This window comes from Stegodyphus dumicola, chromosome 2, assembly GCF_044657685.1.
Source record: "Stegodyphus dumicola isolate Sdum_Otavi_A_Nest chromosome 2, ASM4465768v1".
In the NCBI taxonomy this organism is placed as follows: Eukaryota; Metazoa; Arthropoda; class Arachnida; order Araneae; family Eresidae; genus Stegodyphus; species Stegodyphus dumicola.
Window position 1 is genome coordinate 64,177,906 of NC_140769.1, and position 1,153,433 is coordinate 65,331,338.

Here is a 1,153,433-nt window from a genome sequence, read left to right on the forward strand (position 1 = left end):
CTCCAGATGTTTCATTATGCATGGAGCGGACAGTCAAATGCGCATGCGTTAAGCCTACGAGAAAAACACTGTTGGTGGTTTTCAAGTCCAGATTTTCGATCATTCCGGATAATGGACGTCTGGATTTCAGACTTTGTACTGTACATGAATTTGCATTAATACAGTAAACCATCACTAAGATGGCCAGTCACAAATTCAAATCATTTTTATTATGTGAATGTGCTAATATTGGAGAGATGATATTGAAAATTTTTAATTTAAATTCTCAAAAATACTGGTCATTTTCGGAAATGTTTATCTGTGGGGGAAACTTCGTTCATAGATAGCACTGCAATTAATTATGAAATTTTGCATGCCTTCCACCATTTCAATATATATATCTAAAAAATTTAATGAGAGTGGTATTGGGGATAATATTACTACACAATAGATGGTGTAGGTTTTAAAATATTAAAATTTGTAACAGATGGCGTGAGACATTCTTTAAACAGAACACCTGCTCTCCATCAAGTAATGTGTTATTCACCCAAACATAAACATTCATTTCCTTTTCACAGGTCCATGTGAGTATATATATATATATAAAACCTCTTTTGTTAGGACTTGAATTCTTCATGCTAGTAATGTAAATTAAAATATCTCTCATTTTTATTCTTGTTTGAGTGTTACTTCATGAATAAATTCATATTTCATTGTCTTAATTATTATCTCCAAGATGTTTTTAATTATACTGAGGAAATATGTTATAAACCTTTATTTCATTTTATATGGATATCAATACAAATATATGACTCTTAAGGCTCAGGTTTAATCTTTTAATTACAAATATTTAAAGGATGCACAACAAACAAGTTGCAGCATATTTTAGAAAGAATCTACTATTTGGTACTCTTGGCATAACATATTTGTTGCTATATTGAACTTTTTTTTTATTATTATTATTTACTTTTTTATTCTGTTAACTTTTCTAATACCTTATTAGAACAATTATTTTGGCCTTCTTAAACATGGTGTATTGCTAATAATTATAAATTTTATTCTGTCATAATTATTTATATTCCTTAAATGCATATGCACAAAAATTAAGGAAAAAAAAAAAAAAAAAAAAAAAACACCCCACTGTCCAAAATGTATAAGTTTATTTACAGGCTATGCATGAAATACAAATGTCAACTTTCCGATTCTTTATTTTCTCCACATTTTGCACACACTTTTAGTTTTTCACTGCATTCTGTACAAATAGTGTGATAAGCAAATTTCACAGATTTTCCTCCACATTTAGTGCTAAAATGATAAAATGTATGGAAATTTTAACAACTGAATTAGTAATAGCTTAAAAACAAAAAGGAACTTAAACATAAAAACATTATCAGAACACAATGAAACTGCTCTTAAAACAACATCTGAATAAATTCTAAATGTAAGGAACAATACATTTCTCAGAAATAATTAAAGATTGTCATTTTCAGTAAAATTATAATTTTGAGAAGAAAGAAATATAATAAATGCTTTTATTAAATATAATGAGGAGTTATTATCTTCTTTCCAGTACAAGTAAAACACATAAAGCTTTATACTTCTCTTGATACTCTTTCTAGAACAATATTATCCCTCATCAAGTCTAAAATAAAAGTCACTTATGTAGAAAATGCATAACTATATTGTTAGGGTTTTTGTATTGATTTAGCTATTTTTAAATAAAATTACTTAAAATTGTTTTATATTACTGTACAGTGCAGCATGAGACTTATTTGAAGAAAAAGCTACGCCAGAAAAATTAAAAATACAGGAGCGCGCGCATTCAATAAACATATATCTTGTAATTGTACGCTTTTGCTTTTTGGGAAAAATCGAGAAAATACCAGAATATTCTCGTGCTGATTAAAAAGCTTATAAAAAGAGGGAGGAAAACATCTCAGTTCAGTTGTTTATTTATTTATTTATTTATTTTTTGCTGTTAATGAGTGTAGCGAATTTGCAGTGAAATCGGATTAGCTTTCTCTGTTTTGAATTGAGTTCTGTTGAACGTTCTAGTAGTTACTACTGCTAGTATAACTACTGGAGATATTGCACTATTGTATGCATATCTGTAGGAATTTAAGCATTTTGTTTTATTTGTTGTGATAAAAATAAATTTTATTCACTTTTCATCAGACTTGTGCATTCAATTTATTACGAACCCATACGCACACAACACTTTTTGGTGTCAGGATTGGGGTATTGAATGTCAATCACAAAAGCGATGGAAGAACAGTTGACGCAATTCATGGCAGCCTTTACTGCATTTAAAAAGAGATGAACGATTCTGTTAAAAAGGAGATGAAAGCTAGCCAAGAATCCATTAAAGAAAAGATTGAACCTGATTCAGTAAAAGAGAGAGATGAAAGCTATTGAAGTAGAATTGAAGGCTGTTCAGGAAAAGATTGAAGCAGGTCAAGAAGAAATGAAAAGAGAAATTACCTGCACAATAGAAAACACATTTGGGGCTATGGAAGGCAGAATTGACACTGTTGAAAATAAAACTGGACACACAGAAGAAATTCTTTCTTCTAACAAATAGAAGCGAGAGTTTCTGTCGTGGAACAACAGATTGATGACAGGGTTACTGGGGTCACCAAAGAAGTTGACGCCTTGAAGAAATTCTCAGTGACTGCAGTGAGCAATCGTGATGGTTTTAAATTTTTATCTATGCTTGCTCGTCTTTCTCTGAAGTTATCCACGTATGACGGAAAGAAATCCTGGAAGGTGTACAAGACCCAATTTTGAATAGTGATGGAAGCGAATGGATGGGATTCCCAGGCTAATGCCTGTCATCTCGCCGCTTCTCTGAGAACAGACGCAGCGGATATCATTCAAACTTTCTTAGAAAACCAAAGGCTAGATTTTTGAAGCTCTATCCGGCGGATTGGAGCTGTGCTTTGGCGAGAAATGTTTAAGACTAGAGCAGACTTCAATTAAAATCATGTCAACAGCAGCCAACAGAAACACTCCAGAAGCTTGCCACAGATGTTGAAAGGCTGTCCCAGCTCGGCATTTTGGAGTGTCTGACAGAAAGAAGGGAAATCCTGTCGCTGCAATATTTCATTGACGGCATCAGGGATCCTGAAATACAGAAAGCACTGAGAATGACGGATCTGAAGGACTTAAAAAGTGCTCTGGTGTACACTATGAAATTTGAGGCAGCCCAGCAAGCAACTCGTAGACACTGACACACAATCAGAGCTGCACAGGTTTAAGAGCCAGTGGATCAAATGGCTTTTGGCCTAGACGATTTAATGAGACAAGTCAATGCCTTGAGACAGAATAAGAGTAAGAAGAAACCAACCCTAAAGTGCTGGAACTGCAGTGCTGAAGGGCACATACGAAGAAACTGCAGAACACCCCCCCCAGGCCACGGATGTTAAAACCACTCCTAGCAAGCAGTAGGGAAACTAATTAGGGACCATCTCGCGGGGTGGATGTTGCCAAAGAATGAAAAGCCCGAGTTTAAAGTGCTTCAGATTTCTGCAGTGACAGCCGGCAGTAATGTATTTTTCATAATAGGACATATTAATGGAGTTCCCTTCAATACGATGATAGATACGGGAGCCAACGTTACCATCATCCGAAAAGATTTGGTTCAACAACTGGGAAGGAAATTTATCTCGAGGCCGCCCTGCTTTACCCTAAAGACTGCGTCCAGTGAGAAGATCAACACTGACGAAAAAGTAAATGTTAACATCACATTTGGAATTGCCGCGTACCATTACACAGCATATGTAGCAGATATTACAGATCCTTGTATACTTGGATTGGACTTTCTAAGGAAATACAATTTTTCCTTGGACTTTAACGAATTGCATTCTGACTCTGAGTACATAACGTTATTTCGAATTAATGATGAAGGAATTAAATCTGTCAACAAAATCACAGCACAAGACAATCCCACAATACCGGCAAGAACAAAATTTTTATTTCCTCGATCCATAGCAGATAACACAAATTTCCGCTATGGCATCATAGAATATCCCAAGAACTGTAACAGCCCAAAAGGAGTACTTGTAGCCTCAGCCTATCGTGAACCGTTATCCTGGTGAGAGTTGCCAACGTAACTGAAAAGGAGAGAGTTATTAAAAAAGGTGAAGTGGTTGCAGCATGTACCCTAGTAAACCAGCGTTAAACGAAACATTAACACTCCAGAATCCATGTCTTCAAAGAGCATTACATCAGAGTTATTGCAGAATGCACAATTAAACAATGAGAGAAATGCTGCTGAGCGTGTCATTAAAGATCTTCAAGATGTGTTCTCCCACTCGTCTTCTGACGTGGGTCGAACCAGTTTGATGCAACATAGAATCAATAATGGTGATCAAGCAACATCCAAGGCGTCTGCCGATTGCTAAACAGGAAGAGGTAGCAACACTTTTAAAAGACATGTAAGAAAGCGATGTTATTGAGCCTTCAGCAAGTCGATAGGTATCTCCCATCGCCCTGGTCAGAAAGAAAGACGGTTCAACTAGATTTGCGTTAACTATCGGCGGTTGAATGAAGTTACGAAGAAAGACAGCTACCCTCTTCCAAGAATTGATGATATTCTGGACACTCTTTCTGGAAACAAGTGGTTTTCAATGCTTGATGTAAAGAGTGGATAGTGGCAGGTGGAGATACATCCTGATGACCGTGAAAAGATGGCATTTACTACTGGACAAGGACTTTGGCAATTCAAGGTGATGCCATTTGGACTATGTAATGTGCCGGCAACATTTGAACGTCTCATTAAAACTGTTTTGAAAGGTCTTTCCTACGAAGCCTCCTGTCTGATATACCTGGATGACATCATTGTCGGGAAGAGTTTTAAAGAACATCTAGAAAAGTACTTCAGAAACTAAAAGAAGCCAATCTAAAGTCGAGTCCTGCTAAATGCAAATTATTCAGACAGGAAATGACTTATCTCAGACAGCTCATCTCTGCTGAAGGTGTGTGCACAGATCCTGAAAAGGTGTCAGCCGTTAAAGCCTGTAAACGTCCAGAAAATGTTCATCAGCTGAAAAGCTTCCTAAGCCTTTGCATCTACTATAGGAGATTCGTGAAACACTTTTCTTCCACGGCAAGATCGCTTCACAAGCTCACAGAGAGCAAGCAAATGTTCTTGTGGATAACAGAATGCGAGGATGCATTTAACAACTTAAAGGAAGCTTTAACATCTGTTTCAATCCTGACATATCTCAGCTCGACAGACCATTTATTCTTGACACGGACGCCATCAATGAAAGTGACGGTGCTGTTTTGTCCCAAGAAACAGACTGCAAAGAACATATAGTGGCGTACTGGAGCAAGTGCCAGTCTAAACCGGAGATGAATTACTGTGTCACCAGGAAGTAGTTGCTTGCCATAGTGAAAGCCGTAGAACATTTCCATCATTATCTATACGGCAGAAAATTCATGCTCCGCACAGATCACGCATCATTGGCCTGGTTTTTAAATTTCAAGAATCCTGAACGTCAAATAGCCAGGTGGATACAGAGCCTCCAGGAATATGACATCACTATCCATCATCGGATGGGATAATCCTATGGAAACGCCGACACCCTGCCTAGAAAACCTTGCCCTGAAAGGTGCCAATAATGTTCCAGGGTTGAAGCGAAATATGAGCTGCTGAGTCTGGTCGCAAAACAAATTACATCAACATCGGCTGATCGAGATCTGTAGAGTGATGATGAAGTCAAGACAGACCAGCTGGAAAACCGTGACATTAAACCCATTATTGATTTAATGGAGTCATCAAACAGAAAACATACCTGGCAGGACATTTCTATCTATAAACCTACAACAAAACAATATTGGGCACTCTGGCATTCACTCCATATTTAAAATGGCGTCTTGTACTGCGAATTCGAATCGGATGATGGAAAACTATTCTGATGGCAACTGATACTTCCAAGGTTCCTGATGTCTTTAAAGAATTACATAGCAAACCTGCAGGTGGCCACTTTGAAATAATGAAGACCTTGCAGAGAGTCCAAGAGCGTTTTTACTGGAGTAATGCAGAGTGGTACAAAAGTGGTGCCGATCTTGTGATGCCTGTGCAGGTCAGAAGGGACCGAAGAAACTTAGCCGAGGTAAGCTGCAATGTTACAATCTTTTGAACGTATCGCCTTTGACACTTGAGGCCTCTGCCATGAACTGTTGATGGCAACAAATATAACCTCATTGTCGTTGATTACTTCACCAAGTGGCATGAAGCATATCCTATTTCAGGAGGCTTATTCTACGATGATAGGAAACATCTACAACTTGAGCGAACAATAATGACTTTAAAAAACCGGTATGGACAGCCACCACAACTTATCGGAGACAGCCATTCTCTGGTTCTCAGTTGGAGGGCGGGTGGGTCCATTTGACGTTATTGAAAGGGGACAAGGCTTCAAGGAGCTTTAGACCAATTGCAGTACAGACAAGTGATGAAATTTATAGCATGTGCTGGCTCAAGTTCTAGGAATATTCTCTCATTATTTCACTAACTCATACGCTGTATTTGTAGCTAAAAAAAAAAAAAAAATGGCACAAAAAAGTATTATGACTAACACGCAGCAGAATATGCTGCTGTGTGATGTGAAGGAAAATCCCATTTTTTAAGGGGGATGTGGGATACCATGAAAGCAACGGTAAATAGATAGGAGTAAATGAGTTAAGCTTACTTTAAATCTTTTTAGAAATTAACAATTTTAATCATTTAAATTTATAATCTGATTAATTTGCATTACAATCTAATAGCAAACTAAGTTTTTTTATTTGTTTTTTCATGCTTACATTAAAACAATGTTTTTACGCAATTTATTTTACAGTTAAAATTAGAAAAATATTTCTTTAAGTAAGAAATTAGAAAGAAAATATTTCTTTCTTAATGTTTCTTCCTTTTTTTTATTTTCTGTATCTATGAAAATTATTTCTTTCGGGAAAAGAAATAAAATTAATTCGTTATTACAGTATGGCCGATTGCTGCTATATTCAGCTATCACACATGCATCAAAATGTTTTATTTTAAATAATTTATTCTATAATTAACATGAAAGAAAATAATTTTTCAATATAAAATATATAACCAAAATTATACTAATCTATTCTTTATGTGTGATTAATTCGTATTGCAATTTTTGTCACAGATATATTAGTAATATATATTTTTTTAATATTACGTTGCTCTTATTTTAATTTCTCATACATATAAGAACCGCTTATTTTAGATATTGTTTCTTCTCAAAACATTTTATTCTGTGAAAATAATTAAACTATAGTAATATTATTTTCACAATGGATGTACTAAAGTAAAAATAATCAATGTAGTGCAGTTGAAGAAGTCCTTGTCAAACCAGCATTTTGACACATTAAATAGAAAATTAATAATAATCAATATCTCTTTTACAATATAAAAATGAGAACTCTGCTATGAACAGTTATTATTTTTTTTTAACTTTGCAAAGAAGCAATGATTTTTTAATACTAATAGATTACAAAAGTACTATTTCATAAACAAACCCTCAGTCTTATAGCATTGTTACTTTATAGTATAATACAATAATAATGCACTTAAAATTCTGCTAATATGCCCACCAGCGGCCGAGTGGTAGAGTTGCTGAAAAGGTAGTTCGGTCCGAGGTTCGAATCCCGCTGAACGGGCTGGCCGCATTGGCAGTGGCTTTTCCCATGTGTAAAGTGTATACGAGCCAGTTTCCCTCAGAACGTCCTCCCTTAAAAACCGCTTACAAAACAGTTTTAAATAGTAATAAAATTACACACACACACACAGAGGAAAAAATTTGAAAGCCTTCAGATTTTATATTACGCCCAAAGGGCAGTTTTTTTAACGTTTTGCGTGTTACCTTTATTTATCAAATATCATGTTCTTCACACTTAAACCATAAAATTCAATTCAACAGCAATATCACATAATTTAAAAAGAGCATATCTTAAGAATTCCCGATACATAGTCTCGCGCGCTAGATATGAAAATGTTTTTTTCAACTTTTTTTTTCTTTTTTCCGTACAATGCTACCATTGCTCTTTTTGAAGTCATTGAGTTTCTTAATCAAACACTCATAAATACTTTACAAAATATGAAATAGATAATAAAAAAAATTCCCAGTTCCAAATTTGGGCCTCCAGATGCCTATATTAGAGTGGAAGATCACATTATTAAAAATTCGATGGTTCTAGTTATTGTTGTTTCATCACAAGAAAGTGCAAGAAACTTTAATACATTTATGCAGATACTTCATTATTTAATTTCTTTAAATATAATACAGTGCGATAATATTTGGTGCTAACAATTTGAAAAGTGAAATGCCATTTATTGTGAAACACCGCAAAATGGCAAAATGAAATTAATAGCCCTTCTGAGCTAAACCTTTGGGCTAAAAATGGTTTTTAAAAGTATCATACTAGTAATAGTACTACTTCTGAATTATTTTTTCATTTTTATTTTAGAGCAGTGTGAATTTTTGCGTAATAATAAACGACATTCCTTATTGTGTTCACAGTATTGTTCGTATGGTAGTCCACTGTTATATTTTAAAATAAACTTAAACCTTGCTGTACATAGAGTAACTGCTTCTTGGATAGCTATATTTTTATTAACTGAAGAAGGATTAAGAGCTATATACATACTTATTATCTTCTACATTTTTAAACTATATAATTATAATATATATCTACAATTTCAGGAAAAATATAAATAACCTTCTTTTCAGTAGAAATTGCATTCTTGTTTTCTGAATGTGGCTCCAAATACTCTATCAGTTCATTGCAAATTAAAATAACCATAAATATTGGCAATCTGAAATATGCAATGAAAACATCTTCTGGCAAAGCAAAAGCATCAACATATTTTCTATAAATTCGCTGCTGGTTCAGAGATCTACAACCGTATTCTTCGTTTAAATAGGAAAAACTTAGGGGCAAAAACACAGATAAAGCCGTTGTCTGCTTAGGATGTCAACTGGAAATGCTTGATTGATGGCAGGGCAACACTTTCCTCCGCGCTTCTGATGAGTTCCGTATTCAGAGAATATGGGATGTCAAGCAGACTTGATTTTCACAAGCAGCGACACCTGGCGGCCCACAAGCTGGTGTTGACTCTCAGAGCGTAGAAAAGGCATCCTGATCAAAATGCTGTCACAGTGGTAGAGGTGACGATACAGCATTGGATTTCCAGGTTCCAACACTGGATTTCCAGGAGTGCCTCTCCAGTTACATTCCAATCTAGGAAGGAATTTTACCTTGGCTGTAATGAAAGAACTCTGCAAGCTGCTCGCCACTGACAAAACCCAAATGACACCCTTACATCTTCAGTCGGATGGCATGGTAGAGAGGTTTAATTGAACCATCCTTAACCCATTCACGACCGGCACCTCTGTTACCGAAACGTTCTCTTGGGACGGTGAGTTAACCCGATACGTCGTCTTGTGGGGACGGGCAATTCGCGCTGCTAAGCTAACTTTGGAAAAAAAATTCATATAAATTAAATTTGTCATCTAATTGTTCCAATTTTTGGTACATTATGAGAAGAACATTCAGGTAGTTGTCAGAATTAATTAAAAACCTTTATTGTTATATTTTCCTTAAAATTTTTATAAAATACTCATTCTAGAACAATATATTTTTTCCTTTATCTCACAATTAAATACAGTCAAAAGTCGTTAATTCGGACACCCATAATCCGGACCTTAAAACTAAAAACTTTCTGCGCATGCGTCGTGTTCACGCATGCGCACAGGCATTTACGAGTGCGCGTAAGACCTTTACAGCTGCGAATATTCGTTTGCGCATTTGCGTTTAATGTGTAACGGACGGTATAAGCTAAGCTAAAATTATCTAATTCAGTTAAAGTTGCAGATTGCATTGTTCCTTAATCTTCGAATTGGATCCGGCTTATTATTTTTTGCAGACTGTTAGAGCAATTTTATAAAAGTAAGCTTGAACTTTCGATTATGTCAAATAGAATTTCCGATATATATTTACTAATATGTAAAGGATCAACAAAACGAAAGTATGGTTCGAAATCCGAAATCTGTTAATATCAATTTCACGCCGCGGCGCACAATCAATTGGAAGTTGATCTGTAAGCACTATCCTTATCATCAGGGCAGATGTTTTTATTTTATTTGGCTTATAATTCCTTACCAAATGTAGTATTTCATCTCGATGTACTCCGTCATTGATATGATTTAAATAAAGTTCCTCGTCATTATAATTCGCTTTCAATAGTGAAGAAAGTGACCCAGAGGTTATTGAAAACGAAAAAATTTCGATTGACAAATTAGTCGGTATTCTCAACACAGCAATTATAGGACTTGAACAGGGGAACTTTGTAACTGAACAAGAAATTATGTCTGTTTAATAGAATTAAAGAGAAAGTATTATCACACGAAACGAAGCAACTTAAACAACTTACATTGAAAGAAGTGTTTAATAAAGTAAACAAATAAAAATTAAGCTTTTTCTTTTTGTAAATTTTGATACCCTTTATATCATAATTCTTCTTTATTTCATAAATTACGGTTTCATATTTTTAATTTTGTAATTTCTGCATGCCATCTTACCAGATTTAAACTGATGATCTATAATCCGGAATCGCCGAAGTCCCGACGAGTCCGGATTAATGACTTTTGACTGTATATATGGAAAAATATCCAAACAATCGAGATCTTATTGAACACAACACATTATTAAAATGAAAAAATATTAAAACTGTCTTTCATAAAATTTCAATGTGAAAACAACGAAAAGGAAGCAATATTTCAAAAAAAGAGACATTGTATGATAATCTTTGAAACATGGATGCAAAGTCAACGTTGCATATGTCACAGGAATAGAATATCAGCAAATTTTACTCATTTAACATTTGTGCATCTTCTATGGTCAGATAGCGCTTTCATTTTGCCATTAAAAAAATAGAACACCAGCAATAGAACATTAAAAAAAAAAAAAACTTTTACTAAGCCATACAAAATATTCGTCTCAATGCCGGAAAAATCTAACAGTAATAAAAAAGTCTCTGATAGAACATCTACGCCACTCAGTAAGAGTCATCATGTTATTCAACACATACGAATTAGCATTTGTGTATATTCTTCTACGTTCAGATACTTATATCGCAAAAATAAAAATAAAAAGTACCTTAAGCATGGAGAACATGTCCATTTGTTTATATCAAATGACACAGTTAGTTAAAGAGACATTACATTGCTCAACACCCACCCACGAATCTCCCTCTCATCCCCCCCCCCAAAATACCAAAAATAAAAGACATTGCATAGGAATGAAGGTACACATACTTAACTTTCGATATATTTCCCCATAACAGACATACAGCTACATCTAGTGGCAACAAAAAATTCTAATTAAACGTTCTATCTAAAAAGTCATATGAGGTACGCCCGACCATACAGTGAATTAAATGGTGATTCAAATATGACACACCCGGCCGTGAGGTAATGTTCGCTGCTGATGCATATATGACACGCCCGTACCGAACGAGTTAATAACCTCTCACTGGTGGTTTCCATAAACCAACAGGACTGGAACAACATGTTACCACTCTTTTTACTGACTTATCGCAGTGACTACCTGAGACTACCTGCTATTCCCCCAACTCAGATGATCTTCGGTCGTGACCTACGTCTGCCTTGTGACCTCTTGTTTGGTTGCCCTCTGGATACGCCTTCATCACCCGAGGAATACATCGAAGATCTCCAGGCCCGGTTTGAAGCGATGCACGATTTTGTACAAGAGCGTGTCAACTTGGCGACGGAGAAGATGAAGACCCGATACGACACAAGAGCTACTGGACACCAATTCCACGAAGGAAACAAGGTGTGGTTGTGGAATCCGACTCAATGGAAAGGACTGTCCGAAATTAGAGTCACCTTCAGATGGTCTGTACACAGTCCTAAACAGGCTGAATGACATTGTGGTTCGGATCCGTAAGTGATCGAACTCTAAACCTAAAGTCGTTCATTATGACAGGTTAGCTCATTACTATGGCTATAGTACATAGTGTAAATAATTATAAGTAGTGTAAGACCATGGTCCTTTTTGTTTCAAAATGTGTATTTTATTTGTAATTAGTGTTTATGTTGTTTTTTACTGTAATGTAATGCTTATTGCATTGATGTCTTAGTTGTAAGTTTGGCTTCCTGTCCAGGGATTGTACTGCCCGGGACATGCAATCCTTGGGAAGGGGGCATATGGTTTTGTATTTATTTAGCTATTTTTAAATAGAATTAATTAAAATTGTTTTATATTAACGTGCAATGCAACACGAGACTTATTTGAAGAGAAAGCTAAGCTGGAAAAATTAAAAATACAGGAGCATGCACAATTAATAAATAGATACAGTACAAAGTCCGTAATCCGGACTCGTCGGGACTTCGGCGATTCCAGATTATAGATCATCAATTTAAATCTGGTAAGATGACATGCAGAAATTATACAATTAAAAATATGAAACTGTAATTTATGAAATAAAGAGCAATTATAATCTAAAGGGTATCAAAATTTACAAAAAAAAAAAAAAAAAAAAAAAAGCTTAAAATTTATTTGTTTACTTTAGTAAACATTTCTTTCAATGTAAGTTGTTTAAGTTGCTTCGTTTTTTGTGCTAAAAGCGCATGCATAAACATTAAACGTGCACGCGTAACATTAAACGCGCATGCGTAAAGCATACAAAAAAAGTTTTTGGCTTTGAGGTCCAGATTATAGATCATTCCGGATAATGGACGTCCGGATTACAGACTTTGTACTGTATCTCATAATTGTACGCTTTTGCTTTTCGGGAAAAATCAAGAAAATACCAGAATATTCTCATAATAGTTAAAAAGCTTATAAAAAGCGGGAGGAAAGCATCTCAGTTCAGTTGTTTATTTTTCTGCTGTTAATGAAATGTAATGCTGTTATGTTAGCGAATTCACGGTGAAATTGGATTAGTTTTCTCTCTTTTGAATGAAGTTCTGTTGAACAATTTAGAAGTTAAAAATATAACTACTGTGAGATATTGCAATATTGTATGCATATCTGTGGAAATTAAAGCATTTTGTTTTATTTGTTGTGACAGTAATAAATTTTATTCACTTTTCATTGGACTTGCACATTCAGTTTATTACGAAATTATATGCACACAACAATATATAGTCATAATGTGAAAGAGGAAAATTCAGTAATAAATGAAAAAATTCATAAAAGCAACTTATTTGAAGAGTAATTTGTATAATTACGGAAATCATACATTTAATATGCACTGCTCATCAACAACCGAGTCTTAGAAAACATGAGTAGTTCGCAGTTTTTAGTCCATGTTGGTTTAAATTAAGACAACAGATACTTTTGTGTTACCTCCAATCCCATTTTTCTTCGATGACTTTTATGCAATGAAAGACAACTTCATCTACATCTGTTTTCTGTGACTTTACTTGTCTCGTTCAACACATTTTTCACAGTACTTTTTCGTCAGCTTCTTAGTTTTAAAAATTTAATAATAAGAATCAGAAGTAAGTATAATTTGAAGAACTAGTCACACAGATCCAAATGTTATAACTTTTTTTGGACATTATGAACTTCAGATTAGCTAAGGAAAGAACATGGTAGTTCAAAATATATGGCTGCCAACAGAAACTGTTTTTAAAATAAGAATTGATTTGAGGAGACGAAAATATACTTGACATGATTCATTTACAGCTGGTGTTTTGAAATGACATCTACCAGATACTGTGAAAGACAATACAGTACGTTTCTAGAAATGACAGCTGATTGGGATAATTATCTATGTGAAATTGTCTGTGTGAAATTTACTTTAGTAAACATTTCTTTCAATGTAAGTTGTTTAAGTTGCTTCGTTTTTTGTGCTAAAAGCGCATGCATAAACATTAAACGTGCACGCGTAACATTAAACGCGCATGCGTAAAGCATACAAAAAAAGTTTTTGGCTTTGAGGTCCAGATTATAGATCATTCCGGATAATGGACGTCCGGATTACAGACTTTGTACTGTATCTCATAATTGTACGCTTTTGCTTTTCGGGAAAAATCAAGAAAATACCAGAATATTCTCATAATAGTTAAAAAGCTTATAAAAAGCGGGAGGAAAGCATCTCAGTTCAGTTGTTTATTTTTCTGCTGTTAATGAAATGTAATGCTGTTATGTTAGCGAATTCACGGTGAAATTGGATTAGTTTTCTCTCTTTTGAATGAAGTTCTGTTGAACAATTTAGAAGTTAAAAATATAACTACTGTGAGATATTGCAATATTGTATGCATATCTGTGGAAATTAAAGCATTTTGTTTTATTTGTTGTGACAGTAATAAATTTTATTCACTTTTCATTGGACTTGCACATTCAGTTTATTACGAAATTATATGCACACAACAATATATAGTCATAATGTGAAAGAGGAAAATTCAGTAATAAATGAAAAAATTCATAAAAGCAACTTATTTGAAGAGTAATTTGTATAATTACGGAAATCATACATTTAATATGCACTGCTCATCAACAACCGAGTCTTAGAAAACATGAGTAGTTCGCAGTTTTTAGTCCATGTTGGTTTAAATTAAGACAACAGATACTTTTGTGTTACCTCCAATCCCATTTTTCTTCGATGACTTTTATGCAATGAAAGACAACTTCATCTACATCTGTTTTCTGTGACTTTACTTGTCTCGTTCAACACATTTTTCACAGTACTTTTTCGTCAGCTTCTTAGTTTTAAAAATTTAATAATAAGAATCAGAAGTAAGTATAATTTGAAGAACTAGTCACACAGATCCAAATGTTATAACTTTTTTTGGACATTATGAACTTCAGATTAGCTAAGGAAAGAACATGGTAGTTCAAAATATATGGCTGCCAACAGAAACTGTTTTTAAAATAAGAATTGATTTGAGGAGACGAAAATATACTTGACATGATTCATTTACAGCTGGTGTTTTGAAATGACATCTACCAGATACTGTGAAAGACAATACAGTACGTTTCTAGAAATGACAGCTGATTGGGATAATTATCTATGTGAAATTGTCTGCATTCCACTGGATAAAAGAGGAAAATTGCACAAAAGGAAAAAAAATAAAACTGTAGAATTTCATAAACACTTTATAAATGAAAACTTAAACTATACTGAAAAACGTTATCAGAAAAAATTACTATTAATAGTTATCACAGCACAAACAAGTGCTCTAACTTTATAAAAATATTTTAAGAAAATACAAGAGTGATAATACTAAACAAGAGGAGTATTTCAAATGCCCATTGAGACAAAAATGACTTTTTTATTGCAAAGAACTTCTGATCGTAGACAACGGAAAGAGTAGCACATAATAAATTACAAAACTAAGTTTCAAATTTTTACATTTACAGTCTTTGCATTTCAGGCATGCTTATTTGAAACCTTATTGTTTACAGTTTAATACCATTTAAATCCCTAAAATGGCATTTTCATTTTACATAAGGAAAAGCATTAAATTAATTGAAAAAATTTCCTTAACTACTACACACTCCTTCATTTGATATTTACTGGGAAGAATTAAATATACTGATCATTTCACTACCTCAACATCAAAAGTGGTGATAATATAATTAAAGTCATTATTAGGCATGTATAGATAGGACATCTCTCTCAGATCTATTTCATTGCTAACTATCGTGACATCTATAAGCTCTTTCAAATCAGTCACTAAACATGCATAAATTCACTAAACTTAAAACTTCCCTAGGGGAAAAACAGGAGAAAATATAGGAAATGGGAAGAACAACGTCTCATGAAAGAAATAACATCTGAAATTACCGAAAAAACAGCATACCCACACAGGGTTAATTAGATAGTGAAAAGGATAAAAATTCAAAAGTACGGTAAAAAAATAACAAATCTTTAGTGCAGTAAGTCAAATCTTGAACAAAATATGGTACACAAAAAGGGGGGCAGTTCTGTATCTCTTGTTCTACAGCGCCGATTGACGAAATTCAACTTGCATTTCATGTCTCGAAAGCGCAACTTAGGACATATATTAGATTTATATATAGCGTTGTTCTAATATAGGTATTTTGACACAAAATTGAACTTTTTTTGAAATGACATGCCAATTTTTTTCAATGGAATTATTTAGTGTTTGACAATCTTTAATGATATGCTATGTCAAATGACACTCCTTCGGCAGTACTACTGGGTGAGTTTGGTTATAGCTTAAGCCAGCATTCTGAAGCCTTCTATCATTTCTGAGTATTCCATTTGAGTTGACAAATGGGTTTTATACAGATATTTTCGAACTGCCTATGCTTTTCTTCAACTTAATTATTTTCCTTCTAAATTCTTCTTTCTGGGCCAAAAATTCTCCACTTCAGCTATTACCCACATAGCACAAAAACATCCTTGGGATATCCCAAGGATGTTGCTCGCGGGATATGCGCGCATCCTCAGGACATCCCGCGAACCTCCTAAACACCTCCTCGCGAGTGCTTAATGTCACATCCCGGGATATCCTCAGGACATCCTAACCAAGTCCCATCGACAGCGTGCGGGATGTTATTAGGATATGAACTCCTACTTACTACATCCTCAGGACATCCCACAAACCTCCTAAGCACATCCCATTATATCCTAAAAACATCCTATTATGTCCCATCGACAGCATATGGGATGTTATTAGGATTTAAAGTTCTACTTACTACATCCTCAGGACATCCCGTAATATCCCAATTTCCTCCTAAACTCATCCTCCTGAGCGCTTAATGTCACATCCCAGTATATCCTTAGGACATCCTATCTACGTCCCACCGACAGTGTATGGGATGTTATCAGGATTTGAAACACTAGTTACAATATCCCTTTAACCTCTTAAATACATACTCTCAACTGCTTAGTGTCGCATCCCAGTATATATACAGAGGAAAATTCCAGTGAAAGTATGTGAAGGTGTGATGATCTAAAACCTACTTTTTTTTTACACAGATAGTCTCAAATCGTTCTCCTATGGTTACTATGGAAAAATCAGAAATGTTGAAAATATTTATACAACTTATTTTGTTTTTAAATCTGAATTTGTGAATATATTAAAACTGAGCAAGGAAATTAAAATGAATTATTAATACAAAATATTAAAACTGAAAATTTTGCTTTTATTTTTAAGATATTAAAAATCTTTTGATCATTTCTAAACATCCAATAGCCCCCAAATTGAATTATTCATAATTAAATTATTTTACAAAATCAGTTTCTAATTTCAGTTAATTTGTATTAAAAATTGAAAAATAAAATTACCCATTTAATAATCTTTACATAAATGAATCATCTTTCTTTAAAACATGTAAGGAATTTATAGTGTTTTGATGACACTGTTGGGAAATTGTTAAAAGGAATAAATTGTATTTTTAAAACTAAATCAATTCCTAGCCTCAGAATAAATAAATATGTTTTCGTAACATGAGAATGCTGCAGGCTTTTTTATATATTTAATATTTAGTTGTAAAAATTTGACATTATGTTAACAATTCTTTATATCATTCAAAAGGTAACTCAAGAAGCTGTTCTAAAATTCTATCTTTCTGCTCACACAATTAAAAAAAAAATCTGAAAGGCCTCAGATTTTAGCAGTCACTCAGGCTAAAAGTTTATGAATGCATAGATTATCAATACAGATGGGGCAGTGAAAATAGCAAAACATTTTATAAGATACTGACACCAGAAAGTTATATATCTTCTATATATTTGAAAAATGAAGAAATATATCATGTAATTATGTAGAAATATTAAAATGTTTTCAATTAGATATATCATGAATTAAATGCATTTTAAATCAATCAGATTAAAAATTAAAAAAAAGCATTGTTAAGAACTGTGTGTAATGCTTTTAAATAGCTTGGCTTGTTAGTAAATAATATATTAGATTTTAAAGGTAAATATGTTAAATTTTGCCAAATGGCAAGACTTGAATGAAAAGCGAAACAAGTTTACGACTGACGATATGAAGTCATATTTCAAAACTAATAGCCCTTTTAGATTAAAAAAAAATTTTGAAAATAATTTGCAATGGTTCATTGGTATTATCTTATGCAAAATTCAGTAAAATGAAATTTACCAGTTGAAATCAGCACCAAATTAAACTTTGTAAATTCTAGCGCATGTTAAAAGTTGTCTCATCCAGAATTTTATTACTAACCTTTCATTTCAGAGCAAAATAAAACAGTAATTGCCATTTATATGACAATCAATATCAAAAATTTAAATCTGCATTTTACGCAACATAGAAAAACTTCAAAAGATCTACTGTTTACCATGCAATTAAGGCATTTTAATCTGCTATCAACTCTACCAATTATTAATTCCATTAAGTATATTGAGTTTACTCTTTCTGCTCAATATATGCAATGTAAAATTTTCCATAAATTTATTAATTCATTTTATTTTGAGGTGAGCTTTTATTCAACTCTCAATGTCAACGAGAATGTTTAGTTCATTTTTTATTCGGTCTCAAAAGAGAAATCAAAATACGTGGATTTATGAATCAAAATACATGAGAAATCACAGTGAGAAAAGCACTGCTACCTTAAACTGTGATTATATATAACAAATGCAGTGAATTATAGTTAAAAAATAGTGAAAATATTTATATTTCTGAACTATTTCATATATAACATTTTCAGTTTCGCATATGTGGCAATTTAAGAACTTTTTTGCGTATACCAATTTTTTGAAATATCTGCAAATTTTTGTATCTTCAAGGAAAGCTTATTCTTTCACCTTTAGTATATAAGTAATGGTAATTTACCAGATAAAATTACTTAATGGGGAATACTGAAAAATATCTAACCACTTACCTTTGTGACTTCATCTGCAAAGACACTAAAAAAGTAGTTCAGCTAAATCTGCTATAATAAATATTTATAATAATGCTAAATTATGCAATATCTATTAATATGACAAATTTTTGTAAAGCTATTTATTTGGATGAAAAATAAACACATTCAGAAATTTATAGCACTATATTATGATTAACAAAGGAAAAACACTTTTCAAAATTCAAAATAGTTTTTATTAATCCAATTTATCACATTTTATTTGAATTCATGAAAAACAATCTTATATCCATGTATTCTTATGTATATAAGAACTCTCGATAAATTGGATCTCTGTCATTGCCTTTCACAGCACCTAAAATTAAATATGTGAATATAATTCATAATTAAATTTAAACAAATGACTATTAGAATGCAAATTAAAGGAAGCATTTAAAATATTTTAACATTTAGTACCTATAAACAGAGTAGCAATTATTTGATTTTTCGATTATAGTAAAATAAACATGGGGGATGCCTTTTAAAATTTTTTATGTCAGAAAATAAACTCAAACCACCAGCTGAACATATGAGCAGTTTTATCAATCAGCCACTGGTAGGTAACCTGGATACTGAATCAACATATAAAGTTGCCAAGATAAAGAGAGAAACAAAATTATGATAATTACATCTTACCTATTCATAAAACTATTTTAAATTTAATGTGTAGGCAAGTCCAAAAAGAGTGAGAATAAATTTATTTTGCAACACAAAGTAAAGTCTTGCAGGAGCAAATAAAACTTGTCTCATGAGATTGGCAAGTAAAAAATAATTAACTGCATCTGGTAACATTTATCTGACAACACATAAGTAATTGTTAGCTACGTGCAGAAAATAAAATCTGATCATGATAAGCAATATGCAATTTTAAACTTTTGAATTTAACTGCAGAAATCTACCAAAGAAGTATATTTTATGAAAATATCTCAGTTGTCCCTGAGTGCTGAAAACCCTAGCTATGACTCTGAATCTGATCAGGTTAATGCAATTTTAAACTTTTGAATTTAACCGCAGAAATTTACCAAAGAAGTACTTGTAACAGTAGTAAATGAAGATGTGGCTAATCTTCACTGTATGGTACACCTTGGTTTCTGTCTGAAAAAAAATCGCAAAGTGATATTGGTTGTTTGTGAAATGTGGAAGCCCATTGCGTCAAATAAGTTTTTCGGTAACCCTAATGTTGATAATGTTGGCGAAAGTAGCCTTTGGGAAAAAAAAAAACTTTTTTTTTTGTCAATAAAAAGGAGTTATTTCTGCAAATATTGCCAATGTGCTGTGATAAATTTAGCTACTTTTTTTAATAGTAAACCTTTTGTACGGTCCCAGGTTTTTGGTTCTTACCATTCTTTTCAATTGCTGTGTTTGGTTGCACAGAAGTGGTATGGTCTTGTATTTTGAACATGCATTTATTATTTTGGTGTGGGTACCATTGTTTGAGTATGTCTGAGGTGACTAAGAGACGAAAAATTTAATTGAATTGCTTACCTGGGGGATGGTGGTGGGAAGCCTAAACATATGCATGTGAATAAAAAGGTATGTTAAAAAAATGACATTTCATTTATTTTTTTGTCTCTGTGTGTTAATTTTTGTTAGAAGATTTGTTGTTTAATGTTTTTATGTTAGGAAATATGTATTTTTGGTAACTTATTCCTCTCTGTGTATTTTTGGTTGTCTGTGTGTTAAGACAGTGGCGAATTTTTTCTGGTAACTATGATATTTTTAACTTTTTGATTTTCTTAAAGTGAAAATAGATCAATGTGTACATGGACAAAGTTAAGGCAGTGCACAATGCCCAGTTTGTGCAGTTCTCTGTTTTAATAGGTCGATGTGTACATGGACACAGAGTTTGTGTATGTCTTTGACTTCTTATTTTGGTTTTGTGTAGCGGCCACCTTGAAATTGGTGTCGATCCTCTCAGGTGACGATCTTGATATAAAAAAAAAAAGAAACGATTTGCCAAGGGTTACAGTAGAGTAAATTTTTACCAAAGATGTTCTACCATAATCACCATTTCAGTGGTTTAAACACAAGTGGAGCACTATGCAGACATGAAGATTTGAGTTTTGTTTACACAGCATGATGTTTTAGGCACTCCAGCTATTACAGTGAACAAAATTATAATAAACATAGCCACAATAATTGTCTATAAATATTGATGTATAACACTGCATTAACTAATATATTTCTTATGCTAGTATATACAGAATCCTTAATCGAAGGGAAAATCAGAAGACTGTGCATGCATTTTCCTTTAACTGAAACATGGATTTGACCATACAAATCTCAGTCTTACGAGACATGCCACACTATGCAGATAGACAGTAAAAAGTGCTTGTGTTGTTTTTATTTGTTAGAGGTATGAAATAAATATACTTCTAGATTTTAATTTTTTCTTTTCTTGTTTTACATTTGGATTACCTATCAAAAAGTAAGGAATTTTGATATTATTACAATATCGGAGTTAAAATAACAATTATTGGACATGTTAAAGTAATGAAAATTTTAAATTAGGTTAAAAAGTAACCCTTAATGTGGCATATTTTTGAATTAAACTCTATCGACATTAAAAACAACAAAACGTCCCTCTTTATTAAGGACTTTAATTAACTAATTTTAAATACGGAGCTATGAATGAATTTTTTCCCTTGCATGTTATAATAACTGAAATAAAATTACTCTGATACAGTCAAAATTCCTAAATGCAAGTACATAAAATTTACTTTAGCAATTTAAAGAGATGAGACACACTGAACACATGAATAAATTTCTATCAAAGAATAATTTATTAAATTTGGCCCGTTCCATAGTAAACTTTAACTATTAGATTACATTAATACACCATGTTATCAGTTTGAAAAGCAAGTCATATGCCAGATCTTGGATGTAAAAGAAATGCACAAAATAATATACAGATTATTGAAAAATGATGTATACCAATGTTTAAAGATATGATTAAATGTAACAGAAAATTTACTGTCACAACCACATTTTTAAGTGAAATGTATTATTTTAACATTTTACAATATTTAAGGTATGGTATTAAATGCAACATTATGTGCCTGGATATAAGTTAGTAAATTTAAAAAAAAAAAAAAAAAAAAAAAAAAAAAAAAAAAATAATAATAATAATAATAATAATAATAATAATCAAAGAATGAATGTCATGAAAAATTTCAAAAACAAGCAGAATTTAATTTAGAAGACCTTTAGACACTTATGATAAATAAATTTGAGAATTCTTCACCCAAAATTAAATTATAATTAACTAAAACCAGTTTGACTGACCTTCTACAAAATCCTTCAGCTGCAATTTTTTCTAGCTTGAAAACCAAATTCTTCTCCACATGGTAATAACATCTTAACCAGTTGAAATTCCTGCAGAAAGTTTGATAACACAGTAATAGAATTAATAGAATAGAAAAATTAACACAAAAGTATAGAACATCACTTAAACTTAACATTATTACAAATTTTGGTGCTTTCTAACTATCTGCAAAGCTGTGAAAATTGGCAAAATGGTTTATGGTTCATATCTACTGCTCTGTTCACAAGTAGTAATTCAAATAAGCACTTTATAAGAAACAGGAAATTTTAGGATGCACACACACAAAAATATATACTTTGGGTCAATATTCACATATTTTTCATTCAATGGAATACTATTCAGAAATAAAGATTAAATATAAAGCATGTAAATACATGTGTGTGGTATGCATATTCATAGTTTGCTATTATAGTGTGCATACTCTTGCTGTTTTAGCATAAGTTGAAGCTGTGAGGGCAGATGATAAGAAAGTATCAGAATTTTTCATGTATAAGAAAAGATTGCCCTGACAATAGTATCTCAATTGTTTAGCACTGACATTTACATAGCGCATTAGAAATATATAGTAATATATGTATAATAAAAGATAATTGCATATTATTAATTCATTTTTTAAATGCCAAACTTTAACAATTCTTTCACATATAATTAAACAGAATTCTTTCACATGAACATCTAAAATCCATTCTTAACTAAAGAATAAATAATAAAACCATGTAAATTTCTTATCCCATCATTTCCGAAATGTCTACTTCTGAAAGTTCCCAGCATTTCTCAATATATTATTAAATTACTAAACTAAGCATCAATGATCGTCATGTTCGCTAATGTGGCAATATCTTTCACACTTCTTTGTTACCACAAATAACAAGTAGGCTTCAATAAATCTTTAACTGTTACATGCTACTTTTGTCTAAAATTTGTACAAATACTAAAATTAAATGAGCTCTTTATAATATGCTCAAAGAAATAATTTTGTATGAAAATTTGTATGTTATATATTGGCCTGATTAATGATTCAGGAAATAATTTGGTTTTTCAAAGTGCTTCCAATAATTCAAATTTCAGCTTGTGTCAAAATAAAATCTATAACACAAAGATAAGCAAATTTCCTTATGAACAATGCATTTTAACATTATTCAATCACTGGCAATCACACAGTACTGATTGCTTCAATAAACATTACTGTAATTGTGTTATTTAAAAGACTGTAATGTTTTAATTATTTCTTTAATTAAAACATTACCGTCTTTTCCTCCTTCTAACACCAAAAGAAAACCCAGATAAGAAATATAAAAATATCAGTAAAAATAAATTATATTATTGAATAACACTTTACATTAATTACACTTATGCATATATTATTTTATTATAAATTATTTCAAAATCAAAGAAGAGAAGGGGAAGAAACTTTAATATTGACATTTCTAAAATGATATAATAAACATTAATCATTTAGTACAGTTTGTTATTTCAGGCAAAAAGAATTCATTTTTCTGGATAGCATTTATATTTCCATCTCACTTTCAATGAAACATTAAGAGAAATGCATATAATTTAAACACCAGTTTATTTTATTTATCAGACAGATTATGTCAACTCGAAAAAACCTATCATTAAAATTCGGTAGTAATAATTCTGAATGTTAGGCAACTTGCAAGATTCAACAAAATTATCAATACTTTTATTATAATGACAATACTACAGTAACATGAACATAAAATTAAACTGCATATAACTATAAAATAAGCCAGCATATAATAATGGTGCATTGGTTTCTAAAACAATGGGCTCGATGAAAAAATACATGTATTATGGTAGCTATTCATATTCTTCAGCTTTCCTAATATTCTCATGTTCACTTTACATAACTAAAGTATCTAAAATACAATAAAAATGCAAACAATATTTATGAGAAAATGTTAAAAGCAATCATAAGCATTTGATTGAATGACCATATTTTGTCTTCCTGCAAGTCGAATCTTAAAATGATATGCAGTTTGAAAAATGCTTAATCCTTTTATAAAATATTCAAAAAAGATTAAAAAAAGGTACTGTTCTGTTATCAGGACCGGGTTCAGAATTGTATTTATGTATGCTTGTATATTTGTATGTTTGTGTGTCTACATATACACATCTATGCACATACTTACGAACACAGGTTCATACATTTCCGATTCTGGTCCCAATAACAGAACAGTACCCCCAAAAAAACTTGAATTACAAACTAGATTAAGATAATGTTTCAACCATACATATTTTGGACAAAACAATGCAAACTCTTATTTTTATACAATTGTTCAAACTATTTAACATAAATTTATTGCTGCAATAAAATAATAAGCAATCTGATCACACATATTATTTTGAAACTGAATGCATAAACTAGACTAAACAAAATTCAGTCATAAACATTTGGATAGCAGGGCAAATTAGATATTTGAAAAGACAGCCAGCCACTGAGATACACGTAATTCACGACAGAATGGTAACAATTCATAAAACTGTGAAACATTTAACTGTCAAAATGACATAAATAACATAAATTCGAAAAGCAAAAAAAGTAAACATACAAGTATTACAACTGAACTTACCTTTCATGCAACAGAAAATATCCATACAAGTTAACTTCATGGCGCAGCCATTTCGGATTTCGTTTCAAATCAGACAGATGTTTACGGATTTGCGGAAGAATACGAAGAACTATTAGTTTGCCGGATACACTGTGCAATGACGCGAAAGAATATAGTTCTGTAGAACATCCTACATTATTCCGTAATAAACAGTACTATTTCCTAATTTTTTCTTTATCTAATTAATTAATTAATAGGGAAATAGTTAAATAATGCCGAATTCATTTTTAATGAAATGTAAAATTTTGCATGTATGGGAAGACCACCTTCCGTCCAATATTTCTGAGAATATAAACAAATTTTGGAATCTGAGAGTATCAGTAAATAAATATATAGAATATCGCCTCTCAAACGACCACTTCTGAAAGTGACCAATAGTTCTGAGATTATAAATAAATATTGATATTAAGCATTATTTCTATAAGACGACCATCTCTATATAAGACCAACGTTTCTAGAATCTTGGATAGTCATCAGAGATGTATCTTTACTGCGAAATTATCGCACGACTGTAATTCAATATCAATAACAGATCGCGCGATTGAAAAATATTTTTTGTCCTGTAATTAGGGAAAAAAAATTTTTCTTATGAGGTATTTCTCCCGCTTTCCTAGCGTGCCTTCGTGGTGTAATAGTACTGCACGCTGGGCCGGTATTTCAGAGGTCCGTGGTTCGATTCACGGCGAAGGCGGTTGCTAATTTTTCATCTCTACGGCTTCCCCAAAAAGTCCTAATGTCTCTACAGTGGCGCCCGAACTAAAAAGGTGTTGGATGAGGTATATCCACACCCAGGATTTAGTGATTGGATCCCCTTAAAAAAAAAGTCTGCCTTTAAAAAGAGAAGTAATATAAGGTATTTCTCCCGCTTTCCTAGCGTGTCTTCGGCCCATCAGCGGCCGAGCGGTAAAGTCGCTGAACCCTGGTAGTGCGATCCGAGGTTCGAATCCCGCGAACGGGCTGGCTGCATGGGTGTTTTCTTGGTTTTCCCCACGTGTAACGTGTATACGAGCCAGTTTCCCTTAGAAAGTCTCCACGATGACATCCCTCCCCTTAGGCAGATAGCCCTAGTGTGCTTTGCCATAATTAAATACACCACCACCACACCTAGCGTGTCTTCGTGGTGTAGTGATTCTGCACACTGGGCCAGTATTCCAGAGGTCCGTCCTTCGATTCCCGGCGAAGGCAGTTGCTAATTTTTCATGTTTCCTGCTTCCAAAAAAATACCTAATGTCTACATACCCAAATTTAAAAAAAAAAAAAAAAAAAATTCGTTTCCGTAATAAAATATATCTATATCTAATTGTACTTATATTTGTAGTAGGGTTTGTAATCTGTAAGTAATTATACATGTAATTTATACATTTTTTATAAAAAAATATATGTTATTTAGAATTTTGCAAATATTCTAGAAAATGCTAATCCATTGAAAAAAATCTTTTCCATGACTAAATAAATTTTTAAAAACGTCAGAAAAAATAGCAGTTAAAATTAGTAACAAAATAACAAGAATAAATCATCAATCATATCAATATTTTTAATGTACAGCATTTAGAAACAACTTAGTAAAATACATATGAAAAATAAAATAATGTGCAAGTTTCAGATGTGCAATGTCAAAAAATTAAAACTGGTAAATTTGAGAACAAATATCCTCAAAATGTTTGACAACGAAAGTCCTCCGGACAATGCAGAATGAATGTCCTCAGGATGTGAAATTGGTGAACTCCTCAGGACATCTGAGAATCAACATCTTCAGGACATCCTGTCATATCCCGGGACATAGCGACTTAAATAAGACATCCTCAGGATGTTAAATTACGATCTCCTCAGGACATCTGAGAATCAACATCCTTAGGACATCCTAAGTATGTCCCGGGATATTACGACTTAAATAGGACATCCTGAGGATGTTTTGTGCTATGGGGGTACAGATCCAGTTCTTTTTAGTTTGGGTTTTTTTTCTATTATTGATAAATCTGAAAACATAAGACATTATTCTATATACTTTCTTTTTCTCACTGAAGTTCTTGATAAGACACTCTTCTCAACAATAGCCAAGTCTTCTACTAACATTTCGTGTTTCTTTTTTTCCTTACTCAGAATTTGTTATTTTATCATCTTCATTAAGAATAATTGGAGATCTGGGTCAAAAGATGCAATCTTTAACAAACGAAGGTGAGCCATACAACCAGTTTGTTTTTCGAGAGTGCTTCTACTTTTCATCTTCTCAATAAATCCAAAGGATTCTCACAGCTCGTAAAATAATTTCACAAATCAGTTTTCTCTTGGATTTCTAGACATTTATTTTGTACAAATTGTTTCCATTTCATTGGATCACTCTTGACCCAATGTAGTACAGTCAAAAGTCGTTAATTCGTACTCGTTGGGACTTCGGCGATTCCGGATTATCGATTTTTCCGGATTATAGATCATCAGTTTAAATCTGATAAGATGGCATGCAGAAATTATAAAATTAAAAATATGAAACCGTAATTTATGAAATAAAGAAGAATTATGATCTAAAGGGTATCAAAATTTACAAAAGAAAAAAAAAAAAAAAAAGCTTAATATTTATCTGTTTACTTTATTAAACATTTCTTTCAATGTAAGTTGTTTAAGTTGCTTCGTTTTTTATGTGATAATACATTCTCTTTAATTCTATAAACAGACATAATTTCTTGTTCAGTTACAAATTCTGCTGTGCAAGTCCTATAATTGCTGTGTCGAGAATACCGACTAATTTGTCAATCGAAATTTTTTCGTGTTCAATAACCTCTGTCACTTTCTTCGCTATCGGAAGCGAATTATAATGACGAGGAATTTGATTTAATTCATATAAAAGATGGAGTAAATCGAGATGAAATACTACATTTAGTAAGGAATTATAAGCCAAATAAAATAAAAACATCTGCCCTGAAGATAAGGATAGTGCTGACAGATCAACTTCCAATTAATTGCGCGCCACGGCGTTAAAGATAAACAAATGTTAAAGTCACTTTTTGTTTAATGGACTTCGAAACATACTTTCGCTTTGTAGATGCGACTCATACTTCATATGAGTGACTGCTGAGGGCGGCATCCATGTTCTTCAATGAAGGCGGCAATTAAAACACGTGAGCGGCGATTCCTCGTGCAAACGGAGTTAGGCCGATTTTAAGTGCTTTCAAGAACTTGATTTAAATTTCAGGTGTTTTCTCAACCATTGATCATGGACGTTTTGAATGTGTAGCCAACTTCATTTTTAGGCCGCATAATTAATGTTTAGGATATTTTTGTTTGTATTGAATGCCAGTGTTTTGGAGACCAGGTAAAAATATTATTTGATGAATGATGGTTATATTATATTTTTCCTAAGACTCTGATATTGTTGAAATTTATTTTCTGTGTTTTTATTCTTTATTATATTGTTAATAAATTGGTTAAGTTCAAAATCTTTTATTGTCTTCAATGTCTGCACAACATGATATCTCAGGGAGCTTTTATTGCTACTACTGCTAAATGTTTAATTTCTTTAAACTTTAAACTTTGCTTTAGCATCATTACGCACGCGCAGAAAGTTTGTAGCTTTGAGGTCCGGATTATGGGTGTCCGAATTAACGACTTTTGACTGTACTATCTCTGAGTCTGTCTGCAGATATATCTTCATTTCTAAGCTCTCCAACAAATAAATGTGATGAGCCGAGCTCCTATGAATGCTCCCAAAAGCTCCAATCAAGTGATCGAGGTAACACAATTGCAAAATGAGGTAAGGTTTTTTATTGGAGGAGGGGGGGGGGCTACTGTTGGTTTGGATACGACAAATGATATTTTTAGTAGCTCATTTTCATTGCATCTTAAATAGTCAACTGTGCCACATCTCCTTTGTCACTATCTATATATCTATAAAACACTGCAATTCAATATTCGACAGAATTTTTTTTGATAGATTGTTAATATAATGTCTTGGAATTTCAACATTTTTTAAGTTGGCAATCTCATTTTACCAGACTTTAAATTGTTTTTGCAGTTCTTGGTCAGGTGGTGCCCCCCATGGGTATCCGCTTTGCCAACATTCTTGTATCACTGTTCTTGCTACAACAAAGGGATATATAAAAACAGCAGAATCATATACTTTGCCAGCAACTTCAAGAATTTTCCACTTTGTTACTTTCTCAGTCAGATCTTTGTTCAATTCATCTTGGCTTCAAAATTTCAGTCTATCTGCTTCATAATTCCAGATATATCCTAATACAGTACTATTCATTCCATCTTCATTAAGCTTTATATTTTCAGTTGCATTCCAAATTGTGAGCAATCAGGATTTAATGCTTTTCTACTTTGTCATATTGAAACTAGCGAGCATCAATCTTTTTCACATCTTTCTCAATTTCTGCAGCTTCTTTATCATCTGCACCATGAATCAATACATCTACATAAATTCTTTCTTCAAGAAGCTGACAGATCTTCTGAACTAGACAACCAAAAGAGACTTAACTGGCCGATAGGCAAAGTCACAAAATTGTTTCCAAGTAGAGATGGTTGCACACGTGTGGCAGAGGTAAAAACCTCTTCAGGAACTTTTGTACGACGGATTCGTAAACTTTGCCATTTGGAGATATCTAAGAACGATGAACCAGTAATCCAGCTGATGAACTGTATGAACACTTTTCACAACATGATATCTCAGGGACAACTCAATTTTAGAACTTTTTTTTTTGGCTTGAAATTTTCATTAGTTTTATTTCATTCTATTATTTTTGAGTAATGATGTAAATTTAATTTTAATGTTTAATTTCTAGCTCAAGTATTGTCATTTCAATTTTCTTGTGTGGTGCTTTATGGTTGCTGCTAGCAAACAGGGATTGCAGGTTGCTCTGAATATTACACGTGCTATTCTTAAAATCATTGGCTGTTCCTATCCCTTTGCAACCCAAAGAAATCACAATGTTTTTCTGTCCTCAGGCTTCAACAGAATTTGTAAAAAAAGAAGCTTAGATATCTGCACCAAATCCTATTCTGTGTTGATGAAAATTAATTAGTAAATCTAATAATTCAGGATTTAAATTTCATTCTGAATGTAAGCAATCATTTAACACGTTCACTGCTCATCACGAGATAACTCGTATTACCACTCTTCTTCAAGACGCCCAATACAAGTTATCTCGTAGTTTCTTGACTTGCCCCTTTTGTGCCGCTACGAGTTACTTACTCGCTTAGCGCTTGTTTTAGCTGCACCGAGGTGACAAGTCGAAGCATGTCTGTATGAATCAACTCGTAGTGGGCTTCTGCGAAGAGCTTTGTCCAACAAAAGCCTACTACAATATAATTCGGAGGACCCTTTTTATCTTAAAAAAAAAAAAAAAAAAAAAAAAAACTTTAAACTTTCCTATGATTGTTGCAAATCATAATTAGTATTTTTAATAATAAAATATGATTAAATCGATTTGGCTTCTCGGACCGGAATCCGAAAAATGCTGTGGCAATCAACGTCTTAAAGATAGACCATCTTGAGTAGGTGAAAAGGTATCGAATACAACCCTAAATTCCGTTAAATCATGATTTTCTCTGATTACATAAATGCTGTAGAAAAGACTGATATTTCATATAGAATTCTTCCAAGGCTTCAGAAAATCTTTAATTGCCTTTGAATACCTGTCATAAGTTTCGAATGTTTCTTAAATCTGTTCAGTCTGTTTAAGGCAACTCATTTTAATGACATTATCCTTCCAAGGGAATGAAACTTCACAGTGATTGTTCTTATATTCAGTCATTTCTTCAAATCTCTGGATAACTTCACTGATATTTTCATTTATGGCAGAGTCAACTATTCCAAGTGAATGAATTTCCATAACCTTTTTAAGAGCAGCACTAGTTTCAAAATCCTGTTCAGTCTGTTTAAGATGATGTTATAATTACAGTACAAAGTCCGTAATCCGGACTCGTTGGGACTTCGGCAATTCCAGATTATAGATCATCAATTTAAATCTGGGAAGATGGCATGCAGAAATTATACAATTAAAAACATGAAACCATAATTTATGAAATAAAGAGCAATTATGATCTAATGGGTATTAAAATTTACAAAACAAACAAACAAACAAAAAAAAAAAAAAAAAAAAAAAAAAAAGAGCTTAATATTTATTTGTTTACTTTATTAAACATTTCTTTCAATGTAAGTTGCTTCATTTTTTGTGCTAATACTTTCTCTTTAATTCTATAAACAGACATAATTTCTTGTTCAGTTACAAAGTTCTACTGTTCAAGTCCTGTTGCTGTGTCAAGAATACCGACTAACTTGTCCATAGAAATTTTTTCGTTTTCAATAACCTCTCTGTCACTTTCTTCACTATCGGAAGCGTGCATGCGTAAACGTATTATGCGCATGCGTAAAGCATACAAAAAAAGAGTTTATGGCTTTGAGGTCCGGATAATGGCCATTTGGATTACAGACTTTGTACTGTACTACTCATTTTGATGATGATATCCTTCCAACACTTCAAAATGATTGTTTTCATATTCAATCATTTCTTCGAATCCGTGCATGACTTCACTATCATTTCCATTTACTGCAGAGTTAACTATTCCAATTGAATTTAAATCCCATAACCTTTTTAAGAGCTGTGCTAGTTTCAAAACCCTGTGCATGTAAAATATTTTCAACTACATTCATTACCATAACATTAAAGAAATCCCGATTCTAAACTAACGTAAGAGTTATTTAATGCTTTAATATCATGCATTTGTTTTAATGGCTTTAAATTCAGTAGACAATTCATATGTGTGTTTATTAAAATTTCGGGTGAAGTGCAGAATCGCCCGCTTATTTGTCGCTTTTTACAAGAGTAAGAAGAATTGAATTTTTGCCAATTTCCTTTGACATTTTAAGTGAAAACAGATCGATATGTACACGGGCACAGTCAAGGACATGCACAATGCTAAGTTTGTGCAATTCTCTGATGTTTTTTTCAAGTGAAAATAGGTCGATGTGTACATGGATACCGAGTTGTGCAATTCATAAAAATGCACCGAGCAGTGGGTGATTCTGCACCTTCAAATAGTTAACTAAACACAGGTGAAACTCTATGACAAAACCAGAAACTTTATATATGCCACTAATATATTGATTGGGCATCAAACATTTCCAGAAAAGCAATTAGTAACACAGTCATTAGTCAAATACATAGAATCAAAAATATTTGTCACGGTATACTAAATATTCAAAAGTGAGATATTAATATTATTCAAGTTCTTAAAAATAATATCATACCAGATAAATTTATCAATTACTGTCTTAAAAAAGCAGGCATTAAATACTCAATTTGAATTTAACTAATAGTGTTATGATAATTTATTCCTAAATCTTCAAAAGGCAGAATAAGTTGGATGTCTGTTAGTTAAAGATTTGTAAATTGTGTAATTAATTTTTGTATATAATGTAAATTACAACTTTTGGGGGGGGCATTCCATTCTGTTACTAATTAATGGGCCTCTTTAAATTTTCTCGGTCTGATAAACAGTCCTTTACTAGTAAAGATACCTCCTTCTTCTTTGTGCTTGTTAGACCATTAACCAGAAATACATTAATTTATTTTTTCTGTTTCATTAAAAAACTTTTTTACTAAGAATATAGTCATTGATGACAATTTTAATTAACAGTATCACCAATAGCTACTTTTCTCACACTTAATAAGACAACCCTATTACATTCCATTACTGAGTACATTTACAGTTCAGCCATTTCGTTTTAAATTTTGTAAGTTTATTTTAATTTCCTTTCTGGCATCGTACCTTAATTTATATTGAGTCCCTACTTTTAATTTAAAAGAATACATTATTTTTTTATTTCCCTTTTAATTTAGTGTTTGAATCTAACATAATGTATAAAGTTGTACATATTTCTATTAATATCTTCCCATATATATTAATTTGTATGGATTTCAATGTTCGGTAAAAGTATAGTTTAGGGTACCCCTTGGCGGTAACATGGATACCGATTTTGTGCAATTCTTTGACTCGTTATTTTGGCTTGCGAAGCGGCGATTTTTCAGCCAAATATTGCCGCTACACAAAGCTAAAATAACAAGACAAACAAATTGCACAAACTCGGTACCCATGTACACATCGACTTATTTTCACTTAAAAAAAAAAATCCCCGAATTGCACAAAAGTGGCATTGCGCACTCCTTTGACTTTATCCATGTACATGTCGACCTAGTTTCACTTAAAAAAAAAAATCCCCGAATTGCACAAAAACGGCACTGCGCCCTCTTTTAACTTTATACGTGTACACATCGACCTATTTTCACTTAATTGCGCACTCCCTTTACTTTGCCTATGTACACATCGATATATTTTCACTTAAAAAGTGAAAGGTGCACCAAATTCTAAAATATAGGCAAACACAAAATACATAATCTCAATAAAATAAATTTTAAACCAAACAATAAAATAACATAAAAAAGGAAAAACATGTTATACATTTAAGCACTACCAAAAGCAAATATTCATTTACTATGATTTTCGAGTTTGCTTCATACACCCAGAGCCACGTAAAAATCAAAATATCAATCATACTCAAATGACGTTTTTTCAAACCAGGTACTTTTTCTGATCGAACGCTTCACATAGTGACCATCTAAACCTTTCTTCCTACAAACCCATTCAAATCCATCTAAACGGTTTTTACGTTTGACTAAACGCATATCCTTCCTACCTACAGGACACTTATAACGGCTGCTAAGTAAACCTTCATTTACACACCAGTCAATTAATGCTCTTTTCCCCTTTCGCTCCAAATCGTACAGAAATTTCAAATTAATCTTACTATATTCGGCCATTCTACAGTCTAAAGAATCAAACCAACACACACCACAAAAACGCTTACAAAACATCCCATGATTCAAAATTTCCCAGAATCATGCACCCGATTACGTCACAATAGGGTTTCCATAACATTCAGCTACTCAGGCTACCATAAATGAAACGACAACTTGGCGATAGATCAAAGAACAATTCTGCCATAATACAAGGGGTACCTGAAAGTCTACTCTACTGTTCTTTTATTGTTTTTAATTATGAGAATATAGCGGAATGTTTTTTCTAAAGTGAGGATGTCATTTAAACGAGTACCTTAAATTAAGAATATGTTTCTCATTTTTATTTTAGATTTTGTTTATGAAAAATGTTATGGCTTAAGTAGACTAATTTCTTTCTAATAATAGAGTTTTTTTCATAACTTATAGTACTAACTCTCGCAAAGTAATTAATTTCATCCTTACTTGGAAAAAAGATGAAACACTCATTCAATTTGGTTATTGTTATTTGATGGTGGATTGGTTTGTTCCCCTTGACAAGTCAATCAATCTACCATCAATGTCTATAGCGACTTTTTCTTTAGCGATGTCTATAGCGACTTTGAAAGTTTACTTTTTATATTTACTATTAAAATTTTTATGGTTCAAAATAGTATTTCTATATAGCTTTTTTTACTGCAATAGAAATCTAAATCACTTTTAATACTGATTTAAAATACTGCTTAAATTACTGACTAAAATTTATTCTAATAAATTCTCTCTTTAAAATAGTGACTAAAATTTAATCTGATAATTCATCGTTTAATTAAATTTCTGTGCCTTGCAGATGATATACGAAAAACATTTTCTAATAATTAATATATACATATGTACATTTATTATAATATACACCGAGTTTAGCGATATCTGTTTTCAGTCTTAGAAATATGTATTTGCACTACTTTCAAATAATCCCACTGTCGCACTGAAATTCCTGCAAAAATCAAAAGCAAAACATCTACATGCACGTATAATAAATTAATTTACATTCAAAATCACTGTAAACTCCTTTCGATAGTCATAATAAACTGTAGCTCTGCAAATGTACTGCTTGACTGGATTCACAAGGGTTAACTTTTCACTTAACACAATCACTTATTTCTCTCGTTCGTAAACTAATTACAGTTTTATGAACACATTGCTTACATTAAAATTTCAGAACTAATAATGATTTGCGATTTTCAAACTTTATTTTCTCTTACCGTAATGTTCGAAAAGTAAACAGAAAACTTCCCTTTTCCACCTTCAGGAAAATTCCCTGGGTGGGTTGCAACAATTATCAGAGTTGCCATATTCTGGCGCAAGTCTCTTCCGATGTAAACAAATCCGAAATTTCGCCAAGTGCCGGTTACGGAAACATCCCCACTTTTCATTCACACAATCGTTTAGGGTTTTCATTCGCAGAGAACCCGTTGGCGCCGTTGCAGTTTTTACTCGCCATGGGATGAGCCGAGCCGTAAACATGATTTTTAGTGCATGTAAATTCAAATTAACAGACAAAACAAAATATTAAGCATATGGTAGCACAATCGTTTAGGGTTTTCATTCGCAGAGAACCCGTTGGCGCCGTTGCAGTTTTTACTCGCCAAGGGATGAGCCGAGCCGTAAACATGATTTTTAGTGCATGTAAATTCAAATTAACAGACAAAACAAAATATTAAGCATATGGTAGCAAAAATTCACAGATAATAAGCATGTAGATGTAAAACTAACCGGTTAAACGTGATATACGAAAATAAAGCTGTATTTTTCATAATATATTTCACAATACAAATAACCTTCAACAGTAATCAAATTTTCTTCAGTAGCATTGTTAACAAAACTAGAACTTTATACATTTTATTATTTTTCAAGACTAATTTGAACTGTATTCCTTACACCAGCAGTGGTTTGCTAAGTTTGATGACCATGGGGATACATCAAACTACTCTGTCATCTTAGATAATCAATAATATTTTTTATTTCAATTTAATCAGCTATTTATGTCATACCTGCCATCCTCGGAAAGGTTATTGTTAGAAAAACATTAGGCTCATCTTTAGAATATGGTAACTGGTAGTTTGGCGACATTTTGGAGATGATAAAGGTTACTACCTGGGACTTTGGTAATAATGTGAGCAGTACTCAGTTCCGATTACATATTATTTTGTGTGAGGGAAATGAGAGATCATGGGATATGTCATGTGATATTAATGGACGAATTACAGTTCTTTAATCGGAAAAGGGGGGAAATCGGGAAAAAATCTGGAAATTTTGTATTTAGCTTTATTCTGTGTTGTGTGAAACAGTGTTCGTTAATTTTTGGATCCCATGGCCCTAACTAACGTGAATTCGAAATGGGTATTTAGTGGGATTGAAAGGGGTAGTAATAAGTGTTTCTTTCATGTTGTGCGAGATAGAAGTAAAGATGTTTTATTAAGTTATTTATTTTACCTGGTACCTTGCTGTGAACTATAAGTATGATTTTAAAGATCCTGAAACAGGCGCACATACGCTTGCTTTTTATTTAGCAGAGGAAATAAGAAAAGTTTATCGGACACGTAATCAAGATTCTGAAGATTAGGTAAGTTAGTATTTTTAATTATTTCAGGATATTATTTTTGTGCATTGTTCTAAATGTAAGGAGTAAATAAAATAATATGGTATTATTGGAAAATTGTTATTAGCAATGATTTTTATATTTTAAGTAGTGTTTTTGAATTTAATTATATTTTAATTAAATGATAGTTATTTTGTGAATTATATGTTTGTAGGAATTTGGTATACGTTAGAGTGGAAGTAAACGTGCATGGAAATAATTTAAATATTTGACACTAAGTATTTGTAACCATTTGTAATGTTTGCGGTATGAATTAGTTGGTGACGTTTGTAATATAATAGATAATGTAGAGGTAAAAGTTTTTGGATATTTTATTTATTTTATACGGGGAAATGTTCATATTTGGAAAGGGTATATACTTTTTCGCGATCAGGTAATTTCATAGATGTTCTTTTTACCGAGGTTAAAGATTTAGAAAATTGTCATGCATTTTCGTGAAATTTTTCTAATTTATGAGAAAAAAAGCAGTGTACATGGATATAGTGAGGAGTGTGCGCAATGCCATTTTTGTGCAATTCTGGGATGTTTTTTTAAGTAAAAATAAGTCGATGTGTACATGGTTTAGTGATATTTTAATTAAATGATAGTAATTTTGTGAATTTTATGTTTGTAGGAATTTGGTATACGTTTTAGTTGAAGTAAACGTGCATGGAAATAATTTAAATATTTGACACTAAGTATTTGTAATGTTTGCGGTATGAATTCGTTGGTGACGTTTATAATATAATAGGTAATTTAGAGGTAAAAGTTTTTGGATATTTTATTTATTTTATACGTAGAAATGTTCATATTCGAATAGGGTATATACTTTTTCGCGATAAGGTAATTTCATATACCGTATTTACGCGAATCTAATGCGCATCGTTTTTGGCCAAATGTAGTACTAAAAAATTGGGGTGCGCATTAGATTCGAGTGCAAAGTTCGCCGTTGATGTCAGCAGTTCACCGATGACGTCAACCAAATTTAAATCGTAACAATGGATTACTGTATTTCTCAACTACATTTACCGTTACATTATCATTGACACATTATTGCACAGAGGATACAAACTGCAGAGTACGTAGTCACGAAATGGAGGGCAAGCAGAGAAGAATGTCATATGACGCTACTTTCAAACGTAAAGTAATTCTTTATCCTGAAAGAAATGGCAATAGTAAGGCTGGGAGAGGGTTAAATGTAGCTGAGAGCAATGTTCGCTTGTGGTGGCAACAGAAATTGGCACTGTTTGCAACTAAAATTAGTAGAAAGAAATTCACTGGCCCTCACAAAGGAAGACACCTTAAAATTGAAGAAAAAGTTTTGGAATCTGTACGTGAAAGGACAACCTGTGACTAGTGACACTATAAGAAATAAAGCAAAAGAGGAGGCTGAAGTTCTTGGAATACCAAAACCAGAGTTTAAAGCTAGCCGTGGATGGGTGGATTGGTTTATGAAGCAGATGGGCTTATCTCTAAGACACTGTACAACAATATGCCAAAAGCTTCCTGCAGATTTTGAGGGAAAACTACTAACATTTTAGCGGTATGTCACCACACTTCGGAAGGAAAAGAATTTTTCAATGGGGCAAATTGGCAACGCTGACGAGACGCCAATTTGGTTTGATATGCCTCGTAACTACACCATTACAGAGAAGGGGACTAAGGAAGTTATCATCAAAATAGTGAATAAAGACTTTTACTATTAATCACAGATTGTAGAAACTGTTAGCTAGATAGAAATGTTACGATTTATTTCATGTTCATACTTTACGATATGTATCGTATATACGGTAGTGGTAATTAACAATGATTGTTTCACATAACAATAGCCCACTAATAGGTTAATTCTATGTTCTGCTACTTTATGTATAAATCCATTGTTGTATAAAATATGGTATCTAAATTTTAATAAAATTAACATACCATTGACTGATAGTTTATATACAAATCCATTGTTGTATAAAATAAGATTCAATAAATTCCTCATACCATTGATGTGCATTACATTTGCTGACAAACAATTTTTTTTATTATTTAAAGTTTTAAAATGGGGATGCGCATTAGATTTGCATAAATACGGTATGTTCTTTTTACCAGGTTTAAAGATTCGAAAAATTGTCATGTATTTTCGTGAAATTTTTCTAATTTATGAGAAAAAAGCAGTGTACATGGATATAGTGAAGAGTGTGCGCAATGCCATTTTTGTGCAATTCTGGGATGTTTTTTTAAGTAAAAATAAGTCGACATGTACATGGTTTACCTGTATGTGTTATTTTGAAAAATGCGCAAGGAGTTTGCTATTGTGCACTTTTTCCCAATTTTGCAGTGAATATTTGTCATGATTAAGCAGTTTTGTTAGATAAAATTTCTAGCATAAGTGTAATTCGGCTAGTAGATTGTTGGAAGAAGTGTACAGTAGATAAAAAGAAAAGAAACATGTCTTTACTTCGTGAAGACAAAATGGCGGCGGGGAAAAAAAAAAAATAGAGGGTTGCTGTAGGAGAGTTGGTCGCCAAATTTTCGCCAAGTTACCATAATCTAAAGATCAACCAAACATTAACAATATAGTATCTTGTTAAAATTTTACGCCATAAAAATTGGAGCCGTGAACCGGCATCTATGGATGAAACTTCTTTAATTATAAAGAAAATATTTCTATCCATTCGTTGTTAAAAAATTCAGAAAAATAAGGTGGAAAATCAGAAAAAATAATAATAAATAAGTATATAAATCTCAAAATGCGAACAACAACAGTGATAATTCAACAAAATGAACGCAAGAGGAATGGTTGCAACCTTCAAACAAGCGAATACGATAGGTTACCAGGTTTGAACTATTATCGCCAAAGTTGGCGATATTTACATTTACCAGGTTCTCTGCGGAAGTGCTTCCATCGTTTATTTTTCTCATCGCACATTCCAGATAAGCAAAGACGTTTAAAGAATATGTTTCGATTTAATCCTAGTATCCGGTGCACACGAGATTTGGCTAATTTTGGCGACTTTATGATGAGCAGTAAAAACGGGACATGTACGATGAGTAGTAAACAGGTCATTCAAATATATATAGTTATATATAGTTTATATTATGTATGTACACACATAGTATATAGTATATAGACGTTCTTTGGATCATTTTTTTGTGTTGGCGATAATTTTCAAAATCGCGACGTTCTTTGGATCATTTTTGGTGTTGGCGATCATTTTCAAAATCACGCCAAGGCTGCACCGTATACTAGGATTTTACCTGTGTTTCTTAATACGCAATCAAATTACAATGCTTAATTATGCGAAAACAAATACTTTTTTTAAAGAGTTAAGTTTAATAACTTAAAGTGCACAGCAGAAAAGTACAGTTTTAAGGGATATATAATTGAGTTATCTCACCACTTTGAAGGAACTGTTAACGATTTATACTTTTTGTATCGTATTTTCCAAACAATTATGGATTCACACCTTGGACACAGAGAAGTTATTTCCATGCTGTTCAAGAACTGGGTTTTTTTGCTAGAATCATACTTATCATTTTTAAATTTAGTTTCATTTTTATATTTTTGAGGTCGAGAACGCTGCGCATTTCCTTTCTGACAACTCATTATATAATATTTACTTAATGTGATGTTAAAAAATGTCCCATAATAACATATTACCAAATCTTCGAAAAACATGAAAATTACTGAATTTAGTCTTTTTGCCTGTTGAATAAACTGTAAGAAAGCGCATGGTTACGTTTCTTCAAGTTTCTCTTTCTTATCCAGATTAATATTAAGGCTCAATTGCCTGAGCCTTATTTTTCTCTTTTTGTAACCAAAAGAAAAAAAATAAGTAGGTAACATCCATATATTTTTTTTGCAACCAACCAAATTTTTTATCCTTTTTTAAAAAATTCGAGTCAAATGCTACTAAAATGTTTTCTTTTAAATAAAAATTACCCTTTTTCAATGTGTCTTTTTTTTTTGCATGTAAGCTGATTTTTCGGCCTACGGGCGAAAAGACTTAGGGGCTGCAAGACAAGACGTCTGTCTTCATTGTCTGTCTGTCTCTTGTTTTAGGATAATTAGAAAGTTTCTAAATTAACAGACTTCAAATTTTTAATGTGTTAGCTGATTACAGAATTGCTTGTTCGGTGTTGCTTGAAACTGCTGTTATGAGAGAAATTATATGTATCATAATTCTGTACCTTATTTACCTGTGTTAAAATTTTAAATGTGCTGCACTATCTCAAGTCTCACCGGATGAAATGTGAATTCTTTATCACTTAATTTTGTTTCATTTGAAAATTTTTATCCATTTCAAAGCAAAATTAAAATGAATTTTGAAATATAGTTAGATATTGCTTATGGAAAATTATGCTTTCTTCAGAGAAAGCTGTATATGTTAAGTAAAGTTGTAAGAACAAACGAAAAAAGACCAATTTTGGTCAAAATTTTGTGCATTGTGCTGCAAAATTAAGGAAATTAGAAGATCAATTTTAGTACGTACGCCAAAAAGTTACAAAAAACTGGGGCTCCGTGAAAACTCCAACATAAGCATATTTAGTTGCTATGAAATGTGTGAAAGAGGAGAAAAATATTTGAATATTTACAAGTTAAATTAATAAAAAAGCTATATGCTAAACAAATTAGGGAATTTTTAACACAGTAAAAAAAAAAAATCAATTGAACGAGGTAAAATAAAGATAATAGCCTATATGCTATGTTTTATGCATCATTTCGTTAGGTTTTTTGAATGTAACATGAAAAGTTCTAAGGCATTATTTAAATGTATATTGCCTGTAAAGTCTGAAAGTTTTTATATTGATGTAAATAGTTTATCAGTTTCAAAGTTTTTCATTTTAATGCAATTACAGTTTGATAGCTGTGAGCATTTATATTACTCATGGGATTTTTTTTTTTTTTTTTTTTTTTTTTCTGTTTTTATTGTTGCTAGAGGTCTTACATTATTTGCTTTTACTATTTTGAGTTGTAAAAAAATGTATAAAAGAGGCTGTATGTTCTGAAAGGAAGTGTATGAAAACATTCGATTTTTGCCTTTATATTAATAACTTTACCAAAAACTAGATTTTATATACAATTTTTTTTTTTTTTTTTTTACATACATTTTATTTAAATGTGTACAGTTTGATAATCGCAACATTTCTGTACAATTTGTTTACATGTACGAATTAATAAGCTGTTACTGTGCATGCATAAATTTCTTAGGCACATACAAAAATAAATTTTGATGCAGAACAGATATTTGTAGATTTTATTTATGAATGTATGTTATTGCCTTTTTTTTTTGTATTATATGAAGCATGATGACATAACACTGCAGAATTTTGAATCTGAGATCCAGATGTCTTTTATGTAGAAAAAGTAGCAGATGTATTTATAAAACAAATTTAGTAAATGCCATATATGTGACCAACTATATATCATGTAATTTGTTTTTAGTGAAATCTGAATATTGTATTTGTATCCCCATCAATTTTGTGCATCAGTGAAATCCTGGCTATTTTTATTCAAAAGTAATAAAATTTTTATATAAGACAGATTTTATGAGAAAAAACAAAAGTGTATGTATGACAGACAATATTTACATGTTTACAGCTGGTGAATGCTATTTAGTGAAATGATTGTTAAATGCTAACACATAATTCTAAGTATACTCAAACATGTGTATGATATTTATTGGGTAATGTTTTGTTTATGTTCAAAAGTATGCCAAAGAAAAGATAATTGCAGTACTCCTGGAGTGCTGATACCTGAGTGTGGATAATTAGCAGGTACCAAAATTTGTGATAGTTCTTCAAAACACACTTTGATGATACTTTCATTTGCATTATTATGTAACATTAATCAATGAATTAAAGCTAGTAAAAATTAAAATTTACCTTTTATCATTCACAGTTTTAGGAATTCCTACCAACTTAGTTATAAGGTAATAAAGTTGCATAATTATACCATGGAATTAATCCTTTTTTCCTTTAAAGGAGTCTGCTTAAAAATTAGAATATCGATCAGTTGTGCATATTGAAGTGATTAGATTTTTGGTAAAAAAAGTGCCAGAAACTAGCCATCTTTGTAAAATGGAACAGTTTTAATTTAATAATGAAAATAGAAAAGAGTAAATTATTTGAAATATTTAAAAAAAAATTAATTGCATGTTTTTGCCTTTAAATATAATTTAGCAGTGATAAAATTAGTTTGCTTGAACTTTAAAATTTGAATTTTATTTTAAACTCGATTAAGCAACTCATTAATGAAAAAATATGTTTTTGAATTATTTTGTCCTTGTGTGTATCCCATATATACTGGTATATGTATTTTCTTCATTTACTAACTTACCACTTAGAAATCCATGAAGAGGGGATTGTACTGGGTGATCCAAAAATTGCACTTATCAAACTTTCAAAAATTATAGAAATTCCAAATGGGTTATTGATGGTAAATTGTTTTCCACTTTGTTATTAGTTTTAGAAACCATTTGTTTAATGCAAAGTGGAGATGAATTTTTTCCAAGCAAGATAAATTTGAATGATCAAGCATTACATGGAAGTCTATTAATTTCATTTTAATACCATCTTTATCGCACTCTTTGTTTTTCCTGATTTGATCCATTTTGTCCAAACTTGCAAGAGAGGGATGACCACTTCATTTAATTTCGCTTTCTTGAAATCAGCTTGTGAATACTGTCTATCAAGCAGAAAATCATTGTCTTGTTAGGTTCATGAACATTTGGGAAAATGTTGTCAACTTTTCCTTAAGATTGCATTTTGAAGAAGTAATGCTCATCATAAAATTTCATTCTGCTTGGAGAAAACTAATCACCATCTTGCACCAAACAAACAATTTTTGAAGTCAACAGCATAAACTTCAACTGATATTTCAAGTGAGGGTAAAAGTATATTTTAGAATAGGCGAAACTTATTGATTTTTGGTGGCACATGGATACCGAGTTTGTTCAATTCTTTTACTTATTATTTTGGCTTTCATAATGCCGATTTTTGCCCCAAAAATTGCCGCTACGCAAAGCCAAAGTAACAAGACAAAGAATTGCATAAACTCGGTATCCATGTACACATCGACCTATTTTCACTTTTAAAAAAAAATCCCCGAATTGCACAAAAATGGCATTGCACACTCCATTGACTTTATCCATGTACACGTCGACCTATTTTCACTTTAAAAAATCCAAGAATTGCACAAACTTGCATTGCACACTCCCTTCACTTTGTCCATGTACACATCGATATATTTTCATTTATAAAATCAAAAGAGCACCCGATTCTACAATACAGGCAAAGAAAAAGTGCATAATCTCAATAAACTACATTTTAAACAATAAAATAATATAAAAAGGAAAAACATGTTATACATTTAAGCACTGCAAAAAGCAAATATTCGCTTACCCTATTTAGAAATTCCTTCATCTTTAGTCTGTGGCACACAAAATTCCGTAACAGCATCCAAAAACTTCTGTATATCGGCGTCACCACATCTGAACCTTTCTTCCTACAAATCCATCTAAATGGTTTTTATGTTCGACTAGACACATATCCTTCCTACATACAGGGCACTTATAATGGCTATTAAGTAAACCTTCATTTACACACCAGTCAATTAACGCTCTTTTCCCCTTTCATTCCAAATCATATAGAAACTTCAAATTAATCTTACTACATTCAAATATTCTACCCTCTAAACAATAAAACCAACACATAACACAAAACCGCTTACAAAACATCCCATGATTCAAAATTTCCCAGCGTCATGCACCCAATTATGTCACAGTAGGGTTTCCATAACATTCAATTACTCAGGCTACCATAAATGAAACAGCAACTTGGTGATAAATGAAACAAGAGCTTCGCCATAATACAAGGGGTACCTTAACACATTGACTGCCAATAACATGCCAGTGCATGACATTTTGTTATCAGCAAGGAGCCAATCAAGCGCCAGCGCGTGATGTGGGGTGATGTCTCAACAGCCAGTCACATGCTGGCACGGGAAAATCCTATACTTGTTATTCATTCTCCAGTTCATTTGGCATTGCATACAGGGCATTTCTTCTGGTATTGGCTTGGAGTGAAAATTAGAAACTACGTATAAATAATCGCGGTTTCGAAATTGTTTTATTTTTTATTGAAAAAATAATCTTTTAGTATGTGTTATAGAGATGATAGTGCAGGGCCTTCACGCCCAAAAAAAAGAAAAGTTCAATATAAAAAGGCTTTTACGGTTGATGAAATAGCAAATTTGTTGGCTGAGCTATCGGATGAGTACCCGAGTGATTTTAGTTATGACAGTGATGAAGAATTCGTTCCTCCGACTGGTTCCCATGATATTTCGGATTCTGATGATGATGAAGGACGAATCGTGCAAGAGGCTGCATGTCAGCAGGATGATTCAACTATGGCGGAAAACGTTGTTTAGGAAAACGATTCAACATCAGTGAAAAAATTTCCTTTCATAAAATCCGAGTGTTTGCTCCAACCTGTTTCAGGTAACAGTCCTATAGATTTTTTTCGTCATTTTTTCACTGATGGTATCTTGGAAGAAATACTTGCTGAAACTAATGATTATGCTCATAAAGTACTTTTTTGCAAGGATAAAAAGAAACATTCTCGCATCAATGCTTGGAAGAGCACTACAAAAGAGGAACTCTTGGTATTTGTGGGATTGATCATATATATGGGAACTGTACGAATTAACCATATACAAAATTACTGGAGAACAGTTTCACTGTTTGGTTTGTGTGTATTTTCAGAAAATATGAGCAGGAATCTGTTTTTATTGTTACTGAGGGCATTGCACTTCGCAAAAATCCCAGATCAGAATACAGAGCTTCCAGAGGATCGACTGTATAAAGTAAGAGATATGGTGAATTTGTTCAACGCGTGAGTATCTGAAATATATTACCCAGGGCGTGAGATTAGTTTAGATGAATCGATGTTATTGGGGTGTGAATGGCTTATATTCAGACAGTATATACCAAATAAACGTCACAAATATTATATCAAATTGTAAATTATCACAACCCCTGATGGTATGGTTCTGAAATTTATGATATATACATGTATGTTGCATGATTCTGGCAGAAAAGAACATGCAAAAAAAGTTATTAATTTACTCGAGGGAATGCTGGATGTAGGCCATAGCATATTTATGGACAATTATTATAACAGCTGTGAACTGTCAAAATGTCTTGCTGATAGGAAAACTCATTGCACTGAGATAATCCGAAAGAGAAAAACTGAAAAAAGGGCAAAGTATGCTAATGGTGTGATGATTGCAAAGTGAGGATAAGAGGATAAGAGAGACGTCACTTACATTTCCAATGAATATAAAAATGATATGGCGGAAATAACAAACAAAAGAGATGAAATTAATTCGAAACCTCTACCTGTAATTCAATATAATAAATTTATGGGCGGTATTGATAAGCAAGATCAGATACTTGCTTATTATCCTTGTGAAAGAAAAACAATTAGGTGGCCCACGAAAATATTTGTTCATATTTTGCAAATAATGATGAACAATTCCCACTTTATCTATAATAAAAATTCCAATGAAAATACATCACTGTATGACTACCGTTTATCCGTGATACGAAGTTTACTGAAACAGTCATCTGTTCTTTGTGCTCCTGTGTGTGATCAGTCTGAATTTGAACATGTGCTGAGTACACGGAAAGAAAAAAGAGAAGGAAAAATTCTAAGAAACCAATGCAAAAGTTGCTATTCTCAAGGAAAACATAAAGATACAATATATGTTTGCAAATTTTGTGAAGGATCTCCCAGGTACTGTTTAGATTGTTCAAAGATTATACACAAATAACATTCTAGATGTATCTGTATAATGTCTTTGTAATTTTCTTGTTATAAATGCCTTTGTAATATGTATAATTGTCTGTAATACATATTGATATAAAAATAAAGCGTATTGTCACTTATTTTTCTTATTTAAATTAATTTTTTTACATTCCACGCGCCAGCGCGCAATGTGGCATTTGGGGAAAATTTTGACATGTAGTGTCAATCGCACACTAGCGCGTAATTAAAAAATTCTTTAATAAAAGACTTAAATAATACTTAGGTATCACATAATTATCTTTTATTAATATTTTTAAATCATATTTCTTATAATAAGTATGTTGGCATCTGGATACAATTTACTTCCATGTGGGTGGCAATAACTATCAATCTAACTGTAGTGACTGGCAGTCAATGTGTTAAGGTCTACTCTAACCCAAGTGAGTTATTACTTGTAACAATATATGGATGTTACCTAGTGAAACAATTTATTATTAATATCTATTTTGGAACTTCCTTTATTTTTGAAAATTTGACGTGAGTAACATTGGAATTATCCTTTATAATTTGTGTATAGGCCAGTATTGTATTATGCATTAAAAAAATCTGTTATTGTCTTCATTGTTTTTCATTCAGCTCCCACACTGTAAGTTAACCATGAAAATACAAGGCACTGAATTAATGTTTGTTTCTTGGAATGAAATTTAAACACTGTGCCTTCAATATCAGTAGCAGTGTAATACTCGTTTTGTAAAGCACAGTTTATCATATTATTCTGATTCATTATGACTAATAAAAAATGGTGGTTGATACCCTTATAAAAAATAACCTTGTTATATAAAGATGCAATGATTTTATTTCATCACCTGCATTATAAATTAATCAGAAAAGTAAAAACATTCTAAATATAAAAATTATGTAATTAAGATTGTTCAATATGTTCATTTGCAAGTTCTGTGTATAATGCACTATACTTTCATCTATCATATCCTTTTATTAAGGAGTTAGTATTTTTTATTCAAAGACATCAATAATTAAAGTATTTCCATAAATGAACCCTGAATAATTTTCATTAAGATGCTGACATCTGTGTCAGGCTACATATAAAGACAGCCCATTTAAAGTGTTTCTAGATTTCAGGAAGTTAATTATTTAAAAAATCAAGTATTTCGCATACAATTAAGAAAATGATCGACAAGTAATTATAATTGCAAGGTTAAAAATATTAAGTATTTATTTACAAGTGATGATAATAATCAAATATCTAAAAATGAAATAAGTTAATTTTGCAATTGACATGAGGATTTTATTATGTTTATTTATAGTGACTTAAAATGTCATTTAATATCATATGGCTTACTTATAACAAAATTATGCATAAATATATGAGCTTTTAGAATGCTTTTTTAATACATTGTTTAACAATGTATTAAATTAAATTTATAACTTATGGTGATTAATTAAAAATGCAATTTTAATATATCTTGCATTGAATTTTTGTAATTACTATATTTTTGCTAAAAATATATTTTATTTGTGTGCAGTGACAACTTGGCGGAGCTCAAATCTCTCATCGGATGATTCATTGTATAGTATATCAAGTTATGCACGCTGTCTGCCTTCTGGTGAAAAAGTCCATCAGTGTTGTCTTTGTTCTTATACTACAAAATACAGAGCTAATATGCAAACACATTTAAATGCACATGTTGGTAAAAAGCCTTTCAAATGTTCTAAATGTGGCAAAGGTTTTTCTCATCAAAGTAACATGAAACGTCATTCTATCATGTGTGGAATATCTTGGGAGAGAAGTACAAATTAAAAATACACATGTCGTCTAATTTTCTCTAGTTATGTTGCATTGTATTTTTATTTAACCTTTGTTATTAATTTAGACAATCATTTTATATTTTGTCATTATAGCATTGGAATTATGCGATAAATGCTACCAAATATTGGATTCTGTTGGGTTGTTCAAAAGTAATTTTTTTTTTCATAGAAAAAAAGAAAAACTTTCCTTAAATAAATATTTCACTGAATTATATATTGACCATTTTGGCTGAACATCTTTCTGAGAGAAACATGATTCCATGCTTATAAAAGTTCTGATTTTTGCTCACAAAAAGCTGATCCAAGTGTTTTTTAACATCCCAATTTGAAGTAAATATTTTGCTATTTAAATTACTTTGTAAAAATTGGAACAAGTAATAATTTAAAGGTGCCATGACTAGTGTGGCAGCATATCCCATTCAATCCGTTACAGCTTCTGACAAATTGCCAAACTTGCATGAGATCTGCCATTATTATAATAAAACACTAAACCTTTTTTATTGGTCAGTTCCGGTTTTTTCTCCTTGGCGGTATCACTCAATTTGTCTAGTTGATGGCAGTACACTTTTGAGTCAGTTATGGAATTTTCTGATAGAAGCTCTAAAAAATTCTACCAAACAAAGAGCATAACTTTTTTTATGAATATCAACTCTCAGAGTGCTTTGAGTTAGCTCATATGTTTTGTTCCATGTTTGCATGTATCTGACATTATTGTAAACAATCCATTTGTCATCAGCAGGTATGACTTCCAAAACCAAGGGCAACTTATACTCAAGGCCTGCCAGACTGAATGAAATTCCGGTTTTCAGTGGCTTTCGCGAAATTCATCACTAGGTGGCGCTCGCATTCTCTTACACTTTTGTTATACGTTTTCTATTTGTAATGTGGCTCGTTAAAAAATGTATTTTATTAAAATGTGCCCTTGTAAGTAATAGTAACATAGGATGATATATTGTTGCGTGCTATACTGCAAAGTTTTCTTCCTTTAAAAACATTTTTACGATTGTATTTAAATTATTATTCGCAACAGATAACTGTTGGAAACAAAAGCCATCGTCACGTAAAATTTTAAAGCTTTAATATTCTTTTGATATGTTTCTTTCCCTCAGCTTATGTATATAAACAAGCTTCTTAATATGTGTGTTCAGCTTCATGTCACTTTTTCGTTTCCCTGATATAAAAATATCAATTTTTTTATCATACTGGAGATAATCTGTTTTTCTGCATAAATCGTATTTTAACCTTTCATATATATATATGAATTTAATGCAATTAAACTTAAAGAATGCATCCACGTATATATTTTATAAGAAATGCTAATTGCGGTAACTTTTTTACGAAATTTATTACTTTTTAGGTCTTGTATTTGTTATCTTTGATCCAGAAACATTTGAATGTTGTGTGTACTAGCTTCAAAATTTTAAAGCGCATATCTCATTTTGTTTAGTGTGATGTATCAATATGCTGTGCATGAATTTATGTCTACCTGGTTGAGTGTTTTGTGGTTGTACTTGAAGTAATAGAGATTCATGTTGAATCCATATCTATATATATATATATATATTTTCAAATCATTAACTACAAAAAAATTTTACTTTTTGACAAAACAAGAAACTTCAATTTCAATACTAACAAATTAATAAATTGGAACTCCAACATATCTAAAAAAGTAATTAACAATACTATAATTAATCAAATACAACGAATTAAAACTATATGCACAGATACAATAGATTTACAACGCGAAATTTTGATCCTTATCAAAATTCTCAAAAATAATCTAATTCCCTTTAAATTTATCAACCATTGCCTTAAAAGAGCAGGCGTTAAATACTCACTCTAAATCATTTAACTGATAGGGATATGATAATTTATTCCTAAACCTGAGAAGGCGGTATAAGTTGGATGACTGTCAGTTGAAAGATTTGTATATAGTGTAATTACTCAATTGTATATATTGTAAAAAGCTAATTGTCTTCAGACATATACTGTTACTAAAAAAATGGGCCTATTTCCTGCCTTTAGACTGTCTACTAGCTCTTGGACAGTGAAAATGCCTTTTTCCTTTCTTAAATTCTTAATCATTGCGACACGACAATTAGCCAGAAATTAATTAATTTCCATTCACTAGTATTTTCAAAAAAATCTTAACAGACGGTCTCTCTCAGATAAGAACTCCACAAAATACATCCCTCAAGAATTCCAAGTCCCACCCACTACCATAAATTACTTCACCCAAGTCTTACCGACTGATATTATTCAAAGCCCCTACTGCAGCTAAGAATTTTCGGACACCCTACACTTCTGAGTCAGACACGAAGAGAACACTTTGCCAACTCCCCCACTAGAAAGAATGTAAGTTACTTAATACCTTTCTGGCCTTTATATCTTCATGTACATTCACTGATCTTATTTATATTATTTTCTATATTATTTTTATATTATTTTTATGTTATCTTTGTTTTGTTTTTACAAAGTTTGCATTATTTATCTTTTTTATAATCTTCTATGTTTATTTCAACTTTACTTTGAATTCGATTTCAAAATGACAATTTCCAATGTTTAATTTCTACAAATAATATAGTACTCAAATACATAAAGATGATAGTGTTGGGGACGGTTACTCGAGTTTTACAGGATTTCTCTACAGTAATTGATTTTTACTCCAAATTGAATTGACTAAAATGCTTCATGAGAATAAGTTCTTTGAGTAGCAACTATTCGCGGAAATATTTGGCCTGACTAGAATTGCCGGTTTGGCTTTAACTTATAACTCGAGTAAAGACGAAACACTTTCATATTTACGTATTTTTATCAATTATTGTTCATTGAACGGGATTTGGTTTGTTCCCCTTGAAAAGTCAACTAATTTCCGATCAATGACAATAATTACATGTTTTAATTTTTCCTTTTACAATTGAAATATTATTCTTCGTGATGATTTAACTCCAGTCCCCGTTAAAACATTATTAACATTTTGCTTTCAAATTACTTCAAAACATCTTTCAAAATATAACTTACCAGTATGGATGCACACTTTTAAAATATTCTACTTTAATTAAACTTAGGAGATAATATAATCAATTAATGAATACTGTTTAGGAAATAAATTATTATATATATATATATATATGTATGTAATTAATAGAAATAATACTTTTTGTTTTAGGGAATATGCATTTTTTAAAATATGCTATCAATGATATTGAAATACTTGGTATTCAACAGTAACAGTCTCAAAATTTTATATTCCTTTCGTCTCAAACTAGTTGCTACAGTTAGGTTGAAAGTTTTGTCCCAAATTCGGTGCTACATTTCAAGTAGGTAGAGTCATAAGTAACTTTCAATGCATTTTAGTAGATGGATATCAGTAAAATTATAAGGTGTACTAAAAGAAATGTAACATGGCATACTAGGTTTTCATTCTCAGTTTTTACTTTTCACAAATGTAGCACTTATTTTGGTACAATTTTATCGACGCAAATTTAGAGGGTTCGCACGCTCTTAAGCCACACCCCATTTTGTAAGGACTATATTTCAAAAAGATTGTGTTTATGTGATTAAGGCAAAGCCTCGAGCGCTGTCCACCTAAGGTGAGGGATGCCTTCATGGAAGAATTTCTAAGGCAAACCGACTTGTATAGACAAGACAGACAACTGAATTTACATTTAATTAATCTGAAGGTTTTAAGCGACTACTGATGGAAGTGTTCTTACAAAATGGGGCGTGGCTTAAGGGTTTTTGAAACTAATTTGGTACTGATTTAAGGAGGGAATGCTTAGTAAGTACAGTTATTGTTGACTGATAACGTAGCACCCTAAAATTTATGGAAAATGTTCAAACAAAATCATAAAATCTTCAGTACCAATAATAAGTATTCTAATGTAGCAACTAATTTGGGACAGAGGGAGTATATGATGTGATTAATGTCGTACATGTTATTATATGCTGTATGTCTTATTGAAATACTTGGTGATATTGAAATATCTGCATTATTTAAAATTTTATTTCTTAATATTTCCTAAAAAAGTATTTAAATTTAATTAATATAAAATGCGTTTTTTAATTAAAAAGAGAAAAAAATCTTCAGTACCTAAACCAAATCTTTCTTAGAAGTACTTTTACTCTTATGTATTAACAAATTTAATAGTGTCTTTAAATTATTTTGTTGCACAGGACAACTGATATTAATACGATGAAAATTTTGCACTGAAATAGTGTATGTTCTGAAGCTACCTGCTAACTTCGCTCTGTATAAATAATTTAAAAGTAAAACGTGCTCTAAATTATCCTTAAATTAGAATAGGTAACCATAATAAGTACAATTAAAAATAACATATATCTAGATGTAAGCAGGAATTAAAATCAGAATCAAGTAGCTGGCGGTTATATATGAAAAAAGAAAAATGGGATAACCTAAAATTTCATGCTTTTTTTTCTGAATAAAAATATTTTTATTAAAAAGAAATGTATAATTTCTGACTATTACAGATTAATCGTTTTTAAATTTGCATGTGACAAGACAATTATTTGTCTCGGGTACCATTCTGCTCATTGTTAACGTCGCTAACCGTAGCAGAATAGTAGTGCCATCTTGGGGTCAGTAGAATATTCACAGAGGCCACCGAAAACACAAAAGAATATTTTCACACTGGCAGGCCTTGAGTATAAGTTGGCCTTGTCCAAAACAGAGCATTTTCTTGACATTTGACAAACCAAACGAAGATGGCAATATGATGGAGTAAATCACATTCTTTAAGTAAAAAAAAAAGTGGGAATGGGCTATAAAGTTATAAAACAGAAAGAAGAATAATTCTGCAATCTATGATTCTAGATGCCAGATACTTCTTAACGCTTTCATTGTCCTCTCCTGTCCGCAAAAATGTCTCCCCAGCGGCCCTTTGTTTGTCGCAGCGTGTAATGTTGTTTTCTCTGTACATGTATAACTTTCCGTACATAACTTTCGTAGTAGATGAATGTAAATGAATATTGAGTACAATTATAAGGAAATAAAGCATAATGGAAAAGTAATAATATATCTGCTTATATCTAACAGCAGGATTAATTTGATAACATCTGATCCAGGTGGTCCACTTCTTCCATTTTGTTGTTGTAGTCTTTTACAATTATTGTTTTCTTTACAGTTCTTTTCCGTGTTTCAACATCAATCATAGAGTTATTATGGACTGTACTAATCAAACGTATATCCATCTTATCTTTCCAATTCACAACCTCATTTTTTCTCTTTTTCTGCTGAGTAGATGTTGAAGATCTTTCACTGTATTATATTTTATGCAAAATGGCATGACTATTCAGAAAGCCCGGGGGGGGGGAAGGATTCAATTAGAAATAGAATGCCTGATTAGTACTGCCCTCTAGGAGGTATTAGAAAAAACAAAAATAAAAACACAAACAAGTAAACATTTAGAAAGCGTTTTAGACGTTTAAAAGTTTTAAAATGTAGAAGAATGCTTGAAGTGTGTTACGGCTGCCCTGCAGAAGTTTCACTTGAATGTGCTAAACGTCTTACAGACGATGAAGAGGTTAAATTCTGTTGATGGACTAGAAGTAAGTAACATGTAGAACACTTATATAAAGCTTTGGAATGAAAGTGAGTTATTTTGTATGATCATAAATGGTTGAATTTGACAAATGTAACCTCATAGTGATTTCTTGCACTGTTATACAACTGTTTGTTTTAATCAATTACTTTACTTTGTCTTCATTAACTTCAGCTGGCCTTCTAGAATATGGTGCATTTTCAATATCAGAACTGCCAGAACAAAATTTTGCAAACCACTTTTGTCACAGATATATTATCAACCCATTTTGTCCATACATGGCATAATTTTTATTCTTGCTGAAACACCATCCTTACATTTTTGGTAATAGAAAGGGAAAATATTCCAAAAATGCTACTTTTATTTTTCCAAATTTGATGGGGGTATCCCCTTTCCCCCCCCAAAAAAAAACAGTTGCTCAGGATCAAGGGAAAAAAATTGTAAATAAGCTTTACAATGCCGTCTGCCAAAAAATGCAATAAAATCAAAAAATTAAAGTGCAGTTTGAAATGAAGTTGCCTGATTAAAGATATGGTAATGTCTGTGATGGTAAGAAAACAAAATTACTTTTCAAACAACCCAATATTTATGATATATTTTATTTTGATTTGGTTTGTGAAATTTGTTTTTATGATTTGTTATATACATATTTGAATAATTTATTTTCAAAAGCTACAATTTTAATCCTAGTTTTACTTCATTTATTATTATTTTATAAAAATTTTTATTTGGATTTTCCACAAACATGTTGCTATTTTTTGTCCAATAGAAGCGTTAATGTCTTGTTGTAAAAACGAAACTTTACTGCTATAATTTACAATTTTGCAAAAAAAAAAAAAAAAAAAAAAAAAAGTGTGTTTTTTAATAAAATTTAATAATATTGTCTGAAGTTAATTTAGGATTAAAACTATGTCAAACTTTAAACAATAAGTTTTTTGTCCAAATTTTTAAATGTATTTCAGTAATTTGGTTAATTCAGTAATTTCAGTAATTGATGTAAAACATATTACATAATTGTTGTGTACTCAGCATTAAGAAAATGCTATTGATATCTTTCTCTTGAAAAAGGTTTTCTTTGCTATTATTATTATTACTCATGTGGATTTAATGAAAATATTGCAAAATGTGCCAAAACAAGTGTTCATTATCATTTAACACTGTTGTAAGCATGTGTGAAAAATTTCAATTAACTCAGATTTTTCTTGGTTGAATTCATAAAATTTTGTGATTTTTATTGCTTTCATTTTTTTAATTGTACATTTTCAATCATTGAGCTATGTTTTTCAACTGTTAATTTATTGTCTAGAAGCAAGTAAAAACCATTCCCATAATAATGAAGTTGTAATGTTATTCTATATACTAAAGAACATTCTTTTTGAAGTGATTTCAACTTGTAATGAATTAAAAATTAAACCTGACAGAAAAAAAGGGCTATTTTAAAGCTTTACAGCTCATGTACTAATTTTTTCCACCCTTATTTTCGTAGGAGTTTAATGATATATGTTTATTTAAATGGCGACAGAACAATTTGCCAGATATTGTAGTCAACAGTTCTTAGAAAAAATAAAAGTTAGAAAACTTATATCCCATTCAGGTTAAATCTCACAAACAGAAATAAATTCTGCAAGATTTTACTGATGTATAAACTAAATCAGAAGTAAAAAATATAGCGCTCATCCTCGAAAAAAGGAAATTCATTAAAAAAAGAAAGGAACAGCTAAAATAAGTTATAAAGTAGAAAAATAATAACTCTTCAGCAAATGATTTTAGATGCCAGGCAGTTCCTAAATTTACTGATAAAACCACTAAATTTTAAGTAAAAAAGATATTGAGGAAAATGAGCTTATCAGACTGAAATAAATGAATGCTAATTTCTAAATATCAGCTAGAAAAAGAAGGAACATACATGTATAACAATAAAAATTAAAGGTTGTAAAGAACAGCATCCATATAAAATGACATGTGAAAGGCTGGTCTAATTTCTTTGCAAATAATTTTTTATTGCCAGAAAAAAATATGAGTAATAAAGGGGAATAACTACTAAATGAAGGTGTGCTGAAGAAGGGAAATATTTCTGTGTATAATAAACACCACATACTTTCTTGTATACCTTGCAAACACACACACACACACACACACACACACACAAAAAAAAAAAAAAAAAAAAAAAAAACTGTCCTACTGGGCTGCTTAATGAAATTTAACTTGCATTTTTCATGTCTCGAAAGTGTGACTTAGGATATATATTAATTAGATTTATATACAGCATTTTTCTAACTTGCTGGAAGGCATTTTGACTTAACCTTCCAGCACGCGCACTTGGCAATTTTATGTGAGCACGCACGCGTCGTATTTTTTATGACATCCGTTATTTTACCATTTTTTTGGCACGAAAAATGACAGAAATGAGTGAATATTGATAATAAATTTGTTAAGAAATAAAATATTAATCTTATTATTGCAAAATACAAATGATATCACATTCAAATATAAGTAAATTATTTTTAAGTTCTTATATGAGTGAGATGGGAATGCAATGATGCATTTCATTATAGAAAATTTTTAATTTATTCTTTAATAATTATATTTTAAAATCGAAGCTAATTTTAATATTCATCAAAGGCAAGTATAGACAAATAAAAAAAAAAAAAAAAAAAAGCACACTCACCTTGGTAGAAAAAAAAGTAAGTTTAGCATAACTTATTTTTGCAAGAAAATTTACTTCTTACTGGTTACAAAAATGTACTTTAAACTAACTTTAATATTTTTATTTATTTCTAAAAAATAGAAATAAAAGAAAATAAGAAATGGAAATTGCTATTGTTCTCCAAAGGTTTCCTTGTCTTCATCAGATAATTCGTGAACGATGCGAGCAAAATCAACTAGTTTTGCCATGAAAACCGATATAAAATTTACAGAGCCAAATGTATACAAATTAAAATAATACACAGCAATTAATAACACAAAATTACAAAATGTTTTCCGAATTTTCACCCACGACCATGCTCATATCGTAACTTTTACGAAAAAGCTGCCACGTAGCACAAAAGCCCAGTTAAAAAAAAGTCAAATGACTTCCTGTTGGCACATTCCATGATGTGGGAAAGGGTAGAAAGGAGGAATAGAAATGACCTTCAGATGTCTCAGCTTCGATATGCAAAAAATGTGCATTAAAAACAGAATTTGTCATAAATTTTGAGCAAATGCGCGTGCTGGAAGGTTAAAATCAGACTTTCTGCAATAACACACATATTTTTTTCCATATTTCGAATTTGCCACTCAAATGGCAAAGTGCCAAGTTATGTAAAAACCACAAGGTTTATAAAAAATCAGCTCTTAAAATTTTAGTTCTTCAATGTTAATAGAACATGGCATATATTTATTAATCTCTCTCTTTTTTTTTATTTAACTTGCTGGATTCCTTGTTTCATTATTCGAAATTTAGGATCAGTCAAAATAAAATTTGCAGGTATTTCCTGATTTGTTTTTAAAATTTGTGTTTTTTAGGATTTTTATTTGTAAATTTTTCAAAAACCATTTTGTATTATAAGCTGTAAAATTTTTGCATCGTCTTAAAGTAGATATATTTCTAGACATACCTGTAAAAAATTAGAATTTTTTATGTAAAATTTCTGAAGATATATGAGAATTTATGTCGCGTTTTGAAATTTGGCATATTTATTATAAGCAATAATAACGCCAAATATGGTTTATTAGCACTTTATGTTAAAATTATCTGAATGAATAGTGCACCTTTTATTCCACTCATGCACAACGAAAGGCACAGCACCACTCATGCATTACCATAAATTAAGAATTTCACCAAGTGAATTATTCTTGGTGCAAACTGAAAATGTGCTCCAAAACAAATTTTAAAATTTCTCATAAAGTTTTTATCAAATTTTAGTAAACTTAATATTCAGGCTTAATTTGAGACTTGGAATCAAAATACGGAAAAATTATATAATATATATTGGAATAATTATATAATTTAAGATTTTTTTTTTTTTTTTGCCAAATATCTATGTTAGAACAACACTATATATAAATCTAATATATATCTGAAGTCACACTTTCAAGACATGAAAATGCAAAATAAATTTTGTAGTATCTGCCCAGTAGAGTGGGAGATATAGAATTGTATTCTTTTTTGGGTGTGTGTGTGCAAATTGTACTTATCATCATTACATGATATCTCTTGGAATCATTGTTTTCAAATGGAAGTCATAAGACTTCTAATTGAGATCGAATGCATATTTGAAAATATAGAAAATGGCTTAATTAATATTTTATTGTTCTTGTTTAAAAGAGAACATAAAATTTATTTTATAATTTGTGGAAATTTAAAAATTGTACTACAGATATATTTTTGGATGTTGGAATTGTAAAGTAGCAAAATATGGTAATTTTAAAAAATGTCACTAAAATTGATAAATTGTGTTAATTATATCATAGGTTCATAATAAACTTTGTTTAAAAGATTTTTTGCAGCTCTATTCAATAATGCTGCAAACAATGGAATTTTGGGACTATTAGTTTATCAAATAAAGACATATGTAGAGATGGCACAAAAAAAGTAATTTCAATATTACATGATAAAGTGAATCAAATTTTGGAAAAATCACTTGAAGGGCATTCAGGCTCCATGCAGACAACTGCTGTGCCAAATTTTGTAGCTTATATATGTCAGTGCTTTGTGATACACACAACTCTGCATTTTATTGTTATTAATGAAAGGTTAAATAGTAATTTTTGATTTAGTAGTATTGTATAAGAATTTAGTAATTCGTTATGATATGAAAGTTGAACATTACTTGAAAGTGTTGATTGTTTATCTTATTTATAATGTTTATCTTATATTAGTAAAGGTTAATGGCTAAAAAAATTGGAATATTCAATTATGGAAGTAGTACAAAAACTCATATTAATATTGAACATGAATATGTTCAAAAAATCCAAAAAATTATTAATTTTTACTAATTTTTTTTAAGTTACTAATTTTTAAAAAACTAAAATGTTTCAAGATGATTACTTTTACAATTTTTATTAATTGTTATGTTTTCTTCATTTTAAAAAAAGTTATCTTTCCTTGTGTGGCTTGCATAATGTTTGAAAGCTTCTTTAATGTATATTTATTTTATATCAATAAAATATGTTTTCTTCATATATGAGTATTGTATGTCTGTTTATATATAGAGAGAGAGAAAAAGAAAGAGAGAGAGGCATTCTTAATTTTATTGTTCGTAACTTTTCATTTTGATGTTTATTTAGATTATTCATTACTATTTTATTTACTTGAATATTAGCTGCTATCAGGAATTTTGATTGACACCAAGGTACAATAATAATTGATCAATAAATGGATGCATCCTTATTACTGTGTCCTTATCCTTCACAATGATTTTGAACCATATGTGCAATCTTGTTCTGTTAACTGTTACTGTATATGTTCTAATTTGTTATTTTCTGAATGGATCTCAGGAATTTACAAAATATTCAGATGGAAGCTTTCAGTTTTTTTTCAATATGACACAATATTGCTGAATGTTAATTTTCATGTCATGGTATTATAATGTCACTAAAGAAAGCATGTAATAGGAGTGCAATAGACAAAAATGTAGACAGATGATAAAGAAAATAGCAAACTCTCATGAGGGAATCTGAATTACATTAGCAGTAATTGATTGGATTATGGCAAATCACCCAAAAGCTATTTGCTTAAAGGGGAGGTGCTGTAGCGGGGAACATTTTGAGGAAAACTGGCTGATATTCACATTACACAAGGGGAAAGCTATTAAAATCCCCTGCAATTAGTTTGATTGTATTGCTAACTGATGTGCATTGTTGTTCAGATCATTGTCTTGCTATCAGCTGAAGTTCCTGGCAGTGGTTAATATGCAAGCAACTTTTGTTTTATTAACACTTATGCAATTCAAATCACGTATATAGTGTTCTGATGTCATGCATTAATATTGTAATTGATGTATATATTATAGTATTTTATGTATGAGAATTTTATGCAAAGTCTTGTTTTTAATATTTCTAATTATATTTTCTTTTTATTAGTCTCCAGAAATGAAAATGTGTCAAGGTACAGCTTTTATACCTTATCAAGAAAGAAAAGTTTCCAAATAAATGCATCAAAAAGGCACAGATGTATATCATGTTCATATTCAACAAATAACAGTGCACATTTGCATTCACATTTCTTAACTCATACTGGTGTTCGACCTTTTGTGTGTAGTAAATGTGGAAAAGGATTTACTCAAAAAGGCAACTTGCATCGTCATATTATTTGTCACCTTAGAGAGTAAATACTACTTATTCATTCGTACATTACATTACTATTTCAGCATGTTTAATTAGCATGCTGTATGCAATGCAAAAATAAGATACTTTTCATCGCAATGCTGTTTTTCATAAAATTATTTCTCCACCATAATGTGACAACTGACTTGACCACCATCTGTTGAGTTCTGCAGTTTCATTTTTAATTTTTATTTAAAAAAAAAGATTTTTTTAATATAAATTAACAAAATTGGTTTGTACAACTTCAGTTAAATGTATTCATTTAATCAAATCATTAGATATGGTATTGTAAAAGTTTGAAGATTTTAATATTTATTGGTAAGCTCTCCACTTATCAAATAAAAAGGGTAGTAAAAGTTTGAAATAGGCATTAAATATTTAAAATGTAGGATCTTGCTAACTGCTAATGTGTCAGTCTTTGTGTTGGTCAGTATTTGTAGCATATGTTTATCTTATTTTTAGTTCATTAAAATGAATAATCTTGTTTTCAAAAAGGATAAAAGAGCTTTTAAAAAAGTGAGTAAAGAAAAGAATAGTTTTTATTAAACTAAATAAATATGGTATTTTGTTGAGTAATATAAAAGATGTAACCATCAGAATTTGTAAGCAGTATATTTGAAATTGTTGTATTTTTCATTATTTTATACATGATCTACTGTTAGTTTCTAACCAGGAGCATAAGAATTTTTAAGTAAATACAGTTTTATTAAATCAATAAATTTCTTTAAGCATTGATGAGTAACAATCTTATTTCATTAAATAATGTTGGTGAAATTGTTTTATGAAAATAATTGATTATAGTCACTAGGATTGAAAGTTAAATACTGACATATTTTGGCTAACATTTAAATTTTAAATATTTTATTAAATGCTTTGAATGTTAATCACCTGACTTTATTTTTTGCTGCAGTGCATAAACACATATTAGATTAAGCATTACATTCAATGCAAGTTAGGCATTGAACTTAATGCTTAATTTTTCCTTATGTATTTATGCATTAGGGAAATTTAAAATGTTCTAAAATAATGCTGAAGATATTAAGTTTATGTTTAATAAGAAGAGATGTGTATAAATTGTTTGTTCATTGTTTAAAAAAGATTTGAGTTAACAAATACAACAATGCAGCTATTATTTGATTATTTTTGATAACATCATGTTTAAATTGCAAATTTTGAAAATCAAATGTGTACATGCTCATCTTTTAGTTAGTACGTCTTAGCACACAATTTATATATGCTATTTATGACCTGTTTTGGTGGTTTAAAGGAATAGAATGTTTTTAGTTATTTAAGTTTCATTAATGAAGTGCATAATATTTTGTTTCCTTGCCTTTTTAATAAGTTCTGAAAGGACTGAACTCTTATTTAAGCATAGTATTCACGAGATATTCACTGTCATGCAGGTATTATACATATATAAATAATATATTTTAAAAATAACACACATAGCAATGAAACAGTAAACATAACATGACCTGATGACTTTCTTTAAGAGTACATACATTCTGTTAAAAATCATCCAGCATCTGCATCAAATGTTTATTTTGCTGACAGGTTTAAAATCAAATAGCCAAATTTTCATAATTTTTTTATCAAAATATAAAACATATTTACCGTATTTGACGGCATATAAGACGCACCCTTATTTAGACGGCCACAAACAAGGAAAAAAAGTTAAATAGTGTGGTTTCTTTTAGTTCTCACATTTCGTAAAAGCCAAATAAACAATTATTGAATGCAATTACCTTCGCGTATAAGATTGTGTCCTTCACGTATAAGACGCAGGTAACTTTTTTGAGACCAAATTTAGGAAAAAAAGTGCGTCTTGTATGCCCTCAAATACAGTACATACATTATGTACATATTAAGTGTGTGTTAAAATGGGTATAATGTAATTTTGATTTATATGGTGTTTATAGGTATAGGTTTTGATTTATAGGTTTTATATATACATACATTATTTATAGCATATGTACTTATTTTTTATGTTTTTTGTTTGCTTTCTACAAATGTAATTACTTTGAAATTCATTAAAATGTTTTTGAAGTTTATTACTTATATATATTCATTTAAAATATAAAAAATACGATGGCTTTACGTGAACAGGCAACCTCTAATTAACTTTCCGCAGTTCAGGATCTTCCCCTTAGATCAGTATACTTTCGAGAACATTCTGGCATGTTATGTAACCGCTACTATAAATGAAGAGTTTGTGCCATTTTTCATCAGATTGCTTTTCTCCTCCTGCTTAAGACCTTTGCTGCCACGCTGTCCCTTCTTCTTCCTTTTGTTAGAATAGTTATGAAAACTTAACTTTAACCTTATTTTAATTTAAATCATTATTGGATATGTAATTTTGGAGAATCTGAAAGAATAATGATTTGCCATTTGAATTGAATAAAGATATGGAATCAAAACAGCTAACCTCTTCTGTGTCATCATTTCATGCCAAGCTTTATGTGTGTGTCTGACTGCCAAAATATGACATACATATGTGATAATTTGATGCTTAGGAGGAATCTGATACTTTCAACAACTTTCAATATCTGTCATGGCTGAGAAGACAGTAGTGGCTGAAGATAAAAGCTGTGATGACGCAGATAACACAATGGAACATGAAGTATTACAATCTTTATTTTCATGCATATAAAACCATCTTAGAAGACATTTATCCAAGCATAATGAAATATGATAATTTTTATATACACTGGTTTTAAAATCAAGACGTAAGCATTTAAGCAGAGCAGAAGTTAGGGAAGGGAATAACGAAGTAGTTATTGTGCTAAGAGTATTTATACTAAGTCTGATGCATAAGTACAGCTAATCTGTGATTTGTTAATTTTAGGTTGTTATGTAACATGGAAGGATCTCTAATTTGGGGGGAGACACCAAATCTAGAATAGTTAATTTTGAGGTCACCAGTTATTCTTACAGCAGCCATTGTATTTTGTTATATCTTGCATATATTTTCTTATTTTATCTAAATACATAATTTTTTTTTTATTTGTAAACTTGCTACTTTTCAGTATAATACTACAGATTTTATTCTAATCCCACGTCTTATATTATAATAAGGGAGCACTGTAAGTTCATAAAGCCTGCAAACTGATCTTATGAGAATAAACTGTATATATGCACAATGTATGAATGGTATAAGTTTTCATTTGCAGAAGCAGTTTGATAATTATCCTTGAAACTAGTATAGAGTGACTTTTTGTCCTAGTCAGAGAATGAAAATATTTTAAAACTAGTGGACAAGCCCGCCAGGTAAGTGGGCTTCAGCAAAAGCAAAGTTTGGAAGTTCTGTGCACACCTGAAAAGTAAATGTATGAAAACATGAAAGAAATTTGTTCATTTTTTCCAAGCAACAACCAATTCATAAGAAATTTTTTTTTTTTTATTGCCAAACCAAGAAACAAAAACTTTTGACACTTCAGGTTAATACGTATGACATCATGATTTAAACTGAATGTAATATAAGAACATTTTCTCAGTATTATGCAATCGTGTGCTTCTTCAATGTCAGAATATGACCTTATATAATATGTTTGTTTGGCAGTGCTATTTATATTTCATATTTGATAAAACTTACAAATTTTTGATTAACAAATCATATGATTTGAAAGCGAGCAGTAGCAACACTTTTCAAAATAAAGCATTTTTATTCGTATGAAGATGAGAATGGTAAGAATGGTCGAAATGGCTTCCCACGAATTTTTGGAATCTGGTGGTATCTCTCTCGAAATTCAACTCTCCGTCATTCCAGAGGAGGCAATGCCACAAACAAACAGATGTGCATAGATTTTAATAGTATAGATTCCACTCAGATCTTGTCCTGTAATTTTCCTTTTTTAAGGATTAAACAACTTTAAGCATATTTATTCTTTTAAGATTAAATTAAAATAATTATTATTTGCAAATTCCATTTTCACCTCAAATAAAAATCATTGAAATATATTAAGAGTTTTATTTTATATATTTACTGCATGCTATTATTTCTTCTTTTCATATTTGATCTGGTTATAACTAATGCTTCATTCAACCATTATTACTTTTTACAATATGATTAGATCTTCATTTTAGATTTTATTTTGTATTATTTGATAATCTCATTAGGATGCTCCATTTTACTACTAGCATTTAGTTAGCTATATTACAACTTTTATTGCACTCATATGTATGTCCACTTGAGGTTTATTTGCAGGTTGTACATAGTTCATTTCCAACCACACTTTTATTATTTTTGCATTGACAAAATTAATTCATTTCTGCAACTGTTTTATCATTTATTGTGTGCCGTTTTGTGATCTATTAAGGATCAGTATAGATCATATGATTGCATTTAACTACTTTTTATTTTTAAACCAAGATCCTAAATTGTACAGGTCACGATAGATTTTCAGTGGGAATCAAACTGTGAATTTTAATAAAACTGAGGATCTGATTTAAGCTTCTGTGGTATATAAATACATTTATACTATTATTTATCAACAAAAATATTGTGACCACTATTGCATTTTAGAAATGAACTTGCTGGAGTGACATAGATGGCAACAGCTGCCAGGGATATTGAAGCATCATTTTGTTTACTGTCTGTAAGTGTAATGGAGAAGTATTTAATTGACTCTGATAAAAGCCAAATTATAGTGGTCAAGAATGAGTATTTTCAAAACAGCATTGCTCATCAGGTGTTCACAAGTTGCAATTGTTAGTATCCATGTTAAGTGGAAGAAGGAAAATGAAACCAATAGTAGGTACCTAGACATTGGATATCCACGCCTGATCAATAAATGCAAATATCAGACACTGCTCCACTTGCTGAAGGCAAAAATGAAATATATTTCATTTTAATATACAAAATCACTAATTTATGGCATTATATGTATCTGTGGAATGAACTTCAATTTTAGTAGCCACTATATTTAACACTTTTCCTGTAAGCTTGCGGCTTCTTAGTTTTACTTTCAGTAACAAATAAGCTTGTAGTTTTATATATGCTATGTTCAGCTGTCAATTTTAAAAGTAGTCTTCCATTTGTAGTTTTTAAAATATCTGCGGTATATAAAGCAACAAATTTTGGTAATATTCTTGGGACCGTATACAGAAATGTATGTATGGATGGATGTGTTCATGTATACATGTGTATAAACACACATATATGTACATACATACATTTCTGAATCCAGTCCGAATAATAGAAGAGTACCCAAATTTTTATGTATATTTAAACAAATTTGTTATTGACAGCTGAACTTTGTTTGATGTTTGTTAACAACTTAACTTTCAGCAACTTTGTTATTTATTCATTTGGAATTTTTTTCTGTTGATTGATTAACACAGTGTAAATGTTAGCCTGCATTCACCAGTAAACTGCCAACAATCTGGTACATTTTAGCAGTTTCGTCAGACTTTTATTCTGTGCGACTTATCTTTGCCTCCATAATAACTTTGCTAAATAAGAAGGCAAGTGACTTCTCTTGAACGAGTTCCCCTTTCCTATTGTGACACTTGTTTTGAATTTTCATCATACATCTTCTGTCATGTGCAGTTTTACTGCATGAACACTGCTTATGGTCTTTTTCTTTCTTTCTTTTTTTTTGGGGGGGGGAGGGCAAAGTACCATTTGCTTGGGAAAAAAATGGATTGTGTCTTGGGAAAAAAATGGAAGTAATTATGCATTTACTTGATTTATTTATCAACAAATCAAGTAAATGCATAATTCAGATTTAATAGGAATTAACATGAGATGAACAAATATTGTCCTGAGAAGTTTTCTTTGGAAAAGAAAGAAATAAAGCAATGCAAACATGTGCTTGCTGGAATAAAATGCTTGTTGACAATGGAATAAAATGAGAAGCGAAAAAAGGACAGAAGATATAAAAAAAAAATGGCATTTTTTAGAAATACCCAGAACAGCTTTTAGGATAGCCGCAATGCTGATAGGAAAGCAAAAATCTTTGAATTGTAATGTTGATATTGTATCACTGCCTGATACGCTAGTATAATTCTGCATAAGCAGTTTACCAGATAATAGTATTTGACTTATTGCAAAAAAACAGCTATTTGCCATTTTTGTGATTACTTGCTGAAGCTTAAAATTCTTCATTTTAATGTAGTTCTTCAAAAAAATTATAAATGTTTTGAAAAATCACTTAGTATTAAAAAGTAAGCTGTACAGTTACTTTACTTTGTACACCTTTGCATATATTGTAGTATATTTTACAGTACATATCAGTTAATACTGTCATGCATCTTAAAATTCATTTAATTTTTGTAAAGAAGAATAAATTTAATTACTATTTCTGTCATATTTTGAAAAATAAATGATTGAGATCTGCCTTCTGTAGAAGAGTATGCAGTGGAGTATTTTAAAAATTATGCTGTTCCTGTACTAAAAAAAAAAAGTGTGCTGTAATGGACATAATGTTGGACTTTATTTGAAAAAGGATAAAATGGTGATTCAGCATGAAAAATTGTGACAAGCAAATATCATTTGAAAAATGCTCTAAACATGAATTAAAGGTCCTCTGAATATTTGTACATTATGTAAGTTTTTCATATGCTATTTCTGTTGATTTCTAACTAAATAAAGTGTCATCAACTCCTTCGAAATTTTTCTGAAATTATTTCCTCCAAATTCTATTATTGACAGAAAAGTATGTAAATACTATACTTGGAATTGCAATGGAATTAATACTCATTTTTCAGCAAGTGAGCAGTGAATACTTCCCCCCTCCATTAACTGGCTAATAGTGATATTATTTAACTAGTGAATAAAAATTAGTTACTTGGTTGCACATTTTGTGCATTTGAAAAATAGAATACCTTTGTAAAACAATCCCATAATGATTTAGAAATCTTAATTAAATGGTCAAAATTTTCATCGCCATCATTATTATTATTTTGAATTTTGTTAATGATACTCTTTCATTTTTTTTTAAAAACCATGTCATTGTAATCTTGATTCTTATTTAAAAAGGAATTTTCAAATATTGGATTCAAACTGCAGTGCTAAGTAATTTTAATCTTCTTGATCATCTTAGAAAGGTGATGTTCAACATCTGCTTATTTATATTATCAGAAATACTCATAACTTTTGAAGGTAAGTGGGCACCATGAAAGGGTTCACTGTAGTTGCTAGTGTTGTGTTCAGTCAATACAGTTATTAAGAAATGCATTGTTCAACATATTGATGATTTAATGCTAATATTACTAGAATGACTTCTAAAATTGATTTTGATGATCTGGTTTCCCTAGTGATTTCTAAAGTCCAAATTAATGTAAAAAATTTTTCAGCTAGTAATCACCGATATTGTAAAAAGCTGAGAACTTCATTACATTTAGTAGCATATGAAAACATAAATGCATATCATTTTTGAGAATTTAAATGCTATTTGAAGCAATTTTATAGCATTAAAATATAAGCATTTAAAATAAAAAAAAGCATCTAAACTCGCTTATTATATTATTCTGTAAAAATCCAGAAGTTTCCAGTAAGTTCTGCTGGGTTCAGGTTTGTTATATGATTAAAATTAATGATGTTTTTCACAACAAACTGATATATAGAAAATTAGTTGTGTACAATAAAATTTTACTTTCTTTTCTAAAATATTTTACATTTTTCATTTATTTCTATTATTATTTACACATATTCATTGACTTTCCAGTAGATTATAACATTATTGTACACAGAATTTGATAAAAAATAATTTTCTCATTTTGGTAACTGAATAACTGAATGTGGCTGATATGACATCCATGGCATCCCAAATTTTACATTTATTTTCTGTAATGATGCTCGACTTTCAGTATTTAAAAATGCTCCAGGGGGGATATTCATTATTATTTATCCTGCAGTTATGTTTTTGTGTCACATCTCAAAGAATACCTGGGTATTCATATAGTACAGGCGTTCATGTGTGATAAAATCATTTAAAAATGGTTGAAACTTAAAAAGACCAACTGACATCTTTTGATTAGAGAATAGATTAAAAACTTCAATAAAATATGTAATCAAGTAAGTTTAATTCAGTCATTTGCTTTTAAAATTTTAACATTTACATTAAAAATCATAAAACTGTATCAAAAGTGACATAATTTTTTATAAAAATAAAATCTACAGCATATTTTGAGAGTTGCAGAATCTCTATCAGTAGAAAATGATAATTAGATGATATAAAGACAGTAATGCTGAATTCTGTTAAGGGTTGAGGAGAAAATTTATAGGCAGGTAATCAAGTAAATAAGAACATGCATCTTTTCTTTTTACTGGTTATTAAATTATTTTTCCTGCTAAAAAATTCCTTAATCTACACTTTATGAATGAAATTTTTCTTCACTCGTCTGTTGTATATTGCTTAATGGAAATATTTGTTTCATATTATTACAAAACTGATTATTTGTTATACATTTATATGTAGAATAATACATTTTTTGTGCAAAAAGTTTTATATTTATAATCATTCATAATGTCTTAGGAGCCCTTATTAGAATATGCGATTTTAAAACTTTGTGCCATTTACAGAGAAACTGCTAATTTGATAACAAAGTTTCTCTAATCTTTTATGTGGGAATCTGTACGAAAATAGGAATAAAGATATATTTCTAAATACAAAAAGATTTCCTTTTTGTCAAACTATACAAATAAAACTACTACTGTAGTTAATATTTTTGAGTTTTACTTTCATTGAAAGGCGTGTATGCCTTTATTATATGATTTTTGTTGCTATTTTTTGTCAGTGAACATTAAATTTTCAGAATATATTTTCAAGTTCTTCTGATTGCCTTAAATGCCTGAGTTATTTTCCTTTTGCTAGAATTTTTATTATTTTTGGGTAAATTTTGGAATTGATATTGGATTTTTCTCTTGTTTTATGGGGAGAGTTTTTTTTTTAAGTTATCTGTTATAGTTTACAAGTTTTTTTTGGGGGGGTAGAGGGCATTGATTTGCTTATTCAAATCATGTGAGATGCAATAACTGATGTCAGGAAGGAGTTTCCCATGAATGCCAGTAGTCAGAAACGTAGAATTGATTAGGAGCATGATTGATGCTAATCTAGAGAAGTTGGCTGTAAATGCTACTGATATGAAAATAACTAGTGACAAGTTTATTGGGTCATCCCATAAATAATGCAACTGCCCCAATTTTACTAAAAGTTGGAGAGAGACTGTAAACTAAAAGTTGGAATAAAATGTTTGTATTAACTTGCTATGCCTTGCTCATATTCCTAATGTAAGTTTTGAAAAGTGCAGTTCGATTTTAAGTTATTTTTTAAAGCTAAATGGGAACCATATTCGTCATACTTTGCTTTATTGGTTTAATTAAATAATTATTAAGAGAAATATTAATTTAGTATTTAGGGATTGAATAATAAGCTGAGCCAATATCAACAGTGGTTCCAGAAATTCCAAGTGGGAAACTACAGCCCAGAAGACGAGCCTCTTCTTGGAAAATGTGCAGAATTCAACTGGGATATCTTGCAAATCCTGGTGGAGTAAAATCATTCTTATTGTTAAAAAACTAGCAGAGAAAGGAAACAATATTTTAGATTTAAAAAAATGAACTTTATCTTAATTTTGAAAAACAGAAGTATAAAAAAAGTGTTATTTATGGAATGGCTCGGTATTTTTTATAAAGGTGAAAGAATCAACAGAGAATAAAAATCTGACTTAATTATTAATCTTTCACCTCTGTAGCTATAGATTTATAGCTATTTAAACTTTTCAAACTTTAACGAGAGATATTTAGCCTTTTTTTGCTTTCAATTCCTTGAAATATATTATTTATCAATTTTAATGTTTTAAAACATATTCTGTAGGTACTTTCATTATTTCAATCTTATTTCTGATTTTCTTCAACTTTTCTATAATGAATTATGACTTTAAGATATATAGTTTATCCTAATGTGCTTGTAATCATAATTTTTTTTTGTGTCAAAATTTAAAACAGAAATCAACATTTTATATCCTTGCAAAATTGTGTAAAAATGTATGGTACGTATAAATATATTGTTTTGGTTTAGAGAATCATTTTGAAGGAGAAAACATTTCAGACAGTAAAAGTGAATCGTACATTTTAATGAAAACTGGCTTATATTTTAATTCAGAATTTGCAGTATTTCAACTTGTAAAAATGTTTGTGTATGTATGCCATTTAAAAAAATGTTTATTCAAATGTGCATATTTATTTGCAGTTTTAATTTATATATTTTTAGTAATAACTTAAGTATTTATTGTAGTAATATGAATTAGTTGTATTCAGTTATTTAAGAATTTTATTTTATTATAGGCTAGAGAAATATTACATTTTAGTTTTATATCAATTTATAATTTTTTATGTGTAGCGAATTGCCATATATGCTCTTTTTAATGAAATCTGATATATTATTTTAGACATTTCATTACTTTTGATGTCTCTATTATATTAAAAAATATCAACATATTTTATATATTTATACAATAGAGATTCATTTCTTATTTTCATAGTTCTAATAGGTGGAGTACAGTTGTACCAGTATCAAAATCTCTTCTCATCATTTGATTTAAAGTCAAGGAATAGGAATAATATTCTGCGCTGGAGAAGTGGTCCAGTGAAACGACATCGTTGTAGTCTTTGCCCTTATTCAACAAATAATTCAAGCCATTTGCAAATTCATCTGGTGACACATACAGGAGAAAGACCCCATAAATGCACAAAATGTGGTAAAACGTTTTCTCAGCGTAGTAGCTTGAGACGACATATCATGTGCCATATTGATCTTTCAATTGCACTCTAAATGGAACAAATATCTATGCAAAAGATCACATTCCTATATGTATCACATTATGAATTTTCTAGAGAGACATCTAATGTCGACTTATGTGTATGTATGTTGTTAGTAGATTTTAATGTGATGTAAGTTATTCTCTGCTTAAAGCAGCTTTTCTCCAATTTTTATACTGTTTAAAATATATTTAATTCTTTGCTAAAAGCAATTTTCTGTTCTTGTTGCTTTACAAGAATTTTAATCTGGCACTGTAAAAATTAGCTATCATTTTGATATCAGGGTTCTTGTAATAGGGTAAAAGTAGACTGTGATTATTGTTGATAGATTTAGAATAGCATTTATGTAAATTATGCATCCATTTTTAAAGTTTGGTGATGTATTTGCAGTAAAATCAGGACAAATCATATTGTATTTTCCCCCAGCTGAAATAAATACCTGTTCATTTCATGGGGTTAACATGAAATGCAGATTATCTAGGTTTTTAAAAATTAGTATACTAAGTTAAATAATGGCCTTTAAACATGAAAATAAATAATGATTTATATTTTAAATTGTGAATAATTTTTGAATGACAACTCTTAAAATGACGGTGTATTTGAATATTTTTTAATTCCTAAGATAAAAACTAAAACTGAATAAAATAAGAAAAATTAATTTTTATTTGACTTGAACTATAAAAAAGATACAGCACATAAAAATCAAAAATTATAAATATAATTTAATACAAAGTCAGATGTCTATGGACATGTCCCTAAATTATAACTTCATCATACTGAAACAACAGTTTAGAAATAGATCATAAATAGTAAACAATATTTTACAAAAGCTTGATTAAACAATTTGCTAGATTAAAGTAATTATATAAATTTAAATGATTTCCCATGTTTAAGGACAACTTTGTTTTTCCTTAATTTGTTTGTAGCAAAGTGCTCTAATGTAGAAAATGAGCATTGCATTATTAATTAAAAAAAAAAAAAAAAAAAAAAGAATGATAGGATAACTACCTAGCTTGATCTTTGCAGTGAAACGGAATCAAACATGAATTCAGTAATTTAATCTTGAATACATTTAACTATGCAATCTCAGTGTAGAAATTCCAAGATGTTTATTGTTTTGTATGAAAAATTTTTAAACACTTTTGTGATGTCAGATTTAATCATGAGGATGATATGAACTGTGTTAAAAAGGAAAAAGAAATCTAAAAACTGTTTTCAACTCAGTACTTACAGAAAGCAAAGCATATTAAATCAAACGTTTAGAGTGTGCATTGGCATTTTATGAATGATGGTTGTAATGATTAAAGTGATAATGCATCCAAACTTATTTGAAATTTAATTCATTTTTAAACATTATCTCTGGAACGTGCAATACTTCTGTGTGAGACTATGCTACCTGATGTTAGCGCTTTTTTTAGTGATAATTTTACATTTTTATTGAATTTTTATTATACAAAGAGAAACATTAAGTCACCATAAAATGTTTTCTCCATCATAAATTTATTATCACAAATATTTTGTATTACTGTGGCCTATGGCAATATGCTTAACTAGTTTAGTCTTATAATACCAGATTTTTCAATGATCTCTCATATTTTCAAATGCCAATTTTATGAAAATTTTGATCTATGTAACTTTTATGATACATATGAAAAATACCTTTGTAATAATAGTACATTTAATGTGAATAAAAAATTGAAAATAGATTATTTGTTTTATATATTTACATCAGAATGCAATGCATTTGTAATTAGGCACCTTGTACAGTTTCTTCTTAAAAGACAGCAAGGCTTTTCGTTACCCTGCTTTAAATAAAATACTTATATGTCACCACCATTTCTCATATCTAATGAATTCTTTCCTAATTCCCAATTTTTCAAGCCAGTTAGCCACATCATCTGTCATGGTAGAGGGGCCACAAACATAGCATAATGTTTTCCCAGTTTCAAGTTTTCGCACAGATTCTATGACATCAGATTCTTCTATTCGAGAATCTGAAACATGTCATTACAGTTAGTTCATTACTCTTCAATATGACTATCTAATATATATTAAAGAAAAATACAGCAGTAATAACTCACATTTTATACCTGGTTTTGGATGCTTTTCCACTTCCCTTGTAACAAAATACTCGCATGTCAAAGTTGGATGCTCAATTTCCATAACTGTAAATGTATCCTAAAAAATTGGAATAAATAATTTAAATAAAATATGTGATGATTATATATAGAAAATACTAACAATTCTGAAGAGTTATATGCATTATAAATACACTGCAGAGTAGAGCTATGCCAAGAGTGTAAGGAATGAGCCACTTGCTTCAAGTTAAAAAGTGAGTGTAAACTGCAATAAATAGTACATTAAAATGTAATAATTATTAGCATAAAAATCTTATAAAAGTAGTTAGAAGGCAATATTTTGAGATTTACCCAGATGTTAAGCTCTATCAACATGGCTTTATCTAAATCCTTTTACAAGAAAAAACCTTTACTTTGTGAGCCTAAGGATTCAACAGGGAAACCTTTTTTTTAACATTCTGCAAGATGAAATCAACAAAAATAAATTTACTAGAAAAGTCGCTTTAAATGAAACTAGACTAAACTGTAGAGAAAAAGAAAAAGGAGAAAAATCAATCAATGAAGAAAATTTAATAAATACAACAATTAAGGTATCAGGAGTATTTTATTCACTTATGTTTTTAAAAGAAAGCATGTGGCATCAGCAAATGCAGGGAAGGTGAAAAATAATAAGATTATTTTTTTTATTACTGTGATTACATTACTATTCATTTACTTATATTACTTAAACATACAAGTTTAGCTATTGCAGTTTTAAAATAGGACATTTTTTCTTAAGTTATTTTTAATATGGAGTCCTAGAACCCAAGATATGTTTGTTTATGAGAAACGTTACTGAAATATTTTAACTCAACATGAATTTAGTAAAATAGTTTGATTAAAGACAACTGCTTCAAATTAGTTAATTGCATGGTTAGGGCTTCAAAATTTAAATATTTTTTTAATGGCATTGTAATTATCAAAGATTTCAGTAATCCTTTTTTTTTTTTTTTTTAATGTATAAAGTACAACAAACTTGATCTTTTGGAAATATAAAGCTTATTTTTAATGAATAACAAGAAACCTATGATATACATTTCTTGCAAGGTACAGTTTTATCAGATACTGAGGAGCAAACCAAAGGCAGGTTAAGCGGCTGGCAAATCTGGCCACCGCCAGGGGCCCCGTGAGCACACGGTCATCTGGAAATACAAGCTTTTTCTATTTAAAAAAATATCAATTAAAATTGCTTATTACAATTAGCTCATAAAATAGTGTATTCATTAGTCCATTTTAATAATTACCATAAAAGTAACAAATCATAAGAGATGTGACACTTTAAATTTTGTCACATTCTACCGTATTTTTTCCTGTTCTTAGAAATTATGTATTGAAACATCCCGAAAACAACTACACCTTTAGTGTCAAGGTATTTTGTGCTCCAATAGGAGGACCACCTTACAGAAAATAATTACCAGTGATGTGCTTATTTGTTTATTTTTCAAGAAGTGCTGGTTAGTTTCAGATACTTTCCGGAAGTGGAGGCTGTGAAAAGATTCTTTCGTTTGAATAAAGATCTTTTACTGACAACTGTGGATGAGCCGTTCAGTTTCAAACACCTTTCTCATTTTCTAGGTAAATTTGTCGGCACTATACACAGAAGTTGTCAATGACTGTTATAAATCAAACCTCTGCCATACAGCTCTAATATTTTAAACAATGCTTGCTCTTTCAGTATTCAGATTCACTTCTTCAGTGTAGCTTCAGTTTACTTTGTAAATGTTTATATGGGAGAAAATTATTCCCATGCCTCATTTGTTAAAAAAAAAAAAAAAAAAATTGGTATTCCTATGCCCTCATTTGTAAATTTGGTAAGTATAATTTTTAATAAAAATTTGAATAATATAATGTTATTTATAATGTCATTTATGTTATTTTATAATAATGTTTGCAATTAAATGGCATTTAAGTTTGATAATAATTTTAAAAATTACCATATTATGAAGATTAATTAGAATTTTAAAATTACAATATTTTGAATGAAAATAAATGTTCTCAAACATTCTTTAATTTAGCTTCATTTAATAATAGTAGAAAATTCTTTCTGGTACTTATATTTTAATTTTGCATAAAATGCAATTTGGAATAAAACAGTAAAACTTTCAGGGAAAAAAGTACCTGTAGTGGAGGCCACATCTTTGTTTTAAAAAAATGTGCAGATAGGAAACGATACTCATGATAATAATTTGGAACACCATTTTACAGAGAGTCAATGCCACCAGCAAATCACTACAATCAACTCAATGCAACCTATTTAAAGGAGCTGATTTGTTAAAATCTTTGGAAAATTTTATTGCAGGTTTCTGTCATGAAATTTTTAACATATAAAAAGAAGCAACATCTTTGGCATTTGAAGAATGGAATCGCAGGCCACAAAAAAGGAAACATTTTTTGATGAGAGTATTGAATCTAAATCACTCTCATAGAGCAAAGATTTTACTTTTAATTCTTTTTAACATTATTTTAGACAACAGAACTTGCTCATAGAAATAAAGTATTAAAAAATAATATAGAAAATTTTAAATTTGTCGAATTTAGAACAAAAAGTTTGTATAGAAAAATTAAGAGATTTATAAGATGATATAAGTGTTACAGAATTTGATGATGAGGTATGGCAGTTTTTATTATTTTTAAAAGAAGATGACTAATCTGCCACATAAGTATATCATGCTGCCCACGAAATGTCATCAACTTTTTCTAAGGTAGAAATTATTTTGAAATTTTTTTTTACCATTCCAGTTCCCATTGCATCAGGAGAAAGATCTTTTTCTATTTAAAATGTACAATGTCAGAAGAAAGATTAAGCAGTACGTCTACGTTATATATGGAATGAGAAGTGTTAAATAATATCGATACCTCGAAAATAACTGATGAATTTGCTAGAACAAAATCAAGAAAAATTTTACTAAACTTTCTGCTTAATAGCTATTTAATTTAATAATAAATTATCTTAATTTTAAAATATTTCAACCGATCATGCTATATGCAGTGCCGACCTGGGCAATCGCCAATAAAACTAAGTGCAAAAACCTGGATATATTTCAAAATAAAATTCTATGAAGCATTGTGAATGCACCTTGGTATGTGAGAAACTCTATAATTCATAACGACCTGGATATTCCATCTCTGCATAACTTTATACTCATGGCAACTCACAATTTCTTCGAGAAGATGAAGCATAGTCAGTATAATGCAATTAAACAAATGTTGGATTATGATCCAACCATGGTATACACTGTCAAACGCCCAAAGACAATTCATCATAATTCGTCACGGTGGTAACTTGTACATTTTAATTTTAAAATTTACTTGAACTCTGAATGTTTTTCGCACTGACCACAGGTCATGAACTTTGCTTAATTTTCTCTGATAGAGAAATTGGATTCTATCCCATTATTTGTGTTGCATTTTATGCTTATGTTAATCAAAAACCTTTTTTTTTCCAAGATTTTTATGCTACTATTTCATTTAAAAATGATTTTGTATGAATTTTTACTTTATCATATGATTCTATGAACTTTTGAACTTTTTACGACCTATCTAGCTACTGCATACTTCTGAAGGATTTTGAACTCTTTTGTCATTCACAGCTTTGAACTGTCTTCATGCCATTTTCATGATGTCTCACTACTGCTTATCCTGCACTCTTACTAGCTATATTGCACTCACCATCTACATTTGCCATATAACTCACTGCACCTGCCTGCATGCTTCAATTTAATGCCATTGCCCCTTGTAAATACTTTTCAAGGGGCTCCAACAATTTTACTGCCAGGTGCTCTGAACTGGTTTAACCTGCCCCTGAGCAGATACAAATCTGGAAAAATTTATACAATTTTACAAAATGAATAAATTGGTGAAAAAATTCTACTTTCAACTAAAAGGCTACGTCAACAATGGATAACACTATGAAATCTTATTGTGATGACATGCATTCATTCTGTGTATTGCCATTGAACAGAAACAAAGCATTACCATAATTTTGAAATTTATAGAGAGTTTTTTTTTTAAATTAATTTTACTCTACAAGACAACATACACGAGAAGGAAATTTAATTAAAAATATAACAAAATAATCCTGTGATATTTCTTAATAAAGAAAGATACCTTAATTTATAAGAAATGAGACAAAATTGTGCAAAAATTCTACCAGATTTGCATGAGGACAGATACGGTATTTTATATGATGTGGGAAGAAAGGGGGAGGGAACCTCTTCAACACAGCAAAGCCAAAGACAATTAACTTAAAACAAAATTTGGTATTGAAATAATTAAAAAATACAATTTAAATTTAATTAAAAATCATCCATAGACTTTGTAACATAAGATTAGATCTTAATTCATAGGATTAAGATTACATCACACAGGAATGCCCTGTACTCAGTTAATTAACTAAAATAAGAAATTATTCATGCAATGAAAGATATAAATTCTGATACAGTAAAAACTGAAATCATTGCTGCTAGAACCTGAATCACAATAACTGCTGAAAGTAAACACTTTCAAAACCTTGAAATTAAATACACTAAAATTCGTTTTAAATTGTTAAAATTGATTTAATTTAATTACTTCTTGTGTCTTTTAAATTGCACTTCTATTTTTATCATGCTATTTAAGTCAATCTGCAGTGTAAGAGAAATAGTACAATATCAATTTATAACTTAATAAATATACATGAATATATATATATATATATATGAAATATTTACAAAACAGTAATACGATTTTGCTACCAACTGCAGCCAAAATAGTTCTGCTACATATTTAAAAAATATAAATGCATAAGAATTAGGATGTGGCAATGGAATAATGTTTTTTCTAACTGCTACATACCATACAGAACACAGTCTCTCATTATCAGAGGTTTGACCATGCTATATTTACACTGTTGTGTAATAAGGATTTGTAATCGATTAAATGAACACAAAGCCACACAAAGCTTGATAAAATTTATTTACCTAAAAGAAACACTTTACAATTCTGGAACTTTTCACAAAAGTAGTCATACAGCTGTTCTCAGTAAAACAAAGCATAATCAGCAATTACCAATTCAAATCACTAAGAACATTAAGCACGATGCAATGCAAAGTACATCTAAAGAGCGAAGCTCACATGAAGATCTCTCAATACTCTGAAGTCAACTCTGAACTAAAAATTGATGCTGTCTCCAATCATAAGTAGTTTTCCCTCGGCTGACAAAAAATTTCAGTACCTACATTTCTTTAAATTACTGGAACATATATACGATTAAAGTTACATATTGGGATCAATTACAGTACCAGTTGCAGTTATACAGAGACCAGATGAAAATGTCGCCAAATGGCCACCAAGTTTGGCGACTGACAATTTTTGCCTCCAACACTATCACCAATTTGGCATTATTTCACCAATTTAGTGAGGTAGCTATTTACCTCAGTGTTAAATGGACTTGCCCCCTGTAACCTTATTTTCCGGCACACAGTTTTTTAATTATGTTTTCTTTTCTCTTTTTTGAGGCATTTCGTGTTATATTACACGAAAGGTACAACAATTTTATTAAAATTATTTAAATATATACAACATTTGTAACAATATTATGAAGAAGCATGAAGTGGTAAAGTTGCTATATTATTTTTGTATTTTCCATTTTGGTAGTGAAAAATATATTTTGAAGAAATGTGTTTTCAATGACACCGATTTTAATGTTAGAAATTTTGGTGCCCTACATCTGGCTTTTCAGAAATGTAGTTGGCCCACAGTTCATTTTTCTGGATGACAATGCTCTTCATAAAGACCTGATCTGATGGAGGATTTTGTAAAAAATGAAGAAATCAACCTCATGGAACATATCTATGATGCTCCTGGGAGGGCAACTTGGTCTTCACTTCCAGGCCCTGAAAACGATGCTGCTGCAGAAGCAAGATTAACTGCTACAGGGACAGGAGCAGTTAAACCAGTAGGAGACCACTGGTGGTAAAATTTTGGGGCTCCCTGAAAAGTATTTATTTATTTGTACGTTTAAAATATCGGTCTGAAATTAGTGCTGAAGTATAATAAATAATTAAATACATCTTATTACTTCATATTATTCATATCTTAATAAAATTATGAATAATATTTTAATCCTAAATATTAGTATATTTATTCAAGACTAAGATACTACATATCAAGACTAAAATATGAGGGCTATTTTTTTTTCAAGGTCCGACTTGTCGCTAAAGGAAAACTTCGGGAAAAATCCACTAGGTCTGTGCGGAGACGTTTTGCACAGTGTCTCTAGTTGGCCCAGGGAATGTGCCAATTCGCAATTGTCATTTCTGAGTATGTAGGGAGCACATAAACATGCTTCGAAAAATAGTCTCCCACCAAATGTGAATTGCGCTCAGTCATTTGATTTCTGCATGCTGAAGGAAGCAATGTAGCTGAAATTCATAGATGAATGAGTAAAATGTATGAAGAAAAGTTCATGAGTGACAGCAAAGTGCAGAAATGGTTCAGGATGAAGCTGGAAGCACAGATGCTCATGATGCAAGCGGCCAGGGAAGGAAATCGTTGGTTCACAATTTCTGGGTTTAATGATTTGTTTCCTGAAATTTCACAGTCAGCTCTCTATAGCATTATGAGTGAAAGACTCGAGTACCGCAAACTCTGCACGAGATGGGCTCGCAAGATGCTGTCTGACCATCACAAAACTCAGCGAATGGGTGCTGCATATCCCTTTCTCCAGCGTTACCATCAGGACGGAGATGAGTTTTTGGACAAAACAGTCACAGGAGACGAGACATGGGTGCATTATGCAACTGAAGAAAAAAAAAGAGCGATTGAAACAGTGGATGCATTCACACTCCCCAAGTCGTAAGCCAGTAAAGTTCAAGCGCATGTTCTCCACCAGAAAGCATATGGCTACATTGTTTTAAACTGAAAAGAAGTTCACTTGGTGAAATTTATGCCCCGTGGCACAACCATCACTGCAGCTTTGTACTACATGACTCTTGAACATCTTCAAAGGGCAGTTCAGAACAAGAGAAGAGGAACGTTGTTGTCAGGTATTGTCTTGATATGCTACAAGTGAACAAGGATCCTCCTCCAGCATTTTGGATGGAAAATTTTTGATCACCCACCTTACAGTCCTGACTTGGCTCTCTCAGATTTTTATCTCTTTGCCCACATGAAATGCTGGCTAGGAGGAAAGCATTTTGCCACAGACAACAAGCTGCAGACCGTGTACAGAGTTAGCTGATAATACAGGCAGCTGCTTTCTATGATGAAAGTATTGGAAAATTGGTATCACGCTATGACAAATGTATGAATCGGAACAGCGATTACGTTGAAAAGTAGCTTAATGTTGTATAACATTGTTTCATATAAAATTTTCTTGATTTTCACTGTGATTTTCATTTAGCAAACAATCGGAATAAAAAATAAAAAAAAAAAAAAAAAACACCTAAAAATAACCATAAAAATTTAAATTATATCAAAAATTAAATTTTCATCCATGGGAAAGAAAAGTAAAACATGAAACAGGTACTAAATTTTACTGAAATATTTTAAAATTAAAATAACTGATTATTTAATTAAACACTTATTAAGCAGAAAGTTTAGTAAATTTTTTCCTTGATTTCGTTCCATTATTTTCAAGGTACCAATATTATTTAACACTTTTCATTCCATATATAATATAGCTGTACTGTTTAATCTTTCTTCTGACATTGCACTTCTTATATAATTTATTACTCTTTTTTAAAACAGAAAAAAATTTTTCTTCTGATGCAATGGGAACTGGAATGGTCAAAAAGAATTTTCAAAATAATTTCTACTTTAGGAAAAGTTGATGACATTTCTCGGGCAGCATGATATAATTCTGTGGCAGAACTAAATTTGTCTTCATATTCTTTTAAAAATAATAAAAACCATCATACCTCTCATCATCAAATTCTATAACACTTATATCATCTTTATAAATCTCTTTTAATCTCAATGAGCATTGTGCATGATCATGCATGTGTACCATGACTGTTGTATGTATTTTTTAATTACATTAATTACACCAACCTACAGAGGTTGGACAAAAATATGGAAACATCTTTAAAAAAACATGTTTCTTTGCTTAGTATGGTGTAGGAAACCCGTTGGCATCCAAAACAGCTTGCAGTCTTCTCGAAATGGATAAATACAGTTCCTGTATGTTTGCCAAGGGAATATTATACCATTCTTCCTGCAAAACGGTGGCAAGTTCAGATAACGATGTTGGCGGTGGATAACGAGAACGCACTTTCTGTTCCAATGTAGACCACAAAGGTTTGATAATATTCAGGTCTGGTGACTGTGGTGGCCAGGGGAGATGGGACAACTCATCCTCGTGCTCAGAAAACCAGTCCTGGACAATGTGAGCTGTGTGAACAGGGGCTTTGTCGTCTTGGAAGACCCCATCACCATCGGGGAACAAAGTTTGTACCATGGGATGAACTTGATCGGCTAAAATGTTCACATAAGTCTTGGCAGTCATGTGCCCTGACACAGTTATCATGGGGCTAGCAGAGAACCACGATATGGATGCCCAAACCATAACAGAACCCCCGCCATGTTTCACTCTTGGCAACAAGCAGTCTGTATTATAGGCTTGAAATGGCGTTCTCCAGACGTAAACTCGGCCAGAAGTGGGAAACAATGTGAAAAAAGACTCGTCAGACCATATTACTCGCTTCCACTGCTCTATAGTCCAGGCTTTATGACTTAAACACCACCTTTTCCTGTTACAGGCATTAGCATCACTGATGAGTGGCTTCTCAATTGCAGCACGGCCAGCAATTCCCTGTTTATGAAGCTCCCTTCTAATTGTTTTGGTACTCACAGGGTTCGGTAACACAACATTCATTTCAGCAGTAACTTTTGCAGCTGTGGTCTTCTTATTTTTCGTCACAATTGCCCTTAATGATTGCCTGTCATGATCACTCAGGACACACTTCCGTCCGCACTGTGGTTTAGCAGATGATGTTTTTCCGCTTTTCAAATATGCGGAATAAATCTTCGATACAGTACCTCTTGAAACACTAAACACCTCGGCTACCTTGCTTACGGAAGCACCTACCATACGTGCTCCAACAATTTGCCCACGTTCGAAGTCTGTTAACTCTGACATAATGCAATGACAACCTCACATAACAGTACTCCGACAACAACTGAACTGTTTAGCACATTTACGAAGTTGTATAGGTGGCGTCAGTAGTCAAAAACGCCAGCGCCACCTACATATTTCATTAAAATCAATCTTTCTTTTCAAACATGCACTTCACAAGGTGTTTCCATATTTTTGTCCATCCACTGTATGTTCATACAAAATTTCATTAAAAATCTCTCTGTCAGTTTTGAAGATAATCGATCAAATGTAGATTCTTTTAATTTTGAATACCAGTGAGTTTATGAAAATTTTCAAAGCTTACCAAAATATTATTATGATCTAAATTTGATTTTATAAGAGTATAATAATTATAGTTACATGTTGGATATATTCTTTTTTTATTATAATGTATGGTTATATATGTGTGTGTAAGATTAAAAAAATATGTAAATCAAAATCCTAACTGTAATTTGCAGTTATTCCTTAACACTCCATTTTAATTTGACTATTTACTTATTTACACTAAAAGTATTAACTACTTATAATAAATCTATTTAAAGTATGTAATTTCCAAATTAATCCATGTCATATGATCTTGTATAATGTTGATAATGCAGGTATGCTTTGGTCAATCATGATGATCTGATATAGAAACTAACACTGCAAATCATAACCTTCAAACTATCTCCCAGGTTTTCTTCCTTAATGTGTTACACACTTTTCCTTCTTTATTTGCTTCGAGCTAAGAAGTCATGACTTTCCTCTATTTCATCCATTGCATTTGTCTTAAGATGTAAAAATGATACAAAATTGTGATGAATGTGTACAGACTGTGCTGAGCCAGTCAGAGTATGTGTCTCAAGAAATAAATTGTATAGAATCTATGTCTATGTTTGACTGGAAATTTTAGTTATATTACTACACATCTATGATTCCATGATCATCTACTACCATTGGCCATAACTGAAATATATGGGTCCTTTCTCGTTTCCTAAATTATGTATATATACAACATAATATGAATGATTTGGAACTTGGTAGTGGCTTAATAGATGCTTGGCATCTTTATTTTTAGGCACATCAAAATCATTTCTTTATAGTCAATATACTTTTAATCATGAGCAATTACAATATTTTTTTTATAAAGCATAGCACCGCACAGATGTTTGCAGGAATGTCTTGCCAGGATAAAAGCATAAGCAAAAAGTAATGCATCAATTCAGAGGAAGAAGGGAAGGAGTCAAAAGTTTCAGTTCGAGTTTAAAAAGTTTTGGTTTATAGTTTGGTGATTAGTCAAGAGGTATTTGCATTAAGTGTTACGTAGAATCGCATGATTAATTTGAATGACGCAGTTTAGAGTTAAACACTATTTTTAGGATAGAGAGATGAAATCCCCAAATTAAATAAAAAATAAAAGAGGTTATAGCGAATTAAAATTAGAAGCTTGCTTTCATATTTTTTTAACTTATACATATATATAATTTCTCAACTATTATATGTTGGATGTTAATTTTTTATTATGTTAGTGGATCAATCATACAATAATTTCTTTAACTAATTTTTACTTCATGTGCAATTATTACTTCTGGGTAAGGTATAATTTAGAGACTAAATGCTTACGCTACCTCCTTAGCATCGCATTATAAAAAGATTTGTAGCAGATTAATATACTTTTGCCTAAAAGCTGCATTAATATTACAGTTGATATATTAAATACCAAATTATATTAATATTAGTTTTGAGTATATATTCGCACCACATACGACAGATTACAAAATACCTGCATAACAAGATTTATGCAACTCTCCCCTAAAATAAATTAAACATTTAAATATAAATTAATATTTCATTTCTGTTACCTTAAAGACAAGTTCTTCTTCTGTCCTTGCACTGTACATTAAGTGAACTCTCCCTGGCTTAACTGAATATTCATTTTGAAATTTGGTAGCACAAAGTAAGTCTCTGTATTCACATAATATTGATACTAAGGGGTTTATACCAACACCTCCTCCAACTAATAAGAGATCAGCTTCTGCTTCTTCTCTATTAGATAATGGATCATAAAAGAAATCACCACCAACTCTGATGTGAACTTCTTTCCCAGGACAGCACTAAAAATTATGTGAAACATTACTTTCATATCAGCAAAAAGCAGGAAGAAAATATCTTAGAAGTAATCAAACAAACAAATATAAAACATTAAAATACCAATAATAAAACACATTAAAGGAAAAAAAGAGTACAATGAACGTAAAATTTTACCCTCTTGCCCCCTCCAATAAATAAATAATAATAATTTACAAATTTTAGGAACACTTCAAAGAATTTACTCAACACATTTAAAAAATATTTTATAATAATAAAAATTTAAAATACTGCCACCATGAAAATGAAATTTCTGACTTCACTGACCACAGTCTAAGAATTAAAATCAATCAGAAAAATTCTAAAAAGTTAATTAGCTTTTTCAAAACTGCCGAAATTATTTCTTAGATTTTCCAATATAAATTTTGTCCGGCCTGCTTTTTAAAAATATATTGATTTTGCTTTATCATGAATAATGTGCATATAAATATCATCATATGCAATGAATTTTTATTGAACTATATATGATAAAATCTGAATTTAATTAATTAAAATATTTTCCTCTCATTAACTGAATTTGCTTTTTATTTTCAGCTAATCTGCTATCCCTTTGCTCAATTTACACACAATACAGTTACCTTCATGCTTCCACTGCTTTTGTTATGATCGTAATGAATTTTTTTTAAAAAAGGTTGATCCAGATAATAACGGTAATTATAGTTAACAATAAACTTGTTTAAATGACATATATCTTATTGCTATCGAGATTCAGTATATTTATGTATAGCTTGTGTTATAGACTAGAGGTGTCCAAACATCATCAAAATAGAGTACATGTTAAGATTCAGCAACCTTTTTCCCCCCCCTCCCCAAGAGCTACAACTAGATTTTTTCCTAAGAACTGCAATTGCATATTTACATCATTATTAAAATAATGGATAGATTTTTCATTAAAGGGAATGTTTGATGTAAATTCCAATGAATTTCAAAATTTTCATGTTGTTAATGCAGTTATATGTAAACAAACAAAAATTCTTATTCCTCCTGCTCAGTATTCATAAATGTTTATTCCTATGATTGTAGGGTGCAACTAAGAACTCATTCTCCAAACTTCAACGATCTTTTAATACTTTTATAATCTTAAAAATTATGACTAGTTTAAATTTCAAACAGAACTTGTCATTAATTTGTAGCAATCTGCCATGTTCATTTCAGATATGGAATTATTAATATATTTTGTTAAACAAGTTATAATTTTCAAAAGCAGATGGTAATTCTTGTGGTTTATTTTGATTTAAAACAAAAAATATAACAAGAAACATTATCTTTAAAACATCTCTACAAAACATTTGAGTGTCTGAATGATTATGCAAGTTACTGATTAACAATTTTCGAATATATTATTTTATCGCAAAGAATATTTTGATAATTATTTTTTAATAAGAATCTCTTAAAATGGAGAAAAAATAATATGGTAGGAAAAAATTTGGAGTCTATGTTTCTATATTTATTACAAAATCTATGCAAATAAATTTCAAAAATATCCAAAAAGATATGTGAGTCATTGCATTTCCTAAGGCTGGGGTCATCTGAATCTTCACATCCTGAGAATCTTCGAATCCTAATTTAAGAAATCACCGAATGTTTTAAATCAAAACTTTGGAAAGATTAGTTTTATTGATGCTGAACAGAAGTGTTCATCTCTATTATTAAATAATGAAGGATCTCTATGTATGTATGCTTTTTGCACTGTGGAAAAACAACTGAACCCAGAACCACCAAATTTTGAACACAAGTAGCTCTCCACTTAAACATGTACACCTCTTGAAGCCCAAGTTTTGAATTGCAAGCCTGAATTTTGAATTTTTTTATTTATTTACATTTTGTATGAATTTAATGAATTTTTTATTAACAAACTTAGTGATTTAAGAGGGAGCAGTGACATCACTATTTGAAATAATGCATTTTTATTTCCAGTGTGCCAAACTATAGCTATTCAACAAAATGTAAGATATTTATCCTTCAATTTTAATCCACAAAAGCTATTGAAAAGCAATGTATTGTCATTGTCTGAAATAAAATAGTTTTTTCTTCCAGGCATCAGCATGCTATCATTCAATATAACATAAGATATTTAATAATCAATGCTATTGAATAACAAATTAGGTGATTTAAAAGCAATGAATGGGGTTTTTAAGAATATTTTTTCCCTTTTTTAATCTGACTGATTTAAATAAAAATACATTTGAATCATGAGATATTTGATTGGAAACACTAAATAGTTTTATGAATTTACACTTGCTGGACTTACTAAAATACAGTCAAAAGTCTTTAATCCGACGTCCATAATCCAGAATGATCTATAATCTGGACCTCAAAGCTACAAACTTTCTGCGCATGCGAAAATGCATAATGCATCTACGCATGCGCGTAATACCTTTATGCTTGCGCATAATACGTTTACACATTCGCGTTCAATGTATAACGGAGGGTATAAGCTAAGCTAAAATTATCTAATTATCTATTTCAGTTAATGTTGCAGATTGCGTTGTTCCTTAATCTTCTAATTGGATCCGGCTTATTATTTTTTGCAGACCGTTAGAGCAATTTTATAAAAATTACGCTTGAACTTTCGATTATTTCAAAAAGTATTTCTAATTCTGGAGCTGCCAAAGGATCTACAAAGCGAAAGCATGTTTTGATGTCCCTCAAACAAAAAGTGGAATTGCTGCAAAAAATGGATAAAGGTACCTCCTTTGTTTCTCTAACCATTCCGAAATCTGTTTATCAATTTCACGTTGCTGTGCGGGGGGGGGGGGGGGTGTCGCAGCGCGCAATGAACTGGAAGTTGATCTGTCAGCATTATCCTTATCTTCAGGGCAGATGTTTTTATTTTATTCGGCTTATAATTCCTTACTAAATGTAGTATTTTATCTTGATGTACTTCGTCTTTGATATGATTTAAATCAAATTCCTCGTCATTATAAATATCACGAATACACATTAAATAGTTTTCTGGTTGCAATTTTCTAATTTCTACTATGCGTAATGTATGCTTTATGCATGGGCGCGTTGAAAGAAATGTTTATTAAAGTAAACAAATAAATATTAAGCTTTTTTTTTTTTTTGTAAATTTTGATACCTTTTAGATCATAATTGCTCTTTTTTTCATAAATTACGGTTTCATATTTTTAATTTTATAATTTCTGCATGCCATCTTGCCAGATTTAAATTGATGATCTATAATCCGGAAAAACTGATAATCTGGAAATGCCGAAGTCTCGATGAGGCTGGATTAACTCTTTCGCATCGAAGTCGCCCAAAGCGCCCTAGCATTCAGACATCGACTCGACGCCTGAATAATTTCCTACCCAGTGCTTTCCCCCATCACGTTACTGCATTACTCATTGCTTTCAGGTGTTGTTAAATCACACGTCAATCATTCTTTGTTGTCAATTTCCTTGTTTCCTTTGTTCCTTCCTTTCCTTTGCTTACTGTCAGTGTTTAGCTTTTGATGCCCGAAGTTGCAATCCCAGTGTCAAAGCGTCGAAGAAAGAAGTTCTCGCTTTACTTAAGTAAGGCTATTGTTAGCGTTGTAGTATTCAACTTGTCATGGGGGAAGGAAAAGCATTCCAGGAGAAATTCTTAGATACGGGCGTTTTCGATGTTTGGGAAATTGAGATTTTGTCCTCTCTCGATGCGAAAGAGTTAAAGACTTTTGACTGTATAGTTTTTCTTTTCCGTAGTAACTATTCTAGCCGACTAGCCACGCAAGCTATTAGTTAAAAAAATCTAGTGTTCCAGTATCAGTGATATCAAAATCTCTAAGATCACCTCGTGATGAACCAGAGTCCCATTATTGTTTTAATGTGGCATCCAATAAAATCTCCCACAATTTTTGAGTAAATTGTGTGCTGCGCTTTCTAAAAAATTCTTGAATCATTTCGATAATTCTGGACATTAATAAGCCTACTACAAATAAATCTAAGCCGGTTTTAACAAGTCAATGTATGTGCATAAACACTGTGACCTAAAAGTTATGTACCATCTTCAGGCATGGCTGTTGAATTTTGAACTTATAATTGAACTCCGAGTTGCTATTCAAATTGTGTGCTCAAATGTATTTGTAGTGTGCTGTGAACTGTGTTGAGAAAATAAACCTTAAAATGAAAGAATTTCATTAGATGCTTTATTTACTAAATTTCATTTGCCGCATTTTAATAAATATAGGTGAATTAAAGAAAATGTATTTTAAAATTAAGCCCCCACTCTACCTTCACATTTTTTCATTAGCATTTTAAGGATTTGAGAATTCTGATATTTGAAAAATTAACAATTTTCCCAAGATTTTGTTACATCTAAACTCTGGAATCTCATTGCCATCTAGCAAACTTTAGAATAATCTTGAGAAAAAGGTAAATATAACTCTAATTAAATGAGAATCAGAATAGCTGTTTGAAGGAGAACGCATAATGTCAATGCAATGGAACATACCGTATTTGACGGCATATAAGACACACTTTTTTTCCTTAATTTGGTCTCAAAAAAGTTACCTGCGTCTCATACGTGAAGAACACAGGTTAACTTTCAATACTGAATGCTATTTTTAGCACGGATAAAGGTTTAGACACATATAACTTTTTCTACAACTGCCATAATTATTTTGCGCATGCGTGAAATATCTGTCGCCAAAAAGCACCAAAGCTTGAAGCTGATGTCGAAGTTCGAACAGGTTCGAACGTCTATGGAGCCTTTCCTTCTTTATATAGACTTTCTTTGACTCAGCCGACACTCGTGTTGGTATTGGAGCTACTCTATATAAATGTGTCGGTATCGGTGCTTAAAACTATTTGTTTTAAAAAGATACCCTGGAAAATATGACTACAGGAAACAAGAAATTAAGGTATACAATTCAGTATAAACTAGGTGTGTTAAACTATGCCAAAGTGCATGGAAACAGAGCAGCAGCAAAGCATTTCGGTCCACCACCTACCGAAAAAATATGATACATACTTGGCGACTGCAGGAAGATCAACTGAAGACTGCTAAAACACAAAAGCATAACCTTCAATGCCCAGCTCCATCTTGGCTTGAACTTGAAAATGCCGTAAAAACGTGGGTGATAGATAAGAGAAAATCTGGGATAAGTGTTTCAACCAAAATGATAATCAATGCGGCCAAAGGATTTGCAGAAAAACATGGGAATCAGAACTTTTCAAGGTCTGAGGGCTGGTGCTACAGGTTCATGAAAAGGCATGGCTTATCAAACAAAAACAACTATTACACAGAAAATGCCAGCAGATTATGAAGAAAAAATACTAGCATTTCATAGGGAACACTTCTTTTGAGCTTGGTCAAATAGGAAATATGGATAAAATTCCACTCACATTTGATGTACCATCCGACAAGACTGTGAGTATAAAGGGTCTAAATCAATAACCATAAAACCACAGGCCATGAAAAAACCCGATATACGGTAGTTCTAACATGTTGTGCTGATGGCACAAAACTACCGCCGTTTTTCATATTCAAAAGAAAAATTCATCTGAAAGAAAAACTTCCAACGGGTGTAATTGTTCATGTTTCATCCAAAAGGCTGGATGGACGAAGCTGGAATGAAACTGTGGTTACAGAACGTATGGGCGAGGCAACCTGGTGGACTCTAAAGAAAACCCTCTCTTTTGGTTTTGGATCAGTTTAGCACCCATAGAACTGAAACCATAAAGAATAAAGCGAGAGAATAAAAAATCCAGATAGCTGTCATTCCTGGCAGACTGGCTAGTCAATAGCAGCCTTTACATGTATTGGTGAATAAACCATTTAAGGAAAAAGTGCGAGAACGATGGAACAAGCGGATAGGAGAGCCACATCATGCCCTCACACCCTCAGGAAGAATGAAGCGGCCCTCTAAACATAATAACTAACATAAGCCTAACATAAACCACTTGCACACATAAAGTGTGTGAGTGGGTAAAAAGATCTTGGGAGGACATAAAGGCTAAAGTAATTGTTAAGTCCTTTAAGAAGTGCGGAATCAGTAATGCTCTTGACGGAACAGAAGATGACGCATTATTCGAAGAAGGTGATACTAGCGATGACGGAAACAGTATTGATGACGATATTCTCATTTTCGATGCTGATAATAGTAAAAAGGATTTTTATGGTTTTGAAAGTGATTAGTCTAATTACATTATAGGCAACGTTTTCCTTGAATTTGTATTTTTTGTTGTTTCTGCTTTATTTTGTATTATGTTTGATTGCTTGCCGTTGATTCATTTATTCATTATTGAAATTTAGATATCATGTTCAAAATAGCTTGCCTTTTGTTAATTTTTCTTAATAAAAATATGTTTGGTAATTGCATTCAATGATTGTTTATTTGGCTTTTACAAAACGTGAGAACTAAAAGAAACCACATTTTAAGTTATTGTGGTACCGCGCTTTCGCACAGACTATTGGAACTTTTTTTCCTTGTGTGTGGCCTTCTAAATAAGGGTGCATCTTATATGCCGTCAAATACGGTAATTGCGTACATAGCTGTATAATATAATGTGTTTCATAATGAACAGAAGCCTCAGTGTGAGTTCTTTGCGGAGTGTTTGAATTTAGATATTATACAGAACAGAAAGAAACTCGAACCCAAAGAAAGAAAAGGTAATAGATATTTTCTTCTTTCCTTTATAATCAAGAACTTCTGTGGTGAGAGACTTTATATACTGTTTGGCATCCCTGCCGGGACGGCCGAGTTAAGAATAAAGATTCAGAATAGACAATTATTGATTACGTATAGATTTTGAATTTTTGAACTGTTGAGAACATGTCTGAAGAGAATTTAAATAAGTTAAAAAAGAAGCGCGTAGCTCTTTGAATGTCAGTAACGAAATTGCTTAAAGATTTGAAAGCGTAGCTTTTCTAAATTGATCCGAAAGTTAATCATTTGGAAGAAAATTTAGAAATATTAAAGAATAATTTAGAATTGCTTAAAATTGTTGATACAGAATTAGAACCTCTTCTTAAAATCGAAGAATTTGATGCTAATTTCCAAAAATAAGAAGAATATTGTCAAAAGGTCGTTAAATGCAATTTCCGTACCTCTAAAAGAATCTATGAATTAAAACATAAATCTACTGAAACTGTAGGAAATAACCAGTTCAGTACTGACAATCAGAATGAAATAAAATGTAATAAGTCTGTTCGAATTAAATTATCTAAATTAACTTTAACGAAATTCTATGGGGATATAAATAACTGGCTAACCTTTTGGAACAGTTTCAAGCCTGCCATAAAAAAAAAAAAAAAAAAAAAAAAAAAAAAAATCTTTAGATAAAGTAAAATTTAACTATTTAAAAGCTCATTTAGGCAGTTCTGCTTTAAATAGAGTTGAAGGATTATCGATTGCTGCTGCCAATTAAGATTCCACAATTGATCTTTTAAAAGAAAGATTTGCAAAAACATGTATTCATTTACACTCATATAAATAACATTTTGAACTCTAAACATCTGAAAGACTCGAATGATGTTTATGCCTTTAGAAAATTTTATGATAATATTTCTATTAAATTAAGATGTTTAGAATATTTGGGTCAGTCTCTCGAAAATTTATCAAATGCCAATCATTCTGAGATCACTTCCCCTAGATATTTTGCTTGAAATTAACAGAATAAGTAATGGAAGCATGTATTGCAATTTCAAAAGACTGTGCTTGATTATAGCTCAGAGTGATTCTTCTACAGCTTTGGGGTGGATAAGAAGAGATCAAGCAGTGGCTTTACATACCAGAAGATGAGTGGCCTCATGTAGGAAAAAGGCCTGATGAAGAACTTATGAACAAATTAAAAAGGAAAACAATTTTGACTTTTCTAGACCATGAAGATGATTTGAACTGGTACTACAAATACTTCGGTTCTTCATATAGAAGAACCATGAGAATGATCGCTTGGATTTTCAGATTTTATCATAATTTAAAGAATGAAGAGAAAAGCCTAACCCCTGATATATCAGTTAATGAACACTTTGTATATTGATACCGAAAGAATTATTTACAGGCATAAAGGACCCCACTATCCATGCATCGAGACCAATTATAGACCGAAATAGAATTTTCAGAGCCAAAACAAACGTCTTACAGCGTCAAACTGAAGAAAATTTCCAATATTCTTATAACACCTCCTTTTCCAAAAAATAATTTACGAGAAACATCTAGAAGTCCAGCATGCTGGTGTCAATATTTTAATGACAAATCTTAGAGAAAAATTTTGGATATTAAAATCCAGGAAAAGTATTCAAAATAGTATCAGGAAATGTGTCAGAAGTAAAAGATTTGTTACACAAAGAGCAGAAGTAGAGCAAGGATTTCTACCCAAAGACCGAATTGTCCCAGACATTGTTCCAAAGAAACTCACTAGCAATTAAATAAGTAATTTTTCATGGACCTACTTATTAAATTAGTAACAGAAATCCTTCCAATTAGCATTTGTTTAATTTACCCCTTTTAATTACAGTAATATTCAGGATAGTATAAATTGTACATACCTTTTTATTCTGAACGATACCTAACTTATTTTTTTCACAGAAAGTTAACTTTCAGTAACACGATTTTGCCGTACGTGCAATGTGTTAATGACGTAACCCCCAGTGTTTGGCAAAGTTTACTGTATTCTAGAAGATTTAATGTAAAATATTGTACATATCCATATTGTAGGTTGAAAGCCGATGTTATTAATATTATTCTGGAATCCACTCCGCTTTGAAACGTATGAAGAAACTATCAATTAATGATTTTAAGAAATTTTAAATATAGACTAAGTAAGAAGGATGTGTAGTATAATTAAGTAGCATGAATGTTATATATTAGTTGAAGAATGAAGGATTCTATTGCTTGCACAAAATGTATCAGCTTTTAACAAAAGTTTCCCGCCACTGTGAATATCTTCTGCGCAAACATTTCATGTTGGCATGTTTAATCATATTTAGTCAAACGAATTTTGGTATTTGAAAGAAAGAGATTTGCTTTAGAACACTGTGTTGTGAAATTTATAAAAAAATATTATTATCATTAAGTATGAAAGGTGCCTGAAATGGAACTATCACACTACCAGATTAAAACCATTATTTACTTCCATTTCTGTTGTAAAAAGTCAGCTATAGAGTGCCACCAAATCATTAATATTATTCATAGTATTCATCATGTATACAGTTTTAAGTACTAATGCTGTATGATATGACACTGTGATGGTTTGGTACTGAAAATTCAAAAAAAAGTATTATGGCATTTAAGAAAAAAGTAGAGTGCTCTGGCTGGCTTATTGATGTTGATGAGGCCTGCCTGCAAGAACTTGTTGAAGAAGATCAGTGTGCAACCATTTGAGAGCTAGCTAAGGAGTACACGTCAGTGTCATGTCCAATAATCATGCTATGCCTTGCATAATCTTAACAAGTACAAGTTCAATTGTTGGGTACCGCATGAGCTGACTCAAACAGATTGGTCTGCACTCAGTGAGCTTGTTGGCAGCGTTGCAAAGCTCAATTTGACTAACAAAAAAGATCATGCTTTGTATCTGGTGGGATTGCCATGGTATTATTATTCACAAAGAGTATCTTGAAAAAGGTAAAACCCTCAACAGTAACATGCACAGCGAGATGCTATTTCGTGTTGATGATGCTATGAAGGAAAAATTGAACTGAGTTTCAGTGCAAAAATGTAATGTTCTATCCAGATAATGCAAGATGACATGTGTCTTCCTTCACTGGCTGGACTCTGTATGGACTCAAATAGGATCTTCTGCCATACCCACCATGTAGTCCGTAACATAGCTCCTTTGGACTTCTACTTGTTTTCACATCTGCAGCTACATCTTGCTGGTGCTATCTCCCATTCTGCAAAGGACATTCGAAATGAGGTTGATCTGTTTTTGGACTCGCGTCCACCAAGTTTCTGGGTTAAAGGCTTTGGCAGAAAATCATAGATTTGGGTGATGATTATTACCCCCACTAAAGGTACTGCTTTCATGTTTTTTTTTTTTTTTTTTTTTCTAACTTTATTAAGAAAGTTTTTTGGCAGAAAACTTTTGTTACAACCAGTTAATGCCTTATATTTCCATTCTTTTTAAGGTAATTTTCATAAGTTAATCAAATCTTTCAGTGAAGTCTATTTGATTTTGGACTAGCAAGCTAGCTTCTAGATTTGCAGGCACTGCTACAAATCTTCCAACCATTTTTTTTATAAATGTACATTGCATACCCACCAAGAAGTGTAAATTTAAGCACAAAAGCAAGACGTCTAAAATACAATATTTTGAAGTGATGACTGCTTTAAGTAGAATCTGCAGGTTCTGAGATATTTTGACTGTATAAAATTAAAGATCATATATATATTTTTTTTTTATTTAAAGGAAAAGAAATCCTCATGCACCACAAAGTATCACACAAGACTTACAAATCGTAAGTGAAAAAGGCAGAACAGTAAGTAATATCATCAGTTTTCAACAATACAATGAAATTATAACAAGGAAAAAAAAAAAAAAAAAAAAAAAAAAAACACGAGTAAATACAAAAGTATAAAAATGTATAAAGAAATCATTAACAGTGTTTAAAATAAAAGTCAACAAAATCATTGAAAGCTCGGTAGGCTGAAATCGAGGATACAAAATCATAACATTTCGGCGGCCAATGAATTCCAATGAATTTCAATCTACATTTCAAAAGATTTCTTGCTTTATCAAGCAGTGGGCAATCAAAAAGCAGGTGGAAAACACTTTGCTGAACGCTAAGACTGCAATTACACAAATTGGAAGATGTCAGCTTAAATCGTTCAAGATAAACATTAAACTTACCATGTCCAGACAATTGCGTAACTTTAAAATTGAGCAACAAGTCCTTACTTTTCAGTCTTTCAAAAATAGTTGGGAAGAATGCTTTTGTAACAGATCCCTTATCAGAAGAGATATAATCACAGTTCCACCGCTCAATCATTTTAGCTTTGAATGTTTTTTTTAAATAAGATTTTGGAATATTTACATCAACGTTAATATCATTTTTAGTTGCATTCTAAGCAAGCCAATCAGCTCTCTCGTTTCCATAATTACCCGAATGACCACGGACAAATGTAAAAAACACTGAAATACCCCTCTTCTCCAGATCTCCGAGAGACTGCTGTATATTGACAATAATATCATTACATAAAGAGGTATTTTTAAGAGATTCCAGGGAAGAGAGTGAATCCGTACAGATTAAGTAGCTGGAACCACTTCCATTCTGGCTAATTATCCACTTGATTGCAAAATTAATACACAGAAGCTCAGAAATATATACAGTACATTCATTTCTAATGCGAAATTGGTGACACTCAATTTCAATATCATCTTCAAAAATAACATAAGCAAAACCAACTTTCTCATCAATCCTACTACCATCCGTATACAGCACAAATGAGAATGAATTAACATCAGTGTCCGTACTATCCAGAATCTGTACTGGTTGTCTTACAGAAGGATGTGGTAGAACAGACAAGGGCAATAAACGATCAAAGTGAGAATTGGAGTAATTTGCAAGACTATTCTTGTAATCTATAAAGGTCAGAATAAACAAATCCAGTGGTGGAAATCCGGCAAGAGAGAAAACAGCATTGTAACTAATAGTTCGGTAACCGCTTATAACTCGCAGCAAAATTCGTCTTTGAACTTGAAGCAAGCGTTTAGAGTTAATTTTCTTTTTTAGAGACAATCCCCAAGCTCTACATCCATATGAAATAAGGGGTACAATGCCTTGTTTATAAATAATTGCGCTAACATTCGATTTAACACCAAAACTATTACAAGCAATTCGATTCAGCCCACGCTGAAGTCTCTCACATTTATTAGAAATGTAGGAAATATGCTTTTTCCAGTTAAATTTGCTGTCCAACAACACCTAGATATTTAATTTCATTCACCCTCTCAAGGGGATTGTCATTTAAAAGCAATTGATATCCTTCATAAGTAGTATTTTTTCTATCAATAAACATGGTCTTGGATTTTGCATGGTTAAACTTTAACTTAAAATCTATTGACCAATGATAAATGAAATCTATAACATCTTGGGCGAGATGAAAAGCTTTTTGCATTTCTTTTCCTTGAATACAAATCAACAAATCATCTGCAAAGGCAATGACTTCACAACTGAAGAGATCAGAAAGTTTCTGTAAGAGATCATTCATAATAATAATCCAAAGCTTGGGACCGGAAACAGAACCTTATGGACAACCTCTTTGAGGTCGACGAACACTTGAGGTGCCACCCAAAGAAAGCTCGACCGTCCTGTCTTTCAGCAAATCAGAAACAACATTAAACACATTTTGAGGTATCTTCATTTCCTTTAGTAAATTAAGAATAGCAGGCCACCATGCATTATCAAAAGCTCCTTCAATATCAAGAAAAATTAAAATAGTGTACAAACCTCTCATCTTACCCCTCTGTACAATGTTGCTAAGATGCAGAAGTGCATCCTCAGCACATTTTTGAGCAATGAAACCATATTGGTCAGCACTAAGAATATTTTCTTTATGTAGATGCCAAGTAATTCTGTTAGTAATTAGTTTTTCAAAACATTTACCTAAAGAAGAAAGAAGACAGATACACCTAAGATTATTCACATGTGGAACAGTAAAATTTTGTTTCTTGGGTATCACATTAACAAGGACGTTCTTCCAAGTTCGTGGAAAAGCACCAAGATTCAAACATATATTAAATAATCTATGAAAAACTACAGGAAAAAGCCGATGGAAGTATCTTATGGTTTCATTGGGAATAGAGTCCGGGCCAGGAGACATGCCAAGCCCTAAATTACGAATTACATCATCAACCTCGGCCTGCGAAAAAGGAGGATCAATCTGAGACGCATAACTACTGCGAGCAGATGAGCGCCACTGAGTATGAAAGTCATTATCAAGTCTCACACAATCAGGAGGAAAAGCTTTATCAAGAATAGCATCGATAGTTTCCTTCAAGGAAGACGTAAAGGTACTGCTTGAAAGCCGAAGGCCCGAGATCTCAATCTTCTTCATAAAATTTTCTTTAATACCATAAGTGTAAATTTTTTTTCCACACATTCTCATTATTGATATCGGAACGAAACTTCCTCTAAGACTATGTTCTAGAATAAACATACTCATGAAACACAAACACCAAGATTTAATGGACTGTAGCTTTATTTCTTTTAACTTCTGTTTGGATGGACACTCTTGCCATCACGTAGGTGCACCTCCCAGCACACAATCAAGCACACATAATAATGGCCGCTAGCTAACCACGTTGTCGTTTTCTCCCATCGTGGTTGCTAGATCACTTCTGCCTTAACATACCGCCCGGGTTGGGCATTTGTTACATAGTTAACAATGACCAAAATTAAACAGTTTTAAATCACCATATAGTCCAAATCATATATCAGAAAATTTAAATTGATACACATGAACAAAAGCAATAAACATAATTAACCACAGAACATGAAATGCACAACATCTAAATTAAAATACAATGCATATTTATTCGATCAAATAGGGATTTGTGATTTTATTTATTTGTGAACCATAGTATGAATTTTCTGGAGTGTGTATGGCTGTCATGTAAATACGATAGTGATTACGTGGCGGCACGTTAAAGGCAGCATGAAATTGGTATTTCTGCTGCTCGAAAAAGCATTAATTCATGGTAAGTGCATTTTATTTTGTTCTTGTTCTTATTTTGTTGAATGTTATGTTTATTGGTTATTTAGTATGAATTTCTGTCGTCGTCGTTGTTTTTGAAACAGAACGCCGTGTACATGGTATTAGTTGAAATTTATTGTTATTATGTTATTTTATTAAAGCGAGGTGTGCGTAGATCGTAGATTCGTTCCTTGCCTAAATTGTGCAATTCGTAGATGTTTTTTTAAAATTTAAACAGGATGCTGTGTACATGGTATTCTTTGAAATTTATTGTTGTTATGTTAATTTATTAAAGCGAGGTGTGCGTAGTTCGTAGATTCGTTCGTTGCCTACATTGTGCCATTCGTAGATTTTTTTTTAAGTTAAAACATGTCGCTGTGTACATGGATTCTTGTCAAATATTTTTGGTTAGAAACTTTACGTTTTTGCTATCTAAATTTTTTGTTTTTGTTTCGGATTTTTAGCTTAAATCGTGTGTTCAAACCGTAGTTTTTGCATGTGCCAAAACCACGTTTTTAGAGACATTTTAGGCTTAAAGTTCGAAATATAGACAAAAAATTTAGATAGTAATATGGAAACGTAAAGTTTAAATTTGACTGTAGCATATTATCATGAATGATTGTGAAAATTGCACAAAAAATTACACAATAACCATCTAAATAGGTTAATGTGTGTACATATGAACATTCTAAACACTGATGCAGACTCATAAATGGAAAGCTGTTAACAGATCTGGTGAACAAGTACCAATGAGAAGTTTTACCTTCAAATTATCCACTACAAAGTCCACTAGACTTGAAATACTTCCCTAATTTGGAATAGCCTCATCAAGGACCGCATTTTTCTCCCCAAAAGAGATTTCTTCAGCAAGTATCCAAGTAATTTGAAGACTGATAAAAGGAAACACCCTCGAAGGAATAGCAAATCTTCCAAGATAGGTGGTGTGGTGTATTTAATTATGGCAAAGCACACGAGGGCTATCTGCCTAAGGGGAGGGATGCCTTTCGTGGAGGACTTTGTAAGGGAAACTGGCTCGTATGCACGTTACACATGGGGAAAACCACGAAAACACCCATGCAGCCAGCCTGTTCGCGGGATTCGAACCTTGGACCGAACTACCAGTGTTCAGCGACTTTACCGCTCGGCCGCTGGTGGGCCCTTCCAAGATAGGAAATACATAGAAGTTTGCATTAGAGTGTAAGGAGAAACTGCATGAAATAAAATAAAACCTGACTGGGGAAAAATAGATAGAATTATTTATTAAATGATCTCTGCTTTTGTCTTTTGCGCTGTCCAATGGCCAATATAGTAATTCAGGGAAATGGAATTGTTTGAAATTCTATTTTTAGTCTGACCCATGATGGACAATTAAAAATTCATTTAATTATTACATACATACTGTAACTTAAGAAATTAAATTACTAATTGATAAAGTGTATAATTACACAATTTGAATTTCAAAAGTAAAAGTATTGTTTATCACAGGTAAATCATACTTAAGAGACTTGGCATACATGCCTCAGTTTGGTCTAGTCTAATATAGACTAAGCAGCATATATATTATTGTAAATTTATTAAAATATATGCTTTTAATTTAATTAAGTTTCGCTTTTTCCAAATTTTTAAACTGTTATTATTGATTCCATTTATTTATTTGCTTATTAGGCCCATTTTATGCAATAAGTTTACTACGTATCTGTGTTAATAAAATTGTGGTCAGTTAAAAAATATTTCTGTCGCAATGAAGTAACTTAAATTACTTATAGATATGTACTTATAATCAAAATTGCAATAACAACCTTGTATTTAGCATACATATATTAAAACAATCAATTTCGAGGGCAGCTTAAGGTCCCTCCTCATAAGGAGAACGAAATTACTAGAAAGGGGGAAAAAAGAAGAAAAAGCACCGGCAAAGGAGTCTCAGAAACACATGGTCGTTTTCAGCACTGCACGTGGTCATAACCCAGATTTTGAATCAGAGTTATACTGGCCGCCTACTTTTACTGAGCCAGGCTATCTGATCAAACATATAACACATAGATTAAAATGCAAAGAAAATCAGCGAAGTCAAAAAATATGGAGCGAGGGGCAACTGCACCTTCACACACCAAGACTGAACCTCGAATGTTTCTTTTTTCTCCTTTCTAGTAATTTCGTTCTCCTGATGAGGAGAGAGCTTAGCTTTAGCTGCCCTCGAAATCAATTGAGTGTTTTAATATATGTACGCTAAATACTACAAGGTTGTTATTGCGACTTTGATTGTCACATTGGCGGGTTTCTCTTCTATTTTTTATGTATTTATAGTTTAAAAATCACATTAAAGCAATAACTCGTCAAACTTAATTTGCAGGTGCCATTATTTTATTTAATTTTTTCATTGTAGGCAAATCTACAGCAATAATTTTATGATAATTACATATGCGTGCGTAGATATACATTATGCGTAGTTATTTTCTATAGTAATAGTCACGTGACTCAAATGACAGAATGACCCCATTTTCGATCCAACTACAGAAACTCATTTCAAAGCAGGAAATCTATCAACAGCTGCACAAAGAATTTAAGAGTTTTCTGCAAAGGTAAAATCTTGTTTAACGTGAAGAACAAAGTTGAACATGCTTATTGTAGCATCTTATTTTGAGAGTATCAGTACTCTTATACCCAAGAACCTCTGTGAACAAGAGTAAAGTAGAATGTAATGTAACTGCTTAAACAGAGCATCACAGCTGTCTTACGAGTTAGTTAAAAATAAATGTTTGTGCCGTGAACTAGTCTGTTTTGGTTGCGTCATGCGCTTCACTGAACCCACACCTCTAGACATAACAGTTGGCGACGAGGCTGTGTGAGAAGAAAATCGTTCCCGACTCGGCGCACTGGGTTACATGCGAAAAGTAGTGGCAAAACCAAAACTTGGATTTAGGGGATTCCCCGAAAACTGCAAAAGGTAGGAAAGCTATTTGATTTTTATTTTGAAAGGATGGAGTAGTTAATTGAAGAATTAATAAAGCAGAATGAAGCTTTAATGGTCGCATTGCAAGATAAATCGGAACGTAAACAAGACAAAATTTCTGTTTCTTTTGATAAGTTCGATGAAACGGTAGAAAATTTTGTTTCATTCATAGAACGATTTGAGGCTTTTTTGGACATTCAAAATGTTTCAGAGGTAAAACGTGGGAAAGTTCTGATTCCAAGCTTGAAAGCGAAATTGTATAATTTGTTGAAAAATTTACTCTCTCTGGATAATCCTTCAGATAAAAATTTTACCGAACTAAAAAAGGTTCTTAAGGACCATTTAAATCTTAAAGCTTTAATAATACCTAGTCGGCACATGTTTATTAATCGAAAACAGCATGAGGGGGAATCAATTAGTAGTTATGTCACTGAATTATGCTTGTTAGCGATTCCTTGTGAATATAAAAAGGATATGCTAAATACCATGTTAAGGGATGTTTTCGTTAGCGGTCTACGAGATCGTAATATCTTAGATCGATCATTTCAGGAAGATGATATTGATTTAGAGAAAACATTAAAGATAGCCTTGGCGATGGAAAAGGCAGTTAAGGGTGCAAATGAGATTATAGGAAATTCCATAGAACTGAAGGTACTTAAAACCAAGAAAAATGAGTCCAAACCGCGGAAACAAAACTTTGTTGATAAGAATAATAAAGGTAAAAATGAAACTTGCTCGCATTGCTTAGAAGCAAATTGCAATAAAAACAACTGTAGATTTGCAACAAGTGAATGCCGCTTTTGTAAAAAAATTGGACATATCGAAAAGGTGTGTTATTTGTCTAGGAAAAACCGACAGGTTAAACAAAAGAAAGTTGAGGCAAATAATGCTTATGATTTGAAAAATGAAGTCCTCATCTATGGATTTAACTCCAGAACGCACATGTTCAGAGAGGAAGAGCCGAAAAGACTGCCAATAATGGTTCAAGTTAAAATATAAAACAAACCAGTTAGCATGGAACTTGATACTGGGGGAACAATTTCGGTAATGTCTATAAATAAATTTAGAAAAATTTCCAATAAAAAGATTCAGCCTACAAATTTAGTTTTTAAAACTTACAGGGGTGATAAGGTGGTACCTTTAGGATATGTTCCTGTTAAAATTGAATACCAAGGTCAAAAATTAGTTTCAAATCTATACATTGTGAAGGAAAATTTGGACACCATCTTCGGCCGAGAATGGCTGTATAAAATCAATCTCGATTGGAATGCCATCAAAACAGTGAAAACTTCTAGTGAATTGAATTTAAAAAAATTGCTTGAGGAGTTTAAGGAAATATTTGATGGTAAATTAGGTGAAATTAACAATCATGAAGCAAAACTAAATTTGAAACCTAATACTCAACCAATATTTTGTAGGCCACGACCAGTACCTTTAGCATTAAAAAATAGAGTTGAATCAGAAATTGATCGGCTTGAGAAAGAAGGTAACATTGAGAGGGTTGAGACTTCAGAATGGGCAACACCAGTTGTGCCAATTGTTTAATCTGATGGTTCCATTAGGCTTTGTGTTGACTATTCTGTGACTCTGAATCCTAATTTGGAAGTGCCACAGTATCCATTACCAAAACTCGAAGAAATATTTGCATTCCTTAATGGAGGTATAAATTTCTCGAAACTTGATTTCAGTCATGCTTATCTACAAGGTGCATCCGGAGAGCCAAAGATTTTCAACAATAAACATGCATAAGGGCTTGTATATTTGTAAACGCTTAATATATGGATTAAATGCTGCCCCAGCTATTTGGCAGCGCTATGTTAAGGGATTATTTCAGGGGATCGAAGTAATTAAAATTTTTATGGATGATGCTCGAGTGACAGGACCGGATGATCAGTCTCATTTAAAAGCATTGGAAAGATTTTTCAAAAAATGCAAGGAGCACGCCCTAAAATTAAATTTAATAAAAGTAATTTTTTTCAAAATGAGATTAAATTTTTAGGGCATAAAATTGATGCCGATGGATTGCATTAAACGGATGAAAAGATTTCGGCAATTGCTAATGCCCCTACACCGAAAGGCATCCAAGACATCAAAAGCTTTTTGGGATGAGTGAATTTTTATGCCAAATTTTGCCCTAATCTGGCAACTTTGGCAAATCCATTAAATAATTTAACAAAAAAAGATGTTAAATGGAGTTGGTCAAAAAACTGCCAAATCGCTTTTGAAAAAATAAAAAAGGAAATTTGTTCAGACAGAGTTTTAATGCATTACGATCCGACATTACCGTTAATGCTGGCTACTGATGCATCTCGGGTAGGTCTTGAGGCAGTGCTCTCGCATGTTTTGTCTGATAGAACAGAAAGGCCTATAGCATTTACATCGAGGACACTGACTAACACAGAGCAGAAATACGCCCAAAGTGAAAAAAAAAGCACTGTCAATTGTTTGGGCTGTCAAAAAGTTTTATCTATATCTAAAGGGGAGACGCTTTTCTCTGGTGACAGATCATAAACCTTTAGTGGCTATTTTCAAATCGAAAAGAGGACTTCCTATCCTCACAGCCACCCGACTCTTACATTATGCACTGATATTGCAAGCATATCAGTTTGATCTTGTGTATCGAAATATCAAGGAACACGGTAATGCTGACTGCCTGTCGCGCCTACCTCTTAAGTCCGAAGATTTAAGCATTAAGGATAATGTTGAAATATTCCAACTATCCCAAATTGAAACTCTTCCGGTAAGTGCTAGGGAGATAGCTCGGGAAACGCGAGCTGATGAAGAATTAAATAGTCTTTATATGAAATTAAAATCTGGAGAAAGTTTGGAAGGTAGGGAAGCAGAGTACACCTTACAAGATGACTGTATAATGAGTAGTCAGAGGGTATTTGTTCCGAAAAAACTCCGAGTTAAAATTCTCGAAGAGTTACACCAAGGATATTTAGGAATCGTTAAAATGAAGGTAATTGCCAGATCCTACGTCTTTTGGAAGGGAATTGATCATGATATTGAAGAAGTTTTTAGGAACTGTGTCGATTGTATTAAATTCAAATCAGATCCAGTAAGGGCAAGGGTCCCTCACTGGGAATATCCAAGTGCACCTTGGGAACGCATTCACGTAGATTTCGCAGGTCCTATTTTTGAACGAATGTTCTTGATTATCATTGATGCACATTCTATATGGCTAGAAGTGTATACCTTAAAGTCAGCAAATTCCTTTCAGGCAATTGAATGTTTGAGAGACTGTATGCAAGATACGGACTTCCTTTAGTAGTAGTATGTGACAATGGTCCTCAGTTCACATCGGGGGAATTTGAAACTTTTATAAGGAATAATGGAATTAAACACAAAACATATGCTCCATTTAAACTGGCAAGTAACGGGCAAGCAGAGCGGTACGTTTACACTGTTAAACAAGCATTACGTGCAATGCAAGGTTATCCAGGAAATATTAAGCAAAAACTTGCCATATTCCTCATGAATTATAGAAAGGCACCGAACATGACAACCTTGTTAAGTCCAGCAATGTTATTCTTAAAAAGAGAAATTAGAACTCGAATTGATTTAGTTGTTCTAAATCTTAAACGAAGAGTGGAAGAATGCATCCGAAGGAATACTTATGATTTCAAAGACAGAAATTTTGAGATTGGAGAAAAGGTTGCCTTTCGAGATTATACATCGGCAAATTCCCGATTGAAAATTGGCAGAGTGAGAAACAAGGATGGAGCGCTGCATTATACCATTGACGTTCAAGGAACTTTACTGCGCCGGAACTCGATCAGATCAGATCGGTAGGGAGCGAGGTTCCGTCTGCACCGGTAATCTATGAACCTCGTATGGCTGCTACTTCAGATGGCAACGAGAAGTCAAAGGCTCCAAACAAGGACATCGAACAAAGAAGTGAAGTTGTGCAAACTTCAGCCAGACTTGAAACATCGTCAGTTCCAAGGAAAACTGATCCAGTCCTTCCAGTGGATCCTGATAAAGAGTTGCAGCAACCTCAGCCAGGACTTAGACAATCTCCACACATCTGCAAAGCTCCTCAGAGATCAAATCTCTAAATAAGTGGAGAGGGATGTAGCATCTGATTTCGAGAGTATCAGTACTCTTATACCCAAGAACCTCTGTGAACAAGAGCAGAGTAGAATGTAATGTAACTGTGTAAATAGCGCATCGCTGCTGTCTTATGAGTTAGTTAGAAATAAATGTTTGTGCCGTGAACTAGTCTGTTTTGGTTGCGTCATGCGCTTCACTGAACCCACACCTCTAGACATAACAAGAATTTAAGAGTTTTCTGCAAAGGTAAAATCTTGTTTAACGTGAAGAACAAAGTGGAACATGTGTATGATGCTTTCAACAAAGTCCGAAAAAATCATGAATAAGAGTGAATTTTGGACTTCATATTCCATAGCTTAGATAATTTTATGAAAAGTGATTAGAATTTATCTCATATACATTACAACTGTTGCAGGAGTTAAATAAGTTTCACCACACACATGCCAAAAAAAGGGGAGGGGCTTTCTCCAATGTAAATATAGTCATTCTGTTAACTGAATGCTGTAATATACAGCGATACCTATACAACACTTCATATAATGTTTGGAAAAAACTTTTTGTCTGCATATGAAGCTTTTATAAATATCTCTTATCATACTTTCTTTATGAATACTGAACATATGAATACATACGTTCCATGACAACTGAGTACACTGCATATTTTTTTATGGCTGTAGGTACCGTTGTTTTATCACAATGCGAAAAACATACATACATTTATGCAGATTCTTCATTATTTAATTTCTTTAAATATAATACAGAGCTCTAACATTTGGTGGCAACAATTTGAAAAGTGAACCGACATTTATGGTAAATCAACGCAAAATGCCAAAACGAACTGGGCAATATTGTCTCTTTGGACTAATAATAATAATAACTAGAGAATCCCTGTATACATTAAAAATAAATAAATATAATTCCAAATTTGAATGAAAATATATACATTTGTATGGACCCAATGCGTTGGAGGAAACTTCCCATATTTAATAGCTAATTCTAAAATTCCTCTCTCTTTGGCATCATTTGGTGCAGAGGTCATACTGTAACCTGTAACTTCTGGAATACCAGGAACATAAAAATCTACCCTGTAAAGAAACAAATTAAGTAAAAATGATAAATATGGAATTTACTCTGCCGTTTTTACATATGAAAATTTAAAAAAAGTGTATGTTTAAACAAATAATTGCATCTTTTATGAGATGAGAATTTTTTTTAATTGCTAAAAATAGTATGAACATTTAAGTAAGGCAAGTAAAGTAATTAAGTAAGTAAATCCTGTAATACGTTTCAATAACAGTTGTTTATTTAAACTTATTAGAAGTGCAATAATTTTCTTACCACTGTCCAGCTTTAAAAGAAAACCCTTGTTCTTTAATGTGCAGACGTAAGATCTTTATTGTTGATGATGCATCAAATATATCCTGAACTATAGCACTATAAATCGTCTAAAATTAAAAAAAAAAAAAAAAAAAAAAAAAAAAAAAAAAAAAAAAAACCTATTTCAAAGAATTAAACTTAACACATAATGAAACAAAGTATACTTGATAAAATAAATGTAAAAATATATAAACCTTTGCTGAAAAGAAGAGTCTGAATGATTTGAAAAGGCACAAAAGATAAAAAGACTGGTTTTTCACATAGCAATAAAAAACTAAAAAGACTGACTGGTTTTTAATAGATTGAGTCTAAATTGACAAACTTACAAACCGCGCCAACCTGGTTGCGATAATATGTAAGTACCATAAAATTATGCAGAATTTTACAACTAATCAACATTTTCAACAAATAAGCTTCTTTCTTCTTCTACACTTACCTATATAAAAACATTCTACATTTAAATGCACTTAATATACTTCTACAATATATATATATATATATATATATATATAATAATTTATTATGTATTATTATGTATATAGGTACTATTCGGTTTTGAGGGCTGTAAAAAATCCCCACACTATTGTTGATGCCAGTGCTGCCAAAAATAACTGCAGCAACCCTAACACAAGAAAGGAAGTATAATAGTAAATAACTATCTAAAGATTGATGTTTTAATTTAGATGAAAGGTTAATTTCATATAATACTTTTTTATTATTATAATTTATATAAAAAAGGCTAAACATGACTGAATGGAAGCATAAGAGTAAATAACTATTTCAGATCATTATTATAATTTATATAAAAATTGCTAAACATAACTGAATGGATGCCTGCATCGTTGTTTGGCTACCGAGTTATTGCTAAAGCATAATTTCATGTCGTTGGTTGTTCAAACATAATTTTTTATAATGAATGATGCCTTTTCTTTGAAAAAATTCTCGGTAAAGTGCAGAATCACCCATGTATTTGTTTCCGATTTTTACAAGGGTAAAAACAATTGGATTTTTGTCAATTTTCTTTTACTTTTTAAGTGAAAATAGGTGGATCTGTACTTAGTCAAGGGCATGCACAGTGCCATTTTTGTGCAATTCTGGGCTTTTTTTTCAAAGTGAAAATAGGTCGATGTGTAAATGGATACCGAGTATGCGCAATTCTTAAAAATGCATCAAGCAGTGGGGGATTCTGCACTTTACCCAAAATTCTATTGCAGACTTTTCGTCATGGGCAATTCCCAAACTGTTAAATTCATACAATATCAAAAAAGGATTTAAAAATTAAACTAGTATTTCAATGGCATTGTAAGAAATATAGAATTATATAAACTTATGCAATCTGAAATAGCGCGTACGCTAGATTTGGCAAGCTGTTAAATGGACGTGCTTGCTAGATTTGGCGCTTTTGTGTATACATTTTCGCTGCAGTTTTTTTACGGTCCTCAAAATGGAATAGTACCTATATATATAATAAAGCAAACTTAGCAATATTGATAGTGTAGAATGTTGCTAAATACTGAAAAGCAAACTTGGCAGATTAAATATTCATCTTTATTTCAATTAATATTTGTAACCACAATTTACTTAGCACTCTAATCATGCCTATTCAAGAACAATTACATTTTAGATACTGTTGCAATAGGGAGAGAGCAGTGAGGCAGTCTTTTAGTGAGAATAGAGGTAGTAGCAAAAGTGCACAATTATCCAATATGGGAGTTATGTCCAATATGGCAAAAGGAGAGTTTCAGTGTTCCCAATAAGTTATGTCATCAGCCTTATGTGGGTCATATGATACGGAATGAACTAGAAATGACACAGTCAAGAGAAAGGTTTCTGTTCTTGAAATTTTTAGTTGCAATTCTAAATTAGCTATGTCATCAATATTATGAAAGTCATAACTATCTAGAAATGATGCAGTCCAGAAATAGTTATACTACTATTTTTAGAAATAGTTATTACTATTTTTAGAACACAGAAGGGGGCTATTGCTAATTATAATTTTGATTTGCATATTTTTTATCTTATACACAAACATATATATATGTATATGTATAATGACTACAGTCTAGTTTTTTTTCCAAAAAATTATTTAACAATACTCTCAAAAGAGTTAAGTGACTTAAAAAACTGGTCCTACGACATTAAGACAGAAAAATTACTATTTGTAAAGATTAAGGATGGAACTGCCTTTCAACATGTAATGTCATGCAGCACTGCTTCAGATTGGTAAAGAAGACGGCATAATATCAACAAGATGTAAGATCAAGATTGAAAAGGATGATTCAAATGATTAAAAAACTTCTCCATCAAGTTTTGAGCTGATGAGCATTTTATGTGATTGCAAAGCTGTAGTGAATTCTAAACAATTCACCTATATCTCCGGTAATTCAAAAGAGATTATCCCATTGACCCCAGCACTGTTTCTGGGAGAAACAGAGGCTGGAGTACGTGACTTAAATCATAGTGATAAAATTAACCTTAACTAAAAGTTTAGGCATTAGAAAGATTTTAAGGATATTTTAAGAAAGTAATTTAGCAGCGAGCATCTTGGCCAACTGATTTAATGTCTGCAAAAGCCTGATTGTTTCAATGCAAAAGTTGGAGACTTCGGCCTGATTGAAACTGAAGGAAAACAGAGGACATTTTGGCCAATGGCTAAGGTGATTGATGTATATCCAGGTAAATGATGGAAACAAGAGAGTAGTTCCAGTTAAAACAGCTTATGGAAAGATGGTATGACCTTTCAGAAAATTAGTTACTAATCAAAATGTGGGAGGATTGTTATGCAATTACTTCACTTTTAGGTAGCCATAAAGCAAATTTGGCATTAAGTGTAACAAAATAATTTTCTTGATGCATCATCACTGTTTATGTTTAAAATTAATTTTGGTTTAAAAGGATAAGTTTGTAATAAAATTTTAAGAAGAAAGTAGACTACAGTCAAAAGTCGTTAATTCGGACACCCGTAATCCGGAATGATCTATAATCCGGACCTCAAAGCTAAAATCTTTCTGCGCATGCGCCGCATAGACGCATGCGCATAGGCGTTTTACTCATGCGCGCAAGACATTTACGACTGCGCATATGCATCTGTGCAAGTGCAGAATACGTTTTCGCGTGCGCGTTTAATGTATAACGGACGGTATAAGCTAAAATTATCTAATTATCTATTTCAGTTAATGTTGATAATTGCGTTGTTCCTTAATCTTCAAACTGGATCCGGCTTACTATTTTTTGCAGACTGTAAGAGCAATTTTCTAAAAGTAAGCTTGAACTTTCGATTATGTCAAATAGAATTTCCGATGCTGGAGCTCCCAAAGGATCTAGAAAACGAAAGTATGTTTCGATGTCTATCAAACAAAAAACGAATTGCTACAAAAAATGGATAAAAGCATATCCTTTGTTTATCTAACCGTTCCGAAATCTGTTTATCAATTTCACGCTGCTCTGCGCGGGGGGGGGGGGGGGCAACGTCGCGGCGCGCAATGAACTGGAAGTTGATCTGTCAACACTATCGTTATCTTCAGGGCAGATGTTTTTATTTTAGTCGGCTTATAATTCCTTACTAAATGTAGTATTTAATTTCGATGTACTCCGTCTTTGATATGATTTAAATCAAATTCCTCATCATTATAAATATCATGAATACAAATCACATAGTTTTCTGGTTGCAATTTTCTAATTTCGGCTATTCGTAAGGTATGCTTTACGCATCCGCGCGTTAAAAGAAATGTTTAATAAAGTAAACAAATAAATATTAGGCTTCTTTTTTGGTAAATTTGGATACCCTTTAGATCATAATTGCTCATTATTTTATAAATTACGGTTTCATATTTTTAATTTTATAATTTCTGCATGCCATCTTACCAGATTTAAACTGATGATCTATAATCCGGAAAAATCGATAATCCGGAATCGCCGAAGTCCTGACGAGTCCGGATTAAAGACTTTTGACTGTATTAATCTATCCATTCTCAACACTGTGGTAATGTACAGATGTGATGCTAACCCGTTGACGCTGGCCTGACCCACCGGTGGGTCATGCTTGATTGTTCTGAAGGGGGGGTTACACTTGTATATAAAAAATACGCAGTACAAAATTTTATTTTATTTCAATTATTCAACAGTATACATTAACATTTCAACATTATAATCAAACACTCAGTACAAAACAAATAACTTAAAATGTCACTTATAAATTAAATAAAATTATTAATTTTTTCTATGCAATTTTTTAAAGTGGGCTAAACAAAGTGCCGGCTTGCCCTTACAATTGATGCAATATATTGTTACTTTCTTTGCTCTATTTGTGCCATACCGAGTACCTTTTAGGCTTTTTACGCGTTTAGAGCATTCTTTGCATTGCTTTCTCATCTTCCTCACGGACCCTTCATATGAATTTAAAAAATGTTTTTTTCTTTTTTGTTATTACTACTTCACTAGGGGGATTCACAACATCCATCAACAGATAATCAATAATGTTTTCTGTAAATTTTAAAATTTTGATACACTTAGTTCCCAATGTTTTATAAACGTACCACACATTCACTAGAGAAGTTCCGCATATCAGCTTTATAACAATTTTCCTGTACCACTTCACTGTTCTCCGTAAACAATTATAATATGAAGTTAATTGGTCAGATAGTGACTCCCTTTTCAGCATCATTGTATGAAAAATGTCTGGTCTGGCATCAATTTATCATTTTTGTCACGAATAATAACACACTCGTGATTTGATGAAGTGGCCAGCATGCACACTGACCTTTTATCGGTCCACTTTACAAATTTTATCCCGCTCTGATTTCCAAACGACATAATGTCGCCAGGTTTTTGTTCTTACTCTGCCTGTGATGGTAGAACTTTTTTATTCATTTTTACAGTACCACAAATGTATGCATTTCTCCTCAGAAGTTCCTCGGACAAGGACACACTCGTATAAAAACTATCAGTAAACAATATCCGGCCTTCGAACAAGAAATTCGATATTAATTTCATAACTACATCTTCGAATGTGCTTTTAAAATTCTTGCTTCATCCTTTCTGGAATAGATATGCATACTGTACGTATAACCTTCCGCAAGGCACAGTTTGTATAGTTTTATCCCATACTTGTGTCGCTTGCCTGGTTTATATCGATGAAAACTGAGGTGTCCTCTCCATGAAACCATCCTTTCATCGATTACTATTTTTGAAATTGCGAACAATTTTATCAGCAATGTTTCAAAGTTTATACAACCAATCCTCGGTTCTAGCAGTAGTGTTATCAGTAAAATGCAAATATTTCAATATTGATATAAACTGATCGTGTTTCATTGCTTTTTTATGTGTGCATTCGCATACATCTCCTTCTTTGACCAGTAAAATCTAATTTCGGGTAACCCCACCACACCTATAATTAGTAAAATACCAATAAAAGTATTCATTTCACCTTTCGTACCAGTTTCCAGGCTTCTTGATGCCACAATGGATATGCACTGTATTGCATATCTATTTGTCTCTTCAACAACCATCTCCAGTATCTCATCGGTGAAGAATAGTTTGTATAATGCAACGGGTCTGTTGTACTGTTTTCTCTTATTTTTTGTCATTAAGCATCATGATATTGTTCCTCTACCTCAGACCCCAAATCTTCTTCCTGCGAAGTATTTCCATGGCTTGCTATGCCTGATGATGTTGAGAGTATTCTTACTCTTCGTCTGTTCCTTCTGATTACAGATGTGGATTCATCAGACAAATCACTGATTTCTATATCCATTGTATCTAATATTTAAATGGGCACAAAAATTTAAAAAAAAAAAAAAAAAAAAAAATTGCTAAATGCCTTTCTAGAAGGAAAGAAAATTTATAATACTGTTACACTTACCAGAAGAAATGTATGCTCAGGGAATTCGTTATATAAGAATTCTACTGACCTCGCACCTTGCAGGTACTTCACACAACACCCAGAATACTTATAATGCACACTAACTGCACTCTTTCTCTATTGCCATCAACTCTAAACTCTCAGTAAATCTCACGTCATCATCTAAACGCTCAATAATGGTCCCTAATTACTAGGTCACACACTATATATTCAAAAAGTGTCAGCTGGGGTGTATTCTTACACCAAAAGTCACAGATCTGCTTCACTATGTGTAGGTGACTCTAAACTTCTAATTGGGCTGCCGCAGATCCAGAGGCAGGTCAAACTTTGCATAACTAAACTCCACCCAGAGGAGCGCAATTTTCCAAGGGAAAAAAAATTATTTCCGGAAAACCACGTGACGATCCTCAGCCACTTATCTTTTCTCAGTGGCCCAGGAAACCAAATACTAGTGCGGGCCACCACCACCTTGCACTTTGGAGGCCTTTTCCCTTTTCACATTATTTGGGCTGCCTGGAAATCATTAGTCGTAGATTCAATGAAATCGCCGATCTCGCTCAACATAATTTTAAAAAATGCTTAGACTACGTCCTAACACTATTTTCACCATGCATATTTCTTATGTGCACTGTCGTTCTCCGACGAACACAAATGACTGTTTCTTTCTCTTGTACTAAATTGAAAATGTTTTTGCTCCGCACTATGACTGTCTCTTTTAGAAGGATGTTTACAAAATTGCATGTGATAGTCAGAATACCTGTCAGACCTCTACTTTTGGAGAAAAAATTGAAAAGAGCAGATTCGATTTAGGGCCAAAACTGGCAATATCAGCTTTACTTAACATTTATATGTATACGAAAACTGATACAGTCAAAAGTCTTTAATCCGGACTCGTCGGGACTTCGGCGATTCCGGATAATCGATTTTTCCGGATTATAGATCATCAGTTTAAATCTGGTAAGATGGCATGAAGAAATTATAAAATTAAAAATATGAAACCGTAATTTATGAAATAAAGAACAATTATCATCTAAAGGGTATCAAAATTTACAAAAAAAGAAAGCTTAATATTTATTTGTTTACTTTATTAAACATTTCTTTCAATGTAAGTTGTTTAAGTTGCTTCGTTTATGTGATAATACTTTCTCTTTAATTCTATAAACAGACATAATTTCTTGTTCAGTTACAAAGTTCCGCTGTTCAAGTCCCATAATTGCTGTGTCGAGAATACCGACTAATTTGTCAATCGAAATTTTTTCGTTTTCTATAACCTCTGTGTCACTTTCTTCACTATCGTATGCGAATTATAATGACGAGGAATTTGATTTAAATCATATCAAAGACGGAGTACATCGAGATGAAATACTACATTTAGTAATACATTTAGTCAAATAAAATAAAAACATCTGCCCTGAAGATAAGGATAGTGTTGACAGATCAACTTCCAATTAATTGCACACTGCGATGTCCCCCCCCCGCCCTGCAGAGCAGCATGAAATTGATAAACAGATTTCAGAATAGTTAGAGAAACAAAGGATATGCCTTTATCCATTTTTTGCAGCAATTCCACTTTTGTTTGATGGACATCGAAACATCCTTTCGCTTTGTAGATCCTTCGGCAGCTCCAGCATCGGAAATTCTATTTGACATAATCAAAAGTTCAAGCTTACTTTTGTAAAATTGCTCTATAAGTCTGCAAAAAACAATAAGCCGGATCCAATTCGAAGATTAAAGAACACCGCAATCTGCAACATTAACTGAAATAGATAATTTTAGCTTAGCTTATACCGTCCGTTATACATTAAAAGTGCATGCGCAGAAAGTTTGTAGCTTTGAGGTCCGGATTATAGATCATTCCGGATTAACGACTTTTGACTGTACTGCCAAAGTTGAAAAATTGTGATTTTCTTAAAAATCGACTTTCCCCAAAACTGAGGATGATGAACTAAAACCAATTGTAGATTGGTTTCTAGATCACTGTGATCTATCTGAATCAGCTAGTGGGTATTACCGCGCAAGAATCAGACAGTATAATTTGGCGCTGCGCCTCTCCACAAAATGAATCACTAATTCAAGCACCACCGCACGAAAAGAACAATGAACATCCACGCCGCCGTCAATGTGTAAAAAGATAAACGTCAGTGAATTAGTTAATATTGACTTCATTGATTTAAGATTTTATTAATATAAAAAAAATTATTAAAAGAAGAATGTTACAGCTATGCTCACAAAATATAACATTCATTAATAGAGTCTTTAAATGAAACAGATTTAAAACCAGAGGAAATTGAAATTTTCTTTTTTAGATCAAACTGCCACAGATTTGGCTGAATTGGATAATAAATTTGTTGCTTTAATAGACAGCAAATCTGAAGATTTTGATGCTGAATATGAGAAAATTTAAGAGTATCGAGAAAAATTAGATGTAGCATGTATTCGTACTAAAGCAGGTCTTGATAAACTTTAAAAGTTTTGTAAACTGTTGGTGAGAAATACATGAAAAAAAAAAAAAAAAAAAAAAAAAAAAGAATTAAAGCTCCCAAAAATAGAATTGGTTTAATTTAGTGGGGAAGTGAAAGACTGGCTTACATTTTGGAGTTAGTCCAATAGAATTCAGAATGATGAGTAAATTCAATATGTTATGAAGATAAAGTTTTAAAACCTCATTTAATGCCTGACAGTTGGCAGAAGGGCCTGAGAAATATAGTTATGCGCCAACTGCTGATAACTATGCAAAAATCATTGATAGGTAAAAAACAAGGTTTGGCTGTGAAGAGGTATTTGTTTGAGTATTATGTCTGTAAACATCATTGGTTGTAAAAGATGCTATGATGTGAAAACAAAAATGAACATCATGCAGCTGTATGATAGACTGGAGTCACATTTGAGGTCTTTACAGTTGATTGGCGTAACTACTGAAAAGCATGGTGCCATATTATTCCCACTAGTGGAATCATGCATTAGAAGAAAAATACTCTTATGGCAATAAATTATCCCGGTTATTGTTGTTTCTTTGCATGGAAATTCAAGATGAAGAATGAATTTCTTTATGCAAAGCTGATTTTAAATGATCAAATGAAATTTTAAATCAAAAATACACAAAAGGCGAAATTGCTGCCCTGATGTCTAATGATCTAGTTTTGGGTACAAAAGCTATAAAACTTGCTGGTGTATTTTGTGGCAAAACACATTATTCTCAAGATTGTTTTAAAGGGCTAAAAGTGTTTTTTGAGGAAAAAAAAAAAAGGATATTTTAAAGAAAAATAAAGCTTGATTTGCATATTTTAGAATCTGGCATAGCTCAAAAAATTACAAGGCTAATGTCCAATGCACAATTTGTGCAAGGAAACATTGGGCTATAGTATGTCCTGAATTGTCTAATGTTGATAAGAAAATTAATTCAGAGACTTTTCAAGTAACATTGTCTAATCAAAGCCAAACAGAAATTTGTCTACAAACACAGCTTGTGTCCATTGAAGCAAATGGGAAGAGATGAACTGTAAGAACTTTATTTGACATAGGATCACATAAGTCGTATATTCTTAAATCTATCATGAACCAAATGGAGGCAACTACTCAACAAACTGAAAATTTAACACGTGTTGTGCTTGGAGGTATTAGCTTTAGAAAGCAACATAAATGCTACAATGTATCGGTGGGTGAGTAATTTAAAGAAGAATTACTCTTGTGAAATCAAAGTTCTGAACCACAAGTTATTTGCGGGTACATTCCTAGTGTTTAAGAAGGGCCCTGGACGGTTAAATTATGGGATAAAGGCTAATGTAGGAAGAGACTTACTACCTATAGAACTTTTAGTTGGAACTGATTGTGCTGGAACGTTTTGCACTTATCAACTAGTCTTGTTGCAATACAGACACTACTCGGCTAAATTGTTATGGGCAAGATAAACAACTGCATTTCATCTCAAAGTACTTCATCTTTGCTAACTAATATGCTAATCCACAGCAATAATTTAGAGAATTTATAGAAATTAGATGCTTTAGGAATAACTGATCCCAATGAAAGTAAGTTTGGTGTAGAATTAGTAATGGCTGTAATGATCACTTTCATAGGATGCTGAGAAAAAATGATGATGGTAGATATGAAGTCAGTTTTCTAAGGGTCAACGATTGGGATAATTTACCAGTTATAGAGACACTGCTAAAAAGAGATTGTCCCTAATCACTCACACTTCGTGCTCACAAAGAAACTTAAATTAGAAGAAAATTTTGAAGACTATAATGTGGTAATCCAAGACTGATTACAATCAGAAGTGGTCAAAGAAGTGCCAAATAATGAAGCAGAGGAAAAAATACACTAGCTAGCTACCAGTTTTCAAAGAAAATTCCCAACACTGATTAGACCAGCATCTGATCATTTTGTAAAAAGAAAATATTTTCCTAAGTAACTGCCTAGCAAAAGGGCCAGATCTTCTAGAGTTGCTTCCAGCAATACTGCTTAAATTTAGAGAGAAAAAGTTAGGTATTATTTCAGATACAAAAAAAGCACTTTTACAAATTTCATTGGATCAAGATGACAGAAATTTTCTAATGTTTCTCTGGTGGAAAGATGCTGAAAAGTCAGAGATAAAATAATTTCGCCACTGCCGTGTGATATTCAGGCTAAACTGCAGTCCTTTTCTTTTGGGGGCTGTGAATGACTTACATCTGAAACAGTATCAACCATCTCTCAAAAGTATCACTGAGAAGCTTAGAGCTTCCTTTTATGTTTTTATGTGTGACTTCAATAGATTCTGAAATGGTAGATTCTTCTTTTCATTCAGCAGGATGGAGATCTTTGCAAATGCACATTCTGTTTTAAGAGGATGGCAGAAAACAGAAACAAAAGGGATTTATAATGAATCTGATTCTTTAAAAGTAATATGACTATTGTGAGATACACAGCAAGATCTATGCTGTGATGTTCAAAGTATAGGATTAGAAGAACTCTCAGTGACCAGATCGAATTTGCTATCTGTTAAACATAAGGCGTTTAATCCAATAGAAGTCAACTGCCCTTTCACTCTTCTTCCAAAATTATACTTACAAAAGATCTGGGGGAAAAAATGAGTTCGGATGCTGAACTCCGATATTAAAGAGAAAGTTTTAAGTGGGTGAATAACATACCTTTATTGTCCTTGGTGAAGATTCCTAGACAGGTAACATTAGATGTGCTCTGTTGTCGAACATACACACTTTCACTGATGGCTCGAAAAATTCATATGCAGCCACAGTGTATTTAAAAAGCAAAAATAAGGAGAAAGTAAAAGTGCAGCTTATTCAAGCCAAATCCAAAGTAGCTCCACTGAAGAAATGCACAATCTCCAGATTTGAGTTACTATCCTGTTTCATTGAGGCTAGATTAGCTTTATTTGTGGGGGGGGGGGCTCCCTTTGGATTGGGATTTTGAAAGACTACTATTTGACTGATTCAACATCAGTCCTCTATTGGATTAAAAATAATGAGACTTGGGGAACATTCGTGAAAAACAGGGTTAAAGAAATATGAAAACTGACAAAAACTGAAGCCTGGCACTATGGCTCCCAGGAGCCTTAAATCCAGCAGCCCTCTAGAGGATGTTTTGCCAAGGAATTAACAGAATCCAAATGAGTGGCAGGGACCACATCAGTTGGCAATGGCTGAAGATAAGTGGCCTTGCTCAAATCCAGTTGAAAATGAAAAGGAAATAACAGCTGAAAAAAAAATATGGGTGATGCTGAGACTTAGTATTGTTGAAAATCAAGGATAACAAAAAGCTTTTCCTAAATATTAAAAAAAAATTGTTTCCTTACCTTTTATAATAATTCAGTTACAAGTTTAAAATAATATTAACAAACTCCCCTTTTTATCCCTTTCAGAAAGTATTTGGAAATCAGAAATTAGCAGCAATATTTAATGTATTTCTCTATTAAAAGAAAAAAAGCTCTAATCTGAAACGACCAAACAGAGCATAGACTATGATTTTTGATTTGAAATATGCCTCGGAATCTGAAAATCTTCTCGTATATGAGAAAATTATTTTAGAAAGACTGTAAATAAAAAATAAATAATGTATAATTTTAAAATTAATAATACAATAAAATAAATTTTGATTTTAGTTCTCATAACTGTTAACTGAATTGAAAATTGAAGCATCTTAAAATTTCTTTCTAATGTAATTAGCGAAAACTTCTATGCCATCTGCAAAACTTGTATGCCACATATATGCCTACATTTCATTCAAATTAAAACTGTTTGGGAAAAAGTATAGCATTTGATTCTTAGAATAAAATGTTGTTTAAAAATGTATTCTTTCACATATTTAAGACTCTGAAGTATTGTGAAAAAAGAAAATACACACAATTCTACTTGTGTAATTGCATTGTGTAATTTATAATGTAAGTGCAAAACGTTTATTTTCGATCACGTCAAAAACCTATTAATTTTAATGGCAAGTCACTGAATGTTTTGGTCAACAACAGGAGTTTGTTACTGCTCCAAGGATGTATATGGGAACAACCAGATCAGGCCTCTCCTCCATGACACACCAGAAATGTTTTTAAAATAATTTATGCAATTCTAAATATAACTCCTCAGCTAGCACACATATGCCTTTATCAATTACAAAATAATAGAATTAAATTTAGAATTACTGCAATCAATTATTCTCACAGAAGAATTTTACCTTTTGACGGAACACATTAGGTGCCATTCGGAAATCAGCTCTGGTAGGTTTTTGTTTTACATTCTTACTGAACTGCCTACACCTAAAAGATATGAAAGCACACATACACATGTGTACTCATATACATACATACACGCAGATATATACATACATATAAAGCAGTTTCAATAAGAAAATTATTTAATAGATACCCCAAAAAAGGCTACTTTTCCGTTTTGACGGCGCAAATCTCGCCAAGCAAACTTTGTTGGAGACAACATACAATATGCACATAAAAAATTTTAACAAATGTTAGTTCTAAGAATTTTTTATTTTGAAGGCATAAACATTTTAATATGGTTTATAATTTTGTAAAAAGCCAATAAATTTGTAAAAGACATTAATTTAAGAATTTAGTATGCGATCATGGTTCAACATCCTGATTCGTCGGTTCATATCACGTGATCCCAAGTAATCTCATCTCACGTAAACTACACTACAAAAATAAAATTATCTCAGTAATTATCTACATTAATTTGAAGTTAAATCTTAATTTTGAACACAAGTTTGAAGGCAAGAATTATTGGTACTTTTCCGTTTTGCCGGCGCAAGCGATAAAGTTGCCAATAATGGTACAACCGATGCCAAACGGAATGTTCTCACTGGTAACCTTTTACGCCTCATTTTCAAAACAAGTCGCAGCTTTTTCTTATCAGATTGATTGTTTCTTTCAATACTGGCATATCATTACATAGAATTTTTATCAGATAGTTCAGTTTTATGTCTAAGGCAATTTTCGGCAATTAAGTCAATTAGGATGCAATCACAGCGTTTACCCGAAGCCGAAAATATAGAAAAGGTAATGTCAAGGGTTAAATTCATCAATTCTAATGAGAATGCATTAGCGAAGTAAAGCACTGCAGTTTTACATAATTTGAGTAAGTTATTCATACGAAATTGAAATATTTCTTGCATTTAGACTTGTGTTCCAAATTAAGATTTAACATGAAATTAATGTAGATAATTACCGAGAGCATTAGATTTTCGTAGAGCAGTTTACGTGACATGAGATCGCTTGGGGTCACGTGATATGAACCGGCGAATCAGGATGTTGAACCATGAAAGCATAGTAAATTCTTAAATTAATGTCTTTTTACAAATTTGTTGTCTTTATTTATTGGCTTTCTATAAAATTTTAAGCGATATTAAAATGTTTATGCCTTCTTTTTTAAAAAGAATTCTTAGAACTAACATATTTTTAAAGATGTTTTATGTGTATACTGTATGTTGTCGCCAATAGTGTCTGCTTGGCGAGATTTGCGTCGGCGAAACGGAAAAGTACCGAATTATTTCAATTTGTACGAATAGCTTACTGAGAAATTATGTAAAACCATAGTGCTTTACTTCGCTAGTGCATTCCCATTAGAATTGATGAATTTAATTTTTTTTATTTTTGCCTTTTCTATATTTTCGTCTGTGGATGAGCGGTGTGATTGCATCCTAATTAACCGCAAATGGTCTTAAGGCATAAAATTTAATTATCTTTGTAAATATTCTATGTAATTGTATGAAAGTATTGAAAAAACAATCAATCTGGTAAGAAATGGCTGCCACTTGTTTTGACAATGAGGTGTAAAAGGTTACCAGTGAAGATATTCCATTTGGCATCAGTTGTACCCATTAATGGTGACTTTATCATTTGCGCCGGCAAAACAGAAAAGTACCAAAAAAGTTCTCGGCTCATAACATAACAGATGTGATTAAAAAAAATACCCTGAACTTTGATTGCATGTTCTACTGGAAAGTGAATATTCAGTGCGAATAGTATCAATCTTAAATCAAAATCTATTATCAATCTTAGTAACACAAAGCATAAATCTTAGCAGTCTCAGATCTAGCGGGGGGCAAGTTGGGATTCCTACCTGGGTGGCTACTCTTGTGGGCGGCAAATTCAAATACAGTCAAAAGTCGTTAATCCGGACTCGTCGGGACTTCGGCGATTCCGGATAATCGATTTTTCCGGATTATAGACCATCAGTTTAAATCTCGTAAGATGGCATGCAGAAATTCTAAAATTAAAAATATGAAACCGTAATTTATGAAATAAAGAACAATTATGATCTAAAGAGTATCAAAATTTACAAAAAAAAAAAAAAAAAGCTTAATATTTATTTGTTTACTCTATTAAATATTTCTTTCAATGTAAGTTGTTTAAGTTGCTTCGTTTTATGTGATAATACTTTCTCTTTAATTCTATAAACAGACATAATTTCTTGTTCAGTCACAAAGTTCCGCTGTTCAAGTCCCGTAATTACTGTGCCGAGAATACCGACTAACTTGTCAATCGAAATTTTTTCGTTTTCACTAACCTCTCTGTCACCTTCTTCATGTCTTTATCCATTTTGTGCAGCAATTCCACTTTTTGTTTGACGGACATCGAAACATACTTTCCTTTTGTAGATTCTTTAGGAGCTCCAGCATCGGAAATTCTATTTGACATAATCGAAAGTTCAAGTTTACTTTTATAAAATTGTTCTTACAGTCTGCAAAAAATAATAAGCGCATCCAATTCGAAGATTAAGGAACAACGTAATCATCAACATTAACTGAAATAGATAATTAGATAATTTTAGCTTATACTGTCCGTTATACATTAAACGCGCACGCGAAAACGTATTCTGCGCTTGTGCACACGCATATGCGCAGTCGTAAAAGTCTTACGAGCACGCGTAAATGCCTTGTGTCAACGGGGCGCATGCGCAGAAAGTTTTTAGCTTTGAGGTCCGGATTATAGATCATTCTGGATTATGGGTGTCCGAATTAACGACTTTTGACTGTATAAAGTTGGATCGTATTTGGTATGTTGTTTGCTAAAACAACTCTCTAATTTTAGTACAATGTTGATAGCTTTAAGGCCAAGTTTAAAAACCTCTTTTAAGAAGATTTATAATTAAATACTAGGAACCCTTTTAAAGGAACATGAATTAAAACAAAGTACAGCCGATTGCAACTATAAATATAAGATCAGAAGGAGGCCAATAGAAGGACTCCAGGCGTCATGTTAGAATCAGACTGACCCTATCAGTAACGTCTTAAGTCCCTCTATTGTTTCCTGCCCGGGCGGGGTGTTTTCAAATGAGAAATAAAACGATAGCTTGTTGAAGAAATCGCCTGGCTTCCATAGCAATGTTTGCTGGGAAATGGAGAAGCATTATAACTATTTTCTAAAAGATAACCTCAGAAAATTAACCTTGGGCATTCCTGGACAAATGAAATAATTCAAATTAATATTCATCGGGTATATACAAGACACTGCCATTATGTCTTCAAGATGAAGCAAGGCATTTAGATTGTTTTGCAGCCAGTCGGCAACTTAGGCTCGTTTTTGATTTGTTTCAGAACAGTGGATCGTAGATTTTAAAGCTAGATTTATTTTTTTTTATGGTTTCATTTTAGTTTTCAGGTCTCTTCTGTACTCTTTTTTCCTTTTTTTTAGATATGCTTGCTTTTAATAGCCCACACTATATTTAGCGAGACACGACCATTTATTTAGGACTGTTTAGTGTAATTACGTCAATTCTTAGTTATTCTTATTAAGGCAATTCCTAGTGAATTTCATTTAGATTAAAAGAAAACATCTGCGGTGCCGAGGGGGAAAAAGCAGAATATAGAAAACGAGCCAAAGATAAGGACAAACAGAGAAAACAAATTTCAGCTAAGATGAAGAAATAACTCCACGGAAGAAGTAAACTGTAAGACCCTGCCGCAATTCCGGTTATGCTGAGATTCTAGAGAGTATTAATATTTCTTGCAATTTGCATGATCAAACATGACTCCATATATCATCCCCAAACAATCTACAAGTCAGCATTTGAAAGAACAACCTTCTTCATCGACATCAAACGAATAGCTGGAGGACATGAAACCATGATATAAAGATCTCCTCATTTAGATGGGGGTGGGCAGCAGAAAGACGAAAAACTAAAAATTTTTGATTTCTTGGGCCCATGCAGTTGGCTGGTCATAGAAAAAAATGTACGATCACCAACAATCTTTCTGAAGCAGTCAATCAGTATTATTAGCCAGTAAACATCCAGAAAACGTAAACCGCAGTCCCATTGAAAGTGATGGCAGATATTTGACATGTGATACAGAACATTAGTAAATAATGAAAAGCTTAGAAGATCTTGGTTTACATATTCTAAAGACAAGAATGTAATTTTTTGTACACCTTGCAAGATTTATCAGAAACATGGTGCTGCCGCTTCACCATATTAAAGGAGTCATTAATTGGAAAAAAGTTTTAGCAAGATTAACTGAGCATGAAGCATTTGGAATCCACAAAGGTGCATGATTAAGTGAAGAATTCCAGTACAACAAATGAAATCATGCCAAGGCATCGATCATGACACTGAGCAACTCATTCATACAGAGAAAGAAAAATGGAGAGAAATTCTATATAGTCATGGATGCAGGACTGTATCTTTCAACAAACTGTCATTCTTTTCTTGGCTCTCATGAAATCCCAAGTAGCCTGCTCACAAAGTGTCCTCGACCTAGCCAAGGAACTTTTCTGAATTTAATCTCTCCACTTGCCAAACATAATTCAACTCTTAGGTACCAGTCAAAGCACCTAACAAAGGAAAAGGAATCATAGTTATCAAAGATAATTCAAATAAGTTATTAACTTAAAGGCAAAACAGTCTGAAGTAGCATTTTAAACGATATTAAAGAAGCCAAATACTACACAATAATGCTCGACTGCACTCCATATGTGTCTCGTACAGAAAAAAAAAAAAAAAAAAAAAAAAAAAAAAAGAACCAGGTGATTCAATACGTAAAAACACATGCTGTGTGACATAAAGGAAAATTTAATTGATTTCATAGAAGTTGGTGGAAAGACAGGAGAATATATTTCTGAACGCATTGTAGAAAATTAGTGTCTTAATTGACACTTGATAGTTTAGATATTGGACAATGTCGATGTCAGTTTTACGACAATGGGCCTAATAAGGATGGCATTTCTAAATCAGCACAAGCTAGGATTACAGAAATGAATAAGCTGGAGGAATTTGTGCCATGTTTGGCTTGCTCCTCGTATCTTGTCAGTGTGCATTTTGCTTCTTCGTGCACGGAAGCAGTTAATCTGTTTGGAATTACTCAGAAAATACTTCGCCTTTTTTTGTCAGATGAACTACTCGATGGTGTATTATGAAACAATGTACAAAATACAATTTTAAAGAAGCAGCTAGACGAAATGGTCGGAAAAATATGTGGCTGTGAAAGTCCTTCTAATAAATTTACTGGAAATATAAAAGATTTAAAAGAAATTAAAGCTATTTCTCTCAATGCGAAATCAAAGCACAAGGTAGGATATCTCGTACATGCTGTGAGAATTTTTGAATTTACTATCTACCTGGAAATTTGAGCTAATATTTTTCCAGAATTCAATCGAGTAAATATAGATATTCAAAAGGAATTCCTCTTCCGCATTCTGTATAGTTAATGAAAGAACTGACCAAAACTGAGGATTTATAAAAAATGAGAGAAAAACCCTGTGGAATATTTTATACAAGTGTCTAAAACAGTAGCCAAAAAACTTGCAGTTGAGTCTATTCAGACAAAGAAAAAATCTTTTGCAAAAGCTAAAACTGTCGCCCTAACCCATCATCCTTTAAGTTTCTCTAACAGATGTTAATTTGTTTAATAAATACAAAAATAGATAGGGTTTGAGGTAAAAAACCTAAGCTCCATTTTATACTAAATTCTTTGCATGCCTTTTTTTTTTTTTTTTTGGTTATAAAGGAAAAATACGTACCAAAGTTACATAATTACGTAACTAGAAGAATCGCCTTTCAGTTAAGCTTACTTTCAGATTCAATCCTAATCTCATTCTGAGTACTTCTAACCCTCCAGTCCTCGCCACCATTCGTTCTTCCGCTCTAGGGGAAACAAGCATCTCCTAAGTTTCTCACTACTCTATGTTATTGCATACTGATTAAATTAGGTTAGGTTTATAACAAAGACAGGAAAGCTATCTGCTTTCCTGTCCTTTAAAGGAAACTGGCTCATATTCACGTTACACATGAGGAAATCCACGAAAACAAACCATGCAGTTAGCCCGGTCTCCTGGATTTGAACCCAGGCAAGGTCGAACTACCAGTATTCATCGGTCTTAATCACTCGGCCACTGCTGAGAACATTTGTTTGATTATTTACTAGGTGTTTCGCCATTAGGCATTGCATGGAAAAGGGGGAATGCCCCATGGAAACATTGTTTAAGGGAAACTGGTTCGTATCTGCAAGAGGAAGGTGCTTTCGTAGAGGAACTTTTTAAAGGAAACTGTCTCGTATTCATGATTCACATGAGGAAATCCACGAAAACAAAGCATGAAGCCAGTCCGTTCGCCTGGGTTTGAACCCAAGAAAGGTCGAACTACCAGTATTCAGCGCTCTTAATCACTCGGCCACTGCTGAGGACATTTGTCTTATTATTTACTATGTATTTCGCCATTAGGCACTGCATGAGAAAGGAGGAATGCCCAGTGGAAAAAATTTGAAAGAGAAACTAGCTCGTATCTATGTTACACACGGGGAAAATCACGGAAATGCTAATACAAACAGCACATTCACATATACTTGACCCTAGTACCGAGCTACTAGTGCTCAGTAGCTTTTATTGCTCAGCCACTAATGGGAAAATTGCCAAGAAATGCCTGTTGCCGAAAGGAAATATTCGAAAAAGATTATACAGAATATGGGTTATTACTGAGAGCATTCGTGCCTCCTGTCTTGTTTTCATACTTCCTATTTCATAAGTAATTTTGATTCTTACCTGCCTTAATGCTATTAAAATATCACAGAATTAGTAACGAAAATTAAAATTTTACTTTGTAAGCCTTTTTTTCTGCAAATAAGTACATTGAATCGTCATAATTTGATCTGCGGTTTGATTTTTCGGTTGCCAGAATCGCGAGACTTGATAAATCCTTCTGTCTCACCGATGATCGTAGATATTTTTAAATATATTTTAATTTGCTGAAACTTCGATCTGAACAGCTTGACATGTTCGTTGCTCTCAAACAGTTCATCAGATTGCTTTGTGCTTTTATGTAACTAATTATGTAACTTTGGTACGTATTTTTCCTTAATAACAAAAACAAAAACAAAAACAAAAAAACAAAAAAAAAAAAAAAAAAAAGGCACGTAAAGAATTTAGTATAAAATGGAGCTTAGGTTTTTACCTCAAACCATATCTATTTTTGTATTTATTAAACAAATTAAAATCTGTTAGAGAAACTTAAGGATGATGGGTTAGGGCAGCAGTTTTAGCTTTTGCCCCACATCAGAAAAATCAAAGATCCGGCGCTGAATCTTAGTAACACATTATGTGATAAATATCAGTTTATTCAATGCAATTAGTTATTAGTTTATTCAACACAACTAGTTAATTGGTAAGTTAAAAATCAAAGAATAAATATTTTAAAGTGTGCCATAAATCATGGATTGCTGGCAATGTATTAATATGGGGGGAAAAAAAAAACTCAAATTCACACACTTTTCATGAGGGGAAAAATATGACAATTAAGATCCGATATAAAAAAGTGTCTATATTATGTTTTTTAATCTTGCGAGAATTATAAAAGCTTAGTTTATACCCAGGAACATTGCACTGAACTCTAAATATGGGCTTATAACAGCATTTCTGAAACAATGCACATAGACAATGACCTGAGAAATAGGCAAATGGTTTCATCTTACATTATGACAATGCAATGTATCATGATCACTTCTTAAGTGGCACAGCTCAGAAGGAGCAAACGAAAATATCTGTCCCTCCCTGAAGCATTAAGAGGATGCTAAATTGAGGCCATGAAATTTTAGAATTAAATGTTTTCCATTGTTGGCACACAGGAGATGGTAAAAACACCTTCATTTGTCCCCAGGCACTTAAAAACCCAGCTATAGCTCTCACGTCCAGTATGGAAATTTCTATCAAATACATAAGAATATCCTTTTATTTACTTTTATTCAGTGAATCTAGCATTCCATGACATCTAGTTTCCTTCAAGCTAAATGATCATGAAAGATAAATGTTTTGCATTAAATGAAGGGGGTTGAGGATGCTGCAACTAAAGACACTTGGGTAAAAGTACATTTACGAGTACCCCTTGGAAAAAATTGGCAATTTTTGGCAGTACATGGATAATGAGTTAGTGCAATTCTCTGACTTGTTATTTTGGCTTTGTGTAAAGGCGATTTTAGCGCCAAAATCGCCCCTACACAAAGAAAAATAACAAGTCAAAGAATTACACAAACTTGATATCCATGTACACATTGATCTATTTTCACTTAAAAAAAGGTCACAGAATTGCACAAACTAGACATTGGCGCCCTCCCTTGACTTTATCCATTTACACGTCAAATTATTTTGACTTAAAAAAAATTAGAGAATTGCAGAAACTTAGTACAGTCAAAAGTCGTTAATCCGGACTCGTCGGGACTTCGGCGATTCCGGATAATCGATTTTTCCGGATTATAGACCATCAGTTTAAATCTCGTAAGATGGCATGCAGAAATTCTAAAATTAAAAATATGAAACCGTAATTTATGAAATAAAGAACAATTATCATCTAAAGGGTACCAAAATTTAGAAAAAAAAAAAAAAAAAAAAAGCTTAGTATTTATTTGTTTACTTTATTAAACATTTCTTTCAATGTAAGTTGTTTTAAGTTTCTTCGTTTTATGCAATAATACTTTCTCTTTAATTCTATAAACAGACATAATTTCTTGTTCAGTTACAAAGTTCCGCTGTTCAAGTCCCGTAATTGCTGTGCCGAGAATACCGACTAATTTGTCAATTGAAATTTTTTCGTTTTCACTAACATCTCTGTCCCCTTCTTCATGTCTTTATCCATTTTTTGCAGCAATTCCACTTTTTGTTTGATGGACATCGAAACATACTTTCATTTTGTAGATCCTTTGGGAGATCCAGCATCGGAAATTCTATTTGACATAATCGAAAGTTCAAGTTTACTTTTATAAAATTGCTCTTACAGTCTGCAAAAAATAATAAGCCTGATCCAATTCGAAGATTAAGGAACAACGCAATCATCAACATTAACTGAAATAGATAATTTTAGCTTATACCGTCCGTTATACATTAAACGCGCAGGCGAAAACGTATTCTGCGCTTGTTCACACGCATATGAGCAGTCGTAAAGGTCTTATGCGCACGCGTAAAATGCCTGTGTGCATGTGTCAATGCGGCACATGCACAGAAAGTTTTTAGCTTTGAGGTCCGGATTATAGATGTCCGAATTAACGACTTTTGACTGTATTGCGCACTCCCTTTGTCCATGTACAACTCGATATATGTTCACTTAAAAAAGTCAAAGAAGCAACTAACTCTACAGTAAAGGCAAGCAAAAAATACATTATCTCAATAAACTATATTTTGAACTAAACAATAAAATAACATAAAAAAGGAAAAACCTCTTATGCATCTAAGGACTACACAAAGCAAATATACAATTACCTTATTTCGAAATTTCTTCGTTTTCAGTCTGTGGCACACAAAATTCCTTAACAGCATCCGAAAAATTCCTAAAATTATCTGAACTCGAATCTGTATATCGGCATCACCACATAAATTTACAAAAATTAGAGTCAAAACTATTATTCGCAATTTTGGACTGTCCAGAAAATGGCTTCTAAGTAAACCTTCACTTACACAACAGTCAATTAATGCTCTTTTTCCCTTTCATTCCAAATCGTACAGAAACTTCAAATTAATCTTACTACATTCAGCCATTCTACTGTCTAAAAAACAAAACAAGCAATGTACTTCCTACCCAACCCTCACCACAAAGCCCTTACAAAACATCCTATAATTAAAAATTTACTGCAATCATGCAACCGATTATGTCATAATAGGGTTTCCATAACATTCAACTACTCAGGTTACCATAAATGAAACAACAACTTCGCGAGAATACAAGGAGTACCCTTTAGTCTTCTCTAATTGACACTCGTGAAAGAAGTATATTTCAGGAAGGATCAGTGATGTCTTTCCCCTCCCCAATAACATGTCTTTTCTTTTTTTCTAATTTAGATATTTACCATATTTTTATTACATTTTATAATGGTTGCAACATAAAAACATTTATTAATTACCTTTACACACTCAAGAGGTTTCTTTTGTGTGGCAGAAATTAATACTAGAACAGTTTTAAACAAGGTCATAAGTTGTATATCACACAAAACAGACACATTCCTCTTTCTGTTATTGATAAGTTTTAAAAAGTTGTTCTTCTTAAACTTTCTTCCATTAAAAATGATCATGATAATTTAATAATTATACTCTCCTTTTATCAATTAAAACATTGTGTGAATGCCCCATGACTTCAACCTAGAAGTTATTTCCCTTCTTATTAATAAAATTACCTCTTCAGTTTCTGAAGATCTTACTTCAGATTGCAATACTTAAGATATTATTTTTTGTCACTGTGATTTAATATTACATTAATCGAATGTTAAAAGAGTGCAAGAACATAAGTCTTATGTCAGAAAGAGGAATAAATTTCCTATAAATAATCACTGTAGGTTCCTTGACCATTCTTTCAGTTTTAGTATTATGAAACTTATCTCTAAGATTTATTGAAAGATGAATTCAACTTTACTGTAGACTTCCACATTCCACCAAACTTGTCAATTTTAGCTGATAATTTTAATTCCAATCCTGTTTTTGTTAAGAGAAGATTTTAAAAGTCATGTCTTGTAATTTTTGTTCCCTTTGAATCCTATTTAACTTAAGATTATATCATTATTGCTTCCTTTTTTCTTATTTATTTTATTTCCATAAGTTTTATGATTATTTCTAATCAGAATATTTTTACTCCATGACAAAATAATCTCGTGCCAGCCTTCCTCAAAATGCATGATGTTTTTTCCCAGTATCCAAAGATGAATTTTGTCTCGTTTTTAGTATGTCGGTTAACATACTGAAAACTAGGCAATTGTTTCTCTGAATATCATACTAAATCATTAGTTATTGGTACATAATAATCACTTCAGTAAATTTTATACAACTTAAATCCCAGATGCAACATGATTATACATAAAATACCCCATCCATAATTCATTATGTGCACCTTTGCATCATAAGTGCACCTTTGCATCTTAACTTTAATTACAATTAAGCTCTGAAAAGAGAATAACATACACTAAATCAAAGACATCTATATGATGATCAAAGCCAGTGCCGGGCAGCAAAACTTAGGAGCAGCAGAGATTGCTCAAACAGCAAGCAGTCTAGTGTTAGTTCTGAAGACTGAAAGTAATGCTGTAAAAGTGAGTGCCTTGGTACCTATTCTGCTTTTCTAAGGCACAACTTTTAACCCTTTCTTTCTTCACTAGATGGTGCCACAAGTCAACCATTCATAAACACAATATTATACACTATATTTTTAATAAAATTTAATAGATAGAAAATGTTCATTACGTTCTTCCTGCTGTTTATTAATACTGTTCAGTATTCTACTATTTTTGCAATGTTGGGATGTATACATCTAACCAAACACCTTTCACTAAACAATAATGTTGCTTAGCTGTATCTTAACATGGAAAGATCTCACTGAATGAAGAGGTGATTTACATATCCTTCTACATTCCGATAATAAAATGCATTTTATGATAAAAGTATTAGGATGAATGGCTACAGTTCCTTTATTTAACATTTTTCTACTGACAAAGCATTATGGAAAGGGCTCCATAATTTTCATTAGATGAATAAACTCGGCCCAAAATGAAACTGCTTAAAAATACTGATCTAATTGCGCAGCAATCAGGACAATAGATTTAATATTACTCAAAAATGCCTTTGTGTAATAAACACGCGCACTAAATAAATAAAAAGACTTCATATTAAAATTTACATTAATTTTACTAAATCTGTATAATAAAATAAATAACGCAGTCCTTTCTGCATAATAAAATAGTTAACGCATCTGCTCTATACGTAAACCTCTAACCTAATAAAATAGATATTGCTTTTCAAGACAGAGCACAGCAAATGCTAAATCAAGAAAACAATATATTTAACAGCGATAGTATTTTTTGGGATTAATTTTTTTAAGATTATATATAAATATAAGAATTTTATGAGCAGGAATAAATCAAATGCATTCCTACCTGAAAAATGGGAAATTCAAAGAAAATTTATTTAAATGAAAATAGGAAGCTAATTTTAGTTCGATAACTTTTTTAGTTATCATCATATCTACAGCAGTTTATTTTATCAATCAGTGTTATTTATCACAGAACGTCTCCACTGAACTCAGATAGAACTTGAGCTAATTTTTTATCACAGTATTTGAACACAAGTTCTTCAGCTTATGCATTTTAATTCAGCAGAAATCGCCATGTTTATTGATACCGACACTAAACGATGGTTACAGTTTAGTCGGTGTTATTGGGACATCGCTGGAAAAAGCGCGTTTGCGCAACTTATATTAGTATATAAGTTAAACAAACATAACAATATTATTTGCTATATGGGAAATGCAAAATCAAGCTGAAACAGCATAAACATAGATGAAGTAGATTATATATCAAAAGACTGCATTCTTGCGATGAGGATTTGAAAATTATTTGCAAAGTATATAAATGCGCTAACAATAGAATAATAAAATGCGTTGAGAGTAACAATATGGGTTGAAGTAAGGTACAACAAAGTTCTATTCCCGCTTAGTCGGGAGCAAAGTCTATTTCTTTCAAGTTATATGAAAGATGAATACATAATAAATGAAAATGCAAAATTATGTATAAAATTCAAAACAAAGTCCTAATGCCTTGCCAGTTGAATCACAGACTTTAGTCTAATATATCTTGCTTTGAGGAGATTTATTAACTATGAGCAGGGAGAAAAACGAGGATACTGCACTTTTGGCCTGCATTGGCGTGCAAGCATTGTGAAAAGTGCTATCATTATAAACAATCCGATAGTTCTAACAATAAAATATGTAAATTATTTTAGATATTGTGTAGCATCTGATTTCGAGACTATCAGTACTCTTATACCCGAGAACCTCTGTGAGTGAGAGTAGAGTAGAATGTAATGTAACTGCGTAACCAGAGCATCGCTGCTGTCTTATGAGTTAGTTAGAAATAAATGTTTGTGCCTTGAACTAGTCTGTTTTGGTTGCGTCATTCACTTCACTGAACCCACACCGCTAGACACAACAAGTTGACGACTAAACTGTGGTCGCCGCTTTTTCGGATGGCCAAGAGTCTCCTTTTCCCCATCGATGACGACTAGCTGATAGCTTTGCACTTTGTAATCCATTACGAAGTCTCGATACTTTGTTTACGTTTTAGGGGGAATTGTGGAAAATTTTGCGGAACGGAAAAGGGCCTTCACCTTCATATTTTATTTCATTTATTTATTTTTTTGCGGTATACGAGACTGGGCGCAATGCGAATAAATCTGTATGATACACAGAAACTTGCTCATATTGCTGATACAATGATCAAGAGTATTGATATGTTTAGTTCATTTCTGTTGTTAAAATAAAAAACCGCAATTGTGCATGTAATGAGTGTAAACAATAATGAAAATTTAGATATGTCTGTATTGTTGACTAAGTAGTAATAATGCCTGATTGTAAAATATATATTAGACTACTGATTGTATATGTACGATTTAAAGTAATAATTACGTAGGGTAGAACACAGCAAAAGAATCACTGAATTTTTATTTATTTGAATGACCCATAATTTTTGTTTTGTTCATAGGGATATATCTTTTTTAGGTGATATATCTATTTTAATATATTGTGTACTTAATTGTGTGTGCATATATATACGAATAAACGGGCCTTAAAACTTGGGTTGATTTAGTAAAAAAATTGTGTGTTATTATAAACATTATAATACTATACCACACAAGCACTTTCTTATATATGTAATGTAATCTTAGAGAAATACCAACTGAATACTTCTTTGAATATCTATAATATTCTCTGACTGTGTTATTTCATATACAATGATCAAGCAAAGACAGCGTTAAAATTTTGCTCCGAACAGCTGAGATGCTTAAATTTTGTACTAAACAGCACAAACTTATGTCTGGAGGAAAGAAATTTATAAATTTTGTTTTGTCTACGATTTTCGTTTCTCTACATCGAAAAATTATACTGGGGTGGGGGCACCACTTCACTTAACATTTGATTTCAAGTGGCATCTGATGTTTTATGTCAATAAAAATATGACAGTTCATCCTAATTTTAATCTCTTCTTTATTGTTAGCTTTTAAGAAATTTGCTTCTTATTTGCATTTTGTTCTCTTTCTGTCAGTAGATGATATTAAGGATTTGGTTTTTATTATTTAACCATACTCTCCAATTTCTTTCTGTTGCTTCTCATGTAGGCACATGTTTCTTTTTCATTCTTGCAGCAGATATTAAGATGTGTAGTGCTTCAAGTGAACTAATATTTTGTGGATTTTTGTTTGCTATTGATTTCTTTTTAAATTATAATCCTGCTTAGTGTTAAGATTTATGCGCTGTTTATGTCTGGTAATTAATAATAAAAAAAACTATGTATTTTCATCATTTTGTGTACATTTTAACCATACAATTATTTTTGTATGCGAATAAATTTGTATTTATTGACTTTTCTTTACACCCAATTATCCCTAAAGTATATATGCTATGCTGAATGCATTATTTCAGATTCAAAATGTATACACAGAGAGATGCATATCACACTATGATGATAACAAAAGTGGTAATTTAATAACATTGACATCAAATATCACCTAAGACAACCACTTCCATAGAAAATTTTTTGTAGCAGCTGTGTCTGACTGTCTTACAGAAGTGTTTTGTGATTTAGAATTAACTCGCTGTAATACTGATGCAATTTAAGGTTACTAATATGTGCATTCAGCTGTTTTTCTTTATTAGTTCAAACAACCCATGTTATTGATCAAAAAGCAATACCTTATCGTTAGTCATATTATAAAAATTAAAAAATGGCTTTTGGAAATTTTCCTCCTTATGCAATGATTTCCAGTTTGGTAAAAAAGCTTTCATAAGTTGATCTTACTATGGGCACGTATTGAATTTTATTTAGTGTTAAAAATCATTTCTATGGTATATGTACATATTTTTACAGTTTTTAAAATACTTCAGAAATTCATTATCTCATGCCACAAGGCATGCATAAAATAAGCTTATTTCCTTGTACTATTATTAAGCTGTCCAGAAGAAACCTTTTTTTGACAATGGATCACTGAAAGTTATGCTGTATCTTTCTGTTAATTAGAAAATAATTTTGGATAATAAAATAAATGTATTAGAAAAATATTATATTGAAATGATATTTTTAAAACACATAATTAAATTAATGTATTAGAAATCTGTAATTTAAAGCAAACCTTCGTTCTTCAACTACATATTCATTTCCAATACCCAAAGGCTAATTCCATCATAATAACTTGTATTTTAACTCGTCATTATTCAGCAAAACTTTTTGATTAAAAAATTCTGTATTCGTTCTTTGTGATAAAAGCCCAAGATACGAACCTCCACCATCTGCAAAATGCATGGCTCTCTTTGTACAGGAACTCTGTGGCTGTTACTGGAAGCCTAGAGTATGTTCAAGCAGTAGTAAATAGGCTTCCTTATTCTCTGTTTATTTAGTGTGTGATATATTTGTTTGTGTGTGTTTATTTGATAGTGTGTCTGTATAAATACTTTTGTCTGCCATTGGAAATAAAAATATATGCATTACAAATCCGAGTTATTAAGTATATTAAGGCTGTTTACATTTTTCATTCCAAAACATATATTCAATTAAAATACATTATGCAATTTGTGTTCATCTACATTTGTTAATGTTTAATTAATGCCAACAGAAACATGTTCGCATAAATTCCTCTAAGTAATTTAAACATGAGGTTGTTTAAGAAGGCCATTTTTTATCCATTCATTTATTGAAATATTTGCATTACTTCTTATATATTAAAATTTACATATATTATGTACTTTTTTCAGTAGACAATCCAAGAATATTCTATATGTTAAAATGTATGGTATATGCAATAATCCCCCCCCCCAAAAAAAAAAAAAAAAAAAAAAAAACTTATCCTCTATTTGTGATCTTATTATCTGATTGTGTCTTCTTCAAAATACACAAATAATCTGATGGAATGAAAATATTTTGGTCATTAAAACTTTTTAATCACTGCTCTTTACATCTACATTTCTTTTTTCACATAATCTGAAGTTTTCGAGTAGTCTGAAGGTTTTCAAACTGTGTTTCACAGAAATTTTAGATACCATGCAACTCCTCTAGGGCATCTGTAAGTCAAAATTTAAAACAATTTTTAATATCACTGGACATCAAAATGAAGTACTTGAAATAATCTTTGAAATTCTCTTATTATTGTTAAAAAATATTAAGCAGATTTTTGTTTATGATTAAATTTATAATGAAATAATGAATTTCTTTTTACTTTCTGCATAAAATGCACAAATTTTATATTTCAATTCTTTAACATTTATTTTTCTGAGGATAGAAATTCTTCTATAGAAAAAATTACGATTTTAGAAGTTTTTCTGAATTTAAAGATTTGAAGACAACCCTGTTATAAGGGTTTACGATTATAATGTGAATGACCCAAATAATTGTAAATGGCCTATGGCCATACTTAATACACATATTATTTAAATTGACATGCTTTACCTGTAATGTACATTTGTGACTTATGTTATAATTTAAGTGCACCAGTTTACTCACACTTATCTGTATTGTATGTATGTATTATATGCATCTCTAAACTCAGGTTAAAGCTAGCTCGTTTCCCCTTTCTCAGCTTTCCCAGATGACATTTTTGGGTCTTTACTGGAACTCGACGCACACTTTATTTCGGCTAGAATAACCACTTATCTCACTCTTCTTTTATTCAAAAATTATAACATACTAATTTGGGGAAAAAATTATATTTTATGTTAGTTACTCATGACAACATTCGAAACAACCTACATGTTCGACAAGGGGTAGGGGTCTAAGAAAGCCACAACTTTTTCAATGAACTGGATGAATAAATGCAGCCCTGCCTTTTGTTGTATTTTATGCATTTATAAATTTCTACCTGACTGTTTATTCTTTAATTCTATATAACACAATTAATCGATGCTTGTTTCTTGTATGGAATTTTAACATTAATTCTACATAATAACATGAGTAATCTTTTTTTTTTTAATTGTATTTTAGCATTATTAAAAAACACTTTGGCACTATGAACTGAGAATATCTGTCAATCTGTCTTCTACGTTAATTTACAATAATATAAATGTGAATATCTGAATGGAGTTATATTGAAAGATCTACTAGATGCTATGATTCCATGATGGTCAATCCACCACATTGGAAATATTAAATCAAACAATAAGTACAGGAAAAGATTCAGCAAGACAATATATCCTCTTTTGAATGAATACATTTAACTGTAGTTATTCCATATGATGTATTATACAACACCCCAAAATCATGGAAAAAAACTTTCTAAACCGAGTTTACGGTGTAAAAAAAGTAGTGGAAAAATGTTGTAGTCATGTAACTGGGCTATCTAACATAAAAATTACAGCATATTACACCAGTGTTCTTACCTTTACTGCATATTACAACCAAATAACTACAATTAGATATGAGAAAGAACAGGCAGTGTCAGTACAACCAAGAGTAAAACTTTTACAGAGTTGCTAATTTGAAAACAAGTGAACCTGTAAAACTAACCCTGCATACTGGTTTGCTTTAGATGCATTTGGTAACCAATATGCCGTAAGTCTTTACCAGATTCAGTTTTGAGTGCATTAAATACTATATTGCTCATATGTCTTGATCGTGACAATCAATGCAGCTGCAGCATTATTGAATAGAAATAAGTTATATGACTCTCAAATAAGTGTTTGTAAAGTTGTTCAGGAAATAAATATTACTAAATAATAACATGTATTATGTTTATTGAATTGTACAAAACTTACATGTTATACTTTGAATTATCGTCAATTTTAATTGTCTGAAATCTGGTATTTGATAGTATATAGTTGTAGCAGTTTTTTCACTATAAATTCTGAAGAATCTGAAAATAAATGCACATACTAAAGTATTTCAAGTATGATAATATTCAGTATTTAAGATTATCCTAAATGTATGAAATTTATTATTTTATTTGAAAATAAGTATTAGTGTATCCATGGCATGCAGGTCCCCGAGATTACTCTATTATCCACTCATAGGTGGGGGTGTCACCTTTGCCAAAGGCTCTTTGTAGCCTGCTTTAGGTTTTATACTAATTTTAATTACTGGCCATCTACTGAAATGGTTTCTTTATGTATATCCACCTTTATTCCAACTCTGGTATTTCTACGGCGATGGAGGTTTAGTTGACCATACTTCTTGACAATTCTTTTATTTTTTTTTTTCAATTTGAAGCGGTAGACCAGTATTTTCATTTAGCATAACTGTTTTTGAAGCAGACTCGAAAATCTCCTTCAAAGAGTTGGCTGCATTGTGTAAATTTTCGCTATCTAAATTCCAAAGGAGTGACCGAATTGATCTGTAATTTGCATCGCACTCATTGATCAAATTTCTTTTTTTACTCAACGTTGCTTCTTCAGATATGGTGGGTAAATTATCTGATGTTCCACCTGAAGGAGTTTCAGTTGATGAATATTTTCGTTTTCTGGTGCCTGAAATACTTCTTGAGACTAAATCTTCATCAACTTTGAAAATAGCCATTCTGCAGTACATTCCAAACTCCAGGCTGGAAACTTCATGCCAGCAAACACAATATGCTTGCACAGCAGTCGGTTTCTTCTGAAATCTAAGCATGTGCATTGACACAGTTGTTTCTGTTCATCAAACGTGACAGAATAAACTGCATCATGCTTAGTTTCAGAAGAAACTTTAAAGAAGCCATGTGAAATTTTTTTTATACTACCCACATAAACTTCAGCAGCTCTTAATTTTGTTTTTATGTGATCAATTAACCATTTTGGCTTATTGATTAAATAATTTGGTACATGTTCATTGTATAATCTGGCCTGCGAAAGCATACTCAGATTTTTTCTGACGTAAATTCTATATCTTTCTGGCAGAAATTTCTCAACCAAGATCTTAATTATTTCAGACAGCATACAGTTTTTATATCCCTGAAGATATCTATATTTTAGTTCCTCATTTAAGTGTTCAACACCATTGTTCGAGTTTATGAATAAGTCATTTGGTTTGTAAGCCAAAGCCCATCTCTCAATTTCCTTGAACCATGTTAATTCAAAATAATCTTTCACAGCTTCATATTGGTTCCATGATTTTAATACCTCTATTGCTGCAACCATTTCATCTTGAGTTGGAGCATTTGCTATGGCACGTAATTTACACAAAAGCTCTTCTTTGGGAACCACTGCATTCTTTTTCTTAGAAGCCCATCTTGACCATGCCTGCTCTCGATGGAAACTACATATAAAAACCTTAATTCCTCTAAAGACATTTTCCAAACTTGTAATTTCTTCCATTGCAAAATCAACCATCCCATATTTTGGTCTAACGAGAGGCGACCAATTTTTAATAATTATAAGAGCTTCTTCTAATGCTTTGGCTGTTTCATTTTGTGTAATTATTATGCTCACTATTTGATAGTTCACATTTGTTTTGACAACTAAAAAATAAAGTGGGAGAGCATACTTACAGGTTCGATAGGTCGCGTCGAGAAGAACAAGATTAGAACCATATAAGACATATAAATTTTTCATTTCTTCACTTTGATATACAAATAGCAGATTTAGTTTTGAATCTGTAAAGTCATTTGGCTCAGTACCATCATATGTATTTTCAGTACATGGTCTAAAAAAAACAGAACACTTGGAAGTATCCCAGCTATTTATTAACATTTCTGTATTTTCCTGGTCAATTTTACTAGTTCTAATATCGGATTTTGCTTGGCTTATTATTTTCCTTATTGCCTCCATTTCTGGATAAAATCGTCTGCGCGTTTTATCAGTTTCTCCCAATTCAGTTGAAACGTATACTTCTAATAGCTCTGCAATTACAGTGGCATTGCATTTTCCATTCTTAACTTTAGAAGCTATGAAATGCCGTACTCTAGCATCTATAAGTTCTATTACTGCAGCCATGTTACCCATTAGATGATTTTGATGATCTTGGCTATTAGGTAAATTAAACATGAAAACTTCTTCACCAGCAATACTATCTTTATTGGCTAGTTCTCCCTTAATTTTCCGAGATATCATAATCTTTCTTTTTCGGGTTGGCACTACCTGTAACATATTTATCACAGTAAAATTTAGAAATTCCAGCACAGTCATCTAAAACTAATTATTGATAAAGGTTCAATTTTAAAAACTTTCTGTTCATAGCAAATTATTCAAAAAAAAAAAAAAAAAAAACAGAGGAGTCATTTCTTTCCTTTAAAAAAAGCTGTAAAAAGGATCTTCCATTTTTATAACAATAGATCAAATTACTTCTTCAAAGAAACATAACCAATAAAACTTCACTTTGAACAACTTATTTCTATTTGTAGCAAATTGGTTAGAATATAATTAGCATTTCTGGCCTGAAAACATCATTTTATTTGCATGTCAATTACTGAATTATTTATTTAGGAAAATATTACTGTTAAAAACCCTCTTTAGGCAAAAAAAAAAAAAAAAAAAAAAAAAAAAAAAACTATTTAGAAAAATATGTTGAATAAAGAGACACAAAAAATCATTTCTCTTTTTTACATTGTGACTCTAAAAATACCTTTTGTTTTTATGTCAAAAAGTATGTATACTTTATCATAGAATACCTTCAATACATCTTGCTCATACGTGACAGAATTATATTTTTTCCTTAAAAAAAAATTCTCTAAAATTACTAAGACCATCTTAGAACAAAAAGTTAAATAAACTTCTACCTTGAACTGAGGCATCCTGTACATTCGGGTAACATTAATTACAGCTGGACAATTAACTTTTTTAGTTGTCTGGTTCTTGGAATATGCTTTACCAAAAGCATGATCAGTTTGACACTAAAAGGAAAAAAAAAAAAAAAAACACACACACACATATATACAGTCAAAAGTCGTTAATCCGGACTCGTCGGGACTTCGGCGATTCCGGATTATCGATTTTTCCGGATTATAGATCATTAGTTTAAATCTCGTAAGATGGCATGCAGAAATTCTAAAATTAAAAATATGAAACCGTAATTTATGAAATAAAGAACAATTATGATCTAAAGGGTATCAAAATTTGCAAAAAGAAAAAGCTTAATATTTATTTGTTTACTTTATTAAACATTTCTTTCAATGTAAGTTGTTTAAGTTTTGCTTCGTTTCATGTGATAATACTTTCTCTTTAATTCTATTAAACAGACATAATTTCTTGTTCAGTTACAAAGTTCCGCCGTTCAAGTCCTATAATTGCTGTGTCAAGAACACCGACTAATTTGTCAATCGAAATTTTTTTGTTTTCAATAACCTCTGTCACTTTTCTTCGCTATAAACGAGGAACTTGTTTTAAATCATATCAAAGACGGAGCATATCGAGATGAAATACTACATTTGGTAAGGAATTATAAGCCAAATAAAATAAAAACATCTGCGCTGAAGATAAGGATAGTGCTGACAAATCAACTTCCAATTCATTACACGCCCGCCGCCGAGCAGCGTGAAATTGATAAACAGATTTCGGATTTCAAAACATACTTTCGCTTTAGATCCTTTACATATTAACAAATATATATCGGAAATTCTTTTTGATATAATCAAAAGTTTAAGCTTACTTTTATAAAATTGCTCTTACAGTCTGCAAAAAATAATAAGCCGGATGCAATTCGAAAATTAAGGAACAACGCAATCATCAACATTAACTGAAATAGATAATTAGATAATTTTAGCTTATACGTCCATTATACATAAAATACGCACGCGAAAACGTATTCTGCACTTGCGCACACTCATATGCGCAGTCGTAAAAGGTCTTACGCGCACGCGTGAACGCCTCTGCGCATGTGTCAACGTGACGCATGCGCAGAAAGTTTTTAGTTTTGATGTCCGGATTATAGATCATTCCGAATTATGGGTGTCCGAATTAACGACTTTTGACTGTATATATAATCCAAGAGGTGATATTTTTGTATAAATTTTTAAATATAACAATGTTATTTTACCTTTTCATTTTTTTTCTTTAGCATAATTTTCCTTTTGACGTTTATTCAGATCTTTTCCTTGATGGCAAACATAGGTTTTTCGCCCAAAGTGGAAATAGGGAATATCATCTAACCAGTTTAATCGTAAATTTGGAGTTAGTTCAACTGGAAAGAAAATTTTGATTTAGATCACAATCTGATAAGCTTTGATTTTTAAAAGAAAGAAATTACAGATCTCTATAAACATATTATACATTTAACTGTCTCTATATATACTACATACTGTAGACACTGCTTAATGTATTGCAGCTGATGTCGTGTATATTGCTATTGAATTTCTAAGTTCTGCTCTTTCATATATGGAAACATAAAAAATGCATCATTTGCTGTAATTTTATTTGCTCAATTTGGTTAATATAATCAAAATATTATACAATAAATTTCTTAAACTGAAGAACGAAAATGATTTTAATCAAGCATTTAGAAAAAAGTGCAAAACAATAAAATAAAAAAAAAACTTAATTTCATACGAATTTTCAATAGCTATTGATTTGGAAGGGCTTCAGCACAGTTCCCTCTTCTTCAAAAGGGAGGTAAAAATTCCTGAAAACATCTTTGCCAAAATACACTTGCGTTTTTGCCCAATTTCAGATTTTACATTTGCAAAATCTCTTTAAACAAGGATGCCCTCCAAGTATTAAGATTATAGGTATAGAATTGGTCCAATAAATTTCAGAAACATTATGGACTACTCAAATGAACTTTTGCAATGAAGACTGTAAACAATTGATAAACAAACTTTTATTTTTCCTAATTAAAATGTTAAGAAAGTGGCTAGTTATATTTATAGTTAATTCAATTCCTATTTTAAAAGATACTTTTCTCATCATCTTATATTATCAAAAATGGGCAAATGTAATCACATTAAGCAGCACCTACTGCAAACATAGAGAGATATTAAAAGCATTAAACTATTATGTAAAAATATTATGTCATTTTGTCTCATATTAAAATTATATATGCTAGGTAAAGTATAGAATGAGCTAGCTGCCTTACGCAAAAGGGATGCCTTTGAGAAGGTCTAATGGGAAACTGTCTTGTATTCACTTATATATAAGGAGAACAGGAAAATTCCCATGCAGCTAATCCATTCAACAGTATTTGTACCTTGATCAAACATCCAGTATTCAGCTATCTTATCTGCTAGTCCATTGGTGCTAAGAGTCAAAATAGACAGTAATGTGATTTGACACACAAGATAAGTAGCATTCATTGACTAAAGAAATATATATATCACATCACTAAAGAAATATATATACATTTCAGAAAACTTTCCTGTTTTCTAAAATTTAATATCTTTATTATTATAACTTCCTGATATTTCAATGCATTATAATTTTATGGTGAACTATTACCTGAAAATAAAACAGAATATTTTTTGAATTGGTAGTTTTTATTATAAGGTTATTTTGAAACATGTTGTTAATGATAAAACTAAAGAATGGATTTTCTTTATAGACTATTAAATGATTATATTTCAAATCAACAGACTGCATTCATACACTAAAATAGGATGAAAAATATAGTAGTCATCGAGACAATTGTCGAGTTTCTCAAGAAACAACAATAAAAATTTTCAAATCTAACACGGTATATCTTGTTTAATGTTTAATATAGTACGGAATGTTTCGTGAAGCATCAGCTATTTAGAAAAAAAAAAAAAAAAAACATGCAATACCTGACAATGAAACCAAATAAAAATCAAACATAACGCTACTACACGTTATGCAACAAAATTAATGAATATGAACGTCTATAAACCCTTTTTTCAACTTGGACCGAATCTCGCAACATCAACTAGATCTTACGCAATAAAATTAATACAAATTAGTGCTGATAAGTTCTTTGGAACAAAATGGCCAAATATCAACTAAACAACCAAAGAAAGCATTTACATTCTAGAGGATTTTTATTTACTCATTACATCTTCAAAAATTACTTACTCTCTTTATCGAATGACTTTCCATAGTAGTAAACATATTTTGTTACAGTTTCTACTTCGTGTCTGCGAAGTATTTCTTTAAATTCGCTCCAAGATTTCGCAAAATTCATTTTGCCTCTAAACACAAAGGTTCATACACGAGACGGACTTTGAAACTCGTAATCGATAAACCGGCCATTCCCCTATCGTTGACACAAGTCTTTCTATCGATGGGAAAAGGAGACTCTAGGCCATCCGAAAAAGCGGCGACCCTAAACTGTGTGAGAAGAAAATCGTTCCCGACTCGGCGCACTCGGTTACATGCGTAAGTAGCAGCAAAACCAAAACTTGGATTAGAGGATGCCCCCAAAAACTGAGAAAGGTAGGAAAGTTATTTGATTTTTATTTTGAAAGGATGGAGAAGTTAACTGAAGAATTGCTAAAACAGAATGAAGCTTTAATGGTCGCATTGCAAGAGAAATCGGAACGTAAACAAGACAAAATTTCTGTTTCTTTTGATAAGTTCGATGAAACGATAGAAAATTTTGATTCGTTCATAGAACGATTTGAGGCTTTTTTGGACATTCAAAATGTTCCAGAGGCAAAATGTGGGAAAGTTCTGATCTCAAGATTGAATACGAAATTGTATAATTTGTTGAAAAATTTACTCTCTCCGGATAACCCTTCAGATAAAAATTTTACCGAACTAAAAAAGGTTCTTAAGGGTCATTTAAATCCTAAAGCTTTAATAATACCTAGTCGGCAAATGTTTATTAATAGAAAACAGCATGAGGGGGGAATCAATTAGTAGTTATGTCACTGAATTACGCTCGTTAGCGATTCCTTGTGAATATAAAGAGGATATGCTAAATACCATGTTAAGGGATGTTTTCGTTAGCGGTCTACGAGATCGTAATATCTGAGATCGATTATTTCAGGAAGATGATATCGATTTTGTAACTTCTTGTGTAGTTTGTTGAATTTAATTACTTCTGTACTTTAAAAGAAGACTCAACTAATGAGTATATCTCAAGAATTCAAAACTTTTTATTATTACAATTTTAAACAGTTCACATGACATTCAGCTAGCACAGTAACACGTGCATCACAACAACGGAATCGCATAGCATGAGCGCCATTAAAGTTACAGTTATTTCAAATATACACCACAGATTTAGAGAAAACATTAAAGATAGCCTTGGCGATGGAAAAGGCGGTTAAGCGTGCAAATGAAATTATAGGAAATTCCGTAGAACTGAAGATACTTAAAACGAAGAAAAATGAGTCCAAACCGCGGAAACAAAACTTTGTTGCTAAGATTAATAAAGGTAAAAATGAAACTTGTTCTCGTTGCTTAGGAGCAAATCACAATAAAAACAACTGTAGATTTGCAACAAGCGAATGCCGCTTTTGTAAAAAATTTGGACATATCGAAAAGGTGTGTTATTTGTCTAGGAAAAACCGACAGGTTAAACAAAAGAAAGTTGAGGCAAATAATGATTCTGATTCGAAAAATGAGGTCCCCATCTATGGATTTAACTCCAGAACGCACATGTTAAGAGAGGAAGAGCCGAAAAAACCGCCAATAATGGTTCAAGTTGCAATATAAAACAAACCAGTTAGCATGGAACTTGATACTGGGGGAACAATTGTAACTTCTTGTGTAGTTTGTTGAATTTAATTACTTCTGTACTTTAAAAGAAGACTCAACTAATGAGTATATCTCAAGAATTTAAAACTTTTATTACTACAATTTTTAAACAGTTCACATGACATTCAGTTTGAACAGTAACACGTGCATCACAACAACGGAATCGCATAGCATGAGCGCCATTAAAGTTAAAGTTATTTTAAATATACATCACATCCCTTCCTCCAGTTTATAAGCAATAATAAAAATACCAAATAATATCAATACAAGTATATTTACAATATGACATACAATAACAAAAATGTTACATAAAAATGATATATGCAATACGTTACATTATTTTATTCCATGACAAAGTCTCTATATCTTGAAGGTTGTCTAATCAACCGTCCACTTCTTGTTATTGTACTATTGGATAGATTATTCTGTTGATTTCCTATATTAACAGGCACAGAAACATTTTCAGGGCTTCCATTTAAATTTTCCTCTTTATCTAATACTATATCATCATAATCATAATTAACTTTGTAAGGTGATTTTGAAAATTTTATATGGCGTCTGTTTCTTCGCAATATTTCCCCATTTGAATTTCTTACAATATATGATCTAGGAGCTTTATGTTTTGAAATTATTTCACATTTATCCCATTGCCCAGTTCTAAAGTTGAACAAGGTTATACTATTTCCAGGTTTTAACTCAGGCAGTTTCTGTGCGGTTCTATCATAATAATATTTTTGCCTAGCTTGAAGTGCACGAAATTTAGAATAAGGTTTGTTTATCTTAGTATTTAACAATTTATTACTGATAGGTAATTTTGTCCTTAATCTTCTATTAAGTAACAGTTGTGCAGGAGACAAATTTATTCCACTAATTGGGGTACTTCGATATTCCATTAAGCCTACACTTATATCTTGCACTTTTCTCATTAAATTTTTCACTATTCCTACAGCTTTTTCAGCCAACCCATTACTTTGTGGATATCTGGGGCTACTAAATTTAAGTTCGAAATCCCAATCTTCAGCAAATTTCTTAAATAAGTAGCTATTACAGGGATTATTGTCGCAAACGACTTCATTTGCAATATCATACCTGGCAAAGATGTATTTTAACTTTATCATAATTTCATTTGCTGTCTTATCTTTTATGCTAGAAACCTCAATCCATTTAGAGTAATAATCGATAACTACTAAGTAATTTTGATTACCAAATTGCAAGATATCAAGGGCAATTTTTTCGAATGGTTTAGTTGGAATTTCATGTTGCATTAGTGGTTCTTTTTGATTTCTATTTCTGAATTTTTCACATATTTCACATTTGGAAACAAGCTGCTCAATGTCATTTGTCATACCTGGCCAGTAAAAAATTTCACGGGCTCTACTTTTACATTTCTCAATTCCAAAGTGCGCTTCAGGAATTAATTGCAACATATCTTTTCTCAAGCCATAAGGTACAACTAATTTTTCATTAATAAATAACAAGTCGTCATTAATATAAAGATCATTTCTAACTTTAAAGTATGTTTTTACACTACTATCTACTTTTTTGTTACATTTAGGCCAACCCTCTTTAATATATTTCATAACTATTTGCAAATCTGGATCTGATTCAGTTTCTTTCCTAAATTGCACCACTCTTCTTTCACTCATAGGCAAATATTTTGAAATAATGTGAACAACATTTAGCATTTCAGGATCATCACTAATAGTTTCATTCACAGGATATGCACGTGACAAAGTGTCAGCGAAAAGCATTTGATTACCTGGAACATAATTTATCTCAAAATCATACTTTAGTAATTTTAAGATCATCCTTTGCATTCTAGACGAAATTTTATGCAATGGTTTCTTAACAATTGCCATTAACGGTTTATGATCACTTTGTACTGTGACTTTCCGTCCATAAACAAAATTGTGGTACTTTTCAAAAGAAAATACTATGGCCAATAGCTCTTTTTCGATCTGTGCATGGTTTTTTTCACTGTTAGTCAGGCTGCGAGACACAAATGATACAGGCTTACCCTTTTGAATTAGACACGATCCTAGGCCATCCTTCGAACTATCACACTGTATAATTATATCTACATTACCACTGAAAACTTTTAAAATTGGAGCTTTGGTTAGCAGCTGTTTGATGTTGTTAAATGACTCTTCCTGAGTTTCTCCCCAATTAAATTCTACCTTTTCTTGAATGATTTCTCTTAAAGGAGCAGTAACTTTAGATACATTAGGTATAAATTTTGACAGAAAATTTAACATTCCTAACAACCTCCTTACTTCAGTTTTTGATTTTGGTATTGGCATATCAATAATTGCTTTAATATGACTAGGATCGGCTTTTACACCTGACTCAGAAATAATTTGGCCTACATATTTGACTTCCGGTACCCTATATTGTAATTTATCAGGATTAAATTTTATATTTAGAGACCTAGCTCTTTCAAGAACCTTAGAGATAGTTATATCATGAGTAACCTCATCAGATCCTGTAATTATGATATCATCAAAATAAACTTCCACACCCTCAATATCACCGAATAGTTTTTGGTTTCTTTTCTGAAATATTTCTGGGGCGGAGGATATTCCAAATGGCATTTTATTAAATTTATATCTTCCATAAGGAGTATTAAATGTACATAGTTCAGAACTAGCTTCATCTAGTGGTACATGCCAAAATCCATCTTTTAAATCTACAACTGAAAATACTTTTTTACCTTCTAACCTACTAATTATGTTATCTAGAGAAGGAATTTGATAGTGTTCCCTTTTAATTACTTTATTTAGATCTGTAGGATCCAAACATAATCTCAGACTCCCATTAGGTTTTTCAACTATAACCAAACTTTGAACCCAATCAGTTGGTTTATTAACTTTCGATACTATCCCTTCTCTTTCAAGTTTATCTAAAGTATCTTTTAATTTAGGCTGTAAAGCCTGAGGAACACGTCTTGGGGGTGTATTACTGGTATTGCATCATCTTTAAGGGATATATGATATGGTTCGTCAGGAAATTGCCCTGTGCCTGTAAATACATCTTTATACTGAGTAATTAAATCATTTTTATTAATGATATTGTACTTTAAAGAATCAACCCTTTCAATTAGCTTTAATGCAGAACAAGCTGTTAACCCTAATATAGGCTTAGATCTTACATCAAGAACATAAAACTGTAAAGGTACATTCTTAAGCCTTTCAGTTGAACAATTAATTATATGAGTACCTTCTGGTTTTAACTTAAAATTACCATATGCAGTTAAGAACAAATCAGTTTCATTAAGTTTAGGCTTAAGTTTAACATTATTTAAAACATACAAAGGCAAAATATTTACTTCTGCACCAGTATCTAACTTAAAATCAACCTTGAAATACTTATTATTTACATACATTGTAATACTTTTTCACCCATGTTTCACTTACCTTATGAATATCCTTATTTACTTCATCAATAGAATTTGTTAGATCTTTGATTTTGCACTTATTTTAAATTCACTATGCCCGTTTACTGGTGGATTCATCATTACAGAGTCAACAAATACACTATGCTCATTATATATACTAAGTTCATTATTTGGTATTCCAACTTCATAAATGTTCTTGGGACACCTTGCGGCAAAATGGTTCTTTACTTTGCATTTCGCACACGTCTTTCCGAAAGCTGGACAGTCGCGATATTTGTGCCTTCTTCCGCACTTCTTGCAGTCATATTCTAGTGCTGATTGCTTCTGCTGCGACGATAATTTCGGTGACACTGACTGTTTTGAGTGATGGTGCTATTTTCTATATTTCTTCACGCTGTTCACAGTCGCTGGATCATCTTTCATGTTCCGGAGTTGCTCTTTGCTTGTTTCAGCGGCACGGACTATTTCTATAACTTTTTCTAATCCTAGGTTAGATTCTCGAAGCAAACGTTCGGTCAGACTCCTAACCCGAATGCCTAATACAATACGGTCGCGAATCAATCCATTTTCTTGTTCAGCAAACTCACAAGTTGATGCTAAAGTCTTTAACTGAGTGACATAACATTCAATTGTTTGTCCTTCTTGCTGGCTACACGAAAAGAATTTGTAACGTTCATATACGACATTCTGCCGTGGTGAACAATAATCTTCAAAAGACTTCAAGACCTCTTCGTATTTCTCTTTATTCTCAGGTGGCTTAAATCGAAACGTGTTAAAAAATTTCGAGTCCTTCACTACCGAGTAAATTCAAAAGGATTGCAAGTTTAGTCTTATCTGGCTTGGCATCTTTTTCCGTTGCAAGTAAATAGTTTTCTAACCTTTGCTTCCATTTTTTCCATTTTTCTTTAACATTTCCGACGGAGAACGTTAGCGGAGCAGGTGGTCTGAAATCCATTTTTCTTCTGACACCATGTAACTTCTTGTGTAGTTTGTTGAATTTAATTACTTCTGTACTTTAAAAGAAGACTCAACTAATGAGTATATCTCAAGAATTCAAAACTTTTATTATTACAATTTTTAAACAGTTCACATGACATTCAGTTAGCACAGTAACACGTGCATCACAACAACGGAATCGCATAGCATGAGCGCCATTAAAGTTATTTTAAATATACATCACAACAATTTCGGTAATGTCTATAAATAAATTTAGAAAAATTTCCAATAAAAAGATTCAGCCTACAAATTTAGTTTTTAAAACTTACAGGGGTGATAAGTAGCACCTTTAGGATATGTTCCTGTTAAAATTAAATACCAAGGTCAAAAATGAGTTTTAAATCTATACATTGTGAAGGAAAATTTGGACACCATCTTCGGCCGAGAATGGCTGTATAAAATCAATCTCGATTGGAATGCCATCAAAACATTGAAAACTTCTAGTGAATTGAATTTAAAAAAATTGCTTGAGGAATATACGGAAATTTTTGATGGTAAATTAGGTGAAATTAACAATCACGAAGTAAAACTAAATTTGAAAACTAATACTCAACCAATATTTTATAGTCCACGACCGGTACCTTTCGCATTAAAAAATAGAGTTGAATCAGAAATGGATCGGCTTGAGAAAGAATGTAACATTGAGAGGGTTGAGACTTCAGAACGGGCAACACCAGTTGTGCCAATTGTTAAATCTGATAGTTCCATTAGGCTTTGTGCTGATTAATCTGTGACTCTGAATCCTAATTTGGAAGTGCCACAGCATCTATTACCAAAACTCGAAGAAATATTTGCATTCCTTAATGGAGGTATAAATTTCTCGAAACTTGATTTCAGTCATGCTTATCTACAACGTGCATCCGGAGAGTCAAAGATTTTCAACAATAAACACGCATAAGGGCTTGTATATTTGTAAACGCTTAATGTATGGATTAAATGCTGCCCCAGCTATTTGGCAGCGCTATGTTAAGGGATTATTTCAGGGGATCGAAGTAATTAAAATTTTTATGGATGATGCTCGAGTGACAGGACCGGATGATCAGTCTCATTTAAAAGCATTGGAAAGATTTTTCAAAAAATGCAAGGAGCACGCCCTAAAATTAAAACTTAACTAAAAGTAATTTTTTTCAAAATGAGATTAAATTTTAAGGGCATAAAATTGATGCCGATGGATTGCATTAAACGGATGAAAAGATTTCGGGGATTGCTAATGCCCCTACGCCGAAAGGCGTCCAAGACATCAAAAGCTTTTTCGGATTAGTGAATTTTTATGCCAAATTTTGCCATAATCTGGCAACTTTGGCATATCCCTTAAATAATTTTTTAAAAAAAGATGTTAAATGGTGTTGGTCAACAAACTGCCAAATCGCTTTTGAAAAAATAAAAAAGGAAATTTGTTCAGACAGAGTTTTAATGCATTACGATCCGACATTACCGTTAATGCTGGCTACTGATGCATCTCCGGTAGGTCTTGGTGCAGTGCTCTCGCATGTTTTGTCTTATGGAACAGAAAGGCCTATAGCATTCGCATCGAGGACACTGACTAACACAGAGCAGAAATACGCCCAAAGCGATAAAGAAGCACTGTCAATTGTTTGGGCTGTCAAAAAGTTTTATCTATATCTAAAGGGGAGACGCTTTTCTCTGGTGACATATCATAAACCTTTAGTGGCTATTTTCAAATCGAAAAGATTACTTCCTCTCCTCACAGACACCCGACTCTTACATTATGCACTGATATTGCAAGCATATCAATTTGATATTGTGTATCGAAATACCAAGGAACACGGTAATGCTGACAGCCTGTCGCGCCTACCTCTTAAGTCCGAAGATTTAAGCATTAAAGATGATGTTGAAATATTCCAACTATCCCAAATTGAAACTCTTCCGGTAACTGCTAGGGAGATAGCTCGGGAAACGCAAGCTGATGAAGAATTAAATAGTCTTTATATGAAATTAAAATCTGGAGAAAGTTTGGAAGGTAGGGAAGCAGAGTACACCTTACAAGATGACTGTATAATGAGTGGTCAGAGGGTAGTTGTTCCGAAAAACTCCGAGTTAAAATCCTCGAAGAGTTACACCAAGGACATTTAGGAATCGTTTAAATGAAGGCAATCGCCAGATCCTACGTCTTTTGGAAGGGAATTGATCATGATATTGAAGAAGTTTCTAGGAACTGTGTCGATTGTATTAAGTTCAAATCAGATCCAGTATAGGCAAGTATCCATCACTGAGAATATCCAAGTGCGTCTTGGGAACGCATTCACGTAGATTTTGCAGGCCCTATTTTTGAACGAATGTTCTTGATCATTATTGACGCACATTCTAAATGGCTAGAAGTGTATACCTTAAAGTCAGCAAATTCCTTTCAGACAGTTGAATGTTTGTGAGACTTTTTTGAAAGATACGGACTGCCTTTAGTAGTAGTATGTGACAATGGTCCTCAGTTAACACCGGGGGAATTAGAAACTTTTACAAGGAATAATGGAATTAAACACAAAACGTGTGCTCCATTTAAACCGGCAAGTAGCGGGTAAGCAGAGCGGTACGTTTACACCGTTAAACAAGCATTACGTGCAATGCAAGGTTATCCAGGAATTATTAAGAAGATTAATTATTAAGAGAGAAATTACTTAATTAATTTCCATTCACTAGTATTTTCAAAAAACCTTAACAGACGGTCTCTCTCAGATAAGAACTCCACAAAATACATCCCTCAAGAATTCCAAGTCCCACCCACTACCATAAATTACTTCACCCAAGTCTTACCGACTGATATTATTCAAAGCCCCTACTGCCGCTAAGAATTTTCGGACACCCTACACTTCTGAGTCAGACACGAAGAGAACACTTTGCCAACTCCCCCACTAGAAAGAATGTAAGTTACTTAATACCTTTCTGGCCTTTATATCTTCATGTACATTCACTGATCTTATTTATATTACTATTATTTTTATATTATTTTTATATTTTCTTTGATTTGTTTTTACAAAGTTTGCATTATTTATCTTTTTTATAATCTTCTATGTTTATTTCAACTTTACTTTGAATTCGATTTCATAATGACAATTTCCAATGTTTAATTTCTACAAATAATATAGTACTCAAATGCGTAACGATGAAAGTGTCGGGGACGGTTACTCGAGTTTTACAGGATTTCTCTGCAGTAATTGATTTTTACTCCAAATTGAATTGACTAAAATGCTTCATGAGAATAAGTTCTTTGAGTATCAGCATTAGTTCATAATTCCTACTATTCGCGGAAATATTTGGCCTGACTAGAATTGCCAGTTTGGCTCTAACTTATAACTCGAGTAAAGACGAAACACTTTCGTATTTACGTATTTTTATCAATTATTGTTCATTGAACGGGAGTTGGTTTGTTCCCCTTGAAAAGTCAACTAATTTCCGATCAATGACAATGATTACATGTTTTAATTTTTCCTTTTACAATTGAAATATTATTCTTCGTGATGATTTAACTCCAGTCCCCGTTAAAACATTATTAACATTATGCTTTCAAATTACTTCAAAACATCTTTCAAAATATAACTTACCAGTATGGATGCACACTTTTAAAATAATTCTACTTTAATTAAACTTAGGAGATAATATAATCAATTAATCAATACTGTTTAGGAAATAAATTATTATTAACTAACTTTGCAGCAATTGCGCAAGTAATAATAACTAGTATTCGCACTAAATGGATTTAAGATCATACAACATTTAATATATTTATATATATATATCCACTCTATTACCCGGCTCAGTGATTTCAGTTTCTTTACTCTTATATGTTTGTAGATTGTACATTTTTTGCTTTAAAAATGATTGTATTATGTTGTTTTTATCTTCCGGTTAAGGTTTTTATGCCTTTAGTAAATCTGTATGCAATATTTTTAGAATTATCAACAATTTTAAAGTTGTTTAAGTGCCGCTAAGCCTTTTTTTCATGGCGGCCATTGATTGTTTACATTTGAAACAGCAAACTAGTGGATTTGTTGCCAATCTAGAGAAACTTAGCTTCGCAACAACAAAGATAACGCCATCATTTATTATTGCCAATTAAATCATGCTTAATCCTTTCTGGAATTTTTTGAGGAAATAAGTGTTTAATATTTACTTCGTAATTTTTAATATAGATATTTTGAGTTTTTATGTATTTTTGCCTTCTCGCAAAGTGAGAACTGAATTAATTGAATGAGAAATACTCAATCGTCTGTGAAAAACTGTTTCTTTTTTGTTTTGTTTGCTTAATTTCTTTTATACATCATTCTAGCTTTATTATGCCTTTAGCTTTATTCTAACTTTATTATTATAGCTTTATTATAGTATTTGAATAGAACATGTGGCAACGATTAGATAATTCTATTCTTTAAATGATATAAATTTTGTGCATTTTGAGTTATAATATGAACGAAATATAATACTGTTAAGTGAATCTAGCGCCAGAGTGTCGCTATGGTAAACAAATACTAGAGTGAATTTTAAAGAATGCATTTATTCTTGGGTTTATGCGCTGTCGGCGAAGTAGATTTAATTCAATCCAATAAGTTTAAATGAAATGCAAGAAAATGCGTATAATTTATTATTCCGTACAAGGTAGGCATGTGGTATACACATCAATTTTTTGTTAATATTAACACGAGTATATAGTTTATGAAATCTATTTTAGAGTATGTCTTAGAAAATAAAATATTATTATGAAATTAAAGAGATACTAACAAGATTTATGATGTTCTGTTTCTAAATATTGAAATCAATGTGATCTTATGTTATGGGACCTCTATTGTCATTAAGTAAATGTCTGTATCCTGAAATTCTACTGTTCTTATATCTTCTGATCTAACATCACAGAGAGTCTAAAGTTTATGAAAAGAGTTTGTAAACTTTAACATCTGGAGTCCGCGACGGGATTCGGTTGCATTTTAGCTGAACGGCCTTTGTTTATGTTCCCATTTTGATTGAATATGAAGTTAAAGTTTTAATAAAAGACAGATACAGCATAAAAGCCTGTTTGCGTTAAGTTGTAATGAATTTGAGCGGGAAGAGAGAGTAGCGTAAATAGGGGTGCGCAAGGTATGTAGCAGCATAAAAGCCTGAAGCTTTTTAGGGACTCTTAGGTGTCCTATTATGTTGAACAGCATTTATATGTTACCACTTTAAACAAAAAATGTCTTTCTATAGAATTTTAACATAATACGGTAAAGAACTTTTGGAAACACAGGGAGCAAACTGTACAATTGTGTTACGTATAATCGAATATTCAGCTGAAAGCAAATTTGAATAGAAAATGAAATAAACTGCTCATATTTGTTTTAAATCCCTGGTACGAACGCTTTCAAATCAATAATGCTGAGGACCATTAGTTGTAACTGGTGACAAACTGATGCTCAGGATTATTCTGAGAAAAGTTTTAAATTTCTGGTGGCGAGCTTGGGACACAGGTGGGGAAAATGAAATTACGGATCATATGCTCACTTCTGTATTTATAAAAGTCATAATTATTTTTACAAGTTTCATTCTTTTTCCTTGCTTTCTATTTTTAAAAAGTTCATTTCCCGTTTTTATTTTATTTGTTTTACAAAAGTAATATTTCTTTTCATGAGTTTAAATTTTTTTCTATTTCACTTTTTAGTTTACATAAAAGCAAATTTATTTTTTCTTCGAAAATAGATTTTAATTTGCTTTATTTACCTTTGTTTAAATTATTTTACAAATGCAATTTTTTTATTCTTTTAAAGGTTATTTCTCCTTTTTTTTTTTCAGTTAACACATTTCCCTTACTAGTATTGCCAGATTTGGCGACAAAATTGGAGCTATGCCATAAACTGAGCGAGATTATTTTAGAATGCATTCTTAGCGGTTTTCCCGAGAGTATTCTCGAAGGTAGGTTAAAGTTATATATACCCTGCCTGTCCGCGGAGGATTAGTATCTTGAATTCATTAGAATGTGTAGTAATAACTTGAGGTCAGGGATTAGCTTGAGAGCTACTGACCGAGTCTGGAGCTATAATTATAATGTATTTCATATGAACATTTTTACTTCTTTGTACGAAGTAAAGGAAGTATTGTAATCTCAAAATATTCAGGGTACTATATTTCAAAGAAAATATCCGTTTTGACCACTATCGAATGCAATTTAACGATGTTTTTGCGTGACATCTGTACCTAAGGACAGAATAAAGGACTCTTTTTCCCAAACGAATTTTAAAACTGATTTAAAATGGATTCAGGAGAGAATTTTTCGTGGCGTCTGTACGTAAGTACGTACGCCTTTGAAGAAAAATGACAAACAAGGTGTAAAATTTCATACTAATATTCTTGACAAATCAAGACTGAATTTCACTCTTAAGAGAATTAAATTTGAATCTTTGAAAAGGAATTGCTGTTTCTATGTTCTTGAACTACAGCATTTTTAAACATTCTAACTTATCTACTAACTTCTTTATCCTTAACTTATTTATTATGTTAAGATGTTGCATTTTGGTATCATAATTCATTTTAGACCTTTCAAAGCAAAATGTGCTGTTGGTCACACAAATAATTTACATATAGTTTGTTATATTCAATTAAGAAAATTCTGTAATATCTCTTAAATTTAAGCATGCCATATAGTTCGATAAAATTTTAAAACACTGTATTTATATTTGAAAGGTATTCTAGTTTTTATTCTAATTCATTAGGGGCCAATTTTAAAAATGCTGTTGTTTTGAATTTTTGGAGGTAGTTGACAATGATACACAGTGGTTATAAAACGGGGTTACTCTGCCAAAAGAGTGCTGTGCTGCAAGTTGAAAACATATGATTTAATAGGTTCTTTTCTTGAGTTTAAAAAATAGACAATATATCATGCCAAACTACGACACGTTAGTAAAACCATATGATGAAATAACAGATGAATGTACTTGACTAGTACAACATGAGTCTAATTCAGAAGTCAAACAACAAAAATCAGCGTTAATTTACAAAACTTTGTAAATTAACGCTGATTTTTGTTGTTTGACTTCTGAATTAGTATTTATTCGGCGTGTTATTGTGTCTTAACATGAGTCTACTTGAAGGTTCATTTAGTCAGGCAGGTACTTTGGCATAATAAATTATCCGGGATACTGCGCTAGATTCCTGTTGCAATCTAGTCTCCCACAGCTATATTCCACAGCAGGTTTCCATGCCTTGAAATTGCCACACCACTCTGGAATGATTCATGGTTGATGACTACGTCGATAAAGCACATCGGAAGACACACAATCTTCACCACACATCCGAAGGCGTGAGATTATACTTTACATTCCTCTGCTCAGCTGAGCCGCAAGGGAGAAAAAGTAAATTTCTAACAATTGCAAAATATTTTCTGAAATTCTTTGCTTGCCTATCAACTAAGTTGAACAGCAAACATTTTCTCACATGTTTCTGTTTTACAAATTAAACTTTAGTCATAAATCTTTTTTCATTATTAAGTAATCCTTTGTAATGAAAATATTACAGATTAAGTGAAAATTCAGTAAAAAAATATAATCTCAGAAATTATCATAAATATTTAGATTTTAATAACTCGTTTGTCAGGGAGTTTAGAATAGAAAATCGTGTCATTTCAATAGCGGTTACTATTCTTGGAGAAATGTCTTCATAATGATGTCTGTACGTTTATTTGAGTCAACCAATATTTCATAAGTACTAATATGAAAAATTTTCATAGTAATACTTTCGTATAAAGGTCTTCATTGTGCAAATCAATTTCTAAAATGAAAAAAAAAAAAAAAAAAAAAAAGAGAAAAAAGCTACCTTGCTTGTGAAGGCCCCTTTATGTCAGATGCTGTTAAATTTTTCATTGTTTTGTTAATCAGAATAGCAAATCAAATTAATTAAAAAACTTATTACCTAGGTAGCAGATTTATGAAGCACAGTTATGAAGGTTGCTTTTTACAAGTTATAAACTGATCTTCATGGGGGTGGGTAAACTTTTGTAAGGGCACTTGTATGAAGATTTTTGAAATAATGGTCAACTTGCATAAAGTTGTTGGCACCATTATGAAGCCGTATCTTCTCAGGTATTGAGGAGGCTGTCTATCTTAATATTTAATAATCTTTAGATAAAGATCTAAAATATGCTCAGAATACATGAATAAATGAATTCATGTTAAAATAAGGATTGCATGGAAAATATTTTAGGGCATATTATTAATTATTTTCATCCATAATATAATTCATAACATGAAATAAAGATGAAGTTTTCTAAAATGAAATGAGGGGGCGTATTTCGTCTCAGTCCACGATCTGGCAGTGCGAAAGGAAAGTTCTGTTGTTAAATAATTGTTTACATTGTTATGAAAGGGAACAAATTATAATAGATTATTATTATATTCACTTAGTACATTATTTACTGCTTCAATAGAACTTTATTATACCATTTTGCTTTTAGCATTTGAATTGAATCTTAAATCAAAATCTGGTATTATTAAAATTTAAAGAAAAATTATAGCAATTTATAAATCATTAATTTTTAGATAGTGTATTGTTGTTACCAATCTCATTTATCTGACAGTGGTCAGCACAAGCCACCGACATTCATCCTGTCAGGGAGCCCAATGCGCCTGTCGTTGGCAAGAGCCTTGAGCACTCTATAGGTGACAGCCCGGCTTTAGCTCAGTTCCGCCCATAATTTTGACAAAGAGCACACCCCAGGGTACGGGTCCCAGGATCTCTTACCTCTATTCCTCTACCACCAACCTGTCGAGAAGACTTTTGACTCGCTGCATATTTAGACTTCCTCCATGCCGCGCAGACACTATACATTTAGAAACCTCCATGCCTTCTCCGGGATTCAAGCCCGGGTTATAAATTACAAGTGCGGTATAGCAATCAGAATTATTAACCCCTATTCCGATTGGGCGGCATTTTAGCACTATTCATTTTACTAAGTGTTAGCTTCATTTTTCGTTTTAGTAATTGCAATCTTCATTTTTTTCTTATGCTGAATTTAGAAAAATGAATAAAATTTTCATTTTTCTATTGCTTATATAGTATATTTTGGAAGACTAAATATTTTAGCTTCACAGAGACGCAGGTGTACGCTTATGTATTCGACTCTGAATACTTGCATAATTTTTTGGCGGTATAATTAGTACCTTTGGTTGAATATATTTTGTAAAAATTGACATAATTTTCAATTACCTTAATTTTGCACATGGGTATATATCAATCAGTATAAATTATTTTTCCAATGGTTAAAATATTTATAGCATTAAATCATTAGCTCAACAAATGTGCTTTTAAAATGACTGGGAAAAATAATTTTTAAAAAAATATATTTCTGGTTAGTTTCATTATATCTGAAAAACATCATGAAACATTAAATTAAGCAAAAAAAGCTTACAGAAATAAAATGCCGATTAATAAAGAGGAATTTTCATGGAGATTATCGAAGTATCTAGGAAGAAAACTACAGCTATATCTTTAAGACGTGCATTAAATAGAAGTTTTTCTACTTCTTCTTTTTTAGACAAAAGGGGCTTTGTCCCTGAAAGACTATTCTTTTCATTTTTCGATTTTGCGTTGAATCACTATAAACGGCGAATCACGTTTCAAACTGTTGCCACCAAATGTTAAAGAAATATTGAAGCAACCAAATGCATTATATATTTTAAGAAATTAAATAATGAAAAATCTGCATAAATGTATGTACATTTCTATGTGATAAAACAACAGTACATACAGCCATCGAATTTTGAATGACATAATCCTCTTACGAATATGGGCATGGGGAATACCAAATATGAAACTTGGAATTTGTTTTATTACCGATTTTATATTTTGTAAAACTTTAACGAATTTTTGAGTAACAAACTCAACTATTTAAAAGCGAGCAGCGGCAACACTCTATGGGGGGGGCGACCTTTTTATCTCCAGCGCGCGGAACTGTGTATCGGAAATTCTAAAGATAGGCTCATTCTAAAATTATTTTGCGACATTGCTATTGAACTGAATTTTGTGGTTTAAGTGTAAACAAAATATATGTAAGTCTCTAATAAATCAGACTGGATCAAATGTAAAGTTATAAACAGAGGAGCGTTATTCCACACAACGTTTATTGACGAACACCAAAAACGAACTGATCCATATACATAATTATGACATCACAGTTTCTTTTTACAAACAAACACTACCGCCATCCATCTATTGGCAATCTAAGGATACATAAGCGTAAACTTAAAAAAGTGCAAAGAACATGATATTTAATAAATAAAGGTAACATGCAAAACGTTAAAAAAACGCCCCTTTGGACGTAATTTAAAATCTGAAACCTTTCAGATTTAAAAAAAAAAAAAATTAGTTATTAGTGGCCTGGCCCTTTATTTAATATCCTTTATCCTTGCGCCAATATAAGGGCCATATTACGGAAGCCACTAACAGGTGGCCACCGTTGCCTCCTATGAAGGGATTTCTACTTTTAATTACAGTAATTGCTTTACTATAAATTTCTATAATACTAAATTCATACATTTTCAGGAAACTAATGTAATTAATGAACAGCTTTTTGGTTTATTATTTTAGCTCATGACATTTCATAAACTGTGGAAAATTTCAATACATGCTGGGTAAAAAACATGTGTATGGTATTTTTTAAATACTGTAAATCATACCTGGGATATATACATTTTATTTTCCTGCTATGTGCCTAAAAGAACCGATACATTGTAGCGTTGCGCGCCTCCAACTTGCACGCAACCAAGAGGTGACTGTTGAAACTGGATAAATGACAGAGTCTTGTTAAGGGTTTAAGTCCCTTTTTATTCAACGTAATAAATTACAAGTGCGTGCTCTTGACGCTCACAAACTACGCCAACTCGGCGGTAAAATAAAAATAATAACCTGAAAAGAAACTAAAGACAAGACTCTAACTACGAGGCTCTCTAAAAGTAACTAACCTCACCGCGTTTTACAATACCGCTGCTAATTCAGCAAACTTGAAGATCACTTGAACGATTAACAATTCTTCCAGGCAAGCACACCGGCCGAAACGCGGGGTTCTTCAATTTCTGGTTAACTACCTCCGCGCTCGTGAAGTAAGAACGCGCACACCTCGAACTCGTTTCCTTTCTATTTAACTCAGAATACTTCCGCTGATAATTTGAATCCTTGCGCGTTCTACTAAAATTTACATACTCTGGCATTGGCAATTCCAGGGGAAAGTAAGGCTTGACAGGAAAGATAGTTTAAACTTAAAATAAATGTTAGTTAAAATAAATATAAACCCTACATTTGCCGCTGCCAGAATTTGGAAAACTTGGAAGCAGGTCCTACAAACGACCTGTTGTAAGTTTCTATAATTCTGAACTAACTCTCGAGAACCTCGTTTACACAAAAAAAATCTTATTTAACAAATTGTATACTAAATTTCTGTGGATACTTATAACTCTCTCTTCTTACAGCAACTTTTCCTGGACTTCATTAATCAATCTTGTGCTTTTCGTTCCAGCATCTGGAAGGAATAAGTATCAGTATCTTTCTAAATACATTTTAATTTACACTTTCTTGACACAATAAATTTTTGTTTTTAAACGATTCGTTTTCCTTAGTTATTGCTTAATTCACATTCATTCAATTTTTCAAGCATTAATTTAACTTTACCCTGGCTCTCCACCATGTGTGGTGTCAACATGTCGGGAATATTCGTGTTTTAGTCTTACAACACTTCCCCTAACCACCATGATTTGTTAGAATTCAACGACCAAATACACACACCTTACTCGACATTCTACAACTCGATGAGCTACTTTAACATTCTTAAAAATTCAAGTGTAGGTGGAGAACCCTACAAAACACATTCATTCTAACTTCCCCCTCATTCATCTTTAAACATGCAGGCTTTCGCTCTAAAGCATGACTTTATCTACAGTTTAATACTTAAATTTTAAATTCATTGCTTTTGAGCATTTTACTTTTAGCATCTAAAATTTTATGCTTCTAGACTAAATTCTACTTTTACATAACATTCAAGTATTTACGTACATTTACAAAATTTTAATACATATAATTTTTACAATTTACCATAAAATGAATAAGAGAAAATAAATTTTTACTTTACTCATTCTTCGCCAAGCTGGCGGCACTGAAACTAAAATTCTTATTAATACAAGAATACGAAGTTATTTTTATCTTCGGCCAAATTTTGGCTTTAACATAACAGAATTAGTCTTTCGACCAACAGAAAAATGCTTGTTTTTAGCTTTTATACTTAAAGAAAATAATACTTGTGCCTTAGCTAAATAAGTAAAACAAAACTAAGTCTCAACCGAGACATATTGACTTTCGTCAAAACATAGAACTTATGCATAACATTTCGGAACAAAAGAGAAAAAAAAAAAAAAAAAAATATATATATATATATATATATATATATATATATATATATATATAGAAGATTTTAACTTATCTTTGAGTTTTCGATGATTGAAACTCCGTCATTCTTTTCTGGCAATATTGTTCCCAAGTTATAGGTTTCATGGACGTCAATCTTTTCCTTACTGACCTCCGAGTGTCGTCCACATTAGTTTTTCTTTTGCGTCCTCTGCATGCTGGCCTCTTGGCGGAGTAATCGTAGGGTTGTTGTCGTTTCCGTTTTTCCATGGGACGGCTGGTCTTGACGTCCTCCGGTCTGGAGTCCTTCTTGAATTTCTTCTGTTGTTCCTGGTATTTTTGTTCCTCCTGCTGCCGTTTCAGTTTCTGGAACGGCGGCCTTGCTGGCACCTGACTCTCTGGCCCTGGGAGCGTTCTCCTTGATGTATAATTTCTCCCGCGATACGTTGTATGTGGTGTTTTGCTCTTTACCACGGTTTCTTTACGCGGTGCATCTGCCTTCTTGTTTTTCTTAAATGCTGGAGTTTGAAAGTTTTTATTTTTTCTTTTTGGTACCGTCGTCCGGGTTGTAGAAGGGCTAGGTCTCTCTTCAGTTCTCTGCTTCTTGGGTGGTGGAACAGTTGTTGTTATTTCTGGACCTTCTACTTCGTTTAGACTTGAGTCCTGCAAGAAACTTTTAAGGATTTCAAAATCATTTGGATTATAGTATTTTTTCACCTGGTCGGGACTTGCTTTACAGATTTCCCCTCTCTCGTTTTTAAGGTACAATACGACTCCTTTGATTTCCTGAATTACATAGGGGCTTTCAAATTTTGGAGCTAGTTTTGCCGTAAAATTGTCTGGGGCACGTGATAAAGAAAATTTCCGCTTCAATACTTTATCCCCAACTTTAAAATCTGCTTCACGGCGTTTTCTTTCATAATATGCTTTTTGCTTATTTCTTGCCGTATCCGAGCTTTTAAGCGCCTGATCAATAAGTTTTTGCACATCTTTCTGTTTAAACTCTTGCTCTCTTTGTTGCACAAAGAATAATTTATCTAAAGGCGTAATTAACTTTCTGCCTAAAAATAATTCTGCTGGGGTTTTTCCCGTAGTATCGTGATTTGCCGTTCTTAAAGCATAAGCTAATTCATTTATGTAGCCATCCCAGCGCTTGTGATGTGTGCTCACGCAACTGCGAATTATTTTTACTATGTTTTTATTCACTCTTTCTGCTATGTTTGCCTGTGGTCTATACGGAACCATTTTGATATGGCGTATGCCAAGTCCATTGCATATGTTTTCAAACACTTGACTAGTGAATTGTTTTCTGTTATCGCTAATGACTTTTATCGGTGCACCGTATTTTAAAATGTATGTGTGTAAGAGTGCATCTGCGACTGTTTTGGCTGACGCGCGTTTAAGTGGAATAATTTCTGTCCATTTTGAAAAATGATCTACTATTACTAAAAGAAAACGATTTTTATTTAACTCGCTCTGGGGGAAGGGACCAAGAAGATCTATGCCTAAAATTTCATTCGGAAATGTAGCGCGAATGCTATTTAAGTACCCGGCCGGGCTGTAATTAATATCATTTATTAACTGACATTGATTGCAGGACCTGACATACGCCGTTACTATTTTGTATAATTGCGGGAAATATACCGCCTCGCGTACCCTTTTTAAAGTCTTTCTGACCCCGAGGTGGCCCGCTGTTTTTTTTTCGTGCAACTCCTTCAAAATGCTTAATCGAAGCGAGGCTGGGATGACTGGATTATACTCAAGATTTTCGTTTGTTGTTTTCGTATAGAATAATAAATTATCTATTATTTCATAGTTTTTGCTCTATTTCTTATCGCATCGATATCTGTATGCTCAAAGCTTTCGGGGTCTTTCAAATAAGCATAGATATTTCCAAATTCAGGATCAGCTTTCAGGTCAGTAATAACCGTATCTCTAGAATCTAAAATTTTTGAAGTCAACACAGCGCATTTAAGTTCATTACCTTCCTCGTCCAGTTTTATACGAGAAAGTGCGTCAGCTACATTGTTTTCCTTACCCGGTTTATATTTTATTGTGATATTATATTCTTGGAGTTTTAAAGCCCATCTTATTAACCTGGGCGTTAGGGTTTTTCCCGAGTAAAGTCTACCAACAGCCGCATGATCCGAAAAGACTGTTACTGGCGATTTGCCGAAATAAACTCGAAATTTGTGTACAGCCATTAATACGGCTAATGTTTCTCTTTCTGTAGCTGTATAATTCCTTTGTGTTTGATTCAATGTTTTACTAAAAAATGCCAGCGGATGGTTATTTTGCATAAGAACCGCACCCACCGCATAGTCTGATGCATCTGCCGCAATTTCCAGGTTTTCGTCCCCCTCAGGGAATTTTAAAACAGGGGCATTGATGAGCGCTTCTTTTAATCTTTCAAATGCTGTATTTGCTTCCGCTGTCCACGTAAATTTACCTCTCTTTCTTTTGATTACTAAGAGTGGTTCAACAATATTAGCGAAATCTTTTATGAAAGACCGATAGTAAGAACATAACCCAAGGAAAGAAGAAAGTTTCTTGGCGGTGTTGGGCGGTGGGAAATTCTTGATGGCTTTTATTTTTGAATCTTGCGTTTCTGTACCCTTTTGCGAAATTTTATAACCGAGATATTCAAGTTCTTTAGTTGCGAACTTGCATTTTGAGGCGTTAATTGTAAGACCGGCCTCTTTTAATAATTTAAAAACTTGTTCTAGATCCTTAATGTATTCTTCCAACGTACTACTCGTTATAATTATATCATCTAGATAAATTAAAGTTGATTTTCCTAGGACAGGCTTTAGAACAATGTCCATAGCTCTCTGGAATGTTGATGGGGCCCCACACAACCCAAAGGGCATGCGTAAAAATGCATAAGTGCCCGATTTTGTTATAAACGCGGTTTTATGTATGTCTTCGGGTCTCATAGCTATTTGATAGTAGCCAGACGTTAAGTTCAAAGTAGACATGTATCTTGTCGATTTGATCTGTCTAATAATTTCCTCTATAACCGGCAAAGGGTAAACTGGGAATTTAGTAATACTATTTAGTTTTCTGTAATCAATAGCAAACCTCCAAGCCCTTTTATCCGAAGGAGGAAACTCGTTCTTTTTCCTACATAGTACGACTGGACTCGCGTACTCACTATTTATGGGCGTTATTATTTTATTCTTTAACATCTCCTGAATATGTTCTTCGATGATTAAGTCTTTTTGTTTGTCATAACGGTAATATAAGAGCGATTTCCATTTCTGGTTTCCTCCTTTGAAGATTTCCTTCGGGTACTTTGAGAATATGTTTCCCCTCTCGCCTTTTCCGCTATTCTGCGATTTTGAAACTTCACCGCCAATTCGAAAAGTTCCTGCAATGTGCTTGGGTTTCTAATTTCGAAGTAGTCTTGAAGAGCGGGTAAGAATCTTGGTAAGATTATTTCAATAATCTCCGCATCGGGTTTCTTCCCATACAGCATATCCGTCAGCTTAATTTTTCGTAGAATAAAGTCCGTCAATTCTTCTATATCCCGTTGATGGAAACTATATAGTTCGGCTTCCAGCCTTGCTCGATCTTTCACTATGGGGAAGGCCTTTACTAACGATTTTTTGAAATTTTCAAATGTATATGTCTGGCTTCCAAATTCCCCTAATAAAAATTTGCCTATATTTTCCGCCATAGCGCGGCCTGTCCTCTTAGTGCGGATGTGGCGATGGCAACTTTTTGTCTTTCAGGCACAGGGTAGAGCTGAAAGTGATTTTCTAGGCCTTCTAGAAATATCGCCACCGAATTTTTTCCGTCAAAATTGACGTTTGGCTTGATTGACGCTCTCAAAGTCTGGACCAGGTATCCAAATCCTTCCAATTGGCTTGTCATTTCTTGGTGTTGTGCAGAGGCTTCCATCCGATTTTCGGCCATTTCAGTTCGATAAGTGCTTGGGCGCCAATGTAGCGTTGCGCGCCTCCAACTTGCACGCAACCTAGAGGTGACTGTTGAAACTGGATAAATGACAGAGTCTTGTTAAGGGTTTAAGTCCCTTTTTATTCAACGTAATAAATTACAAGTGCGTGCTCTTGACGCTCACAAACTACGCCAACTCGGCGGTAAAATAAAAATAATAACCTGAAAAGAAACTAAAGACAAGACTCTAACTACGAGGCTCTCTAAAAGTAACTAACCTCACCGCGTTTTACAATACCGCTGCTAATTCAGCAAACTTGAAGATCACTTGAACGATTAACAATTCTTCCAGGCAAGCACACCGGCCGAAACGCGGGGTTCTTCAATTTCTGGTTAACTACCTCCGCGCTCGTGAAGTAAGAACGCGCACACCTCGAACTCGTTTCCTTTCTATTTAACTCAGAATACTTCCGCTGATAATTTGAATCCTTGCGCGTTCTACTAAAATTTACATACTCTGGCATTGGCAATTCCAGGGGAAAGTAAGGCTTGACAGGAAAGATAGTTTAAACTTAAAATAAATGTTAATTAAAATAAATATAAACCCTACAACATAAAAATCGTCCTCTTAAAATGACGTTTTTACATTCGTAATGTGCGTATATTTTATCTGCATATAATTATAGAAATATGGTACTAAATAAATGTATGCATACATGTGAAAATATACGTATATTTCACAGAAAGTGCGTATATAAACGCAGTAATAGATTTAGTAAGAAAGTAGTTGATTATGTATTTTTTTTCTAAAACTGCAGGTTAATATAGAGTACACTCATGTCCATAAATTAAGGATAATGCAAAATCAGGCAAAGGAAGAGTTAGAAGCAAAACAAATTTGACTTATTTGTAAAGCTTATTTATTAAACAAAAGGTAAAGAGCAAAAAAAGATGCTATATGTTTGATATTATTAAAAAAAATAGCGATTTTTTCTCCCTGGAGCAAATTACAAAAAAACCCTATTTACAAAAAACCAATATTACATGGTTGGTATGATTGTTAACACATTGTATGTCTCCCAGACGATGCAATACAGTCCGTACAACGCCTAGGCATGCTGAGTATCAAATTATCGATCTGATCTTGGAGGATATTACACCACTCAAAAAGCAATGCTCTCCGAAGTTCCGGTATACATGTAGGAGGAGGTTGACGGGCTGCAACTCGCGGCCAAGCATATCCCACACGTGCTCTACTGGATTCAAGTCCGGTGAGAATGCTGGCCAGTCCATACGGGTGATATCCTCCGATTGAAGGCATTCGCTCACGATGTTTGCACGGTGAGGACGGGCGCTGTCATCCATAAACACAAATTGTGCGCCCATGGCGCCCCGAAACAAACGTACATGTTGTTCCAGAATGACGTCCCGATAGATTTGGCTTGTCATGGTTCCAATTTGAACATGCAGGTCAGTTCTGGAACCTAGAATAATTCCACCCCAAACGAGCATTCCTGAACCACCGTAACGGTGTCGTTCAATGATGTTTTCTTGGTGGTAACGGGTACCTGAAGCTCTCCATATGAAAGTCCGGTGAGAATCAGATTGCAAGTTAAACCTGGACTCGTCGGAAAACATCACACATGCCCACTGTTGCGGTGTCCACAATGCATGCTCTCTACTCCAGGCTAACCGCAGGCGACAGTGAGTTGCAGTAAGTGGAACGCATCTGACAGGTCTACGAGCATATAGGCCAATCTGCCCTAAGCGTCTGTACACGGTCTGCCTTGAAATTGTCGTACCAGTGGCTGAAGAGAGCTGACGAGATCGGTCTGAGGCTGTGCTCCGCCTGTTTTTTTTGGCAGTAACTGCCAAATACCGGTCCTCATTCGGCGTTGTAACTCTGGGGCGACCTGTGCTGTAACGTCTACTCACATTACCATCATCTTGGAATCGTTGCCAAAGCCTGGAGATGACACTTTGGGCAATTCCAAGTTCGTCTGATAATTCCAATTGGGTACGCCTTCATTCCAGACGGCCGATAATTCTACCACGTAAAAAATCATCCAAATGCGTTCTATGTGTCATAACTATTCGGTTATTGCACTGAAATGCTTATAAAGCGCCTGCGAACAATTTTACTTCTTTGCCTGTATTCATTATATATCACTTTCTTACACTCTCGTCATTGTGACGTACCATCGGTGTCATCTGGTTACTTCCTGAAATTTGCATATGATTCTTGAAGATGTGTGTAGTGATTTTACAGGTGATATATTTATTTTAGAGTTCAATTTTCGCGTAACTCCGAATTATACTTAATTTATTGGACATGAGTGTAAAAGGTGTAGGAGATTTATTTGAGTTTTTACCAGAATTAGACCTGTATGCGAAGTAAAAAAATAATAGAAAAAATTAATGTAAATTTCTACCAAAAATACACGTTTATACTCATTAAACAAATTGGAAAGATTTACATATATGCAATAAATATACATAAATTTTCACCGAAAATGTACGTAAGTACATGAAATTTACGTAAGTTATACGTAAAAGATAAGAATAAAGTGCGATCATTCGCATGAATGTGCCAAAGTTTTACGTATAACTTACTTAAATTGCATCGTGAAAATATACATTAATATCCACTATTTGTTTTCTAGACACATTACATCATATTTTCACTTTAAAGTTTTACTTTTTTTTTTTTTTTTTTTTTTTTTAACGAAGGGCCATTTGAAAATTGCTTGCATTTTTCGCGTGCATTTTGGGAATACATGCTGCCTGGGAGGGTACCTCAGCTAAGATGGCGTATTATAATGTAACGTGGTAGATACAATGTGTCATGCATCACCGGTATAGGGTTTGGTAGTGATGGTATTGTGAGAGGAAGGAGATGACGATGGGGGCACGCTTGAGGAAAAGCCAATAAATGATCGCCAAGGTGATGATGTGATGGAGCAATTGGAAACGCCAATATACCCTGTCACAGTGTTTAACTTATACCTTTTGCGCTGAGTGAGTGATAACTTTGAGTATTTAACAAAAGTCCTCGCCATCCGGGCGTACAACGTGTACTTAAGTCGGTAATGTTATAGCGAAGTATTTCTAAAAATTTTTAAATCTCGTGATCCAAAAGCGTATTTATGATCCATGGCGACTTACTTGCATATACAGTAGCAGCGATTTATCGTGGTGCACATACATAAATAAAAAGAGAAATAGAAGGAATAAAAAGAGATTCCTATAAGAAAATGACTTATGTAATAATAAATAAACGTATATAATTATTAACAACTAAATGATATTTATAAATAAATTCATAATTACAGGTTAATATGCATAAATATATATAATAAATATACTTCAAACCTTCCGCGACTCAACTTGTCTTCTGTTTCACACTTTGGAAACCACTATTATTGTATATCTGTGTTTATTTACTATTTTAATACATCGATATATGTTGGGAATTTTTGTGCGAAAATTTTTATACCTGATGACAAGTCATTGCTTCTCTGTTTTGAGAGTAAAGCGGATTTTCTTTTGCTTAACAAAATACTATTTTGTTTTTATAATTGCTTATTTGTAATAGAATTTCCCTTCAGTTAATGAACAAAGAATAAATAACACAAGGGTAGAAATTCCTCTTTAATATTTGTATTCATAACTTACGGAGATAAAGTAAAATTTCTATTTTTGGGCTTCATATCAGAGTTTTGAGGACATTCCTGAAGGTCACATAAAATGTCACTCACGCATCCCAGGTTAAGTACCCCCACCCGACTTAGAGATATCTGGAAGATATTAAAGTCAGGTCACGCAGTTTCCGGCACTCTATCACGTGATATAACATGTGATACTCGCTTATGCAAGCGACAATCATAGTTTTCCTATGAACTGCGTATGTTTGAAAAGTAAATCCACTATTTTTGTGTAAACATATTTGTAAAGAGTCATTGTTTTCATAATTCATATGTCCATTGTTACAACGAAAAGATAAATGAAAATGAGCTACCCAACTCCTTGGTTATAACGCCGAGCATTTCGGATATTTTGCTTTTGGGCTTAAACCTACATATATATAACGTTATCCTAAAATTGCAAGCTTAACAACAGTTTATCGTCAGAGAAGTTTTGCAGAATTTACGAACTCGACAAATGAGACAGGACTTTTAATAACACTGAGAACCAGGATGCAGAAGAGTGAAATGACATAAAAAGGGAAAAAAATTAAAATAACTTATTATCTGGAAATCTCACATTATAATTTAACATCTCCATGAAGAGCTTATCATTAAAAATTTCAGAAAACGAAAAAATTGTAGAAGATCATGCTAATATTTCACTTTTCTTCTTAAATAAAATTAATATCTATTAACTTATAAAACAAAATCTTCACTATCAAAATATAATAAAATTCAATTAAAAAGAATTTAAATTTTAATAATTCTGACTTTTATTTTTGCATTTATTTCTTGAACATACAATGATAAAAACAGGTAAATATAAAACTTAAAGCATTTTACCGCTTAATTAAGATAAAAAAATATAAATCGATTTTAATCTGCATTTTAGTATCAAACTGCCTAAGGTTTGTTTTGGATACATAACATAGCTTGCACAAGAAGTAAAGTGTTACAGTAACCCTATTAAATATAATTTCAAAATCCTGCTATATTTTTGACATTCATGATATAAAATACAGTTGCTATAAAATACTTTCAAGGCTGGACTACAAAATTCTCGAATTTTTAAAACTCTATGCGAGGAAATGGGAAATCAATATATATAGCTTTTACTTAAGCATTTGGAAAGCTTGCACTCGAATTTTATATGTTAATTTTACCTGATGCGGAAACGTTGTAAGGATCCTAAGTTTTACTAACGTTTATTTTATTTTAAATCCTTACTATCACTTCTTATTTTTCACTTCCGGCCAGAATTAAAAGCTTTAACTTATTTAGGCAAATTTGTCTTGCTAACGCCAAGTACTTGAGTTGTGGCTTTTTGCCAAGCAAGAGAAAGGAAGGAGTTATTAGAAGCAGGCCGCTTGCCATAGTACTTTTACTCGGTTGATGGTTGCCTTCAAGGCCAGAGGTTTAGTCCTCTTGATAATTTCAAACGTATCGTAGTTTTAGCAGCTCTTTGTACTACATACGGATTTTGTTAAATAACGGCCAATCTTAAAGTTAGGCACTTGTATATTAATCCAAAGTTAGTTTTAGTTAGAGTTTTAGTTAGTAGTTTTACATTCTTACGTTCAGACCACAAGTGGTTGGTCTCTGTATTCCGAAGTTCCGGAAATCTCTGTAAAGATAGAAAAATAAAGGGTTTCGTATACCCTTCCTGTGTGTATTGTCTACTTCACAATTTATTGAACATAGCTTGAGTAAGCTCCCTGTTCCGAGTCAGGACAGTTCATGTTTCCAAGGCAAGCAAAGAGGAACACAAGTCCTGATAGTGGCGCCCGACGAAGAAGAATAACCATGGCCGAGTTTCAAGAAGAACCTGTGGTGCCTGCAGAAGGGGCTCAGAATCCAGAAATGCCAGCTGCCGCCCTGGAAGGATTTGGGTACATCGTCCAGACCATGCGCGCATCGATGAAACCAGAAGCAACCTTCAATGAAAACTCACCGGTAACCAGATTTTTGGAAAAATTGGATGACCACTTCATGCTGTATCCAGTCCATAAATTCCAGAAAGTCATCTTAGCTACCAGCGCTTTGAGGGGCCAAGCGCTTAATTGGTTCAAATGTATAAGCAGAAACCTATTGGGTCAAGCGGGAAGCCCCACCTATACTTACGAAAATTTCAAGACTGCCTTAGTAAAAGCCTTCCCTGTCGTAGGAAATCGTTCAAAATTAGAAGCGGAACTCTTCAGCATATACCAGCAACGAATTGAAAATCTCTCCAGCTTTATTTTAAGAAAAATTCACGTCTTTAAACTCTTGTATGGAAGCCGTCCGGATCCTGAGATAATCCAAGTGATTTTGCCGAGGTTACTACCCCAAGTACAAGACTTTATTGAATTAAGGAATCCGACTACACTGGAAAAGTTATTTGAGCTAGCAATCCAGTTTGAAAGTAGAAGAACGGCGGACATTGAAAGAAGACGCCAGTATGAGCAACGAAGCCAATTTGGTGCGCCAAGACCACAGCAAAGGCAAGAACACGGCTACGGAAGCAAATTGAATCAGTGGGCAAGGAAACCTGAGTATCCAAAAACAACCGGCGAACGTCGACAGTTCAATAGTAAGCCAGAAAAAAGTCTGAAGGCCAGCGGAAAAAGAAGGAAGGCATGGAAAGGAAGAAAGAAAATTTAAACTAAAACGGATTTCTGCTGACGGAAGGGTGCGGAAATCCGAAGGCCAAGAAAACACCTCTTCCTTCAATTTAAATACAATTATGGTGAAAAATTTGACTCTTCCAAAGATTGAAGTTTTGGTAAATAACATCCCAGCCACCGCACTCCTGGATACAGGCGCGCAGTGTTCCTGTGTGGCAGAAGATTTTTTTAGGAAGTACTTCCGTAGATACCGAATGTATAATTCGCATAATACGACAGTGTTAGCTGCGCAGGGAGAAAGATGCAAATGCATAGGTAAAATACCATTATATATTCGCATTAAGGACGAGCAAGTAAAGATCATGTTTTTTTATCGTAAAACAATTTACAAGCACATGCCATTTTAGGGATATATTTTCTTTCAGAGGCAGAAGCAACGCTGGATTTCAACCAAGCGTCCCTTAAGCTGACCATGCAACCAATTCTGGAAGGAAAAAGAGAACCACCCACATTAAACCTCAACCACCTGCCTAAGGGAGAGCAACAAAAAATTCGACAAGTGGTAAGTGAATTTGCTTCGTTATTTAGTGATATTCCCGGATTTACTCAAGTTACTAACCATAGTATCGACACAGGAGATTCACTGCCAGTTCGCCACAAACCGTATCGGTACGATAAGAATAAAGAAAAAATTATAGAGTGGCACATTCGAGCTATGTTACGTAAAAAGATCATAACGCCCATCTCAAGTAGTTATGCTAGCCCGGTTGTGTTATGTAAGAAATATAATGACTATCCAGTAACACATCCGAAAAGGTGGCGTTTTGCAATTTACTATCGTAAATTAAACTCCATGACTAAATATCTGGTATATCCGTTACCTATTATTGAAGAAATTTTAAGGAACATAACTTCTACGAAATATATGACTACGTTAGACTTAACGACTGGTTATTTTCAAATAGTGTTAAACCAGAAGATGTGCCTAAGACTGCTTTTATAACCAAGTCTGGCACTTATGCATTCTTGCGTATGCCGTTTGGCCTTTCAGGGCACCGGCAACATTTCAGCGATGTATGGACATTGTGCTAAGGCCTGTTCTAGGAAAGACCATATTTATCTATTTAGACGATATCATTATTACTAGTGATAATCTGGACCAACATGTACAGGATTTAAGACAGGTGTTTTCATTATTAAATGAGGCCGGTCTGAAAGTTAATGTCGAAAAGTGCAAATTTGTAGCCCCTGAACTAAAATACTTAGGTTACAAAATTTCTCAGAAAGGAATCGAGACGGACGAATCAAAAATAATCGCTGTGCAAAAGTATCCGCCGCCAAATACGGTGAAGAAGCTCTCTTCTTTTCTAGGACTTTGTTCATATTATAGGTCCTTTAAAATATTTTGCAGCTATTGCTGAACCATTGTTAAAATTAAAAAGGAAAAAGGCAAGATTCACGTGGAAGGCTGAAGCCAATAGTGCTTTCGAAAAATTAAAGCAAGCATTAACGCAAGCCCCTGTTTTGAAATTTCCTGAAAACGATGAGAATTTAGAAATTTCAGCGGATGCTTCGGATTATGCGGTAGGAGCTGTACTTTCGCAAAATCAGCAGCCCGTGGCATTTTATAGTAGAACTTTAAATCAAACACAAAGAAATTATTCCGTGACTGAGAGAGAGGCACTTGCAGTTCTGTTAGCAGTGCAAAAGTTCCGAGTCTATTTTGGGAGGGCGCCAATAACAGCGTATTCTGATCATGCGGCGGTAACTAGATTGTACTCAGGGAAAAACGTATCCCCAAGGTTAATAAGATGGGCACTCAAGTTACAAGAATATAATCTGGTAATCAAGCACCCCCCGGAAAGGAAAATATCGTAGCAGATGCCCTATCCAGAATAAAAATAGATGAAGAAGGTAATACTGTAAAGGTGGCAATACTCACAGCATGTACGATACATTCCCGAGAAACTGTAATAACCGAATTGGGTAAAGATCCTGAATTTAAAAACATTTATGAGTATTTAAAGGATCCTGAAAATTTTAGCCACCAAGATATTGTGGCGATAAGAAATAGGGCGGCCCATTACGAACTAATAGATGGTCTATTATTTTATACAAAAACTACGAATTCTAAGAGCGAATTTCGACCTGTTATCCCAGCTAGTCTTAGATTAAATATACTGCAGGAGTTACACGACTCCCCTTTAGCTTTTCATGCTGGTATTCGAAAAACCATCCAACGCGTACGCGAAGCAGTTTATTTTCCTGAGCTGCAAAAGTTAATAAGGGCGTATGTCCAGTCCTGCCCAACATGTCAAGCAGTTAATTATATTAATTTACGCCCGGCCGGGTTTCTAAATAGCATTAAATCGAATTTACAAATGAAATAATTGGCATCGATTTATTGGGCCCTTTCCCAAAAAGTCAGTTAAATAAAAGTCGGTTTCTCCTTGTCTACGCAGCAAATGTCGACGAATTGATGAAGGAAGACCAGCTGCAGATGCAAAGAAGCAAGAAAAATTTGAACAGCCAGCAACGAGATCCAGGCAAGAACGAGAGAGAGTTGTCCCGGTTCCGCCAAGACCAGCTGCCATCAAACGGCCGAGACCACAAGCAGATGCTAAAAAGAAGGTCTTCAAGGGTGACTGAAGTGGAAGAAAAAGAAAACTCATGGAGGAAGGAACCGAAGGGCGAACCCGCACAAGAAGGAAGATAAACCAGACGGTAGTCTTCGCTACTTTCCAGGACCGGGCAGAAAAAAGGATGTCTGAATATCACATAGATAAGTAAAACTTTATGTTACTTTGAAACCTTAAGTTAATTTTTCATTCTTACTGCAAGTGGCAGAATTCAAGAAGTTTTACCTCATGTGAGGCCTACTTTTATCGCCAAAAAGGCGAGAAATGAGTTGTTACCTATTTTGGTATTGTTTTTCAATTACTCGCGAGTAAAACTAAAATTAATGTATAATAGGAATGTGTAAATACTTGAATATTGTAAAAGCATTGATAATCTTTGAGAAAGGTACCTTAAGAAAATTGTAAAAATTATTGTATAAAATTTTATTTAACCCTTTAACTGTCAAGTTATTTTGATGATTTGGGTACACAAATTGTCAAATTTTTTTATTCCAAAAACCAAATGTTTAGTACAAAATAAAATATACTTAAGTAGTTAAAAATTGATATTTTGACGTACATGGGTAAAATTTTTAAAGTTTTGTAGCCACTGCATATTTTCTTTGAGGCGGCTGCCACTCAACATGGCAGTTGCAAAGTTCGCTTCTAGTGGAGCATTATTTTCTAAAAATGAAAAAAATTAATTATTTTCTTTTCTAAAACATAAATAAATATAAGTGAATACCTATTAGTAGTTCAGTAATTCAGTCTTGTGTGGTACAACTGGAAACACTTTTCCAAGCACAAACCAACTCCACAATCACTACACCAGAATCGTGATTTCTTCCTTATCTTTTCCCCATTTTTATCCTTTTTCGAACAACACACTTTGCACTGTCTTGTAGGCTCACGTTTCGCAGGAATAGGAGGGAAATGGGATATAAAATGTCGTTCAGTAAGACGAGCAGGGTTATCTATTGTAGGTGGTCTGCCAACATTCTTTTGTCCAGAAGCTGCATCATCATATTTATCTAAAAGCTCTTCTACAACTTGGATTCGAAATTCTAAAAATGTAATACGTTCCCCAACTACATTTTTATAGAGCAAATATGAGTTCCAGAGTACCTTGTCTAGTAAATGTAAAAATATCTTTTTATAATATGTTTTCTGACGTTTTCGGATTGTTGGATGAAAGGATATTTCCTGATCACAGCGATCTACACCACCCATAGTCAGATCGTAATTAAAAACAATCTTCGGCTTGAGTATATCTCCATTTTTTATTTTTGAGGCTGACCATGGAAGTATCATGAATACTGCTCATCAAAAACACATCCTTCATCTTCGGTTGAAGAATCTAAATCATCTATATAACGTTTCAAAGAACTGGATGCTATTTTACAACAAAAAGATCCCATGAACCTTGAACCAAATAACCTCTAACCTTCGAAATCTTCAGTAAAGTGCTGTCATCTATTGAACTGAGCGCACATTAACTTTTCCCGAGATACAGTCGGGTTTGACAAAGAGATGAAGCCGAAATAAACGTCTCCCGATATATATTCGGGTATAACAATACGATGCACTCAAAAAAAATTACCCCGAATAATACTCGGGCGTGACATTTTCGAACACCAGTGCTGTGCCCGAGATTATCTCGGGAATGACAGTTAAAAGGTTAAAAGATTCTGGCAAGAAAGAAGTTTTAGTCTGAAAGACTTTTGAAATGTAGTATTTCAATGTAGAAGAATTGGCACTTGCTTGGAAAGGAATAGAAGTTAACAATGTACTACTAATGTATGTTTTAAAATGCGTAAAATTAACGGCATGTTAATATGTCCTTATATACAATGTGAACTGTTATCTTAAAAGTTAAGAAATACTGTGATATGTTAAAAGTAAAAATATTAGAGTAATGCCCAAAATTTTAACTTATTGGTGTGACTGTAAAAACAGCAAATTATTGTGAATATATGTTAAAGGTTGAATGAATGTAGTTAGGCTCTCTGACGCTACACTTCAGAGTTAGCCACTTTTCAGAATAGTACCTCAGGGTTTAGAGATGAATATAAGGTGTGTTCTGAGGTCTTGTTATGTTGAATTTTAACACGTTAGTGTTTTGATTGCAGGCAGTAGTGTTGAACACTTGTACATAGACACGCTCGTGTTTGGTGTTTTTCTTTACAACACATGTCAGACAGCACGGGGAGAAAATTAAATAATGTCATGAATGAAAAAAGAATTTTAAAAGAGAAATATAAATATTCATGTTACTTGCCATTTGATGGTGTAACATTTCATTAAACTAGTTTTCCTTCCAGATCTCTGGAAGGAACCAGATTTCAACTAAGAAACTCCTGTTTATAGATGCAGTACAGATGAAAATTACTTTTCCATGGAGTTGATAATGGAAAAACGACTTTTTAATTTCTAGTTTCTAGTGAGAAATGTTTGTAAAAGATTGGCCTCGCGTTAGATTCTAGAGCTAAAAGTTTTCAACAAGGTCGTTTTAGACCTCAGTTTCAAACTAATTAACTCTGGCGGGAAGTATGTAAGGATCCTAAGTTTTACTAACGTTTATTTTGCTTTAAATCTTTACTATCACTTCTTATTTTCTACTTCCGGCCAGAATTAAAAGCTTTAACTTATTTATGCAAATTTGTCTTGCTAACGCCAAGTACTTAAGTTGTGGCTTTTTGCCAAGCAAGAGAGAGGAAGGAGTTATTAGAAGCAGACCGCTGGCAATAGTAGTTTTACTCGGTTGCCTTCAAGGCCAGAGGTTTAGCCCTCTTGATAATTTCAAACGTATCGTAGTTTTAGCAGCTCTCTGTACTACATACGGATTTTGTTAAATAACGGCCAATCTTAAAGTTAGGCACTTGTATATTAATCCAAAGTTAGTTTTAGTTAGAGATTTAGTTAGTAGTTTTACATTCTTACGTTCAGACCACAAGTGGTTGGTCTCTGTATTCCGAAGTTCCGGAAATCTCTGTAAAGATAGAAAAATAAAGGGTTTCGTATACCCTTCCTGTGTGTATTGTCTACTTCACAATTTATTGAACGTCCTGATAACGTGAAATTCGGATTTACTTAACTTTTAAACATTTACAATTCTTTGCATTACAAATATTATATCTAATAATAATAATGTTCATGTTAAGTGTATTAATAGCGGTTATATGCTCACATTTTCTAAACTAATGTTTTTAATCAAGTTTCTATCACTTCAGTTTTTAATTTTGCATAAATAATTAAGGTATTATTTTTTATGTTATTTTTACTCCTTTGCGAATGACGATTGTACAAAGAAAACAATTTTTTTTAAAAATATTACTCTTTCGTTTTCCTGCAGCAATTAAAAATAATTACTTGAAAAACTAAAATTTTGCTTTAAATAGTTTGAACCATTGATTTTATAAAAAGCTCAGTTACTTTTTAGTCTTAACAATCGGGTTTTAGATTTTAAGGGTGTCATCTTTCTTTATGACTCTACATCAAAAATGCGCTAAAATTGCCAAATATGTAAGCCGTAATTAGTTACCATGGATACGTAGCCAGGAATAAGTTATCTCTCACCGTATTTTAAGAAGAGAATCGTCTTAAATCATGTGATTCAACAGCCTTCCTCTCGCCAGTGGACGATAAGGTTCGTTTCGTGGAATATCATAATGAGAGCTTCTTTGTCTTTTGAAAGGGAGAAGAGGAGCTAAGTCAGGATCAGTTTCTCAGCAGTGCTGGTTCATTTGGAAAGAGCTCTCCAAAACTTTTCGGGCCGGAATTTGTTGACTAAATAAATCATTATTTGCAGTCCAGAAAGGAATTCTGTAATTTGAAGTTGCCCAAAATAAAAGCTTCTGAACTCTACAAGACGGTTTCTGAGTTTAGAGAAAATGTGTTTTTGGCAGGTGGAATTGTTTTATTTTGTAAACTAGATGAAACAATAGATTTTTTGCCCTTTCCGCCAATGGTAGACTCTAGCCATTTATAGCCGTTGGCGACCGACCCGTTAGTCAGAGTCATTAACCACTTTCCCGTCTGGGCGGCTGTGATGCAAAAATTGCTGTAGGAAAAACGCCTTTACCATTATGTAAATGTAGGACGAGATAAGCATAAATAAAGAGCTAAACAAGCAAAGAAAAAGAGCTAAGCTTCTGAAGTTTTGCTTGTGCAAAGTTCTTTAGAAGCATCATGAAAGAACCCATTTAAGGAATTGTGGGTCCTTGAACAGAATGTTCAGTACAATGGGCACCTGGACTGAAGTGTCCTGTCTCCATCGATGACTAAGTCTCTTTTCGAATGTTGACACGAAGATAAAAATTTAGGCATAACACGTTGTTTAGCATAATAATAAATAATAGAAATTGTAGCAAAAAAAAAAAAAAAAAAAAAAAAAAAAAGGAATCAGTTGAAGCTGAGGATGGATAAGATGACATCGAAAATAGAGCGGCGAAAAGGTCCGAGGTATTGGGAGCACTTTAGAGCTCGTTCGGAGCTCTGAGAGTAGCGTCCTAGTAGATGGCTGTCCGAGCTTGAATCGGGTTGTTAGAGGGCTGAACTGCAGGTCTTCGAAGTGCATCACGTGACACGGGTGTGTCCTCTGGTTGGTTGAGTTGGTTGCTTGAATCTGGATGCATGAGGGGGCTCACGTGCAAGCCGTGATTTTGTAAAAAGTGTAAAATGTAATATTAAGAAATGAATTAAGTTTTAAGCGTGAGATAAGTTAATTACAAGAGATAATTAAAGTCTGGAGTCGACTTACGGCACATTCCTGAGAATGGCTTTAGGTCTTTTTTTGTTAAAGATATCATTAATGTCCTAGTTTAGATTTTGGATGATTAGGTTGTTGGTCTTATATAAGTTCTTATAAAACTTTTCAGCTAGATTTTCCATAATTTCAGTAATACATTCAATTTTCAGTTCACTTTTGATAGCAGAGTTTCTGATGAACCAACTGGCGATGAACCAACTAGCATTGGCAATTTGTTTTAAGGTAGTGTTCTCAACGTTTTCAATTTTTTGCGATTAGTGTGACATAGGTATTCCCAGACAAGGCATGCGTAAGTAAGAATGGGACGCAATACGGCCGCATAAATGAGTAGTTTCTGATCTATAGCTAAAACGCTGTTTCGAGCAATTAATGGGAGAGTGTATGTTTATTAACTCGAAACTTGGAAATTACGTGGTTTATGTGGGGGAGAAATGCGAGTCGCCTATCTAAAATAGCTCCTAGGTAGTTGGTATGCTTGACCCAGGGGATAGATTCGTTGAACAATAGTCAGACGTCCATTGATGTTGATTTTTCTGGAGAATTGTACTGCTTCCGACTTGCTTACGTTGAATTTGGATCTTCCAGGCATTAAGCTAGGACTCTAGTGCCTCTATGTAGTTCTGTAGTTGTTGTAGAGCTGAACTGAAAGAAGCACTTTGAGTAAAAATCGCTGTATCGTCTGCGTACATGGCAAGAGCAGTGTCATATGCGTGTGGGATGCCGTTCGCATAAATATTAAATAATGTGGGAGAGAGAAGACACCCTTGAAGTATGCCTGCTTCAATATTTCTAGTTGTAGAATATTTTTGGTTGATGTGAACGACGAAATTTCTATCAGAGAGATATGAATAAATGATGGAAATGATGTGTTCTGGAAAATCCAGAGTAAGCAGTTTGTAAAGTAATCCTTCTAGCTATACAGGATCGAATCCATGTTGCGCTGGGATGATTGTAATTTTTTTCTTGGAGAACTTTGTTGATATTTTGAAGGATAACGTTTTCAGTAATTTTGCTTATGATAGGAAGTAAGCTGATTGGTCTGTAGGACGTTACGTGATCGGCTGGCTAATTGTTTTCTGTAGTGGCGTAATGACTGCTATTTTTCAAGACTTAAAAAAATATCGAAGTTTCAGGATGAATTCGATGATCTTAATGAGTCTGCAGAACATCATAAGTCCCATATTCTTGATCATATTAACATTGAGGTTGTCAATTCCAGGGCTCTTTTTCCCTTTCATTTTTTCGATATAGCCGAATACATTCGAAGGGTTGGGTAGAATTGTGTTGTTTGCGTGCGTATTTGAAAAGTATTGTGTAAGAGTTTGTGAGACTGTGAGTTCTATTTGAGGGTGAGATATGTTGTTAGTGGTAAATTGAGATGCATAGCAATCTGCTAGAGACTCAGCTTTCTCAATTTCAGTGTATGGGATTCCCGTTTGGCCTGTTAAGGGCGGAATAATTTTGTGGCTTCTTCGATAGCTAAAGATCACTTTCCAGAGCGAGTTATCGTCAGGAGAAAGTGATTCTAGTGAGTTATCCCAGCAGTGTCGTGCTTGTTTTTTTGATAGAGTTCTGACTTGTTGATGTAGTTTATTTAAATTCTTTTTGTCATCTGGGTGCCGGGTTCTCTGCCATAATTTCCTTGCTTGATTTCTTTTCTTGAAGAGGTTTCTCAACTGAGTGTTTAGAGATTTTTTCCTTAATATGTTTCCTGTTGGAATACAGTGCTGTTTTGAGGTTGGTAGTAAAATATCGGATTAACGTGTCTAACTCATCCCTTGAGTGTATTGATGTGGGGGTGTACTGGGTGTTGTTGAGAGCTTTGGTGTAATTACACCAATTAGTTATAAAGGCTCGAGGTTGTGGTGTACTACAGTAACTGCTATCAAGTTACATGATTACAGGATTGTGATCAGATGAAAGATCATCCATAGATTCGACTTTATAAGGGTAATTAATACTTCTAAGTAAGAAGAGATCTATGATAGTAGCAGTTTTGTGACTGTAGCGTATTGGGTGCGTACAGCTGCAAGTTTGAGATTAGCTTTATTAGCAATTTGATATAAATTGTTTCCTCTACCATTATTCATATTGCAGTTCTAGAACTGATGTTTTGCATTAAAGACTCCATCTAGAATAATTTTACTATTGAGTTTGATTATTGCATCTAAATCAGATGAAAAATCATTAGCATTCGTTTTGGGTGGGACATAGATTGAGACAAAAGCAATTTTGTATGTGTGGGTGTGACTGTGATAGCTATAGCCTGTATGGATGAGAGCTGTGGAATTGTTATATTATAATGAGGGATGGAGCGTTTTACCAAAATAATTACTCCGCCTGTTTTTCTTAAGTGACAAAACCATCTGTTCTGTAATATTGTTCTGTTTATTGCAGGTGGGATTTGTGCTTGAATTTGATTTGAAGTAAAATTGGGTCTTGAGATATTATTTTTTGGCTTGTTTTTAGGAAACTTCCCACAACCACGGTAGGATGATGGATGAGATTTGGAACAGTTGGCACAAACTCGGTTTTCTAGAAATCCAGGTGTGGGGCAATGATCGGTTTTGTGATTTTGTGCACATTTAACACGACGTGGAATAAAGAAACAGTTATCTGAAGAGTGATGTAATCGTTGACAATTATAATATTATAGTACCAAGTTTTTGTTTATGTACTTTTCAACGCGAGTTTCGTTATAGATGTTTTCTATGTTGCTGAAATGGTTTAATTGAACCTGAAATAGTGGCATAATTTGTTTGGTTCTAAATCTGGTGAGTTGTGCAACTTTATAGACTTAAGTTAGTCAGTTCATGTATGATCTCCTTCTTATGTGTCGTGATAGGCAATCCTCTTATAACGACTTTGACTGGCCGTTGGTGAGTTCGAATAATAACAAAGTGTTCTATTTTACGGTCTAACAAGTCCTGTGGGAGCTGCCTATGTTCGTCCGCTGTTGTTGGCAGTAATTTTAAGTATTCTCCATTCATTTTACCGAAGAAGGTAGCTTTGGATATTTTTGAGATGTGTTTTAAGTATTCGTTGAATGTGGTTCCATCTGGTGGCTTGACCATAGCTGGTGTGGGATTTTGCTGGTGCTGAGGTGTAACTGTGTTTGGTTGTGGGTGAGTATTTGCATTTGCTCCTGCCTGGGGTTGAGTGGGCTGAACATTTAAAGCACTGAAACAATTTTTGGTGAATATTATGTTTACTGTTATCAAAGTAAAATTTTGGTTTTTTTCAGTTTTAGTAGGTTTTCTGAATTCATCTGTATCTTGACCATCTGTGGAGGTTTGCTGTGTGCGATTGCGTTTAGTGTGTGTTTGAGGGATTGAGTGGCTTGCATGTGATAAATAAAAATCATATTTACCCCTCATCTCGGTGAGCTGCTTCCGTTGGTCATCTATCCTTTTCTTTAGTAGATTAGAGTGGTAGTCCGCGTCCGTAACTGGTCTGTTGCTATTGAGATATGGATTATAACATGCGTCTACACGTCTCGGTCAGTTCCATATTCCATAAACTGGATTTCCTTTTCCATTGTAAGAAAATATACAAGCCAGAAAATATATACAAGCCAAACGATACTTAACGAGTCTACGTTGTGAAAAAATTACGTAGACAATTATTTATCGGAAACGATGGAGAAGTATGGACAACTTGTGAAAGGGAAGAAAATATTTGTTTCAAATGCTGAAATGAATGATGCTGAAGGTCGTCATATGTGCAGTGGGATAATAAGTACTATGGGTCTAGATTTAGCTGGCAATATACTTTTATTTAATCTCCACCAACTCGAAAAAGTGAACCACGCTGCGTTTTGCCAGTTGTTTGAAAAGTCGCTAAGGACAAATGGCATAAAAAGATTAGTTCTAATGGCATGTTGCTGTTTATAAGCGATACTGCAACATGCATGGTTAAGCCAAGAAAATCAATAAGGGATTGTATCCCGAACTAGTGCATGTGACTTGTCTTGCTCACGCACTGCATCATCTCGCTGAATAAATCCTTGCAAATTACAAAGATACTGACGAACTTGTACCTAGCGTAAAGAAAATGTACTTAAAAGCACCATATCGTATACAGAGTTTTAATCATGGAAGGTACGAAAGGAAGGAGGGGCTAGGCCGACACTATGAGTGAAGCACTGCTCCAAAGCTTCGGTCTCCAGAGGGTGTTTTTTTTTTTTTTTTTTTTGGTTTACATTCAGAAGTGTGCAGACAAGCCTCCACATTATCCATTTAATTTAACAAGAAGCTCATTTGACAGTACTTCGATAGTATTTCGACACACGACAGCTCCATATAAATCGAAAAACGGGACATTTCCGCATAAAAGAAACATTCATTGGGTGATGGATAATAGCAATTTTTATAGTTAAGGGATATTTACGCAAAAATCCTATCTTGGTTATTTTTTGATAACTAACAACAGCGATTTTGATTATGATTTTTGTAAAATTCTAAGCTGTTGACTACAAAAATATAGATTTTAGCAAAAACGTTATGCTTAAAGAATGAAAAATATTTTACGGTATCCTTAAAATTGTATACGTCTTTCGATACCCTTGATAGAGTATTCGATACTTTTATTTTATTTTCCAGACGCCAAAATGTTTTAAATAAAATATTTTTTTTTGTAATCCACATATTATTGCAACATGCACTGTTTAAAAATTTTTATAAGAGAGGTTCTATACTTGCTCATTTTAAACTCGTCATTTTATTTTTATATAACTGAAAAATAATCACTTTGGGTTTATACCTTTTACTTATTTGGGTTCATTAAAATATAAAATTACCCCCAAATGCTGCAATCCTCATCAAAATTAAAAAATATACACACAGATATGCAAACAAGTTAACTTTTCTTTGATTTGTAAAATTATGTACAGTTTTACATAAATGTGTGGAACAGAAGACGGATACATTTGCGAATTCGGAGGAAGTACCATGTGCGGTCAAGATGATATGACCATGTGAACGTGCCACATTATTAAGACAGCTTATTAGGAATTTGAAAATAGGGTAATTAACGGTGGTGAAAACATTTGTGTATCCTGCCAAAGGAGTTCCGATCATGAATGATCCTCTTATTGATTCCAGATTGTTAAATGGTATAAGGTATTTCTTCCGCCTTCTTAGCGTGTCTTCGTGGTGTAGTGGTTCTGCACGCTGGGCCGGTATTCCAGAGGTCCGTGGTTCGATTCCCGGCGAAAGCGTTGTTAATTTTTCATCTTGCCTGCTTCCAAAAAAATCCTAATGTCTCTACAATTTTTCCCACGCAAGTCTTTTTTTTCTCGGAAATTCGAGGTTTATGCTCGCTTCTTAACGTATGCAGGTCTCATTCATAAACAAAGAATGGCTAACTGGAACATATTACAATATTTTGTCTCAGTATCCTAATTAAAAAGTGGTGAAATTATCGATTCTCAAATTAACTCTTTCCTGGATTAAAGATATCTCTGAGAAATTGAGAGCCAGTAACAGCAAAATAATTGAATACTGATACTGTGTATTGTAGAGTATTCAGCATAAGAAGCTTGCTGTGCTTAATGACAATGCGGTTAATGCTTAAATGTGAATTGGATAGTTATTATTTATTACATTATCAGAGAATTATTAAACTGGGTAAAATTGCTAAAATAGATTTTGAGTGCTCTGCCAAAATATATTTGCTAGAAGGTACTTGTAGGACACCCAATTCCAAAGTTTTGAATTTAAAAAGGCCTAAGTCATATCTAAAAAATCTGATGTGTACACCACATGACTTCCTTGTACGGAATATTAAATTATACGCATTTTTTCTTGCATTTCATTTAAACTTATTACATTGAATTAAACCTACTTCGCCGACAGCGCATAAACCACAATAGAATAAATGCATTCTTTAAAATTCACTTTGTTTACCATAGCGACACTCTGGCGCTAGGTTTACTTAACAGTATTATATTTCATTCATATTATAACTCAGAATGCACAAAATGTATATCATTTAAAGAATTATCTAATCGTTGCCACATATTATATTCAAATACTATAATAAAGCTAGAACTATGTATAAAAGAAATTAAACAAACAAAACAAGAAAGAAACAATTTTTCACAGACGATTGAGTATTTCTCATTGAATTAATTCAGTTCTCACTTCGCGAGAAGGCAAAAATACATAAAAATTCAAAATATCTATATTAAAAATTACGAAGTAAATCTCAAACGCTTATTTCCTCGAAAAAATTCCAGAAAGAATTAAGCATGATTTAATTGGCAATAATAAATGAATGCGTTATCTTTGTTGTTGCAAAGCTAAAAGCTAAGTTTCTCTAGATTGGCAACAAATCCACTAGTCTCCTGTTTCAAATGTAAACATCAATGGCCGCCATTAAAAACAGGCTTAGCGGCAATTAAACAACTTTAAAATTGCTGACAATTCTAAAAATATTGCACACAGATTTACAAAAGGCATAAAATCCTTAACCGGAAGAAGCAAAAATTGTACAATTTACAAACATATAAGAGTAAAGAAACTGAGATCACTGAGCCGGGTAATAGAGTGGATATATATATATAAATATATTTATATACGTTTGGTGCGGCCGATAGCAACCAAAATACGAGATGCACATCTACATGTTATAGCAGTCCTATATATAAAATTTCAACGTTCTGAGGCTACTCGTTTTTGAGTTATGCGAGATACGCACGTACGTACATACATTCGTACGCACGTACGTACGTACGCACGTAGGTACATACGTTCGTACATACGTTCAGAATTAATTTTAAAGTAGTTTTATAAATTTTTGAAGGAAAAGAGTATTTTATTCTGCCCTTACGTACAGATATCACGCAAAAACCTCGTTAAATTGCATTCGATAGGGGTCAAAATGGATATTTTCGTTGAAATATGCTGCTTGAAACTTTTCGCGATTACAATACTTCCTTTTTACTTCGTACAACGAAGTAAAAAGAGTGTTAGAATATGTATTGTTGAAATTAAGGGTAAAACAACCTGATAAGTATAATTAAAAGTATTATTCCCCTTCATTTTATAATAACTCAGTTACAAGTTTTAAATAATATTAAAAAAAATCTCCTTATTTTATTCCCTTTCAGAAATATTCAGAGAAAGTTATGTACTTTTTACCGCATTTCATTATTAAAATTAAAGATGCTGTAATTTAAAATGGACCGAATAGAGCATTAATTATATACTGACTTAAATTTTTCAATTTAAAAGGTACCTCAGAAGCTAAAAAATCATGTCATATTTGAGAAAGTATTTTAGGAAGAAGCTCTGTAAATAGAAAAGAATATTGCATAATTTTAATATTATTAGTACAATAAATTTTGATCCTAATTTTTGTAATCCTAAACTGAATAAAATCGAATTACCTTAAAATTTTTTCTAATGTAATTAACGAAAACTTGTGAAAATATTTCATTCAAATTAAACAGTTCTGAACAAACTTGTTCGGTGAAAAGTATAGCATTTTATTCCGTTCAGAATGAAATACTGTTTAAAAATGTACTTTTTTCATATACTTAGGACTCTGAAATATTGTAGGAAAGGAAAATATATACATTTATGCTTATATTTACGACGTAATTGCAAAATAATTACATCGTATCAATTGGACTTAATGGTAAAACGCATTGAACTTATTGGTAAATTACCCAATGTTCTGGTCAAAACGAAGGGATCGCCAGTGCTTCAAAACAGTGTATGGGGGTAACCGGTTTGGGTCTCTCCTTCTTACTTCCTACCTCCATGGTTTTAAATCCCTAACTCCTAATCTAGCTTTGCCCCCGAAGCCCGTTGAGGAGCATGTCTGAATGCATGCCTCTACAGTTGCTGAGAGTTTAAAACTATGAAGCCATTTGTGAGTAGCTAAGATGCGGAAGTGTTGCTTCGATTCAAATTTCACAAAATGCGATCTCCACAGACAAAATTGAACGAAATCTTGCATACATCAGATTCAGTTTTAGGATCGTAATTTCAACTATTAAATATTTTTCACTAAAAACTATAGGTTCCAAACTATGCGGGAAGTATCCAATTATCCGCTATCTTGACAAGAAAAGATTAGTTTGAAATTGAAGAAGAGTTAGCAATAAATGATGCTTTTTTTTTTTTTTTTTAATTATGCTTCCAACTTCAGCAATAGATATGGAGCGAAGTTTCTCTCTGTATGAAACCCTATATAATGACAACAGAAAATCTCTCAGTTTCGAAACGTCAAGAAGCACTTCTGTGCAACTGTAGCAGATTTGTATATGGTTGAAAATTTAGTAGAAAAAATATAGTTCAGATTGAGAAAACTGTTTGGGTTTTATCCATTTGTCAGTGTTGGTGTGTCATCTTTTATATTATTATTTTTTATTCTGTTTTTTTAAAATTATTTTTAAGGGTATTATAAGCAAAATTTTATTTGGTACCTTCTGTTCGTTAATACTAGAGGAATTCACGATCATATTTTCTGACTATGAAATAGTAGACCAGCCTTGGAATAATAAAAAGGGCATTTTCTTATGATCGATATAAAGTTCACGCAGATCGTATCATATAAAAAATATTATTAAACGTTTCTTTCATAGTAAACGATGAAAATCACGTTTCCCACCGTAGATTTATAACGCTTGAAAGTAAGTATTATTATGCTCATGTGGGCTTGCCGATTAAATAAATTACATTGAACTATTTACTTTTATGTAATGGTTAATGTTTGAGTGTAAAAGTTCGAGTAGTATAATATATACACATGCGGTACTGGAAAAAAAGTGAATTACTTGATTGGCAAAAAAAAAAAAAAAAAAAGAATTAATAACATCTGGTAGAGTGAAAGTGTACATAATATGAATTCTGAAACATTTTCACTCCTTCAAACCAGGTATTTCAATCAACAAACATATATCTCTATTAGCATAAATATCTGAAATGTTCTTGAATGAAGAGAAAGCAAATAAACACATCACAGCAAAATGTTTTTTTTATTGTTTCATTACTAGTCTACAATTATTTGGAGATAAAGTATTACACATGCTGGCGAAATATGAAATTTTGAGAGGTGTATTTGGAATGCGTTGCTATGGTATTAAAGCCAAGTCTTCGGTAAAGTCGTTTCCCATTGTGCTGCTAATTTGGAGTATCATTTTATGGAGTTTTAACCTAGAAATAAAATAAAATTACGAATTGAATTATTAATTTATGTAAGAGATACACAAGACATGATACATCTCACGGACTGATTACAAATAAGCTTTTATGACTTAAATTAGCATTATTACTTTCATAGATTTGTCGTTGATTGCTTTTTGTGATGATAAAATTCACTACTTTCATTTATTTGAAATTACATTAAGCTAATGTTTGATAAATGGGTTTTATTAATTAATTTCTCATTTTTAACTCTAAGGTATATATTACAAATGATGCTTGATATAAAAGTTTGATATTCATAGCTGAGTACCCAGCGCTTATTGAAATCACTTCCGTTCGAAAACCATTGAGCCTATTAAGTGGCTGAATTTAATAGACAGTAATTTTTTATTGAAAATTGTGATAACATTTTTTAACGTATCTAGTAAGATAAAAAATAACTAAACTATTTAAGGAATTTTGAAATTTGTTAATTAACTTTGTTACAGTGTAGAGTTTATATTTATTTTAACTAACATTTATTTTAAGTTTAAACTATCTTTCCTGTCAAGCCTTACTTTCCCCTGGAACTGCCAATGCCAGAATATGTAAATTTGAGTAGAACGCGCAAGGATTCAAATTATCAGCGGAAGTAGTATGATTTAAATAGAAGGAAACGAGTTCGGTGAGAGAGTTATTCTTACTTAGCGAGCGCGGAGGTAGAAATCGAGAATTGAAGAACCCCGCGTTGCGGCCTATGTGCTTGGCGGGAAGTAATTGCAATTGTTCCAGTGAGCTTCAAGTCTGCTGAATTAGCTGCGGCATTTGTAAAACGCGGTGAGTTAGTTATTTTAGAGAGCCTCATAGTTAGAATATTGTCTTTACTTTCTTTTCAGGTTCTTATTTTTTATTTGACTGCCTAGTGGGCACAGTCTGTAAGCGTCAAGAGGACGCCATTGTAATTTATTACGTTGAATAAAAAGGGACTTAAACCCTTTATAAGACTCTGTGGTTTATACAAGCTTTCACAGTCACCTCTTGGTTGCGTGCTAGTTAGAGGCGCGCAACGTTATATTGGCGCCCGAACACTTATCGAACTGAAATGGCCGAAAACTGGATGGAAGCCGCTGGACAACACCAAGAAATGACAACGCAGTTAGAAGGATTTGGATACCTGGTCCAGACTTTGAGAGCATCAATCAAGCCAAACGTCTATTTCGACGGAAAAAATTCGGTGTCCGTATTTTTAGAAGGTATAGAAAACCACTTTCAGCTCTATCCTGTGCCTGAAAGACAAAAAGTTGCTATTGCCACATCAGCACTAAGAGGACAGGCCGCGCTATGGTGGAAAAATATAGGCAAATTTCTTCTAGGTGAATTTGGAAGCCCGACGTATACATTTGAAAATTTCAAAAAATCGTTAGTAAAGGCCTTCCCCATAGTGAAAGATCGCGCACGGCTGGAAGCCGAGCTATATAGTTTCTATCAACGGGATACAGCACAATTGACGGACTTTATTTTAGGAAAAATCAAGCTAACGGATATGCTGTACGGGAAAAAACTCGATGCGGAGATAATTGAAATAATATTACCAAGATTGTTACCCGCTGTCCAAGACTACTTTGAAATTAGAAACCCAACCACATTGCAGGAACTTTTCGAATTGGCGGTGAAATTTCAAAATCGAAGAATAGCGGAAAGAGCGAGAGGGGAAACATATTCTCAAAGTACCAGAAGGAAGGAGGAAACCAGAAATGGAAATCGCTCATATGGGGGAAAGAACTATCAAGCTAACGCATCGAAACTTGAAGGTCAAGGCCCAAAAAGAAAATTTGAAAATAAGCATCCGCGTACCCAGAAGACACAGATTGAAAGGAAAGCTTTAAACGACTAGAGGGGCCTGTGAAAGGGAGGGTCCAGACCCCGGAAGTTTTAGAAAAACCCTCAAATAGACATCTAAATACAGTCATCGTAAAAAGCTCACAGCTACCAATTATACAAGTCCTGGTTGGCGATGTACCAGTAGAAGCCCTCATCGATACAGGGGCAGAAGGAAATTTCATGAGTGAAAAGTTCTTCAAAAAGAATTTTTATAGGATACGACTTTTTAAAACCAGAAATACGGAAATTATAGCGGCGCAAGGAAAAACATGTCACTGCATCGGGAAAGTATCATTAAACTTACAGATAAAAGAGGAAAATCTCAAAGTATTAATTTTTGTGGTGAAAGACCTCCAACACTCTCTTTTTTTAGGTATGGACTTTTTAAGGGCCGCGAGGGCCAAATTAAATTTTCAAGATAGTTCCGTGGTGCTGGAGATGGACCAGAGGGTGGTGGAACCGGTGGAGACACCTGAATTGGACCTTAGCCATTTGAATGACCAGGAAAGTAAAGCAATACAGCAAGTGGTGAGTAATTTTTCTCATTTGTTTTCAGAAAAACCGGGAAACTGTCAGATCGTGACTCACAAGATTCAATTAAATGCCGATAAACCTTGTAGGACTAAACCGTATCGCTATGATAAACAAAAAGATTTAATTATCGAAGAACATATTCAGGAGATGTTAAAGAATAAAATAATAACGCCCATAAATAGTGAGTACGCGAGTCCAGTCGTACTATGTAGGAAAAAGAACGAGTTTCCTCCTTCGGATAAAAGGGCTTGGAGGTTTGCTATCGATTATAGGAAACTAAATAGCATAACTAAATTTCCAGTTTACCCTTTGCCGGTTATAGACGAGATCATTAGACAGATCAAATCGACGAGATATATGTCTACTTTGGACTTAACGTCTGGCTACTATCAAATAGCTATGAGACCCGAAGATATACATAAAACCGCGTTTATAACAAAATCGGGCACTTATGCATTTTTACGCATGCCTTTTGGGTTGTGTGGGGCCCCATCAACATTCCAGAGAGCTATGGACATTGTTCTAAAGCCTGTCCTAGGAAAATCAACTTTAATTTATCTAGATGATATAATTATAACGAGTAGTACGTTGGAACAACACATTAATGACCTCGAACAAGTTTTTAAATTATTAAAAGAGGCCGGTCTTACAATTAACGCCTCAAAATGCAAGTTCGCAACTAAAGAACTTGAATATCTCGGTTATAAAATTTCGCAAAAGGGTATAGAAACGCAAGATTCAAAAATAAAAGCTATTAAGAATTTCCCACCGCCCAACACCGCCAAGAAACTTTCGTCTTTCCTTGGACTATGTTCTTACTATCGATCTTTCATAAAAGATTTCGCTAATATTGTTGAACCACTCTTAGTAATCAAAAGAAAAAAGAGTAAATTTACGTGGACAGCTGAAGCTAACACAGCTTTTGAAAGATTAAAAGAAGCGCTTATTAATGCTCCTGTTTTAAAATTCCCTGAGGGGGACGAAAACCTGGAAATTGCGGCAGATGCGTCAGACTATGCGGTGGGTGCGGTTCTTATGCAAAATAACCATCCGCTGGCATTTTTTAGTAAAACATTGAATCAAACACAAAGGAATTATACAGCTACAGAAAGAGAAACATTAGCCGTATTAATGGCTGTACACAAATTTCGAGTTTATTTCGGCAAATCGCCAGTAACAGTCTTTTCGGATCATGCGGCTGTTGGTAGACTTTACTCGGGAAAAACCCTAACGCCCAGGTTAATAAGATGGGCTTTAAAACTCCAAGAATATAATATCACAATAAAATATAAACCGGGTAAGGAAAACAATGTAGCTGACGCACTTTCTCGTATAAAACTGGACGAGGAAGGTAATGAACTTAAATGCGCTGTGTTGACTTCAAAAATTTTAGATTCTAGAGATACGGTTATTACTGAACTGAAAGCTGATCCTGAATTTGGAAATATCTATGCTTATTTGAAAGACCCCGAAAGCTTTGAGCATACAGATATCGATGCGATAAGAAATAGAGCAAAAACTATGAAATAATAGATAATTTATTATTCTATACGAAAACAACAAACGAAAATCTTGAGTATAAGCCAGTCATCCCAGCCTCGCTTCGATTAAGCATTTTGAAGGAGTTGCACGAAAAAAAAACAGCGGGCCACCTCGGGGTCAGAAAGACTTTAAAAAGGGTACGCGAGGCGGTATATTTCCCGCAATTATACAAAATAGTAACGGCGTATGTCAGGTCCTGCAATCAATGTCAGTTAATAAATGATATTAATTACAGCCCGGCCGGGTACTTAAATAGCATTCGCGCTACATTTCCGAATGAAATTTTAGGCATAGATCTCCTTGGTCCCTTCCCCCAGAGCGAGTTAAATAAAAATCGTTTTCTTTTAGTAATAGTAGATCATTTTTCAAAATAGATAGAAATTGTTCCTTTTAAACGCGCGTCAGCCAAAACAGTCGCAGATGCATTCTTACACAGATACATTTTAAAATACGGTGCACCGATAAAAGTCATTAGCGATAACGGAAAACAATTCATTAGTCAAATATTTGAAAACATATGCAATGGACTTGATATACGCCATATCAAAATGGTTCCGTATAGACCACAGGCTAACATAGCAGAAAGAGTTAATAAAAACATAGTAAAAATAATTCGCAGTTACGTTAGCATACATCACAAGCGCTGGGATGGCTACATAAATGAATTAGCTTATGCTTTAAGAACGGCACATCATGATACTACGGGAAAAACTCCAGCAGAATTATTTTTAGGCAGAAAGTTAATTACGCCTTTAGATAAATTATTCTTTGTGCAACAAAGAGAGCAGGAATTTAGACAAAAAGACGTGCAAAAGCTAATTGATCAGGCGCTTAAAACCTCGGATACGGCAAGAAATAGGCAGAAACTTTATTATGATAGAAAACGCCGTGAAGCAGATTTTAAAGTTGGGGATAAAGTATTGAAACGGAAATTTTCTTTATCAAGTGCCCCAGACAATTTTATGGCAAAGCTAGCTCCAAAGTTTGAAGGCCCCTATGTAATTCAGGAAATCAAAGGAGTAGTCTTATATCTTAAAAACGAGAGAGGGGAAATCTGTAAAGCAAGTCCCGACCAGGTGAAAAAATACTATAATCCAAATGATTTTGAAATCCTTAAAAGTTTCTTGCAGGACTCAAGTCTAAACGAAATAGAAGGGCCAGAGACTGCAACAACTATTCCACCACCCAAGAAACGGAGAACTGAAGAGAGACCTAGCACTTCTACAACCCGGACGTCGGTATCAAAAAGAAAAAAGGATTTTCAAACTCCGGCGTTTAAGAAAAACAAAAATACAGATGAACCGAGTAAAGAAACCGTGGTAAAGACGAAAACACCACCTACAAAAGATGGCAGGAGAAATTACATATCAAGGAGAACGCGCACACGGCCACAGAGTCAGGTGCCAGCAAGGCCGCCGTTCCGGAAACTGAAACGCCAACAGGAGGCACAAAAATACGACGAACAGAAGAAATTCAAGAAGGACTCCAGACCGGAGGACGTCAAGACCAGCCGTCCCAGGCAGAAACGCAAAGGCCAACAACCAGACGATTACTCCGTCAAGAGGCCAGCATGTAGAGGACGCAAAAGAAAGAGCAACGGGGACGACACTCGGAGATCAATAAGGAGAAGATTGACATCCATGACACCTCTAACTTGGGATCAATTTTGCCAAAAACGGATGACGGAATTTCAAGCATCGAAAACTCAAAGGTAAGTTAAAACCTTCTATAAATTTTTTTTCTCTTTTGTTCCGAAATGTTATGCATAAGTACGAAGTTCTATGTTTTGACGAAAGTCAATATGTCTCGTTTGAGACTTAGTTTTGTTTTACTTTATTTAGCTAAGGCAAAAGTATTATTTTCTTTAAGTGTAAAAGCTAAAAACAAGCATTTTCTGTTGGTCGAAAGACTAATTCTGTATAATATAAAAAGCATATATATATATATATATATATATATATATATATTTTTTTTTTCTCTTTTGTTCCGAAATGTTATGCATAAGTTCTATGTTTTGACGAAAGTCAATATGTCTCGGTTGAGACTTAGTTTTGTTTTACTTATTTAGCTAAGGCACAAGTATTATTTTCTTTAAGTATAAAAGCTAAAAACAAGCATTTTTCTGTTGGTCGAAAGACTAATTCTGTTATGTTAAAGCCAAAATTTGGCCGAAGATAAAAATAACTTCGTATTCTTGTATTAATAAGAATTTTAGTTTCAGTGCCGCCAGCTTGGCGAAGAATGAGTAAAGTAAAAATTTATTTTCTCTTATTCATTTTATGGTAAATTGTAAAAATTATATGTATTAAAATTTTGTAAATGTACGTAAATACTTGAATGTTATGTAAAAGTAGAATTTAGTCTAGAAGCATAAAATTTTAGATGCTAAAAGTAAAATGCTCAAAAGCAATGAATTTAAAATTTAAGTATTAAACTGTAGATAAAGTCATGCTTTAGAGCGAAAGCCTGCATGTTTAAAGATGAATGAGGGGGAAGTTAGAATGAATGTGTTTTGTAGGGTTCTCCACCTACACTTGAATTTTTAAGAATGTTAAAGTAGCTCATCGAGTTGTAGAATGTCGAGTAAGGTGTGTCTATTTGGTTGTTGAATTCTAACAAATCATGGTGGTTAGGGGAAGTGTTGTAAGACTAAGACACGAATATTCCCGTTTGACACCACACATGGTGGAGAGCCAGGGTAAAGTTAAATTAATGCTTGAAAAATTGAATGAATGTGAAGTAAGCAATAACTAAGAAAAACGAAACGTTAAAAACAAAAATTTATTGTGTCAAGAAAGTGTAAATTATAATGTATGTAGAAAGATACTGATACTTATTCCTTCCAGATGCTGGAAGGAAAGACCAAGATTGATTGATGAAGTCCAGGAAAAGTTGCTGTAAGAAGAAAGCTTTGTAACGACTAACAGAATTTTAATATATAATTGTTACATAAGATTTTTTTTGTGTAAACGAGGCTTTCGCCAGTTAGTTCAGAATTAGATAAACTTACAACAGGTCGTTTGTAGGACCTGCTTCCAAGTTTTCCAAATTCTGGCAGCGGCAAATGTAGGGTTTATATTTATTTTAAGTTTAAACTATCTTTCCTGTCAAGCCTTACTTTCCCCTGGAACTGCCAATGCCAGAATATGTAAATTTGAGTAGAACGCGCAAGGATTCAAATTATCAGCGGAAGTAGTATGATTTAAATAGAAGGAAACGAGTTCGGTGAGAGAGTTATTCTTACTTAGCGAGCGCGGAGGTAGAAATCGAGAATTGAAGAACCCCGCGTTGCGGCCTATGTGCTTGGCGGGAAGTAATTGCAATTGTTCCAGTGAGCTTCAAGTCTGCTGAATTAGCTGCGGCATTTGTAAAACGCGGTGAGTTAGTTATTTTAGAGAGCCTCATAGTTAGAATATTGTCTTTACTTTCTTTTCAGGTTCTTATTTTTTATTTGACTGCCTAGTGGGCACAGTCTGTAAGCGTCAAGAGGACGCCATTGTAATTTATTACGTTGAATAAAAAGGGACTTAAACCCTTTATAAGACTCTGTGGTTTATACAAGCTTTCACAGTCACCTCTTGGTTGCGTGCTAGTTAGAGGCGCGCAACGTTATAACAGTAATACTTATAATTACGTACCTGATGAAATTTTAAATTTTTATATGGAAGTAATGTATCCGTGTTTGTATTTCATTATCAACAGTTTTTCAATTGCATTCCGAAGTTCGTAAAAGTGGTAACTTTTCTATTCATCACCTTAAATTCAAGAGCTCTTCTTAGGATTTGCAATGTTGTTTTAGAATTCAATAGGTGATATAACGTCGTCAGTTTCATTCGTATCACTTTCATTGCCCATTTTCAGTTTCTGTAGCTATTTTAACGCTTTCTATTTCTATTCTGTATCTACTTTCGGCTTTCTGTTTCTTTGACTTTGCTAAAGACCATGCATCTTATAATCCATCCCAGATTGAGTATCTGTAACATGCCCCGCCTTTAGCAAAGTCATCGGCTTAGTTACCTACTGTGTGTTTTTCACAGGACTATCATTTTCTGAACATCATCTTTTCGTTATCGATTCTTAAAAGCTTTTAAAATAGCTTGGTTTAAAGGCTGGATGATAGAAGTTGTGTTTGCAGGAAGATATAATACTTTAGTGCTTTTCAGAACGAAGTGTGCAGCATAGTTATCTAACAGCACAGCTTATTTTTTTCATTTTTTAGTTCGCTGTACCACTTCAAATGAAAACCAGTAAAAATTCACATTTAAGTTCATGACTGCTTTCAAATATCCATGTTTTCTGTTTTTGACAGTAATGACTATCTTCTTAATTATTGCCTTCATATTGCACGTTAATAAAACAGTAACTCTCTCTTTCAGTTAAGAAAACCTAGCCGCTATTTCATCTTTAAACATTATGTGATTTGGTTTTGATCTCTAAAACAGTCCAATGTGGCCTCATTAATAAATTACACATGGCATGCATTCCTTTAGCCACTATCAGGTAAAATGTTTTTTATCCAGTTATTACTCGCATGATGATATAATTCTCGCTTCTCACCAAGCAGTTTCTGATGAACGATGTCATTTCTCTCCTTCCATTTTGCTAACCATCCATCAGTTGATATAAATATCTGTCTCGGTTATCTATTTTAGCGATTTCGACATGTTTTTCTTATTGATTCCTTGCTTGATTGCTGCAAAACTGTTACCGATTTCAAGAACCACTTCTGGTTGTCTATTTTCCCCGAAATCGAATCACCTTCTTAGAGGATTGCAGAAAGCTTAATTACAAAAAAAGAAGTTTTTGAAGTTTGATTTAAAAGTTATCGTAAAGAAAAACACACTCATACAAAAACATAAACGAACAGACGTAAAACGTACTGTGGGAACCTTAGTGTATAACGTGCAGCCACTTTCTCCTAGAAAGTCCTCCACGAAGGCATCCCTTCTCTTAAGCGGATAACCCTCGAGTGCTTTGTCATGATGAACATAAACCAAAATAAAAATCATTGAAAACTGACTATCGAACTTCTGGACCAAAACCATTAACTTTCTTACCTAGGTGTAAATTTGACGGAAAGTAATAAAAGATGGAAGCAAGAATGTATTTTATGAAAATGAACGAACAGCATGTTTTTTTCTGCTGAATATATATCCAACAGATGAAATAGCCCTGAATGGCAGTAGGTGAGTTGGTCTTGAATTATAATTATGATGCATTATAAATTACCTATTTCTTGAAATACTGGTGTATAATTTAAATACATTTTTTAAAATAATATTTATAAATTCGTCCCTTAGTAGATCTAAAACCCGATTTTCTATTCATTCGAAATTATTTTGCAGGTTATACAGCAAACTAGTAAATAAAATAATGTTTACTGAGATGAAAATACGGGTTCATGAGTTTAATATTAATTTATTATAAACATGTAAAAAATTCAAAATAATGATGAAAAAAATCCAAACAATGATGGGAAAATTTCATACGTACGTTACCTGACATTTAGGGAATAATAGTGTTCTGCCCTTAATAGATTAGTAGATAGATGGAGCTATCATAGCGGCAAAAAATTTCAGTTAACTCATATAAGTCATCATGTTCAGACGCGTATCTTGAAGCATCAAATGGATAAAATCCTATAGCCTTACTCTTAAGTGTGCATCATATATATTCATATAATATTGTATCGTGTTCTTCGTCGTAATAAATGTTGTATTTGGAATCTGACAGTCCTTGGAATAACTTACCGATCAAACTGAAACTGCATCTCTGCATACTTGGAGCTGATTCACGAACGCTCAAATACACTGACTACCAATAAGTATTTGGACACCTGTGATAGAAAAGAAAAACTAACTTTATTCAAAATCAATAGTTGGTAGAGCCTCCACGAGAAGTAATTATAGGGTGGACCCTCCGGGGCATACTTTCCACAAGTCTTTGTATGACAGCTAGTGGTATTTTCTTCCACTCGGCTTGGAGAAGACATAGAAGTTCCTTCACCGATTTTGCACGGGTAGTGCACCCCTGAATTCGGCGATGCAACTCGTCCCACAGGTTCTCGATAGGGTTCAGTTCTGGACTCTGGGCAGGCCAGTCCATTCGATGAACTCCATTGGCACCATACCAAGCCTTGGTTAACGTCGAAACATGACAACTGGCATTGTCGTCCTGAAAGTAACAGGGATCCAACCCGTAAAACTGCCACAACGTAGGAAGCACATTGTCATCCAAAATAGTGCAGTAGGCATCGGAGTTGAGCTTATCATGAATGGGGACCAAGGGTCCCTGCCCATACCAGGAGAAACACCCCCAGACCATATTTGCACCTCCGAACCTGACTGTTGGCAGAATGCATTTTGGCAGGAGACGTTCTCCAGGTAGACGCCAGACCCAGACCCTGCCATCCGAACGGTAAAGTGTGAACTTTGATTCGTCACTCCAAAGAACCCGTTTCCACTGATCTACGGTCCAATTTCAATATGCTTTGCACCACATTAACCGAGCAGCGCGGTTGGACTTTGTGATCAAAGGCTTATGGGCAGCAGCACGACCATGAAAACCAAGCAGATGTGCTTACTTAAGGATGGTATTCATTGAAACAATACTCCCGGATGCCTGTTGAAACTCCTCGCGGATGAGGGCCATCGGTTGGGTGTGGTTCTTCTGAATTTCTCTGGACAGCACTCGTCGGACTCTATCTCCTAGTTTCGTTGGTCTGCCGACTCGGGGCACATTCCGACAATCACCGCTCATCTTCCACTTCTTAATCACATAGACCACTGTCGATTTTGGGTGCTTCAGACCGCTAGATATGTCCCTTAAGGATCGGCCACATTTGTGATACCCGATAATTATACCTTTCTCGAAATCAGAGAGCTCCGAACTGCGAGGCATCTTGCATGCGACTAAAGCCGATGCTGTTTCCTACACGATATATACCGGCGGAGTCCGTGACGTACCTTAGGACCGCAGATATCGTCATTCGCATAGGTGTCCAAATACTTATTGGTAGTCAGTGTAGGAGCAGCTAAAAAGAAAAAATAATTTCATTAGTTCGCTAGAATTAATTTCTTTAGTTCATTAATGTACAGAACATATCAAGGAGTTGAAATTAACACAATAATTAATAAATGCAAAGGATGATAACTAAATTAGGCATTTTTATTTGCTTTCATTTGAAAATATAGAATAAGTAACTTAAAATTATTTCCGCTTTAATAAACTGACTTGCAGAGGCGTAGGTCGAGCTTGCCGTTTGAGGAGGCACCTAAATTTACCGCCTTATGCGGTCTGAGAATTTGCAATTTAGCCTCCTATGAAGTGACAGGCCTACGCCTCCTATGAAGTGACAGGCAATTTACTTCCTTGCCTTGCCGAACCAAAGTGCCACTTTCAAGCCTGGCAGCTGTTGCTAATATATAATTAGTATATATAATTAGTATAGAAATATTTTTGTTAATGCAAAATAAATATTTGTATTTCCTAAGTACTTCTTAAATTTTTTTAGTTGGAAAATTTTTAATACAACTAAGCAAAACGTATTGCAATCGTGAGAAATGTTCCTATCAGTATTACAATATTCAGAACATTGTTCTTCAGGCTGTATTTTAGAACAAAATACAAAAATTCAAAAGTACCGCTTTTCCATATTCGTGCTTCGTTTTCTCTCGGAAATAAATCTCTGAAAAGCTTCTACTTTAATGAGGAATCCTTTGCTTGTCTACTTTAATGAGGAATATCATAATTTAATTGACATTGATAATTTTCATTCAAAAGTTTCGACGGAATAAAAAACAGCTACGTAGCTATGGAAATCTTGGGGTGATTTCTTTGAATACTTTATCTTGAGTAAAAACTATTTTTCTTCCCAACTCACTAAATTCTCAATTCCCAATTCACTTCTGAATACTATTTTTCTTTCCGTAATTCAGTATGGGAATTCAGAATCTCATTCAGGAGAGAATTAGGAGCAGAAATTTAACAAAATTACAGAACGATTTCTAAATGAAATAATAACATTTCTAAATTATTTACTGTGCTTCAAAAAATGTAATAAATTATTCTATAAACGTTATCATAACAGTATTTATAACGGAAATATTAGTTTCATCAGAAATTCAAAAAAATTCTATGAAGAGAGTTTAAGCTGCACAATCTATTACTCCCCCTGCATTTAAATACTTACCTCAAAATACCTAAGCCATATTATAAAAATTTGATACAAATTATGAAATATATTATTCAAAAAATTCAAAATCGGCTTATGTATCAATGAGCAGAATTTTTAAAACTATGTCCTAAAATTTTAAGGGAAATATTAATCGTTATGGAGGTCATATAATGCAAATAACTTCTTTCGATATCTTCTTTGTGATATACATAAAAAGTATACAATAATTACGTATTAAACGTATACAGTAATAATTGCATTTATAAATTTTATTGCTATTACTAGTACTTACAATACGTATATACAGTACTCTTAAAACGAAGCTAACTGAAATCTTTTCAAATTCAGTTTGCTTAAAAATGAATTAAACAAACCAAATTAATTGATTAAATAAGATAATAATTAAAAAAATAAAAATTTGGTTAAAAATATTTAAAATTTTAACAAAATCAAAACATTCCTATGATAGCACAAGAATATTTCTATTATTAACATTCTTTCAGTATCATCAAAAACATGATTATACTTGACTAAAAACCATGAAAATTATTCTCCTTTAAGCAGAAATAATTTACTAATATATATATAATTAGAAAACATTTCATATACCATCTCTTCAATAAATATAGTAGATATATTAGGAAGGATGTAACTTTTCTGACAGGTCTTTACACCAATATTATACTTTAATCATTATATAATAGTTACTTATTGCTTATTGATTAAGTTTAAAGTTTACAAGGTATATTTCAGTAGGATCTTGATCTAGAATATTGCAGGATAAAGAATTAAAGATATTTCTTCCGAAAAAGTGTTTTAATACGGCTAAAGATAAGGTGCTTACTATTAAAGTGGGTAGCAATTTCTGGATCTCTAAAGCTGTTGCGCTTTCGAATAGCCTTATCCTTTCCTTTGAATATATGAAATATCAATCAGTACGAAGACTGTCTCCATAATTCTTTTGCAAAATTAGTGAATAAAGGTTGATATCTCCGTTAGTCCAAAATACTAAAAGCATGATTATTATTGAAACGAATTTCAGCCTCACATTTGGGGTACGATACCCAATCTATATATTTTATATCTATGGATTTTGATTCCAGGTCGAACCACCACTACAGAAGGTCGTTCGCGCTGAAATTTTTTATTTAACTTTTCGCATGTCCCTTTTAAGATAAAGATACATTTTAAGTATAATCCTCTGCTGAAGTTCTTTTTTTCGGGATGAGGAATGCAATGCAGAATAAGAGATTTATTTTGGAAATGACTTCTTAAATGGATAGATGGCTCGAAAGTCAGGTAAATGTACTTTCCGAGGAAAAATACATGTATGAGCAATTTGGGAAGGCGTCAAAAATTATAGGCTATTGCATTTCAAACAAAGGTATTTTTAATAAACAGTTTGAAAGGGAAAACGTCTAGCTCAAAATCAAAAGGAAAATAAAATAGCTACAAAACTGCATTCTATGACTGTTCGAACGCGGAATCAGTTAGTCTTTTATCCTGAAAGAAATCCCTGGACTCCAAACATCCATTACATTGAAACTGGGAATGCATTCTGGCACTCTAATTAAAATCATTCTTAAAAATTTCAAGTTAAAATGGATGTTTAAAATTTAATTTAATCTGTTTTTGCCAAACCATATTGTTCATACCAAACAAAGTGTTGAAAGTTATATGAAGAGCATTATAACTGCCGATAAATTGAAATTTGTAGTAACACTCGATGAGGCGTGGGTATATATTTAAGCGACTGCAATAAAAACATTTTAATTTTTTATTGCTCAGTTGACGAAAATAATTGTAAGAAATAGCTTCGTCAATGTACAGACCAATTCCCTACGGGACGTATGATAACTTCCCGATTTTGTTTGAGCGGTAAATTAAAACTGAAAAAGTCTCAAGTAATGTTAAAATTAGTTTCCTGTACTATGAGCAAAATATTTTAGATCCAGTTTTCGCAGAAGAAATTGCAGCCTTATACGGAAAGGATATGACTAAAGTTGAGTTTCTAGTCACACGCCAAAGTCTACTGCCAAATCAAAGACAGATCCAAAATCTACTGCCAAATCAATTTACCAAAGAAAGAATCAGAAAGAGGAATAAAGTGCATCCCATTTAATGAAATACCTTTAAAATCACCTGACTCTTCTACTACGGATTTTTTTTGCTTTCGGCTTGTTAAAACTATCTATAATGTTAAGAAAATGGCAACCAAGAACGCTAGATTTCTGGAAATTGACTCAAAAAGAGTCATATAAAATCGAAATGACCGTCCTAAAGAAAAGTTTAGTTACATGAAATATTCGAGCTCTAATCGGGAATCAAGGCTATCAAATCGAAGCAAATCGCCGTAAGAAATACATGTTTTATGTATAAAATTTAATTATCAAAATCGTTTCCATAAAATGAGAACAAACGTTTGTATTCTGTCATCTGAGGGGATACTCAGACACTTCTGAGATGAAAAAAATCCAGAGAGTCTGAATTGTCATTTGAAATTGAACTGAGAAAAAGTAGTTTCTGTACTGGACACAATATTCAGAGAAATGACAAGAAGATTTTAACAGCTTCATTTCCTTGCTATGTTTTTACTATATTGAAACATTTGAATGAAAAATACGAAAGGCAATTAAATTATAATTAACGATAACATAAATAAGGAAGAATTCGTCAGTGTCATAAAAAAGAAAGAATTCCTCAGTGAAATAAATAAGGAAGAATTCGTCAGTGTCATAAAAAAGAAAGAATTCCTCAGTGACATAAATAAGGAAGAATTCCTCAATGACAGAGAATTACTTCAGAACTTTGCTCCCTTTTACTTCCTACAACGACAAAACAGACGGGTGCAAGGACGATCGCTTCGAATTTTTTATTTTGAAATTCGCTCTCCAGAGCCCAGTTTCTAATATTGTAGTATTACTGCGAATTTTCTTCAGAGTTGCTGTAAAGGGTAGTTGCTATAACAGAATTTTTTTTTTAATACAAATCTATTAAGATGCATTTAGGATCTAAAAATAAGGGAGACAGCTTGGGGAAATTTGTTAACGTTTTTGGAAAAATATTTATAACAATATTTAGAAAATATTTGGTGATTATTATTACTTGGCTTATTAACGCTGAGTAATATCAAGTAGTTTATAGTAAAATAAAGGGAAAATTATTTAATTAAGTCAACATAAAAGTCACTGTTCATCAGAACTTCAGTTAAAACAAACAAACAAAAAATTATAGATTGTTTCCTCTCATACATTGAACATGTGCTCCCATTTTGATAACTAAACAAGCATTGCCTCATTCGTTTTCATCAGAGTTCACCGTAAGCATCTCCGCTAGTTCAGGAAAGCCCCTCTTATGTTACGAATCTGTATTTTAGTTTAAAATCATTTTCTTCACTCATTTTTTATCTTTTCGTTTTGGATATTTTCTTTAACCTTTATCTTCATCTTATTGTTTTCATTCCTTATTAATCATCTCTCCTATTTTTTTAAAGCGCTTCATCTCGGCTCAGTTAAAAAGGCAGATATTCTTTTGGATCGTCTTCTGTTAGTACTTTTGAAAATCAGACCTAAGTGAAATCTTAGGTCTGATTTTGAAGGTAAAAAATCGAGTTTTCTGTTTCTGGAAAGAAACCATGTAGGATAAGGGAATTTGAATGTTAACATTTAAAGCAGGAAGTCTAGCTATATTAATCAAAATTTGAATGTTCCGAAACCATACGATGGGGCAAAAGTCAACATATTACGACTTGCTATATAGATTCGGACATTTTTGTTAATTTATTAAAAAAAAAAAAAAAAAAAAAAAAAAAAAAAAAACTTCTAATTCAGAAGTCAAACAACAAAAATCAGCGTTAATTTGCAAAACCGCAAAGTGTTTTCCTAACTTCTGTTAGGAAAACATTAAAGAAGCATTTTAAAACTTAATATATAGTTAAAATAAATGCCTAAAGCCATTTTTTAAGAAGATCAAATAACTTAAATCACAGTTTATGAAATACTGTTTTCTCGTTAACTGGCTAAAATGGAGCATCTGCACACGATCTCTCAAAACCCGTTTTGACGGAGCAATGATTGTGCTTACGTAATAGATTCATAAGAATAATTTTTAGTGAAAATTCTGATAAAAAATTTTAAAAAATCGTTAAATAACATGTGTGTTACTACCCACCCGTTTATAATTAGGCCCTAGCTCCCCTACCTTTTGTTTCAGAAATTTCACTGTACTATTTACAGAAGGGTAACTGGAGAAATTAAACAAACTTCTAGAACGTAATTGCCAATTTGGCTAACAGAAAAACAGGTAAAAAGTAGCACATTTTAGATTGTCGGAACCAAAGTTTCATTTGAAAAATAAACTCAACTTTTACTTGTTTCTGTATACGTTGTTCTGAAATACGAGTATTATAAACATTTTTATGTGCGTTGTATGATACCGAGAACTTTGTCCAGGCAATAAAAACACGAAAGGCCCGGCTGTGAACACGAAATACGTTATATATGGGAAATACAGCTTTATAGCGTTAAGGTAGTCTAAGTAAAATGTCTATTAAGTAAAAGGTTCACACATTTGGAATTGCATACTGAAATCTACGAAAATAAATTTCTGTGATTTACCTTTAGCAGCTGCTGCATAGGTCACATATGCAGCAAGCATGACTGCGGATACAATGTAATTGGAGATCATCCTGAAAATAAAGTTTTACCACCTTTTCTTTCGAAGCAGATTTGCACTTGACTCAAAGGAAGCCAAACAATTATCGCTCTTTTACTGTTACCCTTTATATACCAATCACCAAGGACTAAAATGCGTTCCTAAAGCTGTTCCATTTCAGTTTTTCCTAAAGCAAAAACTGAAATGTAATTACAAAAAGCAACATTGATGTTTCATATAGAATTTGTGTCGCTCTGAACACTCCATCAGCTTTTTCCTATTAAACAGCGTTTTCGTAAACCACAAATCAGTTACGAAGAACATTTTTGTGGTCTTAAGTACATTTGTTCAAACATCACAATATAAGAAATTTTTCCGAAGAATTGCTTATTTTCTGTCTGAGATATTTTTATTTTTATATTCTTAACTAAATATAACTTTTGTTCTAAATACACAATTTAATGGAATGTATATTTGTTGAAGGCAATACAAAAATTAGTAGTGATCAACAGGAGAGTAAGTTTTCATTTACAACATGCTTTTAGTTCAACAATTCCTAAATCACTGTTATTGGTTTGCTTCAGTCAGAAATAATTTACAAGTAGAATACATGGCCTAATAGAGTCAACAAATTATCTAGTAAGTAAACGGCATTGGCACTTAAAGTGAAATCAAATTACAGAAATGTGTAACGGTGATTCGGGAATTAATCATGTCAAGTGGGCAGGCTAATTTTGAAGTCCATTTATTGAAGTTTAAATCCAAGTTAAAAAAAAAAAAAGAGAGAGGTGTATTAAGTGATATGCAAGGAAAAATAAGTTAAAGGGCCAAGAAGAGCTATTAATTTTTCTTTTCCAGAAGAGCTATTAATTTCGTTTTGGTATTTTGCGTTGGTTCACTATAAATGGAGTTTCACTTTTCGAATTGCTGCCACGAAATATTAGAGCCTGTTTGATATTTAAAGAAATTAACTAATGAAGAATACGCCTGAATGTATGTATTTTTCTCGCAGTGTGAAAAAACAGTGGTACCTAGAGACATCCAATTTTGAATAACGTAGTCCTCCATTCGAATATGGGCATCTGAAAGCCCAAATTTGGAATTTGTTTTATTATCTATTCCATATTTTGTAAAACCTTAGAGAAATTTTGATTAACAAACTCAACGATTTGAAAGCGAGCAATGGCAACACTGTACGGAAAAAAGAAAACATTTTTATCTCCAGCAGGCGAGACAATGTACCGGAAATTCTAAAGATATGCTCTTTTTAAATTGTTTTGTGATATTGCTGTTGAGTTGAATTTTATGATTTAAGTGCGAAGAACATGATAAATAAAGGTAACACTCAAAACGTTAAAAAAAAGGCTCCTTTGGGTGTAATATAAAATCTGAAAGCTTTCAGTTTCTTTTTATATAATAAAGTTTATCTTATAATATTCTTAACATCTAAGGAAATACGTTTTAAAACACAAAGGAAATATTAATATATATTTTATCGTTAAAGTGGGAAATCGTAGTTAGAGTACCAAGCCATTTCGTGAAATAATTGATAATCGCCTGGAAACAAACGCAGGTAGGAACTACTAGTGTCCAGCAATTTTACCGCTCAGTCGCTGGTGGGCCTCAAAAAGTATGATTCAGCCCGCTTGTTAGTAAGAGTTACTATGTTGCAGATGATTACAGTTAACGTTTCGAATTCAGACATTTACGAGCAATATTTTTGTAGCAGAAACTACTCGAAGATCGATTATAAAGAAATCATTCCGGTCATTTGCTACAGATTAAAGTTTAAACAGCGTCAGTGTGTCAATAAAAATATTTGTTTGGTAAAAAGGTGTATTATCAAGTTATTTGCAATTCCAAAGGCCATTTTAATAATCCCTGTTGTAACAAGATTTTACCTGATTTTGCATGGTGTATATTTAGTTAAATTTTTCATTTAAAATTTTAACTGTCTAGTATCTGATAATTAATAAAATAACTAATCGAGGAGCGAATATTATACACTTTTATACATTGACTTGATGAGTTATTTCACAAAATAACTAGCTATTCTTTGAAATAACGGAATTGTGCTATTTATCGGTATCACTTACATACCGGGTGATCAAAAAGTCAGTATAAATTTGAAAACTTAATAAATCACGGAATAATGTAGATAGAGAGGTAAAAATTGACACACATACTTAGAATGACATGGGGTTTTATTAAAACAAAAAAACAAACAAACAAAAAAAAAAAATACTGTTATCGGGCCTTTTTTCTTCGAGGAAATGCGTGATTCCGGTTTTGTAACTGCTACCGTGACGGGTGAGAGGTACGCCGATATGTTACAAAATCGCATCGTCCCCAGCCTGGCTGATAAACACCTGCTGGAACGTACGATTTTTATGTAGGATGGCGCTCCACCCCATATTGCTAGACGCGTGAAAGATCTCTTGCGCGCGTCGCTTGGTGATGATAGTGTGCTCAGCAGCCACTTTCGTCATGCTTGGCCTCCTAGGTCCCCAGACCTCAGTCCGTGCGATTATTGGCTTTGGGGTTACCTGAAGTCGCAAGTGTATCGTGATCGACCGACATCTCTAGGGATGCTGAAAGACAACATCCGACGCCAATGCCTCACCATAACTCCGGACATGCTTTACAGTGCTGTTCACAACATTATTTCTCGACTACAGCTATTGTTGAGGAATGATGGTGAACATATTGAGCATTTCCTGTAAAGAACATCATCTTTGCTTTATCTTAATTTGTTATGCTAATTATTGCTTTTCTGATCAGATTATTGCTTTTCTAATTATTGATTTTCTAATAAAACCCCATGTCATTCTAAGTATGTGTGTCAATTTTTACCTCTCTATCTACATTATTCCGTGATTTATTAAGTTTTCAAATTTATACTGACTTTTTGATCACCCTGTATATTTATCCCAGGGGGTGGGGGCTATTTCTGCTGAGCTACTCAGTATTATTTACGTGCGGCAAAGCGTATTAGTGAAGAAATCTGTGTTTTTAAGGACATGCATTCTATTTCTCGTTATTTATCGTAAATGCACTTCTGATAGTAAATTAATCTGTCTATCATGTAAATTAATCATGTTAGCGTTCGTTTGCAGTCGTTTGACATCTTTTTACCGGCAGGCCTTGCGAGAAAAGTTTATGTAAACATTTAGAATACTGAATGTAACGTACTATATATTTTTTGCTTACTAGGTTTAGTTTATTCTTTTTCTAGGATTACCTGACTAATTATACTTTGTTTATAATTCAGTCTAATATGCTTATGTACGAGATGTGTTATGAATTAAAATTAGAAAAACTTGAACAACACGGTCTTGCGAGAATCTCGTTTATTCTTTAGTGTAATAATATTATTTTTTCAGTGGTATTATCCTTCTATTATTAGATGTAAAGTGAATGAAATTATGCCAGTAAAATGTTTTAAAATCAAAAACAAATTTCGGCGGAAAATTAAAGTTATAAATTCTAAATGCAAACAAAGGAGTGAATTTTAAAGTTATCAGATAATTTTTGCAGTTTTGCAGAAGAATTTTTATGTTTTGCAGAATAGAAAATGATGTTTAGTTTTGTTAGTATTAATTGTTATAACTGAAATACTGCAACTTAAACAGATAATTTAGACTTAATTTTCTAATTTATTTTGATCATGTATATTTCATGTGTCATAAGTCTTTAAAAATGAACTTAATTCTCATCCTATTTATTAACACTTTTTTTAAAGGAAAAAAAGTCGCATTTGTTTTGCTTAGTTGTTGCACACGAAGATACATGCCTGTATATAGAGACAGAAAGAGTAGTTATCATGTTTACTTGCAGACTTTTTCCTCCTTTTTACTAATATTATAGTATGAAATTCGAGGGGAAAATTAAACAATCAATTTAATTTTGAAGGATGTGATTACAACACTAACAGTAATTGATTAGTACAGATCGTAACTAATCAAAAGTATTCATGAATGAACTACTGGTAACTATAATATTATTATTTAAAAGAAACCTACATTTCAATAAGAATGCTTAGTAGTATTAACATTTCAGTATCTGATAATAATAATTTTCCTTCCTACTTCCCTGTACCACGAATTTCACTCTTATTATTGTCCACTGTTACTCCCTAGACCTCAAAGCGTTTAATGCATCTGGAACTGCAGTTTGCGTCATATTCTACAGCAGGGATGTCAAACTCATAGGTACACTTGGGCCAAACAAACAAGGTTTATCTTTAGGCGGGCCGCAAGAAATACTAGAACTTTAGGCGGCCGCAAAAAATACATTTTTTCGTTTAATTTTAATACCACTTGGTTTTGATATAGACATACTGAATACAAAGGGCTGGAATAAACACGGTTAACGTTAAAAAGTTAACAAAAATTTATTCTTTCCACAAGAGATAAATCAAAATACTGAAATATTTCTTCAAAAATATTCTAACAATATCACAAAATGTCAAACGTTTATCAAAAATCAATTCAAAACAGAGAAACTAATTCTATCTAACAGCGAAATCGCTACAAATCAATCACAGCATTAAGTAAACAAACAGTTCGCTAGAACTACAGCTACTACTGAGATGAGTTGTTTGTTCTCGGCTTTTATAAGCTTTATAATTAATTTCTCGAATATGCTGGAAACATCTATAAATATCTGGATTTTTGTGGATGGCAACAGCAATTACGAGATATTTATTTATTAGGTATTAAATGCACGCGCTGTTCTATTTTTAACCTTCCAACGCAGCTGTCTTTTCAAAAATCGTCTGCGTTGCTAAGGCAACATGAAGCAAATCTAATTACAATTCTAAATAAAAAAAACTAACTAAATAAATAACTATGAAATCCGTAACAATATGAATTAAGTAATAATTAATAATAAAGCAAAGTGCATGCACCAATATATCGTACAAAACTATGATTGGAAAACTGAGACCATGAGTTGGGCCACATTCGGCTATCGGGGAATGCGTACAAGTTCTGAGTGCACGTGTCCCCCAATAGCCGAAGGTAGCTGAACGCAAGCTACTCACACGCATTTGTAATTTAAGTAGTGTGTGTGTCAGCTCGCTGTGAGTAATCTAACAACACTGAATAAATTATCGTTAATTACTTAGCAGTAAACATTTCATTTTTTTCTTCGTCGATATGTTATTTTATTATTATTTGCCGATATATTGGCCGGGCCGCAAAAATATTTGTTGTGGGCCGCATGCGTCCCGCGGGCCGCGAGTTTGACATCCTTGTTCTACAGCATGCAAGTTAACACCGTTCAGTTTGTCCTACCACGGGCAATAATCTTCAGAATTACCATATTGCCTTGCATATTGCTAAAAAAAAAAAAAAAAAAAAAAAAAGAAAGCTGGGGGGGGGGAAGGTTGTCTGAGTCCCGGTGATTCATTTGAACCAATATGTAATATTGTTTTAGAAATTTAAGGTAATAAATATAATATTTTTCCAATGCTAGAACAGTTTGAGAAATTTATTGACGTTATAAATTCTGAATATAAGTATAGTGTATATTGTATTTAATATCTAGGATGGCTTCATTTATGAAAAGATTTGCATACTTGTTGTTTTCGTACAATGAACCTTCTCTAAGCTAGCTACGTGTGATTCCTGAAGATTTTGATCTTTAATGAAAGTGGGCATCCTAGAGAAGTTATGCTTACTAATTAGTTATTTTATGAGGAATACTGGTTAAATTTAAAAAGTGAATTATAAGAAAAATATGATTAAAAGTGTTATGTAGCATATGTTTAAAATATCTTTTAAAATAATTTTTATAAGCATTTTAAGAGTATGATTTTAAAATAAATGTTGTTTTTTCTTTATTTAGAGGATATGGTTTACATGTGCAAAGAGCGAAAAACCATTCATTCATTTTTTCCAAGCAGTCGAAACGAATTTGTATGGAAATGTTATATTGTGTTATTCTTTAATATATTCTTTTTTCAGGTTTTATGTAAAGTTTATGAATTGAATAATAAATTATTTTTACTTCTGTATTTTAATTAGCATGTTATTTTCTTCATTGTTTTTACATAAATGCAACAGTAAAGTACTTTCACAATAAAATTATAATTTCAATAAACTTTATTAATTAACATACTGTAATATAGATACATAAGGCATAAAGTTTGTTTTCTGTTGTCGCATGTACATTTCACAATTTTGTATGCAATCTCGAAATTTATAATTACTAGGAATACTTTTTAATATCACTTTCTAAACGGTATTGTTTTTGAATTAAAATGAATCTTTTAAGAATTTTTTTTGGGTGGTGGTGCATAAAAAAGGCAAGTTACATTTATGTTTTTCATTGAACCTTATTTGTAATTATGCTAAGATTTTATAGTAATATCAAGAAAACAAATTTTAAATATTAGAAAGTAGTACTAAATTAAATTAAGAAATAAATTTATTTGTATTTATAAAAGATCAGTAGCAGATGACAAACAAAGTCGAAAGGCGAAGTTTCTAACACTTTCTGAAAATATCTAATATTTTTTATGCAGTATGTATTGAAAATTTACACCTGTCACTTCGAAATTTGTAGGCAACGTTGTGATGCCTACATTGGTTAATATGCAATTTACATTTAGTTACATTTGGTTAATATGCAATTTTGCTATGTGAGAAATAGTATTTTAAATTTTGAAAGATGATAGTGTCATTTTCAGCATAGAAAGAAAACAAGGCAACTTTTGGAGGAATATAATTATTAAAAAAATGAATTTTTTTTGTGTGTGTGCGCGTGTCATGAAATACAAAAATAGTAAATATGTACAAGGCAATTGATTAACCTCTGTACCTGCTTTTAAATTACTATCTTTTATTTCTATTCATTGTTGATTAGTTTAATGTACCTTTATTTTTTAGCTTAAAATATTAATTTAATAGGAAAAATATAATCCAAATAACCAGGACAGTTTTCGAAAACACTTTAAAAAATATAGACTGTATTGTCGTCCAAGGCGAGCAGTGCATATGCATAGGCAAGTTAGCAATGCATGTACAAGTTAAAAATTAGCAACAGAAAGTAGTTTCTTGCAGTGAAAAATCTTCAAGCTGCCGCAATTTTAGGCTTAGACATTTTGATGTCTGCATGAGATAAAATTAAATACTGAAACTCTGTTTTACAGAAAATTTAACTGTTATCGGAAGCTTATCAGTAGAACTACGTATCTTGTCCATTCCCTGGCCATAAATGAACAGATTATTTGGATAATTAAACCAGCACGATTTATTACGATGTTGGATCTGAAGTTTCAAACTCTGAAGTTAGTTGTGAATAGCTTTGATGCGGATGCTGATACTTCGATTCAAATTAAACATAATGTTTTCCCCACAGACAAAATTGAAGGAAATCTTGCGTATATAAGATCTAATTTCAGGTTTCTAATTTCAGCTTGTAGAGTTCTTCACTTTGTAAATGCTAAGTTATTGTTGAACGTGAAGAATCTTAAGAACTGTTAAGCGAATAATCGCTTGAGTTCGTGTGACAAGAAACAACAAGATGAAAAGGTAAATAACCCTTTATTATTCAACTAAGATTTAACAGTACTCCGTCTTGGAGTGTACAATAAAAGCCGACACTTGTACTTGAACTTAAGAGGCTAAGAATTAAACTAAAACTAATCTAAACTAAAGAGATATAGCCGAAGCTATCAAGATTCTAACCGAGTTGGCGTTAACGCTAACTGACTGCGAAGCTATCAAGGGCCTGAGTACGGCCGAGCGTAATAACAGCTTTGAGAGAGAATAGCCCAAAAGGCTTAAGTTGAAGTTAAGAATTTGACAGGAAAGGAACTTTAACTTAAAATTTAACTGTTAATAAAATTAACATAATTCTTACAAGCTGTTGAATCCTTACAAGAGCAAACTTAAACTGTGAAGTCAGTGTGAAAGTGAATAGTGATGATTTCTTGATGCGAATGCTACTTTTCCGATCCAAAATTCAGAGAATATGACCCACAGATAAAACTTAAGGAAATCTTGCTTGTATCAGATTTAATTTTAGGCCTGTAGTTTCAACTATTAAATCTTTACAAGAGCCAAATTATGTAACTTTTGATGCAATAAATTACGGTGATAAATTGGGTGTCTTTAAAAAAAAACAACATTAAAGTTTCAAATATTGTATTTACTAAATTCAGCACTATTTTGACTAAAAACTGTAGCTTCCAAACTATGCAGAAAATATTCCTCATCTATGACAGGACGAGAAGAGTATTTTGAAAGTGAAAAAGCGTTAACGAAAAGGGATGCAATTTTTTTTTATAAATGATATTCCAAAGTCTGCAAGAGATGATGAGAATCTTCTCACGATATAAAATCTTATAACCTAACAACGGAAAATCTTTCTCTTCCGACGCATTAAGGAACACATAAGCGTAATTGTAATATATTTGTATAAGATTGAAATTTCAGAAGAAAAAATAATATTCAGACGGAGGGTATGTGTAACTGTTTGTATTTTAATTTATTTGTCAATATTTGTGTGTCTTTTTTCATATTGGTTCTTATTCATTGGTTTTAAGGGTATTTTTCGACCATTTTAAGAGCATTTTCAGTAGGTTTTTAGATCATCAAAATCCAGACCCTGCGGATGACTATTTGGTCCAGTTGATATAACGAGTTTGACATTCCTACATTGCTTCATTTGTTTCTTCGACCTGCTGTCCAGAAACCCTGTTTTGAAGAAATAAATTGCATATATTGAAACTTGTGTATCTACATTATATGCAAAATAATTTTATTTCTTACATTCTGCCCGTTAATAACAGAGGAATTTAAGATCAGATTTCCTGAATATGAGATATTGGAGTAACCTAGGGATAAGGAGAGAAGCGTTTTACTAGGATCGATATGAAATTCACGCATGTCGTATAATACAAGAAAAATACTGAACGTTTCGTTTCTTATAAATGATCAAAATTCCGTTTCAAACCTATTTAGTTTTATTCTTAGTGAATTTAAATTATGGTACTTTCCTGAAATCTCTTATTTCCCTTCCCATTTCCTCGCAAGATGCAAATTAAGTAGGTGAATGGGAGTATTTAAACAGCTGGAACGAAAAAGCTAGAAAGAGCATGATTTCGCCAATGAACGCCCATGTTTGCTAGTTTTTTCTGCAGCTATAAAACTTAATAGCGGCTACGCTTTCTTGCAATCGAGTTAGTATCCTAGCAGTGAAGGTTTCTGAGTCAGAATGTTAGATTTAACTGAATTGTGTACTCTAGCAATAAATCTTTACATTTTAAATTTATTTGTAAATTAACTTTTAAAGTTCTCACCGCAAGTAATCGGTGCTGTTTTTGTACGCAGTAAGTCCAAGCCTTCTAGTAAACAGCTTGTGATAAACAAAAGGGGTGTGAAAAGGGTGTAAATTGTAAATTTACACCCCTTTCCTGGTTTTGTTCATCTTCACGCTTGTGCAAGAATTCGCAAGGTTTAACACCTAAACAGATATAGTTACCACTTAATGATAGCGAAACGTAAGACATCTCACAACCGTAGATGAATTCTCTTGAAAATTCGTAAAATACATCCTTCGATAATTAAGATACAATAACACGAAAAACAAATATTAATTTAGGAGTCTAAAAGCAAAAATCAGTGATACTTTAAACTTCCCGGTATGGCTCCGCTACGTAGACGATACATTTACCCTGTTTGAAGGTAATAAAGATGATTTAAATAAATTTCTTTCAACAATGAATTCCATTGATCCTGCTCTTCAGTTCACTTTTGAACTTGAGACTTGCAATTCTCTCCCGTTACTCGAAATTCTGGTGGTCACAGGTAACACATCCAACTTCAGTACTACGGTTTACCGCAAATCTTCTTTGGTTTGCCTTCCTCCACACTTCAAATCCTGTCTTCTGACTAAACAAAAGTTAGCTTTATTTTATTCTTATGTTTTCCGTGCTCTTCAAATTTGCTCCTCCAAACTATCCCTTGATGAAGAACTAAATTATTTAAAAGCAATAGCTATTGACGGGGGCTTTTCACCCAACATTATTTATCAAGCAGTTAAAAAATTCTCATCTTAACATCCCAAAAGACACACTCTTGTCTTAGGAGATTATACAAATTCTATTGTCATTCCCTTCTTTACATCAATTAGCTATAAAGTTGCACGTATTTTGCAGAAATTTAACTTTCGGGTCGTTTATTCTCCCATCAATAATATTCCGAGTTCCATACTCAAGGACCCCATTCCGGATAGGAATTCCTTTGGTACTTACAGGATTCCTTGCCAGTGTGGCTTAATTTACATTGGCCAAACTAAGAGAGCCTTAAAATTTCGAGTTAAGGAACATGATGCTTATGTTAGATAGTCCGAAAATCACACTTTCAATTTTTCTGCTACCAAAATTATTCAAAAAACATCTTCCATGGGTGAACTGGATTTTCTAGAGGCATTTCACATTCAAAAAAATCTTTCTGTTCTAGTTAATGACCCTAATTCCAATCCACTTTTGTCTTCAGCCTTTAAAGAAATTATGTTTTAGTTCTGGTTTCATCAACAGATGGCGCCAGTGGCTTATCTTATGTAAAAGTTATCTTATGTAAAGTTATCTTATGTATGGCTTATCTTAAGCGCCAGGCTTTCTTATCTTATGTAATCATTATACCTTATCTGATTCATTTGCAGCTGAGGATGATGATTCGGTAAAACCATCGAAATTAGTCCTGTGAAAATTTGAAAATATAACGCTGATTTTTGCTGTTTGACTTCTAAATTAATACATCCTTCGATTTGCGTAAAATTATTTACTTTTACTTAATGGATAAAGTTTTAAAGCAAGGGTTCCCAATCGTATGTCCGCGGGCACCATGGCGCCTGCCTATCGTTTAACATGTGCCCGTTGCTGTGTGATCACAATAGAAATGTTTTAGTTTTCAACAAAATTCTATGTGAACGTTTTTCATCTTTAATGAAGTAGAAATTACGTCCAACACAGAGAAAAGCACAAAAGTAAATCAAAAGTAAATGCTACCGATCTCTTTTTTTTTATGTGCATGCAACTCTGTCCAACTATAAATTCACCTTGGAAAAGTAAATGGTGCTCGACGTCCAACAGATATTCTAAAATGTACTCTTAAGGACAAAAAGATCGTGGACCCCTGTTTTACTACATGTAGAAGGTTGTCGGTGATTGTCGCGAGAAAAAGTATTTTATCATCTCTATGAACTTAGCGATAAAATACGACTATTTTTTTAATGAAGTCACAATTTCAGCTGAAACACCTTTTTTTTACGATTTTTCATGGTCATTTCAGACAGCTTACTTGACTGATAATTTTACCAGTTTAAATGAACTGAGTTGAAGCCTACAAAGGTGTAGCTGTAAATAGATTCAAGGCTGAGGATAAAATAAAAGTTATTATAAAAGAATTTGTTTTGTGGTCAAAACCAGTTATCAACTGCATATATGAGTCATTTCCAACATTTAACGGTTTTACAGAAACATCCAATTAAAATCTTTAAGATGAAGAAGGGCAGATTTTAGTTGAAAATTTAAAACTCTATAAATGAGCTTTAGGAAATATTTCTGCTGTCCTGATTTTGAAAACAACTAGATTAAAGATCCGTTCAATATAGAAGAAAGTGATACAAAATATTTATCTGCATCTCAAGAAGATAGTCTCGTTGAGTTATCGTGCGATACCTCTTTAAAACGCCAATTTAAAAATATGGAATTCACAAATTTTTGGTTGAGTCTTATCGGATTATTCTACACTCGTGAAAAAAGCCTCGAAGAAGTTAATACCGGTGGGCACATAATTTACTTACGTGAATAGATTTTTTCTGTATTTCTTTATGTAAAATCAAAGTTCAGAAATAAACTTTAACATTCCAGCATCGAACCAAACCAGTTCTTGAAGTAGCATTATTTTCCACATACTAAAAATAGAACTTAAAATTTTAGGAAATTTAATAAAAACTCTCAATAATAATCTAGCTTAATTTAATCTAGCTTAATTTTTGTAAGATTTTAGTTCTTTGTTACATTTGCCTAGCCATTGGAAATTTAAAAAAAAAAAAAAAAAAATCTAAATTTTAATTATTAACCTCTTAATTTTCATTAATGTTTTAATTAATTGAAATCAGTATTTTGTAAGTTTAGTTCAAGAAACGTTACCAACCTGCTGTGTGAATTTATTACAATAAAATACCTGTTAAGACAACAAATCATAAAACAATACCTCTGATTATATACTTCGTTCTAATGAAATTTGCAATGCGTTGTGCGTTAATTCAAGTTTTCCTTTCTTTATGAACGTACAACATTATATATATATATAGATATATACTAAACTGCGGAAGGACTAAGTGATTAGTATCAAGCAACCGTATTTTACAATTGAAATATTTCTGTAGAGATCGGTAAGAAATAATTTCTCAAAAGGGTATCTCAAGTGCAAGAACCGCAGCTGTAAGCAAAAACGTGGCGCCATCTCTCGAAATTTATGTCAACAATTTTCTTACCCGATGTTTCCTATATTTAAATAATTTCACGGGTTAACGAAAGCCTTAGCAAAAAATAAATGATATTGCTTTCTCATGAATGTATTCATGAATGCTGACTTCTGATATGTACTTAGATTTTGTCACTTCAGACACTTTATGAGTGATGTCACTCGTTAACATGAAGGCAGATCTGGATTAACCATTAAGCAAAATAAGCAGGATACATAAAGGCATCAAGAAAAAGGAGCACCAAAGAAAGGGGTTCTTAGGAGCTGAAGAAAGGAAGCAGAACTCAAATTTTCCATTTCCGGTTTTATCATGGAATATATGATTCAGGTAAATCAAGACAGAGAGGGAAGGAACTAGAAAAAGCAGGTATAAATTAATGTGGGAGCTGCAAAATCACCAAAGTGTTTAGTGCCTCAAAAAGTTTTAATCCGGCTCTACATGTAGGTGTAAATTAGAGCACAGATGAAAAGAATACAAAGATGTTTTTCTTATACTTGTACTTTACTTATACTTTTAAAGATTTCATCGCAAAATGCCAACACGAAAACAATAATCCCTCAGGGACAAATCTCCTTTGAACTAATAAAAATAGCATTGCCAAACATAAAATACATTATTTCCGATCCCAACAATTCGTGGAAAGCCACTGTTCGACTGTTCTCATCTTCGTACGGTTTAATCAGCCGAAATACTAACTAAAAACTCTGAAGCGCTAATTTTCGTAATCATTTTACCGAGTGGCAACAGTCTCACGCGCTGTAGATAAAAATGCTTTATTTCGAAAAGTGTTGCTACTGCTCGCTTTCAAATCGTAGAGTTTATTAATCAAAATATTATAAGTTTTACATAATCTATAAGAATGTCTATGTGTGTGTTCGTTTGTTGGCGTTATTGATTTCTGATCAATTATCATAAATTTTTTGCCACATTTAATCGGCTAAAGTTGAGTATAGGTGAAATAGCGGATGGAACTTGAGAGCATTTACGACCATATGATTAGAAAGACGAAAAATCATTCAAAATGCGTGCCATTGTTGCTGATATATAATGAGAGAGAATTAGCTTAGTTTTGTATCGAAATTTTTTATGTGGGTTACATATCGCATCAGACTGAAAAATGTATGACTATGAATCCTACTTTTTTGCATCGCTATTAGAGAAGGATTACAGCGGTATTGTTTTCTCTGTTGTTAGATGCATTACTCTCAATCTAACTTAACTGGCATCGGGTACTTCCGCTAGTACTGATGTATTATTTATCATCATCCTAATAATAATTATTACAAAAATAATAATGCTTATACATAAATAATCCAAATAATAATCCTTATTATGTATAATAATCACAAAATGACTGTTATTATTACCTTTATAAACATTATCATGAATTATGATAAAACAATGGATGTCCATTTCAAGTCAGAAGCAATGAGAAACAGCTTATCTCCAAAACAGCCTTCATGGGATGATTAGGACTTTCTCATGTTAAACATGACAGAAGTATTGGGAAACATTATGAAAAACACGGAAGTTCCAGTATGCTTGCTGATTTGTGCTGGATTAATAATACAGATGTTCTACTGGTTAAATGCAGCAGAAATTAGTCCTTTTAGACTGTTTCTTTCCTCTATGAGTATATAAATTTTAACAAGACCTCATACAAATTTTGAGTATGGTATCAAAATATTCTTTGCCTGATAGCAAGGTTCCGATTATACTTTAGAATTTGACAACAGAAACACTATCACATCTATCAGTGTTTCATGACAGACAGATGATGCTTGTGAGAACGAAAAATTAAAAAAAAAATATTACTCGGTTTATTCGAGATTAAAAAATAAAACCGAAATTAACGGCATAATATAAAAAAAGAACTCAAATCAAATACGTTAACAGTAAATTTACAGTGACCTTTTCATCGTTGGTGTAGCACTTTTATAGCACCATAAGTTTGGGATGCTCGATTTACGAAAAATCCAAACCTCAAAAATGCTTTACATTTTATGTAGACACGTAATAATTTTGTAGATGATTCGAACATTAGCAGATAGCATACATACAAAAGATGACATAATGACGGAGAAAAAGAAATTTGAAGAACGTTGACATAGATAGCAAGACACAGTTTTATTTCTTGAAGACTAATTTTGAGGACACATATTATTTTTTATGCATCACTATGGGTGCATTAAGGCTCCCCACTGTTTTTCGTTGCATGTACCACTTTCTCAGACAATGGACGATATAAAGAGTAATTTAGTGTGATGAGATATTGGTATTAAATTTTATGCAGTCTTTTTTCTATATAGGTACTACATTATTACATTATTAATTTTCTTAAACTTAGGATCACAAATATCATCCAAATTTTGATGACCTTTAATTTTTTTAAATAATAATAAATTAGTTTGTGCACACAAGTGTTGAAGAATACGAATCTTAGATGACGTATTATCTTCAACATTAATAGAACTTTTCATATATTTTATGTCAAAAGGATAAATAGATTATTTTAAAGACTACTTGTAGGATATTTTATATTCTTAAACTAAATTAAAGCAGCATGACCAGTTTTTGTTTTTATTGTTTTCGTGTCTATGATAAAATCTATTTAAATAATGCCATGGACGAAGATGACAGTCCTGGCAATCTGCAAAAGGTTATCTTCATAGAGGTTCGGTCTGTTAAACAAGATACAGAAACAATTTTTAACAGTTCAGCTAGGATGATCAGCTAGTAAAAAGTGTGCGCAGTTGACAGTTCTGTGTCGGAACAGTTATCACATTTTCTGTAGGTTTTTCTATCTCTTTGACAATTTTCAATCTAGTGATGGCCAGTTCTACGTCTGACTATGGTTTTAGTTAGAAGTCGATCTACGCTGATGTTACGGAGCTGATGCCTTATTGACATTTGATGATCAGTATGTAAAGTAAAATGATTTCCATGCAAACAGGAATAAAATTTATCTATAGCATGTGCAATGTCTAAATGTTCAGTAACTGCATAATTTTTCTTATAATATCTTAATTTTCGAGAATGGAAATCTGTATAATAATATAGCTCTGAAAAATAGCTGGTGAATGTTTCCAATTAAAAGCTAATCTATTGAATTCATAAAGATCAAAACTGGTTGCAACTACTAATTTTTCAGAACCTTTTTCATTTAATTTTATATGCCAATAACCAGACGCTATATCTAATGTGGAAAAGTTTTTGCATTCCTTAACTGGTCTAATATTACCCATATTCTAGGTTTTAAATCTATTTTAGTAATTTGGTTAAATTTTTCTTTAATCAATGCATAGTCTAGTTTTTGTATTTCATCTTTCGTGTAGGCTAAGTGTAAATTACCGTCTGGACGTTCTTGTTTTAAAACTGCACCAGCAGCTTCTTTAGATGCGTCTACAAATACAATACACGGATATTTTGTATACTGGTGAAATAAATTAAGAGAATTTTCATATTTGATATACGATCTCCAGAACTACTGGACAGATTTTAATAAAATTTGGTGTGAACATAGGTTGATATAATACAAACAAAATAAACATTCAACAGTTATAATAGACACACGTGTTCGTGTGTAACACTCATGGGAGTCTTGCAGAAGACACAAAAGAAATGGGTTAATAGGGGTATGGGCCCCTCTTACAGACATACAGGCCTCGCAGCGTGATGTCATGCTGGAAATAAGGCAGTTTATCAGTGCCTGTGGCAATTGGTCCCACTCATTCAGCAACACTGTTTTCAGTTCCTAGATGACTTTCGTAGGGGGGCTGCGAGTTGCAGTTGCCCTCCCCAGAGCGTCCGAAACACGCTCTACAGGATTGAGGTCTGGAGACCTGGCTGCCCAATCCATTCGGCGAATATCCTCACTCTTGAGAAATTCGTCGACCAGAAGAGCTCTATGTGGCATCGCGTTATCGTCCTGTAAGATGAACTCGGAGCCCACTGCACCCCGGAAAAGGCGAACATAGTACTTCAAGACCTCATTCCTATACCTCACACCAGTCACAAAGCCTCTGTCAAAGAGCTGGAGAGGTGTGCGCCCATCCAACATGATGCCTGCTCAAACTATTACACCGCCACCGCCATAATTGTTGATTTCGCAGACATTGGACGGTAGGTAGCGGGTTCCTGGCTCTCTCCATATGAAAGTACGGCGAGAATCGGTGTTTAGGCTAAAACGAGACTCGTTGGTGAGCAGAACGGTTACCAATTTCTCAGTACTCCAATCACTATGCTGCCTGCACCATGCTAATCGGACTCTTCTGTGCGTATGCGTGAGCGGGACGCAAACAGCCGGTCTTCTGGCAAACAACCCTCTCTCATTCAGTCTTTTGGAAACAGTCACCCTTGTTACACGGGTTCCTGTGGCTGCATACAGGTCCCGAGAGAGCTGAGAAGCTGTACCCACTCTGTTACGCCTCGCTAAAATGGATAAATAGCGATCTTCTCTGGCCGTCATGTCTCTTGGACGTCCTTGCCCAGACTTTCTCTTGATGGATCCTGTATCCTGGAACTGTTCCCATAGGTTACACACGACGCTGAGCGTTAAATTTAACTCTCTGCATATCTGGACTTGCGATTGGTCTGCCTCTAGCCTCCCCACAATGCGCCACCTCATTCCATCGTCTAAACATTGGTGGTTGCTCATTTTTACTGTTCGGATGTGAATTTAACCGATTGCTGAAAGATAACACCAAGAAATTCGCTGAGGTGTCCTAGCGAACGCAATTCGTCTTACCTTCCACGCGCTTATAAAGCCTGTTTTTCTGCTGGCTCTGCCTACAAACATGTGTACGCTTACGTATTGGCCGTACAAAATTTGCATTTTTATCTGGAAACAGTGGTTTTTCCTTCAGTTCAGTTCTTTTCATGCAATTCGATAAAATATGCAAATTCTCATAATTTATTTAACCAGTGTATTAAATAGTGTTAAATGTGCCTGGAAGTTAAAGCATCTTTTAAATTTTGAAAAGCTATCTGACATTCAGTTGTCCTTTTATGCACAGTACATTTTTAAAGTAAATTTCTCGGAAGGACTCTAACTTTTGCATAATTTGCAATAAATTTACAATACAATTAATGCTTCCGCGAAATCTTTGCACTAATTCTTTAAGATTTTTAAGGAGTTCTAATTTTTATTTTTTTTAATATTCGCATTATTGGGTTGATGTTTTCTTACTTGACTGCGTACTCTAGAACTGCATACTCTTGAAAATTAATTTTTTTCTTTACCATAGTGGCACTTTAAATGTTTTAAATTTATGTTCTTTACCTATGTGAAATATTATTTTAAGATGCTCTAAATTTTCTTAAAAATTTTGGGAAAATATTATAATGTCATCAAAATAATTTAGAGCAAACTGAATTTGATATTTATTTAGAATTTATCTAAGAGCTCTCTGAAAAATAGCTTGTGAATTTTTTCAAATAAAAGCTAAGTTATTGAATTTATAAAGATCAAAACTAGTTGCACTTACTAATTTTTCAGCATCTTTTTCATTTAATTTTATATGCCAATAACCAGATGCTATATCTAATGTATAGCAGGTTTTGCATTCCTTAATTGGTTTAATGCTACATATATTCTAGGTATGGATTTTAAACCTATTTTAGTAATTTGGTTAAGTTTCCTTGCATTTCATCTTTCGTGTAAGTCAAAGTTACAGGGGCAGCACAGGGGTAGGATGATGGCTTTATGATATTTACATGCAAATATCAACAAATTCTTATATTTGTTTTTTAACTTCATGATTATCTTTAGGGAATGCCCTATATGGTCTATTAGTTACAGAAAATCCTGAAGTCAACATTATTCTTGGAGGTTCAATTTAATACAACCTACATCATATTTCCTTGTTTGCAAATATATGACTATCATTACTTAATAATTCTTTCAGGTTGTCATTTACACAATTTGCACACTTATTATTTTCAACATTATTAAAAAAGGATTATTTTGCTGTACATCTTTGCTTATATTTCTCTTAAATTGATACACCTCATAACCAGTGAAATTCAGACGCAATTTCAAAAAGAAAACACAAAATGACCGCCACAATAAATGATACAAATGATAATTAAATGTCACATAATTACTTAATCTTCCACTTTTGCTTGACATCAAAAAGTTAAACTAATTTAGTGACAAGAGACCGTCAGATAAGGAAAATAGTTTTATTGTAGTTTCTTTTTGGAGCTTTTCAAAATTATCAACACAACTTGAAGTATTTTCAGACACCTAACTACCTGTAGCTATAATAGCAAAAAAGTTATTATTCGCTACCCTAATATTTAACTTAAAATATTGTCATTTTTTAGGTATAGTTTTGATAAGATGGGGAAGAATTATAGTTAAGCTGAATATTGTAAATTTAGATATATCAGTGGTAGTAGTTGAACATATCTCCAAAGGTAAATAAGATCTAAGGTAGAATGGTCTTGAAGTATTATGTCTTGGATAATTGAAATATGGACGAAGGTTCTATTTAGCAACATTAAATCGGGGCACATTACTAGTGCTTCCTGTTCCTTGAGGTGAATCTGAAGTTAGAAATAACTTTCTTGCTAGGGAAATCGAATTTAAAAGCGAGCTTTTATTTTAGACAGAGAGCAATTTACGATATTCTTATGGCAAACCTTGTGTTTTAACCCGATGTTTGCCAGAGCAATAACAATAAGAAGAGTAATAATAAGAATAAGAAAAATAATTTTATTATTTAAATTTAATGCAAAAACTAATTTTAATTTTTGACGGAAAAAATATCAATATCTTTAAATTTATTGCCCGTAACAGAAACAAAATAATCAAATATAATTTAAAAAAAAACTGGTAATAAAGTTAATGCTTCTTTGTCAGAAGTACGTTTTGAACTTCATCATTTTCCAAAATGTGTAAAATATTTATTAACAGGAAGGGATCAAATACTGGGCAGGCAAATTTACTCTTGCCAAGAGACTCCGCCCTCCCGGGGGTCGATTAGTTGTCTAGCTAAGATATGTACTTAGGCAGCCCCGACAACGGGGATATAAAATTACGAACCCAATTTCTGGTGCCGGAAGGAGCAGTCTGTATTGCCCTCGAAGGGAAGTGGCTTCGGCCTTGCGAGTAGGGATGTGACGGCCGGTTTTTCTTCCACTCTTCGCACCACGGCCTGCGTGGTGCTTTGAGTCTTGCGAGCCCCCAACCCTGCAATGATTTTTCATGTGACTTTTTTAACGTTTGCGACCTTGTCTGCATTTACAATTTTGTCAAAAATAAATACATTTTTAATTTAAGCATATGCAAACAACATTAAAATTATTATAAATAGATCATGAAACAGCATAAAAATTTCTCACTTATAAATTGAAAATTATATAAAGGAAGAAAGATTTATTACACTTTCACTTCTTTAAAAGCATTAATTTTGAAGGCCAAATGTTATAAGTTCACATGGTTTTCAAGGACGTACAACTTTCATAGTTTGAATACATGGTTGTGGGTTACGGAGAAACTGGCGTGCTACCATTTGCAAACCACTGCGATTTATGAACTCGGAGCAGAGTTGAAGCTATATGTATGGCAGCTTGCGTCATTAGCTATCATACCGATCAGGGTGGCGTTTGGATCAACGAAAGTTTCATGAAAGGAGCAGGATGTTGCTATAAATATTAAAGAGCTTTATTTAAGGCTTCGGTGCGTATAATGGAGAATTCCCTGCATAGATTTGCCAGGCACAAATGACATAAGCCGGACTTCGGCGCTAAGCTACCGATCTTGCAGCGTTTTGGAAACTGGTACATGGATTTTGTCTAACTGTTGAACTTTAGGATAATCTGGTATGAAAACAAACAAATGACAACGAAGAAAAGATGAACTAACATTCGGTCGACGATTTCTATTAACTGCACATTCATGCATGCGTAACTCTGATTCGCTATGACTCAGATCCTTTTCCGCACGTGTGAACAAAGTTAATGATTTTTATGTTTTAGGACTATGACAATAAAGACGACTGGACCATCGTGTGAACACTCTCTTAGTGACCGAGTGGTAAAACCTCTGAGTACTTGTAGTTCGACATGGATCCACATCCCGGTTAACCGGCTGGTTCCATTGAAGCTTTCATGGTTTTTCCCATGCGTCGTATATAAACGCAATTTCTATTAAAAAGGTCTTCCATGAAGGCATCTTTCTTAAAAGTGCAGAACCTTCATGTGCTTTGCTACATTCAAAGTAAACCAAAACCGGGCGTCGGAGTGACTGATTATCATTTATCGTATCTTCAACGTCACTGGAATTTTCATTATTCTCCAGATCTATGCCGCGAATGATTTCTTCTTAGTAGAAAAATCGAATATATGGTTTTCCTTCTGAAACATCATCCATTTATCCTTTGAAATATGTCTACGAATTGATTGTTAGCGTGACTTATTTTTAATACACGTGAATAAAAGTTTTCTTTCCGCTATAGTGCAAAATAGAAAGGTCAAAAGATCAAACACTAATAAAAGTTCTAGAGCTGCTTTTCGCTATAACAAGTTCTAGAGCTGCTTTTCGCTATAACTTTTATAATGTCACTACATTTCCTCAATTATTTCTTTAATTTGGTAAGCGGTTCACAAAGGTCCGGTTAATAGCAATGCGTTAACTACAGTTTTAAAGATTTTTTTGAATTTGTATCTTTACAAGATTTAAACGAACGGAAGAGAAATTATACTTCAGATAGTATTTTCACGTATTTTTTGAATTGCAAATAATACTATTCAGATAGCATCAGAACTTGGTCAAAATGTGTCAGACTTATGTCCTACAAACGCTTCCTTTTCTTCTTTCATTTAATTGTGCTTCAAAAAATGAAAGGAATAGGCAGAAAGTTTTCTTGAACTCATTGTATATTTCTGCTCAGCGGGTTTTATCGCTTGCGCTTTATAATTGCTTTGGATATTTTACAAGATAGGATGCTTTAAAATCAATCAGGCCAAGATTAGATACGTCCTCTGATACAAAGAATTTGTCCTCATTGTAAAAATGATTTATAAAGCTTTCGTTGGATATAACTGTTCTACTATTTCGTTAACTCCTTGATCTATATATTTTATGGAAAACGAGAAGTCTTCTCAGATAGCTGCCTTCTTCTCCTTGACATACAGGCTAGATCACCCACAAATCACACCAGAGAGTGGGTTCTGAGTTCTGTTTGTTGATTGGATGCCGAGATCTTACTCTTGGCTCAAATCATTACTCTCTTATCTTTGCCCCACCCTTCTGGAATATTTGGGGCAAATATTACCCACTTCATAATCCTCTAGAAAAAGAACTTCTGTAATGCTGAAACATAGTATCTTTGAGAGAAACGAATGGGTGAGGCAATAAAGTGAAATTTTCGGTATAATCCAATTTACATGCATAATGCATAGTTGTTTGTATTGCATGATGCAAGTCATTTGCGCATGCGTAAACGAGCGTTAATAAGTAAGAGGAATGTAATACGCTCACGCAACGGGAAATAATGAGGTCATGATTAAAAGGATTTTAAGTGGTGTGACACAACAGTCGAAAAAAATTTAAACGTATTAAATATATGTCATTTAAATCAATCAAGAAAGTTCAAGTTCTCTACATAAATGAAATAATAAACAAATGAAGAAAAATATACGAAACCTAAGCGAAGAATTGGGTTACAATACCTAAAGCAGCACGTATTATAAGAGTATCCTAGATTTCGAATTTTTAGAGACTCCACATTTCATCATTAGGAATTGCATTTCTAACATCATGTTACATTTCGCTGGTGTTTCCCAACTGATGTGCCGCAATGTGCCGGTGCTTCCCAAAGCTTCTACGAGTGCAAAAAAAATTCCAAATTTAAATATATAATTATTCCCGTTTGCAGTCTGTTAGCTTCATTATTTTGTACAATGAAAAATGTTGTCTCTCTGGAAGGTACAATTGTTAGCGGAGGCAGACTTCTAGTCCTAATTCCAGGGATTCGGCTTCCTTATGAGGTTTGACTGAAGGGCGCATTATCGGTCTTTTCCATATGGTGCACCCTGGGCAGTCGGTGATGAGACGGCTAGACGATTGATGAGCTTGGACATTCCCGACGAATGTTTTCAAGCAAGTGTCAGACCATTAATGAGGAAATAAAAGGAATTGGCGGAATTTAATGAAACAACAATAAAAAAAAAGGATATTTGGTATTTAAGATAATATACTTCTTGCCTGTCAAAAAAATTAACATGTAGAGACATTAGGATTTTTTGGAAGCCAGAGAGATGAAAAATTAGCAACTGCCTTTGCCGGGAATCGAACACGGACCTCTGAAATACCGGCTCAGTGTGCTGACCACTACACCAAAGGCACGCTAGGAAGGCGGGAGAAATACCTTATAATCAAAATAAGTTTAAGCTGAAAACTTCTAGGAAAACTTGTAGGAAAAATGTCAAGCACAGATTTGAATTTGAAAGACAAGTTTTACTACATTGTTCAAAGCTTTCACAATATTTTCATTAAACTTCTTAAGTTTCCAGTTCTGTGAGCTGCTGTCATTTCTTTCCTCGCAAGATCTTTTATATTATAACATGATTAATGTTACATTATAACAAACCTAATGAAATATGTCGAATAGTATATGATGTTACGGACACATGATTTCATGGGGAATTTCAAAAATCCTCTTTATTCACTTCAATCAGTTATGTAAATCTAAAACAATAAATAAATTAGAAATAACAAAATACAAGAAAAATACAAAATGAAACCTTTTACATTTATATGGATACATATAATCAAAACTACATTCAACTCCTACATGCGTTTATTTATTTGATATATATGTGACATACGTAAGCATGCTTTATAAATTCACTCTTTTCTAAACATTCATCATGTGTTAAATTGTGATTTGACACAGAAATTATTTATTATTTTTTTTTATTTTATGAAATGTTAAACCTTCGATCGAAATAATTTTGAAATTCCCGTAAAAAACTTTGAACTTTCTTTCTTTTCTTGTTGTTGTTTTAATTGTAAATTTTTCTTTTCTTTTTTTTTTTTAATGTTACGTATTTGAATGTAGGCAGATGTATTATTTAAACATCATATTCTTTACAAAGGAAATTCTGGCTTTCAAAGACTGTTTTATTTTGTGTTGTAAGTGTTTTTTCCAGAAGCATGTACATGTGGTATGTGGTATGCACATGTGGTTTTATAAATACTCGCGTAATATAAGAAACTTTGGTATACAGAATAGAGTTGTAACAAAGTAGTATTAGTACTACTAACTACGGTACAATGACGGGAACGTTTAATTCCTAATATACGTCGGTAAGATACTAATTTTGGATTTATCCATAATTTTTTTTATAATTAGTAACAAATTTATTATATTTCCATACTTAGTTTTCTTCCAGATGTGAATTTTTATATTAAAAAAATTTCGACCAATTCTTTAATTTTGTATTATCAAACGCAGCACACACTGAATCAAAAACGGGAAAAAAAAAAAAAAAAAAAAAAAAAAAACAGAAAGCGCAGTGTCTATGAAGTTAAGTTAATGGTTTTAGTTTTAATTTCGTTCTTCACAAAGTATGCTAAAAATACCTTTATAACTTCAATTTTTATCACTGTATTCTTTTCTATTCAATAAATGACGCTCTAAACCTTTTCGCCTTTGTTATTAGAAATTTAATTTTATTTCTAATGTTTAAGGAGAGAGACAACGGAGTATTTAATAAAATTCTATAATGATCAATAAATTTTGGGTAATTTGATCCATTATAATGAATCATTATAATTCATATAAGGTAATTTTTAAATTTTATGATTTAATAAAGATTACTTACCTGTTTATTATAAAGATTTTGTTTCCTTTCAAAGGAATATTAATTAAAACGTAGTTATAGGTACATACTTCTCCAAAAGTTTTAAAGATGACAGAAAAATAAAAAAGACGCTTGTTAATCAAAGCACTACATGAGCACTGAAACATATATCTAGACGGCGCGTAACTGCTTTTGTTCACGGAGTTGTGACTCTTATGAGAATATATTATTATATGTGTTTGGACTGATCTATTCTTCCCCACTGCTGACCGTTTTCGCTTAAACAGTAATTTTATGGTATGGAATTTTCGTTTATTTATTTTTTTTAAAATGCATTATTATTCAGTAAACAAGGCTTCACTGAAATTGCAGATAGTGAATCTGCAGACATTAGATAAAGAAAGATGTTGAGCATCATGAAGCACTTCTCAGATACACTGTTAAAAAGGGTAAATGCAGGTAATGATGAAGGTCACAAATGAAATGAGGTAATGAAAGAAGAGTTAAGAGGTATCCTTTGATGAATAATGAAGGAGGATGGAAGCTCATCGTCCAATTACTTATACATTTATAAGGTATTTCTTCCGCCTTCTTAGCATGCTTTCGGAGTGTAGTGGTCAGCATACTCGACACACATTCCGTGTTTCGAGTTCCAGCGAGAGCATTGCTCATTTTTCATCTCTCCTCTTTCGAAAAAATACCTAATGACTCTGCATATTTATTTAAAATGGCCAAATTTGATTTCGATAAGTCGATACAAATTTTATTTTTTAATTTATTAATTTCCACGCCGCGCCAGTTATTACGGATAAATAGCAGTCGGTGCATGTTTTGGATCTAATCTTTCTGTTAGTGTTTTCTGAATAACATTGTAGAAAGGAAGATTTATTGCCTGTTTATTACTGCATTAGATTTTAAAGCTACTTACAAGGTGTTTCATTACTCTCATTCACTTCAATTCGTATCCTTATTAAATAGAATTGAATTCAAATTATCTAGACGATATTGTTAGTAGAGAAGACAGCCTAGTCGAATAATCAGAACATCATCTATCTGGACATACCTTTCTATCTGGTATCTGGATTACCTTTTGTTTGGACAGTCACAATACGAGCTTTTTAATACAATTAATTTTTAATACAATTTTTTTCGTTTATTTCATTTTGTTTTAACAAATGCCATACAATTAAAAATAATATTTCTGGTCACAAAGCGTATTTTTGTTTCAGAGCTCACTTATTTTGAAAACACTGAGCAATGGAATTTCTTGTCATTTGCGAAAAGCATATCTTATCACAAAATCAACTGAAACAAAACAATACTTTGTTATGGTAAAATATACAAGGACTATCATCTAACGAGGAGATGTTATCATGGGAGTTAGAATTAATACTATAGGGAAGGTATGTGAAAAGTCATGAATAGGAAAAACCATGCAAACCTTCATGATGTTATGTCTTTTACTAAGATTCAGGAGGGGGATCAAACTACCCGTGCTCAATCGTCTTTTTTTCTTGGACCTTGGTGGCCTAAAAAAAAAGACGAAATTAATGTTCATTTTATAGGCCGTGAAACAAAACACATATTTTGCTTGTATTTTTATTTTGTTAAATATGACCCAAAATTAATTTTTATTTACCTAAAACAAATCATTTAATACATCTGTACCTAATTACATGCATGGGTTACTTAGACATGACAAAATACACGAGGGCTATCTGCGGACGGGGAGGAATGCCTTCGTATAGGACTAAGGAAACTCTTTCGTATTCACATTACACATCGGGAAAGCCACGAAAAATAACCATACAGCAAGCCCTTTCTCCAGAGATTAAACCCGGGACGAACTCCCAGAATTCAGCGGTCTTAGTTATTCGGCCATTAGTGGGGCAACTTAAACCAAGTAGATGTCGGCCACTGTTGGTTAAACTGTTTTTTAAAAATGAAGAATTTGCTATAACTACTCAATGACTTGTGGTGTCGAAAAAGAGAAATATACTGATATATATGTATTTACTATTTTTACTTCCTTGTACGAAGTATAAAGGAAGTATTGGTAATCACGAAAAGTTTCAGGCATCATATTTCAGGGCAAATATCGATTTTCACCGCTATCGAATGCCGTTTAACGATTGTTTTGTATGACATCTGGGCGTAAGGACAGAATAAAGACTCTTTTGCCCCCAAAAAATATTAAAACTAATTTAAAATGAATCCTAAAGAGAACTTTTCGTGGCGTCTGTGCGTATGTATCTCGCATAACTCAAAAAAGAGTAGCCTCAGAACGTTGAAAATTTGTATATAGGACTGCTATAACATGTAGATGTGCACCTCGTATTTTGGTTGCAATCAGCCGCACCAAAAGTATATAACTATATGTATATATATCCACTTTGTTACTCAGCTCAGTGATTTCAGTTTCTTTACTCTTATATGTTGGTAATTTTATATGTTGTGCATTTGTTTGCTTTAAAAATGATAGAATTATGTTGTTCTTATCTTCCGGTTAAAGTTTTTGTGCCTTTAGTAAATCTGAAAGCAATATTTATACAATTATCAACAATTTAAAAGTTGTTTAAGTGCCGCTGAGCCTAATAATTTTTGCCATGGCCGCCATTGTTTGTTCACATTTGAAACAGCATCATAGTAGATTTGTTGCCAATCTAGAAAAGTAAGCTTCGCAATAACTAAAATAACGCCTTCTTTTATTATTGCGAATTAAATTATGCTTAATCCATTCTGGAATTTATTCGAGGAAATAAGTGTTTAAGATTTACTTCATAATTTTCAATACAGACATTTTGAGTTTTTATGCATTTTTGCCTTGTCGCGAGTTAATTGAATGAGAGAACTGAATTAACTGAATGAGAAATACTGTTTCTTTCTTTTTTTGTTGTTGTTCTTTGCTTAATTTCTTTTATACATCGTTTTAGATTTATTATAGTATTTGAATAAAACATGTGAAAACGATTAGATAATTCTTAAGATGATATAAATTTTGTGCATTTTGAGTTAAGAAGTGAATGAAATGTAACCCTGCTAAGTGAACCTAGGGCCAGAGTGTCGCTATGGTAAACAAATATAGTGAGTGCATTTATTCTATTGTGGTTTAAGCGCTATCGTCGAAGTAGATTTAATTCAATCCAATAAGTTTAAATGAAATGCAAGAAAAAATGCGTATAATTTAATATTCTGTACAAGGAAGTCATGTGTGAACACATCATATTTTTTGTTTTTGCTTTTAAGCTACGCGTTTTCCAAATGATATATGACAATATCTGATGGGATTAAATGTGACGAATATGTATCACGCAATTTTTTTCTGCTTATATATATATATATATATATATATAATATTATATATATATATATATAATATATTGCTAAACTACTAAACATTCTTTACACAATAAATTAAACTAATTCAATAGCTTCTTCAAACATCCGTGCTATAATGCTTTGCCTTTTTGTGTTAAGTAAGTTAACAAAAAGAAATTAAAATTTGTAATTAATAAGCGTCAAATTTATATCCCCTCCCCTCAAAAAAGGAACAAAAGCTGGAGCTTTCGAATTATGCCTTCCTTTTTTCAAATCAGGAAAATTCACCTCAGCCTTCTTCTTCGTAGAATTAAAATCACGGGAAGAGACCATCCGCCTTATTGAAACTCTAACTAAAAAAGGGCCTATTTCGAGGTAAAGGAAGCTTAATTTTTTCATAGCATTACTTACACATAATTTTAGGCTTAAATTAAGTAGTATGGAAAACCGCGGTATATTAAATAGCATTTTAACTGAGGTATGTGTTATGAAATGCAAGTAGTTTGAATAAATATGGACGAGTTTCATTCATTATCCAAGGCCAGTGTCGTCAGACAAGTGATAGGCACTCTTTAAAGTAGAATAGTTAATATAATTTATAACCATTTTTTTTCTACGCAAATTTCCGAGTCTATAACTCAAGAGTAGCCGTGACATACATTTGTTAAAACATGCTCTTCTTTTCGAACAAACTATATCTTACTCATTTCTTTTAAAATATAGTTCTTGCGATTTATTTAAAGCTGGTATTCAACAAGACGTGCAGTTGATGAAAAATGAATATAAAATCGTTTATCTATGTACTCTTACTGCAGTATAGTACACAAGTTTTAACGTATTCTTGCTTCTTTCTTTTCTTTGCAAATGAAATCTGTAACACTGTTGTTTGAGAGCCGTCTGGGGTTGAATGAATTTATTTTCTATCGTCTTTCTCCAATAAAAGTATCTAAGAACCCAAGAAAAGAAGTCTACGTAGCTCTGAGAAAGAAGGCTCATTACTCTGGAATTTTCAATATTTCTCAAAGAAATATAGATAATTACATTCATCTAAACATAAAAAAACTGCACAGTTAAAATATGCAGATAAAAAAAAATCTTGCTTCTGAACAAAAGGAATCTATGTCTGATCAACATCGAATTAAGAGAGCTTTATTCAAAATCTGCGCCATATATGGATTCTTTTCTTTTCTTTCTTTCTTTTTTTTTTTTTTTTTTTTTTTTTTTTGTTTTTGTTTTTTGTTGGGGAGACAGTTTTAAATTTTACTTTGGCATAGCAAGGCGTTGCTTACTTGTGTGACAAACTTAAAGGTTTAAAGGCAGTGGCCTATGTTTAGGCGAGCCGCCTGTGATCACTCAGATTCGAATTCAGACCAATGGGCCAGGTGCATGGATGTTTTCGAGTTTTCCCTGTGTGTAACGTAAATATGGGCCAAGCATCCCTAAAAGATTCTCCATGAAGGCACATCTTCTTTGCAGAAGATAGCCATTGTGAGCTTTACATTAAATAATTAAACAGTTAAAGACTGTGAATCTATATAACTTATATAATTTTTTATTACATCAAATTATTACAATATATTACTTGTTAAGCTAAGAAATGAACTTCGTAAACGCAATATTTATAGTAGAATTTATATTGGTATCACCTTTAAAGAATTTACAATTATTAATAATAATTTGTTTCCGTGAACAATATTTATTAATAGTTTTTAAAAAACTTATTTTGTTACACTGTTAAACAATGCACTGCTATAATTTGAATAAATGCACTGCTGTAATTAAAGCTACTACGTTCAGGGCATGGCAGAAAATCTCAGAAATGGTAGTTTAGAAAGTAATATGAATGACACGTGCTGTGATAACATAACGGAACATAAGATGAGGAATAAATCTGAAAGAGTATAGATGTTCCAAATATCAAAATAATAATGATAATAGCTGCACAATAGTTTCTTGAAATGTTTTGAATTAGATGCATAAGCAATGAAATATGAACACCGAGTACATCAGTTTTTTTTCCATGATTTTCTCTGAATGGAAATCTACATATCCTTGAATAGCTGACACTTGCGTGCTATTAATTAATCATCGAATTTATTCCGAAGTTCGTGTCGACCTCCAACTAACGCACTTGTTTAATAACGGCACGAACTGTCTATAATATGAAACAGAATATCCAGGCCAATTTTATTAGTTTGCTTTCCTTTCTTTTCTTCTGTACACTGTTATTATCCTTTAATTAAGGATTTTTCCGTTACGAAATGTTTGACTAGAATAAAATTAATGAAAGACTGTTATTTATAGCTCAAGACACATGAACTCTTAGATAATACTACACTATAAACAAAATATGCTAATCATACGGCATCATATCATAAGATAGAAATTTAATTACACTTAAATTTTTTACATGTATAAATATGCCATTAATTGCATGGTCTAATTTACTACCTTCTATTAAGAAACATTCTTTTCTGTATTCTTTTATCTCTGGTTTTCTTGCAAACAAAGAGAAAATATAATTTGTTTATTTCGAGGATTATTTAATAATAAAAGCAATAAAAACTCTCAGCTTACTCTTGTAGTTGCACTGATATGCATAAAATGTTTTTGAAAGCAATGTTTACTTTGTAAAGCCTTTTTTTTACTATATGAGTGCTGCCAAAGAAATTTTGATCTGGTTTAGAAAATATTCATTCACATAAGTATAAATATTAATAATTTTAAAGGTTTGATAAAAGTCACAAATAAAAATTAATATTTAGTTTATATGAAATAAACGGTATTGATTAACACGATGCAGTTAATTTTGAAATACCTAATTTTCAGTGTGTGGACTTCATATCTTGGGAAAATACAATGGAAGCTCGAATCACGAAAGCCTCTCTTCATGAACAATTCTGTTCATAAATTAATTATTTGAATAAGAAATGGCTCGAGTGATAATTGGTATTTCGAATTACCTACAATCAAGTTGGCAATGAGTGATTTTCAAATGTTTTTGAGGTAACATGTGACACAGAATTTACATTCAGGGACATTTTTCATTGCTTAATTCTCATTAACGAAACTCAATAACAGACAACTTACAGTGCCATGAGTTCGGTCTGGAGAAAATCAATACGAAGATTATTTGCAAACAGAGTCTTTAAGGGTTGCCTCTTAGAATTTTTTTAATCTATGATATTGTGTCTCGGCGAGATGATTCTTTCACCCGCAAAATTTATCCAAAATGGGGTAAGGTGTAGTTTTAACATCACGATATCACCCTGATAAAGAAGCAAAATCTACAGCGTAAACATTTTCAATAAGAATACTATGTTTTATATAGTCATTAAGTTATTTTGAAGCAGAAGATGTGAAAAATGTGAAATGCCCTTGCCAGGACTAAAACCTGGAACTCTTGAATACGCGCCGAGTGTGCTACGTCACACGACGGAGGCATGCTAGAAGGAAGGAGAAAATACTTTTATGTGCGACTGGGGACCCAACTGCCAAATCCTAGTGGTGACGAATTACTGTCCACCACCTTTTAGTTCGGGCACCACCACTGTAGAGTTGGTGGTGTTTTTTTTTTTTTTTAAATGCAGAGATATGAAAAATGAACAGTGTCTTCGCCGAGACTCGAACCTGAACCTCTCGAATACGCACCGCTGTGTGCATCACAGAGGCATGCTGGAAGGAGGGAGAAAATAATTATAATCTCACTTTAAGAACATTTTAATACGTACATAGCAAAAAAAAAAAAAAAAAAAAAAACCACATTAGACAAATTCTGAGTAGCTTAGTGGAGAAATGAAGCCCCAGTGGGTCTCAAAAAGAACCGAATGTCGGTAAAAGACAAAGAAAACATAAAATAAGATACCTCAGAAAGGTAATACCTGATAAACGGAACTCATTATCAAAACAGTAAAATCTTTTCCGTTGCTCTTCCTCATTACGTTCAACTCACGCTGCCCGTTTCTTTCGTAAATACGTAATAAAATTAAAGTAAACATTCTTTTGTTTCACCTGTTAAATACTGCATTTATCTATTTTGTATTAGATTAAATGTTTGGTTTTGTTCTATGAACTTGTGCACGTTTTGTGATAGAAGTTATATAAGCAATCATTTGCGGTTCGCAAAGGAATTCGAATGGGGAAATGGCTTAAAATTATTTCGGGTGATGTACAGCTTTCAAGAATGAATTGCATTCGTGAACCGAGGTTTTCATTTCTACTTAAAAGGAAGTTTTGTTGCAAGTGATTCAATAAAATGAATGTACAGTTGAGCTTTGGATACTTAAATTCTTTATAAATAAATGCATAGATTTGCATGTGGAATGAATTTACGACGGTATAGTAACACAGTAAGGTTTTATTTTCTTACCATTTAGGATTGCTGTTTATAGTTTTTTTTTAATATCAGATTATATGTTCTATGTTTTGAATTCTATGTTTTGAATTTGATTAAGATTTTATGTTCTATGTTTTGAATTCTGAAAAGATTAAGTCTTCAACAAATAGGCTAGTTCGCAAGTGCTTGGCTTAAAATTACCTTCAGGCGTTCGCTCGAAATCAGCTTCCTAAGATTAGACAGATCAAATGAAACAGATATTAGACACGAAAAAACGACGATAAGGATGAATACATCCCCAAGCGATTGAGTTCAAAAAAATTCACTGCATTACTCGCGAGGTGCACTAAGTATTTCTTACTTTTAAGTCTAAAAATTAGTACTTTTACTTTACAACAGAAATAAAATTCCTTTAATAAGTTCAAAATACAAGTTAGAATAAATAATTTAGAGCTATATGAACGTAGAAGTTTATGTAAAACAGCTTCATATGGCAATGAGTTTACTCTTTAAAAATTAAATTGGAGATTGCCAATCTTCTGATCCATTGATTATTTCTTTCCGTGTTTTCATTTTTCGTGTAAAGAAAGTTTTGATTGAACAACGTTCGGTTAAACGAAGTTCTGTTTTGTTGTAACTTAAGTAGTATAAAAGTATGTTTGAATTTTGCGTCGACCATGGATATCGTGCTTTAAATGAGCCTCAACAATAGTATTTCCAGGCTTTTAATTCTGAGAAATCAGGTTCGGAATATCACCAGTTTGCAGAGCAGTTAAAAATGAATATTAAATCTCTTAAGGAATAATTTTTTCTACCTCAAATGTCCGAACACTTGCTTCCCTAACATTAGTCAAGAATGGCCGAGCCCATGTGTTATTTAGCCGTATAATTGTCGATAACGACGCCCATGGATTATACCGATTTTTACACTTGATTAAAGAATTATGGAACATGAAAAAAAAAAAAAAAAAAAAAAAAAAAAAAAAAAAAAAGATTGGTGAAGGCACTGGCATCTACAGCATTAATGTTTACACGGGAAGAAAAGTTTTTTTTTTTTTTTTCCGGGTGTAGAAATTTATATAAGCATGTTCGTTCCATTGCTTTTGACAAATGCAACTAAGGAATGTTCATTTTCAGAGCTAAAATTTATAAAGAGGAAACTGAGAAATATTATGATGCAACTGTATTAAAATGACCTCATTGTAATGAACGGCTAATTTAATTGTTTCTTTAGATATTGATTTATGAGATTAATCCATTTTTAGATCATCCTATTGTTGAAGGAAAGTTTCGGTCATTTCCTTCTGTACAATCTAATGAGACAAATCATACGAGAGTTACTTGCATAAACTTATGACAATTATTTTAAGTTTCGCTAACAGTTTAGTTCAGTTACACACCGTCCTATTATCTCTCTGATTTCCACCACATACGACTCCTCAGAAGTTTTGTACAAACTAAAGCATATGAAAAAGAGTTTAAACGTTAGAGAAGATTACGTGCAATTCATTCCCTGTTCAACGACAAACGATCTTGCTGCCTCAAGTCCAAGCGTCGATTTATTTGGAAGAATTTATCCGAGCCCACCTCGATTTTCGCTGTTGTTTAAGACTTAAGTTGTTAACTGCAAGTGTCCTCTATATAGAATTACTTGAGAATAATTGGTTTTGATATTTGTCCATTTCGGAATAGGTAATTTAATGCGTAACCACTTACTGCTCATAAGAAACTGATTTTTGTTAGGTTGTAAATTCTCAATTTATTTGTCTACCAGACATGGACAAATAAAGTTTATTTTGAATATTCAATATGCATTGGTTGAATTGATTGTACTCAGAGCGAAAGCATGCCGATATTTAAGAAGTAATTCTAGTCAAGTTTAGTTAGGTAAACATACTTTTAAGCAGAGTTTAATAGAGTTACAAAGTAGTAGATTTACAATAGCAGGGGAGGGCATCGAGAAAAAATATAATTAGTTGTTTATAATTAAGCAGTCAGAACAGCAGGATTTTTATACAATGAAAACTACGATGCCATGCCCAGTGCAATTCATGTGAAGTAGGGTTTTTCATAAAGCTTTTACTGAATATCTTTTTCGCGATTTCTTCATTTCTTGCTCTCATGAATGTTTATGTAAGTAAAAGCTTCAGAAGTATTTTAATAAATAATCAAAGAACTTTAACCTTAAATTAGTGCATTATAGTTCTAAAATACTGAAGCATCACGTTTTATCTAATGAACTGTTTTACTGACATGCGGAAAAATCATGTCTGTCTCTAGCTTCATTATATTAATCAAATTTTATAATAATCAAAGAAATTTAACTTTTAACTTTGTGTTTTGTGTTTAACTATAACGTTTGTGTGTGTTAACTATAACGTTTTGTGTGTTATTAAATATCACGATTCCGTACTTACTCCACATGAAATCCAATTCAGCAGCAAAATCACAAAATATTTAAAAACAGCATATCTTTAGAATTTGAGAAAGACAGTCTCGTGCGCTCGAGATAAGAATGTTTTACACCGTACAGTATTGCCACTGCTTGCTTTCAAAGCGTTGAATTTGTTAATCAAAAATTCATTTAAGTTTTATAAAATGTGAAATAAATATGAAAACTAATTCGAAATTCAAAATTCAGGTATCCAGGTGCACATGTTTGGGTGGAGAATTGCTTTATTCAAAATTTTGATGGTTCTAGGTACCATCGGTTTTTCACAGTGTGAGAAACATTGAATGCATTCATGCAGATTCTGCCTTATTTAATTTCTTTAAAAGTAATACAGAGCGATAATATTTGGTAGCGATAATTTGAAAAGTGATACAGCCTTTTATAGAGATTCCGCGAAGTCCCGTTTCGATATTATTAACCCATTCGGGATTACGCCCCTTTAGGGCTGAAAAATTGACAATATGTTAAACTAATACAAATATTAATGTAATAATACTGATATTTAATTTAAAACAAAAGCTTAAGCACTTTAAGGTAACAAAATTTTGTGAAAACTAACAATCGTACATTTTTGCACCGATAGATGGCGCTTCCGTATATGCACATAGGAATTTAGTTAATGCGTATGCAATATTTTAAAATCTTTCGCCGAAGAATGAAACCTAAACTTTATGACCCAATTTACTAACAAGAAATATGTGATTATCAAAACCTATTTTCTTTAACACAATTACGTTGATACTTGACATGACGTTAATGAAAAATGCAGTTCGCAGTGTCTGGTTTTAGCAACACACAAAAATGACATGCGGAATGTACATCCATTTATTACATACTTACTATTGCGATATTTTAAGCTGTCAGAAACTCGAGAAGGTTGACAGTTGTCCCTCAGCAGAAAGAAGATAAAAGAGAAAGGATTAAAAGAGTTGACAGAGTGTTTTTTTTTTTATCGATTCTTTATCTATTGCACTTGTGGTGGTCACGCTATATCTAACACAAAATAAATAAAATCGGTCACGTAATTGCAATAACAAGATGGTCTTAAAAGAAGGCACATTTTACAATTCTTCTAAGAAGTGCGTATTTCTTTTCTCTTGTTATACAATTGGCGGAAAATTGCTATTTATAAAAAAGGTATATGATGGCGAATTATATCCAATTAGGTTGGGAGGGGAGGTTAGAAATACAACCAATTCTACATTTGATTCTGTTCATACACGGATCCTTTTTACACGATTTGAATTTAACATGGTTTCCATGAGTGAGGGATATCTAATATTTTTCTTTATATGATTTAGCAAGTGTAGTATGATTTAACGAGTCGATAGGCTAGATTTAGAATTTTCACGTCACGTCACGTTACGTTACCGAATCGCATTTTACTTATTTCTCAGCCTTGTGGTTAAAACAGCGAGTTCTGCAAGCTGTTGAGGTTATTAAAAATTAATCAGAATAAAAGCATATTTTGTTATTATTCCTTCATAAAAAGTTTTTAGACTTTTTAATGAATTTTGAAGAAAACAGTGAATGAACATTTGTTACAATGGCATTCTTTCGTAAGAAAGACTGTTCCTATATGAAGTAAGTTTTCAGGAGTAGTTTGTTCTTGGTTCTAAACACTTCCCTGAATGCTTTCGCATAAATGCTTTTGGTATTTTCCCTACGTGCATTACGAATATGAGCTAAGTAGCCTTCGATATTATACACGAAAGCATCTTTCTTCTTTAGGTAGATAATTGTCGTGCCGTGCTCAAATAATCTAATCTAGTTTCAAGCTGCTCTTACCATCTTGCCTTGGGAAAAAATCCATGAATTTTACCCATGGCTTGCAATGTTTCGTTATTGATCGGAATATCATCTAAATTGTCTTCTTCAGCTAGTAGGTTTTCGCATCAAGGAGTTAAAATTTCTTCTACGCTTAATAACCCCACAGTTGCAAAACCATCATAAATTATAACATGTATTACATGTATTCTTACTATCCATTTTGTAAATTAATATTAGCCACGTTCAATTCTTGGAAAACCTTAGGTAAAAGAAATCTTATAGAAAGAAAAACAAAAATTCTTGATTTCAGCGCACATTCGTTTTTAAGAGAGATTATTTCTGAGAGATTTCTTTCTGTATTACAGAATATGAAATCAAACTAAGTTTTACGAGAAGTGAAACTGGTTACTCTCTAGAACAGCGATTCTCAACAGGAGGTACGCGAACCACTGGGGGGACGGAAGAGAAAAATAGATGATATGCAAAGAAATAAAATATTTTTTACCTTTAAATTCAAAAATTAAATACCCCAACATCCTGTTTATGTTTTTTCTCCAACATTCGTAAATTTATGCTATCTGAGCTCTGTTCAAGGTCTATAGCCGTTCATAGACTTTAGCAAAATAATCCGTTTTTATATTCACAAATATTCTTTTAGCCAAAGACAAAACAAAATTTTTCATAAACGATGTTTTTAAAATCAGTAATAGAAACGGATATATTTAATAGGAAATCAAAATAGTTCCTATAAAAAGATAATAGTATCTCATTAATTCTTTCAGAGTTGATCGATTTATTGGCATGTCTAAACTTTGTTCGCCACGATTTCCGGGCTCTTATTGCTGCTCTGTTTTCAATTAGAATAATTTTTTACGTCGATTTGCTGCTCTAACAGCAGGTATTTTGTCTTCTTGCTGCTTTGCATTCCTTACTTTTCTACGCGATTTGCGAATATCGTCGTTTATTTTTGAAAAACTCGTAATACATCGTGCATTTAAATATTTCTTGAAGAATAATAAAACAAACCTAGATTTCTAAAATAAAAAAATAGCTATGATTGACTAAGCAGAAAAGTGAGGATTCACAGGTAATGGATCCAGGACAATGAAATGAAAAGAAAAATGTTTTATAGAAAATATGATGCAAGTTATTTATCATTTGTGTTTGCTTAGAATGGAGATAAAATGGACCCTCAACATCTAATGTGTTGTTTGCTGTGAACTATTATCCAATCAAAGTATGAAACCACTGTTTCTGAAAAGACATTTTGAATCTAAGCATGCCAATTTAAAGGATAAAGCTGAAGAATATTTTAAGAGGAAATTCTCAGAGACCAAAAATAGTAAATAAGTAATGAAAGGCTTTGGTACTTCAAGTGAAAAATCTTTGGAAGCTAGTTACCTAGTAAGTCTAAAAATTGACAAGGCTGGGCAGGCTGACACTATTGGAGAAAACCTTATATTACCAGCAGCTAAAGATATCATTTCAACAATATTCAACGGAAACGCAGCTAATGAGCTCAATAATAATTCGTTATCAAATGATACAGTAAGTAGGCAAATTCGATTAAAAACTTATTAAAAAATAAAGCACAGTGAGTATTTCACATTGTAATTAATTAAAAGTACTGATATAACTAACTTTGTTCAATTATTAGTTTATGTACGTTTCGAAGAAGATAAACGTTTTGCCGAAGAGCACTTATTTTGTGAATCTCTTCATGATAAAGCAACTACAAATGAAATTTTCAAAGTAATTGACAATCTTATGTCTAAAAATGATATTCCTTGGAATAAGTACGATGCGGTATGCAATGACGGAGCTCGGGGTTTAACAAGAAAACATTCCTGTGTTATTTCTCAAATAAAGAAAGTCGCATCTGAAACTAAATGTACTCACTGCTCTATTCATTGTGAAGCTTTAATAGCCCACCCCCCCCCAAAAAATACCCAAAACCTGAAAATCGTTGTAAATCAAGCTATGAAAATTGCTAATTTTTATTAAAGGCCGAGCTTTAAATTCAAGAATATTTACGATTTTATGCCAAGGGATGGGCAGTGAACATAAAACACTTTTGTTACATTCCGAAGTAAGGTTGTTATCCAGAGGCACAGTTTTAAATCCTCTTTTCGAACTTCGATCAGAAATTCAAATTTTCCTCTGTGATTTAAAATTTGAATTGAAAAATTTTTTACTTAGTGAATTATGGTTGGTGTGGTTAGCATATTTATCTGATATTTTTTGAAAGTTAAATGAATTAAATTTAGGATGACAAGGACAAAGTGTTAATTTGTTTACCGTTAGAGATAAAATAAACGCAATGATAAAAAAACTTGAGCTAATAATCAAAGAATTGGATAATAATATTTTAAGCGTTTTACCACTTTTATAAAGTTTTCTAACCGAAAATAATTTGAAAACAAAAGAAGAATTAGCATTCGATATTAAAAATCATTGTTTTTCATTGATAAATAATTTTAACATGTATTTTCCCGAGGATTATGTAAAAGAAAATTGCATCAGAAATCCATTTTGTTCAAATGTACCTGAAACTGAATCTCATGAGGAAAAGTTAAAACTAGTAGAAATTTTCTGTGATCGAACTCTAACTGCTGATTTCAAAAATAACATACTTGTTAAGTTTTGGCTGACCTAAACAACAGTATTTCAAAAAAAGTTTTCAAATTTTTATTGCCGTTTGCACAACCTATTTGTGTGAACAAGAATTTGTTTCCAATGCAATTAAATGATGAAGAAATAAATAATTGAAAACATTCTAATTCGGCTAATTCGATTCAGGGATGGGCAAAACATGCCCGCCCTTCTGAGCTTGAGCATGAAATTTCGCCTGTTTCCTCTTACTGTACACTGAATGAAGTATTTATTAACATTATATCCCAGCGGTCGGGGAACCGGGGTAAATTACCCCAAATGGGGTAAAAATGAAATTTTTCGGGGTAAAAATGAAACTTTTGTGAGTAAAAAGTATATTAGCTTTGAAGTAGCCTGGTTGATTGCTCGAAATAAGAAACTATACACTATTGGTGAAGATTTGGTTAAACCAGCTGCTGTAAAAATGGTAGAGATTATGTGTGGTCAAAAAAAGTACAGCTCCTGGAATCTCAGTTTTGCACTAACAACATTCAAGACCCCCAAACAGATATACTTGTCAACTACTTTCACTCTATGCTCCCAACAAATCCATACGCTAACAACATCCCTCCTGTCATGCCTTTGGAGGTGACTAGCTATGTCAATAAAATCAAGAAGAAGAAAAGTCCTGGCCTAGATGGAATCACGAATGAAATGATTAAGAAACTACATACCAAGATCATCTTTCTCCTCTGCAAAATCTTCAATAAAATGCTTCTGTTACAACACTACCCTGCCTTCTGGAAAACTGCCAAGATAATTCCCATACTAAAACCTGGTAAACCTTCATCCAGTCCTGAATCCTATAGACCCATTAGTCTACTCTCTTCGCTAAGCAAGGTCTTTGAAGCTGTACTCCTCGATAGAATTAACAACTATCTGGAAAGCAACAACATCATCATTCCCTACCAGTTTGGATTCCGAAAAGACCTTGGCACCACCAACCAGCTATACAGAGTCGTGGAACTCATCTCAGAGGGATTTCAGAACCGAAGAGTCACTGGAGGAGTCTTTATTGACATAGCAAAAGCCTTCGACAGAGTTTGGCTTGAGGCACTCACCTACAAATTACACAGCCTGGGTTTCCCTGGCTACATCATAAACATCACTAAGTCCTACCTAGCAGGTAGAAACTTTGTCGTTCACGTATCTGGTACAAACTCTACACCTCACCCCATCAGGGCTGGGGTCCCACAAGGGTCCCTTTTAGGACCCACATACTTCAATATCTACGTGAACGACATCCCAACATCACACGACATAACATTAGCCATGTATGCTGACGATACTGCTATCCTATCACAAGGTGCATTTGCTGGTTCAGTTATACAACGATTACAAAAATACATACATTCACTAGAGGCTTGGCTGATCAAATGGAAAATTCAAATCAATATCAACAAAACTCAAGCAATAATGTTCACCAGAAAGCAAAAATTCAAGTCTAACCTGAAATTCTATGGAAACTCCATCCCCTGGGCCAAGCAGGTCCCTTATCTAGGGGTGATCCTCAGTAAGACACTCTCATGGAACCCACACATTACAGCTAGTATACAAAAGTTTCGAGCTCGTAAAGCTAGACTCTACCCCTTAATTGCTCGAAACAGTGTTTTATCTGTCGATAACAAACTGCTCATTTATAAAACCATTATGCGTCCATTACTCTGTTATGCTTGCCCTGTCTGGGCTTATGCTTGCAATCGATATCGTGGAAAACTACAAATTGCTCAAAATATCATGCTTCGGCAGATTGTTAATGCTCCCTGGTACATCAGGAACAACCGTATTCATGAGGAACTTGGTGTATGTATGCTAAGGTCCTTTTATTATAAAATAACAAAAAAATTCCACATGAAACAAAGTACCCTAACCAACCCTGCCATTAAGATTGCAACATATGATTTTAATGATCTGAATAACAAAGACAGGCCGCTGGCCTTACTAAATATTTGGATTATGTAACTGTGTACTAGTTTATATCTCTCTTATTTATATTATACTGTTTTCTTTATATGGTGTACAGTAGCTTCAATGTTATCTTACTGCTTATCTATTCTTCGGCACCAAAATCTTCACACTTCTCTGTCCATGTATTAACACATTCCTTTCCAGGACAATTCACCAGCTCGACTGCTTTCTGGCCTTGTTTATTCTAAAAGAAAAAATGAGTTCAGGCTCAATTTAAAAAAGGAAAAAAAAATTAAAAATGAATTAAAAAAAATATTATATAAAAAAATAAAATAAAAAAATAAAACAAAATTTAAAAATAAAAAATTACAAAAGTAATATAAAAAAGAAAAAAAAAACTGTTCGATATTCTTTATTTTGGCTAACTGTATTGTGAATCGAAACGTCTAATATGATCTACAAGGGTAGTGCCTCTGGCACAGGCACCCTGGTGTCTCAAACACCGCTCCACTGGGAAGGCTTGTGGTCAAAAAGAAGCGAAGAAACTGAATTCAGTGCCCTTGTCTGCGAGAATTGTGAAAGAACGAATTTCTATATTAGCAGAAAATGTGAAGAAACAGGTTATTTTCGCATTAAAACAGGCTAAATATTTTGCTATTCAGCTTGATGAGACAACTGATTTTAGTAGCAATTCACAGCTAATGGTATATGTTCGCTACAAAGGTGCAGATAATTTTAAAGAGGAATTGCTATTTTGTTCTCCTCTCGAGTTGAATTGATGTCTACAATAAAGTAAATGAATACTTCAATGCGCAAAGTTTAAAATGGGAAAACTGTATTGCTGTATCTTTGGATGGAGCTCCAGCTATGCTGGGTCATATTAATGGTTTTTCGGCTTTCGTAAAAAAAATAACCCAAATATTGGAGTTACTCACTGTATGATCCATCGCCAGGCCCTTATGGTCAAATATTTAGAACCTACACTGGAAGCTGTCATGCATGATGTCATCAAGATTGTAAATTTTATCAAGGGACATGCACTAAACACGCGGCTATTTCGTAAATTCTGTCAGGACGGTGAAGCTGAATATACGGACCTACTTTATTATACAGAAGTAAGGTGGCTGTCTCGCGGAAATGTACTAAATCGAGTATGGACTCTCAAAACTGAAGTCGAAATTTTTATGGTTGATCAAAAAAATATTCTCGCAGATAAGTTTAAAAACTCTTCCTGGGTTGCATATCTCGCATATTTAGCGGACATTTTTGAGAATATAAATATATTAAACAAAGAATTGCAAGGAAAGAATATTAATATCATTTCAGCGAGAGAAATAGTGTCAGCGTTTGGATTAAAGCTGCAATATTGGAGACAGAAAGTAGATCAGAACAAGATAGCTTCTTTTTCAAGGTTAGCTTTGTTTTTGGAAGATTGCGAAAATATTACTTTTGCTGACATCAAGGATACAATTGTAAGACATCTTACCAAACTCAGAAAGCGGTTTTCAGATTACTTTCCAGATTTTGATATACGTACTGTCAGTTGGATTGTAGATCCTTTTAAATGTGAAATTGCTATGATACCAGAAGAACCTTCAGGTTTGGCAGAAGCAATTCTTGAACTTCGATCTAATACTGAAGTACGTATTCAATTTGAGAGTAACCCAAATCTGTCGTCTTTTTGGATGTCAAAAGCTGCAAAGGCTTTCAAAATTGCACATGAAGAGGCGGTTAAAAAATTGCTGCCATTTGGAACAACATATTTGTACGAACAAGGCTTTTCCACTCTAACGAACATAAAAACGAAGAACAGAAAGCGATTAAACGCCGAAGACTGTATTCAAATCGCTCTTACATCAAAAAGTCCCAATTTTGAAGCAATTGTATCGAACATGAAACAACATCATTTCTCCAAAACGTGAAGGAAGAATGTTTTCAATTATTCTTTTTTTTTCTAATTTTTTCAATTCTAATTTTTGTTTGTACCACCATTATTATTATTATTATTATAATTTGTTACGGTACCCCAAATTGTCAACCCTCAATTGTATCCCAATGGGTTTCAGTTTGTTATATATATTACTTATATTACTATTATTACCGTTATGTATTACTAGGTATTACATTTATAAATTGAATAAATGATGTTTAAATTAAATTTTTAGTTATTGTTTTCTTTTCAAAATTATCATGGGGGGGCTATAATATGAAAGATGCTAAAAAGAGGCGATTTCTTTCTTTCTTTCTTTCTTTCTTTTTTTTTTTTTTTTTGCTCTTCGCCATGGGGTAATATCAACTTACACAAAAATCTTTTGGGGTAATGATTAAAAAAGTTCCCCGACCGCTGTTATATCCGTAACACAAAGCACTTTCTATTCATCCTCATCTCATTGTCAAAGTCTTTATTACCATTCTCTTAGAAACTGGTAGAAACAACCACACCGCTCCTGATCAGGCCACGAAAGGTCAAAAGATTAACGGAGGATCTAATTAAACTAATGACAACGTGCAGAATAAAAACATGGCCTCTTGCAAATAGAAATTCAGTCTTAAGTCACAGGAATCGTGCAACTTCAGGGCGTGAGGTTGGTAAGACGTGGCGGTAAGGCACACGCGAGAAACGCTGTCGATTGATGGTACTGACTTACCATTTGTTTCATCAAACTCTTTCCTGTCCCTTTTCGTTACGAATGGGAAAGATTACAATAATTAGAGAAAGGCAGAACGCCTCTCGCGTTTGGAGCTATTTAAATCGTGGTTCGTGACAAGCCATTGTTTGGCAGTTACTGGAAGTGAGCATTTTGTGTTGTTCTTTCGACGCTAGACCTATGAATTAACTTAAGATATAATAACGTTCTTAGTTCTAAGCTTTCATATTATGTACACAGAAAGTTTTTTTAAAATTCAATTGACGGATTGAAAAGCAGTTCTTTGTTTGCGTCTTGACGGTTTGAAATGTTAGTATTTTTCTGACTAATAACTTTAAACTCTAGATAAAAATTATTTAAGATAATTACCATCCAGATACAAACTGCTTTTGAATTTCATGTAGTCGGAAAGAAAGTGAACTAAGTCCAAAATTCTAATATTTCAAATAAGGCAAAAAGTTTTAAAAGTAATATTTACTCTAATTAAAGAGAAATTTATTTTTAGATATTAAGTATTTTATCCCGGCAATGAATTATATATTTTTGGATAAACTTTATCGGAGAAAAATTATTTGTTACAAATCCTCATAATTATTGATTTTCAAATAATATATAGAAATTTCAGAACAAGCACTTTTCACATTTTATTTAGATAAAGGAGAAAAAATTAAGTGAAATCTTAAATATTTTAACTAAGAACTATATACTACAAAAGAGGGTTTTTTTTTCATCCAGACCTGAAGAATGAGACACATTGGAAAGGAAGACGTTTAAGTACAGGAACAATAATTGGGAAACAAAGAAGTGCTAGAAAGACAAGACTTTTGGTACATGCATTTGTGTGCATGCCTGCTATCCAACGACCGGGCACTTGGGGTCGGTACTTGTTCTCTGGAATTTATCTCAGAGCCTTTTATCTTTTAGCCGTATCATCACAGATAATTTTATCTAGAATAGATGTAGACAATAACTGAGAGAACCAAGAATAAAATTGAAAACTACGAGAGGAGTCATAGAAGATTTCGAAGAATATCATTCACACTATCATTTCTTAGGCCTTTCCCGGAAACCTCGGGCACATCTATAGAAAAAATTTTTAAAAAGCTTGATTTTTGGATAGCTAGGTATTTTAAGGCAATAATATATGTAATGTGTATTTTTTAAATGGTAGAGATATTACTGGATATAAAAATTTGGAAAAGGCATATTTCGGGCTTTTTTTATCACTAAACTTAATGTAAAGCGATAATATTCATATCATGTCGTAAATGACGGCTATATGGGTTTGATAATGTCTGTAAAAGTCTTTTTCCCCCATTTTTTTAAAATTTATTCCCCATGCTTCTTCACGTACTAGGGAAACTAATTCAGCGCCCGCAGTTGGTCCATAACCGCCGTGTAAATCGCCTTTTTTAGCCGACCCTTCACCTAAATTGAAATATTTGCTTGACACGAGAGCAGATATTTCCATCCTTCAGATTAGTCACACTAAAAGCAGTTGTGAATGAGGGATTTGTTCTTTATGCGGCCAAATGAACCAAAAATACCAACCTTTGGTAAATGATGTCGGATTCTTGACTAAATGTACAGCAAAATTTCACTTTGTTTTTCGTAATAGCCAGAGTTAGTCAATCTATCACAGGCACTGATTTTCGAAAGCAGTTTAAATTATTTACTGACGCTAAAAATAACAGTGTAACTGATGTTGAGACTATGCAGTCTTCAAAGGGAAAGGCTGATCTTATTCTGCCTGGTTAGCAGTACCTTAAGCGTTCTTCTATGTCCTTCCAAGTTTGATAAAATTTTCACAGAATATTCAAAACTTACTAATCCTTCATATATACCAAAAGAGCGACTGAATCACACTGTCTTTCACCACACTGAGATAAAGGACCTTCGGTATTTTCTATACCGCGTCGGCTATCGCCTGCCAAGAATATGAGTTTCTCTTGGCACTAGATATCGTGCATCCGTCAAAAATTGCTTCGGCAAGCCTCCTTCATATGGTTAAAAAATGGCGCATGCCATCCCTGGGCGATTATTGTCGCTTGAACACCATCACTGTTTTGGACGGTTCTTCCTATACAATATTCCAAGTTATTCCAAGTTGTACCTAGGTATTTTACTGAAAACGAGTACTTAAACATTATATTTAGCTTGCGCGTATCATCAGTTCCCTTTTAATCCAACCAATACTGAAAAAACTGTTATAACAGCCCCATTAGGTTTATGTGATTTTCTGTTTACGCCATTTGGCCTTCGTAACGTAGGACAGATATGTCAGAGATACATACATCAAGCATTAGGTGAACTAGATTTTTGTATACTTTATTTGGATAATACTCTAATAGCGTCATCAAATAAAGAAGCGCGCGAGAGCCATCTTAGGCAAGTTTTATATTGCCTCAGATAGCACGGATTGAAACTGAACCCAGTTAAATGTGTTGTGGGAAAATCTATGCCTTTTTTGGGATGCTTTATAACCCATTTTGCAGTAACATCACTCCCCGGAGAAACTCAAGCAATAGCCGAATGTCCAAAATCTTAAACTATTAAAGAGCTACGACATTTTTTGGCTATGCTGAATTTCTACCGTCGTTTCATCGCAAACGCTGACAAAACACAAGCTGAGTTGATTGAACTGCTAAATGGCTACAGAAAAAACGACAAACGGCCAGTTCCTTTGGACGACATCTTTCAATATACATGAACCATAAACACCTGACCTTCGTTGTTCAACGAGGTTCTTCTCGGTAGCTCATATTATAATTCAATGTGTAGCATGTATACGAGCCAGTTTCCCTTAGAAAGTCCTCTACGAAGGCATCCCTCCCCTTAGGCAGATAGCCCTAGTGTGCTTTGGCATAATTAAATACACACCATATTATAATTCAGAACGGATATCAGACATGTTACTGAATCCAATAATACACTAATGTTTGTGAAAAATGCAGCGCCATGCAGAAGATGCCAGTAATAAATGTGTGTATGTGATTATGGCAAAGCCTCGAGGGCTATCTGCCTAAAGGGAGGGATGCCTTCGTGAAGGACTTTCTAAGGAAAACTGGCTCGCATACACGTTACACACGGGGAAAACCACGAAAACGCCCATGCAGCCAGCCCGCTCGGGGGATTCGAACCTCGAACCGAACTACCAGTGTTCAGCGACTTTACCGCTCGGCCGCTGGTTGGCCCCCAGATATGAATGAAATTTATTCCTACTGATAATAACTGAAGACAAAAAGCGGTCAGCATTTTCATGGAAAATAATAATTCCACCAGTGATGGAATTGTTAAGACGATTGAATAATGGGTTCGAGTTGACCACTGATCTGGATTTGAGTTCCGGCGAAGAGGCTGGTTGCACGAGGCATATGTAGTTTGCCCATGTGCAACGCTAATTCAAGTTAATTTCCCTTAGAAAGTCTTCCACGAAGACATACCTTCTTTTAAGCAGACAGCCCTCATCTCTTTTAACTATATCCAAATAACCTAACCCAACCATGAAAAATCGTAAAGGTGCTAGTATACGCAAGGTATCTCCCAGGTGAATAAAAAATTTTGGAAGGCAAGATATGACGCTCGTGTTCTTGGCATTCGTCAGTAAAGTTCTACTAGATGAAGGCTAAAAAGAGTTTGATAAAAATTTATCATTATCATTGAAATGAGAATGATATGCTGGGATTTATTTATTAAACATTTTTAAAAATACATATGCGAATATAATCAGAGGACGCAACCAAAGACGCAGAAAAATAAACTGAAATGAACATTTAATTATGGGTTTAAAGGGATTTTAACCACTACAGTGATTCGCTTTACAAAGTAAATCAAGAAAGATAACATAAAATACATTTTGTGCAACATAACTGTGACTTTTTAATGGTAAATACGATACTGAACCAAATAAAATAAAGGAAAGGGGGGGGGTCTGTATAATTACTACAGTTCATATAACGAAATAGCAGATTGGTTCGGACTGAAAACTCAATAAAAATAACGCCCTGCTTTCGAAGCATATTACATCAGTACCATTACTGTTTAGTCTATTTGTGAATGCTTCCTTTTTGTATTCATTACAATATATATACATATATTTACATATCTGACGTTGATTATCCTTCATAAGGAAATTAATATGGCATTAATTCAAAAATATAAAAGTTACGCAAACGAATGTGACATACTTGTATGTTTATTAATCAGATTTATTCATAGCCACTTAATGATTATTTTTCCGACACATCTTTTTTTTTTAGTCCAAAGGGATTTCAGTCCCGAAGGACTATTGCTTTCGTTTTGGCATTTTGCGTCGGACTCATAAACGTCGGTTCACTTTTCAAACTGTTGCCACAAAATGTTAGAGTCCTGCATTATATTTGAAGAAATTAAATAATGAAAAATCTGCATAAATGATTGTCTATTTGTCGCATTGTGATAAAACAATGGTACATAGAGCCATCGAATTTTGAATGACGAAATCCTACTGCGAATATGGGCATCTGAAATCCCAATTTTGGAATTTGTTTTATTATAGATTTTATATTTTGTAAAACTTTAACGAATTTTTGATTTACAAACTCAATGCTTTAAAAGCGAGAAATGGCAACGTTATATAGAAAAAAAATACTTTTATCTCCAGCTCGCGAGACTGTGTATATCGGAAATTCTAAAGATATGCTTAATTTAACATTATTTTGCGATATTGCTCTTGAATTGAATTTTATGGTTTAAGTGCAAAGAACATGATATTTAATAAATAAAGGTAACACTCAAAACGTTAAAAAAACGCCCCTTTGGACGTAATTTAAAATCTGAAAAAATTCAGATTTTTATTATTATTATTATTATTTTTTTTTCCCTACAGATTGTGCATAAATATTTCGGGTCTTACCAAGCCATTTTCACTACTTTTCCAAATTATTATCAGGTCCTATGTATTTATTTATTTATTAGGCAACAAAGCAAAATAAGGTTTTGTAACACAAATAATGTTTTTGTTTCTGTTGATTTTGTGAAATAAAATAATGAAAACGCATGCAATTACATTAGCATACACTTGTGCAAAAATTATCAAACCACTTCATAAAATTTAACTATAAATGACTTAATGTTTGAATATAATTTCTTAAGCAAGAATAATTTTTTAAATGTGAATTCATATAGAGACATTTACACTTTACCTGACGATTTTCGGCCCACCAGTGACTGAGCGGTAAAGTCGCTGAACACTGGTAGTTCAGTTCGAGGTTCGAATCCCGCGAACGGGCTGGCTGCATGGGTGTTTTCGTGGTTTTCCCTATGTGTAACGTGTATACGAACCAGTTTTCCCTAGAAAGTCCTCCACGAAGGCATCTCTTCCCTTAGGCAGATAGGTCTAGTGTGCTTTGCCATAATTAAATACACCACCACACCACACCACCTGACGATTTACCTTAAAGTGATTCACTTACGATTTACTGTCATCTACAACGAGACAGTTTTAGAGGGAAAAGACGGCAAGAGAATGCGTAAATGTCATGATATTTATTTTACAAGTTAGAAGAAATTTACCTTATTTATGCGAATCTAATGCGCATCCTCATTTTAAAACTTTAAATAATAAAAAAATTGTTTGTCGGCGAATTTAATGCGCATCAATGGTATGAGGAATTTATTGAATCTTATTTTATACAACAATAGATTTGTATATAAACTATCAATCAATGGTATGATAATTTTATTTAAATTTAGATACCATATTTTATACAACAATAGATTTATACATAAAGTAGCAGAACATAGAATTAACCTATTAGTGGGCTATTGTTATGTGAAACGATCATTGTTAATTACCACTACCGTATATGGTACATATCGTAAAGTATGAACATGAAATAAATCGGAACATTTCTATCTAGCTAACACTTTCTACAATCAGTGATTAATAGTAAACGTCTTTATTCACTATTTTGATGATAACATTTTTAGTCCCCTTCTCCGTAATGGTGTAGTTACGAGGCATATCAAACCAAATTGGCGTCTCGTCAGCGATGTCAATTTGCCCCATTGAAAAATTCTTTTCCTTCCGAAGTGTGATGACATACCGCTAAAATGTTAGTAGTTTTCCCTCAAAATCTGCAGGAAGCTTTTGGCATATTGTTGTACGGCGTCTTAGAGATAAGCCCATCCGCTTCATAAACCGATCCACCCATCCACGGCTAGCTTTAAACTCTGGTTTCGGTATTCCAAGAACTTCAGCCTCCTCTTTTGCTTTATTTCTTATAGTGTCGCTAGTCACAAGTTGTCCATTCTTCCTCCTTTCATGTACAAATTCCAAAACCTTTTCTTCAATTTTAGGGTGTCTTCCTTTGCGAGGACCAGTGAATTTCTTTCTACTAGTTTTAGTTGCAAACAGTGCCAATTTCTGTTGCCGCCACAAGCGAACATTGCTCTCAGCTACGTTTAACTCTCTCCCAGCCTTTCTATTGCCATTTCTTTCAGGATAAAGAATTAATTTATGTTTGAAAGTAGCGTCATATGACATTCTTCTCTGCTTGCTCTCCATTCGTGACTACGTACTCTGCAGTTTGTATCCTCTGTGCAATAATGTGTCAACCATAAATGTAACGGTAAATGTAGTCGAGAAATACAGTAATCCATTGTTACGATTTAAATTCGGTTGACGTCATCGGCGAACTTTGCACTCGAATCTAATGCGCCATCGAATCTAATGCGCACCCCAATTTTGAGTACTACATTTGGCCAAAAACGATGCGCATTAAATTCGCATAAATACGGTATATGATATTTAAACATTTAAATGTGTAGCTTATCAAAAGTAGAATTTGACTCAGAAATTGCATATTTGGGGATTTCTGTTTAAGAGGATAAAGAGAAACGCTGTTAATATGTTAAGCGCAAAGATAATTTTTTCTAATCTCTGTTAATTTGAATTCTGTAAACAATAAAGCAGTCCGAATAGAACCATAACTGGATGTACGTGCAAAACGTTTCCCGCAAAAATTATACATTAATTTAAATTTCATTTGAAAAAAGATATCATGAATTTATAATCAGAAAAATTTCAGATTACTCTTTATTTTCAGTTCTTGAATTTGAAATTATTTGTGATTTCTATACATCTTTGAACTTTATGCAGATGAAAAAAAGAAGTAAAAGGTAAATATTTAACAGCTATCATGATTCAGGTAATCTCACGAATGACTCATCTGTTTTAAGCACTTCATTTAGCGCACTGGAATTCTATACTATTCAGGTTCGAAAACAGGTGATTTTATATAATTAGAAGCCTTGAATTCATCTTCAGGATGGCCCAAACTGCGAATTAAGAAAACCTTGAAGTTTGGCCACTCACGAATATTCGGATCATTCTCCTTGACTGATTAAAATATTATCAAAATGTCAGATTTCAAAAGATTTTTCGAAAATAATGAATGAGATTGGCCCACTGCGTGTTCTACATAATGAAAATTAACCTTTCACCCCTCTAATCGCTCCAGGATTCAAAGAAGGAGAGCATACATAATGCATTAGACCTCTTGCAGAATGTTGTTTGCTTTTTAAGGCTGTAGGGCAAGGTAGCGAGGGTGGCTCGCTTTCATAATTTTCCTACTTTTAATCCAAGACATCACCTCTCTGCTGTTCGTAAAGTAATTTGCGAAATTTATAATGTATACCTGAAAAATTATTTAAGAAAAAAAGCATTTGTAGAACAAGAATTTATAAGCCTGTCTGTGCTATATACTAAAGCCGCATTTACACGTCCGTCTTTATTATGTACTGAAATGAATCCCTCATAAAGATGACTATTTACAAAGTGCAAAAATTTATGTAAAAAAGTATTCAAAATCTTTTAGTCATTGAATAATTTTTGTTAAACTCCGAATTCCCAAATCTGTTTTCAAAATCAATTCGCACGCAAATAAAACTTTAAATGTGTTAATAGTATCTTTTTATACTTTGGGTCTTTTGTAAAAATGAGCATTTAAGAAAACAAGCAGATTTTTGCGTAGTATTTTTATAGCTTAAGAAGGATGCATTCACTTTCTGACACTAACCTGCAAGCGAGTACCTACTTTTGAAACTTGGATACCAATACCTTTTGATAGGAAAGTATAATAATTGCAGTGTACTGATAGAATCTTTCCAGCTAGAAAAGCCAGAGTAACGATTACCAAGAAACAGTGGAAAATATAGTCGATATGTTAACTTATATCTCGGATTTTTCGAGCCGCTGCATTAAGCCGCTGCAGCAGGTCATACCACATTGGCGGCAAAATTTAGGGGCTGAAAAATTTTTAGGTTATAGGAAGGAACCGGACGACAGAATCTCTGAGTTGCAAAATTTGTTCCGGGCATTAAAAAGGCCTAGCGCCGTTCCTGCCTGTCAGTAGTTACATCAATCTTATATGACTGAACTGTTTTCGATCAGACAAGTCCAAAGAGTTAGTAATGATCTTAACCATTTTTAATCATTTTCTTTAAGAGTTTATAAACAATAAAAAGAACAGAGAATATACAATACAACATAAAATAAAGGCTTACGGCCATATGCATGTATGTGAAATTAGATAAAACCCAAATTATAGACAGTTCATATTCATATTTATGCATTCAGTATGCGTGTGAAGCATGCACAAGTATTTGACAATTTTTTCAAGCTTTTTAACTGAAAATTTCAGTTGTAATTTATCTCTTAAAAATTTTATACAAAATTAAACTTTTCGTGACGGATAGCTTTGAAAATTGTAATCGATATTCATATTTGAACTTTCGAATTATGTGTAGTTAAATGCATTATTTCGGATTCTCTTTTTTTGAAGAATCAGTAATATGTTAGATTTCATCAGAGGCCCAATGGTTAAGACAGTTGAATAACGACAATTTGATCCTGGAAATCTACCCTAGGTGAATGGGCTAGCTGAATTTTTTTTTCGCGGTTTTTGCCATAGGTAACGTGAATAAACAATTTCTCTTGGAAGATCTTCCACGTATTCGTTTTTGGCAGATAACACTCGTGCGCTGTACCATATTCAAACAAACAAATAACCAACCATCAGTCTCTGAGTGAATAAAACATTCGAAAACTGTGAGATCCCTCAAAAGAAAAAGTAAATCATAACAATTTTACACATAGGCTCAGGGAAGGTTTTCGTTTTGAATAAACAAATAAAGAAAGCAAAGGTACTGAACTTTGAAAGAAATTATTAAAAATAATAATACAAATAATACCGCAGATCTTAAATCATAGTCTAAGTATTTATAAGTTCTATTATAAGCGGCGAGTTTATAATTTACGTGCAAACTTGTAAAAAAAAAAAAAAAAACTTTCTTGGCCAACTGTGATTCAAAGGAAAATTTAATTTCTTTTTTTCTCTGCGCTAATTTGCTTCAAATAGAAAACTAACTTACAACCGAAGTTCATTCATGTCATACATAATATATACCCCTTCTCCCCAGTATTGAATGTTCACGTAGTTAATGAGCGTTTCGACGATGGTATGGAAACTTCTACCGAAGTCTTAAAAAGAAAAAATAACAAAGCCCTCTCTTACTGTTATGGGAAAGTAATTATCTGTGAAAAGAAGAGGAATTCTAATATTACGGATTAGCGAGCATTTATGCAAGATTTATTTCGCTGGAATCATTAACTTCATTAAAAAAAATCAAAATTCGATATAAATACAGAAGCATTAGATTCCTTTCTAAAAGTCAGTAATTATGTAAGCATTTACCAAGTATTATTATTATAAATCCTTAAAATGAAGTGCTCTTTTTATACTTTTTGTGCCATTATACAGGGATTAGTCAAGATCTTCGTTATAATCAAGAGATTGGATGAGAATTAAACTCACATTATAGTATCACTGGATTTATAAGGCAAATTAATCGACAGTGAAAAAGGGGAAGTGCGATCGATTCAAGGTATGATAAAGCTGAAGAGGAATCAATATTGCTTTTAATTCTCTTTCTTTTATATTTCGTATAACCAAAATTGACTTTAAATATGTGGAACTTCGGAAATATTTTTATGGGTATATTGTAGTAAACTTCCTTTATAAACATATTTGATGAACTTTATTTTCATTAATATAGCTTTATATTTTGCTGGTGATTGCCTACGCATATAAAAATTTATCATGAAATTTATGTTTCGAAGAAAGAAATGAAAGGTAAGCAAATAGCTGCCTATAAAAGAAAGCTAATGAAATATAGTGAAGCCTTTCTAAAACAACTAACCAATGGTTCTGGACAATTTGTGTAGATGGCTGTCTTACAGAGTTTCAGTATCGACGTTTATGCTCTCAGATATACTGCTAATTTGCTCAGATGATCATCTTAAGGGGACAGAATAAAGGCGGTCTCAGAAATATGCGGATATTTTACATAAGAAAGTCCGAACTGAGAAGATCTGAACATAATACGTATGTCCGAAATTGCTGTAAATTAATTTCGGTAATCTTACTTTCAGTTAGCTTTTCCTCATTATTGAGTAGTCAAAGATAATGCTGAATTAGAGAATTTCATTTGGAATGGATGAGAGAAAGTTCTTCTCTTCTGAACTCTTGTGTATAGGAGAAAAGTCAGTTCATTGACTCCCAAACCAAACTTGATTGGCAGAATATGCCCAAACCAAACTTATTGTCATATTTTCCCCTTATATTTCTTGCTGTTTGGTACTGTGCTTCCGTTTTCATTCCTCCATGCGACTTATTCCGAATTGAATATGTAACGAATTTAAGCTTTTTTTTTTAATTTTGCATTTTTCATTTTGGTTTTGCAGTTTTTGCAGTTTGCCCCCTTTTTTTCCAGTTTGCCAGTGCGCACAAACCACATGCAAACACACATCCCTTAAAAAAATCTCCAAAAGATAAAATGTCCTCTCTTACTGTTATGGGGAAATAATTGTCGGTGAAAAGAAAAGGAATTCTGATATTGCGGATTAGAGAGCATTTACGCAAGATTTATTTCTCTGGAATTAACGAAAATTAAAATTACATATTGATTTCACAAAAGTAGAAAATAAGTACACCGTGAGTGAAGTTATTGGAACTTTCAAAAAGCTAATAAGTGGTCATCAAATTATAAAAATGCGATATCTGTTATTCATTAGTTATTTATAAGGTATTTCTACCGCCTTCTTAGCATGCCTTCGTGGTGTACTGGTCAGCACGTTCGAACCGTATTCGAGAACTCCGTGGTTCGACTCCCGGCGAGGGCACTGCTCATTTTTAATCTGTTCTACTTCGAAATAATTTAATGTCTCTACATATTTAGATAAGACAAACGATGATGTGGATAAAAATTCTTGCAACATCATTCGGCTAAGCAAGTGACTTATCATGACATTGATTTAATCTTGTCTGCTCCTAAGTCTTATTGGAAGCATGTGGCTTAGGAGAAAACTGTGATTGACTAGAATGCTGAATGTTTTGCTTCTTTGAAGACCCAGTGTATAAAGAGATTTTCCCCAACTGCTTGGTTTGGTTTGGTTTATTTAATTATGACAAAGCACACTAGGGCTATCTGCCTAGGGGGAGGGATGCCTTCGTGGTGTGTGTGTGTGTGTGTGTATTTAATTATGGCAAAGCACACTAGGCTATCTGCCAAAGGGAGGGATGCCTTCGTGGAGGACTTTCTAAGGGAAACTGGCTCGTATACATGTTACACATGGGGAAAACCACGGATGCTTTCGTGGAGGACCTTCTAAGAGAAACTGGCTCGTATACATGTTACACCTGGGGAAAATCACGAAAACGCCCATGCAGCCAGCTCGTTCGCGGGATTCGAACCTCGGACCGAACTACCAACGTTCAGCGACTTTACCGCTCAGCTGATGGAGGGCTCTTCCCAACTGTTTTTTAACCACTTAAGTGTAGGCGTTTTCAACCGGATCATAAACTTACTTAGATTTTGACCGGTCATGGGAATTTTGGAATTTACTTATTTCGTTTCAACATTGTTACTACTGGACTATAGCGATACCGTGGAATATGCGGAACACATTTTATTACATTGTAGGTTGCATTGCGAGTGCCATAAGTCATTTAAAGTGAGTTTAGGGCAGATCTCTATTTTGTGGATTCCTGTTTTCTTTGTTAGGAGCTGTGAAGCCTTTCGAGTCTTGCGCGACTTTATTTGTTGTTTGAACTTTTAGTGTTATTATTAATATGATTGGATTTAAATTTTTATGTGTCATTGTAGTATTTTGCGCATTGTATATGTATGATTACATTATGTATTGATGTATTGTATTGTTGATATATAATTTTTCCTTTGTATCAGTATTATTTTTAAGTATTATTTCATTTTCATTATTATTGTATTAAGTCGTTTTGTTTTCTTTTGTAGCAGTATTAACATAGTTTAATTAAGACACAAAAATTTAATTATTCATCTTATACCTTCGCATTTTTATAATAATAATATTTGTATTTTATATTTTTTCTTTGTTTTCTCCAGACCTAGATATTATATTTTTATTACTTAATTGTATCTATCTTCTTGTATTATGAGTTATTTATTTACGTCTGTAAGCCTCGTGGAATACTCTGTGTAACACGAAGAGTTTCGTATTTTTTTCCTTAATTAAAAAAAAATATTTTCATAAACATACATATTAAGCAATTATGCATATGCTTAATATGTATGTTTATGATAATAATGCATATGAAAACATTCATTTGCAAATAGTTTCATAAATTCGTAAAATATATATCAGAAAAATCCATTAACAATTTCATTATTGAGAAAACATCTGGTAAATTGTCTTTCACTGTTAGCAAAATCTGCAACAGTTAAAATTAATTCTTTGATAAACGAATAAGTTTGAACAGAAGCACTATATTTCGATCTCTTTCTGCTTATTTATACTTTAATCATGCTCTTCAAATGTATGCTTTAGCAATTTCCGCATTAATTTATTAGCCATTATAATTTTTTGCGCGTTGAAATGATTTTACCGGAATGTTTTACTTATTATCTTTCAATTGTGCAATAAATGTTTTGAGATACAATTATAAAAAGACATCAAAAATTGTTTTAACGATACTGAACAAATCCGCAATTTCGATTAATTGATACATAATTTTCATAGATTTGAACCAAATAAACTGCAATACCATTATGAAGTTTTGATTCACTACTAAAATAATTTACGGCTTTCTTTCAAAGTATTTCCAGGAGTAAAATCCACTGAGGCATTCAGTTAACAACTTCTCATTAGCGGTTCATTCCTGAGAGATAAATGGGTCAAAAAATTAATTTTCATGCAATGGTAAATTAAACAGGACACTTCCGCATCTTTAACAGTTCTAATTAATTGCTGCATTGCGACTGAACTTGGTTTTAATTTATATGCTGAAACTTAAAAGTTAAAATAAGTTAAAAATCTCGACTAACCGAATTTCGTTCAGTTGAGTAATATAATACTGTTGTCCATTTAATCGATTACGGTAATGCAATCGAGAGCCATCTGCCTAAAGAGACGAAGCTTTATTGGAGGACTTTCAGAGATAAAAAGCTCATGCTCGCATGACACACGCGAACTTGTTTGCTTGGTTTCAAATTGACGTCGATCTTTCATTGTTTGACGATTTTATCCCCCGGCAAAGCAAAAATATATAAAAACTCAAAACATCATTAAAAATTGTAAAACACAGAAAAATCTAAAATACAAAATACACTTAAAATTTTTTTTAAAAATTTGCAACTAAAATTAGAGTTTGTACGTAAAAACGCGTAATTCGGCCAACGGACAGGAAGGCAAAATCTTGGTGCACAAAATTGAAAGTTTATTTTTGGCCCCCACTGTGCAAATGTGCAAAAATATCATTGAAATTACTGCACCAGCTGATTTAATTCACTATTCTATTAAGAATTTTAAATTTAAATAAATAACAACTTCGTTAGGCCTAGCGCCACATAAAGCAAAAAATGCAAATTTACCAACATATAAGAATAAAAGAATTCAGTTCACCGAGCCGAGTAAGAGAGCGAGTATAAATATATTTGAGGTATACGAGATACACACATACGTAAAAACATCACAATAAAATCCCTTCTGAATCCATTTTAAACCCATTTTACAATCGTTGAGAAAAAATGAGTCCTTATTCTGTCTGAACGCACAGATGCCAACGAAGAACATTGTTCAAATGCATTCGAGAGTAGTTCAAAATGGATATTTTCGTTGAAATATGATACTCGAAATTTTCCACGATTGTAATATTTCCTTTACTTCGTAAAAGTAAATAAAAAGAAGTGGATAAATTACTGCAGAATATGTTAAAAAATAAATACATTATTTTTTAACAAAGGATCATAAAACCAAAAAGATTTTTGTGTTTCTCGCAACATCTTCATCAGGGGAGTTGGTGCTAGAGAAATGTAAAACTCATAGTCATTTTTAATAAATCAAAGGCCAAAATGGTGCATAAACTTGTAAAATACGTGTAAATATTCAAGATCGAGTTTACTTACCTGGTTAATTTTCGAGTACTTATTGCGAATAGTATTGTCCTAACAAGCAAGGTCTTCCAACCTTGAACTCCAAGTTTTTCTGAAAAAATACGTATGAATATACTCATCTAGAAGTAATTAATAATCGAAAAATCCGCTTCTTATTATTTTACAGACAGGCAGTTAAAAATTGTAAAACATACTAAGATTTGGGTTATAAAACTATTTGGCGACTCTCAAAATGCAGTTTTAAAAATTTGACAATTCGAATAACTGATCGATTCATGCAATGAAAACATAAAATAATGAATGAAAAGATAAAAAGCAAAAGATGTACATTTTGGCTGTCAATATAGACTAACGGTAAATGAAACTTAAATAGAAGTGATGGATATTTTATCTTTGAAAATTAGGTCGGAAAAAAGAAATATTGGAAATAATTTTAAGTTGAAAATGTATCTCCTACTGCAGTCATTTTAGCGCGATACAAACCGTACACTTTGCCTGTTAATAAATACGTTGATTATGGGATACATGAGATGCAGTAAAAACTATTAAAGCTACTCTTTTACCCTAGCTAGAATTAGGAAATCTGATCCAGTAGTTACAAGCTTCAGAAATGTAAGGCCAATGATGATCAGTTGGTGAAACTATGAAGTCAAGATGCTTCGTACACCATATCCGAAATCGGAAAAGACTCAATTTTCACAGCACAACCGTTTTCTTTTATCGGCTCTGTTTTACTCCCTTAATACAATGGCATGCTATGGGAATTGATTATATTCTCGACAATATGGTCCATCTTTTTTATTATTTATTTAAAACGACGTAATGATTTGTTGTTTTGCTATTGGAAATTAAAAAAACATTGATGAGTTAAAAAGCAAAAATTTAAACTTCCACAGATACATCGTTTTTATACATAAAGTAACTTATATTTTCATTTCCTTTCGATGTGTTTATTGTACGTTGGAGATACGATAATGCTGGAAATAACGAATTTGACGTTATTAGTTTTGAGTTAAATGAAATAAAATTAAAATCTTTGTAAGCAATTAAAATCAAATAATGTTTACGTTATATGTTAATTACTAGTAGATTATCAAAAAATATTATTGAAACCTGTTACAGGCTCAAATATTAAGTTACTAAATAGTAATTTGTTTAATTTTTATCTTATTTGATTTACTAATTTAGTTTAATTAAATTATTTTTAATCAAATTGAATTTGGAAAGATCCCAGTTAACATTGTCTTAAGAATAATGTGCATAAATATTGCAAGTAATATGAATAAAATCTATATAATACTATAATTAATTTTTAAAATTTTTAGTTTCGTTACATTTCCTCAGAATGTACTAGTATATCAAAAAGAAGATAACAAAGGAAGTTATTGGCAGTATACTCGTATGACCTCCATAGTAGTCTATCTTTCCTTTAAAATTTTAGGATGTAACTTAAAAAAAATTCTTCTTCTTGACATAAAAATCTATTTTGTATTTTTTATTTAATGTATTTCATTATTCTCATTACGTTTTTGGCAATATGCATGAGGTATTACAAGGCAAGTATTTAAATACAGGGAAATAAAATTCTTTCAAGTGTAAATCTGCAGCGTTTGTATCAGGTACAGGTGGATTAATATGAATTAGCTTTGGACAAGAAAGATTTTGTAAAATATAGAAAGTGCTACTATTTGTACACAATATTCAACATTTTAACTCAGGTAATTCAATACTCAGTAATATATATATAGGTTTTAATTATTAGTATATAATAACGTGACACACATTTTAGTGTAATTATATGGTCAACATTACCATCAGTACATTATAGATTAGTCTCTACAGTTCACTATGGGTTGGTTTTTATTAGAATTTTTGAATAATATTTTGCACTTTTATTATTTATATCTTTATTTATTATTATTATTATTGATTTTAAAGTTTTATTCAAAAAGAATTATGTACTTCTTATGTTTATAATAGTTTTGATTCATTGTAGAAGTATTAAATAAAGGAACAACAGCACATGATTTTTTAGCGTTTTTTTTCTCTTTCACTAGTTAGTAAGTTAGTAATAGTTCCCTGCGTACTGCTACGATAGGTTATAATTAGCTTTATTTTGTATTTACTTGTCCCCTACATTTCTCTTCTGCATATATTTTGCACTCTATAGAAGGTGGTTCAAAACAATATGTCAAAAATGAAAAGGCCCGACTAAGCAGATTTCGTATAGAAATGTGTGTGCGGTAATGCCTCGTTGAGCCGGTAGAAAGCACTGATGAGTGCGGCGTATAAAAGCTGGATTCATAATTTCCCGCATAGATCTTGAGCAGCATGCATCGTTTAACCAACACGGAGCTTGACGATATACATTTCATGTATGAGGCTGCACAAGGAAATAGATTAGATTCTCAAAAGATGTACAAGGAGAATCAGCTGGATCTCAAATTCTTATTCATTCCCGAATAAGAATCAGCTGGATCGTAGAACATTCGAGCGTCTTCAGAGTTACGCACGAGTGGATTGTTTTATGCGTCCAGGAATGATACTGGCATTGGAAGATATCGCAGAATTCCTGCAGTGGAAGAAAGAATACTAAACACAGTAGAGGATAATCCTTAGTCAAGCTCGAGAGCCGCAGGATGTGAGTTGGGTGTGAGCCATGCAACTGTTTTGAAGGACTTAAACATGAAGATGGCATGTATCCGTATCATTTACAGACAATGTAAGCAATGACCCCTGACGACTATCTTCCACATCTTATTTTGCGCGTTGATACTTATAGCAGACTGCAGGCAATCAAACTTTCCCTGCAGATGTTTTATTCACTGATGAGGCTACTTTTACGCGACCGGTTATGTTTAACATCCATAATTCTCCCCTGCGAACTCATGATAACTCACATGGCACAATAATACACGACTACCAAGAAAGGTTTTCGATTAATGTTTGGGCCGTCTATAGGTATTTCTCCCCCCTTCTTAGCATGCCTTCGTAGTGTAGTGGTCTGCACGCTGGGAGCGTATTCCAGAGGTCCGTGATTCGATTCCTGGCGAGGGCTTTGCTCATTTTTCATCTCTCCTTGCTTTCAAAAAATAGCTGTTGTCTCTACAAGGCATTGTTCACAATAACTTAGTAGGGCCATATATTCTACATAGTCGTTTAACTGGCCACACGTACAGCATCTTCATACAGGAAGTCTTACCTGAACTTTTGGTTTATATTCCTCCAGCTACTTGCAGACGAATGTGGTTTCAGCACGATGGAGCCCCAGCTCACTTCAGCCGGAAGGTCAGGAATCATCTGGCCACTGTTTACAGCCAGCAGCATTGGATAGGACGGGGCAGACCAGTTCCCTGGCCACTGCATTCTCCTGATTTAATCTGCTTAGATTTCTTCTTTTCGGGTCATATTAAAAGCCTCGTGTACGAGAGCCCTGTTATATCTGCAGAAGATCTTGTTGCCCGCTTGCTGTTGGGCATATGCTCGGCATGCCTGACATCTTTCCTAATGTACGCCGATCCATGCGCCCACGCTATGAATTTTGAATCTCGAAAGAGCGGCCATTTTGGCGGCAGCTCTTTTGAACACCTATTGTAAACTGTTAATAATTTTTTTCTTTTGTCTTTACTTGTCTTTTAAGTTTCCTATGATTCATACTGCTTTAGCGCTTTAATGCGGCATTACCGCAAACACATTCCCATACGAAATCTGCTTATTATGGTCCTCTCTACATTTTTGACATATATAGTTTTGAACTACCCTGTATATTGACTTCACAGACATATAACTGAATTGGACTCACATGCTTATATACTTTACTATAGCTTTTAATGTAGTGGTTTCATATGAATATTACTGAAATATTTTCTATACATTTATTATTATATGACATATACAATTTTTTTCCCCTCATTGCGATTTAGAATTTTATCATGTCTTAGATTATCCGTAAATATTAGTAAAATTCACCTGTAGTGTTTACTTTTCATTCTTTACTAGTAAGTAAAGTAGAATTACTCCCTGGATCTTTTGTAAAAGTTAGTATTTATTTAGTAATAATTAGTTTCTTTCTGTACAAGAGAATATTGCGTTAGAACAGTAATCAACATAGTCTATAGCAGATAATATATGAAAGCCTTTTCTTAAGTATTATTTATTAACAAATTGGTTTCAGCTGTATAGCACAGTAATATTTCGCATTGATCTATTTATATGTTATGTTGAATTCGCACTTTCATATGTACCATACTGTATTATTTTGTATCATATTGATCATAGAGTATCATATTGATTTAGCAAGTTAGCTGTTTTTACTTGTATTTTGTAATGGAGTTTGTTGAATCACTATCATGGATGACTATTGGTAATACACATCCACACACATTTTATCTTACAACGTAATTTTTTACTATAGAATTTGCACACAGTAATTATGCTGCTCAAAGTTTTGGAATCATTTGTATATCACTAGATTATTATTATCACTATTTTGTCTACATTTCGATAGATAATAGATTTCCCCTCTGGGATGGTTTATAATTCCGTTTGGTTCACCTCCGTGGTCGAAAGCTATCTCAGCGCCACACTCTATGAAGAAACATACTATGAATAAATTTTATTTTTACTGAAAAGGCCTTCCAGCGGCTGAACGGTAACGTCTCTGACCACTAGTAATTCGGTTCGAGGTTCGAATACCGCGAACGGGTTGGCTGCAGGGGAGTTTTCGTGGTTTTCCCCATGTGTATACCAGCCAGTTTGCCTTAGAAAGTCCTCCACGAAGGCATTCCTTCCCTTAGGCAGATAGCCCTCGAGGCTTTGCCATAATCACACACACTATTTTTATGAATTGTACCACTCATCAAGCTGAAAGTTTTCTGATGAATTTTTATACCCGATTCTGCAAAAGCTCTGTAATTGGAAGCGTATACCTCGAATCGATATTTAAGGAAATGGAACCTACAGCGACTTTTTTCAAATATTTCGTGCACTCATCATGTAATAATAAAGCATATTTGATTTTTCGTATCATTTACTGACATCTACGATATCACGTCTATTTATTTTCTGACTTTCATGCTCTAATTTTTAAATTATTATCTCTTCTCTCTTAAACTTTTTCACTTGACCTTTCGGCTATTAGACAACTAAAAAAATCACCTGTAGTCTATACTTATGTAATCGACCTCCCACGTTTATTTAGCCTATGGGCACAAACCCATCACAAAATCCGGAAATAATAAATAAAACCTGCGTAAGGAACTAGACGTGATTGAAAGACATCTTCTTGCTTGGAATGGATTTCTGGTTGTGCCGAATAATCACAGTCTTCAGCTATCCCCTCCTTCTCGAGCATACGACCCTTCGATCGATTCCCTACAAATAAAGTTAAGCGTTTTCTTTTAAATGTTATTATATTTCAGTATTTCTGAACGGTCAATTGTTTGACTTTGACGCTGTCTGACTGAAATGGAGTTCTCGAGAGTATAATTGCCACAGCAGATCGATGAACGGGGAAAATAAAATTTCAATTGTTTGGAGAAAGTTACAGTTAAAAGGAAATTGCCTTAGAAGTTATATTGTTTTCTGTATGGCAACGTTATAATAGTTTCGTAGCATACACTTCTAGGTATTGCAAAAGGTGAAAGTGGAAGTTTTTACGTTTCAAGATTACTGAATATGAAATTCTCAAAGTGTGGGCGGATGCAAGAATTGTTAGAAGGCTACGAACAAAAACGCATTTAAATTTTATATGTTTTCTCGGTACGGGAAAAACGTCTAATTTCACAATTTTTCGCAATGTTTTAAGTTACGTTATTATGCCGTAGTATGAACTAATCACGAGTCCTCGTCACTTTGTGGCATTCAGAACTGCTGTCATTCCGTCATTTCCTGGTTATAAGCTCTTTAATTTTTGTTTCAGTTTACTGCCTTGCAATTTTAAGTATCCAGCTTTATGACTTCTAACTTACTTTTTTCTGTTTTATAAATTACAGCAGTTCACTGTTCAATGTGAAAAAAAAATCTGAAAGCTTTCAGATTTTACATTATGTCCAAAGGGGCGGTATTTTTTTATTTTTTATTATAGATTATAGATTATCGATTACCATTAGAAGTGATATCAATGGCATGATCAATGGTTTCTTTACTACCGCCTTTTAAGTTTTATTGATGACTGTTCTGTTCTTCAGTATAACGGAAAATGGTATCTATAAATACTCAAGTACACATCCTTTCTCGTACTTTGATTAAAAAATATTCCATCGATCGTCGTATATCCTTTGGTACTAAAGTGTTCAGGATTCGTTCGCAACTCGAGATTCATGCATTGAAGATATTTGCAAATTGCCTTCCTTCCAAACAATCCAAATGGATATTGAAATCTCCGGCCAAGACGGTCTTACATTCTTCGTCGTATTCTAGAGTCCAAAAATTGGCATCGAGTATATGATCGGTACTAAAGTTTGGTTTTGAGCACAGAGACAGCGAATCTATTTTTATCTTGCACGTAGACCACGGCCATTTGTACATCGCTATAATTAGTTTTGAATTATTTCACATTTTTATCAATCAGATTGTCGCCCCATCAAAAACAGCGTATCTTTAGAATTTCCAATAGACAGTCTCGCGCGCTGGAGAGAAAAATGTTTTTCTTTTGTATAGTGTTGCCATTGCTCGTTTTGAAATTGTTGATTTTGTTAATCAAAAATTCTTAAAATTTTACAAAGTATGAAATAGATAATAAACAGAATTCAAAATTCGGACTTCTAAGTGCCCATATTCGGGTGGAGGATTACGTTGTTCAAAATTTTGTCTCTAGATGCCATCGTTTTTTCACATTGCGAGAAACATACAGGCATTTATGCAAATTCTTCCTTAATTTCTTTAAGTATAATACTGGGCAATATTATTTGGTGGCAACAATTTAGAAAGGGATTCGCCGTTTATAGTGAAACGGCACAAAATGCCGTTTCGAGACTAATAGCCCTTCTGAGGTACCGCCCCTTTGGGCTAAAAAAAAAAGACGAGAGAGAGAGAGAAAGCTATTACAATTAATAATGATACTTAACATGGCTTCGTAGTGTAGTGGTCCTCACGCTTTGCGTGTATTCGAGAGGTCCGAGGTTCGAGTCCCGGCGAGAGCATTGCTCCTTTTTCATGTCTCCGGTTCCTACAGTGGCGCTACTAATGTCTCTACAGTGGCGCCCGAACTAAAAAAGGTGATGTTTAACATTAGTTTTTTTTATGTTAGAGCTTTTCTTCGAGGTGATAGATTGTATTTAAAGTCTGGAAATTAAAATTTTTTATTTTAAAAACATTCAATAACCATGTTTTATGGTCGACTGATAAGATTAAGAATTATTTTGAGAGACCATCCAAAGTTATATTTCGGAACTTAGTTCAAGAAAAATTGCTAATCTGGGTGGGAACTCTGATTTTGTTGCGTGATATCAACAGATTATTTTTATTTGGCAACACAGAAATGTGAATATCAAATAAATTCACAAATTTGAGAATACTGCTGAGAATTTAATTTCATCCTTATATTTCATTATTTGAAATCAAGTTTTGGAAATAGCAAATAGTCTTCTATATTTACAGAGTAACCAACAAAACTGATCATACATGTTCAGTTCATGTATTAAGGCGTACATATAAAATTCATCGGAATAGGGCCAGTGATCGTTTTGACGTTTAGAAAACGTTTCCAGAACTTATAAAAGTCATTTAGCGAAACCCGGGGTTAAATTCTACTAGAAATAGTAATTCATTACAATTTCCGTTCCTACTAATCGAAATGACTACTAAATGAGGTTTTAGCAATTATCCTAAAAAGAGAATACAGGTCAGGATTCTTTGGAAAGTCTTCCACGATGTCTCCTTTGCCTTAGAGACATAGGTGCAATACATAGGTGGTTGTCGATATACAATCTGGTCCCATTCTGATAAGTTTACTTTAAGCTAAAAATATCGAATTTTGAAAAACAATGTGTACCGTATAACTACGAACGAGGATCCTGGATTAGGGACGTGATCTAATGGCCACCAATTATGGAAAGACTTCGTTAAAGATTTTTCTGATGTCAATGGATTATATTAAATTCCTTCATTAACAAGAAAATTCAGAAAATGCTGCGGATGTGAGACAGATTATTTATCATAATAGGAAAAAGAAATATTTCTGAATCAATGTGCCATGATACACTGCTGTGTCACGAAAGTCTATGTGGTGAAATTTTGGTTAGGGTATTTAAACATTAGAAAGTACACGAAGGCTATCTTAAGATAGCCCTCGTGAAAAGCTTTCTAAGGGAAACTGGCTCGTATTTACGATACACATGGTGAAATTTTCTATTTCAGAAGTAAGATAACCTAGGAAATTCAGTTCTAGGAAGACTATCTAAACTTAGGAATTACTGCGTCTGAGTTATAAAAACTGGAAACAATTCTGGTTTAAGAAACCTGAAAATAAACCTGAAAACAATCCTGAAAAAAAAAATGCTGAATGTAAATTAATTGTTAGATGATGGATGCTGTAGTACACAAATAAATCAATTTATCTTACTTCTGACGAAAAGTTATATGTACATCGAAAAGTTATATGTACATCGTTTTCAGTTTCGGCTGATGTGAAGCAAAAATTTCAAAAGTTTATTTGACTTGTTCATTGAGTTCCCTAATTAAACGAAATATTCAAAGAAATAGGAAAAATGTTTGAAAAATTGTGAAAATGCCAGTTTGGAGAAAATTGGTGTTTCAATGACAGATAAAGAATAAGAAATTTTCCCATAATTTCTTTCATATTTTTTTGCAAACTTCCTAAAAAGAAAGTTAAAAAAAAGAAAAAAAATTGGGGAATTCTCAAAACATAATACATTGTTACTTTACATGTCTACGAGTTCCACTTTCTGGCAGCTATTTCTTCATTGCTGTTATTATAACTCTAGACCACCTGGTGGTTTGACGAGAGAATTGCGGTGTTCATTGTAATATAATGATAGAGTGAAAAAGAGCTGCAGTAGAGACTAGAGAATATATAATAGATGCTTCAAGAAGATTTTATTTTATAAAGAAAACTTCATTTTAATCCTTAGTTAAGTATATATACTTGAAATATTTCATAACAGCCGCTCCTTGACTTACGAAAAAATTGCAACTTGATAAATAAATCATAAGTGGAATATTATCGTACATCGCAAATGCATCTTAGACTCTTAACTTATGAAACCTGTGTAACCTAGACTATTGTAAGTGTGTTCAGAAGGCTTCTGTTGTAGCATGTAAAGAAAAATTGTTCATCAGTAATCCTGTTTTGTAGTAAAGACTTCAACTGAATACTGGACTTAAAGTCTGGATGCGATTTAGCCATTTCGAGGTTCTACGTATAAACTACTTATTTTCAGAGACAACCAACAAGTTGTTTTATGAGGTTTTTGTTTGTTTATATGTTAGGTTATATTATTTGAATATGAAAAAGGCCATGATGGTTATTTGCTTAAGAGGAGATATGTTTTCTCGGAGGACCTTTCTGAAGGAAACAGGCTCATATTCAAGTGACACATAGCAAAATCACAAAAGCAACCATGCAGCCAACCCGATCGAACTACCAGTATTCAGCCGGCCTTTTAACCACCCAGCTACTAATGGATCCACTTATGTTTATGAAAGTAAAACGAAAATAAATTATAAAGATTAACGAGATTTTTCTAAGGCCTCTAAAATTTGGGAACCTAAGTGGTAACCAAGGCCTTGTTGAAAATACAGAACAAAACCACTGTACGTCTAGTTACCCTGAACGAGGTGAGCTGAAAATACTCTGCGCCTATAGGAATCTTTCGTGTTCAGTATAAATTAATGTTGGGATTGTTGCTAGAACAAGACCATCAGTTAGGCTCTCGTCTAGTAAAGCTCGAGATTAGTTTGATTTAGATTGTCAATCATAATGTTTTTAAGAAAGATATCAAAACTAAACAGTTTATGATCAAAACCATCCCGTGCCTTACTGTCAACCTGTTTGATCACATACTTTACAAGTGCTAACAGAGAATAGATCCAACCTCAAAATGCGAAATGCAGATTGTACTGAATATCTGAGGCATTTGCAACATCCTAAACTCATAAGATCGAAAATGGAATCAGAACAAATCGCAATGTAAATCTTTATGTAAAATTTAGAAAAATTACATTTTGATGTGGATTACTCTAGTCGTTTCTTGAAAAGGGATAAATATGTTTTGGGAAGGAAGTTTAAGTTGGTGTGAAGTTTATAATTAATAATTACTTTCTTGAGATTATTATTAAGAGAAAAGCAAAAATTATGATTCATTTCAGTTTAAGAATAACTGAAAAAAAAAAGGAATTTATAGCTAATAATTTCCTAGGCTCAGCACTTTCAATAGTTAAAATCCCGGGCCGTGGTACATACAACAGCTTTGCGGCTCTCATTGATTGAACAGTGTGGCGCATACAATTTTGGACGTTTTGTCAATGTGTAACATTAAATAATAAATTTCTCTTAAAAATCAAAGGTATTTTTCTCCTAGACATGTAGCTTGAGTGCTGTGCCATAATGAGTTAACTAATTAAATATCATTGGGATGAAATCCGGTATTTCGGTAAGCATGTAACAACGAAGTTCACCGAATTGGCGTTTTCGCTTTTTAAGTTCACACTTATATCAGATAAATAAATAATTCAAGTGTATAGTAACATGATCTTTAAACCAAGCTTTCAATAGATGCTCTGGTAGTAATTAAGTTCTTAGCTAAAGTGCTTAACATACTGTAGACATCTTTTTCGAATCGCTAATAAAATTAACATAGATGTACTATAAAGAAGTTATAAATTAATACCCTATCGTTTGGATACTGGCTTGTAAGAAAGAAAGAAACACCGCCTGTAAATGTTTATCTGAACTGCTTTACATCAGATTGTGTGCTGCTTGAAATATCTGTCTCGCTGTAGCAACCTTGAAGTTACTGCATGGAAAATTTCAGAGACATTATACTAATCTTACGTGGCAATAATGAATTCTAAACATTATTCGAAATGTTAAAATTCTGTTATTAAACTTTCATATTTAAATAGTATTAGGCTAGTTTTCTGGTCTCAAGCTATAGCAAACAATTTCAGATATTTCCTTAAGTCCAACAAACTGGAGAAGTACAGTTGTGAACAATTGCTGCAGGGTTCTGTTGCAAACATTTCCGTGTTTTTCTAATGAAAGATCATTTGGTTTATTCTATGTCAGAAGCATGAATACCGAAAAGTCATTTCAATCGAACAAAGAACAGAAATTGCTGTTTTCTACTGTATTGTCCTTTTTCACGGCTTTCAGATTTTAAAAGTCGATTTTGAAAACTGACTTGTTAGTAGAAAAGTATCAAAATGTAATTGTACTATTTAAAATTATGTTCTATGATCATATTTTACTTTAATTTCTGATTTTAGAAAAATCATGTTTTCGTATATGACATTCCCATTTTTTCCTGGATGGGGGGACTCTAATTAAATATTATTTACCTTCTATTAGCAACTTATCATTTACACTCAGAGCTACATATTGTTTTAACATTGATAAAAGATGTATTTGACATCTGGCAGAAAATAGGCTGAAGAATATGTCTGATATTATCAATTGATCTATCTGCTGTAACTTAGTATACAACCAGTCATAATTAGGCATGGTTCCTCATTAAATTTATCTCAATGATATTCTGTTAATAAGTATTTTTTAAATTTTCTTAATTTAGTTTAAGTAAATTTTCTACATTAAGTGAAACGTGAAATTCGATCCGCAAATATGAATTAATATGCCGAAATTATGACACGAACAAAGTATCTATGATGGGATAATTAGATTTCATATCTTATATCAAATTTATATTTTCCTTCTTGGGAATTTAACTTCATCCATATCAGATATACAAGTTGACACTAGAAAACACAGAAAATAATTTACTTGTCGCTCCAGGAGGAAAACTTGAACAACCGTGTGACGGTAAGAAATCGAACTTTCTTTCAAATATCTTCCTACACTGTAATTTATCAAACTATACTAATTTTTTCTTACAATTATCTGCAGAAGAGCCCCTGTTTTTTTACCGGTCATCAATGAAACGGTCGTCATTAAACTTCAGTAACGTAAAGTTTCATTGCTGTAACACATAGGCACGTCCATCAGACGTTTCTGATACAGAAAAAAAAATAGTTATTGTTATGAAGAAATGATAATAAAGAAGAAAAAGTAATTTATAAAGGAACATCAGACGAATAATTAAATACATCTAATGAAATTCTCCAATGATGGTGTCTGACGTTAAAAATGCTTTTATCAATCATATTAATGTTATAAAACTTTATAATGTCATTAAGGACAACATATGTTATTCTAAAGTCGCTCAATTTACCAATAATCTACAGAAGATCTTTAGATATCGGGAAACACTTTGAACATATTCAATCTAGAAGTTTGTCAATATCAATAATAACACATATCGTTTCTGAATCGCTCAATTTGTCAGTATTCTGCATAAGAATTCCAGATATCTGGAAATAACTTTAAACATATTCCGTCCAGAAGATTGATAATATTATTAAGAACACATAATTGCTTTTAAGTCGATCATTTTGCTATTGTTCTACAGGAGAACTCTAGATTTCCAGGATAATTTATAATCCAGACGATATTCTGTCAGGCTTTGGAAAAATTTAAATAACTGTGTTTTTGCGCTAGGTTAAATATGCAGGTAATATATCTATAGATCTTTTGACATCAAATATAATTCTGAGATATTTGAATAGTTTTTATTAAAAATCATTGGCATTGTTTCAATTTATTATATTTTATGCACTAGTTTTGGAACAAAACTTGCTTTCATTAGAAAGTGTTTATTCGCTCTTTATTAGACTGCAAAGCCGCGAAAAATAATGTAGATTATAAATAAGAACCAGATAATAAAGAGCAATTATCAACACAGGAGCAATGAACTCTCTTGGGAAAGTTTATTTCCTTCACGGCAACTACGATTTGCCTCATTAAAAACCAGACAAAATTCACCAAGCATGACCTCATTAAATGTTAAATTATAATACACAAAATGTAGCTAAAATAATTAAATAAATGATAAATAATAAAATAATAGGTAAAACTAAAAAAATGTAATTTATATTTTTATAAAATATTTCAGTTTGTAGTTGAAACAACACAAGACAAATTTTAAGATTTGACCAAGCAGAATTTTTTAATTACTTGAAAATATCGATAATAATTTTTTCAGTTAAAATATTTTTAACTGTACTTTATTTCCTATCTTGCTGTTACCTCCATTGTTCTTCCCTGTATTTTTTAATGCTGCCAAACTTTTAATAATTAAAAGTTAAAAGCAATTCCTAATTTGTATTTTTATAAAGCATTAGAGTTCGCTGTTGAACGGCGTGTGACAAATTTAGAACTTTATCGTGCAGATCGTTTTAGCTGCATGAAAATATAAGTAGAAACATATTTTTGTTCAATATAAATTTTAACGGTTTTTCATTCGCCCGCCATGTTATTAATTTTCTCATTACACCTTTTTTAATGTTCTTAATACACAAATTATTTTTCCTAACAAAAACAGATTATCGCAATTTTTAAGTCTTCATATTTTCCTTTTACATGATATTTTAATATATACGAACAGTGAACACAAGTACTTAAGATGAAATCTAATATAAAAGCTTCATTTAACTTATAAATCCTGTATTTTTAAACTCGACGATCACCAAAACAAATTGTAATGGTTTTAAATCGAAATGCCAATTTGTTTTCATTTCCTTAAGTATATATACATATTTTTAATACAATCTTTTTATAAGTAGTTTCTTTTTTATTAAATAAAAAATATGTAATTGATATATTTGGAATATAGCCAGCTGCCGTTGAAAATCTCGTGACCCGGACATGATATACGGAGTACTATTAATCTCAATTATTCGTTAAATTTAATACTGATTTCAAATAAGAAATATGAAGAGATGGCACGCTATATTGTTATGTCGGAAGCAGTTTGGAAAATACAGAAGAAAGAGCGTCAATAGGTATAATTATAGGTATATCAATAGATATAATTGCTGAATTAAGCGTCGTTGATAATAATATGAAGTATGTTGAAGTTAGTATAAAAAGAGGAGGCATGTGACATTACATTTCACCAGCTGTCAAGCTTGGGGAGTTTCTTGAAAAATCTGTACGAAAGCTCCAGAAAGAAGTTGATAGATTGGAAGATGAGATGCCTTACAGCCTTGTAGATGCTGCAGCAGGAAGTCGAGAGTACACTGAAGGATAACCAATCTACTTGAGATCCATTTTGCCTGGCCGATGTTATTGCTTTTATTCAAAATTCCTGTTCCTTTCTATTAAAATAAAAAAAAAATCATGCTTACTTTTGTGATATTTTTCTGCATGTTTTTTTAACCATCAACACTTTAAGCGCTAGTAGAAATTTTAATATTTACAAGATTTGACATTGTTTCACTATTGCCTGTTTCTTAAGATTTTTTAAAAGAGAGTGGCTAGAGAAATTACTACCGTTTAAACTTATACCACGAGGTCTGATCTTAATGTAATAAATGTTGGTGGTGGAGCACTCTCTCTATTAATTGTACTGTTTAGGCTTGCAGGAAATAAGTCACATGAGAAGAAGAAAAAAAAATCATGAAGAGCTGTCAGCATTGTGCACATTATTAAGGTTTGAACTTTTGACCTTACCCTAAAAGAATTTGTATCTACATTTTGATGGCACAGGTCTAAGCTATAAATAAAATAAATGTAGATATTATAATTAAAAAAACTGTCGTACTCTTTATCAGTGGTATTCAGTCTATGAGTCACGGCCTCAAATGGGGCGCAAAACAGGTGAAAATATTTTAGTAAATTTAACTAAATAAGAAATACAGCATAGATAAAAATTAAAAAAATTGGTTTTTAAAATATTAAGTTCTATAGAGATTATTTCAGATAGCAAGGACTTCAAAGAGATAGACTCTGTCTCTTTGATATATCGTTGTTTAAAATCCAGTTTATTCCGAATATATCTTGGACGACTTCATGTACTGTATTTTTATTATTTTTATTACAAGATTAGATTTCGACAAATAATATTCAACTGTCTGTTATCACAGAAAATAGCTCTAACCCATTTATCGTAGGGGTGTTTTTAAGGTTTGCTTTTAAGTTTGCCACCATCTTAATGGCGAATTTATTTTTTCTAAACTTTCTCTTTCTCGCGGCTAAAATTCGCCAAACAAACTAACAATAAAACATTCACTTGGCTCACCTGTACTTAAAATATACGAGTACTTGTCCTGTTTCTATAGCGACCACCACGACCAATTAGTACTAGACATAATGGCGATGCCATTTTTTCTGGTAGACAGACAGTAACATCGAATTCGTTTCCAGAGGACGTGCGCATAAACGGGGGACGACAGCGAAGGTTCTACTTACTGTCAACATGGCACATTTCTAAGTTTAAATATTATTTTGTTGTATTCTGGTAGACATAATAATTTTAAAATACAGAATACGTAAACAAAGATATGGGCCACTAAAGTTTTAGTATTAGGCAAAATCGAGTTTTGATTAAATTTATAACATAGCTAAATGAGACTTGCTGAAGCAATAAAACTCATCATCGAGTGATTGGACTAGGTCCACAGAGTTTTCGTGATTTTCTTTATATGTTTTCCACAAAAGCATCCTTCGCCTTCGGCAGACAACCCTATCGTACGCTGTCACGAATCTAATTCATAGTCCAATTTTTCATTTTTTAGCACTCAAAGCTTCTTGCACTTTATGACAATCTATTGGTCTTGTTGATTTGGTGTTCTTCAAGCGAAGGCTATTAGCATCTGCGCTTTAAATTTTACCTGTATTCTGCTGATTGCATGTGCATCATTTTCTTTACTTGTATTTTTTGTATCTGATAAAATTTTTCATTCATTAATAAATCAAGCGATCTTTTTAAAAAGTGTTCTATGTCTTTTGCTTTGTAAACAATGATAAAATTAAGGCATATTATTTAAAACGCGTTCGAAAATTTACCAAAATTTAATTAACTGATCAAGGGAAAACGCACGTGTGCTGTTCGCCAAAGAGAAAAGATCATTTCCTGAAAATCTGTTCATATATTTTAATATGGCAAAACATGTGGGAGCTATTTGACAAGCGGTTACTTTCGTGAAGGACTTTCAAAGTAAAACTGGCTCGTATTTGTATGAGATATAAGGAAAACCAGATTTTATATGTAAAATTATTCGTACAGAAAATACTGAAAATTAAAGCAGCTTTCCCCTTTGCCTGGTTTGTATATGGACTCAATAACCAGTATGCAGCGGATTATCCATCTGAACTCTAGTGGGCTGAACATAAATTCAAATAAATAAAATGAAATTCGATGCAGATTTTCGAGTTCTCGAACATATCTTGTCATCTACTGATTGAAATAAAAAATACCAGAGAAAACTTTGAGACAGCGTCCTCTCTCCCCAAAAATGTTCTGTCCTTCAAAGGGCTAGCTGAAACTTGTCCCTAGGATGTCTAAGATTCGATTAAAGATAACTAGATATATCAATAGACAGATGGAGAATCTGATTTATAACACTGAAGACCAAGGACGAAACATGTTATGGAGGATTCTTCTCTAGTTCTTTAAAGTATTATATGCTACTGGTGTAAATTATATTACGTGTAAAGTACATTTCATATGAAAGATTCCGTGAAATAATCTTATATTTAACATTTTTCATTTATAGCTATTTAAAATTTAAATGAAAAATGTTACCCAAGAGATGATGCACTGATACATCAAAACAAAAAATACACTTTACTACAGAGTACTTTAACATAAAGTACACTTTAACATTTAAAATGTTTTTAAATGGTAACGGTTTTAATGTAGTATGTGTTGCACGAAATGCTAATTTACACATAATAGAGCAGAATCTTGTCCACCTAAAAGAAACAGAAAACAGAAGAATCCTTATTGATTTTGCTACAAACCTGATTATGATTACACTACAAAATAAATGCAATTAAATTATTCCTTATTTCAATAATTAAGTACAGAAATCAAACAGAGAATTTAAAAATTCAGTTTTTTTAGAAGTGAAAGATGTTAAAGAACTAAGATACGAAGTTTACCATTTTATTGCTGCTTTAAATTTTATATTTTCTAAGCCAGAAATAAATAAAACACATAACATTTCACAAATTTAAATACTATAAGGGGATCTGGATTCCCCGTTTGCCTCTGAGGAAATTCGGGCTTTGGAGAGATGTATGAGTGCCGATAAATTCTTCCTATCAACCTCCTTCCCCAATTTCGTTATTTTCGCTGAAACCCAAGGCAGTCAGAAATCCCGCCGCGAAATCGCCGTGACGTCACGCTAATGATGTCACGAGGCGAAACAAACTTTTTTGAGTCAGAAAAGTTTCACTTGAGGTCGCCGCTAGGTTCCGAGCTCCTTCTTTCTTACCTGTGCCACGACTATTCCGGCTTCCATTCGACACTTACACCTCGGGCCTCTTAAAAAAAAAAATTTTTTTTTTTGTTTTTAGTAAAAAAAAACCCGTTCTTTTTAAAACGTCTCTAACTCGCGATGATACAACAGAACTGCCGCCGATGAGCGACATTTTTTACAATAACAAGAACGTACCGTTTAGACCACCAAGTGTTCAGGAATCAAATAATAACAGAAGAGTTTTGTGGTGTGTCAACTCGGTGAGAGTACGGGACAAATTTTTTTTTTTTTTTTGTCCGGAGTGTTCTTGTAAGGCATGAAGTTAGTGACTACTAGTTGGTCGTGGGCTTGTATAAGATCACTGGCCTTAGTGATTTATCTCTTGACCTTGGTAACATCACAGAAGGTAAAAGGTAAGTACTTTGTTTTTGTTAAGTTTTTGTTTCTTGAAATGGGAGACATATAAAATTTTCTGCACACATGTGCGTGAAGAATTTAAATTGCTTCTGAAAAAGGAAAATTGGGATTTATGTTGTTTATTTTTTGTATCGAAATTTAGTAAAAAAAATTAACCATTTATGTCTTGCATAAAGTTTGGCGTATCTAATATGTTTCAAAGATAAATGACACAGGTAGCATTTTAATTTAAAATTTAAACATTTTATTAAATAATATACAAGTTAGATTACGGTTTTTATTGATTTAGATACTATCGTAAATCTAGATACCATGCTAAAATAAAAAATCTTGTTATTTTCGCTTATCTAAATTTTCTAAATTGTTTTTCGGTATTTTACACTAAAACGCAGAAATGCATTTGCTCTGAAATACATATAAAATTATTACGTAGTGATCATGACTCTGTTTTCTTTTCGAATGTGTGTGACGCACATTTGGTTTTGAAACGTCCCACCTTCCACAAAATAATGATTTTACAGATTCTTAGTTTTTAGTATGATACCCAAATATCAGATAAGTACAAATATAATTTTGAGCAAAATACACGCTTGCAAGAAAAAACAGAACAATTAAGTATTTAATCAAAAGTTAAATTAGAAATAGGTAGTAAAAAACGTTTGAGTATTTCTAATGCTTTTTTTAAATGTCGGCAATTATTGAACTGCGAATCCTTTTAAAACTTCAGCTGATTTGGTATCCATCTTAAGTATGTTAACATCCTGTTTTATTTAATGGTTTTTGTTTTATTAAGAATATATATTTCAGTTTGTTATCTTCAATTTGATTGACCGGATTTTATCTTTAAAGAAAGTTAAACATTTTGTAGGTTAGCAGACAAAATACTTTATTTATCAACTTTGTTTTATTTGTAAATTCATTAGGCCCGGCTCTGCAAATTACGACCATCTCATCAATTAAAGTTTAAAATTGTAGTTTACATTATATATTTATTCGCCACGTGATAGTAAAATGTTAATACTAATATCTTACACAAGCATTAAGTCCAGGGAATTTAGTTTGCAAACGGGAAATTATGTAAGAATTGTAATTTAAAATTATTTTTTTTATGAACTGATGTTGGACACAAATACAGATATATTAAGAGAATTGGATATTTTGAAGCAAAAGAATACAAACAAATGCTGAATCAGAAATTAAAGTTAGAATTTTCAGTACCGTGTTTAAATTCTTATTACATGAACTGTAGATAAAAGTACAATTTTGTGATAATGGCAGTTTTTTTTAGTTGAATGTAATATTTCAAAACAATAGACGAATAACAGTATAACATAGTTGGCATTACCTCTTACTGCAACATATACACATTTTTTAAAAATTATTATTAGAACGCTTTCTTAAAATGCATACCTGAAATTGCTCCAAAAATTCATGTGAAATTTCGAAATTACTAGATTCAAGGTACTAAAATTTTTTACAATATTTGTGAATCATAAGTTATAAGAGGAAGTACAATAAATTTATAATATCTCGATATGTTTAAGATTACGTCATAGTACATTCAAATGGAAATTCTCTTACAAACATAGATAAAAAAAGGTTAAGAAATTAAAACGGTTAAGAAATTAGCAATTTGTAATCATTTTAGCATTTCTTACAGACTGCCAAATATGTGTGTAATGACACAATTTCAGATTTTACGAGTTTATACAGGGAATAAAGTCGGGAAGAGCGCATTCATAAGCGAGATACGTACATCGGAATGTCATCTGTCACATTTAATTCCTTTTCACGTAAATTTAATATTCTCCTTTGCCAAAATTATTTTCATAATTATTTTCGTTTTCAATTATAAAATTATTTTAAGTAACGTAAGTTGAAATATTTTTTAAAGTATTCTGCATTGCAAAGAAAGTAACTCGCGTATTGTTTAAAATATAGATAGATAGTAATCCAGATGCTTAATTAAACGAACGTGTATTTCAATTAAAAATGCCTGAAACAAAAAGTGCGTTCTCAAATTTAAAGCATTTAACGGAAACTGTTTATATTTGTAGTTAATTATCTATTCTGAATTTAAGTTACTTTATCATATGCTTAATCTTCATCAACCGGAATTTAAGTTTAATTACTTTAAAATACACCTTTTAGAAATATATTTGCCAAAATTGTTTATTTCCGAGATTATAATTTAAACAAACATCTCACAGATTTACAGTTAAATTTATCTCATGGCGGAGAATATAGGAGAAAGGCGGAGAATATAATCTTCATAAAAAATTTGTCCTCTATCATTTTGCTTTTCATCAAAAAAATTCCCAAGAAATAATTATTTTGACGTAAATTAGCATACTAATTTTTTTTTATTCTGGCGCATAGAGCAAGTAACAAAATTTAAAATTAGGAATTACGAGACGACGAGACGAGCTCTCAAAGAGAGGAATAACGTAAGATTGCCCTTGAAAGTTTTATTCAAATTCTACGCCAAACTAAGATCACATTTTTCTTTTTTCTTTGGGGGGGGGGGGAGCATAATTTCAAATTTCGCATTGGCATACGAGTATTTCCCTTCTTTTTGAATTACAAAATTCTGTGAAATCGCATATTATTTTGTAAAACCTTATTTGGTTTCATGTATCTTCTTTTAATGACTTTTGTTTTATGAAATTTCGCATAAAATTTTATTATTTTAATGAAAAACAGGTAGCATAGTTTATTAAATTAATTTTTTTCTTATCATAACATCGGCATTTAAAATTAATTGAAGTTGATATCTTGTTCAATTACTTTCGATTAATAATATTCTATAATTATTGTTACTATTACCTGCTAATTTACAAATAGTCTGATATAGTAGATGCCTGCATTTTGGTACAAATTTTTACCATCTAAAGCTTTGTACTTTTCTACGAAGCAAAATGCTAATCTCATTACCACAATTATTTTTAATGCAGATATGGAACGTGTTTTACCCTAACTAAAAATAATTTCTAGACATAACTGATTACACACCTGAAAACGGTTCTGACAAAATAAATTTATTAATGGGCTGAACCAAACCTTACTGATTAGCGCTGAAATTGTTTTGCATTAAAAATTGAAATTATCGACAATACTTCACTGTTAACTGATCTTCCAGGAGGAATTTTTGACGTTAATAATGAAGATGCAAAATTTAGTGTTAACCTTAAGTGGCATGATTTTGCCGATTGTCGCAGTTTTCTTCTAATAAAAAAATTGGGATTAATTGTATTCTAATTACTTGATATATTTTGAATTGATGGTATAAAACTTATGATTTATCTAGTGGTTATATAATCTTTAGATACGCTGTTTCTCAGTTAATGATAATTGTATTAAACTTATATAGTTATAAAATAATTCGCATTATAGCATACTGAAACTATAATAACAAAGCAGAAATATTTCTGAATTAAATTCCGTTATATTCTAAAAAATCTCATTTACTATGCTCAATGACTTCTTAGAATCGGGAAGTACTTCTTTCTTACCATATGTGCAGAAGCCCGAGCGAGAACACGTATTTTAGTTGGGCAGTTCCTGCGTTTATTACTCGTGGTTATTGGGATCATTGATCGCACATTTTTTTGCTGCTTGTGAGTGAAACTATTGTTTTTTTCTTAAATAATAAAAGTTATGAAAACAAAATTCGAAAGCTTTCAGATTTTATATTACGTCGAAAGGGAGTTTGTTTAGCGTTTTGTATGTTACCTTTATTTTTTTTTTAGTACCATGTTCTTTGCAATTAAATCACACAAAATTCGATTCAACAGCAATATAATAAAATATTAAAAAACAGCATATCTTTAGAATTTCCGATAGACAGTTTCGCGCGCTGGAGATAAAAATAATGTTATCCGTACAATGTTGCCATTGCTCGCTTTGAAATTGTTGAGTTTGTTAAAAAAATTAGTTAGTGTTTTACAAAATATTAAATAGATAATAAAACAAATTCGAAATTCAAAATTCGGGCTGCCAAGTAGCAGTGTTTGGGTGAAGGGTTACACTATTCAGAATTTGATGGATCTAGGTACCGTCGTTTTTTCCTAGTGAGAGAAACATAACATATATTCATGCAGATTCTTCATTATTTAATTTCTTTAAATATAATGCGATAATATTTGATGGCAAAAATTTTAAAGTGATTCGCCGTTTATAGTGAAAAGTCACAGAATGTTGTTTTGAGACTAATAACCCTTATTGCTTACCGTCCCTTTGGCTAAAAAGTTGATAATTATTCGGTCTTCGCGCTGGCGATAATTTTCGTTGATACTCTTTGACTAAGACCAAAGAACCGTCAAGGTTTCATTGTTTTAATTTACTCCTGTTGTTTATTTTTATTTATGCTTTATTCGGCCTAGAAATTTCGAAGATTTATATTTTATTACATTCACATTAGTTTCACAGTATCTTAAGCGATATATAATGGTTTTCAATTAACTATTTTGGAAATATTAATTTCTCTCTCTTCATATATATATATATATATATATGAAAAGAGAGAAATTAATATTTCCAAAATAATAAATAATAATCGAAAATAATAAATCGATATTTCCAAAATAATAGGTAATAAACCGAAATTATAAAAATATATTTATCCAATGATTACAAAATTTAATCATTTTTCACAGGAGCTCTAAATGACGGAAATACTTTTTATTTAACATTATCCTTTTCTTCTTTCTCAGCAAGGTTTTAATTATGTATGTTTCTGTATTTCTGCGATTCTCAGGATATTATAGATAATTGTTGTATCATACCCGTATAAATTTGATTTTCATTTGCGACTGTAAGAAACAAATAGTAAAATGTTTGGAAGAAATAATACAGCTACTCCTAAAATTAGTTTGGCAACAAGAGACATGACAAAACACATGTATTTGACAGTTTCCCTGATTAGTGTTCTGATTATTATATTTACTTTTCTAAGTGTTTATTGTATTAGTTTGAAACAAAATAGAATTATTTGGATTGTTCAAAATTTGAACTTTGCGATTATATATTGTAATTAATTTAACATGGTATTTGAATATTTTTGAAACAGTTTATTCAAAGTCAACGGGTACCTCGAAAGATATTGAAAAATATCGTAGGAAACCTGTTCTGTAAGTTTTAGGTCCTAGCTTTAATCAGGCCCGCCAGTGGCGAATCAGGCCTACCAGTAGCTACCATTCTGGCTTGCATCAAAAAATTCCTAAGATATAACTGTTTTGACGTAAATTAACTTACTAATTTTTTATTTTGGCGCATAAAGCAAGTAACAAAATTTAAAGTTAGGAGCAAGAAACCTTTTGCTTTCGTAGAAGAGCTCTCAAAGAGAGAAATAATGGCCGATTGCCCTTGAAAGATATAGTTTTATTCAAATTCTACTTCAACCTAACATCATATTTTAACAGTCGCTGAATACTAGTAATTCTGACCTGGGTTCTTTTCCAGGCGAAAGGGTTTGCTGCATGGGTGTTTTCGTGGTTTTTCCCACATGTAACGTGTTCTTTTCCATGTATAACGTGTATACGAGCAAGTTTCCTTCAGAAAGTCGTCCACAAAGGCATCCCTCCCCTTAGGCAGGTAGCTCTCGTGCGATTTGCCATAATTAAATAAACCGAAATCGAAAACATAGCTTTTATCATAGTATTTAAGTTGAATACCTGGGGTCATAACCAATACACAGTGCTGGACTGTAACCGCTGGAGATGTAATCCTTAGGTACTTTTGCATAATCAAGCAAACAGTTACAATCGGTTATTACTAACTAGTATTACGCAAAAGACTGCTATAAAAATTTGGCTACTCAGCGAATTCAAAGCACACTGGGTATAACATAAAAGGAAATGTGCTTAATATGAAGCTTCGGACATAACAAAGTCGGACGTATAGCGGGCATGGCATAAAACATATATGCACGTCACGTGTAAAAGAAGAAAAAGCTACGTTACATGTGGTAAAAACATGAGTATTATAAGATCATTGAAAATAATTTTGATTAAGAAAATTATTAAGTTTTGAAGAAAATGTCATAAAAGGGCCTGAAAAGAAAAGTACTGGCCGTTATACGTACTTTGTAGAATATATATGAGGCATAAAATTCTGAATGCAGACCCCAATCGGTACAATTTCTTACAAATCATCGTGATGTGTAAAGTAGAAAACAGAGATTACTGGTGATTGCAGCAACTTCAATTGAAAATTATTGTAAATAATCGCCAATAATATAGTTTATCAGGGACAAAATGAATTTAATAGTAGAGAAATTATTTGACGAAGAGAGATTAATTTGGCAATATTTTCACAAAACATTATACATAATATGCAAAAGAGGGTACAAATAGTTTTTTTAACTAGTAGGAAATGTTTAACCTAATTCTTAAATACAGTTTGTTTTAGATTTACAAAATAAACCAAAACTAGTAACAAACGACGCTAGTTCGGTCCAAGATTCAAATCCTGCGAACGGGTTGGCTGCATGGGCGTTTTCGTGGGCTTCCCCATGTGTAACGGTATACTAGCCAGTTTTCTGTTGAAAGTCTTTCAAGAAGGCATCTCTCCCTTTAGGCAGACAACCCTACACACTTTGCCATAATCAAATAAAGCAAACCAAACAAACATTTCTTGAAGGTATTCGTAATGTGTTGCTGAAAATCAATAAAAATTTTTATTTTAAGATCTGTTTTATCTAACAGATTTTAGGCTACGATAGAAAGAGATATGATTGACCTAAAAATGCGGTGAATATTTTTTGTCTCAAAATCATATTTTAGTATTTCTTAGTACTGTTAATAGTACTATAACTTAAAAATTATATATATGATATAGATGTAAATGCTTTGGCTAATTTTAAATTAGTTTCTTGAAATTTGATAACCTATTTATAAGCCATTTAGTTCAATGATAAATACTGTATATTAACAATAAATTTATTTTGCATCTTAATTTGTACAATAGAACTCCATTAATTGGACTTCAGTAACTCCGAATTCCATACTTTTGGGTTTGTTATTCTTCTTTCAAAGCTGTATTTTTTATGATTATTTATTAATTTAATTAAATGCAGTGGAAGACACAGATATCTACCTAACGAAAAAGAGAGGGAAGTCTTAGTAGAGGATTTTATAAAGGAAACTACCTCCTACTCACAATAAAGGAAATTAGCTCCTACATGTGCTTTATATCACTTATAAAAAACTATGGAAACACTCATCCAGCCAACCTGTTTGCCATTGTTTTATTGGAATTCAGTTGAAACTACCCAGTGTACAATGGTCTTATTCACTACTAGGCCTATACTTCTGAGACAAGTATTGCTTCTCGTAAGTACAAAACATGCTATTTTTATTAAGCTAATATGTCACTAAAAAGAAAGATCAACGGTATGCGTACGAAGGGTTCAATTAGCATCATTTAATATACGAGATAAAGTGAAACCGGAATTAAACTTATAAATATGTAGGAAGTTTAGTCAGCAGTGATTTCAGATATAAAGATGAATAAACATTGTGAGCCTGTTTTTAAAAGTCTCTTTCATTATTATTTTTTTGATTAGGTAACATTTAAGTAAAACAAGGTCGACGAAAAAATGGTACTTTTCTGTTAATGTGGCGCCGCTTAACGCTAGACATTAACATTGGTTCAAAATCTGCCTAGATGGCAGAAATTCTGACGATACGTAAAGCTTCATGGAAAAAATGAACTTTTAACAGCAGTAATGTATCATGTAATATAATATTTAATGTGCGCAATGCCGAGTTTGTGCAATTCTCAGATATTTTAGGCGACAATAGAATTGGGAGGTCCCAAAACATTTGCAGAACAACAGTTCTTCCCATGTGCACAGTGATTTTACAGCTTTGGCATTGCACGGCTATTTATGGCGCCATCTAAATAGGCTACCTTATTTGGCGCTTTAGCTCGCATTTGCCGACTCCGAAGAAATTAATCTCTCTCGTAATACAGTAAATACAATCAAATCCCGATTAATCGCGATAACACTCAGGACGACTTTCTGTCCTGGCGACTCTGGCTGCCATACCGATGAGCCCGAGTTCGAATCTTGGTGTTGGTGTATTTAATTATGGCAAAGCACACTAGGGCTACCTGCCTAAGGGGAGGGATGCCTTTCGTGGAGGACTTTCTAAGGGAAACTGGCTCGTATATACGTTACACATGGGGGAAAACCACGAAAACCCCCATGCAGCCAGCCCGTTCGCGGGATTTGAACCTCCCGAATCTTGGAAAAGGCATATATTTGTAAGCGTATAGTGTCTGTGTGCCCGAGGAAAATTGTGGCAGAACTGCACAATGCACAATAAGGAGGAGTAAACCCTATAATTATACGAAAAGCATTGTTACTCATTTACGCGTACTTTCAAGCAATTTAATCCGAAAAGCGTTTTTCATTTGGCTATATAAATTAAATCAGTATTAAAAAAAAAACAGAACGCTTTATAATATCGGAAAAATAAACCTCATTAGAAATGACAAACTAAGTTACATATAGCGTTAAAGAATATTCACAGAACAATTTGAAAAATTATTTTCAAATTCGTGCAAAATAGTCGGTTAGAATGTTTCTGTTTTCGTAGTACAGTATCTATGTAATTAGGATTATGTACGATTAAATCACATATTGTTACCTCTCTCATATTTTATGACATCATCTTCTATCACCACAGTTATCCACAGATTTTTGTTTCTTTTTTGTATATCCCGTAGACAGTTTTGTTTGAAGCTTATGGTTTATGATAGTATTTTTTTCTATAGTTCTGAAATACTTTTTTTTTTTAAAGTAATGTTCCTTATTTCGCTCCCGGATAAGTAGGAATTAGTTCTACGCATTTGATTTTCAGAAAATAACTCCACTATCCGAAAGAGATGGAATGCACATAACTGGAGTTTTACTGTGCATTAAAACTGTAATACGCTATTTAATTCAAGTTTTTAGTAAGTACTGTTTTAACTGGGAAAAAAATCACTTAGTATTTTTTAAAAACCATGCATTTAAAGGTTTAAATTCTTTGTACCTTCTATTTCATAAAGCATTAACCAATTTTCTTTATGTCCTAAGACTGTGAGGGAATCACCCAGAAAAGCGAGTCTTTCAAGGTATCAACGAACTTCAGTAGCTTTGCGGAAACGGTGAGACGAGACGTCGCAAGAAACCTGCCTTTTGATAATTGAAGTTATTCCTCCTAATTGATTACAAACCGGCCGAACAATTGTTACGCGGTGTCAAAACAATGTTTCCTTTAAAAAAAAAAAAGAATCCAGTAACAGCAAAGTCATTCAGTGCCAATCATAAAACAAACGAACCATAAAACGCAGTAGTGCATAGACGATGCCCAACTTAACGCCTCGAAGAATGTACCCTGAACGCTATGACAAAAACCTGTCCATTAAAGTGTCTGGTTATATGTAAGATGGAAAGAGAAAATAAATGAAACCTAAACTTGTAAATATAAATTTTTGTTATAGCTGAACATAGCTCAAAATGTTTTGAAGAGTTTTCGTGTGTATTGCTTTTTAGAAATCGGGAATTAATTTTGTAAGGTTTCTATTTACGGTGGTTGAGCGGACTGTGTTCATCGTATGTAACATCAAGACGGGCTAATTTCACTTAGGAAATTCTCCACGAACGCTCCCCTTCCCTTAGATATCTCTAGTATGCATAGACAAATAATCTAGTTTATTCCGAGTGATTGTCTAAAGTTTGCTAGATGACCATATGATGCTTACTTGGTATCCTACATCTTGCAACCTGCCGTCTTGTCATTTTTCTTAAAATGATTCACCAAAGGGGGGCTAAAAGTCGCTGAACACTGGTAGTTCGATCCGAGGTTCGAATCCTGCGAACGGGCTAGCTGCAGGGGTGTCTTGGTGGTTTTGCTTTGCGTAACGTGTATAGAGCCAGTTTCCCTTAGTTAGTTAAACCAAAATAACCTTAAAATGATTCTTGAAGGTTATTGCGTAAAAACATCTTTACCACTTCGAAAATTTTTGCAACGAGATTTACAGACTGTTATTTAACTATTGCACAAGTATTTATTAAAGTTAAATAACAAGACTGTTATTTAACTATTGCAACCGTGCGGCACATAATTGATTATCTTTTAATCTATTTTGAGTGAGAAGGGTAAACATGTTAAATATTTGACGTAGAAAATTTTCTTCCTTATTCTATTGCTGAATGCTGGATTTTGATTTGGGTTCAATTGCAGGAGGATGGGCTGGCTGCAGTGTTGGTTTTTGTGGTTTTTTCCATATGTAACGCGAATACGAACCAGTTTCCATCAGAAAGTCTTCCGCAGAGACGTCTTTCTTCTTAGACAGATAGCCTTCGAGTGCTACCATAATCTGAATAATCCAAACTAAACTCGGCCAACTGTGACTTGCGTTGTCAGTGTTGATTAAGTATTGATATTATTAATGCAGAACTCTCCCAAATCTTGTTTATACAAGATTCTTTGCAGTAAATTAGCCACAAAATTTTTATCAGTAACTGCCCAATGGTTATCATTCTTACTATCATTAACAATTTCTGAATATATATTATATCAATAATAATTTCTGTTTAAGTCGATTTCACCATCATTTGAGTATCCAATCCTTAACGCCTTACGGTGTCAAATTTTGTTTCTTTTATTTAAAAAATATGATTTATATAAGTGACTTAATATCTGCTGTTAACAAAAATTCAATGCTTTGAAAAATACTTTTCCACTGCGGAATTAATCGGAAAACTTCCATCCCACTAATAGCTGAACGATAAACTGGTTAATACTAAATAGTTTGGCCCTTGATGCTCATAAACAGGCCGCTTGCTTGGAAAGTTTCGTGGTTTTCCCCATGTCTAATGTGAATACATTTAATTTTGGTTTGTTAAGTTATGACAAAGCACTCAAGGGCTATCTGCATAAGGGAAGGGATGCCTTCATTGGAGGTCTTTCTAAGAGAAACGCTGTCGTATACACATTACACTTGGGAAAAACCACGAAACCACATGCAGCCAGCCCGTTCGCCTGGGTTCGAACTTCGAACCGAACTACCAGTATTCAACGACTTTAAGTGCTTGGCTACTGGTGGACGTAATGCGAATAAAAGTCATTTTCTTTTAAAAAGTTCACCACAAAGACCTCCTTTCACTTGTGAAAATAGCTTCTGTTTGATTTTTCATAATCTAAAGTAATCAAATAATTGATTATTCTTTTTTACATTACATTTACACAAATAGACTCTATTCTCTAAATTCAGTTTTCCATTTTTTTTTTCTCATCTCGGGGTAATGGGTTCAGTCATATACTTTTAGCAATTTTTCAAGGCTAATATTTTATATTACGGTTTCCCCCCTCATAAAATTTGTAATGAAAAGCAACTTACTAATTGGAACTTTCCTTACAGATGACAGCGCAAAAGTTTAAATATCATAAATCTTTACCGATAGAGCCAAGTTAAGAAAATTATCTGCACACAGAAAATCATACTTTACCTGTTTAATTTAATATCAAGTCGCGGACCTACATTCAATTGCTCAGATATCTAACTTGCAATTATTTTGAAACACAATTGTATAAGATATGAATTATAGCCTTCAAATTAATATTCCATGTATCGATGAAACTCCTGTTTCCTTTTAACCGCTCATATCGTAAACAAATAAATAAAATAAAAGATAAAGAAACAATTTTTTCTATTACTTAGAAGTAATTTATTAATGAAAACGGATTAGGAAAATCTTTATCATACTCGACTTTCAACAATGAATACTGTAACCCATTCGTTGTAGATTTTTTTTTTTTTTTTTTTTGCCGAAGAAGAAAAAACAGTAAATGAAAACTATTTTCATTTTATTTCTTTAAAATTAAATTATTTTCAAAGTTATAGGATTCGTGAGGTTTAACTACGGCCCAAGAGAATAAATAGGCAAAGAGAAGAAATAGACTATTGTAAAATCAATTTTCAAATCAATCAAAATTGTTCGTGACGGCCTTTATTCAGTCCCAGCTAATGTAGTGCTCAAGGAAAGCGAAAGAATGAAAATGAGTTGATTTATTTCTGCTAACTTCATTTAATGATATATTGCATTCGTGTTTAGAAAAGGTCTTCTGCAGGAAATGTACTTTAACGGCATATTTTTTTTTTTTTTTCACAATGATAGTCCTTTAGGAGGTTATAAAATTTGACCGGAAGTAAAACATAATTAAATGATTTTTGCAATGCCCTGCGTACGATTTATTCATATTAGAATTTACAGAATAATTTTATAGCTAAATAAAAGCTAGTGGGCTAAAAATGAGCAATAATTCTAACTGAGTTGCGTCCCCGTCGGTCGAACATGCTAACTGCATGGGAGTTTTGTGGTTTTCTCCTGGTATATTATACCAAACAGCGACTGAAAGGGTAAAACAGCTAAACGCTAATAGTTCGACCCGTTTCAAATAGCTGCAAGCGGGCTAGCTGCGTAGAAGTTTTCAGGAGTGTTCTCCCATGTGTGATATGAATATAAGCTAGTTTTCGTAAGAAAGTCCTCCACGAAAGATTTTTTTTTTTTAAATGGATAGCCCTTTTATGCTTTCCCATAAGTTAATAAATACACTCCTTGTATAAATATCAATGCGAAGTAATTTCTTTTAGCTGTAAAAACTACATCCAGGCTTATAGAACTCGCACGTATTTTCACAAGATTAATTAATTCATTGCCAGACAGGATGAGTGTATAAAATAAAAACAGTCTGAACATTTCAAACTACAGTCTACTACAATCCTTAAAAATCTGAAATAAAAATATGAAAATTATTAAAATATTTCTCTTCTATTCTTAAATAAAAATAAAACGTACTTTTGACAGTTTAAAAATTTAGATCTCTGCTTTTGAATTCTATTAAAATTCGACTTTAAAAGAACTTCAACTTTCAAAGCTCCGGCACTTCTTTCTTCATTTGGTTTTTAAACGTAAAAGGATATAAAAATCAAAGTATGAGTAATATATAATTATCGTTATTTTATAGTGTATTAGAAACCTATTTTATTTATGACCCTAATGCTATAAAATAACATAATGTGGCAAAATTTTGCTTTAAGAACTACAGATTGTTTTTTTTTAATAATTTATTTTTGCAGCATTTCACGCGTGCAACTTATTTTTTCAACGTTTTTACTGTAGTTTGAAGATCTCATTTTATCGTCTATTGGCAACATTACTAGCAGTTATTTTATCAAGAGTATAAAAATAATTCAAAGTATGGCTTTTTTTTTTTTTTTTTTTTTTTTTTTTTTTGTTTGTTTGTTTGTTAAATCAAGGTGTTAAAAATGAGAACAGCTGTAGAATATACCACCGATTAGGGATGAAAAATGAATTTTGTTTCCTTAATGGCGGGCTCTAGCCCTTTATATGCATTGGCCCCTACTAAGGCCAGAAGCGGTGGCCTCTTTATTATGGAGGCACCTGTATAAAACTTGTTACGTTATGAAACTTGTTACGTTATGATGTTCTATTTTATTCACGAGTTGGGAGAGCATAAATTTAATCAAGAATATACTAGTATAATCAAGATTCAATATGCCATTGTCACGTAAAGACTCAACTTGAAAATAAGAACTTCCAGTTGAAACACAGAAATATTTAATGAATCGCCTATGTACATTATTTACATTATTCAAAGCACAAAATTTACATATAATATTAATTTTCCCCATCATAGGGCCAAGATTAGTTTTATCAAGAACATTTATTATAATTGTTGATTACCGCTATGCGGCCAAGAACAGATCGTTTCAAGCATCAAACTCAAACTAAACTAAAAGAGTTATTACATTCTTTTTCTGCCGCCAGTCTCGTGACCTAGTCGGCGACAGACGATAAATAATAAAAGAAAATTTGGCTCCATTGGAGGGAAAAAGAAATAATTTCAACAGCATCTAATACGGAGGCCACCGTTTTACTATGAAGGGACGGACAAATTACATCCATGCCTTCTCCGAGATTCAAACCCAGGCCCTTGAGCCACTAATCAGTTTCCTGTCTGGGCGGCCAAAATGAGAATTTGGAAGAAGGTTTGGCCTAGCCATTCAGAAGGATTTGATACGATATCATGCAAACGGTGAATTGGCAGCTGGTTTTGACAAAGCATCGAAAGCTATCTCCTCCGCTGAAAAAACTGCCTTTATTAGTGGAAAGTGGTCTCTGTTATAGAAAAGTGGCTTTTATTTGTTTACATATGGAAAAGACATAATACCACTTAAACCAAATTTTCTAGATGAAAAATGATCCCTGAACAAAATTACCAATATTCTGTATTTTTGTCCGCAGTTACTGATTGTTTTTATTTAGACGGCAGAAGTTACATAAAATGAATGGATTCAATATAGCTCTCAATTATTCGAAATTATGTAGACCAATACTTCTTCAAATAACTAAAAATGAGGATAAAATTGGTGTGGTCACCATTACCTTGGATGGAAACTTCTGCAAAATTTTCCAACTCGTATGATACATTTACCACTTTTAATTTTCCCTCCTAGTTTTCAAAACTTATTATTGTATGAAAATAAAGAAAATTATATGGTCTTATAGTATGTTATTTGTGTAGCATCGGTGGTTCAGTATGTTGTTTGTTATACAGTAAATATGTATGTACAATGTAGTACAGTAAAATCCCCATCCTTGTAGTTACATTTCAGTATGAATAATTTGGTTCATTTTTCAAAAAAAAAAAAAAAAAAAAAAAAAAAAGTCGAAAATGTAATCTCAGAAAAGCTTTTTATAAATTATAAGTAAATCCTCTAAAACGTGTTTTCTTCGATAGTGGATTCTTTGGCTTGTTCTAATCGGTATTTTTACTAAATAATGAGTCAATGTTTGAATTTCAGCGATGATTTTGATTAGATAATACTTTTGCTGATTTCATTGCTGACTAATTTTTATTGATCATTATAATTCAGTAAATGGAGGTGATTAAGATATTAAGAAGGTTTGGCCTAGCCATTCAGAAGGATTTGATACGATATCATACAAACGGTGAATTGGTTTTGACAGATAAAGTTTTCAGTCATTTTCTGCATTTATTTCAGAACATTGACTAGCCCATATTATCATATCAAGATTCAGGTGCTTTCTTTGTTTCTTGGCGTTATTTTAAACAACGCGTGAGCTCAGTAACACTGAAACTGAAGTCTGGAATAGTGGTTCAGTCAAAAACAACATATGGGCAATCTTCGACTTTTTTTCAAAATCACAAAAGATGTTTGTTCGGTTTCAAAAAAAGATTTTAGAATTTCCAGTCTTTCCAAGAAGATTTCGCAGCGAAAAAAAGACTATATATCTGAGAAAAGTATATTTTTGGAACCCACCAGCAGACGAATATCTAAAAGCCGCAGAATGCTGCCCGTCTGCGTCGAGTTGCGTTCCCGGTGAATGAATAGCCTGACTACGAGATTTTCGCATTTTTTGCTGCATTTATAATGCATTAATGCTTATGCTTGGTCACTGAATTTTCAATTTTTTTACTTACACATATAATGGAAATATATACAAATTTCTGCTACACTAAGCAGACGTCTCGGATGATATGGTAGTTAGCTGAGGCGGATTGCACTGACTTTTAGATCTGGTTTTAAATCTTGCATGCGATACTTATGCATTCGAGTGTCTTGAAATCTCGGAACAACCGATTTCTAATTTTTTTTTCTTTTGAGATCTTATAATATATAGCTAATATTTTGCCAAAAAAGATTTTGGAACAGAAGAACTCACTTGAATGCTCAATGTTTACAAAAATGTCTGCACATTGCAAGATTTATATTTGATTAAAAACTAATAATGTTAAGAAGTCTAAAAATTAAAATTTTTGTTATTATTAATTTGGAAAAGTTTGGGTTATCACTGTCATTGGGGGAGGGGGGAGAAACCAAACTCTGGTTAGGTTATTTGATTATAGGAAAACACGCGTGAGCTATCCGTCTAAGGGGATAGGAAACTAGGTCGTATTCATGTTAGACATGGAGAAAACCAGCCATGTAGCCTGGATTGGAACCCGGAAAGAACTACATTCATTCAGCGGTCTTGACCGTTCGGTTACAGGTAAAGCGAAACGAAATCTAATTGATTTTGACAGATAAAGTTTTCAGTCATTTTCTGCATTTATTTCAGAACATTGACTAGCCCATATTATCATATCAAGATTCAGGTGCTTTCTTTGTTTCTTGGCGTTATTTTAAATGATGATACAAGACGCAAAATAAGTACAATATTAGTAAAAGAGGAAAAATATACGTTTCGTTGTCTAATTGTATTACGAATAATATACATATAGCTGTTATGAATTTCTGAATTCTGTATTTATATCCCTTTACTTCTGATTCATCGAACAGATAACATTCTTAGTTTGATTAGGGTTTATATGCGAGCGAATAGACCGATTACACGGATTTTCGCTCTTTCGTATCTGAAACGTAAATGCGAGTCTATTTTGTTTACAAAATGTGCCATGGATGGAACCTTGGGCAACTTTTTCTTTCTCGCATTTAACAAAATACTAGGTAATTACTTATCGTTACAAAGACACTCATTTTTGGCAATTCAGAATTAAAGCTGTAAGTATGTAATTTTGAAGTTAAAAATCTTTCACACGTACAACAAGCATGCAGAAACAATAGATAAATTTGAAAGTACGAAATACTTTCAAATGTAAATGTTGTTGATCAAGACCATTACTTTGAGGGAAGATAAATAAAAAATTGCAAGTGTTCAAGTAAATAATTTGAGTATGTAAAAACGTCAAGGGAAAAATTTAATTCCCTGACGCCTACAAACCGAAAAAAAAAAAAAAAAGTTCCATGAAATTTGGCTTAAAAATAAACAATTTGAGAATTTTTTAACTGGGAAACACTTAACGCTTTTTATCGATTTAACTCAATATCTTATATTATTCTGCTCTGATTTCAGGTCTTGGTCTTTTCACTGTTTCTTCCGAAGAAGCGAATGTTATTCTGTGAATTTCATGATAAAAAAATGTATTTAATGCAAATTTAAATGTTCCTTTATTGTGTAAATAATAGAAACAAATTATAAGAAATTGGTTGCTCAACAGCTACTAATAAGTCTTTAAAAACAGGAACAGTGCAATGAAATTTAACAATAGTTATTTTATTTCAATTTAAAATTGCAAAAATGGTGTTTTACGAGCACAAAGTGATCGATTTATGAAACAAAATTATGAAAAAATAAATATCTAAATAAAAGTCAAGAAGCTAAATATTCTTACTTTCAATGCTTACTAATTAATATGTAATTTGGAAGAAGTTTTAGTTTTTTAATTTTTGTCTCTATTTATTTATTTAAAGTGATCAAAGTACAGGAACTTCTGAGAATCACAAAATGTATGCCTCACATTGCAGGTATATTCACGGAATGCAAATAGGCATTTCATGCGACGAACAAGACGTATATTATGGGTAGAATGCAATAGCACAGAAATCACGGGATAGTAATAAGAATAATTAACATTCATAAGGTGTATTTGTTGAAATGAATCAATGTTTGGCAATTATAAAAAACTGCACCTTATGAGCAAATGATAAATTCAACTTTTACAATGGTTTGGCTCATTCAATATGATAAAATACTCCAATGCTACCTACTTGCGTGAAACGATGTCTTCGTAGAGGACTTTCTATGGAAAATCGGCTTTTGTTTATGTTTCAAGAAATTACAAAAAGCTCATGCAGCCACCCAGCCACTGATATCCAAATACTGCATTCACTGCCAAATCTTATTAGAAAACGTTTCTTGGTGATCGAAACTTTATATATGTTAATTTTTTGATATTTTTACATATGTTAATTTTGACTTAACATATGTAAAGTATGTTAAGTCAAAATTAACATAACATATGTAAAGTATGTTAAGTCAAAATTAACATAACATATGTAACATATGTTTCTTTCTAAATATTTTTAGTCGGCCTTATCGTTTTCAAGTCAATTGAACATTCTGTTTTGAAATATACTCCTTACGAGGTAAGAAATGAAACAAAAGGGTTGAAATATTTACGATTTGCATACCGCTTGACGTCTATGCAATTTGCATACATACTACTCCCAGAAAATAACTAATGCAAAGAGTTTGCTTTACAGTAATTGTATGCAGCTGTTATCCAATACGCTAATGAGGCATTGCAATGTTAAGAAATAACTCTAACGTGCTAACATGGTATCTATCAAAGAAGAAACAGTGCGAAAAAGGTAGCGAGTCGATAGAACCACTTCCTTTGCTCCGGTGGAGCGTGACTGGGCTTTCTTTGAACTCCACCCCCCTCTCGAAAAAAAAGTTCCAGGTTCAAGGTTGGGTCTTTTAGTACTCTGGAGCAGTTGACCCACCTTGCATACCTTCTGCCCACATGCAGTGCATGTCTTCAGAATAAGTATTTTCTAAAGGAAAATTTTATTAACACTCCGTGAAAAGGTGGAAATTTACATAATGATTTTTGCTGTTTCGCCACACAGAGAAATTGTTCGGGAAAGAATTAACCTTTGGTAGTGTGGTTTATCTAAATGGATTTATTTTTTAACTTTCTGCGCCAAGAATGGATTCAAAATTTAATTGCAATTATTGATATGGATATAAAGAAAAAATAATGCTTCTTTTTATGTTAATTGCTTAAGAAATGTGCTTAATTAGTAGGGAAAGGACAAGGAAGCTTAGATGTTCTTATATTCAAGGAAAACTGTCTATACAGAATTACTTAGGTGTATGAGTAGTTTCTCAGGCATACTTAGATGATGGCTTAGAAAGTCCTCCACGAAGGCATCCCTCCCTTTAGACAGATAACTCTCGAGCGCTTTGCCATAATTAAATAAACCAAACCACACTAATACGACCGAAAACTGTTGAGCATATTAAAGTATCAAAAAACTGGTTACTGAGAGTACTGTCATAGTCAAGAACTGTTCTGGAATGTACTTAATAAACTGCATTCAAGAGCATATATTCATGTGTAAGAAACTATAATCGAAAAATCTTCTCAAAGGTGTTAATATAACATTCGTACTTTGATGTACTCCAGATAATCTGATTATTCAATATGATATGATAATTCAGAGTTTTGAGTTAATTTACGTATTTCAGCAAACCCTTTTTTGTATACTAAAGAGTTTCTTCGAATACTAACATTGCTAAAAGAAGTAAGGTTTTTTAGAAAAACAACTTTGATATCACGTGTTAAAGCCAAAGCATCAAAGGAAATGCCTTGTAAGATTTGCGAATAACATGTTTGTTAAATAAAATGATAAGGATTAGTGGACTAAAAATCTATCAAAAATTCCTGAAAAAATTCATAAATGCTTTATAAATTTTATCAAGCATGCAAGTAAATCATTAACTGAAAACATAGCTATGTATTTTTGTTATAGTCCATGTTTATTTAGTAAATCTAAGTCACATATGTTTGTATAAAAGTTTTAGAATCCATGAGGTGCGAAATGATAAATTTATATTAATTGTTTTGCGTGATGAAGAAAAAATAAAAACATTAATTGCTCTAAGAAAACAATTCCTAAAGAAATTCGGGGCCTCGCCAGCTGCAGAGTGCTTATTAGACCTCCAAATACTGGGCGTTCTACCTGGGCTTGACTCAGTCAACGGATTGGCTATATAGTAGTTAGTTTTCTCCATGTGTGAGGTGAATTTCTGTTAGAAAATCATTCACGAAGGCATCTTTTCCCTTAGGCAGATTGGCCTCGTGTGCTTTGCCATTTTCTTCAAATAACCTAATCTAAATAAATACCACATTAGTCCACTATAGGCTGTTAGTGTATTGTCAGAGATTTTCTTTTATTAGGGGAAATTTTTTTCAATTAATCAGAATTTTCTTGTACCTTTCAGTTAATTACAAATCGATTATTAAATTCTGTGGGATGTCTTTCTATGGGGATTGCCATTTAACCCTTTCAGTAAAAGCAACCTGGCTTTCTAAGTTACTCATTGTAATTCTTCCAGTGAAGATGAAATCGTGTAATGCATCTTTAATACAATAATCTAACATATTTTACCGAGAATAAACGCACATAATCTCCACTAAGCAAAAATAAGAAAATGAAGTGGGCATTTGTTCAATTAATTTTTTTTCCAGTCAGGAAGGTCCTTTTTAATTATCCCTCAAAATCTTTACTCAGAAAGTTTTCTATGAGAATGTAGAATTCAAATTTATTTTTATTTGCATATGAAAAGAAAGTCTCATGAATCATTGACAAACTGCTAAGACTATTTGACTAGTACTTCGACCTGATTCGAATTCTGGCGAATAGGTTGACTGCGTAGGTATTTTAGTAGTTTTCTCCATATATAATGTAGATTTTTCTTAAAAGGTCGTCTACCCTAACATTTATTTTCTTAGGCAGATAGCCCTCATGAGTTTTGCTTTTTCAGAATGCAAACTATAAATATAAATACATTTAAATCAGATTTTTGCAAGAAACTTCGCCTGTCTGGTATAATTATATTTAAGGAAGAATTCAGAAAATTATTAAATTGTAATTTGAAATTTTATAATATATAACTGATATTTAATCGACTAATTACTAAAGTTTCTTTTTGAAGCTTTAATTTCCACTGGTCAAGTAGTAAACTGTTTGACTAACCTCCATTATTCAGATTTTCAAATGCATACTCACAGACATTTTAGATTTATTTACGTAGCTTTTATTGGATTTGCAGAAAATTTTATTTCTGAATTTGATAGAAATACCGCCATTTAACTTTGGTCATTTGCATAAACGGAAGTTCTTTTCAGTAATTGGCATTGACTTAATGTATTTCTTTCTGATGAGGAAATATTCTGCAATTCCTATTTTGTAGTAGTCTTCAACTACCAGTTGTATCCTGACTCCCTGGGTTATTCAAAAATCTTAAATGTTGAGAACTTTGGTACTGATTCTGTTACCAGGATCTGATTTTCAGAAATATAATGTATGCAAGTATGTGTTCCTGTATGCATGTATATATGTAAGTACGAATGTATGAGCGTGTATAAATATACGTATAAACATACACATGTTCATACGTTCATACATTTCTGAGTCCGATGCCGATTACAGTACCAGAACTTTAGTATAAAATTGTTTTTATACTTTGGGCCCAGCAGCAGCCGAACGGTAAAGTCGCTGAACACTGGTAGTTCGGTCCGAGGTTCGAATCCGGCGAACGGGCTGGCTGCATGGGCGTTTTCGTGGTTTTTCCCATGTGTAACGTGTATACGAGCCAGTTTCCCTTAGAAAGTCCTCAATGAAGGCATCCCTCCCTTTAGGTAGATAGCCCTCGAGGCTTTGCCATTATCACATACACCCATTAGTTTTTATACTTAGCATATGAACTTTATCTCTTATTCTGTACTCTAGTAATTTCTAAATTGCTATATTTACAGACAATTTGCTAAAAAGTATATTCGAAGTAACAATATTTGTAGTACAATACTTCTATGTATTTTATGTGAAAACAATATAATAGTAAACTTTTTAATGTCCTTCACTCTTAACCTATTTCTATTATTCTGTGCACTTTTAAGAGTTTCTAGATTACTGTTATACACTAGAAACTGATTTTTTTATATAGTGCTACAGTAACATTTAAAAACACTGCAGTATGTAAGCATGCTCTAATCTACTTAAACAGGGCACACTGTTTAGATTTTTTATGCATGCCAAACTTGAAATCTTCCTAATCTTTTGTATATTTTAAATAACGCCTAGCCTAAACTACTATTCCAACTTAGCATATAATGCAAAGTAAAACTCAAAAACCGCAACAAGAATTATGATTTATTACATAGAAACTGATTAAAAAACTGATAAAAATTACATTAACATGCACACGTTAATGACAAAAACTGTTACTTTAAATATAAAGCATATTGCGATACTTACTGAACATCAACAATTTTACCTTTAGCCATTACCAAATCATTTAGTGCCAACATTAACAACATGGTTTCCAGAAATGTAAAATACCCTTCCTCCCCCCAAAAAACACATATAATTCCTAATGATAGTGTTTTCCTGTAATACGAGACAAATCTTTTATTCATTTCAGACTCAACGCGTAAATATTACATTTCGTTCGATTAAATTAGCGGTCTTTAATGTCTGTCATGCGACTGCAGAAAAAATTTACGCGAGCAGCGAATATATTTCAGATGTGTATTTGTTGCTAATATGCTGTTGCAAATATTTCAAGATTTTAGTTACTTGAAGCCCGAGTTTACATTATTTTCATTAACATAAAGATGAAAAAGAATAACACATCAGAAAATATAAGTTGAGCTAATTAATGTGCAGCGTGATATGAGTCTTATTTTAAAGTATGAAGATATAGGTTTGATTAATTTTCATTCGTATTTCTGTCAGAAATTAAATACGCTCAGTTATGAACTTTTTTTACTAAAAATAATCGCTTTGTTTAAGAATACATTTATATGTAAACAGTTTTTCTTTTCAGCTGAAAATTAATAAGAAAAGAACCCTATTGACCGAAGAACATTTACAATCCGCGATGAAGATAATTTTTGGCAGTTTCTCGCAAAGATTACAAACGTTATGAGAATCGCAACATCATCAAAGGTTGGACTGTAGGAAGAAACAAAGAAGTTTACAGTTATTTATATACAAACAATATGTATTTTAATTATGTGTTGAAGAAAAAGTTTGATAAATAAGAGTAAGAGACTAAGTTGCTGTTATTCATTCTTTTAGTTCCACTTGGAAAATTTTCAACGAAAACTTCGGAAGTTTTGAGAATTAGTTTATTTTTGGTTTAAATTAAAAAAGTTACTTAATGATTAATTTAACACGTTAGAATTGAGAGTTATTTAATGATTAATTGAACACTCAATCCAAAAAAATTAGTATTTAGCCATCAACATATTTAAATAACAAAATTGTAACCAATAAAAATGCCTTACCAGAGGAAAAATAAACATAAATTTGAATTTTTTCATTGCGATGTTATTAATATGGTTTATATGCATTTTATAAATATTAATTAAGCTAAATTTAGAATTTATAATACTTTTTTATTTTAATAATAAAAAAATTTCATTTTGTTTGAAAAATGTTTTAAAAATCTGTCTCATTAGCTCTTTTCAAATAGTGTATTCAGTCCGTATGAATTCGAGTTTGAGACCACTGGATTAAAAGAATTGCAAAATATAAATAAATAAAATTTTTTATATGCGATAAAGTATGTTATCACGACTGTCATTAAAAATGCCGCTCAGTTTTCAATTAATCCATCGTTGCAGACTATAACAATGCCGACTATAGTTGGTATTTAAATTTATGGATCTTCGCATGGGTACCAGTTATAGTCAGCAGCCGTTATTAGTACGCTCAAGATTTTGCATGAATGCGAATTTGGACAATGTTATAAATGAAAGATTTAAAAATATTATTTCAAAAGTATACATATAAAATAAGAATGCAGCCGTACGGATTGTTAACCCTTTTTATAGCAAAATTATTCTTGGATGTAAAAACGTTACGCATTTAGGTAAATCGTATTTATTTATGAATATAAATGCTTACATAACTTTTATTCTTCAGCGCAAACGTCAGATAAAAGGTTATATAAATGATTCATGGGGTTTTATGGGGTCTTAAATTTCTAACTAATGGGTCTTATCTTTGATATTCATGTAATGAAAGAAAATATCTTACATTTCTGAATTCGCTTGCAAATGTTCTTGCGGTACATAATGCACTTCCATTTTCAAAATAACGAGTTTGCAGCAGAAAATATGGAAATAATTATCTAATTTTGTAGCGCATGTATGCCTGTTCCTTATGCCTTTTCATCTGTCCGAAACACCGGTGCATATCCTGTACTATAACAATATGAAGCGATACGAATTTTGTAGTCGTATGCAAGAAACCCTGCAATATGACGTTTTTGCCGCTCGTTTAATATTGAAGGACAAAACATTTTGTTTGTGCGAAACGGTAATCTTCACATTGTTCATATATACGCCATTATATATGAATATATATTCACATTGTTCATATATACGCCATTATATATGAATATATATTCACATTGTTCATATATACGCCATTATATATGAATATATATTCACATTGTTCATATATACGCCATTATATATGAATATATATTCACATTGTTCATATATACGCCATTATATATGAATATATATTCACATTGTTCATATATACGCCATTATATACGAATGTATATTCACATTATTCATTATACACTGAAAATTATCATGCTTTCGTAGAAAAAAATAAGGGTTCACGAAAGTAAACATCTCTTATTCACAAACAAAGTACATGGGTCCTATTTTACTTCGAGAACATGGTGAAGATATGTTATTTTGATACGTTGCAATTATGGTTGTTTCTTCAAATGAATGACGATAATTCAGAAAATTCCATAAGTTGAGGCTTTGTCTCAGGGAGATTTCATTATCTCTGGGTTGTTAGATATGGAGAAGATAATGACTTAGTTCTGTTCAGAAAGACAGCGATCTTTCAACTTACTGCACATTATTCAGGCTTCCAACGATACTGAAGGAGCTCCCGGACGCTTTACAGCGGTTTTTGTGACCATTAGCACAAAAATGAATATGGGTAGTATTGGAGTACCGTTTAAGCGTTTCTGTGTAAGAAGAGGAATATACATGGAATATTTATAGGAAATTATTGAAATTTATGGGATTTTTGCTTCAGTTTTTGTAATGCTTATTTTATAATTTACAGCACTTTACGAAATGCGACATTTATAATCATGACAAATCGTTGTAATAACTTTTGAATTCATAAGTCTGTAAATATTTTCATTAAGGGACAAAAGCGTGTGGAAATAATAAAAAGTGTGTTGAAATTGTTGCATAAACAGCCTTAGATTACTACAATTTGCGTATCCTTGGTTGACAACCTCCCGACCCGATAGGATGGGCGTGAAAAGTCAAAATAATTTGCCGACACCACGAGAGATTGCGTGCAGCGGCATTCTAAAAAATCCTTTTCGAGTGCGGAGTGCCTCACGGTATGCAATGCATGTGGGTCAGGTTTATAATTTGCTTTTCGGACTCTCGCGGAGTAGGTTAGGACATTTTCTCGAGTCGGTAGCCAATAGGATAGGTGCTCTTCTGACCTCAATATTGAGCGGTTTTATGGTATTTTTTTACACTTTTCACGTGCGCAGCCAAAGCCTGCGTGGCCGGGGAGGTGCTTTTGATGACTCCTTTCTTGCCGGAAGTTTGCTTCTGGCTGCGGTAGAAGTTTCTTTGCCTTCAGACATTAAAATAAAAACGGAACTTGACGCCGTGAATTTTTCTTTGTTTCACATCTGTTCTTTAAAATATGCAAGCAAATTTCGGTAAGTCTAAACTGAAAGGAGCGGAGTAAAGTTTTAATAATTGAAAATTTAAGAGCGATACTGGGTGCTGAGGTTATAGCTGACGCTTGTAATAACTATATCAAGTTTCATTACAAGCACAGTTACTTTACAAGGACAGGTGCAAAATGTCCCAAACTGGTGAGAATGGATTTGAAAATTTATTCGTTTTTTCTTTAGAACGCGAGGGGTTGTTTATCAGGTGTCAACTGGATAGTTTTTTCCCCCTCCCGAACGGTGGGCACTTTTTGACTTTTTTCTACATCGGCCACTCCTAAGGCCGAAAGTGATGGCCATTTTATTGTGGAGGCACTTTATAGGCGACCACCGTTACTTCCTATGAAGGGACAAACAATTACAACCGTGTCTTCTGGGTAATTCGAGCCCAAGCTCTTCAGTATCGCTCTCCTACCCTCTATACCATATGGACGGCATCAACTGTATAGCAAAAAGCATTAAATACAATGATATTGGCTGTGCTGTTACATAGAAAGTAAAAATGATGATAGTAGTTGCGGAGTAAATGATAAAAGCATGCTGTTTTGTCGGTGAACTGGATGGTGTCCTTCCGCGTGGAACTGATCGTGAATATTAAGATACTTTTTTTTTATATTAACTAGCGTTTCTTTTCAACTTCAGAAATATGCGGGAACAATAACGTAAGTAGTGAAACAGCAAGCAATGTTTTGAAGACGTTATCTTATGTCTTTTGGAATAAATATATTAACTGCTTCAAAATACTGAGCGCACAAAAATGTAACGTATCAAATGAACCAGTTTCAAAATGCACATCTATTCTTTAAAATATAAGTCTTGTAAAGCCTTGTAAAAGAGACCGATTGCATTGTGGTTAAAAAAATAACAGCAAAGGTTTAAAATTATGTTAGGATTAAAATCTGATTTTAGTTATCGAGAAAGAAAAGCAAATAAAACCGTTTAAGCTTCATTCCAACGAGTTTTTTAAGGAATTTTCGCCTTCCTTACTACGTACTTTCGTGGCGCAATTGAGAGGACGTCTGGCTGGTAATTGGGAGGTCCGTGGCTAGAATTCTGACAAAGAATGCTTGATTTTTCATTACATTGTTCACTGATTACTGTTCATGCTTTAAAGTAAACCTAATGATTCTACAATTTTGTCCTACAAATTTTCGTGTTAAAGAAATATGACTGAATGCATACTATCATGGAAGACATTAAGGTCGACATAATGAAAATTTCGAACATTAGAATCTTCACTGTACACCAATGGATCTCACAAACTTGGTTTTATAATCTTGTAATATTTCAGGCGTTTTCTATTGGAATATTAATTTAAATTGCGAAGAAGCAGACTTTGTTTTTTCGCTCAGACTAAATTCTGCGAAAATTCAGAAAAAGCACCTCTTATTTAAGGAGAAAACGTGCTCTGGACATGCGCTAGTTAGCAGAAGTTGGCTGTTAGCCTAAACCCAAGGATGTGAATTGGATTTCTGAATAAAGCTTGGCTGTATCTGTGTTATCTTTCCTCCCTTCTTGCAGATGCAAGATCTGACGCCCATAAAGGGCGATGTCCGCCAATAACATTGCGGATAAAACACGCAAGAATACAGCATAGTCGTACAAAATCATCGTCACAGAAAATCAAGAGGTTACAAAATTTCGAAACTCTAAAACATTGTCGTGCAAAATATCGTAACAAAAAATAAGGCAACCTCAAATCATCGCATAATGATAACATCATAGACATGGGTTTTCAGACTTAAAAAATTTCAAATACCTGCCCGCATTACTGTTTTATTTTATAAAAGAGTTTAATTAAAATAATATCTTTAGTTAACTACATAATTTCAAATTCCGTTAATTACAATGCAAATATGCTATACGTAGCATTAATTTCCAATCCATATTCAATTTTCGAATGCTCAAGTTCCTTATTCAGTAAAAATTTAAGTTAATTTAAAAACTTGAAATATACAGGCAAAAATGTTCCTCATTCCTTCTTGCACTCACAAAACATGATGCAAACATACATTTAAAACTTTTTAAATCTGCAAACATAAGTCGGAGATGTTATCGTCATGCAATGATTTGTAGTTGCTTTATTGTTTACCACAATATTCTTCTATAACGATGCTTTACAACATATAATTTTTAACCGCTTTAATTTTAATGACGATGCTTTAGGACTGCGATATTTTTCATCCCGAAGTTTTCATCAGTTTTGTTTTTGCCTGTAACATTTTGGGCAACGTCCTCGGTGACCAGACAGCTGAATGACCGATGTATTCGATCGTAGTTCCCGTGCATCGCCATTACTGTATGAACAGTTATTTCTAATATTTTGCAAATCCAAGTGTTGAACAATAATGGTTATACAATTGACGTGTTATATCATAACTGTTATTGCCCATCAGCGGCCGAGCGGTAAAGTCGATGAACACTGGTAGTTCGGTCCGAGGTTCGAATCTCTCGAACGTGCTGGCTGCATGGGTGTTTTCGTGGTTTTCCCCATGTGTAACGTGTATACGACCCAGTTTCCCTTAGAAAGTCCTCCACGAAGGCATCCCTCCCTTTAGGCAGACAGCCCTCGAGGCTTTGCCACAATCTCACACACACACACACACACATAACTGTTATTTAAAACATTTATATTAAAACAGTTTGGAGAGACCGGACATTTTTTTCATTAAGAAAGTGCAGGCGTCAGTGATGAAAAGCCATTCGAGATGCGTAAAAATTGCAAATACGTAAACAAATAAAACCTAATGATCGAATCCTTCAAGAATTTTCTGTTGTTATTCTTGACCGTATTAGTAACGGTGATAAATTTCTTCAGGAAATCGTGTTCTATGATGAAGCAACATTTCATGTTTGAGAAGAGATAATCGACATAACTGAGGAATTTGGGAATCAGAAAAGCATTATTTTGTAAAGGATTGAGCGAGATAACCCTTAAGTTAACGTTTGATGCGCTTTAACTCATAACAAAATGATTACTCCTTTCTTTTTCTCGAAGTTATCAGTTAATTCGCATGATTACTTTGATGTGCCGAGATTGTTCGCTGTACCGCAATTAAAAGAAATGCAGCCAATTTTTTTTCCAACAGTATGAGACCCCTGTCATTGAGAGAATTTTCTGGGGGTACCTGAGAAACCGAATTTATGCTGCAGAGATTCCCAGCATCGAGAAACTGAAAAATCGAAAACCGCAGAAATAGCTACTGTGACTCCACAAATGCTTAATAACCACTGGAGACAAATCTAGAACAGGTTCTATATTCTCCGAGCAGCTAATGATGCTCATGTTTAAGTGAAAGTTTTTGAAATTCTTTAAAGTACTAAATAAAATTCAATAAATCTTTTATATCATATTCTGCATTATTTAAAATATACCGGTATAATCCGATGAATAAATTATGGATACCCTATATTATATGCATAAAAAAATAAAGAGATCAAAGTATCACATGCCATTTGTTCATAAAAATACGCTATAAAGTGAACTTAGCTAAGTGAAGCAATTTTTGAGGAAAGAATTCTTAAAACTCAACTTATGCCTAAAATTCGAATTCAGTAGTATTCAGTTTGGTTTATTTGATTAATGGCAAAGCACTCGATGACTTCGTGGAGGACTTTCTAAGGGAACTGGCTCGTATACACGTTACCCATTGGGAAAACTACGAAAACGCCCATGCAGTCAGCCCCTTTGCAGGACTCGAACCTCGAACAGAACTACCAGTGTTCAGCGACGTTCGGCCGTTCAGACGAATATTTGCATTTTGAACTCAAAATAGGCAATTCATGGGATATATAACTATTTCATTAAAAAAAAAAAGAATCAGATCTACTACTTTAATTCGTTTGCGTATTAATATGCTTCAAATAATGCTTTTGCAACACAGCAGTTTACTGGCAACAAGCATTCAATGGCAATTTGATCTCATTTGATGCTATATTGTACTAGTAGTATGTAGGGCATCTGTTCAAGCAGATTGAAAAGAAGTCTTTAGATGTTCACGTATTTTATTGCAATATTTAGTTTTTATAAAGGTAGAAAAGCTGAGTTACTTGTCGATGAGAACGGTGCCATATTTTGATATTTCGCTTGATGGCGTGGAAAACTGCGTTCTTTGCTCACACGGTGAGTTTTTATCTGTAAAATACTTGATGGTGAAAACGATTTCAAACCCCATAGGGCAATATTTTCTCGAAGCACATTGTTCTCAATAGCACATTGGGATAAATGGGTTTTTATTTTTCCTGTATACGGAAATACGTATTTTTTGTGTTGAACTTGTTGTATACTGTACATTTCTCTTTTGTCTAGTTACGATATCAAAAAAAAAAAAAAAAAAAAAAAAAAAAAACTGTGCCCTTTTTCAGTTTTTTTTTTTTTTTTTTTTTTTTTTTTTTTTTTTTTTTTTACGTAAAGTGTCCAGTGGGTCTGAGTGTCCTGGTAAGAATCTTCAGAGATGTGTGTACAGTTGGTTGTGAATCATTAATATAGAACCTACCTACCATTCTTATAGCCATATTAAAATACCCACCTAATCATTCTAGCAAATTATTTGATTATTTGGTACATTGTATTATCAGCGCTATTTTTCTGGGGGAGTAAAAGATTTATAATCCTTGATTTGTTATTAAATGATGAGTCATACATGCATTTTCTACAAAAAATTACTTCATGTTTCTGATAAGATGTCTAAAAATGGCCACAATTTAAACACAGTGCTAATTTGTCGCATTTTAGTGCAAAATTCGGACAGTAATATGATAGGATCACTTCGATCTGTGAAGCCATTTACATTATTTTATTCAACAAAGAATAGCGGTTTCAGCTTTGAGGCTTACTAGACAAATATGAGAGATTACCTGAGATAAATTGCGTATTTGAGCCCCGCAGTCAATTTATGCTATGAGAGTTCAATGTTTCAATCGAGTGTTTAAATGGCTGCGTGTCGAAAATTTTATATGAAGTGAGTTGCAATTGAAATAACAATTCTGCTGGGAAAAAAAAACTTCATTGTAAGTGTGTCTACTGTTTCAGCTGAAATAATTATTGTATGAGGAATTTAAACCTCAGGGCTCAAAACTAAGAATAAAAGACTGCAGCAAGCCAATTATTGACTTCTACCAACTGTATGATGCTATACAGTCTAGTATTTGGTTCTAGGATAGTTCATTTTAGTTTTAATTGGCTTAAGAAGGAGATATCAATCATCCGAGATTTCATGCTTTTTTTTAGATGTCATTTAAAGGGAAATTCAATTCGCAATGTTCACAAATAAGACAGCATTCGACTGAACATTTCTACAAACAGACGTAGGGTATTCGGCATTAACAGTATCTCTTCACATATAAAAGGTTTCTTCAAATTAAAATGGCTAACATTCGTTAGTTTCTGTGTAAAGATAAATTACAAACTTAAGAATGTTATTTGATTTCTAAAAGGTAAATAAATTTTATCCAAGTTATCATAATCATTACAGGCATTAATTAGGTGCGCTTTAAAAGCTGCTTTAAAAGGAATTATCACATTTCTTCATTCATTATTCTCCCAGTGTAAGTGCACTTTCAGTTAGTACTGGAATATCCTTTTCTTGAATCCTGGTGAGGGAATAACTGCCTTCTCATTTTTTCACTCGGTCCATTAGCACCGAACAGGAAAACCGTTGAACATTGGTAGTTCGACCCAGGTTAAATCTCAGAAAACGCGCTGCTGCAAAATATTTTCATGTTTTCCCTATATGTAGAGTGACCACAAGCCAGTTTCTCTTAAAAAGATTTCTAAGAAGATATCCGTTAGGTAGTGTGTGTGTGTGTTTGTGAGTATGGCAAAGCCTCGAGGGCTAGCTGCCTAAGAGGAGGGATGCCTTCGTGGAGGACTTTCTAAGGGAAACTGGCTCGTATACACGTTACACATGGGGAAAACCACGAAAACGCCCATGCAGCCAGCCCGTTCGCGGGATTCGAACCTCGAACGGGCTGGCTGCATGGGCGTTTTCGTGGTTTTCCCCATGTGTAACGTGTATACGAGCCAGTTTCCCTTAGAAAGTCCTCCACGAAGGCATCCCTCCTCTTAGGCAGATAGCCCTCGAGGCTTTGCCATACTCACAAACACACACACACACTACCTAACGGATATCTTCTTAGAAATCTTTTTAAGAGAAACTGGCTTGTGGTCACTCTACATATAGGGAAAACATGAAAATATTTTGCAGCAGCGCGTTTTTATCCGTTAGGTAGATAACCTTTGAGGTGCTTTGCCGTAATGTAAGTAATCCAATCGCTTAAGAATTTCCTAGTATCTCTACAAATTAAGCGTTTCTAAAATAAGAACATTTAACTGTATTATAAAAGCCGTATATTCTTCGAAATTGTTTTTAATTGAATGGTTTTATTTTACAGATAATTTTCGATAAGTGGTCCGACTTACTATTTTATGACTCTATCATAGTAACAGAAAGCACACCTTTAGTCGAATCCTGAATAGGAACTTTGAATCTTGATATTTCTTGCACTAATAATGGAAGCTTAAACCTAACCACAGACAAGCAAATGTTTTTCCAAAATGTGCGAATTTTAAGTATCCTGTCATGTACATATTTAATTATTATAGTGTAGTTTTAAAACTATATTATATAAGGGAACCTAGGGCATATAAAAATAGGAATCATTGTAGTTTAACATAAGATAGTTTTATCTTTAAAAGTTGAGAGAAATAAAAAGATGATTTTTATATTCCTGAAGTAGAAAGACTAAGCACCTCAGATTCCTTACATTTACAATAAGCAGTTTGTACCGGAGACGATAGTTAATGTCTGATCCACAAAGTGAAAATTTCCATGGACAGTAGCATATTAAAACAACTTAGTCTCACTATATTTCTCTTAAGCATTAGTGGCTTAAAGTTACTAGGAGAAAAGTCTGTTAACTTTGGGAAGAGAGAAAACTGTCATCACCTTGAGATGTAAATTAGAAGTTATGCCTCATAATTTACCGAAGCGCAAAGCAGAAGAAACCTCCATCCATTTCAAGAAGATATTTTTAATGTTGGGATTTTTGACACGTCTGAAACTTAAGTAGAAACAACAATACTGAATATTTAACAGCTCTCTCGTCATATGAAAAAATTGCTGCTTTACCCGCAGAAATTCGTACTCACGTTTCTGGTAGTCAGGGTATTAACTATTTGATTTTTTATATCTTATTGATTAGAATGTGACGCAAGTGATAATTTACTAGAAACTTATCTTTGATCAGATCTGAAGTGTAAGGGGTGATGTGACCTACCATTTAAGCATTTGCCCAATCGCTATATATATATGTCAAAAACCCACAAGGAGTTGCCCAACGAATCGGGTGGTGTAGTTCGCCATCGCCCACTGGCCAACGGGCAAATTACATAGGGTGTGACATTTTTTAATCTCCGTGTATGCTTTTCCTGTGGAAGATTGATCGGTTCTGTAATGCATATCTAGTCCTTCAGCTTGCTTTCAATTACAGGAAATTAAAATCCTTGCTTCAGAAGAAGCTGTTAAGAGCTGGTAAATGTGTTATCTTCTTAGCAGCACTGAAATAGTGAAATTAGAGAATCAGCTATGTTCTAGAGTAAATCTCATGTGAGTTTCTACATTTCTCTTCTGTTACATGTCATTAAATTTATGATTAATAACACCTGATGAAATGAGTATTTTATCAGAGAATACGAGTATACTGAGCGCTGACAGCTAAATTGCAATTTGCGAGTTAGCTATGTTGGTTTCTCTCGAATTTTTGGTCGCCTTTTCAGAGCATTTTTAGCACTAATTACCATACCTTAATAAAAGGATTCTCAAAGGCAGATCTAAAATGACATCCAAAATTTAAGTTTGGAAATTAAATGCGCCGGTAAATTTTGTGGTACAAATGTCAAATTTCTAACATTTTTACTTTTTCATAAAGAGTATAAAACCTTCCCAAATATAGGTACAGGATCCAGGAGACTGCATTAAACGTTATTTCGTTATTTGCCCCAAATGAATTTTGTTTTAAATTTGGCATAGCCAAAACATGAATATTTTCGTCAGTTAAAGCAATTGCTTTTTTTTTTTTTTTTTTTTTTGAATGCATTATATTTGAACTTGTTTCTTGGAATTATTCTAACTTAATTAATCAATCTTCAAGGCAAGTTAAAAACATCAAAAATTGAAAATTTTAATATTAAATATTCCGGTTAATTTCGTGATTTAAAACACTTCTGTAATTGCAACGACTGCGAAATTAAAGGCCGGGTAAGGGGGCATATATATATATATATATATATATATATACATTTCGTACAAGGAAGTAAAAATTAAATAAAGGATCTGATGGTGGTTAATACTCTTATCTATAGTTGAACCATAAAAACGCCATTAATCCTTTGGTTGAAGTTCATTCTAAAGCAAAACGTTCGTTTTCTGTCATACAAATATGCGCATGAAACTTGAGGCGTTTCATTACACTTACTGTCGCATGTGAAATACACAGGTCTTTGACGCATGCAGAGTGCTTATTTATAAATGAACTTTAATGGCAAGAGAAATCGGAACTATTGAGGAATTGCAAATAAATGATCTGAGCTGATGTTTGGGGATAAAAGGATAAAAGAATCTTAGGATAAAAGGATCTTTTGGTGATAAAAGGATGTTTGGTGATAAAAGGATCTGAGCTGATGTTTGGTAATAATACCTTCAGAGAGGATATTTTAACAGAAACTAATTCTTATTCACGTTACACTTGGGAAAAACACAAAACCCAAACATACAGCCATCCCGTTCGCCTGGTTTCGAGTCTGGCTAGAACTACTGGTCTTAAACAATCTTTAACCACTCGGGTGGGCCACTTTATGGACCAGCTACCTTCGTGAGGGACTTCATAAAGGAAGACTGATCCATATTTTATGATTTACCCGGGAAAAACCGTGAAAACACTCATCTAAACAGCCCATTCGATAGAATTGCAGCCCGGATCGAACTAGTAGCGTTCGACTGTCTTACCCACTCTGCCACAGGTGGGCCAATCTGGAGTGCTTTATATAAGCCAGTCGCTCGCATTTTATGTAAAATGTTTTTGTACTACTGAATATTTGTCTTAAAATGCATGTAATATCATTTCATTTCCTTCCCGTAATACTATTTTTTAATCATTGTGTCGCAAGGAAAGCTCTTTAAATTTTATGTAATTGGAATCATGACCAATGTTAAGCTATACTTCTAGAAATCTAAATGAATAATTTTTCGAAGATTTAAATAACGAATAATATTTCAGATGAAAATTCTAGATAAATTTTTCAGAACCGTAGTTCAACTTTATAAGATTAAGAAAAGCAAATTTTTTGCTTACTTCTAGCAATAAAACTTTAAAAACATAGTACACAGAAATTACACTTCTGGCAACTGTGGGTTTCTGGTTCCAGTAAGGGCCCACCAGCGACCGAACGGTAAAATCTCTCAACACTGGTAATTCCGACCTGCATTCGATTCCAGGTGAACGAACTTGTTAAATATGCGTTTTCTACATGTGTAACTTGAATACGAGTGAATTTCCCACAGAAATTCTTCCACAAAGGCCCCCCCTCTTCTCAGGGGTGGCGCCCTCTCTTTAAGATATCCTTCATGATTATAGTCATAGTATGCTTTGCCATAATCAACCAAACTGGAACTGAATCGATTAGAGTAAATGATACTGAAATGAATATCGCAATAAAATGAGTCACGTGATTCATTTGATTTCTCTCTGTATATAAATTTGTACTAATGTACTGTAATTTTCAGACAATGAGACTTTTCCCTTTGTATCATTTGTGTGTTGGGGCCCACCAGCGGCCGAGCGGTAAAGTCGCTGAACACTGGTAGTTCGGTCCGAGGTTCGAATCCCGCGAACGGGCTGGCTGCATGGGCGTTTTCGTGGTTTTCCCCATGTGTAACGTGTATACGAGCCAGTTTCCCTTAGAAAGTCCTCCACGAAGGCATCCCTCCCTTTAGGCAGATAGCCCTCGTGTGCTTTGCCATAATTAAATACACCACCACCACACAACACCATTTGTGTGTTGGTTGAGCTATCAATTTTCTTCAAGAGTTTTATCTTTGCCTTTAGAGATTAGTTAACTATTTGACGCTAAATGTATCGGTTTTGGCGCATATCGACATTGGAAATGTCTTACCTTCTACGGATAATCTGTTTTAGTCTTTCATTTAAAATGAGAGACATGTGAATTGTTCCGTTCACATTTAAAAGCAATTCAAATCGTTCTCTGAAATTCTAATATGAAGGTCCCAGACTTGATGCCTCTATTTTTAAATACTATATTTACTTCAGCTATTTATGTATATTAATTCTATTCTATTCTCTTGTACTAGAGGTATTTCAGCAGATATAATTCAGATATTATTTAAAAAAGCAGTATATAATGATGATTAGAATAAAACTTTTCATATTTAGTGTAAATCGAAATATTTATATCACTTTTATTCAGTAGAAACCCATTCTATTTTGAATTCGGAGCATTTATAGAATCAAAAATATTCAGCGATAAGAATTTTTTTTTTAAACGTGATGGCCGATATTTTGTTGTGCTGGGACTGAACAGCGAGGCTGCTTCCTCGGAAGCTCATTTCTATTGGAAAATAAAAAGTACTTGGGTGCTTGTATCTGTTTCTAAGGTGGGAAAAGACATGAAAAACTTAGCTTCCATTGACGGAATCGTGAACAAAATGAAATGCTTGGATGCATTAAGGAATAATATAAAAGTCCTTAAAAGCTGGTCAGATTTCATACTTCAACAGGACAACAATCTGATGCATACCATTCAACTAATAATATTGCATTTTTTATACAATTACAAACAACAAATGAATATACTTCTTTCGGATCCCACCTTCTTTCAGAATCTTTCGAATATTTACCGGATTTGGATTCAGCGTGATGGAAAATTTGTGGTCTCGCTTGAAAACAGCGTTTTCAAAAGCACAATATTAGAAGCAAGAGCAGTTAGAAACAACTCAGCATGAAAAATGAACCAAAATAAGGAAACTGCACAAAACTTTTCTACTGAATCCTCCGTCTTTTGGAATCATAAGCAAAAAATGAATTCATGTAGTTTAACAAATTATATACTTCAGCGATTTAAAATAATACTTTTAGAGCTTTGAGGAAGAGAATGAATCGTACACAGGGAACCAGTGGCTTAGCTGGCACCACGCGACCCATCATCTGGTAAAACGGAAAGATTATCACCAGTCTTGGGTTGAAAAAAAAAAACGCAATATCCGCGAAACGCAATAAAATTAAATGTAACTATTATTTTTGTATATTTATGTATACCCACACACGTAACACACGTACGACAAAAAGATTTGTATAAATCCTTGTAATCTGGAGATTATCTCCACCAGTGATTTCATACTTATGTCATTTTAAAATTTATATTAGAGCTATTACTCTTACATGGCATATTATATCTAATTATTTATATTTATTCAGCGAAACCAATTACGAAGTTTCGCTTAATCCTTTCCTCAAATATTTTCTTTCCTTCCTCGCGTGATGTAGGAAGTTGGCAATCATTGGGACTGCAGGCCGCGTATAATTAGGTGGCGACAGCCACCTGACTGGTTTTTCACACCATATATTGTTGTACGAGTAACAAATTGAGCTTTGTATTATACTTCATTGATCAGATTTATCTTGGCTTGATTCGATGAATTAGATCTTAGGCATTTCTATATTTTAAAGAAAATAATTTTGAATGCACATATGTTTTATTTAACGTTTTCACAGAAATATAGCTAAAATGTCTAGTTTAGAATTTCTACTGATGCGTTTTGGATTGGATTGCTTCATTACTGCAAAGCGAGTTTGTGCATTCTGCCTAACGTGAGGGATGCTTTCGTGGAAGACTATGCTGGTATTCTCATCATAAGAAGTTGTGTATGAGGAAATTTGGCTCGTATTCACTTTGCGTATTTTAATTTAAGGGAATATATAATTTTCAGTGTGATTTTTTTAAAAAATACTCATAGGTAGCTCGTTGTCCAAATCAACACATACTTGAGAAGATGTCAGAAGCGAGAAGAATTTGTTTCCTTTTCCTTAAAATACATTTTAGTTAAAAAAATCTGAAAGCTTTCAGTTTTATTATTACGCCCAAAGGAGCGTTTTTTTCATTTACAAACACGTACGCGTTTCGAGAGGTTAGTTAGGTTATTTAATTACAGCAAAGCCTCGAGAGGGCTATTTGCCTAAGGAAAGGGATGCCTTCGTGGAAGGCTTTTCTAAGGAAAACTGGCTCGTATACACGTTACACATGGGGAAAACCACGAAAACACCCATGTAGCCAACTCCACGTTTTAAGAGGATTTGGGCTAACGCCTCTTTGGACTAAAAATATTTAAAAACAGCATAGCTTTAGAATTGCTAATAGACAGGTCTAGCGCGTTGGAGATAAAAATATTTTATTCCGTGCAGTGTTGCCACTGCTCGCTTTAAAATCGTTTTTTAATCAAAAATTCGTTAAAGTTTGACAAAATACGAAATGGATAAAAAAAGGTACCCATGTTTGGGTGGAGGACTATGTTATTCAAAATTTGATGACTCTAGGTGACTTTTCTTCACAATTCGAGAAACATACATTTATGCGGATGCTTCATTGTCTAATTTCTTTAAATGTAATTTAGGGGATAATATTTAGTAGCAACAATTTGAAAAGTGATTCAACTCTTTTAATGAAATGCAGTTTCGAAAGTTAGCTCTTCTGGGCTTAGGGAAAAAAAGAAACAAACTGATTTACTTTGAAAGCATTTCAAAAGTTGACGTTTTTCGTTGGCTGCATAACAACATGGCACAGAACAGAGGAATCGCAAAAGTATTCTAAACGATATGCTAAAGAAAACGCAAAACGTTAAAATGTGCTAAAATGCATTTTGCAAGCTTTTATTATTTTATTTGCAATTCCGAGGAAAGCCTATTATTCATATCCAGGTGTACCTACAATATATAACATTTAGTTACTAAATTTGCGAATTAGCTGTATAATAAAATTATATACAAAAATAAACATTAATGTCTATTTTTCTTTCTTATATAACTTCAAATTCCCTTAGGCATATAGCATTTGAAGAGTGATATATAGTACTAAATAAATTTTTATAAATGTTTCGTATCAGTTGTTATTTTTGCGCAACAGCAGCCGGCTGTATCTATATTTTCAGTTACTGGAACTGACATCAGTCCATTCTGTTTCAGATAATCGTGATTCCGATGCATTTTTCACTCTGTGTGCTGAAAAGCACACAGAGTGAAACTTTTCCTTCTGACTCTTTTAACTACAATGAGAGTTCTAAAATGAAATTTCAAAATGCAGTGTAACCTTTATTGCCCTAATCATATGTTATTCGAAAAATGCAATAGTCTTTATTATCCAAATTATTAATTATTTCAAATTGTTGAATATGATTGCAAAGTTTGTTTTCTAGTTATTCATTGAAAATCTTCCATTAACTCTTTCTGTGATAATTCAAGTCTAGAATACTTTTAGATTTCTTATAGTTACTCTATCCGTATTCATTTATCTTATTTTGCCTCCTTCTGCTTTACACTGAATAGTTTTTATATTTTTGCGGTCTTTATTAGTAAGCAATCTGTTATTTTAAACGCGACCAAGAAAAACTCCCAACGCTTTTCACAAACAGTCGTCTTAAACCAGCATTCTTAAACAATGTCACTTATAATCGCTTGTCACGAGAAGAGCTCTTAATAATGTCATGCATTGTTGTATTTTTCGTCTTTTTACTGAAAATATTTTGCCTCACCAGCGGGGAATGGTAAAAATACCGACGAATATTAGTAGTTCGACGTACTTTGTGTTTGAACCCAGGCTAGGCAAACGGGCTGGCTGCATGCTTGGTTTCGTGTTTTCTCCATGTGGAATGTGAATACGAGCCAGTTTCCCTCAGAATATCCTCCACAAAAGCACACTTCTCTCAAGGGAGATAATCCTCTTAACTTTGCCACATTCAAATATCTTAATCGAAAAATATTTTACCAATTTTGGAATTACCATTGAGAAGAAGGTGATGAGGACTGTCGACTGTTTGATAATGGTTACCGACATACATTGGCGATTTAACGATAATCTTGGGACAATTTAAATAACAAGGGCCAATACAGTAAAGAAATACATTTCTGTTATTGAATTTGTTTCAATCGTCGGACCTCAATAAAGGGAATTATAATGTAGGAAAAACCAAGTGAGTACTATGAATATTGTATTTATTTTGCGGTTTGACTTTGCTGAAAAATATTGATTAATTTCTAAATAAAATAGTTAACGTTTTCTATTATGCTCACATGTCTAATGCAGTATTAATGTATACATAGCAAACAGTGTAATATTCGAAAAAATGCTGCTTATTTGAAACACACACAATCAAAAAATGCGAAAATGGTATTAATGGTTATCTGAATACTTTGTGGTCTCTCTTAATTTCAATAATGTAAGATATCCGAATTGAGAAAGACATTTGGGTAATGTAACACATCTGAAATGAGGTAGACACAAGAAATTATATGTACTTCAGAGTTGTACATACGTAAATATTGCAATAGAAATGGAGTAAAGTGCATATTCTTGATAATGCCTATAATGTAGCTAGTTACATGTTCAAACTTAGATCTTATGTAAAACTCTTAATCATAATTTTAAGAAAACGAATTCTCGTATTAAAAATCACTTTTTTTTTTTAAATACAAAGATGCTAAACCTGTCCCATTAATAAAATCAATACGATTTTTTTGTGACCACCCAACTGTTTACCCTACACGGAGAGGATTATAAGCACCAATTTTGATGCTTATGTGGTACAAAAATAATAGTCATAAGTTAACCTCTAAAGCGCTCCAAATGAATACCCAGAAATCTCTCTTTTTTACTCAAAGTTGTTTTAGACTCCAATTATAATGAACATCTAGGAAAATCTATTATGATTTATAATAGCTTATAAGAGTATAATGATATTTATTGCTGACTTACATGACGATAGGCGTTTAATTATAAAGCGGAATTTCTTTTGGAATTCCATACAGAGCGGCGTCGATGTCATTGCTCATATTTCTTAAAATAAATGATGAACATAGAGTTAATTAGTCAAAATGTCGAAGAGGTACTTTAATGAACAAAAATATGACTCTGAGGTAAGTTCGTTAAAGATAATCCGCGACGCTGCCAGTGTCACTCCCAGAGAAATTTCATGTCTTCTCTGATAATGAGCAATTTAAAACGTAACTTTCGTATCGTGATAGTGATTAATAGTGATCTTCATTGTTTTTGAATATTGAAAAGTCCGGTTAAAACAATCGGATAAGAGGGTTTCTTAAATGGCCCCATTAAGTTATCTGCGTACAAGACTCTTTTCAGATGCATATCCAACTAGCTGACGGTTGTTGAGTTTTGGGGGCCTCTGCGTAGGCTGAAATGACATGTTTCTCCCTCGAATTAAGATACGGCTGCCGTCGGTCATTAGAAAGCTCAGCTCTGCAATTTAAATCTCTGCTGCCCTTTAATGATAAAAATGAGGAATTCGTTTTGTGCGTGCCTTAAGACCCCTCCCCAGATTAAATTGAGTCCTTGTAATTGATGGGGAAAACTTGGCATTTTGACACTACAGAATCTGTCAAATGTAAAAGCAAACAGCCATTAGAGGAGCCTCCTACTTTTCATAGACAAATTTTTCTAACGACGAGAGTTGCTTTAATAAATGGCAGAATGTATGCTATGTTGGATCGTGATGAATGTGTCTAATGGTGGGATCTATAAACGTGACCCCATATGTATCATAATAAACTCTTCTATTTGTAGACTCCAAAAAGGAAAACCGAGTGTTAAGAGTTAACGATTGTGCTGATGTAGGTGGTTAAATTGTCGATGCAGGCTTTCTTTTTGGTCGGGGGGGGCTTCTTTTTTATTGCACTTCATAGATGCTGGCTTTTCATGAATTTAAAGTTCGTAAGAAGCCTCCATTCAGTTGAGCAATCCATGCCATTTTACCAAGTGCATTTGCTCTGCGCGTTTTGTGTTTTTGTATAATATTCTTATCATTCTCATATGGTTTCAAACCATGTATTATTATAGGGAAATAAGACCCAAAATCTCATCATGTATGGCTTCTAGGAATGCTTCAGGCTTTATGTTATGCTATTAGACTTCGAAACGTTGTTGATTTAATTGTATTAATTATTGTTAAAATGACCAAATGTTTTTTTAAATATTAGGTGTTATTACAATATTTCATACATTTGCTAGATACGTTGTAGATTACACACTTGAATTTTTCCTAATATTATATTGAAATTAGTATTATTAATAATTTATATTTGATTCCAAATAATTAATTTCAAGGTAAAGTCTCAAATCTCCTATTTTAAATTAAGCTGAAAAATGACTAATGCTGAACATGGAGAAAGGTTAAGATATAGGAATTGTTATTTAAGTAATTATGCAAATTCTTGGAGGAAATTATAAATATTATTATTATAAATAAGCGTAAGAAAATTATTAGCATTATTTCTTTATAGGTTATAGTATATAGACTGTAAAACGACTTTTACCTGAAGTAGGGAACTAAAACACTTGTTACTGTTCGTATGGTTTAATTTACAGCTTCATAAAGGTCATCAAATGTTCAGAATTATCATGTTGAAGTAGAAGAAATAAGTCATTAAGATTTGGAACACACAGTTTAAATAGATTAACTGAAGCTCAGCTGTTAATTTTATAACCTTTCTTTTTTTGACTTTTCTGTTATCTTCAGCTCAATTTTGTATTAATTTGAGTATCATTCTTAGTTATTGACAGATAAAAGATGCCTGGATAGTGTAAGTCAATGTATACGGAACTTTTCTTCATGAATGAATTGACTGTCGAGTATATAAGCAAACTCACTGATGGTGAGGAGTTACCGATGATAAATAACATTGGCTAAATCACAACGGATAAAGTAAAGCTAGAGGAAAACTTGATCTTACAGAAACATTATAGTACGCAAAGAAAACAATCCTCAGTTCTAAAATAAAAAAATAAATAATAAATTCTATAAGTTTTAAAATATCGCTGCATAAAACATTGTAGTGAAAACTAAGATGCCTACAACATGTCAAAATATGGCATGAAGATAATATCGTAGACAATGCGCCTTCTTTAAAACGCATTTTTTTTTATAAAAGTAGTTTATTACATTTGAAAAAACGTTTTTTAATGATAAGTTAAACAATAATAAAACTTTTCTAAAATCCTAAACTGCTATATAAGGCTACAAGTTCTATTAATTTTCAAAGTCTGAAAGGCTAAGTGTTCTTTTTGAGTTCATGATTAAAAATTAACACAAGAAACTTAAAATAATATAATAGGTTAAAATGATCCTATGAAGTATGATCTTATAATATGTTAAAAGATTACTCCTTTTCTTTCGTGCTCATTGCATATTGCAGCAGTGAGTGTACATTTGAAACTTTTAAAAAGTCTCAAAATGATTGCTTGCGATGTTTTGTAATGTGATTTATCTCTTTCCACGATGTTTAAATTGGAAAGTTTTTGTTGAGTTTAGTTTTACCACGAAGATTCATGCCGAAATATTTTAAAACTGCAATGTTTTCTGCCATCATGTATGTTAACGACTTTGATTTCCCCTTTTGTTGTTTCCTCCGCGACATTTTCCTTTTGAAACATGCTTTGTAGACACCAGAATGGTCACCAGCGGCCAAGCAATAATGTTCCTGAACACTGGTACTTCGGTCTGAGGTTCGAGTCCAGTGAACGGGCTGTCCGCATGGGCGTTTTCGTGTTTTCCCCGTGTGCAACGTGTTAATAGAAGTCGATTTCCCTTAGAAAGTCCTCCACGAAGAGATCCCTCCCTTCTGTATAGTGTGTTAGGGCGGAACACGGAAATAATAACAGACACCAGGAGGCACAGTTTGAAATTTAAACCCTTTGACTGCTAACTGCTCTAAGTTGAAGTGCTTAGCGCGAGCGACATGCGGCCGCAGAATGACTGACCAATGTGTGTGTGTGTGATTATGGCAAAGCCTCGGGGGCTATCTGCCTAAGAGGAGGGATGCCTTCGTGGAGGACTTTCTAAGGGAAACTGGCTCGTATACACGTTACACATGGGGAAAACCACGAAAACGCCCATGCAGCCAGCCCGTTCGCGGGATTCGAACCTCGGACCGAACTACCAGTGTTCAGCGACTTTACCGCTCGGCCGCTGGTGGGCCGAATGACTGACCAAATAAACGAGATTTCATAAGATATCTTTATTTCTACTTCTTTGTATCGTAGATCGTGCCTGCTGTTATTGTTGTCCTCTACTACTTCCTCTTCTTAAAAAAGAATAAAGATGCAGAAAATCCGCGCTCCTTCAGGCCAATATGCCTTCTATCCTCCCTAGGGAAGATATATGAGAAGTTAATAGTCAATAGACTCAGATTTCACCTTCATCGCAGCCGCTATCTCAGTAATAGACAATTCGGCTTTAGAGTTGGACAATCCACCACTCATGCTCTGCACGCTATCTTGGAGGAAATACAAAGGAATAGATCAGGCAACCTGCACACCGCCTTCATCTCGCTGGACCTCCAGAGTGCCTTTGATACACTCTGGTGGCCAGCAATCAAGCAGGCACTCAGGAAAGCGCAATGCCCCATCAATCTCTACAGCGTCCTCTGCCACTACCTGCAGGACAGAAGTCTACTAATAACTCATAACAACGGAGTTACTACTAAACACCAAGAAAGGGGCTGTCCGCAAGGCTCGTGTGCGGGACCGATTCTTTGGACGATTACTTTCAACGCCATCCTGGAGGCCACATGGCCAAGACATACGTCCATCGTCGCCTACGCTGACGATGCCGCACTGTTAGTACAAGGAAGAACCCGCGACGAGCTTGAGAAGAATGGCACCGAGTCTTGTGCACTCTTTGCAGAACTCTGCGGCAAACTTAAACTTCAACTATCTGCTGAAAAGTCCTGTGCCCTGATCATACCGAAGCAAAGAGCCAACCTGAGACGCAAACCATGCATCAAATTAATGCAGAGGAACATTAAAATCAATAACACCTTAAAGTACCTTGGCCTTCTGTGGGACAACAAATTAACATGGATTCCCCACCTCCAAAGTATTAAACAGCGAACTTCCGAAATAGCAAGAAAAGCCCGCCTATTTCAGGGGCGAAACTGGGGTCAAAATCCCCACATACAGAAAATTCTTTATCTCACAGTCTCAGAGAAAATAGCCCTTTACGCTTCAGCAATATGGGCCAGTCCGATGAGTGGTAGAAAAGTCAAACAGCTGGGAATTATACAACGACCTTACGCCTTACTCTTGTGTAAGGCCTACAGAACAACGGCCACTAGTGCAGCAGTGGTATTATCTGGTCTAATGCCACTGCACATACGCGCAGAAACTGAAGCTGCTTACGCTACTGTTATCCATTTAAAGAAGGAAGCTATCTTCTGCGGAAACACTTATAGTCCAGTTCAGTATGAGCATCCAAAGAATACCCTGGAGACGCACCCTGCGCACAAGGGAAGAAATATAAGGATTCACGTCAGCAGAAGTGGCGAGCAAATTACAATACAGGATCCACGGTACCCAATGCAGTACTATACAGATGGATCCAAGCTCGACGAGGGTACAGGTAGTGCCTTCGTCCTGTACCACGGAGGATGCAAGGAAATCGAGTGGAAGGGGCATCTTCAACCAATAAACAGTACATTCCAGGCTGAAGTCATAGCCATTACCACTGCGATTCAGCATGCAATTGACAGCGGGATCACCGATGCAATGCTGTTTACAGATAGCATGTCAACGCTATTCGCCCTAGTCAACCATAACCACACCTCCCCATTGGTAGCGGACCTCCAGAATATTCTACAATCACATCCTCAACTAACTGTAAATTTAATATGGACTAAGGCACACGTTAACAACGAGGGTAATGAGACAGCTGACCAACTGGCAAAGGAGGCAGCACGCAACATAGCTGCACAGATGGTAACTATTCCAGCGCCACCCTCGTATCTCAAGAGAACTCTTAAGGAAAAAGGTCTGCAGAAGTGGCAAGCTGAATGGGAGACCTGTGATACGGGTCGCAGAACCAATTTATTTCTGCCTAGAGTGAAAACGGAGCGCCAATACTCCATACCTCCCATCACTAATTACATCTCGGGGCACGGGCCTTTTCCCACCTATTTTGAGCGATTTGGTATCTCTCATACAGGCTTGTGCGTCTGTGGGTCGCTCGGAACTCCAGACTATTACATCTTTGAATGCCCGCTCACGGAGGATAATCACCTCCACTTGCCAACAGACAACCAAATAGCCTTCAAACGATTCATCGTTAATAACAAAGGCACAGTGAATACCATCTGCAGAATAATCAGCCAGATAACCGCCCTGGGGCAAGACCTATGCCAACCCCACTAATTCAGGGTCTTAAGTGAATGTAAGTACTCCTCTGCATCTAAGGAAATACAGTATCTTCCTTCTGCTAAGCGCATGTACTTTCTTTATTAATAGTATTTATGTGTCATGTCATGTATGTGTTATGTTAATATTTTTTTTTCTTTTTCTTTCTTTCTTTTTTTTTTTTCTTAAATGTGTAACCAGTATGTTATGTAACGTATACCTTGCAAACCTAAATCTGTAATACAATATAAATAACCAATGTATCTCTCATCTGCCCCTGTATGGCAATGTAATAAATCTTTTAAGATCTCAATAAACCTCCGGTAGATAGGGGAGGGCGCGGGACATATGCCTGTTTACCTCTGTTAAACACCAGGCGTCCCCGTCCTCCGTCACCTGTCACCTGTCCTCTACTACTTTCTAGGCCGCGAATAATTTAATTCTGCTAGAATTGCTGTATGTACCTACAAGTCGTCATTATCATCACCGTTGTCATAATCTTCGTCACAGTTCAGTCTGTCTTGCTATAATCAAGGATCATCAGAGCCATCAAAAGTATTAGATATCTCCACTTTTCACTATTCCATTTCCTGAATTCTATTCTCTTGAAGCTCTTTACTATTATTGCTTCATCAACTAGAGCCCATGCGCCCAAAAATCCAAGGAAAAATCAATTATAAGATGAAAATAATCAATACAAGGACAATTCATTTTAAAAACTTAGACTTTTCAGTGGGCCTTGAAAAATTGAGAATTACGTGAATACATAACATTTCAGAACCTTGTTCCAAAATACTAACGGTACAATTACGCAAGGGGGGCATACAAGGGTAAATATGGTACTTATTTATGTTTAAAAATTAATTTTTGAACTGCATGTTAACCAATTTAATGCTTTGAGTATGCTGCTCTCCATTGTTTTTATTTTTCTCATCTTCATCTCCCTTTTTCACGGTAACTCTAGTTGAGTTTCATGTAGCTAACAGGAAAGCGTCCAGTATACGTTGAGTCGGAGCAGTAATTTCTCTCTTATGCATTCGAGTAAAATGATTTCTTCTTTCTTTCGGATTCACCGACGTTTCGATTGACGCACATTTGTGTAATATTTAATGCTCCGGTTTGTAACTTAAATATAAACAGATTTCTCTAACCAAGCTCTCGAGAAAAGTCTTCCTTTTCATAGCCTTCATTCTATTATGTGAATTATCCTATAATAGACTTCATAATTAAGTAATGCCGTAACGAAGCGATAATATTTTGTAAAAATCTGTAATTATAATGACGCGCTATTAATTTTGCAACTGGTATTTTCCTCGTATATTTGAAATATTCGGTTGCATATTACAATTTTCGATTTTATTTATTTTCAAATCAAAAGTAAATTTATTACAAAAATAAAAAATATGATACGATCGGAACAAAATGCGTAACAGAACTGAACTGAAAAAAAATATCGCAGCACAGTGAGGTAGAGAACTTGTTTAACTGTAAAAGAATTTGTAACTTAATTATATGACATCGAAGGCAAATGAAAGATTTTATTCACTGTCGAATGGCGTCAAGGGATTTTTAAAAATTAAGAAGTTTCAAAACTATCAAAAATTCTAAGCGTATCTAGATTAGGCTAGTAAACGGTAAAGAGCAAAATTCAAATAAATAGGTAGTTAAATGTATCTTATGCAGCGGGTAATCGAAATTCAAAACAGCAATGATAAAAGTAACCGTAGAATGCGTATCGTGTTTTACTCCTCCCCAAAGTCCACTGAAAAATTTTATTGCTCTGTAATTGAGAGAGATTCGGCACCCTCAATTGCAACATCCCTTTTCTTAACCGTACCCTGCTATCTCATTAGGAATTCCACCTTCCCATACACGAGAGCAGTTAATAAAAAAATAACAGGTTCCTTCAAAAGCATGATGTATAAATCACATTATCATAGAAAATACACCTGAAATCCATTAAACAACGTTCTAGCCACAGTAACATCATAGCATTGTGACTATTAAGATGTCAAGGATTGGCCAGAAATATTGCTCTCGAAATTGATGGAGTGGTAAAGTTTTAACCATGACCCCTTTTTCCACCGCACAGCGCTGGCCATTTGCGATTCTTTTCTGGGTCCTCAAAGCGACCTAGTCGTAACCTCAGGCTCAAAAAACTTTCTCCTATTTCTTCATGCGAACGCTTAGAACGAGCAAATATGCAGAGGGGGATGTTTCCGTCATCGAATTATTTCCCCGACACTTAAGAACATGAAGAAATCCCCTGAGGTTATATTTGCCACGCAGGTTTTTACATTTGCGGTTGGCGCACATTTAATTGTGTAGCTGTTGCAACAGGTCTACCCGTCTTGATGTAATCGCTCTATAAACTTTAAAAAGAATGGCTTCTGGATGAATTATGCCACTCGCATAAATAGAGAAATGGATCATTAATCGTGAATAAGACACTTTGCTTTTTTAATAGGACAATGATGTCATAAGTGAAATGTGCTCTTCATTAATATATTTCGCAATTCTCTTTAACGATTTCAACAAATTACACCCGTTAGAGTTCAGGTGATTCTCACCTTTAATCAGCAGTAGAATTTTGGTTACCAACATGATTGGAAAACACCATTTTACCCATCTAAATTTTATGAAATGCAAGTGAATAATGTCATTACTTTTTCTCGCAGTAATAAAACCCTTTTTTAATGTGTAAAGTTTGTACAACGTAAAACCTTGATTAGTTTTGTTAATCGGTGCTGATATCATCTACTGCTTATGTGGTATTAATACTTAAAACGCATTCCGTAAATTTAAAAAACAGAAATATAGATTTATACCGTTGTTCTAATTTGATTTGTGAGTAGAATTTAGAACTTGAAAAGTTTCCTTAATATAATGATTAACTGAATCTAGAACGCCAGGAGTTCAATCTGAGTGTAAATCTTGGCAAATAGTTTGGCTTAATAAGCGTTTTTGTAGTCTTTACACGCGTAAATTGAATACGACTCAGTTTCCCTTAGAAAACCCCCACGAAGGTATCGCTCCACTTGGGCAAATAGCTTTCATGCTATTTGCGTAATTTGGAAATAAATTGGAATCCAATCCAGCCCGAAACTGGGATTGAATTTGTTTTAATATAGTCCTAAATGAATAACACTTGTTTAGAACTTCTGACTTATTTATCGAATTCATTTCATTCCAATAAATCAAATAATGCAATCTAATCCAACCCGAAACTGGAATTAAATTTGTTCTTGACAGTTGTTAAGATATTCAAATAACTATATACTTTTATCAGCAAACTCAGTTTGATCCTTTCCTTATTTTAAATAAAGTGACATAGATGACTTTCTAATATATATCTAGTGATTCACATAAAACTGAATAGCGAATCCGCTTGTAATATAGACATAAATGAGTAAGAATTGTTAGAACTTCTAACATCGCGCAATGCGGAAAAACGAATCTCCAAAATTTTGCTCCAAGAAAATTTTATTTAAAGCTTTGATATATGTTTGAGTTTTTAATATATCTCTAGTGATTCACGTAAAACTGAATAGCGAATCGAGTTTTAATATAAACTTGAATGGGCAAAGATTGTCTAGAATTTTTGCCCAATCAATGTATTGATTTTGCCATGCGGAAAAAAACGAATCTGCAAAATTTTATTCTAAGAAAGATTGATTTAAAGTTTTGATATATGCTTAGATTTAAGGAAAAATCCCTGATTCTTTATTTCACAATTCTTTCCCATAAAAATATAGTTCTGCTTATTTTAGTATAGTGTAAAATAAAGCAAAGTGTTGCAGCTTTACGATTTTAGCATAGTGATGATGATAGTAACTCAAAGCGACCTTAATTCTCCGTTAGTCAAATATTGGCAAAAGCACTGCATATTTTTGTGATCTTGGGTAGTATCGCAATATAAAAGTGTCTGATCGCAGCAGAAATATTCCTCAAGTCATTGAATCCAGGCTTCCGGGCGCAACTTTTTCCATATTTCACCAATAAGAAGACGTCATGATTGACCAAAAATCGACCATGATATCTGCAGATTCTTAAGAATTATATAACGGTTATATTCCTCTACGTTTGACATCGACGCTCAAGATGTACGGCATGTCATTTAGTCTTCTATTAGTATCTTTAGAGAGAAGTCAGTGTGAATACAAGCCAAGTTACCTTGGAAATCCTGCACGAAGGCATCCGTTCTCTCAGGCAAATAGCTCCTATAAGTTTCGCCCTGATGTTCCAGAAACAAATTTACAGTTTAACAAAGAATTTACTTGTTTTAGTGTAGTGCTGATGATAGTAATTTAAAGCGACTTTAATTCTCCGCTAGGCCAATCGCCTGGATCGCCATGATATTTCAGAAGTAAATTTACGGTTTAACAAAGAATTTACTTGTTTTCTTTGGGTTTATTACATATAATAAACAATAAGTAAACAAAACAGTATTAGAAATCCACCAGTTTGAGAATTATATTACGCAGTGTTAAAAATAAACTTCCAAAGCAATAAAACATGATGACTATTGCATATTTATAATAAATAAAGAACCAGGTATACAGAAACAGAAAAACCTCTGCTCCGGGTAGATAAAGCGTTGGAACGCAGATGGATCCATCCTAAGTTTGATTACAGGGAAAACTTACGTAACCAGCCGATCCTGGGAATCGAATTTAAGATACAACATTGTTTAGTCATCTTATCCATTCGATTGATGGTGGTTTCTTGTATATTTCCTGTATATTCGAAAAAATGCGCGAGTAAAATAAATTCAGAGTGTTTCCTGTTATACTTCTGCCCTTGCCGTAACTTTAAAATCTATTGAATTGATGATATTTTTTTTTCTATCTGAAAATAGAAAATGAACTACTACTGGGGATTTTGCTAATTTTTGTGAGTGATTATCTTTGTTCCTCAATTTAGTATGAATAACCTTAGTGTACAGTACTTATTGGACTCCTAGATTATTTCGTTAATAAGATATAGAGACTATCCCGCTTCTATTGTTTTTGACAGCCTTCTTTCCTATAATCGTATTTATTTATAATATTTTCAACTTCTTTTTCATTTTTCTTTTCCCTTTTCTTTTCCAAAAAATTATCCTGAACACATTAAAAGCCTAAAAAGTCCTGTAAAATGTTTTGCATTCTTGGAGGAGGGAAATTCTTTCAAAGTAAGAAGAGATAACACAAATGTCCTTGCCTTATTCAGGATTCGAATCTGGGCACTTTTATTTGAGAGCGGCCTTTCAGTGAGTATCATGCTAAATGAACTATTTTAGCCATGTTTTATGTATTTAATGACAATTTTCTCCTACTGTGTATGATATTTCGTATACGCGCAGGGTTAATCTACGGAATTATTGACAACTTAGCGGTTGCAAATGGATTTGAATAAAACATAATCTCTGGAACAAGACAGAGTAAACAGAAGCTTTTAAATGTAAAAGACTATATTCTGCATACAGTGTACCGTGCAATGGATATTAAGATGGTCAGAATATGAGTTGACCCTGACGTTCTGTTATTTTATGAAGTAATTTCAACCTTTGTTGTTATGTGTACTTGTTATTCTTGCGTGTGATGAGGTGCCAAAAACACATTTTCTGCAAGTCGACTCTCTCGTTCAGATGAATCCATCACGCTGTAGATACATGAATGCTGATAATAGTTTCTAATAAAATATTTTTTGTCCTCTTAACGACTTATTTTCTTAAGAACTTTATCTAACCTTTATAGATGAACGAAACATCTTTTCTCCTGTCAGCATTTTTCAAATTTAAAAAAAAAATTGACATAAACTTGACATCACTTCATATTAACGTTTATAGGCGTCAATGAAAAGAAAAATAAGCAAATATTTCAACAGTACTTGTTAAAATGGCAAACGAAATAATAAAAAAAAATATTCTTGTAGTCTACTTCAGGTTTCAGTTTAACACCTGCGGGGTGTCATAAACTTGAATCTTTGAAGCGAAAAACGTGTATGCCTGTCAATAAAGTAAAAATTTTATATACGAATGAATAACTCATGCACATTTATGATGGGAAAACTAAACACGATTTTTAAAGATTTTTTACATCTAGCAATCAAATTTTGCTGAAATATAAATGCTCAAGAAATATCACAGGTGTTCCATCGAAGCTTCAGGACAGGTTAAAAGTCATAATGTCAAAAATTAGTGTAAAATTTAATGAGTATCAAAAATTAGTTTCAAAATTTTCACTTTAGAATTTTTACGATAATTATTAGTTAAAGACATGCTTGCTATCGATTTTTTTTCTTTTTTATTGGGCATCATTTTGGCTTCCATTGTCTGCATGAAGAATCATCAGCGGCATACCGACACACGGCAAACATCCTCTATAAAAGTCAAATATGTCTACTACTAATTACGGATCTTTTCGTTTACATAAAAAACATCACGAAAGTGTCCGTCTCTTATTCAAGAAATTTTGTATGTATTAATTTTCGAAATGAAATATAGTATATAATGTATAGAAATATATACAGACTAGTGCTGATACTAAATTTTCCTGCCAAGATTTAAATGTAACAAGAATGTGTTTTTAGCTACATTATTAAAGTTGAAATTTACATTTAATAAATTTACATTACTAATATGCCATTGCTGCCATTTGACCATACTGTGATATTCAGATATTGGAAGTTCTGCATAAGTACTTGGTAATGATAGTTTCTTTGGTTCGCACTGTTTTATAGCTAAACAGTGTTACAGGAATGTTATGTTGTATGAGAATTTTTACTGATATCTGAAATCGTATTTGAGAGAAACTGTGTTGTAAAGTGCTATGTTATCGTGGTTGCCTGTTTTAATTTACACTCAGAAATCATTTACTAAAAAGCCCAGTTACTGAGTATTATAATGTTGAATCTTTCTTAATTTTATTGAATATTGAATTGAAAGTGCAACTTTAAAGTGCTTGACTAAAAACACTTCGGTCTGAAAAGTTTCTTATGCCTTGATTTTAGCTGAGTGACCGCAGTTAGGGAATTAGTTTGCCCTCTTCTGATGATTACGATGATATCTCACGGGAAAAAAGGCAAAATTCGCAGGGTAATTTATAAAAATCAAAACTTTCGCTGCCTACGATTTACAAATAAGTTTCTCTAAAATTTATATTTAGGGGGACAGAATATATACCAGAAACGATGAGCTAATACAAATAACAGGTGTGTAACTACAAATAAAAATCATTCATTTTAAAATTCAGATTTGCATTTATGAACTACCAAAACTCAGAAAGTGGACTGAAAACTTTTATTTATATCAGAATTAACTGAACAATAAATTTTACATTACAGTGAACATACAGATATTTTCTTCATTAAGTAAAATCATCAATTAAAAACTAATTTAGCATGGAAACTGTTGGCACTGACAGACGACGGAGACCGAATCTGTGGATCTTCGGTAAATGGCGTTTTCGAATATCCCCAAAATTCAGTAAAAACCTAGGCTAATTCAAAATTTAATCTTGTAATTTGGATTGCTCTATGGTGTGTTTCCACCGAAATTTTAAAGCAAAGTAGCATAAAATTATTTAAGAATACTCTAATAGTATAATAGGAATTGCAAAATAATAGAGAAAAATCCAAAACTCGTGATTTATTCAACATTTGCTGAAAAATACGATTCTCTGTTGTTGTCGTCTTGTCTATGGATTTCATGGAAGAATAGTTACCAGAGCCTCAAAGAGGATCTATTTCTCTAATATGAGATTTTTCCTCGAAATATGAGAAAAAAATCCTTGAACATTTTAGAAAATAATCACCAGAATTCACACTTAAGTCCTGCTGATAACAAAAGTGGAAGAAAGGAGAGGGCATTAGAATGAACGATTTTAAGTGTTTAGCAGGATAATATTTTTGAGAAAATTATAGAGGTTTGGTTCTATTTTTCGTTTTTAAGTTTATTATATATTTTCTATAACATGCAAGACTTTCTATATCAGATTACCAGTACTCTTGCTTGTATGCGTTACGCTTATCATACGTACCAATGAAACGCATTTTGGGAAAAGATCAAAATCCAATTACCTTCTCACTGTCGAAAAATCATCAAGTGAATCATCATAAAATGGGAACAAACTGCTTTTTAAAAGGATGTAATTATATACGAATATTGTAATTTATCCCTAATCATCTAGTTTTGGGTTCCATCTGATTTGCAAATGAAGAAATCCAGTTGTTATGGCAAATGCAAATAAAATGACTAATTATCGAAGTCTTCACAAACGATACATCCAAAAACGAAGTTAGTAAAAGTATCTTACGCATCCGAAAACGAAAGGAAATAAATCTGATTCGAACGAAGGAATAAATCAAAAATAGAAAAACCTGTTCTACGGGACCACTGAGAATTCTTTCCTGCATAGATTCCTTTAAAAAATCGGGAAGCGAGGATAACACTGTCTGACATTCTCCAGAGTTCGCCTTCCGCTAAATGTTTGCTTGCGTTGGTCGAAACGTGTCCCGAAATTATTCTTGAAGAGAAACAGTTTTGTTTCTTTCTTAAAGCTCTATCTCTCTGTCATCATCCAACTCATTCACAGATGTAATTAGAAGGGTGGTAAGACAGGGTGCCAGGACAGCGGCCGAAGGTAGCACCTGTCACGTTGCGATTTAGCATGGCGTGACGGGGTGTCATTACCGGTTTTGTCTGAACGTCACGCCAGTGTCGTGAGGTGCGACATTATCTAAGGCGGTATCCGTCTTTCCTAGATCATGAACCTCGAGCTAAGGATTACGAGCTCTGCATAATTTTTGCGTAAATTGTCATATCGCCGTATGGCAACGGATGTTAATTGTGTATAAGCGCTTCTGATTTCTCGATCTGTATCAGTAGAAAGTGCAATAATCATTTAACCAAGACGCAATAAATTTGGTTTTACCTTACTATCAAACTTGTCAACTAGCCCATCCCAACGATTAAGTCTGCAACTACGTAAGGTTTGGCAGTCCGTATCTGAATGTCAAGACATATTTTAAATAAATAATTCAATAGCAGATTAGAAGCAAATTGTTAAAGTAAACGTTTGGTCACAATTTTACAGAACTATCTAAATATTCATTATATTACTTTAGGGATCTAATTTATGATATAATTTTACAGAAATGTAAGATGTGTATCATTCTACATACTTCATTTTTCTGCATATCTCTAGTATGTTAGGTAGAAGGTGCATTACTACTGCAGGCTCTGTTCAATGAGTGCCAGAAGCATCCTTAGTTCATAGCGGACTACAGTACGCAGTTTCTTACTACGGTCATTCCTGACTTCAGCATTGGCGGTGCCTTAAGTTATCAGTGCGGTTGTTGCCCCATATAAATAAAACATATTTATAAACTGAAAACGAAATATACTTTTATTGAGTTATCATTTGTGATAAAAATTTAGATTGCGTCATAATTGGGTGTCAAGTTGTACTTATGTTTACAGGCGGCGGTGGTAAAAGGTTATCGCAGTTATGGAAATCCGCGGAACTACTGAGTCTTAGACGTCAAAAGTGCAGTATGCTTAAGAATAATTTTTAAAATGCTTGAAATGAGAGACAAAGAGTGCTGATTTTCACATTTTTTATTCCATCTTTTGTGTTGCATATTGAGATTTAGGCAATTCTGCAAACGCTGGATAAACTGTGAGATATTTAACCCAAGTCCTTTAAAAAAAGACTAATCTAATGCTCAGAGTGTCTCATTTGCTGTAATTTATGGCTTATCTCGCGAAGCGGTCTTCTTTTCTTAATGGAGTACTTTTCATTAAAATTTCAAAGGCATTTATTGGCTTATTATAAAGCAGCAGACTATCAGCCATTGGTTATCGACAAGAGGTTCTTGTGAGTCATCATCCATACTGAGCATCACGGACGTCCAGTGCCGGAAAGATGGCCTTGGCCCAAGTCAAAGTCCCAGACAGTTCGATCAATTAGGATGCGCTTCGAAACCGCCTCCAGTTACAGCTGTTGGCAACAGGCCAAGGTTGCACCTGTCTTTTCTGGACAATACTTGAAACAGCATTGTGAACAAAATTTCAACCCTCCCTGCCAAAAAAAGTTCTTTTTTTATTTATTTATGCCGTCTTCACTCACGAGATAAATGAGTTCAGGGATGACATGATTTTTTTAGGCTAAGGAAGCTCTTTGCGAGTATTTATATGCTATTCCTTCAGTTTTCTGAAATGATTGAAATGAACTAGAAACTCCTACTCAAGTAGTACCCTTTTTCTTCTCTTTGTTGCGCTAAACGTACCTTCTTTTCTTTCTTGATATTCTTTGTCGAAATCATTTATCTATGTTACTTATGCAATTTAGCCTAAATGGACTGAAGTTCATTGTTTGATTTGCTTCATTGTTTTACTGTCTTTCATTAAAACAGTTTGTCTCAAAAGTCAGGTTTATTGCAGATTTTTTTTTTTTTTCATGTGGCTATATTTAGTACCGTTATCCAAAACATTTCAGCTAATGCTTTGTAACAGGGAACAGGGAACATAGACTGAAAACTGTGTATGACGTAACATGATAACGTTATTTGAAAGGAGAGGCTTAAAGGCTAGTTTTATAGCTGTTTTCAAAATCCGGGAAAAGTTCAGGTGTGCCGGCCAGTAGATATAGTGGTTAGGGGAGGCGACTGCGGTGCCAAAGGGACCGGGTTCGAATCCCACAGAAGGCATGATTGTAACTGTCTGTCCCTTCATAGGGGACAAAGGTGGCCCACGTATTAGGTGCCTCCATAATAAAGTGGCTGCCAAATTTTGGCCTTGGTAGTGGCCAAGCCGAGTTCGGCTGAAGGCCCGCCTTTGGAAAAAAATATGTCCAATTGAAAAAATATCATGAATTAAGTAAGTTTGACATGAAACGTGAACTAAAAATTTATTTTTCGGGTAATCCTTATAAGCATCAAGTATGAAATATACGTACTTAGATTCTCTGTACTACGGAAACATATGCTGTTTTTAAATGCTTAATTTTTACTTCATAACCCTTAGCCTTAGATTAAATAATCTGACACTTCATGAATGCCTTTTAAATTACGAATTTCTGAAAACTGTTATTTAGGCCCGTGGTTCTTCAGGCATAAGATAAGAATGTGTCTATTAAGTTTGAGTAACTAAATGCTTAAAGTATTAAACAAATACAAAAATTATTAAAAATCCAAAAAGTAAAATCATACATAAACATTAAAGACCATTTACGTAATTTTTAAAGTATTTGCAGAATAAACAGTAAAACTGGCATGCTAATATTTAATGCTAATGTCGTTCAGCAGCTTTTAAAATAATTCGTGAATGCTAGCGGTGCAGTTTGTAACAGGTAGAAGGAATACTAAAATAATGATTGTAGAAAGCAAGCATGTTCCCTTTCTTTAAAGGTTCAAGGTCAAAATCACACCCAGGGTTTGAATTAGCTTTCAGCACCTTCATTCGAGATAATAATGCAAATATTCTTATTGGGTTAAAAGGTAAAATATGCCATTAAATAAGAAGTTGCAAGTATTAGACGTTAACTACTTCCCAAATATATGAATAACAAGTTAACCAAATTATTAGAAATACATTTAAGTTAGAATTAATAATAATGTTAGAATTTTCATTTTTTACTGATAAAAATTTCGTGATAAACTACCGGCAATAAGTTTCACTTTTTGTTAATGACACATGTTATTGTACTTGCTCTTTCTAAATGAAAAAAATTATATTAAACTGTTTGTTTTTTCTTCCATTGCGAAATCACTTAATTTGCAACGAATAATTTAGCATTATTTAAAAGATACAAGAAATCTTTAAGAATACCCACTAGGATTTCACATGATTTAGGTTTTTGCAGACATGGTCATCCTAGAGTGGTCCGGTATATTACTGATGCTTATTCATATTCTAAGAAACGCGAATCGCTCTTAATTTTCACAACAGAATTTATTGCTATTTACAAAACTGATGCTTCATGAAAGGAAGAATGTTCTCTTAAACAGCAGTTAACAAAGTTGCAGTGTTCGTTAGAGGAGCAGATAAATGATCTACTCGCAACGTAATGTAATTTGACATAAAAACTGAAAAAAATTACTTTTTAATGCGGAAAATAAGAAACGGTAAGAAACGTACGACATCTCCCGATATTTTTTTATTACGGCGATGAACACAATGGTATTCACTAAAAGCAGGGATGCCCTGTGGATGACTTTTAAAGGAAGCTGACTAGTGTCCACGTTACACACCGAGAAAACCACGAAAACTTGCATACAGCCGCACTATTCGCGAGGATTCGAGTCCGGGACCGAAAAACCAGCTTTCAGCGATTTTACCGTTCGGCCGCTGGCAGGCCTAGAAGACATCTGTTAATCATTATTTCATTCTCCTTTTATGCTCAGTCCTATCGGAGGTAGAGTAGTTAAGAGCGCTGAGTAATAAAAGTTCGACCAGTGTTTTGATCCCAGGCGAATGGATGCGTGGTAGTTCTTCGTGATTTTTGGCACGTATAACGAGAATTTCTCTTTGATAGTCCTCCCCGAAAGCTTCCACTCTCTTAAGCAGGAAGACCTTGTTTGTTTGCCATATTCTAATAAGCTAACCCTAACGTTTCAGCGACTCACGATGTTTCGTTTTTATTGACATATAATTATTTTCACTATGTCTGTAGAACTGTTCATTTTTTTCCTCATAGAAATAAAGCATTAGTGTGGCACCCTAAGCTAAGGGACTACAACATCTGTCAACGGTAAGGGGTGAAAGGCGGGAGGACTGAGGAGAAAGGTGAGTATGCGGGTCCGAGCGACAAATACAGGACGTTGGGTAATATACTGTGTCAAAAGAAAATCTGACAATGGGCTTGTATAAGCCCGGCCATACTGGAAAAAGAAGTATTTTTTTCAATATTACCAGGTACATATATAATAGTATAATTGCATTAATAGATATGATTATGTAAATAAATATTTTAACAGTATAGCTAGGTTTTTATAATCATATGTTTAGACAATAGCAAATTAGCTTACGAATAGCTTGGGCACCAAAGTTTTAGAAGATCAGTATATATTTATAGTTTATCAGGTGTCAGCAGATGTCGTATTTTATTTATGCAAGATAGTTGTGCTGTGTAGGAAATTGTAAAGAAGCATAACATTCATTTTATTCTTTAATACTTGTGATCATCTTCATTTTGTCCATCCTTATGGAAAATGAAACTGTAATCAACATCATTTTCGAACGCATTTATAAATAAGACGCATTTTCGTCTTTAGTCTCTCTAGTAAATGATCATTTCTAAATTTCCGAAAATTAAACGTTTTTTCTGTAATGCTGAAATATATCATCACATTGGTCTTTCTTTTTTGTTTATTACTTGAATCGTATACGGTACTACGTATTACTATTGTTTCGTCATTACTACCTTATTTATAATATTTCAAAACTGAAAATAAAGCAAAGAACGAAATCTTAACCATGATATGCGAATGTAAGATTTAAAAGATCAGAATAATAATGAATTTATTCAAACATGATGCAGATTAAAAGCAGGAATTGTACTTAAATTATAGTTCTCTTTGCCATACATATATGTATTTAACAATTAGATAAAGTGCAGAGGTCTGATAAAATTATCTAACTAGTAAATTAATATTAATATCTTAACTAGTTAATATAGAAACTATAATAATAATACATAACTAGTTAAGATATTAGTTAACTAAATTAATATCTTAAATGGTAAATTAATAAATTTATCTTAACTTAGTCGTTAGGGTAAACATTAAGGACTACATCAGTTACATGATTAAATCATCTTAATTCTCAATAATTTAATAAATTCAAAATTTTGAAAGTGATTACAATTTAAATATCTTTAAATTCATTGGTACAATACGCTGAACATTATGAATATTTGTAATTAACTTTACACATTTCATACTAGAAACAATTTAAGTATTTTTAAATAAAAGAAGTATAAATTAATAAGTGACATAATTTTTGTTTGCACAGTACAGTGCAAGATAAAAGTGTGTAGTGTGATAAAATATAAAATTTGAAAGCATTTTGAAATCCCCGTGAACGCATATAGAAATTTAATACATACATGAGGTTTGGAGCATATTATTTTCTCCTTTTTATGTATAAATTATTAACATTTACTTTTTCTGGGTCTTATAGTTTAATTTAAACAAAAATACACGGAGTTCTGTTTTAAAAAGATATGAATTTAACATGCTTAAAAATTTTGTTCACTTTTTATACATTTTGTTTTGAATTTAACCCTTTAAATATTCTTTTCTTAAATATTTTCATTTGAAGTTACACCGAAAAACATTTTTAGTTAAGAAAAAATTTCTACAAATTTGTTTACTACTACCATGCCATTTTTGTAGTAACATTTTTTGAAGTAATTTTCAGGCAACTTTGAGAGTTACATAGCACATTTTTTTTCTCTCATTTCAAGATTAAAATTAAATGCTTATATATCTAATTTAAAAAATATTCAAAAATTATAACATTTATTGTTTTTTCTCGTTATTGTTTAGTATAGACAGTTTAAATTTTTTTAAATCTAAATGCGATATCGGATAATTCAACGGCTATACTAATGGAAGAGAGCATAAGTCTTTGGATACATGTTTAAACGAATAAATGTTATATCAAATATTTAATTCAGGCTTTTAATATGATTGTCATTGGGTCTAGACTTCTAGAACCAATCTCCAGTTTCTCTGTATACAGTGCAGTGATTTTTTACACGCCTTTCTATTTGCCCCTTTTGGCCAAACAGAAAGAATACTCTGTCAACAGAATACTGTCAACTGTGTAAATTAAAAAATCGGTAGAGGGCTCACAGACGATTACTTCTCAGCCAATATACATCATTTATAGAGTTAGAAATATCTTTCATTAGTCATATCAATAGGGTAAATGCTTTGAAAATTATAAAACTTGTTAGAGATCATATATGCTTATAAAATATGGAGCTGATAAAGTATGAAACTGATAATTTATATGTTTAAAATAAAATGTTACTGAAAAGAAGATAAAGATATGAATCACTAGGATATACGAATGTTATTTTAAAATCGCTAGGCTTGTTAGGATTTGTAAAATTGCACTATATTTCATGCACTAAAGTAATGTATTGATTTAATTTGAAAAATAAATAAAAGAACTTTCTACCCCGAAAAAATAGCAAAGCCTTTCCAAGCTCACGATATGTGAAGGCCTTGTGAATAGTTAATTTTTTAGTAATGTAATGCAAGGAGAAAAATGGAAAGCATTAAACGTATGTATTATCAATTCGAAATTGGGCGCATTCATATAGCCGGCAATTTGTGCCATTTGCTGGTAACATAAGCTTATGATTAACACAACAAAAATAGTATGACGTCTTGTTAAAAGACAACACATGTTGAAACATAAAGAACAAGTTACGAATAATGCATGCCGGAAGAGAAATAAATTTTTATTAAGAAAATTGTTAAATTTTTGATTTCATTTAAACGTCAACTCGAAGGCGTCTTAAACGCCACCCTCGTGCTGCGATTTCTATGAATAATTTTCCTTAACTAGTGTGCTCTTTGTACAGAGGTCAGGCCCCCGTTTAAGAGGTCATCAAGAGATAAAAAAGAGACAAAAATTGCTGGCGAGATGGAGCGGTAAAGGTCAGATTTTTATCTCATAAAGTAAAGTTGTTAAGACTAAAGGTCAGAGTAGGCTATGTAATTTAAAGTCTATTTCTTTGCTCAACATTCTGGGTTCGACGAATATTTTATGGCTGTTTTATAGCCATTCTGCTCTCTTTATGTTAAAGATTCTGTGAGCAGTAGAATTACGTTGTTAAATTTTTATCTGCTATATTTTAAACGTAATTGATGTCCTTTATGTATTGCTGAATCTAGAAAATTTTGTTTCTAAGCTTTTTCCTGTTACGTCAATCTAAAGTTAATTTTGCCCATTTTTAAATTTGAGGTTCTCAGTCTTATGTTATTTATTTGATGCTTTTTATAAGCTGTATATAGATGAAAAGATCGCATTATTCATCAACAAGACATAAATTTTGTATCTATTTTAACACTAAAATATATATGATAATTTGATTAAAAGAGGAAATGCAAAATTACTGGAAGTCAATCTCCTTATGGTGTAAATGTTTTGAGTTAAAGCTTTCACTATTTTAAACTCTTTCATAACTGATTTCTTTTTCTTTATTTCTTTTTTTTTTTTTATCATTCCATGTTTATATCTGCTTGTACTAACAAGGAACGCTATCAGATTTTCCCGAGAAAATTGCCTTAGACCTTTCAGAGGTTATCGCGCATGTGAATAAAATAAAAGGTGCGAAGTGTGGCATTTCACAATCGCTCGTACAGAAAATAGCGTGTTATTTGCAGCCATATGCTGGCAATTGTATAACGTATCTGTGAGTCAAACATCATTGCATGATAAGCTCCAAATTAAATTACAGAAATAACTAATTATGCGAACAGCCAATTTGCCAATTCCAATAGCTTCTGGCAGTCTTACGATAAAGATCTTTATCTTTTGAATCGTAAGAAACGTTGCTTACCACTGCAAAAAAACTGATAGATTTGACAAAATTTATCTCGCTTCTTAATAATTTTCATTATTACTTTTATAATTTATATTTAGTTAATAAATTAAATAAGTTCAGGATTACTGCGTAATTAACAAAGAGCATTCTAATGTTGCATATTATGTACTTGATAATAGAAATCATAATATGAATGCCGCTTAAAGAAATTCACTACAGTTTGTTTTCCAAGACTTTTTTTTTTAAATTCATTTTTGCAAATTACTCAAGACTTGACTTTACTTGCAAATAAGCTGTGTCAAAATGTTTCAAATAAGTTATGAAAATCAGCCTGTTCTTAAAAGAAAAAAATCAGTTTCATTATACTAGTCGCTCAAGGGTAAAACATCTTTCAAGCGTTTGAAACTTGTTATTTTAGCACAAAAGCAAGTGTGTTGCAGTGGGATTGATTAATTTTTGTAATACATTATTGAATGTAATAACTATTTGAGCCATGATGAATAACACGATGAGTAAAAGTATTCTGTTGCAAAATTTTCCCCGTGTAATTAAGTATTGCGTCTTCTGTAGACTGGAATTGAGAAAGAGATGTGCGAACACAAAGGAGGAATACATGTCGCTTTGCAAATCGATTAAAGTGAAAAAAGGAAACAACATCCGCTTGAGAATGTCTATGTGCAAAAAACTGCATATTTTATATTCAGCGTACTTTACAGGAAGTATTTCGTAAATTAAAGAAAAATTTTAACATTCATTTATATTACTGATTCGCGCTATCTGTAACAGTTACAAGAACCAAGAAGAAAATAATAGAAATCTGAAAAGTTCTGATTACAGTCCAAAAACGTGAAGAAGAATTTACCATTAAAACGCTTTAAAGAAGAATTTACCGTTAAAACACTTTAAAAAATATATAAATTTTAAACTGGAATTCTTTAATTTCTTTTGTATCTTTCTATAATTTACAAGGAAGTGTGCTTCTGTTTGATATTTTTTGTTTATTTATACCTTATTATAATATGGTGTGCTTAAGAATGGTTTGCATTCAAAACTTTTCTCCAAATTCTAATGTTTTGCTGAATTTGTTTCTGATTTTGGCGAAAATTTTCTGATTAAGGAATCCTTTTGGTATTGTACATTAATACTCAACAGATTTTTAGCACGAAGGTCTATTAATTTCGTTTTGACATTTTGCGTTGATTCACTATAAACGGCCAATCACTTTTTAATTTGTTGGCCACCAAATCTTTGAACCCTGTATTATATTTAAAGAAATTAAATGAGGTATCTGTATGGTAGTATTAATGGTGAAGTATATTTATCGCATTGTAATAAAACAATGGTACCTAGAGCCATCAAATTTTGAATTTGTCTTATTATCTATTTCATACTTTGCAAAGCATTTATGAGTTTTTTAATTAAGAAACTCAACGATATCAAAGCGAGCAATGTCAACGCTGTATGAAAAAAAAAACTTTTTTATATCCAGCGCACGAGACTGCGTATTCGGAAATTCTAAAGATATGCTCTTTTGAATATTTTGTGATATTGCTATTGAAATGAATTTTATGGTTTAAGTATAAAGAACATGATATTTATAAATAAAGGTAATACACAAAACGTTAAGAAAACGCCCCTTTGGGCGTAGTATAAAATTTGAAAGATTTCAGATTTTTTTACTCTTATTTTTAGAAACCATATTTCTATATAGTTGCAACGTAACTGTTTATTTACTCATAACAGCAATTTACTTTTCATATTTTACTGCTGCCAGTTAATAGTAAGATCGACAACAAGTTTTGGTGTGACTAAAAGACAACTTTTTTTTTGATTTGATGGAAAATGTTTTATTTGTGTTAACTTTCCAATTTTATGCATCATAGTCCATGGAACATTAAAAATATTCATAATAAATAAAAGTAGGGAGTTGAAATAATATTTTATAAAATTGGAACAGAGGTAAACCCGTTAAGCATTTCTTATATATTTCATAAGCTCTCAATATGTCTACTTCTGCTGATACGGTATACATTTGTACTTCACTAGAGATGCTTGCATCATGTACTGGAAAGCTGGATCATGCCACAGTTGAATGATTACCTCTTTCAACATGATAGTTATCGGATTCAATAACACAGACACTGTTATAATACTCCTTGTGATCTGAATCAAAATCTGCTATAAAGGCGACGAAAATTTTCGAGAATATTTCATTCAAAATTATTCCAAAGGTGGAATGGACATACGGGGTTTTCTCATTAATGCTGTTGCCTTTTCGGTCTTTGGATTTAACGCAAATGAATTTTCTTGTAGGGTTGATCAAGAATGTTATTTTTGTACTTTTGTTTCCAGCTAATCTTTCAAGACCTTGGCATTTGAATCAATGATGGAAGTCTATGGAAGACATTTATGCTATCGGTCACAGACGCTATGTATTTTGGTTGTCCGCGGAAAACATCGCGGACGAAATCGGCTCGGAGAAAACAACGCAAGGCGAAAACATCGTGGGAGAAAAGAAATCAAAGAGAAAAAACATCGGAGTTCTAAAACATCGTGGTCGAGTACAAATCGATTAAAAAATTTCACAGTTTGAAAACATGGTCGTCGAAAATATCGTGGTAAAAAATAAAATACCTACAAATCAACGCATGACGATAACATCGCAAACGTGTGTTTTCAGGTTTTAAAGGTTGTAAATGCATGTTCGCATAATGATTTGGGAGCGTAAGAAGGAAAGAGGTATTCTTTTACTTCTATATCTCATATTTTGAATGAGCTAATAAATTTTGCTGAAAAAGTAAGAATGAAACTTAAGCATTAAAAAATTGAAAATGAGTAGAATATTAATGCAACTTATAGCACTTAATATAATTTTAAATTTACATAGCTAATTAGCAAAGGTCGTTAATAAATTAACCTTTTTTATAAAGTTTTACTGATATATTTTTATGAAAAATACAGTCTTAAATGCTTCGAAAAAGGAAGATAAATAACTGCATGAGGTTACCTCTCTAAAAACTGCTTAGTTAATTTTCAAATTATTTTCTTTCACGTTTGTTAATCTGTTATTGATTTAGTGAAAATTATATTTTGTTTTGTTTCCATTTATTCTTAAAGTGTCGTTAATATTTTCATGTGTAGTGTGCAATCAACTTTTTGGATGTCAATTTGTTATTTATGACAAACGTCAATTACATAATATGTCAGTATGGGATTTGAAAAACGTATGTGTGCTAAGTTATCGTCATGCGATGATTTGTAGGCACTTTATTTTTTACCGCGATATTTTCGCATACGATGTTTTTAAACTGCGAAGTTTTTGAACCGCTTTATTTTTTACACGATATTTTGTACCACGATGTTTTAGAACTGCGATGTTTTTCCTTTTGGCTTTCTTTTCTCCCACGATGTTTTGTATCACGACGTTTCGTCTAGAACAAAATGTTTTACTGAATACATATTTGCTGTATCAGCAGAGGTATGTAAATTGTGAAACACTTAAAAGAAGCTTGTTAAGTTTGAATTATTTAAGCATAAAATTTTTTAACGGTTGCACATGGTTCCGGTTAGTATAATACACTTAATTCTCCTTATTCCCAGGCAAATCAAGATACTATGCAATCTAGAAAAGAAATATTTTTTTAAAACTCCGTAGTTCGAAAAAGCCATCAAGTCGTCGCAAATATAATTATTAATATCGATTATTTTTTTAAAATATCAAATAAAATTAGCAATATCGATTCATAGATTAAAAGTATATATTTCGTAATTTTTCATTAAATTTAATCTGCAATAATGAAAATGAAATTTGTGACTTTGTCACAATAAAAGGGGAACTTTTCAATTTCGTTCAGACGTTAAGTTTTAATGATTCGGGAAGAGCAGAAACAAAAGAGCCGTACATTTTTAGTAATGACATTTAATAAACTTCTGTTGATGTTAAATTTATAACTGTATAAGGGTACCAGCACTTTTATAGGGCAGCTTTGTTTGCGATGACTAATATATAGCCTTCATTATAAAAGGATCAACTATTATCTCTCACATAAAAAAGCACAACGTGGCGGGCACTCAATTAGAATGCACCTGTTGAATGACACTGAATACGTGAGCTAGTCTGCGATGCTGCTTTACGCTTCCTGCAAATGCTGCCTTACAAAACAAAGATATTCGCCAATAATTGCGTCAAGACCTTTTAATGGAAGAATAAAATCCTTACTAAAACCATAAATTAAGTTTAAAGTCTTTTATTCTAGATACACTCAGCGCGTACAGAATTCTGAATTAGAGATATAAATCACTTTTCGTTTATCAGGTAACTGACTAAAAGGATCTCATTTATAATCGGTGGAATGAAGTTCTTGTAGTATTCAAAATGCTTTTAGCGTTTTACAGGGTGTTACCTTTTCCTTCTGTTAATTTCCTTTTGCTTTCTCTCTCTCTTTTTTTCTCTATATCTTAATCTATCTATCTATATATTAAAATTTCATTTATGCGAATTCAAGTGATGCAGAGGTATTTTGGATAAACCATGATGATCAAGTTTGTTTTCGTAAAAATAGAATATTTGATTTTTACAAACATCATTTCGACATTAATGTTATTCTTGAACACTTTAAGATAAAGTAAGTTTCTAAATTTCATTTTAAACTTATTTTTAACTTAAACCACAAAAGCAAATAGTATGCATGTGTCATTATACGAAGAAATGCTCAGTTTTTGTATGGTTACCTAGACAACCTAGATAAACAGCAATTAGCGACTTTTCTTAGCGTTTCCTTGGATGGCAGAAATGTATTGTTCCACACGGAGTGGAAAAATTTCATTTGGGATATACTTTGTTGTATCACCAAAATCCGAACAGACGAAATAGTTTTTGTATAAAGTTTTTCACAGAATAAAATAACTATCTGACTTCAAAAGTTTTTTAATTTAATTCAAATTTTATTCAGTGCCTTTTGATTAAGTGATATGTGTAAGAGAAATACGAGCCAGGTTTCCTTAGAAAGTCCTGAACAAAAGCAGACCTTCCCTTAGAAAGATAACATTTGCGTGCTTTGTCATATTCATACAACATAACCTCAAGTGGGATTTTGATTAAATTTGGTTTCAAGCAAGTTCTTAAAGGTATTTCACTATATGTGGTTTACCAAAAAATGATTTATGAATTTGAGTCTCTAGTCCAACTTCATTTCTTAGCTTGAATAATGAAATCAGCTGTAGCCCTAAATCAACTGTAGCTCACTAAGTGCGAATGGTTCAAGCCCAAAGCACTATTTTTCGTCATGAGTTCTGTTCCTGGTTTTTAATGAGTTTATCTGGGATTACATGAGATTTTTCTCATAAATAATTTAAATATGGTGTAATTTCTCTTGGAAAGGCATAGTTTCTCTTTGCGAAGGCATCTATGCTCATAGTATGTGACATATTTTGTCATAATTCAGAAATCCTGAACTTGCAGAATTTAAATGGTTATATATAGGGTAATTTGATACAGTAAATTGGATGTGGAAGGTAAATATAGTTTTCGCCAGAAAATATTTTAATGAGGAATAATTATATGCTAATTAAATGTTCTGCAAAATATTACATTTAATACCATTTATAGATATAAGCATTCAAAAGTGGTCCGAGGAAAAAAATAAAATTCTGGTGAAAGGAAACGAGATTTTTTTTTCATTTTCAACGTATCATATTTATTTTAAATTTGAGAAACTAATAACTATGTCTAGATACTGGAAACGAATGTAGCTACAAAGCGCATATTCTGTTTCCCATAATGTATTATCCGTGGACAAATGAAAAGGAAAACGCCAGATCAAAATAGAGAGATCAAAGGCTATGATAATCGTGAAATGTAATATTGCTGAATTATGCCAAGAACATAAATAAAATTATAAAACACGTATAGCGAATTATCCTCGGACCATCATTTTTCAATACTTTTAAGGTACAGATCTTCTAAATATAACATTTTTCAGAATTATATTAGGCAAAATTAGGTATATACTTGTATATTATAATACTTGTATATTATATATAATTATATAATATACAAGTATTAGGCAAAATGCTTTAAAATTATTTCCTATCCTAATCGTTTGTTATTTCGTCTTGTAAATTGTTGTTAAATCTTTAAAGTTGACTTGCATTTCCCGGACTTATCCCGGTCATCTTAGTAGCAATGATAGCTTTAACCAGAATGACTGCGCTTGAGATTATGGTGAAATAAGTTTTCATTTCAAGCTTTGCATCAACACAATTGCTTAAGCTTAAGAAAGCTTAGAGAAATTTCCGGTCCGAGTATCTGGAGTGGAAGTCTTTCCAGGCCACACCTTCTTGAATTTGCCTTCGTCATCTCCACATGAGCCCATTTATCACCGCCGTGGTTCAAAGGTCAGATAGCGCCGGTAGTCGTGGGTACTTACTCTATTTTGTTTTAGTGCACATACTGCAAGTAATAAGAAATCAGGCTATTTGCTAACCTTCAGCAGAAGCAACCGCCTTTTCCCTGTTAAGCAAAATAGCCAGCACTGTAAGGTATTTTCGAGACTTCAAGTGAGATGTTAAAACTTCCTGGAAAGGATAAATGCTTTGAGAGCAACGTCCTACTAAAATGATGGATACGCATTCAGACCGACTCCAATATCAGTTTTAAATTAAACGCTTTCTTGTTTTTATTGATTAATGAATACATTTTTTGTTATATATTAACCGGATCCAGACGTTCCGTTCTTTTACTGATAACTGCGAATGGATTTGAATGATCTTAATATACCTACAATGTTGTAGCTTGAGATAAATCCTCTATAGTGTCAATGTAACATTTTTAAATCTGTGGCAACATTATGACAGACAGTTAACTTAAATTCTGGATATCACCTTGATTTTTCTATACTCCAGTGAAACGTAAAAATTCAAGTTAATTTATGGTCCAATGTAGACTGGCTTTTACCTTATTGGAAGGAGAAAAATATCTCATTGCCTGAATCAGAAGAATAAAGTGGATAGATCCAAACTTGATTTCTGTGTCTTCAATTTAAGCCTAAACGTTTTTGTGTGTTTGAAGCCTGGTGTTAGCGTTGAACAATCAAACGACGTATTTTATTTGCTATTTCTATGATACGATATCCCCGAGTCTGTTTAACAGTAGATTGTAGTAGTGTTGCCTTGTACTGAACAATCAAAACCTTTCTGTTTGTGGAATTTCGCCTCATTCTTCGCACGGAGCAAGCATTTTTTTTTTTTTCTTTTTTTTTTCGTGATCTGCTAAACCGATTCATCATTCACTGATGATTATTCACTCATTTTGGCTCTATAGTAATCCTTACAGTCAACCATTTGATCTGGGTTTAATTCATGATTTAAATTTTAATTTTTGATCTGGATTTAATTTGGATCTGTATTTAATCTGGTTTTCATTCTCCTTTTTGACCCTTTTCATATTTGTTTTGTTACAATATCATTGCACGTATATTCGTATATTTAGGGGTGAGAAAGAAATTTTAGTCAGCAACATGCGGAAATATTTTATGTTAATATGTTTAATCTTTATCACAGTTAAATTTGTATCTTTCCGAGTTATTGGTAGTATAGGTTTGCTCTAAAATTAAAACTTCAATTTGAAAATTATTTTTATCTCTAAGTCTAATAACAGTATGGAAGGAAAGCTACATCATGCTGAGGTTGCTTATTTCTCTATGCAAAGGGAAATAAATCATTGGATAAACTTGCAAATAAACTGCTTGAAAATAAACTCTATTCAAAGGGATTTATTTATTACAGGGTATTTATTATAGGGTCTCTTCAAATGACTTTTATTTTTCATCAAAATTTTATGCTTGAAAAATAATTTAAAGAGGTGTTACTGCAATTAATTTATTTGAAATACGAGAAGATATACGTTTTCCCTAAATTGACATTTGATTTATTTATGTGCAAGATTATGGCTTTATTTAAAGCGGTATCTTAAACTTTACATACTTTATATATTATCCGTTCGAGGTAATTTTCTTATAATTTTTGGAATTTTAAGAAGTATTTATATGCCCTATAAATAAATTTTGTAAGTTTAATGCAAATATTGACATTTTATAACTATTTCTTAAGTATCTACTTTACTATATTTCATTTACTCGTATAAGAACAAAAATTTGCGAAACTTTTTTAAAGAATTTTTAAATGCTCTCATACTTTCATACTGCGACGCATTGTGAATACAAATCTTATGTATGTGACGCTCATTTAAAAAATAGCACAAATAGAATTATAATGACCACAACATAAATACTTAAAAAAAAAAAAAAAAAAAAAAAAAAAAAAAAAAAAAACTCAGAATCGGAAAAAAGCAGAACCTCTCAGAACATTTGGCTTTAAGTCAAATGACAATTATTACAACTTGTTGACAATCATTGGAACTTAAACAATAGATTAAGAAAATTACGATCGGCCCATTTAAAGTGCTTAGCGAGTTTTTTATTGTAGTAGACGTCATATAGCTCTGACATATTTGCGTAATCCAGTAATCAGGCCCTATCATATTTTGCATTTTTAAATCTGCAAAAACTCACACAGTGTTTAAAACAGCTTGTAGAAAGATGCTTTGCGGAGTGAAAAAAATTTGAAAACAAACGCAAGAAACTAGCGAATCATGAAATGTCTGGGAAGCTCTTCACGCTCCTGCAGATGACAAAGGCAAACTATGAAGTTTGACGCCGATATTATTGAGACAGTTTCACCTGGAAATCGTTAAGTGATTGGCTAGAAAAGTTGTTAACGCACATGTCGTTTCGTGCTTAGGCAGGCAGACGCTCTGATGAGGGCCTTTTACTTATATGAAAGCTATATCGAGCTTTCAAATTAATTTCGACCTTCATTAGACCCATGTCTTCTGTTTTTCAGCCAGGAATCTTTTTAAACGGCCTAATATTCAATTGTGTCAGAAAAAGTTCATTTACCAACTCTGAACTAACCATTGGCTCCTGGAATGCCAATGGACTTCAAAACAAGATCCATGAAGTAAGAGACTTTGTGGTAGAACACGATCTTGACGTGTTTTTAGTCCAAGAGACTCATCTAAACTCAGGGAATACTCCCAAAATTGGGAATTATGACATTTACTCGACGGACAGGGTGTCACAAGGCAGAAATCCGAGTGGTGGTACTTGTATTTATGTGAAACATTCGATCAAACATCACATAATACCGTCCCCTGATTTAAATATTTTGGAAGCGACTATTATCCAAATTTTCCTTCAAAATTCTCCCCCACTCACAATTGTTTCAGCTTACTTACCTCCACAATCAACTGCACGTGGAAGGCCTTCTTTCCCTGTCAGTGATTTTGACAAACTTTTGAATATTTCAAATCACCTGATCATTGCTGGCGATCTAAATTCACGTCATACCGCATGGTTTTGTCCTAACAGGAACAGGTATGGCATTAGTCTAAATTCATGGTGCCAGAGTAACCATGTACAGATCATAGCTCCTACCCTCCCGACTTACTACCCTGTAAGAGGGTCCCCTGCAGTACTCGATTTGGCTGCTTTCTATAATATTTTCTTTAGGCATGAAATTGAAGTGATACAAGACTTAGACTCTGATCACTATCCTATTTTGTGCGGCTTCAAAACCTATTCAGCACCCTGGTGCTAGACTCCCACCTGTGACTAAATTCAAAATTAAGCAGCGGAACTACTTGCGAAGAATCTGGCAAAGGTCGCGCGATCCCAGTATCCGCGTCCAATTTCGCAAGATACAAAACGAGATAAGGACTGAAACCCGCTTATTAAAACAAGCGGAGTGGAAAAATTATATTGAGTCCCTAACGACTGAAAACAAATCGATTTGGCGTGCAGCCGCCCGATTACGCAAACATTACAAGCTCATTCCGCCCCTTGAAACGGCCGATGGCGCACAGATGGCCTACACAGACTCAGAAAAGGCCGAAGCTATTGCTGACAGCCTTGCTACTCAATTCACACCAAACAACGACTCCTACTGTAACCGCCCGGTTACACAGGGGCGCATCCATTCACGGGTTGAAGACTTTCTATCACAACCTTTCACGCCTGACCTCAGGCCAACTGATCCAACTGAAGTCATGGTTTACATTGATAAAATTAAACCTGACAAGGCCCCCGGCATAGATTCAATTTCGAATCGCATGATCAAAAACTTCCCCGTAATGTTTATTGTCTGGATTACGGTCCTTATTAATTTAATGCTCAGGAGAAGCTATTTTCCCGACTGTTGGAAAACTGCAGCTGTCGTGCCCATTCCAAAACCGGGACAAAATTTAAACTTACCCGTCAATTACAGACCAATTAGTCTGCTCTCGTCTCTCTCAAAAATCTACGAGTATGTCTTGCTTAATCGCCTGAATGAATTCTGTCGAGATCAAAATTTGATCATCCCGGAACAATTCGGCTTCCGACCTAAACACTCCACTGTACACCAGTTATTACGTGTAGCGGAATTCATTCATGAAGGCTTTCGCAAGCGAGAGAAAACTGGTATCGTCTATCTTGACGTAGCCAAAGCCTTTGATAGGGTTTGGCATGAGGGACTTATCTACAAGCTCATGCGGCTTGGTTTCTCGGCTCATTTCATTAAAATTATTAACTCGTACTTGACCGGACGAAGTTTCCGTGTGCGAGTTAACCACGAATTCTCCACTCCCCGCCCAATCTATGCCGGCTGTCCACAGGGCAGTCTCGTCGCGCCTTCAGTTTTCAACCTCTACGTAAATGACATTCCTAAGGCCCCTAGTATCGATCTTGCTTTATATGCGGACGATACAGCCATCATCGCACAACATTCCAACACCTTCACGGTAATCTCTACACTACAGAGTTACCTTTCAGCCTTAGAACTCTGGCTCGGTTTGTATAAAATCAAAATCAATGTCGCAAAATGTGCTGCTACTCTGTTCATCCGAAGAAATATCCCCCGTTTAGATAACTTAATTCTCTTCGGTGAACCTATTCCCTGGGTTTCTTCATATAAATATCTTGGTGTATTACTTGATTCAAAATTAACTTGGCAACCTCACATTCAAAAAGTCATTGCGAATGCGACGGCTGTCAAATCCAATCTGCGCCCCTTCTTCGCTTTAAATAGCGACCTGTCAATTGACAACAAGATTTTGCTCTACAAGTCTATCATAAGGCCTGTTCTGACCTATGCATGCCCCATTTGGGGCCCATCAGCACTGACTAACAGAAAACATGTCCAAACTTTTCAATCTAAATTGCTTCGGCAAATACTCAAAGCTCCGTGGTATATAAGGAACGAAGAGATTCATAACGATCTCAAAATTATGCCCATTAATCGCTTTATACAGCGACTTTCGGAAAACTTTTTCAAAAATATTCAACATGTTGCAAATCCTGTGCTGCATATGCTACCTGTATATGATCCTGCAGTCGCCTCATCTAGGGGTGTGGGTTGGGTGTATTTAATTATGGAAAAGCACACGAGGGCTATCTGCCTAAAGGGAGGGATGCCTTTCGTGGAGGACTTTCTAAGCGAAACTGGCTCGTATACACGTTACACATGGGGAAAACCACGAAAACGCCCATGCAGCCAGCCCGTTCGCGGGATTCGAACCTCAGACCGAACTACCAGTGTTCAGCGTCTTTACCGCTCGGCCGCTGGTGGGCCGCCTCATCTAGGAAGAGACCGAGATCGCTTCTCAACCCGGACTATGCTGCAAACCCATTTAAACGGGCAAGGTATGCTCACACTGACATGCATGTGAATAATTACTTCTCGTTCCTTTCCCTTCCCGCCTCTCGAGTCTTGAATGCTTAAGTCATTGACCGGAGGAACCCCTCCTGCTTCTTTAAGAAGAAGCTTTACAGTCGCAGGCGACTGAACCTAACTTTTTAAATCTAAAGTCAATTGACTATTTCTCTACTTCAAAATAGCTCTTTCAGCCCTTCTAAAAGGGCTTTTACTTGCTTTTAGCACCCCTTAAGAGGTGTCAATCATTTGGCCTTAAAGACCGCACTGAATAGCGGGCGGAAACGAAACTGCTCCCTCCGTCAGCTGACGAACTGACACAGCAACTTTTTTCGACGCGTAAGAGCGTTCCCCCCCCGTCCTTTCCACTCCGCGAAGTTGACGTTCGCAAAGAAAGATCAAGTATCAAGGAAACACCTGCTTTTATTTTCTAGTCTTCTAGCAAAAATTTTGTTTAAGATGACTGCCCCTATCTAATTTATTCTGGCTCTTATTTTGGCGCAAAATTAGACCTTCTGAGTTTTTTATTTGTTTTCAGTGTGAAGGCACTTATTCTTAAAAGCTTTTTTCGGCTTAACAAAAATTTTTACCTTATTAGAATATTCCCTCTTTTGATGATGACATTTTATTCTTCAGATGATGTGGAGGTAAAGGCGTTTATGCCTAAGAACTCCGTAACACGAACTTCCTTGATCCTTGATCATGTCGTTTCGTGCAGAACAAAACGTTGTAAATTGTTCTTGCACACCACTCTTTTCTTACTTTGCATGTTATCGAGTACCCGAACATCGAATTGGTTTTGAACTACCTGTTTTGACCCTACTTGTCGCAGCATGACTTTCATCTACCCATTGAAGAGAAAATTTAGGGCCTTAGGTACCGATTTTTATCAGTTACTGGAAAGAAAAATCTTTTGAGCACACATTAGAAAATCGCTTTGAATGTTGTCTTTGGAAATAACATTGTAAGCCAATGCATTCACTACATGATGGAAAACTTTGGGAACAATGTATCCAATTGGAGATAGAAAACTTGGAGAGTGCGCAAAAATGAATGCATTATACTTCTATCTTATGCACCAGCTGTTTATCATTTGAATAATTTATGTAGTAAGGAATATTATTAGAATCAAAGTAGCAGCAGAAATATCTCCAAATTTAGCAAGTATTTGAAACCCTACGACAAAATTTCGTGAGGTATTTCAATGTTGCTGATTTGGAATTACCAGTAATAATCATTCTATACCTTTTGTCTCCTTTTTATATGCTTAACTTCGAAGTTTTATACCAGTCGTCTGAATACATGTACCCCGCGTAACCCAAGCATCACTTCGATACTTGAGATATCGTACTTGGAGGAAGTATCTCTTCTCGTCCGCAAAGTGATATTGGGGGTACAGCCAAAAAACGTATACAAGTATCACTTCGTTCACTATCATTTGCGAGTGCACGATCGTGCATCACGTGAGTGCGAGGTTGTGTCATTTGTCGCTGCGTTTGAAAAGTTCAACTTCATACCTGTACCATCGCAGTCAAGCATATTACATTATTTTACATTATATTATATGAGCTATCATTTATAATTATTTTCGGTACTTTTCCGTTTTGCCGGCGCAAACGATAAAGTCGCCAATAATGGTACAACTAATGCCAAAGGGAATAGCTTCGGTGGTAACCTTTTACATCTCATTTTCAAAACAAGTCGCAGCCATTTCTTACCAGATTGATTGTTTCTTTCAATACTGGCATACAACTGCATAGAATATTTACAAAGATAATCAAATTTTATGCCCTAAGAGCATTCGCGGTAATTAAGTCAATTAGGATGCAATTACACCGCTCACCCGAAGGCGAAAATATAGAAATGCAAAATCAAGTGTTAAATTTATCAATTCTAATGAGAATGCACTAGCGAAGTAAAGCACTACGGTTTTATATAATTTCTCAGTAAGCTATTCGTACGAATTGAAATAATTCTTGCATTTAAACTTGTATTCAAAATTAAGATTTAACTTCAAATTAATGTAGATAATTACTGAGAGAATTATATTTTTGTATCGTAGTTTACGTGAGATGAGATCACTTGGGGTCACGTTATACGAACCGGCGAATCAGGATGTTGAACCATGATAGCATAGTAAATTCTTAATGTCTTTTTACAAAATTATAAACCATATTGAAATGTTTATGCCTTCAAAAATAAAAAATTCTTAGAACTAATATTTGTTAACATTTTTCATGTGTATACTGTATGTTGTCGCCGACAAAGTCAGATTGGCGAGATTTGCACCGGCGAAACGGAAAAGTACCTTATTTTCGCCTTAAAGTTGTGGGATCAAAAATGTTTGGAGATCGTTTGTTATATCATAACACTTTGGACTATGCTTCACTATAGAGCTTTGTAAAAATAAATTGCATGTTTCAAAAGCAATAAATACATGAAGAACCCATTATTAACTGTTTCCACTGAACGGTATCTTGCAGCTATTCCTAGCGATTTTATATGTCATATTTTACTGTTGTTATCAGAATAAGAAGTTGCTGTTTGACTTACTGTAGAACTGGATTCTAAAGTTAAAATTATCAGAAGTAGAAATTACATCTATTGTGTATAATAGCGTAATCTTTCTATCGTAATTCACTCAGTAAAGCTGCACCAAGCACTGACCAAGTAATTAGGACCGCTGAATACTGTTAGTTCGATCCGGGGGTCGATCTCAAGCAAACAGGCTGGCTGCATGATTGGTATTTGTGGTTTTTCCCATATGCAGCGTGGATACAAACTCGTTTCTTTTAAAATGTCTTTACGGAGGCATGCCTTTTCCTAGACAAATAGCCCTGGTGAGTTTTGCTTTATTCAGTTAACCTAACCTAACAGCACCGCCCAACTGAATTACATAATTCTACAACTGAAGAAAATCATTTAACACACAACCTAATTGCTTAAATTGTTGAATTTAACTCTTGGATAATGTGCATGTAATACTTACAAAATTTACTTATTTATTAAAATTCGAGACTGAATTGAGCGAACAAGAGGTACAATTGCTGAGTTCTGGCATTTCGACCACAGCTCTAGCGAATGGGCTGGTTGAATGGGCGTTTTTATGGTTATCTCTTTGTGTAACGCAGATACGAGCCAATTTCCTTAGAAATTCCCCATAAAGGCATCCATACTTTTAGGCAGATAGCCCACGTGTGTTTTGCCGTAATGAAACAAACTAAACCAAGACTGGATTAGGCGCTTTAACGTCGTTCTGGTGGCTCCTGGTAAGTACAATTGTAAAAGAACAGAAAAACTGTAGCGCAAGACCCACCAGAGGACGAACCTAAAGTCACTCAATGCTGGTAGTTCAGTCTGAGGTTTGAATCCCGGCGAACGGGCATTTTCGTGTTTTTCTCCATGTGTAATATGGATACGAACCAGGTCTCTTTAAAGGGTCCTCCGCATTCATTCCTTTTGCGGATACTGTTGTATGTTTACCCGTAATCAAATAATAATTAAAAAAAACTCTAACAAACTAAAATACTTATTGAAAGACCATGGAAAAAAATTATGTTGCAAAAAGCATCCCTTTGCTACATCCGACACCAAAGGATCATGGTACTGACAATGAAATTCAATAGCTTCATGCTCAAACTCGGTTCATGTTATGTTCTTATCATTTTTTTGAAAGAAACGTTTTTTACATGCAAATCATCAATAGCGATTGTATAGAAGTGCTTAGGATCATCTGCAAAGTCTAGAAGTCAAATTCTCTATGCTTAATGATCGACTATTTCCTCAGTGTTCTTGTTTTCATGGCTCGTCATTATTTCTTTCTTCTCATCTGGCATTTCTCACATGTTTTGCCCTTTTCTTCTTGCTACTTTTCTACCTTCACCACGGGTTTAAGCAAGCCGATATTTCCATCCATGCTTTGGAAATTCTGAGCGTTTAATAAAGAGAGACTAATCGAGAATACCATGCACAATTATAAAAGTAATTAGTTTCTTTCTCTTGAAATGACATTCTAGATAGTTAGTAAAAGGAACTAAGGCAGAGATATTACTTGTTGGGGGCTGAAATGCATTAGTTCTTCAGGAAGCTATCAGTTTTTCACATACATTTTGTTTATTATTTTTATTTTTTATTTCTCTATTGAAAATCGAATTTCGCGTACTCACATGTCAGTGCTTTTGCCAGTATGCATTATTCATGTCATAAATATTGCTAATCTTAAAAATTGGCAAGCTCAAACACTCAAAATACAATTTTTACTAAATGCCTATCTCCTTGTGTCATCTTAAAATCAGGAAATGGTTAAATTGGAATAATCTCTATTGAGATACTATCTATACTGACTTTCTGAAGCCATGTTTGCTGGAACACTATGCTCTCAGATATTCTGTAAGTTTTCCTTCTCACCAACTGATTGCTTCTTTCAGCTATCAACGCATCTCTTCTCTCTGTGATTTATTTGGTTCTTCTTAATAGACTTACCATCTTTCTAAAATCTGTCAGCTTTCTTCGAGAATTAATCCATAAATTAATGGCGTTTAGATGCAATATTACGCACACTCGTCAAACTGCCAGAACTAATAATCCGTGAATGTTTCCCATAACTTCAGAAGAATCAATCATAAAGAAGCACACCTGAAAATATGACTGTCACCTAAAAACATCAATTATACTTTTTTTTCTGGCCTACATTAAGGTAGCTTTACGCTGGTTACAAATAAGGCTGAATGTTTTACAAGGCCCGCCGGCCTAAGGTGCCGTAAAATTCCTTTTCTTACTCTTTCCAATCTCGGAAGACTAATGGGCAACTATTATTCTTGTCACACGCGCCGGGCTCTGCTGCCTGTGTTTTTCATTAAGTTTAGATCCCGTTGACAAGAAATCAAGTCTGGAATGCGTTTGATGGATATGGTTTAATTTTCATATTTGTAATTAAAATGTCCACCAGATGGCGGTTGAATATTCTCATTATTTCTTGCTCATCGAATGGTCATCGGAGATCCCTGTGTCGTAATGCGATTTAATGAGGCTGAAGAATGATAAAGGTTGCTGGATTGAACACACTATTTCTTTTATTACGATGGCTGTATAGATAAGTAATAAAAGAAATTTATAGCTGCTGTCACATTTATTTCTCTTTATTTCTATTATAGATTACTACAATGCTCTCTGTTATAGCACTGAATAAAAGGCGTAAAAATTAAAGACTAGTTATAACCATTGTAAAGAGTTTCCTGATAAAAAAATCAAATATTTACATGGAATGAAAAAAATTGTTTTTATATACTTAACAGTCAGCTGAAAAAACACTTTTTATACATTTCAGTCTGCAAATTATGTATATAGAAAACGAGAGAGAAAATAGAAGAATGCAGAATACACTAGAAAGTACACAAAAAGTAAATAGATACAATTAATACACATCAAGGTTGGGCAAATTTCACATCAGTTTGAACAGTACGTTAGACATTAGAAATTTAAAAAGCAGCAAGTTGCTCTCTCTCTTTCTATATATATATCACATTAAAATAATAGAGCAGTTTATAGCCAGAAAAATATTTTAATTAATCTAGCAAGTATCTGGTATTGTTTAAGTAATGGAGTTATTTATAAATCATTCTTACTTATTTTTCTACGTATTGGTTGAGCCGGATTTAGACTTGATGAGGCCCTAAGCTATCTGAAATATGGGACACTTTATAAGTCTGTTATACTATATTTTAATACTAATATTTTATATAAATGTGGGGATTTTAGACGATGAACAAATTAATTAACGAAAGACATTTTAATTACACAAACGATTATTACATAAATTTAACATTTAAGAGAATTAAACAAGTAATGATTCGTCAAAGTTCTTTTTGAATAGAAGCAGCGTCTCTGCTCCCACGTCAATGGTATATCATCTCAAAACGGTAATTCCCCTAATTTTTGCTTGGCGCCTTTGGAGCTCGTAGAGAGAATGACGTCACCGCATCTGGTTTTCATCACAGCTCCAAGCGGTGGTGGTGCGGATCATCACAGCTCCAAGCGGAGGGTGGACTGGCCCTCCAGGACACTGCAAAATTGAGCAACAAAAGATTTGATGTCTTCAATAGTAACATTTATACTACAGTTATGAAATACCTTCGACTTGTTTTCAATTGTACTAAGAATATTATCATTAGCATATTGGGAAGGAAGTTGTCTCACTGTGGCATCAGAATTGTTTCTTAGTTTCGTTTCATCTCGAACATTATCATCTACTTCATTTTTATCCCCACCATCCACACCCTCTAAATCACTTTCGTTTTCACTTTCTTCTAAAATTACATTATTTTTAAGCAATTCTAAATTATTCAGATAAGAAACAATTCGGGTTGCTAAGTCATCTTGTGTGCCAGAGCTATCAATGCATAAAACATTGGCAATGGAAATTAATTCATAAGCCTGAAAATCTTGTTTGATTTTTTCTAGTTTTTCATTAAGTTCTTTACTATTCTCTGCTAAAGAGAAACCACTAAATTGTCTTAACCTTTTTCGATTATTTCTGTCGCCCACATCGTTAAATATTATTTTGTGTAATAATTTTATATTATGTGCTTTTTCACTTTTCAGGACATCTTCCATTCCCGGCACATCAATTAGAAACGTAGTTAATAAAATTGAGAAAATCACTCACTTCATATAATGGTAATTCACGATGTTCCTGGCTCTATAATCCGGAAACAGAAACGAAACAATGTACTTCCATACCATTCAATAGATCACGAATGGTGTCGGCAAAGCGCGAGTACAAAACAGGTTATGTCGGATGGATTTTTGGCAACAATTCACGTCACATGACACAATCACGTCACATGACATCCGGTATTATTAAAATTTATTCCACAGTCTTTAATAGAGCTTCACACTATTTACTCACTATTACGCAGTTTCAGTTCAGGTAAATCAGCATACAATCTTATGAGTTTGACGAGGTTTTTGTTCGAAACATAGTTGATTATACATCGTATAATAGTCCAGCACAGCAACAGTTATTCTTCAAAACCGGTAGTAATCCACGAAAGCAGGTAAAACTACAGTTCATTCGAGTGCTGAAGTGCTATCCCACTTCTGAGAAAAATGTTGTGTGGATTTTAGACGATGAACAAATTAATTAACGAAAGACATTTTAATTACACAAACGATTATTACATAAATTTAACATTTAAGAGAATTAAACAAGTAATGATTCGTCAAAGTTCTTTTTGAATAGAAGCAGCGTCTCTGCTCCCACGTCAATGGTCTATCATCTCAAAACGGTAATTCCCCTAATTTTTGCTTGGCGCCTTTGGAGCTCGTAGAGAGAATGACGTCACGGCATCTGGTTTTCATCACAGCTCCAAGCAATGGGCACTTCATAAATATATAATATTTTTACTATATTCTAAATTTTTAGCTATAGCTTGCGTAGCTTATACGTAAATCCTGCGCTACGTATTGGGAAAAATTTGTTAAGATATAAACTTTCCATACGTTGCACTGAATCTTCTTTCTTTCTCACATAAAAAAGAAGCTCTGTTTCTTGATGTGAATTCTTTTTCTGATTATAATTTTGAAATAATTTATTAGGAATAAAACAAAATCGAAAGAAGAAGAGTAGTCTTAACGATAATGCAAAAAGTTTTTCAAAGTGGAGAATATCACTGTAATTTGTAAAAAAGAAGCCATGTTTTTCTTTATTCAATATAATTTATCCTCTAGAAAGAACAAAAATGAATATAATAAAACTGCGCATGCTGAGCAAAACTTGGAATTAAAATATTAAAATTATTTTAAATTAAATATTAGTTGCTGAGATTTCTTGTATGAAAACCAACAGTTTTATTACAAAACTAGGCTAAGACGCCTATATCGATACAAAACTTCCTAAATAAAACCATTTAAGACATTACTTAATTAAATTTTAAAATATTATGTGGATTATCATAACATCTTGCTTGTTTTATCTTTTCAGAACTTCTGACCGTTAATTCATTAAGTGCTAACATGAGCACTAAACATTTTCTATTTAGAGAGTTAAATAATATTTCACGCTTCAGCGCAATTTCAGAATTAATGCGGCTAGTTAATAACTACTTTCAAATCCGATTAGTTAACATCTCGTATTTTCTGTAACAAAAATTGAGAACAAAGTTGCCATATTCAGATTTTAATTTTAAATTCGAAATATACTAGTAAAAAGGCTACGGTTGGAAACGTCAATGAGAAAATAACGGGAAAAAAAAAAAAAAAAAAAAAAAAAAAAAAAAAGAAAAAGAAAAAGTTCCTCGTATAAAACACTGTGAGAGAAAAGAAAAGCAAAGGAAATACCATAGTTCTAAAATATCGCTGTAGAAAATTAAACAGTTCGAAAAATTTCCGTAGTTTTAAAACATCGTTGTATAAAACATCGTGGTAAACATTAAAACAATTGCAAATCGTCGCATGCTGAAAACATCATACACATACATTTTATGACTGAAAGAACATTTTAAGTGAATTTTCGGTAATAATTTATGAGCACAAGAAGAAATAAATAATGGTTATATCTTTATATTTCACTTTTCATATTAACTAATAAATGTTTACTAAAAATGAAGAAAGAAACTTAAGTATTCAAAATCTGTAAATTTGTAAAAATTAGTACTACGAATACAATTAGCAGAATTTTAGAATTAAATTCTGTTATGATGCATTTAAATCTTCTCTGTGTAAATACGAGAGATAGGTATAATTACAGGATATAAATATGAACTTTCCTTTATACATATATAATAATTTGTAAACATATATCCTGTATAAATACAGGATATAAATATACCATTCCTTTAACATGTGATTTAAAATTGCAAATTAAAATTTTAAATTACAAACCAGATTAGTGCATTTTTTATTTTCGAAAATCAAGTGCCAAATAAAAATTGTACACCAATCAAAAATTATGCGCAGTTCCTCGCCATTTTTTATGAAGTTGTATAAGTACTACTTACTTCTGGCGTACTCAGCCGACTGCGGGACATCTGCTTACAAAACATTCAAACGATCCACATAATGTCTTCTGGTTTTGATCAACTAGATCGAATATGAAAACAGGACTAATATGAAATCAACAGTAACTAAATAAAGAAAAATCTTATCATAGTCAAAATACTTTAGGCAGTGAAATTGTGAAAGAAGTAGTATTAAAAGTTAAAACTTGTCTTAATACTTTAGCTATAGTCGTTACAGTGTAAGTACATCATATCACTAGAATAATAGGTTATGGTTATGAGTACGATTGGTTAAGCGAAATATTTGATGCTCATGCTATAGCAAATTAAAGCAATTAAACAAATTAATACTTTTTCTCTCTTCTTAGTTAAATTGTTTCAGTCTTTCTCAGTACGATCTCGCTGTTCAGATTTATTGCTAAAATGACTCATTCTCATTAGATTTGATTGTGATCTGCAGCTAAAGATATGTTCATACTTTGGTGATTTCAACGCGTTCAATTTTGTTGATTTCTGTTCCTGTCGTCGTTACGTTTTTCGTGTACTATATGAGTAATATACTTTATTGCTTGCTTCCGTTATTTTCAATTACTTTTATAAAATGAAAACTGAAATATTTATAAACTAATAAATAGCAGTACTAATATATAAACCATAAACTAATAATAAAGCCAGAAATCTTTTTAATTAAAAAAATGAGCAGTAATCTAATTTAACAAAATGACTAACTTTCGTAACATTTATGCTTGTCAAAGCATGTCTATGAACTCCTTTCCAACATTGCTCCAAAATTATTATCCTAATAAATCTTTAAGTTCATAAATGGCCGAGCGGATAAGACCTCTGAACACTGGTTGATCGATCTGGTTTCATATCATACGAATGGGCTAGCTGCATAAGTGTTTTCTAAATTTTCTAGGTTTCACTTCATTTAAAAAGCTGTTCTCGAAACCTTACTCCCTTTTAGGTAGGTAACCCTATCTGTTGCCTAAATCCTGTAACTTAACCGAACTAATAATCTTACAAAGGAGAGTTTAATCTGTTATAAAAATGACTCGGCGTTTCTCGATGTCAACACTACTCTTCGACTCTTTTCAACATAAATTGAAACAATCGCTATCGGGCTACTGGGTTCTTTTCGGAAAATTTCTCATTACCTCTAGGACTGAAAAATAACTAAGCACAATTTTACAAGTCACACCACCAGATCTAAACATATGCTTTTTATGGAGGAGAGAAAGAAAACTGTTAAAAATCATAACAGGATTCATTGCTTGAATTTAACAAAGACTTTCGCCTCAAACAACTCCATCTACCTACGCGAATCGCTTCACCGCAATGATTTACGATCTTGTTATTCGGAAGTATTTTAATGGATCTTGAAGCTTAACGTGTTAACTAAGCTCCATATTAAAATCTCGAGCATTAAGGAAGCACGATAGATGGTTTTATTACTCGGCGTTTCCCTGATTTGAGACAGCGAACTGGCCTTCTGAGAATCCTAGCAGACAGATTTCTTACTATTATTTTTCTGTTTCGGACGGTTTCCAGCTTGGAATTTACATCAAATTTCGCACAGATTTATGGAAAAGCCCATCTTGCATTAAGATTTCCGATCTAAAACTTGTTAGGGTTGAGAAGGAATTGAGTTTTGGGCATCCTTTCGGTTATACGATAACACAAGTCGAACAATATTCTGTAAAACTACTGATCCAATTTGACACTTATACAAGAAAACTGTATATATAACGTTGTATATATATATATATATATATATATATATATATTTATAATGTTTTATGTATATATAATGTTATACGTAATTAATTTGGGATTTTGAAATCACATTTAAGGAAAATTTGTAGATGTTGATGAGAAAGAAGAAGCTAGCAGTCATGGCGAATTTAATATCTCTTTTTACTATACTTGGCAAACATTTTTAAGCCAACATAAATTGGCCAGGACAAAAATAGCAGCACAATATTGGTTGACGAGTTTATGTAGGTGCCTGCGTCATTACCTGTGTGCAAGAATTATCTGATGGCTGAATTTTGAAATAACGCAGCTTAGAAAGTTTATGACGAGTAATAACTATTTTTAGAACAGAAACGGGAGGTATTAAAAATAAAATGAAGTGTTAAGGAACTGTTGGCAAATTAAAACTTAATAAATTTTATTTGCATAGTCTCTTAATTCTTTATTTTAATTCGGGTATTTCCTTTCTTCATCCTTTTTATAACTGTTCAACGGGTTAGCAACTAAAACTCAAAATTCTAAACTGAAACCCAAATTCTTTTTAACACGTTAAGCGCCATGTCTGCCATCTGTGGCTGATACTAGACTTTTCGTTTAGGCCGCGTCAGCCAGCTGTGGCTGACGCTAGACTTTCTGTTTAGGCCGCGTCGACCGCCGCTGGCTGACAGCGTATAACATGATATATAACTATACAATTTACACTGTTTTATGGAAATACAGAAAAATTATTTAAAATTTACTTAATTTTGATTCATTACAGGACTAATGGATTTCATTGAAACACGGTAAGTATAAAAACGGTTCTCCATTACAACTATTACAAATTGTGACAACTGTCTTAGTCTTTTTTCTGGCCATTACTCTACCAGCTTCAGTTGCATTTTTATCATAACATAATTTACAATATTTCCGTACTTCAGAGGCTTTCTTTGGAGTTTTTCCAAAGAAAAACTCCAAAGTTTCCGGTTTTCTTTGGAGTTTATGCTGCCGTGTTTTAGATATTCTTGCATTTCTGTTCGATAGAATATCTTCTTTTTCACAACTTGTAAGGGATAGCGCTAATTCTTTCCGGACTTCAGTAATGCTAATTTTCTGCTTCGTAATATCTTTGCATAGAATGTAACTATTTACAAAACAGACTTGGAGCGTAACGTATTGAATGAATGCCTATAGGATTGGATTGGATTATTTAATTATGGCAAAGCACGAGGGCTATCAGCCTAAAGGGAGGGATGCCTTCGTGGAAAACTTTCTAAGGGATGCCTATAGGAATCCCGTTCCAAACGTAAACTATCTTCTACTGCGATAAGAATCGCTGGCCTTACAATGCCAGCGCTTTTAAGCGTGGCCTGAACGGGATTGCCTAAGAAATACGCTTGGCGCTCAACGTGTTAACTAAGCTCCATATTAGAATAGGACGCACTTGCTTTCTACTTCTCCTGATAAATAGATCTATTAACGCCTATTCGCTTCAAAATTATATTTTAAAAGTGTAACGATACTGATAATAGTTCTTCAAAAACAGTCGCCTCTTAGCATTATTTATCTACATGGCTCATTAAATGTTTGGGTAACGGAACATAAAAAGGACGTATTTAAATACGGCTACGACTACAATTTCTTCCTTCTGCATCTACTTCGTATCATCATGACTTTAATAAAGTATACTCCAGTATCTTTCAAATTATCTAGAATTACATATATATTAAATACCACCTCGTGAACGTGAACGAGTATTAAAGCGTCTTACGACGGAATATAGAAATTCTGCATACGTTTGTTATGTGTTGTTATTATTGTTATTATTCTATTTTTGACAGTTAAAAATATCACAAATTTCCAGAGAACATCTGATCGCTTTAATTTTTTGAATCTATTGATGGGAATATCTCCTGAAGAAAAGCATCCATTAGTCTTCGAGTATACAAAGCCTCTGAATGCTTATAATTCAGTTTGGGTTCAAATGGCCAGAGAATGGGCTCACTTGCATGATGCTTTAGTGTTTTTTTGTTTGTTTGTTTGTTTGTGTGTGTGTGTGTGTGTGAAATCTAAAGATCAGCGTGTTTAATTTACAAATAGCCCTACGAAAACATCGTTCAACTAAGCAGAGAGTTATCGGATGCTTTGCCTTATTTAACCGTAGCAGTTATCATGTCATTCATTAACGGTAATCTTACTTTCAGTAATCATTATTTTCTTCAGTAAAAGTTGTGAAACCTAAATATAAAAACATAAGATCATATATTCTGAATTATATAAGCAAAGACTTGGATGGAGAAGATGAATGGAGAAGTTTTAAGATAATAAGATAATACTTACAGTCGTTCTATATCCAAATCACGGGTCACAGTATCGTAGATAATCAGATAAGCATGTTATCCTTTGAGAGAAAGGGATAATTTCTAGTATACACTACCGAAACGTTCAAGTGCACCAAATGAAGCTGAAGTGGTATCCATCAGTGTTGAATCATAGGAAGGTATTAATAAATAAATATTAAAAACGACTGTTAAGAAAAATAAAGAACCAGTTTTTGAACATATTTGTTTATAACATGTTTAAAAACTTGAATGTAAGAAAGCATAGGTTTGGTTTCTTCGGGAAAGAAATACATTCTTGAACTAGGGATATAAAGTAATTTTGTATTAAGTTATTAACTTAGATGGATATGTACGCAGTGTGATTAGTTAACGGATAATATTAATAATCTAAAATGTAACGGCATTACTTTTGTTCTCTTTCCTCCGCTGCAAGGCCCATCAGTGGCCAAATGGATAAGGCAAATGACCGCTGGTACTTTTTCCCGGCTTCAAATCTCTGTGAATGGGGGTGATAATATGGAAGTTTTCTTTACCTTCCTCACGAGTATAAGTCAATTTCTTTTAGAAAGTTTTCCGCGAAGCCATATTTTCCTTTAGGCAGAGAGTTCTCCCACACATCACTGTAATCAACTAAATAAAAATCCTCTCCACACAAAAACGTTTTGTTTTTTGACATGCAATATAAAATGAAATCAGTTTCTTTCTATTATCTTTCGGCACTATCGGCTCTGATTATTCTGTGAGAATTTTGTTAAATCTTGAGCTTGAAACGTATTTTTCCCGAGTATAAAATCCAGTACTTCTTTTGTTTAATTAATATCACTAAATTGGAGATATTTGCTTTGATAAGGAGGGGAAATATCCGTATTATAGTTATCGAAATAAAAATACGATAAACAATAACTTTTTAAAATAAAGTATTCACTCTCCGTGGCCATACATTACGATAAATAAATATTTAGTCCAAAGAAAATTATAAGCAAATTATCCGCATTTTTCGAAAACCTGCATCAGTTGTGGGGATGTTTGGATACTCAGAATTTACTTAATGGATTCTGTGTCTGTCAACATTGAAGATACTAACCGCTCCAGAGAGCTGAGAATAGAGATCACTATATAGCTATATGACTAAAAGAAACGAATATGACTTAAGCATCTTGCGTATAAGGAAATCAGGCGGAAATTATGAATACATTCTTTGGTTTTCTGGAGTCGCTATTAATGCAGTTATATACAAACAATTGTCTAGGTAGAGTGAAGCAAAAGTTCTCTCTACTATAAAACTCAGTGTTTTAAATGAATTGTAGATGTAAATAAATATTTTTGTATTTGTGCTGCGATGCGCTAGCACATCATCTGTGAGACTATGCGCGCAGTCGCAAAGCGTTACCGTGGTTATTGTTAAAAATAAAAAATGGCTGTTCTTTGGATATGAAGTTGTGTTTTAAATGTTTATTAGGACAACATTTTTTATTTTTTAAATAAATGAATTGTAGATAAATATGTTTTAATAATAAAAATGTTTAATTTTATAATAAATATGTTTTAATCATAATAAATATGTTTAATCATAATAAATATGTAATAATAAATATGTTTTAATCAAAAATGAATAGTTATTATAGTATTTAGGTTATTATATTTTTTGGTGCTCTCCTACACTGGTATGAGGTTTTTTCTTCTATTCTGGCTTAAGGTTCATCCTAAACATATTTAATTAACCGTAGCAGTTATCATATGTCATTCATTAACGGTAATCTTACTTTCAGTAGTCATTATTTTCTTCAGTAAAAGTTGTGAAACCTAAATATAAAAACATAAGATCATATATTCTGAATTATATAAGCAAAGACTTGGATGGAGAAGATGAATGGAGAAGTTTTAAGATAATAAGATAATACTTACAATCGTTCTATATCCAAATCACGGGTCACAGTATCGTAGATAATCAGATAAGCATGTTATCCTTTGTTAACACTCATGAAGGATGAAAAAAATGTTTTAATTAAAGAATTCTTCTCTTTTTTTTAATCGAATAGAAATAGCTGCTTATATGATACTTTTCTTTCCTCATTAGATCATGATTTTTTCTTAAGAATGAATACTCATAAATATTATGACGGTTTTCTTTTTAAGAACTCTTTGTCGCCCTTTTTTTCTCTTCGGAAAGCAGTGTTACTTGAACAATATTAATTTTGAATGTTTGAATAATAGAATTTGGATACTCAGGCTTTCAATTATTCAGTACTTTTTTTTGTATTTAACTAATTAAACCTAAACTGTAGTTTATTTCTTTGTTTCCTTACATACATTCTGTTGATTTAAAACAATACTAGAAATATGTATGTTTTTAAAAGCAGTTAGTATTTTAGATCAGTAAAAACGCTAGTTTAATTTCACTTGAAGGAAATAAATCAATATTTTAATTCACAAATAAATTTTTTAAAAATTTTATTTTATATCATGTTCCTCAACCGGGATAGTGGTTAGTTACTCTGATTGCCGTATTGAAGGGCTTGGGTTCTAATCTCAGGGAAGGCATGAATATTTGTAAATTTATAGTGTCTGTGCGGTATGTGGGCAATTTAACTATGCAGCGAGCTGAAAGTCTTCTTCGAGAGTCACTTGCGCATTTGCAGCTGATGATGATGGTTCGGTAAAACCATCGAAACTAGTCCTCTGAAAATTTGAAAATATAACTCTGATTTTTGTTGTTTGACTTCTAGATTAATGCTCTCGAAAGATTGATGGTACGGAAAAAAGGGCTGGTCTCCCCGCCCCCTTGGTGCTCTTCCTCAGAATTGGGGGCGGAACTGAGCTAAAATCGGACTGACATCTATATGACGCTTAAGACTATTGCCAACTACAGGCACATGTGACTCCTTACCACGACGCATGTCGTGAGATTTTGCAGCCCATTGACAGACAAGTGAGACGGATAATAACGACAACGATAATAACTATTGTAAAAATAAAAAAAATGTAGGTATTAAAAATTTTTATAAATAATATTTGAGCAAATGAAAAGCAACTTCATTGTTTGAAATCGTCAAAAATTTTTTAAAGTTTATTTTGAGGATATAAATATTTTTGATAACTTCGTAATCTTTCTTGATGCAATATATGATGAACGAAGAAATAAAAGTTTCTCTCTTGCATTACAGTGAATACGTACTTCTCTTCAAGAAAAGGAAAACTATTAGCCAGACATTTTCTGAATACTCAGACAAGTGTCTCCTTGTTTAACCCTATTGTTTGGAGTTTTAATATACTTTCGATTGCAATCAGTCTGTTATATAGTGCCGATGCAATGAGTAAACTTAATGATTATAGCAGCTCATTAGTTTTTGTGTACATAGCATATATCTGGCCTTCTAAGATATATTTTACAATGAAATATAACATGAGCAAGTAAATATAGCTTATAAAGCGTTACAAAGCGTAACAAAGGATAACAAAAATAAGCGTAACAAAGGAATATGTTATAAAAAGTGGAATTCGAGAGGGAGAGAAAAAGGTTAAATTAGAAAAACAGCCTGAAATAATTCATTATACATGCCTCTTAAAAATAAGATTATCCCATTTTACGAATCAGAAGACACAGCGAACAGTAAGACTTACTCCAAATTTCTTATTTGGAAATTTATTTTATTATTTTAATTATTATTAATTTTTGAAAATTCAGCATTTAACAGATTCGAAAAAGGATACAAAAACATTTTCGTCAAGTCTTTTCATGTCACTCATGTCTGAAGACCAAGTAGTTAAGACTGCTAAATACAAATAACTCAACTCAGGCACAAATCCCGGTGAGCGGATTTTCTGCATGTTTGTGGTTCCCATTGTATTAATTAAATACAAGACACTTCTCTTAGAATGTCATCTTTCCTTTTAGGCAGAGAATATTTGTGCATTCTTTGCCTTAGTTAATTAACCAAGTAATCAAGCAATCTTTGATATTTTAGGCTTCACAGAGGATTTTGGAAAGCACGAATGGTATATCTGATGGCTATTTTTCATATTTAATTCTGAAGTTTTTTAGATTTGTATGTATGAGCTTGTCTATAAGAATTCGAAACACAGACTAGGTCTCTGTGGAATGCTCATATTCATAGATTTCATTTAATTTCTCAAACGTAACAATGTTAAAAACTTGAAATAAGTTTCTTTATTTAAAATAAGTGGCATCAACATATCACAAAAATTGGATTTGGGGGCTAATTTTGGAATTGATAAATCTTGGACTTTCTCATAGAAAGGTGTAAGACGACCTTTATTTTTCTTATCCGCCATTCGAAAAATGCCGGCTCTGCAATGGGTTTTCTGATGATTGTATATTGTCATCTCTAGATCTGCAACTGGACAACCATACGGCATTTGGTCAGAAACAGCAAAAGTGCCTGATATGTTTTTTTTTCCCAGCTGATGTGGAAGAGATTTTAGTGAAAATATAACTGAGGCCTAATTGAATTATAGGATTTTAAACGTGGGAGTATGGTGTTAAATCACTAGAGATGTTGCACTATGTATAGGGCGGAAAACACTTATCGATGCTTCAGTATTCACTGGGAGAAGCACTTCAGTGATGGTGACAGGCAAACGGGAAAACAGACGCGCTTCAGTATTTCGATGCTGTAGGCACTTCAGTGACGGTAATTCGTGACTGGAGAATTACTTAGCCTCGTGCTTCAATATTCCAGAGGTGGAGGCACTTTAATGACGATAACATGCAAGTGAAAAAATACTTTGCTGTGCTTTAATATTCCAGTGGCTCAGGTTATTCAATGACGGAAACACGCGAGTGGAGAAATACCTTAATCGCGATTCAGTATTTCACTAGTGGAGGCATGTCAGATAATGGTAAAATGCGAGTGGTCGATAAAAACTCCTTCTTGTAGGCCATCTGCTGTGGATATTAATATAAGTACCAACTCATTGGTGATCAAGAAACGGAAACTATTACGAAATTATCCAGGAAATCTTTCACATGGCGCTATGCAGACTCAAAAACCGTATTTATTGAAGAAGCAGCAGTTTTTACTGAATAGGAATGCCTGATTGCAGTTTACAGCTGTGCCATTAGCAGCACTAAGATAGCGCTAGTATCTGACATCTGACAATAAGACCCTAATATAACATATAATTTCGGATAATTTTCAACACTGAAAAGATAATTGCAGATAATTATTTTCAAATGGGGGAAGGAAAAAAGTCGCCGCCGTCATGCAAAAAAGGGATTGTTACAAAACATTACTTTTTGTTTTTGAACTGTTCAGTTAAACGCTATAAAAAGTACAATCGTATAGCTCAATGAAAGCAATGCATCTCTGTATGTCAGAATAACTAACAAAGTATTAAAGTATCAATGGAAGAATCTATTTTGGAAAGTGAAAAAAGTAAGAAATAAAAAAGAACATGGCCCGTAGAATCATCTGATTCTGAATTTAAAGCAAATATCTAGCTTTAAAACATTTCAGTAAACCCACGTATTTTCCGCATTCATGGGGTACGCAAATTTGTAATCTTTTTTCCGTTATTTGAAGGCGATGGCATTTATTAAAATCCATATTATTTAAGACTTAAATATATTTCTTTCACATTTTAAATTTATCAACATCCTGTTTTGAATATCTTTTATAACTCAGACCTATTATGTTTCCATCTTACCATATTTCGATTTCTCAGAATGTTTTGATTTATTCTTCATGCTATCCAGTCACAGCTTTCTCAGCAAGGTCTCCAACAAATTCTTCAATGTCAAATCTATTTGTAAGTTTTCACTGTATTCTCTTTTACTTTATTTAACTTCTGAAAGCAGGTTCAGAATATTCTCATTTATAACACCGACAATAAATCTAGTGGAATCCGAAATAAGAACTAAAATCTGAGATGAAGTAAAACATCCTTGTCCAAAAGTGGTGGACCTTTGAGGACCTGCCATATATTTTGAAAATTTTTCACATCACGCTGCTGGTATGTTCTTCTTTTGAGCAAAAGCGAAGATTTTTCTTACATATTAATTAACATAAAAAGAGTTCAAATGAATCGCGCTTGATGTTATGTGTTACGCAGATGCTGAAAAAGCTGGTTATAAGTTTTACTATTTTCTGCTGATACAAAGTAAATACTTCCAAAGGATTAATTTTTCCGCATAGTAAGATAGCGAATTTTATGAAAACAGTTCTAAACATCTTGGGTGAGGAGTTCGTCTTATATTTTTTATTATGGCAAAACACTCGAGCGTTATTTGTCTAAGGGGAGGGATGTCTTCGTGGACGACTTTCTAAGAACAGGCTCGTATGCACGTAACACATCGGGAAAACCATGAAAATGCCCATGCAACCAGCCTGTTCGTCAGAATTTGAACCCTCGACCGAGCTTACCAGTGTTCAGCAACTTGCACGTGGCCGCTAGTGGGCCTCTAAAGTGAGAGTTTACGCATATGAAATCTTAAGGCTCAACAGGTTAAAAATTTAAATGTGTAAGGGAATGAGAATCTCTTAAGACATCGAGTGGTCGAACATGAATGCTGAAGAGCTGCGAAACATTGTAATTCTCTTCGTATTGTATTCCTAAGAGTTGAATACTTTCGCATCGTTAGGTTGTCATATGTTTCCTTATATAAAACAAAACAAAACGACATAATTTCTGCTAAAACGTCTTTCGTAAAAGAATTCTTCCTCACAGGTAGGTGGTTCTATTGTGCTTTGCAATAATTAAATAAACTAGCATAATTTTAAAGATGTATTTTCGTAGTGAACTTACTGAGATAATTTGTATCGTATTCATTTTATAAGGAACAACCCCGAAAATTCCGTATAGGCAGCCCTTTTACCTCAACTAAATTGGGGACGAACTTCCAGTGTTCACCTATCTTCATGCATTCGGCTACTCGCAAATCCTGTAATTAAGAGTTATTGGACTAAAATTGTCTTCGGTAAACATGTAGATATTTCTCATAAATCAGTAGAATTCAAGTATATGATATAAAGAAACGAGAGCAAATTTTTTACTTTAAAGAAAAGATAAAGGATGGAGTTTTTAAGCATTGATATCTAATACTATAAGCCTAGTAAGGAGGTTAAAATTCAATACTGGGAAATTTTTTCGTTATGTAATATAATAACGTTCCCATAATTTATTAATTACTTTGAGACTACCAGCAGCCGAGTGGCAAAACCTAATTCAATGGCATTGCGCCCACCAGCGACCGAGCAATAAAGTCGCTGAACACTGGTAGTTCAGTCTGAGGTTCGAACCCCGCGAACGGGCTGGCTGCATGGGTGTTTTCGTGTGTTTCCCCATGTATAACGTGTATACGAGTCAGTTTCCCTTAGAAAGTCCTCCAGGAAAGCATCCCTCTCCTTAGGCAGATAGCCCTCGAGGCTCTGCCGTAATTAAATAACCTAACCAATGACATTGCTTTTCTGTTAACTATTTCAAAACTTAACTCTCGGAAAGAGCATTCAAATGCATTAATAACACATATTTAAATTTTTTTCGACTTTAGTATTTTTTAAAAGAAATTTACTTAAAACTTGAAGTGTGTTGTAAGTAAATGCTCTAGCCAGAATAATGTAAACACAGAAATTAAGGAAAAAATTGTTACTGATAGTAAAAAACCATATATCTGCTGTAAATTTCCGCAGTAAGTACAATTCCTTTGTTTTTTTAGTAGAACGTAATATCAAGAGTCAAAATATTTATGCATTTTATATTAAGCTACTAACCAGGTCAGGTTAGATGTAAGTATAGTGGGCACCCATATTTTACTATATTTAATGTGGGGCTAGTCCAACTGAACTAATAATTTATACCGCAGCACATCGCAGGTTTTTACAAGGGACCTGCCGAGTACCTTGAAAAATGTTCTGCAGTTGGTCCTTTTTGTCCTAACAAAGATTTAGAACATTTGGTTTCTTTAGCACTTACAACGGTTTAAAATAGTTTGTGCCTTTCGCGCGAGTAAAAATTTACACTTACAGATCTCTGATAATTCACGTATACTTCGAATAAAATACTTATCAGTCTCAAGGCAGTTGTGCATAATATTCATTATTTACTAGTTCGTTTATGAAGGCACTGTTAATGCAAAAATTCTTTTATGTAAAAGTTTGTAATGCGAAGGTAAAGGTAAAGGTAAAAGTATGGGGGACACCAGCGATGTACCATAGGTCAACTGGTAATGCCTTCCCATACTAATTCTTTGAGAAAAAAAAAAAAAAAAAAAAAAAGGGGGGGGGGGCTAATTGCAAGTTTGATAAGAATTTGCATAAACTGAAGCTTTTCAAAAGGTCTAAAGTTTGCCTATTATGGTACATCGTGCAATTTTACAGTACGCCCCGCATCCAGTATTTATTAAAAATAATGGTGTAGGGCATAAGTAGATTACAAAATAGTAGGAATACAATTTGAGATTCACAAGATAAATTGAACATCTGATTTGGTGCAACAAAAATAGGAGATAAACATAATTAATAAACAAATAAACATAATGAGATAATTATAATTAGTACTGGCAACACAATGTTAAATGAATTGTTATAATAATGCTAAAGAGGTAGGTGTCCATGGGTTATTTCAGATATATTGGTTTATTGCAGTTTATAAAGTTCAGTTCACGAGCGGATCCATTTTGTCCATAATTACAGCATGTAAAAGTTCACTAAGTTTAAACTGTATGTGGATTTACACTTGACAGAGATCTACGCCGTATTCAACGAACAGTTTTAACTTAGACCATTTCTTTTTGTTTCGTTTTTAAATTTGCGTATTTGAATTCAAGATGTTTGAGAAAAATCGATAATAAGTTGTTCGTTCCTGCAGTTAACATTATTTTACTGCTGCAAAGAAAAAGAAAAATATTTAACAACAAAAAAATTGTGATCGGGATGATGATAGTGCAATCAACAGATGAATATTCATAGATGGTTTCAAAATTTACCGGAACGGAGATTTATCTAATTGCAGTTAAACGCTTTGTTAGCTTTATTGAGATCGACAGCTATTAGATAACAACTTTAACTGAGAAACATCAGCTTTACACAGTACAGTCGATTGCTGACATATCGAAAATATCGAAGTTAAGCGTTGAAGATCGTTTTTACAGATTTGAAAGCATGCTGAGGACCACCACTGGCCGAGTAGATCAGACAACTGAACACCGATATTTTGCCCCGGGTTTGAGTCCCGGCTAAGTATTGGCTGCGTAGAGCTTTCGCATGTGCAACATGATAATGAATTAGTTTTTTTCGGAAGATCTTGACAAATCTATCACTCCTTAGACCGACAGCCCTCAAATGCTTCGTCATTACTAATTATTCATCCGTGGAATGGCTTTTATTCCATATTTTATTGAGTCAATTCAAAAAAATCAAGAAGACGAAAGCGACAGTATTTAGAGGACAGTTAGCTCAGAAAACTGATGTCTTAAATTCGGAAATGAAGTGTTAGATTATTTAAGTGTTTGAATCTATAATAATTATTATTACACACACATAAAGCTTGAATATCTTGAACTAATTTTTGCTTCGTACAATGTCTTAGATTCACTGACACACTTCTGGCAGGTGTTGTTTCAACATTCAAAATTTTTTCATTTATTTAATTTTAATCTAGAGAAATTTAATTACTAATCCTGTTGTAAAATTTGGTTGATTCTGCAAAATGGCACTCCATGTATTCGGATGTAGCACATCGGGTTTCCATATGACCTCTTTAACTGCGGTCACTGTTAATCAAGAGCCGGGATCCTCGATAAAATTTAACTGGTGATTCATTAAATGGGTATACAAATATAAATATAAGAATTACATACTGAATGAACCTTATTTTATACATGAAGTCTGAAACAGAAAAAAGCTATTTTGCTTTATAGTTTTCCCTTCCTAAATCGCAACTCTGTTTTGGAAAGCTTTGAACGCTCATTCCGCAATCTATACCATAGTTTATTAAAGATTTTGCTGCAATTTTTGGCTTAGAAAAACATCTGCAAACCTGTTTGTTGCATTTGTTCCTCACTGGCGAAGCAGAACATTATTCCATGCTCTAACATCACGATGTAACTGCGATAATCAATATCTATAAATATACAATGTGAGAACTATATATGTGAAATTCCTGTTTCATTTCTTCGTCGTAGTGGACGGATCAGCAGTAACAACTTTATATTTTTAATTAATTAATTAATTAATTAATTAATAAACAATTACTGACTGTATTTGGTATCGCTGCTGTTTTTACGAATTTTGGAACTTCGAATCAAAAACTTTCAGTTGAAATATCAAATTTCTTGATTTCCATCTATAATTTGAAAAAAAAAATTAACACAGTGTTTTTGGAAGATAGTTCCAGGTTTGTTGTAAGCAGAGCTATGGAATCTATGTTTTAAGACATTTTTCACATTAATTAACCTAAATTCTTAATCTAGCAGTATTTATATAAGTGTTTAATAACGCGATCATATCTACTTCTGTAACCAGCGATTCTGTTTTCTACTTTGTTACTGTGAACCTCCAGTAACAAAGTAGAAAATGTTAATGCAGAATTCTGAGGGATACCAGCCAAAATCGTTAAATAACTAAAATATCTAATTCGATAATTTTTACAAGTGCTTCGATCTTGTTCTAAAAAACTGTAATTATGTTTGGCTCTGTTACCAGCGATAATGTTTGGGAATGATCATTAACACAATGAAAATGAATAGTGCAGAGAGAAATAAATGGATTATAAAAAGATTCCGTCGATGACCTCGTAAAACCTAGCCTTTATTGCAAAAGGCAGAAAAAACATAATCCTACAAAATCAGCATGCAATAGTCTCGTACATGTCAAGATAGTGCAATATAGTATGGCATTGTACCTGGTACATTTTACGAAATTCTCACCAGATTACCAAGTCCTCTAATTCTGATGATCATGAAAAGCTATAAATATTTAAATTTTTATCCCAAATTTCATATTTTTATTCATATATTTTAAGAGTTTTAATTGAATTTCTTTGCTTGGTTACTTTATTTCTTTTCTGAAAATGTTTCGAATGCTTTCTTCGCTTGCCTTCCGTAGTGCGAGTCAGAAGAAGGGAACAAATCCATTATTTGTGTATAGTAATAATTATTATTCAATAATAATTAATTTATTATTATTGAATGGCCTGCTAAAAATATTGTAGTCAAACTGTAACAAGGTATGAAGAAGGATAACAATGTAATGCATATTAACCCCTTTTTGTCAGAATATTTAGTAGATAGTTAAAACAAAGTACACATACTGAGGAACTACGTATCTTATCTCTTTGTTAACTTAATAACCAAAGTAATTGAGGAAATGTTTTTCACCATAGAACTAGTTTTAGCGCTTCTTCTTCTTCAAATTCTATTTCTTAAGCAACTGGTATTACAATGTGAAGATGAGCAGTTTCCTTTAAGAAGGCATCCCTCCCGTTAAGTAGAGAATTCAAGTAGGCCTCACACAATCAAATGATCTAATTCAGAGAGAATATATCATTTGCAGTAATGTAGAGAACACAAAGACTGGACATCTCATCCAGTGGAGTAGCGTTCTCTTCGCCGATGAAAGTCGTTTCAGTTTGACAAACGATTCTTGAGCCATTTGATATGAAGAGAGATAGAGGCACACTTTCGTCTCACAAACATCAGGAAAAGCGACCATTAGGTTGGTCCTGGCATGCTTGCATGGGGAGGCATTATGATGAACGAACGGACGGAGCTGCACATTTTCAACAGAGGTTCACTTACCGGAGATCATTACTGTGACGAAGTTATTCTTCCTACGTGAATATTTTTCGGGGTACCATATATCACTACTTTGATTTTATGGATGATAATGCCGGGCTCTTTTGTCTCTATCTTGTGCGAACAGTTTTTTTGTACCAACACCATTCTGTCAATAAAATCTATTTCTACTCGTTATGTACTGTATGCGTTCCATTTTTTGGGCTACTATATCTTCCTCACATTTTAAGAGCTCCATTGTGCCTATACAGTATGAATTTCATGTTTCCTAGTTAATTTTTGCGGAATTACTGAAAAAAATCAGAAAAGTTGCATAAATTTTGCTCACTAGTGTATGAAGTAGCAAAATATGACAGTGGAAAAATCTTGGAGGTAGTAGAGATACCACAAAGATAAAAGTTTTCGTTTGCTTTGTTTTTATTTGCTTTTTTAAAGAATATTTTCGGTTGCTTTAAGAAATCCGATCGATCATCCTCAAGTGGCTATAAAACGAATTTTAACGAACAAAGTGCATAAAATAAATGCTGTGATAGAAGAAATAATTTAGGAATCTTGATTTTTATGTTGAAATATTGCTAAGACATGCGTTCAGTATAGGTTTTGAGGATCGATGGGTTTTTAATTATTGTTATGAGGAAATGTGCTATTATGTGGAATTTTAGTGTTTGTTGAAGTTAATTGGTACCAGACCCACGTCTAGAAAAGGGCATTAAAAAGAAGTTTCCTTTACAAGTAATACAGTCTTGTAGTCATCATTGCAAGTTTCATATAACGCGCTGTATGATAGCGACATCATTTCATTTCATATTGCTGTTTCTTATGCTTACATGTCTCGCGGTCCGAAGGTCTCCCACTCCTCTTCCCTTCCACCAAACCACATGAGAGGACTTTCGGTTGCCCGCATATTACTTAGAGTGCCGCCATGTCACACTGACACTAAATATTTACAAATATCCATGCCTTCTCCGGGATTCGAACCTGGGCCCTTCAGCACGGCAGTCAGCGATGCTAATTACTATACCGGTTGGGCTGCATTTCGTTTCATACCAACTGAAATCCACCAGCAGCCGAACAGTAAAACCACCAAGCTTTGTGGTAGTTCAGTGCGTGTTCAAATCTCAGTGAATGAGCTAGTTGCATGAAGTACTTTTCTTGTTTTTGTTTTTCATCTGCAATGTGAATACGAGTCATTTTCCTTAAAAACCCTTCCACAAAGGCATCCCTCACATATTTTGCTTACAGCAATAAATAAACGAATTCAACAGAATCTATACCTAATGCAGTTTCAAACTCGTCGATACAGCGGATTCAGATATCACACCCTCTGGATTTGAAATAAATTTCCTTACGGAGAAATCTGCGCTTGTTAGGTTTGGAGATCGAATTACCCTTCAGGCAGTGAAATCAAACTCCAGAGAACATAGTTTAGGGAGTATTTCCTATGAATTATTGTGACGTATGTCGTAGTACGTATTATACGGAAAACAAAAACTGGCATCTAGGCGTCATCAGCATTAGGATTTCCGGTGAAAATTCAAGAAATCGATATTGCTATGTCAATCATGTTACGCAAAACATTCATGCGAAGTTCCAAGATTTTCTTTAATTTTAATGCGAATTTTAATTTTTATGATATTTATATATTTTAATTATTTCTAACAGTTTTTTTAAGAATACTTTTTATTTCTAACCACGTTCTTGGGCATTTTCCTGCATTTCCTCATAACGCTGTCATCAAAACTGTCAGATGATCAGTTTTATGTTTTCTTTTAGATATCTTTTAAACGGTTGGTAAAAACCGGTAGCGCCCATTACCTTTCGATCGCCATCTATTTCGACAGCTTTTATGTAAATTGCGTTCTAAAAATATCGAAGAAGAAAGCGACGGGCCGAAAACAATTTTACTTCGTTCCTCAAGCCGGTAATTTCAGTTGCTGTGCTGAGTTTTTTACACGCATATTTCTTGCTTCCCAATATTTTACCTTTTCGCATTCAGTGCTTCCTATACAATCGATGCCTTAAGGCTTGTAAGCTATCCATCAAAATCGAAGATCAATACCCAGTTCGCTTAGCCATGGCAACATGGTCTCAAAAGTAGCAGCATATTTCATTCCTCCCTTGCAATCAATTATTATCAACTCACACCCTCAATAGCTATTACACCACATGAAAATAAAATGACTGGGTTTTCTTGAAGAAGTTGTAATTCCCTGTATGCTTTATAAACGACGTCCATTCTTTGTTTCCCTGTTTTGGTGTGTGGTAATGAAAGGCAAAAAGAGATTTATAATATCTTTATTCGGGATTCATTTGTTTTTTCCTTCAGCTATGTCTATGCAAGAGACAGGTGGGCGTGGACTCGAAATTTAGTCTCCTAATGAGGACTTCCTTGTCTGTAGCAGAACACGAAGGTCATCTTCAGGATGCCGTTCGCTGCATGTTGCATCGTATATCAAGTCGCTGTCTATTTTCTGCAGGTGGCAAAGAACCGAGAGTCGATAATGGTCAAGCTTTATGTGGTTGGGCGTGTTTGCTTGAAAAATTAAAAATAAAATCAGGAATTCACGAAATATGTTGAGCCGTCGATTAATCGGATGGCAGTAGTATAATTGCACTTGGAAAATGTTCTGCTTCCCTTAATAGCACATTTTACTTCATCACTCAGATATGCAGCAAATATATATCAGGAATGAAATATGAAATAAGCCCTAAAATAAGCCAAATTTTCGTTGCAAAATTAAACAATGAAATTCTATTTTCTTAGCCCGAAAGAGAACTATTAGTCTGGAAACGGCATTTTGCGTCAGTTTACTATAAACGGCATATCACTTTTTAAACTGTGGCCCCGAGATATTATTGTCTTGTGTATATAATATGTATATACAGTAAAAAGTCCAAGATCCGGATTCGTAGGGACTTCGGCGATTCTGGATTTGGAATTTTTCCGAATATAAGATTAAAAATTTAAATCTAGTGAGACGGCATGCAAATATTATAAAATTTAAAATATGAAATCGTGATTTATGAAATAATGAAGCATCTATAATACAACGGGTATCAAAATTTACAAATAAAAGCTTAATATTTATCTATTTACTTTATTAAACATTTCTCCGAATGTAAATTGTTTAAGTTATTTCACTTTTTATGCTTATACTTTCCCTTCAATTCTGTAGAAAGACATAATTTCTTGTTCAGTTACAAAGTTCCACTGTTCGAGTCCTGTAGTTGCTGCGTCGAGAATTCCGACTTACTTGTCAATCAAAATTTTTTCGTTTTCAATAACCTCTCGTCATCTTCTTCACTATGGTAACGGTAATTTTTGGATCTAGAACCATACTACAGATTTCGCCGTCCGTTAATTCATTGATGACTGGAACATTGACCATCGCAACGAAAAACTTCTGTTAGACCATCTTTATTTATTACCGCTTCTCCACATTTCTTTACTAAATACATTAATTAGAAAAGCAGATACGCATTTACGAAGCCAAATTATTGATCACACAAATTTATGCTAAAATGATTGTTTCTTCAATAACGATGTATTTTATTCAGTACCGAAGTGAGATTAAGAATCGAGATTCTCCACATGTTTTTTTACGTGGAAAAAAATAAAATGCGCCTGCGTAGAGCCTTTAAATTTTTTTTTTTTTTTTTTTTTTTTTTTTTTTTTTGTTGATGACTTTTTAAGGTCCGGATTTTAGCCTCAGAACGTTGAAATTTTGTATATAGGACTGCTATAACATGTTAGATGTGCACCTCGTATTTTGGTTGCAATCGGCCGCACCAAAAGTATATAAATATATGTATATATATCGACTCTGTTACTCGGTTCAGTAATCTGTTTCTTTATTCTTATATGTTTGTAAATTGGGCACTTTTTGCTTTAAAAATGATTGAATTATGTTGTTCTTATCTTTCGGTTAAGGGTTAATTTAATATTCGGTACAAGGAAGTCATGTGGTGTGCACATCAGATTTTATTTTCTTTTCATTGTCACTGCTCTTTTACAACGATCGTCTTTTCAAAAGCTTTACACCGGCAATTTTTGTCATACGTACATACTAGTTCCAACTCCCTTCATGGCTTTTCAATGCGCTCATCAATTTGTGTAGGAAAAGATGTGGATGTACAGTTCAAAAATTTCAAATGTTTTAGTTATCACTGTTACCGTAAGAGCTGTGTTATTTTATATGATCAAAATCTCGGGCGCATACCTTCAAATATCAATACCTGAAATTTCATTTAGACTGGACGGGGGGGGGAATAGGCCGAAAGGGGCTCGTATATCGAGAACAATTTTATGGCCAACCTGTATCTGCATAAGAAAGCCTTTTTAAGGAGAAGATAAAGATATTGCGTAAAGCTGTTGACAAAGTCAAACAGAATTGAATGTATACAAGAAAGTAGAGGAAGTACAAAGCAGAGTTCAAAATATATTAGAAAGTAGAGGAATTTTATTCAATAAGGAAACTTTCGGTGTGAGATATACACAAGAGTTAGGCAACTTATATTTCGCGCGTGCGGCGAGCGAGGTATCTCATTTAGATTTACTTTATTTCTATACTCGACACCAGCGATTCTCAACCTGTCGTCTAACGCGTACCATCTAAATAAAAATGGAAAAACTTTAGTACCACCACTACATTTTATGATTAATTTTCAGGTTTTCAATAGAAATATTAAAATTTATATATATATATATCGCCATTTGAACAACCTCATCGCTATTTGAATTAAACATGAACACATTAAAAAACCTTATATTAAAAACTGGTTACCATTTTAATTATCAAAATTTAAGTTATAATTTTAAAATTTAGTATAAAATTTAGGCCTGTTTAAGAAAGCTAAATTTCTTTACGTCTGGTCTTAATTTCACTTAGCTTAACCGTAACTTTTCTTAACCGTAAATTTCTTAACCGTAAATTAGAATGCACTTTAATTTTGTTCTGTATTTATTTTTGAAATGAATGAAAGAAAATCTCTATTCACACAAATAGATTGTGTAAAAAGGCAATAAAAATTTGATAGCTTTATTTGAAATGCCTTTAAATTCTTTCTTTTCGGTTCAGCCAAAAGTTAACAAGCGTGTTATTTTTGAAATCTTCAGATAGAGTTTGATCGCAGGAAATTTCCATCAGTTGTTCTTTTTCTTCAGGAGATTTTAAAATTTAATTGTTAAAAATACTTTGTTTCTTTGCGTATCACCTATTTTTCTCTTGCGTACCACCAGTGGTACGCGTACCATGGTTGAGAGTCCCTGGTCGCAGCGACTAATTGACCTTGAGCAAAACTCAGATCACAAAAACTTACGAGTGTTAGCTAAAAAAACTCATTCAAGATGGGAAAAACTCAATCAACATATTGCGGTTTTAATTTTTGAATTTAATAGTTAAAAATACTTTGTTTTTTTGCGGACCACCGGTTGAGAACCCCTGCTCTACACTATATTTCTTAAAATGTATGTGCTTCCAACTGCCTTTTCCATTTCCTATTCATTTCATTTTGCACTATTTTTGTTTATACTCAACTCTGTTTTACATGGTAGATAGATTCCGACCAATTCCATTTCTGTTTCTTTAAATAAAGAAAAAAAAAAAAAAAAAGAAAATCTGAAATGTTTCGAATTTTAAATTACGTTCAAAGAGGCTTTTTTTAACATTTTGGACGTTACCTTTATTTATTAAATATCATGTTCTTCGCACTTAAACCATAAAATTCATTTGAAGAGCAATATCGTAAAATAATTTTAAACTGAACATATCTTTAAAATTTCCGATACACAGTCTCACGCGCTGGAGATAAAGATGATTTTTCTGTACGACGTTGTCATTGCTCGCTTTGAAATCCTTGAGTTTGTTAATGAAAATTTTGTTAAAGTTTTACAAGATACGAAATCGATAATAAAATAAATTTCAAATTTGGGATTACAGATGCCCATATTCGCAGTAGGATTACGTTATTCAAAATTTGATGGCTCTAGGTATCGTTGTTTTATCACAGTGCAAAAAACATACATACATTTATACAGAAAATATTAGTCCCTCGGGGACAAAGCCCCTTTGCACTAAAAAAAGTCAAAAGTTTATATGAAGAAAAGCAGATTAATTAATCAGAATTTTTAATCAAATATAATTTTATTTTGTAAATTTGCATTCTTATATGTTTAAGCTTTTCTTCATAAAAATACTTTCTATTAATTAAGAATGCAACAACTCCAAAACACATGTGATTTAAAATACATGCTTAGTAACAAGATTTTATAGATTTCTACTGGATCACTCTTTTCCCTTCATTTCAAATAAAATTACATATTTTATCCAGAAATACTCTCATTGCATTTAAAACATTTTTATGACGTTTTGACGGTTATGAATAACTTACATTTACTTTTCTAAACGCGTTTAAGCTCCATATTCAAAAAAATTTTGGTAAATAAAGGAAAAATTTTTAGGTTTCGTAGAGTAAAATGATGGAAACGTATTACGTGATTATAATAATGCAGCTGTTATTTTGAGGTTCTTAGTACTTACTATCACATTAGGAAGTCGCACATATTTAAGAAACTTTGAATTATATGTAGCTGTTTGACAAAATGTAAACTCTAAACTCTTTTCATAGTATAGGAATATTATTTCAGATAAGGTGTAGTCTTTTAAGTAGGTAATTTTTGGAACTTATTACATCTCAACAGAACTAGATTTATTGTCTGAACCATGTCAGATCGTAACCGTGTAAAATTTTCAGTACAAATAGAAATTTAGGGGTGCCTGAAGTATTTTTTTGAAGCAAGAAACACGAAAAATGAGCAATGCCCTCGCCGGGACTCGAACCTGGACCTCTCGAATACGCGCTGAGTGTGACCGTTACACCACGAAAGCATGCAGAACGGAGGGAGAAAATGCCTTATAAGACTGGTCTTAAAATTTAAAAATTGTATCAATAAATTTCCCATTCATCTTTTTATATTTCAAGGAAAGATTAATCTAAATTTCATATTACTAATTAAAGAATAATGTAATTATTGTTAACAATTTGTTGTTTTCGTGTGACTATGTAAAATGTAATTATCTTCTTACCATCTTTCCTTTCGATTGAGTGCCCCGGAAATCAATTGTTGACCTCATTCAATTTTTTTGATCGCCTTTAAATCTTCAGAGAAGTACTTTGCCACCTGTAAATTTAAACAAGCTTGCGTGATAAGCATGTTCGTCATTTATTAGATTACTTGGTCAAGGTCCATTCAATGATAAGTATTAATTTGTTCTGCCTGTAGCATTCTGAATGGAAAACTCGAAATAATAGCTGTCCACGTCCAACTAATGACGTAGTTGTCTTTGATGCATCTTTGCAGAGTATGTCCAATACTAAATTGTTACGACAGAGACGAATATATATCTCCCACCTCCCTTACAATTTCTAACTGCACTCTGAGAAGCTAAGCAAATCGCGCTGTTGCAACACTATAATCATTACCCAATGATGGACGGGCGAAGCTGGGAACAGAATTAGGGCAGTTCCCTGCATACGCCAAGGTCTCTGAATAAAGCTCTCATCTTGTTTTAAGATTAAGAAGGATAATGTTGCAATAGAAATGTACCTGTATGTGTTCATCATCCAACTGCAAAATTCATGTAGAAATCACACTGAGAAACTGATTGAAAACTCGGTGCGATTACCAAGAATGATCAAAATTGCTAAAAGGAGTCATCTTACGAAACAATCATTTGAAAGTTTGGAATTCATGGTAGATAATCTGTAATTTCAAAGAAATCTGAAAAGAAAAACTAAGAATCTCCAAATGATTTTAGAGATTTGATATTTGCATAAAATCGATATAAGATTTCCTACGAAATTTTACTGTAGAATGGGAGAAGTGATATTATTTTAATCACTGTATTTCCCTTTCAACGAACTGATATGTATATGTTAAACTTTTTTGAGCGCTTTTTAGAATTGACCAATGTTTAGATAAAGAGTTAATTCTAAAAGAAAGCGATAGTTTGTTCTCAAAATGCACTTCCATAAACCATGCTTTATATGTATAAGTTAATATTTGTAAAACATAAGAGTTCTGTTTTTACCGGAATGTTTTATAAGCATAATGTAATTTCATTCAGTGCGGCTCAGAACAAAATCTGAAATATCGTTAAACAAAATTTATTTCAATTTAATACTATTCAGACAGTGAAATTTTTAAAATCATTCGCTGAATTTAATTTAAAAAATACTATTCTTAAGTAAAATTCTGGAAGCAACTTACTATTAATTTAAAACAAAGATGTCCCTTATTTTCAAAACTTTCGTATTAATTTCGAAAAGGTACTAAATGCATAGTTTATGCATTAACATCTCTAAAATAAGAACGATACTTACATAACTGAGTAACAGATTTCTTGCGTTTTATTTTATAAAATTCACTTAAAAGTCTTTCGTTTATCAAGAATTTTAAATTAATCGGATATTCTACATGTGTCTAGGTAATAAATGCAAGTTCCTGATGAATAATAAATACGTGCAAAGAGATTTTTAAGATTGCAGAAAGTTTAAGCAAAATTTAAATGCAAAATATAGAGTACACAGTATATTTAATAATTTTTTCTCGTCTGAAAATAAACGCGAGTTCAACTCTCATAAAGATAAACACTTTTGAGCTTCCGACGTACGAAATGTTATTTGAAAAAAAAAAAAAAAAAAAAAAAAAAAAAAAAAAAGAAGTGTAAATCGGAAAATAAACTCGAGTTCAACTCTCATGAAGATAAAAACTTTTGAGCTTCCGAGAGACGAAATGCTATTTGGAAAAAAAGAAGCGCAAATAATAATTTTCTGTTCCACATACTCAAACCGCATTAAACGAAAATTGACGAATTTGAACTGTAATGCTGAATCTCATTTTAGAGAATGAAACAGGAGAAGAAGAGTTGAAAGAACTTTCAGAACAGATAAATTTGAAATTTAATCAGTTAAAAAATTAGATTCAGAAATCGGTGATAACCTGTGATTTGCACAGACTTAATTAGTGATTGCAAAGCAGTATTATCTGAAAGCAAAAGGCATTAAAATTGCATGAAAGCATAAATTCCATCCAGTATATGAATGGTTTCCAAATTGGCATGGAACGGTTAAAGGTACAACTGGAAACGTTCAAAAGAAGTTAGAAAGCCATATTGAATACTGTGAATCGAGTTTGCACGCAGATTTCCTATTAAGAAAGTTTGTGTATATTGGAAGAATTTTTTCCTGTCATTATTTTTGTTTAATGATGTGTTAAGTATGACCAGAGCTCTCTTAAAGAAGTCAGTTATATAATACTTTTTTATATCTCCTAAGCATTAATTCACTGGGGATTTAAAACACCTTTCTTTTTAAGTATTGTAGAGATGGCTGATGCAAATTGTACACTTTATTTGACTAGGCGTTAAGAATTTTGGACTTGCAGATGAACGAACCTACTTTTTTAAATTTTTCGGATATTTTACAGAAATCCAACTGCGCATTTATCCAATATGGAAGCTCACAAAAGGAAAGTTTGGGTCTAGTTTAGAAAAGTTTCAGTTCTCAAAATTTTGAGTTTAAGTTCCCATTAGCTACGTCATCAGCGTTACGCAAACCATGTCACGTAGATTAATCTAGAAATGGCGGAATTCAGAGAAGGTATTACTACTTTTAGAATACAGAAAGGTTCTAATTAAAAGTGAAGAATTAAGAGCTTATTATTAAATTAGTGTACTGATTTGCATATTTTTAGCTTACACACGCATATCCCGACCTAAAAGTACTTACCCGGCCTTTATTTTCGCAATAGCTGGTCGAAGTCACGTACTTCCAATCACGGAAATGTTTGAAATGAGGAAAATATTCGTGTTTTGCGTTTATGACAATTTTTTTAAAATTTAATTTTCGGCAAATGACGAAATCTAATTACACACATAATAGTTTATATATATGCAAATAAACATATAACAATATTTAATATCAGTTTGTTGTTGCAGCCAAAAAAAAAAAAAAAAAGTGTACAGTTTAATAGACCGTACAAGAAGATCATGTAATGTCCACATCAGATTTTTATAATTTATCATATACTTGAGGATTTACATTTTTAACTGCATGTTACGTTACGCTAACACAAAACTGTTAAATGCTAGCAGTCACCTGCAAGTTTTCGTGGCTGCACCTGTCTTGTATCAAAAGAAATTTAATTAGTCTTTTGTTTTATAAAATAATATTGCATATAGTTTAAAAAATCGGCGATTTAAAAGCCCTACTGTAGCTTAAGTAAACTTAAGTGTTGAATAGCAAATGAGTATAATTGATAACATAATTAATCAAATGTTTTTAGAATTTTACGCCATTTATTTAGACAAAGGCGTTTCTAATATCATACGTGATACAGTCGGTTTCTGAATGACTGTTTTGGTTTTATGTTTTTGCGCTTGTTTTCCCAAAAATACAATTTAATGTCAACATGAAATATTAATGCTTGAAAATAAATTTCTATTTAATTAAAATGAATAATATAATGGCCGAAAATAATTGTTTGAAATAATGATATTCAGTTGGATATTTTCGAATAACCATTTTTACACTAAAAAAAAGATGAATTTAAAGAGCCGAAGAAGAAAAGCTAATTCAAGCAAACTTCACTGCATTAATAATATTCAAGTGTTTCCTGAATTTTGCATGCAAACTATGGAATATATTTCTTTTCGTCTAATTAAACCATGATGAATATTTTACTGTTTAGCGCCTCCATATTTTATTTTTACCGGAAAATTTTATTGAAGCTATTTTAATAAAGTTCTGTACTTTGCTTTATATAACTTTATAATTAGATCATCTACATATCTAGAATATATTAAAAAAATAATGCCAGTTGCCACACTTTTTGAATACTTTGCTCACATGTGTAGTTGCAAGAATTACTCACTCAGCAGTAGGACTCAGCTCCTTGAAAATGTTCGAAAACTTTATAATCTTGTTATCTTCATATATGAAGAGTGTACGTTTGTTTGAAATTCCTACAAATCTACGGTTTGGTTCCGATCTTGATGAAATTTTGTACACTTCACCTTCAAAACTAGAAGGTCACTGTTTGTATAAGATTCCGAAAAAACCCTCATGTTGTCACACTTTTTATACAGAGAAATTTTGCTGGAAATTAAGGAATTGTTCGTTAAAAACTCAGCGATTTAAAAGCTTTGTATTGAAACTCTGAGAAGCGTAAGATATTAATACTTTAAATTTAATCAGAAAACTCAGCGATATGAAAGAAGCATGTTGCTGAATGAATTCGTTCAGCAAAGTATAATATATCTAATTTTTCATTAAATTTACTGTTCAATTAAATAAAAAACGAAGCTGTTTGAAAGCTGTAATCGATTATTACTATTTATTATTATTAAATACTATCTGGATCCGTGAAACTGTACTATTTGGATTCCTTAAAACCATCTATAAATTTAAAGAGAAGTGTCCGTTTGTTTGAGGGTGTGCAATTCTTTAAACTCAACAGTTTACTTAAATCTTTATGAAATTTTGCTCAATTTGAAACAAGAGGAAGACCATTGTCTACATAAGATTTCGAAAAACCATTCCACGAGAATCATACTCGGAGCGTTTATATTTGAATGCTCTTTACAACTATCTTGCATACACGTCGCTTTATTGAGTTCCAGCTATCAGAAAAATACATACTGAGCAAAAAGTTTTAACTTTTTAGGCCAAAGGGCCGATGGCCGAGAAGAGCCATTAGTCTCAAAACGGCATTTTGTGATGTTTCACTATAAGCGGCGAATCACTTTTTAAATTGTTGCCCCAAATATCATCGCCGTGTATTAGATTTTAAAGAAATTATACTATGAAGAATCTGCATGAATGTATATGTTTTTTGCATTGTGAAAAAACGACGGTACCTAGAGCGATCAAATTTTAAATAACGTAAATCTCCACCCGAACATGGGCACCTGGGCGCCCGAATTTTGAATTTGTATTATTATCTATTACATACTTTGTAAAACTTTAACGGATTTTTAATTAACAAAATCAACGATTTCAAAGCGAGCAATGGGAACATTGTACGGAAAAGACATTATATCCAGCGCGCGAAACTGTCTATCGGAAATTCTAAAGATGTTATGTTTTTAATTATTTTGTGAATTTTATGCGGTTTAAGTGCGAAGAACATGATATTTAATAAAGAAAAGTAACGCACAAAACGTTAAAAAAATGCCCTTTTGTGCATAATATGAAAGTTATAATTAATTATAAATCTGAAAGCTTTCAGGTTTCCCCCCCCCCCAACAAAACAAAATCTGCACAGTTTCTGTTTTGAAGTCCTGTCATCATCTTAGCTTCACGTCGCCACGGATCTATTCCCGCTATCAGTACTAAAACCTTTTGACCGCTACCTTAGTAGAACTGTTAAACAGTACTGTTTCGTTTAGCTTTTAGAACAGTTCGCTAGATGGTTTTCGTTTAATCTTTAAAAGAGAGTAGAGCAATGTTTCTTATATGTTTTTCAAGTGGGGACTCTTTTTATAAATTAGAATGTTCTGCAGACCATCTTACTCTTGTTCTCTTCTGAAGCAATTTTTTTTCGCAACATTACTATCAGTATACTTACATTTTAAAAATACCGTGAATTAAAATTAACTTGATTTTACATTAGTATTAAGCAATAAAATTAACAGAAGCAAATTTATATTCGTTTTAATAATTAAAGGTTGTTAGAGTTTGGATAATCATTATCTTCTTAACTGAAAGTTAAATAAGTATTCCCATTAAAGAGATGAAGCCTGGCGATTTTTCAAAAGCAGTTCTGTATTGAGATCATGTATGCTGGTACGAAGCGCCGCAGTCGTAGTGCTTTAAATTCATCTCAGTTTATTTTTATTAAAACTAGAATGTGAAATTCGCAGGTAGGATAACATTTAATAAAATGTCAGTCTTAAGAGACAGGCGATTATCATGTGTAAACTCTGAGATTTTCGGCTATGATGAGGTATACCGAGGCAATCTGAATTTTATTTTTTGTCTTTTTTGGAAATCTAAGAGGACCACAAGGGCAAGCTTCAAGGACCACTTGTGGTCCGCTGCCCACAGACTGAAAAATTCTGGTGTAGAACTTTCTAGAACAATGGAGAACTTGTAAAGCAAAGCTTAAGTGGGCTTTTCGAAAACTGTTAAGAAATCGGCCAAAGTAAATATTGATTTTCAGAAAGCACATTTTCAAAAAAAGACGTAACCGAATTCAAAGCAAGTATCAGTTCTTACTAAAACTGTTGCATTGCGCCGCATTAGTTATCTCTTTAAACAGTGTAGAACATTGTAGAGCATTTAAAAGCAGAACTTAAGAGCACTCTCTATCACTATTTGCGAATATTTCGGAAAAGAGATTTCGAAAAAAATAGCCCCATACTTCTAAACGAAACTTCTAAGTTTGCGTTCTAAACTTCTAAGTTTGCGTAAAACCTGGGCAAAACCAGGTTCTTTAGCTAAAAATGTCATTAAAACTACTGCTCAAGAATCGTTCCACTCTCTGCATTGAACAGGTAAACCGTGGCAATCAAGGTCTTGAATAGTAAGAATTAGTCAACTGGAAAGAAATGATCAAAAAGTGCAGCATTGAACAAGGATTCATATACAGGGTGAATCTGAACAAGAGGGCAAAATTTTAGGGATGATAGAAGTCGGCTGTGCAAGCAATATTCGTCATAGAACGTATGGTCGGAACGCAAGCGGAGGGGAGTTAAGGAGTAGTTTTGTACTGTCACGTTTAAAGAACTAACACGAGAATGAGAGGAGATACTTCCTAAAACATTTTAGTAACAGGAATGTAATTGATGTGCATGCTCAAAAGACCTTCCGCCAGCTGTAATGCAGGCTTCCCACCTGCGCCATATGGAATGACGCACATTTGCGAAGACACCAGGCATTTCCCGTGTTTCGCCGGCTATAATGGAGAACCTGACGATTTTTGTTTCAACGGGGCATTCGTAGATTAGGCTATTTAAAAGGTCCACAGGAGAATGTTCAAACAAGAGAGATCAGGTGATCTTGATGGCCAAGCTATGGGCCACTTCGACCAATCTATCGCCCTGGAAATTTCGTGGTTTGTATAACCAACCATCGTCTCGACAGTACATGATAGAAAATGCCGTTGGGTGCGAGGACCGATGCTTTTTAGACTATTTTCAATACCACCTAGCGGCTCGCTGTTTGCGTTCCGACCATACGTTCTTTGACGAATATTGTTCGTATAGCTGCCTTCTATCACCCCTTAAGTTTTGCCGTCTTGTTCAGATTCACTCTGTATAAGTTTCCATTTATGAACTAAGACTGAACAAGAAGCAAATGCTGTAAAATATCTCTCTTCAAGATTATTCGATTTTTTTTTATTAAGAATTTAGTATTCAAAAGTTTCTTAAATTTCAGGAAGTTTCTTTCTTCCAGTTATAACCGAGTCGGCTGCAATCTGATATATTAAATATTAAGAATATTTTATTAGAAAATGAGAAAAATCCTTTCTGAATCCCTTATTCAAGTCGGTAGAATATTCACATGAAAAATTACATTCAAGAACTAAGAGTAACTAAATTCCGAACTGCTTTATTTTTTAAATTACTAACACAAAGTAACAAGTAATACATTAAAAAATTGTCCAGATTTTATTTTGTTGACTTAATTAATCAGGCTACTTCATTTGTTAACATAAACAATATGAAGTGGTAGCAAAATTATTATATTTTGATGTGCTCCAAAGAAAAGTCACATATGGTTGAAAGTAAAAATCATCATCTCATGATTAAGCTAGCCAGGAACTTTAGAAAGCCAAGTCATCAGATCTATTGAGGACTAGGTTGGATTTATTTAAATATAGCGAAAGAATTAGGGTTATCTGCCTAAGGGAAAGGTATACCATGAGCAAGAACTTTAAAAGGGAATCTGGATCATATTCACGTTATACCTAAACACAGGAATGCTCATGTGGTCAGTGTACTATAATATTTGAAAACGAGTTAGAGCTAAAAACACGAGCAGAATGAAGAACAGACTACAGCTGTCTCCTCCGTTTGACTGCTGTGGGCACCAGTTTCAAAGAGACCCATCAATTTTGAAAGGGACTACTACATACTGAAATCAACTCTTTCTATAAAAGCTGTTTGGAGACATTTTAAAACTCAGAAGTTTCCATCTATTCATCAATCTTATTAGATCTTGCAAATGACAAAAATAAATGTAATTATTTTACAAATAGCAAATTGATTCAATTATTTTGATTAATATGCGTAATTCCCTTTCGTGAAAAACTTGTATGTGTAAATTTGCTTTTTGATTAACGAGAGAACACCCATTTCTGATTAAGAAGAGAATGCCACAGCTACAAAAACATTTCAGATGTTGACAAACATATTCAGTGCGAGATCATTTCAATTATTCTTTTCTGCAGCATTTTTTTCTTCTATGCTATTGTAAAAGCAGTTCGAAATTCTTCGAAAGGAAAGAATCCTCGTGAGAGCGTATCTCCCGTTGCGAAAGTGGTCCATGGGATATCTTCTTTCTGGAACACAATAACTCATTCAGCCTGTCAAACTGTCTCCGTAGAAGACAATACCATCTCAGTGAAGATGCAAATGTCTTCATTAATGAATGTCCTCATATATTATGAGGAAAGGGAGCTTTACTTTTTCTTGCCTCTTTTGTTTGCGCCTGATGGTTAGCACAACCTGTATTTTCCATGACCGGTGAGGTGAAATGATTTAATTCAAGATAAAAACAAAACTTCTTTCGGCTGTTATGAAACCATCTGGCACGTTTCGGTCTTGCATTTGTACTGAAGTTTTCTTTTCAAGTCAAAGAATCTGGATCTCTGGGAATGATTTTGTATATGGATGATGGACTAATTACTGCAATTCTCATTATTTCTTATATTATAAAAAGGCAAATAAATCATTTTATCGTTTTTCAATGGGGTTTTACAATAGCTACATGATGCTTTGACAACTAACTGCTTTAAATGGTTATGCAAATCAATGTATGGGAGTTTATGTCTGGTTTATTCAGATTAATGTTCTTATTTTGAAAGGGTTTAGCAAAGAATAAAAGCAAATAGATTTCAAAGTTTAATGCAATATAGTTTATTTATACGCAGACTATAAAGTGCAGAGTTTGTTTGTTTAGCTTTATTCAGTTATTAGTTTATTTACATTATTTTTAACATTTGACTTTCTTATGATAATCCAGTGTTATTTTTATGTTTCTGATTATTAACGTGCTCTTAAGATATTTTAATTTCGAAGACCATTTTAATTCAAGCAAAAAAAAAAAAAAAAAAAAAAAAAAAGTTATTATTTTTTCAATTATTTAACTCAGTTTTTACCTTTTTGATTGCATTTTCTGAGCATACAAAAATTTTTGACAGTATTATCCGCTGCTTCGGCAAGTTTTGCCTCTGCCGCACATTACGAACTGAAAACCCATAGATTACCAGTGACCAATGGCCTTGACGGTTTTTACCTTTTTGATTGCATTTTCTGAGCATACAAAAATTTTTGACAGTATTATCCGCTGCTTCGGCAAGTTTTGCCTCTGCCGCACATTACGAACTGAAAACCCATAGATTACCAGTGACCAATGGCCTTGACGGTTATTCGTAACAATGAATTTTTCGTTTGCAGGCAACGCTATAATTCGCTTTCATTTAGTTTTACTAACTTATCTAAACTTATTGGGCTTTTTCACGCCATTGTCCTACATTTGACTAGCATCCGTGAATCTATGGGTAATCAACTGCTTTGACCGGCGTTCATAGTTATTTTCTTCAATAAAATTTGGAAATTTCAAGACAAGGCATTGTAATGGCATTGTAATGAAAAAATAACTATTATATAAGATGTTTTCAATTTTTTTATTTTAAAATTTTGTAGAGACATTAGGTTATTTTTTTGAAAGCAGGAGAGATGAAAAATGAGCTACGCCTTCGCCGGGACTCGAATCAGGCCTCTCAAATACGCGCCGAGGGTGCTGACCACTACACTTCGAAGGCATGCTAAGAAGGCGGGAAAAATACCTTATATACCCACCTTTTAAAAGGCTACCCAATCGCCAAATCCTGGGGGTGGAGAATCATCTCCACCGCTTTTTTAGTTCGGGTGCCACTGTAGAGACATTAGGTTAATTTAAATTAAAAATTAGGTTAATTTTTGAAAGCAAAAGAGTTGAAAAATGAGCAACGCCTTCACCGGGACTTGAAACACGGGCCTCTCGAATACGCGCCGATCGTGCTGACCGCTACACTACGAAGGCATGCTAAGATGGCGGGAGAAATACCATATAACTTAGTTAAGAATTTACTTGATGAATAAGTATTTCTAAAATATCTCTCTCTGCAATTCCTTTAGCATTTATCTTTGTTTCCGCTTGATTTCCATCGTTAGCTGAATTTATCTTTTCATTTGGTATCATTTAGTAACAACTTCAGATTTTATAATTTTTATTTCTTTTCTCATTATTGAAATTAAAAACTTGAAGGCTACAGTTAATCTAAAATAGTAATCTAATTTTAGATTTACTGTTTTTGATCGAGTAAATATTAAGAAAAACAAATATCCCTTGATTAAAGGGATTTTATAATTGGTAAACAGTAGGAGATACTAATTACTATCGCCTACTGTATTCAAGATAATATAAATTCATATGTCTAATCCCTGTCGGGTTATTTTTTAGCATTATTACGTGGAAGAGAGAAAATAGTTGACCTAATGGTAAACGTACTAGAATAGAGTAGGTTATAAAATGGCATTAGATTTAATCTCAAAGTACTAACAGAGATCATTCTGCACATGCCTCACACGTAATCAATTCTCAGACTGTTGCTGTTCGTTAGAACGTAAGGTTTTTAATTTAAGTTTCGAATTCAGTATTATTTTAACAAGCTGAATGTGCAATATAATCCGGATAAACAGGATGTAACAAAGTGCAGATGCATTTTTTACCAAAAGCTCTCAAATGATGAAAACCGAGAAATATAAATGCAAAGAAAAACTAGGGAAACTAGTAATTTTTTTTATACTCGTATATATTCTGGTTTAACAAAAAGCATTTTCTGACAAAGGCAGTTTAGAAAAGACAACAAATAATAAAAAAAGGACCGCTGGTGAAGGATTTTATGCACATTTCTTTGTAATGGTGGAAATCACCGAGTAATTTCGATATGCATTCAGTTTGAATGCATTCAGTTTTATCCATTTCGTCTTCTGAAATAGCTGCCTGACATGATAAGTAAACAAGATGTTAACAAATACTGGTGTTCACCAAAATATTTTAGATTGTAACTAAAACAGCAGCAATATTTTTCATCTTACAAAATTGCATCTTTTCAAACTGTCGAACTATGGAACATAGAAAGAAAAGCAGCAGAAAAAATTGATTCTGTATAAGTACGTAATTAAATGGCTTTAGAAAGGTCTTTTATTAACTAAATTTGTATATTTTAAAGCAAATATTTTAATTTACATCAATTAAATATATTTTTAAAAGTAAAATAACAGTTTTATTTTTAATGCAGAAATATTCTAAATTTAATAATATTTAATTTCAAAAATAAAATGAAGAAATGTGCTTTTTTTCTTCTGCATTTATTCAAAAAAGATCACAAAGGAGGTATTTGAAAATGAGGCGCAGAATGAAACAATCTCTTTTTCCCTGACCCGTCACTCGCTCTCATTTTGAATATGACGTCATCGATAAATAACGTCATTGGTACTACAAATCGAATGAAATGGTTTGAACTGTTAACTGCGCTTGATTGCAGGTCTAACCATTCATTACCCGAGCCGATCAGGCAAAAGAAATATCCACCTAGCATAGGCGCTGTTGCTGCAGTTTCCATTCACTGGTCCAGCTTGAATCATTTGAGACGGCTCGTTTTCGTCGGCTTCTTATTAGCCATTGAAGATGCAAGGTATCTGAACAATAAGGACAGATTTTGATTGACAGTCGAGAGCTGATGAATGGGATTAAAGAGGCGGGACCAGGTATTGAAATCGTGCCTCGCTGTTTAAGTCGGATAAAGACTGTTATTTTTTCAAGAAGAATGGAGAAATTTTCTTTATTCTTTTTTAGAGCCTAGAAATTTAATTAAGTGGTCCCACGCTTAATTTATTAACGTTTACAAAAATATTCTAATTTCCGAGAGTCCAGTCACGTACCGTGGAGTTCAGGGTGCAGTGGGGTGTGATGATACGGGATGGTCAACTTCGTTAAGCAGCCGGTTATCCGTCTGATTCTGGGTGGGGGAAGGAAGATGTATTCTTTTCTTATCAGGTTCCTCCTCCACGATAAAGTTCCCTTCTGATGCCTGGTTCTTCTCTTTAATCTGTTAGGTATGGGCTATCTGAATAATAAGCAGTTAGAAATTGGGAACATCGGATAATATTCAGAGAAGTGAAGATTCCAGAGATCTGGGAATTCACAAGCGAAAGCAGTTCAGAATATTTATCCATAGACATTGTGAGCCGGCGAAATGGTGGGTTATATAAAATCCGAGACCTTTTTCATTAACGTTTATCGGTTTAAATTTTTTTATTCATATGTACTGTATTTGAAGATTTGGTGTTCTTGGAAAAACTTGAGAGTTACGCTTAGTGGTGGATGTAGAACCGAGGTTCTCTGCTACAAAAGTATAAACTGCACTAAGTTGAAAAATTAAACATAAGATTTAATCAGTGATTTTTTTTTATTTTTAAGATTTAGTAACATAGATGAACATACGTGTCAGACTATGGCACATTAATGAACTTATACGATGGATAATGTACGAATATACTAGATTGCTACACTATGATTTGATTCTGCTTAACAGTCCATTCATTCAGGTAGGTATATGGCGATGTAGAAAGATAATCCAGAATGCTTGCGTAGGTTATCTCCACTGCGCTGTTCCTTGTTAGGACTCCTTGCATCAAAATTCTGCACCACGCTTGAGAGAATCACAGCTGCTGGCCACGTCGGCAAACATCATCAGATAGGCGTAGCACGGAGGTCAGACTTCAGCACCATCAGAATCGGGAAGACACACTAAACTTTACTGTCTTCGTCTCTCCTCATCGGCAGGAACTTTCCCCATAGCTATATAGTTCGCCTTTTCTGCTCAGCGCAATCGTGAACAGGAGAAATGGAAATTTCTATTTCTAAGAATATGTTTATTTATTTAACTGTATCCATTTACAAAGTAACATTGTCCATTTACAAAGTAACATTGTTTGTAAATGAGTTCTCAACGCTATCTTGAAGACGGTCTTCTTTTAATGCTCAAAGTTCTAAATTCAATCGGTTTGACTTTCTTAAATTAGCCTAGAACCTAAAATTAATTTAGGTTAATTAGGGAACAGTTTGAATACATCTTAAAAGTACTAGACATGTGACCTGTTAAATGTATTCCTTTCACAATATTTATTCATCTAGATACTGATTTAGATGGCATTTTCATCTTTAGTAGTTAGCCTATAACTCATTTACTCCATTACTACAATATACTCCGGAATGCCTTTCAAATACTGGCTATCACTTGTATTAGGAAACTTTCCTCTTTCAAGCTCGGCGTTTAATTTTAGAAGTAGTCAGAAATTGCAGGAAGTTAAGCCAAATAAATAGATAGGATGATCTGATTGGGTAACAACTTTCTTAGTCTTGGAAAAAGCCAGAAAATACTTTGCCAAAAGTCAGAAAGTATCTCGAAAGGGGTTCAATGTAATTAATTGTGTAAGCCAAAAACTTAAGAAAACTCTTTTCCTATACTAAATTTTTCACAATTATTCATCAGCTATCAACTTCATCATAATTATTTTTTAGACTTCTATACCATCTCGTACTCTGCTAATAGTAACATCCATTACTCTTATTTTTAACTATCTGTTTTCAGATTCATCAGTCACATGGTTTTGGTTTTCTGTGCTCCCTGAAAACCACCGAATTTTTCCTGACATATTCAGTACACATTACTTTCAATAATTCAGTGTTTCAATAATTTTTGTTCTGGTTATAAACAAATTTTGATGATACTGTGCGTTTTAAATTTTGATCGCTCATTTTGTCAAGAAGGTGTACACTCGCAGGTATTTATTGCCTTCCAAATCGTTAAATAACATGTGACTTCTTCTATTAGTGCGAAATTAATGCATGTTGAAACAATAATATTCCTCCACTTTTGGCACAAAGAACGGTTTCCATAAGCATCATCACAGAAGATATTACTTGATCATTCTGAGTATTAAATTATTGCAGTTTGTCCTTTGCGTTTCAATAAAGATCGAGATGTTCAGTATTAAAGCAGTTTACTAGCTCCTAATTCGCAATTATTGCTATCCAGAGTTACTTACGACATGATAATTAAATGCTTTACCTTTTATTACAAAATGCTTTATGTAAGTAAACAAATCGCAAAACAAAAAGCAACGGAAAACACATACTGAAAACAAGCCAACATGGGTTCGAAAGCATAACACCAACGAAATGAATATTAAATCAAGAGTTGCAGTAGTTACTAGTTGATTGGCATATGCCTCCTTTTCATTTCCTTGTATAGAATAATGGTTAATGAATGATTTTCAGTACTTTTCTCCAACTCTGCATATTAAGTAAGAACGGCGTCTAGATCGTATCGTACACCTTAAAGCTATCAAAATTATCGCTAAATTTGATTAGCTATATTTGCCAAATTATATGACACACCTTCGACAATTTAAAGTACCATCAGCAATTTAAAATTACCGAAGGTAAGAAAGTATTCTCGGTTTACGACAACTCAGTTATGTCTATTAAGACTAAACTAATTTAAAAAGGCTACTAAAACTGGGAAAAAATATTAAAATGAAAATTAACTTTACATTGTTACACCACTCCATCCTTGCATCACTCGGCTTTTCAGTTGTATATGCTAATGCTCTTACTGTAAACTAGTACATTTCTTTGGATTTGAAAAATACAAAATGAAAAGCTTCGTCTAGTAGACTCAAAGGAAATAGTACCTTCCTGTTAAATTTTTAATGCATGAAACGAAAGTCGTAACAACGGATTCTCGATTCCTACTACACCGAGGCAGCTTGTCTCATTTTAACTTCTGGTAATCCAGATTAATTACTCCCTTTTCTCAGCCGGAGAGCTTCAGCACGGCTTCTCATACTTGACTGAGCCTTACTCTACCTAAATTTGTGGAAATAAAATCACACCCAGTTGCGCGGGAAACTGCAGTCCACCTTTAAATGCAATATATATGATTACCAGTATTTCTATAAAAGTAAGTACTTTATATTTATTCGTAGGATGCTTAATTTGACTTAATTAAATAAATATTACAAAAATTGCGTTTTTAGACGGGACAATTGTATTTCCGGTTTATATTATATAACTAACGTCGATTATTCGATTTATGACGCTTTCATATAAATGCAACATCGGCATAAAACGGCAGTTGACTATGAAAATAAATTGTACACATAGAATTACTGTATATAGAAATTTTCCGTTCTAGATTCATGCTGTAACTATTGCACCCGAAACATGAAAAACAAGGATTAGGACATCTGTTCCAGGGTAAGAATACAGCAATTTTTAAAGGAAAACTGGCTTGCGTCACATGTGGAGAAAACCACGAAAACTCTCCTGCTTCTGGTCGGTTGTCAGGATTTCAAACCGGGTCGAACTATAGTGTTCAGCAGTTTTATTCCATGACCATTGGTAGATCATAAAACAAATATGTACATAAATATGTAACAGACTTCGTTTCCCTCATGATCAAACAGAGAATTTTAAAACAATTATTAATCATTTGTAGTAATAATAAAAGAAACTGTTTTTTATTCGATTGTTTTTGAAATACCATTTTTCATTTTAAAAAATACTCTATTTTTCAATATTGGACAATTCATAGTAGAATTTTGCAGATATATCCTTTATTTCTAATTATAATATTCCAAAGAATTGATCAATAAATAAATAAATAAATAATTTAAACAAAGTAAAAATAAATAAAAATGCTTATTCTTCTTCTCGTGGAGTAAACAAGTTTTTTTTATTACTTTTGTACGCTTAATTGGATGCATGATTAAATACTGATATAGCTGTCAGAAAATTACTCAGTCTACCAGTTTATCAGTCACTTTTTTCCCGAGTCTTCTCTGCCAAATTTACTTTTTCATGTAAGCTAATTTTAGGAAAACTAGATATTATTATTCCGTCATTCAGCTGTTTTCCGTGAGCTAAAGTTTTTGAGAAGTAGTCACGATCTCAAAATTCACGATTTTTCTCAGTGCATGTGGATGTGGTGTAACTAATGATCCCATGTATTCATTTTTTTCCCTTCTCGGTAATTCGAACCAAATACATCTCACGTAAGACGCCCCAACTAATGATGCTTCACACAAAATGGCGTTCAACTGTTAGATTTTTTGTTTTCCATTCTGTTAATTTGGAATGTAAACTTCAGCAATTTGTTCGAACATTTTTAAATGTCTCGCCACCGCAAATAAATAGATAATGTATATAAAAGGTAAACTGAGCTACAATTGTTCTAGTTCTTGAAAACTGATAAAATCTTAAAAACGTTTGCGACTAGTTGCAATTTATAAGGTTCAAACAAAACTCTAAATTTATCCTTCAGATCAGTACATGGCTTTATCATGACTGAAATAGATAACTGTATTTCATAATATTAATAATAATATTTATAAGATGAACACACTTAATAACACGTTTCTGTAGCATCATTTATTATATATCACATTAGCGAATTTCTATTTAACATTGTGTTATATGTTCTCATTACTCTTCCTCAGCAAGATTTTTATTTTTCATAACATAAGTTTATACTACACTCATAGTTCCTTATTTTAAGCGTTAATAGAAATATAGTAACTGCAGCTGAATGTAGAATAAGAAATGAGAACGTTGATTTGAATTATTTTATAATTGTTCTTTTTCGTAAGTAGCAAAGTACAACATTTTATTACGTGTTTTACAAAACTAATGTTGATCGTATTTCGGAAATTGGATAATAAATAAATCACTTTGATTTCCATTCTGATTGACGATTGTTTTTCTATTATCTGCACAGTCAAAATTTTGTTCGTTTCATTTTTAAAACTTCTCCGAATTTGTTCTTTCATGAAGTTAAAATGAAAGAAGTGGAAACTGCAATTTTAATATTGTTCCTTCACCTTAATATGCTTATCTATCATTGTTGAACAATGCCTTATAGAAAAAAAATTAAGTTTTTTTATTTATACCTTTTCTACTGAATTTGAAACGCGACATTATGTTCACACGCAAATGCTTGTGTGTTTCGTATTTTCATAGAAAGTAAAGGAAAGCGTTAGTAGTAGTTTTTCAGAGTTGTGTTTTTTTAGTGCTGCAAAGGGAACTAGTGTGAGTTTTAGAGCAATGTATGTCAAATTGAAATCTATATCGAAACTGTGAGTAAAATGTATATTTTATTTAAAGAATTAAAATGGATTAATGCTTTGGATTAGTGAAAGATGACCTTTTTAAAAAAAACCATATTATATCTTCAGCATTCATTTTCCTTGTTGAAGTTGCTATTATTTTAGACTAGTATAAGCAATATTTCAAAATTATCCAGTGATATTCCTTTGATCAAAATGTTCATGTAAATGTCATATATTGCATGCAATGCATAAATTTGGCTTCTACAGCATCATATGTAGAAGATATGTATGAAATGACATCATCCGAAAGAGTGTAGTTCACTTGATCATCATCCGAAAGAGTGTAGTTCTTGATTATTCGGTGCAATGTCGCATTGTGAAAAAGAGTAATTTGAGGAAAACATCTTCAGTTCCTTTAAGCAAAAATTGATCCCTATCACGCCATAAACCCCGAATTTGCTATATTTCTCTTTGTTCTGTTTTAGCAAGATAGCTTTAAGGAGTTAATGTTTTTAGACATTTCTTCAAGTTACTCCCAAATGGCACGACAACCAGTCATACGGACTGGTCAAATTAAATCAAAGATATCAAAAGATGCTTCTCCCAGTGCTTCTTGGAGAATATCAGGAGTGTTAAGCGAGTAACATGTTTTTATATTTCAAAATATAATTTCCTGCAAATGTTTACAACGAACTTTTGGAGTACTCTATTGCAATTCTTAATGATCTGATCTCTTAAAATTTTAATTTTAAATTCAATAGATACATTTTAAAATAAAATATTTTCCCCCTCTATCTTTTAAGAGGTAGTAATGCTTTTGATGCAGTAATATAAATTTTCTAAATGTATAGGTTCATTCAAATAAAATCAGTACCAAACCGTAAAGTTACACTTAACGGCAGAGAAAAATGTAGTATTGTATTCGTCACACGTAAGAAGTGTTGCATTCAGCTTTGAAGGGTTAGTATTCTGCTGTCTTGAAAGTGCAGCAAAAAAAGCAGCTGTGATGTTAAACATTCAAAGAGATGAAGCCACGGAAAATTAAAGAATTAGCAGTTGATAAAAAAAGACGAGAGACCAGATATTTAGTAAAAGGTCTGTCATCATCACATTAGAAGTCTCCATTACGCTAAATCATACGATGAGTACTTGCACTTTTTCTGGAATTCTACTGAAATATTCCACTTCAGCTCTAACTTATAGTTTTGCGATTTCTTCGTGTTTATACCACAATATTATGCACTTAGGTAAATGGAATTCTTTTTAAACCAGAGCATTATTACCAGACAAAAGCTCAAAACCAGTTTAATGCAGAATACGAGGACTGTTATGAGAAAGTTAGTCCAAATGTTGTTTTTCAGTGGAAAAAAGGATTTGATAATTAAAAATGACTAATTTCAGTGTCTTCTTATTATAAAAGAATTGTTAACTCTGTATGTTTTCATGTGTTCGCATTTTGTATTTAAATATATAAATGTTCTATATTTCACTGATAAAATTTAAAATGTTTAAATTGTTGATCTCGATTCATGTTCAGGAAGAAACATTTTTTTCAGAAGCTCGTTTGAGTTCACAGTATAATAAAAAGAAAGTTACATAATTTAAGAAATCTTATGTTTGTGATTTATTTATATACATATTTTCAGAAAGGTCAGGTATAAATTTAGAAATCTTTGACTTGTCAAAGCAGCCGTCGCCCGTACAATCGTTACATACACTCTGAAAAGAAAAATCATGCTATTGAATCAGAATGATAATATAAATTTGAGACGATTACAACACAGCGGATGGTTTGCGTACTTTTATAAATTTAATTTTCTGAGTATGGAGAGATTAAACTCAACAAAGTATTGGGAGGGGGGTTTGTATTCTAGAAACTTTAGATTATAGTTTAACAATTCAGAATAGCTGCCATTATTGTTAAAAAAAGTTAAAAGAAGTTTAAAATCGAAAGATTGAAAAGGAATTTCAGTACTTTGGTATTATCCTATTGACTGTATGCGATTAGTGCCAGTTATTGATACGCGTAACGTTACAACACAGTTAGACCTAGTTAACCACCTTTGCTTTATGAACAAGTATAAATGAACTGTTGTTGCTGCATTTTTTGCTTGCATTAAAAAATATTAAAATGTGGGCCTGCCTTCTACAAGACATTATTTTCAAAGTTATGGGATCATACCATCAAAAAAGTGTATTAATTGACACGATAGGATACTTTATGCTAATATGGATGAAGAATATCTATACAGCAAGAATTATTATCGCAAACAAATATCCATCACAAGAGAAACATATTCAAGAGCAGCAAAATCATATTCTGTGGCTGCACTCCGGGTTATTTACAGCTGGTCGAGAGAATTAAGATTTGTTGTAGGGAAAGTACAGCTATATTGCTACTTTGAATTCCATTAAGAATTTTTAAACACCGGAATGACTGGAACGGGTTTTGAATTACTTTCTATTAATCTAAAAGCTTGAATTGATATTTGTATAAGTTTTTTTTATATGCTGAATTTGTATCTGTTGATAATACAAGTAAAAAGAGTAATGTGTGACTGTTTATTTAAAAAACAAATGTGTCAGTTCCTTTAGAATTAGACAGAAACGATAGGCGAGGATTTGATGAGATTTTCGCCAACTTTTACGGCTCGATGGCAGCCAACATTCACAGTAATACGGGAACTTAAATTTGATCTCAACATTGATATCTGAAAAAAGTTTTCTTTAATAAGCTTTACGACAACTGCACTAGTATAAGAATAAAGATCCTACAACTACAGATATAGGACGTAAAATCCTAAGTTGAAATTAAGTTGTTTCAAATAGCCGAGGTAAATGGTAGGGAAAAAATTGCTATTATTATTTTATTGTAAATTAATTTACGATTTGTTTTATGGTAAATTAACACCACATATTAAACAGACATTTAAGTATTTGTATGCTTATTTTACAAAATTTCCAAAAGTTAGCCGTACATTTGTATTTTATTAGATAATTTTCATGCGAGATTTGCAACGAATATTTACTCACATAGCAATTCTTAAGGACCACATTCCATTTTTTAAGGACCAGAAATCCGATTATTGGAAACTATAAACACCTCGTCAAAGTCCTTTGATATTTTTAATACCTCTTTGATGTGTTTAAAAAAATCTGTTTGTAATAATATCGTCATTCTTTTAATATAGGGAAGAAAAAGTATTGCCATTTAATACTTCTATTTCATCAAATGCCTACGTAGATAGGAGCGGCCGTTTAAAATTCTTTACATAGCAGGCACGAAGCCTACGGTTTTGGTTTTCGTGCCCGGATTATAATCCCTAAACCTACATGATTTCCTAGTATAATAAAGTAAGATAGTTTATAACCCGATTAATTTACTATACTGTAGGCCACATGATTATTCTTTTCCGTTTTCTTTGTATTATACTTTTTATTATTTTTTGTTGTTGTTTTTAAGATACAACTTAAACATGTTCTTTTGTAAATATAGTACTGTAGTACTATGGCTTCTTCATACAGCTTAGAAAAAGGGTCTCAGAGTTAAATACTCACTGTAAAGCCTCCATGTTATACTGAAACTGAAGATTTAACCAAGGGAAAATTCGATAAAAGAAAAGTGTAAAAATGGGACTGATTCATTTAACAATGGTGGGATTTATCAGCTTTTGTAAGAATTAATAATTAACTACTCGCTCATTTCGGACATAATCAGTTTCTGTCAGACCCGCTGAATTACATTCCATCATTATTAGAAATTAATGAAATATTTATTTACAATTAACGTAGGTTATATCTCTTTCCCGCAATTGCTTCCAAATACAACCAGACTGCAATATTCATTAGAAAACGAGAAGTTTCACATCTGCTAATTATAAACACCTTAATGCAGACGAGTGTAGTTTTCAGTTTTCGCGAAGCAAGTCTATTTACTGAATTGTCGCATTATAGGCGAATAATTTGAAAAATCGCATTATTTATAAGAAAAGTTTTAGACTTTTGAGAAGTTATTGTTTTGTTACTTAGTACTTTATTCCAAAGTCGCGTTACAAGTAATTCTAAGCAAGTGTCGTTTAAAAATTGCAGCAAATATGAAGCAACTTTATAACAGGACGTGTTGTAGTGAGTTCTGTCTGCATACCGTATGAGCAGGCCACCAAATTTTATGGGTGTTAAGCTTGACTTAAGAGCCCTGAAACTTGTCAAAGGCCTCAAACATCCGGATATCGGAAAAAGGTGAAAATAATTTTATTTAGTGACAAGAAAAAAAAAAAAAAAAAGACTTGTTAAGATTTCTCCACAAGAACTCTTCTTACCTTTTTCGATAGCCGTATTTAAAGGTCGAGTTAATGATACTAATTTTCTTTTAATTGCTATTGAGAAACGGAGTGGGGTGGAGGGAGGACATTTAGTTCTGAATTTCTTACAGGCTGCCGTTTTAACCGGAAGAGGCTGTTTTGTTTCTCATCATATATGACGTAAATATTCTATTCCTTTAAAAATATTTTGTATGAAATGAAGTTTTCTGAAGATTTATTGAGGGCCATCTTAAACTATGGGCCCCAGGGTGTTCCCCCACTAACATTCAGTAATGGTACGATCAACAAACTCTATCAAAAAACAAAACTCTCGGTGACCTAAGATCTCACTGGGCCCCACCTGCGTCCAAGCGATAAAGTCGCTGAACTCTTTTAATTCGGTCCGGGGTTTGAATTCCGGCAAACGGGCTGGCTGCATTGGGCGTTTTCGTGGTTTCCTCCATGTATAACGTGTATACGAACCAGTTTGCCTTAGAAAGACCTCCACGAAGGCATCCCTCCTCACAGATTGCCTTGGAGTGCTTTCCCAGAACTAAATGAAAAAAACCAAGATCTCATTGAGAAAATAAGCATGTGTGTGCTTAAATTGTCGAATCTTTCTCACTTTGAAAGTACCGACTCCTGAAGAAAGCAGAATAAATGTCTAAGAATGTAACAATACTGAAGGCGAATTTGAGTACAATTAAAAAAGAAGTCTGCGGTGTGCAAGTTATGTGTAATGATGCAATCGTTCCAAAAACATTAACGTTATTAGATGTAAAATATAATTATTCTTTTAATCTAAGTAGGCCTCTCTTCCATTCACGATTCTGATTTAATAACAAAAGGAACCTTTCAATAGATGCCGCTCTGCGATGCAACTTTTTCTAAATTGAATATTGACTAGACATCCTGTTAAATGCATTTTAATTAAAATAATCGTATTGAAAATAATAGTTTGAAACAGCTTTTATACGGAAAATTGTAAAGTTTATTACGAAATTAAATATTCAATATCGAATAATAATAGTTAAATTCCTGGCAATCTCAATATGCTGATTTTTTCTAAATCAAAAGTCCTTTCAAATAAATAAACAATCTTTGCTTTATTTGCTGAAATTAAGACTTTACTAAATTATTTGCCTATTTTCTTCGTGCACTGCATTCAGTGCGGCTCATTAATAACGGCTTTATTTAAATACCTACTTAGTTAAGTTAATGACTTGGTTACAACTGCCGTCATACTAAATGTATTGTAGCGTTCCTTGAATTCGCTCATTATTTTTTCCACTTGATGGACTGAAGTCACTGTTAAATGATATTTTCAGCTATCACTCGTAACTTCATTGAGAAGAGTTTCATCGTAAAGGAAACTTGCTTATTAGAATCCTTTTAGAAAGTACCAATTTGTTTCTCTTTATCTTTTGTAAATTGACATCTACTTTGTTATTAGCCTTGAGTATGGCGCTGATAAAATGTTATTGATTGTGCTGATTGTTTCAGTGAATGCTTTTCTGCATAATTAGAGACAAAATTTTCTTTCAGATATACATTTTGTTTTATATGTTGTATATCTGATGATAATTGCATTATTTTGTAGAATTTGTAAAGCTTAAAATGATAATGAAATGGAAAAACTAATAACAATTCTCAAGTTAATTGAAAGGCATATTCCGAAGATTTTCGTTCTCGAAAGTTACTTTTGGCACACTAGTCTGTGAACAAGCTGCAAAATTATTTGTCATAATTATTCGACGAATAACGTTGCATCTAGTCACAGTGTAAGAGGTTACGAAATCTATTTCTTAGAAAATTTGACAATAACCAAAAATAATGTACATGTCGCATTACAGTGAAGATCAGATAATCTATAATCGGGTGCCTAACGGTCTGGTATGAGAGCTATCTGACTAAGTTGTGAATATATCGTTTGGAAGCTTTCGGTAATTTTTTTCGGGGCAAGATCATTATGATTGAATGTTACGAAAAACATTCTGCAGCCGAAAGTAAAAATATTGATTAATCACTCTGAATTTCTGAACTCAATCCTGAGCATTCTTTCGAGCAAGTGACACTTTCTGAAAACAAAATTGACTGAATGAACTACGGAGGCCAAAGATAATTATTAGCGGAAAATTTGCATTGGTATCAAAAGAGGTAGAGATTAATGAGAAAAAAAGTTTCACTAATATTACTCGATATATTTTTAGAATTTACGAGCATAGCTAACCAAGAAATAAGCAGAAATTATTAAAATCATCATTTTCTTTCAGTGATGTTTTTATAAAAACGATGAACATTCGAATTCTGAAAAGTCTTCATGTAGAAGCAATATAGTACACTCCTAAACATATATTGATTAAGTCATGCGTTTTCTATATCTCATTCCATCTTTTAATATGTATATATAACCTTTATATATCTTCTAATTTGCTTTATTCCTTTTACTAATATGCTTTCAGTTATTAAACGTAATTAATGAATTATTGAATAGAAAATTTCCTTTCAAGTTTTTCATCCTCAAGCTATTTTCAATTGCTTCTAAAACGTTGTTTTTGCTGTGAATTATCCTGATAATATATATATATATATATATATAAGATATAGCTTTCAAATAATGAATTAATAGCCCTTTAACCCCTGTCTTCATTCTAAATATAACAGGGCAATAAATTTTCAAACTAAACGAAAAAGATCCGTCATCTAATCTGTATTGCGCACTTATCGATGAAGTCTAAACCCAACACCTGCACTTTAAACTGCTATGTGATCTAAAACGGAATGCGTTATTAAAAGCTTACTCCCTCTTTTTCTCTTCGCTCGTCTCTTCTGTCTTCCCTTCTGCTTCTAGACGCTTGTATCCCCGCTCGCTTATGCAGAGTTTACTTTTGTAATGCTCGTCCTTTAAGAAGATGTAATCTGTACAAAGTTCGTGGGGTGCATATCGCACCCACAGTGAGTCTAAGAGGTAATATAAACTGCATCTAATCACATGGACTTACGTTTGAGACGTCTCTGACATTATGTCTGAGATGTAATATAAACTGCTCCATTTTTGTGATAAAACTGCGTTATTATTGAAATAAGATGACGTGAGAGTTGCAACGGACTGGCGTCGGAAAGGACTGCATCCTAACTTGAAGACTTTGCTGCGTAGTTAGAACGCAGCATATTATCACTGTGGGTGTGCTATGCACCCCCCCCCAACTTTGTACAGATTACATCTTCTTAATAGAGAAAATTAGAAAATTTAAACTCTGCATAAGCGAGCGGCTACACAAGCGTCTGGAAGTAGAGGGGAAGGCGGAAGAGACGAGCGAAGAGAAGAAGGAGCTGCGACGTAATTAAGCTTTTAACATGTTGAGCGCCACGTCAGCCATTTGTGGCTGACACTAGACTTTCCGTTTAGGCCACGTCAGCCATCTGTGGCTGACACTAGACTTTCCGTTTAGGCCGCGTCAGCCATCTGTGGCTGACACTAGACTTTCCGTTTAAGCCGCGTCAGCCATCTGTGGCTGACACTAGACTTTCCGTTTAGGCCGCGTCAGCCATCTGTGGCTGACACTCGACTTTCCGTTTATGCCGCGTCAACCATCTGTGGGCCGACACTATAATTTCCGTTTAGGCCGCGTCGACCGCCGCTGGCTGACAGCGTGTATCATGATATATAACTATAAAATTTACATTGTTTTATGGAATTACAGAAAATTTATTTAAAATTTACTTAATTTTGATTCATTACAGGACTAATGGATTTCATTGAAACACGGTAAATATAAAAACGGTTCTCCATTACTGCTATTACAAAATGTGACAACTCTCTTAATCTTTTTTCTGGCCATTACTCCTGACCCTACAAGTAGATAAAAAGTGGGGGTTCTGCGACACGGGGTGTGAGGTGTGGGCGTGGTCAATGACATCACACAGAGGGCGGGGCCAAAGGCAACGTCATCACACTAGGAGGCGTGGTCACTAGTGGAGTTGAGGTGTTGTTAGACTGCTGGTTGAGTTGTAGACCTCCTGCTTTTCATTTAAAGTTAGTTTTTTTATATTGGCAACGGGAAATATTTTCTGCATCTTAATTTTCATAATATAGCGATGCTGCCCTCTATTAATGAAAAAGTGAATTATATGTTTTAGAAATATATTTTTTAAGTCTGGTGTTAAAATTATTCAATGCGCGACTCTGAAAACAATGTAAAAGAAACAAATATAAAAAAGACTTTCCTTTAATGATAGTTCATCATGTCATGAAAATGAAACTACAAGATAATTTGTTTTTATTATTCAATTTTATTCTGATACTTTTATCCTTTCTAGTTTTAAATGAAACTTTAACTTATTTCTTAGGTTTTCTGTTCATAATAACATATTCATTTACTGTCATATTTTTTTAATACTTAACGTTTCTAATTTGTAATATTTTATTTAATTTCCACATACTATTTTTTTTTTCATACCTTTCATAAATTTCAGCATACCCTGATTTTTAACTTATATGTTATATTTCACAAACGTTCCCGCATATGCTGTTTATTTGTTACATTACTTAATTTTAGATGCAATTTCACACTTTTTTAACGTTATAATGTTCAATATATTCTGAATTTTAACTTCATTTACTTTTTTTAAACCACTCTAGTATTCTATACACACTTTAACTTAGTGGTTTGAAATTCTATTTAAAAAGAAACGTTTATTTTTCCTGATCTTAGTTCTTTTACTAAATTTTCTACAAAATTTCTAATTTCTTTCACATGTTCAACAATATCTTCCTTACATTACTGAATATTTTTTTAAAAAACATAAGTCTATAACTGTTAATTACTTCTCTTACGTTCATGATTTCCCTTCTGTGTTTATATTTCTTAATTCTAGTTTAACTTATTTATTATAATGTTTTTATTTCTGTCTCATCACTCGTAATTCCAACATTTTATCCCTTTTTATTTATTTTAACGATATGGATTGTTTTCATTTACTCCATATTCAAACATTTCCTTACAATTTTTAAAATACTTGTTTTATTCTCCTATCATAATAGATCATCTACAGGTTTTACTCAGAAATTTCCATTCATAACTTTACAGTTTAAAACCATTTATATCTAACTGTATTTCTTTCTCATATAGTTTTACGATCTTCAAAGTTTCTAACATCATGTTTAGTTTTAAATCCCTATTACCTTTAAGTGTGTTGATAATTTTCATTTCTAATTTTACATCCACATTCAGTATTTCATCCACACATACCAAAATATTTCTTACATCTTCTGATATTTAGTCTATGTCATATTTCAGTACTTCAAATGAATTTACACTGCTCACATTATTATTTTTTCATGTTTTAGAGACACTGACTATACTAATTTTACTATTTTTCCTACACTAATTGCATCTATGTCAGCACTCATGATAAACTAGCAATTGTTTTGCATCACATGCATAAAGAAATTCTTAAAACCAACTTTTTCAATATCGTACTCAAATTACTGTTTTCCAGATGGGAAATACCAGTATTCTTTGGTTTTACTCTGTTACATCTTTTTAAATTTTAACATCTTACTTTTAATTCTAACATACATCTTTTGAACAGTTTTTTCTTTTAATGATAGCCTTACCTTATTTGTTCAAATTAATTCTTTCATTCACCTTCTTTACTACCTTTCAGTACCTTCATAATTCACTATGCAAACGCAATGTCTTTCACTGACATTCTGTTTAATAATACTACAAGTTTCGTTAATTGACAAAAAGCGAATTATTTCTCAGTTCAAAATAGAACTACTATATTTTTTCACAAACATTACCTTTATCCATTCAAGACACCCCTTAACCTGTAACTGACGTAGCGATAGGAAAGGAGACTCTTATCATATGCTCTTTCGACATTTGAAGTTTCTAGAACTTCTTTGACAAGTATATCAATACCATCAGAAAATATACTTAACATTTTTACCCAGTTTAAAGGCAACATACTGTTATAATAATGGTTTTAGTTAAATTTATAAGACAAATAAACACATTTTGTGCTAAATAGGCATAAACATTTAGATTCAGAATATTTCTTTTAAATCCGATGTAAGACTTGAATTTCATTCATGATACGGATTGTCTCTTGATTTTCTTTTTGTTTACCTTGCACTAATAGAAAATTTTTATTTTACAAGTTCAGCTTTCAACGAAATAAAAACTACGATACACCTGCTGTTTTTAAGAAAAGGAACTTTGATATATTTCTGGAAATGTAAATGCTTTTAGAGTTTTCTTTCAATAACGTTGATTTTCATTACTTTACTAACTTCAATAATTCTCTTATTAGCTAATATGAATGAAAGAAGATTGTCAAAAATGTGACACAGTATAAATTCTTACGAACATACGTACCTTTACCAGCATACAGATATTACCGATTGAAATGAAGAAAGATACAGATATTTTACTCCAATCTACATTAAATTAAAAAAAATATTTAAACATTCCAAAGAATAAACGAAAACTCAATAGATATTGTCATGTTTGTATATATGAGATAAAAGTTTTATGAATGGTATTTAAAGTAATGCTTAGAACTTCATAAAAGCGAACATTCACTATGTTAATACACATATCATCAGTTATTTACATTAATCAATGTAATATTAATCATTACATGTACTATATGCATATATATTTAAAGTTTAATTGTCTTACAATTGAATAATTAACTATTGAGAGAAAGAGGTTCATATCTTACACTATTTAATTCACATGGAACAAATTTTTCCATCAACCACATTGAACCACGTTTATTAAATTCGCCAAAGCTCTTTTATTTCTGCATTTTCACACTCACGACACATTTTAAATGTAACTATTGATTACCATTTCAAACACCGATATCATAACTCAGTGTAAAACTACATCATAACTCATTTTTTCCCTACTAACTACAATTTTATATATTCAAGAAGTACATCTAAGACATGATCATTTTCTATGTTCTAGAAAATCGATTCATTTGCGAACATACTATTAAGACTTGCGATTTTAGAAGACTTGCATATATTAACGATGTCAACGTTTCTTCGTTTTTGTAAGATTCGCATCAAACCATGTCGCATTCGAATGTGGTGTAAGAGATCACTTTTTCTTTTAAACAATTGTAAACAATGGATGCAATTTATAAGAAGAGAAGTATCATGCTGTTTCAAAACATCATCATCAGCATATTTCTGAGAAGAGAAGTATCATGCTGTTTCAAAACATCATCATCAGCATATTTCTGTTTCTTTTGACACCAGCAACATTTAAAAAAAAAAAAAAAAAAAGGTTCGTGAGATTTTCTTCAAATTCTGTTTTACTTGAAAAAAATGTCCGAACATTCAATACGATGTAAAGATTCATATTGTTTTAAATTCTTATGCTCACTTATGATTTACTCTTAAAAGTGAGTTCATTCTTATACTCACTTTTAAGAGTAAATCATGATAATATTCATATAGTTATCATGATTTACTCTTAAATGTAACTTTATAAGTTTTCGTATCCTTTTTACATGAAAAGAACTTGTGATTATTCACTACAAAATTCTAAGACGAGAAGCTTCGCGACTTTTCAAACTATAAACTTAAATTTCTTAGGACATACACTACATCTGATGTTTCTTTCATGAGATTTCATATATCTCTTCAGATTACTCGTATTCAAGAAACCTTACAAATATATCACATAAGTTCAGCGAATAATCGCTTCATAAACTCTTAAATTTTTAATACGAGTGAATCACTTGAAGTATATACTGCACTGTAAACATACAATACTTAAAAAAAAATTGTTATAAAAAATAAAAATACATTCATTTCACCAAGAAGCTTTTCTATTTAAATACATTTATTTATTTCCAAAGAACAAGTTTCTGTATTACACATAAAATATACTTAGAATTTTCTTACATTAATTAACATCAAATTAACAGCAATATCCATTAACTGACATTTGATATACATGTTTGCTTTAAAATTAAAACTAAAATTTCAATATATTTCTATTAAAAAACATAAGGAAAAAAAAGTCATAACATCAAACAAACACAGAAATTTAAATAGAATAGCTGTACTTATATTAATGCATTTTTATAATCTTCATAACATTTCAATTCAAAAAACCTATCACAAAATAAATGAAAATTTTTTTCTGCCTTAAAGAATCTCTTATATTTTTAAAATTAATACATAAAAATATATCTTCACCAATATATTTAATTCTATTATCAACACTTATTATAATGCAATCATGTCTTGTTTGTGAAGGATGATTTACAATGCAACCTTCGCATTTAAATAGTTTTTTAATCACTGAATTTAATTCAGTTTTGATAGAGTTTATGAGTTCTTTAAAAAGTTCATCATCATCACTTGCCATATCCGAACAATTGTTTTTACATTTGATTTCCAACGGTAAAATAATTTCAAAAATACTTTTATATAAAGTATTAGATACATCAGTAATAATTTCTTTCAATTTTTTTAAAATATCACAGTTTACTTTTAGGTATGTAGGTTTTAGTTTAAAAGAATTTTCATCTTGTTTAAAAACTTGTTGAAAAATACACTCACATTCTTTGTTGAAAACTACCACCTCATTATTGCAAATGATGCTGACACTCGTATAGACAAGATTAAATTCATATATTTTTGAGGAAAATTCTTGCCATGTTGCAGGAGTTATAACAACACCGCGTGTAGTAGGGTATAATATTTTATTTTGTTCCACACATTCACGTAGATGAATGTTCATTCTCTTTTCAAACTGATTTATGGACACAAAATATCCCCAACCAAGAGTCCACTGTGCAATCAACTTCGAACTTTCTTTTTTTCTGTTCTCGATTATTCGGCATGAAGATATTTTCAGGAACAGATTTCATATAGTGGGTAAACCAGTCATCCTCTGGAAGTTCATCCTCATTATCTTCCAAGCGTCGTTTTTTAATTTTCGAAATTTTTATGTTTCGGAATGTGATACTAATTCTAGGATCTTTAACGTCAGGTTGAGAGGGTATTCCATGTATCCAAAATTGATTCGTTGGGGATTTCATTACAAGGAGAGTTCCACGAGTTAAGTCCACGCTTCGAGATGTGAAATTTCGCCTGGTAAATACCATTTGACGTTTTGCACCTAAACTGATGATAGGTATATCACTTTCGGGTTCGAGACAAGTTTCATTGTCTTTATGCGTTGAAATTTTCGCCACTCCGTCAGGATAATAGTTCAATAAAGCAAAATTATATTTTTTGCCAGTTATCGTTTCAACATAATCTTTTACATTTAGAAGAGTTTGAGTCCATGGTTCTGCACAAATGCTCGTTCCAGAGAATTCGTAACTAAGTCCTTCATCACCAAAACCGAGTACTTTTCTTCGTGGAACATACTGAGTCCCATTAATTTCAAAACCAATATTTTTAAAATCATAATTTGATAGTTCATCTAGCAAAATATCAGCTTCATTTCGTGAATAAAATTCTTCGTATAATTCCACATTTAACTCTGTATCACATATATTCCTCATATTCGCTTTTGAATCTAACGACAATTCTGAATGATATAGAAATACGTAGCATTCTTAAATAGCAAAAATTATCTAAAACATACATTAACGAAATGATTTCATCAACACTTATCGTAATACATTCTTGTCATGTCTTGTTTGTAAATCCAGGCTTTCCGGCGTCATATGTGTAAAAATAATCATGATAGGATAGTGGGAAAGAGTTATAGTGTCCTAATGTTGTTATTCTGAACCTCGATATTACATATATGCATAAGGAGAATCTTAAAAGCATCATCCACTTATCATGATAGAGTAATGGAAAATTTCTAAAACTCTGATAATCATACGCGAAAGAATGTATTATCTTAAGGTTGTTGTTGCTATTGCAAGTTTGACAGTACATACAGAAGTGAAGGAAGATCCTTGATAAGCGCTGAAGACTTCACGTTATCATGATAACGTGCAACACACACACACACACACACACACACACAGACACACACACGCAGGCAGGCAGGCAGGCAGGCAGACACACACAGACACACACACACAGAGACACACACAGACACACACACAGACAGACACACAGACACACACACAGACAGACACACAGACACACACACACACACAGACAGACACAGACAGACACAGACACACACAGACACACACAGAAAGACACACAGACACACACAGACACACAGACAGACAGACAGACACACAGACACACACAGACACACAGACACACACACACAGACACACAGACACACACACACACACACAGACACACACACACAGACACACACACACCGACACACACGCACAGACACACACACACACAGACACACACACACACACACACACAGACACAGACACACAGACACACACACAGACACACACACTATGCTATTCAGGGGTTGTTAAATAATCCAAAATAAAACAATTCTTGTAATTAGTTTGCGATTTCAATAGAATGCTGTGTTACAATAATGCGTGATGCAAATTTGCTGATTTATAATTTATCTAGGTTCCACTTGAACACCACTTGAATTTATATGCTTTTATTTTCAATTCAACTGAAAGCATTCATTTTTTAGTAGCAGGTTAAAAAATCAAACTGACAGTTATCTGTATTTATTTTTCAGCTTACGTGCGATACCGAAGTTAGTATCATACCATTTCGCATAGTATTGCCCATTTCGGAAGAAATTTGTTGCTTGAGAGATTATTACGAACCAACGATTATTAATCACAATATAAATGAGCATCACAAGATCGGATAAAGAAGTGTTGGGAGTCAGAAATGTAGGTAATAAAAAAAGAAAAACTGATGTGGACACCACATGACCACTTGCGTGGCCTATAAAATTATACAGATCTTTTGCTGCATTTCATTTAAACTTACTTCCACAATTTTCTTACAACTATATTTCTCATTCAACTAATTAAGTTCTCACTTCACGGCAAAGCAAAAATGCATAAATACTGAAAACATCTTCCTTAAAAATTGTCAAATGCAGAAAAACGTAAAATACCAAATACAGTTAAAACAGTTAAAAAAACAATTTTTACAATTAAAATCTAAGTTACAAAAATTTAAGTTTTTACGCGAAAACGAGAAATTGGACTAGCCAGCAAGAAGGCAGATTTTTCGGTGCACAAAACTGAAAGTTTACTCTCGGTCCCACTCGGCAAAAACACTTTCAGGGTACAGAAACTGACTTCATTAACGATTCTACCCAGCTTCAAATGTATAAAAGTAGCCGTTCGTTAGCCTTAACTCATCACTTAACTTTAACTAAATTGTTGACAACTTTACATTTATTGCATGTAGATTAACTAACGGTATAAAAACCTTAAAAAGAACACAATTCAAACCCTTTTAAAGTAAAAAAAAAATGCACAATTTACCAACAGATGAGAATAAAAAGACTAAGTTTACCGAGCCAGTTTACAGAGTAAGAATATATATGTGCATGCTATATATTTAACTATGTGATAAAAAAGTCAGAAGTAACTGAACAGCAGGAATTTTGGTGGTGTAGAAGCGTTGACCCACAATGAATAGGAAAGAAGGCGAAGGCTGATTAAATCTTGATTTTTCATTTCAGCAAACATGTTGCAGCCACAAACAAGTTGGCACATTAATTGTTGCCAATATAGAAAAGTTTATATTTTAGGTAAATTTGCAGTAAGAAAGACGGAGCAGACAGGTTGCGATCTAGCTAAGCCAAAGCGTAGGAAGCAAGTGCGTTAAGTTTAGGGTGAAATCTTAATTCAGACTTAGTTTCGGTTCTGAATGCATTTTGATTGGATAGTTAATATTGCTGTAAAATTACTATTGGCTGCTTGAGTTTTAGTTCCATTTACATCACCAGAATTATGTAAGAGTCATGTGATATGAATTAATCTAGGAATAACGTAGTGCAAATAGAGGTTACTATTTTTAGAATAGAGAAAGGAAAATTACGTTGATAAATTAATTTTCTACATAATTCTTTTTCTTACATATTCCCTTCTCCTTCAAGGAGAATAAGGCGTAGCGACAGAGAAGCTTTTTAAAGAAAAAGCGTTAAAGCACTAGAAATGAAGATAAACGTACATCATGAAATTTTGATCAGCAATAATTAAGTAACTGTAAAGTATAATTTATAAATATCATTTTTTTAAATAAATTTAATTTTTAGAGTCCTATTGAATTTTGCAGCTTTTCTGTCTAAACGTCTTTTTGTTTGAGTGTTTATATAATCATAATTCTTCAGGGGAGGTTCTTGTTATCACAAAATATCACAAATAAAAATTTTTATATAATCAGTGCAGCCGATTGCTACCAAAAATGTAGTTGCATTGAAGAAATTGAAATAAGTGAATTATTATTCGAAGTCTGAAAAGTATAATAAATATAAATACATAAAGAAGATAGTATAATAAATATAAATAGATAAAGATATAATTTTTAGAAGTGTTATCAACTGAAAGCATAATTCAGTTGGCCATTGTCAATTGAAATAAAATAAAATAAAATACCCGTTTCTTATAAAAATCTGAGATCATGATTCTCTGTAAGAAGCAACAAGTTTTTGAAGAAACAAAATTTTTTCCTCCTTTAAACGGAATGTTTATTTATTTTATATTTACTTTTTTTTGTAACCAATGCGTGCAAAGAATGGTAAATATAAATACCGAACATTTCGTCCAATGCAGGAAGTCTCCACCCTGTTATTATAAACTTCAAATCATATTTTCCATACTTTGAGGTAGGACAATATGGTTCAAGATAGGCGTAACCCATACAATCATTTACTCCTGTATGTTTAGATTTACGGTGTCTTGTTTTATGGTTGTCTGGCTTTATGATGTAAAATTACAGGATGGATACCGTGAATGAATGCTTGTGGGTGGTTATTCTGAATCTAAATATCTGTTATTTTCTGGATCTAATATAAAATGCTCCTTTGAAAGCATCTTGATCTTCTGCTCCACCAGGTGCGGTTCCAACTGATTTGATACAGTTTTCTTTCACTATAGATTTGTTTTATACATTTTAAATAAAAAAATTATAAACATTTTTGAAGGGGAAAGAACATGCATGCGATAAAGTAAAATTCAATAAAGGAATTTCATTTAAAGTAAAATTTCCTGTTAAAGTTTGTGTAATAATTTTCAAAGGTAATTTGCTCACCTTTAAATTTCAACAATTCCAAATTCTTACATTTGCATCCTTGAGTTGTTGAGTTATGATTAACGAAGGTCTTTTGCCCATTACATAATTTCATAATAATAAATTTATTATGATATTATCAAAGTAAAACACCGAAACTTTCACAAGGATTTTTCATTAAAAAATAGATACAATATTCACTTAACTAAACTTGTCTAAATCAAATTAAAAATTATTAAACTGTTTTTTATAAGAAACTAATGCAAAGAATATCTCACCGCACATTCAACGCGCATTAAATTTTAGTTTTTTGATGAATTAGAAATGGTAAGAATTTTCTTGGGAAATGTTTTATTAATTTTTATATACTATTGTTCACAAAGATATTAAGTATCCTATTATTTTCATATCTGTAGATTTTAGCATTAAATGGTTCCAAATCTTTATATGGAGATATTTGTTATTAAAAGAAGAATTTTGAAATTATTTCTAATGACAAAGGTATCTTTCATCGGAAGCAGAACATTTTCTTTATTTACTTTTATTTTTGTATATATAATAGAGTAATTTTTGTTACGTAAGAAGAACAATACCGTTTCTCGAGACATTCTGGATTTTGCGGCTACATCTAACGTACATGTAACAAAAAATTTGACATAAGATAAAATTTAGATAATTTATTGATAAACGCTTTGTATTTAGTTGCAGCTTATGCTCTTCTAGAACATTTAATTCCCGTTGACAAGGAGGCCAGCCCACGGTTCGTCACCTGTCCTGCGAACTTCATCAAAATTGACAACTTTTTAGGTTCATTGATGATGCGATAATTACCACGATGATTTTATTAAAGCTTATTAATTCTTGCCTTAAGCAATGCATATTCATCAAACAGAATTCTATTTTCTTCTACGCTTTTTTACATTCGAGTGAAAAATTTCCCACTTTGTTCCCCCTTCTCTCAGGCTTGATTGGTTCTTTGTTGTTTACCGCTGTATTGGCATACCTTCATTAGGCAACACATGCTTTATGCATTTATTTATTATTTTTATCCCTTTAACTTCATTTGTCTCTTTAAAAAGGTTAGCTTTCGACAGTGCAATGCCTTTCCATCAAAATCTTTAGTTAGAGTAATTAAACAGTTAAAACAAGAAAAAAAAAAGAATAGTAAAAAAAGAAAGTTTCCTGCATTTAAAGGCTAAAATTTTCTTTTCAACTGAAATTCGAAAAATTCTTTAAAATTCGAAAAATTCTTATTCTGTAAATCGATAGTGTCAGTTTTATTTGATATTAAAAAAATTCCCAACATTAATATTTTGCTTTAAATACTATATTTACTACTGTTTCAAAACGTCTAATTGTGAACAACAAGCATTATTTCATTTTAATTAATACTCTGGATGTCTGCCACCATGAAAACTGAATTCACCATTTGTGAACTGTATTTTTTCCACTGAACCTCTGTCTTCCCTTATCTCTCTCTCTATATATATATGTAATAATAAAAGCAAAAGGAAATGACGGAGCACTGTAGATGCGTGCTTAGATCCATATTGAAGAAAAATTTTGATTGCGTAGTATTTAAAGAACTTGGCAGTCGAGGCAGTTTTAATTCCATTTTTATTTCCAATTGATATTTGTGGCCACAATCACTTGGCACTCTAGTCGTGCCTTTCCACAGAAGATATACATTTTTGATATTGTTGAGATAGAAAGCAAGCCAGCGAAATTACATCTTAGCAGAGTAGAGAGCAAAAGCTGAAGTACGTAGTTATGCAAAATGGAAGCACGCAAAGAGAAAAGTTTTGGTTTACAATTCGGTAATTGGTTGTCAAGAGGCATCTGGTATTAACGGTTACATAAGATCGCATGATTAATTTGAATGACGCAATGCAGATAAGTTATTACGATTTTAGAATAGAGAGGAAGAATTAATGTTTATAGTTATAATATAATTCTGATTCATACATTTTTATCTTACATATTTCCCACCTTCAAAAAGAAAAAGGCGTAGCGACAGAGAAGCCTTTTTATAGAGAAAGAGTTAAAGCACTAGCAAATTAAAAAAAATATATAAATAAATAATAAAATTTTGATCCTGTAAAGTATTATTTATAAATATCAATTTTTTTAAAATAGATTCTTAATTTTTAGAGTCCTATTGAATTTTTCAGCATTTCAGTCCAAAAGTCTTTTTGTTTGAGAGTTCACATAATCATCATTCATCAGGGAAGGTTCTTGTTATCGCAGAATATCACAAAATTAACTTTTACATAATCATTACTTATAATTAAATGAATTGCACATAAATATTTATGATATTAATTTTCATTTTGATAAATTATATTTTAATACCATATAATAATAGGAGTAGGATTCAGAAATTATGGTTTCACCGTTATCATCTTTCATTTACAATTCCTGTATTTTACCAAACTGGAAGTCTCGCAATACTTCTAAACAAACATATCCATCAATAGGGCTGTCCTCTTGAGCTAACCATTGTGTTCTCTGCACTGGTGGCCCAGGGTGCCTAGGCAGTTACTTGAAAAGCATCCGTTCCTTGCATTAAGGTAACTGGCCTTTGAGAACTGCACTAATACATTCCATAATAAAAAAATATAATAATAATAATATAAAAAATTTACATGCATTCATAAAATGAGAGCCTCCAACATTATCTTGCATGAAGAGGATAAAAGGAACAACTGTACAGAGGTAATTACAGGCCTCTGTTGAAGGAACCAGTACACCCTCATCATACTATACTTAACACACAATAAGCCATAAATTTTAACATGCATTTACCGTAACTTCATATTACATATCTGTAATAATTTCACTTATTTTAACATCTTTATTTTTAGAATAATTATAAAATTCGTATTCAAAATTCTCAACAAAATTTCAAAAACATAAAAACTTATCTTAATATCCTTCCCTATGAATAATTTAAATAGCTTAAAATTAATTACTTAATTTGCTCACACATAATTATGAAAAATTAGAAAAATTAATGAACAAGAATTTCAGATTTTCTCACAACAAATTGCAGAAATTTTAACCAAAGTTGAAATATAAACTATAGAATCCGCAGCACATTAAATAATTTAGTTCCTGAGCTATATTCACACTAATGTAATAATTTTTGAGCTGTTGAAAAAGCGGAAGTGCAAATAATTTTCTGTCGCACATACTTGCAAACACTAACTCGGATCGACCTTGAACCCGCTGTAATGCTTAATTCCTAAACGGTAATTCACTGATGATTTCTTTTTCACTAGGCATTCGAACTTCTCAATTTATCGAGAGATTACTTTCAATCTGTAAACACTACGCGTGATTATTTTTTTGAAGCACTTGCAAAATACCATAGCAGAAGAATGTGATGATTCTCTTCTTTCCCATTGTCTTGGATTTATCACAAAACGATGATTGGAAGAGCAGAACTAAATTTTCCATTGAGGTTTGCAGCAGCAGGAAACCATCCTACCGGCTTAATTGTCATAATAAGAGCAAAGGAAAAGACTGAGCAGTTTTAAATCTATTTTTATTTTTTCATTAAATGGAGTGTGTTTTTAATATTCATATGGAATGACAGCAGTTCGAAAAAGGCCAGTTGCCTCTACAGAAGGAACGGAGGCCTTTTCTACAGGAACTGCTAATTTGGCAAATCTTTTGGCCACTGGTGAAGAATATTAAACACCAGTTTGCTCAACTGATAAGCCAATATGATGGAAATGCTAGTATTTAGATAAAGTTGTGGAGTCTTCAAGTTTTGTAAAGAATAAGCAAATTTTAAATGTCTTAATAATAGTGAAAAATTTGAAATTGTGTTTATGAATGATGTTTTACGAAATTTTTATATTTTAAAATGCCTTCCTTAAAAAACATAATTAAATAACATTAAAGTTGCCATCTTAATTTGTAATATAATAGAAATATTTTAATCAACAAAAATTTGAAAGAATTTTATTTGAACATTTAGTTTGTGAAAAAATTTGAACTTTTACCATGTGGAACTTTCAAGAACTTTACAATCAACAAAAATTTGAAAGAATTTTATTTGAACATTTAGTTTGTGAAAAAATTTGAACTTTTACCATGTGGAACTTTCAAGAACTTTACAAAATTTCATTGGACATTCTTATCTCGGAACACTAAAATGTGCAATTGTTTTAAAAAAGTACAGTGTCTAAAATTATTATTGAATTCTACATTTTATGACATTCAGTGAAATATCAAAATTGATTCAAAATATCGGTCAAAATTTTATGGCAATAATTTTTTGTTTAAAAGTTAATATGTTTGTATTTCAAAATTATATCTTTCACATTTTGCTGCTCTAATGCTTGTTCTTCCACCCTGCTCACCCAACTTTTCTTTTTAAGGGGGGTATATGTAAGATATAACAAAATATGATAGCTGTTTCAAAAAAATAATTGACGATTTCAAAATTAACATTTTAAACTTGGTAATCTGCCCCTAAATTCATCTCTTCTCACAGGTTCCAGACTTTTCTATCTTATGTAACGTTTTAATGCAGATGCCTCTCGTCCAATCAAATTAATTCTAAACCAAAACTGTGAACTGAAACTTCAGCCTTCTTGCTACGAAAGTACTGTAACCTTTCCCTTTTTCCCGCATAGCTTTCCTGCTGACAAGACGCTTTTTCATCCATGCTGCTGCCGCTTACTTGCTTAAGATGACGTCGTACTTCAAAATGGGAGTTTTTCTATTCAAATATTATTAAGAAATATCTTGTCTGAAAAGGATTATTTGATATGCATGGAAAAAATAAAGATTGCGATTTTTCAAGATATGTTGTGCTAAATTGCGTCATCATGCTTCCCACTCTGACACCTTCAAACCACAATTTCATTACATATATATATATATATATATGCATACTGTGTAAGCTAAATCAATAGAACACTGTGTTAGATTTCATTCAGATAAGCCAATATTTCAATTCACTTTTAGGGGGTGACGATAAAATCAAAGAAACACGGTTAGGGTCGTTTTAATTTCAAAACGGAAGCCTGCAGAACGAATGCATTTTGATAATATTTTTGTATTTTCTAGAATGCTAATATAGTTACAATGTTCGAATCATTAAAGGATTAGAGTAATTATTTTTGATGCTGTATCATCTCTGAAGTCATTACAGATTATATACAATCAGTAAGTACTTTCTCTAAAAACAAAGCAACAAAAATCCTATTTATAAAAAATTATTGTCTATAGTTGGTAAATGGAAACAAGATTAATAAATTAATTCTGACAATACAATAATAAATACTAATAAGCTGAATTCATTTGTGGGACTTTCATAACATTGTATATACACTAAAAATATGACAGCAGACATTGTCTTAATTTGTACATTATACAATTTAAATGCAAGCCGTTTTTCTTCCTATATCAGCTTCATAAATGAATGAAGATTTTGATAAAGCAATAAGGATAAAGGCTGATATTTTAAATTTCTCGATTAGATTTGATAAATCCAACTGGTAAATGAAATTGAAAAGGAATTAGCATGCGCTACATACTGTGTTGCTACGCAAGACCTTAGTTGCCGATAAAGAACAAGAAAAATTAAAAGCAACTGAATATCCTGAAACAAAAACTGTATCAATCATAAGGTGAATATCGTAATTTTACCCATAGGGCCATTTTTTCTCTAAACGGAAGGAACTTCTAGCTATTAATTTTACTATGAATGATAAATTACTTGGGGTTTTCTCCTAGCTAAAGTCTGTTTTTAACCTACAAGCTATTTATCATCTTGAGTACACAATAGATTCTAAAACTGGATGCTGTGATACTTGTGAAATGTTTTTTTCACAAGTACGTATGTATATATGGTTGTTATAGAGCCCTTCTAGTTACAACTTTTTTGACTACGTAGTTAAATGAGGTGAAGTGTCACAGAACTTGACGATTCAACAAATCTTTGGATGAAGTACTTTTGCGTGGGTCGATGGGATCAAGTTAGAAAATGCATAACAAGCATTCGTAGACAGCACTATTAAATAAAATAAATTACATTCAGTTAAACAGCAATTTATTCTACCTTTGGAAGTAATTAATTATTGACTGGTAGTTAAGAGTTTTTTTAATAATAAATATGTAGCTATAATCTTTAATTGATGAGACAACCTGAAGGTTTTATTGAAAATCCAATTCATAAGTGCTGTTTTATATTTTTATGCTAGTTATGAATGATTCTCGCATTTATATGCATAGAATACAAACTCCGATATTAAAATGGAATGAAATATTTTGCTAATTAATGGTGAAAACGTGTATTGAGACCTGAACATCATTTTCACTCCACTAGTATTAAAATATACAATAAATCATCCCTTGCGAAATTATTATTGGATATATGTCTTTTTTATGCTTTTAAGAACTTGTTTCGGTATGCCAGTAAATGAGCATTCACAGATATAATATATTAAAAATTCAATTATATATACAATCATTTATCAGGTAATCCTCAATTATAAATTGAAAAAGAAGCAAGTTAAACCTCATCTTTAGCTCGAAAGCAAAAATTATAAGAAAGGCAAACATATTGCGCATGTTACTATTATGATATACTGAAAGGTACAGTAGATTCAAGATAATAAAAAGAGTAATGCGCGTTTTTACTTTTATAATTAATATACAATGTTTATAAAATGTGTGGTGTATTTAGTTATTTACATTCCAAATTTTTCTATATCAAGCATTTCAGCTGTAAGGATTATGTTAATTTACCTAACAGTTAAATTTTGAGTTAAAGTTACTTTCCCATCCTTTCTTAATTTCAAGCTTACAACTTCCAGAGCGCATTTTTAAAATCAAATGCAAAAAAGGAGAAATATTTAACTGTGAAGTTCTACTTCGTTAGAGTTTACTGTGACTTCATTAGAGAGAACCACTGATTCTGACTAGCGCGCGTCCGCCTTTTTAGGCTACTCTCACTTAAGCTATTATTATGCTCGGCCGTACTTTAGGCCCTTGGTAGCTTCTCCGTTATTTAGCGTTAAGGGGCCAACTATGTTAGAATCTTGATAGCTTCGACTATATTCTTTTAGTTAAGATTAGTTTTTAATTTCTTAGTTCCTGAGTTCAAGCCCGAGTAGAGGCTTTATTCTAAAACTCCAAGAAAGAGTTCTGTGAATTTAATTTGGAATAATAAAGGGTACTTAACTTTTCCCAAGTTTCATTTCCTGTCTCACGAACTCAAGCGATTATTCGCTTACCAGTCGTAATATACTTCAACCTTTAACTTATAAGTACACAGGTTAGAATCTTACACAGCTTTTCTCATCTTTTTCTGTTCGTTATGCAGATACAGGATGGGCATAAATTATTCATCTAAGGGAAGCAGAGTAAATGATTGAAAGTTGATCTCTTACGAATTCCTACATGGGGAAAAAATCTATTGTTTCGATTGATTGAAATTCGATTTCGAATTTCATTACGCAACAGTATGGTATTGTAAAGAATACACCTTTTACTAAATGCGATTTGTGGAAAACCCTCAATAAGAAGAAGCGACTTATCGTTATGCTAAGATAAAACAGAAACGTAAGAAGTGTGCAAAAGGCCCTTTTATTTAAAACTAAATGAGCTGAACAGAAGGCGCTTTTGGTGCTTACAAATCAGCCAGTAATTAGGGCGAGAACTCAAAGAAGAATTTTGAATTTGAAACTAAGTATCTATTATCCAAAGGCAACGCAGAATAATTTAAACACGAAAGTTGACTCTTAAGCTTACACCGGTGTGACACGGTGCAATGCGGAAGGAACTCTCATGTAGTAAAGTGCGCTTCAGCAGGCAGAACACGCTCTGTCTAAACAATCTGAAAACCCTCACATAAATCCGCAAAAGCTAATTTTCATTCATGCAGAAAAACGGAAAGTGATGAGTGAAAGAGTACAGATGCAAAACATAAAATAACTGGTTAATTAACATAAATAAATTCTACAATATATTTTTTGAGGAGATTAAGCTGGCCAAGAAATCTCTTCATACAATCGCAAATGTAATATAGATTAAGTGTAATACATTATTAAAAATAAATCAATATTATATAAAACATAAAGAACGATTTTGAAGCAATAATATATATTATAACTGAATAACGATTATTTAAAGTAGAAAAATGATATTGTGTATGAAATAAGTTTTATAATGCAATAAAAGTTACTCTAGCAGCGTTTTGTAAACTGTAAAATGTTAGTGTTATTATCTTAGCTTTTGAGTGGAGTTTAGAAGAAATATTAAAGCATATTTAGCATATACAAAAATAAGACAAGTTTTTATAGTGACTTAACCAAAGTTTCCTGTAAACCTTGCAGAATACACCATGAAGTTTTCATTTAATACATTTTATGAAACTCGTATAAAGCAATCCAAAAAGCTTAGTTACGAGTAATTAACTGCTAACGGAATAAAATTAAGATTTAAACGAAGGGAATTAAGAAAAGAAGCATTTATTTAATAGAAAGGAATTCTGCAAATTTATTCTTCATCAAATTTAAAGCTCTAATGGTTTAACTGTTCATGAAAGGAATTTTCCACCACCCAATATTTCAAGGGAAAATTGACTCGTATATTTGCCCATAGGGAAACTCATATACCTATTTAACGGAATATGGCAAAATATTCAAGGGTTATTTGCCTAAGGAGAGGGAACTTTCTAAGAATAAATGTCTCTGTTCGCATTTCATACGAGGAAAATTATGAAAATGTACAGCCATTCCATTTTCCTGAATGTGATCCTGGGTCATGTTGCCAGTGTTCAACACGCTTAAAATCTCTGTAACTGCTAGAAAACCCGATGCAACCAAAAAGCTCACCCTTGCTAAAACTTCAAAGAAGGAGAACTTCGAATCTAATACAGTTAGAAGGTGATTCATACTTCAAAAACGCGTCTTTTTTTTTTTTTTATGTGAAAGCGAAGTCCAATGGAATAATGTCAATCTTACATTTTAAAATAGTAGATAGTGAAATAAAAATTAATTTTATCCTTTATCAAACCATTATCTTCAAGCCATTATAGGACATTTCAACATCGCGTAGTGATGATTAAAAAAAAAAAAAAAAACCTTATTTTGCTATGACTAGCTGTCAGTTGAAGTTCATGACCAAAATCTTAATTTTGCAAAATTTTCCTAAAGGAGCCCAAATAAATATTAATTACACTTAGTCAAACCGTCTTAAATGTCGGACACCTTTCTTATAGGAATTACGCGCTTTTATTCTGTTGAAAAAATCATAAAACGAAAGCTCATGGTAACTCTGATAGAAAACATTAGAAATTCGTATAAAACAGGTTTCCATCTGATACTTCTTTTTCAAGAAAACAATTTCTAATTACTAAATGTTTAATGCAAAATTTACTTTTAAGAATTAAGGCTGTCTTATGACTTTACTTTGTTGCTAACAATATTAAAACTATAAATAAAAATATAGTTTAAATAAGGCATTTTTACTGTTAATCGATATCTTTATAAAATAAGTCTTCTTTAACTGAAATGATTTTAATAGAAAGCCTCTTGCTAAGTTTCTTTAATTTCGTTACTTCATCCATTTCTTATATTTATTAATATGTATAATTAAACATGAGTTTAATGCTTTTTTTTATCTTAACACATTTCAAAGATCCTAGAGTTTTTAAAACATGCAATGTGTGTGAAAAAATTCTTTTATAGCCAATCGATCGATGCCACATTATCAATAACATATACTCGCTTAGTGTCTCTGTGTGCGGACTAGTGACGAAATGGTGGCGAAACACTGGTTTTGAAGGAGGTTCTATTACAGATGATAGAATAGATATACCGGCCATTTTTCCTTAAAATTATCCACTATGGAATCCCTTTCCAAAGGAGCCCACCATTGATCGAGGGTAAAAGGCATTTTATCAGTAGCAGTTTGTGTGTGGTTCTGTTCTCGGCAAATGGATTAGCTAAATGGGTTTTTTCGTGGCCATGGGTGGAATGAATTCCATCTGGTCTTCCTGAAAAAGACTTCCAAAGTATCATCCTTTCTATGTCCCATTATGGTATTTTTAGCAATATCTTTGCTATTGTACAGACATTTTGTCCAACAAAAGTCGTACGATTGCCTTAAGTGTTCAGTATCTATTAGCAATTATTTTAAATACTCAGAAGACTATTAATTTAGAAGTCAAACAACAAAAATCAGCGTTATATATTCAAATTTTCACAGGACTAGTTTCGATGGTTTTTACCGACCCATCATCCTCAGCTGCAAAAGCGCAAATGAACAAGATAAAGTAAGATATAATGACTAGATAAGATAAGAAAGTCTGAACAGGAGATAAGCTACTTGCGCCATCTGTTGATGAAGCCAGAACTAAAGCATAATTTCTTTAAAGGCTGAACACAAAGATGAATTGGAATTAGGTTCGTTAACTAGGACAGAATTTTTTTTTTTTTCTATGTGAAATGCCTCTAGAAAATCCAGTTCACCAATGGAAGATGTTTTTTTGAATAATTTTGGCAGCAGAAAAATTGAAAGTGTGATTTTCGGATCAACAATATTGGGCAATAGAAGACTTCTGTGTTTCCTTTTTTCTAACATATGCCTCATGTTCTTTGACTCGAAATTTTAAGGCTCTCTTAGTTTGGCCAATGTAAATTAAACCACACTGGCAAGGAATCCTATAGATACCCCAGGAATTCATATCCGGAATGGGGTCCTTGAGTATAGAAGTCCGAATTTTATTGATGGGAGAATAAAAGACCCGAAAGTTAAATTTCTGCAAAATATGTGCAACTTTATAGCTAATTGACGGAAAGAAGGGAATGACAACAGAATTTTTATAATCTCCTAAAACAAGAGTGTGCCTTTTGGTGAGTTGAGATGAGAATTTGTTAACTGCTTGATTAATAATGTTGGGTGAAAAGCCCCTATCAATAGCTATTGCTTTTAAATAATTTAGTTCTTCATCAAGGGATAGTTTGGAGGAGCAAACTTGAAGAGCACGGAAAACACACGAATAAAAGGAAGCTAACTTTGTTGTTTGACTTCTAAATTAATATTTGTTCGGCGTGTTATTACATCTTAATTATTCAGAAGACTATTCAGAAAACTCTGTTTTAAATATTCAAAATGGTTGCCATCTGCCCAAACTGTCCGCCTCATGAATAATTTTTAAAGAACACTTGTAAGGAATTTTCTCTTTTATTATTGTGTGCCTTCATCGTATAATTCAAAAGCACGTCCGACTGGCAATCACAAGATCCGGAGTTTAAATTTCGAAAAGTGCACAGCTGATTTTCTCATGTTTCTTGCTACAAAAATTTTAAAATGATCTGCAAACTAAATATGTGATGGACGATTGGACTATAATTCGTCACCACCTAAATTTAAGGACTGAGTCTCTTAAGGTGATGGAGAATGTACGGAATTTGTTTCCATCCTTTCCGCGTGCCCTCGTGGCGTTTTTGAGAAACATGTCCGACTAGCAGTCGGAAGGTCCGAAGCAGTCTGAAGCTCGAATCCCGGAGAGGGTATCGCTCATTTTTCATGGTTACTATTCTAATAAAAATCAAATGATTCGAGCAGTTGTAGTATTTCTATTAATTTCGTACATATGTATACTAGTATATACTCTACATAATTTAGACAATTAACACATAATTTGAAATTAGTTTGCTTTAAGACTAAGCACTTATAGCTAGTTCTTATGCAAAATTTATAAATTGTTTTATGGATATTTAACAAATGAAACACGTGGAGTGAAACTTTGTTTTGTTATAATAATAATAAAATAGATAATGAATTTTCAAACATTCATCTGAGCAGGAATAAAATCTTTCTTAAAGCCATGTTAAATATATGCCACGTTCTTCTTTCCGTTGCTTGCTCTGTTTTATTTTCAAAATTCCGAAGCCAAACTTTAACTGGTTCTCTTCATTTAATAGCTGAAAACATGAATTATGCAATTATCCCCACAAACAGGGTCATAAATCTCGTTCCATGCGAGTTTGTAGTTTTTGCCCTCTAATTGGTGTGAATATTTTTTGAGGGATTACCATGTTTCAATTCAAAATGTTTCTCACAAGCAAATTAATCCTATTTGCCAGTTTTTTTCTGCATGAATCGAAGATTCTGTTAAACTGTGAAATTCCTAATGGGACAATGTGAATAATAAGAACTGGAAAAGACAGAAAGCTAATTAGTTTTATGTTTAGAATGATGGAAATATTATTTCATAATCACTGGGTTTATCACTGTCAGTAAAGTTCAGTGGAATTTAGAAAAGAATGACGATATAAACTTAAGACGACAACGATTAAACTTATAACAAAATTCACAAGAATAATAATGCAACTATTGATAAACTTATAAAGGCAAAATGTCCGGTCATTTGCATTTAATGTATCCTCGTTTAATGGATACTTCATTTTATTAATAATAGATCAACATCGGCTAGTTTTGAAATGATGCTGTAGACTTTTGTTACCTTCAGGTTAAAACTGAAGTTGATGCCCATAGGGATTACTTTTATAATTGTAGAGATATTAAGTCTTTTTGGGAGGGGGGAAGCAGGCAAGATGAAAAATTAACGAAGCCTTTCCCGGGAATCGAACCGCGAAACTCTGGAATACCGGCCCAGTGTGCAGACCACCACACCACAAAGGCACGCCAAGACGCTGGGAGAAATACTTTATATACTCCCCCTTTAAAAAGGGCGACTGGGGTGTTTAGGGCACCCAATCGCCAAATCCTGGGTAGGGAGAAATCATCATCCACCACCTTTTTAGTTCGGGCGCCTCTTTAGAGACATTAGATATTTTTTGAAAAAGCCAGAAAGATGAAAAATGATCAACGCCTTCGCCGAGAATCGAACTACAGACCTCTGAAATATTGGCCTAGTGTGCAGACCACCGCAACACAAAGGCACGCTAAGAAGGCGGGAGACATACCTTATATAATAAAACTTTTTTTTTGATTCACCTAGCAGGAAAAAATTGTAAACGTACTTTTTAGTTGGTACTAGATAGATTTTAATTAAATTTCTTAAATGTCTAATTGTTTAATAAATAAGGGTTCAAAACTAAACAGAAGAATAAATCTGAAGCAGCGTTTAAGACCTAGTCGCTGAATTGCCGTATTTGCCAGCGTATATGATGCACGTTTTTTCTTTGAAAATTTGTCTGAAAAACGGGGTGCGTCTTACACGTCGATACTCAGTTTTTGATTATACTCATTTCTGGAAATTTCTTATTCGGAGTTATGCGATTTTTGTTTTCTTGTTTACTTGCGGAGTGTGACAATATTACATTTACGTAAACTCAGTGAATGCGCATGCGCTATCAGAGCTGAGTTCGTTTAAACTTTCCAACTTTTGTGAACGATGTTTAAGTGTGTGAAATTTCTACTATTCAATTTTCTTAAATTTGTTGGCAAGTTATGGCTCAAAAACACTTTCAGCATTGTAAAAACATAATATACAAGCTACGTGTGATTGCGCATGCTAAAGAACAAGAAAATAGGGCTGCAAAGAGGCATTTCGAGCCATTCTCAACTGAGAAAATGGTAAGAGCTTTGTTGAATCAGAAAGAGGATCTAAAAAATGCAGCTCATAGATTGGGTATCTGCAGAAAGTATTGCTTTGCATTTGTATTACTTTACCTTTAAAATACTTTTAAAATTCATTATAATTATCAGTAATAAAGTTTTATCCTTCAAAAATGTGTATAAAAAAGGGTGTGTGTCTTATAGGCCGGTGCATCTTATACGACGGTAAAATACGGTAATTCGACTGTATAGTGTCACGTGGCATGAATAAGTATTGTCATTCCCCGCAGCGTAAGATGCTATGTTTAATTTATCATCCATGTCACCTGGAAGATTGCCATTTTTAATGATATCACAGTTGGAGCCGTCATAAAATCATTATCTTTCAAATTAAGCTCGCCAGTGGCCGAGTGTAAAGTCGCTAACACTGGTAATTTGGCCTAAATTCGATTCCCAGGCGAATGTGATGGCTACATGGGCGTTTTCATAGTTTTCTCCATGTGCAATGTGTATGCGAACTAGTTGCCCTTAGAAAGCCATCGCTTCCCTTACCTTGATGTTTTGCCGTAATCAAATAAACCAAACCAATCAAATTAAAATTACGCATTTCTTAACAAATTAAGCAATTTAAAGTCATGGCACTTATTTCTTAGTACATCTTTATTTAAATATTGATCAAAGCAATTCGTAATAGATCTAGTTCGTGTAAAATATAAAAACCTAAATGACTTTTGTAAATCTAGATGATTTTTGAAAATATTTTCATCGTTATTTAAATATATTTGTAACGCAGTACAAATTTCCTTATAGAATAATTGTTTGTAAGCCTGCAAGTCATCATCACACAGTATATTGCAGCAATTAAAAAAATGACATTAAGAAGTGCCTTTTTTTGTAATAACGAAGACAAAATGCAGTCGAAAAATAAAAAGTTAGTAATTGATATAATTGAAAACAATTATGATTTTGCAGGAAAAAAAAAATTGTTGCCCTAGTAATAAATAGTCGATAAATTATCATTTTAAATCAGAATTCAATTGCAATTTGGCAGCGAAGATTGTGGGTGGAACCTGAACTGCAAGCGTTGTGCAAGGAATAAATAAATACGTCGATTTTCTCCAAATATACACACATAAGCGTTTGAACTACATAGTTACGTAATATTGTTAGAAATGAACTTATTTAATCGTGTCGCAAACGAGCAACAGATGAGAAGAGTTAGAAAGTAAAACTGGTTCAACAACTCCTACCAAGGCCCCGGTGGACTCAAAAAAGCGAAAAGTGGCCTCGGGGTTTCGCTCTCGGGTCACGTGACCAGACGCGTGCTGAACCACAGCTTCCGACTGCGCGCTGGCCGTGCGCAGAATCATAAAATTAAACGTTTCGGATAAGGCGGCCATTTAAAGGCAAATGGTTTTCTTCTGATTTTTGCTTAGTCGTACGCTGTGCTGTATATGCGTGGAAGGTTATTTTCCGGTAGGAAGGAGGACAAATTTATTGTTTTAAATATTATAAGATTATGTTCTCCACTTATTTTATTTATTTATCTAAAAAAAAAAAAAAAAAAATGCGTCATCAGAATACCTACAACAGCGGATAGAATTCCGAAAACTATCGAATTCGTCGACATGAGTAGAAGATTAAAGTTTCTCTGTCAGAAATGATACTATCAACATCTGTTTTTTTAATCTGCAAATTAAATTTATTCTTAGGAAATTATTTTGGGGCTGCTTGGAAAACGTATATCTGACACATAATCTGAAAACTTTTAGATTTTTTTTTAAGCTTTATTATTAAGCATCGTTTTCCTTGCACTTACGCCATATGCAGTCAAAAACAGAATCACAAAATTTTTAAAAGCTGCAGAACAGCATATTCTTGCTGCAATGACAAGTGTTTGCATACATTTTCTATTTTTTCGAACTTTTCTCAGTTTATCATATCAATATTCAGTTTTCTTAGTAAGATAGCTAACAATTTTTTTTTATTATTGTTATTAACCTTTTATGTGTTAACTTTATTTGTTAAATATCACATTCTTAGCACTTATGCCATTTAAAATTCAACTCAACAGACAAAATCAGAAATTATTTAAAAACAGAATAGCTTTAGAATTTCTAAAAGAGGTTGTCTCTTTTGGAATATAAGGTTGCTTTATATATTTTCTATATTCCCTACCTTATTTCTTTAAAAAATAGCCGCTTGCGTGGCCAACTGCATAAAATAGTTATAACAAAAAAGAAAAGTATGTAATCATTTGAATGAGTCTAGTTAATTTAAGTCCTAGTTAAAAATTTTAGTGACTTTAATTCTAAACTCAGTTTGGCCCACCAGCGGCCGAGCGGTAAAGTCGCTGAACACTGGTAATTCTGTCCGAGGTTCGAATCCCACGAACGGGCTGGCTGCATGGGTGTTTTCGTGGTTTTCCCCATGTGTAACGTGAATACGAGCCAGTTCCCTTAGAAAGTCCTCCACGAAGGCATCCCTTCCCTTAGGCAGATAGCCCTCTAGGCTTTGCCATAATCACATACACACACTCTAAACTCGGTTTTTTTCTAGCCAGTTAAATTTTAATGATCTCATTGACCCTAGCTATTTAAGAACTGTGTTTATTGCTTTTAAGTTTCTTAGTTTGTTGCTCAATAATCTTCCAGATGAAATTTAAAAGTATCTTAAGCCTTACTGAATGACAACACGCTGGCGCTTGGAAGATAAAAATATTTTATTTCTGACAGCGACAACGCATTGCTTTCATAGAGCCGATTTTTTTACTAATTAAAACTGACAAATAACTTGCATTTTTCCGAACAGCAACAGTCTCACGCGTTGGAGATAAAAATATTCTTTTGTTCTTTTTCGAATAGTGTTGCCACTACTCGCTTCGATTTAGCCTACTGCGGTACCGAAGGGCCCGGGTTGGTATCTAGGAAAAGGCATGGTTGTAACTGTCCGTCCCTTCATAGGAGGCAACGATGGCTGCTTATTAGGTTCCTCCACAATAAAATGGCCACCACTTCTGTCCTAAGGAGTGGCCACTGCTGAATGAGCAAGTCCTGCGATTGGATTAAAAATAAATAATAATGATGTCCGCGTAAAAGGGTTTGTTATAGCTGTAGAGTAATTAGGTTATTTTGAAGCAGGAGTACATGAAAAATGAGCAATGCCCTCACCGGGACTCGAACTTGGACCTCTTGAATACGCCGATTGTGCTACATTTACACCACGAAGGCATACGGAAAGGAGGGAGAAAATATTTTATATTCTCTCCTTTTTAAAAAGAGATTGGGGATAAGAGGAACCAATCACCAAATCCTAATGGTGAAGAATCATCATCTATCACCTTTTAGTTCGGGCGCCATTGTATGGTCATTAGGTCTATTTTTTGAAGCAGGAGTACATGAAAAATGAGCAATGCCCTCGGCGAAACTCTAACTGTACCTCTCGAATACGTACCGAGTATGCTACTGCTATACTACCAAGGCACGCAGAAAAGAGAGAGAAAATACCTTATAAGGTTTTTTACGGTCTCACGACCTCGCAGTCTACAGTTCTGTTGTTACACTTTACTCCTACTAACACATTTATTTTTTTGCCTTTTTAACTTTATTATTAAGCATAATTTTCTTCGCACTTACGTCATATACAAAAAGCAAAAGTATATAAATTTTAAAAGCAGCATCGTATACGTTTAGAATTCCCGATGGAGCATTTTATTGCCATACGCTTTTCTCCTTCACCCCAAGTCTTTTCTCAGTTATTCATCAAATCAATGTTCAGTTTTCTTACTAAGATAAATTTACAAAACTTTTTTTTGTCCTTTGTTTACGCTACGTAATATCTCTTTTTTGGCGCTAACGCCAGATAAAATTCTATTCAGCAGCAAAATCACAAACTATTTAGGAACAGCATTTTACAATTTCCGATAAGACAGTCTTGCGAGCTGGTGATAAATATGTTTTATTCTGTACAGTGTTTTCACTGCTCGATTTGAAATTATTGAGTTTGTTAATCAAAATTCGTCAAAGTTTTACAAATTATGAAATAGATAATAAAATACATTCGAAACTCTAAATTCGGGCTTCCAGGTCCGCATATTCGGTTGGAGGACTACGTTATTCAAAATTTGATGGCTCTAGGTAACGTTGTTTTTTCACGGTGTGAGAAACACACTTATATTCATGCTTAATTCATTTAAATATAATACAAGGCAATATATATGGGGGCAACAATTTGAAAAGTGATACTCCGTTTTTAGTGATTCAGTGCAAAATGCTGTTTTGACACTAATTTCCCATTCGGGACTAACACTCCCTTTGAGTTAATTAATAAAATGAATTCGAAATTCGGGCTTCCAGGTGCACATGTTTGGGTGGAGGACTACGTTATTCCAAGTTTAATGGCTCTTAGTACCGTCGTTTTTTCTCAACGCGAGGAACATGCCTACATGCAGATTCTTCATTATTAGATTTCTTCAAAAATAATACACCACGATAATATTTGATGGCAACAAGTTAAAAAGTGATAGGCCGTTTATAATGAGCCAAAGCAAAATCCCATTTCGAGACCAACTGGCCCTTTTGGAATTAAAAAGGAAAAACTAAGGGTTCGTCACATAAGCAGTACCATTTTAGCAAAAGGAACAGTAAAGACATGTCGCAAGCAATTTAAATTATTTGTGCGGGAAATTTTCCTTTTACAATGATTTCTTTAAACAATTAAATTTACAAATTTTCGATATAATTTTCAAATTTGACAGCAAGGTTGATGGAAAGTTAAGAGGAAAAATAAAGCAGATAAATGGCGAATTGATTTAAATTAAATCAGTTTTGACTTTCATTTGGCACTGACTTTATTTTCATTCAAATATCATTTCATCAAATATTCCTTTAGGTACACTCGCTTTTTAAATGCTTATAAATAATAAAGTGTTTACAATTTTAATTAGAGTAGACTTATAGAATAACGCAATTTTATGTTGATAACCATTCGTTTTTATAATAGACTAATCCATAGCAAGATTATAAACACATTCGTAAAATGTAGGCAAATTAAGATCGCAGATTTCTTTGATTGTATCATTTTTATTCAAATTAAGTTTGTCTTGAAATCAATTGAACTGGCACCAAATTCCCTCTCCTTCCATAAATCTGCATGGAAACTCATTCATTGTTAGATACGAGCAAAATAAATCATTGACTACCGTTTAAATCTCCCATTGTTTCACATGATAGCAGAGCAGATCTCATTATAAGTTAATGGCAACCGAACTATAATTTTCTTTTATCTAATTTTTTTATCAGTTTGTGTTATTACGAGTACTTTTTCTAAGTTCTGGCATGTACTTTTTTTTCGTAATGCGAGTTAAAAGTATTTGTACAATGTGAATTTTTTTTTATTTATTTATCGTATCGTAGATTGTGTGGTTACAAAATAAAATATTTTCATTTTTATAAAACAAAGTAGAAAAGTTTATTTCTGAATTCATATGTGAAATTATTTTATTTGCTGGATTTATATGGTGGTTAGCAGAAGCCGGCTGTCCTATCGCTGGACTCGGTTATGAGTCCGTAAGAAAATATGTGTATTTGCAAATGTTTAGCCACCTTTTTGGTTCTGTCATATCTCTCGAATCGCATGGTATGTTTTGGCTAATTTTTTGATGACGAGATGGCTAAATAATCCATGGATTCGGCTATTCCCGATGAATGCTTAATTTGCAAGTATCCAACCATTTGCCAAAAGGGGTATTATTTATCAAAATTGACAGCTCATTTCTTTTTCTCTATTTCACACAAAACACATAGTAATTTTATTTGCGGGTGCTACGAAAATTACTTAACAAATGTAATAATCTATCTGAAACAAAACAGTTAATTTTTGCTTGGGCAACTCTAAGTATAACCACATAAACTTGCTTTTTATTTTTTACTATACAAAACCTAAAGAAAGTTAGCTTTATTTGTGAACAGACATATTCCAAACTGGGATATAAATATTCGTTACATTAAGAGGAAACTGATATATTTTCCCTCGCATTTTGTTTAATCTTTTTAAAAAGAATTCTGTCTTGTTAAAACTAAACCTTTCCTCATTAAACGAAAAAGAAGAAACCTCTATATGTTATGTAATTTTCTCCCTTATGGTTTATTAGTCGAATTTTGCTTCTTATTCATTGAGAATAATTGTATAATTTGTTAAAACCATGTGATCTGTTGTTTACTATTTTTATAGTATTTAAACCAACGAAAAAAGTATAAGAGTTTAGATGACTTCAGTACCTGGAGTCTCGATAACTGGAGTTCTACTGTACGCAAACACTTAAAGGCAGTTTTCAGGGGGAGGAAAAAATAAATAAATTAAACATGCGGAACAATACCTTAATGAACGAAACGTGATGCGTTTGCTGTTATGCCTGATAAAAATATATACTCTCAGTATAAGATTACGGATGCCATGTTTCATAATTTCGTCATTACATTGTCAGCTTTGTCCTGCAGTTAATTGCTAAATAGATAAAATCGTAAATATGTCCAGGGTCATTCAGAAGTTTGTTGATCAAAACTTATAACCAGAAATATTACTGAAAAGATAACTGAAAAGCCACACCCCTTTGTTTCTGCATTTATATCCACTAGTTTTGTTGTCTGCTAATATTCTCATGTAAGTGCCACTTAACTAAAAATGCATAGGAGTATCTTGTACACTCTAATCTTGACTTGTAGGAAACACTCGTGTGTAACAATATATCATCTGATATAGCTGTCATTTCTTATAAAAGCTATGATGTGAAAACACGTCATAGTTTACAAATAACGACCTCTGTATCAGATACGTTATACGAGTGTTTCTGAGTTGCATTATGAAGGGTGTTTTGAAGACGGGCATTATCAGATAAAAACTGCCAGAAAGGGTAAGATATCTCCTTTTATATTCGCTTCTGACATTAATTATACCGCAGAAAAATGAATTCGCTTAATCTCTGAAACCTGAGCTTGAATTTGCCAGCAAAGCTTTGAGCGAAATAGATTCTGTTTGTTGGCTGTCTGTTGAATCGCCATTCTGAGCATTTTATGTCAGAAATGATTACTTGTGATACTGATATATAACTATTTAAATACAGTGTGTGGAAAACACGCGTTAAAACACAAATAATACGTTTTACGTGACACGCAATTAATAAATTACTCTTTCCTCATGCATGCTTTTTTTTTTTTTTTTTTTTTTTTTTTTTAAAGTGTGTTCTGCTTTATTTGGCTAAACATATATTCTAAATCAAACCAACGATAGTGCTGTTTTACCATCCTCTTTGTTTACTTCGTGTATATACGTCACATTTTGAAAATTCTCGCAAACGTTTTCCTTAATATTACACGAAAACTATCCGACAGATAATAGTAATGCAGTTGTTGGCTCCTATGTGTTCAGTCAGTGCTTGGTCATTGGAATTCCGCAGTCCTATATAACAAAATATTTCTCCGTCAACTTTCTAATTCATTATAAATTATAACTGCATAACTTATGTCAATACTCGCTCGCCCCGAAACAACCCGCTTTGTGCAAATGCAATTTGGTCTTTTGGTACACAAAGGGTAACTGCGTATGAAAGTGCTGTTTTTAAAATTCTTTGAAAAAGTAATACTAATAAAATGTGTTAACACTTCGCCATAAATTGAACCTCGGTATTCATTCTTCCTTACTGATGCCTTAACAAATATAGGAAATTTGCAACTGGAACAGTCTCAAAGACAGTATCTGACTAATTTAAGGTTTACTATTCAGACTGTTAATTCACGCAGTATTTTAAACTTCATAACTGCAGTTCGTTACTTTAAAATAGGTATTTTAAAGCCGTTATCAGTCCTTCCCTTTTGTGATCTTAACGCATGTCGCTATCACCACACAGCACTTTTTTTCCCGACCTCATCTGTCATCTGAGACTGTGTTCAAATCAGCCTTCAATCGCTCCTTTTTCATAAAGCGATATACGCTTTCAGAAACTGTTCTGTTTACGTTTCTGTTTAGCGATAAACGTTTCTGTTTAGTGAGATACGCTAAACAGAAACTGAATGGAGGAAATAATTAAGCGACATGAATCGTCTGCTGCAGCAGTTGTTTCCATGGTTGCAAGGTGAATCGGGGGAGGGGGAGAAAAATAACTTTTATTTTGACTTCGATAAGTGTCTCTTCCTTCTACAATAAATGATTTTACTAATCATACCTTTTCGTCATAAGGGAGCGATAACTGTATAAAATGTTAAAGAAATGCAGCCACGGGTTTTATTGCCGTAAATACTATTTCTGTTTTAATCATAAATTTCTTAAAGTAATAGAGAACACTTTATGCAAACATAATTAACACTATAAAGGAAAATATGCTGTCGAAGTAAACTTAATTCTTATGCTTCTCTCTTAGAAAAAATATGATTAAACTAAACATTATGTGCTTATCTTTAAAAACGAACAAAAAATATATCATTATATACTAAATTCATGGAAGATAGTTAAGAAAAAATTACTTACCAAAGTAACTTTTTTTGAAAAAATTCAAAACTTTAAGAATAAATTTAGGAAAACATTCCAAAGCATATTTATTTAGGCAATTAATGATGCCATTCTGAGTAAAACAACAATCGTAACTGAAATTGTCTTGCTCTTTGAATATATTTACTAAACATACCTTGGAAAGTTTTGCATATTCAAGTGTAATGGATATTTTACTATTTGGAATTTTAACTCTGTTGGTGTCATAAAGGAAATTGGATTTCATTTCCAGAGAATTCTCCTCGGTATTCGAACTACTTTTATAAATTTTTGTACCTTATCTCAAAGAATTTTGTGACTAGAAGTTTGTAGCTGTTATCATACAAGATTAATAAATATAAAATATAAAGTCTATAGTCATTATTTTTTTATCTTACATACTGGAAAATGTCGTTTGCCACAAAATATTAATCCATCAATTAATGCACGTTTAGAAAGTATAATAAATAATAATAGGAAGAATTAAATAGTCATAATTCATTCGCCAGTTAGCATACATTTGAGAGCAAAGTGTTTTCCAATCTGAATAAATATTTTTTATTTCCTTTTCTGGCAACTCAAGAAATAATAAAAACGCATTCGATTTAAATAAATGATATGTGGCAACAGGAAAAAAAAGCTTTGCGACTTATATCATTAAATTAGAGTAACAAATACAAGATTCTAGGCATAATGTTTGTGTTTTTGATTAAATCCGTATTTGAACTCTATCGCATATTCAGTGATATTGATTTATTGCTGAACCGTTTGAAATAAGGTAAAGGTTTAATAAATTAATTTATTAAATTCTTAGGGGATTCAGAGAAAATTGCTCTTTTATATAGAGTTTCATTAGAGGATAAAACAAATGTTTTTTTTTTTTTTTTTTTTTTTTTTTTTTTGTTGTTGTTGTTCTTTTTAGCACATATCTTTCTATATTTTGCAAAAATTAATTCAGCTTTTTGAAACACTACTCAAATTTATTCAATTTACCTTACCTGGTGATCACTTCATCAAGATTTTTCTGAACTTCGAAGCATGCTTATGTGTTACCATAAGTATCAAATAAAATTTCTTTAATTCGCTCAACTTAAGTGAAAATTATATATAAATTCGCACGCAGTTATTTTCTTAGTTTCTGGTCTAGTTTCAAATTTATCATTATATAATAGAATGTAAATAAAAATAAGTTTTTCTACTAATGAGAAAAGTGATCATGATTTCTGTGAAATTTTGTCTTTCTTCCTTTTATTCAGGTTTTGGTTAAAAAGAGGGCTTCATCGTTTATTGAAGTCTGATATTACAACTAACAGATCTATTAATAAAATAAATTGACTGCTGGCACTAAATAATAATTCAAACTGATCAGTATTTGAATATTTTTACTGAAACATTTCTGTTTTTCACGAATGTTGATATTTATGCAGCGTTTTCTTCTAACTTTTATAATTTTTATTCTTGATACTATGAAGTATATTTATCGCAGTAGCTTTTCCATACGTTGAAATTCGCGTAAGACTAACTAATCGAATACAGTAAAATGTTAAAAATACAGTAAAATGTTACCCTAAAACATTTTACTGTATATTTAGCAATTAGTAAGATTACGTTTTAAGATTACATTTACTAGGAGATTAGAAATGAAAATACTTTTGACAGCTTATTGTCACTAGGGGCTTTAATTCAGTGTTTCTTTTCCAGATGATGATCAAATACGAATGTACACTCATACAGAAAAGCAGCGATATGATGGTTGGTACAATAACCTAGGTCATCCAGATTGGGGCTCTGTTGGTAAGTGTACGCTGCTTCTTTTCAGTTTTTTCTCTTTAAAAGTAACAGTTCAAAACGCGAATTGTTACTCATAGTTTTAAAGTTATGACATTGTATATACTAATCACTGAATAGTAAAATAAGAATTTTTGCATTAGAATTTTATTCATATAATTTTACAAACCAGATTTAACAACTATTAGTGCTGAATTAATAATATCAAAATAAAGTCGATAATCTATAGTAATATCAATATTTTAAATTTTTCCGATGCCAGAATACTTTGGTCGAAATAAAATAGTGATTCAACAAACATGAAAATATATCTTTATGAAGGTTGCGGTATTAAACAGCTCACTTATAGTCGAGGCAACGTTCGAGGAAATATTGGCTTGTTTGGTTTCAAAAAGAAAATTTTATAAATAGATAAAAAGGGCTAGCTTCAAAAGTTTAATTTTATAAAAGCTCAAACCAGTTAAAAATCCTGGAAATGCTTTTAGAGCATAAATTTATGATACATACATATGTACTTCACATACTTACTAAAAAAGTAAATATAAGCTTGTACAATAGTTAGTAATCTGTAAATATAATTGTGTTTCATGCATTTTTCAATTAATAGTAATGCAGTTGGCCTAAAAATGCATAAAATCATGGTTTTTAAACGATATTTTATTGCGCAAATTTTTCAATTTCGCTTATATTTGTCAGATTGAACTTCATTAGTAAAAGAACATAAAATACCTCATAATTAATGCTAAAAATGGCAGCCATCACTCTTAAATATCCCTTGAAGATGCCGAAGGCATATGGACAGCACAACAATATCTGTAGGAATTTACCGTCGTTTAGAGATTTTTCACATTGCCTGTGAGAAGTTGGTTATTCTATGTATTCCAAGGCACCCCAAATAAAAAAATTATTCATAAAATTTTAGATCAGGAAATTTGGATTATCGTTAATACTAAAAATAAAAGATTATTACTCTCTTTTTTTGGCAAATGTGTAGAGCAAGCAATAATCCAGATATAATGACGCTCTAGCCTGTGCGAATGTCAAAAAATCCAATATTTATTATCCTTCCGGATTAGAAATAATATTGTTTCGTATCGGATGATAACAGTGTTTAATTTTTCATAATAATAGTTAAAATGTTCCATAATAATAGTTTCTTAAAAGAACAGCTATGTTTTCAGGAAGCCAAACTACAACATCATGCGATGTACATAATTGAGATAAACATTTACACAGGTAGAAAGAAGAGGCAAAAATAGAAGACGTAAAACCTTGGAATTTATTGCATTACTTTGTTAAGTATGTTGCTAAAAATTCTCTATTAAATGCGTATGTATATTGCTGTTATAACTAGATAAGCATTTAATTTTTTACTTGAAATTCTCCTTCAGCATAAAGCTTACATTTAATGGCATTCGAGAGAATATTCTACTATAATTAAAATGCGTCAGTGATTTGTTATAAATGTACGTTTTTAGGACTTTTAATCCCGGTGAGAGGGTGGATATATACATATATATGTAATATTTTGGGAATAGAGTACGACGAGGGAACCAGTTATGTCGCACTCTTGGTGAGGACGGGGATAGCAGATTTTGAAATATTTTTGGTCGTACAATGATGAGAACTTAGTGTAGAGGATACCAATTACTTTTCAATCTTGGCCAGGTTGGTGAAGATAGATCTCACACGAAGAAGTGGGAAAAAAGAAAGATAGATTTCACAGACAGAAGATAGCTTGAATTTGCTGTGTACTTTTATAGAAGAGTACAACGAGCTTGATGGTTTAAACGTCATTTTATTTTCAAGACATTAACAAATCATTAGAAACACCTTCTCTAGATATCATGTAGCACAATGGGTTCAATCTGTACCCCACAATTCCATATATGAATATCACATCTGAAACAACAGAGGATACTACAGAGCAGCGAATAGGTAGGCGACAGCAGGCGAGAAAGTAATGCGTAGGCAGTTGGAGTTAATCATAATCTCGGATCCTTTGTTTCAATCCTGAACAGCGATAAGGCAAGAGGTTTCATATTGCAGAGAAAATACGGATCCTTGAAGAGGAGATGTATTTAATTAAAATTAAAAATCTAAAGAACTATTGCCAATTAAATTAGAAATTAGTTCCAATTAAATTTAATTTGTTAACAATTTTCTTTACTGTTTTTATATCTTACATATACGTTTGGTATCGTACATATAAGTTATATATATGTTGGGTACTGCCAATTCCAATAAAAAAAGGAGGCGCACAACTTTATGTTGTAGCTTGTCTCATATGTAGAATTTCAGTTATCAACGGCTAATCGTTTGAGTCATGCGAGATAGTTGATAGTTGATAGTTGACGGGGGACGTGTGCACCATCCCTTTACCGTAATGGTTAATTGGCATATGCAACACGTCCACCTCTATCTTGAGCCAGATGGACCACACAGGCGCCTCGCACCATACACCGAAACCCAGCGACCAGGCCATCCAGGTGGCAGTCCAAAAGACCAAAGAAGCCCCCAGAAGCATGTTCACACCAACCGCCCGGGCCTAGTATTTATTGAGTCAAAGTTCAACAAATACATGGCCAGACAAGGGCTCAAAAAAATAAGATAAATAGATAAATAAAGGGTACATTTGAAGTTTTGACAAAGCATAAGATTACAAAGGTGCAAGTGCCAGTTTTGAATAAATACTAGAATCACATAGACATAATTAGAACAAAACACATACAGATAGCAATAACAATAGAAAACCAAAGGAGTAAACACCATTACAAAACTACTACTGCTACATACTACAATACTACAAAACTACTACTAGAATACTTACAAACAGTACTACAAACTGATACAATGCTAAATATTACAAAACTGCTACTGCTGCTACATACTAGGCTGATAATAATGCTGATAGTATGATATCGATGATGTAATGATCTTAATACTGATGGTAAGTTCAATACAATAGTTAGTGTACAAAGCAAGGATACAATACATAAATACATTATGCAACTATATAAATACCAATGCAAGGTAAAGAGGATACATTATACAACTATATATACACGCATACACACATATATACATACATACACATATACAGATATATACTAATACAAGGTAAAACGATACTAATGATTCTGTACGAGATGCAAGACAAGATAGATAATTCAATATAAGATTAATAAGCCATATTGTTCAATACAATAGTTAATGCAAAGTTAATAAAACACTATTTATATTACTATACCAACTGTATATTTCCTATATTAGTGCAATTTTATACGACGCATATCTATACGATGCTCACAATTTAATATATATTACACAGTACTGTATTGCAGGGAACTTATAATTCAATTTTATACAAGATGATACATATCTATACTATGCTCACAATTTAATGTATATATTATATAATACAAGAGTCATGCGAGATACGTACATACGTACAGATGTTACAAAAAGTCTCTTTCAAATATGTTTTAAATCCAATTTACGATCCGTTTCGGAAAAAAGAGTAGCCCACTAGCGGCCGAGCGGTAAAGACGCTGAACACTGGTAGTTCGGTCCGAGGTTCGAATCCCGCGAACGGGCTGGCTGCATGGGCGTTTTCGTGGTTTTCCCCATGTGTAACGTGTATACGAGCCAGTTTCCCTTAGAAAGTCCTCCACGAAAGGCATCCCTCCCCTTAGGCAGATAGCCCTAGTGTGCTTTGCCATAATTAAATACACCACACCGGAAAAAAGAGTCTTTTATTCTGTCGGAAAAAAATTGAGCAAAACATATCGGCTATATGGATTTGGGCGCTGTCAAAATGGATATATCCGTTAAGATATGATACCCAAAATTTTTTCGCGATTATAATATTTCCTTTATTTCGCACAAGGAAGTAAAAAGATTCCTTAAACTATACTATAACATGTGAGATAATATGAAGGATTTATGCTAACTCTTTTTTCGCGGCAAAAAAAATATATTGAAAATGTTAATGAGGAAAAAAAACTTATTTATGTTTACATATTTATGCGAAACATACCAGTTAAATGAGAAAGCTACTCAAAAGAATGAGTAGTAAAATTAACAAAAACATGTTTCTAAAGGATGTGAACTATAACATGTGAGATAATCTGAAAGATTTATCCTAACTCATTTTTTACGGGAAACGAATATTGAAAACGTTTAATTATTTATGATAAACCTTCCAGTAAGATGAGAAAGTAACTCAAAAGACTGAGTAGTAAAATTAATAAAAAAATGTTTCTAAAAGATAAGATTGACTTTTTTTTTTACATGTTTTACAAAAATAATGTTTCTGAATTTGCATTTCAGTTTATTAAAATTTTCATCATTTCAGAAAATGCTAGGCTCCTAAGTTAGCTGGCTACATAGGCATTTTCTTACTTTTCTGGGCGTGTAATGCGAGTGGTAGCTAGTTTCTCTCAAGATCCTAAGGCATCATCCGTTAGGCAGATAGTGCTTTGCCATAAGCGTTTAAATAAACAACTTGAAAATCTGATGCCTCGGAAATTTTATAATCCATCAAAATTTGCTCCGGTAAACTGGACAGCAGTATGCGATTCTGCCTCTTAAAATGCCGCTCGCTACGTAATAATCAGTAGTCGAGAATATCTTCACATTATAACATTTGTTTACGTGGTTCATGAACTTAATTGTTTTAAATGCATTATTATGCTTATTATAATTTCAAAATGTTCAGAGCGCGTACAATTGTAGAAGTAATAAACAAAAGACAAAAATATTTCGTTTCTGAACTTGCTACTTTGGAGAAACTGTTTTTAGAATAAATACTAACTATTGAGGCAGACTAAAACACATATACGTCAGTATACTCTGCCAATATATCTTACTGCATGATATCTTTTATATAAACAAAATACAATAGCTACAATTCTAGATTTTATGCTCTCCCTCTAAAAATTTCATTCGATCATGCACTACGCCATAATATCCAGTTATCTACGCAGCAGTATTTTCGGCCATGAATAAATGTGAATTGTTTTCATCTTCCGCCAAAAGTACGATATTATTACACATAGACACACAAACACACACACACACACACACACACACACACATATATGTAATAATAAAAGCAAAGGAAATGACGGAACACTGTAGATGCGTGATTAGACCCATATTGAAGAAAATTTTGATTGCGTAGTATGCTAGTAATGCTAACTTGGTAACATCTAAAGAACTTGGCAGTCGAGGCAGTTTTAATTCCATTTTTATTTCCAATTGATATTTGTGGCCACAATCACTTGGCACTCTAGTCGTGCCTTTCCACAGAAGATTTACATTTTTGATATTGTTCGGATAGAAAGCAAGCCAGCGAAATCACATCTTAGCAGAGTAGCGAGCAAAAGCTGAAGTGCGTAGTTATGAAAGATGGAAGCATGCGAAGAGAAAAGTTTTGGTTTACAATTCGGTGATTGGTCGAGAGGGATCTGCATTATGGGTTAAGTAAGATCGCATGAGTTCTTTAGATGTTACCAAGTTAGCATTACTAGCATACTACGCAATCAAAATCTTCTTCAATATGGGTCTAATCACGCATCTACAGTGTTCCGTCATTTCCTTTGCTTTTATTATTACAATTAAGCCGGTAGGATAGTTTCCTGCAGCCTGAAACCTCAATGGAAAATTTAGTTCAGCTCTTCAAATCATCGTTTTGTGATAAATCCAAGATAATGTGAAATAAGTGAATCATCAAGTTTGTTTTTTCAGTGTTTAAAAAATAACAGATCATTCTTCTGCTGTGGTGTTTTGCAAGTGCTTCGCCGATGTCTACAATATTTAGAAAAAGAGTGCTTTAAATCATGACGCAGTTTAGACTTAAGCGCTATTTTTAGGACACATAGAGGAAGTTCTCAAATGAAATAGAAAATAATGGAAGTTATAGTGAATTAAGTTTAGAAGTTTGCTTTCATATTTTTTATCTTACATATTCCCCCCTTCAAAAAGAAAAAGGCGTAGCGACAGAGAACCCTTTTTAAAGAGAAAGAGTTAAAGCACTAGCAAATTAAAAAAAATATAAATAAATAATAAAATTTTGATCCTGTAAAGTATTATTTATAAATATCAAATTTTTTTTAAATAGATTCTTAATTTTTAGAGTCCTATTGAATTTTTCAACATTTCAGTCCAAAAGTCTTTTTGTTTGAGAGTTCACATAATCATAATTCTTCAGGGAAGGTTCTTGTTGTTAGAGAATATCACAAAATAAACTTTTACATAATCATTACTTATAATTAAATGTAATGCACATAAATATTTATGATACTTATTTCTATACTGATAAATTATAATTTAACATCATAAATAATAGGATTAAGATTTTCAGAATTTATGGTTTCACCGTTATCATCTTTCATTTACAATTCCTGATTTTACCAAACTGGAAGCCTCGCAATACTTCTAAACAAACATATCCATCAATAGGGCTGTCCTCTTGAGCTAACCAGTGTGTTCTCTGCACTGGTGGCCCAGGGTGCCTAGACAGTTACTTGAAAAGGCCTCCGTTCCTTACATTAAGGTAACTGGCCTTTGAGAACTGCACTAATACATTCCATAATAAAAAAATATAATAATATAAAAAATTTACATGCATTCATAAAATGAGAGCCTCCAACATTATCTTGCATGAAGAGGGTAAAAGGAACAACTGTACAGAGGTAATTACAAGCCTCTGTTGAAGGCACCAGTACACCCTCATCATACTATACTTAACATACAATAAACCATAAATTTTAACATGCATTTACCATAATTTCATATTACTTATCTGTACTAATTTCACTTATTTTTAACATCTTTATTTTTAGAATAATTATAAAATTCGCATTCAAAATTCTCAACAAAATTTCAAAAACATAAAAACTTATCTTAATATCCTTCCCTATGAATAATTTAAATAGCTTAAAATTCGTTACTTAATTTGCTCACACATAATTATGAAAAATTAGAAAAATTAATGAACAAGAATTTCAGATTTTCTCAAAACAAATTGCAGAAATTTTAACCAAAGTTGAAAGGAAAACTATAGAATCCGCAACATATTAAATGATTTAGTTCCTGAGTTAGAGTCACACGAAAGTAACAATTTTTGAGCTGTTGATAAAGCGGAAGTGCAAATAATTTTCTGTCGCACATACTTGCAAACACTAACTCAGATCGACCTTGAACCTGCTGTAATGCTGAATTCCTAAACGGTAATACACTGATGATTTAAAGCACTCTTTTTCTAAATATTGTAGACATCGGCGAAGCACTTGCAAAACACCACAGCAGAAGAATGATCTGTTATTTTTTAAACACTGAAAAAACAAACTTGATGATTCACTTATTTCACATTATCTTGGATTTATCAAAAAACGATGATTTGAAGAGCTGAACTAAATTTTCCATCGAGGTTTCAGGCTGCAGGAAACTATCCTTACCGGCTTAATTGTCATAATAAAAGCAAAGGAAATGCCGGAGCAGTGTCGATGCGTAGTTATCCTATATTGAAGAGGAAGTAATCTGATTGCGTCGTAAGCTAATGTGTTGACTTCGTAAATAAAACTTGGCAGTAGAAGCGATTTTAATTCCATTTTTATTTCCAATTGATATTTGTGGCCACAATCACTTGGCACTCTAGTCGTGCCTTTCCACAGAAGATTTACATTTTTGATATTGTTGGGATAGAAAGCATACCAGCGAAATCACATCTTAGCAGAGTAGCGAGCAAAAGCTGAAGTGCGTAGTTATGAAAGATGGAAGCATGCGAAGAGAAAAGTTTTGGTTTATAATTCGGTGATTGGTCGAGAGGGATCTGCATTATGGGTTAAGTAAGATCGCATGATTAATTTGAATGACGCAGTTTAGACTTAAGCGCTATTTTTAGGACAGATAGAGGAAGTTCTCAAATGAAATAGAAAATAATGGAAGTTATAGTGAATTAAGTTTAGAAGTTTGCTTTCATATTTTTTATCTTACATATATATATATATGAGGGTGACGTCTTATCATCAAACAGAGATCACACTCACGATTCAAAGTATCAGGTTTTTATTCCTGGTTCATAGAAGAAAAGATAAACGGAATGAGTGTGTACAAATGAATTAAATATGTTTAGGAGAGTAATCAGAACACTGGTTCCAGTATGGAGATGTAAAAGTCACAGCTGACCACTTACGTGCGGTCACTTTAGATAAGTTCCAAGTCCGATCGCCTACGCGCGAGCAGTAAGCGTCTATTTGTAGCTCCTTCGCGAGCGTTAGCGACATCTGGTGCTTCGTTGAGGCACGATTCCCACATGCTCGGCCATCGACAGGTGAGGACCTCCGAACACTGGAATACATCTGTAAAACACACACACACACACACACACACACACACAAAAAAAAAAAAAAAAAAAAAAAAGAAACATTTGAAAAATAGTTTGCAAAATGATCTCAAGTTGCGATGTCATCAGACCAAAGCTTCATGTGGTCTGCCGAAGTGGAAGTTGCTTCAGGTCCTTCATGAGATCCTACTTTGGCTACATAGTATCGATCATGTAGCTTAATCTTGATCACTTTATAAGGTCTTAAGAATTTAGGTCTTAGCTTGAGACTGCCTCCTAACTGGGTTCTTTTAATGGCTACTAGGTCGTTGACTTTGTAGAATGGAGCGGTTCTACGACGTCGATTGTATTGTCGTCGGTTCTCCTCCTGCAGTTTTAAGATATTCGCTTTAGACTCTTCACGAATAGACTCTTTCTCCTGGATGGTGGAGTTCAGGAATTCTTCATCGAGAATTTCTTTAATTCTTTGGTCTGCCTTATTTCTCATTTTCACGCCTGTCATCAGCTCGAAAGGAGTGAATTTCGTTGATCTACTGACGGTGCTATTGATGATTCTTTGGACGTCAGGCACAAATTTGAACCATTTGGCAGGATCATCTACTGACAGTTTTGCAAGCACTGGGATAAGGGTTCCATGAATTCTTTCGATCTGGCCGTTGGCTCTTGGAACGCCTGTTGTGATTTGTATGTGCTGAATTCCTTCATCTTTACAGTATTCCTCAAAGTCCTTTGAAGTTAAAGCAGATCCCTTGTCAGAGATAATTCTTGAAGGATTTCCGAAGACAGCTTGTTGGACTTTTAGTTTCTGTACAGCTTCTGCCGTTGATGTTGTCTTGACTGGGCAAAACCAGACAAATTTCTTAAAAGCATCTACCACTATCGGTATCTTTTATCTGTAGATGTCAGGGGTCCTACAAAATCTATGTGATATGGGCTTAACGGAATATTGTCCTTTGGGATTGGGTTCAATAAACCTTCTGCTTTGCCTCGGTTTTTTATTACAGAGGATGCACTCGACACAGTTCATTATAACGTGCTCTATTTTCTTTGTAGCATTCGAAATATGAAAATCTCTTTTCAACAGATCTTCTGTCTTTTGTACAGCAAAGTGTCCTTTGTTATGTATGCCACGGATGATCTCGAATTCCATCGCTTCCGGCACAACGATGAGTTCTCGACCTCTTTCCTGCAGATACAACACATTATCTTTTAGCAGATAGTCATCTCTAAGTCCTTTCTCGACCACAGTTTTCAATAATTGAAGACGCTCATCAGCCTGTTGCGATCTTAGTAGTGATTTCACTTTGCGAACGAGTGACCATGCACACAGCATGCCTACTTAATGCGTCAACATGTCTCATCTGTTGATTGGGTCTGTGGATAACTTCATATTCGAACTCTTCGAGTAGCACTGCCCATCTAGCTATCTTTGGTGTCAGATCTTTTTTTCTGCATTGTGTTCTGAAATGACTATTTTGATTTTTGTGAAGAGATAACTTCAAAATTTTTTCAAGGCTTCGACGATCGGTAGCACTTCGAGTTCATAACTTGACATTTTTTCTTGTTGAGGTGATGTTTTCTTGCTCATGTAATGGATTGGATGCAGCTGTCCATCATCTGAGCGTTGAAGCAAAACTGCACCGAAACCATGACTACTAGCATCCGTGTGTTATTCCAAAGGTTTTCCCTGCTGAAAGATGTTAAGTACAGGACTTTTGCTCAAAAGTTCTTTAAGGTGGTCAAATGCCTGCTTCTGTCTTGGCCCAAATTGAAATTCTACACCATTGCGAAGCATGTCACTCAATGGTTTGGCTATTTTGGAATAATCAGGTAGAAATTTTCTAAAATAGCTGCGAGACCTAGGAAGCTTTGCAATTGCTTAACGTTCTTAGGTTGAGGAAAATTTTTAACTGCAAGGGTCCTATTTGGAGATGGATGAATTGTACCTTCTTCAATTAAATAACCGAGAAATTCAATTTTCCTTTTAAGGAATTGACATTTTTTAAAATTAATTTCTAGTCCATATTCTGAAGCTACTTTTAAAACTCGTTTAAGTTTTTCTAATCCCTCTTTTTCATCACGGGAAGGTATGATAAAATCATCCATGTAAATTACAACTGTATTATCCCTTATTAATTCCCTGAATACATTATAGATAAATCTTAAAAATACACTAGGACTTGTGGTCAAACCAAACGGTGCTCTTAAAATTTCAAATAAACCTGCATGACAAATGAATGCTAAATATTTGGTACATCTTTCATCGACTGGAACGTGGAAAAAAACATTTTTCAAATCCAAAGTTGAAAAAATTTCGCATTCTCCAAATGATCAAGTACTTCCTTTACCTGGGCCATAGGAAAAGAATCTTTCACTACTTTTTTATTTAACTGTCTGAAGTCTACGCATAATCTATGTGTTTTATCAAGTTTCTTACATAACAGAATTGGAGATGCGTATTCGGAACAAGATGGTTTAATTATCCCCTTTTGCAACCACTCGTTTATTTGTTTATCAACAATTTTTTGCTCAGCAAACGGTAATCTCCGAGACCGTTGCGATACTGGAATATCATCTTTTAACACAATATTCATTTTTAAATTCGTGTTTTTAGTTTTATTTGGTTTATAATTATGAATCAATAACGATAAATCCTTACGAATGTTCACATCAGTAACATGCAAGAAATCCACATCACATTCGTCAATCACATCTGCAAAATTTAATAAAAAACACTTGTAATGATGATTCACTTTTAAAATCATTTTCGGTATCAGGATTAGATGTTTCATTTTTTTCTTCCCGACTTACTTTTAGAAGTTGAGAATAAATGTTTGGTGTTAAAATTAAAGGAACAGATAATTTATTTAAGGCCGCAACAATGATTTCTAACCTTGGTGAATTGCTATTTAAAGATAATCTTACTCTAGCGATATCTGCCTCTTTTTTTTCGTCAAAACGTGAGCTAAGTATTATTTTACCGTCCAGCGGTGTCTTTATTTGAATGAATGATGAATTTATGACCGGAACGTGAGCGCCTGAATCGATAAGTGCTTTTATTTTTTATTTTCTACGAAAATATCAGCATATTGCAACTCGTGAATAAAACTGACGTTATTAACACTTGTTTTGTTTTTTCTTTCTGTTTCCTTATGCGATTCGCTTTGTTTACGTTTTACGCAATCCCTAGCGAAATGAAAATTTTCACCCTTTCCCCCGCAGACGTAACATGATCTCTCTGGCTTCGACGAAATGACATCTGGTTTGCTTTTAGGTTTGCTACGACGGAATGAGTCATTCTTAATACTTTGGTTTTGAACACTTGGTATTTTCGATTCATTAGACTGAACTTTAGGGTTATGTATTTCAGACAATGATTTTCCTCGGGATGAAAAATATAAATCACATTCTCGCGCTAATTGTGTTGGATTAAACCATGTTCTCCCCTCGCGAACACCTATGTATTCTTTCCTTTTGAAATCCAAAGTTTCATACAATTTATCTGCAACAATTAAATCAAATAACTCTTTAAAATCCTTTTGTGTCTCCCTAACCTGACAGTAGTATTCAAATGCTGCGGTCAATCGCGATGCAAATTGAACATGCGACTCGTTTGCTGCGCGTTGAGCATGTTTAAAGGTGTTCAGAATCTCTCTTGGTGTCGGCTGAAATTCAGATAAAAACAACTCTTTTAGTTTTTCGTAATTCGACAATTCTTCAGTTGCATACGTTAAAACATTATTCGCTTTAACCCCTAGCAAATTAATTAGTATCTCAGCTTGTAAGTCTTTGGGAACTTCTTTGGTGGCAAAAGCTTTTTCCAATGAAATGAAAAACAAATGCAATGCCTCTGGCCGCTCAGGAACAGAGATTGTAAGCTGCAACAGTATTGTTTTAACACTTTTCAGTTGTTTTAACACTTTTCAGTTAATTTTCAACACTAGTCTGTGCGTTTCTTCTATCACCCGATAATGATTGTGATTTAAAATTTTTTAGCTCAATTTGCTTCTCAATTTGGGCTAATTTAAGACGTTCGATTTCTAACCGATAGTGTTCATTACTTGTCTTAGGCGTCCGATCCTCAACGATCGATTTGACGACGCCACGAACAAATTCAATGTTCGTTTTGAAGACATCAGAATTTTCTATAATTTTTCTAATGTCAGCTTTTTTAGCATTTTCTGGAACATTCTCTCCAATTCTTTCAGCAATTAATTTTAAATCACTCTTGTTTGAATTATTTAAGAAACTCATTTTAAAACGAAACACAAGTATCACTATCTTAAAGAAGGAAACGTTTTCACAGTACAAGGAAAAGGAAAAGTTTTTGAAGTTCGCCGGCTTGGACCCCCCATAGTTGTGAGGGTGACGTCTTATCATCAAACAGAGATCACACTCACGATCAAAGTATCAGGTTTTTATTCCTGGTTCATAGAAGAAAAGATAAACGGAATGAGTGTGTACAAATGGATTAAATATGTTTAGGAGAGTAATCAGAACACTGGTTCCAGTATAGAGATGTAAAAGTCACAGCTGACCACCTACGTGCGGTCACTTTAGATAAGTTCCAAGTCCGATCGCCTACGCGCGAGCAGTAAGCGTTTATTTGTAGCTCCTTCGCGAGCGTTCTGTTAGACCGCTTCTGTGGAACTTCTTAAACCAAGTGAAGATGTGTTTACCTGGAGAGTTCCTACAGAGTAGAGATAGATAGCGACGTCTGGTGCTTCGTTGAGGCACGATTCCCACATATATATGCAATGGAAGAAGAAGAAAGGACGAGTAATTGTAAATTTATGTACAGCAATACCTCGCATGGTCCGGCTTCAATTAGTCCGTATTCAATGTAATCCAGATTAAAAATTTCAAAATAAACGGAATTTTAGTTGAGTAAAATAAACATAAACTCTAAAAACATTGTTCGCAAAATTAATTTTACATTTAAACTGAATTTTTTTATTATATAATCTAGTCTTTTTTTTATTGTTAGATTTTAAAGTTATGCATTACGATGCAAATTTCAGTTTTCTCTGGGCTTCGCGTTGTGTGTGTGGTTCGAAGTCTGTTCGTTTTTGGGCTTTCCCAATCAAGCTCCTATGCTCAGGCCTTTCATTCTTGCACTGTTGCTAAACAACATTTGAGGGACTATCAATATTATCATTATTAAAAGCTGAACAAGTATAAAAATTGCTCGAAAAATTGAGACTTCGTCTGAGAATGTTATGGAAATGGATTTAAAAACTGAAATTAGCTTCACATTTAGCCGAGCGATAAACAATACAGTTGGTTGCTACAGAGAAAAGGCAACACAAGCATCTGCAGAGATCGTTATTGCAATTTTTAGACAACAGACAGTGAATTACGAAACTATGCATTTTTAAAACACTATTTATAATGCAAGCATTTAACTTCATAAATTGTGTTTTATTTGTTGAAAGGAAGGGGGAGGAGTTTTTATTTTTAACTTATTACCTTTTTATATGTATTTGGTTCTGCAGTTAGTCCGATTTCAAGCAGTTCGGGATTATGGGAGAACTGATTATCCAGATATTGCGAAGTATTCCTGTATCTCAGTTTTGAGTGAATCTACGTGAAAGAGTTTTGTTTTCAATTTAAATTACAATTTGTTTTTAATCAATCTCAAATCTGCATGAATTTTGTTTGCCACTATTGAATAATTTCGTGATTGAAATGGTATAGCAAAATTATAGCAAAACTAAAAATTTGTTTTCTGCCATTTTAATCTTAAATTATAATTTATTTTAAATATGATAAAATTCATAAAAATTGAATTTCACAATTATTAGATTGCTCTATCGGGGAAACAAGTTCTGTAAAATAATACGCCAAGTTTAACAAGTTAATACGAAATGTTTAACCGAACTAAAGAAATCGGACATTCAGGGAGCGTTTTGTGTATGAATATTAGAGAAGAGGAAAACTTACGAAGTTCAGGCGGAAGTTGCTAGGTGTCCGGTTATTTACACCTGTTTTATTGAGGGGAAAATTTTGGTTTAAAGTCCACTATTTTCCTTTTCGAATGAACTTCCACCGACAGAAAACAGACATCACCGATATAATTGGCGGAATGTATTAACTAAACATTTTATTATACTTCATCTGTTGCATGAAAAAAGAATTTAGCCTACAATTTTTAGCCTGAAAATTTACACTTTAAGCGGTTGCTGTTTCCGCCAACGCTTGAAACTGGCTTTGAAAATGCTAAAATGGACAGTAATTATGAAAGTGAATTTTTTCACCTGGCACTATATTTTGTGTAACTACATTCACGCTTCCAAATACAGTGATCTTAAAAAGTCATTAATATTTCGAATATATCTAACTATTCTCTATGAATTTCTGCCAAATATTTTTGAAATCAAATTTCATCAATAAATTAGCATCAAGTTTTAAATCTGCAATTTTAAATCTAGAATGGATGTAATATTAATTTTTGCGAGTGTTTTTAATCATTTGGGGTAACAGGGTTTATATTACCTTATAAGGTATTTTCTCCCTCCTTTCTGCATGCTTTCGGGGTGTAAAGGTAGCACACTCAGCGCGTATTCGAGTGGTCCAGGTTTGAGTCCTGGTGAGGTCATTGTTCATTTTTCATGTACTCCTGCTTCAAAGTAACCTAATGACTCTACAGCCTTAGTTGTGGTTTTCATACTCTATACGTAAAAGAAACAATTTAAGATGTGCGTCGAAGCTGAGGGCCACCAGTACATATATTAAGGCACACAAACTAGAAAATTAAAAGCAGGTTATTTTCAGTTAGTTGGAATGAAATGTAAAATTACGGAAATGTAAATTATTATAAGGAATGAAATGTAAATTATTATAAGGAATTCAAAATGCTGATATTTTAATAAATTTTTTAGATTAAAATAGTAATATGCCATTAAAATTTCTTTTATTACAAGTTAATGAAAACACTAAAGATTAAATTTAAATGCAGTGAACGTTAATGACAATTAAAATTCATGCAAGTTAATATAAACACTATGAGTACTAATCTGAAACAAAGATTTCACTGATTCTGTTTTCAGCTGCTCAAAATCTGATTCAACTGTTGTTTTAAGCTTCAGCTGCTGTGTATTCAAAAATCTCTTCATGTACAATATTCAAAAAGTATGATATTGTACAGCCATCATGATGGTTGAAATCAAAAACATTAAGAAATCTTGTCAAATTTGAGGATGGTCATGGAAAAGAATATCGCGGACTGCAGGGAGGATTGCGGATCTTAAGTTTATCCTAACGTCTTAAAAAACTGGGCTTTAAATGTAACAGTAAATTGTTTCTGGAATGTAAAGGTTTAAATGTAAAGGTTTTCTAAAATTGCATCTAGTAATATATAACATCCATTGTTTCACAAATATAAAACATGTTTACATATGTTTAGATGAGAGATTCATTATATTCTTCTTAACCAAACTTCATAAGATATCAACTAATTTAATTATTGCTAACACTTGAAAAATAATTAGAAGAGAGCTTCATCCTTAGAATAAAAGCATAATAGCTTTAAGAAATGCCAATAATTAATTCCCTGTCAACTTAATATAAGTTACCTTTATTTATAACTTAAACAGTGCCGTCATAGTACTGTACATTACTTTACTATATTTTCTCACCAAAGAAAAAAAAATGCAAAATTATATTTCTTACAGTAACGAAAACTCAAAATTTAACTTTATTTCTTTTACTGAAATAAATTTAAGTGCTCAGAATTTACCAAGCGATGCAAGATAGTTGCATCAAAATCTAACATACAAAGCTACTTTGGCATTAATAGGTGGAAATAAAATGAATCCTAAGGTTAGACATCAGAACTCTTTACAAGTACATAAGTTACAAATAATAAGCATGTTTTGAAATTTAAATTCGGTGGATAAGATGATGGAAACAAACACTAAGTAGTCTGTTGGAGGTGTATAGAAAACTGGACGTCACATTCATAACAATATGCCACACCCAATGATCATTACAAAGTAGATAGCCACAACAAAGGAATGAGACAGCAAGTTTCAGATCTGCCTACTTACCTTTAAGCGCTTTACAGATCACTTCAATTTAGCAACATTAATGGAATTTCAAGACCATTAGTAATGGTGTTCATAGCGTGAAACTCGGATCACAAAGCCTAAACAAGATCGATGCTTCTGTAAGTGAGATTGTTTGTGTTACAATTACAAAAACTAAATCGTTGTATTTTTCTTCAGAGAGTCAGCTGACAAGAAAGACGCCGGCATACTATTCAGATGGAGTTTACATGTTGGCTGGCATGGACAGGCCAAGCCCCAGGAAGTTAAGTCAAGCTCTGATGCGAGGAGAAGATGGTTTACCTTCCCTTAGAAATTTAACAGCACTTTTTACATTTTTTGGTAAGTAGTTTCATTAACCTGAACATTTAATAAATTTGAATCGATACTATCATCTTGTAGCAATATAGAACACAGTGCAGTTATTGCCGAGTAATATATAAATAATATAACAGTTGGAATACTGCGACCAAACATTATCGATTCTTGTGGCACACGTATAGTATTGTTGCCATCTTCTGAGTTTTTAAAACGAGGTAGAAAATTTTCTCAAAACAGTATTAACTCATAGATGATAAATTCTGTAACAAAAAAATTAAAACATATTATATGTACATTATATTTTATACAGTCCTAATTATGCAAAATTTACAGGGAGATTCCTTAATAAATATTTTCAAGGACTCAACTACAAATTTACTGAAATATTTAAGACAGAATAATTAATCACTGAAAATAAGCAATCCTTTTTGGTAACTGTTTATACAATTTGTAGTAAAAAATCTTAAATTACGGATTTCAAAGTAATGGAAAAATTATTTAAGTCAATAAATTCATTCTAAAATATCCAAATTTGAATGGATTTATGAAACCTTTTGTTTCTAACTCGTTAAAGTATTTTGAATTGTTTAACAGAAAATGTTAAAAAAGCAAATATTACGCAGAAACTTAGATTTCATTTTTACAGATTTTTATCATTCCCAATGCTAATGTTAAATTCAAAAAATTCTTTCTCTATCTTATTTCAAAAATCCGTTATTAGCAGAACATGTATAGGATCGAAATTTAAGGAAGTAAAGACTCTAAAAATACTTTTATCGAATATATTGTATCTCACATATATGAAAGATTTTCTTACTTTCTAGTTTTGAATTTTCTCCCTTAATACAATAAAATAACATTTTTACTTACTTAGTTTCAGGAAAAGTGCACCACAATATTATATTTACCTTTTTCATCAAGAAAGCCAATTCTTTAAACGTAGTTTTACGAAAAGTTCTTATTATAGCTTTCTGCTAATGAAAATGTATTGTGCTTAATAATATTGCGCACCAAAGTTTCGCAAAATTTCTGCTTATTTCTTTTCTGTCACAGAAAATCTTCCGTACCTGCTTGGACAACTTTGTAATTATATCATGATATGTAAGTGTTAATAATATCATATTATATTTCTCTATAGCACAGAGAAATGAATTTTTAATGGAGGAATAAAAGCCGTATGCATTTCTTACTGTCACATAATAATAATATGCATATCAAAGGCTATATAATATTACTCCCCTTCTTCTCAAACAAGAAAACAGCTACGTACCAACACTTCGCAGTGCTTTTCTTGAAAATCTGTAAGGTTTTAAGTTTATTCTCATAAAACATTGGCTTAAACAGTTTAGTTATAAAAGGTTTTGTTCATCTAAGTTACCTTTTTGTTAATCTTTTGTTTATCTAAGCAGTTCAATTTACCACAAATATGTTTTCCAGATTCTGGGTCTTATAGCGTTATAGTTTCAGAAAGTTGAGAAATTTCTAATGAAATGTAACTTTTACTAATTTCATAAGATCAATATCCGGAAACGTCCTGGATATGTATGCAACGAACGTCTTAAAAAATAACCGAAGAAGTTTTTTCAATAAATAGAGCATCATGCAAAGTTGCTTCTTTTACCCGTTTCGTCAAGTAAAGAGAACTACTCCCAAACTACTTTGACGTAGACTCATGTAGAGAAAAGTAATGGTAAAAATAATTAGAATGCACTGAAAATTAGATAAGATATTCCTTTAGACTGCAAACTGTATCTTTCCAGATCAATGAGACACTTTTTGAAACGTGCTTTGTGGAAATTTGTTGCTTCAACAGACTTCAAAGAAGGAGCTGCTTTTTTTAAAAAACCCTGCATAAATTATTGGGGCATAAAACTTGCGCAATATTGTTTCTATTTTCACATGCCGAAATAGTGTAAATAAAACTGAAATTATGATCATTTATTTAAATCATAGATATCATACTTCGCAATATGAGAATGCTTAAAATAAAGAAAATAAATATAATATCATTTTAGATTGTTGAAATAATTTAAACTTTCCAGTCTCACCAATTAAAACTGCAGACAATTATGAATTTTGACTAAAAAATGAAATCTAAATTCGTGGTGTAGAGTACCTTGTTTAAATATGCACTTTTCAACTGCATATAAAACATGAACAGTGCAATGATGATGCTATCTTCTTGCCAGATTCAAGCTCTAGATTTAAAAAGAATAACTATGCTTAAAAATGAGTCCCACATTACTTTTATAGATCAACAAGATAACCTATCAGGTACCCTATGTGTTTGTCAGAATGAAATTGGTTTAACTTTAATAATCCTTCTCATGTACAAGAAAAACAGGAAATCGAAATTTAAAGAATCTTTATCAAAAGAGTTAAGCAAAAGGAAAGGGAAACTGGCTTGAATCTCACTCAGATGATGATGAGTTCCTTCTTTGATCTAGCTTTGGCTGTAAATTTTCCACATTCCGAATCTAAAATTTGAAGCATCAGATGTGCAAAATGATAAATACCGTAATCCTGGCGTATAATTTCGAAAGTCATCTTCGTAGTCATTTATCTTTCCGAAGCATGCCTGATTTTGTTGCATATCAGATGGAGAAACAATTAACCTACAGGCAAGACACTTGTAATTATCTTTTTGTTTCAGATATCTGTTAGATATGCTTAACATGTTACACAAAAACAGTTTTCAAGAAGCACCTGCTTGACAAGAGACAAGGAGATATAACATAGAGTTTTATTAAATAGCAAAAATGATTCCTCTTTTTGTATCAATCCATATTCAAAACTTAGCAGGGCCACACAGCTGAGAAATTCAAAAAAAAAAGGAGCTACCATGCCTAAATTACACATCCCTAGTGTGACAACCAGTTGGGTAATAAGTATACTTGAGGCAAGAAAATCCAGCTTTTCAATGAGATAAGTCTTTAGTCTTTAGAAAAACGCATTTTGATGGCCACCATCCAGTTAGCACAAAGGATAATTTCTGTTCGATGAAGAGGGATGATAAAATAACTTTGAAGTTCCTTTTGAAAAGGATGATACCAGGTTTAACGATAACATCTACTGTTTCTCGTTCCGAAGTTCTGCTCAAAAGAATATGTGATTATTTTTTTCTGGGGGTGGGGACTTCCTGGTGAAGATGGAAGGATACAATCCCATCCGTCTACGTTAAATTGCGAGATGATGAGTTTTTTTATTTCTCATCAAAGCAGGTTCAATTAACTCCATTTTAAGAAGCGGAAAATTTATTTTTTTATGCTATCTCCGAGGTATATTTAAGAAAGTATTTCTTTCTGTTAAAGTGATTGCTTTCAGCCTTTAACATTCCTACATTAAGTTTTTGCTTTATAAGAAAAAAGAAGCAATTCGCAGAAATGATGCGATATAGACATCTAAATAAAGCAGTAATTGAGGCGATAATTATCTCAGTTTAAGAATGAATACATTTATCTTTTCGTGAAGCTGCATTAATCAGAGATGATGGTGAAAGTATTGTAAAGACATTAAAATAAATATACACTTTTCTAGCTTTTATAATTCTAACGGGTATTTCTAATTTTTCCATGACGATTCTGCTAAAACTGCCGTTTTCATAAAACAAATATTTGTTACTTAATGAATAAATGCAAAATTTTTGTAAGGGAAGTATGCTCTGTCAGAGATATCTTTTTATGACATAAATGACATAAACAACAGTAATTTTATTGTGAAAAGCGTATGTTTCGTTTTAATTATTGAAGTTACTATAAGATCTTATAACTTGGAGGGTGGGACCATTAAGTATTTTATGCTATGGAAAATGGCAGCAATAGACACAAAGTGTAGCTCACTTTGATTGATTGAATGGATAAAAATTTAGTAGGGCAATGCGATACTAAAATAGATAGACTGTGCTGTAAGTATTTATAATGCAGAGCGAAAATAACATAATTTCAATTATTGTTACGAAGGAGCGCGAAAGAAACAGCCATCGTAATAAAATTGATTATTTATTAATATTTTAAATATTCGGCAGGATTATATTCTGAGAATAAGTAAGTATATTTGATAACATTTCATTCCATGTGAGAAACTTTGAGATTTATGATCACTCTTGTAGTAATAATGTTTTAATGTAGAAATGAATAAATCTACACAACACTAGCATTAGAACATTTGCTTTCTACTATTATAACATTTGCTAAAATTGCATTTCTATTATAGCATTTGCTAAATTGCATTTCTATTATAACATTTGCTAAAATTGCATTTCTATTATAGCATTTGCTAAATTGCATTTCTATTATAACATTTGCTAAAATTGCATTTCTATTATAGCATTTGCTAAAATTGCATTTCTATTATAACATTTGCTAAAATCGATACCTATAAAGTAAATTAAGTTTCAATATTAATTAGCATGATCATTAATAAAAATAATTTTGATTTTAATGACAATGTTCAGCTCAAATTCCCTTAGCTTTCTACTTTTCTAGGCGACGCTGGTCTTTCATGGAGGTGCTCCCTTAGAAAACATGGCTACCTAGTGATGTATCATTATCATAATTTATGTTGTCGGAAATGTTAATCCTCAGAGTAGTCATCTTCAGTAGGTAGCTTCCGCGAGTAGTTTCACTGCATAAAGAACATTAATAAATGTTAAACTCTTAATGCCCGTTTAAAGATTTAGGAAATTTGCTCTAGGGCTTTTAATAAAATGGTAAATAAAAATTGTTTAAGATCTTCACTTTAATTGGCTGCTTCTTAATGTCTGCATTTGGATAGACTTAATGAGGACCATTTTAAAACTTAGTTTTTTTACCAGTTATGGCAGTTCTGAGACTCCACAAATTCTCAACGGTGTATATGACGCACACGTTTTTGAATTTTATAATTGCTGCTGCCTCATTTTATAAATTAAAATGGAAAATAAAATCACATCAGCATATTTTTTCAAAATTTACATGCAGTAATTTCAGTTATCTCAGAATGAAAATTCAAATGAAGAATTTATTAAATTTAAAAGATGGCAATACTTTTAGTCCTGTTATGTTGCAGTTGAGATTACAGTTCAATCCTTTAATCGACCCCGCAAGATTTCAAATAGATCCGCTAGCTGTTGCTATTGCACTCTGCATAAGAGTTTTAACTGATTTTCTGGTCCTAAAACTTGCCTAATCTATTAATGTGAGAGTTCAAAATATAATAAATCTAATTCTTAATAGAAATTTATTAATGCTTATACAATTATCATTAAAAATATGCTAATGCCAAATATTGATTAGGTATTTATACCACAAATTTTTATTAGTATGGTTTTAGATAAATAATTTCATTAATGATTTCAGCTAATAATTATAATCATGATGGTAATATAGTACTATATTTTCACCAATTTTTTTATGTTAAAGTTTTCATTTTAACTTCCATACTACAAACTATTTTGTTGAGTTATGCTACTACGTAGATAGCGGTCCTCTCATTGAACCATTAGTGTAGTTTGACAATCTGCCGCTTCTAGAACTTGCTGCCATTCCATGCCAGTATATGACATATTTTTTAATATTTATAGAAATACATTTCTGTAGGAAATTCAAAAAAATATTTTGAATTGATTAGAATTAGAGTTGTTTTTCTATTGAATTAAGTCGATTATAGTTTGGTTTTGCTAGATATCTTAATTTCTAATCAATTAAATTTTAAATTCTAAAATTAATTATGATATCAATCCGTAAAATTTTAATAAACATGTTAAAGAATATTTCTTCTGTCAATGTCTACCTCAGCTGCTGATTTAAAAAAAAAACTAAACTATGTAACCTAATATTAAAATTACAGATGACAGCAAATTAAAATGATAGACATCAAATTAAATAAAAGAACGTTAATAGTCTTGTTACTACAGAACATCAAAAATATTGTTCACGTTCTTTATTAAATTTGGTAATTACTATCGTAGTAGCCCACAAAATTTTTATCTTCTTTTATGCTTGAGTAGTATGTTCATAAACTCTTCATTAAAATTGTTTTCGTAATTGAGCTTCTACAAGCGTTTTAAGAATGCATGATCCTAAAGTGTGATATTAGACGTCGTGATAATAATATCGTAAGAAAGTTGAGCGCCCTATTGGCGTAGTTATCGCGTTTTATCGGACGCCAAAATTGATTTTTTATTACTTCTTGGATTATCTGCTTAGGATCAGTATGTCGGTAGGGATAGTGTTCTGTCAAAAATGCTTCTTAGGGAATGACAAGAACAAGCAACTTTCAAAAATTATTTCATAAATGTATTTATATTGGAAATTATTAGAAACAATAATTTTAAATGTTGATTTATATACTGAAGTTATTAGCAGATAATTTTAGAGCCACTATAGCGAATTCGTAGAAACAAGCAAAAATAACTAAATATGTACTTTGCGAACGCATTTAATAAAAATACGAATATTTGACTTTATATATCAGTATTCAAATGCATCAGTATTTTTCAGCATACGTATATTTAATGCAAGAAAGTCTGTTCAAATAATATGACTAGCTATCCCCGTTCTGCACTTAAATAACCTTTTTTTATCTGTATACATTCGGTATAAAAATTCATTCAGTATATAATACTTAATATACTACAATATTTAATTATTGTCTGTAGAGTCCTTTTCATGTAAGCACTCCTTGATTTCATGTACTTTTCTTGATTTAAAATTTGGGTTCTATAGTATAATTGATATTGTTCAGAACTTTGTATATATGTGCGTGATTGAAATGAAAAATTGAATGAAATGAATTATTTTATATTGTGAACTAAATTCGTTTTTTTCCACCAGCTTGTTGAATTTTTAATATTTTATGGAAAGAAATATAATTAATAATTAAAAATATAGCCAACTGAAAATTCAGAATATTCTTGAACACTTGTAAAGCTTTTCTTTCATTTTCACGAGACACTGAATTACAAAATATAGAAGCTGATTGCAAGTGTCTATGTAATTGATGCTTGCAGAAAAGCAGTAAAAGACAAAATTTGATAGCCATCAAAACCAAAAAATATAAATTATAAAATCCAAAAATATAAACCATAATCATTTTAAAATTTGCATGGTAGCATACACAAGGAGTCTTTCTCTCTTATTTTGGGAACATTATTATCTTTCAAAATTTTGTGTCCTTTTTTACGCTTAATATTTAATGAAAAAGAACCAAAAAACTATGACTAATATCAGAATTCTCAAGTTCATGGTCGTTGAAAGGATTTTATGGCTAGTCAATAAAATTTTGTTTTTATTTTTACGAAATATCTTTCTTTATCGACAGAAATATGTATTATGACCTAAGGATTAACATAAAAAATAAGGTTTCTCTTTTATCCTTCTGATTTCAGGAAATTTCAAATTCACACCACTTGTATTAAAGGACTGACACAAACACACTTTTTGACGAAATACAGATAGGAAAAAAAATTAAAGTAAGCTTAGACACAATATGCACTTATAGACACACTGATAACACTTTGCATTAAATGAAGTGAGAGTACTTTTTACGTTACTTTTAGGAAAATGCAACAAAAATCTTACATTTCTGCCTAAAAGGAAATATTTCAAAAGCTAGAATTATCGTATTAACATTAATATGAAAAAGAGACATTAAGTTCTGAAATGTGTATCACTGAGGTAAATAAAAGCTAAATATGACGTTTCTACGTGATGTAATATTCTAGAAATATTCTTCACTTATTGTATTAATAATACAAACGTCAATAACCTTTTGAAGCATATGCATATTTTTTTACAATGTTCAGTTCTTTTAAAGTTGTGTACTGTTATAATATAGAAAATAAAAGAGGAATCTTGAAACTGGATTTAAAACACATTATAGAATCGATACTACAAGGTTTGCGGAAGTCATAGAAGCAAACCATAATTTTTGTATATAAGTATGGGTGTCTAAATATTTTGTGGTAGATGTGATGATAGCCTCAGATTATCAAAGAATAGTTATAATAAATAGTATACGTCATTTTATTTATTTAGAAATCCTTGCCTTTTGGCGCTCTTGCTGTCCAGTCTGAGTTGCAGAATTTAAACCATTAAATGCAGAACATGAGTGTAAATGATCTTTGTCAAGGGTTTTCCAAAGTCACAAAGAGACACGGGAGAATCCGTGAAACTGCTGAGAATAAGAAGTCATGTTTAGTTAAAACATGGAAAGATGCTGCACCTACGAGATGGTAATAGTTAAATTTACTCTATATTCGACCTACCTAGGGCCCGTTTTGGAAGACCTATTTCTTTAAAACTTGGTATATACTTTATATGGATCATGGAGAAAGGAAAACTGCAGTATAAAATGATAATACAAATTTTCACCAACAAGCGAGAAAGGGTCGCATGAAGAACAAAAAGCACAAACTGGAAGCACAAAACTATATTTAATCACAGCATTTGTTCAATGTGCATTCCATTTGCGTCAATCACACGTTCAAATAGTGTGTTATAGCCTGTTCAACAATATAGCGAAGAGTTTCTCGACCAGTTGCAGCAACATGACGTGTTATGCTTGCTTTCATTTCAAGCTTAGTCCATATGCTTCCTCGATAAGATCTGTTAGGAATCTACGCAATCAGAAATCAGAGGGATTCAAGTCCAGAGAACGAGGAGGCCAGGGAGTCGAAAAACTTCTCGAATCATCTCTAAAGTGGGCGCGAAGTAGTGCCTTTACTGGTCTGGCAACTCATTAAAGAGGTGGTGCACAATGTTGCATGAAGACATAACCTAGAATCGAGAATGTCTCCAAACATTTTCTTTCTTGTAAGGCAGGAATGACTTGCTGCTGAAGAAATTCTCAGTAAGGGCTCCCTTGATGGAACACTTTAAAAGGCCTTGAGAAGTGTTCTCAAAGAAAAAGGACCAAATGAACAATCAGTAGTAAAACTACACCATACGGAAATATCATCATTTGACTGCTCATGCAAAACATTAGGACTTTCAGCATCCCGTATACAAAAATTCGTGAGTATTAATTGAGTGCATCTAGAGTGAAATGCAACTGGTCTGTCATTAAAATGTTCCAAGGCTGTGTCGGCGGCTATTCTGGCCTATAGCAGACTAGCAGAATCAGCGCTCTTGTCCAGGTCTGGGATAATAAGCTCTTGCAGAACTTTGATTTTCTATAGATATCACTTTACAATGGATCGCAGAACCTTTCGCACTATCAACCAAGGCAAATACAAATCACGTAACACTGTTCAAACACTTCTCGAAGAATATTGGGAACAGGACTTTTTTAGACCAAAGCAAGAGTGACTTTTTCCATAGTTTCATTTGAAATACATTTCCGTTGCGGCGGACCACACAGAGATGAGAAAATCGTGTGTGCAGTCCCCGAAAGTTACTGTTTTCGAGCTTTTACGACGTGTCACACGACATGGTCTGACATCTCAAACTCAATAATTCGTTCCAATTGACACCGCAAGAGACATAACTTGACGACCAGCGTCCAGAGATTTTAGCGTTCTGCACAGTGTCTGTTGTCAAAGAATCTTGATTTTAAGAGGGCTGAAGAACCAATGATTTTGTTTGTCCTCTGATATCGTTTTAGATATAACGAATCAGAGGATGTTATATACTACTAAAAAATTAAGGAGGCATGGCTAATTCAATTTGTAGATGTTTTCCAACGAAAAACACGCCGTAATGCTCTGGAACTCTCGACTAGATAGACCCTTTTTAGCAAGCTCCTCACGTCACGAGGACTATACTTCACTACCATAATTGTTCTATGCTATCCATGAATTATATACATATGTAAAGAGCTTCTCGTAATTGTAATAAATATGTTTTTGAGTTGAGAAATGCAGTAAATATTACTCAACCTTGCAAATGTACTAATAATTATCCGGAGTCATAAGTGCTACCTGCCGCAAGTCACACACACCATCTTCTTTTCAGCAACACGCAACTTCTCAGTCTACAAATTTAGTAGTCATCTTTTTCAAACCCAGTCTCGACATAGCCTCATTTTGTAAGCCTTTCAAGTGTCGATATTCTCGCACTGCAATTGAAAAATTACTGCCGTTCTGATAAACAGCTTGATCAGTAAAGCTCGATCTTTCTTCTCTAAAGGCATGGTGAATAATGTTTTACGGAATGGCTTTTGAAAACGTTCCAGATTAGTAGAACATGCTTTCTACATTGCATGAAAAGCGCATTTGTCGGTAGACATTAGAACTGCTAATTTTTAAATTTCTTTTCCTCATGGATGATATAACGTACATATCAAGATTCAATGAAATAAGTATACCAGAACGGACTCTAGGTCTAAATAGGGTAACTTTGCGTATAATCACCTGTTATATCAAGAGGAGAATCTAAGACTATCGTAACCAAACGTTTCTCCTATTCTTTACACGCAATGTTAACAATTTTGCTAAGAAATGATAAACAGAATTCAGAATGTAAAATCATTAAATATCTGAATTTCAAGGGATTCTTCTTTCGTTTAGTATAAACTTTAACGTTTTACTTCTTCACACTGCTAAAGCAGGAATTTAGCTACAAAATAAATGAATAAAACCTCTCATAGCATGAATCTGAGGGATGGGGGATCGTGGAGTAAGCATCCCCTAAGCGTGGAACGGCCGTCACCTCGTCATTCATCAACTTAATTCATTCTTCTGAGAGCTTATCTCAATCCATCTCAGACGTCTCACCGAGAATAATTAATGGACTTTCCCGCAAATCACTTCAGACTCCAAGTGGGAACACATCCAAGGTATCCTCCAGATGATGGCAGTTAAAAGCTCTCCCATTAGAATAATGTCTGACGAATTAAGGGCCAGAGTGCAGAACCACGCCTTGCTTTGTTGTTTCTCGCCTACCTGGGCAGAAAGTCTCAAGTCTGAGTGAGGAGAAACTGGTGTTAATGTTACTATCGTAACAAACAAAGCTTTGTTTAAAACCATATCCGGGAAAGTTTTTTTCGCTAAGCTGTTCATTTAAAGCAATCGGAATAAAAGGTATAATCCACTTCTTTTGACGTAAGGACCGGGTCAGAATTTTCAGTTTTCTTTATACTGAAAGTTATAAATTTAATAATAATTAGGCAAGAAGTGCATAAGCATGAGATATTTGAATATAAGTATGCTTTCAGTTTAGAGCATCGGTTCTCAATCTTTTGACTAACGCGTATCTTTTATAAGCAAATATTGAAAATCTTTAGTACCACTACGACATTTTACTGTGATTATTTTTCAATTTCGCAATAGAAATATAATATATATGTATATATTGCTATTTGCACAACCTATTGGCTATTTGTTTTAAATATGCACACATAAAAATTTAGAAATTTATTAAAAATGGATTACGATTTTAATTATCAAATTTTTGAAGTTGTAATACTTTAATTCCAAAATTTAGTTCGAAATTTGAGCCTATTTAAAAGGGAGATCAATTTCTTTATTCTGGTTTCATTTTACATAGTTTTAAGCGTAAATTAATATCCCTTTTAACTTTGTTTTGCGTTTATTTTTCAAATATAATTTGGAAGAAAATCCTCGTTTACAGAAATAGATTATGCAAGAAGGCAATAAAAATTTAATACTTTTATTTGAAATGCCGTAAAATTAATTTTTTTTTGTTTGTTTGTTCAGCCAAAAGTTAACAAGTGTGTTATTTTTGAAATCTTCAGTTACAGTTCGATAACAAGAGAAATTTTATCAATTGTTCTTTTTCTTCAAGAGATGGAATTTCAGGCGAATTTGAACAAAATGGATTTCTAATACAATTTTCTTTTTCATAATCCTCGGGAAAATACATGTTGAAATTATTTATCAATGGAAAACAATTATTTTTATTGTAGGACGCTAGTTCTTTTCTTTTCAATTTATTTTCGGGTAGAAAACTTTCTAAAAATGGCAAAATGTTTAAACTATTATTGTCCAATTCTTTGATTATTAGTTCGAGTTTTTTTATCATTGCGTTTATTTTATCCCTGATGGTAAACAAATTAACACTTTGTCCTTGTAATCCTAAATTTAATTCATTTAAGTTTCCAAAAATATCGGCTAATAAAGCTAAACGCGCCAACCATAATTTTTTCAATTAAAATTTTGAAAAAATTAAAATCACAGGAGAAAATTTGAATTTCTGATCGAAGTTCAAAAAGACTCTGCGCCTGAATAACCATCTTACTTAACTATAACAAAAGCGTTTCATATTTACTGCAGATCTCTTGGCATAAAATCGTAAATATTCATGAATTTAAATTTCGGTTTTAATAAAACTGACAATTTTCACATCTTGATTGAAAACGATTTTCAGGTTTTTCTAGGACTGTTTTGGCTACTAAAGCTTCATGATGAATGGAGCAGTGACTAAATTTAGTTTCAGATGCGACTTTCTTTTCTTGAGAAATATCACTGGAATGTTTTCTTGTTAAAGCCCGAGCTCTATCACTTCATACGGCAATGCGCGTATTACAAGGAATATCATCCCCAGACTTAAAATTGTCAATTTGAAAATTTCGTTTGCTGTTGTTTTATCATTTGTTAGTTGAAAAATTCATGAAATGGCTTACTGTATCATTTGATAACGGAATATTATTGATTTCATTAACAGCTTTTACGTTGAATAATGTTAAAACGATATCGTTAGCTGCTGGTAACAGAGGCTTTCTCCAATAGTGTGTGTCTGCTCAATCATGGCAACTAACTTCCAGAGAATTTTCACTTGAAGTAACAAAATTTTTCATTAATTAATTACTACTTTTGAACTTCGATAATTTCCTCTTAAAATATTCTTCAGATTTATCTTTTAAATTGGCATGCTTAGATTGAACATTTCTTTCAAGAAACGATGGTTTTATACTTTGATTGGATAACGATTCACCGCAAACAACACATTGAGGTTGAGGATCCATTTCATCTCCATTCCAAGTAAATCCAAATGATAAATAACTTTCATTATACTTTCTATAAACAGTTTTTCTTTTCTTTTCATTATTCTTAGTGCTAGTAGATGTCTTGGGTCCATCACCTGTGAATCACCACTTTTTCGCTTAGGTCAATCCTAGACATTTTTCCATTTTGAAAATCTAGGTTTATTTTATTATTTTTTTCATAATATACTACGTGTTCTTCAGAACCAATTCTGATATCGCGTAGAAAAGTAAGGAATACAAAGCAAAAAGAAGACAAAAATACCTGCTGCCAGAGAATCGCAAAATGATTCTAAATGAAAATAGAGGAATATGAGCCCGGAAATGGTGGCGTTATAATGTGTAGACATGCTAATAAATCTTTTTATAGGAATTTATTTTTATTTATAATTAAATAAAACATCCATTTCTATTACTCCTTTTAAAAACATTTATGGCAAATTTTGTTATGTCCATGACTAAAGGAATATTATTTGTGTAAATAAAAAAGGATTATTTTGCTGAAGTCTGTGAGCGACTATTTACCTTGAACAAAGCTCAGATGGCTTAATTTTACGAGTGTTAGAGAAAACATTTAAGCAGAATATTTGGGTGTTAAATTTTTTAAATTAATTAATTAAAAAGTACTTTGTTTTTTTGCGTACCACCTATTTTTTTCTTGTGTAAAACCGGTTGAGAATCGCTGGTTTAGAGCACAACAGGCTTAGGGCTTTTTACCTGCCCCTTACCGATGTAATATCTGCTGCATCGCAAAAGCACAGAGAAATATTGGCCCAGTTCTTTACACATTTAATGCTGTATGTCAGAAATCGCTTTTTCTCTATTTCCCGGCTCAAGTTTTTTAAGTAAAACGTAATAAGCATACAGATAAGTTTAAAACAAATGTGTAGTACACAAAATGCAGAAAAAATGTTACGCTTCGGAAATCAACAAATCTGCAGCTGTCTATATAGGATAGGTATATTAAATGCATTAATAATTGATCAGAGAGATCATCTATTCATGTTAAATATGCCATCTTATTTTTCTCCCTGTCGCTGCTGCTTAGAGACCGACTGAAAAACAATAAAATACTAGTGATTTAGGTTTTTTTTTTTTTTCGGTGATGGAATTGGCTAACTTCATGAGACATTTTTACATTTTTTTCTTTTTTAACAGAAATAATGACCAATTTATCTTAGAAAGTCAACCACTAAGGCATATCAACATGGAGACATTTATACAACATTTATCAACATGGAGATATTATCAAATAATCGTTGCTAACCGCCATTAAACGGAAGCTTTCTTGTCGCATGTGATCATCATTTTTTACTTGTTTGAATTTTCTCTATGTATCGGCTTCGAAATTTGAACCTAAGGATTTGGAAAGTTTCTGTTGTATACTACTCATTTTTCATTGGAAAGATATATATATATACATATAATGTATACAGTGGCAGGAATTTTGATGGCGTAGAAGTATTGATCCATAATGACTAGGAAATTGGAGGCGAAGGTAGATTAAATCTTCAGTTTTATTTTCAGCAACATGTTGCGGCTACACACAAGTCGGCACATTATATGTGCCTGTTCCAAAGGGCTTACATTTTTGATAACATTGTAGCAAAAAAGAAGACGCAGACAAACTGCAGTCCAGCTAAGGCAAAGCGTAGATAGAAAGTGCGTAATTTTCAGGATGAAATCTTAAGTCAAACTGAGTTAGTTTTGGTTCACGAGGCATTTTGATTGAACAGTTAATATTGCTGTAAGATTATTATTGGCTGCTTGAGTTTTAGTTCAATTTACATCACCAGAATTAAGTAAGAGTCATATGACATAGATATTTCTCGAAATGACGTAGTGCAAATAGATGTTGCTATTTTTAGAATAGAGAAGGGAAATGAATTTAAGCTGCTAATTTAATCTTTTACATATTCTTTATTTTTCTTATATACACATATATATATATATATATATATTTACAAAAAATAAAACGTAGTAAGCATCTAAGGCTATGCATGAAATAGCGTTAGATGCTGGGCGATATTTATGCACTACTATACATTGTTTAAGAAAAAATTTGACTTCAAAATTTTCATTTGCATGTTTTGGCTACTATTGCGCATTAAAAATATTTGTATAAAATCACTTTTGAGCTTTTCCACGATTAATTATTCTTAGTCACTTAGATTTGGAATCATTTGATTTATTACCAATATTAATAAATTCAATTTATATTTAAATAGTTTAAACCTTTTAAATTTTTTTCCTTGAAATTTTCTTGCAAAAATTGTTTTAAATTTGCGTTTTATCTGACATCTGTGTTCTCAGTTTAATTAGAGCGATACTATTTGGTTGGAATTTTGAATTGTACAAAGGTTAACCCATTCTCTAATCCTGTTGGACAGAAATAGTGATGCGTTATGCAAGGTTACTTGCATAAGCTGTTCGCTTCTAGATTTCCTTTGCTTTGCACAAATTATATAAATGTAATACAGAAACTGTTTCCTTAAGAATGCTCTTAAAATAAAGAGAGAAAAGATTCGATTATGAAACACTCCCTAAGCAGAAGATGTTTCATGAAGTTGTTCTCATTTGAAATACAGTTAGGTCCAGTTTGTTAATTCAAGAACTTACCAATGTAAAATATTTAAAAATTTTTGTTATCTTTCAAAGTGAAAAAAAAATAAAAATATTCTACATAGTAGAAATTTTGCTCTAAAAATATTGAAATTTAGTAGAACGATTGATAAAGAAATTTGCTTATAATGAAAATCAGCGAAACAGTAAATCTTCTATATCGTAATAAATATCCCCTACTTCTGTAACAAGCTAATTTATTCGTTATTAAAGATCTTTCACAGCTATATAAAAAGACGGAAGTATTGAAGGAGAACATGCTTAATTATACATTTCCTATTAATTTATGATCCAAGCCTATGAGTAGCTGAAAGAACACTCATAGTTCGACTCGAGTGCCCTTTCAGCTAGCTCAAGGGAAAGGACAGGCTGCATAAATGTTGCATGGTCTCCTCCATTGCAGTTGAAATACGGAATTTCCCTGAGAAAATTCCCTAGGAAGCCATCCCTTCTCTTAGGCAGATAATCCTCATGTGCTTTGCCATATTCAAATAAACAATATTTTTATTATTATTTCATTTTATTTGTATAAAATAAACAAATATAATAATAATAATACGCATGCCGATTTGGTTATTTAGAGATACCGCTTTTGATTCGCCTCGAGCGTAATTTTACAATATTTCTTACTGTCTTTCACGTCTCTATACCTGATATCTGAACTAAAAACGGTAGATGATAATCCATTATTTTAACTTAGATGAATAGACTTATTGACTTGAATGACAACTGTACATTATATAACGCTTTAGTATTTTTTACTTGTTATTTTGAAACTGAGGTAATTAATATCGTATTTAATTTATTTTTTACACCTACCTCTTATAAGTGTGGAAACTTCAAACTCTGCGAAATTACTTGAAACTTCAGTAGAAAGATTATTCTTTCTTCCATTTATTAATGATTTCTGTTAGAAAGAAAAATTGGTTTTTAGAAATACCTTTTATAATTAATATTTTTCGTGCAATGATAATTACGCTTAGACAGTATGAAGCTCCAGGCAACAGCAAGTTGCGCTGTCTCATGTAAAGATCTCCGATGAAAAGGAAAATGTCTACTTTCCATTTAACTCTTCGTATCTGCCTGTTAATGCGACTGTAGTAACTGCTTAAGAATCTGTACGAAGTATGCCGAAGGCTATTATGTCATGTAAAGCTGAATCGGACTATCTACATCTGAGATGATGTTACAGCTAGTCAGATTAATTGAATGGTGGTTAGACGTGCCAACTATAATTATTTACGCCACAGTTAATGACTTATTTTTTAATGAGCATTTTCTCGATTTCTCTTTCACTAGGTCAGGTTGTGACGTCTGAAATCTTGATGGCTAGTGAGGCGGGATGCCCGATCGAGTTACACAAGATAGAAATCGATACGTGTGATGATACTTACGACAAGTCCTGTAGGGGGCACAAGTTTATGCCCTTCCATAGAGCTTTGTATGATTCCAAAACAGGACAGTCGCCAAACAGTCCAAGAGAGCAGGTAAGCAAATTTTTTTTTTTTATTTTAGTCTTAAATTTTTCTCTTGGTAAAGTATTACTTTCAGAAACCGAAACAAAAATGGATTTTTCAGTCCGAATTACTCAAAAATTTAATAAAATTAAAGCTACAATTCCCATGATAGCTCTTCTTTTCACAAGACTTCTGTAATCAGAGCTTTCAGCGAAACCATATGAGCTTTGTCTTTCACCCTGTTTTATTCGTAGGACAGATCTTCATGCACAAGACTTCGTGTATGTTATCTTAATGATGTATTACAATTCAGAAGTTTGAGAAGAAGGTTTTGATCTTTTCCCTCTTATTTTCCAATTATCATCCCGTGCCTTTTTTTGCTCATAGAAAACAGTGTACAGATTTTAGAAATGACTTGAAATAAGTAATAGTTAGGGGTAAATTATAGTATTTCATCCTTTAACTTAACATCCCTTTCGTTTTCCTACTATCACAATGTGTACTTGTTAATCTACGCTTCTTAAGTATTCATATAATGTAGCATATAAATATCTGAAATATCTGAAAGCAATCACACACGTTAAAAAAAAGAAATTTTTCCTTAGGAATCATTAGGAATGAAAATATTGATGCTTAACGAATGCAAGCATTTGTAGAATCGAAAGGCTTATAAAATCCGAAGGCATGAATATATCGCTTTTTGAAATGCGTCAAGAATTTAATTCAATTGAATACCAGTTCATGATTAAATCCAACTTAATTTTGAGAAAACTGAGTGGATTTTGAAGAAAGTTATATATGTAGCATATTTCAGCAGATTAAAAGGAATGATCAAGAGGAATTCAGGTGTTAAGCAGTTTTCTAAAAGCATTCCTCGATTTTTAGGCTTGAAAAGAGAGAGGAACACATTTATAAAAATGCTGATAATTTTTTGCTGTTGTCATCAATCCGCTGATTAATAATACGTCAGATTTTTGTGGTTTAAAACAAGGAAGTATTTCAGAAGAGTGACGATGGGAATCTGGACTTTTCGAAGACTGGTGAAAGAAAAAGAGGGATATCTGAACATATATTTGAAAAGATTTTAAAAGAAATTACATTTGATCTATTTCTAAATAAATAGAATTAATTCAAGTAATGATTCACTTAGAAACAGTAAGTTAATTTACTTAATGTACTTTTACATCCTTAGTTCAATAAATGATTATTTTATTTAATTAAATTTCTACTTGAGTTATTTTATATGGCGAAGTAATTTAGCAAATTAACATTTTTAAATATCTCTTTAACCACTATTTAAGTAGCATAATTTTTACACAATTGCTTTAAAGCAAATATTATCTTGTTTTTCATAGAATTTGCGCTTAACATTAAACACAATTTTATTCGAAAGTATATGTCATTCATTGCTTAACTTTAATTTACCTTAATCTGCTCCCATCCCCCAGAAATATATACACACTTGGTTTAACACGTCATATTTACTTCAGTCAGATTTACTTAAAGTACTTGTTAATACATTTCTAACAATTAAATAAGATGCTCAGAAGCTAAACGTAGCTAAAGCGGGAATTAAGAAAAATGGCCTTTAATTTCAAATACAAAATTAGAGAAAAGCAACATAGATGCCAAAATGTAATGTAAAATTTCTGGAAACTTATTTTAATTCATGAAATTTGAAATTCCTTTTCTGGATTTTTTTTCGGGCGCTTTACAAATTTGTTTCATTTAGTATAATGTATTAAAAGTCACATACAGATTTCTCATCAACCTTATCAATTTGTTTAATTTTTGCTGTAATTTATTAAATATAGCAAAAATGTTTAATTTAATGTTTCTTGAAACAAACTGAAGACGGATTATTCGTAGAAATAGTTTCTAAACATTTGGTAGAATGATGAGAAGATAAAAGTTTCTCGAACACACAAGAGTGCAACGTTGGATATTTTTGTCTTTGACTCAAAATTTTCCATGTACCTACATTATAGTCTGTATTAGGATATACGTCATCAAGCATTCTAAATATGAGTCCTGTTCTTTGTCTTGAAAATTACAAGGCAGTACAGCTTCAGGCATCAGTGAATTTAAAACAAGCTGATACTCTAAACGAAAATAGCAAGTTAAAATCATATAATGAAATAATCATGTAAACAGAAATAGATAGCAATAAATGAATAAGTTATAGATAAGTTTCAGTAGAAAGAAATCTAAAAAAAAGTTAGATATTTTGATTTTGCTTGTGGCTGCTGCCAAAATTAGCGAACCCTAGCAAACGAGCTGGCTGCATGATCGGGTTTTCGTGATTATGTACGTAAACGGAATTCCAGTGAGGTTCCCATAGAAATACCTCTTCTAAGGCATACCTTCTCAAAGCCTTCGATAGCCCTCTTGTGCTTTGGGTCATATTCAATTAGCCAGCGAATATTTTTTCACCGTTACTATTAATCAGCAATTTTTGAGATTTTAATATAATTATACAGTTTCTATGCGCATAAGGAAATCTGATATAAAAGTACTTTATCATTTTGGTATGCCAGGGAAACCTGGGGAACTTCAATTTCGGTGCTGGCTAACAGTATAATATCTACATGACGGAGTCGTCTTAGGCAGCTTATATGTAATAAATAAAAGCAGGATATTTGCTTAACAAGCCATAAAAATAGACAGAATTTACAAAATAACAGCTAGTAAAGATGTATACATATATATAATTTTCTAACGATAATATTTTTTAAGTAAATACTTTTGCGTCAGATAGAGATAAAATAAATGATGTGGAACTACTATAAGCTTCTCTACTTTATTGTTAATAATTTATTCAAACTTTGACTAAATTACTAGCCATATTACTAAGATCTCTATCCATCCGGCCATTCGGGATGTCTCATTAATGTAAAAATGGACTTGAATAGCTGAATTCATTTTTTTTTATAATCCGGTTAAGATGGGAAGAACCACACATAACTATGCTTAAAGACGTTCTAATTTTTATGTGATTTGAGCTATAATCTTTCAGTGCAACTGAAAAGAAGGAGTCATCATGCAATTGTATACTTTAAAGTTCATTGACATGTCTTTAATTCACGATTGGGGATATTTTTTTTGGCTTGCTTTCGGGCTTCTTTACAGTGTTTAACCGGTTTAAAGCATTAATATGCATCCAATTGTGCATAGCTCTTCGAATAATTCTTTTGCGGAGGAATAAAAAATTACAATAAAATAATAAGTTAAGAATAGGAGGGAAAAAAGTTGCGTTCGAATCGGAATAATTTACCTACGGTTGCGGCCTTCACTTGACGCAAGGTTTTTGAAACAAATTTAAGCGATGTTCTTATTCACCAGATCGGATGTTATCGATTTCTTTCTTTTTTTAAGCTTTCTTCAAGAGATTAGTGCTAGCACTGCAGGTGAAGACTTCATGAATATGGATTTGATTTCTTCAATCACTTCGAGAGTATCACAGCTGCAGTCATTTCGCTGTGTGCCAAAAGCTGTCGTAAGCATACAGTCTTGTTTATTTCGTGATTTCCCACGGTGCTGCGATCCAAAAACCCACTTTTATCTTTCTCTTTAAACTTTTATTTCGGTTTCTGAAGTTTTTTTTTTTGTTTGTTTTTAACATATCTCATTTTATTCATTTCATAACTTTCTAAAAAATATATATTATATATTTTTTTTCATTTCAACAGAGCTATTTAAAAGATTTATGCAACACCTATTCAGCGATAAATTTGTTTAGTATATTTCAATCAAAGTGATTATACAAAATATATTATTTTAGTCATTCAGCATTCATAGGTTTGCCTTTGAAAGCCTTGAATGAGGTAATTTTTTCCCTTCTGTTTCACAGGCTTTCCTATTCCTCTTAACATCGGTATAGAAGACAAGAAGATTTTCTATGTTACAGTAATATAAGTTTCAGCTTTAATAAAACTGCTTGAAATACTAATATGATATCCTCTAATCCTGTTTGGCTATCATGTCTGCAGTATCATTCTGCATAAGATCGACGTAGAAGAGAATCCACTGAAAGCGGGTGCCTAAACATATCAACAAAACTTTCACTTTTCTTTAAGATTTAATTGCTTATAGTATCTCTAATATCTCAGAATTTTCCACATGTTTAACTGAGCTTCAGCTATCTACCAGTTTCCCAATATTGTCATTTAGATTATAAATAGGAAGTGAGGTAGTGTAAAACGTTTTTAATACCTATTAATTTAGATCTAACTATATAAGGATCTTAAATTTTACTAACGTGTATTTTATTTTAAAACTTCACTGTCCTCTCTTATTTTCCACTTCCGGCCAGAATAAACGAGTTAATCTGTTTATGCAAATTGTGCTTTCTAACGCTTAAGTATTTAAGTAGTGGCTTTTCGCCAAGAAAAGTTAGAGAGTGTGAACCTTCTTGCCACTTTGTTTTCACGCGCGTTTCAAGTTAGTTGCTGTCCGCCAGAGGTTTAGTCCTCTTGATATCTAAGACGTATTGTAGTTTTCCGCAGTGTACGTACTACATATGTAAAAAATCTGAAAGGCCAATCTTAGTGTTATTCATCTGTGTAAAGTATTGAGTTTAGCTCTTATTTAAATTTAGTTAGCTTGTAGTTCTTATATTCTTACGTTCAGGGCACAAGTGGTTGGTCTTTATATCCATAAATTTACAGAACATAGCTTCCAGTAAGCTCCCTGTTATTTTCAGGACATTTACATGTTTCCTAAACAGATTAGAAGATCAAGTAATCCTGATAACCACAGAGAAAGAATTACGGTTTCTTCTTTTAAACTGCACCACAAGTGGCCGAGTGGTTTACACCGATGAAGGCTGGTAGTTCAAACCTAGGGGAATGAGCTAGATACATGGTTAGTTTTTGTGATTTTTCTCATATAACGCAACGTAAATATTATCTAGTTTCCCTCAGAAATCCCTCGACAGAAACATTTCTTCCATTAAGCAGATAACTTTTGTGTGCTTTGTTGTATTCAAATAACCATCCAAAATGATTCATTTTCTAGTTGTGATGATCTTGCCATTTTCAGAGTTAATATCTTCATTCCTGTTGTCATCATTGAATACTTGCATGCCAATCACAGGAAAGTTATAACTCCTAAGGTCAATTTTTCAATGCAGAACTGTTATAATGATTAAGCGGATTTTAGAACTAAGTACTTTTAAAACAATTGCACATATAATAATTCTTCACACACGAAAAGTTCCGGAAACTTATTAAGTTTACATGTACTTTCTATGTTACTCAGTGGTTATGTGATGCATATTCAATCCGCGGTTAAGTTCGAACTGTACCTTTTGTAGCATGATCCGCGAGTTTTATGCACTAACTCTATATAATTTATTCCTGCAGAGGTACACTAAAGATTGTTTCGTACGTGCTCTCACTGACAAAAACATCGGCAGAACTCAGGGAACGTACCATTACTGCAATGATGACCATTAACGAAAAGAGTGCTAAAACAAGTATGAACCAAACACGCTTGGATGTACGTCGCGTTTTCAACGTGGCTGGCACATGCAGAACACTTTGAGTCCGTAAAAAATATTCAATGGGTTTCTGACCTTTTTCATATACCAAGTATATTTTTAACATCATAGTATTTTGAAATCCCTTTATGGAAGCCTTGTATAATGGGTAAGGTAATCTTTTATTTATTAAAATTCATAATTGTGTTATTAATTAAAATAACGAATTCAGTATCCTAGGAAGAAACTCCACTGAAACCAAGCAACTTGTCTGTCAAGACTGCTCATTGTTTAAATCAAAGTCTTTTTTGTTACACAAAATGTTTTTCTGATTTGCCGAAGTGCGTGAATGAAGTTTTCTCTTCCGATCACTTACTTTTGTTGCATTGATTTAGATCTTCGTGAAATAATATTCATTCATTGGAGAGTATTCGAAACGACTGTATTATTAAAAATAATCTTAAACTTTCTAGACCAAAATGCATTAATAACGATAGCAACTTTCCCTTTTCGCAAGTCATATGTAATGACACCATAAAACCTATCATCCAATCTATATTCCTTGCAATTAGATCACCACAGGAATATTGCATAATCTTTTCTCTGCATTAAATTTCTTCACATTTGTAATGCTTCGAGGAGTTCTGAATTGTTTCTGATAGTATCGAACCAGTATCTATAGATCTTATTTAGTTGGAAGAAATTATCTAATTGTGAGATTGTCAGAAATTTTTGATAGATATTTCGTAATTTAGTTTAGCGTCAAATACAAATTTATAATTTAAAAAACAGAAACTGATTCAAAAAGCAGACAATTTTTGCTTAACATTTTACATGTTATATCTAACACATTGTTCTAGTTAATAAAATGAAGAGATTAACAATTCGAATGATTATATGAGATTTGAAATTCGTGGTAAGGTTTTCAATGAAGAGTTGTACTTTTCTAATATTATATAGCCAAAATAATTGTTAAGTCCTGAATTATTTGTGCATCTATTTTACGACTAAATACATAAAACATTTGAACCGGTCAACTACCAAATGGCTATATGCTCAAATTAAAAAATTCAATTTCTTACTCAGATATTAAAGGAAAAGTTAAACAATTCTAAAAAAACATAATATTATCACGAATTGTTTCAATCAACTCCTTAGAAACCGAGATGTAATTTTGTCTTTAATGGTACATTACTTTCTCACAGGAATACCCATTTAGTGAGATATTTTTCAATCAAAATAAAAAAAAATCATGCTTTCTCGTGAGCAGTTTTATCGAAATACATCCGAGAGAGATCTTAATAGTTTTCTCTTCCCTTTTTTATTTTTGTGTGAGAACATCCCAATATGGAAGTACGTTTGAGCAATCGTGACTGATTTTGATAATCCGTGACTTGAATATTGGTTGGAATAGTCACGGATTCCATACTAGCTTCCAAATAGGAACAATAGAAACCGTAATAGAAAGAAAATTAAGCAAATTTCAGTGGCGGTAACAATAGGAGTTGGCAAAATAAACTTTCTAGCGCCCTTTGAAACATGACTCTACAATTAAAGTAGGTATGTCTGTTCTTAATGTGAGCTGCATTCATTAAAATACACTTTTGATATATGAGGTGATGAAATTTACTTCACGATTTTATGCATCTGTATCATTTGAATATTAATAAACGACACAGTTCAATTGTTTGTGCAACCTGTTAGTAATTATTGGATTGTTAATAAATGGCATAGGTAGTTCAGTGTTTGAGCAACGTATTAGTAACTGCCGAGCTTTTCGGAAATCCATTTCATTAATTCTGCTACTGAACTAATTTTTCGAAGATTTTGAGTTTTACGAATAACATCTATTACATATAAAGGGAACAAGCATAAAACAATATGCCAAAAGATAAATATATAAATAAAAATAAACATAAGAAAGTGATAAAAATAATTTGGGCATAAATATCTAATTTTTATATGGATTTATGCGAGCCTGTAGAGAGTATATATGGCGTTGTGAAAAATCAGTTTGTTTGCTCTGATAATTTCGCAGTATTTCAGTCTTTTTCATTATTACTATAGGAAACTAAGCCAGATACAGCCTGTATAGTACACTCTAGCAATGGCGTATTTAAATTCTGAAAATATAATTATCCAATTTCGTCTAATGTTAAAATTATCTACTTGTTGAATTTCGTTTTCATATTTTTATCGGAATATTTCAATAATTCTGTTTGATACAGTTAGCTCATATAATGCTCGATTTTGGATATTTCAAATTTTCTTTAACTTTTATTTAACTGAAAATATTAATAGTTCAACATTGCTTTTACTGGAAAGAACGTCATATGTCTCTTATTTTAATCGAAAATTAGAAATGTTCAAATCTAAAATGACTTGCAAGCATGACTTAAAAAGTGACTTAAAAATTTATCATACGCTGGAGAAGATGAGACACCTTGGAGAAGAAACATCTTTCTTTGGATAATTTACTGGCTGTAGTCCCGCCATTTCTAGTTGATAATGTATTTTATTCAACTTGTAGATAAAATTCCATATTTCAACAAGAAATAAAAACTTAATTTAGAAAATCTGGAATTGTTACTTTCTAGAATTTGCAATCAGCTTGCGTGAATTGTCATTTTTCAGTGGGCTACAAGGGAAAGCATTTTCAATTCTAAGTCACTGATATAGTTTTTGAGTACTTGCAAATGTGTTGCTTACTTGTTAGTTGCTAGAGATTAAAGCATTAGGTTTTGTAAAACACGAAAATCAATTGTGTGTGTAATATATAAGAGGCCAAAGAATAACAAGATTGTAATCGTGACTTATAACTTTTTTAAGGAAATATCTTATAATCTCTTACTTTGGTTGGAAGTTTCAGTCCTTCTTTCTCTTTTTAACAATAGTGTAACTTAATCGTTGGATCATGACTATTGTAAAAACTATCATTATATTTAATGTAGCTGCAGGTGTAATTATGCTGAATATTTTCTAAATTTTCTCAGGTTTTTTGAGAGTTTAATGTTTTTTCTTAGAACTTTTGGAGCTATCAGATATATAGAAAATGCAACTTGACACCATTCTAGTAATTTTCACAGATAAAATTAAAGGAAAATTTGGACAGATTTTATATAATTTTTCTTATCTTAAGTACTGTTTGTTGCTCAAAGAATCCGAAGCGTTTATGAGTATTCGTAATATTCTCTGTTTTAGAAACAAAATTTTCCCTTCATGTTTTTATTATCTGTTTAATGCAGTGGAGAGCAAAATGAGAGTACTAACTAGAATAGCAACAATTTGGATTGTTAAAAACCCCGATCACTTGTCTTTGTCTGTAGAACCAATGCATGTTTGCTGGACTTCAGATGGGTAGATTTCATTTTTTCATTTATCGTTTTCAAATTTCTGAGAGTATTTTATTTAATTTATTATCAAAGAATGTACTGTTAAGAAAAGAACGTATTTTTATTTTATGAATTAAAATGGAAAATATTTTTTACAAAAAGTTAAAAAAATGACATTCTTGTTTATTTCTCTAAAAATATAATATATGTCTATTTCAAGAAAAGTAAAACGGTGGAATTAATTATTATTTACAAAAGACTCTGAAGCCAAGTTCAAAACATTGTTTTTTAATTTTTTACTGCGTTAAAATTAAACAACGAAATTATTATTATTATTATTATTATTATTATTATTTTTGCTTCTGTAAAACAAAATTCGTAATACATTTCTACTCAATTAAACCAAGACACTATCTTTTATTGTTCTAAGAAGTAAATCTAACATTATGGTAGCCTTTAACTCACACACTAGCCTTTCACTCAAAAGATTAATTAATTCAAAACCAGCTGGAAATTAAATTAGTACTTACGACGTTACGATGCTCATATTCTTTGACTTGATCCAACAACTTCCATAGTTCATAATATTATTAATTATTCAGGATAAATAGGTGTTAGGAAAAATAACTTAAGAAATTAAATTTAGTTAACTGCTTTAGCATATTTACATGGTTTTTCCGGCTCTTATAACTTCGTATATTACCTACTGATAAATCTAAAGGAACTATTTTATTTCATGTCTTAAAAGAAATCGTGACATATCTTAAATCACTCTTTCAAAGAAAAATAAAATGAATAATTTATGTCATATTCTGTATTCGCTAACTGTTTTAAAATAGTGTAAGATTTATGCGAAATACTTATTAACCAACCCTTTAAAGAAACTCTTACGCAATAATTTTAAGGCACAACAACTTTGCTTGTAAGATTGCTGCCGGCTTTTATTTTCAACTGCTTGGGCTGCACGCGGTTTTAACGATACATTTTTGATTGATTAGAGTTTCTTCGTGACACTGTCAGGAATAATAATGGTGTTCATATCGGAGCAAAATATTTTACGACGGAACGTGAGAATTTTGCAACCTACTTTTATGATATCCCAGCAAAGCGTTATTATTAACTTCTAATATATGACGATAGAGAAATCCAGATTGACTTCGAAGGTCTTTGGTATCGTGATCATACTTTTAAAATGAACTGCATATAAATAGAAAATATTTTTAAAGGAACTGAAGATTTGATTTAATATTTATGTTAGATTATCTCGAATTATGAGATAAAGAAAGTAGAACTGGAAGTCTTTAGAATGATTTAAAAGAAAGAGGTCAAAATAGGGAAGATAAGATAATGGAAAATTTTCTGAGGCACTGGGGACCTGCCATTTGATACTGATGATTTAAAAACTAATGATAAAACATTAATCCAAATTTTGAGTCTTGGGAGTTTGAATAGGTTTAAAATATTTTAAGATATGGTCTGTGATCAAATGGGTGATAAAACCGCAGGTAAGAAATACTCGGTTAATTAAACTTAAAATAAGAATACTTAAATAAGATATTAAATTTGTTTAAAATAATAATTAAATAAAATATTAAATTCCTGTCTGTATTTAAATAAGTTCATATAATCCACGAAACGTTACTTGAACTCGTACAACAACACTTACGTTTTAAATTAATTTTGCATAGTGTTTTACTAATTTTACTAGTATATAGTTATATATGTGTGTGTGTGTGGTAATGATGTAAGAATGTTGATGGTTTAGGTGCTGGAGTGTTGATCTATAATGGACAACAAACTTGACAGCCAAGGCAGATTAAATATTCATCTTTATTGCAATAAAAATTTTGCAGCTGCGAACAAATTGGCAGACTAATCATGCCTTTCCAAGAAAATTTACATTTTTATACTGTTGTGATTGTTTGGTTTTATTTAATTATGACAGGAGTTAGTTTATTTAATTATGATATCTCTTAGGCATGGGGAGATTAATGAAATAATTCCCCTTAATTATGATATCCTATTTACTTATTATGGTTTTATTTAATTATGGTATCTGCCTAATGAGAGAATGAGGAATTTTAGTGAAAGAATTTTAAGGGAAACTGGCTCGCGCATATACGTTACATATGGGGAAAACTACGAAAACGCTCATGCAGCCACTCCGTTCAGATTCAACTAAGAGTTTTCAGCGACTCTACCACTTGGCCATTTGTAGGCCTCTGTTGCGATAGGAAGAAAGCAGCGAGGCAGAGTCTTAGCGAGAATAGCCATAGAAGCAAAGTGAACAGTTTTGGATTTCAGGTAGGGGACGTAGCCAAATTAAAGTTAGTAATTTTGAATCATATTTTTTTTTTATCTTGCACACACACACACACATATGTATTTCATTTTTATGTTGTGCATTTATAAATCGTATAAAAACTGTCTCTTTTATTTGAAATCTCTGATACAAAACTTCTAATTGAAAGAAATTGCTTCATTTAAAGGCATTTATACTGACGATCTGTGAAACAGATTTAGTAAATCTAGTACAATTAATAATGTAAGATGTAAATTAATGATATAAGATGAATAAGTGAATGTTGTCCCCAAAAATTACCCGAAAGAAGTTTTATTTTTGATTTAATCCGCCTAATAATCTTTATGCATTTTTTGTACTTAAATATATTTAAAAAAATTTCCGAAATTTTGTTGTTTTACGATAAATTATACCGAGTGTTGGGTTATATATCTTTCAATAGTATTTAAAATTAATTAAGTTACTGAAGTATCTGTATTAATAAATATTTTTTAAGTCTCAATTGAAAGTTTATATTATTATTTTGAGACATCGGAAATTACATATATCATTTTGACATCTACTAACACCAATAAAATAAAATAATTTACACAGATTATGCTGCACCTGTATTTTGCATTAAGCCTTGTTTCTCCTTATGCAGTGACTAATATATTTTGCGATCATGTATTATTTGTTAACTTTTGTTTGAATGTTTGTTATTTATGTTAAAATTGTTCTTTTTATTTGGATAATATTACGCAATAAAACGTATATTCAGTGAATAATTTTTTTTATAAATACTGTTTTTAAATCATCAGTATCTTCAAATTTTAAAATTTTAAAGCTATTAAATTAGTTTTCTGCGCTAATCACACAGACCCTGGTTGAAAGTCTAAAATTGAAAATTTCTAACCTCTTTTCCTTATAATTGAAGATCGGGAAGTATTTAAAAAGTAGATCTAAGGAGGAAAATGTTGTTCTTTAATATGAAACAATATTTGTCTCCATTGAAATCTGAATTACAATCCTGCTATCGTTTCTACTGACTGAGTACTCGAAGTTCACAAGGCATAAAATTCTATAAAAAAGAAATAAATAATTTACATGTTATACAATGCTTGCTAAGAGAGAAAAGAATATAACATGGTGAAATATAATACATGTTATACAATGCTTGCTAAGAGAGAAAAGAATATAACATGGTGAAATATAATACATGTTATACAATGCTTGCTAAGAGAGAAAAGAATATAACATGGTGAAATATAATGGATTATTACTGACAACCGCAGTAATCCAGACCATTAGTACATGCGCGATCCAGAGAAATATTTCCGTGATTTAGAATTTTATACTCTGTTAAGCTTTGAAAGTGCATAATATATACATACTGTATAGTAAAATTACGATACATTTTTAATACTGTATTGTCTCTAGAGGATTAGGCTAAACAGTAGACTGTATTTTCGTAAAGACAGAAAGTAAACGTACAATGTAGAGTACGACAGAGTTTATTGTCTCTCTCTATAGCTAAAATTTTATTTTCTGTGAGTGATATGCCAAATAAATTAACTAAAATTTTATTTACTTACTATGCGAAAACTTAAATTTCTGTTTTTATGTTTGTTTCAAAAATATCGTACGGTATTATCGATGGTTTCATGTACCTTTTGTAGCATGCTACTCACAGATATGGAGCTTGTGAATAATTTTTAAAGTTATGCATTATGTGCAGCCGAATATGCATTCTTAATTCGCATTTCTAATAGTATTTGTTAGAGTTTCTCCTTAAGTCTACATTTAAATAATGTATGATTATGCAATGAAGATTTTTGCATCACTGGCATTTGAAGCATTATACTTTATATAAGCCGTTTTGTTTAACGTGTGTAATGAAGCTTATCGAATAAGTAACTATGCATAATTGTCAATCCGGAAAGCTCTGCATTTAGAAGCTAGCCTTTGTAATGGAGTTCATCAGTGTTCGACTTAAAGCTAATTAAAAATATTTCACCCAAACTAAAGTAAACTACTGATAATATTGTGGCGTGCCTTAGTATGATACTGCTAGTAATCAGATAAAATCATATGTAAAATCTTTTCACAGCTTTTTCCGCAGTTTGACAACAGCACTGTGCATGACACCGTCTCCAATCTTAGAACTTTCGAGTCCTTGTAATTATGTTGTCATTCTGCATGGACTTCTCTGATCAATAATTGGAGGGGATTGATCTTATGACCTGTTCAGTCTGTGCTGATTGGCTGTAGGGCATCAATTTCACGAACCATTTTTCTCTAACGCTCACACCAAGCTTACTGTTAGTTTTTTAAACGAGAATCTAACGGTCAAGTAAACTTGTTTGCTCAGTTGTTCGAATAAAGTTTGCTTTTTTAATATTACCTTCGGATTTCTTTTACGCATTGAAGTATGGAAACATAATATGCAGCTTGGCAAAGATTTTCCGAGAACAGAAGTTTACGAAAAGGAAAACAAGTCCGATCTTAATTTATGCTTTTATACTTAGAATATCCTGAGCTTTTTTTATTTGACAGAAAATATTTTATTGTAGGAAGAATTGTTGATGATAACTTAATATCAGAGTCATTATGCAAATCAGAGAAACGTTTTGTCCACCAATAAAAGTAATAAGATAAATATAGTGACATATATTCTTTAGCGAATGTTTTTTTCTTTTTTGAGTGCTTTAAATTCTAAACTTGGAGCTTACGGTTTTACTTCTGCAAGAAGAGACTGATTTTGTCTTCTCATTAATATTATGCTTCGAATTTTTGTAAATGTAATTGCGGAATTTATAAGGACTTAACAATCTTCAGTTTGATTAGAATATAAATTCACGTGATCAGCGTATAAAGCCACATAATACGTTAGATGATCCTGTATTTTTTGAGTCCTTTCAAGGGTTTTTTCTCTTGAAAACACCTGAAAAAAGGCTTGCACGCAAGATGTCCTCAAATACATGAATTTGATACGTTGAATACGTTTTATAAGAATCGTAATTAAATAACCTAAATAACCTATTTTGAATTAAGCTATTTAAATATGTATTCTTGTAACGTAAAAGTTGAAGCATGATCTGTATGTAAGCCTTTTTGGATATTTCCAGTCTTATGTTGCACGTGTAAAACTATTAAAACATTTTCAGAGAAACATCTTAAGGGAAGAACACATAGTTTAATACAATGAATCAAATTGAAAATCCATTGAATAAATTCATTGCCCTAAAAACACATGCATCGTTTAACTAGTACCATGTGGCGCTACTTTTGTTGCGGATGCATTTCGCTACCCTCGGAGGATCAAAGCGCACATCGTCTTTTATTATCTTGAAGTGTTGCTCATCGTATTTGTTCAAACCTTTAAAAATGACATGTTGTTGTAAAGCTCTATTTGAGCAATAAAATAACATCCGAGGATATCCTACACGTCTTCAATTTGCGGTAGGTTCTAAAGTCTCATGAACATAAAGAGCAGTTGCCAAACTGCCGTTAACATAAACTAAAGGAAACGGGATAACGTAGGTCACGGCTCTTTAGATCATCATATTCTTGGTTAAACGTGTATGTAACGTTTTGACATAGTTTGAAGGTTTGCCTCATTAATCGAATCAGCGCTAACTACTGTTTCGTTGATTTCTTTGCCTGAAATGAAGCTAAATCCGGATTTGCCATTGAATATGACTTGATGTTACTCTGCATTCAAAGTTATTTGGACATATCACATTTCCAATCCCAAGAGACAATGGTAAATAAGAACAAGCGATGCGCTTGCAATCTTCATTTCGTGGAATCGTTCGTCAATCGTTGCAAGCAATCGTTCGTCAGGTGACGAAATGATTTTTATTTAATTATTATTACCCCAAAATATCTGACTGGAATGTCATTGTGGGGGATTTTTCTAAGGGAAATTAACTCATATTGACGTTGCTCAAGAAAGAAGCTTTCAAGACCTCATATAGCGAGCCGTTCAACCACGAGGAATAGTATCAAGGGCAAAATATCACGTTTTGGGGGGGGGTTTCAGCAATCAGCTGGCGATATGATAGAGCAAGAGAAGTGGATTAGAGTATTTAACTACGGTAAAAATTTCTCAAGGCTATGTGACTAAAAGAAAGAAATGTTTTACAGGGAAACTTTTTGAAACAAATTCTTATGAATTATTTCTACGATATTAACGTTAGCCGTCAGGAAACCATGAAAACCTAATGCAGCCAGTTGTCGTCTCGGCTATTGGCAGAAGGATCTTTGCAAAATGTCAGTGCTTCATTCCACTAATTACTCGAACGTTATTTGGCTAGAGTTATATAAATGTTCAGTAAGTATGAGTATTAGGTGGGTTCATTTAGAATCAGCTTTTCTTTTTCAGTTATGTCAAATATATTTGAAAACCCACATTATATTAAGTTGATTACATTTTATTTCTAGATGTTTTGTAAGCATAAATACGATAAACGCAGAAAATCTGACAAAGAGTTGAGAGCATTCAATGTTATGTTAATCTCAGAATTCAGATCATACTGGCGATAAAGTTTCGTCTAAGTGAGAAAGCCACAAAGACTTCATTACTGTCAAATCTCAAACTTCTTTCCCCTCCTACTTGGTCGGATCTCTTTTCCCAACAAACTTATCGGTAATGTTATCGATATACTTGCAAGAAGAGCTTTGATTCATTAAGCCAATCCATCTTCAGAGCTATTTATCTTCTAATAGAATGCTACTGTGTCACGCTATTCAGTGCCAAAGATTGAAAGAAGTATTCAGTCGCGTTTATCTCTAATATCTCTGAAAGTACTTCATTAAAGAAAACAAGACTCTGAATCTTTATTTCTTTCTCTTAAAGAAACTTAATTTGAGGTTTGTTTTAATATTTACAAGCCTATCACAAAGCATTAGCACTTAGCCCCGTATCCTGTTCTTAAAAGGTTTGATACTGTCAGTTTAACATTTATATTTTATTTCTAAAAGACGTGCTTAACAAGATGACTGCAATGGCTCATGACTTGCATATGCTTGCATATTTCGTCAATCACAGGTGTGTAATCAGTACGTGAGCTTTTAGGTGCAATATCTTTCGGCTGTCATTCTTATTTTCTAGTTAAAGAAATTTGTTTTTAAACTCTTTTGCATGACAGGGTTTTTATCTCGATATTCAACTCTTTCTACATTCCAAGACGAAAGCATTGAAGAGCAGTTACACATGGACGTTTTAAACTGACTGACGAGATTTCAAATGAGCATATTATGTACCTATTAAATACACATTAATTTGAAATCCATCAAATTAAAAATGTTATGATGCAGTTAACAAAATGTAAGATAACTTATTTTTTTTAAATCGAATTAAAGTTTGCATAATGCATTTATGAAAAAATAGTTTTGAGAAAAGGGAGACTACGAAGCCAAAGACTGTCGCAGGTTCATGTGCTGCTGGCAGGTTTGCAGGTGGATTATCGCTGCTCAACCACAGTTTCGCCGACGTTACAGAAATCATCCACGATCCACTAAAAATAATTATGGCTCATCTAATGCAGCTAATTCATCATTTCCTAAAAGAAATATTGAGTTGTTATCAGAATAAGTATGTAATATCTCGATATTTTATATTTCGTCGTTGGATTTTGCACAACTAGAATATTTCCTATTACAATATGTTAAAAATATGCGTTCTTGGAACCTTTGTTTACGAACCTATATGATTTCGAAAGCCACATTATTAGCTATATTGGATAATGTTACAAAGGATATTCTGAAACAAGTATGGCAAAAATTTGATTATCATCTTACACTTGTGTAACTAAAAGTAATCACACAAATAAAACCTTTTACATGTTTTTTATTCTACGTCAATGAATTTAAAACTTAATTTGAAACTACTAAAACGAGGTTAATTCTTTTTAAATATTATTATATCTTTAATAGTTGCTTAATATCACCATACGATCTTCTGGCTATTACTTTTGCAGCGTGTACTAGTGCACGAAAAGAAAGAAATAAAAGCTATTTTGAAGATTAACATTTGTTGATACAAATTTAATTGACAAATAAAAACTTTCGATTAAATTGAATCATTACATTCGAGAAAAAGCGTTTAGCGATGATTTGTGGCGATATCAAAAGAGTAGTTAGTGAAATAAAGTAATTTGCTTCAATATTACTAGTAAAGCTTGTAACTCTATTGCTGAAATATTGTCAACAAACGTCAAAACCAACCTCATTTTCCCAACAAAAACTTAATCGAATTAATTTGTTTGCACAGGTAGTAGAATAATTTGCTTTGGGCAAAGGAAGATATTTGTTTTTTAATTTGATGTTAATTGAATCTTTCCCTGCGAAATTAATATTACTATTTACTAATAATGATGGAAAATGGTGGAAAATAAATTTAACAGACACGTGACTTTGTACCTAGAATCATGTTTTCCTGTCTAGGGAATGCTGACAGTCTAAATGTGACTATTTGTTTTAATTTAATCTCTAATGCTCAAATTAGTTTCTGGGTTAAAGAAGTAAATATTTTCGTCTTAATCCATAATAACCTCCTTATAACAATTAGATGTTAATAAAATACTAACAGTTATTATTAACTTATTAATTAGTGGCAATTATGTATAATTAGCAACTCATTAGCTTTTGATAGTTACAATAGCTTTCAAGCCTGGAAAGGATACCGTACTTGCGGCTGTTCGTTGAATTCCCTTTAGCCAAGAATTCATTGTAAATACTGCTAATTCACAGAAATTAGCTGTAAAGAACTAAAGCATCAATTTTCGATAACAAATGTTTCATTATCTGTCATTACGTCAAGTACCTTCACTGTCATGTAGAAAAACGGTAACAAGTTTGAAGTAATCTGGAAGTTCACAAATTATTAAGTAGAGTGTAAACAGGCTGGGTAAGCAAATGATTGATATTTGAATCTAATCTGTATGCAAAGCAATACCGGATGAAGAATAATGTAAAAGGCTGTGGTTAATTGAATTATTCGATGTTTATTAGATTCGATGTTATTAGATGTTTTGTAAAATTTGACATCAGTGAAAACTACAGATATGTGGATATATTTAACATACATTTCTATATTTATAAAAGCAAGCAACTGTATCTTCCGGTTTATTGTAATTTTTGCGCATCATAATGCATCTTTGTTAGTTTTCAACAATATTTGGTAAAAAAAAACTACCACTTATGTCACCATTCTGGTCACAGCGTTGTTTTCAGTTTCCCAAAACCCTATAATGACCCCTGAAACAGATGCTGATAGTATCAAATCAGCTTCAGTGTCAGCTCTGGATATTCAAGTATTGACATGGACTTTTAATCAAGGGAACAATCAATGAAAGTCTGAAGTCTCTCCAATTTCCCTTTGACCGTATGTTGTCATTTCCTTGCACTTTAAGTATCACATTAGTATTCTGCGGTATCATTACTATATTAGTGTATTCTTTACGTAATGTTCGTTTTGCCATAAAAAAGAAACATATATTTTCTAAAAATCGTTTATTGTCAGAATTTTTATACAATTATATATTTTTCTGAAAAGCGTTTTTTGTCGTTTTTAGCACTCATCATGATGAACAATGAGGTTTTCGATTATTTTCTAATACTATAACTCTGCCACCGGTGATGATAGCTAGTTATCCACGGTTAGTTTCATCACGCCATAGTTTTTCTTTTCTCCTTGCCATTTGCTCAAATTTCCTGTATTTTATGAATTTGGATCTTAACTACCTGTTCCAAATTATCAGTACTTTCGGTTGCCCGATCGAAAGGCGGCTTTAGTTTTCCCGACCTTCCTTGAACAGGCTCACCTATTTCTGCATTCTGCTATTTATTGCACTGTCATCAAACATTTCACCAATGAATTTGTCCAACTTTCATATTTCTGATCGTATTTCCTAGTTTGCGAAGCGCACATTTTTTTTAAAATTAAGCTTACGTTGAGAAGCCTGCAGATTAACGTAAATGGAATTTACTTAAAAAGCAACCTACGTTTAAGACGTTTTCTGTTTTCATTTTGTTTAGGAGCAGATAATCGGTTAATTTACATCTGGCGAAACTACGAAGATTCTTGATGTAAAGATCAGGCTATTATATCAAAAATATTCTTCATAATGCGAACTTTTAGGGTGAAAATATATCATAAACCGCACATAATGGTTTGCTGTGTTCATGTTATTCTGTAGTTCGTTTAGATGCAGCCGTTTCCGTGCGAATTCATCCGTTCGTTTGATTCATAATAGCAGAACGAATACTGTGTTCGAATTTAAATTAGTTTTTTAACGTAAATTAATGCAATAAATTAGTCATGAAAGTCTTTTGAAAATTTAAAAATCTTTTCGAGTGAGGCTTGGGTTCAAAGTATTTGCAAAATTACCACAAAGTTATGGAGAGGCAAAGTTCTCAAAGGCTATCTACCTCGTCTGCAGAGACAAATAATCCTTTAACGTTTTGCCGTAATTAAGAACCAAATCCGTTTTCTGATATAATATCGCAGAATGTTTCCAAGACATGTATTACGATGCAAGTCATAAAGAGACCATACTAATTAAATCATCAGACAACATTATAATCAGAGTTACTTTCTTCCAATTAAAAATAACAACCGCGTTTTAGAATACAAATATCGTTTTTCTACATTTCGAAGAAAGAAAACCGTTTTACTCATTTACTATGTAGAATATTGTCTTCTGTTATTTGGTCACTAAAAATGTTTCAATAAGTGATTTTTAGTGGTATGATCTGGTTATTCAAGTTTTGGATATCAGAAAATATGAAAGGACTTTTTTGAATTAATAACATTCCAGAATTCGATCATATTAGAAGAATAAATTTTTTCTTCCGAAGTGTACAGATATAATTTCATTGATTTTGTTGCTGCATGATTTCATGAATGATTTATTTAAATTTATGCTTAAGTATAGAATATATGCACATTTTGCAATAAATGGCCGTATTTTCCCCATGTTGATTTGATAGCTATTTTTTCGAGGGATGTATACAGAAATCCTATTATGCATTTATTTAAAAGGGTAGTTAATAAGTGAACGGCAGTGCAATAAATGGGAGTTCACGAGCTGATTTGACTAGATTTTTCCGAATGATTAAAAGTGTATTCCGAGGAGATTTCAACATTAGCACTGCGATACTTAGTTTCACCTATCACGCAGATTCTAGCCATCTTGTTTTTAATGCGATATGAAATTCTAATGCTTCTTCCGTATCTTAATCCTCTTACGTTCCTATTACTATGGCTTCTGTTATGATCAGAATAAATAAACACGTCCATTTCGTTCGAGATAAGCCTTAATAATATTTCTCTCCTTTCCCCGTCTCCATCTAAATCCCCTTAACACTCTCCTTATCTCAGCTTACCTCTGAGGCGTTTGCTATTCCATCATGAAAAGGGTGGCATAGCAAGAGAAGGGGGATATCTATTTGAAGGATGCCGGGCATCTTCTTTTCTCTTGTCATTGAGAATCGCGGGAAAGATAACAGAGGTGCTGCTTTATCATTTTGCGCCGTTGACTCCCGGGACAGGAGAAAGGAGTGCCACATCAAACAAAGGTGGGCTTTTGAATAATTCCTTCGTACCTGAACTTTGAAAGAAGTCCGGAAGCGCAAAAACTATATCCTTTTCTTCTTCGCAAGGTTGTTCTACAGTCATTCTATAAAACCGCAATAACTGTTCCAGCCATGAAATGATTCAAAATTGTGATTGTTAATGGAGAAAAAAGATCAGTTTCTTTTTTTGTTGTTATTCATAGTTCAAATATTATTTATACCTTAGTTACGCATGTCCTTTCGTTCAGAAATTTTGCTATTTTGAAAGGGAGGCATTGCTCATAATTAATAGTTTCGGAATCATTATAAACTGACCTTAAGAATTTCTTGCTTTCAAAGTCCTCCAAAACATAGTTTTTTTAATTGTTATTTGTTCAAAAAATGTAATTACTCGCTATAGCTAGTCGACATTTTTTGGACTATTTACCTGCATCTGATAAGCATCATGCTTTTGTTAACTGTCAGCAAATTGCAAGTGATTGAGTCATTTCTTGTTTAACAACTTATTTTCATGAATTTTTACTTCTGGTACTTTGTGCTTATGTTTCCTGTCATTTATCTCTGAAGCTCTCTATACATTTTAGTTGTCTTTCTAAAATTTTAAAAGTGCTGTTGCTAAATATACCATTGATATTAACACATGATCAATGTAAAAAGATAGCTTTATTTTTTTTTTCATTCGAATATGATTTAATTATCAAAGACTCATTGACAACAATTAAATGTAATAGAACATGTGTTCAATACTTTGAACTTATAGTGTTTTGAACACTTGTTCACACATATACGCTTTGAGAAAATACATAAATTGAATTTCTTTGGCCTTATGCGTTTAGAAAACATATTAAGAACACCAGAAAGGAAATAAAAGTAGGAACGGTAAAGAAAGTAATCCTATTTTTATTCAAGGAAAATAAATTTATCATATATTTCAACGATATCCATTATTTCAGAAAGAATATTTCTGGTCCGGTATCCTTCTCCTTCTTGAACTTAATCCAGTTAGCATCCGAAAGGGATCAACATGGAAATAGTTAAGGACTTTTTGATTCAATCTATGTAATACAAATATGTTAACTTATTTGATGATCCAGAGGACCACTGAAAAAAATGTAAGTCCAGAAATATGTTTTTCCAAACTTCACGATTATGCAGACGGCTGTATAACGTTAGTTATTGCGAAATTAAATATCAATGAGGAGCTTTTTCACATTTAAGCGTCCACCAGTGGCACAGAGAATTAGGCATTGGTGGTTTATCCGAGCGCAGCTGTCAGACACCGGGGTAACTGCATAAGATTTTTTAGCATGACTAGAGATATCGCCTATCAGAAATTTCTTCACAATTGTTCATCTCTTCAATTTATTTCTGCTTTGGGAAACTGCTGTTACGCCGCATTGCAAGGAACAGTTTCAGTGGATTATGTCTTAAAACAATGTAAATTTACTTTGTGAAAGTTGGCCAACCACATTTTATGCATGATGAACTGATTAGTGATCTCGACCATCAACGATAAAGCAACTATCGCAACAGCAACTTCGAAGATTAGCTCCTTTAGTATGTAAGTGCAAAGGCCACCTAGAATTTATAGCAACTCATCAGCTGGCTTAATTACAGACTGAAGCAAAGTATGCATTTGTGAAGCAAGGAAGCACTTGTGCATTTATTTAGCCATTTTATTTTCTCCCTCCTTTCTGCATGCCTTCATGGTATAGCGGTAGCATACTCGGTGCGTATTCGAGAGGTGCAGGTTCGAGTCCCGGTGAGCACATTGCTCATTTTTCACGCCTCCAGCATCAAAATAACCTAATGACTCTACAAGGTAGCGTTAAATCAGAAGCGTTTATTTACTTGCTCCTGCTTCTTTTCCCCTTCTGCGTGGAGGAAGAATTTGAGGCTCAAAGTACACTATTTTTCCTTTTGGCTAATCTTTCACCGTTTAAAAAGACACCAAACCCTTCTAACTGCTAAACTTCCGCCACCGCCCCAGAGTGTTCCCCAGGGGAATATCTTACCCCTCTTCCCTACCAGAATTTCTCAAGAAGATTTCGGTTCGCCTGCATTTTGAGTGCCCACTTGCCGCACAGATGCTGCGCGCTTACAAACATCCATGCTTTCTCTATTATTTTAAATTGGGCCTTTCGGTGTGACTTTGGTAAGAGATCGAATACAATTTCGAAATCTGCTATAAAAATGAAGCAAATATCGAAATCTATTAACGTAGCTTTGGATATTTCTTGATATTTTAGTATGTCAGTCACTTATATCTTACCTGCCATTTTCAGAGATTTTTTAAAAACATGCTCCTGTAACCTCGAGATATATTTCTGATGGTCATTATTTCTGTACTCTTGATCCGTAAGCTGCAGCGAGTAACAATACTAGCAGGAGCTAAAACATTTAGGTGTCCGATCAATCTTCCAAAATTTCAGTTTTTATAATTTATTTATCATCTAGTATGAGTAGAAAGGTAGCTTTAACTATATTCGCTGAGATTCTTCAACGATAGTATTTAATCCGCCACTCATCTCTGCTGCGAGAATTTGGGCGTGGACCTGCCAAATAACTGCTGAATATTATAAGGATTTACTTCGAGATAATATCACTTTCATCGTTTCTCATTCTCCAGAAAGGCTTTGCCAAAGATAGCATTATTTTGTTATTTTAAAACTAGACATTGATAAAGTTACTTTTAACGAAGTTAGCAACTTGAGCAAATCGAAGTACCTGGACTACTGTTCTCAAATATGAGATACAGAAGTTAGCCCACATAAGAAACCAATTTACTTTATCAAACCTTTATTTATGCCGCAAGCTCTTTTTTTTAAATTTTATTTTTAAAGTTCGATAGTGGTGATACAGAAATCCGTTGATTTGTCTTCCATCCCAGAGTATTACATAATCTATACGGAATTGGTTACCAACTCAGCACTTTAAGGCTCTTGAAGATGTTAATAACACTGTGTTTCTTAGGAAGCCGAAAGGCTCCTACCCATCGTGCATAAAACATGACTACTTATTAATACATAATCCAAATACAAAGTATCAAGACCCTTACAATTGACAATACCAATGTGTAATTTCCAAAGTATGATTACCAATATATAATACAATTACTGTTGATTTTCCCCGTTAAATCCTATGTGATATATCTGACTTCGAATCTAAAATTTCTGAAGAACACAAAACCTTGTTGTCCAAACCTTGTCTAAAACTTAAAGGTTTATTGAACTGGAACTTCAAAATGATGAAAAACGTAACATCATAAACGAAAACTTAACATCTTAGGTGGAAACATTCAAAATGCTTCTATGCTACACAATTCAAAATGCAGCTACACTCAAGAGCCAAAACATTATGACCAGCGCTACATTTTGCGATGAACGCGCCTGGATGACGTGGAAGGCACGTGATCATGTGGAAGTGGTATTTAACTGCTGCTGGAGAGTCTGAAGAATCATTCTTTCACTTACTTCTGTGTGTGATGGGAAAGGCTGCGGATCTAAGTGACTTTGATAGAGAGCAGATTGTAATGGCTCGAAGGCTCGGAACAAGTATTTCCGAAACTGCACGACTTGTGGGTTGTTCGCGATCTACAGTTGTTAGTACGTATGAAAAGTAGATGAATGACGGTGAAACCAGCAGTAGACGACATGCTGTTGGACGTCCACACTCTATCAAAGAAAACGGTCGTCGGAGACTGTCTCGCATGGTGAAACAAAACCGGAGCCAGACAATGGCTCAGCTGACAGCCGAATACAATGCAGACTAAGTAGAAAAGTATCGGAGTACACTGTTCAGCGAACACTGTTGGATATGGGGCTACGCAGCAAACGCCCCACTCGTGTGCCTTTGCTGACCAAGCGTCATCGCCAACTGCGCCTGCGCTGGGCCCGGGAACATCGCGACTGGTCCATGGATCAGTGAGAGAGAGTTGCCTGGTCAGATGAATCACGGTTTGTCATTCATCACGGTTTGCCGATGGCCGTGTCAGGATACGCCGTCTTACAGGTGAACAGTTGCTCCCTCAATGCACAGTAGGTCATACACAGGCCGATGGTAGCGGTATTATGCTCTGGGGAACGTTCTCTTGGGCGTCTCTGGGACCCGTGGTTGTGGTAGAGCAGACCATGAATGCTACAGATTATCTGAACATCATTTCGGACCAGTTGCACCCTTACATGGCCTCTGTTTTTCCAGCTGGAAATGGAATGTTCCAACAGGACAACGCCCCGTGTCACAAGGCTACAATTATGTTGGAGTGGTTCCAGAAACATGATGCTGATTTCCAGTTAATGTCCTGGCCGCCTAAATCACCGGATCTCAATCCGATAGAACACATTTGGGATGTCATGAGACGGCAGCTCAGAGGTCAAAGACCACCAATTCGCAATATCTCGGATTTGCGTGACCGTTGCTACAACATCTGGTACAATCTGTCTCCGGCCATCTATCAAGAACCTGTGGCATCCATGCCAAGGCGGGTTGAAGCTGTGTTGCGCACCAAAGGTGGCCCAACTCGTTATTGACAGGTGGTCATAATGTTTTGGCTCTTGAGTGTATTTCGGCACGGTGAAGAACACTTTCTTTAAAAAGACAAAATCCATCTGGCCCTTTCGGCATATATCTCCATTTTAGTTTTGCTGGATTCAGACTTTTGCTCCTACGTGTTTTGGACTTAAACGGCCGGACTGGAACTGGAACAGGACTGGATCAGGACCGGAACAGGACTAGGACCGGAACAGGACTAGAACCGGAACAAGACGGGAACCGGAACAGGACTGGAACCAGAACAAGACGGGAACCGGAACAGACCGGAACAAGACGAGAACCGGAACAAGACTAGAACCGGAACAAGACTAGAACCAGAACAAGACTAGAACCGGAACCTATCATCCCCTGGCTTCTACCCCGGGCAGGTCTACTCTGACTCGAACTGAAAATGAACTGCACCGCTACCAACGAAAGCACCTTCTTTTATTGACGGCGGTTGCCGGTACTACAGGCGATTATGCAAAATGTTTAACAATTACTGATATATTATATTACAAGGCACGTTCATTTGAAAATACATTATGCAATATATTGTATCAGATCACAGTACAAATGTACTACCATAAACACAGAGCATTCTAATTTGCTGTAATCTTCGTACAGTTACAAATGGGCTATCCCTCACATTCATTTACAATATTCCCTTATTGAACTGATTATGCTGAAATTGCTTTGCTTATGTTAAGAGTATTTATCTGCACACCAGACAATAATGCTTTTGAGCCGGGTAGTTGCATACTTATTATATTAGAGGCTCTTGTGCCACAAGGGCTTATTATTATCACTTGGCTGATCTTTAAGTAAATTGCAGATAAATGCTCTGATCTTTATGTAAATTTCAGATCTATACTCTGATCTTTAAGTAAATTGCAGATAAATGCAAAGTGGTCCGGGTTGCCTTCTTCACTAGAGTCACAAGATGCATTATGTCCAATCTTAAAGTGGTAGAGATAAGAGGTAAAGTGGCCATGGCCCGTCAAAAAGTGAGTTCTATAGTAAGGCGGAATATATTCTATAGTTTGTCCAGAGAGACCCTACGGATGTACTTATGAGAAAAAGAGACCGGTTTAGGAGCCGGTAATTCTGGAAATTTGGTAGAACATGCCGCTTCTTTGGCAATATGGTCAGCCATTTCATTGCCATATATGCGGGAATCAATGCAGATTAAGGCCTATTGGCTGAATAGAATACTTCTAGCAGTAGATATCTAATATCATTCACTAATGGACTGCGGGGAGCATTACCTGCTATTGCAGCTAAACTTCAAGCTGAGTCCGTATCGATGTGATGAGATGCCAGAGGCGTTTCGAACAGATAAGTTATGGTTACTGTAATCGCTGGCAAGTCAGCCTGAAAACCTCAGTTAAATGTACTCAAATTTCTTTGCCACTGGTAAGTAACTCTATTGCTTTCTATATAACAGAGGCCATTGCCTGTTTCCTCTAGGGATTTAGAACTTTCTGTGTATATTCCATTTGTACTGTAGAGTCATTAGGTTAATTGGAAAAGCCGGAGAGATGAAAAAATGAGCAATCGCCTTCTCCGGGAATCTAACCACGGACCTCTGGAATACAGGCCCAGCTTGCAGAATCACTACACTAAGAAGGCACGTTAAGAAGGCGGATGAAATACCTTATAGCACTACTGAGGTCATAAGTGGTTGGTTTCATAAGTGAGATATATTCGTCTAGGTTTTTGCCTCTGGATGGCAGGGATATTCTGGGCTATGATTTTCATAATCTGAAGTTACGTATTCTTGTGCCCATAGATTAACTGTGACTCGAAGTTGGGAAACCTTCACTATTGTAACTTCTCGCTCTGTGATTATGTCAAGAAGAGGCGTTCCTGCTATTATTTGTAGTGTCCCCGTCGGAGATGTGCGATATGCCTTGCAGACCATAAGGAGTTGCTGGATAGAATTAAGCATACGTCTCATGTGTGATGTGACCTGTGTACCCCAGATTGCCGCTCCATTAAAGACGATTCTTTCGACCCCAGTCTTGTACCATATCTTCAGCAGCTTGCCTGGGATTCTCCACCTTAGTGAGGTAGTCATTTTCATGTTACTAGTCAAATCAATGTTTTAGGTGTTTTAGGTGCGGTAACCATGTGAGGACGTGCAATCGATGATAGGTTTTTTGTTCTTTTACGCATTTAATAGAAGCCCCTTCAAGTCCAAGGCACGGGCTCCTTTGTAGCGAGCTTTTCCTTCCAAACAAGGCTGTGGTAATAATACTAAAAATAATGCTTGCCATCTGAAAAGTGTGGTAAAATAAAAAGAGTATTTGCCACTTGAAAATTGTATTGCACACTTTGGAAGTGCTTTGAGAGAATTATTGCTTCCACTGCATTCTTTCCTATTTTATTTAATACACACACTTCTAAAAGTCCAAGAATTTATGCTGCGTAAGTTAGGGCTGGCTTGAAAAATAGCTGATATATAAAATTTTTTGGGTTAATCTTCTGCTTCTTTGTGTATTAAAAGATGTTTTACAATTGGTCAAGTTTTAAAAAAAATCCTAAAAAGTCCAAATACAGATAAATGTAAGAATTTTATCTTATAAACATACTTAAGATGATCGATCCTTTTGAAAAAGAAACAATACAGAGATCACATTCAAGATTACACATATACGAAATTTAAAAAGCCACGATGAATAAATTTTTGAGTAAAATATTTGTTGAATTTTAATGCTTAAATTTAATTTCAAGTTCACGCTGGACGCTCATGTAAATAAACTTACAGTTAATTTTCAATGAAATTAATATTTTCTAGCTCTGAAGTTTGTAAAAATTTTATAAAAGTATAAAAATACACTCACGTTAAGGTACCCACAATTAACTAGAGAAATAAATTTTGTTGAGCTTGCGAGATGTTAAAATGAACCTCATGCACCTTCATTTCGCCACCTCCGATTTACATTATGTACAAAGTCTCTGCAAATACTGGGCTTTAAAATATATTCTAGTGAAAAAATGTTAAATACATTCAAATGATTTAAACGTTAATGTATTGAGACTCATCTAAAGTTTTTGTTTTATTAGAACTTGGCTTTGACATTTTAACCCGTTTTAAGTGAACCTTTAAAATACACGTTTTTTTGAAGACAAATCTTGAAATTACTCCAGCTGTTTCGAATTTACTCTTCACCTTTCTCGCATTGACAAATCCTCAAATAATAAGTTATTGAATGTCTTTTTAATGTATTTTATGATCAAAAGTTATTTGTCTTCCACGAAATGTGTATAAATGTACGTGAACTGGTTTTCCTTCTTTTGTTGTAGAAAACTATAAAAAATGACACCAAGCTTAAAAAATGTTGACTCCTATATAGTATTAAAACCGTCATTAATCTTCGTTAGGTAAGAAGGATATTTTCCGAGATAGCAAACCGATGTATCTAAGCATTTGATAACCACTGACAGTTCTGTGTTTGCGGTTTAAGTAGTGAATAACGTGATCTTTGACACGGAAAAGCTCGCGTGATTTCTGATTTTAAGACACGGATGCACTTACAGAAATGTTTCGCGTTCACGTTTGTGAGAATATTCAACATTTTCCTTTTCTTTCGTCAAATTTTACTTTCGCATCAGAGAGAACAAGTATTTGAACTTTGAAACTGTAATTTTGCAAGATTACTCAATGTTTTGTCCATTCCTTTTGCTAATTACCGTTTACTTTAGCTTTTACTGCAACTAGAATTTCCTTTTCTAATATTTGTAATATGTGCAACGATATTAAATACAGTTATCAGAAAATATCTGTCTATTTGATTTAATCAAGGAAAATATTTTATGTTGCTGTTTAAATATTTTTTTTTATCTATATTAAGGGAGAAAATGAGTAGTGGGGAAAGGCCGATTCTGGAACAATAGAAACTCCGCAACTTCTCCACCCTCCCCTCCCCCTTCCTCCTCCTCCCAAGCGCTCCTCGTCCCCATCCCCTCCCACTCCTTCTCATCCCCCAACCGCCCCAACCCCACCCCTTCCCTTCCAAGTGCTTTGCTTCTTCCCCCCCTACCACCTTCTTCTAGGGTCAGAGGGAAAGTCTTGTCAAAGCGGTTTTGTCCGAATGTTGATGAAAGGAGCATTAGTTATTATTTTACTTAATTGCAATAAATTAACTGAATTTAAACACCAAGATCGTCTTAACGAAAGTTTGCGTTATATCATTATACCGTGTTAATTAATAAATTTGTTTTTTATCTTCACAGAGAAAGTTTCTTCCATTTACTTTAATAATTGTAATTTAGAGGTTTAATAACGATATTACATTTTTTTTTTCTGCTTAAATTTTATTTTATTTTTGAGAACTGACCTTAATCACACACACAAAGAAAAAAAAAAGATCAAAATATTAATTTTGGTAATTAGGTTATTTGAAGAGGTATAATAACAGACTGTAACGTATTCGCAAAGGCACATTTTTTTTAACATAAAAAAAGGAGCATTCCCGAATATTCTCTATTTGCATGCAAAGGAGTATTAATTTTATTTTTAGACACAAAATTGCATTGAAATGTATATAGATTTAAACTTTTCCCAATATCAAATTACATTTCATATCAAGAGCAAGTTAGACTCTACATTTCTGAGCAAAGTATTTGGGTGTGTATTTAATTATGACAAAGCAAACTAGGGCTATCTTCCTAAGGGGAAGGATGCCTTCGTGGAGGACTTTCTAAGGGAAACTGACTCGTATACACGTTACACATGGGGAAAACCACGAAAACACCCATGCAGTCAGCACGTTCGCGAGATTCGAACCTCGGACCGAACTACCAGTGTTCAGCGACATTACCGCTCGGCCGCTGGTGGGCCGCAAAGTATTTGGGAGTGTCAATAGTAAAAAAGTTCAGTGAACACGTGAGGGTATATTTCGCTTCTACCTTTAGAAAACACACCTATTGTAAATATTTCCATTTTCGCGCGCTTTCTCCGTTTTGTCCCCGAAATGAACTTTGTTGCTTTTTGACTTCGGACAGTTACTTTTTACCATGCTTAGGATATATTAGATACACTGGTATTTGGGCAGTTAAAAAATTATTTAAAAATTCATGTTTCAGAAACCAGGAAGACCGAATTTCTAAAGTATTCACTTCTACAGCCGCTCGAGTATTTCAGCATCTGAGCAACTGAACATCTGAGGTAATAATTTTTTTTCCCTCTCTAATATTTCTGATAGAATAGTCATTGAATATGTATTAAACATTACAGTGAGATTAACCTTCTTAAACTTAAAAAATTGTGTTCTAATGAAGAGAAAAAGAACGTGAGTATTCGCATTTGGTGTATAAATTTGATCAAGAAATATTACTTTTCAAATACTCCAATTTATGAGAGAAAAATGTCTATTTTATTGTAAATAAGTAGGCAAACGTTTTTAGTTCCCATTTTTTTTTCTATATGTAATGTCTCAGATTATTTATGAATATTTTAAGTAAATATCTATTAAACACCAGAGTCAGATTATCCTTCTCAAGTTAAACCTGCTATTCTAATGAAGAGGAAAAAAACGAGTATTCGCGGTTTGTGTACGAGTTTGATCAAGGAATATTACTTTTTAAAATGTATTTGTGGGAGAAAAATGTCCATATTATTGTCATTAAGGGCGCAAATGTATGTATTTAGTGTATATAATGTCTCTGGTTATGTATAACTATTTAATTGAATAGATATTGAATATCTATTAAACATAACAATTCGATTATCCCTTTCCAATTGAAATTGGTAGTGCAATGAAAAAAAAAAAAATGTGTATTCGGATTTCATGCATAAGTTTAGTCAATAAACATTAATTTAATAATATTTATGTGAGAAAATTGTCTATTTTACTGTCAACAAGTACACAAATATATTTATTTCCCATTTATCTTGTGTATATAATGTCTCAGGTTATCCATAAATATTTGAAATGAATAGGCATTGAATATGTATTAGATACTGGAGTCATATTATCTTTCTCAGATTGAAATTTGTTTTCTAATGAAGAAAATGAATGAAAATTCATATTTTCTGTATAAATTTAATCAAAAAAAAATACTATTACCTTTTAATAAAAATATTTCTTTTCGGTATGTTTGTAATTTTTATTTGTTAGTTAAGTATAAAACAGAATTTATCTTTATTTTCTATAAATAGAATTCTCAGAGTAAAATGATATTTATCTGATATGGATATATATTTATCTGATTATCTTTCTCAGATTGAAATTTGTTTTCTAATGAAGAAAATGAATGAAAATTCATATTTTCTGTATAAATTTAATCAAAAAAAATACTATTACCTTTTAATAAAAATATTTCTTTTCGGTATGTTTGTAATTTTTATTTGTTAGTTAAGTATAAAACAGAATTTATCTTTATTTTCTATAAATAGAATTCTCAGAGTAAAATGATATTTATCTGATATGGAGTTCCCATATTTGAAACCACTTTTCTTAATGATAAAAAGCGGTCCGTCTAATTCAGGCAAAATCTTTTTTTGTTAAAAAAATAATAGATGAAAAAAATTATAAAACCATTTCCTCGTAAAGTTATTTGGTGCTATGGAGCATATCAAAATCTGTTGCATGAATTAACTGGTGTAGAATTTTATAATGGGTTGCCCTCAGATATCAATCGAATATTTGGTGCACTTATTATTATTGATGATCTTATGTCTGAATTAGGAGATGATTCTATATCATCCAAATTATTTACCAAAGGAAGCCATCACAGGAATTTGTCTGTTATTTGTATAGTACAAAATATGTTTCATAAGGGTAAAGAAATGAGAAATATTTCTCTAAACGCTTCCTTATTGCGCTGTTTCAAAAATATAAGAGATAAATTACAAGTTCACTAATTAGTAAGGCAAGATGTATTCAGGTGAAAGAAAATTTTTTCAGGAAACTTTTTACGTTGCAACTGGTTTACCTGATGGTTATCTTTTCATATAATTAAAGCCGGAAACAGATGAAAACGTTCGCTTACATACGGTGTATTACTTACTCTGGTGATAAAAACTTCGCGCATGTTCCACGGAGATCAGTTTTGACTTGAAACATCATGATGCTTGCCGGTATTGATTTCGAAGGATTTCAACTCAGACCAGAATATTTCATTATTAAAGAATTAGCCTTTCAAGGTATTGTTACTTTCAAGGTACTGTTAATTCCTACTTTGGATTCCTACTGGACATTTCTGCGTCCCAAGCCATGGGAAAAGCTGAACACAAAGCGGAAATCGTTTTTTCATGAGTGGAACGCAATATACTTGGAATGCTATGGAATTCTGGTGAATTTCCTTACGAAAACCTTCAAGCCATTATACGTTATTTATTAGATTGCTATCATACAGCATTTTTAAAAGGATATGAAAACTGTAAAGTTTTAGAACAACTGGTCAAATCATGAAATTTTAAATCTGGATAACTTTTGTTGTCCCAAGGTGAATAATTTACTGGCAGATCCCTTTAAATGCAGATTTCATTCTCCAAATCACTCGCACTGTGCTTTATTCAAGGCAACTACTTTTTCAAAATTTATTTCTAATATATATTACCAGTGACTTAAGCTATATGATATCCTTCTCCGTCGATATGCCAACGTGTGCAGATCGATATTTACATGAATCAGAGCTATTATCTAAAAGTAAAAGGAAAGCAAATATTCTTCGAAACTATACAAATCCTGTAATTAAAGCTGTCCGTGAATACGTTTTTAAGTTATTGCAAGAAAACTTTCCTTTGACTTAAAACCAGAAACAAAATCTTGCGCCTTTCAAAAAAGAACTGCTCCAGTTTGCGAAGAGAAAAATTCCATTGTACAGAAAACGTCAACTTCTGATTCAAAGGGGCGAAGGGTTTTTAAGTTTTATTATCCCAGCAGCAATAACTGCTCTATCCTCGTTATTCAATGGAACACGCTAGAAAGCTCACCCTAGTTCCTGCAGATAAGCATTTTGAGCATGAACAACGTCTAGCAGATAATCATTTATCTGATTTGGATAAACAAATGAAATCCGTCCTCAAAAATGCCTAATTTAAACGACAGTGAAAAGGTCACTTTTTATACGCAAGCGTTTCAAAAAGTACATCGAATATCTTATACATAAGACTTTATTGAAAGTAAATAAAACGGGTACCATAGAGAAAGGAGAAGTTTATAAGGCTGAAGGCAAAAAGGAATTAAAAGAGAAAGTTTCAGATGATAAACCAGATATTTCTTTAGACATTTTACACTCAGTTTCCCGTTAATGAAAAAATATTTGGATAAAGATATACTTCACTTTCTTCATTAGCATAGTGATAAACTCTCTTGGAATGCATGGAAAGATTTGATAGTGCAGTGAAACGTTGTCTCTTATATTTTTGAAACAGCGCAATAAGGAAGCGTTTAGAGAAATATTTCTCATTTCTTTACCCTTATGAAACATATTTTGTACTATACAAATAACAGACAAATTCCTGTAATGGCTTCCTTTGGTAAATAATTTGGATGATATAGAATCATCTCCTAATTCAGACATAAGATCATCAATAATAATAAGTGCACCAGATATTCGATAGATATCTGAGGGCAACCCATTATAAAATTCTACACCAGTTATTTCATGCAACAGATTTTGATATGCTCCATAGCACCAAATAACTTTACGAGGAAATGGTTTTATAATTTTTTTCATCTATTATTTTTTTAACAAAAAAAGATTTTGCCTGAATTAGACGGACCGCTTTTTATCATTAAGAAAAGTGGTTTCAAATATGGGAACTCCATATCAGATAAATATCATTTTACTCTGAGAATTCTATTTATAGAAAATAAAGATAAATTCTGTTTTATACTTAACTAACAAATAAAAATTACAAACATACCGAAAAGAAATATTTTTATTAAAAGGTAATAGTATTTTTTTTTGATTAAATTTATACAGAAAATATGAATTTTCATTCATTTTCTTCATTAGAAAACAAATTTCAATCTGAGAAAGATAATATGACTCCAGTATCTAATACATATTCAATGCCTATTCATTTCAAATATTTATGGATAACCTGAGACATTATATACACAAGATAAATGGGAAATAAATATATTTGTGTACTTGTTGACAGTAAAATAGACAATTTTCTCACATAAATATTATTAAATTAATGTTTATTGACTAAACTTATGCATGAAATCCGAATACACATTTTTTTTTTTTCATTGCACTACCAATTTCAATTGGAAAGGGATAATCGAATTGTTATGTTTAATAGATATTCAATATCTATTCAATTAAATAGTTATACATAACCAGAGACATTATATACACTAAATACATACATTTGCGCCCTTAATGACAATAATATGGACATTTTTCTCCCACAAATACATTTTAAAAAGTAATATTCCTTGATCAAACTCGTACACAAACCGCGAATACTCGTTTTTTTCCTCTTCATTAGAATAGCAGGTTTAACTTGAGAAGGATAATCTGACTCTGGTGTTTAATAGATATTTACTTAAAATATTCATAAATAATCTGAGACATTACATATAGAAAAAAAAATGGGAACTAAAAACGTTTGCCTACTTATTTACAATAAAATAGACATTTTTCTCTCATAAATTGGAGTATTTGAAAAGTAATATTTCTTGATCAAATTTATACACCAAATGCGAATACTCACGTTCTTTTTCTCTTCATTAGAACACAATTTTTTAAGTTTAAGAAGGTTAATCTCACTGTAATGTTTAATACATATTCAATGACTATTCTATCAGAAATATTAGAGAGGGAAAAAAAATTATTACCTCAGATGTTCAGTTGCTCAGATGCTGAAATACTCGAGCGGCTGTAGAAGTGAATACTTTAGAAATTCGGTCTTCCTGGTTTCTGAAACATGAATTTTTAAATAATTTTTTAACTGCCCAAATACCAGTGTATCTAATATATCCTAAGCATGGTAAAAAGTAACTGTCCGAAGTCAAAAAGCAACAAAGTTCATTTCGGGGACAAAACGGAGAAAGCGCGCGAAAATGGAAATATTTACAATAGGTGTGTTTTCTAAAGGTAGAAGCGAAATATACCCTCACGTGTTCACTGAACTTTTTTACTATTGACACTCCCAAATACTTTGCGGCCCACCAGCGGCCGAGCGGTAATGTCGCTGAACACTGGTAGTTCGGTCCGAGGTTCGAATCTCGCGAACGTGCTGACTGCATGGGTGTTTTCGTGGTTTTCCCCATGTGTAACGTGTATACGAGTCAGTTTCCCTTAGAAAGTCCTCCACGAAGGCATCCTTCCCCTTAGGAAGATAGCCCTAGTTTGCTTTGTCATAATTAAATACACACCCAAATACTTTGCTCAGAAATGTAGAGTCTAACTTGCTCTTGATATGAAATGTAATTTGATATTGGGAAAAGTTTAAATCTATATACATTTCAATGCAATTTTGTGTCTAAAAATAAAATTAATACTCCTTTGCATGCAAATAGAGAATATTCGGGAATGCTCCTTTTTTTATGTTAAAAAAAATGTGCTTTTGCGAATACGTTACAGTCTGTTATTATACCTATTCAAATAACCTAATAATACATCGTATCAAAATTAATATTTTGATCTTTTTTTTAATCGTTATTAAACGTCTAAATTACAATTATTAAAGTAAATGGAAGAAACTTTCTCTGTGAAGATAAAAAGCAAATTTATTAATTAATAATAGACGGTATAATGATATAACGCACACTTTCGTTAAGACTATCTTGTTGTTTAAATTCAGTTAATTTATTGCAATTAAGTAAAATAATAACTAATGCCCCTTTCATCAACATTCGGATAAAACCGCTTTGACAAGACTTTCCCTCTGACCCTAGAAGGTAGTAGGGGGGAAAGGGTGGTTTTGAGGGATGAGAAGGATTGGGAGGGAGTGGGGAAGAGGAGCGCTTGGGAGGAGGAGGGAGGGTGAGGGTAGGGTGGAGAAGTTGTGGAGTTTCTGTTGTTGCAGGATCGGCCTTTAGCCACTACTAAAATGGAACAGCTGATCAAAGAAGGTATTCGGGAATTCTTCTTTTATACCTCCTTTGAATAGCTGCTAAATTTTATCTGCCTTCTCCATAGATAAAATTCATGTCGGCGAGCTCTGCGTTCGTGTAATGATGCATACGCCTCTCTGTATTTGTACGGGAAATGAAATACATGCCATCAAAATGCTTTTATCTACTGTTCAATAATTCTTTGTATCACCTCAATATACCATTTCCGTTCACACATTATGTTAGAAAATTTGCTGATTTTGGTTCCCTCTTCATTTACATTTCTACCAGAATTTTTGGAGGCACCCTATTTATATCCTGTTTAATTAAGATATTATAGGGAAACGTAAAGAAAGAAAATGTTATTCTCCTTTTAGCCGTGCATTTAGTTTCTTTCGGAATGGGAAGTAGACCAAGATGATTGCGTTTAAAATGCTCGAAATACGTCCATTTTGAAGCGCATGTTCAATTGGAAATAAGAAACTTGCTCAGCCTTGCTTTTGCTTCAGATGGCGGATCACTTAACAAGAGGTACCGCCGAAAATTATAATTCAGAATATACTGCAATTCCTCGCTTATAGATCATATCTTGAAAAAATATTTCTTGACAGTCTCACTAAAAAACGACAAAAGATGAATATTTGTGAACAGGACAGATGCACCTTTAATTATCTACCAATATAGCTGATCTAAATCATAAAGTTTCGATTCCCCAGTTATCAAGATATTTAAGAGGACATGATCTTCCTCAACGTTTCACTGTAGGTATAGATTTACGAATGCTGATTATAGTGTCTGTGGGTACATAAGATCTCCATACTATTACATAATGGAATACCTCTTAACGAAACAATATACTCAATTTCCAGCAACTAATAGTCTTTCTTTCAAAAAATAAAGACACCTTGTCCTTAAAATATTTAAAATTATGAATTTATTTTCTATATTGGGAAAAATATTTGCCATCCTGCTTAAAAATAATATAATACTAGCATATTGCATCTTCTTTTTAAATTTCCTTATTTTATTTATAAGTCTGTACACGGTAACGTTTTTCATGAGTGTAAGATATAAAAGCTTAATTAAGCATCATGACTTTTTTGTATGATGCTACATTTTATGAAGGTATTATGCTCCATCTTTTATTCCTCTTTCATTTGTATGTATTTCGAAATTTATACGTTTAAATTATGTATTGTAACATGAAAAATGTAAAACATTAGGTTTTTATTATTTAAAAAACACAATTTATGATCGGTGCGGAAGAGAATCTGGTAACCACTGGAAAAGACCACGTGTCCCCACTCATCTTTAACTGAATTGAATAAAATAAGAAGTCTATTTTTAAGTCTTAAATATAAACAGGTACCTCAAGATATTGTTGTTTCATAACAAATTAAGCGTAGTAATGTAAATGTTCCAATAAAACGTGTCGTGTGGATTTCCCTGTCTATACAGACATTATTTCCATCTTATACGTACTTCAGGCTATAGAACATCATACTTTATTTCTGTTTCTCTTTTATGTTTATGTTTGTGTTTCCCTGAAGCTCACTTTTCATTTCGTTCAAGAAATTTTTCAATACCTTCATAGTAACTCAACTAACAGTTTGATATAATAAGCTAAGATTTCCCCCTGTCTTGGTCTCCAAACTTTATTTCTAAAATTATTCTCTCTAAGTCTTAGAACTAAAGATAAACTATTTTTTCGCTTTAAGTTTTATTGTTAATAATCATCCGAAATGCAATTTATTGTAAGTGTAAAATTCACAGAATCAAGTTTGGAAGAATAATTTTAAATGTGGTTATAATTAAGTAACTTTATTTTCAAGATTTCAAATAGCCCTAAACTTAGCTCATTTAAGCACGACCGGTGCAAAAACACATTGCTTCATTGCACAAAGAATGTTTATCCGACTCTGCATATTTTCCGTGTTTATATGAAAAAATATTCTCGAATCATCCCTGTTTCCTAATGATTTTGTTTTGGTTTATTTGATAATAGCAAAGTACACGAGGGCTTTCCGTCTAACGGAAGGGATGCCTTCGCGAAGAACGTTCTAAGGGAAACTAGCCCGTATATACTCAGATGATATTTGCCTTTGTGTAAATAGTCGCCTTAAAGATCATCAGTACTAAGGGGAAAATGAGAGTTCTGAGCCAGGGAGCTAAGGGAGCGGGAGTTGAGGGAGCTCCCGAGAAGGAATGGTTAGCCGTGGGAGGGAGGCTTATCTGAAAATGGGGACTAGGAGCCTTATTGAGTTGCTACGTCACAGAAAAAGAACGTGTGCTTAGGTTTTATTAATTTGGTGATTTAGGCATTGAGTAGTTATATGATAACGTGTACTTATTTATATTGAATTCTTGAAAGCATATATCAAGTAGGTGTTTTAAGTGACTGATATAGTTCATTTCCTTAAATAGATATAAAATGAAATGTTTCCTTCACAGTATAACCTCTTCCGAAGATAATTATTTTCTTACTTGTATTTATCCTATGACTGAATATCTGCAAAACTGCTACATGTCATCACAATTTAATAAGAGATTATATTTTACTGATTTATCGGAGGTGATTTCCCTTCGTTAATAAATTTTTAGCCTTTGTGTTTTTCTTCGTATTCCAACTGTTTTACTACGTATATGATGATTATCTCCTAGTTACCCTGAATGAGGATTATTTTTGAATTTAATGATTGAGTGATCCTATATACTCAGAATTTTATCTTATTTCTTAAATCTTCTGTTCATAATATCACATATACTTTCCGTAATCTTCATTACATTACTCATTTTTATTCTTAAATTCATTTTACCCAGAGATTTTTCAGACTTGTTAGGCAATACTTTTAACTTCTTCGTTATATTTTATGAGTGTAATTACTAAAACACGCATTTTCGTGTATTATATTATTCAACGTTAGACGTAATTTTTAACTTTTTTCGTTCTTTCCAACGTTAGCGATCTTCAAAATATTCTGTACTTTAACTTATTTCATACATTTTCTAATCATATAGATGACTTGTATTTAATTTTAGATGTAACATTTCTAGCTTGTTTTGTACATTTTAACCATCACACTATTTAATATACTCAAATTTTTAACCAGTTTATATTTTCACCCTATATACATGACTTTTACTCGATTCCTCGCATACATTTTAAACTCCATGATTTCCAATATAGTCCTAATTTTAACATAATTCCTGCATTTTCATATCATATACCTGACGTTTATTTAATTTTATGTGTAAATTATAACTTATTTTCTATTTTTTAACGTTTTTAGTTTTCAACATACTAAGAATTTTAACTAATTTGTTATATTTTCACATGACTTTCATTTAATTTGTAACAACTTTTATATGTTTTAACCTTCCTAATTTCAAACTGGCTCTTAATTTTAGCTTAATTCCTCTATCTTCTTACTATGTATATGAGCTTTATTTAATTTTAGATATTAATTTTAACTTGTTTGGCACATTTTATATCTTCGTAATTTTTAAAGTACTCTAATTTTGAACTTGTTTATTACATTTTCCTACTATACGCATGAACTTTAGGTAATGTTAGATGTCATTGTTATACTTTTCTGACACTGGGTTTCTTTCTAGTTTCCAACATACTCTAAAATTTAACTCTGTTTTACAAATTGTGATTGTAATTGCACTTTTTATTTTAGTATTTCAGCTAAATTAACATGCTTAAATTTCTTAAACATAGAGATAGATTTCGATTAAGCATTTTATTTTACAATCTTTAACTGCTATTCATATCCAATTCGTTGAATAACCCTTACTTACTCCATATTTTATAGTAATATTTTAATTTGCCAATTCTACAATTTAACATTCGGCAGTACTCTTACCATGATTGATCCTCCTATTTCACTTCCTTATTAACTTCATTCGCATTTTCAAACTTTAACATTTCCTGCATATTCTGGTATTTCCTTTTAATTTTTAATACCCTTTATATCTAAATATATATTTTTAAGCTCTTCAGTGTTACCAATGTTCAGTTTTGAATCTTGATTCTCATGAAGCTAGTTTGATAGATTCCGAATTTTTAGAATGAAATCTCATCTTTCATCCATAATTTAGAACCATATTCATTCTTTCATGTACTCATACAAAATTCTTTCTTATTATTTTGAAAGCTCAGTACTTTTTAATCCAGTAATTTGTACTAATTGAATGCATTCTACATCACTTTAAATGTCTCTACTATGTAAAATTTCACTTTATTACCATTTCCTACATTAAGTACGGATATTTCTGCCTTCATGAACGACTTTCATGTGAAATTGACGAAATTTGACGTTACATGAATAAAAGAAATTTCTAAGGTAAACATTTCCAGTATTGAATAAGAGAGGAACGACCATTGATTTTACCCATTGGTTACCATTTCATCTCTTGAAAGTTTGTTTTATTGATATGCATTTATTTTCTAACGCATAATGTTAACAATTTTTTTTTACTTAGTTCAGTTCCAACTTAATTCACTAGACAATTTCATACATAGACTATTTTTTTAATTTCTTAGAACAAAATGTTCTTTTCGCAAATGTCAGTTTGCCTTAATTTATTTTCTTATGAACGAAATCCTGTGAGGTACTTTACACAACATATATCATTACCAATATGCCTATATTTACAGAAGGAACCACAGAGAGAAAGAGTAAGAGACATTTTACCCAAATCTCCACTATAATTTCAAATATTTTAACCTTCTTCATCACAAATACAGAAATTTCTTCGTACAATACTCATCATATCAGTTAAATATTCCTTACTAATACACATTTAATGAGGAATATCCCCTTTTCAATACAAAATTACACCCAAATAAGTGTTACGTTTTCTTATAATAGTACATGTATGTTTGCATTATAGGAACTTTCTATCCATTTTCGAGAACTGTAAATTGCTAAATATTACCTCTTTCTGAGAGAAAAACTCCAAAGACCATATAAATAATTTAACTTTTCCTGCAGTTTTTCCACAGTACAGAATAAATATCTTAGAACTATTTTCTTAATATTAAGAACTAAATATGAAATAAGCATTTTTCACTATAGAATATTTAAGGTTTTACCCAAATGAGGATATAACTTTTACCGAATTTAAGTTATTTACCCAGAATTCCCAACAAATGTTTAGAAAATGTGTGATAGAAAGCAATATATTTACCTAAACATGAGTCTTAACAGATTTTTATCAGCTCCAGATTTACCATCAGTGGGAAAAACCTGAAGTTAACTTTATCTACCCTCGTCAGTATACACAGAAAAGTCATGAATCATTCTGTAGTACAATTAACATTTTAATACTAATTAACTAATTTTAATTAACTTTCAATTAAGATTTTAAAAGAAAAGTATATTTATGTGACATATTATCAAATTATTCCCAAGCATTATTAAGATAAATGCAATTAAATATCCACGTACACACTGCGAAAATCCCATTCATTAGGAACAGTAAAACTTTACCAACACTTAAATGAAATGTAAAATCTTGCAATGCATTAATATAAAACCTGAGTAACATATCATTTCCTATAAGCAGTATACGGTAAAAAGAGTATTCTTATAACTTATCAAGACTTAGGTAAGATTAAGGTAAAGAAATATTCATTTAAAACAAAATAAGAAACAGTTGACAACTAAGTAAAGATACATTTCAATATAAATAAAACATTTTTATTAAAATATATACTTACTAATTTTTTTTCTTACAAATTTGCTATTTGATCACGTAAAGGTGACAATGAAATATTCTTTAAAAAGTCTTCATTATCATGAATACAACAGCAAGTGTCCTTATAAAGTTTTTGAGCAAGTCTTTTAAAGTTCATTGACAATATAGCTTTGTCAGTATTATTCATAGCTTTTTCCCGAGTTGTCTCCATTATACAGGGGTGGCGACGTTGACTTGGATGATTGACCGCACATCCCTCACAGATAAACACCTCGTTGAGATTGGTTAAGTACTCCTCGTAAATAATATTGTTAACTTTTTGCATGCATTGCTCGCTAGTTAAATGTTCCAACTGCTGGCATTTTGATTGCCGTTTTCTTATCTCATGCGGTAACACATGTTGAAATAGGGTAGTTTGGATAGTTTGTGTTATTTCACTGTATAAATCTAAAGGTTTATCGGTTTGATATGACTCTAATTCAAAACAATCTGCTACGAGGCGGAAACCACCGTAGGGACTTTTAAAAATTTCTTGAAGAACACATTGCGCGTTTGCAGAAAATACCACCAACTGATTATTGGCTATGAAGGATGCTTCCGAATACTTGAAATTAAAGTTTGGTAATTTTTTCATGAAATCATACCACGTCTCAGGAGTCATACTCACACCCTCAAGAGAAGATCCACAGTTGAAATTATTCGTTTCTGTAAAGTTTTGTATAAGAATTCGAACATTATTATTTCTACTTACAACGATGGAAAGACGAGACATCCGTTCTAATGACCAATAATTGATCACTTCATCATGATTTCGTGATGACTGGTAATGACGACTCAGCCAGTCGTCCTGGGGTATCTTGAGCACCTCATCTTCTAAACATGGTTTCCTCTTACGCGGAAAAGTTCTTTTATTCATGCACGGTATAGGGATTGTGTTGTCATAATAACCAAAGTCCATTTCATCAGAAGAACGCTTCACTTGTGGAGATATAATTTTTCTAAACGTCAAACTTATTCGAATAGTCTTCACTTCGGGCTGGGATGGGATACCGTGTTTCCAGACTACATTAGTGGCGGGTTTCATCACTAGAAGCGATCCATGCTCCAGACTCAGAATGTGAGTCATATAATTCTCTCTTGTAAAATGCATCACTCGCGTCGCACCGTAACTCATCGTGGGAATGCAGTAGGAAGGATCCAGGGAGCTTTCATCGTCTCTGTGCGCGGATATCTTGGCATCTCCGTCAGGGTATTTGTTGAGCAGAACTTAATTATATTTTTCGTGGGTGAGGGCTTCCACTTCACTTTTAATTTGGTGCAGCATAGGAGTCCAGGCCTGGGCGACGATCGATGTGCCCGAAAAACTGTAGGTGAGTCCATTTTCATCCCCGAAAGCGCAACAAAGTCGAGCTGGAATATATTGGTGGCCGTAAATATTCAGTTTCACAGGTTGGAAAGGATACGTACAGAGTTCTTCAAAAATATAATTTGCCTTTTCTTTACTATGAAAATCTTTGAAATAGGATAGTATTAACTGATCATCAAATATTTCGGTCATCGTGAGAATTGTAAGAGTTAAGAAAAGAGTTAAGATTAGTATTACAATGTTAATTGTACTACAGAATGTACTACAGAATTCATGACTTTTCTGTGTATACTGACGAGGGTAGATAAAGTGAACTTCAGGTTTTTTCCACTGATGGTAAATCTGGAGCTGATAAAAATCTGTTAAGACTCATGTTTAGGTAAATATATTGCTTTCTATCACACATTTTCTAAACACTTGTTGGGAATTCTGGGTAAATAACTTAAATTCGGTAAACGTTATATCCTCATTTGGGTAAAACCTTAAATATTCTATAGTGAAAAATGCTTATTTCATATTTAGTTCTTAATATTAAGAAAATAGTTCTAAGATATTTATTCTGTACTGTGGAAAAACTGCAGGAAAAGTTAAATTATTTATATGGTCTTTGGAGCTTTTCTCTCAGAAAGAGGTAATATTTAGCAATTTACAGTTCTCGAAAATGGATAGAAAGTTCCTAAAATGCAAACATACATGTACTATTATAAGAAAACGTAACACTTATTTGGGTGTAATTTTGTATTGAAAAGGGGATATTCCTCATTAAATGTGTATTAGTAAGGAATATTTAACTGATATGATGAGTATTGTACGAAGAAATTTCTGTATTTGTGATGAAGAAGGTTAAAATATTTGAAATTATAGTGGAGATTTGGGTAAAATGTCTCTTACTCTTTCTCTCTGTGGTTCCTTCTGTAAATATAGGCATATTGGTAATGATATATGTTGTGTAAAGTACCTCACAGGATTTCGTTCATAAGAAAATAAATTAAGGCAAACTGACATTTGCGAAAAGAACATTTTGTTCTAAGAAATTAAAAAAAAAGTCTATGTATGAAATTGTCTAGTGAATTAAGTTGGAACTTAACTAATTAAAAAAAATTGTTAACATTATGCGTTAGAAAATAAATGCATATCAATAAAACAAACTTTCAAGAGATGAAATGGTAACCAATGGGTAAAATCAATGGTCGTTCATCTCTTATTCAATACTGGAAATGTTTACCTTAGAAATTTCTTTTATTCATGTAACGTCAAATTTCGTCAATTTCACATGAAAGTCTTTCATGAAGGCAGAAATATCCGTACTTAATGTAGGAAATGGTAATAAAGTGAAAATTTACATACTAGAGACATTTAAAGTGATGTAGAATGCATTCAATTAGTACAAATTACTGAATTAAAAAGTACTGAGCTTTCAAAATAATAAGAAAGAATTTTGTATGAGTACATGAAAGAATAAATATGGTTCTAAAATTATGGATGAAAGATGATATTTCATTCTAAAAATTCGGAATCTATCAAACTAGCTTCATGAGAATCAAGATTCAAAACTGAACATTGGTAACACTGAAGAGCTTAAAAATATATATTTAGATATAAAGGGTGTTAAAAATTAAAAGGAAATACCAGAATATGCAGGAAATGTTAAAGTTTGAAAATGCGAATGAAGTTAATAAGGAAGTGAAATAGGAGGATCAATCATGGTAAGAGTACTGCCGAATGTTAAATTGTAGAATTGGCAAATTAAAATAGTACTATAAAATATGGAGTAAGTAAGGGTTATTCAACGAATTGGATATGAATAGCAGTTAAAGGTTGTAAAATAAAATGCTTAATCGAAATCTATCTCTATGTTTAAGAAATTTAAGCATGTTAATTTAGCTGAAATACTAAAATAAAAAGTGCAATTACAATCACAATTTGTAAAACAGAGTTAAATTTTAGAGTATGTTGGAAACTAGAAAGAAACCCAGTGTCAGAAATGTATAACAATGACATCTAAAATTATCTAAAGTTCATGCGTATAGTAGGAAAATGTAATAAACAAGTTCAAAATTAGAGTACTTTAAAAATTACGAAGGTATAAAATGTGCCAAACAAGTTAAAATTAATATCTAAAATTAAATAAAGCTCATATACATAGTAAGAAAATAGAGGAATTAAGCTAAAATTAAGAGCCAGTCCGAAATTAGTTAACATTCTTAGTTTGTTGAAAACTAAAAACGATAAAAAATAGAAAAGGAGTTAAATTTTACATCTAAAATTAAATAAGTCAGGTAATGGTAGAAAAATGTAATAAACAAGTTTAAAATTAAAGTTTAAAATTCAAAATTACGAAGGTTCAGAATGAACGAAACAAGTTAAAAATAACATCTAAAATTAAATAAATCTCATATACATGGTAAGAAAATAGAGGAATTAAGCTAAAATTAAGAGCCTGTTTGAAATTAGGAAGATTGAAACGTATGAAAGTCTTTACAAATTAAATGAAAGTCATGTGAAAATATAACAAATTAGTTAAAATTCTTAGTATGTTGAAAACTAAAAACGTTAAAATATAGAAAAGGAGTTAAAATTTACATCTAGAATTAAATAAATCAGGTATATCATGTGAAAATATAGCAATTATGTTAAAATGAGGACTATATTGGAAATTATGAAGGTTAAAATGTATAAGAGAAATGAAGTAAAAGTCATGTACGTAGTGTAAAAATATAGCAAATTAGTTAAAACTCAGAGTATGTTGGAAACTAAAAAATAGAAAATAAGTTATAATTTACACATAAAATTAAATAAACGTCAGCTATATGATATGAAAATACAGGAATTATGTTAAAATTAGGACTATATTGGAAATCATGGAGTTTAAAATGTATGCGAGGAATCAAGTAAAAGTCATGTATATAGGGTGAAAATATAAACTGGTTAAAAATTTGAGTATATTAAATAGTGTGAAGGTTAAAATGTACAAAACAAGCTAGAAATGTTACATCTAAAATTAAATACAAGTCATCTATATGATTAGAAAATATATGAAATAAGTTAAAGTACAGAATATTTTGAAGATCGCTAACGTTGGAAAGAACGAAAAAAGTTAAAAATTACGTCTAACGTTGAATAATATAATACACGAAAATGCGTGTTTTAGTAATTACACTCATAAAATATAACGAAGAAGTTAAAAGTATTGCCTAACAAGTCTGAAAAATCTCTGGGTAAAATGAATTTAAGAATAAAAATGAGTAATGTAATGAAGATTACGGAAAGTATATGTGATATTATGAACAGAAGATTTAAGAAATAAGATAAAATTCTGAGTGTATAGGATCACTCAATCATTAAATTCAAAAATAATCCTCATTCAGGGTAACTAGGAGATAATCATCATATACGTAGTAAAACAGTTGGAATACGAAGAAAAACACAAAGGCTAAAAATTTATTAACGAAGGGAAATCACCTCCGATAAATCAGTAAAATATAATCTCTTATTAAATTGTGATGACATGTAGCAGTTTTGCAGATATTCAGTCATAGGATAAATACAAGTAAGAAAATAATTATCTTCGGAAGAGGTTATACTGTGAAGGAAACATTTCATTTTATATCTATTTAAGGAAATGAACTATATCAGTCACTTAAAACACCTACTTGATATATGCTTTCAAGAATTCAATATAAATAAGTACACGTTATCATATAACTACTCAATGCCTAAATCACCAAATTAATAAAACCTAAGCACACGTTCTTTTTCTGTGACGTAGCAACTCAATAAGGCTCCTAGTCCCCATTTTCAGATAAGCCTCCCTCCCACGGCTAACCATTCCTTCTCGGGAGCTCCCTCAACTCCCGCTCCCTTAGCTCCCTGGCTCAGAACTCTCATTTATCAATATCGGTGATTTTCAATGCCGTTTTTGTTTGTGTTCTCTAAAATGCGGGTCATTTTTAAGTTAGTCTTGTTTTTGTAGTAATCGCCACGAGAAGGCTGCTTAAAGTAAACTGGCGTGGTCACTGGATGATCACAAGATGGACAATTGTCGTTTGTAAATGTTGCCGTTAGACATGGCTTGATACGAGTTTGTCACCACCTCTGATTTCTAAAAGCGAAATACCTGCAAAAAGCAAGAAAGTGAGATATATCTTTAATCGAGTGGCTAGAGTGAGGCTAAAAGAATGGAAATCGAATACATTATCGTTACTTCATATAATTTTGAGCAGGAAAGTTGAAATTTTCTTACGAATGACAAATTTAAGTTTTCTCTAGTTTGTCATCCTATTTATCTTACTAAAAAAAAAAAAAAAAAAAAAAAAAAAACCGCTTTACTCTCAGTTAGGTTTAAATGAATGGCTAAGATAAACTGAGCCAGATCACTTTTATTACTGTCCTTCTATAGAAACATAATACTTCAATATCTAGGTACCAAAAACAACATATTTGAAGAATGTTAACGCCTGGAGTAAATAGGTACTAAAACATAAGTATCAATATTTTACTTTTAACTTTTATTTTGAAGTTACAGCAATTAATATTGGGGGACAGCAAAGGCCTTTTAATGGGAAATTCGAATGGATCTTAAAGTAGTAATGTATTTAAATGGAGTCTTTAAAAATCAGATCACATTTTTATGTCGTGCACGCAATTTATTGCGATTAGTTTCCTTCAACCAATGATCAAAATTTGTTTTAATAAAACATCTATAAATTCTGGTGTAACAGTTTGATTATTGTATTTACTTCCAAGTGCTAATTTATAATTCTTGCCCTCCTTTGTTTTAATGGAGTGAATGCAAGATTTAAGTATTGAAATGAAATAAAAATACAAAAACAGATAGTTCCTTTTTTAGTGTCTTTTGAGATATTCATATATGTTATTTTAAACAAAATGCAACTGTGGCAACACTGTAGTAATTTATATATTTTCTTTAAATTAATGCATTTATAAATTTTATTAAATATTTAGGAGTTGAGATTAAGAAGTTAAGATTAACAAACATTTTATTAACTTAAATATGTTATTAAATTTATTTATTTTATTGAATATTTTTAAGTTAAGATAAAAAAGTTTCTGGGAATAAATGGTAAAGAATTCTAAAATAAATCATAATTTTAAGTTTTGGTGCGAATTCACGAGAAATTCAATGTTTCAAATATTATAGTGTCTCAATTAGAATTATTTAAATAAGAGAAATGATGGACTACTTTCTACAAATTTTACTAACATTTAGTCAACATTTTATGCAGGATAGTATCATACAGCCAGGTAAATTCTTTTATGCATTAAGCTCGTGTTTATATTTTCCTCCCTTGCGATAAAGCAGAGAGACTAAAACTGAAACTTATAAACCTAAATAAAATTGAATATTTTCTAATATATAAAAACTTGCTTAAACATGTGTTTATTGTTAAGCATCAAAATGTATTTTTAGCTACGCATAAGAATAGAAGTACAAAATACAGTGTAGGCCAAGATTAAATATACTAGTTTCTATGAATTAATATGTATACAGTATAAATCACAATCAAACCAAATAAATTTTTGCATAGGTTTATTATGCATGCGGCATATGCACTTTTGTAAAATTAGTTTTTAATAAACATTACTGAAAACTGCGCAGTAGTTTGGTCGCTAGTCGCTACTTTTTATAAAATTATTTTTTTACAACAGCGAAAAGTAAGGTTGTTTTCCCCGTGCAGTTTAAGTAAAAATTAAGCATGTGTTTAATTTTGTTGTTCACGTAAGTAAAATAAAATAATGTTTTATTGTATTTCAAATGTAAAGGATTTTTATGTTTAGGCAAATAAACTGTGGTTTTATTATTTAATTACTTGACATATTAGTAGGATAATCTTTGATGAAATACAAATGTCAATAAATAAATAAATAAATAAAATTCTTTAAGATTTGCATTAAAGTAAATACGTATTTGAGCTACAAAATAAGACATCCTATCCATCCAGATTTTTCGAATATTCTAACAGATTAGGGTCTCAGTCTACCGAAATAATCAAAATTTGTTCTGTATTTCGTTATGTATAATTTTGTTAAAACGAATTCCATATAATTGTCATATTTTGTCTAACTCGTCCTGTATAGTTTTTTCAATCACAAATTATACTCATTACGTGTAATTTTTAGTTGAACTAAGGCAGCTACTATTTCTAGAAAGTACTGAAAGCTGAAATTGCCTTTAAATTGTAATACTTATTTAAACTCTGAGTTAATTATAAAATTACTTTATTTTGTAAATAAAGTCGTGAGCATGTACGAAAAGATCTAACCTAATTTTCAAAATTATTTCGTAATTACAGGCTAGATACTCTTGAGTGTTCACCTTAACTGAGTTTAAACTGAGCAGTTAGGAGGTAAGAAGCAAATAATGATTAAAACTTTATCGGCAAAAGTAGAATAGGGTTATAAAACAAAGATAAAGTAAAAGATGTTTAATCTCTATGTAGTCGCTGTTTACAAATATAATAATAATAATTCGTAAAACGGACAAAATGTAATTGCTCTAAGGACTCCTAGTTAACACTAAACGATAAAAATGTTGTATCGAAGCTGATCAATTTTTTTTAAACTGGTTGACTAAAATTATACCAATTCACTTATAAATGTTAATCCACAGAGGGCTGTTAGCTCTAACTATGTAGGTAGATTTAACATCAGGGCACTAACTTTCACTATAGCTTTCACTCTGCTCTTTCTCTATAAACTGCCCTTTTTTTCATACACAACAATAAACTGCATTTTTTGAAAAAAGGAGCATGGCTTGGAATAATAATAATATAAAACATGAGTTATGTTAAACTACTATGTAGTTCGCAAATAAAAATTAATAAAAAATTTCAATAAGTTAGTTTTGAAACTTTTGAATGTACAGTTTTTGCCAGTAAAAAATAACATATCGCATATTAATCCTTTCGATATTCAGACAAAAGTACTTTATAACTTATAGAAGTTGTAATGGAAATATTTTAACAACATTCTAAAAATATTATTTTTCAATAATAAATTGTCTCAAAGTTACTTTAGTCTCTGAAACAATAAGAAATGGAAAACAAATTACGAAAGTGCATGTCATCTTATCAGATATTCTATTTAATGAAGCCTGTCAAAGTGAGTGCTTAGATCGGCGGAGAATTATTCATATTTTTTTGCAGTCTCTTAGATTTAACCGCCACTGTAGATAAATAATACTTTGAATTCCTTCCGCCTTGTTAAGGACTACAGTAGCAAATAAAGTATCTCTTTTTCCAAACGATAGCTTTTCTGCCAGAAGACATTTGACATCATTATAATTTTTCATTTTCAACGGATATTCGTTTTTGTTGAATTTCGGTTTTATAGCTCTATCTTGGATTCTCATGTTTATGGAAGAAGTAGAGCAGCGAAAAATAACCTTGAAGTTTCCATTTTAAAGTAACAGACTATAATAAACTTAAGAAATTTTACTTTTGTCTTTTTGTTAACAATTACTTTGTTGGCCTGAATGTAGGCCAAACTTCATTCCTCAAAATACACTTCAAAACATCAAATACAGATGAAGAGTTGGTAAAACATAATGTTGGAAAATTCATTATGCCCTCCTTAGCTTAGAGCCGAACACGAGAATTTTGAATAATCGACTTGATGCGTTGATCATTGTACTGCAAAAAGTATATGAAGACCATAATTTCTTACATTCTTCCACCTAAAAGAGACTGGGCGGATAAATTCCAGTCTGTCTTTCCCAGAAGGTGAGAAATCTTCATCCATTATTTTAGTTCCTATCGTATATGAGGGAGGAAGTTGGGGAGAGGAATTTTGAAATAATTTACAGTGAAATTCGTCCAGAGTCAAACAATGGGTCTTATAATACAGGCGCCGATGTGGACATCAGAGGAGCGCACGAGAAGAAATTTTCTATTCCTCGCAATCATTCTTTGTCTTATACGAGCAGGCTAATGTTTAAAATTTTTTATCCCTTATCATTTATTTCAAAGAAAAAGAAATTTGAATTTTCCTTTCAAGATGATGTATTAAGTGAATTAATTATTTTCTTGTGCAGAATAATTAACACATCTAACTCATACCTATGAGGCCATCGTACTCGCAATCTTCCTTTCGTTATTCTGAAAGCATATATAAAAAATGCAGGGTCATAGCAAGTATGAGTTCATCTCGTTTCATATTCAAGTATATACGACATATAATTAAAAAGCAATGTCAGAAGACAGTTAAGAAATAAGATAGGCATAATAATTGAATTCTACCGTCCTGCATATGTCATTTAAAGTCATATCATATTCATTCATTTTGTTGCATTTAATGGACTTCCAGAGATTTTCTAAATAATTAAGTTTGGTGAAAAAACCTATAGTATGTTATTCTAATTTTAGTTAATAACAGCTTTTACAGGCAAACTAATCAGCTAAAATTAGCCCAAGGATAACGCAAAGGTAAACCTAAATTCCTTTTAGCCAAGAACATCGAAAATCGTCAAAATAGCTCACAGAAGAAAGTCTAAAGAAATAATTACCGAGCATCAAGCTCAATAAATAATACAGTTGCCTGTAACAAATGATGTCTCAACACAAATGATCCGCGGCCGCTTACAGCTTTCTATTTATACCATTGCCCAATGGAACGAAAGAGAAAACACTTTTGAAATCTAAAAGAAAAATCCCATCTAGGGCTCCGAAAGCTCACCTTCTGCAAATTTCCAGAATATCACTAAATATTCGAGAAACTGCAAATTGCCAAATTCGTCATTGCCAACTTAAGGAAACAATTTTTTTGTTAAGCCGCCTTATGCGGAAAAGTTGCCCATCTCTTCGGTATCAAAGGTATCCTTACATCTGCAACGTCGGTCAAGCCAGAAGTAAAAATTATGCAATATAGTATATTAACTAAAGACAAATAATCGCAAGAAGTGACTGCAAATTTAAAGAAGCAAAATACAGTATAAACACCCAAAATGCACTAAATAAAGAATTTAAACCAATGTATAATAACATAAAAAAAGAAAAATACATAGAAACCAATTTACAAGTAAAATAAACAAATATTTGTGAAAATTAGCATCCTCACATTCACTTATAAATTGTGAAGTTTGTATGCACGTATGTTAAATTTGGTTTTTCAATTTTCTTAAATTTTCAGTTGTTATTTGGTTATTAAATTTTTTAATACATTAAATTTTTAACGTGAATAGATCGCAAGTTTGCACATAATTCAGTTTCTCTCTAAAATAATTGTCTTTGTTGCAAGGCTTGATATTTCTTTCTGCACTATTTATGTGATTTTAGAAACATCCATACAATATCTGAAGTTAGAGGTATATCGAGTAACTCTATGAAAGAGGCGTATTATACTAAATAATTTACCTACTAGGCAGGATACTGGTTAGTGACGCTGAGTGCCGTACCGAAAGGCCAGGGTTCGAATCCCAGAGAAAGCATGGATGTCTGTAAGCATATAGTGTGCGTGCGGCAAGGGGAAACTCAAAATACACTGCGAGCAGGAACCCTCTCGAAAAGCTGGTGGTAGATGAAAAGATGTGAGAGCACTTCAGGGCGCTCTTGGAGTTCTATCTGGGGTGGGGAAACTTAATAAAGCTCAGCGATACCTGATACGCCTACTCGGATGCTCAGGTGCCGGCCGTGCTTCATCCTATATTTGTATTAAATAATTTTATGAAGGAATGACTTTATTTTGAAACTCTAGAAATAAAAACATTTTGACAAGAAACATAAATAAGCGGTTAAAGAAGGATGTTTATTTTCGCTCATATTACTGAAGTAATTCCTTTCAATTTTTGGAATGTGTATGAATTATTCTTTTTTTAATGTATTGGCCAATTAATACGTGTTATGTATGTGCATTTTTTATTCCACATCTTTCAAAATGGAAGTTAAAAATATCTTTAAGCTGTTTGGTTTGCATTCTGGTAAATACAACACCTTACCTTATATTTCAACTCACTTTTTATTTCCTTTATTTTTCAAGTCATGTGGAGGGAAGGAGAAAATTGCTTGATTATACACTTCAAAGACATCTATCTTCTTTGAAACATTTAAAAGCTATTCGTTAACTAGTTTCTTACATTCAGTTGTAAGATTTGTATTTGAGTTTTTATTACTTTCATTTAATAAAGCTTTTTAAGAAGTGCGTTCAGTATTTTCAAATTCCTGTGTTACATCTCCTACATTTTAAATGGAAAACGTCAATCATATTTAAAGTATGCGATTTACATTAATTTTGCAATACAATTAATATAATTTATCCTTCCTCTTATTATAAAAACTATATAATTAATATCGAAATAAGAAAAATAAATAATTAACTTAAAACCTAATTATTTTTTAAGTTGCAATTTAACTTTCGTTCAATGATAGATTTAAAATGAATTCTGAAGAGAATTTTTTGTGGCGTCTATACGAACGTATGTACGTACGTATCTCGCATAACTCAAAAACGAGTAGCCTCAGAACGTTGAAATTTTGTATATAGGACTGCTATAACATGTAGATGTGCACCTCGTATTTTGGTTGCAATCGGCCGCACCAAACATATATAAATATATTTATATATATATCCCCTCTCTTACCCGGCTCAGTGATCTCGGTATCTTTACTCTTATATGTTTGTAAATTGTACATTTTTTGCTTTAAAAATGATTGAATTATGTTGTTTTTATCTTCCGGTTAAGGTTTTTATGCCTTTCGTTATTCTGGAAGCAATATTTGTACAATTATCAACAATTTAAAAGCTGTTTAAGTGCGTTTAAGTTTTAAATAACATGGCGGACATATTTGTTTACATTTGAAACAGCAGAATTATAGATTTGTTGCCAATCTAGAGAGACTAAGCTTCGCAACACAAAAATAACGCCTTCATTTATTATTGCGAATTAAATCATGCTTAATCATTTCTGGAATGTTTTCGAGGAAATAAGTGTGTAAGATTTACTTCGTAATTTTTAATGCAGGTATTTTGAGTTTTTATGTATTTTTGTCTTGTCGCGAAGTGAGAACTGAATTAATTGAATGAGAAATACTAAATCGTCTGTGAAAAATTGTTTCTTTTCTGTTTTGTTTGTTTAATTTCTTTCATACATCGTTTTAGCTTTATTATAGTATTTGAATAGAACATGTGGCAACAATAATTCTTCAAATGATATAAATTTTGTGCATTCAGAGTGTCGTTATAGTAAACAAATATAGTGAATTTTAAAGAGTGCATTTATTCTATTTTGGTTTATGCGCTGTCGACGAAGTAGATTTAATTCAATCCAATCAATTTAAATGAAATTAAGAAAAAATGCGTATAATTTGATATTCCGTACAAGGAAGTCATGTGGTGTACACATCAGATTTTTTTAATTTTGCAGTAATGCAATTACAATCAATGCATTTATATACAACCATGTACCTGCAATTAATGCATTAGTCATTTGGTTTTTATTACAAACTGACCATATTTTAAAATAATTTAGAAAACAAATAGAAAATTAATAATTTAAAAATTTTTAATAACTAAAATTATTGACATCGTATGATTACATGATTTTCGTGCTGTTAAAAAATAAATCAAAATCATTGCCATAATTCATCTTTTGTTCTTATGAAGAAATGAATTACTTAAAACTGATATCGTAAAATGTCATTCGCGAATTATATTTACTCTTTCTATGTTCCAATTAATAATATTAGAACAGCCTTAACTTAACCCCAATGAAATATGTTTCTCACATAAAATACCAGAGGGAATATTCCTCTGCAATCTAGTCAATTATATTAACGCATAATGTTATTTCTCTTCCGCAATTATGTCAGAGATTTGTTATGTATTACTTCAGATTACAGATACAAACTGTACGGGATATAAATCAACACTGTATTATGGGAAAGGTGTGTCTATTATTTCTCATCTCAGTATCTCCGACCTGATTTGTATTATTGCCCTTTGCTCAAATATTTGTCTCGTTTCTAGTTTGTTGCAAATATTGGATTAGGTATGTCTCTTTTATCTCCCATGTGAATTTGATTATCAGTGTACTTGTAAATAAAAATGTGAAGATTTGGTTTGACATTTTGAGAAATATAATTGTTTTGTCTGTTACTCGTAAAGTTAGCTATAATATGCACTTTATTTTTATTTACAGTTATTCTCTCACTCTTTTAATTGTTACAGACCAAGGATTAGAGTCGGCACTCATATGATGCTTATTTGTTTCTGTGTATCTTTTCATTTTTGTCGCGGATGTAATATCGATCTGCCATGTGTATCTTGAACGTGCATCTTGCTCAATGTTCTCTTGAGAAAACGGCTAAGAGTTCACACAGTAATTAAGGAAGAGATCACACGACACTTATCTTTGTGCAAGGGGTAAAAGTCTTTAATTTCGTTTCCATCTGTCAAGCAGATCTAAGGCATAGCTAATCACAGAACCAAGCTTGCGTACGCATCAGTGTGTCTGTAGCTCTTTCTTCGTTATGATAGATTAGTTCTTTTAGTGTGTACTCTTATACAGCTTATACAGCGTTCATAAAAGTCCGTGGGTTTTTATCATTCCTGTCTAGTTGTCATAGAGCGAGTATCTGACTATTGGGAAGGGGTATTCATTTTGGAAAATTTTTCCAAATGTAATGCTTTTTCATTTCCTCTTAAATATAAGATCAATGAACGCACTGAAAGAAAGTTTTACGATTTATTAACTTTTTCACGTCTACTTTTGATTAGTTATTTAATGTAATAGTACTTTCCTGTTATAACGTTGTTACATATACAAATGTTAAGTCAGAAAGTTAAATTGCTCTCTAAAAAAATCGCATCTTTAAACCCCTCCCCGTGAGTTACAGAATCTGATGATTTTGAGATTGAAATCAGCATCATTAAATATAATATCATCTGATATCATGGTGTTTTCTTTTTTATTACTTATTTATTTATTTTTGAGGTAGGAAGAAAGAGAACATACTTTTTATTCGCCATTTATGCAACAATCCTCCAATTTACTATGCAAGCTTCGCATCAATGTTTGGGCGGCAGCCCAGACGGTATAGTGGTTAGGGGATCATGACTACGATACTGAAGTGCTCAGCTTTGAATCCCGGAGAAGGTATCGATGTAAAATTGTCTGTCATAGGAGGTAACCATGGCCGCTTATTAAGTGCCTCCAATAAAATGGCCACCACTTCTGGCCTTAGGAGTGGCCAATGCCTTTATAGTCAAGTGTCCGCCATTGGGAAAAAATTCTTTGAGCGTTGTTAATTTGTATAACTGCAGTTATCTCTCATAATTTTACTGTGCGTTCGTCAATATTCCTCGGTTAGTTCGTCAATATTCCTAGGTATAGTTCAGACTTCAGATAGTCTCGCAGTCATCTGTTCCCAAATATGAGTATGGAATGTCTCCTTCTTTAGAAATCACATTTGATTAGGGCGTAGCACACGAGGACTATCAGCCTGAGGGAATTGATGTCGTCGTGGAGGATTTTATAAGGGAAACAGGCTTGAATCTAGTTTAATATGAGGAAAACCACAAAAATACCCATACGGCCAACCCGTTCGAGGAGATTAGAATCTCCGGTCGAACTACCAGTGTTCAGCGACACTACCGCTCGGCTAATGCGATATTGAAATATTATTTATTGATGAATTCTCTGACAATTTATGTTTGAGCCAGAGCATTTGGATCGAAAACGTTTTGAAACAAGGAATTTCTGTGTGATCCAAAAACTGAAAGACTGAAAAGAAGAAGGTTACTTTTATAAATAATAAGCGGCAATATGTATTTATTATTCGGTAAATTAAATATATTATAAAATAGATACCTAAGTTGAAACTCACGTAAAGTAAGTACAGAAGTTACATTTCAGATTGTTGGTTTCAGTCTCAAATGCATCAAATTACCTTACTCCATACATAAAAAATTGTTGAGTTTGAAAAATTTCGTGATTAAATGTTTTCATGACTATATATTACTATTAAAGCTATGAGCTTATAGTCATTAAATAACCAGTAATAAAACTATTTCAATTTAATTGAAAAATATAAAATCCAAAAGGTACTTGAAAATTCAGGAATTTATAATAATTAATTTTATAAATATTATTAATTAATTTTATATTTTACTTATGTATAATGTAGATAAATACTATATACAAAAATATACGAGACGTGGTTGACGTTTATGTAAGTAGTTTCTCTTAGACAGACCTCCGGGAAGGCCTTCTTTCTTTTATATGGATGGCTCTCGTTATAATCGATTTGCAGTAATAAATAAAATAAAAACATCTCACTGGATTCGAAACACGCTAATATAAAATTTGGCAAATATAACAATCTTAAATAGGGGAATATGTCATATCTTCAAAATCCATAATTTTATTTAAAGTCTGCGCCAATTTAAGGCTGAATGTTTGCACTATTTTTTAGACAAAAATGTGATTAATATTTAAGCATACCTATTTAGGTATCAAGGTGTCTTATGATAAACTCCTTAAACCCCGGAAATGCATTTTGATGTCCCCTTTCCCCCAAAAAAGAAAGGCTATATGAAGCTTATAACGGAAAATGTCTAATTTACGCGTTACGAAATATTGAACGTTAGTAATAAGAAGATACAGGCTGTTCCCCAGCTCTTATCACTTAACATCCTGAAACCAATTCTTGCATTTCTCAAATATCCAGACTCCCATACGTTTTTTTAAACGAACTCCAGCAACATTGCCACAAACAAAATGCATTGTATTATGGGTGTTGTCAAACGGATCCACAATATTCTGCATGGGGTAAACAACTATTCTTCGTAATCGCTGGCCATTGATATTTATCATCTTCTAAATTGCAGACTATTTATAGACCTTAAAAAAAGATTCTTTTTCAGAAAAGGAATGTGGCTGATCCTCAAGGATGACCATATCATGCTAAAATACTTAATATTTGTACAAAAGTGTTTTTATGAATTTATTTTATTTCAAATACATGGTTGTCACTATTTTAAATATTTAGGGAAACCCGAGATTCGTGCAAGAATTTCAGGTTTATATTTATTTGTTTGAGACTGTTGCAATGTCTATAAAATCAATAAATAGTACGCCTTGCAGTTGCAAGCAGTTTGATTCATTATATGTCATTAACGCTTAATTCGTTTAGAAGACTTTCAGCAAAGCATGTATCATACATCTTTTTTAAAATTTCAGTTATAATATTTTAATACTATTTTAGTACTTTAACATTCTTCCGTTTAACAGCCTTTTTATCATGATTATAAAACAGTTTTGATCATGATTATAAAAATATTCATCCTACAGTATTTAATGTACGAGTTTAAAAAAGTATTTAAATTATTTTAAAGCAAAGAAAAGATAATATTTTAACATGTTCAAAAATAGTTAGGAAAATGAGAAGCAAAAGATTCCTTTTAATCTAAGAGTAAACTTATCTTAATCTATGAAATATTTCTTAATTTTAATTGCAAGAAGTTTAGCATGCTATACCAAAACTGAGAAAATTACGAAATTGTTAAAACATTCCAATTTAATAGTAACAGGGTTAAAAGTACAAATAAAATTTCCATGAAACAGCTATCAAATTAAAATTTTTTTTATTTTTCTTATTTTCTTTTTTTTATATTTTCATTCCGTTTAAATACTGTAAATTACTACTTTCTTTACTTTTACCCCATGTTTTGAAACTAAGGCCTTTAAGAAAATTCATCTGTTTAAAAAAATTATCCTAGATTTGGATTATTTTATATTTTGCAACCCTATGAAACTCTTTTGAATAACCCAATCAAATTAGTTCTAATATTTGATATATTCACTGCATTGTTTCATGGGATATGGATTTATATAACATTTTACGATGCATGAGACGAAAAGGCATAATTAATGAATACTAAAATTACGCCTTTAGTACATTAACGTAACAAAAGTTTTCAAGTGGCATTGCTTCAGCCTTAAAATATTGTAAGCTTTTAAGTCGTTGGCACTACAATAAATATTCTTCTCATTTGTAGGTGGAGTCGAAGCCATGTTCCTTTTGTTAGCTTTGGCACTATTTTAAATTATGACCGTATATTATTCGGCGGTGGACTTTGTTGTCATGTGCACGTGTTGGGTCTAATTCTCATTTTAAATGAATAGCAGATTAACAGCAATTCATTTCTTGCTTCAAAGTTTAGTTGAAATTTCCATATTACAATAAGTCATGCCATGACTAATCTTTCTACTTTTCATCGTACTAAAGAAAAATAGGCTATCTATTAGTTTGAAATAGTTAATCGTTCATCATTTTGAATTATAAATTCCATTTTACTTTTATTATACACCGTAAAAAAAGTGATAAAATATTATTTCACATAAACATAAAAAAACTATTTAGATTATCATACCGCCCACTGAAAGCGATGTAATTGAACATTCACAAGAATGAATGCAATTACAATTAAAACATATAATACATAGTTAAAACAGGCCAACAATACATATACAATTAAACAGGATGTGCATTCAAAACAGGTCTTGCTAGCTCCCCTATTCTAAATAGGCAGTGAATATATTACAAACTCGCTCTCATGCGAGCCTTCTTGCTCTAACCAATTAAATAAATAAAAACAAGGAAATATTTTCTTAGGCAATTGCTAGTGGTTAGTTGACACATTAAAAATATTTATCAAAAATTACTAATCATCATTTGAGTTTCAAATTTTCAAACGATATTCAGCATTTTACGCATGATTTTCTGCTGTGTGCTTATCGTTGTAGGCAGTTCACGATAACTTCCCAGATTGTTATGAGGTTGTGTTCATAGAAATTTTTATTCTTTTTTTTCCCTTAGGTGTCAGTAGACGTATGCCGCCCTTTTAACCATGAATTTACATACATTATGCCTAAAGGTTTAAATAAACTATAAAGGAGGCTCGCAAAATTTAGAACTTTAAGTTTATCAAAGTAATTAAATACAATGAAACTCTGTTGGAATCATTATTAAACTCGTCGTTTACAAAACAAATTCGCACTAACTAGTAGAAATTTGACCGTTTTTAATTGCGTTTAAAAGAAGCATAAGATGATAATGAAATCGTTCCTCTACGCTCTACGATCTTCTCAATATCACAGAGCACAGTCAGTAGTTAAGCTTTAGACTTCTAAGACAATTAAACACAGAGCAATGAAGCGAATCTAAAGAGCGTCGCTTACACTGAGGTATTTCAATGATCCGAATTTTAACTAAAGATCGATTCTGAACTGAACATGCTCTCTCCGATCTTATACAGCTTTACCCCAGCCGCCCACTGGTCTCTAGTATCTTGTATTTCTCGAAATTACTGGAAGGCATATACTGTTAAAATTACATACAAGGGCCGGATACATTTGCAGCTACACATAGAGATTATTTAAACATTACGGTTATTCAATTACGGTTACCAATTACAGTTATACAGGAACTGAACCAAAGTGTCGCCTAGTTTGGAGACAAAAATTTGTCGCCAAAATCATCGCCAGCTTAGCGATATATCGTCGCCAATTTAGCGAGATAGCCATTTACTTAATATTAAATAGAGTTGTCCCTGTAATCGTATTTTATTTTGCGGCAGCGTTTTGACGCTTTCAAGCATTTCATGTTACATTACACAAAAGGTACTATAATTTCACATACAGTTTCACTAAATTTATTTACTTAATATACAAAATTCGAAACAATATTGCTTCGCACGTTCAACTATTAATATTAGTAATTTTGCATAATGTTAGTAACAACTCGTTCATTTTCTTATCTTTTTATTTAACTTAAACAGCGTTTTTACTACTGTTTCATATTTTCTCTCATGTATGTGAAATATTTAATGTAATAATGATGTATTGTAATCATTGTGATATTGACACAAATATTTTCAAAGCGATTAATTAAATAAATTAATCCCTTTGAACTTTCAAAATATTCTTATAATATTCTAGTTTATAGCATCTAGGATAAATGATTAGTATCTTGTTCTTCTGCCACGGTTTCACTCTTTAAAGGCCATTATCCTTTAAGTTATTTTTTAGACACACTTTCGGCATTTCATGTTACTGAAGTCGTAGATAGCAAAAATGCAAATTTGTTTATTTGTTTATTTTGTTGTAAGCTAATCTGAGATATTTTTCTGTTATTCTGTCTTTGAAAAAAAAAAAAAAAAAAAAAAAAAAAAAAGGAATTTATCTTGACAAATAAAAAATGTTCAGTCTGTTGCTAAATGTTATGTGTCACATTCATCATCATTCTATTCTGGACAGAGGTAAACTGAGAACGCTGGATAGACTGACATGTTTGGATTACTCTTTTCTGCATACTTTTTCACGATTTGCATTATTTCAGAAACTGAACGACTGCATTTGGGCAGTTATCGCTTTTTATCATTATTTTAGCTTAAAGTTCCTCGATGCAAATTGAATTTATTTGTTATTTTATGATTACTTCTTTGAATTTGTGCCCAGCAGATGTTTGGACAGAACATTAGGGAAAACTAAAAAGAGTAAAATTTTTCAAAAGTTTGTTGCTAATAGTCAAACAAATGCAAACTAGTAGTCATTTTAGTTTATAGTTTTTAAACTTATCACCCAGCCAACAGCCGAATGGTTAAGACCGCTGAACGTTGGGAGTTTAATATATACAAGTGTCATCGAATATATTTGCCAGTCAGTTCCATGCGTATTTCCTCTCAGCCGAATCAAGTTTCATGCACCACATATTCGCTCTATCACCAATACCAATTCACATTCAACGATTAGTGACATGTTTCGTTCGCTTTTACGAGATTTTATTTAGCCAGGTTTACTCGCGTATGCTTTTTACATGATATAAGGTATGCATATTTGTCATATAATATTTTGGTTTGCTGTTATATATAACGTTGTAATGATTACCTTACCATGGATAATGGATAGAGATAATGACCTGTTGCTCACCTCAGGTGATGAGATTTTAGAATACAGAGACAATGATTCGGAAATTGAAGCAATTTCTGAAGGTAAATATGCTAAGGAAATACTCGCTGTAGAGCAAAAATGGTAACTATTGTCACGAACACATCCGCTCTTACCATCCTCATTCACTGAGTTTCAGGTCAAACATAAAAATTTCGTTTATCATTTTTGGTAAGAGATGATCAATTGATTCCTTGCGTTACAGATGAAACAAATCGATGTATTATGAGTCAGATCTCTGGTAAACCAAATACTTCTTGGTAGAGCATAAATCCAAATGAAATAAGAGTTTTTTTGGATGTTGTACGTATGCAAAGCATAGTACAAGTAAAATAAAATGCTGTCATTATTGCATGCAAAATCATTAGTGTTCGTTGTTATTCAAAAACGTTTTTAAATAACAACGAACAATTGGCTCCAGCATGATGAAGCTCCGGCCCATTTCAGCCGTCCTGTATGTGATTGGCTGGAAATGGAGTACCCAGGCGGCTACGATCGTTAGTACTGACACATTTAGCATTATTCTCTGAAGCCATCTGAAGGAACTGTTCTTATTATTGGAACCAAATTAGTACGAAAAGTTAAACTTGGAAATTCAAGTTGAGTTATCAGGATTAAAATGGTCCTAGAATTCTGTGCCGAAAACGAACTCAAAGAAGTTCAAATATGTACAGACTCTCGAATTCCGATATATATCTTACTGATTTTGAAGTAAATTCTTCCTTTGACAGTTTGAAATCCTTGTTGAAAAGAAAACGTTTGACTCTTTTATTCTCAACTGTAAGTGACAGAAGATGCTTAAGTGACAAGTATCTTAACCAAGCCTTAACTAATCATGGACATTTTACACTTTATTACAATAGGTTTTCGATTAAAAATTGTGCTTGTCTTTGTGATATGAGTAATATCGATCTTGAAAACCTGTTATTTAGATGCTCTTCTATGAAAAATATTGTTCTAAGATTTATTCCAGGTATTGCTAAATTTAATACTCTAAATGATCTATGTAAAAATAAAGTGACTAAATTGAAATTGTCAAATTTCGTATAATATGTATCTGTAAACGAAATGAATTTATGTATTGATTGTGTTTAAAATTTCTCAGTCTGTTTTAAGAAAATCTAAAATTCTATTTTATAAAGTTATTTCAAGTAATATACTGGTTGTTCTGCTGCTTATGGGCCTGATTTAAGCCTTGTTTTGGATTTCAACGTTTCTTTAATTAAATAACTCCACAAAGTCCTGTTAAGCCACTAATGGTGGTACAGGCAGTTCGATCAGTCACACATCTTACTATTTCATAGATTTTAATCCCATGAGGAAATTTCTGGAAACGAAGAAGCAGATGAGATGACAAAAATCTGCAGTTGCTGATATAGAAGCAGCTCTAATAACTTTGTTTTGGCCCAAATTCCAGCTAAAATACGAACTTAACTACCTAGGGGGAAAACTATAGGAAGAAAAGTAGGAAAACAGTGATAAGAGAAGAAGACGGGAGAAAAAAAAAAAAAAGTCAACTTAAACCGCACGTCAATACAGAGAGAATCAGTGCGAAACGTCTAATCAACTGATTAATGGCAGAACATGGTCCCTTTTCCACTTATTTTTACCAACGAAATATAGCTCGTTCCGAATAATGTATGTGGGGAAAGAGACGCCTCCTAACCACTACATCACCAAATCTCCATTAACAGAATATTATTATTTAAAACTCCCAAAAATCAATATGTATTAATGTTTGCAAATAACACTGAAAACCAAACAACTAAGAAGAAATATAGAACTCTCGATCATATCCCTGGCCAGCAGAAGAGAAGAATTGTGCAATACAAGCTAAGTAAATAATGAATATACTCAAATTTTGAAAACTTAAATTAGAATTGACAAAACGACCTACTTTTGAAAAAGAAAAGAATGAAGGACAAAATCGACGAAGTACAGACTAGAATTGATAAAAAGTCAAGAGGACCATCTGCATCCAAGACAGATTAAAATTTTCTGAAAAATAATTCACATACAAAATGCTTTCTGTATGTACTCTGTATATACTCCCTGCATGTTCATGTACAGAATGCCCTCTGCATGTACGCAAGTACATTATATATATATAGTGTGTCTGTAAAAGTATTGTTTTGTATTTACCATTATAAGTACGAACGGCACCATCTGTCACATTGTATAGTAACTATACGTAAAATTTTAAATATTTCAAAATTCTTCAGTAATAATGTTCAAATAAAGATAGAAAGTGCGGCTAGACAATACCCACACACGCTATTGCAACATGTGCAGTCAGCCATTCCACGGCGCTTGCATGCATGCCTCGATATGCACGGTGGATATTTTGAAAATTTTCCTGCAAACATAATGCAAATACCGATATTCATGTTTCCAAAACATGCTTTTTCTTCCACCGAATATGACGTCATACTTTTCTGTCGCACTTTGGAATTTTTTTGTTTATTTATTTACAATGGCTAAGCAAAAAGTTACTAAGCCAAAGAACTAAATTCTTACAAACAGAGGTTACAAACAATAGAACTAAGAACAGAAAAGTCGAAGTCATTGCTTAAGGAGCGCTCTTGCCTCCCAGCATCTCCACTCAGCTAAAATATGAGCTAAGCAAAAGAAGAAGGTTCACGAAGAGCCTCACACGAAGCAGTTGACTGTAACCACGAAGAGCCCCACATCGAAGCAGGTGGTCCATTTTCATTTCTTCTCCAGAATTCCAAAGTGGGCAAATAGGATCGCTTGAAATACCTATGCGACGCAGGCGGGCGGCAAGGCAATCATATCCTGTCGACAGATGAAAAGCCGCAAAATGCATTGCGTTTTGGACTATCGGGAATAAAAGAAAGACTTATCATACTCTAACTTTTAAGGCCTGTACGAGTCTGAAGATCTCGTAGGATATTAGAAGTAAATAAACATTTTAAAAACAGTTTAATCCTCCAATAAAAAATCGATGTATTAGGGTGCTGTAAGCTGGCACCTCTTTTTGGAAGTTCGCTTGTTCTTTGCCACATTGGCGAGAACTTTCCACTCATTGCCACTGGAACTTGCCGAACATTGCCACTGGAGAACGATTCGTTTCTCCTTTAAAATGAGAGTTCCCAGGAATTCTTGACATTATAAAATTTCAGATGTTAATGGGTGTTCAGCAGAGATAATTGATTGAATGAGAGAATCAGAAAAATAACTACCTTTGCTAACTTGTAATGAATAGCTAATAATTGCTGTAGCGCTATACAGATGGCTACTACTTCACCATCAAATGATGTACCAGTGTATCCTGCAGCGGCGTAGAAAGAATAAAAGATTCAAAAACACACTAGCCCCAACCTTAAAAAGACAGTCAAACTGACAAACATCAGTAAAAATGTGCAGCTATTGAACAGGTGGACATCTAGCCGCAATTGTCTCCAAAGCGAGATATTTCAAAACACTTGGTGCAACATCTCTCTTTCTATGGATGGTTTTCACTAGGTCTAGCCTTACTTCGACATTAATCACCTCCAATGGGCTTTTGGTTGTAAAGAGAGGTTGTATATTACCCGGAATCTCAAGATCTTTCTTCATGTTCGGGACGTTTTGAATAATTCCGTATTGGGTTTTTAATTTCCTGGTCTTGACTACTTAGTCTCTTTAATTGGGATCCTCCATCCGCAGTAGCTTTTCACAGAGAACCAAGGCCCTCATTTTCATAATATTTCTTGTCAATAAGAACATCGCATCGATAGCTTGGTTTTGCATCACTTCAAGCTTGGTTTTGCACCACCGATTGTGGAGCAGTGATGAGTGCTTCACAACAATACGTCATTAAAGGCAGACGATAAGTATTGTTGCTGTTGTCGTGTCCATATTACATGGAACAAGAGAGTACCAGAGTCTACTCCGAAGAGAGGTTGGACAGACTATAAGTATTAAATGCAATCTTAAGCGCACCCCCAAATACATCCTGCTAGACGCTTAAGAATACTAAGTCTATTTGGAACAGGTTCGGTAAGCTGCTCAACATAAAGATTCCAATTTAATTTATTATCAAAAGTCATTCCCAGATACGTAGAGTTGTCCGTGTTGGTAATCAAAGTTTCTTAGTACTTTAACTCTCGGCGAAAAATTTCATGGGTTAGAGAAAAAGACTGTGAAGCTGTCTTTTCCAGATTTACAGTCATATTATTTTATTTTCTTCACATTAATTCGACAGCACCTGCAGGACCTTATTTAATTGGTTTTCAATAAGGTTTTTTGCATCATGTTTTGTAGCCTCGGCTCAAATTACCCAATCAGCAGCAAATAGTAGACAATTAATACCAGTTGTTAAGAGAAGAAACTAGATCTTTGATATATGTATTTATATATACAATCAATGTTGATATATACAAGAAGCCTTTCTGAAGAACCCAGTTTGTAAATTAAAACATTTGGAGAAGGAATCTTCAAACTTTTCCCCGCATGTCCTGTTTGTGATTTACCCTGCTTGTGAAAGACCTAATCTAATTAAATAATTTTGATGAAACACCAATACTGAGGAGCTTCTGATGGAGCTTTTCTCTCCAGACAGAAGCATAAGCTCCCTTCATATTCAACATAAACAGTTGTCAAAATGTTTCTGTCATCCAAAGCATCTTTAATAAGTTGGCTGAATTTTTCACTTGGTCACACGTTGACCTATTTCTTCGGAAACCAGCCTGTTCTACGTCTAAAATACTATATTCTTCAAGATACCAGTTCAAGCGGTTTACCACAAGTCTTTCCATAGATTTCGCAAGAATACTCGTAAGCGAAATGGGCCTATAGCTGTTCAGCTGTCCGAGGTTCTTATTTTTCTTTAAAAGTGGAATAATAATATCTCTTCTCCAATGTGCCGGAATCTGACCTGATTCCCCATACTTGATTAAAGACGTTCAGTACTGTTTTCCTTGCCTCATTACCCAAATGGATAATAAACTCTGTATGGATATAATCTACACCAGATGATTTCTTCATTTTAAGACATCTAAGTGAGAGTTCCAGTTCTTGTGCACTAAACGGAGCATTCTTCCGTAGCATTCTGCATTTTGATTAACCTTTTCCATTCAACATTAATTTTCGTTGACATTTCTCTTGTATATTTTCTCTTTCGCTAGAAATGGGAATAGGACTGTCCAAAGGCATTCGCAATGGTCTGATCCAAAGAGAGCAGTTTATCTCCAACGGAAATAGGATTCTTCCTACATAAGAGTTTACTATTTTAGATGTTACAAATAAACTTAAAAAAATTAAACTATCCTTTTTATAGACAATGTGCGAAATGAAATCTTCAAAGGATTGACGTTTGGCTTTTAACACAGTTTTTTTATCATGCTAGCTTAAAATGCTCTGCAACATCAGACTGCCTTTTACTCAGTCCCGTTTCTCTTTATGTTACTCCAATTAAGGGGATCAGGAGCACTTATCGCCTCTGACTCTGCCGCGTGGTATGCATGCTTTAGCAAAAAACAAAATTGCCTTTTGAACTAGTTATTAACTAGTTCTTCCAGAAGAAGTGAAGGATGAAAATCCGCTTCCCCGAGTTCTCTGTCACTTGTTTCTTGCAAATTTACCTAGTTTGCTTTTTTAAAGTTCCAGGATTTCTTTAACCTTGACTTAAATCGGCCTGCTAGGTGGCGGCATTAATAGAGGATCTTAAAGACATAATACTTAGGGCATTTTGTTTTCAATATTCCAACCGACGAATCTGGCTGTGCAGAGTTTAGGGAACTTGATGGGACACCCAGTATTAAAAACATACTGCTGGAAGAATAAAAGACCGCTTTTTGATTTATAATTGATGCATCAGTTGGTTAAAAAATTAATTATTGTTATCGATAGAATTCCATTTGACCTGTTTATTAAAAGTTCCAAAGCCTCTGTTTGCCAAAACCTAATTAAATATAGCTCATTCAGAGCAATGTATATGTGGGAAATTTTGTAAGGTTTTGCAGTGAAATAGTCACCAAATGAGTCATTTCCAAGAGAGGTAAATTTAGTGTAAATCTACTTCCTTGTGAAATAGTACAGAATAATTATGCTAAATGGTGTAAATTTAACTATTAAGAAATTTCAAGAAAATGACTCATAAAATTAGAACAACTCGCCCCCCCCCACTCCAATTATCAGATTTTTTTTTTGTTTGCATAGGCTTTTAACTGCACATCATTGGCCCCGTTTTTTGTAGAACAGAAGCGCTGTTGCTTAAAAACATTTCTAAACTGTACTTATTTTTAATCAAAATTCCATCTACATTTATAAGGGATTACAGCATTCCTTCGACATTTATCCTTTCGTTTAGGACATCCAATTCGCAAATGAAGATCCTTTTCATGACGAAGACATACTGTATTTGTCAGTTTCTTATTATAGAAAACCTAAAGTTTTGCTGTTTTCTCTCTAAAAACCCATATTATCATATTATAAATTTACTGGTATCTAATGCTTAATTTGGCTTAACTATAAACCCTTACATATAAATATTTGAAATCTTGAAGATATTTTTCAGATAAAGGGCTCGAATAAGATGGTGTCTCATATAGCTTATTATACTAGGCGCGTATTTTGAAGAAGTTTTACAGTAAAAAAAATGTTTTGGAAGAAAAGCATATCCCAAGATAAAACTAATGAATATGATTTATTTTAAAGTAAAAATAAAGGGTTTATTGGTAAACTATTGAAATATATTTTTTGGACAGATAGCTTTACTTATAATAAAGGTATGATTTTCAGAAGTGTATTGGGGGAGGGAGATGGAGAGAAGAGTCATCTTACTCCAGCCAGTCTGGTATTTTTCTTTTGCACTAATGACCATTTTAAGAGGCTATATCAAATTATGCGTTTCTTTTTTCATTGGAATGTGTAAGTAGGAAAGCAAGTAGGACAAAATGCCTCTGCTGGTATCATTTACGATCTAAAACGAAATGGCTAAAACATAAACAATGGAAGAGTAGGAAGTAGCAAATCTCACAAGCGCTAATCAGAGGTTGTATTACATAGCCTCTCAATTTCTTGCTTGTCCTTCAAACGTTCCCCGATGTCACTTGAGAAACCTGTACAGATTGATTTGAATCAATGAGCTACATTTTCTCCTTCATCTAAAAGTCGATGTACTTAGTGTTCTTTTTAAATGGCTATCAAATGAACAGTTGTTCATCCAAAAAAATTACAAAGAATTTTTATTCGTATCATAATTGTTGTCAATGATATATTTTCAGTTTTGTGGTGGTGTGTACATTTTCTTCAACAGTTTTCCTTCGGAAACGAAAGAATAGCGAGAATCTGTCGAAAGAAATTGGATAATCTGTGTTTTGTCAAAAAAAAAAAAGGGGGGGGGCTGATAGTTTAGATATAATTGCGGAAGTTTCTTTTTCCCATTTTACATGTCCCTCAGATGAGCTTGACGCGATAATAACTTAAATAACCCCTTTTTAAGAGTCATTTTCTCTTAGGGTGAGAGACGGATGAGTTACGCACTTCGTTATCGTCTCCAGAGTAATCATTTGTTTTCTTGTTCTCATCTTGAATGTTCCCATTTTGGTGTGGATCTCTTGGAAGATGATTTACGACTCATCTTCAAATGCTTTTGCATGTATTAAATGCTCCAGTGGACGTGTTCTGCATACAATAGACTGTAGTTCATTATTTTTACTTTAATTGGAGGCCTTTATATTTCAGAATTTTACAGGAAAAGATTCAAGAGTCATACACATTCAAAATAAAGGGACTTAGCCATAATGCAATAAGGCTTGGCAATTTGTATTTGAATAATACAAAAATAATGCTCTTGATTTACCTATTCCGTTTAAGAAGGAATATATAATCGTTCTGCTATCGAAGGCATCCACAGCACGCTTTAACACGTCATTTAGGAGTTTGTTGGTGATGGAATTGGTGTGAAAGTTACAAATGTCTAAAATGAAAAAGAAAAGTTCTTAGTTAGTACTAATCAAATTTGAGCTGCTACGTAATTTTCTAACATATTTTTCTGCGCTTCATTATTGCATTATGTTCAAACTTTGTGATACAACACACACTTTTTTTTTTTCAAAATCCCATTGCTAAATTAGAGCAATAGCATGAATATTTTTCGTAAATGTTCTTTCTTTTTAAAAATATCTGTATCCAGAATTGTACACGTTTGTGCTTCATGTTCCGTTTCGAACAATAGGAGGTATGTTAAGCTTAATCGTTGAAAACATTGAGCCAGTCGTGTTGACTTTGTTTACGCTACGTGACATTTGGTTACGAAGTCGTATCATTCTATACCATTCCGCCATTCCGACCGCTTCGATGGAAATGAAGTTAAAATATCTTATGAACAGTTTAGATGAAGAAACCTCAAATATTCTTGCTACAAAATTAATCTTGTTCTCAACTAAAAAGAAGGGTATCCAAAGATGGAAAACTTTACAAAAAATATTATGAAGGCAGAGCCGGTATTAATAAACATAGTATTGAATTATAATTTCAACCATATACTTTTTCTCTTCTTTATAGTTCAAGTATAGTTCTATTCAAGTTTAAAATTATTTAATGAAAAAAGTTTTACCAAGTTATCATTTTTTAAATTTTATGTTGTTCACGATTGATGGCCAACATCATTAGTGAACTTGGATGGTAAGCTTACCGTCTGTCATGAGTGACCGAGAAACCGTGCTATCGTGTTAGTTTGAGTGAATCAGGGGTTGACTGTAGGATTTGATGTTATTTTGAACATGCGTGGGACATTCAGCATTTCAGGAAATCTACATAATCTTTCTTAAGTTCCCTCTTGATTAAACTACTATGCTTTTTGCCTTTCTGAGAGAAACTGGCACGCAAACTGGCATGAGGAAAACCACCGAAGCCAATCATACATTCACCCCGTTCTCCTGTGTTCAAACTCCCAGTAGTCAGGGGTCTTAAAAGCCCGGCCGCTGGTGAAGCCATTTGGCTCACGGAATACATGAGAAAGAAAGAAGGGAGTCTGAAATTGAAGTCAACATTCAACAACTCATGTTGACACTACTTTTATTTAAAAAAATCTGTGAATTTCGAAAGAGAAATTGATAATGGCTCTTTTTTCACCTCCCCTTCCCGTGGTACAAAATAATTTTGCATTATTTGCTGAAGATACGTCATAGAAATAGATGAGATAAAATAAATTTCTAATAAAAAATAAAGCAAAATTTCAAGTGCGATAAATAAAAATAACAGTGTGAAAAAACTGTAAGTATAGCATTGAAAAGCTATACAAAAAACATAAATTAGACTTAACATCGGTATTTAAAATTGCAGAATTTTGATGAAATATGTTGGAACTTGTACTTTACGTCAGCTGTAGCTCTTTCTCGCGAAGCAGATGTGACCTTAGCTATTTACTGATTTAAGAAGCTTACTATCAGAGGAGCATCTGGTTAACACTATTTCAAGAGATTCCGAAATATGCAAATCATCATTCAGCTAATATTTGATAAGAATATTTCAAGCAAATTTAATTCATCAAAAAAGAAGTTTTATGGAACTTTTAGCAAAATCAGGGAAAATGTTAAGGAATTAATGTTTTAGTAAAATGCAATGCTACCTGTTATACATAATTCGATAAACCGTAGTTTCAGATAATGCGTGAGTAATTTAAAAGACTACGTATAAATAAATGGGCTTTTATATAACAAGCGCATTAAAAAACTAAGATTCTTTGAGACAGGGTTACTTTGAGTCAACGCGAGTAACAGTCTTCAAAACTCAAGCCAAAATCCTTCGAAACCAAACTTTTCATGTGAACGTCAGACATTCGCAGATTTCGTTTTATTTCATTCCTCTAAATCGTATTCCTCTATTTAAGAATATTTATTAGCAAAATATGAGTAAAAAGGAGAGAACGTGAAGATTATGCCCTAAATACAATTCTCAATATTTGCAATAACTTATTTTCACTTTAAACACGATTAAAATATTTTTAACAAGCGATTTTGCGCTAATAAAATGAAATATTTACGAGCGATTTGCACTTAAACCCGATTGTCAGTGTTTACAAGTGATTTGTGCTTTTGAAAACAGTTTGCTTAATAAGTATAATTGGGTATCTTCTAAATATTCGTTTGATTAAGTTATACTAAAGTTCAACATGTTCCAGAACTCGAATGTCCCTTTGCTTGTTAATATGTATCACCGCAAATGTTTCCTATAATTTCTTGGAAGTGAGATATCAAACAGCAGCTAAATAATACGGAGTTTATAAAACTGTTTGCTTTAGTGTGTTACACTGGAATTTAAACTCACTATAATTTGTTACAATGAAGTGGTAACTGATTATATTTTGTGAATTACACTGAAATTATAACTCACTATAAATTTTTACGGAAAGTGAAGGATAAATCTGTCGCTTTTAGGATGATAGAATATATTTTGTTATATTTAGCTGGATTTAGTTGAGGGATCTTGCAAAGCTCAGACTATCAGGCTGACTGTATAGTTGGTTTTTGTGTTTTCCCTAAGTGTGACGTGAATGCGAGCGAGGTTTCTTTAGAAAGTTTTCCAAGAAGACATCCCACCTCTTACACAGATAGCTCTAGTGTGCGTTGCCGTGTTCAAACAACCTAACCTAATCTTGCAGAGCAAGCTTAGTTTTGATGCCGATGCTTACGCTAATACAAAGAATAATACATTAATTAAATAATTATTAATTAAAACTAAACTATTACTTAAACTCTTATGGCGGTTTTTATTTACGTCTTTCTCCTTGTGCGTTTTTAATTGCAAACAAATTAAGTTTACAGTAAGGCAGGTAGTTATTTCTAATTTATATGAAATAAACGGTGTAATTACTCGAGAACTGGCTTGATGAGGAAGACGAGAACTTAAAATGATGAGCTATCAATTGTAGCTGCCATAATTTTCAATTGACTGGCATTTTTCGAAACATCCTTGCCGGGGTTAATAGTTTATATACTTCAATAGAGATGTTTTTGTAAAGATATAAACTGGTTGTGTTAATGTTTAGTGACTTTTCTATCGCACATTAAAAGTAAATAAAGCCATATTAATAAAAAAAAAAAAAAAAAAAACCTCTTCGTTAGTCTTGAAACATTAGGGATTAAAAGTCTCATGAAAATATTAAATATCTAACCAGATCTTTATAACAAGATTATGCAGGCTTGGTCACAGACAACGCCTACTGAAACATCTGTCATCCATATGCCTACTGCTGTTTAAATAAGATGGGAGGTTAAATTTCTCTTTTCCTTTTTTAACCTTCACTCTCCATCCACGCAGCCTTCATGAAATAAAAGTATTCTGATGAACCTAAATCGAAAATCACGTGTTTTGTGGTTTATACAGAAGTCTCAAGTTTTAATGTGCTAATAAACTGTCTGATTTAATGCATATTTACCTTTTTCTCCTTTAAAATTTATAGAATATTTAAGTAATTCAGTTGTTTTTGATAATAGGTTTCTCGATTTATCGTATTCTGGTTAAATCTGTCATAAATGACTTAGTCTCAACACACTTATTCGTAAAAATTATTCTTGACACTATTCTCCTATGAACATTTAGTTGCATGATCACCAACTACCTAAAGAGAGGAACAACACTGAAAATTTTAAATTACACTATACACTTCAAAGAAGAGAAGGCATTAAATTTTCAAAAAATTAAAATATATGAAGAATTAAAGGTATATAAAAAATGATACAAATATTTCTTCCCCTAAATAAAAATAACATACATCGTTGCCAATTTTTAAAACTAAATCTTCATTGATGAAGGGTCTTACAACTCAGCTCGAAAATAATTTCAGTTTTATAACCGAGGTGTCATAAATCTAAGCTTTTGTTAGCTTCTTAAATATTTTATTCTTCTCCTTTAAAACTAACATTACAGTGAAGGTATGTGTGTTGGTTTTATAATAGACCAAACTCTATTGTTTAAATACATTCACATTTTATTATTTATACCATAAAAAGAAAGAATTACGAGTCGTGTAAAAGCCAAAATCCAGAAGAGAAATTATTCACAGAACTTCTGTCCCTTCTTCGACACTTATCTTTCAAATTCTGTCCTTTCCAACATCTTTTGAAATGTTATTTATTCCTATATATTTTGTCAGTTATTTGTTATTCTGAAAATATTTTTCTTTCTTAAACTTTCTCTTACTGTTGCCATTAACCATTCTCTAAATTCTGTCTTACAGAGACAATGAACTTGAAAACCGTTTGGATTACAGTTTTAAAAATTGTTATAATTTTTTCCATTTGTTTATCCGAGTATAAAATTATAAAAAATATAACAAAATATTAAAAAAAATATGCCGTTTAAATTAGTTAAATATAAAAAGAGACTTGCATTCTTTAGCTACAACAGATTTTATAATAATCGTTAGATTTCTTAAGGGGGCTGTATAACTTCGAACACTTTTTAATTTTTCAAGTTTGTGCATTTAATTTTGGCTTTAAAGTAATTAATAATGAAAAAATGAAGAAGCTGATTTATTTAATGACCTTCAATTTTGTATATTTGGAGTAAAGTAAGAAAACAAGCAAGTGAAAAAAAAAAAAAAAAAAAAAAAAAAAACAGCAATATTTACAATAAATAAAAACACTGTGTTAAAAATAGTATAAATATATTTTCATATTTTGTAAAATGCAAACCCATCAAAATGATATTCTCAAGGAGGTAGACTAAGGAAGTTATTTAAAAAAAATTTTAAATTAGAATGTGTAATATAACAAAGAAAAGCATATTTTCTCATTAAAATTCATGTTTAACACATAATAACTTTATAAAAAATCTGATGTGTTACCACAAGACTTCCTTGCACGGAATATTAAATTACACGCAATTTTTTTTTGATTTCATTTAAACTTATTGGATTGAATTAAACCTACTTCGTCGATAGCGCATAAACCAAAATAAAATAAATGCACTCTTTAAAATTCGCTATGTTTGTTTACCATAGCGACACTCTGGCGTAACTTTACTTAATAACATTACATTTCTTTCATATTATAACTCAGAATGCATATAAATTTATGTCATTTAAAGAATCTAATCGTTGCCGCATGTTCTATTCAAATACTATAATAAATTTAAAACGCAAAAGAAATTAAGGAAAAAAAAAAAAAAAAACCAGAAAAGAAACAGTTTTTCACAGACGATTCAGTATTTCTCATTCAATCAATTCAGTTCTAACTTCCAGACAAGGCAAAAATACATAAAAACTAAAAATATCTATATTAGCAGTTACGAAGTAAATCTTAAACACTTATTATCTCGACTAAATTCCAGAATGGATTAAACATGATTTACTTCGCAATAATAAAAGAAGGCCTTATCTTTGTTGTTGCGAAGCTTAGTTTCTCTAGATTGGCAACAAATCCGATATTTTGCCAAGTTTGAAATGTAAACAAACATGTCCGCCATCGCAAAATTCATTAGGCTTACCTGCACTTAAACAACTTTTAAATTGTTGATAACTTCACAAATATTGCATGCAGATTTACTAAAGGCATAAAAACCTTGGGGAAAGTGCAGAATCGCCCACTGCTTGGCGCGTTTTTAAGAATTGCACATACTCGGTATCTATGTACACATCGACCCATTTTTCACTTAAAAAGAATCCCAGAATTGCACAAAAATGGCATTGTGCACTCCCTTTATCTATGTACACACCGACCTATTTTCACTTAAAAAGTCAAAGAAAATTGACAAAAATTCAATTCTTCTTACTCTTGTAAAAAGCGCCAAGCAAATAAGTGGGCGATTATGCGCTTTAGCCCAAACCTTAACCGGAAGATAAAGAAAAATATAATTAAATAATTTCTAAAGCAAAAAATGCACAACTTGCAAACATATAAGAGTAAAGAAACTGAGAAAACTGAGCCGGTTAACAGAGTGAATATATATATTTATACACGTTTGATGAGGACGATTGCAACCAAAATACGAGGTGCACATCTACACGTTATCGCAGTCCTATATACAAAATTTCAACGCTCTGAAGCTACTCGTTTTTGAGTCACTCGAGATACGTACACGTACGTACGTACAGACGCCACGAAAAATTCTCTTCAGAATTCATTTAAAATCTGTTTTATAATTTTTGGTGGAAAACAGTCTTTTATTCTGTCCTTAAGTTCAGATGTCACACAAAAATATCGTTAAATTGCGTTCGATAGCGGTCAAAATGGATATTTTCGTTGAAATATGCTGCCTGAAACTTTTTGCGATTACAATACTTCCTTTTTACTTCATACAAGGAAGTAAAAATGCATTTATCAATTATTAAATAGTTTATCTCCTTACATGAAGTGTTCTAAACATGTATACCAATTTACATTAAGATTTCAATCATAATGTTTAGAGATATTGTGCTTCATGTTAGCATTAAAACACGAAAAATGAAAAACGAGATAAACGCATTTAAAGAATTCAAACACTCGATTACCTATTTTTGATCAGTTTGCCAACTTAAAATTGCCCTGATTTAAAATTAATGCCCTCTTTTTTTCAGAATTTACATTTTTTTGCTTTCTTGTAGCTTTTAATCTGCTTTTTAGCCAAATCAGGGAATGTCGTTTTGCATTTTCGATACGGTTAACATCAAAACTTTCATACTCGTTTGCAGTGTAATAACCAATATCTATACCTAATTTACCATATCTATACCTAATCTATACCAATATCTATCTATACCTATGAAATAATGAATAGTACTCGGTAATAAATAAAAAAAGTATCAGCAATGTAAGCACAGAATCAAAACACGAGCGAAAATGCATTAGTGAATTCATAACACACAGCTTGAAAATATGCTAGAACTTTGTTTTGTTGCCATCATAAAAATGCTTTTTGGTCTTTAAAATGCAATTAGATAAAGTTTTAAGCCCCGAAAATAGAAGTAAACAACACTGACACACCCACTTCGGTCTTTTAAATATTTACTTCTTGTGCACTTCCGGGTACGCGTTTCGCGGACAAGGTGTCAAATAAAGTATCATAACTCCGGTTTAAATGAACGTAGGAACTAAATTCAAACAGTTTTGGAAACATAAGAAATAAGACTTTCATCGAGCATAAGGAAAGGAATTTTTTAACCCAAATCTCGGTTTTGTATAAGGTACACAGCCCCCTTTTGAATATAACAGAGTATGCTAGGATACAGAGTTAGAAATTTTGCAACTGGTAAATTACAGTATTATTTATATAAAATAAATATTAGTATATTAAAGTATTAACACTAGTTGGCTTCGTTGAATATTTATATGTTTGGAAACATGTGCACATATTAAACTTTATATATATGTATATAAAGTTTAATATATATAATGAAGCAAACTTAAATGCTCTGATGTAGGAATTTCAATTGCGTAGATACTGAAAATGTTGCATTTCATAGATGTTGATTTGTAATGAACAGCAACTCGGCAGATGAGACATATCAAATATTCATTTCTATTTCGGTTAATATTTTGACGCTACAAACAAGAACATTTGTATTTTAAATAGCTTTCAAGAACATTTGTATTTTAAATAGCTTTGCAGGCAAAAGAAAAGCAGCAAGCAGCAGGTCTACCTAGGCCGAAATGCAGAAACCATGTGAGTTATGTTCAGAATGAAATCTTAATTCAGAATGAGTTTGTTTACGTTTGTCGATAATTAATTGGATAATTATAAAAGCTGTAAAATTATTACTAGTTGTTCGAGTTTTAATTCCATTTACATCACCGGCATTCTGCAAGAGTCATACGCCATGGATTAGTCTCCGAAATGGCTCAATGCAGAAAAATGTATTACCATATTTAGAACAGAGGCGGGAAATACTCAAAATTAATCATTAAGGGGCAATTGCTAATTTAAATTATAATATACGAGTATATCGTTTATCTACATATTTTTTATCTTTCTTGAATCTTATAAATTTTCTTTTATCATCTAGTTGAACCAAATGACGAGTTGGATCGATGGGAGTTTCGTTTACAGTACGAGTGAGGCTTGGGTGAATAGTATGAGATCTTTTGAAAATGGGACACTCATATCTGATTCAAGTGGTCAATTCCCTCCAAGGAACTATGCAAGGGCGCCCCTCATCAACTTTCCTCCTGCAAGATATTTGGGGACGTTGAGCCCTGAACGGATGTTCTGTAAGTATAATTTAATCATTGTATATATTTCATAATTTAATCATCGTATATATTTCATAATTTAATCATCTTATATATTTCCTAAGAATCACAAAATTTCAAAAAGCCTGGTTTTAATATATTACAGGAATTTTGTTTTAAAACCTTCTTTATAAGAAGTAAGATTTTAAATTATGACACAAATTTCTGAATTATCAAAATTCTTTGAATTCTTTTAAATTTCTAAGAAAAACATGATTGATATATTCATTATATAAATTTAATATTAAAATAGTTCGAGTATGACTTTTAAATATCAGTTTTGAATCGAAGGATTCTTAGATTAGGAATTTTAAACGCAGTTTCCACAATTTGCATTTCTCCTTGTTTATTCAAATTCTAATAGCTCATACAATAATTATTTAAATATTTTGAAATTTTTAGCTGTTGTTGCTAACAAAAGCCTTTTTTTTAAATTATACGTGATAGAACTCTCAAAAGACGTCAAAAAACGAATAAAAATTAATTAGTAATTGAAATCAAATACAATGAAAAGAGATAAGTAAAATATTAATACAATGTGTTAAATTAATGACAAATAACTAAATTATAAAATAAAATTTCTCGCCCCGTCTTATTTAAGACTTTGGCTATTACAGTTTCTTCAAAACTAAAACGTAGCGGACACTGGCGAAATTTGTCCTCACTATGCAATAAAATGTATTACTTCAAGTGATTACAAGGTATTCATTTTTTTCCAGCATGCCTATGATAAAAAGTAAAAGAGTAGAAATTTACTAATGAGAACGCAGAGAATGCTAGAAACTTTATGAGAGAGTCTGGAAAAACGTTTTAACTGAGAAATGCAGGTTTAAAAACAAAAGTAGAAGAGTCATACATTCTATGAGTACAATTTCCTACCAATATAAATATATAACTAGCAAACATAATGTGTAACGAAGGGAAAGGATGTCTAAAACTCCGATAAAAGAAAGGCTGAGCTGTAAATTTGCATGACCGTTTTCATAGTTTTCTCCTTGTGTAACGTGGATACGAGCCATTTTCTCTTATGAATTTCCCGACACCTCAACTGTAGTGAATCGAACCAAATCAAATGAAGCTTAGAACAAATATATAATTTTGCGTAATTGATCATTTTTATCCTATGTTTTCAATGTTGGAGGTTTGTAAATGGGAATGCCATTCCATATACCAAAAGCATCTCTGGCTCAATGCTGTTAACAAATAGTTCGTAAATCAAAGTTCTTAAAACTCAAGAAGTTCACCAGCGGCCAAGCGGTTAAAGTTTCTGAGCACTGGTAGTTCGCTACTAGGTTTGAATCCTGCTATGGCTGCATGGGCGCTTTCGTGTTTTTCCTCATGTGTAACGTGTATACAAGCCAATTTCTCTTAGAAAGTCGTCAACGAAGGCATCTCACCCATTAGGCAGGCAGCCTTCGTGGCTTTGTCGTAATCACTTAAACCGAAATAAATATTGAAACTCAAATTATCTCATTAGTATACATGTAATGGTATATCTGGGTATTATTTTTCGGACTTCACCCATTATCAAAATAATCTACGCACGGTGAAGTTTTTTCTTTTCCTCATTTGTTTTCACTTGTTTGTCACATCAGTAAATCATTTTACCTTTTTAAAACAAACAAAAAAAAAAAAAATGAAATGTGCCCATACTATTGCTACAAAGATACATTACTTTGCAGCAGTTTCAAATATTGCATTTTTCTTTCGTGTCATGCTCACATCTTTTCCAGATGCTTTTCCACTAAACCGCTTAGTTCATCAGTTACAGTTTAACTAGTTGATCTTATTTCGTATTAAGAAATACGAAACACTCTTCCAGAGCACAGTGGAAAATATAAGACTTGAAGAACGTCGAGATCTAAAACAAAAATCTGAGATTTGTTTGTTCAACTTATCAATTTATTCAACTTATCAGACTTGTTAACAAATATGCTGAAGGAACAGGCATGGTCACTTCATTAACGCCTGTTACTATCAGTAAGTGGAGAGACCGAAATTTTAAACTTAATGAAACAGAAAAGTGGCCAGTAATTACGCAGTCAATGCAATATTTTAAAACTATTAAATTGCCCTTTTGAAAACTGAGCTACAGTTCACATTTTAGAAAAAAACTTACATATTACATAATTTTGTCCATTTTGATGCCATAATTTTTATGCCATAATTTTTATAATCGGGCGTTACATTTTTAAAAATATAGTAGCTCATAAATATTTTTAAAAATAATTTATAAAAATATTACACAGTTTCATAAATTATAAAATTGTGTAAAATTTTAATTGCAGAAAAATCAGCTACATATTATACTGATTCTTTCTACTACATTCCATACTGCGTTTATCTGATTCTTAATTCTAAAATTAGAAAAATTTCAAAAAGAGCAGAATATTTTAAAATTTTATAACTTTACCGTAAAGAAAGATATTTGGTGTCCCTAATTATCTAGATATTTAAACTGTAGGAAAGGATGTTTTATTCAAGTTGAACAAGAATAGGTAATTTTTCAGTTCTGTGGTGATTTTTAAGTTATTCTTGAATAGCAGCGGTAATGAAATATTCCCTAGAGGGAAAGCTGTTTTCAAATATTTTTCAACGTAAGCGAAGTTCCTTTGTGAATTTTTAAAGCTCTTTCATTTCTCTTTTGTGCTGGAAGATTTATATTATGTTTTCAATGTTTTGTCAGTCTGATTGATGGATATTCATGGCCAATGTTTTTTTCTTTCTAGAAAATTTTTGAATAATTTTTCATAGTAGTAATTACGAAAAATGCAATGTAATGTTCAATATAAAATGTACTGTAAAATTTGAAACGCGATTTTTAAATGTTGCATCTCCTGAAATAATCGTTCAAAGAACTGGCTGTCTGCTAAGCCACGGGAAGGGGGTAAAGATTAAACAAATTTTATTATAAAGCAACAGGATTTAAAAAGACAAATATAATACTTTGGCTAAATAGGCTTTCCATCCATTATACATAACTAACATGAGATCAAAGGCCCTGTAAAATGTTTCTATAAATATTTATCAATTTATAATTTTTAACATCATTTGTCAAACATTTAGCAGGACATTGAGGACAGAAATACAGCTTTTAAATAGGCTATTTTTAGCTTTTACGCGACAATTCAAGTTATTTCCACTTTTGTTGAATTATGTATGCTTAACATCAGATGTTTAAAAGCTAGCTTAAAATACATAGCTTTAAACAAGTTTAAAAATCAGAGATTTACCACCATTGTAAAACATCTGATAGTTGCTTTTTATAACTTAGGGAAACAATATAGTTTTGAATTCGGCTATTTTCTCTTTTTTACATGAAATATTTCCTCTAATTTCCTCAATCTTTCCTATATTGACTACCTTTGCTCCAGTTTCAGTTCTGTGGCTTCATGTACGTCTGATATCAAGTATGCGAATTCAACTTGAACCTTGTGTTACCATTTAGTTTCATAATAAAATCAATATAATAATAAAAGTTATAAAAGGCTTTAAATTTAAACTTGTAACTTTATGTAATTTTCTGACTAGTGCTGATAATTCTATTGAAGATGAAATATTTTAATTACTAAACGTTCATTTTAAATAAAGAAAAATAAAATAAAATAAAAATAATTTATAAGGTACTTCTGCTAGTTAAAGTTTTATTTCTAATGCTTGGCAGTAACGTTGAATTCCGTTTAATAATGAAACGCATTTCTTAACGATTTCATAATAGCGTATTCATTCGCAAGATATACTTCGTTTCGAAAAATATATAAAGATATAGCTACGTTTCGAAATTAATATGTTATTTTACAGTTAGATATATCAATTTTATTCTTCTTTTGGACCCGCGTGTAGTGGGATTCAAGCTGACTGCCACCTGTTGGAATGAAATAATTTCCAAACTATCTGTAGTTATGCGAATCTACTCTCAAAATTAAATTTTAATACTTATTTAAGCATGAGTGTCCGCTGGGGCTGAAACAGGGGGTACCTCTCTTTTTCTCTCCCCCAGAATTGAGTGAAAAGTACTTGTTTGTTTTGTTACATGTACAACATATTGTTTATTTTGATGCAATACAATATTATACACCATGTTCAGAAAACACCTGGTCGGGTTCTTCCACAACTTTTGACATACATCCAGTTAGTAGACACGTACATCCAGTTACAAAAATGATTTAAACGATTCAAAAATTAATGTTTTTGTATTCTTAAATTTAAAACAGTTAATTTACACGTTCCTCTGATCCGTATACTCAGGAAAATTTTGTATTCGTTATAAAAAATAAAACGTAAAAAAATTGACTGTGTGACAAAAACTGATTGAGGTATATATAATTTCACAATTTGCCATATTTGGCGTCCTTCTGAATTTACACTGAGAGGTCGCGATTAATGAATAAGTTAGAATAATTCGGAGTTGATTTTTTCCCCTTAAGTACTATTCAACGTCTTTCCTTTTCATTGTTTTTATTTACTGATTCTTTTTTATGGTTTTGTTGCATTTAGTATGCCGAAAGAATTTTCATACAGTAATTCGTAAGTTTTCAAACTCTAAGTTTGTAACTATGTAACATTTACTTTAGAATGATAATATGATAATGGTAAAGCATTCCTTAAAGTAGAAATATTTTTCATTTTTATTGATGCAAATACCAAGATGTTTATGAGCCGATACTGAGCCTACCAGTGTTTTCTAGAACATGAAGACTAGATTATACAAAACAAATAAATCTGAAAGCTTTCAGATTTTATATTACGCCAAAAGGGCGTGATTTTCATTTACATGCAATTACACGTTTCGAGAGCATTTGGGCTAACGCCCCTCTGGACGAAAAAAAAATTAAAATAGCATCTCTTTAGAATTTCCGAAAGATAGTCTCACGTGTTGGAGATAAAAGTATTTTATTCCATAGTGTGTTGCCACTGCTCGCTTTGAAATTGTTGAGTTTGTTAATAAAAATTCGCTAGTTTAAAAAATATGAAATAGATAATAAAACATATTCGAAATTCAAGATTCGGGCTTTCAGGTGCATGTATTCGGGTGGAGAATTACGTTGTTCAAAACTTGATGGCTCTAGGTATCGTTAATTCTTTTACAGTGCGAGAAACATACAAACATTCATGCAGATTCTTCATTATTTAATTTATTTTAAATATGAACCAGGTAGTTAATATTTAGTAGCAACCATTTAAAAAGTGTTACAGTCGTGTATGGTGATTCGACGCAAAAAGCCGTTTTGAGACTAAAAGCCCTCCTGGGGCCGCTTTGGTCTTTTTTAGACCGCTTTGGTCTAAAAAAAAGTCTCCATTTCTAAAATAAAATATGTTCAACAGTATTTTCTACGCCGATCTGCATAGAAATGCTCATGTAATATTTTAATGTCAAAAGCCATTTTATAAACCGTATTTTATTTTTATATACGAATAAATGCAAATATTCTGCTGTTCAGTTTATAGAGTGCCTCTGAATATCATTCCCGATTTTCGTATCAAATATTTTGGTCAATATTTGTCGTCAAATGTTCTATGTTTTATTTTTTTTGACGATTATAAAATTTTCCTAAGTATAAGGACCATAGTAAAGAGTGAAATATTAGATTTTGTAATTTTTTACGAAATTGATTTTATAAGGCATTTCTCCCACCTTCTTAGCATGCCTCCGTGGTGTAGTGATCAGCGCGCTCGACACGACTTCGAGAGGCCCGCGGTTCGAGTCCCGGCGAGGGCATTGCTTATTTTTCACGACTTCTGCTTCGAAAATACCTAATGTCTCTATAAATTCTTTAAAAATACTAAAGCATGAACCTTTGTTCATTATTTAACACATTTTTGTAACTGGGTGTGTATGTTTACGACCAATGGTTGTAAAAATAGAATCCGGGTAAGGATTTCTGTGGACTTCTGCTGAAAGCCATGCATTTAGGCAATTCATTTAGTAACTAATTATATACCTTATTTAGATAACTAACGAGTTTTTAAAAGTCTTTAATCAGCCCACTAATGTTCAAGTATTTATTAATCAAAGAAGAATCCCATAAAGAAAGCATAAAATTTACAATGTTGAATATATTTTTAATTATTGGAATATTGAATTCGGAAAAAATTTGCTCCATATCTTATCTATTAAACACATTTTTATTTCACTTACTGGCCATACTGACTGAACAAAGTTTCTATTTAATGATTTTTTTGCATAAAATATATGTTGATTTTATTGTCTGTACAATTATTTATTTAATAACCCATTTCATTATCATTTATATTAAATAATTTAAGAAATTACTTACGTTAAAAAATTCAATAACTATTTCAAAGGCATTTCATATTTAAGAAAAACCAATCACAGTTTCCGCAGAAAAGTTCATTACTGATACATGCATACACATATGGTAGTTCGAGTTATGTTAGGTTACTTGATTATTGCGAAACTTTTGAAGCCTATTTGCAAAGGGAAGGAATGCTTTCCTGGAGGACTCTCTAAGGAGAAAAGGCTCGTATTTACGTTATACGTGGCAGGGGATATCAATCATGCAGCCTGCCTGCCTGCACTTAGCCGGGATCGAACTGCCAGTATTCAGATGTCTTAAACGCTCGGTCACTGATGGGGTTCTTGGAGTCAAAGTTAATTATTCCATCGGCTGTTAATTCTTTACCGGTTTTGATTAATACTTTTGTTGCAATTTACCATTTTCGGTCTTGCTGTTAGCTTATTCGTTCTTCAACTTAGCAAATTGTTACTGAAATCAATATAGTTTTTAGGTTTTTCCTTTGAATATTCAATTCGTCGTTTCGCAGAGTTTTGTTTATATTTCTGTAAAAAATGAAATGCTAGATTATTTTGTTTTCAAGTTCAACAAATATTTCAGTTAGAATCTAAAAGTAACTAAAAAAGGAATACATTTCCATTTAATTAAAGGGAATTTGTACAATAATTTTTGAAAAATCAGTTTTTTTCAGTAGATTATTTACAAAAGTCAGTAAAGATCATTTAAAATTTTTAAAACAACACGTAGGCTTAAAAATAAATATTTTCACCTAATTTCCATCAATACAAATTTAAGGTAGGTCCAATAATTTTAGGACCGTCTCTTGCTACCCATTTCTGTTCAGAAAGGCCGGAATTATGTAATTTTGATTTCAATACTGGCTCTTATTACGCTAGAATTAAAGTTTAGCAGCACAAAGCAAGTATTTGTGCTTTAATATTAGAGACTGGAAAATAATTCTGTGTGGAAGTATTTCAAATTTCTTTTCCTTTCACCTGGAATACAATAATGTTTGTAATCATTCGAAAAGCAATTTAGTTTAAAAAAGTGAAAAGAACGAAGCTAACTCTCAAAGTAACCCTCCAAATATTTCAAGGTGAACGTTTCAGAACGAAAAATATACCTGATCTTGATGTAATGAATCTATTTTACAAGTTCAAAATTAACGTAAGAGACAACCTTTCCAAGTTTCTAGGCGCACATACAGATGTTCTATGTGGACGCTGTTTGTAACGCGGCAAATCATGACTGTTTGTAACATGGCGCGTTACTCTACATCTTCGGCCGCGTCGCTTATAGGCTACTTTATTTGCTGTAAATCCTGGAAGGCAGGGCTATAAATACCCTGTCTTTCACGTTCACCAAAAGAAAAAATTATAAGATATTAGATTGGTTGATCTTAGAGTAGGTAGAACTTCTTTGGGACATCACTCAATTCAACCCAGGATTCTAGAAAACTGTGGTTAAGCTAATAGTATACGTGTCTGTGCAAATATGATGATACCTAAAAAATAAAGTCCTGTACTTCTTCCTACAACCGAGAGAGCAATTACTCGGATCGCAAGTAAAGGGAGGTGGACTCCATTATGCTGTACTCTGTGAAAAGGGGACATCCATATGCATGCGGCTGGCTTAGTGCAAAAATTGCTAACCTTTGGGGATACATTTAGTTTTCCAAAGTAGCATTCGGATTTTCTGTGTTTCAAATTATGCCTGTTCAATTTATCATACAAGTGAAACATGACTTCGTCAGTAAGCACTCTAAATACCACTTACTTCAAGCCGAGCTTTAAAGTTCACGCAGAATTCTGCCTATCATGGTTTGTCAGTGTTTCTTAGTATTAGTACCGGTGGAGTTTGCAAGGCTTGAACTTCAGACGTTGAGTAATGCGCCACGCTATTGCTTGCACCAGTTTCATATGAAGTAGTTCACGTTTGTTTTCGGACACTTGTATTTTTGAAATTTATTTGTATAAATCTTGTACTTCTCGTAACTTTTATTGAACCTTCAAATGTTTTCATAATATACACTTTTTATTCTAATTTAAGACCTGCTTGTTACAGAATAAATGTATCAAAAGATTCTTTGCAATTAAATAATTTATTTCGAAAGCGTCAATCAACAGCTCTCGTAATAACATATAATAGTGTTGTTCAGATGTTATGGAAGATCATGTTGCTTGTCATATATTTCTTTATTTGAAATAAGAATGCATAAAAAGAATTATTATTACTTGTTTTAGCAAATTAGGATACTTATTATTAAGTTGCTTATTTTTGCTAAGTTATTATTACTTGTTTAGCAAAATATATTAACAGTTCCAAGTGTCTGAAATGAATACGGAAAGACGCTACAAATTAACCACTTGTTCTGTTCGAAATTTAGCTATTCACGATTTTAAAGCTGATCACAGTATTAAAGTTATTCAAAAAAATCATTGGTGCAAAGCGGGCAACTGTCTTTCTGATAGTAAAACGACAGAATTGCTTGGACTGTCCAAAACGTACCGATGTGTGGACCACACTCTAGGATAGCGCGAAAGAATCCGAATTTAATCTTTGAAAAATCCAACAGAACCCAAAAATAGTGCCGTAAAACTTGCAGCTGATTTTAAAGAATGGCTTGTAATAAAAATTAACCCCGAAACTGTTTTAAGAGTCATTAAAGCACATAGATACAATGGACAATCAGCAAGAAGAAAATACTTCATCAATAAGAAAACAATGAAAATACGTCTGGAGTTTGCAAACTCTATGGTAAATAAAACTTTATCATACTGAAATAATATTACATTTGTAGACGAGTCAAAATTAGCACATTTGGGTCCGATGGATAATTGCTGTGAGGCGAAAGCAAAATGAAGAACTGAATACAGGAAACTTAGTGCCTATTGTTAACTATGATGGTGGAAACATAATATTTTGGATATGTTGCGCTGCCTCTGTAATATGTAATTTCCTTTTTATAATATGGACTGTATAGTATACTTTTATAATATTTCCTTTTTATATAATAATAATAATATGGATCAAAATAAATAGTATATAAGTATTCTTGTTGAAAGCCTAAAAGCATCTGCAAGAAATCTTTAAATGCAAAATACATTCCATTTCTATCAGAATAACAGTCCAAAAATACAGCTCTAAATTTTCGGTTATTGTTGTTCTACAATTATCTTGAAGTTATCTGAATACCTTCAGATTTTTCGAACTTAAATTTTATCGAACATGAATGGAGTCAGTTGGAGAAAAGAATAACTAAACATTGAATTTCTTCAAAAGCTCTATTAAAAGGAATTCTTACAGAGAAATAGAACTAAACAGAGCATTCTTACTTGAAGAAATTAGTGATATTTAATTCAAAGAGCAAGAAAAGTATAATTTTAGTTGAATATCTAATGTGGTGTTGAATGTCCTCGTATTTTCAAGTTTTTATTAAATATAAATTGATTTTTCAAATTGTGCGAATATTTATGCCAGTTCATTTTTAAAACTTTATGAATAAACAATTTTGTTTAAAATCAAACACTTTTGAATAAATTTTTAGAAAACGAACAGGTTTTAAAAAGATGATAAATAGTGTATGACAAAGAAAAAGTCACTTTATTAACATTTAGTAACAGTAACATTTAGTAACAGATATTTGTAAATAAAACTTAAAAACACAGATGTCCGAAAACAAATATGAACCTCTGTATTTGTAGCACTGCTTCTCCTTACATAAACAGCCGGTCTCCTCAAACTGTTCGCAGCATGACAATTGTAAGATTTTCATGCCGAGATGCTTCTTTAAGAAATTTGTTCTGGAAATGTCTCTTGACAGTTGTTCGTATAAAATGTTTGCTTATTTTAACATACAATAAGCCTTTCATTATTTGATATTGGCATTTTTAATATTATGTCAGTGACTCTACAGTACTTCGAAAATGGGGAACGTTTCATTGTTCCTAAATGAAACTTTCATGATATGTATGAAACTCATTATAGCAATAACAGTCATGTGTCTGCCATCCTGGTATTTTACAATAATGCCGAATTTTTTTGGAAAAAGTTGTATAACTGAGATTAAAATGTGCAAAATTAATGAATAAAAAATAAATATAAATATTTAATTTAATAAGTGAGAGTATTTTTACTGCAATCTTGTAGTTTTAGTTTAGTTTAAAGGTCTTTTTTTTTTTTTTAGTATTGGGAGATCCAAGGTCTAACCAGAATCCAGCTCTTCTAGCATTTGGTATTGTGTTTTTCCGATGGCATAATGTTATGGCGAAGAGGATTCAAGATGAACATCCTGACTGGTCTGACGAAGATGTTTTCGAAAGAGCAAGAAGATGGGTCATTGCTTCTTTGCAGGTAAAGTTGCATTTCTATGTCTTCTGTCATAATTTAATTTTAAGGCAGTTAAGAGCTGCATTTAAATAGATAACTTATGGCTTAGGCCAGCTTCATATTTTGATTTATGAAAATTCAATACGAAAGCAAAACATTTTGTATTTTGTATTATATATGTTCAGAAATGCATTATTGAGTATTATTTCTTGAACACGTGACTCACAAAGAACGCGTCATTAACGGCTATTTTTTAAACATATTACTTTTGAGGAATGTTTTACATTAAATGTATAAATGTATATTTTGAGAGATATATTATTAATGTATTATTTGAGAAATAGCTATCAGTCCGAAATGTTCCGAAAAAATATAGACGATTCTGTTTGAAAATATATATCAACTAGATAAGTAATATGTTAGGATAAATAGAAATTAAGGAAATTTAATATTTGAAAAGAACATTGTTTACGTACACATTTTATATGGTAATTAATATGCTGACAACGAATACAATGAACTGTGCAGACAATATTAAGAAAAAAGCCGATCAAAACGATAATACGCATACCAGTCATATTTACCGAAATTAATCAAAGTACCACCATGGCACGTATGCCACGCTGGAAGGCAGTTATGAAAAGAAAGCGACACAGTTTGAGAATAAAGGTAATTTAACCCGATGTATTTTTAGCATTCAAGAATAAGCAAACAAAGACTTTGTACATTACAAGTTATTTGAACTATACATATTAAAACTAGTTATTTATAATTTACAAAATAATAGACATATAATTATTATCTTGGTGGTATTTTGCAAGAGCCAAAACGGGTAGTGAGTACTGGAGTCGTCACTGATCAACCTTAGTATGAATCATTGTTGTTCATTGTATGATTTGTTTGCTGTTTATATGAAGTATAACAGAGTTATTATCCTTCAATTCACCTTTACATTTTTACGCCTATTCAATGGCATCCGCTATAGCAACTGTTTTCTCTAAATGAACCAGACAGCGATGTCTAAACTATGGCTAGATGAAAATGCAGATCCCTAGCTTAATAACTGATAATAATTGAATGCGACAACCCATGTCTTGCTCATTCATTTCAATTCGCGGGATCCGAAGAAGTTTGCGCCACCACCTGCTGAAAAATCTGCCCTTAGGCCGTAAGGCGATAGAACTATAAATGTCTTCCAAGAATAATGAGCATTGTCAATGAAATGCATGGCTAAGTTTCGCAGGCGTAACTAATGCAAGCATTATTATGGGCAAAGAGTCCAGTACATGTACGATTTCAGACTTGGGGGCTTGGCAGATGTATTTAGAAGTTGCTGATTATCCTTCAAAGATACCGCTCTTTTTACGCATTTTATTCGAACTTATTTAAATTTCGATAATTTATGCAGGAGGTGAGTTTCATAAGATGTCACCGACTTTTGATGGAGATTATTTTCTATCGGAGTAATATTTTTGCCTGTTGCTCTCCTGAATTAATATGCAATTTAGAATATTTGAATAAATAACTACTAAGTCAGTGTGTACGAGACATACCAATAAAGCATACATCGGACTACCGAATCAATAAGTCCTGCTGAATAATCTTATGGATGTGATGATAAATGATTAAAGTCTGTGAAAATATTTTATCAAAATTATTTGTCATCACGCCGTAAAGAATATTGCTAGAACAAGCTATTAAAACTCATTATTTAAGTTCTATTTGAATATCCGCACGTCAGTAAAGAAAATAAATCAAAGATTTATAAATAATATACTATGAAAATATTTTATTACAGATGCTTGAGGTGTAATGGCTCATTATTTCATTTTAAATTGGCTTTAATCATCTTTTATCGAAACTAATGTCAATAAACGCTTTCAGCCATCAACAGGAGTTCACTTTTAGATTTATCATCTAAGACATCAGAATGTATTATATTCCAAAAGTAAATTATGGCCATTTAACAATTAAATTAAACAATTTTTTCCGAATTTACCCAAAAGGCTCGAGCCTAGTGCTAAAAGTTTTTATAGATCCTTAAAATCAACTTAGATCTGTGAGAAAAGTGCAAGAAGTTTTGTTTCCATCACATAAAATCCAAGAAAATGGATATAAGATCCGATGAAAGAATGTTATCTTAAGCTCCTAAACTGTCTTAATCGCCTTGCTAGTAACATTGCTTTGATCTCAGAGTCTTCAGTATTCAGGAATTTTAAATTACTAATAGAAATTTAGAATTCCTGAACACTGGAGAACTCTATTCATAAGAAAAAAGATTAACACCCTCAGAATATTTGTGAAGCTTTCACCTTTTACAAATCAGCTCAAAAAAATACTACCATTATCCGATAAATGTGCCGAACTAAAAACTAGTATTACGCTAGATTTAAATCTACTTTGTTAAGAAATATTTAGCTGTAATACTTATATCAATAATGTTTGGCTGTAGTAATTTCAATCTATTTTACTCGATCTATCTCGTAAAATTATCTTTAGAAAATCTCTATAGAAATATTTTGTCTTCTGCATATTAATAAGAAAATATAAAAATAAAGTAATTTGAATTTTCCGTGTTGGTAGAGCCATTTTGCCATTTGAATATGCACAGCAGGATAAATTTATATATGCAGTTTATTGGGCATATTCAAAACATTTATTTAACGTATTGAAAGGAAATATCAGTAATATATATATATTCATTATATATGTGTATATGTTAACAGATGCACGTAATTTTCTTTACACAAAATTATATAGTTGGAACTTACCAAATTTTAACTAATGTAATGTTGAAGATTCTGACGCAGTTCGCGCTCTAAGAACAATAAATGAAATTATACTTTTTGAAATATGTAATAGCTTTTCAGATGTACAATTTGCAGCAATTATAAATAGAGATAAGTGATAATGTAAAATGTAATCGGATGTTTAATGAAAAAATATGAAGGTGCTGAGATAAACACAAATCACGCATTAAAAAATGATAAATAATTTTTAAAAAAATTGTTTTGGTAGAACACAATGCTTGACGTTTGGGAAATTTGGGTTTGAGCAGCCCATTAAGAGATTTGCCACTGCCCTTGGTGTGCAGTATAAAAATACAGAAAATATTAAATATTTCATAACTTTATTTTATTCTTGCTGTAAAATGTACTGAAGGTTTTTGGAAATCTTCATTTTCGACGCCTAGTGTTGGTAATAATGCGTGCAGTGTTTTTGCAGTATACAACGACTGACAGGCTATTCGTTTCTCAAATAGTAAACTTAGGTACTGATAAATGCACTTCAGTGTTAGAACGTATAGTAGGGTCATAAATTATAAAATATCTTGAAGTAAAGAATGCTAAATGATTGATGAAACATTCCATCTTATTTTCAACCAACATTACACAAAAACTCAATAAGGCTTTTGCAACATACTAAATTTCAAAATAATTTATACTCCTTTTGGTCTTCCCTAGCATCTTACAAACAATCATGCACAGTGAGGAAATGCAGCTAAGTAATTCAAGGAAAATATACCTTTCTGTCATTCATCTTCAGAGTAGCTTGGTTAAAACGTTATAACAGAAAGAAACCTACTATGGTACACTAAAAGTTGAAATATTAGTATTAAAAGTATTTGACTATTTGATGCTTTAAAAAACCTTTCCTGACATTGAAAAATATTTAATGCATTGCACAAATCTACAGTAGAATTATTGCATTATTTTTGGTCAATGTAAATTTTTCTGATTGAAATTCATATGAAATACATACCATTTTTATTTCTTAATACCAACAATAGAAATTGTAAGTCCTGATAAATATAAAAAACGCAGTACTTTATTAATATTTCATTAATTTGATTTGAAATTTCTGCTACGAACTCGCTGTGTGAGGGTGGGTGAATTTTAAAACACGTTTAAAAGTTTTTATTTGAAAGCATATGGTTTCCAATGGATACTGTCATGCGATTCATTTTGAAACTGGAATAGGCAACGTAATTAAAATCATGCACTAAATTACTCCGTTTAGACTGGACACCCGTTGGCCTTATTCTGAGGTTTCCAAAGACGACATCAGTGTTTTTTCATTCAGACAAAGGAATGGACGATCATAAGCCATCCTAAATTCTCCAAACTGTGGAACAGGTTCCTTTAGCTAACAATGACATATAGGTCACTGGCTCCTGATGCAACCACTTTCTATTGGCACAAGAAATTAAGTCCAACTTCTCTCCCCACTCTATTTTGCCGCTTGCGAACTTCTTCAGGACCACAGCTGGAAACGGTAGATCCACCTTTGGGTGTGGTTTTGCCACACTTTAGGTTGGACATTTTGTAATTGCTTCTTCTATGCACGTGTACCCATTTACCATGAATGGAATCAGAGGAATAATATTTTCCGGTGTCTACCGTTTGTGAAGCGAAGATAATTGTTAATGGTAGTGTACCTGGGAGGTCGTTTTTAATAGATGGTCCAAGAAGATAAAATAGAGTTCAATATTTTATTGTTGCACACAACTAATCCATCTCATGTCAAGCATGAATTTAGGGCTATATATCATCAAGTATTAGCAAAAGCAAGCAGCAGAATTAATTCCATGAGTTATTTGCTATTTTCATTAAATTTAAAGAAAAAAGAAACTGCAAGTACTTTTGCCGATTCGAAAATGCAATAGCTAATAATTTTAACATTAGTATAAAAAGAAAATTTGCTAATTTTTGTGCCTGTATTAGAAAGTATCCGCATATTCATCTTCTTTTTGTGCTCCAATAATTGACGAGTGGTCAACCCTCTGAATATTGCTAGTTTGATATGGTTTGTGTTCTAACTCAGGCGAACGGGCTGGCTGCGTGATTGGTTCTTGTGATTTTCTCCATATGTAACGGGAATGTTAGAAAATTTCTCAGCAGAGGCATCCCTCATCTTAGGCAGATAGCCTTCGTGGTTTTGCTATATTCACAGAACCCAGGCTTCCTCTTTTTGTTTAACTTTATATATAACTTTACATTGGGGATGAAGCATTTCCAACGACATTATATTGTAATTATCTGAATAAAGACTTTGCTCTGAATGAAACCTTTGAGCGGAATTGTACTTAACCATGAGGCTTTTATAGTATACTTAACTTCACATACTGATCCGACTATAATACGAACGGGTGCATCCGTTAAGACTTATTATATTTTGCAAGAGAAACTGAAATATGGCGATGAAATATCTATTAAGCGAAATTTCAAGACGTCTGCATTTTTCAGGTTGCTGTATCTTATTAATATGACCAGTAAAATGAAATTGTGACTGTATTAGAAAATCATTGGGCTGTTTTCTGATTCCCTTTGAATCTATTTCTGATTTTGAAAATGAGGGAGTGAAAATGTATTTCAGATGAAAGTGTACGCATACTTGTTAGAAGTAGAAATAATAATTTTTTTTTCCAATACCTTTCTTGTTTCCTCTTTCCCTTCTCCTTCGGAATTTAGTAGATTTCCATGACACAGGTCCTCCTGCTGGAGCTTTCCTGTGAAACCTTTCGTATGCCGAAATGGCCTGAAGCAAAGAAACCAATTACTATTAATTTAAAATAAATAAAAATAAAGTAAAATAATTAAAAAACAAAAAATAAATTTAAAATAAAAAAAGCATTCTAACGTTTTAAAAAGTTTAGTTTTCTTCCAAAAATGTACCAATCCCGCGAGCGGTAGTGGAATAAAATCAACGCTCAAATTCTGGTGAACAGACTGGACGAATGAGAGGTTTCGTAGTTTTTTTCTATGCATAACGTGTAAATGAGTCAGTTTTCCTTAAAATGTTTTTCACGAAATTAACCTTCATCTTATGTACATACACTTGTGTACATAATCTAGCTATATCCAAAAACATACCTTTGTGTTTCGGTATGTTATGCGAGTAATATTTTTTGTTCATTATTTTGATAAAAATCAGATATGAATCGCAAAGGACTAGAAAAAATATTGACGGTATTTTTTTGCCCTTTGCTGAAATAAAAGTTTCTCAAATGTTAAAATGCTTGAAAACTTCTCACTTTCCGTTAGTTACATTCTACCTGCGATTTTCTTTCATCTTTCTCAAGCAAACAAAAGGAAAAAAAAACTGCATATTTAATTATGTATATACATGTAACATAATTTGTTTTATTACTTTACTTATGAAGTTTTTATCAAACTAATTTAAGGCATATCAAAGTCATAGTAGTTATAATATTAACGCTCAACCACGTAGTTAATCATGTTAAATAACCAACAAAGCTTTAAATAGCATTAAAAGGAAAAGTTATACGATAAATGCACAGACTGTGTAAATATAAATAATATATATATCACGTAATTTCATTTTCCAAAATTAAGAAGACTGAAGTATTCTTGAAGGCATGGATATGGTGACAGCAACAGTACTGTTTTAAATCTGAGATTAGATAGTAGGAAAAACAAAAGGCTATACTGCAATACGATCATCATTTTTCTTCTACTGTTTCATTATATTTTTACCCTAATGTTTCTCAATCCTGTTGCCGCCTAATGTAAACTCGACGCTTGTTGTCCGCAATGATTTATTTGAGAGCTTGAAATTCGAAGGTATGCTGATCTACACACTTTTTTAACCATCGTATAGCCAACCCGGGGCCGAGCGGGAACACTGAACACTAATAGTTCGCCCGGGTTCGGTTCCAGGTGAACGAGCTTGTCTGCATGGACTTCCTTTTGTATGACATGGATTTTACTAATGTATGACATGGATACGACCAAGTTCCTCTTAGAAAGTCTTCCACGAAAGTATCCCTCTGTTTAGGTAGATAGCCTAGCGTGCTTTTATAATAATCAAATAAATCAAATCAAAACTTTATCATTTCCGTATCTTTTGGTAGGCAATTAAAACTTCGAAACTTTCGCATTTCTTCACTTCACATTTTGTAAAAGCAAAAAACCTTCTTCTGAATTTCTTTTGTTTACTGTGAAGAGAGCCTAGGTGGATGATTCGTAAAAGCTTTTATCATAAATTAAAACAAAGAATTATTAATTAAAATTACAAAGAATTAATATTACTGATGAAAAGAATATCTTTATTAAAAATTAAATTGAAGGTATTTTTGTATTCCTAAAACACCGAATTTCAAAAAATACGATAAAGAAAATGAAACATCAAGGAGAAAATAGAAAAATCTTAAATTCTCAGGAAAGAGACTCCCAAGGTGAACTCCATATCAATGAATCACTATTTTACTTCTAGATAGTAAGCTAGCCATCCATACTCTACCTTTTTAGCAACAATGGCGATCCAGAAACAATTTTTCTGCAGTCAATCCGTCATTATAACGAGGCTTGGGCGCCTTCCAAAATCAAAAACACATACCGGCTAAGATGATAGTTTCTTGGATAGAAAAATATAATTGCCCACCATAATTCTTTAATAACCCTTATCCTTCATCAGGAAGCTTGGAGCTATGGGGGGCACCAACCCTCATCTTAGACAAGGTAAAGAATAAAAATGCAGAACGAGGACCTTTCCTCCAGATTAACGGGTATAAATGTGGCATAATTGAAGGCCTCGCTGAAACAAAAACGGCTGCTTGAAATTGGGCCATTATCTCCCAAGAAACGACGAGTATGGGTGTTTAAGGAGGACTGATCTAGATGACCGATAAGAACAACGATGGCGATGGTGGTAGCCAAACTCATCTGTTTGGTAGGGTGTTAAAGATATGCTGCAGCCTGACCTGTTGTAAGTAGCCTGTCTGTGATCTACGTTCTAAGGTTTGGGTGTAATAACTGGGTGATTATTGGATGCCAATGATCTTTATCTGAAACATATGCACAGAAATGGATAGGCCTTATCTTTTTATTAGCGTGACGTGTTTCACTGCTGACGTGAGATTTACGAGGGATGAGTTAACACGATGCTATAAATTGTAGATTGTAACTATAAAGATACTGGTAATTTTCTATAAGTAAACTGTAGCACGATCGGATTCAAAGGATTGAAATGTAAATTCAGAGGTAAAGTTCTCTTGATCAGCTTATGAATGGCTCCTTTGTCTGAATACAGAAAGTAAAATAAGCTATAAAACTTATGAGGTTCTAATTTTTTTAATATTGTTAAATTCCTGATTGCTACACGCCATGCAGTTATTTTACAATTTTATCTCTGCGAATAGTAGAATAATTTAATACCATAAACGCAGTGTTCACTCGTTATAAGCCGGGCAGAACGAGGAATCTTATCTCATTTGCAAGTCCACTCGCATTATATTAGATGTGAAAGTTCACTTGTGAAAAATATTTGAATATTTACGTAGTATGAGAAAAAATGCCCGTTTCCTGTACTCAGCTTTAAAAATCATTTTCATGCATTTCAATTAATAGATTATATTACTCAAAAGGAACAAATCAAATAGAATAACAAAACATACTACACGTTGTACGCAAAAATGTATGTTTAATTCAAACTCGTATGAGGTGTACATATGTTAAGTTATTATTATATATATTTTCCAGTATTAGTTCATTTACTTATTCGTGTAACGTGCGTAACAGTGCCATAACCTCACGTAGACGAATTTATTTTGAAATCTCATATAGACCGCTTTATTACTTCTTTGTGCGAAGTAAAAGAAGTGTTGTAATCCCGAAAATATTCGTGTATCATATTTCAACGAAAATATGCATTTTCAACGCTATCGAATGCCATTTAACGATGTTTTTGCATGACATCCGTATGTGAGGACAGATTTGTTGCCAAAACGGGTTGCAAAAAGGATTTAAAATGGATTCTGAAGAGTTTTTTTTTTTTTTGTGTCGTCTGTACATACGTATCTCCCATAATGACGCAATAATAGATAAATGTATACAAATGCTATCACTTGGTAAATAGTCAGAGACTAATTTGTAATTATAAGTATATATATAAAACTAAACAATAAGCAAAAGAATACTTCTGAACGTTTCAGCTACCTATGAAAATTTTCTCTCCACTCCTACTTTGAGAACCACTGCCGTAAAGCATACTAGAGATGTCGGTTTTTCGCAACTCTTTATTTTGTCAAAATAAATTTTTACTTGGATTGTTCGGATGGGATTTGCTTGTATGATCCAAATTTAAAATTGCAGTCTGCTGCCATACTGCAGACTGAAAACCTTATCAATTTTCTTCCCTGAATTTTTCAAATATCATTATGATTATAATTTTTTCTGTTCAACATATTTAGCGTGTGTGAAAATAACTATAATACAGTTGACATTTCTCAATTTAAAGAAGTGCTCAAATTTGTTTTGAAATATAAATGAAAATTAAGCACTCGCTAGAGTACAGCGTACGTGAATGTGGCGCTGGAGTCACCTAGCCGATGGTGAGTGGCTAGTTAAGTAGTATTTAATGGAAGTTTATGTAAAAATACATCTTAGCAAATTAATCTTTGTTACTTTAACTGCATACATTAGAACAGGGATTCTAAAGCTTTCTGTTTTCTATGGCTCTTTTAAATCATTAAATAATCTCAATCATATCTCTGAGAAATTTCATAAATTAATAATTTTTGTTATCTACTGTTATATTTTATAGTATGAAAAAAGCTTAGTAAATATAACAATACTCAATAGTCGAATATATTAAAAAGTACGAATACTATACTACACAGCGTACAGATACTAAGCATGGTAAGTATGATAATACTTTTCGTGTCTTCCCACCCAGATAAAGTGACTCGCATATTTAGGAATTTTGTTTGAATGCTTAACTATGAAAACAAATTAATTTTTTAAAACTCGTTAGTGCTATAGGAAAAATATACTTTCCCCCTACGTTTAAAATTGAAAGGAAAGTTTACCAAATGAACCCTCGAATAAAAGTTTAGTTGAATTCTTTTTCAACTATAGCGTGATTTAAAATCAGCAAAAACATAACTTCATTGGAATGAGTGGCTTTCAAAGAGAAGAGAAAAAAATTCAAAATATCAAGCTTGAAGTAAAGCGTTAATGGAACTAATATTAGCCTGATGTATCCTGTTATGAATTGTAATACACCTATTTACGGCTATTATGCTGATGACCTTAGAACCTACCTGCTTATTACACTTCATTGAGAACTCTTTAAAGCAACTTTTAGGGGCGAAGTAGATGACACTCCCCTGTGTTTTCGTATCAGGTGATGATTACAGATTGTGGGTTCTTATATGACAGTCTTCTTAGAATTATTTATGTCTTACCGAAATGGAACGAAAAGTAACACGTCAGACAGAGTTATGCAGCATTTTCTGCTACGTTAATTGCAAGTGAAAATCATCGACTGAATGCTAGTTTCTTATTCACTGACTTGCAGAGCGATTGGAATTGTTACATAATAGTAGTCAAATAAATGCAGATTAGAATATGAGCCATAAATTATTGTAAAGTGGTATGCTTACATACTATGAGCGTAGTAGGAACATCTACAAATTTTTAACTCAAATTGCAAATATCTGAAATGCTTCCCATTTCGCATTTGCTGGGACGGAAGTCACAAGTGTTACAGAGCATTTAAAATCATTTGAAGTGATGTATCTATCATTATAAATAACTAATTTTTAAAGACTAAATTATCGATGAAAATATTCACAAGCATTGGGAAACCAGTGCAACTAACCCTTGAAAGTCAATGTATGGTGTCCTAGCAGGAGAAAGCAATGGCGGTGCGAAACACTGCCGGCAAAATAGAAACCAATGGAAGAAACTTAGCACTTTCAAAAGCCCTTCCATAAAAAATATAGCGTTAAAAATTAAGTTGTAATAATCGTGCAATTTTGAAAAATCTTACAATAAAGCATCATGATGTGAAATGACGAAACTGTAAAACCGTGCTTTTATAAATTATTTTTACTTCCTCTCTCTATATATCCAAATAGTCAAAACAGCTGTACTGTGGTAGTCCGCCCAGAATTCTATTCTTGGCAAATGGGGTGCATTAATTTTTTCTGTTTTTCCTTAGTAAATATGAATCGGTTTCATTTAAAATATTCTCCAGGAAGAAATCCATTCTTTGATGAATATTTCTTGCATGCTTACCCGTAATTAAATGAGCCAGCTTATGAAAGTTATAAAATAATTGCTTTTGTTATGATTTACAGATCACATTCTCTTTTAATGATGTTAAAAACTGCAAAATTCTGTTATCGTCTTCCCCCCTACAGCGAGGTTTTGTATGATGCTTCAACAATCCAAAGTTTTATCTTTTGCCATTTTTGTTCTAGCAATATACAGGGGTTGGACAAAAATATGGAAACACCTTTAAAAAAACATGTTTCTTTGCTTAATATGGTGTAGGAAACCCGTTGGCATCCAAAACAGCTTGCAGTCTTCTCGGAATGGATAAATACAGTTCCTGTATGTTTGCCAAGGGAATATTATACCATTCTTCCTGCAAAACGGTTCCTGCAAGTTCAGATAACGATGTTGGCGGTGGATAACGAGAACGCACTTTCCGTTCCAATGTAGACCACAAAGATTCGATAATATTCAGGTCTGGTGACTGTGGTGGCCAGGGGAAATGGGACAACTCATCCTCGTGCTCAGAAACCAGTCCTGGACAATGTGAGCTGCGTGAACAGGGGCTTTGTCATCTTGGAAGACACCATCACCATCGGGGAACAAAGTTTGTACCATGGGATGAACTTGATCGGTAAAAATGTTCACATAAGTCTTGGCAGTCATGTGCCCTGACACAGTTATCATGGGGCTAGCAGAGAACGACGATATGGCTGCCCAAACCATAACAAAACCCCCGCCATGTTTCACTCTTGGCAACAAGCAGTCTGTATTATAGGCTTGAGATGGCGTTCTCCAGACGTAAACTCGGCCAGAAGTGGGAAACAATGTGAAAGAAGACTCGTCAGACCATATTACTCGCTTCCACTGCTCTATAGTCCAGGCTTTATGACTTAAACACCACCTTTCCCTGTTACGGGCATTAGCATCACTGATGAGTGGCTTCTCAATTGCAGCACGGCCAGCAATTCCCTGTTTATGAAGCTCCCTTCTAATTGTTTTGGCACTCACAGGGTTCGGTAACACAACATTCATTTCAGCAGTAACTTTTGCACCTGTGGTCTTCTTATTTTTCGTCACAATTGCCCTTAATGATCGTCTGTCACGATCACTCAGGACACACTTTCGTCTGCGCTGTGATTTAGCAGATGATGTTTTTCCGCTTTTCAAATATGCGGAATAAATCTTCGATACAGTACCTCTTGAAACACTAAACACCTCGGCTACCTTGCTTACGGAAGCACCTACCATACGTGCTCCAACAATTTGCCCACGTTCGAAGTCTGTTAACTCTGACATAATGCAATGACAACCTCACATAACAGTACTCCGACAACAACTGAACTGTTTAGCACATTTACGAAGTTGTATAGGTGCTATCAGTAGTCAAAAACGCCAGCGCCACCTACATATTTCATTAAAATCAATCTTTCTTTTCAAACATGCATTTCACAAGGTGTTTCCATATTTTTGTCCATCCACTGTATGTCTTGCTTTTTTCTTCTTTCAGTTTCGTTTCCTCCTCGAAATGTTCATTCTTTGCATTATGATCCCTGATTCATTTTTGTCTGATAATGGATATCACAATTGTAAACGCACGCAAACATGTAAGTTCATTTTCAGATTGAGATGTCTGTGAAGAAGGGTGGGTGGAAATAATCCGAACGGGAAAAAATGTGTCTGGTTTTAGTTCCTTCCTAAACACATTCATTAAACCAGTCGCCAGGAAGCAGATGTACAAGTATGACTTTAGAAAGACCGGTGTAAAATTTGGAAACGTTGTTCTGACATCTTATATTTTCCTAGGTTCAGACGAGCCTTTTTTTTTTTAAACGAGGATTTGAATGATTGAGTATGATTAACATATTACAAAGCAAGAATGCCCTATCTGTGGGCAGGCACTATCTGATTACCAATATAACTTCGTTGAAAATATCCTTCTCTGATAAAATCGGATAAAACAGTCAGTAAGTGATACCTGAAACAGTAACGTTGCGTATTACGTTATAAATAAAAAGTAAAATGAAGAACTTAGAGAGCTAAAAATATTTAAAAAATAAAGAAAAAGATTAAGATTATTTGCCGCTTAATTAACAATTTCGTCTTCGATAACTGTAAGTTATCGTAAAGGATAAGCATTAATCTGTTAAAATAAAATTTGTTAGTTACTACCTATAACATGCAAAGCAGCTCTCAAATTATGCTAGATTGTGATACTTTTTTTTTTCACGTGTAAAACGGGGGCCTAGTCTTAATATGTTGTTTCATAAATGCTTTATTTTTTCGAGATTTACCCATACTTAGTATTAGGCCTAAAAGAGTATAATAAGGCGACAAACAGCTATAGATTGTTATTGATTTTATATAAAACTGTTTTGATTCCAAATTTGACGAACGTAAGTTCCTCCTCTTCAGGATGAAAAAAAAAAACTCTTTTGCAATGGTAGTGAAACGAACACCGAAACAAATTGTAATGGGTTAAGTGAGAAGACAAGGCTAAAGGCAAAATAAATAATGAAATGGAAAAGCAACAGCTTTCAGAATTTTGAAAATTTGGGTAAATTTGGATTAAAATGAATGTTTTTAACCTGAAGTGGATAGAATATTGTGAATATGTCAACTACAAGGTAGTTTAATTCACCACCTGAAGAAGCGCTCTGAAAACTTGTAATGGATTTAAAAACAAAATTATTGTTAAGGTGTAACTATGATTAGGTTCTGAAAAATTATTTATTTCTCCTTTTTTAAGAAATGATTAATATTTCTTGATGCAAAAGCTTTACGATATCTTTCAGAGTTGGGTAGATAGTGTTAAACGAGAATGACAAGGAATGAAACGAACATTCAAAGAACTGAATTCCAAAATTTTCTAGGATACTGAATTATGTAAATGGGCATAGAAAATAGTTTGAAACCTGAATTTGTTAGAACAGCGATCACTTCGATAAGTGACGATTGTTGCGGATATTCCGAACCAGAGAATGTTTTTCTTATGATGGTTAGGTGGGAAAATCCTTTATCAATGGCAAGAGATTTCAAATAAATGAAGTCCAAAGGAAAAAAAAGATTTTAAAGAACAAATGATAAAATGTAAAAATAACTCCAAAAATGAAAGCTTATTTTATGAATTTAGAACAGGAAAAGAGACTCAAACGTTTACAATAAACATAACTACAGAAATTCAATTATAAAGTCAGGAAAAAAGAAGGGATTTGGATGACATCGTTTCAAATGTTAACTGAATGACTAAATCAGTGAAATTATAACAGAGAAAATATTTGTTATATTCATTTTACTATTTTCAAGAAGAATTCTCAGCATTTAACTTTAAAGCTAAGAACTAAATCTTTTAAAGAATTTAACCATAATACTGCACATAAATACCAAATATTGGACTGAGAAGTTTACCTGTAGCTAGTTCTTTAGTTTGGCGCCAATTTATTGCTTTGGAAACAAAACGAGATCTCAGAGAAACTTTAAAAAAGAGTTTTAATATTTTTTTTTTTTTTTTTTTGCAGTATGAGGGAAATAGAAATTTTAAAGTCTCGACTGAAGATTCTTCAGCGCTTGTTCAAGCGGAACATTAGTAAAAGGTGATTTAATATTAAAGAATGAAAGAATTATTTTTGCAGTTATTAACTAATTTAAAAGAATTTCTTATAGTGTAAGCATTATTGAGAAGTAATGAAGATAATCTACTAACCGAAAAATTTGGCTAAACTCTATGATGCAATTTTTAAATTAGAAAATACAGGAATGTCAGTTTTTAACTTAGGAAAAAACATAATATCTAAGACAGATAGCAAACCTTTTAGTGATCTTTTTTAGTGAGAACTTGCAAAGTGATTTCGAGCGTTTTAACTTTAAGATTATCAGTAAACGAATGAACAATAATGGGTCTTCATCTATGAATTAAGCGACTTCATCAGTTTGTGTATTTTTTCCATTACAAGGATTTAACAACTGTTATTAGCTTTATAAATAATAATATTTAGATTAAACTGAATTTGACACAAGTCTTTCTTTCCTTTCCAAATAAGATTAGAGCCAAACTGTTTGTTGTTAAAGTTGATAATAATAATGAGGTAGAATTTTGCTCCTCAATTACATAAAAAAGGGAAAGTTGAAAGCCCTCCATCACAGATGATAATTACACTGTACATGATCAGTAACTATCATCAAATTACATTAAATTTTGTCTAAAAAGCACTATTAGAAATATTGCTAGTGTGCTTCTTTTATAAAGAATATGATTTTATGATTTACAGCTTGACGATATTTTTAAAACTCTTCTATAAATATAATAAAAGATCTGAAAGAAAATTAACCCTTGTACATAGTGAATTACTTACTTTCTTTATATATGTTAAAATATTTATTATATAAATTGCTAAAAACCTAACATGAACGAATTTATTTTTTAGATCGTTTGCTTCAATTACAAATTGTGAAAATTTGCCAATTGTAAGCCTTTAAAAATTATTACCTTCTTTTTTTTCGGTTAAAACTTAATTTAAGGCAGTTTATTGTTCTCGAAAAAGCATCTAATTTTCGGAATTAAAAATTCAGGAGAATCATGTGAACTCTGGGAAACGTGATTCTGAATTCATGAAAAATAAATCCTAATTTCTCCAAGTAATCAAATTGGACTATCATCGTGGCCCAACCAGATATTAAAAAAATGCAAATAAATGAGGTCCTTTGTTTCTGTAGGTTCAATACATGTTATAATGCTAGGGAGGCAATTGAATTTTATTTCAGCGTACATTATTAAATAATAACGCTGTTAAATTAAATGAAATACACTTGTTTCTATAAAGAAAAGTATAAAATGCTTTTTGCAATAAAATAAAATGATGTAAAGTTTTAATTCATCTAAATGCACTAATTTCAATTAGAATGAAAAGACAGCAAAAAAACAATACGCTGAAATAAATTTACGTATACATATACCTTAGACCAAGGGCACATTTTCGCTTTTATCTTCATTCAGTCACGATTAAACAAACCAAAAATGTATATGCATGAATGTATATTCTTATTTTCCCCATCGCGTATTGTATACGAGCTAGTTACCCTTAGAAAGTCTTCCACGAAGGCATGCCTTCCCTTAGGCAGAAAACCTTCGCGTGCTTTGCCATAATTAAATGAATCAAACCCCTCTCGTATTTTTCCTATTAGCGCTTCTATCATTTTAGCACGTGGTTCTAAACGTTTTTTATTTACCAATTGTTTTTTTCTTACTGTAACAGCTTCCTCCGAAAATTATATTCTTCTCTCAATTTCTCCCTCTCGATTTTCGTAAGATAAAATTAGTAAGAAAAAGGGAATGTGGTTGTTAATACTTATATAAAACTCTTAATTTCTCTAAAAACCGCTTGTAAATTAAAAAAATAATTATGTTAAGAGGGACATAACGTGAGGATTACATTTTATAGTCTATTTTTAACAAAGGACTTAGTATGGAAAGCATTGAACTTAGGAAGCACACAAACAACTATTGGCATATCTATTATCCGAAATTAAAATTCCTTACATGAAGAAAGAATTCACAAAATCAATCAAATTTGTTTATTCCATTTTTAGAAAAGGAACATGAGTTCAGATAGTGTCATCATGTTCGTTTACTCCATTTTCTTAAAAGAAATATTCAATTTGCAGAAAAGTTTATAATTAAGTAATGGCTCACGAACTGAGCAGAAATCTAGTTAAGAAAATAACTCCTTAAAGTGCATTTATTGTTCTTCATTCTCTTTTCATATTATTTAACTAAAAGATTTTAAAAACATATAAATAATCAAATAGCAAGCTTAACTTTTTCTAACCATGACATAAGAGGAGCTTCGAACGACACTTCAATTAGCATAAAGCAAGTGTAAAGTCTTTGCCTGCATTCAAATCCTGAATAACACATGGACATTTCTGACTCCAGTCTCATTGCGGAATATATAGATGTTTAAAACATGACTATACAAAAGCCCTCTCAAGAGCTTAATGAAGGGACGTAAAAGCCCCTTGGGTTATATTTTCTTAGAGGCATTCAGTCATAAAGGGATAGAACTTAGATAGGCTGCTCTTGTGTGCTTTAGGTCTTCTGTGCTGTTTCTAAGAAGCTATTAACATTCTTTAGATTACTTCATCGAGCTCTGAGTATTTGTTGAAAAAAGCTATTAGAAAAGATTCTTAAGCTAATAAGTAGGAAATTTTAACAACCATAACAAGGAAAACACTCCAGCAATGTTAATGGGCATGAAAACAGTAACACCACACCTCATTTTTTCATCTAATTATAAAGCATTTTTTCATTATATGTAAGAGGGAATGTGTAACCAATCATTTTTATAGTCTTCATATAAATCTACTTAAGCCCATCAATCTGGCCCCTTCGAAACTCAGATATACAGAAATGCGAACCCAACAATTGAGATTGCAATAATCCATTTCTTATACCTCGACGTGACTTGCCTATTTGATATTCGTCTGGACACACCCTTGGATTAAAATCAAGTAGTGTCTGTTTACAACTTAATTCTACGAAAAATTAAAGCTATAAAAAATAGTATCTTGCATTTTAGTGTTGTAATTTTTTTTCTGCCGTAAAAGAAAGAATCATTTAATCCCCAACTTTCTTTTTAAAATGTATATGAATTTATAATAAGCAAAATAAGCTTCTACGATATTCAACACGTCGACAAATTTGGAGCTTTATTTTATGTACTGTCGGTATTATTCCCTCCCCGAAAACAATCTGCATTTTTTGCTGCTTACATCTAAATGTACTTTTCTGGGTAGTTTTTCTTATCTTCATTATGGGGGAAAATGGGTATTTTTAAAGTACACACGAAAGGACGATTTTTTTTTTAAAGTGTAAACTCCATTTTTCCAAAGTTGCCTTTTAAATTAGTTGACTTCGAAGCCACGATTTTTAAAATTTATGTTTCTGGAGTAATGCTGGAGATATATTTGTGAAATATGCCTTTAAACGGGCACAGCATTCTCTTTCAAAAACTTTTAATCATTTCAAAGATTTGTACGTATTATGTTAAGTTTGCGATTTGTTTGACTTTCACAGCGTGATCCGATAAATCTGTCAATTTTTTATATTCATTTGCATCTATCATTCTAAATCATATTATTATATTGCGAGTGTATCACGAAGACATATTTAATAACGACTGAAAGAAAAAAAAATGTTACAGTGTTGGTTAATTACATCGAAAACATAGAAATATTTGAAAAAGATTTACTGAATCTGCTCACTGTATGTTTTATATATCTTGGAACCTAATTATCTATGATATCCTTACCTCAGAATTGATGAAATTACTATATTTCTCAAGATCTATATCACAACACATCGCTGAGTATAGTATGCTGTAAAATTTTCGAGTTTTCCACTTTCAACGTTATGCTTGCGCGAAATCAATACTTTCCACGATGCAAATTGGAAAATTTAAATGTAGAATCTCATAGGTACAATTTATAAATCATTTTGAGATTAGTCTGCACGGCCGTTATTCCATACAAACTATTAAGAACGAGGAATCGTTTAGAACACCTTTACTGCCGGTTTTTACTATCAAGAGGAAGTCGAACGTCTTCTTCTCGTGGGCGAAAAAAATGGCACGATTTCTTAAAAATTTCTTGCAATTAGATATAACCAATCAGTTTTCTATCGTTATTGTTCATTAGATGAACGCGTAAAAGAAAGTTTTTTTTTTTTTTTTTTTTTTTGTGTGTGTGTGTGTGTGTGTGTGTGTGTGTGTGTGGGGCAGTTCGATAGAAAAGTTATACCAAAATGTTGATTTTCCCATCTTTTCAAAGTATGCGATACCAATTTAAGACCGCTGTTAACATATTCTATAAAACTATTAAACTCTGCCTTAACAAACTACGTGGCATCCTAAGATTATTGCTATAATGTAATGAATGATCCAAATTAATAATTATGAATCTTCCGAAATTTGCCATTTTTTTTTTTTAAATTGGGAATCATTATCTTAGTATACCGAGTAATATTTTGCTCAATTAAGGTAATTTTTTCTATCCCAAGTATGCTGTCTATGCACTTTTACACACTGGTCATCAAAATTAAAAGATAATGACAGAAATAAAATGTAACTTAGGCTTAATGAAAAATTATCAATAGAAATTTGTACAAAAGCATTAGTTAACATAAATTACAATTTTGCAGTTGATTATTCTCAAAATATTGAAATTAAAGCCAAATTTATGGAAACTGGAAAATGAGGGGAAAAATTAAGTCACCTTCTTTAGTGACCTCAGATTTCTCTTTAATATTGCGCATGGTCACCGCGGACAGATATGCATACCTCACATCTTGATTTTACAGACTTTTCTAGTGTTGATGAAGTCTTGTGGAATTACTCTCCACTGTTGTAAAAGTGCACTTTTCAGCTCCTGGAGGGTCCTTAGAGGAATTTGGCGCTCTACAATTCGGCGCATTAAGGCATCCAAACATGCTCAGTAGGGTTCTATTCGAGTGAGTAAGGAGGCCAGTCCATTCTAATATCTTCTGTTTGCAAAGTATTCTGACAGCACATATGCTCGATGAGGCCGAGCACTGTCATTCATTAGCAAAACCTCTACACCCCTAAACAGTCTAACTTGGGGTTGCAATATCTTGTCAACATATCTCCGAACGGTTATAGAAATTCCTTGAAAGATATGCAGCTCGGTGTGACCATTGTCATGATTCTTCTCCAAGCCATTAAACTGCTGTCGTGGAAACGGGATATTTCACAGACAAGGAAAGACAAGTTGAGCGTTCATTCCTCTCTCCATATCAAAAAGGGCCCTCTGGAAGCTGGAGTGAGTAGGATACAAACCATTGGCACAAGCATTTTCTCGAATACAATCCAACCTGCTTAAGCCTTCGCGCAGCAGTAGAACGACTAATTCGAGTTCGTATGGCAGCCTGAAGGACTAAAACCGAATCTCTTGCAGTAGCTTCGCTATTTTTTCGAGCCGACAACGACAGAAAGCTCTTGACCAGGCTGTCTATGAATTGATCCAGTGCTTAAAATGTGGCTCCACCCTCTTGGCATGACACTTTGATGCATATTCAATCCATGGGTGACCTCTGTTTAAGTTAGACCTCCCTCAATTCTGCCAATTATTCGCCACTTTTAACTTTCACTTAAATGATGCCTTCGAGCTTTTCCCACTGAATACTGATCCTTCTCAGAAACTACATTCACTTTAAACAACACTACAGAGTGAAATTTTAGCATGCATCCGTTCACACCACATTGTCAATCACCAACTTTGCATATTTCTAGCTCTAACATATGCGCGAAAGTATAATTTTTGGTTCAATTATATTTAATTAACATAAATAATTACAGCATTGCGCATTAGTTGCAACTTTAACTTAGTGCCCATATTTTTTCTCATTATTCTTTAATTTTGATGCCCAGTGTATATTTTCGTCAGCTTCTCTTAAACTTTATTTTCTAATTATATCACTGCTTTTTCTTAGTAATTACCTTATATTTTGAGCTGTAATCATTTAAGTAAGTCATGATGGTAAAGTCGTCGGAAAATGAAAGTGAACATGTGCGAAATATACAAGTGCAGTTTTATATAAGGAATTTGAACAAAGAGTATTTTTGAAGGTCACATTTATTGAGGAGCTTGTTTATGTAAAATGCAGAAATGCTTTCCATTTCTCTTTTTCTGAGTTCGATTTCCATTTAGTAAACTTTATTTGGATTAGGACTATAATAAAGTGGAAAATATATAGGACAAAACTATAAATTTTATATTACACGTTTTTAATCAGGTTATATACAAGTATAGCACTTAAATATTTAAAATTCATGATTAAAATAGTGCAGTCATTGATGTTTTAGGCAATTTTCTTTTATGATTTATTTCATGTTGTTTTTCTTTTTCGAGAGATTTTTGGAATATAACCTTTACTTATACACAAAAGAATAAAGCTTTGGTTTTAACTTTTGAATCCATTTTAAAAGACAGATGGAAATAATTTAAAATTACATTACAACATAATTAGGAAAATTAATATTGTATGAGTATAAAATTTAATATAGTACGGATATACTTTCATACTTCAACATATTCTGTTTTTATAAAACAATTTAAAATAACCGGGCCAATATTTTCTTCATGAAATGTCAGTTTTCAAAAGGAAATATATTTTTGTAATTTAAAAATAAATTACGAAACTTATGTGGCACTAAATCAGAACATCTTTTCTGTAGAATTTCCAATTCATCAATCCAGATGGTTGATTAAACGAGCGATCTGGAAGTTTAACGTAGCGGGAAACAGGAAAGACTGTAGATGGTTTCAACTTAAAAGAAAATATGCCATCCACAATTCATAAATTATTTTCTTTCTGTTTCTACAATTCAGTCATTCGTAATATTTTTACTTACTAATATTTTTCCTTTCAGTGCATCCTTGATTTCGTATATTATTATTAGTGCTGCAGTTATATTTTTCAAATATCTTCACATACAAATAAACGAAATACACGAAACTATAGTTTGATTTATAGCGTAACCAATTTAAGTGTCCTTCAAGGTTCATGGCTGTAATTGCAGGTTAATGACATTTTCGAACAATTTGCGGAAATGAGTGAACTTAGTTTTATTTTTAATTTGAAATCTAAAGATTCACCCTCATTATAACAAATGTTAGGTGCGAGAAACCCATACGAACTTAAATTTTGATAAATTTTAAAAACAAAATTTTTTCGAAGATTAATTTTAATTGGGAAAATTCAGAATATTCCGAAAGATAACTGCCAGAGCCATCTAATTTAAAGAAATACGCTGAAAAATATTTTAAGATTTATAATGTTATTGTAGCTCATAATAGTATAATTTTTTTAAATACACACTAACGTTATTTCCTGCAGTTACTCTAGGAACAGAATTTTAACTGCTAGCTGTCTTATCCATATTTGCAGTTCCTCGATCTAACAGATTTACTGCTTTGGCTGTGTGTCTATATGTAACAAATAGAACTACAGAACTGAGACTATTATTATATAAAACTAGTGGAAGTACCCGATGCTATTTAAGTTAGATTGGAGAGTATTGTATGTAACAACAGAGAGAACGATATTTCTATAATCCTTCTTTAACGATGCAAAAAATACGGTTCATAGTCACACACTTTACAGTCTAGATATGGAACCTACATGAACAATTTAGATAAAAAAATAAACTAATTCTCTCTCATTATATCAGCAACAATGGCACGCAATTTTTAATGTTTTCATCTTTCTAATCAAATGGTCGTAAAAGCTCAAGTTCCATACAATATTTCTCCTGTATTAAGTTTTAATCGATTAAATGTGGCAAAACATTTATCATAATTGATCAGAAATTAGTAACGCGAGCAAACAAAACGCAGAAGCAGACATTCTCCTTTATATGTATAGACTTTGCAAAACTTACAAATTTTTGATTAACAGGCGATATGATATGATATGAGGGACGCAGCCCGACCCTCCTGGCAGACTTTACGTCGCCCTATGGCCTATTTGCGAGCTGCGCCAGAGAAAGCCAGAAACAGCACCTTCAACAGACATAAAGAACTTAACTAAAAACAAAATTCAGATTAAAATCCCTATTGCAAGCTTATTATGATTAATCCTCTCCATCATTTTCCTGGCAAATTTTTCAGTCTTTTAAAATCATTTAAAATATCATATATATTAAAAACATCATTTTTCTTAAACTCGTTCCCGATATCAGTAAAATATTTACATGTTTCCACATAATGCTCTGCAGTGCCCGGTTCTTTACAGATAACACAGAGGTCAAACTCTTGTAATTTAAACCTTTTAAAATAGAAAGGAAAACGGCCATGACCTGTAATGATTTGGTTAACGTCAATGTCTGAATAACATAAATCTTTTTTAAGTTTAAAAAATTTCATATAAGCTTTATTTCGATCAGACCTTTTCCACTCCTCCCTCCATTTATCATAAATATAATTTTTCATAATAGTCACAGCTTTCCTTGTTGATCCCTGTACATCAATATCACGAGCATTAACATCGGTAACTGCCTCCTTGGCCAGTGCATCCGCCCTCTCATTTCCAAAATGTCCAACGTGTCTCTTCACCCAATTAAACACAATATCTTGATCTTCTCTCAAGTCTTTATATAATTCTCTAATATCTACTATTAAAAGGTTGCAGACATTCTTCTTTATATGTATAGATTTTGAAAAACTTACAAATTTTTGATTAACAGACTCTACGATTTGAAAGCGAGCATTAGCAACACTTTTCGAAATAAAGCATTTTTATCTCCAACTAGCAAGACTATTGCTACTAAGAAAAATGAGTGCGAGAATCAATGTTTTCGGACTTTGTAATTAATATCTCGGATGATTAAAGTCGTACGAAGATGGGAATAGTCGAAATGGCTTTTTTTTGGAATCGGAGTTTTTTGGAATCGGGAATAATGTATTTAATGTTTGGCAATGCTATTTTTATTTCATTGTAAAGCTTAGAAATATTTTATTAACAAACTTTACGATTTCAAAACGAGCAGTGGTAACACTTCTCGAAATAAAGCAGATTTTTTCTCCAGCGTGCGAGACTGTTTTCATTAGGAAAAATGACGGTGAAAATTAGCGTTTTCAGAGTTTTTATTTAAAATCTCTGATTATAGCTTTTTTTTTTTTTTTTTTTTTTTTTTTTTTTTTTTTTTTGAAAAAGTGGACTTCGACCTTTCGCAGGACCCAGAAATAAAATGTATAAAGTTTGGTGACGATAGCTGTAGTAGTAACTGAGTTAATCGCGAACAAACAAACGCGCAAACAGACATTCTTCTTTACATATATAGACAATAAAATAAATATCTGCTGATAACTAATAATTGAGGATTACTAATAATTTTTCATACATTTATAAATTTTTTGTAAGGTTTATTTTAATTAGCACGCTATTTCTTACTTTGAATCTTTCCAGAACTTTTATTGTTTCGTTTCAAAATATAAATTAAATTATTACGCACAATGAGCGAGGATATAAGAGAGAGTGAGAGATTTCATAATTAAGTCTGGATCGTGGTGATTATATTTCTTCCTGATGAATGGCTGTACTGAATTTTGGTGATTTAGCTTTCCCATTTATAGTTACAAGAAAAGGCGCGTCAGCATATGAGTCTTCTTAGTTTTTAATATTTAATTTATAGATATTTGAACTACTATTGTATTATGAAGCTTCAAGCAGCAGAAGTTATTTGTTTTGCTCTCCTTAGCTTTAAATTCAATCTGAAGTACCAGTAATACCTTCAGCTTCTTTTATATGTTTGTAATAGTCAATTTGTGCTACAGGCCAGTACGATGAGATAGAAAGTCGTTTGGCAATGTAGTAAGGTTATTCGGTATCCAAATTAAAAATAATTACAAGATAGATTTAGAGTTTTAAACATAAAACTGGTATTTATCTGTTTGCACTCTTTAAAAGTTTAAGAAGGTTATTTTTATAAATGAAAACAGAAAATTAAAAAGAAAAGGCACTAACATAATTAGTAAACCAAAAGTAATTATAAATTATAATAAACATATAATCATTATTTATAAGCTGATCAACATGCAGTATAATAAATACTCTTTTGAGCAAAAGGTCTTTCAAATAATAGAAGAATTATTTTGAGGGGAAGATGATTGATTATAAATATCTACAATAAATATTTTATATTTGTCTGGCGTGTTTGCGATAGGACATCTCTAATGTCTTTGGAAACCATGCATCTCAGAAAAGAAAATAGGTAATTAAAAATAATAAACATGATGGAAAATTTATTTCTGAAATATACAGCAGCATTAATTCACTTAGAAATAGTATTCCAAGGAAGTAACAGCCTAAGCTTTACAATTTTCATTCAAAGACTTGAAGAAATAATTGGAAAATTATTTTCAATACTTAACCGTTTCTTGGAAAACATAAATTTAAGATGAAGAAGGCTTTGAAAAGCACGATATGTTTAATCTTAAGGCTAATAAAAAATTTTCGAATACATTAAATTTAGGACAAACATAAAAATATTCCATATTCTTAGCATTTAGTTAATAAAAACTGTTTTCGACTAACGCGTAAGACATCGATATTTGCAATACATATGATTAAATCCTGACTATACTCTGCTGTTCAGAATCGAATACAAGTTTCTTGAACGTTTGTATATTTATCAAGAATCTCAACACGTAAAGCTAGCTGAAATAAATGCCCTTAATATATTTGCTCTGTCTGCACGAAAAAAGAGAAGAGCTATAAAATCTGCATTAGTCACTATTTATATGCAATGCAGTATATGATTACGTCTAATAAATGTGTAGACATAGTTTATATTACATATGAAGTAATTATTGAAATAATTTATTGATATTTATATAACATAACTAAAACGATTAGTGTTAGTATATCGTATCTCTTGGCTCTTACATTCCTGAAGTATAGATAAAATTTCGTACTCTTTCAGGACACTCCTTAAGCTCAAATGAAGCGGCAAGTTTGATTCATAGTCTGAATCAAGCAGTTTAATTTTTATATAATGGGATTTAATTTTTGCAAAAGAAATTATAAATGTACACTTTAAATATAATACCAAAAATGTTAACTGATAAAATAATTTGGAAACCTACACTGTGCTCAATTAACAGCTTAAGGCCTTAGATCAAAATATTTTGCTGTTTCATTTTAACTGAGAAACAGAATTTTTCATCCTCATGGTTTTATCATTTCTAGTTGTTTTTCTGTAAGTATTTCAGTTCTACATAATAGACAGCAAATTTAGCTTCTCTCGAAATGAAATCTGAAATATCGTAATATATGCCATCTGACTGGTTCCCAGAATTAACTTGAACTCATTTTCTGTTACATTGTCTATAAATTTTTGAGTTTAATGAAGAAAAATAATTTCTACGAATATGATTAATTGCTTAATTACAAGCTCATCTTGAAATTTTTATTTACAAAGCTTAAAAATTTCAAGTTTTTTTTTGGGGGGGCGGGGTTATATTCTGCACTCTGAGGGAAACAATTGCTTGACGTGTAGCTCTTGAATGCATATTTTTAGTTTATAAACCTTGTGAGCAGTGATACTCGTAAAATCGTAAAAAAACGTACTTTAAAAGCTTAAATTACATTTTGCGTATCGTTCAAAGGAAAATTATAGTATTTGTCAAAACCTTCTCAATATATTTGGATATTCAGAACTGCTATCGTGGAAATAATTGGCGAAAAACACGACAAGAGTAATATGTGTTCGTTTTCTATACTTTCAGTCTTAGGTTCATTAAAACGTAAATTGTCAAAATGTATTGTTACCTGTCGCTACGATAACAATTTTTTCCGCTCTCTTACTTATTATTTTTAACAAAAAAGATTATTCTCATTTCTTTTATAGCTAAGAATTTGTATTGCATAAAAAAGAAGGCAAATTAACCATTTTCGGCACGCTATCTTTTAAAGTCGGAGTTTTGATAAAAAAAAAAAAAAAAAAAGGTAGGCAGTCTAATTAGGCCTAAAGGAGTACAAGTAAAATTTTGTGAAGACAGCACTTATCGTTTTAATTCTGTGGCTGTACCCAAAGTGGCACACCGATTGAATAGAGCTTCGAAAAGGGTGCTGAAACGAGCATTGTTGTCAATGAACTGACCGATGAGATGCGGTGAAACAAAGAATACAGACTCGAAGTTGTCCTAGGTTATCGGTGAGCCCGATCTTGGCACACCTACGGTTCGCCGTTTGATTTTAGGCAAGATTTCAAGGTAAAAATTTAAAACTAATATAGAATAAGGAGATTAGAATACAGCCAAAAAATAGCATAGAAATTTCTTTTCAAACTATTCTTTTTATACCCTAAAAAAATCGGGAAGATTTCTTTGAAATATGAGGGTCTTAAAAAACTAAACATGGCTAAAATATATGGACTGGTTTGTGTTAAGCTGCCATCTACTATAAATAAAGAAGGTTCACAGTAACCTATAGTAACCTATAAATCCTTTTTCATTCAATTTTTCTGTGCGTACAGAAGGAAATTTTTAGGTGCCGCAAAGGGTTAAGTACTTTACAAATCCTTCATTCAGCTGTATAATAGCGCTGAACTCTCAGCCACTTGTACTAATTAATACCTGTTAAGTTGAAGACTACAAATAATTCCTTCTAAATGTAGAAAACAAATGAGCATTTACAGTGAAACTGATCCTAAACTGACATAAATTACAGTATTTAAAGGAAGATTTGTTTATGAAAACTTACAAAAATTTATTTAATTCTTCTCGAAAATATCTGTTATACAGAGGCTGTTCACCCATTTTTTAGACGATGTATATTGTTTCCGCAAAACTAAATTACATAAAATTCTTGTGTTTTAAATGTTCTGTTTGACATCCCTTATTCTGAACTATCTTTCGACATCGCAATTTCCAGGATAATAATGCCTTTTGAAGTGGCAGAAAAGATATTCTATCCCATCACTCCCGAACAGCTCTCCAGAGTCCTGTTAGGGTTTTGGGACAACGTTTGGATAAATTCCGAAAGCACAAAAATCCATAGGTGACACATCGGGAGATTTAGTAGGGATATCAGTGAAGGGTATGGCCTTGATACCAATTTTTTGTTCCATTTCTTTTAGGAAATTTACAGTGGATTTTGATGGTATTTCATTCATAAAAAATTGGCGATAAAATACAAGATGTGTTCGAAAGGTTCGGTGAATTTTACCATAAAAAAAGGAAACAAGGGAAACAAGCAAAATAGCTTTACTGCCCTTCAAAGTATTCGCCATTAGCAACAATACACTTTTGACATAGGGTGTACAATTGTTGGAAACTGTCTGAAAAGGCTTCTTTCGTTATGGCTCGAAGCACCATTGTCACACGTTGTTGGATCTCAGTAATGTCGGAAAAGTGTTGGCCTTTCAGAACTCCTTTGAGGAGAGGAAACAGGAAGAAGTCCTCGGGAGGCAGATCTGGAGAATATGGAGGGTGATTTAAAACTGGAACCTGGTGCCTGTTGAGGAATTGGGTTACACGGATCGCAGTGTACGGCCGGGTGTTGTCATGGAGCAGATTCCACTGTCCCTTCCGGTACTGTGGCCGAATCCGGTGTATGCGTAGCAGCAGCCGTTTCAAAACCCCCTCGTAGTATTCCGCATTGACGGTTGTACCCGCGAGTACTAATTCACGATGGATCAAACCCTTACTGTCGAAAAAGACTATCAACAACGTCTTGATCCTGGATTGTGTCAAACGACTTTTTATTGGGAGGGGGTGACGACGTTGAACACCATGCCATGGATTGCCGCTTGGTCTCCGGATCGTATTGATAGCACCACGACTCATCCCCTGTAATTATTGTTTCCAAGAATTGGTCATACATGTCTATAAAATCTTCAGAGGTTTCCATTCGGCATTGCTTTTGCTCGTCTGACAGCGAGTGCGGTACAAACCGGGTGCATATCTTACGTTTATGCAAATGTTTGTGCACAATGGTGCTCACACTGTCTAAGCTTATCTGCAATTCGTCAGCTATCATTCTTAAAGATAGTCGTCAATCTGCCACAAGCATCTGTCGAACTCGTTCCATATTGTCTGGAGTTGTGCTTGTTGTAGGGCGTCCCGACCGCGGCTCATCTTTGACATCCTTCTATCCGTCTGTAAAGCGTTTAAACCACTCATAAACACACTTTTTACTCACTGCTTCCTGACCGTAAACTTTCACTAACATGTCATGTGTCTCCGTCGCCGTTTTGCCTAATTTGAAGCAAAACTTTATGCGTTGCTCTATGTCACACTGGCAATCTTTCTCACACTGACTGTGTTAAACTGCTCATAGCGTGCGCTTCCTCTTATCTGTCGTAAAATGGCCGTTAGATGGCTCTAGATGACATTTCTCTCACTGCGTCTGCGTGAGTGCAAGTTCCTAACCGGCGCGGTTTTTTAATTATGAGACCAATCACCGAACTTTTCGAACACACCTTGTATGTTCCTGATAGTATTTGGAGTTAATCTTGACATTTTTTGCACTCTCTTTATTTTTAACTTGCCATTAAAAGAAAAACCAGCAACAATCATGAATCCCTTAGAAAAACTTTCTTCCGATTCTTTGAACTATGTACTTAAATTTTTTTATCCCCTTTTATGATAATAAATGGCTCTTTTTTGTTACAGTCATTTAAATACACCCATGCTTCATCTATTGTGACAATTGTTTCCATTTTTCTTTGGATAAGTGTTTCTCATATATGCAGTGTGTCCTGCGTTGAGCGATATGCTTTGGAAGACGACGATGCACATTGCGTGTTCTTCGCTTTCTTAAGGTTTAAATCAACGTTTATCATTTTGTATACAGTGGACACCGAGCATTTTAATAATTTTGCAACTGTCTTTTGACTAGGGGGATTTTCTTTTAACATTAAACAACGTACCTTTGCAATAGTCGAAGATGTCCGTTTTCTCCTTGGATGCTTGTTTGGAATTTTTGTCCCACTTGAGGCTCCAATTTGACGTTTTTTTTTTCCTTTCTTGTTGATGATATTACCTATCGACGCTTTAGATATCCCAAAACCATGACTCTCACATCATTTTTGGATAACGGAGTATGCATATTTCTCTTCGGAAAGAGCGTAAATGTAGCCTTCGAACCACTGCTTTGTTAAATTCGCCATTTTGAATAAAAACAAAACTTTCAAGCTACAGACGATAATTTTGACTTTTAAAAACATAGTACAATTGCAATTACTTCTTTTGCAGCAAACGATTTTTTATTACCGCTTACCAAAATCGTCTAAAAAATGTGCCAGCCTCTGTATTACCGCGTTTCTGAGCATTATTGGAATTCTGCGAGGCAATTTAACGATTGTTACACAGAGCTATATGTCAAAAGGTCCAAAATATTTTAAGTTGTAATCTTCATAGCATTTAATATTTTTACCTTCTAGAAACGTTTTATCAGTTTTCTTCAGTTAAATGTTTAAAGTTTTGATCATCAGTCCTTTTGTGATAATAGCTTTTCTCCCCGGACATGAATTAGTTTTACGGTTTTAACTTGATTTCTAGTCTAAATGGGATTCATTTATAAAAAATAGAAATTTTCTCGCAAGGCCTCACAAGTTACTTCATCTTCTTTGTAAAAGTTTAATTTTTTTTTTTTTTTTTTTTTTTTTTTTTTTTGTGTTGTTTGGGCTTCTAGCAGTTTATTAAGAAGTCGGATAACACCGACAAAATAAAATCAATAGTAAACAAACTACATAAATACGTTTCATTCTGGTATGAGCCCTTCATCCAAAGGTTGAATTAAATTGAAAAATAAGATGATCCTGAAAAATTGATAATAAGATAAGTCGTCCTCGTATTTCATTGCTAGTATGATCCTTTAATCCACAGTTTAAAATCGCATTGACAAATGGAATCAACATGTGAAAAATACCCAAAAACGTGGTTATTGAGCTGTCCTTTTAGCATCTTGGTTACCAAGAACGTGGCAACAGGTATCCAGATTAACAAGAACAAAACCCGAAATAATATTTGGAAAGATCTCGAAGGAATATGAATATCTCTTCTCTTTACCAGAGCGATAGCGCTTGGAAAACTAAGCTTAACTCGGTGGTCTTCAAACTTTATTGCACAGAGCTTTAGGACTTGGAACGGCTCCTCTTCAGATGCCGCAAATCAAAATTCGAAACAATTTTGGTTACCAAATCGACCGCAAAAATAGCGACCGAAAATAAATAATTTAAATAATATCCGACTTAAATTAACAATTAGAATAACGATTGTTGGATGTACTAAGGCAACCAGAATCAGCGTAATATTCATAAATTTGCATGGCAGTTTCAAAGGTTTACATAAATCAAATCTGTTTGAGTAAATTTGTAACAAAATAATAAACTTTTTCATTTACCAATTAAACTGCACGTAACATTGGTATATTTTCAATACTCCATTTTTTTATATTATTTTTCTGGTTATGTAGGGTTGCACTCTCAGCCCTTAAAATGTAACTTTAGAAGTTCCACAACAACAACCAAAAAAAAGTTATAATTTTAGGGATTCTCCAAGTCGACGAAGTCTGCAGAATAACTCACTGTTAACGAAATAAGTGACGAAAGCAAAATTCTAAATATAATTGCATTCGGCTTACAGAAAACGAGTTTATCTATTTGCTTCTCAGTAAATTTCGTAATATGAAAATTTGCAAGAGGCAAAATGCTATTTTAAACAAATAAAAACTAATTAAATAATGAATTAGATTTTAATATACTACCACTAAACTGGTTCAGTACTATGGACGCCTATATTTAAGAGTTTAAAACAAAGTTGCTCAAAATTTAATTTAGTGAATAAAACAAAAATTTCAAGTGTAATCAAAATTTTTGCAATATACGAGGGCCATCCAAGAAGTAGATTACGTTTCCGTCTGTGTCCGCTAGGGGCGGGGCTAGCGCGGCCATCTTGGGGTCAGAGCGTTGCGCAGCTCAGTCTGCATCTAGCCGTGCTAGTGAGAGGTTCGTGCTGTGCTCCGTTCAGATACTGTGACGGTTTGAAATGTCTGCGTTAATTGAAAATCCCGCGAGCTGCGAGGTGCGCTCAGTAATAAGGTTTCTGACTGCAAAAAACTGTAAACCGATAGAAATCTATCGGCAGCTTCGTGAAGTGTATGGGGACAACATTATCACTGAAGGTGGAGTGCGTCAGTGGGTCATAAGATTTCAAAATGGCCGAACCAGTGTTCACGACGAAGATCGAAGTGGGAGACCCAGCATAGTGACCGCCGAACTTCTCGAAAAAGTCGATGCTAAAGTCCGTGAAAATCGAAATTTCACAATAACGGAACTTTCTTTGAGTTTTCCACAAATTTCGCGAAGTTTGTTGCACGAAATCATCAGCGAAAAGCTTGGTTACCACAAGTTTTGTGCAAGATGGAAGGCAAGAAGAGGTAACGAAGTGGTTGAAGGCGCAGGCGGCCGAATTTTTCGACGAAGGAATTTCCAAGCTCGTACATCGCTACGATAAATGCCTTAATTTGTATGGTGACTATGTAGAAAAGTAGTATTTGAGTGTGGCTTTCATCTGTATATAATAAAATTTGTTTCCTATACTTTGTTTATTTTTTTATTCCAAAACGTAATCTACTTTCTGGATAGCCCTCGTATCATATCTTAAAACAATTCATCATCTCTCTCATGGTCACGAATTCGTGACAGTAATTTATCTAAATTGTTCGAATTTTTTATAAGACCCTATATTAAATGAGTAAGATAAAAATTTGAATTACTCAGCATTGTTATTATAACAAGTGCGTACTCAACGAAGTTTTGGTCACGTTGAGTCTTATCACACAAAAACGGTAATGTTTTCTTGCAATGTGATTTGCTCACGTTTATTCGCTCAGGCTTGATATGCAGTGTTAGAACAGATGTAGTATTTCTATCAGATATTTCTGTAACCCCGATAAAATAAACATGAATAAGATTCATTCTGTGTTTCTGTTTAAGAACTGAAATCAATGCCTTTATACTTTACTTCTATGTATTTATCGCATGTGGTTATTAATTAAACCTACTTGTAATTTTGTATCTTTAAAATTAAGAATAAATTTTATTTGTAATGTATTGCATAATAAAGAAGCATGTAAAATATTCCGTATTCAACGCTGATCAAGTGCACTGATAATTTTTTGAACAATTGTTCCCAAATTCTGTCTTTTGTACAATTTACTGTATGCCTAGTCTCTCCTCAAACGCCTTTTATATGGATGCAATGAATTAAAGGCATTTCTGTTATGTATTATTGTTGCACGAAGATCAACACTTCCATCTGGTAACTCGAAAGTCTCGTATTCGATTCCAGCCGTTTTGTCAGTATAAACAATAAGTCGAATATATATGTGGAAAAAAAAAGAATTTAGTTAGAATAATAATATATTTATGAAGCAAATATTGTACAAAATTTTAAGTGCTCTGAAGATTAACAAAATTAATGTTGTGGGGATTAAGGAAATTAATATTTAATTAAAGAATTTTATACGAAATCAATTTTTGTACTAGATCTTTCCCATGGAGCCAGTGTCCTATCTTTCCCGTGGAACCAGTCTCCTGTACTCTCATATGCACAACATTTTTTAAGGGATGTTTTATTTGCGTTTCTTCAGGAAGCTTTCTACCATTTAAAACCATAACAGGCAGCATAAAGCTTTGAGCGACTAACATAAAAAAGTACATTACATCACATCCCAGTGAATGATTATTATAAGCTGAACGATTTTCAGTACTATTAATATTCAAGAGTCAAGAGAGAACTTCCAGCTGCAAGGGTCACTTGTTTCTAAAGGTTAGTTTGATACACAAAATGCTGAAGCAAACACCATGTTTTTCTCAGCATGTTACAGCACAGAGAAACGGAAGCCATTAATCATATTTAAAATACCGAATACATCTTTATGGAATGAAAGACAAAATGTCTACAAATAATGGCAGTCGATATTAATGAGCAGCTGTTATAAATGCGCTTATAGCAGACAAGTTTATCTTCTCCATTATTGATGGAATTCCTCTATAAAAATTTAGAAAAAGGAAAAAGAATAAATAAAATAGTATGTACCATTGCTTTGTTTTTAATTCCTTTACGCATCGATGGAAACTAGTTTATGAAAACTGTAAGTGAGGACGGAAAGGTAAAGTTTTGATCGTGCTTTTCAATTTTGTTTCAACAGTTTCACAGCCAGACCTAACTGTACTAACCTGAAGGAGCATGTAACGTAAAAGCATTATGCATTTGCTTGGACATATATTCATAAAAATGATTTAATTGAACAATTTCTGAAACATGAAACTGAAATTATCTTTAAAAACTGTTTTGAGTAAAAATGAATTAACGGACAGATTATTAAAATTTATATTCTCTAATTACATGGAATTTTTTTATATCTGTATTTTGACTTTATATTAAAATCCATCAATCAACGTGTTTCAGGTCAACTGATTCATCTGGTGGCTAAATTAGACACAGAAAATTTACAAAAAGTTTTTATTTATTGCCTATATCAGTATTGAGACTTTTTTAAGTGAGGACCACTCTTATATATTAGAATGTTCTGCAGAATACCTTCCTCTTGTCCCCTTCGAAAGCAATTTTTTAGTATAAGTTACTACTGGTATGCTTATATTACTTAAATACAATAAAAATTTACGTAAGTTTATATTAAGCAATTAACAGAGGAAAATTTGTATTTGTTTTTAATAATTCAAGCTTATTAGAGTTTGGATAATCTATCTAATAAAAATTAAACATATTTTGATACTCTCATAAATAAGATGGGTGAGTGAAGATAGCGATGATAATCCCTCCTCACTAACATACGTAGATGAAAACTGAATTACAGTACACTCCCGATTATCCGCGGAATTGGGTGGCGCGGCAGCCGCGGATAACAAAAATCGCGGATAATCCGAAAAAAGCTAAAAACGGGTATAGCAAAAGAGAAATCAGTCATTCCAACTTTGAAAAATCGTTTTATGTACAATAAAACGTAAAACAAACAGCAGGAAATGTTTAACTAACGCTTAATATTGTAGTATATCACTCAAAACTAACCTAAAATGCATTTTATTAACAAAAACAGAAAACTGCTTTGTATACTTACGAGAGGCGTCAAGGATACACAGAAAAATTAATACATATGTACTGTTTTAATACTGTAATGTATTATGTAATTACAAAAGCATAACTGTAAAGCTACACCTTTTTGAAGAAATCAGTCATTTGTGTTTGCTTCTTGCTTTGGAAGCATTTTCTCTTAATCCGAGATTGCATTTTTCGTAGCATAAGTTTCTCGGCCAACTCCGCGTCGTCTTGTTCTTCCAAATAGCTCAGCAGTCCGTCGACTTGTTGCAAAGCCGCTTCGTGATTCTTCCGCATCTGCACAGTGGGCCCTTCTTCGCCTTCACTTCGCTGTCCTTCATTCTCGGTCTCTCCCCTTGCTTTCTTCACAATTTTGTCATCTGTCAAGCGTTCGAATCCAGGTTCGTTGAAGTCACACTCCAACCACTCGTTAATGTTTTCAGCATCGACGTTCTCACCATTCCGAACTGTTTTCACCATATCGGCAAGAGTTGCCGTGGGAGTGTCTACATCTTCATTCTTTTCTTCACAACTCAAAGGGGTTAGGTTGTTGTCGGCTTCAACATTAGGCATCAGTTTTCTCCATGATTTTATGAGGGTTGGCAGGTTTCACTGAGTCCCATGCAGATGCAATATCATAGATGCTGTCCAAGATTGTGTAGTGTTTCCAAAACTCTTTCAGATCATAACCTTCTTCAATTTTGGTCATTAGCAGCTTGGTTCGGTATGTTCTCTTCGTTCTTGCGATGACTCCTTGGTCCATGGGTTGGATTAGCGCAGTAACGTTTTGGGGGAGAAACTTTGAAAAAATTTGTCCATCAGAAGACTTTAGTACACTTGTTGCTGGGCGAGAAGGTGCGTTGTCGATGAATAGCACAGCTTCTTCAGGCAGGTTTTTCAATTTAAGATGTTTACGCACTTGAAGAACAAAGATTTTTTTCGAACCATTATTGAAAAATGCTTCGGTTCATCCATCCTTTTTTATTTTTATTTTATTTTATTTTATTTTATTTATTTATTTATTTTTTTTTTTATTTTTATTTTTATTTTTTTTTTTTATTTTTTTTTTTTATTTTTTTTTTTTTTTGTTAAAGTAATCAACGGGCAAATGTTCTATCCTTTTGCCTTTGAAAGATCTCGTTTTTTTTTTTTTTTCTTTTTTCTTTTTTTTTTTTTTTTGACTTTCCAATGACAACAAGTCTAAGTTTATGTCCACCGGTAGCGTTACTGCAAGACATGATAGTGATCCTTTCCTTGCTGCTTTTATGACCCGCCGCTTTACTTTCATTTTCAAATGCTAAAGTGCGAGTGGGAAGACATTTCCACAAAAGTCCCGATTCCTCGGCATTGTAAATTTGTTCAAAAGATAGCTATTCTTTTAAAACAAATTCTTCAAATTCATGGTGGAAATCGTCGGCTGCTTGTTGGTCACCACTAAGTTTCTCTCCATGAAGTCCAATTTCTCGAATTCCATGTCGCTGCTTAAAACGAGTCAACCAGCCAGAAGACGCATCAAAATTTTCTTTCAGGCCTAACAACTCAAAAAAGGTTTCCGCCTTCGCCGCAATGATAGGACCATTCACAGGAGTACCCTCTTTTCTACCACTCTGTCAATGCCGTGTCTAGCTCATCAAACCTTCATACATTTTCGCGTTTTCATTGCGGAAGTACTGTCCGACATTGATGCAAAGTTCACCAGTTTATCTTTTTGCTTTAGAATGTCACGCACTGTTGTTTCCATGATTGCGTAATCCAATTCCATCTGCTGTCTTATAGCGCCGTTTCCTACTTTGGAAATTAATTCTAGTTTTTGCGCAATCGTCAACACAACCTTCTTTCGTTTTCCTGACATTTTAAATCGGTAACAAAAAACACAAAACCAAAAAGCACAAGCACATAACACAATAAAAGATAAGAAATTAACTCCTACCGGCTCGCAAGCACTATCAGGCTTAAACTAACAATGGCTAGTGGGAGGAAGTGGACGTGTCAATAAGATTAAGACGAGAGAGGGCGGTGGAGCGGCCACTGCTAGGGTGAGTAAGAAATCACTTAAAGCGTTATCACATTACGATATTTGTTGCCGGAACAAAACGTTTGCAGCAACAGTTCTGAGAAACGGCCTTTGGCGAAATAGGGTTACCATCTTCACTTGGTAAACAGGCTGAAAGCCCAATAAGAATCAGTTACCGCTCAGATTGGCGAAAGTGACGTTTCCTTTGAAGTGACGTTTGCATCTTCCATGTTGTTTTGTATCGCTCACACTCTTTTCGTTTTAAACTTTATTGTTAGTAATGGAAGATAATAGAAAGGTGATTGCCATCAAGATAATCACTTTGATCTCCACTCTGGCACTTCAAGTAACAGATAAACACACTTCTGGTTATAGTAATCAATTACATCAGTAATAGCCAAATTCTGTATACACTAAAAATAGTTTAAAACGTGTGCTGTATAAGTCTGTTTATCAGACATTATCTATGTGTATTTTCTGTTGTCTGCATTGCAATGGAAATTTGATGGCTCACTGGATAATTTGTGACCTGGTGACCACCTTCTGACCTTGACTAACTTTATGGCTCATAATTACTGTTCTGTCCATTTAAACAAACAAGCGGACCCCCCCCCAAAAAAAGACCTTTTATGACAAAAGTCTATAAGTCTATATGACTGATATTTACATACTCACAGCCAGCAGATACTATTCAGCAAAATGAAGATCAAATAAAGCATATGAATACACGAGCAATCAAACATGTGCGAGTTGTTTACTGTCCCATAGAACACTCGGTAATACACCTAAAACACATTAATTATACCAACTCTAGAAATTAGGTGGTGCACATCATGAGTTTGTTTTATGTGATTACGGCAAAGCCTCGAGGGATATCTGCCTAACGGGAGGATCCCTTTGTTGAAGATTTTTTAAAACTGGCTTCGTATACCAGTTACAAATGGGGCAAACCAAGGAAACGTCATGTAGCCAGCCCGTTCGCGGCATTCTAACCTGAGACAGAACTACCAGTGTTCAACGACGCTTCGGCCTCTAGTAGGCCCGTGCACTTAATTCTTTATGTAAACAGACATGAAGGTGATAATCAGTTGTGCACTGTTTTAAGTAATTAAATGTTATAAATGCACAGCTGTTACATTTCTTATTATTTATTAGTCATGTTTTTATTACGTAGATCATACATATGATATAATTATGAATTAACCCAAAAACAAAATGTGTACACTCTTTAGTACTCAATACTCATAAATTATTAAAATACTCATAAATTATTTTTCAACTGATTATTACATACTCATAATAATTTGCAAAGAACTGATAACTATAATTGCTACCAATTACATAATCGTTATCTGAATTAAAAGCAACTTCAAATAAACTTCTTGCCAATGTTCATTTTTGTATTCATACATACATATATATACACATCTAATAAGTCATATATTTACATACAGATAGAGAGATGCGATGGCTTAGAAGTTGTTAATATATATTTATTAGTATTAATGTAATGAATAAGATTTATATTAATGAATGTATATACAAATGTTTTTCATGATGCATAATAATAAATGCATAAGTTTCCAATGTTTCAATATGTAGCATTTACAATAAAAGTATAGTTTCTAATGTATTTATAATTCAAAAATTATTTCATTAATAACATGAGAATAGTAGACAAATTTAATGAGTATTTTCATTATTACATAAGCTATGCTTTTCTTTTTATGCATCTTTTATGCTGTTTAAAATGTGTCACTGATTAGGCAATTAACAGTTTAAAAGATAAGTAATGAGGAGAAAAGCCGCGCATATACAAACGGATTTTAAAAAATTATTCAACTTAAATTTAAGAAATAAAATTCTATTATATAACAGTGATAATACACGATCAGCACGAAATACGACAAATTTGGCGAACCTCTGGCGACGAACAATTTGTAAACAAATCCGAACTGCAAGAACGTCGTAAAATACTGTCAACTCTGAAATTTCCACGATTATATATTTGATGAATATATACACATTTAAAAAATGACTCAGGCAGTTGTATTACAACAAAACAGCAATAATTAAATCGGCCTCTATTTCCATCGTCCATCACTTCACAGTGAGAGCCATCGCCATATTGAAAGTTACCCGTGATCCTTCAGAAGCAGAACTTTCGTCTGATTGGTTGAACGTTCGAGGAACACGTCTCCAGCCGGAACATTTTCGGAGAAATTTTAAAATGTTGCTCGTAGCCGGGACAGGTTCCTCCTAGCTAGACGAAACATTTCTCGGAAGCCTGCCGCTTAAAGCCGTGCTACTAGAATCTCGTTTCTCGGAATTGTCCCGGGTAAGCGCGCGCGTCCGTAGAAGTGATAGGGCCCTTACTCATCAGAGGGGAAGGTTCCGAGAAGGCCTGGAATATTTTTGAAATAAGCACGATGTTAGCAAATTTAACGTTTCGCTCAGTTTTGTGAACATTTTTATTTTCTTTGCTTTGCGCTTTAAAAAAAAAAAAAAAAAAAAAAAAAACTTTGTGCGGCAGGCGCGGATAATCGGGAGTCTACTGTATAATTTATAAAGCGCCCTTTTACAGTTCACCGTATTATGGTTTCACGAAATCAACCATAGCTTGCAATTGTATTTTAAGTCTGGTGTTATTCGAGAGTTCCGTTAACTGTTCTCTTTCGTTTAATGACAGTTTCTTATTTCCAGTATTGAGATGGAAAAGATCACTAACCTATGAAAACTCGTTACACTTATCTTGTGAAAAATAAGTTTTAAACTAAGTCTTTAGAATTTCGAGATGGAAGCATATCTTACTCTATTCTTTTCCAATAAAGATACCATCTTCAATTTAAAAGGATTCTAAGATTAGAAATGGTGAAAACTTTCTCTCTTTTCCACGACTAACTCATAGATCAAGTTTCCTCACAAACCCCTTTATTTTCTCATTAGCATTAAGAACAGTCAATGAATTAATTTGCAAACAGAGGTTTAACTTTAGGTTTGAGAATAAATCTGAAAGATGCATATCGTCAGCAAGATATTTTCTAAGATCTTATTAATTTCATTTATATACAGGGTGTATCAGTACAGTGACAAACTTTCAGGAGAGATAGAGTTCTCCTAGACAATGGGAAATCACATAGCAATGCATAGTCGAAAACGCTTTCATGGCGCGGTTATGACGACACAAAAATCAGGAAAGAAAGGACACGAACGGGGTGAGAAAACATGTTTATTATTCGGAGTACACCAAAAACAAAGAAAAAGCAACGTAAAGAGAAAACGATCGTCATCAAAAAAGATGTTCGAAATTATTAGCAGGACCCTGATGCAGGAACCGTGCGTCATGCATCTTCCATGCGATTTTTCATTCGTGATGCAGATACTCCATGCGCCGGAGAAGTGAGGCCTGCATCACGGAGGCCTTTTAAAAGCTCCATCAAAATATATCATGCTAAAACACATTATTTATTTTGTGTAGCAGATTAAAAGAAAGTTAAATAATTATGTTTTGTTGTTATGATATTAGCGTTAAATATTATAAATATAAAAAATTTCCAGTTAGAATTTTCTACAATACCTCAAATAAATAAAAACGTTACAGTTACATATTGTACCTTCATGTAATACTCAGTTACTTTACCGAAATAAGAGTTCTAATAAATATTAAATTTCGTTGGAATAAAAAAGATTATGTAATTTCGCCAAAACGTTATGCTTCAAGAAAATTTTAAATAAGCATACAATGCGTACAATTTTACATTTCACAAAGGTATTTCTCTTCGAAGTATTATTTTTGTTTCATAAATTGATAAAAATTAATCCGTCCTTAAGCACAGAGCATAAAAATACGCAGTGAAAATGAAACACAGAGTATGAAAATACGCAGTGAAACTCCTTCCACAGTTTAGGAATAAGTCTGCGAGTATATCGCTACTGCCCACTAAATGCCATACCGCGATCCTTTGCAAAGCATTTCGGAACCTTTCCTTTCTCTTCCTCTTACTTGCGTAAATTGAACTAGCCTAATTACCAAAAGCAGCCGTTCCGGAATTGACGGTTTAGTGCGGCATTCTGGGATACTTTTCTGTGGTTTGTTGCACCTGGAGAGTAGGCATCCTTTGGGACAGAATCTACAGTGGAGCTTCCTATTGGCGGTTGGTTTGTCTGATGGATCAGCGACTGCGAATCCGGAGTTTTCATGTTTGCAGGGGTGGTATCTGCGAAGTCTTGATTTTTAGATGAAAGGGTGGCTGGAGTACAGTGAAAACTACGCTTGCGTCTTCTGTTCTTTAAAGAAATAGTAATGAAACTCCCTCACCGACCTCATACGTTGAGAGGTTCCAGATTCTACATGTTCGTCATCAAAAGCAAAACGAGTAGCGGCTGGGACTCCATCCACCAGTGTTGGGCTAAGCGATCTCTTGTTGCAAGGTCGATAAGTCTCTTTCATCATGGGTTCCGTGGTCCTGTTTATTTCATTAGTAGCAGCGTTTTCCGGATGCGGAATTTCATCCTTTGATTGAGCAGGATCGCTGGCAGCTACCGGGCGGTTCCTGCTTTGAGTGAGTAGATGACGAGGGGCATTACGCATAACAGAATTTTCCAACCATTGTTAAAGGAAAAGAAAAATTGAAGCAGATCGGAAAACAAAAATGCGAAAAAGCAAAGCACTGTTGTCCCAACAAGGTCGTTTTACAACTCGGCAAACCGAGGTTCGCCTTAACCTTTTGTGGGCAGAATCAGACAAAATAGCAGCTAGGTATGGGTGAAAGGCATAAGCACCTTCAGGCACAACATTCGAACCTATCGAGAAATCCTGTCGCTCATGCGAGTTCAGATGAGGAGTGTTATATAACTCTGCCACCATTCGACTAGAAGGTGCTGTGTATGTTGCAATAGCCAGTAGCAGGCACGATGAGATAAGTTTAGGATGTCAGAAAAACCAAGATGCATAATAATATGTTCTCAAGTGTTACATTTTTATTGTTAATAAATGTTTTGTTATTTGAGAGGAAACCTATGCACCATTAGATATACTAAACCATAAATACAAATTCTCATTGCCCCAACAAGTAAATCTAAATTCGAAATAATTCTTGGCATTTACAAAAGTATTTTGTCTTTGATCAGCTACGACTAAATGTTTATTTAAGGAAACAGTACTGCTAACTTTAGTAATCAGCATGATTATTAATATTATAAACATACGCAGATTCTTCACTATTGAAAAAAAAACCCTGTCTAAATAAAGGATATCATTGTGTTCCATTTTTTTCAAACATCCATTCTGAAATTTGTTTTACATTATATATACAGTGAGCATTATGTAATAAAGACAACTATTTATCTCTATCTCATAAGGCTGATTTCAAACAACTAGTATGTACTTTGATAGGATAACCAGTAAGATATTTCATAAAATTCACAGTCTTGGGAAAAAAAGTGATAGACAATTGTCATTTGCAAACTTCTAAACTCTGAAAGTTTTAGCTGTTGTGGGGTACACGAAGTTAGAATTTTGGGAACCTAGGAGAACCGAACTTACGGTTCATATATTACAGACTGAGAAATGCTGGTCTATATGAATTCGAATCTTTATCTTTGGAATTTTCTAAAGTTCATTAATTTTACTTTTTTATTCTTTTGCGAAAATGTAAAAATTAGGAACCAGAAGGGCATATGAAAAGCTTACATTTGCGCTCTAATAGCACAAAAACTCTACAATTTTACCTAGTTCATCAAAATACATTGCTTTCTCACTTTCTATTAAATTCAAGAAATGACAGTTATTCCTATTTATAAATAAATAGAACGTAGTGGAGTTGAAAATTGTAATGCAGTAAACAAGCCGATCAACGCTAAGCGAAGTTGTATGCAAATAAAGCAAATATAAAGCACTAAACGCTCAAATACTGTGAAACAATTTCTAGAAATTTCAGTGTGATAAAATAAAATACGTAAGAAGTAGAAATAATAAATATATCTAGTTATCATAGGCCTCACAAATACGACTTCGGTAAGATTGTTATAAGCAAACAATATTAAAGGCCATTGTGAGTCATCTGGTTACTTAAGACAGGACGAAAACTTTAAAATAAATTTTATGTTCAGGCGATCTTTTACGTTTCAATAAATTCATAAAATTTTCAATTTCATTTTAAAAGTCGAACTTGATATTCTATTAATTAATTCAGCATCCGAGTTAGACGCTGGAAAGTTATTGCTATAATTATTAATATAGTACAACTCCAAATGCTCTCCAACTCCAACTGTTGTATAACTTACTCTTATTCTTTCTAGGCTTAAGTTGGTTTAAGCTTCGAAAGTTTTTAAGCAGGTTTTTTTTGGATAGAAAACGGTTAATTGACTCGGATCTTTCGAGATTTTACGTCATAGGATTTTGAGGCAGACCAGAATTAGAAAGGTCACTTTTCCCTAAAATCGTTACTGTAAATAGCTCTTGTTTTTTAATCTAGGCTTGTTTTGAATAAAGAATGAAGAATCATTTAAAAATAAAAATAAGAACTGCTAAATGTTTTTTTGATCAAAAAATAAAATATAATTCATTTTTCATCACGTTTTTAACTTCTGCGTTTTATTAACCATTAAAGTATAAAACTGCGTTCACATGTTAAATAATGTAGGTAGGTTTTCATAAATTATATCTTAGACTGTTGCAGATACCTCAATGACGAAATGATTCTAAACTGAGCTTTATTAAAATAGGCAGGAAAAGTTTTCAAAATTTTATTGAACTACTTTTAATGTAAATTATTAATTTTCCCTTTAAAATCACACTGACTAGATTTACTTTGGTCTGGTAGTTGCAATTTCAAACAACCACTGTTAACCGCGTAGATATATTATTATATACGATGCCAACTATTTTGATCTTATGTTTGCATACTGATAGTAGAGATATACACTTTATTTACAGGACATCGTAATCGCAGACTGAATTTACGTATAACTTTAACAGACAAAGTTATAATAATCACAGAGAGCCACTTACTGAGTTTACTTTCCGGACATCTTAATAACAGAGTAAAAGGAGAAAAAATTAATTTTGGGTGTTGTATTCATTTGCTGCCGTAGAGTCATTTTTCAGACGAAGAGAAATTATTGCTATGAAATAATACAACATTAATTACATTCAAGTAATATTTAATAATACAGCATATGTCATGGAAACATGTTATTAGCTCATTTTTAATTATTTAACTTATTTCACAGACTTTTTTTAATTGAGATGAATGAACCAGACCGCACAAGTGGCTGCCTGGTCCCTTTCCTCTAGTATGCCTTTGAACTAAGTTTAAAAATACCTTTCCCGAAAACACTGGTCGGCATTCTCGCTAATTACCAGATTGCAGTCATCACACACATGAAGACCTTGCATTCTTCCCCTTTACTCTCACGCATTGCTGCCAAATCTGCATTCACTGGACGAAACCATGATAGATGGAAAACCGAACTCATCCGTATCTTATATGTTTGCATAGCCAGTGGCATTCGATCTCTCATATATCACTCACCATTTGAAGATATAAAAAGAAAGGCCAGGAACTTCGTGACGGCTCTGTCACATCCATCATATAGCGGATGGAAAATGCTTGGGGGCGGGGAAATACGAGAATGATTCCATAGACAGACACGTTTGAGATGTTTACAGAAATAGGTACCAGTTGCGTGCAGGTCTGCATGGCTTTTTCGAAGATAACACGCTTTATAAATAGGCAAGCCCGAGCCAAAACAGCTGCCACTAAAGTGGATAACAATAGCGATAATGCTTTCCTTGAGACTCGGAGCAGTTAATAATTCAGATGGATGGGTGTATGGGTTTATACTTTGTGTCATTTAATTATGTAATAAATTTTGAAATATTAATTTATAAAGGATGAAAGATTTTCTTTTTTATTCCACGCAGCTGCAGCAAAATAGACATTGTAACTAGTAGTTTTGTTTCTAAAGTTAATAGTTTCTAAAGAATTATTATACAAGATCGGATATAAGATAATTCTGCATTTCCCAGATGTGCTAGGAAAACATCTCATTTTACATTCAGACCAAGGTATGATATAAGAGACAAAAATATCTTACCTGATCCCTTTTTGTGTTAAAATGATAATTTTTGTAGGTTATTACATTAAAATTAACCTCTCAAGCACTAGAGAAATTTTTAAAGTAATCAAAGATTAAAAGGAATTTAAAACCATTCTAAATTAAAAAAAATATTCAAAACGATGTTTTTCAAAGGAGATATTTATTTTTCAATCAATTATATACATTTAAAAAGTAAAAGATCAATTATCATAAAGAAAACTAAGAAATCTGAAGATGAAATTTTATTTAAACAAAAGTCATCATTTCTGTCAGTGAAAATTAATCACGAGCTTTGTGGATTACGTTCCATTTTGTTTAATAAAGCTGTTAAAGCTATAAAAGTAAAAAAATACCGCTGCTCTTACAATTACAAAGTTAAAAGTTACAAAGTCAACTACTTGTCAACTATCAGTTGTGTTGTGCTCTAGTAAAAATGTGTTTTACCAAAAAGGCTATTTTGTTCGGCTAATAGATAACAGCAGTAGTAAAAAAATTTAAATTAAAGGGGTCTAAACTTCTATAATTGACTTTATAGAGTATCCTAAATTTGCAAATTTGAAATGCTAATTAATTATTTCTCTTGAGAATTACAAGAACCCGGTCTTAGATTAAGCTTTTTAAATGTGTTTACCACTTAAATGTATTGTGGTTTTATTACGACAATAAAGCTGAATTATCCGTTTATTCGAGATCCATTCTCGTTTATTTTCTTTGAGTAGTTCCATATACTGCTTTTGATTTAATCTTCTTTCATGAGCTCCTTTTGCAGATTATTGATACTGTCTTTGTATTAAAAAATTATGCCATTGTATTTACATGAAACGCTATATAGATTTTAGTTTTACATGCGTGATTTAAAGGAAAGTCTATATGTTCTTTTATTCTGGAATGAACTGCTACCGAATACACCCTTATGTTGTCTCTAAACTATGGACATGCCGGATTGAATAAAAGTACTTTTCTCTAGCCGAAAATTAGAGAATAATCAAATCTAGCTCTGTAACAAAGAAAGATAGAAAAGACTGGACAATCAAAATCTTTTTAGAATCATGTAATAACCGCCAAATGATTTTGAGAAAGATACTAAGGCACAGTAATTGTGAGTTACATTTCACGCGATAGAAATTGATTAAAGAATGCATTGCTTTAAATTAAACATGGTCGTAGACATATTCTTGTCTTATTTGATGGCATTGTCTCTTATGCGATGACTTGCTTACAGTTTGCTAAATGCGTTGAGAAATTAATATGTATGCTTTTTATTATTGTCGCTATTATCTTCAGATTGGATTGACAAATGCTTGTTCCAAGACAGGAGTCAGACCCAACTGAATACTCGAAAGTAAAGGCTGGTCAAAAACAAAATGAATGCGTTATTAGACTTCTGCAAGATAAAGCGCCGAACCAGCATTATAAAATATGCAAACAGTTTCAAAGCATCTGACTGTGAGCTGCTCGTTTGATCAGTATTATTAAAACTATAAAACTTTATGACGACTATAATTCTAATAGCAGAGATGTTTGTAGGTAATATGTTCAGTACTTTTCGCCTTGTTTATATTCATTTTACAAACTTATTTTAAACATTTTATTTCGCAACATCAAAGTGATGAATACCTTAGAAATACAGTTCTATTTAACAAGCCTTAAAGCGATTGCGGAAGTTCTATCTTGAGAATATATTTTGCTTTTCCAAATCCATGCTTGGGGGAAATAGGCGAGGCAAATGTATTAACACATGTCGCAAATTTTTAAATAAATATTGAATTGAATACATGTTATGGAAATACAGTGGACTATTGATTAAAAGCGATACTGGGTACGACATCCATAGCAATTAAATAACGCCGAAAATAGTTATTGTCAAAATGAAAAAAATTGATTAATTTTTGTTAATGTTGCTATTGTACATCTTAGGATTCAGTGCGGAACAGATGACTAATGGCTGAACACCTAAATTATTTTTACGGTTTGGAAATGTTTTAATAGATGATTTAAAAACGTTCGTATATTCCATATCATGCAAAAATAAATGATGTAGATTTTGTTCAATTGAATTACGTACTGTTGTTGATAAAAATAATTTGTAAATGCTGTGACTCCATCTGCTGTAGTTGCTGTTATCCCACGCATTTTCTTATTTTTTTACATTTCGAGTAAACGTTTTGCTTTACTCTGAAGGTTTGTGATAGTAATTTTTCCATCAGTCTGCAGTAAAGAAACTTAACGTTTTTAAGACAAGGATTAATCGGCAGCTGACTGTCTCGTGAAGCATTACAAATTTATCTATGGCCACGTTTGTTATAAAGCAGCGAATGCTCCTGTAATCGATGCATATTCAGTGGCAAATACAGACACTCAGTTAAACGCGTGCAAATTGTACTTTCTTAAGCTGTTATGAAACACATACGTAAGATATCATGACATAATATTCACTATTTGCACACAAATACTGACATGCGACGAAAAATTAATCTTTAACAATTAACATCGAAGAGCAAATTTTAACTCTCGTGTCCTTGATGATAAACATGCATTTTTTTTTTTTTTTTTTTTTTTTTTTTCTTCAGAATTTGTGCTGTTTAAGGGAGAAATGATATTGAAACTAAAGGAATAATTATCATTACTTAATTAAATAAAAAACAGTTGAATGATATGAAGCAGCTTCAGATTTAACAATATATACACGAAATATATAACATAAGTGCTTAAAATTTTCACTTTCGAAATAAAAGGGTTAGGAGCGTTATGTTATACAGTTATCTATAGAAATATTCCCTAAAATTAATAATTTCCATTAAATATATTAATTCCCTAAAATTAGTTAAACCGTCTCTTAAAAATGTTCTTAATTATCAATAAAAAATATGTCATTTTTATTGATAATTAAGAAAAATTTTTTCCGCTGATACTTGAAATCATCCCAAAACCTTTGCCTTTTCTAATTGGCTGAAAACTTTTAATACCTTTCATCGATTAAAACGAGCTGAAAGATAAATTTTTACGTTTCTGCAGTTTCGCCTTTAGTGTTCGTATATAAAATATATGGAACTCAAAATATTCAAATAAGTATCATTCGTAATAACCTTACAAGAGAGTAAAGTTAAAAATCTTTTACCACTTAAACTTTTACGCAGACAGAAAAAGAAAAGACCTTTGTCTAAAATAATCAGACTAGAAGCTTTTGAAACAGTAACAATAAAATGAGTGTCATCTTAGAGATAAACCAAATGAAAAATATTTGTCTGAACTGTATTTTTATAATTTTAAAACCATACTGAATATTTCTCCCCCCCCCGCAAAAATGAAACTTGCAAACTGGACAGCAAGTCAAACAAGACAGCTAACTTTCGTAGCTGTCTTGATTGGTTTGAGATACATAACTGATGTTTGAGGAAAATAAATGAAGTACGCTAGTAGGATTAAATTTACGTATTTTTCTATTATTTCTAGATGATGATTTTAACTTTCCTATTATCAATAGCATTGTTACTGATAACTTTTTAATTCTGACTAACTGCTAACAGGATATATGACTGCATTACAATTTATTTAACATATTCTCAGCTCTCAATTTATTGGCTATTTAGGTATCTAACTCTTTGGTTCAGATAACCTTCTCAACATGTAGTTCAGACAACTTTGTTATCGTTTACAACTTTATTATGTTATTTATAAAATACTGGAAAAATTTAATACAAACATAATTTTCTAAAAGCTCTACACTGTAGGTGATATATTAAGAACTAGAAGGGTACATTATAGTACCCTTCTAGTACATTATAGTATAGTAGCTAGTTTCCTCAACTGCAAACATAACAGAGCGTTCTTGAATCAACCCCACATTCCCCCTGAAGCCAAAGAGAAGATAAAAGAATAAAGTCACGTCGAAGCCAAATGACTATTAATCATATCCATTCCCCCTTCCTTTCTGTTCAATTCTCTCGTGGCTATCCTGATTGATTGACGGGTCAAACCATTGAGGCCAATACAAACACATAATCAGGCCCGACAAAAATTCGGGTCGTTTCTGATCCCATGCAAATGAAGTCAGTTACTGGAGAATCGAACAACAACCCTCTTTTTATTCCTTTTCGTACGCCGTTACCCCGCAGGTGGATCGGATTTCGAAATCCTATTGTGGATTGGATTGTCTGTTATATTTCAGATTAATTCTGTTGTTTTAATATTTACAGGTGAACATCTAAACTAGAGCAATCATCTTCATTTGTTAAAGAAAGAAATCACTCTCTTGCCTTTGTGTAATCAGTGTCAGATGTTTAATAGAACATACGCTTGACGTCACGTTTTCGAAAATATTAAAAGAATTATAATATAGAATGGTCAAGAAAAGATCTTTATTATTGTACCAACTCATAGAATAGAATGAATAAAAAAGAATAACACATTTTGTGATTATATTAAAAAGTAACTAAAAAAATATTAAAACTGAAGTACTCCAGTGTATTCAGTAAATGTAAGCATGAGAGTCTTTAGCCGTGCGAAGAAAGTTCAAATTTTGATACATAAATGTTTTGTGTAGAAGTCATTGATTTCCTCTAATTTCTTCAGAACGCTTATCTAATATGTTCACTGATTCAAATAATGTCGAAAGGCAATGCTATTCGAATGCTGCGCAGTTTCTGTATACATAAAATTTTGCATTCCGTCCATAAATTCTTAAGGTTTTGTAAATAATATTAAATTTTGCGCAGAAGTCTTATGGGGGTGCATAAGAAACTGAGGTAAAGAAAAGAAAAGGATTATTTAAACAACTCTTTTACCGCTTGAATCTTTGTAGCAGGCAAGAGACTAACTTTCGTAGCTATCTTGATTGGTTTCATATGCATAACTGATGTTTGAGGAAAATAAATGAAGTACGCTAGTAGGATTAAATTTAAGTATTTTTCTATTATTTCCTTTCTGTGAACTTAAAAGCATCTTGAAAACACTTTCTAAATTGATTATAATTGCCTTTGAGAAAAAAATACATTTTTGCATACTTATAAGTAATTAAAGACATTCTTGCTATGCAAGCTTGTGGTGCAACAAAAAGCGTATAAGTCCGATGCACTAAAAACTCGACATCTGATTGTGGCTGAGTTTTGGATTTGGATTTATTGAATTATGGCAAAGCATGATTATGGCTATCTACCTAAGGATATGAATGCCTTCGTGGAGGAATACGTAAGAGAGATTCGTTCGCATTCCCCTTCATTCATGAGGGAACTAGATAATAGCCACGCAGGTACTCCATTCACCATCATTTGAAACTGAGTCGAATTCAGTCGAAACTGAATCAATATTCAGTGACCTCAGTGACCACTGGTGAATGTCGACTTTGCGAGAGCGAATGGTTTATTTTCAACTCTTCCTAACTCCTAAATTCTTTAAGTGGCAATAGCCTTTGAAAGAGCATGAACGCTGAACATTATGTTTTCTATTTTTGTCTTTTCATAAAAGCAAAAATCCACTCGTATTTCTTTCATTTATACAAAACGTATAGATTTTTCTTAAAAAAGAAATTGTGAAAAAAAAAAAAAAAAAAAAAACTTTCCCAACGCGGAAGATTTTCGTGTTTCCTTAAGAATCTAGATAATTAAAAATTAAGAGGTAGAATAGGGAAGTTTTTTTAATAGCTTGTATAAATTTTCTTGTTTTGTTAAATCCTCAGAAATCATCTTATTGAAATTTCATCTTATTGTAATTGGGTGCAAACTTTTCGTCAATCCTTGCACACACATGCCAGTCTCTTAGTCATGAAATCAATCTAATTTTTTCCCTTCGGTATCGACGCCTCCTCCTCTTCAAGTTAATCAATCATCCGAGTAATTGAAGTCGATGACGGAGCGACTGCCGCTCCATGAAAAAATTTCTCACATTTAATTGAGCGGAGGTTTTAATTGCAGTTGCAAGCAAATGACAACCTTGCTTGTAATTGCAGTTTAGAGCAAATGAGCGACGACATGTTTAAACAGGAATATGCAGCAGCAAGGTGGTTATTATCCATCATCTTTAGTCAATTTAGTTTATTTCTTTACATTTAACTTAAAAATACAGTAATAAGATATTCAAACTATAACGCCTATGTATGGTAAGAAATTAAGTGCCTGTTCATTAACTTAACATGCTGATATCGCTTAGTAAAATGATGGTCTCATATCAGAGGACGATAAATTTTTACATTAAAAGAGAGTATGCCAAATTTAAGTTTAGGAAAAACTGAGTCTTAGAATAATTTAAAAAGGAAAAAAGAGGAAGGAAAAAAGCCTTAAAATAACTTCGGTTCTGTAAATCCTGTTTTCATTAGCTAGACATAAAAATCTTCAAGTGCGGAAAATCGCCAATAGCGAAACTAAAAACTCAGTAGCATTGCAAATATGGAACGAGCATAATTATTACGTTATTAATACTGCACGCGCATAATTATTTTATCCGTGTATTTTTTTTGAAGCTAACATTCAAAATCAAATTTTGAAACATTTATTTTTATACAAAAGATATTAAATTTAAATTAACAATCATGAAAATTTGGCACTTACCTACGAAAAGAAAACTGTGCTGCTTTTTCAATGAAAGAAAGGAGAATGAGCTATTTTAGAAAGATTTTTTATCTTGATTCTGATATGTGAACACAATAATATAATAACTATCATGAAGCTATTCAGAATGTAAATGAAGGAACCTGAATCACTTTAGATTCTTGAAATCGTTCAGCGTTCATTTGAGGAATTTTGATTCTAAATGTATTCACACTGTTGCGTGTATTTTCTTCTTTCACGTTCGTACGGGGCTCGTGAGGATTTGGAGTGAATAACGACGACACTTGATGAAGTATCGAAACACACTTTATTGACCGGTATTAATTAGGACACCTCCAAAATCTCTTTTACAGTCGTCAAACTGTTATAAACACGCTGACACGATTAGCGACACAGCTTTCAGGTTATCCAGCTATCACGGTGGAGACAGCTTCACTGCAAAGCACCAGAGTACAGCTCCCGACTCTGCTTGGTTATTCTCGAAACTCCACGTACTCTCGAGATTCTCCACGCTACAACTCGCTGTGCACTCGACGACACACAGAGCACGGCTCCCGACTCTTCGGTTCAGTCGTTCCTGGAGCTCAACACGCTCTCTTGATGATGCACTAACTGCGAAACACTTCCTCGGTGCATTCGAGGACCTACTCGCTGCCCGGCTGTCAACTCGATCGACTACGCACGGCTCGCTAGACGAGACACACTCTCCATCAGCTCGCTAGGCGAGACACTCACTATTTCGCACTCTCAAAGACACTCCTGACTGCTGACCAGCAGGGTTTATATAGCTTTCGGCTTGTGTTCGAGAACATTCTTTTCTAAACCGGTAAGAATTCGTTCCAGAAGGTTCTCCATCCGTCCATGGTATATCACCAAATGGGCGATTTCTCGTCAAATGTGGCAACCCTGCCTTCCCTTGACATTTTATGGCAACCCTAAAACTACTTTGCGGGGAAGCCATCTTACCGCGCCTGTACATTGCGTAACAATACATAGAGTTTTGCGGATTTATGAATGCAGTTTTGTAGTATATCCAGAAAGTGGTGGAAACACATAAGACACAACAACTGTGATGAAATAAACATCGATAATCAGCTTTTTACTATTGGAAATCCTATCTGCATTAAGGAGAAAAACGAAAGATGATCCTTTTAAAATATTTCAAACATTTTCTCTCGTGGTCATTGTAAAGCCGTGCCATCAAAAAGACATTCCGCTTTTAGAAATAGCATTAACAACCTTATGGTGCTTCCATTTCATCCTTTTATCAGCTGCAAAATTGCACGGATTCTTCTGAAGGTCAATTTTCAAGTTATTTTCTCACGTATCAATAAAATGCATATTTCGATTCTTAAAGATTCCATTTATGACTTTAATACTTGGGAAATATATAATGTACCTTGTCAGTGCGGTTTGACGTATATAGTCTAAAAAAAAAAAAAGCGTTAAAATTTCGCATCAAGAAACACGAACCTTATGCCCAAAAGGCGAAATTAACGTGTCTTCGATAACTAATCATAGTTGAAAATGTAATCATAATTTTTTACAATGTTTCTTCCATTGGTTAATTGGATTTGTTGAAGTTTTCCACACTTTCAAAGATATAACTTGTTTAGTAATAATTTTAATTCCAATACAGTGCTTCCTAACGCTTTTAAAATTATATTTAATTTTTCAATTTTGTACTGTTTCTGCCGATAGATGGCGCTAACTTCTCGTTCGATTTACTCCTTTTGAGTATAAATACAACTGGGGCTTTCCCCTCGTTGCAGATTTCTTTGCTCCTGAGGAAGAACGACCTGTACCTGTTTGCCCTCAAAACCGAGAGAGTCTTGACTAAAGTGTACACCAAAAGTAAAGTTGTTGCTTTGCCTAATTTTGTGTGTTCTTTGCGCAATTCTCTTCTGTATTGATTTGAAACAATATTAAAATTTTTTGAGCCATCTGAAAAAACGTAATTTGTTTAGAATAATAAGTAATATATTCATGCAGAATTCATTCACAGGAATATCAGGAAAATAAATATAAGGCCGAGAAGAAGATCTGTAAATTATGTTTGACGATATTTTTGATCCACTAATGAAAACTTATATGCATCAAGTGACGCTAATTTTTTGTGAATAAAATGACCATGTATATTTAATTCGCAAAGTAACAAATATAATATTTCATACCATATTTTAATGATATTTATGTTTATTCTTATTTTTGATCTTATTAATGAAAAGTACAAATTTTCATTTTCAGAATATTATCCTTTATGAATACGTCCCAACACTACTGGAAGAAGAAATTTCCCCTTACAAAGGTAAGATTTGCAGTTTTTATTTTATGAATTAACTTAATTCTCTAAAACACCTGAATTATTAAAAAATGTTTTAATGCCTTGAAATTTTTAATTCAGATATAGTTTTTTCAGATTCCTTTCCTCCCCTTTTGCATTAAAAATTGTTTTAGCCGTAGTTACGAAAAGATGAATTTTTCAATCATCATTGGGCTTAAAAATAGCTGAAATTTTTTGTAATTTTTAAATCATCGCTTGGCCTAATTAAGAAGACAGCAAAACATTTATATTTTGATATATTAATCATTTTTATTAACAATTTATTTTTAAAATGTATACCAGGTATTAAAGTTTAGGTTAGGTACGTAGGTATTAAAGTTTATTATCGCGTTTGTTAGTTATATCATTCAGCATAAGCATTTTCGTGACATTCTAAAACGTGGACGTTTCCGTTTTCATTTGGTATACTCGTATATAGTGTTTTTTTGTTTTTTTTTTAAGTAAGGGCCGTTTTATTGTATACACTAATAGGTGGCGCGCGCACCGCAACCAGTCCTTACGCCGTGTCCCGTCATCCCTTGGAAAAGAAATATGCTGTGTAGGTAACCTGTACGGTCTGTTCTGTGTCTTTAAAGTGTTCAAAATTATACTGCAGACATTCACTTGCAGATTTGTGAAGTTTACGGAGCTGCTGCCATGAGTGAAGGCAAAGTGCGTAAAAATGGGTCAGAGACTTCAAAGTTGGCCGCAACGAAGTCCATGATGGGTCCGTCCGTCTCCGGTCACCCATCTGTGATCACAGACGATATGGTGGCTTCAGGTGTAGCGAAAATTCTTGAGAACAGACGCTTTACTATAAGCACTCTTTCAAACGAATTTCCGAAAGTGTTTAGAACAGTGCTGTACAAGATTCTTTCTGAAAAGTTAAGGTTTAAGAAACTGTGCTGCCGTTGGGTCCCTAACCTCCTAACGGAGGACCACAAAAACAAACGATTTGAGCGTTCGTTGAATTTTTTGACTCGTTATAACGAAGAAGGTGACGCCATGTCGAATCGGATCGTAACGGGGAACGAAACTTGGGTTTTACACGTCACGCCCGAATGGAAGCAGAATGGAGTGGAGACGCACACATTATCCTGTAAGAGTCAAGGCCAAGCAGACTCTGTCCCAGCGCAAGATCATAGTATCCGTATTTTGGGATAGGCATGACGTTTTTTGGTCGTCTTCATGCAACCATAAATGTGGTAGAGCCAAAATGCAGGAAATTTCATTTATATGAAAGTTTCATGCAGTTGTCCCCCTCCCCGAAAAAAAATTAAGGAATCTTCTTGTACGGCAAAATATAGTGTCATGTTATCCAACAATTTCTAATACTTGTTTGAGTAGAATTTTCAGTTTATCTTGTTAAAGATATTGAAAAATATTTATGTATCTTATAATTCCGGAAAAAAAAAATATTTTTGCCACGAAAATTTAAACAGTATTTATTTTACAGCTATTTTGATATAAGTACTTGAGAGAGCGATTAAGCTAAAGACATATTTTCTTCACACATATTAACGTAGTAACGATAATGCCGAGATACACCGTACTCTATGAACTAACCCAAATTTCTTTCAAGTTCCTCAAAATAAGAATTGCAACTAAATAACAGAATTAATAATATTTAATAAATAACAGAATTAATAATATTTAATTCACTCTGCCTCTATGGAACAATCATCCAAATGTTATTTCTTTTACTCGAACGTGTGTTCTTTTATGTTCCATAATCAAGAACATGCGCATATTCAAAATAATTCTGATGCTCTAAATTTTTGCACATGATAAGAATAAAATTTTGAAAACATTAAAGCAAATCTGGATGCTCTCTGAAGTACATTGTACTATTCTTTTTGTGTATTTTAAAGAGAAAAAAATGTCAGCGCGTCATATAGTAAATTCACTTGTAGAAAATGATCTTTAATAGCTAAAGATTAGCTAGCATGAAACGAGTTATATTAAAATGATATGCTTGTGTTTTTCCAGGATACAAGCCGGATGTCCACCCTGGAATCAGTCACGTCTTCCAGAGTGCCGCTTTCAGATTTGCCCATACCATGATACCACCCGGACTTTATCGAAGGTGAGAATTGCTCTACCATGTTTCTGATAGATGAGATCGTGCTCTAAACGGGTTGTTATTTTCTTCCTAACTGCAAAAGGTTAATGAAATCGGATCGTGGAAACGATGTTTTCTGCCTTTACTCAGACTTTTTGCCTATACTCCTTTACCCTTTAAATCGTGAATGAACGCAACATTGAGCACTGCACGAAATTACTTCATTGGAAATTTAAAAAAGGGGGGGGTTAGTAAAATCCGTTATTTTGTGGCTAAGCGAATCTAATTCCAAAATACAACAGAACTCTAAATATTTCGGAATACAAACAATGGAATAATTGCTACATCTGTTCAACCCCTTATTTTACATTATGTTTAAGAATTAGTTTATACTTGCCTGACCACAAAACTCAATCACGTTGCGGCATTTCAGGTTCATTTCATCAATTCACTTGATACAGTGTGTTTATGCATGTTGAATTTTACTCACCATTTGTCTGGCGCATAATAACCCTCGAGGTTTCGTGTCATTTAAAAAATCAACCAACCAACCAACCAATCATGTTGCGATTGTAGGAAACAAAGTTAGCTTAGTGTTATCAGAATCTTTTGATATCTGCGTTTTAAAGAAATCTTTCAAAGGAGCTATATATTTATCTGGATAATGAACTCAGTAACAGATGAAAACGTAGAACAAATTTGAAAAAAAGCTCTTCGCAATATAAACTAGATATTTTGCTAGCAATAAAAGCAAATATAGAATTTTACTAATAAGTAGCTCAATAATTTTATCATGAGAAGAAAGGAAGAAATTTGCGGGAGTCTTCGCGGAGAAATTAGTGAAAATTTAAATTTTAGGATATTTATATTAATAGTTGGGGGGAGGCTGTTTTTTCTCCTAGAAAAAGATTTATAAATGAATTAAATTAGAGAAAAGTATCATTCTGTACCATTATTTTAGATCAAAATTATCATTTAAATGGACGATGTTTCTATAAGTGTATGTATTGCATAACAATATGTTACGGTGAAACACCGAAATCTGGAGAACGTCGACTTTACCCGGTGAGTGTCAACATTCACATATTCGCTTGGTGTATGTCTGAAATATTTTCCATATACTCTTATGTCGACATTCACCATGTACTAATAGTGAATATTGAACATATGAGAATATTATATTTTCTCCGCAATTCAGTCGGGAGAAAACGAACTTGAGACTTATCATAAAATAAGAACATAAGAATTTAAAACACACAATACATTCAAAATGAGAAAGGAAAATAATAGAAGTTAAAAACTTACTAAATTATGCGATTCAAATCTTGTTTATTGCAACAATGTAAACTATTATAACACTTTGAATTGCACAAAAGGCCCTTGCTTTTACAACTGCATTTATTTGTGGAACACTTCCTTTTGCATTGACAGCGTGTACATATATAACTCTCTGTTCGACCTACAGCAGAGTATATCTGTGATTGTCGCCATACACAGATGAGGGTCCGAATGTGCAACAATGTAATGCAATATTCGATCTTTCAACAGACGTATTTGATGAATGTTGACATTTTCCAGTGAAGTCGACATTCTCCAATTTCGGTCTTTCACGGTAACATATATATGTATTTTCTTCATTATATAGCAAGTTTTAAAAAATATTCGTAAAATCTCAGAATATCTCTTAAAACTGTCGAAAATAATTGCGGTAATTCGAACTGCAGTAAAATTACTACATTACTCATAACTTCTATAAACGATAAAATTTTAAAAATGAAAACTTTATTCTTTACAAACAATGCGTAATTAATTGTTTTTAAAATCCATTATAGAGATTATCAAGTTCTTAAATTTCATGCATAAATTATTGACCTGATAAGTGAGTTCGTTTTCAGAACTAAATAAAATAAATTAAAATAACAAAATTTTATTTTAATTTAGTGAAATTTGTTTACGATGGTAAAAGATTGTGAGTATTTTTATATGCTTCTGCGTTTTCTTTTTTAATCTTTATTCTTTAACCTGACACTCATGAATACTAAAAAATGAAGAAATTGGAATTTGAAGCTTATCAAATTGCAAAGCGAGTTGCAAGTGCAAATTATAGATAAGACTCGCTGAAGCCATGTTCACGTATTTGTAACTGAAAAACCCTTAAAAAGAAATTTTGAAAATTTCAAATAAAATTTCCTATTTCATTTCTTGTTTCAAATTTTCGAAGAAGTCTACAATCATCCATCTTGTTCTCTAGGGTCATCGGCTAGGCTCTTGTGATTCCATTACAGCACTCAGTTGCTGAATCATTTGCAGAGGTAATTGAAATAATGAATCTCCAGAGCTGGAATGGGTGGTGCTACGCTGCACAGGTTACGCAAACATCTGTATTGGGCAAATCATTTACAGCACTCTAACAAATCATGTTCAAGAAAGTAAAGAAGACAGATGTAGTGTTTCGTGTCATAGCTTATATGCTGATATTAATTAATTGCGTGCTGTAAATTGAAAATTGTGCTTCGAACTAATGAAAACTAACACTAATAAAAATGACATTAGGAAGCGGAATGTAGAAGCAGAATTAAAATCCGCGTTGCACTGAAACTGAGATCCCAACGGGAGAAAAATTGAATGTTTGTATAGTACCAGAACATTTGTCATGCACATTTGGTTCACTTACAACTTTTATGCATTTTATTATCACATTATATAAATGAAAATAACTATATATATATGTTAGATGAATAAGAAACAGAAATTGAAAATTACGATACATACGTTAATTAAATGCGTGTGGTCATGTGTATGCGTGCACATATAAATTAAGATCACTTAATGTTCATTTCGTACTTGCGTTACTTTAAAGTGTATGCATATACAGTATACAGGTGTTCAAAAATGTTTACATGTTTTGCTTACTTAAAGAGTTGCCCTAATATTTTATTTCTAATAATGGAGTTTTGAAAATTCAAGAAAATTTACGAAAATAGTTTCTACGAAAAGTTAGAGAGTATGACGATTTTACAAATATAAAATAACATAAAACGTGGTCCCATTTTATCATGAAGTCCAATTAACAAAACCTTAGCAGTACTTTTATAAGTTAAATGCATTATGCTCTATAAGTTTAAGTGCAAAATTCGCCATTGCATCAAAGAATGAATTTACTTGCTTAGATAAATTTTAAGTGCCTATTTTTTAACGATTTTGATGAAATTTTCATCTGGTTTACAGAATGATTGCAGAATAAAATTAAGTAGTAATAGTGATTTATATTTCTCTATCGATAAAATAGCATCCAAAATTTGGTTTGGAGCTTGAATTTAAGAAGCATTATTAATTACTAAAATCTGTACGAATACTGTATTATAATGCATGAAACATTTTGCATTTAACTTATTAAAACATTATGAATAGTTTGTTATCTTATCTGAACCTTAGCTCTCCGTAGTAAAAAGGGTTTTGTTAAAACAAAATTTAACTTTCTGTAGTAATACCTTCTGAAGAAAGTTTATGCTAATAAAACTGTTCTAATTCCATCAGGGAAATAGTTTTCGTAACATTTTATTCTTGATGTCATTTTTACTGAAAATTTGCTACTGAAAAGTGAAAGATTGTCTAGTATGAGGATAAGGAAAACGATTCTGTAAGCACTTCATATATCTTGTGTAAAATTATTTTTAAAAATATTTAAGAAATTTTCAGTTTTCTTTGGCTTTAATACACTACTAATTTTAAACTTTCAGTTGGAGATAGTTTTAAAATTCTTTCAAAATAAGATTCATTTTAAGTTGGCTCCGGCGGCTTAAGGGTTTCTTTCAAAACTACTTTCTAAGAAGAAAGCTTGACGAATTACTGTTCTTTAATCGCGTGCATTCCGGCGCTAAATATTTAAAAACTTATTTCATAGAGCTATTAATTTTTATTGTTATCTGACTTTATTTTTATTAAATAATGAAAATTTGGCTACATTGTCAGAATTATCGGAGCTCAGTAAATCGAACAAAATGCGTTTGGTAAAATAGGGCTGACTTGATTCTGCGTCGACTAGCTTGGTGAAGGACTACTATAAAAAATTTAGCAAAATGAGAAATATCTGCAAAACGCAATAAAATTAAATACAATGGTACCTCGGTATACACCCGCTTTGAAGTACAGGGTAATCTTTTTTAAAGAGACAGTGTTTGGAGTGCCCTGTAGCGCGATCTAATAGCCGAAATGGCACCAAACTTGGTATTTAGACTAATCAAGACATGGGACATGAAGACATACAATCGTAAAGTTAAATTATTAATGTTTATTACTACATTATCTACATTAACTTCCCCGTGGAGGAATTGGACTACATTGATTGTGAGAACCGTTCTCAGAAATAACACCGTGCATTCTGTGCACAACGTTCTCCATAGCCGTATGTAAGATATCACGAGGAATATTCCGCACTGTCTTTGTTATGTTGTCCTTTAGAATAGACAAATTTGATACTCCACCAACGTAAACTTGAGATTTCAAATAACCCCAGAGCCAAAAATCGCATGGCGTGAGGGCAGGGGAACGAGGCGGCCACGCAACTGGAAAACTGCGACTTATGACTCTATCATCAGTGAAGTTTTGGCGCAACAGCTGCTTTACCTTATTACTAATGTGTGGCGGAGCACCGTCCTGCATACAGATTGTCTGTTGGAGACGGTTTCATTGCAGAAGTTGTGGAATAACAAACGTTTGCAGCATTTCGTGGTATCTTTCTGCATTTATGGTGCACCTTTAGAGTCCTGTCGGAGTGCTGGTCTCAAAAAAGAATGGCCCAATTACGAATTCGGCTGTGAAACCATACGAAACAGTGACTTTTGATGAATTTAATGGGATTTCATGCACGGTGTGGGGCTGCTAAGAAGCTCAAATTCGGCTATTTTGTGTGTTTACGGACCCATTGAGATAAAAATGGCACTCATCTCCCCACATAATGTGCCATGGGAAAGCATCATCAATTTCTACCTTTGCAAGAAACGATAGAGCGAAAGTCACTCCCTTATCATAATCACTTGGTTTCAGTAAGTGCAAGCGGCTGATTTTGTAGGGGTAAAATCCAATAACGCGCCGCAAAATTCCCCATACCGTGGAATAATTCATATCCTATTGTCGAGCTACACTCCGGGCGCTGCTAGTACCAGCAATGGTTCCCTGCGATCCTCCGACAATTGCAGTTGCCACATCAGTTATTACATCTTCTGATACTGGTTTACGTCCTCTCCCAGCGCGAATGGTCAGTGACCTCGTTTCCTCGAACTTCTTAATCATTTTCTTAAGACCATTCAGCGATAAAGGCCCCTTTCGTAATTTTTTTCTGGTTCGAAATTCCCGAAGAGCTGCGGATGCATTACATTGATTCATGTAATACAGCTTCACCAGTAACGCACGTTCCGGTAACGTGAGAGGCATGTCCATTGGAGCTCATTTACTTCAGCTGGGATTATTTGTCGGAGCTGTCTATTACTTGCTTTTATAGCCCCTATTACTGGAGCTATCATCGCACAACATTTGCATTTTTCTTTGATATCCGTAGAGCCCACCAGCGGCCGAGCGGTAACGTCGCTGAACACTGGTAGTTCGGTCCGAGGTTCGAATCCCGCGAACGGGCTGGCTGCATGGGTGTTTTCGTGGTTTTCTCCATGTGTAACTTGTATACGAGCCAGTTTCCTTTAGAAAGTCCTCCACGAAGGCATCCCTCCCTTAAAGCAGATAGCCCTCGAGAGCTTTGCCGTAATCTAATAAACCAAACCAAACCAAACCTTTGATATTCGTGTTTTATGCTAATTCTCGTTATTGTAAGCTACAGCAGCGCCACAAAATGCCCTAGCGGCGGTTTTTGGAACTAAAATATTTTTCACGGAATTCTTTTTCCCGTGTCTTGATTAGTCTAAATACCAAGTTTGGTGCCATTTCGGCTATTAGATCGCGCTACAGAGCGCTCCAAACACTGTCACTTTAAAAAAGATCACCCTGTACATCCAATTTGCATAGATCTTGTTTGGACGCGAAAAGTTTTGTTTGGAATATGATGAGTTCGATGAGTTACGGTTGCACATACATTTCTTATTTACCTCTTTCGAGGCAACGCTACGACTGCCTATGATCGCAGTACGTCATTCGCTATTATTCAGTAAAAACCCCGCGTATTAACTCTAAATTTTTTTTTGCTAATTAATTTATAATGAATTTTAAGGAAGTTAATTAGAAGAGTCAAGCAACGAAGAAAATTGTTAGGATCAACATGGGGGTGAAAAAAATGGATTATTGAAATCGTCCAAGGATCTGGAACGGTTTAATGGCCTGTACTTTGGTACCACTGCATGTCTATACCATGTTGATTAAAGACAAAGATTCTCCACATTAATTTCTGGAATGGAATTTTGTAAGCATTGAGTTTCCATCGATAAATGAACACCTTTACAGGGTGTTCCCAAAAATGTACACATATTTTGCATGAATTTAAAATTAGTGCTTGCTGATGTAGATTATTTTCAAAGTTTTAAATAGCGTACAAAAGTGAATATTTTTGTTTAATATTTGTTTTAAACTTAACATCATGGCTCCAAACATTCTTTTTTTCAACACTGCACATCTGCATATTTTATTAAGCATTGCTGGCGAAACTGCATTCTTCGGTCCGGATTACTTTCACTGACAGCATAGATTATTTTTGAATTGACTTTAAAAAATATTTTCAATTTCCTAGCTCCCGATTCGTTTGACTCACAGATTTTCTTCAGTGTTGGCTTTAAATTCAGCAGTGAAGAACTTTATTGTCATACACTTTGATGATCCGATCTTCTAGAACATTTCTGTTGATTCTGAACAGTTCCAATTAAACAGTTCTAAAAATCTTAACAGTTCCATCTACTTCAAAATATTTCTATTCAAATAATGATAATTGGAATAATGATGAATTAAAATAATAATGAGCTTAAATGGATTTATTCGAAACTTTCTTTGTTCATTAACTGCACTTCCAGATCAGTAGCACTTTAGGATACATTTTGTTTCATCAAAGTGTCCTTTCTAGAACTTATATCCGGTTTACCGTATAATGGAAAAAAAGGAAATGAAGGTACGAAGGGAGAAGGTCATTTTGGAATTATAATAAAATAAATACCACTTATTCATGGCATTTGGGATACTTAAGACTTTCAGAGCCAGACCCGTAACGCTTGAGTATTTTTTTCCTTTCATATAAATTTCGTTAATATTGATTTCATTAATTTATATACTTATCTGCCTCCTCCCCTTGCTAGAACGAATCAATTGCGAAGATATTAGATTTGGCTTACTGTAAAGTATTTGTGCTGCTATTTTATAAATCCATTAAACGAAAAAGATGTATATAAAGCAGTTCTCCGGTCTTATTAGCGTGCCTTCGTGGTGTGGTGGTCTGCACGCTGGGCGCGTATTTCGGATGTCAATGGTTCAATTCTCGGCGAAGGCGTTGCTCATTTTTCTCATCTCCTGCCTTAAAAATACCTAATTTCTCTACAATGGCGCCCGAACTAAAAAGGTGGTGGATGATGATTCTCCACACCCAGGATTTGGCGATTTGGCGACTCCAAAACCCAGTTGCCCTTTAAAAGGATGAGTATATAAGGTATTTCTCCCGCCTTCTTAGCGTGCCTTCGTGGTATGGTGGTCTGCACGTTGGGCGCGTAATCCAGGGGTCCGTGGTTTGATTCCTGACGAAGATTCGTTTTTTTCTCATCTCCTGCTTTAAAAATACCTAATGTCTCCTCTGCATATTTATATGTAAAATCTATTTTTTTCTTAGATTGGCTGTATAAAATCAGATTGAGGGTTAAAAAAGTTTAACGGTTGGCTGAAGTTTAAGGGAAAATTACTCCCAATGAAAATTATGATTTCTAATTTAACACTCTGCGCTATTTATAATTATTTCTTTTATAAATTTATAAGCATTTTTCTCAATATTTCGTTTTAAAAGTTTGATTTTGTTAATTTAATTGTGATAAGTAATATTGTATTCTTTTTTAATACTTTAGAATTCCAGCATCCCAAAACATGTCTCTCATAAAATTTTTAAATTACAAGATGCAAAATAAATTCTTCGCTTTCTTTATAAAACAAGAATGCTTAAAAAATCTTAATTAGGTGATTTTCTGCATTATTTTTTTAATTAAACCACTAGTTAAAAAAAAGAAATATGCAGCATGCTTGCCAAATCGAAAGTTAATTTCACAAGTGACTAGTTCTTAAAACATTCCAAAGAATAATAGCATCAGTTCATTGTAGTCTATTTCTCTATTTTTATATAACGTAATTAATGCATGCGCTGAGTTTGCTTGAAATATTATACCTGTAAGCACAGAATTATATGTGTGTCATTATTACATGCTATTCTCGAAGTTGCAGAAATTTAGCAAGAGAAATTTATTATTTTTATTTTCCTAATTTATAATGTGGATAGATGCCCTTCACCATATTGCTACATAATGTAATATCCTTAACCTTTTAATGTTACATTTAGATGGAAGCTTTAGCGGACTATGGTTTTGGATTGGTTTTATTTATTTATTTATTTATTTATTTATTGCGGCAAAGCACTCGAGAGCTATCTGCCGATGGAAAGGATGCCTTTGTGGAGGACGTTTTAAGGGTAACTGGCTCGTATACACGTTGCGCATGGGAAAAATCACTAACATGCCATGAAACCAATCCGTTCGAGGAATTCGAACCTCTGATTGCATTACCAGAGTTCAGCGACTCTACCGCTGGGCAGTTGGTGGGCCCCTGACTGGTATAAAAACTATTAACTTAACAAATTCAAGCTTATCAAAATGAACTAATTGAAACTTTAAATTAAAATATTTTACACTTCACTGAGGTATTAGCTCTTAAAATACCCTACCATCCCACCTCAATCTAAGCTCATTCTAAATTCTAAGCTCATCATTTACACCAATAATGAAATTTGGTGATTTATATTGATAATAGCAAAGTAGTGCCCCACAGCCAAGAAATTCACATTACGTTTAGTAAAATTTTTTGAAAATCATCTGTTCCGTACAAAATTGAGAATGAGAAACGTAGCATGCGAAAAACAATTGCCGATGTGTATCGAGACAAAATATATGCTAAAGCGAATTAAACAGGAATCTGAAGAAGAGTTTAGAACGAAAAAATGGTGAAATTGATAAATATGTAGGCCGTTTCTGCTTTTCTAGTATTCACAGAAGATGATGAAAGCGTACTAGCTTTGCTCCCAAACTAGAGCAATTTAAGTTTAGGCGCTTGTAATTTCTAGACTTCATTAATTTCAACTAGGAAAGTGCGTAATAACAGGAAAATTTAATAATAATGGAATTTATGAACGGAGCTGGATACTTAAATTCTCATGACCGGTATTTCTCAACATGTACAATGAAAAATTAATGAACAGAATGCATAGTTCTTGAAAATAAGCTGAAATGAGTTAGTATACTTCGTTGTTTTATAACATGAGCAATGTCAGAAGTTTTAGATACAATTCAGATAGTTTCTGCTTATCACTTAGGTAACCGATTTGCGAACATTCATACAGTTTATACAATAAATCTTTTAGGTGTGAGGTCTTAACTCTTTTTCACGTTATTTCCAGGTAAATACAAACCCCTTTGTTCATCGTAAGCCACAAAATAAGATGTTAAAATGTTATCAAATTACTTCTAGTAAGAAGCTTGAGAATAACTGTTCGTTAGTCACGGTCAGAGCAGATTAATACAGATATAACTGTTTAAAAAATTACAAATATCATAATCTCCAAATGAGGCAATATTCTGCATCGTAATAAGATGTTTAGCAAGAAATACTAGAGCGGTTTGCATATTTTTGTGGACAATGATGGGGAAACCATGACTGAATTTGAAATTTGAGAGCTAGTCGATGGACTATTTGAGAACTGAGCGATGTTCAAGTTTGATATGTACGTGTCCGATGAGTAACACGATACTTCTCCAGAACCGAAAGGCGTAATCATTCTAGATTTTAATGTTCAAGCGTCAAATGTAGAATCCATTAATTTTCATTTCTTCTAATGGCTTCGTGTTTTTGTCGGTGGTCAACCTATGTCTGATAATGGAGATTGATATGAGGATTTCTTAGTTACAACAGCTGTTGTTAAAACTACTCGCTGTATGTAAAAGAAAAGTAAAAACAAAGTTGCTTATGAATTTTATTTTACATTTTTTTCTCTTTATTAAGAGCTCTATCGTCTAATCTAGAAATTCTTAACCGTTGGAGAATTGCTGGACTAGACTATCTCCCCTAGAGGTAAGATTTCATATTCTCAGAAGAGGGCGTTTTTCGACTCCACATTGGAGCACTCAAATCGCAACAAAACGTTTACGGTAACGATCAGTTTAGAATAGCTTGAAATCATGTGACCTGAAAAAATTAAATTTAAAAATTACGTGTGCATAACGAAATCAGTAAAAATATTTCTTTATTTACATTTATTAAATGTAATGATAATTCATTTATTAATAAGTATATAAATAATAAACTTGTATTAAAATATAATAAACCCTAAATTCATAAACATATTTATAGTATAACTTTATAGTATAACTTTATATTTCAGTTTTCAATTTTACAAATTTGAAATGCACCACTTTGAAAAATGCATTTATAAGGTGTAACGGAATTGATAATCACACATTTAAGGGCTGACAGAAAATATCAATAAAAATATCAATTTTCGTAATTCAACGCGTGGTGGAGGCCCATCTGCAGCCGAGCGGTAAAGTTGCTGAACATTGGTAGTTCGCCCCGAGGTTTGAATCCTGCGAATGAACTGGCTGATAGCCCTTAAGCAGATAGTCTAACTGAGTGGTCAGCGCGCTGGATTGCAGAGGGAAAGGTGGCGAGTTCGAACGTCCCCCGTAGCCAGTATAATGCAGTTAGTTTTATCCGTCGATGGTGAAAAGTAAGTAAGCCCTCCAGGCTTTGTCGTAATCACAGGAACCAAACCAACGCGTGGTGGAATTTGAAATGCGAACGAGAAAATAGAGTAATTATGAAGAACATGGAGAAAGAAGTCATTTTAATAACGGACATTTACAAGAAGTAATGTTTGATATTTACAAGTATTGCTCAAATGAAAGACCAGCGAGTGTACATGCATCACAATGAGGCAGATCTCATTTTTCAGATAGCCTGTCCACAGCAGAAGTATGTATTATGACAGGCATCACTTAGGCCAGTCACTTCTTGTTCTTCTTGCTTACCGTGTTTAAGCATTCACACTGCACATTCCATACACTGAATTACAAAAATTGTAAATTTTATCATGCTCTGTTACCCCCTAAATCTGTGACCATCAATTCCTTTATGGAAAATCCCGCAGTTAGTCAAATCGTCAGTTTTTAGAGCTATTGAAAATTCTGAAGCTTTCAGACCGAGAGATATAATTTATTAATGTAATGATATTCAAATATTCTTAGATAAAAGATCTTTACCTTTCATACTGAGAGAAATAATAGTACCTTATGTTTTTATTAATTTTAATAGTTTATAAAATTATAAACTATTAAATTTATATATTTAATTAATAAATTATAAGCATAATTAAAAAAATTAGAAGCCAAATGTTATGTATTTGTTAGACAACAATCATTTGCATGTCGCCTTGGCATAAGACTGCTATATTTTAAGTTTCGACAAAAGTGCTGCCTTTATATCAATCACATTTTAACTTTAATTACTTTTAAGTGGACTGTTAAATTCTTAAATTAGTTCTCCCTCCCTCCAGAAAAATTCAAGTTTAGATTTCTTTTAGACGTAATTTTCTGTTTGGTCGTAATCGCCAATTATTGATTATTTAAAATGCGCAATAATTAGCATTGTTACCATAATCGATCACATTTTTTTAAAAATTCAATCACCTTTCATCTGGCGATGTTTCAGCGGTTAGAAGAAATTAAAAGCAAAATATTTCTTTTCATATATTGAAACTGTTTCTAATACGTTTGAAAAATTTATCTTTCCGTTATGACTGGAGTTATGTATCGAATCATTTATTCTGCCTTTGCGATACTTCAGATTTACGTGGAAAATGCAGCTTCCTAATTAGATAAAAATTTAATAACTTTCTAAGTGACAAAATTGCTTGAATTTTTAGGAATTGAAAATTGAATGCTTGGAGTTTAAGATTACAAAGCTAAAACCTAAGATAAAAAAAATCTGATGTGTACACCACATGACTTCCTTGTACGGGAATATTAAATTATACGCATTTTTTCTTCCATTTCATTTAAACTTATTACATTGAATTAAACCTACTTCGCCGACAGCGCATAAACCACAATAGAATAAATGCATTCTTTAAAATTCACTTTGTTTACCATAGCGACACTCTGGCGCTAGGTTTACTTAACAGTATTATATTTCTTTCATATTATAACTCAGAATGCACAAAATGTATATCATTTAAAGAATTATCTAATCGTTGCAACATGTTCTATTTAAATACTATAACAAAGCTAGAACGATGTATAAAAGAAATTAAGCAAGCAAAACAAAAAAGAAACAGTTTTTCACAGACGATTGAGTATTTCTCATTCAATTAATTCAGTTTTCACTTCGCGACAAGGCAAAAATACATAAAAACTCAAAATATCTGTATTAAAAATTACGAAGTAAATCTTAAACGCTTATTTCCTCGAAAAAATTCCAGAAAGGATTAAGCATGATTTAAAAAATAAATGAAGGCGTTAGCTTTGTTTTTGCGAAGCTACGTTTCTCTAGATTGGCAACAAATCTGCTATCCTACTGTTTCAAATGTAAACAAGAGCAATGGCCGCCATCAAAAACATTATTAGGCTTAGCGGCGCTTAAACAATTTTAAAATTGTTGATAATTCTAAAAATATTGCATACAGATTTACTAAAGGCATAAAAACCTTAACCGGAAGATAAGAACAACATAATTCTATCATTTTTTCAAGCAAAAAGTGCACAATTTACAAACATATAAGAGTAAAGAAACTGAGATCACTGAGCGGGGTAACAGAGGGGATATATATATAAATATATTTATATATGTTTGGTGCGGCCGATTGCAACCAAGATACGAGGTGCACATCTACATGTTATAGCAGTCCTACATACAAAATTTCAACGTTCTGAGGCTACTCGTTTTTGAGTTATGCGAGATACGTACGTACGCACGCACGTACATACGTTCGTACAGACGCCACGAAAAATTCTCTTCAGAATTCATTTTAAAGCAGTTTTATTTTTTTATTTATTTTATTATTTTTTTTTGGAGGAAAAGAGTGTTTTATTCTGTCCTTACATACAGATATCACGGAAATACATCGTTAAATTGCATTTGAAAAAGGTCAAAATGGGATATTTTCGTTGAAATATGCCTGAAACTTTTCGCGATTACAATACTTCCTTTTCACTTCGTACAAGAAAGTAATAAAATTAAGTAATCTTTCATATGTTTACGCATTTGCGTTATCAGCTGGTATTTTCATAATCTGGTATCTTCATAACACGTACTATCAGTCACATAACTTCAAATCATTATTTAATTAAAAATCATTTTCAGAACTATACATTAGGCTCAAATCTAAGGGTTTATTTCACACACTTCTAATTACGGAATATTTTAAAAGAATATCTTATGAACTTTTGAAAACAATTTTATAAGTTCATAACATATTATTAAGGATAACTTATGAAAGCAATTTTACAGCTGTGGTTGGGAGGATTATTTAAGATTAAAACCGAACACTTTTTAAATGTTGGCAGCGTAAAATATTCCAGATAGTAAAATATTTATTATCCTTTAATTAATTAACAACTAAAAACTTCAGAACTTATGTGAAATGCTAAAAAGTAGCTTTTTACATGGAAAATATTTAAATAAACTTCATAAATATTTTTGAAAGCTCAGTAACAAATTTAATAACAAATACTCATCATCCAAGACGTAAGCTTTTATGAAAGAGAAGCTTATATTTTTAGATGATCCTTCTTTTTTTTCTGAAAATTTTGAATTGTAGTCACCATTAAACACTGAAAAATAATTTAGTAAATTTGTCTTTGAATATCTTCGTGCGGAGCTGAAGCAATGATTCTGGTTTGCAATTCACGCACACTGGTTAGTAAAGAGTTATGTGTTTTCGAAATGCACGCTGTGCTGATATTTCAGGTTCTAATTCTTCAAACTTTGGTACACTAGGAGCAGGAGAATAGCATTTTCTACTCTTGCTGTCTCCTGCTGCTGTGAAACTGAATCTATAGAGTCAAGGTTTAGAAGGTACGAACATTTTCTGACACTTTCTTAATGATGTATCCCACAATTACCGTTGCCAGACCTGAGCCGTCATTATGAGCCGCAGTAATCATTTATGAGCACTATGTAGAGTCTAGTTGGGCGACTTGTAGATTAAGTAAACTGCTGCTGAATGATGCATGTTAGAATCACTTTTAACTGTTTCGAAAATTCATAAACCTTCATTTTTGGACTGCCATAAAAATAGTTTTTCTGTGTGAGGTTAATTGCACGTTCCTCTTGTCAATCCTTATTGCTCTGCATGAGGTAATGGCAACTGACAGATGTTTGCATGTTTTATGGAAGAAGATGCGACCACTATGTACTGAATTGCGTCATGATGGGCTCCTTGTTAAACCTGATGACGCAACAATATCTCTGTTGACTCCTACGCGGCAATATAAGTTATGTACAGCGCATTGTTTCTGCGCAACTTCAAAGTTATGTACAGCGCATTGTTTCTGCGCAATTTTAGTTAAGATTCGAACTCCTAGCGTCCTAGATGTTTTGATCTTGTATGGTCGGGAATTTATCATTTTCGATTTAGATTTTTAGTTATGATACAGTCCACGAAATAAAATTGGTTGTTGTTGTTGTTGTTGTAAAATTGTCTTTAGTATACAGTCTAACCAGCGACCTCAAAACATTGGTCATCGTCGAGACGCAGCTAATTAGAATAAAAAATGGCTAATGAAGACATAACTACGTTGAAGAGAAAACGTGGCGGCATTAAAGCGCAAATAAGGAAATTAAAGTCGTCTGTCAGTGGAAAAAGTGATGATTTTAGTTTCGATCAAATAGAAGTATTGCAAGAAAAAGTGCACAAGTTAAATAAACAAATTGATGAACTTAGCTTGGATTATTACAAAGTGTGTAAAGATGAAGAAATATCAGACATCGAAGCTACTTTTGAATAAATCGAGATGGATATTACCAATGTTCAGGTAAGCCTGAAATGTCCTTATACTTCATTATGTAGTAAGAATGCAAGTAATGAGTATGCAAATAATAGTATCCCAGAAACAAGAAGTAATTCATTGAATTATAAATTGCCTGAAATAACATTACCTAAATTTTCTAGCAATTTCGAAGACTGGAATTTGTTTAAAAACCAATTTGTAGCTTTAATTTCATCTAATAGACAATTAACAGATTCTCAGAAATTGTTTTATTTACAATCTTGTTTAATTGGTGATGCAAAGCAGATACAAACAATAGATGATACATTTTCTTTCTTATTTAAGGCACTTGAAGAAAGATATGATAATAAGAGACTGGTTGTAAATTCTCATATCAATGAATTACTTTCTATTGAAAAAATAGGTAATGAAAATCCTAAAGATTTACGCTCATTAATTGATAAAGTTCAGAAACATTTAAGAGCATTAAAAGTTATGGAATTAAATATGGATAAATTAAGCGAAGCTTTGCTGATTAATATTATTCTCAATAAAATAGATAAAGAATCGCGTAAGCAATTTGAAATGTCATTAAATAGTAATGATTTATGTGAATGGGATTCTTTCATGACATCTCTTCAAAAGCGAAGCCAGATGTTAGAAAATATGCAAAACAAAACTGTATTCGCAAAAACAAAACAAAACATTCCTCCAAACATTTAACTCCAAACTTCGATCGTTAGTGACAAAAACGAATAATAATAAATTTATGTGTCCGGTTTGCAAAGATAATCACGCAATTTTTAAATGCGAAACATTTCTAGCATTAAATCCAATGGAACGATACGAAATGATTAAAAAGCTTTCTTTGTGCATTAATTGTTTACAATCGAATCATAAAGCAGCTTCCTGTCAGTCTAGACACTTTTGCTCGGTTTGCAAATTAAAACATAATTCACTTCTTCATCGGAATGACGGATCCATGCCGTCTGCAACAAGTGGGGGGAAAGCAAAGTGAAACTACGCCCTCCCCAGAGAACCGCAAAAATGAGGCTGTTTTGAATAGCAATAAATCAACAGAAAAAGCCTTATCGGAGTGTCTTTTTTTTTTCGAAAAATAAAACTGTTCTCCTTTCAACTGCGATTGTTTGGGTTAGAAATATTTATGGCCAATTCGTTAAAGCAAGAGCAGTCCTTGATTCAGGCTCAATGTCAAATTTTGCTACAAATCAATTCTGTGAACGTGCAAATTTAAAAAAGGAAAGAATAAATATTCCCGTTTCTAGCTTAAATGGGCAAATTTCAAACATTAAATCTCGTACTTTTGCTTCTATTTTTAATGGAAATAATTCGTTCTCTGCTTCATTAAATTTTTTATTTGTAAATAAAATCACAGACTTAGTACCTTCTACAAAATTAAATATTGAAAATATAGATATTCCTAATACATCAAGTTTGGCTGATCCAGAATTTGCAACTCCATCTAGTATAGATCTGCTTTTAGGAGCAGAAATATTTATTAATGGCCAATTTAAATCTTCCACAAAATCACTCGTTTTTAGAAATTCTGTGTTTGGTTATATAGCTACTGGTTCTTTGAAAATTATCAAAATTATTGTGGACTTATCGGTAATGTTGATAATATTGATAGATTGGAAGCAAAATTTTGGTTATTGGAAAATATTGGTGAAGAAAAGCCAATGCTTAGCCAAGAAGAAGAATTCTGTGAACAATATTTCAAAGACACTTACAGACGAAATGAAGACGGCAGATTTATCGTAAAAATGCCTATGAAAGACGAACAATTGGGAGATTCAAAGCACTTAGCCAACATTAGACTCAATCAATTAGTTAAACGTCTTAGCAAAATCGCTACATTGCAACATTTATATCAAGATTTCATAACAGAATATGAAAATTTGCACCATATGGAAGGGGTCGATGATAATTAAAAACCGGAAATTGAATATTACCTTCACCATCATGGAGTATATAGACTAGAGAAGTCAAGTAAAAAATTAAGAGTTGTGTTTAATGCTAGTGCCTCAAGCTCAAATGGATTAAGTTTGAATGCTTTACTTTTAGCGGGAGCAGTCCAAGAAGATACTTTTGATATTCTTTTAAGATTTGGAAAACATCAAGTTGCAGTTATTGTGGATATACAAAAAATGTACCGGCAAATTTTAGTTGATGAATCCCAAAGAGACTTACTTCGAATCTTATGGAAGAGAAACCTTAGCGACTCGCCTGTGACATATAGACTCAAAACGGTGACTTATGGTACTAAAAGTGCTCCATTTTTAGCCATTAGATGCATAAAGCAAGTTGCATATGACGAAATGCATAAATATCCTGAAGCTGCCAAAGCTGTCTTGTCAGACTATTATGTTGATGATGTCATCTCTGGTTCATCAAACTCAGCAAGGAAATTGAAAAATCAGCTTATTCAGCTTTTTCATAGTTGTGGAATGACTTTGCACAAATGGAACTCTAATTCTCCTGAACTGTTGGATAGCCCTTCTACAAGCTCTGAGCTTCCATTCTCCTCCAAGAGTGATAATGTGGTTAAAGCTTTAGGTATTACATGGAATTCTCAGAAGGATGAATTCAGCTTTAAAGTCTCAATCAAGGAGAAATCATCATATACTAAAAGAGACATTTTATCGACAATTGCCAGACTTTATGATCCTTTAGGACTGATTGGTCCGGTAATCCCCAAAGCCAAGATATTTTTACAGAAATTATGGGTTCAAAAACTGAGTTGGGATGAACCACTTTTTGCAACTATTGCTCACGAATGGCAACAGATAGTTTCAAATTTAAAGACTGTTGAAAACATAAAAATTAATCGTTGCATCCTCTCCAATCATCCAAGCAAGATTTCACTTATTGGATATGCAGATGCTTCGGAAGCCGCTTATGGTGCCGTTGTCTACTTAATTTGTTTCGATGAAGATCACGGCTCGTCATCTCATCTACTAGCCAGCAAATCTCGTGTGGCTCTATTGAAAACTTTATCTATTCCAAGATTGGAACTATGTGCATGTTTGTTATTGGCTCATCTGATTTCGAAAGTTAGCAACTCATTGAAGATGCATTTAGATGACATCATTCTGTGCACTGATTCAACGATAGCACTGTCATGGTTGAAGACTTCTCCTCATCTTTTGAAGACCTTTGTTGCAAATAGTCTCCAAAATCCAAAGACTAATAGAACCGCTACACTGGAAGCACGTATCATCAGCAAATAATCCGGCAGATCTGATTTCTCGTGGTGCTTATCCTCTTGAACTTGTGACATCTTCCTTGTGGTGGAATGGTCCTGAACGGAACGAAGTTAGTGATGCACAAGACTCTCATAGATTCTCCTGCTTATCAGGATGAACTTGAGAAACCTTTAGACGTTAATTTGAACTGCAATTTAAACTTGTTTTGGAATACCTTTTTTTGAATTAACAAATAATTATGTTAAACTAATTAGAATTTTAAGTCTTATTTTCAGGTTTCTGTCCAATCTGAAAGGTCCAGTGAAGAAAACAGGCCCCATTAGTAGCACTGAATTTCAAAATGCGGAAATGCACTTGATAAAATTTGGTTCAGGTAATAGAATTTGCAGAAAAGATTAAATCACTTCAAGATCAGAGAGTAATCAAAAGTCAGGTAAAAACTTTAAATCCATTTTTAGATGGAAAAGATGTATTACGTGTGGGCGGTTGCTTAACTCATAGCATAATTAATTATAATTCTAAACATAAAATTTCATTGACAAAAATTCATAAGCTTACCAAGCTAATATTTATTCATTATCATTTGAAAAAGTTTCATGCTGGTCCTCAAGCATTGTTACATTTTGTTAGGGAAAGGTTTTGGCCCATTGGTGGCAAGGACTTAGCTAGAAAAACAGTTCATGAATGTGTAATTTGTTTTCGTCATAAACCTATCATTTCAGATCAATTTATAGCCGATTTACCTCCTGAACGTGTAAATCCAAATCTAACCTTTCGTAACACAGGGATAGATTTTGCAGGCCCTTTTCTAATCAAATATAGAAATCAAATGAAAGGTAGTTTACATAAAGTTTATATAGCAATCTTTGTTTGCTTAGTTACAAAGGCGATTCATTTAGAAATAGTATTTGACTTAACATCTGAAGCCTTTATTGCATGTTTAAAACGATTTTTTTCGCGTAGAGGTAAATGTCTGTTTAGTGACAATGCAACTAATTTTGTAGGAGCGCACAAAGAGTTAAAGAAACTTGCTTCTTTAGTTACTGTCCCTGATGAAGTTTTGGGTAAGTATTTGGCATCTGAAAATATCTCTTGGAAATTTATTCCTCCTCGTGCCCCCAATTTCGGTGGAATTTGGGAGGCCGGAATCAAATCTTTCAAATTTCATCTTAAAAGAACTATTTCCGATGCAAAACTAACATATGAAGAATTTTTAACCGTAATTGATCAAATTGAAGGAATACTAAATTCGAGACCTCTTTCTCCTTTATCATCTGAACCTTTATATTATGAACCCTTGACGCCAGGTCACTTATTAAAGACCCATAAACTCAATTGTAGAACCTCAAGTTTTGGACTTGTCAGAAAGCAGATTGTCAAGATGGCAAAAGTTAACTAAAATGACACAGATTATATGGAAACGATGGATAACTGACTATCTTAATCACTTGCAACAACGAAAGAAATGGTATTTTTCAAAGGACAATATAAAGAAAAATACAATAGTTATTATTAAAGATGATCAGTTACCTCCATTTAAATGGTTACTAGGAAGAATTGATCAGACAATTTCCTGGTAAAGATGGTAAGATACGAGTAGCAGTCATTAACACAAAGTTTGGTCCAATATCAAAAATTTGTTTATTGCCTTTTGAGGATAACTTCAAGGATTAATTTCTATTGTTAATAAAATATACATTGTTCTTTATTATACTTATATTTTGGTAATTTTGATAAAAATTGTCAATATTTCTTACTGTTTGAAATGTTGATATACTTACCATAATTATTGAAAAAATTTGCAAATGTTCAAACTTTATCGAACTTTCTGAATTGTTTATTTAATTCTGTAAATGATTTACTAACTTTAAGTCTTTTGCTAATGTTTAAAAAACTGAATAGCTGAATTGTTATTGATATTGAATTGTATACTTAGATTTAGTTTGCATATCATAGATATTGCAACGTTGGGCGGTATGTTGACTCCTACGAGGCAATATAAGTTATGTACAGAGCATTGTTTCTGCGCAATTTTAGTTAGTTAAGATTCGAACTCCTAGCGTAGCATACATGTTTTGATCCCGTATGGTAGGGAATTTATCATTTTCGATTTTGAGTTTTAGTTATGATACAGTCCACGAAATAAAATTGGTTGTTGTTGTAAAATTGTCTTTATTATACAGTCTAATCAGCGACCTCAAAACAATCTCTACATTACGAAATTTCTCCTGCATTCGTCATCTTCCTGATAAAATTATACATCCTCCTTAATTGTCGCTTTCTACGCCTGTATAACTCATTCTCGTGATTGTAAGAACTGACAATCAACGTTTTTCACTGTTGAAACTAATAAATGCTGTCAAATGTTGCAGAATTTGAAATATATTTCTAAAAATCACTATCATTTTTGAAAGTTAGAAATTCTCGCTTCTATACTTTGCACATCAGTAAGTTTAGTTTCTGATATCAGAACTCACCTGAATTCAGAAAGATTAGTGTATTTTGCCATCATTCAGTAAATTTTAATCACTTGAATTTGATAACTCTTTCAATGTTCAGGATAATTTAAAAAGAAAGAAAATGCATTGCATAATTAGTGTAAAAAAACACTTATGATTTTAAGAACGATTAATGGACTTACAGGCAAGAGAAATACCAGTTACGGTAAAAAGATATGCACATACTTCTAACTTGCAACTCTTACAATGCTACGGTATATGTCTGGATGATAAGCAAGTTCTTGCCATACACGTTACAGAGTTGTAAATGTAGCAAATGTTAGGGTTGAGAATCCTCAGATGAACAAAACAGTGGGAAAAACTCACTGGGTAATGTTGCGAGTACGGGATCGTTGCCGTTTCTTTAAATAATAAGCAGGAAAAAATGAGCAATTTATTATGACAACCAGCAAAGTAAAGCAGCATACACAGCACAATATTAGCTAAAAATAACTGAAGTAGAATACGGATAGTAAGCAAACCTTCTATAGCATACGGAATAAATCCTAACTCGTTATTAAACTAACCGCAGAATCTCACAACTGAATTCCCTAGGCATCCGACCAGTATTTATATACCTGGTAGTTTGATTGGGTTCGAACCGGTTGGCAGATATTGGGTGGCTACATGGTTGGTTTTCGTGTTTTTCACCATGTGTAAAGCGAATACGAGCCCTCTTAGAAAATTCTCAACTAAAGCATTTTTCGCGTTAGGCAAATAACTCTCATGTGTTTTTTTTTTTTATTCAAATAATCTAACCAAACCTTAAATCAGCATTATTAAATGTCTTCATTTACAGATTTTGCTTCATATAAAATTAGCATTTTTAAAGAGATAGAGTTATGGTTCTTCCACCTAAATTTGAGAAATTAAATCACAGTTGTAACTTGTAATGAAGCTCTTCTAAAATAAACCATCTTGTTAAAATATCGTATAGAATATTTGTTTTTTAAAGTAATTTTTCTTTGCAATAAAACAAACAGTTAGCAATTCACTGTCACACCTTCAAGCCATAGTCAAAGAAAATTCATTTAAAATTATTAAATTCACCACCAACGAAGTTTCAATTTACTTCAAGATGATAAATGAACCAGGACTAAAAAAAAAAGTCACACTCAGTTCCGCTTTACCCTCGTTTCGATCCGATCAATTTTTTCAATCATGTTCTTTCATTGAGGAAATAAGGTTCCCTAAATGAAAATATACCCTTAGGCTGCTTCTCTTTACAAGGTTAAAACAAAAGTACTCAAGATTTTGCTTCTTTACTTTTGAAATGTAATAGCGTAAATTTGGTGAAGATTTTTTTAAAAACTTCCACTAATCAAAGTTGAGTGACATTTTTAGTTAAATGAAATTTGATATCTATATTTTCTTGGTATATACATATTAAAATATTTAAAGTATCTTTCAGAGTATGTTTCAAAGTTTTTTATTAATAGACATGCAACTCATATCGCAAGGCCACACCTCTTACAAACAAGAAAAAGTAATATGGCAAAAAGGTTCAATAATAATTTGTAAAACAGTCAACGGCTGTGATCGATCGACAAATCTGAATTTGCTACCCACTTGAAAGAAAATTATCTTCATAGAATCTCTCAACAATATTGAACTTTGGAAGTAAGGATTACCTTCCATCGAAATTATATCAGTACACATTCCAACCGATGTTACAAAAATGAAATCAGTGATCAACACCTAAACATGATCAGTTAATGAAGTGAGTTTTGGGGAAAAGCTTAGATGGTCCCCATTGAACTTTATATTAGGGGTGGGCAAAACTACTCTTTTATGGGATCAAAGCTCTTTTATCAGAGCCGTTCGCTCACTGACCGCTCACTAGGAAAAACTTGGATGAATAAGATCGGGAATTGGAAATGAATCAAGAATGGGGATCGAGGCAAGAGCGAACAGCAGAAAGAATCGAATGATGAATGTTATTGGAAGAATCAACTCAATCGAATCTCAAATTTTTAGATTTTTTTCTTTAAACTGTAGTTTTGAGATTCTCTAAAAACCTTCTTCATATAACTAATAATAAACCTCTAGGGTAAAAAGGGTTAAAAATTAGGAAATGGTAAAAAACTCACTTTTAACCTTAGAGGATACAAATTATTTTCTTCCCTAAAATGGGATTTTAATTTTCCTGGCACATTTCCAATAACAGCTCTTGGTGGGTGAACTGTTAAAGAGCTACCGCCATTTTTTTTTCTCTCCTTTGATGAATCAAAATTCGCTAAGCTAAGTGAATCTGTTCTTTGTATCAGTTTTTGAGCGATAAGCACATTTGTACATTATATGCCCCTTTTAGTGTTGAGGAAAAAGGAAGTCAGTATCCGCAAGCTGCCAAGTCTTTATAAAGTTAATATGCAAATTTTAGTTCGAAAATTTCAAATGCACAGTTACTTTCTATATGTCGGTACCCATTTTTGTGATGAAATACATTTTTATATACAAATATAGCACTTATTTTTGCTGTTTTTACTTTCTTGTACGAAATAAAAAGGAAGTATTGTATTCGCGAAAAACTTCAGGCATCGTATTATTACAAAAATATCCATTTTGACCGCTATCGAATGCAATTTAACGATGTTTTTGCGTGACATCCGTCCGTAAGGACAGAATTAAGGACTCTTTTTCCCCCAACAAAATTATAAACTGATTTAAAATGAGTTCTAAAGAGAAATTTTCGTGGCGTCTGTGCGTACGTACGTATGTAGGTATCTCGCATAACTCAAAAACGAGTAGCCTCAGAACGGTAAAATTTTGTATGTAGGATTGCTACAGCATGTGGATCTGTACCTCGTAATTTGATTGCGATCGGCCGAACCAAAAGTATATAAATGTAAGTATATATATATATATATATCCACTCTGTTACTCGGCTCATTAATCTCAGGTTCTTTATTCTTACATGTTTGTAAATTGTGCACTTTTTGCTTGAAAAAATGATAGAATTATGTTGTTCTTATCTTCTGTTTAAGGTTTGTATACCTTTAGTAAATCTGCATGCAATATTTTTAGAATTATTAACAATTTGAAAGTTGTTTAAGTGCCTCTAAGCCTCATTATTTTTGCAGTGGCGGCAATGTTTGTTTACATTTGAAACAGCAGAATAGCAGATTTGTTGCCAATCTGCAGAAAGTAAGCTTCGCAATAACAAAGATAACGCCTTCTTTTATTATTGCGAACTAAATCATGCTTACTCCATTCTGGAATTTATTTGAGGAAATAAGTGTTTGAGATTTGATTCATAATTTTGAATACATATGTTTTGAGTTTTTATGTATTTTTGCTTTGTCGCGAAGTGAGAACTGAATTAATTGAATGCGAAATACTGAATCGCCTGTGAAAAACTGTTTCTTTCTCTTTTTTTTTTTTTTTTTTTTTTGTTGTTGTTGTTGTTGTTGTTTGCTTAATTTCTTTTATACATCGTTTTAGATTTATTATAGCATTTGAGTAGAACATGTTGCAACGATTAGATAATTCCTAAAATCATATAAATTTTGTGCATTGAATTAAAAAATGAATGAAATGTAACGCTGTTAAGTGAACCAAGGCCAAAGTGTCGCTATGGTAAACAAATATAGTGAATTTTAAAGAGTGAATTTATTTTATTGTGGTTTAAGCGCTATCGAAGAAATAAATTTAATTCAATCCAATAAGTTAAAATGAAATGCAAGAAAAAATGCGTATAATTTAATATTCCGTATAAGGAAGTCATGTGGTATACACATCAGATGTTTCATGTATTGATTTTTCTTAAATATACGATGTAGTACTTCGTAGTTTTGTATTTTAAGTGCTTATTTATTTACATATAACTTTAATGCTTATATATTAAAACTATTATACAGTTTTTATTGCAGTTGTTATTTCTAATGTCAATTTATGTTATACAAACACATATTTATGTTATTATTATTACACTCTGCAGTTGATTTATAGGCACTACAGCACACATATGTAATACAGTGCTCGCCGCTTATTAAAACTCACTGGTTAAAAACTCAGCCTCTTCTTACATTCACAATTCCAAAAACTAAAACAAGTATATACTAATCAAATAAAAAACCCGCTGTTTATTAAACTCAACTTCGCCACTTATAAAACTCAGACTGGCAAAAAACTGATTTTCCAGTATCCTACTTAAACAATTCGTACTTGTTTCTACGAGGTTCTACGTAGTTTCTCACTTGTACTTATCAAAGTTTTCGTAGCCCATCCGTTTAACGTATTGTAAATCATTCAGGTATGTAGAGTTTATCATTCAGGTATGTGGAGTTTCAATAAAATGTTTTTGATCGAAATTTCTCTATCCATCCTCCGTCCCTTGTGCCTGTGATAAGCTGTATTCAGAGTTTTATTATCTGTACAGAACTACAAAGGGCCATAAGTTCCTTAGCTTAAGGTAACAAACTCTAAAGCAAAGGTTCTCGACCAGGGAGAAATTTCTTAATTTCAGGGGATACGGTCAGCCTCTTATTTACCTGTTGCATATTTAGGTTCTGTTTATAAATATAAAAACTACTTTTATTCAAGTGTTGGTACTTATTAACATTTTCTATGCTTTTCCGTATTTAATTTATAAAATACAATAAGGACTAATTTAAATTTCAATAAATGTATGCACACTTTTCGAGTATGCCAATTTTTAAACTTTCCACATTCAAAATCTTCTCTTTGGCATAGACATATTACATTTGCAAGAAATGTAAGAAAAATTTGAGAAATAATTCTTAACATTACGCTAAACTAATAAAATTGTTTGAAAGGAATGAAGTGATAATTGTAGGTTGAAGAAAAAGAAAAAAAATTGTTTGTGATTGTAATCATGAAGTCACAATTTCATTAAATAGAGAAAGGGCGATCTCTCTGCTGGCTAGCAACAAAAATTTTGAAATTGAGATAAATTACTGGGAAAAGCATTTTTTTAATTTTGTCATAAGCTTAGCGTATAGGATGTCAAAAATGTTAACTTAAGTCTGAAAGCATAAGTTGTTAAAAGATTATGATACTCTCGCCAATTGCAGCCAGAGAAAAATCGCCTTTAAACTCGGAATTTCCCAAACAGTATTGTGAAAATTACTTAAAAAAACTATAATTAATGAAGAACTAATAAGAAGATAAGTGTCTCAAGGAATCACAAAAAAGAAGGAAAATCGAGAGAAGTTGAAACTGCTTTTATAGAATGATTTCAAGCTAAAGTGTTTCTAAAGATTTTTTCATTTATTCGCTAAAAGCTAGGGCGGAAGTTTTAAGCCACACGGAATTTATAATACAGGCGGAAATGGACTGCGTTACAGAACGTTACCAGAGCATAAACAATGAAAAATGAAACAGCATCTCGTTTAAGAAACTGGACGAAAGAGTTGCTATGTTATTTATGTTCAATATGGATCCAAGACAACACTGGTTAATAACAAAAGCAGAAAATTTCGATGATTGAGTCAAGAAGGTATTTTTAATTTTATTGTAGTAAGAAGTACGTCAAGTAATACTTTTATTGATTTTCTTCTGAAATGGGACAATGAATTGGAAATGAAAAAATAGATAATTAAATAACTAATTATAAATAACTGTGTATCACACACATACATCTGATCTCTTTTTAAGAAACACTGGTGTCGCTTCCTGTAACTAAAACGGCTAACATTCAGCTTTTAAACCAGATTATTATAAAAGCTTTCAAATGGTGTTTAGAAGATGATGAACAGAACTGAAGTGTATGAAAACGCAAATATTTCGAAGGCGGTAAGACGTTAGCTTTGTGAAAGGCCATGCATTATTAGCCTCAGAAGAATTGCAAGCTACAGCTAATGTTTCTAACATCAGTGACTAAAGTTATGAAGATTTATAATAATATGTGACATTCTAAACAATATTGAGATAACAGGTGTGAACCTAACTATGGAAGTATTAAAAAAATTACAGAAACTAACCGTGAAAGGGATAAAGGAAAAGTTATGATGTGCCGACATCAATCGAATCTAGGAAAAAACTATAAACTCCAAGAAAATTTTTGACTGAACTTCATCAAAGCTACCAGCAGCAGCAAAACCTATAGAATTGAGAATATAAGTGAAAATTTGTTCTTGAACGGTAGGAAATCAAACACACAAAGAATTATAGTTGTATGTAAGAGATTAAATTTCTTAGAGAACGTAATTATAAAAATAGTTTTATACAAAATTTAAAAAATGATGTTCGAAATTGTGTAAATTTAATTTTAGCATAAATGTTTAATTATTATTTTAGGATTAATTGCTGGATTAATTGTTAGTTATTATTTTACTTTAATGTTTGAAACTGATACCATAATTTGTAACACACAATTCGCCGTCCGTTAAAATCAACTACTGTATATACTAGAATATGTCGGAATCGGAAGTGATTTTAATAAGTCTGGCTATTGCATCAGATTGATTATTTTAATGTTTCGTTGATACAGAAACCATTCAAATACATTCTGTTTTGTCTGTAGCTCGTTTGCATCTGTTACAATAACGAAATACTGTAGAAAAATTCCTTTAGGTAGGATTACCATAATGTAGGAAAAAGAAAACCGAAACACTTTTCGAAATAGAAATTTCGTTGTTAAAAACGACTGCAACTTGTTAACTTACGAAACCCTCCATGACAAACCAAAGTTGCTATGAGGAATGAAAGAAACCGTTAAAAAGGATTCGATCCAAAGAGTTTTCAAAGTACTGAAACGCAGACTTAATACATTCTGCAGCAAGCCTGTTGTGGAAGCATTGCTAATATGACAATACGTTAATGAAATGATACAACCATAATCCAAAGCCTTATTTAATTATATCCGGATATCTCTACATGATTGTGAAACCATTACTCTATTTCACGTCCTGATTCTCTTTTCTTAAATTAATAGCTCAACTTCTGTACTTAATTAAATTTAAATACTTTTTTCATCCCAGGATATTGTTCCGATGGTCACAATGAAGCTTAAACTGTTCGTATCAACACTGTACATTCGGTGGCACTGCTTTAAGAGATCTAATGGATGAGGAATATGGAAGCTATGCTATTTTATCTTCTTGAAATCCTAAAAATTCATTTTCTTAACTCTGGTTTTAATCTTTTCCCAACAATTTAGATACAATTAATAGTAAACAAAGAAAATATTTCTATAAATACATAAAACTGATGGGGAATCGCAATTAAGGATTACGCAGCAAGCATTACTATACTATACTGCTAATACCGTAGGCTTCCAGCTGATCTAATTTCGATCACCCATTAATTGACGGACTGTCATCGCGATGGATAACATAATACCTTCCATCACCATTATATGAGCTACTAGAATTTGTTAATAAAGTTGCACTTTTAGCATGGTAAATTTTATATTACAGGTAGAAATCAGTGTTAGAATTAAACTTTTGTACACATTATGGCTCGTTGACTTACTTATTGTCCCCAGCAGTAGAAAATATTCGAAATAATCCAAAATAGTTTCTAGTCACAAAAATATTTTACAGGACTCATTGATAATGAGAGAACTCTATTTTATTTGTAATTTCCGACCAAATTATTCGGAAGAGTATAATACCCTGAGATTACCAAATTTACTTGAGAATTTTTAATGGAATACTTTTTTCCTCTATAGATTTATTTAACGGTATAATATGATATTTTCATGATAATATTTTGGACTTTTATTTTAATTGAAGCGACAAAAGAATCACATTTTATTTTACAATATACCCTACATTAATTTAAGCTTTTTTAGCGTATTTTATTTATTAAATGATTTGTTCATTTTTAAACTTTTTCTTTTCGCTTGATTAGTTCATTCTCTCGTACTGTCTTAGTGTCTGACGAAACATAAAAGCTGCTAACTCACAAAGTTACCAATAATCAGGTTACCTCTGTCTAATGTAGCAAATATCGTATACAATAATTCTTAACCATAAAAAAAGCATTCCACATTAATATAATTCAGAAAGGCAATATTTATTGACTTCCATCAAGTCAAAAAAAAGTTTTTTATCATTGTTATGAGCAAGATTTTAACACGGTTGGCATTCTTCAAGTCTAAAATATTTTCACTTTTTCTCATCACCTTCAGTAAAGTCACAATGAGTTCTAGACTTCCGAATATCTTGCTGAAGTAATTTCTTGATGGATCTGTTTCGTAACTTTCGTGACAGTTGCATTATCAGTGAAAATGGTTATCGTAAATAGAAAATGAGATCAATTACAAAATTTACCCTGCAGGTTACAATAACCGAGAAACGCATTCCTCTGTTCAGTTTTCCTGGTAATTCAGATGTACTGTAAGTTTTGTAATCTTTAGTGGCAGCTGCGAGCGCCGACAAATCTTTTTGTTAATTAAAGGCCATGAAGGAAGATTAGTATCTAGTATCAGCTGAGCAATTATCAACGCTGAGTGTGATATGTCTTGAAGTTGATTGAATACGCAGACTAATTGAAGTAATTTACCTTTTTTTGGTACTGACTTTCAATAAAAAGCGCCACGATGATAAAATGCGTATACCACTGTTGTTTTATATAGTAGCGCAGGTGGCTATATCAAGTATAGATAGGCATTTTAAAGATGGCGGTATCTATAGCATATTGGCCCAAACCCGATGACAGTAGAAGCCGTATGATAGAATTCAGAAATATTTTAAAGATTTGCAATAAAATTTTCCAAAGCCCGCGGTTGGATATTTAGACTCTTTTAAAAGTAGTAATGACCTTTTTCTTAATCGAACGAACAGTTTCAAGCAAATTTTGAAGAATATTGCATTTTATAATTAGCGTGATTATTTATTAATTTTTTCTTTTAATTGCCGAACATCTATTGGAAAGCATTCGTCTGAAATGTCTAAAACCATAGATAATGTAAGCTCCTTTTTCACAGAAAACATTGTCCTGGGCATATTACAGGGGTAGACCAATTCTGCTGTCGCGAGAATGGGTGAAATAACCCAAATTAAATGTAGCTTAAAACTTAATGCAGTTAATCGGATACTTGATTTCAGGTTAGCAATCAGCCTCTGCTAACTACTATCATGGTTTTCAGGCGAGTCAATCTGAGTCTCATAAATGAGATCCATCGTCGATATGATGCATGGATAACAGCTGTTGATAGTATAATTTGAACAGTTCATGTAAACACTGTTTCCCGTAAATATCTATGATTAAAATTACTTTTCGTTTTCCTTGTTTGTACTAACTATGTTTCCAAGTTCAAATTCCACCAGACATATAATTAGGAAAATTTTATTTTTGCTATGTTCTTTGTTCCTTAAATCCTCTATATATAGCACGAAAATTTGGATCTGCTCATAGGTTTAGTCTCTTTTTTCATAAACTTCCATTCATGAAGATGATATTTACATCATAAAAGAAAGAAAAGTATTTTAAATTACAATTTTATGTATAATACCAAATGGCAAAATGACAAAAAAAATCATGACCGAACATAGGCGGACATGCCACTCAGGGAATTTAAGGCGTTACCATGAATTCTGTTATACCTTGTATAAAAATGATTACATTCAAATTACTTAAATTTCTCATAATTTTGATTTAAATTCTGTCACTTTTAATAGTCTCAAGATTTTATTTTTAGCCATAATGGTAAAAAAAAATATCATGATAAAAAGGTTTTAAAATTTGTTGGCACTTCTAACAGAAATCTCGTATCCTAAAAAAATATTTGCTTATATATATATTTTTTTTTCTGAAATACTTACAAATATGGATCGTCCATTCATATGGCGGCTTGTATTCGAGACAATAAGATACTTATATAAATTTAATAATAGCAAAGTTTCCGGAATTTTGTCCTGGAAATATCAAGAACAGATTAATTTTACGTTTTTAATGTAAGTAAATTCCCATAAAAGTTATATAATGCATGTAGTAACATCATATAATATTAAAGAGGGGGGAGATCGCAGTCTTTGATTTACAGTCAAATAGGGAATTGTGACCGCTTTATAGCTTTGTATTCTAGTCTTTAGGAAGAGGTAACACTGATGGTGATGGAAGACCCGAACATAAAGTTGCTGTTCAATCAAAATTGCTACTGCACTCTAGGTATTAATACCCCCTGCTAATTATCACAGCATGGCAAAAGTGGTATAGACATAATTTACGTCCGCTTCAATGAGGCATAATTATGCCAATGTCTCATAATAAACAATAATTTATATCCTCTATCAAACGATCATTTAATAGTTTCGTTATTATTTTCAGAAAAAGATAGAGATCTCAAAAAAAGATATTAATTAGTGGTTGAACCCAATAGGAAGCCGACGATCAAAACCCGTAATAAAGTGAGGTAGGATTGGCCTATCATTTTGTAACTCTTCTTTACTCGACGTTTTTAATTGTGGGCCAACTGTGTATTATAATTAAAATTCGGAGAGACAAGCTGGTCTTCTGTCGACATAATTATGCTGTCAGGATAGCTTCATGTCCCATGCATGGTTGTCTCTCGCTATCAAAATAAACCGGATGACAAATTGGTAACCTCAGTTGATTCGGGTGCTAAAGGCAAGTTAAATACGGAAGAAAAATGTTAATTGTTTGATGTATTGCGAAGTAATCGATGAATACGGAGAGCTTCCGTGGAATATTGATATGGCCTGATCATAAATTTATTTGTTCCAAGCAACTTTGGAATGTCTCGTAAGTTATTTGCAGAAGTGACGATGTAGTAGAATAAATCGATTTACAGAGAATCATTACTAATATTTCGAGATAAGGTAATCTGCATGTTGGATACTAATAAAGTAAAAATTCAAGTTAAAGGAAAGTGATTCGAAGTAATTTGTTTCGTAATGTGTGTAATTACCAAAGATATACTTGAAAAATGTACATCATTAGCTTTCGAGTGTAGATTTTAGGCTGCTTGAACAAATTTTAAAAAATCAGATGCATATTCGGTACATTTTATATCACCTTTTACTCTAAATAAGAAATTCGGTAGACATTTCGTGGAATGTTCTAGTTTAAACACTTAACTTTAGGTTTGTTTAAGCAAGTGTAAGCACGAAAAAAATTGTTTAAATAAATGTAAGCAGAAAAAGCTGCTGTATTCCTTATTATTATGAATGAGTCATTGTTTCTAGATGCTATTTATCTGCTAAACTAAAAATTTTATAAAATATTTTTCCCTTCTTTCTGCGTGCCTTCATGGTGAACCTAAAGCATGCCCAACGCGTAAGTGGGAGGTCCAGAGTTCGAATCCCAGCGAGGGTACTGCAGTCTTCCGCATCGATAAATCTCGCCAGAACTAAAAAGGTGGTGGATGATAACTCCTCACCAACAGGTTTTGGCTACTGAGTCTCCTCATCACCAATTGCCCTTTAAACGGGAAGTGCATAAGGTATTTTCTCCCTCCTTTCCGCGTGCCTTCATAATGTAACTGGAGGCACATCCGAAGAGTGATTGGGAGGCCGACGTTCGATATCTGGCGAAGGCATTGCGGATTTCTTCAGTCTTCTGTATCGATTAACATAATGCATAATATTTCCTTAGAGTTACCACAGGGTATATATTCTGTCTGAGAAATTGATATTCATTCACAAAATGTATATCACACTATACAATGCTAAATAATAATATATCTTGATTATATAATAAACCTTTCCTTGCTCAAAAAGAACCCTTTTGCATTATAAAATATATGAACATATTTTATATTACCAAAAAAATTGATAGTAAATGATACTACTTAATATACATAAAGCCAGTGTAATATTGATCATCGGAGTGCTCTGATAACTACAAAAAGTAGCCAGACATTACGCACAGTTATCTTATTTATCTCCGTTCATAATACCTGCATCACATTTGCTTACATTTATTTATAGGCCAGTGTTTATATATTGCTTACATATAATGAGTTTAGAAATTATTGACAAGGAGATAAATAATTTACGGAGAGATGAAGCTTAACACGTTGAAGATATTAATGCTCGTGCCAATTTTCATCGTCCGTAAGAAATTTTCTGTAGTTCTGAATATAAGCATAGTCTTAATATGAATTGCACATCGCATTGAGTCAATCTGCGTGCTCGTTCTTGATCATACTTTTGTCTTTTTTACATCTTAGACACTATGTTGTCTAATTGTTATATGTCATACCTAAATCGATGAGAAAAGGTATTGTAGTAAAATTTCACGATCTTTTGGGACATTTTTCAGCAGGCAGAACTGTTGCCAAAATCAAGGAATCATACTAGTTTAAAGGAATGAAACGATATGTTATGCGTCACATTTCGATGTGTTTCGAATGCCTAGTAAATAAAATGCCTAATGGTAAGAAACAAGGAGTACTGCATCTAATTAGACCTGGTAGAAGACCTCTTGCAATTATACATATAGATCATTTAGGACCATTCGTAAAACGTTCAAGAGGAAATACAGAATTATTTGTAATAATTGATAATTTTACGAGATTTACACGCTTATATATCCTATGAAAAGTACTGCAACCAAGTATGTGTTAGTTGCATTGAAGAGTTTTGTAGATGATTTTGGGTTACCAGAAAAAATTATCAGCGATAGAGGAACATGTTTCACAGCGAAGGAATTTCGAGAGTACTGTCAAAATAATGGAATCAGTCATACACTCAATTCAACTCAGCATCCAAATGGTAATGGAATGGTGGACCTCCTACTCCGAATGGTGGACCTCCTTGCTGCCACGGACTTCCACTATACTGATTTCTATACGACATGTTTGATATTTTCTTTGAAAACTATCAGCAAGTGCTTATTTTGAACTTCTTTAAAATCCACTGGAAACACAAATTACTTTCCAAGATTAGTCGAACTGAAGATCAAGCTTGAAGACTAAACCTTTTGCAATTGTTTATCAAGCACTACAGGTTAAACTCCAACTTTATTCCCAGCATACTGCGGTTAGATGTTGACATACAGCGGTTAGATGATGATTAATGTATATCATTCTAAAGAGATAAAAGGCGATATGTTCGCAGGGCAGCGAACAAGAGCTGGAATATGATTTATTTAAGAAGAAATCTTGACTCAGAATGATTTCAACTTTATTCGCCGTTAGATAATAAAAATTTAGGTTTCCAAATTGAAATCATTATTGGCTGAAGCCTTTTATATAAGTGCACTAGCAGCTACACGGCCAGCCTTCGTCTGGCTTTTAAATGAGCCGGGAAAATGCTGAAGGGAATACAAAATATTAAATTTAAAAACTGCTCAGAATTTTACTCTGTAGAACAAATTTATAAAAAAATGTATCACATATAACAAAATTACAATGAAATAAGCAATATCCCTTAATACAAATATTAATTATCCTAATAAATAAATTAACCAACTTCTCCGTTGTCTTCTCTCAACAAACGTCCAGTATCCAAGAAAAACATTAAATTTAAAAACTTCACAAAATTATCGCCCTCATTTTTCAAAGTGGCAACAGAGCTAATTTTCAGTCAGCAGTCCAGTATACAATTGAATGAAAAACTGCTGCCAAAACCACATTTCTAAAAAAATGAAACTATTCAGAATGATGTGATAAAATCGAAAAGATAAAATTAAAAAAAATCTCATTCGAATTTTGAAAAACTCGTTTCGAGGTGCACTGGATCTTGTCTAGATGCACCTATATACCAAATTTCGTAGCCCTAGGTCTATTAGCTTACGCGCAGCACGAACAAAAGACACACAGACACTTTCTTTTATTATATGTAAAGACTAGCATTATGCAGAAATTATACGACATGGATTAATTTTGAAGTGACATAGTATAGAAAGATATACAAGCAGTTGCTATTTTTTGGGAAAAAGTTGAAATACTCAAATTGAAATAATTTTTAATTAAAATTAGAATAGGGCGAATATAGAGTTTTTGTTTTGCAATTTTTTTTATTATTTATGTACTGTATAGGTACGTAACTATAGAAATAAAACAATAGAGCTAGTAGATATAAGACGCTAATCAATCCAAAAAGTAAACTTTCTTATGATTTCATTGTACATCGTTAAGATTACGCTTTTATTCTAAAGCATGTGAAATATTCGTCCTTATAAGATGAAAGTTTCTCTAGCCTGTAAATATCTTTATTACATACTCGTGATATTTTTTCACTATTAAAATTACGGAATGCTGAATTGTGCGTATGCGAGTAAGTTTTGATGGGAAATCGTAAATGAGAACCGCCTTTGTTTCACTTCAGAGTGAAATGGAAATTATTTTGAGATTATTCCCTGGTGGTTTAAATTAAAATTACCAACTTTGTTTAACACTTCTTCTGGTGATTTTGATTTGCTTAGCGCCTCTTTTTCCTTACAAAGTAATATTGAGAGTTTTAAGAAATGTCATTTGAATATGATTTGTGGGCAATGACTGGAAACAAAAATATTTAAAGTATTCGCAGTCAGACTGCGTATACGAAATTTCGCAAGCTACTCTTATTAATGGAAAGACCTTCATAGATTTGACTTGTCTTCCTAAAATACATTATTTTACTGATGATTTACTCGTATATTTGTCCAATAAATTATTTTCTAAATGTTTTGCAAGGTCTTAATCTTCCTTTCGTACTCACAACTTGCTGGTTTAAGACAAAAAGACCCTATAAAGTATCATTATCGATCGTATTACGAGAAAATTTTGAAATATTCTGAAAATTTTAATATTTATAATATTTAAATTCTGAAAGTTTTCAGATTTTATATTACGCTCAAAGGGGCGTTTTATTTATTATTTTTTTCCTTTACATACACATACACGTTTTGAGAGCATTTGGGTTAATTCCCTTTGGGCTAAAAATATTTAAAAACACCATACCTTTAGAATTTCCCATAGATAGTCTTCACTCCGGAAAAAAAGAATTTTTTTTCCGCACAATGTTGCCATTGCTCGCTTTGAAATCGTTGAGTTCGTTAATCAAAATTGCATTTAAGTTCTACAAAATATAAAATTACAATGAAACGAATTCCGAATTCGGGCTTCCATGTGCCCATATTCGGGTGAATGATTACATTCTCTCTTTGAGTTAATAATAATAATGTGCATGAAAAATGTAAAACTCAAAAAGTCGAATTTACCGTATTTACTACTATGTCTATACATATACCTGTGTGTACACATACCTAAGTCACAATACCTAATGACCTGGAAACGTACACCACAGCTCCTGATCGGCAGCAGATGCGTTAGGTTACTATTCCGCATCGTGTAATTATTACTGAAAACTAAGCAATACAGAAATAGATTGATAATGCTTTAGGCTTTCCAAAGCATTTGTAATAATGGACCTGACAAAAAAGACGTAAATTCCTGCCTGCTGGTATCTGTTCAAAGAACATTCTACTTACACATAGTAGGTAATATTGCAAATACCGAACTTCTGTCCATGTTTCATGCCGAATGTTTATAGAATATTGTACTGGTAGTTCATTATCTGTACAGCTAAATGTAAAAATTGTTTAGGAATCAAATTTTTTGCAAGAATGTTCTCATTAATTACTTGGGATGCCTGTTACTGCCAGACGAACATAACCGCCCTTCCCCCAAGATCCTCTCAGCAGCTACTTTGAAAATCTATGGTTTAAATGTATTGCTTTTAATCTACCATGCATACAAACGGTGACCAATCCGAAAGCTCAGAAATTAATGTTCTTGAAGTTTTCTTGAATTAAAAACATCTATTACACCAAAAACTTTGATTATAACAGTGGAAAACTACTGCCTAGAATAATAGTAATAATAGTAATGGAAGATCTTTTATATCTAATTTTAGTATACACACCACGTGCGGCAGTGCACACGCCCAAATGATAAGCGGTTCCTTATCAGAGGGATCTTGCAGAGATCACTATCTGATTATTAGTTCCTTTCTAAAGGACAACTGAGATGAGATTTCAGTCAACTGAGTTTTGAATTAACGTCAGTAGGTAATATCTCTCTCTCTCTCTCTCTCTCTCTATATATATATATATATATACACACACAACATATCCGCCTTGTCTATACACATAAACTGGAAGAAGTATTTGGCCTACCAATCCTTTATGAAGTGTGGGTTCAGAAAGAAGGCCAGCTTCGTGAGACAATGTTCCACATTGGGCCTTTCATCTAGAAACTCAGGCAGGTCCAACATGTCACAATACATAAGTCCGGCTAAAATTTCCCGATTTTCTGTATTTTATTAGGGTTCAAAAAGCTTTCAGATTCTCTTTCAAACAATGAATATTTCTGTCGCTGATTATATTCTTATAAATGCATCATTAGAAATTGCTTGCATCATTTCAATTCCCTTTGTATTTTAAAAACCATTAGTTTCCCATTATGCTACGTATAAATTACCTGAATGCAGTATAATAGTTGTGGTTTTTAAATTGTTAAATTTTCTAAGTAACAAATAATTAAACTTATGAATGTGTAACAGCTTTTCCATCTCTTGCACCAATATTTTTTAAAGTCGACTTTTTACAAAAAGCTCTTCCAGAAACATTAAAAATTCTTCAGAGAAAAATTAAATTATTTAAAAATAAATTCCAGATATTTACTAAGGAACATGTTCACGTTTTTAAAACAAAAATGGGATGGATTTAAATAATTTTATATTTTTTTTCATTCTAGGTAATACCTTCAATACTGCTTTATAATAATTTTGAATAGCATTAAGAGGCTTTGTTATTTCGCTTTAGTTCATAAATTATACCTTATGAATACCAAGAAAATATTACTGTTTCAAACGTACGAATTTCGCGACCAGGAAGAATAAAAATTGTTATCATTTTATTTGAAGGGAATGATTACTATTCTATGAAAGATTCAAAGGAAAAAGCGCAAAATTATATCAAGCAATGTTTTCATTCATTAAATAATTATAAAAATCTCCATATGAGGCCAATTTATGATGTAATAATATTATAGCAAATAACTCTTAACCGCCTAGAAAAACTGTTTTAAATATGATGCTATGTTCTACATTTTGAATTTTGAGGAATTAATTCTTAAACCAATAGACTTGTCGTAACCGCTTAGTTAAAACTAATTTTAGTGAACATTTGCATACTTGTTTGTTTATTTATTTTACCATTTTTCAGTAATAAATTCTTTTTTTAAGTATTAGACTGTTATAAAATTCCTCATAAACACTTATATATTTCGGCAAAAAATGTATTGCTTAATAAATGACCTTCTTCTTTCTTAGAGATGGAAACTGTAACTTTAAAAATACCATAAGTGGATACCCAGCCATTCGTCTCTGCTCGACGTGGTGGAATTCTGAGGTACGTATCTTGTGTGTTCATTTTTTTCTAAGTGCTTTGGCATTTATTGACTTTGACAGTAAGTAAAAATATATTTGGTCCTTAACACAGTTCAACGAACAAAATTAAATAAATTGTTTACTAAAGTTATTATTGTATTTATTTGTTTTGCCCTTTTGATACAAATATTGGACTAATGAAAAGAGCTCTGCCTATTGCTTTGGTGGAAAATCTAAAATCGATTACTTTAATACAATTCAGTTGAATAACAGGGTTTCTAAATCTTAATAACTTGTTACATTTTCTTGCAATTAAAAATAAGAAGTACCACTTGCATATGTATCATACTGAAAAATTCGAAAAACATTTAATACATTCCAGAGAAAAATTTATGACATGTAAAAAAGCATCAAAAAGCAGAAAATACGGAACACAAATATACAAAAGTAAGCACATGGCTCTGTACATGTAAATCAAAGCCATATCATGTGCATATGGTTATTTCCTTAAATATGTATGCGATGCACATAAATATTTATGTAAAATTATCTTTTAAAAATATCTCCGAAATTTTTAAGTGTCGTTTAGCATTTATATGTTTCTGCAAAATTAAATTTTTTGTCGTGTTTATTTAATTTCATAAAATGCATTTCTGAAGTTTCAGTTCGTTATTTGAGTACAACCAAAAATTTCAAAACTTTATTTATCTATTGAAAAGACGTTAAATGTTTAAAGAATAAGAGTTTTATTTTTTAAAAGCGCCATTCTGAAACTTCATATTTTGGTGTATAGTTAGCATACAAACCGAGGTTCCTATTTAAATATTGTACTACGAGTATAAGGTATTAAACGCATTGTTTATAAGCATGCTTTTCACTGGGAAAGGTTTTGATGAATAATCACTGTTGTTTTCTGAGGTTATTAACTTACCGTTTTAAGAAATATCTAAAGTCGTTATACATCTAGCAATATTATAATAAGCCATCACTGTAGTTAAAAAGAACCTCTTCAGCACCCTGAATATATCATAATGAATTACTTGCAACATTTTTTTTCGCGTTTCTGTTAAAGCTTAAAACTTAAGGAAGGCATATTTTTTTATCCTTAAAGAAATTGCTATGTTTCAGGAAGTTCTTCTCGAGTCTGGAGTGGAGGAGCTCTTGATGGGTATGGCATCTCAAGTATCGGAGAGGGAAGACGCTATCCTTTGTAGCGATGTCCGAGGTAAATGTCGCCATGTCACTCTCATTTAATCAAGAGAAATTATATTGTAGATATGTTTAGTAATGTATTTGCGTTTAGGTATTAATGTTTTAGTAGAAGAAAAAAGATAAACTTAATTTTGGTAAAAATAATAATAAACTTAATAGTAATAAACTTAATAGACGATTGTATTTTTAATACGTTATGCTCTCCTGCTTGTGGTCTGTATTTATTGAAAAGTGAACAAACTATATCTAGTGTCATTTAGTAAGATTGGAAATACATCTGAAATACGTGTTCCTAAAGCATTTATTTTTTCTTCTGTCTTGATAGCTCTTCCTTTTTCTGAAAGTAGTATCATAATTATAGTAAATGTTATAAATTGCATGTAGTTTAAATTGCTTATTAAAATATAAATTTAAAAATTAGATTATTAATAACTAAGGAAGTTTGAGAGTATCACAATTTTGATAAGCTATAGAAAACGCGAAAAATTTATAAGCGTATGAGGAAAACGAATTTCAGGAGTTGCTCATGGTTTATTTGATTATGGCAAAGCACTCGAGGGCTATCTGCCTAAGGCAAGAGATACCTTCGTGGAGGACTTTCTAAGGGAACCTAACTTGTATACACGTTACACTCGAAGCAACACCACGAAAACGCCCATGCAGCCAGCCTGTTCGTCGGGTTTCGAACTCCGTACTGTACTACTACTGTTCAGCGACTAACCGCTCGTCGTCAGTGGCCGTATTAGTACTTGCTCAGTATTCAGTCATGCCACAGATTGTGAAATTGTTAGATCTTACGTTCTCAAATCAAGGTTAAAATGATCACGCTTTCGTCAAAATTGCAGCTGCAATACGATTGAATTTCAGTGCAGAGCACAAAACAGTACACAAGAATTTGAATTTGATGTATGGAAGTTATACGTTGTTGAAATGCAAACTGTTGTCCATGATTTGCTCTCTCTAGGTGTCCCACTAAATTCATTGAATGAGACTTAATTAAGCTTACATGACAGTAGAAAAGTGAATAAAACTTACTCTTATTTCTAAAATGTGTCTATGTTGCCTTTGGTTGTTTGTTTATTAATCCTCGCTTATATGAGTCTAGAATACGATAGAAAGCAATCAAGTAGGGTATTGATAAAACTTGATATGACTAAGTATGACAAACAAGGATTCAAGAAAGGGAATTAAAAGTATATGCTATGAATATCTCATCGTTGTTTTAATTTTTAATCGACGAGTAGCTCCCTAACAACTTACAGCAATCCCAAAATCAAGTTTATCGTTTACTGTGAAAAATGAAGGTGCTAGAAATGACAGTTAACGTAATTGCTTAACATCGCTTATTTTTTCACAGATGTAGGTCTGGCAAAGCACTAAAAACATCTCGTAAAACTGCCGTAAACTCCTCTAGCCTGTTTAAATAAAGGTCTCACTTTTTTTGCCGTTCTTTCACAAAAGCTGAACGATTTTTCGCCTTTATTTTTTACGAAGACTAAATTTCTCTTTGGAATTCTTTCTGTTAGCGATACATATTGTCTTTAGTTAAACCGAAGTGACATGAACTGAATTGTTTGTACCCTAGTATCTGGAAGATACACCTTACATTGAAAATGATTTAATACTGGAAAGTGTATAGGGAAATGTTTAGTGGTCTTATTGATATGTATAATAGTTTCAGTTTCGTTCTCAAATACGTAAGTATGCTTGATATTCATTTCCCAGCTGATAACCAGGACATTATAATCCGGTTATTCTAAGCTTTAGCCACATTTCTTTCTTGAAGCAATCTAAAAGCCACTAAACTTTTAAAAGCTTGGAACCTTTCATGTAAGATTCCCCATCAGGAGACTAATTGCTGCTTGGTCTTCCTCCGTGCCAAAAATTAATTTATTAGAGGCGGTATAAAAGTTCTTAATTTATTTTCCTAACAGAAAAAAGAGTAATATCTTGTATTATTTATGCTTTATTTACAATTGTGATCGAGTCAATAAATTATTCACGTACGTGAATATCCTCATTAATTGTGTTATGTGAACAGCATGCGAAGAGAGTATCTATCAAGTAACCAAGGCTTTATATTATCCTTTTGACTGTCAGCGCAGTTGTTTACGACCATTTCTGGTATCAAATTCACTTTTCAGAGGTATCCATACACAGACGTCTCATCAGTAATGAAGCGAGAAAGGACTTAGTCAACATTATCTCTACAGTACAATTAAACTCGTTATTCGGATTCTAAATATTCCAAATTCAAACGATCGGGATCACATTCTTTATCTGGACAAAATAAAATTCTGCCTGTGGTTAATTTATTTATGTTTTCAATTTCTGTTGATAATATAATCTAAAACTATAACTGATTTAGATAAAAAGAAAAAACAATCGCTGCAAAAAACGGAACACTGAAATAAAATAAATAATACTTTTTTATTTTTTTCCTTTAAAATAATAAATTAATTAAAAATTGTAAGGGCGGTTAAAAAAGCACGGGAAAGAAAAATAATTCGTGTTATAAGTAACCAGAAAAATTTTAACAATTTAACTGCTTTTTTATGCATTTTAACAAGATAAGAAGTCATTTATTTGCGTAATATTATCGCAATAATATATATAATAATAATTTTTCCATCAATGCAAAATAAAAAAAAATAACTTTCTTCCCCTTCCCTGAGTTATTTCCCTCCTTCCCTGGTGAATTAAGAGTTGACTGAAATATCTATTATTTCGTTAATTTCTTTATTCTGTTATTATCCTTCAAAAATATCTTGATATTATTTGAACAGAAAAAAGGTCATGCATTAAATTTTTTCATATAAAAAATAACGGATTTAATTTTAGGACAACAAAAATATAATCGTGATCGCGTTTTTAATTTTACCGCCTATAAATAATATTAAAAAAAAGTTTCATTATCTAAAACAAGTTTTGTGCTTTATTTTTTAAATGATTTTTATTTTAGTTAAAATAAAATTGTCTAATTATATCTAAAAATAAGTGTTTTTAATTTTTTTAATTATTTTTTATTATTTAAATTAAATAAAACTATAAATATTGTTTTTTACTATTTATGGTTTTAGTTGTACTTTTTTAAAGAAAATGAGATAAGCGAAAGAGTAAATAAACGTTTCTCCCTTTGATTACAGTAAATACATTGCTAAGCTACTGAAAAGTGTTTCGTATAATAAATGATGGATATTAGTCCAAAATAGTCTGGATAATTGAACTGTTTATGATACTGGACGTTATGAAAAATTTGAACTCGCATCTATAAGCATAAATAACCATGATTAATTTTGGGCCGATAGGACTTCATAGGAGAAAATCCAGTTTACATCCTTGGGTAGAAAACCCCTCCCTTCATGGACGTTGTTACTAATCCATCAACTTCTACCATCTACCATGGATTTCAATCGAAGTTTAACGAGGCTTGATTGGAACTTATGTATTCTGCTGTTAACGTTTAATTACACTCAAATTAAAACTTTATAAATGTGCTTGACAAATGAATGTAACATCCCGTTTTCACTTAATCGAAGAGCACGTAATTTTTCTTAAGAATTAATGAAGAGTAAACTTGCTCCTGTTCTCCGCTTTAATGGAATATATTCATCTTTTGTCAATTATAAAATCCGAAGCGAAACTGTCTTGTTTGGTTAAATGTAACATTAGCAAACGAATTCTGTTATTCTGATGAAATCTACCGAATGAATAATATAATTTGTTGTAGTTTGACTGTGTTTTCAGTGTAAATTGCACCTTCGGACATTAACTATATTACCATTCTTAATTTTTTATACTTTCAGAAGAATTTTTAAGCCTTACTGATATGTTCGTTAACATTTACATGGATCGATGTCAACACTTGTAAAACAAACATCTTTTAATCTACTTTATTTTATATATAGATTTACACATTCAAAAATGACAGTGCACGGTTTAGTATAAAAATAAGTTTAGTATAGCAGTAATTCCCACGTATCTGCGGGTGATACATTGAAGGCTTTTGATAATGGAGACCGATATAAAAAAAAAAGCAGTAATAATATAGCATGCGTAAATACAGTAAAGTTTAATTGCTAGATTACTGTCGATGCAACATTATAAACGGTAAGTAAAATAATAATAAAGTGTTCTGCAAACTGTATTGTGCATTTACTGTAGAACACATTTCTTTCTCTCTCCCTCTCACGAAAATAAAAATAATGTTTATTCTAACGTTATCAGGATATACATAGAGCTTTGAGTAATGGGAATTCCCCCATTCTATTGCTATCAAAAATCCGCACATACTTTGATATACCTTTGCTTCAGTTATTTCTATCTGGGCCGATTGCAAAATTGTGATCAATTTAACAGCGAATGCTCCTCCTTGTAAAGATAAGGAAAAGGTACGGATGTGATTAATAAATAGTTTTCACTTTAGCTATTAAATGATTCTATCTTGAAGTCATTAATCACTCCCAAATATCGTTATGGTCGCGTAAAAGTGTTCCTGAATGGATTTGGTGCAATCTTAATGTTTCTGTTCGACGTGCTAGAAACTTAATTATGTGCAGTATTTTAATGGATGAACATGAAATTCCACAGGCTTTCAAAGGAAATCGCTCCGTTGTGCTTAAGAAATGTGTACAAGGTTGTTTAAAAAAGGACTGCAGACTGATTAGTAGTTAAAGAAGTTGAAATTTGCTAGTTTGTTCCGTGTTCTGTTGCCATGGTGGAAAGGTTTGGCTGCATGAGCTATTTGTTATTTTTCTCAAAATTAACAAAAATATGGGCTATTCCTTAGAGTAAGCATTACTTTCTTTTAACAGATACCCTGAGGTTCCCTGCCATGCTTAAATAATCCACACCAATTACAAGTTTGAATACTTTCATGGGTTGATCGCAGAATTGTGAGTCCATGTTAAAATATCAGTCTAAAAGCTTTCAGATTTCATATTACGCACAAAGAGGCGTTTTTTTAACGATTTGTGTGCTACCTTTATTTATTAAATATCATGTACTTCGCATTTAAGCCATAAAATTCAATTCAACAGCAATATCGGAAAATAATTTAAAAAGAATTTCCGATTCAACTTTAAATTTCTCGATGCACAGTCTCGCGCGCTGGACATAAAAGTATTCCCCCGTACAATGTTGGATTGCTCGCTTTGAAATCGTTGAGTTTCTTAATTAAAAATGCATAAATGCGTACAAAATTTGAAATAGATAATAAAAAAATTCCAAATTTGTACTTCCAGATGCCCTATTCGGATGAAGACGTATGTTATTCAAAATTGGATGGTCCTAGGTACCGTTGTTTTATCACAATGCGAGAAGCATACATGCATTTATGCAGATTTTCCATTATTTAATTTCTTTAAATATATAATACAGGGCGATAATATTTGGTGACAACAATTTGAAAAATGAAACAACGCTTGTAGCGAACCAACGCAAAATGCCAAAATGAAATTAATAGCCCTTCTGAGCAAATTGCCCATTTTCGATTAAAAAAATAACATAAGGTAGGGGGAAAGAAGAAACTCTGAAAGCTTTCAAATTTTATGCTACGCCCAGATGGCGTTTTTTTAACGTTTTGTGTGTTACTTTTATTTATTAAATAACATGTTCTTCGCTCTTAAACCACACAAAATTCAGTTCAACAGCAGTATGACAAAATATTTTAAACATTTCTTTAGAATTTCCGATAGACAGTCTGGCGAGCTGGAGATAATTTTTTTTTAATTACAGTATTGCCATGGCTCGCTTTGAAATCGTTGAATCTGTTCAAAAATTTGTTAAAATATTACCAAATTTGAAATACGTAATAAATTCAAAATTCGGGCTTTTAAGTGCCCATGTTCGGTTGGAGGGCTACGTTATTCAAAATCTGATGTCTCTAAGTACCGCTGTTTTTTCAAAATGCGCGAAACATTCATGCAGATTCGTCATCATTTCGTTTCTTTAAATATAATATATGGCGATAATATCTGGTAGCAACAATTTGAAAAGTGAATCAAAGCAGAAAGTGAAACGACGCAAAATGCTGTTTTGAGACTAATAGCCCTTTGGGCTTTGGGCTATTAATCTCAAAACAGCATAGCTGAAAGGGCTATTAGGTTCAAATTTGGGCTAAAAAAAAAGGTAAACTAAAGTAAGTTCCAAATTATGGTAATTCTGGCTGCTCCACACCTTATGGTAAGCCATGCGAAGGTAAAATTTTAATTAAATTAAATTTTAAAACGTACTAAACATTTTTGTTAGAGTTTTTCTTGTATTTCACTTTAATAAGTGATAAATTTGATTATTGTGTTCGAAATAGTGTAGTCCAAATCCTTTTGTAGGGAATCTGGATAAAAGTAAACCATCTAATGAAACGACCAAATTTTTTATTACTCCGTACAGTTTTGTATGCGGACTTACGGCTGTAGCGAACATCTAAGCGCATGAAATTTGAGTGTAACATCGATGTATTTTGCTGAGAACGCTTTGTAATTATTCGTCATTTTTTTCTAGAATTTTTTAGCTGAAAATTTATCAGCACTTTAAATAATACTTTTTAGCCTAATATAAAACCACAGGAAGAAATGGTAAATACTCGTACGTTTAAAGGAGGAAAACGGTAAATACGTTTATAATACTGTATCTCTTCGTATATTTTTTGCCCCGTTTATGTTTAAACGAAGTTTGTACAAATCAAGTGCAGTGTCCAGTTCTTGGAAGACTAGGTCGCAAAATACACATTTCTTGTGGAAAAAGATTTTGGATTAGAATTCATTTATTAGATTATGATAGAACACATTAGAACTATCTATCTAAACAAGGGAATACCTTTGTTTTATCTAAGGGAAGCTGTCTCATATTCACATTACACTTGGGGAAAGCTACGAAGTTAGTCACGCAGTTGGCACATTCGGTAGGACTTGAACTCGTATCAAATTAACTGTGTTCAGCAGTCTCATCCGCTTGCGAAGAATTAAGAGTGAGAATGCGTCCTTTTTAGACGCTGGACAAGAAAATTTATTGGTGAAATAAGTTTTCATTCCAACATTGTTGTAAATGTAAATCTTCTTAGTCTCTTTGGTGTAAATCTTGCTAACGTTTGCGAAACTTTGTAGTATGAAAAATTCATTCATATTCCGATTCCAAAATGCAAAGCGAAATGAAGGTCGTAAACGTCTGGTAATTGAAAAAATTTCAATAGAGAAGTTACTTAAAAAGTGTTCATGTTTCCTATAAAGACGATTATTCCCATATTTCGTAAGATATGGATGACATCAGAGCTGACGGAAGAACACTACGAAAGCAGAATAAATTTTTGATTAAAAGGGAAAATATCCTTCTCTTCACTGACAACTACTCCGTTTGTGGATATAAAATACTGTGAATTCAAGTCGTTTTCTTGCCTCCGCAAGCAACTTTTGAAACCTTTGTATTCAATGTGTTCAGAAGCTTAATGGAGTCATACAACAAGGACTTACTTTGTTGAGTTAAAAGATAATTTCCTCCTTTAGATATCTTACAAGTGAGCTACGTTAATTAGTCCTATGTAAACCATTTCAATTAAGAATCAGGCCAAAGAATAGGCAGATTATGAACAAAACTAAACACTTTTATTTGCTGACTTACGCTGACGTGCTAACACTATTCAAATTCTTTTTAACTTGCTGGCTAGATTGCAAGGGATTCTTCCTCCTAATTCATGGTGAATTTCTAATCACTGTCTCAGGTGAGTAGCCCTTGCGCCATTCTGTTTTCATTTTCTTCTTAAATGTCTGTATTACTTGATCGTAAGGTAGGAGGACGATGTCTGTTGGTCAATGCACCTAGCTAATCACATACTCCAAGGATAATCACATTCATCCCGATAACAAAGGGACTAAATAACTGTAAAAGACGCCGAACGGCGGAGGAGGGAGTTTACTTCCTCTCTCTTTCAACATGCTGCTACATTTAATGAAATAAGCGGAAGAATGATAACTCGATATACAATTTTTCTTCCTTTAGTATGGTAATATATTTGGTGCTTATTGAAAGTAGAAGCGATTACGGGAATTTACAGCAGCTGATACTGATCGGCATCTAAACCTACCCGGCAAGATTATTAACGATAATTAAATTGAATTATGAAAGAAACTGGATAAACTGACTGACAAACAGTGTCATTTTCAACTAATTTTTAACGTACGCGCTCTTTGACCAGCGCTTATTTTGAAGAGTTCTGGCAATCTGCAAATTTGGTGTGAAATTTTCATGGTTAAATCAGATCAGCTATTCGTTATCATTTCATCTTAAAAATAATTAAACTTCTTAGTTTGAATTAGCAGTTAATCTTCTTAGTCTTAATAATTAAAATTCTTAGTTTTCCAGACATTTAAATATTTTCAAAGTGCGACACAAAGTTTTTAAATTTGTGATAATAAGTTTCACGCAGATTCCGAATGGCCGAGATATCGTGGCAAAAACTGAACTGAATGTAGACTTCAAACATTCTTTATTTTATATTCATGAAATTGAAGAAATGCAACACATGGATACTAACTCTCCATCATTAAGGACAAAACAATAATGAGACATATCAATAAATAAGTTGATATGCGTGTACATAGAACTATATAACTTAAAAGTTTTAAGAGTTATTTGTATTTTTGGACAAATAAAGGAATAAAATTTTGCTTCGGTCTACCTTATTTACTCGCTTAATAGTCGCCTTCACGTAATAGTAACACCCCCGTTTTGAAGCAGAAAAAAAAATCGTCATATGTGTACAATATTGTGTAGTAGATCCCCCCACCCCAATAATAGTAAGGGCTTACACTTTCACAATAAAAAATGGCAAGAAAAAGAGCGACTATTAGGTGAGTAAATACGGTATATCATGCCAGTAGAAAATTCAAATTATACTGCTATTTCTTCTCCTTTAATATGAGCTATGATGCTTATGCAAAGTGATTTATTCATGCATAATTATTAACATATGAGGAAACTGTAAAGGAAATGACTTCATAACTTCATATAATAATAACTTCATGTATCCCTTAAAATGATTGTGTTATTAGTCCAAAGGGGCTTTGTCTCTGAAGAGCTATTGTTTTCGTTTTGTCCGTTTCACTTTTCAAACTGTTGCCACCAAATGTTAAAGTCCTGCATTGTATTTGAAGAAATTAAATAATAAAAAATCTGCATAAATACATGTATATTTCTCGCATTGTGATTTAATAACGGTACATACAGCCATCAAATTCTGAATGACGTAATCCTACTGCGAATATGGGCATGTGGAAGCCCAAATTTGAAATTTGGAATTTGTTTTATTACCGATTTCATATTTTGTAAAACGTTAACGAATTTTTGATTTTAAAAGACTCGATGATTTCAAAGCGAGCAATGGCAACGTTGTACAAAAAAAAAAAAAAAAAAAAAAAAAAAAAAAAATTTCTCCAGCGCGCGAGACTCTGTGTCGAAAATTCTAAAGATATGTTCAATTTAAAACTATTTTGCGATATTGCTCTTGAACTGAATTTTATGGTTTAATTGCGAAGAACGTGATATTAAAGGTAATATTAAAGGTAATAGACAAAATGTCAAAAAAACGCCCCTTTGGACGTAATTTAAAATCTCAAATCTTTCAGATTTTTATTTGTATTTTTTGTTTGTTTTTATACATTTACTTATATTTACTTATTTAATTTGAATAAAATCATGCATGACTTTTAGCAGACGTCACAGCATTCAGTTTTTTATAATTGTTCATTTTGCGAGATAATTAATTTTTCTTATTGAATCGCTACTGCGAACCAAAAGTTCTCTTATTAGGCTGTGACTTTATTCCAGATGAAATGATAAAGCACATAACTAAATCTTTCTAACTTTTTATCATTTTATTTTACTTTTAGACTACGCAGTTCGTGGAGTTCTTTAAAGTACCTCAAAATGTTTATTGACGTTTTTATTAAAAAAAAAAAGTAGCACTTTTATGAAGCCACTCATTTCAAAATTCTTTTACTATTTGCGTCACTAATTTACTTCACTAAATACGTCAAGTAATTATAGTCAGAACAACACTAGAAACCAAGAAAAGAAATAACTAATTGAACTCTAATTTAGAAATGCAAAATTTATAATACCTGAGACAAAGATTTAGTAAACGCATCTAATACAGTGGAACTTTGGCTCATGAAGTTAATTTTCCAAACTAAAAATGGCTTGGTTAAAGAACGATGTCTCGAGACACGAACAAATCAGCAATAAATGATGCTGCAAAATGCACTTAATGCAGTGGAGGAAATGTCTTGCGAAGAAGAAGACGGAAGGAAGATATTTCTAATTATTTGATCTTGCGATGCGGTAAAGCGCAGAGGTTGATAGAACATAATTGTACTAAGCCGTAGCATTAATATTTGCAATGCCAATGCCAACTGTTGCTTTGGTGATGTTTTAAAACATTGATCAAAATAAATCACACTGAACAAATTAGGTCCAGCGATTCTGAAGTAGAGGCGACGGTGTTAAAGAAAAGGAAAAAGAAGAAATACAGAAAGACAACAGCTACCTGATATTTTTAGGGGTTAGGGCTTCCTTTTCACAACAATAACATTTTACTTCTTTGGTTTCTTCGCCGTTTTCTGCTTACGCTGTCAAATTTCCTTTGTAGAGGTACAATAAAATTTAACTCAAGTTTCTCAATTGTTTATATGTTCAGCATGGTGTTTCTACGAATATTGCGTATGATAAACTATCTTCAAGAGCGAATTAAGTTCGTGAATCAAAGTTCCAGTGCCAGTTAATTACTTGCCCATAAATTACGATATGAATGTTCAAATGCGACATAAGTGCATATAATTGGGACGTGATGTCTTAAAGCAAAAGAGAGCATTTTCTAATGAGCGAAATACTCACTCATTATGAAACTACTCTGTGGGAAAAACCAGACCGTTCTTTTTAAGATTGACTGTGTTCAATTTAGTCCAATGACTAGACTTCGACGTTGTCCTTTATGTGCTGCCATTACCCATTTAAGGGCTCGTGACAGGTTAAATGATTGACACTACCCTGCAAGCCAACGAACGCGCGCTCGTAACGAGTGGGTGGAGCCATAATCGTACGCTGACGGAGATATTGACTCGGGATATTTAAAACGACGGGTGGAACGAGGTCAAAGGTTACCACTTTGATTACTACCTCACCAACAAAGAGAAAGAACTTTTCTTTCCTTAGCACAACGTTTCTTAATCTTTTTGATAAGTGGAACCCTTTCTAATGTCCACTTTTATCTTGGAATCCCTGGTTTGCTTCAATAGTATGATTTTCATGCTATTGAACATTTCATGCTATAACATTATTTGCAATAAAAATGGCAACTTTTTCGAATAATACTTATTTGCATCACAATTTAATTTCAGAATTAATATACAGTTATTAGACGACATGAACTATTAATAATATTAAAATAACACATTTAACAAGGGCATTTAAATTTTAATAAGATTATAGAGAAATTAGGTATTTTTGATGCAAGAAAGAGTATATGAAAAATGAGCAATGTCCTCGCCAAGACTCGAACCACGGACCTCTCAAATACGCGCCGAGTGTGCTGCCCATTACACCACAAAGGCATGCTATGAAGGTGGAGAAATGCCTTATAAGATCAATGGTTTTTATTATCGCAGGTATATTTAATATTAGGCTTTATGGGTGAAAGTTGAATTTTCATGTCCAGCTGGGCATCAAGACTCTTGCGGTATATATTTTTTGTCTTCACATATGCTGAGAGCTTCGTTTGCATGTGTTTGAAGTTGCAAACGGTAAAAATGCCAACCCTACCTTTTTTATGACCTTTGTAAAAATGAGGATATTCATCTTGCACCAAAATTCCACTAAAAGCATAAATTTAAATTTTTCTTACAACGATGAATCAGATGTCATTTCAATAAAAGTTTCGTATTCTTTCTGCTGACATAATTAAAGGTCATACATTGACAACAAATCGGTTTTTAATCCACAGTTCATTTTGATGTTTAATCTGCTCTTCAATTGGAAAATACTGATTAAAAACTTCACTCAGACGTTTCATGTGCTGAATATTTTTTTAATAATATCGCCCCCTATTTTAATTGCATGGGAGCGCATGCGGATTGTCCAAAATTTTATCTTTTTCTTGAAATCAACAATTTTTACTTGAGCAGTAAATGCAGTTACTTGTTTGCCCTGAAATGTTAAATTAGGTTCATTGAATCTTTGTAAAAATGTGGCTTTAAACAGACTGTTAGCCAATTTCTAACAAATACTAAACTACGTTTCAATTCGAAATTGTATTCTGAAAAAAAAGCACGACTTCGTCTCTTTGCTGAAAATACACCTTAGTACCGTTCCTCGAGATAATCATCTGACTTCAGTATGTAAAACAAAAGATTTATGTATACATCCCATGTCTTCGCGTAATATTAAAATATTACGAATATTACAAATATAAACGATTATTTAGTGGCCGAGATTTTTTTTTTTTTTTTGATGTTAATGGCTTTGATGACATCCTCAAGCCTATTGGTGTAGTTCGGCAGTTGTTTCACAGCATTGTTTTCTCATCAAGAAAAAATTAGGAGACCAAATGTTTCCACTCCTACAGTATACATGTTGGTAGAGTTCTGCATAACCGAAAATCCTCCAATCATGCGATTTTGTGCTTATTTTCATGAATGATAACATTTAATATTGCGAGTCTAGATACGTCGGTAGCTTCATCCATTTTTAATGCAAATTTGTATGATTTTAGATGAAAATTAAGTTCATTTTTTATATTGCCTGGTAAATCAAATGCGCTGAATTACCTTGCTAGTCGAAGTTGGAATCTTGGCTATTTATTTTGCCGTTTTTATCTAACGTGTGTTTTACCATCTTCAAAGGAGAAGATTTAATAAGATTTTCACTGCGTTGAGCTATTTGATAGCTCATTAAGCAAGAAGCCTCAGTTGCCTTTCATTCACCGTTTTTATGGTTTGAACTTTTTAATTTTAAGATTTCATCACACTTTTGAATGAAGAATTCAGATTCTTTTCTTTTTAAATTCTACGTGAGCAAATTCCAAATGATGACGCATGTTAGCTGAACAAAAGAACGATTTGAGAGAGTTTGCTGAAGATTATGATTATTATTCATCAATCTTAAAGCTATATAACTTTAATCATTTTTCCTAATTTTTTAGCAACTGCTGTCGGTTGATTACTTATAGAAGCATTAACTGGCCCATCGTTTTTCGAGGCGATTTCATTTGTATCATTTTCATTATTACCATTAAATCTTTGGCAAAGAACAAATTGTTGAGTCTAAGAAAGAGAGTCAACTTCTGCAGTAGAACGGATTGTCTGTTATCCTGCTTAAAATTTACATTATAATCCTGGAGATGATGTGTTTTTTACTTCTGATCTTATGGAAGAGTATGTGTAATGGGATGTTTAAAGAATCAATAAAGTTTATCGATGAGAAAAAACTTAAAAGTATACGGGATTCTCCTGTTCTTCTTAATGTGCGGAATTTGCAATTTATAGTGATGAATAAAGAAATTAGCCGAAGAATTACCGGATTCCGAATGATTCCCCAGCACATATGCTGCAAAGTATAAAAAATTGTCGCGATGGCTCACTTTACAAATCTTGCATTTGCATCACCTGTCCAGATTACTAATTGGAAACGAAGGTTAGTTCTTATTCATGATTTTTTTTTTAAATAAAAAGGGTAAAAAAAAAGGGACGTAACTTTCGCAGAACCTTTGAGGTTTACCAGACGGCCGTCGATACAATTCGGATTTCTTTTTTTCTCTCGCTAGACTATCATTTTCTCTCACTATGGTTAGTTGTTGTACATCGAACTAAAGATGGAATTGAATAGACAAGGAACGAAAAGTATTCTAATAAATCTTTAAAAGCATTTAAAGAGAAAATATATATTTTTTACATACCGAGGCCATTCCTGAGTGAAATACACTGTAGGTTTGTCAGACTAAAGTCCTGAATTGAAGCTGAACAAAACATGAGTGATAGAAGTAACAGTGGAAAAATATTCTGCCTGCAAAAGAATGCTCAGTTAGAGTTAGGTTAAAATAATCAGACAAATGAAAAAATTACACATGCATTTTACGAAAAATGGCATCAATGGTTAACAAACAAAATAACGCGTTTAAAACTTTAAAAATTTCAAGAAATTTGCACTTTTAAGTTTCAAAATTTTAAAGAATGCTCAGTTAGGGTTAGGTTAAAATAATCAGACAAATGAAAAAATTACACGTGCATTTTACGAAAAATGGCATCAATGATTAACAAACAAAATAACGCGTTTAAAACTTTAAAAATTTCAAGAAATTTGCACTTTTAAGTTTCAAAATTTTAACAGGTAACAGAAATAATATTAAATATAAATGCCAATGAATTGTCTTGCAACTGTCTTGAATTCACATACAATATATATATATATATATATATATATATATATTTGCAATTTTTGCATTTGTATCTAATACTGCTTAGTTTTATGCTATTTTGCATTTGTATCTAATACTGCTTAGTTTTATGCATCTTTGTTTTCATTGAACACGAATGCGTGTAGGGGAAAGATCTAAGCTCATTTGGGACTCATTCGAAATATTATTTAAAAACGTTATGATTAATGAACTGAAAAAGCAGTATAGAATCTCAAATGTAGAGTCGAAACAGGTATTTTTAAATGTATAGAGTCGAAACAGGTATTCGTAAATCATTATTCAATTGTATTAAGGCTTCAAAACACTTTTCTCTTGACAAATTCTGTTTGAAGCGTTTAAGCAAAGGATATTAATTTTTTCGTACAGTTGTGTAGCACTTTTTTCCATGTCTTACACAGTAGTTTTTATGATTTTCTTTGGATTACTTAAGTTTTTACCTTGTACTCAATGACGTTACTCGGTTTCCGTTACCATTTCACGGAGATTAAATAAATAATAGGTTGACCTTTATATATATTTTTTAAATTTATACGTTCCAACTTTTTTACTTCACTACGAAATTATATATATATACATGCAGAAAGTATAGTTACACCAACTGTTTCCAGAAGATTCTGCGATTAAATATTGCTTTGATAGCTGATCGCTATTCCAGGGTAAGAAATAAAACAAATGGTTGATTTGGTTTATTTGACTACGACAAAGCACTTTAATGCTATCTACCTAAGAACATGCTTTCATGGAGGACGTTTTCAGAGAAACAAGCTCGTATCCACGTTACATATGGGGAAAACCATGAAAGGCCCGTACAGCTAGCTCTTTCGCTGGGGCTCGAACCCCTGATCGAACTACCAGTGTTCAGCGACTTTTACTGCTCAGCCGTTGATAGGCCATAAGTAGATATCATATGAGGTGGGTCTTTAACATGCGATACTTTTTGCCATGTAAATAACGTTCAATAAATGCATATTAAACTGGCATTTATACGAATATAATGGGGATATGAAAAAAATTGCAAGGGGGAAATGTACTGTAAAAACCTAATTAATGAGCGAAAAATACCCACCCTCCTAAATCAAAATTATTAGAGATATCACTATTAAAATTTTTAAATGTTGTACACCAGCATTTCTAAATCGTCGAATGCAACTTTTTAGATACCTTCTATGTTAGTAACACCTAAAATTAGAAACATTGAATTAACAATTACGGAAATGTCAGCTTTATCGGCCCATTTACTGTATCTGTAAACCTGTAACTCTTTTATTATTTTCTTAAATTCCATTATTTAAATTTAATCGAGCCTTAAAACGTATTTAATTGCCAGTCTCTTTAAGCACTTTCTGCAATAAGAAGAATGATATCCAAGATTTATGAAATAAAAACGCATCTACCTCTTTTTATAAAATACAAAATTTAACTGAGCTTTTTGTGTACACTTAAATTTGCTCCATTACTGTAAGTACAAGTAGGAAGCCTCGAGCTAAAATTTTAAAGTAGCAAGAAAGTGCTAGGAACTTTACAGAAAATGCGATTTTTAAATTTTAATTTTTATCTTAAACTGTATGGGCACTAAGTATCATGTCGGCAAGGCGTGGTAGCAAGAGCCTTTCGAGTCCTTGCTAGATTCACTGTAAGATCCGCTGGTTGTATGAACTTTTAACGCTTCTGTTTAGCATGAACAGATAAATTCACAATGGAAAGGAAAAACAAATTACACTGTCAAAATTGAACGCTTTCTGAAAAATACTATTCACAGTAATGATGCTTATTATTGACCTTCTTCAACTTCTACATCAGAAGGGAAAGGAACTGAGGATTTCGTTCAGTTATATTTCATATTATTTCATTTTTTATATATTATGTTCGTTCAGTTTCGTTCAGTTCAGATAGATTTAGAAATCAGTTTAAATTCAATGCTTCAAAGATTTTTATAGGTTTTTTTATTCAGCTGTGTACATTAAAATGGGTACTTGTATATCCAAACTTTCCATTTTCAGTTCAATAATATTTAAAATTCAGATAGATACTCACAATTCTATTCCCATATTGTTCTATAATAAAACAACCCGAAGCAAACTTTTGACTACGTTTGAGACAGTCTAGGCTGAAATCTTCCCGAGATTAACTGTATTATATTTATTTTTAGTTTGATAATAATTTGAAGTCAAGATGAATTTTCATGAAGAAGACGACTCTGGGTCACATGTAACTACAAACAGCTTTATTCACTTCGTTATTAATGAGCTTACTTGTACTTATTGCTCGTAGGCTCACTGTAAATGTAGAAAGCCTGTGGATTTTTTAAATAATCATCACACTGAAAGCTCCATTTGTGCGCCATCACTGCCATCCTTATCGATAAAAGTGGAATATCCGATCCCTACCGATAAAAGTGGAGTGGAGCATAAATCTTGGCAGAGGTGAAGCTTTTGAAGATTTGGCAAAATTCTTACAACGCATGTTTGATAGGAGTAGCTCGCTGGATTCTTAGATAACCTCAAGAAGACCGGTATGCATTCTGCTTACTGCTTTTATTTAAACCGAAGATTATAGAGGGAATATTCTTTTGGTTAAACCACTTCTAATTTTGAGTTTTTCTAATTAGTTTGTAGGATTATAAATTATCTTCGCATTCTTCAAAAATCAAAGGAAAATTGGATTTTGAAATTTGATTTTACTCTCATCATTGCTATAAAACCAAAAATTTTTGCAATTGAAAACTTAAAAAAAATTAGTCTCTTTCCATCCATCTCCTCTAAATATAACGAATCGTTACTAAGCGGTAGAAAAAGAATTATTCTTCGACTAACTACTATATACTGTGATGGATTAGAAATTTTTTTACCAGCCGCACTAATAATATAAATGTTTATAAAAATTTTTAATTTCGATGATTCATAAATTATACTAATCACATGTAAAAATAAAATTTATTAAGTTTATGTATTGGTTTTAAATCTTTCATTTACAGTTTGTTACCAAGTTTTAATTGGGATTTATCATGTGAAAGGTAAAAATCTTCAAGACTGGTACCAGTTCTTTGAAGTGACTGTTTTTTAGTCCATGTGGCTATAGCTACTTCTGCAGGAACAGCAACAGCTTTCATAACTAGCAGTTTGTCAATCGCCGTAGCTGATTAATGATATGCTAGAGTAATGTGTCGTAACATGATTAGTAAATGAAACGATAAGTGTAGCGCCATCTGTCAAACAAAATGGAAACCAAAAAAAGAAAAATTGTTAAATATTACTTTTCATTGCTTTGAAAAACACGGCATTCTTGTTTTTTTTTGGGGGGGGAATGCAGAAGTCTTTCCTAAAATCCTAGTTCATCAACTAAAAATCTTTTGAGTAATTATACCAGATTTAAAATTAAACGAATGGACGAGTAATTTACCATATAAAATTTAATTTTCTGAAAGAGATTCCATGCTGTTTGAAGCGAAATTTTAACATCCGTTAAGTTCTTTTTATCCGCTATCTGTTCTTTTTATAATGTGATTACGAATTCAGTTTTCCTCAGGAAGTCCTGCAAGAAACATTCCTTTCTCTGGGCAAATGGACTTGCTTTGCCGTAATCGATTAAGCAGGGGTGATTTGTGATACGGATGTAGCTGGAATTCCAGATTTTTAAATATGAAATCCAGAATTTCCTGGTTTGTGAAATATATGATTATTATCTTTCTCACATTTTCTTTTATAAAAATATCGTTTAGAGATTACATAAATTTGAAACTTTTAGCTTATTGAGAGAATTTCGGCAGAAGCTAAAGTATTCAGGCTAAGAGAAAAAAAGAAGCAGAAATATCCAATATTGATAAGACTGATTGAATCTTTTTAAACTTGTTCCATACACCCGTTGGTGAGAGTTCATTTAATTATTTAGAGTGGTTATAATTGCAAAATGTTTTCTGGGCAGCTTATTAAATATATGAACCATTCTCTTCCTTCTAGCAATCCCTCATCTCCAACATCTGTTAATACTTCAAGCTCTAATCTAAAATGTAAAGGGGTTAAGCGAAAAGCCAAAATGTCAGAATGCCTTACTAAATTTTCAGTAGTTAGCAATGAAAAATATTAACCCAGCACTTTCAAGAAATTAGAGCTCCATAAAAAGGAAACAAGCTAAACACAGTTATTTTTTTAAATATTAAGAAACCAGAAACTTAGGTAACTGCCCTAAATAATAATGAAAAATAAAAATTAATTTATGCTTCACAATATTATTTCATTTTTAATTACTTGAAACTATGTCAGATATTTACTAAATGGTTAGTTTCAGGATTTTTGAAACGCGATCGAAATCACCCCTGGTTAAGCAACAGCAGACAACACTGTCTTAGTTTGTCAGAAACCACGTCAATATGAATTTGAAATGCAATCTTCAAACATAACGCACGGATTATTCCCTGTTAGGGATTTTATAATATTATATTGTGCGGAATAAACGTTAATTTTATAATTAATTCTAAATAATTTCATTTTTAGTGTGCATATTTTTTATAATAAATATCATTTTGAGGAGGTTGGATTTTGCGTCATTTGATTTCTGAAGCTGGCACGCTTTTCTTCCGTACATTAACTCTTATTTACTTTTTTCTGTAAAATACGAATAATTCGTAAAACAAAATATCGGCCAAAAGAAAGGAAAAATATCGTAAGACCTACCAAATCGCCACCGCCCATAATTACTGTTTTGCAAACTAAAAAGGTAATAATTATATCTTACACTAAAATGATGCCAAATATTATTATCATTTCCTTTCTTATCACCATAGAAAGATCTCGGTATAGTTTTCCCACACATATTTACATACGAATGCAATTACTTATGCTAGATCTTTAAAAAGGAATTTTACCTTAAACCACACCTTTTGAATAGATTTATTATTATTATTATAATGTACATTTTGTGTTTACATTTTCCAAAAGAATGAAGAAAAGAACTAGGTCTCCATTAGAATTTCATATGTTAATTTTTCTGTTGATCATTCCATCTTCAAGAGGAGACTTATAAAGCATTTATGAAAGTATTATGCTCAAAGTTTTAGCTAACATTTGATGATATACTGTATGTGTTATATACTACTCTGCAATTCCAAAACTAGACTGACTGTTGATAAAAAAGAATGCATTAGTGTAGTATTTATTAGAAATAACCATGATTTATCAGATGTAACTAAAAGAATTCTGTTTAAGACTGAGAAAATTGGAAAGAAAGAAGGGTTAAGAAAATGGGTTCCATAGAAAATACGTCTTCTTTTTTCGACTGCAAAGGTTCGTAAACTGCATTGCTGAAAAGAAAAATTTTGCGATCATATATGTTTTACGTGCTTCTTAGGATTGTTCTAGCACCGAGTTCATTCCAGTTTTGGGTTTAAGGTGCTCTCGCACGCAATGCTTTCAACTTGATAGATTAGATATTTTATAGGGTTAATTCCTTTATGATTCATTTATTTATCCTTTATGAAATGAGTAACTGTAAATCCGGGGAAGCTCATAACAAGCAATAGTAGTAAGTTCCTGTACTCGCCCAGCGGAAGTAACGTCACAGAAAAGGGGTGTGACGCACCTAAGCTGGAGCCATCTTTGATCACGTGACACCCATAAATGACTTCGTCGCCACCATCTTGGATCTGCTTGGAAGACGTAAACGTACTGAATGACTTCATTGACGATAGCTGTATTTTTGGCATTTTTTTTTTTTTTTTGAACGATAATATTTTTTCGGAGTTTTATTTTGTGGCAACGACAATTTCATTTCAAAGTTTCATTTTCTAGTAACGATCTTTTGAAGCACGTGTTTAGGGTCACATCAGTTTGAATTAATTTAATTAATTAATTTTCATCTTACGGTAAAAAACACATTACTCACGAATATCCCTAAAAGTAAAGGCAAGTATTGTAGAATGATGCATTGCAGAGTAAACCCTTGATTTAACTGACATAGCTTGACGTGTATCCGCAACATCGGAATTCCATTAAATCGGACATTGTGTTATGAACAATATTTAAAACATGATATTAAATTTGAAATTGTACTATTTAATGTAAATGTGCAAATTTAAATTCGTTACAAAACAAAGTAATTCGCCAACGCACTCCAAAAAAACTGATGGGAATAGATGCTTAACGTTATTTCTTCTTGTCGTATTACAGTCTCATCCATCGCCGCATCTTTTAAAGATCTGGTAGAAGATTTTGCTTCAGCAGTTTTTCTCTGCTGCATTTATGACATTTGTTAAATCCAAAGTCCATAGATTCGAGATTGGTTTAATTTTGGGCTTAGTGAAGACTGTTAGCTAAATGAATTTTAAAATTAAGGTTTTAGTTTAATTTAGTTGATAAAAAACCTTTCTTTTCCTTCATTGGTTATTTCTTCAAAACGAATATTCGCCTTAGTTTAAAGATTTGTTTTAAATTGGATTTCATTATTTTATTTTAACTGAAGTATGAAATTATTGTATGTTTAGGCAAATAAATAATTTATTTTATTTTACCAAAAATGGATGTTTTATACATAGTTTTTATTAATTAAAAACAAATATTTTGTATTTTATTATTTTTTTAACTAAAATACGACAAAATAAAGTATAAAATTAGTCTCCTTTTATTATACTTGGAATAAAAGAAAAACAACCCAATTATCCGATTTTTTTTCAAGTATTCATACACTTGTAAAATCAATTAGAGTTTGGATGTTTGAAATTCTATTTTACTGCAATATTGATAATTAAAAATTAAAGCACAGTAAATAAATTTTGCATATTAAATGTCGTTGAATAAGGTAAAATTCCATACCCGAAGCTATGATGAAAATGTATAGCAGTATTAAAATTCAGCACGAAACGAAATTCAGATTTGTTATCTCTTGACTCGACTTTCATCCCGTAGTTGTTTCATACTCAAATGACAGGTTATCACTACAGTCGTGCAGTCAAATTCTTTTAAGAATCTTTTTTCTCACTTTAAGAGAAGGGTTTCAACCACTACCTACGTGTGGTTAAGCCATTCTCGATTTTAATCCTTCATAAAAACTGATTATCAAGCGTCAACCTGTATAAACAGTATTTCTAGATGTCCGACATTCTGGCCTTTTATAGCACAGTACTTTCCCATTCCAGACTATTTTATACCAGTAAGTCCATGATAGGTGTCAAAATATGTGTTTGTTTCTACGCTAAATCCATCATGTGAGAAAGTACAACTCGTGATTCACGGTATAGCTGGAAATGAAGTAGTGATTTTAAATCATGTGTTGGTATTTCGATTGTCAGGTTCCTGAAAAGAAAAGTAATTACAACTTTAGAAGTGCAGCAGACGGTGGTGATGAACGTGATAAATTTTAAAGCCGCTGACAAAGTGGTGCTTGTAATAGGCGTGACTGCTAGCTTTAAAATATTCTGCAGTGTTATGTTCTCACGTGTCAGACGTTCGTTTAATGCATTGGTGTAAGAGATGAGATGAATTTCCAGTGATACGCCCAACCAGCAAGCTTTTGACCATTTCTTTTGAAACATGCATCTAAATATTTCCTGTTTGCTTTTATTACTACCATAAATTTCTGTCTCAAGATTACAGGAAATTAGTCATTAATATTGGCATAACGCTGTATCACTTATGGGTCACATACGAAGACAAACAAACTTATATTGACGTAACGAAGGTTTAATAGAATTTTTGAAAAATAAATTTCTGCGTAATGCTAATATTCCAATTTAGATTGCTATTCCCTCTTTAAAATTTACTTTTGAAGGAGACATGCGGGGGTTAGAAATGGTAGAGTAAATTATTTCTCAATTTTGATTATTCGTAAATTTTCATTTTAGGTACACATCTGATAAAGATATTTACAAAGTATCTGCATTAAGAATTTGTGTATTTTATTGAATTTCTTTAAAAAAATTGCATGAATGATCTGTATTTCTTAACGTATTACATGGGTAAAAATCGTGCCGAAGAAATGTATTATTTCTCAGAGATGCTGCCTGTTCCAACTCCGAAGCAGAGAACAAAGTTTACTCAGTAACCATATGAGAAAGTACTTAAAAATCTTGCACGAAGCTCGGTCTTAATGCCGATTCAGCTCGTTCACATTCTCACCCTTGGCAGTTTTATTTTCAACTTAGCCCCAATAAATTTATTTCCGGCTGCAGCCCGATGTGGAAATATCTCATCTTTTTGTTTATAGCACAGGCAGACGTTTACAGCCCCTTTTATAAATAAGCGAAGGTAAATGTATGACAGTCTTTCAGCAATACAAGCTTTTTTTAAGTTATAATAGTTAAGGACTCTACGAGGCAGTTGGCTGCCCATATTAGGGTCAGTCCTTTAGTCATTAATTTCACTTGAACAGTACGTTATGAAAGTCTGCTTCTTTAAAATAAGAATTCCAAGTTTGTTTTTCATAGGAATGGCAGCTGCAGTAGACGATTTGAATCGCTTAGCATTTTTTTTTAAATACCAATTAATTTCTGTGTTAATCCTGGCTAAAATTGGACTAAAGATAATGCAGCACAGAGAAGTTGCAGGGAAAGAGTAATTTAACATGCCACAGATTGACGCAAAATGGTGCAAATCGTATCTTCGAAGCGGAGATGTGTTGAATTAAAATTTCTGAATTTGAATAGCTATTGCCAATTGACTCTAATTAAGTTCAATACTTGTGCTTCATGTTTTATATTTTGCACATTAATATGTAAGATAAAAATATATAAAAGATAAATTGTAATTTAAATTAGCAATAGCTCTTCCATGCTTAATTTTAATTTGAGTATTTTCACCTCTTTATTCTCAAAATAGTAACCTTTTTTGCACTGCGACATTTCGAGACTATTCCAAGTCATATGATACTTACATAACACTGATGATGGAAATAGAACTCAAGCCGCCAATAATAATTTTACCTCAGTATTAATTATCGAATCAAAAGCATTGAGAACCAAAACTAACTCATTCTGAAATAATATTTCTTCCCGATTGCTTTATACACTTGCTTTATATACTTTATGCACTTGCTTTATATACCGACTGCTTACTTCTTACTGCAAAGCTATCAAAAACATAAACATTTTAAAATCGTCACATGTAATATGCCAAGTTGTTTGTGGCCTCAACATGTTTACTGTAATAAAGAAGGATATTTGATCTGTCTTAGCTGCCAAATTAAGTATCTACACTTTACGTTATGCCATCAATATTGCTAAGTCTTTTATATATATATCACTAGTCATAACTTTAAAGACTAATCATAATAATCATTAAAACGTCGAAAACCAAAGGAATCTGGCAAAACCTTAAAACTTTCAAACGTTTATAGAACAGAAATTGAAAAAAAAAAAAAAAATAAAATAAAAATAAAGGGGAGGAGGACAGAGAGGGAGAACTTGAGTTATAGCTAGTTGAAAAAATAACTGTAATATCTTTTCTTTTAAAATGCTCTACGGTTTAAATATAAATAAAATGCATCTTGTTTCAAAGGAAATAGTTTTTAAACATCATGTATCAAGAACATAGCTACAAGCAAATAAAGAGAAAGTTTAGTTATTGTTAAATAGCTGAATACTGCTATTCAAATATAAATGAAAATTTTGTTTTGTTTCATAGAAAAGTCGAGAGCTATCCATTCATCTTTCTTAGTTAAATTCTTTACATGTAAACTATCCCTGATTGCCAGACTGACGGCTCCAACTTTGATTCTTTACACCCCCACTGTTAGTGAAGTTGCTGGCAGTCAGCCGTCAAAATAACCTAATCAAGAAATGTTCGTTTTTTGCTTTTATTTATTTCCGGTTTGTAACTAGCAGGAGTTTTGATTTTAATGAGTCTCGTTTGTGATCGATTTTTTTTTTTCAAATTAGATTAAAGTAAAAATAACCTGAAATAGGAATAAGAATTCTCCATGTATGTTCATGTTGTATTAGCGTGCCGAACTCTTCAGCTGCCGACAATACGCATATGATTTGGATTTCCTAAAAGGATAACTACTAACAACTATGCGTTGATCGGAGACTTTACCGGTGTGTCGGATTTTGCAAACATTAATTTTATATATTTCATTTTTATATATTATAAATGATAAAATAGATTAAATTCCTATTTTATCATTTATACTTATATGTGAAGCTGTTTATTTCACAATATATTTATAAAATGTTCTGTAGCTAAATGTATAAATTTCCCCTCCCTAACAAAATATTCATATTTGCCTAAAAATTATCTTTTCTTTCTTCTCAAAATAGTATTTATTAGCTTTCTGTGTCATCAACTAATTAATGTACTTCTGAGTTCATGCAGTAAGAGATGAAAACACTTGTTCTTTTTTTTAAACTATTCTCTCTTAAATTTCATATTTTCCAAAACTGATGTATAGCACTTTCAGAAACTGAATTAGCAAAATTATTTATAGTTCTCTTGCTAGTCGAATGATATGCTTATAAAGTTTCTTAAGGTTTCTCTGCATTTGTGTTTTTGTGGAGCTCAAGCTAACCCGTGAAGACTGTATTTTATATCTTCATATACATTTCTATCAGCGATGTGTTTCTAAACTGTAACACGATTTCTCCACCTTCCATGATATATGCTCAAATTAAAATATAAGAATCTCGATAAAATTTCTGTTAACTCTTTCATTTTTCAAAAAACACAAAATACTGCCTTTTATGATTTGTAAATTGATTTGTAAATGATATTGAACATAATTATTATACCTGGTGTAGCGAAGCGGTATCTCAACTTTAAATTAATAAACCTAAGAATACATCAATGCGAGTGGACTGTAAATTTACCTTTATTCGGGAGTTTGAACTTTCGAACACAACACAGCACAAAGTAAAACGACAGAGTTACAATTAGCGGTTTTAAGAATGCAAGAACAAAATGCGAGCTGCGCATACAATCTGCGCATTGCGAAATAATATCTCACAGGCAGAGAGCTCTGGTGGCCGAAAAATTCCGCCCGGCGTTGAAACATCGTTTCAAACTAAATAGCTATACAAAATGAAATTATCATAACAATATTAAATTATGCAAAAATGTATCATTAAAATATTCACAAGAAAACATAATGTGAAATTATGCAATCAAACTAAATTGTTCTCAAAACAGATGCACAGAAGCCTTGATACAATTCAGGAACTTAATTATAGTTAAAGCAAAGTACAATGTTATAATGCTTTAGGGAAAAACACTTAACCATTGATAGGCAAAACACTAAGTTTGTGAATTGGCCTTTTGAAAACTCTATTAGCAGTTTTGATCTTCACGATACGCACAATATTATCTGAGCTAGGAAAAACTTCCAGCATTCTTCCTAATTTCCATTATAGCGGGGGTAAATTGTCTTCCTTTATGATAACTAAATCATTAACCTTTAAATTAGGTTGCACTTTCAACCATTTTGAACGTCGTTGCAAATTAGAAATGTATTCATTGGACCATCTTTTCCAAAAGCTTTGAAACATTTTCTCAACAAGCTTCCAACGTTGCAATATAGGAATTTTTTGATCGTGTAAACTTTCTTCTGGTAAGGCAGTTAGCGGGGTACCAATTAAAAAATGGCCTGGCGTAAGTGCAGAAAATTCTGATGGATCTTCAGACAGAGGACACAAAGGTCGCGAATTTAAACAAGCTTCAATTTGAGCTAGCAATGTCGTAAATTCTTCTTGCGTTAGAAGTTGTTTCACCTATGGTTCGCTTGAGATGTAACTTTGTAGATTTGACTGAGATGTAACTTTGTAGATTTGTAGTCAATTCCAACTTCGGAGAAAACCTTTGACGGAACGACTCTAGACGATGGTAAATCAGACATTATCTGGATAGATGTTTTAGCTCGTACACGATGACATTTCACACATTTCCAAATCTGTTGTCTTACAACTGACCTAGCGTGGATTATCCAATATTCTCATCTAATTACTGATAGCAATAGCAGGGAGGCAGCATGAAGAGGGGATTCATGAAAATGATTCACTATAATCTGTGTTATGTGATGTTTCTTGGGCAACAAAATAGGATATTTTCTGTCCTGCGCGATGTTGGATTGTCTTAATCTTCCTCCAACGCGTATAAGTCCATTCTTATCGATAAAGGAGTTCAAAGAAAGGATCTTACTATTTGAGATTAACGGTTGATTATTTTTCAGAAGATTATATTCGTTAAAAAACTCATCCATTTGAACTACTCTAACAATTGCATTTCTAGCGTATTGCAATTCTTCGGTTTTAAGGTAACCCTTAATTCTTGTTGCGGTAGATTTAGCTGAATTATTCGCAAACCGAAAACACCAAGGGATGATTCTTTTAAGTTTCAAAAATGATGAAACTTCATTAAGGACTGGAATTTGCGAAGCGACTGTTCCAATTGAACAAGAAATATTTTTCCGTTGTTCCCTTAAAGACTCTTCTGAAAATGGTAAGTTGATAGAGAACGGAATATTATTTGAATTAAGCCCCTGAGGACCTGTCCACCACAAGTCATGAGTAGAAAGCTCTGAAGGCAAAAGACCTCTTGATGCGCAATCAGCTGGATTCTCCTTTCTTTTTATGTGATTCCAATGCGATGAAGGTAAGACTGATTGAATTTCTGAAACGCGGTTGGCTACAAATGTTTGCCAGCGTGTTGGTTCTGATTGTATCCAGGACAAAACTATCATTGAATCACTCCATGCGTAAATACTGTCAACATGAATTTGCAATGAATTCTTCACAGCTTGAACCAAATGCACTAATAGAACTGCAGAGCAGAGTTCTAAACGAGGAATAGAGATTACTTTCAGGGGAGCTACGCGAGTTTTTGATGTTAGTAGCTGCACCGAAATTGAAGAATGATTTGAAGACTTTAAATAAATCACTGCGGCGTAAGCTTTCTCTGATGCGTCACAGAAACAATGAAGTTCTATATTTGTAGATTTGTGCAATAATACTCTCCTAGGAATATGAATGGATTCAATATTTGCGATATCTTCACAATAGATTTTCCATCTTTGATTTCATCTGGCAAGGGATCATCCCACGAGATTTGTAATTTCCATATGTCTTGAAGCAAGATTTTTGCTGCAACTATAAAAGGTGCTAACCAACCAAGTGGATCAAAGATTTTCGAAATAGAAGATAAAATTATTCTTTTAGTAGAATACTCTCTGTTTTCGAGATTTCCAAAGTGACAAGTAAACTTGTCTTGCGTTGGATAACACTCCAAACCCAATAATTTTATTGATTTAGTATCAACTACTGTACATGAAGAATTTGAGTTCCGAGCACTCAAAGCAGTTTCCAAAATCGAGCGATCATTTGTACACCATTTATGCAATTGAAAGCCACCTTTTTGTAAAAGTTCACTCAGTTGTGAAATTAACTCTACTGCGTCTTCTACTGTGTCTGAACCAAATAGGACATCATCAATACAACAATTGTGTAATATTATTTCAGCTGCCTTTGGGAATTTAGCTCCTTCGTCAATTGTTAGTTGTTTGAGTACGCGAGTAGCCAGGTATGAAGCGGAAGTAGTGCCGTACGTAACTGTGCACAACCTGTAAGTTTTAATCGGCTTCGATGGATCATCTCTCCAAAATATTTTTTGGTAATCGCGATCTTCATCGTGAATTTGAACTTGTCGATACATTTTTAATAAGTCGCTAGTAATGGCTATGGGATAGCATCTAAACCTCAAAAGAATAGTAAATAAGTCGTCTTGTACCTTGGGACCATTCATTAGCGTGTCATTAAGCGATATCCCTGATGTAGTTTTGGCACTAGCATTGAAAACGACGCGTAATTTTGTGGTAAGACTGGATTCTTTTAGCACGTGATGATGAGGTATATAATAATGAAAATTTACTTTATCTGGATTATCATCGGATAATTCTTCCATGTGTCCAAGTGATAAATATTCGGACATGAAGTCTTTATACTGTTGATATACTTCAGGAGTTTTTATTAATTTTTGTTCTAGACTAAGAAACTTGCGAAAGGCTGATGGTCTGGAATTACCCAACTCATTTCTTTTAGGCTTGAATGGCAGTTTTACTGAAAAACGATCCTTCTCACTACGCACGTGATTTTCCACGAAATGATTTTCACACAATCTTTTCTCTTTAGTTAAAGGTTTCGATGTGGGAATTTGTTCCAAATCCCAAAATGATTTAACTAATTCCTCCGTGTTTACGTTTAGCGTATTGACTGAAACCTGCTTACGGTTTGGGAATTCAAAATGTGTAGTTCCAGCAATTACCCATCCTAACTCAGAACAACATGCAAATGGAAGATTTTTGCTCCTTTTAATTACCTCGCCATTGATTAAACTAAGGAATACATTAACTCCAAATAAAATATCAATTTCTCCCGATTCATGAAATGTAGGATCTGCTAAAGTTAAATCTTCGAAACTTTCATATAAATTCAAAGGTAATGTTACACATGGAATGTTTCCTGTAATTTTGTCTATTATGTAAGCGGACGTTGAAATTCTGTAATTAGTATTAAAATGAGGTGTAAACAACAACTCAACTTCTCCAGTAGTAGTTGTATTGAAAGTACCTAAGCATGACACTTATATCTTCGAATCCTTTATGCTCAATCCTAAATTGATAGCTGTTTTCCGACGAATGAATGATTTTTCAGTACCTGAATCTAGTAAACATCTACAATTTATGAATTCATTTTTTGAGGTTTAAACCTTAATTAAAGCAGTACACAAAAGTACATGACTATGTTTACCATTATCATGAGCTCCAAAATGTTGATTTTCATGGTTGTTTGCACAAACAGTTGGTGAAACCTCACTCAAGTTGTTTTCTGGTTTAATTTGCGATTTCGGAACAAACACTTGTGCTTCCGGTGAAGGGAATCTCGATGCATTTTTTGGTTTGAAATGATTTTCTAATTGCAAAATGCTATGATGCTTAAAACAATGCTTGCAGGTATTTGCTCTCTTACACATTTTAACTTTATGGACATTAGACAAGCAATTAAAACAAAGTTTATTAGTCTTAACAAACTCTATTGGTTTTTGCACTGGTAAATTAAAAAAATTAGAACACCTGTATAAAAAATGATCTTCTTTACAAAATAAGCAAGTAGAATTAGTAATCAGAGAAGTAACCCTATTATACACTGGTTTATCTGATTTATGCGTTTTACTAATTAAAGGTTTACTGTTCTGTAATGTTCTAGCGTAATTCTTCAAAAATTCTATCAAGTCATTCAACTTTGGTATTTCGTCTTTTTTTAAATTGACGCTCCCACCACAACTTTGTCGAAACGTCAAGTTTTTGCAAAATAATATACAACAACAAAGTATCACTAAAATTATCTATCCTTTGATCTAATATTTCCAATGAGCGAGTTATTTCGTTTACGTTATCTACTAAACTTAATATCGATGATGCAGATTCCGTTTGTATTTGTGAAACGTTAAGAATTCTTTTAATAAAATCAAATATCTGTTCTCTATTATTAGAAAATCTTTCTTCTAGTAAATTCCAAGCAATACTGAAATTTTGATCAGCTATGGGAATTGACTGAATAATGCGATAAGCATCATTTTTCAAAGAACTCTTTAAATATTGTAATTTTTGAGCTCCAGAAAGATTTGGATTGTTGCGAACACTAGCGTTAAATAAATCTTTAAATGTTATCCATTCAGTTAAATTTCCGCTAAATGTGGGTAAAGATAATTTCGGTAACTTTAAACTTTCAGAGATTGATTCAGGTATGACAGGGTTATCGCCATTTGCATTTACGATCTTGTAAATCTTTAACTTACGAATAATTTTTAAGTGAACCTCCTCAATTTCCTCTAAAATCGACTGTTCTTCCTCAACGAAAGTGTCTATTTTATCATCATCACAATTTGTATAAATTTCTGTAAATAGAGATTTAAAATCTTCCTTAAAGATTTCATATTTTTCTAATATTAATTCAGCTTCAGCATTATCTAAGTTATCATAATCTATTCTATCGATGAATTTCGTTAACTGTGTTTTCAAAATTCTCTTTCGCTTTTTTTCTATATCTGACATTTTGAAAATATTCTAAATTCCCGATTTTACTCATACTTTAAACACAAAAATAGTAGCAATAATGAAATCTCAAATGCAATTAAAATGCGTTAACTATTTCACTCACCTCGTACACTGTATCCATTGCGTAACTCTTGAGAATTCTAAACCGAAATTGCATTATCAACTCCATTACGGACACTTAGAATTCTTATTCACAAGCGCGGTTTTTCTTCGAAGCTCCGGCGTAGGACGACCAAATAATGTAGCGAAGCGGTATCTTAACTTTAAATTAATAAACCTAAGAATACATCAATGCGAGTGGACTGTAAATTTACCTTTATTCGGGAGTTTGAACTTTCGAACACAACACAGCACAAAGTAAAACGACAGAGTTACAATTAGCGGTTTTAAGAATGCAAGAACAAAATGCGAGCTGCACATACAATCTGCGCATTGCGAAATAATATCTCACAGAGAGGCAGAGAGCTCTGGTGGCCGAAACACCTGGAATAATAAAGAAAGCCTAAAATATATAAAAGACTAAATGGTGCACAGGCTATTCACATTTAATGGCAAATTTACAATTAGTGTAAGATGTGGCTAAACAATCGATTTTCGTTTTGTTCAGAACTTGATTAAGCCAGCTTCTTTTTCACGCACATCTATTCCCTCAGAAATATCATTGCAAGGTATCACACTCCAATATATTATAATATTTATTGTTTAGGTAACATTAATGGCAAGAATAACACCTCTGTCAAAACAATAAGTTTTATATCTGTAAAATGCTTCGCTATTTCTTCTACACAAAGCTGATATCTGCGTTCTGTGGAGAGATTGATAGTGCCAGATAACTGAATGATTCAGAGATATTAACTAAAAGTGGATCTTACTAATTTAAATTATATGAGAAATTTAAAAATATTATTTAGCTTTGCTTATTTATTTATTTGACGAATTTAGCTTTGCAAGCTTACAAAGATGTTATACTTAAAGATCCACTAGCACTGAGCAATAGTCAAGTAAATAATACCCCTACATGTAAATGGTGGGGAGAAAGAAAATGAAAACACACAAGTAAACAAAAGATTACGCTAAAGACAAATTTAACAATTAAAATCGTTTGATTCAATTTCGAAGATCTACTTGAACAGATTAATACAAAACTTGATGGTGTGGTTTCGGAATGTGAACGTTTTCTCCATCTCTCACATATTAATCTTATAATAGTTTCTTTTGTATTTACTATATTCTTTAATGCTGTTATTTATTGATTCATTTTGCTGTAAAGAATTTTGCAGCGAGTGAAAATGTTAGTGAGATGGAGAATTACTCGCAAAACCAGTACGAAAGTATGTGACAATATGGACATCATATTTGGCATCAAAAGGCCCCCCAAATTGAAAAGTGACTCATTTTGGACACTTTTAATTATTTTGAGAATGATAACTAATTTTAAAGTTTCATTGTTATTTTCTACATAATCCGTATATTTAGCAGCAAAACTATAGGAAACTAGTAAAAATTTTTTGTTCAGTGTAGTTTACGATTCATTGTAATCATGATATTCCTGAAAAGTACACGCATTAATCTAAGCAACAATTAGAGAAGGAACAGTATCACCTTGATCACAGATTTCGTATTTGATTAAGGCGATCTTTTCTTTTTTTTTTTTTTTTAAATATTAATACAGATTATTAGTAAGCAAAATTGCAAATGAGAATTAAAGGAAAAGTATCATCTTGATCAATGATTTTGTATTTGATTAATGAGATCTTTTCTTTTTTAAAATACTAATACAAATTACTAGTAAGCAAAGTTGCATATAATAATGAGAAAAATTATATTATAATTTTATTTTCCGAAGTTTTCCATTTTTATTATCCTCATTTTAAGTTCTATATGCTATAAGAGTGATATGTTATATGCAAATATGTCACAAAATAATTGGAACAACTTCGTCATCAAAGTTAACGACTTTGTTGAGCTACAATTTTTACTTTACATTTTATATTTTTCTTTGAAATCTATTAAAGCTTAATGAGCAGTCAGCCTGGAAGTTTAAGCTCCAGTTTGCCTGGTGAGCGAAATCTTGCGATATGTATCTTGATCATCAGGAAGTAATTGCTGAAAAGGGAAGGTTGCTACTCCGCCTTCTTCCGTTGTACGATAATAAATGAATTTAGATGTTAATTTTTCCTTTAAAGGACTTATGTCTTCATATATAATCAATCTTTCTGTTCTTAAAATTATGCGACATAAATGTTAGGGGGGAATCATAAAATGGCAGTCGAAGTGATTAATTTTACTCACAGCAAAATAACTTTTGGGCATGTCTAGTAAACAAGGATATTTTATAATTGATGAAATAAATCTTTATAGCAAAAAATATTTATCTTCAAAATGAATAGCGAACGTAATATAGTACATGAATTCCCTGGTAACAAAGTAACCTAAAGCACAGTTTACGTGTAAACGTATGTATGCCACCAGGACATCTCGATAAGTTATTAACTGTTGCCACCGCATGACTGACTGCTTACGGAAAGGAAAACCCCCAGAATGTCTGAGAGAGACCCTTGACCAGTCTTGCAGTTTTTGAGAACCCGGTCTATTTCCTTCCACAAAAACAGCCCGCTAATTCCAGGGGCCCATCACACACTCCACTCTGACCGGTAAGGCTTTAGTATGAAAATTAATGCATTACGTATATATTATCATTCGGTGTGCGTACGAGAGAAGCCTTATATGATATTATGACTGCACAAAATATCCAAATAGCAGAAACAATGCTATTAAAATATAACGAAGGCAAACGGAATCTTTACGATACAAAATCCAACGCTAGCGCAGAAACATAATGCTTAGGTTTGGTTTTATTGTCGGTTAAACTTTTGTTAAACTCTTGTAGCAATTAAGCCACGCCAATAATACGTAATAATAGCCAATAATACGTAAGCCACATTTCTTACGTATTATTATAGGCCAAAACGGGATTATAAGAGTCCAATATGTCTTAAGATGACCTTTATTTAATTTTACCTCTAATTTGAGTATTAGATTTAAAGCAACCTTCTCCTTATAATGTGTCGATTATGTTTGCAAAATTATGAAAACAGTCAGAAAATTTCTTAAAAAACGTGAAACACATCTAAATTTTTTGGGTAAAATTATAATGACTTTCCTTCTGCTTGAAACAGAAACACGGCAATATAAAATTTAAAGTTAGGTAAACAAAGCAACTTTGTATTGGCTTTGGTTGAAATTTCGTCGATTTCGAATGTGGAATTCTTCTACTTCAACGAAAAAAAAATTACTTTTGCAGAAGATGTATCGAAATGTGATCGCCCTTTTAACAGAGTTTTTTTTTTTCTTCAAAATCGACGCCATCTAAGGCTGATTTTTACTTAAATCTAGACTTTTTTAGTATTTTCTTCTTTTATTCACTGTGTCTCAATTGGCTTGCTGAAAGGGACTAATCTGGTTAAGATAATGGAAGTATGTAAAATGAGTATACAATTTAAGATATCTAAAGTATGAAAATATTTCATATTCGCAGATAAATTATTCGGTCCCATGGACTTCACAAGACGAGATTTGGCAGCTTTAAACATTATGCGTGGACGAGACAATGGGTTGCCCGATTATAATACAGTTCGCCATTACTTCCAGCTACCAGTTCTGGGCAATTGGTCTGAAATCAATCCTAAATTGTATGAGCTAAAACCAGAGGTAAATATAGATATATGTTTTCTTTCCTTTCTAAAATTTAGACATAGTTCATAAATTTGCTATTATAAGGAGAACTTATTATGAACGTGGTTCAAGTTTTTTTTTCCATGTATACTTCAGAATTTGTATTTGAGTTAGCTTAATATTGCATTTTATTTTATAAAAATCTAATAAATTTGTTTACATTTCTACGAATTTAAGTAATTTTATAATCTTCTCTTTTTTCCCCCCATTTTCAGATATTTAAGTAATGTGAATTCATTATAAATTTGTATTTAAATGAAATCTTCTTGACTTTGAGATCTTGAATTGAGTGAAATATTTTTATTTTATTGGATGGTGCCTTAAAATGAATTTACACCGGTTTCCTAATAGGTAAATTGCGCTAATTATTAAATATCAATTATTTAAATTTCATTTGAATTAAACTACTTTTAGTTCTATTTTGTTTTTAAATAAGAGACAAGTTCTGTTGTTTAATCAGAGTATTTACATATTTATTTTATAAGGTTACATTTGATCTGGTAATACTATTTTAGTCGTATAACTCTAACAGACGTTAAGCGAGTTATCGCTGTGTCTGAGATGAAAGACAAAGTCTTAAGAAGGTTATAATAACCTTTTGATTTAAACAGAGCTCCGAACATAAGGGCATGCTTGTGCTATAATAACTACAACTCGTGGTGGTGCAAAGAAATAGAACAGTCAAATTTAAATTTAACAATGAACAGTTGACAAAGATACGCAATTTAGTATTGTACTAGAAGCTTGTTCAATAACCTTACTAGCGCATCTGATTCAAGGATGTAGTCTGAAATTTCTACTTTATATTCCCCCTTTCCCTGCAAGAAAATGTAATAACAGCGTTGATGAAGGACTTCCTAATACACATTCGTAGCATATTTATTATTTCATACTTTTGGCCATCTTAAAACCACCTCTAGGATTTCGTGAAAATACGATCGGTAACTGTGAAAAAGACTTCGATGACCTGGTGGCTTCGAGTGATCATAATTTACTCGCTCACTATCTTAAAACTCTAGCATAAATATAATGCGGAAAAGTATCCTTTCAAATATCGTGTATTTGGTCCCAATGTTAAATGAACTGCAAAACGATTAAGGGGAAGATATTTTGAAGCATGTAATACTAAAAAATTCTTTAAATAATCTCCGTTTATTATTCCAAGTCACATCCTTAAATACTGGGGATATTTGTCATTATGCGCCTGATAGCGTTCCAAACACATCTATATGTTAGTCCTTAAAGATACTCGTTATCTCAGATGTACAAGTCAGTTTTATTAGCTGTGTTTTTCGGTTTCATTTCTTCATCTACCTCTCTTTAAATTTTGAAAATGCTTAGTTCATTTAAAGCTTTCCCTAACTTTTTTGTACTGATTACTTCGGTTCTTTGATCATAACACTTTTCTGTTGTTTTCTTTCTTTAGATGTTCGAAGCACTAAATAAGGCTTATGATGGTAACATGGAAAACATTGACTTATACATAGGAGGCATGTTGGAAACAGAACTTGATGGTCGACCAGGACCATTATTCAGAAGAATCATCAAAGAGCAGTTTGAGCGATTGAGGGATGCTGACCGCTTTTGGTTTGAGAACACAGCCAACGGGTACAGTGCTTTTAATATCTTTCACATTGCTTTCAAGTACAGGATGCCCCATAAGTCCAGAGTTATAGGATTAATCGTTAGCTCCCAGGGTACTGCACATATCGCTATTGATCATTACACGGAACTCTGGACAACGCAACGAAATCCGGCAAAAACTTTGCGATCAATACGTCGCGAACAAAATCTCCGCGGGGAAGATACCGTGAGAGAATAACATTTTCTTAACACGCTCTTCTCACTTAACCTATCCGCGCAACAGCAGTAGCCGTATAAATGAACGTCGACTGACGAAATCATTCATCTCATGTCTTCGACTCAGATACATCCTAGACGTGCTAATGCTATCGTTTGAGACACTGTTATCATTTTGAGATCTACAGCAATTCATTGTGCATTCAGAACCTCACTCTAGCTGGGAACTTAGCACACGCTAGACACACCGCTGATAAAAAAACCTCCAGCACAAATTACTCTAAGATAGCTTAACCGCATTGCAGCCCATTTTAAACATGGTATCGCGTGAAGGGAGGGAAGCAAGAAAAAAGATGGCATTTCTAAAACACTTCAATATAAAATACTGGTGCTCGTAAATACATGTCTGGTAATGTAATGTAATATATGAGTGTTCTGTAAAGCATCCATAAACCTTGGCAATTTTAAAATAGCAAAGTAAATTCGTGATAAAGGAATAGATTTGAAATTTCCCTTGACGATGACATCGCAGGCTTTCGTTTTCAAATTTTAGAATTTTAAATGCATGTTCGCCGTTACAGTAACTGAGGAATATTTACTCAAATGATTTCAAATTTTTTGAATTAACTAATGCTTTTTATCAGAACTTTCAAGAAAAAGAAGTAAACATTCTAAATATTAAAAAAAATTAGAAATTACAAGTATTCATAGGAGCAAATAGTAAAAATTTTAAACTTAGTCATTAATTTTATTACATTACATATATGTAATCATTAATTTTAATACATTATATATGTAATCATTAATTTTGATGCATTCACTTTCATAAAGTTTTAACTAAATTAGTTTTTTAGCAAAGACTGCGTTTATTAAATTAGAAAGATATTAATAATTTCGTTCACATTTTTAACTAAATTTTACAGTTATCATTTGGTTGTTGATTCATTGTTATGGCCAAACATGTTAGGGGAACTATCTTGCATTTCAGTGGGAATAAATGAAGGGTTGATGTTTAAACGTCTTTTTCTAGAAATAAAATGAAATTACAGTAGAATCTCGATTACCTGTGGTATCTGGGGCAGTGACTTTCTTGGTAATTTGGAACGCTGTTCTGGCAGTGGGATCATATGGACATGTTATTGATGTGAACGTATACAAGCGTATAATATTAAGCAGAAACATTAAACTCTACTGTGATGCTGGACTTGTGGGGTATTCTATACATTAGAGCTCCTAAAGCTAGATTAACTGAGACTGGATACTCAATCTAAGTTGATCCTATACGAATGGGGGGCTACGGTTATTGTAAAGCAAGGGATGCAACTTATAACAACCTATTTTTGTTTTAGTAAACAAACGAAAGTAATATTTATTTGCTCAAGTTTCTAAATCGGAGCATGTAATTCTAGTTCTCGTTTTATTGTATTAAAATTAAACAAAGAAATAATTATTTATTTCCCTAAAATTAACCTGTTTTGATGAATTAAAATTAAACGAAAATACCATTTTTAATAATAAAAAATTGAAGTTACCTAAGCGATACACATTATTAAATTTTTTTTTGTCAAACCATTTGCAATAAATTATAATTTCAATGAAAAATATCCTTAAAATCAACGAAGTAATAAAAGAGCAAAACAAACAAGAACAAGCTTAATAATTTTACTTGATGTGGAAAGAAGAATAAAATATCTCAAATTTGAAATTTCCGAATGTCTTAAGTCCGATGAACTGGTGTTGTATAGCAAAATGTCAATTTTTACAAAAAGCTCAAATTAGTTTTATAATAAGAAATGACTTAGTGGATCTCCTTCTCATCATTTAAAAGAGAATTATTTTGATCTAAACAAAATACTTTCCTCTTATAGTACTTTGTATAATTTACATAAATAACTCATTAACTGTCTTTTGCTGATTTTTTTAAGGTTAAGTTTAAGTAATTTAAGTATTGTTCCCTTTTGAGAATATTTGATGCTTTCAGAAGTCAAACAACAAAAATCAGCGTTATATTTTCAAAATTTTCACAGGCCTAGTTTCGATGGTTTTACCGAACCACCATCCTCAGCTGCAAAACCGCAAATGAACAAGATTGGAAATAATCATTAGATAAGATAAGAAAGCCTGCACAAGAATAAGCAAGTGGCGCCATCTGTTGATTAAACCAGAACTAAAACATAACTTCTTTAAAGGCCGAAGCCAAAGATGGATTGCAATTAGGATCGTTAACCAGAAGAGAAAGATTTTTTTGAATGTGAAATGCCTCTAGAAGATCCAGTTCTCCAATGGAAGATGTTTTTTGAATAATTTTGGCAGCAGAAAAATTGAAAGTGTGATTTTCGGACCAACAATGTTGAGCAACAGAAGACTTCTGTATTTCCTTTTTTCTAACATACGCCTCATGTTCCTTGACGCGAAATTTTAAGACTCTCTTAGTTTCGCCAATGTAAATTAAACCACACTGGCAAGGAATCCTATAAATACCCCAGGAGTTCATATCCGGAATGCGGTCCTTGAGTATGGAACTCTGAATTTTATTGTTGGGAGAATAAACAACCCGAAAGTTAAATTTCTGCAAAATATGTGCAACTTTATAGCTAATTGATGGAAAGAAGGGAATGACAACAGAATTTTTATAATATCCTAAAACAAGAGTGTGACTTTTAGTGTGTTGACATGCGAATTTTTTAATTGCTTTATTAATAATGTTGGGTGAAAAGCCCCTGTCAATAGCTATTGCCTTTAAATAATTTAGTTCTTCATCAAGGGATAGTTTGGAGGAGCAAACTTGAAGAGCACGAAAAACATAGGAATAAAATGAAGCTAACTTTTGTTTAGTCGGATGGCATTATTTAAAGTGTGGTGGAAGGCAAACCGATGAAGGTTTACGTAAACCATAGTACTGAAGTTGGATGTGTTACGTGTGACCAGAATGACGAGAAACAGAAGAGAATTGCAAGTCTCAAGTTCAAAAGTGAACTGAATAGCAGGAATAATGATAAACTTGAGACTTGCAATTCTCTTCTGTTTCTCGTCATTCTGGTCACACGTAACACATCCAACTTCAGTACTACGGTTTACCGTAAAACTTCATCGTTTTGCCTTAATCATGCCATCCGACTAAACAAAAGTTAGCTTCATTTTATTCCTATGTTTTCCGTGCTCTTCAAGTTTGCTCTTCCAAACTATCCCTTGATGAAGAACTAAATTATTTAAAGGCAATAGTTATTGACAAGGGCTTTTCACCCAACATTATTAATCAAGCAGTTAACAAATTCTCATCTCAACACACCAAAAGGCACACTCTTGTTTTACGAGATTATAAAAATTCTGTTGTCATTCCCTTCTTTCCATCAATTAGCTATAAAGTTGCACATATTTTTCAGAAATTTAACTTTCGAGTTGTTTATTCTCCCATCAATAAAACTCCGAGTTCCATACTCAAGGACCCCATTCCGGATATGAATTCCTGGGGTATTTATAGGATTCCTTCCCAGTGCGGTTTAATTTACATTGGCCAAACTAAGAGAGCCAAAAAATTTCGCCTCAAGGAACATGAGGCATATGTTAGAAAAAAGGAAATACAGAAGTCTTCTGTTGCTCAACATTTGTTGATCCGAAAATCACACTTTCAATTTTTCTGCTGCCAAAATTATTCAAAAAACATCTTCCATTGGAGAACTGGATCTTCTAGAGGCATTTAACATTCAAAAAATCTTTCTGTTCTAGTTAACGATCCTAATTACAATCCATCTTTGGCTTCGGCCTTTAAAGAAATTATGTTTTAGTTCTGGTTTCATCAACAGATGGCGCCACATGCTTAGTCTTGTGCAAGCTTTCTTTTTTTAGCTAATCATTGTTTCCTATCATATTCATTTGCGGTTTTGCAGCTGAGGATGGTGGTTCGGTAAAACCATCGAAGCTAGTCCTGTGAAAATTTTGAAAATATAACGCTGATTGTTGTTGTTTTACTTCTGAATTAGTATTTGTTCGGGGTGTTATTGTGACATAATTTTATGTTTTCTTTAGTGATCACATAATTATCAGAATATTTTTAGTATTTTTACAGAATCAGAAATCGAAGAGATAAAAAAACTGAAGTTACGAGATGTGCTGATTCACGCTACTGGTATTAAAGACCCAGATGTACAGAAAAATATTTTCTTTTGGAAAGAAGGTAAGGAATGTTCACTTCTCTCCATTAACTTACAGTAGCACAAAATGGATAAAATTATCTGAAAGTTTTGAGTTTTCTAGTGTGAGTAGAAATTCCAAACTATTTCACATTTTCAGCAAATTTATTAGTTAACATCATCACGGTTAATATACTGAATAGTATTATGTTCAATAGTAATTTTGCAAAACTTGCATATTGTTAATAAAAGTTTAAATATGTATATTAAAAAAGAAAACGTCACGAATAGAATCAAACTAAGAACAGCAACATTTTATAAAGAACAATGCTTTGAATAAAAAATTCAGAATGATTCTACGTATGCGAAATATCAAAAACTTTCATTTCTAGCTGGTTGTTAAATCAATATGGCTGTATGCAGAAAACATCATGAGTTTAAGCAGGACATGACTGTTGATGCTACAAAGATCATCGTACGATGTCTAAGATCATAATGTTTTCGGCTTTTCTAAGTGTACATTTTCAACAGTGAGATTTGGAAAGCACGGAGTGTATTTCTGCACGTAGAAACTGAAAGATGGGCTATATTACGTTCCATATTAGGCTTGAGTTCATTTCGACTGGAACAAGTGATTATAGATCACAAACAGGCTACGAGTACAGTGCATGTATTCGGGAGAGTATACAGGTTCTTATAAATCTGCATTCGAAATTACTGTTCGAGCCCTTACGGTGTTTTGCAACTGTTAACAGGCTCTCGATCTAAACTTTTTGACAATTTATAAGATCCACTAGAAACTAAAAGCAATATAATTCTGTTCAATGTAATACAATTATGAGATTTACTGAAAGGTTTGAGGGCAGCCTGTCGAATAATTTTGCCAACTTGTTGACTCCATATTACGATACATCGAGGCTTTCTGAAAATTATAGAAGACCAAATCCTTTGCTGAGTCCCTTGACTTAAGTGCAATTTAAGTATTTCGCCTTTCAGTATAATTCACAACTTCTTATGGTTTCTGCTTTAAGGTAGTAGTAGAAATGGAAAGAGTGATGAGCATTCCTAGAGCCAACATTCATTTTCTGATATGACATAAGTAGCCCCTAACCATATAAAATCTATCAGCATATCAAAAAAAGTGTCAGGTCAATTCTAAAGACGAGACACTTAGAAAATAATAAATATCTTAGACAGTTCGCAGTTAATATCAGCAAAGATTTATTTAGAACAACAGAGTGTCAAAGCTCTGCGAATATCTTTTTGAATAATTCTTCAGGACTTAATACCTGTTGTGTATCTTTTCACCTCTTGTCAATTTATTAGAAAGTCTAATTGTTAGATTTACTTTTTTCACGAAATTATTTGTTTTAAGAAATCATCCCTACTAAAAATGCCCCATAGAAACCAGTAAAACTTTTTATGGGTACCCATAAGATTTTATGGGATTTTATTGACTTTTACTGGTTTCTGTTGGTCTCTGTGGGTTTTTTTTACTGGTTTCAAAATGACCCATAGAAACCAGTAAAACTTTCTACTGGTACCTACAGAATTTTTGATGGTTTCTATTGACTTTTACTGGTTTCTATTGATCTCTGTGGGTTTTTCTTACTGGTATCAATTGACACCCATACAACCAACATTCAATAGCAGAACTTTGTACTGGTTTCTATAGGTTTATATTGGCTTTTGCTGGTTTTCTTACTGGTATCAATATAATAATAAATCTTCTGTTGGTTTATATGGGTTTGTGCTATTTTTTTATCTGACGTTAATATACTTCTTGTAAACAATAAAATTAACAGAATGAAAATATGATCTCTTTAAGACCACCAGAGTAACCTGTAAACGCAAGTGGTCGTTTTAGAGAGGGTTTTTACTAAATATGCTATTTTTTTATTTAAATTTTTTTTCGGAAACAATAACAGTAATATACACCACACACAACGAGGTCTCTCCAAGGCGACCAGCCGCAAATAAAAATTCATCTTTGCAAGTGGTCGCCTTAGAGAGGTGATGCTCAATACCAATAGATACTCACGTTCTCAGAGATACGTTTATCTTTTAGAGGTGGTCGTCTTAGGGAGATTTCATCTACGGAATGAATCTCTCTAAGGCGACCAGACACACTTGCAGAATTTTCTTTGTGAATGGTCGCCTTACAGAGGCAATATTCAATACCAAAGTATACTTATGTTTTCAGAAATACTTGTTTCTTTCAGAGGCGGTCGTCTTAGGGAGGTGGTTTTTGCTACGAGTTGGTTCTCTGAATACACACACATAAGCACTTACATTTCTGATATTACAAATAAACACCGGTATCAACCAACATCTCTTTAACGCGAACAAGTTCATTCACAATCGCAAAACTTTTCTCCCTGTTAACGCTGACGTGAAGAAAAAAATTCTCCCTCCCTCTTCCACTCTCAGAAGTTTCCCAAACAAGCAATATGGCGCCGCTCTAGTTATTGTTGTGTGATGGTGGTGTTATTTTCTTCGTGGTTGTAGTAATGCAATATATTATTTACTAGGATTTACTGTATTACAAATTTTACTATGTTTTACTGTTTAGAAATTAGTAATAAATAATAAAATACCAGCACTGACTATGAATATACAACTAAAGCCATGCACGTGTAATCGTGTCTAATGTTTGAGAGAACGTTGCTTTCTGAGCGTGAAATTGATTTTCCATCTTTACTTTTATCCTGAAAAACAATGTGCTTAAAGACTGAAAAGTGATAATTTCAGACTTGATAATTTGTTTCAGTGTGCAGATGCAGAAATGTAGTTTTTTTGCATTCTACTGAAACTGTATTTTGGAAAATTTAATTTTTTGATTACAGTTTAGAAATACTTTTTTAAAGCTTGTTCATGTAGATGCTTTATCATTTGAATATTATGTACTAATAAATTTGAGCATACCTTACTTAAAAATGATCTTGCATGATTCAATTTTGAATTTTTCGACTAATGTGATGTGGCCAAGCAAAAAGAATGTTTTTTTATGTTTTAAAAAATGTATTAATTATATTTCGCAAGCAAAAAAGGTAAGTTTTATTAATGAAATAAACATTGAAGTATTTAATGTGTTTATTACTTATTGAATGGGGTAGACAAGACATACAAGCTTAAGGAATCTTTTTTCCACTACTAAAATTATGTGAAAATTTAGATGATCATAGTAGCTTACATTGTTTTTTCTTTTTGGTCTATTTTTCTTTACAAGTATGAGACTAGAACCACATTTTTACATTAAATATTTTGTGCTATTTTGTTAAAACACATATAATCATTTTTATGCATACTTTAATTTTCATTATTATTAGTTTGATGAAGAAAATTTCAAATGTGTTTTTCATAAATTGCTTTTGAAATAGAAATAGATTTGTGAATAAGATTTATGTAATATTAAATGTACTAGTCTTGGGAGTATAAAAAGTGAATTATTTATTTGAAAAAAATTACATTTAGTTGAAACCTCATATAGTGGTTATTTTCTTAAATGACCACCTCTGATAATGGCACATTTGTCAGGACAATAATTAAATAACAGAACTTAAAAATCATTCATAGTTTTGTCAGGCTACAGGAAACTCGCATTATCTCGAATTGTGGAGTTGATTGTTTTAGGAACGTTTTGCTGTATAATCAATTGACTTCGCTGTAGTAATTTTTACGTGGGTATGAATTTTGCAGAAGTAATTGAAAGTTTTTACGAGACATTTAAAACCAAAGCTTTTTGGATCATGAGTCTTATAAGGGCACTGTTATAGCATTGCTTTCAAATATAGTTAGATTAATATTTAAACATTATTTTCGGAATCACTTCCACAGGGAATCCGGTTGTTCTCTGCGGATGAAAACCCATATAAATAAATCTTCTGTACAGCCTTATACAAATGCAGTTAAAATTACTGTCATTACAATTAAGCGAATATAGCCACATTTGTTTACAAAAAGTTATTATTGCTAAATACTGCACTATATCAATTTCATTTAGCATTGTAATTTCAGAAAATGCTCAGCATGAGGTATTTTTATATTATATAATCTACTGTCAAAAACAACAGCTATCTTTTCAGTACTTTAAATTTTACTATTGAGAATTTTTATGGTTCAAAATAATATTTCTATACATTATTTCAAGTATTCTTTCTACAATAGAAATCTAAATAACTTGCACCTAAAACACTGACTCAAATTTATTCCAATAATGCATCGCTTTAATTAAATTTATGTTCCCTTGAGATGATATATGAAAAACCTTGTGTAATAATAAATTATTAATATATATAGGTAAATAGTATTTTTATATATTTTTTCGGGTAAAGTGCAGAATCGCCCACTTATTTATTTGGCACTTTGTACAAAAGTAAAAGGAATTGGATTTTTGTCAATTTTCTTTTGACTTTTAAAGTGAAAATAGGTTGATGTGTACATGAATAAAGTCAAAGGAGTGCACAATGGCATTTTTGTTCAATTCTGAGATGTTTTTTTAAGTGAAAATAGGTCGATGTGTACATGGATACCGAGTATGTGCAATTCTTAAAAACATGCCAAGCAGTGGGCGATTCTACACTTTCCCCATTTTTCTATAGGAATTTAGTTTCATTAAATTAGTTATTTAGTATAATTATGTGTATATGAGTATATTCATACTTATTCACATAGATGGAATTTTTACAGTACGAAAGTTTATCTTTTTTACATCAAGAACTACATATACTATAAATACCCATTATGTTATAGATTTTATTTATATAAAATCTGTGGAAGATTATATAGCACTAAAAGTGAGATACGGAATAAAACATTATACGCTATGAGATATTTTGGTTGATCTTTACAATATGGTAACTGGTAGTTTGGCGACATTTTGGAGGCGATATAGGTTACTACCTGGGACTTTTGTAATAATGTGAGCAGTACTCAGTTCCGATTACGCATTATTTTGTGTGAGGGAAATGAGAGATCATGGGATATGTCATGTGATATTAATGGACAAATTACGGTTCTTTAATCGGAAAAGGGGGGAAATCGGGAAAAAATCTGGAAATTTTGTATTTGGCTTTATTCTGTGTTGTGTGAAACAGTGTTCGTGAATTTTTGAATCCCATGGCCGTAACTAAAGTGAATTCGAAATGGGTATTTATGTATGTATTAATTTAATGTATGTGCTCATTTATATTTTAAGTAGTGTTTTTGAATTTAATTATATTTTAATTAAATGATAGTTATTTTGTGAATTTTATGTTTGTAGGAATTTGGTATACGTTTTAGTTGAAGTAAACGTGCATGGAAATAATTTAAATATCTGACACTAAGTATTTGTAATGGTTGTGGTATGAATTCGTTGGTGACGTGTATAATGTAATAGATGATTTAGAGGTAAAAGTTTTTGGATATTTTATTTATTTTATATGTGGAAATGTTCATATTTGGAAAGGGTAAATACTTTTTCGCGATCAGTTAATTTCATATATGTTCTTTTTACCGGGTTTAAAGATTGAGAAAATTGTCATGTATTTTCGTGAAATTTTTCTAATTTATGAGAAAAAAGCAGTGTACATGGATATAGTGAAGAGTGTGCGCAATGCCATTTTTGTGCAATTCTGGGATGTTTTTTTAAGTAAAAATAAATCGGCGTGTACATGGTTTATGTGTATGTGTTATTTTGAAAAACGCGTAAGGAGTATGGTATTGTGCACTTTTTCCCAATTTTGCAGTGAATATTTGTCATGATTAAGCAGTCTTGTAGATAAAATTTCTAGCATAAGTGTAATTCGGCTAGTAGATTGTTGGAAGAAGTGTTCAGTAGATAAAAAGAAAAGAAACATGTCTTTACTTCGTGAAGACAAAATGGCGGCGGGGAAAAAAAAATAGAAAGTTGCTGTAAAAGAGTTGGTCGCCAAATTTTCGCCAAAAAACGCCAAGTTACCATAATGTAAAGATCAACCGATATTTTCTTAATTCCCGAACTGTGCGTTGAGAATTGGTATTTGTTGAAACTTGCAAATTTTTTAAAATTCATTTTGTTACAATATAATTTATTGTATTTTGGGTACTATTAAGTTTATTATATGTTATCTTCATGTTTCATTTATCTTTTGAGAGATACAGGTAACATTCAAAGTATTGTAATAAGGGGTCGACACAGTGTTTGTATATTATTATTTCTTCACTACATTATATTCTTGGATTCATCCTTTCTTCCACGCAAAACATCTATGTGTATGCATGTCATAATAAGCTGCAGGGTGTTATTATCATTGGTAAGCGAGCTTTAAGGGAATAGCAATTATGCTAAATTTGAACTATATGTTAAGTTTCTAATTTGCAAGTCCCGTATTCTTTTTGCTTGCTTGTTAATAATGTTTCTCTTCCTGAAAATTTGGGTTTCTTCTAGTTTTGTTTTTTAATTTGGTTTAGTGCATTGAAGGTAACTTAAAATTTAAGCAGATGCTAGAAAGTACAATCCTTTGGCAATATATTTCTCATTAGGTATCAAATTGTTAAACAAGCTGATGTGATTAAACACAATTGTTTAATTTCCCAATTAAAGAACTGAAATACAAATATATGCAGTGAGGTACAGTACTATATGTATATATTTATAATGAAATCAATAATATATATACAGTCAAAGTAATGATCCGCAACTATCAAATGAAATGATATTATATATATATGTAATAGATTCTGTAGTCGAATACAAGCAGCTGAATCCGTAATGAACAGCAAGAATTTTGATGGCTTAGAGATGTTGAAACTCCAATCCACAATGAATAAGAAATTTGGCAGTCGAGGTAGATTTAATTCAACTTTTCTTTCAGCAAATATGTTGCAGCCACAAACAAGTTGGCACATTATTTATGCCTATTCCAAAAATTAACATTTTTGATAAATGTGTAGTAAGAAACAAGGAGCAGACAAGACTGCAATCCAGCTAATACAAAGCGTAAAAAGCAAATGCGTTACATTAAGGGTGAAATCTTAATTCAGACGGAGATAATTTTGGTTCTCGATGCATTTTTACTCGTCTTTGATAGTTAATACTGCTGTAAAATTACTATTGGCTGTTTGAGTTTTAGTTTCTTTTACAACATCAAATTATGTAAGAGTCATATGACATGAATTAATTTCCAAATGATGCAGTGCAGAAAGATTACTGTTTTTAGAATAGAGAAGGAAAATTAATTTTACGCTGCTAATTCAATCTTTTGCATATTCCTTATTTTTCTTACATATATATATGTACATATATCATTCGATGGTTGTGAATCATGACTTTGGTTATTATCTTTCTATTCATTTTATTTTCAGAATTATATAAAGGTAGTTTAAAATTTTGTAAAGAGAATTTATACAAATATTTTGTAATATGTTTATAGATATTGACGTGCATTAAGAAGAACGGGCTCGTAGGCTTCTAGATATTTTAAAATTTTTATTTATTCGCATTGAGTTTTATTTAAAATTACTTTACATGCTTTCTCCGCAATTTAGTTCTGTACATTTCATCAGTGCTAATTATGTACTTCTGCTGGTTTATGTTTTTATGGAAATTTGATTTACAGTTCTATTTTTGTGTATTGTTTTTTATAGGGATTCTGTATATGGATACCCGTTCTATGTACGATTCTATGTATGGATACTTTACTATGGTATAATGCTATTGGTTCTGTTTATGGGTTTTGTGCAGCGATTTTTCCAAGAGGTACCTTTATTGGTCTGTGGATTTTTGTGTAGTGGTTTTTACTGGATTTGGCGTATGGGTGCCTGTATAGGTGTACATGCTTTTGTTTACTGGTTTTTACGAGGCAGAGACCTACGGAATATCCATTTTTTTAATGGAAATTTGGCCAATGGATATGCATATAAAGTTTTGATTTTTGGCTATGGGTTTTTACTGGGATTTTATTTATAGTGCCTACAGTTCTACAGAGATTTGGCCTACTCGTAACCATACAGTTTACAGGTTTCCGTTTACAGGTTTTTTACGAGTATTTCGCCAACAGGTACCTATACAGCCGTGCAGGTTTCTTTCTATGGGTTTTTACGGGTATTCGGCCTATGGGTACCCGTACAAATGTACAGGTTTCTTTTTATGGGTTTTTATGGGTATTTGGCCTACGGGTACCCGTACAACCGTACGGGTTTCTTTCTATGGGTTTTTACGGGGATTTGGCCTACGGGTACCCGTATAACCGTACGGGTTTCTTTCTATGGGTTTTTACGGGGATTTGGCCTACGGGTACCCGTATAACCGTACGGGTTTCTTTCTATGGGTTTTTACGGGGATTTGGCCTACGGGTATCCGTACAACCGTACGGGTTTCTTTCTATGGGATTTTACGGGGATTTGGCCTACGGGTACCCGAACAGTTGTACGGGTTTCTGTCTGTGGGTTTTTACGTGGATTTGGCCTACGGGTACCCACAGAGCTGTACGGGTACCCGTAGGCCAATTCCCCGTAAAAAAAATTTATGGGTTTCTACGGGGCATTTTTAGCAGGGATGTTAAAGATTTATTTCTCTTAGCCCATTTATAGTACCTTGTAGTCCATCCAGAAATTTTGTTGCTTTTCCCAAAGAAGCATTATCTATACATATATTATACTACCTGCATGGCTGCATAAAATATATTAAACAAAAAAGAAAATAATTTAATTGCACATTTTTTTATTTTCTTGCTTGCATTATTTTTATACAAATTCAACTAATTTTAATTTAAATATAACATGATTGTCACATTTCAGGTTTTATTTAATCACATGTAATTAGTGATTGTTGCATTGGATAAGTTATATCTTCCTGTTATAATTGGTTTTTTTTTTTTTTTTTTTTTTTTCCTGTGAATTGTGGTATTTTCCGCTGAGATTAATTTTGTCTTGCAAAATCTTTCCTATTTTAGATCTTTTGCTTTTGTACTAACTAATACTGCTTAGTTGTGGCATTGCATATCTGTTTATGTCAAGAAAAAATTTAGAATACAGAGTCAGGTTAAATAATTATTATTATAATTATTCATAATATTCTGTAAAGGGATGCTAGAATTCCTTTCAAGCACAAAATCATGAAAAGTGTGGGAGATTTCAAGTTTTACGTATCTACTTGATAAGAAACGGTGAAAAAACTTTTAAATTTTGTCAAATAATCATAAAATGAGACGTCATAAATTATATATAAATGAAAAATCCGTAATTTAGTTGTTATAATTATATAATTTATATATATATTATATAATATAATAATATATATAATATAATATAATAATATAATAATATATATAATATAATATATAAAATATAATAATATATATAAATTATATAATTTAAAAGCAGATTCTAATTTATTACAATTATGCAGATAATTTATACAAATTTTAAACGGAAAACGAAAATTAGTTCCACTTGCATTATCTTAGAAGCAAATAGCTCTAACTATTGTGTTTAGAATGCTAGTACGGCTAAATAATCACATTTAAAGTTTACTAGGTAGTCAGATTAAAATTCACCGGGTGGATACAAAATGGATTTCAAGCAAACAAACAAAAAAAGTGTTATTTTTGTTTACAAGCGCGCTGAATTAAATTTTAATCAATTCTGAAAAATATTTCACTAATCTAATTTACTGCTTTTATGTTGACGTGTTAAATGGTTCGAACGCAGAATATTTGATGAACTGTGTGGGCTTGGCGGCAAAGCAGGTGATTGACAATTGGGAGGAACCAATCGCACGCTACTTGGGAAATCATTGAAATCACCCTTTGTGCGGGTTGACCCGGGACTTAGAAGATCTATTTATCCCTGGGGTTGGCCCCACTGAATCACTGCTCTGTCAACTGTTATCCATTTAGGCAAAAAGAATAAATAAAATTAATTATTATCAATCCATTCAACCAGCGCCTCTACGTTTTGAGCAAAATTCCGACTATGACTGATTACTCTGTGATAATATTCAAAAGGCTTTCAAAGACATATTTACAAACCAATTAAAATCATAAAACTCAAAATTTTTCTTATGCCTGGTGCACTTAAGCACAGGAAATTAAATTCATATATTTCCCTGACAATGTTTCTTAACTTCTTCATGCAATAGAAGAAGTTCATACTGATTTCAACTTATTAGTGATAAGTCACAAAAAATATATGCATCCAGAACGAAAAGAACTACTATCATGAAATTTAACATGTATGTAGTGTATGAGGAGATAAACAAATGATTACAAACTCAGAACAGAAGACCGTTTTGTTAAGAAGTTATGGCATGAAAAAGGTTACAAAACAATTAGGTTACAATAATTAGCAGTATAGCCAACTCTGATACTTATGCAAGCCGAAACACGGCGTGGCATCGAATCAAGTAGGTCACCTATGTCCCCTGCGGAATATCATGACATAATCTTTGCAAATGGGCAGTTAATTCACGAATTTCCCGGGACGGCTGCAGTTGCCAAGCATGTTCCGAATGTGCCTTATGGGCGAGAGGTCTGGTGACGTGGCAGGCCACGGGAGTAAGTTATATCCTTGAAGACATTGTTGGAAGAGTAGCTCAGTATGTGGACGAGCGTTGTCTTGCTGATAAATGGCACCTGGTCGATTTGATAGCATAGGTAGTACAAACGGCATTAAAATGTCATCCACGTAACTGCGAGCCATATAGTGCCTTGAAGGACGACTACAGGTGATCGCCCCAAAAAATCGTTCCCCAGACTATCACATAGTGTAATCGCCGTATGCGGCCAGACAAAACTGCCGGATCAGACCGTTGGCCTGGCCGTCTCCACACGTTTCTGCATTGGTCATCAGCATTGAGACTGAATTGGGACTCATCGCTGAAAATCGCACGCCTCCAGTCGGTAACTGAAATTTCACTGAACGATCACTGAAACTGTATTTCCCTGAAAGTGTTTTTAAATAGCTTAAAATAATTTAGGCAATTCAGAAATACTCTACACAAAAATTTATCGTATTGTTTGTCATGAAAACGCTAACGTATATTATTATTTTGAAACAGACAGCATCAAAATCTAGGATATTTAACAATCGTTAAGCTGTTATCACACATCTATTTCTTTCGGATGAAAAACAGTTTCAAACAATTTTTCTACCTGCTTTTCGACCAATGAAAGAAAGATGCAGATATTTCCCATTCATTCTAAAAAAACTGTAAGGTATTCGTTTTCAACAGTCAATCAGCTATCAGCGTCAAATCCCCCATCATTTGTAATCTAGAATTTAACTATTTATCCACTTACGTGATAATCTAACTATTTATCCATTTACGTGATAATCCAAAAGTGATCCGTTTTGATTGTCTGTTTTATATTATGTGTTTAAGCTGAAAAATTTTACTGAACAGTTGTTCTTCTAAAATGTTCTGAATGCGTGATACGACCAGAAAATGAACGACACTTTCAAAAATGCCTAGATGAGCAATCTCAACCCCTCACAAACACTTAAAATGTAATAACAATTTTCCAATTTGTTTTTAATGTCCCTCTTAAGCGAATCAATGATTTCCACAACGAAAATAAATTCAGACTGAGCAGCATAGGTTGGATTTATCTTGAAAGTTATTTCGGCAATGGTCTGCAAAGAGCACGTCTTCACAAACTTTAAAGTGCTCCATGTAGAGACAGAATATGTTTGGTGTGTATGAATACATTATTTTCATGACAGTAATATTATTGACAGCGAGAAGATCAAAGGTGCCCAGTTAAATATGCAATCAACTGGAAAATGTAAGCAATTTCTATTTAATGTTAAAAAATTAGTACAGAAAATAACTGCTAGTAAACTTTTCAAAATTAAATTATTTGGTAATTGTCTTCAAGTTACTATTCTGATATAAGAAATCAAACTAAGTGAACGAGAATAACATTGATTGGATGTCATGAGTGACTGACTGTTTTCCTCTCAAACTGACATTTTAACACTTTCAGAATTTTTTAACTGGTTAATCATGCGGTTTGAGATGGAAATCATAATTGCATTAAAGCATTGTACCTATCTGCCTAGATAAATATGTCTTTGCAAAGGATTATTTAAAGATAATGAAACAGTATTTAATTTATGCCTAAGGAAAGAAAATGTAAGTATGGCTGTCCTACTGTGACACCAGCTACCAAGTCCCGAACAAAATTGTTAATATTCTGATGTTTATAAGAACCAAAACCACTGGAAGCAGTTTCGTCGGAGTTGAAATTAGATGAAATTTCTTGGAATTAGTTAAGTAAAAGTAAAACCATTCATTATTCAATTTGTATCTGCTCTTTGAAACTGTTTTATTAGTTTTTATTTATCTATTCACATTTTGATCTTAAGTATAGAACTGATTACAGCATGATAAACACGTTTTAATCATACAGCAGCTACTATAAGCAATTAGAATTATGTTTTTACAGTACTCTCCGATTTATAGTATTTAGCATTTTTTACAAAATTTTATTTAAAAAACTTTAGTTAAATGTTAATATTTAATCTGTACATATCTACTAATCAAATATAATAACATGCAACACTTGTCAAAGTACTATATATTGTAATATTCTTATTACTAGTCAACAATTCACATTTTCACTAAAAAGTACACGGATACCACATTTCCAATTATCTCTAACATTTGCTACAATGTTTTGCTTGGATGCTTGAAAACATTTGTTGAATATCATTCATGGCATCTAATTTTAAAATATTTAATTCTAGTAAAAGTTCTCTATTGATTGATTTGGAAAATTCCTTTCACAAATTTTGAAATTTTCTGATCACTATTGGAAGTTGGAAAATGACTGCTGCGATTGTGTTTGAAGACAATGATATATTAGAAAAGCACGTGGTATTAGGGGGTTAATAATGAGAAATAAATTCAACAAATCCGAAAGTGCTGGAGTTTCCTTCCCAGCGAAGCACAGCAACGAAACAGATAACGTCATGCCCTTCGATTTCCAACCAAAGTTACAGCTTGAAATTCTGCAATAATTTAGGTCACAATATAATTAGGTCAATTGTTAAGCAAAGATATGAGTCAAAACCATAAAAAGGTTAAATTATATAATAGAAAATGTTGGCTATTCCTGAAAGTAAAAATTGCGTCGAGATATACATGAAATCCCTCTATTTAAGCTGTACACCAGTTTTGTTGCTCTCAGACTTCCCAAGCGTGTATTATATATGCATGCAACCCCCCACCGCACACAATTTTTTTATAGATATATAGAGTTAGACGCTGAATTGGTTTGAATTTGTGCCAAATGTAATAAACAAAAAGTGTGTGTGTGTTACAACATCCGCTTCCATTCTTACACGCAGAAGCTTATGAAGAATTCAGATGGTTTGGGAAATGTTAATCTTATAAGAACATATAGGACTAAAGGATTTTGAAACATATCCCTCGGCTGTTCAGTTTGTTCTTCGTATGCTACATTTATAAGCGTGCAAATAGAGAACCATCTGCAGAACATGCTGCCCAGTACAGACTGTATGGGAAAGGCGTAAGTTTGCTGAAGTAACGCATTTTCTTAGCTCATGCAAAGATACATATATATATATATATATATATATATATATATAAGGGCGCTTAATGATGGCGCTGATGTACATGTGATTTTCATATAAATGCTTGAAGCAGCTATACAATCGCTAGACTTAATATGCATTAATCAGCGCAAGAAAACCTATTATAGGTGACAAGCCTTGCAAGGTAGAATCACGTTCAGGTTAAATTTTTAATCTCATCATTTATTCGGCTATGTAAACGGTCATGAGATTTTATACCTGGGAACATTTGAATCAATTCGTTGAGTATTGTTGTGGAAGCTTCTTTCCTTTAGTAAATATTTTGATGTCACCATTTTAATTGGTTTTATAGCTTGAAGATTCCAATGGTAATGTTGCGAACTGAAGCTAGGGTAGAAAGACGTCACCCTCTAAATAACGTATGACAGTCAGAAGTAGTCTTGAGTTTAGTCTGTGATGGAACGTCTTGCTCTTTGTATGTGTTTCTGTTTCTTCAATAAAATTTTGCATCTTGGTCTTTGTATGTGTTTCTCTTTCTTCAATAAAGTTTTGCATGTTTTTTGTGAATGACTTTTGTCTTTCTCGGTTGGATCCGAATCCAGAGGCTCGGGGGGAACGTTCATTCTTCCTCTAAGATGTAATTTCCGAATTCATTCATGTTTACTTTTCGATTTGTTGGAACTCTAGTCTATCTTTCAGAGACAAATCCGTTGCTTAAAATGACCCGCATTATACGTGCATTCATCTTGCATCTTATTTGCATCGAAGCATTCTTCTGACTTCTGTCGTATCCTAGATCCTTCGTCGACAACACTTGTATAATCTGACACAAGACATCGCATGGGCCGCACTGTGTTCCTTAATTTTGGTCAGCTGAGTATTAAATTTACATTTGCATGTCCTTAGAATAAAATTCCACCTATTGTTGAGCTGTTAAAGATTGTTCAATATTGGCAGTTCAGACTGCATCCATATCTAGAGGAACTGGCTTGCTGCATGGTTAATTTTTGTGGTTTTCACCGTATAATGCGAATACGAGCTAGTTTCCGACTAGAAATTCTTCCACGGAGGGATCCCTCAAGTAGAAAGCTGTCATACACTTTGCCATATTGAAGACACTAACTTAAGAAAAAATGCGATATGATTATGCTCTAAAAGCAACTACTGAAATTGCAAAATATTTTGCATGCTTAAATGCTATAATAATCTAAACTGCATCACATGTTGCAACGCCTTCGGGCATAAATTTATCTAAAATATTATGATTATGATGTTTGGTAATCTAGTGATTATGCCGCAATAAAATCTTGTATATAAAATCGCGTTCTTTTTTAGTTTTCTTTTCCGACAATGTAAAATCTGTTAACATGCAAAATAAAAACGCATTTTAAAATTACATATTTATTCAAAAGTTCTGAAAATCTGAAGGTATGATAAAAAATAAAATTTGAATTTCGTTTCTCGATCTTTTTTTTCCAGGGGATATATGCCCCCAACCTGCTCAGCTCAACGGATCCATGATGGAGCCATGTCTTATGCTTGATGGCTATGATTATTTCCACGGAAACGAAGTGGCGTACATCTATTCTTGTATTATCCTAGCTTTTATCCCCATCGGTAAGATAAAGAATAATTCATTATTATTTTTAAGTTATATCAGTTAATTATTTTAAATTATAAAACCATCATTCGATAAAAACGGAATTTTGTATTCGGGGTCCATCAACGGCTGAGAAGATAATGAGCTGAATATTGGTAGTTTGACCTTTGTTAAAATCTCTCCGAACAGACTAACTACATAATTACATGCGCTTTTTCGGGGAGTTTTCAATGTGTAATGTGCATACGAGATATCTGTCCTTCGAAGGTGGTCCACGATGGTCACTCTTTCTTTAGGCATATATATTCCTTTACCGTTATCTAATAAATTCAATAATCCATAGCTGACTGGATATTGAGAATCTAGTTCTATCTTTCTAAAGTTGTTATTACTCAATACGCGGACATCTAGTCCTTTTAAACAAGCTGGTTTGAAGAATTATTTTCAGCAATTTAGGCAGAAAGTAGCAATTCAGACTGAGAGACTTCAATGTTTTCCATCAGTATTGGCAACCTCTCAGAAAACTGTTAAAATTCTCATCGTCTTCTCTCGTGAATACTGTTGCAAGAAATTTACTGTTTATATATTTCAGTGTGCATTTAAGGTTTATGTAAATTAATACTTTGTTTATGCTTCCGTCATAACGAGAACATAGATATTCTTCTGCTTTAGAATTAATTCCATAAAAGCCACAATATTCAACATTTCCTTTCTGTTGATATGAGATAATATCCAAAGCGTCTGCGAAATCGAACCTTGGAAGAAAATTTGTATTTGTATATGTTTAAACATTTTAGATACAGGTTAATTAATAAAGGCGGTGAATGGTTTCTATGTTATAGAAAATGAGGATGTACCAGAAAGAACGTATTTTGCATTAGACCTAATTAAAGTGTGGAGCTAAACTTCTAGAGTAAGTAATTGCACATCCTACAAAAAGCTTCCGAAGTGCTAAGGGCTGATAAATCTCATAATCATGCTCCTACTAAAGAATACTGTTATTTCATGTGTATTGTTAGAATTTAGTTAGAATTTAGTCATTAGGATTTAATATGCAATTCTTTAAATCAGACGCTGAAGATCTACCTATTGGAAAAGCTTTACCAAGGCGGAATGCTTTGAAACAATAAGCATTTTATACAATGAATAAAAAAACAATATGAAAGCTTTTAGATTTTGTGTTACACCTAATTCGACTTTTTTTTTTCTCATTTACATACCCATATATACACATACACATTTCCAGAGCGTTTGGGATAAAAATATTAAAAAAAAAATCTTAAAAATTTCCGATAGACAGTCTCGCGTACTGGAAATAAAAATGTTTTCTTTCGCACACTGTTGCCATTGTTCGCTTTGAGATCGTTACGTTTGTTAATCAAAAACTCATTAAAAGTTTACAAAATATGAAATAGACAATAAAAAAAATTCCAAATTCGGGCTTCCAGATGCCCACATTCAGATGGAGGACTATGTTATTCAGAATTTGATGGCTCCAGGTATCATTGTTTTTTCACAGTACGAGAAATATACATACATTTATGCAGATTCTTTAGTTTTAATTCCTTTAAATATAAATACAGGGCGACAGTAGTTGGTGACAACAATTTGAAAAGTAAAGCGGACATTTACAGTGAACCGATGCAAAATGCCGTTTCATGAATAATAGCCCTTCTGGGCTAACGCTCCCTGGATTAATAACTCAGTTTGGAACTGATTTAAGTATAGAAATACTTTTTTATAAACTTCAAGGGTCATCAAATAAGATTTTTTTAATGTAAAGTAATACCGGCAATAAGATTACTGTGGACAATTTTTTATAATAATAATTTTTGAAAAGAAGTAGATGTGATTGATTTTGGAAAAGAAATGGAGTATCATGCATTATGCGCGTCTGGTTATTAATTAGCTGCGGGTACCAACTCACTATTATCAGTTTTGTTTAGCCTGAATTCTACATGATTTACGCATTAAAAATAAATAACTAAATAAATAAATAATCAAACAGAACAGAAAGTGCATGAAGTTTCTGTGCGTAAAAATTCTGTGCAGTCGGCGATGTTAATTTTAAAGTTAAGAAAAGAAAGGAGAAACTTCCAAAGTAGGCGTTCCGATATGTACTTAAATACTTAAGTACTTTTTTTTTAACAACCTTTTTCTCCTATATTTCTTATTGTAGGACTGTACGAAAGCTCCCTTGCATATTCTTAGATGTGGTGGAAGATAAGTATACTATCTTTTCGAATGACTGGTATCATCCTTTGGCCGCGAACCTGCATCTAAGATTCACTACAATATCTATGCATTTAATATTCGGCATACAGAGACGTTTTATGAGTTGTATGTTTCGGGAATTAAACTACCTTTGCAGCATTGCAATAAGTTAGTGCGGCGAACATATTGAGCTTAGAGGGAATATTGTACTCTAGGATTAAAATGTTTTATTTTTTGTTAACTTCCTGATAAACTACTTCTATTCTTTCTTTTGTTTTATATTAATTAATGTACTGCGATAACACACGACGAAGGTTAATGAACTTTTATTACCATTTGTTTACCAGACCTTCAAAAAAAATCTTGTTATTAGATCTAAATTCTACACACCTTAATCATGTTTTGCAATAGCATCTGAAGCTTCACCTAAAATGTACTTTAGAGATCTCTAAAATCCTATTATCTACGACAGATCATTATTTATCTTATTAGGATATTTTTAAATGCTTAACAGTGAGTTAGATTTCTATCTTACATGAACGAGTTCCTCAGCCAAATTATTTAAAATTTGATGAGAGGCCTTTAAAATTCTGAATGAGAGGAAGGTATTAAATTTCTAGCTCGAATACTCGCAAATTTATGCACATTTTCCCAAAACCTTTCTTTGTTCCTGAATTTAGATAAACATTCAGATAACAATACTGAAGCTCAAACGATCATTTCTTAGTTGAAAGGTGCTATTGCAAATTATAGTACACTCCTTTCGTAGATCAGATAATGCTCCGTTATAAATGGATTCTTTTTCCACCTATGAACTTCAGATCTGATTGAAAGTAGCTGTAATCAATTATTCTATTATTTTCATAGTTGCTGATAAAAGTTTTTTTAATCTTTCATTACCTATTCATTATGAAATAAATGCTTTGAGTGACTTTTCTCTTTATTTTAGCTTTTAAGATTACAAATCGAAGAGCACCTTTTCGAGTTTATTTCTTTTCTTATTACTTGTTAATATTTTCCAAACAGATTGTCCAGATAGTTTGTCTTTGATGAGGTTTGATTTAAGTTCAATAACTCTCTTTTTGTTTCAGAATAGTTTTAGTGGGTTGTATGGAGACAACCAAAATGGAGACGAAGCATGTGGGTCTAACTCCCTTTGCATGTAATCTCAATTCTTTCACTTCGTAACTCTGTATAAAACTCATCCTTCACTCTGATTAATGTGGTGAAGAGAAAAAATTCCATACCTTGCTTTTAATCCTTGCTATATTATTCAGCTACATTAATATCTGAGGGGAGGAAACTATCATAAAAGTAAGAACTTTTTTTCTGAAAGTAAGTCGCCATTTAGAAGTGCTGTAGGTGTTACACCATCAGTAGAGTTCAACGCAGGAATAATTTTTCACAGATACCCTTTTTTAACTGACTAGTTTCCTTACTGTCTTTAAAAATTTTCTCAAAATATGGTACCAAAATATGAGTAAATTTAAAACGTTGGCGCCAAATTAAGGCTGTTATGGGATTTTATACAATTAATGGAATCTTTTAAACTGAATGCAGTTTAAAATAGTTGATTATTGCAGCACTGGAAAAAATTACTGATACTTCTGGAAATTTTTAGGTTTTTAGTTTTACACACTTACAGGATATCTTCAATATTGCGGGGAAGCTAATCTTTCTGTATTTTTCCTTATATTTATATCACATAACCTTTTAAAAAATGGGGATTTAAAAATTGGACATGATTGTTTTTGAACTGTTTTGATTCAGGGTTATACTTCCTTATCTTTTCTGTTTAATGAAATTCAGTTAAGCGGAGCTTTACCGTGCTTACACTGGTGTGCAAAAATTAAGGACGAAGTCGAAAAATTAGCATATCAGCTGAACGAATGGGCAAAGCGGACAGAAAGACCAATCAGGAGATTAAGTAAGGTAATGTACGGTAGCACATGCGCAGATATGCAGGTAGACGTAATGGGGGAGTTTCTGAGTAGTATAAAGCATGTTGTCGGTGTAAGATCAGTATTTCTGGCAAAGAGATTGCACGCCGTATAGAAGTTAAAATCACACCGAGTTGCTGCCTCAGCGAGAAATGACGAATAATCAATCTGTTAGACGACATCTGGATGCTTTTACCCGAGGTCGAATCATTGGGAAATTGGAGGAAGGCCGCAGTGTCACAAGTGTGGCTGCAGAGTTCGGAATTGCTCATAGCATCATTTCACGACTTTGGAGACGATTTCAAACTACAGGAACAGCTATAACAGCTATCCGGGGGTTTAGTAGTGGTCGTCCACGAGGAACCACACCCACAGATGACCGGTATATTGCCCTACAGGCCAGAAGAAGCAGGCGGCAGACAGCGGGAGAAATCACTAGACACAAGACACAGGCGACTGAACGACCGATATCGCGTTTTACCGTGGCCAGAAGACTGCACGGTGGTGGTTTGTTTGCACGACGCCCTGTACGGTGTGTACCTCTAACGCCTGGCCATCGGAGAAAGCGTTCTCTGTGGTTCTCTGTGCGAACAGCTCTTAGAGAGTGAGGATATTGAACGTATAGATCGGCCGGCACGATCTCCGGATCTCAATCCCATCGAGCATGTATGGGATTTTCTAGGCAGACGCTTGGCAGCTCGTACCTTGCCACCAGTAACGATTCCGGAGCTTCGATTGGCGCTGCAAGACGAATGGGCAGCAGTGCCTCAACAACTCATTGACACCCTCATTCTCAGCATGGACAGATGCTGTGAAACCTGCCTAGCAGTCAGGGAAGATCAGATACCCTATTAAAGACCGGATGTTTCTTGCTGGACACCCATCAGAGGGATGTTTCGGCCTTCAGTTGCATTGCGCTCTCCATGCTACTTTTTCAATAAAGCTTCTTTTTATCCCTCTGATTTCTCTTTTAGTAAGTGTTGCTTACATTACTCATGTCCTTACATATTGGGGATCTTACGGTATTAAATGTGTTGATTTGGAAAGCTTTTGTACAAAGTTATATTGAAAAAACCGTCTCGCCCTTAATTTTTGCACACCAGTGTATATTTGTGTACAAGATTTATATATATAGAAATTTTGTGACTTATATTAATTATTACTATTAAAAATTATTTATAATTTAAATTTAATATAATTTTATATATAATTTTAATATAATTAAAATTATAATATAAAATTAATTATTAAAAACTATTTAAATTTTCAGTGTGCGCTGGTATGGGCTATGGTGTTATAAAACTTCAGAATAAACGTCGCCGAGAAATAAAACTGAAGAAAGATGCGAATACAGACAAAAACTTTGATAAACTGTGTAAGTATATTAATTTCCCTATTTTTAAAAACTTATGTACTTTATCTGGTTAAAAGTATTTTTGTTTAATATTAATTAGGACAATTGATATTGCGTTAATAACTATACTGAAGGCTCGCCAAATACTTTCAACATTAATTCAGTTCTTACCATAAGAATTTATAGGAGGAATTTCTTGGGCTATGAATTGCTGAATATTCTTTTATAGTAATGGAATATGTTAATTTGATAATAAATAAATGTAAGTAGCCTTGAATACATTAGTTAGTTAGTTAGCATTCTGTTGATACTTCATAGCTATTGATAAACTTCGGTATCCTTTTCTCATCTGTAACTAACAGCATGTACGATTAAAATCGCAATAAAATATATGTACGCTAAATACAAGGTTATTATTGCGATTTTAATTGTCACATTGGCGTGTTTCTCTTCTATTCTAGCATGTACGATATTTAGAAAACGATAGCTTGATAATCAGGTATGTAATTTAAATAACTTGTTTTATAACTATTAAAATAAAATAACGAAGAATGAAAAAATATAATAGAAAAGTGTAATCGAAAGGTATAGCTCAATATTACTTAAAATTAATATTGATATCAGACAGATAGCCCTCCTCGAGTTGCTTTGCCTTAATCAGTTAACTGAAACCCAACCTAAAAAAGATTAATATCATAAGATAGAATAATACAGTTGTCCTTTTAATAGAATTTGTATAAACTTATGAAAGCCACACGAGGTTTTCCACAGATATGGCAATATTCTGGGTATAGAGTCCAGAATTGTTCTTACCGAGTCGTTTTGTGCTGTCGTCGTAGCATTTTTTGTGAAGTTTTTTTAGTGTTCAGACACACTTTAATTTTTGTAATTTATTACATTTATTTGTATTTGAACTAATTAGAGTCGCTTCATCTTGGCAGTTTTTCAAAAGAGTAGGAAATTTCTCTGAAAGTAATCTAAATGGTATAAAATGGCATCGTTTTCTTGATATAAACGGAAATATAAAATAGCACGGGGCTTTTAAAATATTAAGTTTAACACATTAAGCAACGATTGCTCCCCCTTCCAGTCTAATAAAGAATTTATTTATAGAAAATTTTAGTAATACAAATAAAGCGTATAAAAATTGTGCAGACAGAAGCATGTATTTCGATATTTATTTAAACTTACGTACACGTCAAGGCTATGACCTAGGGTCTACATTGTTATGTCGTTGAGTAGAAACGACGGAATAAAGCATTATATATTTAACCCTAATCAAAGAAAAATTTGAGAAACTGCCATTATAGAGAAAGAAAAGTTTATTCAGTCAATAAATCTAAAAGTAAAAGAAAAGTTTAAAAAACAAAGGCTGAAACGTATAAAATTATAGGAAATGAGATCTACAAAATCAAAGAAATCATAAACGCTTTTTGTATATAAATATTATTTCTGAGCGAAAACCTGCATCTTACAGCATTTGTGTTTTACTCATTCCTTTATCTTCAGATTTATGTAAAATATATCTAAGACATAATATATTTATAAGTTTAAATCCAAATTTCTTTAAATCTACTGAAAAGTGAATTAAGTTACATTATTAGTATTTCAGTTTTGTTTTTTGAACTAAAATATGTCAAATTTATCTGTTCTGCAAAATCTGAGATGATTTGAAAATATGTTATAAAATTGACAGATAGTCTCTAATCCCATTCTTTAGATAATGAGGATTTCTTGTTTTTATCTGAAATGTCATTCATCTTTCAGATGTGAAAGAGTGGCTGCACCAGAACCACAAACGATGCGTCAAAGTCAAGATAGGACCCGATGAAATAATTTCGACCGTCAATCGCAAGGGAGAAGTCTTGCGGAAGATAGATTTCAAGTCGGTTAATGTTCTTGTAGTAGAAGTAACGAGAGACACTCATAAAAAGCCCATGCTACTTATTAGATCACCAAGAGATCATGATTTGGTATATACTGTTTTTAATATCTCTGATTATAAAATAATATTTTAGTTTAATTTACTGTAGAGGAATTTTTACGAAGCAAAATATTAGCCTATTCTGCTGTCACGTGTACGATGGATGTTATTGTCATGTCGACTATGTGAGACGGTGGCTTTGCCAGTAGATAATGTCAACATGTATGCACACGAACATGGGAAACTGTTAAATATGTCGGTACCTTTGCAACACTGCCCTAAGCAAGCGCAATGAATTGTTGTGAGACTTTTGTTAATGAAGGAGTAAAAACTCTCGCAATTCATCATCGGCTAAGAATTTAGTTTGATAACACTTGTATGAGTCCGTAGGAAATTGTATGGATGGATTGAGAGGATGCAGACAATGTCACTATTCTCCTCGGCCGCGCCGAATAGTTCACCGTAGAAAAGTGTAGCCGTAGATAATGTTATTTGGGGAAACTAGAGCATCGTAATCAAGAAGGTGGCATTACTATTGGAAATTAATGCTTGATCATTCATCACATCATTCATGATGAACAAAAGTTCCGCAAAACTGTGTGGACAGGCTTGACACCTGAAACGAATATAATATTGACGAAGAAATTCTTCGTCAATATTATGAAATTAAATAATGTGAAATTAAAAATAAAGCATTTCTGAGTTTCTTGACCGTTGGATGCGCTTCTTAATGGAACGAAGCTTTCACATAACGAAGAGGATGAGTCAGCGGTGCAAAAGAGCTGAGTTCCTGTCATTAAAAAATTCATTTACAACCATGTCTATTCGCTTTTCAAACTCTGGTGTTGAGTTTATTGATCAAGATAGGAACTATACAAAACAATGATGTTGTTGTAATTTAATTCCTTGCAATAAATTTTCTGTAAGCGAAGAGGATTTAATTTTTGATATTTGTACATTTAAAAGCAGGTTGCTTAACTGCAACCATTTATTACCGACAAGTATATTAGTTAAATTTGTAAAATTTCGCTTTTGTAAGTCTGGAGTTGTGATCAAATAGTGTTTGTTGAATATTTATGTTATTGTGAAAGTGGATTGTAAAGAGGGTTATAACTCTGATATTTAGAAACTAGCTCTTAACTGAATACAATTGAGTGACTATTTTAAGATAATTTAAGTAATACAATTACAGAGTTAATGCACTTGCACAAGCAACTTTTTTATCTTGATCAAAAGGAAATATGTTTTCTCTTAAAAAGCATCTGGCCTCCTTAAATTAAAGTATCAAAATTGAGTTGGCAAAGGTTTAAGTTGATGCAATTCTCTTGCGTCTAGCAATTCTTAATAAAGCAGATAGTGATTAGAAAACTGCTCAGGAATTATTAAAACCACTATAGCAGTTTTTATTAATTCGACGGTAGGTTAATTAATAAGACATAGAGCAAAAAAAATATTATTGTAAATAATAGGTAAAATGCAAATCCCTTAAGTCTAATAAACAGTAAATCAAAATAAAGTATTTAGGCATAAGATTTTGATCAGCAGTTCTTAACAAAAAGTATATCCGGTCAAACCTCGAAGGTGATATTTAAAGCCTATTTGTATAAAATTATTCTAATATTTTAAAATATAAATATCTTTATTAATAAGATGGAAAGAGCATACTTTTGAAATCTGTTAAGAAAACTCTCATTTAACTGAAGTAATATTTCGTGTTCTTTCCGGCGTAAAATAAAAGCTCGTACGATTCGATTACTAGCTTCGCGATGTCTTTGGGTCTATGCCAGAAAAATTAGGCTCATAACAACAGTGGTTTAATACCCATTTGAAATAAACACTGACTTGACAGGATTCAGACACGCAAAAATCTCTGGGTGATTTAATTGTGATATTTTTTACATTTTATGCAATTATTATTAACGAATGATTTTTTAAGCTGCAAAAGTTAGATAAGATTATTTAGACTTAAAAAAGAAGTCTGCCTCATAAATCACAGCAACCATCTTTTTATTAAATACACTGATGAAAAATGAAATCTTAATACCAAGAAAAAACATGTTTAGAGGACTGATTATTTACGCCAAACATTTGTCTAAGCAAACGTATATATATTTGACGAATTTTTCAAGGTCACAACATTAAAGTATGCACGGGAAGAACTATTTCAAATAGTGAAATAGTGGCACATTATCAGCCGCTGTAATCACCACGATGTTGATTGCAAGCATACAAACGCGCATGCATTGATTCGTACAGGTGGCTTACGTCATTTTGTGAAATGGAGTTCTAAGCCTGTTGCTCTTGGTCAGTCAAATCAGCAACAGTCCGTGCTGGTTGTGAATGACACTGGATTTGTGGTCCAATCATCTCCCATATATGCTCCATTGGAGAATGATCGGACGACTTTGCAAGCCAAGGCAACATGTCGACACTTTGTCGAGTACTTAGGATGATAGCAGCGGTAAGGGAACAAGCGTTAGTTTGTTGAAAAATGCCACTGGCATATTGCTTAAGAAGGCAACGCAACCAGTACAGTCTTCCGTCTGATATTCAGTTGCTGTCAAGGTGCAGCCTAACGATGAGAGTGCTCTTTATTTAACAGAAATTTGGACCCCAGACTGTAACTTATGATGCAGGTTCAGTGTGTCTGTGCTGCAGACAGCTTAAATCCAAGCAGTCCCCTGGTCACTTCTGATCAACATATGGTCATCATTGGCACCAAGACAGAAAGGACTCTCATCTGAGGGCAAAACAGATCTCCACTTCGCCCTTGACTAAGCTCTAGCTTGACGCCACCGAAATCGCAGGCGGCGGTGTTTTGAAGTTAGTGTTATGGCCGCTGCAGGGCATCTGGTTGGAAGCTGTCCCTCAAAAAATCAATTTGCACAATTCGCAGTGACAACGAAAGCTCGAGTATCTGTTGGAAATGCAGTGCGATGCGCTACAGTCATGCGGCGAATACGGCGCTCTTTCCTTTGAGTGATGACGGAACGTGTGCGGCCAAACTCTAACCTTCATGAGGCAGTATGTTGCCGTGACCACTGCTGACAACACGCATGCAGAGTGGGTATATCCCAAGTCATTCTGCAATACCACGAAAAGAAAGTCCACCTTCTCGTAGCCCTATTGTTTAAACTGAGTAAGCTATTAATACTGGCTTCTTCGTCTCCTTAAAGGCATTCTTGACTCAAATCTCGCTCACAAAAATCCAATCTGAAAGGTAAAAAAATGTAAGCGAAGTTTACATTGCGTCTTTAAAGGAAACGGGATTTATATGTTAATAGTGGCGTTACTAGCACCACCTTACTCCTATAACGCAAAATAAAAATAGACATCATCTTTCAGATGTGGAAACATGCCTTCCAAACTTAATGTTTCTACACAGCTCCTTCTTGGTAGTTGAGATTGCGTTTCTTATCAGTGTTTATTGGTTCGCAGCGCAATTATGTTTTTGTCTTTATGGCCACAACAGCCATGAGAAGACATTAGATAAAAATCAAATAACAAAAGATCATGTATAATGCTTAAGGTCTAAAGGTTTAAAGTTCATGAAAGGAAGGTAAAGATCTGAAAATACATTTTTAAAATATAGATATGAAGTGAAAATCCAAATTTGAATCATTTACTAAAAAGGGAAAATTTTGAAGAAAAAAGAATATACATATCAATTGAGAAAATATTAGGTAAAAAAAGTCTTCTTAATTTTTTAAGAAAACTTTTCCTGTAACTTTTCCTCTAACTTAAACTTTTCCTTTTAAGAAAACCTGAGCTGTATGCACGGTGCTTTAAACTTCTTGCAATTCCTATTTTACTTTCACTACTATATTTACTTTTATATACTTTTATTGCTATTCTTATTCTTCTCTAGGTTCTTCAATTCGAAAACCAGCAGGGCAGAAAAAAATTCTTACACAAGCTCGAAAACTTCCTGGTTAGTCGAAACAAGACGCTTGAGACAATACAGATGAACAGAGAAGCCATGCTGGCCAATGCCGAAACCAAAGAAAAGAGACAGAAAAGGCTAGAACACTTTTTCAGGGAAGCCTATGCATTGGTAATAAACATGATCTTTATCATGCTTTTACAGACAGATGAAGTAATCGATTGGCTTTGTGCAACAAATAATATTTCCATTTATTTCTGTTCAGCAGTAATTCATATAAAAGCTCTTTTCAGAAATATCTTGACATGAATTTAATAAATCGTTTACAGATAGTTGAGGAAAACTGACATGCCGTGTCATTTTTACTAGTATTTTAAATTTTCATTCATTGCAGAACGGCAGGTGATCTTAGCATGCACAAAGTCATGACATTTTTGTAGAAACATCCTGTCAACTATAGAAGAGCTTTGAGATTGGTAAAGAAACGATCTTAATGCGCTAGGAGTAATGATAGTACAAAATATAAATGCACAGAATTATTAAGTAGCATTATTGTTTAAGGTTTAAGTTAAATTACTTTGATGGTTTTCCATCTGTCAATTTGCAGATAAAATTAATTTAACATTCCTGGATATTTAATAATACTTTTCGATCACATTTAATAAGCATTGAACAGGCATGGTTTTGTAATAAAGGTTTATTTTTTATTACAAATTTGGAAAGTTCTAAGTACTTCTATAAACAGAAAAAGCAACAAAATAAAAAAAAGAATAATACAATATGTAACAGAGTAGACTCCAAAATTTCCTGATGAAGCTAATAAGCATGAAACTGTGATATTCAATACAAGATAAGAAAAGGAAATGTGTTTAAAAGTAAACATTTATTTAAATATGCGTTAGAATATTCATTTATTTATTTAAATATATGTACTACGACTGTTAACTTTAGAAGAATAAGCTGCCCCGTATGTTAATATCAAGCAAGCAAAGCAAATAGTTTATAGTAATATGCATAATTCTTGCAAATTTTTGATAGTTTCAGAATACCAGTATGAATAGGTTAAATGAGATAATTCATAAGCTGTTAGGCTGCCTTCATTTAGGACATCTCAAAAATCATTGTTCTCATTTGAGTTTTGTGGATATGGTTAATGACGCGTATCTCGTCTTCTGATACTTGGATTCTGATCTTAAACCGATGATTTTTTATCTAAAACCGATGAGGACGATGACTAGTATGTGCTTTTCACATTCTTATCGTCTAGCCTATTTGTAATCAGTTGTGTTTTGAGTTGACGCTTTTTAGTTTGTATAACAATAAAAGAATTTCTCGCAACAGAATTTTACGACAAATGATTATAGAATTTCAATATAGGCCTTGCTACAATCAGTGAGTCGTTTTAATCTCTTTAACAAAAATTATATTCCGTCATAATATTCTCACTAATAAAAATTATTTTACGCAAAATGGAAACTTCATGTATAACATAAGTTTTTTTTTTTTTTTTTAAGAGATTCTCTAAGTTTTGTCACAAATCAAAATACATTCCTTTTTGGGTAGTACCCAAAATATCGATTCATTTATGGAAAAGAATTGATTGCCATTGCTCAACATCCAGTTATCGATATTCTGTAGAGCAGTGCCTTTGAACTCTTCTTTGATTGTCCGATAAATCTGTCGCGCCATGGACCTTTGATTGCACATTTCCACTTTGATAACGGTGAAGTGATTTTTGTTGATGTAAGCTAGCTGTTTATCCATTAGAACATCTATTGTTCTTTTACATACTGATGACTATTTACGTGTGGCTTTAATAAGAATTAACTGAATTTCTTTTGAGTAGTTTTCCGGCTAAGGACGTTTTAAGAGATTAAATATACCCTTTTGGGGTAAAGTTCAGCACAACCATCTGGCAGTGTTTCGAGAAAAATTTCTGTTGAATTTTTACAGTCTCTCTCAAAGAAGCTGTTGACTGTACAGTGTTGTCCAAATTAAAATTTGGTGATCATCAGCACTTTGATTTGACGGTTAAGCTTCGTTTCCCTCTTCCAGTCTCTCTTCAAATAAAGAAGAGGTATGAATTAAATGAATTTTGCGTATGTCTGCCTTCTGGTTTACCCGAGGTCTGAGCACACAGTTAATGACTAAAACGTTTTGCATTCGGTCTCCCAAACATCTCAATGATATTAAATCTAAATCTTTTCCAATGTATCCTTTTGACTTAGAAAGTCAGGCATTCGATTTGCATTGAAAGTACTCTTGATTTTTTAGGATTTTTCTTAAAAGTCATTGATTCTATATTTTTCCTTGTCATTTAAGTACCACTATTATATATTAAAACCAGTTGCAGATTCGATAGTGAAGCTTTGGAATATTTAAGTATTTGCGATGGCTTTTTGGTATATGTCCAAAGTTTAATCTTCCTATTATCAATTAAACTGCAGAATCTAGAAAATTTTACTGACGATGTAGGTTTGAGTACTTTTAAATGAAACCTATACTTTGAAAAATACTGATAAACCACTGAGCATAATTTCTAAGATTAAGATTAGTCAAACAAAGCCCATCATAAACACCGATTTACTTATTCGTGAAATTTTTTAAAATGTTAATCATATATTTAGTGTCTGATTATTTTACATATAGCTAAATCATATTATAAACATTTATCAAGTTTTCTTTGTAACTCTACATATTTATGTATTATCTTCTAATTATGTTTTTGGTTTAAATATGAATTAAGTGACTTGTTTAAGCTGAAAAGTACTAACCTGTTCTGTGTAGATGTATTACTTATAAGTAAGTATGTCGGTCTTTAGACCTTGAGTTTAAAAACATTCGCAATATTTAGATTTGCGTAACTTTTAAAGAAAATTAAAATAATTGCTCAATTTTATTTTTAAAATTACAGCGTAAATTGAAAGCGAATTTAAATTTTTCATCTTTGCAGCTTGAAAAAGGCAATCAAGAAACTAAAATTAATTTTTTTATAAGGAGGAATTTACCGGTGCATTTACATATGTAAGCTAAAAAATACTGATTCCTCATTTAGATAGTTTAACAGCAAACTTTGACATTTTAATATACATTGATATATTATCTCTACATCAATGTATATCAGAATATATATTATCTATTCTTGACATTGATAACATTTTTGAAAGTAACTATTTATGATAGAAGAATAGATAACACTGATATATTATCTATTTTTCTATCATAAATAGTTACTTTACACCGAATTTGCAAATTAGTTTCTCTTTTTTTATATATAGTAAAAAATTCCTACCAAACTAAAACAAAATAGCTTCTCCATTTGAGAGACGATAATAATTCCAGTAATAATAAACCGTGTAGCAAGCCTTTTTGTCACATATTATGTTAGTATGTAAAAATAATTAAATTAGCTTAATGTATGAGCTCAACGTAATTTTGGTCAGCTGGAATTTATTGCATAACTGAGCCTTAATTCATACCTGTAATTGATTTTCCAGAGTTTGCTGTCATTAATTAAGGGAGTAAAATATGAAATTTAAATGAAATATTATCATTAATTATTCATTAATTGGTAATTAATGAATTTTTATCTGTCTGGCGCAGACTTTCGGCTTGAAGCCAGGAGAAAGAAGAAAACTAGAGGACATCGGCAGTGATATCATCATGGTAATGCGAACGTCACTGTCCAAAAATGAATTCGCCGATGCCCTGGGCATGAAACCTGATTCATTATTCGTCAAAAGAATGTTTAACTGTGTTGATAAGGATAAAGATGGTCAGATAAGTTTCCAAGAATTTTTGGACACCGTGGACTTATTCTCTAGAGGTAAGCCATATTCTTGGTACTAAGAGGGACTCACAGGTGCCGTTCCTCATTTATATTACGACTGCATTTTCAGCATAGAATAATCCCTTTCTTTTCTCAGTGACTAGTCTCCTATAGTATTATGCGGATGACAACACAATGGGTAATGACACGAATTACCACTATTAAAACTACTATTACCACTATTTTAAATGTCATTTTTAATGGTGGGAATTCGTACAGTATTTGAATATTTTCATCTAAAACTCTAAAAATATAAGTAGTTACAAATCTTTACGTACTAACTGAGTTTAAGAGTTCTTAATTCGGTAAAAATATTAATAAATGCCGAAAAGAAGGTAAAAAAACGGTATTTGTTGAACTTCTCTTTCTTTTTTTTTCAACTTTTTTAATATTTTTCCATAAGATTCAAATAAATATTGCATGCATCTTTTGAATTCAGTCCCTGTTTCATTAGAGGGTGCAATTCAATAATGTAATTACCGAAGAAAAAAGTTTCACTTGATATTTTTGTTGGTAAATTTATCTAAAAATGTAGCTTCAACTTCACCTCTAAAAGTGCCTTTTCATTTGGAACTACTTAAACAATTCTAGGATGTTATTATAAACTATTTAACTCTTGTGAATATTCCAGCTGATGAATATCGCAATGCAAAATCATTTCTGCCGAATTTGTTTCGTTAGCTACATGAACGCTTTCTCTTTATACATTTTGCGCTACCAAGACACTATTCTGTCCTACTTTAATATTTCTAACTCCATTTTGTTCAGACAAACATTTTCTGTGGAATATTTAATCTCATCTACTTATAAATCACCTCTTGTTATTGTCGAGATATGTCGATTGCGAAATGTCCCCTTATCTAGCCGTGACATCAGTTCCGGTGAAATATATTTCATCCAGGAACTTATTTCCAGTGATAGAAAAAGGAGAAGCTCATGTCTCGAAAACATCTTTCCTAGTTTGACATGTCGTTAACTGACTGACTGTTTGTATATTGCCAGAATGCAGCACATGGCCGCTTGTCCGGCTCCATAAATTGCCATGAAGGCACGTCGCAGATGGGATAAACAGCATAAAAATTTACTTAAGTTATTTACACAGCGGTGGGCAAACTAAGATTGCTCTGCATTTAGGAATATGACAAGTGAAAAAAACTCAGCTTGAGTTCCATTAGTGCTCGCTTAAAATTAATCACAGCTCTTTTCAGAATTTCTTCTCAGATATGATATTTTGAGGACTTAGGTTGTGAAATGCTATTTACTAACACAGCCATGATTTCTGTTCACACTTTTGGTGATTGTCTGTACATAGGTAAGCCCAGTGCGATCCTTTCTTCTTTATCAAGAGATCGCAATGGGCAACTACTTTTCTATCACTTTTGCTGTTTTATCTTCAATGGCCATAAGTCAAATATTATCCTTAATTTTGAAGAAAGCTGTTTAGTTTCTCTTGACACTAAGGCTATCTTCAAAAGTGCCAAGTGATCAACAAATTACATAACAAATGCATTACCAAATCTCATATTACACTCAAATTACATTGTAACAATATGTTGAAAGAATAATTTAAATTAAAAATTCAAATTTGTTATCTTTAGTGTGAAAAATTCTGTGCTTGTTCTTGCCTTTTAATTTTTCATTCACATTCAGGTAAAACTGAAGCCAAACTACGAGTTATTTTTGATATGTGTGACGATGATGGAAACGGTGTTATCGACAAACAAGAACTAACGAAAATGCTGAGATCCCTAGTAGACATTGCCAAGACGAACTCTCTGGGAGAGGATCAGGTGATGGAACTCATTAAAGGAATGTTTGGAACTGCAGGCTTGGACTCTAAAGATAAATTGAACTATGATGATTTTAAGGTGTTGATGAAGGAATTCAAAGGAGATTTTATTGCTATTGGGCTAGATTGCAAAGGTCAAAAATAAATTCTTTCATTTTTCTTTTATAACAAAATACTTTATTTTTTTAAGCAGAATAAAATTACATCACTAATCAGTTAATAGTAGAAGATATTAAAAAAATCTATCTAGACTTTCTGAAATGCATTTAACCTGTTTGCATTGAATTTGAATCTGCTGTTTTATTTGGAAAATTATTAGTTATTACTTACTAAGGGAAATTTTATTGTTACCATATAGTATGTAAACCAATAACAAAATTAAGATACAATAACACGCCGAATAAATACTAATTCAGAAGTCAAACAACAAAAATCATTTCCGTGCTCTTCAAGTTTGCTCTTCCAAACTAGCCCTTGATGAAGAACTAAATTATTTAAAAGCAATAGCCATTGACAGGGGCTTTTCGCCCAACATTATTAATCAAGCAGTTAAAAAATTTTCATCTCAACACACTAAAAGGCACACTCTTGTTTTAGGAGATTATAAAAATTCTGTTATCATTCCCTTCTTTCCATCAATTAGCTATAAAGTTGCACATAGTTTGCAGAAATTTAACTTTCGGGTCGTTTATTCTCCCATCAATAAAATTCCGAGTTCCATACTCAAGGACCCCATTCCGGATATGAATTCCTGGGGTATTTATAGGATTCCTTGCCAGTGTGGTTTAATTTACATTGGCCAAACTAAGAGAGCCTTAAAATTTCGCGTCAAAGAACATGAGGCGTATGTTAGAAAAAAGGAAACACAGAAGTCTTCTGTTGCTCAACATTGCTGGTCCGAAAATCACACTTTCAATTTTTCTGCTGCCAAAATTATTCAAAAAACATCTTCCATTGGAGAACTGGATTTTCTAGAGGCATTTCACATTTATTAAAATCTTTCTGTTCTAGTTAACGATCCTAATTACAATCCATCTTTGGCTTCGGCCTTTAAAGAAATTATATTTTAGTTCTGGTTTCATCAAGAGATGGCGCCACATGCTTAGTCTTGTGCAAGCTTTCTTATCTTATCTAATTATTATTTCCTATCTTGTTTATTTGTGGTTTTGCAGCTGAGGATGGTGGTTCGGTAAAACCATCGAAGCTAGTCCTGTGAAAATTTTGTAAATATAGCCCTGATTTTTGTTGTTTTCTTCTGAATCAGGAACAAAATGTTGTGCATCATGCATTAAGAGATAAAGAAGTACAAAGCTTAATTTCAAAATTTTAGACAATGGTTTAGAATAATTTTAGACAATGGTTCTGCTGCTAATGTATGAATGTTTGTCTACCAAAATCTTAAGATAACTGGAGTGTAATCAAACTAAACTTTAAAAAATGAATTATTCAATTTCAGTCTTAAAGGAAACAAATTCTGAGATATTTTTAGCCAGAAGATATTTTATCTAGGAAAGAAAGGGTTGTTCATTTATTGAATTCCAAAAGCAAGAGAAGCTAAGAAGCTAATTTCCTTCTAAAACCTTTATTTATTATTTTTCCTTAAGTTATGAGGAAGTATTTTTCATTATAATATTATAAATCGAAAACTAAAATATTCTTAACAATAAACTTGGGAAATGTATTTGGTTCTATCTTTGGTAAGTGAATCAGTGTTTTCCTAATTTTCTGCATGTAGCAAAATTTCACTTAAGAGATCTTCATTTTACCACCTTTCTGTAGGCAAATAAAACTTCTATTCTTAAGTTGTAATTAACAACTTTTTTATTATAATGAGTGATATAAATGATCTATGATATGTACAGTTAGTGTTCAGACTTTAAAAATTTTACCGAAATTAAAATCTATAAATTTTTAGTTATTTCTCAACCCCATTGCATATGCCATTACTTTAAAACTTGATTGTTACTGCAGTAAATGGATTAAAATACTTTTTTCATTTTTATTATACTTATGCTTCGGAGGTTTTAAATCAGTTTTGTTACATTTTCATTGTATCTGTCTGTATATGTTGCAGCTTTAAGTAAAAGTTTAATAAAATTTTCCACTGCAGGAGCGAAGCAAAATTTCTTGGATACTTCAACTAATGTTGCAAGGTGAGCTTTCAAATATACTTACTAATAAAAACAATATATTATGAAAACCGTGTTCTGTATCATGATCATTCATGAGATAATGCCTTTTTTGCATGTTATATGTATATTGCATTCATATTTGGACTTTATGAATAAGATCGAACTAAAAATGTTATTTTGCTGAAATTTTAACGACGTAAATTGCCTTACCATGCTTGCTTACTATTTTAATTTTAGTACTATAACTACTAAAATATTTCTTTAAACCTACAATTATTTTATTTTTGTTGATGAATTACAGTTTGCAAGAAATTCCATGTTTAATCATAGTTATTTTGGGGCAGTGCAAAAACCTACTGTGAAACAGTTTATAATGTGTACTCTTTAGCATTAAACTATCCGGTATAAAATTAGGGCTAAGAAAATGCATATAAAAGTAAAGATGATTTATTATTCACTGCATAAAAATAAGACTTGCCTATGATCAATAACAATTATTAATGACTGCGACAGAGAGAGATTAAGTATAAAGATTAGTGAGATGTGAATAGGATATAAAAGTTGGTTTGAGTCTTTCTGACTAGTGTCATATATTATTAGTTGAAACAGAATATGTAAATCAGTCAAATATAATTAATCTTGGATTTAAAAGCAGGTTAGAAGACAGACGACATGCTATCAATGCTTTAATTCTATGAAATATCTTTACGCATATACATGTTTACAAATGTAAGTATACCTATAAATATGCATTAAAGAACAATCTTTCATTTTCATCTTCTTCTCTTAATATTTTTCTCAAAATATACTTAATGATAACTGAATAAAGCTGAATTTATTTGCATTTAAGAGTAAAATAAGCTGCATTCACACCATTAGTTTAACACAGTAAAAAACTGTAATGACTAATTTAAATAATTCTGCAAAATGTCTTCTAGATTTCATAACCGGGAAGTGGCTCTACCAGTTTCCGAGTAATTAAGGGCACTGAATATTGGGACTACTTCGACCTAAGTTCGAACCTAGGATTCATTGGTGTTTTTCATGGTTTTCCCCATTCATAATGTGGATATGAGCAAGTTTTCTTAGAAAGTGCTCCATGAACGCATTCCTCTTTATAGGCAGATAATCCTTGTGTACTTTGTCATATTAAAGCAACCTAACTTAGCGGAGAAACTGATAGACATTGAGGTCCTCCAATCACCGAGTTTGTAAAGAAGGAAAGCACTAAGTTGGTCGAAACATGTTTTCATTCCTGCTGATTAAACAAGCTAACTATAGTTTTTTTTTTTTTTTTTTTTTGTTGTTGTTGTTGTTGCTTTTTACGTGTAAGTTATTTACGAAGATTTTCTTTACATTAGACTAGTATTCCTAAATTTTTCTATACCTCACAATCTTTGGATTGCACCTACATACAAATAGCACCATCTGTCACTAGTGACAGCGTATCCTATGTTTGAAGAAGGTAATCACAAACCACACCTTGCTGCATATCTTGAAATTTCGTCTCCGATCTTAATAGTATGCAGGCACGTATGATTGGAAACCTCTGAACATGGATCTTTCATGCTTTTCCGTAATTAAAAAAATCTGATGTGAACACCACATAGAGTTTCTTATACGGCCTATTAAATGTTCGTTTTGAAATAACAATAAACTGATATTAAATAGTGTTAGCCTAACTAATCTGTTGTTATTTATTTATAGTTAGATTTCATTATTTGTCAAAAATTAATTTTATAAAAATTGACATTGCCCAAACATGAATATATTCGTCATAAGACATTTATGTAATTTAAAGTATATGACTACAGCCATTCATTGCGAAAATAAAGATCATATAAGGATTTTCACATTGCCCAAACATGAATATATTCGTCATAAGACATTTATGTAATTTAAAGTATATGACTACAGCCATTCATTGCGAAAATAAAGATCATATAAGGATTTTCAAGCCGTGTAAGAGGATGCGTGTGGGTGTGTACACACCCTCCTTTATACGGCTTAAACGTAAACCCCTTACCAGCAAAAGCATGTATATACGTTTGGTATTGGCGATTGCTATAAAAAAAAAACTAGGTGAACAACTAGATGTCACAGAAGTCCCATATGCAAAATTTCAACGTTCTATGGCCAATCGATTCTGAGTTATGCGAGATGCCTACATACATGTATGTCATACGTAAGTAGAGACGGCACGAAAAAAATCCCTTTTGAACTCGTTTTAAATCACTTTTACAGTCCGTTTAAAAAAAAAAAAATAATCATTTATTTTGCGCGTATTTTCAGACTTCACGAGAAAAAAAAAAAAAAAAAAATGTCCAAATGAGTTCTTAAACATTCAAAATGGATATTGCCATTAAACCAGGATACCCGAAGTTTTTCGCGATTAAGATATTTCCTTTACTTTGTAAAGGGAAGTAAAAAACCATACTTGGAAAGCCGTATGCGTAAAAATAGTGTAATTTCTACTCTTTTTTTTCCTTATCATTCATGTTTCTTTTATTTAGCAAATTTTTAGTCTGATTTAATAAAGAATTTTAGAAGAAAGAATGTTTAATTTGCAATACTCATAGAAACTAAAATGAAGATGATGCTGTTTGATCACTTAATAGATATTACTCAATAGTACTGCTTACAATATTGCACTGATAGACGGCTAACAAATGCAAAGTTTAGAGTTATTTGTTTATTAATCATCTATCAACTCGTACTGAAAATTTAGTAAGGAAGGCATGTTCATCCAAGTACAAATATTGAAAATTTGTTATTTTTTACGTTGGAGATTTAATTATTCTTCCTAATGATTGCTTAGTGTTCAAAATATTGTAATAAATCAATAATTCGTGTTACATATGAGTTTCTATTTCAGTAGCAAAGAAAGTATTCTGTACATTTTATCCTCCTCATATTAATCTTTTGTATAAATCATCCTTAGCCTTCTTGTTCTTCTCTTTTGTTGAAATCAAAATAATTGTCATTATTTTCAGAGAAAACTTAATAATTAATATTTCAATAATTTTTTAAATAAAATTTTGCTTTTATTTAGTTTAATTTCTGCAGCTGCACTTTCATAACTTAGTAATGCACAAACTTGATTTAGCTACGTTATTAGCTTTATTTTACAAATTTGATAATACCAGGCCTTAATGAATTACATCAAATTAGGAAACTTTCAACATCACAATTATATAATTAACTTCTGTATTAATTTCTGTGTATATAACTTTAATGATGAACCGAAACTGTACTGAACTCTATGAGATATTTATTAAATAGCAGTCTTCTAATTGAAGAGAGAGCTTTAAATTTTGCAATAAATATATGCCTGTTTATCTTCTCACATCAAGTAATGATTAATTTCCTTCCTTTGTTTAATCAAGTAAACCAGAACGTAGGCATTTTAAAATAATCCTGTCTCTACAAATGTTTTATAAGTATCCTTAAATTACTAACACAGTAGTTTAAGATGTCTTTTCCTCATTTAATCAAATTTGTTTGTTTTCTGTTAGGATGACAAGTTTCCAAATTAATCATCACCAAGAAGAGAGAAAAAATTATTGGCGGATGAAATATAATCACATAGCAACATTCTTGGAAGAATATAGGCAGCATATTTTCTACCTTTTTGTGTTCTACGTCATTAATGTTGTTTTATTTTTAGAAAGATTTATCTGTAAGTATTTCGTGCATTTTAAAAAAATATTCAGTGGTGTTGTATAGATGGCAGCACTATGATGAAGCAAGTCAGTATTCAAAAAAAGTATGCTGCTGCCATCTATATGCAAATTTAAGTACTTTGTAAAAAACGTTTAATACTAATGCATTCTGTAACAACAAATATTGTTTGTATACTTAAGTATAGAAACATAAAAGTATTTAAAATAAAAATAATTACTGAAAATAAAATGATGACTGAAAGTATAAAAACTAATAACTTAACTTTTATGTCTTCTATTAAAAAACAAATGAGCAAAATTTGGAATATTTATAAATGAAAGAAATATATATATATATGTTCGTTATTTAGAATATCGGCATAAACACAAACAAGTATTTTGTTATCCAGAATATGATTTATAAAGATTATAATAAACAACCATTGGTATGTTTATGAATAAAACATCATTTCATCCATATGTTCATGCATATAAAATATACGATGTAGACAAGATTATAAGAAATATACCACCTCGGATAGTTAGACACTAAGAAAAAGCTCACAAAAATTTTGGATTAAAAATTACAGTTGTAAAATGTTTCATCACTCATCGCTTCGTCTTAAGCCTCATTTCCTATTATATAAATTACATACTATACAGACCCAAGGAAAAAGACGTTTTTTCAATCTTATTTTTATGCTGCATTTTTTTTTTTTTTTAAATTTATTTATTTTTTTTTCCCAGTGTGGGCAAATCGGTTCCAATACACGTTTAACAGACAACATAAAAATAAGATTGAAAACATGTCTGTAAGACATGTATTGAAACCTACATGTCTGTACGATACATGTCTTATGTAGCAATTATCGAACATGTCATGTTCGATAATTGTTGCAAAGAACCGGATATGGATTTTTTGCCTGTTTTTTTTTTTTTTTTTTTTTTTTTTTTTTCTCCTGAGAAAATGCAGAGCTTCTTTCCTTCCAAATCGAAATATTAAATCATTATTCAGAAAATACCTGATTAATTAGTCTCAGTTATTAATCATATGACTATGCAAAAAGAATAACATGTTAGTAAAGACAAATTGAGAATTTCAAAAGACAGTTTGAAGTTTATGGTTTCTGTAATAAATTGAAAATGTGAGATATGTGTTAGAGAGCATTATATGATACTTTATCATTTGGAAAAATGAAACAAGCACACGTTGGAATTATATTGCATGCCAATTTATGTTACATTCAGAACATGCTGTAATATGTATTATCAGGGCCGGACACTAAACATTTCACAGCCCTGTGCTGCTGCACGGGTTGCATCAGCGCTAGAGCTAGCCCTGAGTGGTATACACTAATATTGTAAAGACTAAAACTGTGTATTGTTGCACTTTAATATGAGCTATTATTCTCTAGTTAAATAAATTATCCCTAGTCTGAGTAGTTAAATGATAAAATGTAATAAAAATAATTTTGTGATTAATTTTATTGGTTTGAATTTTATAGAAATTATTCCAAGCAGATTTTGTGTTATAGCTATTCGTTGCTTTTTTGCATTAATGTCTCACTGTTCCATAAAGGTTAAAGTGTTAGCAGGTAGTGTATTCTAGCCATTAAAGATGCAAAAATGACCTTTAGTGGCATTTAAATCTTACGCAATTTCTGTGCGTTCTTCACGTCAAATCTTTTCTAAATTACAAGTGTTAGAAAATGGCATATTACAGCAACATGATCATTTCGGATGATGCAGAAAATATGTTAATTAGAATTTAGATAATTGATTCTATTATGTAACTGAAATAGATCATGTGAAATAATTTTCTTTCCTCGTTTTCTCTTAGTCATCCTGTTTGCCAATATTGCATAATAATCTTTAGTCATCCTCTCTTGCAGTTGTAGATGTGAAAGCATCTATTTTACTAGATCCTTTCTAGCAGATAATGGGAATTTTATGGCATTATTTGTCGTTATTTTTTTAATTTGCAGTCTTAATACAGGTTTGATATAAAACCCATTTTTAAAATTCTCTTAAATTATTTTAACTAATTTTTATTAAATTAATGTATTTTAAACTAATAGGAGTAGAGGGAACAAAAATATGGAGAAAATCGAGTGAAAATATTTTCTGTTTTCTTCATGTTATTTTCTGAAATAAGATGAATTAAGAGCGCGGTCAGCGACAACTTTTTTCTCAATTGATATATCGACTCAAAATAACTTCAGCTCTGATTTTTGCAATGTTAGGACAGTTTAAACAATTATTTTAGAATTTTTTATTAAAATATTATAAATAACTGAATTTGTGTATCCATTTTTAAAATTTCTGTGGTCTATAATGGGATTTGGATTCGTATATTATCTCCTTTCTAATAAATTTGCTTAAAAATATTTCAGTGCTATAAATAAAATTGATGAATAAAATTGCTTTAAAATATTTCAGCGCTCTAGATAATTATGCATAGACTAAAATTATCTAGAGCAGGAATTTCCAGCTTTATTCTTGCGTCGACACTTTTAAAACAATGGTTTTCTTCATCGACCCCTTATATTTTTCTCTATAATATACAGCATAAATCATAATAATGCAAATAACGTAACATAAGTAATTTAAAGGCAACACTTACACTATAAGATATGAACAAAAGTTTTTAAAGGCAACACTTACACTGTAAAATATGAACAAAAGTTTAAAAAAAATATATGTCTTATTATGTTTATGTTTTATTATGTTTGTATTATAACTTCTTTTATTTTTATAAATGTAAGTCTTCAGAAGCAAAATCACAGATTATAGTTGCACAAAAGTTCGATTTTAATTAATGTGAAGGGAGTTTGATGCTTTGATTTCAAGTTACATCGCCAATTTCTCGGAACCCATAAACTTAAATGTCGAAATATAAAACTGAAAATATTAAAAGGCTTCTTTGCATACTTTTTTGTAACGGCGTTTATGTGCGTATGGCAAAGCCGACAACTATAGACACTGTGAATACAATTACATTCTGTTCTAGGATCGCTATTATCCCTTCTGCTATGTAGTACATTTGTTTACTTGGGGAGCAATTACCACGAAGGACGTAGCAACATGATGCTAAATTTTCTGCTCTGTGGCTGGAGAACAAAAGAGCAACAATTAGCTTGTAGAGTTCTTGTCAAATGTAAATGATACACTTTCATGTTGTTGATGTAACTGCCATTTGATCAGAACTATCTTAAGTTTCAACGGCCGACATGAGTGAAAGAATAGGCTTAGATTTTGCTGTTGTTCATTACTTCGCGTTTGAGTTTTTCGTATCTTTTTTACTGTATTTTTCTTGTGTTCATGCATTTTAGTTTTCTGTAGTGCATATATTGCATAAAAGGTTTTATTTGTTTTAAAAAATATTAAATTACTTTTGTGTGTTTTCCCCATGCATTTATTTTATGATTTCTTCCTTTTTACATGATTTAGCGTTATATCAATAAACAATTAATAAATACTTTTGGAATCAGTGCGATCTTGATTATGCCAACAAATTGCCAGTGCGTATTCGGTTACCAATCCCTTGATCACCATGGATCTCTTTTGGAAGTTCATAGACCTCCAAGGAATCAGTGTTGACCCATGGATGACCCAGTGATGACCCATGGACCCATCAACACCGACCCCGCTAGAAAATCCTGATCAAAACCCTCTTACGATCTGCTATACAGGTGCACGATTCTCAATCAAAGACCTAGCTCGTTATGTCTGAAAAGTACAATCTCTGCCCGATAAAGGATAGAACTTGACTAAGGAAAAGAATCAGGCTCTGTTTCCTGATTCATTGATAAGCATAAGTACTTCAAAGTTAACTTCGCTAAATGCTCTGGTTTGAACTGATGTAGGAGCAATCACCTGTGAAATATGTATTATAATTATTTCTTGGAGACAAATAAATCAACATCCTTACTGTAGCACACTCTAGCAAACGTGGTTGCGCACAAAACATTTCTCATTCAACAACCAGTATTTCATAAAAATATAAAATGCATCATGAGCAAACTTGAAACTCTGGGCTCGGAGCTCTTCAGTACAGAGTTTACTTTTCCACAAATCTAAGCCGTAGTTTTCTGCCTCTTCGTTATCATGCACCCGTAAAAATAATTCGTAAAAACATTCAGCTCACAAGTTAAGTCATGCCCATTTTATATATACTGTTTCTTACTGCAAGTGTATTCAAAAGATACATGCAGATAGCCGCATTCATATGCGTGTGTATAGAAGTATGTAGTTATAGCGCTTTTGACCACGATGTTTCAGACTGCGATGTGTTTTCTCTTTACTTTTTATTCTCCCATGATATTTCGTAAAACGAAGATTTTCTCTTTGCGTTGTTTCTCGAAAGTGTTTGCGTCCGTGATGTTTTCGCCGGAATGTTTTCGACTGTAACCTTGTCCCTGTTTTTAAGGGGAGTCAATTGTTGTCTACGAGGAATACTCGCATTCTCATGTAACGTTTCTGCTGGCAGACGATGAAACACTACTTTTAACATTTCGATGAGGCCGTCTACTTATATAAGTAGCGCGGCATTGCTCAGGCCACGCATGTGATATCATTCTGAAATGTTAATCATTTGCTTATCATAACCCACTTTGCATTGTTTGATTCTTTAAAGGGTTTCATTTTTGTAAAGTGGAATATATAAACTGGCTAAAATCTTTTACGTTTTCATTTTGATAAATTAACAACAAAGCACTGGTAGGTTTATTATTAAGGAAAAAAAGAAATCACACAAAATTATTTTTTCAGATTATAGTTATTTTACGGAACATATGGACCTGCGTCACGTGATGGGTGTAGGAATTGCCTTCACGCGGGGTTCTGCAGCTGCTCTCTCCTTCTGTTACTCCGTCCTGCTTCTAACCATGTGCCGGAACCTCATCACGAAAATCCGAGAGACATCGTTACAGCAGTTCATTCCCCTCGATTCACATGTCCAGTTTCATAAAATCGTCGCTCTTACAGCTCTGTTCTTCACGGGTACGTTTAACATTGCAATGTATTATATCTGCGGAAAATTGCGTAAATATATGTTTGCATTTTATTTAACGTTTATTTTGAGTTACGCATTCAAAATTCCTTTTTCTTTATTTTTTTTTTATCTTGTTTCATTGTAATTTTGTTCCTTTAGTTTTTGCGTTTCGCTTCCTTTTCAATTTTACTATTCATGTCATAATTTTGTATTTAGACATTGAATTATTTTATCATGCCATACAATATTAAATTCTATCCAGATAATTATTGAAATTTTGTATAGAGCTCCAATAGAAGCAATAAAAGAAGGTTTTAAGCTGAAATAACAGAATACAAGATGTCACAATGTAAAGACTGCACACATTTCTTGCCCATTGAGTAATATTTGTTAAAATATCACGAAATTTGAACGCATTATTTCAAAAATTTCCAGCAAAGCCCTTTTCCCCCAAACAGCTCACTGACGAATGAGCATAAGCCAAGAGTTAGCTTAGTTCTGAGATCAGGAGTTAATTTAAACTCAGTCTGTCATCGATATGACCGTTTTTAACATACTAACCAAATGCGCGATATCTTTTAACGACTTCCGGGCTTCGATGCTATAATTTCTCTACCGTTAGAGGTTCTGTATTTTAGAAAATAATTCTTTAACATTATTTAATGTGATCAAAATGACTTTGATAGTTTTTAATGTTACCGAAACTATATTTTACTCTGCTTTCACTGGTTCCCTGTCACCAAATTACAATAACTGCTGTGCTTGAAGATTCACAATAAACGGCAAATCACTTTTCAAATTGTTTCCACTAAATATTGTCGCCCTGTGTTATATATAAAGAAATTAAATAATGAAGAATCTGTATAAATATGTGTATGTTTTTCGCATTGGGATAAACCAACGGTGCCTAGAGCCATCAAAGTTTTGAATAACGTAATATTCCACCGAATATGGGCATCTGGAAGGCCTAATTAAAATTTTTTTTTATTATCGATGTCATATTTTGAAACACTTTAACGAATTTTTGATTAACAAACTGAACGATTTCAAAGCGAGCAATGGCAGCGTTGTACAGAAAAAACATTTTTACCTCCAGCGTGTAAGACAGTGTATAGGAAATTCTAAAGATATGCTCAATTTAAAAATTATTTTGCGATTTTGCTGTTGAATTAAATTTATTGTGAAAAACATCATATTTAATAAATAAAGGTAACACACAATACGTTCAAATAAGTTCCTTTGGACATAATGTAAAATCTGAAAGCTTTCAGACAACTTTATTTTTGAGGACGTAGTGAAAAAGTACTGTTTTACATATAAAAAGTGCTCAAGTGCTAGGCAAAGGTGAATCTGGGCAAAGTCGTTATGTCATCACATGTGTTCAAAGTTTTTTTTTGCCAACGATAGGCCTAAATGCGCTGCTTTTGAGCATTCATGAAACCTTTATATTTATATAATTCTGTCACTTAAATTAAGTAATAAAATGGTATATTTTCAATGAAAATGCTGGCTATAAGAAACCCACTCAACGTTTTACTAACTTTTATTTCATACAATGCATCTAAAAGTTCGCTTGTAACATACTAATCTTTCATGCATATGCACTATTTCATGAAAATTTCAAAATGATAAAAAACAGAGAATTGAAAAATAATATAAAATTACTAAAGATATTTTGAAATTAAGCAACAGAGCTTTGTAAGGGAAGAAACAGAAATGTATACTTGGAAAAATTTACTGAATGAAATGAAAAATAATATTGACAGGATATACATGATAAAGAAATTTCGATTAGGACATCCATAACGTGAAGCGGTGATTCCTAAATCAGTTTTGAATGCTAAATCGACCCTGAAACCATGAACTGGATATTGTTTATAGTGCGAACATTTACTTTAATTTCCATACTAACGTTTATATTCGTTTGTTCTCGAAAAGCCTAAGAGACTCAAAAAAAAAAAAAAAAAAAAAAAAAAAAACTGTGCTCTAATTGTTATTGTCAATTTCTTGGAAGTTTAATGCGTGCACTTTATATTTTTGAAATGATGAACGCTTGAATATGTAATCTTTCCAGTTGTTCACAGTGTAGGACACTACATCAATTTTTATCATGTCTCCACTCAACCTCTGGATCACCTTCGATGTTTAACACAAGAAATGCAATTTGAGTAAGTAAATAGAATTGTGAAATTTCAAATGTGCATTCAATGTAGTTATTAAACGCATATATTGAAGAACATTTTCTAAAAACTCTCAATAACTTTTGATTTTTTATAGGTCTGATTTCAAGCCCACCATTGCATTCTGGCTTTTTCGAACGGTGACCGGTATGATTTTGTTTCAATTTGTTACACAATGCAAAAGTTTTGACGCTAAATGTGTGCCACTTGTTTTTCATTTAGTAGCTCATTATTAGTTTAGTTTATCTTTATGACACGCGAGTATATAATATGGACTAAAGCCACCAGATGTCGAAAGATAAATATGTTATTTGTGATATGAATATACTACTGAGCTATTTTTTATTATAACAAATGAAAATAATTATGTGTTGAACAGAATTAACGCTAACATCACGTGTTATACTGTTCTATCCCTAGAAATTCTTATAAATTCAAAAACGATTATTATTTTCAAATAGATTTCAAAACAATTTTTAATTAATGCGTTATTTTGTCCTGTACTTTTAAAATATGTCAGTACGCTTTGTCTCGTATTAAATTATATTCAATAAACTAGAAAGGTCTTTAAGTGATCTGCAATCAAACAGACGTCATTGAGCCGATCGTTTAGATGTAAAGTAAGACAATAATTAAAATTGAGAACAATCTTACTTCCAGGGTCGTTCCTAGGCCATTGACTGCCTGCGTACTTTCCTAAAATAGCCCCCCCCCCGAATTTGAAAAAAAAAAAAAAAAAAAAAAAAGAAAAGAAAAAAAAAAAAAAAAGAAATCTCAATGATTAATAAAATTTTTATTTCATACTCACTAAGTACTTGCATATGACAGCGGCGCGCGTAACCGACATGTCCGCAAGAAAGACTAGGGATGACCTGGTTTACTTTAAAGTAAATTACTTTAACACTAAAACCTATGGCGTTTGTATCACATAACTGTTTTTTTATTATTAAATGTGATACGTTGTATATTGATGAGATTATGAAAGTCACAGTTTTTTTCAAATAGGATTTAATATATCTCATTAAAGCACTTTTTACTGCATTTCCCGCCTTTTTTTCACGCGTAATTCTTGTATAAACATCTTTAATATGGTAAAACAGTAAAACCTCTAAGCACAAAATTAATGAACTTAATGTTGCATAAAAATAAAGTAAAATTAGATAAGATTGATAGTACGTGATGCTTTGAAATAAATAAGGTAAAATTAAACAAGATCTGATAATTTTTTTAAAAAATTTAATGAACATTTTCAGGCAGTGATTTTTAAAACTATAATAACATTACAAAACGATCATTTATTTGATTATATCATCACTAAATTATTAAAATTGAAGTGGATTACTTATTTTAGTAATTCATAAAATTCGGAGCATAAAATTTTCTGAGTGTAATGAAGGGGAAAAAAAAAAGATAAAATAAAATCTAGAAGCACTCAGAGTTTATATTACGCCCAAAAGAAACCTTTTTTTAATGTTTTGCGTGTGACCTATATTTATTGAATATCATAATCTTCGCCCGTAAACCACATACATTTGAAAACAGCATATCTTTAGAATTTCCGCACTGGAGATAAAAATGTTTTTTCTGTACAACGTTGCCATTGCTCGCTATGAAGTCGTTGAGTTTGTTAATCAAAAATTCGTTAAAGGTTTACAAAATATGAAATAGATTAAAACAAATTCGAAATTCGACCGTCTCCAGATGCCCATATTCGAGTGGAGGATTACATTATTCAAAATTTGATGGCTCTAGATACCGTCGTTTTTGTCACAGTGCGAGAAACATACATGTTTTCATGTAGATTCTTCATTGTTTAAATTCTTTAAATATAATACAGGGCTATAATAATTTGGTAACAACAATTTGCAAGGAGACACGGACATTTATAGTGAAACAGCGCAAAATGTCGCTTCGAGCTGATAAATTAAATTAAGAGTAAATAAAAAAAATCTTATGCGGAACTAAAAATAAATTTAAAAAATAATCACTATAAAATACAAGCAAAACTAATTATTATGGTTAAATACAATTTTAATATTAGAATTAAATGTATAAAAATTAAGATGTCAAAAGTGTTTATCACTATGATGTATTATGAAATATTATAATTGAAATAAAATTACTTTATAGAAATTGTGCTATAATACTCATCTACAATTTAAAAAAAGCAGCACAATTTAGAATTTTAAACAAAACTTTGAAAAATTCGTTTTTAAATATTTTAGTATTTTTTACGTATTTACACCAATAAAAAGCATAAAAATTGCAAGAGAAAATTGCTTGTTTGAAATTTTCTATTAGTTCCGATTTAAAATATTATTTTCTAAAAGAAGTAGATACAAATTTCCTTACAGCATAGGAGAAGCTAAAAAAATATCCAGCCCTGAAAGCATGCAATAGCTTTATAATTATTTGGAACGCTAATTATGTTTGATAAATATGCTAAATTTTTGAAAACCAATCTCAGTTTCAAAAATAAAGATATGAAGAAATTCTAATTTGTGAAATGAGGCGCTACAAACAGCTTTTTCTTGAAAATTATACACGCTGCAATAGGCAACCACTGTTCAATTTCTGCAAGGATATGATCAAGGCTCAGGTGCTGGGCACTTCAGCAGGCTCCTAGGCTGGGACAGCCACATCCTGTGCAGAATTCATTGTAGATAGGCATATCTTTCCTGGCATAACATATTGGAGAGTATAATAGAGGAAGAATAAATTTTTCCTCAAGAGAATTCAGTAGTTGTTGTATCATGGCATAGGTAAAGATAAGCAATTCCGAACGATAGTCAATTCATGAGCCTTGCGTACATACAAATCGTAAAGTCAGAACGCTCGTCAAGAGAGATAGGCGTAACAGTTACTGCTTCGACATCCGGCGTTCAAATGAGTGAGAAACAGGTAACAGGGCAGGTCCATGGCTGGATGGGAGGAGCTACTGGTCATGTGATCCAATGGGAGTCCTGGAAAGAGAGTGCATTTTCTTGCTCGACAGGCATTGGTGAGGGGAAATTTTAAAGTTTAAACATGGTTGAAATCCTGAGTACATTTATTTGATATAATAAAAAGAAAGTTATCAAGATACAATACAATAATGAGAAGTAAAGGGATCCTGGACTGAAGTAAGTTGGCCTAATTTTAATGCGTTCTGAACTAAGTATTAAAATAGGATATATTGAAGGTGTTTGTGAAATGAATTAGTGATTCTTATTCTGAAAGACAGATGGCGACACATGAGCGTGTGCTTTTAAGAGCTGCTTATGTACGGTGAAGGTATGCAATCATAAAACAAATATGGAAATGCATAAAAGCAGTACTTAAAACAGTAGATAAAATTAAATTAAATGCCGGAGAACTGCTCCGGGTCTTTTTTTGTTAGCTTCGCTGGTATAATCATAATTTAGTCTTGGGATAGAGCTGTTGTTGATCTTTTCGATGTTGTTGAAGAATTTCCGTGCTATTTTTGCTATGTGTATGCTAATGCTTTCAATATTTAACTCGTTCTGAATAGCCTCGTTCCTGAAGAACCATGGACTATTGGATATAATCCTCAGCATAACATTTTGACTTGCTGAATTTTCAGCATGTGAGTTTTGCACACATAACCCCAGACTGGGCAGGCATAGGTGATAATAGGTCGCAGCATGGATCTATATACATGAAATTTGTTTTGGATAGATAAAACGAAGTTTCGGCAATTAGGGGGTTGAGTAAAGCTTTAGTACCCCGAAACTTGTTCAAAACAAATGTTATGTGTGGGGCCCAAGTGAGTTTTTGGTCTAAAATGACACCGAGGTATTTGGCTTGCTTGGCCCAGGGGATGTTGGCGTCGTACATTTTGAGGGTGATACTTAAGTCGAAAATCCTTTTCTTCGTGAAATAGACAGCTTCCGACTTTTCAACATTTATCTTGATTTTCCACTTAATCATCCAGGACTCTAATGCATGGATGTGTTCTTGAAGTGTCTGTACGACTGCGGCCATAGACGCAGCTTGGTAGAGGATCGCAGTGTCGTCTGCATAGAGTGCTAGTGTAGTGAGAGGGTTGTGACGGATGTCTTTCGTATAAATAAAAAATAATGTGGGCGAAAGTAAACTTCCTTGCGGTAAGTCCGCAAGGGTTACTTTCCGTGTAGAGTGAGTGTTGTTATAACGAACGACAAAGTGTCTATCGTATAGATAGGAATTAATGATGTTAATGATGTAATCTGGGAAACCCAGAGTGATTAGCTTGTATGTGAGGCCCTGTAACCATACACAATCAAAGGCTTTCGAAATATCGAGAAAGAGTGCTCGAGTGATGTCTCTTTTTTGGAATCCTTCAGCAATCATTTCTGTGACTCTGTACAATTGATGAGTTGTAGAGTGTTTGCTCCGGAATCCGTATTGCTGTGGAATGAGAATTTGATTTTCTTCGAGGAACTCTTGGATTCTATTTAAAATAACTGCTTCGGCGATTTTGCTTAAGGTCGACAGTAAACTGATCGGCCTGTAGGAGGAAGCCAGCGTAAGGTCTTTTCCGGGTTTCAGGATCGGTGCGATGATTGCAGTTTTCCAATTGGTTGGAAAGTGATGTAGGCGGAGCATAGCGTTCAATAGTTTGGAGAATTTGCATAGCATTTTGTTCCCATTTCCTTGATCATCTTGTTACTGATCTTGTCAATACCAGGGCTTTTCCGGTTCTTTCTCTTCTCGATATATCTAATAACCTCTGATGGCATAATTAAGGGTGTGTTGTTTGTGTGCGGTTTTGTTTGGAATTGTGTGATGAGTGCCGAAATCGAGTGTTCTGTATGGGGGTTAGAAATGTTGTGAGTGCGAAATTGAGATGCATAGTGATCTGCAATAGACTCAGCTTTCTCAAAATCGGTGTATGCGATCCCGTTAGGGCCATTAATGGGCGGAATATTAGTGTTGCGTCTTTTAAATTTAGATACAGCACTCCACAGTGAGTTATCATCTGTGGATAATGCTTCTAAATGTCTGGCCCAGTCAAGTTGTGCATATTTTTTCAGTAGAGTCCTGACTTGTTGGTTTAATTGATTAAGTAGAATTTTGTCCGTGGGACATCTGAAACGCTGCCATTGCTTTCGTGTGCGGTTTCTGTTTCGGATCATCTCCCGGATGGCACTGTTTTTGTATCTTCTATCAGCTCTCATTGCTTTGCTGTTTTTTAGTAAGGCATCTTGAAGCTCGTCTGTAAATTCTTCAGTGTAAGCGTCTAACTCATCCCTTGAGTGTATTGTGGTGGTGGGGTACTGAGTGTTGTTTAGAGCTTTGGCATAACCTGCCCAGTTTGTGAAAAGGGCTCTTTTGTGTGGTGTACTGTAGGAGTCGGTAGATATTTCCATCATCACCGGATTGTGGTCTGAAGACAATGCTGTCAGACTTTCGACATAACTCGGAGGGTTGATGTTTTTTAAAATGAAAAAATCCATGATTGATGGTCTACCTATCCCACAGTGTGTTGGTTTATCTGGTACTGCCAGGTGAATATTGGCCGCTAGGGCAATGTCGTGTATGACTCGTCCGTGTTGATTGATATCCCAGCAGTTCCACTCGCGGTGGTGTGCGTTGAAATCTCCACCTATGATGACTCGATTGTTAGTATTTAATAGTGTTTGTAAATCTGTCCTGACAGAATTTGTAGGTGAGTGTATAGGAAAATAGGTGGAGATAATAGTGATTGGTCGTGATGTGTTTGGCGTGAGTGTAATAGCTAGGGCTTCAACCGCTAAAAGCTGTGGTAGTAGAGTGACATGATGAGGGATGGAGCGCTTAACTAAGATTAGCATACCTCCTCGTGCATTTTCTCTTGGTGCAAATCTACCTTCAGTAGGCCTGTTCCATCGATGCGTAATATAATTGGAAGCTCTGAAATAATTTTGGGTACCAAGCATGTGTTCTTGTAGGAGTAAAATATCGGGGGAAACTTCATGTAAAAACTCCTTAAGCTCGTAGGCTTTTTGGAGCAATCCATTTGCGTTCCACGTGATAAGAGTGAGAGGCATATTAGGGTTGTTCTGAAACATGATTGTTGATCTCACTAACAATTTCGTAGAACATAAATAGCTTATCTACAGGGTCAGACAAGGTTTCCACTTTAGGTAAATAATTTTTAAAGATATTATTCATCAATCTAATATTATTGATTCCAAGAATACTGTTAAATTCGGCGATGTTTTTCATGAAATTAAGGAATTCAGAGCCTTGTGGCTTCTCCTGGCTGTCCATAACATTTTCTTTTCTTTTACTATTGGGGTTATCACTATTAGTCATATTTAGATTTTTTAAAGCATTGCTTAGATCACTGAGCTTAATATTTTCATTTGTCATTGAGTGCATATCTTGTGCAACAGTAGCCGGTTCTTAGGGATAAAAATTAGCATTTCCATTAAGCATATTGTTATGTTTTTTGGCCATATCTGCGTAGGAGATGCCTTTTCTGAGAACGCTGTCCTTTTTTTGCTGGGTAGGCCTATTTCGTGGGAATTTCTCACACCCACGGTATGAGGCTACGTGGTTTTTGAGGCAATTGGCGCACTTGGGCTCTTCCATCCTTCCTTTGGTCGGACAATCCATGGTTTTGTGTTCCAGTGAGCACTTAACGCATCGTGGTGCAAAGTGGCAATTTTCAGAAGAATGGTGCCACTTTTGGCAGTTATAGCACTGTGGCACCTGATTCTTTGAAATATATTTCTCTACTGAAACAGCAAAGAGAAGGAGGTCGGTGACTTGATAAATCTCGTCCGCTTTTTCATTTTTGATGATTTGGACAAGGAATAAATGCATGGGAGCTTTGGTTCTTCGTCTTGTAAGTTGTGTGACTTTACTTATTCCGAACCCCCATGTCCGATAAGGCAGTGGCTATATCCTCCGGTTTTGTGGTTATAGACAGTCCTCTGAGAACCACTTTGATTGGGCGAGCGTAATTTGCGTTGATGACGTAGTGCTCAACTTTTTTCTCCAGGAAAAGAGATGTCAGGATTCTACGGTCGTCTGCAGTGCGTGGTAGGACTTTCAGAAGTTCTCCATTAACCTTTCTCAAAAATTTGGCTTCAGTTTGGAGAGCTAATTCCTTGAGAAAAGCCTCATGGGTCATTTTTCCAGGATTAACCATTATGGGGGGAATAGCCTGTGATTGGCTGTTGGTCGGCTGCTGCTGCACGGCCTGTCCGTCTGGGTTATTATCAGCATTAACATTTTCCTCGTTACTAGAATTTTCATTTAATACAGAGTATCGATTAACAGTTTCTAAATTTAATGGAACTTTATCTAATTTTTGCTGCTTAGCAGTTTTTACGGGTAACTTAAAACCATCATTATCTATAATTATGTTACCATGACTAATTTTTGCTGCTTAGCAGTTTTTACGGGTAACTTAAAACCATCATTATCTATAATTATGTTACCATGACTAATTTTCCTCTTAGCTTTAACTTCCTCATTTTTCCTTTTCATACTAGAAATAACAGGGGGGACAATGCTTGAAGAGCAAGATAAATTGCACTTACCTCTTATTTCTGCTGCTTGAGCCTGGAGCATGCGTAAATTCTTCGTCATGATATCTGTTGTGGTATCCGGGTCAGAAACCGCGCGTAGCCGTTGACATGCTTTAATAGCGGTCTTCACAGCCTCAATTTCCTTTTCCAAGTCCATTAGCTTTTCAGTATAATAATCCAGGTTTTCGTTAATATCCGATTGAGGTTGCTGGGGAAGTCCAACACAACTCTCCGTGGTGGCAGGTGTCTCAGGCGGGACGCTAACATCCATCCGTGTAGTAACTTCGGCAGTAGAGCCCATTTCCGTCGGAGCGCTCATGATGCGCACGTTCAAGGATCAAGGACCTAATGCCGGATATGATCAAGGTGACAGCCGGGAACGCGTCAGACGAGGGAGAAAACCCATTTGGGTTGGTCTATTTCTTATAAGGTCCATGAATTTTACGCGCTGAACCCCACGCTAAGAACGACCCTGCTTACTTCAAACCGCTGTTCAAAAATTAGGAATTAAGATTTTTATCAGTTACAACCGCTTAATTTCTGAATGCTAAAGAACTTATTTGTGGAGATTGTCCCTTTATAACATAAAATTTTAAAATATAGAAAATTCAGTGGATAAGACTTGATATGTTTAATCATAGAAGCAACATTTTCGAGAGTCTCTTTATAGCTTTGGACATACTTCTCGCAGCTAATCAATTGGTGTAAATTCAGCAGTGTGTCCAAAGGGGATATTGTGCGTCAGCTTCAACCAAGCTAATAGAATCCATTACTTACGCGTGAGATTACATTGATAGTTCGACTGGTCGCATGAGTGTTTTAGTGGTTTTTTACCATGTGTAACGTGTATTAAAGTCAGTTTTCCCTAGAAAGGCATTCCTCCCTTTGGCAGACAGCCCTCGCGTGCTTTAGAATAATTCAATTTATTTATAATATTAGTTTATTCCATTCACTTAATGAACTTACAGGATAGATGAGCCATGCTCTATAAATTGTGAAAGTTGAAAGTGATTTATGTGAAAAATAAAAAAGTCTGCATTTCTTTTTCACAAAATTCTTAGGCTTAAAAATTCTGGCATTAATGTTGCTGGAAATATTAAGACTTGACTTTGGTATACCTTCATCTCTGAATGCAATGAAGAAAATAGGTTATTTTTTCCCATGGGCAATTAGTGTTTATACATGCAGCCTTTTCTATGAGTAGGGCACCCTGATATGAAAAAAATATTTTCTCTACTGAAACCAATTTTCCTTTTCAATTAATGCCTTATTTATTTGCTATTCCGTTTAGCTTATTCTTAAAAACTTTTATTTTTATGATATTTTTCATGCTTCACTTGTAAATACCAACTGAAATTTGCGATTTCAGAGATTCATGTGAAAACGTTTCATGTCAAACAAACGAAATTGGCCATTTCACATTAATAATATAGGTCCTAAGAAATGAGAACCTTTCTCCGTTAAAAATGTCTTCTTTAATATTGAAATATGTGGAACTGTACCGTATTCTGAATCCAATTCATTTGTATATTTTATCTTATTCATTTTTATTTTTATCTTGCTAATACAGAACATAACTTAGATTTATCCACTCTTGGAATTACAAAATAATGTCAAAGTAGGTAAACAAGCAATGAAAAAAGAATACATCATTATCAGTAAAGTGTTTAACAACGATTAGGACAGAATCATTGTAGTTTTAACTCTTAACTAATCGTTATCTGAGAATACGCTGCTCTCACCAGTAATTACAACGTGTTCCCTGACTAGGCCCCCAACCTGAAACAACGAGTTCCTCTTCTGATAGTGGCAACCAGTTTGGTTGAAATTATTAGAAGTGCTAATGAAATGAAAGTGATAATTTTTACAAACGATTGCTTGGAACTGCATTATATTTTTGTTATTATTTATAAAAAATAAATAGACAATTATAAATGTTTTGAAAAGTTGTTTCTGAACACTTGCTTTATAGTACTCGGTCATTTAAATATCCGTGGGTAACAATTTAAGAGATGCTTTTATATATGTTCGAAATCTGGTACCTGATTATCTCTAGGTCACTGTACAGCTGATATTACGTCTTAGCTAGTCGAATTAAAAAACTGTTAACATTGACCTCTTTTCCTTAGTATTGCCTGAAATTGATAGACATAATCATCAAGGATGTAAACTCTCCTCATTTTATCTATAAACTCTTCCTTATGGACGACAAAATTCAGTCAACCAATAAAAAAGAATTAAACATGCACCAAAATAAACACTATTAAAAACTGATTTCATAACAAAGTTTTGTTAAATGTGAATAATGCATTGCCTTAATGATAAAGAAGTCGCTTCAAATATCTCCTGATAGTTTCTCTTAAACGGTAGATTACCGATACTCTTTCTATTGTTTTCAGACCATACTCGTAACTTTCTCGCAAATTCTCAAGTACATTAATAATGAATTGTTGTTTCCGGCCCTAATAGAAGTCACAATTTGTTTTATCAAAACACTGCTGTCTTCCCCTCATATTCCAAATATAGGAGTCAGAGATTGTGCGATCATTTGAATGAGGACGAGTTGCAGAGTTTATTCCCTGGAAATTGCGTATTTCCCAAAATTCTCATAAATCAAAGAATGCTCAGGAGTCGTCATAGGAAAGTGGTCCAATCAATGCAGGAATTATTTTATTTGAAATCTAAGGTTCTTCAGCCATAGAAATTTTTCAGATGCTTTATAAATGCGTAATAACACTATATGTCATTCTTTATAAAAATGTCCAACATCATCCCCCCCAGGGACGTTTCAAGGCATGAGCCGCCCGGGCCCAGGGCCTCGGCCTCAGAGGGGCCTTGTCTCGTTCTTGAATCGGCTTCAATAAGATCATGATACGAATAATTTTAATCGGCAAATGTTATTCTGGAACATTTTCTCCAAAAACCTAAGAAATTCCAACTATATGCTAACTGGCAACAGTGCCGTTTTTATGAACATGAGTAATAGTCAAGGGGTGTGCACATGTATCACAATATCAGGATTATTTTTTAAGTACATACTGAAAATGAAAACTGAAATAATGTGGAGAAGCACGAATGATTTAAAACTGCATTTCAAACCGAAACAAAAAACGTACTTTAGTTAAAATTTGCCTAAAAGATGAAACAAATTTTGATACTCTTCAAAATGTATGAAAATTGTACCAAGAAAAATCAAAAATCATAAATTATATAGAACAGGGAAAGGATATTGAATAGTTTACAATGTTTCCAATATTTGTTTCAGTGATAAATAAAAATAGAAATCTATCTTTAACTTAGCAGTTTAATAAAGCAATAAAATAAACTTTTTAAATGATAATTATTATTTCCTATTTTCATTACGGTTTTTGAATTTGCAGTAACTTGTAACAAATACGACTGGAATTTACGACTAGAATGTATCTTTTTTATTTAGAATGTATTTTGTTTAAAAACTTCTATTCTTATTTTAGGAATCACAGGTGTCTTACTTTTCATAATCGTGTGTATTATATTTATATTTGCCCATCCCAAGATCCGCCAAAAAGCTTACAGTTATTTTTGGACTACCCACAGTCTGTATATTTTGCTGTACATACTCTGTCTTATTCATGGTTTAGCTAAGCTTACTGGTGTAAGTATCACTGACAATAAATGTCTTCAAAATTTATATTTATTTTGATGTTGATTTGAAATCATATTTCCCTTTCATTTAATATAAACATATAACTAGTTTGATTTGTTTATTTTCAAAGTTGGTTAATTTATTTTATGAACTTGATTACTATCAATGACAACTTTTAATATATAAGATGATCTTTTATATTAAGTACCGTTTCTGAGTAATTTCTATGGTATTTCACTTGTATATTTCTGGACAATTAATGTCCAGAAATTTATGCTCATTTATGTATTAATGAATATTCGCACAAAAACAGAAGTTCGGACTTTAATACAAAGGATAAGTCATGGTCTTCATTTCTACAAAATAGAGCTACATAAGTATTTTAATAAAGAACAAAAATTTAAAATAAGCCTATATCTTACGCACACTTAACGTAATAATTATTAAAATTTTTATTTCAAAACTTCTGATTTCACAGAAAACATCAATTTAAAACTGTTGTCAGTTTTCTGATTCTTTTCTTTATTTGTAATGTAAAGTATGAGCTTCAAATCGAAGAAATTTTAACTAAAGTTTTTCCCTGCTTTAGTATGTTAAATATGAGAATTCATCACCTTTCTTTTAATACTACATTTAGCTTTGATTGAATATCTTATTTTCATGATATAATTCAGAGTTACTTTAAAAAATTAAAAGATTTTTGTCTTGTTTCAAAATGCCATTATTTAAATAATTTTATTGCTATTGAAATTTCAGTAGCTATGCTTTTCTTGCTTCTAATTTAATTATTATAATTAATAGAGTTTCTGTCATCATTATTTTGTCTTTTGAGAATAGGACTTTCATGAGAATCTAGATGTTTATGACTATTTTAAAAAATTTCGTTTCATTCAATTTCCTCAATATCTTCAAAGATTTAATAACATGTAATCTAAAATTATTTGAATAGGTCAATGAAATTGATTTTTATAATCACTTACTCAGAACAAAACTTCTAGTTTTATTATTTTTATGTTATGGATAAATGACGCTTACCTGAGCATTATTCAAATATGAGGTTTTACGAAAGTATATTGAAAAACACAGAAGTTTATATTTAAGTATCATCTCGATTTATTTTGATTAAAATTCTATATTTTAATATTGTTTTTATTTCAGAACCCTCGATTTTGGATGTTTTTCGTTGGGCCCGCTATTGTTTTCACTTTAGACAAAATTATCAGTCTGCAAACCAAATATATGGAGCTGGAAATAATAGAAACAGAATTGTTGCCTTCAGGTAGGACTAAATATATGTTGCATGAAATAAATTAGGCACTTGAAAATATTCATTTTGAATATATAATTTATCCAATAAGGAATACAAAGCAAATGACATTGTACTAATTCAAAAGTCAAACAACAAAAATCAGCGTTATATTTTCAAAATTTTCACAGGACTGGTTTCGATGGTTTTACCGAACCACCATCCTCAGCTGCAAATGATCAAGACAGGAAATAATGATTGGATAAGATAAGAAACCTGAACAAGAATAAGCAAGTGGTGCCATCTGTTGGTGAAACCAGAACTGAAACATAATTTCTTTAAAGGCCGAAGCCAAAGATGGATTGTAATTAGGATCGTTAACTAGAACAGAAAGATTTTTTTGAATGTGAAATGCCTCTAGAAAATCCACTTCTCCAATGGAAGATGTTTTTTGAATAATTTTGGCAGCAGAAAAATTGAAAGTGTGATTTTCAGACCAACAATGTTGAGCAGCAGAAGACTTCTGTGTTTCCTATTTTCTAACATATGCCTCATGTTCTTTGACGCGAAATTTTAAGGCTCTCGTAGGTTGGCCAATATAAATTAAACCACACTGGCTAGGAATCCTATAAATACCCCAGGAATTCATATCCGGAATGGGGTCCTTGAGTATGGAACTCGGAATTTTATTGATGGGAGAATAAACGACCCGAAAGTTAAATTTCTGCAAAATATGTGCAACTTTATAGCTAATTGATGGAAAGAAGGGAATGATAACAGAATTTTTATAATCTCCTAAAACAAGAGTGTGCCTTTTAGTGTGTTGAGATGAAAATTTTTTAACTGTTTGATTAATAATGTTGGGTGATTAATAATGTTGAGTTTTTGTTGTTTGACTTCTGAATTAGTATTTGCTCGGCGTGTTATTGTGTTTTAATTATACAATAGTTGTTTGCTATTTTCTGAAGAAACTTTGAGATTTAATTTTAAGATTTAATATTTTTTTTATTTTTTTTATTTTTATATCATAGTGAGGAAAGTTTTCTTTTGTCCGCTTGCAGATGTGAAGTTCATGAAACATACGATGTGTGTAAATAAAACAATGAGGCTGTTATTTTTATAACTTTTTATTCAATTAAAATTACAGTGCATTTTGTCTTCTTCGAAGTAATCACCTTGGGAAGCCTCAAAGCGCTGGAAACGATTCTCCACTCTTCATAATAGTACTGGAATTGGGATACTAGAATCACCTTCATCTGGTCAGTCAGGGCTGTTTTCATCTTTTCTAGTATCCAAAAAATGACGTCCTTTTTATCAATCTTTGGAACAGAAAGAAGTTATATGTCCTCATGTTGGGGGGGATAAAGTACTGAAGAGCCTCAAGATGTTCTTACTTGCCAAAAATTCATTAATTGAAAATGCAAAGTGACGAGGCTCATTGTCGTGAAGCAGTACCCAGTTGGCCTTGATTTTTGGTCTCGCACATATGACCCTTTTTTGAAGACTTTCAAGAACGTTTCGCAAAAGTATCGATTCGCCTGAAGGTACAAACATTTTGTGGACGATTCAGAGGCCACCGTAAAAGCAAATCAGTATATTTTTTATCTCCGACTCTCTCATTGACACTTTTTCTGCTGGTGACAAGTTCAAGTGTTCCATTCCTAGCTTCGGCGCTTCATTTCTGGATCGTTCTCGAACACCCGTCACCAGTCATGACATGTTCCAGAAAATGAGGATCAGTTTCATTCCGTACCAAAAAATCAAGGTATTTGTCCCTCTTATTTTCCATTTTTTCCAACAAAAGGCTTTCTTGGAACAATTTTCGCACAGATTTTCCTCATCTTCCAATTTATTTGTCAAAATCTGTTGAATGGGGTGTGAATAAACTTTTCTCTGATCATTTGGGCTGCCAAGCGACGATTAGAGCGCAGAAGATTCCGCATTCTGACTACATTTTCTTTAGCTCTTGCAGTTGCAGGCCCTTCCGCGTGAAGTTTGCCTTCAATCGACTCCCTCCCTTTTTAAAATTCCTTAAACTATATGAAAACCTTGGCTCTTGACAAAACATTGAGTCCATAGACCTGCTGAAGCTCTGCAAAAAGCTTCTAGGCAAAATCTGATAACACAACGTTGTTCAAAATTGATGTCACTAATTTTCAAAATGCTCTAAAGAAAAAAACAGGTGTACCAAAAGAGCATCCTACGGAAAACTACGTGACTACGCAATTCAAACCCGTATGCGTTGCATATCGAGTGTTTCCCCCACCGAAACGGAAATTCTGCAGGGCTTTCAGATCGAAAACTACGCTACCAGTCTCATTACGTTATTTACATATCTCATAGATACAGTTTCGGTTACATTCATTATTGAAAAAAAAAAAACTTTCCTTTTTTCATTTTTTTAGATGTAACGAAGGTAAAATTCGCCCGGCCACCGAATTTCAAATACCTGTCCGGTCAATGGATCCGGCTGAGTTGTACAGCTTTCCGAAATGCCGAGTACCATTCTCTGACACTGACTTCAGCGCCTCATGAGAATTACTTATCTGTGCACGTCAAAGCTCAGGGTCCATGGACGTGGAAACTGAGAAATTACTTCGATCCAAATAATCTAAGTGATGGACCTCTTCCAAAAGTAAGTGAACAATCAGACGTTTAAACAATACAAGAGTTTCAGATCAAAACGAAGGTTATATCAGTATTCAACAGAATTAGTGTCAGAAACTGTACAGAATGTATAGAAATTTTTAAAAACTGAGGAGCGACAAGAGATTAATGCATTTCTTTTTTATGATATTGTAGTTTAATGAGTAACGCATCAATCCGACGATTTTGGCGTATTAAATTCGAATGACAAAGGCCTATTTTCTGTAAATATAAAGAGATCTTTAATAAAAAGAAATCTTTAAACTTGTTTCTGATCATCATGCATCAAATAAAGCAGACAATAATATCTCACTGATCTGAAACTAATCGTCTGAGGATCTTTTACTCTTTTCCAAGTGAGGGAATTGTAACTATTTATAGACATTCTTCTGATTTGATTTTGTAGCATAAAGGAGAAAATATTGATCTGCCAAGCCAAAAGTCCTATGTTTGAACATCGTCCATTTTCCGATGGTAATTTCTTAGAAACTCTTGTGAAGTATTCTTATTTAACTTAATGACATGAAACATAAAATTTTTACACGGCTATACAGATCATTCCACGGTAATGTGAAATTCATAGAATTCTCTTATAGCGATTTTGGTTACTTAAAAATCATACATCGTACTTTCAAAAATAAGATGTCCATGAATATTCGTAATTTTATTTTTACCAACTATTTCTTTATGCCACTGATGTTCATATTAAAATGCCGAATGAAAATATAATACCGGTTATTTTTTAATATGCAGATGTATGAAAATATGCAAACTAATTATGGGAACACAAACAACTAAAACCTTGTACAATTCAAAATATCAATTAGTTACATGAAATAATGCTTAAATTTTATTATTTTAATTTTGGGACTTCTAAATGAAAAAAAAAGTAATAATTTGTTTGAAAAAGTACTTTTTATTGCTCTTTAGTAATTGTTTACTGCATTCTCTTCGGATTGGATACTTAGAAAATAAGAATATTTTTTACAAAAAATATCAATAAATAGTCTATTGTGTAATTTCATTCCGCAATGTATTAACAAAATTATTTTGGTAAATTTTGACGTGAAGTTACATGTAACAAATCTAAACAGCTGGTGCTTTGGTGGATTTACATTTGTAACAGATTTCGAATATTTACGAAACACATTTTTGAAATAACAAATGTCCAGCAGGCGCGAGTTTTCATAACATAGATTATAAAATAGTTCATGACTTTAGTAGTAACTTTTTTAATGAATAAATAGTAATTTGGACAATATATTAGATAGCTTACGAATGTTGACAAATAGCGTTAATATAAGTCAAATAATTAAAATTTTAACTATGTATCAGTTAACTGTGGAATTAAATCTTAGCTGGAAATGCCATATACTGTAAACTGCTTCAAAACAAACAAAAATAAAAACTGCTTCAATTACCCCTGCCATATTTAGCCCAAATTTTAATTGCAAGGTTTTAGTAAATTAATCCATTATATTATTATTTTATCTATGCTATGACTTGTACCTTTTTCAACTCCAAACAGGATGCAAATTAGCTATGTGTTTTTACGAAGAGAGGTTTTGAAAGTTGGAGTGAGAGCTTTCGCAACGACGCTCACTTGTGTAATATTTTCTCGCTCAGCTCTGAGAATTACTTTATAGCGGCATTAGTCTTTTGTTGATAGAGTTTTCTCGCACAATTTATACATATCTGAGTTAATGATTGATTGCTTTGTAAATTTCCAGTGTTAATTTCTTTAAAGCGTTGACTGCCGTGGGGGTCACGAGTGGCCAGCACTCGACTCGCCGTGGGGGCCACCGGTGACCGGCGAAGCGACCAATAGTCAAAATACATGATTAGAGTAAAAATTGATACTGATAAATTTTTAAATAATACCATTAGTAATGGTTCTAAATGGCAAAAGTTTAAATAATAAATCACAACGCCTCGGGGGTCACCGGTGACCTCCGCACAAAAAATGCATTAAACACGATTATATTACTCACCTTATCTTGTGTAAATAATATTTCAACATAATATGCATCGCATAATAAAAACTTCATGTTGGCGCCATGGGTAAACAACGTAAAATGCGAGCGGCCATCAACATATTAAGTTTTACTCTAAATTTTCTGTTAGATTAATTCCGCAAGTAGTAGACATAAAGTTTGTTAACACGAGCTGTGCAAAATGTTAAGTTTGAAGCGTTAATAAAAAGGTTGTTTAAAATTTTTCTAAATTTATTATTGCTGTAGTAATACAGGGCAATAATTCGCCTGACATTCTCACACAGAACCAAAGTTTAGATCGTTGAGTGAGTGATTCCCTATATCTTTTGCTTTCCATACAATGGCTATGTGACTGAAGTCAAGAAATACCAGCGGTTCTCCTCCGGCTTTATTCTCGGCCTTGGAAGATTGCTCGGGTTTCGTGATTTTTCTTATGTGATACGTAGGTATGAGCTATGACAGTTCACCAGCGAGCGAGCAGTAAAAGCTGCTGAACACTGGTAGTTCGGTTCGGGGATCGAGTCTCGGTAAATGGGCTGCCTGCATGGGCTTTTTCGTGGTTTTCACTGTATATAGTATGTAACACGTATACAGTCTCCCTTAAAAAGTCGTCTCTCTTTCCATGCAGTGCCTAATGGCGAAGCATGTAATGATTTAAAAAAAAAAATACTTAGCTACGATTTCTTGAGGAAGTCTTTTGTGAAGGCAGTTCTCATCTTTTACCATTTATTAATAAATTTAAATCAATTCACACAATTATTACACAAAATTAGTGTGATAATTTTCAGTGCAATGGTTTAAAATAAAGGATAGAAGAGAAGAATGGGTGAAAAGGTAAAAAAGAAGTATTAATTTCCTGTGCTTTTATTATTTTGTGCTCCATGCTTTAGTATTTGTTGTAGTCTTTTGCTGTTCAACACAACTTTTCTTTTTATTTCTCTCAACCATTATTTAAAACGCCATTATAAATTATTGTTTGCTAAAAATACATCTTATATTGCATTCGGGGAAATGAATAATGAAGCGGCCTTGTCGGTCTGCAAAGATTGCTGCATAATGTCAATGGTGCTGCTCATTTTTTGGCAAAGTGTATTAAAAATAATTGATTTTCTTGTGCAATTACAGTTTAGGCTTTCTATAATCACAAATATCACTCTTCAATCATGCTTGTAGAATATGCCAATGATTGAGTGCAACGGAAAATGACAAAGTTTCAAAACTTTGTTGCTATTTAAAAGTAAGTCTATTAAACTAAGCCCTTCAATAATAAGAAAAGTATTAGTAATTACAGTCTTGTTTGCCTTTTGCACATAGAAAATAAAATATAGGTTATAAATATGGGCAAATATAAGAAGAATAAACATTTATCAAGTGTATGTTTTGGGTTAAAGTGACCTCGAAACTTGCTAGCAAAGCATTAATCAGAGGTTCGTAGTTTTGTGTAAAGCAAAACGAAATAGTGCTTTTATAATACTGCTTTGAAAATTATCATATTTAATTTTTTCTGAAAGAAAATATATTCTTGCTGCTTTCTTCCTTTGGAAATTTTAGCGGCGAAACGAAATTTAATACAGAGTATTATTGAAAAATTGGATGAGAGCTACGAAGAAACGACAGTGATACGTTTTCCCTGAATAAAATTTGGGATACCTATATTACCTGATCAAAAATGACCATAAAACGTTTAAGAAGTTTATCACTTCCATTGCCAGAAACGAAGCTGTACACTCCTGCCTTCGGATGGATTCTTAAAGTGATATCTCTGATGAGTGTGAGAATTCAACAAATTGATGAAAAAATAAGTCTTATCAAAATATATTTCAGGCAACTTTTTCGTCCTTTCAGCTTGCTCTTTCATTTTTTATTTTTACATTCAATGTTTATTATTTTCAAGGATGAAGTCCCTAACCTAAAAAAACTAGAAGTAATGTGCTTTCTCTGTAGTTCCATTTCTTTCATTTTATGGCATTTTATGGTATACAAGCACAGAAGTATTCACGCGTTCCTTGTAAGAGTTAGAAGACTTGAAAATTTAACAGCCCATAAATGCATGAAAGGAATTCCAACTGCAAATGTAGTTCTTGTTATAGTCATAGCAATTCCTTTTATTTATGCCGCTGGAATGATGACAGCTGGATTCTACTCTCCTGATGAGAAATATTTGGAGTTCTGGGGATTAGAGATTTTAAAATCGCACAGTCAGTTACAAAAATGTGCTGCTCTATTTCTATGCACATTGTCGTTTTTCACCGTGAAATTTTCCATTGCCAGCATATTCGTATTTTTGTTTTGCATCTTTTGCTGGAAACTGAGCAAAATACTGAATCACCATTGCAAATCTTTGGCTGAAAGCGTAGAATCGGGGAATCTGATAGATTACATTAAATCTTACGTGGCAATTACTGAATGTTGCAAACAACTGGACAAGTGTTTCCAACTCCCCCTCTTTCTCATGCTCTCAGTATATTTCACAGTCGTTTACACAGGCTTGGCTGTTGGTCTGTCCAAAACTGGTCGTTCGGAAACAATTGCAACGGCTGAGTTTACTCTTACAATGATTATCTGTGCTGGCTGCATTTTAGGTCTCTTTTACTTTGCATCCAGAATACCATCTGCGATGAAGACAGCTAGAAACAATATGCAAAATATAATTTTGATGTTACTATTACAGAAATGTACACTGGATTCATCTAATGTGAAGAAAATAATGCTTCTGAAGTCACTAAGTGAAATCGAACCCACATATATTTCTATTTTAGGTGTTATACATATCGACAGTGGTTTGATTTTCAGTTCCATTGGATGTGTTTTAACGTATTGCGTGCTAATAATGCAATTAAAAAAGGATGTCGATTAAAGTTGTAGAATTTTTTGTCCGAACTTCAATATTTAACAGCAATCATTGCACAAATTCATTCAAAAAGAGTGATCCCTGTTTTAAGTGGTTTCATTTTTCAAATTTACAAATAAAAAAGGGCAAGTAATGTTAAAAACGAAATGAATATATTTGCCTAGAAGTGTTTTATATGACTTTCGAGATTTCCAGTTCTTCTGAGAGAAAAGGCAAGAGGATAATCAATGGTTTGCTTATGCTATGCAGCTTAATCTTTGTTTATCTTACCTACAGATGTAAAAATTGTTTGTGTGACCCTGTAAGCTGGTACCAAATATGACCTGTACATTTTCGACTAAAAATGCCCCAGGATGTAAAGTTTGATGACCTATTAGACGGAATTTGGAATGAAATTCATCGAATCCATGACTGCATCAAGCCCGTTAGAATATTTTATAAAGAAAGTGACAACATTGTACCTAAGTTCTTTGATCGCAATCTTAAACTCTTAAGTTTTCTTTATCTCTGATTGAAAAATATAAATTAGTACTTGTTAAGAGAAGTACTAAGTTAAGGTCATCTGAAATCTGTAACTCTGTATGTCTGTCATTTTAAAATAGTTACTGTATGTGCATTTTTCGTTTCCTTGATGCATGTGTTGCACATTGCACATTTAAGTTGAAACAGGAATAATCTTTGTATCAGGAAGTTTCACGCTAACGTAAATTCTAATGATAGCAATAAAAACGTAAAAAAAAATCTTGCTTTTTCTAAAAAAAACTATGAATATAAAACACTAGAAATTTTCTAAACTAGAAGATCATGACAGTTTTTTGTCTATAGTAGACAAAAAATTGTCATTTTAGTTCAACTAAAGACTATATATAAAGAAAGACTATAGATAAAAGATGATAAAATTTTTAATTATTTTCATGTTACAGGTTAAGTATTTATTTTATTTTATATGAAAGATAAAAATAATTTTTTGAGTATTAAATTTCAAAACAAACATTTGAATTTTTTTTTTTTTTTTTTTTTTTTTTTATGTCAAGTTTTTACATTTCATTCCTGCAATGTAATTTTGCAACTCACTTTAGTTTTTAAGACTTTAAAGCTCAATAAAATTAATATTCCGATATAATAACCAAGGTTTTAGAACAATAAGTATTTAGTACCTTTGTCACATACTTACAGCTATGCAGCATTTTTAACAATGATGGAGAGCTTAATGTAAACAGTTTCAGTACTGTGAGTGGGACAGGATTCTGGTAAAAACATCTAACATTTGGCATAACGTTTGTAGAGTAAAAGTACTTTTTTCGATCATTAAAATGTGTTTCATTGTAAACGAAAAACTCCAGAAATTTCGCACAAAATTTATGCCTTGATAATTATACTAAGATTCTGAAAAGTTTTTGTATTCAATGCGATGAATTTCATTTTTTTGTCATGCACCTTAGAAAAAAGCACTACATTGATTAAGATGACTTGATTAAGATTGCTATAAACAGAACTACATTTCTTTTCACAGAATCCAGGAACTGTGCATATTATACATGTATATATATATATATACCTCCACGAAAGTGTTACCTGACCTTTATTTCTGCGAACGTTGATCGTAGACATATACTTTCGCATATCAAAATGTTTTAGGAGATGCGAATATAAAGTTTTGGCCTTTCCAAATTTCAAAAAACCAATTTATAAAAATTACAAAATCTAATTTTTATACTTTTCCCTCAGTTCCTATATTTATATTCATTCTGAAAAGTAAAATCGAAAAGGTTTGATTTCCTTTTGGCTAAGTGTAACCCAGTTTTTAACTCTAAAATTTGAGAAAATGTTTTCTAAAAAGTTGTTAATCATACACAAATTGAAGACTGAAATATTTCTGATATTCCCAGGTAAAGCGTAACGAACGTTCGTATGCATATTGTTGCGAAAGTATTGATAAACATATTTTTTCTTTCAAAAAGGAGCTTTTATTCACAGGCTATTATAGAACCAATGCTCTAGAAACACTGGTAGGCTTCAATAGTGGCATGTAACTAACTTGTAACATTATTTGCATAAATTAAAAATTAAAAAATATTTCCTGTTTAGTGGATTTCTGCATTTTCATTAGAATATGATTCCAAAGTAATAATATTTTATGCGAATATTAATAATTTAGTTATAGCATTTGAAACTTATTTACGTGAAAATTATTTCCTCAGACCACTTGTAACAAAATTATAAATTAAACAGTGTTACACACTGCTGAATCACAAAAAATTTAATTGAATGGCATTTAAGAAGGAGAAATCAACCTTGAATTATGTTAGTTTATTTATTAACCGAGTCCTAATTTAATTTAAGAATAAGGTCAAGTATCCCATAAATTTTGAAAGTAAGTATTTCTGTCAATTTTTGTCGAAGGGTGTCAAGTTTTTTTTTTTAATTTTTCATATAAAGTTTCCTAAATAAAAAAGAAAAAAATGTATGAAAATTTTCATTTCCCAATTAAAAAAAACTTTTTAAATTTTAACATACCAAAAACTGAATATTTGCATCATTTAAAACATTTGATATCTCGAAGTGCAAGTCTACAACCAACAGTTGTAAAAATATTGGTATGAACTTTTGTGGGCATGGGGTATATATTAGATATTAACATTCAGGGACATAAGTAGACATAACATTCATGTGCCTCTATTCAAAAGTATTTCTGGGCCGCTTTTTCCCAGGATTTATAGCACCAGAAAAAAAAAAATTAAAAAAAAAAAAAAAAGTTAAGGGTTTTTAACTGATGATGATTTTGGTCTAGGCTGGATAAATAAATTAATAAGCACTATAAGCATGTGCTTACGGGTTACGAAGGTAGAAAATCCATAATAGAAATTTTTGCAAGAAAAATTATTATGTTCTCTGTTTTTCGGTCAACAAGGAGTAAAATTCGGATACTCTTGCTTGGCATCAGTTGGTTTCTAATCCAGCTTTGCTGCTTTGGAGGATCAAATTTTTATGACATTTTCCTTTCATCAGGGATATATCAAACACAAATAAATAAATGCGTACGGCAAAGAAATATGCTATGCAAAGTATAGAATTAAAAGAAAACATGCAAAATATAGGATTGAAAAGAGAATTCTTAGATTAGCAGAATTTGTATAAAATATTATTTTGAATTTTATAAGAAATCTGCTCCAAACTAAGATTTCTGTACCTCTTTTACAATTGTTATTATTCACTATTTTTAAGAAATGAATAAATGACTGGTTGAGGCAGAGAGTAGAACTGATGATAAAAATCACTATAAATAAATAATAAAAAGTAGGGGATTATTAAAAACTTGCATCTTAGTAGTTTCATTTCTGCAAAATCATTTATTAATTCCCTGAATATTCCCCTTTTTGTCTACCATAATTAAAAATTAAAATCTTAGGTATTTCGAATGGACCGTGGCTCGATTTCAGGCGAATGGACTGGCTGCGTGGTTGATTTTCGTGGTTTTCCTTATGTGTAACTTGAATAACAGCCGGCATCACTAATTAAAAAAAAAAAAAAAAAAAAAAAAACCTCCATGACAGCATCCCTGACTTTAGCCCTCGTGAACTTTGCAATATTCAAATCTTGTTCAATTCGTTTTTCAGACCACTGGATGACTAGTTAGTTGCATAGAAACCGATGGCCGAGTGAGACTGGATTGGATTGGATTGGTTTATTTGGGTCACACACATAAAGACTATTTGCCTAAGGGTAGAAATATATTCGTGGTGGATTTTCAAAGGAAACTCACTAGTATCCAAGTTCCACGTTAGGGGGGGGAGACTACAAAAACTTCCAAAAAGCCAGTCCGTTCCCCGGAAGTTGAAAGCTGATTGAGAAAAGTTGCTGAACGTTCTTAATTGCTTCCTAGGTTCGATTTCCAGGAAGAGATGAATTTAAATTTCCATATTTGTTCTCGGATGAAGCCAATTAAAAAAAAAAGAGTTTTTTTGTGGAAATTAAGAGCTTGAAAGCAGTTTGACAATCAGTTTTCGAGTTTTGTCATAATATGGAAAAGAGAAACATTCATTTTAATTTATTTATTGTATAGGGTTTCCGTTAGTTCAAATAACCAATTATTCAATTTTTTTTTATATTTCCTGAACTCCTCAACTTCCTTTCCGATTTCCTTGCCAGGATACTAATTTAAATTAAGTCAAGTGACGTGAGGGTGAGTCTTGGATCTTTTTCAGAGCGTGTTTTCGCTAGCCAGCGCAAGTTTCGTTTCTGACCTTGTTGTTACACGAAATTGCTGATACGCTTTTTGGCCATTTGAATAATTATCATGCCTGGTAGGTTGTCGAGTCAACCTAGTTAGCCGTAACTTAAAGTGCTAGTCCAATATTACTCTTTGTTGACTTAAATTGATTTGTATAGCAACGCTTAAGTTCCCCTCCCCCAAGTTTTCGGTGTTATTGTAAAGCACCAAGTACGTGCCTTTCTGTTAACAGTTGAAAATAATTAAAGCGTTACTTTCTCTCTTCTTCTGTGCTCGTATTATTTCGCACCAGGTTCATTAGTAGGATCTAGATTAGTTTTATGCGGGCAAAGAGAGTTAGATTCTACAGCTGTATAATGCAAAAACATTTATCGGATCTCCTTACCTGGGCATCTAACTGATTACAAAGGGTCCTTATACACTGGTGTGCAAAAATTAAGGACGAGACGGTTTTTTCAATATAACTTTGTACAAAAGCTTTCCAAATCATTACATTTAATACCGTAAGATCCACAATACGTAAGGACATGAGTAATGTAAGCAACACTTACTAAAAGAGAAATCAGAGGGATAAAAAGAAGCTTTATTGAAAAAGTAGCATGGAGCGCAATGCGACTGAAGGCCGAAACATCCCTGTGATGGGTGTCCAGCAAGAAACATCCGGTTTTTAATAGGGGATATGATCTTCCCTGACTGCTAGGCAGGTTTCACAGCATCTGCCCATGCTGAGAATGAGGGTGTCAATGAGTTGTTGAGGCATTGCTGCCCATTCGTCTTGCAGCGCCAATCGAAGCTCCGGAATCGTTACTGGTGGCAAGGTACGAGCTGCCAAGCGTCTGCCTAGAAAATCCCATACATGCTCGATGGGATTGAGATCCGGAGATCGTGCCGGCCAATCTATACGTTCAATATCCTCACTCTCTAAGAGCTGTTCGGCAGCTACTGTGCGATGACATGGTGCATTGTCGTCCATGAAAAGGAACTGCGGACCCATAGTTCCTCTAACAAGACGCACATATGGAAGAAGAATCTCGTTACAATAAGGGGTCCCGTTGACTGAACCTGCGTCGAAGATGTGAAGGTCTGTACGACTACCAAGCATGATGCCTCCCCAAACGAGAACACCGCCACCTCCATACCTGTCCCTTTCAATGATGTTCGAGGGATGATTGCGGCTTCCCCGCTCTCTGCAGATGAGTATGCGATGAGAATCGCTACTCAGACTGAATCTGCTCTCATCTGTAAAGAGTACTCGTTCCCATTCATTGTCTCTCCATTTCCGGTGTTCCCGGCACCACAGAGAACGCCTTCTCCGATTGGCAGGCGTTAGAGGTACACACCGTACAGGGCGTCGTGCAAACAGACCACCACCGTGCAGTCTTCTGGCCACGGTAAAACGCAATATCGGTCGTCCAGTCGCCTGTGTCGTGTGTCTAGCGATTTCTCCCGCTGTCTGCCGCCTGTTTCTTCTGGCCTGTAAGGCAATATACCGGTCATCTGCGGGTGTGGTTCCTCGTGGACGACCACTACTAAACCCCCGGATAGCTGTTCCTGTAGTTTGAAATTGTCTCCAAAGTCGTGAAACGATGCTGTGAGCAATTCCGAACTCTGCAGCCACACTTGTCACACTGCAGCCTTCCTCCAACTTCCCAATGATTCGACCTCGGGTAAAAGCATCCAGATGTCGTCTAACAGATTGATTATTCGCTCTTTTTCGCTGAGGCAGCAACTCGATGTGATTTTAACTGCTATACGGCGTGCAATCTCTTTGCCACAAATACTGATCTTACACCGACAACATGCTTTATACTACTCAGACACTCCCCATTACGTCTACCTGCATATCTGCGCATTTGCTACCGTACATCACCTTACTTAATCTCCTGATTGGTCTTTCTGTCCGCTCTGCCTCTTCGTTCAGCTGATATGCTAATGTTTCGAGTTCGTCCTTAATTTTTGCACACCAGTGTATACCGCCCCTTCAGAAATTCGGAACTTGCTTTTCCAATAACCCTGATTGTCATATGGTCTGTAGTACAGAATAAGTAGTAGTCTTGAACATAAACGAGTTGAAAACGCTGAGATTGGACGCAGGGAATCAGAATAAGAACATACAAATTGTTTCGAATTCGAATTTGCTTTCAACTATAATTTGTGCAGCTTCGGTTTCTCTCAGTTGCTGATGTTACCCGTCTGAAAAGCACAGAAACGAATTTCGCAGTTAGGGGTGCCTTAAATTTTAGCACACTTTTAACTTTAAAGCACCGCCTAGTTGCCCCTATTTATGACTAAACAAAACTCTGCTTTTGTTTTTGTAAAAATATTATAAATATGTTTTTATAGAAGCAAAAATAATCAGTCTATTCCTATTTTATTTTTAAATTTAATATTGTAACATGTAAATGTAGTTTAAGCAGAACTTCTGACGGCCCTCTAAGGCCTCGGGCTCCTATGCGGCTTGCATTTTTGCAAACACTTATTTGTGCCACTTTTAATATTGCATACAATGCAAACGCTGGTCGGTTAAGATTTTTCCTTTATAATGTATAGTGAGTTTCGCAAATCATTTTTACTTAAACGTTATTCTACAAAACGATGCAACTCTCCCATGACGCACCCCATATTCAATAATTTTCAATAAATATGTTTAATCATTAAAAGCGGCGATAAGAAGAAAGTGTGGTTGCAGACTACATTGAAATTATACGAAGGCAAGCTAGGAAAAACAGGAACATGACACTGTTAGATTAAGAAATTGCGACATGGCTTTATTTCTCCGTAGAAAAAAATAAGTTCACCTTATTTTGCTTTGGTGGATAAAATACTATTATTGGATAAAAATTTTTGCTTTTATTTTTGTGGGTATGTAAGTGCTTGTGTTGCTTGCGCTGCATACGAATCATGTTATTACCATTAATTCTTGACTGAAGCAGTTCTAAAAGATTTACTTCAAGATACTACATTTGGGACTATCAGTTACTGTGAGCTGCATAATTTTAATAAATATTTCATTCTCAGTCTCTTGTGACTTACGTTTTGAAAATTACTTTATGTCAATTTTTTGAGATTTGGTCAGCCTGTAAGCTATTGGGGAAAAATATCGCAAATCTAAAGGCCACGAAAAAAGTAGGGAACACTGTCGTGACAGTAAAGAACGCAAGGACAAAACTATCATCTTTTCTAAAACACAATATAACATCTGGTAGAAAATAAAATGAAGAACATAAGTTCTCGGTTGTAAAACATCGTCGTACGAAAGCATGGTAGTAAAAATAAAACATCTATAAAACTTAAGATGACGGCAATATCTCAGACTTTTTAGTCTTTTTAGAAAGTTTTAATCTTTCTCAGACTTCAATCTTTTCAGATTTTAAGTTTCAAACACATTTTAGTTATTGCAATGTGTAAATGATTAGGGAGCGTGAAAAGAAATGAGAAATATTTTTATCAATGTTAATTTCAGACTTTTTTCAAATGATTTAATAATGTTGACTTAAACTACAACAAGTTTAATCATACAAAACAAAATTGCAATTATGTATAGCTGCAGTACTAGGGATTTACGCAATTATCTGTTAAGAGTCGTTATTTCTTTTATTGTTTTTATTAAAACTTATTCATTACTTTCCATAAAACATTCGGTATAAAATATTAAAACTCTTATTGGTACTTTATATATGGGGAAAACGACAAACTCCGATCCTTTCAATCATCGGATATGAACTACCAATTTGCGCATCTTCTCATATGTATAGCGTGTCCCATAAATAACGCCCAAACTCTACACAGCCAGATTCCTCATTGGGGTTACATAAAGAATGGCAGAAGTACTGTACCTGTACGATCCACAGTTTAGAAGAAAAATGCGTCACAGCTGGTGCAACAGCAGTATTTGCATATCCTTCCAGATGATAACGTTCAAAATGTTCCCTGCGTGTATCGCGTCATGCATGCGCTTGCCGTCTAATGACGTTAAGCCGCCGTTGAACTCGTATTTAAAAAGGCGGCATCTTGCAGCTACCAGTATTCTTCGCATGGAGATCATACGTAAAGGAACTAAGTACATGGATTGTACACTGCGAAAAAAAAGGGGGGGGACAGCTCTATTATATCTCTCGTTCTACTGGGCCGATTGACAAAATTCAAATTGCGTTTTTCATGTCTCGAAAGCGCGACTTAGGATATCTATTATATATAACATTGTTCTAACATAGGTATTTTGACACAAAATCGGACATTTTCTGAATTAAAATGCCAATTTTTCCCATATTTCGATTCTACGACTCAAATTATGTCTAGATATTAAATTTTCTAAAATTTGGTGTGAAATTTACAGAGAAATTCAAAAAATTATCTTGGCGTAATTTTTTTAGTTTGCGCCAAGAATAATTGACTTGGCGAAATTCTTAACATATGACAACCAATTTTCCTTCCCCTTCCATTATGCCGGAGCGGAAAAAAAGGCACCTCGTTCCTACTTTCAAATAATTTTAGCAAAGTATCTAAACCACATTTCATATTTTATCGCTTTCAACAAATATGCCAAATTTCAAAACGCACCAATATATATTGATTGTGAGCAAAAAGTGACTGTCAAGTTTTGCGTTAAGCTCGGGAAAACCCCTAGTGAAACGTAGAGCATGATTAACGAAGCATATGCAGACGAGGTACTTTTAAGAAGTCATGTTTTAGATTGGCACAGATGGTTTCGTGAAGGCAAAGATTCAGTACAAGACGATCTCTGAGTTGATACCGATGCATGGAGCATTTAGGGCAGCTACTGCAATAAGACCGTCGTGTAACTGTGCCTATGTAATGACCTAGTAATAAAACCCGTGGTGAAAACAGGTACAGTAGTATCTAAATTGTGTTGGCCAATTTTTTCATCTTTCATGAAATAAAGAACAAAATGAGAGTCTATCATTAATGCTAAAATAACATGTCGAATAAGCATTTTTGGAGAAGTCAAATAATAAGAATCAGCATAATATTTGTAAATTTTGCAGGACTAGTTTTGATGGTTTAACTACAGAACCAACCGCCTCAGCTGCCTAAGTTCATATGAATGAGATAAGATATGCGGTGATATGATAAGAATGGCTGGGCAGAAGGTAAGCTACTGGCGCCATCTGCTGATGAAACAAGAAAACTGAAACATAATTTCATTAAAGACTGAAGCATGGAATTTGGGTCGCTAAATAGAACGGAATTTTTTTTTAATGTGAAACGCTTCTAGAATATCTAATTCACCAATCGAGTATGTTTTTTTTAATACTCATGGCTGCAGAAAAATGCCAAAATTATTGTCAGAATTTTCTCCTTTCAATAAAATTTCCAGTTCCATACTTAAGGGCCCCATTCCAGATATGAATTCCTAGGGTATTTACAGGATTCCTTGCCAATGTGGTTTAATTTATATTGGTCAAAATAAGACAGCCTTAAAATTTCACTTTAAAGAATATAAAGCATATGTTAAACGCTAAATACTATATTAAAAACTCTTTCAGTCTCCATTTATTTGTTTGTTCCAGATCAGAAATATTTTCTGCGATATCCCTCAGTTCTTTATTGGACAACGATTTATTACTGAAACAAAAGCAAAACAGCATATTTCCTCTAGTAATACAACTGGGCTCACTTCGACATATATGAGCCGTCAACAAATTTTTTAAAAAATATTCAATATACGCCATCTTTACATTAACAAAATAGATTCTATAAGTTATAATCGAATGTCAACAAACTTACCTAGACATTTTTTACACGTATGTTATACAAAACCAGAAACTAAACAAATCTAAAGACGTAGCACATGCTCCCCTTATAATAAACAAATTCACTAAGCCTCTATGAGAAGATGCGCGTTACAATTTTGCAGTGGGGATGTTAGAAATGTTGCCTACTACCAGTGGGACATCAACTACGTAGTAAACTGATGCGTGTAATTCCCTCTAGGCTTATTTAAACATTTACTGGGCCTTATATAAGCCATTGGGAATGAAAGGGTTAAAGAAAAGTAGGTTATACATCTGGCAGCAATAGGTGACGCGCAGTCGTTTGCATGTGGTACCTCAAGATATCTATGTTCTGAAATAATTATTGAACATTATATAGGGTAACAGAATTTAATTCATGTTTTCAGGTCCGCCTGGAAGGTCCTTATGGTGGAGGCAATCAAGACTGGTACAAGTTCGAAGTTGCTATCATGGTCGGGGGCGGAATAGGCGTTACGCCTTATGCCTCGATCCTTAACGACCTCGTTTTTGGTACCTCTACTAACAGATATTCTGGAGTAGCTTGCAAAAAGGTACGAGCAATTCTTCATTTCAAATCAAAATGTGTGATATTAGCCCGAATTTAAAATGATGTTTTTTTCTGTAAAATATTTATCTGAAAATAATTTTTTTTGTTAGATCTATGCAGTTAGAAATGTGTTAATGCAATTCATCCCTTACTATTTTATTTCTTCGTAAAACGAAATGAGAAGCATATTTGTTTCACATTTTGTGTCAAAATGTGCTATTAAAACCATTATCTCTCTCCTTTCCTTTTTATTAAATAAACCATTCTTTTCGTTGTAAAACAGCTTCGAAATGCCCGAGCTTTAATGTAAGGTCATTTTAAAAGTTTTATATTCGAACAATACGACAATAAAATTCGCACGAAATAGGAATTATTATACGTGTATGACTACGTAAAATGAAATAATGCACAATTATTTTTCATTTCTCTGTAAACGTGTAATTAGATGTTTTAGCATATGCTGCATGGTCTCCTTCCATGGCATTTCAAATCGGAATATTCGTACCAGAATGCAACACAATTTGTATATTTTACAATTTAAGTTAATATTAACAATATACTTGAGTAATTTCACTTTTCTAGCTAAAATGTTTTATTTGCTGTTTCACAAAGAAGCTAAATTTTAAATCATTATGGTGTGTTGATAGAAAAATTATGGCGAATGAAAGCCGTAAAAAGATACACAGAGCATGGAATATATAAAATTGTTTAGAAGTATACGAAGCATTTACATGAAAGGATTTTTTTTAATTGTTTAGAATTACATTAGGCGTTTGAATGAAAGATTATTAAACTTTCTCACTGCAGCATCTCCTGAAAATCTATCGGCAGTATTTCATACACGTGAACCAATGCAGAAATTTTATGTTCCGGAACTACTAAATACTGCAATTGCACGAACCATTTACATGCTTTTTACATATTTTAGTATACGATGCTTCAATCTGTTTTTATGAATTTATTTCTTATGTGAAAATTTATTTAGCTATTCAAAAAGAAGCCTCAAATTTAAAATTGTTGAAATTCTGAGGTCTTCATCGATTATAGTACCATGATTCTTTTCCTTTGTATTTCATTGATAGGTTTACTTCCTGTGGATTTGTCCCTCCCACAGGCATTTCGAGTGGTTCATCGATGTGCTGCGAGACGTTGAAAGAAAAGATGTCACAAACGTTCTCGAAGTTCATATCTTCATCACGCAATTCTTCCACAAGTTCGATTTGAGGACTACTATGCTGGTAAGTATCGTGTGAATATGTTTAAATTTAACCGAAATAAGAATGCAAAGGCAGACATCAATTAATTCGAAAACATATTCACAGAAAGACAGCTGTCTTTATTTGTAAATAAAAGACGGACATCTTTTATTTACGAATATAAATAACTATATAAGAACTAAAATTTAAAATTTTTAACCTATGCCTACTTTATAGCAATTCCATCATAATCAAAATAGTAATCCATACATAATGCATCAAAATATCAGGCATGTTGACCCCATCTGTACAGAAAGTACCATTTATCAGCGCACTCCATTCGATTGCAACTATAACTGAGTAAATTTTAGGGTCGATAGATATGTTTCTTGTAAAGAAGCCATTAAAAATTGTTTGGGAGTCTAAACACATTTTATTTTTACTTTTCTTGTATGATTCTATGTAATGAAGAAAATATGATGTAGGAGAAGTAATTCGAGATGTAAGCTTCTTAATTATTGGAAACTTTCAAATTTCGTTTCTGATATGCGTAACCCTTTGGGTACATTTGACGAGTGAGACTCGTCATCTGCTTACTTGGGCGAAGTTACGTTGGACGAGTCTGCCTCGTCATCTGAATTTAAGAAGCAGGCGTTGATGTCTGCGGCACCCCCACCAGTGGGTGTTGATCGTAAACAATAGTCTGACATTTGTTTATGACATCTTACAGTCGCAAATAAGGTAAGTCTTGTTCTCTATAAATATTTCTATTTTGTTTCATATATAATATTTTGTAAATAAAATGCTGTTTCAAAAATATATTTATATCACTAATATAAGTATATTCCAAATAAAATGTATTACTTTTGCATATTAATCCATATAGCGACAAATTAAATCCGTTCCATGGGCATAAAAATCTTGAAATAATTCAGTACTCAAAGGGTTAATTAACAGGTAAATTTATTCAGTAAATTTAATATTCCTACGTAATCATAGATGGAAAAAAGCTAAGAAACAGTAAAAAATTAGTACAGTTCGCTTTATTTGGAAACTGAAAAAAAAGGGGGGGGAGGGATTTCTCTGGATTTTCATTTTGACATGTCTAACATATCTTAGAAGCATAATTTCGTACTTCTGAAATTAATTATTTTCAAATGTAATAACAGAATTTCGGATAAAAAGGTGAGAAGCAATCATTTAATAGCGCATATAGGCACCCTTGACAGAAATTCAAGCTTTGTGTTGTTCTTTTTCATGTTTCTAAGATTATCCAAGAGTACTTAAATAACAGCGTATATTCGCGCAAAAGGGCACTCTGAAATTCTCTTGTACAATATTAGGCGAGGGTTTAATGAAGCACTTTGACGCCCTATTTTATTTAAACGCATAAGTGCAGTAAATATTCAGGTTAAGTCACCCGACATTCTCCTTCGCTATTAAGATGTTCTGACACTAACGATCTTTTAGGAGTATTTTTATTTTATTTGTTTTACCAAGAAATGACGAGCTCTAGCTGTTTAAAGCTTTGGGCACTACAAAGACTGGAATCAGTGGTCTCTTCAAATAATGGAGGCACCGAATAGAATGGCCACGGTTGCCTCCTATAAAGGGACGGACAAATCACATCCATGCCTTCTCCGGGATTCGAACCCGTGCCCTTCGGGGAGGGGAGGCAGTCAGAGTCATTAACCACTTTCCCGTCTAGGCGGATTAGGAGTATTACTGTTCACCATAATAAAGTTATCACGAACTGAACCACAGAAACGCTCCAGTCAAGGATAAAAAAACTTGACCTCTGTACGTTTCAGAGCTCGCAATTTTGAAAATGATAATGTGGAAGTCAGTGCGGACATTCAGAATTATTTCTAAGACTCAAATTATGCTAAAGTGCCAAGTTTTGTAAAAATCGCACGAGTAATTTTTAAAAAATTAGCTCTCAAATTTTAGCTTCTTTAAGTTAAATGAATTTGGTATATATTTATTAATATCTCTTTTTTTTATTAAACTTATTTGATTCTTTCATTCACATTTCAAAATTTAGGTTCATTCCAAATAAAATTCACTGCTATTTTCTTATTTGTTTTTAAAATTTATAGTTTTAAATAAATTTTATAAATTCTTCGGAAAAAATTTTGATTTATATAACCTATAAAAGTTTGATCATCACCTTATTGTAGATATATTTCTAAGTGTACCTCCATAAAATTAGAGTTTTTTTATTAAAAATTTCCTTAAATATACGTGAATTTACATATTGGCGCGTTTTGGAATACTTGTCATAAGCGATAATAACGTCAAATGTGGTTTACACACTTTGCTAAAATATTTTAAAGTATGAACAATAACCTTTTCTCCGCTCGTGTACAATGAAAAAAAGGAAAGGAAAATAAGTTCCTATAAATGAAGAAGTTCGCTAAGTGAATTATTCTTGGCGCAAACTGAAAAATACGCCAATTTCTAACCAAAAGTTACAAAATTTATTACATAGGCACAATTTGAGTCGTAAAATCGAAACATGGAAAACATTTGGTATGTTATAATTAAGTCCGATTTTGCGTAAAAATACCTATGTTAGAGCAAGGTTTGATATAAATATATATCTTAGTTGCGCTTACCAGATATGTTAAATTTCGACAATCGGCCCAGTAGAATGGGAGATATAGAACTGTCTCATTCTTTTTTTTTTTTTTTTTTTTTTTTTTTTTTTTTTTTGTGCAAGGTGTACCTGTCTCTGAGTCATCGAAATTATGTTTTTAAAGATCCTTTGAATGGCAATGTAGACTTTTGTAAAACCTGTACTTTGGAACTCTATCAAAGTTGTTAGCTCTGAGATTTCTGAGATATACTAATACTCAATTTCATTTTCTTTATGATCATTTTTCACTTTTTCACTGACATTTTACTTTTCATTTATGATACTTTTACGTAAGAAATTTTGAAAATTATCAAAAGTTGGAAGTTGTTTACCATAAGCGCGTTACATATTCAAGAATACTTTCTTCATCATTTCATTTGTAATTGGACAAGAAATCAGTTAAAAGTAAATTTAAACTATGTCCTGTAAGTAGTCGAATAAGTTTATCAAGAAGTTAAAAAAAAAAAAAATTACAGATTTTCTTATTGTTAAATTTCCTAACAACCATCACCATTTATAATAATAGTCAATCTAAATTTTTGTTTCAAGTGTTTTGTTCTATAACTGAAGAGCATTTGTAATACCATCTCGTGGGAAACTTAAATGTAAATCTGAAACTGAATTCACCTCCTCTCTATTCAACAAGCTACACATTTTACGAAAAAGGAATAAAAGCTGATATACGTAATTGAAAATCAAAATTGCTCGGTAGCCTGCCCCATTTTGACGTGTTATATTCTCCAATTTCAAGCATCCAGTCGCTCAAGCCGATCTGCTTGATAGAAATTATGACACAGGAAATGATGCCCAACATAGCTACTTACTTTTCGTATGCGTGCGTGAAAGAAAACGGTGAGCGCAATTTTCCAGTTTAGAATACTGAAGGTTACAAACAACTTCCATTTGTTGAAAGATGAAGCGTGCACCGTTCCTAAAGTTTATGATCACACTTTCCAAGGAAGCACTTTCTGGTAAGGAATTCAGTACACATAATGAGACAAAAAACGGAAGACGCAAGTATGTACTCTATCAGTCAAAGAATTTTTTTAAAAAAATTTTTTTTTACTGAAATTAAAGTGTGACAGAACAGCATGGAAGGGGGAGGAAAACGATGCTGAACATTTCGACTTTATTGGTGCATATTCTACTTGTAAAAGATATTAAAATTATTTTTTGTCCTTTTCTTGCTAACTTGCGATGATTCTATTCTGTATACCCATTATGAAACCTAATCACTTGCTGTAAATACTGTAGCGATCTCGAGAACAACTAAAGCTCGCAAATTTGAAGAGTTGGAATTCTTGAACCAAGGAGTTCTTTTGGGGTAGCGGGAAAGAATTCCACTCGTAATAAACTAGCCCAGGTTCGGGTTCCGCATCATGTCCTGTAGCAGTTCTCACTGGTGTTAATAGATGGCGACACGAGCAACAACTACCGAGGCTTCATGAACCACGCGATCGCTACAATACTTTTTACGAAATACATTTTAATAAAATAGAAGAGAAAAACACCAAAGTAAAATTTACCAATAGCAAAGCAAAACCTTGTGTCAGCCGTAGATTTTAGTCAACATACTATCGATTTCGAGAACAATAAGTGCGAAATTAATAAGATAAGTCTTCGATAGCTAATCATAACTGGAAATTTGATCATTATTTTGACTCAAGGAGGTTAGAATAGAAGGAGGGAAGGTTCAACTCAAACGGTGAAGCTTGGCGGCCATGTTACTGTTATCACTGTGACTTGTGCAAGGAAGTCTGTAATTGTAACATTTTTTTCCCCTTTTCTTTTTGAAGCATGTCAGCTTATATTGCACATGGATGCACAAATAGATTTTCAAAACATATTCCTGGGATTACTGTTCACTCGTAAGTATTGATTTTCTTTGTGTGTGTGTGTGTGTAATTTCATAAATATGTTAAAAAAATATCACAATGTCATGTTGTTTTCTTTCCAGATGTGAAAAAAAAAAGACTTAATAATAATCGAAACATGTTAAATACATTTTAATGCTTTTGCTTACAGCTGGTATCTTCGTTCCTTAACATACAATGATATGTGCAAGTAATTAAACTGTATGATTTGAACGCTTAGGTAAATAGTTTTATAATTTTCATGAAAAGTAAGAAATCAATTGTTACTATTTTTATGAATTGTAAAAGTGTTAAATAAAGCAACGCTTTCTTTATGCATTAATTATTATTCATTTTTAAGTTTTGCGAACTGTTACGAATATAATTTGTGCATTTGATCGAGATAAAGTGTTCAGTTTTTAAAATGTTTTTGCATAAGCTTACAAATTTCTGGGCAGTATTGCGATAAACGTAAGTAAAATATTTACACAATTGAACATGTGAAAAGATATATCCAAAATTTTATATAGGTGCATTTCTGTAATTCAGCTTAATTCAAGGTAATTTCTTTGAGATTTATAAATATGAAACGCGCATAAACTGAAATCATTGAATTCGCATAAATCTGGTTTATTTTATTAATATTTATTTGCTTGTTGATATAAGGTTGTTGGTTGTGAAAAAAATCTATTTAAAACATTCATTTAAAAAAAAGCAACATGTTACCATTTTTTTTTAGATAATTATCTGCTATTAATTTCAGGTAAAAATTATTCCAAGTGATTCTTTAATAAATTGTAATAATATTGCGAATAAATCAGAAATATCACTTCTTAAAGAAACAATTGGAAAGTATACCCAACAAGTTGATAATAAAACCTATACAAATTCTTGAAGTTATGCAGAAACATCATTAAATTTCGAACTATTGCTTAATGATTTTCTGTACTTAGTAAATTACGGATATCATCTTTATAACTTTAAAACAAAAAACTAACAATAGCGAAGCATTTCATTATAAATTTAAGATATTTTTACTGGAAAATCCCTGCATTTAACAGCTGAGAAACACGCACGTTTCGCTACCGTATGGCAAATGTTTTGAAGTTACAAACATGGACGCCGCTTGTTCCGTGGAGCTTCATTCCCCGATAGTGGAGGAAACTGCGAACCCTCCCTCCTTCTATTCTAACCTCCTCGTTTTGACTTTGAATCTTCAAATATTATCAAAAATGCTTCTTCCATTGGTGAGTTAGATTTTCTGGAAGCTTTTCACATTCACAAAGATTTACATTGTTTTGTTAATGACTAATCCAGTTATTTTAAAATTAACTTAATTTTTCAGTTTCGTTACTGTTTCTGCCGATAGATGGTTCTTTCTCGCTCATTTCACTCCTTTTGAGTCTAAATGCAACTGCGGCTTTCCTTTCGTTGTAGATTTCTTTGTTCTTGGTTAAGAGGGATCTTTACCTGTTTGACCTCGAAATGGTAGAGTACTAACTAAAATCTATGCTAAACACAAGTTGTTGCTTTGCTAATAATTTTATACCTTGTAATAATCTTAATAAACGGAACAAAGAAATGAGAGAAATTCCTTTAAATGTAATTAGTTAAAGGAACAACTAATAGTTTCATTATTTTTTGCAGTACATTTGTGAAACTCACTTCCAGAGAATATCAAATTGCAGCATGTTCACGGGACTTAAAGCTGTTAACCACTTTGGAAGGCCAGATATGACAGCGTTCCTCAAATTTGTGCAGCAGCAACATACCTATGTAAGTTATTAATATTAGATTCTAAACAGCGATATAAAATAGAGTCAGATATTCACTTAAAATTTTTGTCTGTTCATATATTTTTCTTCAAAAGCCAAATATTATTTCTTACAATATTCATACTTATTTATCTATTTTTAGCTAACTGTTTTAACTCTTTTTAATCAATTCTTATAAATTGATATTGAATTTATTTAACATTAATATACTCCAAGAGATAATTTATGTTATCATTAATTGAGGAAGGAACATTCCTAGCTTCCATCTCGAACAGTAAGTGCTGAAAGTCTGAATCCTTTTTAAGAGCTCTGTGAAGGTTTATTCAAATAGGCATGGAATAAATTCAATATGTATGCCTTATCAATGAGGTCTGTATGTGTGTGTATTTGTATATAGAAACAGAGGTATTTATTACACAAATGCTTAACGCTCCTTCCCAGTTTAGTTGTCTGTTAAATTGTATTTCCTCGTGTTCCTCAAAATATACCCTGAGACTTACAGAAGAAAGATATACAGAGACTATATAAATGACTAAAATAGAGTATTGCTCTGAAAAAAGTAATGAAAAATTTTATTGGTAATAAATTCTAATGATAGTAAAAAAAAATCTATGAATTTTAGGTAAACATAAGATAATGTTAAGTTTACTTTTTATATAAAAAACTTGCTGAATTTAAAATGGTCGCAATATAGATAAATTATAGAGTTTGCTGTAGATAGGTAAATAAAGTCGAATATAAGTGCACGAATTAACATCATATAAAGCGGAGAAAACGCCGCGAAGTATCTCTAGAATTTATGTTTCTCTAGCAAAATTAAACAAGCGTTAAATATAGACTTTTAAGGAGTCTTATGAAAATAAGCGAGAAAATGTGCGCGAGGATATTTTAAGAAGTCTGGACATTCTTCATGGAACTGAAAATGCCCGTGGATAGTTTGTTACATACAGATTTAAAAACTTTAACTTTTGAATCATGCAGCTTTTAAAGCGATCTTTTGAGTTTCCCTCTATTTTGCTGCAAATTGCAGTCCAATAGGTTGCGCCATTTTAGAATTTTGAATTTGTGTAATAATGCAGATCTTTTGCCCGACGTCCTATAGAGCAGAAAAAATTAGGACAAATTCTGAATTTTTTTAAACTTGTTTCTTTGCCTTGGATCAGGATTATTTAGATTTCAGCAAAGCACATAAGGGTTACCTGTCTAATGAAAAAGAACTAATGAAAAAGAATGTTGTATGTATCCATGTTGCATACGGAGAAATCCGCGAAATTTCCGTGGCAGCCAGCCGTTCGCTGGGCTTGAATCTAGGTGGAACTACTGTAAAATTCATGAAGAAATGGGCGCAGCGTCAATAATCTGCTGATCTTCCTCTATTCCAACAATATGGCAAGGAAAATTATCTCCAGAAGACTCAGTTTATCAAGCTGAGCTGTCAGCAAGTCAATCTGCAGTGAATAAAGCCATCTCAAATAATTTCAGGACAATGGCAATACATTCAGTTAGTCAATCTGCATTATATGCCTTGAAGGAGAGAAACAATAAGAACCAATTGGTTCAAGATATTCAAAACACAATAAACACTCCCACCCAGAAATCCAGATTTTCCTCAATTGGATGAAAGCACGACGGCAACGAGGTGGCTGACCTCCTTGCAAAGCATGAGGTGATAAAATTTACCCCCTGAATGCAATTGTCGACTCAAAATGGCGAGAAGAATGGGATTCTGCATTGCAAGGCAGAACACTCGGCTGATTTTCCCCAAGAACTGACAAAGAGGCTTTGCACTATGATCATGTTCTGAATCAGTACATCACAGGGCACAGACCTTTCCTCATCTACATCCATGTCACAAGCATGTGTCCCACGAATCTCCGCATAAGTGGCGAAAAGGATGACCTGATCATTACAGTTTTGACTGTAATCTGACAGACGTAAACATCTGAGTAAACCTAACAACAATCTATTACCATTTAAAAAATAGCATTAAAAAACAGACATTTTAGGGTCAGGATCAGAGACATTCTTATATGTATCCAAAGACTCGGACTGGACATTTGTCACATCTAACGTTAATGCATCTCCATAATATTATTAAAATGTATTTATTTAAATTTTATAATTTGCCGCCCAGACGGTATTGTGGTTAGGGAAGCCGACTGCAATGCCAAAGAGCCCAGGTTCGCCGGAGAAGGCATGATTGTAACTGTCCTTCCCTTCATAGGAGGCAGAGGGGGGGGCTCCATAACAAAGTGACCACCACTTCTGGCATTAGTAGTGGCTAAGCCGAAGTCGGCTGAATGTCCGTCATTGGTTAAAAAAGTTATAATTTAATGTCCCAACAATTTCATTTTTCTATATGCAATGCTGATGGACGGGAATTCGAAGGACTTGTTTGTTATACCTTCCGCTTTAGAGAGGTCATTTGTACATACATTTAGACTTTTGGAAGCGTCAGTTGTTCAACTTTTGAAGGGCAGTCTCTTCTCCGTATGATTTATGTATACCGGGTGATCAAAAAGTCAGTATAAATTTGAAAACTTAATAAATCACGGAATAATGTAGATAGAGAGGTAAAAACTGACACACATACTTAGAATGACATGGGGTTTTATTAGAACCAAAAAAAAAAAAAAAGTACTGTTATCGGGCCTTTTTTCTTCGAGGAAATGCGTGATTCTAGTTTTGTAACTGCTACCGTGACGGGTGAGAGGTACGCCGATATGTTACAGAATCGCATCGTCCCCAGCCTGGCTGATAAACACCTGCTAGAACGTACGATTTTTATGTAGGATGGCGCTCCACCCCATACTGCTAGACGCGTGAAAGATCTCTTGCGCGCGTCGTTTGGTGATGATAGTGTGCTCAGCAGCAACTTTCGTCATGCTTGGCCTCCTAGGTCCCTAGACCTCAGTCCGTGTGATTATTGGCTTTGGGGTTACCTGTAGTCGCAAGTGTATCGTGTTCGACCGACATCTCTAGGGATGCTGAAAGACAACATCCGACGCCAAAGCTTCACCATAACTCCGGACATGCTTTACAGTGCTGTTCACAACATTATTTCTCGACTACAGCTATTGTTGAGGAATGATGGTGAACATATTGAGCATTTCCTGTAAAGAACATCATCTTTGCCTTATCTTAATTTGTTATGCTAATTATTGCTTTTCTGATCAGATTATTGCTTTTCTAATTATTGCTTTTCTAATAAAACCCCATGTCATTCTACGTATGTGTGCCAATTTTTACCTCTCTATCTACATTATTCCGTGATTTATTAAGTTTTCAAATTTATACTGACTTTTTGATCACCCTGTACTTATAATACCAGAAATCAATGATACCAGAAAGCCTTCTCGAGTGGTTGATGGTAGGGAAAGAGGGTTGGGAGACACTCGGACCGCCTTCGAGGTGTTCTCACTCAAAACTGGAGTGGAATCTTAACAGTTAGCTAGGTTCAGCAATACCTCCATTAACCTGTCGTACTACGGAGGTGCTGGCATAGCCTCTACCTGTACCTGTTCAGCGCTTTTACTGTTTGGCCACAGGCGTTAGTGTTTTGAAGATGAGATTCGGCGGGCTGCTGTGTGATGTACCCACATCCCTTAACTTCTATACTAACACATGTGATATATGCCATTAATGTGATGCTGTTATTTTCATATACCATGGTTATCTGGTTTGCAAAATCAAAAGTATCCTTGAAAAGCATACAGTTTCACTCTGTTGGAAGAAACGCCCATCAATGCAAAAATTAAAATTATGTACCTCCCCCCCCAAAAAAAGATGGAGTAAATTTCGAGGGTGCTCAGACATTGGCGCCCTTTTCTTCAGGAGCAAAAGTATTTTAAAAAATGAAAACAGCACAAACGTTTATGTCGAAAGTTATGGGCGGAGTAAAGCGAAAAGTTAACGCTACGCCATCTGTTCAAAATATAGTAATATAAAACATAAAAATATAATATTTTAATAGTCTGACAATGTTGATAAATTTTTGTGACTGAAAAATTACAGGAAATTCAATTCGTCAACTGAAGTAGCTTTATGAATAAAAATTCTGCCAAAAGGCAGAATCAAAGTGAACATTACAATTAAATGTCCACCTATGACCGGCTATCGAGTATTTGTTTAACATTTCTTTTTTTCGAACATGAATCGTATGTTCGAAAAAGAGAAATAAACAAAAACAATTATGAAAGTGTGGTAATGAGATTTGCGGTTTCGCTTTGAATAAGCTGTTAAAAATTTCAATAATTGTTCTACAGGTATTTTTACTAAAATTTCTCTTTCTACATATTAACAAAGTTTAGTTTTTACCAATATTGATATGCATTTGCTAATATATTACAATGTCTCAAACAGGTCAGTAAAGTCGGCGTTTTCAGCTGTGGACCCTCTGCTATGACGAAGAACATAACGAAAGCCTGTGAAACTGTGAATAAGAACCGAAAACTGCCTTACTTCATACACCACTTTGAGAACTTTTAACAAAATCCTCGAGAAAGTGGAAAAAATTCCATTCAGTCAATGCTGATTATGAGTGCTTTCAAGTCCTATTGAAAGCAATAAGCCAAAAAGGAAGACATTTACTGCATACGAACGTTTGTAAATATGAATATGGATTAGAAATGTAAGCTTCGAGTGTAATTTTGAGTATTTGGCAGAAAATGGGAAAATAAGATAGTCCGCCAAAAGTCTCGCCAGATTTGAATTTGGTGAGGAAATTATTGGCTATGTTTTACGCCTTTGATAAGAAATGTTAATATGCGAGACACCATGCAGCATTTTTCTATGTGATGATGAATGCGTTTTTGTCATGAACATTTTTTCAAATCGTGCTGGGAATTTTAGTATTTAATGACAGTTTTACAAAGATGCAGTAGTATTTTTCATAACAAACTTTGGTGCTATTGGGAAGTTTATATTTTCTCGTTAAGGCTTTCCAAATCCGAATTGTTACATTCAATACGTGCTTAAAGTCGTTGGGAATATGAAATACGAAGTTTTTAAAGGAAGCATATAGTCATTTCTATGTGGAATAAAATTTATAAATACATTGCAGAAATGTTAATTGAAGAATGAATTTTTATGTTATTGCTTTTAAATATTTATAGCAGTCTACTATGATAGTTAAAAATGTTGCATAATTTAGATAAATTTTAATGTTACTAAATTATATTGTAGATTATTGTTTTCATGCTTGCCAAGTTATGTGTTTTAAAAATTTTATACGAAACCAGTTGTTTTACATTTAAAAATTAAAATATATATTGAGCTCATATTGTGTACATTCATTTCTTACTGGTTACTTATAAATTTTAAATACATTTTTCTCTATTAAGAATATACTGCCGGTAAAATATAACGCACTATCTAAAAGAAAGTTCGGTTTGGATCACTTTTATTTTTAAATGAGTGATACTAGACGGACGCATTACTTCATCTGTAGTGGACATGCTGGACTGAATAAAAGTAATTGTATCCCCCTACCTGAAAATTAAAAAGGTGTACTCAAATCCAGTTCTAGAGTGTAGCAAGTTAGAACAGAAACAATTAATTACACTTTGTAGCTCTCTAATTACTTATAATTGACAACCAGAAATGCACCTAATCTACAGTAATTACCATTTATCCGTCACTGTATTTAAACCTATTTCAGAATGGATTGTTTTTACTAAATCGTCGTTATAGAAATATTTCTCCAATGTTTGGTTATTTGTTATATCTGATGGTTTTTGGTTATTTGTTATATCTGATGGTCTAAGTTTGGAGAAAATTTTCCTTACTCTGTAAAGACCTTATTCTGTTCTAACCAATTATTTTTGTTTAAGAAACTTCCTTTCTGATTTCGATTTACTGCCAGAATGTAAACTGAGTGACGTATATGCAAATCTAAATGAGTTTGGAAACGACATTTAAGCAGCAATTTTAAGAGTTCGTGGTAGGAGAGTTAGCTTTGAACTTATGTGACGTGGTTGATTTAGCAACTTTGTAGTTGAATAGTTGGTGCTAGCCACTTTCTTTAGATTATATTGATACTCTAGTCTATTTTTTTTTCTGTTCAAGTTACTTAGCCACAAGTGGTGGTTACTTGTGAGCACCGAGTGAGCACGTGTTTGTTCAGTTTAGTTAAAACAAAAAGGTTTCGCTACCTCGTCTTCCAGTAGGGTCTACCAGTCTAATGATCGCTAAAAACAAAAGAAGACTCTACAACTCTTGGAAACATTATTCCACATGCCTCACACATCGCCTTCATAATGTTTAGGGTTGAAATGACTAAACTGTAATCGAAGTTTAAACCTTTGTTATCATTTAAATACCCCGAAAGTATAAGCCATTGAAATTAAGGATCCGGTTGATGCTGTTGAAACGTACTGCAGTTTTCTTTTTCAGTTATACGTGGGCCTAGTGGTAAAAGCTGGCACTGTATTTAGAAGCTTACCCGGCATTAAGATTACACTCAGCGTAAAATATTATCTCATAATAATGATTGCACGAGTAGCACTCCATGGAATGCTTTTACTGTGATTTATCTATCTCGTACCTCATTTAATAAATGCAAATCGTTATTGCATAAACTGTTAATGGTGCTTTCAGGCTTACATATTTAGGTATCTGAACGATTCTTGAAGTTTTACCACTCAAAACCTGAACAATAAGGAGTTGGGTGAGATACGAAGATTAATATCACAAACCGAATAACAAGTGTTAAATGCGTAATTAATCGTTACATATGAGAAAAGTACCATAAAATACAGAAATCTTTCTATAATATGCTGTTCTAAATATAATGCATTCTGCATTTGACTTTCATTTAGTGATGCATAGCTATAGGTATTGCGCATTCATATATTTCTGGGTACCGTTCTTAGATGGTACTGTACAATTTTTGTCATTACTGTTTCTCTCTGTTTCTGTTCATTGCAGGGTCAGATTAGGTAACTACTCTAATTTTCTTTTAAATGGAGCAGCAGTCACTTTCATTCAGCTAGAATTATCTGCTTTATGGCAGAATGCATTAGTGTCACAATAAATGCTCAGGTTACATAGACTCCTGTTGTTGATTATTAGTTAATTCACCCCTAACATTTTCTAACCTTTTGATTCAGATAGACTTAACGCACTCTATAATTACATCACAAAAGTCATGCATACCATCTTTTGTATGTATCCTGCATATATATTTCGTTAATTTTTACTAAACATTGCTTGAACAGTAAATTACAAAACATAAACTTGCAATGATTATTATGTGATGCATGAATATACACAGCCGGCACTATTTTCAATTATAATACAATTATATATATGTAATAGACATATATAATTACATATTGTATTACAGTGTTTACATTCTGCATTATATACTTATGTATTGTTGCATGCGTACGAGTTCGTAATGGATTGAATGCACACAAAACCGATTGTAGCTTGATGAAATTTATTTTGCGAAAAGGAAAGTAGAGTTTAGGAATTTTCCACAAAAATACTTATACAGCTCTTCTCAGTATTACAGTGTACAGTAAGTAGTTGTACTTCAAATTACTAAGAACTTTTAGCACAACACAATCAATACAAAGCCCATTTAAAAAGGCGAAGCTTCTACGGAGATCTCTCAATACTCCGAACTCGCGCTGAACTGAGCAACAACTAAGAAACTATCGTATCGGTAACATTATGTCTCGATACTTCAAATTTCGCAATGAGTCCGTCTCAATAAAAATGCTGCCATAAAGGCACATCACAAAAAATACATCAAGTGAGATTCCAAAAATAGAAAATTTAACAAATGTGGAAGAGAGGAGAACATTTTCTCTTAGAGATCAAACTGGAGTCCTAATAGATTGGAATATGAGATTAAGGTCATAGTAAAGATAAAAAAAAAAAATAGATACACGAAATAGAAACAAAAAATCGAAATACAGACAGAAAAATAACTATATACAAATACAGGAGTGCATGTGTAGAGTTTACGTCGGAAAATTTAAATCTCTTGGTAGATGTGCAGCTTAAGGACGTAATTCTTTATCCTGTTGTGGAATTTCTTATTGAAACTAATTATTTAATTTCATCAATCAATTCATCAGTTCTCGGTCATTTTTTGTCACATGGGTGTTAAACCTTTTGTGTTTTACGTTTTATAAAGAGCACAAAATTTTTCTAAATAGTAGCATAGGGGCTGAAAGAACTTATAAAATGTTAGATTTCCTAATATTTACAAAACTCATGTCTTTAAATTTAAAATACCCATTTATGAATCTTAATACCATTTAAAACCTTTTTGTAACTGAAAATATATATGTACGACCATCGGTTGATAAAATAAAGGTCGGATAAAATGACTTCTGTGTGTATAGATTCAGTGTAAAATCTATTTAACTTCAAGAGACTGAAACATTTACTTTATTTTCTAAACTATTTAAAATATCTCATGAAGTATCTTATAAATTTACTCTAAAAAATTACTTTCTGCAACCTCCCTTTAGCGAGATAGCCCCTGTGTGCTTTGCCATAATCAAATAAACGAAACCTTCTAAGTAAGCAGGATGCTAAGAAAGCTACATACTATCATCTGCCGGCAACAGTGAAACTGTCGAGTAATTGTACTATTGTTGTTGATGAAAGCAGTGTTGAGAAATAATTATAAACATTGTTGCAAAGAAGGATGTATCAAAGAACAAGTAAACAACAATGTGTTGTCTACCATGCCTTATTTCTTGTCTTTTAATTTTTCTTTGCGTTTATACATTCCAATGCAAGATGTTTGCTGTAGTATGCTATACAATTATGTATAGTATACAACACTGAATAATGTTACATCCTGTACAGATTAAAAGTACGTACTTTATAGTGAAAGTATATAGTACGAGAAAAGTGGTGAATCGCCCAAAATATTTTTAGGAAAGAATTTTATTTGTAAATGAAGTTTTTCCCATAGTAAAGCGACGAAGCTCTGCTGTATGAGACTGATTGTAGCATCCTTAGCAGGTAAAATTTAGAAGTTAGGTATTAGATCTCGGAAACTGTGAAAGAGGTTCTAAAAGTTCTAAAATTATAAAATTGTAGAACATCGTCAGATTAGCAGAAACCGACATTTTGCAGATATAAATTAAACAAATAAACAAAACAAAAAAATATATACAAGATGCGTCTTTCTATTAGCCTTTTTCAGTTGAACTATGTCTGAAGCATAGATGCAACAGTTAGCATTTAATATAAGTATAGGTACTAGTTTTTAAAACTATTATCTGGTCTACATGATTTATGAACTTGTTTTAATATATTTGTGATATCTGTTAAAATAGGTTTAGTAAAAAGGTCTATCAGCAATTTAATAGTTCATTCTGACAAGAAAAGTGTTCTTTGCAGGAAATGTTAGCATAAACGAAATGAGTAGTAAACAAATATATATACATAAAGAAAAAAACTTAAGGAGATAAAATATATGTAAGAAAATTAACTTATAAATCATCAGTTCCAGACTTTTATGCGAAAGCTTTATAACACATAACCATTTACAGTGCAGAACACGCAGATAAAGTAGATATTGTTTCATATTATCATAGAGTTTAATATCAAGATGAAGATTCTGAGATATTTCGTACAAAGAAATAGAGGTATGGAGCGTCGTAAAAGTGATGGACTCCTTTGTAATGGCGAATAACACCGCAGATTAATAACTTCTGTCCTAGTTCTTCAGCTTCCTCATCATCTTTAGCAATTCCTTCTTCTATCATCCAGTTTATCAACTGGTGACCCCAAAAGCAATCTTTGTAAACATTTCCTTTCCACCTGAAATATTTTAACATAAGTTGTAACAAAAGCAACAGTAATATAATTTACTCTGAATGAATGACCAGTTATACTAAGAGGTAACTATAATGGAACTTCAATTACCTGCGCTCCAGATATTCTGATAGGCCAATGAAATAAATTTTGCTATTATTTGAATTTTTACATTTTATTGATTATAATAATTTTAAAACAAAATGCACTATAATATTTAGAAAAATCTATTTAATATATATGACGCATCGACTGATTCATGGAAAAGCAATTAAGCATTTTATATTATTTAACAAAATAAAGCTTTAGCTAAACCGAAGTTACTTTAACCTTTAGTTTTACGGAACCAAAACTTACTTTCATTCGTTTTCATTTCAGCTCGGCAGGAATATAAACTAGTTTAGGAATTTAATTTTGAGGTTTGTATTGTAGGGTTTACCTTATTTTGCATAACAAACTTATTTTAAGTTTGATACCTTTCCTGAACTCCTCAACTTCCCCTCGCATTTTCTCGCCAGGATGTAAATTTAAAGTTAAGTGAGTATTTAAACGGATGAATCCCTGAGTTTATTCAGAGCGTGTTTTCGCTAGTCAGCGCACGTTTCTTTACTATCTCGCTGTTACCTCTTGGCCATTTCGGATTATCGTCACGCCTGTTAACTTTTTGTTGAGTCAACCTCTTAGACGTCACTTAACGTGCTAATCCAGCACTATTCTATATTAGTTTTGAATTATTTATATACTACGTTTAAGTTTCCTCGCTACTTGACGGTGAGTTTGTAAAGTGCGGAGATAGTGCTTTTCTGTTCTTGTTTGAATTAATAAAGGGTTGTTTTCACCCTTCTTTCTGTGCTGGTAACTCATTCACGCCTGTGCGAGAAATCGCCAGGTTCATTGTAGGATCTAATTTAGTTTATGTGGAATAAAACAGACAAATCTTACAGCTTAAATAAAAATTACTTTTACTGTTCCACTTTACTTCATGAATTGAACGTTTGAACAAATAACTAAATTCATTCCTCTTTTAATTTAAAGTTAATTACTGTATTTCCCCTTGCGTGCTTTCGCAGTACTAGTGATTAGGCACGTCCAGTTAGCAAGTAAAAGATCAGTGGTTCCAATCCCGGTGAGGACATTGATTGATTTTCTCATTTTACTTGGCTTCGGAGTCTCTACAGTAGCGTCGGAAATAAAAATGTGGTGGGGAATAATTCATTATCATCTAGATTTATTCAATTAGCTCTCTCTTCAGTCTTGCTTTAAGTGAGAAAGTATGTAAGATATTATCGCATTCAATGGGCTTGCTCTCCTTGTCTGTGTTGTTAACACGTCAGTTAGCAAAATGTTTTAATACTAACAAAAGCTCAGTTAATTTTTAGAAGATATTGCGGATATCTGCTATTTCTAAATAACAGATCAGATTTCCGAAAGTTTAGTCGCTATAAACTGTAAAGAGAAAAATTTACATATTTTTTTGCATGTCATTTTAGAAAAATAGAAATCTTTCTTTAGGTAATCACTGTTAAAATAAAATATGATAAATGGAAAATACATGACTTGCAGAGCAGTTAACTGTAATGCAAGTCATGGAAATTTATAAATACATATTTTATATTAAAAAAACTAAGATAACTTAGGTATTTGAAATTTTAGAATATGTATGTCATAACATCTCTTTTAAGTGTTTTATCCTTTCTACTAAGTTGGAAAAGGGTAACTGAGATTCATCCACGAAAATCACAATGAGACAGATACGCAATTACTTTATTTTTTCTATTTGTTGAAAAAAAAACTCTTCCATATTAATTAATCAGTAGATTATCTATCGCTAAAATATATAAAATCTGAGGTTATTTTAGGTTATTTGAACATGGCAAAACCACGAGGGTTATTTGCCTCGTGGAGAGGAGACATGAAAGGAGGACATTCTGAGAGGAAATTTTTCGTACTCGCATTACACATGGAAAAATTACGAAAATCAACTAAGTAATGTGCCCTTTTGCCTGGGATTGAACCCAAAATATCTCAAATTACCGGTATTCATAGGTTTTAAAACTCGGCCACTGGTGGGGCTATAAAAACGAACGAACATTTTACTCATAAATTTTTACTGTGTAATGTAAATTTAATCTACATTATATTAATTATAGCTCTAATTAATTACATGTTTCTTTAAAATTCAGCTTATTTCAATACAAAAATTTTTAATAAAAGTGTAATCAATTTAAAAGACTACATAAGAAAAGTTCTTGTTCGGTTTGGTAACAGTAAAAAAACACTGGGACAGAGGGTGCATTATGCATATAGACAACAGAGTCGGATGCATTGTATTGTATTATAATGAGATATTTAAGCGCTTAAACACCACTGTGTTTCATATTAAATATCAGAGGTACATTTTTTAAACCTCAATGAAAACATTTTCGAGGTGTTCACGATTTCCATTTCACTAATTTCATGCAATAAGGAAACACAAATGATTGCCACTTGAAGGAAATGTTTGTTGCAAGTTACAAACGTAAGCGGTCCAGTGAAATAAATACTAGCTAGTATATTTGAAAATTAGAGAAAGGCACAGATCTGTAATTTAAAATGGAATGCCATCATAGCATTGTTTGCCTACCATTTCATTTTGTTATTTTAAGCAACTATTTTTAAACAAAAGATTTTATATTCTATATCTTTAATCTCTTGGGGTATAAACTCTTAAACTATTAAGCCTGTTGTAGCTGTCTATCTTATACACATTTTCAGATGTTAAACTGATCATAAAAATCTGGTTGCAGTTTCTTTTGAATCTTATAATTCGTTAATTTAAGATTTTTAAAAATATTTTTTGAACTATTTGATTTTGCGAGGTGTTAGAAATGTAATCAGAAGTTCTTAGGTTGCAATGTTAATTTTTGGAGGGAAAGGGAGGAGCATTGTGCGGTCTTTTATTTGTTAAAACAAAGTACGGTAGACTCCTGATTAATCGGGGTAGTACCGGAGGCTAAGCCTGCATCTAACTCAAAATCACAGATAACCCCATAATTGTTAAATAATTAGAGCAATGACAAATAGACTATATTATAATTTTTAAAAATATTATTAAAACTTTACCTGTATTTTTAAACAGTTTGATTCGAAGAATAAGTTCATTTAGTTATGTAAATTAAATCAGCATGCAAAATAAGAGCATGCCTCAAAAAGAGGAAGAATAATGTTTCTGTTAATATTATTCTCGAATTTCGACGGGATTCAATTGGAAGAAGGCTAATTAGTTGTAAAATTAATTATTTTTTTAATTGAAAAATCTCTTTTTATTCGATGATTTATCTACATGTTCCAGATTATGCACAATTAAATTATGTGCTGTTGTGGACAGAAACAGTTTCTAAAATGCTGTGATATCTATTCGTTAATCGGTCTAGGAATATATTTGAAATATGGCGGCTCGAGCGATACCCACAAGCGTAGGAAAACCTGACTGTGGCAGCAGGGCTTTCGAAGTAGCTTGGATCAATTTTGTTACTGAAGAAAGCAGGTCATTATTGCGTTTGATATGCCATATAAGGGATATCCCTTTTCCAAAAGAATATAATTTTAAGAGATATTATTTTTTATTTTCTAGTCTTATGAGCAAACCGGCAAATGTGACTGATTCACAGTGCATTAAAGAACTGTTTAAGTAAACTGTCTAAAATAATAATATCAATCAGCAGTCTTTAACAACATAATATCTCTAAAATACATGTTGTATGCAATACAATAGAGTTCGCAAATAACTTACCTCCTCTCTTTAGCAAGATTTCGGAAACAGTGATCATAGTAATACTTCATGAACTGCTGTCCGACGTGCATCACGTCATACACTTGTCCATGTTTTCCTGGGACAAACTCTTCTTTTCCATTTTTTATCTTTCTCCAACTATATATAAATGCATTTCTGTTTAAATACATATTTTGTTTGTTACTAATGTTTAGCTTTCATTCTAAATTTTAATGAGTCTATTCGAAAAGGATAATAAAATGAACATGGGTTAATAATAAAAATAACAGAATTTCGTGCTTCATGAGCTTTCAAGATTATAAAATAATTTAATATTTAATATTTTTTATTTTTGAATTTGTTTATCGCTATTATTGTCTTGTTGTGTATTTATTTATTGTAATTTATTTACTTATATTTATATTTTTATTTTTTCCCTATTATTGATTTTATCAGTTCATCGAGTCACAGATTTTGAGATTTAACTAATCTTAAAAAACTTCAAGTACACTTAAAAATTTAAATGACTGTTATTTCTTTTCCTCTGCTTAAGCGATATCAAGTTGATGAAAGATTTAAAAAGAACATTTTGCTTTCGGATGGCAGGGGTGTTAATTTTTTTTTCTAAATGCTACCCTCTAGATAAAATTTCAACGCGCGTGCTCATTTGAGCTATGCTTGGAGATTCCATATACAGACACTAATGTAGCCATTTAGGCAAATGAAACTTCCCAGATTTACTGATGAAATTATTAATTTTCTCTGAATAGTTTACAACATCAATAACCTAATTAATGGGAAGAATATATAAAGTAAATGTTTTTGCATATGAATCTCTATTACTTCTAAGACGTACGTTTTAAGGAAATATTTTATTTCTAAGCCTAACAGGCAAACCGAAAGGATAAAAGAACAACGGTACTTACCGTTTTATCAGTCCAAATGATAAAGTGCGAATATCGATCCCAAAATTAAGAAACGTGAATAAACCCTAAAAGAAAAATATGTCAGTTTATGAACATGGTATAAATCAATAATTCCTCTCAATTATGACAATATAAACATTCTTGTTCTTGCCAAGTTTTATTGCAACAGTATTCTCACATATGAAAGATCAGACCAAAATCGAAAGTGAATTATGTACATGATTTCTATTTAGATTAATGAGAACACATTTTATAACGCTTGTTTACGTTTAAGAGCATACACCATTTAAATTTTAGTCTAGTATTTAATGCTTAAAATAGAAGTTTAAAGAGACTTCTTCGAATAAACTTTAAATAAAGAAACATTTAGGTCAAATAACATACCGAACAAACATTAATTTAGAAGTCGAACAACAAAAATCAGCGTTATACTTGAAAATTTTCACAGGATTAGTTTCGATGGTTTTACGGAACCACAGATTTTGAGATTTAACTTTTTGTTGATGTTTTGATTTTTGTTGTTTGACTTCTAAATTAGTAAAGAAACATTTGCTTAAAATTTTTTTAATGTTCTTGATTGATTTGCAATAGCACTAAAACCTCTCTTACCTAGTGGCAAAACTTCGCATCAGCAAAGTAGTATACTAAATTGTACATTTAAACTGCAAAATTGCCTTATCTACAGATATAATTGCAATTGGTAACTGTCTCTCATTTATTTAAATAAATGCTGTTAAATATAAACATTCTAAAGCGTTATGAAAATTCATTTACTTAGCAACAACTATAATATGCAGTAAGAAAATAATTATTCAATATATGTGGATCTCTCAATGTAGTTTCAAGAAGAAATTTAACTACTCAAATTCCAAGTTATCCACCTATTATACTGATTATTAATTTATATTTCTTCCCTTTTAGTAGATAGCAGGGTAGTCTACAATACAAGAAGCTCATGGAACGTTTAGTAACCCCCCCCCCAAAAAAAAATCTCTTCTTTCTCAAAATGAAGGAATCAGTGAGAATAAAGCAGTTATTTTATTTTATAAGACTAAACTTTTAAAGTACAACCTGAATTTGATACGTTTGTAAGTTTAATATTTTTATGCTGCGCTGATTAATAGGTTTTTGTTTTTCCAGTCTTTTTTTTATAAACGTCTTGCTGGCCTTCTGTTACTCTTTAATCAACCAGTTGTTAATATATTTATCTGCTTTTATATTTAGTACTGTTATAGATTCTTAGTGTTTCTTTTTCTTGTTCATCTAATATCGAAATTTTACTCTCTGAGATTTTATGGAGGAAAGGTATTTGAGTATAAGCAAATTACTGAAGAATAAGAACACATCCTTTATTGAAAATATTAATTGTGTTGAAACTTTTAATAGCTGCAACACTGCTGTGTATGCGCTTTGAAATCTAAAACGTGCTTCTAGCTTATACCAAAATCGATTTGTTATTTAACTATAGCTCGAACTCCCTTCCGATGCGCTGTATATGAGCCGTGATGAAAAGAATAGAGTCTAGTATGAGCTGGTAATCATATACTGTACAGCCATGATATTCTTGTAGCAGGAATAGTTGAGTTATTATAAATAAAAAAGTGGCCCGATAAAGATGCTAATCAAACCCACTGGAGCAAAAAAGGACAGGTCTTTTACATAGTTTCTTTAGTTTGGATGAGTCATGGGTCAAGTACTACCAGTAAGAACTCAAATGCCAGTCGAAAGAGTGGCATTATTTGCGTGTCATCACGAAAATTAAACGTTCTAATGATGATTTTCATGTATGACTGTGATGACTCACTTCAATAATGAAGAGAAAATGTGCTATATTAATATTAATTTTTTGAACTTGGTCGGCTATCAGCATTGCGAAAGAAGTGATCACACATTTTTCAGAGTCCTTTTAATGAATGTAGCGCACCTTGTCGCTTATTTTTTTATCTGTTTGGGCTGAGAAATCATCTACCCTCCACTTTATCCCTAGACATAAGACTTTGTGACTATGATTTCATTAATAAGATGTAAGAACTGTTTCATGACATTCGTTTCGGAATTGTTCTAGAGCTTTGTAAAGCAATAAATAGCTGCATTCACGGCATCAAAACAATAGACGCTACTACGAATGCACTACGACTTTCACATCACTGCCAACGCATTTTGCGGGGTTCTGTTAAGGCATAGGAGTCCAGTAGCAAATGCGCTTTTTACAGCTTTTAAGCTATTCCTTAACGGTGTCCATCACTGTAAACATCACTATCACTGTAACTGAATCACCCAACTGATCACTGAATCACGCTACAATTGCTTTAGTTTTTAAAGCAAAAAGGAGTAAATAGGACTGAATCTAGTGAGCAAAGTAGCTGTGGTGAGGGTAAAATTCGCACTGCTGAGAAATAGCCTGAGAAATCTTAACATCGTAAGCTGCAACGTTGTTGTACAAAAGCAAAACGTTTCTCCTAAGCTAGGTCAGCGCTTTTTACCTTTATGTGGCTTTTCTAAGTTGAGTCAAATTAACATAATGAATTCCTATTATTGTTATATTATGTGAAGTAAAATCAATAGGCAGGGGCGGCATTTCATTCTCAAAAATAGTCCCCAGTATCTTGCCAGCAAATTTCTGACTCCTAAACTTGGCGGTGTCAAAAACATTCACGTTTTTATGAAGGCATGCTTCATCTTCTGTCTGTAGCTGTGAATGAAAATTTTTGTCAATTTTTATCATAGACTGCACTTTGGAGAACATTGTTCTCAATGTTTTTTTCTGTCTGGAGCAAATATTCTGGATATTCAACTAGTACAGATCTTCGATATGCCCAGCTTTTCATACAAGTTCTTTTTTCTTCTGATCCAGCACTGTTGTCCCAATTCATATAGCATGACCAATTGTCACTAGTCTGCTTTCCAGCATATATCCCTGGACATTTCTTCAGTAGGCTTATCTGTACGATAGTCTCGTCTAAGATGACCTGCGAGTGATGTTTTCTCTAGTTAATTATACAGTACAACTCCAATTATCCGAACCTCTTTCAGAATTTCAAAATCAATCATGAAGACAAGGAAGAGGAGAAAAATGAAAAAGAATCTCAAGAAAAGGAAAGAGAAGAGAGAGTAGAAGATAAGAATGACGTCTCACTTGAGGAATTCAGAAACATTCTTTTGCAAATTCCTCGATGTTCAGAAGTTAATGGTGAGGATGGATACAGCAGAATGGATGGTGTTTGATTCGTCAGAAGCTGGGTTTCATATTCTAAATGAAGAACTTATTGAAGGTGTGAGAGAAGAAAGTGTCGAGGAAGAAGATGACCTTAGTGTCGAAGTTGAAGCAGACACGGGACCATCAGCTATTGAAACGTTTACCGGCCTTGAAACTGCGCTGAAGTGGATGGAGCATCAGTCCGAGTGTGACCGAATGCAACTTCTCACCGTCAAGCGGACGCACTACTTGGCCGCCCGAAAATGGATGAAGATAGTCAAGCAGCTTACTTTGACCGATATGTCCAGCAAGCAATGACTTTCAGCACTTGTAAGTACTGTACAGTGCGCTATATAACATGTACTTTTTGTCTTTTCATTTTGATTAATTAAAACCTCTTTTTCTTTAAAGATAGTTTTTTTCTTCCATTTTCAACATATAGTACATACAATAATTTATTGAAGTGTACGTAGACCCTTTCTTCGGGAAAGATTCGATTATCCAAATTTTTGATTATACGAATAGTATCCGGTCCCAATTAATTCGGATAATTGGAGTTCTATTGTAGAAGCCAACCTTTCGGCGGTTGCAAAGGAAAATGCTGCATAACTGCAGATTGCGACCATGTGCTATTGTATATTTGTCGACGTTATGCCTGATTTTCTCAAGAACTCAGTCACTGAACGATGTTTGACTTTTCAGTATTAATTGAAAAACTGAAACAGACTGACTGACAATGTTTATCAGCCTCTAAGAAATTAAATAATAACATTTATATTTTTATACTCCTAAATAACGATGCACTTCTTTTAAAAACATTTCGTTAACCCAGTTGTATTACATCATACTTAAGATTATATTTTACTGAACGCCCGTCATACACAAAGCTGGTGACTACATCGAAAGACGTTAAAAGTTTCATAAAGGTATTTGCTTTGCATCAGGTGTTGTAAATATATTTTTGCATCTATTAAAATTTCAATCCTTGAATTTATATTCTCGTAACATCCAAAAGGCCTTAGTTGCAGCAAAAAATGGATATCTTTATGTATATACATCTACCCTGATTTTAGAACATTCATTTCCAGTACAAAATACAATTTGTAAAATAGTTCAAATTTTAGATGAATCTAAAATAGGATTTGTGTTTACATTGATTCTTTTAAGTTGTGATAATTCATTCTTAAACTATGGTGATACGACATCACCATGTTATTTCCATTAAACAAGAAATGATTTCCAAACTTCATAGTTATGTCTTATTCTGAATTCTCTTAAATTGTTCATTTTCGACGGCAGTATCAGTTTACTGATACTGAGTACTTGTAGGTGTTCTTTCAAATCGTAAATTTGAGGAAAGCTAGTAATTACTAAAGTGAAAACGCACTTCATAAAATTGATAGACAAAGGTAATAAATTAATAAGACAGTTTTACTTCAGTCTAATTCCACGGATCAGTAAAATGCAAGAGTTATAATAAGATTATGCCAGAGAGAATATTTTTTTTCTTTTAAAAATTGTTCTAGAACCGGAAATTTATGTACTTACTCTACATTTCACTATGAAAAACGTTTAAGACAAAAATGATTTTCATCCATTAACTTATTTCATAAAACATAATTAAAAAAATGGCTATGACCTGGTCTATTGAGCAAGATTTATTTAATCTAAATTTCATTAATATCATTCTTCCTTCTTTCCATTAAAATTCTTTAAATCTAAAATTCCTATGAAAAATTTCAAACAAAAATGGGGAAAGCCGTAAAACAACATCCATCATTTTCTTGGAGAACGCTATTCAGAAATCTTCAGAACCGAAAATTAATCCGTTAGATCAAAGTAAATAACCCCAAAATATGCACAAAATAAAGGTGCAACTAATTATTGTAATAATTAAAAGTAAATTTTAGTTAGAATAAGCAGGTGACTTTTATATATTATTGTCAATTGCCAACGATTTTTTTGTCAATTATTTATATATTTATTGTCAATTGTCAACAAATTTTATTGTCACAATTTATTACCAATTATTATTTATAGTGCAATGCAAAATTTAGTAAAGTAAAGGATTATGGTGTGTTTATATCCATATAAATTCTTTGGTTTTGCTAACTATTTGCATTATTCTCTAAATTCTAGTCATCAGGTTTAAATGATAACTAACAGAAAATTTTTAAATCTATCTCAATTTTGCAAAAATCTTGAATAAAACGAAGGAAATGTCGAAGAAGTGAGAACATGAACCCCAAAGTTGAAAGCTCCATTTTATTAAGAAATGTGTATTTAATTTCGAAAAAAAATTAAAATTTTATTTTCATTCTTACCTGTCCCACGAACAGCATAGATTGTAGAAATTCCAGTGGTATCAGGACTTCTAAAGCCTTGCTGCTTACCAATTTGTATATATTTGAAAGCAACCTCTGTATAAATAAATAAATAAAAGGAATTCCTGTTAAGCATATGGCACTCAAACTAAAAGGAATTACTGTTAAGCATATGAAACTCAAAATAAAAGAAATTACTGTTAAGCATATGAAATTCAAAATTTGCTTGAATTGAAGCGAAAATGATCCCATTTACCAAATGCAGCTCTTTGGAATACATTTGTAAAGGAGAAATAGTGACAAAGAAAGTTTCGACATTTATCTAAAGCCAAAGTACCCTTGCAAATAAGCTGTATAACAAGATACAAATTTATTACGCTATATTCCGCAATGCATATGCTCAGTGCATAAAAATTATTAACCGAGAAAGAAATAATTTTTATTTTCATGTTTTTGAGACACATATGCTATAAATTCATTCAATATATAGATAACAACTCTAAAATTTTATAATTATATATAGATACTTTTATACCTGTACTTTTATATTTCTTCAATTCTAAATATTTGTAAGTACCAGTAACTTGAATTTTTGAAAATATTTTCTTTTACAAGGGGCATAATGCTATACTATTTTTGCAACTAATACTCTTACAGGTTCGTAAATCGAGCCCAAAATTAAAATATAACCAACTTTACATTACATATCTGAAGCAAATAAAATATTATAGAAAACAAAGCAATAATTTTCTACAGCAAATATTAAAATAAAAACCAAACATTCTGAAAATTATTTTAATATAATGACGAAGATGAGTAAATGTAAACTTACCACAGTCATCACTATGCCTAGTAGTAAAAGGAGGCTGAACATTCTGAATTTCCACTCGTTTTCAGGTTGTAAATTTGTTTCATTTACACTCTTGCAAATGACGTCATTATAATAGAAATCAGTTTCAACTTTCTCATTCATTGTAGACAGTGTAACTTCTAAGCGGGGGTTTTTTCTGCGAAGTATAACTTTATAATAATACAAAAATATTTGCAATTTCTAACTCAGCATAAAATATGGCATTTTTATGAAGATGTAAAAGTAAAATTTAGAAGTAAAGTATTATGCGAAAATTTAATCATGTGCTTGTTTGGAGTAAAACCTATTAATCGTCGGAAATCACTCATGCATTCTTTTATAATATTGCTGTCAGCTATATTACAAATCGGATCCTATTAATCGTCGGAAGAGTCCCGACAATTTATAGAACTAATAGGTTGAGATTTATAATACAGTTGGCAGCAATACTTATAAGAGAACGAATGAGTGATGTTATAGTTCCTTACATTCAACTCCACCATGGAAGATGATGCGGGGGAGGGCAGTTGACCTCCAGTTAGCCATTGCAAGTCTGATAACGAATTACAGGGCAGCATTTTAATTAGAATGTCGTCTATGAGAAAAAAAAATTTGCTAGTCAAATCCCATAGGAAAATAAATTGTACATTTGCTCATGATCATCAGTTCCAATGTACAAATAGATTGTACATTGGAACTGATGATCTATTAATAGATCATATCTGGAATTTTTACTTCTAATTACTGTATTGCAAGGCCACATAACAGGAATGTTTTATTTTATTGCACTAAGTAAACTTCCCTTAACTTAGTATTTATTACTATTATTACTATTAATAATATTACTAGTACTATTACAATTATTATTACTATTATTACTATTACTACTACTATTACTATTATTGTTACTATTATTATGATTATTATTATTATTATTTTCACATGCAAAGGTCAACAAAAAAAACACATTGAGTAATTTTTGAATCTAATGTAGAACAGATGAAAATCTCTTCAGTTAATTTTACAGTTTATAATAACTCATGTCCATCAGTAAACCCATAAAGCACCATCGGTAAGAGAAATGCTTCTGTCAATTATTATAGAACTTGGATATAATGACCGCTATATACCGCATCAGCTTAGAACCATCTCAGTCTGAATCCAGATACTTGTCAATGCAGCTCGTGAAGATGCGTGGCACAAAATTACGAGACCACAAATAAAAGAATAAAAATGATTTTTTGGATTGTAATGGTCTGTATCTAGACCTCGTAATCACGGACTATTGACAGCCAGTACATGTCCCATCATCGTCTAGAAAATAATAAGTTCGTTGCAATTCCTTGTGTATAAGGATAGATACATAATGATGCACATAATGATGACAATGCTCAAGGCAATGTAGTTGAAATAACCTTGTAGAAGGTAGCATCTTTTCATAAGTCATCTCTACATAATACAGATGGACATGCTCATATCTGCAAACCGTATAATATGAGTATAATTATTTAAAATTATTTATTTATTAACTATTATTAGTGCTACTCTGGGAATGTTCACAAGCATCACAATATTTCTTAGTTGGTATGGTCATCTACTGTTGCTGCATTTTGCCTTCTTCCAGACACCAGAGGCCAACCAGTGGCCGAGTGATTAAGACCGTTGAATGCTGGGAGCTGGACTCGGGTTGGCAATCAAACACACGGGGCTGGCTTACAGGGTTGGTTTTCTTCATGTATAACGTGAATACGAGCCATCTCTTAGAAAGTCCTCCATGAAGGTATCTCTTGCCTTAGACAAGGGGTTGTTAATATTTTTTAATCCATGCACCACTTTAACCATTGCAATAAGATCATCCCCCTTTTCTAAAACTCGAATAATAAATATATATATTTACCTAGATTTAAATTATTTTTCAAAGTGAAATAAATTAAATTATAAAAGTGTGGAAAATATTGATTAAATACCAAAATTTGATTAACAGTAGTTTTTTTTTTTACATTCATAAAATAAAACTAATTGCTTAACAGCTAAATAAAAGGCTGATAACAATGTCTGTAACAATGATTTTCCCCTGGGGAGGTTTCCCCGTGGTTGAGTACCCTTGCTCTAAATAGATAGCCCTCATCAGCTTTGTTGTTTCAAATAACTTAACGTTCAGACACCATCATTAACAACATATTGGCCACTTTTCTGCAATCCGCCTGCTTGGCAATAGTTTGATGGAACGAAATGTCCTCTTTTAATTCACTGATATAAGTACGTTTCTACATCGTTAATGCTCTGGTAGGCACCTTATTGGCTCTCCGCTGCCAGATACATGACAGCTCCTATGCACCTAAACCTAGCATCGTGACATCTTTACAATTTTTTAAGAGTTTATATAATTGCAATTTGCTGTTGTAATTTTTAATGTGTTCGAATTTCTCCCATTAAATGCATTTTTCCATAATTCTTTAATATGCATTTTAACGCTGTTTCTCTCTATCTTTCATGTTTTAACAATTATCGGACATCATTCTTGAGGTTTTTGTATTCTGAGTTTTATTGAGATCGAAAATGTTCACAGGGAGCTTCAATTTTCCCCATTAAAGAGCATATAAAAACATATATTAATCGGGAATTAAAGATTAAAGAGGCATATTTAAGATTAAATAGCATATATTGTATAGAATTTTATATGCAGGTCGAGCTTTATGAAATCATCGATCGATAAAAATCGAGCTTTATGAGAGCTTGATTTTTGATTGAGAACAACTGCAAGTATATTTTGGGAGTTTTATTCTCTAATTACAATAAATATTAGCATATCTCAGGGTTTTGTAGTAACATATAAAGGTACTCAGCCTTAACGCGTGTAATTCAATACATACTGCTTGAAATGCATGAAAAATAAACTGTTTTGGATACTTGAGCATTTTGAATCCGTACTTTCATGTATGGATCCGAAATGATTTGGATTTCTCTATTTTAACTGACAGATTCTTGTTCTGAAAAGTAACTATAATACTTTCTGTAAATAAATATGTAAGAAATATAAATTGCATTTTATTTAAAGAATTCTGCTATTGAACTAAATTTGTACTTACTTTATGGCTTCCTGAGATATTACGTCCTCACTTTCCAGGTAAAAAACTGAGTTTTCATATACTTCTTTGCTAGAATAGTTATCTTCAGCATCTGCACTAAAACAAATTCTCGTTGCTTAACAACTTTAGAAAAGGCATTATTATGAATAAATGTATGACACTACCTTCATTTCAAAACTTATTATTCCTAATTTTCATAATTTACATTATGCAATTAACGCTTAAAATGACTGAGAAAGGTAATACTATCGTGCATCGTGCGGGTACGGCCAAATTTTATGCCATTCAAAGCTGCATGTTAAAATATAAAAAGTATTTAAGAGCTGTAAAGAGAGATTTATAGTAATATACAACTAGACAGTCATAACGTTTTAAAACTTTTAGATAGAAATAAAAACAGGTAATTCTTGTTTCTCTGCATTGTATTCATGCAAATGCATTCGTTCCTGTTTTTCTCTACTGATATACACTCCTCCTCATCATTCGTTCAATACAATGAAAATTCATATTTTTCTTAAGCCTTGCAGCTGAAAACTGCAAAATAATTGTGAAATATGAAGTTTGGTGAACTTTGTTTTTTGCATGAGTACTTTAATCACACTTTAAGCCATAAATATTTTAGTTGAAAATGAAATCTGAGTTGTATTTTGAAATCTGTTATATGTGCAATCACATATTTGGTATTATATCTGCAAATTGCTTATAAAGATAATTTGAAATAGCCCGTATCTATTTATTATTTTGTAGAGACATTAGGTTATCTTTTGGAAGCAGTAGAAATGAAAAATTTGCAAAGCCTTCGCCGGGAATCGAATCGCGGACCTCTTAATTAGGCGCTGAGCGTGCAGACCACTACGAAGGCTCGCTAAGAAGGCGGGAAAAATACCTTATAATTTATTATTGTTCAGAGACATATTTTAAAACACTTTTTCATAAACAGTGCAAGGCTGTGGGTGCCAAAAGAACATCCTAAATAGTTCTCAGGACTGATTTATTTAATTCAAGCAAAGCAGACGAGAGCTATCTGCCTAAAGGAAGAGATATCTTCGGGGAGGATTTTCTAAAAGAAATCGGCTCATTTTATAAACGGCAAAAATCTCGAAAACGCCAGTGCAGGCAGAAATGTTTATGATTATAAAGATGACAATTTTTTCATAGCAGAGCATGCTGAGACAGAGGAGAATATGTAGTGTTAAAATATTTTTCAGCAAAAAAACTTCTGAATCTCAGATAATATTCAGAGATACTTGTTACAACACATTTTAATACCAGGCGCTTTACTAAAAATTCTGGTAATGAAATTTACAATATTACAGTGTACAAAATTGTTTTCTGTATCAGAATCTGCTTGCCAAGCCATGTTTAAGAAGAAAAACCAGTCAGACTTTGAGAATATTAATTATCAAATATTGATCCAACATGTTTTTGTTTTACTAATATATCTACTGTGTAAATTTTACATCGGTATCAAAGTTAAAGCATATGGTAGAAATGTTTTTATGATTACCTCTGAATTTAAATTAATGTTAAATTGAAAACTTAAAGTATAATTAACTATAGTTTGTGTTTTTCATGCTTTAAGCTGCATAAGGTCTTATAACACAGAAGGTATTTGACAAAATGTTTTGAAATGTCTCTTATTTGCTGCTAGCGCTGGCAGTTAAGCAGAAAATTAAAACAAAAATGTTGAATAAGAAGGACAGTTCTACGATATAAAATTGTAAGGTATTTCTTACACCTTCTCAGCATTCACTTCGTGGTGTAGTGGTCAGCACACTCGGCGCGTATTCGAGAGGTCCGTGATTCGAGTCCCGACGAAGGCGTTGCTTATTTTTCATTTTTTTCTGCTTTCAGAAACTTCTAAATGTATCTACAGTGGCGCCCGAACTAAGAAAAGGTGGTGGATGATGACTCTTCACCACCAGGATTTGGCGATAGGGTCCCCTAATCCCCACTTACTCTTTAAAAGGGGGTGTATATGAGGTATTTCTTCCACCTTCTTAGCATGACTTTGTGGTGTAGTGGTCAACACGCTCGACTCGTATTCGAGAGGTCTGTGTTTCGAGTCCCGGTGAGAGCATTGCACATTTTTCATGTCTCCTGGTTTCAAAACTGTACTTAATGTCTCTACAAAATTAGCTATAAAACAATTTACTGATTCAGTAATTCAGTGATTCAGGCTTTCAGAGTTAAAAACTGAACCAATTTCAAGTACATTTCCTTAATTAAAAAAATCCATATTTTAGGGAAATAAGAAGTATTTCCATTATAATCTTTTTCCCCCTCAAGATAAGATATAAAACATAGACTATAATGGAAGATTATTTTAAAAAAAACTTTATTTATAAAAATAATCATTTTATAAAATCATTTATTTTATAAAATGATTATTTTAATGGCCATTTTATAAAAATAATCAGCATCTGTACTTTTACGAAGAAAGTCTCGCTTAAAAATTTAGTATTTGATAAAAAATCTTGTCTTTAAATGCATTATTGAAAACTTAAACTTTTCCTTAACGAAAGAAACAGTAAGAGACGGATTCAAAACAACATTTCAATATTTGCAGAAAATAATGCATACTCACTGTTTGCTGTCATTGAAGTTGTTAGGGCACTTCTCTTGAAATAAAGAATAAGATAAGCAGTAATGACAAAAGTGCAGAGGGCCAGAAGTACTGTCGTCGCTGTAAGCTGCAAAAGATAAATTAAAACACGAAGCAATAAATAGATGAATTCTAAAATTCAAACATTTTAACTAATTTTTAGGTTTGATTATATGTTTATTATGACAGCCAAATGACATGTTCTATTCACGAAACAAATTTCAGAATTTCATTACATATAATTATGTTGAATATGTTAAGCTCATCTATAAATATAACTTGTGTACAGGTTTCTCATTTAATTCCATATGTGTTCCAGAATTGCAGAAACAAGATCTGTTTACGGGTAGCAACAAACACGATTTCAGAATGTTTGTTTATTTATTTATCTTCTGAATTATTAGATTTATATTAATGCAACGAGATGATGAAATCGCATTTAAAGCATCAATTGTTTTTAAAAGTCATATATAAACAAACAATTACATTTTTTCTGTGAATCATGGTTGAAACAATCGGCCATCCCGCACAGTCCTATTTAACAACGCTATCAAAAATGTACAAAGGGGGGGGTGACTTATTTTCTAATTTAACAATGTTTTAAATATGAAAAACATAATATTTTGGCTAAAAATTTGGAAAATTGATGTTTTTAAGAATTTTGTAATTCACAGGCACGAGAAGAAAATATAATCGTCTAGATAACACATTTCATTCATAAGAATCTCAAAGAATAAGGAGAAAAATATTTTTAAAATGTTACAATGATTAGTTTTCACCAAAATTAATTGCACTATTCATTTGCAGTTTGCAAATACATGGAAAAATAAAAAAAATAAAAAGCAATTTGGTCAGAAAAAAAAATCACTACATAATACTTGCGAACGCTTGGGAAAATTATATAAAGGTTTTACATATGCACACAACGAAGAAGATTCAAAAGCGATATTAGTTTCGTTGCATTCATTCAATACGCATAGCAAAGCCTAAAAAATACTTCATTTTTCCTTTAGCATGATCACATCGCATTTAACGCAGGTATGTCAGAGACCCATTCTTGTACAAGCTTCCTCAAAAAACACTTTTTTTTCTGATTATCGAGTCAGTGATTCATCACTTCTTTTATTTGCTTGACTGCACTGAATTTCTTACTATAAGCGCTCCCTTAAGGTATCTAGTCATAGAGAAGCTAATGTGATACCTCGAAATCCCAACTACTACCTTCTCATATATCCGATGAATATCTGATAATTTACGGACAGGTGTGAGAGTTGACGTGCATATTCAGAAGGCACTGGCCCTAGTGTATAGTATTATGAACTCCTATTTGAGATCGGACCGAGGGAATTGAGCGTTGTTTGGTACGTTGAAAAGGTCCTCCAATTTGGAATTAGTTTGAGGCTAGAAGATTTTGAACCAGGTTTTGAGTCCCATGATTGGAAAAACTTCTTTTTCATCTAACCTGTTCCTTCCGTCCAACAAGAAGTCACGCCAGGATGATGAGAACATGTTGTTGCGTACTTTGATGCATACAAATCCATTACCATTGTCTTCTGTATTCCACAGTATAATGCTTCCAAGCAGATGCCCATTTTAGTATTTATTTCCTGGCATGCCTTGGATCAGGCCGCCGAGCCTGCACATAATGATATATCTCAGACTGGAGAGTATAACAAATCTCTGATGCCAACCGTCTACATTCCAATTTTGATATATTATATATCCGATAATGCTACATTTTTACTGCACTTCAAAGTCGAAACAAATTGTTACGTATTAAAAGTAAAGGTTTGATTTTAAAATATGATATTGATCTTAACCGTAACCCTTATTGGAGCTTGCAACAATAATACTGACGTCTTACTGGATAAATCATCTGCTGTAATTGTGAAGCAATTGCAGTGAGTTAGAAAGCAAATAAGGCATAGTAATTGTTTAAGTTTTTTTTTATAAAATTGAGATATAGGTTATTACTGCAAATAATTGAAGTTTTAACACTAAGGTAAATCTCCTACATTCGTAAATTTTGCATAAAAACTCTAAATATAGTTGGCATAATCACTTTTTTGACCCTCTCAGGAGTAATTAATAAGGTTTTTGGTTTGATTGCATAGTATATCAATAGTTAGAAAGTAACAGGATGGTTCACCAAGCGTTCAAATTAGATGGTAAGGTTATTCCGCATCATAGAAGTTACACGGCTTAAAAATAAAATTTATTAAAAACGCGGATTATCAGAAATTTAAATAAATAATGACAAAAGGAACAAGTTTGCATTCGCACTATACGCAATTTTTAACTTCCATAAGATGAATAAATATTTATTAACAAATTTTACTTGTCGAAATTCGAAGTCTGTCTTCGGTCGCCCCACAAAATATACTTCATCCAAGTTATCAAAAGAGACGAGAAGGCCCATTAGAGCTGTCATCAGAACAGAAAGGCTGCAAAAAATGTTATTTTAGTTCGCATAGAAAGTAACCTGTTGTTAATACTCTATGCAGTCTCATAATAAGAGAAAAGTATAGTTTATTCTTTTGGAACCCCCTCAGATTGCTAATAAAGCAATTTATATAGCCTGGTATATACAGGTTTATTTAAAATGTTTCACATGAGATATTATTTTTGCAATTCCGTATCTATTAATTAAGAAAATAGGTTAATATAACAAAATTTTAAAAAAGAAAATGTTTAGTGTTAGAATACGATTAAAATGTTGACGCAGAATGTGAGCTCTATCTACCTTAGCAAAATGCTCCGTCAATGTAAATCTGATGCATTGAGCTGGATCTGATGTCTTTAGTGTTGTGTAGGCTGTTTAACATAATTAAAGTAAGGTAAAAGAAAATGTATAGCGTATTTTACATAATGTCATTTTATTTGCAAACAAAGCCTACTAATTCAATTAATTTACATAAAAAATAATATGTATAATGCGACTATTACATGAGGGCAAAGTTTCTTAAACTGTGGGTCACGACTCCATTTGGGTCTCGGGATCTGCATTAGGGGGTCGCCAAAAATTTTAGAAATTTTGATATTTTTTTAAGTTATAATAATTTTACAATCATCAAATATTTTTACATAATGTATCTGAAAATAGATAATGATAAGAAAATACAGAGAAAAAACGAAAACGTTTCGACGGATACTTTTATAATAGAAACGTTCATTTTACTTTAAAAATTAAAGTTGATGACCTAAAACTGCATTACAAGTGAAGAAACTGACAGTTTCACTCACGCGTGTGTCGGATTTGCGCAACGCTTATGTGGGTCCCACATAATTTTCGTAAATATTAGGGGGTTCCCCAGACCAAGAAAGGTAAGAAACTCTGCATGAGGGCATGCATTTCCCTTACCCACAGAATGTGAAAATCGTTGTTTATTATTTCTCTTCTGAAAAATTAGAACACTTTTGTCAAAAAATGAGCTTAGTTGTTTTCATTTTTAAGAAAAATCCGTAAAGAGCAAATAGAGGGGAATAAAACAGGGAGATTTGTTTATAGAATGCGCGTGAAAAAATGGCGCGTTGAGTTGTTACAAGGAGCTGTTAAGCAGTAGATGAACACATTCTGCTGGCGTAAATCACCATTTTTGTGACGACTTCCAGCGGTATGCGTTGGAACACGAAAGTAGGACTCGCGGGCTTGCATTTTATCTATGGGCCCGAGAAGGACAGTTTTCAAAGGAGGTACTTGGGTATCGTTCTCATATTTCCTTTGAGTAGTTCCATCGTTTTAGCAGCCGTATGCATTTCAGAAATGTGCTTCGGTAATATTTGATAATATATTTACTGTCGAAATACAATGTCTTTTGATATGTTAAATCTGAAGGACTTGGGTTCAAATTAATTACTGAATATTTCTCATCACTCAAAATAAGTTACTATATTCCCGTGATTAGGGTGTCAAATATAAAAACAGGATGATGGTACGATTATCGTATGTGGCTACTATAGATGACCTGTTAGGTTACCAGATCTTATAGAGTGTGGATTGTTTTTAAAGATTCATTCATTATTTTGAATTTCAGCTTGTTATGCTCACAAGCCTAACTGATTTTATAAACTTCATAATTACCAATGTAGAAACGGTAATAAATAACACTAATGAAGCAAATGTGCGAAGATTTAACAAATATCTTGAAGTTGTTTATGTGATTAAAAGAGGTCACTAGAAGATTTATAGAAAAGGAAGTGTTCTTTCACTTAATGTTCTTGTCTTAACGGCATACATATCTTTAATATATTACTTTCGATATATCAAATGATACTTTCAATACATCAAATGGCTTTAAGAATAAAGCCTTCTGAAATCAGATCAATCAGTACATAGAGACGTATGTTTCAACAAAATCTCAGTTACATAGTAAAAAATCCAATTATGAGTTTGATATGGGCAAATGGGGTAAACGTTGCTTTATCATGTAAGCTAAATATTTGCATTCTTGAAAAAGTATCCTACCACTCACCTGGTGAAATCATAGATTGTCTTCTTCATTGAGAAGTAGAAATATTGATTGGACAGTTATACAACAAACCTAGCACATCTCTTAAAAGTGATCATTACACTCTAAATACAATAAAAAAGCAATTTAAACAGAACTGTTCCTTCTGCGGTTTAAAGTCCATTTATAGATGGTCACTGTGCTGTTGGTGTGAACACACATACTAAAATATTGGTAGATATGTAAGGATCTTAAGTTTTACTAACGTTTATTTTATTTTAAATCTTTACTATCACTTCTTATTTTCTACTTCCGGCCAGAATTATAAGCGTTAAGGTTTTTATGCAAAGTTTGTCTGGCGAACGCCAAGTATTTAAGTTGTGGCTTTTTGCCAAGCGAGAGAGAGGAAGCAGTTGAGTCAAAGCAGGCCGCTTACCTTAGAAGTTACGCAGTTGCTGTTTGCCTTCCAGGCCAGAGGTTTTAATCCTCTTGATAAATTTTAAAACGTATTGTAGTGTTCACAGTCTCTGTACTACGTACGCTTCCTGTTATTATAAGGCCAATCTTCCACGTTTATTATTCTAAAGTTAAATTAGAGTTTAGTTTTATTTTTATACTTTTACGTTAGACCCCAAGTAGCGGGTCAGTGTATTCCGAAGTACGGAAGTTATTGTATATAGAGAAAAATAAAGGGTTTTGTATACCCTTCGTCTGTATCTTGTCTACTTACCACAATTAGTGAACATAGCTTTAGTAAGCTCTCTGTTCCGAGTCAGGTCCTTGTATGTTCCCAAAGAAGGTAAGAAGGAACATTGAACTTGATAGATACACTATTTCATATTTGCACACATACATATACTATCCTGATAAGTATGTTATGTTACGATAATCAACAGTAAAATGCAAAATAAGTAACTTTTATGACAATATTTAAGTAGTTTTATGAAATGTTAAATAATTGTATTTATTAAAAGAATTGAGTATTTTTGAGTAATGAAACTCTTAAATTTTAATCAGACGTGCGCCAAAAGGTATAAAATTGTTGAGAGAAGTCTAGCTGTGAGCCTTAGATATTTAAATCATTTACAGCTTCAACCATTCTACAATCCGTTTTTTCAGAAATAACCTCTTGAAAATTTTAATTTCAATATATTTCGTTCTTCTCAAACTGAGTAAAAATTTTATTATTCAATAAATACTTCATGAATTTTTGATTCTTTCAAAGTGTGCAAAAAGTGAGGACCTAATAACTTAGTGAAGGTGACTTAGTGATAACTTAGTAATACTTTAGTGAGGCTACTATAGATGACCTGTTAGGTTACCAGATCTTATAGAGTGTGGATTGTTTTTAAAGATTCATTCATTATTTTGAATTTCAGCTTGTTATGCCCACAAGCCTAACTGATTTTATAAACTTCATAATTACCAATGTAGAAACGGTAATAAATAACACTAATGAAGCAAATGTGCGAAGATTTAACAAATATCTTGAAGTTGTTTATATGATTAAAAGAAATCACTAGAAGATTTATAGAAAAGGAAGTGTTCTTTCACTTAATGTTCTTGTCTTAACGGCATACATATCTTTAATATATTACTTTCGATATATCAAATGATACTTTCAATATATCAAATGGCTTTAAGAATAAAGCCTTTATTCGCTAATATAATAACTTTCAAAGTGAGGACCTAATAACTTAATAACTAACTTTAATACCTCGTAGTGTGTTTTAAGACTTAACGCATACAAATCAATATTACATCTCATTTCTGTGTAATGTTTGACTGCAGTTCTTTCTTTATTAGTTTAACTTCTACTTTTCGGAAAATTTAAATCAATGCAAAAATTTTTATCAATATTTGAATCATACCCAAAAGCTGTGCAAGACAATAGCAAAAATCCTTTTTCAGGCAGCGTAGGATATCTCTTGGAAAGTATAGAAACGGCAGCAATTGTTGAAATCCATATACAGCCAGAAATTTCACCTCCGTAATACAGAGCCATTTGCGGGTACAAACTCCATTGCTGCAACTCATCGAAATACCAAAAAATAATTCCGCACGAAACAGCTAACTGCAATACCAAAGCATATTTTGAATTAATCAAAAAGCATATAAAATAAATTATGATTGTAATACATTTGACAAAGAACCTATATATGTATATAATTTAAATAGTTTCTGCAATTTTATTGCATGTCATACTTCTATATAACCATATTTTACTTGCGCATTTCTTCCCTTCGCATACTTTCCCTCTCAGTTCTGTAAGCTTATAATTTAGAAACGCTGATTTACGGCAGCAATATATCAAATACTGGATAGACAGCAAACTATATTGTGTAAATAAAAAATAACACCAAACAGATAACAACTGCATTTTAAATAGTATACAATATAATAGTATCAGCATTTCCAAATCCTTTGTACTTTTCATCCACTAAACCGAATAAGTGCAGTATGCATTCTCCCAATATATGTATCCATATACGTATTTGTGTATATATTTATGTAATATAGTTGTGTACATTATGCAAGTGAAAAATTTGTAAATAAAATTTCTAACTCTAATTTGCTATAGTTCCATCACTCTCCATTTCACTTTGGTTATTTTCTTTTATCCATCCTAAAAATAGCAAATACTTATAATAAATCATTAAGCTGCGTCATTACAAAGTTACTCGTTCCCACATGATACTTATGCTAATGACGTAGGCAGTTATTTAACGCTTCAGTCAATAATATAATTTCAAATTTCCAGACTGAAACTTACAATTAAACAATCAGAATGAAGCTGACCAAAACCAAATCTTTTCTGAATAAGTTTTTTTTTTTTTTAATAGTCACGTCGCATTTTCTGTCTACTTCGCTGTATCACTGCTACTACACTTTCTTCCTCCGGTATTAAAAAGGCAAAACCTAATTACAGAATGGCTGTGATTGGAACCAATTCCTTAACAATGCATCAAAAATGTTTGTCATTAACAATGAAAGTATTGTTTTGTCAAGGAATATAGGAATTATTCTACTAGTCATGATACCACTCATCTCCCTCTTCTTCTATATATATATATATATATATATGTGGGATAAAAATAACTTTAACTATAGGTTTGTCTGTATTTTACAATTTTCAAAGAAGATGTTCCGAGTTTTTATATATTTTTGCTCTGCTGAGAAATGAACTGATTGACCGAGAAATATATCTCTAATAAAAGTCGAGGAAATAAGTTTAAATGAAGTGCAGCAAAAATTATGTACAGTTTAAAAGGCCGTACAAGAAAGTCATGTGGTATTCATATCAGATTTTTAACGAAATCATCTAGATGTTTCCTTGGTTGAATCACACGGGTTTTATTATTATATTTTTTATTAAATTTTCCATTAAACCGTATTATCCTTTTCAAACCATAAAAAAGATTTTTTCCCCACAAAGATGTTAATCTTTCTACAAATCGCGAATGATTATTTAAGGTTGAATTCATACCTTTGAAATACTAAGTCTGAACCTTTGTCAAAGGAATTGTTGATAATTATACTTTCCTTGAATTGTTTTTCAATATTGTTTTTCCTGTACCTTACAAGCTGATAAATTGATATCGCTAATTAAACTGGGAGCAGCTACAAAACAACAATTTTCTCTTTTATCACTTCAGATAGGTAATTGTAATTCGTTATTACTTTTATAGCATGCCAAATTATTATTAGGTATATGTTTGTGAATTTCAGTTGGTAAAACATTATGGTTCTTCCAGTGATCGAGCGATTTAAGCCCCTCACAGCTGGTAGTTCGACCTGGGTTCAAACTGAGGCATACTTTCTCAAACGTGATGCATAGCTCACCTAGCTGTGTGGTTCCGAAGTGTGATGTGAATACGAACCAATTTCTTTTACGGAGGCATCTACGAAGGCCTCCTTTCCCTTAAGTAGGTAGCCAACCATCTTGTACTTTACCATAATCAAATAAATCCAATTGTTAAAAACTTGATGAATATTTAATTAACCAGACAACTTGCTATATGGAGTTCAAAACAAAAGTTAGAATTTTCCTTTTACAGAATCCTCATCATATAGAGCATTAAAAGGTTTCGCAAATTTTTGCATCTTATTTTAAGAAGCTTTGTAATTAACGTAACCTTAAGAATTTCTGTATGCAGTGTGCTTGCGAAAGTTTGCTGCAAGCTTTATTTCCTTATCTATTAACCTTAGGAACGTACTTAACATGTAAAAGGTTTGTATATGAGGCAGAAAGTTTCACAAGAATAATTTCATCACTGGTGTATTAAAATGTGTTTTAAAATGCGAAATTCTCTTACACAGACGCGGCCGAAGAGTAAAGCAAATAAAATTTCTGTTAGGCTTTAACACTATAAGAAAAAATATTCTATATATTTGCATGCAAAGCTCAGTAAAATGTGAGCAATTATTAATCTGTCGAGACGTACACCAAAAAGCAATTAGCCACCTTTTTCTTATTACGATTTCAATAATTGCCGTTAGTTTAATAGTTGCGCCTTGAGACTTGCGGAAAATTTGGGTAAACTATTTAGAGCATTTTAAACTTTGATCGATAAGATGCGTTGAAAATTAGTCAAAATCAGCAAATTTATTTCTGATATCTCCATGATTTTTTTTTTTGGCTAAAGATATATCATATTCTGCATTCGACTTACTAAAGCTTAACCCGGGGGAAGTCGCACCAAGAAAAGTTATAGTTTAGAGTGGGCGCGTGGGGTATCACATACCCCAATATTTAAAATACAATAAAAATAGTATTATTTAGTGTTAAAACAGTTTTTTTTTTTTTTTGTTTACGTGTATTATAAATAAGTGAATAATAACTGGGTTTCAAAAAATTAATTTCCGAAATAATCTTAGATTTAAAATTAAGATAAATGAAAATAATAAACATCATGCCTCTAAATTTCATTGCATCTCTAATACACCATGCTTATTTTATTTCTTCACACTTTGAACGAAATGCATTTATGTGTTCTTGGCACAGAATGTTTTCACATTTTAAACATTGCATTCACGTTCTTCTGTCCTTGGCGCGAGAGCAAAAAATTTAACACATCTTTCATACTTAGTTATTTCGAATTTCATGCATTCGGTTTAATTCTTCATCGAAACTTCTGCTTTTGTTTTGCATGCAGTACGTCAATTTCTTGGAAAAGTATTAATCTCTGATCTTTGTTCAATACTTTTTTTTCATTAATTGTAATGCAAATTCAAAAACAGACTTCTGTTTCTTGTTGGTGGATTAGCAGTTGAATGTAATATAATTCAAGCATTTATTACAGCAACATTCAGAGTAGGAAAGAAAATTACCATTGGCCACCTTCTTGTTATTCTGGCAATTGAATAATTGACTGACATTTCATACCCCATATCCACTGCTCCTTTAGTCATATTATTAAAACATATAATTGCTGACGTTTTATTTTCTCCAATAGTATGATCGTTATATAATGTTGAAAGCATAAGAACAGTTTTTCCTTTTTTAGGAACATCAGGAATTAATGTTTTATCTTTTTCGAAACCAAAACATTGTAGAAAATATTCTTAGTTTCATCTTCAGTTTCCGAAATGCAATCTTCATCGCTTTCAAATATTTCTAATAAATCTTACATGCGTTGCATCTCCAGTTCATAGAGACTCATTCGTTTTACCATAATGCAGTTAGAAATTTTTAAGAATTTAATGTCAAGTACTTTAAAATCACTTGCGAGTAGAAATATTTACTGTTACACTCTAGAAATAAATTTCTGAACTAAATATTCCGTCAGAAAAACACTTACACGGACAGGCGCGTGGGGTGTGTCATACCCCAGTTCCAACAAAATACCGATAAATCGTTTTCTGAAACACATAGGCAAAGAAAAAGCGGTTCTGAAAGTCAACTACAACTAGAAACTCAGCTACTGAAAGCAGCACAGAATTTCAGTTTCACAAGTTAGGAATACTCCACTTTTATGTAGTGTTGATGTAGGGTTGTATGATACACCCCACGCGCCTTCCCGCGGGTTAATTAACATTTTCCCAAATGCAACCTTTTTGGTCTCCGAGAACCATAATAAAACGTTAGCTTTTGTAACAGGTATTTCGTAAATTTATAATTATTTGCCTTATTTTGCGAATGTAGTACCTGGGATGAGCATGAAGGGCAATTGCCTAGTTGCTGGAAATTTGGGAGCTTCATTAATGGAGCATTTCCACTGATACGATACATGACTTTTGCGTCTGGAAGTTTTACAATGGCAACGATTTTAAGAGTATCATTTGATGAGAGTTTTAAGGTTACCATCAGTTTCACGATATAAAGGCAAGACAATGCTCAGCTGAAAAAAAAATAGTGTAAAGTTTTAAGAACTGGGTTCCAAGACGCCTTCATAACGGCGGATATAACGGATCTATAATATTAACGGCTTTATAACGGATAAAGGTTTCTGCATTTTTATGCAAGTCAGCAGCTGTCTGTTGTGGTGGAAAGATATGGTTTCTCAAACGCATCTTCCAATTATTGAGAAGTTTTTTTTTTCATAAATTGATCCCCAAAGGAAGTGACATAAACTGGCTACCAAGTAGCCCAGATGTAGTTTTCCATCTATAGAATTTTTCATGTGAGGATACCTCATATCCGAAGTTTATGATAACAGACTTCGCTGTTTAAATTAATTACAATAAAATAGTCTGCGAAGAAACGATAGCGATCACGTGCCGAGCAGCGATCAGTGGAGCACCGGGAAATTAACTGTTCGTATTTAAAGAAGGTAATTTTTAAGATATGATTTTATTAGACCTATGGTTTGATTATATTAAAATACTTTTAGTACATCAGTTTATTTTTATAACTAAAAATAATTTAAAGAATGAATTTATTGAAGGGATATCTGATTTATATAAAATTATTTATTAAAATATTTCAATTTAAGGGTTGAGACTGCTCTCATAAAATTCTCTACTTTATTTAAAACCGTTTTTTAGAAGTACACTTAAAATTACTGAAAGCAGTCTAATTTCTATTAAATGTTAGATTTTAATTAAAATTTTGTACCTGTTCGCCTACGAAATCGAGAGAATTTTAACTTAAATCTACGCAAACACAAAGTGGCTGTCTTGCCTAATTTTAAGTTTGAGATATTTCTCTTCTCTCTTTGTAGAAGTTCATTCTTGGGATCAACAATTAAGAAAATAAAGCTTTTAATATAAGAAAATAAAAGCAACAGTTCCTTTGCTGACAAAAGTTTTGGATTTAAAATTATTTACGCAACATAAGTTACAAACTGAATTTTATTATTAGATGTTAAAAGTAATGGAATAAACATTTAAAAACTCCATAACGAGAAGGAAATTTTCTTATCTATCTTCCATTTTTCCTCGTGAAAGTATAATTCATCGATTCATTCAATTCTCTCCATTGTTTTCATAATACCAGTTTTTCCTGTATCTTTTTATGATTCCTCTAAAGATTATAATCGTAGACTAAATGCCAAGACAAATTTGTGATTAATATCGCATTTGCTTACAGAATAGGCAGTTTTTTCTTCATATTTTTCCTTTTCAAACTTATCACTATAGAAAGACATAAGCTAATCTGTTAATCGTCAAAGTATTCACTAACTGTGTGCCATGAGTAAGTACCCTTCACAATAAAATTGTCCATTATCTAAAATTTTAAGTACGAGCTAGAAGTAGAGCTTATGTTTTCTGCGAGCTAAAAAACTGATTTAACTAACAGCTTCTCTGCGAGCTAGAAAACTGACTTAACTAATTAACAGCTTTTCTGCGAACTAGAAAACTAATTTAACATCATTCAGTTTCATAACATTAGTTAACATCATACAGTTGACATTATACAGATTGCATTATACAGTTTCCTATGAGGTAGAAAACTGTTACGTTTGTGAGTTATGTTTCCCCAGCTTTATTGCATTGTTTCTGATTCATTGCACTTCTCCGTCCTCATTCATGTCAAAGCGTAATTTTGCTGAATTATTGAGTAAGTTTTTAGAAATTTCTTATTCCCCTCTCCCATTCAGTACTTCATTACTGACATTATTCAGTAATACACGCATGGTCAACAACGAATCGTAAAAAATAGAGAATTTAGACAGAAATATGAATTTCGTATTATCTATAATCTTTTATACAAGAGTGTTTCTAGAATTATGAATATGCATTCAATGTATTAGTTCATTTTATTACATATCTTATATTTAAGTACCTCTGTGAGTAAACTTTTTATTAAATTCTAAGACACTTTCACAGAAAGAGTGTCTATAATTATAAGGTTTTTCTTCCGCCTTCTTAGCATGTCTTCGTGGTGTAATGATCAGCATACTCGTCGCGTATTCGAGAGGTTCGAGTCCCGGAGAGGACATTGCTCATTTTTCATCTCTCTCCTGCTTTAATGCTTTAAAAAAATATCACTAAATAATTATTTAACATTTTAATAGATAATTACAAAATATTCTCTTTTTCTTTACTTGCGTACTGTAATTTACAGCAAGGAACTTTAAACAAGTATACTTTACACATACAATAAATTTTGAATTTACTGCCACATATAATAATCATGTAAAATCATAAAACGTTTAATTAGGTTATAAGGTATTTCTTCCGCCTTCTTAGCATGCCTTCGTGGTATAGTGGTCAGCATGCTCGGATCGTATTCAAGAGTTCCGTGGTTCGAGTCCCGGCGAACACATTGCTCATTTTTATCTCTCCTGATTCGAAATAACCTAATGTATCTACAAGGTAATAACTTTTAAAACAACTTAAATATTTCCCAGCTCTTAAATTTTAATTTTGATCCATTAAAGGATAACTATTACATTTGAACATTATTGTTAGTAATATTATTGATTAATTTATCATCAGAAATTAATGGTATGTATTTATTGATTAATTTATCACCAAAAATTAATAGCATATATTTATTGATTAATTTTAAGTGATACGTGTATTACAATATAAATAAGAGTAATATAAAAGGAAAAAAAATAATAAAAGAATACCATTTACCTGAGAGAATATGAGACACATGACGTAGCAGCAAGGAACTTTATTCCATTGCTTTCTCCACATAATTAAAGTCCATGTAAATATCTGCATTAAATTAGTTATTACTTCATTTGAGAATTTCATTTATGAAATAGATATTTTTTTGAGCAACGACTATTAAATTGCATAATTTACTTTTTAGAAGAATACATTCCTTTATTCAACATTTTAATACATTAATTTGGTATATATCAAGGCATTAACAATAAATTTTAAGCAAATACAGTAATTAAAAATAAGCAATTAAATCTCAATCATTTTTTCTTTATATCGTGGTTAGGCAGAATAGCTCTCGAGTGCATTACCATAATCAAACCAAGTCAAACTTTATTACGGTGGTTAAAGATTTTTTTTCACAAAAATCAGGTCTAGAATTTAATTGAAGTAAGTCATTTTTTCTCCACTGGCTAATCTTTTCTCCATCACTTGAATAATTCAGTTTTATTACCGTGCATTGTGTTCTATATTTTAAATTAATTCTACTGAAACTTAATTAAACCACAGCCCATGGTGCGTATTTATTGTGGACGTAAGTAAATAAGATGTAATAGTACTCTGAATTTGGGAAGAAATGTTACGTTTGTTACAGATCTCAAATTTTTTATATAATTTACTTTAAATCTTGTTATATCCATTACACTGTTTTAAACGATAAGTTACATGAACTACTAGAATTTCTTGTTATCATATAAAGAAAAGTCTATTTCATATTTGTTTTCATTAACGTGCAATCACAATAATCAGTGTTTGCTATTCTAGCCTTATATTTGCATAATTCAATTACTTCAGTTACAGGCATAAAGTGATTATGTTATGTCGAGAAACATGACATTTCTACTAGTCACGTATTGGATTTGAGTTATTTTTGGAACAACACATGAGAATTTTTATTATTTATAGGAAATATTTATCATTAAAAGGGCAAAATACGATCTTGGATAAATGAAAGGCTGTATTGTTACGTTTGTACGGGTTCGTGGATTTGTAGTGATTGATGACAAAGTGTAGTGATTGAGAATCAAAACACAATTTATTAGCCAGTATTACTCAGGATAGCTCCAAACACATGTTTACAGTCATCGAAAAACTACGACAAACACACTGAAACAATCAGCAACACAGCCTCCAGGCTATCAGGATATAACGATGAAGACAGCTTCACGGCAAAGCACTAGAGTTTAGTTCCCGACTCGGTTCGGTCGTTCTTGGAATTCAGCGTACTTTTGACACTCTCTACGCTACAACTCGCGATGCACTCGACAATACACTCGATAGCCTCAACGATACACATTCTCGTTGCACTCACTCATGATACACTGATGATACCCAATAAACTGCTACTCCACGTACAGGCAGGGTTTATATAGCTTTTTGGTCTTGCCTTTGAGAACATTTTGGGCCAAACCGGTAAGAATTCGTTCCAGAATGTTCTTCATCCGTTTATGACATATCGCCAATTTTGTCGCCAAATGGGCGATTTCGCTCCAAATATGGCAAACCTGCCTTTCTTTTCCATTTTCTGCCAACCTAAACCGCGGTAAGATAGAAGGAAGCTATCTTACCGCGGCTGGGGATTTCGTAACAGTCTATTTAAAGATCATTTATTAAAAACTGTGTCTTAAGAAACTTACTTTTATGCATACACATAAAAAATGAAACTTACAATTAAATAATTTTTTGACTGTAATATCGTTTACTTTTAAACGATAAATAACTCTGAAGTTTTGTTGGACCAAAACTAAAGGTTTGTTTTTAATATGCATAGGGAAAGATACAAAACGACCCAAGATTTAGCGCAATAAAATAGCTAACAACTGCAGCCACTAAACTTATTTGCTTCATACTGCTCTGTTCGCTTCACTGTATACTACTGGACCAACTATGTCCTTATTTAGACAGGTACATCAGCCGGCCGAGCGGTAAAGTCTCTGGATACTGGTAGTTTATTCCGGGGCTCGAATCCCAGCAAAGAGGCTAACTGCATGTGCGTTTTCGTGGAGTTTCCTCTTGCATAACGTGTGTACGAGCCAGCTGCCCTAAGAAAAATTCCCACAAAGGCATTTCTCCCCCTTAGGCAGATAGTTCTCTTGTGCTCTGCCATAAAGAAATAAACCAAACCCTATTTTATGCATGCGTAACTCGCCGATTTCATCAGTCAATCTTGATGAAGTTTCACGAAACAGGCTGTGAGCTATATATGTTTTACATATCACTTTAAAACATGAAATAATACTATTAACATAAAAAATACCGATTCTGCGCTTATATCTACACCATTTATATACATATTTATTAATAACTTATGATTTTAATGTATTGAAATTCTATGAGTGTTTTATTGTTACTTAAAATACTTACGTTACAAGCAATATTAATGCAAGCCATCCAAATTAAGCAATATTGCAGTTGCGGTACGTAATAGTTCAGCTCATGTTTAGCAGCAATTGTAAATCTAGCCACAACATACGACAAAGGATAAGATGCAAAACTGCATATAATTAAAGCCGCTCCCATCTGAAACGCAAAACGGGCGATTTTAAAATTAACTCTTCAGTAAAATTTTAATAAAATTAGCAGTTTTATTACCAGACATTATATTTTTTCATTAAAATACTATTTTATAACAATGCAAAATTATTCCAACTATTCGGATTATAAATATCCGGCACTTTGGATTACTTTTTCCTCTTTCTGGTCCAAGTAAAATCATTAATATTGATTTTCGTATCTTCCTTTCATAAACAAATTTCAATTTAATGTAGTACATAATTTTAAGAAGCTATTAAATTTATTTAGATGAATTCTATACACATGAATACTTATTTACATGAATAGTGCATACTAATTTTTAAAAAAATCAAAGAATGGTAATTTTAACCCAAATGATTTCTTATCGGATAAAATTTTGCTGGGCATGTACTGGGATTGCAAAGATTGAAAACAAGAACAATTGTGTCGGTATCTTCAAAATCAGCAACGTGAATTTAAGAAAGACATCTTTTGAATCTAGATTATTTTTTATATTACGTTTAACTGACGAAATGCATATACAGAGAATATGATGCATTAAATCTTATATTAATGATTAATTTTTATTCTAACTAAATATTTCATATAAGCAACATCTTATGTAAACCCATTTTCATTATTTTAGAAATGGTATTATTTATTTTCTTCAGATTTACATATTTTCTGTGAATATAATTCTCAGATTTTCTGTGAATATAGTTCCGATAAAGACAACGTACAGATGTCGACGGGAAAGCACAGCTGTGGGAAAAATATCCACTTAAAACATAGTGATTGTCCATGAAGTTAACTTGTTGATATCACAAGTGCTGAATAATGAAAAACATTTTCTTTAAAAACTGAACGACAACGCACGTCTGTTGGAGCGATATCTGTTCGAGGCAAAAACACTATGTCAGTTTATGCCCGTCAGAAAAAAATTCAGCTTTCATAAAATTTGAGAAAAGATGTTTGATGATAAGATGAGTGCAATTACACAAATAGTTTTTGATATTCAAATTTTTTATTTGTGTAATCTAATTTTTAAACAAAAAAAAAAAAAAAAAAAAAAAAAAAAAAAAAAAAAACATGAAGCGACATACTTGAGACTGTTGAACGTCAAGAAACTCAATCTGCTAGATGAGATTTTTTGCGTCATCAAAAACTATGGATTCAGAGCTTTTGTAAAGGTCTGGAAAATGTCTAGCATTTGATCATTCAATTTCTGAGATTTTATATTTTTAGAATAACGTACTCTGTCAGTTCTTCTCATCAGTCCCTTAAAATGAAAAACATAAATGGTATTATTGTTGCTAATTTCTTCTAAGAATCCTATCGCAATTTTCCCATTCTTATCAATCAGATTATCTTTTCTAATCAGCTTCTCATCCCCATAACACTTCACTGGAATGTTTTTGCACTTTTAGCCACAGAATAATTGATAGTTGTAATATTTTGCAATGACTGAGCGAGGGAAACTTTCAGTGGAAGCGCAGATGACATCTACTCTATCTCATCTACTAACAGGGAAGGTATGTCGGAGTCACCGCCTGAAACTAAATATTATTCTCCTAAAGAAGTCTCGATATATCACCTGTTATAAAGATGGTAAACACATCGTAACGCATTGCCCATCGAGATTCATATTTCATCAATAACAATAAGAGCTGTTTCTCTAACATGATTTGCTTTATTCGGTTGAGGCTTTATTCTTGAGGTGTAGCATTTTTTCAATGGCTATTAGTTTAAACGCAATGTGTGTATTCTTTCTTCTGTTTAGTAAATATGCTGTTATTCCGGTTGTTCTGAATGATAGACTTATATTTCCCTCTATTCCGCAATTAACCTTTATAAAGAGATCTTCCTAGATTTTCTAGGACTAAGCAAAATATATAATTTATATCGTTCTTCTTAAAAGCATATATAGTTTTAAAAAATATTTCTGTTTGACATTGGCAATTTAAAACTCTTAAATTATAATCCATGACTAATTAAGGTTCTGTAGGCAGGTTGTGATGCAAGTTTGGGATTTTATTCAAATGCAAAACACGATGGAAATAATGAAGTAGTAAGTATATTTTTTCCGGCTAAATGTGCCACAGCTATCAATGGCATCTATAAACACACAAATACAAAATTTTTATTTAAATTTTCACTTGCTTATGTCCGGTAGAAGCAAGTGAAATTAAAATTTCACTTGTTTCTACAGTTCTTCCACAAGTACGAGGTTAAGAATCCCAGAATTTAAAGCTCTTGGAACCCATTCTATAATTCTTTACAACCTAGTGCCATTCCCTAATAACAAGCAAGGAATGTTGGAATTAAGAATCTTCAAAAGACAATGCTTTGTCTAGAGCCTAACACTGAGTTTATCCGGCTATGAGGGTAACTGTATCTTACATGTGTAGCTAATCGAAGCTGTTAGAGGGTACACCATGAGAGCTCAAAATCTGCTAGTTATATTTTTTTATTCGCATCATTGTACATAATTGTACTGTATCATTTTGTGGTAATTATAGTGTTTCCAATCATTATAAGGGGTATGTCAGTTCATACCTATGTTCACTGATAATACAGGTTTGTGAGAAAATGGCCTACAAAACTGGATTGTGCTGGGCTAGTAGCTATGCTAGGACACCGGAAATATCCTCGACACCTTATTTTTATTTCATTTAAATTGACTAGATGCATATGCATGCAAGTGATATGTAATCAAAAACCAGCGAAGGTACTAGATAGGATTAAATGCACATTGCTGAAGAATGACCAAAAAATGAAACAATTACAGTTTAAAAATTCCAAGAGTGGTTGTCAAAATATTTTACATTGCACTTAGTTATACATAATATATATATGTAAAGTAAAAATTATGTAAATGAAAATTATAACTGAAATTAACAGTAGTCCTTTGAATCTTAATTTTAATTTGGGTATTTCCCCTCTCTATTCCAAAAATAATAATTATTACCTTTTTCTTCATTTTTAGATTAATGCATTATATAACTTTTATATAACGATGATGAGGGAACTAATTTGGAGCTCAGAATTTCGAGAGCCGAATCTTTTCTCTGAATAAGTTTCCATGCTGGATAACCAAGCAGTTTGCTTTTTCTTCCTCTGCTGCTATGATGCTGCCGCGCTGCTTTCTACATATCGCAATATTATCAAAAATGTAAATGTGTTGAATCACATAAATTAGAATTAGATTAGAATGCCAAGTGAATTGTGGCGACATATGTCAATTGAAATTCAAATGAATATTCTGTCTGCTCCCGCTCCCAAGTTTAGTTTTGATCACAAATCAACATCTCAACATGTACGCAATCAACGTTTCTACATTATTACACACACAATATATATACAATCGGTCCCAAAAGTTTACAGACTCAAGTAAATTACATGTTTAAGAAAAATGGAAATGTATAAAATTACCTAATTTAAATATGTTTATTTAATACACATGTGCCTTGCGTCTAAGTAACTATTTAACAAAAATATAAATTTATCTTTTAGAAAAAATAAAAAGGGGAAAAAAGTGTGTCCCAAAGATTCGTAGATAAATTTAATTTTATGCAACTTGGTTAGCAACAATCATGGTAGGGAACTTGAGCCGCCCTATATATGATAATGCCCACATTCAAACCAACAATTCAAATAAGAAAAAGCCAAAGAAAAATCTAAAAAAAAAAAAAAAAAAAAAAAAAAAAAAAAAAAAAAAGATCATTTGAGCTGCTTTTAACTATGCCTAAAGCTAAGCAACTTTCTGATGCAGAAATTAATAGGATCCTGAGCTTTAAATTACACGGTTAAAGAAATTTTTGAAACTTCTGAATCGATCTATAAGCATGATTTACTGTGTAATGTCTCGTAAAACGCTACGTCAGCCGAAGCCACATTCACGAAGACCCCGAGTGACAGGCGAACACAAAGAATGGCTTCGGCACAGAAAACGTCAGTTCCCCAAAATTATAATAGCTTGTGGATTGCAAATATTCAAAAATATTGTTCGTAGGCAAATCAAGGAATCTGGTTATATAATTCACATAAAATCACTCAGTCATTACAGTTCTCAAAGGTTTAAAAACGAATGAGATTGCAAAGGGCCCGTAATCACATGGCATAGAGTGGCAAAAGGATCTCTGCAATTTTCAGTGATGAAAAAACAGGGAATCTAAGTGGTTGTGACGAGTGTTCATATTACTGGCATTTACGAAAAGAGCCTGGGAGCTATTTCAGTTGGAGACAAATTCCTGCTCTGGTTATTACCTCTCAGGTAAATGTAGTCTGATCTCCAGGACACCATCCAAACGGGTGTAGCCCCCGAAGTCCAGTCCGGGCTATATACATAGTATTGGAAGTAAAAATAACACGCAGTCAATAAAAAGTACCATGTCACCTTTGCAACCCGCCACCACTCCGCTTGCAACAATTAAATTCGATATGGTGTTCCATCCACTCAGTCCTCCAGCAAAAGACCGAATGGAGCCAATCCCCCAAGGAAAGCCTCGTATCTGACCATGCTGTGACCCCACAGCAAAGGGGCAGACAAAACAGTGCCATATGGTCCCTGCCGAGACTGCCTAAATACAAATCCTAGCCAGTATCTTCACCGATTTTCTGGCATGGGAGTTCTCCTCGGGAGGGATTTCAGTAGGAACAGCTAAGATCGATCTGTTATGGGTGTGGGCAGCTTTCGGTTTCAGCAGGCAAGTAAGTTTCACCGTCCTAGATAGTCGGAAGGATTAGTCTACATAACACTAAGAGACCATCTGGTGCCAATTTCTTAAAACATTGGGGGACAAAATGGAATATACCAACATGGTAATGCTCACATTCATACCTCTAATATTACAAAAAAAAAGTACTTAAACATGGAAATTGTCATTGTTCTTAAGTAGCCACCGATGAGCCCCGATTTTAACTCGATCGAGAATATGCGGTGTATTATGTCTCGGAAAATTTACGAGAATGGAAGGAGGCTTTCTTCCGCGAAATGCCTTAGAAGCAGCCATGGACAGTGTGTGGAATTAGTGTGTTTACAAAGCTTAGTTCTCTCCATGGAGAAAGTCATACGGAATAATGGGGGTACTTTGAAGTATTATATAATTTGAAATTGATCATAAGTTGTTGAAATGTAAAAAATTTTGATTGTTATTAAATGTAAAAAATTGATCACAAGTTGTAAAATGTAAAACATTTTATACGCATATTCTTCTGTGCAGAACGCATATTCTTCTTTGTTTTTATTTTTTCTAAAATGCAAATTGCTATTTTAGTTGAATACTTACTGTAATGCAAGTCGCATGCAATGTAAATGAAAAGTTTTTTTTTTTTTTTTTTTTTTTTTTTTTGTGTGTGTGTGTGTGTGTGTTTGTGTTCCTTTCCATTTTTCTAAAACACGTAATAGAGTTGAGTCTATAAACTTTGGGGGCAGTCTATATATATGATGTGTGTATATAAATATTGTTACGGTTTTTGTATTTAGTTTGCTATTTTTTATTAGAATTATAATTAAAATGTTTCATTTCTCGTGCAATGCTGCGCGTGACGAATTTCAAGAGAAAGCTAGGCCGAAAAAGTAAAAATACGGGAGTCCTAGCATTTAACATTTGATAAAAAATATCTCGTAATTATACTCTTCTGCTTTCCAGAAACCTCAAGAAAATAAAAATTACCAGAATGTTCTCGTGCATGATTAAAAAGCTTTAAAAAGCCGCACAAAAACATCTCAGTTCAGTTGTTTAATTAGTTCTTGTTGTTGATTGTAGCGAATAGCGGTGCGATCGGATTAGCTTTCTGTGCTTTGAATTGTGTTCTATTTAACGTTTTAGTAGTTTAAAATATAACTACTGTGAGATATTGCGATATTGTACGAATATGCCTGCGAAAATTTCAGCATTTTGTTTTTATTTCTTGAGATAAGAATAAATTTTATTAACTTTTTATCGACTTGTGCATTCAATCCCGTACGCACGCAACAATACGTAATATATATATATATATAATAAAAATTAACCTTAAATCACAAGCGATACATGTGGCATTTATCTAATATTTTCAAGATGCTGAGAGGACTACCACTAAATCACATTTTGGACACAGAAAATTTAATTTCTTATATTTGCAAACACATTTATCATTTAGTTAAGAAAAGATAGTTTTCTGAAATTTTTAATGTGGCACAAGGCATTTTCATTTTATATGATGGAAACCAAAAGAGTTAAGAGAAGTTATTCGTTCTTCTTATAATTTCTTGACATTTCAAAAATTACTTATGTTGCCGATTGACGAAAATTAAGGCTGTAAATAATTCAATGCTTTTTTATTATTAATTTCAGTTTTTAGATTGCCCATTATATTTGTCTCATCCAATTGTATAATCTGCATTATTGCAAAAACATCTATCAGTTCCTTAGTTTGAGTTATATGCATAGTTCTTTATTTAAATTTCTTCCGATAATTTTTAATAACTTTCTGGTTATTGTACAATGAGTAAATATCTTAATTCTTAGAACTTACCGATGCTAAGGGTTTCCGAAATTCAAGACCCGACAGAAATACCGCTGTTGATGGTGGTAAGATGCCGTACAGCAAAGCAAAATCTGACAGAAAAAGAGATGAATTGCAGTGTGTTGTTACAGCCCGCACCATTATATGTAATACCAGTGGTGTCACTATCCTAAGAAGTAAAATCATAATAAAATGTTTTCAGAGTTAAAACATACTCGAAAAATCCCATCAAATGCAACAAAATATACAAAAATAAAAGTAAAAAAAATATTTCACTGCATTTATTCAGATATATCTTTAAAATCATATTATTTGTTACTTTTGAACTTTGGCCTGATTTTTAAAGTAATACATATCCTTTAAAATATTTTCAAAAAGTGTTTTAAAAGCACTTATCATTTTATTACTACGATAAGGCTCACGAGTAGTACGATTATGGCATACTATTATTTTGTATAAAAGGACGTTTCTAGAAAGATCTCATTCTTAGAAAGTATATAAAGTAGTTTCTAGAATTTCCGCATTTAAATAATTGTGCTACTATAAATTAGAGAAGTTTTTTTTTCAGTGTTTCGTTTGTTTTATAGATTATAAAAGTGAGTTTATTTGTTTTATATCGTTGGGAATAACGATTGTAGCACTTTAGTTAAAAAATTATGTAATCACTCGTTGTTCACTCTCACACTAAAATGCTTCTCGTGATATGCCTTTTATATGGATATACTGTTAATTATTTTGTATTTACATTTTATGATTTATATAACGTAGAAGTAGTCTCAATTAATTAAAAGTATTACAAAAAAAAAAAAAAAAAATTCGAATTCGTCATTCGACGCCGTTTTGGATATCAGCAACTAAATCCTCATCTTTAAGAAAAGATTGCACTCAGAAAGAAGCCACCTACTTGAACGAAATTAATCATGTAAATCCAGCTCTGTTAGACACGCCAGATGCTCATAGCGCAGATGACGTCAGCAAAGGAGAGGCTTTTCACCTGATTATTCCCACTTTGAAAGATCTTCCTGAATATAGATAATTTTTGTTTTGACTAATACCGTTGCATTGAAATCATCTATTAACGTAACATATTAAGCCATTTATACGTACTCTACATTAAGTTAAATAGCTGGACGCATTCGAAAATAGTCACATCCTAGGACTGTATCCTAAGAAGTGGATCATTCTGTCGTATTGCGTTCCATATATGTCGTGAGGATGTTATAGAGGATACACTAAATTCTAAAAGGGCACAAATACTCATGACATGCACGTTGAAGAAATTATTCATAGACTAAGCTGAAGGCAAATTAAGGATTTGTTCACACGTGCGTACCACCCCATACGCCACGGTTATGGACATTAGGTTAGCAATGTTCCTCCCTCCTCCTCTTCGAAATATCTGTGAAAGCCATTTAGCATAAGCAGACGACTGCATAAAGCTGTATGCAGTCATGCAGACCATTAAAAAACCACGACTGCTCCTAACATTATAGCAACGTCACCACAGTTCGTGTCCTCCCACAGTCGTGACTTAGCTCAAAGTATGCTGATGAGGTCCTTTGACCAGTAGCCTTGCCTTTTGTGCACACTCTCACCAATGCTCTATTCCAGCGGGCCAATCCTCGTCGTAATCTGCTGCAATGATTTTACTTTTTAACCATGTCACTGTGCTTTGACCAAATGCAATGCCAGATCTGTCCTCAATAACAAGCCTCTTCAATGCTATAGCACTTTCTTTCAAAACATCTCCCTTGCCATAAAATCTGCAAGAACAAGGCAGAGATCATGAGATCAAATCAACATGAATTAACTCAAGGATACGTTAAGGACATTTATGATTTCATGCCGAGACATGCGAAAGAACTCATTAGAAATAACGGTGGTTTGACTTCTTATTCAGAGTTAAAATGATTTTGTTAGTTTGTTCAGTAAATATTTATCATATTACTCGGATTTTATCATCACTTGTTGATTGTGATGGTTTTTAAATTCCTTCTAAATAACGTTTCATTGTTCTGGGCGCAAAAATGTTTTTTGACGATGAGTGCATTCTCATGTCTTTAAAATTCGAGATATTGGATTTCGAAAATTTTTGAACTTGTTGCTAAAGTTTGAGAAATTTACAAACTGATGATCTGAAGTTTGTAGACTTTATTGGAGATTTCTGAAAACATTCAATTTTCTGATATGGAACTTCTGCAGTGAATAAGAATAAAAATACAGAAAACTTCTTGATGCTCTTACCCATTCCTTAGAGAGCTTTATGTTATATGAAAGCTCATTCCATTTGGAATAAGTCAGTGATATCCTTTCTCATCTCATCTTTAACTCAAGTATGTGACATGGGATGTTATTCTAAGCTGTTTTCAGAACGCGTTTTGATTTTTCTTTTGTTGGTGTTCCTAACTTTTGTTTCAAAAATGAACAAAATGTGTTTCTCAGTTAAAATTTAAGTTTTAACTATTGTTTTACGGATGCTTGCTCTAGCATCTTTTATGGTATTGCAGCAAGCTTCTAGTCATTGTTAGAGATGTAAGCACATAAGAGCATTTACAAGGGTTCAGAATTCATAAAATAGATGCTTTAATGAAATCAAAACGGACGCTATAGCGTACCAGTAGATTCATTTTTTTCATGTAATTATTACTGAACCAAAGTTAAAACATTAAGAGCTCTTTAATCACTTTCACAGAGTCTATATATCTTTTTTAAAATAAAAAGCACTGTAAAGTATTCTGATAAAGTATTTGTAAATAAAAACAGAAAATCTGTTCTTTGATATAACATTTATGTGTAAAGCATTTATGAAGATATTCTTACCTTACTTTAATGTCTTTAAAATATTAATAATATTTTCTCGTAGAAAAATGTGATTAGTTCAGATGATCCCGATGGCATTATAATTCAATTTTACACTCAAGTTAAAAAACAAAGGTTTTTATATGTCTTACCGCATTTGAATTTAAATTCCAGAAATTTTAAATGAGTTCTATGCTTAAATCGTAAGCTATAATTATCTTCAAAAAACATATCGGAACTTGAAATTATTATGGATTTTTAATTGATTAGAAATATATCTCAGTAAGCCATTTAACTAATATTATTATTTTATGTTAAATAGGGACTAACAGAAAAATGAATGCATTAAAATATTATTCATTGAAAACAGTACGATGTACAATAAAATTTAGAGTTTTCAATAAAACTTTTACACTATTTATGCAGCCGTACGACACGATGTATTTTACTTTTAGTCGCTAGATCTGTTCTGAAAATTTGATTGATATTAGTATGTAATTACTTCCACAACAAATTGCAGAAAATATTTAATAATGGTTTAAATGAGAACCCGTCAAAAGGCTAAGAAATTCTCGGAGAATCATAAGTAGCGTTTAATTCTCGCACCTGCAACATCATTCACAATGCATTTAGATTTTTGCCATATGAAATTTTCTCATATGAAAAATGGAGACATTTTGAATGATTAAACTAAAAGAAAAAAAAATTTGAAATGTTTCAGATTTTAAATTACGTCCAAAGGGGCGTTTTTTAACATTTTGTGTGTTACCTTTCTTTATTAAATATCATATTCCTCGCACTTAAACCATAAGATCCAGTGCAACAGCAATATCGCAAAATAGTTTTAAAACGAGCATATCTTTAGAATTTCCGATACAGAGACTCACGCGCTGGAGATAAAAATGTTTTTTCTGCACAACGTTGCCATTGCTTGCTTTGAAATCCTTGAGTTTGTTAATCAAAAATTCGTCAAAGTTTTAAAAAATAGGAAATCGATCATAAAGCAAATTTCAAATTTCAAATTTGGTCTTCCACATGCTCATATTCGTTGGAGGATTACGTTATTCAAAATTCGATGACTCTATGTACCGTTATTTTATGACAATGTGAGAAATATACATACATTTACGCAGATTTTCATTATTTAATTTCTTCAAATATAATGCAGGACTCTAACATTTTATGGCAACAGTTTGAAAAGTGAACCGACATTTATCCATCCGACGCAAAATGCCAAAACGAAACTAATAGTCCTTCGGGATTCAAATCCCTTTGGACTAATAAAAAAAAGTTATAGAAATGTTCTTAGTTTAATCCTTTTGATTTTAGAATTTTATGTTATACTACTAGGGTATTCATTATTAGAGCGGCGAACTAATGTGAGTATTCCAAGAGATATATATAGTTTTAATTTATCTTCTTTGAGACCTGGCAAATAGTCACACAGAATTCTGACATTTAATATAGCATTAATTTTTAATGTATTTTTAAGCTTTAATTGTAGTCGTTTTAACAAGAGAAGCGATTTAAAAGCAACAAAAATAATTCTGAATAATTTGTATCTTATTTTAGCATGTATACTGTAAACTGCAAGATAATTTTGTAGCTGTATTTTTGAGTTGAATGCGCAATACGAGTATAAACTTATTTGTCCCGTCGATTTATATTGCCGATTACTATTATTCTTGTAGCAAATATGTGTTCATTTTATGTACTGAGCTCCTGAAGTAAGAACATGGAAGCATTGGCAGAGAGAAAGAAAAAAAACTAAACTCTTCATAAAATAATACGAGATCAACATTTTTCATAAAAAACTGCTTAATAAGAACAAACTAACGAACGCGTGTAAAGTTCCATCAGTATCTGAATTGGCCGCTAGAAATGCTTCCCCTCCAAGTCACTTATATTTGCGTAGTCTTCTAACTCCTTTCCGATTACTTTTTCTACCTGGCATAATTATTATAGTAAAACATATGAGAACTATTTATTATAGTAGTACACATGAGAATTGAAACTAAATGATTTTCTATGATGGGCAACAATGTCTGATTGTCCGAGTGCGGAAGGAAAATGCGCAGTCATTAGTAGTACGGGGAAAGAGATAATTCATGTTAAGCGTCTGGGGCTTAAAATGTATTTAATTATTACAATTCAAAGCATACCCAATTATCAATTTATAAGCATGCAATGGCGTTATGATTGAAACAATTTGTATGTATTTCTGTTCATAACCTATTTTTGAGCCACCTAACAAATGAATTTGCTTATTTATGAACATTAATATTATAAATAAAATTAATAAAAGATGTATATTAATATAATTTAAAAGCGCCGTGTTTTATGCTCCTTAGAGAGTCATCATTAATGTCCTAGTAACAATTTATGTAGACACTTTCGAGTATATTCATGTTCAACATTTGTATCATTAATTCTAAACTGCTTACTTCTTCCGAATACACCGTGTATCAGAAGGAACTTACATCTTTATCACTACGAGCAGGATTGCATATACAACGGCAGAGCTTATAAGGTGCCTGTCCTTACGCACCATGTTGAAACCAAGAATGATGAGAACCAGACCAGGTATGGTGGCAGCAACAACCTAATAACAAAAGATAAACCAGCATTTTAGTTACAAAAGAAATATAAAATTTTTAAGTTATTTAAGCAACATATTTTAATATTTTGCTAATTTACAATTCTTAATTACGATGGAAAATATTTTCTTAGATTATTATGTTATTACTATTTTATATAGTTATGGTTGTTATGTAAACATGTACATATGCATATGAATATGTATGGAGATAAGGACTAAGTTCTGAGTAAAACTCTGAAACAACTTCAGGATTTATTTTTATGGGATTCTAGGAAATTATCCGAAGCCATAAAATCTTCTAGCAATATGCGCAGTGCATGGACGTTTTTAAGATTTAATTTTTTTATTTTAATATGATCTAACTTTCATCCTATTTTTTCTGATCTCTTTCAGTTTATCAGGTTCAATGTTCCGTCTAACCTTCTTCGGGAACATGCAAGGACCTGACTCGGAACAGAGAGCTTACTAAAGCTATGTTCAACAATTGTGGGAAGTAGACAGGATACACGAGAAGGGTATACAAAACCCTTTATTTTTCTCTATTTACAATAACTTCCGTACTTCGGAAATACACAGACCCGCTACTTGGGGTCAAAACGTAAAAGTATAAAAATAAAACTAAACTCTAATTTAACTTTAAAATAATAAACGTGGAAGATTGGCCTTATATTAACAGGAAGCCGTATGTAGTACAGAGAACTGTGAACACTACAATACGTTTAAAAATTATCAAGAGGATTAAAACCTCTAGCCTGGAAGGCAACCAGCAACTGAGTAAACTTCTAAGGTAAGCGGCCTGCTTCGACTAACTGCTTCCTCTCCCTCGCTTGGCAAAAAGCCACAACTTAAATACTTGGCGTTCGCCAGACAAACTTTGCATAAATACATTAACGCTTATAATTCTGGCCGGAAGTAGAAAATAAGAAGTGATAGTAAAGATTTAAAATAAAATAAACGTTAGTAAAACTTAAGATCCTTACAAGTTTTGCAGCATTAAATGGGAAGTTAAGAGTCAACAGGAAGTTTCCTCAATGCAATAAATGCAAATTTTTTTTATCTATCTACATTTATAAAAGAAAGAGTTTGTCTGTCTGGTAGGTGTGTGCCTTTCGTTCGTGCTGCGCGTAAGCTAATGGACCCAGGGCTACGACATTTGATACATAGGTGCATCTAGACAAGAGCCAGTTCACCTCAAAGCGATTTTTCAAAATTCGAATGAGTTTTTTTTAATTTTATTTTATGTTTTTTATGAAATCGCCTCAAACCGGTAATTCTCTCTCATTATATCAGATACAATGGTACGCAGTTGATATCAACTGATATGATGTTGCTAATATCAGCACTGTTGCCATTTGGAAAAATGAGGGCGATAATTCTGTGCAGTTTTTAAATTTAATGTTTCTCTTGTATACTGGACATTTGTCGAGAGAAGGCAACGGGAGGTTGGTTAATTTATTAATTAAAATAATTAATATTAGTATTAAGGGAAATGTGAAGAAATTTTTGAAGAAAATTATAAAATTGTCTCTTTATAAAATCCAGCTGTTTTAGTCACTCAGAAATTCAGATAAAGATACACAGTCTGACTTTGAAAATTTAATATTCGATTGGTAAGAAACGGAAAATTAATTTTGAAAAATGTTTTATTTATAATGACGTTCACTTTCAGCTGAATGATTATGTTAACAAATAAAATCGGAGACGTGCACAGAACCTAAAAATTCAAATCTTCACATTAAATGACAATAAAGATCGTATGAATTATCCCTATAGATCCTAATACTTTATTGTACCCATTAACACACTACATAAAACGTATTGGGCTATAAAAATTGTTGTATCTTCTAAGTAAATAGTTTGTCAAAAATTCGCAGAAGAAATCAAAGTCTATGTAAAAAAGGCTAGGGACAGTAATTTGTGCATTAAACCCAACTTCATAATGCTTACCATGGTGTTGCTTACTCGTGTAAGATGGAAATAAAATCGAGGATCCATTTTCTTGGCTGAAAACAGCATTCAGAGGAAAACAACTGCTTTAAGGGGAAAAATAATTAACTAAAAATTCCACGTATATCTACACTGAAGGACAGAATATTAAGGGGCTTTGTAAAAAATCAATAACCATGTTTAATTTAAGATCGTAAGTTCCACTTTTATGAATTGTGCAGTATTTGAGTATAAATCTAAAGCTCTTTCAACTGTAAGCTAAAACAAATTCACATTTCAGAAATTTCATACACTAAATTTATTAGTTTCTTAACTATTATAAAAAATCTGATTTAATTTTTTTGTAGTTTTCAAGGGCAGTCTTTTGCCTTCTACTATGCTACTCGGGTGACCTTATTGTTCGAGATTTGCAAGAACTACCCGTTCTCCTTTCTCCTAATAAACTTAAAATAAAATAACTTTACATATAAAGTTCCAAAGCGTCATTTTTATTTTCAAAATCCGTAGAACTGCAACAAACTGCAACAAAAATCAGATGGTTGCCATTCTTACAGTGACAAACTATGAAAAGAAAAATAACAACTGAGGCTGGGTTCTAACAATACTCCCACCTTTTGATTGATGACATATACTTAATCAATCAAAACAAAATATAATAAAAAAATACTGTCCATACAAATATTAAGGCTAAATAGATTAAATATTAAGGCAAAAGAAAAAAATTAAGTTTTGAAATTTCTACTCTAAAATAACTCAAGTAGTGTTCAAGTTAGAAATCTAGATGGAATTTTAATTTGCCGTCCCCTTCTAGTCACGACAGTCTTAATGTCCTTTGATAAATCTGCAGCTGAATTATTCTTTGGTAATTTTGAGACTAAACTGTCTTCACCCTGCGTCTCAGTTTCATTTGCCTCATCTGACTCCAAAGATGAAGGTATTTCGAGAGGGAATATTCTCTGGATTGGTCGAACTAATTCTCCAGACATGGTTTTGACACGAACTACTCGAATGTTGCCGTCTTTTCCGGGGTATAGTTCAATCACTTTTGCTAGAGGCCACAACACCTTGCGTTTGTCATCACATTCGATAAGAACTATATCCCCGACTTTTATCTGTTGAGAAATCGGCACTGTAGATGGTCGTTGCACTAGCAGGCCGAGATATTCATTTCTAAATCTCTTTCTCAAGAGCTCTCGTAAATTCTGCAAATGTCTCAGTCTCTTGTTGAAATCAACTTTATCAAGATGATCCAAGTCAGGAACTCCAAAGACTGGAATTTCACCTTAAAAGAAGGACGGTGTCAAAGGGATGAGATCATCAGAGTCGTCTGACACATAAGTGAGTGGTCTGGCATTCACAGTTGCTTCGCAGTCGCACAGCACACTCATCAATTCTTCATAATTCAGACATGACTGGCCTAGGACTCGACGCAAAAGCTTCTTAATCATTTGAACAAGTCGTTCTTAAAAGCCACCCCACCATGGTGCTGCGGGTGGACTGAACTTCCAATCGATCTTGTTTGTGGCGGCTTCTATCTCAATGGTCTTCCAATTAATCGATCTCAAGAGATTATTGGACCCGACAAAATTGCTTCCCTTATCGCTATAAATTATCGATGGCCTCCCTATACGGGCAATAAATCTTCTAAGACCAAGTAAAAATCCTTGAGTTGAAAGGGACAAAATCAGTTCCAAATGGACCGCTCTGAAAACAGCACACGTGAAAAGTAAAATCCAAGCTTTTCTTTTAATATCTTCAGGTAGCTCTGCATCCCAGCTCAATTTAGTTTCCCAGCTCTTTTGCAAGTATAACTTTAGAAGGAGTGTAAAAGGGCATGTGAAACCTATTGGGTCACAAACTCTCTGTACAATTGATAGAACGTTTCGTCTTGTCACTGAAAGATCAGTCAAGTTGATATTAGGGATGTCACAAAACAAAGAATTTTCATATTTATCCCACAGAAGACCAAGTACTTTCAATGGTTCGTTCATTGTAGATTTCCCACTATTCAGTTCTGTTTGCTCCCACTCTCTTAAGTCAAAGTTAGCACTTGCCATTAACTGAGTTGATTTTGCAATAAAGTATTCTGCTTCTTCATTCGAATTCACTGAAGTGACACAGTTGTCAACATAGAAGGAATTTTTCAATTTTGTAGCCACTTCCTTCAAAGAAGGTTCACATTGGTCTAAATGAGAGTTGATCACTGCTCCTAAAAGAAATGGACTGCATTTTAGTCCGAAGACTACTCCGCAATGGCGAAATTTTCTTATTTCCTTTTGTTCTGAGTTTTTCCACCATAGGAATCTTAGGAAATCACGATCAGATCTTTGAACAGATATTTGAAGAAAAGTTCTTTTAATATCTGAGATAATCGCTATTTTTTTCTTGCCTAAATTCAAGAAGCAGTCTAGGTATTAATTCAATTAAATTTTGACCTTTTGCTAAACAGTCATTAAGTGACAGGAAATCCTTTTGCTTGCACGAAGCGTCAAACACAGGCTTTACTGCTGTTCTACAGTTATCTTTGAAGATCGGTCTGTGGGGAAAATAATGATTGTTAACTCGTTCCTCTTCTTCTGTTACTTCTTCTATTACTCCAGATTCGAGCCATTCTTCGAACACTGCTTTGTATGTTTCAAATTTATCTTTCAACATGAGCTTCTTTGTCGTGGAAATCAATCGCTTTTCAGCAACTTCTCTGTTACTTGGTAAAGCTTCTTTATCGTTGATCCAAGGTCAACTGACTTCATAGCGATCATCCACCCTCTTCAGAGTCTTGTTAAAGTGATCCCACACTGCTTCTTCTAACTCTGAGTCAGTTTTACTTTCTTTGGCATCTGCAATTCTCAGTGCTTCTAGCTTCCACAAGTTTTCTATGTCACTGCTGTGAGTCAACATCGACGTTATGGTTGAGGACATGGACAAGGAGTTTCTTTCTGAAACCTTATCTTTTATCTTTCCCATGATTGTCCATCCAAGTAGTGATTCCGCAGCAGTCAGCCCATTTTCTAATTTCTGAATTCTTCCGGTTAACAGAACACCTGCGACGTCAGCTCCAATAAGAACTTCTATTTTCAAATCCTTTTTTCCTACATCAGATGCATGGATATTCTTCTGTCTTAGTTCTTCTATCCATGGTCCAGGCTGTAAACTGACTACTGGTCCACAAATCTTCAACTGTTCCGACAAGATTAGTCGTCTAGAAAAATCACCTCTTAGGCTTCTAACGTTCACTTCATAGCGTTTGTGAATTTCTCTCTTTGTTGTTACTCCTCCAAAAAGTGCATGGATTAAAAATTCAGATCCAATTGCGTGGCACCCTATGTCTACATCAGTCTCCTTTAATATGTATGAACGTTGCGATCCTGTATCGATAAGTGCCCTTACTGTCTTCTGCTTTTTGTTTGCGTCTATATTAATTAATAGTGTTTGAAGAAACACTTCATCTAGGAAATTAGTGCTCGCAAGTGATACGTTTTGTTTCCTCCTCTTTATTCTTTTCAACATCATTGCTCTTTTGATTGGGGGGCAAATCCAGACACATGACACCCCAATGTCTTTTCGAGCATATCAAACATCGTACATTTGTCTTGCATTGCTTGGCCATGTGTCCAATTTTGAGGCAGAAGAAGCAACCTTTCTTTTTCTTGATTTCATCATTCTTTTGACTCAGAGGCATCTTCTGAGCAACAAAGCAATCTCGACTTTCATGAAATTTTTCACAAAATATGCAAGAATTCTTCTCACTATAATTGGTTGCTTTATTTTGGCCTGAGAATAAATCATTTGCTGTAGGCACGAAATGTTCACTCTGGTACTTTTTATCTTTTCTACTTTCTTTCTTGGCACCCGAATCAATAAATTTAAATCCAGCTTTTGCCAAAGAAATTCTCTGCTCTCCTTCCACTTCCTTCTTTAAAAACAATAATAATTGTTTCAATTTCTCAGAGTGAGAATTTTCTGCTGTAATTATTGATGCATAATTTCTAATCCAAACTCGTAAAATTTCCTCAGGAATGCAAGATTCCACGAGCGGAAACAGCATTGCAGCGTATTTATCGCTTGTCATTCCTATTGACTCCAACGAACGCAAATACGACTCTAACTTGTCATACAATTCTGATATACTGCATTTTCCCTTTTGATCAGTGACATTTTTAATAATCAAAGCTAATAATTCCCGAATATAGAATTCTACCAACAATTCTTCCCTGCCAAACCTATTTTTTAAACTTTCTATAACTTTTTTATAATTTTCGGCAGCTGCAGGGAAGCTGTTTACAATATCCCGTGGTCTCGTACCGGGTACGGTCGTTTGAACGAGTTAATGCATCTTATCTTCGTTTTGAATTTCTTTATCTTCATGTATTCGCCGAAATTGTCCCCAAAACGGTAACCAATCTTTAATTTCACCACCGAATTGTTTTAACTCTATTTTAAGTAATTTCAGTTTCCGTTTGTTCGAATTCGGCGGAATAGTGCTAGTAGATTGTATCATTTAGCGATTGAAGAATAATTCCGTTTTTACTCGTATTAAATCTAATTTTTTCTTTGTATTCTTCAATTTCCGCCCATTCATTTTCAAACTGATCATTTGAAGAAAATTCTGAATTTAGTATTTGAGTATCAAATGCATTAAGTTCAACAGATAAACATTCTAAAGTAACAAGTTTCGTTTTTATAAATTCTTCATGAAGAATTTCCTAATTCCTGCAAAATTGCATTAATTGTTCTCGTAAAAGACGCTCTGACAGGTTTTCGTTTCTCAATTAACGATTCCATTTCAGTAAAATAAATTCAATAAATTCAAATAGAATTAAATTCGATAAAACCAATAAAATTGCCTTCACTTGTTTTACCGATCACTTCCGTCGTCACCAAAATTGTTCGAGATTTGCAAGAACTACCCGTTCTCCTTTCTCCTAATAAACTTAAAATAAAATAACTTTACATATAAAGTTCCAAAGCGTCATTTTTATTTTCAAAATCCGTATAACTGCAACAAACTACAACAAAAATCAGATGGTTGCCATTCTTACAGTGACAAACTATGAAAAGAAAAATAACAACTGAGGCTGGGTTCTAACACTTATAACCACGTTTACTCGGATACTTACATGAATTGGTTGATGCAAGACAGGAGGAACTTTTCCCTTAAAAATGAGATTTAGCAATATTCCTGTCAGCGTTGCTATTACGATAGGACTTTTAATGACATCTTTGATGAGCTTGATCATCTTCTTCCGCGGTAATCGTTTTATCCACTGTTCAGAATCTTTAGTCTCCTGTTGGCTGACTTGCTTTCTTTTGTACTTGTAATATTCAGTCATGTAATTACCAATCGGAATGATGAAAATTGTTGTCATTGATGGCATCAAAAATAAGTACTTCATCATATGAGAACGAAAATCTTTGTACAAGGAAGACACTGTAAAAAAAAAATTGAAATATTTCAAGTAAATTTGACAAAGAGTAAAAATGTATATTCATGCACAAATCATTGAAATTAATTCACTTATGAGCTTATTGTATAATCTAGAAGAAAATATAGGATATCCTTTATTTTATAATCGAAATACGTCACAATGTTTTTCAAAAGCACGAAAGAATGTCAGATTTTACTTTTAAAATTCTGTCAATAAATTTGCTATAAAACTAGCATAAAAGTTTTTTTTCGTTTAAATATTTCTTGTCGTTTCTACAGGGCTCTCTATTTATCTGTGTTTTATGTATGCTTTGTGTTTATGTTAGCGTCATTGATTTACAGCAGTAGTGTTTTGTGTAATTTACCTATTTTAAATGCTTTAATCTAACAAGCATTACAAAAAACAAAACTTACATATATATCAGAGAAAATACGAGGGTGTTGGGAGCGAAACTCATTGCTTAATGACTACTCTGGAAGAACAACAAAAATATACCGTCAGGAACAAAAATAAAATGTAAAATTTCTATTCAAAATTCCAATTGAGTCTTTGAGATTGAATTCCGTTTTATTATGCTGCCAGAGATCTTTGTAGCATATCTCCTAACAGCCAGTTTCAAGGGTCAAATAGTCGAAATAGTTGACTGCAGTTGAGACTTGGATAATCAACTTAAAATGTTAAAAAAATAGGGCTTCTTAACCTTAGACATGTTTATAACTTAGCTTGTTTTCACCATTTTGTGTTACGTTACAATAATAAAACATTTATCATTTATCTGCCTGAAAAGTTGCCAGTTTTAAAGAGTGTTATTATTTGATTAACAAAAGTCTTTAAATTATCCTTCGAATTAAACAATACATAGCTTAAGTAACCAAGCAGTTTAAAAGAAACACAATAGTCCTCCGTACACAATAGTCTTTTTTTTAATAATATATTTAACTGATTAAATTCATATGCTTCTAATTTGTGTGATCTGTAATTCATGTCATTAGTAATTTTCTTACACTTTCATTATTACTGCAATTTATAAAATTTAACCGTAACTTCCTATGTTATATGTCTCAGTACAGTATATTATTTTGTGCCCCTTCACAAAAAGTTTTCTTTTTGAAATATTTTTCATAGAAAACGCGAAGACGTAGACTTATAAAACGCCCATTCCTCACAGATAGCATTTATCTAGTTCATTTCTTAAAATACTGGCTTACGTTTCACATGCGCGTCATCGTACCATGTAGATAGGTCCTACAGATAGCACATGCCGATAGTACATGTCGTACTATGTAGATTTTGACACTGTAACTATTTCCATCAAATACATTTTGATTTCTTTGCTTACGACAACAGTTTTTGAATGCTTAACTTTAAAGGAGAGTAAAATGTTTCCTGGAAAATTTTATTATAAGAAGTTTTAATATCATTACACAATAATCTTTACTCACTCAGTGGACATCCGACTGGCAAGTCGTTGCTATGAACACAGTAAAGAGCTACCAAGCCTGCCAGTCCGATATTTCCAGTCAATAAAAGGCAAAATCCACAAACTACGGCAAAGATTAAGAGCTTCCCAAGTAGCAAACCAATTATCAGTTCCCAATAGAAGTCACTGAAGTCAGAATCTGCAAGTGTGTCCCAGACAATGCCTGGTAAACCAAAATAAGTGGCGAAAACTCCGATTCCTCTCATGTCGCTTGCGGATATCAGCTCGAACTTCGCTGTCACGTACCTGAAATCAAAATAGTAATTATAAATACTTATTTTCTCTAATAAATACGTTTTTTTCTTCTGTTGCATATATTTCTGCTTTAAATATGAATGATTAAGATGTAACTCTTTAATTATTTCCTATTAACTGCCGTGACGTATACAAAAAACAAGTTTTTTGATACAGCTATTTGACTTTAATGTATAATTACACCACCCATGCCAACAAAAAGCTTTCAAAAAGGTTCCAAGCCTAAGTTAGTAATATAAAACCCTGGTCTTTCAGATCCGTTTATTTGGCCGCATCGTATAACCGAAGTTTAACAGCCTAGCGGATAAGATAGCCGAACACTGGAAGTTTGACTTGTGTTCAAATCTCAGCAAGCGATTTGGCTGCGTGACAGTTTCCATGGATTCCGTATTCTTTACATGAAAACGACCCAGTTTCCCTTACACTAAAGATTATTTCTTTAATGACTTTAATCCCTTCCATTAAAGTCATTAAAGAAAGGCCTCCCTCTTTTTATGCAATTTTCGGTTATTTTGTTATATATTTATTATACAAGATATTCTGTTTGTTACAAGCAGAGTAATCCAGATCCAATCATTTAATCGAAACCTTATCAAAGGGCTAAGCATATGCGATGCTGAATTGAAAAATGAGAAATGAATAATCTTTATGAGAAGCTTCAATGAATAATTTTTAATGAGAATGATTGCTTACCTAAATAAAAAGGAAATTTCAAAAACTGTGTTATGTCTGTACAGCAAGCAGTAAAAGCTATTAATAAAACATCTAATAACGGTGAAATTAATAATAATCCTAACAATGATAAATAATCTTTAAAATCAAATGCAGTTAATTAATAAATGAAATTTCAAAGAAAAATCAAGTTGTTTATAACGGTGTACGAGCAAGCGAACCTCGGTGTCTACTTAAGATAAATACACCTTCTGAAGGAAACGTGTAAATGAGGCAGGTTTCGAACCAAACTTGCCTCATATACACGGTGAATATATATAACGTAACCTTGTAAAAGGGGTAAGTCATGAAAAAGCTCGGTCACCAAGATTTCAGTTCAAATTGCGCTAGTAGTGTCATCCATTTGGTCATCTATTGGATAAATTTCCAAGGATGATGACAGCCTTCAAAATTAAATTTAAACTACTGAAACCTAGAGCAAAGGACAAAAACTTAATTCAGCAGAAGCTCTGTCTAAACAAAGTTATGTAAATTAGCGAAAACTATACCATAGTTGTTTGCTATTTTCTGAAGAAATTTTGAGATTTAATAATACATTTAATTGCCTTCAATATACTTTGCTACTCAGTTTTCTGCTAAAATTAACTTGCGTCTGAGCTTGTAGAGGAAATATGCAGAATTATAATTGGATTAGCGAAAGACTATAGAGGGGTGTATTTCAGTTCTTTCTAAACGCCACGATTCATTTGGGATATGTCAAATGCTGAACGAGTAAATGGTTCAAAGTTGAGTGAAAGGTTCAATGCATTTAATTTGGTTTTGCAAAGCAATCTGTCTAAGGAAAGGAATACCTTCGTGAAGGATTTCGTAAGGGGAACTGACGTGTTTTTATCTTACGCAGAAGGAAAATCACAAAAGTGTCCCCTTGCGCTTGGAATTAAACTCAAGTAATATTAATGTTCAACGACTTTACCTGTCTTTCGATGATGAGCTGTATAAGAATGAATAAAACAAGGAAGAATGCAAGGAATTGTGCAAGGAAAAGTTCAGTTGATTGTCGGAGATTTTAACGCAAGAGTTGTAGAAAGACTGATAATACTAAGAAACCTGTGTACAGGATTCTACAGCAGGAAAGATTAAAGTGTTACAGTTATATACAATACATGTGTAGGATATAATTAGTTTCATTAATATGCATGCCCAGTCAGTTAAATAATGCATTAAGTGTAATAATCAATTAGCACATGCAAAGGGTAAATAATACACAACAAGTAAAACGATGAACAGAATTATTTAAAATTAAATGGAAAATGCGACATGCTTACTTTAAAAAAATACATTATCCTAAACCATATATAATTAACTCAAACACACGCTATCATATAAAAAGTGGCTCACAAAAAAGGAATTATCCAAATGAGAGAAAAATCTTAAATGGGATGTAAATGTATTGAAAACAAAACGTTAACCGTATCAAAGCAATTTAATGTTTTGTTGAGGAAAGACAGCTGTAAGAAGTAAAAGAAGAAGAAAATAAAATCAATACTGCATTGGCACACTGATATCCATCTGGGGCCTTGATGCAAACTGATATCTATCTAGGCGTGTATTTGTAGATTTTGCGAGCGTTTAACCTGGCGGGTTACATCGGCACGAATCAGGGACGGTCGGAGGCATCTTCCCATCAGAGCACAAACGTGCTTTATTGGGATATATCGCGAAATTGCGCTGGCCAGGGAAGTATTAAAAAAGCGCGAAGACAAGGTTTGTTTTGGCAAAGCAATCTGTCTAAGGACGAAGACGTGCCATGAGTGACCGTGCATTTATATCCTGCTGAAATATAATCCTAGGGATCTGTGAAAAGAAGGGCAACGTCAACAAACCACCGTTCTATAAAGACGTCACGAATGACAACCAAAGGGGTCCAACTATAAAATGAAATGGCTTTGAGAGTATAATTCCTATTTTTGGGTGGCTTGGCAGACGACAGATAAGTAACCCACCGCTGTCCTAGTCATCTCCAGGCACTTGTTCATTGGTCATTGCTTCTGTAAAACATTCGTTGGTCATTAGTTCTGCAAAACTCGCGAAACTGAGCCAAGTGGTTGCGCTATACATAAGTTACGGATTAGAATTCTTAATTTGATACTTTCGTCAGTATACTGGCTTGCAGCAGGAGATAGTTTTCCTTGCTACAGTTAAATATATCCTCTAGATGAGGCGAATTTGTCAGGGAAGAAGTTTTGAGCACTAAATATATCCTCTAGATTTGGTGAATTTGTCGAGAAAGATGTTTTGAGCACTAAATATATCTCTAGATAAGGCGAATTTGTCGGGGAAGACGTTTTGAGCACTAAATATATCCTTTAGATGAGGTGAATTTGTCAAGAAAGAAGTTTAAGTCTCTTAAAAGCAGACCGAAGGCTTGAGATCTAGTCAGGTGAATTCCTTCGAATAATCCTAAGCTGTGGGTTTATTTGCAAACTATATACAACGACCACTCAAAATGCACAGAAAAAATGCGTTCCATATGATGAAGACGAGAAAGAGTCTTTAAGAAGCACAATTTTGGTACAGAAAATTGTTAGTGCACAGAAGTATTGTGTTGTCATTGGTTATCGTGGTCACATCGGTTTGAGTGAAGCAAATAAGCAGCATAAGGTCTAATAAGTATAACCTCCTCGAGAATCTCATAGGTCAGGATATCAGCCAAGTTTGCAGGGTTGTTCTTTATTGATCTATTAAAGACACTTTCATTTATCCTGGTGAGGAATTTTTTAATGGATTCCATCTTCTAATATGAGTGCAGGCATTTGCTGTGAATGAAATAGGGAGCGTTTGTGATGATCCTTAGTGCTTTGCTTTGGAGAACCTGAAGTTGTTTTAGTGTCCTTATCGCTGAAGTTGGCCCGAGGGGGGGAATAATTAGCAGAATTGATCTAGGAATCTAGGCTCCAAAGAGCTAGGTTTCGAACTTAGGAGTCTTTCTTAATAGCGTCGTTCCTGCGGAATTTTCTGATTAGGAGAATTTTTGACTTTTTGGGTTGGATGCTAATTTTCCACTTGCTACACCAACACTCGATGATAGGGATTTTTTCCTGAATTTTGTGTAAATCTTACTATTTGGTTGTTAGAGTTTATATTTTTCTGCATTAAGTAGTAGAGAAATAGAATAGTCCTGCCAGTCCAAATTTACATACCATAGGAGTGAGGATAAAACTAACAACTACACGTGTGAAACTAGTGTACAAATGCTTGATAAAATTTGGATCGACAAAGCTATGACTACTGATTTAGTAGATAGAGATTAAGTGCGTCTTTGATATCGTTTTACCTTTTTTGCGGTTTTACAAGTCTGCACTGAATAGGAGGATTTACGAATAAGAGTGGCTTAGTGTGGCCCGCTTCTTTTTAACTGTAATATTTTTTCTGTTACAAAATGTTTTAGTTTTATGGTAGATATATATTTATAAGCCGATATTCGAAGAATTTATATTAATAGTATTTTACTCATCTACTTGATTATGATATCAAAGTTTGCTACTTAAAGAGAGGGCTATGAGATAAATTAAAAGATTTCTTTTTGAGAAATTAATGGTAGCAACATGACAAGAAAGCATATCAGTGAAGTTAAGATTTCGTTGTATTTTGTATCATAATGAATATAATTGCTGAATTGTAGATAACACCTACTTAAATACGAGAAAAAGTAATGGCGTAGTATTATTATAATTTCGGTATTTAGTTTTTATTCTCAGATTATTATTTTCGTATCATCAATATTTGTATAAATCTAGAAATTCTCGGACTTCTGTTATTTTGTAAATCTTATTTCAGGGATAAACTTTTATAAATTTGATAACCAACTCTACATTTCTTTCTTAAAACTACTTGGCATCGTTAAATTCTAAATAAATTCATATTTAAATAAGAAGCCGCCACATCTAGTGTAATAAATCCAATTTACGCAAGAAGTTATCTGCCACGTCCAGAGGAAATGTAACATAAAGATTATATGAAACCTTTGTATTGTTCTCTTATCACAAACTTGGAATCTCTATTTTTTGTAGCATTTAATGTTATACTCGTCATTTAATGTCTCTGATTTTATTGGCAGCGGCATACGTCAAAGGAAAATTGTCATCTGGTCTTAATAAATATTTTTTTCGTGATGGAAGATACTACTTGCTTCAACTCCAAGGTCAAACGTGATCTTTTTCGTTTCACCTGTTATACAACAGGGAAGTTTTTTTCTCGTGCTTTCTTCGTAAAGATCACTTCAAGACTTAAATAATTCCCTGATGCAATCAGTTCATGACAATATTCTGAAAAGGAAATGAAATAAAAATAACTGAATGACTACTGTACAGGTATCCTTCAATATACAAAGATTTGAGCTCCAACAGAATAATCGTAAGGTTTAGTATCTTCAGTCGAAAATTTAGCTTATACACGCAGCCTGCTAAATATTTTCTTAGCCTTCTTTAAGTGAGCGTGAAGATTTCCTTTAGCCAACAAGTAGTCAAAATCATTTAGTGCAAAGCCTGTATTATAATTATGCCTTTTTATATAATATAATATAATTATACCATATTATTCTGTTCATATATAATTTATTTATTATTTTTCTGTGAGATAAACCAAATGCCGTTATACCGATATCTCTCATTTAAAGTACGCAGTTGAAAGTCTACTTCATCTAAAGAATGTTTGAATTTAAATTTCTATATGATGGGAATACGAAATGAAGTATAAAATATCCATGATCATAAATTTTGTTCACTTTCTGCCAAGGTTCGATAACAACTTGGTAGAAACACTGAAATATCGATACTTGGCTGATGATATAGCAGGCTTTACGTTTCGGAAACATATCAGTTTTTGATTGTATAATTTAACAAGCAAGAATATTCTGTTTCTGCGTGATCGTTGCTTTTATGCATTGCATTTATCTTAATGTACAACATATTAAAAACGCGTAAAATTATCAAAATTCAAAATTCTAAGTATAGTTTCAAGTGATTACATAGCGTAGTTTCCTCATCATAAAGCAAAACAAATGGAACTTTAACCACACTAAGTTGGATGTCAACTGTAATAATTTATTCTCCTTTCTCTATGTACTAGACAGAAGTTCTAACATTTTCAATAATATGAAACATTTTCAGAAATAATTAGGATTTGATATGATAATACTAAAATGAAATTAAGAAGAAGTTAATTAATGAACAAAGTTTAATGAAGAAGGTATTAATTAGAACATTCAGGTTTTATGATAAATATATGCTACTTAAAAAAGAAGTTGCTGTTATTTATTTAACGAAAAGATTTAAAGCTTAGAAAAAGCTATTTAGGGATCAAAATGTAAAAAAGGCTGATGTGTGCACCACATGACTTCCTTGTACGGAATATTAAATTATACGCACTTTTTCTTTGATTTCATTTAAACTTATTTCCTCGAATTTCATTAGAGATATATTTCTAATTCAATTAATTCAGTTCTCCCTTCGCGACAAGATAAAAATACATAAAACCTCAAAATATCTTTATTAAAAATTGAAACGTATAGAAAATATAAAATATAAATACAGTTAAAATAATTTAAAGAACAATCTTCATAATTAAAATTAGAGTTTTTCGCAAGAAGGCAGATTTTTCGATGTACAAAACTGAAAGTTTACTTTTGGCTTCACTCGGCAAAAAGACGCTGAAGCCGTAGAAACTGAGTTAACTTGTTCAGGACGCTATGCTGAGTCAATATATGAGATAATTTAATAAGTTAAATGATAATTACAGAATAGATTAAGCATGACTCAGTTTGCAATAATAAAAGAAAACGTTATCTTTCTTGTTGCGAAGCTTAGTTTCCCTAGATAGGCAACAAATCCATTATTCTGCTAAGTTTCAAATGTAAACAAATACGGCTGCTATGGTAAAAAATTAGGCTTAGTCGTACTTAAATAACTTTTAAATCGTTGATAATTCTATTAACTAGAGGCATAAAACCCTTAACCGGAAGATAAGAACAAAATAGTTCAATCCTTTATAAAACAAAAAATGCCCAATTTTCCAACATATAAGAATAAAAAATAAAAAATAAATAAAAAAAAAGAAACTGAGCTCACGGAACCGAGTAAGAGAGTGGGTATATATATATATATATATTTATTTATTTATATACGTTTGGTGCGGCCGATTGCTGCCAAAAAAGGGCGGTGCACAACTACATATTATATAGCTGTCCTATATACAAAATTTCAACGTTCTAAGACTACTCATTTTTTGAGTTATGCGAGATACATGCATACGTACGTACGTACGTACAAGAAGCCAAGAAACAAACCTCTTCTGAATCCATTTTAAATCAGTTTTATAATTCGTTTGTGGAAAAAGAGTCCTTTATTCTATGCTTATGTACAGATGTCACGCAAAAACATCATTAAATTGCATTCGCTAGCGGTCAAAATAGATTTTTTCGTTGAAATACGGTACCGGGAACTTTTCGTGATTGCAGTACTTCATTTATTTCGTACAAGAAAATAAAAATGGCGAATAATACTTGGGATTAAAATTGGAAATGTACAAGTTTTATATACAAATTTTATATAATATATAATTATATAAATATTTTTAATTTGTATTTTCTGTCTTCAATCAACAGAATGGACAGAAATTATGTAATTTGAGAAGAAAATTTTCAAAGAAGATTTCGGTCAATTTAAGTAGCAATTAGACAAAAATACATAATTAAAATTATACAAAAACTTTTGTAATTAATTTCCCTTAATATAACTTCCGAATGAAATTCTCCAAAGTGCTCTCATTCACAGCTGGACTGATATCTCTCATACGCATTCATTAAATCGAAATTCATTAGATGAAAACGCTAGGTTATTTGAATTTGGCAAAGCACACAAAGATCACCTTCTACAAATTCTACATGGAGAAAAGAACGTAAGCCAATCATGCAGGCAACTCGTTTGCCTGAGTTATATACTTTGTCGAACTACTAACATTCAAAGGTCTTAACCGCTCTACAATTGCTGAAGCAATAAATGTAAACGAGCAGAACCCGTTTGATAACATTGGTCGAATTGTGACACTTATCAAGTTCAAGTACTGCTTACAAGAATTTTTTTGTAGACTAGAGATCGTTTGTTTGAGGATGTTGTTTAATTAATTATTGGAGAAACCAAAAGCATAATGTTTAAATTTAAATTAGTAACACCAGTTGCATACTTACAAAGATTTAAAAAGCTAAATGTTGTACTTTCATATCTGCAAATAATTTTATGGATTTTGAATGACTTTGTTATAAAAAGATGCCTTGAAATACATTAATGTCTTACGATAGGCACGAAAAAAGTGATGCTAACTTAGTTTCTTCATTTGATATCAATGTTACTATTATTCACTATCATTTGATCACAACTATACTGCAGATTAATTCCTTTTCGTTCAGGGTCTGCGTTTGAAGATAACATTGTAAATGTTGTTACGAAATGTACAGGCGCGGTAAGATAGCTCCTCTGCAAAGCAGTTTTAGGGTTGCCATAAAATGGCAAGGGAAGGAAGGGTTGTCGTATTTGGCGAGAATCTCCCATTTGGCGATATTTGGTGACAAAATTGGCAATATGCCATGGACGGTTGGAGAACCTTCTGGAACGAATTCTTACCGGTTTAGCCCAGAATGTTCTCGAACATAAGCCGAAAGCTATATAAACCCTGCTGGCCCGCAGTCAGTTAGTGTGTGTGTGCCTCGTCTATAGTGCGAATTAGTTTGTATTGAGAGTGTGTCTCGTCTAGAAAGTCAGTTCGGGCCGAGTCGATCGAGTTAGCAGCCGGCCAGCGAGTGCCGAGTGGGTCGTCGAGTGCACTGTTAGTGTATTGCGGTTAGTGCATTGCCGAGAGAGCGTGTTGAGCTCTGGGAACGACTGAACCGAAGAGTCGGGAGCTGTGCTCGTGTGTCGTCGAGTGCATCGCGAGTGGAGAGTCTCGAGAGTACGTGGAGTTCCAAGAACGACCAAGCAGTGTTGGGAGCTGTACTCTGGTGCTTTGCAGAAAGCTGTCTCCACCGTTATTGCCTGACAGTGTGAAGGCTGTGTCGCTGATTGTTCCGACGTATTTATAGTAGATCTTCGACGACTGTAAAAAGTGTTATTGGAGCTGTTCTGATTAATGTTGGCTAAATAATAATAAATAATGTGTGTTTCGATACTTCATCAAGTGTCGTCGTTATTCACTCCAAATCTACGAACCCCGTACGAACGTGAAGGAAGGATATAACTTAACAACTGGTGTCAGAAGAAGAATAAACGCCACAATATACATATGTTTATTACATAAGTTAAATGTTTAATTGATCATCAAACAGAACAATTATTATTAATTTATTTTAAAGATATTCGATTAAAACGTTTCAAGGGTAACTGCTTATCTTGAAACGTTACATCATATAAATGGAAGTGACAAGAAATACTTAAACATGGAAAAAAAAAAAATGTTTTACTCATGGTTCGTATTTTTTTTGTTAATGATAATTTAAAATCACTTAAAAATGATACCGAAATGTAAAACACTTTTATATATCAGGATACCCAAATCCATTCGCCATAGTTATAAAAGCAAATGAGCCCTTTGAAAACAAAGGCCCTCGGATTGCTTCCTTATAAAAGTCCTTGTATTTTTTTCACATTTAGTTCTTATCCTATCTTTTGAAATAATCATCCGGCTCGAAGTGAATTCCGCAGATTGATTTCTTTCGTGAGGCAACTAAAAAGAAATTTTTGGAAAATGAGGCAGGTCTTATAATGGAATTGTTATTCAGTTATTATCCTGCATAAATAGTTACAATCTGATTCTTAGAAAGTGTTTTGAAAACAATAGAATAAATGAAATAGAATAATATATGATAGAATAGATAAATTTATAATAGATGGTTAATCGAAGAATAGAAAGTTTAGAAAATTCTTTTGTCCCGCACAGTTATACCCTTTTCCTGATTGAAAACAAGATTTTCTAAATAAGCAACACTCATTCTTTCTTTGATTTTTCACGATTCGAATGCAGGATTTAATTTTAGTATATAATTAGAGTATTTTTCTAAAATAGCAAATGTAAATATTGATTAAGTAATTCAGTATTCACATTTGCTATTTCAAATACTGAATGAATACTGGAAGTGAATGCTGAATTACTTAATCAGTATTCACATTCAGTAAATGTGAAAGCTGATTAAGTCATTCAATAAGTATCCACATTTACTGAATGTGAATGTGAAATAAAATTTCTTGCAATCGTTTAGTTCTTTGAGGCAAACACTAAAATTGCTTTTACTGTTTTCGCTTCTATATGGCACGACAGCAGTAAGCCACTGATTCCGAAACAGTCAGCAAGTTTAACATACCCTCTGACCAATGAAATATAAAGGCAATATGAGTTGCCACATCTAAATAAGACAACCATGCTCTTTGATAGCTTTTCATTTAAATGACTTAAAATGTGAATAGACAATGTTTTGCTTTTTAAAATGCTAGGGTTCAATTTTGAGGTTTTCTAAGGTTTAAAAATTTCACTACCGAAAAAAATGGATCGAAATATACTATCCATTTGTGCCTCAAGTAAGTGGATATAACATCATCTAAAAGTAAATCACGTGAGCAATGTGTCAAAGACATTATGTATACGGATTCTCAATGTATTGGCTCCGATTCAACAAAGGGTCAAAAGATAATTTTTGACTCCTCGATAAAACCTGAATGTTTTTGTTTTCTTCTGTAACAATGTCATTTTAAAATGAATAGCCATCATATGACTCTCGCAAAAGCTCTTGACGCAGATAAATTGCATAAGGCGCCAATAAGTAATGATTTTTAAAGCTTACCACCTCTTCATTCACCACAGCATCTAAATAATATGAAATGAATAGACGTGATTAATGCGCCAGTTTATTTGTGTTGGCTTAAAAATATATGTCAGCCAAAATAAAAAAGAATATTAAATTCGGCCATGACTGCAAGCTTCTTCTTTATGTGTCTACTATGCAACCACTGTTCTAAATTATTATATTGATATTTATGTTATAAGATATTTCTCCCGCCTTCTTAACGAGCCTTCGTGGTATAGTGGTTCTGCACGATGGGTCGGTATTCCAGAGGTCCGTGGTCGATTCCCGGCGAAGGCGATGGCTCATTTTTCATCTTGCATGCTTCCAAAATAAATAAATAAATAAATAAATAAAAATAAAAAAATAAGTACCTAATGTCTCTACAGTGGCGCCCAAACTAAAAGGGTGTTGGATGAGGATTCTCCACGCCCAGGATTTGGCGACTGGGTACCCTAAAAACCCCAGTCGCCCTTTAAAAAGAGGAGTATGTAAGGCATTTCTCCCGCTTTCCTAACATGCCTTCGTGGTGTAGTGGTTCTGCACGCTGGGCCTGTATTCCAGAGGTCCGTGGTTCGATTCCCGGCGAAGGTGTTTTCATCTTTTTTACTTCCAAAAAAGCATGTAGACGTCGAGGAGTCTCTTTATTCACAAAAAAATGGACGTGTTTTGTGAATTATCACAGCGGCGCATCAACGGGCCAAGAAGCATACTAGGCACGGTTTCATGAATTTGTGCCGCAGATGGATAATGACGAGCTAACGCTTGGCTGATACCAGCAAGAGGGAGCAACATGCCACATGTCTATAGTAAGTATATCTGTGGTGGAATACTTTTTCCAGACTTGACCCCCTTGACTTTTTTCTATGGGGTCGCCTTAAAGGTAACGCGTACAAGGACAAACCACGCACCATCGTCAGAAATCCGCTGTGAAATGCTGGTTGTGACGTCCAGCACTCTAACAGCAACATACGCGCTGTGTGCATTTTGTACAGGTGCGGAAGATCACTTCCAGCACCTCTTGTAATGCATTTTCATTTCTGAAGCATAAAAGCATGTGTCATGTAAAAAATATGTAAACATAAAAGTATGTCCTTTTCGAGTGGAACAACCTGTGCTGTTGCAATCTACTTATTTAAAGATATTGAATTCCTAAATAATCACGACTGAATATTCATTTTCATTCATTACTAGCAATTTTTGATTTTATATAACTGAAAAAAAAACTTTATTATTTCCATGTAAGAGACTGGAGAGGCCCTCAAAATATTTTGCTTAAATTCCTTTGAAGTTAGAACAAGTTACATGTCTAATCATTGAGGATATGAATGATGCAATTAATTCTAAGATGAGTTAAAAATCCCTCTGTATAAGATTGCATTTGTATGAAACATGATTTAAAGGAACTGAAAATTTGTTATGTAACATTTTGTATAACAAATTTTCTGTTCTTTACGATAACGAGTTGTAAATATTTATTATATAATAAATTTTAAACTGGCAATAATTAAGCTTTCAAAAAGTTTTTTAATTTTGATTTAAATCCATATTATACTTGTAGAAAACCAGCCAAGTAAACTTGAAACGCATTTAAGAAAATTTATATATATTAACATTAAAATAAATTAAAATATTTTCACGTGTTCTGCCTAAATAAAGCACGGTTCTGTGAGAAATGTGAAGCACTGTGATTAACATGAAATTGTGAGAAGGTTTTAAAACGTATGCTGTATACTCACGAAAGTGATTTCAGAAAATGAATATTCAAGAGTTAGGTCTCAGTTGTAAAATTTACAATAATCTGTCAAGAACGTGTAAGCGCACGAAGAAACATACATTTTGGATAAATGAGAGTTAAACGGGATGACGTAATTATAGGACAAAACCCTAACAGACTTCTGGATGCATTATTGAAGAAGCCTGTGGCATGCATTATTTAACTATTATACAATAACTTTGACAAACTATTAACACTTTATCAATCATTTATTTTGTTTATTTACTTTTGAAACCTAACTATGTTAGCTGGGAAGGAGGCTAGCTTTTGTTTTTTCATTGAAAAAATTCAGTGCTCTTCTCTTAGGAACTTATAATCACCTTATAAGGAACTTACGAATGAAATACAAATGATTTAAACTCAATTTATTTTATACTTTTTGTTCAAGATAAGTGTTAAAATCACCATGCATTTTAAATTTTTAGATTTCTTTTAGGAGATACGATTTAATGGACTTCTCTTATTATTTTCATCTCCTCCTGATATAATCATAAATGATAAGCATTTCTAAAGCAACTTTTTCTTAATATAAATATTTTATTACATAAAATATACAGATCAATTTCATTGTATGTTTTTATAGCTTAGATAATTAGTAACAAGTTAACCTTTTAATTTGTAATCTTATTATTATAAATAATTAAGAAGGAACTTGAATAATATGTGTTGTTGTAACTCCTCTCACTTTCTGATAGTAAGATCAGAACAAGCGCACGACATTCAGCGTGGAAAGGAGAGCAAGACTGGGCCTGTCTTTGACAAGACCCTTGAGCACCAAATAGGTGACAGTACGACTTTGCTCAGTTCCACCCCTCCATTTTGATGAAGAGCACCCCCGAAGGGACGTATCCGAGGGTCTCCCGCTCCTCTTTTCCTCCCATCAATCTCTCGAGAGTACTTTCGGCTCACCGCATATTTAGATTGCACCCATGCCCCACAGATAACTATACATTCACAAACATCTGTTCCTTCGCCTAGATTCGAACCCGGGCCTTTGGATACGGCAGTCAGAGTCACTAACCACTATTCCGGTTGCGCTGCTGAATAATATTTTAACTAAGAAATTCAGTAAAGAGGGTTAGGTTACTGTTATAGTTGTAGTACTTAGTATATTGCTACATTTTCTGTACCTGAAAAGTCAAACAATGGTTGAGTATTCTAAACGGTCACTTACATTTGTAGAGTCATTAGGTTAATTGAAAGCAGAAAAGATGAAAAATATGCAACCGCCTTCGACGGGAATCGAACCACGGACCTCTGGAATATCGGCCCAGTGTGCAGAACCACTACACCACGAAGGACGCTAGGAAAGTGGGAGAAATACCTTATACATTAAGCAAGAATTGCTTTAGAAGATAGAATTGACATTTATCCTAAATTAACGAACATTTTTAAAAACATACATACTATTTTATGGAAATAGTGAATATTGAGAACAGTGAGAAATAATATACAGGATGAACATAATAAAAATGTATTTCATTCTGACACTATGTTTAACCTTGTTAATTAACTGCGCTTTATGGTGGAAATGACCACAGTTGACAATTTATCAAACTGTGAAACACGTGTATCAGCTGTGCGTAAGGGACAGCACACGTTTTTCACGAATTAGGCGTTATATAACACTCAACAATGACCACCAATATCGTTAAACATTAGTGTTTCATTGATCCAAATTGAACTCTAAAATCGTCTGCAGTTTTCACTTCAGTTTCTCGCTAAACACGTCTGCACCTCTCATTTTAACAACTAGTTGATAACACAGGTCTGTCCAGATTTCTAATGATATCGCTACTGTTTAGAGCACGTTTTCGGGAAATTCCGAAAGCATTTTTCCAAGACAGTTTTACTGTGTCTACTCTGTATTTTCTAGTATTTTTACCAATAAAGGTCAATGAAATATTTATTTAGAATCAAAAATGCTGTTATAAAATGTCTAGTTTCTTTATCTTAGTTCTTGTTTTTCGTTTCAATTTATATCTGAAATTGCAATTTATATGCAATTTATATCTGAAATTGCAGGGTAATGACTCCATTTATTGCTCAGGAAAAGATAATAACTATTGGGAGCAGAAGCTGATAAAAGCCCAAAATCTTTCAAAAAAGTAAAATGACGTTAGTTTGGTTAATAGTACTAAATACAATTTTCATGAAAGAAATAGAGGTAGATGATCACCGAAATTTACTTCTCATAGAATAAAAATTGCTTTGACTTCAGCAAAGAATTAGCTGCTTGATGAAGAAATAACTCAGTGAAGAACATTTTAAGAGAAATTGGTTCGAAAAGTCTCAAAAAGCGTCCATGTAGGCAGACATTTTACCGAAATTTGAAAGTCAGATTGCCATTGCTTTTCTTAGCTACTCAGCAACTGTCGGAGTTTTTATATTATTAATATAATAAAAAAATTGAATGCATATAGTAACGACAAATGTAGACTTAACGATGCTGAGAAGTATACTTTGATCTGCTTTAAGGAAAGCGGAATACAAATAATGAATTGCAAACTATAAAAAGCATATCACAAGTAATTAGAATCTACGGTTTGAGCAATGGATACGTTGAGAATCCAAGTAAGTTTGTCCTTATGAAGGACAGATTTTGTGGGTGTTTTTAAGGTTTTACCATACGTGTAAATTTTTTTTATAAATCCCTCCACGAAGGAATTTCTCCCCTTAACCAAATATCCCTAGTGGATTTTGCCGTAATTAAATAATCCAACCCATCCAAACCAAGTTACATGGAGGATTCTATTTCTGAAGTGAGTTCTAAATGGCAAGTATATAAAGATCTGCAAATCATCTATTGAAGTAACAACTGTTGGAAACGAACATAAACAAAACTAACGTTGTCTATAAACATAAGCATACGAACTCAAAGCTGCTATTTTTGCATGAAATACACTACATCAATGTATTGTGCCTTTGAATTATCAGACATAGCATATTATTGAGTCCAGTCAAATGAAACTCTATGGAGTAGCGCCGGGTTGGATTATTAGATGAATTCCGGTTTTTGTTGCTTTGGACTAAAAAAATAACAGTATTTGGCCAAGAACGTTAAACCTTAGGCATATCTCGATAAGTTTATTCTGTGCATGTCATATCCAAATATGGTTTTTAAAACAATCTTCAGTGACAAAACTACATGCGCAGTAAAATTAATTTGGACCCTTCGGACCCCTTTATTAATTTTTACCTGCTGATACACGTTACATTATACACTGGTGTGCAAAACTTAAACAACAGCAGGGTTTTTTCCCATAACTCCACGAGAAATTAACTGAGAGACATGAAATGCAGAAATGAAGGAGAGTATTATGTACATAAAGGATGACGAAAGCATCGGAGATGAAAAAAGAATACAATGCAGACGGTATGGAATCAAACAAAAACAAGCTTTATTGAACGCATAGTATCGTGACTCATGATTGTATATCCAAGAGGAAGAAAAACAAGCAGATGTTCCTTAATATGGGATATGCCCTCCCCTCACTGCAATGGTTGCTCGCACCGTCTCCGCATACTCAGAACCAGCTGGTGCAACATTTCTTGCGGTAGGATTGCCCATTCGTCAATCATCATCTGTTTGAGTTGTTGGGTGTTCTCCGAAGGATGTAAGCGTGCTGCAATGCGTCTCCCCAAAGCATCCCACACATGTTCGAAGGGATTTAAATCTGGAGAGTACGCTGACCTATCCATTCGTGTGATATCTTCACTTTCCAGTAGCTCCCCAACAGCAAGAGTTCGATGTTGCCATGCATTGTCATCCATAAAAATTAAGTCTGGGCCAATGGCACCTCGGAACAGACGCACATGGGGAAGGAGTACCTCCTCACAATAGCGATCCCCGGTTACAGACCCTCTGTCGAAAACGTGGAGCTCAGTTCGCCCGTTCAGCATAATGCCTCCCCAGACAAGAACTCCAGGACCACCGTTACGGTGTCTTTCCTTGATGTTACTGGGATAAAACCGGATCCTGACCTCTCTCCAAATCAAAACGCGTTGAGAATTGCTTCTGGTACTGAACCGACTCTCATCCGTAAAGAGGACACGACTCCATTTAGCAGTTGTCCAGTTTTTCTGCTCTCTGCACCACTGTAAACGGTGGCGTCGGTGGCCAACTTTCAACGGGAGGCAGCGTTCAGGACGGCGGGCGAATAAGCTCCCTTTGTGAAGGCGTATGGCCACAGTAAACAGCGATACTTGTCGCCCCGTTGCTATACAGAGTTGCTGAGCAATGGCGCTTGCTGACTGCTGTCGGCCTCTTTTCGCCTGCAGGACGATATATCGATCATTCCCTGCAGTTGTTGTCCTCGGACGGCCACCACCAACCTTTCTAGCAGCTGTACCTGTGGTTTGGAACGCTTTCCAAGCGCGCGAAACGACACTTTTGTTGATTCCGAACTCTGCAGCTACACTGGTGACAGTACGCCCTTCCTCCAGCTTTCCGATCATTCTTCCACGTGTGAAGTCGTGCAGGTGATTTCTTCTAGCCATATTTCACGAACTGACTCACTGGCACTTGCAGCGAATATGTTGAATTGCGTCTCCGTCCATCCTTTTATTCTACTGTTGAGCTGCGCGCGCCGACATCAAGCGTTTTGTGTACTCTCACGTCGCCTCTGACGTTTCGTTCCTGATATTTACATACGCATGACGTTTCTATTGACTTAACGTGTTCATTGTACTGATCTCCAGGCCTCCTTTTCTGCAATTTTATGGCTACCTGCTAAATTTTTACATTGTTGCTTAAGTTTTGCACACCAGTTTATAAAATATTCTGTAAGCAAGACTAAATTAAAAACGAAATTTCGGCGATATAAATAGATTTCTAGGTTGAGCATGTATTTCCAAGCAAATTCCTCATAGAAAAATGCATTGTAGCTAATTTTGAATAGACATGCAGAAAATTTTCCATCTTAAAATGCTAATATTTCAAAAAAAATTTTTTTTGCCGAAAAGCGTATCCAAAATGAGACAGAAAAATCATTTTGAATACTAGTAACAGATATATTTTTGAATGCACTATAAACTAAGAAATTAACTTTCTAAAGAAACTAAATTTAAAACCAAAATGACGGCCGAAATTAGCTAAAGATTTTATTATTGTTTTCTGACTATTAAATTCAGTAATGTCTGCAAGCGTTTTTGAAAAACGAAAATAATTATTAGATAAAATTAAAAATATTAAATCTGTTAAATAAACGGCAAGATAATTCTGAAAATAGTAGGAAAAATAGCAATAAAAATTAATTCTCTTTGTCTTAGACTCCTTAGAACTAAATAAAAGGAGAACAGAATAGAGAAAAATCGTTAATTTTCGATTCGAAAAGACAGTTTGATAGTTTATTCAATACAACTGAAAAAAGTGCAGTGTGTGAGTTCTTACTTAGTATTAAACAAGCACTAGTTAAAAAAAAAAAAGTAACATCCTACAATATGCTATTTCAGTCATTTATTGGTTTAAGAAGTTATTTAAAAATTCAAAATTCTTCAAACAAATATAAAAAAAACTTTATGTAACTTATTAATGAAAGGTTAATCCCGTTATTCTGCTATAGTATTTAAGCTTACTACATTTCTAAAATATCTGAATTAATAGAATGACAATCCATGCATACATATATCCCGTTACAAATCAAATATGCATTTAAGATTTGGCTATTATAGTAGTAAAATAATTGTATTTCTTGTAAACAAATTGAAAACACACTTTTTTCGACAACTTTAAGCATAATAATTATTTCCCTGTTTGCCTAAAAACACAACCTATTTTTATTTCCGCCAAAGTAAAATGCTCAAATTAATATATATTTACATAAATTTTAAAACCTCAAACAGTCTTTTGTTGATGTCGTTATAAAATTTAAAAAAATAAATAAATATTTTGCATAGAACAAAATATGTAATCTTTTTCGATTCAACTAAAATTAAACTAACGTTAGACATTAATATATTTTTTTTTGGAATCTGATAAAGTAAATTAATAAAATTATCAAAATAATGTACATTCATTTTTTTCATTAACAATTTTATAACAAATTTATAATTTTGATGAAAAATTCAAAAATCAAGCTGTTGTGGGTCAAGCTACTATATCTCATCTGCTCCTCCATGTATAGTAATCTAAATTTTAATTTAATAACGGTTTCTTTAAATTGCAATATTACTTTCTTATATTATTTGAATCAACAAAAATTTTAAATTACCCAAACAGATTAGTAAAGTCATAGGTGAAAAACTGCGGGTATTTGATGTTGCACTGGGGATATATTGCGCGATTTTTTCTGGACTTTCGCTTTATCAAACAAAAGTCATTACTCGAGTTTGCAATAATACCATTAATTAGACGTTATTACAGATAACCATCTGTTTATCTCCAATTAATGGGTAAAGAAAACAAGATGTTATGTAACTTGAGTTTCTCATGACAGTGAAAGACATATCAGTGGCAATGATTCTGTCCAACAATGGGAAGAAGGAAAGTCAGAACACCGATTACGCTAGAACTTATCACACATGCTGAACACTACAAATGCGACTCATCTGTAAAATGTTATTCTCCTCAACCTCAAATTCTAAATAACTTGCGTAGTATATGAGCTCTTATGCTCCATTGATTATATCGTGGGTTAACGGAATAGACAAGTGTTTCACTTAAAAAGTGCGTGATTAAATTTTTACAGCTTCAAACTTTTTATGCCATCTTATCTTTATTTCATCTTATAAGAAGTATTTTGCATTGAAAATATGTGAAAAGAACTGTTAACCGTTATTAAATCACATTTTAAGGTACGCTGAATACAAAGAAATAGAGAAATCAGTTTTTTTTTTCCTTCATTTCATTAGCCTTATTATTCCTATGTCTCCAGAAATATCGAATTATTTTTCAAAACACATAGAACTGTTGCATTTTTATGTCTCAAACTAGAAAACATGCTTCCGAGAACAGTAATGACCGCAAGACAATTCATTTTTTAGTCCAAAAGAGCAATTTTCCCTGAAGAACTATTAATTTCGTTTTGGCATTTTGCGTCGCAAACATTAAAAGGCTGTATCACTTTTTATATCGTTGCCACCATATATTACGGCCCTGTCTTATATTTAAAGAAATTAAAAAATGAAGAATCTGCATAAATGTAGGTATGTTTCTCGCATTGTAATAAAACAGCGGTACCTAGAGCATCAAAATTTGAATAATAGTCATTATCAAGATTCGCAGATGCAAAAACAGTGAAAACATTTTCTGTTACATGTGTGTTCCTCTTTTGTGGACCAGTCAGCAGCCAAGCGGTAAAAATCGCTGAACACTGGTAGTTCGGTTTGTGGTTCGAATCGCGGCTAACGGGCTGACTGCAAGAGACTTTCGTGGATTTCCCCATATGTAGCCTGTATATGAGCCAGTTTGCCATGGAAAGTCTTTCACGAAAGCATCTCTCTCCTTAGGCAGGTAGCCCTCTACTGCTGTGCCGCAATCAAATGAAGCAAACCGAACCTTCTTTCGGGGGCTTTTACCCTCTTACCGCTCGGCTGCTGATTGGCGTAAATTATAGGAATATATAATTACAACAGACCAAGTAACACTTCGAAAAAATAAACATTGCGAAAGTCATTGATAAGCAAAATTGATAATCAAAATAAATTAACAATAAATGAATGATAAATGAATTGATAAGCAAAAAAGGTTTGGTTAAGTTTATGTCATTGTGACAAAGACTACAGGGCTATCTCCCTCAAGGTAAGGATGCCTTCGGGGAGGACTTTCTAAGGGAAACTGGCTTGTATGCACGTTACCCACATGGGGTAACCACGAAAACTCCCGTGCAGCTGGCCCGTTCGCGGAATTCGGACGTCGGACAGAACTACTAGTATTCAGCAACTTTACCGCTTAGCCGTTTGTGGGCCACTGAGCAGGAAAGAATTAGTCCTCTTAAGCAACAGAGATTCAGAAAGTCACGTTTTTGGATGTACCCAAGAATATACTTCTCTTCTTCGTATCTAAATTTTCTTCTAGTAGCTTCGTGCGGTTAGTAACCAGGAGAATGCGTGTCTATTAACAACTAAGTAACCTATTAGTATACTTTTGGTAACCGACAGAAAATATATTCATTATTTAATAAATATATCAGCACTGCAAAGTACATTGCCTTACTTTGCAAGGTATTCAATAATTATATTAAAGAAAATATTTGACATAATATCTAAATACTTTTATCAAATTCACGTATTAACATGCCTTAGAAGTTATGCCTTTGTATTAAGGAAGATTTTATATGTTGTTATTGTTACTTATCCTCTTCAACTAAAATTTATTCAAATCAGTATCTGCGAACCCATCATGGGAAGAAGAGAGCGCCACTCTTTGGCTAATGCCTTTGGTCTCTTATAGGTAGGTGACAGTATGATTTCAAATTTTTATACTAATTAGAAATCAAGCTCAATCAAAGTTTGATCAATAGCCACCCCTGGGAGATGAAATCTGAGGGTATCAATTCATTTGCTCCTACCAGCCCTTTACAAGTGGACTTCCGAATTGGCACTTTTAAATGCCACCATTACAAACATCCATTCCAAGTCTTCTAATCGCTGCATCGATCAAGGTTTAATAATATGATTTTATATAAAAGTCGGCATGGTCAACGTTGGACATATTACGCATATTTAAAATAAATGACATTTATTTTCACTCATGTGTGCATATTTACACTGCTGGCCACCCAAATTGCAACACCAAGAAAGACAAGATATATCACAACAAAATTTATTTAGTAGATAACATGTTTACCAAGTATCAAATGATTAAATTTATAGACTCCTGTGAAATGTGGTTCCTTCCAGAATCAGTATAGCCAGAGTAACCACCATTGTCGGAGATGACCGCTGCCACACGTCTCGGCATTGATTCAAAGAGACTTTGGATGTGTTCTTGGGGTCAGCAGACCAAGCAGCTTCCACACGTTGCCAAAGTTGACCTGGTGTGGCGACTTGGGATGTAATCTGGGTCAATCGATCAGAAACCATAGACCAGATGTTTTCTATTGGCGAAAGATTCAGAGAGCGAGCCGGCTAGGAAAGCAATTCAATCTGGAGATTGACGAAGAACCCTTGGACAATGCGTGCCCCGTGTGGTCGCACATTATCCTGTTGAAATATGGCTGTGGGCAAGCCCTGAAGGTAAGGAAGAACAACTGGCTCCAACACCTCGGAGATGTAGCGCTGGCTGTTTAAAGTACCGGCAATGCGTATTAGAGGAGTGTGAGAGTGATATCCAATACCGCCCCATACCATAATACCCGGTGCAGGACCAGTGTGGCTGTGCATAACGCAGCTGTTCAGCATCCTCTCTCCGCGGTGTCTCCAGACACGAATCCGACCATCGTGGTGTTTTTAGACAAGAGCGTGACTCGTCAGTAAAAACAATTTCATTCCATTCTACCCTCCACATCCTTCTTTTATCGCAGCACTGGCGGCGGAGATGTCTGTGGTTCTGCGTCAAGGGTAGACGAAGCAATGGACATCTTGCGGACAGACCACTCTGCTGTAAACGGCGTCGAATGGTAGGCGCAGACACTGGATGATGCGTTACAGACTGAATGTGCTGTGCTATGGTTCGTGATGTGACTAAGCGATCCATCACTGCCATGCGCACAATGTTCCTGTCATCATGCGAAGTGTTGCACTGAGGTGGATGCGATCGAAGATGTCGGTCCGTCGTGCCCTTCTGCATCCAACGATCACATATCCGCATTACACTTGTTTGGTTTCGTCCAACACGACTACCGATTTCCCTGAAAGATAATCCACACTCTCGATAGGCCACTATCCTTCTTTTGTCGAACTGGGATACTTGATCAAACGATGATCACTGTTTACCACAAGGCATAATTGATCGTTTTTGTTAAACCACAAGAAAAACACAATTGCCGAACTTGAAGTGGCGCCATAGGCGCGCGTGATGTGCGTCTGTGCTGAAATTCTAATCATTTGCATATCTCACCTCCTCTAATGCATTTTGTAAATTTCATGTTATTTGCATGCTTACTTCAGGGTGTTGCATTTATGGTGACCAGCAGTGTATTATTTTTCTTTGCTCATTTTATTTGAGCTATGAATAGCAAAACCTTCAAAACTGCTGTTTTAACACTATTTTTTTCTATGATATGAGTATTTATACTCGCACCATAGGTGAAACTATTTTTATGGTATATGGCAGCAGATTGTGAATGTAATAATGTAATGTTAATGTAATAATGAATTGTTATTAATAATAAACCAAATAGCCTAATTAATGTATTGTGATTCCTTTTCAATGGTGCCTTTCTTTCAGTTCATACAGTTGAATATAAATTGCGAGAAACTATTCTAAAAATTGTAATAGATACTTACCCAACTATGGTGAGGATAAAGCATTGCGTCAAAGTTGGCGCGAACTTTTCAAATGGATAAGGATCGACTTCTCCGAGAACATCAGATGAAGAGTTTGTGAAGTTCTGTAAATAATACTTTGTTGTAGAGTTTGTAGTAAATAATGTGAATAAATTATCACTGTTACAAATTTTGTATACATATAAATAATTTTAGTTTATGTAAATTGCATTATCTGTTATATAATATAGTATAAAAATCCTCAGAAGTGGAGCAGCGTCGGGGAAATAGAGATACAGGGTTAAGTCCATTTAATGTTGAAGCCAAACTGGTGATGATTTTGTCGCCAGATTTGGCTCAAAACTGCTAAAATTCACCAAGCTGGGGAAACATTTAGTGATATTTACATAAAAATTTTGCAGATGTAAAGGAGAATGAGGAAATAAAAAGCGAAAGAGAAAGGGGGGATAAGATCAAGAAAAATTAGATTATTTTGAAGCCCATAAGCAAAGAAGTTAGAATGTATAAGGAAATAGAAAAGAATCTGAGATTGTGCTAATAAGAATCAATAAGAATCAACGTTCTTAACTCGGAGTGCGGAAAAAATTGAGATCTCTTTGTACAACTAGGGAACAAAGAAGTTGGAATACAGGAAAAAGAAATTTTGCAACAGGAGAGAATTAACACTCTGGTGAGACCAAAAAGGAGATGCTTTTATAAAACTTAAATGAATAATCTCTAATGTTAATGATATTCTCCCTAATAAGAAGTTAACAGAAATATTGAAAACTGAATGCGCATGTGATTGGTCGTGTGTATGCTCGCTATTTAGAATAAGGGTTAACGAGAATGAAGTGTCATACCGAGTAATCCAAGTTTGACCAAAAAACGCCAGAGTTAGATTATTGAAGACCAAAGCATTCCGCTCGTTTGGAAATCATACGTTGCAAAATTATGTATAAATCCGTAATCAAGATTATAATCGACGGATGTCTCAATTTTATATTACATTTTAAGAAAATTCATAGGAAAACTGAGAGAATTTCGAAAAAATATAGAAGATGGTTTCAAGAGAAGTGTTGTAGATTAGGCATCCCTGTCAAAGGTTATATGTGAAACTGTCTTCATTCCAACAATTATCTGCGACATAGATGCATTGAGTTTCCATTCGGCAGAGCTTCTACGTCTTGAATGAAATCGGATACTATCCAGAGAACCTGGCTCTTCATGTTAATCAGATGCTTTAGGATGGTCTCCACGGAGGTAGTATGCGTGGGCCTCTTTCTGAGAGCAATATTTTACACATTACATTTCTACTTAATGCAATATTACTGTAGAGCCATTACGTTGTTTTGAAGCAAGAGACATGAAAAATGAGCAATGCCCTCGTCGGGAGTCAAGCTTGATCTCTCGAATACGCGCCGAATGTACTAACCATTACATCACGAAGCCATGCAGAAAGGAGAAAGAAAATACCTTATATACTCGCCCTTTCAGGGCGACTGTGGATTAGGGTATCCAGTCGCCAAATCCTGGTGGTGAAGAAACATCATTCATCATTCATCAGCGCCTTTTAGTTCTGGCGCCACTGTAGATACATTAGGTTATTAGGAAGAAGGAGATATACAAAATGAGCAATGACCTCGCAGGTACTTGAATCTCGGACTTCTCGAATACGCGCCGAGTGTACTGACCCTTACTCCACGAAGGCATGCAGAAAGGAGGGAAAAATACCTTATATTGCAAAAAATTTTATCGAGAACAGTTTGACTGCGCTGTGCTTTTCAGACATTTGACATTAATAAAATACACCCTGCACAGAGAAAATATGTTATATAATACAGATATCCTTCCCAGGTATGTGAATATGGTGTCTCTATACTGATGGGTCCGCTGTAGGGGGAGAAGTTAAACTTTTCCTTTGTAATTTTTTTCTATTATGGAGCTGAGAGACTTGTGAGAAATGTAAGTTAAATAAATATAATTCTTTATTTCAGACGGAAGCCACTTCTAGTTATTTTGTTCTAAAGTGGATACTAAAGTGGATAAAAAGAGTCCTAAAAATCGGAAGTACAATCGATGCATGTATAGACAGTTTATCAATTTGTGGGGTTTCTCACTCTTTTTGTTTAAAGCAAACGTCGAGGAACCTAACGAACTGTGTAGCGACTTATCGCTGAATTCAAATAACTAAAGATGTAGACTCAAATATGGATTAAACTACCCTTTATTTCACTTAGATAAGAATAACAGTTGGCCTCTTTCTCGGGCTTAATCTCAGATAAGAAATAAGAACTGAACTATAACTAACTAAGAGAGACTTAGCTGAAGCTAAACACAAATATCTAACGTAGTTGGCCCTGAATTTAAACTAGCCGGCGAATGTCAAAAGGCACGCAATATACGGCCGATCGTAACAGCTTCAAAGAGAGACTTAGCCCGAAGGCAATCACGTGCTACTCAAAATTCCTAGCTCTCTCCCACGAAGCAAGTTGAACCTTCCTTAAATACTTTTTCTAACTCATTTGCATTCAACGCGATTCTAAAAACTCAATCTGGTAGGGAGTTGTAAGTGGAAACAAGAATTGATAGGAAAGGTTATCTCAATTAAAATAACTGTTATAAAATTAAAATATACTTTACAAAATTTAAAGGCATTTTTAGCGCAAACCAGACAAATAGACTGATACTAGATATAAAAGAACTTCATTTTGAACTCCTGGAGAGAGATATAATTAATCTGAATTCGGTAAAAGCGTAAAAGCATATGCGACTTTTACTGTCAGTGAGAGGGCGAACGCTTTGTCCAAAGATGCTATTACAGGAAATGACACTCAAATCATTGAACTACAGGGATTGAAATGGGAAGCTGTGACCCTCATGAGAAATCATACCTACAAATTATGGAAAGAAAAATGGGAAATACCTGAAAAAATTAAAACTATATGATTTTGGTGACAATAAAAATTAACAAAAATTTAGTGACATAGATTTTAATCAAATTTTAACGGGTCATTGGATGTTTTTCTGCGTACTTTGAAAGATTTAATCTTTAAAACTCCGTCCTCTGTGGCAGATGCAAATGAAACTGGAGATGCTGAAATATCCGTAGAGACCTGCCTACTTTTAAAAGATGCAAGGAATGATTTTATCATAAACGGAACTTTTAAAGTAGAATGGCTTTTATCAGATTTTGATAAGGCGAGATGTCTAACAAGAAAGGTGGTGAATTACATCAATAATAATCAGTTAACACGTTGAGCGCGGCGCCGGTCCCTGGGAACCGGCAGTGAACTTTCCATGCGGCCGGCGTCAGTCCCTAGGGACCGGCACTGGAATTTTCGTTTGGCTCGCGTCGGTCCGCGGGACCGACAATATTAAAGTTAAAAAAATAAATATAGTCTCAATGAAATGTGATCAAATTTAGTTTTAATGAAATATATTGAAACATTCTAAACAAAAATACGGCTTAGCTTTACGGCTTGGCTCGCTGCCGGCTGAACGGAAAGGACAGCAAATTCGGCGCCGCGCTCAACGTGTTAACCGTGGAAGTTCTACTTCAGTGTGTGTGCTGTGTTTTTACCTATAACTGGGATAGCCCAATTAAACCATACGGGCACTTCAGTTCAGGTGGGTGGGTTACTTCCCCAAACAAACAGACAAATTCACCTAGTGCAATATTTCCAACATTTATATGTCCAGTCCTTCTTTATTTAGTAGGGAAATCCTATTTTTATAACCTGTATCAAAGCAAAATCAAGTAAACGTGATCAGCATAATTGCTATTATCTGTTCATGAGATACATGCTGAGTTCAAACGGATTTAACTCGAGAAGTATTCACTTCAAAACATTTAGTAAATTATTAATATAATTATTACAGTGCAAAATTATCATTCGCTTTTGGATAAGCGAGTTTGATTCTGCAACACCTAGACTATTTGCAAGCGAGAACTGTAAATAACAAGTCTTTTAAACAATGCCATTGAAACGTCATAAAGATATGCTGAACGTTCTACTTAATGAATAAAAGACATAGTAAATATGAACGTTACGTATAACTGTGTCACAAAGTGACAGTGAAACAGTTAATATTGACAGATTGTTGTTGTGCTATAAATGTGACATTTTGAGGATGATTCTTAATTCTAAAATTAAGCTCATTGCATTTCTATGCTTTACATGATAAATGTTTTACTTGCATTTTTATCTACAAAAGGGACACGGATTGTAAATATTCACGTGTTTTTCATTTCGAAATCTCATAAATTTAGACAAGATTAGCAATTCCTAAAAAATGTAAATTTTTTAGGAAACAAAAAAAAAAATAATAATTTTAAAAAGTATAGCGTCTTTTTATGAGAAAAAGGAGGAGAATAATAAACAAAATAAAGTAAAAACATAAAAAATAGTAAAGTCTGAAAGCTTTCAGATTTTACATTACGGCCAAAGGGACGTTTTATTTTAACGTTTTGTGTGCTACCTTCATTTATTAAATATCATGTTCTTTGCACATAAACCATAAAATTCAATTCAACAGAAATATCGCAAAATAATTTTAAAATGAGCATATCTTATTTTTTTCGATACACAATCTCGCACGCTAGATTTTTTTTTTTTTTTTTTTTTTTTTTTTTGGTGTGTGTGTGTGTGTGGCACAGCGTTGCCATAGCTCGCTTTAAAATCGTTGAGTTTGTTAATCAAAAATTCGTTAAAGTGTTGCAAAATATGAAATCGATAATAAAACAAACTCCAAATTAGGGCTTCCAGATACTCATATTCAGTGGCAGATTACGTTATGCAAAAATTAATGACTGTAGGTACCGTTGTTTTATCACAGTGTGAGAAACATACATACATTTATGCGGTTTCTTCATTATTTAAATTCTTTAATTATAACGCAGGGAGATAATATTTGGTGGTAACAATTTGAAAAGTGATTCGCCGTTTACAGTAAATCGACGCAAAATGCCAAAACGAAATTAATAGCCCTGCTGGGCTAATAATAAAATAAAATTTTTAAGTAATTTATGTGAAAAAATTTTTGATTTCCAAATAACAGAATTTTTTTTATGCAGATAAAGCTAAAATTTCTCGTAAATTATAAACGCATTAAAATATTATAATTTTATCAAAGTACGATAGAACATTTAATTAGTAACAGGACGTATTACTACCTAACATAATTCGCATTAAAATGCAATAGTATTTACTTTTTCTCTTAGAGAGCAAACTCATGCACATGAAGAGAACTACGACGAAGACTAACAGAAATTGTCGAAAGAAAAAAATAACAGAATACAAGCATCAATGACTCCCGGCAGAAAATGGGTTTTACACGAATGCTTAACGTAAAAGGTATGTGTTTCAAGTCTAACAATCAACATGCAAAGAGAATACAACGAAGAATTAGACAGTCATTAGCGACATTACGGGGTTTTAAAATTACACATTTCCCGAACGTTACGATGTAAATTATTCCAACGGCGTGTTATTTCTTCTAACTCCTCCCCCCCCCCGAATACACCATACAATACTGCTGCATCTTCTCCTATGATAACTTGTTTATTCATACAGTAAAGTACTGGCAGCTGATTCTTGTTAATAACTCTTCTAATAAAATTAGTTTCGTTTGTTACAGATAGATGTTTACAAAACTTTCTTAGAAATCTAACTATCCGAGATAATATGGACCAACGCACTCTTGTATAGCTGATAATTCGAATAAAACAGCAGACTGGAATTTATTTTTTTCAGACTTCAATAATAAAAAAACTAAGTCACGAATGTTATAAAATTTCGCTGATTTGTGTTAAAGTATTGCTTTACTTTGGTGCATTTGATTTGACATAAAAGCAAGGAAATATACGTCTTCATATTTTTGTACTATATCATTTATTAATGAACAGTATGCACAATTTAGAGCATAAATGGCTTAATATCGTAACTACAAAAATCGCGCATTTTTTTTTAAAGAAGTGTTATTTATCTTGATCCTCATTTTTTTTTTTTTTTTTTTTTTTTTTTTTTTTTTTTTTTTTTGGTCCGTATCACTTTACAAATAAAAGAATATTGCCACCAAATATTATCGCCATGTATAATTTTTAAAAGAATAACAGAGTAAATATATAAATGTGTACGACAACACAAGTAAAATGTTGTTGCTACCCTCCCCCCAAGTATCGTTTCTAAAGAAATGATATAGCGATATGAAACAAAAAGCGTGGCAACACTTAACACTCTGTCGGAAATTTTAAAGATATGTTGTTTTTAAATATTTTGTGATTTACCCGTTGAATTTTAAGAAAAGTAAATAATGTTTAATAAATAAGCCTAAAGGACAAAAAGTTAATAATAAAAAGATAAAAAGTGTTGCGTAAATGACCTTGCAAAGGAAAATAATATTGATCTATTGAATTGAAAAAAAGACTGAAAGAAAAAAATGGCTACTCTTTCCATCGGGAGTGGTTTTACAGTTAACTTTATGTTGCATAAATGCGAAGAAAACGCTGTTTAATATTAAAGTTAAAAAGACAAAAATTGTTGTGTTAGCAAGAGTGATTGCAAGAGCACAGTGGTATTTGCGAGATCATAAAAAAACCTTAACTAGCCCTCATATTCAATTATAAAATTTAAATCCTTTCAGTTTTTTTTTTCCTTTTTTTAAAGATAAAAGTGCTGCATACTATGTTAGATAAAATGCATGGCAATGAAATGTTACAGTATCAGACTTAATTGTATAACACTTAAACAATTGAGAGCAAATCTGAAATAAAATACTATATTATGGTCGAATATATATAACATCCTGATCTTTCTTTCTTATTTTCAAGAATTTCCTAAAATAATTTTTTTTTTAATGTAAAGGAAAACGTATTTAGTTTATACGTTTTCCTAAATAAAAATACCTAAATTTAGTTTATTTAGGTATTTTTGAGAAGGACCTGTTGTTGTTTGTTTGCTTATAACTCTAATTGCATTTATACATGTTTTCTTAAAACTGCATTATGATATTTTAAAGAAAAAAGAAGTGGCACGACATTATCAATTCTGATGAATCAGAAAAAATTGCAACATAGAACACAGTGGCAAGAATGTAATGTTCTTAAAATTTTAATAGGTCAAGGATCCTGGCAACTCATCATTGTTATAATAAATACAATATATTCTTGACGAGCGGTTGCGAACATTATAAAGTCTAAAACACAAAGATAAGCAAACAACCTTCGGAAAAGAGCTTATTTATTTCTCTGTAGGAAAGAAGTTTCACGTTATGAGTTTGCTGTCGTATGCGAATCATAGATAACATAATCATAGATTTCCAATAACTAAATAAAAACTAAATTTTTAAAGCACAAATTTTGTCATTCAATTAAAAATAATTAATTATGTGCAAATGCAGTGATAATTAAAAGATAATAATTTAAACTATGTACTTCATGCATGTAGTTATAAATGGGCAGGCTTTATTTTACTTTATTAAATTTATTACATTTTATTTTTAAAAATTTGTTTCAAATAGCAGTTTAGAGATTTTTTTAAAATTATTTTCAGATATGTTGTTTTGCATTTCTATGACAATGTAACTTAGTAATTATTTTAACTTTGCCCCTCAAAAAAGAATAAAGTTCAGACAATCATACTTCGAACTAAGTTTTCAGTTCTTTAGCTTATCATTTCAATTTTTCAAATGTTACGTTTTTCATTTATGTTTTAATTAAATTACGCTATTATATTTTTTTAACATTTCCAGTATCCCTTAGCATTTTTTATCCATATCTTTCATATTTTTGGAAACTATAAAGTTTAAATTATTATTTTAACTGAACTCAAAACAAGTGAAGAACACACGAACTGTAAGGCGATACAAGGTACCCCAAGATAAAACGAACCGAATATGGCAGAAACCGAAAAGCGTTACCATACCAAATCTTGGAGCAGTAATACAATCTAAATATGTACATCATCTGCTACCACCTAAGCTGCTACTGTAACTAGTCAAACTCAGGCAAGTGTTGCCGTTAACAGAATTTTGTTGCGATCAACTCATCAGACGACAGGGCAGCACAATAATACACACAACACAAGCTTCCATGAAAGAAGTTTCACCTTGAAAGAACTGTCTCGAAGAATCTATGGCCTCCACGGCCAGCTAATTTGTGGGCTTATTTGTATGGGTTATTTTTATTTGTGGAGAAAATGTAAGAGCAAAATGTACCAGAACAATCCACCAGCTTTTGATGCACTGGAATAGAATATACGCAATCAACATCCAACGGGTTGAGTTACAGCAAATCGCATTAAACTTGATTCATCGGTCCATACTTTCTGCCTGGAGCATGAGGGTCAACATATCCAACAGCAGCTGTACGGAGAAATCTATATGAATAGACTTTCGCCTTTCACCTGCTTTTATAATAACACTTTATAGTTGAGTTCTTGACTGGTTCGAGGTTTCGCTGATCTTGAGCCACCTCATATAAATGTGTGTGTGTGTCCGTGCTACAACAGCGCTTAGTTAAAGAATTTCGGACACGTTGTTTTCCTGTTGAGGGGTTAGTAACGATCTCGTACGAGCTTTCGGAATTTCCCTCTTTCAACAAAATGTCAACAGTTATAAATGTTTTTCTCTATCCAATATGAAAAAGTAGAGTTTCTATATGAGAAGTATCATGTACATCTTCTCTACGCATAGTGCAAAATTTGCTACACAATTTTTGTGAATTAAAAGAAAATTAATGAAATGCACTTATAAGTTCACTTCGGATGATGCAAAACCTCGATTACGATTAACTGGAGCTTATCAATTGCATGTTACTGCACTACTGGCATTTAGATTTTTTTTTCCTCTCACCAAAAGCTAAAAGAAAAAGAAAAACGAAGGAGTCCTTTTAACTTTTCACTCACCGATATACTGAATGTTTATATCATAGTGGATGGTATTAATTAATTACACGTTAATGCAGAAATTTTGCTTAATCTGATGGTGTATCATAGACATTTTTTCGTCGTTCCATAATAAACTAATTTAACTACTTTAGACAAGGTCTGGGTAATCGGCAACGCAGTTAATCAGGATTTAACTGTATTTAAAAACGTTCTGCAGCATATCTTCTACTTTCTTTTCTCTTGAGTTAAAATGGGTGTTTTTAGAAAATTAGCATAGAGCTGAGGCCAAATCTTTTCGCATGTTAAAGAATGCCAACAATACGAGCCCTCTTTTCGTTTTTGATAGTTAAACTAAATTTTATAATACTTAAAGTACACGAAAATTTTCTGTTGTCATAGAAAGAGACTTCTAAGCGCAAAAAGTTTTCTTTACAAATCTATATTTACAGCGCATTACCTTAAATATTATAAAACGTACAACATTTTTATAAATGAGTTCAATTTCTATAATTTCTTATCAATTTAAAATATATTTCATCTTTGATGTAGTATTTCATTGCTCAGTACAATAACCTCTTATTATACTGCTGTTCGATAAGCCACGGTTTCAGTTAATCCGCGGACGCTTCTTAAAATTCTGTGCAAATATCGTAGTATCTTAATAACATGTCTTCCAACAAAACATGCCAATTTATTATTAGAGATGTGGGGATTTATCCACTTTACTTAATAGTTAAATTCATTTTTAAACAACATTTTCTATCGCTCTTGCTTTCAACTCCCTTTTTTTGCCAGAATGCAAATAATTTAGCGTCTGTATTCAAATAAGGTAAAATGAAGTTAGTATTTCAGGGTAGGTCGTGGAAAGTGAATTCAGAGCGCGTTCTGCCTGTCTAAAGGCCACGTTCCTATCCTTGATTTCCTAACCATTAGATTTATATGGCGTTGAGCGCTTCTTGCCATTAGGTTTGTTTACTGCAACTTTCCAGTCATAGCCAGCCTGCGCTGTACTTAACATATCAAGCCGTTAGGTCAACTTAACTTCATTTAATTTTAAGTTTCTTTGCCTTTTAAGTTTAACCAAAAATGTTAGGTTTTGTAAGCACAATTTGGTGCTATGTGTGAACTTTATCTGGTTAATTAAAGGTGTTGTACACCCTTCCTCTGCCTTTTGTCGTACTTTAAGACTTACGGATAATTCCCTAGACCGTCTTCTAAAGTCGAGCTTAGTTTATGATAGCAAAAGCAGTCGAGACGTTATAACGACATTTTGCATGTTATCAAAATGGCACAGGAAGATGACATGACATAGGAAAGAATACCATAAACAAAACACTGTACTGATTTCGCATTGTAGTTTGTTTATGTGTTTTTTATGGCTTTTATAACTTATACGGCTTATAGCTTAACACGAATATCCTTTAAAATAGCGCGAATATTTGTAATCAGAAATTTTATTTCACAGAAACTCGGTAGTTTCTTATATCTAAGGTTTCTATTCTGGTAATATATTGTATATTTTAGCAAGAAATACCACTGGTACATAATTCAAAGGACGGGACATCCTTTTCTTAAATAAATAACAACGAAGATATCCCTTGATAAATGAGACTTCTGCCTGTTTCTATGAAATTCGTCTTGCAAAACAATGACTACACGTTTTAAAACCGTTGCACATATAAAGAAAAGGCAAGTCATAACCTATCAGATGCTGATATACATAAAAGTATCATCATACGATATGATATTATCTCTAATCATATGGTAAGGGAGAACCCCTTACCATATGATTGGAGGAATTAAGGATTGCAATTGGGGATGACAAAATGCAAAACATAATCTTTTAGGACAAGTGAAAATAAGTCGAGGAAAATGGGTAGAGACATTAGGTATTTGTCGGAAGCAGGCAAGATAAAAATTAGCAACACCTTCACCGGGAATCGAACCTTGTACCTCTCAATTACGCGTTGAGCGTGCAGACCACTACACGACGAAGGCTCGCTAAGAAGGCGAGAGAAATACCTTATAAATGTTTTCCTTGTATGATTCGTTGTGAAGCAATTTTCCTCATAGAAAATATATATATGTAAACCGAATATTTTAAAGAAATTTGCAACAGTTATCAGAGCATTTCCTGCCATTAATAGAGTTTTCCACTTTTTCCCTTGTTATTTATCTTTCATATTTACAAATTATATAAAACGTCCGGAAAGGTAATTAGAAAGCTTGTATTCTAGTAAGTTTGCGTTCAATTAAGGCCATTGGTGTCGACCTATAGATGCTATTACAAATATCCTTAAAATAATTAAGAACAGTCTCGATACTGTGATGAAGAAATTTATAAAAAAAATATTTTTTAATGATTCCCATAGAGAAAAGTATTCAGCTAATATATCCATTGGGATTTAAGTAGTTGGCAGTTGACAAGGGCAATATTGCATTACCATGGGATCAATAAATTTTGACCTTTGACTACAGTTTCCTGCGAGTTGGTTTTTCAAGGTGCAGTACTTCTTCATCGTTAGTGCTTGAGCAAATTTATTAGAAAGATTAAGTTGCGTATATGTGATCCTTGCATTTTTTTACGCCTCAATACTTGTAATGAAGTTGAGATTGCTTGCCTGAAACTTAAGTTAATTTTTTTTTAAGCTAATGACTTAGTTGCAAACTAAATATTACATAATCCTGCATGCGCTGTTCGTGCGATACACTTAAAAACGCTTAGGCATATTATTGAATGGGTACGAGCTTTTAATGGATTGAATGCTGTAGAACCGATCGCAGCTTGATGAAATTTATTTTTCCGGAAACACTTTACAGTTCTGGAACTTTTCACATGAAGTATTCATGCAGCTCTTCTTAGTATGATTAAGCGCAATCAGTAGTTATCACTTCAAGCTAGTAAGAACGTTAAACATAATGCAAATACAAAAGCCCTCAATTGCGTAAACTCGCACAATGGCCTCTCGATTTTTTTAACTCTCAGTACTCTGAGCTAAAATGTACTCAAATATTAATTATGCTCAAACTACGAACACCAATTTGAAATATGCTATGAACTCAACTGAAAACTGATACACTTTCCTTTCTTATATAGACTTGTGTGCAAAATTAAGAGAACCCGCACATTATGTCAAATTTATGAAAACGAATGGCAGATTTTAATAAAATTTGGCTTAAATATGCATTTATAACAGAGAAAGAAATGTACCATGCAAAATTTATTTTATGTGCTAACGATTATCAGTAAAGGTAATATTGCAGGAACGTTCAAAATCAACGTTCAGAAATTTGAATTGAAAATGAGTCTAATATGGAGTATGCTCCACTCGTTTAGCCAGACAGGTCGCGCGACGGTTTTTGGACAGGCGATAGTGAAGGAGTATATGTTGATTTCGGTCTTACTCCTGCAGCAAAGCAGTTTTCAACTCACAGAAGGTTTTCGGAGGGGGTATGGACATGAATTTCGCTCAGAGCATACCAGACATGATGTATAGGATTAAGGCCAGGAGATCTGGTTGGCCAATCCATGCGGCGAATATCTTCACTTTCCAGATAATCTTCGATCATCTGATCCCTATATGGATAAGCATTGCCGTCCATTAACATGACGAACTGCGTCCCTGAAAATTCGAATAGGGTTTCAAGATCTCTTCTTTTGCCTCTTTTGCGAACCGTCGAGCATTATATAGGAAGTGAAAAATACTTGCAGTTTTGCTTTGCAGATCCATTCTTACACTTGAGAGCATTGCATGTGTACGTTCACCCGTTGTGGCATCATTCCACCGGGTTTGTCGCTGTGTTATGAGAAGCTTGCAAGTGGAATACTTTAGCAGCAAGATTGGAAGGCTTGTGTGACACTCAAGTATAGATGCACTATTGGCAGCTTCTTTAGCTACAGTGTCTGCACTTTCATTTCCTAAAATTTCTACGTGTGCGGACAGTTCGAATAGGGTTTCAAGATCTCTTCTTTTGCCTCTTTTGCGAACCGTCGAGCATTATATAGGAAGTGAAAAATACTTGCAGTTTTGCTTTGCAGATCCATTCTTACACTTGAGAGCATTGCATGTGTACGTCCACCCGTTGTGGCATCATTCCACCGGGTTTGTCGCTGTGTTATGAGAAGTTTGCAAGCGGAATGCTTTAGCAGCAAGATTGGAAGGCTTGTGTGACACTCAAGTATAGATGCACTATTGGCAGCTTCTTTAGCTACAGTGTCTGCACTTTCATTTCCTAGAATTTCTACGTGTGCGGACCTGAGTACGGGACGAAAAGAAATAGGGGTGTTCAGGAGAGTTCTTCGTAGTTTGGGAATCAGAGAGCTCCTGCTGTGCATGCGTGAGAGTGCTTGGAGGCTTGAGGCAAAGTCCGTATAAATATGAACTTGATTAAGACCATTCCTACGACTGTGTCTGATTGCTGCGTATGAGCTATCAGTTCTGCGTAAAACACTGAATTACTTTCGTTCAGTCTTCGTTTTCAGGAGAAGATAATGCTGCCTTTATCCATTTCGCAGAATCCATATCCTGTGCCAGCCTTCTTCTTAAATCCATCAGTGTACAATGCATAATTATTTTGGGCCGGAGAATCTGAGTTTATACAGTTGGTATCTGTTAGTGGATGACAAAGTGAACGAACATTGTATTTTTCATAACCTGCGTGAATTATGCACTGTCCGCACAATAATGTGTTTTTATTCAGCCTTGTAGCTTTTGTCACTGTGGTTTCCCTCTTGACAACAAGATCCAAAGGAGGAAGATCCACAATTACGTGTAGCGCAGATGTTGGAGAAGTCCGATAGGCTCGATAGATGAGAAGTTGCTTTCTTTTTATGGAAAGCACAGTTTTCTTTATGGAAGAAGTGAGGTTGTGGTCCCAAATAGAAGCTTCGTACGAAATAATGCTTTCTGAAATGATTTGTACTGAGATTTCAGACGATTTTCCGGTGTGTCCCATTTCATATCTGCAGTACATTTCACACAGTTAGGGAGATTGCCAATACACTGCATGAGAATTTTAAGGTGAGGAGTCCATGAAAGTTTATTATCAAAAGAGAGACCTAGGTATGTCATTTATTAAACTTTACTGAATGTTCCTGTAGTTTTAAATAGATTTTAAGAGGGTGATGGTATCATATTATCGTGGCTTACGTTTTTTCTGCACCTATTTCAAGTTTATGTTCCCTGGCTCACTGAGCAAAGATACCTAGACAGTCCTGCAATCATTGTTGGATGTCACTGCGGCCCGTTACAATAATAAGAAAATCATCATTTTCTTATTATTAGAAGTAGATATTATAAATCTTGACTTAGAGGAGTTTGCTAAAGAGCTGGAATGCAAAGCTTGCTACTACGTTCCACAGAGTCGGACCTAAGCACGTACCCAGAGGGCAGCCATGAGTATTTTTTTTTTTTTTTTTGGTAATGGTATTGTTGTTTTTCGGAATCTGTACTTCTCTGTTTTCCAGGTAGCTTCTAATGAAGAAGGAGATACTAATCTCACCAGGGTAGGAAAGAAAGGACAAACGGCTGATAATATCGTAACATCAGATGGTGTCGAATACTCCCTGGTTGTCAAGGGAAATAATGAGGGAGTGCATGTCGACGCTGTTATTATTTGACAGCATTGTCATTAGATCATCCAATGCATTTTCAGTTGACATTCCGATTTGAATTTCATATTTGTTATGATGCAATGCATGAGTGGCGGCAAGGTGGTGGTTGAGCCTCGAAAGGATGGTACGTTCAAGAATTTACAAGTGCAAGTAGTAAGCAGATGGGACGGTATGCTTGCTTTGCTTTGTTGACTACCTACTTTTGCTGAAGAGCTGCCATGCATGCCTTTGTGCAGTCAAACTATATTCCTTGTCATCTGTGTGAAATATGCAGTCCATTATTTGTCTGCTCACGTCTGAACTGACTTAGAAGAAGGTAGAAGTATGGCTGTCAGCACTGTCGTTCAAAAGACTTTGTCGCAGGCTATTTTCTGAGCGAAACCGCAGGTTTTCATCACTGTGGAACAGTACTGCATCTAAGAAGGGAGTTTTGCCGCCGTAATGCTACGCTTGTACTGCACCCTGGCCTTGCGAAATTCCAGCATGCGTTGGCTTCTAAGTGGCTGTTCAAAATCTAGCCTTGCAATTCTTCTGCGCAAGGTTGGATTTTGCTACGTTCTACATTTAGTTTAGGAGTCCACTAAGAAAATTGAAAATATGGCTTTTTTACAATCTCAGGTTTTTTATTAAGTACTGCACACTTTGTTTGTAATAATAATTGAGTTGCACTGCGCTTTAAAAATTATCTAAGTTTGCTTAAAGAGTTGCGGTATGCGAATTCGTAAACAGTGGTAGCTCAAATTCCGGTGAATGGTCGTTTTCATCTCTTGTTTCGTATGTAACATGGATACGAGTCAGTTTTACGTTGGAAGTTCTACATGAAAGCACCTGTTCCTTAAAGGCAGATAGCCATGGCATTCTTTATCATAGTCGAAATAAATCAAACCATAAACTTTTCACACACAGTTTCAAAATTATCTCCGTAAAATCCTGTGCTTAGTTTAAACCTGTTTTGTAACTAGAAATATAAGAATTCCCTGGCTTAGCCACAATATACATTTTTCAGAATCGCTTTAAAATCGGATTTGCAAGCAACTTGGATCCCTAATTAACAAAACGTAATGATAATAACAGTAACGACGATGATCATGATGATGCTTACATAAAATATTAAGCGTTATTTACATTAAGCATATTTTAAAAATCGGCGTTATTAATTATGTAACCTTATTCTTCTTCAAAAGAAAATAAGCGTTCTCTTTAAATCTACTCTTTGTCTGACTTTCTTTACTACATAAAGAAAGCTCATAATATCACAATTTAGCATATTTCTTAGCTTATTATTTTGTACCCTTACCATTAAATGGCAATTGTAATTCACCGCAGGAATTAAAAATATACTCAACATTATTTTAATTATTCTCTTTCAAAGAGAAATATAATTTTTTATTTTATTTTTAAAAAACTGGTGCAGATAGTTTCGAAAACTGGATTACCAGATTTAACGTTTGATTAATTTGATTAATTTTTTGTCAGTTTTGCAACACAGAAATAATTATTTTACATCTGCTATAAATTTTGTTTCCATGTCATCTGAACAAAGGATTGGAAATTACATTTTGAATATTATTCCTTATATATATATATATATATATATATATATAACGCATTTCTGTTATTGATGAAAAATACATCGTAAAAAAAGATAAGATTATGTTATTAATAGTTTCGCACTTGCAGCTTTCGAATCTCAAACAAACTTGTAGTAAGGAAACATAAAAAGAATTTTAGAATACTGTTGGTCATTTCTTTCATTTTTCAATAAGCATAAAATATAAAATTTAATTTTTTTCAACAAACATAAAGTACAAATTAACATAACCATAGCTGCGTACACACGGTTAACTCGTGAACAGATGATTCACTTTTAAAGCTAAATTGTCAGTTAGTACGATTCAAAGTCGGAGAATAACTAAGAAGATAAGAAATTACTCTTTAAAATGCTGTAAGTTTGTTACTCCGTCTTTCATTTACGCGCAAGTTCATCACAGCCCTTCGATTCGTTTATACATAAGAAGCTACCTTCTCAAGCAGAAACGAATCGAAGGGCTGAGATGAAATGTTTTCAGTTCACATTACACGATAATAAACAAAAAATAAAAATAAGAAGGAAACGAAATGTATTCTGCGTTTCACAATATGTTTTCCCACAAACAGACGTTTTTTCTGGAGTATAAATTAGCAGTGCAGTAAAACAGTCAACGCTCCTTATAACGAAAAATAGCGACTGCTGTTTTATACAGCGGTCACTGCAAAACGTCCCTAGTTGCTGAAAGCAAATTAATCAGCATTTATAATAACATACACTCGATATTAAGTTTTCTTGCTTAAGAAACGAAGGATTATTATAATAAGCCTCAAAACAACAACAACAATAATAATAATAAATCTGAAAGCTTTTAGATTACTCTCAAAGGGCCATTTTTTAACGTTTTGTACGTTACCTTTATTTATTAAATATCATGTTCTTCGCACTTAAACCATAAAATCCAATCCAACAGCAATATCACAAAATATTTAGAAAGAGCGTATCTTTGGAATTACCGATACACAGTTTCGCGCGCTGGAGACAAAAATGTTTCTTTCTTCGTGCAGTGTTGTCATTGCTCGCTTTGAAATCGCTCAGCTTATTAATCAAAATTTAATAAAATAGGTAATAAACAAATTCCAAATTCCAAACTGGGCTTCCAGATGCACCTATTCGAGTGGAGGACAGCGTTATTCAAAATTTGATGTCTCTATGTGCCACTGTTTTTACATAATGCGAGAAACATACATACATACATACATGCAGATTGTTCATAGTTAAATTTCTTCAAATATAATGCAGGTGTCTAATATTTAGTGGCAACTATTTTAAAAGTGAAACGTCGTTTTATAGTGGACGACGCGAAATACCAAAACGAAACTGAGCTTTTAGTAGGTTATATAGACATCTTAGATAGCCATGGTGGATATAATAATAAGCGAAATTTTATAGTGTTTCCTAAATTCATAAGCCCTTTTATATACTTACACAAACTCTCATGCTGGTAATTTGTCATGAATCCTAAGACTCGATCTTTATTCTTGTCAGACTTCGATAATTTTAATCTTATATTTCCTGCAATCTTGCAGTGTTACGGGAATCCTCTTCTCACGTGCAACGGACTTTCTGTAAATATTATATGAACTCTTCATTTGCAAATAAGACATAATCTCGTAATGTTTATTTTTCGATCGAGGTAGGCCTAGGATTTTGATTGTAGCCTCGTTTATATTAGAAGAGACACATTCTTTCCCTAATGAAAGCATTTACATTGCAAAGAATATATCTAATTTCTAGAATATTATCAGAGGCCCGGGTACGCAGTGGCTAGAGCATAGCGCAGCAGCACCACAGGTCCGGGGTTCGATTCCCGGGGCCCACCAGCGGTCGAGCGATGAAGTCGCTGAACACTGGTAGTTCGGTCCGAGGTTCGAATCCCGCGAACGATCTGGCTGCATGAGTCTTTTCGGAGTTTTCCCCATGTGTAACGTGTATACGAGTAGTTTCATTTAGAAAGTCCTCCACGGAGGCATCCCTCCCCTTAGGCAGATAGCTCTCGAGGCTTTGCCGTAATTAAATAACCTAACCTAACCTAACCGATTTCCAGACTGGGCAAGGTCGACTTAGCCTTTCATCCCTCGATTTCCATCACTTGGATCGATTCGCTTGGGGACTACACACTGGAGGTCTTGCGACAAGCTGACCACTTGTTCAGGGCATATGCTTACGCACCCCCGTGCCCACGGTCAAGAAAGCAGATTTTCGGGCACTGCAGTCCTTGGCCCATTAGGGCTGTTACGCCACTGAGTTTGGTTTAGTTCTATAATATTATCATATCATTAATAAATTATTATTTTGAATTTTTATTTCGTTTCAATATTTTCTGTAATTCTTTATGTTAGTGAACATGTAAAAAGCCATTGCAACTGTTCTAAATCTCTGTATAAATGAATAATAATTATTTATAAGTTACTTCATAGCTAAAATTAATTATTTTTAGCATGAACTTTTCAAGTAATAAACGAAATCAATTTACTAAGTAAAATCTGAATGAAAGTTAATTTAAGTAACTATCTATATTGGCAAATGAATAGCTAATATGCTGTAACTTATAAGATATTTTTTTAATTGAAAATTTTAAATCTTTGTGCACCACATAGTATTACACAAGACTTACAGAGGTAAGTAAAAAAACAAACAAATACAACAACACAAAATAAAATAAACTTACAAATTCACAGATGACACGTAAGAGATAAATTTACAGAAGAAAGAGAAAGCCATTTTATGTTGGACAAATACGTGAAGAGGGGGGAGGAAATGTAATATTCACAGAGTTTAACCTAGAAATGAGTTCCTTTCGTCCTTCCTTGAGCTTTGAACAATAGAACAACAAATGTTCGACATTTTGCACTCCCCCAAAACTGCATGAATACAAGTCTGTACTAGATAATCTAAATCTCTTCAGATATGAATTGAATTTACCATATCCAGTTAGAAATTGAGTAACTTCAAAATTTCAGAAAAAGTGTTTATTATTCAGTCTGTGAGGAATGGAAGGAAAATATAGTTTAGTCAAAGAGGCAGTAGTAGAATTCCTGTATAGTTCATTCCACTTGAGTATTGCATCATCCCTACTTTTGTTCTTGTAAGATATTAAAGTTATTTTATTTTCTTTGAAACGTCTTAATAAGTACACAACCTTGCTGAAGTTTCCTTATATAAATTTCTTTCTTTAAAATACTCTACAGCAAAGAAAAGTTGAACAATTAAGTAGCTATGGACTCGAAAATATTCTCAATTCCTATGATAATAATAACAAAAAATGGAGTCCAACTTCGATAAGGGTAAATTACAGATAATCGAAACAGTAGTTATGAAATGGAAAATATTATCAATTTTTATAATAATAACAGAAAATACAACCCAACTTCGATAAGAATAAATTATAGGTAATCGAAAAAAAGCAGCTATGAACTAGAAAATATTCTCAGTTCCTTTGATAATAACAGGAAATACAGTCCAACTTCGATAACTATAAATTATAGGTAATCGAAAACGTAGCTGTGAACTGGAAAATATTAATTCTTGTGATATTAATAAGAGAGCATACAGTCCAAACTCGATAAGTGCAAATAATAAATAACAGAAAAAAAAAGTTTTTAATCAAGGCAGGCTTTAAACATACGCGATTTAGGCAGTTATTAAGTGAGCCTATTTTCGAGAAAAATGTCAGCTAAGTTATCCTCACAAATGACAACTAAGTGTAAGTATAGTTAGTTCGCTTTAAATTATTAATGAATTTAATTTATACAGCATGCTAACTGTATTAATCGCTCAGGGCGTCGAAAATGCTGAATCCAGATTTGCTTCTAGTAAACAAAAACTCGTGTCAAAAATACTTTGAACAACTAGCGTCTGAGAAACATATTGGATTTTAAGTAAATATGATAAAAAATGTAACTAAAAAAGCAAAAGAGAACTTACTGCAAACATTAATTAGAAAATTATTTGAAAGCATAAAAAACTGTTGTAACTCAAAAGAAATCGAGGAGTTTAAGTATTTAATCGTATAAATATTTGCATTAAAAATACTGCATAAACAGAAATATTGCGTGAAAACATCAGTGTAATCAATGTAACATAAATAACAATGTAACATGTAAGTCATGTTTTGAAGACTTATCTCTCAATTTCTAGGCGACAATATATTATTGATTTAAAATATATCTACGAAATTGGAAATATAAAATAGCTTTCTTGATTCGAAATAAATATATATATTGAGTTTTCTAAAATAAATCAGAAAATTTTTAAAATCTTTTCTAAAATGCTCATCAAAGTAAGAATTCAGTTGCCTAGGCAAATAAATGATTCCGATGAGTAAAGAAATTACTTTGAAGTTAAAGATTTTGGAAATAGAAATGCAAATTATTTGAAAAAATTTAACAAATCAGTTAAAACTTTTACAAAAAAAAAAAAAAAAAAGTTATAAAGCAGGGCCTCCATGATTTGGGGGTAAAATATCTAACTTCCGATCTCGAAAAAGAAATATAAGTAGTAATAATAATAATAGTAATAATAAGGTCCTAAAAAATTAAATAATTCGATTTACTTATAAAAATTATCATAAATTTTTAATGCTTTTCATTTTCTAAAATATTCATCTCAAGTTTCGAAAAACTCGAGTTACTGAAGTTCGAGTATACAATAGTAACACTTTAATTAATGAAATAGCAGAAAAATTTAAATTGTCATTTTAGTTCAAAATCAAGTTGACTCACCATTCTTTATCTCCGAATTTCGTGCATATATTTCAAATGCCTTAAACACTTCTCTTAATTATAGTGAAAATGTCCCAAATATTAATCTCTGGCTCTGCATTGTACTCCACAGTTAATTTCAGATAAAAGGGAAAGAAAATGATTAGCCAAGACAGATATACAACTGTAAATGACATCTGCATTTTATCAGCGGCGTGCTGTCTTTCATGTCTTCTTAGCAGGTACTACGTCATCTTGTCATCCAATCCTCAAATGTAGCACAGATATAACTTAAATCATCATCTTTTTTTTTTCCTAAGTGTTTCGCAATTTTTGTTCTCATAATTTAGGAATTTATAAAAGGTTTTCAACTGCAAAAATTTAAGTATTTCAGCTTTACACCATATCGATGCCAGTTATTAAATTTCAAAATTTTTAGAAGTAAATTATTTTTTAATTTACATTTCATTCTTTTCAGCATTTTCGTAATAAAATACACAGGAAAATAACGCATTGATTGGGGGGGGGCGATTACTTTTCAGATTAATGTCACATGACAGAACTTAGGTTACGGAGTAGGCACAAAAATAATGTTTATCACAGAATCTGGCAATCACTTCTTATATATGAAACTGGTGTCCACCTGAAGCATTGCTAATAAAAACGCTGACGAAGAAACAACGCTAGGAGAAAACATCGGTCAAAAAATATCGTGGTAGGAAAAAAGAAAGGAACATCGTGGTACATATTATCGTAGAACATTGAAATTTTAAAACATCGTGGTACACACTTTTGAGCAGCTACTCAAAGAATGAATTCCAGAATCTTTCTCTGTACCTTCTAAGTAGCGGCTCCGTAGCTTCATAGATAAAATGCATATCGCCGAATTTCGTGTTCATTTAGAGATGCATACCATTCGAAAGCCACACGGGGAATGATGATTTTCGGCAGCAAAACGCTTTTATCTATAGTTCAATAAAGACATGTATCTCTTGAAAGCGCTATTTCAGCACACAAATTCTATCCAAATCTGCTTATTTCAGTCCCCTTTCTCTGCCCTTTACCGGGTATTATTGAATCATAACTTTAATTGTGTGTAATATAGTGTAATATTTGTGTGTGTATATAATTTTAATTGTGTCCGCATGGGGAATGATAATTTTAGCCAGCAAAACGCTTTTATCTATAGTTCAATAAAGACCTGTACACCTTCAAAGTGCTGTTTCAGCACATAGATTCCATCGCCAAATCTGCTTATTTCATTCCCCCTCTATCTGCCCTTACATCTGTTCCGTATATTACTAAATCACTTTGCATGTGTGCATAACTTTAATTGTGTGTAAAATTTCAGGTCCTTTAATTTTAGTTTAGAAACTCTTCCTTTTCAGAGTACATTATATACCAAACACTGTTTTATTTCAACTAAAATTTAGTCTGTAAACGTTAACTGCTGATTTCTTTAAAAAACGCTATGTTAATTAAAAGTGTCTAATTGCGACATACATCTCTCTAAAGGAAAAAATATTTTATAATATTTTAAAACTCAGCAAAATCTTTCAATCCCGGTTCTGTTAGCATAATTAATAGCCACGTTAAATGCATGTTCAATTTTACTTGATTTAGTAAGCGCTTTGCTTACTACTGTGCTCTCGCTTGATAGAGTAAGAGCAACTAAATTCTTTTTTTTTATTCTCGTAAATACTTTTTTGAAATAAAATATGCAATTAAATATGAGAGACGAAAATTTTTTACCAAACCTTACTTTTGTTCTCAATTTACAACCATACGATACAAAGGACACTTTCTGCCCTTGTCAAATTCGAGTAGATAACTAGTATTATATTATCCGGAGATCATGTTCAGAAAGTTTTGGACACTTTTTACATTGTTTTCACACCTATGCATTTCAGTTAAAATTTCCTGTGGCCATACTCTTTGACCCCCAAAATTCTTTTTCTATCACCCTCGATAGCACCAGTTTCCTCAATTCTTGAATTCAAGCGTATCTGCTTGAATTATTCTTACAACTTCTTTACATGAAACATTTTACATGATAACAGAGAGTAAATCGTAAATAACAGTATTCTATATCACATTATTATGTACTGATTTATTATTATGGAATTCGATAAACATATACAATATTCTAAATTTTAAGTTATTTAATAACAACCAACCTTCTTAAAACCTTTTATAATTTTACGAAATAAATTAGGATTAAACGATGTTTATTTAACTCATTTGTTAGCAATTTACACATTATATTCATGGACCTTATAAGAAATAGACCAACCCAAATGGTTTTTCTCCCTCTTCTGACGCATTTCCGGCTGTCACTTTCATCACATCTGGAGGAGTAGGGACGACTTGCAGAAACTTACAATGGTTGGCTATTGCAGTGTGTATAATTGTCAAGAAAAAGTTGGTTATAGCGCCTCATTTCACAAATTATAATTTCTACATATTTTTATTTCTGAAATAGATCGATTTTAAAAAAATTAGCATATTTATCAAGCATAATTAATGTTCCAAATAATTATAAAGCTGTTGCATGCTTTTAGGGCTGGATATTTTTTTAGCTTTTTTTTATGCTATAAGGAAATTTGTAACTACTACTTTTAGAAAATAATATTTTAAATCTGAAGTAATAGAAAATTTGCTTTTTATTGGTATAAATAAGTAAAAAATACTAAAATATTTTAAAATGAATTTTTAAAAGTTTTGTTTAAAATTCTAAATTGTTTTGCCTTTTACTTCCTTGTACGAAGTAAAAAGAAAGTATCGTAATTGCGAAAAGTTTCAGGCAGCATATTTCAACTAAAATATCCATTTTGACCCCTATCGAATACAATTTAACGATGCTTTTGCGTGATATCTGTACGTAAGGACAGAATAAAAGACTCTTTTCCTCCAAAATATATATATATATATATATATATATATATATATATAACTGCTTTAAAATGAATTCTGAAGATAATTTTTTGTGGCGTCTGTACGAACGTATCTCGCATAACTCAAAAACGAGTAGCCTCAGAACGTTGAAATTTTGTATATAGGACTACTATAACATGTAGATGTGCACCTCGTATTTTGGTTGCAATCGGCCGCGCCAAACGTATATAAATATATTTATATATATATCCACTCTGTTACCCAGCTCAGTGATCTCTTCTTTACTCTTATATGTTTGTAAATTTTACATCTTTTGCTTTAAAAACGATTGAATTATGTTGTTCTTATCTTCCGGTTAAGGTTTTTATGCCTTTAGTAAATCTGTATGCAATATTTTTAGAATTAGCAACAATTTTAAAATTGTTTAAGTGCCGCTAAGCCTAATAATTTTTTTGATGGTGGCTATTGCTTGTTTACATTTGAAACAACAGAATAGTGGATTTGTTGCCAATCTAGAGAAACGCAGCTTCGCAACAACAAAAATAACGCCTTCATTTATTATTGCGAATTAAATCATGCTTAATCCTTTCTGGAATTTTTTTCGAGGAAATAAGTGTTTAAGATTTACTTCGTAATTTTTAATACAGATATTTTGAGTTTTTATGTATTTTTGCCTTTTCGCGAAGTGAAAACTGAATTAATTGAATGAGAAATACTCAATCGTCTGTGAAAAAACTGTTTCTTTTTTGTTTTGTTTGCTTAATTTCTTTTATACATCTTTCTAGCTTTATTATAGTATTTGAATAGAACATGTAGCAACGATTAGATAATTCTTTAAATGATATAAATTTTGTGCGTTCTGTGTTATAATATGAACGAAATATAATACTGTTAAGTGAACCTAGCTCCAGAGTGTCGCTATGGTAAACAAATAGAGTGAATTTTAAAGTTTTTGTTGTGGTTTATGCGCTGTCGGGGAAGTAGATTTAATTCAACCCAATAAGTTTAAACGAAACGCAAGAAAAAATGCGTATAATTTAACATACCGTACAAGGAAGTCATGTGGTGAACACATCAGATTTTTTTAAATTATAGATAAGTATTGTAGCATAATTTCTATAAAGGAATTTTATTTCAATTATATTTCATAATAATACATCATAGTCATAAACACTTTTGACTCCTTAATAACTTTTATACATTTAATTCTAATATTAAAATTGTATTTAACCGTAATAATTAATTTTGTATTTTATAGTGATTATTTTTTTAATTTATTTTCAGTTCTTCGTAAGATTTTTTTTTTATTTACTGTTAATTTAATTTATTAGCCCGAAGGGGCGGTAGCCTAGAAAGGCTGTTAGTTCCAAAGCGGCATTTTGCGCTGTTTCACTTTAAATGTCCGTGTCTCCTTGCAAATTGTTGTTACCAAATATTATCGCCCTGTATTATATTTAAAGAAATTAAATAATGAAGAATCTGCATGAATACATGCATGTTTCTCGCACTGTGACAAAAACGACGGTATCTAGAGCTTTCAGATTTTGAATAACGTAATCCTCCACCCGAACGTGAGCATCTGGACGGTCGAATTTCGAATTTGTTTTCATCTACTTCATAATTTGTAAAACTTTAACGAATTTTTGATTAAGAAATTCAACGAGTTCAAAGCGAGCAATGGTAACGCTGTACGGAAAATAACATTTTTATCTCCAGCGCGGAAATTCTAAAGATATGCTGTTTTCAAATATTTTGTGATATTGCTGTTGAATTTAATTTTATGTGGTTTACGGGCGAAGAACATGATATTTAATAAATATAGGTAAAACACAAAACGTTAAAAAACGTCCCTTTTAGGCGTAATATAAAATCTGAGTGCTTCTAGATTTTATTTTATCTTTTTTCATTCCTTCATTACACTCAGAAAATTTTATGCTCCGAATTTTATGAATTATTAAAATATATAATCCACTTTAATGTTAATAATTTAATGATCATATAAACAAATAAATGATCGTTTTGTAATGTTATTATAGTTTGGATAATCACTGCCTAAAAATGTTCATTAAATTTTAAAAAAAAATTATCAGATCTTGTTTAATTTTACCTTAGCATCACGTACTATCAATTTTATTTAATTTTACTTTATTTGTACGCAAAATTAAGTTTATAAATTTTGTGCTTAGAGTTTTTTACCGTTTTACCAAAGTAAAGATGTTTGTACAAGAATTACGCGTGAAAAAACTGCGCGAAATACAGTAAAAAGTTCTTTAATGAGATATATTAAATCCTATTTGGAAAAAACTGTGGCTTTCATAATCTCATCACTATACAACGTATCAAATTTAATAATTAAAAAGAGTTATGTGATACAAACGCCATAGGTTTCAGTGTTAAAGTAAATCAGATCGTCCCTACTCTTTCTTGCCGGCATGTCGGTGACGCGCACCCCGCCCACTGGGTTAGTTTATGTCTTATAAGGTCCATGATTATATTACGAGTATAATTATGAATTTTTTGAAAATGTCTAAGCTTTCTACTGAGGTAAAAATTCAACGAGATTCTGCAATTCAAGGGATGTTCTTAGAATCAAGCCACATTGAACTTATGTTCCTGATGAATTTTCGATGGTGCTGCTGAATATTTTTTTCAATTCAGTTCCGGATAAGCTGAACTCTTTCAATTTAAAAGCAATTTTTTGCTACAGCTATTGCCATTTCTTCTATTTATACTTTTATTTTTCTATGTATCCTGTGACTCGCGGATCATGATTTGAATTTAATATATGGCAGCATAAAAAGAAAATAATTTAGGTGAGCTATCAAAAACGCTGTGGTGGTAGCCCTCCCGGTAGATCATGATCGAAGTTTCAGCTACCGTTATTCTAGCACAAAGTTTTATTGTACATGTTTCAGTGATAAAGAAATAATACGATAATAATTCAGAAAACGAGGGTGGGTCTTATTCGATATTTGATTTAAAACTGAATTTTATTAAAAGTGTCATATTTTTATTAGGTTATCCACGTTTGAAGGAGATTGAATTTTTATTAATCCCAGGGCACATGACAACCACCAGCCCAGAAGAAGAGTTTCTTCATGGAATGCTCTCAACCGTAAAATAACTCGGCTTTACATTAAAAATATGGAACATTCCGAATAGCGTTAGTTAATCAGTTAAGAAAAAAATATTTTGCTTGGAAATATGAAAATTATTCCCAAGAAAGGATTTTTAAGATATTGTTACTCAAACTCAGACAGATGAAATAAAATTCTCAGCGACCGAAGAGAGCGTCGGTTCTCAATTTTTTAAGTCAGAGTTGACTTTCAGAGGAATATTGAGAGATTCTTGTGTGAGCTTCGCTCTGCAGGTGTGCTTTGCATTTCGTTGTGTTTAACTTTCTCAGTAGTTTGAAGGGTAATTACTGATTCTGCTTCGTCATACTAAGAAGAGCTGCATGAGTACTTTTGTGAAAAGTTCCAGAACTGTAAAGTGTCTCTTTAGGGAAAACATTTTCTATCAAGCTATCACCTGTTCTGTGAACATTCCGTCCAGTACGAACCTGTGCGTATGTAACAATAATTTATTATAATGTATGTAGGCTTCATACGGTTACCATATATTATATTTGAAAAAAAAAGCAGTTTCTAATAATAGTAATAATAATAATAATAATAATAGAGAAGATAATTTTTTTTATCTTTTAAAACACATATTTTCTGACTTATGAACGTACACTTTTTTTACCCCTAAATGTAACTTTAATTATTTCACTTAGTCATTCAAATGTTAATGTATAACCGCTGTCTAAATTTTTATTTTATAAAGTCACTTTAGTCTAAAACTCACTGAAAGAATGAATTTAACGTAACGTATTTTTTTTTTTTTTTTTTTTTTCTGTTTTTCTGTTTTGAAAACTGAATTCCACAATTAGTAAATTTCTAATAATCGTCAAATTTGCTTTAAACTATTAAAAAATTATTATCAAGACTAAAACTTTGGCTTGGTTAAAATTTGTGTGGAAAGCGGTCATGCATTTTGAGAAAAATAAATAGGAAGCCATTAAAATAACCAGAAGTATTCCACAAAGTCAACTTCTATATCTAAAGTTGAATTTTTGTCTTAATTTAAACGTCAGATACTGCATAAGATATTTTCTCCCTTCTTTGTGGATGCCTTCGTGGTGTAAAGTTAGCCAACTCGGGGAGTATTTGAGAGGTCCAGGTTCGAGTTCCGGTTAAGGCATTGCTCATTTTACAAATCTCTAGCATCAAAATAATCTAATCTCTCTACAGTGGCGCACGAACTAAAAGGTGGTGGATGATGATTCTTCACCATTATGATTTGGCAACTGGGTCCCCTAATCCCCAGCCGTCCTTTAAAAGGCGGAGTATGTGTTATGTAAGGTATTTTCTTCCTCCTTTCTGCATGCCTTCGTGGTGTAACTGCAGCACGTTCGGCGTATTCGAGAGATCCAGGTTCTAGTACCCGCGAGAGCATTGCACATTTTTTACGTCTCCTACTTCTAAATAACCTAATGACTCAAATACTGGAAAGCTTCCTTTCTGTATAAATAATAGTTATCCTGAATATGTAAATAAATTATTTACGTCACCAGTTGTTTAAAATTAAGAACTTACTAAATTTTTTTAATTAGGTAAAATAGAAACATTATACCTGTATCACTTTTGCTAGTCTGGCGTCAGCCGAAAAGTTTTTTTTTAATACAGATTATCATGTGGATTGCGACAAAGACTTGTTCTTATAAGAAAGATAATGCACATAGTATCTCCTGGACAGCGAAAATCCCGTTTGTAATCATTGAAAAATGAATACAAATTCCTTATGTACGCCCCCAGCCCCTCAAAAAAAAAAAAAAAAAAAAAAAAAAAACAGGAATGAGCCTCAGAAGTTAAAAATTTAGTGATTTCGGAGAGTCATAAGAGAAAGAAAAGGCTAGTCCTGAATCTGAAGCATACAGTATCCATTGAAATAAATTTTCAAGGCTAAGGTATAGTTAAAGAAAAATTGGCTTTTAATCAGAAAATTGAATAAGTATCTGTGTTGTTTTGAAGCTAGCGATAAATTTTCTGTAATTAATTTTTTAAAAATACTGACTCCGTTACAACACTGCTCGTTGTGGAACTCGAACGGACAACTTCAGCTCCGGAGGTCAGGCTTTATCCATTAGATAACGCAGGAGGTCGTAGAAACAATTTTAAACTGGTGTAGATTTTAAGTAAGGCTCAAAATCTAGAATTTCGAAATCTACCATTATTCCTCACAACGGTCTACTGCTTTAGACTATTATATAAAAATTATCAATCACATCTTATTTATGGTTGATAGTTATGGTAAATTACTCTTAATAAACTTCAGAATTTTCTTTTAAAAATTTATTTAATTACAGTATTATCTTATTTATATTTCTAATTAGCATTTGAATTTTTTGGTTGCAGAGATTTATATTTAGTTTAAATAGTACATTTTATTTAATTTATTCTTTCCTATGAGCCTTCAATCCCCTAATTGTCAGTGCCAGAATACTTAAATTTGGTAGCGCGCATGAAGGAATGCAAATTCTACCTTGAAGAAAGAGTTTAAAAACCGAGGCTCAGTAGAAAAGAGGGAAAATTAGACTATTGCCGTCACCTCTGTTGCTTAAGCATCTTCTCCCCAGAGTTATTCCTGGTTCGCTTGGCTTAATTGCATTTACTTGCTGCCACTAGGTTTCAACAGGGGTTTAAGAAACAGGAATTATTCTGAGCCCTGTAGTTTCTTTCAATTATTTTTACACATCTTCAAATATTTGATTACTTCTTTGATTTCAGTTACCATCCAAGCAGAGGAGTAGTTTGTTAGCGTCGAGTTAACGCATTGTAAATTTTAAAGAGTTAATAAAGTGTACTTTTAACCCTTCTTCCGTGCAGTTACTACTCTTACAGTTTTCACACAGGAGTTACTCTAATGAACTCTACGTTGGCACCCGATTTACTACGCGAATCTGATGGGCAACGAACAGGGCGAACGGGCATCCCCACAAGAAGTGGCAGACCCAATGGTAACCTGCCCGTTGAATGGATTTGGCTTCCTCATACAGACGATGAGAGCGGCACTTAAACCAGCAGTGGTATTCGACGACAAGAACTCCATCACTTCATTTTTGGAAGCCCTTGATACTCATTGCCAATTGTATCCGGTACCCGAAAGACGGAAGGTAGCTATTCCCTTGAGTGCCCTCCGAGGACAGGCGGAGTCTTGGTGGAAAAGAACTGGGAAGTTCTTAACTTGGAGAAGTTGGAAGCGTAACCTACTCATTTGAAAATTTCAAAGCGGCATTCCTAAAGGCCTTCACGATAGTTAAAGATAGTGCCAAACTTGAAGCTGAACTTCGCAGCTTTTACCAACGGAGGGTTGAGGACCTTACCGAGTTTATCCTGAGTACCGAGTTTATCCTATTATAAGTCAAACTAATGAATATGCTACTCGGTAGGAAGCCCGACAGAGAAGTCGTCGAAATGATATTACCAAGATTATTACCCGCAGTTCAGGATTTCGTGGAACTACGAAATCCACGAACGCTGGAAGAATTATTCAAATTAGTCGTAAAGTTCCAGAATCTGCAGATAGCAAAAAATTCAAGATTTGCTACCCAGGGATATATATCATAAGCAGTTCTTCCGACAGCCGACCGCGAAAAGAAATAAATACAACGGAGGAAAATGTTTTGTAGCCAAGCCGCGAACGAGCAAGAATGAAAAGGATGAAGCCAAAATCCGCCAGCGTACCCAGAAAACATCAGGAGGAGGAAGGCTTTAAACGAAGAGAGATGCCTGAGAATTTGAGGGTCCAGACACCCTGGGCTTCGCAAAATCCTTCTGAAATGTATGTAAATACTGTGGTAGTGAAAAATTCACAAATACCTGTAATGCTCTTTTAAACAATGTACCCGTAGAAGCACTCTTGGATACCGGAGCTGAAGGAAGTTTTCTAAATCTAAATTTTTATTATAGAAATTTTAGAAGAGTAAGACGATTTAAAAATAATACGACGGAAATCATAGCTGTCGAGGAGAAAGTTTGTGAATGCGTCCGAAAAAATTACCCTTAATATACAGGTTAAAGAAGAAAATCTAAAAGTCTTATTTTTCGTGGTGAAAACTTTACAGAATAAAGTAATTCTCTGAACGGAATTCCTCAAGGTTGCAAATGCAAGAAATGATTTTTCAGGTTATTCGATTATGTTAGATATAGAGCCGAAGGTGGTGGAAGAGGAAAACACACCAGAAGTCGATCTCCAGCATCTAAAGCAAGATGAAAGAGCCAAGCTAGAAGAACTGATGCAGCTTTGCCTGATTTTAGAAACAAATGTCTCAAAGATTTTTTAAACTATCTGAAAGCTTTCAGATTTTACATTATGTCCAAAGGAGCGTTTTTTTAAACGCTTTATGTGTTACCCGTTACCCTTATTTATTAAATATCATGTTCTTCGTAGTTAAAGTATAAAATTCAGTTCAGCAGATATATCGAAAAATAATTTTAAAATGAGCATATCTTTAGAACTTTTGATATACAGTTTCGCGCGCTGGAGATTAAAAAAAAAAAAATTCTTTCGTACAGTGTTGCTATTACTCGCTTTGAAATCGTTAAGTTTGTTAATCAAAAATTCGTTAAAGTTTTACAAAATATGAAATAGATCATAAAACAGATTCCAAATTAGGGCTTCCAGAAGCTCATATTCGGTGGAGGATTACGCTATTAAAAATTTGACAGCTCTAGGAACCGTTGTTTTATCACAATGCGAGAAACATGTACATATATTTATGTAGTTTCTTCATTATTTGATTACTTTAAATATAATATAGGGCTGTAATATCTGGGGGGCAACAGTTTGAAAAGTGAACTAGCATATAAAGTTTTCAACGCAAAATTCCAGAACAATATTAATAGCCTTTCTGGGCTAAAAATTCTCCATTTTTTTATTTTAAAAATATTTCCGAAGCTCAACAGCCTGATCCGGAGTTACAAAACCTTCTCGAAAACAATACATCTTCTTTAAACTGTAGGCTGCGCAAAAAATGCAAACATTTAGTCAGTAAAAACTGTTTTTGGTGATACACATTATCACAAAATTGTAAAAGAATTTCCTTCTATTATTAAATTACCACATCCTAACCAACCTTTTAAACACAACACTGTTCATCACAGCATAACCGAAAGTCCACTTGGGTTGTGAAACCTGGTCGGTTAGTTACAGATCACAAAACAAGAATTTTAAATTATGATGCATTTGGGGGCATTCGAGATCTTCAGAAGCAATTATGCAGCCCCACTTTACATCGTTCCAAAAAAGGAACTTTAGAATAGAGACATGTAGGAAATTATCGCGCTTTGAAAACCCAAGCAATAAAAGATAAATACCCTATTCCTGGCTTAGCCAATTTTATTACATTGCACGGTACTAAAATTTTTAGTCATGTTTGACGGCCGATGCTATTCGCACCAACATTAACCACGCATGCGCATTGAGTTATCAAAGGCGGGTTTCTATCTTGGCGTAGTTTATCATTTTTTAAGCGTTGGCGACTTTCAAAAATTTAGAAAGGAAAATGGGTTCCTTTTCTTATAAAAAGAAGGAACACATTTCCTTTTATATATACAAAAGGGCAGATTTTTATGTTCGCAATGTTTATCCTTTTCCTGAATGGTTTGAATAGTTTAAATGACTGATTTGAAGGGAGGGCAAAATCGTGTTGCATTTTTTGTACATCTTAGGATACATTTAGCTTTAAAGATGTGTTTTGCTCAATCAAGCCTTTAATTCAGGGATGTCAAACTCATAGGTACACTTGGGCCAAACAAACAAGGTTTAACTTTAGGCGGGTCGCAAAAAAAAAAAAAAAAAAAAAAAAAAAAAAATCAATATTCATAGAAACGTAGATTTATTTCGAATAATACAATAATAAACATATATATATATTTATATAGAAAAGAACAAGAAAAATTTAATGTTTACGTCCTGATACTTGACATCTCTTCTCTGCTATTATCTTTCCTATTTCGGGAGAAATTTTGTTTGCAGTGATAACTTTCAACGCTGACCCAAGGTGAGCATCATTAATACGGTTTCTAATAGGAGACTTATTACCTTTCATGACTGAAAATAACTGCTCGCACCGATAAGTGCTACCAAACATGGAAATAATTTCATATGCGAATTTTCGAGTATTTTCAAACCTGGCTGGTAAATATTTGTAAAATTCAGGCACGCCCACTTCAATGAATTTTGCTTTCAAATTTGAGTTGCATTGAATCTCGATCACCTCCATTTGCATATGGCTGGGTACTGAGTCAATACTTATTGAGGAAATCGAAGAAAACAAAAAAAAAATTTGTCTTCGAGGGAACTAAAATCATTAAACTTCGTTTCAAATTCAGTTGTTAAATTTGCAATTTTTTCTGCGTATTTTTGATACGAACAAGTATCATCTAAACTTGATTTGTTCATGCTGCACGTCGGGAAGTGCGTCAAATCTTCATTTTTAAGTTGTTTTTCCCAAAGAACTAGTTGACATTTGAATGCTTTAATTATGTCAAACATGTTCGTAATGATATGATCTTTTCCTTGTAACAATAAATTTAAATCGGTTAAGTGTTTGGTTACATCAACCAAGAAAGAAAAATCTTGTATCCATATTGAATCGTAAAACAAACTTACGTCTTGATTTTTCGTTTTTAAAAACTGACATATTTCTTCTTTAAAATCGCAGAATTGTTTGAGAATCTTGGAGCAAGATAACCAACGTACCTCGGTATAGTAGGACAAACCCGAATATTCACTATCTAACTCACTTAAGAAAGCAGTGAATTGACGCTGATTTAAACCTCGAGATCTTATAAAATTTATAACTTTTTTTATATATGACAAAACATTCTCCATATTTATTACTTTCGTGCATAGAACTTCTTGATGTATAATACAATGCATATGATGAATATTTGAACCGTGAATTTCACTAAGTTTTTTTCTTAGTAATGCTACGAAGCCCTTGTTTTTCCCGGTCATTGATGGAGCGCCATCTGTAGCTACAGAATTTAATTTTGCCAACGGTAGATTGTATTTCTGCAAAAGTCCAAAAACACAAGTAAATATATCTTCTCCTGTGGTAGTACCAGGCATCGGTATTAGTTCCAGTAATTCCTCAAAAATGTTAAAATTCTTGTCACAAGAACGAAGAAACACTGCTAATTGAGCTTTGCCACTAATGTCCGTGCTCTCGTCACAGGCAATGGAGAAACTTTCGAAACTAGATGATTTTGCTTTGATCTGATCACTTAAATTCGCGACTAAATCAGTAACTCTTTCCGCAACTGTATTTCGAGACAATGAAATTGATTGAAAAGCCTTCACATGTCCAGGACAAACAATTTCTCCAACTTTCATTAGGCATTCCTTGATGAAATCACCGTCAGTAAAAGGCTTCGAATGTTTAGCTATCAACTCGGACAAGACGTAGCTTGCATGTACCGCCGCTTCACTTTCTTGCAATACTTTACTAAACATGGACTGTTGCTTTTTCACTCCTAACTTGAGCTCTTTCAACTTTTCTTCTCTCATTAATCCTTCGTAATTGTTATATTTCGATTTGTGTTGTTCGTAATGACGTTTAATATTATATAACTTTGGTACATTAATAGTATTATTACATGTCAAGCAGATTATTTTATCTTTTATTTCACAGCAAAAGTATTCTAATTCCCATTTTACTTGGAATATTCTATGTTCGTCAGCGATTTTTCGTTTAATTTTACTACCACTTCGTTTTGATATAGACATACTGAATACAAAGGGCTGGAATAAACACGGTTAACGTTAAAAAGTTAATAAAAATTTATTCCTTCCACAAGAGATAAATTAAAATGCCGAAATATTTCTTCAAAAATATTCTAACAATATCACAAAATGTCAAACGTTTAGCAAAAATCAATTCAAAACAGAGAAACTAATTCTATCTCACAGCGAAATCGCTACAAATCAATCACAGCATTAAGTAAACAAAGTTCGCTAGAACTACAGCTACTACTGAGATGAGTTGTTTGTTCTCGGCTTTTATAAGCTTTATAATTAATTTCTCGAATATACTGGAAACATCTATAAATATCTGGATTTTTGTGGATGGCAACAGCAATTACGAGATATTTATTTATTAGGTATTAAATGCACGCGCTGTTCTATTTTTAACCTTCCAAACGCAGCTGTCTTTTCAAAAATCGTCTGCGTTGCTAAGGCAACGTGAAGCAAATCTAATTACAATTCTAAATAAAAAAAAACTAAATAAATAAATAACTATGAAATCCGTAACAATATTAATTAAGTAATAATTAATAATAAAGCAAAGTGCATGCACCAATATATCGTACAAAACTAGGATTGGAAAACTGAGACCATGAGTTCGGCCACATTCGGCTATCGGGGAATGCGTACAAGTTCTGAATGCACATGTCCCCCAAAAGCCGAAGGTAGCTGAACGCAAGCTACTCACACGCATTTGTAATTTAAGTAGCGTGTGTGTCAGCTCACTGTGAGTAATCTAACAACACTGAATAAATTATCGTTAATTACTTAGCAGTAAACATTTCATTTTTTTTTCTTCGTCGATATGTTATTTTATTATTATATATTATTATTTGCCGATATATTGGCCGGGCCGCAAAAATATTTGTTGTGGGCCGCATGCGGCCCGCGGGCCGCAAGTTTGACATCCTTGCTTTAATTCATTCCTCTTTGAAAACTTCGTCCGATAAAAGATACTAAAAATTAGACAGCGGATTTCTGTGTAGAAAATTAAGATATGAAATAAGTTAAAAGCGATTATATGAACTATTAAATAATATTCTGTATGCCTGCTTATTATTTTTATGGAAATACTTGGCATTTTCAGGACACAAAAAGTGCTTCAAAGTACTTTGAAATATTAGCACAAACACATTAATCAATTAAATTGAAATAAATAATGGGATGTAATTTAAAAGACAGAAATAATTTAATGTAAGAGATTTAGATTTAAAAATTTGCACACACAAATGATTTATCAGATTTTGTAAGGTTTTATTTCATAAATAACTTTGATTTTGAAATATGGCATTTGAACTTATAAACCTGTGTGGATACTGAAAAAGTGATGAATATATAAGAATATTATCATTTTCAGTAAGTTTTCTTATTGAATAATAAATTCTGACAGTCCTATGCTATAAGAATAGGGTCTAAGCTTGCATAAAAATTCCTCTGTTAAATAAAAGAATTTAAGTAATTTCTGTAGCCCTTTTGTCAATAAATTAAAGATTTTGTAACTTATTACACGTCCTCGCTTGGAATAGAACCATGATTAAATACCTATTTTATCTAAACATTTCATATTGATCTCGTCTTTGTAACTGATAATTATTACTTGCAAATTATTCTCTTGCTGGTGAACTATTAACAACCCTCTCTGTTGCTGAGTTAGGGTTAAAAGACCTTCGCTCTCACTACCGCCTGCCTTACGGAAATCGGCGTAAAATGCTGGTACCTGGGCTGCTTGTGCGCATGCGCGAACGTAGGTGGTGTGAATAGCCTGTTAGCTATTCGCACCGTCGGTGCGATTAGCCACTGCGCATGTTGACCTTATTAAGGCGTACATCAAGTACCTATTAATCCCGACAATATTCATAAAACCGGTCATACGCTCACCATTCGATTTATTCAAAAGTACCCTTGTGACATTCGGCACACATTCGCAACTTTTCAACGCTTCATAGAAGAAATCAATCATTAATTAGAAATTGTTTATGCTTTTGTGAAAGGTTTCTTCATAGACTAAAGATTCCGAGGAACACTGCAGGCATCTGAAATTCTTATTTTCAAAATTTCAGGAATATGACTTTGCATAAATGCTTCAAAATGCACCTTTTGTCAAACATCTATTGATTTCTTAGGTTTCCACCTTAATGAAAACGGAATTGAACTTCTTCCTAACAAAGTCAAAATGTATTTTAGATTTCCCTCAACCTACCACCTTTACTCAGCTTCACGGATATTCTGGAATGTTTAACTTTTACATGTGTTTTGTACCTAAAGCTGCAAACATTCTTTCTCCTTAAAAAAGAATCGTTAGATGGACATATCAATAAAAGAAATCTCGTTCTTGTGTTTAGGATTCATCCACGTAGTTAAACTGGCACGAAAATGTTGAAGAAGCCTTTATTGCTGCGAGAAATGCCCTTGCTCAGACTAGAGACACCCTATTTCTGGATCCAAGTTAAGCATCTGTGTAGATGCTTCAGACGTCGCAATAGGCAGTTGTCTGAAAACAACATGGGAACCTATAGCATTTTCTTCTATGAAATTCAATAAGAATCAACAGAAATGGTCCGCCCACGACAGGGGATATTTTCTAATTATTCTGTGACTAAGAAATCCCCATACATGTTAGAAGTCCGAAAATTCCAAATTTGTACGGATCAGAAACCGTTAATATACGCTGTTAAGCAGAATTACTACAAATCTTCACCTCGGCTATTACGATATTTAGATTTTATTTCTCGGTATTCTATAGATATTAGGCATGTGCTCGAGAAGCAAAATTGTTTGCATAACAAAATCTCCATTTTTCGATTTTAAAAATAATTTCAAAGCTCGACAGCGTGATCCGGAGATCAAAATCTTTTCAAAAACAATAAATCTTCTTTAAAGCTGGAATTCAATATGTGCCAATATGGCCCGTATTGGCACCGATAGTAGTATTCTTTGTCACATCTCTATAGAAGTGTTTTGACCATTTGTTCCGAATTCCTTTCGCAGACTTCTTTTAAATCATCTGCATAATCTATCACATCTAGGAATTGCAGCAACTACGAAACTCATTTGTTCTTGTTATGTATATGTTATGCCCAATAAGAAACGTCATATCAAAAATTGGGTGAAATCCTGTAAATCTTGGAGAGATCGAAAATAACCAGGCACACTTAAGCAGCACTGGACACTTTCTGAAGCCCGTTTTTTGGTAACCCACATGGATATTATTGGCCCGTTACCGTCTTTTGTCCTGAAATCCCGATATGAAAATGAAAATTCTCTGCACAGCTGTTTTTAACACATTGATATCTCGCCTTGGCTATTGATAGGTGATTAATAACAGACCAAGATTCTCAAATGAGATCCCCAATGTTTGCAGAAATTACACGCATTTTGGGTACAGCAGAATTACAACAACAGCCTATCATTCACTATCAAACGTCGATTGTTGAAAAATTTCATCGACATTTAAAATCAAGGCTCACAGGACTAATAACTGGACTGAAACACTCCAAGTTATTCCGCTTGGTATTCGGTTAGTCATTAAGGAGGATATGCAGAACTGATGTGTAAAACGTAACTCTCATGCTGCCTAGTGATATGATAATGCCGTCTAAGATATCTCCATGTGACACTCAATTCATCGCTACTATCTAGCATAGAATGTAACAATTCAACCAAATAGCGACAACTTCACATTGTTGAAAATAAGTATTACTTAAATTCTATCTTAAAAATCTTGTACACATGTATACTTACGTATCGATCGAGTAAAACCACCGCTGGGCCAACCATACATGGTCACAAGAAATCTTTACCAGAATGGACAAAACGTTTACAATTGAAAAAAGCGGCGTTAAATCTACTGTATCTGCAGACTGTGTAGAAACAGCCTATTCGCTTTTGGACTCGGATTTGCCTGAGTTAAAATCGAATAGAGTTAAGCAAGTTCAACAGAATAATCTACTACTGAACTCTCTATGGCAGAAAATGTTACAAGATCGGGAAGACACGTTCGTTTCTCACAGAAACTTGTCTTACATTACATTTTTTTTTTTTTTTTTTTAAATTTCCTTTGTAACATACTTATTGTTATTTCATTTTTATACATGTGAATTATAATCTTGTCATATTTTGAATCGTATTATGATATCTTCTAATTTTATATTATAATTTTGTTCTTAAGGGGGGGGGCAACCCTCGACAGTCCGGATCCTCTGAAAGATTTCATAATTTGATGTCATTCCATTGAGTTGTCACCCAAGGAATTGGGGGAGCTCTGTGGTGATAGCAATAAGGAGCGCGCCCTGCGCCCGTGTTGCTGACGATAAATACGGCAACACCAAAGAGATGTTTTCCGAGAAGCGCAAAAGAACACAGACTGGCTGTCGAGCAGTAGTAGGCATACCTGAAGTCTTGAAATAAAAATAAATTTTAATGCGGATTATGTCTTATTAAAGTTCTTGATGAATATAGTAAGAATATTTAATGTGATACGGACAACGAAGATCGGGTGGTTACCATACTGGTTTTCACAACCTTAACTCTTTTGTTCGGTGAAAGCCTTAAAGATTCGGTCGAAACAAGTCCTTGATAATATACCATTTCATGATCTTGCGTTTAGAAGCTGTCGAGCGAGAAAGAGTCGCTTTCTACGTCGCTCTCGTATCGAGATCTTTTCGCATGGTAGGAAAATAACCAATGAACAGCGTAATGACTTGAAGTCCGTTGAATAAAATCTAAAGAATTATTAATATACCATAAAGAACAACTTCTTTAAACTATTTTACTAACGAGGAAATAGGATTGGAACAAATGATGAAAAGCCTTTTTTGAAAACGATGTTCCAATGCAAGGTCCGTAGAAAGAACAGGTTAGCTCACTCGGAGTAAACAAACGAAAAGCCAGCGACTCGTTCGGCTGTGACGTCACTGAAGTTCACTGTAGCATCTCCTAATAGTAGTTTCGTATTTCCTTTTGAAAATATTTTCTGTTTTTCATCGGAAAAGTAAAAATTCGAATATTTGGAGTCGAAACTTAACTACCTAAAATATTCTTTACTGTGTAGAATAAGTCTTAATTACGAAACGTTCTCTCAGTAATTCAGCCAGTTTCCCTTAGAAAGTCCTCCACGAAGGCATCCCTCCCGTTAGGCAGATAGCCCTAGTGTGCTTTGCCATAATTAAATAAACCAAACCAAACCAATCTCTCAGTAATTTATTGTTTCATTGAAAGTCTTTCAAACTTCCTTACAAAATTTGCTATTCAAGATTCAGCTGTTTATACCGTTACTCATTTTAGCTACAACAGACTGAAAACCCACATTTCACAAAAACTGGAAAATACGTAGTGATGTTTAAATGTTGCAATAGAAGAAGTTCAAATTACGAACATTTATTCTATAAAACTGTACAAACTTATCCCTAATGTTTGGAATATAATTTGGCTGAAATTTAAATTTATTTTAATTTGCTAAAGCCTACTTTGGGTCCATTTGTTTCTGCAGTACTTGTTTCATTTAGAAATCTTAGTTTACTTGTGGCATTTTTTTTTTTTTTTTTTTTTCAGATTAACTCGCATAAGCTTTTCCTGTAATATATGATTAATTTTAATAGATAAAAAAGAAATTGCATAAAATTATAAGTCACTAGATTCTAAAGCATGTTTGTAATTTCTTGATGTAAAGCAGCAACAAGAAACATGGACAAATGAACTACTCAAGCTATAACTGAAAGGAAGTGTAATACTTAATCTGCATACTTATGAATATGCTGATTAAGTGTAATACTTAATCATTAAGTGTAATGCTGATTAAGTGTAATACTTAATGAGCATTAAATTCAGCAACTGCATCATGTAATTCTATATAAAAATTGAGACTACATTTAATCCTTTGAATTTTACTTTTTAGCAAGCATAAAAAATAAAATTTTCCAAAAGTATTCAGATAGAAGATGTTAACTTTTTATATTAAAAATATAAGTAAAAGATATTCAAAGAATATTTACATATCCTGTATTATTTTTTGTTATTAATACTGTATATTTAGAATTTTATCTTTTAGGTTTCTATATTTATTTCACTTATGGATTATTTAATGTGTAAAAATAATAACGAAATGAAGCATGTAGTCATTTTCTGAATTGTTATCTTCATTTTTTATTTCAGGGAAATAAATCCTAGATATTAATAGGACTAAATGCTGTATGTGTTTGTTTTGGTATTAAAAAAGAAATTTTTTATATAATAACTTAAATATTACATTTCATTTAACATATTTAGTTTATACATTCCATTTAACATATTCAGTTTATACATTCTATGAATTAAAAAAAAATTAGAGTTTATCAGTTTAGTTGGGGACAAATATTATTCATACACAGATAAATGCACTCATTAAAACATTATGCAATTTATATTAACATCATTTGACTGTCATTGTACTTTCTGTGAACACGTGGAAAAAGGATGGATGTTTATTTAGTATGATGACCTGTATACAATATCACCACAGACATAATGATTACATTTGTAGATACCAACAAATATATTTTGCACATTTTGCTGGTAAATTTATATAATTAAATGCAAAAGTCAAAATTGGTACTAAATTTTAAACACTACATTCAACAAAATCTTAGTAAATATGGATCTTAATTTTATAAATGAAATATGAAATATATCATGATGCACTGTATAGTCAAGGAATGCATATTTTAAAAATATAATAAATAAAATATTTGCTTAAGTTACATTATTCATTTATAGTACAAATCATTACAAAGTTTAAGTACAGATGGAAAATGAAATTTTATATTTTACAAGAATTTTGGCATATTTGTTTTTTAAACTTTTCTATATTCGTAAATTATACATTTCCTAAATTCTGATAATTTCTTAAATTTTTGCTTCAATTTTAAATTTTTTCATTCATATTTTTATATTTCATTCTAATGAACATTCTCTGCTTTACAAATGCTTCAATTACATCTCTTCCTAAACCTTCTCCTTCCATTTTCTCAACTAATTTTCTTACTGTGCTCTGTATAACTTTACATTTAGGAATTTCATCCTTCCACAATTTCTTTAACAGCATTTCTAAGCGCAAAATTTTATGTTTAAAATTTTGTGATGGCATAGTCAAGCCACCGTAGGACAAATGAATAATCCAAGGTGGTGGTGCATAGTCATGGTCTGTTACTTGACTGCCAGCTATCTGCCCAATATCAGGATACTTGATTTTAAATTTTTTAGCAATCCATCCAGCTAGATACATTAAAGCATCTTCAGATGTTTCAGCCACTGGTGATGATTCATTTGTTGGAGATGATAATGTTTCACTTGCAGTATCTGTTTCACTAGATTCATGAAAATCAGATATGCTATTTAATTTTCTGATTCTTCTGCTCCTTCATCTTCAGTTTCAATGTTTGCTGATTTAAATGCAGATGCTAAAATAAATTCTTCCTGGTTTGTGTATTCAGTATTTGTATTTGCATGCACAAGACCAGTATTCTTTCCCAAAATAATCATTCGAAGTCGATACAAAGCGTTAAGAGGAGACGGATGGTCATTAAGCCCTCCCCGACTTCTAATTTGTGAAAATAAATTTTCCAGTGCATCCTGATTCAGCTTTAAATTAAGTTAAAATGTATGCCATACTAAATTCTTTTACATTTGCTAAAAGACATTTAAGTGCACTTATTGACATTAGAATACCTTTCCGAAATATTTGTAATCTAGCCTTAGTAATGCATCTCATGTTTTTAATTATGTCATAAAACTCATTTAAGAACTTATTTTGAGTTTCCAAATCCTGGCCATAGCCTAATTTAAATGATGGAGATGTCATGCCCGTAGCTGGGTGGTATACATTCATAATTTCAAACCAGTCATTAACAAGCTGAATGAAATACGCTGTATTTTTACACAGTTCTTTATCTGTGCCAGGATGTAAATGAAGCAAGGCCTTTGCTGTATTGCGTGATAAGAGCTGTGCAGCCATTTTAACGTTTTGACGTTGACTGTCGCCTTCACAATTAATATGGGAATTATTTATTTTATGGCATATATTTAATTCCGATGAAGTCACATCAACTAAAACATCTAATGGCTCTCTGGATACTTTCTGACCATTTCCTAAAATAAAACCAGTGTCTAGTAACCAGTTACGTATAAGTTTTAGTAGATGTGGAGCATCTGGAAAATATACTATATTCCAAGCTATGCCTGGCAACTGAAACTGTGTGTTTTCGTATGTAAGTCCAAGGTCTTTAACTAGACCCAGGTTCCCACCTCCACAATCACTAGCACATGCCACAACTTTGTAATTTATGTCATTCAAAGCAGATATGATATTATTTAATATCTGTTGGGTCATTTTTTGATCAAAATCAACAAAAACTGGCTGTTTCCATTTACCATTTAATCCACGTGCCATTACAATTTGCATTTGTGAAAAAGGCCCAACAATTTTATCATTTATTTCATCATATTCTAAAGTTTTTTCAACTTTAATTTCATCAAATGACAAAACTGTCAGCCTTTGAAAATTGTCCAGATTTTCACCAGCAACTTCCATAATACGAAGAATGCTTGATAGCAAACCATGCCTCATTTCGATTGTTCTTGCCCATCTTCTCAAGGAGCTCACACCTGGAAAATTATAAAAAAAACCCTATCATATGCTATTACATTTTTATATATAATTCATTTTGCAGCAGTGAGGAAAATATTTTTTATTTTATATCAGTATTAAAATACCATTAATATATGATTAGCTAATAACTCACAATTGATAAGGTTTGCATTTAGTTGCTGATTTTAAAATATTAAGGAAGAATGATTAGAACTAAAAAACAATTCTCAATATAAAATTTAAGAAACTGGACTTCAACAAACCTGGCAGTGGGTACTGCAGTTTATTCCTGACAAAAATGTATGCCTTCCTACTCAGGTATCTTAAGGTGAATGCATTTGATATTTCATCATTAGTCCAATGAACATACTTTTGTTTACCAGTAAGAATCTTAATTTGGTTCTCAGTGAAAATTGTTTGCAGTGTCTTATTTGCTTCCTCTCTAAGACTACTGAGTCTGGATTTGGATAATTTGTCAGCTTTTTTAAGCTGCATTTTGCAAGAGTTTAATTCTTCAATAACAGATTTTAGCTTTGGTTTTTCTCTTTTTTCAAGTGTTTGAGTTTTCCTAAGATTTTCCAACTCAATATTTTTCAATGCTAATTCTGTTTCTACTTTTATGCAGCGTTGCTGGAGCTCATGACACAACTGCCTGTAATCAGGTTCTGGGTTTAATTCAGTTGGAAGTGGCTCAATTCTTTCACCTGAGGAAGCAGCACTGCTAGTAGATTCAGCAAACTGCATTGCATTTTCAAGACACCTTTTCTGGACCTATGCATTAAAATTACAAGAAAAATATTTTAAAAGGTTTCATTTACAATAATAAATAATTTCACAAATACATAAATTTTATCTGAAGATCTCTGTTGAGATATTTTGAAATACATAATTATCAAACATATACACACTTCTTTTTGTTCCTTTAGTTGCATCCTTTGTCAGCGTTCATTAGCCATGGCATCTCTCTGGCTTAATCTTTAGAGAAGGAAATGCATTTTGTACTAATGTTCTTCTCACTGGAAGTCCCAGTAACTCATTTCTCATATCTCGCTCAAAATCCGTAACAAGAAAATGATCAGAGCAAATGTAACTTGTACTGGGATTGAACTTATCTGCTCGATGACACAATGTAATCCACTTCTTTCGCATTATAGGATCCTTAGGGAATCTAAAAATAAAAAATCAAAATATGATGAGTCCTGAGTATATTATAATTTATGTTAACATTTCATTATTTAAAACTATTTAAGCATATTTGGTACTGTGTGTATTTTATGTAATATTATTTATATCTATCTGTACTCTACATATTTTTATTTACATTCAGTTTAACAACACTCAAGTATAGCTATAGTCTACATGTTACCGTGTACTTTGATTATTATAAAATGAGAAAGGCCTAAACACAAAGAACTATGACTACCTGATACTATACTAATGGTACACAATGTTTACAATTATTTTTTTTAAACACTCAGTGCATTTATGTACATAGCATCACTTGCATTTAATATATTCAAACTCAAGTGTAAAGTTTCTGTACATATAATAATGGTATTTATAATATTACAAATTGCATTAGTATAATGCTGTTTGTACATATATAGTACCAGTGTTAACTTGCTAACACTGGTAGGTCAACCCAGGTTCATATCCTGATGAATGGGCTGGCTGAATGGGAGTTTTCATGTTTTTCTTCATGTGTTATAGGAATAAAAGGCAGTTTCTCTTAAAAAGGCCTTCACAAAAGCCTCCATTCCTTCGATGGACACCCTTGTATGCATCGGGGTAAAACATGCAGATTACTAGAACTATTTATCTTTAATAGATTTGTACTTACACACACTTGAACTCGCTGTATTTTGTGAATTTTGATTTTACCCATAGATGCATTTATAACCACTGTAATTTCAATCAATGCCATACTGTATCTTTAGTATCGCATTAACTTAATGTGATCTAGTCAAATTGTAATAAGCTAACATAGATTTAAATTTCCCTGTTATTCATGATATAGTGTTTTCTTTATTATGCATTTCTAAGCTTATGGTATTTTTGTTTACATTGAATTACTGAAAGTGTTATATAATTATATGCTATGTAATACTGTATTTCTTGCAGTATATGACATGTTTTGATGCTTTTTACCTCCATAAAAACTCTGATCGTAAAATCTAAAATGATATGCATAAAAACTAGGACTTGTATGCCCATGTAACTTTTTTTTTAAATAATCCAGTAGCTGCTGTCTGGTCTGCCACTTCAGACCCTGGTCATGGCTTCCATGGAGATATATGTATCCCTAAACATTTCTGTTCAACATTATGCAGCCATAGCTGGGAGTTGCTTCAGTAGTAAAAATGTTGTTAGTTGATAAGTAATGCTTTATATTTATATGCATTTGTCACAATTCACAACAATATTGAAGACCGTTGGCATTTAAATATACCTAATACAATGCATAGAAGTTCTACATATACAGTCAAAAGTCTTTAATCCGGACTCGTCGGGACTTCGGCGATTCCGGATTATCGATTTTTCCGGATTATAGATCATCAGTTTAAATCTGGTAAGATGGCATGCAGAAATTATAAAATTAAAAATATGAAACCGTAATTTATAAAATAATGAGCAATTATGATCTAAAGGGTATCAAAATTTACAAAAAAGAAGCTTAATATTTATTTGTTTACTTTATTAAACATTTCTTTCAACGCGCGCATGCGTAAAGCATACCTTACGCATAGCCGAAATTAGAAAATTGCAACCAGAAAACTATTTGATTTGTATTCGTGATATTTATAATGACGAGGAATTTGATTTAAATCATATAGACGGAGTACATCGATATTAAATACTACATTTAGTAAGGAATTATAAGCCGAATAAAATAAAAACATCTGCCCTGAAGATAACGATAGTGCTGACAGATCAACTTCCAGTTCATTTCGCGCCGCGACGTCCGCCCCGCGTAGAGCAGTGTGAAATTGATAAACAGATTTCGGAACGGTTAGATAAACAAAGGATATACCTTTATCCATTTTTTGTAGCAATTCGTTTTTTGTTTGATGGACATCGAAACATACTTTCGTTTTCTAGATCCTTTGGGAGCTCCAGCATTTGACATAAACGAAAGTTCAAGCTTACTTTTTATAAAAATTGCTCTTACAGTCTGCAAAAAATAATAAGCCGGATCCAATTCGAAGATTAAGGAACGACGCAATCATCAACATTAACTGAAATAGATAATTAGATAATGTTAGCTTATACCGTCCGCTATACATTAAACGCGCACCTCGAAAACGTATTCTGCGCTTGCGCAGACGCATATGCGCAGTCGTAAATGTCTTGGGCACACGAGTAAAACGCCTATGCGCATGCGTCAATGCGGCGCATGCGCAGAAAGATTTTAGCTTTGAGGTCCGGATTATAGATCATTTCGGATTATGGGTGTCCGAATTAACGACTTTTGACTGTATTAATGAATCAATTAATTTAAGTAACCCGAAAATTCAAAATGAGCTTATATCACCACTATTTAAACATTAAATCAAATCAAAACACACTATAAGTTTCTATACCTATGAAATGATACATTTTGCTGATTATTTTTTATTTTGCCTGCATTATTGGTGCATAATGCAATCGCGCAGTGTGTACCAACCATTATACTATATAAATTTAATTATATTTGAGAGCGAAAAAAAAAAAAAAAAAAGAACTAATGAGTTTTCACAGTCGCTCATAAGCTTACGTTCAGCTTAATGCGAAAATCTCTGTTGATCTGAGGGGAGAGAACTTCAGTGACGTCACAGCCAAATAGACGGCGAGAACGCATTTTCGTCTGTTTACCCCAAGTGAGCTAACCTTTTCTTTCTACGGACCTTGGCTCCAATCAAGGAGGTAACCTCCTTGGTTCCAATGAATGTTTATTTTTCGAACAGTCTTTTTTTGTTGCCATCTTACAAAAATTAAAACGTACGGAAATTAAAGATGAGTCTTGGATACACTGCCCTAGGTGAACTGGATATAATTTAGTACTTAGAAGAAGAGAGACAAATTATCTTAAATTATTATTATTATTATAATTATTATAATTATTATTATTCTATTAGTTTAGAATCAGAAAGCCTACTCTCCTGTCCACACACATTCTCAGCAAAGCTCAAATAGGTGTCAATATAGTTTTTCAAAAAGAGTCGATGAGTAAGGAAAAAAAAAGCACATGTTTAAGACAATTTCTTAAAATGTTGGTTCTTTGTCGTAAATTCAAATTATTCAGCATATTATTACAGCAGTTTTTGTGTATTTTTTAATTAGGATTACAAATTGGAAATCTTATTATTGTATGCAATTTACTTATTTTTTTATCATGTTTTACAAAATTAAGAAATAAAGACAATCTTTCATTTTATGTTTTGACTATTTTACCACAAATTGTGAATTTTCACCATCAAATTATATTTAACAAATAATCAACGTACATTTTTGAAACCCAAGATGTAATTTCTCCGCGAAATCTGTGATGTTTACGAATGTACGCATGATGTTACTTGCGGCGTCACAAGAATGGCGATGAAGTGTTATATCTTGATAAAAATGTTAACCTTGAACTTGCATTAACTCTTTAATGGTGGTTTTGGGCTGAATATCAAAGCCAAATGGTCTATTGTACGGCATTTATAGCTTAATCGAGGCTTACATTTCAACAGACACTTTGAACAGCATGCGGTTTTTGAGGTCTTCGCGAAATTCAGTGACATGTTTGCTAATCACATAGCAGATCAGATATCATAGTAATTTTTTTTCGTTTGAAGAGATATGTGGTAACTGCACGTGTTTAGCATTTAACTTAAAAATTCTTTAAGCATTTATATTCGAAACTGCTGCTTACAAACCTAGCTGCATTCACAGCAATTTATTAGATTTTTAAAAGTGAGATTAATGACTTGCACTGTTTATTAATTAAAATGAAGAAAAATACGATGGCTTGTACCTTATGTTTAACTGGATAGCAGCATTTATGTTTTATCTTATGATCCATATCTGGAATTGAATAGTTTCTGTGTTATTACTGCATATAAAGTAAAATGGATATTTTTTAAAATTCCTTCCAGTAGAAGTCTTAAACGTCGGTTTTACTTATGTTACTTCTCATCAACTTTGATTTGGTTTATTAGATTACGGCAAAGCACTCGAGGGCTATCTGCCTTAAGGGTGTCTCATCAACTTTGATTTGATGTTTAGTGACTTAAATCATAAATTGTAAGGATGTCAGATGGCACAACATATGAAAGTAAGTAATATTTCAAAAAACAATTATTCTTGATTATTCACTCACTCACATTTTTATCATCCCTCATTTATTTTCAATTTCTTTTATATATCATCATTATGCATCATCACTTTCATGCTGCTAAAATTGTGTAGTGTATGAAATATTCATTGGCGTTGTAACACTGGGTGATTTTTTTGTGTTGGAATTTTTTGTTCTTTTGAAATTTTTCTAAAAATAAAGGCATACTTCTATAATTTTATGAAGTCCATTACAGAAGTTTTCATTTTTTTAATTGAAGAAATTACGGCTAAAGTGCAGAATCGCCCACTTATTTGTTGGGCGCTTTTTACAAGAGTAAGAAGAATTGGATTTTTGCCAATTTTCTTTGACTTTTTAAGTGAAAATAGGTCGATGTGTGCATGGATAAAGTCAAGGGAGTGCACAATGCCATTTTTGTGCAATTCTGGGATGTTTTTAAGTGAAAATAGGTCGATGTGTACATGGATACTGAGTATATGCAATCCTTAAAAACCCGCCAAGCAGTGGGCGATTGTGCACTTTCCCCGAAATTACAATTAAGGAAGTTTGAAAAACTACGCTTGTCTGCAAAATTAAAGGACAGTTAAAGGGAGTCATGTATATTTCAACATGTATAAGGTGGAACGTAATGAAGTTTCATAGGAAATGTGCCAATTAGGTGTTGCGCAATAAATATTCAGAGAATGCAAAATTTAATCTTTGTAATTAAATTTACATTCTGATTATCTGTATTCCTATCGAAAAGTTGTAAAGTCAATGGTGACTTCGGATAGCATTTGCGAATTTTTTGCCGACTTTGGAGAGAAACGTTTGCATAAGCAACTTTCAAACAATGCAACCAGTGTTTACTTTTTTTTTTTTTTGTTGTTCTTTTTCCTTATAATGTACATACAGTTCTCGATATTTGGTGCTCTGTTCTTCCCATTACACAACAATTGGTTTTTCACCTAAAAAACAAACAAAAACAGAATTACACAAACTTGGCATTGTTTGCAACTTCAGCATTGTGCATAACCTTGGCACTAAAGTCAAAAAGGGTTTATAATACCGTTAAAAAGCTACATTATGGCCAGCTAGTGCAGAAAATTAAGTCCCAAGGTTTTCTTGAGAACAACAAAAACTGCAGTATTCATCCACTGCTGTGCTAAACGAAATTCTTGTAGGAAGAACGGCTAATCTTTGGAATATGGTAACAGGTAGTTTGGCGACATTTTGGTAAAGCAATAAAGGTTACTAGCTAGGACTTTAGCAGTGTACATAGATAAAGTCAAGAGTGTGCACAATGCCATTTTTGTGCAATTCTGGGATTTTTTTTTTAAGTGAAAATAGGTCGACGTGTACGTGGATGATACCGTGTATGTGCAATTCTTAAAAACGTGGCAAGCAGTTTGCGATTATGCACTTTCTCCCAATTTCGCACCTAATATTTGCCATGATTAAACACTTTTGTTCCATAAAAGTTCTAGCATAAGCATAATTCGGCTAGCAGATTGTTGGAAAAAAATTTTGAGTTTAAAAAAAAAAAATGCCTTTACTCCGTGAAACCAAAATAGCGTCCAAACAAAAACTAGCAGGTTGCTGTAGCAGGGTTGGTCGCCAAAAAATCGCCAAGTTACCATAATTCAAAGATTAACCGGAAGAACTACAATCTGCAGTTAAACTCCTGAAAATGTCTAGAAAAGTGACACGCTGTTTGTTGAGACGCTATGTGCATACATGTGTTGTGATAAAAGTGCATTTTGCGTACTTCATGGGCTATTACGTGTATGTGTAATACAAAGTATAGGAACTCAGCATTCTTTCCCTGTTTACAAATATTCATAAAGCATAAAATATGACATATATACACTCACATTTTATCTTGAATTGCATGTAACATATTCAAGTTTTGTGTACACAATTAATAAATTTCTATATGTGATTCTTTCATTGCCTGAAGGATATCCAGACGATTTTTGGTCAACATTACATCAGGAATGGATGTTATGACTCCAGTAATTTCGCACCTTAATGTAGTGATGTCATACACCGGTATCTACTGAACCCTGTCCTTGACATAACCCCAAAGGAAGAAATCCAGTGTTGGTCATGAAGGCCAGTTTATGAGACCAACACACATGATCCATCTTTCCAGAAATGTTGTATCCAGATAGGCATGAGCATCTAATCCCCAATGAGATGACGTAGTTGATCCATCTTGTTGGAAAATTAAGTCCAGAATGTTCTGAACAGAACAAATAACTGTAACATATCAAGATAGGTATTAATTGTGATCTTTTTTTCACTGAAGAAAAACGGTTCTGTGATTTTTATTGTGCATGAACCACACATTCATCTTAAGGCTGTCTCTGAAGGTCTGAAACACAAGTGTTAGGATTCTTGTACCCCCAGAATCTAGCTTTGTGTCAGTTGACACTACTATTCAAATGAAATGTGGCCTCATCAGTGAAAATGATGTTTCAGGTAGTCAACATCTTTCATGGTCTCGGACAGCGCGACAGCAGCAAAGTCATAACAACCACTGTAATCTAATAAATGAAATATGTATACCAAAGCTTGAATATGTTGCATGCAGTTTAACATAAAAAGTATTACTCTATGTATCATATTTTATACTTTGTGAGTATTTGTAATTGGAAACAATTCTGGACAGCCTGTATGAAATCTGGATATCCAATATCTGGTATGATCTAATATTCGGACCTCCGAACCATGAAACAAAAAGTAAATAAAATGATAAAAATTTTGCTTTTTTAAATCTTAAGTATGGATACTATAACAAAAGGAGGTAGGTTTACCTTTAATTCAATACTTCTCAGGACTAACTGAGACTTCCACATGTCACATTTAAACATCTGCTGAGTAAGGAGTCGCAGCATAGCTGTAACAGTGCACTCTCTGATGTATTGATGATCACACTTTAAGCGCAAGAGTGGTTGGGAGGGGGGAGCTCGATCATTTTTCCACCTGGATCCTAAATTCTGCTGGATTGTATGCTTCCTAAATTCAGGAAGTTTTACTTCTTCTAAATTCAACTGCCCAGTGCCTTTCCTAAATAAAAAAAATTCAGCCAGCTTTAATTTTTCCTGCTTGGTGCTGTTCTAAATTCTAAAATTTTTTCATCAGTTGCAGCCAGGGCTGTGGAGTCGGAATTGGATTCGGGCAGATTTTGAGATGAAAGAAGTCGGAGCTGGAGTTGCTAAAAACAGGTCGACTCCGACTCCAGTTTTTATTAGAAAGTTTGAATTTGAAATGAAATTAAAATGAATTAAAAAATTAATGACAAGCTGAGTTATTATTTTTAGGGACTATATACATTAATAAATAATTATTTTCTATTTTATTGACATATTAATAAATAAATATAACAGGAAGGGACATAATAACATAAACAGAACAGACATAATAATGCGAAGGGAGGAGGAATGTGATATTTGCCATTAGTGATTAAACTGATTCATTTAGTTATAAATCTCACTGGTAAACTTAGGTAAGTAGCAATAGCAGCAAGAACTCCCAAAATTGCTGCCATTCTTAGAAAGCGAGCAGGAAAAGGAGCAATTATTGATCAAGCAATGCGATAAGGAAGTACATATTTAATGATAAAGAGGTTGTTAGAATTAAAAATGTTTTTAGAAGGTATAGATAACCCTGATGTTTCACTAACAGAAATACTATGGGATGATCTTGCGGAATTGGAAACTCTTCTTTCTACACCGTATATAGCCATGAAAAAGCTGAAGAATTGACAGGAGGCGAGAATGGAAGAATGTGATGTTTGTTCTTTCTGAAATGGAGGGCTTATTTCAGAAGGAATTATTTCTTCAATGAAGAAATGAGACAATAGATCTTTGCTGGCTTCAATATATGTAGATGCGAAATACCAAATTTTAGACGACAAACAAATTAAAACCACAAAGAAAGCCATCTATGAACTTTCATTAAGAATGAAATTATTCTTGGAACAATTGGAGAATTCGAATTAGGACAGTCAAACTGCAGACATTGCAACTGAGTCTATCATACACTTCCAGCAATGAATTAGATTTTTAGAAATATTTTTGGATAATATTGCGAAGGCAAAGCGAATAAAATAAAGAAGCAGGAGCCTTTAGATATAAAAATGAAAAAATACAAACAAGGTTTCTACATGGCCTTTGAAGAAATAGAGAAATAGAATTACTCTTGCAAGACACCTGTTTTAGAACTTATAAAAAATCTATCCTGAAAAGTTAAAAGAAGTAGCTTAACAGTAACAGCTCTTCCTCCTACCCAAGTTAGTATGGAAAGACTCTTCTCAGCTCTGAAGTTCATCAAATCGGATTTATGTCCCTCCAATAAAGAAGATCTTGCCGAAGTTATACTGTTTCTTAGAAATAACTAACGCTAGTTTTCCCATTTCATAATAAATGTTAACATAAATAATTTGCTATGCCATCAATTTTTTTTTTTTTCTGTAGCATCTATTACTTCTTTTATATTAAAAAAATAAGCTGTAATCCATGCGTATATGTTTGTATATATATATGAGGGAGTTCGAGTCAGAATCGAAGTCTTTAAAATTCCGGGAATCTTAGTCGGAGTCGGTCATTTTCCCTACTGACTCCACAGCCCTGGTTGCAACCACACTAGTTACACCAGCTTTGGCCTTTTTGGGGAAGAGAGTTAGCTTTTTTTTAAATGACCTGAATAGTTCTAATATTGCGATGACTACATGCCATCTCACTAACTGAAACTGATAATCTAAAATCCAAAAATCTTGAATTGCCGAAGTCCCTACGATTTTGGATATCAGACTTTCTACTGTGTGTGTATATATATGGGGGTTGTAAATTAAATAGTGTAAAGTTAACCTTGAAACTCGTAGAAGGGCGGGCATACGTAAATAGGATATGGGAGCGGTGAGGTGGTGCGGTTGTCGATGTGTAGAGTGCAAAACACAGTCGATCTGCTTAGAAGGGTAGTTGTTGTGTGGCGTTAAAGTGAGGAGTTTTGTTTCCATCGCTCTAAAGTATGTTTTCAAAAGGTGATCAGTGGTCGTGGCTTAAAATCGAGGTTGTCCGTGGCAAAAATGCAACAGAATGCTATTGATGATTAGTAGAAGCCTGTGGCACAAATGCTTTACCGTATAGGACAGTAGCACGATGTGTTCAAGCATTTCATTCGGGTAGGAATGAGACTGCACATTTGCAATGCACAGGCCAGGAACTCCATTCCTCAAGATCAAATTGACATCCTGCGGTCTCCTTACCATAGACTGTTTTTTGAAGTACTGATCCAACTTTTTTCACATTGCTTGTCTATTTTCATTCTTTACATCTTTCTTCACCAACTGATGGGGCTAAGTGAAATATCCCATTTTACCATCTCAATTCTTCTTATCATCCTTTTGTTGTTCCAGATATTCTTTTATCTGCTGCAGAGTAAAAGGGCGCTGTTGCACGCTGTCACTCTCCTTCCATTTGACACAAGTCAAGTACCATAGACCGCCGATGGACTGTCCGAGAATTATCCTTAGAGGTTGGTCTGAGTCATCAAACAGTGTAGCTCATGATGAAGAAATCTCTCAACATGAGGAAAATTGCTTCCCCCTGGGTTCCACATTGACTAACCAAAGTACAGAAATAGCACTGGTATGCACTGGCTGGCACCCACTTGGAGAGATACAGCAATGAAGGAGATCCATTTCTGCAACGTATTGTCGCCATTGATGAGACATGGGCACAAGCCTATGAGCCTGAATTAAAGCGTCGATCAAATGAATGGCTTCACCAAGGGTCGCCACATCCACAGAAATTTCGACAGGAACCCAGTCGGGTGAAGGTTATGCTGATTATGGCATATGACTGGGATGGTGTAATTCTTACACATGCTGTACCTGAAGGACAAACTGTCAACGTAAATTACTATTGCCGATTTCTACAGCACCATCTGCGTCCGGCTATGCGCCGCAAATGTCCACATTTATTGCACAACAATTTCCCTATCGTATTGCATGACAACACTCGTTACCGTGTCGCAAACAATGTCACTCTCCTTTTGCGATGGTGGCAGTGCGAAATCCTGGAGCACCCTCCCTACTCACCTGACATGAGTCCTTATGACATCGATCTGTTTTCAAAGTTGAAGAAACCCCTCCGAGGTCACTCATTTCATGACGTTTAATCTGTACTCCGCACAGTAGGACGCTTGGTCGCTAACATCAACAATCAACACCTTGCCACTGGTCTACAATGGCTTCCCGACATTTGGCAAAAGGTTATAAGCTTTACTGGTCATTACATAGAAGGAATATAATGCAATTGTACTTGTAAGTTCATTAAAAATTAATTTATACCTATGTTGCCATTACTTAATTTAAAGCCCTCTCATATATATCTATATAGTATTGATAATATTGCCTGTATACAAGGTGTTTATAAAGTATCTATACATTTTTGGGAAATAATTCTAATTCCAATTTCTTTGGAGGTGATCTGAAATAATGCTTTTAACAGAGGAAAGAATAGCCATTGTTTATTCCCGTACACATGGGTTAACGTATCAACAGGTGCAGGAGGACTTCGCCCTCAAATTCAGAAAACAAGCCCCTACCAAAGCAGCTATTAAAACCTTCATAAATAAATTCAGGTGAACTGGTAGTGTTAAAGATAAAGACTATTCTGGGAAACCTTCGATAATGCCACAAGTTGAGCAAAGTGTACAAAAAGTGATTATACGTAGTCCCCAGGCATCTGCATGAAGACTCAGCCGTGAATTCGTTATTTTTCATACTACTGTGTGGAAAACTATGCCATCAAGGATGCCTACCACATTCAAACTGTGCATAAGCTTGAAACCCGAAAACTATGCAGCTCACCAAGCCATGTGTTATAATTTGTTGGAAGCTGTGGATAATAAGAAGTTAATAGAGAATGTTCTCTTTATTGACAAAACCGCATTCCATCTCAGCTGCCATGTTAATAGACATAATTGTCAAATGATGGCTGATGAACAACCAAGTGTGTTATATGAATTTCAGAGATTCACATCTAAAGTTAATGTCTAGATTGAAATAACTAAGCTCTGTGGACCTTTCATGTTTGCAGCAAGGACCATCACTGGAGAAATTTATCTGGATATATTGTAACAATATCTTGAGCCACAGCTAGTATCAGATGGCATTATTGACACTGTTGTCTACCAACAGGATGGGGCATCTCCCCCATTTGCCATTATTGTGCATAATTATCTTGATGAAACTTTTCCTGATAGGTAGGTGGATTGGTCATGGCTCTCAATGGCTTTATGCTCCACAATCACCAGGCTTAAGTCACCTAGACTTTTTCGTGTGGGGTTTTGTCAAGTTCAAAGTGCATTGAATGAAGACTGGCAGCATTGAACAATTAAAACGGTGAATTATAGCTGCAGCAGCTGAAATTACACCAGTAACTTTATATAAGATATTCCTCAGTGTAGTGGAATGGTGGCAGTTAGGCCTAGACACTCAGGGGCTACACATTGAATTGTACTAATTTAGTGTTCTATTATACAGTCAAAAGTCGTTAATCCGGACTCGTCGGGACTTTTTCGGATTTTCTCTTAAATATATTTTTCTCTTAAAATTTGCCTCACGCTGCCTTCTATGGGGAAATACAACAATTTTAGTTATAATTCTACTCTAATGAACTATCTAAATACAAAATTCTCAACACTATTATCAGAGATTATTTAATGCTCAGACATAGTGCAGAATACTGTTTTGGAGATAAGATTTCTGGCTACTTTGTGAGATTTTTGCATTTAGTTAAGGGTTGCTCTAAACTTGCTGTTAGTGATATTGTAATTAGGTATTAGGAAATCTTGAAGGAAAATTTAAGGTGGGAGTTTTCAAACAAGTGTGTAAAAGTCTTGGAAAGCCGGGCATTCCAAACAGATATTTTATATATGAAGTAACCAGACAGTATGAAATTTTTAGAGGATTTTTGATGAATTGTGGTTATTGAAGGATAGTTTGTTGTGAGAAATGTAAGATATCATGCAGGTTATTCAGAAAGTCATTGAATTAGAGATGCAAGAAGCATCCTTTTCACGATTATCATTCCTTAATATTTTTTCTCTTAAAATTATGTATAATAGTCATAAATTTATTTCTATTATCTACGATTTCAAATGAAAACAAGATGGTGGTCATTTTTGAAATACAGAGTTTCATCGGAAATCTTGATAGTAACCGTTTTTCAAAATACAGTATTTGATGCACTTTGGTTCCAAAAAAATTCGCTACATTTTGAAGATGGGCTATATTGAAACTGTTCATATATATTAAACTAAAAGCACTTCAAGCTGCTTGATATAAATTAAAATACAGCTTTTTAAGTCGAGAAAAGGACTTTCAAACTTAAATCCAGCACAAACACTGCTGAGATTGGTGTACATAATAATTGAAATAAATTGTAACTTATCTAGGCAATTTTTTATTTAAAAAACTTGTCTTTTTAATTATTTCAAAATATTCTAGAGTTGTAACAAAATGCAAGTTCTTGAACAACAAAATTTTATGTAATGTAAGAACAGTAAGTTATAATTTATAGGATGTGTTTGTCTGTGTGTATATATATTGATATTGGTTGTGTCATTAATACTTTTTTGGACTTTTTGGTGGTGGTGTGGATAATCAGAAGGTACCAAATTAAATTATGAACTTGGTGTGTCTCGATGAGAAATACATCAGAGTGCAAAATAGAATAGCACCTAAATAAAAATCTGAATTCAGCCTGTGTAATTGATGGGATTGGGCTGTAAGGGTTTAATCTCATATTTATTTTTTATTATTATGGAACAAAAATCTAAAAATTCTGTGGTGGAATTTTGGTATTTTTGCAGCCACCTTTGTAGAAGTCACCAAATTTATGGAATGTGCTAAACTCTGGTAACCATGCACATAAACATTCTTCAAGCAACCATGCTCATTAAAAAAAAAAAAAAAACAAAACAGTCCTTTAAATTAGGCAACAAAGATTTTAAGGTTTATTATACCTTTATTTGGCATAATAAACTCTATTGATTTTAAGGACAGTGATAGTTCTCTCTTCTTTAGGAAAGTTTTTTTTTTTTTTTTTTTTTTTTGTTTTTGTTTTTGTTTTGTTTTTGTTTGTGAAGAGGGACTTTTACTGTAACCATTTGAAATTTAGGAGTCTAGAATCATCTATTCAGCACCATTGTAAGCATATATATTGAAAGGTTTATGAATCACCTGTTATGTTTAAATGGTCTGCATTTTTTATAGAATTTCTCTTAAGTATTCTGTGCATCAAAGAAAAAAAAAATGGTATTTCTAGTTAACCTCTGTAGTACATTTGCCAACCAAGTTTTATCATACACCTGTTTTGCCTAAGTTATGGATGAGGAGTATAATTCGTCATTCAAACTGCTACAAAATTAAAACATGTACATTCCTGTTCATAGCAAGAGTGATTTATAAGACTTGTAAGAGGACATTTTTTCCAGTGCTTCAGTGATTCTTGTTTGTGGTAGACTGTCCCAAAATGTCAGAAATAAGTAATTTATTTTATGAAAGTGATAATGAAAGAGGAGACTTTGAGAAATATAATGATGACAAATATAGTGAATTATAAGATGAAAATTTCGAAAGCCAGAATTGTGAGGGGACTGGATTTGGAAGGAAAAAGAAAATCTTTCTGATGTGAAATGATTTTGTGTAACACCTGGAATCAGTTCTATGTGTCTGTGTAGACTGTGAGGCTTTAGATGTTTTTGAAAGATAATTTTCATTTACTTTATTTTCATTTTGTTTCTTTTATGAATTTAGATTTGATTTTCATTTCTAATTACTATGTGTATCATATTACAAAAATAAATGAATTCTCACTCAAAATCTGCTGCTTTTATATACTATTCCGCACATCAGCAAATTACATCCGTTCCAAACACAATTTTTTTTTTTCTAGTGAATCTGTGCCCAAAGGATAAATTTGCAGGCATTTCATCTTGTGCTTTTTTGGGGGGGAGGGGTACACTTATTGTATATGTCATGCATTATCTGGTAGTACTGAATGACATCTTTTAAGCAGTGTGGTAGAAAATTTTAAAATGTTTGTGGAATCTTCATTATTTTGACCTCAGTATCAGTAAGAAAAATATTTTTAAATAAAAAAAAATATTATACAGCAGAGTGGTGAAGTTTGAATTTATTATGAATATTTTAAGTACCAAAATATTTGTTGAAATATTAAAATAATGCGATATACGTAATATTTGCTATGTGTACATTCATTCAGTGATGGCGTTCTACACAGCAATGTCTTAAGTAATTTGAGAACTGGAGATTTTGTTTCACTCTTGGTTTTATAATGTAAACTTCTTGGAGATAATGATAGTTTCATCATGAATATATAGCAGCTGTTGGCATACTTGACTGTGTCAACTCTTTAGAACAGTAGCAAATAAAATCATATGGAAGTTGTGATTCAGGATCCCTTCAAAAAGAATTTCATGCTCTCATGCTCACCATCTGCCTCCACTTTTCAGTATTGCTCTTATACAACGTTTCCGAAGGGGATTTATAATTTCATTGTATAGAAGCTGGTTTTCTTAATTTCTCAACAGTATTCCTCAATTCTAAAAAAAATAGTGATAACTTCTGTTTTATTACTTCTGAAATGTCAAAAGACCCATGCAGAAAATAACTGATGTCAGAGCTCATAAAACAAGACTTCTCTTTCTTTTTTCTCTTCTGATAGGGCAAGTGATCTGCTAAGGAAAGATGCTTATTCACCTACTAAAGTTTTGTGAATGGTTCTTAATATAGCTTGTTACATGTTCTTGAGGAATTGATTGCTTTTTTAAGAGTATGAGGCTTAAAAAAAAACAAGGGTTTGTTAGCAGTCTGAAAAACGTGTAAACTTTGGGAGGGAAAATCAGTTAATTGCGAAATTAATGCTACTGTAATACCATTAATATAAATTATGTAATGTGCATATCAGTTAATCATCATAGGCTGAATGTGATTCCATTGTTACCAAATTTTTGCGCAAGTAATAATAACTTGTATTCGCACTAAATGGATTTAAGTTCATACAACATTTGATATGCTAAATAGCAGCTACTATTAGCGCTATTTATCTCTTACCTAATGTACCCACTTTATATATATATACTATTTATACATGCACACAGAGGGCTGTCACTAGACTATTGGCCATTTGTGCAAACTCTGCGAATTCAAAATTCTGCTGCCTGGTTCCTTTCTAAAAATTTGCTGCACCTGAATTTTGCTGCCCGGTGCAGTCACACTGGTTGCACATGTTCTGTCACCGGCCCTATGCACACACACACACACACACACATATATACACTGAAGAGCCAAAACATTATGACCTTACTCAATAATACATTGTTCGACATTTGGTCTGCAAAACAGCTGAAACTTGCCATAGTTGCCACAACTTCATGATAGATGACTGGAGACAGGTAATACTAGTATCTAAGCAGCGGTCATGCAAAGTCGAGATTTTCTGATCTAGTGGTTTTTGAGCTCTGAACTGTCGTTTCATGACATCCCAAATGTGTTCTGTTTTGTTAAAATCCAGCAGGTTAGGTGGCTAGACACCTGGAATAAATTCTGCTTAGCCAATAAAGTCTGCTTATATCTGAACATAATTGTGGAAATAATTGGGAACATAATTGGAATTCATCCCTATGCTTCTTGAACTCTAACATAGTTTGATCCCTGTAACATGGGATGTTATCCTGCTGGTAGATTCCATTTCTAGTTGGGAAGACATTCCATGTTAAGGGTGTATCTGATCCACAATTATGTTCAGATAATTGGCAGCTTTCGTGGTCTGTTCTACCATGTCCCATACCCGCCTCACGAGAATAGCGGCTCTGGGACCCTTAATTGTGGTAGAACAGACCATGAAAACTCTGAGCTGTGTTAACAGAATTGCAGATTAGTTGCACCATTGCATGGCATCTGTCTTCCCAACTGGAAATGGAATCTTTCAGCAGGACAGCACCCCATGTCACAAGTCTCAAATTGTGTTGGAGTTGTTTGAGGAGCATAAGGATGACTTCCAATTAATGTCTTGGCAACCTAACTCGGTGAATCTTAACCCAAGAGAGCACATTTGGAATGTCATAGAATGGCAGCTGAGAGTTCAAACACTATCATGTCGGAGTATCTCGACTTTGCGTGACGGCTGCTTAAATGTTTGGTACAGCCTGTCCCCAGTCATCTACCAAAAACTTGTGGCATCCATACGAAGGTGAGTTACAGCTGTTTTACAGACCAAAGGTCGCACAACGTGTTTTTGAGTAGGTGGTCATAATGTTTTGGCTCTCAGTGTATACATACATATACACATCCACATGGATTATGTTATATATATGCATATATATGCACGCATATACTATTAAATTTCTTAAGCTAGTCTACATAAATATATTGATGAAGATAATACAATACAAAGTTTGAAATCTAGACATCCAGCATTTGGAATTGTCTAAAATCATGTAAAAAAGAGGTTGTTGGTTTAAATGCTGATTGCTGGTGATCAGCAACCTGAATCTGAAAAAAAGGATGCTGATCACCTGCAACCTCTTCCCACCCCCCTTGGAATTTTTTTTTTTATCCTTTACTGTTGCACGTTTCATATTTTTCATAATAAAACATGTGATGAGTTTCAGTTCTTAATTTCACATATGCACTGATGCCAACCTGGAAAATTATTATTTTTTAGCATCCATGACGGCATGAATATCAGCAAACTGCAGCTTGCAAAATGTAACACAGCAATTTCTAAGCAGTTTATTATTTTTTATTTTTAATATTAGTAACTGAATACTGAAGAGTACGGTAAACCTTTTATGTTGACAGTTATACTTGGGCTATGGTAACAGCTAAATCCATTGCAAAGTATTGAGTGTGTTGATGAGGAAAAATGGCACATTTCCATTTCGCCGGCGCAAATCTCGCTAAGCAGACTTTATTGGCGACAACACACAGTATGCACATAACAAATGTTAGTTCTAAGAAATTTTTATTTTGAAGGTATAAACATTTTATTATCATTTAAAATTTTGTAAAAAGACAATAAATTTGTAAAAAGACATTAATTTAAGAATTTACTATGCTTTTATGGTAAAATATCCTGATTCGCCGTTTCATATCTCATGACCCCAAGTGATCTCATCTCACGTAAACTACGCTACAAAAATCTAATTCTCTCAGAAATTATCTACATTAATTTTAAGTTGAATCATAATTTGCAACGCAAGAATTATTACAATTCGTATGAATAGCTTACTCAGAAATTATGTAAAACCACAGTGCTGTACTTCGATAGTGCATTCTCATTAGAATTGATGAATTTAACCCTTTGCCTTTTCTAGATTGTCCGGGTGACAATCTAGAAAAGGCAAAGGGTTAAATTGTGATTGCATCCTAATTGACTTAATTACTGCGAATGGCCTTAGGGCATGAAATTGAACTATCTGGTAAAAATTCTATGCAATTGTATGCCAGTATTGAAAGAAATAATCAATCTGATAAGAAATGGCTGCGACTTGTTTTCAAAATGAGACGTAAAGGTCACCAGCAAGGGGATTCCGTTTGGAATCAGTTAAACCATTTTTTGCGACTTTATCGCTTGTGCTGGCAAAATGGAAAAGTACCAGCAGAAATATCTTTGTGTGGCAAAAAATAGATTTTGTAAATGATACTCAAAAGTCCAAAGGTTACATTTAATGCTGTTTGAGTCGAGAAAAACTGATTTATTATTTAGTTAAGCACAGGACCACTGCCAGAGCTGGTGCCACTATACCAAATAGCTGAATTTAGAGAAGCACCAAGCGACAAAATTAAGAGATGGCAAATTCTGTAGAATTTAGTGAAGGCATTAGGATGCAATATTTGTGAAATTTTTCTTTGTAAAAGTCTGTTTTCATTCTGCTATCAATAAAAGAAGGTGTAGTAGCTTTTTCCAAGAGAAACGTATTTTGTCCTGCGAAAGAATTTGTGAAAATTGTCATAAGATGCATTTGTATGTTGGAGAAGCAATGTCAGAAATTGTAAAAAGAAAAAGGGTCTTTGCATGGGCAATTGGTTTAATGTATTAGTGGAGAGAAGAAACAACAGTTTCTTACTGGACAGGCAATATGCAAATTTTGGAAATATATTTTTCAAATGTGCTGAAGTTTTCAAAGGTCTTACAATCACCATACGAACTTTACCAGGACCAGTTGTTACATCTTTTATTCAGGTCATTTCCAGGAAGGTAAATTATATTTCTTCAACAATGCAAGAGAAACATTATCTTTAGGAAATTGCCATTTAACTCATTGTTGTTGGTAATTGCATTGCCATCTTTTCAATGGTTGTTGGAAATTTTTTTTCTTCTCTACCTGTGTGTTAACCTATTATCTGCCTTGTTTTTAAAAGTTCTGGTTCTGGAATTGATAAATTTTATTAGTTTGTGGTCAGCTGGCAAAAAACTTTAGTGTATTTATGACTGTAATTCAGATTTGACTGACTTGAACATCTTCCAACATAGATGGCACTGTTTTACCTTAAGAAAAAAATCTTAACTTAGTTTTTGATGCAACAGGTTTTCCTGTTTGAAGGGAGACAATTTCCAAAGAGCATTTACCTGGGTTCTGATAATTAGAGCATCTTGAGCATTGTTTCATTCTTCGGATCTTAGTGGTCCTTTGTGATGATTAACTAGGTTTCTTGTATTGTGTATGAATCTGAAAACAAAACTTGAAACTTTTATGATAACCTTTAGTAAAGTTCATGAGATTTTCTAAAACATCAGTATCTATAATAGTGTCCATAGCAGGTCGCAATACCTGTAGATAAAGATCGTCTGTAGATCTTGTCATGCCTAACCTGGGCTCATATGTATCATTTAAAAACTGTGGACCATGCCACCACATCCAGTTTGATGATATCTTCTAGCATCCAGTCCATATGAGATTACGTTTGCTGGATTGCTCTTCTAGGTACATGACTCCATTTAAAGTTCTCAATGAGATGTTGAATGCTGGAAACCCTGTTGCTTACACCTGCTGCAAATCGATGAAGAGATATATTAATCCACCCAAGAATGATAGTGGAGGCTGACTATAGATACATTTGATCAAATCATAATTTTATGGATGACAGAATCCTGCTAACAATTTTGGATAGAAATAAGCAGGTTGACAAGTCTGGAGATCATCATTGTCTTGATTGGAGCAGCTCACCACTTACCATAAAAAAGATGGCTGGATGCAGGCTTTTCTTTTGAAATAGCTTGAAGGTAAACCTCTGTTGTGTAGCTATCCTCTGAACCATTAGCAAATCTGTGAATAAAAAAATTTTTTATATCCCTGCTTAACACACATCTTGGAATTTGCAGATCTTTGATTGTGGGAAGCACTGAGACAAAGTTGTGCCATTCAAGTGATATCGGTTCGGGAAGAGGTTCATGCCAATCAATTTTAAGTAACTTTGACCTTTGCATAAATATTTTAGCTCTGGTAATGACTTGTCCAACCAATCCCAGGGACTTGTAAATGCAAGCTCTATCCAATAACACTGCTCATTTGGTGTATGTGCTTCCAGGTTCAGTGGACACTTTGAAGGATAAAGAATCACTGTATATCACTGTGTGTGTTCCACTGCATTCCTAAAGCTTTGATAATCTTTTCTTCCATGAATAATGGAAAGGCAAATTTCCAAACAGATTGATTACCATGCCATTTGTATAGTTTCATTCCACCATGTTCAAGTAAATGAGTCAACTCTGTCTGAAGACTCTTAGCTTAAGTCTGAAGTGCCACTCAGGACATAGTTCTTGTAGAAACCATTTAAAACTACAGATCAGACTGGAAAGAAGTCCTTTATGTTATCTCAAGCTATTTGATGAAGTGTCCACTGTGCTAAGAATGGAGCACATACTGTTCCATGTATAACGGTTAGAAGAGTGTAAGCCTTTACTGGAGGATCAATACCTTTCTTCTAGAGAATTCTTTGAATGTCAACTTCGTACTTCTCAGTTTGAGTTTGTCGAAATTTTTTTTATTCCCTCACTAAAGGCATACAGATGTTTTCTAAACCTTAATGTGATTGAATAAAGATCTTCTTGTATGACATCTCCCTTCAGAAGAATATCACTTAAGAAACTGCTGGTAGATTTTGCACTAGCATTGAAAACCACACACAGTTAAGTAGTGTTCTTGTCAGTTCTGTAGAGCCTGTCATGAGGTAGCTAGTGAACTACCCCTGAACTAGCTTCCCTTTCAGTCTCAGCCACATGACGCAAACTTTCATTTTCTTGTATGAACTCAGTGTAATGCTTTCTTCTTTGTATTGGTTTCCAGATGTGTGCAAAGTTGATTTAAGCATTTTGATGCAAGCTATATAGAAATATCTAAAGTTATGTTTTGTTGCGGCATCAGGTTTATTTGGTATTTGTATGATGAAGCGACACTAGATTTTCGATGGTGAGTTTGAGTAAAATGTTCTTCACAGTATCTTAACTCTTCACTTGTGGGTAGATTGTAACTTTCTGCATTTTTTGTCTCCCAAGAGAACTTAAATGTTTGGTTAAATGTATATATATTCGTAGATGAGTAACAATGATCAATAAATGAATTATTTTCTACCGAATTAAATGTTTCAGTTGAGCCCAATGCCACATAAGCTTTCTTGAAACAACAATTGGTTGTGTTCTGTGTGAACCCTTCTGCTTCAAAGAAACTCAGAAAACAACTTGGTTCCAAGTAAAAAATCAATTTTTGGTTTTGAAAGTTCAAGGCCTGCTAAAACAATGTTAGGAATTTTTATTATCGGAATATTCATTAATTTGGATGGATCGGTATCAGTTATTTTTGTTATGAGCAAAAAATCTAAATTCCATTTATAATTGCCCTTTAAATCTGATAATTTACATTTTATTATTTAGAATAGAACTATTAATTCCTGAAATAGGAGCAAAAATCATTTGCTTCTTTAATTCCTATAAATAGCATATTTAGCAGGTATAAAAGTGACAATGAGAGTCTGAGTCAAGCATTGCAACCACATGATGTTTATGTTGAAATATGAATGATAGCAAACAAAATTGTTTTCTTTCTTTTTAACAGCTATTATTAATGATTGAGCAAGAGGTAATACTTTGGCATCTGCCTGCACCTTTTCGGTTTCCAGTTCATTCAAATCGGATGGGGATTCTTTACTCAATTCTTTGTACAATAAAGTAGTAAAAATATGATTGTTAAGTTTACAAATCGAACTAATGATGATTCAGGTACTTCAGACTAGTGATCTTACATTCAGATACTTCATGAAATGGGAGTAAGCAATTTAAGCAAAGTCTGTGTTTCTTGACTTCAGATCTCTTGGTATGATTTATATCCTTGAATGCCAAGCATTTGTATATGGAGTGCACTTTCTTGCACACAACACAAAATGGTTTTGAAAGGTTATTCAAACTAATAGATGACTTTTTGACTGACGAGATGAATTTGCTGAGGTTGCAAATTTGTTTACACCCTTAAACAGCATATTTCATGATAAGACTAACTTTCTAACTTCTGACTTTGTTTTTCAATAAACTGCAAAAATGGAAAATTATTTGATGTGAAAGTCATTTCAAATTGTTTTCTGGACTCTTGATCAAATTTCTGAATGGAGCATTTATTAACAGTATATCTGAAAGTTCATCTCTATCAATATTTAATAATTTTAATTCCTGTGTATTCTTTTTTACATGATCTAGAATTTTTCAAAGATCTTTAGCTGACTCTTGCCTAAGTTTGGAATAGTTTATAATGTTCTGAACATGTGTATCTGCTATTATTCTTCTATTTTCGTAACGATCTTCTAATGCTTTAAATAATGACTCGTATGTATCTTCTGAATTAACTTTGCTTGGTCTCAAAGCGCAGCATGTAAATAGAAACATTTTTGAGAATTTGTTAAGTGAGGATTTTTAGATATTAGATTATTAAATGCAGTTTTCAAATTACTCCATTCCTTGCATAAACCAGAGAATTCTGGTAGGATATTTAAGGAAGAGGATATTAGGAATTATTATGGTCCAAGAATCATCAACTTTTAGTTCATTTTTTGAAGTTTTCTTTGAATACTGAGTAATGAGGTTTAACAGATATACTTCTTTTGTCTCACAGCATACTTCCAATTCGTCTAAACAAACACCAGTTTCTTCTAACTTCTTATTTTTAGCTTTTTTCATAATATGCATTATGCAGTTCATTCAAATCTTGAAGCAGAGTTTTTAAGGAATATAATTTCTGCTGCAGTTCTATTATTGATGCAATTTCTTCAGCAGTATTTTGCAGTATCAGCAGTAGTTGTAAAACTTTAACGAATTTTTGATTAACAAGATCGAGGATTTCAAAGCGAGCAATGACAGCATTGTACAGAAAAAAACATTTTAAACTCCAGTGGGTGAGACTGTGTATCAGAAATTCTAAAGATATGCTCAATTTAAAATTATTTTGCGATATTGCTCTTGAACTGTATTTTATGGTTTAAGTGCAAAGAACATGATATTTAATAAATAAAGGTATCACACAAAATGTAAAAAAAAAACACCCCATTGAATGTAATTTAAAATCTGAAACCTTTTTTTTTTTTTTTTTTTTAAATTTTTAATTTATATATATATATATATATATATAAATGTGTCTGTTGGACACTGATAAAATTATTTTTGCTATACATTTGGGTTGAAATATTCAAAATTTATTTAGGTTAAGATTCAAAAGATCTGAGTAATGGAAAAAGGTAATTTTTAAAAATTTTGAAACTTTTTCATGATTTATGAGATTTAAGGATTCAGAATCTCATCCCCAATTATAATGTAATTATGTTTTTATCTTAAAACATTGAAAAAGGAAATTTTTTCAGCTCATTGGCAAAAAGTTATCTCCATAATATATTATATAAATGTTTGTTTATTGTTTGCTTCTAATACTTATGTAAAACTATGAAATAAAAGGATCTACATGTTTGAAAACTTATAGCATTTTATTTTAACCAAAATGTATGCTGGAGATTTTCTTTTTTTTCACAGAAACGTGAAAATAACAAAGAAACTTCTGATGGATAACACTCCTCGTGTAAAATCATATTCTGCAGATATCCAAGATAAAGTTGCAAAGATATACTACAGTCATGGACTTTTTTGCTCTAGTCATCCATATTCAGTTATCTCAGTGACATTAATCATCTTTATTTTATGTTGGTAAGAATAATTCTCTTTAAGTGTTTTATTTCAGCTTTTCATTAATTAGTGATGTTTTGAGATGATTTTGATCGGAAACAGAACTTTTGTTGTCAACTAGAAAGAATGTTCTCTTAATTTTAAATATTTAGTTTCTAAATTTTAAAATATTTTATATTGGTTTAATCAATGTCAAATTTTAAAAGCTATCATTTTATGATAAAGGGTGTGTATTTGTACCAAATCTGTTGATTCATTAGCAATTGAAGACGCAGGGTGGAAAACCGTTTATATCCATTGATAGGAATTGCAAGAAAAATTAATTTTTAGTGTGTGTGACTTTAGTGATGAAGAAAATATTGTTATAAAATCATACAAAAATTTCATAATGTACTTTCAACCTTTATTTAACAAAATTTATATTATAAACAAAAATGTACCTTATACAAAATAGGAGAGAAACATATTTTCAGTTGTTTTTCAAGGTGACTAAAGTTCGTTTTTTAGTTTTTCTGTTAATCTTGGGAACACAAATTTCTTTTGCTGTCATAATTGGCTCTTCTTCAAATGAAATTATTTTATCATGATTTTATTTTTCAGATCTTGAAATGGTTTTGCTTTTTCATGTCCTTTGGGTTTTTTCAATTTTTGGCGAGCATATTAATCATTGCTTATAATTTATCACAAAGAAAAGCTGCTTTCTTGTGTAAGACTCAGGTGTTAGAAACACTTGTTATCAGGTGCCCGGGTAAAAACCACATTCTGTATGGAATGCGTATGAAAATGGCATATTTTTTCTATCATAATGTGGTAAAGTCCATAAGTGAAATAAAATCTCGTGCAAGTGCGATGATTGAGTCTCGATATATAACGCTAGTTTCTTCTCCTAAGTATGTCTGTGGTATAAATGCAATATAGCTACTGTTTCCCTAATGAGCAATAAAGGCATATCTTTGCTGTGTGCCAATGTCAAGACGGCGAGAGCTTGAATAAATTGAAAGGCATTGACACTGGAGGTACCTGGGTGCAGGGGGTGGACCTACTGTTCAGCTTGTCCAATGGTGAACCTGTAAAAGAAGTGCATCTTCTTGAAAATCAGGTATCGGGGCAGGGTTACATTGAAATAATCATTAGGACATAAGAATTAATTATAGTCTATTTTGAAGTAAACAGATCATGGAATGAAATAATAAGTGGTCTAAACGTCTATTGAGTTAGGATATAACATAAATAAGTAGCAAGATATTTGAAATTTGCTAAATATTGGTAAAACACAAATTCTAACTGAAAGTAAGTTACAGAAGTTACTACTAGATGGTGACACATTTGCTTCATAGTCAAGTAATAGTTACAATTAAAAGCCACAGATGGCAATTCACATGCAATGTTGAGAGATGAATTAATTGCTGTTTTCGATCCTAGATGGCTGCACATATGTCGTGAGTTAAAACTATTATTAAAATGATAAAAGTAAATCAATTTACGTTGGCAAAAGAGATTCTAGGGTAGAATTACATGGAGAACACACAATTTACAATTTAAGTATTTAAATGCAAAAGGACTGCTTTCAGTCGTTTTCTGTTTTCTCTGTCGGGGAAGTTATAATCCAACTGAGGGATGGTGCTGTTATTCTTTTTGTGAATGTTTCTAAAGAATTTTTTTGTGGTTTTTGCAAAACATACATTGATTTTTTTCAACGAGTTCACAATGCATTGTGCATTCCTAATAAACCAGGGCGAGTTAGCATTTGCCTTAAAGTCATATTTTGAACTTGTTGTATTTTCTTCATAGTAATGTCACACAAAAATACCCCAAACCGAACAGGCGTAAGTAATGATGAGACGCAACATGGATCGGAATACAAGAACTTTATTATCAATAGATAAACTCAAGTTTTGGGCAATTTAGGGGTTGAGTAAAGCTTTAGCACCCCAAAACTTATTTAAAGTATATGTTACATGTGGGGGGCCCAAGTGAGTCTTTGGTCTAAAATAACACCAAGGTATTTAATTTGCTTGGCCCAGAGAATGCTGATACCATACATTTTGAAAGTGATCTCCAGGTTGATGTTAGTCTTATAGGTAAAGTAAACAGCTTCAGATTTCTCCACATTTGTCTTTATTTTCCATTTTATCATCCAGGACTCTAGTTCTTGTGTAAGTGAATTTAACAAGTGTTCTTTCTTGGGTAACTGAATTTGAGGTTAAACTTAGAATTAAAATGATCTCTGAATTTATTAAATGGTACTGGATGGTTTGGATTATTTGTTTTGCTCATTTTGTATAATTTTGTGATATTTAACTCTTCCAGTAGCTATGTTTTTTTAACTCATTTTTTAAGTAATAATGTCCTTGAGGGAGTTGATGAACTCAATTTAGAAATTGTTTCCTGAGAAATTATATGTTTTTGGTTTGTATGTTTTTCTTTATAGTTTACTGGTGATTTTTCGTAGCAGCCAAAGCTTCTCTTATTTTTTTAACCTGATATTTTGTAAATGCCATGAAGCAAAGTTGTTTATACAAAGTTGTCTATCTTTACATTGCTTGTCTTGGAAACAGTATGTTTGATGACAGTAAAACTCACTGTGCGAAGATCCTTCATTTCCTAAACAAGAACTTTTTTGCATCACAGGCAAAAGTGTTTAAGACTGGTGAGATAATGATTTTGAGTATTATAATTCCCATGTTCATTAAAAGCATTCATTGTTTTTCTTTATCACAATTCAAAGAAAAACATTGAGAAACTTTGCACATACAGTCAAATTCTAACGGGTATGGTTGCTCTTAAAATTTTCATTGCATCCTTAATTCTTGTTTTCTTCCTCTTCCTTAGTAGAAAATTTGGCTACTAGATTGGAGACTGCACTGGAATTTCCTCTTTTCATGTTCACAAGAACTAATAGATAAGTACTTTTTTGTGGTGCCCCCTTTCGTTGATCTGCTAAGCATGTGCTTGCATTGCTTACTGGTTAATCCAGCCCTGCATATATATACTGCATATAATATACTGTGTATAATATACTGCATGTTTATGCTGTCTGAAAAGTCAGATTTCCATATGCATTTGCAAATTTGTCTGTTTCTTGAATACAAAAAGGTGCTAAACATCTTAAGTTCATTTATGAGTTATTGGAATCTGGGGGGAAAAAATGCAGTGAGTGGTTTCGCTGATTGGTTGGTTGATTGGTTAATAGGTCAGACAAAATTTGTTAAAACTGCCTGCTAAGGAAGGAATGCCTTATTCACTGGGATTTGAACCTGGATCTAGCTACAATTACATAATGCTTCTAACCATTTTGCCACTGATAGGTCATATTTTTGTACCATGTAAATGAGATTTTATGATAAAGGATGAAAAAATGTGTATCATTTTAAATGAAATTGGCAGTCATTTAGCATCTGAGAATTTGGCACATTCAGTTAAACAGAAGATTCAACAGAATGTGATTCAGGGTGATGTTATTTGCTCTACATTTTCCTAAGCTGATATGCTCTCTTTTTTTATATGTCATAGAATGTAAATAATCAGCAGATGTGTATATGCTAGTTTTGAAAGTTGCATACAGAATGAAGCAAACTGAAATGGCCGAGTCATGCATTAGATTTTTTCAACTGTCTTCCATAGAGAGGACTCTGTGCATTATGTTTAAGAATGGCAAAATAGTTTTGCAAGTAGACTTTTTATGTGGAGACTCCTTAATCTATATGGAACCTGTCAAACTCTTAAAAATTTGCATTGGGTTCCATTTTGAATCGTAGTGTAAAAAATATTGGCATTAACAACTGGAGCATAGTTTTGATTCAAGATATAACCTGCCTGTTAGACCCTAAGGTGACTGTCAAAAGACCCTAAGATGACTGTCAAAAATCAGATTTTCATTACTTTCATCTAAGAGCTATTCAGTCACCATTTTACAGTTCTGATTGTGCACCAGATGACTTTCACCTGTTCAAGCATCTGATCCAGTTTAATGAATAGTAATGGGATTAAAGAAACTGTGAATATAGGGTTTGCATCACAAAGAAGGATAGGATTGTAAATAGTCTTGAGTGTTAAATAAAAGTAAATTTTTAGTGGGTAGTTTTTAGTTTTCATTTCATAAATAATGATGTAATTGTTTAAATGATTCTGAAGTATTGTAACTATGTTTAAAAACAGATGCAAAAGTGGTATTTCTAACACTGCAACGTAAGTGTCTTGTTTCTATTCAATATTTTTATGTCTAGATTAATCATATTTAGCTTCAATAATAAAATATTTATCCAAACATCTATTATTATTTATGCTTTAATTGTGATTGGATAGGAGGATTGGGAATATTCCAGAAAATGCAGTTAAAAGCACTGTATTCCTTTTTTCCCTTTTAACAATGTCTCTAGAAGATTTGAATCAGCATATTTTTAAGTGCCTTATTCCACAAATGGACTCACAAATGTCATTTGAGGTTTGAACCTGAGCCCATAGTATCCAGTCTATGCTAATTACCATGTTGACTGGGACAATGTCTATTTGATGACATGAGTTAACTGTGGTACACTTATTATGAATCTCAGATAGTTTACAATTATTAACAGGAAAAAAGTTTGGATGCTTGTCAATGAAAGAAATGACTGAAAGAAACATTCTAGGTGTTTATATGGTGGAGGAGAGGTCCACTATACAATATCCTTAGAGAGTTTATTTCCATTGATATATTTTTACCATCCTTGTGGTATTTTAAGCTGAGTATGTTTTTGGAAGCAGTGATATTATTAAAGGATGTGATCCCATTTCTTCCTTACATCATATTGTATCCTTCTTCCCCCGAAAAAAAAAATCAAAATTGTGGCTACATCTAGTCCTAAACAATATGTATATTGATAACGTAAATTTTTTAAAAGTAATTAATTTCTAGCAACTGATTCTGTATTCTATATGTACATATATTTTAAGTCTAGGCACATTTATTTCTTTTCAGTTACCCATTAATACACCTGCCACTATTAGGTAGTTCTTCACAGCAGTTTTCAACACCTGTGCAAGGATTTGTAGCACCTGATATTGTTTTAGACAATAGTGACAGTTATAAATTTTCAGGACCACGCTGGGTAAGTGCTAGCTATTACAATTTGATATTTTGTATCCAAGATATATGCTATTATGCATAATTATTTTTTAACATTACTGAATTTCCTTCTAGTTTCAAGGCCCACCAGTTAGTTATGTACAACAAATTATTGTGAAAAGTGCTGTTTTCCCGTGGAAGTCAGATTTGATATTAACAGATGCATTTCGTGCACCTTTGACCTATGCGTTTGAAATCAGTGAACTTCTTGGGAATCATCAAATATCACCAGGGTTTGTTCTTTTTTTAAACTTAATTATAAAAAATACTTTGCATTCATTTTACTTTTCTTTATCAGTAATCTAATGGAAACGTTTCTGAAAGTATTGTGAAAGAGAATCATGCTAGTTTGTTATCTGTTCATACATTTTTCATGTTATTTTGGTTTGTTCTTTGCAGTCCTAATTTTCACATGAACTAAGTTGTTTGAAAATTATTAATAGTTTCAAATGAATGATTTTTTTCTTCCTTTTGTTATGGAAAAAGTAATTCCTTAATGTTTCGTTATCAATCTTAAGACAGTTCTTTCACTAAAATATATCGAAATGCTCTTCATGTCATCACATTTCCCCCCTTCATTAGAAGGGGATAACAATGCTAATAAGTTACAAATTTGACTATATTCTTCAATCCAAATTATATCCTCTCATATATTAATAAAATTTGTTGCTCAGCCCATATAGACACTATTTTAGATTATAGTTCTTAGTACAATTTAATGTGTCACTGTCAAGCTAAAAAAGTGTTAAAAGTTACAAAAGTTAAGAAATTGTTAAAGATTACGTTTCTTATATTTTAAGGGAGGGGAAGAAGAAAACACTATCATCCATTACTAATAGTTGGTCTCTTAACCTAGTATGTTAAATTTAGTTCTACTAAAGTCATAAAAAGCTTTTTCTTCTGAATTAGATTTTCATAGCTTTCCTTATTTGTGAATATCAGTCAGCTTAAATTTGTGATTTAATTCTATTTTTTCCTTGTGTACATTTTTAAAATCTTGCAATTTTTAATGCTTTTATTTCTATTTTATTCAATAGGTAGCAATATAATAATTGTTTTCTCCTTTACTCATTTATTTTTGTGGCTACTTATGTGACATACTTCAGGCAAAACGATGCAAAATATTTTTACTTCATAAGTAAAAAGATGTCTTTTAGCTAACTATCTCAGATGTTGTAGCATTTTCACATGAAACATTAATAATTGGGTGAATTTTACCTAAATTTAAATGAAATTTCTAAAACTTTAAATTTCAATAAATAAATGTGAGTTACTAGAATTAATTTTATTTTTTAATTTAAAGTTATATTTCTTTTTGGTTATGAAATTGCTCTAATGTGATTAACTGTCATGTTTAAACTATCATGTTTAAGTGTACTTAGCTATGATTATTAAACATTATTTTGTAGAAAAAACTGAAGTTAGTTTAGGTATTCTAAAATCATTATGGTCTGTTGTAGCTGACTTAAAAATAATGTGTTATTAATTTTTTTAGTTATCTCATGCGGACTCATTTTAAGGCAAAGTGCTGATAAAATTTATCTAAATGTAGGAAATGTAGACATATGTCTCTTATATTAGTTGTTTTAATAAACAAATAACTGAAACTAAAAGAATCACTTTAATAACTTTTTATTGACAGCACTTAATTTAAAGGTAAGGACACAAAATAGCACTTTTAAGTTAAAAGTGTGTAGTAGGCACCAATACAGATTTGACCAAATGGTGTTCAGTCTTCTTCAGATGAATTGACATAAAGAGAATCAAGTGAAGTTTGGCTAATGTTTTCTTGATGGGAAATATCAAGTTGACACATTTATTTTTTAAAAGAAAACTATTTGGTACATGTTATTCTAAACAGTGAAGATCCCTGCTATCCATGTTTTCAGCTGACACTAATCTGTTGACAAAGAATCTCAGAATGTTTAAGTTCTGCTGCAAGAAAAATCAGGAACTCTTTTTATTTCAGTTACTAAATGTTGATTATTCTTAACCTGTTAGTATTTATGCAGGAAATAAACTTTTTGATATGAAAAATAAGTTTTCAATTTAATGTGTGTTTTTTAATTTTAAAAATAAATTTTTATAGATTGCAGAATTTTTGGTTGTATTTTGTGATTAGTTTTATGACATTTATTTAAAATTTTTCTTAAACTGTGATTTTATGTTCTCTGTAAGACTTGAGAGACAATTTTTAATAACTAATTGTGCATAAATTTAAAATTTGCTCCCAGAAAATTATTGAACCAAAACTGTTAAATTATTCAAAACACTGTTTTGTTATAATGAATATCAAGTAAAAATTATTTTAGGAAATGCATCAACTATATTTCTTTATTTCCCCCCTTAGAGCCTTAAATAATACCAGCCTTGGTGACCTGTGTTTGCAAGTTTCAGAGCCCATTGATAAGTTGACTTCATCTGTTCTTCCTCATTATGGCTGTCTTGTTATTTCCCCAAGTCTCATTTGGAAGAATGACATTATAAGGTTAATTTTTCAAGAAAAATATTGTTCATTTATTTGTTATGCAGTTCTTTGCATAATTTATTTCTGCTATTTTATATATTATGTATTGCTAGAATGTGTTATTTAAACTCACACATATCTAAACCATTTTTTTAAATTTTATATTCATTTTTGTGTACTTTATATAACTAGAAATAATGTCGGTTGTATAAAAAAATACAATAGATTGTAGAAATTTTTTTTTTCGTAATTTCTTTAATTTTTTATGATAGTTTAAAATAAGGAAATTTTTTCAAGCTTATGGGAAGACGGGTTGTTGTTCACGGGAAAAAAGTTGAAAAAAACTTATGGGAACATTTAGAACATGATAATCTAGCATGTATTAGTCTCATTCTAAACACTGACCCTTTGTCATAAAACCTTTGCGTCATCTCCAAAAATATTATTTTAAATGAAAGGTATACAAGAGGTAAAATGAGTATAAAAATAAGGCATGTCATTTAAAAAAAAAATGTGCATTAATGGGTGGTCAGAAATGCGTATAATCTGATATACATCAAGAATAATATTCAGAATAAAGTTTCCCTTTTTTTTTTTTTTTTTTTTTTTTGCTTGTTTAAACCTCATGAAAACACAAACTCAGATCATTAAAAATATTAAATTAGACAGCTATATTGTTCACTGTTAGATAGTTAAAACACTTTAATAAAGTTTAACAACTATTGACAATCCAGCTTTAAAAAAGCTGATGTATACATTACATGACTTCCTTGTATAGAATATTAAATTATACACATTTTTTTCTGCATTTCATTTATACTTATTTACTTGAATTTCATTAGAGATATATTTCTCATTCAATTAATTCAGTTTTCACTTCGCGGCAAGGCAAAAATACATTAACTCAAAATATTTTCATTAAAAATTGAAAGATATAGAAAAACATAAAACACCAAATACAGTTAAAACAATTTAAAAAAAATTACATTTAAAAGTGCAGTTTCTACACAGAAACAAGCATTTTGGCCAGCAGGCAGGAAGGCAGATTTTCCCGTACCCAAAACTAAAAGTTTCCTTTCGGTCCTATTTAGCAAAAAGACACTGAAGGTGCAGAAATAATTATTTCACTATTCTGCTAAGTTTCCAATGTAAAAAAATCTGATGTTTACGCCACATAACTTCCTTGTACGGAATATTAAATTATACACATTTTTTTCCTGCATTTCCTTTAAACTTATTTCCTCAAATTTCATTAGAGATATATTTCACATTCAAATAATTCACTTCGCTGCAAGGGTACAACTACATATTATAACAGTTCTATATACAAAATTTCAACGCTCTCATGCTTCTCATTTTTGAGTTATGCAAGATATATATGTATGTACAGACACCATGAAAAAATTCTCTTCTGAATCCATTTTAAATCAGTTTTATAATTCGTTTGGGAAAAAAAGAGTCCTTTATTCCATCCTTATGTCCAGATGTCATGCAAAAACATCATTTTATTGCATTCGAGAGCAGTCAAAATGGATATTTTTGTTGAAATATGGTACCTGGAATTTTTCATGATTACAATTCTTCCTGTACTTGGTACAAGGAAGTAAAAATGAGGCTGCTTCAGCTTTAAAAAAAAAAAAAAAAAAAAAAAAAAAAAAGTCTTAGCTGCACTTAAACAACTTTTAAATTGTTGATAGTTCTACAAATATTGCATGCAGATTAACCAATGGCTTAACTGCTTCCCTTACAATTTTTTTGAAAAAAATTGCAAAAAATCATCACATTTTTTTATTTATTATTAAATACAACAAAACAAAACAAATCAAAAGTATGTAGGTTTGCACAATTTAATGCACAATTTACTAGCACACACATACATACATACACACACACACACACACACACACATATATATAATTTAACAAATACAATATACTATTTCATTCATATAAAGCAACAGTAAAGTTTAGTACATAGTAAAAAAAAAAAAAAAACAGCTCATTTAGCCAAGTAACAGAGTGGGTATATATATATATATATATATATATATATATATATAGTAGCTTCCAAAAATGTTTGTACACTTATGATTTTCATTGAAATAGGGCTCTATCCATTAATTAAAAGTAAACTTTCTGGGTGAGATTTTAATAGTAAGATCTATAATCTATTCGTAACAAAATTACATAAAATATTTTTTAAATCTAGCAAAACTTTATTTTTAAGAAATTAATAATAAAAAAATGCAAACGTTTTATCTAACAAAAGTCTTTGTACACTGAAATATTTTTGGATAAAATCAAAATTAGAATTATCATTTGCTGCTTTTTAAAATTTTTTCATTGTGGTGGCATTTAAAAAATCGTTTGCTTTAATTTTTTATTGTTTAATTAATAATATTCTATTTATTATTGAAAAATGGGTCGCAGTCGTAAAGAAATTACAAATAGCATTCGATAATTTATAATTTTTCACCATGGTAATGGTAAATCAATTCAAAATATCGCTAAAGTAGTTAATTTATCCCATTCTACAATGCAGTATGTGATGAAACACTTTAAAGAAGAAAATCGGATTGAAAATAGGGTAAGAAAAGGTCGACTGAGAAAGTTAACTAAACGTGATGAGAAATTTATTATTAGAAAATTTGTGAAAAACCCACGTTTGAGTGCTGTAAAAGTTTCTGCAGAATTTAATTCAAAGTTTTCTACTTCAATTTCAGCTGAAACTGTTCAACGAGTTCTCAGAAAAGGTGTATTACATGGGTGTTCTGCCCATAAAAAAATTTTTGTTAGTGAGGAAAACAGTGCTTAGGCTTTCATTCACAAAATCACTGATAAATACACCCGAAACGCACTGCAATAATGCCCTATTTGCTGACAAAAGCAAATTTAATATTTTTGGTTCCGATAGTCAAATAACTGTATAGAGAAGAAAAAATGAGGAACTTTATTGTAAGAACTTAGTTGGAACATTTAAGCATGGCGGTGAAGGTGTTCTTGTGTGGAGGGTACATGGCAGCATCAGGACAAGGTAATTTGGTGTTTATTGATGGCATAATGAATCATTCTCTTTATTTAAATATTTTAAGAGACAATGTAAAATTATCAGCCCAAAATTTGGGTATTGGAAACAACTTTATTTTTAATCATGATAACAATCCTAAGCATATGGCTCTCAACGGTTGTCTTGGTATCTCTGTAATTGTCCACAGGTTTTTGAAAACACCTCTTCAGTTGCCAGATTTAAGTTCCATAGAACACATTTGGAAAGAACTGGAGTTTAAAGTACGAAAACATGACACCAAAACAAATGGAAAGCAAACTCAAAACAGTCATGATGGGGGAATGGATGAACATTGATACAAAAATTAGAAAAAAACTAATAAAATCTATTCCTAGATGTTTAAAAGCTGTTGTGTATGCTAAAGGATATCCTACTAAATATTAATTTAACAAAAAATTAAAATATTTACTAATATGTCAAGATTTTTTTGAAGTATACAAAGACTTTTGTGAGATAGAATGTTCGTAATTTTTTTATTTTTAATTTCTTAAAAATAAAGTTTCGCTATATTTTAAAAATATTTCATGTAATTTTGTTACGAATAAATTATAGATCTTATTATTAAAATCTCATTCAGAACGTTTACTTTTAATTAATGGATAGAGCCCTATTTCAATGAAAATCATAAGTGTATGAACACTTTTGGGAGCCACTGTATATATAATATTAATATATATATATAATATATTAGTATATATATATATATATGTGTATGTATAAAATTTTGATACGGCCGACTGCAACCAAAACGGGAGGTGCACAACTGCATATTATAGCAGTCTTATATACAAAATTTCAACATTCTGTTTCTACTCATTTTTAAGTTATACAAGATACATCTGTATGTACATACCAGATGCCATGAAAAAATCTCTTCTGAATCCATTTTAAAATTTTTAATAATAATTTCCCCAAATAATTCATTTGGGAAAAAATAGCCCTTTATTTCTGTCCCTATGTACAGATGTCACACAAAAACATCATTAAATGGCATTCGATAGCAGCCAAAATGTATATTTTCTTTGAAATATTGTACCTGGAATTTTTCACGATTACAGTACTACCTTTAGTTTGTACAAGGAAGTAAAAAAAAAGCTGATGTAAGGTTTTAGAAAAGTATAACAGAACATTTACTTATATATTTAAGTGAGAATAGGGTAGAAAAATAATAACATATCAACTGTAATTTCTTGCTCACATTGCAGTTACTGAACTACCATTCAGCCTATAAAAATGTCGGCTGCTTTATATGGTGTATATAAACATGTATATATTCAGTATTTGCTGAATGGTGACCATCTGCCTAATGCATTGTTGGTCTAACTTTGTCTTGGAGATCAGGTGCTGATATTCATCTGAGAGGATGTGTCCTTATATACCTTGATAGCTGCCCACATGAGCTGTTTTTGGATGCTGATGCAGGATTTGTTGCTTGCTTGTTTTATACCTCTTCGTAGATACCCTCTGAGATTGCAGTTGGAGGAGTTAAAGGTGTGTATCTGTTTACTTGTTTCTGTGGAATGTTCCCCCAACCATTAAGTACATTTCTTCCCTGATGAAACTGTTCATTATTGTCCTAGAATGTCAGAGCAATTTATGGAGTGTAAGGGATCCCTAACAGTGCTACACATAATGTCATAGGGCATTTTATGAGAGATTTTGGTACTGGACTGATACTGTATAGAACAGACAGTATAATATCAACAAGGCTGGGGAACCAGTTTGGACTTTCTGCTGATGTAGATCCTATGTTTCTAAAAAATAATAGTTTAATCAAAATTTTTCTCTTTATTATGTCTTGTTTCTAATTGTAATCATTGCCTGCCACTGGGCAATGCTCATTGTGTACTGGTGTCATTCCTGTGCCATGTCATTGCTTTGCCATTGTCGATTATATGCCTGTGACAGATCTGTGAAGATGATAAATATGATTAATCCTCTTGCTCATTATTACATCAGTATAAAAATTTTTGTCTTGTTGCATCAATCATATGCCAGTAACTAGTTTTGGTCTTCTGTGCTGTCTTGGTCCTATGTTATATTGATTCTATGCAGTGTTGGTTCTGAGCAGTGTTAGTGTTTTGAATATAATATGTTATGAACAGTTGCAATCCTAACCCATGCAGATCAGCTTGTGCAGCTTTTAGTATGCATGAATGATCCATAACTCTGCATTGCTGGTGGCAGCCACTTAGCTGCCCATTAGTGCAATGTGGCAAAAGATTCAGTTTATGAGCTCAGCAAATCTTTTGCAGTCCTCAGCCGTCCAGTCAGCATGCTTATGGGTTCAGGCAAGATAAAATTGCTCATAGCATTTTATTAAGACATTGTGTGAAGAAGGGCATTTTATAAAGAAATAGATGTCCATAAGTATGCACTATGTAATCATATGTAATATGGGTACTGTGTATCCATTGTATGCAGTGTGCAACTTCCTGGTGCTGGTTTTAGATTCAGCTTTTACTAATCTTTAACTGCAGCATAACTTTCCGTATATCCTTACATAATGGCCATACTTTTAATAACAGTTTCTATTTAGCATTTAATAATAATAAATTTCTTCGTTCGTAAAACACTTAAAGTTGTATTTTTTTTTAGGTTAGGGGGATAAGAATAAATGAAAGCATTGAAGAAGATTTTTTCATGAGGATTGAGAAATATTTCAGTGCTTAATTTACATGAATGTTGAATATATGAATGAAAATTTTGCATATTTTTTTTCCTCTTCTAGATTTAAAGAAGATCCAGATATCATTAAAACAATATTTGACTTGAAAGATTCTTCTGTAGATGCATCCAGTTTTCGAGGTTTGTTGAGTTTGCTTCTGAAGACTATTCAATTTTTACATAAAATTAATTTAATAAACAATACAAGCAATTGTGCTTTAGGTTTTTAATTAAAATTTAAATATTACTAATTTTTATTTGATGATAGTAGAACTGAATGAACTGAATTAATAGTGAACAATTAGTGATCACCAGTGTATTTTTTAAAATTTCAGCTTTATTTCTATTAATATGCTCAGCACATTTGATTTAAATGAATAGTCATTATTTTTGACGAGTGAATGTTATTCAGTTATTTTAATTGTGTAATTATAGCCATATTTTATATTTTGTATATGATTGAAATATATTTTAATCTTCAGTAATCAGTTCATTTATGTGATTTTGTGAATCATTTTCTAGCAGACTATGAGAAATTCTGGTGCTGACATATTATCACTTTGTTGAAAATGATGGTATGACAGGCAAGCATTTTTGTGCTAATCATCATGAAGTGAAATATTTATAATCTGACAAAGTAAAGGAACTTAATATATGTGAACTTTAAAATGAACTGGTCTGCATGGGAGTAAATGCAGTTAATTGTAGAAAAAAGGGAATTGAAACATTAATTAATGACTGCTGGGACAAACTGTGTTAGAAGATGAAGAATTGAAGGAATTTGGAGACAGAATTTTTTTGAGCACTTGATAAGTGAGGAAATGAGGTTTTCAAGTAGTCCATTGCAAAACTAATTGTATTTTTGTATCTTTCTTTATAAACTCCCCTCACCCTTTTTTGGAACTCAATAATTAGAATTCCTGAAAATAAAAGTTAAATAAGAAAATATTATCCAGATTTTAAGATTAATTCAAAATGATCATTTGGCAGCATTCTGTTGCCATGGCAATGCCATCGTGAAGTCAAGATTTAAATTAATGATTATATCTTTATCTTAAAAATTAGACTTAAATATAAATCAGGGCCCTATTTCTGCTTGTTTATAATTAGGGTATTTTATTCATAGATATAAGAGTGTGCACTTTTTTAATGTACTGAATTTCCAAAACAATTGACGCATGCTTTGATTTAATGCATCTACCATCTCTCCATCTTATATCATTTGTAAATACATTTTGGCTTTTGTATTTCTAATTGCATATTTTACAGAAATCAAATATTAAATCAAAATTAGAAATCAAATACCATGAACTTTTCTTGCTGACAATAGAATATATATCTGCTGCTCGGGAGCCAAAATCTAGGTTTCTTCACGAAAAATTTTCATTGACAAGATAATTTATATGTGCCAGTGCACCTTGATGCTTGCTTTAATATTTATTGCAATTTTTCTTTGGATAATGTTTAAAATTAATGGATTAAATTCAAATTCAGTACTATCCTAATGTGTTTTTTAATTAGTGTGAACACTATAAAACTACAAAACTCTTAGAATAATTTTAAGAATGTGAATAGAAACTCATTATAGCGTTAAAACTATAAGAAAAAGGATCAGGCATTATATATTTTAGAAAAATTGGTATATTGTGTTTTCTTTAATTATTTATTTAGGAAAATATAACAAGATGAAGTTTAAGATTAGTGTACTTTTATTTTTTGGTGGTTCAGAGAAATTTTGTATTGAGTCATATTTTAAGAGCTAGACCATTTAAGCATTTTTAGTCCAAAGGGATTTGAATTCCGAAGAACTATTAGTTTCGTTTTGGCATTTTGCGTCGGATGGATAAATGTCGGTTCAATTTTCAAACTGTTGCCATAAAATGTTAGAGTCCTGCATTATATTTGAAGAAATTAAATAATGAAAATCTGCGTAAATGTATGTATATTTCTCACATTGTCATAAAATAACGGTACATAGAGTCATCGAATTTTGAATAACGTAATCCTCCAACGAATATGAGCATGTGGAAGACCAAATTTGAAATTTGAAATTTGTCTTATGATCGATTTCCTATTTTTTAAAACTTTGACGAATTTTTAATTAACAAACTCAAGGATTTCAAAGCGAGCAATGGCAACCGTTGTGCAGAAAAAACATTTTTATCTCCAGCCCGTGAGTCTCTGTATCGGAAATTCTAAAGATATGCTCGTTTTAAAACTATTTTGCGATATTGCTGTTGCACTGGATCTTATGGTTTAAGTGCGAGGAACATGATATTTAATAAAGAAAGGTAACACACAAAATGTTAAAAAATGCCCCTTTGGACGTAATTTAAAATCTGAAACATTTCAGATTTTTTTTTTTTTTTTTTTTTTTTTTTTATTGTTTGGAAACTGTTACTACTTTTTCTGTAAAAACACTGGTCTGTGTGAATGTTAATTGAAAAAAGTTTTTCGTTGTTGTGTTGAGGCAGCTGATATATCTGGATGTATTTTAAATAAAGCTTATTAAAGTTGTGGAATATTTACACAGGCATTTTACCTTGAAGGAGAGAAAATAAAAATTAATATTTTTTTACACATTTTACTTATTTCCTTAAAGGTAAAAAAGCTGCTGATGCACAGAGAAAGATTTATTCTGTGTTAGTATTGATGTGTTAGTACAGACCTTATATTCTTGAATTATTAGCAAAATTTTATTCTGATTATTTTTCCATTCAAGAGTGCACAACATCCTGGTAAAAGCACCAATTAAAGTTTATAATGTAATTGGGGAAGCTTGCTGAGAATTTAAATTTTTTGAAAACAGCCATTAACAACCATTTGAAAAATCTTCATTGAAAAATCTTCATTGGGAGAAAAATGCTTAGGGAAAATGTGTGTTATGAGAAAACCATATAAACTTCTGCTTGAAACCACTTAAAATTATATTAATTTAACACATTGTGTTCATAAATGTGATTTGCACGACCAAAATGATCCACATTTGGAAAAGTTGGAAAGAAATGCTTATAGTAACACTGAACACAAAATATCATAATGCAAGCTTGGTAACAACTAAAAAAACTGAAAGATGCTTTGCAAATGTCCAGGATTGATGAGTTGTGAAAGTGTTTCATCCTACCTGTACCAACTCAAAAGAAACTGAGAGACTAGGATGTTTCCCAATCTATTGTCCAACTTTGACAAAGCACTATCAGATTGTCATTTGTTTTGTGCTTCAAAAATTCCTATCATGTAAAACATTTATTTCTAGTATTTCAAAATCCTTACCTTTTTTTTTTTTTTTCAAAAAAATATAAGAAATTCTTTGAAAGTAGAATCATGAAATTATCAGGAAAATGGCCAATGGTTTTTAAACAAATGATCAATATATTGATCATTATTTCTTTATATAATTATTTTTTAAAAATATTTTAATGAAAAAAATTAATAGTAGTTCTTAGACAACCCAAAACTGAGCCTTTTTCTGTTTCATGAGAAATTTTCATCAAAGGGTAATACTTATTGTGTTCTATTATAGATTTATTAGGTATGTTTAAATATGAATTTTTACATATTTATTTATTTTAATTTTTTAGAAATACTATTTGGGGTTCCTTTTAAAGAGACTGGCATTAAGAAATTATTTGTTCGCAACAGACCAAGAATAATTACGTATGCATTTACTGTTGTATTTCAGACATATAATGCTAAGTAAGTTGTATATTCATTTAAATTTCTTTTTCCTGTTATGTAAATTTAGAAAAGGACTTTTCTAGCCTTTGAATGAAATTAATATTTGTAAATTACTTTCATGTGATATGTTACTTCTTTGCTGTTTATAGACTAAAAGTATCATCATTTAGCCTTAGTAAATGAAAAATAATAAAGTAATAACTATGAAAAAATTTTAAAAATGCCAGTGTGACTACTTGTAACCCTTAAGGTATGTTAAAGGCTGTAAATGTTTCATGTAAGCAAAAACCTGGAGTGAAAGCTGTAATGTTTTTGGGTAACCATGTATTAACAGCTCCTGGAAATTTTAGTTGGAGCCAGATTGTGGTAATTTGTCATCAATGAATTTCTATCTTCCAACTCAAATAATTCTGTCAGCTTTGGTGTATTTATTTGTTGACTACAAGAGCAGCATCTTGTGAATAAATGTCTTTCTGCTTTTGCAATCAAGCTCTCAACCTTCAGCTATTCTTTTTTTCCAGATGGAACATTATCAAGCAGTCAAGAATATTCTGATTTGCACTTAATTAAATCATGCATCATCAAAGAAAACCTGCAGTTGAAGTGCAACATTGGAAAGTGCAATTTGACAGTAGGAATGAGAACAAGAAATAGTTTTGTAGGAATACAACAACACAAATTATTTACTGTTAGTCCAAGTTTAACATTCATCAATCAAATGTTGCTAAGAAAACAATATGGTAGATAATATTGTCATAGATTAAACTGATTATCATTAAGAAATATATAATGTTAAAACAGTAAATAGGCAACTGAACTCGGATCTCTGCCAAAGTTGCCATAGTACAAAGTGACCAGATTTCCCAAAGCTGGATTTTTTTCATAGTATCAGTAATGAATTTAATGATAAAAGTAAAGGAAATGCTTTATCACATGAATAAGTATGGCATAAAATTTCGCCTGCAGTTATGGATTGTGATGTTATTTCTTGATATATTGCATTGAACCCTTTGACTACAAATTTAAAAAAAATTCTTTTACCCCGCTTTCTTTCCAAGTAAACAAAATATGTCATAAATAAGGTAAATTTAGCATTTGGGAATTTTTTTGACAAACTGTTTTCAAGCCAAAGGCTGGGACATATATATGTCCCACACATAGCGATCGACTTACTATAAGCACACCTATTATTATGAACAACTTTATTATATAAAATCGATTTACATCATATGGTACAGGGTAAAAAGCATTCTTTGCATAACCCAACATTACACATTGGGCAACTCGCATTTGTTTTTTTCTCTATGTTTATTTATGTACAACGAGCACAGTGGCATCTTGATTTTCCAACTATTGAAAGATGATTCTCAACATTCAGGAGATTCTAGATACTTTTTAACCCAGCAGTAATGTTTAAACTTTTAATGGGCCATGTATATATTAAATATCTAAACCAATAAAAATGTTAGAAATCAGTGTTTCTTTTTAATATCTTATGCATGGAAAAATTAAAGTTTATGCCTGAAATCCCAAATGATTGTGTTTTAAACACATTTAATAGCCTTCTGTATTTGTGTACTTTTGCCCTAATAATAAATAAAAGTTAAAAGTAATAGTATTTTTCATTTTGAAGATTACTTGCTCTGTTTAAAAAATTAAGAATTGGTACTCTTATTATGGTTTCATGAATATTAAACTTCTCATAAGGGATTTAAAGAATCGTATCTGGTAGAAATTCAGAATATTTTGTTATGCCGTCTGCTAATAAATATTGGCACATAAGCTCACTGTCATGAAGTAAAGAATACCACGAAAGGTTTTAAAGCTGTTTTGATAAGAATTCAAGTAATGAAAGTTTAAAAATTCTCTAGCCATTCATAACTCTTTTATAAGCCAGTGATGCAAAATGAATTTTTTTTTTTTTCTGTCAGCCATTTCATGTAAATTTGTTTATTTTAAAAATTGTTAAATTAACTACATTACTACATTATTTTTGACATCTTTTATTAATATGCATTTTTATTGAAAATTTTTAGAGTTTCATATTGAATAAAAAAGTTTTACTTGAATATTCATTTTTATAATACATATTTAACATTAAGACTTGATTAATTCTGTATATTTTCTCTCTTTAGGTTCATACAGAGTCTTTCAGAGCACTTGCAACAAAAGTATCCAACCAGTCCATACCATGAGAATGTGACATACAGTCCTGCAAACAGTAATATTGTACATATACAATTTCAAGACCTTCATACATTGTTGGAGTTTGTACCATTGGGTGCTGCGTATATAATACTTTTCTTGTACATTTATTTTTCTGTCTGTAAGTCCTTTTCTTTTCTCTTTTGTCTTAGGTATGTATGTATTTGTTAGCATAGGTATTTATGGACAGTTACAAAACTTGCTTGTTTGTTTTAGGTAAGATTGAACTCGTTAAGTCCAAGTGGGCATTAGCTATAAGTGCAGTTATGACAGTTGTCATGTCACTTCTTATGTCAGTTGGATTATGTCTGTGGTTTGGCTTAAATCCAACCTTGAGTGGAAGGTAAAATGATACTTTAGTTTCATTTTATGCATTTTGTTCTTTCCTTTGTATTTGCATTATTCAATGAAGAATACTTAAGCATTATTTTAATTTTAATTAATAATTTCTTATTTCAGTGAAGTTTTGCCATATCTTATTGTTGTCATTGGTTTAGAAAATATGCTAGTCTTAACAAAATCTGTTGTTTCTACTCCTATGCATTTGGATGTCAAACTTCGAGTTGCTCAAGGTATGATAATTTTTTAAAAATGAATGAATTTTGATGTGACTAGTTTTCAACCTCCCCTTTTTTCCTCTTTTATAATAAATATTTTTTAGATAATTGACTGTTATGGTATGTATTGTTTTAAAAATTTATATGCTGCAATGTATATTTATCTAATAAAAATTTAGATTGTTAGATTTTTACTGATTTATGAATATAAATATTGAGATAGTCCTTTGTCATACCTTATTTGATGGAGTTGTTTAAATATATGTTTATATAAACAATTTTTCGGTACTTAAAAAATACCTGATATACTTTGGTGCAGTACAGGGGGAAAAAGTTACTATTGCAAAAGTATTTGTCTCAAAAACTCAATCAGTGAAACTATGTGTAAGTTTTTGTTTTGTTTGTTCTGGTGAAAATTTCATGACTATCGCTTTAAGAATGGATTTATACAGAAATTTATACAGAAATAGCAATGTTGCTTGTTAAAAATTGAAGAATTGGGTACTTGTGTGTTATCCTGCCATCCATGAAATTGTCACTAAGCAGTGCAATTTAACACCGCTGTGGATAAACATGATGTTGCTACACACTTCATAACATCTATGCTTTGGTTTGATTTAATCCCAATTGATTCTGTCCCCTTTATTTTTTTCTAATCAAAGATATCAATTAGCTGTTATCATTTTATTTGTTTATTTATTTATTTATTTATTTATTTTTTTTTCAATGTGAAAAAAAAGGGCCTTGGGGTCTGTAGAATCAGGTTTGTGATTGCACTTTGTTTCATTTAGAGCTGGTTGAGAGAGTTAACATCTGTCAAAAGATGAAAGAGGAAATACTGTCTGGATATGGCTGCTAAAACAGTAGTAGATTTTGAACAAATATCTGTGCACTCATAACTTTCTAAACAGAGCTTTGGGTAAGATTGAAGGACCTAACAAAATAGCAGAAATCCACAAAAAAAACAGAACAGTAGAAATCTATTAAATTTTTTTTAGGAAGCAACAAAAATACTTCTGCAGCAGTGACTATTTGGTTGAATTGTGTGAAGAGACTGATGAATGTTTTATTGTAAGAGTTGTAGATAGAAGTATTGCTTGGGATTCCACAGGAATGATTGGTGCAATTTTGGCGAGATCTCTAGGTAACCCTGCCGTGCTGTGTTCAAACTGAAGAATTTTGGCAACCTGTCCTTGCATATGCATTCTGTTAAGTAAATTCATGCCATTTTGTTATTCATTTAAGATTTTATTTCATATCAAAGTTACAATTTTTAAAATAAGGTAGGTCTTCCAGTTTAACTATCCATAAATTTTTAGAATATATATGAATAAACATTTGAATTTTTTATGTACAGTTCTGCTAGTTTTTCTTTCACTTGGTATATTTTTGTAATTTATGTGTTTTAATTTTTATTTTTCTTATTGTTTCAAAACCTGTCTTAGAATTTTTAATTTATTTATTGAGCACAAATATTTCCTATTCAAAACATTTTGAACACATAATTATTCTTATTTATGTAGTTCAATGTATACAAGGTTGCCAGGCTACCTGAAAAACCGGAAATGGTCAGGGAATTCGAAAATTTACCAAAAAATTCAGGGAATTTAAATATTTTAGTCAAAATCTTGAAAGTCGGGGAATTTCATACAGCGATCCGCCCAAAAAAGCTAGTTTTGCGCCGACGTTGGAAGCAATCACTTTCTTGGTGAATTAATGTGTTGGGTGAGCGTCATTTGGGCAGCTGTCATAGAACCAGTTTTTGCAGTTCCAATTAGATTGTCATATAGAAAGGTAAAGCAAGTTTCCAGTAACCTTGAGAATCGCATGTGCTGTGTATGTTGAACTAAACAAAATACTTATTCTTGTATAAAACAAAATTGGTTTAATCCTATTATACGGTACCATGGAAGTTTGAATAAAAGAATATGTATTGTTAAGAAGGAAAACTTCTCTGCAACAGTAGTGGCTCTGTTCCAACTTAGAGGGAAACAACTGCACATGTGCGAAATATCTGTCGCGAAAGCTCGAAGCCAGTGTTGAAGTTCCAAGGTCATGTTATCAAGAGTTCATAAAATGAATATCCTTTAAAATTTCTTTAAACTTTAAAAGGAAAAGAAATATTTTTTTTTTGTGCAAGTAAATTAATTAATGGATTAGGTTTTTTGACGGGGGGGGGAGGTTAACTATGAAAATCTGTCTTTAAATTATTGCGAAAAATCTATGGAATGTTTTGTCAAAGAATGCTTCTTCTTAACACATGTTCCTCAATTTCCTGTACACATTGCCTGTACACATCAGACTGCCAGGTTCCATCGGCAAATCCCTTGGTGAATTTTCCCTCCGCTTTCTAGCGGCGTAGTAGCATTACGTCTGTGGAACTTTTTTTTCTTATATAGATGTTCTTTGGTTAGAACACGGAGAACTTTGGTTAGAACACGTATCATTATACTCTGTGGGTTAGAATGACCTCCGTATTCTATTCTAACCTCCATGTACGGTACACACGGGAGTAGGCGATATTATGATGAGCAGTAAACTGGTCATTTTGGTGTTGCCGACAATTTTCAAAATCATGTCAAGACCTTACCGCACACTAGGATTTTACCACAAAATCTTTTAAGCCTTTTTTTTTTTTTTTCTTTTTAAATAAATGCCTTATTCGTCATTTTGCAGTAAAATAAGAAAATAGTAATCAGTCATATAGGCTAACCATTAAATGTAACTAACTATATTCGCTAAAATATTGTTGATTATTCTAATTCAATTTTTAAGTAATTATCTTTATGTTTTTGTTATTTGTATCATTTAATGTTGTTTCTTCCCCGTAAATTTATTTATTATTAGTAAATAATATTTTCAAATTTTACGAAAATTTTCTGTGATATAATCCTGAAATTAATTCTAGCAGTATGATGACATAGAATCATGAATTTTAATGCACGTATTTTTTGCTTATGTGTGCTGCTGAATAAATATAAAATACATGAATTTATTTGAAAATATCATTAAATATATTTCTTTCTTTCGTTTAGCTGCAAAATGTCTGCAAAAAAAGACATTTTTAATTCAGATTAGGCAGATTCTAATCTCCATCTTCAGTGGAGAAAACAATTCCTATTATAGTTAAAATAGTAATGCTTTGAGGAATTATATATATGTACAGTCATGTGTAACTGGCAAATTTTTGTGTTGGAATTTTCTTAAAACACATCTGAAAAACCTGGAAAAGTCAGGGAATTTCATTCTCCTGTTTGAGTGGCAACCCTGTATATATTGCTGAGTGATACAGTACAAAGTCCCAGATTCGGACTCGTCGGGACTTCTGCGATTAAAATATGAAATTGTGATTTATGAAATAATGAAGCATTTATGATTGAAAGGGTATCAAAATTTACCACAGAAAGAGGCTTAATATTAATTTTTTTACTTTATTAAACATTTCTTTGAAGTTTTTTAAGTTGTTTCATTTTTTGTAGTAATACTTTCTCTTTAATTCTATAGATAGACATAATTTCTTATTCAGTTGCAAAGTTCCATTGTTAAAGTCCTGTAATTGCTGTGTCTAGAATTCCGACTAACTTGTCAATCGAAATTCTTTTGTCTCGCTGTCACTCTGTCTGGAATGGTATTTTCTGGATCTAGAATCATACTACTGATTTCGCCATTCGGTAATTGAGTGATGATTGTGGAGCATTGTCATTACAGTGAAAAACTCTTTTATATCCTCTTCGTTTATTACCGCTTCTTCACATTTCTTTACAAAATCTCCTAATTGGAAAATTTTACCTTTGGTTTGCGATATTCAGATTCGTGGCTGTCATCATAAAATTTAGCTATCATTCATCATACATACGAAATTGGCGACTAAAGACAAGTTGTTCCACTAAATTTTATCTTTCTTCTATCGTGCACGGAGTCAGTTAAGCGGGAATTGTATTAGTTATTTATTATACTTACACCTATTACTTGCACATGTTTAACGCATATCTGATTCCTCAATAAATAAACTCCCACAAATATTTAAGGATTATTTAGGGGTGGTGCCTGATGCAATCTTTGTGGCTCCTAATTCTCCTACCAAGCACCTCCCCTTGTCTTTCCTAAGTTCTGCTGTCCAGTGTGGCCATATGAACTCTGGCAGTGGTTCTGGGTTTATGTGAATAACAAATCAGTTATTCTTAATTCAAATAGCACTAAATGTAATCTTTTGGCCTATGAGTATGATTAACAAAACCTTACTTTTAGCATATGAAAGAACTTTCTGTTAAATTTTTCCTGTCAACATTTCTTAGTGCATTTAACTGAAATCTGTAATCAATGGCAAGCGTAATGTCAACATAAAAGGTTACCATTTTTTTTCTTAACTACTAATATTAAAAAAAAAAAAAAAAAAAAAAAATGCTCAGGTATTGCTCCACGAGTCATTACTCAAGCTGTCATGTGTTGATAAACATGCAGTGATGAAAGCAAAATATAATAAATAATGATTCAGCAAGTTGGTGTCAGGTGTATAAAGTATTAGTAGGTGTAAAATTAACGATGTATCTGTAGGATGTTTCGGTTTGAGATGTATGACCAGCAAATTACTGATCATATAGATTTATGCTAAAACGATTGTTTCTTCAATAATGAGGTATTTTATTTGCCGAAGTGAAATTAAAAATCGGGATTCTCGACGTATTTTATTATGCGTGGGGGGATTAAATGTTAATGCATACAGCATACAAAAAACATATACAGGCATGAAAGTTTTCCGCTTTGTTGCGGAATTCCGCTTTTTTGAACGTCACCCGGGCTGTTTCTGAGATCGATGCAGAACTGTTGAGAAATTGCAACCGGGAAATTTGTGTGTGTGTGTGTGTGTGGGGGGGTAAATGGAGGACATGCTCTCTCTCTTCCTCTTTTCTTTGTAAAAAAACTTTACATCATGCCATCATATAATATTACGCCGGGTTAGCGATCAAATCCTTGTTGCGAACTTTTCGAGTTTGCCTGAGCTGAGATCGCGAAATACGTTGTTTCACATCAAGGCGAAGTAGGTGGGGCTTATGTGGAAAGGCGGAACTAGATGCGTACAAATATCGAATCAAAGAAGAGCAAGCAACCGTCTGCGATACTGTGATATACTGTATTGTACTGGGTTTCTATTGCTGAAGCAATGCTTCCCAGTCATGCAAGGAGTTCCATGTGGAGCCTGGTATTAGAAAATACCTGATTGAGTTTCCTCTGAAGGAAGAAATAACAGGGAGAAAAGGGGGTTACGGCGCAATTTTCGCCTAGTCTCAGGAGCTGACGCAAGCTATTTGCAACACTGGTCCAACCAAGAACAAATCCAAAGTAATTACTCCAAAGTCCGTAAGATGTTCGTAGCCTGCTGGCACTTCTCTGCGATTGGTCGAAATCTAGATTGGAATCCTTGTCAGAAAAGATGATGTGGAAAGATGCACACGGAGCGTCAGCACGGAGTACTGACAAATAACACTTAATTATTGGCTTGCTTAATTGAGTGTGCAGCATAAGGTCGGATGAGCAAATCGTCCGGGATGATTTCATAGCTCAGAATATACTCAAAGTTAGCCGTACTGTTGGTCTTTGCTTTCGTGAAAAAGTTTCCATTTATCTTGGATAAATAGTCCATGATATAATCAATATGAAGGTCGCGATGTAAATCATTTCTACGAGGGCCATCAAGGAAGTAGATTACGTTTCCGTCTGTGTCCGCTAGGGGCGGGGCTAGCGCGGCCATCTTGGGGTCAGAGCGTTGCGCAGCTCAGTCTGCATCTAGCCGTGCTAGTGAGAGGTTCGTGCTGTGCTCCGTTCAGATACTGTGACTGTTTGAAATGTCTGCGTTAATTGAAAATCCCGCGAGCTGCGAGGTGCGCTCAGTAATAAGGTTTCTGACTGCAAAAAACTGTAAACCGATAGAAATCTATCGGCAGCTTCGTGAAGTGTATGGGGACAACATTATCACTGAAGGTGGAGTGCGTCAGTGGGTCATAAGATTTCAAAATGGCCGAACCAATGTTCACGACGAAGATCGAAGTGGGAGACCCAGCATAGTGACCGCCGAACTTCTCGAAAAAGTCGATGCTAAAGTCCGTGAAAATCGAAATTTCACAATAACGGAACTTTCTTTGAGTTTTCCACAAATTTCGCGAAGTTTGTTGCACGAAATCATCAGCGAAAAGCTTGGTTACCACAAGTTTTGTGCAAGATGGATTCCAAAAATCTTGACAGAGGACCACAAAAATCAGCGAATGGCTGCAGCGTTGAACTTTTTGGACGCTTACCATAAGGATGGTGACTCTTTACTCGATCGCATCGTTACTGGTGACGAAACATGGGTGAAACATGTGAACTGTGAAACGAAATTGCAATCAATGCAGTGGGGGCACACAAGTTCTCCCCAAAAACCCAAGAAATGCATGCAAACAATGTCGGCAAGGAAGATGATGGCGACTGTTTTTTGGGACAGAAAAGGTGTAATTTTAGTGGACTTCCTGGAAAGAGGCACTACAATAAACTCTCAAAGGTATTGCCAAACTCTCCAAAAACTCAGAAGAGCAATTCAAAACAAGCGCAGAGGAATGTTGAGCTCTAAGATCTTGTTGATTCACGACAACGCCCGGCCCCACACGGCAAATGTCACTCGTAAAGTTCTTGAATCTTTTAAGTGGGAGTTGTTTCCTCATCCGCCGTACAGTCCCGACCTGGCACCGAGCGACTTCCACCTATTCCCAGCAATGAAGAAGTGGCTGGCTATGCAGCGTTTTGATGACGACGCACAGCTGCAAGAAGAGGTAACGAAGTGGTTGAAGGCGCAGGCGGCCGAATTTTTCGACGAAGGAATTTCCAAGCTCGTACATCGCTATGATAAATGCCTTAATTTGTATGGTGACTATGTAGAAAAGTAGTATTTGAGTGTGGCTTTCATCTGTATATAATAAAATTTGTTTCCTATACTTTGTTTATTTTTTTATTCCAAAACGTAATCTACTTTCTGGATAGCCCTCGTAATATAGTATGGGGCATTAGTCATGGTTCTCAGGATCGTATTTTGCAGAACTTGGAGCCGGTGAATTTCACTTGCCTTAGCACTTGCCCAGGCCGGGGAGGCATATGTGATAACAGGCCTGACAATTGCAGTGTAAAGCCTTCTTTTGCGTGCAAGGTTTAATCCAGACTCCTTAGAAAGTAGTGGGAAAAGCTTTTTCACAATGCCATACGCTTTTCCACACACACTGTTTATGTGTGTATTCCAGGTAAACAATCGATTTAAAATGACTCCTAGGTATTTTGCCGTACTTACAGTAGGGACTGTTTTCCCGAAGAGCGTAACATTACAGGTGAGGGGGTCTGTGGTCTTGAATTTTCTGATAACTAAAACTTTTGACTTCTCCGGGTTGATTTGAATTTTCCATCGTTGACACCATGCTTCAATATTAGGAATAATATCTGCTGAATCTTTTCCAAGGTGTGGTTTGGTCATCTGGACTTCGCGATGATGGCGGTGTCATCCGCGTAGCATGCTAACATAATATTAGGGTCTTGACTGAATTTTGGGAAGTCATTTACGTACAAAATATAAAATATTGGTCCAAGGATACTTCCTTGTGGGACACCAGGGTAAATATGATGTAGGTTTGAACTGGAATCTCCTTGCCACAATGAAAGAGTTCGGGAGTTCAAAAATGAGCTGAGGATGAGAATAATTTCCCATGGAAAATTCAAATTGATGAGCTTAAAAATAAGTTCTCTATGCCAGACACGGTCAAATGCTTTTGCCACGTCTAGCATGAGGATTGCTGCACTATTTTTGTTATGTAAAGCCGCTCCAATATATTCAGTGATTCTGACTAACTGATGAGAAGTGGATAGGCCTCTTCGAAAGCCATGTTGTTCATCCGCTAGAATATCGAGGAAAGGTTTAATTCTATTGTAAATGATTTTTTCGAGAATCTTTCCCAGTGTCTACAGGAGGCTAATTGGTCTGTAACTGGCCGGCTTATCGGAAGGCTTGCCTGGTTTTTGTATCAGAAAAATGCTTGCATGCTTCTACGGGGTTGGAAAATATGAATGCATCAAACAAGCATTGTAGATGCTAGTCAACTTGGTAATTAGACAGTGGGGCAGGTTCTTCATCATTCTGTTCGTAATTTTATCACTTCCAGGCGCCTGTTTTCAGTTGGTGTGCTTGACGATATCTTTTATTTCTAACGGAGTAGTGAGCCTAATCGTATTGTTCGGTGTGCTAATCTCAAGCCATTCTTGAACAAAGTTGTCAATATCAGAGCCACTATTATTCGGAATTACATTCGGAGTGAACTGCTCGCTTAGATGTTTTGCGAAAGTGTCCGCTTTTTCGTGATCGGTATATGCAAAACCGTGTGTTGTTTTGATTGGCTGAGAATGGTGATAGACTCTTTTTAGGTTCCGAGCGAACTTCCAAATGAACCGTCATCCAGATTTAAGTTATCTATTTTGTAACTCCATACTTCGTTTCGGTGCTTGCTGTTGAGAGCTTTAATCTGCCTTGTGAGTCTATTTATGTCCGTCTTAATAGCCGGATTCTAATCCTTACTGTACTGTTTGTGGAGTCTGTTCTGTTGAGTAATAACCACTCTGATACATGCAGGAAGTGTGCCATCCAGGTAATTGCTCGCCATTTCTGCAGTTGCATTTTGTAGGAATTCCTTAAGTTTATTGGTAAAAATGTTTACTGCAGCGTCAGTGTCAGGTTTAATCTTAAGAGTGCCTAAACTGAATTTCAATGTACTAGCGATATTGTGAAATAGGTTCCAGTCCACTATTTTCTTTGGAGTTGGATTTGTCTTGGGAGCTCCACCTATTCTAGCTATAACAGGAATGTGATCTGATGGAAAATCAGCAAGCACCTCAAGTGAAATAGGGATGTTATCCGTTGAGAGAAAAAAGTCCAGAATATCGTTACGCCGGCCTGGGATGCTTGGACAGTAAGTGGCTTCTTCAAGGATAAATAAATAAACTGGGTGATTAAAGCAACCGTCAAACGAGAGCTGACTTCAATAATTTCAGCGGTCGGTGCTGGCGCCATCTGTCGGACATACAGATAACCACTTGCATTCTCCAGTACACAAAACTCTATATAAAAATTTAAGGAATGCTCATAAACTGTACAAAGAAGAGCTAGAGATAGAAAAGGAGGAGCAAGAATCTAAAAAAAAAAAAAAAAAAGAAACAGTTATATATATATATATTTTATCTCTAAAACTTATCATTGCCTGAAAATGGGCAGTAATATATAACATAAATATGTATATTAGTGTGTTGTAATGTTGTGTACAGTATTCATGTATCAACTGTTAAATTAAGTTACATAAAGAGCATCTTAAAAAAGATTAATTCATTACAATCTCTTGGTGATTTATTGATTTTTTTTTTTTTTTTTAACAAGTGGAAGATAAAATTAATAGCAAAATAGTAAGTACAAGTATTATTTTAGTTTAATTATATGTATATGTTTAATACTTTCTATATTAAAATGTTAATATTTTATTAAAATGAGTTTTTTTTTTTTTTTTTTTAAGGTTGCACGCGTGCAATTAGTTTTTGTGTAATTCTGTGTCCGCGCGTTGTTCAGCTTTTTTTGCCAACTTGCACTTTCATGCCTGCACATAATAAAATAAAAAAAAGTTGGTAGTGGCCTTTGAGGTCCAGATATTGGACATCCGGATCTTGGATGTTGTACTGTATATATATTTCGGAATAATATGCAGGTTTTTTTCTTTCTTTGTCAATAGTACAGAATCTCAGTATGTTGATAAATTAATAAACGTAATTATTATTACATTTTACCATTATAATATAAAAGTTTATTTACCCAATATTCACTTAATTTACATGTCTATTGAATGGATACTAAATATATGTGATTTAATGCTCATTCAGAGTTACAGTAATGATTGAAAAATATGAGTTAGGCAATATGGTGGTCCTCCATTTATAAAATGATTCTGAAAAGTACTGATCCTCCATTTACAGAGTTTTTTTAAAAATAATTTTATGAAAACAGCTTTAGATTAAGATGGGAAGAATTTATAAAATTTATGTAGTTCCCATAAAACAGAAAATCTATTCTGAAAATATTCAGTTACATACAGAGGGTGTATATGCATTTTTAGAATATTTACAATTTAATTAATTTTATTTAAAATGTGAAGATTTTTTTTTTTTTTTTTTTTTTTTTTGGATGTTTGATCCGAAACCCTTCTCTTTCTTTTGGACTATGCAGCTACATCATGATTTCCACGACAGAAGAACTTCTCATGAAATTTCCAAGGGGTGTTGATTTCCATTCCTTTTCTACTACTTTCCAGACTTTCCACTTATAAAGAGCTCTTTTCAACAGTCTAAATGCAGAACTCTCTATTGGTGAAACATCAGGGAACTTTGCTGGAATATGTTATAAAAGTATATATCCAATACATGTATCAAATTTCCTTTTTTTTTTAAACAATGCTGTGGTACTTTTTGAAGTATGACTTGTTGCTCTGTCTTGCTGATGTTTCACTCTTCAAAAGTCATTGGGATGAAGAAATGGAATTCCTCCCATAAATGTGAGATAATAAAACTTTTTTTTTTTGGGTAGTAAAGTTGATTTTATTTATTTATTTATTTTTTGCTATTCTTATTTTTAATATCCCATTGTAAAGGAATCATGCAACAATCATGAACCTTTTACTGAAACTGTTTTTGCATTCATGGAACTAGCTTTGTACATTTTTTTTTCTGTTCATTTTTGATAATAAGTATACTTTTTCTTGTTGAAGTCATTTAGGTAAGCACATGCTTCATCAAGGATCATTATGCATTTCCATTTATCTCCTACTAAATAGTTTTTCATACTACAAATTGTTCTGCATTGAACCACAACCTTGACAAAAGCTGGGGAACATCATATTTTTTAGCTTTATGAAGTTGTAAATCTTGGTTTATTTATTGTTGCTACAGATGCATTTAAAGACCTTGGAATATAATTCTGCATCGGCAGATTTTCTGTTGTTAGCAATGATTTAACTTTAGCAGCATTAGAAATGGTACATATCTCTTTTGTGTATTTTAAGTCTTCCTGTCATGTAGAAGCAATGACTGATGGTTTTTCCTTTTCTGCTTAATAATGTTGCTTTATTTGCTGTTAGAAATTTTAATATCATGCATTTAACAACATTTTTTAATTATAGAATAGGAGTATTTCTGTATGGAAAATGAAAGAAACATATCCTTCAATCTGCAGCTTGTTTACATGAGAAATTTTGAAAGAAGATTAAATTTAAAATTAGCATATGACATTTCTCATTTAAAATAATGAGTTGCCAAAAATTTTTATTCCAAGGCATTTGCTTTTTTTTTTTTTTTAATTCTTTATAGAAATTGTTCTAAAGAATGTATAAACATGTGTGTATTATTAATTAAACACAAAATTATATTTTAAATAGGCAGAATCAGTATGCTTTATCTAGTTTGGCATTATTAATCACTGATATTAAAAGCATTTGTATTATAACTGTTCCCTAAATCTTTAAAAATTGGTGTTTAATTTTTTGAGTGCTGAGCATATAAAAAGGGACTTAATTCCTTCTTGATATTTCAATGACTTCATTATGCTAAAAGGTCAGAACTTTTCATTTTAACTCATTAACCCTCTCAGCGTTAAGGCCGGAAAATTCCGTACAGAAGGTTGCCTTCCACATTCATTATACATGAAAATTTCTGCTAGCTTTTAATGTATCTGATTTCAGTTTGGATGTATATTGGAAGAAAAAGAATCAAGGTACAAAATGAAAGAGTCATTTTTTAATTAAAATCAAGAAAATATCACTTATTCAAGACATTTTGAGGAACTGTGAACTTTCAAGGCTAAACCCATAACGCTCAGAAGGTTAAGGCATAATGCACATGCTACTAATTAGGACTTTTGCTTTGTGGAGCTTATGTCGACAGGTAGTTTGTAAACTTACAAAACTGCCCCTTAACAAGTGTTGAAACTGTTCTAAAATTCTGTGTCTCACTTTGAGAAATCTTATAATGGGTAAATCTATGTCTGGGGACCAATATTTAAGGAAATAAACCCTTTCACTGTAGCATCTATCTTTGAACTCCCTGTATATATATACACTGTTGATTAACAGAAAAGGAAAGTTTTGAATTTCTGGCAGATTTTCCTGTGCTTGGTTTTTTTAGCAAAGTAACTGGTTATTTAATTAAAAATTTTTTATAGGTTTAAGTAAAGAAGGATGGTCTATTACAAAGAATTTGCTTACAGAACTTGCTCTTCTAATGGTAGCTTTTCTCACATTTGTTCCCAAAATTCAAGTGAGTAATACTAAATGTTGTTGTCAGAGCAAATATAATAATAGTTATTAAAATATGTAGCAGTTATATTGATTTATAAAATATTTTGTTTGTGCAAAGTAAACAAACAAACAAAAATATAAGTAAATGAAAATAAAAAGTAAAAAATGCAGTGTAATTCAACCATCATTGACAGTAAGTATTTATCAGTTACGGTTAGTATCTCAGAGTGTTGTTTTCATAAAATTTGTATTAATTCATGATGTACATAATATATATGTGTGTGTATATTTACATATATACATATATCTCTCTATATGTGTACATAACATAAAAATATGTTCTAAAGTAAAATACTGATTTTAATTTACAATAGCTCCTAACCTCTGTATTCTAATTTGGGTATTTCCCCCTTTTCCATTCTATATATAATGCTGTATGATGCAGTTAATTTGAAACTGAAACTCAAAATTGTAAAAAAAAAAAAAAAAAAAAAAAAAAAAAAAAAAAAAAAAAAAAAAACCTTTTCAGTCAGGCCTTTGTATTTATGACATACTTGCTTTCTGTTCTTCAGCTTAAGCTAGACCACTTTGGCCAGCAGTAGTCTAGTGGCCACAGTGGCAGTCACTTTAGTCTAGTGGCAGTCACTTTGGCCACAGTGGAACTTTTTCAAAGAGTTAAAAAAGTTCTTAAAGAGGCCTGTGTGTAACAACCAATGTATTTGTTTGGTCAGCTAAAATAAAAAAGAATATTTAAAACTTCTTCGATTGTTTTTTTTTTTTTTTTTTTTCATTCCTTAATTTCAGTGTATCTAAATTCTTATCTACCTTCAACAATTCGATACTATTACATATATATATAAATATGTAAAAATATAAAAGACACTTAATTTCCAATAGACATTTAAATTTCTTATTTAAAGTATAAATACAACTCCCTTCACAGCTCAGAGCTCAAACATCACCATGTCCAATTATTTCAACTGCATGACTACAGCTCAGGGATTTGGCACAATCTGTCTCCAGTCATCTACCAAGAACTTGTGGTATCCATGTCAAGGTGATTGCAGCTGTTTGGCAGGCCAAAGGTTGCACAATGCATTCTTGAGCTGGTGGTCATAATATTTTGGCTCTTCAGTGTAAATCATCACCCCCTGAGTGGATTTTGTGGAGTATACAGTACCACATGAACACAGAACTTGGCACCTTGCATTTTATCCATGAGGCAGTGCTCAAAATGGAGCAGCTACTTGAAGGAAGTACAGAGAATTATTCTAGAGTACCTCCTTTGAGCAGCTGCTGTGTTGCCGTTCCACAGGCCATAGGTGAAATGTATGTCAGCGACCTGTGCTTTCACATAGGGATGCATATCTCTCAAAATCTGCTAGGGGAGTTTCAGTATATCACTTTTTAATCTACCATTTAAAAAGTGCTATACTGAAACCAATAAACCAAACTTTTTAATCTACCACCACAATGTGCTATTTCTACGCACACATTCAGTTACAAAATCTGCTTTTTCTTTTCCCCTCTATTTACCTTTACATTTTTGTGGCTAAAAAATTTGTATAAATACATGGCTAAAAAAGTGGCTAAAAATTAGTACAAATACATGGCTGTATAAAAACGAAAAATGACTATAGTCATAGACAGTTGCAATGCTTACCTTCAAGATATCAGAGACGAAAATAAAAATATTATTTTTCCTTTTTTCCAAAAACCACTGTGAAACTGTTGCCTGTGGATAGAGGGTTGATAAATAGTGGTAAGACACATTATCACAAAAGAAATTTAAAGAAGGATATAATGGAATTTAAATTAATCGGCCTTTGTATCTAATTTGTTTACATGGCCACATATCTGAACTTGCAGTGTATGGAATTATGATGTCATTGAAAATTCTTTTCCCAGTTGCTTCAGAAATTTTGTCACCAAGATGAATGCTACTGATGAAAGTAGTTTCAGTGATGATGGAGAACTGAATAATATGTAGCTGCAAATGAAAAGTCAAGGCTAATTAAAAAATAATGAATTATTACAAGATTTATTTATAGATAATGATGTTGAGACCTTAGGAATTCTTACTGGAGAGAACATATTGGAGAGCGTAAAGGAATAACAGCTGAATTGATGGTGAAGAAGATGATAAAAACATTAATTGAAATAAATGTACAAAATCTCTGCCAGCAAAAATGCAGGTTTCAGTTTGAAAAAAGTGTATCAGAAGACATTTTTTGTGCATTACAAAGATGTGAGACTTATAAAACGTTTCAGATAATCAAAACAAACTAAAGTAACTGATTACTTTTCAAAATGAATTTATGTTAATTTTTGTAAATAACTTTGATGGAATGGATGCATTAACAAATGTAATTTTGCATTTATATTTCTTTTTTTATTATTATTAAAATGAAAAAAAAAATTGTATTTTATCACAACTTCTATTTTGCGACCATTTAGCGAAATTTTTGTGGGATTCTTCGAGTTTGTTAAAGCAAATAGATGAGTGACTGTATAGTTAATTATTTGCCTAATCTGGATTTTTCAAACATTAGCATTAATAAATTTATAAAATTCTAGCTAATTTAAAATTTGGAAGGCTAGATCTTAACTTGAACTGTAAAGCAACTATTAGCTAAGTTCAAATGGTATCAGTAACAACACATAAGAAGGGTGAAAGACCCTTTTATTTCAGTTCAAGAGTAATACGAACAGATGGCACACTGGTGTGTACAAGGCCTTGCCAATACTTTTAGTGGAAATTCAAAATAGAAAAAATGAAATTAAAGCTAATCCTAAGTTGAATAAATCAACCAAAGCTAAGCTACACAGAGATAATTTAAGGCGTAGTTGGCTTTAAGCTAATACCAACATAGGCTAACTGGCAGTTAATATGCACAGCCATAAAATAGAAAGCTTAACTAGCAGAGAAACATCATGGCTGAAAGGCAGAACAAGGTCTCAATATGCTATTATGGGCTCTGTCTGATGTAACTCAGACACCAGTTTAAATAGTAGCTTTCTACCCTAGTTTGCATCGTGTGTAAAACTAAAATCTCATTCAGCAAGAAAGCGTGGGTTGCTTCCAAGATAAAATAAACTGCTAATGAAATCCCACAAATTAGAATCCAATTGTTCCAAATTTGCTTATGTATTTGTAGTTTTATTATGTGTATAAGTTTAAAAACTTCAAAATGGTAAAATTTGCTTTGAAATTCATAACTGAATTGCAGTTTATTTTAATGGCTTATATTGGAGAGTTATAAACAAGTTATGCTGCAGGAATTTCTTTGTACAGAGGGAAAAAAGTGATATAAATACTAAGATAAATTATTTCGCTGAGATATTCTTAGTTTTAAAATATGCATAATTTTAAGAATTTTAGAAAATTCAGGAAGAAATGTATAAATCTTCTTTATTTTAGTGTGTTGTAATTAGTACTTTCTGAAATTAATTTTTGAAAATGAAATTTGCTCTTCAACATGTTTTCCCCTCCCCTTATAAAAGAACTTTTAATTAATTTTATTCAATCTGAAATTCATCTTTTTGTGTCTCACTCATAAAAATAAGTGCTGATCTTTAATTTAGATTTTGCTGTTAGTTTGGAAGAAATCTGATGTCCTTTTATTGCAATGAATTTTATTTATTGACTTTTCCCCTTTAATAAACCAAAAGTTATATATATTAAAAAAAATATACATAAAGAAAGTAAACAACAACAACAGCCTGGGAGAGAGTGGTAGGGGGTATGAATGTTATGGTGAACTTATAGTTTCTTCTGTGCATAATTATACAAGGTATTTAAAAGTGTGGTTGCAAACTTTATTTGTGCAAATCTTGATCCTGTGTATCATTCCAAAACAGAATTTCATGAAATATAGAAGAAATTTTTATGAAAACAATTCTGATATGGTATTGAGAGAGGCTTCTGTAAATATAAAATGTTGATTTTTTTTGTTGTCACTTAATTAATAAATTGAATATCAAAATTCCAGTGAGTAAAATATTCAGTAGTTAAATTAATTAAATGTTAAAGGTGTCACACATTTGTATTCGAAATTTGCTAAGGTATTAAAGAAAAGGTTCAATGACTTAAGTTATTCTTTAGTAATAACTACCAAATGAAATTTATGATTATTCAAATCATATTTAAATATCAATTACAAAAGTAAAGTTGCAATCAAAGTAATTATTCTTTATTAAGCAAAAGAACAAAAGAACACTTGTTAAGTTTCTAGATGCCCTTGTGAGAACACGAACTTTGTCCATAAAGGTGTAGCATTTTTTTTTTTTTTTTTTGTAATTAACTTTTAAATCTAAAAGCATGTTATGCTAATTAGACCTTTTCTGTATAGAAACATATGAAAAGTTGGATTTTACATTTTTAGAATTATCTTATTCATAGTGTTAAAACAGTTTTCAGAAACCTTTCTATCTTAGCCTAGGCCCATCAGCGACCGAGTGGTAAAATTGCTGAACACTGGTAGTTCAGTTCAAATCCTGCGAACGGGCTACATGGGCGCTTTCATGGTTTTCCCCATGTGTAATGTGTATACGAGCCCGTTCCCCTTAGAAAGTCCTCCACGAAGGCAGTGTGCTTTGCCGTATTCTCAATACACCACACCTATCTTAGCCTAGGATGCTTTGGAAGTTTAATTTTATGATTAATATTTGGGGAAATAAAACTCACAGCCACTGTTTTGAACTGTAAATAATTAAATATTATATGTAGTTATATTTGACATTTATTCAGTAGCTTAAATAGTAGGAAAATCTCTTTCTCAGTTTAAGACGTCAATAAAATAATTAAATTTTTTTATTTGTATTCTTTTCTCTTCTCTAGGAATTTTGCTTGTTTGCTGTTGTTGGGCTTCTTACAGACTTTTTTCTGCAGTTGCTATTTTTTGCAACTTTTCTCTCTGTTGATATTCGAAGAATGGAGGTGAGATACCTCAGGTTTCTCCAAATTATGAACATTATTTATACTATTTGCAGATTTTATGCATTAAGTTTAAACTTAAGCATTATTAATATGTTATTATGTAATCAAAATGTTAATAAAATTTATCCTTATCAAAAGAAATATAAGAGAATATTGGCATTTTTCTCAGAGTTTCGTACAAGTGTTCAAAATACTATGTAGTAATAATCAGCAGTTATCCTTCAAGCTACTAAAACGTCAAATAGAATGCAATCCAGAGCTCAGATAAAGCTAATCCGATCAATAATAACAACTGCACTTAACAGCAATTGAGATAAGATTTTCTATGTCTGATATTTTATTAAAATAAATTAAATTGGTTTAAATTTAAATTGGTTACAAGAGATTCTAGTAATTTCTGCATTTCGAGATTTCTGGAAACCAAAAGAGTAGAATTATGATTACAGCTAACATAGCAATTACATTTATTTAAATTAAATATAAATTACCGAAATAAACTTTTATTCAATGTTAAATGTACATACTCTTATATTTTTACTTTTTCGGCATAGTTTTTTCTTAAAATTTATCATGCGCTGCACTGCGCATGGAAATAAAACAGTTTTAATTACAATTCTACTAAAATTACCTATCTAAATACAAAATTCATAACACTGCCCTCTTCCCAAGGATTGCACATCCCAAGCAGTACTATTCCTTGCAGGAAGCCATGCTTACAACTAAAGCATCAATGCAATGATACACGTTGCAATACAATCACAAACAACATAAACAATAATTGTGATTAGTAACACAAAACAAATCAAATAATAAATCAGTAAATGAGTGCACAAATTTACAAATTTAGAAACAAAAAAGATCATGGTCTTATACTGTTTACATTATATACACTATATACTATGTGCAGAGTAAGAAGCTAGTCTGTCATAATGAATGAATTTAGGCTTAGAATTCGACGATGACTCAATAATCTGAACTACAACACCAGGAGTCCTTTCCATGAAATTGGACTCCTCAACCATACCTTGTCTCCTTCGTTGAATCGATGTCCAGTAGCTCTCGTGTCATATCGGGTCTTCATCTTCTCTGTCACTAAGTTGGCTCGCTCTCGAGCAAAGGTGTGCCTCACTATAAACTGGACCTGGAGATCTTGGATGTACTCCTTATGCAGTGAAGGCATATCCAGAAGGTGACCAAACAGAAGATCCCAAGCAGATGAAGGTCACGACCAAAGAGCATCTGGGATGGGAAATAGCTGGTAGTCTTGTGGACAGTTCTCATGTAAGCGAGTAAAAACAGTGGTAACTTCTTTTCCCAGTCCTGTTGGGTCTGGAAACCACCCATGAGAGGTTGTTAAGGATGGTTCAATTACACCTTTCTTACCATGCCATCTGATTGGAGATGTAAAGGCGTCGTTTGGGTTTTGTTGATGTCGATCAAAAAACTCTGCAAGCTTGCAAAGGTTTTTGATTACAGCCAAGGTAAAATTCCTTCCCTGATCAAAATGTAACTGAAGAGGTGCCATAGAATATGCTTCAGGCGACTTAGTGAAGTAATCAATCACAACGAGGATGTATTGTTTCTATCAGGAGTTTGTGGCAGAGGTCCCAGGATGTCAGAGGCGATAGGTTGAAATGGTGCTTCTATATTGCAATGTTGCAGCTTTCCTCAGCTGTGTTTCTTCTGCCCTTTCTGGCTTGCACAGGCGTCACAAGATTAGCACCACATTTGCGCATCATCCTTTGCATTACTCCAGTAAAAACCTGGGGATACATGAATTCCATGGTGTACGAGACCGTAACATTGGACACATATCTCATCACCAGGATTGTGGAAGCGGCAGCATGTGTCAATGATATACCTGCCCATTTTGAATGGATATGAATTCATGTATTGATGTTGTGGAGAATGGAAGGAATTTTTATCATCTTCTTTGATTTAACCATGTTCTGTAATAGAGTCATGTTAACACCTCTTTCGACATCCTTTCTTTCTTTTCCTCTACACTTGTGAACATTTACCTCTTGCATATCCCATTCTCATTTTCGGACACAAGTTGTTACATAAATCTTATTTGTCATGGCATATGGCGTAACAGACTGGCATATTAAGTTTGACAACGACCTTCTGAGACACCCTGTATAAAATACAGTGTTCCTTCAGTAGTTGCTTAAACATTTTTATTCACTTTATTTTCATGTCGTTAAATTTTTATATCAATTTTCAGTACTTCTAACTATTGTAAGAGCTTCAAACTTTAAGGATATGCATGCCATTGATGACAATACATGTTAATGCAATAATTGAAGGTACTGTCTTTTGTAACATCGTTGCTGTGCTACCAAAATTGTTATCAGTGAGAGATGTGAGAGACCTTGTGATTGAAACAGCCATGCTTAAAGATGTGCAGAAGATGCACACACTAAAATGAATTAGTTATCTGTAATTTTTCAAATAAAAAGTTAGTCATTCATTAAAATTGTGTACTTTTTATTAGTAACTTCATTGCAGCTTGTGCAACTGCAAACTTTGATTCAAATATACATGCAGAGCCAGTGTTTTTCAGTTTAAGCCTCTGCATTTGATGTTTATCACTCGTTATCGTATAGCTTTTGACAACATCAGGTAATAACTCGGGACAACAAACGAATCTTGTAATGGTTAAACTTGTCAACTGTGAATAATATGTTCTTGATTTTTTTCAATGCATACTTATTACTGTATGGTGCTTCCCAATATCATCTGGAGTCACCTTCATAGACCACTTCAGTGCCTATGGGGTGTTGATACTGTCCACTTTGTAAATCATTGTTTTAAAGGAAATATCATGAATGGTTTACATATTCATTGAACTTAAATCTTAAACATTCCTTATAATATTGGGACATTTTCAATAAACATGTTGCTTCATCCTCCCTGAACTTTGCAAGAGCTCAAAATCACCTTGATTGATGAATGGGACAATATCCCCTCCAGAAAATTCTCCAGAAAATGGCTCTGTTTCATAGCAGTTGTAAAACAGTGAAGTTAACCAAGCTTTGTGTTATTATTTTTGTAGAATTTGATAATGAAAAATTTAGGTAATATTGTATAGTAGATTAAAATCCTTTTCTCCTAATAATCCTAAATATATTAAAATCTTATTACAGATTACAGATCTGCAAAGGAACTGCATTCGTGAAGTGGCCAATATTCGCAATTTTCGAAATGAGAAACTACATAATGATCAAAGTTCCCAACCCCGGTAAAACAATTTTAAAAAAAATATTTTAATATTTGTTTTCATTTCAAATAAATGATTATAAGCATTTTAGATATTGTTCGATGACATTTTTTTATTATAAAATGTATAAATAAACTTATTAAAAAAATAAACGTAGCTGTAGATGTGTGGTTTCCAAAATCATGAAAGGAAAGCTACGGCATAACTTATGTAGCATGTTTTTATTTCTTAACCCTCTTTTTTTTTTTTTTTTTTTTTTTTTTTTATGTGTGGGTGTGATGGTGTGTGTGTGTGTGTGTTAAGACTAAAGAAAAATTTTCTTTTATTGTTAAAATATATGTGAAAGAGAAACTTGCTAGTATCAAATATAAAAGTAGGCAAAAATAATTATTAGATTGATGTGAGTTTTATCAGAAAAATATTGATTTCAAAGAATACTTTGCTTTTTCTTCAAATATGATAAAAGGTTTTTCTCTAAAACCAACTTAATGTTCATTTTATAAAAGGTTTAATTTTACCTAATTTTATAAATTACATACTATGAATAAAATTATGTGGTAATTTTTTTTACAATAAAATTTAAAAAACTGTTTGATAAAGAAACCGTTCTAAAAATGAGCTTTCCCCCCTACCTTTCATATTATACAAATATATTGTTAGACCAATCAAGTAAACTGAAATGGGAATATTTTCCTCAGATGAAAGTCTTGCAAAAGAAAGAACAGAAGTTTTTATATGTTAAAATAGAAAACAAAAGTATATATGTATGTCTTTTCAAATATCAGTCTCTCATTTCAAAAATACAAAAGTTTTCCTTTCATAATAATTACATTGTATCTGTAATAAATTAGTAATGCAGTGGAAAAATTTAAAAAAAAAAAAATGTTCAAATGTCTTGATTGTTAGTAATGCAGTATTAAAAAAATGGTGGTCATGTCTTGATTGAAATGTAATTTGGCAGGTAAATAGCTACAATGTCTGATAAGCTTGTTTTCTGTTGCATATCTTTTTAATGCAGTTAAATTTGAAATTAATTACAGTTATGATTAGAAATAATTGTAGTTAATTCTTGTTGTTTTATATTGTATAATTATGTAACGGATATAAACAGGTAAATAGTATTTCTGTGCTATGCAGTATTTCAGAACTTGTATAATCAATTATTTTATATCAAGTGTGTACAAGCAATCATTACAATTTTGAAGTTAACATTAACAACATTTAAGTGACATAATAAACATTTAAGTAATATCTGCAATAAAATTAATTTAATAAACATTTAAGTAATATCTGCAATAAAATGAACATTACTTGACATTCATTTTATGAAGCCTTTTTGAGAGCTTAGTTACAATTAATTGATTTTTGCTGTACCTTGTCAAGACCATCCCTGTCTTGTCTAGGATAATGAATTCCTGTAATGAAGCTTGTAATGATCTTGATTTTCAGTTAATTAGGGGGTATAGTTAAGTTTTAACCCCTTTGTGATGGCATGTTGCTGTACTAAAAACCCTCTGCATACAGGTGTGTCATATATACATCAGTTCCAGATGTCACTAGCAGCGAGGTGATGCACTGGTGCAATGCAGTGTCTCCAAGATGAGTTGCGCTAAGCGGCAAGCCATCTCGCTACTAATGCATATATGATACGCCTGTCCTGAAGAGGTTAAATAAATGTTGTACAAGCACTGCAATAATTTTACAAGCATTAGTACTTGGAGAGCTTTATGTTTAAGAGTAGGTGTTTTGTATGCTGGTAGAGCTTAGGACTTGAAAGCAGAACATAAACAGTTAAGGTTTTGTTTTGAGGTATTAAATATTACCTTGTTTTGTTTAAACAAAACTTTATCATTGATATATACATGCTGCCATAGTGTATCCCCAGTCTTCTTATATTTTCTTTTATTTTCAAAATGAAATTTTAATATTTCTGTCATGTTATATTGTATGCAATTAATTTTCAAGTCTGTCATTTATATTTCATCTGTCTGTCAATTTCTGTAATATTATATTTTATACAATTAATTTTTTCTCTCTAGACTAGTTCCTATCAACAGCAATTATACTAGATGTTCTTTGAAGTCAACTAATCAATCGACCAAAATATTTGCACCTCCTGCTACTCCCATGCTTGTAAAGTTGCCTAAAAGGATGAAATTTATTTATTTTTGGGCCAGAACAAGAATGGTGCAACGAGGTCTGATGGTAAAGTTTTTGTAATTTTTTTTTAAGTGCATTTCAAAAGTACATTTTTTTGGGAACCTAATTCTGGATTTAAATACAGTCAAACTTTCATAAGCAGGCAAGTAGTGAACTCAACTTTTTAACAATTATCTTCTCAATCCCTAAACTCTTGAAATGAGGTATCAGTATTTTTCATCTCTGATAGCTGACATTATCAATAGCAGACTGAGAAATGCTGATTGAAAAATTTTCTTACAGATCTTCTGCTTTTAGACAAAAGTTTAGAAGAAACAAATTGAAAGAAACATCTGTTTTTTTATGATGTATTTTTTGTTTTGTTTTGTTTAGCATGTTTGAAATTCAGGTGATAAAGTTAGGACTTCTAAGCAATATGAATTCATAAAAGAGATTTCAAAATGGGGATAGTACAAATTAATACAGAAGTGAATTTCCAAAAGTATTCCTGAAGACATTGAGAATATGTATTCTCAACCATTTCTCCAGCATTGAGGTTACACTTTGCCAAATATATCATATACCAGAGCACATGGAATACATCATATTCCTTTCCTTTAACTAAATTTGTTAACAGTGAATTTGCATGACTAGTTTTGAAGGTTTGAATATAGAATATTCTTCAGCTGCAGGTGCTCATGACTTAATAATAAACCAGAAAATTTTAAAAAGTTCTATTAAAAGAATAAGCAGAGCAACTGGCATTTTCTTTCCTTAACTATGCAACTGTTCAATTTTTTAACAAAATTGATTAAAAATTACATATTTGAAATTTACATACCAAATTTTGAATGTTATGGAAATATATGAAATTTTAAGTTGGTATATAGGGTTGATAATCTTTAACATGAAGCTTTTGATTTTAGCTTCGTTTGTAGAGACATTGGGATCTTTTTGGAAGAAAGAGAGATGAAAATTTAGCAACTGCCTTCGCCGGGAATTGAACCACGGACCTCTGGAGTAACAGCCCTGCGTGCAGAACCACTACATCATGAAGGCACGCTTGGAAAGCAGGAGAAATACCTTATAAGTTGTTGCATTAAAATAATCAAACTATAAATTATATGTTAGTCAACGTAACACACTGTCTAACAATTACTGAAAATACTAAGGCAATACACTACAATTGATAGTGTCAGCAATCAAATGTGAGAACCGACCCCCACCTGTTAAAAAAAAATGAGATTTAAAGTCTAAATACTGCACAAAATGCACTATTGATGGATGAATGTTGGAACTGCGGGGTTTGCTTTTAATAGATATAACAAATGCATACTGTGGATATTGCAGTTTGAGCAAATTTTATTATATTTATGCTACCTATAGAAGTAGTACTTTCTCAAATTTTTTGGTGTATTGCTATTACATAAGCAAAGGCTTCACCATTGCGAAGAAGATGGTTCTAAAGCGAACCTTTGAAATTAGTTCTGCATATTTATGAAAATTGTGTTGTATTCTTACTGCCTTAGTATTTTCAATAATTGTTATACAGTGTGTTATTTTATCTAAAAAATTATTTTATCTAATTTGTAGTTTGTTTATTTTAATGTAACATCTACAAACAAAAGATATGTGTTAAAGGAAGAAGGGAATTTAATTGATGCTGCAAAAAAAGTTAGTTTATAAAAAAAAACCTTCAAAATGATTTTTTTATTAGAAATACATGCATTGGATTTTTTTGGGGGGGGGGCAGGATGGGCAACTGAAAGAAAGTAAATAATGGAAAAAAATGACTTCTAAATGCTATATCATTTGGCTGACATTTATATAAAGAATAATTCAGGTATTCAATATAGCATTGGGTTCCATATTTTATCGAAAATTTCCATTTGTCTCGATGATCAGGAGCAAGCTAAACCGAAGACATTTAAACATTAAAGAAGCTGCAAGAAGCTCAGAAATATTTTCAAAAGTTGGGATTTTTCAAAATTAATTTACAGAGCTTGATGATAACAGAATCAAATTAATGAAGGGATCAAGCTTTCATTTGCTGTTTCATTCAAACTTTCAAAATGGAATTTAACTGTACATCACAGTGATAAAAATTTAAATAAAGGAGAAGTAAGTTTGAAAACGAAATATTGTAAAAAGAAAAATGAGCGTTATGAAGATGATGAAAAGAAGTCTTAAGAAATTCTTGAAATAGAAACTGGTGAGGCAAAAAATGTGCTCAGTGGCAAAGATGCCCTGGAATGCATAGAAGTAGGCTTACCTTGATGCAGTTTGCTCAGACTGGGACAATTTTGAGAAATACTCATAACAAAAAATAAAACCTACTAGGATAAGTACCTATGATTGAAAGGCTAAATAAAGAATTTGTTAATAATAAACAACAATGAGTTAAAAGAAATTTTTAATCACTCAGCTGAATGTGCCTTATTATTAGGAACTTTAGTATTTATCACTAGTGGTAAACTTTCTTTAAAAATTCTTTGTTAATGCTTTTCATGATTGTTTTTAATCTTTTTATAAAAAGTTCACTGCAGTTTAATTCATGGTTAATTTTCTGCTTAGTGAAGCATTTATGGTTTATTCAGGCATTCTACCTCTTTCTTAAAACCTTACAATATTCATTATTGAGAATGCTGTTTCTACTAGTACCGATGTGCCTCAAATGTAAAAATGTATTCTACTATTTGAAAAAGATTGAGCGATGAAGCGTTTTTTTTATTTAAAATGACTGAAAAGTTATATCCATTTTTCTTCACAACGTTTTCAAATTTCACGATTAGTTGAAAAGTTTTTGCAATCAATACATTATCAAAAAGTTGGTCATTGTTTATTGTATTATTTATGACAGTTTAATTCTTTCTCTCAAAACGTCAGTTGAAAGAATTAAAATGTCACAAATAGTAGAGTAAACGTGGATCAGCTTTTTCAGACCATGTTAATTCATTGTTGTTTATCCAAATAAAAGAATCTGCTCCATCAAAACTGTTTTCTTATTGCTTAATGCAAGAAAAACATCTCTCATAAAATGCTGCAAATTCTTGTCATGATATTAATAGCTTCATTATTAAATTCCTACTATTAGCTCACACTCTCCCTATATTTTGTTCAAATTTTCAGTCATTAATAAAATACTTTTTATTCATCCACTCAAGTTTATTAGCCCAAAGTGCTAGAGGGCCCAGAAGGGCTATTAAGTTCATTTTGTCGTTTTGTGTTGATTTGCTTTAAATGGCAAATCACTTTTTAAATTGTTGCCACCAAATATTAGAACCCTGTATCATATTTAAAGAAATTAAATAATGTCAGACCTTGCATAAATGTATGTATGTTTCTCGCATTATGATAAAACAATGGTACCTAGAGCATCAAATTTTGAATAATATGCATCTCCATCCAAATATGGGCATCTGGAAGCCCAAATTTGAAATTAGTTTTATTAGCTATTTCATATTTTGTAAAGCATTTATGAGTTTTTGATTAAGAAACTCAATTATTTCAAAGCAAGCAGTAGCAACACTGTACGGAAGAAAAGCATTTTTATCTTCAGCCTGCAAGACTCTGTGTCAGAAATTCTAAAGATATGCTCTTTTTGTGATACTGCTATTGAATTTTATGGTTTAAGTGCAAATAACGTGATATTTAATAAATAAAGGTAACACACAAAATGCTAAAAAAGTCCCTTTGGACTTAATATAAAATCTGAAAGCTTTTAAGATTTTTTTTTTTCATGATTAAAATCTTTTTTTCTTTTTTTTTAAACTGGAGGGGAGGAGAGAAAGGATGATATCTTTCCTTTGGTGTTTTAATGATTTCAGTTACTTGTCATGCGTGAAGCATACATTCATTTTTATTTTGTGAAAAATCAAAAAATGTTTTCCTCAACTATATCTTTTCTTGTCCGAAACATTATTTGAAGATTTTTTTTTTAATTATTTTTTATGTAATGCAAGTGTATTTTACGAGAATATTACCTTATCATTTAAAATAAAATTTAGCATCTAATGATGTTAGTAAGTTATTTTATATACATCATGCCTTGACCTGTAAATTTACTGTTTTACTTATGAATGAATGAATTTTTCAGGTTTGTCTAGTTATGTGGATTTTTCTACTTGTTTATAGTTCTGGTATTGTAGAAAAGTATACTGGGAGCTCAACATTGGTTACTAATCAAGGTATTTTAATTCTTTATCTTCCTTTTTGCATTTTTAAATGGCATCTTTAAAGTAGAAATCAAAATATCTGGAGTATTTGGGACCATGGCCCAGCCAGCTGTTGTTAAGAAAAAAAGTAAATAATTTGAGTGTCATTTTTGTCTAAATGAAGTAGTGCATATTTATTATAATGCTAGTAAGGGAATTTTGTTTCTATGACACATATTTTCAACAGAGTAAAATATTTTTATGTGCCTCAAAACAAAATAAAAACACATTTTTCCCCAAGAAATTTTTCCCAATTATCTTTTATTTATCTGACTACACAACCCATTTGTGTGTCAACTAAAATAATTAAATTAATTTTTGTTTACACAAGCCGTAAGACTAAACATACAATCTTAGTTTTATTATTTCTATTCTAAGGAATTATTTTAATTTTCCAAAACAAAATTCATTGTCTTTTTCTGTTCAGATTATATTAATGAATAATATGTTATTTTAGTAATACACCACTATAAAGTTAACAGTGTATTAATATTATTATCATGTGTATTAATATTATTAACATGTGTATTAGTTTTATTAACATTAAATTAACAAGAAAGTAAAAGTTCATTTTTCATGGTTTAGTAAAGTAATTTGTTTATCTGGAGCTTGGATAAGTAAAGTTTTACTTTGTATTAAAAATCTTGCTTATTATTTAACAACAATATATGTATGGTTAATTAATTTTAATTGCTGTTTTTGTTTATATCATTTTATATTTCAGTTATCAATCCTTTGCTCTCGAGTATCTCAGCTAAACCCAATGCAACTGTTACAGCAGTGAGTGATACAATTGGACCAAAGCAGTGGAATTGCAGTGAACAGATTGTAAAGGAATTCTCAAAAAATGTTGAACTGCGCTTAAAACACCATAATTTGAATTTGTGGCAATCTCTTCATTCTAATCATTGGACCACTTTATTTGGCTATTATAACATATCTTTATCTGGGAGGTAAGCAACTGTATTGGGACTTTTTCTGTATTTAGATATCTTAGTTTTTATAAATTTACTGTTAATAACTAAAGTAGCCTACATTTTATGAGCTTAAATTTACTGCTAATAACTGAAGCAACTAATTGTTACCATCATCTAAAATCCTTGTTCAACTTGTTCCTTGATGTTGTTTTAGCATATTCAACATAACTTGATTGTTAAATCTAAATAAACTTTGGTTAAAGCACAGTTTTCAAAGTCTGTTTTTTTTTAACCCTCTCAGCATTACGGCCGGAAAATTCCGTAAAGAAGGCTGCCTTCTATATTCATTAAACATAAAAATTTCTGCTAACTTTTCATTGTCTGATTTCGGTTTGGATGTATATTGGAAGAAAAGGAATCAAGGTACAAAATGAAAGAGTAATTTAATTAAAATAAAAATAACAAAAAAATTATCACTTATTCATAACATTTTGAGGAACTTTGAAATTTCAGCGCTAAACCCGTAAAGCTCGGAGGATTAAACAAAGGCAAAACAAGTTACTGTAAATACATTCCAATAAATTTCATTTGTGTAATTTTTCTAGAATTTTTTATATGCAATTGGCTATCAGTTTTGTCTTTTAAAATTCAGTGTTTATTTTTAATCCCCCCTTCCACCAAATTTTTCAATTTTTATTGTCATAAAATTGTCATGGTTAAAATTAGAGAAAACCAAGACTGAAACATAGAGACTTACTACAATGACCACAAGCTTAATATCATTTACAACGTAGAAGATTCACTTATGCTTGAAACTCTAAAATAAAAGAAGAAGAATGCAACTATCAAGATAATTTTAGAAACTAAGATTTTTAGTGAACAATATCTCAGTTACTTGCCCTCTTAATAAAAGTTGACTCCTTTCCACCCCAAAAATAGTTTCATGTCTGCAACAGCCAGTCTCTCTGTTAGATGCAGTTCAGAGCTGCTTGCTTTAGAAGGTTACAAATTTAAGCAGTTATGGCAGTTTTTCTCTGTTGATATCTTGCCAATTAAAAGAATGTAGGTCATGTTTGTGCTTCCGTTTCAAATCTGAATTTAGGGCTAGGAATCCATATTGCTTGTTCTCATCATTTTGACAGGCTTACATGTCAAATCTGAATTTTTACATTTGTGATATTTTTGGTATGAAACCTCTGAGAACTTAATTGCATACAGATAGAATAAAGCAAAATTTCAACAATAGAAGAAAATATCTTCACAGAGGAAAATTCTTCTATTTAGATTTTATTAGGAAAACCCAAGTGTTAACTAGTGTATAATTTTAATCATGTATTTCATGGAAAGATTTAATATTCATTCAATGCCTTTCATAAATATGGATATTTTATGGTAATTTTCATATAATTTGAGTGATTCTTAAAGGTTTGAACAAACAGCTAATAAACTGCTGAACTTATAGGAATCTTGCAAGAGAACTGTTTTGCTAATTGACTCATAGTCCATTTTTCTGGCTGTGTTTTTATTTGTATTGGGAAAGTGAGATTTCGAATTTGTGATATCCCACACTTATGGTGGAAGCTTATTTACCCGTGCATTATGAGCTACTTTAATATTTCTGAAGATTAATGAAAAAAGAAACTGATTTTCTTTTTAAAAAAGGCTGTAATCTGCATAAGCCACTGTTTCCTGTCTCTTATTGTTAGGCTTGTTTTGTATGCATTGATATAGTTGTTTTTCAGAATATGGAAAATTTTATGAACCTTTAGATTATGCAAATTTGGCCTGTCCACATTTTAATAACAATAACTTGTTCAATAATTAAATTAATTTATATTGAAAAATTATAGGAGGCTTTAGGGCTTCGTAAAGATAGTAATTAAAATAAATGATAATATATAATAAGTATAGTTTACTTGAAATGGTAAAGAATATTTAAGCTATTTCCTATTGAATTGGTCTACCACATTATGCACCAGTTTCCAAAAGTTAAACAACAAATGGAAAACTGATAACTCAAAAGTATGCAAGGAAAGAGGATGAATTAAGGTGAAAATATTTATTATATCACTTATAACTTAAAAGCACTAGAAAATGTTATACAGAGTATTTACATCCGTCAGATGTAAATTTTTTGTATCAGATGTAAATACTCTGTATGATATCCAACAGGAAAATAAAATTTCTTAAAGTCGGACAAGCAAATTAAATACAAAAGAGCTTCTCGATAGTGAGTATTATCACACCAAATAGCAGTGCAGTCCTGGCAGCTGTATCTTATGCTATTTATGATGTTCTCAGTTACCTGCATGGTTAGCAGTGGCCACTGATCAAATAAAGCCATTCTAATCCCATCTAGAGTTTGGTGAGGATGTTGGAGGCCAGCAACATGCCTCTTTAGAGCATCCCACACATGGTCAGTGGGATTAAGGTCGTGAAAGAATGCTGACTTTTTCATGAGTATGCTGCCTCAAGAAAATGGAGCATAAGGAGAGCAGTGTGAGAGAGCATCTGCTTGCATAATGAAGGTATTGCCAGTTACGGTGGCTTATGGGTGAACAACAGGATCGAGTATGTATTTCTGTTCCTCTGAGCATTCAGAATTCCACGCAAGGCTGATCCTAGCAAGGAGGCAAAATAGTACAAAGCACAGGGTTGGTGAAGTGACTATCAAACTTATTTCAGTTAAAAAGGGTGGCCAGTTTGGTGGTCTAGGATCGGCACTGATTCCATGTAACATCATATACAGGTCTGTACACCCACCTGACGATACTTCTGTCTACAAGAACACTACTTTCTGTATAGGTATCCCTATCCCATATATTAGACAGGATATATTAAGGGTTTCAAATCAAATGTCCTTAAAAACATCAAGAATCACTCTCTAAAGCAAAGCAGGACTCATCAGTGAATAGAATAGACCTCTAATTCTGATTTTCAGTTCAGTTTACATGCCCACTCTGTGGTAGGAGCTAAAGGATTCTCACAATGCAATTTGCATATAGCGTACAAACCTGTTTCCTTCAGCCTTCTGCATACTGTCCTGGCCAATGCTGCCCTTTCTGTTGCAGAGATAAGCATGAATTTAAGCTGAGGTAGAGTTTCCTGTTGCAGTCACAAATATGCAGAAGTTCTTCTGCGTTGTGCAGAAGTCGTAACTCTTGGCCTATCTTTGGTAGGTCTTTGACAGGCTTAATCTATAGTTAGAAATTGGTTCCACAACTGTTTTACTGCAAAAAAATCAACATTTAGCTATTTTGCAACCTCAGGCTGTCGTTGAGTTGCTTTTGATCAGCCTATGACTGTTTATTGCAATTCTGCTATCAAATGTCATCTTGAACTCATTTTTACACTCTGCCATTTCAAAATTGTTTAATATAATATATCACCATTTATTGAAAAATGATTCCTTCCTAAAGAGCTGTTTTTTAAACTGTATTGTATTTATGTGAACCAATTGCATAATGCTACTCCATCCATCTTGCCTTTTTTTGCAACATATTGAAATTTCAAGAATTTTTAACAGCTTTTGGTCAATTTGTTGCTTGACTTTTAAAACCCACTGTAGTTTAGAATATTTTTTTAAATTATATGTTATCTTCTATAATGATCACCATAAGTGATGTGCTGTTATTATAGTAATTAGTTCTTTACCAAAAGTTATGGTATAAAAAAAAACCCTGCAATAGATCATAGTTTTAAAGTGTTATATTTATTTAAATGCCATATCAATAATTTATTTTAGAAAAGTAGAATTAATTTGTTAGTTGATCATTTTGTTTTAGGAAAAGTAAAGTGTCTTTAATAATGCTACAAATTTTGTATATATGTAAATAATTTTAGTTAAATTATATGTAAAATTGTGATATATCTTGTATAATGCAACATGAAATCTTTGAAAATATGATGCTTTGCCAAAAAATAATACTACAACACCAAATCTGTGTAACATTGAGGTAAATGGTTATCTTGTGATGGTTTTGGCAAATTTTTGTCACCAAATTTGGCGAGAAAGCACCAAAAGTTGTCAAACCTGGCAACAGTTTGGTTTGACCCTTTTTATAATTGTAATTGGCCTAAATGCCTGGGTAACCATAGTTGTATTTAGCCCTATGTGACTTTTAACCATATATGCCTTTCAGCAATTTTGAGAAAGGGAAGGTACTTGAAATTCCTCGGCGGCCAGGAGAAAACTATATAAGACCAGAGAGAGCATCAGTTTTCAGTTCAGAATTCAATTCTGAGTATTGAGAGATCTCAGAGTGAGTTACACTCTTTAGATGAGCTTTACATTGTGTTGTATTTTACATTCTTAGTAGTTTGAAGTGGTAACTACAGATTGTGCTCTTTTCTACTGAAAAGAGCTATACGTATACTTTTATAGAAAGTTCCTGAACTGTAAACTGTTTCTTTTGGGAAAATAAATTTTATGAAGCTATCATCAGTATTGTGTGTTCCATCCATTACAAACCCATACCCATGCAACAGTAATATGTTAGTTGATTATTTTAACCGAGGTAAACATAATTTTTTGTATTCTCCTCCTCTCCCGTGCATATTTCAAAATGCTTTCCTTATGTTTGTTCATCATGCTGTGGTGTACCTAGGCGTGTTACCATATGTTCTGTCAAGTTCACTCTGCATCTCAAGTTTCCCATGTTTTGTGCTTTTCACATAGCATGACCCACAGGGTTTCTCTTAAGGTAACTGCTTTTTGCTTTCCTTCCTTATAACTACAGTTTTCACTTTATAAATATACTATGTCAACAGTCATTGACTATTATTTCCATAATGTTTCGAGAGCATAATTTCTTGCAGTATTGTATACATGTATAATATCTTGTTCAATGGGTTCTCTGATTTTTTTTAAAAATTAAAAATCATTAAAGGAGATTCGTGCTAAAAATACTGTTGCACTTAGTTGCCATATTCTGTAATGTTTCATCTGAAGGTTTAATTTATATTCATGTTTTAGATTATGAGATTTTTATAAGAATAATACCAATTATGCTTTGGATTATTGTACTGTGTGTCTGAAAGTTAGTCTTCTGTGGTGGTGCTTTTATTAATGCCATAATATTTGCATAATTAACTGATTAATATATGATTTTACTTTTTATGCAAGTTTTGAAGTAAATTCTCTATTAAGCATTGCTTATTTTCTGTTTTTAGGTTTATAAGTATTTTGCCTCCAATACATGTATCTACAGCGGTTGATTCTGCTACTGCCATAGCACTTCGTAATCCTAAAGATTATGACATTTCTAAAAATTCATATTGGAAATTCCTGTCCTCTGGAGAAAGAAAAGATGGAGGTTAGATGGATGTCTTCAATTTCCAGATTTATTTTTGTTTTTCCTTCAAAAATAATGATAAATAAATAAAATAAATAACTGTTATGATTTCATTTCTTATGTACTGTGCTGATAAACAAAAGAATATTGTTTTAATGTTTAAGCCACATTTTTATGAAATGATAGGAGGGATGAATTTTTTTTTTTTTTTTTAACTTCAAATACGCATTTCTCATGACCTAAAATCTTAAGTTTTAAAACTATGCAGAGTAGCAGACACACTTAAGTGATGTAATTTAGGAACAAAGATAAGTGTTACCAAAAAAAATATATTTTATGTATAGTTAAAATTATTTCCATCGTAAAATATTGTTAAATGTGTAGTTTGAAATCACTTTTTTTTTTCCTTTTTTATTTATTCCACTTTTTTTTTTTTTTTTTTTTTTTTGCATGTGTCATAGGATAGACAGTCTTTTAGTATGAAATATGGAAAATGAGTCGCATGCATGTATTCATATATTTTTAGATATTGATGATCTTTTGTCACAAGACCTTCCTTATCATCCATCTTCACCTGGAGAAGTTGCACTTGCCATAGCGCTAGCAGTTCCCAGCTTGCTATTCTTTATTTATCTTATGGTTGTACTATACCGCTGTATGTGTTCTAAACATTATGCTGAGTGGCGGACATCTTGGAAATCCTCTGCAGGACTGGAGTCGAATAGGAATGGATATTCTGAAAGTACAGCTGATGCCAATCTTGTGATGGAAACTTTCCCTATGAAATTGCATGGACATTCGCAAGTTAGTAACTGAGGCTTAATTTTTTTTTTTTTTTTAATATAACTGAATCTTTTTTTTTTTTTTTTTTTTCTTTAAATGCTTCAGTAGGTTAGTTCAGTGGTTAGCTTCAGTAGTGATTCCATTTGCTGCACTAATTCTGTCATTATGCAATTAACATCAGTTATCGAGAAATGTACTTCCTAATTCCTTCATAATTCTGTATATTAAATTAATTAAAAAAATATGAGCTTTTGTGTCAGTTTAAAATTGCAGGAATTTCAAAATAACAGAAACTAAATTGCCAAAGCTACCAAATACTTGTAGTCTACTCACTGTTCTATTTTTGCCTACAGAATAAGTTGGTTATACAATATTTATAGGACTTTTCTATATTGTTATGTAAATATAGTCCATTTCCCATTAGAAAATTCATTACAAAAGCATCCTTCCCATTAGGCAGATAGCCTTTGTGTACTTTGTCATACTTGGATGGTTGAATCCAAACAATAGATGTTTATGAGTAGTTGAAATATTAATGTTTTTTTATTGTGCATCTGTATTCACTTCACTGAATACAGTATATCTACCAAAAAAAAATATACAGTTTATACTTACAATTACATTGTTATCATAATGAAATATTACATTCACAGTGAAATTGTTAAAGTCAGCTACTTATGCCTTCCCATCCTTAGTGATGTATGTGTAAGAAAGAAAGCTAAGAATTTTATAGTTGACCTATGGCTGCGTGTTAGGAACATATTTATGACACTTATGGTTATGAAATTGTATTTGATAGAAAATATTAAAATGTCTAAATAAATTGTCTTTTTATATCAATAAAAGTTATGTTGAAAATTGTGTTTTTATAACTTCAAAAATAAGTAAAACATCTTCTTTATGATCAATAAACAGTAGCCTCTAAATACGATGGGTAGGATTTTATTACAAACTAGAAACAACAGCTAGTTAAAAAGAGTGAGCAAAAATTTAATGGTCATCATTTGTTTTTTAATACTCTGAATTAGACAGATGGTGGAAATTTCTAAAATATTTCACTATTACCACTTGTGGAAAATGCTTTTTTAACTAAGCCAATAATATTTCAGTACAGTAATTTGAAATAGAACATCATTGTTTTTTGTGTTTATTTCTTTAATGATTCTTTATTTAATTATTCATAACATTTGAGGGTTTTCATCAATCTCTTGATTCAATCCATCTTAACTGTTTGAATGTTGTATCAATCTGTTGATTTTATTCAGTTTAGTTTTCTGGATAGTTTTCTTACTTCCAAGATGCAGCTTATTAGGAAAAAAAAGGGGGGAAAGAAGATAAAGAATAGTAACTGTGAAAGCAAGGGAAGATGTGACCTGCAGCATTAACTGCATCATAATTTTATGTTTTCTCTCACTCCACTTATTTTCTGAAAGAAGTATCAATGGCATAAGTATCTGGACATGTTGAAAGATTTCATAATTTGTTTGTCCAGAATATTCCAAACATTTTCTAACAAAATGGTATGTTTTTCTATTAGTTTTGAGATAACTGACTATTGCCGAGACCAATTTTTTGCATTTTATGAAGAACAGAATTGTTCTGTTTTCTTTACATTGACATGCATTGTTTACCTAGGTAGTGAGTGAAATCAGGTCATTTAATGACCTGTGTGATTGAACATATTAGAAAAGGCTGGATTAAGGAACGTACATTTTTAAGATGAATAGCTATCACTGTCAGCAAGGTAGGAGTTTATCATATGATATGGCTGCCAATCCTCTTGGTCCCTTGGTAGGTCATCATTTTTTCCAATTTTTTTTAATTTTTAGCTGTTATGGAGGAATATTGTTTTTTTTGTGGCAGTAAATGAAATTTATTGAATAAATGCAAATTGTGCAAATTTCATTTCTTCTTCTGTAGTGATTTTTGGCACAATTTTCCATATTAAATATGAAATTTGAATCGTTTTAATCTTTGTAGACTTCAAAACTCAAGCAATGTTTAATCATTTAATACTTATCTTTATTTTTTGTACATCAATATACAGTGCATTATTAAATTTATCCACACTATAATATACATTTTATTTCTATCATGTTTAAAAATACTTTGCTAAATTAAAGCTTTTTTTCGAACTCAAGATTTTCTCAAAAGTGTAAGAAAATTATAAAATGAAATTAGCCATAGAATGTAAAATTTAGAATATCTGATTAAATACCTATACTATTAAAAAATGTGCATGTCTGCTTTGTTTGTTTATGGCATTATCTCCTCTGGAATGGCAGGGAGTTGAGTTTCGAGGAAGGTACAATTGGATTCAAAAAATTCATGGGAAGCCATTTCGTCCATTCTGATCTTCATACGACTTTAATCAGCTGGGATATTAATTAAAAACTCTAAAAATGCAAATTTCCACCCTCATTTTGGTAATTAGAGGATTTGTGTTTTTTTTTTTTTTTTTTTCCTAATGTATGCCTTATCTTCCTTAGTGTTAAGTTTTAAGACTCATAGTTTGATCAATGTAAACTAACCATCTGACCGGCAAGGCCATATACATGGTGCTTATAAGTGAATAGTGTGGTTTTAAAACTTAATAATAAATCAATCTATTATCTTACCTGAGGTAAAACCTACACTGTAAGTATTGACAACTGTCCAAATTTCTCATGTGTTGCCTGCTGTTTGCTTGTTATGTTTACTGCACAATGTCAGTTTGTAAGATGGCGTCGCAACAGGAAAAGGTTTTCTGTGTGCTCTATTTTGAGGTGTCCGGATCTGTGGCTACAGTGCAGCGTGAGTTTCGTTGCATGGTTTAGGAAAGACCCCCCACTCAAGAATAATATAAGTAGGTGGTATTGACAGTTCATGAATACTAGATGCCTTTGTAAAAGGCAATAGTTCTGGTGTGTCTGATGCAAAAATTGGAAGAGTGCATGAAGTGTTTCAGTCCAGGCCTCACAAGTCACATACTAAAGCAAGCAGGGAATTGGACATGCCAAAGAATACAATGTGGAAGGTGTTGCATAAGCAGCTATGTTTTAAACCATACAAAGGGGGATTAGTGCCGGGACTTTACACCAGTGGACTGTAAAGTTGAAAATGCTTGGCTTTTTTAAAGAAATGTAGTTAAAAATGGATGAAGATTTTGCAATGAAGTTTAATTTCCATGTAAGTGGCAAGATGAACAAACATAATGAGGTATCTGGAGAAGAAAAAAAAAAAAAAAAAAAAAAAAATACCCACATTCACAGATACTGTATCAACATGATTCTCCAAAAGTAAGCATTTTCTGTGTGGTGTCCAGTGAGAAAGTATACAGCCCATTTTTCTTCAAATAAGAATTTGTGATCAGTGACTTATTTCTAGACATGTTGGAAAGCTGGTTGTTACCCCAGCTGAACTCTAATTATGATGATTACATTTTGCAACTAGATGGTGCTCTGCCCCATTTTCATAGGAATGTGTAAGAGCTTATATTATTCCTGAGTTGGACATACTGCAACAGCTGACAACAGGCTTCTTCTCTGGTCACTGGATTTAACACCAAGTGATTTCTTTCTTTGGGGTTTTGTTAAAGCCCGAGTTTATGTACCGCTAATGTTCGTATCTCTTATGGAAGTTTGTGATTGAATAAAGCATGCACTGCAGACCATCATGGTGGACATGTTACACTGAGTATGGGAAAAATTTGATTACAGTGTAGATGTGTGTCATGTGATCAAGTGTGCACATATTGAGGGATTGTGATTAATGCATCAAAATCTTTTGACATTTCCCACTATTTATGATGTAAGGTTTGCTCATAAAAAGTAATACATTGATTTCTTATTAATTTATAAAATTATACCATTCATTTATAAACACCCTGTATATACGGCGTAGAATATTTTTTGAGACATCTTTGCGAAAGTATGTATGTATACATGCATTTTGAAATGTGTCCAATAAATTGAAGGAATGTATTAAAAGGACATTAATCCAGGTATAAAGTACAAGAGGCATTTTCCCATTAAAATCACCTATTTCTAGGGCATTTTGGGAAAATTTGCACATTCTTAGCAAAATTCCATGCTGGTCAGAGGGTTAAACCGCATTGGCAAGGCATGATCCGAAATGGAGTCTTTAAATATGGAACTGCAAATTTTATTGACAGAAGAGAAGGCTTCAACTGCACTTCTACAGCCAAAAGAGGTTCTATATTTAAACCTTCAAAATTAATCCTGTAAATTTATGAATATTATGACGATTCTTGTTGCTTTAACTCCTCCAATAATTGAAACTATCTAGTTAAGCTTAAGTGTTTAGCAATTATATATATGTATTTTTTTTAATTCATGATTTACAATGTAAATTTTTTGTTTAAATTTTTTATTAAGTCTTATTCTGCTGTTTTATTTAGGAATTGGAGTACATTTGTGCTGATAGTAATGTTGTTATCAGTTCCTGCTTGGATGGAAATATTAATGTGTGGGATTCTATATCTGGTGAATGTCTCACTTTAATACGCCGATCCAGGTATATTGTATTAGTTTTGCTTAAGCATTAGTTTAATTCTAAATTGATATGTCATGTATAAGTTTTTCATTATCTTGCAATTATAAATTCATATGACATTTAATGCAGTATACTATGATGGCAGCAACCTCTTGATGATATACCAGTGGAACACCTAGTATTATTTTTTGTTTTTATTTGATTTCTTTTGGCTTACTCTGTTCTTCTGTTCTCTAATATATCCTATTCTTTTTCCAGTTTTTTCTTCTTACTTAGAAGTACCAAATTCTGGCTGTTCAAAAAAAAAGTATAGGGTTGAAACATAAGTAATGGCCATTTATGTTGTGTTTAAAATTACGCAGTAAAAATAAAATGTATTGGCGTAATGTTTTGTGTTATTCGAAAAAGAATCTTTCCCTCTACAAGAAGGCGTATTTGATTTTTTTGTCTGAGCTAGATTTTGTTATTTTTCAGATCATTAAAATGGAGTTTCAATTCGGCAAAAATAAGCAACCCCCACCTTCTTTTTGCATTTTCAACACCCACCTTCTTTTTGCATTTTCAACACCCACCTTCTTTTTGCATTTAATCGAGGTGTCAATGCTGCAGAAGCTGCCTGAGAGAATTGTGAAGTGTATGGAGAAGGTGTAATGCTTGAACAAACTGCAAGAAATTAGTTTACTAAATTTAAAAATGGAAATTTTGACCTTGAAGACTGCTCGTTCCAGACGACCAAATGAATTTATGAAGAGCATTTGAATCAACTTCTGCACAAAGATGCGTGTCAAACCACTTGAGAATCAGCCGAATGAATAGGTTGTAGCCAAATGACTGTAGTTTGACATCTTGGGTCTATAGGGAAAGTCCAAAAACGCGGATATTATTGACTAATTTATTGTTTTTTGTTTTCTTAAAATTGGAATGTAAAGAAGTGGTAAGTAAAAATTCTAACTATGACATCTGCAAGTAAGGACAGAATAAAGGACACTTTCCTCCCAAAAAAATTATAAAACTGATTTAAAATGAATTCTGAAGAGAATTTTTCATGGTGTCTGTGCGTACGTACATATCTCTCATAACTCAAAAATGAGTAGCCTCAGAACATTGAAATTTTGAATGTAGGACTGCTATAACATGTAGATATGCACCTCGTATTTTGGGTGCAATTGACTGCACCAAAAGTATATAAATATATGTATATATATATATATATCCACTCTGTTACTCGGATCAGTGAGCTCAGATTCTTTATTCTTATATGTTTGTAAATTGTGCATTTTTTGCTTTAAAAATGATTGAATTATTATGCACATTTGACATATTTTAATATACATTCTTACAGATATCACAAAAAATCTTCTAGGCCGTATATATACGGCCTTGCCGTTTAGAGGGTTAAATTAAAAGTAAATTGTATATGTTTGACCATTAGTCCAAATTTTTAGTTTGAATTTGAGTGTTCTTGTTTAATTACGTCACCATGAGCTGTAATTGATTTTATTAGCAGCAGAGCATGCCTTTATGTTTTCAGTTCTTTTAAATAAGAGTCTTATTTAAACCTTTGTCTGATATTGCAGTTACTTTCAGACATAGTGATAATATGCTTCACGTTTGTCGAGGGGTTTGGACTATTTAACTTAGGAGATAAAGCACGGAGAAACTAGCAAGAACATCGGTTTTTGCATATTGAAACAAATCTCGCATTGTTCGAAAAGATGCTTAAAGAGAAGGAAATTGATATAAACTAGCCAAAATATCTGGGAAGGGTTCAAATTAAAATGAAGGATAAATATTTTGCTGAGTGTTATTGTTACAAAACATAAATGTTTTGTAGCTTTTAATGTGTAATTATCCTAATATTGTTTAAGAATCAATGTCATAAATTACATGTATTTTAAACTGAAATTTTATTAGATTTCGATTTTGATAGGGCTTTTTTAACAAATATTGTTAAAAAATAAAATTTAATAGTGGCCATGTAAATCCATAATGACTAAGGTTATTAACTTACGTAATTTAATTATTGATAGCTGTTTACGCTTAAAAATTTTCTCTACCTATTAAAGCAAGTTATTGCCTTTCATTAATACTCACTGTGGTCAGGCCCACCAGCAGCCGAGCGGTAAAGGTGGCGAACACTGGTAGTTTGGTCCGAGGTTCGAATCCTGCGAACGGGCTGGCTGCATGGGCGTTTTGATGGTTTTCCCCATGTGTAATGTGTATACAAGCAAATTTTCCTTAGAAAGTCCTCCATGAAGGCATCCCTCCCTTTAGGCACATAGCCCTCATGTGCCTTGCTATAAATAATCCAATCCACTGTGGTCACAAGATAAAATACAAAAATGTAAAAATTCAAGTAAAACGTATTCTTTGCATCTAGTGAGACTTGAAATAATACAAAACAACTCATCACCTCTGGTGCTTTAATGGCTTATTAGAACCTTAAAGTATATTAACTGGGTTACAACTCTTGGAACTCTACACGAAGCTACGACACAAACTGCATCAAATAGAACCTGACTGACTTTCAACACTTGCCAACCATGCATACATCAGGTCCTTCAGGTTTGTTTGAATCAGCAGGTCTCTCTCTAGATTAGCAGCAGCGGTGACAACATTCAGTCTTTTGTTATGAATCATGCTGATTATGATCTTACTTCTTATTTTAACTTATGCCATTTGACAAAATCTACCTGCTATTTATGAAACCAAGTAGACTGACCAAGTATGTGACAAAATGAGGCATAAAAAATATCAACAGAAAGCTAACTGTTAGTAAAACGTAAATGTCACTTATCTTCTTTCAAATATGTCCAACTATTGTAAGTGTAAAATATTTAATGCTACTTGATAAATTGCATAAAGTTTATTTTATTCTCAAACTTGTTAATAATTATGTCAATTAATTAATTCATTTTTAGTAATAATGCATACTATTTAAGGATCTATTTTATTTTTAGAATGGTATTACAAAAGTGAAATTCAGGCATAGATAATATTTTTAATTGAATTTATTCAGTTCTCATTTGCTCATAGGTCCTTAATTTTTTTCATTAATGGTCCTTAAATGTACTTAATTTCCGTGTTTGGAAATGTGTACGAACCCTGGAAATAAAATATGTTGAATCTATGACTAGAATGTTTGTCTCCAATGTTCATCATTGTATCTACGCAATAAACCTCACCCATCTATTATATATGTATCTGCACATACATTGTCTACAAGCTCTTTTTTATTGTTAAGTGGGTAAAATTATGCTTGAAACTCAATCATGCCTATTATAGTTAATGATTACAGGCTTTTGTGTTATGGATAACTATACTGAAAATAAAAAGGAATTGGGATGAGGGAGGGGAAAAGAGTACTGCAAGTGTATTGTTATTTAAAGTAGCCTGATATTATGTAAAACACATGCTCAGTACTTAAGGTCCAAAGTTTTCATTTTGTTTTTTCAATAAAACTAGTATTTAAAATGATAATAAAATTATATAATATATGCAAATGTTCTTAGTAAACATTTATATAAAAATTAGTTTTTCACTAGTTAGAATACATAGATGTATATGAAAATTAAGTAGCCTACAATAATCATGATGAAAGCACTTATTTTCTGTTTTTGGTGAAACTTTCTACTATGATGTTAAAACTGTTTCGTATTTTTAAAACAATAACTGGAATTTCATGTTCATCATCAATATTTAAGAAGTAAAGCTCACAGCACTTCTTTTTGAGTTCTCTGTGTGTATATGCACCTTAGTTATTATGCACCTTAGTTATTTTGGGAATGCATTTCTAAGAAATAAATGTTAAATGAAATAGCATAAAGTGGAATGATTTTTACTTATAACAAGCCAGAACAAGGGAGCATTTTTTTTTACATGCTATTGTTTAGCAATAAAAAAATTACAGATTAGAATGTGAATTTATATTGTATAACAAATTAAAGCTGTTACAGAATTACAAACTCTCACAATTCAGGCGGGAGACTCTCGGATTCCAACCGTTCTCCTGCCAACCTAATTTACAATATATTTCTCCCGATTTTATCTTATTCTTAAAATTTCTCATGATTTTATGTAGTTTGCCTTAATACTTTGTTATTTGCCCCCCCCCTCCCAAAAAAGTGATTTTGGGCATCTGAAAGCACTTATTTTTTCTCTATATTTTATAAAGAAAACCAAAATCATTTTATCAGTAAGAAACTATGGTGCCCTTCTGCTTTGTGAGAGCACATGTGTCCGAAAAAGCCGTGTTCTAGTTCTCAAGTGAACATTGAGCGCCACTGCGTGTCATCTGGCATACATTAGCCACGGAGCATAAAGCAAGATCGAGGTTGTTATTCGTTCATCTAACAACTAAACGGTGTGAGTGCACATGCTTTTGAGAAATAGTGTAAGAAATGATGATATTTTGTTTTAGTTATGTGTGCGAAAAGACAAAATACTCATGTATTTTTCAAAAATCATGCACAGATGACTTCTATTATATTCTTAAGGGAATGCAGTTGCAATGTGTACCTTTTGTCATAACGATTTTTCGATTTCGCATGGTAGAAGTGCCGATGTTCTCAAATACGTGTGTACACAAAAATCTAAGGACAATATGAGTTCTATTGAAAAAAATTGAAAAATCACATTTTTCTGTGAAAACAAAGGACCAAAAACTTATTAATGTAGAATGCCTGTTCTCTGCCTGGAGTACAACCTGCCACTGAATGCATCAGATCAACCTTTATTTAGAAAAAATTTTCCTTATAGCAAATTCGCTCAGAAATACTGAAGTGCAATGACCAAAGCGGCTGCAATTTGTTAAAGAAATGGATATCAAAAATAAATCTTCAGTTACTGATTACATTAAAACAGTTCCATTCTGCCTCTCTATAAATGGAGGCAATAACACCAATTCAAAACTGTATCCAATCGTTGTTCCATTTTTCAATCCAGTGTCTTCAAAAGTAAAGGCTAGTTTTCTTTATTTAAGTATAGTTTACTCCCACTTTAGAAGGACATTTGATTGTTATAGTTATTTAATATATTACAACTAATTCTTAAAACTTTTAAAGAAAATGCAATTCCTCTGGATAATTGCTTAGTACTTGGTGCCGATAATGCACCAGTAATGGTTTGAAAGCTGGTGTTGCAGACATCTTGAAAAAGGAAAATTCAGATTTGAAAGTTATGAGGTGCACCTGTCACCTCTTAAATTCAGCAGCTGAAAAGGGGCAGCGTCTTTACCAATAAGTATGGATGAATACATTGTTGATATTTATTATTATTTTGAATGGAGTACTAAAAGGAAGGAAAAATTGAAAAATTGAATCTCCTGATTTTTGAGTGTTGTAGGTTAGCAAGTATGCTGTTATAATGAATTAAACTCCAAATCATAAAAATAAAACATCGACTAAATTGGTTGTTTAATGATATCAAAATATGATTTCAAACAGATTTTATTGCATGGAATAAATATAAGTTTGAATTATTTTGTGTTTTAATAGATCTTTAAGCAACTTCAAATTAAGTCTGAAATTTTTCTGCTGAAATATCTTTGTGAATGTTGTAGGATTGTTTGGCTGGCAGATGTGCATCATTTGCACCTTCTGCATTTATTCATGTTAACTTGTTCATTAATGATTTGAACTGTAGAATAAAAATTCTTGGTTCAATGGTTGGAATGTTTTTAACTTGTACAATAAAACAAAAGCATTTAATAATTTTACATCATCTGGTTTCTACTGATTAATAATTAGTATCATTTAATAGGGATAGTAATGAAATAATTGAATAGTAATGAATCATTCAAAATTTAACACCCACCTCCTTAGTATAACCATTTAATTATAAATTCATTGAAAATAACAATGTTAGGCTTATGGTCATTTTTTATAAGGTTCTATGCATTTCATCAAATCAGTGTTGTTCGAAGTAATTTTAAACAGGGCTTACTGTACAAGGAATGGCAAACATTAAATGCATCATTTGAGTGATTTTCCTTTTTTAATGCACATGCTATTTTTTAATAACATGACAAGGCTGTAATTGTTAGGATTTTATGTAAGTATATTGTGATACATCGTACACATATAATTATGATTTTTTTATGAAATATAATGTGATTTTTATTTTCTTCATCAGTAACATTTTCTAGATATTTATGATTGATATTTGCCAGATTCTGCTTGTTTTGCAAGAAGTGCCAATGAATTCCTTTTTTAGTTACAAATTCTTTAGAAAAAGTATTATTCAAGATTTCTTGACACTCTGAAGTTTAGCTCAAATATAGCAGTAGTATTTCTTCCTTTTAATGTCTTAAGTGAAAAATATATTTTAGGCTACTATTATTTTTAAGTAGTTGTGTTGATTTTCGAGTACTGATTTTATTGTACTTCTAGGTTTTTTGAATCTACAAAGAGGAAGACAGTTCATTCTAGAAGCAATGGTAGTTTTTCATCAGATTCAACATACAGCTCATCACCTCAATCAGACAATGGAGAATATATGAGCCAACATAAAACCTCTAATAGTTCATCTGTAAATTTTTTACCTCAGCAATCTGAAAGTGCTTGTAATTTTCCAAAACATTTTACATTTGATAAAACTCCCCATAGTACTGTAGATGATTGTATGCCTGGACAAAAATATGACTTTAGTAGATTTGCTGTATCAGAAGATAGTCCATCCAAAGAGATGATAATGGAGGATGCTTATTCATTGAATGATTGCCATAATATAGCTCATGAATTTCAGCATTACAAAGACTCAAATTATGAATATACAGACAAAGGGACAAAAATTGTACATTCCATATTATCTCCTCAAGCTGTATGGAGCATAGATCATTATGGTTCTTGTATTGCTGTTGGCTGTAGGGAAGGCCGTATTGAAGTGAGTGTTTCTTTTTAATGATAGAGATGTGCTGTCGAATTATTAATAGTTAAATATTCTGGTACTTTTTTGTTTTCCGAAACTGTAAACAGAAAGACGATTACAAAAACACGTGAAAATTAAAATTAGTTTAAAAGTATTGACCAGTAATAAATTTTAGATTTTCTTTATATTACAACACTTTTTACAAACAACTTGACATTTTCAATGCTTGTAAATGTACTAGAAAATCATCTGTAAACTTAACTTGGGACAACACATTATATAAAGATATTTAAGCAGAAAAGCTTCAGCTGCGAGGAGTCATTTAAAAAAGTATTGTTAGTTTAATATAATGAATATGTTGATCATTAATATTTATGTTGATACAATTACATACATGACTCATTTAGCTTTATTTATTTTGACATAAAGCTTTATTTATTTTAATTAAAAAATTATTTTTAAAGCATCCTGATATTTGAAATTTATTAAACTCTCTGATTTTTTTAAAACTTAAAAAAAAAAAAAAAAAAAAAAAAAAAAAAACATAAATGAGAATGGTTTATAGACTGCATTCTAATTATATATAGTAGATAACAATTTATGTAACTTATGTAAGATACTGTTCTGAATATTTTCCAAAATTTATAGAAGGCAGCTATCCTGAAATAAATGGAAAAAAGTATATGAGAGAGGATCATGTAATCATAAAAAAGGCTGGCTTATGTTCAGCAGAAATATTATAGGTTTCTTCCTTAAGTGCAGATGTTTTTATTTTTTTATTCGGCCTATAATTCCTTACTAAATGTACTCAGTCTTTATGATTTAAATCAAATTTCGACTATGCATAATGTATGCTTTACTCATGCACGCGTGGAAAGAAGTGTTTAATAAAGTAAACAAATAAATACCAAGCTTTTTTTTTTGTAAATTTTGATACCCTTTAGATCATAATTGCTCTTTATTTCATAAATTACGGTTTCATATTTTTAATTTTATAATTTCTGGATGCCATCTTACCAGATTTAAACTGATGATCTATAATCCAGAAAAACCGATAATCCGGAATCGCCGAAGTCCCGACGAGTTCGGATTAAAGACTTTTGACTGTATTTATAATGTAAACTTTTCTTCCTTAAGCTTAATATTCTTTTTTAAAAATCCTGTCTACTTTATTGAATGGTTTACATGCATTGTTTCTGTAGCATTTGTTTTGCTACTGTGAGAGTTTAGATTCATTAAATTTTTATAATGTTCTTATTTATTGCATAGTATTTTACCGTAAACACTTAAAATTATGAACTCGCATGTAATTAATTTGATAACTAATTCATCAGGTTCAGGGAAATTATTGCAAATTGTGGAAAATGAAGGAAATTAATGGTTGAATTTTAGTGGGAATCATGTTTTATGTTAACATGAGTAAAGCAGGAATAAATATCCTAACATGATATATGAATTTTCTAAAACCATGCTGAATGCAAAGACGTGTAAAAGGTAAGAGTAAATTGGTAACTCTAGCTTTTCAGATGTTATCAAATTAATTAAAATTTTCCGTCATGACGAATTGGGAAAAAAAGTTTTGTTTTTTGTATCCTCTACTTTTTCCCAAAAGGTCATTGTGGCATTTTCTGTAATACTGAATTTTGTACATCCATCATCCTTAAAAATTGAAGGTAGTAAATGAAATATTTTAGCATTCAGATGATATATTTTAATTATGCATAATTAATAATATTTAATTTTTAGGTTTGGAATGCTTTTACTGGAAATTTAGAATATGTATATGAAGAGAGTAAATCTGGTGTAACTGCTTTGTGCCTTACAGAGGATAGGTAGCATTTTACTGTGTCTTTGATTAAAGTAATAATTTTTTTAATTGTCTTTAATTAATTTATTATGCATCTTTTAAAATGTACTTTACAGGTTAGTTGCAGCACGTGTGAATGGCTTCTTAGAATTTTTTGCTGTAGATACAATTCCTTGTAAAGAATATGCTTCCTCTCATCAACATGGTAATATTTTTATTCTTTATTTTTGGAGTAATTTGTAAAGTTAACTTGAGAGTTGTTATGATATTTCATGTACGTTAACCATTTGTCCTCTAAATTCAACTATAATTATACTTTTACTATTTATTTTATATTTTATGCGATTACCTAATAGTTAGGAGATATATTGCAATGTGGGGAATTTTTATGCAGTAAATGATTTTATTGTTTAATTTTGTCAACATTAATTTGAAGCCATTTTTTATATTCCAGTTCATAATTCCATTGATCCAAATGCCATATCATGTACTGAAGTTATTCGTTGTTTTTGGCTTCAAAATATAAAAGCTCATTCTTTAACAATTTCTGCACTAGAAGTTGATGGTGGGCTTGTTGTATCTGGTGGATATGATCGTTTGGTTAAGGTAATATTTTTGTTTACTTATCAAAATTTTTTTGTACATTAAAAATATATTCATTTCTTTTTCAGAAATTAGGATATGATGAAAAGTTAAAACTGATAAGTGTAATGTTAACTTCTTGTTACTCTCTTTCCATTCATTAAATGATAGAAAAGGGTGATATCTTATAGTATTATTAAACCCTTTATGCATCAATACAAATTCAAAAAGTGGTCTTTATTCTGTCGTTTTTTTAGTCTTTAACTCAACCTTTCTCTGTATTTCTCTGTATTTTAATACATGGATATATTCTGTTGTATTCATATCTGGAAAAAGAAAAAAATCTTGAAAGTATTTACTTAGGTGCACAGAAATAATTTAGTTTGGTGTACCCAAGTTAATTTGATTGAGTGCATTTGAAAGTTAAACAGACACAAAAGATTATTTTTCTTTAAAGCAAAATCCATATTTCTGCCATTTTTTATTTAGTACTATTTAACAAGTGCACATTTTTCTTGTTCTGTTTGTTCACTAATTTCAACTACTAGATTATATGGTATTTGAGCATCCATACCCGTAGTTTCAACATTCAATAGAATTGCCATATTTTGGGAGCTAGAATCATTAGAGCTGTGTTCTAGAATACTGGTGAAAAACGACATTTTTTTAAAAAGCCTAATTACGTTTTTATAATGAAGAAAATCTAGAACTAGTGTTTGAATGGTTTGAAACTAGCCTAAGTTATTTCTTGATAGTGTACTTGTCTTGCTAATATAAACTGTTTTTGATGATGAATTTGGAGTAATTTATTCATGAACAAAATAATTAAAAATATGTCATTATTTTACCTCTTACATTTATATTCACATTGATTCACTAAATGTAAATGTTTTCAGATTATTTGTCTAGATTAAGGTTTGTGGTTCTGATGCATGATTGAATTGGTTTTTCATTAAGGAGATTTTGATTAAGGAATCTTAAGAAATAAAATTATGTATCTATTATTAAAAGATATCAAACAGAAGCTCTGTTTCCTACTTTGCTACTTTAATGTATGGAATCCATTATGATCAAGTAAGGGGATTAAAGCTAGAAAATTATAGTTAATTTGAGGATATTTGTGATTAGTTTAATTTGCATAAAAACTGAAGGGTATAAATTTCCTTGAAAAGTAATTTGTATTCAAACTGCAACTTATCATATCTCTTGAAAATTGTGAATGTGATCTAACTAAATTTGAATATTATGCAGCAAATTGGATATTCTTGTCTACAAGTTAAATTATATAAAGATGGCTTGAAATGTCATATGTAATGTTATGAATTGATAGAAGTTTTCTGTTTTTGCTTTTACAGTTATTTGAGGCAAGATATTTCTTCTCTTTTCTGCAATTTCTAAAGAGTTTATTCTATTGTGTATTATAGCATCAATTTTTTAACAGGTGTTTAGAAGTGATTCCTCTGTTTGTATATATACTCTTCATGGCCATACAGCTCCTATATCAGTGTTAAACATCGACCAAGTATGTTTGTTCAGTTTGTAATTTTCTAATGGTATATTCAATAAAACATGTTGCTTTGATTTATTGTGTATTCTAAAATATATACTTCATATTCTATTTTTTATGGAATATTTTTTCTTTCTTTCAATTACTTTACATTATTTCTATTTAACGTGATTGAAAGGGTAGGAAAATAATTGGAAGGGGGATGTATGTGGTTTATCTTGATATGACCTATTCACATAGTACCTTTTAAAAAATCTGATTTTGAATATTCCTAAAAATGTTTATTTAGCCATTTGAGCAATATGCCTTTTTGAATCATTTCAAAATTTAAAAAGCCCTTATTAAGTTAGATTTGTAAAATCATGCATTTTCATTTTGTTTTTGTAATCTTTTATTTTTTAAAATGGTATTCAGATCATAAAAAAAATAAGAAAACAAACTATTTAAAATAAGGAAATGCATCCTAAGAGACAGCAAATTTCATTGACCAGATGAAAGTAATCATTCTACTCAGAGAGTTAAAAAAAATTATTAGAATTTATAACAGAAAATTCCACATTTACAATCACTGTTCTTAATTTTTTACCTGTATATTTTGTGCACTAACAACAGGGTGGTCATAAAGAAACTGCCTTACATATGAGCCTCTAGCAACTTATTGACCTATCCAATTGAAAAATTCCAGATATTGTTATTTAAATGTATGTGCTCAAGATTGTGATGGTTTAAAACAATAGAGCTCTCAGGGTTATGATTACAGTGAAAATATTTTGAAATTTTTAAATGGGAACACCTACTTTTTTCATGTGCAATCTAATCAGTGCATTGAAGAACCATAAATGGTGTTGGAATGATACACGTGTGAAAACTGTTGCCGTAAACATCTGCAAAGAGGAACATTGTAAAGGACCAGTGACAACACAAAGAAATGGGCGGCATAAATTACGGTTTCATATTTTTAATTTTATAATTTCTGCATGCCATCTTACCAGATTTAAATTGATGATCTATAATCCGGAATCGCCAAAGTCCTGACGAGTCCCGATTAAAGACTTTTTACTGTACAATAAAATATGTTCTTCAATATAATAAAATAAATACAATAAAAATATATATTTGGAATAATTTTAAGGAATGAGCAATTAATGGATTAGTGTCTGAGGAAAAAAATAATCACTTCCAATAATTTTTCGTTTCACTATTTTGCAAAACCTATCCTTGTTTGTACTAAGCATATAATTTTAAATAAGCAGTAAAAATATTAAATAATTTAGTCCATATCTATACAAGTTTTAGGACTTTAAGCAAAAGAATATATTGCAAATTGAGAAAACTCAGTTTAAAGAATGTAAACTGTCTGAATGGTCCTTTAATCATTTCAAATTTCTTAAAAATTTTATTGCTGAATTGCAGTACATATATAAGATAAAACCTAGTCCTGTTCAATTGGTTTATATAAACATAAATTACAAGCTTTTGTTCAAAACCTTACCTGGCTGGAAATATTGCAAAAAAATCATAACATGCAAGTAGAATTTTTCTTTACCTGTTTTTGTTTTTTTAAAACACTTTCAAAACAATTTTAATGTGTGAATTAATTATAATATATTTTCTAAAACATTTATAATGAATTTAAATAATATAAATTTGTAGTTTTTTTCATTTTTTCAAAATTTGAAATTTGAACAGACATAAAACATTTTATTTAAAACCTCTCAGCAACATATGTGATTTCGTTTCTTCTTTTAGCCATTTGTTCTCATATATAAATTGCATTTTAAATTAATTTAGGTATATTTTAATTAATTAAATAAAATAAAATTGTTATACCCTGTAATTTTTAATGTTTGGTATTTGTTCCATTATCAATAATGTCAAGCCAATAATAAATTTAATAATGCTAAGTCAGGAACTTGATCACTTTCATTACACTACCCCTTTCTGTTTATGTCTTTTCACAAATAATTTCAATTTTTGAAGAAACATAGCAAAGTTGACTGATAATACACATAGAAATATTTGCTGAGCTCAATTTTTATAAAATATTTGCCAATTTAAAGGTGAAAAAAAATTTTTTTCCCGACTTCTTTCTGTTTAAATAAATTAGTTTATACAAATAGACAGAGTTTGCTGATGGTAGCAGTCATATTTAATTACACTTCTTTTCATTTACACTAAGTCTAAATAAGTTACTGAAAAAATTAAGAAGTATCTCCTCAGTGTTTATTTTTAGTTTTTATTTTAGTGGTATTTAAAGTTGTGTCAAAATTTTTAAAAGCTTTTTTATACCATTTATTATCATCAGATCATTTCAGAATTTCTCTTCAGTGTAGTAAGGGTATTAAGGTATTATTCTAGCAAAAAATTGAAAAATCAGTAATTTCATTGATTTTGGGATACCAAGTTCCCTTAAATCCCCACAATCTCAAACGTATACCTTCAAATAACAATATATGAAATTTTATTTCGATTGTTTGAATGGATAGGTCACTAGGGATTCATATGTCGAGGAAGTTTTTTTATATGAAAAACATTTGAAACACAGAAAACATTTGTTATTTTAAGTTATAAGCATTACTGCCAAATTATTTTACATTATTAAAGAAATTTAAATGCATTGTATCTTAAATGAATGTATTTGTTCTCAGAAGGGCAGTGAGGTATAATTTTTATACTTTTGTAATCATGAGTTAGTTCTCTGTAAAAGTTAATTTGATGTATAAAGCAAATATTTTTTTTTTTGTTTGTATTAATTTTAATGTAAATATAATTATTTTTAATTTGTAAAATGTAAAAGTGTATATAAATGAATAAATAGGGTATAGAGATTTTAATGCAATTTATATAAAAACAATATATTATTAGTACTAGATTTTCCTTTTTGGAATCAGTCTTCTATTTCTTCATCTGCATTGTGTGTTTTTACATGTATATACATAGGTAAGAGTGGTAATGCTTTTAATTAAAAAAAAGTCAGCAGTGAAAAATCACTACTGACTAAAAAAAAATTAGTATTGATTTTTTAGTGAATAAACATGAATTAGTGTTCCCACAATGTGTTTTTACTATTTTTACAATAATGTCTCTGTGTGTGATGATTTTTTCGTTCACTCTTATATCAAGCTTCCCAAAATTTTTATTTTCTTTATTTAAGTTTTCTGTATTTAAAAAATTGATTAGATTTCGTGTAAAATCAGACAGTTGGAAATGGTACTTTTAACCTATAACAATTTTTAATGGACAACCAGAAGTGGTACTTTATTTAAAGCCCATTGCAATTTTGCAGCAATTAACATATTTTTGCATGTATAAACTATAACATATTGTTACAGTTGAATGAGCATTGTTTACTGATGCCTAAATACCATAGGAATATATGTGCAGATCAAAATAAATTAAATATCATGGTGATATATGTACATATCAGAATATTTTTTTTTTTTTTTTTTTTTGATATCATAGAAATAATATAGAAGAAAATGAAAGTAGGGTATTAAATTAAGTAAAAAAGTATTTATTTTATTACAAACACTTAATTTTATTTGATTAAAAAGCAGCTAAATTATATGTTACTCAGTTGCCCAATAAAATTTGTAATAAAGTCAAAAGCAAACATCTGATTATGCTGGAATAAATTTACAAACAGATTTCACATGGCTAATTATATGGAATAAATAATAATGCAAAATTTCATGTTACAGTCCTTTCCATTATTTATAGGAACAACAAATCAGAGTTTAACAATGATCAACCAAAAGTGATACTTTACTTAAAGCTCGTTGCTATTCAAAACTTACAGAAGGTCGTTGGCCATAACAGATTTCTTTGCTGTGTTTTCTTTTGCTCATATTTTGGGAGAATCTAATTCTGTATACTATATATAAAAAAAGAATTAGATCCAGTATAGTGGGAGGTTAAAACTTGACATACATAACATGATCTTGCATATATTAATTCATAATAAAATGCTATGATTTTGTTTGTGTATAGTTTTCACCATCATCTGCAGCCAGTGGTTGTCAAGATGGACTTATATGTCTGTGGGATCTCATGACAGGTACTTGTATGTACAGTTTAAATGGTCATCAAGGTGCTGTGATGGCATTGCTATCGACAGATATTTACATGATTAGTCAGGGGGCTGATAATCGCATTTGCATCTGGGAGAAGTGCCAAGGTCATTTACTTCATAGCATAGTTCAGGTAAGAAATATTTGTGAACTTGTTGAATTTTTGCAACTGTATCAGCTTTTTTAGTACAATACTTAATTTTGGCTTCCCTGACCAAATTTTTCATGCTTTTGTCAATATAGCACTTAATTTTATGTTGAATGATAATTAATATCTAATTTTTAAAGCATTAGAAATTCTTATTATGTATTTTTTTTTTTTTTTTTTGTAAAGTGCATCACTTGTTCCTTTTCTTGCCATTTTTCTTGTATAACAAGTCGTGTTTTACCTTTAATGTTTATTTCACAGTTATTGATTCCGTCAATTGAAAAATGTGATTTAGATATTGATGCTTAACCAGTTCAGGACAAGCCCCATGTAGGGACAATGCAACGATTCCACTCTTATCAGTTCAGTGTCACTTATATGCAAACAGCTCCAATCAATCTCTTCAGCCCAGTGCCACATATGCGTAACTAGGAAATGGAACAATTTTTAAAAAATTTAAAATTCTAAATGGATGATGTAGATGGTGCTAAATGGTAACGATTTTTACATCGATTAAGTCATGGTGGCTTTTGACATTTTTGTATGAGCATCAGTTTCTATTCTGTGCTTCTGGTTTGGAAATATTTATTGGTGTAAACAGACTGGGAATCACAGCTCTTTAAGTGAAAGGACGCCGGTGTGTTTGTTTATTTGGTTAGGAATTTTTCCCCCCCTCGCCTTCGTTTTTATTCCTTGCATTTTTCTTTATTAGAATGTGGGGAAATGCATGCAGCTCAATGTTTTCATTTGCTTCTTTTGTTTTGTTTGTTAGGAGAATGGAAAAATGCATATAGTTGACTAGTGGGTGTAACGTCGCTGAACTTCCATGGTGGAAAAACTCCAACCAGTTGTCCTTTTTTTATATTTATTTTAAAACTTAACGCAGACTTACTTGTTTAATTAAAAGTAACTTTACAGTATCATGACAGGGTTAGTACTATCCTTAAAAGTCCTTAAAATTCCTTAGATCTTTTAAAATTGATTTTTGGTCTTAAAAGTCCTTAATTTTGGCCGAAATCAGCAGAAGATCCTTAATTTTAATCATCTGAAATTTCTGTCTGTTTTTACGACTGTCATTTTGAGTGTGAATTAGCATTTTGGAGGAATATTTTTGGTGATTCACTGACGTATACAGTCAAAAGTTGTTAACTCGGACACCCATAATCTGGAATGATCTATAATCCGGACTTCAAAGCTAAAAACTTTCTGCGCATGCGCCGCGTTGACACATGTGCATAGGCGTTTACGCGTGCGCTTAAGACATTTACGACTGCGCATATGCATGTGCGCAAGCGCAGAATACGTTTTTGCGTGCGCGTTTTATGTATAACGGACAGTATAAGCTAAAATTATCTAATTATCTATTTCAGTTAATGTTGATGATTGCGTTGTTCCTTAATCTTCGAATTGGATCCGTCTTATTATTTTTTGCAGACTGTAAGAGCAATTTTATAAAAGTAAACTTGAACTTTCGATTATGTCAAATAGAATTTCCGATGCTGGAGCTCTCAAAGGATCTACAAAACGAAAGTATGTTTTGATGTCCATCAAACAAAAAGTGGAATTGCTGCAAAAAATGGATAAAGACATGAAGAAGGTGACAGAGAGGTTAGTGAAAATGAAAAAATTTCGATTGACAAGTTAGTCGATATTCTCGGCATAGCAATTACGGGACTTGAACAGCGGAACTTTGTAACTGAACAAGAAATTATGTCTGTTTACAGAATTAAAGAGAAAGTATTATCACATAAAACGAAGCAACTTAAACAATTTGCATTGAAAGAAATGTAATAATATCAAATAAATATTAAGAAAAAATTAAAAAAATAATTAATTAATTAAAATTAAAAATTAAAATTAAAAAATAAATATTATATATATATATATTAAATTTTTTTTTTTTTTTTTTTTTTTGTAAATTTTTATATCCTTTAGTTCATAATTGTTCTTTATTTCATAAATTACGGTTTCATATTTTTAATTTTAGAATTTCTGCATGCCATCTTACGAGATTTAAACTAATGATCTATAATCCGGAAAAATCGATAATCTGGAATCGCCGAAGTCCCGACGAGTCCGGATTAACGACTTTTGACTGCATATGATTATCTTTTGAATGGGTTCATGAGATAAAATTTGTTTCTATTTCTAATATAAATGATGGGATACTCGAGTTTCTAAGCAAGAAGGGAAACATAAGCATTTTGAAATTAATATTTTTCTAATAAAGAGCTCTTAAACAACTTTTCGCTTTTGTGGATGTGAATTCTTTTGTTAACCCTTTGACGCATGGTAGTCGCACCTTGAAACCACCATTTTCCAAATTTTTTTTCTCCTCTTTTTTTCGAAATTGAGTGAAAATGAATTGATTACTGATCTTTTACATCTAAATAACACTAAATAACTAGAATCATATATATTTTTAATTTTAATTAATTAACTATTTTTTAAATTTTTTAATATTTATTTGATATTATTACATTTCTTTCAATGCAAATTGTTTAAGTTGCTTCGTTTTATGTGATAATACTTTCTCTTTAATTCTGTAAACAGACATAATTTCTTGTTCAGTTACAAAGTTCCGCTGTTCAAGTCCCGTAATTGCTATGCCGAGAATACCGACTAACTTGTCAATCGAAATTTTTTCATTTTCACTAACCTCTCTGTCACCTTCTTCATGTCTTTATCCATTTTTTGGTATTAATACTTCAGATCGGATGCCTTTTAAAATTTGTTTTCGATGAGACAAAATAACTTCCTTGTATTAATACAAACAACTTTAAATTTCAAAAGTTAGTCATCGCACATCATGATAATAAAAAATAGCAATAATTAAACTAAATACATAAAAAAACCCCTTCTATATATATGACATTTGCTATGTGGTTTCAGGGTGCGACCACTGAGCCACTAAAGCATTGTGTCACAAAGCTTACAATCCTCTAGAGGCTCGGTGGTCGCGCCTTGAAACCACTGGCGTTTCCTTCTCAATGGCGTTCGCTTCCTTTTCAAATAGGAATGCTTATTTTTACCCGGATATAGATAAAGGGCTTTGAAACCACAGAGTTATTTTATTACTAAACAGTACATGCACCTGCCCAGTAAAAAGGTCTTTCTTTTCCAAATACTTTTCTCTAACATCAACACACTTACTCCCCAAGCTAGTATTGTGATTTTATAAATTATTTCCTGTGGTTTAAATTTAATGTAAATATACTTTGCTATAATTAAAAATAGAAATTGCATAAAAGTTTTATTTAAATTAAAAATATTTTCTGAATATTTTGGAATGAAATACGAATAAAATAAGTATGAATGGGAAACGAACGATCTATACAAAGCCAAAAAGACCAAGCCCCCCCCCATTAACATAAAAAACCACAAATTTCATGTGCCAGATGAAAAGAAATTAAATAACGCTGGATATATATTAGTGAAATTTAAATCCAGGCAGTGTACATTTTGTAGCACAAGGAAGAAATCTCATAGAACAAGATGTATGTGTGAAACGTGCAATGTGGGTCTATGCATGTACTAAAGAGGCAAAACATGCTTTGAACAGTGTCACAAAGAAAAAAAAAATTGTTCTTTAAAATTAAAAAAAAGAAAAAAAAAACTGAGTTCTTTTTTATTCTTATTTTATTGAGCTTTTTAATCCATTTATCCAAATGTCCTTATTATGTAAGTACTTTTATTTTCACTGCTATAGAAAAATTACATAAATGTTTATTTTTTAATTTTTTCTGACGATTTACTTTGTCAAATAATGTAAAAAAATTATATAAAATGCAATTCTTACATACATTTTTTTAAAATCCTTAAATTTCGTCATTTATTGGAATGACAAATAAGTCAACCGCAGAAAATGGTAAGTTTTTTTCCCTTCTACATCAGTAAGTTTCAAAGTCCTAGACACGCGGTGGTTTCACAGTGCGACCACCACCCACAGAACAATGGGCAAGAGTACATTTTTTTAAATTCATATATTATCTGTCTCTAGGATCATAATATTCAATTCCTAGAGTTTTTAGTTACAAAAATTATAAAAATAATATTGCGCGCTTCAAAGTGTTAAACAGTTCTAAATTTGTCGACTTTTCAACATTTTGGCGATTCTAAGATCAATTTCTATAGAAACTTTTTAATTCCGAGATCTGAGAATTTTTCGATGATTTTTTTAAAACATCATAACATTGATTAATTTCATTAAAATAAAGGTAATATATTGAAATTATATTTAAAATATAGCATTAAAATAAAACATTTTTATTTTTCGCTGCCATGTTATAAAGTTTCATTTTGGCAAATTATATAATATTTTGAATCTGAAAAATAAACAAGGTATAATGCTATAAAGCACAATTTACGAAACAAAAGCAAAATTAGCTATATAATTAATTAAAAATTTCTTCTGTGTAATTTTTTTATAGTAAGAGTTTTCCCCTGTAATTGTCTCGGAATATTCAAAATTCTCAGAATACGCATCAGTTTTCTCTATAAAATTAATTTTACACCTTTTTCCCTTCCCCCTTTTTTTTTCCAAAATATTTCTGACTTTTGCTGTTACAGAATTGGTAGGGATAATTTGTCTTAAGGATTTTAGACATTGCAGCTTGGAAAGTTTAGAAGGATTTGAAAGCAAGATTTATAGACCCATGATTCTAGAAGATTCAAGAAATATGTGACAAAATGAAAAATGTCTCCATGGTATTAACACGTAATGGATGTATTTTATAGAAAGTTTGCAGTGAATTCCTTACTTTTTGGAGAACATCTTGAAGAACAATGAAAACATAATACTATTTGAAGGTTTTACTTCTGATACTAGAATCTTAACATGTTTATCTTCCTTTTATTTTCTCTACTTTTCACTAGACACAAACATGGAAAATACCAAAAATGCTTCTAATCTTATCACATGGGCGGGCATTATAGAAAGGGATTTTTTTATTAATAAAGAAATTGAAAACTTACAATTTAAAAGATTCATCTAATATGTTTTAATGCATCATACACATAGCTGACACTAGGCATTTTCCCACCAGATGCAATTTCTGTGGATCCTAAATTCTGCTGCCTAGTGCCTTTCTTAATTCTGCTTCCATTGCCAGCTGTAAATTCTAAAAGTTTTGCCATTTCTAGACTTTGTTGTTCAGCGTGTCACTAAATTCTAAAAATTCTGCCACATCAGCTCAGTAACCGGCCTTTACCATATGTATTTCATATTTCTTCTGAATGTACATATTACTAAAATAAAATTAGCCGCTTTTTTTCAATGTTCTAAATGCATTTAGTGTTTTTTAGAATAACAGAAATCCTTAATTAAATCCAAAAATTCTAAAATGAAAAGGAAACATGTTGAAGAAAGAAACTGAGAACATAAAGAAAATCATTCTTCAAAAATATATGCAGTTATTATTATGTAAATTACCCAGTTGTTTATGATTTTAGCCTTTATTATAATTTCCCATTTCTATTTCCTCATATGATAGAGTTACTGAGCCAGATTAAATTAAAATTGTATAATCTTTGACCACTAGTCTGCATTATTAGTTTGAATTTGATTGTTCTTGTTTAATTACGTCACCGTGAGCTGTAATTGATTTTGTTAGCATCAGAACATGTCTTTATGTTCTAAGTTCATTTTAAATAAGAGGCTTATTTAAACCTTTGTCTGATATTATAGTTACTTTCAGCCATAGCAATAATATGCTTCATGTCTGTCAGGGGTTTTGGACTATATAACTTTTACCAGATCAAGTAAACCCTCATAGGTACATTGTGGAGAGGTTGACAAGTTAGGAGATAAAGCATGCGGAAATTAGCGAGAGCATTAGTTTGCATGTTGAGACAAATCTCTAATTCTTAGAAAACATGCTTAAAGAGAAGGAAATCAATATAAACTAGCCGAAATGTCTGGAAAGGCTTCCAATTAAAATGACGGATAAATATTTTGTTGAGTGTTGTTGTTGCAAAACATAAATGTTTTGTAGCTTTTAATATGTAATTATCCTAATATCTTTTAAGAACCAGTGTCATAAATTCCATGTATTTTAAACTGTAAAATTTTATTAGATTTTCATTTTAATAGGGCTTTTTTAACAAATATTGTTAAAAAATAAAATTTAATAGTGGTCATGTAAATCCATAATGACTAAGGTTATCAAACTACCTAATTTAATTATTTATAACTAACTGCATACCCTTAAAAATTATCTCTACATATTAAAGCGAGTTATTGCCTTTCAATAATACTCACTGTGGTCACAAGATAAAATACAAAAATGTTAAAATTCAAGTAAAACTTATTCTTTGCATCTACGGAGACTTAAAAAATTACAAAACAACTTATCACCTCTGGTGCTTTAATGCCTTATTGGAACCTTAGAGTATATTAACTGGGTTACAACCGCTCGAACTCTGCACGAAGCTACGACACTAACTGCATCAAACAGAGCCTGACTAACTTTCAACACTTGCCAACTGTGCCTACATCAGGCTTTTCAGGTTTGTTCTAATCAGCAGGTCTCTCTCTAGACGAGCAGCAGCAGTGATAACATTCAGTCTTTTGTTATGAATCATGCTTACCTCTCATTTTAACCTGTGCCATTTGACATAAAATCTACCTGCTACTAAACCTGACCAAGTATGTGACAAAATGAGACATAAAAAAAATCAATATAAGGCTGTTAGTAAAATGTAAATGTCACTTATCTTCTTTCAACTATGACCAAGTATTATAAATGTAAAATATTTGATGCTAAATTGCATAAAAAGTCCTTAAAAGTACTCAATTTCCATGTGCAGAAATGTGTACAAACCCTGTATTACAGAAGGGTTGTATCAGCTTTTTCAATGCATGATGCATCTTGCTTGCTCAGCATATACTCAGCAAAAAAAAGCCATCATTTTCTTGTATGTCGATTCTCATTTTGAATTATTCCACACACAGCAGAATTATTAAATTGGAATTTAATTACCTACAGATAATTATTGCTTAATGTTTCTTTTATATTTCTTATTTGTAATTTTGTTTTCATGTGTATAGTATTTGTTTTCATGCATATAGTTATAATTTTAGTATTTCGCATGTTTCATTTAATTCTATTAATGTGATGTTCTTTATATTAATACATCATAATAATTAGTATATTAAGTACTTAACTTCAAAAATTGAAATCATTCTATTAAAATGTTGAATTTACCCAATTTTTTTTATAAAAGCAGGCTTATTTGCTGAAAATGAATGGGTCGGTGACAACGTTCCATTTCGGGGGGGGGGGGGTCGGTCATGTGGCTGCACTGGTCCTCAAGGGGTTAAAGATAGTAGTAATCGTAAGGACCAGTTGACCATTTCTTTTATTGTTGATATATGAAAGCTGCAAATAATAAAGTGTTCCTGTTTAGGATGCCAGTACCTTTTAGATTTTTTTAATAATATTTTAAGAAAGAAGCAGGAACAATTGAGTTAAGAGTAGGGAAGGTAGATGAGAGAATGATGTGCTTAAGATGAAATCCCCAATCAGAATAATTTAGTTTTTGTTTAGATTTATTTTGAATGGTTTAATATTATAGTTCATTTCCCCTATTTTAAATTGTTATTTTTTGAAACTTTGCATGATTGTCTGCCATATTAACTTTATATAAAAATCACGTGATGTGGATTAATTTTGAAAAATTATAATCCAAAATTTTATATTAAAAATAGTAACTGTTTATAATAAAAGTGATTTATTATAAGCAGTTACTATTTTTAGGTCAGAAAGAAAAGTAATTAAATTAAAATCAAGAGTTAAAAGGATATTAAAAATTAAAGTTGAAATTTTTATATACATTTATATATATATGTGTATACGTATATTTTTTCTCCTTACAGGATTTCAGTCTCCACTGCAGTTTGATACTTCTCACTAAAAATATCATGGTCACCACAAAAGAGGTTTGGATTTTTCTGTATTTAGTATCTTAATTTACTTTTTGAAAATATAAGTGTATTAGATCTAGAATTGCATAATTTCTATTGAATGTTTGCACTTGTAGAATGTAATTTAGACTTTTAATTATGTTCTTTAGAATGATCTAACTCTAAATAATAATGCTTTTAACCCTCTGAGCGGCCAGGGTTTTTACTAAGAAAGTACAAATTTCCCAAAATACTATGAAAACAAATTATTTTTTTATTTTTAATATGCACATATATATACGTTCTTACAGATATCACAAAAAATATTCTTGGCCATATATATATACAGCCTTGCCGCTTAGGGGATTAAATTTTTAGTAAATGTAATTCGTGCATAAAATATTTGGTGTTCACTCTCTCATAAAGTATTTTTATGAATTCTGATATTTTTCATGTAGACGGGCACAAGTGGTAAATCACCAAGCATGGTAACTTTTACATTTGAGTAAAATATTGCTGTATGAGATTTGTAAGTCCTTTTTCAAGGTGGTTCTCTCCTTCATTATTTTTTTAATTGGTATGTGTGAATGAAGTAATTCACCTATCAAAGGTAGCAGAAATCTTTTTAATGTCCTCCAAAAATGAGGTTAGACTTTTACAACTAACTGTTTGTGTGCAATATGTTATATGTGAAAACTATTTGAAATTAAATTTGGAATTGAAGAAATTCTCTAGTCAAGTCTATGTCCGATATATTGTAGTTTTAGGGGGAGGAGTAATTTTACTTAGCACATTTCCTGGATTGTATTAATTTATTTATTAAAATTTGTCTCACCTATTTTATTTAAATTTGTTTCACAATCACAGTTGTGATAACACTGGCTAACTTGTTTTTCTTTTTAAATTTATATATATATTTAGCATTACAGAATATATATAGTCATGTTCTACCGGTTCATGGAATAGGAGTAATTGATGGTAACACTTGATGAAGAATTAAAACACAATTTATTCACCAGTATTACACAGAACAATTCCAACATTTCGAGTCATTGAAAAACTACAATAAACACTCTGAAATTATCAGCAACACAGCCTTCATGCTGTAATGGTGAAGACAGCTTTATGGCAAAGCAGTAAATTACAGCTCCCAATACTTTTAAGAATATTACTGAGAACACTGCTATGAATACATTCTAGAATATTCTCACTCCTTCTGTAGCATATCATCAGTCTTGCTGCCAAGTACCGCCAATTGGGCGATTTCAGGTCAAATCTGGCAACCCTAACCCAACCCTTCTGTAAAGGGATTCTGGGCATTTTGCAACACTGCTCACTCCTAAGGACTGCACATCCCAGGCGATCCTTGGTCAAAAGCCAGATTCAGTACAAATAAACAAAACAATCAAAAAGGTAAGAAAACAAAGTAAACAAAAGAAAAGAAATATTATACTATTTTACAAGTAACTATGTGTAAGTTATATACACAGATTAACCACATAAGAATTTTAAATCATATAAATTAAAGTTCAGAATGAATTTCAGTCTCAAGCTTTTCATCAAGTTATACTCAACTTTAATACTTTTTCACTGCAGTTCTGAGATGTATTTCTGTTTTTTATATCACAGTCTTAAGATTCAGTCCTTTCAGACTTTTCATCCACAACAAGATCTGAAGCAGTTTGCCCACTGCCCTGTTGTCTGTTCGCATCGTGTGTGCAGTTCACCTTGGTATTTTTAGCAGTTTGTACATGCTTAATTTCCTCTATTTCTTGAAAACCAGGTTAGATTTTTCCATTAAAGTTATGAATAGAATTCGATTCTTTACAAACAGAAGTATCTTAGTTTAGAATCAAGTTTGTGTCTGCACAACTTGTATTATGAGATTCATGCTTAGTTTATGAAGTGGAGGTATTTTCTTGCAATACTGGAACACTCTGCTTAAGCTGTACATCAGCTTTTCCCACCTCTGTATCAAATGAATTTTCGTGTGGTTCAATGCTTGCTAACTGGGACTTCGTAACTTGACTGCTGGTTTCTACTGACTGAACAGTCACATTTTCAGTTTCTTCCATTTCTACTTCAGGCATTTGAAAATCGGGAACTTTATATCCATGAATTATTTCTTCACCTTTTTCAGATGCTATGCTAGCCACTTCTTTTATTTCTTCATCTTTACAATCAGTATTATTGCTTTCTTCCATTTCCACTCCAGGCACTTGAGAATCAAAAGCTTATTGCTCATCTTTCATTTCTTCATCTTTTTATTCTTTGTTCTTTAATCTTATAAGATGTTTCATCCTTCAGTTGTTGATCTTTTTCAGACACTTTGCCAGCTACTTTCTTCATTTCTTCATGCTTTGATTCTTCAAGTGGCACTACTGTCATTTCCACATCTATTTTGGGTCCAGTTTCCTCAAACTTTTCCTTCATTTTCGCTTTCATGTCTTCCAATTTGGCTTCGGTTTCTTCTCTAAGCTCCATGATGTTGCTTCTAATCTTGTTTTGGTCCACTTCCATATGTTAGAGTTTCTCTTGCAGTTTTTCTTGTCTGGCTTTTATTTCTTTACCCATTTTATTGCACTCATTAACTTTCTTGTCTTGCCTTGATCTCTTCCTATCCAGCTTTCATATCGTCTTGTCCGGCTGTTACAGCTGCTAAGAAGTCCATCAAAGCCTTCATTTTCTCTGCCATGCCTTTTTCCTTTAGGTAGGTCACTGGCATCACTCACAGATCCCACTTCTGACATCAATTTCTGTGTTCTACAGGTTCGTGGATTCGGAGTAACGGAATATAACACTTGATGAAGAAGCAAAACTCAATTAATTGCCAGTATTACACAGGACAATTCCAGACGTAAAAAAATTTATAAAAAAATTTATAGTAAAATAAGTATTTATTCCAGATGTAAAATAATTTATAGTTGTTAAAAAAAAAAAATACAAGCTGAAACAATCAGCAATACAGCCTTCGGGCTATAACGGTGAAGACATGGCAAAGCACTAAAGTACAGCTCCTGAGTCAGTCGATAACTCTGAAGCTACTTTCTGAGCTCAAGATACTACTTTTCTTCTTCTCATACAGGCAAGGTATGTATAGCTTTAACCTACCTTCAAGAATATCCCTGAGGAAACTGCTAAGGATGTGTTCTAGGCGTTCACTCCATCTATGCCATATTGCCAATTTTATTTTTTTGCCAAATATCACTAAATGGGCGATCTCACATCAAATCTGGCAACCCTAAACCAGCTTTGCGAGGAAGCTATTGCACCGCAAGTGGGAATTACACAACAATCAGAATCCGAATGCTTTTTCTTGATACCACTGGATGCATGGAAGATGGTAAATGCATATAAATCGATGCAGAAGTGGCCGCTATTATGATTGCATGATTCTCATACTCATTTGTATTCCTGGGATGCCCTTACCCTCCGCGACAGTAGACCATCCCTTCCATGATCCATTGTCAGCAACAGTGAGCAACTACCATATTGCTCCAACTGAGGAGGTGGCCGATATGCCTGTTTGACCAACATGCTTCTCTGAGGCCTAACATACACCCCTTCTCAAAGTCTGACAACTGTTCGTACTGCCATCGGTTACATCTCAGAGGCATCTCTAGTCACAATACCTTCCACCCTAATTGACAGATTCATTTGAATAGCAGTACAGTAAGAGCAGTCATGCTTTTAAATTCTCCCAGCTGCACATGTCATGTATGCATCTCTGCTTACACTTGTCTCATTGGTGTCAAAATTAAAGTCATTTGCATCTCTTGCCAGACTACATTCCTACCAAGTTTCGTGATTGTGGCTCAATTTCTTCTGGGTGCATATATGTTTTTAAGATAATATATGCACCCAGAAGAAATTGAGCCACAATCATGAAATATATAAGGAAGTAAGGAACCTTCTAATTGTAATTTCATCCTTTATGAAACAGTGATGATGGAACAGCTTGGAACTTAAAATATCCAAACTCAAACCTTTCTTCTGTTACACTAAGCCTCCATATTGGATACTTATGCACTTTTCCACATGCCTTTTTTGGGGTAAGGGGTATATTTTTCTTCTAACATTTGGTAGTCTTATAATTGGTATTTTAACATGTAAAATTCTAGAAGAAGCACAAGAAATTTAATTATCATACTGTGTAGAATAATTACACCATTTAAATGATAATTAGACTACATAGGTAATTACTATATATGTATAAACTGCGTGCTGTCAATCACCATAATATCTTTATGTAATTGGGTGATTTCAGTTTACACCTACATTCACTACACTAATTACTTTCATGTCTGAAAAATAAGTAATAATATTTCTTAATTTTTCTTCTTGTACCATAGTAAAATATTATAATTAATTAAGTAGCTAGTCTTTCATTCTAATCAGAGCAACACTCTTATCAAATACTCACCTATATTTTTGTTTCTTAAAATATATGGGGTTTCTTATTTTCATTTCTTTTCAGTTGTTGCAACATTGTTGTGTGCATACAGGTTCACATGAATGCATAAGTCTGATAATAAGTTAATAAAATTTATTTTATCAAAAGAAATATTTCAGAACTCTAGAATTTTCCATAGAAATATTTATACAACAGCTCACAGTATCACACGATACAGTCAGTAGTCACACAGCAAACTAATAAGAATCTTAAACACAATGCAATGCAAAGTGCACGTAGAGATAAAGGTAATTCGGATTATCTCAGTTCATGCGGAACTAATATCTCGCAACAGCAATAATTAAGTAACTGAGAGCAAATACTTTCCCTTCAGCCTTAAATAGTTTTTAACTGGCCGCCAAGATATTTCTAGTACTTTCTGGTTCTCGAAATTACTGGAAAGCAATATGAGAGTGGAATCGTCGACTCTCATATTGTCGATCAAATTGTCACATCGACCAATTGTCACTTCATGCACTGAGTAGAGCTTATCTGTTAGTGAGCTGTGTCGGCTACTGACATACAAGTCTTTTCTGTACGTGACAAAGCTTGTGGTTGTGAATGTTAATACTGTCGGTCCTGAGGACTGACGCCAGCCAACTGAAAATTCCAGTGCTGGTCCCAGTTAAACGCCGGCCATTGGTTTGGCATTGGGCTCAATGTGTGTTAAGTCACACATGTGCATGAGTAGTAAATTACATACAGACCATTTCTGTAACCTTTTTCACAGATTCAGCTGATATTTATTGATGGGGAATGTGGATTTTTAGTCTTCTGCTCCAAGCATTTAAGTTTCAAAAGCATTTTAATTTCTGCTCCAAGCATGAATTACAGAGATTATTGAGTAAAGTCCTTGAACACTCATAAAAATAAAAAGCTTACTGGAAATTTTGTTGTTGTTGAAGAGTGGAAAAAAAAAAGAGAGTTATAAAAATGGGGAGGGACATAAGAAATTATATTTCAGTTTTCAAAATGAATAATCTTTTTCATTAAATATTGATAATTTATTTTAATACTGATGCCATCAGAATACTGAATAACATTTACCTTATATTATTTTTAAATATATTTTATATGCAATATGAATTTTCTTAAATGGTACCTTTATTCCCTTGCAGGATAACCTTGTTTTATGGGATGTAAATCATGGTGAAGCTCTTCGAATGATCATGGTTGGCAGTGGTGATCACTCTATTCACATACGCTTACTGAAACTGTCTGGTCAGTCAGTAGTATGTGATTATGGACCACAAATTTTCATAATCAATTTCCCTGCCATATCTGATAAATCTGAGTAGTGTTTATAAATATTAAATTATACATTGTATTTTTAATATATAATTGTATTTCTCATTTTAATATAATAGCTTCAATTAATGTTCAACCCTAATTTTATTTAAGACGAGGAAATTTTTTAATTATAATATTGAAATGTCATTAGGTATACCATTTTCTGTATGTTTGTGTGCCTTTTTAGAATTAATATATTTTATTTTTACATCAAAATGGGCTAAAAATTCTAAATGCCATTTTTCTTCAGTGGAATTATTCATCTGACAGTAGGCTGATGAATTTATTTGAAATACCACCTGACTATGTTAGAATTATGTGAATTTTCATTTAAACTGTACTAAAGCAATAGACATTGTTTATCTTATTAAAAATGTGTGCAAGTTTAATAATAATACAACAAACAAGAATAAGGCATAGTTTGTAAGGTATTAGCTAATATTTTGACATAATAACTTAAATAAAAGGACTAATTGGAAAGTTTTGAGACTACCTGTATTTCTCTTTCCTGACATTAGACGTGGCAACAATGTACTAAGTTTTGTGAAGGTTTTGTTTGAACCTATAGCTGGGCAACCATTAAATTCAATATTTGATTTAATGAGAGGAAGTACCTTGTATGTTTTTCTTTTCATGGTAGTTGAAAAAGACATCTCTATTACTGTATGACAAAGGTGGCTATTTCTGTATGGTTTAATTTTGTATACTCCAATACTTCACTATTAAAGATATTAAAAGGCAGTAGCATGTGAGTGATCAACAAAGTGTGTTCTGTCAGCTTATCTGTTGTGATTATGGGTATCAACATTGCATACGTGCAAGTAGACAGTGAAAACTGACTATTATATAAAGATCTTGAAAATCAGTTATGTTGAGTCATGAGGAAGAAAAAAACTGAATTTCCTCAAGAAACATTTTCCTTTGACTCATTGATTTAAACTACTGCTACTGCAGCATTGTCTGAAACCAGTCATTCAACGCTAGAATGTTCTGCATATAGCATAGGCTAAGTGATGTGATTTCTGAGTAATTTCAATTTTGAAAAGGCAGTTACATAGGATGAGATTCTATTCAAATGAGAAAGTTGTTGTTTCTAATTGATTCCCTGGGGTTCGAAATTTTGTAGGGACTCTATGATGATCAAACAGTTGATAGCAAAATATACATGGGCAAACATATTGTTAAATAACACTGAGTGAAAGTACACAGTGGAATTGTCTGAAATGAAAGGGTGGACACCATTGCTAAAATGATGGCACATGGAGATGGGACCGATAATTTTGATATCCACGATTCAAGAAAAAAGACTATTGCTGAAATGGAAAACTGAATTTATACAGAATGGAATTCTTGCTGGGAGTTGTCTAATAAGAAAAAAGTTAATGAAAAATATAAAGTTAAACAAGAAGATGAATATTGTAAATAATGTTGATATAAATCAGGTACTGACTAATCATGGGTGTTTCCCGCCATATTTTAATCTTTTCCATCTACAGAATAATGATAAATGCTTAATTTTGGGGACACTAGGCACTTTGTTGATGAATGTACGCTTACCTGGAGTGCAAGAGAGAAATATAGAAAGAATTTTAAGGAAGATTTTAAAAAGAACTATTCAAATTTGAAAGATTTTGCAGAGACAATAATGAAAATGATAAATACAAACAAAGGTAGAATTGGAATTCAGCACTGAGATTCAGATTTTGGACTTTTTTGTTTTTTCTTATATTTGTTTCCTTCTGGCCAGCCCTATTTCTTGATTATACGGTTGGCTTGTGCTGATTAGGAGGATTGGTGCTGTGCCCTTAAAATAATAATAAAACGTTGGCAATTAATCAGCATAATCAAGAAAAATTAATAAAAATACAAAAAATTACATAAAATTAGTAATTAATTGATTATTGGCATAAAGCTATATCATGTAGTAAAGAAGAAATCATGAAATAAATATATGGGAAAATATGCAAAAAATATTTAATATATTTTTATTTTTGTGCAGTAAGTACAATATTAGAAAAGTAAAAAGCAAGAAGGATCATTTGAAAATGCAGTTAAAAAAAATGAAGAACTCAAAACTTCCTTAGATGATATAACTATTATGTAAAAACAACTTGCAAAATTTAAAGGATTTTAAGGTTTACATCCAAGACAATTAAAATTTGAATGTGCTCACCAAATTGTTGAAATGTGATATATTTGATCTTGATATTATGATGCAAAAAGAGTTGATTGCTTTGAAAGACAATGTTCAAGCATAAGTCTTATTCAAAACATATATGTATGCTAAGTTTTGGAATTTAAAAATAATCTGAGAGAAATATCCCGAATAAAAAGTGTTACCAAACTAGTATTATTGATTTATTCCTTCATTTTACATACTAGAAGCAGGCTTTAGTCAAGTCAGTAATTTACTATGGAAAACAAGATATGAGTGGAATGTTTTTGAATGACGTAATTTAAGAACTAAGTAAAGCATTTGTATGTTAAATATTATTTAAAAAGTTACATTAATACATCAAGTGCAGCCATTACATTGACTACTTAGCAGATCAAGAAATTTGAAAAGTTCAAATTTTTCACCCATGCTGCTGTGAATGGCAAACTTGTTTTCCATAACTTGCCATTTTGTATGTATTACACATCATAAAATTCCTAGATGTAGTTCTTTCCCTCCAGCATAGCTCTTTCTGGAGAAGAGAATACCTTTCACGTCGCAGCAAGTAATACCTTCCATTTCAGAAGAGTCTATGTGTTTTGGCAGAATGCTAACCAGGGTTGCGCTTGAGACGGTCAAACTATACAAGTTGATATTTTAACTCAGTATGAGGCATTTTAAAAGGGCACAAGATCCTACGCTACGGTCCTGGCAGCAATATCTTGTTATTTTCCATAATCACTGCTGTCATTGTCAAAATAATTTATTTTGGGTTCACCCAAAAATGTAATAAAATAAACTATAGAAATACAACTTGAAAGATCAGTTATTAATTTTTCACAATAAGCTAATAAAAATACAGGATTATCAGTAAAGAATCATCTGATTAAAACATTCAATATTTTCCATAATTACAAATAGAAAATTATAAATAATATGTCATTGTAAAGAAAAATTGTTGAAACTTTTTATCAAAATTGTTCGATATGAATTCCTTTTGTCACCTGTATAATATCAATGTGATATGCCATTTCTTGCCAAAAACATTCTAATGTTTCACTATGAACTGTTTGTAAAGCATCACAAATGCTAACAATGCATAGGTTTAGGCAAACAACTACCCTGCTGATATAGTGGTTAGTAACCGAAACGCAGTCGCATAGACCTCGAACCTAAGGCTCTACAGCAATCAGAGTTATGTCCATGTGACGGAAAAGAATCTACCATCCACCGCCTGTGACATTCACTGAGTCAATGATAGTAATATTACAATGCTAAATTGACAATGTCAACTATACAATACATAATAATCCATATGAAAATAAATATACAATCAATTAATCATTACATTGTCATGGATAGGATCTATATTGTGGAGAGCGGAACTTATATACAGTCAAAAGTCTTTAATCCAGACTCGTCGGGACTTCGGCGATTCCGGATTATCGATTTTTCCGGATTATAGATCATCAGTTTAAATCTGGTAAGATGGCATGCAGAAATTATAAAATTAAAAATATGAAACCGTAATTTATAAAATAATGAGCAATTATGATCTAAAGGGTATCAAAATTTACCAGAAAAGAAGCCTAATATTTATTTGTTTACTTTATTAAACATTTCTTTCAACGCGCAGATGCGTAAAGCATACCTTACGCATAGCCGAAATTAGAAAATTGCAACCAGAAAACTATTTGATTTGTATTCGTGGTATTTATAATGACGAGAAACTTGATTTAAATCATATGAAAGACGGAGTACATCGAAATTAAATACTACATTTAGTAAGGAATTATAAGCCGAATCAAATAAAAACATCTGAAGATAACGATAGTGTTGACAAATCAACTTCCAGTTCATTGCACGCCGGGACGCCCCCCCCCCCCCGCGCAGAGCAGCGTGGAATCGATAAACAGATTTCAGAACGGTTAGATAAACAAAGAATATGCCTTTATCCATTTTTTGTAGCAATTCGTTTTTTGTTTGATGGACATCGAAACATACTTTCGTTTTCTAGATCCTTTGGGAGCTCCAGCATCGGAAATTCTATTTGACATAATCAAAAGTTCAAGCTTACTTTTAGAAAATTGCTCTTACAGTCTGCAAAAAATAATAAGTCGCATCCAATTCGAAGATTAAGGAACAACGCAATCATCAACATTAACTGAAATAGATAATTAGATAATTTTAGCTTATACCATCCGTTATACGTTAAACGCACACGCGAAAACGTATTCTGCACTTGCGCAGACGCATATGCGCAGTCGTAAATGTCTTGGGCACACGAGTAAAACGCCTATGCGCATGCGTCAATGCGGCGCATGCGCAGAAAGATTTTAGCTTTGAGGTCCGGATTATGGGTGTCCGAATTAACGACTTTTGACTGTATTAACCAGTTTTTAAACCTATGTCCTTCTTCAATACGTCATAACTTCATGTTCTTATGAGTTAGGCACCTAATGACTGTGTGTCTGTATTGTTGCAGTTATCCACAGAATAGGCCAGTCACATCAGTTCAGGCAGTTGATAGCTCCATAGCCTAAAGTATATGATGTTCATATAAACTGGGTTCTAAGTTAATTTTTGATAAATTTGAAGTACACTTTTGTTAAGTTCATTGTTCACATAAATACTACTTGTCCACTTCGATACATCATAACTTCGTGTCCTTAACAGTTTGAACACCTCATTATGTGTGTCATTAGGAATTTGCACACTGTGTCGCAGTTATCCTCAAAGCAATCACAAAATTGCAGTTGAGAAATTCATTGTAATATGTACACTATTTGACTATTATCCACAGAAGCAAATGTTTTGCAAATAATAACTTGGCTCCCAGATGATTAAAAAAAAAGGGGGAATGGAAAGGAAAGAAAAGAAGGAAAAATTAATTCTTAAGTGGTTTGTGACACTGACTGCTATAGGGCCCGGATTTGAATTCCATAGAAGGCATGAAGGCATGGTTGTAAATGTCCATCCTTTCATCGGAGGCAACAGTGGCCACCTATTAAGTGCTTCCATAATGAAATGGCCACCACTTCTTGCCCTTGCAGTGGCACAAGGCTAAATACCTATTGAATAAAGCGCTTGGCTATTTAAAAAAAAAAAAAAAAAAAGGTTGGGCATTTTTTTTAGGTATGAATGGTATTACGAAGGTAATATGAACACTACATCTTTGAGACAGAAGAAGTATATGGGGTTAAATCAGGTGACCTAGGAGGGTAGCTATGAAGGGCCAAATCATTGATGTTATTGCAACCAATCTAATGGTGTGGTAGTTCTGTGTTTAGAAATTTACAAACCTCCAAATGCCAATGGAGCGGTGCACCAATTTATTCAAAAATGAAATTTTGCATATCTTCCTTCAACTGAGGGAAAAGCCAAATTTCTAACATATTGATGTAGGTAATACTACTTTAAACCTGTGATGAAGATGCTGCGCAAAAGACGTTTATTTATGAGGAGTCCCTTTTGTGTTCAGTACAGGCATGGGGATTTTCTGATCCCCCAAATTCGCACGTTATGGCACTTTACTCTGCCACTTAGAAGAAAGATGGCCTCATCCTTAAGTGCAATCTGATTTAAAAAATGTTCATTTTGCATAGCTTCATCCATGAAAAACCGGTAGTTTAGACATGCAACTTGTCACTAGGCTTCAATGCTTGCATGCTTTGCAGTTTGTAAGGCTTAGAAAATTTGTGATTATATTCAAAGTGAACGTTATGAGCGTGACATTTGAAGCGTGATTTCTGTAGTTATTCTTTTGTTCAAGCCTTAATATTCGGTAAAAGTTTACAATTGTTACAATCTTTTCAATAAGTTTTTATACATATGCCAATTGCACTCTACATATAATTCAATGCAAATATAGCTAATATCTCTACCCTTCAAGTATCACACATCTAAATTAAAATATAAAGAGAATACAATAAAATTTCTCCAAAAAGTGATTTTCTCATCCCCTTAACCTACGATTTAGATTCGAAGATGTTGGGCCGAAATTGTATACAAGCTCGTGCAGCGTTCGGGGCATTTGCACGACTTGTGTAACACGCTAATCCAGGCAATCATAAACATGACAAATTATGTAATTTTCGAAGAAAGTATAGGTGAATAATTATTGATGATACATCCGATAACGATCAACTACCATAGTCCTCGCTTTGGAAAGAAATAAGAAATAGTCCAAAAATCTGGGACTATATGATGACTCCTGTCATAAGAGAGGAAGCCTTATGTCAATTAGGAGGAAATAGAGAAGAATTTGATATATTTAATCTAATATATAATGACATATTTTGGAACAATATTGTAACCGAAACGAATCGGTATGCAGATCAAGTACGAGAAAATCAACGTAGAACACGAGTGTAAAAAGTGTAAAGTTCCGTTATGTGTACCAGAATGCTTTGAAATATATCATACCATTACAGATTACTAATTTTGTATTTTGTATAAATAAACATTTTGTAATACTTGCGTCTACCACAATTATTGCATCAGACGGTAATTGTGTATTAAATATTCCACGTAATATTCACTTCTGGCCCAATCACCCTACGCTTGCTATGCCCGTGAAAGTTAGGTTTGGCCCTACCATCGTACGCGGGCTATGCCCGTCATTGTAGATTAAGGGGTTAAAATGCATTTCCCTGCCCCCCAAGATAGTCCAAACAGTAGACAGAGTTATCCCAAACTCATGACTAGCATGAACCATCAATTTCTTTGGACTGCATAAAAAGTCCATCTCACTCTTTCAACATTCTCTGCTGAAACACCTGGTTGCCCTGAAATTTTCCTTTTACACAGGCATCCTGTTTCCTGGAACTGGTTGTACCACCTTCTGATAATGTGAGATATTGATACTGTATTTTTATGGTACTTTCTCCTAAATTCATGCTGAACAGTGATAACTGGCTGACTTCTTGCAAAGAAGAGCACACAAAAGGCCTTCTCCTGCATAGACACCATATCCATGTCTTTTCAAAGTTTCAAAAACAGGTTAATGACAACAGTGTTGCCACCTGTTGCAAAAATACAATTTTACACCTGTATTTTATTGTATACAATTAAAAATATTAATTTTTGTAATCAGATGATTCTTTTCTGATAAGCCTGTATAAAAATTTTCTTCAAAGCTTACCTAAATAAAAACTTTCATGAACCGTAATATAAGATATCCAAACAAAAGTGTGCATTTCACAACAAATCAAAGTAGAAGTACGAAGGAAGTTTGTTCCATGGATCATTAATACTGTCAGTGATTCAAAAAGTAAACTAGAATAAATTATATATTGTAATAAAAAATGTGAGCCTATGAAAATGGGATGTCCACATCACATATGGGCAAATTGCTCTGCTCACAAAAAGCATTACCACGTGGGCAAAGCTGCCAAGTGGTTAATTAAAATCAAATTTCTTTGCAATTAGAACAATTTGTTTTTATTTGTAAAATTAATAATTATACAAAAAATAATAAAGCATAATATTTTTTTCCCAAAACTTTTGTTCATACTCTTAGTATGAGCATAGTTATCTTTTAAGTTTTTTATATGCAATTATTTGTATTATGATTAGGTTTTATACTACAGTACAAAGTCCGTAATCTGGACTCGTTAGGACTTTGACGATTCCATATTATAGATCACCAATTTAAATCTGGTAAGATGGCATGCAGAAACTATATAATTAAAAATATGAAACCGTAATATATGAAATAAAAAACAATTATGATCTAAAAGGTATCAAAATTTACAAAAAAAAGCTTAATATTTATTTGTTTATTTTATTAAACATTTCTTTCAATGTAAGTTGTTTAAGTTGCTTCGTTTTTTGTGCTAATACTTTCGCTTTAATTCTATAAACATACATAATTTCTTGTTCATTTACAAAGTTCCACTGTTCAAGCCCTGTCATTGCTGTGTCGAGAATACCAACTAACTTGTCAATCGAAATTTTTTTATTTTCAATAACCTCTCTGTTACTTTCTTCATTATCGGAAGCGATACTTTCTGGATCTAGAACCATACTACAGATTTTGCCATCCGTTAATTGATTGATGATTGGGGCATTTTTTTTTGCAATGACAAACTTCTGTTATATCATCATTTATTACTGCTTCTCCACATTTCTTTACAAAATCCAATAACTGGAAAATTTCACCTTTAATTTGCGATGTCCGAAAACCTTCAAATTCGCAGCTATCATCTTCACCGTCCTCACGATGACATATGGTAGCTGGCCATAAATTATGCCAAGCATTTTTTAACGTATCTGGAGATACATCCTCCCATGATCTTGCAATGCTCCACACAGTAGATTTTATGCTAAAAAATTTCAAAAAGTCTTGAATAGTCTTGCCATTGTCCAAGAAATTTAACATAGATTTTAAAAATGCTACTTTGTATTTGCATTTCAGCACGTGCACTATTCCCATATCCATAGGCTGAATGATAGACGTACAATTTGGAGGAAAGAATAATACGGATATATTATCTTTCACTAAAACTTAAGTGAAGTATGCGGTGAACAGTTGTCAACAAGGCCTATTTTTGAGTCATCAGGTAAACCAACCAAATTCAAAAGTCGCCGAGCCTCAGGTATAAAATGATTTTCAAACCAATCATCAACGCTTGTCTCATCCATGCTCTTTTATTTGCGTGATATATAATGGGGAAAATTGTTATTTCTTTAAATGCTCGAGGTCATGCATGGTTTCCGATTACGAAAAGTTTGCATTTGTGTGTTCCTGCAGCATTTGCACCCGTTAAAATTGTTAGTCTCCCTTTGGAATCTTTGACTCCAGTTGGAGCCTCTTCTGTAGAGGTTGCCAAGGTATTTCATGGTACATATTGCCAGAAAAGACCAGTTTCATCAGCATTGTAAATTTGTTCTAGAGGTAATTGTTCACTAGTAATGAGTTCAATGAATTCATCTGCAAATTGTTCAGCAGCTTCAGTATCAGCTGAATCTTTTTCACCTGAAATTTTTATTGTTTTATACCATGACAATTTTTAAGTTTGGTTAACCAACCTGTCAAATATGTGCACTCAGTGTTTATGTTCATTTCTTCATGAAATATTTTGTCTTGAGCCATTAGCATTGGACCTGTCAGTGGCACTTCCTTGCTGCAATGCTGTCTGACCCATTCAATCATCACTTTGTCATGGTCATCACTTTTAGCATAACGAACCCTTTTTCTGTTATTCATTGCATGTGAAGTCTCGGAATACACAAAAAATTCAAAAAGTTCCATTTTCTTTTTGCTTGTGTCATATACAGTTGACTTTCCAATGTTGTCATATGCAGTTGACTTTCCAATACAGTTGACTCCTCGCATAATTTTGAGACGATATGCCTTTATCCATTTTTTGCAGCAATTCCACTTTTTCTTTGATGGACATCGAAACATGCTTTCTCTTTGTAGATCCTTTGGCAGCTCCAGAATTGGAAACTCTTTTTGAATAAGTGAAAATTTAAGCTTAATTTTTATAAAATTGCTCTAACAGTCTGCAAAAAAATAATAAGCCGGATCCAATTAGAAGATTAAGGAACAGCATAATCTGCAACATTAACTGAAATGCCTTAGAATCAGTAAAGGCCCGTTTCCACTGCTGCGTATGCGTTGTGGTGCGTATGCGTTTCTCCAATCAGCGAGCGAATTCACTTTGATTGACATCTGCAATCTGGTCGGTGTGCGGTGACGGATGACATACGGATGGAGTTCAACAATGTTCAACTTCTATCCGTATGTCTGCGGATGCGTTGGGGTCACGTGGTAAAAAAGGAGCAATCAGGTTCAGTCACTAAAAATTAATGGCGGCAGAAGTAGCGATGAACACTTGCTAACAGGGAAAGAACGTTTTGCTAAAAAATACTTATTTCTGAATTAACATTACAGCGAGAAATCTGCGTGCTGAAAAAGACAGCAATCAGCTGAATTTAATTAAAAAAACATAAGAAAAACAAGATAACTGCAACTACAGTACTTGTTCGTTCAAGAAATTCAGTTCAAGAAAATCAGTGGCAAAAATTATAATTCCAGGTCCATGAAATAGCAAAATTTGTTCTGATAATCATTCCCTAGTTCTGCATACTCATTTAGCTTTAATGAAAATGAATGTCTGACTATATCAAACTGCTATAGCAAATTAGATATGATTAAAAAATTTGCTATTTTTTTCTTTTGAAACAGGTAAAAACTAAAAACGTTAATTATAAATTAAATTTGATAGCCTTTTAAATACTCCAGTTCATTGAAGAGTATGTTAAATTTGTATTTCCCTTTATAAATATATCTTTTTGGATAACATATATTTGTAAGCACATGAAATATATTTTTAGCAGCCCGTTTAACTTCAATCCGAACGCCACTTTAAAAGATAATGATTTTTGTAAAAAATGGACTAGAAGCTGAAGAACAAACTCTGGTAAATTTTTCAGATGAAAGCACACTGAAATAAGACCAAAAAACTTAAGTTTTAAGAATTGATTTAGTTGATGATGTATATAAGCCAAAATATGCATGCGACTCACATGCAATCCTAGCTTAGTGGTAAAGTGATGGTGAGGATGTTAATTTTTTGGAGTCGTGAGTTCGAATCCCATTCGCTTTTGGCACCCTGTCTGTAACTTTCTTACCTTTTTATTCCAATTTGATCTATATTCGTGTTTTATAATTTATTTCTATTATTACATGCATTAAATATATTGTTTTATTTATGCTCTTATTTATTTAAATTTTTCCCACAAAAAAATTAAAATTATATAATACTAATTTAAAGCCTATCCTGTACATATATATTTGAATTTAACAAACATTCTCTATTCGTAAAAAGCAAATTTAAATGAAATTTAATGCAAACAAAGAAATGATTAATTATTGCTGCAAACTAATCTACAATATCATTTAAATTCTGAGAGCATATGTAGATCAAGTGCAAGTATCAAAATCCATGAATAAATATATAATTCCAAAAATTTATTAATCCTAAAAAATTTATAAAAATGCATAAGTGAATAATGGGATAGATTATTAATCCTAAAAAATTATAAAAATGCATAAGTGAATAATAGGATAGATTATTAATCCTAAAAAAATTATAAAAATGCATAAGTGAATAGGATAGATTTAATCCTAAAAAATTTATAAAAATGCATAAGTGAATAATAGGATAAATAGATTTTTGGAATTATATATTTATTCATGGATTTTGATACTTGCACTTGATTTACATATGCTCTCAGAATTTAAATGATATTGTATATTAGTTCGAAGCAATAATTAATTCTTTGTTTGCATTAAATTTCATTTAAATTTAATTAACTTTTAATTTGCTTTTTACGAATAGAAAATGTTTGTTAAATTCAAATTTCATTCTTTGCAGCAATGGCACAAGAGAATTATTTAAATTTAATTTATTTTGAAACCCTGCAGATATATATATATATATTTTCGTTTCACTTTTATGTGAATGTATATACATGTGCTCAGACTTTGGGATGTTTACGACTCTAAACTTTCATTCCAATTAACATGAGACAGTATTAATGCCCTAAACATTTTTTTAACAAAAAATTACTATAATAATTGCTTTTAAATTCAGTCCTCTCCAGCAGAAGCGCAGGAATTAATTAAATATTTCCATTTTCTTTACCTAATGTGTGTATATATAAAGAGAAAAATGTTATTTTTATAACTTCTATAAAAAGAGATATGAATTAAAAATGTTTAAATTAAAAATAATATTTTATGGACATAAAATATAACTACCCATAGTGCATTTTAAAACAAATGAGATTTCTAATAAATTATTCAGCTGTGACCCTGAAGTCAGCGGTATGCAAGCATAGCAAATTTTGCGTAAATATCGGGAACCTTTCTTTACAGTTGCTCTGTACTTTTAAAGTACCAACTATTTTTTAATCCCTTTAACTTTTTTATTTTATTTATTTATTTGTTTACTTTTTCACTAACAGTACATTTTAGTTTTAATAATATATATATTATTTTATAATATTTAAGGCTTCTAGAAACACTTTTTTTTTTTAAATTTACTTAAGCTTCTATGGAATTAGTGATGTTCATAATATGCATTATAACCTTATGTAAAAATTGCTAGCGTACTTTACTTTCGCAGTTCATAAGCAGAAATAAAATTTTCCAATAACATGGAATTTAGTAAACAAAACTTTTCTGCGTTTTACGTCAGGATCCATATCAAATCCAAAAGAAACAATACTCGCTTAAGCGGGAAAAATTCAAATGTTCAGCATCTTAACTCGCGAACTGCTTGTTTGGCGCCAAAATATTACAGTGACACCTAACGGTGGAAAATGAAAATATTTTACGGATACGCAGCAGTGGAAACGCTTGTGCAGATGCCGTAGGCGTGTCTTCAATTGACGCAACGCGTTCGTACACAGTAGTGGAAACGAGCCTTGAAGATAATTTTAGTCTAGCTTATACTGTCCGTTATACATTAAACACGCATGCATAAATGCATTACGCGCATTAATAAAGCATACCAAAAAAAAAACTGGCTTTGAGGTCCGGAATAAGGACTTTGTACTGTATATATTATGGAGAAAAATGAGGAAAACATTTTTTTAAAAGGAGTCGATGCGAGAAAAGGGTTAGGAATCTCTGGTCTAACATAATCAAATGTATGCTGCTTATCCTAATTTTTCATTGTGTTCTTAGAGAATGATACCATCAATGCTGTCTGTCAATGTAAGTGTGGATTGAAACTGATGCTTATGTCAAATACGATAAGATATTATAGACAAACTACACTCTAATATGACAGTTAGCTTATTTCATATGATTTTTTTAATGTGTTTAGAATTATGGGATATCTTGTATTTCTCTTACTTTTAGAAAAACAAAATCTAATGAGCATCTTGTTTTAAAAGCGAACTGTTGTAAAGCAGTGCTTACTTATATTTCTGATATGAATGTCAGAAATTCTTATGAACATTAATCCTGTTTTTATAATTTTTAGTGTGAATAATGAGCTTTGCAATTTATTTCCATTTTCCTTTCCCACCTCCCATACGAAATATATGAAGAACCAGTTACTTAAGATCAACACATAATATTCTTCTTTTATTAGAATTATTACATTAGGAGATAATAATTATTTTAATAAAATATATTGTAAGGTGACAAAATCTTTGATGATGCAAGTGAAGGAAGCAAGTTTTCCATCCATTAATTTCTTATTATTAAGCTCGCAGAAATTTGAGTTGCTCCAAAATTATTTAACTTTCATGAATGTGAAAGCATCTAGTTTTTCTTTTCTTTTTAAAATTTTGTCTTGTTAAAGGTTTTCATCCTTATTAAAGGCTATCTTTGGACACCTATAGGTGACAGCATGAGTTTGCCTCACCATCAGTTTTGATGGTGAATCTCTCAAGACAAATCCAAGGGTCTACTTCAAAATACTCCAGGATTTTCAACTGGATAGTATTGCCAAAAAAATTTATGCCTCCTCTGGGATATGAACCAGGGTATAAGGCTGAGTCATCTGGATCCTGTACCAGCTCTCAGCAAGGTAGTAGATGAAGTGAATCATAAGAGGATGTTACAAATTAGTCATTTCCCCCTTCTTTAGTTGTTCACAAAATGTTTTGAAAAGTGCTAATTAGTACGTAGAACTCAAATTTGAGAAAGAGATTATTTAGTCACATCAAGTCCGATTCTGAATGAAAGAACAAGTCTTAAAACTTTCCAATTAGACCATACACAGCATGTTCAAGAAAGAGCAATGTTATTACACACATTCATAACACAAAAACAATGAATTTGAATGCAATTTACAACTGCATTCACTGTTCTGTTTGTTGTATTGTCTTAAATTGAGGAGATTCACTAGTACCATCTTTGAGGTGGTTTGTGAAGGTTTACCTTCACATTAAAAAAAAAATCTCTTTTTCTAACCTCATTTCAAAAGAACAGTTCATTTATGTGTTATGCATTCGTATAATAATAAAGACTTTTCTAGCACACTCTCTCTAAATCAAATTTTGTTTGTCTGCCAATAAAAATCGTGGTAGGATAGGACATTTAGAAATTGTATTTTATATAATTTTTCAGCTTTGCATCAAATCCATATTAAATAGCCCCTATAAATAAAATTTTTGAGCAGTTTGCTCCAAAGCAAAATATGTATGACTAGTTTTGCATTAAATAGATAGTTTCATATTTTATTAATAAAGCATATTTGTAATTTGCACAATTTTTTATTATATTCTACATTATTTCACAAGAAAGTTATACATTTTATAAGATTATACTAATTCTAAAACATTTTTAAGTCTGTGATATTGTAGAAATGTAATAGAAAAGTAGAGAAGTATAATACTTTTTTCTATTTAGAAATGAAAAGTGACATTTAGTGTTGTGCTGGGAAATACTTTCACTCTTATTATTTTTTTTTTATTTTTTAAGTAGTGTATATGTTCTGCAATACTCTTTTATGTGCATTCTTGAAGCATGTGGTGTATTGCTTATAATACTATACATTTTTTCCTAAGCAGTGGTCCAATTAAATTCTTTAAACCACTTTTCTTAATTATTCAAGCCCTGTATAAAATATGCATCTTAAATAGTGAAAATTTGTCAAAAAGATTATTTCTGTTTTAAATTCATGTGTGTTTTCTTGTGAATTGTATTTATATGTTTAAAATGTGTAAAAAATTTTTTATTGTAGTCTTTAAAAATTGTGAAAAATTATAATCATAATATAAGAAATTGTTTTTAAATGCAGAAATTGATCACGATTTTTCTCTTGTTTACAAGAAAAAAAATGAACAATAGAAAGTATAAAAGGAATATATTAAATATGCTATAAATATTTAATAATAATAAAATATTTTATTAAGTTTCTGAGGAAAAAAGTTCTAAAAGTTATGTTTAGTTTACAATTAATTTGTGATAAAATATAATTTTAAGCATTTATTCAGGTTTTCTAACACCTGTCTTTATATAGTTATAATTTGTAAAGTCATCAGAAAATTTCAGAATAAAAAATAAATTAAATTAAAAATTGTGTTTCTTGTAAGTTTCTCTAGAAAATCAGCCAGCTATGTGTGTGATCTTGAAACTTTACAATGCTGTTATATGTGGGAAATATTTCAAAAATCTGTTATGTAGAGATTTATTGACTGTATAATGTATGTTCAAATAAAAGCCTTATCCCCCTCTAAAAAGAGCAGTTTAGATGTTTTAATTAACATTAGGACTAAGAAATTAAATAATCATATTGTCTATGAAAAATATTTTGAACAGTAAAACATGAAATATAGCAATTCACAAAACTTCATAGTTATTGTGAATTCATGATAATTTTCTTTTATCTATACACTTATTGCATAAACCAGAAGTTAGTAAAAATTACAATTTTGTTTTTGTTTTTGAAGGTTAATGAAACTACTAATAGACACATTGATTAAACTGCAGGCCTAATGATGTTGATGTATAATTTTTAATATACAGTGAACCCTCTTATGGCAACCACCTTCCATAGATGACTGCTGCTTAAAGTGAACAATACTTTAGTATGTAAACAAACATCAGTATTAGTAATTATAATATTCTTCTCTGAGGAAAAAATATGTCATCAAATATATATATTTGTGACTACCAAAACATCATAATTTTCGTACAGGTCTAAAGCAGCGGTTTTCAACCTTTTGACTAACACGTACCATCTAAACAAATACTGAAAACCTTTAGTACCACCACCACTCTTGAACAAAGTTCAGATCGCATAAATTTACAAGTATGAGAGAAAGAATTCAATGAGGATGTTGGGATTTTAATTTTTGAATTTAATAATTAAAAATACTTTACTTCTTACGTACCACCTATTTTTCTCTTGCATACCACCAGCAGTTGAGAACCACCACTGATTACCACCAGTTGAGAACCCTTTGTCTAAAGTATTTCCAAGTATTGTACAAATTGAAAAATTTACCTTGAATAGCAAAACTTTTTTTTTTTTTTTTTCCTTCTTCCTGTAATGGAATTTTTTTTTCATGCATTTCTGACAGCTGCTATCCTTATCTCAGCTGCACTTAATTTGTCTTATAAGCTGTTTTGTGACACAATATACTTTAAATGATTAATTATGTTCCTGAATTGTTACTGATATTTCCATTTCCTGTTTATGCAACTGGCAAAACCAATGTTGAAGTGGTGTCATTGAAGTTTATTCTGGCTTTTGAAGTCTATATTTAATCAGTCATTTTTATTTCAAAATTATCTGTTGAAAAGATAAAGAAAATGAGCAATTGATTTCATAGGTTTCAAGTTATTAACTTTACTCTAAGATAGCTACAAAAGAGAGAGTAAAAGCATTAAATTTAGAAACACAGTTAAAAATTATTCTAAGTACTATTGTTAGACTGTCACAAATCTATGAACCCTTGAAACCATATGTGGTGGGTGTTTACCTTTGAGAGGTTTTACTGTATTTAAATTTTATAAAATGTATTGGAGATTAAATGAGTATGGAATTTTATTATATATAATATATATTTATTAATCTGATCATAAATTGTTCATCAATAATAATGAACAAAGTATTTTAGTCTGCATTTTACTTAGAGCATAATCATGCTACATGTTCATGTATATGTTTCTGTAGGAATTTCAGTTCAGTAGATTTTGATAAGGTAAACCATACAACATTTAATCATCTGTTTCAGTATCTAAAACTTTTGCATTATATTGGAAAAAATGGATTAAAAATGCTGATTTAGGCCAAATCTTATAGAATCAAAGAAGTAACAAGAGAGATGAGATCTTAGCTGTTTGGAGAAATTTATAAAATGTACCTCACATATTTTAATAATAATGTTTATTTTTTACCATTAAATTATATCACAATGTTGTATAATGCAGTGATTCTTTTATTAATCTCTGTATTTAATCTTTATTGCATTATGCATTTAATCAAAGTTTGACAGTAGGCATATGCATAACACAGCTGCACAGCAATCCCAAATAACAAAGAGTAGCCCTTGTGCTTTGGCAAAATTTAATTGCCCATTTTTCCAAGCAGAGAAAGTATTTGTATCTATGCATGAATGAAATTGATATTTACCTCAAGGTTTTGATTAATAGACTGTGTAAATGGACTTTGCATTCATGCTTTGATAACTTTCAAGATTTCCAGAGAAAATGCAGTTCTTTATGTTGGGAAGTGTTTTTGTACAACTGTGCAATAGTAAAATATGATTGCATAGTGCAGTTGGTGTGATTGTATTGTACATTATTTGAATCTGTATGAATGTTTTGTTATATTGATGTTTTATTGCCAGTTGTGTGCATGAGAAGTAAAAATAACTCTCATCATTGCAAAAATTAACTGTGCAAATAAGCTGTCATCCAAACTTCAAAGGGAACATCCATCATAAGTATTTTTGTTTGTTTTTTTGATTAAGAGTCTTCACATGAAAGTGTTGTTTTGCGCCACATATAATCATATACAACATACTTCCACTTGCTGTCATTCTGAATCTTTGCTTACATCCTTGATCAAGCGTATTATCAACTTTCTTTCCCTAAATTTGTCTTCATTTACCTTGTATGACATCTTCAAAGCCATAATCAGAATTTTGTAGTGATTTTTACATACATGCTTGATCCAATATTTGACAATATGCTAAAAAAATACAGATTGGTATTCACTGCAATGCATGTAAAAGAATTATTTAGTAAGCCATAGCTTGATTTTCTCAGAATCTAGTTTGTGTTAATCTTTTAAATGCATTTCAAATCAAAACTGCAAATTTGTAGATTCTTGTTTTTGGCAAGCTGCTAATAATTCATTCGTGTTAATAGTACTGAAAGTTAATGAATATTGTATCTTAAACATTAAAAAAATTGAATATCTATTTAATTTGAATCACTTAGTTCTTTCAGTAATGTTTATTAATGCATTGTATTCTAAAGTGATCTTGTGATCAAAATGGTTTATCTACAGTATAATTCTTGGGTGGGTAACTTTAATTGGTTAAAGAGTAACCATTTAGCATAGCTGCCAACTCCCCTGGTTATTCATTACATCTGGTCTCCCAGTAGATAACCAGATCTTCCTATTTTTAATTATTAGTCTTTAGTGATGAAGACTGCAAAGAAAAAGGTTTCCCAGCAAGAAATTTATTGAATTAATGAAAATTAAATTTTGCAAATTAGTGTTTGATGATTTTAAGAATAATTTTTCATTTTCAACTTTGATCTGCTTTAGACATTTGCAGAATATATTATAAAGATTCATTATGTTTGTACAGTAATTGTTCACTGTATTTTCATTTCAATTAAATGTACTTTTATTTATCAAAGTTTATCTTTCCTACTCAGGATTTTCTCAACATGAAAGTGTAAGAAAATTATGAAATGATATTAGCCAAAGACCATAACATTTAAAATGTCTAATAAAATATTCATGTATTTTACATCAGAATCACATCATAAATAGTTTAATAATCTGAATTGTGCATTATAAAATGAATTTAAAGCAGGCTGCAGTTCTTTTAAAGTAGCATTACCACACAGCATGAAAACCTCCCTGAAATTCCCGGTTTTTAATATTTTGAGATTGGCAGCTATGCTTTGGTTACTGCAGTTATTCATGAGATACTTTTCTACATTGAATGGAATAGACAAAATTATCTTCTTCTAGATAATTGTATTAGCTTAAAAGTTATTTTTGCTGTATTAAAATATATGAAGTATATACAGTTATAGATTAATTTATGTATAACTCTATTAGAATAAATTTTTAGTGGGTGTTAATTTATATAATAAATTGTGCATATATTTCTCACATTTATTTGCTTTATTTAGATCATTCCATAGTGAATTTTGTCAAAGAAAAAAAAAAAAAAAAAAAAAAACTATTTCTTATCTTATATTATGTATTAAAAATGATTTCCTTTGCCTATAAAATATGTTTGATTATGACAAAGCATAAAACAGGAATGTAAGGAGCAAAATGCCTTTTTGGGTGCTTTCAAAGAACAGCTTGCATTTATCTTATAAATCATAAAAATGCCCGTGGAGCCAGCAGGTTTGCCAAAATTCAAACCTGTTTTCTTTTTTTTTCGGGGGGGGGGGTAGGCAGAATGCTTCTAATGCTCAACAAAAATTAAATGATCTTGTGTGATTTCTGTTTCCTATATAGTCATCACCCTTAAGTCTACTGTTATTCAGAGGACTTTTTTTCATTTGTGAAGTTTGAAAATAAAATTGTGTTTGTTAATTGTTATCTAGTCCTAGTTACTGATGAGTTTGTTAAGGCATGTAATATGAACCAAAAAATTTCTTTTCTTTGTTTATTTACTCTACCCACCAACTGTAAATTTGGTTTATCTGTATTTTTTTTTTTTAAAGGGTAGTGCAAATCATGTTGCTATGAGAAACAACCAAGAGAAAATTAATGTATTTCTGAAAAATTATAAATCTGTTAAAGTGCATAGGATTGTGGTTTTTTTTTTTTTTTTTTTCCCCTCATGGTGCCGGTACATGTTATAATTTAGTTCACTGACTTGTTCTTTGATATTAATATGAATTTTTTGCTGCATCAAAATAAACTAAATTCAAAAGCTTGCATTCAATTAATTCTGATTAATTTCTGCAGAGTAATTCAATTAAAGGTTTATAATTACTGTGAAATTTCCAGCATTAATCTTTAATTTTACAAAAGTGAAAACAAGAATTTTGGAAAATCTTTTTTTTCCCTTGAATGCAAGGAAATTTAGATCTTTTATAATGCATATTTTACATATATTTTACTAAACATATTACATTCTTTATATATAGTTTTTATACCCCCCCCCCTTTTTTTTTTTTTTTTTTTGAGTTGGTGTATTCTAGTAAAAGAAAGCACTATGTATAAATGATGTATGTATAAATTTGTAAAAAACGGCAAAATATTTTTAACATAGCATATTTAATGTGTGTGAAACCAAATAAGTGTTTGATATGGTGACAAAGCATTGACAGGCTAATCTTATTTGACTGAGAAATGCATGTATGCATATTTACATTTGTTTTATGAATTTAATTAAATGTGCAATGTATTTGCTTACTTTTCATTAAATTATAGAAATGAAAAGTTATTTAAGTGGTCAGTGTTCTCTGAAAGGCTATGCTATGCTTATTTGTTTGTTTTTTAAAATTTTCATTTCAGTTTAATTCCTGTACATTTCTATGTGTGGTTTTATGTACATTAATGACAATTATCTGTTAATGTATTTTATTGCATTACTGTTACCGGTTCACTCACTGAATAAATCAGTTTTCATACTATTTAATTGTTTTATTAATCCTTGCTTACATAATAATGCGAGTTTCTTTATATTAATATATTAACTAAAGATAATTATTAATTGATATATTAACTAAAGATATTTATTTCATTATCACTTTCGAAAATTCTTAAACTTGGTTTTCATGCATATGTAAATATATTTTTTAGAAGTTGGTAGTATATTTACATTTAACAATATTTTAGTTGAACATTCAATAAATTTGAATAGTTTTCATATGTAATTTCTAGAAACTGTTTATTGTTTCACAACAACAGTTTTTAATATTGGGAATGTTAAACAGAAACTAAATGCAATTATAAAATTATTCATATGTCTCAAGATTTAACATGAATTCCAAAAGGTGCGACTCTGGGTGATGTCCAGCCGCACCCCTTTGCTTTTTGTTTTGCCATTTAAGAGAGCCCCACATTTTTTCCACATTTGGATGTTAGCACCCGTTGTTGAAAAATGGCGGAAACCAGCCTTTTCAAGCTTCTGTTTTGTACGAAGTGGTCTATAATTGTTGATATCGGTGTGCTTGTTTCCCGACTCGGAAATTGAAAAGCACTTGTAAGCTTCACAGCATAACTCGCCTAATATCCACTGTTGTGGAAGTATCCCTGCAGGCATTGTCTTTTTCTACGCACGAACAATATCTCGTCAATTTCAACTATTTTTTCAGGCCCACCAATTCGTCCTTTAGGTTATCGAAGTAAATCTCCACTACAAACTTTATAAGGTATTTCTCCCGTTGTCGTAGCATGCCTTCGTAGTGTAGTGGTCAGCATATTGGGTGTGTATTCCAGATGTCCGTGGTTCCGTGGTTCGATTTCCGGCGAGGGCGTTTCTTATTTTCCATCACTCGTGCTATAAAAATATCTTAATGACTCTACAGTGGCGCCCGAACTAAAAGGGTGGTGGATGATGATTCTCCGCACCCAGGATTTGGCGATTGAGCCCCCTAAAAACCCCAGTTGCCGTTTAAAAGGAGAGTATATAAGGTATTTCTCCCGCTTTCTTATCGTGCCTTCGTACTGTAGTGATCAGTACACTGGTGCGTATTCCAGATGTCCGTAGTTCGATTCCCTGCGAGGGCGTTGCTCATTTTTCGTCACTCCTGCTATTATGAAATTGTTCCAGTTAATCGTAGTATTTTGATGCATGTTGAGCTGTTTATCACACAAAAGCAATGTTAGTCCCTCTGCCCAACAACAGATGAAACGTAGCGCTGTTCGGAATAGTATTCTGGAACCATTTAACCCAATTGTCAGATCAGATGCTCTTTTTATGTATACAACTTTTCACGTTGCACCTCCACATACTTTCGTTTAGATATAATTTCATTTTGTGGCCATTTACGCATATTCGATTGGGAAGTAATGTATCTTTTTTTCAGGCAAAATTAAACGCCGTCTTCCTCACTTCTCGCTAAATTAAAGATTGTCTACACTTTCTTTACAGTGTTTAAACTGAAAAAAAAGACTATTACGATATTACACTGTTCATCAAATTCGGCAAATAGAAGTCGAAAGTGAAGTGTTAAAATCACCAATTTTTACATAAATGTTTAAACTGAAGAAAAGATAATTACAATATCACGTGGTTCGTCAGATTCTGCCCAAATAAATGAAATTGAAAAAAAGACTTATTATTTCACGTTATTTATGGCGGGGGCCGTGAAAATCAACTAGTACTAAAATTACCAATACAGTTGATCAGCCATCCGGGCTAAGGGCATAGCCACGCTTGAGTAGAAATTTGATTAACCTCATCAGTGGAAACTACTGGTCCTTTGTTAAACATATAAAATAATACAGTAAAGAAGAAAAACATATTTAAGGTATACGGATGGAAAGAAGGCTTGATATAATTTCCTTTTGCTCTTTACAAATGTAGATAGGACATATCATAATTTTTACTTGCTAATTCACTTATATAATATAATTGTGTGCAAACGGCTTCATTATCCATTGAATGCACAAAGATCTAGTGATAGGTTGATAAAATTTATTTTACTAAAAGAAACATTTCAGAATTCTGGAAGTTTTCACTGAAATACTCGTACATGTGTTTATAGAGTACAGTCAGTAGTTACACTTCAGACTACTAAAAATGTTAAACACAATGCAATGAAATCAAAGCACATCTAAAGAGAAAACTAACCATTAGACATCTCCGTACTGAGAAAGAACTAACAGTTCGCAATAACAACAACAGCTAAGGGCAGATGCTCTCTTCTGCCCAGCCACCGAGATATTTCTAGTACTTTCTGCTCCTTGAAGATACTGGAAGGCATATGAAGTCCGAACACAGTTACAGTTACCATGTAATTACTTACAATTATTCAATTACAATACCTATTACGGTGGTACAGGAACCTGACTAACATATTGTCAAATGGACGCCAAGTTTGGCGATCTCTCGCCAAATTTGGAGACAAAAATTTGTTGCAAAAAAACGTTGCCAGTTTGTCGATATCTCGCTAATTACATTGTAGGTTTCCTAACTTTTATTCTACTAAATAAAATGTCGAGGAACCTAGTGAACTGTTAAGCGAATCATCGATTAGTTCAAATAACAGAAATCTTAAATTCAAGAAGTGGTAATTACCCTTCAATCACTCAAAAATAAGATGAACCATCAGCCCCTTTCTTTAGGCTTACAACCAAGCCTCCACTCAGGCTTGAACTCAGAAATAAGAACTAACTAAGAGATTTAGGTGAAGCTAACACAAATCTAACTTAGTTGGCCCTTAGTTTTAAACTAGCCTGCGAACTATCAAAAGGCACGTAATATACGGCCGAGCATAACCGCAGTTAGAGAGACGTAGCCCAACGACAAACCCGCGCTACTCAGGATTCCTAGCTCTATCTCACGAAGTAAGTGGAACTTTCCTTTAGTACCATTTCTTACTCATTGGCATTCAACGCGATTCTAAAACCTCATTCTGGTAGGGGGTTGTAACATGAAACGAGGAACAATAGGTGTAGAAACTTGAGTGTTAAATTTATGCACGCGTGTTTTAAGTATAACTTCACGTGTTCGTAACGTTCGTAACATTGTAATTCTGAGTCTGGCAACTAAAAGGAGTAGTCTAATGTTTTGAGTTTAATGAGAATTATTTTCATATATTCGTAGTTAGGTGTTTTGTAACATAAACGTAGTAATTATTAATGTTACAAAGAATAAGAGTGTTGTTTCAATACTTTGCACATTATTTGAGTTCTGAGTTCTAGAAATATCGATTTATAGCTGAGTTTTGAGATCGGTATCCGACAACTGGCGTCCGCGACAGGACATCTACTGCGATTTGAGTGAGTTATAAATATTGAGCTATTTGTATTTTTGTGATGGAAAAATTAAAACTTACTCGAAAACAGTATAGAGAAAACTATTTATGACTGCTTATAATGACTTTCATAGAAGTGAAACTGAGTTATCTGTCGAAGATAAAATTTCGAAATTAAAAGTTATTTAAGAGAAAGTGAAATTAATAGCGGCGTGCGAATATGAATTTAGAGATTTTTTGTTTACGTCCCAAGAAATGGAGGAAGATATCGAAGAAGCAATCGATGTGTCAGAGAGCTATATTGACAAGTGGAGAGTTTTAGAGAACAAATTAAAGGATCTCATTAACGAAAAAAGTCAACATTCTGCTGCATCTACTGTTCCTATAGTTGTAAGTATTGTACCTAATAATTTATTTCATTACCTTAAAATTAATTTACCCACTTTTGATGGAAATATCAAGAATTGGCTGTGCTTTGGGTGACAATTTCAGAAAACTGATAAAGATTCAAACCTGGATGATCATGATAAATATGCATATTTAGCTCAAGCTATGGAAAAGGGTTCATCCGCTGACAAGTTAATTAAAAGTTTTCCTTCTGGCAGTGAAAATTATGATAAGGCAGTGAAACAGTTGGGAAGGTTACATTCGAGATCTGTTATCCATTGTGTTGTTAAAGCATAAGTCACAAAAGGCGTCACTTCGAAAATTGTATGATCAGTTGGAAACGAAACTAAGAGCTATAGAGACTTTGGGAGCTACCAGAGACAAATATGCTGCAATGCTTTGCCCCTTGCTGAGTCAGCTCTTTCGGATAAAACTTTAAAAGCATGGGAACGGTTTAAAACCGCCTATCGACGAGCGAAGGAAGAATCCTCCGAAGAAACGTCCTCTGTAATTAAGATAACGCCTACTAGAGATCTAGATCATTGGTTCATAACCGGTGGTATGCAAGAGAAAAATAGGTGTTACGCAAAGAAGCAAAGTATTTTTAAATATTAAATTCAAAAATTAAAACCCTAACATTCTGATTTTTTTCTCTAACACTCGTAAATTTATGCGATCTGAGCTTTGTTCAAGAATGGTGGTGGTGGTGGTAGTACTTTGTAATGGTGGTACTAAAGGTTTTCAATTTTTGTTTAGATGGCACGCCTAAGTTAAAATGTTGAGTACCGCTGATCTAGATCGCTTTCTTGGTTTTCTTCAAGATGAAGTGGAAGGGGAAAAGAGAACTTTAATCGCCACTCAAAATTTTGACCAGTGTACAAAATAAGCTATTTTAATAACCGTCGGGAGACTATTGAAAAGGAAATTCAACTCAGAATATCATCTGAACTTTTGGCAATGAATCTAAATAATAAGAATTTCTGCATATTTTGTTCTGAGGAGCATTAATCGTAGAACTGTAGAGGAGCTCCCAAATTAACATTACAAGAAAAACAAAGTGCTGTTGAAGTTGTTGTTTTCTGTGTTTAAAAGATGGTCGTGGGGTGAAAACATGCTATTCGAAAATGAATTGCCGATTTGTATGGTAAGAAACACCATTTATTTTTGTGAAGAACTTTGTCATAAGAACATAATTCTTCCGCGGTTAATAAAAAAATGACCTGTGCGAAACAGTGATGAAGTCTTAGTCAACTTGTCTAAATCATCCAATTTTTTTACAAACCTTAACAGTGTTAGTAAGTTGAAAAAATATTAAACGTAAAGCTCGAGCAATATTAGATTCGGGCTCTCAGCGATCGTATATTCTCAAGACAATGGCGGAAGAAATGAAGTACGGTTCCAAACGGAAAGAGTATCTACAGCATGCCTTGTTCGCTGTCACCAATACGTCGATCTGCCAGCATGATGTGTTCACGATATACTTGTCAAGCTTAACGGAGGTCTATAGTTGCCATTTTGAAGGACTTGAACAAGCAGTAATTTTTGACACAATATTAAATAACAAGTGAGGGCCACACTTTAAAAAAACTTGGACACTATGGCATTCATTTAACAGAAGATTTATATGGCCCGATTGAAGTTCTTCACCACTTTTGGTGGTCGTGCGCTTAACGCATGATATAATTAAAGAAAATAAGAGTAGACAATCTCCTATAACAAAAGAATATATTAAGTACTAAATTACAATTTAAATTACATTGCAGAGATCAACGCAGAGCTCGGAACACAGTTCATGCTACCGTCGCGTACAGTTGTTTTTCGAGAAGCCTGAGTGAGTAATGACGTCGCTTTGCTGCTCCGATTAAGAACTGGATTTTACACGTGGCGCCATCTATAGATAGCTGAAATAGAAGTTGAAGTATCTGTCGGAACGCCACAGTTCTCATCAGAGCAGATATTGTCGATTAATATATATTAATCGACAGGAAACCATCTGCAACTAAAGAGTGGACTTACTGCAATTGAAAAAAAAAGTTGGGTTGGACAATAATTAGTCGCACAAACAGTGAGAGTTCAGGTTTAGTAATTACTTCAATGCTCACAACTAGTACTTGCATTTCAGAATTTTGGACTTTAGACACTCTGGGTATCATTGATTCCTCTGAAAAGAAAATATCGATTGAATTACAAGAAGCAGCGAAACAACATTTCTTGGGCACAGTTAAGATAGGAAATGAAAGATTTTTATGGAACTTACCTTAGATTGAAGTTCATCTCTCACTTCCTGATGATAACTTATTGAGCTTTCTGAGAAAAGACTACACAAAGTTGTAAAGAGTCTTAAAACAAAAGGACTGTTTGAATCACACGGAAAGGTGTTTGAAGAGTTATTAGAGGAAAATATTATAGAAGTGCCCAAAGGTGAATTGCAACTCTCTGCCCATTATTTACCTCACCATCCTGTTTTAAAGAAAAATAGCACAACCTAAATACGACCCGTTTTTTGATGCTTCGGCAAAATGGAAATGCACACCGAGTCTCGGTGATTATTTAGAACGTGGAGTAAATTTGATTGAGCTGATACCAAATATTTTGTATCATTTCCGTTGGAAAAATTTCGTTTTATAGCCGATATTCGCAAAGCTTTTCTACAAATTAGTATTTCACCTTCAGATAAAGACTATTTGCGGTTTTTGTGGATTAGAGAAAATGGCCAACTGAAGCACTTTCGACATCGCCGTGTAGTGTTTGATGTGTCGTGTAGCCCTTTCTTGCTTGAAACTGAGATTCTACATCATCTGCAAAGTGTGTTAGACCGTAAAGATATGGAATATCCAGAGAATGTGTTAAAATTATTGATGAAAAGTTTCTTTGTGGACAACTGTGTAACAAGTGTACGAACGAACAAGAATTAAAGCTTTTCATTAAAGTTGCAACCAATTTTATGGCTGAAGGAAAAATTGACTTAAGAGGCAGGAAATGTACAAATTTCACCGATGAAATCACTCCCGTTACAAATGAGTTGGAGATGCTGTGGGATAAAGATGCAGATACGTTAGGTATCAGTGTGACTAGTTTGAGAGAGCTTTGTGTAGAAAAAGTTACGAAGAAAATTATACTTTCTGCTGCTCATCGAATCTTCGATCAAATTGGTGTGACTTTGCCCTGTTGCATTATTGCCGAAACTATTATTGCGGAGAACGTGGGAGAGGAAGTCGAATTGGGAGAAAGTGGTTGTCTCTGAAACTAAAGCAGAATTTCTGAAGTGGATGAGAAATATTTTTATTTGAAAAAGGTGCGTATTCATCTGTATTTGAAAATTGGTGATGATAAAATATTTTTTACATTTCTTCTGTAGCGTAAGTGTGCAGGCTAGCCTCCACATTTATTCAACATCAAGTCTGTTCACTGCGACCGCTCAATGACAGAGCGAGATTGACAACAACAACCGGTTTTCTGTCTCTTCTGCTGCTAGACTCCGAAGGGGTAGTACGTGCTTCTGTCCTCACCGCCGATGATGTTTTAGATGATTTTTTAGATTGGAACTTTACGCATTTTGTGCACGAAAGGTTAGGACTCAAAATGGTAGGACTGATTCTTAATACTGCTGTAGTTTGCCGTGTATTGTCTTCTGTCTGGATACGTTTTCTTGATTTATAGTAGTATTAATTTAAAATTTCACGATGTCAGGATATAATAAATTTCTCGTAATTCACATTAATTGAAGTGTCATCCTTTGGGGGGTAAGTTACTTTAATTCCATAATTTTTTTCAGATCAGACATTTCATCCTTCCTGTTTGGTGTCCTCACCGCCGATGATGATGTAGAATCACAGTCCGTCCTCACTGCCGATGATGCGTGTCTGCAATTTTGTTCTTTTTCGTGCCTTTCTGACGACCATCTCCATATAGTTTCAAGAGAATGCATTTTGTCAATAATAATAATAATAATAATAGTAAGTGATGTGAAGATGCGACTAAAATTGATCTAGATGCTGACGTTCTCGTAAGGAATTCCCGTGCACGTGTTGCATGCATATTCACAAAGCGTACAGACCATTTCTCTACGGGCTGCTCTCATTGGAGGAAACATCTGCTTCGCGGTCATATTTGGAATGGCGAGTTATCGCCCTGTAGGAGTGGTAATTAACGCAAAACAAACGTTATTTCATTCGATATTTTTTTAGTTTATGAATGAAAGCTTAGAGGAATTGTGTGGAATATATTTTAAATAACCTACTGATGTTATTAATAGTTTATTTGTATTTGAATTTAAACTTTTAAATGTACTTAATTGTTTTACAAGAAAAAGGTGTTTACATGGAGATAGCATATGCACTTCTTCGTCATTTCAATTGTGTAAATTTCCATAGCGCATTAATTTATACAAATAAAGGAATATTAAAAAATTAACCAAAGGAAAACATTCAGTAAACATTTAAGGGCGTCGGATACCTATTCTTTTCACCTAAATTATGAGTAAGTATAACTAAAATTATATTTTATTCCATTATGCGCTATTTCTATTGAAATGCTTTTCGGGATCTTGAATAGTAATCTTGGTACTGGTAACCTACTACAAAGAGTACAAACCAGTAAATAAAAATAAGAAAAATTAAAATTAACAAAAATAGAAAAAATAAAGGCGTTTAATTTTTAACACCACACCCGAAGGCGAAAAGACAAAATCATTCAATAAAGTTAAAATAAAAATAAATCCGTGCAAAGCAGAGTTTATAAAAGCTACGAGCGGGGATAGAACTGGTGATCTAGAACCCTGAGAATTTTTCTCGCGCTCGTTACCGCTGAGCTGCGGATTCTCCGATGGATTATGCCCACTTTTTGGTACACGACGCTCAAATACAAATTGTAAAGGCGATGAACCAAAAGTCGCCAGCCAAGCACTAGATTCTATAACCCTACGTTTCCTGTTTCAACCAATCGGAGCAAACAGCAGCAGAAACGGTCTGTAGGCTTTGTGAATAAGCGTGTTGCATCTGATGCTAGAATTGGCCTTGTGCTTCCACAAAAATATACTGGAATAATAATTCAAGTCAAAGTCCTTCGCTATAAAAATTGAATTTGTTATCATGTAACTTTGTGTAACGAAGATGAATTGAGATTTTTTAGATTGGAACTTTATGCATTTTGTGCACGAAAGGTTAGGACTCAAAATGGTAGGACTGATTCTTAATACTGCTGTAGTTTGCCGTGTATTGTCTTCTGTCTGGATACGTTTTCTTGATTTATAGTAGTATTAATTTAAAATTTCACGATGTCAGGATATAATAAATTTCTCGTAATTCACATTAATTGAAGTGTCATCCTTTGGGGGGTAAGTTACTTTAATTCCATAATTTTTTTCAGGTCAGACATTTCATCCTCCACGTTTGGTGTTATTATTACATTTGGTGCCGTTCCAAAAATAAAAAAAAAAAAATTAAGGTTGAGAACCTGGATACTTCAAATAATTAAAGAAGCACATTTTTTTTTTTTTTTTTTTCAATTCGCGTTGTGAACTTGAGATAAAGTGTGTGATCTAATATTATTTGCTGCACATGTGACTTAAATTAATGTATGATATTTAAATTAGATTCAAGATGTCTTCTAAGAAACGGTGGTTTCATACTTTAATTGGATAATATTCACCGCGAACAACACATTGAGGCTAAGGGTCCATTTCATCTCCATTCCAAGTAAACTCAAATGATAAATAACTTTCATTATATTTCCTATAAACAATTTTACTTTTCTTTTTAATACTCTTAGTGCTAGTAGATTGTCCAAGATCCATCACATGGTGAATCATTACTTTTACGTTCAGTCAATCATACCCATTTTTCCATTTTGAAAAAATCTAGGTTTGTTTTATTACTTTTTCACAAATATTTAAATGCACAATATATTACCAGTTCTTCTAAAACAAACGACGATATTCTCAAATCGCATAGAAAAGTAAGAAATATAAAACAACAAGAAGACAAAATACCTGGTGCTAGAGACAGCAAATCGACGTAAAAGAAGTATTCTAACTGAAAACAGAGCAATATTAATGTGGAAATGGTAACGAATAAAGTGTAGACAGGTTACTAAATCGATAATCTCTTGTAGAATTAATGAGATGCTACTATGTTTTTACAGGAACTTAATTTTTCTTTTCTATTAAATACAGTACAGCATCCATTTCTATCAAACCTTTTAAAAACACTATTTATGACAAATTTTGTTATGTTATTGCTGTTTTGCTATTGCTAAAAGAATATTTGTGAAAATAAAAACGGATTATTTTGCTAAAGTTTATGAGTGGCTATGATCTGAGCTTGCATAAATTTACAGAAAAAACTTAAACGGGACTTAAATTTTTACGTTAATAGTTAAAAATACATAGCTTCTTTTTTTGCATACCACTTATTTTTCTCTTGCGTGCTACCAGTTTTACGTTCTAAGTCTCAATCGGTGTTGCGCGTACCACCGATTGAGAATCGCTGGTATAGACGATCTTCCTTAGGGGCCTGGAACCACCAAGCTTCCGGTGCCGAGACTGCTACGGTTAAGCGCCTAACGCGTAGCGCAGCTACACCACAGGTCCGGGGTTCGATCCCCGGGCTGGGCAAGGTTGATTCAGCCTTTCATCTCTTGAATGGGTCGATAAAATTAGTACTAAGTTGGCTTGGGGACTAAACATCGGGAGTCTGCTACAAGCTGACCCCTTGCTCAGGGCATATGCTGATGCACTCCGGGGCCGAAGGTCAAGAAAGCAGATTTCGGGGCACTACAGACCGTGCCTCACTAGGGCTATTGCGCCACTGAGTTTAGTTTTATAATGTTAACTTATGAGAGGAATATTATTTAAAGGTCTCTGTTTTTATTCATAATTGAATTAATTTTTGAAAATGCTGAATTTTCACTCTTTGTATATCTGAAAAGTATTGACATCCAACTCCTCTGTGTAAAGATGTACACACCAGGATACCTAGGTGCGAGACCTTACCCTTAATCAAATAGAGTTGTACTTTCCTAATAAATACCAAAAACATAAGCTAAATTCAAAATTATAATTTTTTTAAAGAATAAATTAGCAAAAATAATATGTGAGCTGAAATAATGAGTAAAATGAACTCTGAGAATAAAAGGTGTAAGCCGTCAAACTGATGTGATTGCTGATCACGTAACAATAATTAACAAGCAAGATGCGAGAACTTTGGTGCTTTCAATTAAGGTGGTACGAGACAATACGTATAATAAATTAAGGTATGAGTGAACTTACAATATGTAATCATATGAGTTGATCAGATATATGTGTGATATATTTAAATCAGAAGTAAAGTTCAGTAATCTAACATTGGATTGTCGTGTATTTGATAAGTATAGTATGATGCTAAGTATCTAAATGATATGATAATTGATTAAGAATTATAAAAAAATTGTTATTCCTATAGTGATTATTGCTATAATTATGCATGTTGATAAGTAAATTTATGTATGTTACAAAATTTAGCATTAAGTATTTATGTCAAAAAAATTTATGTGTATCTTAATGTTTTGAAAGTGAATGTTGTAAAGTAAAAAAAAGACAAGTAACACAATAGTTCATTCTATGCCAAAATCAAAATTTATGACTACTTCCTTAGCATCTGCTCTACCTACATTTAGTGGTAATGTTTCGGAAAATGTGAACTTCTTCTTAGGTCAGATAAATAGTGTGGCAAAACTGGAAAATGGCCCAATGAGAAAAAGTTGATTATTCTAAAAATTAACTGTCGGGGTAAAGCTCTAGAATTCTTGGTCAATGACCCACGGGCAGCCAGAGAAAATGATTTTGAAAATTTAGGGAAATTACTAAGAGAGAAATTTGCTAAAGTTGAATCTTTCCAGGTTATTCAGCAAAAATTTTTAAACATATCTCAAAAATGTAATCAGTCTGTCAGAGAATTAGCTGAAGAGATAAATACTTCAGCCATAAAGTACATTAATGAAGATTCGGTTGAAAATCCTAGCTTGCAGAAGTTAAAAGAAAATATGAAACTCACAAAATTTCTTGAGGCTCTTAGAGCTGATATCAGGATTGAAGTTAAAAAGTTAGGTCCATCTTCATTTGATAAGGCTGTAGAACTCGCTAGTAATATAGAGAATGCTTTGAATGACCAAAAAACCTATCTTAACAGCATTAATGCTGAGCAAAATTTAGAAATTAACACTCTGCTGAAAGAAAAATTTGAACAAAATAAAATCATTCAGGAGTTAAAAGATAAAATAAATTAATTGTCTCAAAATATGCAAATGAATAGCTCACAATCAAAATTTAATCAGAGTGCTTCTACTTCTCAAAATACGAACAGATTTAATAATGTATCTTGTCATATATGTAGCAAAAGACACTTAACAACAGATTGTTGTTATTTTCCTAAGCAAGATACTCTAGTAGAACTTTCAGAGGTCATATAGACTTTCGTAATAATTGGCGTAGGACTTATCATCCTTATAGAGGTAACAGTCAGCACAAAAGAGAGCATAACAATCATTTAAACTAATAAGGTTTCTTGCCAGAGATATGACACTAAATTTAGACCCCTTGCAAGGATCCGTAAAAACTGGGGGCATAAAAAATATTTCAGCAGACAGAATACTTATAAAAAATGATTGAAGGAAATAGCAATTAACTCCAAAATAAATTAGTAGAAAATAAGAATAAAAAAAAAAAAATTACCAAATTGTTAATGTCTTGTAGCTCTGAAAATTCTAATTATCTACCAATAATTAAAGTTAAAATTGGTTCGCAGACTTATGAAGCTCTTCTTGATACAGGTGCTAATTTTATCTTTGGTTCAACCAGATGTGATTGAGGAAATTAAACAGTTTTCTAAAGTCGAATTTGTTTCTCGTATGGTTAGAATAAAGACAATTAAAGACTCATCTATTCCTTACATGTCTGCAGTTAACTTAAAATTCAAAATTCAAAATAAATGGTTTACTATTTTATTTTATGTTACTCAAAACAATTGGAATTCAACGTATCAGATGATTCTAGGGTATGACTTTATTCAATGTAACAGAATTTTGTTAGATTCCGTAAGTAAGAAACTCATAATTGATAACACCCATCAAGACTTTGAGGAAAATTCTCTTAATAAAATAGTAACCGATTCAGTTAACAATACAAAAAAGAAAAATTGCAGTTTAAATGCAGTAAGGATGGTTTCTAATATTACTGTCATGCCAGGTCAATCTCAAATCCTTTTCTTAGCTGTACCCAAGGCTTTAAAACAATCTAAAGAAATTTTACTTTGTCCAAAAATATCGAAAAACAGATTTCACATCAATGAATCTCTGCATACAGTTAGTCGTTACAACCATACTCAAACTATCATTGAAAATAATACGAATGAAAAATTAGTTCTAAGAAAGAATTCTGTCATGGGAACTGCTGTGCCATTCCATTCTGAAGATATTGTCAATCCAAAAAATCATGAAACATTACAAATAAATACACAAAATCTGCAAGAAGTAATTAAGCTCAGAAAAGAAGAATTAAATGTATCAGATTTTAAACTAGACCATCTAAATGAAAAAGCAAAAGGTGAAATGATAGAATTGTTAATAAATAACTATGCTGTATTTTCAAAGTCTTATACACTTTAGGAGCCACTGATAAAGTTGTGCCTGAATTTAAACTTCTTCATAATTTTCCTAATCAGACGAGACCTTATCCCATTCCTAAAATTGCTAAACAGTATGCACAACAAGAAATTGCAAAATTATTAGAGGCTGGCATAATAGAACCATCTTCTTCCAGTTATAGTTTTCCTGTTATATTTGTCAGAAAAAAGAATTTACCTGGTGAGGATAAAAACACATCAAAATTTCGTATGGTTGTAGACTATCGTCTTTTAAACAGCATCACAGAATGTTACAAAATCTGTTTACCAAAAATTTCGGAAATTTTACACAACATTGCTGGTAGGAATTTATATTGTGTACTCGACTTGAAATCAGCTTTTTTCCAAATTAAGTTACAAGAGTCTGATGAAGAAAAGTTGGCTTTCTGCTCCGAGCTTGGCAATTTTCATCCTTGTAGACTTCCCTTTGGTTCACGCAATAGTACTTCTTATTTCCACATATTAATTTCAAAATGTTTAAATAATATCAAAGGTAGTAATGTTCAATTTTTTTTCTGGATGATATTATTGTTGCTGCTGACAATGTATCTGAATTGAAGGTAATTCTTCAAAAGGTTTTTCATAGGCTAAGAGCATTCAATTTGACTTTGGATCCAACTAAAGTGCAGTTATTCAAATCTGATATAACTTATTTAGGTTTTAACATTTCTAAAGCAGGTTTTTCTCCTTCTGAAGATAATATAGCAAAGGTTTCAAAATTCCCTATTCCAAAAGATGTTAAACAAGTTCAAGCTTTTCTTGGTATGATGAATTATTTTAGACACTTAATCCATAATTTTGCTGAGATCACTCAGCCAATAGTACACTTGACTAAAAGAAATGTACCTTTTGTTTGGAATCAAGACTGTCAGGATGCTTTTGATCGGTTACAATCAATAATGTTAGAAAAGCCTACTATAAAAAACATTGATGATATACAGGAAATTTTTTTAATTACTGATGCTTCTAAAGTAGCTATTTGTGGTATTCGTTTGCTAAAAATTGATGACAAATTCTTTCCTGTAGAATTTTATTCGAAACTTCTGACTCCTGCTGAGTCTAGGTATCCATCTATTAGACGTGAGCTCTATGCTATATTTTCATCTGTGAAACATTTTCATGAACATTTGTATGGAAAAAAATTTACTATATTAACTGATGCTAAACCTCTCACGTTTCATATGCAATTGGATAAGCAGCCTGATACTGTGGCCAGATGGTTATTGTATTTACAAGATTTTGATTACACTTTAAAGCACATATCTGGTTTTTCTAATCCTGCTGATTTTCTTTCTAGAGTTCCTGAAGAATCTCATAATGTAAACAATATTAACTTATTTCAACCAAAAAATAATCAATTAAGCATTCAAAATATAGTTAATCACCAAAAAATGATAAAATCATTAACGACATCATAAACAAAATTAACAAAAACAATTCTGAGATTTGTAGCAAATATTTTATTGATCAGAAAAATGGTATAGTAATGATTAAGTTAAGACCTAGAGCGCATCCTTTAAAGACAAGGCATTTAGAAAACAAAATTCTACTTCCAAATTCTTTAGTGAAACCTTGTTTAGAGATTGCTCATGCTCCACATTTTGGTACCAACAAGACTTATGAATTCATAAAAAAGAAATACTTCTGGAAGGGCATGTTTTTAGGCACAAAAAGCTTTTGTGAAAATTGTCAACAATGTTTGGAAAATAAACACAAATCTTCTAGAACAGTCACAAGTAATATAAAAAAATCTGATTTAGCCCCTGGAGAGGTGTTAACTATTGACACTGTAGGTAAATTACCCAGGTCACACGATGGTAAATTTTTCATTTTAACAATTATTGATCATTATTCGAGATATTTAGAGGCTATTCCTTTAACCAATATCACTTCTGCAACAATCACAAGATGTATGAATCTGTATTTTTCAAAATTCGGTATTCCAAAGATAATATTATCTGACAACGGGTCAAATTTTTGTTCGGCTGAATTTGAGAATTTTTTAACAGATTTAAATATTGAGCACAGAAAAAGTTCCATTTATTACCCACAATCTAATGATATCATAGAACGAGTTCACAGAACTATGAAAGAAAGCATAGCTTCATTATCTAATCAGGTCTTTGAATGGTCTGATAGATTGGCATTTTTTAAACTGTATTACAATAATTCAAAACACATAGTAATTGGTTTCACTCCTGCGCAGTTATTTTTCGGGCGAGAACTCAGTACACCTTTAGACTTAAATAATGAACTACATGCAGTAGACAATCCTTCACACTACTTGTTGCGTCAAAAGGAACACATTAGCCACTAGAGGAGCCAAAATACACTGGAAAAGCCACTCGAGAATTAGTGAAACAAAATTGAAGAAAAGTATTTTCAAACTCAAGATAAAGTTGTAAAGGGCAGAGAAAATCCTAAATTTAACATTGGAGACGAAGTATTTTTAAAGGCTTTACAACCACCTCATGCCTTACAGCCAAAATACACTGGTCCTTTCAAAATCGTAAACATTTTTCGAAATGAAAACTATTTAATTCAAAATATCACTGACAACAAAACTCAAAAAATTAAATTGTTTAAAAGAGTTCCTCTGAGGCCAAATTTAACTAATTAATGGCATTGTTTTCATCGAGCTTGTTTTTTCTTGTTCACTAAGTAAAAAAAAAAAAAATAGTATTAAGCATTAAAGAAAGAAAGAAAAAATTCGCACATGTTTAGTGTTTGATTATGAATGTAGTGGATTTAGTTCCAATTAATTTTTTTAATTTTTTTTTGGGGGGGGAGTTCCTTGGTTAGTATGGGTGTAGTTCGGCAACCTTCATTTATACGTTTGGTCAGTTGCAGGCTGGTCCGGGTTGACTAAGGTCATGAAATTTAAAAAAAAAAAATCTAGAACACTTAGTGGTTATTACAAGTATCCAGCTAGTAATGAAAATGTGCTATTTTAACAATTTGAGAATTTGGAATTATTAAGTTGTAAAAGAAAATTGTAGAGTAATCATTCTTACACATTTACAAAATTATTAGAAAAAATTGATGCTATTTAAAAGAGTTGATAAAATGATATGAATTGAAAATTGTTAAGTAAGAGATATATGGTAATCAAGAGTTGTTAACAACAGTGAAAGATTGTATGAAATATGAGATGTATTCAGTTACAAATGTAATGTGTCTACAGATTGTAGTGAAGTTTATGCTACTGTATGGGAAACATGTATTGTATGTATTAGTTCTTAGTTTTAAATTTTAACTTGACTCACATGTGTAGCAGCTTATCCCCAATTTTTTTATATATTTATACCAGACAATGAGATTTTTGATAATTTAATAATTGATCATAATTTGGATTATGCCAAACAGATATATTTGATTAAATTAACATATGCTAATTTCAAATGGACAACAGATCCTAAAATTCTGATATACGTGATTGCAAATACATCAAGTCTCGTCTGCAAATTAGTGTTGTGCTTCATCAAAATATATTGTGATATGATTTTGTGAACTGAGTTACGTTTTTTTCTTCTTTCGCCGGAGGGAATGTGCAGGCAAGCCTCCACATTTATTCAACATCAAGTCTGTTCACTGCGACCGCTCAATGACAGAGCGAGATTGACAACTACAACCGGTTTTCTGTCACTTCTGCTGCTAGACTCCGAAGGGGTAGTACGTGCTTCTGTCCGTCCTCACCGCCGATGATGCATGTCTGCAATTTTGTTCTTTTTCGTACCTTTCTGACGACCATCTCCATATAGTTTCAAGAGAATGCCTTTTGTCAAAAAAAAAGTAACAATAGTAAGTGATATGAAGATTCAACTAAAATTGATCTACACTCATGTCCATAAATTAAGGATAATTCGGAGTCACGCGGAAATCAAACTCTAAAATAAATATATCACCTGTAAAATCACTACACACATCTTCAAGAATCATATTCAAATTTCAGGAAGTAACCAAATGGCACCGATGGTACGTCACAATGACGAGAGTGTAAGAGAGTGATATACAAGGAATACAGGCAAAGAAGTAAAATTGTTCGCAGGCGCTTTATAAGCATTTCAGTGCAATAACCGAATAGTTATGACACTAGGGACGCATTTGGATGATTTTTTACGTGGTAGAATTATCGGCCGTCTGGAATGTGGGCATACCCAACTGGATGTATCAGACGAACTTGGAATTTCCCAGAGTGTCATCTCCAGGCATTGGCAACGATTCCAAGATGATGGTAATGTGAGAAGACGTTACAGCACAGGTCGCCCCAGAGTTACAACGCCGAATGAGGACCGGTATTTGGCAGTTACTGCCAAGAGAAACCGGCGGAGCACAGCCTCAGAGCTGTCTCGTCAGCTCTCTTCAGCCACTGGTACGACAATTTCAAGGCAAACCCTGTACAGACGCTTAGAGCAGATTGGTCTATATGCTCGTAGATCTGTCAGGTGCGTTCCACTTACTGCAACTCACTGTCGCCTGCGGTTAACCTGGAGTAGAGAGCATGCATTGTGGACACCACAACAGTGGGCTTGTGTGATGTTTTCCGACGAGTCCAGGTTTAACTTGCAGTCTTATTCTAGCCGTACTTTCATATGGAGAGCTCCAGGTACTCGTTACCACCAAGAAAAGATCATTGAACGACACCGTTACGGTGGTGCAGGAGTGCTCGTTTGGGGTGGAATTATTCTGGGTTCCAGAACTGACCTGCATGTTCAAATTGGAACCATGACAAGACAAATCTATCGGGACGTCATCCTGGAACAACATGTACATTTGTTTCGGGGCGCGATGGGCGCACAATTTGTGTTTATGGATGACAACATCCGTCCTCACCCTGCAAACATGCCTTCAATCGGAGGATAGCACCCGTATGGACTCGCCGGCATTCTCACCGGACTTGAATCCAGTAGAGCAAGTGTGTAACATGCTTGGCCGACGAGTTGCAGCCCGTCAACGTCCTCCTACATGTCTACCGGAACTTCGGAGAGCATTGCTTTTTGAGTGGTGTAATATCCCCCAAGATCAGATCGATAATTTGATAAATCAGTATGCTTATGCGTTGTACGGACTGTATTACATCGTCTGGGAGACATACAATGTATTAACAATCATACCAACCATGTAATATTGGTTTTTTGTAAATAGGTTTTTTTTGTAATTTGCTCCAGGGGGAAAAATCACTAATTTTTTTAATAATATCAAACATATAGCATCTTTTTTTGCTCTTTACCTTTTGTTTAATAAATAAGCTTTACAAATAAGTCAAATTTGTTTTGCTTCTAACTCTTCTTTGCCTGATTTCGCATTATCCTTAATTTATGGACATGAGTGTAGATACTGACTTCTGCGGTAAATGAATGATGTTTTACGACTTGAGACGTTCTCGAAAGGAATTTCCGTGCACGTATTGCATCTGATGCTAGAATTGGCCTTGTGTTTCCACAAAAATATACTGGAATATTAATTCAAGTCAAAGTCCTTCGCTATAAAAATTTAATTTTGTTATCATGTAACTTTGCGTAACGAAGATGAACTGAAATTTTTTAGATTTTAACTGTTATGTATGTGGGAATCATCACCGCCCGATGCTGAATTAGAATTGCCAGTAATAACGTCATCAGTATAGCTCAGCGCAGTAAGAATCATCCGAGACAGCGGCAGATAGACTCCAGACCTGGTCGAGAGCGGAAGGTGGACGTGAGCAGACGGCTCACTCGTATGCCTTCAAGAGTTTATAGAATTTAGCTGTTATGCCTTTAGCTGATTATATTATTTAAAGCTAAACATCGAACTCTGTGTAAAGGACTGTCTGTGCATCATTATGTTAATCCTGCATACCGTTAACTTCATCTTTACTTAATTTATCTCAATTACTTTATTTATTTCTATTAAAATAAATATTTAAATTACTTCGTGCTTTCATGCTCTGATTTTAAAGAGAATTCCACAAGAACATTGGCGACCAAGCGTGCCACCTCGAACTCAAAAGTGTGCGAGTAGTAGAACTGTGCTTTGAACTGATTGAGTAAACTGTTCTCACAAGTTATTCGATTGATTGGATTACTCGTATAAAGTGTGTGGATTACCCAATTGACGACGATCATCTGTCGGGTGAGTACAAAATTTTCTTTCCAATATGAAGTTAGTGGAAATTCTAGAATTGGAAGCAGCTTTAAAGAACAGTAAAAGTTCTGAAATCAAAAGTTTGCATAAGCTTATTTTTAATACTGATGGAGACCGAAATAACCGGAAAAGATTACGTGAATTTTCTGGCTTTATATTTAAACCAGATTCTGAAGAATTTAATAAGAAAATAGATACAGTGCAGAATAGTTTTACTTTGAATGAGTTAATTGAAGTTTGCAATGTACTATGCATAAATTTAGAAGGTTTAAAACCAGAAGTAGTAACCCGAATTGTCTCTTTCGTATGTGATTTATATGTATTATTTGAAAATATTTTGCATGAAGAAAATAGTGATATTGAAGATAAAACTGTTAATAAAATTTCTGAAGTAATGCTTGATGATAATCAAAGAGAAAATCCTGGTTTTAACGAGTCTCAAGTAAATAACAGTACTTTGCCGTATTCTTAATACACACACTCATTAATTAAATATGTTATTGATGGTATTTCCGATTCTGTGATTAGGAAAACTATACTATATGGTTGCGAAACAATATCTGAATTCAAACAAAGTCTTAAAATTTATGATAAAATGAGATCGGACAATGATAAGTTTAAAAATCCGAAACCGAAAGTAGACACCCAAGTTAAAGATAGAAGTAAGCTTGCGTCATCAAACCGAAATCAATCTAACGTTAATAAGGTCAAATGTTTTAATTGCCAGGAATTTGGGCATCTATCAAAGCATTGTGTAAACAAATCGAAGGGTATAAAATGTATAAAATGTAAAAAGTTTGGGCATTATTCAACTGACTGTCCAGATCAGACCCCCGAGAAACAAGCTTTAATTCAACGAATTTTTGATAGGGATAGAATTATGAAGACTGTGGAAATAAAGAATAATTTAGTTAATAATTTAGTTAATAGCTTCCAATTCAAGATAATTTTAAACCTCATCTTAGATTTTCGGATATTGAAAGTATTGTTAATCCTTTTTCTGGTAATGCATATGAAAATGTTGACAAATGGATTGATGAATTTGAAGATGTTATAAATTCTTTTAAATTAAGTGATTTGCATAAATTAGTTTTTGCTAAAAGATCGTTAAAACGTAAAGCGAAATTATTTATTCAGAGTGAACCTAAAGTTAATGACTGGTGTAAGTTAAAAAACCTTTTGAAATCTGAATATGGTAAAGCTTTTAATTCTGCTGAATTGCATGAAATGTTATGTAAGCGTAAATTAATGCCTAATGAATCTTTAGATGAGTATTTTTTGAAAATGAAAGAAATGTGTTCGCGAGGTAACATTGAAGATGCTTCATTAATTAAATAAGGGCCCACCAGCGGCCGAGCGGTAAAATCGCTGAACACTGGTAGTTCGGTCCGAGGTTCGAATCCCGCGAACGGGCTGGCTGCATGGGCGTTTTCGTGGTTTTCCCCATGTGTAACGTGTATACGAGACAGTTTCCCTTAGAAAGTCCTCCACGAAAGGCATCCCTGCCCTTAGGCAGATAGCCCTAGTGTGCTTTGCCGTATTCTTAATACACACACTCATTAATTAAATATGTTATTGATGGTATTTCCGATTCTGTGATTAGGAAAACTATACTATATGGTTGCGAAACAATATCTGAATTCAAACAAAGGCTTAAAATTTATGATAAAATGAGATCGGACAATGATAAGTTTAAAAATCCGAAACCGAAAGTAGACACCCAAGTTAAAGATAGAAGTAAGCTTGCGTCATCAAACCGAAATCAATCTAACGTTAATAAGGTCAAATGTTTTAATTGCCAGGAATTTGGGCATCTATCAAAGCATTGTGTAAACAAATCGAAGGGTATAAAATGTATAAAATGTAAAAAGTTTGGGCATTATTCAACTGACTGTCCAGATCAGACCCCCGAGAAACAAGCTTTAATTCAACGAATTTTTGATAGGGATAGAATTATGAAGACTGTGGAAATAAATAATCATTTAGTTGATAGTTTAGTTGACACTGGGTCAGATGTAACGATATGCAGCGTAGAGTTACACAAGCAGATTGGTACTCCAAATTTAAATTGTAGCGATATCACATTAAACGGAATTGAATCAAAGCAAACGTACCCCATCGGCTTTTTTATTTCTGATATTTTAATTGATAGTTTTTCACTTCGTACTAATCAAATTGTATTAGGTTTGGATGTATTGAATCAGTTTAACTTCTCTTTTACCGAGAATGGCCTTCAAATAATTTCTCATCGGAATAAAAGTAATGTAAGCTTGATAAATGCTGAGTCATCTCGAAATTCTAACGTTCGTTGCGTTATGGGAAATTTGAATATTGCTGTGTCATTGAAGAATGTTTATGATCCTTCGCAATCGTCTGGCGTCTCTGTTAATGTAAACAAAAGTCCCGAAAGCGGAAGTAGATCGACGTTTAATTACCTTTCACATCTGGTGAATGCTATTTCTGTCAACGAGATTGATTTATCGCACATTTCAAATTCAGAACATAAGGAGACTGTGTAATTTAATTAATTCGTACCAACATCGGAAAAATATACAATCTGACTTCAAGATGCAAATAAATTTATGGGATGATATTCCTGTGTGTCAAAATAGAAGATACATATCTTTCGCCGAACAAAAAATTGTTGACGATCAAATTAAGGAATGGTTGAAAGAGGGCATAATAAAGCCTAGCAATTCTAATTATTCGGCGCCTATTGTTTTGTGTAACAAGCGTGATAATTCGAAACGATTATGCATAGACTATCGGAAATTAAATAAGAAGATTATTAAAGAGAAATTTCCACTGCCTTTAATTCCGGAAATACTTGATCGTTTAGAACAATCTAAGGTCTTCACAACACTAAATTTGAAAAATGGCTTTTTCCATGTAGACATAGACGAAAATTGCACCAAATATACCGCTTTTGTAACACATAATGGTATTTACGAATTTCTTAAAGCTCCTTTTGGTTTATGTATTAGTCCAAATGTTTTTCAAAGGTATATTTATTCAGTATTTCGTGACTTGTTAAATGAAGGTGTATTAATTATTTATATGGATGATATAGTCATACCGGCTAATGATGAAGTTGAATGTTTAGACAAATTAGAAAGAGTATTCAAAACTGCTCCGGAATACGGATTACAAATAAATTTCAAAATGTGCCAATTCTTAAAACGTAAAATTGAATTTTTGGGACATGTAATTGAAAACGGAACTATTTGACCATCACCTTCCAAAACTGTTGCTGTTCGAAACTTTCCACAACCGCGTAACTGTAAACAACTACAAAGCTTTTTAGGACTAACAGGTTATTTTCGTAAATTCATTACTCAGTATGCTAAAATAGCTAAACCTCTTAGTGACTTGCTTCGAAAAGGTATTGTTTTAAGTTCGATTCCGAACAACAGGAAGCATTTTGTAGATTAAAAGAAATTCTCTCTCAGGCACCTGTTCTACACATATTTAGGCAAGGATATCCATTAGAACTTCATACTGATGCTAGTAGTCAAGGCTATGGTGCGGTATTACTCCAATTGTCTGATGATGGTAATTATCACCCAATCCAGTATATGAGTAAGAAGACTTCACCGCAGCAAGAGAAACTCTGTAGTTACGAATTAGAAGCCCTTGCAGTTATAGAAGCTCTGAAGAAATTTCGAAACTATTTGTTAGGGACTAAATTCAAAATTGTAACTGATTGTAGTGCTTTTCAGAAAACTTTAGATAAGAAAGATTTAACTCCTAAAATTGCAAGATGGGCAATGTTTATTGAAGAATTCGATTACGAAATTGTACATCGTTCAGGAAGCCAAATGAAACATGCTGATGCTTTAAGTAGAAATGATCTAATTTTAACATCATACACATCCGATGTAACTGAGAAGATTCGTTTAGCTCAACAACAGAATGAAGATGAACATGTGAAATTAATCAAGAATTTAGTTGAGAAGGGAGAAGAAAATGGATTCTTCGTAAGAAATGATATTTTGTACAAATTTGATAATGGTAAAGATCTGCTAGTAGTGTCAGAATCCTTACAGAACGAAATCATACAGAAGGTAGATAAAAAAGGTCACTTTGCTGTAGATAAAACTGTGAATGCTGTAGAGCAAGAATTCTCTATTCCCAGACTGAAATGCAAATTTGAAAAAGTAATTGCTAACTGTATAGAATGTATACTGTACAACAAGAAGCAAGGAAAAGCAGAAGGATTTCTTCATCCTCTACCGAAATAAAACGTTCCTTTGAGTACATATCATGTCGACTTTATTGGACCTCTTCCATCAACGAACAAGAGATACCAACACATTTTGACTGTGGTCGACGCTTTTACGAAATTTACTTGGTTCTATCCAGTGAAATCACCAACTACGCAAGAAGTTATTTTAAAATTGAAGCAACAACAGACTGTATTTGGAAATCCAGCCAGAATCATTTCAGATCGAGGTAGTGCCTTTACATCGAAAGAATTTTCAACGTATTGTACTGAAGAAGGCATAGAACATGTCAAAATTACTACCGGTATTCCAAGAGGTAACGGACAGATTGAACGAATCCATAGAATTCTGATTCCTGTTTTGTCAAAATTATCACATGAAGATTCAACGAAATGGTTTAAGTATGTTTCAGATGTACAGAGAATAATCAACAGTACGACTACGAGAAGTACGAAATATTCACCGTTTGAGCTTCTCATAGGCACGAAAATGAAGAACAAAGAAGATTTGAGAATTAGTGAAATATTAAATAAAGAATATTTAAAACAATTGATACAAGAACGTGATGAGATGAGAGAAGATGCTAAAAACAACATTTTGAAGATACAAGAAGAGAATCTTAAGCAATTCAACAAGAAACGAAAGAAACCGAAACTGTACAAGATTGGCGACTTGGTAGCCATTCAGAAAACTCAATATGGGACTGGTTTGAAACTACGACCTAAATTTTATGGACCGTATAAAATCATAGCTGTAAGACCAAATGACAGGTAGGAAGTCGAAAAAGTAGGATGCCATGAAGGACCGAATTTGACATCTACTGCGGCTAACCATATGAAGCCATGGTCAAACTGATTTGATGTTTGTATCAGCTCAAAACTTAAGGACCTGATACTCTTTTCTTTCTTTTTTTTTTTTTTTTGTTTTTTTCTATTCTCTTTGCAGGTACATGATAGTGATGCCCATTCAACAGACATCGAGGACGATGCCTCTTCAGGCTGGCCGAAGCTGTGGGAATCATCACCGCCCGATGCTGAATTAGAATTGCCAGTAATGACGTCATCAGTATAGCTCAGCGCAGTAAGAATCATCCGAGACAGCGGCAGATAGACTCCAGACCTGGTGGAGAGCGGAAGATGGACGTGAGCAGACGGCTCACTCGTATGCCTTGAAGAGTTTATGGAATTTAGCTAATATGCCTTTAGCTGATTATATTATTTAAAGCTAAACATCGAACTCTGTGTAAAGAACTGTCTGTGCATCATTATGTTAATCCTGCATACCGTTAACTTCATCTTTACTTAATTTATCTCAATTATTTTATTTCTTTCTATTAAAATAAAGAATACTTAAATTACTTCGTGCTTTCATGCTCTGATTTTAAAGAGAATTCTACATGTATTAATCGTTTTATTTTCAAGCTTAAGTTGTTTTGTTTATTATTTCAGTTTTGATCTGTAACTTAAGTTCTTAATTTCTTTTTGATTTGTTGTTTAAAGTTGGTTGTAAGTTTAAACTGTAACTTTTGTAAACTTTAAATTTAGGTTTGGTTGCTTTAAAAGTTTTCTTGAGTTGAAGTTGTTTAATTTTAATTTGAGTTTAGGGACTTAAGATTTTTGGTTTTTGTTTCTTGTTGTTTTGACCCTTAAGGTTGTTTAGCTTTTAACTTTAATTATTTTAAAACCTTGTTGCTGCACTTTTGGTGTGTTAAAATTTTTCTTAACTTTGGTAACTTAATTTTTACCCCCTTTCTATTAAAGTTAATCGAATATATATTTTCTGACTGGCGATAGGAAGAATCTATTGTAATTGTAATTCAATCTGGATAATAAGTGTGCATACTTTAATATGCTGCTGAAGAAACAATTTATATAGTGCTGACATTTTTTTATGAATTATAACGTTGTGTAATTAGTAGTTTCATTTTTAATTTCCCAAAGTCATCTTTGTGTTAACTTGGTTCAGAAAATTTTCACCCCTTACCGTCAGTTTGGAATCTCTTATCAGAGGATTTACTGCACCCCAGAAATTCCTTCGCCCAAGCGAAAAACCATATGTGCGGGGGACGTGTTGGATGGTTACACCCTATGGAGTTTCCCGAAAAGAGCACCCTGTTTTGCTGGACAGGCGAGCAAGGAAAGGTTCTACAGCGTATTTTATGGAGGGGGAAATATTCGTTAGGTAGGAAGATCTACATGGTCGGCTGGGACCTCGAGCGAGGCTAGCTTATTCCCCCCTTGTTTTCGTCTGCGGAGCTGATGACACATTTGGTGTGGTCTTGAAAAGTTGAATGATGGAATAGCGAAAAACTTGTCTTCTGGTAGTTGGGAAACACCTTCCCGTGAAGATTTCTCTGTTTGGGTTGCTGGATTTGGCTTCTTGATGATCACCTTCTACGCCAAATTTTAAAAAGAACGCGCCAGCTATTAAAGGGATTCGCAATGTTTTTCAGGGGAAGATGAGGAAACCTTTTTGAATGACACGTTTGCTTTTAATAAGGAACCAAGGAGACTTTTTTTTCGATGGCTTCTAAGATGCAGAGCGAAGACCAGCATTCGGTGTTCCTGAGTAGACGAAAAAATTAAACAACTTACCCCGAAGGAAGGCGTAATAGCACCAGACTTGCAGAATGGCCAGCGTTTTGGGGATGACCGGAGTCCTGCCGTTTGGAAGCGGTTGTGGGGCGGAGAGCCTGGCCTCCGAAAGTTTTGCACATTATTAATTCTGATTGTTTTTTTTACAGAAACCTCTACCGACGAAATTGTTATTTCCAGTTCGCGTCGCCTGTATCAAGTACCCAATTGTTTGATGCCTCCGAAAGGTGAAATTGTTAAATTTGTAAGCTGGTATGTCTTTTCAATTGTTTCTTCAGATTTAAGGCAGACCTGCCGCCACCCTTGTTAAAAGTGTAAATTATTCATACAAATTTGCTCATTAATAAACGTTAGATTGATTTTACCTACTTAGCTTTGTCATTATTACATTGGACCTTAGTCATAGAATAGGTTTAGCCTACACAACGCATATTCCTGAATTTTAGAATTGTTTGCATATTTTGTTCTATGTTACACTTTGATAACTACTCATCTCCTATGTTATGTCATTGATACAATTTTGGTTGAAATGTTCTGTTATGCCACCCATATACATACTGTTACCTACGACATATGAACATTGATAATAGTAATTACACAGTATTGATGTTCAGTAGTAATTAATACGTATGAATTTATATTATGCAATAATGATATAACACGCATTTTGTGTACGAAAGGTTAGGACTCAAAATGGTAAGACTGACTCTTACTGCTGCACTAGTTTGCCGTCTATTGTCTTCTGTGTGGATATGTTTTCTTGATTTATACTAGTATTAATTTAAAATTTCACGATGTCAGGATATAATAAATTTCTCGTAATTCACATTAATTGAAGTGTCATCCTTTGGGGGTAAGTTACTTTAATTCCATAATTTTTTTCAGATCACACATTTCATCCTGCACGTATCCAGTATTTCTGGGTTATTGCGGAAACCACCCATTTATCATCACATTTAGAGCGCTATTTAATATTACAGTAAGCATGTATCCTATACGACAGTAGCCTTTTTTCGAGTTGAAACTAATGAATGTGTTAAGGTAACAGTTGTCAAGTGCTAAATCCAGAGTTCCCCCATCTGGAAAGAAAAACAACTATCGCTAGACTAGAGTTACTAGCAGCCACATTTGCTTCTCGCTTTGCGTGAGATACCGCATGAAGAAGTTTACTTTTTTACACTACTGTACTTACTTGGATTAAAGGAGAAGAAGCGTGGAGAATCTTTGTTCAAAATCGAATATCTGAAATCAGGACTTTCAAGGAGCAATGTAGACATGTACCAGGAACATTAAAGCCTGCTGTTCTTCCAAGCAGAGAATGTTCTGCGAAGAAAATGATAGAATTAAAATGGTGGGAGGGACCTGATTGGTTATTTTAATCTACTGACAAATGGCCGTTTTCAGAATTTGTTGTGAATGAAGATGAAATTTTTAAGGAACGGAAGAAAACTGTTGTTTCATCTTCAACTAGCTGCTTGACTAATCAAATAAAATGTAGATACTGATTGGTACTATCGTCACGTTTCACAGTAGGAAAAAACTGTACGCATGATTGGCTGGATTTTGAGATTTTTGGAAAACTGCAAAAATCAAACAAAATTGGGAAAACCAGGAAGTCTGGATGCAGAGGAATTTTTAGAAGCTGAAAATAGAGTAATAAAGATCATTCAAAGAGAAGCATTCTTAGACGAGAAAGATAAAAGACTGAGAACAAGTGTATAAAGATGAAGATGATCCCCTCAGATTAAAAACAAAAATTGTCTATCGAGAAGACAGCCATACTTTTACAAGACCTGTAATTCTCCCTTCTCAACACCAGGTTGTTAAACTACTAATATTTTCTTATCATAAAAGACATGGACATGTGAAGATTGAAATGTTATTTAATAGTCTACGTTTCTGGATCTTAAATGGAAGAAAAACTGTGAGGTCAATTATCTCAAAATGCGTTACATGTAAGAAATATTCTAGTAAAAGTTTGGATGCAGACACGGTCCCCATCTCTAAAGACCGTATTCGAAATGCTGCAGTATTTGAAATCGTGGGAGTAGTCCAAGTTCGAATCCCGGCGAGGGCATTGCATATTTTTCACGTCTCCTCTTTCAAAATAACCTAATGTCTATACAACTTTCAAATTACTCTTATGGGGATTCCTCCTGGTTGGGAACCCCTGATCTCAAAAATTTTAATACAGCTTAGAAATTGCTTTTAAAAATACAGTTTATTTTCTTGGCTCTGTGGTGATGATAGATTCTTGTCCGTAGATCCGTAGATGTCCGTACTTGTAGAGTCATTAGGTTAATTGAAAGCAGAAAAGAAGAAAAATATGCAACCGCCTTCGCCGGGAATCGAACCACGGACCTCTGTAATACCGGCCCAGCGTGCTACCGTTACACCACGAAGGCACGCTAGTGAAGTGGGAGAAATACCTTATATACCCCCCTTTTTAAAGGGCGACTAGGGTTTTAGGGGACCTAGTCGCCAAATCCTGGGTGCGGAGAATCATCATCACAACTCTTTTAGTTCGGGCACCACTTGTAGAGTCATTAGGTTAATTGGAAGCAGAAAAGATGAAAAATATGCAACCCCCTTCGCCGGGAATCGAACCACAGACCTCTGGAATACCGGCCCAGCGTGCTACCGTTTCACCACGAAGGCACGCTAGTGAAGTGGGAGAAATACCTTATAACTTAGCGAAGTTTTAAATAGAAGGGATTTCATTTTCTGAAAACGGTGACTGAAAGTGAGTTCTGAAAGTTAGAAACTGCAACTTTCTGACAAACACTTAAACAATACCGCAGTAGTATGTTCCTATGTCATAAGTGGTGCAAATTTCATATGGCGATTGAACTTGCATGTACGGTACCAATGAATATAGCAAAAGAGGATAAAACGATGCATCGTAATGAGACTTAAATACATTTTCCTTCATTTTCTCAACTGAATTTCTCATTTTCTTTCTCTCTTTCATTTCTTTCAACTGAAATACCCACTCAGACTATGATAGGTTTCTTGTCTACTCTTTCCAGCTATACTACTTTGCCGAAAGTAAGGCATCCTCTTTATGCCACCAGATAATTGGAGATAAAGTGTATATATATTTTTTTTAATCTTTGAAGAATTCTTCAAAGAGTAAAAGATGTCTGTCAAATGTGTATGAATCACTACATGACGACAGATGTAAGATACTTTTTACAAATAAATGTCTGGGGTTTAAACGAAAGAAAACTGGTTAAATATCCAAATATCATTCATTTTGCCCACTGCATATGAATCTAAATATATTTTAAAAATGTTTCTCTTATGCGGTTTATAATATGTTTTACCATTCTGATCATTGATAGCGAAAAGATAAAAAAAGTTCTCCTTCGTATCATTAAGAATATTTTTTGTCACGGAAGGTCTAGGACATTTTCTATTATTAGAACGTTAATGAATCTTTCAGTTTGGTTGTAGTTTTCCTTCAAAATTCTACCATATCTAAATTTATTCATTCCCCTCCTCCCTGTTAATAGAAGCAAATGACTTCAGCTAAAAACGTTTTGAATATCTTCGGATTCTTCAATTATTGTTCGAAGTACTTTCGATAACAGTGATTGTCCAATCAACCGAGCAATTTTCCACACATATAAAGCATGTCAATGTATTTTGGAGAAGAAACAAAAGGTTATGCGCCTACAAAATAAAATTTAGTAAAGATAATAGGAATAACCTTTTTTGGGGGAAAATTTAACTTTTTTTGTGTGTGTAGACGATTAAAAGAAGTTCTTATGCATATATATATGATTGAAGTATTTATTTCCCTCCTTCTTCTAAGTTTAGTCTAGATGTTCTTAAGCTATAATTATGGCTGGAAACACGCAGTAAAATATTTGACGCATTTTGGAAGTAATAATCAAATGATTATCAAAATTATTCCCGAATATGTTCCAGAAGTTCTTCATTTAATTTCAGCTTTAGTAAGAATATTCATTCCATTCGTGTCAAATTTTATATGAACCCTCTCTAATTAAAGTAAAATATTGCCAAGTAGAGCGCTGCAAAGAAAATAATGTAGCTTGTCAAAATATATTTAAAAGCATTAATTTGCAATGTAAAAGTTACGTAGAGCGAAACGATTCCTTTAATATGTAATTAAGCTAAGGATAGAAATAAACAAAGAGATTAATTGGCACGAGTTCATGAGTAAAGGAATACTCCTTTGCGGGATATTTCAAAATTTATTTAGTGTTTCCGGCTTATGTGCTTCCGGCATCTGTGCTTCTGGTAATACAGAAATAAATCAATTAAATATTATATTTGACCGCCAGATACAAGCTTTCTGACATTTTGTATTCTTTGCACTTCGTTGTTTTTGTTATGGATATAATCGCACGTTATGTTATGGATATTTTCTATGGTAACAGTATTATTTCATAGTTTAAAGTGATATGTAAAACATATATATATATATAGCTTACTTTTAAGTCCAGGAAACTAACTGGTGGATTAGATAGCTATTAAAAAGAACGGAGCAGTATGTAGCAAGTAAGTTAATTTAGTACAATTTAAAACTATTAATTAATAGTGAATTCACAATATAAAAGCAGCAACTATTCAAACTATTGATGAACTATGATCTCTGAACTAAGATTAAATGACTATTCTTATAATAAGCTAGCTAAATTACTGCAATAAATCAAAATATGTTTACACATATAAAAAAAGAGTCGAGTTGACTCAATTTTTTTAATATATGCGAAGTGTTGCAACTATCAAATACGCTGTTCATACATAATTACAAAAACTAACACAAATCCATATACCAAACTGCTCTGAACTAATGTACTCATCATTATGAAGTATATAAATGTGATACACAGAAAAGATTTTAACACACACACACACACACACACACACAAAAAAAAAAAAAAAAAAAAAAAAAAAAGACAGCTAAATTTAGGAGAGCTGTTAGTAATACTCAATTGAATTATAGAAATATTCATGAAGAGCAGACAATAAACCTTCTATCTGAAACTCAATAATAAGAAACTATGTTTAGGAAAAAATCAGCATTATCAGGAAAGAAATGTTCTGAAGTTTCAACCTGTTATATTACCCTCTAGGCAGAATCAAAAAAGAGCAATGAGTGAGCATTCATAATGTTTAAAAATTTTGTGAGATTTAGTTCGACAGACAGACATCATGTAGCGGTTATTGAAATACAGTAAAACCTTGGTTCATAAATGTAATACGTTCCTACTCATAAACTGAAACTATTTCCCCCATACGACTCAATATAAAATGGATTATTTGGTTCCTCGACCATAAATGATGAATTATTTAAACATTATAACCGCACTTTGTGCACAATTAAATAGTCACACAATTCAATAGCCACGCAATAAAATTAATCGTCACTTAAAATACAACACAGATACTTTTTCACACGACAAAAATTCAGAGCACAGAAATAAATTTTTCAACATTGTCATTGTAATATCACCCCTTCCTTCATCCTCCGTCTCACATAGAAATTACTCCACCTTCTTGTATTTTTAACATTTATTGCACAAACACGAAACTAATATTAAAAACTACAATCTAATAACTGAAATACATATACATGCTAAGTAATACAAATTAATTTCGTTTTCATAATTGGCTCCCACGAGCCTTCACTATGTCTTCTCTGTCCGTCTTCCTCTTGGAACTAAACTTTTGGCGCCTCTCCAGACTGAGAGCCAGCGCCCTCTATACATCTTGTTGGTTGACGTCCCCCATACATCACAGTCACTTTTCAAGTATCCGAATATGAAACTCCATACTAATAGAATGATTAATTCCCATTATAACAGCAGCAGTTATTATAAACATGCCATTTTGTAAGCTTTTTGAAGCACTTCACTTTTTATCATGATTAAACATTTTACCATATATTAACACCAAAATATACATGCAGAAAAATTAGTCGCCACTTAAAACACAACCCAGATACTTTTTTACATGACAATAAATTCAGAGCACAGAAATGAATTTTTCAATATTAGCACTTTTGAAGTATCTGAATATGAAACAGTCAGTAAATGTCCATATTAACAGAACGATTAATTCCCACTCTGGAGCTGTTTCACTCGAAATATCATTTAACGTAGTTGAATTTTCAGTATGCAGAGTCGTATGCAATGTTTATAAATTTGATGTTCTAGGTAATTGATCGCCCATTATCATACCTTTCTTTAAGTTATGATTTTTCTTCTATTGCTTTCTCTTCTAAATGAGCTTTCACCTTTTCAGATGATATTCTCTATACAGATTTTAATGACATGTAAGATGCTTCATCAGAAAATTGAGTGATAACACATCCTTTTTTGAAACGTGGCCGAGAAATTGGTATTTTAAACGGTTTTGCTGATTCCTCATCATACTGATTTTGCTGATTTCCATTTCTTGTGCTTCTTCATCCACTCAAAAATGCAAGTCGCACACCTATAAAACAAAATATTTTAAAATTAATTAGTTGCGATTACAATAGTTACATATATGTTAATATTTAGTAACAGAAGCCAAGAAGAATATCAGAAGCCAAGAAGAATAACAGAAGCCTTATCATTTAAATGAGTACTTTGATAAATAAATACCGATTAAAATGCCAGCAATATGATTTCAGTTACATATATAATTTTCTTAATCTGTAGTGCCTAGAAAGCTCATCATGATGATTACTGCTTTATTAGCATTTAAAGAAATTTATGTAATTGAGATAATTGTTTGTAATAAATACTGAGTATCGAATATAATCAGTTACCTTAATTACATTGATTCCAAACTTATTGATACCAAACTATAAAAAAAATTGATACCAATTATATGCATCATTATGAAAATTTTAACTATAGAATGAATAATCATAGAGCTCATATTAAAAAATCAGACGAAACAAAATAACATTAACAATTCTTCTAATTACCAACTATACATTACATAATTAGAGCACTTTCATTACCATAACTTTATTAAAATACATATTTTTGATATAATTCCGTTTCCCAAAGAAGAATTTTTCAAGCATCACTTTATATACTGAAACTTTGTGCGCTTTGTCCTTACGGATTTAATACTTAACGTACGTACAAAACAAAAATAATTCTAATAGCACCATTTTTAGCCAATTTAAACTTTTCAGCACTAAAACACTGAGAGGAAAAAGAGAGCCTTCAGAATAAAACATTCTTACTATATATAAACCTAAATTAAAAGCACAATCCCAAAATTTATTTAATTCTGCCAAAAAACTTAACCTTAAAATTAATTGGTTACGTTCCTACAACAACAATTTCCTTTTACTACTTGAAAATTACTTTATTTCATAATTCGCAGATATACAAATTATTAATGATCAATTTCTAGATTATTGTAAATTCAGACTCTCTAACGCCAAAACTCACCACAAAATTTACCTTAAAATTAATTTTATGTACACACAATTTGACCAAATTAACTTCTTTCACATTCCCAACAAATGTAAAATTTTCTTTCCGGAAAATGATACCAAAACAGTGATAGCATTTAAATACAAAAAACCTTACGCAGTTTGCTCACTAATCACCATGAACCGGCAGATAAAAAAATTAATGAAATAGGAAACAAAATACAGACCTGTCAGATATGACAATAAGAATTTTGCTACAAAAATATAGAAAATAACATCAACGAATTTGTAGTCAAAACTAGCATTCGACTTAGTTTACCTAATACTGCTTTTTTGAAATGGAAAGATGAAGCACTTTAACTAACTAAAACTAAAATTAAACTCTTAAAATTTAATAGTCCTTTAAATTGGCCTAAACTTTTGTCTAGAATTAAAAATTTAAAACCTCAATTTACAGTCACTAAAATAGATAAAGCAAATACACTGTTTATCATAAATTAAGGAAAAATCACAAAAATCACGATTACTGAAAAAGTTACATGTAGAATTTTATGAAACTTACCCACAATATACAACACATACTAAGGTATTAAATAACATAAAAAAAATACCAGACAATTATGGTAGAACAGAAATTAGCACATTTATAAAATGAACAAATCGAAGGTGTCAGTTTGTTATAGGAAAAGTACCTTCAATATGGAATATGGTCGCCTCTAGAAGCAATAAAGCACATACAGCAATGCGTGATGCTTTCAGTTATGCGGTCTATCAGTTCCATAGGAAGCGAGAGCTATTGCACTTGCAAAGCAGTTGCAAGTGCGGCAAGTGTCTGAGGGGGCGGATTGAGAGCAGCTAGACGTTTCTCTAAAGCATCCCAAAAGTGGTGGATAGGATTCAAGTCCGGGGATCCAGCTGGCCACTCCATGCGTATAATTGTTTTCCTGTTGAGGATAATCATCTACGACGCGAGCGCTGTGGGGTCTTGCATTATCGTCCTGTAACAGAAAAGCATCACCTATTTCCCAGGCACATGGGCGCACATAAGAATTAAGGATGTCATCTCTATAAACCGGAGCATTCACGGTTTCCGTTGGAAAGACATGGAGGTCTGTGCGTCCACCCAAAGAGATGCCACCCCAAACACAGACACTGCCTCTTCAGTATGCATTTTTTTTAACGGATGTTTGACAGATGATAACGGGTTCCAGGTTCTCTCCATATCAAATAACGCCTACTATCGCTTTTTAGACTAAACCTGCACTCATCCGTAAAGAGAACAGCCATCCACTGATCAGGCGTCCAGTGGACATGTCGTGCCTACTGCAAACGGTCCCTCCTGTGGCGTGACTTGAGCGGCACGTAAATGGCTGGTCGTCTCCCATACAGACAACCTTTGTGAAGTCTTCTACGCACAGTTGACGTTGACACCAACCTTCCGGTGGCTGCAGCAAGGGAGGATCTAAGAAGAGTTGGAGTAGCGGTTCTATTCCTGCGTGCACATAATGTCAAATATCGGTCATCGGCGCTCGTCGTAGCAGTTGGCCCCGTCCTTGGCTGAACCTTCTAGATGCCGAATCTGTGGTTTGAAATCGCCTCCAAAGTATATGAACCACAGAAGGACTCACATTTAGCCATCTGGCCAATTATGTTTGACTTTGTCCTGCCTCTAATCTCCCAATGGCTCTCCATCGTAGCTCTGCAGGCAAATGATGCCTAGAGGTCATTGTTACGAATTGGCTATCTCAGATTTCTGATGTCTCTATCACAGTGAAATATGTGGGCTTGCTCTCAAACATGAACTTTTATTCTCCTCGCAGATGACGTATTCCGAGTGCAGCGCCACTAATTTGCATATTGCAGTTTTACTCAGCTACTCTTTCTTGGCAACATATTCAAATTTTACACGGTTTGGCTTATTTCTGAGGAAGATATCGCTATTTTTGTGATTTTTCCTTAATTTATGATAACCAGTGTAATAATTTTAGCATTATTTGAAAAACTTACCACAAACAAACTCTTCGTGCAGAACTTTACAAAGCCAATACTTACCTTCTATCTAAGACAACTGAGACCGCAATGATAAACAAATTTAATTCGTAGCATAAAAAAAACTTAACACTTCTATAATGCTGAGATATAACAGATTCATGCTCTTCTTAAATTTCATAAAACACCAATAAAATTCAGATTCATAGCAAATTGCACTAATAATTGTAAGAAAAATATAGACTATATATTTGCGCAACTACTTAAAAGATTTATAATTTAATCTTCACTACTTGTAACAAAGGATATTATTTTTGTTGGATTACCAATATTAACATTCTTGTAATTAATACTTTACAGACTATCAACATACAAAATGTTAACTGCTATGACTTTGAAAACTTACGTACTTCTCTTCTATTAGTAGAAATATTCACTAGTCTTCTTGAATTTCCAAAACTCTTTCCTACAATTCTCACTATTCTAGAACTTAAATAAATGAAAAAAAAAAAAAAAAAAAAAAAAAAAAAAAAAAAAAAAAACCTTCATTCACTGCACTATTTTTAATAATTACATTAAATTAGACAATCAATTTTTTAACCATGTAGCAGGTATACCAGTGGGAGCTCACACGTCGATGGGTATTTATAATCTCTTTTTGTTTATTCAGGAATTTAAATTGGAAAAAATACTACAACAAAAAGATCTAACTTAATTATGCGCCGACTTTCAGATACATTAATGATCTCGTCACTTTAAAAACTTTTAACAAAATTGAAAAATTCTCAGATTTATTCCGAGAACCTTATTCTTAATAAAACTAATTCTTCACAAAACGTTATCGAATTTCTACATCTTCAAATAGTTAACTACACACAAATAAAACTCTATGACAGAGCCAGGAACTTCAAATTTGCAGCTAATAAATTAATTAATTGGACTTCAAATATTTCCAGAAAAGTAGTTAGTAACAAAGTCATTAGACAAATACAAAGAATAAAAATATTTTTACGGATAGACTAGATATTCAAAACTAGATATCAATACTTATTTAACCAATTAAAAATAATTTGGTACCAGAGAAAAAGGTTTGGAAACAAAGGTTTATTAAATTTATGATTTATTATTTTTTGTATTGTTTTAATTTAGCAAATATAAACCAAGTTTTCAGAAACAAAATTGCAGATTAAAATTGCTTTAGTTTGATTTTAATGAATATGATGATTATGTTTCATGTACTGATGCAATTGTTATAATATGTGGCACAGAAATGCTTAGTTTAAAATTCATATATTAAAAAAATATCATAGATTTAGAAAATATATTAAATAATTTTAGCGTATTTTTTCGCTTATATTTGTTTTATATGATTTCTTCTTTTCTACAAGCTTTATATCAATAAATTATGAATTATCCGTTTTATTAATACTATTACAAATTTTGTTTATATGTAAGTAATTTAGTGAAATCATATTTAAAATTGTACCATATCTTGTATAATGTAACATGAGCGGCCTCAACAGTGAAGCCTAGCGGGAAAATAAGGTTACAGGGACAAGACCATTTAACATTGAGATAAATGGCTATCTCGCCAAATTTGCAAAATAGGGCCAAGTTGGCGATGGTTTGGCAACTAATGTTTGTTGCCACATTTGAAATTGCCAAAGTCGCAAAACTTCATGACTATTTGGCGGCATTTTGGTCCGGTCCCTATATAAATGTAATTGGTTTGCAATTGAATAATTGTAATTGATACCTACATGTAACTGCAATCGTATCCGGCTCTTATGTAACTTTAACCATGTATGTCTTCAAGTAATTTCGAGAAATGGAAAGTTCTGGAATTTTCTTGGCAGCCGGAGGTAAACTGTATAAGACCAGAGTATCAGTTCTCAGTTTTTTTCCCCTCAGAGTCGACTTCATGCAGAGTATTGAGAGATCTCCGATCGAGTTTTGCTCTTTAGATGCGCTTTATATAGCTTTGTTTTTAAAGTTCTTAGTAGTCTGAAATGGCAACAACTGATTGTGCTCTGTCATACTCAAAAAGAGCTGTCTGAGTACTTTGTGGAAAGTTTCAGAACTTTTGGAAAAAAAATATTTCAAGTTATCATCGGTTCTGTTTGCATCTATGAACCCGTACACATGCAACAATCTTTCTTTTTAAACAGCGGGATCTTGATTTTGTCTATCAGTTGCCGCTGCATATCCAATCATCGATTTCTTGATTACCATTGACCGCTTTAAAATTTCATCGATTCCCTCTCCCCCGGTAAATACCTAAGCCGTTAAGAATCCTTGATTTTGAGTCTTAATGAATAATTGTAAATATTTGCTGCAAAGTATGATCCATTTTAATGCATATTCATCTGTTTTAGTTTTAAATTCATATATTATCAAATCATCATTAATAGATTTTACTATTTATTTCAATGGCAAAGAAGCTACTTCTTTTCGGGGATGGATATAACCTAGAATGAATTTTACTGATTTAGATCATTTTTCAATCTCGTTATAATAAGTAGCTCAGAGTTTCTAAGAACAAGTTTAGGGAGCAGCTACAAAACAAAAATTCCTCATTTTGTAACAGCATTAATTAGTGATTCTATCTTCAGTTAAGCTGCATCTCTTATAAAATTTCTCTTAGCCCGTTTCAAAATAATTATTAAACATACCTTTTCAAATTTTGCTCTTAAAGGTACAGAACGTTTTGTTTTTTAATCATTAAAGTATAATAAAATATTCTATAATTTTCTCCCTTAGAATTTTTGCTCTGTGTTAACCGTATTAAAAGTTAGATTTTACTTTTACAGAGGATCTTAGTCATTGTGTAAAAGAGCTTTTATAAAAGTTGCAGCTTTTTTCAGAACTTTATGGCTTGAAGTAGGATCGATACTGAAGAGCTAAAACGTCTAGTCACCTTTATCGAATACTATGTATACCTTTAGAGAAAATAGCTTCCCAATAATGTTTTTGCCCTTATCTATTAGTTTCAAAAAGTTGTTCTGAAGAGCCTTTTGTTCTTATTCATCAATCGATATTAAAATGTTTAGGAGGTTCCATCGATATGTTATAAGAGGCAATTTCGGAAGCAAATCTGTTGCGCAAAAACTCTGGAAGACATTAAATTGGCATGGGTCCGGAAGCTTACAGATAAGAAAGCGAGTTTGCAGATTATTAATATTCAATACTTAAAGTCTTAAGTGTAACAGAGAAATTGTGATAGGACGATTATCAGAATGTTACATAAAATCCATATGAATTATAATGTATTTGTAATTTATGCGTTTTTTATATCAACAGTCTTTCCGTTATTACCTTACGCCTCCTATTCTACAGAGAACCATTTTTCCCCATGTGAACATCTCCAAAAATAGAATGTATCTTAGAACTTTAGTTTATTTTTAAAAAAATTACGCTTTTTTCACAAGGTGCTTGTGTCGTCTCTAGTCAGCATATTTAAAGAGCGTTCCGCGTAAGAATGAGCCATGTTTGAAATTTGTTCTTAAAATCAACGTTATAATTCATATAAAATTAAAAATCACATCATAAAATTATTTAATTAGTTTAATTTCGCTGTCCATGCTTACACTGCTACTTTAACGCCTTTTTTGGCGTATATTACGAATATTTGTTTTAACTCTCCTCGAATTACAACTATTTGAATTATTACGAATAATTGTTTTAGCACGATTGTACCAGGCTAGCCGGAAATGATTAGATAATTACAAAATTGTACAGAAATGAGAATTTAAATGAAATGGATGAAATACTTACACAGTTAGACTAATATGTCCTTAAGTTTACTTGGATACATTGCGATATTCTTTCTATATGTGATCCATTCTTAACATAATACACTGGTGCGCAAAAATTAAGGACGAGACGGTTTTTTCAATATAACTTTGTACAATAGCTTTCCAAATCAACACATTTAATACCGTAAGATCCCCAATACGTAAGGACATGAGTAATGTAAGCAACACTTACTAAAAGAGAAATCAGAGGGATAAAAAGAAGCTTTATTGAAAAAGTAGCATGGAGCGCAATGCGACTGAAGGCCGAAACATCCCTGTGATGGGTGTCCAGCAAGAAACATCCGGTCTTTAATAGGAGATATGATCTCCCCTGACTGCTAGGCAGGTTTCACAGCGTCTGCCCATGCTGAGAATGAGGGTGTCAATGAGTTGTTGAGGCATTGCTGCCCATTCGTCTAGAAGCGCCAATCGAAGCTCCGGAATCGTTACTGGTGGTAAGGTACGAGCTGCCAAGCGTCTGCCTAGAAAATCCCATACATGCTCGATGGGATTGAGATCCGGAGATCGTGCCAGCCAATCCATACGTTCAATATCCTCACTCTCTAAGAGCTGTTCGGCAGCTACTGTGCGATGACATGGTGCATTGTCGTCCATGAAAAGGAACTGTGGACCCATAGCGCCTCTAAAAAGACGCACATATGGAAGAAGAATCTCGTTACAATAACGGGTCCCGTTGACTGGACCTGCGTCGAAGATGTGAAGGTCTGTACGACTACCAAGCATGATGCCTCCCCAAACGAGAACACCGCCACCTCCATACCTGTCCCTTTCAATGATGTTCGAAGAATGATTGCGGCTTCCCCGCTCTCTCCAGATGAGTATGCGATGAGAATCGCTACTCAGACTGAATCTGCTCTTATCTGTAAAGAGTACTCGTCCCCATTCATTGTCTCTCCGATTCCGGTGTTCCCGGCACCACAGAGAACGCCTTCTCCGATGGGCAGGCGTTAGAGGTACACACCGTACAGGGCGTCGTGCAAACAGACCACCACCGTGCAGTCTTCTGGCCACGGTAAAACGCGATATCGGTCGTCCAGTCGCCTGTGTCGTGTGTCTAGCGATTTCTCCCGCTGTCTGCCGCCTGTTTCTTCTGGCCTGTAAGGCAATATACAGGTTATCTGCGGGTGTGGTTCCTCGTGGACGACCACTACTAAACCCTCGGATAGCTGTTCCTATAGTTTGAAATTGTCTCCAAAGTCGTGAAACGATGCTGAGAGGAATTCCGAAATCTGCAGCCACACTTGTCACACTGCGGCCTTCCTCCAACTTCCCAATGATTCGATCTTGGATAAAAGCATCCAGATGTCGTCTAACAGATTGATTATTCTCCATTTCTCGCTGAGGCAGCAACTCCGTGTGATTTTAACTGCTATATGGCGTGCAATCTCTTTGCCAGAAATACTGATCTTACACCGACAACATGCTTTATACTACTCAGACACTCCCCCATTACGTCTACCTGCATATCTGCGCATGTGCTACCGTACATCACCTTACTTAATCTCCTGATTGGTCTTTCTGTCCGCTCTGCCTCTTCGTTCAGCTGATATGCTAATTTTTCGACTTCGTCCTTAATTTTTGCACACCAGTGTAGATATCAATACGACAGTCAAGTTTTATCCAAATTCATCTCAGCATGGCCATGTCAATAGTCGCAGCAATTATTATAACAGGAGTTTATATGTTTAGGATACTTCAGATTTATACGAAGCAGAAAACAGGAACGGGGTCCTTGTTGTATTCCCATAAGTACGGTGCTAAATCCTTACTTCTTGGTGGCCAATATGCCAGAAGCATATTCTGGTTTGTTGAATGGCCCATACAAAGGCGAGGCTAATTTTCGCCTATACCATGTTCTAAACAATGGTATATATTAATAACAATATATACTTTTTGAATATTCAAGCATACAAAAGGCTTTTTCTACTTGCTTAGCGGCAGTATTACTTGACTAATATCAACAGAGTTCACGCACGAAAACAAGAAAGGAGAAGGTCTTAAACTTGAAGACTTCGAATATAAAACGTTATTAAATGCCTCCTAAAATCTTTACAAAAATTGACTGCTAAATCAATGAGAATAGAAAATTTAAAATGTACAAAACTCTGTTTGACTATGCAACGCTGTTTTAGAGATTTCAGGAAATTTTAAAATATCGTCAGATCAAATTCGTCAGAAAGTTCTCCATTGACAATCAAAATCTGATATTTAATAATTTTTTCAGATCTTACGCAGAATACTGGCAGCTAACTTTTACTATTATGTAATTTTTTGATGAGAAGATATATATATATATATATATATATATATATAAGAAAAATAGAGAGTTCAACTTTGAAAGAACTTCATTATTAGTTTGCAGCTGTCTTTTTAGATAAAGATTTTTTCGGAGTCCCCTTAATTTGCTGAACAGTTCATTTTGCTATCTCCAATTTTCGAGCAAATGCTGCCCAACCACTATAGTAGTTAGCTACTGCTGTAGCGATGAGCCCGGGTTCGAATACCAGTGGATACCGGTACAAGGCATGGTTGTAACTGTTCGTCTCTTCATAGTAGGCATGGGTGGTCACCTATTATTGTGCTTCCAAATAATGAAATGGCCACCACTTCCAGCCTTTAAAGTGAAGCAATGTTAACGGCTATAAAATAAAGCATCAAGCCGTTAAAAGAAAATTTTCGAGCAACTTGCTGAATAGGAATGTTGTTTCTCGAAGTTAAATATCTAAAAATAAAGATTTTAAGCTGAAATTTAGTTTTAAAGGTCAGTTTAGTTCTGTTTATCAATTATTGTGACTTACTTGCTCATATCTGGTGTCTTTTCCAAAATTTTGATTAGCATCAACATGTCCGTCCGCGTTATGTTATTATAAACACAGTTAATTATTGCTTTTGACTATTATTGCAACGTTTAAGCTCAATTACTTGCCTCTTTTGAAGGCACAGTCATGAAAGAGTACTATTGTTCTTAACAGCTTTCGTTAAATGAGGTGCTACTTTATCAACGTTTCTAGTATTTCTAATATTTAAATTTCTATTTCTCTGAAGAAAATGAACCGATTTTACAGTGCTATTTGCTTTTGTTGGTTCATACCTAATCAATGTATTTTTCTCATTGTTGTCCGCAACACTCGTTATTTGAAGATATTAAAGAACAGAATATGAATTCTAGTTGATTACTGAAGAATAGGTGGCTGGCTGATATGCACATATTAGCCAAGCCAATGATTAATTGCCCAAATTTGGAACATGCAGCATTCAAAGTATTAAGGACTGAATTCAAATATGATAAAAGTTTTCGCAGACGTTTTATTTTAGGAGAACATCAAAGCATCTCATTGTTGGTTCTATTTGCTTTCAAGAATGTTAAAGGAAACAATTAATGAAATTATTAATAAGCGATAAAATTATTGTATTAAGAATAATAGGAATTATAAATGAAGCTGTGCTGCAACTTAATCCCATAGAAAATGTGGGGGATATGGGGGAAAGACGCGTCCGACAGCACTCTCCTCTTCCATCAAATTTACAAGATCTAAAAAGCTGCATAGCCAATGCATGGTATTCTCTGGACGCAAATGCATTCCAGAAGCATTCGATACCCAAACGTATCAGAGCAGTTATCCGTGCAAAAGGGGGTGCGAATAAAATATTTATCTTGGGTTTTAAATTCATTAACCAGTGTGTGTATCAGCGCATTTTGATGAAGTGCCAAAGATAACCACAATGTGCATAATTTGAAACTATAAGGAAAGATGCTTACTAGAAGTAATTTGTAAAAGATGCTGACTCGTTTTACATTAAATATGAAGAGATACATGAAAATCATATGCATGAACATCAGCAAAAGCATCTCTCTTCCGTAAAAGCATTTTTTCCCTTAGGCAAGTATCTCTCATACATATACTTTGTAATAGTCAAGTAACCTAACCTAATTGAAAATTTCTATGTAAATAGTCTTAATTCTATTACATTCTGCGGCAACTAAATATGGAATAAAATATAGTAATCTGTAATAAGGCTGCTTTTTATACAACAGTTTCAGATATTACATGCATGTATCATAAAAGAACATATACATAGTACGATCTTCAAACAATGCGTTTAGTAATAAAAGTATTAAAATGAAATTATTGTGAAAGAAGTTTTACAGTATAATGAAACGGAGCATCTAGACCAGAGGTAGCCAAACTGTTTGGAAAGAGTGTCTATGTGACAAAAAAAAGTTATGCATACCACCTTTAACTTTCCTGACACACTAAAAAATATAAAAAGGTGAAAAATGTTACTTATAAGCTGATTATGGGATTTTTGCCCAAAAAGCATATTTTTTTATATTAGTGTGAGCAGTGGCATTTAAAAACTAATTTTATAAATGAAACGAATGTACAAACTAGGGTTTTATCGTTAATAAAAATTTTTAAAGGTTCCGTCAGTTAGATTATGTTTAAAAAAATCTGATGTGGACACCATACGACTTCTTTATACAGCCTGTTAAATTATACACATTTTATGCTGCATTTCATTTAAACCTATTTCCTCGAATTTCATTAGAGGTATCTTTCTCATAAAATTAATTCAGTTTTCACTTTGTGGTAAGCAAAAATACATAAAATCTCAAACCATCTCCATTAAAAGTTGAAAAATAGAGAAAAGCATAAAATACCAAATACTGTTAAAACAGTTATAAAACAATTTTTACAAGTAAAATTAGAGTTTTTTGGAAAAAAAAAAAAAAAAAAAAAAAAAAAAAAAAGAAAATTCGGCCAGCGAGCAAGAAGACAGATTTTTCGGCGAACGAAACCGAAAGTTTACTTTTGGTTCCACTCAACAAAAGGACACTGAAGGTGTAGAAACTGACTTAATTCACTAAGTTTCGGATGTAAACAAATGGCTGCTTCGTTTGGCTCAGTTACACTTCTAAAGTGCTAATAATTCTATAACTATTGCATGCAGATTAACTAAAGGCATAAAAAACTTTAACCGGAACATAAGAGCAACATAATTCAATCACATTTAAGCAAAAATTGCACAATTTACCAGCGTATAAGAATAAAAAAATGTGAGCTCATCGAGCCAAGTAACAGAGTGGGTGTACATATGTATAAGGAAATAAAGCTTATATATACATATATATAAGGAAATAAAGCTTATATATATAAATATTTATACATAGATAAATATAAGCTTTATATATATATATATATATATATATCAGCTTTATTTGTTATATATATATAGAGAGAGAAATAAAGCTTCATCTCGTGCTACTGTATTCAGAAGTATACATAATTTCGTAACTGTCGAAATTCTTCTGGATGAAGAACACACAGCGCAGCCTTTTCAGTTGTAGTCGCAGAAGATCTGTCGGCTATACGAAAAATGTTAATCAGTGAGAAACGCTGTACCTATCAAATGATACAGAAAATGCTTAACATTGGATCCGCATCTACACATAAAATTATCCGTGAAGAAACTGCATATGAAAAAAAAAATTGTTTTTGAGTACCTCATAAATTAAATGAACACTAAAGAGAGGAGCATGCCAGAATCAGTAATGAAACCCTAAATTACTCAATGATGGTGGAAATTGCCCTATTTCTAAAGGTATAGCTGATGCTGAAATGTATAAGTCCTTTTTTGATGTTCTAACACGTCAGAAAAGCAAAGTATAAGTCTTTGAATACTACTATAAATCTATAATAGGGAAAAAATAACAATGAAAAACATAATGCATGCCTTTCCTTCAGAAGTACAGGGCTAGTCAAGTTAGAGGGACAGAAGACCCCAGTTACAACTAATTGGTTTACTACTAGCTGTCTTCCCGTAGTTCTTTAAAAAGTGAAAATTAGGGGACTCATGCTTTACCATGATAATGCAGCTTCTTATTCAGCATGATTGTGTAGAATTTCTCGGAAAAAAATACATTAAAGTTATAAAGCTTCCCCTTTAACTTCCTCATCTTGCTATGTGTGACTTTTAGCTATTTTGTAACCTAAAACAAAAATTTAATGTGGCAGTAGCTTTCATTCTGAAGATGAGATTGATGAGGCTATAAAAACATATTTGTTATCGTTTCCAAGAAATGGCTGGCTTCAAACGTTTAATGTTAGGAAAATTCGCGTAACGCATTGATATTAGAGGAGACTACTTTGAACACTCCTAAGATTTGGTAAGTTTAATTTATACCTTTAACCTGTATCTCAAATGACCCTAATATTAAAAAGATCCTTGTTCAGAGTGACCCTCGTATACGAGGAAAACATCGAGATTCAAATTCATTGAAAAAAATAAAGGCGAATAATAACATATTGAAGAAAGAGGGGGAATGACGAGAAAAAAACAGGAATTCTAAAAACTTCAGATTATAGTTTACCATCTCAGAGTGAATTTACTGTTAAATAAATAAAATATCATGTTGCCAATTGCTAAAACTTAATCTTTGTTATTAATAACAAAAATAATTAAAATGCAATTAAAATAGAAGGAAACCACAAACATGTGTAAATGTTAAAAAATAAATTATTATTTAAATAATATTATTGAAAATAGAGAAATTACTGAAGTCTGTGTGTAATTACAAATTTCATTTTCTCATTTTACTTTATTTAATTTGACTTTTTGACAGTCAAATTTAAGACAGGTTTTACAAGAGACAAATTTAGATATTTTGCAGTCACATATTCCATAATGATAGGCATTTAGTTAACTTATTAATTCTAATGATTTAGCCATTTATTACAAGATGATATAAAAAATTGCACATTGTTTATAAAAAGTTAAGTTTGTAACTATACGGAAGAATCCACTTTTAAAATATGGAAAGAAAGTGAAGAATCTTAGGCTTCAAATCTCGACAACAACAGCTTTTCCTTATTTGTATGAGGAGAAACTGTGACTTGAAAGCAAATATACCTTTACGGAGTGCCGAATATAAAAGATATTTTTACTGAATTGTTACATAGTTAGTCAATTAAAGTGAAACAGGTTTATAGATGGATTCTCTTCCGACTTCAGAATTTAGTTAGAGTCTCTGAAACAACTGTATATAATTAAAAAGTATTAACAATTAATCTGATAAATAGTTTTCTGCTAACTCAAATTTCAGAAAGTTATTATCTCGGTAATATGCTCTTTAATCGTTAGTTGCATTGTACGACTGAAACATTTTGAAAATATTTGTTTAGTGGAATGCAGTTTGTTTCTGTATATAGAAATAAAGTTTTTATTTATTTATCTGATGCATTTTATGTAATACTTTTAGCGTGTTTTTGTTTCATGGAATTTGTACCACATGCTACATTTGCAAGCATTTATTTCCATGTACGATGTTGTTGATTTTGTAATTCTAAACCAATCCCGAAGTTTAAACTGTGAAAATACTCCTAGCTCAAATAGAAGTCAAATATAGGCAAACATTATCTTAACGGACGTTGGCGATATTTCTAGATTTCTTGCCAATGTGATAACATATTAGAAGTTTCCAAAAAGCGCATCTTCAAAGCTCTAGGAACGAGTTTTCCTGAAGCTTCCATCTTCAAGGCCCTAGGAATGATTTTCCCTGAAGTAATGCTATAAATACGGCTGCAAGAGTAAGTGACCCAGTTCAGTTTAAAAGGTTAGTTGAATGAATTATTTCAGAGTTGTGTAACTGCATCAGTGATAACTGTTTATTGAGTTTGTGATAAATGTGTATAGATGATTAGCGATACTCGAGTTTTAACGTAACTCTGTTATTGTTCTTGAGCTCATTTGTTTACTTTGTTGTAAGCTACTATTTACTTCAGTAAAGAGTCCATTTCTTCCCGCTCACCCAGCGTAGTTATTAAAGAGATATCTACAATCCCATAGTGTCATGAACAAAACTCTCAACATTTTCGTACTACTAAATATTATTTCTTTAAGTACCTGACTTCAGCAGACTCCGAAATAGAATATGTACTCAGTTACTACAAAATTAAAATACCGGTCGGGATTTTTGGAACATTTAATACAATTCTATTTATAGTTATATTTACAAATTATGCACACCTACAATGACATAAAATCTCTACTTATCTGCATGTCGAGAATAAAACTGGCGAGATTTCTTAAACTTGAAAACCTCTGAAAGTGGAATATAGCAAACATAAAACACAAGGGACCTCATTTTCTAAACGCAGCAAATAGAAAAACGCCCCAATATATACAGCCGATTTCATTTCGTGCAACACAGCAAAAAACAGAACTCCATTTAAAAATTAAAATTAGTTTTAGAACGAGATATTCTCAAACACATGAAAGCTTTTTAATGCTTCTTCAAAATTCTGTACCCATGCTTACTACTACTTTTGTGTCCAGGCTCACTCTCGCAAATACGTGAGAAACGCAACATAAAAGCACGCGGCGATGTTCTTTATTCTTTGATTAAAGTCAAATAATATATTCTTTAACCTTTTGCTTGTGCTTACACGTTAGATTTGTTTTCAGCATTGAAAGTACTAAGAAAAATTGATGGTCTTTGACTGAATATATAGACATAAATTATTTCAAGAATTTGAATTAAATGCCAGACAGAACAACACTGAGTCTGAAGAAAGATCACCAGCCGAAAGACCTTTTCATGAATTAAGTATACGCTCCCTAATTATTTGTTGTTTATGCGCCAGGGCGTTTTAATCTTAGCGGATGTCCATTAATAATGTTGTCATCTTATTCTTATCAATTATTCTAGTTGGAAAATGCAAAAGCGTCGTCGATGCTTCTGAAATTAGTAATGAAGGAATGAGAAAAAAGGAATTCCCCCTGGCATAATTGTTCGAATTCGGGCCATAAAAGAAGAATTTCGTTAAACAAACAAATATTTATTCTCACGGAACCTTAAAAATTCGGAACCTTAATTTCCGATGCTTCAAATGACTCGATTTAATTTAATTACTTTCGCAAACTAAAACCCGAAGATGAAATTTGATTTCTTATTTCGTCCTTTTCCATTAGTTGGAAAAGCGTCTTCATTTTCATTTAATGTTTTTTTTTTAATTAAAAAAAAATCGAGGAATTCATTTTACTGCACTTTAAATGACCTTAATTTTTCACAACGGAGTATTTATTTTTGATAAAAGTTTAAACAGCAGCATATCTATCAAACGAATCAAACATTTTTAGGAAAATGGTAACTTCCATAATTAATTTTTTAATTGATTCTTTTTATAAATAAGTATGAATGATTTCAGAGCTGCGAAAGTTTTAAATGTAGCTGTAATTTAATGAATGACTTTATTTATTATCAACAAACTTCGTAAAATGTTAACGATAAAGTAAGACTAGAAGGTATTAATAGTGATTATTTAAAAGTACTCTTGTCTTGATTAATTCAAGAGAGTAAGAGTCTTCGACGTTTTGAATTGTCGAGTACCCATGCGTAACATTAGACTCCTCCAGAACTTAACTGTTAGCAGAATATTGCTGAGCTGAAGCAATATTATATTGATATATTGCAATGCATGCTGACCTAGTTGCAGGGCATTATGGATTACTTGAAAGTTCCTGGCGCATTGAACAACTCCAAAATTACAGGCATCAGCATCCTGAGCAGATGAATACCAACGTATAACTTTAAACTTCTCTCAAAAGGTTTTGATATTACTGGAAAGTATAAATTTAGACTCGTATAACTTAAGATTCGAGCGTATAATTTGAATTTTATTTACTCAATTTATTCATATTTATAATTGAAAGTATAACTTTAGATTCTTCCAAAAGATCCCTGCTTCAGATCAAGAGAATATTGTTGATACGAAGCACCATTCTCTTGGGAGATTGCAGTACATGTTGGCCCGATTTCAAGCCACTGTAAGTTACCTGAAAGTATTTGACAATTCAACAACTCGGAGATTACATGGCGTATACGTATTCAATTGTCAAACTTTGAAGTATAGCTTTCGACTGCTCGTAGAATTGTCAGCAGAATAATGTTAACCTGAACCAATATTCTTTTGACAGATAGTAGTGCACGTTGACTTGATTTCAAGGTGTTGTAAATTATTTGCAAGTACGTGGCCCATGAACAAATCGGTGATCAGAGAAGTTGACGTATTGAATTGTTGAGTATTCACATATGACTTCATATTCCGCTCACACATCTGTACATATGCATACTTTCCCACTTCTCGTGGGAGGAAATACTAGCCTAACACCCATAGTGCATTCTGAGGAACGTTCTCGGTCGAAATCGTTAAAAGAGACTGCTGAAGCTATTTGAGAATAAGGTGGATAAATAAGATACTTCGATACTTCTGTGTTCATTCTGGCATTCAGCAGAAGGTGCTCAAGTCCTGTTCTTTCTAGGTTCCCCAGTGAGCCCCGTCTGGGTCCTTGGCGTATGTAAAAAGTCAGTAATTGAGTTTCTCCATCTTTCATCAGAAAAGGAAAGAAACGAAGCCCAATGCTTCAAATGCCATGTCTAAAACTTCAGCAATGAAATGCAATGTTTAAAATTGTCAGCTATTTAAGGAAATGTCATAAAAGTCCTGTGATTCATTAAGTCCGTAAGAAACATTGTTAGAGAATAAGACAATATGCAAGTTCTGAGAGGGCGTGTTGTTTTGTCATTGGCCGACTCGGTTGTTTTGAAGGAGATGAGCGGCAAATTGGCGTAGGAATTTGGTTAAATAAGACGACGCTGAAAATGATGATAAGTAATCATGTTTTACAACTACACTGGTAGTTTAAGAAACATAGAAACATTAGTTTCAGAATATTGATGTAATATCAAATGTAATGACATACAAGTAAAGAATCAGCAGATTTTTTGAACAGAGTCACAAGGAAAAACAAAGTAACGTAAACATGAAAGTTGATTTTCCGAACTCATCCTCGCATTATAATAGTATCCTACAATATTTAAATTCCAGCTTCGAAGATATCTCTTTTCGCTTTCAAGATGCAATCTAAGCTTACACTCGAAGCAGGGAAATGAAAGTTTAGTCTAACTGGAAGCAGTATACTCCGTAAAAAAGTTTCAATAGAATACTTTCTATTATTAGACAGAAATTGCCGAACGGAGATTTAAAGATGAAATAAATAAACGAATTCGTTGTTAAAATTTATGTTTGTTGAGTTTTGTAAAATTTCTTTATTAATTCCTGCTTTGTAATACGAAAATTTATCAGCCGTAAACTATAACACTTTCTTGTCATATGGACATGTTTCATTGAGATGACATGGACATGTTTCCTGTTGCCATGAAGGGAAGGTATTGCGTGAAATCAGATGTGTTTCATAGTATAGAAATTAGTGTACTTAGCCGTTTATAATACCATGATATGCATAAAAAAGGCCCTTAGTTTATTTGAATAGCTGAAAACTGTTATAAGCATTGGCATCATACTACCAAACCCCTGTTAGTTCTTTTGATTTTTTTCCTTCATAATTTCCTTTGGATTTATTCATCACTTGCAAAAAATACACTGATTATCCTTTTGAGTATGACTTGTAGTGAATACGATCAAAGCTAAAATTTCAGTGCGCATTCACTGTGATGACTGAATGCGCATCGAAATCTTTAGAAATATGTTTATTACACTTGATATACTTTTTATTAAACTGTATTGAGCAGTGTATCAGGTCTGATCACGAAATCTGGAACTATATCGGTAATGATCAAAGATTTCGCACGTGTTTATAGATAAAAGAGAATAAACCAAGGTTATTACTTCTCTATGCTCCTGAATTTGCAAAAACTTGAATTAAGTTAAAAATTAATGGCATAATGGATGACTATACTTATAGTTATTTGATTTTACTAGATTGGTAAGTTGTAAGGGGAATTTGCAACATCTCCTGTAATAAGGAAGGAACTTTAATAGTAGTATTTGTGTAGTCTGATGTTACAATCTCAGCTGACGTTTCACATGCGTTTATTACCTGTAATGTTCCGTTTAGTGTGATTAAAATAATATTCAGCAACTTTGAAAACGGCTAGGTATATACAGGTCATTAACAGGTGAAAAGGTTCACAAGTTTCAGGTTATCAAAAAATGTCTACAGGGTTCTTGTTTGAAATCTACATTGTGGTAATTAATAGCGAATTCCGCTCTTAGTCTTTACGATGCTATACCCCCATTTTGATATCCTTGCATATACTTTGTGGTTGCTTCCATTGAACATAATTGACGCTATTTCCCTGAGTGGCTGACCAGCTTTATCCGGTCAAGATTTTATCACTTCGTATATATTAATATATAATTTAAAATATTTTGTATTATTACTTTTTTTAATGAAGTAAATATCATCTTAATAAATGGAAGTTTAAGAAAACAAAGGAAACAGAGACTAAAATAAGTACTCCTATAAATTTAGCTAATAAGTGCTGTTTAAATACAGATTTTCATGAAAAGAGTCAAAAAGTCGTGCCACTCAGAGGGCTAGTTAAAATGCAGTCCTAAAATTTTAAAGATTTTTCGCAGATTGGTCCAGGCAGCATAAAATGATTATATCATTTACTAAAATAAGAGCGGCGGTAGTCAGTCATAGCACTGACCAAAAAATTGTATGCCTTTTAATGATACCTCAGTTCAAGTTGCTTAAAAGCATAAGAGCTTCGTGTCGTTATTGATGATCAAATTAATTGATTTGTTAATGTCAAATAGGTAAACGATCGAATTATGAATTTGTGGCAAGGGTTCATGCTTTACATGACAAGCATCAACCAGGATAAAGGAAACCTGGTGTCGCATGGCAATAACGCGGATTTTCGGGCAGGATACAGGCCTTTAGGTCCTTAATACCACAGTGGAATTAATAAAACATCTGCAAACATGTCACAGTCTGTAATGTATATAGAACCGCTTTTGTGAGAGTTTACGTTAGACTTCGTTGTACATTGTGAAGCAGCTACTGTACGGACATCATCAAATTGCTACTCTAATATGATGATGTCCTACTGTGTGACTTAGTATATTGCTACTGTGTGGCATATTATTTCAAAGTAGCTGAATACGCATTTATGTAAAGAGAGATTATGAATGTCATGACACCACATCGCCACATAATCTTAGAATCTACGATATTAGCTGCAACTTTTATCTCGAGCCTCTTACGTGGACTCCCGCAGGTATTTTATCAGATGGCTCCAAAGACAGAAAAAGGGAATATGTTTATGGGTTTTGCGTTTGTATAGTTGATAGACAAGTGCACCATTGGAAGATGAAATTCTGAGATAACAACATCGCATATCAGGCGGAATTGCAAGACACAATGCAGGTCATAATTTATGCTAAGAGCCCTTTATGTATTCCTTTATGCATGATGTATTCTGAATCCGTTTTTAGTCTCATTGCAATTATGAATCAGACATATAAAAACCCAGGAATTAAAAACACCCAATGACTCCTGCCTTCTACGTTTAGAAAGAACAAAATAATAGTTTGTTCAATGACATCATATATTGGGATCGTCGGTAATGAAACTGCAGACGAACTCGAAAAATGACTGAGCTCTGACTTTTGCACCATATAGCATATCATTACCAGCATTCTAGATGAAGAAACCGATATTTCACAGAATTCCTAAAAAGAGGCAGAAAAGATGGCTCGACGAATTTATATGCTTATTTCCAAAGTCTCCATCAGTTAAGAAAAAGGGGAGATTTAAAAAGAATTTATTCATTCTTCACTGGCTAGGGACCGTTTTGGCGACCCAGATCATATAAGGCTTCTCATTTGCGTGTGCCAGCTATTGAACACTGGAGAGCGCTATCCGAAGACAATAATGATCAGAAAAATACGAGTAATCCCAGCAGTTAATTATTCTCTATCATTTGTATAAACATGTACTTGCAAATGGGTTTCCTAATCTGTTTATGCATTGCATTTAATGTATGATGATGCATTACATTTAATGTACTCTGTTTGGTATTTCAACGTGAACTTATTATGGAATTTATTTTTCTGCATATATATATTTATTACTGATATACATATTCATACAAAAATACGTGCCTTTCGTTTTTCAGTATTTTCTTGTATTACTCATTCCTGAATTATATAGTTTACTTGTAATCCGGAACAAATATTCTCCGTGGTTATTCACAACCGTAACTGTATTCAGCTTTCTGATATTTTCATCTCTTTAGTTGCGTTTATGATTACCAGGTTAGGGGCATTAATTGTTCTGGATTTCTTTCGATGGGTAATTAAGTTGTCTGCGTACTTATTTTGCAGGAAATCTGCCCTTCTCAGAGGTGAACTGAAATTTTCAGAAGGCTTATCAACCGCATTACAAATAGGGCTTCCAAAGTCACAGAGTCTTGCATAACTCAATGAGTGAGTCGTGAATTCAGAATTATGCTTAGAGAATTTGTCTTACCTCCTGAGTTATGCTTTAGCTGTTTACGGCTGTTTATTTTGCTGCGTGCTCTTATTTATTGCAATAAATTGTAAATTTCTTTTATTTCGTCTGGCGTAGTTATTGAAAAGATATGCAATGTATCAGATTATATAAACAACGAAATAGTGGTTTTCTTTTGATTTGACCACGTGAATTGTATGCAGCATTGATATATTTTCAGTGCTTATTTAACATTAACTTCTATGAATATGGTAAAAGCTGCACACACATACACACACACAAACCATCACACATACAAATAAAAAGGATTATTGGAGTTTATAAAACAATTTTATGTCTTTCTTGACTCGACAAAGTTTGAAGCCACTTGATTTATCTGTGCATGTTTGAAAAGTAAAAAAAAAAACATAATTTAAATAACTCGCCCTCCGTTAAGTTTTGTAGCATTAGAATTTAAGAAATTCAAAGAGAATCATTTTTCATGTAATACTGATTTGAGTATTTCTACACAAATAAAACTGCTAACACATACGACCGGCGGCCAAAAATTTAGTGAATTTGGGCAGTGTAACTCAAGCCTCATGAGTTATTCTCACCCAAGAGAATAAAGAAATTCCATTTCAATTTTGATTTTAAGCCAGGAGTTTAAAACTCTCTCAATTTATTTCCACGTCTCCGATTTTCATCTCTCGGAAAAGTTTAATCAACTTCCCTTACTTTCTTTTAAAATTTTCCTTCTCATATCTAAGACGAGAAATGAAAAAGAAAAATGCATGGGAGTAATTCCAAAACCGAAAAAAGAGAAATAATATCACAACTTGAAGATGAAAGCGCTTTAATCTTGATGAAAAGGCGGCAAATCAATCAACAAGTAAGAAAAAAAGGAAAGAAAAAATAGCTTTGATATATTTGGTTGAAATCGATATTTCATAGCGATTCATTTCAAAAACTTAAACGGGTTCATATGCATACCCTTTTTAGTTTCGCAGTACATTGTGACGGAGATCGCTTGAAATAAACATCCAAATTCTATGAAGAAACGAAAGAAAAGAAAATTTTCTTTCTTTTTTCTTTTCTCTTTCTTGATATCCATCTTTTGCATGTGATGTATGTGACTCATGAGACTGATGGAAGTCATATGAAAAGATTCACTTCTAAGGCAGTAAGAGGTAGATACCATCAGACGGTGATGAAAGAGCAGTGTTGTTAGAAGGAGAAGGAGTTAGTTAATGATCCTAAGGGCTTAGAAGTGTCCAAAATAGTGATATACCGAGTGGTATAAGGATGACAAGTGTTCTAACCCTATCAATGATAACCACACTTCTTGGTGTTCAATGGTTAACTCTGATCTGAAGTAAACTAAATACTCGTTTAATTAACAGATGCATGGCAGTGATAAAGTTTAAATTATCAACAATAAAAATGTTATGCTAATATTATTACATTTATAAAAAGAATTCTTTATATAAAATGTATAGCCAAAAATTTCTCATCATGGGAAAAGGACAAAATAAAAAGATGGTATTTCCTTACCAGTGCGACAAACTTGCAGGAGGTGTAAGGGCATAAAGATGATTCGAAAGTTTCTCTTAAAACCTTCTCCACGGGGCATCTCTCATTTTACGTATAACCGCGTAATAAATCAATAAATACGAAATAATCATGTTTTCACTAAACAATAATAACTGTTTTACACAAATGAGGGTAGAAATGTTACCAAATTTATGTCACTTAACCTGAATTTCCGAAAGAAATCGTAGTTATCTGTAAATGAGTATTAAAAATTCTTATTGGTTTCAGATTTATTAAGTAGGAAAACTTGAAGTTTGCTTTATCTAAACTTATCAGTACACATAGATAAATCACGGAACATTCAACATTTCGTAATACTTGAAATGCATTCTATCAACTCTTTAGATTCAATTAACACTGAGCATTGATTCAAGTAAATTTAGTTAATTTTCAAATAGGTTTTCATATTAACTTCATATACCCAACATATTATTAAATAACCTAAGACAGTGTGAAAAAATACATTAAGATATACAATACCCACATAGTCTCTCAAAATCCGATTCTTTGAGAATAAAAAAAACTTTGCCTATTTTTGGATGAAGTGTAAAGTCTTTTAATGCATTATTATAAGACTAAGGAATCAATTTCTTATAAGCAGTTAAGGTAGAAATAGTATCCTTATGATAAATTACACAGTTAAGGAAGTAAGAGTAAGGAAATGAATCGGATTTTCTTAAAATTCTCTACTTATTCTAAATCTATTCTATTATACCAAAGAGAAAATTTAGAGAAACTCTCATTTTTTTCCCGTGATGACACGCACCTTACAACAACAGACAAAACACAGTCTTTAAGAGACAAAAATTGAACTGCTTTTTACCCTTCCAAATATTTAGCTTTTGATTTACTTTCATATGAAAAAAAAAAATGCTTTTGCTGGTCTTGAAAAATAAGATAAGTCTTACTAAACAGCCTTGGAACAAATACCATCAGGCAGATATTTATAAGTCAATAGTTCGGATTCACAGTAAACTTTGATATTTTTTAATTACACTGTAGAGTCAGTAGGTCATTTTGATGCTGGACACGTGAAAAATGAGCAATGTTCTCGCCGGGGCTCGAATCTGAACCTCTAGAATACGCGCCGAGTGCGCTAACGTTACACCACGAAGATATGCTGGAAGGAGAGAGAAAATAAAATTGTTTAGCCGCATTTGTGATTTTCTACTTCCCGAAAACTTCTTGAGCTCTTCCCCAACTGCTGAGCGGTAAAATCGCTGAACACTGGTAGTTCAGCCTGTGTTCGATTTCAGGCCAACGGGCTGGCTGCATGAGCATCTTCGTTGTTTCTCCGTTTGTAACGTGAATACGAGCTACTTTCCCTTAGAAAGTCCTCCGTGAAGGCATCCCTCTATTTAGGAAGATAGCCCTCTTTGCTTTGCCATAAATAAAATACACCAATCGATTCTCGAAATGAAAATATTAAACAAATAAAATGCTAAATACGCTTATTATTAATGCACGTCAAAGTGTAATAGATAAAAGTAAAGGCTAAACCGAAATGCAAAACGTTCAATTTTTGAGAAATGAAAGGGACTCTGAAAATTCTGATGCTGTAGATTGGTTTGGTTTGGTTTATGTGATTATGGCAAAGTCTCGAGGGCTATCTGCTTAAAGGGAAGAATAACTTCGTGGAGGATTTTCTACGGGAAAGTGGTTCGTCTGCACGTTACACATGGGGAAAACCACAAAAGCGCCCATGCAGCCGGCCTGTTCGCGGAATTCGAATCTCGGACTGAACTACCAGTGTTCAGCGACTTTACTGCTCGGCCGCTGGTGGGTCATATTATTGTAGAAAAACTACAATTATGTTCGTACAATACAAACAGTAAGAACAGTTTAAAATAGGTTGAATTTTATCTGCAATCAGTATGTTGATTACATGTTGAATACATATGCATCTCTGACCAAAAACGTTTCCAGTATAGTAAAGCAATTTATGCTATTTGAATGCTATGTATAAGCACAAATTAGGGTCTCACCAACACAGTTTTGCCGTTTTTACGATGTTGTTTGTATGTGTGGGAAGATTTTTGCATCCTCGACAACTCTTATATCCGACCTATAAAATTTGGTTTTCAGCATTTAATGTTTTGCATTCATATGAAGATTTGACTCAATTTTGGGTAAAATTGAACAACCGGAATTTGTACTTACATGAAGCCCTTAACTGTCTTCAACTGACAACCGGAAGTGATACTCGAGGCTCATAATAGATTTTAATGAAAAATTATATTAAAATTTAATGTAACACTTTCAGTTTTAGTATTAAAACTTTTACATTAATGAGAATAACATTTGACCTAACACTAAATTTGACCAAAGCTGATAAACCAGAAGTGATACTTTATTTGAAGCTCTATACAGGTTTTTGTAAAATATATATTGTGAAATTATTCATAACTTCTCAAACTTCCATTTAAAATAGGTATGTGATTGAGAAGAACATATTTTGTTTATGTACGTTAGCGTACGTAGCATTAAATGTACTGTTGGAATTACGCTAAAAACAACAAGGATAAGTTCATCTCGTTATTAGGCAGTTAAATGTATTAAGCTTGATTCTCAATTTTGTGTTTGTTTCACATTTGTGTCAAATAACGTTTCATACAAAAGGGTGTTGCAATCAAATGTTATTACTATGTATTATTTTTAAAGAAATAACATAGCAAATATAAATAATATGATGGATATTAAAAACGGACGACAACAATAAACACCCTATTAGAAATTATAAAGCTATGCTGATTTTAAAGATTTTTAAAATTTTCTTGTTGAATTGTATGCGGCGTAACTGCGAACAAAGTGATGTTCAATAAATAGAACTAAAATGACGAAAAAATGGTGGTTGACTGTAAACCTGAAACCAGTAAACCTGAAAACTAGTATCATAATCTGAGAAAAGACTTGAAAAGAAGTGAATTGCACCACTTTATCGAGAGTTTTGAAGGTATACTTCTTTCAAAATTGTTGGAATTGTTAAGATACTGATTTATGAATCGGAACTACTATATGCACACAGGACCTCGAAATTAACAAATCGATCAATGCGATGTTTTCAAAATAAAGCAAGAGAACGGATGTGCACATGAGCACATACAAATTAACATAGACCATGGTATGGAAGAACAGAATAATAAAAAATAAGTATTGTATAGTAATAAAAATAAGTATAATAAATAAGTATAGTAATAAAAATAAGTATAATAAATAAGTATAGTAATAAAAATAAGTATTGAGCTTTAAAATTTATAAACAAATAGGTTTTATTTACAAGCAATAAACCAGAAGTGATAGTTTACATAAAGTTCGTTGCTGTTCCATTAATTCCATGTCTTGACATGGAATTAAGTGAGGTCTTGTGCTGGTCACATCAGATTTTTTTTAATAAGAAACAATTCACAAACACAGTGTTTCCAGTGTTTATCGGATCCAGCTGTTATAGAGCTAGGAACTGGAAATTAATTTACTTATTTATCATCATATAGCAAAAAGGTAGGTTTCTATGCAAAGTACAGACTTCCTAATAAAAATTCAGTCCAGATTCGCTATAAAGCTAAATTAAATGTATGCTAGGTAGGCTTGTAAAAACAATAGGAAGGAAACAGAACAAAATTCGTAGATTATCTTTTCAGAAGATACTATCTAGCGATGGAAAGTTTACATTTTGAAGCTAGCAACATCTTCAACCAGGGCTTTTAAAAATTTTTGGACAGCTATGTTCGTTACTTTACCATGCATTTATAATTCATCAAATTTCTCAAGAATTCTCAAGAACTGCCATTGCTCGAAATGTACCGAGTGGCCTGTCAAATATCGATTTCATAAGTGCTGTCGTTTGAAAAAACATAGGTTTTTAAAATTTACCTTTGAAGTTATAAATTTTTAGCAGACTGAAAAATTTAGAAAGAATGAAACCATTTCATAAGAATTTCAATCTTTATTAGTCCAAAAGGGCTTTGTGCCTGAAGGACGTTTCACAATTTTGCGTTGGTTGACTATAATTGTCCGTTTCGTTTTTAAACTGTTGCCACCAAATGTTAGAGTCCTGCATTATATTTGAAGAAATTAAATAATGAAAAATTTGCATAAATGTATACATATTTCTCGCATTGTGATAAAACAACGGTACATACAGCCATCGAATTTTTAATGGCGTAATTCTACTACGAATATGGGCATGTGGAAGTCCGAATTTGAAATGTGGAATTTGTTTTATTATCGATTTCATATTTTGTAAAAAATTAAGGAATTTTTAATTAACAAACTCAACGATTTCAAAGCGAGCAGTGGCAACACTCTATCACTCTATGAAAAAAAAAATTATCTCCAGCGCTCGGAACTGTGTATCGGAAATTCTAATGATATGCTCATTTTAAAATTATTTTCCGACATTGCTGTTGAACTGAATTTTATGGTTTAATTGTGAAGAACGTGATATTTAATAAATAATGGTAACAGACAAAATGTTAAAAAAACCCTTTAGAAGTAATTTAAAACCTGAAATCTTTCAGATTTAAAAAAATATTTTTTCAATAATGCATTTAACTAGTTTAATTTCAAACGCAATTAATTTAAAACTATCTCCATAATCCATTTAAAACTATCTATTATATCTTTGATCATTGGGAACATTTGTAGCATTATTGCAATTAAATAAAGAAAATTTTAATTCTATAACGTTAGTGCAGAAAATATTTATCTATTTTTATGTGTGTTATATGTAAATATTTAGCTTTAACGGATGTCGTTATCTCAAATTGTTAAAAAAATTGCATCTTTTCCAAAGCAATAAAATATTATGAGTTAAAAGAGCTTCATTATAAGCAATGTTTATCAATAAGCAGATTGCCTTTCAGATTTTTAAATTTAAGAAATATCCTGATTTTTGCTTTTAAGTCTTGATTTTTGTAAGATGTAAAAGAGAAAAGAAACTGGCAGTAATAATAAGAAAATTTCGACAGTTAAAAAGTAACAATAAGGTCCTTTAATAAGAACCTGAATTCTGTGACTAAGTCTCAAACATGATTTCTATTACAGGATTGAAGAATAATTCCCCCACCCCCTACAATTTATTTTTTGTTTTGTTTTTTTGGATGGGTAGCTATATAGAAACATTTTCTTTAGACTTCTGCATGCAAGGGTTTTGTTTACTTAAGGAAAATACAACCATTGCTTAATGTGAATTGTTCGCATTCTTTTATATCAGTATTTTTACAACTTTTTTCTTATTGAAGCATGATTCTTTGAGTGGAATAGTTTCAAAGTTGAGGAATATGCTCGGAATGAAATTCGCTTGAACGGTAACTCTGTGATGTTGACAGAAATTATTAATGTCACGAAATATTATTATGTTATTTAATAACTCTTTTTGCCTCAGGCAAGTCATTTCCCTTTTATGACCTTTAATATCTCTTGGGTATAAATACTACTGCTACGGCATGGCAAAGCGTTGCTAGACGTGCCGAGATTTAATTCCTTACGTCGAATTTTATGGAGTTCCGCTTACGTGCCCATGTGGTTGTGGTAAAAGGAATTTATTATACTCAGAATGGCAACAGAAATTGACGGGTACTAATTCTTCTTCTGAGGAGGATTTGTTTTACTGCAGGAAATGCTATACAGTTCCTACGCAATAATTTTCTCCTTTTTCAAAGAAGTATTGTTTTTACAAAAATGTTTGAAATAATAGTTATACAACTTCCATTGTTATAATGTTAAAGAAAATAATCAGTTGGAAATTTTGTCAATCTAAATTATTCACAATTAAAATTATGGATCTTAATTAAATAACTAAAATAATTTTGATAAAATTTACAGTTTAAGTTCCTTCGATGTACTGCTGCTGAATGAGAGTTTCTAAAAAGAATCAATTGTTGAAAGGAAAAACAGAACTAATAAAAAATCATATAGACCCGACATTAGATGCATGCTATCATGACGAAACCAAATAACAGAAATTCCAGCGCTTGAATATTAAAATAGGATGTGCGCACAATCAAGCTTAAGACCGGAATCAAAGCGCTTCAAAAAGGGCAATAAAAACAAGACACAATAATTGGATTGGTAAAACCAATTGTTATTCATCTGGCTTAATGCAAGCATGCCTCATCACAAAGCAAGACAGCAGAATCAATAACTGACAGACTTCAAAAGAGGATGAACGATATGGCTAAAAAATCAATGACACTGATGGACCCTACTACGACCTTTACAGCATACGTAAAGGACAATGACACATTCTGGCGGTATCTATTAGTATTGTTCCTTGCAACTGCTGTACTGAGACTTTGTAACTCGACGACCAGTTTTGTGACTTTGTTTTAAAATGAAATTCGTATTAAAAGTTCTGTCAAATTGCAACTTAATATAAGCCATTTGACCATATTTAAGGTAGGTTTATTCAGAAGATTTCAGAGTCAAAAAATACGGGCAATCAGTGATGCCCTCACCCGGATTTCAGTTGCTAGCCGGACGTACTTTCCAGTTACATCATACACACACGCCATGAGGAGGAAGAAATACCTTACAGATTAAGTTCAAGTTAATGTTCGGATAGACTTGCATCTTATTACATAAAATGATAATATAACAGCTTAAGAAGTAAAAAAAATTGCTTGTATTCTTAAAATTCTTTTTGTTACTAGTATCGTGTAAGCCACTTAGTAATCAATCTTGTCACATAAAGACGTTATTTAATAAAAAGAGCATATTAATAAACAACAAACTTTTTAAACATGCCTTTTAAAAGATTAAATATCAAGCAGAGGCTTGTTTTTCTGTTTTCTTAAAAAGAGAGTACGATTTTTAGCAATTACTTTAGTTAATCGAAGTGCATTGCAGAAATGACCAACAAAAAATGACTTGAAGTATTGTTTCTTGTGCAAAATCTCTTTCGTGCTATCATTAGTTTGCATCCACGAATGAAAAAAGATCTCTTTACTGCTAGTTAATTTGCAATGGTTTTTTAGAAACGGCGTGTGCAAAAACTTTTAATTTTTGCAAGAAGAAATGCATATCTTAAACTCATTTTGAAATGTTTTAAAAATAATTAAAGCCCTTTTCAATGCAGTCTATATTGTGCAAACTTAATCAGTTGAATATTTTATTACAAATTTATTTTCCATGTAAACTTCATAGGAAAACGTTTAAAAAATTCAGACATGCTATCAATATATCTTCATAACAGAAGGAAACTTGATATGTTTTTCAAGCAATATTCCAGAAGCTTTCGAAAAATGCTTATCATTCAGCCAAAGCATAACGATATTATTTCATGTGTTATAAATTATATAAAATTGTAATTCTCTCTAAAGAAACTGTATAAGGCGTAGTATCCCATATTTTCATTCGATCGCTTTCTAAACTCATCTATTCCACAAAAGCACTTCTAGCAAAAACAATGGTTTGTCAAACATCTGCTATCCTTTGCTGCGATTATGAATCAGCATTGAAACATTAAAGCAAATGAAAACTATATAAGTCAGTTAAATAAGTATGTGAACAAAATTTGTAAAAGCATAAAAGTCTGATGAAAATTTAGAAAGCTAAAAGTTACATCAGCTGAAAATTTCGAAATTATTTCAAAAAAAGTTATAAAATATGTATGCGTATATTGCATACGTATAAAATAAGTTAATGTAAGCACAAATGTATATGAGACGATTCTGACTTACAAATTCATATAGTTAATTATTTATTTATATGTTTTGTGTGCGCTAAGGATTTTATTTTATATTTTTTATCGTATTGCTTTCTGTTGTGTTTACATAATTTGCAGATCCAAATTATGAAACAAAATAAAATAGTTTTTTGAGATCGCTATTAAACGCACATTAATTTCTCATTATGTTTTAGGACTAGACACATAAAAATTCGAATACGGGAGAATAATTCATCATTATTTAGACATAACATATATTCTGTTTGATAATATTTGTCTTTAAAAATAACCAGACACTGACGATTCATAGATATGCTTACAGGGATCTTTTCAGCCCGATGAAACTACATAGATGCTTCTTTGTCGGGAGATAATTCTAGCGTTTTGCTAACTATCTACAGTTCACCAGAGCGGCCTTGAATCGGGGTAAAAACTTACTTCCAGTGACGCAGAGCCATTTTGATTTCTCTTTATAGATAGAGAAAAAGTCCAAAAGTCTCCACGGAGTCCAAAGCAAGATTGGTGGCTTCCTTTACAAGATTTTCAAACCTATATAAAATTTTGCTATAGCAGTTTCGAGAATGTAGCCAAAGATTTTATACATCCGGACATTTTCGGAAAATATAACAGTTTTTAAACATAATGTTGCATTTTTTTTAATGATCTTATTTTTGAAGCTCGGGTTTCTTTTTGCTTAAGCACGTCCCGTTGTTATGCTGTTCAACAGAGGGCCAGGGCTAACATATTTTCAGAAAGTAACATCTCACCAGGCGAGAACTCGGCCAAGCTTAAGTAAAGATCCAGATGAATTGACTGTACACAAAAGAAAGGAAAACCACGAGCAAGTTGAGGAAACATTTATTCCTCGCGACTCACTTATTGGGCTCGCAATTTGGTAATTTTCAGGTGCATAAAATCAAACAAGAAAGTTTGCTCAAATTTGTTTTCGCAAACGGCCAATAGGTGAACGGGGTTGAAGATGCATTAATAACAGCCGCCACTTGTGTGAGGATAAGCAGTTTCAGCAAAACTGATTGAAAAATGTTTAGTCCTAAGATACTGTAAGTACCATTATGTACAGAACTGCATAATGCTTTGTATTTCAATATTATTCCCTATTTTCGCTGAGAAATCTTTAGGTTTTATTAAGCACTTAAAACGGAGCTTTAATATATTGGTTAAGTCCCTGTTGTATAACAAAGGAAAACTCTATTCGATTATTATGTTTAATAACTTGACTTTTAATTTCATATTGGTTGGTCTTAATACAAGATGCCTCGCATATAAAATGGCATTAATTTTTATTGGGATTTTACAAGAAAAGTGTTAGACTTACTTGCATATAGGACCGATACAGATATCATCTTGATAGAGGGTATTCTATAAAAAGTTATTTAAATATTCTAAGATGCATGCCTTGAACTAGATTAGGTAAACGTTTTCTTTTAACGAGAAAGTCATAAAATTGTAGAGACAATAGGTATTTTTTGGAAGCAGGCAAAATGAAAAATGAGCAAACATCTTCACCAGGAATCGAACCGCGGACCTCTGGAATACCGGCCCATCGTGCAGACCACTACACAACGAAGACACGCTAGGAAGGCGGGAGAAATACCTTATATACTCCCCCTTTCAAAGGGCGACTTGAGATTTTAGAGGACCTAATCGCCAAATCCTGGGTGAGGAGAATCATCATCCAACACCCTTTTAGTTCGCGCTGCAGAGGCATTAGGTATGTTTTAGAAGCAGGCAAGATAAAAAAAGAGCAAACGCCTTCGCCTGAAATCGAACCACGAACCTCTGAAATACCGGCCCAGCGTGCAGACCACTACACCCCGAAGGCACGCTAGAAAGGCGGGAAAACTACCTTATAAAATAATAAACCATAAATAACATCGGTATTTTTTATGCTAAATTGTACAAGATGGCTTTCAGAAAAGTATTTCGTGTAAGAGAATTCGTCTAATATTAAGACTAGTAAAGTAGCCTTGACACCTCATTGAGTTTTTCAAGGACTAAGTTATTAGATTATTACTGGAAATGCATCCACAGAAAACGGTTCGACTTAATCCTTTAAAAATGAAGGGAAAAAAGAAACTGAGTTTTCAGAGGGCAGGTTTCAAAGCTGAGATACCTTCCTAAATGAGATTGTTCACTCCGTTGACCTTTTAAATTTCCCCTCTTTTTTATTTTCAATTCATTCTTATTTACTTATTTTTGTTATAAATAAGAACTCCGCAGATTAAGATCAAAAGAAAATCCCATGAGAAGTATAATCCTTTCGATTTTTTCATTTTGTCCCTTAAAATTCGAATTTAAATGCATGCTTTGTATATATGTAGCGGTCATCATCTCAGAGTGACGACTGACTAACATAAGACACGTTTAAAGTATTACAAAAGTTATTGTAAAGTAATTTGGCGTTTACAGTAGCGCTGTTTTTTGCTATTAGGCAAATATGCAGAGTTTTCGCTCGTTCAAGAATTTGTCTTTCATCCATGCTTAAATAGTAATTTCTGTTAAAATTTGTAGTTATTTTCTTAATGTTATAAATATATAGTGCTAATTTTAATTCGTATTTTTTAATTAATACAGAAAGATGCCGTAAAATGTTGTGAATATTTGCGTTTATTTGTTTGTAATTTAGGCTTTTATTTAATTTTCTAATGCTATTTTTGTTTTCATTGGTTTATCATTTTGTATAATTTTATATAAGAATATAATATGTAAATCTTTGTTTATTCAAATTTATGGCCGTTTATTGTATTTATAAAAGTTTATTTGATACATTTTAATGTAGAGCTCTCAATTCTGAATCGGCAAACGATTGTAAAATTGGCGATTGTAATTGTATAACGACTGCAAATTTTTGATTCGGCAAACGATCCATTCTTAAATGGAAAATTGTAAGCATAACTCAAAGTGGTGTGTGGTGTATTTAATTATGGCAAAGCACACTAGGGCTATCTGCCTAAGGGGAGGGATGCCTTCGTGGAGGACTTTCTAAGGGAAACTGGCTCGTATACACCATAACTCAAAGAGCGAACAATAGATATAAGCATAAACCTTTTTAGTGAAACTTCTATCGCCAAATGGCGGTATTCGGCAATTTTTCGCTAACATGGCGATATTGGATATTTTTAAAAAATACATTCTGGAAATCCTAAGAATGATTTTTCTGGAAGCTTCTGGAAGTGTGTGCTCTTCCACTTGACGAACCTATATATGTCGGCTATGTTGAAGCGAGTTAGCTCAGTGTCTTACGAATGCATTATGAGTTCACTCAATTAATTACCAGTTTAGACTCTCTCAGTGTATGATTTTGACGATCTGAGATATTTATCGTGTATTAAGGAGATTTTGACGTATCTGTTCCTTTCTTCTTGAACTATTTTAACTGTTTATCTTGTTGAATGGAGAATAGTAATTCTTTATTAATTATTTATTTATAATTTGAATAGTAATTCTTTATTAATATTTATTATAATTATGGAGAATAGTAATTATTTGAGTTTTTTTTTAGGTTTAAGTTTATTCTTGTTCATATACTATAGTTCTTGCCATGACATCAGTTTAGGATCAGTTTTATAAATCTACTTTTATTTCTCTTGGCGATATTATTATAAAGAATAATACTATTAAATATGTCAATGATTTGGCAAAATATTTTGCGTTTTTACAAGAAACTTGCTTAAAGGTGAATGTCTAAGAATGCAAAAAAGCACTTTAGTACTTGGGGGAATAAAATCTCGAACAAATATGTATATTAAAATGGATGAACAGGAAACTTGCTTGAAATGGTAGAGATAAAAATTTATCCTCTATCCTTAAAGTGGGATTAGCCTTTTTATTAGGCTTGGGTTCTTATCACAGAACATCCATTAACGATTTTGCAACTGTTACGGAATCGTTTTTGAATTAACATGCTCCGATTTATTCATGCTTATCAGAATCATGCGGATAGTTTTAAACACATGATATAACGGGAGCAGAAAATATTAACATTGAACAAAAGGCGGCCTTGCCCAGACGATTATCAAGAGCGAGACCTCGTCAAAGGATCCAGGTACAACAATTAGAAAATGACCTGCATGGGGAGGGATTTCCCAGACCAGAGGATGCGGCTTTCAGGAGAGAAACGCTTCCAGCAGCAAACAAAGATGAATATAACGTTTCCTATTAAATTTTATGGATATTTTCTATTGACAGAGTTATATTTTGAACCAAGTAAGGACTTTAGTTTATCATATAGTATTTTCGTAAAGCGTAAGACCGTAAATATAACAATACTTACATTAAGACTGTAAGTTGTAAAATTTTTCTGAAGTTAAAATGAATAATTTTAATCTGCACCAAATTTAAGCAAGAAATGTTTATGATTGTGTTTAGATTGACTATATGTATTATAAAGATTAATGAGTTATTTACTAAAATTTTGTGCAATGCCCAGCCAAAATTATCTATATTAAAATATTTAGAAGGAGAATTGTTTATTGTATATTTATTTATTTTATCAAAGAATTGTTTTAATTAGAGAAGTATTGTTTCAGAGTGTAAATACTATGTGAGTAGAAAACTTACCTTTCTTAGACTAGACTAGGGCTTCCCAAAATTTTTCTTAAAACAAGCCCTTTTAACAAAATGGTTTTCTTCATCGACCTTCTTATATTTCTTTCTATAAGACACAGTATACAGCATAATCATAATATAAATAATTGCACATAAATAAGTTAAAGATAATAATTAAACTAAGAATGTAAACAAAAGTTTTGAAAACTGTTAATTAGATTTATGTTTAATTAGTTTGTATTACTGTTTTGCTTAATTTTACAAATATAAACAAGTTGTTAGAAACAAAATCGCAGATTCGAATTGCTCAAAAGTTTGATTTTGACTGATGTGATGTCTACGCTTGACGCATTGATGCAATTTGTTTAGTATTTGTCATGAAATTGTTTAAGTTTTAAATCAGGTTGTTTGAAAATATTCAACCTCTTTTGTTTCTCATTCGAGTTTTGCGTTTTTAGATGTATATTTTTTTACATTTACATGGCAGTTAATGCGTAAACAATTCATATATTTAATATAAGTATTAATGATTTTTAAAATATGTTATGTAACTTTAGTGCATTTGTTCGTTACACCAATAAACAATACGTTATCAACTTTATTAAGAATTTTTTCGTAATCGATGGGATTCTAATTGGCAGATAACATGTTCGGTTATCGGAACCCAGTCGACTCCTTGATCATGATTGACTTTATTTGAAATTCCATTGACCCCTAGGGAGTCAAACCGAGCCTGCTGGGAATCCTTGATCTAAGCACAACAAAAGGTAGATACAACAAGAGAAAAAGATGTCATGTCACACATACACACAAAATCGCAGAGCTAGGAAAATGAATGCAATATTTATAAGGGAATTATATGTGTGACTATGTAATTTAAGTAGAATGAAATCATACTGTGGAACTTACTTTGTGGTACTTACTATGCGGAAATCTTATTGAAACATTTTTTCCCCCAGAAATCTGGAAGAATGAAAGAGAGAGATAAAAGAAATCATCTGCCGAAGAATAATTTGTAAAATGTGAATTTATGAACTTTTTTCTTTTAGAAGAATGATAATTCTTATGAAACCTAGCTAGCTGTTAGTAAAGTTAGAATTGGCAATTCCATAACAAAGTCGTTAAAGATCTTATTTTTAATTATGTTAATTTCTTGTCGGAACCACTTAAGGATTCTTTTAATCAGCGCGTTTTTTATTATGTCCTAAAGATTTTTTAAACTTATTTTTGAAGCCAGGAAACACGAAAAGTCAGTGATGTCCTCGCCGGGATTCGAACTACGGACCTTCTCTTTACTAGCCGGTCATGCTTACAGTTACACCATAAAGAGACTTGAGAGCGAGCAGAAAATACCTTACACTGTTAAAATTTGTCCTATACTTTTACTATTTGTTTACTCTGCCAGAATATATTAATTAGAAGAATTTAAATGAGAGCAAGAATCTAAGTTAAAAATGTGAGGCCTGGCAACACTAGATGACCGTAAATTACGTTTTTGTCTGCTTCCGACATGAGTGATATTTTCTTCCAGTTTCTTCTTTGCTGTTGAATATTAAGTAATATTTTATTGAAATTTAAAGTATTTAATACGAGGAAAATTTGAAAATTGTAAGCAGTTTGGATTTCGTATTATTTCTTATTCCCGCGACAAAAGGAAATTGATTTACATTAATAATTTAGTTCTATAAATAAAGCTAAAGTCAACTACGCATTTTAATTGTGTCTATTTTTTGTGGTTTAAGTTTATTGTTCTGATATTGCACGTAAGATACACTTATTTTTAAAAGCAAACACGAAAATTCATCTTCGTAATAATTAAACAAAGTGAGTTTAACGACATGAAATGAAAACTATTCACGTATTCCATCATTTTATTGCAGTATATGAAGAAACATTATTTCAGCTTTTAAAAGTAACACTATCAATTTGTTTTGGAAGAGTAAGAATATTTCTTTATAATTCCAGTTTCATGTCAGGACAGCTTTTTTAGTCTTTTTATGACGTGCCCTTTTTTTAAAAGAAACCTTTCTCAGAAGTGCAAGAATATATGTTAAACAATTTTAGTGGCTTTCATACATTACTTTCATACCTTTAAAGCCTTATTATGAATTAAGAAAATCGCATCATATGTTACTAAAGTACAAGGATTAGCATACTTTTAAGTGCATCAAAAATTCTATGTTCGAATTCGAGGAAGGGGAGGAAATCATCCAGGACTTCTAGCACCTAAGCATTTCCTGTGCATTAGAATTTATTAAGTTAATTTTGTTAATTATTACATTAAATTATTAATATATTTCTATTTAACTTTATAAATATTATATATTATTTAAAAAAGTATTACTACATTATTATTATTAGTCCAAAGTGGCTTTGTCCCTGGAGGACTATTGTTTTCGTTTTGCGATTTTGCGTTGATAAATAAATGTCCGTTTCCCTTTTCAAACTGTTGCCACCAAATGTTAGAGTCCTGCATTATATTTGCAAAAATTAAATAATGAAAAATCTGCGTTAAATGTATGTATATTTCTCTCATTGCGATAAAACAACGGTACATAGAGCTCTCAAACTTTGAATGACGTAATCCTCCTACGAATATGGGCACGTGAAAGACCAAATTTGAAAGTTGGAATTTGTTTTATTATCGATTTCATATTTTGTAAAACTTTAACGAATTTTTGAGTAACAAACTCAAGGATTTCAAAGCGAGCAATGGCAACACTCTACGGGGGAAAAACCTTTTTATCGCCAGCGCACGGAACTGTGTATCGGAAATTCTGAAGATATGCTCATTTTAAAATTATTTTGCGACATTGCTATTGAACTGAATTTTATGGTTTAAGTGCGAAGAACGTGATTTTTAATAAATAAAGGTAACACACAAAACGTTAAAAAAACGCCCCTTTGGACGTAAATTTAAAATCTGAAAACCTTTCAGATTTTTTTTTCATTTATTTTCATACTACCAATAAATTTATAATATAACGTTTTAAGTTTCTTTAATTAAAAACCCATCAACTTACATGTTATTCAACTGCTCAGTAAAATACAATTTTTAATAAAAATAAATAAATAAAAGAGAAAAGTTTGATTATATTGCTATAAATTTATAAATTTGGAAACCAGATTTTACACAGGACCAGTTATATCTGATAAAATGTTATTCAAAATTTTGTGTTGCAGACCTGTCTATTTATTGGTACATCAAATTAAAATTTGTTTACCAAACGACGAGACGGACATATTACTTTGTTGCCACTTTACTTAAACCTCGCTGCTATTTAAAATTATGGAATTAGCCAGACGTTATGTGCTGGCCACATCAGATTTTTTTCACTTGTTGATGGTAGGGTACGAACTGCGCCAAATTTGATCGAAAATCCCCGTCCCCCTCTTTTTTAATCCACGAACTGCGCGACGTTTCCTGTCCCCCATTTCTTTCCAAGAAGATTGGGTGCTACAAGAAGTAGTTTATCGCCATTAATGGGACATTCTATTGAGACTGCAAGCCTTTATTTTCGTTTATCAATATTGTAAAAATTGTGCATGTAAAACAAATATTAATTTAAAGTCTGGCGTGTGCTAAAAAATAAATTTCTCTTACACTCATTTTAAAGATTTATGATGCTTAAAGGAATGATGAGCCAGATCTTTTTTATTCTCTGTAAGAATTAAAAACTTCCAAATTGTAGATTTTAGTCGCTGATATATATATATCAGTTTTGAATAGTAAAATTGATAGATTAATGACGTACACAAAACTGATACATAATCAAAGTATCAAATATCGGATTTGTAGCTCACCTTAAATAAGTTTCTTGTCTAGATAAATATTAACAAATCTTCTTAGACAGCAGAATGGTTTTAACTTTCAAATTTACCATTTTAGGTAAACAGTTCTAATTTAATTATAAAAATTATCTTTATTAAATCTAAAAATTGGACTTCTTAAGTCGTTCTAAATTCACACTAATATTATTGCAATATATTCCCGTATTAAGCTTTCCATTTTTAATCACTGAAGTTATTTTAAGGTTATTTAACTTTGTTACAAATTCCATATTTTAATACTAGTAACGAACTTTATTATATTTAATACTAGAAACGAACTTTTAATAAATTCCATATTCTAATACTAGAAAATATTTATTCTGTTTTCCACCTGATGTACTTTGGCATACATTTAATTTCTAATACACATTTAATTAATAAATTGATAATTATGAGCGTCATCAGAATTTTTATAATTAACACAAAAAAAAAAAAAAAAAAAAAAAATTTCAAACTCCCTTATATTTATATCCTGGGATTTTCAGTCTCCCTTTTAGTCCATTCCTTTTTCACATATTGTTGCACTGTACTCAAGTTTTCATGTATGTAAAATTTATATAATTATGAATTTGTATTGTATTTATGCCAATTTATATTTAAATGATAATTTTTACAAATTCTTGCTTCATAACTCTAGTTAATAGAAGATGTTTCTAACACCTTGGCAAAGCTTAATCTTCAGCATGTAGCTTATTTTCCAACCTAGTTTCAGGCTGACTTATTTGTAAAATTAGTTACTTGAAATTATTTGTTAACGAAGATGGTCGCTAAATCACGCTAATAATATTTCTAACTGTTGTAATTTATAATGCAACGAGTTCATACGATTTATAATATAATTCATTCATAATTTTTTCAGCAGTATTGAAATTAATAGCAGATACTGATAATGTTATACATTTAGATTAGAATGATTTAGTTGCCATTGCCTTCTTCACTCATGCTTTTATGCTACTTCCTAATATTTCATAATGGCATACAGGTAACTTTAACTTATTCATTAAACATGTAAATATCTAATTCAGCCCACTTTTGTTCTTACGTGTGCTGTATCTTCTATTTTCTTTAATATACTGTTCAGCCTAATTTCAAAAGGTCTTATGATCAAGCGGAAAAGTCACTAAACATTGGTAGTTCGACTCGAGTTTCTAGTCCCAGTGATCCCCTAACTCTTTTTTTTTTTTTTTTGTACTTATTTACTGTGTAAAAATGTATAGTAAAAATTTCAGTTCATGAAGTAAAAATACTTTTAAAATTTATTCTTTAAAAATATTGCAAAATTTTTCACCTTAGCGTGACCTTTTACAAATCCCTCTGATAAGAAAAAATAAGGAAAGAAATTAACTTCACGTTTCGGTGATTGATACCTCAGTGCAAATTATGTGTAACTTTTTCCAAAAGCATAGAGTTTATATGGATATCAATAAATTATGGATTATTTCTCATCTAATTTTCTTAACATTTTTACTCCAGAATTTTCCTTTCACACTGTAGTGTTTAACTTTATGCTTTTTTTATAATAATTTACATTTGTTTATAATTCTACGCGAATTAAAGTGATTATTTAATTGTATAAGCTTTGCTGAAAGATAAACGAGAAAACAAAATTCTATCACTTGCGGTCAAGAGAGTGTTGAAGTAATAATTATTATATATTTTCTTTGATAGTTTTTATTTAATTTCTTTCATTTATGCATTACTACATAGTTCTTTTCAAAAAATATTTTTCTGTGCCGCTATGTCCGTATTTCAGTTTCAAGGAATGCGTGCTCCGTGTATGGTATATAATGCTTAATAAACTTATGATATGAAAGAGATCTAAATTCTCTTCTCATTTCTGCTGTATTTTTTTAATTTCAACCCCTAAGAAATTTACTCTAGAAATCTTAAACACTTATTTCCTGGAATAAATTCCAGAAAGGATTAAGCATGACTTAATTCTCAATAATAATAAAAGAAGGCGTTATCTTTGTTGTTGCCGAAGCTTAGTTTCTCTAGATTGGCAACAAATCCACTATTCATTTATAAAAAATATATTTCTTTATTTTTATTTTCCTCTTGGCTACAGTTGGCTTCGAAAAATAAAATTGTAACCCTGTGGCCAACGGGGGAAAGAAATTTTGATCTGCGCAGTTGGACTATCTCAGGACGAGGGGGGGATTTTCATCAGCGCAGTTGGAGTACACCCTTGTTGATGATAGCGAATTTTTAGAACTTCAGTATAAAATGCTCAATAAACTTAATTTTATTGAATATTATTTAAAAAAATATAAATTGTCATAAATTTAGATTTGCTTAGTTGATCAGTTTCTGAGTTAGCTAAAGAATATTAAAAATTCAATGTGTTAGTTTGGAACTTTAATTCGAAGAACTCATATGGTATCATTAAAATTTTAATTATACATTTTTATGAAGCTTAATTATCATTTAATCTCACTTGTCAGGTTAGTAATCGTAATCCCTTAATTTAGCATCATGAAATTCCCGAGTTCAGCGAAACACCATGTAGGTACCGATGATCTGGCATATGTAACTTTGTCGGCACGAATAAAATATGAGGAAAGTTAAAAAAACGAATAATTTTACATCTAAGTTGTATTGTCAGTTTTCTGACTTCCCACGGTTCTTTCTATTTATTGGAGATGAAAGAACTGCACTGTGTTTTGATATTTTTCTATCACATATACAATCCATATAATAAAGGATTCAGGGAAAGCTTAACTTTCAAACATATTTCATGCCGTTAACTTAATTTTACCCTCAGAACAGATTGAATAAAATATACAAAGCAAAAAAATGTCAATTTTAGAACAACAAACACAAATTTCATTTTTCCCCCCTCTGTGCTGAGCTATCACATTTTTGTCATCGATTGGTCCCTTGTGTTAGTGGCACGGATGTATGAAGCTACCACGAAACGCAGATTCTTCCGTAATATTCGAGAATGGAAATTTACGGCCCGATTTGAAAGATAAAATGATTTGCGTCCCTATTTTACTACCTCACTTTTATCAACCTGTGGCTATAAACCTTTATTACTGGACACTTCCGCCATTTTGAGAGAAAAAACAAGATGTAGGAAAATGAATATGCCCATCATATGATGATATATGGCGACAGAAAGAACCAAATCAAGGCGAGGAGGAGAAAAAGAAAAACAAAACAAAACAAACGCATCCAAAAAGCACGGATGGAGAAAATAAAACAAAGCAAATCCTGTGGAAGCATGGGGATCTCCCCATTTCGCCTCCATCTATCGTTAACCGTATGCCACTGACAGAGAACAGCGTGTCATGGTCAGGTGTTCTGAATGGACCAATTGCAATCGGAGTCGTTTATATCGCGTACTCTAAAAGAAAATTTAGGCACAACTAATCTGGAGATCGTTTTCTGGCTTTCCGTTGCTGCGTGAGGGGTAAAAAGACCGGGAAATGTGATATTGGCAGTTCCAATGCGCTTTTGAAAATGACCGAAAGATTTAGAAAATGAATTTCGTCTGTTGAAGAAAACATTGTGGAAACTAGATTATGAGACCTCATTCAATCTGGCTATTAAAAAATCTTTGGATATTCCGAAATAACTTACCTGTACTTCCCAAATGTGTACTGCTATAAATTGAAGTGATTTAAGTTTTATTTTTGCTGGTCATATTTATTTTCATGCATATAATATATATATATATATATATATATATATATATATATATTTTATATATGTTTAGTGTATAATTTGAATAAAAATTAATACTTTTATTCCTTTATTTTTAATGAAACAAAGGCGAAGCACGGTTTTTTCGGTATAAATTAAGTAGAGATTAATTAATTTTATTTTACCTAAATACAGAACATTTTCTATTTTACTTAAAACAATGAAATTAAATTTCATTTAGGTAGATCTTAAACCTAAACAGATAAATTTACTTTTATTTTTATTGTAGTAAATTTTCACTAATAATCATTCTATTACACACTCACACACGCCGAAAAAAAAAGTACCTAAGTTTTGTGTGTGTAATGTTTGAGCTTCATAGTTTATCAGGAACTCCTTTAAAAATCGATGACAAACTTTTGACATTGAGACATCCTGAGCGACAAACACCATGAATGAGCTGAATAACAGCTTACAATAACAAGACAAGGAAGACCGTCCAATATCAATCATCTTTGTGATACTTTTGTAATAAAAAGTCTATAATATCACTAATACAGAAGGATATGACGCTTCACGTTTTTCGTATGTATCATGAATATTAAATATTTTTGAACCGTTTTGTATAACAATCAAAACGCAAAAAAATACAATATTAAATTTATAAACATGGTACAGCTCAACACTAACATGCTGAGTTTTATTACGATATTCTATTTCATGCGTTTTTACTTCCTTGTACGAAGCAAAAGAAGTATTGTAGTCACGGAAAATTCTGGGTACCGTATTTCAAAGAAAATAACTATTTTGACCGCTATCGAATCCAATTTAATGATGTTTTTGCTTGACATCGGTACATAAGGACAGAATAAAGGACTCAAACGAATTATAATTTTTCTTCAAACGAATTATAATTTTCGCTGAACCTATACGTACTTGGCAGTACGTCTGTATGTACGTACAGAACATATGTGTGTATGTATCTCGCATAACTCAAAAACGAGTAGCAAGTTGAAATTTTGCATATAGAATTGCTATGTAGATGTGTACCTCCTATTTTGGTTGCAACCAGCCGCAGCAAAAGTATATAAATATATGTATACATATATATATCCACTCTATGACTCGGTTCAGTAAACTCAGTTTTTTATTCTTATGTGTTTGTAAATTGTGCAGTTTTTGCTTTAAAAATGACTGCATTATATTGGTCTTATCTTCCGTTTAACGTGTTTATGCCTTTAGTTAACCTGTATGTTATAGTTGTAAAATTATCAACAATTTAAAAGTTGTTTAAGTGCGGCGAAGTCTAATTTTTCACTTCCTTGTACGAAGTAAAAATTTCGGGTATCATATTTCAAAGAATATATGCATTTTGATCGCTATCGAATGAAAGTTTACAATGTTTTTGCATGACATTTAAAGATGTATTTGCATGACATCTGTACGTAAGGAGAGAACAAAGGACACTTTTCCCCCAAAAAAGTTATAAAACTGATTTAAAATAAATTCTGAAGAGAATTTTTCGTGGCGTCTGCGCGTACGTACGTTCGTAAGTACGTATGTATGTATGAATGTAACTCGCTAAACTCAAAAACGAGTAGCCTCAGAACGTTGAAATTTTGTATATAGGTCTGCTATAACAAGTAGATGTACCCCTCCTATTTTGGTTGCAATCAGCTGCACCGAAAGTATATATATATATATATATATATACATATCCACTATGCACTATGCTACACGGCTCAGTGATTTTAGTTTCTTTATTCTTATATGTTTTTAAATTATGCATTTTTTGCTATAAAAAATGATTGAAATATGCTATTCTTATCTTCGTGTTAAGGTTTTCATGCTTTTAGTAAATCTGCATGCAGTATTTGTAGAATTATCAGCAATTTAAAAGTTGTTTAACTGCTGCTAAGCCTAATTATTTTTACTCTAGCAGCCATGTTTGTTTATATTTGAAACAGAGCAGAATAGTGGATTTGTTGCCAATCTAGAGAAACTAAGCTTCGCAACGACAAAGATAACGCCTTCTTTTATTATTGCGAATTAAATCAGGCTTATCCATTCTGAAATTTATTCGAGGAAATATGTGTTTAAGATTTACTTCGTAATTTTTAATATAGATATTTTCAGTGTTTATGCATAGTCAGTGTAGTGTATGTTGTCGCGAAGTGAGAACTGATTTGTTTGAATGAGAAATACTGAATAGTCTGTGAAAAACTGCTTCTTTTTGTTTTTAAATTTCTTTTATACATCGTTTTAGATTTGTTATAGTATTTGAATAGATCATGTAGCAAAGATTATATAATTCTTATATATGATATAAATTTTGTGCATTCTGAGTTACAATATGAATGGGATGTAAAGTGAACCTAGCGCCACAGTGTCGCTATGGTAAACAACTATAGTGAATTCAGAAGTCAAACAACAAAAATCAGCGTTATATTTTCAAAATTTTCACAGGACTAGTTTCGATGGTTTTACCGAACCACCATCCTCAGCTGCAAAACCGCAGATGAACGTGATAGGATATAATGATTAGATAAGTTAAGAAAGCCTGCACAAGAATAAGGAAGTGGCGCCATCTGTTGGTAAAATCAGAACTAAAACATAATTTCTTTAAAGGTCGATAATAAAGATGGATTGGAATTAGGATCGTTAACTAGAACAGAAAGATTTTTTTTGAATGCGAAATGCCTCTAGAAAATCTAGTTCTCCAATGGAAGACTTTTTTGAATAATTTTGGCAGCAGAAAAATTGAAAGTGTGATTTTCGGACCAACAATGCTGAGCAGCAGAAGACTTCTGCGCTTCCTTTTTTCTAGCATATGCGTCATGTTCCTTGAAGCGAAATTTTAAGGCTCTCTTAGTTTGGACAATGTAAATGAAACCACACTGGCAAGGAATCCTATAAATATCCCAGGAATTTATATCCGAAATGGGGTCCTTGAGTATGGAACTCGGAATTTGATTGATGGGAGAATAAACGACCCGAAAGTTAAATTTCTGCAAAATATATGCAACTTTATAGCTAATTGACAGAAAAAAGATTTTAGGAGATTATAAAAATTCTGTTGTCATTCCCTTCTTTCCATCAATTAGCTATAAAGTTGCGCATATTTTGCAGAAATTTAACTTTCGGGTCGTTTATTCTCCCATCAATCAAATTCCGAGTTCCATACTCAAGGACCTCATTCCGGATATGAATTCCTGGCGTATTTATAGGATTCCTTGCCAGTGTAGTTTAATTTTCATTGGCCAAACTAAGAGAGCCTTAAAAGTTCGCGTCAAGGAACATGAGGCACATGTTAGAAAAAAAGAAGCACAGAAGTCTGTTGCTCAAAATTGTTGGTCCGAAAATCACACTTTAAATTTTTCTGCTGCCAAAATTATTCAAAAACATCTTCCATTGGAGAACTAGATTTTCTAGAGGCATTTTACATTCCAAAAAAAAAAATCTTTCTGTTCTAGTTAACGATCCTAATTCCAATCCATCTTTGCTTTCGGCCTTTAAAGGAATTATGTTTGAGTTCTGGTTTCATCAACAGATGGCGCCACTTGCTTATTCTTGTCCAGGCTTTCTTATCTTATCTAATCATTAAATCCTATCTCGTTCATTTACGGTTTTACAGCTGAGGATGGTGTTTCGGTAAAACCCTCGAAACTAGTCCTGTGAAAATTTTGAACATATAACAGATGGCGCCACTTGCTTATTCTTGTCCAGGCTTTCTTATCTTATCTAATCATTAAATCCTATCTCGTTCATTTACGGTTTTACAGCTGAGGATGGTGTTTCGGTAAAACCATCGAAACTAGTCCTGTGAAAATTTTGAACATATAACGCTGATTTTTGTTGTTTGACTTCTGAATTAGTATTTATTCGGCGTGTTATTGTGTCTTAACTATAGTAAATTTTAAAGAGTGCATTTATTCTATTGTGGTTTATGCACTGTCGACGTAGTATATTTAATTCGATTCAATAAGTTGAAATGAAATGCGAGAAAAAATTCATGTAATTTAATATTCCTTACAAGGAAGTTATGTGGTGGGTGGCCTGGCAAATGCGGTCAAGAGAGGGGACTGACGTTAATTACGGAAGGGGAAAGTAAACGGCTGTGTCAGGGATCATAAGGGGAGATATATTTTAAAAAAATGTTTTTAGGTCTCATTCAGTGTCAGTATATCAGAAATAAATGATACACATGGTATCAGAATGGAGACAAATTACATAAGATACGAAAAGTTATTTTTATTTGTTTATTAACATTCCATTATTACATTGCTTTCGCTCAGGAATTTCCTTCCACCCCCTCTGAGCAATACATACAGGTACATGTAAGTCGGCTGAAAAGCACTACTATAAACAAATAATCCAACCCAATTCCAGCTGAACAGCGCTTATTAATACTAATTGTTTACGGAAAGCATCCTAGTTTTTGAAAAGCTTCGTATCATCTAACATAAAATTAATTAATTAATCATCTTAAGAATTATTTTGTGTTGAATATGGCAAAACATATGAGGTTTGGCTAGGCATGATTTCATGGAGAATTTTCTAAGGAAAATGGGCTCATATTTACATACCTTAAGGAAATCCACGAAAATGCTTACACAAAGTGGTACGTTGTAGTAGGGTTCCTTCAATCCATCTGTTAAATTTGCATCTAATTGTCAAGTGCTCAATTTTTTTGGCTAGTTTATACATTCAAAGGAAAATACAAGTTACTCACTGAACTTCGCACGTTAGTCTGAATAACCTTTAAACCCGATGAACAGTATATTTCTGTGACAAGGCGAGCTTTCTGACTGTACAATCTGTTTTACATTTAGCAAGCTTGTGCCGAATAAGTTTATTCGCTATTTTATGTAATTTCTGCAATATTTTGTAATTCTTTTATTTTTTCATTTGAATTTTATTTTTTTAAAGATAATATCTTTTTATTCAGAAATATTTATATTTTCTATTTTTCTAATAAGTGAAACATTTAATTAGATTCTGATATTTTGTTTTCATAAGATAAAGTACGAAACCTTTGTTAAAATTTTCATAGCTCACTGTAGTTCAGTGACCGTATTTTAATCTGCTATTTTATTCGCGAGTCCATTCATCCGATTTGAAACTTGGAAATGAATTAACAAATCGATCTTTCCATTCAATTGGTCCTATCGACTTGAATACAGTGAGCCTGAGTAAACGGGAAGTATCTTTCGTAAATATAAAAACCATTATAAGCGTATTTCTAAATAATAATTTTAAAATATAAATTTGACAGCTGTTTGACGCTGCTTTCAAAAGATTTCTTAATTATAAATATAAATATATATACTGAAAATTACGAAGATAATAACACATACGTATCTGTTATTACGAGAATAAGTATTTCTAATGTATGCAATAGGGCAATTTATTTATTGTATCGATTTATTACTTATTGTAATGGATTGGAATATTTGAATATGAATTAGCTGATTATTTAAGAAAAATATTATGACTGCGAGAATAGGAAAATAAACATTTTTTGAATATTTACTTTCTTATAGAATGCAGATGAATTCATTTTTACTCAACGAAAATCAAAATTTAGTAGCTAATTAATCTTCCCTGTATCGAGCACTTTAGTTCAGTAATCCGTATTAATGTGCGCCTTTTTAAAAAAAAATTTAAATGCTTCAAGAATAATTAGAAAAGGGCATAATTCTCTTCTTACCCTTAAATTCTTCAATAAAAAAAACTGCATTTTCACCTACAACCAAGTGAAATAATTTTCTAAATATAATTCAAAGCATGAAAAATAAGGTATATAAACAGCTTGGAAATGGAACTAGCATTGAGATTCTCTTTAAAAAATATGGTGAAGCTAACAAAAGTCTACGAAGTGAAGTAATTCCGTAGAATATTTTCTAACTCTTTATGATTAAATTGCACTCAATTATACTTTATAAACGACATGAAAATACTATTTAATGTATATGTGTGGATGTGTGTGTGTGTGGCTCACTAGCGGCTGAGCTGTAAAAACTGTGGCAGGTCGATCCGGGGTTCGAATCCGGATCGACGGGGATGGCTGTATTGGCGTTTTCGAGGTTTTCCCCACGTGTAACGTGCATAAGAGTCAGTTTTGCTTAGAAAGTTCTCCACGAGGCACCCTTACCCTTAGGCAAATAACCGTCAAATGCTTTGCTATAATCAAACAAACCAGACCAAACAATAGATATATAAATAAGTAGCTTACAAAACTGTTATATTTTATGTATACTTATCAAGTAGTATTTCAATATATATAATGATTAAAAGAAAGGAAAAGTCGGATCCTAAATGATTGTATATAATGTAATACCTATGAAGGCCCTAACAATTCTTTCTCACTTAAAGTCGTAACCCAAAAAGAGAATAAATTAAACTTCAGATACGTATACAATACTGAATCTAATACAAAAAATACAAAATATAAAAATAAATTATATATGTACGAAACCTAACTAACTATTTATATTGATATTACGTAAATATACGTATGGTGATGAACACTGTATAATAAAGATATTTTATACCTTGTTCTATATTTGGTTCCATTTATATATACCTATACATATATATAATTTAAGGATTCCATTTAAGGATTATAGTAGTAGTTAATACTACTATATATAAAACACAAAAGTGCATCAATAATGTATTTTTCAGTATTATTTAACTTCATTCTTAAGAATTTTCTGCAGTCTAGTTTGCGTTATTTTATTCATAAGTCTCAAATAAAAACAATTATTGTTTATATGTCATTAGAAAATTAACCAAAAAGCAGCGACTATTATCTTACATACTGAGCTACTTCGCATACATGGAACATTCGAAATGAAAAACTCAATATTTACTACAAATTCATTCGTGTAGCAAATATCTGTCTTTCTACACCTATGGCTTTAAAAAAAGATGTTATTTATCTTACAGTTTATCGTTAAGTAATACATTTTCATTGTACAAAATTGCATTCATTCGAAGAATTAAATTTGTATTTTCCTCTGTATAAAACTGAATGTAGAGAAGTTAGATGTTTAAACGCCCCCCACATTTTCTCAAGAGCAGGAGCAAGATTATCCCTTCCTTTTCAGCCCCCGTGAAAAAAGGGGTTCTAAATTTACGACCTGACCGCATATGAGGGTATTTCATGTGGTGTACACATCAGATTTTTTTACCATAGCAGCCATATTTTTTTCATTTGAAACTTAGTTATAGTGAATTTGTTGCCAATCTAGAGAAACTAAGCTTCGCAGCAACAAATACAACGTCTTCTTTTATTACTGAGAATTGAATCATGCTTAATCCATTCTGTAATTATCATTTAAGTTATTAAATTAATCTCATATATTTACTCAGCATAGTGGCCACAACAAAGTAAGTCAGTTTCTATGCCTTCAGTGTCTTTTTGCCGAGTGAGACCAAAAGGAAACTTTCAGTTTTGTGCATCGAAAAATCTGCCTTCCGGCCCGCTGGCTGAATTGCTTGTTTTTGCGTAGAAACTCATTTAATTGTAAACTCAATTTAATTGTAAAAATTGTTCTTTAAATTGTTTTAACTATATTTATGTTTTATATATTTTTCAATTTTTAATAAAGATATTTTGAGGTTTCATGTATTTTTGCCTTGTCGCGAAGGGAGAACTGAATTAATTGAATGTGAAATATATCTCTAATGAGATTCGAAGAAATTATTTTAAACCAAATGCAAGAAACAATGCGTATGATTTTATATTCCATACAAGGAAGTCATGTGATGTATACATCAGATTTTTTTTATTAATAAAACTTGACTAAAATGCATTTTAAATATAATGAAATTGAAAACTGAATAATTATAATTTAGAAATTTAAACAATTTTAAATTTTGAATATAATATCAGTTAGTTTCATTGTCCCATTACAGCATTTGACTTTGTAAATTCTCTCAAAAGCCAGCTGGGTAATGTATTTACAGTCGTTTGAATTCATAAAAAAATTATGTTAAATTTATATACTTAAAATGCAAATATTTTATCTTTCTCAACAGTAGGAGAAAAATTGTGACTCCTTTTTCAAAAAAATAAAGATCCACAGATTTTAGCTGTTTTCTGACATAATTTTCATCGTTACATTCTCGAAGTAAAAATGAATAAGGGATGAAGTTGTTTTAATTCCTTATTATAATCAGAATTTTAATCATGATTCGAACTTTGAATTTCAAAATATTGACAGCACCAGAAGTTAAAAATAAATCGAAGTATAAACGACTCTACCATCGATGCACTTGAAAACAGGCGAAATACAGATAGAAGGTTTCATCAGAATGGAGTTTCGAACAATGTTTCTGTATTCAAAGAAAAAAAACCATTGAAATTATATTATCATGACTGCATATCTTTAATATTTGAATAATTAACAAGAATTAGAGCTTAAAAATTTCTATTTTGGCAAAAATATTTTATGGAAACGTAAATATTATAGTATTTAGTTCTATTTTAAAACATGTTTCCTTACATGATTTAGAAGAAACGCGATTTAGAAGAAAAAAGCCCAGCTGATGATGACATGATTTATTTCGATGTTACTCTATTAGATTTGCGTTATTTGAAAAAATATCTCCCTGAAATTTATTATTAAAAATATTTCTAGTCAAGAAAATATTCCAAGATAATACATGTAATGCTGCTTATAATGAATATTTTAGAACTATGAAAATAATTTTTACTCTTATTTTGGTGTATTTAATTATGGCAAAGCACACGAGGGCTATCTGCCTAAGGGGAGGGATAGCCTTTCGTGGAGTACTTTCAAAGGGAAACTGGCTCATATACACGTTACACATGGGGAAAACCACGAAAATGCCTATGCAGCCAGCTCGTTCCCGGGATTCGAACCTCGGACCGAACTACCAGTGTTCAGCGACTTTACCGCTAGGCCGCTGATGGGCAATTTTCACTCTTAAAATGAGCATTTTGAACAATAAGAACCTCAGAATAAGAAACTGAGCTAGCATGTTTGCAGAATAAGTTTTACTTCTTATAGTTTAGAAAATCAGCAAAAATACTTTTTGCCTTTTGTTTATTATATATTTTATTCAACCTGGTAATTTAAAAATGTATAGAAAAGAAAATTTGTGTTGTTGATGAATAGGAATGTAATGATAAAAATACAGAGAGAAAGAAAGCTTTATGAAAAATAATACACGAAACCTACTTCATTCACAACTTAGAAGCAGATATTTTGATAAGGGTAGAAGCCTACGTAGGGTAATTCAAATTGTCTGTCAAAAATAATTGACAGATAGTCGATACTGAAATAAGCAGATTTCGGAATGGAATATCTGTGCAGAAATGGCACGTTGAAGTGGTAATGGGCGCTGCTGATTGGTAATTAAAAGCATTTTTTCGGCATAAATTGTAATTCCGTGTTTGAATTTTGAACATTATGCTTCGTCAAACTAACATGAACTTCGCAAACGTGCATTTTATCAATGAGGCTGCGGGTAAAACTGAGCAGTTACCCAAAGTTACACAGAACGATTCTTTAATTCATCCTTAGAGTAGCTGATCAGTTTCTTTTTGTATACAATGTAGATAAAATTAATATTAGTGAGCTCTGCCTTAATGTAGCGATACATACCGCTCAAAATCGTATCGATAACCATGATTACGTCAGCAGTATACTTTTATTTACAGCTCAGCAGTGCCTTGTCCATCTTAATGCGTCATTTCTCTGCATTCATGCTATTGCAAAATATCTGTTTGTATCCTCTACTTTCCCTTATAGGTTTTGCCAGATATTTTTTAGCCATCCCGTGTTAAGTTACATCTTAGAACAATTTAAGAAATTTTAAATTAATGAACATTAAACCTTTGTGGAGATAATTTATTTTATACACATTAAAACGCTTTAAACTTTCATAATCTGCGAAATAAAAAAAATTGTTTAAATAGCTAGCGAAATTAAAATTTTGATTAAAGATTTTAATATAATCTTCTTGAAATCAATCGTTTTTTACTCCGAGTTTGCATATTCACAAAAATCGTTCATATTTTCATGCGTACTTTCTAAAATAAGTATGATGCATAGAGACATAGCTTTCCAACAAAATGTTTCTGTACTGCAATAGTCAGACTAATTAGATGCACAACTCACAAAGCTGTTTTACTGAAGAATATTGCAGACACTCGTATTTTTTAGCAAAATCGTTTAGAATACATGAAACAGTGCTTCCGAAGCATTAAAAAAATGGCCAGCTTTTGAAATATTTCCACAGGTGTCGGAAAATCAGCTGCAGAATCTTGCGAAATTGTGCTTATATTTATTGAATACCATACTGACTCGACAATAAGACCGTCTGACATTTTACAATGAGTTTTAAGGAAAAAATATAGGTGAATATTGGATAGGTGCATGTTTTTGATTAGAATCCATTTTTTATATCAAAATGAAAGCAAATTATTTAAATGCAATATTTAGCTGTGGTATAGAAAGAAAAATAAAAAAAATAATGATACATTAAAACAAATCTGAAAGGTTTCAGATGGTTTCACTGACGATTTCTGAAAGGTTTCAGATTTTAACGTTGGTTTCATATTTTAAAGGGTCTGTTAAAGTTTTTTACTCTGTCGCTAAGCTTGCAACCTACTATTCTGATACTGCTCATAGGATTATTTCTATAGTATGATTAGTTAGTTCACTCACCCACTCCTGCTAACCCCTTTTCTTTGGCTTTTTAACTAACGATATCAAGCAACGTTTTCTTAGCACTTACGCCACATATAATCTCCATGGTGTTAAGTGTTGACATAACATTTTAATACTTTCAGTCTTTTCTCAAGTCACCATATGAATATTCAGGTTTCTTATTTAGATGGCGAACAAAAGATTTTTAATGTGTTTTTATGTGTTAACTTTACTTATTAAATAACTAAAAAAATATTGAATATTTCTAATTGGACTTCTCATTTTAATACATATTTGTTTAAATCAATCACACTGAAAAGTGTAAAAATATTCTCAAGAACTCTGTTTATTGAATTTGAATCGCTTAGTTTATTACTCAGTAACATTAAATTAAAAAATATTTTAGGCTTTACAGAATGGCAAAACGCTGTCCTGTGGAATATAAAAGTATTTTGTTTCCGGCCACTCATTGAATTTCACAGAGCCGATTACTTTCAAAAGCCGATTTTGTTAATTAAAATGGAAAGGTAAATATCGTACATTTTCCCAGTGAAAAATCTCGTGTGTTATAGATAATATGTTTTATTTTAAACTGTGTAGCTAGTGTTAGTTTTCAAATCGTTGAGTTTGTTAATAAAAAATTTATGAAAGTTTCACAAAATATGAGATATATAAAACAAATTCGAATTCAAAATTTGGGCTTCCAGATGCACATGTTCGGGTGGAGAACTCCGGTATTCAAAATTTGATGACTTTAGGTACAGTCGTTTTTTCACAATATGAGGAACATCCATTCATACATGTAGATTCTTCATTATTCAATTTCTTAAAAAACAAAACAGGGCGATAATATGTGATGGGAACAATTTGAAAAGTGATACGCCGCTTATAGTTACAGACGCAAATTCCATTTCGAGACTAATAGCTCTTTTTGGGTTAATAATCCATTTATTTAAAGGAATACTAATTATCCGTATAAAGAGTGCAGGCCTAAATTGAAATCGTTTAGCTAGACGCTAATATATTTACCGTTAGTTATGCGTTTATATATACGATAATTATATGTGCGGTGGTTTATTTAGTATTTAAACACCGTAATTATTCTATATAGTATCTTAATAAACTTCTTCCTCTCATAGTGCAATTTCATTTAGAAAAATATCCACTTTAAGACCCTATTATATTTTAAAACAAAGATTTAACAAAGGAAAAGGGTTATTTTTGAGTAAATACATTATGAATCAGCGAAGTATATATTGCCAAGATCTTGGATTTTTAAACGGGTGCTGCCTTTCAGCTTTTATTTGAGCAAATTTTAAGATTCCAACGCTCACCTGCATGTAATTGAACGCACTGAAACATAAAGATCATTATACACTGGTATATAAAATACATATCTGCACGCAAATAGAAAAGAAACACGCATAAAATATCAGTGAAACAAAATATATGAAATGAAGAATTTGAAAAATGAAGAAAAAAAATGTAACGAGAAAGCATCATAATAATACAATAATAAATATTAGCATAAAAGGGAAATGAACAAAATTACAATGAAAAAAGATACAAATAGTGGAAAATTTTTAAAAGCAAATAAACGAAAAATTATTATGAAATAAATAATATGAATTATTATTATGAAATAAATAATATTAATATGAAATAAATAATAGTAGTTGTATATACAAAACGCAAACTATCATTTATATTAATGCTCAATGGTGTAATCAAGCTCTTTTCACGCAAAACGTGTTCTGAATAAATAGTTATTGCTATATCGACAATAATCGAAATTTATTTGTTTCCTTAAGTGGCCAAACTGTGGTGGAATGGCAATATATTCTGCCCATTTTTCATTTACTGAAACCTTGCGACGATAAACATTCCTTTCAACTTGCAATAACATTACATATGTTTAATGGCAGGAATTAAATAGTAGTATACAAGGGTACGTGATGTAAAAGATCTAGACGACAAAACTTCATTATCCCCAAATTAGCATTCCATTGAATAGAAATTCGCTGAAAAAGTTTCGCATACTTTTCTAATGAAAGAGTGCACTAATCTTAGATTTTCCGCTATTCAAAAGGGGTTCAAACTACTAAAAATAGTCTGACGGTTGTTTCTCTTGGTGTATCTTAAGCTTGTTAATGCCTTAAGTAAATATAATGGTCTTATACGAAATGGAAACTGCTGTATTACTAATGGTGCGTTAAAAAAACAACGCAGTATTATTTGCCACTGCTTTCCGTGCTCAACTGAGTGCCATTAAAACTCAGAACGTTTAGATATGGTGATTCTACGGAGAAATGCTGCCAATGTACTTAAATAAACTGCTTTTCGAATAATTATCTATGCAGACGAGTGAGGTATTTCTGCGAAGAGTAAAGAATTTGAAATAGCTTTGCTTCCACCGACATACATGGGCATGTATTAGTCGTTGCCATTTACGTTTTTGAAATTCTTTGAAAATGGAATGAAATAAATTCTTCAGTTATTAATCAAAAGAAAATATCTGGAAAATATTAATTTTATTTTAAATTTTGAACTTATGCTGAGTTAATTAGCTTATGATGGGTTAATTAATTATTTTCAAAAGGTATTTAGTTAAATTCTTGAAATTAGAAAATTGAGTAATTCTTCTATTAAGTAACAGAACACGAAAATTCAGAAAATCCCACTGCGTTAAGATGTCTGTACTGCTTCCATTACGCGTTACATTACGCGATCTCAACATCATTTATCTTCGCAGTGTCATAAATTTGCTAGTTCTGAGAGCTGTTGTTATTCGTGTGTAAAATATATTTAATTTAACCTTCAAATTTTCGGTAATTTCGCTTCAAATTTCTTAATGTAACAAAATGTTAGCATTGCAGGCATTTTCTTCATAATTCTTTCATAATTTATAATTTATTTTATACTCTCTCAATTCGTGTATAGTTTTCCCCCGGCTCCGAGAAATTTCCACTAACATCCGTTTCTCGAGTTATTGCAAAGCATATATATAATTAGAGTTACATATAAGAGTCGGACACGGTCACAATTACATGTAGGTACCAATTACAGTTATTCAGTTACAGAACCTGTTACAGTTATATCGGGATTGGCCCCAAATGGTCTCAAAGTTTGGCGACAAAAATTAGTTGCCAAAACCCCATTGCCACCTTATTAAAAGAAGAAAAGTGAGATTCATTGGAAAAAGCCAATGATTAAAACTCTTCAAGTTTATGTTTTATTACAGGCTGATTTGAGTGCTAGTTCAAGTATTTTAGAACTTTTCCAGAATAGTTTTAACACTAAAGCGAATGTATACGGAAAAATATGATTTTATGTGTTAATACACGTAAACATTAACCATAAAACGCTAAATGTTCTCCAGAAAACTAAGACTAGGGAACTCAGAACCGTCAAGAGATGAAGCCGGGGACCCAGATCCAAAAAATTACAGCTATCGCGTTGTTTTTAATAAATACTTGTACTAGGCTTCAGTAAACTAAATACTCAAAAGTTCTGAGTTGCAATTTTTGAGATTAATTTAAATTAGGATTCAAAAGATTCAAATGGCATATGAAACAAGTTTTAGATACCGAAATGTTTTCGAGAAAAGCAGGATTCGAAGTTTTAAGGATTCAAATGTCTCTAAAAATGGTTTTGAAGCTTTTTTAAGATTGCCCTAAAGATTTTTGAACGTTTTACGAGCATAATTTGAGAGATGTTTCTTTACCGCAGTATTTCATTACTGTTTTCAATTTGTTGAAAAAATGTTTTAAATTACTTGTATTTGAACATGTTTCTCAGCGAATTCCTAGTCTCAAGTTCGTAGCGTTTGCATTCTTTTCCCCATTCATTTTTCAAGAACGGTTTTGATTGTTGCTAGGATGCTTTAGCGAATCATTTTTTAAACTCCGAAGTTTAGTTGAAGCACTTTTTTTTTCAGGAGGATATTTTCGTGCGATTTTATTCATTTCAAGATTTTCTAAAATGATGTTTTGTACGATAAAGTTTTATTTTTTTACAAAGTTTCAGCTGGGATTAAATTTAAGAGAAATAGTTACAAGTGTGCAAAGTTATGGAAACAAAGCAGCTGAAGCTTTACAAAGATGCTTGCATAAAGTTAAAAGACGATTAAAGTATGATACAAGTTAATGTATCATACTTTAGTTAATGACTTTTATTATTCTCTATTTATTCATTATGTGATTCGCCATTAGGCACTGCACGGAAAGAGAGAGATGCCCCGTGAAAGATGTTTTTAAGGGGACGATGGAGTTTAAAATTGCTAAAAATCAACCAAAATATTGAATTTGTTTTTTTAAGTCTCGTAATGTTTCATATACGTAACTGCTTCATATGCAAAAAACCGAGTTCAAATATTCCAGTTTTTAAAGAAGTTACAAGCATTTAAAATGTGTCAACAACGTAAACTTTGCCCTTTAAATTTTTTAGAAAATGTAAAAAAATATATTTCAACAGTTATTTACTGATGTTATAATTTATATATTTGTCCAAAAGAAGTGTTTTTTTTTTTTTTTCTAAAAAAGGCTAGAAATTTCAGCATTGACAACTATTAATAAATTTAACTTTGGTTATGTGAATGCTATATGCGTAAAACAGGAGGAAACAAACTCGTTTTCCTTACTCGTTGCAAAAACGCCTGATCAACGTCGCTTGAACCAAAGCATAAAGAGAAGTTTACCTGCTTGGAAAAAAGCAGAAATAGTGAAAAATATTGTAAAGCATTAAAAGATAATGTAAATGTAACAAATGAAGATAAAGCATATGATGCGAGTGAATTTTAGAAGTTTCACTGGAAATAATACATAAATTGTTTCTACCTCTAACTTCGAATCGCATACCAATTTCCGATTTGTTTATTTTTCTCATATTTAATATTATAAGAACGAAAATGTTATCTAGTGTCAACATATTCATATTTAAAGTTTATTTGCTGTTTCTCATGACCATGTATTAAAGGTAAGTTTAAAAGAAAACTTTAAATTTGGTTTTCCCCAAATTTTTTTTTCTCAGTTCTTATGTCTTGAAAATGCTCCATGCGTCTCATTTTTTTTTTAAAAATGAATGATATTTGGAAGAACCTATCTTGTTGTATGTTACAGTAGATCTGTGTATGCATTTTTGGATATGAGGTTATTAAGAAGTTTAAACTTGTGATAATGTTTAACATTATCACAAGTTTAAACTTCTTAATATCATATTTGACATTAAGGTGACATTTTTCCAAAAACTGGGTTTAAGTTCACAAAAATCCTTTTTAAAACTTTCTAATCCCTCGTATTCAACAACGGATACACAAAAACTTTTGTCAAGTCTTTATAACTAAGTTAAAGGAAAAAATTAGAAAAAATATTGAAAATTTAGCGTGCAAGTAGCATTTTAAATCTTTATTTGTTTTAAAATTTTTAATTTAAAATAAATTGAAATTTTGAACGTATATTTTATAATACGTATATGTATAAAATTTCTTGTTGAAAACACAAAACCTTAAAAAACAAATTTTAACTGGCTTGTATCCACGTTAAAAAATATTCTGAAAACTTATTTTCTCAAGGAGAAAACTACGGAAATACTCATGCAGCCCACCCTATTCCCCGGATATCGAACCTAGGATTGAACTACCGGTGTTCAGCGGCTTTTACTGCTTTGCCGCTTTTAAGCCTAATTAATCATTTCATATTTAAAAGAACAGAAAACACCACGAAGAATATTATTGAAAAGCTGTTGATACTGACAGCAAAGACTTTTGATTTTCCCACTGTGAATGAAAGGGAGAATGTCAGTATAACATTTCTATGTTTAATATTTGTTAGAAGTACTTAAGCCATTTGTAGCATTTTAAAACGAAAAACTATAAGGCAAGATATATTCTGTGAATGCACAAGAACGTCTTAGAAAGCTCAAGATCCTTTAGCGATTTAAAAAGGACTAACAGATAACAAGCTATTTGATTATCATAAGTGATAAATATGCCATGTATGTAAAAATTAGAAACAAATTAGCCTGTAGTCAGAAATCTTCTGCTTATGGTCTAGTATCATTCCTTTTCGAGACTGATGGATTGATTCACATGGACTGCAAGAAGAGTAGAGCTGACATAACTTAGACAGCCAATTAAATATGCAATTACAATTCCGAAAAAAAAAATTATATACAGTGAATAAATACAAAGCTATTCAAAGCGTAATCTAATTGCGTGCTGATAGTAATGTAAAATAAATTAAATTAAATTAAAACATTTAAGTCTATTCCATACTCAATTCGGAACAAACCATAAGCAATAACAGAAACGCGTAGTGACTAATTGTATGTAACGTGCAAAAGAAATTAAACAAAATGAGAAAACAGCAATAAATAGAGTTTGGTTTATTAAATTATAGCAAAGCACTTGAGAGCTGTCTGCCTAAGGAGAGAGAAGCCTTCGTGGGGGGACTTCCCACAAGGAAAACTGGCTCGTATACACGTTACACATGCGGAAAATCACAAAAGCGCCCATGCAGCCAGCCCGTTCACCGGGATTCGAACCCCGGACCGCACTACCAGCGATTTTACCGCTCTGCCGCCTGTCACGCGTACAACAAAGAAACGAAAAAGCAGTTTCCGTCTTTCGTCGCATCATTCATCAGGGGTTGGTGCAACGAAAAAAGTAAATACATCAGCCTAATTTCTGATTGATAACGACACAAATTGGAGTTTGATAATTAAATTTATCTCAGAAAATTAATCATAGTAATTCTTGGCTTTATCCAGCTCCGACAGGCAAAGTAGTACAAAAATTGCAAAATTACAACATTAAAACCATAAATAAGCTTAAAAGTAAAAAGAAAATCGAGCAGACAGAGTATAAAAAAACATGAAGTACAAGTAATTAAACACATTAAAAAATTGATGTCGAAAAACATAGAAAAAAGAATAGTTCTGAAAACTGTAACCATAAAGCAACAATTACTTTGAAATTAAAAATAAATTTAATTATTTCGACATTATAAGGAGCCTTTAACCCCCTAATCAAAAAGGGTACTTTTTGCCATTTTCTATTTTAAAAATCATAGATGATTTTTCTGCATATATAAAGTGGCGAATAAAGGTTATTATAACAGTTATGATTTAGAATAGTTATCCTTGTATAGTATAAAAATATATTCATATTCTATGCATCCTCTCTAGAATGATCTCCTATAGTTCCAAATGATAGCGTTCTTCTCTAGAAGTAGTTACTTTAGAAAGGTGATTATTTGTACCTATATTTATTACGTTTTCAGAAGTAGTGATTACTTTGAAAGGGAAGGCGCACACGTATGAGGAAGGTGGTCATTAGAATAAATTCATTATAGATAATTTGACTGCATACGGAATGTGCATTTGCCCTTTTGCCTGAGATGAAAAATTATCTAGTCATAGCTCTGTACATGTGACTTATTTGAAGACGTTGTATTAATGGAATATTCAGATAGATCATAAAAAGCACAAAGTATCGTACTTTGTTTAGTTGCAATATTGTAACCTGCATAAATTTACTGTCTGCATCATGTTAAGTAGAAAAAGGTTGCAATTAATGAGCAATGTTAATTCGAAAATGTGCGAAGTGTTAGCGAGGATTCCCGTATATTATATTTACTTTAATTACTCTGATACTAATAGGAAATGCGTTTTTCTTAACTTTACGCATGTGCCAGCCATGTATATATGTGTGTGTGTGTAATGATTTATTTCGTTTTTCATTGTAGATAATTTAATATTAGAAGAGCTTCACTAGAAAATGTACCAATTCACTTTTAAATCATGGCTGAGGAAACTGCTGCGTAGACTACTCGAAATTGCAGTATAGTGGATGACTAGTTCGAAGTTTGGAAGACGCATGACCACCTTGATAATTAAACATAATTTATTTATAGATGACGAATTTCTTAGCACATATCTTCTTAATTGGTAAAACATAGGGTGCTAAACGTGTCCCACAATTTTAGATACGCAATTACAATTAAACCATTGCAGAACAACTAGCAGAAGCTTAGAGATACGTTGCCAGAAGAAAAGCGAAGTGGCGACAGAGGATGCACAGATAGTTGCAATACTGTTTATAAGCTTGAACAATATTTCAAGAACTTTACTAGCTTATCTCTTAGAGACTTTTAAATTGAACTTTAATTCCATTTCTAAATCATATAATATTTTTTATTATACTTCTAAATTATACGTTTATATGTTTTCCTCTATTTAAATATGAGAAAGTTCATGAAAAAAAAAAAAAAAAAAAAAAAAAAAAAAAAAAAAAAAAAACAAGCATAATGAAACCTCAACGCTGTGTCCCTGAAGTGTTTAATTTGCTTTCTCATTGTAGTTGTAAATATTGTAAGCATTCTACAACCTTTCTCTTAATTTGCTAACTGTGCAGGCAAGCCTCCACATTTATTCAACATCAAGTCTGTTCACTGCAACTGCTCAATGACACAGCAAGATTGACCGCGACAACCGTTTTTCGGTTTCTTCTGCTGCTAGACTCAAAAGGAGTAGGACGTGCTTCTGTCCGTCCTCACTGGGGATGATGCGTGTCTGCAAATTGCTTTTTTTCGTGACTTTCTGACTACCATCTCCATATAGTTTCAAGAGAATGCATTTCTGTCAAAAATAATAATAAGCGGATGAAGATTCAAATAAATTGATCTAGATGCTGGCTTCTGAAAAAAATTGATGACAAATTCTTTCCTGTAGAATTTTATTCGAAACTTCCGACTCCTGCTGTGTCTAGACGTGAGCTCTATGCTATATTTTCATCTGTGAAACATTTTCATGAACATTTGTATGGAAAAAAATTTACTATCTTAACTGATACCAAACCTCTCACTTTTCATATGCAATTAGATAAGCAGCCTGATATTGTGGCCAGATGGTTATTGTATTTACAGGATTTTGATTATACTTTAAAGCACATACCTGGTTTTTCTAATCCTGCTGATTTTCTTTCTAGAGTTCCTGAAGAATCCCATAATGTAAAATATATTAACTTAGTTACACCAAAAAATAATCAATTAAGCATTCAAAATATAGTCAATCACCAAAAAAATGATAAAATCATTAACTATATCATAAACAAAATTAACAAAAACAATTCTTAGATTTGTAGCAAATATTTTATTGATCAGAAAAATGGTATAGTAATTATTAAGTTAAGACCTAGAGCACATCCTTTAAAGACAAGGCATTTAGAAAACAAACTTCTACTTCCAAATTCTTTAGTGAAACCTTGTTTAGAGATAGCTCATGCTCCACATTTTGGTACCAACAAGACTTATGAATTCATAAAAAAGAAATATTTCTTTTTTATGAATTTATAAGTCTTGTTTTTAGGCATGTTTTTAGACACAAAAAACTTTTGTAAAAATTGTCAACAATGTTTGGAAAATAAACCCAAATCTTCTAGAACAGTCACAAGTAATATAAAAAAATCTGATTTAGGCCCTGGAGAGATGTTAGCTATTGACATTGTAGGTAAATTACCCAGGTCACACGATGGTAAATTTTTCATTTTAACAATTATTGATCATTATTCGAGATATTTAGAGGCTATTCCTTTAACCAATATCACTTCTGCAACAATCATAAGATGTATGAATCTGTATTTTTCAAAATTCGGTATTCCAAAGATAATATTGTGACAAATTTGGTATTTAAAAAGCTAATGTTAGTTCAATTATAAATTAAATGGTTTTATTTCTCGCGCAGTGCAGCGCGTGACGAATATTAAAAGAAAGCTAAGCCGGAAAATTGAAAATACAAGAGCGCGTGCATTAAATAAATAAATATCTCTTTTCGATTTCGAGAAATTACTGGAAAATTCTAGCGCGTGATTTTAAAATCTTATAAAAGGAGGAAAACATCTCAGTTTGTAGTAGTTGCTTAATTTGTTGTTGTTTAGAAAACTGCTCTTGATTGTAGCGAATTCGCGGATTAGCGTTCTTTAGCTGTTTTGAATTACGTTCTATTGGACATTTGAGTAGTTAAAAGAAAACTACTGTGAGATATTGTAATACTGCGTGATAATTTGAGAAAATTTAAGCATTTTTGTTATGATAATAATAAATTTTTGTTCATTTTTCATCGGACTTGTGCATTCATTTCATAACGAACCCGTACGCACGCAACAATTTTTGATGTCAGGAGTGGGGTTTGAATGCCAATAACAAGAATGATCGAAGAGCAGTTAAGGCAGTTGATATAAGCCTTTGCCTCGTTTAAAGAAGAAATGAAAGTAGAGATGAAATCTAGCCAAGGAAAGATGGAAGGGGCCATCAACTTCGTTAAAGAAGAAATGAAATTGGGTCAGGAATCCGTTAAGGACGAAATGAAAGCCGTTCAAGCTGGTCAAGAAGAAATGAAAAGAAAAATTACCTGCATAATAGAAAATAAATTTGAAGCTATGGAAGGCAGAATTGACACAGTTGAAAATAAAGTTGGACAAATTGAAGAAAAAGTTTCTTCCGTAAAAGATCAAATTGAAGAAAGAGTTTCTTCTGTGAAAGAAGAAATAGAAGATAGAGTTTCTTCTGTAAAAGAACATATAGAAGGGAGAGTTTCTGCTGTGGAAGAACGAATTGAAGGAAGAGTTTGTGCCGTCCAATACCAAATCGAACAACAAATTGATGAGAGAGTTTCTGCAGTTGCCAAAGAAATGGATACTTTAAAGAAATTCGTAGCGTCGGCAGGGAGCAGGAGTGATGATTTTAAATTCTTACCGATGCCTGCTCGTCCATCTCTAAAGCTATCCACATATGATGGGAAGACATCCTGGCAAGTGTATAAGACACAATTTTCTATCGTGGCGGATGCGAATGGATGGTATTCGCGATGGTATTGACAGGCCCAAGCTAAGGCCTGTCATCTCGCCGCTTCTTTAAGAGCCGACGCAGCGGATATACTGCATACGCTTCCCGAAAACCAAAGACTTGACTTCGAAGCTCTATCCGGCGCATTGGAGCTGCGCTTTGGCGAGAAATGTTTAAAAGACTACAGCAGGCTTCAATTAAAATCCCGTCAACAGAAGCCCACCGAATCACTCCAGGAACTTGCCACGGATGTTGAAAGGCTGTCCCACCTCGCCTTTACGGAGTGCCCGAGAGAAACGAGGGAAATTCTGTCGCTGCAATACTTTATCGATGGCATCCGGGATCCCGAAATACAGAAGGCTCTACGATTGTCGGATGTAAAGGACATAAAAAGCGCTCTGTTGTACGCCATGAAGTTCGAGGCAGCCCAGCAAGCAAGTGTAGAGATCGCTACCCAGTTAGAGCTGTGCGAGTCCATGAGCCAGTGGATCAACTGATGGCTCGTTTAGATGATTTAGCCAGACAAGTCGACGCTTTGATACGGAGTAGGAGCGAGAAGAAAGTGGCTCTAAGGTGTTGGAGATGTGGTAGTGAAGGTCACCTAAGACGGAATTGCAGAACGCCCCAGAGTACGGAATATAAAGCAGATGATTTTACCAGACAAGTCAGTGGCTTGAGACGGAACAGAAGTGAAAAGAAACTAGTTCTAAAGTGCTGGAACTGCGGAGTTGAAGGCCACATACGAAGAAACTGCAAAACACCCCGAGGTACGGAAAATAAGACCATTTCCCAGCAACGACGCAGTAAACAAATTAGTGACCATATCGAGGAACGGAGGTTGCCAGATAATGAAAAACCTTGTTTTAAAGCGCTTAAAATTCATACAGTGAGTGGCAACAGTAACGGACTTTCCATAAATGGGAATATCGATGGAGTTCCTTGCAATATGATCATTGACACAGGAGCTAATGTTACCATCATTAGGAAAGATTTATCTGAACAGTTTAAAGATAAACTTATTTGGACGCCATCCTGTGTTACCCTTCAGACTGCGTCTGGTGATAAGATCGACATAACTGGGAAGTTAAACGTAAACATCACGTTTGGAAGTGCCGCCTACCATCACACGGCATATGTGGCGGATATTACAGATCCATGCATACTCGGATTGGACTTTTTAAGGAAATACAATTTTTCCTTAGATTTCAAAAACAATAAGCTGCTTTCAGCATCTGAAGGCATGACTATCCATCCTCAAAAGGGATCCTCGCCTGGAAATGTCGACGCCTTGTCCTAAAGATCGAGCTCGGGAAGCTGCCGAAATCATACCAGGGTCGAAAAGAAACGCAAGACTACCAGCTATTCTCCATCCCAGAAGCTCTTCGAGACCTTCGGTCGAGACCTTCGTCTGCCTTGTGACCGCCTGTTTAGTCGCCCTACGGATGCGCCTTCATCGCCTGAGGAACACATCCAAGATGCCCAGGCCCGGTTTGAGGGGATGCACCGTTCTGCACGAAAGCGAGTCAACTTGGCGACGGAGAAAATGAAGACCAGATGCGACACAAGAGCTGCTAGACATAGATCCAACAAAGGAGACAAGGTGTGGTTGTGGAACCCGATTCAACGAAAAGGACTGAGTCCTAAATTACAGTCACCTTCGGATGGTCCATATACAGTGCTGAACACGAATGACGTCGTGGTTCGGATCCGTGAGTCTTCGAACTCTTACGACAGGTTAGCTCATTACTATGGCCATAGTACGTAATGTGAATAATTGTAAATAGTATAAGACCATGGTCCCTTTTTTTAAATGTGTATTTGATTTGATTTGTATTTGATAGCATTTGATTTGTTTTATTTATTGCATTTATTGTTCATGTTGTTCATTATTGTAATGTAATGCTTATTAATGCATTTATGCCACAGTTGTAAGTTTAGCTTCCTGTCCAGGGATTGTACTGCCCGGGACGTGCAGTCCTTGGGAAGGGGGCAGTGTTACGAATTTGGTATTTAAAAAGCTAATGTTAGTTCAATTATAAATTAAATGGTTTTATTTTTCGCGCAGTGCAGCGCGTGACGAATATTAAAAGAAAGCTAAGCCGGAAAGTTGAAAATACAAGAGCGCGTGGATTAAATAAATAAATATCTCTTTTTGATTTCGAGAAAGTACTGGAAAATTCTAGCGCGTGATTTTAAAATCTTATAAAAGGGGGAAAACATCTCAGTTTGTAGTAGTTGCTTAGTTTGTTGTTGTTTAGAAAACTGCTCTTGTTGATTGTAGCGAATTCGCGGATTAGCGTTCTTTAGCTGTTTTGAATTACGTTCTATTAGACATTTGAGTAGTTAAAAGAAAACTACTGTGAGACATTGTAATACTGCGTGATAATTTGAGAAAATTTAAGCATTTTTGTTGTGATAATAATAAATTTTTGTTCATTTTTCATCGGACTTGTGCATTCATTTCATAACGAACCCGTACGCACGCAACAATATTATCTGACAACGGGTCAAATTTTTGTTCGGCTGAATTTGAGAATTTTTAACAGATTTAAATATTGAACACAGAAAACGTTCCATTTATTGCCCACAATCTATTGGGATCATAGAACGAGTTCACAGAGCTATGAAAGAAAGCATAGCTTCATTATCGAATCAGGTCTTTGAATGGTCTGATAGATTGGCATTTTTTAAACTGTATTACAATAATTCAAAACACATAATAACTGGTTTCACTCCTGATCAGTTATTTTTCGGGCGAGAACTTAATACACCTTTAGACTTAAATAATGAACCACATGCAGTAGACAATCCTTCACAACACTTGTTGCGTCAAAAGGAACACATTAAAGCCACTAGAGAGTTAGTGAAACAAAATGAAGAAAAGTATTTTCAAACTCAAGATAAAGTTGTAAAGGGCAGAGAAAGTCCTAAATTTAACATTGGAGACGAAGTATTTTTAAAGGCTTTACAACCACCTCATGTCTTACAGCCAAAATACACTGGTCCTTTCAAAATCGTAAAAAGTTTTCGAAATGAAAACTATTTAATTCAAAATATCACTGACAGCAAAACTCAAAAAATTCATTGTAGTAAATTGTTTAAAAGAGTTCCTCTGAGGCCAAATTTAACTAAATAATGACATTGTTTTCATCGAGCTTGTTTTTCCTTGTTGACTAAGTAAAAAAAAATAATAAGAAGAATTAAAGAAAGAAAGAAAGAAAAAATTCGCACATGTTTAGTGTTTGATTATGAATATGTGGATTTAGTTCCAATTAATTTTTTGGGGAGTTTCTTGGTTAGTATGGGTGTAGGTTGGCAACTATAAATTTATACGTTTGGTCAGTTGCAGGCTGGTCCGGGTTGACTAAGATCATGGAATTTCCAAAAAAAAAAAAAAAAAAAATCTAGAACACTTAGTGGTTATTACAAGTATCCAGCTAGTAATGAAAATGTGCTATTTTAACAATTTGAGAATTTGGAATTACTAAGATGTAAAAGAAAATTGTAATCATTCTTACACATTTACAAAATTATTAGAAAAATTGATGCTATTTGAAATAGTTGATAAAATGATATGATTTGAATATTGTTAAGTAAGAGATATATAGTAATCAAGAGTTGTTAACAACAGTGAAAGATTGTATGAAATATAAGATGTATTCAATTACAAATATGTCTACAGATTGTAGTAAAATCTATGCTATTGTATGTATTAGTTATTAGTTGTAATTTTTAACTTGACTCATATGTGTAGCAGCTTATCCCCAATTTGTTTTTATATATTTATGTCAGACAATGAGATTTTGATAATTTAATAATTGATCATAATTTGGATTATGCCAAACAGATATATTTGATTAAATTAACATGTGCTAGTTTCAAATGGACAACAGATCCTAAAATTCTGATTTACGTGATTGCAGGTACATCAAGTCTCATCTGCAAATTAGTGTTGTGCTTTATCAAAATATTGTGATATGATTTTGTGAACTGTGCTACGTGTTTGTTTTTCTTCTTTGGCCGGAGGGAATGTGCAGGCAAGCCTCCACATTTATTCAACATCAAGTCTGTTCACTGCAACCGCTCAATGACAGAGCGAGATTGACCGCGAGCTGCCAGACTCCGGAGGAGTAGGACGTGCTTCTGTCCGTCCTCACCGGGGATGATGCGTGTCTGCAAATTGTTCTTTTTCGTGCCTTTCTGACGACCATCTCCATATAGTTTCAAGAGAATGCATTTCGTCAAAAATAATAGTAAGCGGATGAAGATTGAACTAAATTGATTTAAATTGATCTAAATTGAACCTTTGCAAAAAATGAATGGTGTTTTACGACTTGAGAGAAATTCTCGTGCACGTGTTGCATCTTGATTTGGCCTCGTGTTTCCACAAAAATATATTGAAATAATCATTTAAGTAAAAGTCCTTCGCTATAAAAATTGAATTTTGTTATCATGTAACTTTGTGTAACGAAGATGAACTGAGATTTATTAGATTGGATCTTTAACGCATTTGTGCACGAAAGATTAGGACTCAAAATGGTAGGACTAATTTTATTATTGCAGTAACACGTGGCATATTGTCTTCTCTGGTTATGTTCCTTGATTTATACTAATATTGATTTAAATTTTCACGATGTCAAGATATAATAAATTTCTCGTAATTCACATTATTTGAAGTCTCATACTTTGGGGGTAAGTTACTTTAATTTTTTTTTCCGCCGAGCGGTATTAATATTTGCATATGCATCCGTTTCCTACTTAGTTGCATGAAAGTCTTCTTGGTACACACACATATATATATATATATAAATATGTAAAATAACAATGTATGAATCAGAATTATAATATAACTAACTATAAACATTAATTCTTCCTGTCTATTCTAAAATCGTAATAACTTATCTGCATTGCGTCATTCAAATTAATCATGCGATCTTACGTAACCGTTAATACCCAGATGCCTCTTGACGACCAATCACCGAATTGTAAACCAAAACTTTTCTCTTCGCGTGCTTTCATCTTTTATAACGACGCACTTCAGCTTTTGCTCTCTAGTGTCCTAAGATGTAATTTCGCTGGCTTGCTTTCTATCCCAACAATATCAAAAATGTAAATCTTCTGTGGAAAGGCACGACTAGAGTGCCAAGTGATTGTGGCCACAAATATCGATTGGAAATAAAAATGGAATTAAAACTGCCTCGACTGCCAAGTTCTTTAAATACTACGCAATCAAAAATCTTCTTCAATATGGGTCTAATCACGCATCGACACTGCTCCGGCTTTTCCTTGTGCTTTTATTATGACATATATATATATGCAGACACACATGCGTCTATTTACTATTTAGAGATGTAATAAATATCGGAATAGATAAGTATCTTGCGTGGTTTTTTTTCTGTTCGAGTAATTTATAGATTTTATTTCTCCATTAAATGCATAAAATTTGAAACTGCAAAGAATAAAAAAGTTATCCAGGAGGCAGTTCCAGAGATCAAAGCTTACTAAACAAAACTTAGTTACTAGAAAGAAATAACGGAGAAAAGATTATATTAATTTGCTGTTATGCAAGTGTATTTGAAAAGCAGGCCCGGAAAATATATGCATGTAAAACATCAAATAGCAGAGAAGCAAAGTTTTGAGCAGAATTCTAAATTGAACTGCATTCAGACGAAATCAGGTTTTTCTTAAATCCATTCTCCGTAAGAAATTGACAAGGTTCCCGAGCATTTACGACTTGAATAAGTAATTTACATATAAATGATATCCTAATAGACTTCTGTTTGCTTTTAAAAACATGGTGAGCTTGAAAGATGACCGCATTTACAGGAATTCGTATTTTGAAATATGCGTATTTGCGAGTTCAAAGCGAATTCCTTTCGTAAATCTTTAATGCGTTTTACGTTCGATACTTGAAGTTTAGTAGTTCTCATTTATTACGTAAATGTTATCAAATTTGGTAAAAACATAGTTAAAATGTCAAATGTCTCATTGATTTTTGCATTACTTTGTAATAATTTTCTTATTATTTTAAACTAAAATTTAAAATTTTCTTTCCGTTTAAGAGCCTCATCAGAGGCCGAGTGGTTAAGACCGCTGAAAACTGGTGTTTCGACCTGGTTTGGTTCGACCCCGGGAAATAGGATGGCTGCTTGGTTGATTTTGGTGTTTTTCTCAATGTGTAACGTGAGTACAAGTAGGTTTTCTTTATAAAGTGCTCCACTTAAGAGTATTAGATATAGACAGAGTTCAAAATCTCAGCGAACCAAGCTATTGCTTGAGCTTTATGTGCTTTCCCTCATTTATAAGATGAATACAGGACATTTTCCCTTGGACAGTTTGCTACGAAGGGATTTCTTTTCTTAGGAAGATATCTTTAGTAATCTTTACCCGCAATGCAAACAATCCTATTCTTTTCTATTTAACATTATGCTATGCTACCCAAAATTAATTATCCACTCTAGGCCTTGTTAATTTCTAATTATTAGAACTGTTGCTATATCTTTGTCGAAAGATTTTTCACATCATAATCTTGTACTGCTTATCTTTATAAGGTAATGAGTGATCTGAAATGATATATGTATTTTTGAGTTACTTAACTTTAGAATTATCAGCAGTTTCCAGTAGTTCACATCCTGGCGAACAGGCTGACGGCACGGTACATTTCGTAGTTTTTCTCATATGTAAAGTGAATAACGAGCCAGGTTCCCTTAGAAAGTTCTCTATGCCAGTAATCTTCAAACTATATTCCGTCTTTAGGCCAAAGCGACTTCAAACTATATTCCTCGGAACACTGGAATTTAGAGAGTCTGAATAAAAATTCGAAAGATAATTATAAAGTATTCATACTTAGTTGGGTAGTGTTTATTAACTAAAAAGTATACAAATACATTTAGTTATCTTTAAAAATTAATTAGGAGATTCTTGTGTGAAAAATATAGAAACAAATTAAATGCAGAATACGAAATGGGACTTCAGGTGACATCATTAGAACTAGAACCTCGAGACAGTTTGTGTAAAAAATTCAAGCATGTCCCAGTCAATCGATATAATACACTTAAAGCACGAGTTAATGCTATTAATGTGCAAATTACATTGATTTTATGTTAAAATTTTTTAATAAAAAAATGTAATACTTTTCTTTAATTTTTATGCGTAAACTACCTATAACATACAGATCTACTTTAAATATTATTTTAAGATATATATTTTGAAGTGTGAGATGGTGTTTCCCGAAGAAATCTTATCGGCAAATAGACAAAGTTTGAATACCACTGCATTAGCACATTAGCCTTTTTATGCGTTATCATAATCTAATAAACCCAAATGCATTGCAGTGTTTAATTATGGTACCATACCAAATTATTAATCATCTACGTTACCTCACGAACTGTCAGTTCTAACAAATGATGCCATTCTGTGGGGAATAAATCTTTAATTTGTCTTTGAAAATGTGTTATTTACAAGTCTAAAGAACTAATAATATAAAAACACTAAATATACGTCCTAATAATTTAGAATTAGAAACGCCTAATCTCTAGGCCGTGGTTGGATATATTTCCATATCAATCCAGTTTGGGAAACTTCAAGAGTTGCAGCTTTTCTAAAAGTTTCAAAAGGATATTTATACACTTTTAAAAGTAGTAAGATAGAGTTTGAATAGAAAAAGGATTTCGAGGAAATTAATCTGCAGTTTTTAACTAATGCAGTTATGTTGTTTTTCATGAGTATAACTAAATAATAGTTGTTGGTTTTGCTCTATATCCAGTAAAACAGGTGGCTATTAACAAATTAAATTTTAAATGGCATGCTGAATATTGCAGAAAGAAAAACCTAGCATTTTCTTAATTAAAGCTATCAACTGATTTCTAAAGTAATAAATTAAAAATTGGATAAAGAATTAGCTATTTTAGCAGTAGTTTCAAAAGCTTTCCACGTCAAGAATAGAATAGTAATCTGAAAAATAACATTATTGATTTTTATTTACTATTTTGACTAAAACATTTCTCTGGACGGATGGGCAGGAATCGAAATCGATATAAGGAAGTTATTTAAAACTAAATTATCAAACTTCGCTTAGTTTTGTAGAAATAAGCAAAAGTATTTATAAACAGGTTCAGTTATAGACTCTAGTATATATATATATATATATATATATATATATATACACTTCATGTTTTCACACAATTAACATAAAAAAAATCTATATACGGATATTATGAGTCATTGAAGTGATTTTTAATGTTTTACTTCCGGCTTTCAAGGATGTTATAATTACACACGTTTACATCGTTGTGTTGTAAAATTTGAACATTGTTATCTCACCATATTGAGTAAGTATCTATTTTTCTGCTGTTTTGGTGGCTCTTAACACTTCTAAAAGTAGTGCGATCACGTGAGTAAGTTACAAAAATATACTGATGTGTCTTTCGTTTATTAATGTGATGATCAGCACATGGGACATATTTTGAAACTGTGATGCGAGTATCGTATAATTAAAATTTAAACTGCTGAACTGTGAAAAAGGATGTCTTAGAGCAGTATTTTAAATACCTCTTAAAAAATTAAAAAATTATTTGACACAATGCGATCGCATTTAAGAAGTTAAAGAGCCGCAATTTAATCATGTCTGGTTTAATCTGACTATATCATCAGATTACGCTATAGCTTCTGCACTGCAGGAATTAAGTTTACATGTAGAAGTTGTAGCAGTATCTTTTTAAAATTTACTTGTGGGTCATATCTAACATTATGTTGTTCCTGGTATAAGCAATTCTGCTGGTGATCAGTTATTTTATAGGGTAATTCGGGTGCTTTACTGTCCCATAAGCAACGAAGACTAAGAAAAATAATACATATTAACCGTATTTGTGACAATGAATGGCATTTAATAATACAAAAATAGGCACCTATATGCTTATTTTAGTTTTAGGAAATGCGTAAAGTTTACTTACGATACGGAAACACTTACGATAGTTTCGTGTTCCTGCGTTTTGGTAAAAATGCTTTGCTACTGAGTTTGAATTTATCTGTAAACAATCTCAATTCTGTGTTGTTGATAATGTAACTTTAACACTAAATTACCTAATATTTTCTTCTAATTGATACTTTCACTGTACATGCATTTTCCATATATAATGCTAACAGAACTTAGTAGTTTTTGAAAATCTATTGACTAATCATTCCTGTACCGATAACACCAAAATCTAAAAAAGGATTTTTATTGGAAAATTTCAGAATTTTCTTCAGTCATGGGTACATTAATATTCATAGCCTAGTGATATACGAATCGCATGAAAATGTGTTTCATTAATGAATAAAATAAGAAGGGATTTATTACTATATGATGACTTTTGATGAGATGCAGGCAATTTATGAAAAAGTGTTTCATTTTCATTAGCAATAACACCAGTGGGAAAAAGGATTTTAATGATCTATTATAAAATGGAGATTGATGGAACACTTTCTCTTCCACATTACTCATTAGCACATTATTTTGGTACTTAAGTGTTATCGTAACCATCTTAGTAGAAATCGGCAAATTTTCAGAATGTGCCAATTTCTGGCAATCGTGCACATAATCACTCTTCAGGTAACCATTCTTATAATAATTAATCCTTCATTCAAGCAACATCGCCATTTTCCTATGTCTTCTTTTTGTATTTTAAATTCCAACGATTTTTATAAACAAACTGTGATATTTCTTGCCTTTAACTTAGTCTTAAAATCTGCGTTTGGGGAATTTGCGAGTCCAAGAAAATGTCT

General features: G+C 32.6%; 6 protein-coding genes and 5 long non-coding RNA genes across 18 annotated transcripts; 4 read left to right on the forward strand and 7 right to left on the reverse strand.

Moving 5' to 3' along the window:
* Window positions 1–1,120: 1,120 nt before the first annotated feature.
* LOC118194625 (uncharacterized protein C9orf85 homolog) lies at window positions 1,121–39,914 on the reverse strand. The gene is made up of 2 exons (XM_035365804.2): window positions 39,612–39,914; window positions 1,121–1,284 (listed from the first exon to the last, which is right to left on the reverse strand). Exons 1-2 carry the CDS (start codon window positions 39,890–39,892, stop codon window positions 1,170–1,172), a joined length of 396 nt encoding a protein of 131 aa, XP_035221695.1. The 5' UTR covers window positions 39,893–39,914; the 3' UTR covers window positions 1,121–1,169.
* Window positions 19,043–24,863, reverse strand: LOC146998460 (uncharacterized). The gene is made up of 3 exons (XR_015039308.1): window positions 24,778–24,863; window positions 22,144–22,233; window positions 19,043–19,174 (listed from the first exon to the last, which is right to left on the reverse strand). It is a non-coding gene; the product is annotated as an uncharacterized LOC146998460 (long non-coding RNA).
* A 333-nt stretch (window positions 39,915–40,247) lies between the features above and the next one.
* LOC118194624 (uncharacterized) lies at window positions 40,248–71,475 on the forward strand. 2 transcript variants are annotated; one of them, XR_015039442.1, is made up of 3 exons: window positions 40,248–40,891; window positions 47,568–50,205; window positions 59,478–71,475. It is a non-coding gene; the product is annotated as an uncharacterized LOC118194624 (long non-coding RNA). The 2 variants fall into 2 exon arrangements; XR_015039441.1 differs by having other exon boundaries at window positions 47,568–71,475.
* LOC118194623 (oxidoreductase NAD-binding domain-containing protein 1-like) lies at window positions 71,123–130,796 on the reverse strand. 2 transcript variants are annotated; one of them, XM_035365803.2, is made up of 7 exons: window positions 130,540–130,796; window positions 118,369–118,450; window positions 105,807–105,913; window positions 105,412–105,553; window positions 83,556–83,807; window positions 72,573–72,660; window positions 71,123–72,476 (listed from the first exon to the last, which is right to left on the reverse strand). In XM_035365803.2, exons 1-7 carry the CDS (start codon window positions 130,623–130,625, stop codon window positions 72,310–72,312), a joined length of 924 nt encoding a protein of 307 aa, XP_035221694.1. In that variant the 5' UTR covers window positions 130,626–130,796; the 3' UTR covers window positions 71,123–72,309. The 2 variants fall into 2 exon arrangements, with proteins under 2 accessions (XP_035221694.1, XP_035221693.1); XM_035365802.2 differs by having other exon boundaries at window positions 72,564–72,660; window positions 130,540–130,795.
* A 3,773-nt stretch (window positions 130,797–134,569) lies between these two features.
* On the reverse strand, window positions 134,570–142,809 carry LOC146998461 (uncharacterized). 3 transcript variants are annotated; one of them, XR_015039440.1, is made up of 5 exons: window positions 142,569–142,808; window positions 141,622–141,782; window positions 140,587–140,730; window positions 139,331–139,444; window positions 134,570–134,711 (listed from the first exon to the last, which is right to left on the reverse strand). It is a non-coding gene; the product is annotated as an uncharacterized LOC146998461 (long non-coding RNA). The 3 variants fall into 3 exon arrangements; XR_015039438.1 differs by lacking the exon at window positions 141,622–141,782 and having other exon boundaries at window positions 142,569–142,809; XR_015039439.1 differs by lacking the exons at window positions 139,331–139,444; window positions 141,622–141,782 and having other exon boundaries at window positions 142,569–142,809.
* A 44,683-nt stretch (window positions 142,810–187,492) lies between these two features.
* Window positions 187,493–204,730, reverse strand: LOC118183267 (uncharacterized). The gene is made up of 2 exons (XR_004757211.2): window positions 204,409–204,730; window positions 187,493–187,689 (listed from the first exon to the last, which is right to left on the reverse strand). It is a non-coding gene; the product is annotated as an uncharacterized LOC118183267 (long non-coding RNA).
* A 41,428-nt stretch (window positions 204,731–246,158) lies between these two features.
* On the forward strand, window positions 246,159–247,121 carry LOC118195021 (protein FAM200A-like). Its single transcript, XM_035366253.1, has one exon. The coding sequence runs from the start codon at window positions 246,159–246,161 to the stop codon at window positions 247,119–247,121; it is 963 nt and encodes a 320-aa protein (XP_035222144.1).
* A 29,381-nt stretch (window positions 247,122–276,502) lies between these two features.
* On the reverse strand, window positions 276,503–279,648 carry LOC146998462 (uncharacterized). The gene is made up of 2 exons (XR_015039309.1): window positions 279,499–279,648; window positions 276,503–276,710 (listed from the first exon to the last, which is right to left on the reverse strand). It is a non-coding gene; the product is annotated as an uncharacterized LOC146998462 (long non-coding RNA).
* A 146-nt stretch (window positions 279,649–279,794) lies between these two features.
* Window positions 279,795–791,162, forward strand: LOC118195019 (dual oxidase-like). 2 transcript variants are annotated; one of them, XM_035366249.2, is made up of 31 exons: window positions 279,795–280,231; window positions 444,941–445,033; window positions 461,603–461,764; window positions 478,586–478,773; window positions 556,939–557,143; window positions 567,608–567,774; window positions 621,318–621,378; window positions 623,383–623,479; window positions 661,588–661,666; window positions 662,773–662,869; window positions 696,876–697,048; window positions 698,499–698,680; window positions 702,928–703,046; window positions 718,003–718,140; window positions 723,548–723,652; window positions 725,399–725,604; window positions 729,424–729,609; window positions 733,042–733,264; window positions 734,918–735,190; window positions 737,167–737,209; window positions 740,704–740,867; window positions 745,621–745,851; window positions 747,918–748,011; window positions 748,121–748,170; window positions 758,999–759,159; window positions 760,309–760,429; window positions 762,802–763,031; window positions 778,261–778,425; window positions 779,504–779,659; window positions 785,756–785,884; window positions 790,246–791,162. In XM_035366249.2, the coding sequence occupies exons 1-31, from the start codon at window positions 280,135–280,137 to the stop codon at window positions 790,369–790,371; spliced, it is 4,521 nt and encodes a 1,506-aa protein (XP_035222140.1). In that variant the 5' UTR covers window positions 279,795–280,134; the 3' UTR covers window positions 790,372–791,162. The 2 variants fall into 2 exon arrangements, with proteins under 2 accessions (XP_035222140.1, XP_035222142.1); XM_035366251.2 differs by lacking the exons at window positions 747,918–748,011; window positions 748,121–748,170.
* Window positions 791,163–795,358: 4,196 nt separating this feature from the next.
* On the reverse strand, window positions 795,359–893,122 carry LOC118195022 (lysosomal cholesterol signaling protein-like). Of its 3 annotated transcripts, XM_085810731.1 has the most exons (18): window positions 892,963–893,122; window positions 872,170–872,273; window positions 862,955–863,083; window positions 849,156–849,439; window positions 847,405–847,715; window positions 840,222–840,343; window positions 834,952–835,111; window positions 828,283–828,438; window positions 825,886–825,969; window positions 818,730–818,932; window positions 814,749–814,854; window positions 812,393–812,498; window positions 809,806–809,896; window positions 806,699–806,873; window positions 805,867–805,962; window positions 800,347–800,411; window positions 799,442–799,579; window positions 795,359–795,675 (listed from the first exon to the last, which is right to left on the reverse strand). In XM_085810731.1, exons 1-18 carry the CDS (start codon window positions 892,963–892,965, stop codon window positions 795,459–795,461), a joined length of 2,550 nt encoding a protein of 849 aa, XP_085666857.1. In that variant the 5' UTR covers window positions 892,966–893,122; the 3' UTR covers window positions 795,359–795,458. The 3 variants fall into 3 exon arrangements, with proteins under 3 accessions (XP_085666857.1, XP_085666858.1, XP_085666859.1); XM_085810732.1 differs by lacking the exon at window positions 862,955–863,083 and having other exon boundaries at window positions 892,963–893,119; XM_085810733.1 differs by lacking the exons at window positions 862,955–863,083; window positions 872,170–872,273 and having other exon boundaries at window positions 892,963–893,118.
* Window positions 893,123–919,838: 26,716 nt separating this feature from the next.
* On the forward strand, window positions 919,839–1,031,897 carry SCAP (SREBP cleavage activating protein). The gene is made up of 27 exons (XM_035351342.2): window positions 919,839–920,606; window positions 939,716–939,886; window positions 944,823–944,952; window positions 945,045–945,202; window positions 947,320–947,457; window positions 953,234–953,310; window positions 956,751–956,865; window positions 958,983–959,173; window positions 959,269–959,395; window positions 959,512–959,624; window positions 971,869–971,963; window positions 976,785–976,883; window positions 980,033–980,127; window positions 982,146–982,311; window positions 986,342–986,432; window positions 987,184–987,412; window positions 992,549–992,691; window positions 993,197–993,474; window positions 997,853–997,968; window positions 1,004,337–1,004,829; window positions 1,006,561–1,006,646; window positions 1,006,738–1,006,826; window positions 1,007,076–1,007,227; window positions 1,008,645–1,008,725; window positions 1,012,701–1,012,913; window positions 1,020,805–1,020,867; window positions 1,026,403–1,031,897. The coding sequence occupies exons 2-27, from the start codon at window positions 939,744–939,746 to the stop codon at window positions 1,026,580–1,026,582; spliced, it is 3,861 nt and encodes a 1,286-aa protein (XP_035207233.2). The 5' UTR covers window positions 919,839–920,606; window positions 939,716–939,743; the 3' UTR covers window positions 1,026,583–1,031,897.
* Window positions 1,031,898–1,153,433: the final 121,536 nt, after the last annotated feature.

Excerpts from the sequence above, each read along its gene's own strand:
- LOC118194625 (XM_035365804.2), bottom strand. The coding sequence starts at position 39,892 with ATGTTTTTCGAAGATTTGGTAATATGTTATTATGGGACATTTTTTAAC. Across the intron at positions 1,285-39,611 it reads TTAACAGTTCCTTCAAAGTG|CACTAAATGTGGAGGAAAAT; the intron begins GTGAGATAACTC and ends TTATCATTTTAG.
- LOC118195019 (XM_035366249.2), top strand. The coding sequence starts at position 280,135 with ATGAAGTTAGTGACTACTAGTTGGTCGTGGGCTTGTATAAGATCACTG. Across the intron at positions 478,774-556,938 it reads CAAACAGTCCAAGAGAGCAG|TTGAACCAAATGACGAGTTG; the intron begins GTAAGCAAATTT and ends TTTATCATCTAG. Across the intron at positions 557,144-567,607 it reads GAGCCCTGAACGGATGTTCT|TATTGGGAGATCCAAGGTCT; the intron begins GTAAGTATAATT and ends TTTTTTTTTTAG.
- LOC118195021 (XM_035366253.1), top strand. The coding sequence starts at position 246,159 with ATGGTCAAATATTTAGAACCTACACTGGAAGCTGTCATGCATGATGTC.
- SCAP (XM_035351342.2), top strand. The coding sequence starts at position 939,744 with ATGGATAACACTCCTCGTGTAAAATCATATTCTGCAGATATCCAAGAT. Across the intron at positions 953,311-956,750 it reads AGATGCATCCAGTTTTCGAG|AAATACTATTTGGGGTTCCT; the intron begins GTTTGTTGAGTT and ends TTAATTTTTTAG. Across the intron at positions 1,012,914-1,020,804 it reads TACTTCATAGCATAGTTCAG|GATTTCAGTCTCCACTGCAG; the intron begins GTAAGAAATATT and ends TTCTCCTTACAG.
- LOC118194623 (XM_035365802.2), bottom strand. The coding sequence starts at position 130,625 with ATGATGATAACTAAAAAAGTTATCGAACTAAAATTAGCTTCCTATTTT. Across the intron at positions 72,661-83,555 it reads AAGAAGAACTTGTCTTTAAG|GATACATTTACAGTTATGGA; the intron begins GTAACAGAAATG and ends CCAATTTTTTAG. Across the intron at positions 72,477-72,563 it reads TCCAAAACCAGGTATAAAAT|ATTCTCGAATAGAAGAATCT; the intron begins GTGAGTTATTAC and ends GACATGTTTCAG.
- LOC118195022 (XM_085810731.1), bottom strand. Across the intron at positions 840,344-847,404 it reads TCTTGCATCAACCAATTCAT|GTTGTTGCTGCCACCATACC; the intron begins GTAAGTATCCGA and ends TTTTGTTATTAG. Across the intron at positions 814,855-818,729 it reads TTGTCTTGCACAGCTTTTGG|CCTTTCTGTTCTGATGACAG; the intron begins GTATGATTCAAA and ends CATTTTTTGCAG.